The sequence below is a fragment of the Cydia strobilella genome, chromosome 8 (assembly GCF_947568885.1).
Source record: "Cydia strobilella chromosome 8, ilCydStro3.1, whole genome shotgun sequence".
Lineage (NCBI taxonomy): Eukaryota > Metazoa > Arthropoda > Insecta > Lepidoptera > Tortricidae > Cydia > Cydia strobilella.
In genome coordinates this window covers 17,313,456-18,183,733 of record NC_086048.1, presented here as the reverse complement: position 1 = coordinate 18,183,733, position 870,278 = coordinate 17,313,456, and the positions used below count along the sequence as shown (strand labels likewise).

General features: G+C 37.8%; 22 protein-coding genes, 2 long non-coding RNA genes and 1 other non-coding gene across 36 annotated transcripts in view; 12 read left to right on the top strand and 13 right to left on the bottom strand.

Moving 5' to 3' along the window:
* Positions 1-560: 560 nt before the first annotated feature.
* Positions 561-2,349, bottom strand: LOC134743706 (uncharacterized). Its single transcript, XM_063677307.1, has one exon. The coding sequence runs from the start codon at positions 2,063-2,065 to the stop codon at positions 644-646; it is 1,422 nt and encodes a 473-aa protein (XP_063533377.1). The 5' UTR covers positions 2,066-2,349; the 3' UTR covers positions 561-643.
* Positions 2,350-4,216: 1,867 nt separating this feature from the next.
* LOC134743705 (TBC1 domain family member 5) lies at positions 4,217-20,121 on the top strand. The gene is made up of 13 exons (XM_063677306.1): positions 4,217-4,409; positions 4,484-4,542; positions 6,820-6,954; positions 10,308-10,407; positions 11,731-11,847; positions 12,330-12,457; positions 13,783-13,833; positions 14,248-14,350; positions 14,914-15,032; positions 15,654-15,796; positions 16,374-16,524; positions 17,227-17,458; positions 18,199-20,121. Exons 1-13 carry the CDS (start codon positions 4,407-4,409, stop codon positions 18,439-18,441), a joined length of 1,584 nt encoding a protein of 527 aa, XP_063533376.1. The 5' UTR covers positions 4,217-4,406; the 3' UTR covers positions 18,442-20,121.
* Positions 20,122-23,472: 3,351 nt separating this feature from the next.
* On the top strand, positions 23,473-25,802 carry LOC134743734 (vacuolar protein sorting-associated protein 51 homolog). Its single transcript, XM_063677359.1, has one exon. It carries the CDS (start codon positions 23,576-23,578, stop codon positions 25,676-25,678), a length of 2,103 nt encoding a protein of 700 aa, XP_063533429.1. The 5' UTR covers positions 23,473-23,575; the 3' UTR covers positions 25,679-25,802.
* Positions 25,799-43,383, bottom strand: LOC134743723 (titin-like). The gene is made up of 6 exons (XM_063677327.1): positions 43,227-43,383; positions 41,944-43,021; positions 37,238-37,307; positions 30,492-36,342; positions 29,188-29,414; positions 25,799-29,100 (listed from the first exon to the last, which is right to left on the bottom strand). The coding sequence occupies exons 2-6, from the start codon at positions 42,999-43,001 to the stop codon at positions 28,924-28,926; spliced, it is 7,383 nt and encodes a 2,460-aa protein (XP_063533397.1). The 5' UTR covers positions 43,002-43,021; positions 43,227-43,383; the 3' UTR covers positions 25,799-28,923.
* A 1,976-nt stretch (positions 43,384-45,359) lies between these two features.
* On the top strand, positions 45,360-48,168 carry LOC134743794 (histone H1-like; the record flags this gene model as incomplete). Its single annotated transcript, XM_063677455.1, has 3 exons — positions 45,360-45,632; positions 45,723-45,895; positions 48,145-48,168. Coding segments are annotated over exons 1-3 (336 nt in total), but the record flags the coding sequence as incomplete, so codon positions are not given.
* A 16,599-nt stretch (positions 48,169-64,767) lies between these two features.
* Positions 64,768-69,833, top strand: LOC134743704 (carbonic anhydrase 7). Its single transcript, XM_063677305.1, has 4 exons — positions 64,768-64,908; positions 67,987-68,462; positions 68,893-69,123; positions 69,530-69,833. The coding sequence occupies exons 1-4, from the start codon at positions 64,860-64,862 to the stop codon at positions 69,734-69,736; spliced, it is 963 nt and encodes a 320-aa protein (XP_063533375.1). The 5' UTR covers positions 64,768-64,859; the 3' UTR covers positions 69,737-69,833.
* Positions 69,834-71,471: 1,638 nt separating this feature from the next.
* On the bottom strand, positions 71,472-77,731 carry LOC134743702 (V-type proton ATPase subunit F). Its single transcript, XM_063677304.1, has 4 exons — positions 77,574-77,731; positions 77,370-77,451; positions 74,410-74,615; positions 71,472-72,056 (listed from the first exon to the last, which is right to left on the bottom strand). The coding sequence occupies exons 1-4, from the start codon at positions 77,625-77,627 to the stop codon at positions 72,024-72,026; spliced, it is 375 nt and encodes a 124-aa protein (XP_063533374.1). The 5' UTR covers positions 77,628-77,731; the 3' UTR covers positions 71,472-72,023.
* A 47,611-nt stretch (positions 77,732-125,342) lies between these two features.
* Positions 125,343-127,278, bottom strand: LOC134743701 (5-aminolevulinate synthase, erythroid-specific, mitochondrial). The gene has a single exon (XM_063677303.1). The coding sequence runs from the start codon at positions 127,020-127,022 to the stop codon at positions 125,505-125,507; it is 1,518 nt and encodes a 505-aa protein (XP_063533373.1). The 5' UTR covers positions 127,023-127,278; the 3' UTR covers positions 125,343-125,504.
* A 408-nt stretch (positions 127,279-127,686) lies between these two features.
* Positions 127,687-128,505, top strand: LOC134743399 (phosphatidylinositol-glycan biosynthesis class F protein). Its single transcript, XM_063676789.1, has one exon. The coding sequence runs from the start codon at positions 127,794-127,796 to the stop codon at positions 128,502-128,504; it is 711 nt and encodes a 236-aa protein (XP_063532859.1). The 5' UTR covers positions 127,687-127,793; the 3' UTR covers position 128,505.
* Positions 128,506-129,441: 936 nt separating this feature from the next.
* Positions 129,442-259,717, bottom strand: LOC134743751 (protein GDAP2 homolog). 3 transcript variants are annotated; one of them, XM_063677394.1, is made up of 13 exons: positions 259,568-259,717; positions 198,965-199,145; positions 196,006-196,148; positions 195,329-195,461; positions 190,252-190,361; positions 188,083-188,304; positions 179,553-179,703; positions 140,480-140,633; positions 140,037-140,176; positions 139,413-139,467; positions 138,286-138,429; positions 136,519-136,802; positions 129,442-132,758 (listed from the first exon to the last, which is right to left on the bottom strand). In XM_063677394.1, exons 2-12 carry the CDS (start codon positions 199,132-199,134, stop codon positions 136,758-136,760), a joined length of 1,467 nt encoding a protein of 488 aa, XP_063533464.1. In that variant the 5' UTR covers positions 199,135-199,145; positions 259,568-259,717; the 3' UTR covers positions 129,442-132,758; positions 136,519-136,757. The 3 variants fall into 3 exon arrangements, with proteins under 3 accessions (XP_063533464.1, XP_063533463.1, XP_063533465.1); XM_063677393.1 differs by lacking the exon at positions 259,568-259,717 and adding an exon at positions 236,380-236,541; XM_063677395.1 differs by lacking the exons at positions 196,006-196,148; positions 198,965-199,145; positions 259,568-259,717 and adding an exon at positions 195,780-195,878.
* A 21,670-nt stretch (positions 259,718-281,387) lies between these two features.
* Positions 281,388-612,650, bottom strand: LOC134743746 (terminal nucleotidyltransferase 5C). 2 transcript variants are annotated; one of them, XM_063677382.1, is made up of 3 exons: positions 612,496-612,650; positions 574,240-574,685; positions 281,388-288,493 (listed from the first exon to the last, which is right to left on the bottom strand). In XM_063677382.1, the coding sequence occupies exons 2-3, from the start codon at positions 574,615-574,617 to the stop codon at positions 287,267-287,269; spliced, it is 1,605 nt and encodes a 534-aa protein (XP_063533452.1). In that variant the 5' UTR covers positions 574,618-574,685; positions 612,496-612,650; the 3' UTR covers positions 281,388-287,266. The 2 variants fall into 2 exon arrangements, with proteins under 2 accessions (XP_063533452.1, XP_063533453.1); XM_063677383.1 differs by lacking the exons at positions 574,240-574,685; positions 612,496-612,650 and adding an exon at positions 331,015-331,617.
* On the bottom strand, positions 473,736-473,807 carry Trnat-ugu (transfer RNA threonine (anticodon UGU)). The gene has a single exon. It is a non-coding gene; the product is annotated as a tRNA-Thr (tRNA).
* LOC134743700 (uncharacterized) lies at positions 559,130-565,063 on the bottom strand. Its single transcript, XR_010128035.1, has 2 exons — positions 562,715-565,063; positions 559,130-562,681 (listed from the first exon to the last, which is right to left on the bottom strand). It is a non-coding gene; the product is annotated as an uncharacterized LOC134743700 (long non-coding RNA).
* A 6,388-nt stretch (positions 612,651-619,038) lies between the features above and the next one.
* LOC134743396 (uncharacterized) lies at positions 619,039-621,071 on the top strand. Its single transcript, XR_010128009.1, has 2 exons — positions 619,039-619,237; positions 620,998-621,071. It is a non-coding gene; the product is annotated as an uncharacterized LOC134743396 (long non-coding RNA).
* A 12,354-nt stretch (positions 621,072-633,425) lies between these two features.
* Positions 633,426-642,922, top strand: LOC134743699 (2-oxoisovalerate dehydrogenase subunit beta, mitochondrial). Its single transcript, XM_063677302.1, has 8 exons — positions 633,426-633,824; positions 634,230-634,366; positions 635,261-635,404; positions 636,419-636,574; positions 638,443-638,614; positions 639,416-639,561; positions 640,850-640,936; positions 642,214-642,922. The coding sequence occupies exons 1-8, from the start codon at positions 633,701-633,703 to the stop codon at positions 642,352-642,354; spliced, it is 1,107 nt and encodes a 368-aa protein (XP_063533372.1). The 5' UTR covers positions 633,426-633,700; the 3' UTR covers positions 642,355-642,922.
* Positions 642,923-643,262: 340 nt separating this feature from the next.
* Positions 643,263-647,277, bottom strand: LOC134743697 (inner nuclear membrane protein Man1-like). Its single transcript, XM_063677301.1, has 2 exons — positions 647,150-647,277; positions 643,263-647,072 (listed from the first exon to the last, which is right to left on the bottom strand). The coding sequence occupies exon 2, from the start codon at positions 647,062-647,064 to the stop codon at positions 644,758-644,760; it is 2,307 nt and encodes a 768-aa protein (XP_063533371.1). The 5' UTR covers positions 647,065-647,072; positions 647,150-647,277; the 3' UTR covers positions 643,263-644,757.
* Positions 647,278-649,707: 2,430 nt separating this feature from the next.
* On the bottom strand, positions 649,708-687,215 carry LOC134743748 (fatty-acid amide hydrolase 2-A-like). Of its 3 annotated transcripts, XM_063677388.1 has the most exons (12): positions 687,039-687,215; positions 686,788-686,845; positions 671,384-671,555; positions 670,554-670,779; positions 669,756-669,973; positions 665,659-665,770; positions 664,873-665,051; positions 663,680-663,799; positions 662,589-662,690; positions 661,919-662,086; positions 660,615-660,794; positions 649,708-653,681 (listed from the first exon to the last, which is right to left on the bottom strand). In XM_063677388.1, exons 3-12 carry the CDS (start codon positions 671,552-671,554, stop codon positions 653,589-653,591), a joined length of 1,569 nt encoding a protein of 522 aa, XP_063533458.1. In that variant the 5' UTR covers position 671,555; positions 686,788-686,845; positions 687,039-687,215; the 3' UTR covers positions 649,708-653,588. The 3 variants fall into 3 exon arrangements, with proteins under 3 accessions (XP_063533458.1, XP_063533457.1, XP_063533456.1); XM_063677387.1 differs by lacking the exon at positions 686,788-686,845; XM_063677386.1 differs by lacking the exons at positions 686,788-686,845; positions 687,039-687,215 and adding an exon at positions 682,909-683,176.
* LOC134743759 (uncharacterized) lies at positions 654,531-657,312 on the top strand. Of its 3 annotated transcripts, XM_063677406.1 has the most exons (3): positions 654,531-656,298; positions 656,393-656,607; positions 656,725-657,312. In XM_063677406.1, the coding sequence occupies exon 1, from the start codon at positions 654,902-654,904 to the stop codon at positions 656,153-656,155; it is 1,254 nt and encodes a 417-aa protein (XP_063533476.1). In that variant the 5' UTR covers positions 654,531-654,901; the 3' UTR covers positions 656,156-656,298; positions 656,393-656,607; positions 656,725-657,312. The 3 variants fall into 3 exon arrangements, with proteins under 3 accessions (XP_063533476.1, XP_063533474.1, XP_063533475.1); XM_063677404.1 differs by having other exon boundaries at positions 654,531-656,607; XM_063677405.1 differs by having other exon boundaries at positions 654,531-656,607; positions 656,720-657,312.
* A 706-nt stretch (positions 687,216-687,921) lies between the features above and the next one.
* On the top strand, positions 687,922-719,579 carry LOC134743766 (glycerol-3-phosphate dehydrogenase [NAD(+)], cytoplasmic). Of its 5 annotated transcripts, none has more exons than XM_063677414.1 (9): positions 687,922-688,097; positions 688,373-688,550; positions 691,497-691,637; positions 693,204-693,311; positions 695,071-695,217; positions 699,229-699,412; positions 703,486-703,639; positions 705,674-705,766; positions 719,129-719,579. In XM_063677414.1, exons 1-9 carry the CDS (start codon positions 688,045-688,047, stop codon positions 719,142-719,144), a joined length of 1,074 nt encoding a protein of 357 aa, XP_063533484.1. In that variant the 5' UTR covers positions 687,922-688,044; the 3' UTR covers positions 719,145-719,579. The 5 variants fall into 5 exon arrangements, with proteins under 5 accessions (XP_063533484.1, XP_063533482.1, XP_063533483.1 ...); XM_063677412.1 differs by lacking the exon at positions 719,129-719,579 and adding an exon at positions 714,517-715,594; XM_063677413.1 differs by lacking the exon at positions 719,129-719,579 and adding an exon at positions 712,785-712,937.
* On the bottom strand, positions 719,429-723,037 carry LOC134743767 (methionyl-tRNA formyltransferase, mitochondrial). Its single transcript, XM_063677418.1, has 5 exons — positions 722,847-723,037; positions 722,427-722,633; positions 721,153-721,286; positions 720,364-720,531; positions 719,429-719,815 (listed from the first exon to the last, which is right to left on the bottom strand). The coding sequence occupies exons 1-5, from the start codon at positions 723,017-723,019 to the stop codon at positions 719,448-719,450; spliced, it is 1,050 nt and encodes a 349-aa protein (XP_063533488.1). The 5' UTR covers positions 723,020-723,037; the 3' UTR covers positions 719,429-719,447.
* Positions 723,038-730,873: 7,836 nt separating this feature from the next.
* Positions 730,874-746,447, bottom strand: LOC134743800 (opsin, ultraviolet-sensitive-like). The gene is made up of 3 exons (XM_063677461.1): positions 745,787-746,447; positions 733,254-733,384; positions 730,874-733,150 (listed from the first exon to the last, which is right to left on the bottom strand). The coding sequence occupies exons 1-3, from the start codon at positions 746,329-746,331 to the stop codon at positions 732,105-732,107; spliced, it is 1,722 nt and encodes a 573-aa protein (XP_063533531.1). The 5' UTR covers positions 746,332-746,447; the 3' UTR covers positions 730,874-732,104.
* LOC134743792 (uncharacterized) lies at positions 734,944-738,453 on the top strand. Its single transcript, XM_063677451.1, has 2 exons — positions 734,944-735,074; positions 738,164-738,453. The coding sequence occupies exons 1-2, from the start codon at positions 734,957-734,959 to the stop codon at positions 738,409-738,411; spliced, it is 366 nt and encodes a 121-aa protein (XP_063533521.1). The 5' UTR covers positions 734,944-734,956; the 3' UTR covers positions 738,412-738,453.
* A 45,472-nt stretch (positions 746,448-791,919) lies between the features above and the next one.
* On the top strand, positions 791,920-792,315 carry LOC134743407 (uncharacterized). The gene has a single exon (XM_063676797.1). The coding sequence runs from the start codon at positions 791,923-791,925 to the stop codon at positions 792,313-792,315; it is 393 nt and encodes a 130-aa protein (XP_063532867.1). The 5' UTR covers positions 791,920-791,922.
* A 20,583-nt stretch (positions 792,316-812,898) lies between these two features.
* LOC134743743 (acetylcholine receptor subunit alpha-like) overlaps positions 812,899-870,278 on the top strand; it is a 102,009-nt gene continuing 44,629 nt past the window's right edge. The window contains exons 1-5 of the mRNA XM_063677378.1: positions 812,899-813,268; positions 849,996-850,150; positions 855,439-855,619; positions 858,222-858,337; positions 868,082-868,250. Of these exons, the coding sequence (XP_063533448.1) occupies positions 813,080-813,268; positions 849,996-850,150; positions 855,439-855,619; positions 858,222-858,337; positions 868,082-868,250 (810 nt within the window). The 5' untranslated portion in view covers positions 812,899-813,079. The remainder of the gene's footprint in view (positions 813,269-849,995; positions 850,151-855,438; positions 855,620-858,221; positions 858,338-868,081; positions 868,251-870,278) is intronic.
* Positions 852,204-870,278, bottom strand: part of LOC134743785 (large ribosomal subunit protein bL32m) — a 131,624-nt gene continuing 113,549 nt past the window's right edge. The window contains exon 5 of the mRNA XM_063677445.1: positions 852,204-852,217. The gene's annotated coding sequence lies outside the window, so the exon portion shown is untranslated. The remainder of the gene's footprint in view (positions 852,218-870,278) is intronic.

The following is an 870,278-nucleotide window of genomic DNA, read 5'->3' as shown; positions in this document are numbered from 1 at the left end:
CAACACATCAAATCAAAAAGAGAAGATCTAAGATTTAGATTTCGTGGTTATTACTGGTTACTAGGAAGAAACAGTAAACTCTCTACAGACAACATGCAAATCAATAATGTGAAGGAAGAAATTCGTCATGCAACTAAAGCATAACACCATAGATTAAGAGACCACCCAAATGACCTGGCAGCAAAACTAACAGACAAGGGATATGAAAAAAGGCTAAAAAGACATATTCCCAAGTCAAAGCTAAATGAGTAGAAGTCCTCGCTGGAGGACTCACTCTTCATGATAAAGATCAACCAATCACCAACCAATCTGCTTATAGTCTGACTGATTGCAGATATTACTAGAGAAAAAAAAAATGAAGTTTACTTTGACAGCGTTCACCATAACACCTATAATTGTTCTTGACGCCGTGGGCACAACTAGTGACAACGACTTTAGGTGTTCTTAGCGTTCAAAAGGTTAATATATTAGTGGTAAATTTGTTAAGCCTGGCTATGCAGTATTATTAAGGAATAAACAAACTGAATATCTGTGAGATTTTTGAAATAAAAATGGCCACAGTTCATTATTTGATTTAATTAAGAAGAAATAAATAATAGCAATTATACCTACTATGGATAAACGATTACATGATGGAAATCGATCAATCGATGGAAATTGTCTGTATGTTGTTGAGCGTGTGCGCTATGAGAATGACAGGATGCGGATGCGGGTGCGTTGGGCTCAGGACTGCTGGCAGAGAGAGTGGCAGTGGGCGCTGGCGAGCACCACACGGCGCCGCCGGTAACACTAGGGGCGCCGCGGTTGCCGCCGTGCGCCGGAGCACCGCCCCGCCTCGAACCACGCACGCCACGCCCGCGCGCGGATCAACATTCTCATTCACCGGCGACTCATCGTCCGAACACAAATCAATAACTTCACACTCATCACGCTTCAGTGGATCTGTAGGCTGATCATCTCCGTCCACAAACACTATATCCTTGTCTTCAGTTTGAAGCTTTTTACTCTCTGCCTCCTTCCGGAGATTGTCAATATACTCATTCATGCTCTCAAGTGACATCCTGTCAACGTTTATGCTAATCGGCTTACATTTCAATAGCAGCAACTGTCCTTTCAGATCTAGTACATCCTTGTTTCGCTGGTAGGGGAAAACATGCCGCCTCTGCCAATAGTCTATTGGCCGTCTGTACCTGATCGGAAACTGTTGGGTTTTGCTCTTTAGAGCTGATGGCTTGTTGACCTTGTTGTTCAATGGTGTTGATGCGCAGCAGTATCGTTCAATCCTCTCTCTTGAGTAGCTTTTGTCTAGGTTCACATTCGTTTTTGCATTTTTCAAGTAGGCTAAGGAGGAAAACGGATATGGAGGTCCCCGGTCAATGTTTGCAGCTGATCTGGCATTTCTCTGACGGCTGTCCCCGTCCACATTGCTGGATGTAGTTTCAAATTTCTCACCCTGCGGTTTGAGTTTAAGGGCAGAAAGAAATTCTGGTAGCCTTCCGGTAAGTTCTGAACTAGTCGGCACCTCCTCATTGTTGCAGAGTCTCTCATGTGCTCTCAATATCTCAACATTGTCGAAATGACTGTCACAATTATCACAGAGATAGATATCGGATTTGACCTGAGGCTCGGCAGAGTCCAGGTCCTTCGGGCGGTCGTAGAACATGTTCTCGTTGCGGAAGGTAACGAGCAGGCGGCCGTTGGGCCGGTAGTACAGCGAAGTGGTGCGGTCGCGGTTATCCACGTAGCGCAGGCGGCGACGCGGGTAGCGCGCCAGCTGCGCGGAGAACACCAGCAGGAACGCGCTCTTGTGGTAGTCGTAGCATCGTTTCACCAGGTTCTTCAGCCTACCCTCCCAGTCGTCAGGCACGACGGCCGGCCGCACGAACGGGTGCGAAAACGCGACGTCCGCGGGCCACCACGGCGGCTGGCGGATATCCTTTGCCGTATCCCGACCCCACGAACACGCCACCATGAATGTGATGAACCGCTCCAGCTCCTCTGCCGTCACCGTCGACAGCCCCGTGGGGTTGCCGTTGGCGAACAACAGCGGCAGGTTCGCGATCATGGCTCGCGATGTCGCAGACGGTCATCGAAGTTCCGAGGGCGCTTGCGATGTCGCTCGGCAAGGAACCATCGTAACGGTTAATTCGCCCCTATCCAGCTTAGAGACTGAGATCGAAAGAACGGGCATCACATTAGAAACATATCACTGGCGACTAAAATAAAAATAAAAGGAACAGATTGATATCTCGGCGGCATATATCACAAAATTCCGTAAAGCGCGTTCGTTAACTAAATACGTATAGAGAGAAAGAGATCCATAGCCATCCATAGATCTTTGTTACGTAGGTTTGGAATTTGAAAGCCGCGCGAACAAAACGCCGAACAAAATAATAGTTCGATCATAAGTAGCAATTGCTTTTATAAATAATTTAAAAAATATAATTCATGAATTCGTATCTTTTTTTTTATTATTGCCATTTTTCCTTTACAAATTATGCAATTTTCGGATGTAGATAAATAAGAGAAACATTTCTGCGTTTCGTTATGTCTTTGTGATGCAACTAGTGTTGGCCATCTTTGGGCGGAGACGCCAAGACAACTTTGTGCAGAGTTATAGGACGCTGTTTTTTTTTTCCTTTTTTATTATGCGAAATATTTTCAAAGCCGTATGAATTTTTTACAAGTACTTTTTACAAATACAAATGAAATTATTGAAAACTACTGCCAATTTCTCGTTTTATTTTTGATCTTCTTGCCATTATATTTCTTGTATATCGTTGCAATTATATATCATGAAGACATGGCATCAGCTATCAGCAGTGGCTGGCCATACAACCTACACTATACAGTGCTACGGTATTTGAACATACATAAGATGAAAACTTTTGATTTGTATGAAAACCAATCATCATGTCCGCCATTTTTGCAGCAATTATTTGGCTAGATAATATAGTTGGTCAAACCAAAAAGTAAATAACAACAAAAAAACTATACTCATCCTTTTCTTTTGGGTGCTACTACTAGTGTAAGACAAAGATAGTATAATTCTCTCTGTCTATGTTTGAAATGAGACAGTCCTTTGATAAACGTATATGTGTAATAATTCCTATATAATATGGTCTGGTACCTTTTTTGTTTACCTAGTCACAATAAATATATTATGATTATGAGATCGTATACAATCAGTCCAACGCTTAAAAAAAATTAATCCATACAAATCCATCCATTCCCGAGTCCCGGGGAATAATAGGGTAGTTTTTATCCCAGAAATCATCCTTTAATGGTGAAAAGGCGGGTGCAAGTTTGTATGGGGAATCGATAAAAAGCAGATTGGGTAAAAAATAACCTACGCAAATTACTAACACCACGCAGACGAAGTCGCGGGATAAAGCTTTGTTGTTAAAATATTTTGATACAATTATAGTCTTTTTCTTTTACCTTTTTTTTATCTTACTTTTATTTCACCAGCAAAATTTTTATCGGTATATATATATACGCACTTTATTAAGACTGTACTATGCTTTTCTTCTCTTTTATTTTAACTTGATTTCGGATGAAAAATAAAAAAACACCAATGTAGAATAAAAAGATACGTTTTATAATTCATAAATAAATAAAATAAAATAATGTGTGTGGTGATGTGAAATACCTACCTACAAAGGTAATTTAACTAACTTATCTTCTCGTCATATGTTATTTATGTGTTCCATTCATCTTGTAAAAAATTGCATATTGCATCTGATTTTTGATACTTTTTATTGTTAGGTTGGATTGGAGGTGGTCGGATAGACTGCCGCGATTATCTTTTTTTTTTAAATATTATTCCCATTTATCGCTCCTGCAGTATGTATATGTTCGTAGCTCTTGTGTTGTGGTAATCAAGCCAGCAACACTATCTTATTTCCCTTGAGTCGGATGAATTTTGTAGAACCCTCTAATGTTAAAGTTTCTCGTTTATTTACAGAAAATTAAGCCAATTGCTGGTTAATTGCGTGATTTCATTCTCATCTTACGTATTTTTCCATACATCGCACTTGCACTTTCCAAGTAAAAATCTTGACCATTGCATTGCCGTGCAACAAGAACAATCGATTATGCATATTTCGATAACTGAATCAGCATTGTTTGTTTATTATAATTATTACATCACTAGTTGTAGTAGTTGTGAGTAGTTGCTGTCATGCCTGTCATGTCAACTGTCAACTTGTCATTCAAGCAAATGTCAGGTCAAGCAAGAGTTAAATGTACGAAAGAGAAACAAATCTTAATTTTTTTTAAAGATACGAATGGGATACTTGAGTTGAGAAATTAAGTTATTTAACAACCTTGCCTTGCACTTTTAGCTAAGTTTACTTACCATTCATTTTCATGGATGTGAAAATGTTTTAAATACCGGACGAATAATGGTAAGGTCGAACCACGGATAATTACAGTATTTATTGTTATTATTTATGCTAATGTGATATTTGTTTTGCTTTAGGATCACAAAAATGGTGACGGTTCACAGTTGCCGAGCAACAATACGGTGTCGGATTATGAGTAAGTTATATCTCAGATTTGTTATCAGTTTGTTTTTCTTTGTTTAATACATAACTGGACGCTGACCTGTACATCAGGGGTTCTCAAACTTTTTTGGTGAGTGACCATTTTAGGATATTTATTTTAAGGACTTTTAAATTAATCATCTATGTCATTTAATTATAGGACATGTCTATGTGAAGACTTGCCTGGATTGCTTCATTGGAGAATTTTTTATCTGCTTTGTTAACATGGCTGTCTTACCCTCGGGGTCCATGACGATAAGAATTAAAAACAGTAGTTTTTTACAGACCAAGTTATAAAGTTATATTATAATCCTATGTTATACCATATATCTACACTGATAAGGTTTTATAGGTACACAATGTTACTATCTCTCCTTGTTGCCTGTTTCTGTTTATAAAATGATTCACTGTATTTACTACTAACCACAAGGAACATGTGTATTTGTTACCTCTCTCTATCATTATTTCATATTCTTGTAAAGACAATTGTCTTTTAATTTGTTTATAAGAAACACTTATCATAAGAGAATTATTGCTAATTTAAGTAATGTCATTAGGACAGAAAACAAATTTATTATGATGATTTAAGCATATCCAATACTATGTACTTATCGGTCATTTATAATGACTGAACATTTACAGTAGATATTATTTGCTATGTCTTTGCATATGACATGAAAGAAGCTCACTTTATGGGTTCATACATGTTATGGTAGGCTTGCAAATAAAGCTTTACAACATTAAGTTCTTTGTCCAATGTTAACCTCCTAAGTCCCCGTGTACTTGTACAAGTACAAATTAAATTCGAATTTTGAACTCATATAGAAATAAAAGAAAGTTCCAAATTCTAAAGTGCAAAAATTGCCAGAGGTAAAATCTTTGATACAAGCTTTTATCATTGACTGTCCTTTTTTTTTAATAGGCATCTAATACTGATTAAGACAATTCAAACAAACCCAAACACGCATTGGTTGCATTGTGTTATCATGAGAGCTCCTATGGCCACCTCCGGTGTCCATCAGGAGATCAGCTTGATGATACCATAATATTGCATTGTCACCCAACTTACATATGTATATGTATTTAAAGTTTTGGCTCAATTGAATAATGGGAAGTGGGTCTAATTTAGCTTGCAAGTTTTGACTCAAACATACATTGCAAGTTAAATAAAAGCTTGTAAAAAGTAACTGCTTGAGTACTGAGTAATGTACTGCATTGGGTACAAATTCATGATCTTCCATTTATGCAACCCAACTGCTTTGGTCTAACTGCACTGTTCTTGTTATTTACATAGGTCCTAAATAAGTTTTGCAATTGACATTTTTTTTAAAGTAAATTTTTTCCCGCCAAACATTGTGTATGGAAATATAGTTTAAAAAAAGTTAATTTGATGGGTCTCCTCTGTGTTTCATATTTGTCTATCGCAAAACTTATCTAATGACCGTGATTTACAGTAAACTGCTGAGTTACGAGTAAGTGACATGACGAAAAAGTCATTTGAGAAGATGCAGACTATACCTTTTTGATGAATGAATGACACATTGAGTGACAAAGATTTAATTTGCTTTGATAAATAAATAAATAAAATATATATCATTTATTTCAAGTAACTATCAGACTCATATTTGTGCCATTTTCAACCAAAAGGGTACTTATTGTCGGTTGTCAATAAGGCGCTATTTCCATATAGCTTCAATTCGAAATCAACCTTATCGGCAAGCGACAATGTGGTACCTTTTGGTTGAAAACGTCACAATTTTATGGTTAGTATGTACTTATAGCTATGTTAGAATCTACATTTTATAGAATGAAATAATTAGGGCAAATCATCACAATGCCTCAAATATGGGCAGTCAAACCGCTCGGCTATCGAACGCAGAATGGGGTTGGGGCTAGCCCGCACCCGGCGCACCAGGGATGTGCATCGTTTGCGCATAGTTGTATAAAAGCAATCTATTTGCGCCTCAGCAAACATCCCTGATGCATTACAGAAGCGGGGCAGCGACAGCCCCCACGGCACCTGGAACGCGTTGTTATATTGAACCCGGAGGGCCCCGTAGGCCGTAGGTTGATAAGTCTCTACCCAAACCAATACAAGGTACAGCTGTGCAAGCTGCGAAAAGTTAAAAAAAATCGAAAATTTCATAGGAAATTAAGAAAAACTTTCATTTCGCATTTTGGATATTTTCCGACGGCATTTCATCACCTAAAGGCATTGTCTACCACTCAACTCTTAAACAGTGTAAATTTAAAATCGTACATCTTGTTACAGTCTGCAATTGCCGGCATGGAGCTTAGAGTGCCTAAAGGCGGCGGCCGTTCAACATAAGCTCCAGCGGCCAAGGAGCCTGGCGTGGGCCATACTGCTGAATGCCCTGCCACCGCCAAATGCTGATATTACTGGCAGGTAATATGGTATATACTTAGCCGGTTATTCCATATTTCACATAAAAAAGAAGTTTACATTTTTAATATATTGTTTTTAGGGATCCGTACCCAAAGGGTAAAAACGGGACCCTATTACTAAGACTCCACTGTCCGTCTGTCTGTCACCAGGCTGTATCTCATGAACCGTGATACCTAGACAGTTAAAATTTTCACAGATTATGTATTTCTGTTGCCGCTATAACAACAAATACTAAAAAGTACGGAACCCTCGGTGGGCGAGTCCGACTCGCACTTGCCCGTGGGTATATATATGTAAGTATGTATATATTATCATCGAACTTAAACTATCGTGAGACATGTTTCAAAATATTTAGATAAGTACGGTTTTTACTCACTATTATTCTCTAAGCGACTAAAAATAATAGTGAGAATAAAAACTTTTATAAAAAAAAGATAAACCGACTTCAAAAAGGATGAAATAAAATATTATCCTTTTTAGGGTTCCGTGTTTAAGTATATGCGTTACCAACTGATATGTTTGAAGTCGGTGCCAATCCAAATTTTAAACCATATATTCATAGGGATTTTGGTGCAATTCGATAAAGATGCGGCTATATAAGTATGTACGTTGGATTACCTAATGCAGCGTACTACGTAGGCGAACAACACGCGAACGCGAAGCGGCGCGGCACGGCGCCTTAATTAATCCTTTGATACCTATATAGAAGTGTCCTACGTGGGCGATCTCGTTGCGAACGCGAACGAATTGGGCCGGCCGCGCCGTGCCGCGTCGCTTCGCTTCGTGTTCGCGAGTGTTCGCCTATGTAAGACGCAGAGTTACACGACGACAATAAACGAACTTCCTGTACACCTCAGAACAGAACACACGGTTGAACCTTCTTGGCGCAGTTCGTACCATGCTTGTCGGCACGTTAGTGTAAATCTAATACGTTTTATCGTCGTATTTTTTTAAAGAGCATTTCTTACTAATTCTTAAACAGTCATAGCACGCAAGTGTGGGATTGGGACTGAGTTATTTTCTGTCGCTTATCCAGAGGACTACATTTCAAAATATAAAACAATTCAAGGAACCTTCATGCAAAATTTCAGCTAAAGCGGTTCAGTTGTTTAGCCATGAAAAGGTAGCAAAGAGGCAGACATAATTGCTTTCACGTTTATAACATTTGTACAGTTGTAATGGGATTTATAGACATAAAGCTGATTATTTTTGACTGGTATTGTTACTACTTGGAGTACTTGGCTTGGCACCGACTTCAAACATATCAGTTGGTAACGCATATACTTAAACACGGAACCCTAAAAAGGATAATATTTTATTTCATCCTTTTTGAAGTCGGTTTATCTTTTTTTTATAAAAGTTTTTATTTTTCCATTTTTAGTTTTAAGACATTGTTAAGAGCGTGACGCATGAATGAAAAACATAATCATGTTTATCTGTAAATTCGTAAACTTTATTAAATAATCAGAATATTCCTCGAGTCCGTCTGGGAAATCATTCCTGTCACGATCACTCAACCTCACAGCACATCAACCCCTGATCACTGAACCCCTCGACCCTAAACCACCAACCCTTCAACCGCCATTCCCCGACCCCTAACCCCAGACCCCTTAACTCCTAACCCTAACCCCCAATCCATTAACTCCCAACCCCTCAGTCTCCGACCCATCAACTCACCTCCCCTCAACCCCCAACCTCAAACCTCCCAAACAGTAATACCCTCTACCTTCACCTCTCAGTCTCTTTGGTTGTTTCCAACACTACCTACATCAAAAATCATAATACACATACGAGGGAAGTTATCAGTAGCCTTACCACGAGTTTGACATTGATATATTCGCTATCGTGTGCGTAACTTACTGTTTATGCATCTCGTTCGTACTGGCGTATTAGTGTACAAAGTAAGTTACGAAGAATATTTAGTGCCAAACTCGTGGTTAGGCTACAGTTGCACTACATCAAATTGGTGGTATTGGTGAGGAAATGCTTGAGTTACTTTAGAAAACACCGAAATTACCATACACGTGCCTTTAAAAATTGAGGAGTTCCCTCAATTCCTCACGGATTCCATCATCAGATCAAAACCAAAAATATTACGAAAACACCTTGGAGAGGTAACTTCTTTCAAACAGAAAAAGAATAACTCAAATCGGATAATGGGTGCCGGAGTAATCGCTGAAATCATTATCATCAAAACAATCATCATCATCAGCTCCACTTCATCAAATTGGTGGTTTTCTAGAAAAAATGATCAAGTTGCTTAAGAAAACGACCAAATCACTATACATGTGCCTTTAAAAATTGAGGAGTTCCCTCAATTCCTCATGGATCCCATCATCAGAACAGCACCAGATTAATGTGGAACCACCTTGGTGGTAGTTCCTTTCAAACAAAAAAAGAATTGTTCAAGTCGGACCACGGGTCTCGGAGTAATCGCTGAACATCCTACATTAAAAAATCATCATCACTATCTTCAAAACAATCATCATCATCAGGTCCACTTCATCAAATTGGTCGTTTTCGAGAGAAAATGCTCAAGTTGCTTATGAAAACACCCAAATCACCATACATGTGCCTTTAAAAATTGAGGAGTTCCCTCAATTCCTCAGGGATCCCATCATCAGATCAGAACCAGATTAATATGGGACCAACTTGGAAGTAGCTCCTTTCGAACAAAAAAAGAATTACTCAAATCGGACCACGGGTCTCGGAATAATCGGTGAACATACATAAAAAAAAAAAAAAAAATAGCCACAACCGAATACAGAACCTCCTCCTTCTATGAAATTGAAGTCGGTTAAAAAACCGTACTTATCTAAATATTTTGATATATTATCATCTTTATATGTGTATGTGTATAACTATATGTTTTATCGTTTATATAGGTAACTGGATTTGTGTTTCATGTATTTCATCTCGATATTTTCAATCCTGCACTAACTACAAGTTTCTGTTTGACCCAACCAACCCAATGGTTGACTGATACAGAATGTCTTAAGGCATTAAGTCCGCCATTTGTACAATTTTATATCGTGCAATAAAGTTTAAATAAAAATAAACAAATAGCCCGTAACCTTACCCCATAACAGCTCATTATATAGTGTCCTGGCGCCGCCGTACAAGTAGGCCCGACCTCAGATAGAATTGGAACTACTACTGGAAGGGAAGCAGGAAGAATAATACATGACACAAATTGTGTGTATTTATGTCATGTATTCTTCTTCCTGCTTCCCTTCCAGTAGTAGTTCCAGTTCTATCTGCGGTCGGGCCTTCACACACACACACACACACACAAACAACTTTTTCACACACAATGAAAAAACGCTTAACTTTTTTATTGTATCTGGTTTCAGCCTGAAAACTCATAGGAATTTCTACAATGACATAAAGTCCAAGCTGTCGATGGACCCTCGGAACGTCATCGGGGACGACCCTCTATCGCAGAATGATGAGGTACGTCATTTTACTTTCACAAGCTATGTTTACTATTAACTTAAGTTTTATGCCTGATGGTTATCAAGTCCCAGAACGAGCGAGGATGGGCCCTGGTTTTTTTTTTGTGAAAAGTTGCGGGCTGGCGGGCTTACAGGTGACCCCAAAACCTTACAAGATAATACAAGATAAAATTACCATACAAACAATGTCAACTTACCTGTTAACAGTAAGACCTGCATTTGGTTCATTTCATACACAGATTTAGGTTCTCATTTGTCTAAAGTAAAAATATAGGCATAACAAATGCCTACAATTAGAATAAAAGGCCAAAACTACATTTAGGTTGGTTTCGAGCAATATAAATCACAACCCGAAATTAGGCTCCAGTATTCTTAACGTCAGAACACCAGACAACTTGTGAGTAAGTAAGTAAACACTTTATTGTACGAAAAAGAAAGGAATCATGGTTACATCAGATAAAAGTAGTACAAAGGCGAACTTATCCCGAAGAGGGATTTCTTCCAGTTAACCTAACCTAACTTGTTGTTTTTAGGGTTCCGTACACAAAGGGTAAAAACGGGACCCTATTACTAAGACTCCGCTGTCCGTCTGTCTGTCTATCACCAGGCTGTATCTCATGAACCGTGATAGCTAGACAGTTGAAATTTTCACAGATGATGTATTAATTTCTGTTGCCGCTATAACAACAAATACTAAAAAGTACCTACGGAACCCTCGGTGTCCGGAGTCCGACTCGCGCTTGGCCGGTTTTTAATATGTATTTATTTGTTTTTCGAGCTGTTACCCAGACGAACCGGCCGGTTATGCATCATTAAGCCATTTTCGTTAAGATAAATTAATGATTAATTAAGAATTTAAGAAATGTGGATACGGTGGTATAGAATTATAACGAATATTCTTAGGTGTTATTATGTCAAACCGGAATAAGCATAAATAGGTATAATTGGACTTTAGGATCGAGTTTGACCTCATAGAAATAGTTGTGATGTAAGACTACTAAGTTCTTGATTGGAATAAGGGCAGCTGCCAAAAAAAGAACGTCGCTTGCTTTCGAAGAGTCCTTTTAAAATTATATTTCTGACAAAAAATGGTTCCCTTGACTGATTTTTTAACTCGTAACTTCGTAAGTCCCCGTGTACTTGTAGAAGTACAAAATAGCGATAGCAGTTCTGACCTGACATTTAAAATGCAATAACTGGACAACAGGAAGAACTACTGATAAATATACTCGTTTAGTTAAAATAATGTGCGGTAATCATAATTTGCGAAAGTTTAAATTACCTAATAAATAAAACGCTACATTATTTATATTGGTTCCAGAGCGCATGGAACCAGCATTTCTGTGACAACGAACTGAAGGCGTTGATATTACAAGACGTGGTCAGGACGTTTCCTGACGAGCTCTACTTTAGAGATAAAGACGTTCAAGACATGATGGTAAGTTTGATGAAAACTTGTAATGCAAGCTGATATTTCGTTAGAAGTTCTTTAGTATGTCTTTCTTCAGCTACAATAAGAACTTCAGTGCTATTTAGAATTAGACAAACATCGGATTGAGCGTATTTAATAAGAATACCGCGTTTTGATATAAATCTTACGTGTTACAAATTAAAGTTAATTTCATTCCTTTATATTTAAACGAAAAAAAAATGCTCAAATCACAAAATATTCTTCTGAACTGCGACCAGTTTGTATGTAATTCTGAATAGAACTTTAATTGTTTGCTGTTTTTAATAGGTACTAACTATATTAATCTAAAATATCTATAATACGGTGGGTCCCCAAAAAAAATTACCGCCATTTTATCAATTTGTATTTTGAACAAGCATCTTTCTACGATTTCGTGTTAGTATTCCCGTAATAACGATCACTCTATCTCTATTTTAACTCCAGGGTGTAAACTGTATTTTTCAACACAGGTGCAAGTATTATTTTTCTGGGCGCGCTCACACGCCTACGTGGGCTACCGGCAGGGCATGCATGAGGTGCTGGCTCCGCTGTTGCTGGAACTGCATAAAGACAGGACACACGCACCGAGAGACCTTACGTATGTTTTACAAGTTTCTATTTCAAGTAAAATATAAGGTAAAGTTTGTTTAATCCTCAATGTGCTTATGAATGTGAAAAAGGACTACCATCGGCTTTATCTAACTCTACACCTTTGACTTGATGAGATAACGAAACAAAAACTTAGCAGAACATTCGATAAAACTTAAATTTGATATACTCATGAAAGTCATGAATCATGAAATGACAATGCATGAGGTGACAATGCAAAATATTAATAGTAGAGAGCGAAGGTGGCAGGAACTAGGTGATAGAACAACGCAACCTTTTAGTTTGGGTTTGTTTGACTATGCTAGTCACAATGACTTGTAAACGTCTGTTGAAAAAACTTGTTTTCATAACATACTTAGTTTACTAAAATTGCAACCTTTCCTTTGGCTCTGACTCTGACATAGTCGGGGTACAAGACTACTTTAGTAATAAATGCAATTATTAGTGTTTCTAAATAGGAAATACCGCGTGTCAGGTTCCGTACGTGACCACAATGCGAAGTGTATTGGATATGGATAGTGACTCTTCACCACAAATCACGTACATATTTTGTTTACTGCGGCTGAAACGATTGACGTAGGTTATCGTTTTTCCGTATCCAGAAGTCCGTATACCAATAGGGCTTGTTAAAGAGCTGTTTGTAAAAAAGTTAGTTTAAGATAGTTTTGTTTCTTTATTATCATTGATGCGGACAAAAGAAACAAACATTGTAAACATCACGCCTAAGCCTAATGATGTCATAACCATAGTTTCGTAACTCATATTATTTATTTATATTTATATATTTTATATTATTTATTCAGTATTACAATAAACATTGTGTTTGAATTTCTATTATAATTAACTTAACCTAATTAAAAATTTACATTAAATAGTTAAAATTAAATATTATTTAATAATCCATGCTCATTATTTTAATTAATTACATACATTTCATTTTCAACTTATTCATCATTAACATTTATATTACAATTACAAGTGCAAATATAAATAATGTCATAAGAGCTCCCAATTATACCAATAAACTTTATTGTAACCCGTAACCGTTCAAACATGTCTTTTAAACGGTACAAGAAGAATAACTGCCGAATGTACTATACATAAAGTACTTAATCTTGATCTCCGATTTTATAATCTTTTGAATAAAACGACAACATTAAAAATTTATCTTACAATTACAAAAACTCTTCATGTAGTATTTTCAGCGGTTATAACTACAGCTATTTAAACCATGTGGGGCTTACAGAGCCCCATCTACAACATTACATTACATTACATTTATAAGTATTGAAATGATGTATTTTTTATTTTCAGTAATACATTAAGATACATCCTGGAAGAAGAATATTTGGAGCATGACAGCTAGTAAGTTCAAATCCTATTCTTATTCCTATTCTTTTAGTTAATTATGAAATCGACGATCAGGTACTAACTAACATTGCACAAATACTTACTGTGTCGTGTCGATAATTAAATACATTCGTAGTGTAATAATATGTAATCGTACGGGTTAGCTATATGTGTTAATGAAGAATAATTCCGCTCAAGTCTTAACGCGTTTTTTTATAAACTACATGGTGAGAGACATACTCGCGCCTAAACGGGGCTCGAATATGTCTACTTAATTTTACTACTACTACTATTTTTGCTCATATTATTCCGATCCATTGACAGGTTAAATGAAGCCTTGCGTCGTGTTATTAAATCTGAAATAAAATATTTCTACAAAATTTTGTCACCTTAAAAACATAAAAAATAACATCTGTTATAATTTCCCAGCATGATGTTCAGCGCGGTAATGAAAGGTCTGGAGAAGTTCTACACGACGGGGGACGTGGTGCCTTCGTCCTGCGGTCGTCTGCCTGTCTCTAAAGTCGTCCATGTGAGTTTTCGCCGTTACTTGTTTACAATTCAGTATCTTCAACTATTTGTTTTCATGACGTGACAACCTGGGCATTCATAAATTACGCGATCCGTTACCTTTTTTAATAAAGGGCCCCTTACAGGGTTCGCGACTCACAAATTTTGAAAAATACCTACTGGCTTACATTCAATACTTACCCTTAAGTCCTTGCGTACATCTACAAGTACTAACACCAAGGATGACTGCTGAAGGTTCTACACAAAGTACTGAGCTGTATCTGAGCTTCCATTCTCCGCGTGTTTTTTCTACAACGGCAAAAAAAAAACTGGTAAATATTTGCTTTGGATGTGGTGGACGCTGATCTGCGCGAGCTCCAGGTCCAAACCTGGCGAGAAACTGCACAGGACCGGGATCAGTGACGAACTGTCATGTTGGAGGCCAAGACACACTTTGGGTCGCTGCGCCAGAGGAGTAAGTAAGTAAGTAAATATTTGCTTCGTTCTGAAGCAAAAAAGACAATTCTTTTCTACCTTCTTATTATCATTCGTTCATAATATATATCATGCTATTTTAAATTTCAGAACCCGAACGAAGTAGTAAGATATCTGGACAAGGTGCGAGAAGAATGTTTAATGCCGCTGGACAACGAATTAGCCACGCATTTAGCTCAGTGTAATATTTCTATGGAGTTGTTTGGAATGTAAGTGAATTTGTTGGTTTTCAGGAGTCGTTTTTAAAGGTTTTGTCATAATCATAGTATTTGGAATTTTACATAAGATTTTTGACGTCTTGACGCAGCGCGGAAATATATCTAAAGATCCATTATTACCCGATATATGTACAATCAGCTACAGAGTAAAGGTCCCCTTCCCCTGCATATAAATTTGTATGCAAAGGTGCTAAGCTAATTGTTGACTGTTACAATACTCGGGGTTATTACTTGCATTCATACATCATAGATATAGAATTAAGAAGTTCTTTAATTATACGTCAGTGCATGTACATCGTAAGACGGTCTTCACAATGTATTTAAGTATTTGTATATTATATATGTCGTCTGAATACCATCAACACAAGCCTTCTTGAGCTTACTGTGGGGCTTAGTAAATTTGTGTATGGATGATTTATTTAATATTTTATTTTTAAACGGAGTGGCGTGCAAATCCGTATCGGTGTGATAGCCGCGTAAGATTTAAGTGACAACTGTTCCAAATTGAGGGAACATAGTGGGTAATACAATATACAATACATTTATTTTCAGACCATGTCCACAGGATGTAATGAGCGATGTAGTTACGTAAATAGAATGTTTATTTTGTAGCCGATGGCTACGGCTGCTCTTCGGGCGCGAGTTCCCGCGCGCGGAGCTCCCGCAGCTGTGGGGCTTCCTGTTCGCGGACGGGCCCATGCTGCCCAACATACACTACGTCGTCGTCGCCAATCTGATAGCTATGAAGGCCACACGTAAGTATATCAAAAACAAAATCTAAAATCATTCATTGTTTGGAAATAAACGCCCATCATTCGCCCAGCATATCATCTATAGGTATATGTAAAATTTACCGCCAAACGTTCTTTATGAAGAACAAAAATTCGACTGTTACAATTTTCCTTCTTTTTAATGACTTACAATTTGGTAATCGAAACTAAATTCGTACCGGAGACTCTAAAGTCCGCAGGTCGCAACAATGCCGCTGCGTGAGACGCCGAAAAGCTTTATTTAACGTTCATAAGCACATTTTAATATGCATATTTGAATAATAATAAATAAATAAAAAAAAGTAATGTAAGATTCTTTAAAATTACTAACTAAATTATTAGAACAGTTATAATGAAATAAAGAGTTGAATAATCATTGGCAATCTATATAAAATTGAATAAATTTAAAAGTAAAGTTATTGATAAGAAGTAATTGTCATTGTACATGAAAGGTATTTTGAAAAAAGAAAAATGCGACTGGTATGGCGGTTAACGGGCATTCGGTTTTTGTGCAATAAAGTTTTAATAAATAAAAAGTAAACGATTTTATTTGATTTGTCAGTAATGGACGCGGACTCGGGCGTGGTGCTATCCGCGTTGATGCGGCCGCCGCGGTTATCGGCGACACACGCGTGCGCGCTCGCGCTGCACCTGCGGAGCCCGCTGCAGCACCCGCGCCCACAGCCGCCACCCGTTCAGGAGAATGATCGAGAGTGAGTCATCCTTTACCACAGATTACAGACACTGCATTATGAAGCGTTTACAAAGAGCACAACCTCACCACACATACGTGCAATTTTATTTGGAAATTGCTACGATTCGAGTAGCGCAACTGAATTTTATTCTACCCCATTTTGTAACAGTTTAGGTTTCTATCACACTGGCGATTTGCGAGCGAGTCGAAAGCGAGGTGAGCGTGCAGCGAGGTCGCCGCGAGCGCGCAACGAGTGGTTTTGATATCTCAAATACTAAAAAGACACTTATCGCTCGAAATCTCCAATTTGGTTGATTGATTTGTTTTTGGCGAATTTATTATTTGGAATGTAAAAAAGAGTTTATCAACTTCTCAAAACGAGGAAGTTCTGTTTTCGAGAGTGAGTTTTTTCGAAGTGAAACTTCTTTAGCGCGACTAGAGGGTAACTCGAATTTTTTTTTCTGACGAAAGTAACGCTCAGTAGTGGCACACGCAGAATAGGATACACATCAAAATGCCAACATAGCGATAAACGTTATCGACAAAGAAGTTTTACTTCAACCGCGCGTACACGCACACACTTTTTTTTACGTTGTGTTGTCCGATTTCAGTAAATAGTTTGTTTTAGTTTGAAAAGTTTTCTATAAAGTACCGTACCACCTGATTTGAATTATGAAAACTCCTGTAACCCCAGTCGTACATATGACTAAATCCCAAATAGTATGTCCTCCTACTGTAGCGAATGGGCGCTGGAGCAGCAGGGCTACGCCTTGGCGTCGGGCTCGGGCTCGGAGTCGGGCTCGTCGGGCGTGGCGGAGGGCGCGGACATCGCCCGGTCCCTCGCCGCGCTCGGGCTGCTGCGCGCGCAGCTCCCGCCCGCCGCCGCCGCGCTGCAGAGGGAGCTGAGGGACCCGTCGCCCAGGGTCGCCGCCCCGCTGCAGAGGATACTCAAGGTGGGTATTCTGTACAACTACAACCCCTTTACCCCACATGTGTCTCGATCCCAAAAATACCTATTGTCGTTGACGTAGCTCGGAGAATCAAACAAAGTCGCTTCCTGATGTCTGTCTGTCCCTATTATACTTAGATCTTTAAAACTACGCAACGGATTTTGATGCGATTTTAATATTCATTAATTTTAGTGATTCAATAGGAAGGTTTATATGTATAATAAATCAGCATTGCACCCGTGCGAAGCCGGGGCGGATCGTTTCATATATTTTGTATAAAATCTCGTGAAGATGTAGCGTTATGGACGATAGTGAAGGGCGGAAGTAACTTTTCTGCCGACGTAAGAATTTAATGAAAGATATATAAGTGAGTTTCAGTAGCATTGAGCGGGGCAAATATTTCATAAAACCGATGACTAATGATGATGATGGTTAACCGATGGTTAACTGACAGAGAGATCTCCAACAAGATGAGCAAACGATCTGGTCGAGATCTGCGATCTTACCTTGTACAGTCGCCATCAAATATATCGGAGCGGCCGAGGTGTTCACAATATCTGAACACGCACTCTAACGCCCTGACAATAGAGGCGTGTTCAGATATTGTGAGCGCCTGAACCGCTCCGATATATCTGATGGCGACTGTACCTAGTAATGAGCACACGCCAGTCGTTATAAAATACCTCGGGAGACGCTTATATCCAACAGTGTCCTAATACGTTCTCATATATGTCTCTTTCCAGCTGGCAGCTCTCCTAGAATGCCGCAACCACGCCCTCGTCGACGTTGAAACGGCCCTCGAGGCGGCCGAAGCAGGCGCCGAACAAATCGGACGTCGGAAAATAGTCCCCGTCGTAGTCAACCACAAACCACAACCTAAACCCGCGGCTAAGGTCAAAGAAGTGCCGCTAAAACTGTTTCATAAGACGGAGTGTTTCAATAGTGACCTGCCGTGCTTAGATCCGTTGAGACTTAGGACTGAATGATTAAGGGAGTTATAGGGATAAGTGAAGTGACTAGCTGCAACTGTGTTAAAGTGATAACAAGTATAGTGGCTGGTGTGAACAGTTAATGTAATGAATCAACAGTACTATTTCGACTTCAATAAGACGTAATGATAAATAAATATGGGAGAGATTGTACAAATAGTTTTAAAAAAATACAGAAAAATGTGATTGACAGTCACAATGCAACTCTTAATTAAACTCATTAAGGATAATTACAGGACTAAAAAGACAAAAATGTGTGATAGAAAAGTGTTAAAGTGAAGTAAGAACAAACAAGAAGGATACTGATTGACTTAATAATACTGATCGAATGATGATTCGAGAATGAGTATTATGTGATACAAGTGTAGAAAATCTATCAATTCCAATCAAGTTGAACGATATAAATTGGTTGTAGATGTAACATAAATGTAAGAATAGCTAACGTAAAAAAGCAATAATAAACAGGAAGTCTTATTAACTATTCTAAGTTTACTTCAGTTTTAAGTTTGTGAGATATATTTTTTTATTAATACGTCAGTGAAACAAAACACGTACTTACAGTTCATGCCCGTAACAGACGTAAAATATAGTGTAAAAAACAGTTAAAATTTAATTAAGAATGTGATAGTCATAAGTTCAAATTTAGTTTATACATATATTATAAGGATTACCAAATTTACCAATCTTGGTGCAGATGTTTTGTTGCAGTTTTTTCACCAAACTCCTAGTTAATGTGTAAGTGTTTTTCAACAGCTGTAGTTATGCCGAATGTACTACACGAAGTACATACCATGAATAGTGCTTTAGTTAGTTTAGTAGTTTCCATTTTCAAAAAAAAAAAGTGAAAAAACAAGATATCAAATATTTGTACTTGATGTAGTACATTTGGCACTCATTCTTACTCTAAAGTTTATATCACGCCTGAACGAAGAGCATTAATTTGTACTTGTATTTGTACTTAAACAAAGATTCTCGATTTATTATGGTAGACATCGTGACGATAATAACTATAACTATACTTCGTTTTTTTTAGCATTAGAAAGAACTTCGCAGAAGTAACCTTGTGATTCCACATCGGGCACTTATTGCGATCAAATTTTTAAGTAAATTATAATTATACAAAGTGTTACATTAAACATTAGATAATTCAATTATTATTAACAATTAGGTTAAGAGCCTGATAAAAACTGCACGCTTACTTCTGCGGAGTTCTTTCTAATGCTAAAAAAATTAAGTACCTACACGTAAGTATACACGTAATTTGTATGACAACTATGATAAACTTTGTGGTTCACATAGCTGAAATGTAAATAAAATATTAATTTAGTTAGGAGAATCGTGTCAAAACTACTAGTATTTGAAGTAATAAAATATGCAATTATAAGATATGCCTTGTAAAGTTGTTCCTTTTCGCGAATTATATAGGAAAAAAGAAAAAGAAAAATCTAGTTAAGCATTTATTTTTGAATCCATTTAATTCAATGAATTCACTGCCTGATGTTTCGCACGGATATGGATATACGAAAGTTGAAACGAGATCTTCTCTTAGATTTTACACATCTTATGCAAATTAATCAAAATCTTTGCTTATCCGTATTTATTATTCGCTTCCAAAAATACACAGTTCATACAGTCAGCATCAAATAGATAGTGACGGCCAAAGTGGCCAAATGTATCTTAACACACCTTTATTATCATAGAAATAAGGATGTGTTTTGATATATTTAGTCACTTTGTTCGTCACTATCTATTTGATGCTGACAGTGGCGTAGCTAGGGGGGCAGGGGGGGGGGGTCAAGTGCCCCGGGCGCCAAAATGGGCAAAAGGCAGCAGCCACTGGATGCTGACTGTGCTATGTAAATATTCAGTAAATTTAAATTAAGTTGGATACATTTAATTATGTAGAAGTGAAATGCATTTGGTTTAGGTAAAAAACCCAAAAACGGAAGTTCAGCATCAATAGCTTTATAGGAAGAGTTCAAGTTTGTCAAAGGACTGTCTCATTTCTCAGAATGATACTATCTTTGTCTTACACTAGTACTTTACAACTTTACTAGACGGAACCCCGCTTCGCGGGGCTCCTATTTCTGGACGGTTTGCCCTTCGGGCATTTGAAGCTACCTAACGAACCTAACCTACCTACCTATTGATTTAATGTAATTTTAGATGCCCATTTTGTAGCCATTTACAAAACTTATTTACCAAACGGTACCACTCTGTCCCAACTCCAATTCGTAACTGGCGAATCTTGATTCCCATTCTGTAGCTGGTTACGAAATTATGGTTACCAAACGGTACTAAAGGGATTTTAAAGCAAAAAAATTAAACCATATTTCTTTCACTAATGATTTTATATTTATCTAGCATTTTTTTTTATTGTCGGGCCTCTAAGTTAGGAGGATTATGTCAAACAATTATCCGATACTGTTGATACTATACTCATCTATAACATTATTCTTTAATACCTATTTTAGTATATTAGAACAAACTAGTTTTAACGTTTTAACATAAAGAATGGCTGTTATTTTTTGTATGTGCAATTAAGTTCGGTAGTGCAAGTTATGTCATTCATTTAGGTTTTTTTTTAATGCAAAGGATCAAATAGGTATAAATGTGTAGATTATTTTGTATATTGATTATAGTTAAGACCTTTTGATTATACATTAAGGTAGTAAATCAAATGGATAAAAACTAATCTGGACCTTAGCTTTTTAAGTATCTTATTATTGGTTGTCTCGCGGACTTTCCATTGTATATCAGCAAAAATACATACCTATATAAAAAGATTTCGCTTTATGTATACCTGTTGACCTATTTATAAAATAAATAGGTTTTTGGAAATATTGAGACACTGTTTTTATTTATAATTCATGAGATATTGCGGATGGTATCATTTGCACTTTTATCATGACATTGGTTAGACAATGGGGTTGGCCGGTCGAAGTGTTTAGCAGATGGCGCCAGCATAGCTTGCCCTGTCAATCCCTAGAATTGTGTCAAATTTTTGTTTTTTTTTAATGCCCTGGATGCCAGCCCTTTAAGCCAAATCTCATAGAAAAAGGGGCAAGCTATGATGGCGCCATCTCTGCAAACCTTTGACAGTTGCCAACCCCATTCAGAAATCTGCCTATATTGTCTGACAGACCAAGGGCCTGACACTCTTTGAGAGAGAAAGATAGTCTTATTGCGATTCCTATAAGAGGAAGAGAAAATCTTTGAGAAATGCTTTGTCTTTAACACCGACCGGGCATTTTTTCATGGCCGGGATATGGCATCATAGCAAGGAGGCGATGGCGAAATATCAAAATTTATAAGGGTGAAAGAGAAAAAGGTTTATGCTGCCATACATGAATACGTCTTTCTCTTACCCCTGGTCGCCCGGTTTCATGTCTATAACTACTTGTATATACAATGTCTATTCTACAGACACTAAAATCTGAGAGGATCTACCGCGAAAATCTAAAATCAGAATAACGTTATGTATCGAGAGGTACCCAGAGGTACCTATCGCTCGAATTAGTGTAAGGTGTACGCCAAAAAACCGCAAAACGAAGTACAATTTACCCGTTTGGCACACGCATAGATACTAGAGGTCAAAACTAAATTTTTGACCCCCAGTTTCTTAAACAAATTCCATTAGGAGGGGAGTGCCGAGTCCTTACTTTTTTGTATGGGAATTTTTTTTTTTGGAAACCTGCCTATCGTGTGTGATCATATGAAAGGGATTTTTGAGGCGATTCTAAGTACTTGTAGTACAGTTCCATAAGTCTCGTAAAATAGGTATTGAAGTAGAACTGTGTCACTCCATTTATTACGGAGTTATATCTATCTTTGGTAACGATAAACAATTGAAAATAAATGAAAATTAGACAATTATAATATTGAAAAATAAAAACAATGAAATTATTTTCAAAATTGCTTTCTTGGGGTTAGACGACGACCGGTCTGGCCTAGTGGGTAGTTACCCTGCCTGTGAAGCCGATGGTCCTGGGTTCGAATCCCGGTAAGGGCATTTATTTGTGTGATGAGCACAGATATTTGTTCCCGAGTCATGGGCGTTTTCTATGTATTTAAGTATTTATATATTATATATATCGTTGTCTGAGTACCCATAACACAAGCCTCCTTGGGCTTACCGTGGGACTTGGTCAATCTGTGTAAGAATGTCCTATAATATTTATTTATTTATATTTATTATTAAGGGTATCACGTATCCTATGGGACGATCCCTTCAGGCTAATTTTTTTTGAATTTGCCGCCTTTTCCTATTGACGGAAATGGCTTGGCAAACTATAAAATTGCCGACTTTTTCTACTAACGGAAATGGCTGGAAACATCGAAATGAGGGCTAACGCGTATGAATTCGCCGCTAGGGGCGCTAGTGTAGATGGTGGTCTTTTCCATAGTTCGAAATGTCAAATGTCACTTCAATGACTGACAGCTGTTCTTTAGGCTTTTGGACCACCATCGACTTCCGGTTCGAGCGCCATCTTGATAGTTAGCATCGTGATTAATTACTTTGTTTTTTGCTTATTAATATTGTTTAAAGTGTAATATCGATAGCTTATTATACAGTAAACTAATGTGGTAGTGTGCAGTGAATGGAGAATTAATTTTGAAGCGCGTTTAACCACCATCTTGGAGTCAACGGCCGGTAGTCCACGTGCTTCTTGTAAAGACTAGCTATCGATTTACAAGAGCTAACAAATCACCGTACACTGTCTTGTACAACCGTACAATTTTTGTCGTTTGTAAACCTCTCAATACCTTGATACTGGCGAAATAGTCCCACTGGGCTGAAGCCATAATTTTAAAAGAAGAAGAAGAAGAAGACCACCATCAACAGAGGCGCCAACTGGTGAGCAAAAAAACGATAGCCCTCATTAAAAGTTCGTTTCCTTCCATTAACCTTTCAATGTTTGTGGTAGGCCCCTTGACACACTATGCGTTTTATTCTGTAGCCAAAACAGCTTTTCTGACATTTAGTTTTTGACGTTGACAATTGACAGTCTTTCTTGACACGAATAAAATAAAATTATAATTTGTTTATTGTATTGCTTGAGTACTGCGACTACTGAGGATTTGAAGAAAATTAGGTACAGTAAATCTAGATTTAGTAAATACATATACAATGGCAGAGGCTAACGAAAACGAGGAAAATCCTCTGGACATTGACGGCAGCCATTTCAACTCTGATATGTATTTGGAACGCCTTCTAAAATTTGCCAATTTAAGGCAAATAATGGACAAAGAGGCCGAAATAGTCACACAGAGTCAGTTCCTTCAGTCGGAAATGCAGACATTAGTCTACGAGAACTATAACAAGTTTATATCGGCCACTGAAACTGTTCGCAAAATGAGATCAGATTTTAAGATTATGCAGGAGGAAATGAACAAGCTTAGTGAAAACATGAACAAAATAACATCATTTAGCGCACAGATATCAGATTCTTTAAAAGAAAGTGGTAACAATGTTAGTAGATTATGTGGAACACGACAACTGTTAGATAAACTTCAATTTCTGTTCCTTCTACCGAGCCAGCTGAATAAAGCTATTGAGGAAGGGCGCTACTCGGACGCCGTTCACGACTACACACATGCCCAGCGAGTTCTGCAGAAATATGGAAACCAGCCATCATTCCAAAGCATTCAAACAGAATGTTCCGAAATAATTGATGGATTGAAGAAAACCTTGAGGGATAGGCTTTTGAGTCCCGATACAACCGCGTCAGAGTTAGCTGAAAGCGTAGGATTATTAAGACAGCTGCAAGAAACTGATTCCACACTTCAAGACATATTTTTGAACTGTTCTGAAAGCCGCCTAGACCAACATTTGCAAGCTTTGAGTGGCATGGTGGACAGTACAGATATTTTGGAATGGGTGGAACACTGCAATAACACCCTCTTAGCTGACTTAGGCATAGTCATATCCTGCTACCATGAAATGTTTCAAGAAAAAGACAATACCAACTTGCCTGATTTTGCAGATAAAGTCATGACTCAAGTATTCCATCTTTTTGAAGATGTGGTTAAAAGACCAGAGAATATTGGTACTGAGATTCTTATTAGAGGATTGGATAAATTCTTTAGGAAGCTGCAGGCAATGACAGAGATTATACTGAGTGACGGCATGTCTAACAAAGCCGTTGACACTGTTGTTCAATGCATTAACCATAAGGCTACAATTCAGTACCAGTCCATTCAGGCCCAATTTAAAGAGAGTCTCATGAAAGTTAGGCAGTCGCTTGCAAGCAAGGGCACGGAGAACCCTGATCTTAAAGAAATTCTAAATTCCCTTCAGGTTTATCTAATGCAGAAAATACAGGCTTCCTTATTAGACTTAATGGCATTCCTACAAAATAACCTATCATTCGGGCTTAAGGCATGGTGTGCAAAGGCTGTAGCAGATAACTGCTGGGTTATAATCTCAGAATCCATGGCAAATCTGTCAGATACAGTTAAAAAAATGGCTTGTCTGCAGTCCAACAACAACATTCCATTTGAATTACTCCTGATTTTAGCCAAACTTTGTTTGGAAATACAGGATAATGGAGTAAGTACTTTGCATACTCATCTGTTGAAGCTCTTAGAGGAGTCTGCACCAGGGTTAACAGTAGAAAACAAAGATACTAATAGTATAATGGTGCAACTATCAACAGCGGCACAGACTGCTTTAGATTCTGAAGTTGTTTATATAGGACAGACTGCAGCACAGATGTTACGAGTGTCAGTGTTAGCTAGAGACTGGCTCCGCGCTCCAGAGCCGCGAGGTCCGCGAGCAGTCTGCAGGAGGGTTGTAGAGACACTTGCAAGTGCTGACAGTGCCGCTTCACAACTATTTCCCACCAGCATGAAGCTATCCAGCGACTCCAGCCGTAGAACTATCTGGTCGCGCGCGCCTTCATCATTCTCACCTATAAATAGGATTTTCTCTGAGAGAATTGAGGTGTTTAGTCCAGCAGGAGCTGATAGAGCAGCATTGTCTAATGGAGCCCTCAAAGTGGCCTTAAAAGCCTTAGTGGAGTGCGTAAGAATGCGTACCTTCGGCCGCCATGGCTTGCAGCAACTGCAAGTTGATATACATTTTTTACAGCAAAGGTTATCTTGCATGGGGAATGATGAGAGACTCCTGAACGCTCTTCTAGAGGACGCTTTAGCCTCAGCACAGTTAAGATGCGTGGATCCTCAACTTATGGAGCCTAGCATTGTTGACATCATTTGTGAAAGAGGGTAGGAATAATAAATAGGATAAGAGAAAAAGGAATGGAAATGGATATTATTTATTCTCATAAACTACAAATTATAAACATATGATGGTTAAATTATATATTCCATTGAAAATAAACACATGAACTATTTTCTGACAATTTATTTATAACCCATTAACCAAAACTTTGCATTATCATATTAAAAATAATGATATCTACATAAAATATAAAATTTACGTTAAATGCTTCTAAAACATAAATCTCACGAGACAGCTAAGTTTTATTGTAGAATTTGACCTTAAGTTACAGTTTACAGTTAGGGGGCACAACAAATATTTTGGAAATAAAACTACATAAATTTTGGTCCTACTTAGCTCTCTATGATCAAATTTAAAAATTGTTTAATACTCGATTTTTCATTGTTTACTGATTCCAAAAATATCATTTTTTTTCTGATTTTTCAAATATAATTCCAAATTGAGGTTCCCTCGAAATTCATTTATTACAAATTACTATAAACATTTGTCATTACAATCATCTAATTATATACTTAGTTGTTAATAGTTCATTTAATTTTATACATTATATCATATATGATTCCAAAATATCTAAGAAGCACTAAATAATTCATGTCAACTACCTACTTGAAGGTTAAACAGACATTTCAAATAAAATAAAAAATAATAAAATTTACGAATCACCATAAAATCAACCTTTTGCATATAGTTCAGCTTCACTGAAGGAACAATGTATGTGTATCCAAAGATGAAAGTGCCATTCATTTAATTATATTCCAATTCAATAATTAAAATAAATTTGCTACCTTTGTGTTAAAAATATAAAGTTACTATAGAAACAACGTTAACAAAACCGTATTGTTTCACTGACTTCTTAAAAAAAGAAGTGATTCACTATATTCAAATGATTATGATTCTAGCAACAGGGTAAACTGCCCTAAACTCTGCTCGCCCCTCCCTAACATTAACCACTGCAGCAGTAATGATCATAAGGGGTTGCCGATGTTAGGGCACTTTACCCTAACCGCCAAAAAAATATAATCGCAAACAAATATTCGATTTCCCGCTTACCACGTGGCTGCGAAGCTTACAAGTTAGAAGGAGAGGTATTTCCACATTTATTATAATGAGAACTTAATCCAGCCACTTTAACAACCCAGAATGGTCATTTGGCTCTGCAACTTAAATCCTATTCGTTAAATAAATCTTCATTCTACACTCTATATTATGTTAAAACAGACATGTATAATTGGAATTATTTAAGATGAACATAATTTACAATTTAAACTTTCTTGTCTAGGGAATAGGGTCGATGTTAGCGCGGATTATTTACCAAAAGTAGTTCATCTTACATAATTTCAAACTTAAACAGTACTTTGCATTTATAATACAGTACTGTCAATAGAGATTGCACAACGGAACAAACGTCTGAAATCAATGCTCCTACCGAACAACATAAATAGATTAGTTATTCTTACACTATAACAATTCAAATTGACAAAATATACTTATATATCTTAATATTAAATGTACAATTAAAAAACAGACACGACGGCCCACAATAACAAAATATTTCAAAATTGTAAAAATATTTCTATACAGTGGTCCGTGCGTTACATTATTGTGAGCGCGTGGCGCGTCCTAGCTGCGAACCGGTTACAGGTTCAGAGAAACCGGTTTTCTTGTCTGCGAACCGGTTCGCGTTCCAACTAGCTTCCAACTGCTTACAGCTATACGGGGAGCCCAATCAGTCTGGGGCCACGCTCAGGCACTAAAAGGATGTCCACTGCAGAAATGAAGGTTCACTATTTCAGTTCAATCTCTCACTTATTCCATTAGGTTAGGCCATGGATTTTTGAGGCAAGCTAAATATCGCGTCTAAGTTATTTCTTTAGATCTTGAATGACGGCACTCGTTTTGCATATCTTTCTATGAGGTTTGATGCAAAACTAATGTGACTGGGTGTGTCTATAAAATAGCTTAGACGGGTGTATTCCCACATTTGTTCCCGCCCTACGTGTCCGCCGCCAAATACATGAGGCGGGGACAGATGGGAATGCTTTATATGAATGCACCTGTTCTCGTATGACGAATGGGAACACCCCTAGATGGGACATCCGGCTTGACTTAAAGGTACTTGTTGCTACAGAATGTTTAACCTGCAAATGATTTTTTTTTACTAAAACTTTGAAGTTAACAGTGGCAAAAAAGAGTAGAAATTAAAAAGTGGCAACACTGTAGTGTCGTCCCGTTTTTCTTAGATTGATTTGAAAGGGACGACAATACAGTGTTGCCACTTTTTAATTTCTACTCTTTTTTGCCAGACTGTAATTTCATAATAAAATATGTTGGTCCAAAATGCTTTTTCGGATTATTCGAGTCAAAAACTCATAATTTACTTTTTTTTAAATTACATTTCGAGGTATTTGTTTGGCAAGTTTGCTGATCAGTTTTGCTCAATGTAACTTCAATTATATGGCGCAACTTTCACTAATGCCGGGTGGTACACACTACACACTTGGTGAGAGACCCCGAGACAGTGAGAATGAGTGTGTACATAATGCTCCATTCTCCGATTGGGTCAGGTTTTTTCCGAGACTGTGAGTGGCTCTCGACCAGTATGAACAGACACATAATAGATTAGATCAGTCAACTTCGAATATCGACTAAGTATTCTGAAAGTCCTTCAAATCGACAGTGAGCCCTTGCGTAAAGCGGAGACCCCTTACAACTAAACCTTAAGGCCGTACTACACGTGTTATGGGCTCCATATGAGTATAAGTAGTTGGTGGGGCATGTTACTCATATAATGATTTATACACCCCTTATTACTTGAATTTGGAATTTTTAATGTTGTTTCTACTCAGAATCACGGGCTTTTTTTAAAGAAAAAAAGTGTCCCAAAACTCATTCATTTTTCGTTCCTTCCATTCTTTTACCGTCACACAAAGTCTATGAAAAAATGGTAACGGAATAGGAAACAAGGGACTTTTTTTCAAAAGAGCTCGTTATTCTGAGTAGAAATAACATAAAAGACTCAAATAAAAAAATATGCGCGGCGCGTCTTTGTGAACGTTCAGCCGCGTGAGCCGCGCGCGTCAGTCGACGTCTTTGGTGGTAAAAGAGTTAAATAAAATGTTCCAAGTCCCTATTTTAGGCCGCTTAAAACACCCAAACAGTAAGTAATTTTAACTAGAATGTAAAGTACTCACTAAACGAACATGGGTCCCATAAAACGTGTAGTTACAAGAGCTCTATTTCCTCGACGAACGCTTATTGGGCAATGGTACGCCGGTGTGTACGCGGCTCCTCGCACTAGCTGTCTTCTTCACCGATTTCCGAACACTGTCCGTACCACTAACTACTTTCTTTTGCTCGACACTAACGTCTTTCCCACTCTTTTTTACCTGATCGACACTTTTCCGGGATTGCTCGCCACTTTTATGCGGTTGCTCGACACTACTGGCGTCTTTCCCGCTTTTTTTCACCTGATCAACAATTTTCCGTGATTGCTCGACAGCGAAACTGTTTCGCGGTTTCTCAACATCCTTAACACTTTTTTTTACCTGGTCTACACTTTTCTTCGGCTGGTCGGCACTCGCCTTGCGGCTCGGTGTCGCTGTGTCGTTGTCGCGTGGTCGACGCACGCGTGGAGGTGTGTGAGCGAGAGAGGCGTGCCGTGCGAGCAGGGCAGCGCTACTGAATAATTGGCCGCAGTCGCAGCGGTGCTCGGCCGCTGCTGTTCCTGTAAAAGCGGGGTTGTCACAAATGACAAGTCACGGATTTATCGAATATCTAGTCTCCTAAAGGCACACGGTCCTACATGGTCCTACCCCTTATAACTTCAATTATATTTAAACCATTTTCAATAGGGGGTATCACTGCAATGTTCTGCCACCAGAGTGCCGCAGTAGCCAGTTTAGTAAACCATAGAGTAACTTATACATACTGTACCTTTAACAGTTTTTAGACAAGTTCACAGAGATAATAAAATATGACATTGATGCTCCAAAGCGGTTTGTTTGCAGAGAACCTACCGGGCAACGTGAATCTGAAATTTCGCTATCTGCCTCTTTATCGCTCGAATATGCAAGAGTGACAGAGAAGTTAGATAACGAAATTACGATTTTCTTGTTTTGTGATAGACCCTCAGATTGTGGTAGTGGCGCCTCCTGCGCAGAGTTTCGCGTAATATTCCCTATTGGAACGGTTGTATTCCTGTTGTTTCATTACATTTGTTTATAAACAAACAAAATAAATTCAACCATTTTTTCTGTGTATCAAAAATTTCAAAATCAAGTCACGATTTTTTTTGTACGTTACGATGGACCTTTGGATCATACAGAACGGTCTCTACTGGGTATGAATAACTGGGTTGACCACATCCACAAAATTTACTTGGAGCTGCTTCAATTTCGAATAATTATGAAATTAATTGCAGATATTTATCGCAGACCGAATACATCTAAGGACAAAACATTGTTATTGTTACATTATTCTTAGCACAGGATTCACAGGCAGTTAGTTTTGAATAGTTTTGGTAAGGCTTTTACATAAAAAAATCCCGCTGATAATCCATCTGGCCAAAACTAAAATCAAATAGGGTTGGCAACTGTCAAAGGTTTGCAGAGATGGCGCCATCATAGCTTGCCCCTTTTTCTATGAGATTTGGCTTAAAGGGCTGGCATTAAAAAAACAAAAATTTGACACAATTCTAGGGATTGACAGGGCAAGCTATGCTGGCGCCATCTGCTATTTATTTCGACCGGAGAACCCCATTATACGTACTTAAAGTAATAGTGACCTAACTAAAGTTACTTACGTCGTTTGATTGGTTTCGGAGGCGAAGGTTTAGCCGCCTTGACAATGGCCTTCCCTAGCGACTTTCGCTTCGCTATCGCACCGAGAGACTTTCTCTTCTCCGCCATCGTCTTCCTCCGTTTCGTGTCTTCCGCCGGAACCTCTTGCTTCTCCTGTTTTTCCGGAACAGTCTTCGGGAAGGAATACTTCACTTCGCTGTCATCGGAGTCTGTTGAAGGCACTTCGACTTCTATTTTGGGTTTGACCGCCGTTTTGGGACGAGACGAGGGAACGTCATCAGATTTGGCGCGGAGACGCGGGATTTTAGGCGGGTGCTGGAGTAACGACCGTCTACTGGCTACGTCTTTATGTAGTTTCGGCAAGGAATTGCGCCTTTTAGCGCGGATTTTCGTAAAGGTTTTGCTTTCGGTCGTCTCTGCGACTTTAAAGTCAGGGTTGAACATGTAGCGGATTTCATCGTCGTCGCTGGTAGGCGTGGCTTGCTCGTCAGTCGGCGGAGCGACTTTCTGACGCTTCGCCACACTCGGCGTCACTGTTTCTTTAATTGGAGTTTTCTTCTTAGGCGTGCCTTCGATAACTATGATCTCTTCTGCTTGTTTGACAGTCGGCGGAGCGACTTTCTGACAATGCTGACGCTTCGCCACACTCGGCGTCACTGTTTCTTTAATTTGAGTTTTCTTTTTAGGCGTGTCTTCGATAACTATGATCTCTTCTAATTGTTTGACTTTAGCTGGAGTTTCTACCGACTTTGCAACTTTGGGAGTAGGATTTTCTAACGGCGGTGCTTTCTTTTCAGCTGCTTTAGGCTCTATCTGTTTTTCTACTTTCTCGATTGTTGGTATTATTGCCGGTTTAGGAGGATCATCCTTTACCTGAGGTACTTCCTTTGGAAGATCAATTGGTTTTTCGGGAGGTTTTACCACTTTTTCCTCAACAGCTTTTGTCTCTACCGGCGGTGGCTCTATGTCAGATTCTACTTTACTTTCCTCTGACAGTTCTGCCTTAGCACTTTCTTCAGCATTCTTTTCTTCTAGCGCCGCTGCTTGTTTGGCTGCCGATTGTCTCTTTTTCCTCAGACAAGTGACCATGTGTTTATTCAGCGAATGCTCGTTAGGGAACACCATGTAGCACAAATTGCATTCGTGGATAATGTCTTTAGTGGATAACGAACTTTTTACGCTCTTCTGATCATCGGATTTCTCGGAGCTGGTCTCTAGATGTTGCTCTTTGTGTTCGATCAAATGGTGGAGTTTTCTGAAGGTTTTCTTGCAGATATCGCACTGCGGCGGTGGTGTCAGCTTCTCTTTTTCCTTTTCCTGGGTTATGGAGTTGGATCTCTGCCGGTTAATGCCATCATGGGTTTCTCTGTGCTCCACGAGATGGTGTAGCTTCCTAAACGACTTGTCGCAAGGTTCGCAGCGGAAACCTGCACTCTGGTCATCTATCTTTGAAGCTTTAAAGTTTTTGGGAAGCTCTTTTTGTTCAGAAGATGTCTTCCTTAGCGCCCTCGACTGCGCCGGGTTGTGGATCAGCCTGTGTTGCACCAAATGATGTAGTTTCCTGAATTCTTTCTTGCATGTCTCACAGCTGAAAACAGACTTTTCTGTAGGCTGGGGTTTGTTGGCCAGTTTTGTATCTTCTTTCTTATGCTGCAGCTTGTGGCTGACCAGGTAGGAATGCTGTCTGAAGCTCTTGTTGCAAATTTCGCAAACGAGACTACTAGCCCTCGAGTTGAGTTTGCGTTTGATGGTCTTTCGGGGTTCAGTCTTCTTAGGTTCATCTTCTTTGGCGTCAGTTTCGATCGGAATGACGTCGTCGCTAGAAGATTTACGGGAGTCTTTCGACTTTCTTTTGCTGGGAGTTTTTCTGACCGGAGAGAGATCCACTTCATCGGCATCGTGTCTCGAATCTCTTTTGGGTTCACTGTCTCGCGATTTTGTCTCGCTCTCGCGCGACAGCCGCGAGCGGCGCGGACTGCGTTTCTCGGAATCGGATCGGCTCGGGGAGGGCCCGGTGCAGTGCTTGACGTGTTTGAACACCACATTTTCTGACCTGAACAGCTTGTTGCAGATGGGGCAGACGATCTTTTCGTTAATCTTTCCCATCGTCCAGTTTTCTTTAATCATGGAATCGTCGTCGCTAGAATCGTCGGAACTGCTGATATGTTTAGCGACTTTGGCGTCGATAAGTCTCGGTTTTTTCTGGGGACTGACTGTAGTTTCTGCTGCAGCATCAGGCAGAGGATTTTTCCTCGGCCTTCCGCGGCCGCGTTTGACTGGTGTACTCTGCAAACTGTCTACGCTCTGAACACTAGCGTTCAAGCTCTCTGACTGATCGAGCAGCTCGGCCGCCTTCACCAGGCTGTCTATCGCTGAAACCGCGTCAGTATGAAGAACAGGAGGCATGGGATTCGGTCGGATCTCTGTAGGCTCCTCGACGCTCCTTCCGAGCAAGTAAGACTTCTTCGGAATGAGATTCTGCTTCCTCTCCGGCTTATCCTCAGTTTTCCGCTTCTTTTTAGGCGAGACTTCTATACCCAGGTCACTAGGCTCTATCAACTCTAAATCAGGGGTCTCAACGGGGGTGAGCACCTGTTTGCGTTGATGTTTGCTCTTGGTTTTGACCTCCTCCTGCCTGTCGTCTATAGCATCAAGGATGTCTGAGTCGAGAGAATCTCCAGTTCCGACGGTGACTGCGTCAGGTTCTGGTGCTCGCTTGGCCGGTGATAAGTCCCGGCCTTGGACGTTCAATTGAGTACTGTTAAATTCCGAAACATTTGAATCTAAGTATACAACTTGGACTGGCTTGTCTTCTATGATAGTGATCGGGCTTTCAATACGTCGTTTGGCGCTCACTGATATCGCCGTCTGATACGCTAGTTGAAGCTTCGATTGATACTGCTTATTAGTTTCCACGGGAATATACTTGCTCGCAGCTTTGCTAGGATGATACTGCTTAACCGGTAGATGCTTGTGGGGTGACTTAGCTTTGGCTTCAGCGAGCATTTGTTCGTTTCGTGAAATCTTTTTCGGTGGCACCTCTCTCGGCACGACCGTTTGGATGACTTGGTGAGACTCTGTGATGGTTAGACGATCTTCATAGGTGACAGAATTGCGTCTGGCAAACTTGTCGAATTCCTTTTCGGTTATTATTTTGTCTTTACTCGTGTTAGCCTCGTGAGTCAGTTTCGCGACCGACTTTTCTGCCGTTTTAGACGAGCCTAAAGACGAAATCGAGGACTTTTCTTTAGTTTCTAGATTCATAACATCCCCCTCGATCAGTTTCTGCTGAGATTTAGGCAGAGGTAGCAGATTGGGAATCTTGCTAACCTTCGGCGGTATACTCTGGGGCTCAGTTTTGGATAAAACTGTAGACTCTGTGAGGTATGGCCGCGGCAATTCGTGTGGCGGCCTCTCCACGAAGGGTATTCCGTGTAGTTCGTTCATCTTCATTTCAATAGCGTCCAAGAGAGTAGGCTGAGTGTTAGTTTTTGGTTCAGGCTTTTTATCAACTTTCTCAATTATAGGTTTTTCTGCGACAGTCGGCATAATAGGTTCTGGGCTTTTTCCGGTTACCGCCCTATTGATAATACCTTCAATTGTTTTATCAATTAGGTGCTGATTATTGATTTCCTTTCTTTGTTCCTTTTTAGTAGTACTAGATGCAGCAGCCGCGACTATGGGCTCAAACTGAAGCTTTTGTGGTTCTTGCTCAGGTTTATTTTCAACAATTGGATTAGGTTTTACAACAGGAGCCTCAGGTTTCACAGAAACATTAGGTTCGATCTTATTTAAAGTAGCAGGGGCCGTTTTGCTTGCAAACGCTTCAGCTTTCACATTTCCTTTATTTAGTGACTCTTGTATTTTCACATGCGCATTATAAGTTTGCCTTTGACTATCGATCTTCTTTAGGACATCTCTTCTATTTAAATCATTGGGCTGCTTAATCTGGTTTGCATTAGATATGTTGACTGGCTTTGATTCTTTGATTTTATTTAAAAAATCTTGGCGATTCGCTTCAGTCCACTTGCCGAAGGGAACTGGTGCATGATTATTATTAATGGACTTTGGTTTTGAGTCGACTGCATTTGTTAATTTATGGTTAATTTCCTTTTTGGCTTCAGCAATATTTATAATTGGGGGTTTGATATCTGACTTCATTTGTGGTTTGATTAAACTTTGAGTATTTATTGGTAACCTGCTTTGTGGTTGCTCTTTACTAGGTAATAATGACGTGTTTTTTACATCTTTAGTATTTGCGCTAGGTAATGCTTCTTTCTTCTCTAATTTCTTATCTGTTGATTCCAATTTAGAAAATAAATTCTCTGGTTTATTATGTATGTTATTGACGATTAAATTATTTACTTTAGCTGTTGAGATCGAAGGAGGAAGGGCAGCTGATTTCGTTTCAGTGAAATTCTTATCAATAGGTTTCATTTCAACTGATTCCTTCACATTCGTCGATTTTTCTACATTTTGATTTAATTGGTCTCTAGGAAGCGTAGTTCCCTTTATTAATTCGTTTTTTATTATTTTAATATTATGGTTTAATTGAGTGTCTTTAGGATTTGTGCCTTTAACTTCGATTTTACTGAAACTATTTGTTTTTAATTCAGTTCCAGGCTTATTTTCTGTTGTAGGCTTATCAGTTTTAATGGTGTTAGTGTTAAGAACTTTCACGGATGTTGCTATTGTTGTATCTGTTTTATTCGTTTTAAACTTGTCGATATTATGATCTGTCGTGAAATTTATGGCAGTAGCATTAATTGAGCTCGAGTTGCCCGTCTGAATAGTTTCAGCAATAGGTTGGCTTTCAATAATCTGCTCTTCTATAACTAGTACATCTTCATCGACCTCCATGTCATCCGATTCAATGATTTCTGTAGGTGACACTGGTTTGACTTCAGGTTTATCGTTTATGGATGTTTTAACTATTGAATTATCAATCTCCATGGGTACACTGCTGGGCACAAATGAAAAACTAGTTGATATTTCTTTTTCTTTTGCATCTGTATGTGTAGTTGGTAATGATTGCTTGGGCATTAAAGGTTGCTTTTCTTCGGTTTTATTACCCTTACTAACACCTATGGTTGGAATTTCAACCCCACTTGTACTTGGAGCAGCATTAGGTTTCTTAGAATCGTCTTCAGGTTCATCTTGTTTCACCTTTTCCTTCTCCTTAGCCATTGGCACTTTAACTGATTTCATTAGTTTTCCTATCATCAAAACTTTCGCTTCATCTTCATTTAGTTTCGCAACCTCTACTTTATCACTAGTTTTGGCATTAGAACTGCTAGGGATTTCGTCTGTTTTCTTCTCAATTACACCAGACACTATTTCCTTTCTCACTACACTGATATGCTTTTTGTCAGGACTGTCCGTATCTCCTTGTTTATCAACAGCTGGTGTTTCGTCTGTTGTTTTATCAGGACTAGCAACATCCTTGGTTTTGGACGTTGAGGGTGATTCCAAATTTTTTTGTTTGCAATTGTCTGTGTGGACTTCTATAGTCTTCTTGATGTTGTCTGAATGTCTATTAGGATGTAGTTGCTGGTCTACCATAGTTTTAGTTAAGGGAATTCCTTCCTTGTTAGGAGTGGAATGGACCATAAGGGGTGACTTTCTTGACTCACTGAATTTGACCATTTTCCCGTTTACGTTTCGTTCTGTTCTATCAGCTTGTGGTTCTTTAGGCTCCGTGTCTTGTTTAGAAGTGGACGCAACGGGAGCACCCTTGTCTGGTGTGGTATCTTTCTTTTCAGCTTCTTTGCTTGTGCTTGGTTCACAAACAACCGGTTTGTTGTTGTCTTTTGACGTGCTTGGGGCAGCTGGTGCTGGTCTTTCTCTAATAGGCTGCAAGATGAAAACAAATATGTCAGGTATGAATTATATAATATAGGTATATGGAAAAGTTAAAAATATGTAACTGTATAAGTTCTATTTTCAAGGCTATAAAATAACAGATAAATGAGGACCACCTATTGACTATTGACCGCCTGTATATTCAGGTTGGGCGAGAATTCACAACAAGAGAACGAGAAGTGAGGCAGGACAAAATAAACGCAGCCTCGCAATAGAAGTTAGGTTACGAGAGGATGAATCATTAAATTCAGTCAGAGTTCAATGGCGACTAATAGCAATTTGCCGCACTAGAAAAGCCAGAGCAAGTTACCATGCGGCTTATCAGAATCACATCCCTACACTTAGTTAGTCCTACTGGGAGAAGGCTATGACCGCGAACAAAATCCGTAAAATTCGACAAGCATGAAACACTATGACGAAACATTAAGCTAATATTACGGTTTAACTCGCGTATTTTTAGTCATTCGCGCGACATGTTTCGGAGAGCCTAGGTCTCCATGTTCAAGCACATCCAAGCATGCATCCATGTGCAGGCAGTGCATGAGTAGCGTTCACGATAGCCTCTCGCCGCCGCGTACATGTCGCGCGAGTGACTAAAAATACGTGAGTTAAACCGTAAAATTAGCTTAACGGTATGACTTACGGCAGTTTAAATTCAACTATGTATAATGAAAGTTTGATTTTGGACGTTCGAATTACGCTCACCGGACAGCTGACGGCGCGGGCGCGGGCGCGGGCGCGGGCGCGGCCCTCGGACCCGCGCTCGGTCTGCGTGCCGCTCTCCTGCAGCGAGCGCGCGCCCGCCTCGCGAGGCGACCGGGGCGAGGCACCTCTCCCGTTGTGGACCCAGCTGCATTCACAATAACACTTTATGAAAATATCTTACCGTCTCTTGGGGCACTACGACTACTTCTTGTATTTCTTCGTAAACTTCTAAATTGCCTTCGGCGTTTTCTCTATAACAACAGAAAAAAAAAGAAAATTAAAATAAAATAAGGAAATAAATGAAATAAGAGCAAACGCTATTGTGTTGAAAATAAATTTTAGCCCCCATCAGAAAAAGGGGAGTTATTTTAAGTGTGTATCTGTGTGTATGTGTATGTCTGTGCCTCTGTGGCATTTTAGCTCCCCAACCCCCAACTTATGATGATTGTGGTTAGTTTGAAATCAAAAGTGTTATCTGTCTAGACGGACTCTTTAGATGTTGCAGTCTTCTTTTTTCTGTGGATTTTTATGTTCTCTTAAACTATAAAGTTTTTTTTTAAATAATTATTTTTAAATGTTGTAAGTATGCTTTTGCCCTTTTTACACTATTAATATGAAAATACACATGTATGCACAATTATTAATGCAAAGTGCATTCCAAGGAGTTTTCAAGCTAATACTAAAGATTTTTCTGAAAATGCTAAGGAAACAGAGTTTTTACATTGTTAATTTTTTAAACCTAACCATTGTGATTGTATCATCCCATCGCGAATCGGAATCAAAATCAGAATCGCTTCCCAGCATTCTCAGAAGTATTAATAAGACAACCTGTCTGCCCTAGTCGGTTGTCACCCTATGAAGCCAGTGGTCCTGACTCCTGGGTAGAGTTGTGCCGTTCCCGGTAACATTCTCCATTTTGTATGGGGAACTTTCTCATGCAAAAAGGGGAATGTTACCTTACCAGGAACGGCACAACTCTAGTCCTGGGTTCAAATCCCGGTAAGGCCATTTATTTTACATATTCAGCAAAATTGTGTGTGTTCCATATGGGTGTTTTCTATGTATGTTTTCTACATATTTATATATTGTAATATATGTTTATATCATTGTCTAAATACCCACAACACAAGTTTTATTGAGCTTACTGGGGCTTAGTCATATAGTCATATATTTTGTTCCATATGGGTGTTTTTAGAGATCCACGCCGCAGCCAAAAAACCCGGCGGCGGCGCGCTGGGTTTTGAACCCGGCGCGGCGCGGCGTCGCCGGCGTGAGGACATTTTTTAGAAGGAATAATTTAAAAAAACATAACTATGCTAGGAATAAACATTTATTTCTTATCTCCAATCACTGACTAAAAATTGTTTACAGTACAGCTACAGTGGTTGTAATTATCGTGAATAAAAAATATTTTGTTCACCTTTGCCGGATTTAAGCGCGATCGCTTAGCAGTCAAAACCATCCCAGCTACAGAAAACACCCTTTCACTGGGTGTACTTGTAGCTGGAATGCTTAAAAGTGACCGCGCCAACCCTGCAAGCTAAGGAAACATTTTTTTTTGTTCCCAATACAATATCGCCTACCCTGTTCCTTCTGCATATCAATGATATGTTATTTACTAACAATATTCATTGCTATGCGGATGACAGCACTGGTGATAGCTGTTATACAGGTCGCGCAAACGCCCCCCTGAGCAGGTGTCGGAGTACAGGATGCGACTTGTGTCTGAGATCGAGACGTCCCTTGAATGGGTCTCCGAATGGGGTAGACGTAACCTCGTCCAGTTCAACCCTAGTAAGACACAAGTCTGCGCGTTTTCCGCCAAAAAAACCCCATTTGTCACGGCGCCAAAGTTTCAGGGCATTCCCTTTACCACCGCTAAAAGTATCGCGATACTTGGTGTCGACATTACGAACGAAGTCCAGTTTCGTAGTTATCTGGAACAAAAAGCCAAACTGGCCTCCAAAAAGCTTGGGGTGCTTAACAGAGCCAAACAGTACTTCACACCGGGTCACCGACTTTTGTTATATAAAGTGCAGGTTCGACCTCATATGGAGTACTGTTCTCATCTCTGGTCTGGCGCTCCACAATACCAGCTCCTTCCCCTTGACTCCATCCAACGGCGGGCAGTTCGTATTGTCGGCGATCCCGAACTTACTGACGGCTTAGAGCCTCTTTAGTCTTCGGAGAGACGTTGGCTCTCTTTGCATGTTCGTCTGTACAATGGGGAATGTTCCGAAGAACTTTTTGATCTGGTGCCATCGTCTCGTTTCTATCACCGCACCTCCCGCCAAAGGAGCAAAACTCATCCTCACTTCTTAGATACATGGCACACCAAGAATAAGCGGGCATCTCGCTCGTTTCTTCCCAGAACGTGCAGAATGTGGAATGAGTTGCCTCCTGAGGTATTTCCTTTGCGCTTCGACATGGGATTCTTCAAGAAGCGGGTATTTAGGGTTCTCAAGGGTCGGCAATGCTTAATGGCTCCTGTGATGTCGCTTATGTCCATGGGCGATGATGACTGCTTCCCATCAGCCGGCTCGTGTGCTCGTTTGCTGACTATCACATAAAAAAACTAGTCAAGCCAAGCACTGCAATGAAGTGAGTGAGCCAGCGTTCGTTCGTTCACTTCACTCACGCGGCGTGATGGATAGATGATGCGGTGGGGATGGGGGTCAGTGGAGCGGGCGGGAGTGAATCGGAGTGATGCATGCAGCGACCAGTCGCTAGCGCACGGAATGGCGAAAGCGCATTGTTTGTTTTGGTCGGTTTGGTCATCATATCTATTCGAATTTCGAGGTCGGCGCGAAATTTTGAACGACCCGGCGGCGGCGGCGGCGCGCTGACGTTGGTCGGCGGCGGCACGCCGGCGCGGCGTGGACCTCTAGGTGTTTTCTATGTATTTAAGTATTTATAAATATTTATATATTACATATATCATTGTCTAAATACCCACAACACAAGCTTTATTGAGCTCACTGTGTGGTTTAGTCAATTTGTGTAAAAATGTCCTATCCTAAAAAAAAACACTGGTGGTGGAATGCTCCAAGTATCAAAATGATTGACATGACAAATAAATACTGTTAAATCAAGTTCCTTCATTACTATGCACATGCAGTAACAAAATAGGTGAAAACAATGCACATATTTCATTACTTATGTAGATGTATGTGATTATGTTTATTTCCATATAAATTTTTCTTGATTTAATAACTGCCACTTGTTAAATTTCTAACTTCACTTAGTTTTTTTTATTATTATACAGCAGATAATTGTAAAGTTCTTGACATGAGTATTATTAGTTTAAGATTATTTATGATGATTTTATCACTCATCAAAGGTTATTGACCTTGTGTAAATAAATAGCAAATACATTTTAATACTGTATTTAATTGAATGTAGGCTAAGTGTGTGTGTGTTTGTGTGTATTATAAGAGTGTGACATAATAAATTGAATTCCAATGATTATTATATGATAATACAGTCAAGGGCATAAATATATATATACTTTCCCAAAGTTTCAAGAATATGTGTACACTTTTACACCGTAGACAATAAAGTCCTGCTCACATATTTTTGAGCCATTTGTCTGGATTAATATTTTTGCCTTCGATTGTACATGGCCATGAATGTGGTTTCTAGCTATTGTAGTTCGGGCGATTTTCCGCAACTCGACGACTGGCGCCTATTTTGCGTTGGTTTCTAGCTATGCAACTTTAACATCCAATAGTTAAGTGCTATAAAATGTGCTGGACATATTTTATATAGTCAAATTAAATATAAACAAAATTAATTAATAAGTAAAACAAGTGCCTATTAACATAAACAAAACAATTAAGGTAAATGCTACACTTAATAATACTTCAATAGTATGGCAAAAAAATTGTCATTTTAACACACTTTAAATGAAAAAGTTTAAAATGAAGCAATATAATTTAAGACCATAATGGACTCTTCCATTCTTCCCAGCTTAACATACGCTAGCCAGACATGGGTCTACACTGAAAAAGTAAAAAACAAAATACTATCTTGGCAACATGCGATGGAACGAAGTATACTGAAACTCAGGAAGATACAAAAAACGAGAAACGCAGACATCCGCATAAAAACTAGATTAACAGATGCTCTTCATTTTAGTTTAAAACAGAAGTGGAATTGGGCAGGGCACTTGGCAAGATATGAAGATAGGAGATGGACGCGTCAAACAACTATATGGCTAGGCCCAAAAGGCAAAAGAAAGTGGGGAAGACCAAAGAAAAGATGGGCCGATGACATAATAAACACAGCAGGAAAAAGCTGGATGTATACGGCAAAGGACAGGGAAAGGTGGAAAAGAATGGAGGAGGCTTTTACCCTCAGAGGGGCCACATAACAAAGACAGTTATAGATAAAGTATAAATTGAAAAATACATTGTTAAGTGGAAAATAAAGCTGTAATAATAATAATACAATTTACAGTACATATGGTGCTACTTTCTCGCACTAGTGCGTAAAAGAGCACTTTTCGTGCATATGTCGAAAGTTTAAAGGGCCATATGTACTGTAAAACGTTGTACGATACACGTGTGGATAGGTAATTCGCAACTCGTGGCTATTTAAAACACTCCCTGCGGTCGTGTTTTAATTTATCGCCACTCGTTTCGAATTTCCTCTTTTCCGCACTTGTATCGTAAATAACTATTGGGCCATACCTCACCTCCTAGGGTTTGAGCATACATATATGGCACATTTCATCAAATTCACAAATTACAAGGTCTCTCATGCATTAAATGTTGTTAGTAAACATATCTATGATTACAAAAAAGAGACTATGTATAATGATCAAAAGTAAAATTAAAAACTTCTCATAAGAAAAAATGGAATCTTTTAAAAGTATATAAAACTCACCGGACTTTAAGAAACTTGAAGCTAGGCTCCTCCTCCTGCGGCTCCTTGACTATCTGCACCGCAGCCAGCTCATCTTGACCCTCCTTCCGATACAAATACAGCCCTGTCCCAATGCTTATAGCCGCCACATTGTTCCCGTCAATTTGCAGAACAACCTCCGTCCTGTCTTCTTCTGCATTATTATCAGGTATATTTTCTTCACTGTTATCATTTGGAAGATTCGCCTCGCCATTATCGTTAGGTAGGTTGGCCTCTACTATCTCTGCTTCATTGTCAAGATTGGCAATCTGCTCTGCATCATTGTCTAATGGAAGATGTGGAATTTCTAATTGTTCTTCACCGTTAATTGGAACATTTGCCTCTACCTCATCAAGAGCATGGTCTAACACATTACCTTGGTTTAATGGTACAGCATTGACTGGAGGCCCGTCAGCCACCTGTTGGACAATCTCCATTGGTTGCCCGTGAACCTTGTCTACGGAAATTTCAGCTGGTAGCTTTAGAGTTGATTGCTTACTTAATTCATTGTTCTCTTGCAAAGGAAGACTGGAACTTTCTAGTTTCTGATTATTTTCAGATCCAGCCTCTCCTTTTAATGTACTAGAACTTTCCACCTTGGAAGTAGAAGGTTTCTCAACATCATCAAGCGGCAAACCAGAACATTCAGGAGACTTCAAGTTGGGAGATTTATCAATTTCAACATTATCATCTATTACAAGTTCATTGCCATCATACGAGTTATCATTATCATCAAATATGTTGACTCCACCAGACAAAATGTTAGCAGCCTCAATTTGTTTACCAATCTTATAGTCTATTTTTCCGATTGGAGACAGATTGGGGAAGCAGTTGGAAGAGTTGAGAGTGGACTCCGCGCTGGTCGTAGCCAGTGACACGTCTTTAGTGATGTCGTTGTCAAAGGAGTCGTCTTCTGAGAGAGAGTAGTACTTGGACGAGTCGTTGGCCGTGAGGAAGGAGTCGCCGGCCCCGGAGCCGTCCAGCGACGAGTTCCGCGAGCCGCCTGCGCCGCCGCCGCGCAACTGGTTCAATCTATCCATTCCCACACTTCATCTGCAAACTAAACAATAACATCAATTAGCCTTCCAATCCAATACCACACAAAAAAAATCGCTTCTTCTCTATAGAGAAAATATAAAAACAACCCCCACTACGCCAAATTAGCACCTAGGTCAACAGCGAAGCATTATACGAAACATTAGTGGAGCAAACGATAATGGAACTATGTGACACTTATGATAAACATCCGAGGGAATTGAACGTACCAAGTTAATATTTGCTAGAATGAGGTCTTGCTAAAATTTTAGTGAAAAGCTCTTTGTTAGATATCTGAGGATATGGAAGAATAATAATATTTTTGTAAAAATTTACGTAAAACAACAATAATGAAACACATCGAAGTAAAGATGGACGCGAATTAGCAATGTTGCCGTTATTCAGGACGTCAAAAAGAGATTACGGGACTTGATAGTGATTGACAGGTATTAATAATATCTATTAGATTTCGTTTTATAATTAAACTTCTTAATTCATTTCTGCATCTGCATAGTAAGTTTTCAAGCAATTTCCATAAAAAAAAATATTTGTACTTTTCCGTTGTGTATACATTAGAATTAAAAAATACCGTAAACGGTGAATTAATTATCCAAAAATATTAAGAGCAAATATGTAATCGATTATAGACTCGATCGATTTACTGCAGCTATCTTATCTTTAATCTGGCAATACACGCCCTACTTTTCTATTATTCCCATAGATATAATATTCCAAAAGGTGCGAAATAGACTACACACTCGCATTCCCGGCTTCGCGCACGAGTGTGGAGGGTGCTTAAAGATGGAGTCTGCAAGCTGTCACCGTCGCCATTTGGTGTCAAGCAAATCTTGTCAGTAGAAAAAGGCGGCAAATTTAAAAAAATTGAATTTCGCGCCTTTTTCTACTGACAAGATTCGCTCGGATTTGATTTGACCTACGATTAATAATATTGCTGTGGCCATGTCGATAAATTCATATCGATAAACTATCGACATCTCTTGCAACTTAATTTCACTTGAAATTAACAAAACACGCTTTTATTCTTTATCGTGGTAATCAGGTTACGCTTTTATAGTCACTACACAGCAGGAAACGAAGGGAAAGTTCAGATTTTTAATTAACATACATAAATACCCACTAATATATGTGTTTCGCAATAATTAGCGCTTATCGATATATAACATGATTAAAATCGACTTTTTACATCCCTAAAATTCATACACATGTTTTTATGCACACACCAAAACACCGTGTAACTAACAAAACGGCTACGACTTGTTTTGATCTTGTCAACAGTTTGGTTGTCCTTGTTTGACAAATGGCATTTTTACAAGAGCGAGGAGAGAGAAGTGATACTAGTTGCTGCGCCGTCAAAAAAAAACCGGCCAAGTGCGAGTCGGACTCGCGTTCCAAGGGTTCCGTACATTACACAATTTAAACAATGTATTTTTTATGTGAAACGTGCGTGAAATGTCTTTAAAAAACCCGTAGGGGTTGGATCAAAAGCTAAATAATTAATTTCGACTCACGCTTGACTGCACATTTTTAATAGGTTTTCCTGTGGTCTGTGGTAAAGAACTATTTTGTATATTTTTTTCAAAATTTTAGACCCACTAGTTTCGGAGATAAAGAGGGGGAATGGTCATTTTTTGTATATTTTCTTGAATAACTTCTAAACTGTTTATCCTAAAATTATAAAAATATATATATTTAAGATTCTCACAATGAGCTATTTCATTTGATATGTAACACGATATAGTTTGAACAAGTTAATTTTTTAATTTTCTCATTTACCCCCCAAAAGTGGTCCCCATGTTTAAATTTTATTTGTTTACGTTACATGTCCATCTTTGGGTCACAAACTTACATATGTATACCAAATTTCAACTTAATTGGTCCAGTAGTTTCGGAGAAAATAGGCTGTGACAGACGGACAGACAGACAGACGCACGAATGATTCTATAAGGGTTCCGTTTTTTCCTTTTAGGGTACGGAACCCTAAAAACGACAACGTTGGGACGTTGTCTATTCCACTAAAAATATTATATATGTTGACAACAATGACATAAAACAGATCAACGGTTTTAAAATTGTCTCAAAACTTGTTGTTGTGTTGGTTCTTTCTTGTCTTTATTTTCAGCTCTTCTGTCACTTTTATAGTAATAATATTGATTTTCCTTATTATAAATACAACATTCATGATAAACCTTATATAATATTTTCAAGTAATTTCTCACCATAATGACGCAGCAGTTTATAGATTTCAACATTTAATTTAAACTGTGCAAAAGATTTCACTTGCCGCTACTCGAACTCACTACATTTGCCTGTCATTGTCAGTGTCATTGTCGTCTTTCGCCTTTGCGTCAAGCGCGTCACTTTGTTTAGCAAAACGTTATTTTAAAAAGTGTTTTCTTCGTAGTACTTTTGCTGTTTTGTAGAGCAAATTATCAAATAACAATTAAGTAATTGCTCGTTAATAGTGATAAAACTAGCAATGGCTCCTCGTGAAAGTATAAAAGCCACTCCTAAGGCGCAGCGCACTGTATCGAAGACCAAACCGAAAGCGTCACCAATTTCGACAATCAAAAAGACCATGGCTACAAGAAAACTTATGGACGCAACTCAAATAAAAGGTATTTATTTTGTTAATTGTATATTTATTTAAGAAAATAAGTGTTCTGAAGTTAAAACATCAAATCATGTCAATCATTTTGTTCTTACAGTAAATAACACAACAGTGAAGACCCGAGCCAGTATGGCGCCGCCTTGTACGCCGAAGCCTAAAGAATCGAAGCCGGTTCCTGCACCAAGCAGTGTCACCAAAAGTGCCAAAAAGGTCCGGAAACCAAAGGCCGCCCATTCTGGAGTCCCTGTGCCCAGCAAAATGCTCAAACTAATGAAATTACAAGCTGCAGGAGGTTCATAATAACTTTTATTTTTAATAAGTTTCTATTATAGTGTAACTAGCAACCCGCTCTGGCTTCACATGGGTGCAATAATGATTTATTATATATAAACCTTCCTCTTAAATCACTCTATTTACAAAAAAAAAAATTGCATCAAAATCAGTTGCGTAGTTTTAAAGATCTATGCATACATAGGGACAGACAGACAGCAGGATAGGATAGGAGGTATAATGGGATATCATAAAGACAGTTCTTATCTTAACTTTTATGTTTGTCGTATCTGTAAACAAATCGCATGTAACAGTTTTGTTATTGCAGTACTCTTTCTTTCACTCTACGAATATGAATTTTGCCAGGTTTGTAAATTCCTCATGACAGTACCAAATGGTATACATACCGATTTAAACTTTCATGATTTTTACTCATTATTATTCACAATGACGGGACTTAATTGCGTAAAATAAGTTTTAAATAATCATTTATTTTACGAGATTAAGTCCCGTCGTTATGAATAATAATGGGTATACATACTATTCAGAACCGACAGTAGTGTAGGACATAATTGTAATGTCTAATACCTTACAATTTTAACTATCAACTGTAAATACCTACACTTAGAGCAATCAAACTGGATCCCTTTGTATAGCATTTCCATGCACAGTGATCTAATTATATTTTTTTAGTTAATTTTGTGGTATATTCCAAGAATTTTCTATTTCCATACAATATTTTAGATTTTTTGATGTTGGCCCCTATCTACCTGACTTTATCACAAAGTTGCTTATTCCAATAACAAAAAATAAAAAATCCAATAATAGACACTTCTTACTAGAAACAAATAATTTGATTCCTTTTTTTTACTAATTTAATTTACCAACTAACATGTTTTCAAGAAATCACATTTATCTTTTTTTTTTTTCAATTCTTTTTTTTCCACAACAAAAAGCCAATTTTTTTCTTTGTTTTAGTAACAGGGTTGTATAACAGACAGACAGGTACATTGAAGTGATTCTTCATTATATGGTAGATTTTGTTTTACCTATAATTCTTATATTTACTTTAATTATAATTTCTTTGCGTTGCCCTGTAATAGTTATTTACGATACAAGTGCGGAAAAGAGGAAATTCGAAACGAGTGGCGATAAATTAAAACACGACCGCAGTTTAAAAGTTTAAAAATCTAACATAGCTCGAAAATGCACGGAGCTTGTGTGCGGATTCATTTTTAAGGGGCTACCTGAGGTTTTCATCGATTTTTGACAAGTTTTGAATCGGATCTCCTACTTTTGCACTACATATAGAATTATAAGACAAGCAGCTATCGGTTCTTCAATCTTTTATCTCCATTTTTGTGTACCGGATTGTGAAAAAAATGAATACTTATTTATTTATGATTGTTTTAAACATTGTCTAAAAAAACACTTTTTTCGTATCTTGATTGCTGTGAGATCTTACTTATACGAAATCTACATATTTGGGTTCGACTTAGACGTCTCTAAAAATTTGTCTAAGGTTTTAATTTTAAACTAATTAACACAAAGGTTATGGCCAGAAAACCAGTTTATTGGCCTAAAATTGTTAAACTTTGATGCCAAATATTTCGAAAACAATGAACTTTGAAGTAAATATGGGATACTATATTGCTAAAATCCGTTGCTGTTAATATGATAAGCTACAAAAAACATTAGAAAAGTAAGGGATTCAAATCGAAGGTCATTGGGGCATGGGATCCCCGTTGCCGTCAGATATATCCGAGCGACCGAGGTACTCAAAAATATCTGAACACGCACTCTAACCTGACGCGTTGACAATAGAGGTGTGTTCACATTATAGGTAATTTTACGTCAAATACTAGTGTAAAAATGCCATTTTAGTTTAAAATACTGATTACCTGCTAATATTTAGGATTATGATTATGGATAATAAATTTTAAGAATGAAATAACGTTTTATTTAAATTACAAAAGTATGGTCCCATTTGCTAAAAAATATGAAGTCCTAGGAACATATAGACATCTATTGAACATAATTTAATGGAGGATAATGGATATATAGGTAAGTATAGGTAAATAGGAATATTGTTCATTGCCATTCTTGTAACTTGTTCTGTTTTTCTAAAACTGAAGAAAACCTGCAATTCGGGACTCAACTCAACAACAACTCGATTTTGTAATATTTGTATCCACTTTCGACATTTTTTCTGCTGAACTAAATATTACTAAATACTTTTTATTTTTAACCGACTTCAAAAAAAGGAGGTTATCAATTCGAGCGTATTTTTTTTGTATGTATGTTACCTCAGAACTCCGTCACTTCTGAGCCGATTTGGAAAATTATTTTTTTGTTTGAATGTATATAGTCCCTAGTCGGTCCCGTTTTTATAAAAACCCAGTTTTGATGAAGGGATCCATTAGGACTCCAGGGAATTCCTCAAATCTTATAGGCATACATATATCGGTTTTACTATTTTCATCAACAAACCAAGCACTTTCATCCAAAACAGTACCATTTGATGAAGTGGAAATACTGATGATTACCAGAACGGGACTCTTTAACAACGCATATTTCAATTTTGGCGAGTTAAGTCCTCTTCGTTATATTTGTTAAGCACATGTAAGTTCTGAAGGAACATTTGTGTTAAGGTCTAGTTCTGATGATGGGTTCCATGAGGTCCAACTCCTCAAACCTTGATAGCTTAGATCCAGACCTTGAAACTTACCCGAAGTGCAAAAATTTTTAGTGACAGTTTGGCCAGACAAATAAAGAAACACTAAAAATGGAAAAATAAATATAAACTTTAAAAAAAAAGTAAAACCGACTTCAAACGGGACAAAATAAAATATTATCTCGTTTTATATGCGCTAGCAAACTGATACGTTTGAAGTCGGTGCCAAGCTAAATAGTTAAATACTGGTTCTTTTGTTCTTATCAAACTATACCAAGGGTTGGCATTCCGTTTGACGGCAACTTGACGCTTTTAAAATTTGGCTTGGCACCGACTGGTGTAATTTTTTTTCTTTTCGTTTGGCGTGTAGATGTACGGTTGCCAACCTAGGCCCCCGGGTGGCCGGTTATAGCGTTAATAATTTTTACCTAGTACTAAGTAAGTTCATACTTAATAAATATTTTCGTGTTTAAAAAAATATTTGATCCCATAGGCGTAAGCGTTAATTATTCGAGTTTGTCAAACTAACTATGTATATGAGAAGTACTACCTACTTACCGCAAAATATTTCTGCTATCGCGGGCCATCAATGGAGCGCCCGCCCCGCGCCATAAATCTCCGTCAACGAATACCTGACAGACAGACCACCAGTCGTAAAACGGGTGGGCTTAGTGCATGCTAATACTGATGCCACGCCCAATGATGCAACATGCTCGTAAAAGCTTTAACGTATTCCGTTTATAATTGGCTCGATTAATTTATGACGTCAATCGCTACTTACAGGTACCTAGGTAACGATTAAATCAGCCTTTAGATTAGATACGCTATTTCTCGTGTACCCTGCCTTTTCCTACCACTTCCTCCACTTTATGTGATCCCAGAAAGAGGCTTCTTGAAAACGACGAGAGCAACTCCTACGTATAGGAGTTTGACAAAATATAAAATTAGTTTAGAACTATAACAACGGAAATAACCAGCCAAGAGTCCGTTAGGCCATGCTTTGAACACGTATCAGCAATTAAGTCCACGTCTCCCCTGTGGGCACACCTAAAGTTAAGGGTTAAAGTCTAGACATTTACTATTCAATCGAGGTTTGCGCGATAATGACATCATAAGGTTTCGTAAGCTTTGTCGTTCTTACTACCGCGAAAATCAAAATTTCTTTTACTAGATTTATATTGACCGGGATATAGACCGTGATTACCTTTCACGGTCTATATCCCGTTCAATATAAATCTAGTGAAACTAACCGTGAATCATTCAAAACTCTAAAATTTCTTTTATCTGCCTCGATCTTTTACCACTCGAACACGAGAGTGAGGCATCAGGTAATGAAATTTCAGTTTTCACGGTAAGTCGAAAGAGACCTTAAAGAAGCTCAAATTGATATACAAACGCCGCACGGAATCGTGGTCAGTGGAGAATGCGGACGAGGAGGGCCGACCCCAAGTAATTGGGACTACCGGTCTAGGGGAAAGAAGTAGAGTTTTCACGGTAGGCCCTCACAGATGAATTTTCAAAATTTCTCTTGTTAAATTTACGACTCTATACCGACCGTCACTACAGTATTTTCTGGTAGAGAAACGTTTGTAACATAACTTAGGTACCGAAGTGTATCAACGTGTTACTTTCAACTTGAAATTTGACAAAGATACCTACCTAAGACTATTTAGCCCTACGCTACCTAGGTGTTTATAGAAAGCTCAGCTGTCGGTAAAAACTGAACTCCATACAATATGAACAAGTTTGGTAACAAATCAAATTATTTTATTAAATATTTTGATTTGTTTTTTTAAGTAGTCACACTACTATATATAAATTAAAAACTGTAATAGATGTCATATATTAAAGAAAAAGTGACGAAGCCCTCCAGTGGTGAAGGCCGGATTCGAACCGGCGTCTTTAGCTATCGCGGCTAACGCCATGAACCCCTAGGCCACCCCGTCACGGCGGTGCCCGTCCGAATTTCTCGACTATATGCCATCTTAGTAAGACTAGGCGTCTTTGACCAGTTCTAAGGCCGCCTTCACCACTGGAGGGCTTCGTCACTTTTTCTTTAATATATGACATCTATTACAGTCCATATTTTATTTTTGTTAGAGTTCCTCATTTGCTTGTTTTTCAATCTGTGTCTTGGTTTTGTACTGAAAAAGTGTAGAGAAAATCCATTAGTACATATTTCCCCTTAAATACAGCTTAGCATGCATAACACGGCCATATTTTTATTTAAAAGCTGTCTGGCGCCTGCGCGTCGTCCATACGAGATCGCAGACATTGTACCTTGTTGCATGACTTTGATCGTGCTTAATTGGAATGTGGATTATCATTGTATCGTAATCGTATCTCTTCGTCAGATCTAGGCGTTTATTTTTGGTCTGTTTTGGTTGAGGTAGCTACCGTACTTGAGGTAGGTAAGGTACGAATAAATATGACATAATTGATGCATCAAGGCGGTTCTCTTACAGAAGGCCTGCCGCGAAACCAATAACTTACTAGTCTTACTACTCTTTGTACGAAACCCGAAAATCGACATTTTGTTATCTGCCACTCTATCGTTTGAATGTGCAAGTGAAGGCAGATAACGAAATTTCGATTTTCGTGTTTCGCGGTAGGATCTCTGTTTGTGCTAGTGGCCCCCTACGCAGAGTTTTGCGTAATATGTATTCCAATATATACACGGTGTTACTTGAGCCACTGAAAACCTGAGACACCCCAACAGATTTTTTTTATTTTAAACTCATCTTGAGTATTTATTCTTTAATTCGATAAATATAAAAAAAAATTCGTTGTTTAGTTTTCTTAACAATTCTATTCGACTGGTAATTCTACACAAGATACTTCGTCGTTTTAGTGACATCAAACAATTGCTAGTTACCATCGTAAACACTGTTAACTGACCATTTGAATACCTTACTGCAACGAGATAAGGTTTACCAATGGCCAGTTAAGGGTGTTGCTCATTGACAAATAACGTGTAAAATGCTAGTCATTGGTGTAGTTGCATTACAAACTTGTAGACTGAGCATGTAAAAAAAATAAAAAATTTACCCCCATTAAAATATAGCGCAATCGATTCTGAACAAACTGTTTTTAGGTTTTCTGTGGGTCATGAAACATCGTGTATACATATATATGTATTGTATGTCCAAATATCAGCATAGTGGCAACTGGCAATAAACTTGTATTTAACCGGCGCCGTAACTTTTAGTGCGTTTTATAATCGTACTTACCTATTTCGAAATGCAGAACACACGTGTCTTTTCTTTGATATTTCAAGAGCATAAGTACTGTGGTCATAAAACTATCTTTTACCGGCCACTGTTACTGACGAAGTATTAAAGATTATGCTTGCCTTATAAAAGCATGTTCGTAATTCTAGGAGCTGACCCTCTTTCACCAAGAAAAGAAGACAGGCGAAGATACGTAGTCTGTGCGGAATGAGAAGAAGAGAGCGGAATAGAATGTAGTACCTATTGATTCCCATATATTCCACGACTCTTCCCTTTCCGCAGACTACCTACTAATAAATAGACTACACGGCGACTTTTTGCAGCGATCAGTCGCAAAAAGGCTGCGTTACACTTACAGTCGCGATGGCGTCGCTGGTCAGTATACTTTGCACACGTAAACACGATTCTGCATCGCTACCATCGCGATACATGATATTTAAATACGTACGCCATGTGCGATCTCCCTAAGATATACTTTTTTAGACGTTTTGTACTGTCTGGTCTGGTCTGAATCGGGTTGGCAACTGTCAAAGGTTTGCAGAGATGGCGCCATCATAGCTTGCCCCGTTTTCTATGAGATTTGGCTTAAAGGGCTGGCATCCAGGGCATTAAAAAACAAAAGTTTGACACATTTCTAGGGTTTGACAGGGCAAGCTATGCTGGCGCCATCTGCTAATTATTTCGACCGGCCAACCCCATTGGAATCTCTATAGTTTTCCCAGGAAATTAAGTATCATCATCTCGCGAGATCGCCATCTGATTCCAACCTAAAGAAAGTAAGCGTTCCTCATGTCATGTTGATATTTTACATAATTTCTGGAAGCTACCATCAATCTAGAAGAGCTAATCTCATTTAGAAGTGACTCGCCAAACTCGCAGTATTCCGTATGTCGTCCACCCAAGATTGAAACAAACGCAGGCGTACTCTTCATCCGAAAGCGGCCACCGTGCACCGGCCAGCAGTCCAAAACTTTGCGGTCTAAGCTACCAACGATCTCATCACTCAAAATAAAACGTAATGTGTCACCCACTATGTCGGGCCCCGCCCCAAAGGGCCCATAGCGCCATCAAACAAGCCGTAACGTATTAACAATCTGACGGGCAGATTTATGCGGTCCAAGACGGACGCCGCGCGCGCATGATGGGAATTAATCAATCGACCGAGGCACAGGCGGTAGCGGAGAGTCGGTTTAAGTTTTAGGACACCGCAGACATTATAAGGTGCACTACGCAACATTATGTAAGTAAGTTACCTAATATTACCGTGTAACAGTGTTTGCTACACAAAATTTAACTGCGGTACCTATCGATGCACTTTAAGAGTCACAAGAACCCGAAGAAGTGTACTTATGGAGAAATACTATTCATGTGCACGCAGCTGCAAGAGTTCATAATGTGTCCATGTAATTTTGCAGCTCACTGTAAGGTGCACTGGGATAACTTCGGAAGCCGGGTAATTTTGAAAATGGTAAATATCTATAAAACTAGAAGCAGTTCCTACTTTAGCAACACTTATGTTACTGCAACGCTTATCAAGGCATCTCGCTTACTATTAGTACAGTAGAAAGTGCAAGTAGTTTAGTCGATATTTGTATTTGCCATTTTCGAATTACCCCGGTTTCGAAGTTACTTACTGAAAGCATATATATTACGTCATATAGAGAAGCCATTCCAAACAATGAAATTGTCGCTATCGCAACTAGGCGAGGCTGTCGAGGGGAGCGGGGCATGAACCACGCGACCAAAACGTCGTAAACGCCGTGAAATACATGGCGCTTACGCGTTTAGGTATTGAGATTCACACCCCGCTACCATAGTTTGTTGACGGCCGGCAACAACTCATGGCGCAAAATACTGGTTCTCTGTCAGGTTCTATACGTAGTAATAATAGTTCAATTGCTGAAAGAGCTTTTACCAAAAGACTGCGCTCAGCCAAGGGTGAAGGGACCAAGTATCCAATATTGCTTTACCATCACATGTGTACGATCTAAGATGGTAAATTAATATTTACTTTCGCCTACATATAACACTTACAAAAAAGTGTAGAAAATAGTATCAAGTGTGGTGGCAGGCGGAGGGAAAGGTCATGGCGAGATATTGGAGCATTCCACACTGATAATAAAATGGGCTCAATTTTGTTTATAAGTTTGAATGGGCCTCAAGGTTAAACGTTTGTACGTTAAATTCGCTCTTTCCCGTCTCTTAGACCATCCTCCAATTTTAGTGTTTAGCACATTGTATTAAAATTAAGAGTATTTACGACGACTGGCGTTAATTACGACAGTTACTTTAACTTCGGCATTTGAATAGTTTTTTTGCATCGATCATTCATTCCATCTATGAGAATAATGATGAGAGTTATTAGTAATACTGATTAATAAATAACATCTTACGTGAATATGTTTTTAATTAAGTAGTTGTTATGGTCACTAATTATTCGCTTTTGTTACGCATTGCATGGTAGGTACAGCTAGCAAAGAAGCACTTGAAATGAGAAGTCCGGTATTAGGACTATTTATACAGAAGCAAGCCGATACGACCTTCAAACCTTCAAGAAAAAAGCGTACTCCCATCTTAAAGGCCGGCAACGCACTTAACCGAACCCAGAGGGTGTCCATGGGCGGCGGTCATCGCTTACCTTCAGGCGATCCGCCGTCTGCTCGTTTCCCTCCTATATTAAAAAAAAGTTGCGGAGTTTAAAAAAATTGGAAAAATTCTCAGAAAGTTCAGAAAACATTCATCAGAAATTATGGATTTAATTTAATTTTAATCTCCAGGATTTGTATTTGTAAATACGAGAAGATTCCGAATTTTTTCAACGTGGAAATTTCGCAATTTCCACATTGAAAAATAACAAACTGTTTGACGGCTCATCAGTAAGCTACTTATTACCAAAGCCTAGCGCAGCGCAGCATAATTGCATGATGTTAACTAGAGATGGGCCGAATATGGATTTTGCCGAATACGAATATTCGGTTCAGCCCATACTAAAACCGCCTAAAACGCTGAAAACAAGTTCATTCAGGTCCGCGGTCTGCACTCATAACGTGTTTTTGACCGACCGGGAATGTTTATGAAAAGAAACAGATACGTCTCATAACTCTCATATTTACATCGCGAAATGCATCTGCGCTTACTAAGTAGCTGACACCCTTAAAAAAAATTGTTTATTCGGTAAATATTTGGCAGTTCGAACCGAACTAAGGATGACTCACGTTAGACCGGGCCGTGTCCGGGTCGGAGCTTCCGGCGCTTACTTTTCTATGACATGACAGGTGATCACATGATGCTTTCCATAGAAAACGAAGCGCCGGGAGCTCCGGCCCGGACACGGCCCGGTCTAACGTGAGTCATCCCCTATTCGAATGAAAAATATGCCGAATATATCGAATAATTACCGAATATTCGGCCCATCCCTAATGTTAACCCAAAATAAAAGACCATATGAAAACATTTTAGGTATAGGTAACTAATATAACTAACAGGTATTTTGGTATTGTATAATTCCTGAAATGGGACCGTAGATGTTTGATACACGGGTCAAACACAAAACTGTTGAACTGTTGAACACACTTAACTTTTGGGTATGTCTACAGGAAAGATGTGAACGCAGTTTTGTGCTTGACCCACTCATTAATTTCTACCCCTTGTTACAAATCGGAGGCACAATATTTTGTCCAGGTTCTCAAAACACCACCATAGACAGATCCAAAGAAAACTTTGTACCTACATGCGTGGCATATCATGGCAATCCAAAAATTTAAAACAATAAAAAGATCTATCATGTCATAATAAAATTATGGTTATGGATGGTATAAACTTTTAAATTATATAGAAAAATACCCACCTATGAAAGGTCCCCCAAGTCTGTCCCCTGCGGAAGGGTGCCCATGAGGCTGGCTACATTATGCCGCTGGATGGCCATGCCTATTCTTTGGCCGATTTATTTTTATTTATTCCAGAAATTGTATTTTCATATTTACTTTATGGGCCGAGCGATCGATAAATGTACTCCAAGAAAAAAAAATAGTTTTTGTTTTCGGTCAGCTGCCATTCGGCTGGAGAGTTTCAACAATATTAAACAATGTCACAATGGGATGACTTATGAATAGTATTTTAAAAGGTTCAAAAGTATAAACACAGTGAGATGATAACAGATACATGAAACCGTACTAAGGTATGGTATGAATAAAGATCCTAAGTAGTTAGAGAGGAAAGGACTTAAGGCAATAATTTTCAAAAATTGCCAAGTTCGCATGAATGAAATATTCTCGGTATTTTTTTCAACGTTTATTGCCAAACATTCTTGCAGTTATTTTCCATTTCTATAACACTTGAAACAAATGCCAATGAGTGACGTAGGATGTCAAATGGAACAGTCGTCAACAGCTAACAACATTTTTTTTTATTTTATTGAATAATAATCCGCGTAGGACACTTCTATGGGTATCAAAGGATTGATTTAGCCGCGTCGCGCCGCTTCGCTTCACGTTCGCGCGTTGTTCGGCTACGTAAGACGCTACATGTAAACTCTTTAGAAGCCGTTAGCAGCTTGAAAAGTTCTTGAAGCTTTTTCTTTTTTTTACAATATTTTTTGCTTGCCAAAGCAAGCAGCCACTGCAGCCTTTGACCGCCTGCTACTATAATATAGTTCCTAGTACTAGTGCAGATACTGCAGATGTAGTGCATGTGATTGTTTTCCATCGTATTTTCACGGAAACGTACGAACGTGACATGCCATTTCAGCCAGTCTCGTTACAAAAAGTACTGAGGTTGACTGAAGTAGCATGACAAATACGAACGTTTCCGAGAAAATACGATGGAAAACAATTATGCACTACATCGGTATTATGACCTACGAATCTTAATTAGATTGTCTGTCCACTTGGGGTGTTTTCCAGACTGTAATTATAGTATACTAAACTCGTTGCGTCTTTCGATAGACGGTCTTCTGTTACACTGACCTTTAAAAATAGTTATTTGTTATACAAGGGTGCAAAGTTGTATTTTACCCGCGAGTGTAGAATTGAAACACGAGCAAGCGAAAGGATTCTATAGGTGAACCACGAGCGAAGCGAGTGGTTCTAAAATAGAATCCTGAGCGTAGCGAGTGTTTCAACACACGAGACGTAAAATACATTTGCGCCCGTGTGTAACACAAAACTTTTCACCTCACTATAGCGAGGAAAGTGCAACATCCGCACGTTAGATCATCTTCATCACTGGAATCACTCATTTCTTTACGATATTATAACAGAAAACTCTGGAAGTTGTGTATTTTTACGCGAGTCGGTGAGAAAAGGTTTTAAGTAAAAAAATTGTTGACATTTCTAATGTATGAAATGTCAACGATGCGTTTTGAAATTGCATCGACTCAACTTGTGCGTTCAGAATTATATTTAACATCATTATAAAAAAACAAACGTTTCTTATGGAATTTTAAGGTTTATGACTTAAAATCATTAAATAAAGCTAAATATGGTATTTTTTATTAGATTCTCAAACCATTTATTTAATGATAATTAATATCGAACGAACCATTATCATGAGCGTTTTACGTTTTGTTATCTGTCAAGCTACTTAAACACGCTTCATCCAAGGTCAAATTACTTTCCCCACTAGTGGATAAAACGCGTTTTTCCCCGCTTGTATTGAAGGATAAACGACAACTTTCCGAGCTAGTGAGGGGAAAAAAGTATATAATATGTTATATACTTTTTCACCTCAGCAGCTCGAACAAGCCTACTTTCGTCACTCCCTGGAGTGAGGAAAGTGCGATTTTCCTCACTCCAGGGAGTGAAACAATGTAGCTTTTTAATTTAGTGAAGGCCATGAACTTCATACTTTTATTACATTTTTTATATGGTATGGTATGGTATGGTACGGTACGGTACGGTACGGTCCGGTCCGGTCCGGTCTCGTCTTGTCTCGTATCGTATCGTATCGTACATATTATAATACTTTTTTTTTCTGTTTATTCTGTGTAATTCGAAAAACATTTTAACCTTTAATATGTTCTCACTACTGAGGTGAAAAATTATGTGTGCAACACGAGAGCAAAGTTATTTTACATCTCGTGTTTTTGAGTCCCTCGCTACGCTCAAGATTCTACCTTAGAATCTTTCGCTTTCTCGGGACTCAAAATAAACACTCGCAAGAAAAACCAACTTTCCTCTCTTGTTGCACAAATAACTATTTTTAAGCGCTGGTGGCCTAGCGGTAAGAGCGTGCGACTTGCAATCCGGAGGTCGCGGGGTCACACCCCGGCTCGTACCAATGAGTTTTTCGGAACTTATGTACTAAATATCATTTCTTATTTACCAGTCGCTTTTCGGTGAAGGAAAACATCGTGAGGAAACCGGAGTAACCGGACTAATCTCGCGCCACCGACACGTTCTGTACTAAAGCTACATAAATCAAGCCCAAACATGATGGCCATCAAAATTTATAATAAAATTAGCGACGACATTAAATTGCAGACATCAGAAACGCTATTCAATAAGCAGTTGAAGGACTATTTAATTAATAAGTGCTGTTATAAGCTTAAATAATTAATTATTTATTATTATGTTAATAATGATGAAATTGATAATTCAATGAATACCTACATTAGGTAATCCGTATTTTTTGACATTTAGATTTTTATTCTAGAAAGTTTCTAGACTAGTATTTTTTTATACAATTTTGGTGTTTGACGATCCTTTTGTGAATTCTTATTATTAAGTTTGACATATCTATAATAATTCAATGTTTTTAAGAATAATAATAACTGCATCAATAAATTGCTCTGACATTTAGATTAAGGTAATATAAAACTTGACAATTTAAAAGTGCTTGTTGTTAGGCCCATTTGAATAAAGAATATTTTGACTTTTGACTTTTTGACTTTTTAAAGATTTTTTGGAAGATGAAATGTAATCATTTTGTAGTTTAGTGTATTTATTGGACATGTCACATTTTACAATTTTTAATTTAAGCTTAAAATTAACATTATATAGGTATTCATATTTTTGACATAAACTTACAATCGTTTTAAGCATGTATATTATTATTGTATATTTAATTTTATAATTTTTAGTAAAATAAAATCAGTTATTGACTTTAGAAATAACTATATAATACAACTATGAAATTATTAAAAGTTAAATAAGACACTGTCAAATGTATTGTACATATATAAATTAATCTTTAGATTTAAGATAATTGCCGTGCCCTCCCAGGGCCCATGTGAAACAAACTATTATATATGTAACACCTGTGTACCTATCATGGATGCAATAAATAAATATGAAATAATCCCAACAAGGCCAACAAGGGTTGAAAGGTCAGATGGCAGTCGCTTTCGTAAAAACTAGTGCCTACGCCAATTCTTGGGATTAGTTGCCAAGCGGACCCCAGGCTCCCCTGAGCCGTGGCAAAAATGCCGGGACAACGCGAGGATGATGATGATGACTTTTTTTTAAAAGTCAGTGTAACAGAAGACCGTCTATCGAAAGACGCAAACGAGTTAAGCATACTATAATTACATTAATTACATACTATATGTATGATCCGTGTCTATCGCACAGAAGGAGCTTTTTCCACCATGTACCGGAGGATGCAGTCTTGAAAACACCCCAAGTGGACAGATATTAGTACCAAGTAGACGCGACATTTAAGCGTTAAACATGCTCAAAGTTGATATCTGTAATTTCTTCAAACAAGGTAAACCAACCCCCATTGCTCTGTATTCTTATGGGCACATTGAAATATTTTTAAGGGGCTCCCTAACGCCAATGACCTACGATCTGAATCCCTTAGATTTCTAATGTTTTTTGTAGCTTATCATATTAACAGCAACGGCTTTAAGCAATATTGTATCCCACATTTACTTTAAAGTTCATTTGTCTTCGAGATATTTGGCATCAAAGTTTTAGGCCAAAAAACTGGTTTTCTGATCATAACTTTTGTGTTAATTAAAATTAAAACCTCTGACCTCTGACACGTTTTTCGAGACGTCTAAGACGAACCCAAATATGTAAATTTTGTATACTTATTTATGTAAAATCCTTCACAGCAATCTAGTTATGAAAAAAGTGTTTTTTAGACATCGTTAAAAAAAAAACATAAAAAAATAAATATTCATTTCTTTCAAGATCCGGTAGACAAGAATAGAGATAAAATATTAAAGAACCGATAGCCGTTTGTCTTATAATTCTATCTGTACCTGTAGTACAAATGTAGGAGACGATTCAAAACTTGTCAAAAATCGATGAAAACCGCGGGTAGCCCCTCAAGATAAAACCGTTAATTGGCAGGGTTTTGACGTTTTGAGAGTCCGCCGAGTCCGGGGGCTTCAGAGGATTTTAATTTTTAATAGTCAAAGTAGTCAGACAGGCTCCAGAGCAGACTGTCCGCGAAACTCACCATAAAAATATTGATATTGGCAGGTACTTAGAGCAATATCGGTCGATTCTCAATACCGGAATTGGAATCCGATACTGACCCTCAATACCGATATTGATATTGATTTTCTATATTGTCATATTTTTTGATCGTTGGAATTTGCGTTTCATAAAATACACAAAATATTATTTTTATAATTAGTTAATTAAAAAAAGGAAGTTACGTCGAAATATTCGCAACAGTCGCATCGTAATTATATTTGTATCTCCTTCTGGATTTCACGGGCCTATAAATCCCGGTCTTTTGATAGGCTTGCGTGGGGATATAGATCCAACACGTAGAGGCCCCTTGGAGAGCTTTAATGTCATGTAGAATGCCTGCTGGAACCCGTTCACAGGTGCAACAATAGACACCCATGAACCGGTCGCAGCAGGCATTGGGACTATTGTAGAAAAAGTGAACAGTATACCGGTTTATGGATTGAAGTTTGGCTGGTCAAAAGATTGGGCTATTGCTGAGAGGTCCGGACACCTGCCATAACAATGTCTGTACACGTTATCGAGGCAGGCGGTGACTCGCCGCTGACTAGATGGGCCCCTGAAACTGCCGTCGTAAAGACAACCAGGAGCAACACCGGTGTGAGCGGCTCAGGGGTGTCGAGAGGTGTGCGCCGCTTTCTACCCAGTGGCTGTTACCAGCCACTGTGCCAACTCGCGTCTTATGCATCTTTCACTTCCATCCCTGGAGCATATAGCTCTTACGACTCCCCTCTGGACGGCCAATGAAGGCAAGCCAGAGCTGAGAGTCCTGCGGGTCCCCTTGGGGTCCACTCCGACCGACGAAGACACGCCGGAGACGGAGACCCTGACCGACTCTCTGGAGCACTCGGGTCCGTGGGGTCGTCACACCCCAACAGCTCGCCACAAGCTGCCCTGCGGGCATATTATTATTATTTGTTTATTATATTATTTTATTAAAAAAAATACCAGAATTCCGATATCGATAACTAAAATTGCGGTATTGCAATATCGTAAAAATCGGTCCGATATTCCGGTATTGATGCCAATCATGCCTCATGCCCCAGGTTATCTACAGCAACTTTCTTACACAACTGCGCAAAGGGCCCAAAGTTAAGGTACAGTACTGCAGTAGCTTCATCCATCAGTTTGAAAAATCGAAGCGCTTTTTTAGACCACAAACGGTTCCAAAAATTTAATTAGCAGTCTTGAGCCCATTTTCTAATAACTTCATTGATTCGAAACCCGATCTTTTGACTTTCGCTGGATAAAAAAAACACGAACAAAGGTCTAAAACGCATCCCCTTATAATTTGTAGGTATACCTAACCATTTTTGCACAAATGCTAAATATATGAAAATTGCCTCTAAAAATGTCCAATGTTATTTCCATCGATTAGAGTTTGCACGGATGTGCGGAAAGAGAAGTCGTAGTATGTATTCAATCATCAATCAATCAAAATGTTTATTTCAGGTAAAAACTCATAAGATAAAAATTACAAATTGTATTGGTTCCCATATATTCCACCATTCTCTTTCCGCACACTCTAGGTACTTTTTTTTGTTAAAAATTACAAAATAAATAAATTAAAAAACATCCCGGGCAAGCATACCCACCTCGCTCGCAGTGAGAGTTAAGAGATGAACCTAAATCCACGGGGCCTTAAGGGCTATAAAATAAAACCGAATTTTCTGATTGTACCTCAAAAAGGAGTTTTCACTTCTTTAAAATTTGCCATAATATATTGTCCACAGGGCTCCCAGTTTTTATTTTAACTAGGTATATAGGATCCAGATAACTTTTTGACAATACTACGGAGTTTTAGTCACCTGGTTACTCTAAACCACGTATTATTATTACCACGACCAATTGATACTTTGCCAACCATTTCAAAGATCTCGAAAAAAATCACGGCATAAGCCAATCTCTGAATGAAAGTCAAACCGACTACATTACCACTATAACACCCTTATAAAACATGTTTATTATACTTATCCGGCTATATTGATTGTTATCGATCTAATCAATGGTATATTTTAATAACTAGCCGAATAAATTGCATCATCAGATGACAATAGCGTTAAGAGATCACCTCTGCGTTAACCCTGCTAATGCGCGCGGTAAATTAACTTTATTAACCTTTAATTAATTTAAATGTTTAAATTAATTATGGTTAAAATTTACTTTATGTAGCGTTTTTTAATTTAAAAAAGTTTATTAAATAAATAATTCTTATAGGACAATGTTACACAGCTCCACCTCAGATATTGTTTTTATTTAGAATCCGTCTAAGATAACTTTGCACTGATTTTAACAGAACAAAGGGAGTGTCACGATGACATTGCCACACTTTGTCGTCGCAAATGACATGCAGAGCTAGCTTATTATTTATTAGACAGGACAAACAGGTACAACGGGCAAAATGCCAGGAACCCTTCGTGAGTGCGGAAGTTGAAATTTGTAGAACCCCATTCGATGAACTTTATTTTTTATTTATAAGGCATAAATTGAAGCCATGTTGATGTTAGGCAATATAGTAAGAATGAATACAATTTTACCAATTTAATTTTTAGTGGGTGTAGCTACATATTTAAATACTTATTAACAGTTTATAATAAATCATTTAAGCTGTAGGGGCATAACTCAATGACAAACTTTGTAGTCTTGCTACGGGAATATGTCATAAGCCACTGGGGCTATTAATCAAGGTAAAAGAGTTTAATTATACGATACGTACTTATAGACAGAACATTTTATGCAGGTGTCTAAAGTAAATATTGGTTGATTTTACTTCAAATATCGATATTAAGTATCTAACCGTCACAATCTAACGGAAAACAAATGATTTTAACATTTTTAGAATCGCCTGGTCGTGATTATAAAAAAATACTTAATATGTGTTTTTAATCAAAAGGTCCCACATTGTCGGTTGTCGATAAGATTGATTTCTTATTGAAGCCATATGGAAATAGCGCCTTATTGACAACCGATAATAAGTACCCTTTTGATTGAGAATGGCACATATGGTCATCATGCAATTTGCAACTTAACGCAAGCACGTTGTATACTGTCGATATCTAGTTTAGGTACTATCACCACTTATTAAGTAGAAGTAGTAATCACTTTATTGTACACAAGTTACACAACACAGGTTTACATAAAATTTACAGAAATAGAGAATATGTACAAAGGCGAACTTATCCCTTATTCATTTTTTTGAAGTTAAATATATGAATATAAATATACAAGCTATGTTTTGGTGTTTGACCACCAACCACGACAACCAGCCCATAGCAACCATGGCTGTGATAGAATAGAGTAACAGCTTGGCAAATCGCCTTGATTGCAAATTGTAACAATAGACACCTTATCGTGTGATAAGGTGTCTATTGTTACAATTGAACGAGAGTTGAATTGAGAGAACGTTACTGGAATCAGGAATCCAACCAAGTGTGGTATGTTGCTGGATTTTTTCTCATTCCAGAAGATGATTTACTTATAAAGGCCTCTATTGAACTAAGATTTCTCCAAATGGCTGATTGACGCCATAGGACATAAAAGAGTTGGCAGCTGGACAAGACAGCGAGGAAATGTCGGCATTCTGGGCACCATGATCTGCCAGGGACCAACTTTAGAAAATAATTACGTTATTAGTTTTGTATTATTTACAAGTATTTTTTTTGTATTTTATATATTATTAAGTAGTATTTAAGTTTATTTTAAAGTACCTATCCAATATATTATTCCAGGTTCTAAACTATCTGTATGTATCATTTCATTCGTTTCAAACAGCTCTGTTTAGTTTCCACATTAACATAGGATAATACTAACAGGATAATTTTGTAGACCTACAGCTATGGCGATTAGGCCCTTTAGTTTTAAATTTTAATATAAATAACCGGACAAGTGCGAGTCAGATTGCCCACCGAGGATTCCGTACAAATTTAAATTATTTTATTTTTATTTTTAAATATTTATGGTTTTTAGATTGTAAGACGATATTACTTGCCAAATTTCATAGTTCTAGGTCAAATGGAAGTACTTACCCTATCAATTTTGATTCCCTTGAGTGTCGAAATATCGATTTATGCGGCATAAACGGCCGTATCTTTTTTTACCTTAACTTAGGAGTTTTTATTTATTTACAGCTTCAAGGGACTGTAGAACTGAGTATATGGTTTTAATTTCAACTCGATACCTCCACGCGTTCCCGAGATAAAGGGTCTGGACAGACAGACAGACGGACGGACAACAAAGTGATCCTATAAGGGTTCCGTTTTTTCCTTTGAAGGTATGGAACCTTAAAAATAAACAAAATTAAAATTAATTCAATTGTGTATTCTTTTTAATTTAAATATAATTTAATTTGTATTAATTTGTATCGTCTTTAATATATGCCTTCCACTATAATTGTGTATTATAATTAATATGACTTTTAAGCCGTAAAAATGGTACCTTTAATAGAGAAAATCAGTCGCTACAAGCGCAATCGGGGAATCTGCAAGCATCGGAGGGTTAATATTCGTACCGATGACGCTTCAGCCCATTGAAAACGGACCGTGCAAAGAAGTCCACAAGTAGTATATAAACGCCGGCCGCCGAGGCAGGAAGCATCGCAATCGTGTCATCTCATCTTTTATTCTATCAAAAAAGGGAACATGGCTTCGAAAAATATCCTCTTTGTATTCGCCGTTTTGGCGGCAAACGGTGAGTTGAAAATAAATACGTGTTAATTATAAAAAAATATAAGTGCATCGGATATAATTAACTTTAACGATCATTTGAAATTAATCAATATTTTATTTTAAGACACAAAAAAACTATTTCATTGCATATGCTGGAAATCATTAGAAATTCTATTAACTTGGTTTCTATTTTCAATTCAATTCAATTATTTATTTCGAATCATTTCGATCCATATAGTGTTAGCAAGTACAACAAAACTTAAAATTAATTAAGGTTAGTGACATACAATTACAATTTACAAAACACACACATAAATTATAAAATAAAATAAATAAAATCTAGGCAATCTAGATGCACCATTTCATTACATTTTATGTTAGACACTAAAAAAATTACAATAAATTTAAAAGTGAAAAAAATTACTGCCTTGGGTGAGACTTGAACTCACGGCCTCTTAATCGAAGGCAATAATTTTCCCCCTTTTAATTTATTCTAAGTTTAATAGCATCGTTCGTATACGTTCTGCTTGTTAAAAAATAATTTACTAAAAAAATTGTTTAGAAACTTCATAAATGTTTAGAATAATGGAAGTGAAGTGCTCCTTGTCAATTCATAAAAAGGTTAGAGTACAAAGAAAAAAAATCCTTACACTACATTACTTACATCAAATTTAAACAACTGATAAAATTATTAAAAATTACACTTAATTGCAAATACCGTCTTTTTAACAAAATGTTATCAGAAATAATATTCAGAAGGCTAATTTTAACTTGTTACCTACAAAGTACACAAGTATATAATCAGTGCAATTGCGTCCTTTATCTTTAGGTAATTGGCTTCGTGACATACTATAATGTTATGTTATTTAGGATTTAACTATAAATGTTGCATTCCATCACAAAAGGGTCTTTAACTCTTTATGCTTCAAGTTATACAACCATTTATCTGAAAATTTGTGATGGAAAGCCATAAAAATTAGACGGTAAATACCTACTAATACTGGCAATTTTTTAAAGATCAATCTACTCAATAATATACATCTATCATTTATTCCAGTAAAACCCTTTTAAATAGTATTGCTACCTGCCTCTACTATTTTACAGTAATTCCAAAAACTATCAACAACAAAAAAAAAAACAGAGCAAGTATCGGTCGACCTGTTCATTAAATTTAACAAGTCGATTGAGAAATACGATAGCAGTTTTGAACAAGCTGAAAAGAGACCTTCGCATTCGCTCGGTCAAAAACGAATTTTCCTTTGATGCAATACAAAACAACTAGAAAATTTGAAGCGCGTAGATTTTTCCTTTGTAGCGCTGAAACGCGCACAAACATCCGCCAAAATATTGTCACTTCAGTCAGTTCATTCACTCATTCGTAGCACGTAATCGCTGAAGGATTAGATTTCAGGAATTCCTTTTCTACACTTAAACTTATAGAAGTAGAAAAAAACACTGCATATTTAATCACTTTATAAATATCGCGGGGGAGATTTAAATTGCTGTATTCAAATGTAGGTAATTCACATAGAAAAAAAAAAAGTTTATTTTTTTAGCAATTGTAGCCTATGCTTTTAATGTAAAATACAACACGCATCAAAATGCTTTAAAATAAAAATGTTATTTTTTTTGGATATTGCCAGTCCATATTCACGCTTGAATTCAAAAATTCCCTACGGTTGGTTGTAATTTCAAAACATCAACTGAATCACATTAAGTGGCCATTTATATAGCATAGCGTAGCTATCGCAAATCATTCGTCATTATTAGTTTTCTCAACTTACCATTTTACTCTATATGACGCCTAATATATATCAGAGTTAATCCCTTATTCAGAACTACATATTATATTTCCTACGGAATTCTGTCTAGCAATCTCGTACGCCTAAATATGCTAACTAATAATATTGCACGAATTATTGCAGGCCCGCTAAAGCGATTGATAATAATAACGGCCTTTAGGATAACTATTATTTACTTACTCATCTTAAAAGCATTATCGTATGCGATAATTCGGTTTGTAGATTCAGGAACTGGATAATGTCACGATTTAATCTAACTAGTCGTAGATAAGGTTTTTTGTCTAATAGCAAGTGACATTAATTAATAATAAATTATGCATTTTTTGTATGCAACAGATATCTAGTGCGTATATTCGTACTATTGAAATTATTACCGTCATTACATTGCATAATATCATATCATGTTAAATACAGTTTACATACGCTTGTAAATAACGGTGTGCCGCATACCTACACTTAGAGTTAAACAATTTAATATCTACCATAGCGTGTATCAAACATCGTATCAGACGCGCTTGTGAAAATCCCATTATTAATTCTAAAACTTAATCATCATCATCTTCCTCGCGTTATTTCGTCATTTTCCAACTTTCTTAAACTTAATCAAGATTAATTAATATTCGAATTGTCATTGGCGGGTTAACTTTGGTTTAGCGGGTTTTTCTTTCCAATTTGAAATATCACTTTTTTTTTCAATTTTGTCTTTCTGTTTCTGACAGGGTGAAAACCTATTTATATATTTGTATGTAGAGTATCTAAGAATAGACAGACCTAGGTATACGTGCTAAAACTCCGTTACATTTTGGCAATAACTTGTGCATGTAATCATATGCATCGTTTTGCATAATACGACATTTGGTATAAAAAGCAATAAAAATCACGTCACTATCGCGATCTGAATTTAAGATCAGTGCTTTAAACATTTTTTTTCTATCCGACGCTTGTCTGAATTCGGGGCACGTACGAATTCCATAGTCACATAACTTACGCCGCCTTTTCCTAATTTATTAGTTGGGAAAAAATAATTATACTTAAACATTCAAAGGGTTATAAAAATGCATTAGATTGAGTTGATTTGTAGAATTTTAATTTCAAGTTTTTTTCTGATATTCAACTTTGAATAACTAATTCACGATTAAACGGAACAAGTGCACGTGTATATTGAGCTATTTATAAATCTTATTCATTCATAGAAACTTATCTACACGGCAGTATGCTCGGCCAAGTTCGAAGGAAAAGCTGTGCTAAGTTTAACCTCACTCCGTTGGCTTTAGAGACTTAACGTGAATGTTTTTCAGCCTCCATTGTCTTCGGCTGGGGTTACCGCGCGTCTGACCAGCGGCGCTGGGCCGTACTCCACCCCGCCTGCGGAGGCAGACAGCAGTCCCCCATCGCCATCGCGGCGCGACAGGCCATCCCCATCTCTATACCCGCTATGGAACTTATCGGCTACCAGAACCCTCTACCAGGCCCTCTCACCTTAACAAACAACGGCCATTCTGTCACTCTAACCATCCCGAAATACAGTTCAGAGGAAGAGAAGAAAGGATTCCGTCTACCTTACATCTTCGGCGGACCGCTAGACAACGAGTATGAAATCGAGGGACTGCATTTCCATTGGGGTGATAAGAACAACCGTGGTTCTGAGCATACGCTTAATGACATGAGGCTGCCTCTTGAGATGCACATCGTGCACAGGAACAAGAAATATAGGAACTTGGCTGAGTCTCTGCAGCATCCTGATGGCGTTGCCGTCCTTGCCTTCTTCTACCAGGTATGTACACGCTTCACTGTGCATCTATATCAAAACCAAGAGTAACATATCTATACACTGTGTCCATTTGTTATTATAGGTACCTGAGCTGACATTATTAACAAGCAATGCAGAATTATCAAGTGTCAATTTTCTCATTAATACCTACAATCAGTGCCGGACATTTTAATTACCAACTTAATGTGTACAAACATTACCATAAATAATCCATTATCCAAGCATTTATTCTGGATGAATTCTTTGTGATTAGTGTACAGTACGCATTATTTTCATCAGCGCCACGGCGTGGATACATTTTTTTTTAATCCCACAGAAGCGTCAGCCATAACATTCAAAATTCAATCCAAAATTTTAAACCTCTAGCTCGTTTTTGGGTAGCATATTTACATCTCTGGGACTCAAGGGGGTAAAGCTTTATTTACCGTTGTAGGTGGTGGAATTCGACGCTAAGCTCCTCAGCCCCATGGTGAAGAACCTGTCCATGATTGAGGCCTACAACAGCAGCATGCAGCTCCCGCACACCTTCTCCCTCTCTTCTATCCTGTCTGGCCTGGACTCTGAGCGGTTCTACACGTACAAGGGCTCTCTGACCACCCCGCCTTGCGCTGAGGCTGTTACGTGGATCGTGTTCTCTGATTATCTGCCGATCTCCGTGTTCCAGGTAAGTTTGACAAGTTTGACTTCTTAAACAGCTTCCTCCTTCACCTAGCTCTTTCCCGATTCCTAAAAGGGCCCGGATTCACTATTATACAAATTATTGGTGCATTCAATGGTTTTTACGAAAACTACCAAGATTTACCGACCCACACTGGAAAAGGCTTTATTGGGATTAACAAGTCCGATTTCCTGATGTTTTCCTTTCTTGGAGGGCTATTGGTAAATGTCAAATTATATTTCCTACAACTTCTTAGACATTCATTACTCCCTAGCGCATGTTTACCACCACAATCGTGTCAAAAAAGCCAATTCTGGGTGGTTCGGCATGTCAAACACAGTCAGTTACATATATATTTGGATTTGGTGTAGATGAACTATCCAATGCAATATCACATTTAAATATTCTCCAGATGGACAACTTCCGCGGCCTTCTCTCCAACCTGAACCTGCCCCTCGTCGACAACTTCAGGCAGCTCCAGCCCCTCTTCGGCCGCCGGATCTTCGTGCGCATCACCTCCAAGAACCCCAAGTTCAAGAAGACCAAGCTCCACTACTCCAAATATGATTGGGTCGGACACAAGAAGGCCGATAACGATGTTGGCGACTTCGATGAATAGATAAACAACTGATGTTAGCTGTTAGTTCCATAGAACCGTTACTTTTTGGATTTTAAACTAGATGGCAGCACTTAAATGTCATTCAAGCACGTTTACATTAAATCGCGATTTTTCAGCGAATTGTAATAGCAACAGTGTACGTTTTAGACAAGCCTAGTCAAGCTTAGTCGCCATCTGAATATTGGTGCTCAAGGTATCTGAATATGAACTTTAACGCCTTAGCAAAAAAGTCGTATTTAAATATTTGAGAGCTCCGATATAATTGATAGCGCCTATAAGTAAAACTAGACATCAATCTAGATGACAGTACTAATTTTTCTTTGCTTAGAGTTTTAAAACTAAGCTTAAAGAAAACATTGCTTCTTGTTCATATCAAATATTATAATTATCAGACTTTAATTCTAAATTAAGGGAAAAAGATGAGAATTCATAATTTCAGTTCTATGGAACCAATGGAAAGAGCCTACTCTACTTTAAAGCAATCTCTACGGGTCTTCTGTCTACTAATGTTAGAATAATTTATTATGTGTACAGTACTGTGTATATGTGTGAATAGTATTATTATTATATAAGGTATTAATAAACTAGTAATTGATACTTAGTCATTTTATTTTAACTAAATACATATATGGAATATAAACAATTTATACATACATAATAAACTAATAATATATGATAGGTTAACTAGTTATTGAAGTTCTCAGATCCGAACATCGACTGAAAGAGAGAAAAAGTGCATTAGTATTATTGTCTCAGAAATAAATTAAAAAATGTACATACCACTATAATTCACTATTTACACTTTTAGTAACACAACACTGAAAAAAAAACACTGGCATATCACAAAACAACACAATCATTTCATGAATTCACAAAAGAAAAAATGAATAGTTGACACTGTTGACACTCAAATTTTAGTTTTATTGTATCAAATCAATCAATTCTTCCAAATAAGACCAAACATGCCCACAAACAAAAATCGTGTTAGGAAAATAAAACACTCCATTGGTATTTATTTCATGATATATTCTATAATACAACTTCAACAACTATACAAGATTAAATGTATTTCATAATTATTACATAATTTATTCATTATTTTAAATAGATCCATATCATTGAACGGTACAACAGTTTGAAAAAAAAAAGAAATTCATTTGCATATTTCTGCTTGTAATTAAAGTGTCATAAAACAAAATTATTAATAACCAAAATATTATAATAATAAAATTATTAATAATCGCTTTATACATAAGGCCAGGATTACACTTGTAAGTTTTACTTACGTAAGTAGGGACAAAGCTATTTGCTAGAATGAGATAACGATAATCATATCTCATTCTGCAGTATAGCTGTGTCCCTACTTACGTAAGTAAAACTACCTAATCCTGGCCTAAGATCAGTGAAAAGTAATAAATAAGGACTACCAATCTCCATACAAGTTCCGTATTTCAAATACATTTTTTATAGCAGTGATTTTTTTAGGTAATACAAGATATATATTTTATATATACGCGACTATACTCATTACTGTGAGCTACTTTAGTTATGAGAGCAAGCTTGAAATCGTAATTTTTTTTTGTGATTACAGATTTAGTGCCTAGTAACAGTTTATGCGTCTAAAGGTCGTATAGCCCTCATGATAGCCGACCTCCGGTAGGAGATGGCACTGGAAGAAGAAGAAGAACAGTTTATCATAGAAATGAGTACAATCGTGTACATAAGTGACATTTTCATCTAAAATATACCACGTTGTCGTTTGTCAATAAGATTGATTTCAAATTGAAGATTTATGGTAATAACGTCTAATTGACAACCGACGATAAGTACCCTTTTGGTTGAAAATAGCACCATATATCTTGTATCAACTAAAAAATTTCACTCAATACTAGGTATTTCAATCCGGTTTTTAATTGTATGAAGAAGAAAAAACCGGTTAATAACCGAAATTTCGTACAAATAAAAACCGGTTTGCATTTCCTATTCAATACAAATAACCTTTAGAAACGTGACTACATATAGAGATTTCCATTTTTATTAGAAGGCTTTCACATTTTTTCATCTAATAAGTAAGCGGTCGCCAGGCTACCGACATTCGGCGAACCCAGAACCGAGACACAGTAATTTTATTAAGAATATTTTTCTTTATGACACTTTTTCAAAACGTTGGAATGTTAAACGGTATTAATGTCGAATTGCAGAGTTAGTTATTGACGAGTCAACTTGAGGTCGGCATTAGCGTATGTACAGGTGCCGCGAGCAGCACACAACATGCAATAAGTTACACTCAACGTACCAGGTCTTCGGGGTTGAACATGCCCTGAAAAAAAAAAAAAAAAACGAATTTGTAGTTAGAATTTAATTGATTTAAACATTCACGATTTTAACACACTATTAACTATTAGTTTTTTGTCAAAAAAATATAGTTCATACAAGCTTTTATCGCTGACTGTACTTTTTAGGGTTCCGTACCCAAAGGGTAAAAACGGGACCCAATTACTAAGACTCCGCTGTCTGTCCGTCTGTCACCAGGCTGTATCTCATGAACCGTGATGGAGTAAGCCCTCTATGCTTACTTATTTATCTATGAATAAATCGAGTAGGTAAAATAATAAGGTACAATTAAGATAGTAATAATACAAATATTCTTTACGGTTGGAACAAATGCGACAACTGAATAAGTACTATAGGAAGGACCTTGGGCCTTAGGAGGTTAAAACTAGACATAGATGTCCAGAAAGTAAACAAACATGCAAAATTATTAGGTTAATAAACCGGCCAAGTGCGAATCGGACTCGCGCACGAGGGGTTCCGTACCATTACGCAAAAAACGGGAAAAAATCACGTTTGTTGTATAGGAGCCCCCCTTAAATATTTATTTTATTCTGTTTTTAGTATTTGTTGTTATAGTGGGAACAGAAATACATCACCTGTGAAAATTTCAACTGTCTAGCTAACACGGTTCGTGAGATACAGCCTGGTGACAGACAGACGGACAGTGGAGTCTTAAGTACTAGGGTCCCGTTTTTACCCTTTGGGAACGAACGGAACCCTAAAAATAAAATCATAATCCGTGTCATAATCTGATGTTTATATTTTATGGTATTTACTGATAACAAATGCAAGGTCAAATAATGCAAAAGAAGAGTTTTGAATAAGATATCTATTATTGTTAGTTTTTTATCAGATTAAGGATAAAGTTCGAATGAACAAAGAAAGTGAATTTCTCTAAAGATCTGTGTATATAAGTCCTTGCTGGCATTATAAAGATGATCCATATCCTCATTAGGCCTACGTTATTGAATAGAAAATTGCGAAGATTTTGGTTTGTTTGGAAAACTAGTCAAACAAAAGAAATGCTACTTTATTCGGCTTATGAAAGGTTCTGATTAAATTAAAACGGAGTGTACCTTGTATGGCACATTGGGCTTCACGAGGTTAGAGGTATTTAATCTAGAACAATTCGTTGTGGGGACCACAAGGAGCCACTAATGATGTTTCGGATTATTCGGATGTTGTTTCGAATACTGTATACTGTATAGCATCACACTATACAGGGTGTCCTTAGCCATTGCCATTTTCCTTTTCTCAGACACACAAATAGCATACCGTATGATCTGCTTCTACCAGTAGCAAAAGCCGATGATGTTAAGTTCTTAGGTATTTAGACACACAATTGCGCTGGTCCACTCATATAGAACTTCTATAAAAAAAAAATTGGCCTCAGCCTGTTACACCCTGAAAAGCCTCTCTAAAATTTAAAACTCATCTGCAATTAAAACAGTTTATTTTGCATATTTTGAAAGCCTAATGCGATATGGCCTTGAGGTCTGGGGTAACAGTATCCATGTGAAACCTGTTTTGATTTTACAAAAAAAGGCTGTGAGATATGTTGATAAGGCGAAGCTCTTACATGTTAGATTGAATTTTTATTTATGTAAATATATAGACACACACACACACACAGCACACAGCCGGCACAGGACACAGGCACAGCAGGACCGAGATCAGTGGCGAACTGTCGTGTTGGAGGCCAAGACACACTTTGGGTCGCTGCACCAGAGGAGTAAAGATAAAGATAAAGAAAAAACCCGTACTAGTTCACACAAAATAAAACGATTTTGTACTGGAAAACGATTTACGGATTTTGCCATGTTACCTTAGCGCGGCGCAGGATTGAGTCCTTGCTGGCATCAATAGTCCTTGGATGGAATCTCTAGTACAGCGGGTATAGGAGCGGCAATATATCTATAGCTGTGTCACTATGTTTGTCAAGACGTTACCTCAGCGCGGCGCAGGATCGAGCCCTTGCTGGCATGAATGGTCCTTGGATGGAATCTCTAGTACAGCGGGTATAGGAGCGGCAATATATCTATGGCTGTGTCACTATGTTTGTCAAGACGTTACCTTAGCGCGGCGCAGGATTGAGTCCTTGCTGGCATCATAAGGATGGTCCTTGGATGGAATCTCTAGTACAGCAGGTACAGGAGCGGCAATATATCTATAGCTGTGTGACTATGTTTTTAAAGACGTTACCTTAGCGCGGCGCAGGATTGAGTCCTTGCTGGCATCATAAGGATGGTCCTTGGATGGAATCCCTAGTACAGCGGGTACAGGAGCGGCAATATATCTATATATCTATAGCTGTGTCACTATGTTTGTAAAGACGTTACCTTAGCGCGGCGCAGGATCGAGTCCTTGCTGGCATCATAAGGATGGTCCTTGGATGGAATCTCGAGCACAGCGGGTACAGGGGCGGTGTGCCCGTCGATGACGTGTCTGATGAGCTCAGCGACGTTCTGGTTGATGAGGATGATGTCGATGTCGTCCCGCTTGATGAACCGCTTGAAGCAGTCTTCTACCTCGCTGACGGGGGTGTCTGGAAGGGTGGGAGTTTAAGTTTGTGATTATAATCAGGGATGTTGGGAATATTCGCATCCGCATCCGCAAACGCGGAACTTCCGCATAATTTTCAACATCCGCATCCGCATAAAATCGATGCGGAGCTTAATTCTGATGCGGATGTGGAACAGGTAGGTACAGGAACGTCTTAGCAGCGGCGTAAGTGCTAGGTAATTTCGTGTTTAGCCAATAGGAATTTCGTTTCGTTTTTGTGATTCGTCGATCGAGCACATTTGCCTATGACGGACAGCGATAAGACGTTAAAATTTGTTTTATTTTGGACTGTAGTATAGTAATGAGAAGACATAAGATCTATCACAAAGGTAGAAGATATACTTAAGAAAGTAAGGCAGCTAAAATGGCGATGGACAGGACATATGACCAGAGAAAGTAGAACAAAATGGACAAAAATTATTACAGAATGGCTCCAACAAGATGAAAAAAGGAAGCAAGGTGGCCAATTTAAAAGATGGAAAGATGACATCAATAAAATTGGAGAACAGAATGGCCTAAAAAAGCCAATGACAGAGAGGAATGGAAGAAGCTGAAAGAGGCCTTTGTGTCACAGGACACGCTGGATAACAAATCAAGAAAACGATGCGAAAAAAACTGATATACAAGGATGTGCAGTTTAGTTACCAGCAATGAAGGCTATAATAGGCCTAACCAATCTTAGACCTAACTCATATAATTTGTTTCAACATTTTCAACATTATTATTATCATTATAGCCTCTTTATTCCTTAGGAAAAAATCACATTTGGTTACATGTATATAAGTACATAATTTTACAGCTTAAAATAGTAACATTTCAACATAGGTATACAAGCGTTATTTCTAAAACAATTTAATTACAAATATGATTAAATGAATACTAATTTTTATATAATAATATTAATATTTTTTTTAGGAAAAAAAATATATATTCGATTAAATTAAATTAACAGTTAAAATGATATTTAAATCACTTAAACACTAACATTTGGGAAGTCATGGATGAATAAAATTCCAAATTTAAAATTTCATTAAAAAAAAAAATATTTAATATAAATTAATTCAATCAATGAGCAAAAATTGTTCTATAAAATTATTTAAAATTCATTTGATTTAATTTGAAATATTGAAATAACCATATACATATCACAGTTTTAAAATTAATAAATCGACAAAAAAAAAAATTGTATTTTAAAAGGATTAGTTCACATTTTGTTTGTTTTTCATTATTCAATTTTTAAAATAGATAAATAATTTCAACATTATGTAAATCAAAAATCAAACTACAAAAGTTGAACAAGTTGAGTCTGCTGATGAATACTCAGAAGTGCTAATTCATGAAACAAGTGTGAAACAGTTCAAAACTGGTCTTGACAAACTGTAAATATACCTAGTTACAGAGTAGAAATATCTATTAACACTTAGTAAACTAAAATAAATGTCATACATAAAGACAAAAAAGTGACCAATGCCTCCAGTGCCCCAGGCTGGATAAGGAGTGCTTGGTCACTTTTTCTTTCGTAAATGATATTTATTTCAGTTTTATATAGTAGTGTGTCTACTGAAAAATAACAAAAAATACTTTCATTAAAAATAATTAGTTATGGTTCATAGTATAAACATAAACACTAAGTAATTTTATTGTGGTTCCTCGGGTAATTCCACGACTAAAGATCAATATGGTTCCACACGTTACTATTTCATTGTTATTATGATTTAAAATTTATTAAAACTTAAAATTTGATTATATTGTCTTTGGTTACCGCAATAGTCACTCATGCAATAAAACGATGAAAAAGGATTATATCGCGTATATTGAATTTAAACTACATCCCATTAAATTTCATTGTTAAAACAAAAAACATGCAATGAAATGGTAACTCGACTTAGGACCTATTGTATTGTAACAACCACAAATCAGTGGGCTGATCAGTTTCACTGAGCAGTGGGAATACTATTGGTGACAGACAAATTGGTGCAACCAACCCTTAGCCTGGTCCTGTAATTACACTTCAGCTAGTGGACTTGATCAACAATCAATTTTAGCAAAGATAGATATAACTCCGTAATAGATGGATACAGTCTAAGGAAAAAACGTGCCTTGAAAATCAAGAAAATTTGATTCTCGTTCAGAGGGCGCTACTAGCTTTGGCCTACTGTCGTATAGATGGCGTTGACGGTTTCGTTTGTTATTTAACAATTTTAACGCATATCAGTGAAAGAACATGGGTCAAAATCATAAAAATAATTAATGCAAATAAAAAAATCATTTATCCATATTTAAATACATTTTATCGCGTTTTTATAAATCTTCATTTTTAGTTTTAAAGTGTGTCGACAGATGGCAGTGAATTTACTGGGGTTACAAAATTTACTATGACAGTACCGCTCTAGTATAAGTTACTCTATGATTTTAGCTAGCTACTAGTTGTTTAGAACCTTGTTTTAGATTTAAGTGTTAAGTACTAGACTTAAAAACACAAACATATTCGTTTATACCCTTGCGTTTTTTGAAGAGCACAAGTATAAAAAAAAAAAGATCCCATCCCATATTGCAAACTACTTTTAAAAAAAACAATTTTGTTTTTTAAATATATTTTAGGAAAGAATCTGTACAGAGGGTTAATACAAGATTTTTAAGTGTGATAGAAATATAAACCGGTTTTTTGTAACATTGATATTATATGAATAAAAGTATAAATAAATGTTTTGATAAGCAAAATGTAGTAGATACTTACTTTTGTCGACAACCATGAAGTTTGGGTGTCTGTTCTTGTTGATTTCACCGATACCACCCAATAAGAATCCAACGCAGGTGTCCTGAAAGCAAACCAATTTCCTTTTTACATTTTGGAACAAATACTGGTACAAGAAATCAAACAGTACAAGCAAAACATTATCAAAATGCAACCTTCTTTTAAGTGTTAGAACCTCAAAATTACCTCATCTCCGATGACGCTGATCAGCTTTCCCTTAATAGCGGATTGGAGGGCCATTTTTTAGGATTTATACTGATATTTTTGTGAATTATTTTGCGAAGAATGAGATGAGGAACTGTCACAAGGGGCTCGTCACCTGACTGATTATAGATTTTGTGTTGTGCGGTTGGTATCACAATTTGTTCATGGAAAACTATTCAATGTATAGATTTCGTCGTTTTTAAAAAGAGCTTAAACAGTCGAGGTGTATTTTTGTGAGAAATATACTTATAAATAATTTTAAATTTTTTAAAGTACAGATTATTTTCAAAATTAACAGCCCAAGTTAAAGTCTTTTTCTTGTATAATACGAAAAGAGCCAAGTTCGAGCAATGAGGGCTAACGCGTATGAATTCGCCGCTAGGGGCGCTAGTGTAGATGGTGGTCTTTTCCATAGTTCGAAATGTCAAATGTCACTTGTCACTTCAATGACTGACAGCTTTTCTTTAGTCTTTTGGACCACCATCAACAGAGGCGCCAACTGGTGAGCAAAAAAACGATAGCCCTCATCATCGCTACGGAATAATATTTTATGGGCTTTTCTTTTATTTTCATATAGTGTAGAAGAGAAATACACTCGCAAAACGTCAATCAAAAAAAAAAAACTGTTGGACATTGACGCACCATTGACGTTATATTTGACGTTTCTACTTGTTGCTGTTGACGCTATAACGTGTTTCGTATTTTCACTCAATATGCAATATTTTTAAGCTCTGAGAAACCATTTAACTAATAATTATAGTGTAAAACAGTGACTTTGACATAATGCTATCCTTACAAAATTACGGTAGCAGCTCAGAAGACGACGACAATGAGACCGGAGGCACCAAAGTGGAGACCAATGAAAAGCTATTAACGCATTTAAAACCAATAGATCCTAGTTTATCAGTTGCTAAGAGTATGCAAATAGTTGCTGCACCTGTAGTAATGCCTACCGTAAGTGAATTTTTAATGAAAACTTCCTTTTTAAATATTTATGAAATGTATACAAAATTGCACGCATTTACCATTCCACAATATAATTTCCAGAATAATGATGATACTCGTGTGTTGATACCTACTGGCGGAGAGTTGATGCACAATCCAAAATATGAAGAATTATTTGCCCCCACATATGGTCCCGAGAACCCATTCCAGACTCAACAAATGAAGGCACATAAGAATACTCTTGCAGGTTAGTGTTATAGTATAAATTATCTGAGATGATAATTTTGGGCACGGGCCCTAATCTGTTAAACAATAGTATATTGTTATCCAAGAGATGAAAGGCACTCATTTCTGCCGAGGTAGTTTGGTGCTCAAACGCAGTGAGAGTCCGAGTCAGAATAGTCAGAGGCTGAAATGATGCCTTTCACCCGAGTTTAACACAACTCTTCATTCGAATACGAGAAAAGTATGTTTTTTTCTTAAAACATGACTAAGTATAATTTTTTATAGTATTTCTTGAGGGTACTTTCAATGAACAATTTAGGCAAAAGTATCGTTATTTATGGAATGGGGAGTTAAATATCAGTCATCACAGTCAGTGAATTAGGTCTCTCCACTGAAAAAAATATCCCATGTAATAATACATTAGATACACTAATTTTTTTAAAACTCTTAATCCAGGTTATGTAGAAAAGGCTCACATAAGCGAGTTCCAGTTTGAGAACCAGCGGAGAACATTTGCCAGTTACGGCTATGCCATGGATCCCTCAACTGATGGTGACGCAGAGACTGCTAATGCTGTTGTTGGTAAGAAATTATCTTGTTTATTTATTCCGTGATGCAACATCATCCTGGCATCACCACTATCAGATGAGGCCAGGATGATCAATTCAGGGTGGCAATCTATACTTTAAAATAATGTAGTAGTGTAGGTAATACTACATTACTATACACTACTATAGTAATTAGGCACCCGCAATTTTCACCATACAATTGTATACAAAAAATATTTTCAAAATCATACTGTTCAATCGCAGGCAAATGACGCTCTTACATGTTGGATTGAATTTATTAATATATTGAGCCTCAAATTGTTGCCAAAACAATCCTTTAAAATTTCGAGTTTACTTTATGCAACGTTGTCCATCCAAAGAGCCAACAGACACAAGGCACTTCTTTCATCCGAAAGCAGTCACCATTCCGTTAATATTTTGATTCACCTGCCATCACTGTCTAACAACATGTCCCGCCCAACTCCATTTTAGTTTGGCAATGACGTAACCCACATCTTGCACATTGGTGTAGCTTGATGAATGCCCTCTAGTGTCATATAAATTACATATGTTGGGCAATAATTTTGATTGTTTATTTTAATTTAAACTGTTCTTAATTATAAAATCAAATCCTATAAATAAAGGTCTGTTATATATCTACAAAATATTTAGATCAATACGGTTTCACTCACTATCACCAAACATCACTGTCACTATCACTAACATGTCGCCAGAAGCAACTAAAAATAATAGTGAGTGAAACCGTATTGATCTATATATTTTGAAATATGTCTCACAATAGTTTAATTTTTTAAACAGATTTTGTTACTTATATTACTTATATCTTACAATGTGCAAAGTAAGCGTTCCTCATTGAATTCTTCAAATTCAAATTCAAATTCAAATTCAAATGTTTTATTCATGATAAACTTAAAACTAAAATTACATACAAAAGTATACTAAAGCTATAGAAACTTATAAAATAGGTAGGAGTTGAAGTTTACCACGAAATGGTCTCGCCTCAGCATAATGCTGAACCGAAGGTCAGCGCTGATCTTCCGGCGGGACCATTTTGGGTCACGATCGCAGCCGTACGACACGGCCCAACCATAAGCTGAACGCAGCCTTCTTCTCTATAATATTCTGGTTGTATGACAGAGTTAATGTGCTCTATTATAATCTTCCATCCATTATTTATTTTATTTGCATTACCTACCTAAAAATTTACATGTTTTTAGTGTCTGCAATGGTGGCGCCCCCCGTGGAAGCGGAAGGCAAAACGGTGTTTGAGACAATAAAGAAGAGACCTCTAGATAAAAAGAAAAGGAACAAAAATGACAATCCTGAGGACGTTACTGGCTTTTTGGGGCCTTGGGGAGGCTATGTAGGGGAGCAAAGGTAATTTAATTTGGTTTATTTGAAATTAAACATAACACAATTTCTATTTGAAAAAAAAAAGTGATACAGTATTTATAGAGGAATAAATCTTGCGAAGCAAAACACAAAAATATTTGTCACACTTATATATCTTTACAAAAAAGATTGGGTTAGATATTTTCACTTGCTTCATTGTGCAAGATATTATTGTGAATTGTCACATAAGAATGGTAAAATTCAATAAGGTTGATATGACAAAACTTCCGTGAGACACAGACATATTAAATATATTAAAATAGGTCACTCACGTATTTTAAGTTGAAAATAGCTCGTCATGTTTCACGAGTGTCATCAGGAGCTCGCGTTAGCGGAGCGGCGCAGGCTTAAGATACGTGAGTGAACTGTTTTAATATATTTAATAAGGTTGATATGACTACAAAGTTAATAGTGTACATAAAATAAACTACATATAAACAAAATAAGCAGAGAGTAATGTTATATTGTGGTTTAATAGCCATGGCATGTGAGTGAACTTACATGAACAATAATTACGTTAATCTTCTTATTTTTTTGTTATTTCAGAGTAATGAAGCCAGAAGGCGATGAAGCAAAGGAGCTGGAAGAAATATTAGCAAAAAGACAGAAGCGAGGCAAAGTGGAAGAGGACAAGCCTCTCGAGGAGAAGAGTATATTCCACAGTAAGTCACTTGTTCTTGTTACATGCATTTGATTTATGAGCATTTGACACCTGTCTTTAAGTGTTGCCACCTATTCTGTTACTCACAAAGGCCCACTTCATTTTATTCGTGTTCTGGGAAGTTGGCGCTAGTGGTTGGTAATTTTCTTTTCACCTCAGTAGCTCGAACAAGCCTACTTTCGTCACTCCTTGGAGTGAGGAAAGTGCGACTTTCCTCACTCCAGGGAGTGAAACAAAGTAGCTTTTTAATTTAGTGAAGGCCATGAACTGCCACTTCATACTTTTATTATAATTTTTTTTCTGTGTATTATTCTGTGGAATTCGAAATACATTTTAACCTTTAATATGTTCTCACTACTGAGGTGAAAAATTATGTGTGCAACACGAGAGCTATTTTACACCTCGTGTTTTTGAAATAAACTCTCGCAAGAAAAACCAACTTTCCTCTCTTGTTGCACAAATAACAAGTTGCGAGTCGCAACATTCAAGATTGCATATTAATAATGAGTAAAAATCGTGAAAGTTTAAATCAGTATTCAAGATTCCACTTAGCGAATCACTGCTCGGTTAACAACTTTCCCATCTTGTAAGACAAGTAATTATTGTTTTATACACACTCGATATATGTGACGTTTCGAAGCAAAAGGTACCACATTGTCGCTTATCATAAGGACGAAATTGGATTGTATTGTATCTTTATACGAATAACCTGTCAGACCGTCCTTAGGGGTCATCCATTAATTACATCACACGTTTAGGGGGGGGGGGGGGAGGGGGTCAAGAAAATGTGACATGTTGTGACAAGGGGGAGGGGGGAGTCACATTGACATCACGTGACGTCACATTAACTAAATTATTTTATTTTTTGGAACGATTATCGTTTTTAATCGCTTAATTTTCTTTCCTAATCTGTTTTGCGTTATAAAGTTACTAATAATTTCTTTTGTCAAAAATATTTTGATAAAATATTAATAATACTTAATTCGATTTGCCGATTTCATTGTAAAAATGTGACTTCACACCAGGGGGGGAGGGATTTGCCAAATGTGACCAAGTGTGACAAGGAGGGGGGAAGGGTCATAAATTCGTGTGACGTAATTAATGAATGAACCCTTATGGCAAGCGACAATGTGGTTGAATTGAAACCGACACATATGTTGAGTTGTTTACAAATAAATTGTGTTTGTTCCAGTCGACAAGGCGACGGATTACCAGGGCCGCTCGTGGTTGGTGGCTCCACGTTCTGAGACACAACTTAGAAGCGACGCGCCACCTGATAAGTGCTTCTTGCCGAAGGTATAACTTACTTATTTTACTACTTTCTCAAGCATAAGGTTTTCCAACTTGAGGCCGCGTCTTTTTGAGGTCAGACGTTCACTTCACATCCCGATTTAATTACGTAGATTGTTTACAGCAGGTGTTCTCGAACTTTTTCAGTCCGCGGCTCACTTGCAAGTTTAAAATTTAATCTCGGCGCCCTAACCTAGCTAAGCTATTCGGGTTAGCGCCATTTGCACCGTCCGACTAACCCGGGGTTAACTGTTTAAACCGTTAAAGCAATGTCAAACTAGTAACCATGCTAACTTTAGGTTTAACTTTCAAATTGCCTTTAAAACGGGCGTGGTCCTTTTCACTAATGAGAAATGAGGTAGCCACCGCGGTGCACAAAAAAAACAATGTCTTTTTTGGGCGAAATTTTTCGGCCTGGGTTTATGCGAAATTTTTCGTCCTGGTTTTTGGGTGAAAAAATCATTTGAGATAATACATACTATAAGCACAGAATAAGTAATAGTATTTGATACAGAACGGCCACGCACCGCCCCGTGCCGACTCGAATTACCTCGCCCCGCGACATCAGATTGACGGCCGTTTGCCGACCGCTTAGCTGTGTCTGTGTTTTTAAGCAACTTACTCACACAATGACGCATGACGCGTGCACAGACGTGCCGTTCACACATAGAAACGCAAGTGATTTTTAGGGTTCCGTACGCGAAGGGTAAAAACGGGACCCTATTACTAAGACTTCACTGTCCGTCTGTCTGTCACCAGGCTATCTCATGAACCGTGATTAGACAGTTGAAATGTTCACAGAAGATGTATCTCTAGTGCCGCTAACAACAAATACTAAAACAGAATAAAATAAATATTTAAGTGGGGCTCCCATATAACAAACGCGATTTTTTTGCCGTTTTTTGCTTAACGGTACGGAACCCTTCGTGCGCGAGTACGAATCGCACTTGGCCGGATTTTTTTATGTATTCATCCGCCCCGTGCCTATAAGTTACACTTGGTTTTAGCATAGAGTAACTAATAATAGCATAGAGTAATACTAGAGCATTACTGTCATAGTAAATTTTGTAACCCCAGTAAATTCACTGCCATCTGTCGACACACTTTAAAACGAAAAATAAATATTTATAAAAATACGATAAAATGTATTTAAATATGGATAAATGATTTTTTTATTTGCATTAATTATTTTTATATGATTTTGACCCATGTTCTTTCACTGGTATGCGTTAAGATTATAAATAACAAACGAAACAGTCAACGCCCTCTATACGAGTGTAGGCCAAAACTAGTGGCGCCATCTGATCGAGAATCAAATTTTCGTGATTTTCGAGGCACGTTTTTTTCTTAGACTGTATCCATCTATTACGGAGTTATATCTATCTTTGGTTTTAGTGTAGTAAGTAGTGGTACACTACATAGTTCCGAAAATTTTTATTCGTATATAATGCGCAGGCTCACATCCACACGTGGAAGGGGCACACGAAGGGCGTGGCGGCGGCGCGCTGGTCCCCCGGCACCGCGCACCTCATGCTGTCCGCCGGCATGGACTGCAGGGTCAAGGTATGTGACAAGCTCTCTGCTTAGCCTTAAGGTTGACTGGCAGAGAATGCCTTATGGCATTAAGTCCTTTTTTTTAACGGTGTGGTAATGCTGTTACGCATGTGGCCTAGAGAGGCGTCGGGATTATATGGGACTCCCATCTCCCATTCCTTTCTCTTAGCGAGAAAAGGGGGAGAAGTCTTACCCACTAAACCCACATCAGCTTTACCCGCATTGCCGTATGGGGATCGCGAACATTCTACCATGACGCCCCCGTTATGGCATTAAGTCCGCCTTTTGTGCAACAAAGATTAATTAAATAAATGTTAACCTTATCACATAGTTATATGCTTAGAATAAATTTAAAAGTGGAAAAATTACTGCCTTGGGTGAGACTTGAACCAGAGGCCGTGAGTTCAAGTCTCACCCAAGGCAGTAATTTTCCCACTTTTAAATTTATTCTAAGCTTAATAGCATCGATCGCAGACGTTTCTGCTTGTTAAAAATTAATTCACATAGTTATATGGTCTACCGATGGTCCGTTACCTAAAGGGGCTGATTAGTGTCCGCCGGACGATATCGGCCTGTCAGTTGTTCGGAACTGTCAAATTTTAGTTCTGACTGACAGGCCGATATCGTCTGGCGGACTGATAACCAGTGGGCCCCTTAATAATCAATGAACGCAATGGGCTGAGTATACAGAGATGGGCATTAATCGATTAATCTTTTAGTTAACTAATCAATCGATTAAAAATATCAATCGTCATTTTTTAATCGCGATTAATTTAGTTGCGATTAAATTAGTTGTGAGAATGTTCGACTAACAACTGAATTAGTTTTAGTTTCAATCGACTAAATTTCACGATTAAATCTATATTAAAACTACGTAGTCGCCCGTTTTTGCATTTTTTATCTTGCAATATGTAACTACAAGTACGTATGTATGTAACATACGGAGGTACTCGTATGTTGTAACTATGTTAGTTTGGGTAGAATTTTGAGACTTATTTTGAAGCAGATATCTTCATCCGATTGAGCTAAAATTATGTATACACGTTTAATTTGAAATGCTTGAATGACAATGCAAATAATGCCATAATATTACTCAAAATATGTCAAAATATGTACTATATTATTTTTAAACATCCGTTAAGATGTCCTAATCAGTCTGTCAACATAGCCATACCGAGGTATTCTATTCAATTTGCTTCTAACATTAGTCGCGAGAAAATAGTCCAACTAATTAGTCGATTACAAAATTTAGTTGTCCGAAATCAATCGGCAACTAATTTAGTTGCAACTAAATTAGTTGCACTCTATACAACTAAGATTGATCAATCGTCGTTTTCAATCGTCAGTTGCAATTAATTCTTGTAATCTTAATCGTTAATCGTTAGTCGATTACATTTTGCCCATCTCTGAGTATAAATACCTAAACTTGGTAGAACAAAGTCATAGAGTGGAGATTACCTTGCGATATTTTTTTTCAGGGACTAAAGTCCCGGAAATGTACTGAGTAAATAGTATCGTAATAAATACAGTAAAAAAATGCATTCCACGTTTTTGTCCAATACATGATTGTAGGCGTAAAATAAAACAACCAATTTTTTTGGCAAACGACGCACCAAACACCCTGTTTTGACGTTGTGCTTTTCACGTATTGCGTTCAAAATGCTTAGTGGCACCTATTTTCTTTTCAGCAGTAGAAACTTACAAAAAAAAAATGGTTATATTATTTTACGCCTATTGATTGTATTGGACAAAAACGAGGTATGCATTGTTTTCTACCGTATTTATAAGACTATACAACACAAATGGAAACTATACAACACAGATATTATAAGAAAATTACCTGACACCTGTATTGTTATTGTTATTTATAGATCTGGGAAGTATATGGCGAACGGCGCTGCATAAGGACGTACTTCGGGCACCGGCAGGCCGTGCGTGATATCAACTTCAACAATACTGGCGAACAATTCCTTTCTGCTGGTAAGTACATACCATAATCCCATCATAGTCTAGTCATCATAGTCTAGTTATCCTATAAATATTTTCTTTGTATACTTAAGGGACTATGGACCCTTTAAGTAAAGGTTACATAACCTTTCCAAAATGGCGTCTTGTGAGGTGGGCCGATGCCAATATGAGGTATTTTCGATTTTATTTTTTATAAAGCGCATGTAACTATTTAACAATGTCACTATTTAGGAACTTTTGATATTGCTAACTTAAGAGAAAATCTAATCAAAAATTAGTATTTGACAAAAATTGGCCTCACCTTAACAGGCCGCAGTTGCTGCCATATTGGATTGATATATATCAGCATACTCAACCTTTTTATGAGGGCCACAAAGACGGTTTTTCCTTGTAGTCCCCGGCCGCATGTTCGGATGGCAAGTTTATGTAGGTAGATAGATTTTTCTAGCACGAACGTCATGTTGTTAGTGCTTGACAAAATAAAAACATCGACAATCCTGTTATCGATACCCCTTCAACGTTAATCATTTTCCATATTTCTACTATAATGTGCCGACGGAAAGTTTCTAAAATTGAGATTTTTTTTTACTTTTATTTTTTTATTACCTCAATTACTAATATGCCAACGGAACGTTTCAAAAATTGTTTTTTTTTTTACTTATATTTTTTACGAAAGCGTCAAAAATTTTCGAGAAGTTTTCCAACTTTATGCCAACTTTCTGTAACCCAAATACATATGTGTCGAAGTCTAATCAAAGGTCCCACTTTGTCGCTTACCATAAGGACGAGATTCGCTTGTATCTTTATACGAATAACTTGTCAAAGCGTCTTTATGGCAAGCGACAAAGTGGGACGTTTTGCCGGCCGCGGGCACATATTAACATTTTTAGGGTTCCGTACCCAAAGGGACCCTATTACTAAGACTCCGCTGTCCGTTTGTATGTCTATCCGTCTTTCACCAGGCTGTATCTCATGAACCGTGATAGCTAGACAGTTGAAATTTTCACAGATGATGTATTTCTGTTGCCCCTATAACAACAAATACTAAAAAACAGAATAAAATAAATATTTAAGTGGGGCTCCCATACAACAAACGTGATTTTTCCGTTTTTTGCGCAATGGTACGGAACCCTTCGTGTGCGAGTCCGACTCGCACTTGGCCGGTTTTTATTTAAATGTTTGTCATAAACTCTATCAGTATGAATATCCGCAGCCTACGACCGCTACATAAAGCTATGGGACACGGAGACCGGCGCGTGCACGGGCCGCTTCACGTCCCGCAAAGTGCCGTACTGCGCCAAGTTCCATCCCGACGAAGACAAACAGCACTTATTCGTCACTGGCACTTCGGACAAGAAGATTATATGCGTGAGTAGATTTATGTACAGAATTAGGTATTTGACTGTGTTTAATAGTACATTATTGTCGAGGCTCGGAAGTAGCTACTTGCTGGCTGAGGATTCGTTTTAAACGGACGACCTTGGGAGTCCGTTTAATTGAATCCGAAGCCAGCAAGTAGCCTTCCAGCAGAGTCATATATAGTGCTTTTCTCAAAAATGGCGCAATAAATACAAATATAATAGAAATATTTTACAGAAGCAACGTTCTTATGTATATATTTTCACAGAAAAAAGTAATAAGATTTGCTTTGCCGCCGTTTTATTTTTTTAATTAAAAATAGAAGTGTATTTTTCTGCTGAAAATACGCCAACCTATTTGAGACACCTAAATAGTCGCGATACCAACATTATAATAATAAGTACTGATCATCTGTTTGGCTGTTTAATGGACCTATGCCTTCATTTGATATGGCCACTTCAACTTTTAAAAAGTTTGGAACTCGACAAATAATGGAATTTGTATGCAACATTGCAGTCCCGAAATCGAGACTGCAATGTTTTTAACTTTTTAATTTTTTGACTGACCATAAACAACGCACTTCGCGACCTACTTTTTAACCGGCAACGTTAACTTTGCCGTCCATTTTTGAGAAAAATAAATTACTTTACACAATGCAAGAAATAAAGCACTTTACACAATGCAAGAAATAAAGCACCAGAAGGTTAAGAAACAGGACCACAGCAAGGTTAGGTTAGAGAAACGTAGACAGCAGTTATTTTTAGTCACAATTTCTATTTTAAAACCCGTATAAAAATATAAAGAGTAGGTAATTAACATAAAAATTATACATACCTACTTGTTGGCTGAATCAGCATTTTGCATCGTTTTGAGGTACTTTCCCTCCAGGGCCCATTCATTCTTTCCACACTGTATACATAATATATGTATTTGTAAATGAACTTTCCGTATATATTTAACAGTATAATTTGTTTCTCAGTGGGACACACGAACGGGTGAAATAGCCCAAGAGTACGACCGGCATCTCGGGGCCGTGAACACGATCACGTTCGTGGACGACAACCGCCGCTTCGTCACCACCTCCGACGACAAGAGCTTGAGGGTTTGGGAGTGGTGAGTCACAGTACAGTTATAGTACACTAGCTTTTGCTCGCGACTTCGTCTGCGTGGACTTAGTAACAGCAGCTAAAGTAAGTATAGCGCCTGGAAAAATTCTCATAGCAATCATTCAATGGGGTTGGCAACTGTCAAAGGTTTGCAGAGATGGCGCCGTCATAGCTTGCCCCTTTTTCTATGAGATTTGGCTTAAAAGGCTGGCTTAAAAATTTGACACAATTCTAGGGATTGACCGGGCAAGCTATGCTGGCGCCATCTGCTAAACACTTCGACCGGCCAACCCCATTTGAGCATATTATGCACACAAATTAGCAGGCACTTCATTAATTATCTCAATTCCACCCCGCTTTTTACTTTCTTAAGGGATGATTTTCGGATAAAAACTATCCTATGTCCTTCTCAGGGACTCAACCTGCCATGCCAAATTTCATATAAATCGATTCAGCGGTTTAAGCGTGAAGAAGGAACACACAGACAAAAAGACAGGCAGACAGACAGATTTTCGCATTTATAATATTATAGTATGGATTGTGCAATGTGGGGGGTAAGTGAAATATTATACGAGAGTCGATATATATTGAATTAAAGACTCGAGTAACAATATTCTTATCCTCGGAGTTACACACAATGTTTTTCATCACACTTGCGAATAAAAAAACTAAATTTTAAGCGAAATCATTCTTAAATATGACATTTCAATCATTCGTCCGCCATTTTGAAATTTTTTGGCAGTTCAGGCATCGAAGGCGCAGACCCATCGGCATTCAGCCACAATGAGGGCTAACGCGTATGAATTCGCCGCTAGGGGCGCTAGTGTAGATGGTGGTCTTTTCCATAGTTCGAAATGTCAAATGTCACTTGTCACTTCAATGACTGAAAGCTGTTCTTTAGTCTTTTGGACCACCATCAACTGAGGCGCCAACTGGTGAGCAAAAAAACGATAGCCCTCATTGAAAATTGTAAAAATATTTGAAACGGCTATTATAGTTGGTCAAGCAAATCTTGTCAGTAAATAGGAACAAAAAAAACTATATTCATCCTTTTCTTTTGGGTGTTAGTGTTAGTACTAGTGTAAGACAAAGATAGTATGATTCTCTCTGTCTATGTTTGATATGAGACAGTCCCTTGACAAACTATATATAATGTAATGTCCCGCAGGGACATCCCCGTGGACATGAAGTACATCGCGGACCCGTCCATGCACTCGCTGCCCGCCGTCACGCGCGCGCCCAACGGCAAGTGGCTCGCCTGCCAGAGCATGGACAACAAAGTGGTCGTGTTCAGCGCGCTCAACAGGTTCAAGATGAACCGGAAGAAGACCTTTACGGGACATATGGTGGCTGGATATGCTTGTTCTGTTGACTTTTCTCCGGATATGAGGTAAGACACACTTTTATACTTAGTATTAGTTATACATTAGCGCCCAGCGGCAAATGGCTCGCCTGCCAGAGCATGGACAACAAAGTGGTCGTGTTCAGCGCGCTCAACAGGTTCAAGATGAACCGGAAGAAGACCTTTACGGGACATATGGTGGCTGGATATGCTTGTTCTGTTGACTTTTCTCCGGATATGAGGTAAGATACACTTTTATAGTTAGTATTAGTTATACATTAGCGCCCAACGGCAAGTGGCTCGCTTGCTAGAGCATGGATAACAAGGTCGTCGTGTTCAGCGCCTTGAACAGGTTCAAGATGAACCGGAAGAAGACCTTTACGGGACATATGGTGGCTGGATATGCTTGTTCTGTTGACTTTTCTCCGGATATGAGGTAAGATACACTTTTATAGTTAGTATTAGTTATACATTAGCGCCCAACGGCAAGTGGCTCGCTTGCTAGAGCATGGATAACAAGGTCGTCGTGTTCAGCGCCTTGAACAGGTTCAAGATGAACCGGAAGAAGACCTTTACGGGACATATGGTGGCTGGATATGCTTGTTCTGTTGACTTTTCTCCGGATATGAGGTAAGACACACTTTTATACTTAGTATTAGTTATACATTAGCGCCCAGCGGCAAATGGCTCGCCTGCCAGAGCATGGACAACAAAGTGGTCGTGTTCAGCGCGCTCAACAGGTTCAAGATGAACCGGAAGAAGACCTTTACGGGACATATGGTGGCTGGATATGCTTGTTCTGTTGACTTTTCTCCGGATATGAGGTAAGATACACTTTTATAGTTAGTATTAGTTATACATTAGCGCCCAACGGCAAGTGGCTCGCTTGCTAGAGCATGGATAACAAGGTCGTCGTGTTCAGCGCCTTGAACAGGTTCAAGATGAACCGGAAGAAGACCTTTACGGGACATATGGTGGCTGGATATGCTTGTTCTGTTGACTTTTCTCCGGATATGAGGTAAGACACACTTTTATACTTAGTATTAGTTATACATTAGCGCCCAGCGGCAAATGGCTCGCCTGCCAGAGCATGGACAACAAAGTGGTCGTGTTCAGCGCGCTCAACAGGTTCAAGATGAACCGGAAGAAGACCTTTACGGGACATATGGTGGCTGGATATGCTTGTTCTGTTGACTTTTCTCCGGATATGAGGTAAGATACACTTTTATAGTTAGTATTAGTTATACATTAGCGCCCAACGGCAAGTGGCTCGCTTGCTAGAGCATGGATAACAAGGTCGTCGTGTTCAGCGCCTTGAACAGGTTCAAGATGAACCGGAAGAAGACCTTTACGGGACATATGGTGGCTGGATATGCTTGTTCTGTTGACTTTTCTCCGGATATGAGGTAAGACACACTTTTATACTTAGTATTAGTTATACATTAGCGCCCAGCGGCAAATGGCTCGCCTGCCAGAGCATGGACAACAAAGTGGTCGTGTTCAGCGCGCTCAACAGGTTCAAGATGAACCGGAAGAAGACCTTTACGGGACATATGGTGGCTGGATATGCTTGTTCTGTTGACTTTTCTCCGGATATGAGGTAAGATACACTTTTATAGTTAGTATTAGTTATACATTAGCGCCCAACGGCAAGTGGCTCGCTTGCTAGAGCATGGATAACAAGGTCGTCGTGTTCAGCGCCTTGAACAGGTTCAAGATGAACCGGAAGAAGACCTTTACGGGACATATGGTGGCTGGATATGCTTGTTCTGTTGACTTTTCTCCGGATATGAGGTAAGACACACTTTTATACTTAGTATTAGTTATACATTAGCGCCCAGCGGCAAATGGCTCGCCTGCCAGAGCATGGACAACAAAGTGGTCGTGTTCAGCGCGCTCAACAGGTTCAAGATGAACCGGAAGAAGACCTTTACGGGACATATGGTGGCTGGATATGCTTGTTCTGTTGACTTTTCTCCGGATATGAGGTAAGATACACTTTTATAGTTAGTATTAGTTATACATTAGCGCCCAACGGCAAGTGGCTCGCTTGCTAGAGCATGGATAACAAGGTCGTCGTGTTCAGCGCCTTGAACAGGTTCAAGATGAACCGGAAGAAGACCTTTACGGGACATATGGTGGCTGGATATGCTTGTTCTGTTGACTTTTCTCCGGATATGAGGTAAGACACACTTTTATACTTAGTATTAGTTATACATTAGCGCCCAGCGGCAAATGGCTCGCCTGCCAGAGCATGGACAACAAAGTGGTCGTGTTCAGCGCGCTCAACAGGTTCAAGATGAACCGGAAGAAGACCTTTACGGGACATATGGTGGCTGGATATGCTTGTTCTGTTGACTTTTCTCCGGATATGAGGTAAGATACACTTTTATAGTTAGTATTAGTTATACATTAGCGCCCAACGGCAAGTGGCTCGCTTGCTAGAGCATGGATAACAAGGTCGTCGTGTTCAGCGCCTTGAACAGGTTCAAGATGAACCGGAAGAAGACCTTTACGGGACATATGGTGGCTGGATATGCTTGTTCTGTTGACTTTTCTCCGGATATGAGGTAAGATACACTTTTATAGTTAGTATTAGTTATACATTAGCGCCCAACGGCAAGTGGCTCGCTTGCTAGAGCATGGATAACAAGGTCGTCGTGTTCAGCGCCTTGAACAGGTTCAAGATGAACCGGAAGAAGACCTTTACGGGACATATGGTGGCTGGATATGCTTGTTCTGTTGACTTTTCTCCGGATATGAGGTAAGACACACTTTTATACTTAGTATTAGTTATACATTAGCGCCCAGCGGCAAATGGCTCGCCTGCCAGAGCATGGACAACAAAGTGGTCGTGTTCAGCGCGCTCAACAGGTTCAAGATGAACCGGAAGAAGACCTTTACGGGACATATGGTGGCTGGATATGCTTGTTCTGTTGACTTTTCTCCGGATATGAGGTAAGATACACTTTTATAGTTAGTATTAGTTATACATTAGCGCCCAACGGCAAGTGGCTCGCTTGCTAGAGCATGGATAACAAGGTCGTCGTGTTCAGCGCCTTGAACAGGTTCAAGATGAACCGGAAGAAGACCTTTACGGGACATATGGTGGCTGGATATGCTTGTTCTGTTGACTTTTCTCCGGATATGAGGTAAGACACACTTTTATACTTAGTATTAGTTATACATTAGCGCCCAGCGGCAAGTGGCTCGCCTGCCAGAGCATGGACAACAAAGTGGTCGTGTTCAGCGCGCTCAACAGGTTCAAGATGAACCGGAAGAAGACCTTTACGGGACATATGGTGGCTGGATATGCTTGTTCTGTTGACTTTTCTCCGGATATGAGGTAAGATACACTTTTATAGTTAGTATTAGTTATACATTAGCGCCCAACGGCAAGTGGCTCGCTTGCTAGAGCATGGATAACAAGGTCGTCGTGTTCAGCGCCTTGAACAGGTTCAAGATGAACCGGAAGAAGACCTTTACGGGACATATGGTGGCTGGATATGCTTGTTCTGTTGACTTTTCTCCGGATATGAGGTAAGACACACTTTTATACTTAGTATTAGTTATACATTAGCGCCCAGCGGCAAATGGCTCGCCTGCCAGAGCATGGACAACAAAGTGGTCGTGTTCAGCGCGCTCAACAGGTTCAAGATGAACCGGAAGAAGACCTTTACGGGACATATGGTGGCTGGATATGCTTGTTCTGTTGACTTTTCTCCGGATATGAGGTAAGATACACTTTTATAGTTAGTATTAGTTATACATTAGCGCCCAACGGCAAGTGGCTCGCTTGCTAGAGCATGGATAACAAGGTCGTCGTGTTCAGCGCCTTGAACAGGTTCAAGATGAACCGGAAGAAGACCTTTACGGGACATATGGTGGCTGGATATGCTTGTTCTGTTGACTTTTCTCCGGATATGAGGTAAGACACACTTTTATACTTAGTATTAGTTATACATTAGCGCCCAGCGGCAAATGGCTCGCCTGCCAGAGCATGGACAACAAAGTGGTCGTGTTCAGCGCGCTCAACAGGTTCAAGATGAACCGGAAGAAGACCTTTACGGGACATATGGTGGCTGGATATGCTTGTTCTGTTGACTTTTCTCCGGATATGAGGTAAGATACACTTTTATAGTTAGTATTAGTTATACATTAGCGCCCAACGGCAAGTGGCTCGCTTGCTAGAGCATGGATAACAAGGTCGTCGTGTTCAGCGCCTTGAACAGGTTCAAGATGAACCGGAAGAAGACCTTTACGGGACATATGGTGGCTGGATATGCTTGTTCTGTTGACTTTTCTCCGGATATGAGGTAAGATACACTTTTATAGTTAGTATTAGTTATACATTAGCGCCCAACGGCAAGTGGCTCGCTTGCTAGAGCATGGATAACAAGGTCGTCGTGTTCAGCGCCTTGAACAGGTTCAAGATGAACCGGAAGAAGACCTTTACGGGACATATGGTGGCTGGATATGCTTGTTCTGTTGACTTTTCTCCGGATATGAGGTAAGACACACTTTTATACTTAGTATTAGTTATACATTAGCGCCCAGCGGCAAATGGCTCGCCTGCCAGAGCATGGACAACAAAGTGGTCGTGTTCAGCGCGCTCAACAGGTTCAAGATGAACCGGAAGAAGACCTTTACGGGACATATGGTGGCTGGATATGCTTGTTCTGTTGACTTTTCTCCGGATATGAGGTAAGATACACTTTTATAGTTAGTATTAGTTATACATTAGCGCCCAACGGCAAGTGGCTCGCTTGCTAGAGCATGGATAACAAGGTCGTCGTGTTCAGCGCCTTGAACAGGTTCAAGATGAACCGGAAGAAGACCTTTACGGGACATATGGTGGCTGGATATGCTTGTTCTGTTGACTTTTCTCCGGATATGAGGTAAGACACACTTTTATACTTAGTATTAGTTATACATTAGCGCCCAGCGGCAAATGGCTCGCCTGCCAGAGCATGGACAACAAAGTGGTCGTGTTCAGCGCGCTCAACAGGTTCAAGATGAACCGGAAGAAGACCTTTACGGGACATATGGTGGCTGGATATGCTTGTTCTGTTGACTTTTCTCCGGATATGAGGTAAGATACACTTTTATAGTTAGTATTAGTTATACATTAGCGCCCAACGGCAAGTGGCTCGCTTGCTAGAGCATGGATAACAAGGTCGTCGTGTTCAGCGCCTTGAACAGGTTCAAGATGAACCGGAAGAAGACCTTTACGGGACATATGGTGGCTGGATATGCTTGTTCTGTTGACTTTTCTCCGGATATGAGGTAAGATACACTTTTATAGTTAGTATTAGTTATACATTAGCGCCCAACGGCAAGTGGCTCGCTTGCTAGAGCATGGATAACAAGGTCGTCGTGTTCAGCGCCTTGAACAGGTTCAAGATGAACCGGAAGAAGACCTTTACGGGACATATGGTGGCTGGATATGCTTGTTCTGTTGACTTTTCTCCGGATATGAGGTAAGACACACTTTTATACTTAGTATTAGTTATACATTAGCGCCCAGCGGCAAGTGGCTCGCCTGCCAGAGCATGGACAACAAAGTGGTCGTGTTCAGCGCGCTCAACAGGTTCAAGATGAACCGGAAGAAGACCTTTACGGGACATATGGTGGCTGGATATGCTTGTTCGGTGGATTTCTCTCCGGATATGAGGTAAGATACACTTTAATAGTTAGTGTTAGTTATACATTAGCGCCCAGCGGCAAGTGACTCGCTTGCTAGAGCATGGATAACAAGGTCGTCGTGTTTAGCGCCTTGAATAGATTCAAGATGAACCGGAAGATGACCTTTATGGGACATATGCTTGTTCGGTGGACTTCTCTCCGGATATAAGGTACGAAACACTGTTATGCTAGCTTCTAATAATAGGCTACTATTACTAGTTCCAAAACCAGGTAGATCGCTTGCCAGAGCATGGATAACAAGGTCGTAGTGTTCAGTGCGCTGAATAGGTTCAAGATGAACCGGAAGAAGACCTTTACGGGACATATGGTGGCTGGATATGCTTGTTCTGTTGATTTTTCTCCGGATATGAGGTAAGATACACTTTTATAGTTAGTATTAGTTATACATTAGCGCCCAGCGGCAAGTGGCTCGCTTGCTAGAACATGGATAACAAGGTCGTCGTGTTTAGCGCCTTGAATAGATTCAAGATGAACCGGAAGATGACCTTTATGGGACATATGCTTGTTCGGTGGACTTCTCTCCGGATATAAGGTACGAAACACTGTTATGCTAGCTTCTAATAATAGGCTACTATTACTAGTTCCAACCGAGTAGATCGCTTGCCAAAGCATGGATAACAAGGTCGTAGTGTTCAGTGCGCTGAATAGGTTCAAGATGAACCGGAAGATGACCTTTACGGGACATATGGTGGCTGGATATGTTTGTTAGACACACTTTAATAATTAATATGATTATGCATTAGCGCCTATCGGCAAGTGGCTCGCTTGCCAATCTATGGACAATAAGGTCGTCGTAATTAGCGCCTTGAATAGATTCTATATGAACCGGAAGATGATCTTTACGGGACATATGGTGGCTGGGTAGTTGGGTACGTTTGTTTCGTGGATTTCTCTCCAGATATAAGGTGGGTACTTACGGTATTGGTATGTGTATTTACGGATATTGATATCAGTTTATCTTATCTAAGAGTTTCTTAAGCCCTTAATTAATCCCTAGGCGTAACCAAAGTGACCAATGTATGTATATCCAAACACCAATCAAAAAGTACGTCCCTACTCATTGCCCTGCTCACAATACCCTACTATACTACCTTAAACGGCCACGAAAGATACAACGAACAGTGATGTGATCATTTCCAGGATAAATTTGGGTATGCCCCCTGCTCCCGATGACCTACGATCTGTACCTCTTTGTTTTCTAGTATTTTGTGTGGCTTATCATATCCTCGTAAGACCCACCATATAAAGTTTTTCAATTTTTAATTTGAACCTTATTCTATAAGTAAATTGGAACGAATTTCGTTTGTATTACAACGCATTGAAACAAAAGAAATGCTACTCTATTTGTTTCATCAAAAGGTTCAAATTAGATTGCAATGAGTATGTACATTTAGCCTCACGAGGATGAAGACAACAACGATCTTTGTTTTCTATGTTTTATACCTAATTGAAAAGATCAACACATCGATGGATTTATATATATTATAAAGACGAATGACGAATGTAACTTATTTTTAATGTTTCTTAAACACGCAACAAAGTGAGATATATAGAACACCTGCATAAAACCATAGAGTAACTTATACTAGAGCGGTACTGTCATAGTAAATTTTGTAACTCCAGTAAATTCACTGCCATCTGTCGACACACTTTAAAACTAAAAATGAAGATTTATACAAATACGATAAAATGTATTTAAATATGGATAAATGTTTTTTTTTAATTTGTATTAATTATTTTTATGATTTTGACCCATGTTCTTGCACTGATATGCGTAAAAATTGTTAAATAACAAACGAAACCGTCAACGCCATCTATACGACAGTAGGCCAAAGCTAATTGATAATAATAATAACTGATCGAGAGTCAAATTTTCGAGGCACGTTTTTTCCTTAGACTGTATCCATCTATTACGGAGTTATATCTATCTTTGATAAAACCAACGTTTTACGACAAACTGACTCAAACGGAATGTAATGTCATAAGGCTAATGAAGAAATAGGAATTGATTGACTTTGTGTGTTAATTAGTTTAGATACGTGAATTGCGCAATGGAAACGTGACTAAATGAAAAGCATTGTTTCCTTAAGTTGGGAAAATGTCTTTGTATAGTGTGAAATCTTACAATTTATGTAGTTAACCGTGGAAAGATGTTAACAATAATTGCTTCTAAGTTAGTACCTATTAATTTGTTTATATGCGCGTGCATTTATAGCGCGTGCAAATAATAGATCTGTACATTCATAATTCAATATAATTCATAATCATAAGAAAAAATAAGAGCGAATCGCCTATCGTGGTACGGACATGTAATGCGGAGGGATGAAAGGCATGTGACGAGAAAGGTATTACGAATGAATGTGGAGGGAAGTATCGGGAGAGGAAAACCGAGGAAAAGGTGGATGGACTGTGTGAGAGATGATATGAAACGAATGCGAGTGTGATGAGATGACGGGCGAGAGAGAGGCATGGAAGAAAAAGACATGCTGCGCCGACCCCAAATGAATGGGATAAGGGCAAGCGAATGATGATGACATTCATAATTCAATAGATGCACATACCGACTTACAAATACAAAATAGCAAAATTTCAAGATACTTTTCTAACTTTAAATGCTAATTTTGCGTAGTTAGTAATAATAATAAGCCTAGGTAAGGTAGCGCTAGGTAGCTGGAGGTCTGGAGTTAAAATCCTGGTAAGAATATTTAACTGTGTGTTGTATGTATGTTTTCCTGACTTGTAGGTGTTTTCTATGTATTTAAGAATTTACATAGGTACTTAGAACTGTAACCCTCCACAGAAAATTTAGGTTATAATTGAATGCCCCCACAGAAAATAATAGTCCGCCATTTGTACATTTTTCTTTGCTTGTGCAATAAAGTTTAAATAAATAAAAATAAATAAAATAAAAATAACTGTTTTACGAAAAGTATGTTTAGGTTAGGTTAGAATTGCAACCGCCCCAGAAATAAACTGCTTCCACTACGACGCACCCGAATTTATCACATTGCCCGGCTAGAAGTAGTGACATGATATAATTTGGGATCCAGTCTTGTTTGGTGATATGACAAAAAATATCACAAGTAATCATGAGCTAAGTAAAATTCTCATTCAGCAAGTCATGCCAACATTTGTAAACAATCGTCATATGCCACTGATATATGCCAATTAAATTACTTAATACCATAATCGTGTACTTACTTATTATTAAAAACCGACATTAGTAGGTATTTTTAAAATTTATAACAGCGTTTGCGTCCAAAGTTAAAACTGCCGTTTTTGCTTTGAGTTCATAGATCGACGAATCCAGCAACATAAAAACTAGGTTGATGTATTCAAATATTCAAAAGGTACTTAAATACAAAATACAGTCCGCAGTAAGCAGTGGCGCTAGTTGATAGGCTCATAAGGCACTGAAATCTCCATTGCGTGTGGTCTGATACGCAATTGTTTTTTTTTTGTGGGAATATATAAAGTGGGTACTAGTGGCTCTGTGAGCTGCAGACCTCGCAGCTCGCAGATCCCCATGGCTCCGCAATAAACTAAATCGATACAAAAACATATTTCTTATATTTTACTACTTTAGTACTTATATATTTAGTATTATCATCGAACCTGCTCAAAGTTTCACTTCGCTTAATCGATTAAGATAATGTTCCACCTTGAATGGCTTGAATTTTCCCGTACGAATTTGATTTTTAGAAGTCAAATTAAGAAAATTACATTTTTCTCATTCAATGTCAATGAAACGTGACATTAACATGCTTTTATAGTTTGTTTAAGTAGATAATCGAGTCATGTGTCACATTATTCAACTGTCCATTGACTTCTAGCCCTCGATACATTGTAAGATCAAATCACCACTGATTCAATTGCACTGTTCTATCACATATCGTCAGTGTCATTCAGTTTTAAACTTTATTTCGTTCCCTTAAGGTTCAAAGTTTCTTGTCAATATAATACTGCATCAGCTGCATGTTAGATTAACATATTAACGTGTATAGCTATTAAGCGGATACCGGTTTAATCAAGTATCGAATGATTATTGTTTATGAGCGTGGAACTGATTACCGCACAGGGTGAAACATGAGACGAGTAACATAATGAAGAATGCTAATCTTCCTGCATTTTGTTTTGCATGCTTCCTTCTAATGTTCCTGCATTTTGACCTAAACTCGTTAATGTTCGTTCGGATGTGTTTAGCCACTAACACAACACACTAGCACCACCACAACACCAATGTGTTCTATATACAAAATAATTCATGTTGGATGGCATACATCCATGCAAATTTGGGACCTTGTTTTTAATATAAACGCCAACCTAGTTAACTCACAAGATATATTTCATAATATTTTATGGGTACAAAAAAAATACAGATATTAACATAAAATATATGTTATCCTCGTAAGGCCCAATGTGCACTACAATGTACACTCTGTTTCAATCCAATTTTAACCTTACACTAACTGAATTAAGTAGCATATCTTTTGTTTCAATGTTTTCTAAAACAAACTAAAGTCACCCTTATCTTCTATACAACAAGGTTCAAATTAAACATAGGGAAACTTTGTATGGTGGGCCTTACGAGGTTATAACATTAATACGTCGCTTTGACTTCATCAAAATCAAATGAACTTTTTATATTTCTGCGGAACTTTGTAAATTTTAGATTGGCAGTCTTTTGATTTAGTTCTCTAATGCATACAAGTATAAAATATTCTACAACATGAATCTTTGTTGTATAATATTGTTAAATAATTGTATACGTGAATAACATTAACCTGATTTAACCAATGCTGATTTTACTTACCCACTGTCTACATTCGAGCAACGCCGGCCTCGCCGGCCGGGTGGGTCCCAAGCGATATCTTACCGTACAAATTTCTGCCATTTTTTGCGGGGGGGAAACGTGCACAAAGTCGCACTTCTCACTCACTACATACAAAATCCAATCTGTAATGACGACACAAATACATCTGACACACGTCAAAGACAAATCTTGCACACCTCGATCTCTTTTTGTGTGTAGACGAGTCACAACACGCATAGCCATAGGTACAGATGTACCTACCTATATACTTCGGCAAATAGTACGAATGCCGTCTCCCTTCCGTGTGGCTTGAAGCTGTCTACAGTCGAAAGTTAGAATGAAAATTAGAACCCACGAAAATTCATGCTTATTATGGCTTGATCCATAAAGGCTTGTTCGGACCACGTTGGAAATTTAGTCGAGAAGCGAGTATAGTTACTAAAATTGATCAACTGACCAAAAAACGTTCGCTCTACAGACGAGCGAGTTACAAGTGAGTATTAGGCAGTGTTTTAAAATGAAAGGCGGGTTCAGACTACGAGTAATTTTAGTCGAGTAGTGAGTATTTACTAAACGTAAGAGTAGTAGGGGTTGGGGGAAGGCTAACTCGCCAGAAAAGATTGAATGAAATGGATCCACTCAACTTCAGAAACGTTTAGTAACTAAAATATTTGCTACTCGACTAATAATAATAATAATACGAACGTAGTCCTAACAAGCCTTTAAGGGGCCCACTGATTATAAGGCCGCCGGACGATATCAGCATGTCAGTTCAGTTCAGTTCAGTTTTTGGTTCTTATGGCATCTGTCCATTGGGACAATTTTGCCAGCATCAAGGTTGTGGGAGCAGAATTTCAGTATCAGAACTTGATCCAGTCCGTGTAGATGCTTGATCAGTTGAAGAATCTAAACTACTATAGGAATAAAAATAGAAAAAATGGACGGCCAGAAAAACCAATAGAAACTATAGAAAGTAATGAGCCAACTGCCAGGATCAGGTTTTTTTTTTTTTTTTTAAAAGAACATTACAGGAAAGTTTGGGAAAACAAACAGGTAAAAACTTTTAAAAGGAGCTAAAGCTTGATATTAAAATCTTTCATAAACTTAGCAAGGACATAAACAAAGGTAGTGTTAACCAAAGTAAGGATATGGTTTATGTTAACAGGACGTTGAATATAGTCAGGAAGAAAATCATAAAAACTGGCATGAGTATTTGGACAGTTGAAGAAGATGTGATCAAGAGTGCCTTCCTCCAGGCCGCATTCACATAATGAATGATCTAGAATATGGATTTTAGCTAGCCAAGCAGGGGAAGTATTGTGGCCAAGTCGAAGACGAATAATAGAGGAGGTAACTGACTTGTGAATCTTATGGTATTTGAAAAACCAAGGTCTGACAAGAATATTCGGTTGGATCCTATAATAGCGATTGCCAGTGGATTTGCTAGTTATCTCCCACTCTTCAGTCCACTGTCTGACAAGATCTGCTTTAGCAGAGTTGCGGAGGTCCTGCATATAGCACTTGGAATAAGAGGAAGAGCAACCAATTTCAATCGCCTGTTTAGCACAGGCATCTGCATGCTCATTACCATCAATTTCACTATGACTAGGGATCCAAGCAAGAACAACTTCAAGCCCAAGTAGAGAACATTGGTATAGGGACTGTCTAGTCTTAAGGATGATAAAAAGATTATCCCTGGAGCGAAGTGGAAACTTATGTAAATCTTGAAGACAGCTAAGGGAGTCAGATAATATTATTGCTTTCGGGACTTTGTGAGACTGAATGAATGAAACAGCTTCAAAGATAGATATTGCTTCCCCTGTGAACACCGATGTGGTAGGAGGGCTTTTGAAACTTAATATAATTTTATAACGCGGAATCCAAACCGCAGAGCCAACAGCAAGGTCAGTTGAGAGTTTCGAGGCATCTGTAAATATTGTAAGGAAATTCTGCCACTTTTCCTCAATGAGTTGTAAAAAGACATTATTAGCACCAGAAGTATTTTTTTTTATACCAAGAGAAAAGATAATATTTGGACGAAACAAAAGAGCATCATAATCAATTAGGAACACTGGATTAACAGGAAAGGTCCACATAGGTGTTGCGTCAGATAATTTTTGAAAGCTTTTGATGAGACAAGGAAGTTCTTTATTAGTCCAATAATCAGAAGTAGGGATAATGTTTACCAGGTTATTTAGATGAAAAAGAAGCGGATGGTTTGAAAGCTGGGCTGCCCTGAAATAGAAGCGATCAGACAGGAATTGTCTCCGCAAACTTAATGGGGGGTCTAGACATTCCACCTGGAGAGCGTTAGTAGCAGAAGAACGCATGGCTCCGCAAACAATTCGAAGGCACTTCGATTGAATTTTATCAAGAAGGGATAGCGCAGCCTTATTGCAAGGCTCCAATAAAAAAGAACCATAATCGAAGTGACTTCTTATAATAGCATTGTATAGTAGCTTTTGTGAGAAGGGATGGGAGCCCCACCAAGCACCAGACAATGATCTCAGTACATTAACCCCTTTTTCACATTTATTTTTTAAATAATTTAAATGGGCCACACCGGTTAAGCGCGAGTCCAAGTAAAGGCCCAAGAATTTAACCGAATCTACTACAGGAACCAATTCGTCGTTGAGGACTATGTCAATGTCAGGAATACGATATTTACGTGTAAAAACAACAACAGAGCTTTTGGCAACTGATAGGGACAGACCATGATCTGTAAGCCAGGAATTAAGGTAAAAGAGAGCAGAGTTTAAAGCAATTGTGCATTCTGAGACATCCTTAGAAACATAATAAAGAGCAATGTCATCTGCGTACTGAAGAATATCACAGAAACAATCAACAGATTTATCAAGGTCCGCTGTGTAAAGGCTATACAAGATGGGGCTCAGAACGGATCCCTGTGGGAGACCTCTCCAAACCTTTCTAGCGGGGGAAAGGGAACCCTGGAAGCGGACAGTAATGGAACGATCCATAAAGAGATTGCATATGATATTAACCATTCTTACCGGCAGACTCAGTTGTAACATTTTCTGCCTGAGTATCGATAGCTGAACATTGTCGTATGCTGACGTTACATCAAGGAATACACCTACAACGTATTCACGCCTAGAAAATGCAGTACGAATAACAGAAGTAAGTATACTCAGGCTATCCATAGTACCCATGCCTCTACGAAACCCAAACTGGGAGGAAGATATGATTCCTCTAGATTCCAAGATCCACTCAAGCCTATTCTTCACAAGGTGTTCTAGTATTTTAGCCAAGACGGACGAAAGTGCAATAGGTCTGTATGACAGTGCATCATTAGGATCTTTACCCGGCTTTAATATCGGAATAATAATCTGCTTCTTCCAAGTATCTGGAATAATCCCTGAGATGTAGATTTTATTAATTATAGAAAGAAAGAATAATTTAGATGAGTCAGGGCAACGTTGGATGAAGGAATAAGGAATTTCGTCAATACCAGGTGAAGAATCCCGGAGATGCTCTAGTACAGATAATAATTCTGGAAAAGAGAAGGGTTCATCCATTCTGTCCCTAGAGGGTACAGATGGATAAGATAGTGGAAGGGAATCCTGAGATGGAACTGAAGGAGGGGCCAGTCTGTCTATAAAATTTTCCAACCAACCAGAGGAATTATTAGAAAGAGAATTATTATGTGACATATAACCACGGAAACGTCTAATATTTTTCCATACAAGAGCTGAAGGGAAGCGAGGAGACAAACTTTCACAAAAACGAGTCCAGCCTTGGCGCTTCTTGATAGACAGAAGGCGCTTAGTCCGGGCGTTAACAGATTGAAATTCTAAGTACTTTTCTAAACTAGTCAAATCCCCAGTAAAAGCATCCTCTGCCTGATTGCGCTTTTTAATAGCATCAGTGCATTCAGCATCCCACCACGGAGGGGAGGGTATTTTACCATAGGAAGAATTTTTTAAAGGGATACACCTATCAGCTGATTTAGAGAGAACATCAACAAATTTAAAATACAACTCCAAGAAATTATCATCCGACACCGGGGGAAGCAAATTAACACCATCAAATACAAAGGAAGAAAATTCTGACCAATCAGCCTTATCCAGCCTGAATTTTAAAAGAGGGGGAGAAGAGGGAGGAAGAGTAGGAGTCACAGACGGGAGAGAAATTAGGATCGGAAGATGATCACTACCATGTGAGTGAGTAAGGACTTCCCACATAAGACGGGGAGCTAAACTAGGGGAAACTAGAGTAAGGTCAACAGGGCTAGGGTTCTGAGTAGGGGGGGATCTCCTGGTGGGGGAGCCATCATTCATCAAGCACAAGTTAATTTCATCAAACAACTTCAACAAACGGGGCGAAATGGAGTCAGAAACAATTGAGCCCCACATTGTATTATGGCAGTTAAAATCACCCATCACCAACAAAGGGCCAGGTAGAGCCTCAAGAATAGACTCCAATTCGGCAATGAGAACACAGTTTGGATGAGGAATATATAAAGAGACACATGTTATACTTGAGACTTTACACGCTACAATGTTCATACCTACTGAATGAGGAGGAAGAGAAATCGAAGAGAAAATAAGAGAACGTTTAATAAATAGGGAGCTACCTCCCTTACCATTATCATTGTCATCTCTGAGGCATGAAAACCCAGGAACCCTAAACCGAGAGCCCGGACGCAGCCACGTCTCAGAGATGGCAACAACAGACAGATTAAATTTATTAATAAGGGAACATAAATCAGCTTTTTTATTTCGGATACTTCTAGTGTTCCATTGCATTACTGTAAGAGCCATTTTTGCAAGAATTAACAAGACTAATTAACTGTTCAACTAAGCCAAAGACATTGTTCGGTAAAGCATCAGACCATCTCCGGATGAAATCCATCAAGGCGGCCATAAGAATATTTAAAATATTATCATTCGGAGTGTGTTCATTATTGAGACAACAACCATTCGCTTGAGAAGAAGAAGGGGTCCTGGTAATATCCTCATGGGCAGACCTGTCATAACTTTTACCCGGGGATGGGGCCTGGCGCCGAGGGATAAATACAGTCTTTCTATAGGAAGTTTGATTTTGGGGAATAGGTTGAGAAGAATTGATATCCGCAGACGTGGGGGAGGACAAAGGAGAGCGAGCAGTGTCTGCAAATGAGCGCTGGACAGGGCGAAAGCGACGGGATGCATCCGTGTAAGAAATATTTTGCTCCGACATGACTATTTTGATGGATTTCTGGCGACTATGTTCAGGGCAGGAGGGGTGGGTAGCGGAGTGGGGACCACTACAAAGCAGGCAGGAAGCCTGTTCCGGCGGAACTGTGCAACTGGCACCTTCATGAGGCTGGGCACATTTATAGCATCTGGGATTGGACCTACAAACAGCCTTAACATGTCCAAATCGACAGCAGCGATTACATTGGATGGTGGGGAGACGATATATATCCACAGGCAAAGCTGTGTAAAAACAGAAAATCTTTTCTGGTAAATTTTGACCCAAAAAGGTGAGAGCGACTGACTGGGTAGGGATCCACTTAGTTGCGCCATCATCAACCACTTTTCTATTCAGACGACGAGCCTTTATAACTTTAGTGCCTTCAGGGCATTCAATAGAGCTAACTAATTCATCAAGGGCCCAGTCTATTGGAATGTTTCTGACAAGACCAGTTCGGGTTATGTTATACATCGGAATTAAACCAGTGTATTGGGTGTTTTCTTTACTCATTGGCAGACTCAGCATCCTCGAAAGAGACGACCATACGACTGCGCCCATTTGAAACTACACCACCTTTTATAATACCTTTTACTTTATATGTGTGCAACTGTTGAGCAAACTTTAATATTCTAAAGGGTGAGGCATTATCGTTAGAATTTTGTACCTGGACAATAAACGGACCAGAATCTGCGGGGCCATAGGTCAATTTGGAGCCGGGAGCAAATTCCGGCCGCGTGTATGTATGTTGAACCGAGGCGGAGGCAGGAGTTTTATCATTCCTCTTTAGAAGACTATCATTAGCTTCATCAGAAGCTTTACGCTTTTCTGTTTGACTCATGCGAGCATCAGAGGTCAACGAGTCCGCGGGAAGAGAACCACCGCCCCCATCCGGGGGCTCCTCGCCATTCATCCCTCAGTCAAAAACGAATAATAAAAACTTACTGACCCGACGGAATCAGCAACCACAAACAAAAATTAACCACAACAAACCCAAAAATCACACCAAAAACAAGAAAAAAGCTAATAAATAGCACCGAGGAAATAAAACACAAGTTGAGACCGGAACGACGCCACCGGAAGCCCTATCAGCCTGTCAGTTAGAACAAAAAATTGACAGCTCCGAACAACTGACAGGCCGATATCGTCCGGCGGTCTGGTAATCAGTGGGCCCCTTTACGGTCGAAAGTGCCATGAATACCTTTGAAAAATGGATGGAACGGGGATGCCACTGGTTATATTTGCTTCACTTGGTTATTTTACTGCCGTGCCCCCAGACATTTTCTACGTCGAGTGACTCGAATTAAGTCGAGTGCGTTCATCGCTAGAGTCCCCGCCATGCAGTTGGCACATATCCTGTTTTGGTATTTCCTTCCTCCTTGTCCATTCATAAAATGAATCTCAGTCATTCACAATTTGATGTACACGTTTAAATGCATGCTTGGGTTTTTCGAACTAGAAAAATCTTTGAGCAAACCCATAGGGAAACAATATGTGACGTTTGCAATCAAAAGGTACCACATCGTCGGTTGTCGATAAGGTTGATTTCTAATTGAAGCTATATGGAAATAGCGCCTTACTGACAAGCGACAATAAGTACCCATTTGGTTGAAAATGCCACATATAAATACGATCGTATGAAATGTTAGTTATTATTATACCAGCTCAGGCTCGTGAGATCATTATGGGTTTACCTATATTCTAAAATTCGTCGTTCTATTAAAATTGTACCTCTAAATCATGTCCCAAATCTGTCTGTGACCTCGGAATCTTGGAATCCTTGATAACTTTTTAATTTTAACCGATATTAGCACATCTCTTCATTGGAAGAGATGTGCTAATATGTGCAGACTATTGAGTCTGGGGACACGGCAGTGCTTCCGCCAGGTTGAGCAAAAACAAAAGACAGCCGTACCATACTTTTCTCGAAGCCATTACGGGCATATTCGACCGCCCGACCGCCGATGATATTTACGAGCTAAGTGCAAAAACGGAGCTTATAACCATATTATTATAACTACTTCTGGGTTAAAGGTCAATTATTAACCATAATTATGAAGCCGCAGGGGTTACTGATGTAACTTGTCACGTGCTTACCGGTTTTGCTAAAACATACAGACCGTATGTACAGTCAAGGAAAAGTATCTGCTACCCTGGAATACTTTTCCAAATCGAGATAAAACTCTAGTTCGTTGTCCGAAGTTGTAACAGTTCAATTGTTATACATACGGACTTTGACAGACATATCGATTTTTTTAAGCTGTTAAGTGCCAGTTGCACCATCCGCACTTGACAGATTGATCAACTTTACTATGAAACTTTCCATGCAAAAAAATTTAGCGAACTCTTTAACGATGACAAACATTTGGTGCAAGGTGCAACCGACCGTGAGAAATGGTAGCTAGTTTTAGACGGATAATTTGATTCGCCACTTTTGACGCTGACTGTACTATCGAACAACTTGATTCCTGATCCACTGTGAAACCTTTTCACATTATCTACCGTACCGATATGACCTTCAAGAAAAGAGCGTATTCCCATCTTAAAGGCCGGCAACGCACTTACAACCCCTCTGGTGTTGCGGGTGTCTATGGGCGGCGGTAATCGCTTACCATCAGGTGATCCGTCTGCTCGTTTGCCTCCTATTTCATAAAAAAAAAAAAAACTACGTCATTGGCATTACATTGATTTAAAGAGCAACATTATTATGTCACTTACTATGAAAACATTCTATGGTGGGTCACAAATCGGTTTGTTTGATTGTACCGTAGCACTAGATGTACAGTCAGTTGCAGAGATAGTTAATTGACCCCCCCTGCAAACTAATTTCTATGCAGGGGGGTCAGTTATCTCTGCAGCTGTGTACAAGTCGACTAGGCAAACGAACATAAGATTCTATAAAGAAATCACGCGGCATTGTACTAAAAAGCCTGGAAACTGTTTAGTATGGGTACTCCTATGACGCATGGTTGCTACGGCTTAGGAGGTCATAGAGTGAGATAAATACCAGGTGCTGACTTGAAGTTGTTATGTATTATCTCAACCAAGGTAGGTTAATTGATATGTAAATTTATTGTAAAATCGACCTTTGCCCTGCAGAATTAAGCTTGAATTTTAATTGACATGGTTAATGCGTCGTTTGTTTGAAGGAAAACGATTTGTTGAAACTTTCACCTATGTATGTGTGGCCTCGTATTGAGTCCTGAGAATGAGTTGTATCATCATGCACACAGTTAGCTGACAATTAATCAACCTTAGTGCAAACACATAAGGTCTATTTTATGGCTAGCAGTGTTGCGTGTTACTACAGTCGCCATCAGATATATCGGAGCGGCCAAGGTGATCACAAATATGTGAACACGCGTCTATTGTTTAGGAGTGCGTGTTCAGATATAGCAGCACAGCAAACCCTAGGCCGCTCCGATATATCTGATGGCAAGAATCGGAACCGGTTTTTTCTTCATACAAAAAATACCGGTTATTTATCGTTCTTTGATTTATTATTTCATTTTTAATGGGACAATCTAATAATACGCAGTTGTTACCTAAATACATGATTCAGTTCTACGTAAAAGCATAAAATAATTCAAAAAATTGCGACATTTCGGGTTTTTCAAAAAAACCGGTTCCGAGCCCTGTCAGATGGCGACTGTACATATTGTACTATTTACCAGATTAGATCGACTTAAGGCCAAATAGGAGGCAGCTTTTGACATTTGGATAAAATTGCCAATAAAATTAAATGAAAAAAAAAAACACTTATTACCTGATTCATAGCGGATTCGCTAGCTGATTAGCTAGGATAAAATATACATAAATTATTGTTCTCAGTTTTTTGGGGTTCTGTGTTTTAAAAATGCCGAATAAAAGGAGTATTTAAAAGATTAACTCAAACATCATCTTTGAGTTTTAAAACATCTCGGATATACCTACTATGTTACCTGCAAATCTGTCAGGTATTTTACCGGCTACATAAATAAGACTTCTTTCCTGAAAGGTAATAAATGAAGATATATTTTTTAAATTGCCGGTAATTCCTGCAACATTAGAGCAAACTTTTCCTTATGTGGATTCTTATCCTTCTGCATTGCAAAAAAAAACGGAAGTTACTAAGAATAACTGTTCTCATGGACCTACTCGAAGAAACAAGTTGTTGAAAAAGGTCTATTTGCCTTTTCGTAATAAACTGCCTCCACAAGAAACAAAGCCCCCGCCATTCTTTTTGGAATGTTACACAAATTGACCCAAAAATTCATGACGTCATAATTACGAAGACGTCCACTGAACTAAACGGTATTGCCCAATCCCAAATTAAAAACATCATTTTATAGTTATCATTTATCAGCAGTTCCACTTCATCAAATGCTGTTTTCCAAGAGAAAATTCACGAACTACTATAAAAATACCCAGATCACTATAATAGATGTACCTACCTATAATATTTGGAGAGTTAGTTCGATTCCTAGTGACAATTGCAAAACAATTGTTATCAAATAGAAAATAAATATTTTCCAAATCATTTCAACCCGCCGTCTTCAAGATAGAAATCGAATAACATCGACGGACAAGATCGGATTGAGAACTCGTTCTTCTTGAAAGTCGATTAATATATTTGTTGATGACTTTAAAGTTCCGAAAGTTTCGATAAATTAAATAACCCACAAGTATATACAGGTATATAGAGTTTGACCAAGAATTCTGCATCGATTTTTATAGCACACGCAGTGCAAGTGTTATTTTAAACGTCAAATTTCTATGAAATTATGACGTATAAATACTTAACACTTGCACTGCGTGTGCTATCAAAATCGTTGCACTTTTCTTGGTCTAACTTTATTCATCTGTCCAAATATTCAGTAATACTTGTTATGCGAGACTTGAAAGCGCCATGGTAAATAAGTAAAAGATGACGCAAGGAGCAGTGTGAATTACAAATATTATATTTATGTATTAAATACGCGTCATCGGGTCGGTTCAAGAGCGGGCTCCAGACAACATTTGCATGTATTATCCGCGGCCCAGACTTATGTTTTAAGTATATCCTTTTCTTTAAAAAATCACCTAATTTTTATAAGTTTATTTTCTTATTTTGGTACAGTAACGTATGGATATTTAGGGTCATTTCTTTCCTATTAAAGTGACAGATTTTTTAAAGAGTTTCTCATTACATAATTAGTTAATTACAGTATCCGGTCATTTAAACTCGTTCATAACAGCAACACTTAAATAATCAAGTAGTTTGGGGCATGCCGCCAGAATGACAACCTTTGACGCTCGGCAGCCACCTTTGTAACCTATAAATCGTAAAAATATAGATACCTACCGTTGAACTTGAAACTAAATTAATATCATGCAAAATATCGACTTCTTAGCTATTTCATAAGCCACTTAAATATTTATTTTATACTGTGAAAATTCCAACTGTCTATCACGGTTCATGAGATACAGCCTGGTAACAAACGGACAGAGAGACGGACGGACAGCGGAGTCTTAGTAATAGGGTCCCGTTTTTACCCTTTGGGTACGGAACCCAAAAAAACTAGCAATTTCAACTATAAAAAAAAAGTTTAGAGAAGTCGTTTGGAAATGATTAGTAAAATAATTGCCATCGGTTACTTACTGTTGCTAGAAGGCATAAATATTTACCTAATCGTTTATCAATGAATCCAACGAAATAACTTTAAATATACATATACTTAATTATGAGTTATGACCTTTCCTGCACATATAATACAATGTGTATTCGTAGACTCTTAAAGTCGTCACGTTATCGAGTTTAAAGTAGTTTAAACCAAAATGACTATAGTTGAGGTTTTGCGTTGCAAGCGCCGATTCACGGTGATTTAACTATATAAAATATACAGGGTTGCTAAAAAATAAGTGCATTCCCGTTGCCAGGTAGGTTTCGGGATTATACTGAGCAACTTTTACTATGGGACCAACCACGAAATCGCGCAACAAAAAATTGCATAGAAAATGGACCAGCCAAAATGTATGAAACATCAAAAAGAAATCCGCGTTTTCGGGGTTGGTCCCATAGTAAAAGTTGCTTAGTATAATCCCAAAATCACCCTGGCAACGAGAAGGCACTTATTTTTTATACAGAAAATATGAGAAGTTTCCGAAAGTTTTTCAGTGTGCAATTTTAGAAGCTCCGACGGCACAACCGTACAGTTTGGGGTTGTCCCCCAAAACTATATAGTTTTGTGTTTTGTTAATTTCACTACAAAACGAACTAAGCTGCTCATAAAAGACAACTACATTCCAAATATCATGAGATCATGACTTCTGCCACCTTCTGCTATAATCTCTGAGTAAAATGACCATTTTACTTGCGGATATTACGTAACTCCTTAAAGATTTCATTTTATTAATGTGAAGTTTTAACCTTTTTAGGCGAATGAGGGTTTTCCCGTATTGCGATTTTACCTGTGACCTTTACATGCACTTTGAGATACACTCCAAAACTTGCATTCATGTCATTGTTGATGGTTAATCGGATTCATATTGCATTTGCAGGAAATAGGTAACTAATGTCGATACATAACATAGGTAAATTATTATCTCGCCCACGTAATTTATATGTAAATAATCCCGGTTGAATTAAATAAAAGTGAATGTTTACTCTGCTAGCGAAAGCTTTTGTATGTGCATCTACAACGCAGTTATTGGACTGACTGTAGGGGCATTTCACGTCAAGCGGGCAGCAAAAAAATTGTCAGGTCCTGGATTTTGTTCATAGTTGGATTAATTGGACCTATATGTGAACAAAAAAAATTGGCATCATTACTTTTTTAATATATTGCTTCGTTAAAAAATTATACGCATTTGAAAAAACTACAAAATTTGAGGAACGGATTTTTTAAAAATTATTATTGCAATTCTTTCAATGGTTTTAATTATAACTAAATAGTGATTATTTGAGAATATTAGTTGATTTCTTTGAAAATTTATAAAAAAAGTTTTTTTTATCTTTTTTTCATATAACAAACCGGAAGTTAGTATTAAATATCTTTTTTTTTCCAACTTCGCATTTTTTTATATTTTTTATTTTTACACAATAATATAGCTTATGGTGTACTAATGTCCTATAAAATTTTTTATAATGGCATCTCGATTGGTTTTGAAGGTTCATGAAGTAATTCGAAAGTACTGCGCGACGCTCCGTACTGAGCGGTAGTTCTATGTGGCAGTCTTTAATGGCCAATTACGGGTTTTTTTTACTTTTGCGTAACGGAATTAAAGCAATAAACAATATTTCATCGGTTAAGATGTATAAAAGCAAATCATGTCTTATTCAATCGTGCCTTGTAGCGCTATCACTGATCAACCATATTTTGGAACTGAAAACAAAACGTTTATGTTTTAACAAAACGCTAGAGGTAACTTAATAACTATAGCTAGGTTTAGGCGGGGTATGTCACATGCTTAAGATGTCACTTTTGAGTTAGGTCACGTTCTGAAGACGTCACTTTCTGTACGTCACATTCTGAGTTCGTCACATTCTGAGTACGTCACTTTCTGAGAACACCACTTTCTGAGGCCCTCGCTTTCTGAGTTCGTCACTTTCTGAGTACGTCACTTTTATAGCAAAGTAATATTTAAGCGTATACCTGCATTAACAATGGATACCAGCAATCATATTAGCTGTACGGCATAAAAACGGCCGTATGCCGTACAGCTGTTATGATTGCTGGTATCTATTGTTCATGCAGGTATACGCTTTAATCTTACTATGCTATAAAAGTGACGTACTCAGAAAGCGAGGGCTTCAGAAAGTGGCGTTCATAGAAAGTGACGTCCTCAGAAAGTGCCGTTCTCAGAAAGTAACGTACTCAGAATGTGACGAGCTCAGAATGTGACAAACTCAGAATGTGACGTACAGAAAGTGACGTCCTCAGAACGTGACCTAACTCGAAAGTGACTTCTTAAGCATGTGACATACCCCGCCTAAACCTAGCTATAGTTATTAAGTTACCTCTAGCGTTTTCTTAAAACATAAACGTTTTGTTTTCAGTTCTAAGATATGGTTGATCAGTGATAGCGCTACAAGGCACGATTGAATAATACATGATTTGCTTTTATACATCTTAACCGATGAAATATTGTTTATTGCTTTAATTCCGTTACGCAAAAGTAAAAAAAACCCGTAATTGGCCATTAAAGACTGCCACATAGAACTACCGCTCAGTACGGAGCGTCGCGCAGTACTTTCGAATTACTTCATGAACCTTCAAAACCAATCGAGATGCCATTATAAATTTTTTTATAGGACATTAGTACACCATAAGCTACATTATTGTGTAAAAATAAAAAATATAAAAAAATGCGAAGTTGGAAAAAAAAAGATATTTAATACTAACTTCCGGTTTGTTATATGATAAAAAGATAAAAAAAACTTTTTTTATAAATTTTCAAAGAAATCAACTAATATTCTCAAATAATCACTATTTAGTTATAATTAAATCCATTGAAAGAATTGCAATAATAATTTTTAAAAAATCCGTTCCTCAAATTTTGTAGTTTTTTCAAATGCGTATAAATTTTTAACGAAGCAATATATTAAAAAAGTAATGATGCCAAATTTTTTTAGTTCACATATAGGTCCAATTAATCCAACTATGAACAAAATCCAGAACCTGACAATTTTTTTGCTGCCCGCTTGACGTGAAATGCCCCTGTAGTTACTTACTGTTGCACAGTGTTGCTCCACAGTTGCTCCACAAATTTTAACTGCGGTGTTGATGCACCTTTAGAGAAACTCGCACGAGAAGAAGAATATCGCTCATTTGCCAAGATAAGTCTGAAGCGATTTTGATAGCTCAGACTGTGCGTGTTGTTTTAAACGTCAAACTGCTATGAATTTATGACGTATAAATAACACTTGCACAGACTGTTCTGTTAAAATCGTAGCAGTTATCTTGTTTATAACTACTCGCCTCTCGCTGAAAATTGCTACCTGGCTAACGGCAACCTAAATCGAACTTAAAAGAACCTGCAGAACCAATACTTGTTTTATAACATTTTGCTTCACATAAATAATCTTGATGAGTCTAAATTCTCCAATATGTCTACCTAAGACTATTAAAATTAACAAAGAGATTGAGAAAATTATTACTTTAAAACTGCAAAAACTTGTTATATTTAAACGTTTCTATTCGGCTATAGTACTAATGAACTGAAATAACTTAAAACAATACAGATTTTCGTCTGAACTCTTTGGCCATATGCCATCTGAGGTGTTCTAGTGGTATATTTAACACAAACATTTATTTTTAACAAATTGGCCTTAAACCGTAAGGAATATATTAGAGATAGATAAAGCGTGTTTAAAAAAATCGGATGCCTGGATTTTTCTATTCAATGGCGTGGCTTTTTGACAAAATAGTTTTTAGAAGTCCTGCAAGTCATTCAATTTTGGTAAACAGTGTCAAATAATCATCGTATTGATATGAATAAATAATTATGTTCGATGACACTTCGAAACTTATTGTTGGCGCGATAATGCTATACTATCACAATTTTCGATGTTACGCCGCCAACCTACCTGATAAGGCAATATTTAATCATCTATTCTATAGGTTCAAGACCATGACCATTGACAGAAGGACACATAAATCAATAAATCCAGTAGTTTAGTTAGAAAATCCGCATAGTCGCGAGTTTGGTAAAAATGTGCGTTGTCATGACATGAGCTAAACTAGTTTTTTTCCGAAGGGGCAACTGCGCTGTCAAACAAGTATATTTTGTAAACAGCATGGTTGTTTAGATTTGCTTGATTTTGGTATTCAAGAGGAAGTCACGGCGTACTGTATTATGAAAACAAATTATTACTTATGTCGTTAAAACTTAAAAATATCCTTACTATTGTATAAGCATACTCGTTATGTAATTTTACGAGGTACCTATATGTTACCACTTTTATCATTTGAATTAAGTTTTGTACATGACTTTGACAAACAGTTATAGTTGTTTAACAAAACATTTATTTATATAAGTAAGTACCGTAAAATCAGGTAAACTATAGGACTTAAGTACAACTATGGTCCAGTTTTTAACGTTGATTCTTAACGGCCCATTATGTTTTTTTTTTCTCATACCACGACGGTGGCAAACAAGCATACGGCCCGCCTGATGGTAAGCAGTCTCCGTAGCCTATGGACGCCTGCAACACCCTTTAAAAACCTGTACACTCCTTTTTTGAAGAACCCCATACTGATTTGTACTCGTTACATTTATTTTGGAGCTTAGATACACTAATGCTCTTTCTATATTATATACTCAACATAATTTGAAAAATACTTATACATATTTTACTTGAATTTGGACCATAGTTGTAAGTTGTGGACTAAAGTTACCTGATTTTATTACGGTAAGTAAATATTCTTCATTGCTCCAATAACAATACATTTTGTATGTAAAATTGCAATGAAAATCTAGAAGAAAATTATAATTAGGTAACAATAGGCGGTCTAATCGCTAAAAAGTGGTCTCTTCGAGACAAACTATGGGTAGCGACAGCCTTTAATTAAATACACCACGTTACGTGGTGGTCCACGTACTAAATTTGTAATCAATTTAACATTTTTTTATCAATTTAAACTAGCCAATAGTAAAAAATAACATTGTATTGTAAATCAATGTGCAATAGTTTTTTTTTGCCGGCGAATCGGCATCGAATAATAACGGGTTTCAGAATTAATTATCGGCTGAAATGAATTCTCTGCCGTAACGGTACTATAAACACGGGACTGTGCTGTTTTCTTAAGTACGTACCAGAACTATTACCTTTTTGATTTTGACAGAAATGGTTAGTACTTAACTAAAATTAAATAAATAAAAATAAATAATTAAAATAATACATAATCGTTCAAGCACAATACAAAATTCCCAGATACATACAGCGTTCTATACATTAATCCTGGTCACGGCACCAAATTGTAAAAGTTGTATGAAACAAATATTGTAAATGTATAAAAAAACCGGCCAAGTGCGAGTCGGACTCGCGCACGAAGGGTTCCGCACCATTATGCAAAAAACGGCAAAAAATCTCGTTTGTTGTATGGGAGCCCCACTTAAATATTTATTTTATTCTGTTTTTAGTATTTGTTGTTATAGCGGCAACAGAAATACATCATCTGTGAAAATTTCAACTGTCTAGCTATCACGGTTCATGAGATAGAGCCTGGTGACAGACAGACAGACGGACAGTGAAGTCTTAGTAATAGGGTCCCGTTTTTACCCTTTGGGTACGGAACCCTAAAAATACATGATATTGTTTATTTTTTACCTACGCCTTTTATTCAGCTTACTTGAATATGGTGGGCATCCTGAAGGTATGGTCCTGGGCATACTGTGCCAGTATGCAGTTTTATGGGAGCATGCGTTTTTGATATACCTTTTAGTGTATTTGGCGCATCAGTCCCCTACATCTCTCATCTCTCAGCTCTGGTGTGGTACAGTTGCCATCAGATATATCGGAGCGGCCGAGGTGTTCACAATATCTGAACACGCACTTTAACGCCCTGACAATAAAGGCGTGTTCAGATATTTGTGAGCACCTTGGCCGCTCCGATATATCTGATGGCGACTGTACTTTTATGCTTTATCGGTAACGTCCAGTCAAATAATCTGAGTAACAGTGAGTAACTATAATTTTTTTATATCTATTTGAAAAATTAAAATAATTTTTGTACCTTTAGTCAAATATAAACTGAATAGTTAGGAACGATTTTAAGTATATAAAAATAAGACTAAAATGTTATATGTTGTTGTGTGTGTGTGTTTTTTTTTCTTCATTTTTTTTAAAGGCACATTCATAATCAATTTTAAAAATTACTCGCCAAACTACGTATGCAGTTTGTTGGCGAGAAAGTGCCCTTTTTTACAATTTTATGCACTAACTTAAGTTGCTATCTTACTATGCTTACCCTAAGTTTGACATTAAAGTTAGTCTTAGAAACAATATACCTAAATAATAAAGTATCCTGTGTGTGTGTGTGTGTGTGTGTTGTGTGTGTGTTATTAATTTATAAGAATTATAAGTGTTCTCCTCTTAATGATAAAAGTCAGCTGCTCGCCTCGTGGAGCTCGTGACATACATATGAACTCTAACCAGTTGGAGTTGACGTACAAATCAGCATTATAAGGCATTAATATGCAGGAACCATGTTGTTTGTCGTACAAGTGTTTTGCATTTAATTCGTAAGGCTTTTCTAGATAGTACTTGTAAAAAAAAGTTGTTAGAGCTAGAACGAGATAAGTCTGCAACGATTTTGATAGCATACGCATAACGCAGTGCAAGTGTTATATATACGTCATAATTTCATAGAAGTTTGACGTTTAAAATAACACTTGCACTGCGTATGCTATCAAAAACTTTGGAGACTTGTCTTCGTCTAACTCTAAACATGGTCTAGAAATACGAACCAAGGTTATTTAACAATGTGAGTTGTATTGGAAAATGAAACGAACACTGTTAACTGACTATTCATAAACCTAATGAGTTACAAGGTCTGCCAACTAACGTCATTTAAACGTCAATTCAAATTTTCCACAAGCCAGTCCACTTTGTAAATATTAATTTGATCGTATTAAGCTTCTGTCGTCATGCGATGTGTGTGAGAAAACTAAAGGGTCTTTCAAAGATTTGCGAGCTTTTATTACTACCAGTTATTCGTTGCCTATTTCGTTGACTTTACAAAGATTGTGAGGTGGCGGTGGTACATAGTTACACCGAACACGGTACACCTGCTGTATTATGGGAGCGAGGATTTGCGCTCCACTTTAAATCTTATTCGCATTATCCTCTCTAGCTTCACTTCCAAAGTACACTCATCTTTCGTTGTCATAACATTCTCTCAATCAGCTGAAGCAGTCACGTGACATATAGTATTTGTAAACCGACCGTCCTCGCCCGACCTTTGTTTGTACAGTGCCCCACACATATTACCAAACACGCACCTATTAATACCGGAGTAAAGCACAATATGATAACTGTGTGTCGCCTTGCGTACGCTGCTTTTAGTTCGCATCGTGACCGTTGTATTTTTGGAACGATTAGGACTAGACTACATCTTATTATAGCATTGATTATATATTTAATCTGTTTGTTTTTCCTCAGGTTTGAAGTTTAACTTTCTAATTTTGATCTTAAACTAAAAATAGATATGTAAATTTGAAAGTGTACCGAATCCCAGAGTATGTAGCAAGCGTTACGCTTGTTGAAATACCGTTTTGTATGTTTGTTACGTCACAAGCCTTCGGAGCATGATAGCTAAAATAATGGCAGTTCACTTTGGCATTGGTATATTTGTCCTACATCTGATGTATCTATTTACAGTATAGATAATATAGATAAACAAAACAAAAAAGAAGCTATGCTGTATTTTGCGCAAATTCTGCGAACTTTTATGTTATCGAATATTATACGAACGTGCTGAAAAATGATAATAGTATGTATTATACCTACAGTAGATAACTACAGAAACCTACACTACACTATTATTCACCGACGGGACTTAATCGCGTAAAGTAAGTTTTAAATTTACCTCCGACGTTTCGAGATCGTGATAATGAGTAAAAATGGTGAAAGTTTAAATCAGTGTTCTTCACTACACTGTTTCTGTTTTTATTCGTATTTTGATAATCCACCTATATGTTACTATAAGGTTGCTATGTTAAGATGAGTAAGTAAAGTAAACAGATTTAGAAATCGCAACATCACGACAGCAACTACCGTCCACCTCTTTTATTATGTGACAGATATTTTTAAATCAAATTTCAACGATCAAACAATCACTATAATCAGACGCCCAATTGTTTGAGAATAATAACATGACATATCCATTTAGGCCTTCGGCCCGCTGACCAATCGCTTCACCTCGATTTGTAGGCCGATGGCCGATTCAGTAGGGCGCCGACTTTTGCTCGCTACTGCATTCCGTGCTTGTTTGGAAGTTTCATATTGCATATATGTACGTTACGTATCACCAATATTATAAATGCCAAAGTAGGCTTTTAGGACAAGGAAGCTTTTAGGACAAGGAAGCTTTTAGGACATAGGATAGTTTTTAACAATCATCATTATCACTTTACGCAGACAAAGTTGCAGGCAGAAGCTTAGTGTTGATGTAATTACATTGCGTTGCGTGTTTGTTTGGAAGTGCAATTTTGCACGCATATATCTTGACGTAATTACATAAAACAGATTATTATACCAGCATCAGAATCACTGAATCCGTTACACAGTGATCATTTCACGTAACTTAACTGATTTATTTTGACTTTAGGCCTGGAGGCCTATAACAAGAAATTCCTGGGTATCTGAATATCTCCTTATATTAATTTGAATTATATGAACGGGTCTTTCCGTGACCACAGCTGGTGCAACTCAGCTGAAACGTCGGAATTTACCGTAAAAATAATGAAATTAAATCGCACTAGACCCGTTCGTATAATTAAATATGTGATCAAAACGCGACAGTTTAAAGTGTTATACCTCCTTATATATTACATGCATTCCTTGTCTATATTTTTTCGACGGTTAAGATTGATATTACCCTATTGCGGCGAATGTATTTAAAATGAAAGAAAATACTTGTAGGCTCTTACACAAGTCAATAAACCATTTGAAGTGATAATCTGCAGAGAGATTGATAAATACTTAGGATAACAAATTTTATAAATAAAACAGTAACAGGAATTTACTACTGCTATAACAGATATGTTTATCGTTTGTGGTTAAAAGGAAAGTTATTACGAAATACATATTTATAGCAATACTTCCTATAACAGATACTATATTAACATATACTTACTTACTTACTGCTGTGGCGCGACGACCCGAAGTTGATCTTGGCCTCCGACACCAAAGACCGCCATGCTACTCTGTTCAAAGCCGTACACACATTAACATAACATATACTTAGACTCGATAATATATTGTATATATTTCAATAGGCAAGACATGCGAAACGAATGTACCGGAAGCATCCAATATAAAACAATCCGTTACTACCGTTTCCACGGGGTGAGGCAATAAAAGCAATTGCTTCATTCCATTTCGCAGTACTATCTGCCTTAATAACTATTCTAGATTCATTGCTAATTGAACAGGGCGCTTCAAACTGTTGCGGATAATTGGAAAAATTGTATATTTTTTTATAAAAACTGCATCCAACCTTTTGTGTTCTACATTTATTTATTTAGCTAACTAAATCACGAATATCACAATATGTGATGACTCGAATAAAACACTAGATTGGGGTGTATTTTAGGGTTCCGTACCCAAAGGGTAAAAACGGGACCCTATTACTAAGACTCCGCTGTCCGTCTGTCACCAGGCTGTATCTCATGAACCGTGATAGCTAGACAGGTGAAATTTTGACAGATGATGTATTTCTGTTGCCGCTATAACAACAAATACTAAAAACAAAATAATATAAATATTTAAATGGGGCTCCCATACAGCAAACGTGATTTTTAGGCTGTTTTTTTCCGTAATGGTACGGAACCCTCCGCGCGCGAGTCCGACTCGCACTTGGCCGGTTTTTTTTTAATGTACGAGTCTGAGTAGGAAGAGTGTCTAAGTAATATTCGGACACCTTAACAATTCCAATAAAGTTGCCGGCAACTTTAGTGAAATAATAATGTGTCAATAACTATTAATGATATCAGCAAATACAGTTTTGGAGCAAACTTGTTAAGTCACTATATGTATAAAAATATCATCTTGTCGTGAAGGGCGTCGTAATCTCGAGGTTACGTATGGTGCGATAAATAAACTAGATTATTCCATAATCTACTCTCAAAAATATATCGCGCGGACTTTGCCCATTGACATTGGCTATCCGGCTCGAAGTACCATTGTATTCTATACAAATCATACAATACTTTATTTGTTTAATCTTATTCCTTTCAACATTATTGGCAATATTGTCTGAGACTGAAATTTCAATCTAATTGTCCAAAACGATAATAGAAGAGCACTATCAATCTCCTTGTAGACCTGTTGTCCCAATTTGTCCAACCGACCTTTCATTTAGTACAAAACTGATTACCAATGCAGAATTGCGGTGTAGTTATTCCCATTTGTACATGCCCTACGTGACCGCCGCGCCCGCCATACATTAGGCGAAGACAGATCGGAATGACATATCATATTCCCTTCTGTGCCCGACAAACGGGAATACACCAGAGTGCCTAGTGTAGTGGGACTAACACCGAGCGTTTAGCAGCAAAAAAGCTTTGACGACCGCTAACGAGCATTTACTAAAAGTAAATTAATATTGTATGTAGAGGCAAATAAATGTATGAAAGGAGATTAAGCTTAGCAATTGACATTCGTTATCAAGGGCGGGATCTCGAGGTTGTTGCGATGTCATAACATTGCACGGGTGGCATGATTACCCGCTCCAATCTAAAACGTTCTATGTCGCCTTAAACCCCAAAGTTAATATAACTTTTTGGTATCGTAGTATTATTAGCGTAGTAACGTTGGCTTGGCGGTCGTGAACTGAGGCCAAGTATGCAAGGGCAACTATTGGGGGACCCACGATGGGAGACGACAAATCCGGTCGCATATGGTTGTATTACTACTCGTAATGCGGAAGGGTAGTATATATTACAAAATCTAGCGCCAAATGTGCGTGGAAAGGGTCTCTATTGTTTGACATAATTATTGAAAGTCATAATGTAATGATTGTCATAATTTGGTTTTTCTCAGAAACGCGTAACTTTTCAGGATTGCCATAAAACAAACCTAACCTATCTATAGGATAACCCGAGGAAAATCCTAAAAAGTTAACGGTTTCAGAATTATGACTAATGATAATATGACAATCATTACGTTATGACTTAATAATTATGTCAAACAAAGGGACCCCGTGTGGAAATATTGGTCTAACTGCCGTTCGTTTTGCGTAACATTTTTTTAGATCTATTTTATAGGATAAGGAAGTTAAGGAACTAAATTGCCTTAAATTATGCAACCCAGTGGAATTAACTGAAATAGATGTCATATATTTAAAAAAAAAGTGACGAAGCCCTCCAGTGGTGAAAGCTGGATTCGAACCGGCGTCTTTAGCAATCCGGGCTAACGCCTTGAACCCCTAGGACGCCGCCAAAAAAATACTTAATTAAATAATTTGATTTGTTCCCAAAGTTGTGAACCCAGTGGAAATTAATAACCTGTTATTAACATCTACCTAATTTATTGATTATTAGCTTACTACTAATACTTTACTGACTTATCCATAATACGGTTAATCATCTGTTAATTACGGAAATTTTCAAAACAAATTAACGTTAGCATTAGTTGTTTATAACCTTGATTTTTATTTACCATAACGTATTGATTAAGCAACAGTAATCTTTATCTCTACATAATAATGATGCTATTAGTTGTAACAGTAATTTTGGTTTGCGCTCTATGGAATACACACGATTTCCAACCGTGATGGTCGACATCGTTAACTTTGAACGATACAGATAAGCTTGTCATGTCGACAATACTACCACTAAGATAAAGTTGATACCTAAAGCTAATATGTCAGGTATCTGTATGGAAACTAGAACGATACGGATGCGAATCGGGAATATAGCGGATGTAGTTTGTAGAGTAAAACAATTCCCAAATACACACGCCTCTGGTAAGGTTTATAATTCGATCCAAATCATACGGAAAATTTATCTCATCTGGATCCAAACTCCGATGATTCACTAATTGGATCAAGATTGCAAACCCTAACCACCAGTCGACGCACTTAGATATGACTGTATGAGCGTAAAAACATTGACCATGAATTTTACAATCAGTTGAATTATACCTAAGTTGTCAGGCGTTTTATTGAACCATGTTATCTGCGATCACGCTCAGTGAGTGAAAGAAGAACCGGTACATACTTACGGCGCTCGCACTCATCATATTCTCCTTGTTCCAGCTACCTGGTATCCGGCGACGCCGATGGCAAGTGTTACATCTGGGACTGGAAGAGCACGAAACTCTACAAAAAGTGGAAGGCTCACGATGGCGTCTGCATCACCGCGCTATGGCACCCGCATGAACCAAGTCGGTTGCTTACAGCGGGATGGGATGGTGTCATCAAGTACTGGGATTAAGAACTTTAGAGTGAAGTGTTGAGAAAAATAGTTTTTGAGAGATTCTTAAGAATAATCGTGAGTAAAGTTTAGTTCTACATCACTGTTTGAAAACTACGGCTAAGACCACGGCGAAAAATGTCATCTCGCTCGAATAAAACAGCCATACAAGGGACCTCGACTCATACTTATAGAAGACCACGGCCTTAATAACACTGCTACTCAAAGCCGATGGAGTCTGTATCATCACTGTCATCGCCTTGTAGCATCCGCATCCGCACGCACCTAGCCGGTTACTTACGGTGGGCTGGAATGGTGTCATCAAGTACTGGGATTAATAACTTTAAAATTGCAATTACAAGTGTTGTAAAATCGTATTTGAAAGAATCTTAAGAATTTGTAAGTCAGTCCATTTCTAATTTTGATTGGTACCTAATATCAAAAAGATCTACTCTAAGAAAAGAGCTCATCCGAGTAATTTTCGTTGGATCTAAACTGCTTACACGCTTTATATTGTTTTCGAACTTTTCGTTACCTACAAGTAATTTTGTATATTGTGCTATACACAAAATAACTACTAATGAATGAATAATGATATAATTATAATTTAATTTACAAGTTACTCTTTTATTAGTTTTATTTATCCTCCTAAGAAACCAGTTTAGTAAAGTCACAATATTATACGTGTCAACTTAAAACAGTGACAATGTAAGCGGAAAAATATTGAGTGGCTATTCATGTAACTAGACATGTGCCGATACACATGACTAATACGTATTTTCAAATTATATAACAAGATACATTGTTACTACGGACAGATATTATGGTGCTTCAAAACTAAGCCAAACCTAATACCAACTTGTGATTCATTAGTATTTCTTATTCACGCAATCGCTAAGAGGCAATTAACCCATTCAGCGATCACGAGACGTTGTGTGTCAATGTTGATACCATAAATGAATTCAGCACCCCCGATTTATACGAAAACGTTACAGATAAAAATGAGAGCCCTAAATAAACCTTCAAGAGCGGATATCTCAAAAACTATACAAGATATCGAAAAACTTGACTAAATAAAACTTGTAACAAATTAAATCTCTTTTCATTTTGTATAAGTGGCCAAGTCGCTCAGACGCATAGTTTTAGGGATATAATCGAAAAACCGAAAAATTGAACCTCCAACCCCTTTCCCCCCCAGCACCAGGGTTACGGCCGGCGACTTTTGATATGTTCATCTCTTAACTAGTCCAAACAAAGCTACGAAGTTAAAAATTGTGTTCCTAGCATTTCCCTCTATACCTTCTTATTGCTTGGCCTAAGTACATCCAGGCCATAAATGTTAAAAAAAAAAAAAAAAAATTGGCCTAAGTAGGAATGCGCGAACCATTGGGATATCAGTGTTTTAAATAACTGCAAAATACTACTTTATATAAAGAAAATTGTGGTTTGTTTAAATTAAGGACTAAGTATGTTTGTGGAGTTGCATTATGATTCATCATGAAGGCTACAGATAAAATAAAACAATCAAAAACTTTAATCACGTTTTTAATTTCACCCCCCTCCTCCCTACCATAAACCATAAATAGGATAAACAGGACATAGACTACACAGAACGTAACTTAACATTAATATTTCTCTTTTTTTCCTTGTTTTAGCATTGTTGTGGGGATCAATTGCAGTGACGCTGAAAGCTAAGCCGCTAAGGGCAGCTTGTAGGGCTCCTCGTACATGACGTCGAACTTATATTCCATACTGCATTCGCGGCATGCACCATTCTTTATAAACTGGTTGAAACTTATGTTGTTTTCATGGAATGCTTCGGTCAGGGCAGTGACTAGCTGGTCGATCATTACTGGCGTGTGGTGCGGGCCGGGCGCGAACCGCAGTCTCTCCTCCCCGCGGGCCACGGTTGGGTAGTTAATCGCCTGCACGTAATGTCCCCGCTTCATAAGGGACTCCGCCACCAATGCTACCTTATCTGCTCCCTTTATGGGTACAGGGACTATGTGGCTAACAGATGGTAGCTGAGGAAGACCAGCGACTAGCAGAGACAGCTTTAAGTACCGTACTATGGCCTGATGTTTAGCTCGAAGTGATCGGCCTTCCTCACTCGCGAGAAGTCTAATGGATGCCAAAGAGCCTGCTAACACAGGCGGCGGCAGTGCCGTGGTAAAGATGAAGCCGGGAGCAAGTGATCTAACCGTGTCCACCAACAAGGAAGAACCCGCGATGTACCCACCAACATTTCCAAAAGCTTTACCCAGCGTGCCCGATACAATATCTATCATGTGCTCTATTCCTCTCTCCTCACCTATTCCAGCACCATGTTTCCCATACAGGCCCACTGCATGGACCTCATCCACAAATGTTAAAGCTCCATATTCATGTGCAATTTCACACATTTCCTCTAGAGGACAGATCGCTCCACTCATGGAGTGTACAGTCTCAAATACGACTAGTTTCGGAACACCTATCGGTGACGCCTCCAACATCTCACGGAGATGATTGGGGTCATTGTGCCTAAATATATGCTTAGGTGCTTGGCTGTGCCGGATACCCTGGATCATGGAAGCATGGTTACCAGCATCTGAATAGATGTGGCAGCCTGGAAGAAGTTTTCCTAAAGTGGAAAGTGTTGCGTCATTGGCAACATAGCAAGAACTGAAGATAAGGGCTGCTGGCTTTTTATGGAGCTTGGCGATTTCTGCCTCCAGTTGCTCGGTCATCTGCGAGTTGCCAGCAATGTTGCGGGTGCCTCCTGCCCCAGTGCCATAGGCCTTAATGGCGCTCACGGCAGCGTCCTGCACAGCGGGATGGCGGGACGTACCCAGGTAGTCGTTGGCACACCACACGGTGACGCGGTTGTTGGCGGCACCCTCCAAAGCTTGAGGGTAGGCGCCCTCGGCCGCCAGCCGCGACACTTTCCGGAACACACGGTAGGAGTAATCCTTCTTTTTCGCGTTGATTTGGTCGTGGAAGAACTTATCGTACTGGTAGGGGCTGCGGTCGACGATGTCTTCGGTCATCTCGCGCGGAGCCTCCGACACGATCGAGTTCTCCTGGATGAACGGGCACTTGGTCTCGTCCTGGCCCAGCGAGCGGAACCCGCGACTGATAATGGGGCAGTAGTTCCCGTATTGCTTCATCAGCGCGGCTCCATAGTTCCTCACGAACGCCTGGTTCAACGATCCCAAGAACGGACAGGGCATCTTTACGTAATATATTACACGGTCACGACAAACACTTGCGATAAACTTAAGTTAAGTAATGATCGATGTTTTGAGGTCAACGTTGGCTCGCACTGTAGCCGAACGTTTCGCGGTCTGGCCGGAGTTCAACTGGTGCCTTGAACGACGGCGCCTTTCATTTATAAAGTCTGTGTCATATCGATTCCTCCACACTGATTTCTGAACAGTCAACACGTAGAATTTGTAGCTTGTTTTCGCAATGTAAAAGAGTTACACAAGATTGAATGGGAAGACAACGTATGAACCATCGAGCACAGTGTCGCTTTTACGCGGTGGATACTGATTTTTTTGACAAACACAAAGATAGTTGGAAACACTGTGAAACACTGTCAGTGATGTCATATTTCTGTAAATTGTCAAAGAAACTAGTTCTGAATTAATTTGTTTTGAACAAAATAGATCATTAAAGATGATGTATTTATATTAATACACCGAACTAAAACTTATTCTGCAGTGCTCAACTGTATTTTTTAAGGTCTAGTTGCGACGAGATGTTTGAGTAACTGTTAAAATCGTCTCAAAATGTAAGATCTGTTTCTCAAATGTCAGTGTCACATCAAGCATGCTCCTCTGCTATCTGTCTGTATCTATCTGTCACTTCAGCACTTCTGTTCTGTACTTCTGTCTGTCAGTGTGACTGAAGTTTTGATAACATTGAACATTGAATTAGGTATAATTAATAATTATGTATGTAAAATTCTTGCATTTATATTGAAAAGGATAACATTCATAATGTTTACTCTACACAATCAACTGGAGTTACGAAGGGTGACAATATCTAGTCTAATAACATGCATCTACTTACCCAGCATAGTTACAGTGATTTCATACAAAGGCTTACTTTACTCCGTGGGGAACGGATCTTCATTCTACATTTTGGTCCTCATTTTCGTTGCGGAACTGCTGAAATCATTTTACCTTAACTCGACCAACGATATCTTAGCGAAGAAAGCCAAAGTGAGCAAGAATAGAGCGGGCGATTTGTTGAAAGGATTTGGCTTCCTTTTAGGGGTTATGTTCTGTTTTTTCATTGGAATAATTTTATTTGGAGCTCCAGTGTTGGATTGTCATGAGGAGACGTTAATGTTGTCGAGTTTGCTGACGCTTTTGACGGTGTTTCCGTTGGTCGCGCACACGGGAGTGGAGACATCAATGCAGTTGTTGTTTGGAGTGAAGAACTTCGCGAAAGACAGTGTGTTGGAGATGTTGGTGAACAACGCGCTGCTGACAGTGTGCGGGGCGTGGCTTGGCGCAGTGGTGATACCTCTGGACTGGAACACACCGTGGCAGGTGTGGCCCATTCCCTGCTACCTGGGAGCTATTGGGGGTTACCTGCTCTCAAATGTTCTCAACGTCTTGAAAGTCGCTTTACTGAGTGCTGCGCAAAAATACCCAACGCTGAACTTTCTTGTAAATATTTTAAACAAAGTTCATTTGAAGTAAAGGTTGTGTTATTGTTTTTTTACCAAATACATTGTGTAAAATTTTCTAAAACAGTATTACAGATGTAGCATTTATTAAGTTCAAGAGAGTTGTTTGAACTTTATTCCTGACTTTTAATTAGCCAAATCAAAGAAAGGTGTTGTACCTTGTTTATTTGTATTTATGCTAGAGTACTTGTGAAAAAAATACAAAATTTAAATGAAATATCAAGAGTATAAATCACTCGCACCTGCATTTTTGTTATTGGCTGTTGACACTTGCAGCAGCAGCTTGTACTGGCTTGGATATAGCCAAATGTAAATTTTGTACTATATGGAAGAGGAAAAAGCATAGGAAATAGTTTACTTATTTTAACCTGTCCGATCCAAAGGGCCGAAATAAACTGTTTAACTTCAGTGCCGGTTATTATTATACCTACACCCGCTATAGTGGCGTAAATAAAATTTCCAGATCTCCCGCGTCCTTGGAAACCTTGGGCTCGTGGGATCGTGGCTTCGGGTCATGGGATTGGACAGGTTAATAAAATATGCATTTTGTTTACTTCCAGTGTTAAATTTGATAATTAGACAGTGTCAAAAAACCGTTTGTCATGTTCAATAACTCAATAACTGTAACAATTTGTCAGTTGTAACAACTCTTATCAAATCATCTTTGTATATCAATTTATATTTTAAGACTACAAGTGGCACCACAAAAATGATCATTTAAATAGCTCAGCCGAAAATCCCAGCCACCGAAGGTATCACCAATGTGGCAAGGTTTATAGATTTCAGGGTCTATACATACATGCTACAGTCATATCTTGCATTTGGTTTATAGGTATATCAATCTGGTGTGTTGAAATATATGACTCCACTGGTTGTCTCTATCTATTTGTACTTACTGTTTCATGTAATGACAAAAATATTAGGTTTAATTCAAAAGAAAACTGCATGTATTAGTAAATTATTAATTTTATTTTCGTATTCTGTTAAATATTTACATAGCCTATATAATAGTCTACATTATATTAATAAAATATGAAACTTAACTTGATTGATCACATTATATTAAACCCTATAATATGCATGTAACATAGACCATGGCAACATGTCCTATCAACAGTAATATACTCGCAACCAAACTTTATAAAAAGTAACAATAGTTAACATGCTAAGGCCTTGTTGATATTTTAGGAAGTTTTCTTTGATGACAATGTATCTCTCCCAGTAATTTGAGTAATTTCAATTTGTATCAAATGGGAAAGACTACTGTCATTTTTGATTGTCTATTATATATAGTCTGTCCACTTTTCTCAGATCAAGAACAGCACAGTAAATCTATGGCGAACTTGATCTTAGAAATCGGACAGGCATTACAAGAAATAAGAGAGTGCCATCCACATTTCGATTTTACGGCCTTCCATATCAATTTTTTTTATACTACGTCACAGAATAAGTAATAGTATTATCATACAGAACAGCCACGCACCGCCCTGACTCGAATTACGGCAGATTGACGGCCGTTTGCCGGCCGCTCAGTACTATTTTTAAGCAACTTACTCACACTATGACGCATGACGCGTGTACAGACGTGCCGTTCACACATAGAAACGCAAGTGATTTTTGATGTATAGCGTGTCCGCCCTGTGACTACGTGACAGTGTTTCTGCTAAATGTATGTGACTCATTGATTTCACTTGGAAAAATATTTTATCACCAAAGCAAAACTACTCTAACTAGTTCTATGACATTTAAATAATGCTTACATGACCACTTTTACAGATTGTGATACTGATTACACTATTTACATTGAAGAACTTAGCATACTGACTATAACATTACATGTAATATCATAGTCATTATCTTGGTGTATTTATATATTTAACAAAAGCTACAGGGTGTAAGTTTCGAGTAAATTATTGCATCAACTTACATTTGACATTAAAAATTGCTTATAAACAGACTATAGAAGACACCGAGCTTACAAGTATGAAACAGTATTATGTTGGAAAAGTCTTACGATTACTAATGTATTAAAAATTTAACTTTATTTATACAATAACAATGCAATATGGCTGTGTCCCAATCATCAAACATCTCTATCTCATTCGAATATTAAAAGAATTAAAAAAAAACGAGTGACTTGGTCATTCCTGTCAGGTGTCGCCATTAGATATATCGGAGTGGCCGAGGTGTTTAAAATTATCTGATGCGCCTTGATGATAGAGGCGTGTTCAGATATCTGTGAGCGCCTTGGCCGCTCCGATATATATGATGGCGACTGAGTTAATTTCCGACCCATTTCGTACCACAGTGACAATCAATATGAAAGTCGCTAGACCTCGTACTACATAATGTCACTGTGACAAAGACCAAAATGTGTAGGAAATTAAATTCTTTGACAAACCTTTTCTATCTATAGAATTAAACCAATAACTAAGTCACATAATCTTTTGTTGACATTTTTTTAAGATCCAAATGGAATAAACTATACATAGTTATGCTACAGTGACTAATACCAGGCGTGGCTCACTCCGCGATTTCGTTGCGTGGCTACAAGTACATGCGGCCCACACCAATTTTGGTGTCTAGCCATAGTAGTTGCCGAGTTGCCGACTTGCCGCGCACCGCTACGGAACGGACGTCTGCTCGCGCTTGTACCTAGTACTATTATTTTGCTTATACCCAGTTATAACTTTGAAATGTGAGGATATAAGTTCAATATTTAAGATTAAAGCCACATTAATATTCAACTTTAAAGAAAGTTATATAAAGTCGAGTCACATCTGCAATCTCTACCAACTTGATTCTTTCTCAGATCTTTGTCGGTCGGGACACAAGCCACAAATCCGCCATTACTATACTCAACCTCTATAAAACACATCATAGTATTGCATCGATCACACACCATTCTCTCTCTCACACACACACACTATATATAGGTGGCACATAGAGTGGTAGGGCAGGCTACTCAATAGTTCGCCCGCAAATATTACACTAGTTCTTACTTTACGCCACTTACACCATCCCACTAACCCGGGGTTAACGTTAAACCTGGAGTTACCATGGGTACTAGTACAATTTGACACTGGGTTAACGGTTTAACCGCTTAGCCCCGGGTTAGTTAGATGGTGCAAGTGGGCCTAAGCGTAGCCTCCTAAGACCCAGCCATACAAATGAAAAATCCAAAATTTGCCACTGAAATTTGAACCTATAGTGTAGGGAATAGAGTTCATTTTGTTTTGTTTGAAAATGGGATGCAATAAAACAAATGCAACTGTTCCAATTGAATATGATATAAATTTCCGAACTGAATAAGTACTTTAAGTAGGTCCTTGAGCCTTAGGAGGGTAGTATCCAACTAATCTAACTTTGCACCGACATGAACAGAACAAAGTGAATGTGTCAGTAAGCGTCATATTGTCATAGACATTTGACATTACTACACTTTGACGTTGCAAATGACATGCAGTTAGTTTGGTCCGATTAGGTTACTGTAAGAAAAAGTGCACTTGGAAAACGTTTCACTAGATGGCGTTACGAAAGCGCTAGGCATGCAAATATGAGGCTTTCAAAGCGCCACCTAGTGTAACTATTACAGTTATTCCCAGATATTTTTAGTTGTTATCATTGGTAACACTAGGAATATCCCAAATTAAATATCGATTTTTTTCTTTGACAGGCCTATTGTAACACGATTATACACACTGTTTGAAAGAGACAGATAACAATTTGCGAGCATACTATTGTTTAAAATCACACGCTAGGCGGCGCCACTATCTAACTTCACATGGTGTCAGTGCTATAAACATTATACATAACAACAAACTGTTGGTGCTATTTGATTAATACAAAAATATTATGAAATCTCACTGAATTTACAATCTCATCTGAAGTAGAGGCAGTAGTTAATTGATACACTTTGTATTTTTCTACAAATGTTTATGTTTGTTTAGGAAAAGAGAAATAAACAGACATTGAGATGTGTCTCAATATGAGTTGATACAGATACAATATAACCCAATGTCCTATCATAAAGCCCAACACACAAGAAAAAAATGCAAATAAAATTGAAATCAATAGTGTAGGAAATATGGTTAAATTTCTTTCATTTCTTTGGAATTCAAAGTATGCAATATGCAACTTTATTCCAATGAGGGCTAACGCGTATGAATTCGCCGCTAGGGGCGCTAGTGTGGATGGTGGTCTTCGCAAAGTTCGAAATGTCAAATGTCACTTCAACGACTGACAGCTGTTCTTTAGTCTTTTGAGTCTTTTGGACCACCATCAACAGAGGCGCCAACTGGTGAGCAAAAAACAATAGCCCTCATTACATTGAAATTAAGTACTATGGGGAGGACCGTGGGCTTTAGGAGGCTACATTGGTACCTCGTGTGGTTCAATAAGACAGTCATAAAATTATAATGACCATCTAAACATATATTATGTTTAGCGTGATAGGATTGTTTTCCCCAAATAACGTCACATTTTCCTACTATCGTGGTAATTTAGTTTTATAAACATTACTGTATCTAATATTTTGTATTCAACATTGGCGGTAAACTCATATAACTTTTAAAACGTCAACAGCATATTTACATACGATTTTATCACAAATTTACAGTACATTTGGTGCTACTTTAACGCCCTAGTGCGATAATTATCACATTACGTAACTATGTCGAAAATTTAAAGGGCCATATGTACTGTAAAGCGTTGTACGATACATGTGCGAATCGGTAATTCGCACTTAATGAGGGCTAACGCGTATGAATTCGCCGCTAGGGGCGCTAGTGTAGATGGTGGTCTTTTCCATAGTTCGAAATGTCAAATGTCACTTCAATGACTGACAGCTGTTCTTTAGTCTTTTGGACCACCATCAACAGAGGCGCCAACTGGTGAGCAAAAAAACGATAGCCCTCATTGTATCGTAATGTACATACTTCTCCTGATATCTAATCTACCTACGTAATGGAAAAATAAAATCTCATATGCAAAAAATATCAAGCACCTTTCAACGTTAAACACGTAGGAGTAGTGAACACAAGGGCCTGACACTCTTTGATAGAGAAAGATAGTCTTATTGCGATTCCTATAAGAGGAAAGAGAAAATAGTGCCATGCTTTGTCCTTATCACCGACCGGGTGGCATCATAGGTAGGAGGCGATGGCGAAATACCGAAATTTATAAGAGTGAAAGAGAAAAAATCCTATGCTGTCCAAATTTTATATGAATACTCTTTACTTACCCCCGGTCGTTCGGTGGCGCGTCTATAACTACTTGTCTACTATGTCTATGAGTGAACACGAGAATCGTCTATGGCTTTTCGATGTTGGCAACATTGTTAAGAATTTGAACTATTTCTTTTTTTTCTTAATTAGGAATTTTGAGGTTAGGTTAACTACTCCTACTGCTTTAATTACATCATTAGGTACAAGATGTCTACGTAAAGCTTAGCTAATATAAAATCTATTCCGTATGGTAAAAATAAACTATGCGCTAAACGAATACCCTGTCGCAGGATTGAATTACTATGGGACAGATTGAAATATGTGAAAAAATAGGCCAATGTTTTCCTGTAAGGAATATTCATTTGAAAAATAGCGAATTCAGTATCATTCTTGTTCAATGACATATTTTAAAAATGCAGTAGATAAACTCTTTGGAAAAAAAAGTTTTAAGAACAAGGGCATAGTGCCAAGAAATCTATAATGCCGTGTATACACGTAGATTATAGCAACAAACCTAAGTAGGTACACACCCTACAAGAACATTATCACCAGGCAATCATATTATGACTAAATAATTATAAAATGCACCTCTAATACTAAGATATAGATTACAAGATAATAGTGTTAACAAACGAGTTCAGTGAAATATTTAAATAATTCAATTAAATTATTTACAAATTTCACTAAAATTCTTAAGAGATACAAAACACTGGCCAATATTTCAAATTTAATTCTGATTTAGATAACACAGTGTTTGGTTATCATATCATAATTAAAAATTTGAATTATGCCACCATCGACATAGAGTCAGACCAAGATAACTCTGCAGCGATTTTTATAGCATAGTGCAAGTGTTATTTAAACGTCATAATTTCATAGAAGTTTGACGTTTAAAATAACACTTTCACGGCTCGATCGCTGCAGATTTTTCTCGGTCTGACTCTAAAATGTTTCTTACATTTTACTCTATATTTTTATTCACTTATATAAAACACAAATAAGGATTGTTACATTTTTCTTACAAAAATTAAATATAACGTCGATGGTCGTCATCTGTGTCGCTTAACTTCAAACTCGGGTAAATCCATTCCCTCTTAGGAAATATCTACCCTATTACAAGGGCCTGACACGCTTTGATAGAGAAAGATAGTCATATTGCGATTCCTATAAGAGGAAAGAGAAAATAGTGTCATGCTTTGTCCTTATCACCGACCGGGTGGCATCATAGGTAGGAGGCGATGGCGAAATACTGAAATTTATAAGAGTGAAAGAGAAAAAATCCTATGCTGCCCAAATTTTATATGAATATTCTTTCTCTTACCCCCGGTCGCTCGGTGGCGCGTCGATAACTACTTGTATATACTATGTCGATGACCCTATTATCTTTTCTTAATACCAAAATCGCAAAATCTGACGGATTTACCCGAGTTTGACGTCAAGCGACTCATCTTTGCAGTTAAGAGACCAAAGTAAATGGTTTTTTTTACAGACAACTGCAGACGAGACAGAATTTAAATCGCAACATCTATGGTAACAGAAATCTATTACAAAGAATTGGCAGGTTTTGAAGAATTATCAGAAATAATTATGTCAGATCAGACAATTATAGGCATTTCAGTTTGAATACCATCGTGTCCTTCGAGCAAAACCGGGAAGGGAGTCGGCATTCCACTATTTCCCCTCTGCCGAAGCACATGCCCAACTGGGCATGCACACAAATAGCTCGGTACGTGGTGACTCGTCCGTACACAAAAAGAGATGAGCAAGATTTGTCTTTGACGTGTGTCATTTTCTATGTATTTGTGTCGTCATTACAGATTGGATTTTGTATGTAGTGAGTGAGAAGTGCGACTGTGGGCACGTTTCCCCCCCGCAAAAAATGGCAGAACGATTTGTACGGTGAGATATCGCTTGGGCTCCTCCCACTGTCGGAAGCCGGTGTTGCTCGAAGATCGTGTCGGTTAGCCATACAGATGTTAAAACAACAACGAGAACATTTTTATAGAGACATTATTAGAGTTAGGAATGATTCACGGTTAGTTTCACTAGACTTATATTGACCGTGATTACCTTTCGTGATTGCTCACAAATAATACAAAAGGTAATCACGGTCTATATCCCGGTCAATATAAGTCTAGAGACATTATTATTTCTCTTTTTCAAACTTTTTTTACTGTATTAAAATTTAGTTCTCTCTCGATATTTCTAGATTTTCGACTACTTTTATACGTTTTTCTAGGCAGTGGTGACATTACCAACAAAGTATGTTCAAAAACTATTTTTAGGTATCGTATTTAGCTGTTACCATTTATTCTTGGTTTTTACTGTACACTCATATCATACAAAAATCTGTGCTGCGAAGATAGCACCTAACACATAGCGTACTTGTCAAATGAATGGGCGGAAAAGGGGAATGGGGTTGGCCGGTCGTAGTATTTTACAGATAGCGCCAATCAATCCCTGTCAATCCCTAGTGTCAAATTCTTTTTTATTTCTTTGTAATTTTGTGGCCTGGATGCCAACTCTAAGCCAAATCTCATAGAACAAAAGTAGATAAAGGGGCAAGCTATGATGGCGCCATCTATGCAAACTTTTGACAATGCCAATGCCATCCTCATTTTAAGAGCGTCATCTAGTGCCCATGTTTGCAGCACAGTTTTTCCCATATTATAATAAGGGCTAACGCGTATGAATTCGCCGCTAGGGGCGCTAGTGTAGATGGTGGTCTTCGTAAAGTTCGAAATGTCAAATGTCACTTGTCACTTCAATGACTGACAGCAGAGCTGTTCTAGTCTTTTGGACCACCATCAAAAGAGGCGCCAACTGGTGAGCAAAAAAACGATAGCCCTCATTGAAGTATAACAAAAAATTCTGCTATTCTGGGATTGCAGGGAACAACAACTGAAGGTTAACCCATGTCTTAAAAGTCAGTTAACAGTGTGGAGGATGGAAATATAGTATGTGTAGTGAACTGCGAAGATGAGCGAAGTGCCGACCCGACGGGAAACGTTCTCGTAGCGTACATTACGTAGAGTTTACGTTTACGTGCTGTTCGTGTCTGGCTGGAAGTAGTGTAGACCGTTTATCTGAAACATATATTAAAAATCTTAATTAGTTTACTGTTATATTTTTGGTATCTTCATAAACATTTCACCTCTTCATAGATCTCATTTTAGCATTTTTACCTCAAGAGAGGTATGGGCACTGTGAATGACATTTTGCTTTGTGTGGTAGGGCACAGGACAGCGGATGTCATTCCAGATCTAGAGCAGAGCCCAACTGGGGAGGTACCTCCACCTTACAGAAAACCGCAGCCAAATAACACTAGACCCTACTCATAGTGTTGTGTTCCTGCCGGTGAGTAAGGTTGCCAGAGCTCAACGAGGGAGAGGAGTGTTAGGGTCGGCAACGCGCATGTAACTCTTCTGGAGTTGCAGGCGTACATAGGCTACGGAGACTGCTTAACATCAGGCGGGCCGTATGCTTGTTTGCCATCGACGTAGTATAAAAAAAAAGGAACCCGGGGGGTATGCTTTAACAATCTCAATAATTTCTGTAGGCACAAGTTTTTTACGAAATCGTCTGCACCCGACTTTTCAGCCCACAGGAAACTACACAGGGCGATCAATCCAAATGGGTCAGTATGGAGAAGTCAGAAACTATGAGAGATAGCGAAATTTGTTCTTAAGAACCATGGCGTCGATTTTAGATTTAATAATAATGACATTCAAACTCTTTTTTTAAACTCATACATAACCAGGAATCGAACCTGGTCAATATTCTTTATGTAATCGCGTGTAGTATTTGTGTGTATAATTGACCCTGAAAGTATAAGGTTATGTATGAGAGATTAAAAAAAATTGAATGCCGTTATTATTACATCTACAATCGAAGCCATGGTTCCTAAGAACAGATGTCGCTATTTTTCATAGTTTCTGACTTCTCCCTACTGACCCATTTGGAATGATCACCCTGTATTTTTTTGGAATCAAAACTTCGCAATCTGCCTCTCACGCTACGCGGCCACCGCTAGGATAAGACCTTCCCTCGTTCTTGTTCCGTCCGTGTTCCATCAGCATTAGGGCGTAGCGCACGTAGAGCCAGAAACCTTTTCGCATATCCAAATGTCCGCACCTATCACGGTTCAAACGCACCCACGTACCGAGCAATAGAATTACTAAATAACTTCTTAGCTTCAATCCAAAACGCAGACATATTCGCAGACAAGTGGCCGTCCTTACAAAGTAGTGTCAGGATTTTTTTAAACTCTACCTATGTAACTTTGTAGTATGTATGTTTAATTTAAGTTCCTAGAGATACTCGTAGTTCGAAAAATGTATACATGTTTATGATACTGACTATGTATTAACAGTATAAGTGTCTTGGCGTAGGTCGCTGTAAACTTATACTTGTGTTTGTTTGAATAAAGAATAAAGAATAAAGCATCGGGGTCTGCCGTCTGCCTGACACCCAGTTCGATTTTGTGTTGTGGGACTCGATCGGATATAATTTCAGGCCAAGTTATCCGCAACCCATATGACAGATGACATGATTGTGTATTGTACAGACCGTCATGTCGTACTCGGTGATGAAGGCGGGCACCTCGAGCTGGTCGCGCGCCATGACGGAGTACAGGAACTCCACGCCGGGCAGCGTGTGCACCTTGGCCTTGATGGCCGGCGCCATGAACGTCGTGAACCACCACGTCATCATCTGAACATTCAAAAAAAACGTAGGCATTTAAATAAAATTACCAAAAAAATATTGGGAATTAAGGACACAAAGTTAGACCCGGACTAAGCAGACTGTGCAGTGATAGAGTGTAGTGCCAGCTTAAACTTCGATTTCCTGTGAAAATATGTCATTTGATTGAAGTAACATTTCCACTCTTCATAAAGCAAAGTTGGCTAAAATGAACTTTACATGAGTTGAAAATTACAACTGCAAAAAAATAAGTGTATTCTCGTTACCAGGGGGATTTTGGGATTATACTGAGCAACTTTTATTGCGGGACCAACCACGAAATCGCGAAAAACTTTTTACCCTCCCATAGAAAATGGACCAGCCAAAATGTATGAAACAACCAAATTTTTTTTCGCGATTTCGGGTTTGGTTCCGTAGTAAAAGTTGCTCAGTATAATCCCAAAACCTCCCTGGCGACGGGAATGCACTTATTTTTTAACCACCATGTATTTTTTAACCACCATGTATTTCTATATTTATATTTGTTTTTTACGTTTATCCTTCTGTATCTTGTGACCTAGATGGATCATACTGAACAACTTTTCCAGTCCAGTCCTGAAATCGAGAAAAAAACTTGGCTCATACGTTTCAGCTGATCAGATATTTTCTGTTACACAGACAAAATGTTTCCGTCATTTCGATATTGGGCCCATCAGCCACTTGCGAACACACCAGCGACAGCAACGGAGTTAACAGCAGTCGCCGTGGCCGAAGTCGGCCGTGGAGTTATTGCTTTGGGCCCATAGTAGTCAAAAGTTATTCAGTGACCTACGTGCCTTTTATTTAACGAACTACAATGATTGATGAAACAAATGCAACGGTAGAATTGACAAGGCTGTTTGTGAATATACTTGTAACAAATAATCCTCGATCTCCCCTCGATAGTCACAAACGCAACCTTTTGTGCTTAAAGGTCAAGGCAGTGATAGGTATGCTAACAATAAAATACTAACCTTCGTCCAGAATGTGGGATGTACAATATAAAACGCTTTCAGATTCTTCTTATATCTGAAAAAGACAATTGAATAGTTAAATAGCTGTATTTAAGGACACTTATTAAAATATTTTCAAAGTTACTAGTTTCATAAATAGAATAAGATAAAAAAGGAAATAGAGCTTCCAGACTAACATAATTGAAATGTCCCTAAAGCACTCTTCAAGAAAAATATGTGCCTAAAACTGTCGTGACCTGTTCCTTTTGGCAATATTACTAGGGACGAAGTTGATCTTTTCTATAAAAACTCTCCAGGATGAATCAACCTAATAACAAGGCAGCACGGTGTAGACCTTCTTCAGCCAAGAGAAGGGCGGGTGGTTGCCGGAAGCGGCGAGTGTGTGGAAGTAGGCGATCACGTAGTCGCCGCAGACGATGGGGTCCAATAACGTAATCAGGTGCAGTAGTGCCTGGAACAGTGTACTCACTTGTAAGGCAGCACGGTGTAGACCTCCTTCAGTCAGAAGGGCGGGTGGTTGCCGGAAGCGGCGAGTGTGTGGAAGTAGGCGATCACGTAGTCGCCGCAGACGATGGGGTCCAATAACGTAATCAGGTGCAGTAGTGCCTGGAACTGTGTACTCACTTGTAAGGCAGCACGGTGTAGACCTCCTTCAGCCAGGAGAAGGGCGGGTGGTTGCCGGAAGCGGCGAGTGTGTGGAAGTAGGCGATCACGTAGTCGCCGCGGACGATGGGGTCCAATAACTTGATCAGGTACAGGAGTGCCTAAAATAGTGAACATTCAAGTTAATAAAGCTTCGACTTTCACGTCATTGACAAAATATATTGTCGAATATTGTGTCGAACTAAATGTCCTTGTTTACGACTGTGTTGGTCCTTTCAGACACAAAATACTTGTTTTTTGCACTAGATAGGTATACATCCTGACTATAGATATAGCAGACCGGGGACGCAGCACAGCTCCGTCTTCAGCTCCTACAAATCGATAACGAGTACGAAGCGTGCTGCATACGCATTTGGTGTGGCCTGGCTATAAGTCCTAGCTAAGGTCAGATTGCCAAAACTTACTTTTTCAAGGTCGATGTCGCTGATAGGGAACCACTTGCCGATGAACACGACAACGGGTCGCCCGAGCCGGTCCACGCCGCTCTGGTACAGGCAGCCGATGCCGGACACTTCGCTAAGGTCCTCGGCCTTCGCTCGTCGGAGTAACCGCTCGTATCTGGTGACAAGGAGAGGAAACGTTTAGTTCGTAAACTTTAGGCAAGTACCTAGACGTGACTCAGTTTCGTCATCCATCAACTTGTGACACGAGTGACAGGAAAATCCTGACTTGATGCGTGTAATCTTAACATATTTAATTTTAAAAGCGTCTGGCAAGTAAAATTAGCTCGGCAATGAAGAATCACAGTAAGCAAACAAATAAATACCACTAAAACGATCCAATGTAAAAAAAAAGAGCCTGACTCTTATTAAAAAACATTAAAGTCTAATTTGAAATAACATACTCATGGTAGACTCGTGTCTCATACGTCTTTAAGATACGCTGCGATATTTGTGTGCAGTGTAAATAGTTTAAAACGTTATAACGATGTCTTTATTTCCCCTCATAAGAATTTTGGATCTTTTTCTAAGGCAATAGAGTGTATTGCCGTGTAAAGACAGGAATAAATAGATAGGTAATGAATGGCTGTTATACGGATGAGAACGCAAGGCCTTAGCTGTTTAATTTCATAAATTAGGTACTAGGAATAATGTATAATTGAATGATAATGGATCTTTAATTTGTTGAAGAAGTTGGTCACAAATAGTGTTTAAGATTTTCTAGATTTTACATCACAAACGAACGTAATCAGTTTCAATGTCTTGTCCAAGAGGGATAGAAAAGAAAAACGATACTAGCGTCAGCCGTGGCAAAAATATAATCTTTTGGTATGTAGTTAGGTCAAAACTTCTTTGCCGTCTTTCATCGTAAGTACTTTTTTTATTTTATTTGGTAATCAATATTGTTGATTGTAAAATACAAACTTTATGTTTATTCAGCACACGAAGTCACGGACTAAAAAATATTATAATAAATGTATATACCTAGAATATTGTCTCCGTTTACCGCGATAGTTACTCATGAAATAAAACTATGAAAATGGATTATACCTATGTTTTAACAAACGTGACAGATCCCCATAAGTGCCAACTGCCAACGTTAAGCGACGCTGCGGTCCTGCAAGTACAGCCTACCTAGTACCTAGCCATTATTAAATGGTTTATAGTTATTGATTTGATACTTAAGTATTTAAGTCGCCACAGAAATGTTATTTTCTTGAAAGTTTGAATGTGACATCGCATGTCATTGCCGTATACGAGCTATTCTGTGATTTATCGCTAGATAGCTGAGTCACAAGTTCAGAACTATGCGGAGTATTAAAGTCTAGACAAATTCGTGCTTTGACACCTAACGTACATTAGTCATTATACGCGATGTAACTTCGGTTGTCAAAGGGCTGACGTCTGACGCTTATAGGGATAAGTTCGCCTATGTATTTCCATTACTGTAATTTAATTTTGTAAACCTGTGTTGTGTACAATTAACTATTGCAATTCAGTTACCACAAAAATGGCGGCGAACAGCGCCATCTACGTCCCTTCTGCAATTACTCTTTGGTATCTAGGGTTGCCCGCCGTTTAGAAGTCAATTTTGGGACTGTCTGTCGTCGTGGGTCAGTTTGACACAAAATCAGTCAATATAAATGTCAATACTATGTCTATAGTATAGTAGTTATAGACATGAAACCGAGGGACCAGGGGTAAGAGAAAGACATATTCATGTATTGACTGCAGGTTAATGTGTGGCAGCATAATCCTTTTTCTCTTTCACTCTTATAAATTTCGGTATTTCGCCATAGCCTCCTAAGCTACCTATGCTGCCATAACCCGACCATGAAAAAAAAACCCGGTCGGTGATAAGGACAAAGCATGGCACTATTTTCTATTTCCTCTTATAAGAATCGCAATAAGACTATCTTTCTCTATCATCTCTATCTATAATGACATTGTCAAGTACTGCCATAGACAGTAGACAAGATGGCGCTGGTCGCTGCTGCAAAGGCTGCGTTCAGCTTATGGTTGGGCCGTGTCGTACGGCTGCGATCGTGACCCAAAATGGTCCCGCCGGAAGATCAGCGCTGACCTTCGGTTCAGCATTATGCTGAGGCGAGACCATTTCGTGGTAAACTTCAACTCCTACCTATTTTATAAGTTTCTATAGCTTTAGTATACTTTTGTATGTAATTTTAGTTTTAAGTTTATCATGAATAAAACATTTGAATTTGAATTTGAATTTATCAAAGAGTGTCAGGCCCTTGGTCAATTTAATATATATCATGGCTACATATATATATATACACATACCCAACCCCTAATCGTCAGTTCTTCAGTATTTAGGGCAAGGTTCCGTCGGCCCATCGACATTATGACAAGGCCTGAATTGTTTATCAGCTCCTGATTAATCGACTTCTTCACCAAATATTTGTACATACGACACATAACGATGATGGCCGATGTGCGTGGGGAAGCGTATTTTGTGAAACGCCGGTAAAAGTTAATAGATGATAGATTTCGCTCTTAGATAGTCCCTATTCCTGTATAAATACGGAACCCTAAAAATAATTACTATCGACGATGATGGAATAAATGCTATAAACAATAAAATTGAGTTAATACTCGTATAGTCAAGAACAAGAAAGACTCGTTCTTCGACTTAGAAAGTCATGTTCGTGTTCGTGTCGCGACAAAAACAACAGAAGGCATCTGACGCTTGACAATGACAACATATAACATACATGATGAGTCATGTGCTGTGCTTATAACTTTGCAAACTGGCTATTGGCTATGTGCGAAGTACATCATCATCGGAGGCATTACAACGGCGGAGGGGCCTTACCCTGGTCAGGCAAATTTCTCCAGTCCGATCTTTCCTTTTCTAACTTGTCACCCCTAAGGTCCAGAGAGCCTACCGCGAACCACGTTCGACGTGTTGCCTCTCTGTCGCACTTGTAAATTCGTACGTAAGTGTGACAGGAAGGCAACACGTCGAACGTGGTTCGCGCTAGGCCCTCTGGTATCCTGTTCGACGCCGTCAAACCATCTGAGCTTGGGCCTGCCTTTACCTCTGCGGCTCTCGTGCGTACATGTGCGAAGTACGTGGCGGGAAAAATACAAACAATAATCTTCACACTATTTGACATATGTAAACTGTTAGAAGACTAATGTTTTCCATACCCGTCAGGCACAAAGCGAATAAGTCCAGTCTAATATTATAAAACATAGTTTACACTCATAAATACATGTTAACATAATTCTAAGCCATTTAGTTTTCGACTAACAGCGAGTAAGGGATAATGTATCAAGGGTCTGCCTGAAAACCAGCGTTGTAGTAAATACACTGCAACATTATGCTGAGGTAAGCTCCTATTTAACACGCATGAATATTTCTCTCTGATATGTGTAACTCAATTTCTTAGTTTTTTAAGTCTAAATTTAAGGTTTATCTGTAAAAAATGTACTACGCTATCTGTTAACTCTGCCATTTAATGTAATGTTGAATAAAAATGTTCTATGTCTATGTCTAATAAGTTACCTATAGTCATTTCTGGTAGATAATGCAAAAAGCTTTAAATATAAGGCAAGTCAGTATGTATAAATTTCACCGCGACGTATATAGCATCCCATATTCCATTAGTGCCTTCTCTCGAGAAATGAAACTCGTTACCACGGTCGAGATTCGTGTCAATGTCTTATCGATCATTATTAACTCGTCGTAAACCTAGTTCACAGCTTTTTGCAACTTAGTATCAATAGTCACGTGTCTGCGTAAACACGAGAATTCTAGTTTGGCAAACCAATTATATAGTCAGTGGAAAGCATTTGTGTGTGGAGTGGATATGTATTTGTGGGTGGTGCCCGTAAAAATGGACTTAGCACGATTTCATTTTTAGGGTTCCGTACCCAAAGGGTAAAAACGGGACCCTATTACTAAGACTCCTCTGTCCGTCTGTCTGTCTGTCACCAGGATGTATATATATATCTCATGAACCGTGATAGCTAGACAGTCCAAATTTTCACAGAGGATGTATTTCTGTTGCCGCTATAACAAAACAATTACTAAAAACAGAATAAAATCCCATACAACAAACATGTTTTTTTTGCAGACTTTTGCGTAATGGTACGGAACCCTTCGTGCGCGTTTCATCAATCTTGACCTTTTTTCACTGAGAAATATGGCTAAACATGAATTTAAGAAATACAGCGTGACATTGTGGATAGTTCATAAAGGTTACATGTCTATAGCGGTATGACAGCCGAAAATGTATCTCCTTGTTACTACGTGAATATACGTGGTAAACGTGACTATCGCTATTTATTTTCCAGACGTGAATGATGTGATAAATAGTAGGCACTTGTACATACTACCATATTAATACCAGGTTAATAAGAGTTATTTTATCAGAAATGTTAGCCTGCTGTCGGCACTGTCGGCAGGTGTGTGAATGGACTCCATTCACCTTCATCGACCTTTAACGGATCACGAATCAAGAATATCGTGGAAAGCCGCCATTGATTGGATCCTATATCAAACTTTAACGTCTGACCGGAGCTTAGGAAGGTAAAATTAAAAACCATTCTATTTCAGTCAAGTGAAATGACGGTTATTTCTGTCTTCGAAACGTATAAATAGAGTAATGAGGTCACGAGAGTAATGGTGACGTAGGTACTGAAGGCAATGGAAAACTTAAGAACGCGAAGTGTGGTGTCGGGAAAATGCCTTTATGGTCGGAATTGTCGGAAGCAATTCAACGTGCGATGCGTTTCGCTCTCGGTATTTTTTTGCAGTTTGATTGCCAAGTTTGTATTTCGTTTCATTTGTTTAATTATTTATTTTATTTTTTATTCATTATATTTCAAAGCATAACAGAATGTTTGTTGTTCTTTATGAATATTTGATAAATTGAGCTTGGCTTTGTCAGTTTTTACCGGTTAAAAGAGTAACGATATTTATGGTAGTGTGCCGAATGGTGAAATTGGGATCATAGAACCAAAACTGACACAGGTATTTGATAATGTATCAGCGTTGTTAGAAATTGATTTATTTTATTTACTTATCATCATCATCAGCCTCCTAGCGTTTGTCCCGTACTGTGACGTGGTCCGCTTTCCTACTTTTTTCCTTCCACTTCGCTCTATCCTGGACATCGGTTTCCGCCAACCCATAGGCGTTTAAATCTTTAAATTTTATTTACTATTCGTTTATTTCCATAACCATTTACGGTCTGCTCCAATGTCTATATTTGGTAGGGCGCACTATTTAGGCAGCCGAGGGCAGACATCAGACAAACGCACGTTTATTTGCTTTGCCTAGAGTACTCGCAAAAAAGGGGCGAGTGTTTTCTTGACATGACATTGGGTACCTCCTTACGATATGTTCCTCTACCGAACATCTAGACCACAATTACCAAACGATACTACAATGTCAGGCACATTACGCGATCATTACCAATGTTACACAATAGACTCGATTGTACCTATAGTATAGAGCCATATTTGAGCGTAGCCGGGCGGGTGCCAAACCGCATGTAAATATAGCGCGTTCGTTCAACTGCCGAACAACAAGTGCTGCTAACTTGCCAACTCATTCAAATGGTTATCAATGGACAATGACAATGGTCTCTTATTCCGTTCATGTTATGATCGAGGCTCGAGGATATATTCAATTAAAAAAAATAAGCGCAAAAGTCCTATTGGCTCTGTTCAGACATAATCCTTTAATAGGCTTTGAAAATCGATTGTGTTTTGAGGTTCCGGATGTTGGCGCAACTGAGACACATATATATGAGTATTGATACTGATAAGTAAGCATTTAAGTTAACTTCATACTTAATGTTTCATGTATAATATGTAGTATGGTTTGGTTTAAAATGTACATAACCTAATTTACTAAAAACTAACCAAAGTTATTTGCAGGTTTCTTCTCATATTTCTAAAGTCGGGACTGGTAAAACTGCGCAGAAAGTCAATATGTAAAACTTTGATTAAATATTGAGTTTCTCCGGAAACTGCAAATATTCTGGCAAATAATAAAGTACATCCGGTTCGTTCATCCCGTCCTTGTTTATATTGCCTCGCATATTTACATCGTGCGATCTTCTTTGTGTATAAAAATACTCCTGCATGGTTCATGACACAATAAAAACAAAACACATTAATGTAGCCAATACATTATTTTGCTGGCTCCAAGGTTTACACGACTTTCGAAAATTGTATTTAAAAAAATATAGGAACCAGATGTACAGGAACCATTTGCTCTTAGTCTGTTACGGTCTTTAGCAGGCTTGTGCACTTTATAAACACGTATATTCACAAAGTAAACACAACTGCTTTCAGAATATTAATAACGTGTTGAATATGGAGTTTATGGAGTCATCTTTTATTAATTCTGCGTAGGATCGAATTTGTAGCAATACATATACAGTGTGGAATAAATTTATGGGCCCTGGAGGGAAAGTGCCTTAAAAGCTTTTAGCTAATTTTACTTAAAGGAAACATTCTTTTATTTAAAAAATGAAACAAAACTGCATTCAAAGATTTTTTTCAATTCGCTTTTCTCGCCCGGTAATCGAACAGACTAAATATTCCAAAAAATAAACACTCGCTATTTTATTCTACTAGTCGATAAAGTTAATGTTAACATTTTCCAAGAAACATTACGTCTTATACTTGTCTGTTGTACAAAATATCCATAAAATCGAATATTTAGTACTCAATAATATTTTTAGACAAGCGAAATAAAAAAAAAGGATTTTTTTTGAATGCAGTTTCGTTTCTTTAAAAAAATAAAAGAATGTTTCCTTCAAGTAAAATGAGCTAACTTAAGATTTAAGGCACTTTCCATTCCCTCCAGGGCCCATTATTTTTTTTCACCCTGTATATTAAGAACGGAGTAATTTTCAGATGCCTCATTGTACTGGCAAATATAATATGGCTTCAAACATGGTTTGGCTGGCAACATTTGTTACATTTTCCCTAACTTTTTTCATTTACTTTTTAAATGAATTCACAACGTCAAAACAAAAGAACGCCTGTTTACGTTTTCCTAAATTCAACTCTACGTGCTTTTAATACGGTCGCCATATTTAGAACATGTGCGCCACAAAACAAAAGCCAATTAGGCTTTATTCGAGTTTGGATTCTGGGTGCTTCTGTATAAGGTTGAAATTGTATTTAGCAATAAAATTGCATCGTATCGTAGGTCGTCCGGCGGCACGGCGCCCGTCCTGTGACGTCAAACGCCCGAGTGACCACTTAGGGAGCGAATAGTCTGTATACTCTGTATGTACATCCAATATATAGATATTGTTATGTAGCATCTGGTTTAGTGCCGATCATAAACACATTAGGGACGTGTGTTTTGTATGATGGCTAATCTATGTATGTACCTAAACAAGCGCCCTAATAGCGAAACATCAAGGCGAGCACCAACATCAACAATTTGCCCATATAAAAAACTCTTGATATTTCCTAACATCATTCAAAGGGGGCATGAAAAATTTTTTTGACAAATCCGAAATGTCAGAAGTTGGCAGCACCCGGTCTGTTGATCTGTTCAGTTGACTCTTTCTAGCAAGCCTGTCTTTCCTACGACCTCTTGAAACGTAAATAGGGCGCAAAGGGCCCTTAGAGCGACCTCACTCTCGAGTGTCAGCACGGTGTCGCGCTAGATCTCACTACGTCACTGGTTGCCAAAGAGCTCCTAGTCTAACATCGTCCCTATCTACAAGTTTTACACAAGTATCAATGAATTCACTTATAAAGTAGTATTAGTAGTAGTAAACACTTTATTGCACAAAACAAGTACATAACACAGAGAGAATACAGTAAATGTGTACAAAGGCGAACTTATTCCCTTAAGGGATCTCTTGCAGCTAACCTTTAAGTAACAGAGAGATACAAACGTAACGGTAAAGTGGCTAACGTCATGGAATTTTGCGGCTGGGTGTACTTATAAATTAAACTTACTAGGGTTCCGTCATAAATAAGAACGGTGTGGATTCAGAATTTGCACCACAACGACGGTACGGAATCCAGTGGGCGCGAACCCGATTTGCACTTGGCTAGGTTCTTTTAAATTAAATTGTTGACTACAGAGCGTACACGTTCATTCTTTTAAATTAAACTGTTGACTAAATACAGAACGTGCACGTTCATAATATGCCGCTAATGAATTTGGTCGCAATGACCTTAAACCAGTGGTTCCCAAAGTTGACTGGGCTGCGACCCACCTAACAAAAACTGCCATTTTGGAGACCCATCTCTTGGCCGTCTTAAAAGGGGTATAAAATATTATTGGCAACGCTCAGATTTTCTAGTAGTTTCAGGGCCCACTTAATATTCGCTCGTACCACCCATAGTTTGGGAAATGCTGCCTTAGACATAAAAAGCTGATAGCTGCTGTCACAGGGCGGACACGCTATACATCAAAAACACTTCCGTTTCTATATGTGAACAGCACGTCTGTACACGCGGCACGCGTCATTGTGTGAGTAAGTTGCTTAAAAATAGTACTGAGCGGCCGGCAAACGGCCGTCAATCTGCTATCGCGGGGCGAGGTAATTCGAGTCGGGGCGGGGCGGTGCGTGGCCGTTCTGTATGATAATACTATTACTTATTCTGTGCTGCTGTGTAGCTTGCACTAGTACAACTTGAAACATGTTATAATATCTGGGAGACTGAGCTTTGCTCGGAAAACTTCGATTTTTAACCCCCCTATAGCAAAATTCATCGAAATCGTTAGACCCGTTTCCGAGATCCCCGAAATATACAAGAATAAGATTTTTGACGACCGGTCTGGCCTAGTGGGTGACCCTGCCTATGAAGCCGATGGTCCTGGGTTCGAATCCCGGTAAGGGCATTTATTTGTGTGATGAGCACAGATATTTGTTCCTGAGTCATGGATGTTTTCTATGTATTTGAGTATTTGTATAAGTATTATATATATCGTTGTCTGAGTACCCACAACACAAGTCTTCTTGAGCTTTCCGTGGGACTTAGTCAATTTGTGTAAGAAATTGTGTAAGAATGTCCCTATAATATTTATATTTATTTATTTATATAAGATTTATAAACAAAGTGGTTTTCGTATATTAATATTATTTAATTTACGGGCAGCATTGAACCAGTGCTGGGTAATGTGGAGCGACATAACCAGCCACGTCATGTCCAGTCGCGTACGTCATCTCATCACTCATCAGACGACTCAAATTACCACATAAAACACTAGGATTTCATAAGTTTATTATGTTAGGCAGTAGGGGTGGAGTAAACTCATAGCAGACTATGGATTTGGTTTATTTTGGGCCCGAAATTATTCGTATGGAGCTGGACCTAGCTTCCTTCTCTTTATGAAAAACTCAACTGTCTGAAAATATTAAAAATAAGGCAAGCCGGTGGGAATCTACCTACTTTAAATCATAAAATTATGTTGAATGACGTATTTTAAAGGGGCCCACTGACTATCAGTCCGCCGGACGATATCGGCCTGTCAGTTAGAACAAAAATTCAACAGTTTCGAACAACTGACAGGCCGATATCGTCTGGCGGACTGATAATCAGTGGGCCCCTTTACATATAAGAGGCAAAGTTTTATGGGCAGTCTGGGGCAATCCTGTGTCATGCTAGCCATCACAAAGGAGTGAAATATTTATTTCCACACTTGGCTTTGTCCAGCAGTGGGATACTCTTGTAATAGGTTAGTGAAAATGCCAAACCTCTCCCTAAAGGTTAAACTAAGTGAGGTAAAAAAAAACTTAACGTTCCCCGTATAAGAAGTAAATGATCTAAGTTTAGTCACGTTATAACTGATAATGCCTGTTTCATTGTTAAACTCAAACTTTTTTATTTGCTAAAAATGCACGTACATAATAGATGTTATTGTCGGTGACGCGTGAGAACTGCGCCGCGGACGTAATAACGCGGACAAATTTATCCTTTTTCAGCCTCAAACAACGAACTGTACGATCACTTTGTTTTACCAGGCGTTTTACTGTTTTTTACTTTCAGGCCAATTCGAACGTGCACTGACTAGGGAATGCTCACGGGAATTTTGTACTGTCAGTACCGGGAATTCCCGGGAAATTTCAACTTTTCGGGTACAGATTTTGGTAATGAAAATCCCGGTTCTTCGGTACTTTTCGGTACTGAAAAATTTGTAAAGTAAACCGCTTTAATCACTAAAATTTGGCGCGTGATCTCCGTAGCACCCGTGTAGTACTCTTCGCAGTCTCGGCTGCCCAAGGTTTGTCCCGCTCGGTATTTTCCGGCTTGCCATTTGGGCTTTGGCGCGATAACTACCTTGACAGTCAGGCTCAAGTAGCTGTTGTAATTTAATGGTGTATATGGTGAATTAAAACAAAGAAGTAAAGATTAGGGGGCCAATCCGAACGTACTTTTTGATATTTAAATTATTTTATTTTTAGAGTTCCGTACCCAAAGGGTAAAAACGGAACCCTATTACTAAGACTCTGCTGTCCGTCTGTCTGTCTGTCACCAGGCTGTATCTCAAGAACCGTGATAGCTAGACAGTTGAAATTTTCACAGATGATGTATTTCTGTTGCCGCTATAACAACAAATACTAAAAAGTACGGAACCCTCGGTGGGCGAGTCCGACTCTTACTTGTCCGTTTTTTTCACAATCCATAACTTTCGCGGGAACAATATAGTCCTGCGGTACACCTGTATGAAATAAGATCTTTTTTCGAGTGATAAAATATAAACGTGACAAGTGATAAGACACAGCAAATTTAGTTAATAATAATTTAATTTTTCAGGATTTAAAGTCGAAAGTCACCTTCAGATTCAGAACACAGTGTTGCCAATCTTATGACGCCAGAAACATTTGAAACAGGTTAAGAGTCACCGGCAAGCTCGGTTCTCCATACAAACTTAGTTACGCTCTCATTTTAAAACGATTTTCTAGATTGCTCTGAAACTTTGTGCTTACAATAGGATAAGCTATATCTAGGTCTGTGATTAATTTATGTAGCTTCAGATACCATAGTAAAAAAAATATTTTTCATACAAAATTTGTTTTTGCTCTATTTTGTTTGTTTTATAAACTGGAGATATATAAACTAATTACAGACATAGGTATACCTCATGTCATTGTATGTGCAAAGTTTCATTACAATACAACGCGTAGTTTCAAAATGAGTACGAAACTTCGGGAAAACTATGGGAAGGTGAAATTCGGCCGAGCGTGCCGGGGGCTCTTAACTGGCGTAATAATGAATGGGCCTGCGTCGTGAATTAAAAATAGAATGTAGAAAACGGCACAAGGTTGCAGTAGTTTTTTATTTGAAATTGAAATTGGAATTCGCAATATTCATTTGATATTTCAGGATATTCCGGACGACTTCCTGCGTCAATGACGCACAAGGTTTATAATAAAAACCGGCCAAGTGCGAGTCGGACTCGCGCACGAAGGGTTACCTACATTTCGCAAAAAACGGCAAAAAATCACGTTTGTTGTATGGGAGCCCCACTTAAATGTCTATTTTATTCTGTTTTTAGTATTTGTTGTTATAGCGGCAACAGAAATACATCATCTGTGAAAATTTCAACTGTCTAGCTATCACGGTTCTTGAGATACAGCCTGGTGAGTCACCAGTGGTGACAGACAGACGGACAGTGGTCTTAGCAATAGGGTCCCGTTTTTATCCTTTGGGTACGGAACCCTAAAAATCGGGGAATTGTAAGACTACAAAATATTAATTCAATACGGGCGATAAATTCAACCAGATATAGAATTTAATATTTGTGTTTACAATGATTCCTAAGTTATATTTTATGTTATGATCGGAATCCGTCGACAACATTGCTCCCATTGCAAATGTAGCCCCGGCCATCAAAGTTTTATGCCATAATTATAACAATTTTACGCGCGCAATAAAATATCAAGTTCGCGGGTGTTAAGGATGACTCACGCTAGACCGGGCCGTGCCCGGTTCCGGCATGTCATTTTCTATGACGGCTGATCGGTGATCACGTATAGTGCTTTCCATAGAAAACGAAGCGCTGGAAGCTCCGGCCCGGCCCCGGCTCGGTATAGCGTAAGTCATGGTTTACACTTTGTAATCTTAGGGCAATTTTTAGATTAAGTATAAGCATTAGCAACGTACCAACAAAGTATAACAATTCTTGAGGAGCTTGACATAAAAGAGCGTTTGCTTTCTACTTTCTACGGTCGCAACTCGGATCCTCAACTTCTTAGGACACGTGTCTCGGCGAGACGTAACATCCATAGAACATCTGGTTGTGCAAGGAAGAGTGGGAGGTGACAGGGCTAGAGGAAGATCGCCAATGAGATGGACCAAATCAAAGCCAGTGTGTCGGCCACAGTAAGCGAATCAGGAAAGCAGCTCTACGGGAGAAATGGCGACGTATCAAGATTACATAATGGCCACGACAACTTCGTAAAGAGTACAACGAAGAAGAAGCATTAGCAACAAACATGCGAATGTTCGGCGAAACGATGGCCGCTGGAGTGAACACAAAAGGGCTTAAAAGCAACACAACGGAAGATGATAATCGTAAATAGACAAACGCCAAACGAATAGTAAAATGTACCGGGATGACAGGACAGATTACTATTTCCATGCATTATTAAAATGTCGAATGGCGTTTTCTATCAACAATTAGCATCTTATCTTGGCTTGGCCGTGTCAAAATTCTTTTCGTTGTATTGTTTCTGACCACTCTGTCACGCTTATATTTGTGTCTTCTATCAAATAAATAAATAAAAGTCGCGTGCTATTGCAACTCTTTCTAGTTGTATATTATAATTTACATGAGAAAAAATTAAAAATTAATTTCATCTCATACAAAAACCAACAACTTGGTACTTTGGGTACAAAAAACAAGACAACGAAAAAAATTTGACCTGGCCCAATTTGAATGTTGGGTTGGGAACGATTTGATGGTGATGCAAATGTTCCGTGCAAAACTTTGTTTTGACAAACGGAACACTTATGGGATCACTTCGGTCTTGCAAATCAGTTAAATGCGTTTTTTATAATCAATAGTATTAGATCATGTGGGCACCTATTTATGTAGGTATGTTTTGGTATCCAATACGCAGCACCAGCAGGTAACGAATAAGTTCCTAAAATAAACGGCGCCCGCGATTGGAATTCTAAAACAATCCTTAATACGGAACTGCGACGTAAAAAAGATTACGAGGTCTTAAACATTTATATTGCTTTTCTTCTCCGCCGCTGCTGTTAGCTTTTCAATTTTTATTTAGTTTTAAGCCCATCATAGGCGTCGAGATAATACGAGTATATATAAATATGTATATCTTATAGATAGTATAGGTAAGCACCACATACAACAACAATACAAAATATATATTGCTGTCTGTCTACCTACATTGTGAGAGAGACGAAATATAGCAAAATATATCGTAATATACCAAAATATATACTATAGCTTCGTGTGTGGACTCTGTCAAATAGTACGTAAAATATATCGTAAGATGCCTTGGTATAAGATATATTTTGGTATATTATCGCTCCGTCTGTGACGGGCTTCACGCCTAACCTTGACCTTGACCGTATAGGGATTATAAATGAATGAACATACAAATTGATAATTAATTTAAGGCCTAACTTAATCGCCCGGGGCCCGGACTTCGTAACAGTTCGTTTCAGTTAATAAATCCTGTCCTACAATTTACTGGTAAACGTTTAAAGTAGCCTCAATTTCTATTAGTAATCCGTAAAAAAAACAGATTAATCAGGCGATTGTAATAGTAATAGTTGTTTAATGTATATTTAATATGTAATGTAATGTGTAATTGTAAACCGACGGACGTATAAAATGTAAAATTTTATGAATAAATAATTGAATTGAATTGATTATTTAGTACTTACTGTGTTTCTTCTGTAGGAAAAAATAGACAGACAACGGTCTTTGTTCTATGTAAAAATATTTAAAGAATGTTTACTAGCCAATTTGAGTGTCTCGCTGCTGGGTAAAAGCGTCTTCTCTACATATCCATAACTATACTAAGTATCTGATTTTGTGCTTATTCCGGCCAAATTTAAAGGATAAATAAACTATCTTTCTTCAACAACGTCAGTCTACGACGTCTACGTCCACGATCATACTCGTAATGAACGTATTTTTTAAATTGCTTGGGGAAAACTCACACTAGTCTGTAGACAGTTGTTGTGTCTAAAATTTTCAGGGCCATCAGATTACCCAATTTCTCGAAACGACGGCAGGAATAAATAATAGCCCGTTTTTCAGGTCGGGTGAGAGCTCGATATTGCGTTTTACGCAATACGAGATGCGACAAAAACAACATTGGTGGAAAATTATGAGAAACAAGGAGCAGTGTGAATCTAATTGTTGAGATTGCGCGGTGCCTAGCCTTGGACCGGTTTGAATTATAAACGACTAGGCAGCATCTCTCTTTTACAAGCTTTTATGTAACTTGCAATATATGTAACCTACGGTCAAATATTGCAAGCTAAATTTGGTCCACTTCCCATAATCCGATTGAGCTGAAACTTAACATACATACTACATACTTATGTAAATTTGGGTGACAATGCAATATTATGGTGCCATCGAGCTGATCTGATGATCTGCTGAACTGAGATAAAACAACGTAACCTAATTGTGTATACTCATCGGATGAGTCTAAGTTGCCTAATTTACTGTGTATTATTTATTTTGCGATGATCTCATACTCACTTTTCCTCAGCAGTCTCCTCCACTGGCACCTGGGGCGCCAGCGTGTTCAGGTCGGGCAGCTCCACTGCCATAGTGTCCATAGCCATGATCACTGTTCACTGACACTGTCTATAATATGTATCTTAGTCATTCACTTGGCCAAGTTCTGGATAGAGAAAACATCCGTTGATTGGATTTAAAAGACGTTCCTATCACAAGTAAAGGAAGATGTGATAAATTAAAGGCTGGATTTGAAGACTTTTCACTAAGGCAGAGATGAGCGGATGCGAGGAGACTTTCGAGAATCAACCAATAGGATTGGTTGTATTGTAATCCAGTGGAGCGGAGATGTGGACGTCTCCTCTCATCTCCGCCTCAGTGAAAAGGCAGCCGAAGACATTGTTTTTCAGACTTTGGCCGCCGTTTACGGCGTATAGTGTCATATTGGTAGAGAATGCCTTATGGCATTAAGTCCGCCTTTTGTACTGTAAGGTTTTTTCTTTTGTGCAGTAAAGATTAAATAAATATTGTAAATATGGCAAGAGCCTGAAAGCTTCACGCAGCGTACGGGGCCAACTGGAGACCAAAATCGTAAGTTTTGTAGTCTAAACTGTTATTGCATTTGACATCGATTAGGTACCTACTCACGACAAATTTTTCGTGTTAACTTTTCCATGTCTTAAGAGCTGTTTACCCTCATTGGATAACCGCCTATAAATAAAGTTGAAGAGTACTTAAAGGACATATTTGTAAATACAGTCAAGATTGCAATGATCAAAGCTTAACACAAGAACGCACGCGAACTGATCGCAACGCGGAAGCACAATCCTACAGCAATAATACCTAAACTTAAAATGTATAAATATTTATTCAAACGTTCCAGAATGGTTTACAATATGCAAGTCTAGGAAGTTTACGTTGGTCATAAATCGTGACCCTCGAATGTTTTAATTTGGGCGTTGGTATTTTAATGTATGTTGGGTTATTGTCGGAAAATGCCTTTGGTGGTTGTTTTAGAAGAATTACTTAGGAATTGTACTAATCTACTTAATTTATTACCTACCATGAGCATAAAAAAATATTTATTACTTTACATGTAAGTACAACGAGTAATTAACGAATAAACTAATCACAAAAAAGAAATGCTTGCAGTTCATAGCCATTTTCTGCGTGGCTTGACGCGCAGTCATAATGATGAGAAATCCTTTCTTTTAATATTTTTGTTAGTAGGAAATCTATGGGTTTTCTTTGCTGTACATGTAAGAGATTCGTCCCCCCCACCCACCCCCTTGCCGTCTCCCCTCTTGAAACGAATCCCATCCGATTGGAAACTCCAGCTTATGAAATACACAGACAGACAATAAAGTGAATATACCCGGCGGCGGAGTACAAAAATTCGATAATACATAATGTGCGAGTCGGATTCGCGCACGAACCATTACGCAAAAAAACGGCAAAAAATCACGTAACCCCCACTTAAATATTTATTTTATTCTGTTTTTATTATTTGTTGTTATAGCGGCAACAGAAATACATCATCTGTGAAAATTTCAACGGTGACAGACAGACGGATAGAGGAGTTTTAGTAATAGGGTCCCGTTTTTACCCTTTGATGAGGGAATCCTAAAAAGGATTACTTCCTTATACGAAACCGCGACGTGACTAAGTTAGCAACTTCCAAGTTCCAACGTGCATGTAATTTATTTCAATACAACTATTCTAAATTATATATTTAACTACACTCGAGAGAATTGAAATCAGTTATATGTTAAAATTCGATATACTTGGCATGTAGTTTATAATATTTTACTCCAAGGATGCATTTAGCGTAACATTGATTTCATGATCACAAACCATTATGGCGGTCAATGTGAATTATTTTAGGGAAATTCGAAGGTTAAAATATATGCGTTCCAAACATATATCACGGTAATGTAAAGGTATATCAGTAAACTGTCTACTTCAGAAGCACGGGGTCGGAATATTGAGTGGTTCCTGCGACTTTAGATAGATGGGAGGGGCATATTGATGATTAGAAAGGCAGGCAAGAAGATGAAAATGTGGGAGATGATATTACGAATACGAAATCTATAGAGGTAGTGAAATTATATAAGATCGATTTTTCAGTGTCTGCTCACCAAACTAATTTACCCGTACACGGCCGGTAGAAGTTGATAACCCGAGACGAGATATAAAGTTGAAGGAATTTGAACCTCATGTAATTCTATTTTAAGTAAAAATTTCTTCAATTTACGTTCTTCTTCCCGCCGTGTACCGATTAGGCATGACGAAATGTATATTATTATGTAGGTATATTTGAAACAGGTAATATCTATGTGGCAGACTGATCACTAAGGCGCCGTTCATTTATTACGTAAGACGATTTTTGCCATATTTTGCCCCCTTCCCACTCCTATGGAAGAAAGCATAAGAATAGGCCGACCCCCACCCCCCTGTTTAATATTTATTACGTACGAATCTGAAGGAAAAATGTGGTATTTTCTATAAAAAGGGACCTTATTGTCGATGGCGCTTACTCCATTATAAACGATGCTCCGATATAAATACGCCGTAAATGGCGTAAGCGCCATCGACAATAAAGTCCCAGAAAATGCCCCAAATGATAACACATCGGGTTTGTTTTTATTTCGATTACCAAAAAAACAATTTTAGGAACTTTTATTTTGTACCAAGGTTTTTGTTGGCAATAATCAACTTTGGCTTAATCTTATAGTTTTTCCTTGTCGGCACTCGCACGGATGCACGCCCTTTTTCGAAGTAGGTATAATCTTTACTTGCGCATTTTTGTGATCTTACGTGAGATAAGAACTATCAAGACTCCCTCCCACCCCCCTGTAAGAAAAAATAAGACACGGTCGACCCTTTCCCCCCCTCCTAAATTGCTTTACGTAATAAATGAATGGCGCCTAAGTGTAAAATAATATAAACAATAATAAAAAAACGTGACAATGACATTGACTCAGCTCAATTACGTATGTCATTGAATTTTCGCGTGTTTCCCGTGTCGGATAGCTATTATTATGTAATTTAGTATATATATACGCCTACGAGAAATACGTACTTACCTACTACTGCGTCATTAACATTTTCGGGAGTTTTATAAGAATTTAAACGTGCATGTTAGTATAAAAAAAACCGGACCAGTGCGAGTCGGACTGGCCCACCGAGGGTTCCGTCCAAATACTTTAGTATTTGTTGTTATAGCGACAACAGAAATACATCTGTGAAAATTTCAACTGTCTAGCCATCACGGTTCATGAGAGCCTGGTGACAGTAAGACGGAACCCTAAAAAGAACATACGTTCAATATTTCTATGGACGATCGGCCCTTCTCGCCTACATTTTCAAATTTACCGCATTTTACTAAGTGTCAAATTGGTGGAATGTATATAGTGGCAGACTATATACATATGTGTTGTATTATGCGAGAAATGAAACCTAAACTTGCAGAATGTCGCATTTATTGTATTGTATTGTATTGTATTCATTTAATTCAAGCAACATGGCTCATAAAAGCTTTGAAACATAAAGATCTATTAAAAATTAAAATACAAACTTAAAAATTAAAATATGTATTACTAAAATATTAACTAAGTTACTGGAAACATGTCAAAAATAAAAGAATAAAAATTAACTAATAAATAAAACATGATTCACGTAGAATTTCAGATAAACTAACTTTAACTTAAAATTTAGAAACAAGCTGGAAGCGGTTAGACTATTTTCCAACGGCGTAGTGGCTGTCACGTGGCTCCCTTTTAGGGTTTCACGTCCTCGCGATATATAAAACGTGTATGTTGGAATGTGTTTAGATAAATCAGGAATGGGTTTATACAGTGTGGGCCCTGGAGGGAGTGCCTTAAAACCTTAAGTTAGCTCATTTTACTTTCAAGGAAATATTCTTTTATTAAAACAAAAACAAAACTGCATTCAAATTACATATTCGAGCGACAGAGAGATAATAAAGTTTTTTAATGTTCCGATGTTAGCAATAGGCCCTTTGATCTGAATGAAGAGAGTGGTCGAAGTGTCTCACGTGTAGACTGTTATATATACTCTTATCATAGGCCAAGTAGTGGGTAGCGTAAAACCGTCAACATTATGGTGAGCGAGCGTAAAGTTAAATTTACCCACAACGCGCAGTATTTATAGTTCATAACATATTATTTCGGGACTATACGCCATTCATCACAACTGAACAAAGTCTTAAAATTAGATTCGCCAATGTTTTGCCGTTTTTTGCGTAATGGTAGGGAACCCTTCGTGCGCGAGTGCGACACGCACCTGGCCGATTTTTTCAAACTTATACGTTAGACATAAAAATTAAAATGTTACACGTTTTCGGGACATTTCGCATTAAAAATGTTTTTCGGGGTACGTATTTTGTGTATCAAATCAACTAAATGTTATGCTTTTTTTTGCTGTAAATAAAGCTTAGCTAAGTAGGTACTTGTTTCATGCATGCACGTTTCTGATATTGTACCTGAGTCTGCACGGCTACATCAAAACATTACTCATTATCAGATGACAACTTTGGGAAGCTCTTATACCAACAAATCCGAAGTGAAACCGATCTTTATTCCGTTCAATTAAAATTCAATTTCTAAAGAATATGTAATACAATGAGTGTTTGCGGCAATTATCGTTTTACGTATGAGTAAACGCTGATGCAAGTGCGTGTAAGCACGTGCTTGTATAATATATCTATGAATTCCAATATGTTTCCGGATATGCCTATTGTTCCTGTATTATTCATACTTATTTGTTAGATTAGCTAATTAGATTAGCTCGAGGAAAATTTTTCTGTGTCGGCACCCCCTTTGCTTTAGGCCAACCTAAGAGTGTGATAAATTGGAATGATTTTACCAGCGTTTCTAAAATTTCGTCATTCGGTATCACGTGTATTGATTCGTAAATTTTAAATTAATGAAAACACGCACAGCAGTTCAAGGTTCATTTGTTTTATTTAAAAATTTATATCGTCTATACAATCGCCATCAGATATATCGGAGCGCCTGCGGTGTCCACATATATCTGAACAAAACCTCTATTATCAATTGCATGTTCAGATATTTTTGACCACCTTGGCCGCTCCGATATATCTGATGGCGACTGTAAAGACATTGATACCGTAGGCACGACTTTAAATGTTTAAGGTTGAATAAATAAACTTGGTAGGTAATTTCATTAAATACACGTCCGCAAACATCAAATTATTACTTGTTCTAATTCTTAATATCAAATAATTCTGAATAAAAAAAACGTTGTTAAATAGGACGAAATCTGAGGTTACTGATAATAAAATCACATTTTTAGGGTTCCGTACCCAAAGGGTTCCTATTACTAAGACTCCGCTGTCCGTCCGTCTGTCTGTCTGTCCATCTGTCTAGACACCAGGCTGTATCTCATGAACCGTGATAATAGACATTTGAAATTTTCACAGATGATGTATTCCTGTTGCCGCTATAACAACAAATCCTACTAAAAAGAACTAACACATAAGAAACGTGATTTTTTGCCGCTTTTTGCGTAATGGTAGTCCGACTCGCACTTGGCCGGTTTCGTTTGAATAGTCAAGTGTTATCAGTATAAAGATCTGGTGCTACTTGATAGATGATAAACAGTTATGTAAAAGTGATAACTCACTTCCTGCATCAGACGTATATGCAATTTGCAAGAGTGCCTCATAAGTCCAACCATACAAAGTATTTGTATTTTTAATTTGAACCTTCTTGTATCGTAAATCTGATTGTTTGTTTGAGAAAGCAATGAAACAAAACAAATGCTATTAGAGTTTTGAATGATTCACGGTTAGTTTCACTACTTATATTGACCGGGATATAGACTGTGATTACCTTTTGTATTATTTATTTATGAGCTCCCGATATTTCGACGCAGTTACATGCATCATGTTCACGGGTGCATGATGCATGTAACGGCGTCGAAATATCGGGAGCTAAAAAATAATACAAAAGGTAATCACGGTCTATATCCGGGTCAATATAAGTCTAGTAAAACAAATGTTAATTTACATGGTTCATAAAAGGTTCCAATTAGATTGCAACGAATATGTTGTATATTAAGCCTTGCAAGGATACACTAAGTAGTCTAAGTACTCTAAGTCCAGAGGCCGTGAGTTCAAGTCTCACCCAAGGCAGTAATTTTTCCACTTTTAAATTTATTCTAAGCTTAATAGCATCGATCGCAGACGTTTCTGCTTGTTAAAAATTAATTTAGTCTAAGTACTGTCTAAGATACAAGTTTTTTTTCTTTATAATAAACAAATCTTGTTAGTAGGTTCCTTAATTGTGCAAAAGCATTTGGCGAGTTACTAAATGCAATGAATATTGATAAAGGATTTATGTATCATCAAACATTGGACAATAAAACGATTTTAAACCTTTTTTTTGTACTGAAGTCCTTTAAGGGGATTGCCACTTAATTTTCAATAAGTAATAAACACATTTTAATTAATTATGTTCCAATTAAAATTTTAAAATGCTAGTTATTTACGTTTATATTATATTAATTTAGTTACCTCTGAGTCAGAGGTAACTAAATTAATAATAATAATTGAACGTTATAATGAATACAATGGTTAAACAACAACAGAAACTATAATTTAACTAATTTAAGTACTCTTCAAGTCAATTTTGAAATATTGTTTAAAATAACAATGGCAACTGCACTATTGACCGGTTAGAAATCAGTTTCAGCGAAAAACGGCAGTCAGATTTGAAAATAGAACGTTTTATACATAGACGTGGCTTACAAACACTGGCCGTTTACAAACCGGCGAAAAAAAACGATTACAATCACCAACCACTAAGAAAAGTACACAAAATCACAGGCCACCACGAATGAAAACATACAATTGTGTTCACGCGGTCGATAGCACGTCTGCCCTGCGCAGTGGTCGCGTAGTGACTGATCGCGGGCGGGGACGGCGCCACCGACGGGGAGATTACCCTGTTATTGGGGTAATGCTTAATCAATTTACGTAGAGTGGGAATAACTTTTCAAGTCTCATTGACCGTGACCTTTGATTTTATCAACGTATTTTTATTATAACTGCTCGCTTTGAAAGATATTTGTCTCTGAATTTGAATGTATTCCTACGTACTGTCTGTACATCATCGAAGATCGGTGAATCTATTCCAAATAGTGAGTTAAAATGATCCACAAAAAACAATACCATTCATTTTAATAAAATACGATTCCTATTTGTTTTAATTCAACTTTGCAAGTCAGTTCAAACTACGACCGATTAATAAACCAACGTGATAATGTTTCCCGAATTTAGAACACAGATGGCGCTGAACTCAAAACGCTTACGTCAAAACCGTTAACTTCAACCTTAAGGGAAATGTCAAAAGAGGAATAAAGAAAATCAATTCCCCCCAAAACAGCTGAAACAAAATAATGCCGCCCCCGTCCTCCAAAGGGCGGCGCCTCATTCAATACAACTAATGCTATCCTTCACTAGGCCGGAGTATTAGAAGGAGATAGCGCTGTTTGTGAACGATCCCGTTTTCTGAAGTCGGATCGATCTGCAGACGAGTCCGGCGAGGAGTTGGGTGATCAATCACGATGACGTCGTTGTGCTACGAGACTACGAGTATACTTTAATATAAGATTCATCGTAAGAGTTTCAGTGGCGGTAAGGTCGTTTTGTTACGGTTGTGTAAAAGTGACATTAGTTAATGGATGTGAAGGTGAACTTGTCAAGTATGAGCACAAGATGGATGAGTTACGAAGTTTTAAGGCTTGGCTGTGAATCAATTAGGAAGCAAAATCATGTGGTTCCTACACACGTATGCACGAGGCAGGGTTTTGAACGAAGTTTAGTAAATTTCACATGGATACAATGTCCACAGAGTTTATAACCTATCTCACGTTTTAAGGTTATAAATCGTATGGAAATGACAGGGTTAATGTAAAATTACTGTCATTCCATTGTTTCCCGACTAATAGGTTACCTAAACGGTTTATGAAAACTAACGCTCTGTGTTGCTGAAGAAAATACATATTAATTCAAATTTCGAATTTAGATGAGTTTAACAACTTGAGCAGCTAGCTAAAGCAAAATAGCTGTCAAGTTAAGTTAAATCTGAATTGGACTCCAAACTGCGACACAATTAGGAGCCCAATTCAGATTTAGCAATTTGATATGGTTTTGAATTGATTTTGACACGAAGATCTTGGTAATCGGCGCACCTCTCACGCACGACTTTCAAGCGCATGCACCAATCAGCGTGAGTTCTTCAAGGTCGTATCAAAACCAGTTCAAAACTATAACAAATTGAAATATCTGAATTGGGCTCCAGGTGAAATTGTGCAGACTTCGTTATAAGAACAATGTTAGCGCTCGGAAACAAGCCGACAACCTGGCAGCGACGTGAATACCCCACTAATGGAGTCGCTGGCAAGTTTACTGTGTTCCATTTACTCTGACACCTGTGCAAGTTGTATTTAGGTCGAACACTTTAGAAAATTTCGAGAACCGAAAAGGAACTTTAGGAAATTTCAAATAAATTCTTCCATTGAATTCTATATTGGAAAAACTAAGAACTTCTTACCACTTCATAATGAATGTATTCTTTTTAGGGTTCCGTACCCAAAGGGTAAAAACGGGACCCTATTACTAAGACTCCGCTGTCCGTCTGGCCGTCTGTCCGTCTGTCTGTCACCAGGCTGTATCTCATGAACCGTGATAGTTAGACAGTTAAAATTTTCACAGATGATGTATTTCTGTTGCCGCTAGAACAACAAATACTAAAAAGTACGGAACCCTCGGTACGCGAGTCCGACTCGCACTTGGCCGGTTTTTTTTATTACTCCAAAAAACTACCAATAATAAGTGCTATGTTTTGCGGCTATTAACTGAAGTACAGTCGCCATCGGATATATCGGAGCGGCTAACGTTTTCAAATATACCTATCTGAACAAAATATCCAGGTATTATAAAGACAGGTATTAAAGTGAATGTTCAGTTTTATTTTTTTCAGAGAAACTCCTTGAAACCTGACTAAGATGGTACGGCCACATACAAAGAAGAGGAAAGGACCATGTCGTCAATATTGCATTGAACCTTCCGGAACAACCGAGAGGAAGAGGAAGACCAAAATTCACATGGTGGTCCAATATTAGAACCGACCTAGAGAACCTGAACACAGCAGAAGAGACAACCCAGAACCGACTACTCTGGCGCAAAGTGACAAGGAGACCCGACCCCACGTAGGTGGGATAAGGGAAGGAAGAAGAAGAAGTTCAGTTTTATTTTTTTGACGCCTGGTCTGGCCTAGTGGGTAGTGACCCTGCCTGTAAAGCCGATGGTCCTGGGTTCGAATCCCGGTAAGGGCATTTATTTGTGTGATGAGCACAGATATTTGTTCCTGAGTCATAGGTGTTTTGTATGTATTTCCATTTGTCCATATATCCAATTGGCCCATATACCGAGCCAGTCAGAGCCTTGCCGGAGCCGAGCCGAGATTGACTTGCGCCTCGGCTCCAGTAGTTCCGTTGATGACCGTTCTTAATGTTCGGTTCGTTACGTACTCACGGAGCCTCTTATTAGTAGGCCCTCTGATACCACATTATGTATTTGTATATTATATATATCGTTGTCTGAGTACCCGCAACACAAGTCTTCTTTAGCTCACTGTGGGACTTAGTCATTCTGTGTAAATAAGAATGTCCTATAATATCTATAAATTGTATATACAGATATTAATCACAATGAAAAAATCAACGATGACCAACCACTTATTAGTAGGCCCTCTGATACCACATTATGTATTTGTATATTATATATATCGTTGTCTGAGTACCCGCAACACAAGCCTTCTTTAGCTCACTGTGGGACTTAGTCATTCTGTGTAAATAAGAATGTCCTATAATATCTATAAATTGTATATACAGATGTCAATCACAATGAAAAAATCAACGATGATCAACTCTGGTCAACGTGGGATGTCCTATAATATTTTAAACACCGTGGCCGCTCCGATATCTGATGGTGACCCAAGTTATTTGAACTAAAACACTTTATGTAAAGCATATTGTACTGAATACAGTCTATATACGTTCCGTGTACCATAGAGTAACTTATACTAGAGCGGTACTGTCATAGTAAATTTTGTAACCACAGTAAATTCACTGCCATCTATCGACACACTTTAAAACTAAAAATTAAGATTTATAAAAATACGATAAAATGTATTTAAATATGGATAAATGTTTTTTTTTATTTGCATTAATTATTTTTATGATTTTGACCCATGTTCTTCCACTGATATGCGTAAAAATTATTAAATAACAAACGAAACCGTCGACGCCATCTATACGACAGTAGGCCAAAGCTAGTAGCGCCCTCTGATCGAGAGTCAAATTTTCTTGATTTTCGAGGCACGTTTTTTCCTTAGACTTTATCCATCTATTACGGAGTTATATCTATCTTTGCGTGTACCGATCCGTCGGGGTTACGACGCGACCCACTGAGCTGTTTAATTAAATCCTATAATCCAATAGATACTGGGACATAGGTATAAACACTACTGTATTTAATTTCTCTAATAGTGTGTGCTGCAAACGTAATAAAACTATATTAACTATTTACTTAATCGAATATAATTAAGTTTTAAAATTACTTCCCATGCAAGAAACTGAAATCGATTTTATATAAAATGAGCAATCCCTTCTGTGCTAGTTAATTTAGTAATTTAATTGTTCCGTAGTTAATTATTACGCAGCTCGCATCGCATGTACACTGACTGTACTGCAGAGATAGTTAACCCCCCCCCCCCCGCAAACGAATATCTATGCGTGTGGGGTCAGTTATCTCTGCAGCGGACTGTACAGGTATAACTCAGGAAGCGTACATTGTTATAAGCGACATTTACATATAAGTATTGTACATAATACCTATTACTGGTTTTATTTATAAGCTTCTTTGTTCCAGTGTAAATATTGTTTTGATGTTATCAATTTATTTGCAAAAGGATGTTATTAATTACCTATACTAAGGCCTAAAGATACACTTGTAAGTTTTACTTACGTAAGTAGGGACAACGCTATTTGTTAGAATGAGATAAAGATATTCATCTCTCATTCTGTAGTATAGCTGTGTAGAGACACAGCTAAAGTATGGACTTACGTAAATAAAACTTACAAGTGTATCTTGGGCCTAAGGCACCGTGTTAACTCATACGTACCAGCAGGGCTAAGATGGATGGCTGTCTATCATTTGTCACCATACCTGTCACGCTCTAACAAGTATGTAAGTGCGAAAGTGACGCATGATATGACAAGTGACAAAAACGGGACCATGATAACGCTATTGACGACCGGTCTGGTCTAGTGGGTAGTTACCCTGCCTGTGAAGCCGATGGTCCTGGGTTCGAATCCCGGTAAGGGCATTTATTTGTGTGATGAGCACAGATATTTGTTCCTGAGTCATGGGTGTTTTCAATGTATTTAAGTATTTATTAACCGACTTCAATTTCATTTTTTTTTTTTATGTATGTTCACCGATTATTCCGAGACCCGTGGTCCGATTTGAGTAATTCTTTTTTTGTTCGAAAGGAGCTACTTCCAAGTTGGTCCCATATTAATCTGGTTCTGATCTGATGATGGGATCCCTGAGGAATTGAGGGAACTCCTCAATTTTTAAAGGCACATGTATGGTGATTTGGGTGTTTTCATAAGCAACTTTAGCATTTTCTCTCGAAAACGACCAATTTGATGAATTACACCTGATGATGATGATTGTTTTGAAGATAGTGATGATGATTTTTTTATTGTAGGATGTTCAGCGAATACTCCGAGACCCGTGGTCCGACTTGAACAATTCTTTTTTTGTTTGAAAGGAACTACCTCCAAGGTGGTCCCACATTAATCTGGTGCTGTTCTGATGATGGGATCCATGAGGAATTGAGGGAACTCCTCAATTTTTAAAGGCACATGTATGGTGATTTGGTCGTTTTCTTAAGCAAATTGAGCATTTTTTCTCGAAAACCACCAATTTGATGAAGTGGAGCTGATGATGATGATTGTTTTGATGATAATGATTTCAGCGATTACTCCGGCACCCATGATCCGATTTGAGTTATTCTTTTTCTGTTTGAAAGAAGTTACCTCTCCAAGGTGTTTTCGTAATATTTTTGGTTTTGATCTGATGATGGAATCCGTGAGGAATTGAGGGAACTCCTCAATTTTTAAAGGCACGTGTGTGGTAATTTCGGTGTTTTCTAAAGTAACTCAAGCATTTCCTCCCCAAAACCACCAATTTGATGTAGTGCAACTGTAGCCTAACCACGAGTTTGACACTAAATATTCTTCGTAACTTACTTTGTACACTAATATGCTAGTACGAGCGAGATGCATAAACAGTAAGTTACGCACACGATAGCGAATATATCAATGTCAAACTCGTGGTAAGGCTACTGATAACTTCCCTCGTATGTGTATTATGATTTTTGATGTAGGTAGTGTTGGAAACAACCAAAGAGACTGAGAGGTGAAGGTAGAGGGTATTAGTGTTTGGGGGGTTTGAGGTTGGGGGTTGAGGGGAGGTGAGTTGATGGGTCGGGGACTGTGGGGTTGGGAGTTAAGGGATCGGGGGTTAGGGTTAGAAGTTAAGGGGTCTGGGGTTAGGGGTCGGGGAATGGCGGTTGAAGGGTTGGTGGTTTAGGGTCGAGGGGTTCAGTGATCAGGGGTTGATGTGCTGTGAGGTTGAGTGATCACCGGGTTTGAGGGATTGGGTCAGTGGCGGGGCGGAGAATGGATTTAGTGACAGGAATGATTTCCCAGACGGACTCGAGGAAAATTCTGATTATTTAATAAAGTTTACGAATTTACAGTTAAACATCATTATGTTTTTCATTCATGCGTCACGCTCTTAACAATGTTTTAAAACTAAAAATTGAAAAATAAAAACTTTTATAAAAAAAAAGATAAACCGAATTCAAAAAGGATGAAATAAAATATTATCCTTTTTAGGGTTCCGTGTTTAAGTATATGCGATACCAACTGATATTTTTGAAGTCGGTGCCAAGCCAAGTACTCCAAGTAGTAACAATACCAGTCAAAAATAATCAGCTTTATGTCTATAAATCCCATTACAACTGTACAAATATTATAAACGTGAAAGCAATTATGTCTGCCTCTTTGTTACCTTTTCATGGCTAAACAACTGAACCGCTTTAGCTGAAAATTTGCATGAAGGTTCCTTGAATTGTTTTATATTTTGAAATGTAGTCCTCTGGATAAGCGACAGTCCCAATCCCACACTTGCGTGCTATGACTGTTCAAGAATTAGTAAGAAATGCTCTTTAAAAAAATACGACGACAAAACGTATTAGATTTACACTAACGTGCCGACAAGCATGGTACGAACTGCGCCAAGAAGGTTCAACCGTGTGTTCTGTTCTGAGGTGTACAGAAAGTTCGTTTATTGTCGTCGTGTACGCTGCGTCTTACATAGGCGAACACTCGCGAACGCGACGCGGCACGGCGCGGCCGGCCCAAGGCGTTCGCGTTCGCAACGAGATCGCCCTCGTAGGACACTTCTATATCTATGTATCTTTATCGAATTGCACCAAAATCATTATGAATATATGGTTTAAAATTTGGCTTGGCACCGACTTCAAAAATATCAGTTGGTAACGCATATACTTAAACACGGAACCCTAAAAAGGATAATATTTTATTTCATCCTTTTTGAAGTCGGTTTATCTTTTTTTTTATAAAAGTTTTTATATATTATATATATGGTTGTCTGAGTACCCATAACACAAGCCTCCTTGGGCTTACCGTGGGACTTGGTCAATATAATATTTATTTATTTATTTTTATTTATTTACTGACGTATGTAAATATACACGTCATCTTGATTTGTTGACAAATGATAGATAATCTGTTTATTTGCAATGCAACAACAATGATAATATGTGTTGTGTTTAATTGTGACTAAGCCTACATACTTTTCAGGTAAGATATATAATGTATATAGTATCTGTGATCCAACATGTCATCTGTAATGACGTGATTGTACCGAGTTGCTCATTATTTACATAGGATACATACGAGTATATTATTGATTTAGGCTACATTATTTTGTGCCCCATTCGAGAATAGGCTGAGGTAAGTTTATTTAGCCGACATTGTTTAGTGGCACATTTCGGGGATCTAGGGATTGCCAGCATTGTACTATTCATCTATGGGCTACCAAGGAATTATTCAAAACCTCTTCTAACAAAACTAGCCACGAAAAAGGGAAAAATATGAGCGAGGTTATGTCAGACAGCGGAGATAGGATTATCATATGAAAAAAATTAATATCCTGACCAAGAGGCCGGAATATCACCCTAAAAATACTGACTGGACGGTATTTTTTTCAACAATTTAACGTTTTAACATTACCACGATAGATAAAAGCGCCCATTTAATTCCTTATTCCAAAATCTTTGTGGCCACTAGCCCCTTTAACTCGCCACCATAATAACATTAATGGGTGAATCAACTTTTTCTTGTCACTCGTTGCCACGGTTACGTTCTCCTGGGTCACTCTTAAAACCATAAAGGTAATTAAAATAACCAAACATGCATTTTTGTGGTAGATATAGGGCCTTTCCACTGAGCTACCACTAATAAGCACATTTGTGGATCGTTATACAACATTCCGTCTAACAAACTGTGCTAATATTGTCCCCTGGCTGACGGGACACAATAACAATAAGAAATAGTTGATTCACCCTAATAACCTTTGCCATACTCTGCTCAACCCCAATCGTTTAGCTAGCTTCTAATGGTTAGTTGAGCTTTCTAAAAAACCCTGACACTCATCAAGTCCCCCCGCAATCCTGACGAGGAACCGAAAATCCCGTCACGGGAAATCCTGACATATGTGGTAACCTAACCTAAGTAGTGATGACACTCATGACGGAATAAGTAGTTTAGACGTATATCTCGACAACTATCCTGTAAAAATAGTTGTAAGTCAAGTAAATAAATAACAGTCAGGTACACTTTTTTGCCTATCAGTAGTATACTATAGGCTTATAATAATAAAATATTATCGCTAAAACAACCTACCTCAATTGTGTTAACGTGTCTGAAATTCATGTTAGCTATATTATACAGTTCATCTATCTAAACATGAATGTAGGATTGTCACGTCATTTTAACGATGTCATTAAACACGATAACACGTTTAAATTGCTGATGGTTAGTGCAAATTAGCTGCTTCAAACTGTCACGCGATAAATACATACATAAACACTGCGGTTTGTAGACAATGACTGCTTTATGCGAATAAATTATAATTTTAAATGGAATTTCTTAATTGAATATGCCATAGTGTCTAACCAATGATTTATTATATTATAACTCAAGATATGTTATAGGTGTTACAAGATTGAAGCGCTTACCTTGTGACAAATTGTACAAGTTACCTTTAGTCGCAACTGGGCAAGCGAGAAATGTGCACGTGCTAACGAGCTCCTCGGCCTGGCATTTAGGTTTAGGTGCTTCGACAGAAAATTCCTTTCTTTCGATCCCTCGGCAACAATGTACTACTAGCCAACGTTTCAAAAATATAATATTTACACGCCTCTGAGACTCGGACAATAAGATCTTGTAAATATTTTTGTGAACTCGACCGGTCAAAGTTCGAACGACGTCGTGTCGAATATTCGAAGCGTGAGGTATAAGGTAGGGACAAACTGAGTCCACGCAACGCAACGTATGCAATGCATTATGAAATCTGGACCCTGAAATTTGTATGCTGAGAAACACACACAAACACCATAGACACAACACACACACACACACACCTGCTATTTACAATTAAATAAGTAATAATATGCCTTGATGTAATTTATTTACTAGACCTAAATTGTGATTTATCTTGTATAGATTAAGCTTTTATTTTTATTTAATACTGTAAGCTATATGTATTACTTAGTACAATGCCAAAACTTCAGCGTAGGAAGATGTAAATAAAAAATTGGAATTGTTTTAACAGACTCCACAAGACAGGCCTAGCCTAGTGTGGAGGTCATACGTCAATAAAACAGTATGTATTATTTTTGGTAAATAAACTATTTTTTTTATACTTGTCATTTGCGTTGCCTTGGGCTCAGTTTGCCCCTAATCGATAATCTATATAATATCGTCCCTAAATCGATGCCGATGGCCTATATGTATAAAAGTACTGGTATACTGTGTTGATTTAAATAGTATTATATAAAGGCATCAACAGACACAAAGGTTTACTACCTTGTTTGGTGTCTAGGCCATACCGTTAATACATGTGCAAATGCATCATAAATTTCTTATCATTAATATCATTAAACTGAAATAAACACACAACAGTATTAATTAATATCATTGTTCATCATAGCTCATTACCCCTTTGTTTTTCTAATTACGAGACCAAGTCAAATAAGATTGAGTTAGCATTTATTTTCTACATCAGATAAGATTGTAGTGACTAGTTCTTGAAGCATTTATATTAATGAATGGAACGCGTACAAGGAGTAGCACAAATAGCATTAGTTGTAAAATATCTGTTAGTTTATAAGTTTTTAGCGTAATACTCGTATACTCTGAAGAACAACGAAAACGGGTGGACCAACTATTTTTTGTTGTTACTCTGTCCCGTCAGCCAGGAGACAATAGTAGAACATTATGTACGAAGAAATTGTACACGACCTGTTACTAACACGCTTGGTAGATGACCCTTTATGGAAAAGGTTTGTCCCATATAATTACCAGAAAATGCGAAATTTAGTTTGGTGATTTTAAATGCCTTAAAATCAGGTTTTAAGGGGTGACCCAGGAGAATGTAACCATGGCAACGAGTGACAAGAAAAAGTGGATTCACCCAAACACATTTTTACCTAGAATTTATATAGACGTTTCGCACTAAGTAACCTAATCATTGGAATGGTCTTGAATGAATTTGCTTTGTCAGAACTATTAACACTATATGAAAAACTTAATTGCTCCCGGTACTGGTTTTCTATACAAATACAGTACCCGAACCGGGAATTCCCGGTTCTCGCCATACAAACTCAGTAGTCATACCGGGAACATTCCCTAAGTCCACGCATGACGGCGAATGACGCGATAGAATTTAGCTGGAAATGTGCTACGGCGCGGCGGTACGCCGTAGATATTGCGTGTTCCGCGAAGCGAAAGAGGTAGCTAACTGTTGTTTTGTGGGCGAATCAACTTAGAACGACACTTTTCACGTCACTGGCGTTACCAAATATGTCTTTGGAGTTGCCAATTTTTTTTTAATACTACGTCGGTGGCAAACAAGCATACGGTCCGCCGGATGATAAGCAGTCTCCGTAGGATATGTACGCCTGCAACTCCAGAGGAGTTACATGCGCGTTGCCGACCCTAACACTCCTCTCCCTCGTTGAGCTCTGGCAACCTTACTCACCGGCAGGAACACAACACTATGAGTAGGGTCTAGTGTTATTTGGCTGCGGTTTTCTGTAAGGTGGAGGTACTTCCCCAGTTGGGCTCTGCTCTAGATCTGGAATGACATCCGCTGTCCTGTGCCCTACCACACAAAGCGAGATGTCATTCGCAGTGCCTATACCTCTCTTTTGGACATAGTTTAAGGACATACAAATTATAAAAGGTATATTATATTATAAATAATCGAAATTTTCGATTTAAGTTTAAATGTTGTGGATGGCGACAGATTAGTTAGTGCTGGACTAAAAGTTGATTCGCCATACACCTCTCCAAGTCTGACATGTCATTTGTTTGTATGATTCACACAAATTATACATTATACATGCTAAACCTGCCAACCTGCAGATAAGTCGTCGATTTGGAAGAGCGATGTAGTCGCGTGTTTAGAACATTTAAAACGAAGCCCGTGAGACCGAATAGTTAAAAAACAATATTTTTTATCTTTATCTAGATTCTTTAGTACCGATTTGTTACTTTGACCCGCTTAAACCTGTATCTTGCGGCGCGCTGGCTGCGCTATGATATCTTAGACAAAGAGCGGAAACAATACTGTCCATCTGAGAACAAAAACTGCAAGTGGATCTCCTTGAAACACGACTCGCGTATGAGATGCAAAGACAGTAATACGAGTCAGTGTCAGGTATATTATGTCGGTGGCAAATTAGCATAAAGCCCGTTTGATGGTAAGGTATCACTTACCATTGTCAGTGGACGCTTGGAGTCACATGTGCATGCCGACATTAGGGAGGATGACACAAGTTGAATTTTATAAAAAAATCTAGTAAAATAGATAGCAAATGAGCAATTTATCACAATAATGTGGATAATAAAATAATATATGGAAATAATAGAAAAATACAGGACCTGAAAGTTTCAGTTTGTTTTTTCTTTTACTTCCAAAAAGGAAAAAAGTAAGCGTACCATTCGATTCCGTACATTTTATCCAAAAAAGATTGTACAGCAACTATATACATAAACCATACATAAACGCAACATTTCATCGACAAAATCGCAACTTTTTTATCTTGTCCATACTTCAAAATGGGCTCTCAGTCACGTTCACTTATCGTTTTGTTAGGAGCATTTCGCGAATGAAGTACGACTATCGGACTTTGACTATCATTTCTGACTTCGTATTGCTTTAATGGAATGGGTCCCATATAGACATTTGATTCTTAAAACAAACCTGATAGATTTTATTTATCGTATGGCAATACACACACTTCTTAAATTAAACTTAACATCAAAATTTACAATTCCGCAGATACAAACTCGCGTTTTTGTCAGGTTTTTAAAATCCTCAACCTGATCGATTGATACAATTCATGGATAGGTGTGACTAGGGCCAATCGCCGATCAGTTTATAATAAAAAAAAAATAAAAAAATTGTCATCGAGCCTATTTATAAACATCTGCATTTATTTGGAGAACTGCGCCCTCAGTCTCTTAAGAAAAAGTCATGAGCTCGGTCATTTCAAACTTAATGATTTTCAACTTCATGTTATCTGCACTGAGAGTTCTTATATAGTAGTAGTAGTAGTAAATCACTTTATTGTACAAAAAAAAATGTTAACATGAAATTCATATAAATTTAGGTACAAAGGCGAGCTTATCCCTATTATTTTTAGGGATCTCTTCCAACTAACCTTAGAGTAAATGAGTGCAAAATTCGAATTAGATAGATAGACTAACTTACCGAACGTACAATAATATTTAAAAAGGAAAACTACAATATTAACGTCTATGAATAACTAAAATACATCAATAGCATTATATAGGTACAATAAAATAAATATGTACTAGCATACATAAATATATAGTACTAAATAAACATTATATATATATTCTTATATATCAAGTGCAAAAAAAAAACAATCATAAAAAGAATAATAAAAAGATTAGACTCAACCAAATCACACTTCGTGGGAAAACCAAAGCTTTTTCAGATTAACTTTGAGTATAGTTTTCCTGCTATACCCTTAGATTGTCTGGAAGACAACGATTTTAAGAGATAAGACCGCGTGTTCTTACCTATTTAACACATTCACTGGGGGACCCTCTAGGCGGGTTCTCTGTCCGCAGGCTAGGTATGCTTTGCTACATACGGGTTTTCCCGTGTTGGCTACGCTCGTAGCACGTACGTAGCTCGCGCTGGCAATGACTGTGTTAATATATTTTTTTTCAGTACTTATTATTTATCACTATTTGATGCACTAGAAATAATATTTCGTTAGTTGGAGAACTCTTGGAAGTCTTTTTTTTTAACGAACGAAAATTCGACGAACGTATATTTGAGAAGTTTGAAAGTACATATGACGCGGAGTTTAAAGGTGATTCTTTCCTTTTCAGTGGTTCAATTTTCTGATTAGCTAGGAGATGAACCTGTCAAAACACATTTGCAGAAAAAGTTTTGACTTTGGACTGCAGATGTGAGATAAAATTTTCTTAGGATTTAGTTTGTCATAATTTAAACATATCTATCTAAAAAAACGCGGACAGATCAACAGCAGAATGCTTGTCTTTATTATTTAAACTATCATTTCTATGTAAGTAAATGTGTATAAACATTTCATACGTCTTCATAAGTCCAATTATGACAGGTCATACCTATTTATCGAAATTTAATTAAAGGAATTAATTAGTAATCTCATACATATTCAAGTGCCAATACTGTGCGTAATAGCGAATATAAAGCCAACAGCACTATATTTAATCCTGTGGCTCATTTAAATATCAAAACAATAAGTTTTTAGTTCCACATTCATCACTCGAGAACGCACGGAATGGTGTGGGAGGTGGGAGTACCCATAAATAATGTATTGATGAGCGAATAAGGCGCCTTCATTTGTTTGTTGGTTAAATATAATTTAATGTAAATAAACTGGATCAAAATATAGAGTGAGTGGAATTTGATGAAGGAAGCCGGATATTTACGTACCTACTTAGTGCCAGATGCACCATCAGCTTGACAGACTGGTCGACGTCACCCGGTGCACCGCGGCGGTTTACTATGAAACTTTCCATACAATAAAATTTACCAAACACTTTAACGATGACAAACAGTTTGGTGCAACCAACCCTTAGTTACGTACGTTGGCTCTTTATTTGGTTATTACTAGCATAGTTTATATACGGTGTACTAAACTACCTCTATATATATATATATATATTGTTACGTTTCTTTACATTTAAAACGGATTAGGTAATTACAATTACGGAAATTAGCCACGAGCGACGCTGCCGCCTAGATAATATAATTCATGGATGCTGCTTAAATCATCTGTAAAGATGCACAAGGCCTGATGATGATGATATGAGTAATGAAAGGCATAATAAAAAAAAAACATTGGTAAAGTTTGTAGATTTAAAATAACTAGGAAGAAGTCACGTAATAGATAGGTCTTTTCATCGGAAAACGATTACAAACAGCTGAAAAATTATTAAACAGCCATAAATCATCTACAGCGTAGCGTAAGTAAACATATTTTGCCGCTTGAAAAATAATGCGTAGATGTTACACTACACTGGATAGCAGAGAAAAATGGTAATATTTTTACTATAACTGTAGTATTTGTATATTGCTCTTTACTGCTCCTATGAATCATAATTCGCTTTGATTTTCTATAATTGACGTTGTAAATAAGTTTAGATTGGATGTCGAAATAAATTTTTAAACTGAAATGTTTAGGGTTGACTAGGGCAGCTCTCCTATAGACAAAGTTAGTTGAATCCCTTCCGGATTTAACAAACATTGAGTATTAGGAGTTTTTGAATCCGCCGCAAGGGGAAAAATGCATATAAATACAAATTGCTCATTTAATTCTATTATAATACGCAACTGGTTTATTCTGGTTTAAGAGTAGGTACGATAAGTTTAGCGCTAAACAAAACCATACAACTCAATTAAATATGTGCTATTATCAAATTAACTTCATAACTATGTCACGAAAATATCGAAATAGACGCGCGCGCAACCGGGTCGATCACACAAACAAACACTGCATCTAGCGGCCGCATTGGTTAACTAACGGGCTTACCACACTGATATGCACTTCGCCACTTCTGTGTGCGAGACAGCGCTATGTGCGTATAGAAGGTGGATTTTTTTTATGGGGCGCTGAGGGCAGCTACGCCAAAATGGAAGACATTCCTTAACTTTTAATTAACAGTTGTCATTTGCAGCTGATATCAGAAAAAAATATAGTCAGCGACAAAATCGACCATAGGCCAATCGATTCCATTTCTATACAGGGTGAAAGGCTTCTTAGAGACCAACTTAGGTTAGGGCACTAGAAAAGTTACAAACGAGAGAAAATGTTTTCTGCTCTCAGTTCCCTATTAAAAAAAACCTGTATAGCGATATTAGCGATATCCCGTATACCTAAAACGGATCCCCATCCCCATCCAATATAAAGATATGAAAATAGCTTAAAGGAATTTCACATCAGAAGTATGTACACGTGACCGTGACTAAGGAGAGGTTCGGACAATATTTGAAATATCATCGTTCATATTGTTAACTGAAACTAAACCTTATTGTAAAGACATTAGGTTCACCAATGATATATTAAGAGTACCATGTAATAAATACATTTATATTTGAGATTTTTTTGTAATTAAAACAAGATTTAGATTTTAGTCCGGTTTTTCTTAAACAAGATTTAGATCTTAGACCATGTATGTATTTTAATTATACAAATAAACGCATACTTAAAAAAAACTAGTGCCGGTGTATAATTCCATATATCCACCATTATGGTCCTTCGAGCCGGATTCGCCGTCACGTGCGCGCGAGTGGATATTTCCGAGGAACAAACATTTACTTTAGGCTGAGCGTTTCGCGAGAAACCATAATTATTTCTATTTGAGTCGCTTTGATGAGCCAAATTAAACTTAAATATTAATAGGTACTAATAACGCGTGATATCATAATCTAGATGAGTTATTTTTCGTTTCTTTGTATAGAGGGGTTTGTGAATAATGTTCGTGAATATTTGGGATGTGTCCAGAGAATGCCTTAATTGACATTTCCTGGAGATGCGTGGTGACATCACAGTAATAGCAGTCGGACATACAAAAATACTTAAATTAATTTTGTATTAAGCAGACACGCCTGCAAAGTGCAAAAGATGCTATTATGATTAGAAATAAGTTAAAAGTTGAAACGCCACCACTCTTAATTAATTTAGTATGGGGTGGGGCATCGTTACTGGTGAATTTCCAATATGACTTGGACTCAATAGAGCGCCGGGCTCATAGACTCTTTGGCGATGACCAAGTCAAAGATACAGAGCCTTGAGCATCGCCGTCGAGTCGCTTGCCTATCGGTAATCTATCGGATATATTCCGGGGAGTGCGCACAAAAACTGCACGACTTGATCCCACCTTCCCTTTTCCATCATCGGACATCTAGGCGCGGGGAGCGAATACACCCGTTCGTGGTCCACGTTCCATTTGTTCGCACGAAACGTCCTCCTTTTTGGTACGGAGTTACGGACGGCTAAAGAATGGAATGCGCTCCCGCCATCAGTATTCCCTGATCAATATGACTTGGTCTCTTTAAAGCAAAAGTGAATAGGCTAACTGAACCGGTGAGCTCCATCTTAGGCCCTGTCTTCACTTTCCATCAGGTGTGACTAAGGCCAATCGCCGATCAGTTTATAATAACAATAATAAAAAACTCCGGTAGCCGTTTAAGAAGTGTATCACTTACGGTAGATATCGCTAGGGAGGCGACCTAAGGCGCATATGGTGGAAATATTCGCTGTCCTCGGGTGTAGTCTCGGTAGCTCAATTGGCAGAGTACGGGCTATTGATCCAGTGTCGCGACCTCGAGTCTCAACCGAGACAGTGAATTTTTCCACATTTAACTGAAATATTTACATACTTTCAGACCAATGTACTGTTTGTAGTGTATGACGTTACAAGATTTGTAACAAGAAGCATGTTTTTGGCTTCCCGCACATAGCATGTGTGAATTGACTGTGCCAGGATTTATTGTAATTGTTATGATGAACCAAGATTGACATATAACTTAACCCACGCACCTCGTGTTCAATATTCTAGATCCATATTCAGTGTAGGTACGGCCAAGGAATTTAATTTCAGTACCTTTTCGTACCTTGTCAGTGAAATAGTATGAGGTCCCTAGCGACTTTCATATTGATTGTCACTGTGTCAAGGTACTCAAGATACGATATGGTACGGAAATTAAATTCTTCGACTGTACTTTGAACATACTGTCATACAAGGAACAGGTTTTTTTTTTGTTTATACTTCCCGGTTCTCTCTTAAGTCCACAGCAGTGGAAGTTACCTAGTGTAAAGAGTAGAAAACACACTCATCACTCATTTGAACTTCACAAAGTCCGTTGGTCAATTCAACGATTTTGACAGCACAAACTGTGCAAGTGTTATTTATACGTCATAATTTCATAGAAGTTTAACGTTTAAAATAATTCGGGGCCATCAAAATCGCTGCAGACTTATCTTGGTGGCGGGGCCGGCGGAGTATTTTGTATATAGGCTTGATTTTTCTAGGCAACTCTACTTCTGGGAAAATCAAATACAACCCGAAACCAACAGATGGCGTTGTTTGATTATCTCCGACTCGGCAATCCTGATATTAAGCACGTCTTCGGGTGATCCTAAACCAGGCGTGGGCAATCTTTTGAAAAGAAGAGCCAACAACGAAACTTCACTAGTTTTAGGAATATTAAAGGCCGTAAATATTGTTCAGTCCTCTGATTTCTTCAAAGACTTGAAGAGACACAAGTCGTATCGTGTCGTGCCTCTTAAAGAGTAGTGCTGTTCTCGAGATATTACCAAAGATGGTACTTACTGCTCGTGGTCATCTAGCCGGCGGCGCACGACGGCGGGGCTGGGCGCGAGCAGGCGCTGCGTGTCGGGGGCGCAGGCGCGCGCGAAGGCCGCCGCCGCCTCGGCCGCTTCGGCTGCGGCCGCGTCGTCGCATAGCGATGTGTCATCTTCCGCTGCGGCAAGCAATACTTATTGTGAATTTAACTATTATTCATTACTAATATTATAAAAGCCATACTCTGACTGTAATCTACTATCTGGCTATCACTTCTTTTTTTTTTCAATTTTGGCGTGGAGTATGGAGAAGGAGATAGATTGAATCCCAGAGATCCACATGTGATCTTTAACACGTAAATTATCCTTTGACGCTGACGAAATCTCGGAGAAAATCTATAAAAAAAAACAGAATATGTATTCTTACGTAGTTGGACTAAGCCCTTCAGTAAATTGAATAAGACAACATAAAGATAACACGCCTATGTCAATAAATAAAAAAAGTCATTTCATATTTCCGCAATAATAATGTGGGAGATAAAATTAAGTTTAAAAAGTAAACAATCAGTGTCAAACCCTGCAATGCGCCACTGATATGACACAGTATCCTGTTTGATTATGATAGGCAGTTGACGTTAAGAACTGTTCAAATATTACTAAACGCGTGTCTTTCTTTCGTATCTAAGATTGTATAAACATGATAATTTACGGTATTATTAGGTAGTAAATATTAGTGAAATAAAACTATGAAAACGGATTATATCGCGTATATTGAATTTATAATACATCATTGGGATGTATTATAAATTCAATATACGCGATATAATCCGTTTTCATAGTTTTATTTCATGAGTAACTATCGCGGTAACCGAAGACAATATTAAGTAAATATTAGTGTTATATTTGTAATAGTAAACGCCACAGGAGGTGTACATGTAAATTTTATCTTTATTAATTATAATTTTATTTGTTACTAGCGACCGGCCCCGGCTTCGCACCGGTAGTTTAACAAATTTACACAAAACCTCTACAAATTAAACATATCCTATCCACTCTATCAATTTAAAAAAAACCGCAACAAAATCCCGTTGCGTAGTTTTAAAGATCTAAAGCATACATAGGGACAGACGGACAGACTGCCAAAAGCGACTTTGTTTACTATGTAGCAAAGATAGATATAACTCCGTAATAGATGGATAGTCTAAGGAAAAAACGTGCCTCGAAAATCAAGAAAATTTGACTCTCGATCAGAGGGCGCTACTAACTTTGGCCTACTGTCGTATAGATGCCGTTGACGGTTTCGTTTGTTATTTAACAATTTTTACGCATATCAGTGAAAGAGCATGGGTTAAAATCATAAAAATAATTAATGCAAATAAAAAAATTCATTTATCCATATTTAAATACATTTTATCGTATTTGTATAAATCTTCATTTTTAGTTTTAAAGTGTGTCGACAGATGGCAGTGAATTTACTGAGGTTACAAAATTTACTATGACAGTACCGCTATAGTATAAGTTACTCTATGCTATGTAGTGAAGATTACTATATTATTTTTAAATGATTTAATATACTCATTCCTTGCTATTTATTGTCAAACTCAAATGATTTATTTGTAAACATAGGTAACAGTGTTGTGTCAAAAACAAATGCTAAGCATCAAGCCTAAATTAGTATAATTATAGTGTGCATTTTTAATTTATACTGTTTCGTTAGGTGAAACACAAAATTAAACAAAAGGCAACCTAGTTTTAGTACTAGTGCGGTTCACTAACTCTTAGTTTGTGATTAATAATTAGATAGTGAGTTTTTCTTGTCAACTGACAACTTATAGTTTCATCCAAACTTGTTGGTTCTTATAAATGGCATGTAGTTACTACGTCCTTTTTACCGTTACCAAAAATCTTTGTTAATTAAGTCTTGTTACGTTGCAGTTCATTGTTCCCAATACGGACAGCACAATAGAACTCTGATAAGACATTTCATCAACCAAATACGTATAGAATAGAACTGACAACAAAGCATCCACACTAGACATCACGTCACTTACGGTCGTACACGAACGCCGGATTCAGCATTATATCAGTTTCTGAACGCACCCAAAACAAAACATGGCGGGAAACAACTGTCAATGTCACTCGCTAAATGTCAAACGCGTCCGATATATTAACAATCGCATTGTTTTGAACCTCATTTGAACAGTTAGGTATAGAAATTGCGTAGAGCTTTAGTTCAAAGACTAAAACTTTAAATGGAATAAATATCTTTCTGAATTTCTGATACAACACACTACAGTACTACAGCACTGACCGAGACTGTACTAGTGTACACTATTAAGTCCTAGATTATGGTCCGTTGTATGCAAATCGAGAGAAATAACATAAAACTGTGATCCCGCCGATTAGTTCGGAAAAACTGCTTGCTTAGAAAAATGTGCTAACGTTATCTTGGACAACGCGGTGTAATAAAGTCACGTTCACAACGATAACTATTATTATTATTTTTTTGGTAAAATAAAGGCATAAAAAAATAAAAATTTTGTTATTTTTGGAATTGGCAAAATGTTATTATGATCTTGCCTGTGGAAAGAAAAATACGATTAATTAGGTTACTGCAGCCTATTTACCTACTTTCAATAAAATAAAATAAATATTTATGTACATTACACTTGCTTGATGTAGTTGAGTGCGTTGCCGGAGTAGTTAGAATTGAATACTGAACATTTATTAGAAAAACTTCTGGGTTTATATACTACCTAGTCGGCTCATAAGTTCTGTCATATACATAGTATCAAATAAAATCAAAAGTTTAAGTTTATTCCGTATAATTTGTACAGCGTTTGAAAGCTTATAAACTAGAGAATCTAAATGTATAACATTTATTCAAAATGACCGCCATAATTATCTACACAGGCTTGAAGTCTTCGTGGCCAGTCGTCAATGGATTCACGCACCACTTTCATGTCGATATTGGCCACTGCCGTAGCAAGAGATTTTTTCAGCGAGTCTAGATTTGCATGAGGTTTTGAGCACACCTTTTCCTCTAAATACTGCCATATTTTATAGTCTAAAGGATTAAGATCTGGGCTAGAGGAGGGCCAATCTTCATGCCGTATAAAGTCGATTTTATTGGAGGCGAGCCAGGCTTGTGTAGACTTTGCCTTATGGGCTGGAGCAGAGTCCTGCTGGAAAACCCAATGCTGGTTTAGAAACATCGTATGGGATAGTGGTTTCACAATATTAGTCAACACCGTGTCCTGGTACACTTTGGCACTAGTTTTTACTCCTTTCTCACAAAAATGCATACTAGTGACGCCCGCATAAGAAACTCCCAGCCAAACCATCACAGATGAAGGGTGATGACCTCTTTGAATACGGGGAATGCTATTAGACGCTTCTTTACTATTGCGAGCGTACACTCTATCATTTTGTTTATTACAGTTTTCTTCTATGTCAAAAATTTTCTCGTCCGAAAACAGTATACAACGGTGCTTATTTTTAGCGTACTTCTTCAATAAAGCTTTAGATCTTTTAAGCCTTAAAGCTTTAAGCCGACCATTGAGAAGATGGCCAGTTTTTCGTTTATAAGCACGAAGTCTCAGGTCTTGATTAAGCACTCTTTTCACCGTGTTTTTGCTCAAACCCATCTGGAGGGCCATAACTTTTTGTTTCCTAGCGGGATTTCTGGCAATGCGTGCCCTAATTGCTTGTACAAACGCTGGAGTCCTAGCTGTACGCGGACGACCGCTTCTTTTCTTGTCATTTAAACTAGAGACCTCACTGTATCTTTCTATGGTACGATACACAAATCTTAGAGAGAATTTTAAATTTTCAAGTAGCTTAAAAATTTTAGTCGGCGAGTGACCACAACGATATAGTGCAATTATTGCGGTACGGCTATCTTTAAGCGTCCACTCCATGTTGAAGAAAACAGAAAATTGCAAAATTATACTACTCAAATATTTAATAAAGATTCGAAATTCAAATGCAGAACGGTTTTTGTTTTAGGAGTTCCAAATTTAAATTTTAAAGGCCAGTGACAGAACTTATGAGCCGACTAGGTAGGTTTGCACGTGTGGTTGGTACGTCATGTGAATTTAGTAATCTGAAAAGGTTAATTGCATCCTATCTGTTTAATTACGTTGTAACATGATATTCGATGAAATACAATATTTAATATCTACAGGATGGCTAAAGAATAAGTGCATTCCCGTTGAAAGGGAGGTTTTGGGATTATACTAACTAAGTAACCTTTACTATGGGACCAACCACGAAATCGCGAGGGTGAGGGAGGGGGTCAAGAAAATGTAACATGGGGGAGGGGGGAGTCACAAACTTCGTGACGTCACGTTAACTTCACTTATAGCCGAAAAGTGTTTTGTTTTTAGGGTTCCGTACCCAAAGGGTAAAAACGGGACCCTATTACTAAGCTCCGCTGTCCGTCTGTCTGTCTGTCCGTCTGTCTGTCACCAGGCTGTATCTCATTAACCGTGATAGCTAGTTGAAATTTTCACAGATGATATATTTCTGTTTCCGCTATAACAACAAATACTGAAAAGTACGGAACCCTCAGTGGGGGAGTCCGACTTACACTTGTCCTGTTTTTTATTTAGGTAAACGTCTGAAAAGATGCGTACATAAACATAATATTTCCCTAACTCACAAAATTAAACGTTGGTAAGCATGCCGCTTTATGTACACAGCGCACAGCGGTCCGTTTGCCAGATAAAAATATGTCATTGGAAAAAATATGGCGTTTTTTTGTCATTTTCCGCAAGTCAACTTAAGGAATCGATGAGGATTTATACTATAAATCCTGCTGCTATAAATTTTATAGCATTGCATTAGGTATTAAATAAGTTCTAGGATTTAGGAGTAAGGAGACGTGTGAAGACTTTGTCCTGCCCCCGACTTCCTTCGCGCGGATTTATATGTTGGTTGTTGTGATGCTATTTAAGCATTAATACCAGGGAGACCGAGCTTTGCTCGGAAAACATATAGAAACTCAGAAATGCGCGTTTTCCCAGAGATAAGACCTAGCTAGATCGGTTTTTCGCCCCCGAAAACCCCCATATAGCAAACTTCATTGTAATCGTTAGAGCCGTTTCCGAGATCCCCGAAATATATAAATATATATACATATATACAAGAATTGCTCATTTAAAGGTATAAGATAAGATTGTTCTTCGAAAGAGACAGAATATAGAAGTAAGAAAGAGTAAGTTTGGAAACTAGCATACCTACAGTTATAATCTAAGCTTGTATGTTACACCAAAGATAGATATAACTCCGTTACGTAATAGATGGATACAGTCTAAAGAAAAAACGTGCCTCGAAAATTAAGAAAGTTTGACTCTCGATCAGAGGGCGCTACTAGCTTTGGCCTACTGTCGTATAGATGGCGTTGACGGTTTCGTTTGTTATTTAACAATTTTTACGCATATCAGTGAAAGAGCATGGGTTAAAATCATAAAAATAATTAATGCAAATAAAAAAATTCATTTATCCATATTTAAATATATTTTATCGTATTTGTATAAATCTTCATTTTTTGTTTTAAAGTGTGTGGACAGATGGCAGTGAATTTACTGGGGTTACAAAATTTACTATGACAGTACCGCTCTAGTATAAGTTACTCTATGGTTACACAAAGAATGACCGAAAATCTGAGACTAACTAATAAGGAAAGTCAAAATTAAGTTTTGTTGCTGAAATGCTAATTGGTTGATTAAAAGTCAATTATGAAACCTGTCATTTGATCTCAGCACAATGCGAAGAAAGAAGATGTGTAAATTGTTTTTACATTTAACAATGCCTGATCAAAAACCGACTTCCTTGCATTTCAGAAGTATCTAGTTATTAAAATACAAGCGAGCGAAATAAATACCAATGATAGACCTCAGATCTCAGATGATATTCAACAATCAGTATATTTAAACGGAGTCATTAATACATAGAAAATACTTGTAATAAATCACAAATGCTGCATCATTGTCATGTCTACTTTCAAAACAATGATAAATATTATGACTAATAAAATTATGGTTTAAAGTGTTTAAACGAATAATTATCACTTGCTCCGAAAATACGGATTCGCAACAATTTGAGTTACAGTTCAATTGAGCAAAACTGATGTGAATGATTCAAACATTAACATGAGGTATCTGTGAGTGTATGTACAGTCAACTGCAGAGATAAGTGACCCCCTCTGCATATAATTTTTTAGGGTTCCGTACCTCAAAAGGAAAAAAAACGGAACCCTTATAGGATCACTCGTGCGTCTGTCTGTTTGTCCGTCGGTCACAGCCCATTTTCTCCAAAACTACTGGACCAACACATATGTAAGTTTGTAACCCAATGACTGACGTGTAACGTAAACAAATGAATTTTCAACATGGCCGTTTTGCCGATTTAAATTTTAAATAAAATAAATAAATAATAAATATAAATAAGTCGCCTATATGCCTGAAATGAAATTTCACGTTTACATATAAAGATAGGCCCCTGCAACGAGCTCTTGGTTTTATAAGCAGTTGAACAATTTGGACTCCATTTTAAAGTAACTGAGTTGTGTTATGGGTGTTTTATAAATCATGGTCACAATTAGGTATACGTATATCGTTGTGTAAGTAGCTAAGTACCTACAACACAATCCGTAATGAGCTTACTGCGGAGCTTTGTCGATTCGTGTAAGGAATGTCCTATCATATTGATTTTTGAAGGTATTATTTTCATTTTTGATTTCCTGACAATGTTTTTTTTCTTCTATTAATAAGTACGTTGTTTTTCTTATTTTAATGTCATTTTTAAGATGTGACCCAAATATTGCTCAAATTCAACACTACTAACAAAGGTAATATAGTACAAAAACAAAAGCTTGAACCTAGCTCACAATTAAAAGCAACTTAGTGAATAAGACGAACAATATCTACCAGTTGGTCTTGCTTTCAACTCCATATTAACTGACACATTAACAACATCCGCCATACTTTTATTTTCGAATCAAAATTCCTTTTTTGTTCAAACAACAACACCGTTACTGAAACGCGACTGTGAGCTGTGTATCGATTGTACTAAATGCGTCAATACTAGATAACTTAACGATTTATTGTTATCTTACGAAGATAAGATTATGGAGACTATTCATGTTGGACTGGATTCACACCCCAACTCTTAGAAAATACTAGTAGTAGTTAAGTATCTAGAGCCTAGAGAGTCCATATAACTCGATTCACACCCGCTTGCCTAGTTTTCAGATCATGATCTACCACTGAGTTAGCAGGGTTCGTGAAGAAAAGCAAAGCTAATTTAGCTTCCCCAAGAATATTATTGACGTATCAATGCTGCCAATAGAACTTCCAACTCTGGACTAAAACTGGACCATCCCTTCTAATCAATCAGTCATGATTAAGAATTTAAATGAAATTTGGAATGAGGACAGTTTGAGTTTCAGGGAAGGAAGCCAACCCGAAGATGTCCTTTCGACACATGGCTCATGGCCAGTGGCAGAGAATTCTGTCCCACCCAGCCACCTTCGGGTGACAGAATTCTCCAGCAGCACCCCAACAGCTAGTCACAGCCCTCTGCGTATTTAGAATAGTAATTGTTACGGAAATTAGACGAAGTCGCACCCGCACGCGCACGCGAAGGATAATCTAATATCACGAGCTGGGGAGTCTCGTTTGGAGGGATCTCGGAGGAACTTGTTATCCCTTTTATTTTTGATGATATGATTCGTTTTAAAGTATAATATATGGACGCTATAGAAAGGACAACAATCTCTTATGCCAGAACTGTTGCAAAAGTGACCAGGTTTCAGCTGTAAATAATAGTTTCTAGTCTCTCCGGTGGCGCTAGGTAGGCTCTGGGACCAAATAGTATTGTAATATATAGGAGACTCTACGACATGAACCGTAGAGGTATAATAATGTAGAGATGAAATGGGGGAGGGGTAACAAATAACCCGACCAAATTACGTAGGTTGTTTTTGGTATGTTGTCAGGAATGTTAAAACTGCCGCTTCTTTTCGCCATCACCCTACGCGACAACATTACCATCCTCACCACTTAGATGGTTGGCGGTCCTCAACTGTGCGTTTCTCTAGAAACTTCCTGCCTCGCACAGCTAAACTGTGGAATGAACTGTCGCCTGCGGTATTTCCGGATCGATATGACCTTCAAACCTTCAAGAAAAGAGCGTATTCCCATCTTAAAGGCCGGCAACGCACTTACAACCCCTCTGGTGTTGTGGGTGTCCATGGGCGGCGGTAATCGCTTACCATCAGGTGATCCGTCTGCTCGTTTGCCTCCTATTTCATAAAAAAAACGTGTTTTTAATTTTGTCGCATTGCGTATGTTCCGTCCGTCACGGTCGCACGGGCGCACATCTATATAAAATACTAGGTAAACTGTACGGTCTAGGTACTTCGGTGTACGGTGGCGCCGCCTATTTACTGGTTTATGATGGACACTTTTCATATATATAGATTTTCCTCCTCTTACTTCTACACTCCATAGTGTAATACGTTGCGTAAATAAGTCAGTATTTTAATTAGTTACCGCTATCCTCGTTATGTTCATGCGGGTTGTGTATGATCCGTATCCGACGTTCGTTGGGCGTCGGCTCCGACAGTCTCATCCTCGCGGCGTCGGCCTCACGGGCGCCGCGCGGGAAGTAGAGCGGCGCGAGCGCGGCCAGCAGGGAGAGGTCGGGGCCGCACGAGCACGCCACGATCACGAGCTGCGGGGTCTTGTTCTGCTCCAGGTAGCGACGGATTGTACCTGACGATCAATATAGTACATTTTACAACTAGTGTGAAAAGACATTTCACACGTGTTGTAAACGACGTTTTTTAATACAATTGCGAAAAAATAATAAATTAATATATCATTAGTAGAATCATACCACCAAACCCAACCAAAACCAAAAGTACCTATACAGCCCGCGATACTTGAGCTGCCGCAGCCCGCGATACCTTCATACTCGTGCGCGCCCCGGCCGCGGCCGCCGCGGGCCCGGCGCGGGTTGGTCAACGACACCTCCTCATAACTCATGAGGCCCTGGTACCTGCTCAAGCTAAATTACATTTTAACTGCGTTTCGAAAGTATAGTTTTTCTACTCGTCGTGTATAATCTGTGTATTACAACTTAACATGCAACACTACAACCTTACTCTTTTCAACGTTGGATAGTCTATGGCACTTCCGACTCAAGCATAAGAATTTTATCGAAACGGTTTAGTCAATTATAAAAATTTTGAAAATAGAACTTCATACATTTCGATAAAATGTTTCTTGTTTAAGGAGACTCGATTCAATGCAAACTAGCCTACTTAAACACGCTGCTGCGTCGCATCTGCTTTGTGATTGGTTGGCCAACAAAAACATTTTATTTTATGTTGTAGTAGAAATAATTGCTTCATAAGTCAGAAACGCGCATGTGACACCCTTCATATAGCAACATCCATACCCTACGAAAACCGCTTAGCGTTGCTTGTTAGTCTCCATAGGCTACGGTGGCCAAAATCGAGAAAAAACTGTCTTAAAACTGAATTTAGCGCGGAGCAGGTACCAGGGCCTCATGAGTTACGAGGAGGTGTCGTTGAACCCGCCGGGGGCGCCGGGCCCGGCGGCCGGGGCGCGTACGAGTATGAAGGTATCGCGGGCTGCGGCAGCTCGCGTATCTTAGCTGTATACTTTTGATTTGTTTACTTGTATGATTCTACTAGTTGAAAGTATTATTTTTTGTCTCGTAGAAAAAGTATTGTATACAATAGTGATATAATCAAGCTTTTCAATCTCGTACCTTAACTTAAGCAACTCAGCAAGCTTCGTTGCTTAAACACGGTACTCGACTGAAAAGCTCTCTATTATATCACGATTGTATAAAATACTATTGGAACTAAAAAGTAAAAAGCACTAGTTCGAGAAATTGAGCTGCTCGCACGCTACGCAGCCACAAAAAGTACCACTTTTTGAGCAACTGTATTAAAAAATATGATAGGACATTCAAACACAGAAAGACGAAGTCCCACGGTAAGCTCAAGGAGGCTTATGTTATGGGTACTCGGACAACGATATATATAATATATTAATACTTAAATACATAGAAAACACCCATGATGTAGGAACTAGGAACAAATATCTGTGCTCATCACACAAATAAATGCCCTTCCCGGGATTTGAACCCGAGACCATCGCTTTCATAGGCAGGGTCACTACCCACTAGGCCAGACCGGTGGTCAACGATCATTTCATACATAACGGCGACGACAAAACATCAAACATTTATTCAGCAAATAGGTCCGGTTTTTTCATTGTAATTGACATCTGTATTGACAGTTTAAGTAATCGTTTTATGTTACGTACGTCCTATGTAACTTTACTTTTGAGTGGCATTAACGTGAGACACTTCATTTGGTTCTTGTCTGTCTGATTTAATTTCTTGTCTTTTAATTACTTATATAACAATTCAAATCTCGGAGACCCTTTACCTCGAAGGATAATTTGATGACCGATTTTTTTTATATATATTTGGGGCATTTTCTATGAAAAAGGTCCTTACAGTCGATGGCACTTACGACGCACAGCTTCGCGCGGCATTGTATTTATATCGGTTATAATGGCGTAAGCGCCATCGACAATAAGATCCCTGTTTATAGAAAATACCACATATAACAAGGGATTTCGTTACAAGGCGATAAAACAACACAAGTCAACACAACTTACGTAGCGCCGTATGCGCAGCTAAATCCGGAGGAAAGTTCCTCCGCGGCGTGTCGATGACGCACAACGCTAACGTACGCGCGTGAAGCTCGCCCGCGCAGTACAACACGTTCCTGTAACACGTTCACCGTTATCAATACAGGAAGATGACTACTGTTAAGACCTATCTTAACAAGTAGCAGATAAGTAGGTACTAGAGCGGCACTGTCATAGTAAATTTTGTAACCCCAGTAAATTCACTGCCATCTGTCGACACACTTTAAAACTAAAAATGAAGATTTATAAAAATACGATAGAATGTATTTAAATATAGATAAATGTTTTTTTTTTTATTTGCATTAATTATTTTTATGATTTTGACCCATGTTCTTTCACTGATATGCGTTAAAATTGTTAAATAACAAACGAAACCGTCAACGCCATCTATACGACTGTAGGCCAAAACTAGTAGCGCCCTCTGAACGAGAATCAAATTTTCTTGAGTTTCGAGGCACGTTTTTTCCTTAGACTGTATCCATCTATTACGGAGTTATATCTATCTTTGGTAGGTATTAGCATACCTAAATACCTACTTACCTAATCTAGATGGATTAAGTCTCAATCGTCTGTAGGTGGCACCACAGTCCTATGATATGTAAAGGTGACATCTACCGAAACTATTGTGTACTAGTATAAGTGCTCAATAAGCTTACATACATTACAATACAATACAATACAATACAATACAATCATTTATTAATAAAATTAAAATTTTACACGTCATAGTAATTTACAATGCTATTCTAAATTACATTATTATTCATATACATTAAATTATTAAAATTACAATGCATTATTATAAATTCGGTACACAATTGTTAACCAAATGTTTATTATATATAATATTATAATGTTTTAAATGTGCAGGACTCATGTGACATTCTATTCCTATCAGAAGAATTCGTTTAACGAGTAGAAGGCAGCAGAGACTAGGTATTTTTTAAGTTTGAGTACGAAAGAATTGTAGCTATTCGCAGTTTTTATGTCTTCAGAGACTCGGTTATAGATTTTAGGGCCAATTGTGTGCAGACATTTTTTAGATTTAGCTAGCCGTGTGCGGGGTGGACGAAGTTCGTGGCGGCGCCTTAAGTTGACATAGCTAAGTAAGCTTTACATATCATAGATCATAGGACTGTGGTACCACCTACAGACGGTTACCGGTCAATTCGAACGTGATAATTTTTTAATTTAATTTTGATTATTATAAACTGATCGGCGATTGGCCCTAATCACACCTGATGGAAAGTGAAGACAGGCCCTAAGATGGAGCTCACCGGTTCAGTAATAGCCTATTCACTTTTGGTTTAAAGATACCGAGGTCATATTGATCAGGGACTACTGATGGTGGGAGCGCATTCCATTCCTTAGCCTTAGCATTCCATACGAGAACAATACGAGATCTAATAGATACGTTATAGTTTAGTTCTCAACTAGTTATTTTTAACCGACTTCAATTTCATAGAAGGAGGAGGTTCTGTATTCGGTTGTGGCTATTTTTTTTTTTTTTTTATGTATGTTCACCGATTATTCCGAGACCCGTGGTCCGATTTGAGTAATTCTTTTTTTGTTCGAAAGGAGCTACTTCCAAGTTGGTCCCATATTAATCTTGTTCTGATCTGATGATGGGATCCCTGAGGAATTGAGGGAACTCCTCAATTTTTAAAGGCACATGTATGGTGATTTGGGTGTTTTCATAAGCAACTTGAGCATTTTCTCTCGAAAACGACCAATTTGATGAAGTGGACCTGATGATGATGATTGTTTTGAAGATAGTGATGATGATTTTTTTAATGTAGGATGTTCAGCGATTACTCCGTGACCCGTGGTCCGACTTGAACAATTCTTTTTTTGTTTGAAAGGAACTACCACCAAGGTGGTTCCACATTAATCTGGTGCTGTTCTGATGATGGGATCCATGAGGAATTGAGGGAGCTCCTCAATTTTTAAAGGCACATGTATGGTGATTTGGTCGTTTTCTTAAGCAACTTGATCATTTTTTCACCAATTTGATAAAGTGGAGCTGATGATGATGATTGTTTTTATGATAATGATTTCAGCGATTACTCCGGCACCCATGATCCGATTTGAGTTATTCTTTTTCGTTTGAAAGAAGTTACCTCTCCAAGGTGTTTTCGTAATATTTTTGGTTTTGATCTGATGATGGAATCCGTGAGGAATTGAGGGAACTCCTCAATTTTTAAAGGCACGTGTATGGTAATTTCGGTGTTTTCTAAAGTAACTCAAGCATTTCCTCACCAATACCACCAATTTGATGTAGTGCAACTGTAGCCTAACCACGAGTTTGGCACTAAATATTCTTCGTAACTTACTTTGTACACTAATACGCCAGTACGAGCGAGATGCATAAACAGTAAGTTACGCACACGATAGCGAATATATCAATGTCAAACTCGTGGTAAGGCTACTGATAACTTCCCTCGTATGTGTATTATTTTTGATGTAGGTAGTGTTGGAAACAACCAAAGAGACTTAGAGGTGAAGGTAGAGGGTATTACTGTTTGGGGGGTTTGAGGTTGGGGGTTGAGGGGAGGTGAGTTGATGGGTCGGAGACTGAGGGGTTGGGAGTTAAGGGATTGGGGGTTAGGGTTAGGAGTTTAGGGGTCTGGGGTTAGGGGTCGGGGAATGGCGGTTGAAGGGTTGGTGGTTTAGGGTCGAGGGGTTCAGTGATCAGGGGTTGATGTGCTGTGAGGTTGAGTGATCGGGGGGTTTGAGGGATTGGGTCAGTGGCGGGGCGGAGAATGGATTTACTGACAGGAATGATTTCCCAGACGGACTCGAGGAAAATTCTGATTATTTAATAAAGTTTACGAATTTACAGATAAACATGATTATGTTTTTCATTCATGCGTCACGCTCTTAACAATGTCTTAAAACTAAAAATGGAAAAATAAAAACTTTTATAAAAAAAAGATAAACCGACTTCAAAAAGGATGAAATAAAATATTATCCTTTTTAGGGTTCCGTGTTTCCGCGTTACCAACTGATATGTTTGAAGTCGGTGCCAAGCCAAGTACTCCAAGTAGTAACAATACCAGTCAAAAATAATCAGCTTTATGTCTATAAATCCCATTACAACTGTACAAATGTTATAAACGTGAAAGCAATTATGTCTGCCTCTTTGCTACCTTTTCATGGCTAAACAACTAAACCGCTTTAGCTGAAATTTTGCATGAAGGTTCCTTAAATTGTTTTATATTTTGAAATGTAGTCCTCTGGATAAGCGACAGAAAATAACTCAGTCCCAATCCCACACTTGCGTGCTATGACTGTTTAAGAATTAGTAAGAAATGCTCTTTAAAAAAATACGACAACAAAACGTATTAGATTTACACTAACGTGCCGACAAGCATGTTACGAACTGCGCCAAGAAGGTTCAACCGTGTGTTCTGTTCTGAGGTGTACAGGAAGTTCGTTTATTGTCGTCGTGTAACGCTGCGTCTTACATAGGCGAACACTCGCGAACACGAAGCGAAGCGACGCGGCACGACGCGGCCGGCCCAATTCGTTCGCGTTCGCAACGAGATCGCCCACGTAGGACACTTCTATATAGGTATCAAAGGATTAATTAAGGCGCCGTGCCGCGCCGCTTCGCATTCGCGTGTTGTTCGCCTACGTAGTACGCTGCATTAGGTAATCCAACGTACATACTTATATAGCCGCATCTTTATCGAATTGCACCAAAATCCCTATGAATATATGGTTTAAAATTTGGCTTGGCACCGACTTCAAACATATCAGTTGGTAACGCATATACTTAAACACGGAACCCTAAAAAGGATAATATTTTATTTCATCCTTTTTGAAGTCGGTTTATCTTTTTTTTATAAAAGTTTTTATTTTGCAGTTAGATTCGAGAAACCAATTGTCATTTCAAGCTACAATTATTGTGACGCGTGACGTTTTGAGATATCCATTGGATGTCTAAGTAATATCTTAAGCAAATCTTAAGAGATCGTTCAAGAGGACATTCGGAATCACGGAAATGTCAAATTTGACATGACTTTCTTAAATATCTCGTTATCGTTTCTGTTTCACATCTAGTTGATATCTAGATCATTCGAATAGGCCCGTTTGTCGTCCCCAGTTAGAGCGTTTTCACATTCTCCGATCCGATATCGGATGTCGTAAGGAAGTAAAATGCAAGATATGTGTTTCTCAGTATTTATTTATGCATTTAATAAATCATTATTACTAAAAAACGATAGATAACGCAAAACTCCACTGCAGCTGTTTTTCCATAGGCGCCCGGAACATCCGATATCGGAAAGGCGCTTTCGATAATTTCAGCCATGTCGGAGCCCCCCGTCAGCTGTTGGACCGATAGTATTTGTTTGTGTGCGTATGTGTAGGCATAATGCTTGTTGTAGTGTGCGTGACCGCTATAGACGGCGCCCGGGCGCGGCCCCGCGGCCTGACTACGCGGATGTAGGATCCAACATCCGATATGGGATCGGACAATGTGAAAACGCTCTCAATGCGAAACAGTGCGAAACTCGACTGAGTGATTGTGACGGCGAATCCGAATTTGTAGTGATTACTCGCAATTTATACACACGCTCTACTTTTACATACACGACTAAAATTATATTACAATCCTTGGTGGTAAACATTTTTTACGGCGTGAATTTATCTTGAGAAACCACTCTATCATTTGAGCTGTAGCTCCATCTGTTGAATTTACAACAGTTTCTACATTTTATACTAGATGTCGCTAGTAGACAAATATAAACAACTGCAGAAGCGGTATTTCACCGGCAGAAAAGTTACCCCTACAACTACGAGCGATTTTAGATCCAATACCGGATGTCGGATACGACAACATAAAAGCAAAAAATAAAAAATGCCTTTTTATATTGTTTTACATATTTAGATGCTATAAGGCATTTTCTAGCAGTTGTTTTTCTCCAAAGGTCATCAGACACCCGACATCGGATCGGACAATGTGAAAACGTTCCGAGTCCCATGTATACTAGGGGCTGACTGTGTGCAGTATGAACCCTGGTTCCACTTTCCTACTTACTTGTAGCAGTTGTGGAGTGTGGTCTCGGCCGCAGTGTGGTACTGCTGGTTGTACGACGGGCTGACTGTGTGCAGTATGTGCCGGCATCGCAGGTTGAATCCGGGAGTAACTACCACTTCGCCTGTACGGCACTCTGAAACACAAAAAAATTAGTTATTATTACTATAGAGACGATCATACCAAACAATGAAATTGTCGCAATCACAACCTGTACCACGCAACAAAAACGTCGTAAGCGCCGCAAATTGCCATAAATGCATAGCTTCAGTTAGCTAAGCTGACATGATCCGCTCGCTGACCACGTTGCATGACAACGTTTCATCATTGTTTGTGATCGCTTCCTAAGGCTGGTTATTTCTTGTGTTTGGTTGGTTGGTTATGATGAAACGTGTCCTAGGCAAGACACACCTCGAGTAGGTAACCTAGCCCTTTGTAGATAAGAAATACTTACCATGACCTCTCGTCACAATTTCCTCCTTCAGTTTGGCGCCGCAAGCTGACATGATTCTCTCGCTGACCGCGTTGCATTCTGACAGCGTTTCATTGTTTGTGATCGCGTCCTAATAAGACTGGTCGCGTTATTTGCTTTGTTTGGTTGGTTGATTATGATGAAATGTGTCCTAGGCAAGACACCAAAACTTAGCCCTAATATGTTATGTAGTAGTATATATAGTCACCATGGCCTCTCGTCACAATTTCCTCCTTCAGTTCGGCACCACAAGCTGACATGATCCGCTCGCTGACCGCATTGCATTCGGACAGCGTTTCGTCGGTTGTGTTCGTGATCGCGTCAACCTCAAGGCTTGTGATGTCACCTTGCCTGAAAAGTTAAAATACTTGCGTTTATTGAAAGAAAAACGTATTAACGGTCGACTAGCCTAGTGCGTAGTGACACAAAGCAGGAGGTCCCGGGTTCAGATTCTTCAGAACCTAGTAAGGGCATTTATTTATTTGTGTGTTCATCACAGATATTTGATCCGATCCGGAGTTATGAATGTTTTCTATACATTCAAGTACAGTCAGCAGCAGGAGTTGCTAAGCGGGCGAGGTGTTCTAAATTACCTTGACACGCTCTTATTCTCTTAACAATAAAGTCGCGTCAAGTTAAGATAATTTTGAACACCTAGCCCGTTTAGCAACTTCTGTTGCTGACTGTATTTATCGATATCTATCTATATTATATCGTCGTCTAGTACCTACAACACAAGTCTTATTGAGCTTAACGTGGGGTTATGTCGATTTGTGTAAGATTAATGTACTCATCAAACGATAACACTTTTGATTAACAACTTATAAAAATTATGAAGTCTTCAGAGTTCAGACTTCCATTTCTTCGTACAAATTAATTATTATCTTCAATGTACGCTATTAACATCATTGTAGGTAATTGACGTTGTTTTTGTCACGCTTTAAACATAACGAAATTCGCAATACATTGCGTCTTAGAATATACTTTTAAGGCCCACTGGCACCATCCCACTAACCCGGGGTTAACCGGTTCCACCGTTAACCAAGTGTCAAATTGTACTGGTAACCATGGTAACTCCAGGTTCAACCGGTGAACCCCGGGATAGTGAAATGGTGCAAGTGGGCCTAAGTGTACTAAAAATCATAACACGTTATTTTTAAAAGTCGCTACACAAATGTTGGTCAGTTTGAGGAGTAGCCTACAGTTTAATTTGTTGCTCCTGTTACAGGCCACACCCGGTATAATAAAGCAAGTCGACCTTATTTTGTAACTTTATCTTTAAAATCTCTCGCTATAAAGTGCTCCGTCAGCACATTGAGTGGTATTCTAACTTTACGAAGAAGGAAAATATTACTTTGTTAAAATCCGCGAAATAATAACGTGCTTCTCAATCTGTGCTAACCCGTTAAGGCGGTTACCTGAGCCAGAAAGCGAAAAATCTCCTTATATGATCATGTTTTTCTAAGAGGCGTTGATATTCGTAGACGTGGAAAAAATATATGTAGTTCTTGACTATATAATCTTTAACAACATAGCTTCCGATACACGAATTATGACACTTCGCTCGATACAATTAATTCCCAAAGTAACCTCTAACTCGGACTTTTAATCCTACTTTACTCGGTAATTTATTATGTGATACTATAAACAAAAAAAGAAGAAAAAACTATCTTAACATAAATAGTAATTTCATAGCTTTAGAATTTCGATATTGTAAGGTAACCTTTTTTAAATAAATAAAAACCGACAAAATTCGATCAAAATTGACACTTGGCGCGTATGTTCTTTCCCCTTCTTTCTTGCGAAATGTGACAATGACATTATTTTTATTTTTTATATTTATTATATTTATTTACTTGCGTATTTTTGTATGCAAATGTTAATACTCTACGACCGCGTAAATAAATACGCAAATAAATATAACAAGTTTTGATATTGTCATGTTACAACCTTGGCACTTGCATTAGGTTGCGCATCAATAAGTGCGAAAGAGACGCCCAATGACACGACAATCTTAACAAATTTTAGAATCAGAATACCTCTTTCTAATAATACCTACAGCCTACACTATTATACCTATATCCGTCAGCTCCGGCAATCTTAGGTAGATAATCATTAACTAAGTCACATACCGATATCACATACATTATTTTGTAATTTTAAAGTAATTATAACTGTGGTTTCCATTCACGTACAGTTGACGTCAAAGATATGGACACTTTTGCACCTTACTAGCTTGCAAATATATATACATATATATATTTTATGGTATAATGTCCGTATATGCGCAAAAAGATTAGGAAAGCGGTTTGACGTCAGAACGAGCGTCACGCACTCGGTTATAAATTGGTAGGTATCGATAATACTAACGTGTTCTGTGACGATAAACAGGGTTAGGTATTATTGAAAGATTTACGGTTTGCACGTTTTAGGTTCGTCCATCATATTAAGGTTTAAGTATACATCCACGTGAATACTGTATAGGCCAATACTGCTTTACAAGCTTTTGTAAATCGTATACACAATCGTATACGTAACTACCCGATTACTCGAAACGCTGTTGGTTCTACCGGGCTAGCACAGGAATGGCGCAACAGTATCAGATCTCGCCCGCGAGATAGATTACCCGTCCCTCTTTAATTAATACACTTAGAAAAAGACTGGTAGTTTATCTCGCGGGCGAGATAAACACATACTATGTGTACCTACTGTGTAGTGTAACAATCATTTTCTATAATCGATTGTCACTTAACTAAGCCCCCAGACCCCCCCAGTAGGCCTAGCCTAGCACAGGAGTGGCGCGACAGTACATTACATACAATACAATTCTCTTTATTGCAAACCTTATGCAATAAAAGAAAACGATACAGAAAAAAAATAGCAACACAAGTAGAGGTAAACAACAGGCGGTCTTATCGCTTAAAAGCGAAATCTCCACAAACTTTAGGTAGCGGAAACATAATAAATACATTATATTACATACATTGGCGTTTTCCGATAAACGTTTATCATCTGGGCTTAGTAGCTACTATTATCCGTTTGATTTGAAGAAGAGTTTCTTCAAATCAAACGGATAATAGTCATACAACGGTAAACGGCACGCGCAGCAATCAGGTACTCGTATCCGCGGTATCGCTAATAAACTATGCAATAACAAATTGACTTACCATATCGCGAACCGCTGGTTGATCTGCTCGTCGAACGGGTACAACGGTTGCGCGCATTGCGGAGCCGCAAGCGCGGAATAGTCGGTGGCGGGCGGCGCGGACGCGTCGCCCCACCGCGGCACACTGGCGCCGCGCACTCCCGCGCCGCGCGCGCTCGCGGGCGCACGCATTACGAGAGGCTCTGGAAAATGGAGACGAGGAGAACGTTATTTAGTGTGTAATTCATTTTACTCGGTGGCTGACTTGACTTCAGGGGGATGGTAATGGCCGCAGGGTCAGTGAGCCTGACTCGCTGCGGACTTGTTGTTTCGACGGGAAACTGAATGCCAATGACAAACAGTTCACCGGACATCTTTTACCTGGTGTAAAAATGGCGCGGTCCGCCAGGTGTCGCCACTGTTGCCGGAAACAAGAGTCAAATAAAGCACTAGACTGGTGATAATTCGACGGAAACAGATATGCTCTCTCAATTATAAAGCTTCCAGTGACGGTAAAGTAATTTAATGTTTAATTTAAGTATAGTCTAATCTATTATCGAGATCAATCACGACACTGTCTATTATGCTTTTGCTTTGTAACTTGTGGTTGTCATATGTGACACATCAATAACAATGTAGGAAAGGAAGAACAACGACTTCATTCTATTAATATAATAAAAAACTGTCAATTGCGGGTTTTGACAGTCATTTGCTTGAATTGCTGGCCAATTACTTATCGGAAAGGTACCAATTTGTCCAATACGAAAGCGCGCGATCTCCTCCGTTCTTGGTCACTTCAGGTATTGGGCAGGGAAGTAGCCTCGGCCCCCTTCTATTTCTGATTCTTGTAAATGATCTACCAACGGCACTCAGTCATACAACGCGCCTTTTATTTGCCGATGACCTGAAATTAGCACTACCAATTGACAATACTGAAGATTCCTTACTTCTGCAACTGGATATCGACAATGTTTCCACCTGGGCTCGTAATAACAGTTTGACCCTGAATATTGATAAATGCTCAGTCATTACCTATACGCGTAATCGGCTCCCCATATACCATCCCTACACAATAGGTGGACAAAGCCTGAAACGCGTCACAGAAATTAAGGACCTCGGTATATTGTTTGACGCGCAGCTCACGTTCAATCAGCATATTACGAAGATCTGTAACGAAGCCCGAAAATGTTTAGGGTTTGTCATACGCCAAGCCAAGCTATTTACTAACAAACACGCTATGACTATCCTCTACAACGCATTCGTCCGGACAAAGTTAGAAACTAATGCCATCATTTGGAACCCCCATGAAAAGCATTACACGGTTTTAGTAGAAAGAGTTCAAAAGCCCTTCGTAAGGTTCCTACAAGAAACTATACGGCTATTATCCACTACTATATCCAACACTATTTATGTTAGGTATGGTAGATTACACGTCACTCGAATCTCGCAGAAGCATATATCTAGTCAAATATTTCTTACAATTAATACGAGGGGCAATAACTAACCCTACATTATTATCGCAAATAGCCTTCCGTGTCCCCCGTCTCACCGCTAAAGTCCTACGTCCTCGACGCCGCGGTCTCTTCGCTGTCCCACCAACCCGAACTCGCACGCTTGCTAACTCTCCCCTTCACCAAGCGCAGACGCTACTTAACGATATCTTGGACAGCGATGACCAACTTGATATGTTTTTAACAACCGAGACCAAGTTCCAAGCTGCATCCTGTCGATATATTGAAAGTATCGTTACCACTAGCTCCATCACCTAGCATTAAGTTTATAGTATAATGTTGCTTTTTTCGATTTGACATTTTTACATTCTTAATAACAGATTCATTTAAATTTAATATTGAGTGATTTGACATTGGCTATTATTTAAAATTCTACAGTTGACATTTAATTTAATTTATTAATTCGTTTTAATTGTTTTTTCTTAAAAATAATTATGTAACAAATGTAACATGTGTGTTTTGTATATGACATTTATTCCGGTTTGAATTAATGAAATCTTATTTACTTAAGTTAAGTTGCAATTTGTATGTCTATCTTTTTGTTTTTAGCAATTAATGCATGTTAGCCATTAAGTATTAATTGTAATGCCAATTAGCACGTAAAGTTTAGCGCTTATTGAATGAAAAATAAATAAATGAAATTAATCTTAAGCTTATCGATAAACAAAATAATACAATTATATTTGTATTTTTGTTAGAAAGACGTCATTAAAACGCGCCAAACGTTAGTCGTTTTATTATTTCAAAAAATCTAACTTGCTATTTGTATATTAACATTTTTGTTTTAACAAGTTGTCATTAACAAAACAACTACAAATAGCCGTTGTTATTTAATTTTACCGCAAAATACAAAATATTAACGATATTAACAAAATATTATAATTCGTCTCGAGGTCTCCCGCATAGCGTAACAGACAAAGCACAGCGCATAACAGCGAAGTCACTCGACTGTGTGAACGCCCTTTCTAAGTAGCAGTGCTGTGTTCAGGTCACAGCGTACGGCAGTAAGGTAAATTTGAAAACTACGGCGGTGAAAATGTGGAAAACGGTTCACGTAGCGACAGGGAATTTAGTGTTCCAAGTCTGAAATAAGTATTTAGTCGGCTTAGGGAAAGGTCTGAATTAATGATCTTTGATACGTCGCTGGCAAAAAAGCACACGGCCTGCCTAACAGTATGCAGATAGTTATTACCTACCTGGAACAATATGTTAAACTTTTAAAGCGGTCATTTTAACTACGAATCAACACGTTCTTAGCAACATTAATGTTATTTTTAAAGACCTATTATATAGTGCATATTACTGTGAATATTTTTATTTAGGGTTCCATAGTCAAGAACTAAGAACCCTTATAGTTTCGTTTCGTCTGTCTGTCCGTCCGGTATATCAATTATGCCAAAAAAGTGGTAAAATAAAAACTAGAAAAGGTTACTACTTACTACATAAAATGTTTACAAGCACTCAATCATCAAACTGGCACAACACAGCTGATCAAAAGATACAATTATAATTATCGATCTCTTTATAAACCGTGGTCACGCCATACTCACATTAACGTGGTTCCGTGCTCAATGGGTAGTTAAAGCTAGGTTTTACGAAGATACCTAATACTTTACATGCAAGGTCTGGTAATGAAGGAAGCTTGTTTTACAGACGATGGCGGTTTATTTCTAGACCGATCGATGTAGTCAAAAACTTACGTAAGCACACAATTACATTAACGTTGTCCCTGCTTCGGCATGGCTAAGGGAACGTGAGGTCCGCTTAGTAACCCTATATGCCGAGATTTGTTACAGGCACCAGTTTTCACGAAAGCGACTGCCATTTAACCTTTCATATCAGAGATGAAAGGCTTTATTGGGATTAGTTCAGTTTCATCACGTTCTCAGTGATTGGATTGGAAAACATGAAATAATTTGTTAATATTTATGTGTAGTGGATGGTTTGAAAATGTGTAGACTACTCCAAACTTTTTCATACACTTTTCGTCGGATAGTCACACAAATCTCTGTTCTGACATTTTGCTGGGACGTCAGTTAGCCGCGACCATGACCAGTGAAACCTGTGTCACAACGTCGGTAAGGTAACAATATAAATTCGCGATAGACCGTGACACGATTATAAATGTGATTGAATATGAAACAATTGATTTTCCAGACGTAAGTTTCGAGAAACTCATTGTCCATTGCTATGTTTGAGTCAGGGTACGAACCCACAACCTCCGGCTTGAAAGTTGCAAGCATTACTAGCAGACTTTTTATTTAAATTAAGACATCAAAAAATATAAACGGGAGCGTGTCAAGCCGCGGCCGGCAGTTGAGCATCCTCGCTTAATACAAGTACACTTGTAAAACGAAATTTAAAACGAGCGAACTTGAGCGGAATTATTTCGTTAAAACTTTCAGGTGAAATAACGTCTTTAAAGTAAGGTGAAATTGCTGGAGGACATCACATATTTAACGGTAACTTACATTAATATACAGTAAGGAAATAATGAATGGGCCCTGGAGGGAAAGTACCTCAAAACCTTAAGTTAGCTGATTTTGCTTAAAGGAAACATTCTTTTATTTTTGCAAATAAACAAAACTGCATTCAAATATTTTTTGAAGTTCGCTTGTTTTACCCGGGATGGCAGTACTGTAAGTGTGTGTGTGAGTGTGTGTGTGTGTGTGTGAGTGTGTGTTTAGTGTGTGTTGTGATTTACTATGACAATAACCCTCTATACTATCTATTTCTCTTTGCTTGCGACAAACCGTTCCAGTTAAATGGCGGACCTAGTTTTTATTTCCATTAAAAGCTTTCGTGTTCCAACGATGGCATTTCCTCTAAATAGGGTGAAATCGCCGGAAATGGAGATTTTCGGCAATATCCTACCCTATTCACCCCATTAGACAAACTCCAAATACTTAGTATCGGTCATAGCGAATCGCTAACAAGATTGACCCGAATTTACCCGAGGTACAGTCGCCATCAGATATATCGGAGCGGCCAAAGTATTCAGAAATATCTAAACAAAAGCCTCTATCAAGAAGGTAAAGTGCACGTTCAGATATTTTTGAGAATCTTGGCCGCTCTGATATATCCGATGGCGACTGTAGGTACCAGGGCGACAGGAGCACACAGGAGTACACGCTTCATATATATCCTTTGTGTTTTAATGTAGCTGTATGTGTGAATATCTGACGTCGGGAACACTCCCGTGACGTCATCGCTTGCATTAGTCCTTTCTCGCTCGAGGCGACGCGAAAGAAAGAGATGGAATATTCATTCAGCTCAGTGTGTGAAATATATTTCAGTTCACGGCTTATGCTTATGACCACTTTAAAATGTAAGTACTGTACTTTAGTTCTAAAATTACGTATGAATGATAGCAATTTTTAAGATAAAGTACATACACATGTACTATTAAAATCGACATAATCGTTGTTAATTGGGTATTTATTACCATTAGAAATACAAAAGAACAAAATACCCATTAAAGAAGTACTTAAATTAATAGGCAATGGATGGACCTATTATACATCGATTGTATAGGTACTTACCGCATTGTGATATGAATTATATGCAAATCTATAGAAATACTTTTATGAACAATAAAAGCATAAATCTCAATTATATTACCGCATGATAGTCTTATCGTGACAAAATCTAAACCGAAACACGCACAACTAAATTACGTAAGTTGTGAAAAAACGTTTCCTCTCAAGGTCACACCGGCGGCCATCGTTAAATAAAAAAAAGTATTGAAATAATTTCAGGCGAGCACAATTTGTTTATCGCAAATTTAAGTTCATTTCGAAAAATAAATAGGTAAGTAAAAAAAAATCGATAAACCCATCCCTGCACCTCCACCATCTGTTTAAAAAAACACGACAGTTAAAAAAAAAACAATTTAAATTTCGAATCCTACCTTTAATCGTCATTCCGTTCCGTTTCACACACTTTTTAAAAACCTTTCAAAGCGCACGACAGTCCCGGACGGCGGACAGACGCGGAGTGTGGCCTCCAAACGAAACACACCCCCAGGGTGACGGGGGAGTGACGTCACGCGGTCGACGAACCTCTGAACTGGGTCACGAGATCAGAGTGGTCGATCTCGAACCCTTGTGTTACGGGATGTGGGATTACCTTACCGAGAGGGCTAGATTTTTTTAAATAGTTTCGGCATGAGTAAGTTACAGGAACGAAAGCATCGTAGAATAGGTATTAGTCTTGTGAATTAATAGAATGACTTTTTGAGAAGTTGGGATGGAGAATGAAGACTTTTGTGTAACATGACTGATAACCGTCAGTGTCAAAGGTTGACACACAAAAACTCCTGAGTCTTGTCCCGAGTTGAGTCCTTTGTTGAGTCTTTTTTAAGAGCAACTCAAAAGGACTCGAGTCTCCAAATAAAGACTTCATCAACAATTTTATAGGTTTTTCCTAAATAACAGTAACGATATTAGGCGAATGTATGATTTGTGTAGCTAATCCAGAAATCCATACTAAAATTATAAATTCTAAAGTCTGTCTGTCTGTGTGTTACCTCTTCACGCTTAAACCGCTGAACCGATTTAGTTGAAATTTGGCCTAGATAAAGTTTGAGTCCCGGGGAAGGACAGGATAGTTTTTATGTCGGAAATCATCCCTAAAGAGAGTGAAAAGGGGGGTGAAATTAAGGGATTTAATGAATTGCCTGATAATTGATGTTAAGCAATTAAGCCTATACTCAAAGTGAATGATTGCTTTTACACTTTATCCAGGCGTTTAAACTTACTCTAGCTGCTGTTACTGATTCCACGCAGACGAAGTCGCGGGCAAAAGCAAGTTTTACATAAAGAAGCATTTCGAAATTGTTTGTAATAAAGATTGAAAGTTCAAATCGAACTTAAACTATCGTGAGATATATTTCAAACATATCGCCAAAAGCGACTAAAAATACAAGTGAGTGAAACCGTTCTGATATATCGAAAGTTCTCTACAAAAGACTAGGGTCTCTAACAAGATGAGAAGAACTAGTTTAGATTGAATTATGAGTCTGACAAACTGAGTCTGAGTCACTGGATTGAGCTTCATAAACCAAAAGTTGTCTCCACTAAAACGCCATTATTATCCTCGAGTTGTGCGAGAAGCGATTGAAATCAAGAAGCACCCCAGAAATTTTAATAGGGAAGATGGTTTTAACTTATCGGCAACTTGGGGACCAGTGATCCAGAAGTTAAAGCCAAGGGATCTATCTTCGGATGTGTGCGCGGATGTTGTGAGTGTTGCGTGTCGGACTATTGACAATAATTAACATTTATGTGTAGTGGGTGGTTTGAAAATGTGATGTCTACCTCAAACTTGAAATGCACTTTTCGTGGGGTATAGTCACACAAATATCTGTTTTGACATTTTGCTGGGACGTCAGTTAGCCGCGACCACGACCAGTGAAACCTGTGTCGAAGCGTCGGTAAATAAAGGTAACGAAATAAATTCGCGATAGACCCGTTTGTAAATGTGATTTAATATGAACTGAGTCGAGTCTTGAAGCAGAGGACTCGAAGGACTCGAGTCCTAACTAACACTAAAGTCTTCGTCAATAGAACTTGCAAATAATAATAATGTAAACAAACCACTTTACCTTAGTTCTATTGACGACGACTTTAGTTGAGATCCCTATTGTGACAGAATCTCTGGAGTAAGCAGCATTTTTGCCAAATATTCAACATTCTGTCGACGCCGATATCAACTCTTCAAATGCTTCGACAGCCGGTTTAGTTGCCAGATACCTATTCGAACTTAAAAGTCTAAGCTTAATCACACATCGGGTGAGGTGCTCATATGTATGTAACTAAATAACAAGATTAGATTTATTAAATTGTAAAACGGGACTTAATCGCGTATTTAAGTTTTAAGATTTACCTCCAACGTTTAGAGCATCCCTAGTGCGCAAAACGTTCAAGCTGATAGACAAGACCAAGTGCCGGTAGTTGGAAAAACTCGCGCGAAGAATGCTAAGCGAACGCTAGAAGATGTTGATGTCAACTTTAGCCAGTCTTCTCCGAGACCACGGGGACAACGCCGTCCTGGAAACGTCGGAGGTAAAACTTAAATACGCGATTAAGTCCCGACCTAGGTACTTATAACGGACGTTCTAGCCTCGGTTTCAGAATTTCTGCATATGCGCCGTACCGAAGACTGCCTTCTCCGCCGCAGTTGCCGTTAAGGTCTTCACCCGTAACCCTGGGCAAGGGCTCCGCGCTATACCCCGCAGAACTGGGTCTCTTCCCGAACTTCGCCACTCCGTCATCCCGGTCTACTGAGATGAGGAGTGCCCACCCCCGCGACGTGGACGCGCCGGGAAGAAATTACTCCAGTGGAGGACAGGGAAGGTGACCCTGTCCTCCCGGGAGCCGGGTTAATGCCCTCGTATGGTGCCGAGAGCAAAGTTGTGTCCCAGGCGATGCAGTGCTTGTGGAGAGGTCACTCTGCCTGTGCCTGAAAAGGTGCAGAAAACAACACGGGGAGTCACAGTCTACCAGTTATAAGTCTCGCGCTAATGGACGTGTGCGCAGGCGCTAGGGGTGATTTCCGACGGTGGGATAGTCCATCGCGACTAATTGACTAGTTATCGCCCGCCTTAAGCCGGGCAGCCCCCGGCCAATAAGGTACTAGTCCGTCCCTCATCTTGCGCTTCTATAGGTGTGTGGAGCAGCAAGCACAACGTGTTTGAAACAGGATGAGCATAAATAGCACCTACATGTCATAAAAGAAGATTTAAAAATGTCAAATTAACCAACACCATAACACGTTTTGCCTCCTGGAATGTTCGAACTATGCTACCTGGATCTGAATTACCCACCGGCACTGATCCAACTGTAAGAAAAACAGCCATAATTGACAGAGAACTCCTTCGTCTGCATATAGATGTTGCCGCCTTGCAGGAAACTCGGCTCTCGGATGAGGGCAGCCTACGCGAAAACCACTATACCTTTTTCTGGAAAGGGAGGGAAGATGGAGTTCGACGCGAACATGGAATTGGGTTCGCAATCCGTAACGGTTTACTAAACTGCATCGAACCCCCTGTAGGCGTCTCTGAACGGATAATGACTCTCAGACTAACAACGTCTTCCGGTCCCATCACGCTTATCTCAGCCTATGCTCCCACACTAAAGGCGTTACCAGAAGTCAAGGACAGATTCTACGACGACCTTCGCCAGTGTTTGATGAGAGTTACTGCATCAGACAAGCTGCTAATACTTGGTGACTTCAACGCAAGGATAGGAAGCACCTGGAGTAACTGGCCAGACTGCATGGGCTCTCATGGCATTGGAAATATGAACGAGAATGGTCAACGTTTGCTAGAACTCTGCTCATCCCTCTCTCTATGCGTAACAAATACCTATTTTCGTAATAAACCATCTCACAAGGTATCGTGGAAACACCCGCGTTCAGGCCACTGGCACCAATTAGACTTTATCATAACTAGAAGACGAGATCTACGCGACATCCTTAACTCTCGTACGTATCACAGCGCAATTTGCGATACCGACCACTCGTTGGTCATGGCCAAGGCACGTTTGACTCCTAAGAAAATTCACTCGGCCAAGAGCGCACGGAAAATAAAAATTAACACGAGAGCCATTCATGATGAAGCTTTATATGAACAGTTTAGGTCAGAAATTGTAGTTAAACTTAATCCCAGTATTTTATCTAACATGCAAACCAGTGAAGATATGTGGCACCTAACCAAGGAGACTCTCGCAGAGACAGCTTTAAGGACGTTTGGGAAGCAGAGCAGAACCCAGAATGACTGGTTTACGGAGTATGAAGACGAGCTGCGTCCTTACATTGAGGCGAAACGCAGTGCTCATGTACAGCTCTTAAGTAGGCCTTATGATACTCGGGCCAAGAGTAACTTTTTGACCGCTAAGAGGGATATGCAACGCTTAACCCGGACCTGCGTCAACCGATACTGGTCTAACCTATGCGAGTTGATCCAACGCTGCCAATCTGTCGGGGACTATCGTGGAATGTACCAAGGTATCAAAACTGCCATTGGTCCAACTAGCAGGAAACGCGCGTGCATAAAAGACCTCAATGGAGATCCAATCACAGAAAAACATCAGCAGCTTCAAAGATGGGCGGCGCACTATTCTAGCCTGTACTCAGAGGAGATTAATGTCGACGCAGAGGCATTGGCGTCTCTACCAACTTTTTCCACTCTGCTGGAGTTAGACGCTCCCCCAACTCCTGCCGAGTTTCAAGCCGCACTGAACGGTTTGAAACTGGGTAAAAGTGCTGGGCGCGACAACCTACCAGCTGAAGTTATCAAACTAAAATGTGTGTCGTTACCTCTATACAAGATCCTATTGAAGTGTTGGGAGGAGGGTACGATACCTCAAGACATGCGTGATGCTGACATTGTTACGCTATATAAGGGAAAAGGCGACAGAGGTGACTGTAACAACTATAGGGGAATCTCACTATTGAGCATCGCTGGCAAAGCATTCGCCAAGGTAGTTTTGAAGAAGCTCGAAGTTCTTGCAGCTAGAATCTACCCGGAGTCCCAGTGCGGATTCAGAGCTGGCAGATCCACATCCGACATGATATTCACCCTCCGTCAGCTTCAAGAAAAATGTCGTGAACACCGTGTTCCCTTATATATGGCATTTGTAGATCTCAACAAGGCGTTTGATACGGTCAGCAGACAGGGACTCTACGATGTTCTAGTCCGGCTAGGGTGTCCACCAACCCTACTGTCTCTGATACGTGCGTTTCACGAAAACATGAAAGGTACTGTGATGTTTGATGGTGATTCATCGGCGGCTTTTGACATGAGGCGCGGCGTAAGGCAGGGTTGCGTTTTGGCGCCAACGCTCTTTGGAATTTTCTTTTCGGCTCTTCTTAGAGCAGCTTTTGATAGATGCGATGTCGGAGTGCATCTCCATACAAGGAAGGATGGGAAGCTATTCAACATTAACCTCCTGAAATCAACTAGGAAGCGGTATGATGTGTTAGCCCGGGAACTGCTGTATGCTGATGATGCTGCACTTGTCGCCAACTCAGAAGAAGAACTGCAAGAGCTGATTAACAGGTTTAGCCATGCATGCCGATCTTTTTCAATGAGCGTGAACACCAAGAAAACTGTAATAATGGTTCAGGGCACCAATATACCAACAGCAATCGCCCTCGATCAAGTACCGCTTCAGTCTGTCGATCATTTCTGTTACCTCGGATCCACCACGACATCAAATCTCTGCAACAACAGGGAGATAGATACTCGCATTGGAAGGGCTGCAACAACTTTCGGCAAACTCTCTAAACGAGTTTGGACTAACAACCGACTCACCATGTCCACTAAGGTTCACGTTTATCAAGCCTGTGTCCTTAGCATCCTGCTGTACGCTTCAGAAACGTGGACCACCTACTCCAAGCAAGAGCGTCGCCTAAACGCATTTCACATGCGTTGTCTCCGAATCATATTAGGAGTAACTTGGAGGGATCGAGTAACGAACGAAGCTGTTCTTTCTAAAACCAATTGCTACAGCATAACGGCTATGCTGAAACAGAGACGACTCCGTTGGCTGGGACACGTTCATAGAATGGACCCTGACAGATTGCCACGTGAAGTCATGCTCGGACAGATTGCCGAAGCTAAGAGACCGGTTGGTCGCCCCGTTCTCCGCTTCAAGGATTCATGTAAACGCGACATGAATGGCTTCAGCATTCCAACTAACCGTTGGGAGGAACGCGCGGAGATGAGACCCGAGTGGCGTCGTAACCTGCGGGAAGGCATGGCAAAGCACGACGAGCTCTGGTTGGATCACCTTAACCAGAAACGAATTCGCAGAGCTGCTGGACCACCCCAGGAGTCAAGACACATCTGTGATCGGTGCGGCAAGAAATGCCGATCAGCCATTGGTCTTTACAGTCACCGCAGTCGATGTAGACTGTAGACATCTCCTCAAATACCTCTAGTCGCTGCAACTATCATCTGTAAAGATGCTGTGGCCAATGATGAGCCTCGGTTTCAGAATTTCTGCATATAACCCCTCGAACGCCCATGTCAAAAATTTGCTACCGAATTAATAACCTTGAAATTGTACATTAAAGTTCAAATTGTCTGTGACGTATACGGGACAAGGCATTCGAAGGGTTAAGGATTCACAGTTCGCATTCGCTACTACTGTAGTTACGCCTTTACGAGGCGCTGTACTACCTTTTTGGCGAAATTTATTTCGCCGAATTTCACTTGGCAACCAACTTTTTGCCAAAGTTTCATTTGACAAACCAATCGTTGGCATAACCTTACTTCGCAAGCATTCCATTTCCCAACCCCATAGTTGGGAAATGAAAATGACGTACTAGGTTGCGAAATGAAATTCGCCCAAATGAGATTTCTGCGAAAAGTTAGTTGGTAAGTGAAATTCGGCATAACAATTGTCGGCGAAAAGGCAGAGAACCTTACGAGTCATTTTGGTTTACATCGGAACTAATATAGGCTGCGGCGTAGCGCTACGAGCGTAGCTTAGCAGTAAATCAATTAGTCGTAGCGTTAAAGTGCTACGAATGCTACGCGTAGCTCGTAGCGTAGTTTTCTTGCTTTGTAGTAAAATTTGTTCGTAGACGTATGACGCAGCACGTGTCTTGCGCACTGGAAGGATTTAAAGCCTGACCAGGAATATATGATCACGCGCTGCGGAATGTTGCGGAATTTCACTGGAACTAATTTTTTCATACTTTACTGAACTGTCATCCTATACATGAGAAAGAACAGCGCCCTCTTGACAATGATCATATATTACTGGTCAGGCTTTAGGAAGAAATGCCAGTTCCTCCCTATCAAAACTGTTATAACGTTATTTTACTCAGAATACAGATATGAGCACTGTGAATGTCGCTCCTCTGGAGTTGCAGGCGTACATAGGCTACGGAGACTGCTTAACATTAGGCGGGCCGTAAGCTTGCTTGCCTCCGACGTATCATAAAAAAAAAGAAGCGTCATCGTAACCCTTGCCCGGTTGCACCCTATTGGAGCCCGGGTTGCACTTGGCTACTAAATAGAAAATTTGTGATTTAAACAGCGGAGTCTTAATAGGGTCCCGTTTTTACCCTTTAGGTACGGAACCCTAAAAATGAGTCGGTTCCTTCGCCTTTAACGAAACTAGTCACAAACTAACAGATGATAATATATCTAAGTAACTAATATGGCTCAACGACTCAAAGAGGGTCTTGGCCTCCGAAACGAGAGCACTCCACTTTTCCCGATCCTGCGCCGTTTCCTGACAATTATCACGCCAGCTGATAATATATATCACGCTCAAAAATTCCGAATACTCCTTGGTACCAGGCAACCACTCATGCAGATTAAGAAACAGGCTTCAGAAAATACAGTGCCCTTGTTTTCCGCCGCCATATTGGAAAAACGGCACGCACACTTGAGTTTATGTGATCCGTAAAAGTTTATTGTGCCTTTTGTATTAGGTTACGGTCTAATCAAGTAAATTCATCAAATAACTGGCAAAACATATCAGGCTAGGCATATCATCTTCTTTTTCTAGGTTTTTAGGAAGTATTTCTAGGTTTACTTAAAATATATTAACGGCCTCCTTAGTCTAGTTGGTAGGGACTAATGACCCTGCCTTCGAAGCCTTTAGATTAGGAGGAGTTTAAAATATGAATGTTTTCTATCGATATTAGAACGTACAGTCGCCATCAGATATATCGGAGCGGTCGAGGTGCTCAAAAATATCTGAACAAGCACTCTATCGCCTTGACAATAGAGGCTTGTTCAGATATTTGTGAGCGCCTTGGCTGCTCCGATATATCTGATGGCGACTGTACCAAGAATAATGTATTTGGCTATTTAAGTATGTATATCGACGCCTTTATAGTCAGCGCCAAAAGTAGCGGATCAGACTAAGCGTCAAAATTATCTCATCATCATCATCATATCAGCCGAAAGACGTCCACTGCTGGACAGGCCTCTCCCAGGGATCTCCACAACGACCGGTCTTACGCCGCTCTCATCCATCGGCTCCCCGCGACATTAATCAGATCGTCGAATCAGCTTGTTGTTGGTCTTTTCCTGCTGCGTTTTCTGGACCAGTAAAATTATCTACCATCCTCTAACAGCTTAACAAAAAGAGATTCTTTATATGTAGAACAATTAGACTGTAATAGTGGCTTTTGGGCGCGAACTGTAGAGATTTATCTCTATTTGGACAAATATTAGAGGGTGGCACTTTCTACATTTGGCGCGTTGTTTCGTCCGCTACTATTGATACTGACTGATGTACAGTCGTCATCAGATATATCGGAGCGGCCGAGGTATTCACAATATCTGAACACGCACTCTAGCGCCTTGACAATAGAGGCGTGTTCAGATATTTGTGAGCGCATTGACCGCTCCGATATATCTAATGGCGACTGTACAAGCTTTGCTTGGTTTAGGGCTAGGTTGATCTATGTTTCATATTTTTCCCAAGTAAAATTTTAATTATTAAAATATCTTAATTTATAACGGTATCAGCATTTTCAGCAAAGTTCCTTTTCTACCTAACGTAACGAAATGTTTTTCGAGTTTCGAGTTAACTTATTAACTGGTTTGTTGTCATGAGAATGCAAAATTTCAAAACTTCAACAAGTCACGTTAATACCTCTAAGGTTTGAGAACATGCCAATGCCTTTCTGGGCGAATTTAGAGTTGTTTCTTGTTGCTAAAATGTTGTGAACAATTTCTTTGTTAACTTCCTTCACCTTGAGTGTTTCCGAAACCTACAAAGGACTAAACGTTTTATAAGATGTTTTCATTGAAATTTACTTTAATTTAATTGTAGTACTGCTTACGTCACTTGATTTTTTAAAACATTCTTGAAGAAATTAGGTCACTTAACCTAATGAAAGTAATGAATATCTGGGAGACCAAGCTTTTCTCAGAAAACGTATACAAACTCAAAAATCCGCGTTTTCCCAGATATAAGACCTAGCTAGATCGATTTTTCGTCCCCAAAAACCCCCATATTTCATAGAAATCGTTAGAGCCGTTTCCGAGATCCCCGATATATATATCTGTATCGGGATCTGTATATGCATACAAGAATGATCGTTTTTTTGTAATAATAATAATAATAATAATAAGAATTGAACATCAGAGTATAAATAAAGTTACAATTAATATTAGTAGTTAACAAAACAATGCAAATATAAATAAATTAAAAACGCTTAAATGTCACAATAGTAAAAAAATAAAAATAAAACAAAGTCCATACAAGAAAAAATTAAATCAGTTTCAGTATCCGTAGGGCAAGTCGAAGCTACTTTTTCTTCAAGAGCTATAGAAAAACAAGCAAGCAAGTCAACAGCTTTCGTGTTTAATGGAAACAAAGGAGCGGTTTAACGTATTCTTACGTGTGTGGTGGTCAAAAACCGTGGGTTTAATTCAAAGCTCGGTGCTGTATACAAACAGCAACACTCTCAATTGTCCATTGGTTGACCTTATTCACACCTTATTACAAAAGGCATAAGGTTCCCCGATGGACAGTTAAGAGTGTGGGCGATGGTACAGCATAAAAAATCGTCTCCGAAAAAATGCAACAAGGTGACTAAAAATTTGGTCAGGTCAGGATCCTTATCATACACAGACAAGAGGTTAAATGTGTTGTGATTTCTCGTCCGATACTGTGGAGACATGAATCTTGGAACGCGAGTCCGACTCGCACTTGGCCGGTTTTTTATGTGTACAAAACGCGAGAGATAATATAATACATTACCAACGCAGTTTGTAACGCTGCCAATGCCCTCATTCTGGTAAGTTAATACTAGAACGAGAAGCCTATGTTAGCCAAGTATTTTCCATTGCAAATTTGTGACGTTTTCAACCAAAAGGTACCACATTGTCGGTTGTCGATAAGGTTGATTTCAAATTGAAGCTTTATGGAAATAGCGCCTTATTGACAACCGACAATAAGTATAAGTACCCTTTTGATTGAAAATGGCACATGTATAAAGATTTATGTGAAATGGGATTAGGCACAATAAAAAAAAAACTAACAGCTAGGAAGAAAGTAAGCTTTATGATTACGAGTGATAAAGAATTACAAATGCTACGCAGACACTAATGAAATGAAGAAAAGACAAGCAAATGAAGATACCAGCCTTATAGGCTGCCTTTCAATTGCCTCAGTAGGCGGAGATCAGAGAAGACATGCTGGAATCAATCAACGCTCTGCTGGATTACAAAAAATGCTATTGGTAGATTCCTGCACGTCTCCTATCATTTCCGCCTAAGTGGAAAGGCAACCTTAGTCACAATAATTGTTCTAGTTCAAACTGATGTAGATACCTGTGTAGAAATTAAATCTAAAAGGGAACTATGAAAGTTAGTTGACCTAAGGTGGTTTGTTTGCAAAATTTGCGATGAAATCTCTCGCCGACTTATCAATCAACTTGACTTGGACGGTAATGAAAAACAGCTGAATTATGTTCAGCAATCGGCATCTACGTTGATATAATGTGACGAACGGTCAAACGTGCAATTTCTGTGTGACAAACAGGGGGTCGTTACCGGTATAACTTAAAATCAACATATCACGTAGCATTCGAAATATTTCTTTGATATTGTAGAATGGTATTTAGGTAAGGACAATGAGTTATCAGATCTTCTAAATGAAATGGAAAAATATACATAAATAACCGAGATACCGAAATTGAATACCGGTTAATTTGTATGAGAAATATACCGGTATCCGATTCGTGGTGACAAATGACTTTATGTAGGTATTATAACACCAGTCAGTACCGTTCTGAACAATCGTATTCGTACAATCCAGGGAATAATAGTTGGCGTTCTTTGGCATTGTCCTCATTCTAGCTAAGTAAATAGTAAATACACGAGCGTTGAGAAGAGAACAATAAAACGGACAGAATGGAACAATGAAGGATAATCGCTATTTCACGCTCGTCCAAGTTTGTCGACGTGGGTGATGACAGATGGGACCAGTTACAAAACATTATACAAATGGTGCGAACTGCTGCGTCCAAGTACAAAGGTGTACAACTGAACATACTGCACGGGCAGGCAGTATAGCTAATGGTGTGAAGTTTGAATCTTCTCAAATGATTTTTACACCAAATACCCTAATCTGTTAAACAAAAGCCATTGTTCCTTTTATGAGAGCGCGTGGCCATTGTGTCTCAGCGCGTGGCACGCGCTCACCAACAATGGCCACGCGCTCGCTCAAAAGAAACAATGGCTTTTGTTTAACAGATTAGGGTCTTTGGCGTAAAAATCATATAAGAATATTCAAACTATATTTATCCCACACATACGCACTCAGGGTACGACGCGACTCACAATCCCACATCCTCGATCTGTATCGAGAATAATTTACAGAATGTACCTACAGAAATGGAAAAAAATCAGAACATGCCTGTATTACTTTGGTCTTATTAACCTTAGTTAACTTAGGTTAATTGTGAGGTTAGCCTCACAATTGGGCTAGGTGCTAAATGAAGAAGGAATGGCATTCAGAGATATCACCTTGAAATTTTTCTGATTAACCCTTTCGTGTAAATAATTTTTGTTTATTGTAATAAAGGTGTAATTTTTGCACACCTTTGAAAAGTTAATTTCCTGACGTTGAAACTTGGGATTCTTTTGCTTAATGCTTAAACAAATGTCATTCAAACTCAAGCCCTTGATCGGTGCGGACGTAGTACGAATCGCGTTTCTTTCGCAAGTCACCGCAATGACACTGACACATCAGTATGTAAGCCAGTAGGGCGTAGTACTTCATAATTTATGCTCGGCTATCATGGTCTGACCGTCGACTAAAACTGAATTTCTGGAAAATGAGGTGCATCCTTGATTTGAAGTAAAATCAAAGTTGTTTTAATTCACCTAGGGAGAGGGAGAGGAGGTTAGGGTCGGCAACGCGTATGTAACTCCTCTGGAGTTGCAGGCGTACATAGGCTACGGAGACTGCTTAACATCAGGCGGGCCGTATGCTTGTTTGCCACCGACGTAGTATATAAAAAAAACCTAGCTTTTATTTGCTCCTTTCAGGGAAAAATAAAACAATGTGAATATTGAGACACTGAGGACTGACATGCTCCAAATTTTGGCATATGAATTTGAAAATCCCATGCCCTCAAATAAGAATTATTATTTTCCTTTACACCTATAGCTATAAATAGCGAAGGTGGTTAGACAAATTTGAATTTAATCTGACTCTTATTGGAAATACCAAAAAAGTTTAGGTAAAAATAGATGAAAGACCTATCTATTAGATACTAACATTACTAACAAAAGTCTTCATTTACTTTTGCGCATTTGCCGATCTATCGTTAAAAACTATGTATGTCCAATTAGATAAATTGCTAAAGTGATTAATCAATAAGCATAATTACTTAGCTTCATTTCATAAGTTAGTTTCACTTAACCGATTAGTGCTAGTATGCCAGTATAATGTTAGGTATTCAAGCTAACGTTGAAATGCTGTCCTTTCCTATTGTGACTATTTAAGAAGGTTTTATTGAGTGACAATGGTTTTTCGCTGTTCATTCCCGTTTCAGAGGTATATTTAAGTCTATCGCGGATCTCGGAAATAAACCATAAGTAATAAACCAAGAAGTTCTATAGTTTACTTTGAATTAATAAATTGGATTCGCACAAAATGGAAACAAGTGGTTTTAGGCAAAAAATGCGAACACAAAAATATTCTATCCTTGCAAAGTTTATGGTCCACAAAGGCGTTTTATTGTCGTACTTACAATTAGATAAAACTTTTGCAGTTAAAGTTCTGCTTCCCTTTCCTCTGCCCAACTCTTACGCTAGCTGGTTAATTGATACTCCGCCAAGTCCCTCCGCAATCCTAAAGGACCAAAACTGCTGATATGTCCAGGGAAATCTCGCAGTCGATTTTCGCACAGTTATTATCTTGCCATGGCTCACGCGCGACATAACGAGGCACGAGTGTGATTGCTTATTTTATTGCTCTGTTCTTATCGTTCCAGCTATTTGCGTAGATGAAGCGAGTGAACAATCGAGGTTTATTACGATGAGTGTAGGTATGGACGGAGATTGGCGCGCTGACATACTTTATTATGTTATGGCCTATGAATGATTGTCCTTATTGCATTTGTGCTTTGGATTAGTTTGTGTTTATGGTTTGAAACATGTTGAGCTATCATCATCATTAGCAACAATCGATCTGTAATTTATAGGGCTGCCTTTTCACTGAGGCGGAGACACTTCTCCGCTCCGCTGGATTACAACACAACCACTGACTGACTGGAATCTAACCCAATGCGGAGTGGGACCGTAAGTGTAGCACACCTTTTGAATAGCAGGGACCCGTTTATCAAAAGCTTGTAGCTACTAATACAAGTGGAAGTCCCTTTTTGACAGCTTTTGTTAGAAAGAGACTGTTTAAAACACCTTTTGAATAGCAGATGTAACTATGTTTATCTGTAGGTACTTCGATCCCTTTAGGGGCTTCCCTACAGATTTCCAGGATCATGGAAAAGTTAACCTCTTATCGGTGTATGATAAGGATGATGACCAGATTTTTAGTCATCTTTTAGCATTTTTTCAAGAACGTTTCTTTTTGCTCTATACAGCACAACTGAGGTTTTTGAACCCTAGATTTTGGACCACCTACATACAAACTGTTAATATTAGTCCGGGTATGAATTGTCATTACACCAACGTCATAAAAATCTGGAACTAACATACACTGACCTCCTCAAGAATTGACGGCCTCGTAGCCTAGCCCGCAGTAACCCTGCCTATCGTCGGCTGAGAATACGTTTGTGCCATATCCATTTTTGAGCAAATTCGTTTTTTAATGATTCCTAGAATAACAAAATCCATTCTAATATTATAAATGCGAAAAAGTGTGTCTGTCTGTCTGTTACCTCTTCACGCTTAAACCGCTGAACCGATTTAGTTGAAATTTGGTATACTTAGAGATAGTTTGAGGCCCGGGGAAGGACATAGGGTAGTTTTTATCCCAGAAGTCACCCTTTAAGGGGGTGAAAAGGGGGGATGGAAGTTTGTATGGGGAATCGATAAAAAGCAGATTGGATAAAAAAAAGCTACCCAAATACTAACTCCACGCAGACAAAGTCGCGGGCAAAAGCGGTGAAAAAAATAATGTTTTTGTGTGTTTATCACAACTATTTGTTCCCGAGTTATGGATGTTTTCTATGTATGTAATACATACTAAGTATGCATGTCGGCTAGCTATATCACAGGCCTTATTGAGCTTACTGTGGTACTAGGTCGATTTTTGTACAATTGTCAAATAATATTATTTTACTTTATTTCCCGACCCGCTATTGCTTAAGTAAACCTTCCTCCATAACATTTAAATTATAAAATCCAGTTTTCCCGTACAAAAGACACAACCCGAATGCAAACCCATTAGCGTCGTATTACATTACACGACATATGCTTTCATCTCCTGTAACTCCACTTATCTTAATGCAGCTTAGCCCCGCTTTTGTTCTCGATAATCTTGTTTGCGCGGATTACCATCGAGGTAGTGTAAACAATATGGTTTATTGCTGTTGCATTGCCTTGAAAGTGCGTTAAGAGAAACATAAGTATGTATGTGTCTAGATTTAAGCACTTACAGACAATATGTTGGACAAACATATGTGGTATTTTCTATAAAAAGGGACCTTATTGTCGATGGCGCTTACGTCATTATTAACTATGCTCCGATATAATACAATGCCGCGTGGCGCTGTGCGGCGTAAGGCTTTTATGGCTAAGGTCTTATAACGATAAAGGTTAAATTCGGATGATTTGGATTGGATGTCAATGAAAGTGTATCACTTTAATTTTTTTTACAAAAGTGAGCCGTTTAGGCATTGGCAATGTGTGACGTTCGGATGTCAACTGCAGTCGCCTTACTGTTGCGACATTACTGCGACGAGATCCTATTTGAACATTGCAACATTTGCAACTGAGCCGAACTCGATACCAACTATACCAAGCGCAAATTCAACACAAACAAAACGTTGCCCGATTCCCATTCTGTACATCACATTATTGTTTCGGAAAGATAGAACCAACTGATGGTGGGATTATCGCATGTGTGTGACTCACTGATGACGTATGCCGGTCTATTGTTTCCATTGACCCCGATAGAACATACTGTGTCTATGCTGCCTAATTCACTCAACTTTATACGTTCCGATTGTGTTCAATCCTAATATAGGTTGAATTCTAGATGAGGTAAAAATGCTCCGAATCGAATGGGAAATTTGTATATAGAGAAGCGGTCCATAAATGTAAAAAAAAAAAAAGAGAAGCGGTCGTCCAGTTTTCTCTTAATTTGATTCCTTGGTGACCTAATTTTTTTTATCGATATCTGCCTTTAAATGATTTTTAGTTTACCAGTGCTAGCCGCCGGGCACAGGGCGATGTCACGATAGTAAACAAACACTCATCGGTTGTAATTATCAGGTATTTATGTTTGTTTTTCACGGACCATCATGCGTAAAACAGTAGGGGGGCGGCACCTACTAATTTGCGAAAATTGCGAGAAGTGTCAATGTCACGTTTACTTTTTAGATTTAGGCCACAAGATAGCATACTCTTCCAGCGCATAGTCGCTACAAAATATGTAAAAAAACGTCGGATAATAAAGGAGGAAACGTCAGATCTTATATGTCTATCGAAATTTACTTTCCAAATTGTTGGGTTAGGTATAAATAACTTGCTGTAATTTTTTAAAAACTATAATATGTTTTGTATATGCTTTAATTTTCAATGAAGATATGTGAAGTTGCCTGTGGCTGAATTCTACTTTGATAAATATTGATATAAGTATTTTACGGGTGTTCTTTGTGCACTTTGGAGGAAACCTGCGTTGTAGATTTTACTCTGGTCATTGGATAAAGTTCATGTTAATGATAACATTGTTCACACTTCACAGTAATGATTATATTATTGTCTGCCCTGTTCCATACATATAGCAAAATCATAGTAATATAACCTATCGTAGAACACAATTAAGTAGTTAGTTTGATTGGTTGATAACCTTTATTGGAACCGATAGCAGCACTAGGTGAACATTTGCGCCATTTTCAACCAAAAGGGTACTTATTGTCGCTTGTCAGTAAGGCGCTATTTCCATATAGCTTCAATTACAAATCAACCTTATTAACAACCGACAATGTGGTACTTTTTGGTTGAAAACGTCACATTTTGTGAATAGGATTATTGAAATCAATAACGCATATCGAACTGACTTGTTTGTACAGTTGACATTGCCGACTAATTGGTGTATGAACGATCAAACAATATAGAATTATGGGTCACGTTGAACAAATACAATAATAATGAATTAAATGTCTCGCTGTAGGTCATTAGGAATTTTGTTTAACTACCTGGGGGCCGATTTTTGAATGACGAGCGCTCGATTTCGTCACACGAAAATCTATGGATAACGGCGAAATGCTATTTTGGAAATACGAGCGATAGAAATTGGGAATCTAGTTGTATTAACCACTCGTTTGCAATTCTATTAGTAGTTACCAATTTAAATGCCTACAGTTAAACCGAGAAAAGTGCAGAAATTTTCACAACACACGCAGTACGCAGTGCAGGTGTTATTTTAAACGTCAAACTTCTATGAAAGTATGACGTATAAATAACACTGCAATGGCACTGTGTGTGCTGTCAAAATCTCTGCAGACTTTTCTTGGTGTAACTAGTAGTGGAGATATTATTGAAGGGAGCCACATGAAATCGAGCGCTCGAAATTCAAGAATCGGCCCTCTGTAGTTAAATATAATGCCATCTGAATGCCATTAAATTTGATTGATCGTAAGGTACGTAGGTACCTACAAAGTCCTAAGTCAAAGTGCTAATTTATTTCGAATTACACGTGGAAGAGGATAACCCGAGAAGTGGTGGTAAGAGTGCCAAAAAGCTCAGCAGACCAAGCTTTATAAGATCGAAGTTTCGCGATAAGGATCACACAAAACATAACAATATAACATACAACATACACTTAACAACATAACGTATTATCAAATTATGATCACAGACAAAAGATCACACGTTTACACACAAACACACACGTTTACACACACACACACACGTACACGTTTTGTTAAAATAAACATTGTCGCCTACTGTACTTACTTCTATATCTTAGTTTAAAGCCGTAGGTTTATAGCAATATGTTAACAAACACTGAGGTCGATGCCCTGAAGCATTTCATAAATTATGTAAGCATCTATTTAAAGTATCTTTTGATAAAGGTTGAAACGGTAAAACGGGCAAAGCGGAAAGTTTGCGCTGAAAGTATAGGCTCAGTGTCACAATTCTAAATGTACCGTCCGTCGAAGCTAATTTTGCACTTTGTGCAGCGGCGCATTATTACAAGCTTTTATTTAACTTGCTATCTATGTAAGTAAGTATGTACCTATGTAACTATATTTTTACGGGCCAAATCTTGCAAGTTAAACTTGACCCACTTTCCGACTTCCAATTCAATTCAATTCATTTCAATACATGGTTAGTAACATAATAGCTCATTATCTTATTCTCTACGTTAGTATTGTTATATCAAAAAATTTGCATATATACATGTAAGTCCGGTGACAATGCAATATTATGGTACCATCCATGATCCAGCTGATCTGATCTGATGATGGAGACAGGAGGTGGCCATAGGAACTCTGTGATAAAACAACGCAACCTAATTGTGTTTGGGGTTTTTAAATAGAATTGTCTCGATAAGTATTAGTTGCCTGTGAAATTGTGGAAAGAAAAGTACAGTCAGCGATAAAAGCTTGTACCAAAAATGAACTTTTGCCAAAAACTTATTTTTTAGAGTAATTTAACAATCAGCTACAGGCTTCGTCACCTACTAACAAATGATATAATCCGCAACAGGCTTTGTCAATCTTAAACACTAAATTAAACTAGGCCAAGTCCCCACTTCGGACCGTAGCCGGCCCAAAAGTCACCATGACATGGCATTGCCAAGGAAATCTGTTGGATCAGATACTTTCCGGAGCGAGGATCGCAACCCCTTTCTCTAAGTCGCCGACCCAATTGCCACACAAACTCCTTAAGAATTAATAATTAGAGATGTACTAGGGGCTAGGGGCTCAATATTCATATTCAAATGCAATTTTATTACCCCACTTGAAGAACGAATCAACAGTCAGACAATATTAACAAATTGATGTTGCGCGTTCTTATGATCAGAAAAGGAAACTCATTATGTTTATTAGGGTTGGTTGCACGAAACTGTTTGTCATCGTTAAAGAGTAATGCCAGTTGCACCATCCGCACTTGACAGACTGATCAACGTCACCCGGCTCTCCGCGGCGGTTTACTATGAAAATTTCCATACAATAACATTAAACAAACTCTTTAACGATGACAACCAGTTTGGTGCAACCGACCCTTAGTTACACATGGATATCTCAACTCAACATACAAAGCAGCAGTAATGATAAACTAAGCCGCGCCTAAGTTAGCTGTAATGATACTAATGACTCGTTTACAATGATTATAAAACTCTGGGTCACAACTTTAGAGTATCTACATATAGCTTCCTTTTTAAGAACATGATTTCATGACTGATATTTCTCCGTGTTTTTGTCATAACTTTACGCAGACATTCTACCGAATTACTTTTCCTTTTTGGCAGAAAGTTCAAATTTTATTGACAGATTATTGTGAGTTTGATCCTTTTCCTTAAATTATGTCCTTTATATCTTATTTTTTACGATTTACGATGCATGATGTAGATTTCTACGACCTAACTATTCGTCTTGCCGCGAAATGATGTCGTATCGTGTAAATGTGTTTTGGCTTTATCATAACATTACGTTTATTTGTCCGTACAAGGTTGGTCAAGGATAAACACCCAATGCACAACAAACATGGACAGTTGCAGCTGCAGAATATGATTACTAGACGCCAATTCGAACTTACATTTTCATACCTAAATGACGTTATTTTGTTATCATTCGCCCGCGAGTCTCGCTAATATGTACGAAAAATTACGAGTGGACTGGTCGCGCGAATGATAACAAAATTAAATCAAAATTTTATATTGGACTGGGTCCCTGGTTTGTAATTGAATTTACACTTACACATACAGTGTTGATCGATTAGTTACAATATTCGCTTCATTACTGAGCCTATGGTGTAGACTTTATGAATATTTAATAACTACTAAATTAAAAATTCATAGCATTTCCACCAATCCTGACTGAAATATGGAACTATCTGCTATTGTAACATTTATTTTTGTTCAATTATCTAAGATATTCAATAATAATACGATTGAATATATGGTTCTATTTTCATCGTCTTTTCTATACCGATATCGTTGAAACAGTTTCTTAGTTCGTCCCGTGACACGGTTAGGGGTACATCTGCTTGGTGTACCCTGTGTACCCCATACACCTCTACCTACCTACCAACTACCATGCAGAGAATGTTTCATAAATGTCCGTTAATTAATTACCAACAAAGATAGATATAACTCCGTAATAGATGGATACAGTCTAAGGAAAAAACGTGCCTCGAAAATCACGAAAATTTGATTCTCTATCAGATGGCGCCACTAGTTTTGGCCTACACTCGTATAGAGGGCGTTGACTGTTTCGTTTGTTATTTATAATTTTAACGCATACCAGTGAAAGAACATGGGTCAAAATCATATAAAAATAATTATTGCAAATAAAAAAATCATTTATCCATATTTAAATACATTTTATCGTATTTTTATAAATATTTATTTTTAGTTTTAAAGTGAGTCGACTATGACAGTACCGCTCTAGTATAAGTTACTCTATGTTACCAATTAATTGGTACGTATTTCCGGGTCCGTGTTAATGTCGGGGACATCTATGCCTCATATAGGGGCAAAACAAGACGCTTCACAAAATATCTAATAGCGTGATTCAGTAGGAACTAGGGCTCGGAACCGATATTGAAATGTCTGTTAATAAAGTTCCAAAACCGTTATATTATTTCGTTCATTAAAAACCGGTTAATTGATAGAAAGTGAATGACAAAATTACGTTCTCTCTCCTAACCGGTCAGCAGAAGGAACGGAACTCTGTGGATCGCGGAGAACGATATACCTAATACCTGATACTCTCGACTTTCGGAGACTCTCGGTTAAACTCGTCACGTGAAAGAGATACTCGTTCTATTTCGCTTCGATATTTTCAATTTAACTAGTTAATTTCCTTTCACAAAAACAAAAGGCGAACGAATTTGGCATAAACCGGTATCCCAAAAGAGCAGTTCTTTAACCGGTAACCGCAAACGGAAACGAAATCCTTATCGTTCCCGGGTGAAATAATGAAACCGGTTTGAAAAATAAAACGGTTTCGAAGCCCCTGGTAGGAACACCGCCATCTATTAGACAAATCTGCCTTTAAAACTCATTTCGCTAAAGATAACGTTTTAAACAAGCACAGCACACCACAAGCAAACGCATCAATATGCCGCAGGCGTTATCGGAAACAGTCATTAAGGAAACAGTCACTCGTGGCGGGAATTCAAATGACATACTCTCGATTGAGTAATCTGAAGTAGATTAAGATTATGTGGCAGCGATCGATTAGATATTGGAAAGCAGTGCTGGTGCTAGGGATTTCTGTTGTACAAAACACTGAGATAAACTTTACTTCATTAAAATACAAACATGATAATGATCAAGTTTATTTCAGTATTTTGTACAACAGAAACACATAGGTACAATTTAAACATTTACAAGAGCACCATTTACATCATTAATAACATTTATTACATCTTAATCTTAACTATAACATTATGTCTAAAATAACCTGGTACCTAGATCGTTGATAAAAAACAAAAAAATTGTTTGAGTGTTGGGCCAAGAAAACTTCCTTGTGGCAAACCAAGTTAAAATTCTGAATATACTTTTATTTGCTCTACATTTTATTGGTGTCAATGTGGGTTCAGGGTAATTTTACCTTTTAGACAAGCTAATCAATAAAGCACATTTATTCAGAGCTGTTGTCTGTTGACGTATTACAATTTTATTCTGCAGTTACTGATAAAATTAGATTGCCAGAATAATCTGGCAATCTTCGTATTTATAGTACATGTTATGTGTACGCCAGAAATGTAGCAGCAAATAGGTTGACGGCTAAGGGCAATAAATGTCGACGCTTCACATAATATTCAAAACCTAACCTAACCTAACGACGGTTTAAATCATCCGGTTTTTAGGACAGGCTAATTGCTTTCTTACTGATTAAACTTCAAGATAGCCATAAATATATCAGTAAAAAATATGGAGAACTTTACAAAAACGAAACATGCGGATAATAAATATCTAATCCATGCTCTTGCATATGATAATTCTGAATCTTTTATACTAAACTTGGACACAAAACATACTTTCGAGATTTATAGAGACAGTAACAGAATTTTGCCTATTTTAGGCTTATTTGTTTTGTTAGCGGTGTGACGGTGTGAGAAAAGAGCGCTTGTAGTGAACCTTTTTAGTTTGCTTCGTCTCCTATTTATGCCATTTTGACTGGCACATGTTTTATGGACATTCAAAATTCAATACTTGCACGTAAATCTATAAACAATTACATACTAAGTAAATTATTTACTTGTGGTAGTTTCTTACACCCTTATACCTAATGCGTGACTGAGTTTAACAACCAGCGGAACACGACCGCCACAGACCTAAGGTAAAACGCACGGTGTCCAGAAATAGGATATCCACGCAAATCGGCAGGGCTTCCCGGCCGTGAGGGAAGCCCCACGACGAATTAATGCGGCGGCTTATAGACGATGGAATCAAGAGCGCCCTTGATGGCGGACAATCTGCATCAACGTTTATTGTTAGGGTCTTCTTCTTCTTCTGTTACCTTCTGAATCGCAACTCATTAGAAGAACTGACTTACACGCTAGCCTAAAGTTTGGCGATTTGCTGATATTTACTAATACTAAACCCCATCTGCTAAGACAAAGCAACTTTTGTAAATTCAGCTTTTGAACTGCATAGTGCGATTAATCCATTAGCTAGCATAAGAGTACCAGTTAACTGGACAGAGTCGAATTTATTTACTGAGGTATTTCTGTCTCTAAAAGCATTTCGTTTAGCTTTTAGATAATTGTCACTAATTTACATTTCACTGCCTATTTCGCCACCCTCATGATTTGTTCCACAGACAGACTTTAAGTTGATTCGGAACGACAACCAGCTAGTGAAATAAATAAGATTTACCTATGTATCAGTTCCAGATATAGAATAGCAAGGGAAGCTTTGTTTTGAACTTACACATTTGTCGTAGATTCTTATCCAGATATTCCTGATACAAATGACTTTTCTTACGCCGTTTTTCTACTAATATTTATTAATTTAATCGTATGGCATGTTTTTTACAAACGGGTCCAAAGGAATTAAATTCTAAAAGTCTTGTATTTTTTTATTATTCCCATATATTTTTTAAGTTTCCAATTTATTGTTATAAATTGCTCATTTTTTATCTATTTAACTAAATTTACTTATAATTCAAACAAAATTCAATTCAACATGTGTTAACACAACCCTATTGTTTCAATCCTCGTGACCTCATTATCCGATCGATAAGTACCTAATATAATATTCGGAAATTACACAAACAGTCCTACTAGTCCTAATACCCACTCCAATTTGTCTCCTTGTCAATTATTCGTCATTTTAATAACTAATTACGCTAGTGTTATCAATTATCAACATTACCACGTAATTAAGTAAGACCATGAAACTGTAAAATAGGTGACACTGAAAGTTTTTTGAATCAGCTAATCGTCGAACTGTTCCGTGCTCTTCATTGATTAGGTATAATGTTTATAGGTTAAGTAACTTTTTTGATATTGTATTTTCTGTATTCGCTGTTGTGGCAATAAATACATATTCATTAATTCATTCATTTACATTACAGAACAATAACCACACCAATTTGTCCTTATTGCAAAGAACATTGACTTTGACATTGTCCTTGTCAATTATTAATAATTTTTATAGTTAACTACATAACTACACTACTAAATAGTTGAATCAGCTACTTCAACTATTTATTATCGTTATCGTATTGTTTTTTATGATGTGGATTGAGATATATTCTGCAAAATGCTGCATAAATTACTTCACATTACATTGTCTAAGTCATGCTTATTTCTTTAAGTCAAAGACTGTGCCCTGAACGAAAATGAAAATTTCGTTATTTGCCTGACTATCGCTCGAATATACAAGCATGAGGCATATTACGAAAATTCGATTTTAGACTTTTGCGGCAGGCCTTCTGAAGCAGCATCGGGGCTTAATTTTACTCTGGAGCGTTCATTTGAAGTTTTCGACATAGCTAAATTCATCTCGTCCCCACTTGTATGGTGGCAGTGTAGTCAAATTGTTAATAGTTTGTACTTTGTTACTAATTTCCCTGTATGCTTTCTGAAACTTAAAAAGCTATGAGACTATAAACATTAAACGGCGTCAACTCTCCTAGTTATCCAGAAGTTATCTCTATTGCCATCAAATTAGCAATGACCTTAATACACGATCTATTCGTTAGTTCCACGTTAACGCTTCTAGCCCTTATCGAGTAGCTTTAGGGGCGGAGTTTGGTTGACAGGTTCAAACTAACGGTGTTATTCCGGTCGTCTAGTGCCCAGGCCATCAGTCCAACGCTCAATTACCAATTATAAGTTTTTTTTTTACATTTATATCTACCCGGAGTATCCTATTGGCACAGAGCTCCCTCTTTTTTTCTATGTGTGCCGGTCTTGATATAACTCCCACCAATCCTGATCAAAGGTGTCGAGGTTTGTCGCGACGCTGGATTCGATTTTGTGGGACCTAATTGCTTATTTTGTTCTGCCCAATTAAGCTTGGTGGCTAAGCATAAGCGCTCTTTATGTACCATTCCGCTGTATCAGTATCACAAAGAGCTGCAGCTCAGGGGCCACCGTTGCATTGAATGTGTCCCTACTTGCTACATACTGTGATCACAGTGACAGTCACTGACCTGAACGTTGTAGACGTTGTAGTAGCCGCAAACCAAACTGTGGACCGGGTTTATATCACTATCTCTATCATTCGTGTTACGACCACGCAAGCGTGAATGAGAAGTTCTACGAGTACGACCCTGTTTGCCAAATTAGTTTGCGAATAGTATAGAGTTGTCTGGAGCAGGAATATACCAGCTGGCGGTAACGGTATCATGAAGCGGTACTGATATCCACTGAACTGAATATTTTTACTTGTTACTCATAAGTAAAAATATTCAGATCACAGTGACACTGGGAATACCTGAACGTTGGACTCGTCTGTACAACAGAAATCCATCTCGATGTAACGGTATCACAAAGCGGTGCAATTCACGGGCCACTGGCCACGATCCGCTGCACTGAATCTGTTTCTACTTGTTACTTGATACCGTGGACCGTAATTTATGGAACTGGTCACGTGGAAATTACAGTGTTAAGTTTAACGTGGCGTTGGCAAATCTGTTTTAAATTTCATCTTGAAATAGGTAAGTAAATGAGGTACGGTGGAATTTCATCTCGCTCAAATTACCTTGCTGCCTACGCTCAAATGCCCGTATTTTGCATATTTTCATTCAAACCCCCAACAAATTAGCCACTTTGCTCGAGCATTGTGTTCCTGTTGATGGAAGGTTTTGGAGTATGCACTAAACGTCATAAATTTAACACAACATTTGTCTCCACATTTGTCATAATGCACATGGGATACGGCTATATATTTGCCAGTGTCATCATTATATTATTCAAAGATCATGCATCTATAATGGCTATAATTATAGTCTCGAAAGATTAAAGTTTTGTTTGAATGTATTTTCTATAGTCTAGCTGTCCAGAGGCTTGTGAAAGGCGCTCCGTTCCATGAATGTTCTCTTCTTCACGTAAATTCACCCTAATTTAAAATGGCATACCTTGAAAGGTTCAAGTTTCTGGGCAGGTAGAGTATAGGTAGTATTATGTTGTGATAGTTGCACGACTGTTAGGCCGATCGATAACCCAACTGCATTAACATGTCCTGTCGTCCTACACGTTGGACAGCGACGTTCCGGATTTAGCCAGACAGGACCGGAGCTGGAGTGGCGTTTCATTAATGCTGGCGCTGATATAAACGGCTTAGGACGTATCATTGGTGTAAATGAGCCATGCTTCATTAGCATTAGTTTAAGTTGCCTTCTTGACGCATTGGTTTAAAGTACACCCGAATATGTTCTGAACACGGAAAGAAAAAAATAGAGTCTGAAATTATTCATACATAACCTGTTGCAACTGCTTTTAAATATACATATTATAATACACCGATTGATTGGTTGGTGATATTTGCACCTAGATAATTAACAATGACGATAAGTCAACAAATGTTTCCGAGTTAAAACATCATGCCACTTAAAAACAGATATAGTCCTGAGTCCTGAATCGGACGCTTAAGTACTAAATATTGGGTAACATTAATGCTTAATAACCTCTAGATAAGTGTAGCTAAAGTATAAGGTGCTTCTTGTTTTATAGATAGGTATTTGCCGTTTTCAATATTATCACAATGCACCTTACTCATTTAAGTCGCTATGTTGAGAATATTTAACAATTTTCAGGTTTTAACTTACAACTCTCTCTAGTCAGTACGTAAATCCTAAGCTTTATTTAAGCGCGGGAGCGTGTCCTATCTCGGCCGTGTGAAATAGCGATGGTGTCTGAAAGCTATACGTTTATCTTAATAAAGTGCACTTTACGACGTTGAAGAAACGGTAAATTTTAACGGAACCTGTTCTATTTAAGTTTGAACCAGGCAGTCAGACCTAAAAGGCATTGCTTTATCTATGTCTTTGCCCATTATTTACATATTCATTATTCCTTTGCTCTTGCCTTCTGATCTTTATAACTTTTAGCAAAGCTCTGGTAATAAGTAAATAAATATTATGGGTCATTCATAACACAACGCATCAGTAGCGCAATTCGTTGCAAGGTTCTAGTGCATTCTTTTTTTGCACACTTTCGGATTGCAGCGTTAGTTTTAAATAGGACAACGTATGTGTAACTCTAAAAAGTGATGGAAGGCATTATTTAAATTAAAAAGCGCGCAAATGCAGGCAACGTCACCAGCGAATCGCAAATGGCGTCCACTAATGGACATACATTATTTACAGCGTAATTGCACAGTGTAGAGGCAGGACAGTAACCTATTAGGCTTGTACCCCGGTCACATACTCGACGAGTGATATGGGAAGTAGTGCCGATGACGAGTAGCGCGGCCACACTACGTCTCTGCCTACTTCCTCGTTATTTCCCATGCCACTCTTCGAGTAGGTATGTAATCGAGGTATATCTCAGTACCCCTAGTGTAAATTTCATTAGACGTACGCGATTGCGTTAAATGTCATTTTGTATGGGATTTAGAGTTTCCTATTCCCCCTTGGCGCGCTTTTCAAAATCCTATACAAAAATATACATTCGAAAAATAATTCGAAAATCTGCAAACGCGAAAGCTCGTCACGCTATCGAATGAAATTTACACTAGGGGTTCTGAATTCTGAACATTCCGGAATTCATATTCGACGTACAAATCTCATACTCAATATTATGAGCTTTTTATATCTACTAATGTAGCTTGGTTCTTCGAGCAACACCGGGAAGGGAGACGACATTCGTACTACATATTTCCCTTCTGCCGAAGCATAGGGACAACTGTGCCTATGACGGTGCGTGTTGTGATGTGACTCGTCCGTACCCAAAAAGAGATCGAGGTGAGCAAGATTTGTCTTTGACGTGTGTCATTTTTCTATGTATTTGTGTCGTCATTACAGATTGAATTTTGTATGTAGCGCCAGAATCGAGTGTACAACTTTTGTTTAAAGATATGCTAGTTACCTACTCTGTAAACTTGCTCTGCTCTGGTAATAGGGCTGCCAATAAATGCTGCACACGTCTGTGATTGGCCGCCATCGCCACTAGGGCTGGCGGCGGATTTCCATTGCATATTATATTATGGTAATGTGATTGCAGCCGTTTCCGGCAAATTTAACTTTTGCGGGGACGATATTTATAACGTGTGTTACTCGTAATTAATAATAAAACTGTTTTATGAACGGAAACTGATTTTGGTTGACGTTTTAGTTAATTTATTTTGGTAATAAAATGACGTAATGACAAGTATTACTTTTGACCTTTATATTAGAACTGCAGTCGTTTATTTATATTATTAGCACGCTGATACCGTCAGACAGTTTAGTCGTGGGCAGAAGCTAGTTTATAATAAAGTTGTGGACAGATGATTAACTTCGTATTCTCCTAACGCACCGCACCTACACTCTAGTTTTAAATACGCTATCTGTATTCACAGACGTCACTTTATAAAGTCCGTTAATCTCTGAGACCGGGTCAGGCATTCAGCTCGGGATGTGTATAGGAATAAAACATACTTACTCTTTGGTTCGGTTATTAACCTCTAGTGCTTAGAACATAGATTATACGGAACTAGTTTATTATGAATAATGATTATGAGTTTAAGGCTAAGAGGGCTACTTTTCACTATAGTATGTGGGAGGAACTGAGGCAATTTGTAAAGAACATAATGTAGATATTAAGTAGGTATACTCTAGAATGGATACAATTTTGAAGGCGAAGGCGGTATATATAATTTCCGCCCGTCAGATAGACATGTATCGATCGCCAAATTTCCCTGACTGCGCGCTTTTTTATCATAACCATAAAAATAAGAAAGATATTATGAATAGAATCTACCATTGTCAAAAATATTCGTAGGGAAGCAGGAGCCAATTTAGCTTTCCTTTTCTTCATAAGCCGTAGTAAAGAACTCAGATGTGGCTGAAAATGAAAACTAAGCAAGCCGATGGAAATTTAGTTTTATGGATGCTCCGCCATCCGCCACTGATAGGTACACAACTACACAGCGATTCTTAAATGTCATTTTGCTCCCTTGTGACACAATCTACTATTTATAGATGCTCCGCCATCCGCCACTCACACACACACACACACACACACACACACACACATACACCACACATGGTACATACATGGTAGGTACACAGCGATTCTTAAAAAAAGTGTTGCCAGCGTCATTTCTAAAGTTAGTCATACTTTTTAGTCTCAAGCACCTACTTAACTATAATTCAGTGATTTCCCATTTTTTTCCTGTTGTCAATACGTCAAGCAACAAGCGTCAGCATGGTACCCAATATAATAGTACCTATAATGCGACTTGTGGTAACTCTTATACGCACGAAGCAAAGAGGATATAATAAGATAGAGCGGTACTGTCATAATAAATTTTGTCTGTTACCAGTTACCACTGTAAACTCACTGCCATCTATCGACATACTTTAAAACTAAAAATTAAGATTTATAAAAATACGTTAAAATGTATTTAAATATGGATACATGATTTTTTTATTTGCATTAATTATTTTTAAATGATTTTGACCCATGTTCTATAACGGATATGCGTTAAAATTATAAATAACAAACGAAATCGAGAATCAAATTTTCGTGATTTTCGAGGCACGTTTTTTCCTTAGACTGTATCCATCTATTACGGAGTTATATCAATCTTTGCACGAAGTAAGAGTAATCACGCCAATTTTGTCCTTTACGTCATAAATCGACTGCCTTACGTCATACGGCGTAACAGTCTGCCGCTGTGAGGTCTCAAAGGTCTTTAAAGGTTGTAAAAATAGACACTGCAAGGTGAAGTTTGGCGCCGATATAATAAATTCATCACTACGTGTCTGGCCACGCATGATAGGGATAATGTCCGGAAATAGGTTTCTGTATACTTAATTTAATCGAATTTAAATTAAGCTAATTTTAAGATTTACTCACTTATTTTAAGTCACTCGCGCGACATGTTTTAAAGAGTAAGTTTCCATTTGTTTAAATAAATAAATAAATAAGTATTACTAGGACATTTTTACATAAATTGTAAAATTTGCTTAAACTCAGTTTAATCATAAAGTTGTCTCATCAACTTAAAATCATGAAGTCTTGTATTTATTTATTATACGCATATATTTTTAAGTTCCCAATTTATTGTGATAAATTGTTCATTTTCTGTCTATTTAAGTAGATTTAGTTATAAAATTCAACATGTGGAAACAACCCTAATATTTAGCGTTGCTCATATTATTTTTCGTTAACTCGCACATCAGTTCCGTGCACCAGTGCAATAAGTAATTGTATTAAGCACTTAAGTAATAAGTAAATCGCGTATACGCGCTCATAGTCCATAACAAACGTTTTTTCATTTTGTTTATTGAACCTAACAAAGTTTAGGTGCGCCATACCGATTGTGAATCAGTGGACCTACTGCGAACCGCGTTCTTTCGCACTTGTAAATTCGGACGTAAGTGTGACAGGGAGGCAACACGTCGAACGTGGTTAGCGGTAGGCCCTCAGGACGGATAACCTCTAGACCGCAGTTAGTAATCTTATCGAAATGTCTGTTTAACTACTTAATTTTATTTTATAGAGCTTGTGCACTTGTTAATATTAAAATATTTGAATAGTAAAATTTTATAGAGCTTTAGAGGGGTAAACAATAGGGTCGTTGACACATGTTGAATTTTATAACTAAATCTGTTTAAATAGATAGAGAATGAGCAATTTATCACAATAAATTGAGAACTTAAAAAATATCATCTTCCTCGCGTTTTCCCGGCATTTTGCCACGGCTCGTGGGAGCCTCGGGTCCGCTTGACAACTAATCCTAAGAATTGGCGTAGGCACTAGAGTTTTTACGAAAGCGATTGCCATCTGACCTTCCAACCCAGAGGGGGAAACTAGGCCTTGTTAGGATTAGTCCGGTTTCCTCACGATGTTTTCCTTCACCGAAAAGCGACTGGTATAAATATCAAATGATATTCCGTACATAAGTTCCGAAAAACTCATTGGTACGAGCCGGGGGTTAGAACCCGCGACCTCCGGATTGAAAGTCGCACGCTCTTACCGCTAGGCCACCAGCGCTTTAGAACTTAAAAAATATATGCGAATAATAAAAAAATACAAGACCTAAACTTTCGGAAAAAAAAAAAAGAAATTTTTAAACTTTCAAATAGGAAAAAGATAACGGTACCATTCGATTCCTTACATTTTATTTAAAAAAAAAAAAACATTGTATGGCATCAATATACATAAACGCAATATTTCACCGACAAAATCGCAATTTCCTCGTTTTCCTTACATCGGCTTCTAAGCAAAGTGACACAGTGACGTCACAATGTGTTGCCATTTTGTTAGAGCGTTTGCTCAGTAAAGTGCGGGTGCCAGACTTTGACCATCATTTGTGACTTTTGTATTGCTTTAAGACAATGGGTCCAATACAGACATTTGATCCTCAAAACAAACCTGATCGACTGATACCATAAAAAAAATTGTCAACTACCCAATTATTCACTAGTTCACTACATCTGTACTCTGTACGCAACTTAGTAGCAAGCTCTGAATGCCCATGAGCCCATGACATGACCTATACCTGCACAATGTTTCATGTAAATGCGTCGGAGTGTAATGTCGATATGTAATAGATAAACGTCACTCGGGAATACATCTTCTGAATAATTTGTACTGCAGTTCTACTTTGTGACTACTTAGTTTTTACCCGACTAGTGAAACGGGGTCAACAATTTTGAAAAAAAAAAATACACAAAATAGTTCTTTACCTATAGACCACAGGAAAACCTATTAGAAATGTGCAGTCAAGCGTGAGTCGGACTTAATTACTTAGTTTTTGATGCAACCCCAACATTTTTTAAGATTGAGTCAATCCGATGTAAAATTAAACACACACGACAAATTTTAGGTACTTGAGACTTTTGAATAGTCAGCTTTGGAAGCCAACGAACGGGGTTTTCGGTCCCTGATTCACGTAATGCGGTTGAGTCATATTTGTTGCCAAATTAAGAGGAAAGGGGACGGCCGCTTCTCTACAAACGTACTCCCCATTTTCCTGTCTTGATATTGACATTATGGAAAATATTTTTGCATTATTTTATGTATATTAACCATAGCTATGCTATGCCCCTAGGTTACTTTTTTATTATTGTAAAAATTAGGAGCGAAAAACAGATTTCATATACAAATTTTCATATGCTCCTAACTTTTATAATAATTAGCAAATTCGAAAAAAACACGTAGAGGCATAGCTGTGGTTGATATTCAACAAATTGTGTCAACATATTTTTAATAATGTTAATATCCATAGGAAAATGAGGACTACGTTAGTATGAAAAGGCGATTTTGCGCGGGTCCTCCACTTTCGTCTTAAGCAGAGAGATGCAACAAGACAATAATATTCGGTCGAATAGGGCCACGTGTGTAGCTGGCATGCAAAACAAAAGACATCAGAAAAATGTTCGCTGCAAATTTGATTTAAAAGTAGCGTGTTTATTTTTCTTTTTCCATGGCATGTATTTCATGCCAATTACATTTCGCCGTTCGACTGTGCACCGGATGGCACCGACTATCGTTTTTGCATACAAATGGCAGCATTATACTTCACTGATAACGGACAATCGGGGCATTTTCTATGAAAAGGGACCTTATTGTCGATGGCGCTTACGCTGCACAGCGCCGCGCGGCATTGTATTTAATTATTTATATCGGAGTATCGTTAATAATGGCGTAAGCGCCATCGACAGTAAGGTCCCTTTTTATAAAAAATACCACAATTGTTTAAAGGAAATTGAGGTCATCGTTCGCGTTAAAAAAGAGCTAAGTTTTTTTGCGTTTCCTAACTCTACCATGACAAATGTATAAAAAACCCGTTAAGTATTTTGGTTTTTATGAGTAACAAAATAATAGAAGGCCTTGAGTGATCACGAACGAGATTCAAGTAGCGGAGAAGACGAACAAACTTATTATTTACAACTTAAGTGTTAAACTTACCATCAAGATCGAAATCCAGGGTGACTGAGTTAAGTAACTTTAAAACAAAACACACCTACACACACAGAATGCACTCACAGAAAACTCGGAAAGTTTCGTTGAAACTACTTGAGTTAAACACGCGCAACGTCTGTCTCTCCCTGAGTTCAGTTAAGCACTGACGGTGTCAAGTTGCACTCAGGTACTTAATGACTTTATTGACAATGGAAAAGTATTCTTATCTGTGAAAACATTGTGTCTATATTTATTTGATCGTGAGTAGGCTGTCTGCCCACGCCTTGCTGTAATTGGTATAAGCCGCAAATTAAAATTCTTCGTTCTGTGACAGAATCAGAATGCTAACTCACGAGATGAAATAGTGAATGGCGAAGTATAGAGCAACTGGTTTTATTCATAAACGCGCTACAAGCCTCAATTAATACATATTAACCTTTTGGACGCCAAGAGCCACTAAATAGGTCGTGTGCTGTCGTGCCTGCCACGCCAGTGACCACTAAAGTGGTCATGGCGGACGCTGTCAAAGCAATTGTCCTGCTGACAGATAACGGTTTAGATTCGTTATTCACTAATCGAGATATTGGCGTGTAGGCCACGTCTTGACGCTTGAGGAAAAGCGTTCAAAAGGTTAATAGTTTGTCTTCATCTGTCATTTTGACTGCTATATTTGTAAGAAAGGGTTAAAACATAAATTATTCAATAGAGATTTGTAAAGTCTTATAAATAAAGTCTATAAATAACTTGAAATAGTAATACTAGTTAGGAAAAAGAATGATATTAGTAAATAGCATTTTAATTCAAATAACACTTAAAGATCTATCCAATGCATCCAGGTGATGAGAAGTTACTAATCTGATAATATTTGTGTATAAATTTCAGGCCGTATAATGAAAATAAGTCTTTTCTTAAACTCAAAAGTAGGATGATAGAAAAGAAACAATCTCTTAAATCTAAAAACACCATAATATAACTTTTCCTACATTTCTGGACAACAACCTGGTTTTTGCCCTGATCATACTTGATGGACTGTTAGTTTAGGAAGTAGAACTTAAAAAATGTTTAATTAGGTATGATTTAAACTAGCCATATACCCAATTAGGGAGTCTAGTTAGGAATATTTCGACTATTTGTTTAATGTTCTTTATTTTATTAATGAACAAAGTACCTGATTAACAATGGAATGGTTCGCATTCACATAACATAAAGATTCTCGATTCTCACGATACTATAATACTGTACTAATAGTACTAATACTGATTGACCATTGATTGTTTCACGGACTGATATAAGGTGTTCAGAAAAATACTTCTGGTTGAGTACTTGAGTAGGTACCGTTGGTACAAGTAAATGACCCTTGGAACAGGTTCCATGGACCTGATGGACCGGACGAAAACTGGCATTGGCACCTCACCTCATTCAGAAGACGTCTCATTTTACTACACGTCCCCTAATATAGCTTGGTGTGGAGAAACTCGACGGAGTCGGACCTAGCTAACTCTACAACTCTGCATGACATTTGCAATGACAAACTGTGATAATCTCATAATTGACAAATTTCTATAAAAAACTAAGGTTATAATGATATTTTAACAGCTTAGACAGCAGAAAAAACAGCTAACATTGCTAGCAATAGCCAAAAGGATTGCCTTTGAGCTTTGGTATAGTAGATAGTAGGCAAAGTTGAGGATCGCACTTAAACTATCGTGAGACATATTTCAAAATATTTATCAGTACGGTTTTTACTCACTATTATTTTTAGTCGCTTTTGGCGACATGTTTCCCAAAGAATCCGAAACATGTCGCTAAAAGCGACTAAAAATAATAGTGAGTAAAAACCGTACTGATAACTTTTAACTTGCAATGTACCTATGTATGTTTGTACGGGTCAAATCTTGCAAGTTAAATTTGACCCACTTCCTTGTTCCCTATGAAGCTGAATTTGCATGTAACTCGGGTGACAATGCACTATTATGGTACCATCGAGCTGATCTGATGATTGAGACAGGAGGTGGCCAGGAACTCTGTGATAAGACAACGCAACCTAATTGTTTTTGGAGTTTTAATTATTGTTTCGATGAGTATTTGTTGCCTGTGGAATGAAAAGTACAGTCAGCGAGAAAAGCTTGTACCAAAAAATGAAATTTTTGCCTAAAACTTATTCTTTTTATATAATTTTCTAACATTAACTGAACTCAGTAAACGTAGTGAATAACTAAAGTAGGTGCGAGAGGAATGCAGGCTGCAGATTGCAGCTAATTTGCATGGCAAAGTTGGTTTGCGATAGCAAGTCGAAGCCGGTTTCTGAGACGGGCAAGTTTGGTTAGTTAGTGGTTACTTGGTTAGGATCGAGTGGTCCAGAGACTAATACAAAGTTGTAGAAATGTAGTCCATCGGATGGCAAGCTGCGGGCTAAGCACGGTCGTATTTTTATCGCCTGTCACCATGCCTGTCACGTTCTAACAAGTATGTAAGTGCGAGAGTGACAGACATAGTGACAGGCGATAAAAATGGAACCATGCTGCCACCGCTGAAGTGGGAATAGTCTAGCTACTCTAACTAATGTCCATAATTTAGAGATGGGCCGAATATTCGGTAATTATTAGGTATTCGGCAAGTTTCCCAATGTTCGTATTCGGCCGATTATTCGGTTTAAGTGCCGAATATTCGGCAAATATTTTTGTATTGTTTTTCTTGTTGCAACACTGTAAAATGTAAGCCCCTCCAGAACTTTTCAAATTCTTTCATAAGGGTAATTTTGTCCCATTGTCATTAAAACACAATAGGATGAGACATTTTGATTCCATAGGATTTTACGATTATTTGGTATTAAATTTTTTATTGTGAGTCCCTTCACTTTACTTCTAGGGAATTTTACATAGGAAGCACTTTATCTTAGCTGCTAATGTATAATTAAAGCGTATTTAAATGGTTTATTAGAATTATACAGATAAACTGAATAATTCGGCCGAATATTCGGTTCGGTAAGATCTGAACCGAACATTCGGCCGAATTGTATGTATCGCTTTGGCCGTGGAATTAGTCGAAGTAAGAAAAAAACCGGCCAAGAGCGAGTCGGGCTAGCGCACCAAGGGTACCGTACTTTTTAGTATTTGTTGTTATAGCGGCAACAGAAATACATCATCTGTGAAAATTTCAACTGTCTACCTATCACGGTTCACGAGATACAGCCCGGTGACAGACAGACAGACGGACAGACGGACAGCGCAGTCTTAGTAATAGGGTCCCGTTTTTACCCTTTGGGTACGCAACCGTAAAAAAGTCTAGATAAGTTATCAGTCGACAGGCTAGAGCCCACTGGCCAGCCACTGGCCTAGAGGCCACTTTTAAATAAAGGTTGCGAAGCACCACTACATACTTGTAGCAATAACTGAGTGAAAACATTAACACGAGAAGTGAAATTCTACCTCAAGTTGGTGTGGGCACTTGTACGGCCTCATTCGTTTATGGCGTGTGAGCAGTTGAGCACTGACCTTTGACACGCCGCAGTTCTAAGCGTAGGTTTACGACATTCTACTTTACCGGGCAGATATGGTAAAGACAAAACAGTTTCAACGTATTTTATGGCTCAATAGGTATACTTTTCCCTGCTATCTGTTGGGTCGGCAACGCGCATGTAGGTAACACTCCTGAGGGCCTAGCCAAGATGCCACTCGTTTGCGCCGTAGTGAACGAAACGGTAATGTCTATCACTCTTCCACAGAATAACTAATAGTACTACCGTACAGAAAATTCACTCCTTCACAAAAGCCAGATTTAGGTATAAAATTATACCTACACTCGCCGCCTGCAAGCAAAATTGAAACTTATAACCGCGCACGAACCGTGAATCTTCTTTGCGCGCCGCAGTTTTATGACCGAGCTGCGAGTGTCGGCACGGGGTTGTCACTTGAAAGTTTTTGTACCTATACCTACTGATTTATTATTCTTAAGATAAATATGTAGGAATTACAAACGTTGATTCTGTAAACATAAAATTTTTAGCCGGAAATAGTATGTCTGATTCTCACGGAAGTAGGTATGCCACAGAATGTATGTATGTAAACACTTTATTGTACATAAGACAGATTACAAACACAATAAAAGAACAAAAATATATACAATGTACAAAGGCGGACTTATACCTATAAGGGATCCCTAAAAGTACTTATTCCTTTGAAAATATGTCGGTCAATATAGTCAGGAATTAAAAAAAAAAGTTTTTTCTGCTTCCTTGTTCTTCCGTTTATTCAGACATCCGTAAACAGAACATTATCTTTTATACAGATTAGATCGCGATTTAGGTTTCGAAGCCATTGCGTATTTACAATTTTGCGCGAGCGCCACGTGACACGACTATCGTGCGAGCCGAGCGGCAGCCCACTGCCATACACCGTCCCGGGCGGTGCGCCGGCCAAATATACCTAAACTGCGCAGTGACACCCCCCTGACTCTTCCATATAACCAGGGGGGTGTCACTGCGCAGTTTAGGTATATTTGGCCGGCGCACCGCCCGGGACGGTGTATGGCAGTGGGCTGCCGCTCGGCTCGCACGATAGTCGTGTCACGTGGCGCTCGCGCAAAATTGTAAATACGCAATGGCTTCGAAACCTAAATCGCGATCTAATCTGTATAAAAGATAATGTTCTGTTTACGGATGTCTGAATAAACGGAAGAACAAGGAAGCAGAAAAAACTTTTTTTTTTAATTCCTGACTATATTGACCGACATATTTTCAAAGGAATAAGTACTTTTAGGGATCCCTTATAGGTATAAGTCCGCCTTTGTACATTGTATATATTTTTGTTCTTTTATTGTGTTTGTAATCTGTCTTATGTACAATAAAGTGTTTACATACATACATTCTGTGGCATACCTACTTCCGTGAGAATCAGACATACTATTTCCGGCTAAAAATTTTATGTTTACAGAATCAACGTTTGTAATTCCTACATATTTATCTTAAGAATAATAAATCAGTAGGTATAGGTACAAAAACTTTCAAGTGACAACCCCGTGCCGACACTCGCAGCTCGGTCATAAAACTGCGGCGCGCAAAGAAGATTCACGGTTCGTGCGCGGTTATAAGTTTCAATTTTGCTTGCAGGCGGCGAGTGTAGGTATAATTTTATACCTAAATCTGGCTTTTGTGAAGGAGTGAATTTTCTGTACGGTAGTACTATTAGTTATTCTGTGATATAACGCAGCGTACTACGTAGGCGAACAACACGCGAACGCGAAGCGAAGCGATGCGGCGCGGGGTGAATCAATCCTTTGATACCTATAGAAGTGTCCTACGTGGGCGATCTCTTTTCGAACGTGAACGCCGTGGGCCCGCCGCACCGCGCCGCGCCGCTTCGCGAGTTATTCGCTTACCTAATACGCAGCGTAAGTGCGAGAGAGAGCCATTAGCGTTTCGTTCGCTACGGCGCAAACCCCCTGCGACGGACACGCGCTCACCAACAATGGGCAACGGCACGCACAAAAGGAACAATGGCTCTTGTTTACCAGATTAGGGTCTTTGGCGAAAAAAACATTTGAGAAGATGCAGACTATACGCTCGTTTGGTACTTACATTGCATGGTAAACAAATTCATTTTTGCCATATACCTATGGTACGGGATATAAGGGGCATTTTCTAAGAAAAGGGACCTTATTGTCGATGGCGCTTACACCGCACAGCGCCGCGCGGCATTGTATTTATATCGGAGTATCCTTAATAATGGCGTAAGCGCCATCGACAATAAGGTCCCTTTTTATAGAAAATACCACATATATTATGCTATTTGTAACAGTGCAAATAATGAGTTAACTCTGTTTGTGCACCGTCTAATCTTTGCATGTTTGATGTAGCTTTGTGGCAGTTTTCTGTGGAATTTCATACTCAATTAGGTTATCGTTTTCGAGTTAGAGGACGCTAAATATCTAGAGGAAAACAAGTAAAGCAACAACATTATATTTAGCCCTAAGACAGTGTCGCTACAAGCAGTTAAAATTTGTGTACATCAAATATGTGGTATTTTCTATAAAAAGGGACTTTATTGTCGATGGCGCTTACTCCATTATAAACGATGCTCCGACATAAATACAATGCCGCGCGACGCTGTGCGGCGTAAGCGCCATCGACAATAAGGTCCCTTTTCATAGAAAATGCCCCATATAGTGAAATAAAATGTCAGGTAAAAAGTCAAAAGGTTAACCTGTCAGACGCCGGGATAACACTAAGTACAAGAAAAATTATTCTGAGACGCTTTTCTTGAAAGTGTGATTGATAATGCCGACCCCTGGAAGTCCACGAACGTAATATTTTATTTTGTGAAACAGGTTATAAACAGATGACAGTAAGTTGATAAAGGTGTACAAATATTTATAGATCTAACTTATTATCTAGATAGCTTAGAACCTATTACAGATTTACATCATAGAAAATTAATTTATACATTCGGATAGGTACATTGAAATTGGCATATATTTTTTTATAAATTAAGAGAGGATATGAAATAAAACTATGAAAACGGATTATATCGCGTATATTGAATTTATAATACATCCCGACGTTTCGAACCCTTTACAGCGTTCGTGGTCAACGGGTGACTGAGGAAAAATTACAAGGTGCAAAAATACTCACATACTAAAATAATGAACAATCATAGACTATAAACTTTAAGGCTGGGTTGTACATGCAAAATCGGTTCATACAACCAGCCTTAAAGTTTATAGTCTATGATTGTTCATTATTTTAGTATGTGGGTATTTTTGCACTTGCGGTAACCGAAGACAATATTAAGAGAGGATACTTTTGGTCACGGACGAAGTTTTTGTCAGATAGAAATTCATTGATGGTATAATTGGTACACTATGTTCCTTTGATGAGCTCTGTCTTTAATTTGCCGTCGAGTAAATTAGCATATGAATAATTTAATTACATTTATGTCTCTATGTTGATGATTAAACAAGAAAAACCGGCCAAGTGCGAGTCGGACTCGCGCACGAAGGGTGCCGTACCATTACGGAAAAAACAGCAAACAAATCACGTTTGTTGTATGGGAGCCCCATTTAAATATTTATATTATTCTGTTTTTAGTATTTGTTGTTATAGCGGCAACAGAAATACATCATCTGTGAAAATTTCAACTGTCTAGCTATCACGGTTCATGAGATACAGCCTGGTGACAGACAGACAGACGACAGCGGAGTCTTAGTCATAGTGTCCCGTTTTTACCCTTTGGATACGGAACCCTAAAAATACACTGGCCAGATGGCCTGTTCTTTTCACGCTCCAGAATTCCACCAAGCACTTAAAAAGTACGGGACATTTGCAGGGCTATCTGACAAAGGAATTATCCTCAAACGCTCAGAAAAAAATCCCTTATTTTTCTACCCGGAATTAATTAAAACAAAGCCCGTTTCCTGTGTGACCCACTTGCCGGTTCACCTGGGGTGCGTTCGTGACGTCACGGTGTGTTACTGTGACGTCACAGCTGACACAGTGACCTATTTATGGGGGGGAGGGGGTGTGTCCCATTCAGCTTTAATCCGGGCGCAGCTAAAAATAGACCACTATTTCATTCATTGAAGGCCGAAGGATGCAAAGTGCATGAATGGCGTCGGGTATGGAATTTATTTTTAAAGGTCGGAGGGTATAAGTGGATTTAAGTCTGCAGGCGAGGGAAGGGTTCTGGGGAAAAGTTTAGGGTTAAGTGTAAATGAAAGTATTTCGTTCCAAATGTTGTTTATATAGACAAGTGTACCTATATATGAGGAGTGGAAATGTAAAGAGGGATTTGGAAAAAAATGAGGATATATGTAATGTAGTAAGTAAGCGAAATATTATCCACAAAAATCATGAAGATAAAATAGCGAGTGTAATTTGCAACATAAAATTTTATGCATGTATTAATGTGAGGGCTGGCAACATGGAATATTAGGCTTTTTTTATTCGTTATTAGTCCCTTTATTATTAGGTCACTAAAATGCGAGTACGAGCGAGATGCATAGAAAGTAAATTACGTTCTCGAATTTCGTAATTATGCCATTGCCAAACTGGTGGTAGCCACACAGGAGAGATTCAATAACTTACAAGGAGTAATTTCAATCGTTATATTCAGTCCGTCCGTCACGTTCAGCCGGGCTAGCACATGATTGGCGCGAGAGTATCTCGCCGCGACATAGACTACCCGTTCCTCTTTAATTCATACAGTTAGTAAAAGACGGGTAGTCTATCTCGCGGCGAGATACTGTCGCGCCAATCATGTGCTCGGCCTACAGTACGGATCAAACGAAGGCCAATTATTATAGAGGACTTTAAAAGTAAACCATTAGATCCCATTTATGTTCAGCGAAAATATGATTTCAGAAAATCATCATCGTATCATTAATATTGGCGGAAACGTATTATCTATATAGACATATGCCGCCAACTATTCCCCAAAAAAAAAAGATGATATATGCGAAAATGGCCCCATGCTCAACCGTTGGCAGGGGCTGCATGCACTCGCCGTCTAGGTTTTAGTTTTAGTTTTTATGCGGTACTAACACTAGTGATAAGATTGTAATGTTTGCTAACCATGTATGGATTTTAGTCTGAAATAAATGATTTTTTTTTTATTCATGAGGATTCTAACAAATAAAATGATGACTTGCGTTGCGTTATTTTATTACAGATTTCATGAAGATGTATTATGTCTAAATTACCACTTTACGACATCCATTTTTATTAAAAATGTTATGCTCGTTTATGGATTACCTGTAATTTGTTATTACTAAAACTTTGTTTGTTTCTCGTTTTAAGTGATTTATAATCTTATAGAAATAAATATATTTGAACTGAACTGAACAGTGTCATTGCAATTCGTGTTCCAAACACTAAGTTCAAGCATAACCCAGTGCCGGCACAAAGACAGCGAGAATCACGTACGCGACTCATCTCGATTCGAGAATCTCGAGGCATCTTCGAGAGATTAGAGCATACTCCAAGATCTCAATCGCGGGTGCACAAAGGATTACTTTGGCGAGACATTGTTTCAAGCCTCCTCTTTACACTGCAGATATTGCTGCATCTCGAGAGAAAACCTCCATGTCACCTCTTCACGCTTAAACCGCTGAACCGATTTAGTTGAAATTTAGTATAGAGATAGTTTGATTCCCGGGGAAGGACATAGGATAGTTTTTATCCCGTAAATCATCTCTTAAGAGGGTGAAAAGCGGGTTGGAATCCTGGTGGAATTGAGATAATTAATGAGTTGCCTTGTGTAATTTGTATTATGCTCAAATTGAATGATTGCTATAAGACTTTCTCCAGGCGCTAAACTTACTCTAGCCGCTGTTACTGATTCCACGCAGACGAAGTCGCGGACAAAAACTAGTATATCGATAAAGCTGACAAAAATTTAATATGTAAGTATAGGTAAACAGAATGAGTCCTTAGATATCAAAAATATTTTCATTTTTCATGGTCTGAAAGTGGCTCATTGTTTATCTATGAAGCGGGCTGAAATTGATACGTTTCTGTCCTAGAGCGTTTTACTTTCCAAGTAAGTTTTTCTTCATTTTTTTACGAAAGGCAATGAAAATTCGTTTCTAAATGAATTCTGATATTTAAGTCCCGGATCCGATTATTGGGTGAAAGGTACGCATTCTGACACGAACTATTGGCGCTCTTAGGTGCATGCATGTCTCGTCAGAAATGGATGCCTTTCTTGTTCCTGCAATGGGTCCATGAGTAGATTTTTTTTTATTACAAAAAGGCAAGCATTTGACCGCAATCTCACCTGATGGTAAGTGCCGATGCAGTCTAGGGTGGATCATGCTTACCTAATTGATTATAGATATTAGATTTGACGGCCGTGAGACGCAGGAGGCAGGGCATTGTCAGTCGTGTTTGGTTGGACAATTAGGATTTATAAATTTGTAATTAATTATACACAGGTGTTGTTTTAACTCTTAAAGAAATAAAGCTTTTGTCCAACGGAACTCAAGGCAGTAAATATTTACACACAGCCTCACCTAATTCTGTACGGGCTTCGGTAAACGTTCCCGCGGAGAATGGGTGCAAAAGGTGACTGGACCGTGCATTGAGGCGAGAGCCAACGTCGACTGACCGTTTACAAGCCCTATTGCAACGACATAAGGTATACTTATGATTAGTTTAGTGTGTTGAGGTTAGAACAAAGCGGAATGCCACACATTGTGAGTTTGTTTGCGTCGCCTTCATTGTTCTGTTGTACTGTTATTCGCAGCGCGTACTGCTGCCACTGTCAGGGGCGGACCATTAAAGGCGGACTTTCTGTTAAATATTATATTATCCAAATCTCGTTTCACCTCTAATATTGTAACGTGTAGCTTAAAAAATGTGAAAGGAATCGGTGCTACTGCTGCGATATCGCTGCCTGTTTTATTTTTCATTTTTATCGAACTGAAATTTGAACTTTATCATAGTGACATTAAGTCGAATTTCAACTATCTTGAAAATGTAACATAGAACCCTGTAATATTGGGGCAGCGATATAGAGCCGGTACGGACGGACTGGAACTTGTATGGAAACAGCACGCCGACGTTGCAGTCGCATTTTTTATTTTTGGTCCCACAGATACAAATTGTAGTCGGGTTGCAGTCCTGCTGTATCGGCCCAAAGATCAATACTTGACATCAATATGTCAGAAGTAGATAATTATCTTATACAAATCATTTAATCGTAGACACAGTTTAGGCGCGAGTTTACGGTAAAAACAACAATGTTACAGAATAATAGTATTCTCATACAGAACGGCCACGCACCGCCCCGCCCCGACTCGAATGACCTCGCCCCGCGACATCAGATTGACGGCTGTTTGCCGACCGCTCAGTACTATTTTTAAGCAACTTACTCACACTATGACGCATGACGCGTGTACAGACGTGCCGTTCACACATAGAAACGCAAGTGATTTTTAATGTATCGCGTGTCCGCCCTGTGACAATGTTTTGTGAATAAATCGACTACTTACCTACTCGTAATTATTTAAATTAGAGAGTTTAAAGCGTGGCAAGTAAGGCATAATTATGGGGCATTGTGTAATTCCCAGGTACTTATGTTTACCTACTCATGTCCTTGGCATAATTATGTTGATTACACAATATTACACGGTCGGAAACAATAGGTATTGGTAATCGACTGATCGATAGATAGTTTCCGTGATTTAACGAATGTCACACTGTTTAAAAAAAATTGCTTTAGGTACTAAATTGTTTGATTTAACCCTTAAATGCATGATTTAAAAAATTACTACTACTACTTGGCGTTTGGTTTAAAGATGCGTTCAGAAACTTAAGCTATTTTCTGTTGAATCTGTGAGCTGTCCAATGCTTTGTATACATTTGGCAACAATATGCATTTAAGGGTTAAGAGCATTTTACTAATAGCTTAGTAACAAGTTGTTACTGAGTATCAGGGCACCTGACATCAAATCGATATTTTAATGATATTGGAATCATATCAGCTAGCTGTCATTCGCGCGGGCGTCTCGCTCGCCCTAATACTTGTGCGGATATTAAGTCCGAGCAAAATGAACACGCGGATGACAGCTAACGTAAAGGGGCCCACAGATTATGAATCCGCCGGACGATATCGGCCTGTCAGTTAGAACAAAAATTTGACATTTCCGCACCACTGACAGGCCGATATCGTCCGTCGGACTGATAATCAGTGGGCCCCTTGAGCTAACTGAGATGATTCCAATAACATTCAAATATATTTTTGATGTCAGGTGCACGTTCAAATTGGCATGTGAAAGACATTTAACAACCTTTATTATGTAAATGTTTCATAAAATCCTATCGGCAGTCACCTGAACAAACGAGACCTCTCAGTCAATAAATAAAAAGCCTATATTAATTATCTACAATATAAAATATAAAAATTAAGAATGTTTAAAAAAAGTTCGGGTGAAAGCCTGCTCCAGATTCAGCCAATTTTGCATGTCCTTGGCCTTCTGAGACCAGTCTTGACCGGCTGTAGCCACGATTTCGTCGAGCCATTTTTCTCTAACCTACCCTTCATTCCTTGTCCCCGATTTTCCCGAAGGGCCACGCCGTAGGGTGGTTATTTTTGCCCATCTGTCTTTATGCATACGTGCTGTATGGCCACACCATTTCCATTTCATTTTTGCGCAAATGCATGATAATGCGTCGATTACACCAGTTATTTGCTTTATGTCTTTGCTTCTCTTTCTATGGATAAATTTTATATTATGTATGTATCTTTCCATGGCGCGTTGGCAGCGTTGTATTTTACTCAGCGCTTGTTTGTTGTATATCTCAGCCAATACGGACCCGTAATGACACTCAAAGGAACTGGGACACAAACGGTGCAGACTAAAGACTAGTTAGAGAGGGCATTCATCAGCCCTCACTGTTAAGGCGACTCTTTTCTGGATTTGTAGCCCTGCGGACTCAAGGCAGTAACTACTTATTATGTAACTGTTTTATAAAATACTATTGTCGGTCACCTGAACCAAAGACCTCTACACGGTCAATACGGGCGCGTAATGACACTCGAGGGAAATGGGACACAAACGGTGCACACTAAAGACTAGTTTTAGAGAGGGCATTCATCAGCCCTCAAACTGTTAGGCTACGCGCGCACTGCGGTGCGGCGAGTTGCGGTGCGTTTATAAAAACGCAAAGGAAAAAAAACCGTGTGTGTCCAGTACGCGCACAGCGGTGACATATCCGCACGTTTTGTCATTCTAGTCCCAACTCAAGTTAAGAACGGACGTTGAAAATGGACTACTACGCTAAGCGACGACATGACCGCGCAGCACAGTGTGGCGCGAGAACAAGTGCGACACTGGACGGCTGCTGGCCGGTGTCCGCACGGATTTTATTCCGCAGTGCGCGGATTTATTCAATAGTAGTCCATAGGATGCAGAAAATTCGTGCGGCGCCGCACCGCAACCAATCTGCAGCAAACCACAGATTTTAATCCGCATACAGATTATTTTCCGCAATGCGCGCACTTCAAGGAGGTTGCATACTTCACAGATTTTGCGGAAAAAAAAACGTACGGTAGAAATCCGCAGTGCGCGCGTTTCCTTAGTGTTAGACTCTTTTCTGTATTTGTATCTCACCTGATGGTAAGTACCGATGCAGTCTAGGTTGGATCATGCTTACCTAAAAGATGTCTATTCACTCTCGATTTAAAAAGATCCAAGTTATAGTGGACTGGGAATAGATTTGCAGGAAGGGAATTCCACTCCTATATTGGATATACATATACATTAGTTACATTACGCTTATAAAATTTAACAAAGCCACCATTTTCATTGCTTTCTGGTAAACAAACTAAACCTCGTGACACGGTCATTCCTTCAATGGTATAATTAATTATTTTTCGACTTTTAGGGCATTGCGTGACCACATTCAAATTAAATGCGCAGCTAAAGCGGATATTCGTCGCCTTAAGAAGCTTGATAGAAAGCTCGAGGCGCCGCGAATGACACACTTTCGCGTTGAAAAAGCTTTTGTGTGCATGTCTTTTTAAAAAGAACTACTGAAAAGACACATGAAGGTTGAGGTGTACCAAAGGGTATGCAATGAAAAGATTTTTTTACCAAAAATGCAAAAATCAAAAGGGGTGGAAGAGACTGAAAAGTTTCCGACAAAATGTACAAAAATCATAGCAACAGCATTATGTTTAGTATACTTCTGGTCAAAATTCTTTTGTTTATAGTTACATGATAATTGAAAGTTTGTACGGAACCCTCGGTGCGCGAGTTTTTTGCATACCGCTTCACAGCTAATCCCAAGAATTGACGTAGGCACTTGTTCTTATGAAAGCTACTGCCATCTGACCTTCCAACCCAGAGGGGAAACTATTGGAATTAGTCCTGTTTCCTCACGATGTTTTCCTTCACCGAAAAGCAACTGGTAAATATCAAATGATATTCCGTACATACGTTCCGTACGGAAGGGGGTTTGAACCCGCGACCTCTGGATTGAAAGTCGCACGCTCTCACCGCTAGGCCACCAGCGCTTACGATTGCTTTCCTTGTTGTTCCTTTAATTGAAATATTTGTAGTATCACTTGCAGACGACATTTAAGAGAAGCCGAGGAGTATTTATGTTTATGCAACTGTGCAACACTGTAGTGTATTGCTATATGAGGGTACTCCCAGTGTTGGCCGTAATTGTTAATTTTAATTAACCATTGATCAATTTTATTAACCATTAGTTCCGCCATTAACCAATTGCATTAAAGTTAATTCGGATTAAAGTTAATTCGGATTAAATTTTTGAGACGTTAATGGCCATTGAAGTTAATTCGGATTAACTTTAATTCGGATTAACTTCAATGGGCATGAAAGTCAAATAATTAATCCGAATTACTCTCAATTTGGATTAACGTCTAATAAAATTACATTCGTGATATTTTAAAATGAGAGAGCAAAATGACCCTGACTGAACCCTGGCAGTAGTAGCAGTACCTACCTACTACCTAGTAGAATTCTGGTTTGGTGCAACACAGACATACGCGGTTTTGGTCATTTAAATCGTCTTGATGAGCACTTCGGAGAGCCGTACCCATGATAGAGCTGATGCTGAACCCTGGCAGTACCTAATGGATCTAAGGTTTGGTGCAACATAGGCACAGGCTGTTTTAGTCATCCGACTCGTCTTGATGAGCACTTCGGAGAGCCATACCCATGATAGAGCTGATGCTGAACCCTGGCAGTACCTAATGGATCTAAGGTTTGGTGCAACATAGGCACAGGCTGTTTTAGTCATCCGACTCGTCTTGATGAGCACTTCGGAGAGCCATACCCATGATAGAGCTGATGCTGAACCCTGGCAGTACCTAATGGATCTAAGGTTTGGTGCAACATAGGCACACGCTGTTTTAGTCATCCGACTCGTCTTGATGAGCACTTATGAGAGCAGTACCCATAATGGAGCTGATGCTGAACCCTGGCAGTACCTAGCGGAACTAAGGTTTGGTGCAACGTAGGCACACGCTGTTTTAGTCATCCGACTCGTCTTGATGAGCACTTAGGAGAGCAGTACCCATGATAGAGCTGATGCTGAACCCTGGCAGTACCTAGTGGATCTAAGGTTTGGTGCATCATAGGGACACGCTGTTTTAGTCACCCGACTCGTCTTGATAAGCACTTAGGAGAGCGGTACCCATGATAGAGCTGATGCTGAACCCTGGCAGTACCTAGTGGATCTAAGGTTTGGTGCAATATAGGCACACGCTGTTTTAGTCACCCGACTCGTCTTGATGAGCACTTAGGAGAGCGGTACCCATGATAGAGCTGATGCTGAACCCTGGCAGTACCTAGTGGATCTAAGGTTTGGTGCAACATAGGCACACGCTGTTTTAGTCACCCGACTCGTCTTGATGAGCACTTAGGAGAGCAGTACCCATGATAGAGCTGATGCTGAACCCTGGCAGTACCTAGTGGATCTAAGGTTTGGTGCAACATAGGCACACGCTGTTTTAGTCACCCGACTCGTCTTGATGAGCACTTAGGAGAGCAGTACCCATGATAGAGCTGATGCTGAACCCTGGCAGTACCTAGTGGATCTAAGGTTTGGTGCAACATAGGCACACGCTGTTTTAGTCACCCGACTCGTCTTGATGAGCACTTAGGAGAGCAGTACCCATAATGGAGCTGATGCTGAACCCTGGCAGTACCTCGCGGAACTAAGGTTTGGTGCAACATAGGCACACGCTGTTTTAGTCATCCGATTCGTCTTGATGAGCACTTAGGAGAGCAGTACCCATGATAGAGCTGATGCTGAACCCTGGAACTACCTAGTGGATCTAAGGTTTGGTGCAACATAGGCACACGCTGTTTTAGTCACCTGACTCGTCTTGATGAGCACTTAGGAGAGCAGTACCCATAATGGAGCTGATGCTGAACCCTGGCAGTACCTTTTTTTTTTTTTTTTTTTTTTTATAGAGGGGGAATGCGTTACGCATACCACCCAGGCGCAGGGACGGGCCTGGGATGGTTATGTGGGACTCCCATACAGGCTAATGGGACCCATGGTTTACCCACTAAACCCCCTCTGTTGCCGCCTCACTGCTATACGGCGAGGTCCCAGGAACGCCGAAGTACTCTTCCGCAACCTCGCCAGCGGCCGTCCGGACTCGGACCCGGCTCTTGTGCCTTCACCTCAATGGGCGCCTTGTTTGCGCCCGCCCACGCAGGGACCTTTGTGTAGGCGACAGACGTCCCCGAGCCTGCCGCCCACAGGGACCCTTATGGGGGTAACCGGCGGTCGTATGCCAACCGCCGCCGCCCCACGCGCTTGCGGCGCATTGGCTGAGAGGTCGGATCTTCCTCCCTGCCGCGTTCCGCTGCCTCCTTCTGCACCATCACGTCCTCACAGAAAGAGGCCACCGCCTTCCATAGACTCTCCCCACCAAGCATGGCTTTCACCACCGCTGGCAAGGAGAGGTCTCTTCCCACTGCGGCCACGAGTGCGGCCCGCTGCTCCGCCCACGCTGGGCATCCAGCCAGCGTGTGTAGCGCTGTGTCTTCAGCGTCGCCGCAGTGGTGGCACTGCGTCGTTGGTTCCCGTCCCGCCCTCCTACACAGGTATCTCCCGAAACAACCGTGTCCCGAGAGGACCTGGGTAAGGTGGAAGGAGAGGAACCCCCCCTTTCTTTTGACCCATCGCTCCAGAACGGGTCGGATGGCTTCGACAGTCCAGTGGCCGGCACTTGGCGCCTCCAACCTTTCATTCCACTTGTGGAGGAGCACTCGACGGGAGTCAAGTCTCCACCGTCTGACCTCCTCCAGAGGTGGTTGGATCCCCTCAGCCCGCGCCTCAGTGACACGCCAATAAACATCAGCGAGCACTGCTGCGTCGAGGTCCCAAGGCGGAGTCCCCGCCAACACGCACGCTGCCTCGTAGGAGACGGAGCGGTATGCCCTCACCATCCTGACCGCCATGACACGCTGTGGCCTTCGCAATTGGGCCTGATTTTCGGCGGTCAGGGAGAAGGCCCAAATGGGCGCCCCATATAGGGCCATGGACCGCACTACACCCGCGTACAGTTTCCTGCAGCCCACATTCGGCCCACCGACGTTCGGTAGAAGCCGGCTAAGTGCCGACGCCGCTCCAATTAGTTTGGGAGCAAGTCCCTCAAAGTGTTTCTTGAACGTCCAACGGCTGTCAAGGACTATGCCTAGGTACCGCATTGTCGACTTAACACCAATGGACGTTCCCCCCACCATTAAGCTGGAACCCGCCGGAGGGGCTTTCCGAGGCCCATGAAAACACAAGGCCTCTGATTTATTTAGAGCAACTTCCAGCCCCAGCCTCCTAATCCGAGCCACGACCGACGCTACTCCCGCTGTGGCCAGAAGTGACGCCTCCCTGAAGCTGATGCCTCGAGCCGTTACCAGGGTATCGTCGGCGTAACAGGTCACGCTCACCCCCGGCAAGTTGGCCCCCCTCAGCGCCCAGTCGTACCCGATGTTCCACAGGAGTGGTCCTAGGACAGACCCCTGTGGAACGCCGCACGACAGCCCCTTCTCCTCCCAAGCACCGCGCGCAGGGTACCTAATGGTTCTATCGGTGAGGTAATCCTCCACCGTCTTCCGCAGGTACTCAGGCACGGCATGGCGCCTCAATGCCGCCTTGATACAAGCCCAGGGCAGGGTATTGAATGCGTTGGCGATATCTAGATGCAACATAGGCACACGCTGTTTTAGTCATCCGACTCGTCTTGATGAGCACTTAGGAGAGCAGTACCCATGATAGAGCTGATGCTGAACCCTGGCACTACCTAGTGGATCTAAGGTTTGGTGCAACATAGGCACACGCTGTTTTAGTCATCCGACTCGTCTTGATGAGCACTTAGGAGAGCAGTACCCATGATAGAGCTGATGCTGAACCCTGGCAATACCTAGTGGATCTAAGGTTTGGTGCGACATAGGCACACGCTGTTTTAGTCATCCGACTCGTCTTGATGAGCACTTATGAGAGCAGTACCCATAATGGAGCTGATGCTGAACCCTGGCAGTACCTAGCGGAACTAAGGTTTGGTGCAACGTAGGCACACGCTGTTTTAGTCATCCGACTCGTCTTGATGAGCACTTAGGAGAGCAGTACCCATGATAGAGCTGATGCTGAACCCTGACAGTACCTAGTGGATCTAAGGTTTGGTGCATCATAGGGACACGCTGTTTTAGTCACCCGACTCGTCTTGATAAGCACTTAGGAGAGCGGTACCCATGATAGAGCTGATGCTGAACCCTGGCAGTACCTAGTGGATCTAGGGTTTGGTGCAACATAGGCACACGCTGTTTTAGTCACCCGACTCGTCTTGATGAGCACTTAGGAGAGCAGTACCCATAATGGAGCTGATGCTGAACCCTGGCAGTACATAGTGGATCTAAGGTTTGGTGCAACATAGGCACGCGCTGTTTAGGTCATCCGACTCGTCTTGATGAGCACTTAGAAGAGCAGTACCCATGATAGAGCTGATGCTGAACCCTGGCAGTACCTAGTGGATCTAAGGTTTGGTGCAACATAGGCACACGCTGTTTTAGTCATCCGACTCGTCTTGATGAGCACTTAGGAGAGCAGTACCCATGATAGAGCTGATGCTGAACCCTGGCAGTACCTAATGGATCTAAGGTTTGGTGCGACATAGGCACACGCTGTTTTAGTCATCCGACTCGTCTTGATGAGCACTTATGAGAGCAGTACCCATAATGGAGCTGATGCTGAACCCTGGCAGTACCTAGCGGAACTAAGGTTTGGTGCAACGTAGGCACACGCTGTTTTAGTCATCCGACTCGTCTTGATGAGCACTTAGGAGAGCAGTACCCATGATAGAGCTGATGCTGAACCCTGGCAGTACCTAGTGGATCTAAGGTTTGGTGCATCATAGGGACACGCTGTTTTAGTCACCCGACTCGTCTTGATAAGCACTTAGGAGAGCGGTACCCATGATAGAGCTGATGCTGAACCCTGGCAGTACCTAGTGGATCTAGGGTTTGGTGCAACATAGGCACACGCTGTTTTAGTCCAAAACCAAAACAGCGCGTGCCTATGTTGCACCAAACCTTACTTCCACTATGTACTGCCAGGGTTCAGCATCAGCTCTATCATGGGTACCGCTCTACTAAGTGCTCATCAAGACGAGTCAGATGACCAAAACAGCGCGTGCCTATGTTGCACCAAACCTTAGATCCACTAGGTACTGCCAGGGTTCAGCATCAGCTCTATCGTGGGTACCGCTCTCCTAAGTGCTCATCAAGACGAGTCAGATGACCAAAACAGCGCGTGCCTATGTTGCACCAAACCTTAGATCCACTAGGTACTGCCAGGGTGCAGCATCAGCTCTATCATGGGTACTGCTCTCCTAAGTGCTCATCAAGACGAGTCGGACGACCTAAACAGCGCGTGCCTATGTTGCACCAAACCTTAGATCCACTAGGTACTGCCAGGGTTCAGCATCAGCTCTATCATGGGTACCGCTCTACTAAGTGCTCATCAAGACGAGTCGGGTGACTAAAACAGCGTGTGCCTATGTTGCACCAAACCTTAGATCCACTAGGTACTGCCAGGGTTCAGCATCAGCTCTATCATGGGTACTGCTCTCCTAAGTGCTCATCAAGACGAGTCGGATGACTAAAACAGCGTGTGCCTATGTTGCACCAAACCTTAGACCCACTAGGTACTGCCAGGGTTCAGCATCAGCTCTATCATGGGTACTGCTCTTCTAAGTGCTCATCAAGACGAGTCGAATGACCTAAACAGCGCGTGCCTATGTTGCACCAAACCTTAGATCCACTAGGTACTGCCAGGGTGCAGCATCAGCTCTATCATGGGTACCGCTCTCCTAAGTGCTCATCAAGACGAGTCAGATGACCGAAACAGCGCGTGCCTATGTTGCACCAAACCTTAGATCCACTAGGTACTGCCAGGGTTCAGCATCAGCTCTATCATGGGTACCGCTCTCCTAAGTGCTCATCAAGACGAGTCGGGTGACTAAAACAGCGTGTGCCTATGTTGCACCAAACCTTAGATCCACTAGGTACTGCCAGGGTTCAGCATCAGCTCTATCATGGGTACTGCTCTCCTAAGTGCTCATCAAGACGAGTCGGATGACTAAAACAGCGTGTGCCTATGTTGCACCAAACCTTAGATCCACTAGGTAGTGCCAGGGTTCAGCATCAGCTCTATCATGGGTACTGCTCTCCTAAGTGCTCATCAAGACGAGTCGGGTGACTAAAACAGCGTGTGCCTATGTTGCACCAAACCTTAGATCCACTAGGTACTGCCAGGGTTCAGCATCAGCTCTATCATGGGTACCGCTCTCCTAAGTGCTCATCAAGACGAGTCGGGTGACTAAAACAGCGTGTGCCTATGTTGCACCAAACCTTAGATCCACTAGGTACTGCCAGGGTTCAGCATCAGCTCTATCATGGGTACTGCTCTCCTAAGTGCTCATCAAGACGAGTCGGGTGACTAAAACAGCGTGTGCCTATGTTGCACCAAACCTTAGATCCACTAGGTACTGCCAGGGTTCAGCATCAGCTCCATTATGGGTACTGCTCTCCTAAGTGCTCATCAAGACGAGTCGGGTGACTAAAACAGCGTGTGCCTATGTTGCACCAAACCTTAGATCCACTAGGTACTGCTAGGGTTCAGCATCAGCTCTATCATGGGTACCGCTCTCCTAAGTGCTCATCAAGACGAGTCGGGTGACTAAAACAGCGTGTGCCTATGTTGCACCAAACCTTAGATCCACTAGGTAGTGCCAGGGTTCAGCATCAGCTCTATCATGGGTACTGCTCTCCTAAGTGCTCATCAAGACGAGTCGGATGACTAAAACAGCGTGTGCCTATGTTGCACCAAACCTTAGTTCCGCTAGGTACTGCCAGGGTTCAGCATCACCTCCATTATGGGTACTGCTCTCCTAAGTGCTCATCAAGACGAGTCGGGTGACTAAAACAGCGTGTGCCTATGTTGCACCAAACCTTAGATCCATTAGGTACTGCCAGGGTTCAGCATCAGCTCTATCATGGGTATGGCTCTCCGAAGTGCTCATCAAGACGAGTCGGATGACTAAAACAGCGTGTGCCTATGTTGCACCAAACCTTAGATCCATTAGGTACTGCCAGGGTTCAGCATCAGCTCTATCGTGGGTACGGCTCTCCGAAGTGCTCATCAAGACGATTTAAATGACCAAAACCGCGTATGTCTGTGTTGCACCAAACCAGAATTCTACTAGGTAGTAGGTAGGTACTGCTACTACTGCCAGGGTTCAGTCAGGGTCATTTTGCTGTCTCATTTTAAAATATCACGAATGTAATTTTATTAGACGTTGATGCAATTGAGAGTAATTCTAATAAATTTTTAGAAACTTTAATGGCCATTGAAGTTAATCCGAATTAAAGTTAATCCGAATTAACTTCAATGGCCATTAACGTCTCAAAAATTTAATCCGAATTAACTTTAATCCGAATTAACTTTAATCCGAATTAAATGGCTAATGGTTAATGGCCATTAACCTTTTTAATTGTTAATTTTTAATGGTTAATGGCATTAGCGTTCGGCCAACACTGGGTACTCCAACAAAACCACTCTCCCGACTTTCGGTGATAATATCGCGATATAATAGTGGCGACGAGACTAATCATAGCAACAGCATTACAAGCGTGTATTAGAAGTTAATTTGAAAGTTTAATATACGGAGAAATAAATCACTACATAGTATAAAACAAAGTCGCTTTCCGCTCTGAATGTATGTCTGTTCCTATGTATGCTTAGATCTTTAAATGTAGGCAACGGATTTTGATGCGGTTTTTTTAATAGATAGTGATTCAAGCGAAAGGTTTATATGTATAATTTGTAAAGCTTTTGTGTAAATTAGTTGAACTACCCATGCGAAGCTGGGGCGGGTCGCTAGTAGATAATAATTTTGGGTAAAGGTAGCAACAGAAAGTCTTGTCGCTAAAGAGTGATCTCATCAGTGCAACCTTTGGGTAGCAGAATTATCTGAACACTCCTGTCTTCCAGTTAATTTAGGAAATAAACAGGCATCGGAGTTTTTGTCGCATGGTAAGACTAATAGCAAGCTATGGAGTCGACATTTGCCATAAATGTAAACTCTTATTCATACTCATACTCATTTATTTAATTTATCTTAAATTACCTTTAGAGTGGTTGGTCGTGTATATTATCTTAGTCGAATTATATAAAAAAATATTTTTTTTATTACATTATAAAATTCATAACCAACTATTTTAACATACAACTATACAAACTACATCGCTGCGAAAGACCTAATGTCATGTAGGTAGTGACCGCTGATAAAATTGTTAATAAAGTTAAATGACATTAAACCAAAACTGCAAATATTTATAAACCAAACAGCCAGGTCTATAATGAGACTTAGGGCCGGTACAGACGGATTGCAACCCGTCTGCAACTTGTATGTGAACTGCACTGCTATGTTGCAGTCGGCGTGCAATAATACAAATTGCAGTCTGGTTGCAGTCCATCGGTATTGGCCCTAACTTCATACATTTTGAGTGTTGAAATGAAATAACAGTATCTGTCAAGTTTACAACTAGAAAAAAAACCTGTATCTTGTGAGCCTGTTTTCGAGTTCCACATGGATATAAGAGGTAAGGGGCCCACTGATTACCAGTCTGCCGGACGATATCGGCCCGTCAGTTGTACGGAACTGTCAAATATTTGTTCTAATGGGGCCCACTGACTGTCAGTCCACCAGACGATCTACTAATCTAAAGACTAATCTAAAATCCTACATGTGATAAAAGAATAAAGATTATGTACATATTATCTATCTGAATAGGAACATACTTAAAACAAAAAAAAGAAATAGTGTATGATTCAGGGGCTGGTAATAAATATTTTGTGCCGAAATCGGTAGTGAAAAGAAGTAAAGTAAAGACTAGAAAAACATAATAAATTCATTTTTTTCGAAAGAGTGACATTCTTATTAGAATCACTTTCGAGTGGTGACGAAGAAATTATCAGTAGAAACTATGTAAACTAGTAGAGAGAAGTGTATAATATTTTCTATATGTGTGTACCAAATTCACTTTCAATCGTAACACGATCATAGAAAACCGAGACCGTAGTTGACATTGGCCTTTCGTAGTAACAATCAATACAAGTCGCACTGTAATTTATAAGTCAAACACAAGTAATACTCACATGTTGTGACAGGGAAGTTGAAGAAACTAGCACCGGCACTAAGACTCTACTTTAAGGAATATAAACACAGGCTTTTTACACTACAAATATGAGGGAAAAAAATACTTAGAAAAAGCGACAAGGATTATCGGCCGCCCATTTTGTTACTGTCACGTTATTTATTGTTGCCAGGTGTGAAAACGCAGGTGGTTTCGTTTAGAAATTCTACCCCTTTGGAATAGGCGGTATAGGAATAATAAATCCTATTTATAGAATGAGCAACGGTTTTAATTTTAAAATATACCTATTGAAGATAATATTATTTAGTAATTTTTAATTGAAAGTAAAATTAAAACGCGATAAAAAGCTCAGACACGAAGCGGCATCTATAGGATTTATACGAAACTGCCAACAGCACACAGCATTCAGAAATGCAAGTATTTCAGAAATCTGACCTCTTGTTAGTTCTAGCAAGATTTAACAGATGGCGCTAAACTCAACTTTTGAAAACTAACTCGTATCAAAGATAACTCCGTAATAGATGGATACAGTCTAAGGAAAAAACGTGCCTCGAAAATCAAGAAAATTTGATTCTCGTTCAGAGGGCGCTACTAGTTTTGGCTTACTGTCGTATACGGCGTAGACGGTTTCGTTTGTTATTTAACAATTTTAACGCATATCAGTGAAAGAACATGGGTCAAAATCATAAAAATAATTAATGCCAATAAAAAAATCATTTATCTATATTTAAATATATTTTATCGTATTTTTATAAATCTTCATTTTTAGTTTTAAAGTGTGTCGACAGATGGCAGTGAATTTACTGGGGTTACAAAATTTACTATGACACCGCTCTAGTATAAGTTACTCTATGCTCATATAAACATCATCATTATTTTATAACCCAGATTTTTGGGTGCTGGAATGATTTCGTGTGTTTATAACTTTGTTGATTGTAAAATAGTTACTAAATTATGAATAAAAAAATAGGTAGGAGCTCCAAACGGGCTTAGAAATGTTCAACGAATAGTTTAATTTTTACAGTTTTTATAATTTTTTTGGCTTGAGTGATATTTAACTTGGTTAAGTACTACTTCCTGAGCCGCATCACGCTGTAGCGGGTCCTGCAGTCTGCACACGGAGTCGTACTGCTCGTACGCCATCTTGGTTCCAATGAAGGAGACAGCGAATATGCACACGACACGAAGAATGTGGCGGAGCACAGAATGGCGCCTAGTTTGTTGTAAAAATAATAATACTACCATGAAATAGAAATCCATCTAATTTACATTAGGTGTATAAAAATTTGTTTGGAAGTAAAAAATAAATAAATAAAAATATGTACTTACCTACTAAAATTCAAAGTACGTATCTTCGCCAACCCTTATTTTCAATGAACTTGTACCTACCTAATATTGCACACGACACGAAGAATAGGGCGCATATGGCGGGGCACAGAATGGCGCCTAGTTTGTTGTAAAAATAATAATTCTACCACGAAATAGATATTCATCGAATAAGTATACATTACTTGCAAAGAGCTGCATAAAAATAGGTTTGGAAGTAAAAAAAATGTACTAAAGGCGAATTAAATGAAATTAAAAAGAAAGTTATGTTGATAACAATTTAGTACAATAAAAAAACTATGGACCAACGGTGCTTATTAAAATAACATCACCAGCCTTCGGCTCGGTGATATTAAACTTGGTTAAGTACTTCCTGAGCCGCATCACGCTGTAGCGGGTTCTGCACACGGAGTCGTACTGCTCGTACGCCATCTTGGTTCCAATGAAAGAGACAGCAAATATGCAGACGAGGAATAGGGCGCATATGGCGGGGCACAAAATGGCGCCTAGTTTGTTGACGCGGTTGGAACGGACGGAGTCGAGGTCGGTGTCCGAGCCTTCATCGCTGTGGCTTGAGTCCTTGGTCATGGCTGGAACAAATTACCGTTGTTTATATCTGTCCTTGAGGCATTCCAGAAAAGGGTATTTTTTAAAACTTCTGATAAAACTAAGAAGCTGATATTTGGCATGATAGTGATCGATAACAAAGCTTTAAATTCAACGGTAAAAAATATTTCTGCAGGATATTAAGGTAGCTGCCATACGCGTCACGTCCCCGTAGAAGTAGATTAATTAATAGTTTTTTTCAACCTGACTTGAGTTCTATACCCTGGGGTATAGGGCATTAGGGCTATAGGACCGTGTGGGGGGAGGTAGATAAGGGATAATCCAGGACCCTTCCGCATCACACTTGAATCTGCCAAACTGGAAAATACAGTTTGCGCTCCAGCGAGATCAGCTGGGCTGGCTGGGCAGCTTAACCTGATCTGGATGTGGTGAGGGAATCGAACTAATGGGAGTTTTGTGCTGATTCGCTACACCTAGTGTAGCCGAGACCACAGATTATTAACTAGTTACGCCGAGACTCCAGCAAGAAACTCAGCTAGGCTCGACGACTGTTGAAGTGACTTTATCCGGTACGTGGCGGCAGTAGGTACTGGGTCGATAAGGGATTTGTGCCGATGTAGTCAAAAGGTGGATGTCTCCGCCGGCGCGAAAGCCGTTGTGTCCGCGGGGGATGGTGCACACTGCACACTCAGCGGTCATCCTAGAGATATACGCTGAGATTTCGTCGTCCGGATCCGTGAAACGCAAGTCATATTATATTCTTCATGGAGGAACGAACCACGGCTCTGTACGGTGTGAATTCCCTAATCATATAAATTTAAGTGAAGTATGGAAATTATAAAAAGGAATTCATAAAATATAACACAAACTTACGTACCTAATTACCCAATTATGGTAATCGTTTATATTGAATTTGAATTTTAAAAACTACCATAAAAAATCATGGATGTCAAGCTTATGTTGACAGAATCGCTTTTTTACTGACATTCATATAACCAAAGACAAAACGCGATGAACGATAAGGTTAAATGTACTTCCATTCCAGAGCGATTCCAGAGGCTCTACCGGGAAAAACGTAAAATAAAATTTCTTTATCTGCCTCTGTCGCTCTTGCAAATTCGAGTGATAGAAATGCAGATAAACGAAGACCATTTCGATTTTCAGTCTTTGCGGTACGCCCACAGTTTTACTTCTATTAGGTCTTCAAGATTTATGTTACAGATTTTTGACATTATGATTATTATGAATTGGTTGTGGCATGGTTGTGACTTATGTCGCTATGGTGTCGCTTAACTTAAAACTCGGGTAAAAAAAAATTCTGGTAAAAGAGTAGAAATTAAAAAGTGGCAACACTGTAGTGTCGTCCCTTTCAAATCAATCTAAGAAAAACGGGACGACACTACAGTGTTGCGACTTTTTAATTTCTATTCTTTTCTGCCAGACTGTAAATCCATTCGGCAAATATCTACCCTATTACCTTTTCTTAATACCAAAATCGCATAATCTGGACAGATGAATTTACCCGAGTTTGAAGTTAAGCGACTCATAATTATTATGACTCGTATTTATTTTAATGTCACCCACATTTTACATACTCATCTTTTCTATTGTGATTTTATTTATTTTACATTTTATATTTCATTTATCAATGGTTAATAAGCTGAGGGCGATATTTTTCAGCTTCGTTGCTAGCGTATTGGTTCTGTTCGCAGTTTTCGTGTTTCTGATGACCACTGTAAACCCGCCTCGGGACCCGAACCTCGCGACTGAACCAGCCACCCAAGCCCCTACACCTCCTCCTGATGGCAGACTTCGGAGGTTTATGGATTTTACTACAAAATCAGTAGTAAGTAAATATACATTTAGTACAGTCGACGATATGTTTTCAATTTTCGCCTTATTATGCCTCTCGTTTCGAATGTTGGTCTCTATGGCAGTTCCTTCAAATCTTTTTGTTGATCTTAACATAAAAATATGTTTTCACCGTGTTTTTAATACTTAAATGTTATATATATTTCTAAAAGGAGCTAAACAGGAAACTATAATACAATACAATACAAATACTCTTTATTGCACACCTCAATAGAAAACAATACAGAAACAAAACAGCAACATAAGTACCTAGAGGTAAACAACAAACTATCAACCTACTTTTAATCTTTAAATTTAATGTGATACTTTAAAAAAAAGTGTCCAATTTTAACAACAACTAAGACCTCCTAGTTAGTTTGCTAATTACTAGGTCTCTGGGTGCGATGTGGCTAAAGTGAAAGGTCTGCAAAAGGACAGAAGGTCTACCGTCAAAAACGTTATCAGCCTTTGAGCGATAGAGAGCCAGATCGACTTTCGATTTTTCGATGTTGACGGTAGACCCTCTGTATAATAAACTAGCTAGACGGGTTACGTTGCTTTCAATATTGTATATGTACTTATTTCCGGGGCTAACATTTAATCTGTTTCTTTCTAGGCAGCTGATACGTTCACCGAAGAAATAGTGTCAAAAGGTAGAAGGTCAATTAATGATCAGCGTACGACAAAGGATGAAGGTCTTGTAATAATGAAAGTGGTTGACGACGAAAGTAGACCGAGAATCGAAGTTGTATTGTACCCTAGATGGGCCGACAGCAAATGGAAAATTTATAGGATGGATAGTATTTTAGACCCTAAATATTCAGGGGCTGATCTGTTACCTAACTCCATATTTATGAGTGAAGACACGATTGTTGTTGAAAATGATGAGTTCTCGCCTAAATGGGGTTTAAATTTATACACTACTTCTAAAAGTGTTAGAAGAAATGCAATATCATTGGATAGTCAAGAAATTACAAAAGTAGATACCATTTTACTACCTGAAAAGAAAAATACACTCCCCTTGGATGACTACTCTCCAATTACTAATACGTCAATTAAACTAAATGATATTGAACAAGAACAAACACAAATAAAAACGAAGAACATAAACACAGACATTTTGTTCAATATTCTTACGAATACCACTTCTAATATAGCAGCAAATAAAGTTACTTCACCTGAGAGCATAACAGGTGATAACATAACTAATGTGACAGCGGTTCTATATGACGATGCTAAAACTGAAACACTGGATACGTCTGACACAATCGAAAAAACTACAGAAACAGTTATATTTTTGGAAGATTCGGTAAATAAATCAGTAACGGCTAACAGTATCAATCAGTCAGTAATAGATAATATTTCTAATACAGGTGAAGACAAATCTCAAGTAACAAGTGAAAAAATTTCGAAAGATATACCACTGGATGTGGATTCTGTTGAGACTTTTAATCATGTAACAATAAAAGCTGTTTCAGCTGAGCCTATGATGGAACAAATAACCGAAGTGGCAGCTGTTTTATTAAATACTGAAATATCGGACATATCTGACATAATCGAAAACACTACAGAAATTCCGAAAGATATACCTTCGGCTGTGGATTCAGTTGAGAATTTCAATGATGTAACAATAAAAGCTGTTTCAGCTGAGCCTATGACGGAACAAATAACCGAAGTGATAACTATTTCATTAAATACTGAAAAGTAAACAACAACTGAAACTACTATACTCGAAACAACTGCAGAATAAATTATTTTTCCGGAAGAGTTTAAATAAGACGGTAACGATAAACAGCTTCAATCACCCAGTAGAATCTCATTTTAAAGGCATTTTACATTTTACAAAACTCGAGTAACAAGTCAAATGTCGAAAATATTACATGGATTAATAAGTGTTTTCAATTATTATGCAATTAACCACCTTAAATCACCCAGGACAAGTCAAAATAAAAGTGAATCTTATATGTTTACGCTAACAAAAATTGGAAAAAATAGTATCTGGAAGTCCCAACACTAATTATAGATAATTCGACTGATTGATGATAATCTTACTACTGATAAACGACAATGAGTAATCAATTATTGCTAACACGAGTAATGGATATAAAAACAAAAAGATTGGAAATTAGATACCTATAAATCAGGATCAAAAGTTTAAAAGTTAGTCTATATACACGGTGTTTCATGACTCACTGAAAACCTAAAAACAGTTTGTTCAGAATCGATTGCGCTATATTTTAATGGGGATATATTTTTTTTTTTACATGCTCAGTCTACAAGTTTGTAATGCAACAACATCAATAACTAGCATTTGACACGTTATTTGTCAATGAGCAACACCCTTAACTGGCCATTGGTAAACCTTATCTCGTTGCAGTAAAGTATGCAAATGGTCAGTTAACACTTAACAGTGTTTACGATGGTAACTAGCAATTGTTTGATGTCACTAAAACGACGAAGTATCTTGTGTAGAATTACCAGTCAAATAGAATTGTTAAGAAAACTAAAAGACGAATATTTTTTTAAATATTTATCGGATTAAAGAATAAATACGCAAGATGAGTTTAAAAAAAAATCTGTTGGGGTGTCTCAGGTTTTCAGTGGCTCAAGTAACACCGTGTATATATCCCAATTATGAAAAAAGAGAATGGGGTATAACTAAAGGTAACCCATTAAGACGCAAGGAGACAAATACTGTACCCTCCGTCAACTTATACATTTTGTACCAATTAATTACTGTAGTTGCACCAACCATTTGAAAATAATAATTTCAAAGCAATAACCAATAAAACCAAGTTCTTTATGAATTAAACATTCGTGTTGTAAAACTTTACTTTGAAAATATCACTTCTATCTTGTTCTTGTCCTATCTAGATAGATAAAGTATAATTATTTAGAGCCTAGCCTAAATAAATTGTTGCTGGTCGAAAGAAGCGTGTCAGAGTACGAACAAATAAAATGTATGTTAAACTGTACTCGGTACCAACTTGAAGAATATTGACAGACAAGTCGATTCAGAAAAAGCTGGCACGAATGGAATGAATGAGAGAATGAAAATATCTATGTGTGTGGTGTGTGTGTATCACATTAACCAATAAAACCTCAGTAAATTCACTGCCATCTGTCGACACACTTTAAAACTAAAATTGAAGATTTGTAAAAATACGATAAAATGTATTTAAATATAGATAAATGATTTTTTTTATTTGCATTAATTATTTTGATGATTTTGACCCATGTTCTTTCACTGATATGCGTTAAAATTGTTAAATAACAAACGAAACCGTCAACGCCATCTATACGACTGTAGGCCAAAACTAGTAGCGCCCTCTGAACGAGAATCAAATTTTCTTGATTTTTGAGGCACGTTTTTTCCTTAGACTGTATCCATCTATCTTTGATACAAGTGTCACTCATACAATGAAAGTTTCGTTCATTCCATTGGTGCCAGCTTTCGTGAATCGACCTGGTATATACCTACTCAACTTCATGCAAGAGGAGCTTAAGCTTAGATTTTTACCTTTAGCTCTAAAACTGAAAATGTATATACATATACAGGGTGGCCAAAAAATATGTGCATTCCCATCGCCAGAGAGGTTTTGGGATTATACTGAGCAACTTTTACTATGGGACCAGCCACGCAATCCCAAAAAAATTTGACCCTCCCATAGAAAATGGATCAGCTAAAATGTATGAAACAGCCAAAACAATTTTCGCGATTTCGGGGTTGGTCCCATAGTAAAAGTTGCTCAGTATAATCCCAAAACTTCCTTGGCAAGGAATGCACTAATTTTTTAGCCACCGTGTTATCGATGGTATAGAAAGGATGCCAATCTCTTATGGCAGAATTGTTGCAAAAGTGACCGCTTTCAGCTTTAAATAATAGTTCCTAATCTCTCCGGTGGCGCTAGTTAGGCTCTGGGACATGAGTATAACATGAACCATATAAGGCAACAAATAACCCGACCAAATTACGTAGGTTGTTTTTGGTATTATTTCGGTGTATGGTGGCGCCGCCTAATTACTGTTTTTTGATGGACACTTTTCATACATAGAGATTTGGCTCCTTTATTATCTCCATGCACCGTGTATATGAGTACAGTGTACCTATATGACATTAACCAATAAAATGATGGCTCTGACTGTATACCGATACAAGTGTCACTCATACAATGAAAGTTTCGTTCATTATTTTCTTTATTTATTTATCTTTCTTTATTTATTCATTCCATTGGTGCCAGCTTGGTGCCAGCTTTCGTGGTACCTACTCAACTTCATGCAGCAAGAGGAGCTTAGCTTAAGCTTAGGTTTTTGTAAAACTTTGAAAATGTAGATAAGTACATATAATTATATGACTTAGGGTGGTATTCCAACTGTCCAATTTCTTTGTCCCATGTAATTGCGTCTCACTCTCTCATTAAGCAAAATGTGAGACGCAATACACATTATGATAGGTGGACTACCATAACACAATGTGGCCCTTAGCTATTTCGGGCGTAATATTAAACTAGGCGATTTACCAATCGCCGTGGCGCACAAGGCTTTTATTACGGACGTATTCAAAACTCAAGCGAGAGCTCATCGGTACAGCTAAACCACTCTAAATGTACCTCCGTACACATAATGATTAAGGATCTTACCATAAAGATTACCGGGACGATAAATAGCGATTTAATGTTGTCGCGCATTTTTAGTGGCGTGCTGTCTTCTATTAAGCCTCCACGTCGTGCGCAAATCTGCGAACTCGACTCCACACTCGCGTTTGCAGCTTCACTAACGAGTGTGGGGGCTTTACAAGAGCCATAAAAATTAAAACTAATTAAGCCGCAATCATTGGTCTGTCGTGTTGTGTTGTGACGGGTATCGGTTTCATACATTTAGTAATATGGTTGCGTTCACATTTCTCTGATGCACATAACACATAACACGACAGGCAAATGTGAATACGGCTTAACTGTAATGGCTCCTGTACACCATGGCCTAGCGTAGGCCAGTCTAAGGGACGCAGCTATGCGGTGGAATGAAATAGCAATATTACTTGCTCCCTCTTACGCATAAATGCGTCCCTTGGACTGGCCTACACTAGGCCATGGCGCACGCGGGTGCCATTGTTGGTAAAGTCGGTCGCACGCGTCCGTGCCGCGCCAGTGCGCGACTGGCGACGGCGATAACCATAGGTTGGAGCGAAACACAACGATCGGACCTTTCGTTCCCATCTATGGTTGTCGCGAATCGCGCAGTCGTGGCCGAGCCGTTAGCGTTGCACATGCCACATACTATTTTTCGTTAACCCGCTCGCCCGCTCCGTGCAACCGAACCGTGCCAGATAGCGGACGCCCTTAGATTCCTTATACTTACTCCGGTTCGACTATAGTGGCATAATGGCTGTACTGATAGCGTTGTGAATGGTAAAACAGAAAGGCTGCGGCTGTGGACGGCGAGAGAGCGTTCCCACGTGCGCACCGGCCTGCCTTGAACGACCTTGCCGGCTGTACAGCGCGTGCGCTAAAACAAGACGCAATTCGGTTCGGGTTAGGGGTCATTTTATTCAAAGTTGTACAATACATTATTTGGGATTTTATGTTATTTCTATTCGGAATCACGAGCTCTTTTGACCCTAATGGGAGAAAAAAGGTGTCCAAAATTATCCATATATCGTTCCTTCCGTTCTGTTATCGACACACAAAGTCTATGAATGGTAACGAAATGGAAATAAAAACCATGCGACTCTTTTTTCTCCTATTGGGATCGAAAGAGTAGAAATACCATAAAATCCCAAATAATGCAGTGTCCAACTTTAAATAACCTAAAACACATCAGATGCGCGGTTGGTGGGAATGGTGGGTGTCTATCACTTACCGTAGCGTAGTAGGAGCTAAACTACACGTGTACAAAAATAAAATATAATATACTAGAAATAAATATAGTCAAAATAATTTAAAAATACTAATAATAAAACGAAAATAATTTCAAAAATGGCCCTCTTCCTCATGATGGCGTAGAAGTCATCAGTGCGGGCTTCCGCAAACATACTCGACGCGCTGCACAACCTCGACAATCCCATCAGCATCCTGAATGCGTTATATTGGACTCGTAAGGCGACTGTCTTCAGCGAATAATTATCCCATAGATTGCACGTATAAAAAGATTGGCAGTAGGCTTTAAAAAGTGTTCACTTCACCTTACTGCAGCGTGCCAATCTACGAGCCAACATAATTGCTTCTAACAGCCAACGCCATACGCTCCCTCTTTACTACCTCTACCTCTACGCTCTATGTCCACTCCGTCGGACACTTCGGACAGGTCTTCTACGTAGAGTACGCAGTAATAAATATAATTTTAATTTCACATTCCGACGCACCCTCTTTTAGCAGATATATTGTACTGTACCTAGTGCTGGTACTAATGGAAAATAACTGGGCTGACCCGATTTCTTTGTTTTAATTTTTTTTATGCAGTTGGTAACTATTGGGCGCTACATTTACGCACATTTTGGGGCCTTGGACTTGGACACTTCCCAGTGCTAAGTACGAGACTTAAATAGTCACGATTGTAATTAGGCTTTTAGTGCGAAATGTGAACGCTAAACCTTGATTTTAGTGAGTTTTGTATGTAAAATAGTATTGAAATGTTGCTTCCGCATGCTTCCGCTTATAAAGAGAGTTGGTGATCTGCTTGTACAGTCGCCATCAGATATATCGGAGCGGCCGAGGTGCTCAAAAATATCTGAACACGCACTCTAACGCCTTGACAATAGAGGCGTGTTTAGATATTTGTGAGCGCCTCGGGCGCTCCGATATATTTGATGGCGACTGTATAAAGCTCAAAATACAAATAAAAAAACTCGAAAGTTAAGACTATAGTAGATATTTTCCCTTTTAGGGATAAGTTCTCCTTTGTAGATATTCTTACATCTTTGACTTAGTTTTGTCTTTTGTGTGTACGCTTGTTTATGTGCAATAAAATAACATGCATTATGTACATAGGTGTATCTATTTGTGCCATTCTCAACCAAAGGGTACCGACGGTTGTCAATAAGGCGCTATTTCCCAGCTTCAATTTGAAATCAACCTTATCGACTAGCGACAATGTGGAACCTTTTGGTTGAAAACGTCACATTTTATTCAAAATTCAAATAATATTCTATTAAGAAGGCCTCAAACGCTCTTTCACAAGTCAATACAACATGAAAGACATGAAAAATACATAGCAACATTATAAAGGCAACCGCCATGGGTAAACTAAACATTAAGTTGTATATAATAATCTTTAAATAAATAATTACTACAATATAACAGAGGTATATATATAGGAGAATTAGGAGATAGAATAAAATAGAATAGAATAGAACATTTTTATTCAACATCACATGAAATGGCAGAGTTAACAGATAGCGTAGTACATTTTAGATAGGATAGGAGGGGTATTACATTAAAGGAGATGTAAAAGGTCCCCAATGTCAGAGTACTAATACTAATAAGATTTGGAGGTATAAAGGCTATCAAAACTAGTAAATTCATAGACATATGTATATTATGAGTAAATTGTAGAATCTGAATGTCGCTCTAGCTATGTGTCGGAAAAATAAAACATACTTGTAATATGTGTTAGATTGTTAGAACACTGTTCATTGTTCTAAAATGATACATTACAATACAACTGATACAAGTAATGTTTCCCAGCCATTGTTTCGGAAACTTGCGAGGAACTTTGTCGTTCTAACACGATGTGTCGAAATGATTCTATGAAGAGTTAATAAGAAAAGGTCCATTGTATAAAATGAAGACGTTCTGTCCTGGCCGCGTAGCCAACATGCCAATGGCTTACGCTCAAAGCGTTTTGTTGTCGTAGGGATAGTGATTGCACTTTGGCTAGGCACTCTGTTTAAAAATTATATTTCGATCAAAAGTCAACAATTACGTGCTATCTACATATACAGTGGACCTTAATTAAAAAAAAACTGATTTAATATTTTTGTGCCATTTAAATTAAATTGGTATACTAACCATTTTTAGGGTTCCGTGCCCAAAGGGTAAAAACGGGACCCTATTACTAAGACTCCGCTGTCCGTCCGTCTGTCTGTCTGTCTGTCCGTCTGTTACCAGGCTGTATCTCATGAACCGTGATAGCTAGACAGTTGAAATTTTCATAGACGATGTATTTCTGTTGCCGCTATAACAACAAATACTGAAAACAGAATAAAATAAATATTTAAGTGGGGCTCCCATACAACAAACATGATTTTTTTGCCGTTTTTTGCGTAAAGGAAACGCAGTCTTAGACGGACATAAGATAATATATTAAAGTCTAAATGATAGCACTCTTATCCCATTTTACGTTAGATAACGCACTAATTAGCTCCATGCATGAATTTATTTTTATTTTTGGATTCATAATTTATATCGTTGGAACACCGGAAATGATAAAAATACTTTTGTAAACCTTAACATTATTTTATTAAAAAATATTTAAAATGTTGAAAATTTTTGAGCGGTTGAAACGCTCATAATTTTTGGCGCGAATTCGACAGAGCATGATGACGTCACACGTTGGGCGGCCCAACTGACGTTTGCTACTAATGATACTAATCTGTCGAACGCGTGACGTCACGTGGCGTTTCGAGCGTTTCGCTCACTAGCTTTTCGCGGGCAAATTTTTGTACTTTTTATTTATAATTTTGAGTAATTAAATGGTAATTTAAAAACGGAAATGCATTTGTAACATGATATAACGGTAACAAACATCCGAATAAAACATATTTCGTTCAAATATAAACTTCATGCATGAGGCTAATTGCAAATAGGAATTTTATAAACTCTTTCAATAGGTAGTTAATTTGAATGTATCCAAATAATCGTTACAAATCAAGTTTTATTATCTATAAACTATTACTATATAAAAACATAATAAGAGCAATTTACCGTACCGAACCTTCCTACCAAGTTAACAACTATCATCAACCGCTATCAAATTCTTCTTCCAGCGTTTGACATAGGTAATATTAAAATGGGATAAAGACCAAAGTTTAATACTTAATATGATAATTCAGCATTCTTAAAAAAGGCAGTGGCGAGTGTTTTAGGCGTCCCTCTGTCAATTCAAAGGTCGTGGGGTCCAATTTACTTCAAACTCCAATTAATATTAGTTATAAATGTTATAATACGGTATTACGTATAAACCTTACTACTAACAATATGTGTACATAGAAAAGTTTAGCTTTATTGAAAAGATCAATCATTCCCCTGGCTTTTATCCCTATTCGGGGTCAGACCTCCTGATACTTTTTCGCCAAACTTGGCGGTTTTGCGTCATTTCTGGCGTTAAGCCCGTCGTCAGCAAGTCATTTTGGACTGTCCGTATCCAGGTGGTTGGTGGGCGGCCCCTACCTCTTTTGCCTTCTTCTATGGCCAGTACCTCTCGAGTCATGTGGTCTTCATTTCGGCGCATTACGTGGCCGAACCAGCGCAGGCGGTTTTCTTGCATTTTATGCGGTATTTCGGCCACTTTGAACGACCCCCGGATGTATCTATTTTGGATTCTGTCTAGTCTGGTCACACCCCCAGCCCATCGAAGCATTTTCATTTCGGTGACATGCATTTTTTGTTCTTCCTGCTTTCGAACTCCCCAGCACTCGGATCCATACAGCAAGGCCGGCCTGACCGCTCGCTTATACACGGAACCCTTGGTCTTAATGGGTATTTTTGCATCACAGAGAACGCCGGAGAGCGATCTCCACTTGAGCCAGCCAGTTTTGATTCTATTGGATATGTCATCCTCCGTGTTATATGTTTGCTTTGATGTTGACTACGGATCCCAGGTACTTAAATTCCTCTACTCTAATAAAACAAAATTAAGACTACTAATAAAATAAAACGATTAAAATCTATAAATTAAAATTTATATAAAAACATTATTATACACAATTAAATACCACGAAAGGCCGTGTTTAGACGGCTGAACTTTTTAATTTGAATCGACAAGTTGGAAGTGAAATTCATTACTTACTGAAACCAACTGAAGGCTTCTCCGGACTTTACGACCTTCGGACAACTTTCGATCTTGTACTCGCTTAGAATGTTTTAAATAGACACTAATTATTCGAAATTAAATTCTATCAGGGAGGCTCAAAGTTTCATACTAATTTAAATGTTGGTCTTCTCAATCTGTGTGCCGTGCCATAGAGAAATAAGTAAACTTAGAGTGCCCACCACTCATATACATCAGTTTCCTTACTTATTGTAATAAGTTGTTTTGTATGAGAGGTATGGTAAAAACTTAAATTTGATTACAAATAAGTTTTTGAAAAGCTCGATTAAAACTTATTACAAGTAATTTACTTATTTTTCTATGTCCAGGGACATTATAAATCGTTTTGCTCATTTTGCCGCCTCTGGATTTTCGAGGCAAGTTTCCCATCTTCTACATGGGAGTCACAACCCAGGTAGCATTTATACGTCATTATGACGTCAGCGACGGGATTATGACGTAATTATTATGTCATTATGACGTCGCTGACGTCACTTTGCTACCTGGGAAGAATATTACAACATACAAATATTACAATATACAACATTATAAATGTAAAACACTGCTTATTATGAAGTATGAAGTTGATATCATAATAGTTTGTTTTATTTTTATTTTTCATTATGATACTGCAAGCATTCGCGTGTCTTGAGCACATTACATGAGAACGGTAACATATATCACAATTACTACCTAAATGTTTAGGTGCGTGCAAACAACTTTTTTATTTTTTATTTATTTAAGGTCGCTCAAACAGCTAAGGTCTAATACCGTTAGCGACCACAGTATTTCTTGAATCTTGTTTAATGCGTGATTTGTTTAAAAGGCTTACGCAGCGTACGTAGGCGAACAACATGCGAACGCGAAGCGATGAGATGCGGGTTGAATCAATCCTTTGATACCTATAGAAGTGTCCTACGTGGCGTGGGCGATCTCATTGTGAACGCGAACGCTGTGGGCCCGCCGCGCCGCTTCCCAGTTGTTCTATATAGTTTAAGGCTGAAAAGACGACTGCACTCTTTGGGTGTTGGATTGCGACTAAATCAGTAAGACACTGTCATTTTACCCGAAAAACGATTCACATTCTCATTCTGAGTTAACGGACTGTACCTCAAAAAAATTATATACTTACGGTTTTATTTTATTACATACATGCTTATTTTTGTTAAGTGTCCCTTCCTAAGAACTCAGCGTTACCTATACTCGCAGACTCGCACCTTGTTTACCGGTGACGGAAAATTGAAAAAGTTACAATCGGTAGTTTTGTATTCATGTATTCCTTCAGAAAAACGAGGCTGCTGAGATACGGCTGAGCTTAGACGCTGTCATACCTTGTATACTGACAAATTTCTATTTGGCCGTCGTCATGTTGAAGATTTTCAGTGCTTTAATTTGTCGAATGCTCACTCAGCAATCCTTCGTTCTTTCCCAGGTAGCATTTAGACGTCATTATGACGTCCGTTACGTCATATTGACGTATAAATGACGTCATTATGAGGTCACTTGTACGTCGCTGACGTCCCTTTGCTACCTGGGTTTGTTGATGTAAATGCTTTCTTATATTTAAAATAATTTTCTTGCATCTTTGACAACCTCTTTTGGCATTTTTGTGGTAAAATCGCGGTAAATTTTTTACAAGCTTTTATTTAACTTGCCCTGTTAGTATAATGTATTATTAGATAGGTATGTTATCACATTAGTTAGCGCCACTTGCTCCATCCCGCTAACCCGGAGTTAACCGGTTAAACCGTTAACCCAGTGTCAAATTCTACTGGTAATTGGTTTAGTCCGTGGGAGTTGGACAAACTCACTGGACTTCTCCCGGGCCAGTGGGGCTCACTACGTTCCTGAAGGCTTATACCTGAAGGATTATTCTGAAAGCTTATAGATTCCAACGTTCTTTCCAAGTGTTAATTTGATTTCTTATGAGTCATTAGAGGTTTACTATTGTAAAAATTTGAAAATAAGTGTTGTTTTGAACAGATGTGTCCCGCCGAGTTTGTTGCCGGTCCCATATAGGCTTAAATCTTCTCGGGTCAAGAGGTGTACGGTTGGAACCGGTGTAGCTTTTTTGACGTTCATAAGCGCATTGTAATATGCCTACCTACTTGAATAAAGAATTGAACGTTTCGTGTGATTCTTTTATTTCAAATTAAATCGACTAGTTATTTTATCATTCAGTACGAAAGTGTAAGGCACTAGGTTGATGAGTCCGTTAGTTTATTTCATACACTGGTAGCAGTGGTAGCATACTATTTTGCTGTGTACATCGATGTTCTGCGCCCACACTGCTGACTGCTGCTGCTGGCTGCGGACTGCTTCTGGAGTCGGTTATTTTAGTCAGTGCCAGGGGGCAGGGCTCGGAACCGGTATTTTTTAAAAACCCCGAAATAGCCGAATATTTTGAATTTTTTTATGCTCATTACGTAGGACTGAATCATGTATATAGGAAACAATTTTGCATTATTAAAACGTCCCATTAAAAATGAAATTATAAACAAAAGAACGAAAAAGAACGTAATAATACCGGTATTTTTGTATGGAGCAAATACCCGTTTCCGACCCCTGCCAGGGGGTGTTAAAATCGTAACAATATTAGATACCTTTATTTTTTTAGACTGTGTGTAGTACCAAAATTTAACAACTACCTAATATTTGACGCTGATTTTGCGCCGATGGAATGACCGGCGGGGCAATAGGGGCGCGCGTTGGAGGGTCTGCCATCTTGTGGCCTGAATCGGAAACATAAACTGTACATTGACACTTTACGCCAAAGCAAGTGCTGCCCTCTACAGTTCACGTACGTTTTCTTGTGCATTGTAGGTTCTGCCATCTTGTGGGCTTCATTAAAATCTTAAACTTGACATACACTACGCGCCAATAAACAGGGGCCTCATGTAGCACACCCCTTAAACGAGTGACATGTGTCAAATGTTTAGGCCACTTAGCAGAGTTGGGCAAAAATTATCTATTAAGAATAACCGGGAAGATAATTAAATCATCTTTTATTTTGAAATAACTAAATAATCCGTCATTTGTTATTTTGAATTTATCTAGATCAGTTTCATTTTTATCTAGATAAATTAGTTAGGATTTTAAATAAAAGATGAATGTCAGTAGTACAGTGTCAGTGTGACGCTTTGAACCGACGTGACATTCCATAAATTGATTATTACATTATATCTATTTTTAATTATTATAAGCTTACTTCAATAACAAACGAGGCCAGTTATCTTCATCTAGCAAGATAATTTATCTAAATAAAAAAGTTGTCAACGCACTATTTGTGATTAAATTTATCTTCGAATAAATTTATTTGAAATGATTTTATTTGAAATAATTATCTAGATAAGAAATCTAGATAACGCCCAACTCTGCCACTTAGTCGATGAAAATCTGACGTGACGACGCAGATAGAGAACGTAGGGCGCTGGCGATAAGAGCGAATATGATAGCACATGCACCTCTCTTTATACCTGCAGCTTGTGGGCTAATTATTCGCAAAGATCGATCAGCGCCCTACGGGTCCAGTTCAATAACGCCTTCAGGGTGCTGTTGCGTCTGCCGCGCTTCTGCAGCGCGTCAGGCATGTTCGCGGATGCGCGGGTTCTTTGCTACAATAAGAAAGCGCGCCGCCGCGACTCGTCGCAGTGATTGACAGTAGCAACAGTATCCTGAGTGTGATAGCGGGTAGGTTCGATAGTCGCTTTATGCAGCACTGGTCGAACCTGCATCGTTCCTTAGCTATTTACGTATGTATAATGTAGATATCAAGTAAGCTAAGTAATAATGAATTGTATCTAACATAGTTTTAAGTTCCTGCATGTACATGTTCGACTAATCTGTTATGGATTTCTGTGGTCCGAAATAAATTATTTCTATTTTTATTTATTTTATAAAAAAAACATAATTTGAAATAACTTGGTTATCATAACTAGAATACTGGTCCGCTCGACATGTTATTCTCATTCGTTTACGTTATCAAGATCTTATTTTACATATTTTAGAAATGATACACTATTTAAATATACATATCCAAAGATAAGCTATAAACCTATTAATAACTTAGTTCAAACAAAGATAGATATCTCCTATTATATCCTCTTTGGTTCAAAGAAAAAAGAGCAAAGAGAAACCTAGACGCACCGTGGGATAAAATATGTCTGAAAGATTAAGTACCTTTACCTATATTCTCAGAATTAAGATTATTCTGGTAAAAGCTGCCTTAAATCTCGTAAATATATTTAGATGAATAATATATTGAAGGTAAATGGAAGGATCTATTAGTATGTATGCAATATATCGCATTGAATAATTGACATTGGCATGATGGATTTCTTAAAAACTACTTACACAAATTGTATCATGAGATTTTTCATTTCTCATGCTCTGAAAGTGGGTCGTTATTGTTCTAAAAAGTGTGCAGAAAATGATACGTTTTTTTTACGCCGACTCGCACTTGGCCGGTTTTTCGTGCGATAACGCACAGGCCAAGTTTCAGGCGATGCTCCGTTGTTATTACTTGTTATTATTTATGCATAATACGTAAAACGAATCCCGACCATGGGGTAAAGTGATAAGAGCTAGTTTAGAGTGATTAGTGGAAGTGTTTGTTATTACAAACCCGTGTTCGTTATCGCTATCTGATTCGCCTTTCAACCATGAAAAGGTCAATTAATTGCTGTTGCGATCGTTATTGCCGTACCCGTACCTGAAATAAACGTTTTATTCTAATTAAAATTTTCGCCAAACGGCCAAACAGAGGCTCATTTCGGGATTTAGAGTATTGAAATTAAATTGGAGTTGGTACGCACTTGTGCCAATTCATACAACGTGTATTTTTGATACGGCTACAAATAATAGGTCTAAATTAGTTTAAATTTTCCATCTCTAGCAAAATTGTATCTGTCTGAAGCATTTTTATAGCACAATTAGTGTTAACAGACTGAAATGTTACTGCGTAGATGTTCACTTTTCCTCAAAAATATTTCACGATCAACTTTAATATTTATCTGGAGCCCGTGCCAAATGTCACCAAAGTTCACCAAACAGTCCCTGTTTTGTAAAAGATCATTGAACCTGAACCGAAAAAAACACTAAATATGCCATAATCTTCTTTCCTGTATAATGCAGTATTATTTTCATTTTAATGCGTCTCAGAAATGATCCTCATTGGTCAAGCTATACGGTAGGTTGTCAATTAGGCTTTTCTTTGAAATCATAAGCCCGTTTGGGATCGAAGTGGTGGACTTGGGTTCCTGTGAACTTCAAATGCAGCGTTCACACAGATTGTGTACGGCTAAATTGTTATTCTGTTGTCTCCTATTATATGTCATGTGATGCATCATCACTTCTGACATTACCCTCCAAGTGTTGGGTAGACCTATAGATGTGTACGGGTTGTACGGCTAGATTGTTATTCTATTGTTTCCTATATGTCATGTGTTGCATCATCACTTCTGACATTACCCTCCAAGTGTTGGGTAGACCTAGATGTGTACTGGTTGTACGGCTAGATTGTTATTCTGTTGTCTCCTATAGGTATATGTCAGGTGTTGCATCAACACTTCTGACATTACCCTCCAAGTGTTGGGTTAGGTTAGGTTAGGTTAGGTTACCTAGATGTGTATGGGTTGTGTGGCTAGATTGTTATTCTGTTGTCTCCTATATGACAGGTGTTGCATCAACACTTCTGACATTACCCTCCAAGTGTTGGGTAGACCTAGATTTGTACGGGTAAATGCCAAATACAGATTAATGTTGTTTAAATTTTCGGACTTATACCAGGGTAAACTTGAGTTTAATTATCCTCCTGACATTACCCGCAACATATACACACCTCGGCCAAACAAGAAAGAAAGACATTTCTTACTTTACTGCCCAGGGTGGGTAATATACTATCTATTGTACACAATTGCGTTTAAGATCTAAATCAACTTTTTTTTTTCTTTTTAATATCCCGTTAAAGTGTCCCACTGCTGGGCAAAGGCATCTCCCCTTGATCTCCACAACTCCCGCTGTTGTGCTTTTTCCGGCCAGCCGCCATCTCCGTCTGGGCCTGACACGTCCGCGCTTCTTTTGCGGCATCCAGTTGGTGGCTATACTAGCCCACCTATCCGGATGCATGCGGCAGACGTGACCCGCCCAGTCCCACTTCAGCCTAGCGGTCTTCACCCCCACGTCAGCTATGCCTGTTTTAGAGCGCAATGTAGTGTTTCGGATGCGATCCGTCCTTGTGACACCTAAAATACTGAGCTCCATTGCTCGCTGGCAAACCTTCAATTTGGACTTCTGACTCTCGGTGAGTGACCATGTTTGGGCACCGTAGGTTAGGACAGGCAGAATACATACATTTCTTTATTACTTAAGTTTAATTATTTTTTTAATTATTCAATGATGCCTGGGGGAGGCCTATGTCCAGCAGTGGACGTCTATCGGCTGACATGATGATGATGATTCAATGATTATTATTTTCAGTGCAGCTCTGAAAATCCCCTAATTCTCAGCTGGGTGCTACGTGCCAACTTACTCGTCCTAAGCTCAAACTACTGCATTTTTGTATTTGGGCCGCAGTCCCGTTGGCATGTTTATTCACCGTATTCCGATCGGTCACCAAATAGGCGAGTTGACGTCACTGGACCGTTTATGCAACAAGCGGACATTAAGTGCTTGCATTTGGTATTCACCAGGTTGTTTTGAACTCTATTTTAAAGCTAAATCGAAAGACTTTCCAGAAAAAGGTTTACGTTGCCGAGGGCAGTAGGTATGGCAGCTACCTTAATAACCTGCAGAAGTTTGTGTTTGTTGAATTTAAAGCTAAGTTTAATCAAACGTTAGGTTAGGTTAGAGGTATCATGGCAAATATCGGCTTCTTAGCTTTATCCACTTATCAGAAGTATTAAAAAAGTAACGTCACGCACTACCCGAAACTTCTCTGAAATGTCCTAAAGGACCGATATGGATACAAAAATCATATAAGTATGGGTGACATGCGGTGTCCAAGTAGGTATAACAATAAAAAAAATTGAATATCATGAAATAAAACGATGAAAACGGATTATATCGCGTATATTGAATTTATAATACATCCCGACGTTTCATTTAGTGTAGTTGTATTGTATAACTAGCCTTATGAACCGATTTTGCATGTACAACCAGCCTTAAAGTTTATGGTTCATTATTTTTTGTATGTGGGTATTTTTGCACTGTAGTTTTTCCTCAGTCTCCCGTTGATATAATCCGTTTTCATAGTTTATTTTATGAGTAATTATCGCGGTAACCGAAGACAATATTAATTGAATATCATTTTACACACGTTGCTAGTTGTACTTTCTTTAGCAGACAACTAAACACGCACGCGGGTGCCTTTGTAGGTAAAATCCGTAGCACGCGTCCGCGCCAGCTAGCGTTGCTCATACTAGGTATTTTTCATCATTAAGCCGCTCACCCGCTCCGTGCAATCGCGCCAGCGAGCGGACGCCCTAATACTCATCGAAACCATTCTGACAAACACAAACACAATGAGCTCGCGTTGTTTTATCACAGGTTTCTTATGGGTTCCAAGACAGCCATCGCTGGATGGATCGCTTTATGCCCTTGTTGTACAGTCTACGATTTTAACTTTGTATGACCTACATGTAATGTATTAAGAGTAGGGTAGGGTAGGAAACAAAAAATAGCCGGGTACAGTGGCTCACTCAACCTAATTCCAACATGAAGAGGCGTTATTTGGGCGACTGAGCCACTGTTCGAGCTGAGCCACTGTTTCCTACCCTACCCTACTAAATTAATGCTTGTTTTTTTGCATAAACAACATATTAGGTCAGGCCAGTTTTATTGCAGTAGGTACCTATGCTTTATTTGTAGTTTTTAAAGTCCATTGTTATTTTTATCGTTTTAGGAGCATATTATGAAAAAAATAATTATATAAGTAAACAAAAGTTTTACAACGTATAATTAAAGTCTTTGATATAATACACCATAAGTAATTTATAATTGCATTCGTAATAAGCTCCTTTTACGTATCCGGGATAAAAAATAAAAGACAATCATCACTGTTTATCACTTTTTTATAATTTATTTTCACAACATTTTTATTTAATTTTCTGTAAAATTTACAATCTTAAAACTCCTCACAAATATAGTAATTATATTAAACATCGCAACAACAGCTCGGCCCGGAGCGGGCGACGGAAGAAAGTAATAACTATGTAAATATATTTGATAAAACTATGCTATATGCTACTCGTATGTCTTAAAGAGAGTCTGTATGCCGACCGGCGCGGGTAACATATGAGCGACTTGTCGGCATTGCGTGCCTGCGGAACTATCGAGTTGGGTTATCCGTACACTTTTAGTATCGGTAAATTGGGGTTCGGTAAATTTAAATTATAAAGAATTGGTTTCTGAACGCTTTCATCATGTATTTCTGTTATTAATGTTGCCAACCACATCATAAAATTCTTCAGCTTGCGTTCAAAAATCAGCTCCCCGTCAAAAATCTAATGATTCCCGTGACTCAAAGTAACACCAGTATACGGTAAAAATTCCATGAGAAACAATACCGTGCGAGTTAATCGAGAATTTGGGCTTTTGATCCGTAGTTAATATCTTTCAAAAGAACAAGAATTATGCACGAAGATATAATTAAAATACACATCAAATTAAGTAAAAAGATGACAGAATACGCCATTCGTGTGTATAAATTATATTTACAATGTATTAAGGATAAAAGGGGCGGTTCTAATATACAAATAGTACACAGATTTTAAAGTCAATTTGGATGTAAGACTACAATCTGTAAGCTTTCAAGAAGCCCAGGTAAGAGAGACAAGTAACTATCGATGTTTTTTTTTAAGAAACACTGAAGGTAAAATTTGGGATATCAATAGAACCTAAAAGACTTTTTAACTTTTCATGAATTGTCACTGCAGTCTCTAGGATAGTTTTAAAACCAAGAATATTATTAATAAATGGCTGTATATAATCCAATGCCATTTACGTATTAAAGATATTGTGAAAACCTCTTACATAAAAAAGGCTCAAGAATTCTCGATCTTACTAACACGGTTTTGTACAAACTTTGTATTCATTGATTATGTTAATAAATTACCAGTACCACTCTTGTCTCCGGGTACACTCCCAGATTGGCAAGACCAAAAAAGACTTTTTACTCAAACGTAAGTAACAAATCCGTAAGATCAGCCGGGACAATTGGAACTATAGGGCAAATGGAACTATTCTAAAACTACAAGGAGTTAAAAGCTAAGGAGCCACTTATATTCATGGCACACTTTTGCCAGTCATAAAAGAGTTCACCCATGGTATAAGACTATAAGTACTCTAGCTCTAGATTCACTTCTTGTATTTTTGTTACATTTGTCCCCTAGTTACAAAAGCCACACTAACAAAAAAGTAGCACGAATAACCCAGCCAAGGTGCCAAACGCCAGCGATACGATCTGTAATCTTTAATAAAGTGGCATTTCACGGTGTCGCTGCCATTTGTTTCAATCAAGAATTCCACGAAGCCACGCCTTTGTATAGGCGCCTGCGTACGTTACACTACTAAAGAATACTTTTACAAGTCGCAAACCCTTGTCTAATCCAATAGCGTATTTACCTAGCAGATTTAAACACATTCATCATTTATAGCCTTTTTAAATCGGGTCCCAGCAGATCAAATACCATCACGGCCAATTCCAAAACTGGCTTTAACAATCAATTTTAAGTTAAAATGAGAATTCTAAATTTTAATTGCAAAGCTTTTTGCGTAATGAGCAAATGATATAAATGCATCGGTTAAGGAGCTAATGGCATTTTCCAACGTATATCATATTACTTTAAATGCAAAACCGGGTTTACACGTCAAACGTGCTTACGTTACAAAGTACGCCTTTATGTTGCGACACAGATCAAGTGAATATCATAAGGAATATTACTTTAACAGTAAAATTCGTGATTTAGTTGAAGTTTATAATCAAACATAAAGACGTAGATTGCGGAAAATGAACATATTCAGAGCGAAATCTAGAAATCCATTCTAGAAAGAAATCGACAAAAACAATTCGTCTTGCATTAGAACGAACAAAATATCGCCTCATCTCTCTACCACTACAATATATACAAATAATCAAACAAACTCAGTACGCAGACGCCCCATAACGTGCACAATATAAAATTAAACATTATACAGAAAGGCTAGCTGAAAACTGATGGTAACTTTAGAAAAATAAAACCCTATAATAAACCGCAATGTCTCTCGTTAGCAAAAAACATTTCCAAAATATTTAGACCGTTTTATGGAAGCGTGACGAATTATTTCTACGGAAGAGCTATTGCTGAAATTAATCTAGTGCAAAGAACCAGATATGACCTTGAAAGTTGATTACTGTAATCAACCTTCACAACATGTATTACAGAATGTAATCATTTTTAAGTCAGTTATAGTTTAGTTATAAAATACTGGCCGAATAATTTGTATTTTTTGTTTTGTTTTTGAACAATGGCATTGACATCGCCGTTCGCAAGCTCATTCATATAATCAAAAATACCACAATTACTTGTTCTTTTAGATATAATTTAAAATACATTGTTTTCAGTTAAACAACAGTAGTTCCTGGATATAAAACAATCTCTAAATCGGCTCAAACTATGTATCAATTGATAATTTTTTTCACTGCATTTATATTTCACTACAATGTATAATCATCTGAGTCTGTACAACGGTAATAAAATATATTTTCTAATACAATACAAGCACGATTTATCAGAATTTTAGTATAAGCGCGGAGGTAGTTCATACCGGGTACTGCCAATAATAGATTACAATATAGATATAATAATCACAGTTATTTAAAATATGATAATATTCAATATAGATAACGTTAAAAGACCTGTCGAAAAGACTACAATCACAACTTAGACGCCTGTCTCGATTCCGAGAGGTATAACTAGTGATAATTAACTTACATTCACTCTTATTAGGTACAAATGGAATATGGTTTAGATGTCGTTAGTTAAAATTATGTACTTGTTTTACTTCTAAGTACGTCTTAGTCCGGCGTCCCACTGCGTTCGTCTATCAGTCGAAGATACTTCGTAATGAACTTATCATTATCTAGTTCAGTTCAGTTTAAAAAAAATGGCATCTGTCCAGTGGGACAATTTTGCCAGCGTCAAGGTTGGAAGATCAAATTTATATAACGATTTCGCCAATATCAAAAGTGTGCTCGTATAGCATGACATTGTACGGTGATTGCTCCTGGTAAAGTGATATCTGGTCTTTACAAATAGCTACGATGGATTGCCGGATGTTGACTAAATAATGGTTAAAACGTCAGTTTTCTGGATAATAAGCTATCAATACTTTAAACAACATTCATGAGCAAGACAAAAAAATATTCTCTAGACGCCTTCGGCATTATGTAGTTTACCCGGAAATCCTAGCATTACCTATATTGATGACATTATACGAACGCGGGAAGACAACGGACCTTTTTCCTCCTCTTCACCCTCAATGACTTAGGAAATATACACGTTTCTAAATACTTGATATATTATAATATCAATACACCTCTCGTAAATAAAAATGTTGAGAATTCGAAAAGCGTTTTAAAATTCGTGATTCAAGTCATGACAAGAGCACAAGCCACAGGACAGGACACTGGATTCGATGAGATTTTCTAAGTTTTATTATCTTAAATATTAGTTGATGTCTAATGGGTATTATGAAGTTGTAAATTTCCCTCCGTTGTAATGTGATAACAGAGGCCCTAAGGCGGAAAATGAAAATCGAAATTTCGTTGTATAGCACTGTATCGCTCGAATATGCCAGTGATAGAGAGGCAGGTAACGAAATTGCGATGTTAGATTTTCGCGGTAGAACCTCTTTTACACTTTATTTTGAGAGGTACTAAAAACGAACGGGTTTAATGTTTATGAATCCAGTGTTGACCCTGACAGGGGCCGCGGACAGTACCAAAATACGAGTTAAAAATAAATTGAACATGTTCTTACATTTTCGAAATATTTTGAGGGAATAAAAAATGAGATCTCAAATTTTGGTTCGATAGTGAGCAAGTCGGATTCGTCCTCGTGAAGTAGGCCCGAATTATTAGCGACTATAGGAGCCATTGTACTTGATTCCTCTGGATGTCGTTTCGACTAATCAAAAATATGTAAACATCTTACTTCCTATTCAAGAGTTCCATGCAATAATGTGTATACATATATTTTTTATTTGAATATGCATTGGCAAATATCTAAGACATGCACGTTTGGCCGGACACAGTTTACACAATCATTCGTATATCTATATATCATTAAAATACAACAATAATAGTACATCTCTCTATTGGATTTAATCTACATTATAATGTATGTAAGTATAATCATCGACAACAGTATGTTACTCTACAACAATTAAATCACATGTTTTTATACCACCTACAATATTTACTGTAATTGATGAAATGTTAAAAGTTGAAACGCCATAAGTACGCTCTCGACGTGACTTCTGGTACTTGTAAATGTTCTTAAAATATTCGTAAATGGATCTCTATCAATAACAAGAGTGGACTTTAATATTGTACACACCTTAGTCTTTTTTTTGCTTTTTCTCTTTTTTGTTATTATAATTAACTTAATTTGTTACTCTCGTATGCCAAGCCGTATACAATACTAGAGCGATCAAGACAAATGTATACACGTTATATTATATAAATACATAGTAATAAAATACGTCTTCAGTACATCTCGCGCGGCAGCCGGGCGCGCACTAAACTCTTTTGCTTTTGCTTTGCGCTTCACAAATACGAGATGTAGGTAGGCATTTTGTAAAGTGCGTCCCGGCCGCGCCTGCCGTCCCCGCGGGGACAGTCTATGCCTAGTTCCTTGTCTGCATTTGCGATTCCTTGTTTCTAAAGGCCAACGACAAGGCCGGACTTGTTTCTATTTAGCTTTTAGTTGCTACTGAAATATCGTTTTCTTCCAAAGCAGTCCTAGTTGTAGCTCGAGTCAAAGTTACGCCTTTGACATTTGAGCGGGGTTTTTGAGAGACATGCCACTAAAATTATGGAGACAATTTTATACATAAAAAGCTTAATAATAACTAACTAGTCTTTTTTTATAGGCAGACCATCGACTCGGACTTATTCCTAACAATGCGTCCATTATATTTCGTGGAAAATAATTTTCGTACTGCTAACATATTAAATTATCAACACGAAAGGAGTACGACTAGAAATTATTTCACGTTTGACCTCAAGCGTTGGCTAAATACGTTCTGCTTAGTTCTCTAGCTAACATTACAATAGTTGATTAGAATTATTAGCAAACGAGTGCAGGGTTGGTAGTCAAGATCACTAATAGTCAGTAATACTGCCATCATAACCAATCAGAGTTAGTTAAACTTTTCACCGAGCTTTGGTGATCAGTAGTGACTAGCTAGGTGCTAGCTAGTAGATTCCTGAATACTACCGTGGAGGCTTTGCGGAAGAATTGACTGGTGAGAATTGATCTGTGTACTAGTAAAGTGAGCAACTTCGAATTGACACAGGGTAAATTGTCTCCACATGAAGCTACCGATATGGCTCAGGAGTAGGAGGCCGCGAGGTTCAATGGCAAGTCGTGCCGGCTCGGCGTCAGTGCTCGAGACCCACTCGATTCTATCTACTGAAATATTCGCAATCGCCAAAGAAGCGTAAGTCACCGGCCTGTCTTTTTCGCTTTGGTGTTTCCCATTTTTTTTTCCTAATAAAAATCCAGCCAAGAATACGAAGCGTAATTAATAACACATTATATACACTCGCCTATAGAACAGTGAATCATACATATACATATATTTTTTATTATATACATTTGGCACTAAATTCATCGATCGATAAAGAAGGTAAGAATCACGTGTCTCTGATCACGGCGGTCTAGCGCGGTCACGCGGGGCACAGCTGAGGGCGGCAGCACTGGCAGTAGGACGCGGCGCAGGCGGGGCACGCCGCGCACGCCGCACACGCCGCGCACACGCACACGTAGTAGCCGCCCACTCCCACGCCCACGCCCACACCCACGCCCGGCGCCAGCAACACCGGCGTCCGCGCGCACAGCTCCCGGCACGCCAGGTGCTCGATCAGGGCCAGCGTCTGCCGCCGCTCGTGGCCCATGAGGCACACTGTCGACTCGCGAACTACACCGTGCAGCAGCGTTAAATAGCGGTGCTTGAGGGCCTCCTCCTCGCGCCCGACGAAGTGATTCCGTAGATATGCCTCGAGCTTGGCGCGCTGCTGGCCAAGCTCGGGGAAGTCGATGAAGAACCGCGAGCACATATATCGCTCTAGCGTCTTGATGCGATCCGGCCGCGCGGCCCTGTATCCTTTAGCCAGTAATGCACAATACTTGAGCAGGCCGCCGCCGCGGATTTCCTCGGGCTGGCGTGTCGCGATCAACTTCTCCGTTAGGTGGATCAGAGCTTCGCGGAAATCTCCATACACTGACTCGCCGACTACGGTCGGGTAGAAGTTCTCGCCGATGGGCAGCGCCGCGCACTCGTGGAACGCGAGTAGCGAATCTAGTGCGATCTGGAAAGAGTCCACGGAGAACTCAAACTGACGTCGCATGGTGTCCACGAACTTGAGCTCCACGGATTTGTGCCCGCGGGAGTTTCCGAGGGAGATGAGCGACCAGAGGTCGCCGTCGGAGTTGACGCGGACCATTTTGGAGACGTAGGCTTCTTTTAAGCCGGCGGTGGGGGCGCGGCGGCGAGGGGTGGCCGGAGGTAGGAGAGTGGAGAGGTGGCCGAGCACGGCGGCCTTCACGCGGTCGCAGTGGCGCGCGGTGAGGAGGTCGGCGGTGAAAATGAGGTCGATGTCGGAGTAGGGCTGGGGGCGATCGGCGAGAACGTGAGAAGCCGCTCCGCCGTTTAGACGGACGTCGCGGACTGCCACGCCGGCGCCGCCTGCGGCCTGAGGGGCTTCAAGCCGCGCTCGCACGCCGGCCACCAGCTCCCGCAGCCGCACGTGCAGCGTGGGGTAGTTGCCGCGGCCGTGGATGGCCACCACCTCGTCCATGACGTCGTTGAGCCGCGACACCTGCTCGTAACTCAGCACGGCGTGCCGCTCGCCGCCGCCGCATCCCTCCTCCGAGGATGTGTAGCTCGACTCGCTCTGTAACAACCAAACGAAACAACATTAGAAAGGGTTCGAAATAATCTAGCAGTGCGCTGTAGGGAGTTATTGCAACGTAGTTATTATGCATAATGTTGTAACTAACTGTGGAAAACTAATTATTTATGTACGACAGCATACGTACGAGTAAATGCGTTCGTAGAAAATATCTAAGTCTGACCGTATAATTTACAACCGCAATCGGTAAAACCATTACGAACACCGAGAATAAGGTAAACTAAATAACAAATGATGATTCCAAAGCATTGTATTTGCTTTTTTACACTGTCGAGTGTCATGGTAGTTTCCGAGAATAATATATGTTACTGTCAAACGAAAATGAAACAATCCGTTCGCTTTTCAAATTCGACAGCTCTTTGAAATTGTTTGAAACGAGTATCGATTTGAAAAGATCAAGAACGATATTTTAAAGTAAACATAGGAATAGGTATTTTCCGATTCCTAGTAAATTGTTATGCAAATTTTGGAATGAAGCTCAATTTAAAATGTAATAAAGCACAGACTTTGCAGATCGTTAGTTAGTCGCCATCACCATCTTATTCTTAAAGCTATTTTCTTTCCTATGGAAGAGTAAATAGGTACATTGATCATAAATTATAATATGCATAGAAGGCATCTTATTGAGATAAGCCTATACAATTAGTATTTCAGGCATGCAAGTGGAAAACCGGGTCGATTATTTATGTTTACATATTTACAAGGCGTTTTAATGTATAGAACAACGAGTATTAATTCGCCTGTCATTTCACATTTGTCTTGTCACGCGATAAGTAACGCCTTATATTATTTGTATACACAGATATTTCCGAGGAATGCTATTTTCTACGAATGTTACTCTTAAAAACTTGCTCCTTTGCTTAACGATATCATCATGATCTGTTATGAGTACGACACAAATAAGCGGAAACAATTTAAATTAGTAACGCATGTTTTGACGTGTTTAATGTTGTTTAACTAGCGGTAACGAGTAATCTGGTAGATTTCAGCATTAGACGAGGCCAAGATAGAGCTAAACAAACTTGTCAAGTGTTGTTTGTTTGGCTTGATCTCTCTTAGAGCTAGAGTTAAACCAAACTAAGTTGGTAGCGATTTTGAATGCCCAGACTGTGCATGGGTTATTTTAAACGCCATACTTCTATGAAATTATGACGTTTAAATAACACTTGCGCAGTCCGGGCTATCAAAATCGCTGCCAACTTAGATTGGTCTAACTCTACTGCCCTGTTTAGTAAAACAAATGTGTGGAGTAGGTCCAAGCTGTAAAGACTGCAGTGAGAGAGTGTTAAAATATCACCATAAACGATAAATTTCTATCAAAATAAGACGGTTAGTTTATAGAAAAAAGAAAAAAGGAGAGGCAGAGGAAGACTGAGACGTGCGTTTTTGGACCAAGCCAAGGAGAAGATCAACGTAGTGACGTATCAGGTGCTCAAAACAGTGGCAGAAAGAAGAACGGAGTGGCGGTTACTCCACCGACAAGAGCCAGGCTCTTAAGAGTTGATGAGTTTATAGTGGCAGATAGTCAATTTGTCACTATATATTATAGGTACATTAACCAATATATCCCAATAAACAATATACTTAGGGCACCTTAGGGCATGGAATCGCGATGTACGTGTGTTTCAACAAAGAAATACTCAGTATAGTTAATGAAGCCCGATGTCCTATAATTAGGACATTATTCTACTCACTGTTCACAAGGAGGTTGACTATAAAAACTTAATCGTCCAAGATTATTACGTTCTATTTAACAAGCCTTGTTATCTTAAGTAACCTAATAATAAATTGGGCTTTACAAAGTACACCGTTAGCCGCAGATCAAATTATAAGTAAAGTACCTATATACAGTATACAGTCAGCAATCCTATCCTGTCCTGTCCGGTTTAAGCCACTGGGATTGGGTTTGTACTGGCCAGTGAGAATAGTGAGAGCGACGATGCGCTCAGGTGGCTGACGTACCCTGTTTTTGCAGTGAATGTATGTACGGCCACACTCACTGCCCACACCCTCCGATAATAGTTATTTGTTATACAAGGGTGCAAAGTTGTATTTTACCCGCGAGTGTTTTAACACACGAGAAGTAAAATACATTTGCACCCGTGTGTAACACAAAACTTTTCCCCTCACTATAGCGAAGAAAGTGCAACATCCACAGGCGTTAGATCATCTTCATCAACTGGAATCACTCATTTTTTTACGATATTATAACAAAAAACTCTCGAAATTCTGTACTTTTACGTGAGAAGTTTTAAAGCAAAATTTTTGTTGTCAATGTTGACATTTCTGACGTATGAAATGTCAATGATGCGTTTTGAAATTGCATTGACTTAACTTGTGCGTTCAGAATTATATTTAACATAATTATTAAAAAACAAACGTTTATTATGGAATCTTAAGGTTTATGACTTAAGATCATTAAATAAAGCTAAATCTGGTATTTTTTATTAGATTTTCATATCATTTATCTAATGATAATTAATATCGAACGAACCATTATTATGAGCGTTGTACGTTTTGTTATCTGTCAAGCTACTTAAACACGCTCCATCCAAGGTCAAATTACTTTCCCCACTAGTGGATAAAATGCGTTTTTCCCCGCTTGTTTTAAAGGATAAAAGACGGCTTTCCGAGCTAGTGAGGGGAAAAATTGTTTATGACCGTAGGTGGTCGGGCCTTTAACTCGTCAAGCTTTGCGTAGAGTTCCACTCGCCTCTGCTCTTCGATGTACCTAAATCAGTTTCTCTGTGGGCTGCCAGACTTATAATATCAGACCGTTTATGGACATTAGTGATTTCTTCAAAGTTCAACGACCAGAAGCAACAGCTCTCAAATTGATCTACAATAGTGTTCTCCGTTACCAAAGATCGTAACTAACGATGAGTACGACGACCGACCCTTGTTGCAGAAATGTCTTGATTGATTGATTTACTGAAGGACCTTGTATCGACAGCATAGAGTTTACAATTGATCATTAGCGGATTTTCTTTGGATCATTAGCGGATCGATGGCGTCAAAAATTGTATATAATTGTACTTTATGTTGGATAAGTACATGATAAAAAATGTAACATACTTAAAATTATTAGAATAGTTTAGGCAAAAAACGAAGACTGCCCACTTACTAAGAGTACTAAGACACTTATTAAGATATTTCATTTCAAAATGGTACACAAGTACATACTTAACTACTTGTTGTATATTATTATTAATAAAATAAAATAAAATAAATAGTTTTATTTCAGGCAAAAAGTACATTCGTACACCCATATCAAGATACAATTTAAAAGTTAAAGCGCCAAAAGAAGTAGTACTTAATAATAAAATAAAATAAAATAAGTTGAACAATTTAAATAGCATAAATTACACTATTTTTTGTTCCCGTTTTTGTGCACGGAAAGCCAGTGCCTAAACATATTGCAACTAATATATTGCAACTAATATTGCAACTTAATAATATATTTTTTTATTAATGTCCAAAGCAAGAAGAAGTCTGTTTCACAGTTTCACATTTTAATACTCTTATTGTTTTTACGACAGGTAGATACAATTTCTAGTAACAATCGTGAAACAATTTGCCGTCTTGTTTGGGATCCAGGAGGCCTATACGAAGTTTAAAAATCTGAACATGATTTAGTGTGTGTGAAATGCACTGTGAGACGTGTCATTTAATAATGGTAGAAATCTGAACATGTAATTTTATTTTAAGTTCACATTTCTTCAATTTTATATCTCGAGTTATCGACTTCTTTCCGCCGTGTACGGTAAATATATTCTTACACGTATAAGTAATACCTATCAATAACAAACTAAATTGATGTTTTTAAACTCCGAATAATCCGAATATGTCTCCAGTAGTCAAACGATCGACTATTAATTCCCTATATCCTGTTCTATTTACCAAAACTTCCGCTTTGAGTTCCGTATTCCGTGATCTTGAACCAAATTGCCCCCAATCAAGCCCACAAATAAAACAGGAATACCCTGACTAATCTAAAAACATCCGTATTGACAAACAGTCAAGGTTTAGTTCTCAATTACCAGTGAACTAGGCCAATAGGATATGTCAAACGAGTCTTTTAAGCTAGTTCTGTTATTTCTTGTAAACCGGACTTGTGATAAGTGTATTGTGCTTGCCAGAGACAAGTAATTAATGAGGACTATCCCTTAAAGTCACGTCAATTATCATTGGGAGTGATATAAAGCGAGTTCCTGTTTTGTATCGTTCTTTAATCTTTACTTTAATTACAACACCAATTTGCTTCCTAACTATAAAACATTACGGCTTTAAACTGAGGACAAATCACAGAAATCACTAAATATAATAAGTACCTATATTTAGAAGGACCTTTCAGATCTCGCCGAGTCTCAACCCTCGAAAAATTTGGCATTTAAAAAATAATTGAAAGAACACGGTAAAAATGTACATTATGCCTACATAAAAACTGGTTGGCAGTTTTACGTCTATACCTGCGCGGCGAATTGTTGTTTACATGAACTATCTGTACCTATATTTTGATGAGTAGCGTGAAATTGTACAGGGGCTTTCCACAAAAAGGTCGGCTTTGTTGGGGACGTGACGCGTATGGCAGCTACCTCAATCACCCACAGAGATATATACTATTTATATACCGAAAATTTGTATATACATAGCTAAATTATCAAACGTTATCATGCCAAATATCGGCTTCATTAGCTTTATCAGAAGTGTTAAAAAAATTGCGTCACGTACCCGAAACTTTCCTGGAATGTCCCTACAGATTGGCAGTCTATATAATGCATTTTCTTTTGTGGCCTTTGCACGAGGTCGAAATGCTTAACGACACCTCGAAGGATGGTAGCCGCACCAAGTTAAATGTTAAAAGAAATTTATAGCGGAGTTACGGTATGCCGGATTTATGGTTATTACGGTTAACTACATGGACATAACTTTGTTCCAATTAACACGTGTAAATTAACACTACGATCAGAATTAAAATAAAACATTGTTTATTACACATGTTGGTATGAAATAAGCGTATACGGGCCCACCTGATTAAGGACAACGCAACGCAAATGAGGATAATGCGTTTACTCAAGAAGTCTTGAGATTTTCGTTATAAATTTAAGCGATTTTTGTCTCAGGGCTAACTAAAGTTTAGTTGGGTCTTAATAAAAACATTTTGCATTATAGGCAATATGTACCGGTTTTTACTATAATGTGTTTACTATTAGGTGTGAAACTCGGGGATCGCATCCGGAACACCACGCTGCGCTCTAAAACCCAAATAATAGATGTAGCTCGGAAAGCGGACAAGTTAAAGTGGGACTGGGCTGGTCATGTCTGCCGCATGCCGAATGACTTGTGGGCCAAAATAACCACAGAGTGGGTGCCCCATGAGTCAAACCGGGGATCCGGCAGACCTCGTCGGCGATGGCGGGATAACTTGGACTCCTTTTTGAGCGACTGACCAGATGTAGCTCAAAACCGGGAGGAGTGGAAGAAGAGGGGGGAGACCTTTGCCCAGCAGTGGGACACAATAGGCTCGTAATAATAATAATAATGTGTCGATCCGACAATGTGGGGCAATTATTAATTGTCTGGCTCGAAAGTTCTAAAGATTCAGAATGGGAATACAAAAAAAGGTAGGTAAATGCTTCCTATAATAGAAAAACCTCAATAATAGCTTACTACAGCCGAAGTGTACGCGCGACGAGTTTTCTGAAACCATATAATATTTACCTTCTACGGTGTAAGGATACAATTATATTCTAATAAAGAAATTTAACATTGAGTAACCTAACTACCTATAACTAGTACGCCGGATTTATGTTTATGACGGTCGATTGTTCTGGCATTATGTTCATACATAACTTCCCAATTAACACTTATCTGACTGCGATCAGGATGTGAATTAAACCGACGATTCTCAGAAAGTATCTCCTGTGCGAAAATATCCCTCTGCATTTTGTTTGGTGTCTGTTTTATTAAATAAATAAATCATCTATTCTAGCGAAATATACCATATTTTTACATTGACATATTTTGCCAAACTGCAAAACAGTTTGTTGGCAGAGAGACAGTATGTTGGCAGAGAGACAGTATGTTGGCAGAGAGACAGTATGTTGGCAGAGAGACAGTTTGTTGGCAGAGCAACAGTTTGTTGACAGAGAGACAGTTTGTTGGCAGAGAGACAGTTTGTTGGCAGAGCAACAGTTTGTTGGCAGAGAGACAGTTTGTTGGCAGAGAGACAGTTTGTTGGCAGAGAGACAGTTTGTTGACAGAGAGACAGTTTGTTGGGAGAGCAACAGTTTATTGGCAGAGAGACAGTTTGTTGGCAGAGAGACAGTTTGTTGGCAGAGCAACAGTTTGTTGGCAGAGCGTTATAACATCGAACAATTTTTTGAGACTGTTTCTGATACGTTCTCATTTTAAAACGATATTCTGAAATAAATAAATAAAATAAATAAATATTAGGGGACATCTCACACAGACCAACCTAGCCCCAAACTAAGCAAAGCTTGTACTATGGGCGCTATTAGGCGACGATATACATACTTATATAGATAAATACATACTTATACACATAGAAAACATCCATGACTCAGGAACAAATATTTGTGTTCATCACACAAATAAATGCCCTTACCGGGATTCGAACCCAGGACCATCGGCTTCACAGGCAGGGTCACTACCCACTAGGCCAGACCGGTCGTCAAACAAAAAATAACATGAAATTTGACATGAACATACAAATCTTCTACTTGGTCTTTTCTATAGCAGGTTAGATACTCGTATATGCTACGTAAATGTTCGTGCCAAGTTTAATGTAGTAATTTAAGCATGTAATTCTAAAATGAGAGCGTATCTCCAATTGTATGGCGGTGGCTAGGTTTCTGTGACTATTAATGCGACGTTTTTCCCTGCGCTCTGTAGGTAGTGACTATTCTTCAGAACGCCACAAACGGCCAGTGTCACGGCCAAGGAGACGTCCTCGTTATGTCGTTTGTACCTATAATTCCCGACAAATCGAAACGATCGATCACGGACTTTTCAACCAGACTGACAAAACGACAAAAACGTTGCAGACTAATCAAGGTAAAATAGACTTTCTGATAATGCCGTAAGAGTTTACGCGGACGCTTTGTTATCTGGTTTTCTAGGAGAAATCCCGAAGCAAGGTCAGTGTTTGCGTGTTTTTTAGAACAATAAGCAATAGAAATTAATCGGTTAGTCGATGCGGTACTCGAGCTCGGTTTTATCGAGGGTTTAGGTTCCTCGAGGTCAAGGTTATATCGGTGAAGTTTAGGTTATTGCTGTAAGCCTAGGGTAGGGTTGTGCAAGGCGTAGACTAGGCTAAATCCAATTGTTGGCTTTCTAAACCCAGAAATAGAAAAGGTTTCACCACACCAGCTGGTAAAGGCTATCTTGATTTTTTTTAAACTGATAAGAAAGTTGCATTTTATCCACATGTGAGGCAAAGTAATCAAAAGCAAATTTTGAGTTGTTTTCTTATGTTTGCTGGTAGAAATGACTTTTAAATGATGATTTAGAATGACAAATATTTAATAACATTCGTTTTGAATCGATTTGCTTTGATTTTGTTTTATATTTTACAGTTAGTAATGTTCCTATGAAGGAAGCATACAATCAAATATATTATAAAGCCTACTTCAAGTTATGTGTACTAAATAGATCGTGTTGTAAGATCACGAAACTTTAATGACGTTATTATTCTTTTAGTCAAGATTGTTTTAGATCATCGCAGGAAATCCGGGCGGAAGGCCAGGCTGTTGAAACTAATTTGTTCACATTCCTGTACTTTACATAGTAGGCTAACAGTTACTCGAGCAGTACTTAACACATAATTAAATATAATGTAGGTGAGTAATTCAACTATTTCTTGTTGTTATTCGTATTTATGTTGTTGGTATTATTATTTTTCATTTCTCATGCTCTGAAAGAGGGTCATTGTTGTTCTAAAAGGTGTGCAGAAAATGATACGTGTCTGCACTAGAGCATTTTACGTTCGAAGTACGATTTTTTTAATTTTTTTACGATACGCAATTGAAATTTGAGTTTAAATGGATTTGTTATACAATTTCCATTCTAATATTTGACTCTCCATTCCATAAATAACGATACTTTTGCCTGAATTGTTAATTGAAAGTACCGTCAAAAAAATACTATAAAAATGTATACTTGTCATGTTTTAAAAAAAACACATGCATTTTACTTTCCTCGTATTCGAAATGAAAAGTAGAGTGTTTAACTCGGGTGAAAGGCATCATTTCTGCCTCGGACTATTGGCGCTCTCACTGCGTTCGAGCACCAAAATACCTCGGCAGAAATGAGTGCCTTTCATCCCTTGGTTAACAATCTACTATATTTTGATTACGTAGTACAAGAGGTTTAAGTGTTCTAAAAATTGTAGTTCAGTTTGTTAGAACTCTTGTATAACGTAATATTATCGTGCCTGGTCGATGACTCATTATGGAAAGGGCTTATAATATAACTACCACAAAAATTCATTTAATTGCCATAAAACAGGATATACAGAGTGAGGCACGCCACGGAACATAAAAAGCCAGGAGCCAGGTAGTCGTAACGATAGCAATGAGTAACAAGAAAAAGGTGATTTAACCTGGTACCGATAACCTGCTCCTAACAGTTTTTTTTAATATTGACCAATAAATAGGTCAAATAAGCGACAACCCGTACCTGAAACATAACGCCGCCATTTTGACTTCAAATTATCCTGTATCTAATGTTATGAAACTAATTAAAACTACATAGTGTAGTGTATACATTGGAATAAGTATTTTGTAAAACACTGATTTAAACTTTTAAGATTTCTACGCGATTCCTCTACGATTTCTTTTTGGTTACACGATTCATTCCCGTTTTACAATTTAATAATAAGTATTTTGTACTTTTACTTTCGCTCTATTTCATGTACCCAAAATTATACCCAAGACCAATTGAAATGAAAGATGAAACAATAAATAATTAGGTATGAAATAAAACTATGAAAACGGATTATATCGCGTATATTGAATTTATAATACATCCCGACGTTTCGAACTCTTTACAGCGTTCGTGGTCAACCGAACCGAACCGAACCGAACCAATATTAAATAATTAGGTATTTATTTGTGATTCATTGAAAGAATCATTCACAGTAAAGTTGTTTACTGTTAAGCATTATATTTACTGGCAAATATGTATATGCATTGTTATAGTCGACGCAACATAAGAACCATTATTTGACAGCTTTATTATGAATTTACCTTTATATATGTATATTATTTTAACAACATATTATTATTCAATTAAAAGTAAAACTAAAACTAACTAAGAATAACAAAATATTGTCTTCGGTTACCGCGATAGTTACTCATGAAATAAAACTATGAAAATGGATTATATCGCGTATATTGAATTTATAATACATCCCGACGTTTCGAACCCTTTACAGCGTTTGTGGTCACCCGTTGACCACGAACGCTGTAAAGGGTTCGAAACGTCGGGATGTATTATAAATTCAATATACGCGATATAATCCGTTTTCATAGTTTTATTTCATAAGAATAACAACTTATAAATAATAAAAATTAAAAAACAGTGAATTATTTTATTATTTTAATGTTTTACTTAGACAAAGGTGTGTGCATTGTTGTCATAGTTATGGTAATAAATGCAACATAATGCTACTTAAATAAATATAGTAGACAATAAGACATGAGCTATGTTATTTCAAGACATATATGACTAACATTGGAAACTACCTGTGAGTTCCTATAATTGGCTTCCTGTATCTACTATAATTTTGTAACATCACAGCTTTGGGATATCAAAAAATAATAATTATAAGGGCCATTTTATTTAATGTCGTAGGCACACTTTTCAGACTTGGCAATTTTTATGTTCTATATCAAAGGTTGCCAAAAGAATCTAGAACTTTTTTTGTATGTTAGAGAGAGCTGGCAGTTATAAATTTAAGAGAATATTCGCGCTAATTTTTATATTTATTTCCATCCTCCCGTTACCATTTTTCATAGTTTATATGACGGTAACGGACTGGAAGTAAGGAAAAAATTATTGAAATTTTGGGACACTTTTTTTCTCCTATTAGGATCGAAAGTGCTCGTGATTATGAGTAGAAATAACAATCCCCAAATCTAAAAATAAGTACCTAGTGTAGTATTTTAAATTAAGTGGCCATACCTATTATGGCTACAACTAAAATCGCCGTTTCGTCATACGTATATTGACCAGTGATCTTGGATTTTGACGTGTGTAGGTGGGTACGTTGACTTGATTGCAAGTGACAAAATTTGTTATTGTTATTCAGAATGTAATACGTTCAGAATAATCTCAAGAATAATTCTATCGTTTTATTTCATTTATTTGACATGCCATGTTAGTTAATATTAGTATGTTGTACTATATAATGTGGGTTAAATTTTAGAAAATAAATACAACCATTTAAATGACGCTCGATTGAGCTCAACCGCAGTATACTGATGAAAACATGAGTGCAAGTTACGCGTTTCCAAAAAGTTGAAACATTTCTAGATTTCAGGCTATTCTATTTTGTAGCGAATAATATTTGAAACGAAGGTAGCGAATTTTTCGCGAATTTGTAGTTGTTCCATAAGGAAATTTGTTTAATATGACCATCTTAACACGTTTTTGACATTCAGGATCACGACCCCAAAATCATCCTTTTTTTATTCAAATTAGTTACACAGCATAACAGTGTTACTACTAAGGCACTGCGAACTACACAACAAATAAAAATACAAAGATACGAGAAAACACAAATAATAACAAAATACAATTTAAGCACTCGACTTGGGTGACATTAGTACTTTCTCAGACTAGACAACTCACTGCTGGTTCATTCGTAACCAACGTTTCACAAAACCAGCGCAAATACTGATTACAATAACAATAGGTAGAAATGCGTCATTTGGCTATAATACCTATCAATTCACTGCTTTAAATTTTACTTGAAAAGTTACAGAAATCACCTGTGTTAGCATGAATTTTACGTGATGCGTTTTATAGACTTCTTTTAGCTATTTCACAAGTACTGTACATCATTCTCATCATCACTGTCATTCTACTTTTTCGTGATTGACTTTTTTTTCTATTGCCAGAAAAAAGTGTGATAGATATTGTATTCGTGTATAAAAATTGTATTCTCAAATTGTACCTGAACCAAATAAAAGGAGTTTGTGGACCAAAATTCATATATTAATATTGATTAATGTATAACGATGGTAACGCAGTGGTAAATGCCTTATTTTCATACAAATCGGGAAACAACCAAGGACCACTGAATTAATGTGATTAAGAATATTTAGAGTAATATTTATTGAACAAAGCTATCAGGATTGATAGCATATATAAACGGAAAATGAAAGTAATGGAAAAGTATTCTAAAACATGCATTTTACGAAAAAGTGTCATAAACTTATGTACAACGAAAAGTAGAATGGCCACCTATATATGTTGTTTTTTTTAAAGTTTGGAGTAAATTCTAAAGCGGGATAATTTTGAAAACGGCAAATATCTATAAAACCATATTCACTGCATACTTTGGCAACACTTATGCTACTGCACCAAACAAATGCATCTTGCTTACTGTTGGTAAAATAGAAAGTATTCTAAGGTGAAGTTGAAGGCCGTCAATGTTTTATATGGAACAACGCGGTTTCGTGGTAGGACCCATTGCATTGTTAAAACAATCAGTATAACCTAAATGTTCACCTCCCAAGTAAATGAAGGAATGAATAAATGATATAAATTTTGATGATAAATGGTAAAATCAAAATACAGAGATTTTCCTTATTTCTACCATTCATCTCTTTAATCCCAACCTTAGGGCCACTGCAATTCTCAGAGAGTCGTTGTCGTCAATCTCTTTAATTGATATTATGGTAATATGAAGAAGATGATTGTGGTATGAATAATATAGTTCACACAGTGCGCTAAAGTAAAAAGTAATAAAGACAGAAATCACGTAGTGAGACCGTTGACCATATAAACTCATTGAATGATAATGTGTAATAGGACTATCCCGACGGTTCCTCCAAGTAATGGCGACACCCATTGTTAACCAATCGTGGTTATTTACTTTGAATCATTGTGATTTGACAAATACGAGTTTTTTGTTCAACTACTTTACCAACATAAAACCACCCAATTATCCTTACTTAATGGCGCAGTGACCCAAAATGAGTCTTGGCCTCCGATACGAGTACACGCCAGTTGTCTCGGTCCTGTGCCATCTCCCGCCAGTTATCGGCTTGGAGATCGCGCAAGTCCGCCCTATCGATACCTGGGACGTCCGATCGGCCTCCGCCCTACCGAGCGTCCCAGGTCCTTATAGCGCCGCGATCCTCCTCCATTCTCGAAACGTGGCCGAGCCAGCGGAGACGGTGAGCTTTTATGAGCCAATTATAAGTACATATTAAATCACATTTAGAAACGGGTCTATCGCGAATTTATTTTGTTACCTTTATTTACCGACGTTTCGACACAGGTTTCACTGGTCGTGGTCGCGGCTAACTGACGTCCCAGCAAAATGTCAAAACAGAGATTTGTGTGACTACCCCACGAAAAGTGCATTTAAAGTTCGAGGTAGACATCACATTTTCAAACCACCCACTACACATAAAAGTTAATTATTGTCAATAGTCCGACACACAACACTCACAACATCCGCGCACACATCCGAAGATAGATCCCTTGGCTTTAACTTCTGGATCACTGGTCCCCAAGTTTATAAGTAGTTCAAAATTTACCAACTATAGTTCAAAACTAAATTTAATCTTGCTTTAGGTGATTAAATTAGATTCGATTTCTATATCTCACGATGAATATTAGACTATAAATTTGCTACATTCGTCAAAAGTATGTTTATCTTCTCATCATAACCGTCAAATATTACATTAAAATTTAAAATAATAAAATTAATTGTATCTGTACATCGTCATGTACAAGAAAAGCATGTCAAACATATGAATATTAACAAAGTTAACATTCAAGTCGATGTCAACGTAAATAATTTGGAATTGTAATTAAAATGTCAAATAAAGATAAAAATATCACAAAAGAACAACACGTCATGTTTAAGCTACAATTTAATAATAAATAAAATTACATATATCGCTACACATTCAATTCCATGTACTCATTTACAAAGTACAGAGGGTTATCCAACACAACAAAAGGTTTGCGCTTAATTTAATTTGCTTGTGTGACTATTATTTAAATTAAGTACTTAGTTCTGCGGCAAAACAGTTTCATAAATGGCGAAAAACATCCAGTAAAAACTAAAAATTACGTTCAGCACCGCATTATCGTAAATAAAAGAACTTAGCGACCCGATCCGAAAATTATGTTGTTCGACTTACTTATACATACATATAAAAAAAACACATTTGTCTCCTGCTGTTCAAATACAAATAAACTTAAAATTTATTTACACGATATTGTCTTTCTATTTACATATAAAACGTATGAAGTTTAATGTTATAGGTACTTACACGCGATATCGGTTAAAGCCGTTTGAATTGAAACTCTATTGTCATGGCATTAGAGTGCATGTTCAGATATTGTGAACACCTCGGCCGCTCCGATATATCTGATGGTGACTACGATTAAGACCGCGTTTATTTTCAAAACGGGGCTCGATTCCACAGTGTATTCCCAGGTCCCCGCCAGGTACTGATGGGAATAGGTTTTTCATAATCATTCCCATTTGTCCCCGCCTCATGTATGGCAGCCGTCACGTGGGGCGTGAACAAATGGGAATACACCGTTTCCACACAGTTCAAACAGCATGTAAAAATTGTGATACCTCTAATTATAGTTACCTAGATATTTCAACTGCCACATATTCAGTTTCACTACATATTTTTTTTGCTGAAGTGGAGTTCACCACATGATTTGACAATACAAGATGGCAGAAAATGTTCGTTATTTGTTTGTAACACATTCGCCGCAGCCACTACATATTCCTATCACGCCTTAAATTGCAAACGTGATAAATGCGCATTTACGCATGTCGTACCTAAATGTGTATTTTTTGTATAAAAGTCGTACGCATTATGTACCGGATTTAACTCGTTAGTCAAAGCGTCAGCCGGCGTACCAACAGCAACACATTTAGCTGACTATCTGTGGACCTTATATCGTTGGTATAAGGTCCACAATCGGTAAATTAACCGTCGACGGTGGTACGTCACGCTTTTCGCTCTTCTCGGTCGCTATCGTCTGCTGAACGAAGTCTAGACGACGGCGCTGTGAAGAAAAAGTCTTATGTGACTTTACGTTAAAAAGTTGGTACAAACCTTCAAGAAAAAAGCGTACTGTCTTAAAGGCCGTAGGCAACAGTAATTGCTTGCCAACAGGCGAATAGTTGGCTGAGGTTGAATGAGGGCCTAGCCAAGATGACAATCGTTTGAGTCCGCGGCGAACGAAACTAATCTCTCTATCAGTCTTCCATATTAGTGTATCGTTCGCTACGACGCAGACGATTGACAGCTTGGCTAGGCACCGAAGAAATGTATGACTCCTGGCGGTCTAGCATAAGTTGCGTTCTCGTGCGTGAGTCCATACTTGAAGTTGCGCTAGATGTATGGATCCGAGTCGCGCGCGAGAACGCAACTCATATAAGCAGGTCAGATCAATTTTATATCGATTTCAGGGTTCACAGAGTATGGCTAAGGTAAGTATTCAGTGGTTTTATTAAGCGTCTACTACAAGTGCATACATCAAACTTTTAGTTCCGAGTACCGATGTCATTAGCCAACCAACTAGGAAGGCGTCAACGTAAATTACCTACCTTCATAAAAACATTTCAAAAGGTCACTAAATAGTGTCGCAAACACTTTAATTACTGTATATTTAAAAACTCATCTAAATAATATAATGAAGGAAGTCGACTTATCTATGCAATTATCTTGTTTTCGATAAAATTTAATGGTTTGCATAAAAATGTACAATTCGCAATAATATTACGCTCAGACTGCGAACTGAATGAGACAAATAACTTTGTTGCGTTCAATAACAATGATGGACTTTCAACATACTCTTTGGGTGGTGAAACAATTCAATTCTGAATGATTAATTTATTTAGACAATGTAATCGTCTCATCCCTTATCCCAATATTAGGCAACCCGATTTTTCTTTTTTTCTTTGTGTAAATATTACTTTGAATTACCTATCTATAGTATTTTTCACATAGTACGGATACGGTGACAGCTGTTATCTCCATACAATTTATAACCTTAAAACGCAATAATGGGTTGTTCAAAAAGTCATTACAGTGTCGTAGGCGATCATGAAACTGGAATCAGGAAAAAAAAATGACACGCATCTAAACTTGGGTTGCCCATGCTGCTATACGTCCCCGTACGCCGGGACATGACCCCTTTTGAAGGTTGGTGTCCCGGTGTCCCCGCCAATAAGTAAATTGTCCCCGTCAACGTCATGTCCCAGACCTATTACATGTTGCAACCTTAATCTAAACTAAAATCTATAGATGAATTTAAACTTGAACTGCTAAGAATGCCATCGTCAGCTATTCCGCTGGTGCTGGTATTCGTTATACTTACATCTCAGTCTCAGTGCATTCCTAAGCACGACAATTAAACACGTCCTCAATGAATAAACTGGAGTTATGACGAAAACGAAATCGCGAACGTCCGCTCGTTCTGTCAAAAACGAAACGCCACAAGAATGTACGAAGTTTGAAGACACTTGTGACGTTTTTCCATTGAGAGGGGACGTTCAGAATGTTTATGCTAATGTACATGAATATGCATTGGAATCGAGCTTCACGCTCCGCCGGTATCGGATATCACTCGATTGAAACAATCGAATATCGAAAATGATTACCGAAACATTGTTGAAACAATGTCTTCAAATTTATAAACTGAAATAGACATCATACACTAGTAATGTAGTATAGGAAAATTGACATACATTAAATGGTATAGGCTTTATAGAGTATAAATATAAACATGAGTAAATTATGAGGAAAGTTATGAACAATGTTTATCTGTGGCACCAATAAAAAAACTTAAGACAAAGACTAACTTGCAGTTTATAAATGTAACATGTGCTTGTTTAATTTTTATAGCTAATATAAGAGTAAGTATAAATGCTATTTTGTAAAGCTTGCATCACTCCATTCATACAGTTTTTTTTCCTAATAAAAAAGCGGTAAACAATCTGTTTTCCCGCTATAACAATGGCATGTGTACTTGACACCGGCGACCTTGATCGCGTTCGGAAACCTGAACCACTCGAATGAATTACGCAACTCCATTCGGAAATCCGCTAACTCTCGTATTCGAAACGAATTTGTAGAAGTTCGAGAGGTTACGATTTCGATATCGAATTTTATTAGTCGACAAGTGTCAGGAATATCGATGGGAAAGGTCAGTTTCATATTTCCGAATATTTTATTTCAGCAAAACGGTGATACGGTATCAATGAAACGAAGCGGCTGCACGCGTTCTGAATTAATTAAACTGGTGACATTTTTAAATGCTATCAAATACTAGTGAATTGTAGATAAGTATAGCAGAAATAAATTAGTGAGTTTATGTAAATCAAAATTGACCTTATACGAGCGTAAGCAAGCTTCTATCTACTCCACGGAATAGGTACAACTGACCAGTTCTCCTCCAGGGTCCTCCTCCACCACCGGTTAAGAACCATTGTTATAATAGTGTTGGCACGTAAAGAGATTACGAAAGAGCCCATAGATTTCCTATTTGCATGTTCCCCGTCCACGTTCCATTGAACTCAAAATATTCCTCATTAGGTCACATTTCCAGAGAAACGTAACGTTTCATTCCACGACTACTTTCGATTTCGTGCCGCTCGCAATTAACATGGGCCAAGCATACGCGCGCGTAACGGAACTGCGGGAGCGTTCGGCGTTCTCAACTCGGGAAGGAAGCCATTTTCACTTTCTTTTAAATTATTTGAGCGTTCTAAATTCGACCTGATTTATGCTGACGGCGTGCGAGTCAGCTGTTCGACGGTTTATTTCAAAAAGGACGTAACAGCCGCAGTATTTTTGATAGGATAAATTGTTTTATTAAATGGGTGTCGGGGAAGTTAACACCTAAAGAACATTGGGTCCGACTGGTATTCATGTCAGTGTCGTTTAAGTTAAAGGTTGTGGAATGTGTCTGTTGTAATCGATATTGCAGTCCTACTCATCCTTCGTCATCGCATAGGAATTTTAGTCTTAAATCTGTGCCTATACATATAACTTGATAGATTAAAACATTCCGTAGTATCTGCATTTTAAGTGTTCACTTAGATATTGGGATGACATGGCGAATAAGTTAATTAAGTAATTCAAATATTTATACACAGGTATACTGTGTTCCTTCCTTATAACTACACAAACAAGTTTGTGAATGCACGATATAATTAAGATAAGAAGATATATAATTAGCTCGAAACAATCTCGGTGTACAGAGTAAACAATATACGTTGACCTTTATATCTGGCGTGGTAACGCAATCGATGGTGTAGCGTGGACAGATTCATTGGAAAAACTACCTTATGACCAAAGTCTTATAGTTTAAATCACAATAAATGGAAAAGGCAATTAAGACCTAACTCCCTAAGGCTATATGGACCAGTTTTTTAACGGTCTCAGCAACTCAATATTAAACAAATAAAACACAAATAAGACGTTTTAAAACCTATAACGAGTTTTTAAATGCATAACTAGGTACTAATATGTAGCAAGTTAAATTATTATTATAACAGTTTGTGGTCGATTAAGTAAAAGGCGACAAGCGTTTACTGCATTGTCAAAAATATCTTAAGCGACATACATATATTAGCTGCTTTTAATGTTGTATGATATTAAAAAACTTCGTACGAGTATATGGTATATGAACTGGACCTAATGAATTAATCATACACTAAATTGATTCCTTATTCGCAACAGTTTTAAATTAAAGTTTTATAATGCATATGTACAAACTGCACAGTAGGTAGGTATTGAATAAAAATGCGTCGCGAATCAATAGAAAACGCGATATTAACACAAGTGTCGATCTGACGTCATTTTTATTTACAGCGCCGCGAGAATGGCTGAAAGTTACCAAAAAGTTAAAAAAGTTTTGGAAATTTCGGGAAAATTTCACAGGAAACGTTCATTTTGGAAATGGAAAATTTCGATCCCCACAAAAAAATTGGCCAAAATTGCTTATAGTTGTTATGTTTTTCGAATTATTTTTCTCACTGCATCTACATTCGAGAATGTCTGTTTTGCCCTATGGTTGACTGGTAGAGAATGCCTTAAGGAAAATTTTGATCCCCACATAAAAATTGGCCAAAATTGCTTATAGTTGTTATGTTTTCTGAATTATTTTTCTCACTGCGCCTATACATTCGAGAATTTCTGTTTTGCTCTATGGTTGACTGGTAGAGAATGCCTCAAGGCATTTGTACCTACTTATTTTTTATTGCGCAATAAAGTTTAAAATAAATAAATAAAAATATGAGAACAATCTGAAATGTTTACATGAGGAATCTTTTCAAAAGGGCTTATATCTCTATGAACACCATACAAAAATAAGTCCTTTGAAGAGACACTCCTCACATGTGGAAATTCCGAAATTTTTGGAAACTTAGGACGGCACATCAGTAAGTTTGCTACTTCCCTAGTAGCAGACTCACATCGTCTTGCCAAAATTATAAGTTTTCTAATGACGCGCGAGACCAGACATCACAGACCATGGGACCCTTCAGGACGCACTTTTGGGGTTAAGTGACATTATATTTTTCACCACACTAGCTGGTAAAGGCTCTATTGATTGTTCAAAAACTGATGATAAAGTTGCATTTTATCCACATGTGTGGCAAAGTAATCTGATGCAAATTTTGAGTTGTTTCCTTATGTTGGCTCGTAGAATTGACTTTTAAATGATGATTTTGAATGAAAAATGTTTAATACAGTTAATTTAGATTTGATTTAGTTTGATTTTAAATAATATTTTTCAGTTAGGATTCTCGCTAGGATCGCTTTGGTGTGGTGAAAAATGTTGTATTTCACTCGGTGGCAAAATTTGTTTAAACCTCATGCCTTGAAACTCTCGCAGCGCTCAAGATTCCACTTTTCGAACCACTCGCTACGCTCGTGGTTCAATTATGGAATCTTTCCCTTGCTCGGGTGTCAATATTGTGCACGAGCGGTTAAACAGCAACTTTGCCCCCTTGTAAAATAAATAACTATTATCTGGTTTATGGGATTATCATGTATGGCCGTGAATGTTAAAATGACTATTAAACGTGTTAAACTGAATACAATAAAGGACATTTATGTCCCACGAATCTTTTATTTGTATGTTTTTCGCGTCTGAAATTAGTTTCACGCTTTGTGAGCATTCTTTTCGATTGTTCGTAAAAAGCCTGGATCATATTCGACATTCGGCCTGATTCGAACTTCAATATACCTATGTACGTCAAATACTAGGTCTAGATACGATATGGATCGGGTGTCAGTCTAGTGACGTTTTTGTTTAAAGAAACGCAATTGCAATTCTGAAAAAAAAACTGGTTTTATATAACATTACCAACAGCAAGATAGGTAAGTACCTTAAAAAAATAACAAAAGGGAACTTCAAAAGATTTTCATCATTCTGGGGTAAAAAAGGTTGCGAACCACTGGTTTAGATCCTTTCATTGAAACAGCCTTTTTTAACGTCGGAAAACTGTTTCACGCTCCGCGGGCGTTTTGTTCAGCGCCTGCGTTGCGTTTCCACGTGCAGGTGTCAGTAACCTTTTACTTTTTATGTGCACGAGCAAAGATGGTGACCGATTGCGAAACGTTTTATTGTTTAATGGTAGAATATGCCTTTTATCGGAACGCATCTCTGGCCTGGTCGACACATATCGTGAGGTCAACATTGGGAACGCTATCATATCCAAATATCATTTTTATGGTTCCGTACTTCGAAAGGAAAAAACGGAACTCTCATATGATTACTGTTGTCAGTCTGTTCGACCGTCCGTCTTTCAAAACCCTTTATCTCGGGAACGCGTGGAGGTATCGAGTTGAAATTTAAACGATATACACAACTCTACGGCCCCTTGAAGCTGTAAAATAATCACTATTGTATACAACTAAAATAATATTTTTTTCACTATACCTAAATAATTAATGAAAATTGGTACTACAAAAGACATCAACGCGCAACTATTGTTGCCCGTTTAGTCTTTTCTGGGAACGCGGCGGCACATGATTGGTCAAATTTTGATAGTTGTTATTTACAGCGCATCGAAATGAATATTTAGTTGAGTTGGGGGCCCATAGGCCATACATGAAAAGTACGCAATTATAATTTGGTATACGAAATCTCAATTCAACCTTTACAGTCGACGAGTTGAAAAACATCTATTTCGCCACTCAAGGAAATTAAAATTTGGCAAGTAATATCGTCTTACACTACAAGTACAGGGAAAGCTCTTAAAACTATACATTTGTTTAAAAAAAAATTAACTAAATAAGAAATAAGTTGAACTTGTACGGAACCCGAGGGTTCCTCGGTGGGCAAGTCTGACTCGCACTTGTTCGGGTTTTATATACTCCCCACTTATTTTCTAGAAATCAAGATTTATCTCTTTTTCTGTTTTACTAAAAATCAAGAAACTGAACGATATTACTTATAAGAATTTAACAAATTTGAATACGGATCTAATTTGGTCTTATTGATGAACCTTAATAAATAAAAATACTTATGCATAATTATAGTACGTCAGAACTAAATCATATCATAGCTCACTTATGTGTATATGTAATATGGGCCTTGTTACCTGAATAGATTTAAAAAAATGTATCTCTCACGTGTTTTAAATACTATTTATTGACAATTATCTCATTCACCTGTCTCAGATGTCAATAACATGTGTCTTTTTTTGTTAGGGTATCAGTTTAAGGTTGAATTTCGAATGCATAATTTTGACGTCTGATCTATAAGCATATCGTCGCTATACTTACTCAACCTCATATCTGCACCAATCATTTGATGGAAATGTCGCTTTTCTTTCATTCGGAATACGGGTGGTTTTGTCATCAAATGAGTGTTGCAGATACGAGGTTGAGTAAGTACGAGTATAGCGGCGATATGAAGGTTAAATCGTGTACTAATTGTAACTTGATATTCTCGTTCACGTTGCATTATACACGTGAGTTATAGCTTAATTCCAATGACTTTCATTGATAAAAATGGCTGGCATTCCATTTGAAACTACGCCGTGCGTTTCAGGGTTCCGTACCCAAAGGGTAAAAACAGGATCCTAATACTAAGACTCCACAGTCCGTCTGTCGGTCAACTGGCTGTATCTCATGAACCGTGATAGCTAGAGAGTTGAAATTTTCAGATTAAAAAGAAAAAAATTGTACGGAACCCTCGATGGGCGAGTCCGACTCGCACTTGTCCGGTTTTTAAAATGAGCTACACGTTAACCGATCAATTTTGGACCTCATGTCTTTAATATAAGGTTTAGGTATTGTCAGTTAATAGTGTGGACGATGGCATGGCCTGCGAAGGAAAGGGGGTAGTTTGCTTAGGTATATGGCCCCGTGGATATGTATCTCACAGGCCGAAAAAACGATATACTCGTATTATGTACCTACGCGTATAGTTACCCTACCTTTAAAAACCTACAGACCCTTTTTTGATGAACCACACACGATATAGTCCCTTCAGAAAACCTCGACAGGTACATTCCACTGGTATAACCATGAAATGAGCATAACATTTCGTCGCTATACTTACTCAACCTCATATCTGCAACAATCATTTGATGGAAATGTCGCTTTTCTTTCATTCGGAATACGGGTGTTTTTGTCATCAAATGAGTGTTGCAGATACGAGGTTGAGTAAGTATAGCGGCGATTTCAACTCTCCAAACATGCCTCCAGGGTTGTCACTGTCACGCTTGATCTTGAGTCGAGCGGTGCCAAGCGTTGCCTCAGAGCTGTAGGACGCCGCGCCGTTAGTATGCGCGCGACGACCCTATCCTTGGCCCGATCTCGTGAGTGATGTACTTAGCCAATATATTCTTAACAGTGTAAAGCAGGGCTCGGAACCGGTATTTTTTAAAAACCCCGAAATAGCCCAATATTTTGAATTTTTTATGCTCATTACGTAGGACTGAATCATGTGTTTAGGAAACAATTTTGCATTATTAAAACGTCCCATTAAAAATGAAATTATAAACACAACGAAAAAGAACGTAATAATACCGGTATTTTTGTATGGAGCAAATACCGGTTTCCGACCCCTGGTGTAAAGTACAGTATAATTTTGATTGCCGTAATCTGCTACTAATCAGAAATATTTTCACATTTCGTTATTTTGTGCAGAATGTGTACGACATTCTATTGTCCAGTACTACAATAAAATTATGGTTAACAATTTCAAAATTATGTTTTTTTTTGTTTTGTCGAAGTTTATTCTTCCATTTATAAAAACATGTTGCCTTAGCACTAAGTACGAATTTCAAATGACAGTCACACCCTCATCTGAACTTGAGTAAATTTTGTACCATACATAGTTATCAATCCTTTGATATCTATAAAAGCGTGCTACGTGGGCGATCTCGTTACGAACGCCAACGCCGTGGGCCCGCCGCGCCGCGCCGCGCCGCGCCGCGCTGCTTCGCGTTCGCGAGTTTTTCGCTTACGTAAGACGCTGCGTTAAAGTCGATAATTATGAGATTTATGAGACATGTCGTTGCATTCATTTTATCACTGTTTTAAAATAAAAACAATCGTGAGACCGTAAACTAGTAGATGTTGTGTTTTCGTGTAGGTATATAAAATGAATGAAGTCAGATAAATGAGTTGTTTACTATACATATATAGACTAAGTACCTATAGTGTCTGTGTAGTGTGCAAATACAGAGACATCAATCAACATATAGGTACTCGTAAAACACACTACGGCATTAAAAAAAAAAACAATATATGTACTCGTATCTCTGCTACAATTATATGCAGTGATAGTAAAATTTTACAAATATTTTCCAGACATATTTACATCGATATTGTTTATGTAAATATTTCGTGTTTGAAAACACGTGCTTTTATCACATATTAAACGCGCTAAACATACTTGCCTGATAAGATACCTACTATTTTTTATATAATAAACAACAGACTTTAATCGACCTTGGCCTAATAACTACTCGGTTTTGATGTAACCCAACCTCTACAGCAATAGTTATTTGTTATACAAGGGTGCAAAGTTGTATTTGACCCGCGAGTGTTTCAACACACGAGAAGTAAAATACATTTGCGCCCGTGTGTAACACATAACTTTTCACCTCACTATAGCGAGGAAAGTGCAACATCCACAGGCGTTAGATCATCTTCATCACTGGAATCACTCATTTCTTTACGATATTATAACAGAAAACTCTGGAAGTTGTGTATTTTTACGCGAGTCGGTACGAAAAGGTTTTAAGTAAAAAAATTGTTGACAATGTTGACATTTCTGATGTATGAAATGTCAACGATGCGTTTTGAAATTGCATCGACTCAACTTGTGCGTTCAGAATTATATTTAACATCATTATAAAATAAACAAAATAAACGTTTCTTATGGAATTTTAAGGTTTATGACTTAAAATTATTAAATAAAGCTAAATTTGGTATTTTTTATTAGATTCTCAAACCATTTATTTAATGATAATTAATATCGAACGAACCATTATCATGAGCGTTTTACGTTTTGTTATCTGTTAAGCTACTTAAACACGCTCCATCCAAGGTCAAATTACTTTCCCCACTAGTGGATAAAACGCGTTTTTCCCCGCTTGTATTGAAGGATAAACGACAACTTTCCGAGCTAGTGAGGGGAAAAAAACTTTGAAGATCAGTAAATCAAAAGATATCCTGGTAATATAATACAAAGATAAAATAGGTAGTTTGAGGGTCTTCTTTTAATACGGGTCTTTTGAGGTAACATAAAATAGTATTTTATACAATCGTGATATAATAGAGAGCTTTTCAGTCGAGTACCGTGTTTAAGCAACGAAGCTTGCTGAGTTGCTTAAGTTAAGGTACGAGATTGAAAAGACTATCCAACGTTGAAAAGAGTAAGGTTGTAGTGTTGCATGTTAAGTTGTAATACACAGATTATACTCGACGAGTAGAAAAAGGAATTTTGAGAATCAGTCATAAACTGTGATTTAAGAAGGTACAAAATCAAGATAACAGAGCCTTGGGGGAAAATTGGGTGAAGGACGTTTGGGTGCTGCAAGGACATCGTTTTACTGCAAGGAAATCTCCGTGATATTTTTCAGTAATTTCTAAAAAAAACAACTCAGGAAAATTTTCCTTTATGTACTTTTAATTTGCAACGCATAATACCTACTTTACATACTCTGTTATCGCACCGCACTTGGCATAATTATTTAACATGTTGTTATGGAAAAGTATTGTTATCACAGCGGAAGTTGATAAGGTTTTCCGAGGGGCCATTAGTGCCGCTTATCACTGATAACAATATGAGAAAGTTTCAACTGATAAATAGTTAAGGCCGTTCCATCGGTTTGCCGCTGTCTTTGTCACATTTGGCAAGAAAGAACGGGAAAGAACATACGCGCCAAGTGTCAATTTTGATCGAATTTTGTCGGTTTTTATTTATTTTAAAAACGTTACCTTACAATATCGAAATTCTAAAGCTATGAAATTACTATTTATGTTAAGATTGTTTTTTCTTCTTTTCACATAATAAATAACCGAGTAAAGTAGGATTAAAAGTCCGAGTTAGAGGTGACTTTGGGAATTAATAGTATCGAGCGAAGTGTCATAATTCGTGTATCGGAAGCTATGTTGTTAAAGATAATATAGTCAAGAACTACATATATTTTTTCCACGTCTAGGAATATCAACGCCTCTTAGAAAAACATGATCATGTAAGGAGATTTTTCGCCTTCTGGCTCAGGGAACCGCCTTAATATGGTTTAATAATATACTCCGCCTGGTACTCTCTTCCGAGACTCGCGAATCACGTGACTGACACAAGCCTACGTCATCGTGAACCTGTGAACAGCATGATGACGTAGACTTGGGTCAGTCACGTGGTTCGCGAGTCTCGGATGAGAGTACCAGGTGGAGTATATTATTATACCATGGTTAAGGCCAAATTGTCCTAAAAACATAGTGCCATAAATTAAATATGTCAGGCTTTATTAAGCCTTTTAAAAGTCGCCGAAGCTTTATGTATACTAGTAGGTAAATAAATTCTCGAAATAAATGAACTTATTTCGAATACAATACTTTGATTACGGGTGCATGATTTTATTATGTATACCCTTTGTACTTCTATCAAATTGAATAAACTAACTTGCCAACTTGTGACTAGTAATTATTGCCTCGTATTTATTTTTAATAAATAACGTTATATATATCCGTTTTTTTTCTTATCCCGAAATAGCTATGTTTAATTATTTTATGCACGTAGGACTGAATCATAAATTTATGTAACAACTTCGTATTATTAGATTGTCACATTAAAAATGAAATAATAAACTAAAGTACGAAAAAGAACGTCATAATACCGGTATTTTTTGTATGAAGGTAAAACCGGTTTTAGTGCTCATATTTGATAATTCATCAAACCTGTTTCATTTTTGATGATGTCTTTATACTGAAAGGTGCCAACAGCAAACTATTTACCTGTAAAAGAAAAAAAAAGCATTTAATAAAAACTTAGACCAGATCAAATCAAAATTCATCTCAACAAACACTATGATACAATTTAATTTTCACCACACAAGCCGTAAAGACCCTCTTTATCTTTCAAAAAACGGACGAGAAAGTTGCATTTTATTCACAAGTGGCGAAGTAATTTGATGCAAATTTTGAGTTTGATTTCTGATGTCGGTGAGAATTGACTTTTAAATGATGATTTTCAATTAAGGTATTATATAACATTAATTTGGATTTGATTTGGTAGAGTTGGTAGCAAAGTTTGTTTAAATAAGAACAATATTTTTTTTTAATTTATTCTTTTTTTTAATTAATTATTCATTAGGCAGAAACCTGCTGGAGTAGGTACATTCTGTTTTTTTAGCCAATACCTGCTCGTTGGCTTATGTCAAACATTCCCGCACCGAAAGCCCCGATCCCCGATGTATGCTATCGAACATTTTTCACAGCTAAAGTAAACAAACGCACGGAGAATATTAATAATAGCCTAAATAATTTATTATAGAGCGCCCGCCGCTTCGCATACTAAAGTCTCCCTCAAAGGACCCATCTGCTATTTTAATTTACATACGCTAAGAGCACGGGCGCCGGAAAATGAGCAGAGTAACAGATCATCAACGAATAACGACACAGCAAACAGACAACCAACGCGATGATTACCTTATCAAAATATTTAGTTAAGTTTTAGCCTTATTGTTAGTTTAATTACAAGCTAACGCAACTCTGTTCAAAAATCAAAAAATAAATAAATCAAAAAGCATTTATTTCGTTAAATAGTACATCATAACACTCTCATGGTTGGGACTTCCTAGTAAGTATGTATAATACCTGTGACAGATTAGATTAGATTAGATTAGATTAGATTGTGTGTGTGTGTGTGTGTGTGTGTGTGTGTGTGTGTGTGTGTGTGTGTGTGTGTGTGTGTGTGTGTGTGTGTGTGTGTGTGTGTGTGTGTGTGTGTGTGTGTGTGTGTGTGTGTGTGTGTGTGTGTGTGTGTGTGTGTGTGTGTGTGTGTGTGTGTGTGTGTTCCTATCCTACTCATCATCCTAATAGAATTTCTGTATCATCATACGTTGATACTCTGTTTAGATTTAAAATCTTATTACTGTTTATTTCACCTTATTGTTCATAATCTAGCGTAGAAACGACAACTTATCTCTATAGCGTTACACTTTAACTTAATTTTTTATCGTTCTGCACACATGTTTAAAGTAATAGTCCAGATCTGAACTGTATATATAATATTGTAATTCCGGCAATTGTCTGAAATTTGTTTCGTGAGCCAAATAAATAGTATAAAAGTGCACAGTATCTCTTATTAGGCAGGTGTGGCAGGTCCTAATATTGTTAGGAAAATATCACTTGGACGACTATTTTTCTCTTCAACATGTTTTTAATACAGCAACATTGGAAATAGAACATTGGTAATCACCTTTTATGTAATGCCGAAATGAAAGTGTTTAGCAATTAACACCATGAGTAATAAAAAACTACTTTGAAAGGGTCACTTAATATCACAGCACTCAGCCACCAGCAGTTTTTTTTTGCTACAGTCAATTGTCTAAAGTCTATTATCACGCATTTTAGTTCCTTTTGTTCTAGCTAAACAAAGGTTTGTAAATGAGATAGTCGGACAAATAATGTTTCGTAAACTGTCCACTGGCCATTCGTGTACGTGAACGACGATAATTAAAGTTTAATTGGTAAACTCTCGCTCCACGTCCCGATTGTTTAAAGTTGTTACTCTGTTCAGTTTCTTTACTTGCTAATACCAATGGTAGATATAACTCCGTAATAGATGGATACAGTCTAAGGAAAAAACGTGCCTCGAAAATCACGAAAATTTGATTTTCGATCAGATGGCGCCACTAGTTTTGGCCTACACTCGTATAGAGGGCGTTGACTGTTTCGTTTGTTATTTATAATTTTAACGCATACCAGTGAAAGAACATGGGTCAAAATCATATAAAAATAAAATAAAACTATGAAAACGGATTATATCGCGTATATTGAATTTATAATACATCCCGACGTTTCGAACTCTTTACAGCGTTCGTGGTCAACGGGTGACTGCCCACCCGTTGACCACGAACGCTGTAAAGAGTTCGAAACGTCGGGATGTATTATAAATTCAATATACGCGATATAATCCGTTTTCATAGTTTTATTTCATGAGTAACTATCGCGGTAACCGAAGACAATATCATATAAAAATAATTAATGCAAATAAAAAAATAATTTATCCATATTTAAATACATTTTATCGTATTTTTATAAATATTTATTTTTAGTTTTAAAGTGTGTCGACAGATGGCAGTGAATTTACTGGCGTTACAAAATTTACTATGACAGTACCGCTCTAGTATAAGTTACTCTATGCTGATACTTTGGCTGCATTTTAGGACCTGTTGATGGAAATCTAATTTGAATTTAGAACGATAACGGTTAACTGACCTAAATATAAAAAGGACGGAAATTTAAAATAAAAAAAGATGATTGATGGAATTAAGAAGCAATTTTGTTTTCAATAAAACGTTTTTTGATTACCCGTGTTCGAAATTACCTGGAATTAATTTCGATTTAATAAAAAATATTATATTGGCTGGCGTTTCAACGAATTTGATTTCATTAACTATTTTACGGAAAATTAAATTCAGTCAAACACTGTTGATGCTATTCAAATATAATATAGGTGACTCGTACTTACTTAACTAACTTAACGTAACTTACGTAACCTAACGTAACTGGTCAAATGTGACCGTCGCCGTCCTAAAAAAACTCCCCCGTCCCGTGAGACTACACAATTTTGAATAAATCGGTTCGATATGTTTCGGTCCATGAAATCGCCACATTTCATGGACATGGACAAACATATCGAACGATTTATACAAAATTTTGTAGTCTCACTGGAGTTTTTTAGATCAAATTTTTGATGTTTAGGAGCCATTTCGTATTTCAACTTTTATATTCTTAACATAATTTGGTTATTAACTTGACACTTGCATGCGCACGATGTACTGCGAGTAATGCCAAATTAATCAAACTATCATTGAAATCATTGCAGTCGGAATGTGTATGGGCCACCGAAAATGCTACACTTGTTAATGTAAGGATACAACGCTCACGACGATTAGGTAAGATTGCGACGGCTCAGACCAAACGTTTAATTAGTTAGCCTTGCTCGGATACTGTTAGCCTTAGGTTACATGTTGCTCACGATCATGACGACCGGTCTGGCCTAGTGGGTAGTGAGTAGTGACCCTGCCTATGAAGCCGATGGTACCGAGTTTGAATCCCGGTAAGGGCATTTATTTGTGTGATGACACAGATATTTGTTCTTGAGTTATGGTTGTTTTCTATGTATTTTTATATATATCGTTGTCTGAGTACCCACAACACAAGCCTTCTTGAGCTTACCGTGGGGCTTGCTCAATTTGTGTAAAAATGTCCTATAATATTTATTAACGAAATTTATTTATTTACGAACGCGAACGCCGTGGGCCCGCCGCGCCGCTTCGCTTCGCGTTCGGGAGTTGTTCGCTTGCGTAAGACGCTGCGTTATTTTTATTTCAAACGTAACGTAACAAATCCCAGACATATTTATTAATAGACGAGTTTGTAACAAAATAAAACCGTGCCCCGTGTTTGACAGATTCGCTGTACGGTTTCATATTTGTCAAACATATTTGTTGCGGCATCCGGATTGTCAATGTCAGTACAGCGCCAGCTATTTGTCAAATTGAAAGTACAAATTAGAATTAGGCTTTACAAATCTTCTACAATTAATAACATTTGTATGTATAATATTTACAACATTCTGTAGCGTATGTGGAATCTGTCATACATGCGATTCTATATTTAGAACAGAATGCACGGCGCTCGTGAATGAAACATGCGTCGCGTCTACCCGTCGCGTCGCGAACATTTAATATTGGCGGAATTTCGGTTGAATTTAATGTAATTTAGTAAATAAGTCGAATTTAGTGTTGTTTCTGTATAATTTTGGAGTTGCCGTGTACCTATATCTACGTCGTCTTAAATTGCCGTCTTTTAAAGATTTGTTAATATTTTTCCGTATAACAAATACAAGTTATATAGTAGGTAGGTTGGGTCTGCGTCGCCCAGAAGGTCATAAATATGGTAAAGGTCTGCGTCGCCCAGAAGGTCATAAATATGGTAAAGTTTGCCGTAAATATGCAGTAGGGTGTCCCTTATACTGTGATTTTAAAAATTGTGATGATTCTATTGAATGAGGCAAAGAAAAAAAGTGTCCCCAGTTTTTTATACAAATTTTGGCTGTCGGTTTTGTAACGGTCCATACAAAATGTATGTGATATAATGAGTTAAAAACTGTCATATTCTTGGGGACACATTTTTTTTCTTTTTAAATTGACAGTCCTCGTGATTCTGAGTAGAAATAACCCCAAAATTGATGGATTTTCGAAAAAAGTAAATAGTACACTTAAGTGAAAATGCCCATAAATTAGCCGTATTTATGTGAAAACATGATCAATAACGTGTCTTAAAAATTAAATTAAAATTAAGATTTGTACATAAACGCCGTTAATCTCATGAAATACACTAATACAGACCCGCAGTCTGTTTACACCAATTCTGAGTACGAGTGTACGTAAATCAATCTACCTTCCGACGTGATTTTTACGCGCTGAAAACGTGAAGTCCGCACGCGCGCACCGCGTGCAGTGAAAATGTCGCGTGCGCGCGCACCGATATGCGCGCGATGCGCTTACACGTTACTTTTACAATGTGTTTACGCTTTTCTTTACATTGTTGCCGAATTTGTTGGTTCGTCGCGCTTGGAATATTTTTTTGTTTGTAAAATAGTGGCGTAAATTATGCTATTATACCCATCAAAAAATAAGCCATATGGATGTAGGCATACTTTGAAATGTGGAATCCATTTCTACACGTAATTATATCCTCCTAAGGCAAACAACAACAAAAAATTGCTACTTAAATTTGAACCCACAACGTAAGAAAGAAAGTTGATTTTGTTTTGTTCGAAAATCGAACGAAACAAAATAAATGCAACTGTTCCAATTGCAAATGATTTACATTTCATCGAACTTAATAAGTCCTATGTCCTTGAGCCTTAAATAGGAGGTTAAAATTTCAATGGTTTTTACACAAGTAAAACGTTTTTAGCTTTAAATATTCAGGAATATATTTTCATCCCAAATGGTAGAAATAACGATATGCAGCGAATTTACAATCCGAAAACGTATTGTATTGTTCTTATAAATTGATAAGGAATGAATAATCAAATAGGAATCTTGATAGGTATTCATCATCATCATTGGCCTTCGAGTCTATCACTATAGTTTTTTTCTGTTCTTATTTGCTGACAGTTCGGTTTGACCAACTATAGACAAAAAAACATTTTTTTTTTTATGAAATAGGAGGCAAACGAGCATACGGATCACCTGATGGTAAGCGATTACCGCCGCCCATGGACACCCCTTTGTACTGTCAAAGGTAAAACAATGAACCTCCAGTTTATTTCAGTCTCAGTAGTTATTCTCGGATTTAATAACGACCGTTATCGACGAGCAAGGTCAACCGATCGTTTAGTGTAAAAATATTGATAAAACCGTTGACGTTACGTAACGTTTGACGTTGGAAAACGTTAATGGTCCAAAATTAACGTCACGAAACTCATTAGACTTGTACATGTTATGTTTGCCTTTAAATTTAGATCGTGATTCTCGAATAACTATGCTTGTGGAAATAACTATCATTATAGTGTTCTTGATATGTAAATTAGAACATTTTAAGAGGCGAATGGAAATAATGATCGACAAATGGTAACATATACAGGTAATAAAATTAGATAGGAATTCGTTTAATAAATAAATGTATCTGAGGGCCTTCGCTAGCTGGCGCGGTTGCACGGAGCGGGTAAGCGGTTTTATTTTACATCACAAGTTTAGGGGGAGGGAGGGGGTCAAGAAAAATGTGACATGTTGTGACATAGGGGAGAGGGGAGTCACAAACTTTGTGACGTCACTTTAACTTCATCAGTAACCGAAAATTTGTTTTAATAATTTTATTCGCTGTACAATTAAATAACAAGTTTTTGCCTTTTTTATTTGTTAATTTTTTTTTATAAAAAATATTATTGTTCAGCTATTAGAAGAAAAAAAAATGCTATGCACTTGCACATGTGAAAATCATGCTCGTATTTCGCAATACATTGTCCACAGTCAGAGTTCACAGGCCAGGCATTTGATAGCATACAGATTTCGATCGCAATCAGGATAAAGAACGAATATAAACTTTAAACAAGTAAAAATTAAGTCGAAATTAGAATGACGCAAAAGTATGAGTTGGAACCATTTCAGTTTCATGGATCGCTATTAAACTATTACGACGTAACGAAAATGTGACTTGTTAAAAACAAAATGTTTGCTATTGCAATATCGGTTTTATACTATCGTTTTAAAGTTTAAATTTAGTTTGACATTTAATGTCTAAAGATGATGCGCCATAGTATGCATTTTGTATTTAAATGCGAAGATTGGTATTAGAGTAGGTTTCGTTATGTTATACGTAACATTTTATAGGTGTGAAGTAGATGTATCAAGAAAATATTTGGTAATAGCTATTGGTCACTTTTTGTTGAAGTTTTCCTTTCTGTAGGTACCTAAGTATTTATAACTTGAGCAATTTTCTGTTGCATGCAAAAACCTTATGATTCTTATGAAGCCATTAACCGTTGTGTTACATTTTTTTAGGTTAATATGCTGTATATTTTTTATGCACAGTCAGCAATACAACAGTCAATGTGTCATCATCTTCCTCGCGTTGTCCCTGCATTTTGCCACGGCACGGCTCATGGGAGCCTGGGGTCCGCTTCGCAACTAATCCCAGGATTTGACGTGGGCACTAGTTTTTACGAAAGCGACTACCATTAGACCTTCCAACCCAGAGGGGAAACTAGGTCTTATTGGGAATAGTCAGTTTTCCTTCACCGAAAAGTGAATGGTAAATATCAAATGATATTTGTTACATAAGTTTCGAAAAACTCATTACGAGCCGGGGTTTGAATCCGCGACCTCCGGATTGCAACAACAATCAATGTGTAAACAGGCCTTAATGTGAAGGTCAGTCACATTTACCCCGCAGTCACACTTATCCGTATTGACCTTATCACACTTTAAAAAATGAAAGCCATTGACCAAACGAGGTAGCGTAACAAGGCAAATTGGTAAGTAAAAACTTTGCCATATGATTGGATGGTAGTTAGTAATTTAATTAGGTACAGTAAAACGTCAAAGATGAGTTGTAGAAAAACCCACTTTTTTCCTGTATATAAGGAACTTAAACACAGTTGAATTTACACAATCTTATGGTTTTCGGGAGCCCTTGCGGATACACTTCGACCCTAGGGGATCTTTTGTGCAGTTACCCCCAGATCCGTCCGCTACTCAAGAGCTTTTTCCACCATCCTCATACAATACTTATTATCTCAATTGAGGATGAGCAAAATTTAGCTCATATTATTTTACTCCGTCGGTATTTGGTACTGTTTTCAAAAAGTTTAGGCAACAAAATATTTGTTGACATTCTATGCAAAAAGTAACTTGTAACAAAGGTTTAAAACATTTTCAAATAATTTAGTTTTAGAAAATTTTTAGAGTAAGTATGAAAAATTTTTGAAGTACCTAAAAACCTGATTATAACCGCTGCAAGTAAAAAATCAAGTAGGTACGTTTATATGAAAGCAAACGTAGATAAGACAATAAAAAAATTGTTCATAATAAACAATTTAAGGCACAAAAACGCTCCAATTCTTTGTTAACCCATGTAAACATCCTCGCACGCCGACAAAAATGTAAATTCGACCATTTACGCACAGAGTTATTATTCAAGTGATGTAATTCGGAACGAACGTTACTCGATATCGTTGAATTTCAATCGAGAAACGTTTCAATAAAATGCGCGAGTTATCTTTCAACGGGATTTAAATTTTTCTTCATAAATTAATTTTTAACAAGCAGAAACGTCTGCGAAAGATGCTATTAATCTTACAATAAATTTAAAAGTGGAAAAATTACTGCCTAGGGAGAGACTTCAACTCACGGCCTCTGGATCGATACTCCAGCGCTCTGCCAACTTAGCCACCAAGACCTCATCCAGCGAATCTTTCCACCATATGGGTCTAGGGGACCCTAGTGACATCTACCGTAAGCGCGTTACACTTCTTAAACGGCCACTGACCGAGGCCAGAGGCCGTAATTTTTCCACTTTTAAATTTTTTCTTCATAAATATTCGTTCGGGCTATCATTTCACCTATTTTTAACTCTCGCCGCAAAAACCCTCGCTCCCCTCGGTCTTATAAGTTTGACCGCTCTGTGTGTGTCTGTCTGTGGCACCGTAGCTCTAAAACGGATGTGACGTACCGACTGGATGCCTTTTTGGATTGCCTAAGACATGTTTTATCAGTTCGTCCGTTTTATTGCGCTGCCGGTGTTTAAATTTTTTAATTTAATCAATTATGATCTAGATTCTAGACAGTAAAAAACTGAACCACTTTGTCATTCCTAGACCTTCACTACGCCTCAATACTAAAGCTGTTTTTACGTCAAGTTAATGATAACACATTTATTGCAGTAAAATATAGGAGTTATAAAATATCAAACATGAAATCACCACTAGAAACATTAGCAATACTCAAGAAATCATTAGGTAATTAAAATGAATGTCTTGGATTCTGCTTGACGTTCTATGTAAAAATTCCATTGCTCATCGACGTCGTTTCAGCCGATTAACAATGACAGCTTTATAAACTGATACCTATAGATGACATATATTGAAGAAAAAGTGACTATGCCCTCCAGTGGTGAAGGCCGAAAACACAAACCAAAATATTTAATAAAATCATTTGATTAGTTCCGAAAGTTGCGTAGGTAGTGACAGCACAAAATTCACAAAACAAAATTAGTTGTGTCAAGGCAATAATATTCTAAATCATTTGTAGGTTACGTGTTTCCAATTGCTCAACTGTATGTCATATGAATGGTCGGTCCGAATAATTGGGGTTTTCCTTCCCGAACAAAGAACTGTGTTGCTGTAGGTACACTTGCCACATAGTCGTATTGACAAATCTGTAAACACAAATATATTATGATAAGGAAATTGGGATTACTTATATTAACCTGATAGTGCAATAGGTCTTCTTGGTACTTAGTTGACCTAGCACTAGGAAGTTTGTCCCGCGGTCATTAGTTACGTGAATGTAGATTATCGCCCGCCTATTTAGGTATAATCTTGGTAGGTATGTTATAAAATAAAACTATGAAAACGGATTATATCGCGTATATTGAATTTATAATACAATTTCTCTTTGGAATTTTTCTTTGTAATTTTTACCGTTGTACCGTTGACCACGAACGCTGTAAAGGGTTCGAAACGTCGGGATGTATTATAAATTCAATATACGCGATATAATCCGTTTTCATAGTTTTATTTCATGAGTAACTATCGCGGTAACCGAAGACAATATTAGGTATGTTATAGTTTTATAGGAGTGAATTTATAGGAGCATACATAGATTTAGAACATTTAGGTATTTTATATGTGATTTGTATGTGCCCAATTACAGTGGTACCCACGCAGAATTGAATAGATTAAACTAACAGTAGCAATTTGAAAATAATTGTGTATGAGGCATTTTTTATTTTAAATATTTCATGAGACGCCTTGCTCGTAAATATATTTACAACACTTGCTCGTAACATGTAACTTATTGAACCGTTTTTAGATATTAAACACGCGTGCTTTTTCATTATATTATAGCATTGTGTGTAATGAATGATAATCCGACTGACTTAAGAAAGTAACGATTGCTAAATTATATGTATGGAAACGGAGCCTTCTTAAATAGGTCGAGTAGATTTTACCACGCCGACTTGCGGGCGCCGGCGCCCCGCCGCCCGCCTGCCGCGGCCCGGCCGGCCCGCCCGCGGCAGGGTCGAGGCGCGGCAGGCAGTATGACAGATTTTAGACTTTTACTGTTTTAACAATTAAAATTTGATTAATATGAAAGTTAGATCAGTACGGTTTCACTCACTATTATTTTTAGTCGCTTTTGGCGACATGTTTCGGATTCACGACGCACAGCCGCCGCGGACACTCATGCCTGAGGAAGGATTCCCAAAGAATCCGAAACGTCGCCAAAAGCGACTAAAAATAATAGTTAGTGAAGCCGTAGTGATCTACATATTTTGAAATATGTCTCACGATAGTTAAATTTCGAATATGAAAGTTTTTTTTTCCTCGCAAGTGTGTTGAAAAACGTCGTATGAAACGCGTGTGCATTGGTCATTACACACATCGACTTTCTTATTGTTAATCCATTGATATATACAATATCGCCTCGTGTGTAACCAACGTAGCACACTTGTATCACAATGTACTATTATATTTACCTACAAAACTTTGCCAATTTAACTTGTTTTTAAAGCAAGTGGCTAGCCACAGATACGACGCGCTCTGCGATAAGGACACCGCATCCGTACTATTTCACTTACAATGTTGTCGCTGGCTGGTTGTTGTTTATGGTCGAGTTCACAAACATGTTTACGAGCCAACGTACCAAAATAGATTTACACGAACTTATTGTCAGTGTTTTACTGCCGTGTAATAGTTATTTACGATACAAGTGCGGAAAAGGGGAAATTCGAAACAAGTGACGAAAAATTAAAACACGACCGCAGGGAGTGTTTAAAAACGCCGTGTTGTGTTGTAAAACGTTGTACAATACACATATGAAAAGGTAATTCGCAACTCGTGTCGATTTAAAACACCCTTCGGTCGAGATTTAATTTATCGCTACTCGTTGTACTCGTAAACTCGATTGTAACAAACCTGCTTTGCTACGCTAAAATCCTGCGCGAGTCCAAAGAGTTCCAAACTATAGAATCATTACCGGGTCTAACGCGATTAAATTTCATTATATTACCTTGTTTCCGACGTTTCTGCTAGGTTGCACTAGCTGTGGTCACGGAAGACTGACGTCCCAGCCATGGTATATTAATATGCTTCGCCTGGTTACTCTATTCCGAGACTCGCGAACCACGTGACTGACACAAGCCTACGTCATCGTGAACCTTTTAACAGCACGATGACGTAGCCTTGTGTCAGTCACGCGGTTCGCGAGTCTCGGAAGAGAGTACCAAGCGGAGTATATTATTGTAGCACGGTCCCAGCAAAATGTCAATAGAGATAGTGGTAGTGGACACTAAACTTTTTTTATGTGATAGCAAACGAGCAGACGAGCCGCCTGATGGGAAGCAGTCATCGTCGCCAATGGACATAAGCAACATCACAGGAGCCACATAAGCATTGCCGACCCTTGAGAACCCTAAATACCCGCTTCTTGAAGAACCCCATGTCGTAGCGCAAAGGAAATATGGAGGGTTGCCCCAGGAGGCAACTCATTCTGCATTCTGCACGTTCTGGAAAGAAACGAGCGAGATGCTCGCTTATTCTTGGTGTGCCATGTATCTAAGTGAGGATGAGCTTTGCTCCTTTGGCGGGAGGTGCGGTGATAGAAACGAGACGATGGCACCAGATCAAAGTTCTTCGGAACATTCCCCATTGTACATACGGTACCATCCGGTACCATTAAACTACCCGACATTAGTTTATATAAATGTTCGGGGAAGACAGATAAAATTTATCTACCCGTTTCTGTTTCATGTTTACTGTCCACGGCACGACACACGGCAGATATATATATATATTATGTTCTATTTATCTACAGATAAATAGAACATAATTATTTCATCATCATACTTATGTAAGTATGTAAATAAATATACCAAATGATTAAATTATCAGCCATATCTAATCAGATTGGTATAAAGTATGAAAATAATACAATAACGATAATCGCAAAATAGTTTTTAATAAATGCACCCAATGCATGCAATGATTTAAAAAATAAGATGTGTAGCTATAATAACAAATTTCATTTATTTATTTCATAATATTGTTAGGGGTAAATAACGTTTCTTACATACCAGGAGTCGTAGCACGGTACGCTTATCACCATGTCTGTCACGTTCTAACAAGTATGTGAGTGCGAAAGTGACGGACTTAGTGATAGGGGAAACCATGCTGCGCGGGCAGCTCAGCCTAGTTTACCTAATAGTCATCGAATATATTATTTTAACTTTCAAGCAAACAAACATGTATTATAATAATGCTGTTCTTATTGTTATCTTCGTAGCTGGCGTCACCGATACTATACACTCGGCAATTAATAATGCAATTAAAACTTAACACTTGGCAAATCATGTGATGAGAATAAACAATTAAAACCTTTGAGAAACGATAACCTGTATCATTACCACGAGTTTGACACTGACATACCTACCTAGTCGCTAGACTGCGTAAACAACTCACAATGCATCTCCCTCGTACCATAGAGTAACTGATACTAGAGCGTTACTGTCATAGAAAATTTTGTAACCCCAGTAAATTCACTGCCATCTGTCGACACACTTTAAAACTAAAAATGAAGATTTATAAAAATACGATAGAATGTATTTAAATATAGATAAATGATTTTTTTTATTTGCATTAATTATTTTTATGATTTTGACCCATGTTCTTTCACTGATATGCGTTAAAATTGTTAAATAACAAACAAAACCGTCAACGCCATCTGTACGACTGTAGGCCAAAACTAGTAGCGCCCTCTGAACGAGAATCAAATTTTCTTGATTTTCGAGGCACGTTTTTTTCCTTAGACTGTATCCATCTATTACGGAGTTATATCTATCTTTGCTCGTACTGACATTGGGGTAAGCGAGCACTGCGTTTGAGTTGAAGCAGTCGCTAGGTAGACGGTACTGGGGGCATAGCCAAAATGACAATCGTGTGCAGAAAACGAAAGGAAACGCTATTGGCTCTATTCTCTCCCATATTACTGACAGCGTTTCGTTTCTCTGCGAATTGTCATCTTCGCTAGGCCCGCGGTTACCTACGGTATTTTTCGTAAAGAACAATGTTATTACATGAATATTGTTCGATAAAACGGAGGTTCTCTTGTCGGCGCGTTTATATATTTTATGTGTGACCACGCATAACTTTTTACAGAGGTCCGATTTTGATAATTCTTTTTTTATTGGAAAGGGTCCCCGAAGTTGGTCCCATATAAATTTGGAAAAAAAAATTCCAACCCTAAGGGTAGGAAAACAGGGCATGATTCATTATTCACTCACTGTTTGTAATGCATGAGCACGCATAACTTTTTACAGAGTAGCCCGATTTGAAATGCATGCGCGAAAAATTATGAAAGTATTATTTTGAAGAAGTAGATTAAGTATCGTAGAATTAATAGAGGGTAATAGGTATGTCTGGCCAATTTAGAAGAAAAAACCGTGTGACCTAGCATTTAACATACTAGTAGTAGCAAATCGTTACATACAACTTAAATACCGGAATAAAAAATCTAAATTTACCTGACTTAGCGTTTTAATGTTTAGTGGATATAAATGGTGCTATAGCACTTATAATTATTTATTCCTAATTATAATGTCCGTTTAATATAAAATCCGTATTTACAGATTAGATCCAGTTAGGTACATGTCTCGGCTAGTAAATTTTTTACATATATATACTTACATTCTTAAACGGTTTAAAAAACAATTCACTTAAAGCGTTTAATATTACGAATTATACCTTAACCAGAACTGGTATCGGTAAATACCAGTCTATGTAAAGAAAGTCAACATTTGCTTTGTTACCTCATTTCAAATTTAAAATCGCAAATGAGTTTCGTATCTATAAACTTTCTACCGTTCGCGAATTAGAATCGTACACATAACGCTTAACATGTTTCATATAGTAAGCATAGACTAGACACACATACAAACATATAAAAGTGATAGATAGGTCATTTTTATCATGTTCTAATCATAAATAAAAGATATTACCTACTTGTATTATACTGTAAACAGTCCAAAAACCAGAATACATCAATATAGGTTTAAAGATATTTATTCTCATAAAAGACATACAAGTCACTTACACGAGAACAGAGTTATAAGTAAAAGTTATCCTATTTACGGTAGCATTAAAGTCGAGCTCGAGAGGTACACGCTCACACATTTTTTTTTTTTTTTTTAAGGTGGGTAGTGGTTTAAAATGTATTGCGATAATTTAGTTTTAAACGCATTGAATGAGCCTGTCCCTCTCAGATCAGACGGTAATTTATTATAAAGCTGTGCACCTTCATATGTAAACATTTTTTTCCCTAATTGTGTTCTTATCTTCGGTAGCACAATGAAACTTGCACGACGAGTAGTGCGTTTGGATATTTGCTTCTTCGTTATAAAGGCTAAGTTAGTATGGAGTGCGCTGTTTAATATTTTCCTAACAAGAATGCTGGTACTATACATATACAATTGTTTAATGTTCATTAGGCCAGTTTCTGCATATATACGCGTGGTAGGTGTTAGACGGTGATAGTGAAAAAGAATTTTGATTATTTTATTTTGGAGTATTTGTAGGGGAGTTAGTTTGGTTTTGGCTGCGCTGCCCCACAGCTCAATCAAGTAGAGTAGGTGCGGTTTAATTAGACAATTATATATGGTATAACGTAGCTTATGCGGAATACAGCCTGATATGCGTCGTAAAGAACCAGTGATTGACGATAATTTTGACCTTATATGTTCAATTTGAGTATTCCACTATTTCTGCGCTATCAAAAATTGGGGTTATTTCTAGTAAAAAAATATCTTACTAATTTTGTAACCCGCCCATTAACAAGTCTTATAATTTTACTCGTGACTTGATAACAGTCCCGGTGTACTTCTACAAGTGAACTCATATTAGAAATAAAAGAAAGTTCCAAATGCAAAAGCGCTAAAATTGCTCTGGGTCTTACGAGGATAGAATTTCCTCCGTGGAAGCGGTGGAAGTGAAACAGCCGTGTTTGGAGATCGCAACGCGTGAAAAATACGAAAAAGTGAGACTTCCGCGAAAACGACGAAAAACAATCGGACTTCAAACATGGCGGGTAAACCTCACATAACACGCAACTAACTCAAATTTCTTGAACTACCCGTGCGAAGCCGGGGCGGATTACTAGTTAGCAATAAAACCGTCTTTGTCATTTTTAATATTTAAATTCCGTAAAAAAGAGTATTGTTATGTGTCTTTAGTATTATCCTTTTATCACTTTAATGAAATAAAATAATAATATAACATTGAGAAAACATATAGCACACATATAACCTTGGAAACGAAGATTTATTATTCAAAATATATAAAAAATTTAACTTTACAATCAATCAATCTTGATTAATTTAATTGGTGTCACAAACAAGATGCAAAGAGCTGATAAAAACAAGACAATGGATAAAAACATAAAGCAAATTTAAATCGATCGCGGATCGATTTACACAATCTTTTGTCATCATGTGGGTAAGAACATAACAATTGGATTGGACACCGAAGGACACAATACGGCGCAAAATGTGTAGATTTCACGTCATAACGCCCACACCCCAAGACTTACTATACAAACACTAATTATTTTATAGATAGGCATATTGTATTTATTTATTTTATTAACGCCGTTCCATCGGTTTGCCACTATCACTGTCACATTTCGCGAGAAAGAATGGGCAAGACCATGCGCCAAGTGTCAATTTTAATCTAATTTTGTCGATTTTTATTTATTTTAAAAACGTTGCCCTACAATATCGAAATTCGAAAGCGGTCAAATTACTATTTAAGTTAAGATTGTTTTTTCTTTTTTTTTGTTTATAGTGTCACAAAAAAATAACCGAGTAAAGTTGGATTAAAAGTCCTAGTCAGAGGTTACTTTGGGAATTAATTGTATCGAGCGAAGTGTCATAATTCGTGTATCGGAAGCTTATAAATTAAAGATAATATAATCAAGAACTACATATATTTTTTCCACGTCTACGAATATCAACGTCTCTTAGAAAAATATGATCATATAAGGAGATTTTTCGCCTTCTGGCTCAGGGAACCGCTTTGATATATACAAGGAATTCCGACGGCTATAAACGACACATTTAACTATTTAAATAGCAATACAGAGTTAATTACAGGAATATTATAATTTACACTATAAAATATAATGTAGTTCAGTAAATTTAATTGACAGAGGCGTGCAGATGGTGATGAACCTGCATTCCTCATGCCAACTCAATTACCAACCATTGTAACTTTAAAGGATCGGCAATTCTTATTTAAAGTCAGACCAAGATAAGTCTGCAACGATTTAGACAGCACACGCAGTGTGTCATTTATACGTTATTATTTCATAGAAGTTTGACGTTTAAAATAACACTTGCATTGCGTGTGCTATCAAAATCGTTGCAGACTTCAGTTCAGTTCAGTTCAGTTTTTGGTTCTTATGGCATCTGTCCATTGGGACAATTTTGCCAGCATCAAGGTTGTGGGAGCAGAATTTCAGTATCAGAACTTGATCCAGTCCGTGTAGATGCTTGATCGGTTGAAGAATCTAAACTACTACTTGTCTTGGTCTAACTCTAACACAATTTTGCAAGTACCCACCGAAATTTATGTTTTCTGTACAAACGCCTAAAGATCGTTCAATTCTAGCCGTCTTTTTCGGGCCATACGCTTATTTTACATCCTCGCAAATAAAAACTAAACTTTTCACTAATACGGAATTGGCCGCGCGCCATAGCTATCATCACATGATACGCACTCACCTTCATATCGTCGAGCATGTCACACACGGAGATCAGAGACGCAGTATCGGGGGACACCTTGATAACACCCATGGCGAAATTCCCTAGAATCCAGGTCCGTCAAAACTTTTTAAATTTTTGAATATGGAACGCGCGTCAGTCGTTTTAGGAACACAGCGAGACGGGTGGACGCCGTGACCGAGCCGCGTGGACTGACGTCGTGAGAACGTTCGCGCCAGTGAAAGGGTCGTGACGTCACTGCCGATAACGCGAACGAGACTTGTTGCTACAACTCCCGTCCCGCTCACTGCTATAAAAACTGCATATATCCGTCTCAACACTAATGGCTTGATACGTTTTGATAAAATGTATCGCGTTATCGTTTTGCACGCAGATTTCGATTCTTATTAACAAAGCTGACCTTGCCACGTGAAAGGATGCTTTGTTTTTGTTACACAACATAATTATATGAGCAGTTTATTTTTAAATATAGACTGTGACCTTCAAAAAGGTGGACATTTTTGAATACGTCATCCGTAGCCCGTCTACGTCACGCGTAGACGGGCTACGCCCACGGGAGCCTGCGGCGTAGCGTTGCTACGCAACGGGAGTACAACATCTCGCCAAGACCAAAGTGCATTAAGTCGTGAACGTAATTGTTACTAAAACGAACCTTAACACGTTAGAATTGGATCTAAAATAGTATGCTAATGTTTTGAAATAACTATGTTTTATTTTATGATTGTATTATATTTTTCTACATACCTATTTCTTATTTCTATAATATAGGAGGCAAACGAGCAGTCGAATCGTCTGTGGGTAAGCAATTTACAGTCTTCAAAGTAGCAATACTGTAGTGTCGTCCCTTTCAAATCAATCTAAGAAAATGGGACGACACGACACTACAGTATTGCCACTTTTTAACTACAATTTCTTGTCGGACTATACCCTCTGTTGCTAATGCGTATCCGCGGGTGTACGCTCTTTTCTTGAATATTCGAAGGTCGTATCGGTCCGAAAATGTATGTTTTCTAAAGTAAGTAAATATTGAAAAACCTGATTCTCACAGATCGTGGTGATATTGGGTTCTTTCAACTCAGAATCACTAGCATATTTAATTTTGATGGTAAATTAAGTTCCACTACGTCACGCATATACAAGTGAAAAAAAAAACACATTAAAACGTGACATAATGGAATGGACATTTTGGGATATCTTTTTTAATGGTGGGATGGAGAATGCTGTCGATTCTGAGTAGAATGAGCCCAAGAATGTCCAGAATTGAAAGAATCAGGTTTTCAAAATTTATTTTAGAAAACGCCCAAATACCCGCGTTATTTTATTTTGTTCTTTGTCTCGTGTTTCTTGTTTATGACGGAGTGTCGGGTATTTTCATAGACATAGTATATACAAGTAGTTATAGACGCGCCGAGCGACCGGGGGTAAGATAAAGAATATTCATATAAAATTTGGGCAGCATAGGATTTTTTCTCTTTTACTCTTATACATTTCGGTATTTCGCCATCGCCTCCTACCTGATGCCACCCGGTCGGTGATAAAGACAAAGCATGGCACTATTTTCTCTTTCCTCTTATAGCAATAAGACTATCTTTATCTATCAAAGAGTGTAAGGCCCTTGGGTATTCTAATTTCCCTCAAACTATTAAGTTTATAATTGTGTAGTAAATGTTGTAATTAGACTAACACTTAGTTTATAGGTTCCCTAGTTTAAGTAAATTACTAACAAAATATGGATTTTTACAGTCTGAATTAAATAAATAAAAAAATTTTGTAATGTTCACGTACCGGCGACACATCTTCATGAAAAAACGTACCTGGAAAAAAGTAACACATATTAATTATTTATATAATGTAAGGTTTGTTAAATATAAAATAAATAGAGTTAGACCAAGAGAAGTCTGATAGCATTGATAGCACACGCAGTGCGTTACTTATACTTCATAATAATAATTATTATTATTGTTTTGTTATTATTTGTGTTTTCTCGTATCTTTTTATTTTTATTTGCTTTGTAGTTCGCAGTGCCTTAGTAGTAATACTGTAATGCTGTGTAACTAATTTGAATAATAAAATAAATAAATAATCTCATAGAAGTTTGACGTTTAAAATAACACTTGCACTGCGTGTGCTATTAAAACTGTTGCACAATTCTCTTGGTCTCTAGATAAATAATGTGCGCAATTATTGCCTGTATTTCCAAAATTTTGTCCTTATTAAAAATCTAAACAAATATTTAACTGAAACGAAGAGCTGACTAAAAATTATAATTTTCAGGAATCTTAACCTCTCATACAAGGAAAATTGGCAGTCAAATTTGAATTAATAACATTAGAAAATATAATTCAATTTGTTATTTTAAAATCCAACAAAACAAAACATAGCAACTCTGTTACATTTAATAATGATTCAAATTGCATTGTAGGATATAGTACTAGTAGGTATTAGGACTTCGAACCCCCAAGAGGCTAAAGATTTATAAATGTCGATTCAAATCGGGCTTAATACGTTAGTAACTTTTTTGCAAGACCAGCAATTATACGTAAAAAGAGACGCACGCTCGCGTTTCACGGTTTGCGACCCCTGGTTTAAAAATGTAAGGCCAATTACTTCTGACATAAGTTAACCGTCATATCAAAATGTTGGCCGAAAGATTTTGGTCAAAGGTCAATGCCGTTAGTCAAGTGTATAATTGTATATTTAGTGTTCTAATGTTGGTTTAGGCTTGTAGGCTGGTAAACTTGTAAATACACTATCATTAGTGACACGAGAGGACGAAGTGCGCTTACAAATGTCGTAACCGCGTACATAACATGATATTCCTTACACTGAGAGCTTCATTCGAACTTAAGTCTTAAATTGGTTCTCCATTAGAGATGTGGCTTCGCTCTGCATTTTCTATCGCATGTATAACGGGGAGTGCTCCGAGGAATTGTTCGGATTAATCCCTGTCGCTTCTTTTCGCCATCGTCCTACGCGACAACATTACCATATTCACCACTTAGATGGTTGGCAGTCCTCAACTGTGCGTTTCTCCAGAAACTTTCCCGTCTCGCACAGCTAAACCATGGAATGAACTAGCCTGCGGTATTTCCGGACCGATACGACCTTCAGACCTTTAAGAAGAGAGCGTACTCCCATTTTCCTCGGAGGAATCACTGAATCCCTAGTCACAGGCTTTGTCCTAGTTCAGGAAACAGAGGCTCAATCCTAATGAAACTGTTACAAACCTAATATAAGCTTTATTTTGTAATTTAGTCTAAGGCTTACATAATGTATTAGGTTTCAAGTAAATAAAGATTATTTATTTATTTATCTTAAAGGCCGGCAACGCATCTACAAGCCCTCTGGTGTTGCGGATGTCCATGGGCGGCGGTAATCGCTTACCATCAGGTCTGTCTGCTCGTTTGCCTCCTATATATCATAAAAAAAGGTACAGGTCACATTTTTCAATGTATTCTCGTAAAATTTTGTGTGCGGGTTTCATAATCATCATTTTTTTTACAGATTGAAAATTTTTCATAATACCCCATATATTCAGTGTTAACCTATATAAATATACTCGCGAGGCCCACAGACACCAATATGAAATCAATTTGAGATGTTTAAAGTTAGAACGCATGAACGTATGAACGCAGATCATTCGACCAACTAGTTGTACTTAGTTCACTTTTGTCTTCTATACACAATCAGTCCTTACACTGGGAATGCCCAGTTACCTTTATAGAAATTCAGTCCCCGGACTATTTACATGCGATATTCAATGCGAGAAATTTCAATTTCATATGAAATCAATTTGAGATGTTTAAAGTAGGAAAGCTGAGCGAGTGATTTTGAAAGGCGAGTAAGGTTGCGCCCCGACCGTGAACTTCTCGAGTCGATGACATACGGCAGTGACAGGTGAAGGCGATGACAAATTATTTTCGTTCTCTTTTGACGGTTTCAAACGTGATAAGTACGTTTGAATATCGTAATTAGGGTAAGGTCAAGGTCATGAGAATAAAATTACAGCATTTATATGTCTAAAGTTGGAGTGGGCCTATTTTTTGACAGTAAGTTAATATTGTATTGACAGATTTTTGAGGGTAGGATTCTATTTCCTATAATGCATCTACCGAATTCTAAATAAAGGTCTTGGTTTGTAGCAAATAAAGCTTGATAAATAATAGTTTTTGTTCTAATAACATTGCATATTTATTAATTCAGCGTTGTCTCATAAGGTAGATGTTTTTTTTTTCTTGTCAGTAGCTGTTGACATGTCGCTTTTTGAACAATGTCATTTAAATTCACGAAAATAAAACCGATTCACCAAAACCAAAAACAATTAAGACGGATTATATTGCGTTTAAAACTCTTCGAAAATTAAGTTTTTTGTATTTATATACCTGTATTTAACTAATTTCCTTTCATATTATAATCACCGAATTTAGTTGTATCGAACAAAGGCAAAAAAAAAATGCATGTAAATGAGGCACTTGGTCGTTATTCCAATTTTTAGCGTTGCCAGCGAGTGATTGATTTCTTACTGACACCAAAGGCGGCCGGCAGCAAAATTTACCTTAAATACACACAGCGTTGCGCGGCATTGTATTTTATATCGGAGCATCGTTTATAATGGCGTAAGCGCCATCGACAATAAGGTCCCTTTTTATAGAAAATACCACATAGATTAGATTAGATTAGATTATTTATTTCATGAAAGACAATTACATTATAAGTATATAAATAGAATTAAAGCAAACGTGTGCACGCAATTTGGCAAGCTATTCGTATAAATAATACTTTTCGTTAGAAATAATGTAAGAAGTGAAATAATGCAAGTGAAAACACAAATAATGTAAATAAACATGACAGAGATTAAGCTTAAAAACAAATTTAAAGTGGAGCTTTTTAAATAACAAAATAAAAGGGATCTCTTTCAGCTACCATTTGATGCAAATAAATTTAATTAGTTTTTCTGAATTTTCGCTATTTCGGCACTGTTACCAATGACTGTTTTCACAGAGTACCTAACTGATAAGCTGCGAGTTTTTATTGTAGTCTACCCACACACCTTATCGTCTACCCACACACCTAGTGATCTATTTTACCTTCTTTCATGACATGACAAATATAGTTGGTCAAGCAAATCTTGTCAGTAAATAAAAACAAAAAAAACTATACTCATCCTTTTCTTTTGGGTGCTAGTACTAGGGTAAGACAAAGATAGTATGATTCTCTCTGTCTATGTTTGAAATGAGACAGTCCTTTGACAAACTATACCTTGGTTTTAATAGAAGTTATAAAAAAATCCCAATAATATATTTTTCACCTCAGCAGCTCGAACAAGCCTACTTTCGTCAAGTGCGACTTTCCTCACTCCAGGGAGTGAAACAATGTAGCTTTTTAATTTAGTGAAGGCCATGAACTTCATACTTTTATTACATTTTTTTACTGTACGGTACGGTACGGTACGGTACGGTACGGTCCGGTCCGGTCCGGTCCGGTCCGGTCTCGTCTCGTCTCGTATCGTATCGTATCGTGTTGTATCGTATCTTATCGTATCGTACATATTATAATACTTTTTTTCTGTTGATTCTGTGTAATTCGAAATACATTTTAACCTTTAATATGTTCTCACTACTGAGGTGAAAAATTATGTGTGCAACACGAGAGCAAAGCTATTTTACATCTCGTGTTTTTGAGTCTTTCGCTTTCTCGGGACTCAAAATAAACACTCGCAAGAAAAACCAACTTTCCTCTCTTGTTGCACAAATAACTAATTCCTGTTTAATACGCTTTGAATTGTCGGCAAGTGACATTAGGAGCGATATATAGGTACTTATACCAGGCTAAATGTTACATTAAGCTAAATGTTACATTAACATACCAATACAGATTATGAATATTTTACGTTCAAATTCATTAAATAAGCATTTTAGGGAGTTACCTAGTTATAATAAGTGATCCTACTCCCACGCAAAAAACCTACTTTTTTGGTATGCCGCTTTATTCATAAAACTTAGAACATTTTTTTCCGTTTTCTAACAAACAGAAATGTCAAAGACTTCCGGTTCGAACGCCATCTTGATAGTAGCCTCGTGATTAATTCCTTTGTTTTTTGATCATTAATATTGTTTAAAGTGTAATATCGATAGCTTTATTATACAATAATCTAATGTGGTAGTGTGCAGTGAATGGAGAATTAATCTCAAAGCGTGTTTAACCACCATTTTGGAGTCAACGGCCGGTAGTCCACGTGCTTCTCGTAAAATCCAGCTATCGGTTTTACGAGACAACTACAACAACCACCGAACAGCGTCGTGCTCTAAGAGCATTTATTTTGTTCCTACCCTTTTACGTGACATTGGCTACGGGCAACACCGCCCTCAAGTCCATCAAGAAAAGAAAGAAAGAAATGTCAAAATGAAGGATAGGGGCAAACGATTATCAATGGTTTGTTAGATTTGAGGAGCGTTTATGAATAAATAGAAAAATGGCGGCGTGAATGTTAACATTAGAGCTGTGTTTAGAATTTAAAATGTTAGGTTTTGATATTTGTGTGATACGATTACATACTAGTAAGGATCTCGCTCACACTTAAGGTGACATTGGGATGTCAACTGCAGATGCATTACTGCTGCGAAATTACTGTGGCGGCGTTGATGCGGCCGCAGTATCTGTCAAATTTCGTTATAAAATGAATGACGGATTGAACGTCATAATCGCGGCAGCGAACGTCATTCCTTTATTAATTAACATCCAAAGAGCAGGACAGCAACAAAACATCCGTCTCGCTCTCGCAATAACAAATAAGGATACGTTTTGTTTGCGCGCGATTGCTCAAAGACAGGAAGTTTATTAGCTAAATGGATCGAATTTAATTGAGTTATTAGCGCAGCCTGTATTCAACATGTTTACTTTCAAAACATCTTATGTTGGTAAAGATTTTCAAGGCTGTTACGTCCGTTAGTTAATAATCTATACTTTATGCGTGTGCGCGTAAAAAACGTTTAAATTTGCTTTGATTATAGCTAATCCCGTTTATCGATTAGGTGGTTGTGTGGTTTGGTTTAGTCGGAGGTCACACCCGCATCCCTACTAAGTAATATTTCAAATGTCAAAATCTGCATCTCTGTTACGTTTTTCATGTTAATGCTACTGAACAGATTTACATGTAAATTGGTATGGAGATGCGGCCTGATTCGAACTTTAATATACATCAAATAGGTCGAGATACGATATGGATCGAATATGTCTACACACTAAGTTGCAGGCAAGGGCCTGACACTTTTTGATAGAGAAAGATAGTCTTATTGCGATTCCTATAAGAGGAAAGAAAAAATAATGCCATGCTTTGTCTTTATCACCGACCGCATTTTTTCATGGTCGGGTTATGGCATCATAGCAAGGAGGCGATGCCGAAATACCGAAATTTATAAGAAAGAGAAAAAGGATTATGCTGCCATACATGAAACTGTCAATACATGAATATGTCTTTCTCTTACCCCTGGGGCCCATTTCTCGAACGGTATTAGACTAATATTATTAGTCCACGAACTGTCAAATCATATGGGTTACCATGGCAACACACTAATAAAAGCGGAAAACTTGTAATACAAGCGGATGTCACTTTTTGACAGCTTTTGTTAGAAAGGGACTTCCACTTGTATTACAAGTAAGCTTTTGAGAAACGGGCCCCTGGTCGCTCGGTTTCATGTCTATAACTACTTGTGTATATACTATGTCTATCATTGCACAGGGTTGCACCTTTTCTCTGCAGCTGACGTGTACGTCAGAGTATTACCAAGTATTAACGAATAAACATTACGTTTACGTACTCGTAAAATTATGTTTAATTGGCATACGATGATCGATTAAATTCCTCATTCAAGGGCTTAAAAAAGTAAATGTTAATTGAAAGTAGATAGGTTTGTGGGTCAGTGTCGAACCTATCGCCTCTATAACATACGAACTGACCAAAAGTATACCTTAAGTTATCCTAATAAAGTCTACGAATTGTACCCACGATGGTACCCACACGCAAGCATATTTGCATATATTAACCTGTAAAATGTCGTGACAGGTTATGATTATAGACGTGCAGTCGCTGTCAGATATATCGGAGCGGCCGAGGTGCTCAAAAATATCTGAACATCCACGCACTCTAATACCTTGACAACAGAGGCGTGTTCAAATATTTGTGAGCGCCTTGGCCGCTCCGATATAACTCATGGCGACTGTAGCATAGTCCACACTTAATGAACATTTCTGAACCGTGTTGCTAAGACTTAAGGTTCTCCGATAACTTAAAATGTTAGTACAATACGGACTTCCTTTGAGATATTTATTGGTAATTATTTTAGAGTAATTGATAAGCGTGAGTGAGATGTCACAACACTGTAAGAGCTTTTAGTATGACAATGTAATAACCGTAATAACTGTAGATACTGCAACCGGCATTAAATTAAATAATAATACATTAACGTGCATTTCAACATTTGCGATAACTTTGAAAGCGGGGTAATTTTGAAAATGCCAAATGTATAAAACCCTTTATACTTATTGCAACACTTACGCTACTGCAATGTTCACTAAGACATCTTGCTTACTGTAGATGCAATAGGAAGTGCCTAATATTTGTATTATTTATTAATAACAAAAAGTTACAGGACGTGTCGGGATAGTGGGTATATTCTGTACATTATGTTTTGTAAATTACGATTATAAAATCACTGTAAATAATTCAAATTATAAAATTGACAATAATATTATTTTTTCATCTTAGCAGCTCGAACAAGCCTACTTTCATCACTCCAGGGAGTAAAACAAAGTAGCTTTTTAATTTAGTAAAGGCCATGAACTCTGCCACTTCATATTCTATTACAAATTCGTTTTTTTTTTGTTTCTCTGTATAATTTTTCTGTGTAATTCGAAATACATTTTAACATTTAATGTGTTCTCACCACTAAGGTGAAAAATTATAATTGTAACACGAGAGCAAAGTTATTTTTCATTTCTCATGCTCTGAAAGAGGGTCATTGTTGTTCTAAAAGGTGCGCAGAAAATAATACGTGTCTGCACTAGAGCATTTTACGTTCGAAGTACGACTTTTTTAATTTTTTTTACGATACGCAATTGAAATTTGAGTTTAAATGGATTTGTAATAAATTTTTCATTTTGATATTTGACTCTCCATTCCATAAATAACGATACTTTTGTCTGAATTTTTAATTGAAAGTACCCTCAAGAAATACTATAAAAATGTATACTTAGTCATGTTTTAAAAAAAATACATGCATTTTACTTTCCTCGTATTCGAAATGAAAAGTAGAGTGTTTAACTCGGGTGAAAGGCATCATTTCTGCCTCGGACTATTGGCGCTCTCACTGCATTCGAGCGCCAAAATACCTCGGCAGAAATGAGTGCCTTTCGTCCCTTGGTTAACAATCTACTATTACATCTCGTGTTTTTGAGTCCCGAGAAAGTGAAAGATTCTATAATTCAATCACGAGCATCGAATTGAATCGCAAGAAAAATCAACTTTCCTCTCTTGTTGCACAAATAACTAATGTCATAATAGGCAGGATAATGTATTCTGCATAATCGTATAACACTTCGCTCATTACAAGCTTTTTATTAACTTGCAATGTACCCATGTAATCATATGTTTGTTAGGGTCAAATCTTGCAAGTTAAATTTGACCCACTTTCCAACTTCCAATGAAGCTGAAAATTTGCATACATATATGTAATGGTCGGGTCGGTCGGGTGACAATGCAATATTATAATACCATCGAGCTAATCTGATGATGGAGACAGGAGGTAGCCATAGGAACTTTGTGATAAAACAACGCAACCCAGTGTTTGGGGTTTTTAGAATTGTCTCGTTTAAGGTAAAAAAGTCAAAAGAATCGCGCAAGACCCGTTCGTATAATTAAATATACATAATATATTGTACTCCTCAAACGATATATTAATTCATACAAATTAAACATTATTTTCAATGTACGATTCTACGCTGTAATCAGTGTCTTTGGCGTTGCCTGTCACGCTTTACAAAATTCGCAATACATTGCGTCTTAGAATACATTTTAAAGTGTAATAAAAATCAAAACAATTATAGTATGTATAATATGTATAAACAATTATGTAAGTTTATTTTCGGTAGTGTGTATTATTTATAGCTATATTTTTTGTTTTAAATTACCTATTCTGCTTTTTTTTGTTCAATGCCTGCACCTATTACTGTTTCTGTTTAGCCTGATGGTTGACTGGTAGAGAATGCCTTTAGGCATTAAGTCCGCCATTTGTACTTTATTTGTTATATTGTGCAATAAAGTAAAAAAAAAACAAGTTAGTTTTTAAAGTCGCTGAACACTGAGTACAGCCTACAGTTTGATTTATTGCTCCTGATTGCCAGTATATCATTTTATCAATAGGTACTCGTACCTATAAAATGTTGAGTGTTTTATTGGCCAGTGGAATAAAATGGTCCTTTCTTATCTTTAGTTGTCTTGTTCGAGGACATTTTTAAAAGTTGTCCCCAGACCACATTAATAAGTCTTGCTTTACATACTGACAACAATAAATGGTGATATTAGTGGCTATTGGACGCGGAGATGAGATGAAATGATAATATGGCTATTATTTAATGATGTTATTAATAACTTCTGCCAGCCTAAAGTAAACTGTCATTTGAGTCATTTAACTTATTGATTGATTGCGTTTGTATTGTAAGGATACTGCTTAATTTATATAGATTTTTAGTAATAACAGTACATTCTTCTAGATTAAATAAGCTAAGTATAGTATTAATAGTATTTGTAATGATCGATCACGTGATCGATGCCTCCATCTTGAATATTGAACGAGCATCCGTGAGGTGACGTTCGAGCGATAACGGTCGATAAATATTACAAGGGGTAAGGTATTTGGATTGTGAGCAGCTAGGTCAGTACGTTTTGTTTTGTTAAAACTCAAGATAATACCTAATTAATAATTATAATTTGTGCCGTGTGGTTAGTGGTTAGTTCGATTAAAAGAGGTTATATTCATTGTGATAAATATATTTTGATCACTTAAGAAAAAAAACGAACTAAATGTATGTGTTAGAATATATTAGAATCATTTTATAGCCAAGGTTAAACTAGGGCTTAATAAAAAAGAAATGGGCTTAATTTCATAGACCATAATAAGTACTCCTCATATTAAAGTATGTCATACAACTTCGAAACAAGGTTGTCATTGTCACTCGTCGATAGGACGCCAAAAGTTTTGAATCAAAACTAATTATATACGAAGCGATCTACTTTATTACATTCTATATGACAAGAACTATATATCGATGTGTTAAGGTTTATTTTAGCCTGTGATTGGTCACGGATGTGGGCCGTATAGGGCCGTCCTTGGTAGGGCCGGGATATAGTAAGTAATGACCCGGACGTGAGCCGGACTTGTTTGGAGCGGAAAAATTGTTGCAAAGAAATGGCGAATGCTGCTGTCCTTCAATGTCTTGTGCTGTTTATTCTTTTTTTAATGCCCTCTATTGACTCAGGTAAAAATAACTACTTATCTTGTTCGTTAACTATATTTAATTGCTATATTTACCAACAACAATACTATTAAAAAAATACTATCTAAGTAATTTATAAAATAGATACAGAGATTTGATATGTATAGATTAATTTAAGTTTACCGAATATCAAAACTAAGCATGTAATAATCTAATAATAGTATCGCGCATCGGACCGCGCGATCTCGCCAACTATTACATAAACCCTAGAGGTTCACAATAGTGGCATGCTGGCAAAAAAAATTGTATTAATATTTAAAGTGAATAAATAAATAAAAAAGAAATATTACAAACATATGGTATTCGATATATTTATTTGCTTTTTTGTTTTTTGTCTCCACTTGCTCACATAAACAAAAAACAAATAAACAACTAGATTATAAAAATACACATATGTACTTTTATCAAATAATATAAACTGATGCCGGTAAAGAATACCTACTCTTTATAGTTTTATACGGGTTTTAAAATAGAAATTGTGTCTAAAAATAACTGCTGCCTACGTTTCTCTATTAATCTTCTGGTGATTTATTTCATGAATGGTGTAAAATAGTTTGTTTTAAATACAGTCAAATACCCTATTATAGTAGTAGTAGATATAATAATAATAATAAATAAAAACATTGGTATTATCTACCTAGCTGTTATTTAACTCTTATTTTCCATTTAATACGAACAAGCATCATAAAAATATGTGCGAAATGTTAATTTTGATCTAATGAATCCCATCATTAGTCAATCTGTCAATAAACTTCCAACTGTCAAACCCGTTTCTACCGGAATTCCATTTTTGACAAATGGATCATTTTAGCATATGCAATTAGGATCCAAATTCAATTATCTGAGACAGGAAATTAATTTGGCCATTACTTTTTAGGGTTCCGTACTATAGAAGGAAAAAACGGAACCCCTATAGGATCACTTTGTTGACCCGTTGACCTAGACTATGAAATTAGGAAAAATCTCAAATTTATACATTTGTCATTATAATTGTATGGATGACCAAATCGTTTTGTAGATTTTTTAAAACTTTTTATGATATGTACCTACAAATTTGTACGAGACCTCGGTGGGCGAGTCCGAATCGCACTTGTCCGGTTTTTAAGTGTCAAATGGGCGTGGTCAGTAAATGTCATAATATAAATTGTTCTTAACACGTCAAAACCGCACCTAGTTTAGTAATACATTCATTACTAGCTTAATAAGGAAATATACATACATATTAATCTACACGTGTACTTTAATTTTTTTTTGCTATTATACATAAATGTTATTTGTAATTGAATTCATTTACCAATGAAATATGTGTATGTCACTACATAAATATTTATGTAAATTAGGCGAAAATGAATTAGAACTAGTATGTTCAAATAACGCTGACATTTAAAATAAAACAATGTTTTGTGAAAAGTGTGTGTGCCAGGAGCCTGAGCTACCCGATTTTTTTATCACATAGATGGTGTATATCTTTTAATACATTTTTAATGGTATTAAGTAAGTAACTTATACTGCACAATTTATACATTAGATGTAGCTTAGGACGTGAAAAGGGGGGTAGAATTTTGTATTGGGAAATAATAACCGCTGAACTGATTTAGTTGAAATTTGGTATGTAGATAGTTTTTGTTATGTGGAAGGATATAGAAAAGTTTTCAACCCCAAAATCACCCCGTAAGGGGGTGGAAAAGAGCGTTAGGTGAAATAAGGGGGTTGAAGTTTGTATGGGTATCAGTAAAAAGCAGATTGTGTAAAAGATTCCTCCAGATACGTATTTCAGGATTTCAATAGTAAATTACCCCCAACCCTTTAAATTAGGAGATGGAAGATTGTCAACTTACAAAAAGGAATGAAATCCCACCAAAATATTTTCATGTAAAATGTTGCCAAGACGAAACTATAAGTCTCGCACTATCAAAAAGTTATCAGATCTCTTGAGACAAGTTTCTAATTCTACAAGCCCTAACTTCACACTCTACACCTTAGTCAAATCATGTGGCTTGGCCGTTTCCAAATACTGTAAAAAAAAAACCTAAATTACTAAAACGACCCACACTAACATACATACTATTTAACGGGGCAAGTAAAATAAAAGCTTGTAATAATTATGTACCTATGTAATCTAACTAAATCTTTAGGTTCAGCACCTCAGTTACCTATACATTATTTACTTATGTAATCTAACTAATTAAACCTACATGTAAGGTTCAGCACCTTAGTTACATGTAAATGCAACAACTATGTATTATCAATTTATCATACGCAAAGTTATCTGACAACTTTAAACCTTATTTCAAAGGCATGAGATCTACTAAAAGTCAATTAAGAATGTTGCTTTTGCTTCACCGATTCCAATATAAAGTCAGTGACATTTACATTTGGCAAGATGATCACAGACATTTTATTAATCAATTAGAGTTGATTACGATGCAGGTTAAGGTTTAAGTAACAGTCAAGTGAAATTTAATTTAATGGTATTTTAAAAATTACATCGAAATTATCGATTGCTTATTGATTGATCGAACCACAAAAAAATTTACGTTGTTAATCTCCACCGAACCTCCTACGGCCCAGTGTCATATACAGTGTTGCTAAAAAATAAGTGCATTCCCGTTGCCAAGGAGGTTTGTGGATTATATACTGAGCAACTTTTACTATGGGATCAACCACGAAATCGCGAAAAAAACATTTACCCTCCCATAGAAAATGGACCAGCCAAAATGTAGGAAACAGCCAAATTTTTTTTCGCGATTTCTGGGTTGGTCCCATAGTCAAAGCTGCTCAGTATAATCCCAAAACCTCCCTAGCAACGGGAATGCACTTATTTTTTAGCCACTGCGTATACAATTGTGTCGCTTAGCTTCAAACTCGGAACTCGGATAATCCATTCGACCCTCTTAGCAAATATCTACCCTATTACCTTTTCTTAATACCAAAATCGCATAATCTGACAGATGGATATACCCGAGTTTAAAGTTAAATAATTAAGTGCCAGTTGCACCATCCGCACTTGACAGACTGATGAACGTCACCCGGCGCGCCGCGGCGGTTTACTATGAAACTTTCCATACAATAAAATTTAGCGAACTCTTTAACGATGACAAACAGTTGGTGCAACCGACCCTTAGTGTTTGGACTTTATACATATAGTGCTACTTATTATAATAATCTCTTAAAGGTTGATTTGTTTCTTAGTTCTTTAAATAAGTCAAAGTCTATGCAAAATTTGCATTAATGTTTCGGTAAATGTTTACGGAAAAATACCAGCAATACGTCACAAAAGTAGGCATATTGTTCGATTAGTCTCTGATTTAATTCGAGTCGAGAGGAGGCTAACAAAGAGAGTGTATAAGGGAGAGGTAGAAACGGGAGTGGGAAGGGGCAGACCTCGGCGGACTTTCTCTGATCAGATCGGGGAAATCCTGAAGAAAGGCCAGGTCAAGAGCACCCTAAACCGGCGAGCGTGTTTGAGGAATGTTATGAAAGTGAAGAAAGCGAAAGAGGTATGTCAGGATCGTAGCAAGTGGAAATCCGTGGTCTCTGCCTACCCCTCCGGGAAATAGGCGTGATTATATGTATGTATGTATGTATGTTAATTCGAGTGTGCCACTCAACATGACCAACTTGAAAAAAACAAAATAAAGCAATTGCGTTCACTTGTTCCTTTTCGCCCTTATCGGTTATCGCAATTACGTATTTATTTATCAACATATATTTAAATTACCTACTTGAGAATAGGGTATTTGACTGTATTTAAAATATATTATTTTACACCATGCATGAAATAAAGCACGTAGACGGCAGTTATTTTTAGACATAATTTGTATTTAAAAACCCGTATAAAATTATAAAGAGTAGGTAATTTAGGCCGAATTGGTAGGCCTAATGGCGCAGGCACCTGCCGCGATAGAGGACGCTGGTTCGATTCCAGCCTGGGGCCTAGGTCACTTTTTCTTAGTAAGTATATGACATTTATTTCAGTAGGTAATTTGATTGTGACGTCACATGCTAGTGTTTCATATAAATTCCATAGTAGAAAAATCGTCTTGACAGTTCGAAAAAAGACACTGATTTGACTAGTAGTCAAATACCCTATTGTTTAAAATACCTAAGTCTCGTCTTACTTTAATTTTTGTGACAGAACTTTATGTGTTTAATAAACCTCGTTCCTTTTAGGACAATTTCTAGCTAGACGTTTAAAATACATACTAAATTAAGTAAACATAAATGTCCACAATGTGGTCAATACGTCTCATAATTATATAGCCCCATTATAAAACTATAAACACCAATGATAAAAGGCAAAATTAAAACAAAAGAAAACGCGTACTTTACTCATTTCTTACCAGAAAGTATTTTAAAACAAAGTATGTAATGCTGGCCGAAAATACAGACCTTAAGACAAAATGCTCTATTCTAATATCAATGTCATTTCGATGTTAAATATAGTTGGTCAAACCAAATTGGCAGTAAATAAGAACAAAAAAAACTATACTCATCCTTTTCTTTTGGGTGCTCGACAAACGGCCGTGACTTTCAGTCGTGAAACACATCAAGTTTACTGCGCTATTTATGTTGTGATAGCCACTGATAAGATACCACAATAAGTTCATAAACAATTCCAATTTGATAACATCAAGGCCAAAGGATTCGAGTGTTTTTTCGCAAATTGATATACAATTTATACAAACACATGTACATCAAAATATTTTCAATAATGTTAATATCCAGAGAAACATTGGGGATTACTTACGTTTGTTTAGCGGTTTAAGGGGCGGTGGTCGTTCACTTTCATTTAAGTGTAAGGCCTAAGTAGACGCTCGAGTTGGGCGTGCAGCGGAGCGGGGCGTGCGGCGTGCATGTTAAACAAATGCAAACGTTTAGGAGCGGCCTTAGTGCACGCTGCTCAAATCACTTGTGAGCCCGACGCCACGCTGCACGCCCCGCCGAACGCTCCGCTTCGAGCGTCCACTCAGGCGCCTTACCTTAAGAGCGTTATTGTGTTAATCCCAAATGAGTTGATACTTAAGTTGATAGTAATTAGTAACCTTTTCCGTCTCAAAACGCTTGCACGCTGTTCAAATGTTAGCACTAATTTAATTGGTGAGTGTCGTTGAGTACTTTTAATGAGACCGTCCTAGTTAAACATTGGAAGAACAAACCCACATATTTAAACAACTAATCAAAAGGAGGGTAAAGTTTGTTTGGCATTATGTTATTTTTTCGGCACGCCCTTTAACCTAAATGATATGATGAATGTTGTGGTTGGAGGTTAAAGAAACTGTCAGGCCAATTCGAAAGTGCACTGACACCAAACCGATATTACAATGATATTGGAATCACATCAGTTAGCTGTCATTAGCGAGGGCGTCTCGCTCGCACTAACCGTCGACTTGTGCGGACAAGTCTGAGCGAAACACGATTAATAGTTAACTGTTATCGGTTAGCGAATTGTCCTAAGTATATGGTTATCTGACTGCTAATTAATTTGCTAATGTTTCTATTGTATAGTTGCTTTTCCACTTCTTTCTTATTTTTCGTTTAATTTTCCCATTCGTTAGTAGAATCCTTTATTTTTCTTGTACTTTGTTGTACATTTTTGCATTTGTCACCCTTTTCTCTCTTTCTCTCCTTTTACTGGCAGAAATCCGTCAAAGGAATAAGTTTGCTTTTGTACTTAGCTTTTCCTAATTGTAATTAAGTTACTTCTATTATGTGTGTTTGGACAATAAAGAATTTACTGCTACTAAATAAGATTTATAGAACTAAAACCCTAATCTTCAGCATTGCCGAAATCCGTTGACCTTTGGCACGATCATGCCTAACGCAGTGTCTTACGTACAAGCAAACAACTCGGGAACGCGAAGCGAAGCGGCGCCCAAGGCGTTCGCGTTCGCAACGAAATCGCCCACGTAGGACACTTTTTTAGGTATCAAAGGATTGATTCGCCGCGCGCCGCATCGCTTTGCTTCACGTACGCGTGTTATTCGCCTTTACTAACGCACAAAAGGTTACCCCACCACGTCTAACTCACGCTTACCTCTGTCTAATTGGCCATAATTATTATACAAATATCTTCACATCTAATCTAATTTATTACTCTAAAGGATCACATTTTAACTCCTAAGTAGTTACTACATTTTGGAATGATGTAATAAATCGCGGCAAATTCTGATTTATTAGTTGCAGTTGACCTACACGATTGGCTTTAAATATTTATTAGTTGACAAATAAATCATAGTTTAGATGTACAGTCCGGTGCAGAATGCAGATAAGCGAATGCGTTATCCTTGAGAGTAAAACGGAATGAAAAACAACATTGATAATTATCTTAGCTTTACCCTGTTTCTCCTTCGAGTCGGTTGTTTAATCTCTTGTCTGTAGATATAATACCTATAATGATAAGGGTCCGGATACTCCTGATCGAATTTTTAGTCATCATTTTGAAGGGTTCCGTATCCAAAGAGTAAAAACGGGACCCTATTACTAAGACTTATGTCCGTCTGTGAATGAATGTGGAGGGAGGTACGTAGGTACGAGGAGAGGAAAACCGAGAAAAAGGTGGATGGACTGTGTGAAAGATGATATGAAACTATCGCAAGTGAATGATGAGATGACGGGTGACAGAGAGGTATGGAAGAAAAAGACATGCTGCGCCGACCCCAAGTGAATGGGACAAGGGCAAGCGAATGATGATGTCCGTCTGTCGGTCCGTCTGTCTGTATGTCACCAGGCTGTATCTCATGAACCGTGATAGCTAGACAGTTGAAATTTTCACAAATGATGTATTTCTGTTGCCGCTATAACAACAAATACGAAAAAGTACGGAACCCTCGGTGGGCGGGTCCGACTCGCACTTGTCCAGTTTTTTCTGCTCTATACAGCACAACCGAGGTTTGAAACCACGATTTTGTACCACCACACACATAATGACAGAATGATAAATTCTTAGTTTCTCATGAAATAAAACTATGAAAACGGATTATATCATGTATATTGAATTTATACTACATCTCGACGTTTCGAACCCTCACCTATTGACCACGAACGCTGTAAAGGGTTCGAAACGTCGGGATGTAGTATAAATTCAATATACATGATATAATCCGTTTTCATAGTTTTATTTCATGAGTAACTATCGCGGTAACCGAAGACAATATTAGTGTTTCTGTTTTGTAAGTTTCATCTGATATCTTATGTATTTATATGTATGTACATTGTATGTATTTATATGAATATTATATACCGATATATGTATGTATGTCTATGCCTATGCATTATTTAAGTATATTACTTGTATATATGTACCTAATCATAATGTTGCACCGCCTGCTTTCTCTGCTTTGCCCGAAGGTTGTATTTTCTTTTGTGCAATAAAGATTAAATAAATAATGAAAAATAAATCTAAAAGTCATTGGTATAGGTATTATTCTATATAGAAGCCCGACTTGAACTTGTAGGTGCACAACGCGAAATTATATGACTAGAACTAAGAACTTATATATAGGGTATTTTTTATCTGGCCATATTCCCCATATACATTTGCAATTTTAACTATAAAACTCCCATGAGACTCAAACATATTAAAATTATTTTAAAACGGGTCACTCACGTAATATTTTACCCAGTACACGGCGCGCCCTCGACCAGTGAAGGCGAGTCGTTACTCCGTGAAGAGAATCCTCGAAAATTGGATCGAAACATGTCGGCTCGACTTATAATACGTGAGTGATCCGTTTTAAAATAATTTTAATATGGCATATATTATATTCCATATGTTAAGTTTACTCCTGGGAGCCGTTTAATCCATACTGATATTATAAATGCGAAAGTCTGTCTGTCTCTGTGTTACCTCTTCACCGATTTAGTTGAAATTTGGCATACAGATAGTTTGAGTCCCGGGGGAGGACATAGAATAGTTTTTATGTCGGAAATCATCCCTAAAGAGAGTGAAAAGGGGGGTGAAACTGAGAGATGTAATGAATTGCCTGATAATTGATGTCAAGCAATTAAGCTTATACTCAAACTAGCTTTTGCCCGCGACTTCGTCTGCGTGGACTTAGTAACCCCAGCTAGAGTAAGAACAGCGCCTGGAGAAAGTCTTTTAGCAATTATTCAATTTGAGCATATTATGCACACAAATTAGCAGACACTTCATTAATTATCTCATATCCACCCCGCTTTTTACTTTCTTAAGGGATGATTTTCGGGATAAAAACTATCCTATGTCCTTCTCAGGGATTCAACCTATCTCTATGCCAAATTTCATCTAAATCGATTCAGCGGTTTAAGCGTGAAGAGGGAACACACAGACAGACAGATAGACAGACAGACAGACTTTCGCATTTATAATATTAGTATGGATTAAAAGATTGCTATTACACTTTATCCAGGCTCTAAACTTACTCTAGCTACTGTTACTGATTCCACGCAGACGAAGTCGCGGGCAAATACTAGTTACCATATAAGAAAAGTGCAGTCATGTGCGAAATGGCGACGCTGAATTATATTATCATCTTACGAAGTTACTTAATCAGAGAAGACGAAGTTAGAGTTCAATGAAGTGCAAAAGAATCACAATTATGAATAAGTATAACATGTTTAAATTAACTTAGTCCCGCTCAAGAAACCGTACTTTAACAAGGTTTTGTAACTATTTACATAAAGGGAACTTTTTAAATAACTAATGCCATGTTAAACAGGAAAAGATGAACGAAAGCTTTATATAGCGTACGAACATAAATGTAGGTGCATTTTTTACAGGGTGACCCAAGAACCTGATTCTGGAATCGATATATTAAAAAAAAAAACGGCCAGATGCGAGTCGGACTCGCGCCCCGGGGGGCCGTACTTTTTAGTATTTGTTGTTATAGCGGCAACAGAAATACATAATCTGTGAAAATTTCAACTGTCTAGCTATCACAGTTCATGAGATACAGCCTGGTGACAGATAGACAGACGGACAGACGGACAGCGGAGTCTTAGTAATAGGGTCCCGTTTTTACCCTTTGGGTACGGAACCCTAAAAATAGGAAATCAGATGATAAAAAACTATGTAAACGGATTGTATCGCGTAAAGGTTCACCTATTGACTATTTTATTTTAGTTTTTATTTTTTCTTAAATCTATATCGCAATGCTGATACGTTGTACGAGGAAGCTTTATATTATATTTTCAATGTAGAAACTATCGTAATTCAGTTCTATATTAGTTTCATATAAATACTTTGATATAAATATTACCTACCCTTAGTTTTTAGATATTCAAAATTGTCAATCTCCTCCACAGGAAAGGCATTGCCTAATGTGGAGGTCAGTAAAAACTGTACCTATGTGAATATTCATTAGAAATAAACAATTTTATTTTTATTATTTATTAATTTAAAATACATCCCGACGTTTCGAACCCTTTACAGCGTTCGTTGTCAACGGGAGATAATCAGTCAGACTCATACTGATTGGCAGTCTGACACATAGTTTTGTATCCTGAGTATCACGGTAACCAAAGACAACATCAGGAAATTAGATATAAGTATATGTTTAAAACTAAAAAAGGCAGGCGTATTAGTTAGAATGTGACGGCCACGAGGATAGACGAAAGCAAACACCTATCTGTTTTTACTTCATAAAAAAAAACGGCAATGATCCTACGCATTTACGTTAATTTATACTACACATCGTTAACTATTAATACTATATGATCATTTGAATCAGCTAGTTAGTTGCAATTTTATTGCATAATGCGTTTAGTTCAAAACAACATCCTTGAACTGGCAGCACGTGTTGTGAGATACCGGCTGATATAATTTACTCGAAGCGCAAAATATTGTTTGTAAGTTGGCATTTTTAGGTAAAAGGTGTCCTTTATTAGAATGCCATCTATCGACAGCTAGACGTTGCAAAACACGCCGTCTCAGACGTAGTTTATGTAGTCACACGAACCCGCCGCCAAAAAGTCGCTCCCATACAATCGAAGTTACGCCAGGCGTGGCTGACTCCGCGATTTCGTCGCATCGCTACAAGTACATGAGGCCAACCCCAATTTTGGGGTCTAGCCATAGTGATTGCCGCGCAACGCTAAGGAACGGACGTCTGCTCATGCTTGCGCCATCTTGCGGTCATATCTGTCGTAAAAAAAACGTTTATTCAAAAATCTTACGTACAACAACTAAATACATCTATGTTCTTCTGCCAAACCACACAGTGGTTTATTGGCAGACGAGGCTCCTTTGTGTTTGTGTTAGCTGTTGATATGTAACTTAACTAATAGACTCGTTTTAATAGAGAGTGAAACTTCTGTACCTATTACTATTATTTATTCTGTGGTTACGCTGTCATTTTAAAACGACTTGCTAAATTTGCTTAAATTTATTTATGTCAATAGGGGGTGAGCGAGCAGACGGATCGCCTCATGGTAAGCGATTGTAGCACCAGAGGGCTTAAATTACATTAATACTAGTTTTCGGGGCTAAGTATTATGCATGCGTGGATACACTGGCCCCGTCCCATCTTCATGGCACTCCCGTCTCACCGGGTGCGGCTGCGGATGCGGCTGAGCGAAGAAAAAGGGCTAAGTACAGTCGTATCGGCCAAGACAAGAATATAGTTTTACCCCTTTTGGTGTGGAAACACGGCTCGTGGGGTCCCGGTGCCCTGAATTTTTTTGGAGCTATATCGAAGAGGCTGGTGGATGTGACTGGGGACCGTAGGGCTGGCAGCTTCCTCGCACAAAGCATTACTATTGCAATTCAGCGGGGTAATGCTGCCAGCATCTACGGCACATTGCCGAGGGATGAATTTTTATTTTAGTTTAGGTGTAGGGGTGTTTTATTATCATTAATTTAGGATACTATGATTTAGTTATGTTTAACACTGATTTAAACTTTCACGATTTTTACTCATTATTATTCACAACGACGGGACTTATGTTACCCAATTAAGTCCCGTCGTTGTGAATAATAATTAGTTACGTTTAGTTTATAAGTTTTGATACATTATTTTATATATATTTGTTCCAACAATTTTTTTAAAGTTCGTGCGTTCTTATTAAAATCAAATCAAATATAAAGCTAAATCTTCTGCGACTAAGGTGGCTAAAATAAATATTGTGGTCGCACAGTGTGATATACTTCACCCTGTAGCAGAGGTCGTCAACCCGTTATCACTATCACGAGCATCTTGCGAGTGCAGTAATTGTTGCTTTGATTGCGCACACGCAAAAGTGCAGCGCGTGTGCAGTTCTCGCATCTTATGAAAGTCCATTCATTTGGTCCATTCGCAATATTTTTCTCATATCATATATTATACAAATGTAAGTAGAAAAATATGAAGATGTGCAAAACACAGTGAATAAGCATGGGCGGGGTAGGGCCAGAAAAGATGGCGAGACGACTTTGACATCTTCCTTTACTACTGGCCGGAGGAAGCTGGCTGGTGGAAAATCGAGAGTTATGGAGAACCAGGGGAGAGGCCTTTGCCCAGGAAATAAAAAAAAAACACTAATTTGAACCTTCACGATTTATTAGAGTTTTGAATGATTCACGGTTAGTTTCTGTTGTATATTACTGGCTAATCAAAATTTTGAATTTATACTTCTTCTACACAATATGTATTCCATTGATGTCTGTTGTTACTTCAATAAACTAAGTCAACAAACAACATTCGTTATCAGCACGAATTTATATTTAAATAGATTTACACGCGTGAAACTGCATTATTCTTGTATTAAAAGTGAATCGGCAAGTTTTTACAATATGGGCGTGTATATTTTGTGAAAATCCGTGAAAATTTAATAGTTCACAATTTTCCGATATTTTTTGTTGTGACATTGGAACAGCTGTAATCATGTCAAATAATTCTCTTGGTGCAATAAAACCGCTACTAAATAGAGAGGGATATTCATCATGGAAGTTTAAAATACGTATGTACCTCATTCATGAAGATTTATGGGAGACCGTCATCGGATACCCTGCAGGTAACAATATCTCAGCTGAGAAGAAGTTACGTAACGATCAAAAGGCGTTATCTAAAATATGTCTCACTGTAGATGGTATGGCTATTACCCATGTAAGGTCAAGTAAGACAGCCAAAGAAGCTTGGGATGCTCTGGCGTCCGCTTACGAGGACAAAGGCTTAGGGCGTCGTATAAGTCTCGAACGGAAGCTGTACAGGTACTGCCTTGATGATTTTGACTCCAATATAGAGACTTACATAAATGCTGTCATGTCACGAGGGCATGGTTTAAAAAATTAACCGAAATTTTACATCGTTTAGGTTTTAACCAAACTCCTTCTGAAGCATGCGTTTACACTAAAAAGGTTGGTACCGAGTCTATAATACTCGCCTTTCGTGTCGATGACATTGTCATATTCTATAGAGAAAATAAAACGTTAGAAAACGTCATAACTGACTTAAAGAATTATTTTAGCTTAAAAGTGCTGGGCCCGTTGAGCTATTATTTAGGTTTGAATATTAGTAGCAAACCTAATGAGATTAAATTATCTCAAGAAACTTACATTAAGGATTTGTTGCGAAAGTTTAATATGTCGGAGTGCAAGTCTGTACCTACGCCATTGGAAGCAAAAAAGTTGTTGCCGTGTGAAGATGGTAATATAAACAAAACTTCGCTATATCCATATCAGCAATTAATCGGATCACTGATGTTTTTGGCTGTAAACACGAGACCAGATATCGCTCATGCGATATCGTATTTAAGTCAATTTAACACTAAACACGACAAAAGTCATTGGATTGCCGCAAAGCGAGTGTTGCAGTATTTAAAAGGTACTATCGATTTGGGCATTATTTACAGGAAAGGCGGTGGATGTCTACACGGTTATGCAGATGCAGATTGGGCCAATTGTCCTGTAGACCGTCGTTCCTACACAGGATTTTTCTTCACCATGGCCGGTGGCGCTATTTCTTGGGAAAGTAAGAAGCAGTTCACCATTGCCCTTTCATCAAGTGAAGCGGAATTTATGAGCTTGTCGAGTGCTGCGAAGGATGCTGTGTTTCTGAGGCGGTTGATGTTTGAACTTACTGGTAAGTTGACAACTATACCAATTTATAATGATTCACAGTCTGCCCAAAAACTGGCACTGAATCCAGTCCACCATAACAGAACCAAGCACATAGATACAAGATTTTACTTTATACGTGATTTATTAAATGACAATATTGTTAATGTCATTTACACTCCTACATTGGAGATGTGGGCCGATGTGCTAACTAAGCCATTGGCTCGTACAAAGCATCAGAATTGTGTGAAAGGTATAGGTTTATGTTTATAACCATATTTTGATTACGGGGGAGTATGTTGTATATTACTGGCTAATCAAAATTTTGAATTTATACTTCTTCTACACAATATGTATTCCATTGATGTCTGTTGTTACTTCAATAAACTAAGTCAACAAACAACATTTTCACTAGACTTATATTGACCGGGATATAGACCGTGATTACCTTTTGTATTATTTGTGTGTTTTGTGTATAATACAAAAGGTAATCACGGTCTATATTTCTATATTTACTTTCACTATATTTCACTATATTTTCTATATTTACTTTCACGATTTATATTGTACATTTAGTAGTACAGTTAAAATTAACATATGCATAGTAAACAACATTATCCACAAATTACAACAAAATTTTGCAAGGCACAAAAAGGTAAGGCTTTGGTCCAAAAAGAGTACAGTTAATTCATTATTATTCAACAACGACGGGACTTAATCGCGTAAAATATTTACGCGACGACGCGACGCGACGTTATTTTACGCGATTAAGTCCCGTCGTTGTTAATAATGAGTAAAAATCGTGAAAGTTTAAACCAGTGTGTACAGTTAATTATTCGAAGTAGGTATACTTAGATATTTAAGTTTTACGTGAATAAGTCCCGTTTTATAATTAATAATATGAAGATATGAATTACAAATTGAAAATAGCGCTTATAGTTAGTAGAATACACGCCATACTCATACTCATACTCACTCATTTATTTATAATAATATTTCATATTACACGTAAGACGTATTTTTATAAGACGTATTTTTCTGTTATTATGATATTCTGGATACCTCTACTCTTCTGGACATCTTTATAATATGGGTTAGCCCCATGAAGAAACAACAAAAGACATTCTTCTGGACAACAAGCAAGTAGAAATATAGAGGAACAGGTACCTAGCGGTCTCAAGGTATGCTAAAGGAGGGAGGATTAGCAACCTGAAACCCTGCTAGGTTTCGTGGGGGAGCTGCCCGCGCAGCATGGTTTCCCCTATCACTAAGTCCGTCACTTTCGCACTCACATACTTGTTAGAACGTGACAGGCATGGTTTTATTTTATTTTATTTTCTTTATTGGAGAAACAACAGAAGTAAGTACTTACAATAATAGCAAATGATAATAAGATACAGTTCAAAACATATGCACCTACCTCCTAAAACGCTCTCACTAAGAACTATACATAATATAGGTAAGGTACTTAATGCTACAGTAAACTTAACTAAGCTTAACGCACACTAAAGAAACAAGCTACACAAGGAAGTTAAGTTGTCTCAGCTAGGATTTCAAGGACTTGCTTTTGGAAACGTACTTTGTTTGTGTTGAAAATGTCTACGGCCGTGAATAGTTTATTATATGTATTGCAAAGGCGGCGCAGAGGTGCGCGGATCCCAGCGTTAGTTGAGCAATTCGGGACGGCGAACAAGGCGTTAGAGCGGGCGGTACTGCGTGAGGGGACCCTAAAGCGGATTTTGTCAAGCAGCTCCGAGCAGTCGTACCTGTCACGGCAGATGTTGTGAAGAACCATCATATCAGAACACATGCGTCTTGAGTCAAGAGAGGATAGCTTATAATATTTCAATAAATTGCAGTAGGACATACGTTTGCCGGTTAGGCGTCTATGTGTAGCCCGCAAAAACTTTTTTTGGACCATTTCAATTGCATTCGAGTACTTGGAATAAAATGGGTTCCACACAATTGATGCATATTCCAAATGCGGTCTAACAAGAGCTTTGTATAATAGAATGTACGTGGATGATTTTTTAAAGACTTTTGCTGTTCTCAAAACAAATCCTAACATTTGATATGATTTAGAGATAATTCGTTCAATGTGACTGTTAAAATCAAGTTTATTGTCAAACAATATACCTAAGTCCCGTACAGTAGATACTTTTGTAATGGTCGTATTGCCAATCTTAAATTCAGAATCAATTACCCTTTTTTATTTTTAGTAAAACACATGTGCAAACATTTATCACCCGCTAATTGAAGTTTATTTTTATGGCAGTACGAGGTAAAGTTGTTGATATCATCCTGAATTAAATGAATGTCATCACGAGATTTTACTGATTTAAATATTTTTAAGTCGTCCGCAAACATTAGAATATTACAGTTCTTAAAACAGTCCTTAATGTCATTAATAAAAATAATGTACAACAAGGGACCCAGAATAGAACCCTGTATTACCCCAGAAGACACAGTAGTGAGGTCAGACCTAAATCCATTCAGGGTAATGACTTGGGTTCTGTTTGAAAGGTACGACATAAACCAACGTAGGAGGTTACCCCGAATGCCATTGTAAGCCAGCTTTTCCAGAAGTAGTACATGGTCCACCTTGTCAAAAGCCTTTCCGAAATCAGTGAATATCACGTCAACCTGTACTCTTTTATCCATAGATGGTGATAAGCGTACCGTGCTACGACTCCAGCCCGCGCAGCATGGTTTCCCCTGTCACTAAGTCCGTCACTTTCGCACTCACATACTTGTTAGAACGTGACGGGCATGGTGATAGGCGTACCGTGCTACGACTCCTGGGGTGGTTAGAGTAGCGCTACCTCGTTTTACGCAAAATAGACACAATGTTTGTAGAATTGCGGAAAATGTCCAGTAAAACTAACTAACTATCCCTACATACTGCCCAAAGCTCTTCTTCTTCGTCAATAAGGGAAAAATAAAATATAAAACAGTCTTAAAAACGCCTCTTTTTAATGGACGAAAAGCTTTGAATATTACGCCTCTACGTGACTCGCCGCTCATAAATTCTCTTTTCATGGCTTTAATAATTCATGAGAAAGTGTTTCAGAGATACAGACAGACAGTTACGCGTACACATATTTTTATATTATACTTAACTATGTTGGTAGCTACTATATTTTTACAACTATAATTTTAGGTTAATAAATTTGTACTGAATTCACAGCTATATTAAATATATAAATAACGAGTCACACGTATTTGAAGTCGAAAAACGCTCGACATGTTTCACTCCGTACCGAGTAGTGTCATCAGGAGCTTGCGTTGATCATCCATGCGCGCCGTCTTTTTTTGCCGTTTTTTGCGAAATGGTATGGAACCCTTCGTGCGTGAGTCTGACTCGCACTTGGCCGGTTGTTTTTTCTATTCTTCCTTTAATTATAGACTTTATAGTCCGACAAGAAATTGTATAAATTAAAAAGTGGCAACACCGTAGTGTTATCCCCTTCAAATAAATCTAAGAAAACGGGACGACACTACAGTATTGCCACTTTATAATTTTTACAATTTCTTGTCGAACTGTATGTAAGTATCGTGCCGTATCAAGTGCCCTAACATGTTTCCCCTTTTGTTTTCAATTGTGAGACCCTTAATGTCCACGTCTCGCTTCCATATAACGCTATACTTCCAGACGTAGGTCGTGCAAAAAGAAAACAAATCCAAACAAAAAAATTAAAGACAAAATTAAAGGTTAAAATTATGCTCGACCTTCAAAAGTCCGTTATTATAAAGAAATTACTGTAACTCACAGTACAGTTGGCAAAACTATTGGCGGCATGTACAGTAGGGTAACGTATAAATGTTGGTGTTATTATAAATTATGTCCATTTTCATATGTCCAATTTCGCAATAACACACTCTAATGTGACAAAGGCCTTCACACGGCGCTATGCACTCTGTCTTGAGCCACAGTAATAAGGACTGAAGTAACCTATCTTCGAAAAACTAATTTTACGACACTGCATACGACAACGAATATCTCAAAATTGCACTGTGTGTAAAAACTGGTACGATATAATCGACTCTTCCCTACTCCCGCTATACTAAGGGCCAGTTGCACTATCCACATTTAGCAGACTGATCAACGTCACTCAGCAACTTCCCATACAATAAAATTTTAGCGAACGCTTTAACGGTGACAGATAGTTTGGCGCACCTGGCCCTTAGTGTGTTTCTGAACGCGACACGTGATCGACAGCCCGCCTGCTTCCGGCCGGGCGTCCATACACTACATCTACTACTTCCGCTATAATCTGCGTGTCGTACCACACCGTTTTCAAGCCAACTGGACCAAAAGGTGTTATTACACGTAGGCGCTGCGGTCCGTAAATCCTAAATTTCGACCTAGGGTTGTAATGCACGTCCGAAATTAGGCAGAAGTTTTATTTATTTCCCTTTTTTCCTCACAAGTGTGATGATAAACATTGTGTGTGCCGGCGGTACAGGAATTACGAGCTCGTAATCAATTCACACTCGTTCGTAAATTCTTGTTTACCGGTCCGCCCTTAATACACAATGTACCTACTATTAATTATTATATGTGAAATATGAATTAAGTAAGCTCAATATTTCACGCTCATATCTCCAACACAATCCACTGCATGTTTGTTTAAAGTAAGACTACTGCACGCATATTTTTCTACTCTGGTCAAGCAACACGCCCTTGGCTCAGTGTTTTATCTCCGTCTATTACTCGAATTAGCGGTCATTTGCTAAGAATTCCTTTGCGTAATTGCTAATGCAATACAAATGTCATTTTAGTTATAAATATTTAAGTGCAAATAAGTTGTAAAACACAAGTAAGCTCAATAAGGCTTGTGTTGTAAGTTGTGAGTACTTAGACAACGACATAATTATATAAAAAATATATAGATAAATACTTTCATGATGATTCAGGAATAAATATCCGTGCTCATCACACAAATGAATCTGGTGCTACTACTGACATTTCCTGCAGCAATGCAGTCGGTGGCAATACTGCACTGCAAACTTGCAGCAGTAACGCTGGTGGTGCAGCAGCTAGATAAAGATTACCTTTATTCAAATTGTAAAAGCAGTTCATAAAACCAAAGATAGATATAACTCCGTAACAGATGGATACAGTCTAAGGAAAAAACGTGCCTCGAAAATCACGATAATTTGATTCTCGATCAGATGGCGCCAATAGTTTGGGCCTACTCTCGTTGACGGTTTCGTTTGTTATTTATAATTTTAACGCATATCATATAAAAATAAAAAATGCAAATAAAAAAAACCATTTATCCATATTTAAATACATTTAAACGTATTTTTATAAATCTTCATTTTTAGTTTTAAAGTATGTCGATAGATGGCAGTGAATTTACAGGGGTTACAAAATTTACTATGACAGTACCGCTCTATCTTATTATATCCTCTTTGATAAAACTAATTATACATTTGGTGTAATATTGATGTATACTCGTAAACGTAGAAATACCTAAAGACATCCTGTAACCCTAGTGTAAATTTCATTCGATAGCGCTAAAATGTCATTTTGTATAAGAATAAGAATAAAGATCATTTATTTTCAGCTAAAGGTTACAGACATTCCAGGGGTCTCCGCACTAGGCAGTGCCTGTATCGCGGGGAACCAATTACAATTTAAATATCAGACTTGTTACAATTAAAAACTATCATTTAGTCAGAAACTACTAAGGCTTAATCTAGACACAATATTGAAACTAAATTTTGTTAAATATGGCTTCTGTCTCGGCATAATTTTGTGAGTGCAGCAGTTTGAAAAGCAGTTTTTTCGCTTCCATTTGTGTGCAATCCCTGAGGTTACATAGTTTATTTATAGCATTGTATGTTGATGTATGGGATTTTAAGTTTCTAAAACGTCCCGCTTTGCGCGCTGTTCAAAATCCCATACAAAAATAGACATAAAGCAAACGCAAACGCTCGTCACGCTATCGAATAAAATATACATGAGGGGTTCTGATTTACTTAGTAGCCCAACATACGACACAAGAGCGATCGATCACTCTAGAATTCTAATGGCTCCTCTACACTATCGGTGATGATAGAAGATGATTAGCGGGCACGATAGTGTAGATGGCATACTCGGCAGTCCCCGCCAGTCATCGTCTATCATCGCCAATGATCGCCTCAGACTCGTCAGTTGTCGGTTTTTGGGCACGCGTCAAAGGGAATCGCCGTGTTGCGTTTGCGTTGTACAGGCGATCGTGGGGATGCTTGCACGATGATCTTGCCGATGACAGACGATAATACTATCAACGATCATCGCCGATAGTGTAGAGGTGGTATAAAAGTAGTCCACAAAGACACATAAAACCAAGCAAATCCGGGACTTGACACTAAAACACTCAATTTTAATTCCGGCCTTGAGACATGTTCTCTGAATATGACAACACATTCTACAACTTTCAACCTTAACGTGTAACGAATAAAGTAGTGATTGCATTGGGGTAGTTTAACTTAGCAACCGGAGCTGGGTGTCTGTATGAAAGTTGATCTTTTGGATCGACTTTCTGGTGAGATTGGAACGAGTTTGCGACAATGGTAACTCGACACGCTCGCTAATTTCAGGAAGATAGGTATTGTTTAATGTTATTGTTTAATTAGGGATTTGAACTAGTGTTACTGAAAAATAATGTAATATAAAACGCCAAAAAGCCACTCGCATAAAATCGAAAACAAAGAAAATTAAGCGAGTACTAGTTTTGTATGTAATTTTGAAATTATTTTGGGTGCTGTAATCCAGTAATTAAACCTTTTTTTTGCGTTCCTCTCAATTTTTCCATGAGTATGGGCACTTTCACTTAAAGGTGTACCATTAACTTTTTTTCGAAAATCCATCATCTTTTGAGATATCTGTATTCTATACTCAGAATCATGAGGACTATCGATTTTAATAAAAAAAATATCCGTTTTGTAACGCATTTTCACATACATTTTGTATGGACCGTTACAAAACTGACACCTGTATGAAAAACTGGGGACACTTTTTTCTTTGTCTCATTCAATAGTACTCGTGATTCTGAGTCTAAATAACCCAAAAGTTAAACATATTAATAACGGGTCACTCACGTATCTTAAGTCGAAAACGCTCGACATGTTTCACTCCGTACCGACTCCGTACTCCGCCCGTTAATATGTTTAATATGTCTTGTGTCTCACGGAAGTTTTGTTATTAAAACCCAAAAGTTGTTAGTTTTTCGAAAAAAAAGTAAATAGTACCATTTTTTTCTGAAAACCCCCGTACAATAGAAATGTTATAAAATAACCCAAGGACCCTAAATTAGTAGTACATAGATAACGTGTTATGTGTCTGGTCATATTGTACCGTGTCTTTTATTTATACATTAATGGTACATACTGAACTTTTTAATCTTACTATTCTTACTTTAGGTTAAAACTCAGTAATTGAGCAATATTTTTATGCCTGTCCATTTTAAATCACATCCAAAATTAGCCAGACATAATTAAAAAAACAACCCAATAGTTAAATTAAATGTTTGATTAACCTCGTTGTGATTACCTGGAGACTGACCCACCTAAAAACGTTTAAAGTAGGTTACCGTGAGTCACTCGTGGATAAAAATAAACGTGTATTTTGGAACACATTCAAAAATTCAGTTATTTCGACGTACATTCCTGGGGTAGTTAATTGGCGCCTCTGGATGTCGAATTCACGTGATACCTTGTTTACAACCGGCACCTTATCCTATTATATACATTTTACATGTTTATTCTAAAGTAAACCTTATACTGATGAAGATACAGTTAAAGTTTTATTAATGTAGAAGTGGTGCTAAATGAGGCATTTTGCCAAACACGTGAGATTTAATATACACGTCCAAATAAAGCTGATCCGTCGTGTCATATTTACCTCTTCATTACGTATAACTTATATATGAAAAAGGAGACGAGGTAGGCCAATTTGTACTGGTCAAATAATGATGATTCGCTAATATTCTGTAATTGTGTAAAAGACGTTTGAATTTTACGTTTGGAAATAAAGCATTATGTGACGTTAACCTGATTCTCATAACCTCTTTCCTGATAGATAATGAAACGAAATGAAATATATGTATGTACACAAGTATTCAATATATCTCATCTCCTTCTTTAAAATGATTCTTAGAAATAATGGCTTCCATCTAATTTATCATGATTTGATTTCACCAATGTCAAAAGTACTTGTAGAGAGCATAACGTTGTATACGTGGGTATAGGTAGGTAGTTGCTATTAATAGTGATAGCTGGACTACAAATAACCGCAATGTTGACTTGGTGATGACTAAAACATTAGATTTAATTGAATATAGGTACCTGTCACCCTGACGTAGACGAGATTGCGTATTGGTGCGATAAGGACGACCTAGTGTCTCGGCTATAATGAGTAAAACCCCAAAAACTGTTGTTACCGTATCGACTGTTTCCTCTTATAAAACTTAGTCGTAAGAAGTTATAACTTCGCGTCCGCTAAAACTGTACAGTAATGATTTTGATTTTTTTAAATTGATTTTGACATAATAAACATCTTTCCGTACGTACTAGTTTTGCGATACAATAAGGCAAATATTTCCGAGCATATTAGAGAAAAAGTTATTTAAGCGAGTAAATGTGAAGTTAGCTTGTGAGTAAATCCATACTAATATTATAAATGCGAAAGTCTGTCTGTGTGTTCCCTCTTCACGCTTAAACCGCTGAACCGATTTAGATGAAATTTGGCATAGAGATAGGTTGAGTCCCTGAGAAGGACATAGGATAGTTTTTATCCCGAAAATCATCCCTTAAGAAAGTAAAAAGCGGGGTGGAATTGAGATAATTAACGAAGTGCCTGCTGATTTGTATGCATAATATGCTCAAATTTAGATTGCTATGAGATTTTCTCCAGGCGCTATTCTTACTCTAGCTGCGGTTACTAAGTCCACGCAGACGAAGTCGCGGGCAAAAGCTAGTATACTTTTAATTTGATAGCGGTCCGGCAATGAAATGAAATGAAATATTTATTTGCTTAAACATGGTAATTACATACAGATGTTATAAATTAATTGATTTAGTATCACATGTTAAGCCAAAAAATGGCATGCAAATTTAAAACTAAATAAGAACTTTTATTACAATTTCAAAATTAATATTGAAAAACAAATTTATTAAAATGATTAATATAACATGCAAGTCACATATTTTTTTATAACAAATCACATAAAGTTTAATAGTACATACATTCAAGTATATTATCTAATAATCCATTAAGTATTATAATTATATCTAGTCTATAGTGTCTAGTAAACAGAATCAGTCAGAAAATCGTTTAATTAAATATTTAATTAAAATTTGTGTAATCTGGTGGTAAATAATTTGTCAGGTAATTGTCTGATTTCATATGGCAACTTATTGTACACAAGAATACTCATTACATAGCAGTTTTTTTTAAATAAAGAGGTGTTACATAGGGGCATTTGTAGCTTAAATTAATCCCTGGCTCTTAATCTATTGTTAGTAGATGACGGTTTAAAATAAAGTGGAAGTTTCCGTACAATGCACCCTAATTCTAGTATGTACATGTCAAATAAGGTTTGCAGTCCAAGTTTCCTAAACAGAGGTCGGCAAGAGTCTCTCGGCTTAGCTCCGCATACCGCTCTAACACACTTTTTTTGAATCAAGAACGCTTTATTAACATCTGTGCAATTGCCCCATATTGATATGCCATATCTTAACACTAATGCAACATAGCCATGGTAGGCAAGCAATACTGTTTTTTCTCCAGCTACGGTCCTAAGCTGTTTTAAAGCGTAGACAAACCTATCGAGTTTGTCGCATATTAGTTTTACATGATTTTTCCATGTACAGTGTTGATCTACGATAATGCCGTGATAATGCCTAAAAACTTCATTTCGTTAACTCCCTCAATTATCTGATTCCGACAATGTAGTTCTAAGTCCATTGGTTCCGTTTTGTAGTTCTGAAACTGAATATAACATGTTTTTGATGTATTAGTTTGTAAGTTGTTTCTGTTTAACCATGAGTCTATTGCGTTTATTGTTTCATTCAATTGGTTTGTATAAGAAACTGTTGTGTCATCAGCAGGTATTATAACGGCTATATCGTCAGCAAACAGGGACATCGAGTACTGTGTCTCCTTAGGTAGGTCATTTATGTATAAAAGAAACAACAGTGGACCAAGAATACTTCCCTGAGGGACCCCGTACCCATTGCATCTGTACTCCGATCGATAAGCGGCATTAAGGTTGGAATTGTCAAGTTTATTTAAATCGACACATTGCATACGATTGCTCAGATAACTCTCGATCCAGCTAAGAGCAGGTCCTCTAAGTCCATAATGTTGGCACTTCTGAATCAACAGTTTGTGATCAACAAAGTCGAATGCTTTAGTCATATCAAAAAATGTTACTACTACTGGTATTTTATCATCAATATATTGAGTAATTCTACGAACAAGTGAGTATGATGCATGCGTAGTCGATTTTTGCTTCTGAAACTCATTTTGTTCCGGGGCAATTATGTTGAATTTATTCAAAAATTGGGTAACTCTATTGTGGAACGCTCGTTCGAATATTTTAGAAAAAATCGGAACCAGTGTTATAGGTCGATAATTCCTTACGTCAGTTTTACTACCTTTCTTGTGAATAGGTTTTACTATGGATTTCTTAAGCCGTTCAGGAAAAGTACCTTCAATGAAGGATAGGTTGACTAGATGAGTCAAAATTGGAGAGATCTCCGAAACACACTCTTGAAATGAAAATAAAATTTGTATTGCTGGCCTGTAACGTAGGAACTATTTGGCTTCCGTGCGTAACGGAGGTCTAATTGGGTATTAGTTAGTTTTTTTTCACTTGAAGAGAATTTTAGTACTATTTTTAGGTTTATGAGCAAACAGCGAAGTAATCTATTCAATACTAGGGTTTTTATTAAGGTTAAAGTAGGAACTTGTAGGCTTCCGTGCGTTACGGATTACGGAAGTCTAATTGAGTATTAGTAAGTTCTTTTTTACTTGAAAAATACTAGGGTTTGTATTAAGGTATGATATTATTGTCTTGAGGCAGGATGCTGTTTGGGTTTTATACCCGGAAACTTTTTCTTTTTTTCAATAACGTATTAGGTACGTAGAATAAATTTTGGAATTTATGGAAAAGTGTACAAAAATGAATCAAAAGTAGTAAGTAGTTATTACCTACTTATGTAATGTAAATCTATTATTTTTTGTTTTTTTAGGGTTTCGTACCTCAAAAGAAAAAAACGGAACCCTTATAGGATCACTCGTGCGTCTGTCTGTCTGTCTGTCTGTCCGTCTATCACAGCCTATTTTCTCCGAAACTACTGGACCAATTAAGTTGAAATTTGGTACACATATGTAAGTTTGTGACCCAAAGATGGACATGTAACGTAAACATATTAATTTTAAACACGGGGGCCACTTTTGGGGGTAAATGAGAAAATTAAAAAACAAAGTTTGACAAACTATATCGTGTTACATATCAAATGAAAGAACTCATTGTGAGAATCTGAAATATTTTTTTTTTATAATTTTAAGATAAATAGTTAAGAAGTTATTTAAGAAAATAGGCAAAAAACAACCATTCCCCCCCTTTATCTCCGAAACTACTGGGTCAATTTAAAAAAAAATACACAAAATAGATCTATACCTATAGATCACCGGAAAACCTATTAGAAATGTGCAGCCAAGCGTGAGTCGGACTTAATTACTTAGTTTTTGATCCCACCCCTACGGGATTTTTAAAGATACATAAAAATACATTGTTTAAATTGTGTAATGTACGGAACCCTTGGAACGCGAGTCCGACTCGCACTTGGCCGGTTTTTTTCTACAGTGCTTATTACCTACTTGTGTAAATATATATCTGCTTTTTTTTCTAGTGCTCAAAATGTATATATTTTTTCTTCTCTATTTGAAGATCTATTATTTATTATAAATTTATTTAATCTTTATTGCACAAAAGAAAACCTTACAGTACAAAAGACGGACTTAATGCCATAAGGCTATTATTTATTACTTGGGCTTTCACATTTCATTCCCATGGCAAATAATTTCCCACCTTCATCCCCATACGTCCCATCACAGCACTCTAATACAATTTACCCTACGTTACCTAACGTATGACAAGATTGATGACTACAGAAAATGAGGAAAAAGTTTGACATTATTCATTCCATTCACACGCACAATGGCTTACTTTGTCAACCTCTCTTGATCTACTAAGTTGTATCGCAATATGGACTTTATATTCAACGTATAAAATTTTCTTTGTAAGTTTTGCAAATATCATTTGCGTCGGTGTAAGGATTATGATTCGTGTAAGGAGAAAATATATTTGTGTCGTCATTTAGATTGTAGTTTCCATTTATTTTTAAAAAACAAAAAGGAAAAAATGCAACGGAATTGTGCAGCTGAAATTATATGTCTTAGAATTTGTAACTGATACATTTATAATAATTATAATATAATCTAAGAAAAATTAGTTAAGGCAAAGCTAACCTAACCTAACCTAACCCAGTCATCTAATCATTAAACCCAGATGTTTCTAATTGCATTTCAAATTAAGTTGTATAATAACTCATTTCCTTTGTTAATTGGTAGCCGCAAACAACCATTTTTTAATGGTTGAAGATTGATTGGAGATTAAAAACATACTATAAAGTAATAATAAGTTCTTTGTTTGCTGGTGATAAACCCAAAAGATATCGGATTAATTTTGAATTAGTTTCCAGTTTCCACTGTCGTTTTATTTTTTATAGGCATTTCTAGTACACACTGGCGACCCGCTACGGCTTCGCACGGGTTAGCAAATTATACACTTAAACCTTCCTTAAGAATCACTTTAGATAGGTAAAATTGCATGAAAATCCGTTCAGTAGTTTTCGAGTTTATCGCGAACATACATACACACAAAAGAAAGATGCGGCGGGTGACTTTGTTTTATAAGGTGTAGTGATTGATAAAATAAATAGCAAACGAACGAGACGCGCGGTCAAAATGAGATTAAATTGAAATCAATTTGCAACAAATTCCAACTCTAACGCATGCATTTATTACGAACCGAACTGGCCAACTGCATTTTTTCTACATAAATAAATAAATAAGTATGTGCGTGTATCGTGTAAGTGTACTTGCTTAATATATAAAGACCTATGTAACCTATTAATAAAACACATTTATTCGTGAATGGTTCTTTGCTTACTGTCCGCTGGGCGCCACCCTTATATGGCGACGCGGTGGGCCCACGGCGTTCGCGTTCGCAACGAGATCGTTTTATTAATTCAGAGACGAACTAGAGTCGGTTTCTCAGAGATGTTCTAAAATTTGAATGTAATTAAGGCATCGGTTATCGATAACGTAAAGTTAAAATTACGATGCACCCACAGATACAGGTTTGTTAATATATGCCGTTAGCGTTTCTGAATATAATTATTATAGAGATGTTATGATATTGATGTATGTAAAATAAATTAAGCTATCCATCTTTATCGGTACGTAAGACAAATGAACCTGACCGCTAATTGCAGATAATGTTATGTCACCCGCGGGTCATTGCCCGCCAGATTACGCGTACGCATTGAGGTGATAGGTTGATAGTGTAGTGAGAGTGGAGCAGGCCCCGTAGACAACATGCCAATCGCTAATGCTCAGTAGCGAACGAAACGCAACTGCCACTGTCACAATAATATGGAAGAGTGATAGAGACAAAGCGATTCGATGGCGAAGCGCAAGCAGCGGAAAGCGAAGCAGGCAGCGGAGAAGCTAGCTGAGTGGGTAGCGGAAAAATTATTGGAGTGAAACAAATGAGCATCGCCATAGCCGTCATAATTGATTATGTCAACTTAGGGTCATTGACCTGATGAGAGAGTTCCAGCGCGTACAAAATGACATCAAAGAAAAAAAAACCTATAAAGCTAGTAGAAGTTTATGGCGGCGGCTAGGTTTGTGTGACTATTAAAATAAGCTGGTAGATTACTGTAATAAACAGAAATCATTGAAAAAATGGTGTTTATTGTTCGACAAATTGAACAAAAAAATATATATAAATGATTATATTTAAATCTACTGTATCCTCCACACCTACCTAATTTATCACAGTTGCTAGGTGCGCGTACGACGCTTCTAAATTAAACACCAATTATCACCCACACTCACCCAGAACAATCAATAATTAACTTTACGGTAAACAAATAAGGCATATTATTGACTGCCGATAAACCCTGAGCTGTCCATACGCGGCCAATAAAAACTTATATCACTAACCATAGAGTTCAGATTGTAATAAGTAGGTAGAGGTTGTCTACAGATTCATTAACCTAGTGATAGTCGCTAAATATAAGAACATTTTTATCTAGTAATAAACATATTTGCATGCAATAAATCGTGTAATTTGATAACTACAATGTAATAAACACTACAATGAAATGTAAACAGAGGTAGGTACCTATTTTACGGCTTTAACTCCCGGTTCACATCTATTTGAGTAACATTCCAGTCCAGTTATCGAATCCAGTGCTGGAATGCTACTAGAATAATGTGAACCGGCACTGAAATACAAGCATTCCAGTCCAGTAACTGGAATGATAATCTACTTTTGATTCCAGCTCGCCCAATCTAGCGCCACTGGATTAATGTAGGCCGTCAATCCAGTGCTGGATTAAACGTTAAATAGTGAAAACGTACTGTGTTTTTGGTAACAGTTTGCATAAATTCACTGGATGATGAAAAGGATTGGAATTATATTCGATCCAGTTCAGTGCTGGATTTGATCACTGGACTGGAATGCTACTGGAAATGGAATAGATGTAAACGGGGCATAAACGATCAATTGGGGTTGCATTGCAAGCTCTTATTTTTTTTTATTGATGGCGCCAACGAAAGTTTACCGGTCTTTATAGTACCTATATTCTATGGGATTTGTTTAAAGGGCTAAATTCCAAAAAAAATTACACTATTCGTAGGACTGGCCAACCCCATTAGCCCATTAAACAATACTTCATTTTTATGGTGTAAATATACTAAGATGGAAGTACGCTCTGTTCTTGAAGGTTTGAAGGTCGTATCGGTCCGGAAATACTGTGAACGGCAGTTCATTCCACAGTAGAGCTGTGCGAGGCAGGAAGTTTCTAGAGAAATGCACAGTTGAGGACTGCCAACAGTGCCAACCATCTAAGTAACGCTGCGTCTTACGTAAGCGAAGAACTCGCGAACGCGAAGCGAAGCGGCGCGGCGCGTTCGCAACGAGATCGCCCACGTCCCACGTAGAACATTTTCTATGGGTATCAAAGGATTGATTCACCCCGCGCCGCATCGCTTCGCGTTCTGTTGTTCGCCTACGTAGTACGCTGCGTAATGAAGATGGAAATGTTGTTTCAGGTTCAGGTTACAATAAAAAATGACAATTTACTTATTAGGGCTCCGAAGTATATATTATATTTATGTTGTCGCGAGTGACTTCATAATGGAAGCAATTATACTGATCTACTTGTAAATTCTTAATGCCGCTCCTGTTAGAAATATACATGAATTTAAACCTAATTGTATAATTTCAAAAGGTCGTGTTAACCTAACGTATTTAGCCGAAAGGGGCCTTTTACTAATTTGTCTCCGAAACTCGATTAGGCTCGTCAGTTCTGGGTAATCTCATCAATTGGCCCAATTAAAGAGCGGATACCTACCTAACTTGTTGCGTTAACTTGAATCCTTTTTTAGTAATTTACTGAAATTTAACAGACTTTACCGAGAAAAAAGATAAAAACTTAGGACTGGATCGACCGTCCAGTGGCGCTCTCATTAGGGTTTCTAATAAACCAATTAATTTAAGTATAAAATGTATAAAGATTCAAAGATTTATTTGTTCAACATAGGTAAGTTACAAGATGTTAAATACATATTTCAGTATCACTATGTCGTGCCTATTGGCATACAAATTCAATCAGTATATTAATGATTCTCCAAATTTTGTTTTTTGTGTCACATAGTTTTATTTTGCTTATTTTTCGCTTTATCAACTAAACGGCTAATGGTGGCAACATTTTTCCGTATAGGTGATAAAGCAAAATACATATTATTAATGAAGGAATACATATTATTATTATTATATTTTTATTTTTAAAGAAGGATTTTCAAAAGTCAACTGTGTTTATGGTTTTTATACACTTGGTTAGCTTGACCCTGTACCTATCTAAAACCTTTGTACATGTACACACTGTTTTTTTTCCGTAAATTTTAAGGGTGCATTCCGGTTTCCTGAGCTTAAATTAAGTAACTTTATCAAAGACACCTGTATTCTAATTAAATAACTTTATTTCGGAGATAATCAATAATTTAATTTTATCTGATAATGCCCCTACGAGCGTGTAGTGGCGTGTACACTTGCCTTAGGGCCTGTTTACATATTGATTAGTGTTTAGTACGAGTTTATACATTTTCTACTAAACGTAAGTACTATCTCGGACGATCGATGTTCGAAATGTCATTGATATGTCACAGTTTTAATTTTTTTGGTTGAGTTACAACAACGCTATATAATGCAGCATTTCATTATTAGAAAAAGATGCAAAATTTGTCAATTTTGAATTACGGTTATAAATATAAACAATATCTGCATGACAAAAAAAAATATAATAAAAAAAATACATACGATTATTAAAATATGAGTAGGTACCTAAATATGATGATGACGCGAATAACTTCAGTTTTCACAATGATTCTAAGAATTTTTGATTTACCCTTGTAGGTAGAATCTACCTTGCTAAAAATAGGTTAGTACCTAATTATAATTTTCTGCAGAAGACCTTAAAAACTTATACAAATACAAATACAAAATTGTTTATTTCTTTCAAATACACATTGCCATGATTTAGGAGATGGAGCCGCCCGGTAAGCAAAAAATTGCAATTCTGTGTATGTGTGTATATTGTGTGTTTTGTGTGTGTGTGTTATAACTTTAAAATAACTAAAAAGTCGTGTCCACCATACTATTTTCATCAAGACTTCATTAAAACTTACTTGAAGACAAGAATGATTCATTACATAAACACTTACCTTAATAAAATAAAACTATGAAAACGGATTATATCGCGTATATTGAATTTATTACATCCCGACGTTTCGAACCCTTTACAGCGTTCGTGGTCAACGGGTGACTGAGGAAAAATTATGAATTCGGGATGTATTATAAATTCAATTTACGCGATATAATCCGTTTTCATAGTTTTATTTCATGAGTAACTATCGCGGTAACCGAAGACAATATTACTTACCTTAATAATTAGTTGTAACAGCGTTCCACTACCTCAATTAGGTACTGAAAATTATTTCAGTCCCCTGTCCCTTACCTGCAACAAGATAAAATTAATTTAAACACAAATTTATAATCAAGCATAAATTTGGAAAATTCAAACACGATTAAATTCCAGATAATTAATTGACAAGTGACTAGCTTAAATTAATTAATTATTCTAGAGGACATCAAAATAAAGCGCCCCTTATTATTAGTGAGAGTAGGTACTATATTTTAGTACCTTAATAAATTTAAGCAATACAGAAATAATTAAGTAAATATTTTAAGGTTATAAATAACATTTTTATTACAAATATTGTTTATTTTTGTGTGATTAAACTAGAGTTGTGCCGTTCCCGGTAACATTCCCTATTTTGTATGGGGAAATTTCTCGCTCGGTAACATTCCCCATACTAAATGGGTAATGTTACCGGGAACGGCACAACTCTAGATTAAACTGATTAAAATGCTAAACTTGGCACTACTTCCTTGCTTCCTTGATCTTATTCACAAAATAAACCAGTTATTGGCAGCGAAAATGTTAAGGTTTTCTTTTATATTTGCATACGAGTAACATTTAATTTTTATCTAACAGATCAGATGACACAGCAATTATATCACAACTCGCAACCAAAATAGTCGAATAGGGTTATTGCGCTAGTTTCCGTTATGCTCTAGTTTTAGCGCCCACTTCGTAAAATTTGAATCTACCACAAATTTATCCTTCATGTCTAAACAATAGATCTATCTGTAATACTTAATATTTAATTCAATGTATTAGTTGCTATTCCGTCAAGTAGACGAAAACTAGAGCTGGACGGAAACGAGCGCAATGACCCTATGTTTTTTTAGTAAAGCTATCGGCATGTAGAATTTCCTTAAGGCGGTTCCCTGAGCCAGAATGCGAAAAATCTCCTTATATGATCATGTTTTTCTAAGAGGCGTTGATATTCGTAGACGTGGAAAAATATATGTAGTTCTTGACTATATAATCTTTAATATCATAGCTTCCGATACACGAATTATGACACTTCGCTCGATACAATTAATTCCCAAAGTAACCTCTAACTCGGACTTTTAATCCGACTTTACTCGGTTATTTATTATGTGATACTATAAACAAAAAAAAGATGAGAAATCAATCTTAACATAAATAGTAATGTCATAGCTTTCGAATTTCGATATTGTAAGGTAACGTTTTTAAAATAAATAAAAATCGACAAAATTCAATCAAAATTGACACTTGGCGCCCATGATCTTTCCCGTTCTTTCTTGCGAAATAAGACAGAGACAGCGGCAAACCAGTAGTTTTTAGATCGTTCCTAGCGCCCTTTGATCTCAACCGTAATCATCGTGTGCCGGCCATATTCAAATTAAGACCCTAAAACATGAATCTAGTATAACTGGATCAGGCATCTTGAGCGGTAGGGGGAAATGACCGAACGTATCCCGTTCCCGTCTTATTATGTATCTTTCAGTAGGAGTAGCAGAGAAAGCGCTACTATTGTTTGTTCTTGTCACAGACTCACATTATTTTTTATTCCCCACCGTAAACAAATAAACCGACCAAATTACGTAGGTAGTTTTTAGTTTGTTGTCAGGAATGTTTAAACGTGGGTTTTAATTTTGTCGCATTGCGTATGTTCTGTCCCTCACGGCCCAGGTAGCAAAATGACGTCAAATGACGTCAGCGACGTCGTAATGACGTAATAATGACGTCATTATGACGTCGCTGACGTCATTTTACGTCATTTTGCTACCTGGGGGGCGCACGCGTATAGCTCATCTACCTATATACTCGTAGGATCCTACCATCTCTGCCCTAAAAGTACCTATCCTTTGTTTTAACGGAAGCCCAGTGTTGCTGTAAATATTCATAAGGCACCTTCAAAAAAGGCCAAATAATCTTTCGCGTTCACTCGCCCACGCGAAGCTGTTTTCCTTTTGATGAGCTTTGTACATCTTACGGCCTGATTTTGTTTGAAACGTCACTTTTGACACTGACATAACCGATTAATGTAAATATGTATCTTTAGCAAATGTTTGTAGATTCACGAAAAATTATTTTGAATACAATACAACATTTACATCATTAAATGACTTAGGATTGCGTAGCATTCCAATGAATAATGTTGTGAAATTGAAGGCATGTTTACAAAAACAACATACTTACCTTTTTTGCGGATTTGAGTTTTTGGTATCATAGCATTCGTCTAAGCAGGATCTACACGTAGAGCAAAAGATAGTGTCCAAAAATGACCCCAATTGTCTAAAATAAGTAAATCCACTAGTTAAGTAAGATCTCTCTGCTTTGCCCTAAGGTTGACTGGTAGAGAATGCTTTTGGCATTAAGTCCACCTTTTGTACGATAAGTATTTCTTTTGTGCAATAGAGATTAAATAAATAAATAATAAATAAATCTGTACCTCTCTGATAGAATTCAAAACATATTTTTTATAGAAACTTGTTTTATTTTCTTACATAAAGAACATAACTAACAAAATTTTACAAAAACAGCATAAGTGACGAACTTATTTTTCAATTTTTTCCCAAAAATACATGGTCTTTGAAATGTGTAATCGTATATTTCGGAACTATTGGCCACTTACTAAAATCACCTATACAATGTTTATGTCCAATAACTAATATATAAGAAGACATTTAGTTTTTCTTGTTTCCTGTAAATTCATGTCTAGTGTAGTTATGTTGTTTTTGTAAACATGCCTTCAATTAATCGTTGATCCGACCTGTACTGACATTTTATTTGACTATACATGACGTAGGTACGCATATTATTGCCATATGTAAGCTGCTTGTAGCGACACTATCTCAGGTCCAAATATTATCTTGTCAGGCAGCTAACCAGCGGCCAGCGCAAGGGCCTGACACTCTTTTGATAGAGAAAGATAGTCTTATTGCGATTCCTATAAGAGGAAAGAGAAAATAAATTTCTACTTTTTTTGATTACGTCTTATTAATATTTTTATTGGTGGCTATGGTGTTTGTTTTTGTAATATTTTTTGTGTGTGCCTAGTTTTAAGATTTCAAACACAATGTAATATTGAAATAAAACTATGAAAACGGATTATATCGCGTATATTGAATTTATAATACATCCCGACGTTTCGAACTCTTTACAGCGTTCCACTGTACGCTGTAAAGAGTTCGAAACGTCGGGATGTATTATAAATTCAATATACGCGATATAATCCGTTTTCATAGTTTTATTTCATGAGTAACTATCGCGGTAACCGAAGACAATATTACAATGTAATATTGTTCTTGAATAAAATGATGATGATGATGATGATGATGATGATGAATAGTGCCATGCTTTGTCCTTATCACCGAACGGGATTTTTTTTTCATGGTCGGGTTATGGCAGCATAGGTAGGAGGCGATGGCGAAATACCGAAATGTATAAGAGTGAAAGAGAAAAAGGATTATGCTGCCATACATTAACCTGTCAATACATGAATATGTCTTACTCTTACCCCTGGTCGCTCGGTTTCATGTCTATAACTACTATATTATGTCAGCCAGCGGCTATATTACTCGTACAGTAGCAACATTGATCAAGGAACACGATATACATAGTACTAATTATTAAAAAAATGATCTGTCCGAGATAAACGCAAATTCTTGATGTCACGTAATGTGGGTAAACGTACAATATGGTCCCACAAATAGTTGCCTTTAATAAAATGGCGGCGAATCGGTTTTATTTTCGATGTTATCGACTTTAATCGATATTGGTTTAATCGTTTAGCGATTTTGGAACTGAAATGGGTTGTAAAATTTAGTTTGATGTGATTGTTTGTTTTAAAGCCGCTTATATAATAAAATGTTTCATAAAAAAATTAATTTCCTAGAATATGATATGGAATACCCACTCATGCAACGATTTAAGTGTAATATATTTCCGCACTATTATTTATGTGATTACAAATTGTTCATTAAAATTGTATGACGCACCACTTTTCGTTTTTCTAGATTTTTTCTTTCTGCCCTATTTTCGCAAGAAGTGTAATGTTTTTAGCGTACATGAAGGCTTATCAATACCTAATATTTGTAAAGTATATAGGTGTCGCTAAGCCTTCATCCCGTAGCTCTAAATATAGTCTCAACCTATGTCAGTAGGTTCATTTATTGCAATTTTTATAAATTAGGAAAAAATATTTTTACCTACGTGAATATTTTAGCATACATAATAACACTGTCTATTATTTACTTTAAAAATGTATTATTTGAATATTGCTGTCACTCATTTAATTGACAGATTGGAATTCTGTATTTAGATAAAGTAGTAAACTTTCCTTTTCATAATATAAACATCCCTTTCCAAGCTAGCTACGCCGTCTAAATACATCTTAAAACCATTTTACTTCCGCGCTTTCCACAAACTTTTAAGTTTCACAAAACACCCACACTAATAGCAGAATCATTTCACGCCGCTTGCACCGTTTAAGCCCACACGAAAGCGGGTACCAAAATAGAGCTGTGGGGCTTGACCTTTGGTATATTGGGGCCTGGCCTGTTGTATTTTGGTGCGTGGGCGAGGGTGAAGGTCGTTGACGGTCACTGCAATTGCGCAATGTTGCGGTTCCGCTGGATATCGATTTTTTACCGTTTTGCTTACAATGGGGGTGGTGCTTGGCCGTAGGGGGGTGAGATGCAGGTTTACATGTTACGGACTTAGGTAGAAACTGGGGTGTAGGTTGTGTTAAGTTTGGAGAAAGTTTACTTTAGGTTAATGAAATGGTTTGTATTGTTGTTTCGCCCGTTTCTGTTTGTTCATGTTATTTAATTTCATCCTAATCGGTTCAGCGCTTTAAGCGTAACAGATAGAAAAAGAGAGATACTTTAGCATTTCTAATATTAGTTTGGATCTGATAGTGTTTTTTAACAACCACAAATGTAATAGACAAAGTCAAAAAATGTATACCAATAACTATTAAATAAAAAATAAGTAAAAACCCCCTACGCTAATAGGCCAATAAAGTCAATTTTATGCCAAAAATGCCTTACATCATTTTGGAAAAGAGCTGACAGCTAGACACACAGACAGACAGACATAGGTGTCAAACATATGACACCTAAGGGGGACAGGGGGGGGGGGGCTAGACCGCCCCGCTTTTAAATAAGCGTTTATTAATAACGACATTACTGAAACCTAAAGCCTGACAAGATTAACAGTTTTGCATATGGCAATAATGTGCATACGCCATGTCAAATAAAATGTCAGTACCTGCCGGTCATGTCAACGACTAATTTCAAAACGTTATTTATTATAATGCTATGCAAATCTTCGACCTTTTATTGATGCAAATGTTTTGTACCTAGTACCCATAAAAAAATCTCACATCTTTGTCAATCTTTTTCGGCATTTTTGTGGTAAAATCGTTTCTATCTTCTTGTTTACATCTGTGACATTTGATGACTTTCAACGTCAGTTGTGAACAAGGGCCTGACACTCTTTGATAGAGAAAGATAGTCTTATTGCGATTCCTATAAGAGGAAAGAGAAAATAGTGCCATGCTTTGTCCTTATCACCCGGGTGGCATCATAGGTAGGAGGCGATGGCGAAATACCGAAATTTATAAGTGAAAGAGAAAAAAAACTATGCTGCCCAAATTTTATATGAATATTCTTTCTCTTACCCCCGGTCGCTTGGTGGCGCGTCTATAACAACTTGTATATACTATGTCTACGTTTGTGAAAGAGTAAAATACTTTTGTACCACTGAAAATTCGCAACATGACGAAGGCCAATTAAAATCTTGAGGCTATAAATAGTAGTTTCATATTAAATTTAAACTTAATCATCGGGTATTCTCCTTGAATATCGTACAACAAATGAGTCACGTAAAAGCAGGCAGATTAAGCTCGTTAAAAGCTGCTCGTCATAAAGCTCTGGCTAAAACTTCTGTAAGCTCTTTAAACGAACGAGAGAGCCCTAACATTGCCGTTTAATATCTGCTTTATTTCGTAGGCAATACAATTGATAACATATAATAAAAGGTACAGGGACAGCAAAAAAAGGAAGGATATTTGTCTTTTTATAAAGTAAGTAAAAACTGATGAGATGTTATTTAAATTAATTATATAGGTACGGGTACGCGATATAATCCGTTTACATGGTATTATTTCAGTAACTATCGCGATATCCGAAGACAATTTAAATTTTTGACTTCAATTTTCGCATGTTCAAGCATTTATTTCGTTATATTTCCAGACAAAAATATTAAAGCAATAATATTAATTGGTTTATCATCATTAGCTTACAATCAATCAATTCAAACTTTTACCCTTTTTTTGGATGTGACGTCTGACTTTCAATACGGAGGTCGCAGGTTCAAAATCCTGGCTCGTACCAATGAGTTTTTCAGAACTTATGTACGAAAAATATTTGATATTAACCACTAGCTTTTCGGTGAAGGAAAATATCGTGAGGAAACCTGCGTACATCTGCGAAGAAATTCAAAGGTGTATGTGTAAGCCCCCAATCCGCATTGGGCTAGCGTAGGGACTATATCCCAAGCCCTCTCGCGCATGAGAGGAGGCCTGGCCTGTGCCCAGCAGTGGAAGTGGGACGTGTTTAGGCTGAATTATTATTATTATATTATTTTAGGTATTTTTATTGTGTACTGCCACGTTATAAAACACCTTTTCCCGTCATGATGAAGTAGATGACTTAAATGGGTCTCTATTGTTTGACATAATGATTGAAAGTCGTAATGTAATGATTGTCATATTATCATTACTCAAAATTTGGTTTTTATCAGAAACGCGTAACTTTTCAGGATTGCCATAAAACAAACCTAACCTAACCTATCTATAGGATAACCCGAGGAAAATTCTGAAAAGTTAACGGTTTCAGAATTTTGACTAATGATAATATGACAATCATTACATTATGACTTTCAATAACTATGTCAAACAAAGGGACCACGACTTAAATGTACGGGATTGTATGCAGATGCTATTAAACTATCGTGGACGGTAACATTGATAATGTTTATTGCTTCATTCTGTTCTCAAGCAAAAAACATCCGCACATTACTTCGCACATTTTTTGTGTATTGTATGTATAGGTAAGTAAGATATTATTGCGAACGAAACTTGCAACGGTTAACGTGAAAACGAGATTAAAGTCAGATAATTCTGTAAAGCTTGAATGTCATCGTCGTAGCCCGCAGCCTGTAGTGTAGCCCGTAACGTAGCCGAATTACGGCCTGCGCAGCGTAGGAGGTATTGCGGCGTTCACACTACAGCCTACGCGTATGATTACAGCTTTCAGATCACCGTCCGTGCGTACAGTCACCTTATTTGTAGCCATAAGATCGTGTCACATATTTTTGCAGCCTTCGCAGAGTAACATATTATTGCAGGTGACTGTACAAGCGTTTAATAAAGTTGCTTAAGACGAAAGTGGAGGGCCCGGCCGAAATCGCCTTTTCATACAAACGTGGTCCTCAGTTTCCTCTCTGGTTATTAACATTATTGAAAATATTTTGGCAATTTGTTGTATATGTCCACAGCTATGCCCCTACGCTTGATTTCTTTCTAATTCTTAAATTTTATAAGAGTTAGGAGCATTTATATGAAATATGTTTTACAATGCATGTGCTCGAAAAGTGCGTTTCCTACGGAGCCATATCATGCGGAAAGTACTACTTTTCCGCACTAGTGCTTTTTATTTTCAATTTTTTTTACAGTACATACGGTGCTACTTTCTCGCACTAGTGCGGAAAAGAGCGCTTTTCCGCACTAGTGCTTTTTGTTTTCAATTTTTTAATAATTAAACTTATTTGCCATGATAATGTTTTTTTATTTACTCGCACAATGCATAGTAAAACATTGTATGATACACGTGCGTAAAGATGATTTTCGACTCGTATTCTTTATACACTCGTCGGAAATCATACACTTTCCGCACTTGTTGCATAAATAGCTATTTCGCTCCTAATTTTTACAATAATCTAAAAATCTAAAAGTCAAATGTAGGGGCATAGTTATGGTTATACATCAAATTATGTAGGTATTATGTAGTTATTTTCTAAAATGTCAATATCCAGAGAGGAAAATGCGGACTACGTTTGTATGGAGAAGCGGCCGTCCCTTTTCCTCTTAAAAAGTAGCTCTTTTCATGGCTGTTTAGCGTGCACAAAGTTCGTTTCTGCGCTATTTTCTTATACATTCCTTATATAATTCATAGTTACATCAACCAAAGCGTTTAGATATACATGTTTTTTTTCTTAGAACCTTGCTAAAACCACACCGTCTAATTCGTAGTAATCGTAGTCCATCTACTAGAGAAGTCTAATTTAATAAATAAACAAATAAATTGTTCAATGCACGACCCTGTCTCGCACTTGGCTGTAATTTTAAGCCGTATATAGTGCGTCGTAACTATTACGAGCAATAACGAGTTACGCAGCGTACTACGCAGGCGAACAGCACGCGAACGCAAAGCGAAGCGATGCGGCGCGGAGTAAATCAATCCTTTGATACCTATAGAACTTATAGAAGTGTCCTAAGTGGGAGATCTCGTTGCGAACGCGAACGCCGTGGGCCCGCCGCGCCGCTTCGCTTCGCGTTCGCGAGTTGTTCGCTTACGTAAGACGCGGCGTAACTATTACGAGCAATAAGGAGTTAGTACGCGAGCTTATTACAGCTAAGGCAGTGGGTCTACTGCCGAAAATTAAGTAGCAAAATGCGAATTGCTCCGACCGATTTTCTGTACGAGCGTTTTCTATAAAAAAACCGAACAAGTGCGAGTCGGACTCGCGCACGAAGGGTTCCGTACCATTACGCAAAAAAACGGCAAAAAAATTACGTTTGTTGTATGGGAGCCCCGCTTAAATATTTATTATATTATGTTTTTAGTATTTGTTCAAAACCAATAAGTTATTGATTTTTAACAAGCAGAAACGTCTGCGATCGATGCTATTAAGCTTAGAATAAATTTAAAAGTGGAAAAATTACTGCCTTGGGTGAGACTTGAACTCACGGCCTCTGGATATACCTATGGATAGGAATAAGTTATTTTTTTGCAAATAAAACATTAAAAATATGTCTTTGATTATTACTTATAAAATAATTCAGCACGCCATGTATTATAGTTGGTCAAACCAAATTGTCAGTAAATAAGAATAAAAAAAAACTATACTCATCCTTTTCTTTTGGGTGTAATACTAGTGTAAGACAAAGATGAGTATGATTCTCTCTGTCTGTTTGAAATGAGACAGTGGTTTGACAAACTAATTATATATTTGTGACATTTTCAACCAAAAGGTACCATATTGTCGCTCGTTAATAAGGTTGATTTCAAATTGAAGCTGTATGGAAATAGCGCCTTATTGACAACCGACAATAAGTACCCTTTTGATTGAAAATGGCACATTTGTTTTTATTCTATACGTCGCACTAAATGACGCGACATCACAAGTGATCGAAAAGTTTTCAAAAATTAATTAATCTTTGTTAGTAAAATCTAAATTAAAAATCGTTTCAAAGCAATAAAAACCTACGCCTCCTCCAATTTTATTAAAAAAAAAAACGCTGTATAGACAAAGGAAAACAACTCCCGGTCATATCAGTAATAAACCATCTATCAGAAAACCGAACGACAAAAAGTTACAAATCCATTTCCACGAAATAAAACTACGAAAGTCCGGAAGCTTCTAGAATTGTAGATAGTAAATATGCATCGACATAAGCCTCAATGAGCGTGGGAGTCAATGACGGTGTAGAAAGAGGGACAGGGATGCCAATATATAATAGAGACGGGTTAAAAAGGGAGGGAGAATGAGGGTGGTACGCCTACGAGCTGAATGAAGGGAGGCATGAATGACGCAGGACGGTCGGAGCTGAAGAGTCGTAAATTGTTTAGAGATTGGTCGTTTTACTTGTAATTAGTGTTTTGGGTGGTTTTGGTCATGTTTTACTTGTGTAAATTGTGTTACGGCAGTTTTCCTCCAATCAGAAAATATATAGGTTTTTTGTCTGATTCCATGTCAGTATTTGTTTGTTGTACGTTTGTCATTCTATTTTATACACTCAAGAATGGGTATGGGCTACCTGGTAAAATCAGAGGATGTAATTTACAAAATACAAAAAAATAATTACAAATGAATTTATTTCATTACTTAATAATTTAATTTCATATTTTAATATTTTTATTTTATTTATTTATTGTGATTTGGGTATGTTTAGGTGTACTGACTAAAACATGCTTTATAGAAGCATTGAAATAAAATGTTGTATCATACCTATATTAGGTAGTCGTGTTTGGGATAATTACATGTGGTCGTTAATAGTTTTTTAAATCGTAGTCGGTTCATTAATCGCAATATATATTAAATTTCCAAAGAAAATTATAAAGTAATGAAGACAACACGAGGAGGCCAATTTAAACTAGGGCTGTCGATAACCGTGCTACAGGCCAATCCGTGCGTCCGTGTTCTTAGCCCCGGCGGTGCTAAGCGTCCGAACTACACGAACCCGTCGAAGTCCGTGCCCGCAAAGATAATCTAACTCCGTAATAGATGGATACAGTCTAAGGAAAAAACGTGCCTCGAAAATCAAGAAAATTTGATTCTCGTTCAGAGGGCGCTACTAGCTTTGGCTTACTGTCGTATAGATGGCGTTGACGGTTTCGTTTGTTATTTAACAATTTTAACGCATATCAGTGAAAGAACATGGGTCAAAATCATAAAAATAATTAATGCAAATAAAAAAAATCATTTATTCATATTTAAATACATTTTATCGTATTTTTATAAATCTTCATTTTTAGTTTTAAAGTGTGTCGACAGATGGCAGTGAATTTACTGGGGTTACAAAATTTACTATGACAGTACGGCTCTAGTATAAGTTACTCTATGGTGCCCGTGTAGTGCGTTCGGGAACGGATCTGCGTTCGGCTCCGGAGCCGCGGTCCTCGCGGTTCTGTTTTTTTTGTTTTGCTTGTTATTGTTAATGTGTTATTGTTCGATATTTAACTTGTGATTCTTCGCTCTTATAAAGAACGCGTCCGATCGTCCCTATACGTCGAGAACGGGCCGGGCCCGTGTGTAATTAATATCCGTGCATCCGGACACACGGGTAACCTAAACCTTCCTCTTGAATCACTATTAAAAAAACCGCATCAAAATCCGTTGCGTAGTTTTAAAGATCTAAGCATACATAGAGACAGCGGAAAGCGACTTTGTTTTATACTATATAGTGATGACATCATTTGGATATCAAAATGTACGTAAGAATTGGCCTCGAGGCCCCTGTAGTAAAAACGTAAACAGTGAACACCAACAGCCAACACTTCTAATTTCCCTGATTTTCCTTCCGAGGGCCCTCTTTGTTTCCCATTTGTATAATGTAGGTACATAGCGTGTCGGTGGACAAAACTGTGACAAGGGATACGTTTTGTAGGATTTTATTGGCTTTAGCGACTCTAATGTACTTATTTTCTGTGTAAGTAATGTTCTTATTTATAAAATAATTATGTGTGATCCTATTAAATATAAATAGTGTGTTAACAGAACGTGTGTTATCCGCAGTAGAACTAGGGTCACCGACATAGCTCGCAGAATTGCAAACCTTAAGTGGCAGTGGGCGGAGCACATTGCTCGCAGAACTGATGGCCGGTGGGGCCGGAAGGTTCTGGAGTGGCGTCCGCGTACCGGAAGACGAACTGCCGGTAGGCCTCCAACGAGATGGAGCGACGACCTGGTGAAGGCCGCGGGAATTCGGTGGTTGCGAGCGGCACAGGATCGGTCGGAGTGGCGAGCCTTGGGGGAGGCCTATGTCCAGCAGTGGACGTCTATCGGCTGACATGATGATGATGATGATGATGATGATGAGTGTGTTAACATGTAAAATACCTACTTCTATTTTATCAATAAAAGTTTGATTGATTGATTACAACTGAATAAAGAGGGTTGTATTGTTAATAATTGCCATTTCTGATATTAACCTTTCGTATGCTCCCGTCAAAAAATTGCTATTTAAATAGCAATCTAGACAACTTTATATTTAAGTTGAACATATATATGGAGCAGATCTGCTACTAAGCATACCGTCCAAAGGTTAAGATTCGCCTAAGGCTAGTATTTAATTTAAAAAAAATAAATTTTTTTAGTATTCACCAAGGCTGGATCTTGTTTTTATTATTAATTAACAATAACTTAAAACTGGTCGGTCGGACTCGCCCACCGAGGGTTCCGTACTTTTTAGTATTTGTTATTGTACATCCGCGATCGGATCGGACAATGTGAAAACTCTCTAAGCTGTATCTTTTACTAAGGTGTGCTCTAAGCTGTATCTTTCACTAAGGTGTGCTCTAAGCTGAATCTTTTACTACGGTGTGCTCTAAGCTGTATCTTTTACTAAGGTGTGCTCTAAGCTGTATCTTTCACTAAGGTGTGCTCTAAGCTGAATCTTTTACTATGGTGTGCTCTAAGCTGTATCTTTTACTAAGGTGTGCTCTAAGCTGTATCTTTCACTAAGGTGTGCTCTAAGCTGAATCTTTTACTACGGTGTGCTCTAAGCTGTATCTTTTACTAAGGTGTATCTTTTAATAATCTATCTATCTATTAAGCTATCTATCTATCTCGTCCCCGTCACCTAATTTAATTTACTCTTTCCCAGACTTGTATGAAACAGGACTATCCAACTAAGCCACAGTTCATGCCAATTTCCGACTTTCTTCGAAGTTTCCGTATTCCAAGTATGCGATATTCCCGTGAACGACTAAATAATAGTTTCCCTATCGACAGAAGTTTTAATATACGGCAGTCGATGAATAAAAAGTTAAAAAATTCAGGCGAGAAATATCGAAGAGAAGAACTTCTGCTATAAAACTAAGTTAAAAGCTACTAAGCATTACAATTTCAAGTTTTATAGCCATTTTGTTAAGTGGAGTTTTGTATTCATAGTATTTAAGTGCGCCGGCATTTTGAAATGGCACAAAAAAAGGTACCTATACAAATTAAATGTTGAGTGAAGTGTCTGCAATTTTAATATTAAGGGGCCCACTGACTATCAGTCCGCCGGACGATATCGGCCTGTCAGTTGTTCGGAACTGTCAAATTTTTGTTCCAACTGACAGGCTGATATCGTCCGGTGGACTGATAATCAGTGGGCCCCTTAAATAGATGCAAAAGATAATTATAACTAACACAAACTTATTTAATTTATCAAGTTCACGGATACTCATCACATGTCATCTCCCATTCACTCTTCAGGTTAACATGTAAGTGTGAAAGTGACAGGTTGTCGTCTTGACATTTATTATTCACCTTGATGGACCTAACCTAATATACTACAGGTTAATCGGTATATAAGCCAAATCCAACCTTAATTGTAAAGATTTTAAGTTTATATTAGATTGCGGAGTTGACATATACGCAGTCCGTATTCAGGGAAGGCGATGACGTAGAGCCGGTGACGTCAGTGCCTCGTTGACATTCGCTTAGTGATTTAGTAACTTAATGATACTTGCGGTTTTTGTTGATGATGTGGTTGAGTTTGATTGAAAGTTCTTGACATAGTTTCTTGGTGGTGTAAATATTTGTTTTTCTAATAATGTTATTGCATCCAAGTGTAACTGGTGTCGGTGCTTAGGTACTTAAGTATGCTTGGGTACTAATACAAGTCTTTATATGGAACATAATAAATGTTCTTCAAGTCGATTATTCCACACCTACGTTCTTGCTAACCTTTCTGCTTGGATGCAAGTATTTGGTAAAAATGTATTTGTGTGTAGTTTGCTCTAATAATTATTTTTTATTTGTTATTTTAGGAAAAAAAATTAATGCAGTTTATTTTGTTGTTCTACATAAATATTACTGTAGTGCAAGTAAAACAAATTACATTTTGTGTAACCTAAGATATTTTTAAAATAAATAATTAGAAATTACTACTTGAATTGAACTTAATTACCATTGCCATCCCTACTATCCCTGCTAATACTGTAAATGCAAAAGTAAGTCTGTCTGTGTTTTACCATTTCATGCTTAACCCGCTGTGCAGATTTAGATGAAATTTAGTATCAAGATAGTTTGAGATCCGAGAAGGACATAGGATAGTTTTTATCAGTCATCACCGTTATCATCATACGCAGATGAAGTCGCGGGCAGAAGTAATGCATAAAACGAGAGGGCTTAAGAGTCCGCAGCAAGCTCGTCCGAATTTCACCTTCCCATACAAACGGAGTTTCTTTATCATTTTAAAACTACGTGTTGAATTGTAATGAAACTTTGCGCATACAATGACATGAGGTATAGCTATGCCTGTAATTATAGTTTATATAGCTTCAGCTTATAAAACAAACCAAATAGAGCAAAAACAAGTTTTGTTTGAAAAACTTAAATTGGCTGTATTTGTTTACTATGGTATCTGAAGCTACACAAACTAATTACAGGCATAGATACGAGTATACCTTATCTTATTGTAAGTACAAAGTTTAAGAGCAATCTAGCTAGTCTATTTTTTTATGAAGGAGAAACGTCTGCGAGCGTTACTCCAAATTTTTAAATTAAAGGAAAAATGGAAAAATGCACACCTTCGGCAGGACTCGAACCTGCGACCATTGGAACACCGGTCCAATCGCTTCTGCCAACTGAGTCACGGCCTACCAGATGTGTGCGATTTTTTCCATCCTTTCCCTCAACGCCTTAAGGGTGGCGTATATCAACATCTACCTGTGAGAATTGATCTTAACCTTGATTGTTGAGTCCTGCCGAAGGTGTGCATTTTTCCATTTTTCCTTTAATTTAAAAACCTAGCTAGTTGTTTTAAAATGAGAGCGTAACTACGTTTGTATTGAGAACCGAACTTGCCGGAGACTTAATAATCTCCATTTTCAGTAGGTTCTAGTGCAAGTAGTGTAAACGCGGCCGCGCTCGTTTATGTCAAAAAATCAATAAAGAGTATATTTATCGCGATTTAGCATATTTTAGCTGAAATTTTACAGTTTGGGTTATATTTACGTTTCTATTTTTAGAACTTTTACAATATTCATGTGAAAATGTGGGTTAGGGTGGTATTCCGTACAATTTCTTTGTCCAATGTGTATTTGCGTCTCACATTTTGCTTAGTGAGAGAGTGAGACGCAATGCAACTAGGACCAAGATATTGTACAGGTGGAATATCAACCTAAGAAGCTCGAAGTTCTATAACTTGCTAGCTTTGACGCAAATATATTAAGAGGCAACAGTGGTCATGTCTCGATACAAACGTACTCGACTGTTTCCTCCGTGATTTTTGATGATAGACCAATGATTTTTTTAACACAGATAATAATTATTAATATCTGTGTCGGACTGTTTTGCTTTTTTTGATATTTTTGTTTTTTAAGGCGCTACGGCACTTCAAATATTCATAAAAACGGCCTAATTTACTCGGCCGCAAAGAGAAGCATAGCCGGACGATATCGGCCTGTCAGTTAGACCAAAAATTTGACAGTTCCAAACAACTGACAGGCCGATATCGTCCGACGGACTGATAGTCAGTGGGCCCCTTAAACAATATTCCAATTTAATCTACTTAAAAATACCCGCGGTCCCCAAGCTCTCGGAATAATTAAAGATTTACAAATGAGGAGTCTTTTCAAAAGGGCTAATTTCTCTATGAACACCATACACAAATAAGCCCTTTAGAAAAGACACTCCCCAAATGGTAAATCCTCGCTTCAACAGGCTTGTCCGTTGATTGTCACAGTCAAGAGACGACCAAAATAGACTCTTGAGAATGCTGATATATTTTATTAAAAATAAAATATCTATTATCGTAAAATGGGGTGAGTAGGTTTCGCGGGGAGAGTTGGGTTATGAATGGGGAGAAAAGATTTGAAAGGGGGGTGAGGTGGGTTTTTAGGGCTACTGCTACAAAAATAATGTATTTCAAATTAAAATGGAGCTATAGTAATACTCATAATAAAAAAAAATCGATAGAACAATCATCCAAAATCACCTTTGTATGAAAATTCAAATTATGAGGGACTACGGGGTGAGGTGGTTTTTCCTGTTTATCGTCAAAGTTATGAAATAGCCAAAATAAAATAAAAATAAAATACAAACGTCCGGAACACTTATTATATACACCATTCAGTTTGCATATGTAAAAATAAAATGTTATCGAGGTTTGAATGTCAGTTTTGCTCCAACTCACCCCATTTTACGGTATATCTGTAAAAAAAACATCTAGAAATAAAATTAAAAACAGTCGATTCAAGTGCTTTTTAAAATCAGAATGTCTCTTGATCTTATCAACGTCCGACTTGAAAGGCCCGAGGAAGCAGCTGGCGCTACATTTGCCACAACTGATCTAATTTAAACGATTCTTTGTACATTTAAATTGAATCCTAAACGGATCTCATTGGCAGTTAAAGGCGTAGATGGGCATTTTCACTTGAAAGTGTACCATTTACTTTTTTTCGGAAATCCATCAACTTCATCAACTTTTGGGTTATTTCTACTTAGAATCACTATTTTTGTTTTAACGGACAGGCCGATATCGGCCGGCGGACTGATAGTCAGTGGGCGCTTAAGATTGGTGGCCATAAGTTGTAGTTTAGGCGATCAGTGACTAAACGAGGGGAGGCCTTTGCCCAGCAGTGGGACACTTAATTAGGCTAGTAAAAAAAAAAGTGAATGCTGTATGTAAATGAAATTAAATGAAATTCTTTATTTTGTATACCTTAAAACTAGCATACATATTATTATAACATATATCTTAAGACTAAAACTAAAAACACAATTATGGCTGCGATGCAGTTCGCAACCCCGCAGTGTCAGGGAGCCGGCCGCGGAACCACCGGAACTTGACACTCTTCGGCCAGAACTCCTGCTTGGTGAAGGTCGCTAGGTTTTCAGTTGGAACGGTCACCACAATAGTAGATTGTTAACCACGGGATGAAAGGCACTCGTGCGCAGTGAGAGCGCCAATAGTCCGAGGCTGAAATGATGCCTTTCACCCGAGTTAAACACTACTTTTCATTTCGAATACGAGGAAAGTAAAATGCATGTGTTTTTTTTAAACATGACTAAGTATACATTTTAGAGTATTTCTTGAGGGTACTTTCAATTGACAATTTAGGCTAAAGTATCGTTATTTATGGAATGAGGAGTCGAATATCAGAATGGAAATTATATAATAAATCCATTTAAACTCAAAATTTAATTGCTTATCGTAAAAAAAAAACGTACTTCGAACGTAAAATGCTCTAGTGCAGACACGTATCATTTTATGCACACCTTTTAGAACAACAATGATCCGCTTTCAGAGCATGAGAAATGAAAAAGAATTAAAATTCACACTGTGTCGAGATTCCAACTTCACGACCCTTAGGATGAATCCGGACTTGACTCGCACATACCTTATGATGTAGGTCTTCTAACGTCATCATTAAAGTCCCTATAAGACCTTTAAGACAATCCACTTCTATTCTAATTAACATACTAACACACGAACGGTCACGCACCCAAAGCCGAGGCCTCGAAATTCGCGGGATACTCCATGCATATTGATAGTACTTTGCATGACTAAATAGGCTTTAAATTGAGTTATGGGTACACTAATTATACGTCGTGTTTTGGAACTAATTACGTTCTACTATCGTTGTACTAGTATACATTAATTGTCGTTTTAGCGAAATGGGAGCGAAAATCGGGAACTATGAATATATTACGTAAATTGTTGTAAAGTCACCTTTTAACCGGCTGACGTAATTTATGTTATGACGCATAGTCATAGTAGTATGTCTAAAAAACCTTCTGATCTACATAGGCACACATTTTATTTTACGGACAATTAAGACACACGAACCCGTCGCCAAAAAGCAGCGCCCATACAATCTAAGTTACGGTCTCATTTAAAAACGACATGTTTACAGGGTTGCTAAAAAATAAACCAGATATAGATGTATGTTATGTTATTGTTCACGCTTTGTTTCATGTAATATGTTACACGGTGGCTAAAAAATAAGTGCATTCCCGTTGCCAGGGAGGTTTTGGGATTATACTGAGCAACTCTTAATATGGGACCAACCCCGAAATCGCGTAAAAAAATTTGTCTGTGTCATACATTTTGGCTGGTCCATTTTCTACGCCCCGCCCTTAAAACGCGCCTGTGTGACGGAGCCTTTAGTGTGAAGTACAGTAGATCTCGATAAAAAAAATACCACGTAGGTGGCAAACAAGCATACGGCCCGCCTGATGTTAAGCAGTCACCGTAGTCTATGGACGCCTGCAACTACATGTAACACACATGTGAGTTGCCGACCCTTTAAAAACCTAATTCGTGTAAAGAAAGCGTTTGTTCAGTAGACTTCGATTGATCAGTCGTTAGTTGCGACTGATCACAAGTTCGATTCTCGGTCGAGGCGAGAAAACAGATTTATTTCAATTTTGTACAAGTATTGCCCAGCCTATGTTTAGCCGTTTTATTTCCCTTTAAGGCTGGAGTAAATAAATCAGTCGGCCATGGCCAAAACCAACAAATTTTGAAACAAAAGACAGTAGCACGTTCGCAAACAGGAAGGTACAAAGAGATTTCATAATATGTAGTATTTGGAAAGCTATTTACACGGACACAGTATTAATAATTATGAAATTAAATACGTTAGTTATATTAAGCATTTCATACAGATTACAATGATACCTTACACCATACAATTTAAATGAATATTTCAGGAATAATCGTGAATTATATTCCATTTCGTTCCATGTAACTTGTATGAAATGTTAAAGACGCTAACTTCCTATATTATAGTGTCTATTTTTACCACCTTATGCGCTATTTATGTGTATGATGATTTCAAAGATAATAAAATAAGTGGTTCGCACTACCTCCTTACCAAATTTCATCTAAATCGGTTAAGCGCTTTAAGCGTGAAGAGGTAACATACAAGTAGACAAAGTTACATTCACACACGTATAATATTACAGTATTTTTCAAATCCGTTGGGTGCAGTAAAGGCCCGCATCTCCATTCAATTGATTTGAATATTAAAGCGCAAAATCTCTCAAAATTGTATTGATCCGTTGACCACGAACGCTGTAAAGGGTTCGAAACGTCGGGATGTATTATAAATTCAATATACGCGATAAAATCCGTTTTCATAGTTTAATTTCATGAGTAACTATAGCGGTAACCGAAGACAACATTCTGTAATATAGTGTTAATATTAAAAACAGTTTTCCTGAATATTCTTAAGCGTGGGATTATCCCCTCAGTTTCTCTTATTAAAATATGGAAAAGCAGAAAATCTGTTCTTTATAAAACTACTAACGTTTGAATGTCACGAGACTAACATAAGAAATTCACAAACTTATTGCAAAGCGGAATAAAATGCGAACTTTGTTAACAAAGAACTTTATGCGTTGCAACAAAGACCAGTTAATAAATAATAATGAAGACTGTTGTCCTCTTCTCTACTCCAATCTCCGTACAAAGTCGTGTTCTGCATTGTCACTGTCGGTTCTGTACTATAATATGTTGGTATGGTGTTAAGTAAATTGCTTAGTGCTTTACAAAGCGAGAAGCGAAGAAGGCCAAGTGCGAGTCGGACTCGCGCACGAAGGGATCCGTACCATTACGCAGAAAACGGCAAAAAATTACGTTTGTTGTATGGGAGCCCCAATTAAATATTTACATTATTCTTTTTTTAGTACCTATTTGTTGTTATAGCGGCAACAGAAATACATCATCTGTGAAAATTTTAACTGTCTAGCTATCACGGTTCATGAGAGCCTCAGAGGGACAAACAGACAGACAGCGGAGTCTTAGTAATAGGGTCCCGTTTTTACCCTTTGGGCACGGAACCCTAAAAACGACACAAGCTTAGTGGACGGTCTTCCCATATAATATATGTAGATGGTCTTCTCCACATTTACCTTGCCTGTAATTTTGAAATACCAGTCTTTGGTAATAGTATAAAAGCTCACTTTACGACTATTTATTGTTACGTCAAATAAAATAAGAGTTTGCTAAGTTTATTACCATTTTGTTAAGACTTTGTATAAAATAATTTAAGCATAGTCAAACACCGGGTGGAACTGCGTAATTTGAAATGCAAATAAATTTTATCTGACTGTATTATACGGGTAATTTATTCAAAAACGCAATTTATGGTATGCTGTTTTTGTAATAATCATTATGAATTGTTATAGTAACCATGTTTTAAAATATTTAGTGTCCAAATAATGTTTCGGTTTCAATTTCGGCAGATTTTGGCATAAAAATCATGTTTTGGCCGAAGGTTTGGTTTCGGCCGAAACTATATAAAGCAATCCTCACCTCCGAAAAGTTTGTTAAGAATAATACCAATATGCCGCTGTTAAAAAATAACAATGTGTTTGTGGGCCACTTAATATGCTATGTTCACGTTTCCATTTTACAAAATTCGGTAGCGACCCCTAAAACGTAATTGAAGATTCTGAAAAAAATCCACATTTGTTTTTTAGTGAAAGAGAAAATTTTAACTTCGACGAAATAAACAACACCCTAACCCCCTCCCTTCACTAGGCCCAGGGGTATGAGGTTCTATTTTCAGCGGTAGGCGGATACTGTTTTAAGATCATGAGCATAAGGTTGGCGAGTCTAAAGTATAAGAAAAACCATCTTAAGTCTGGTCTCAATATTCTTGACATGCCTATCCAAGAGTGGAAGTTAATATACGTTCACTGTACAACATTTTTGTCAAGGTTTAGTTTTGAGGATGAGTTCCATGAGGAATTGAGGGAACTATCTTGATGGATTCAGATCCACCTTAAAACTTGAAACAATTTGGTCAGATAGGAACGAGTCCTGCAGAATGCTGCGTCACTCATAACAAATACTTAAAAACTAATAATTGAAAAATAAAAATAACTTTTTTTAAACCAACTTCAAGAAACAGTTCAAAATATTGGATCGGATGTTGAGATACAAGCTAGAGAAAATAAGTATTTAGTTTAAAAGTCTAAGGTACCATTGAGTAAAACCCCACATATTTAAAAAGAATCCCAAAAAAGTGTTCACGGGCTTGCCTTCGTATTCGACTCACCTGCGGTAGACTAGAATTTGGAATAATACCCCAGCTTCAAGTGTAATAAAACATACCACTCTGGTTTATTCAACCTCGTATGTTATGAATAATATAAAAATAAAAATACACTAAAGTTCACATTTGTTTGCGACTTGTTAAAATACTTAGATGCTCTTAGTATGCAATATTGAATTTAGTTCTAGTAAAGGCCCTAGTGAATTTCAGTTTACATTTGTGGGGCTATAAACAAGACAAACAAAACTGCAAACTATTACTATCCGACACTGGGTCCTTCAATATCGATATTTCACAGGGTTTTGCTCTTGGAAATACAGTGTCTGCGACAAGTTAAATAGTTTGTGAGCCACAAGAACTGAAACCACTAATCTCGAGAGAAGTTCTTACGCAGACGTACTTTGCCTACATTCACTTTATTCTGTCTTACGGTACACATGTCTGGGGTAACTTGACAGATGCTAAGAGTCTGTAAAAGCGCTAGCCGCTGTCATGTGTTCTAACCACCGGTAAAAGACGAAATACCAGCCTTGTTTTTCAGGTAATCAGGTTATGTTGCATGCCTTTACATCTGAAATCCCAAGCTCCCACACTTTCAACGCCGTTCTAAAGAAACGATGAATAATGCCACTGACGTTTACAATACTGAAATTATTTTACGAGAAGAAATACGTGACGCAAACGAATATAGACTATAAAGCAATGAGTATAAGGACGATAATTCATTTAACTGCATCGAAAATATAAAATACCATTTTTGTATTCTTGTAAATGAGATTGAATGACGCTTTTGATCTGAGTAAATGAATATTGTTGGCGATGAAATGTGTACAGATATTTTCTATCTAAGTCCTTAATACTTTGTGAAACCGTAATTACAATAGACTTAAAATATTGCTTCTGTAGCCCTTTTAGAATATTTTATTACTGAATTGCAATTTGTTTTAGGATTTTTGGTACTTTGTCAGGATTGTGGAGAGACTTGGTGAGTGTCACGGTTTTAGACACCTCAACTAACCACGAAGCTAACTAAAAGCTTGGAGTTGGACAGAGGAAAGGGAAGGTTATGCGCTATCTAGCTAAAGTCTGGTGGTGATGGTGATGGCGTCTTGGTATAAACGGGTACTTAATCAAGCTAAAGGATTTAAAAAAACCATCCAGTCCGCCCAGGAAATGTCTAGATGATTAGGGTGATGTCCGGACATTTATTACATTCACTGAAGGCCATTCTTACAGTGGACAGTGTTAGGTATATATTAATGTAAATCATCATCATAATCAATAAAACTCATCATCATTGGCCAAGGTAGCATCATCAAAGTTCTCGCTTGGACCATGTGCCGAAAGATGCGGCCTAGGAAGGCCTCCAAGATTAGCCATTGATAATGTAAACAAATTTGGGAACAAATCAAATAATTTTACTAAATATTTTTGATTTGTGTTTTTTAAGTAGTCAACACTACTATATATGAATTATAAACTGTAATAGATGTCATATATTAAAGAAAAAGTGACGAAGCCCTCCAGTGGTGAAGGCCGGATTCGAACCGAACCGGCGTCTTTAGCTATCGCGGCTAACGCCCTGAACCATTAGGCCACCTCGCCACGCCTCGTCCAATTTCTCGACTATATGCCATCTTAGTAATTTGACTTTTGACTTGTAATTAACCATAATTTGCATAGAGTCATTAACTAAGGGAAATTTCAGCGGTGGGTGGTTTTCCGTAATAAACATACATCGGGGTTTTCGGTACGAAAATGATTTGAACAAGAGTAGAGTAGAGATAAACAGAGAGGTTAAGTCTGAGAAAACATTGCATTATGCCTAGAATAACTACTATTCTGTGAATTTTAAACACACTATGATACATTTTTATGTTTACCATTTTATGGTAATAATCTGATACCGAAATGACCAGAATAAGAATCTCGTCTTTTGAACTCGAACACCAATGACGTCTAATAATTACAGAATTTACAGACGCAGATTTAATCATTCTCAGTTTGTAATGGTGGCAAGATCCGTCAACAAAAGTTACCTTAATTAATGTTAATGCTATTCAAGAGATCTGATTAATGAACGCGAGTTTATGATGGATCATGATTATTTCTAACTAATGTTGGGCTTGCTTGGCACGGGTAACTCGAGTCGAGGCGAAACAGAAGTCAATCCGAACTATTTTTTACTTTGCGTCAAGGCTTTGCTTTTTCGCTTTTGCTTGAATTTTTTTTCATGCAATATATGTATAAAAAGTGTGTTTAACGATCTTTTTGTGAAATTCTTATTATAAAATTTGATATTTATAACATTTTGACATAACATTTAACATGTTGATGATGACAACAATTAATTAATGACATCAATAAAGTGTTCTAATAATTAGCTTATGATTATTTGTACGACTATTCGTAAGTGCTTATTGCTAGCCTAGCTCTACTTGAATAAATAATACTTATTTTGAATTGAATTGAATACATTATTTTTGTTGTGATTGTTTTATTATATTTTTTGTTGATTTTATTGTGTACCATATAATTGTATTTGCATGCATTTAAGTATGTTTTATTGCAAATAGATTACAATTGAAAAGTTTGTATGTGTAGACGTGTATTAGGTACTAAATCACGCACAAATGGTTGGAGGAAGGCGTAAGCAGATAGTTTATGACCTGAAATAAGACATGTACTTAAAACAATTTTTATTCTTAAAGCATCCTCTTAGGGCTCTTTCTTAGGGAAAGAGAGTTAAGCGGGAAGGGAAGCTACACTTGAACAACTTTTACGTGGAAGTCGTGGATAGAGTCGAGTGTGTATGATTTAAAAAGTTTATTCTGTTCTCTAGTCTAGTGGTAAAAAATAAACTAGTAGTCACATTAGTAAAGTTAGCCAAAACGTATACTCGAGATAATAGATCAAAACTCGAACCATCGAGTCGAAATTGCGAACAACCCTAAAGGTTGCTGGTTCATCTAAATTATAAACCAACTTACAAAGTTTGTTCTAATCCCCGAATATGCCATTGTTGCGTGTTTTATAATATTCTGAATTATATTCAAAGGTGACTACAATGACGGGGTGATATTCATTGCTGGAATAACGGGGAACCTAAAAAAAAAGTAGACATATTGAACGGGATATAGACCGTGATTACCTTTTGTATTGTTTATAAGCTCCCGATATTTCAATATAAGTCTAGTGAAACTAACCGCGAATCATTCAAAACTCTTAAAAAAAAGGAGTTTTGACAAACTATCTACTCAACAATTTTTAGAAGAAAATTGGCCAATCAAAGCTAACTTCACAAGTGAGGAAGTGTCATTATACACTTTATTTTTTGATAGAAATTTGACAATGATGACATGGTCACACTTTGTCATTGCAAATGCCGTGCAGTGTTAGTTTGGTCTAACTCTATCGGTATAGGCTCACTATCTATTGTCAAAATAACGTATATATGTTTTGAACATTATATCATAAGTATTTTGAAGGGTACGAAAATATCATTTTAAATTTTCCAGTTACTCTTTATGTAGAACTCAAATATGTAGGTATATAAAGTATTTACGATTAAAAGTCACTAAGTATGTTATGTAAGAATATTAAAACAATAAATACTCTAGAAACACAATAAACACAGCAAACAATAAATACTGTACGAGATGGCGGGACGACTTGGACGCATTTTATCCGGATTGGCGGGAAACTACAAACGACAGGGTCGAGTGGAGGAAACAAGGCGAAGCCTTTGCCCAGCAGTGGGACACTAAATTAGGCTAATAAAAAATACTCTAGACTCCGACCACCCTAAGCTTTCACCGACTTGGAATATGGAAGTGACAATGCATACCTACGTATCTCATTCATAGGAGCGCCATTTTTTGCGTAGCATAATAACTTAACGTGGTCCAAATCCTCCAGACGGTAAAACATTGGCTACACGTGTCACTATATGTATTCAATCCCACCGCCCCAGGGCAATCTATTCTTCTCCCAATATTAGGGCCTCTATTTGCGATGTTATATGGTTTTTCTGCCTTCGTTCATGACCTTCTACGGATGTAGATTAAACGTATCCTATGTTAGTATTTTAATTCGTTTGTGGCGAGCGTTCCGACTGAACACCTAGCGATCTTCACCAAGGAGGAGTTTTGGCCGAAGGGTGTCAAGTTCCTGCGGTTCCGCGGCCGGCTCAGTCGACTTACGCCCAACTAGCAACTTTGCTCTTGAATTGTAAGTTGTAAGCTGCGGCCCCTCGGTTTACAAAGTATAAAGTACTTACTCCAATGAAAATTCTAACAGACAATTCTTATACCTTATATCGAAGACATAAGGTGCATTGATGGTCAGATAAAAGTGTTAGTGAGATGCATATTTAATTATTTACTAGCAAGAAATACTCTTTCTATACGTCCGTACTAGAGAGCCAATATTATTTTCGGTCGAAAAATGTTCGAACTAGTGCAGTCCTAAACTAAATTCTCTACTAATGTTAAGAGTTGTGTTACTACGAAGTGAAAAGGTAAGTTTGTAATGTTTGTATACAGTTAGCGCGTATGTTTGCATTACTTGCAAGCTCTTATTATCAAAGTAATAAGGTTGGTTTTAGTACACTTGTGATATCTTTGGGGTGTACATTGAGCATGTTCGAAATTTTGGAAAGTAGTGCTCACCCTCGTCAGTAACTTAAAACTTGTTGAATTTATGACCGTTTGTTAGTACAGTCGCCAATGTCGCCATCAGATATATCGGGGTGTCCGAGGTGCTAAAAATATCTCAACACGCACTCTAGCGCCTTGACAATAGAGACTTGTTCAGATATTTGTGAGCACCTTAGCCGCTCCAATATATCTGATGGACTGTACGAGTATTTTTGGCTTATTGTAACTTTTGGAAGGTTTTGAAGATAAAGATAGTTCTGTTAGGATAGTAAAATAAAGAAAGATAGGGGGGCTGCAAATAAGGTTTTAAAGAAGTACTTAAAAGGCTATAAATAGTCTCTGCTGGCTTAGTGTGGATTGGGCTTGTTTAAAAAAAAAACAGGCGAAGTGCGAGTTGGACTCGCGTTCAAAGGGTTCCGTACATTACGCAACTTTTAACAATGTATTTTTTTATGTGAATCGTGAGTCTTTAAAAACCCGTAGGGGTCGGATCAAAACTAAGTAATTAAGTCCGACTTACGCTTGACTGCACATTTCTTATAGGTTTTCCTGTCATCTTTAGGTGACGAACTATTTTGTGTATTTTTTTCAAGATTTTAGGCCCAGTTGTTTTGGAGATAAAGAGGAATGGTCATTCTGTGCCTATTTTCTTAAATCACTTCTAAACAATTTATCAAAAATATATATTTAAGATTCTCACAATGACCTCTTTCATTTGATATGTAACACGATATAGTTTAAAAAAACTTTACTTCTTAATTTTCTCATTTACCCCCCAAAAGTGGCCCCATGTTTAAAATTCATTTGTTTACGTTACACATGTCCGTCTTTGGGTCACAAACTTACATATGTGTGCCAAATTTCAACTTAATTGGTCCAGTAGTTTCGGAGAAAATAGGCTGTGGCAGACAGACAGACAGACGCACAAGTGATCCTACAAAATAAATTCGCGATAGACCCGTTTTTAATTGTGATTTAATATGGATCCTATAAGGGTTCCGTTTTTTTCCTTTTGAGGTACGGAATCCTAAAAAATTATATAGGAGGCAAACGACCAGATGAATCGCTAGACTGCACAGAATATATGTGCCATTTTCAACCAAAAGGGTTCTTATTGTCGCTTGTCACTAAGGCGCTATTTCCATATAGCTTGAATTAAAAATCAACCTTATCGACAAGCGACAATGTGGTGCCTTTTGGTTGAAAACGACACATATAATAGCTACGGCAAGCTATTACCGTCGCCCATGCACAACCAACTATTAAAACGCCCTGACTGTCAACCATCTAATGTGGTGAAAATGGAAATGTTTTCACGTAGAGCGATATATTGTAATGTGGTAAATGTCCACTTTCCATAATTAGCAGTAACGTTTTGGTTTACTGCGACATAAACGCATTTTGCTTGTATCAGCGACAATCTACGTGTATAAAAGGTTAGTAAAGTAAGTAAATACACTTTATTGCACCACAAAAGAAAATTCAATAACATATTAACAAAGTAAATAAAGGTAGCAACAGGCGGTCTTATCGCTGTAAGCGATCTCTTCCAGACAATCTTAAGGTTAGGTATTATGAATAAACCAAGATTACTATACGCCTATCTCCACGACTCCCTAGTTCCTGCCCGGCCACCAGTAATCTGCACCCTTTTGCATAACAACTTTACACTTGTTAAGAGGCCGTAGTCGATTTTAGAGCAAAAATTTTAAATTGATAGATTTAGTCGTTGAAATTATACACGTTTTGTTACGTAATATCTAAATAACAAGTATTGGTTTCTATTAGCACGTCTTCTCATCTTGCCTTTTAATAATGACGCCGCGAGCGTGCGTCACCGGAATATATGAAAAGAAGGGGCAGTTTTTAAAAATTCATCAAAAAATTATGGTGGTAAATTATACACATTGATGTATAAAAATAGTTTTAGCAAATGTTGTAGATTGTTCAAGTATCAAAATTACGTTGAAATTAAGTCGATTTTCAGAGAAATTGTCACTTGTTTTGAAGTAATTTCTGGAGAAAATTGATTTCTTCTAACTTTCATTTACACTACTTCAAAGTCATAATAATAAAAATGTAGTCTGATAAACGTCAAGTACAGGATATGTGTAATACAAAATTACCATGTTTAGCCGTCCAAACCTTACGAAATTTACAAATAAGAGCGAAAAAATCAGTGCTTTACGCGCGTTTACCTTAACGTCCATCAGAAAAGCAAACATTACTAATTTAGTGTGTCTGTTTTCAAAAAATTGATCTGATAAAAGGTAAGATAAGAAGACGTGCTAATAGAAACTAGTACTTGTTATTTCAATTAGGTAACAAAAGGTGTACAATTTCACCGACTAAATCTATCAATATTAAATTTTTGCGACTAAAATCGACACCGGCCTCTTAATGCAATATCATCATCATCATTATATTTATCAATTGAAAGACGGCACCCAGTTACCATCCTTTCAGCGCTACGTTTTTCAGTACTTATAAATCAATTCTACGAGCAATGTGACCCAAGTTTAAGTGGCCTCAGTCTTTCTCTACTTTCTGGCTTAAATCTTTTTAAAAATATGCAATTCGTCATTAAATATTGTAAGGAGGTGCCAGCCACCCCAACTCCCAATATTTATGATATATTATGTGAGCACCAAAAGTTTCGAGACATTTAAATTTATTTCCATATTCCAAAATTATATTTACGTCAATAATCAAACTTTGTAATGAAGTACAGTGAATGCGTAAAATAATTGGTTACTTTACTTTACTTAGTTTGACATATACTCACAAATAAAAACACTTTGAACTTTGAACGGTAAATTTACACACAGGCATAGCTGAAATAACACGAAAAATACGTATTTAAACTATCAATAATTGTTTAGGATGATACGAACGAAGACACACACAGTTACATTAACCCGCCAACTCCTATCTTTATCGCACGCGCATAATTATATTGCTGTCTCGCTCGTGCTGTGGCAATGTCCGCCAGCATCATGGATGGCTATGCGCGTGCGATAGAGAGAGGAACAGACTATTCGTGCTTAGCGTCCTTACCTTAGTATAGCTTTAAATGTAGTATTTAAAAAAAAACTTGAAAAACTTTTTTTGATGATATAGGTGGCAAACGAGCAGACGGATCACCTGATGGTAAGGGATTACCTCCGCCCATGGACACCCGCAACACCAAAGGGGTTGTGAGTGCGTTGCCGGCCTATAAGATGGGAGTACGCCCTTTTCTTGAAGGTTTGAAGATCGTATCGGTCCGGAAATACCGCAGCCGACATTACACAGTTTAGCTGTGCGAAGCAGGCTGTTTCTGGAGAAACGCAAAACACTACACAACTACAAATACAGCCCCAGCTTGCCCAGACAATAAGTTGGTAAAAGGAAAATACGGAGAAGGTGATATCCACCGGTGCCTGCAAACCACCGCAAATTGGTGAAGCCTAACGACATTGTGAACCCCGACCTCGGGAAACTATACGCAGCGTAGTTGTGCCCGTACACTGACTACAACGTTAGTGTTACATCACACATTACTACAACGTTAGTAGGGATATACAGTACCGGCCAATAATATATTACCTTTGAGTGATTTTGTATGAGCTTGTATAGAGTAAACAATATAGGTTAGTTTGTAGATTGCATATTTTACTAGTCATTTTATACAAATATATAATGAATATAGCAATGAGATACTGTAAATTACAATAGGATACTCAGCATATTACTAAAAAACCTCTAGTAAAAAATGAAGTTAACAATACATTAAAAAAAATCTCTATGAAAAAACCATTACATGAGACTAATTTTTCTCATCGCTCGCACAAAGGAATACTACTAGACTACCTAAAGCAGTGAGGTGGAAGTCACTTACAAATATATAAAAAAAGTTATACCGTAAAACATGAAGGTGATATAAAAAAAAAACTCTATGAAAAAACCATTACATGAGACCAATTTTTCTCATCGCTCGCACAAAGGAATACTACTAGACTACCTAAAGCAGTGAGGTGGAAGTCACTTACAAATATTTAAAAAAAAGTTATACCGTAAAAACATGAATGAATATAGCAATGAGATACTGTAAATTACAATAGGATACTCAGCATATTACTAAAAAACCTCTAGTAAAAAATGAAGTTAACAATACATTAAAAAAAATCTGTATGAAAAAACCATTACATGAGACCAATTTTTCTCATCGCTCGCACAAAGGAATACTACTAGAATACCTAAAGCAGTGAGGTGGAAGTCACTTACAAATATAAAAGAAAAGTTATACCGTAAAAACATGAAGGTGATATAAAAAAAAAATCTATGAAAAAACCATTACATGAGACCAATTTTTCTCATCGCTCGCACAAAGGAATACTACTAGACTACCTAAAGCAGTGAGGTGGAAGTCACTTACAAATATAAAAAAAAAGGTTATACCGTAAAAACATGAAGGATGTTATTATTGGCCGGTACTGTATATGTGATATATGACTAACCATCACATATGATTAGTCATATATCGTATATATTCTTCCGTCCGCATTATATAGTTTTTTTTTGAATTTAGCCATTGCCTTTGTTTATTTCCGATTATTTTCACATCACGAAAACAACACAATCTTTTGTTCTAGGAAATAATTGAGAAGTTTTACCACCCGTTTAACAGTAATTTAAGTTTCAAGCGATTGATTGACAGATAAAACAAAACACTATTATTATGCTGCAATTACTCGATTGCTTATTGTATATTAACTGTAGGTGTCTACGCAAGACAGCCAAACTTTACTTATATGTATATTGTTTTATTTTAGTTGAATGTAAAGGTTTTTCTTGGCCAACCTTTCCCTTTAGGCAGTGGCCTTCGACCTTTCAGATCTTGCTGCCCGGATGTTTGACATTTACGTGCAGTCGATAGTAATGTCGCACCGCATTACTGCAGCCAGTAATGCCGGGGTAGTCTGAATTCCAACGGTACCTTAAGCGTTACACGGCCTGCAGTCTGCACCATCACTATGACGTACAAAGATAAGATACTGGTTAATAATTTACTTGTGTTCAGTCATTCAGGTACGTCCTATTCAGTCCACTAGATGGCTTTCTTGCCAGTTGTTAGCGAATTGCGTCAGGCCTGAGTTCGAGCGCTGCTTATTACGTTATCTTGCTTTTATTTGTGCAGACTTGGCCGTTGTTTTTACAGGGCTTCAGACAATGGTTGGAGGCAGATTGCTTGTTTAGCTAGATCTTTGTTTATTTCATTTGATATTCAAGAAAGACAGAGGACTATTCAATTGACTGACATGAGGGGGTTACATTAATGCTTATACTTATAAGAAATTGTGGAAATATCAACGGGATGGTGATACGCAAGAATGTGTCAACCCACATTATTTTTTCAATAAAATGTCAACTTTAAGCGTAATTTTTTTGAGTTGACATCTTATTGCCAACAGGGCAATTATTTTTTTGGTATTTCATTTTTTCCTTCAGATTTTGATAAAATTTGGTTTTGTAAAAAGTAAATTTGTTGAGCAGAATAAATACGAAATCCTAGTTTGTCCCAAAAAAAGCATACAATTTATAGTATGAGCTACAAAAGACCATACGTGTTCGTAACACGTAGTCTTAGGAAGATTTTGCAGGACATACTTAGTGCCAGTTGCACCATCCGCACTTGACAGACTGATCAACGTCACCCGGCGCGCCGCGGCGGTTTACTATGAAACTTTCCATACAATACAATTTAGCGAACTCTTTAACGGTGACAAACAGTTTGGTGCAACCGACCCTTAATATATTTTTTAATACAGTTGCTCAAAAAGTGCTACTTTTCGTGGCTGTTTAGCGTGCGGAAAGTTGGTTTTCGCGAACTAGTGCTTTTTACTTTTACAATTTTTTTAAATTTTTACTTGTTCCAATTCATGACTACTTATTGATATATTAGTTTCCTTTAAACGTCGTAATCAACATAAAAACCTACTGTTAATGTAAGAATACGAAAAATATGCATATATCATATTTTATTACTTACCTCTTCATCATTATAAGTATTATAACACGTTTATTTTTTAATGTTGTAAAACCGTTCTTAATAAGTTGTCTGAATGGAACGGAACGCCTGTCAAAGAAGAGACGTATTTTCTTACTGCAAGAATGTTATAAGTTTCCAAAGGCAACATTCGATATTATTTTTATAAATATACGATACACAGATAATCGTAAATAACGATATTTAGGCAATAATAGTACAATGTTTTAATATTTACAATTGTTTCTGTCTTATAGAACATGCATTTGAAAAAAAAAAAACTTTCATTGAAGTGGTTCAATAATAATATGTCTGTTTTATAAATTTAATCAATAACGAATTTCAATTTACATGTACTATGATTATGTCTTGCAATTTTTACTTGAATCTGGATTTATGACTGAGACTACTATATTTGAAATGTTTATTGTATTGTTCCTTTATTTTAATTGTAATTAATTCCTAGCTTTTAAATGTAATTATTCCTAGCTTTTACTTGAATGAAATTTTATGTTTAACTATTTATTTATCTTAGTACCTAATTAGTTTTTAGAATTGTGTTGCTATGCCCTAACAGGGTAACCATGCATGCACTTAATACATGTTAACACCTTAATGTAACCATGGTTCTGCAATAAATGAAATGAAATGAAAAAAAAATAACAAAATCTATTCTAGTCGAATAAAAGCTAGAAAAACACCTCTTCATAATGTCAATGTCAATGATGTCAGTGTCACAGAATTAATAATATAAAAGTTTCGAATTTCATTCCTTACTTGTTGCTTTTCTTATTTTTTCGCAACTGTATTAAAAAACGTCGTTCGATACACGTGCGGATGTGTCATTCTTCACTCTTCCCGAGTCTTGCCACTCGCTTACGGCTCGTGGCAAGATATCTCGGTACTCGTGAAGTAATGACATACTTTCCACACTAGCATCGAAATGTACTATTACAGAATAGGGTATCTATCTACCAAATTTTATCAAGATCCGATAAAAACTCGCAAATTATACGTAGATTTCCCTTCTATATATACCTACTTAAATTATAGCATTTCGGGTAACATCTTAAAAAAGCGTAAAGCAACAGTAAGCAATAGCATAAAATTTAGATCCACGATAGTTCACATTTTCGCAACATCGAGTACGATTTACTCCACCACGCACTTCTCACATACGTACCAATTAGGTTCCTACTTATCCTCCACAATTTTCCCTCATAGCCGTCTCAGTTTTTAATCAAATTAAACCAGGAGCTTTTCCTAACCACAAATAGGAGCTTTTTAGCTAATTGCGAAGGCTTCTGCCGGGACTTTTTCCGCACTTGGATTTTATTGTTCTTTTATTCCGCTATAGGGGAATTGGATCAATTTTTTAGTGTCAATCACCGGTGGGAAATTTTTGCTTTCTAGTTTTTAGTAAAGTCTGCGCAGAAAACTAATGTTGTTAACATCTTTTTAAGATCTTTTTAGATATGATCGAGGTTTATTGTTGACCATTGACCAGCCGCGGTATGTAATATGATTTTCTAGTTACTCCATTTCCATTCTATATATCAGTCTTATGATGACTACCTTATATATTCACATTTGTTACAAAAAATCAAACAGTTTATGAGTTTAAGACTCCGCAGCAAGCTCGGCCGAATTTCACCTTCCCATACAAACGGAGTTTCGTTCTCATTTTAAAACTACGTGTTGGATTGTAATGAAACTTTGCATATAATATAATGTCATGAGGTATATCTATGACTGTAATTCATTTATATAGCTCCAGGTTATAAAACAAACGAAATAGAGCAAAAACAAGTTCTGTATGAAAAACACAAATTCGCTGTATTTTTTTATCTATGGTATATGAAGTTACATAAACTAATTACAGGCATAGATATACCTCATTCTAAGTACAAAGTTTCAGAGCAATCTAGCTAGTCGTTTTAAAATAAGAGCGCAACTACGTTTGTATGGAGAGCCGAGCTTGCTGCGGACTCTTAAGTATGTACCTATATATTATGTTTTTTATTTTATTTCTTTTGCCTTAATTTCTGACAAAAAAAGAAAAGCTTTGAAAAACTTGTTCTTTTAGAATTGATCACTATTTGATATAATTTTGACATCACTCGCAGCGCATTGCGATCTCAATGGTATAATATGTAATGGTAATATTATTATGTAAGTACGGCTCGCACGTACGAGCGAGATGTACTGTGTGCGATAACATTTTTAAAGTTCCAATCTGGCTCCTGTTACAGGACATGCGCGCATTTAGGTAAGAAGATTTCGTTTAGTACTAACTTTCCTAAAGAAAAATGGCCACCAACATTCATAATTATCTTAAAAGATTAACGAAGTTCCAAAGAGAGCCAACCGGCTAATTAGCTACTGAAAATGTTCGTTAAATCTTATTAATTCGACCTATTTTTGGGGTTCCGTACCTCAAAAGAAAAAAAAGTACTGGACCAATTAAGTTGAAATTTTGTACACATATGTAAGTTTGTAACCTAAAGATGGACATGCAACGTAAACAAATTAATTTTAAACATTGGGGCCACTTTTGGGGGTAAATGAGAAAATTAAACAATAAAAGTTAGAGTTTTGAATGATTCACGGTTAGTTTCACTAGACTTATATTGACCGGGATATAGACCGTGATTACCTTTTGTATTATTTGTGAGCTCCCGATATTTCGACGCAGTTACATGCATCATGTTCACGGGTGACCCGGGTGACGGGTGATCGGGAGCTCACAAATAATACAAAAGGTAATCACGGTCTATATCCCGGTCAATATAAGTCTAGTTAAACAATAAAGTTTTTCAAACTATATCGTTTTACATATCAAATGAAAGAGATCATTTTGAGAATCTCAAATATATATTTTTTGTAATTTTAAAATAAATAGCTTAGAAGTTATTTAAGAAAATAGACGAAAAATGACCATCCTCCCTTTTATCTCCGAAACTATCTCTCGGTCTAAAATTTTGAAAAGAAATACACAAAATAGTTCTTTACCTATAGATCTATTAAAAATGTGCAGTCAAGCGTGAGTCGGACTTAATTACTTAGTTTTTGATCCGAACCCTACGGGTTTTTAAAGATATTTCACTCACGTTTCACATAAAAAATACGTTGATAAAAATTGTTTAATGTACGGAACGCGAGTCCGACTCGCACTTGGGCGGTTTTTTTTAAATCAAATACCAACTTTGCCGCAGCTTTGGCAAGAAAATTTTGTATTTTGGTGATTATTATCTATTCGGTAGTAAAACTTAAGCCTTACTTAGGCCATTAGATTTAGAATAAATTAAACTAGAATGCAGGGCCGGACAACTAGCCCGAATATGAGCATAAAATAAAAATGCAGTCGCCTTTCCAATGTTATCAGGGTCGGCAGGGCTGGCAATTATCCTTTACAGTCCTTATCTTGTATATTTCATAACCACAATAAGTGGATTTACTTATTTCAGAAATATTAACCAATTTCACACAAAAAACGTTTGAAACGTGCAGTGTTGAAATAACTTAATGAATTACGCTGATAAATTGCCTTAATATGGGCTTATTTATTCGAGCCTATTTTAACTCACACAGGTTACTGACTTTTCTTGTTACAAACACCCAAACATTCACATTGTGATGCTATTAGAATTTCAACTTAAGGTGCAGCCCTACGCGCCTGCGCGTTATCAGCGGTGGCTTTATCAGGATCTGCGCGCGCGTTGCGAAACCGCGTTTCATATTTTCCCGTTTCGTACTGGGTCGTGACTCGAACCCTTAAGGGTAGGTAACTATAAACTAGCTTTCTCAATATGTAGTGTCTGACGACCAAGACCTGACAGACGAGACGAAGACGAGACGACGATACGAGACGACGACGAGACGAGTGGAGACGAGTGTGTTTGAGACCAAGGATACGAAAGAGCAACCAGCGAGGAGGACCGATAAAATTGCCAATGTGAGTGGAAAATATGATCACAAACATTGACATATATCTAAAGACGGGTTATACGAATGGGGCCAGTACAGTGGTGTCACGCACACGAATTCGGGCCAATCGTGCAGTGTAACGCCACAACGCAATTGGTTGATGAGTTCGCATCACGCGCGCGATTGGTCGCAACTAGTTACGTTAGACTGCACGATTGACTTGAATTCGTGAGTGACACCACCACCAACTAACACCATTCTTAATGTCCGTAAGGCCCGTATTGGATATATGTCAATGGGCCACAAAGAGCTCAGATCGAAGAAAATAGCGTGCTGATAAGCCGACCCACTGCTTCAAGCGAGAAAAAAGTAGAACATGTAATTGCGTTAGGGAAGGACGAAATGATTCGCGACCTTCCACTGTCAAATATCTAGTTAGGCAGTAAGCATTCTGACGTGCCAACTGTTTAGTGTAGCTATTCACCGAAAAGTAAGTCCTGACTTATTAGATAAAGTGACAGCAACTTATGATAAACCTAAAGCTAATGCCTTTCGCCAATTCTCGGGATTCGTGGCCAAGTGGACCCCAGGCTCCTAATATGAGCCGTGGCAAAAAGCCGGGATAACGCGAGGAAGATGATTACAGCAACTTATGCAAGCTTCGAATTTTATGTAGAGCTATTAAATCAATATCAATATATTACGTCTCGGAGTCTCTCGGAGACTCCGATCGACCAGCAGATCAAGCGCCGGAAATGGAGTTGGATTGGGCATACACTCCGAAGCGATCCTGAATACATACCGAGGCAAGCCCTAGACTGGAATCCCCAAGGAAAGAGGAAATGTTGCCGTCCAAAGCAGACCTGGCGCCGGACTATCATTGCAGAGGCGAAGGCTATTGGGAAGACTTGGAGCGAAGTCAAGCACGAAGCTCAAGACCGATCGAGATGGCGGCGCACTGTGGACGCCCTCTGCCCCACATCTAGGGGAGATAGGACAATATGTCAAGTCAATATATTACGTCATTAAACAATTACTCCGATCACAAATCGCTTTAACCTAGTTCACATTTGAATAACTGACCAGTCCATATCGATGTAGAATATCAGAGCAATAACACTGTTTTGGGTAAGCTATAAATGTATCGTAACTATACTTACTTTCTCATTTCATTTATATAGACTGTAGTACCTAGGTTTGCACAGTAAATTAATGTATTTTAAATCCTATGCTCTAAAAGGTGTTTGTTTTTTTTTCATTTATATCAAGATTATTAGATTTGACTGACTCTAATATCAAAATTATTCGATATTTCTATTCTCTATTGTTAAAAGTCGTCATTTTATGATAGCATTCAACATTATAATGGTGTAGTGTAGCAATCGAGAAATAAACAGAACAATTCCCAGAGCGCTTAATAGGATCAATATTCTTAAAAACTGTCATCACAGGTTCTCGGGGGTAATCCTGGCCATCTGTAACAGTAACTGTAACAGTCTGAAAGAGGCAAAGTTATCAGCCATTTAGGTATGACGAAGATAGGTTATTTTAACCTAGTACAAATTAAATTCATGTTTTAAACTCTTATATATAAATAAAAGAAAGTTCCAAATACAAAAGTGCAACAATTAGCTTGGGAGTTGCGAGGACAATATTTTAGTTTTATATTTGTAGTTGGTTTAGTCAGTCGGTACTTCATTGTTTATTGTCTTAATAAACGTATTGCATGTTAATAAACAAGTCGCACGCAACTACAAATTACAAAGTCCGACTGTGACTAAGTCTCATACATTGTAAGCAATAATATTATCTTAATAGGCATGTAGCAATGTTGTCAAATACGGTGTTTTTGTATATCCGCGACCGGCATACGCCCACCTAATGATCTACATACTGTTACGAGCGTTATTCACTATGTAACCATTCTACTGCAGTCAAAACATATATGTCAGTACATTTACATCATACAGCCTTTTCCACTGCTAGTGTGTCATAAATCATCGCATTCAGAAATCAGAAATCATCGCATGTATTCGTGATAAACTATAACATACAATTAAAACAACAAAGAAATATAAACATAAAAATAAATAAATAGTTTATTTATTTATTTATTTAAGCTTTATGGCACAATACATGAAGGTACAAAAGGCGGACTTAATGCCTTAAGACATTCTCTACCAGTCAACCAATGGTCAGTTTACCACGAAATGGTCCCGCCTCAGCATAATGCTAACCCAAAAGTCAGCGCTGATCTTCCGGAGAGACCATTCGAGGGCCACGAACGATAAACTGAAATAAATGTCATATATTACTTAAAGAAAAATTGACAAAGCCCTCCAGTGGCAAAGGCCGAATCCTAAGCCAAATACTAAAATAGTTTTTAACCCACAACTTACTTACAGTGAAACTTTTACAAACATTTGAAGTCAAAATACTGTAGACGATAGATTAGCTCTGTAAGTTACGGTATCTGTACCAAGGCCGTATCGCATATTTCTCTTTAAAATAATAACTAGTTGAACGCACGTAGGGTCTGTAATGTCGGGTTTTTACTACTACCTCACACTTGCATATCATGTGGGTGTGACATTGCGTTTTAGCGAATTTGAGCCGTATTTAGTTTATCTAAATAATAATTTTACTAGATAAATGATATACCTGTCCGAATGCCTCTAAAGTCAGATCAATTAGGTGGATTTTTTGAAATTTCGAATCATTACTACATTATTACATTAGGTACTGGTTTACTCATTAGTAAACCTGTGTATTTACTCTTTCCAAAATATTTTTCTTCTTTAAAATGCAATGCATTTTCTCACCGATTTCTGGGGTCGGGTCCTTGGGAAATAAGTGCTGTCGCACTATTCAAACACGTTAGAGAAAAAAGAGAATATTTGCAATTTATTTTAAAAAATTGATGGGATTTACAGTGATTGTGGTAAAGTAGAGTTACAGAATAAGTAATAATATAAACTGAAATAAATGTCATATACGAAGGAAAAAATGACCAAAGCCTCCAGTGTCCAGAGCTGGAATCGAACCAGCGTACCCCGTTTACCGGACAGGTGCCTGAACCGCTCGGCTATCCGGCTATTTCCTTCGCATATGACATTTATTTCAGTTTATAGTTTAAATAGTAGTGTGTCTACTTGAAAAACCACAAATTAAAATATTTTCATAGAAAATAATTTAATTTGTTCTTGGAGAAGTAATAATATTATCATAGTAGAGTACTGTTTTATAATTCGCCACCTGCTGACGTGATAAAATATCAGTTTCCTCGTAAAAAATCTACCACGTAGGTATCTAAAGTTATCTTTTCTACTTAGATTAATTTTAATATTATGCTCACATTAAAAATCACTACAATAATCATTTGATCTACACGTCAATTCAACAAACAAAATAAACAACACCTCGTGCCTCGTTTTTTGCCGACGCTTGACATTTTATTCTCGAGCCGGACTTGTTTTTCTATCGATTCGGCACATCACACGTAGGTCGACGTACTATCGACATTAAATGACCATTCACAACCTTAATACAAAGAGATAAGGTCTAACTGTAGTTAGTTATATATGTGTTGTTAGTAGTTGCCAGATCCGCTTAGCGTTGAGTTTTTGTTAGGCTACGCTACTGGGAAAGGATAACAATTGCAATGTTGTTATGACAACTGTTAGCTTTTTATAGCCAGGTACTTTATAGGTAGGCACTAGTAATAGTTATTTACCTTTTCGCACGTGTATCGTACAACGTTTTACAGTACATATGGCCCTTTAAACTTTCGACATATGCACGAAAAGTGCTATTTGACGCACTAGTGCGAGAAAGTAGCACCATATGTACTGTAAAATACGTTTTCACTTCACTCGCTCGGAAACCTCAGTTTATAGCGCGAAATCTGCGTGCAAAAGTCTATTTTATCCGCTAGCGTGCAAAAGTCATTTGAATTTCGAACACGATGAATATGTGCTTTTCTCTTGTTTATTTTGTTGATTTGAGTGTGTTATGTCTTAAATTTTATATGTTAAATAGAGGGCAAAATTAAATGTTTTTTTTATTGTTTTTTTTTCTTGCATCTCGCATTTTCCTCGCTGTAGTGCGGTGAAAAGTTGTGTGTTCCGCACGGCTGCAAAATTATTTGGCGTCGTGTCTTGAAAGCCTCGCTACGCTCAGGAATCTATCTTTGAACCTTTCATCTTAGATTCCTTCGCTTGCTCAGCTTTCAATTTCTCACGCCAAATAACCACTTTGCAGCCTTGCTTGATTTTATTGTACCATTGTAGTTTTATTATTTTATTGACAGTGTTAATCAAATCAAAACAAACCAAAGAAAACCTTACATTTAAGTATCTTTGTGCTCATCCGGTTGTGTCTGTGTTTGTAACTTAGTTCTGTTCTGTATTACTTAATAATTATTAACATTAGTCGTGTAAGTTTTGTACATGTAGGTATTACTAACACTTTTATGGGCTTTGCCTGAAATAAATGGTTTATTATTATTATTATAACAAATAACTATTGCCTGCCGATATATCTGATGGCATACATACTTACCACCAAGAAATGTCATGTAGGACGTCAGTTAGTACAAAAGGTAATCTAGAACAACACCCAAGGGACACCAGGACAGCATCAAATCAAACCCTAGTAATTAGTCTTGGGGAATCGTAATTGGATAAGTTTAAGAAGTTCTAAGCAAATTCTTCAGTCACAAAAGTTATTAGACCTTTTTGACTTTGGCTAATCAAATAATCGTGTCTCGATTTTTTTTTACGAAAATTCGAAGAAAAATCTATCTCATTCGCACGGCATCGTACATATAAAACTATGATGGCCACTGTAGCATAGACAGTTATCACATTTTTTTTAAATAGGCCTCTGCCTGTGCCTGTACCTACATTAAAAAAAAACAACAACCTTAAAATAAATGTACCGATTTTTGCGCTATGAAAGCGCGTTATCTCAGTAGAATTAATTATACGGAAATCAAATGCGTAACAGGATATTCCCATTACAATATTTGCTGTGCATATTTATCTTTTATTGCGTAATGCTAAAAAAGACAGTCACTGACTCATCGAACACATTAACCAAAAATATATCTTAAGTTCAAAGTGATAAGGTTTGTTTTAAAGTAATAGTATGTTAGGTATAAGCCCCATTAAAACTGTACTTCTAAGTTAAATATGCTTGTACGAAATTGAAAGCACCTGAATGGTATTATGACTTTTGTTTTAACGTCACAATGCAATGAAGCGAAATTTAATGGACAACTTTTAACAGCATGTGAATTGAGGTTGTTCTTCGGTTATTTTTTACATGTCTAAGCTGTATAAATAGTTTAGTAACAACTACTTATATTGGACGGGATATAGACCGCGATTACGTTTTGTATTGTTTTTGAGCTTCCGATATTAAACACGCGCAGTCTACATAACTTTGACATCCTTCCGCTATCTTCAGTTTACCCGTGAACAAGATGCATGTAACTGCGTCGAAATATCGGGAGCTCAAAAACAATACAAAAGGTAATCACGGTCTATATCCGTGTCAATATAAGTCTATAGTGAAACTAACCGTGAATCTTTAAAACTTAGTTTAGTAACAAGTTCTACCTACGAATGTGTAACTTTTTAAACGGGCAGACGAATCCCCTGATGGTAAGCAAATACCGTCGTCCATGGACACCTGCAGCACCCGAGGGGTAACAAGTGCGTTGCTGGCCTTTAAGATAAGCTATTTTATTATGATTACAAAAATTCCAAAACTTAAGCAATTTGTTATGGTTTTGATACGACCCTGACGATAGTCTTGGTGATTGGCGCGCATCTCATATACACTCACTTCATTTCGCATACGCCAATCAGCGAAAGAGATCTTCAAGGTCGTAAGAAAAGCAGTTCATCATCATCATTTTAGCCTACAGTCGCCTGCTGAGCATAGGTCTCTCTTCGTGTACGCCACTTATCCCGCTCCTGGGCTAGTCTCATCCAGAAATGTCCCGCGATTTTACGAGCCAACGGCCGCCAGGCCAGGCGCTCTTTCATCAAAACCATTACAAATGGATAAATCCCAATTGGGCTCCAGTACTAAATTAATAGTGTGTTAGCTGCTTAAAGTAGAGCTAAAGATATTGTATAGATAAGCGCACAGGCCACGTGGCGGCGGGCGGCCTTGCGTTGTGCAAGCTGGAAAGTAGCTCCGCGCTTTCGGCGCGCGCGCAAGGTTGCGCTCTTTTTGTGGAGCTTTATCTTGACAAACTGAATAAGTTAGAACTAAGGAACGTATCAAATTATTTTATTAAATACTATTGGATTTGCCGCTGGAGAGACGAAGTGCAGAAAGACCTCAGCGAACTGGGCGTCGTCGACTGGACAGAAACGGCTTTGGACAGAGTAGCATGGCGGTCTTTGGTGTCGGAGGCCAAGATCCACTTCGGGTCGTTGCGCGACAGCAGTAAGTAAGTATTATTGGATTTGTGTTTTAAGTAGTCTCACTAGTATTTGTTGTTTTAGCGGTAATAGAAATACATCATCTGTGAAAATTTCAACTGTCTAGCTGTCACGGTTCATGAGATATAGCCTGGTGACAGACAGACAGACCAACAGTGGAGTCTTAGTAATAGAGTCCCGTCCCTATAAAGCACCATCTCTCTCGCTATACCGTTATCCAGTAAGGAATTCGTATAGAAGGGGCAAGAACGTACTGCTCGCCCTTAAGAGCTGTGTGGCTAGTTGGCTACTAGTTTGGCACTGACATAAACGATATCGAGGACGTAACTTACTTTCTATGCATCTCGCTCGTACTCGCATATTAGTGCGAGCGAGATGTATAGAAAGTAAATTACGTAGACGTTAGCGTATATGTCAGTTTTGACACTGTCAGTGACTCATGGACCACATGGTACTCATGGTACGGGTACTGGACAAAGCCTTTTAATAAACGCCAGCTGAATTAATATTTGGAAATATTTAGGAATTTCCATTCAGCCATCTCAGCTTGTGGAGTAAATAACACCTTTCTTTTATTTACCTATACATATTATCGGTAGGGAAGTTGGGTCGGCGCACAGATATTCTTCTTAATAAACTGTCGCTACAACAATCATCTGTCATGATGCTGATGATGGGTGGGATATGTAATAGTAATAATAATTAATTTATAACTAGACGGTTCCTAAAATTACAACTGCAGCTTAGGCGAAAAATCCTGCGTTAAAATTTCAGAAATCGAGGTTTTGTTCTCTACATTTTCCTCCTCGAAAACTTAACCAATCGTAACGAAATTTTGGGAACGGAATGAGAAAGAAATGATCTGTGTTTGACCGTGTTGATTTGTGTTTATTGTTGCGGGATTTTGTATGCTAGGCGTCTGTTTACAGCGCATTTATTTGGCCGCTTTAAGCGCTATTTAAAGTAAGAAGTAGTTCTCATAAAACAAGAATATCAAAAAAAGCAGAACGTACAGACACAGATACTGCTGACATTGAACTCTTATAAAAAAATTACTCATCTAGGGCCAAAATCCAGAGAGGAAAATGTCGAGAACGTTTGTATGGAAAAATGACCACTAATGTATCCTCTTAAGTACGATTCACATTTAACCTTTCGACCTCTAAGCTGATATCACGTAGCGACGTATACGAGTAGGTACCTATACTAATATAAAACGTAAAATTCAGAATTTAAGTATCGATGTGGTAAATTATTAATTGTGCCATAGGTAAACATGAACTAATTGTCGCTAAAGATGTCAAATAAATCCTCAGTTCGTAAATACTTAGGTAACAATTTGTTGTTGCAATGCTTACGTGGGCGCCATTGTAGAATTTTCCTTAGGTATTAACTTTTAATAATACAATTGCTCGTATTACTAAAATTCTCTCCTTAATTGGTAGCCGGTTGCGGTAGATAGTAAAAGTATTTTAGTAAAAATTGAAACTTAAAAGCCTACTCAATTGCGATAGTTTCAAACTCCGTTAATAATCGTTTTTCCTAATAAGTCAAAAAAGGAAAAAAATAACAGTGGTTTGACAAGCTCTATGGATAAGAGGAGTATAATGTAATCGACCCAATCTTCAAACCATCTTAGAATTGACTAGGATCAAAATGTCTGAACTCTCAACTGACACCAAGAAAAACTGCAATCAATTTGCGCACCACTTCGGCGCGTGACGTACGCTCCGTTCTTAACTCGATAGGTACTATGTAACGTTTAATGAGCTAGGTCTTGCCTAGGCCTGGCATGCGGCTGACCTACGCTAACAGATTACGGACTGACCAGAGTGGGTGGGGCCGGTTCATGGTTGTACAGTTTTATAAAACAAGTAAGACGCAACACATATGCGTCGCCTTTCGCCTTTGTACTTCCATTACTGTAATTTATTTTTGTAAACCTGTGTTGTGTACAAAACAGTGATTACTACTACTACTAATACTACATATGCGTCGCTATTTTGTAAAAGTCAGCCTACGAAGCTGGTGGTCTGGTATGTGAATCATGGTAATATTATTTATTGTACCAATATGACCATGAATCACTGACTGTAGCTGACCAACCTGTTATGACAACTGTTCGTATTCTTTATGTAATAATACACAAAAAAAAATGGGAACTGCACTAAATGGGAATGGGCACTGGGAAAAATGTGGACTGAACGAAGATGTAGTGACAAAAATTGAGAAAGGTATGTTGAGATGGTTTGGACTCGTGGAAAGAATGAGTGAAAGAAAGCTAACAAAGAGAGTGTATAAGGGAGAAGTAGAAGCGGGAGTTGGAAGGGGACTTTCTCTGATCAAATCGGGAAAATCCTGAAGAAAGGCCAGGTCAAGAGCACCCTAAACCGGCAAGCGTGTATGAAGAATGTTATGAAAGTGAAGGAAGTGAAAGAGGTATGTCAGGATCGTAGCAAGTGGAAATCCGTGGTCTCTGCCTACCCCTCCGGAAAATAGGCATGATTATATGTTAAAGTTAAAGTTAGTTAAGTTAAAGTTAAAGTTAAAGTTAAAATCATTTATTGTACACCAAGAATTAGGCAGAAACAAAAATTAACTGGTCTTAAAACTAAGGGACAATTTATGTACATCTATGCATTTACAATGACGGTTGCACCGGTTCCTACACTAGGCGTGGCCTGTCACGTAGGTAACCAATCCAGACACGAAATATCTGTGACATGATTTGTGCGAAATGCCAATAAGACACTATACTTAAATTTAAAGAAGTTACTAATCAGTAGGTAATAACAATAATACTAGTTACAAAGCTAAATTTAAGACAGGGTGAAACTAAAACTACATACATAACTAAACTTAGGTTTACAGGTGATGCATGTGCAATTTTGGGTGTATAGGTACTGTTTAGGTGCGCGCGCGTGTGTGTGTGTGTGTGTGTGTGTGTGTGTGTGTGTGTGTGTGTGTGTGTGTGTGTGTGTGTGTGTGTGTGTGTGTGTGTGTGTGTGTGTGTGTTGTTGAGAGTGAATATAATTACTTGACTACTTTCATGAGATCCTCTATATCCTCATACGTAAGGGAGCTGAGCCAGGCTGATACTATTTTCTGGGCTTCTCTAACGGACAATGTTTTAATGGAGATTTTAGAATTAACTTTATTATAAACAAATGGATGCAGAAAGTTAGGCAGACGGTGAGCAAAAACTGACGAAGTCGAAGGTATGGGTACTTTGAAGGTACGCTTTTGCAACATGGAGTTGTAATTGGGAGATTTTATAACCGCTCCGTGTACATTAGACATCACGCGCAGAACAAACAATCCACGAACGGTGAGGACATTCATGTCACTGTATACAAGCTGGGTTGGGTATCGAAAGGGTTTCCGAAGAATAACCTTGAGAACAGCACGTTGTGCCCTCTCCAACAGCACCATGTGGGTTTTACATGCTCCGCCCCATGCAGTTATGCAATATGCTAATACTGATTGGCAAATACTGATGTAAACTATTCTTAGCAGTGTCTTGGAGGCTGAGTTTCGGAGATTTTTAAACACATATATTAATTTACGTACTCGATTAGCTGTAGTAAGTAAGTGTTCCCTGAAGTCTAGCTTTTCATCAACTACTACACCAAGATATTTAGTAGTACGGGTCCTATCAATAAAACGGCATGAACAAGGAACAATTGGCGATCCATTTTGACAACAGGTATGAATTTTTAACCGAGACAAAGCAGGTGGAGCGGAAGCCTTTGTTTTATGAAAACAGAGGAAATTGGTTTTTAAAACATTAAGCGTAAGTAGATTACTCGTTAACCAGTCTGCTATCACCGCCATACCAGCTTCTGCGGAGCTAGCGACTTTGGCCCAGTTTTCTCCATGAAAGAGGATGACCGTGTCGTCGGCATAACAAATAACATCAGCATTGGGTAATTTGTTAGAGGCAATGTCGTTAATGTAGACATTGAACAATACTGGGCCTAGGACGCTGCCTTGTGGGACACCAAAAGTGACATCTCTGGGGTTGCTTACATCTTGATCGATCTTTACGCGTTGTGTTCGACCTGATAGATAGCTATTAAACCAGTCTAAAGCTACTCCTCTAATTCCTATGAGCTCAAGCTTTCTCAGAAGAATGGGTATGGAGACGGTGTCAAATGCTTTGGTTAGGTCTAGAAAAACGCCAATGCAGGCCTCGTTATTGTCTAAAAATCCCGAAATTAGTTTTGTCAGCAACACCACTGCGTCCTCTGTTGATCTCTTTTCACGAAATCCATACTGTCGGTCGGAGACTATCGAGTTTTTTTCCAGGAAGCTGACTAGACGTTTACAAGCCAGTTTTTCCAGTATTTTTGAAAGTACCCCAAGCAGAGAAATCGGCCTATAATTACTAGGATTTAGCTTGTCACCTAGCTTATGTATTGGAATGACTGCTGCCTCCTTCCATTCATCCGGAAAAACTCCCTCGGAAAGACTAAGGTTGTATATGTGGGTTAGAGGCGAAATAATGAGGTTTTTGACGGCCTTTAATAGGCGATTTGTAACTCCATCAAGCCCAGGGGAACTGTCTAGTTTTAAGCAGTTTATTAAAGATTCAACCTCGGACTCGCTAGTTGCATTAAAGAAAAGTGAAGGTGAGGGGGACAATTTTGAAGTCATTGCCTGTGCCAGATCTTCCTGTGACTTATCTATAGTTTTTAATATATCATTGGCTAGTTTTCCACCAACACCTGTGAAGAAACTATTACAGCAATCCAGTGATTCAGCCACAGAACTCTTCATTTGTGTTAGGTCAATCGGTATTTGTGCGTTTTTCTTTGTGTACGTTATATTTTTAATAGCATTCCAAAGCCTTTTAGGATTGTTTTTATTTTCCTCTAGTTCAGTTGACTCGTAATTGTTTTTAAGTTTACGTAGTAGGTTGTTGTGAAAATTTTTGTAACGGATGTATATCTGCTTTAAGGTTTGGTCGTTTGGATTTTTGCGACATTTTAGGTGCAAATAATCTCTATGTTTTGAGCATCGTAAGAGTCCAGGGGTCATCCAAGGCTTTATCATAAACCTAGACCGACTAACCGGAGCATGGGTTGTGTGCTTGCTGATGGTGTCCAAGAACAATCGGTTGAAGGCCCTAGCGGCTGTTGATACTGTATTTGAGGAAGTAACACTGCTCCAATCAACCTTGCTAAGCTCATCTTCTACCGACTCAATATCAATTTTCCTAACAAAACGCTTGTATTGAGTTTTAGGGGCCTTTGTGATTATGTATGTATGTACACTGAAATGCATCGTGATAAAATATAATTATCAGATAAGACCGTCTACCAGTTCTTTCGTCGCTTCTAACTCTTTGTTATACACACACTACTAACAGCTGGCCGGTAGAGCAGAAGGAGCGAAGCTCTTTCTTACTGACTGTGTCTAAGCGTAGTATATACACAAATACGAATGTCGCCTCTGTTTTCCGAGCTCGAGCTTGGTTAATTTATCTTTAATATAGGTATAAAATCTATTTGAGTTCATTGATAAGCGGTTCGTATATACTTACCTACATCCACTTGGGCTCGTGTTTACTGGTATTCCCGTAGATAACAGCGGCATCGCACAAATACCTCTTTATCGTTGAGTGCTTACCTACAACACAGAAACGACGGTTAATACCATAAACTATAATTATTATGCATTTATGAGGGCAGGTCAGGTAAGTAGATGTTTTTTATTTACATGAAATAATATGATAGGTATACCTTAAATCATTTTACGGTTTAGACTCACTTGTTTTAGTCACTCGCGCGACATGTGCTAATTTCAATCGGGATAGCGGCTGGGCTGTGCCGCCAGCATGGAAGCCTGTGATTCCTCAGCAGAATGCCGGCGTGAGTGTTGTGACAGTGTAGTGGACATAGTGAGTTCGTGCTGTGTGGCGCTACAAGTGTTAGGTGACCCAAACCCAAACACACCACTGTGCCCGCCTACAACGATAGCGCAAGACCTCCCCCAACCGGTTTTCTCGGCGCGCGCGCAGCGAGCGACGCGGCGCGCGGCAGCGGCAGTACGCAACACACGGTCGTCGTGAACGCTGCTCGCACTATTAGTGCTTGAGAAAGGAGACCTAGGCTCTCCGAAACATGTCGCGCGAGTGACTACAACAAAACTATAATCTAAACCGTAAAATGATTTAATGTTAGTATGTCTCACAACAGTTTAAATTCGATAGGTATACCTGTTTAAAGGTTCACTTGTATTTTTTTCCATATTTTAATTAAAAAAAAATACAATTTAAAAATTTATCAATTAATTACATCTCACATTATCTATTTAACTGCAATCTGTTATTTTATTTACGGTAAGTATTTAAGTAATTAATTACTTAGTAACAAAAATCTCAATTACTTAGTTTCTTTATAGTAGGTAAAAGATATAATATATAGGTACCTATATTATATGTATACTTTTGATGTCCAATATTTATTTAATATCTATGTAGCTGTCTTTTGATTGGTTAATTTTAAGAACGCGATGTTCAAAACTTAGTTTGTAAAATTAAAATTGTGAGTTGTGATATGTACCTGCCTAATCAGCACACCCCGGGATTTTAGGTGCAGGAATGATTTCGTGAATTTACAATTTAGTTTTATTAAGAAATAGTTACCAAACTATCAATTAAAAATAGGTAATTAGCTCCAAATGTGCTTAGAAATGTTAGTATACATTTTATCGCTTTTACCTAGTGTAAAATATTCGCGCACCCAAAACATTTTTGTACCACACCAGTTATTTATACTTCCAAAACTTTCCCAGTTTAATTCAAAGCCCTCAAAAGAGGTTAACCTCAGCAGCAAAGTTTGAACAAAGTCAGTGCAGTTTGGTCCTAAAGAGTTCTTTAGCGGTGAGATGAGTTGTACACAGTTGTACAAATACTGAACCAACAGAAAATATTTTTAGGTCAAGACGGCTTAGGAGTTTGTATTTAAGGCTCGAGATCCAAGAACTGGCTAGGTATATATTATTAAGGAAAGGGGGTAAGAAAAAAAACCGGCCAAGTGCGAGTCGGACTCGCCCACCGAGGGTTCAGTACTTTTTAGTATTTGTTGTTATAGCGTATATAGCGGCAACAGAAATACATCATCTGTGAAAATTTCAACTGTCTAGCTATCACGGTTCATGAGATACAGCCTGGTGACAGACAGACGGGCAGACAGACAGCGGAGTCTTAGTAATAGGGTCCCGTTTTACCCTTTGGGTACGGAACCCTAAAAAACATGTTCATGTATTCAAGGATAGCATTTTTTTAAACTGATATCGCGAAAATATATTTTTTATAACACGTCGGTAGAAAACATGCATATCGCCCGCCTGATGGTAAGCAGTCACCGTAGCCTACGGACGCCTGCAACTCCAAGGATGTTACATGACCCAGTAGTTTCGGAGATATAGATATTTTTTATTTATTTATTTATTTAGGAAACAAACAGTCACATACAGATAAGTTTAAACTTGCAGATATACAATAAGACCTATAGTTACATTAATTATAACATACTGATATATAGGTAGATAACAAGTAGAAACAGGGCTTGTTCGGCACTGCCTATAAATAGGAAGACGCACAGAAGTAACAATTGGATACACAACTAATAAAGTACCTAAGTATCAAACATGCTTACAAACATACATACGTTACACAAGACTATAGAACAATTACAATTTTTTTTTTCTTTTTTTTTTAAGCAAAGTGAGTAGCATTACACTGCTATGGAAAAAGTAAGCTCCGCAGACCACTATTATATTTACCGAAAGACAATGAGAAGATATCTAGATTTATGAAATTAACATTGTAATCATGACAGGCTTGTCTAAAAAAAGTATTTTTGGCGAAAATAGTATAATTAATTTTTTGGCTATTTTCTTAAATAACTTCAAAATGAGCTCTTTCATTAGATATAGTTTGAAAATCTTTTTTTATTTTATTTTCTCATTTACACGCGTTTCAAAAAATAAGCTGATCTGTCTACTAATGCTCATATTTACCCTAAATGATAAACAATAAACTTCAATGAAAATAAAACAAAAGATCACTCACAATAAAAAATAAAATAAATCGGAAAGCAGTGCCTCCAACGACATTTTAAAATATTTTAAACGTCACAATAAATACTGAAAGAGGCAAAATAAATCAACCATAAACTCGATCGCAAATTTCAAAAGTAAACTTTATTTTCTCTGACAAACGGTTGATTTTTAGTGCAGAATTGCAGTATTGGGTAAATAGCAACCGACGTGGACTTTTTTAAAATCGTACCTGTGTGTTCGGATTTCAACTGTATTTTAAAGTTGTCAAGGTAGATTTTACAGTACATAGTTTTCATTTATCAGTGGTAGGACACGTCCCGGTGGAACACCAACAATTGCTTTGGAACGATTGTGACGCGGAAACAATTCAATTTGCTCTAAATTATTGCCTTTTAGGGTTCCGTACCAAAAAGGTACAAAAGGAAAATGGTACGTGTTAATAATGATCTATAAGTAACGATAGTTTACGACGTGTTAATAATGATCGATAAGACATTGACACGAATCTCGACCGTGGTAACGAGTTTCATTTCTCGAGACTAATACTGTAAGAAACGTATTTTATGGGAAGGCAGGATGATTTATAAATTGCGTACGATAATAATATACAGCCTTCAATGTCCCGCCGAATTTAACTAAACATTAACCCCATTGCCCGACCAGCCGCGAAATTAAAGCACTGTGTCATCACTATCTCCTTTTAGCAAAGTTTCGAGTGGGCGTATAATATAGTGGGTCTACACTAGCGGTACTCAACTTTTTTTTATGAGGGCCACTAAGACGGTTGCCACTTCGCCTTATAACCCGGGCCACAAGATGAATTTGCTTAAAGGTGACGTCCGGATGGCAAGGTTATGTATCTATACCAGGGTCAACTGGCGGGATGCTTAAAAAAGCCCGCCGGCCCCAGATTGAGTATCTGCACGAAAATTATACTTCAGTTTTTTAAAATAGGTAGGGTAAACTCGCATTATTTGGTGACACGCCTAATTCGGTGATACAAGTTTTGAAGCATGACACCGAGGAAAGCTAGTGAATTAGGGCGTTTTAAATGGGACCTCACGGCTTCACGGCTTCTGTCGCGTCGAACGCAAACCTCAACAAAATAGCAGGTAAGTGTATGCCTTAAACAGTTTTAATTGTTATACTGGCAGCACTGACAGAATATAAAAAGGTTTAACAAATCTTTGACAGTAGGAGGTAGAAGACGTTTATTCCCAACGGAACAATGTTCGCGTGGGCGGGAAGTAAGTTGTGTAGAAAGAAAGAAGACCTGCGGGTTTTAATTGGTGAGTGTTAGAAATATAGTTTCATCATTATTTGTACTAGAGAGATGAAGGGATATCTAAGAATGAAGAATGATAATTAGAACAGAAACAGCCAAGAATAAGCCAAATGGTTTTGAGTGGATAGGGTCGGGCTATAAGGGGAGTTGTGGAGGCCCGCGGCGGAGAAAGAATCTCCGCCAAACAATCAGAATAGAAACTAGAATAGAACGTAAATTGTATTAGAATCTAGATCAGAATATAAATCTAGAAATCACTTCATCTCTCACTCTTTAGTATTATGTGGTATATTTTCAGATGTATCTTGTCGTTATGTTTTGTTAGAGCTCAGGCATGGTTTGATATTAGGGTAATAAAGAATATTACTCTAGTTGCCAGCCTTGCATAGAGATAGACGTCACGACAGCTTCGGCGGCTTAGCCGTGAGGCCCATTTAAAAGGCCCTAATTCACTAGCTTTCCTCGGTGTCATGCTTCAAAACTTGTATCACCGAATTAGGCGTGTCACCAAATAATGCGAGTTTACCCTATGTGACTTATCATAAATATTGCAATTTAATGTTTTTCGCTTTGGATTATGATGATTATGCAAAGTCATCGATTGGAACTATTGAAAGTAAATCACATTTAGAAACGGGTCTATCGCGAATTTATTTTGTTACCTTTATTTACCGACGTTTCGACACAGGTTTCACTGGTCGTGGTCGCGGCTAACTGACGTCCCAGCAAAATGTCAAAACAGAGATTTGTGTGACTACCCCACACGATAGACCCGTTTCTAAATGTGATTTAATATGTGTTTAAACCGCGAAAGTTTTAAATGTTATATTGAAAGTAAGTTCTAAGGAAAGTGATTAAGTATGCAAATTTGCCTTGTCTTTTTGGTTTCCTCGTATTCGATATGAAAAGTAGATTGTTTAACTCGGATGAAAAACATCCTTTCTTCCCTATGTTAAAAATAACTACTATATAACAAACTACTAGCTCCAGTTTAGCCTATTGTGACGGAAGGGTACCATAACTACGGAACCCAATACTGAGCATGGCCCGACATTCTCTTGGCCGGTTTTATATTAGTTAATCAGAAACTTGCTTACATTACACAATCCAAATATGTAGATTATAGTTGTTTATCCAGCAAACACAACCTATCTAATTTAATCTCAACAGTGGTCTCATTACGTATTCGTGTCATGGGACTCATGGACCATGATCCCTTAAGAGAATACAATGTTTGTTTATATAGGCCTATGAAACCGCTTGATTATTGTTATGTTAGGTTTAAGGGGTTTCCAAAACCTTTTTGTATCACGTTATTCTTATTAGTTATGGAGGGTCGGAGGGGTTATGTTTCATGCTCGCTTAAAAGTCTTTGGTTACGGTGGCGTCGTTGATCGGGTCGCCACTTTCCCGAATGAAGGTTGAAGAGGCGATGGCTGACGCGTCATACTCGTAAACGGGTGCTGTTTGTGGAGACCGGACTGTTTAAGAGGCCGGTGTCGATTTTAGTCGCAAAAATGTAAAATTGATAGATTTAGTCGGTGAAATTGTACACCTTTTGTTACCTAATTGAAATAACAAGTACTGGTTTCTATTAGCACGTATTCTTATCTTACCTTTTATCAGATCAATTTTTTGAAAACACTCACTAAATTAGTAATGTTGGCTTTTCTGATGGACGTTTAGGTAAACGCGCGTAAAGCACTGATTTTGTCGCTCTTATTTGTAAATTTCGTAAAGTTTGGACGGCTAAACATGGTAATTTTGTATTATACATATCCTGTACTTGACGTTTATCAGACTACATTTTTATTATTATGACTTTGAAGTAGTGTAAATGAAAGTTAGACGAAATCAATTTTCTCCAGAAATTACTTCAAAACAAGTGACAATTTCTCTGAAAATCGACTTAATTTCAACGTAATTTTGATACTTAAACAATCTACTACATTTGCTGAAACTATTCTTATACATCAATTTGTATAATTTACCACCATAAATTTTTGATGAATTTTTAAAAACTACCCCTTCTTTTCATATATTACCGGTGACGCACGCTCGCGACCTGATTATTAAAAGGCAAGATGAGAAGACGTGCTAATAGAAACCAATACTTGTTATTTAGATATTACGTAACAAAACGTGTATAATTTCAACGACTAAATCTATCAATTTAAAATTTTTGCTCCAAAATCGACTACGGCCCCTGTTTACACGGGCTTCATGTTATGTTATAAGTACGTATGTAACCTTATTTTTGAGTGGCATTAACGTGAGACACTTCATTCGGTTCTTGTCTGTTGGTCTGATTTAATTTCGTCTTTTAATTACTTATATAACAATTCAAGTCTTGGAGACCCTTTATATCTCTAGGGATAATTTAATGATAGTTTTTTTATTATATATATTTTATCTCTGACACCTAGAGAGTTGTGCAGGGTGTTACGTTAAGTTTTGCCGACTGTATATAGATGGCGTTGACTGCGTTACTATCAGCACGTCTGTGTCATAGAACTATAAAACAATATTAATATGACTCCCCTTACGCCGTTATGACTGATCCCTGGCAAGATTTAATTTTTATTTCTTATTTAGTTGACCTTTTCGGGTACATACATACTTATTATCATTGATAATTACTTTTTTATTATTGTCTCTAGTAAAAGTAATAAGTAAACCAATTGTAATATGTTTTATTATGCATTTCGCGGCACAAAATATGTGGAAAACAGAACTTGAAGCAAAAACTACATTTTTTATGGACAATAAATTATCAAATAATACAAACTTCCATAGTGCCGAGTATCTTTACAAAGTAAAACTGGTAGGTAATTGGTACACAAACCATGACTAAGGAAAACCTTCCAAGAATTTAAATGCTAACAATAATCCATTACACCTATCAAGAAATGAATTAGTTTCTCCTCAATGTGGATCTCAAACAGCATGAAACCGTTGCATTTATGAGTTATTATGATAATGATTGGCCTTAATCACGCCATCTGACGGCTGTGTGCAAATCAGGCAATTAGGCCCATTGTCAGCTGTCACAGAGTTATTCAGTTGTCCTGTTGCGTCACTGTATTTCAACTTTCAGTGATATGGTCTTACAATTTTGTTAGGTTCTGTAACCTCTAAGAATTACAAGGGCAGTAGTATTAAAGATGGCAATTGTTTATCGACTAATGTCAATCGAAAAGTAAACATAGGTATTTAACATACATACAATATAACATCATTTTTAGGGTTCCGTACCCAAAACGGGACCCTATTACTAAGACTCCGCTGTCCGTCTGTCCGTCTGTCTGTCACCAGGCTGTATCTCATGAACCGTGATAGCTAGACAGTTGAAATTTTCACAGATGATGTATTTCTGTTGCCGTTATAACAACAAATACTAAAAACAGAATAATATAAATATTTAAATGGGGCTCCCATACAACAAACGTGATTTTTTTGCTGTTTTTTCCGTAATGGTACGGAACCCTTCGTGCGCCAGTCCGACTCGCACTTGGCCGGTTTTATATTTACATTGTTTGTTGTAGTAGTAGTAAAACTCTTTATTGTACAAAAAGAAACATAAAACAAGAAAAAAACGCATCATTTGTACAAAGGCGAACTTATCCCTTTGTTTGTTTTGATTAGCGTTTCCAATAAAATATTCATATTTGCCATGGCCCCCTAAACTAAGTAAAAGCCCGTGGAACGAAATAATTAGGATACAAAAGGGCGTCGGGGGGCGTCGCGGATAGAATGCCGCAAGCGATCCCATGACGCTCCCCTAACGGTAAAGACTGTAAAGAGGGTGACGCCGCAGGTAATGTTAGTGGGTATTCTCCTCCCCTTCCTCTGGCTAACAGAGGATGTACGGGAGGAGCGAGTCCCACATACCACCCCCCAATGGGCTTCCCCAGCCCTTTGGTGAGATGCGTAAATGCATTAACCCCTGCGTCAAAAAAAAGGGCGTGAAATGTTTTCTTAAACCTGTGGATTTTTGTTTTGTGCGTGGATTGATCTCAATCTCTTCACCTCTTCTCACACACGTTTATAAGTTTTCACAAATGTACCTATATCTGTTTATTATAGCTCCTTAATTTGTTTTCCTTGAACGAAGGTAAACATCGAACATGACATTTGTGCGTAAGTTTAGCAAAACAGCTGCAGTTTGTGAAATAGCGTTTTGAGCATCAACATAACTAGGTTTTTTGTAATTTTCCTAAAACATTATGATTCAAAGAAAAACAGGTAAATGTACTTACATGGAAGCATACGTAAATCAGTACCTATTCCTCCTTACTCATCTATTTTCTGAGAACTACTAGCTATGCCCCTTCGTTTTTTTTCGAATCTTTAATTATAAGAGTTAGGAGCATATAAAAATTTGTATGTAATGTTTTCCGCTCCTAATTTTTACACAAATAAAAAAATAGAAAAAAGTCAAACATAGGTGCATAGCTATGGTTAATATACATCAAAATATTATTATGTTAAAATATTTGTACGGAGAAGCGGCCGCAGGTCTGCCGTGTCAGACGTATCTCTGCTATCTTTAGATAGCAGAGATACGCCTAACCAGTGCTTAATGAAACTAGACACTATGCTTTATATAATACTTAAACAAAATTTCAAAAAATGTCTTTAGTTACTGAGATATTTCATGTTTTAAGATAGACGTTTTCGAATTTTTGGACATTGAGTTATGCGTATCTCTTCTAACTCAAGTTAGAATAATTATGCGTAACTCTTCGCAGTTTTTTTACGGTAAACTGGATATCTACTATCTCGAGTTATCATAGTTTCGCGTAACCACACGCAGGTAGTACGGCGATAGGCGGCTCGTGGTTAGGCGGGGGGCGGGGCGCGGAGGGAGCGGCTCGTCGCTCCTTGCCACGTGTATTTGTTTATTTGTGTCGTTTTCAAGGAAAAGGTACCACATTGTCGCTTATCATAAGGACATTCTGACAGGTTTTTCGTATAAAGATACAAGCAATTTTCGTCCTTATGGTAAGCGACAATGTGGTACCTTTTGATTGAAAACGTCACATTTACATTTCATTACGTACGTAATATTGACCCGGTTAAGTTAGCGTTCCGGTGTTTTTTTATGTTGTTTGTTCAAAATATGATAAATTAGTCTTTGAAATGAGTTTTTTACGAAGTAAAGCCTTGTTACGAATGTGTAGTGATAGAAATGTGGTAGAAAACAAAGGTTGTGCGACTAATTATCTTAGCTAATCTCACTTTGTAATCATTGCTGAAAACCCTGTGAAAAACTAAACTATTTGGTTTTTTTTTTAAATCTTAAGATAACCTACATAGGTACTGAACCACCAAACCTGAACCAAAACCTGAGTTCCACTAGGTACAGCCGGGGTTCATCATCAGCTCTATCTTGGGTACTGCTCTCCCAAGTGCTCATCAAGGCGTGTCGGATGACCAAAACAGCGTTTGCCTACGTTGCACCAAACCTGAGTTCCACTAGGTACTACCGGGGTTCATCATCAGCTCTATCTTGGGTACTGCTCTCCCAAGTGCTCATCAAGGCGTGTCGGATGACCAAAACAGCGTTTGCCTACGTTGCACCAAACCTGAGTTCCACTAGGTACTACCAGGGTTCAGCATCAGCTTTATCTTGGGTACTGCTCTCCCAAGTGCTCATTAAGACGTGTTGGATGACCAAAACAGCGTGTGCCTATGTTACACCAAACCTGAGTTCCACTAGGTACAGCCGGGGTTCAGCATCAGCTCTATCTTGGGTACTGCTCTCTCAAGTGCTCATCAAGGCGTGTCGGATGACCAAAACAGCGTTTGCCTACGTTGCACCAAACCTAAGTTCCACTATTAGGTACAGCTCTCCCAAGTGCTCATCATGGCGTGTCGGATGACCAAAAACAGCGTTTGCCTATGTTACACCAAACCTGAGTTCCAATAGGTACAGCCGGGGTTCAGCATCAGCTCTATCTTGGGTACTGCTCTCCCAAGTGCTCATCAAGGCGTGTCGGATGACCAAAACAGCGTTTGCCTACGTTGCACCAAACCTGAGTTCCACTAAGTACAGCCAGGGTTCAGCATCAGCTCTATCTTAGGTACTGCTCTCCCAGTTGCTCATTAAGACGTGTTAGATGACCAAAACAGCGTGTGCCTATGTTACACCAAACCTGAGTTCCACTAGGTACAGCCGGGGTTCAGCATCAGCTCTATCTTGGGTACTGCTCTCCCAAGTACTCATCAAGGCGTGTCGGATGACCAAAACAGCGTTTGTCTACGTTGCACCAAACCTGAGTTCCACTAGGTACAGCCAGGGTTCAGCATCAGCTTTATCTTGGGTACTGCTCCCCCAACTACTCATTAAGACGTGTTGGATGACCAAAACAGCGTGTGCCAATGTTGCACCAAACCTGAGTTCCACTAGGTACAGCCAGGATTCAGCATCAGCTCAGATCTATGTATACTAAAACCTTCTCCAAAATGTAACAAAAAATTTTCTGAATACCGCATCAAACTCGGTTCAGCCAAACGCGAGATAATCTCGGACAAACATACGGGTCAAACTGATAACCTTTTTTTAAGGCGGTTAAAATTTTTGGAGTAACTGACCTTCTGCCGTTAATTCCGCCTTTTACACTTACTGGGATTAAATATTAAATAATAAAGTACATACAAACAAACACACACACACACACACACACACACACACACACACACACACACACACACACACACACACACACACACACACACACACACACACACACACACACACACATACATACATACATACATACATACATTAATACAGACATACATACGTACATACATACATACATACATACATACATACATACCTACATGCAATACATGCAAACGCTATTAAACATAAGGCTCTTTCCACCATACGATTGAACTACTTTATATTATAACCAATGATGTAAGGACTGATGGAAATCGGGCTCCTTGTATGTAATGTGAGTTAGCACAATATAAAATGGATTATCTTGTGTAGTCTGGTTACGCGTTTTACTAGGAGCACTAATACAACGAACTCTTACAACTTAAGATAAAAGAACTACGCGTGACCACCTCAATATTCCCCATGCCCTGGTTACACGTTTTACTAGAAGTTGATACAATGTAGTCTTCTAACTTTAGATAAACGAAAACCTCAATAAGCCCGCGAGCCGTGGCCACGCGAAATAGTATGAGCGCTCATACAACGAACTCATCTAACTTTAAGTTAGCATTGTTACGCGCAACCACCAAATGTATGAAACAGTGGTTACGCCAAACTATGTTTATGCGTTTATTTCAAAAACTATGTACTTTTACAAAAAAAAAGTAAAGAAATATTATTCTTCACGTCTATTGAAACACAAAACACATATTAAAAATGACTTAACTCAATAAACTCACGAAATATATGAGTTTATTAGTTTTCACGCTCACCAAAAACTTTAAAGTCGATTTACTCAAAACTATGTTTTTTGAGATAGCAGAGATACGTCTGACACGGCAGAGGTATCCTCTTAAGTTTAAATAATGATTTTGGCAATTTTAAAACACTATTTGTATTAAGTATCTCGCATGCATCAGGTATGTCAAATAATCTAGTTGCGAATGTCGAAGTCCAAACAGGCCTCCGGCCTAGCCTAGCCAATTAGCATTTGAATTGGCTACCTCTTTACATGCATTGGATGCGTTTCATAAAATAGTATATTAAACGAGAAATATCTTCAGTTTAATGTCAAAATTTGTATCAGCAACTTTTTGAAACCAGCGTCATAAGGTAATTTTCATTTAAATCGTTCTAGTATGTATGTGGAAACGTTGTTCCGGAAAAGTAGTTTTTTACTAAAAATTGATAAGCACCTGTTTCTTAACACAATTCAAATTTGGCACTTCTATGACGAAAAGTTGCTAATAGAACTAAAATTTTGTTATATGTTAGTCTGTGGGGTGAGGCTTACAAAGCGAATCGATGCGTGAAATTCTGTATAAAAAATATCTTATGTAACAAAAATTAGCAGAATCGTACTAAGTATCTTCCAATTTGATCCAATTTCGAGGTAAGTATTATTATTTTAATTAAAACATAGGTAGGGAGGTAGTTTAATTAGAAGCTCAAATAGTCTCTCTTCAGCGAAAGGACCGCCTGTTGATTGATCTCTGTTTTTTGGCGTATCCTTTTGTATTCGTTTGTGGATTGTATTTTCCTTTTATCCACTCTATGCTCGGAGTACCTCTGTAAGTTCCACAGGTACCTACGAGTACTCGACCTATAAGCTGATTTGTTTTCTCCTGGCTTCCCGCACCGTAGTAAAACCAAGTCTCAATATTAGGTATGCTTGCCGCTGAGTTTGCATAAATAAGGAATTTCCTGTCGCCGGGTAAAGGAAAAATTATACGTATTCTTGCCGTTCAGAGTTCAGACAGCAAGCATATTTCTAGAAAAGTGGAGTTAGCTAAGCATTGCAAGTATATACCTAAGTTATATAATGTTTTAGTATGGAGGTAAGACAACAAAATTAGCGTTATTTATTTACTCAAACTGCATGGTTGGTACGTGTATTGGCGCGAGTAAGACGTACATGTGAATGATGAAAAACCGGCCAAGTGCGAGTCGGACTCGCGCACGAAGGGTTCCGTAGCATTAAGCAAAAAACGGCAAAAAATTACGTTTGTTGTATGAGAGCCCCACTTAAATATTTGTTTTATTCTGTTTTTAGTATTTGTTGTTATAGCGGCAACAGAAATACATCATCTGTGAAAATTTCAACTGTCTAGCTATCACGGTTCATAAAATACAGCCTGGTGACAGACGGACGGACGGACGGACAGCGGAGTCTTAGTAATAGGGTCCCGTTTTTACCGTTTGGGTACGGAGCCTAAAAAATGACATCAAAATATAATAGACTAATTTGATTTTTAGTTATTCGATCTGTTGTGCCCCACTGCCAAGCAAAGGCAAAGGCCTCCCCCCTCTTCTTCCACTCCTCCCGGTTTTGAGCTACATTTGGCCAGTCGCTCAAAAAGGAGTCCAAGTTATCCCGCCATCGCCGACGAGGTCTGCCGGATCCCCGGTTTGACTCATGGGGCACCCACTCTGTGGTTATTTTGGCCCACATGTCATTCGTCATGCGGCAGACATGACCAGTCCAGTCCCACTTTAATTTCACTTACTTTAAGTAAATAAACGCGCCGTACGTCACATATTTACGTCTGTTTACGTACTTATGTGCCTAATTTCACTCCACTGCAAACGATGCTGTCCCTTTCTAAGTATACTAAAAAACAGAGCAAGAATTATATCGGAGTATTGTACAACGCCTTTAGGTGTCACCTAAAGAACTAAATATCCAAAGTATGAGTAAACGGAAAAGGGGCCCACTGACTATCAGTCCGCCGGACGATATCGGCCTGTCAGTTGTTCGGAACTGTCAAATTTTTGTTCTAACTGACAGGTCGATATCGTCCGGCGGACTGATAGTCAGTGGGCCCTTAAGGCCCCATGTCTGTCAGTGTCAAAAGTAACGTTTTTATTTGAAGAAATGTCACTTTAGACGAGTGATAGAAGTTCAAGTTTGCCTCCAATAGTTAGTAGACACAATAGCGTTTAATTACAAGTATACACAAAACTGCGTTGTCTGCGTTGCATCGAGTCTTCGCTGCTATTACGCTTTTTGCAGCGCATTGTGCATGCTCAGTTCTGATTGCCATTATATAACTGTAATTGCACGAATTACTTTGATTACTTGTTAATTCACAAACAATCTGTTCATAATTAGCCTTTTATCTGAAGTTACATTCTTGTAATTAGATGAAAACATAAAGTACTTGCCTACCATGATTGTTTTTGAGTTTTAAAACTCTATTTCAAACAATAATTACTAGTGGCTATGTGAGCTGTCCGTTTAGAATATTTTTTTTAGGGCTAGTTAAATAAAAGCTCGTAAAAATTAAATGAATACGCTTAGCACTTTATCAATCAACAATACGAAACATTTCATTACAAAAAAAAACTACGAAATTTAAGTGTAAAAAAAATATACAAAAAGTTATGTTCCATTATACAATTACTGGGGTTCGGACCAGGGACCAGGTACACCAGGAACCAGGGACCTCCCTACTTCAAAGCTAATGTTTGCAAACTGCACCATGATAGCTCTTAGCTAAGCTGACGAAACTTGGCGATCTATTCTCGAGTAAAAACTAAATATCTAAATACCGCCTAAACCAGCGATCAAATTTTATGCATTTTTTGCCATTTAAAGATAAAAGACATTTATTCTAGACGATCACAACACAAGTACGAACATGTACAGACAACAACTTCAAGAAAACACTGTTTACTGTGTAAACATGTCTCAAAATGAAAAAATTCTTATGACATCGATACGACTATTTGTTTAGGGACGAGCTATCATATGACTCCGCCATTTTTTTTAAATTTCCAAAAACCGGAACTACAAAGAAAACTAATCATAGAATCTGGTCACAAAATTCCACGAGAATCGGTTGAGAATTGCGACCTGTAGAGGAGAACATCCGGACATATGAAAGCAAAATGCCCGAGACAAAACTTAGACCTTCGTTACGCTTCGGTCAATTAATCATCTTAATAAAAATAACCGACTTGCAAGACCGAAGTGATATCATAAGAGCTCCGCGAACAGTTTTGTGCGGAGCTCCAAAAATGACTTCCTAAATCAATTAACTTAACTCCTAGTGTTGTTTGTACGAGAAACATTTGTACCTGATTTCAAAACTCTTAAGGTGGAGGTTCTTAAGAGGAAAGGGGAGACCGTTTTTCTATACAAACATAGTCCCCATTTTCCTCTCTTGATATTGACATTATGGAAAATATTTTTACATATTGTGATTAACCATAGCTAGGTACGCCCCTTAGTTTCACTTTTTTCGTTTTTATTATTAAAGAATCAGGAGCAAAATCAAATTCCCTACAATTTTATTAATGCTACTAATTCTTATAATATTAAAAAAAAAACAAACGAAGGGGCATAGCTGATGTGGTTGATATACTTACATCAAATTGTGTCAAAATATTTTCAAACATATGAATATCCAGAGGAAAGTGAGGACTATTTGGTTTGTATGGAAAAGCGATTTTGCGTCCACTTTCGTCTTAATTCGTCAGGTTTTTTTTTAATATGTCCTTTGATTTCACGCAAGCGTAACTCGTCTTTTTTGTCATGATTTGATGATGAGGAAACTTAAAAAATTACACCCCATAATTCTAACATAAAGCTAAACACCCACATTCAAGCTAACATAAAATAAAATCTCCGTATAGTGAATTATATCGTTTTACCATAAACCGTCGAATAGGAAATAATTATCATTAGATCATTACGGCCGTCGGAACTGACACATTTGCCGAGAGCATTCCGCGGATGGCTGCGTACTATGGATGGCTGTGGCCTATTAACTCACCATAACTAAAGCTTATTGCAATGGAATAAAGGCTAAGAATGGTCAGGTAAATATTCGAATAATAATACTGATAATAATATACCCTATTGTAAAGCCATTAAGGATCACAGATGGTCAAGCGTGTTGCTGCACATACTTAGTGGACTAATAGTGTAACAGCTGTTATGAGGGAAAGCGGCCGAAGGCTGCGTTGCAATTGCCGTGCAATCCTGGCGTCAGTTATCATCGGACTGTAATGCATAGTATACGCTAAAAAAAGTTTCATCACACTTACATACGGCGTACAGAGACTGTCATAATTTTCACACCGACAGAAAATTTCAGGCAAAAGGGCCCCAATTTCTGTGGCAGCATTTCCTCGCTGTATTGCGATACTAATACGTCGCGCGAGGAAGCTGCCAGCTCCCTTTCGGTCACAAGTGAAGTCGACCAGTCTTTTAAATAAGCAATTGACAAGAAAATAAATTGCAATGCTATACTTTTATTCATTTAACCGCATGGCAACTGCTATACTAACATAACATAATAAAACTCCAACAAGTCAATGCACTCAAGCCCTCAATCTTTATTCATTCAGTTTAGGCCATAAATTTTCCCAATTGCTTGCAATTAAATGTTCGCGCCGCATCGCAAATGTGCGAATACATTAAACCAATACACATGCTATTTACACACACTATAGGCTGTCGTAACCGATCTGCGTTACAACGTTATTAACGCATGTTTATATGAGATCCATTGGTAAATAAATAACTTGCATAATGTACAAACGTTACTTGTTTATTTAAACATGTAACTTGCATAATGCATTTGTAGCAATTAAGTTTATACCTTTATTGACAAACTCGCTTTCTCTCATCATAGTGTTTATCCCAGTTGCGTTCTAAGTTTCATGCCAGCACCACAATCGCTGTATTTGGCAAATATTCGTGTTGCATCCCTTTTGATTCGTATGTCAAAGGAAAGAGATGCAACACGAATATTTGCCAAATAAGGCGAAGTGTGGTGCCAGCATCATGTGACCGCCATTGGTAAATAAATGTGACGTTCAACCAAAAGGTACCACATTGTCGCTTGTCGATAAGGTTGATTTCAAAAAGCTATATGGAAATAGCGCCTTATTGACAACCGACAATAAGTACCCTTTTAATTGAGAATGGCAAAAATAAGTTGCATAATATGTTACTCTGTTAATAGGTATATTTAACATAATTAATGATCTTAACGTTGCACTATGGAACGACGGCGTACTTATGGTTGGACAAAAGAGTTTTCTGTCTTTAGATAATATCTTTTTATGGTGTTGACAAAGAATAGTAAAATTTGGAAGGGATAGTGCTGAACAGATTTCCAAGATCCATACTAAATTTCATAGATTTTTGTTAGAACAATAAAAAATTACTGCCGTAATACAGAAATTTATCATGTCCAAACCACAAGTATGGCGTCGTTCAAACATGTGTGTTGATGGTAATTAAATGATTTGTATTTAGTTGTGTCTTCAGCTATTTCTTCGGGGCCCAGGATCCGTTGTAAAGCTTTTTCTGCTCCAAACACGTGTCTACTACATTCCAATTTTAAAACTAATCTTTATACATAGGTACGCGCACGTGGACGGTTTTCATGCGAAGCTGCGCAAGTGCTGCGCCGCCGCGACGCTCCGCAGTGCGTGACTGCCGCCACAGTCTCCTGATAGTCGTGGCCGACAGATGGGACAGTGGCCTGATAAGGTACTGGTCCTGTCTGCATTAACTTTATTGCCTAAGATAATTATTTAAACTGTAATAGACGTCATATATTAAAGAAAAAGTGACGAAGCCCTCCAGTGGTGAAGGTCGGATTCGAACCGGTATCTTTAGCTATCGCGGCTAACGCCATGAACCCCTAGTCTACCTCGCCACCTATAAGGCCCACTTGCACCATCCCACTAACTCGGGGTTAGTCCTAACGGGGTAACCTAGTGTCAAATATTACTGGTAACAATGGTAGGTAACTCCAGGTTTAACCGGTCAACCACGGGTTAGTGGAATGGTGCAAGTGGGCTTAAGACGTCACAGCGGTACGATACCGATATGTCAATGTCAAAAGTGACATTTCTTCAATCAAAAAACGTCACTTTTGACACTGAAATATCGGTATCGTATCGCTGTGATATCTTATAAGCATTGTCCGAACACGGCCGTGTATGTTGGCACTATTAGCAATTTTTAAGAGCCTGGCTGGCTCTTGTCAGTGGAGTAATCGCAATTCCGTTCTTCTCCGTATTAGTAGCTTATAATGCGTGTCAAATTTAATTGTTGTTTCACATGCATTTAATGTCCTCCATTTAATCCAACTTTATTAAGCATTACCTATTTAGTATAGCCATAAATTCTAGAATTTGATAGCTATCACAAAGTCCTTCTGTAGTCACAAAGTTCTTCTATTTAATATGTAAAATTCAGTCAATAACATAAGGTTGCAGAATGTTTAACTAATCAAAAAACAGTTTACTAGGGTCAAGACATATATGTACTTTAATACTGGACAGTCGGCCTGATTCGAACTTTAAGATACGTCAAAAATTTGCTAAAGATACGATGTGAATCATATATATGGAAATGTCAGTGTCAAAAGTGACGTTTTTGTTTGAAGAAACATCACTTTTGAAACTGACATGTCCTTAGAACCATTTAAGGTAACCCTTAGATGCTTGAAGTATAAATATTCACACTGAAACAAGACAAGTGTAACATTTTTTTTTGAGATTAAAACTTTTGTTATTATGATATGAATTCTTAGTTTTCAGTAAATTTGACTGTCACTTTGGTTGTTTTACTATGAGGTCTATGAGTATTGATACGTGCACCAACCTATGTGTGCATGCACCTATGGAATCGCTAAACATGATTACTCCGGTTTGTTAACACAATGGGCTAACTAAATAATAACTTAATCATGCCCCAATTGATTAGTAAACATTGTTGCAAGGTGTTTACTAAGCTTACCCGTGCGTAAAGCGAATGATTATGCAGATTTTGGTCCGGAGGAAAACCTACTACTGCAATCATGCATAGCCAAGGCTGAAGATTATGCCTGGATCGAAGTTGCTAGTCTCATCAAATTGCTTGAACGGGAAACGTAGGTAGCTATTATGTAAGGACTAAATACGGTAAACATATCCTGCTATGCTATTAATTCATGTTTGGCTGTCGAACCTCTGAACGTATACTATAGTTACCGTGTCAACTCATTTGCGGTGCGTCTCGCTTGCATCAATATTGATATTTGATATTTATTGAAATGCTTGAGGCGCTCGAGTCAGTTGAGAGGAGGGCCAAGAGAATCATCAATGACAGCAATCTGACGAATGCTCGACTCCAAAGTCTGGCGCATCGTCGCAAGGTTGCCAGCCTGTCGATATTTTATAGGATACATTTCGGAGAGTGTGCCGAGGAACTGCACAACCTTATTCCTCCGTCCCATTTTTACCATCGGACCATACGACAAACGGCACTCCGGCATCGCTTCATGGTAGGAACTCCAAAAATACGCACGAAACGTTTTGCTTCCACATTTCTTATGCGAACTGCCAAGGAGTGGAACGCCCTGCCCGAGTCTGTGTTTCCGCATGAGTACAATTTGGGGCTCTTCAAAGCAAGAGTTAACAGGTATCTTATAGGTAAGCGTGCTCCACCGTAGACCACATCATCACTTACCATCAGGTGGGATCGTGGTCAAACGCCTGCCTATTTCATCATAAAAAAAATAAAAATTTTACAGCATTGAAGTTAAGGGGCGCCAATGCGCTGTAAAATTAAGTAATTAAAGCTATAGGTAATAAAATTATACAATAAATATGACAATAATTAATAAGCTACCGATGTTGATTTACAAAAAAGTAAAAAATCTTTAAAAAGTTTATGATTTTTGTCGGCAAACAAGTAGCAGTCACGTGCAAAAGATAAAAAAATGTTAAGAAGTGTCTGGGAGCGGACGATTGGAGAGTACTGGTTCCATTCGCTAGGAGGCGATGGCTACGACCACGTAAGTGGTTGCCGGGAACGAAAATGGTAGTCGCCTTCGCTACCAAGTCCAAGCAGTCAGGTGACGAGTAAAGGTATCTCATAGGTAAGCGTGCTCCACCGTAGACCACATCATCACTTACCATCAGGTGGGATCGTGGTCAAACGCCTGCCTATTCATCATAAAAAAAAAGGTGACGTTAGGATTCAAACTACACCAGCAATACTGCTACAGCCATGCTGCCGACTGCATTACTGCAGGAAATATTAATTGGTCACTTTGCAAGCGCCGTCGTTGCTTTTAGTTCCTTTACCTCACACTTCGCATACCTGTATGCCTAAAACCAACGGCAACGCCAAGACTTAAAGGGTTTATAGAACAGCTGATGGGCTACAAGATTAGGCAAGTTTACCCTGAATGAAAATCTCATAGTTTTTGAGATATCGACACTTTTATATACCTTTTATAACCAGGATTCTTATAAGTGCCGATATCTCAAATACTATGAGATTTTAATAAAGGGTAAATTTGCTTAATCTTGTAGCCCATCAGCTGTTCTATAAGTCTTGGCGTTGGTTTTAGGGACACCCGATATAGCCAATTGCGCGTGGCGTCTGAGGTTCAGTGCTGAAAATCCCCTTTACAATCTTCCGGAATTACCTGACAGTCGGAAGTGATTCGGCACTACGGGACCTTATATTTCCTTTGATTTTCCTCACTTGTCTACTTAGTCTCCAGACCAATCTAGGTGTCTTCAACACAATGGAAAGGCCAAATTTCTCAACACGGCATAACTTGCACAACAATCAACCGATGATACACCATTGTTCAATACTGATTTATTGACATTTCGCACACTTACAACCTGTACCGCACTAAGTCCCTCACAACCCTATTCGTAACTCAACTTTAACCCCCAAGCATAAGGCTTAAAATTTAAATGCTTGTTATTATTTGACGTTTTGCAAAATCGTGAGTGATTTGAGTCTAGACATCCAGACATCCTAATTGTAGATCGTGGCGTAAACCTAAACAGGTGCTTGGCAAATGGCAATGTACAAATTGTTTATGCGGATATATTGTGGCAATTTAAGTCTTAAATATATTGCAGTAAAGCTATTTAAGCTGCTTTTATAAGTTAGACTGGCCTATAATTGTCGATAATGTATGTTGCTATTGTTGTGTCTTTGGAGCGCTGATTGCCTCAGGTTTGGTTGCTTAAAGTATGTTAAGCTGTATAAACTGCATTCAATTTGATACCAAATGTAAGCCAAATACGGGCGGTTTATGATGGTACGCTTAAGCTGAGAAGACTCTAATCGTCGACGTAAATATACTATATCGATATAAACATATTAGTCAATTAAGGGTCACCGGCAAGCTCAGTTCTCTATACAAACGTAGTTCCGCTCTCATTTTAAAACGACTAGCTGGATTGCTCTGAAACTTTGTACTTACAATAGGATAAGGTTTATCTATGTCTGTAATTAGTTTATGTAGCTTCAGATACCATGGTTAAAAAAATACAGCGAATTTAAGTTTTTCATACAGAACTTGTTTTTGCTCTAATTCATTTGTTTTATAAACTGGAGCTATATGAACTAATTGCAGACCTAGATATACCTCATGTCATTGTATGTGCAAAGTTTCATTGCAATCCAACCCGTAGTTTTAAAATGAGAACGAAATTTTATTTTATGAGTACGTTGCGACCGAGACCGAGACATAAAGAAAAACCATACAGTGAGGCATTAGAGTCCGTCCAAGCTAACTTTGCACCGACTTGAATAGAACAAAGTGAGGGAATGTCATTATAAACGAAATATTTTGATAGAAATTTGACATTCCTGATGACATTCCACAGTTTGTCATTGCAAATGCCATGCAGGGTTAGAATGGTCCGAGAATCTAATGTATGTAGTTTTTTTTAAATACTACGCTGGTGGCAGACAAGCATACGGCCCGCTTGATGGTAACCAGTCCGTAGCCTATGGACGCCTGCAATTCCAGAGGCCATGAGCGTTGCCGATCCTAGCACTCCGCGCCCTGAGTTGTATTATGTGTTACATTCACATGAACATTGACATGGCCAGACTAAAAGTAACAGTAAATTATACAGCTTAGGTACCTACTACATTTTGGTTGCACTTCTTACCTAGTCACTAAACTACCAAGACATTCACTCAACCACAAATGCTCGTCAGAAATAGGGTTGCCAGACGTCAGGATTTGTCCGGACATGTCAGGATTTTTGACCCTTTGTCCGGATTGCGGCCGGACTTGGCAAGTGTCAGGATTTTTAGGAATGACCCACCACAGCGCGCCGCCGGGGCGTCGTTAATTAAATTAAATTCTTTATTCAACGACCAACTAGGATCAATCAGTGTTAGTAATGCTTATGGGTAATCTTATACTACGGTTAGTAACAGCAAAATTAATTATATTATTATTCCTTTATTTATTTTTAGTCTTAGGCTAGGCTTTTTACAATATGAGTATAAAAGTAAAATATAAAAACACAAAACATTACAAAATTATATAAACACATTATAAAAAACCTAACCTGGGGTGCCGCCGGCAGCGGGGCAGGGCCCAAGCTGCCGGTGGTCAGGGCCGCAGAGAGAGGAAACGGCGGACTATCCGCGCCGTGTCCAAGATCACCGCCTTCTGCATCTGACCCTTGATCCAACCACCTAGCGAGAGTCTCTCAAGGTGTTGGTCGAGACTCTTCGCTATGAGACCGTTCGCTGAAACGACTATCGGGACAATGATCGTCGAATCAACATCCCACATGGCGGTTATCTCGTGAGCCAAGTCTAGGTACTTACTGGACTTGTCCTTCTCGGCTTTCACGAGATTCTCATCATGGGGGATGGTGATGTCGACGAGCACGGCCCGGCGCTGCGATCGATCTATTATCACAATGTCAGGCTTATTGGCTACAATAGTCCTGTCAGTGATGATAGATCGATCCCAATAGAGCGTGGCACGACCATTCTCGAGAACTGGCATAGGTAAATACTTGTAGTACGGTACTTCGCGGTCCACAAGGCCGTATAGAAGAGCAAGTTGCTGGTGAATAATCCTGGCTACGAGATTATGTCTGTGCAAGTACTCGCCGTTAGCAAGATGAGAACAACCGGAAATGATATGTCTGAGTGACTCTCCGGGACGGCGGCATGCCCGACAAATGTCGACCGTACCGTCCTTCAGGATATATTTCCGATAGTTGTTCGTCATCATAACTTCGTCCGCAATTGCACAGGCAAAACCCTCGGTTTCTCCGAAGAGGTCCCCGAATCGTAACCAGTTCACCGACGCGAGCAGGTCTACATCCGGTCCCGTGAGGGCCTTGTAGAACCGCCCGTGTAGCACCCTACTCTCCCATACCGCCCTGCGGTCCGCAGTACTTTGTACCACGTTTGTGCCAGTTCTCGTTTGCCAAGGAGATTATTATTATTATTATCAATTCCGTATTACATATTTATTTACAGATTTAAAATATTTATAAGTTCCTGCGCACATGAATGAGGCAGCAGTTGTTCAAATAAACACCGTCAACCCTGTCTGCAATCATGGTCAGGATGCTGTTGGAGCTAGCCCGGATTCTGCGCACCAGGGAGGTTGCTCTCTTGCGCATAGTGGTGTAGAAGCAGTCTACCCGCGCCTCCGCGAACATCCCTGACGCGCTACAGAACCTAGGCAGCCCCATCAGCACCCTGTACGCGTTATTATATTGAACGCGCAGAGCGTTGTACCGTTTACGCGTTAAAGATACGCCAAATCTCTGTTACAAAAAATGTCAGGATTTTTAGGGAGATATCGGGATTTTTAATAGGACATTTAATTCTTCCATATGGCAACCCTAGTCAAAAAGAGCAATTACAAGGGGCATAATTAACTGAGCTCCTAATCCTCACGTATTCACGGCGCGCTCAGCGTCTACTGAGTGCTGTTACGTCGTTTGATATTCATTCAACATCTGATTCTGAGCTCCTTGACAGTAACTAACTTTAATCTGATTAAATGTGGCTTTCCAACCAGAATTTCTGTTGGAATTTGCGATAAAAAGGACCTTATTGCACTTGAAGCATAAGGATCCTCTGTGATGGAAAGCCACAAAAGTAAATAGAATAACGCGTACAGCGTACGTACCTAGTGACTTCAAAAATAATGTTTTCACTTTTGCAGCCATTCATTCATTGGACTTCACATCTTTGTAATAAGGCAAAACAAGTACCTAAACACATTTTTGATGGCAGAGCTGCATTATTGTTACGGTATAAATGATGCGGCCTTGACGCAGACGCTGTCACTGTCAATTTCCTTGATAATGACGTTCCTAGCCGAATTACTGCCATGGTTACGTGTAGAACGTTCAATCTGTGGCCCATTTTAACTATTAAGGAAATTTACAGTGGCAGCACGCGTCACGGCACAGAAACAATTCTAGTCTCGTGTTATAGCAAATTTAGTCTTTTTTTAAAACATCTTGAGAAGAAACTCAAAACCTAATCCTTTGGTCATAATCGCCCAAATATAAAAACAAAACGAAATTTTCAACCAACATCATAAACGAGTCTACAAAAAATCAGAACTTCCGAATTTGACACAAACGCTAAATGTATAAAGTTACTGCATTATGTCTTCTGTCGCAAGTTTCTCGCTGCACGCCATTTTTCCCCATTCTAATTTCCTGGCTTTGCGCTCCCTCCTAATTGTGCATACTGCACCTCAACAAATCAAACAGGTTTGGATAACATTGCGTGCTGTGAGAACATCTAAGAACCTACTCTGCCTAAAGGAGATTTTAATGCTAACCCGGGGGAATTATTTTTCACGGAGCTAATGGAGTTTTGTAGGGAACAGAACTGGTCTTGCATCGACACAGATAAATTAGGTTTGAACTCCCTTACTTATACCTTTATTAGCGAAGTGTACGGAACCCCTAGTTGGCTCGATCACGGTATCCTTACCCGGGCGGCTGTGCATTCTGTGCGAGATGTGCGAGTCAAATATGACTCATTCTGGTCTGATCACTTCCCTCTTATCATAGAATGCGATTTAGAGTTATTAACACCTAAGCTGCCTAGCACAATAATCGCGAATAAAAAACTAGTATGGGGGGAAAGAACGGAGCAACAAATTGAATTATATAAGAGGGAGGCTCATTCTAGACTGGGGCGTATAGACTTCGACCAAAATTTCTCAAACTGTGCAGATAGATATTGCGATAGCGTGGCTCATAGGCGTATTATTGACAACTTATATAGTAATATTGTAAAAGCATTAAGTGAGGCAGCAGTATGTGGTAGGGGTAGTAGAGCGAGGGGAGCAAGGGGTAAACGCGTATTGGGGTGGAATAAACACGTCGTCGGGGCTCATAGGGTGGCCAGGGCGAGGTTTCTCGAATGGGTGTCATGCGGAAGACCCCGGAGTGGTATAATGTACGAGGAGATGTGTCTCAGTCGAAAAGTATTCAAATCTCGGTTAAAGTGGTGTCAAAATCACGAAGAGCAGTTAAAAATGGATACTCTCGCTGAGAAGCATTCTAAGGGCAACTTCCGGGGTTTTTGGCGTGATACAAAAAAGATGAACGCTCGTCCGGGCCTTCCTGTGAGTGTTGGCGGGGTGAGTGACCCCAAAAGCATTGCTGATGCCTTTAAAGATCATTTTCGTGTGCAATCTCCTCTGGGTGCAGGGAGGACGGCGCCCGATGCTCTGACCGGCTTGGTGGGGGGGATAAGATTCACAGCTAAGGCAGTCGCACAGGCAATTAAATCTATCTCGCGAGGTAAATCTCCGGGCCATGACGGTCTGAGTATCGAGCACCTCCTGCATGCCGGTCCACATATCGCAAGAGTCTTAGCTATGTTTTATAACCTTTGTCTGAGTCATTCCTATATACCTACTGTTATGTTAAAAACGATAGTCGTACCTGTAGTTAAAAATAAAACTGGAGACTTAACGGATCAAACTAACTATAGGCCAATTTCTTTAGCAACGATTATTGCAAAAGTGTTTGATTGTATGCTTAATACACAGTTAGAGAAATATTTGAAACTGCACGATAATCAGTTTGGTTTTCGTCCTCGACTGTCCACAGATAGTGCAATACTGTGTCTTAAGCATACAGTCAGATACTATACCGATCGTCTGACCCCGGTGTATGCCTGCTTTCTGGACCTCTCCAAAGCCTTTGACCTCGTGTCCTACAAAGTACTATGGGAAAAAATGGAGAACATAAACATGCCCAGGGAATTAATTAATATATTTAAATATTGGTACGGACACCAGGTCAATAGGGTCAGGTGGGCAGGAGCAACATCGGAGGAGTATGGGTTGGGGTGCGGGGTGAGGCAGGGGGGGTTGACTTCTCCCGCACTGTTCAATCTATACATGGACGCGCTGATCGGCGAGCTCAGCAGTCAGCATGTCGGTTGTCATGTGGATGGCGTGTGTGTGAATAACCTTAGCTACGCGGACGACATGGTGCTGCTGAGCGCGTCGGTTTGTGGTCTCAGAAGGTTGTTGAGAATTTGTGAGGAGTACGCTGTGAGCCATGGCTTGAAATATAATGTGGCTAAAAGCCAATATATGGTCTTTGAGGCCGGCAGTAATCGACCATTGCATGTACCTGATGTAACTCTGTATGGAACACCACTAGAAAGAGTAAAGAGTTTTAAATATTTAGGGCATATCGTTACTGCTGACCTGAAAGATAACGTTGACATTGAACGGGAGCGAAGGGCATTGTGTGTAAGGGCTAACATGTTGGCGCGCAGGTTTGCTCGGTGTTCCAGCGACGTGAAGTTGACGCTGTTCAAAGCCTACTGCACGTCGCTGTACACGTGCAGCCTGTGGGCTAACTACACACAGAAAGCATACAATGCACTTCGCGTCCAATACAACAACGCGTTCCGGGCAGTGATGGGGCTGCCTCGCTACTGCAGCGCCTCGGGAATGTTCGCGGCAGCGCACACGGCGTGTTTTCATACCACTATGCGACTGCGCGCCGCGTCCTTGGTCCAGCGGGTGCGAGCCAGCCCCAACACAGTCCTAGCGATGATCGCGGACAGAGTGGACTGTCCTTACATCATGCACTGCTGTGACAGGCATGTAATTAAGACTGGCATAGGATAGGGACTTAGTGTATGCTTTAAATTTATTTTATTGTTTTATTAATAGGTACCAATTTTCGATTTCAATTTTAATTTTATATTTGTTTTTATTATTTTTATGACGTGCAAAAACTGATTATGAGCCTTGCAGCTTGAAATAAATGAATTTTATTTTTATTTTATTTTTTTTTTAAACCTGGTAAAAGCACAAGCTCCTATCCTCAAATTCCTTAATCCTTGTGACTCAATACCCATAAATTATCCATAATGGGTCCATAATGGGGCTATAGGTTAATCCTAGGTGTAAAATCCTCTCCATAAAGTAACAGATCCATGGAAATTAGTATTCAATCCAATCGTAGCTAACCTCCGTGGCCTTTGGTTATTGTAATGGCCATAATGACCCATATGGGCTGTGGGTAACGTAAACATACATGATCTGTGAACTATGGCGTGATTTAAGAGGTGTGACATGCCTTTCACTGCCCTTAGGATCGCGATGGGCTGGATCGTGCTAAATGATGATTGCCTAGAATTGTAGTTCAGTCGAACGCGTATACGACGATTCCTTCGTATCGAATTTGAACTGTAGTGAGACATACTAACATTAAATAATTTCACGGTTTAGACTCACGGCTCACGGCTATCCGAAACATGTCGCGCGAGTGACTAAAACAAGTGAGTCTAAACCGTGACATTATTTAATTCCTTCGTATTTTAAACGTACAAACAGACAATATTTTTGGTGTGTTTTTTCGCAGAATATAAAACATACCAATATTATATTTAGTTAATACACAGTAACCTCTTGTCTGTGTATGATAAGGATCCTGAACGAATCTTATTCAGTCCTCATTTGCATTTAAATTAATTAAATTATTTTTTAACAAGCAGAAACGTCTGCGAACGATGCTATTAAGCTTAGAATAAATTTAAAAGTGGAAAAATTACTGCCTTGGGTGAGACTTGAACTCACGGCCTCTTAATCGATACTCCAGCGCTCTGCCAACTGAGCCACCACAAGAGCTCATCTATAGCTATAGTCAGCAAATCATTAGCATTTTTCTGAGATGGTTTTAAAAAAAACGAAGGGGCATAAGCAGATGTGCTTGATGTGCTGAAAGGCGTTCTCGCGCGTTCGACGTTCGTCTTAACGTGTTCAATTTTCTCGCGATATTTTATCGACAGAGAATAAAATAGAATATCCTTCACGGCAAACGCTTCAGTGTAGGAAGATTAAGAATTCTCCGCTCGTCTGAGCTGCAAAAGCTTTGAGTTGGCGGGGAAAATAATGAAATACCTATTTATATCAGAGGCATTGAGTAGTTTGAGAGATTCTTAAACACATCTAACAGATAAAGGTACTCTTGGATCCTCAGACACCTATGTTATAAACATACGAGTACCCATATTTATCGGCGTTGTAATTAATTTGATTAAAATCGCGCACACACCGGATTTGGCATTCTTATCGACGTTATAAGAGATAGTGACGGTCCGTACTGTAAGGTAAACAAAAGTTATCTAAACTATTCCAAAGCCATAAAAAAAGTCTTTATTTCTGCAATGTTAGTACACAAATCGAATTTAGTTTCATAATACAAGTTACCTTGTTATCATAGCTTTGATTATAGTTCAAAGTGCACATTTTTGATACGGTATACGTAAATTCCCGAATTTGCATAAAGAGGAGTATTTACTCGTAGATATTATGTTTCAATCTGTGTATAGATCTAATCATGAGTAGTTAACCAGAATTATTTCACACTTAAAATAGCTAATAGTTTCACAGCTTGACTTTTTTTTTCTTTAATTAGAAAAATCTAATTTGAAACTCGCAATAATGGCGTAACCTAACATCTCTGAGTCAGCCAGACACAGACCTAGACAAACGGTATAGGTAACTGAGGTTTCGTCAGGCATTGTGGGTTTGATTCACGGCCGTTCCGGTATTGACAGGTGTCAAAACAACAAGACGGGGGAAGCGAGACGAAACTACAGTTTTTTTAGGTAGGTACTGTAATTTTTTATGAGCCCTTCGGGCCTACATTTTTTAAATTTGACGCCTTTTACTACTAACGGAAATGGCTTACCAAACTACATGTTAGGACACATGTATAGTTAAAATAATACACTGGGAAAGGAGATTAACTTAGGCTTAAAGGTAGAAGATATAAATGTTATAGGGCAACGCGACTGCAAGATAGTTTGACATGACATGAAGACATAACTTTGTCAACTGACATTCGGACATTATGGATAAAAAAAGAGAATTAAAAAGAGAGGGTAAAAGTAAAAATATGAACTTAAGTAAAATCTTTTAGAGTACTTCAGTCTTAAACGTTAGTATTTTACTTTGAACACTAACTCGATTACTGGACTAGACGTATCACAATACGCCGGTATGCGAAGGCCGTGCATTTTTGCAATCATTTGCATGTTGCGGTTGCTGCTAAAGATAAGTATACATTTTCGCCTTATTACCGTGGCGTAACGTACAAAACTGTAAGCATATTTTGATATATGTACAATAGAACGATGTGCCTTCAAGATTGTGGCAAGCAATGCGTCACAAATCACTGCAACTGAAATTGTGCAGGTTTTTAAGGCAAATCTACCTATTTGCAATGTATTTAACTACCTGTCGGGAATTTTAAACTCCGTGGTGACTTGACATCGGCTGACTGACATACATATATGGAACCACTGACATACATATATGGAACCACTGACATTTTAAATTCAAAAGAACACGACTAGACAAAAAACAGTGCGAAGTCTCGAACGATTTCGACAGTGAACAGACCGTTTAGTACCTATTAGTTTTATCCTTAAGTTTTGAACATTAATTGTTGCATTAATTATAAATGATGGAGTTTCTGTGTGAACCACGTACCTACTGGAAAGAGCCCAGTGGGAAAACCAATGACAATGAATTACTCGGCTTCGACTAAAGTATACGGTTCTTAAAAACTAAGTACAGTATACTTAGTTTACGGGTTATACTAAAAGGTCGGCGAACGCGGCCGCTTACCATGAAGCCTACAGTAGACTTTTTTGTCACCCACGTAATATATTTAAAACAAAACAGCCCCGACTTAAAAGTCGCATATTTTAACCGCTCAGTTTTTCATCATTTAACTCTTCCTATTAGTCACCCAGTTTCTTCACGAATATTTCGCGGTGCATTGCCTTAGATCGGTTGCATATTAGCGCAAGGCTGGGCGCGCAAGCGACCTTCCTTTCTACGTGAAAGTATCTTTCGTAATTCTGGGCAAACGAGAGACGCATACCTATAATGCACTAGTGTGATCCTTATCAAATAACGTTCGGGCAGGCTAAAAAAAACTGTCGTACTTTTTGTGTTGTTGTACTAACTGGTGAGCAATTTAAAGCGAGGTTTAGACTAGCAAGAACTTGCATGCAATTTTCATTACATTGCGGTATCTGATAAACACTTTGAATGCAGTTTACCTTAGTAGTTAGCAATGTAACGTAAATTGCATGCAAGTTCTTGCTAGTCTAAACCTCGCTTAACGAAGGGGGTTAGCGAAAAATAGTATTATTTATGTGCAACGCTAACTGGCGCGTGTATGCACCCGCGCTAGCTAGCGGACGCTTCATCAATCTTTTTTCCATAAGCGGGTGTGCTACCTTAATCAAATGTGTAAATCTTGAGAATATACTGCCAATTTGTTAGCCAAGTCATGAAATGTTACCAGATCAAATATCGCTTTATTAGCATTTTTAGAAGTATTAGAAGAATGACATTTCGAATGCGACATAGGTACCTAATTGTGGAATGGCCCTCTTAGAGCTCGTTCCCACTATGTCGGATGTCGGTCCGATTTTTAATCGGGTGTCGTAGCGGCAGAACATTTTATATGAAGCTGTTCACACACGAACGACAACGATTTTCTGTCGGATCCGACAGAAATTATCGTGCGTTTTGTCAGCCCTCCGTCCGGAAAAAAATCGTGTCGGCGGTGCTGTTCACATGATGTCGAATGTCGAATAAAAAAAAATAAAGACACCGGGGAACTTGGCCCGAGTTGAGCAAAGTTTGCTACAGTTTACGAGATTCGCCTAGCTGCAGCGTCGTTTAGCGAGCGCGAGCGAACTTGTGTCATGGAGCGGAGTTACTTATCTTAACTGAAATCCCTTTGCGGACAGGCAGTCATAGTTCGCGACCCGCCTCACACGTGGCCCCTTTACCAGATTTGACAGTTCCAGGGCGTATCAGTGAGTCCATTCCATTTTTTAACAAATTGATACGAGTATCTCTTCTAGAACAAAATATTTCATTTATGTCCATAGGTCGTCTGCTTATTTACTCGCATGACCCATAGAAGCAGCAATCAATTGATAGGTACGTCAGTAGCGCCTCAAAAAAGCATTTTCACTACATATTGGGAAAGATATGTTTTCGGGTACGACTGCGACGACCCGACCGTAGCTTAGCTGTGTTTGAGTCAAAAATACTAAAGCTCAGGTTTGTGACCGTCGAAGTATTGGTCTGTACCCCTAGTATACATTTTATTCGATAGCGTGACGTGACGTACGCGTTTGCGTTAAGTGTCATTTTGTATTGGATTTTGAGTTTCCAAAACGTCCCGCTTGGCGCGCTGTTTTAAATCCCATAAAAAAATTGACATAACGTTCGCAAACACGAACGCTCGTCACATAACAGCTGGCATCTCTTTTACCAATTTCTGGCCAGAGAAATTACAATTTAGATACTATGAGTATATGACCAATGTATAGGTATATTGATAAAATATATTATAGACTACGCCCTATTAGCTTGGAGCGGAAGAGAAATGGAAAATAATATATTATATAAGTAACTTGACTTAGTAATTCAAGAAATAGGTATTTCAAAGACGTAGGTCGAATTCAGTCTCTTTTAAGATGCGCTTGTTAACAAAAGGGTTCAATTGTAAGAAACCCGCTGAAAATAAAACCGACTGTCGTTTAAAATTTGCATCATAATTAACCGCCGTGTGACGTCACAGATTTCCATGTTCGTGCTATTGATTAGAGCACGCACGCCCACAGGGAAATCACCGCGGTTTATCGCCACTACATGTGACCCGCGAAAATGGCACGGATCAGCTGTAAACACGTTATTATTTTATAGCTAGGTTTAAGATTAGCATCATAATTAACCCGCCCACTAGCTCACGTCACTACGTCACATATTTACAGGTTCGTGCCTTTGATTAGAGCACGCACGCCCACAGGGAAATCACCGCAGCTAGCGGCTTAGCGCAACTACCACATACATGTGGCCCGCGAAAATGGCAGGTCGGGATAAGCTTTTAACACGTTATTTTATAGTTTATTTTTGATTTCTGCAGATGTTACAAAGGACTTTTTGACGACGATTAACTTACATATCTTGCTTCTTCTTTTTAGTTAAAGAACCCATTCAACTGTTTAATCAAAGAAAAAATCGGTGAACATCTGGAGACAGAAACATTCCATGCTTTAACCTTATGATAGCCGATCTCTACTAGAAGAAAAATAACATGTCTTCTTCAATCAAATCACTGCATATTCAAGAATTGCAAGAGCTCCTTTCGTAGATGAAATTACGAACGTCTGTTTCTTTACTGGGATAGAATACAGTGCCCAATTTCTGCGTCCGACTGTATGATGCACAGTTCAAAAAATATTTTATAAATCTATTTACGCGCTAACTATCAATTATGGTTCCTGACGCGGTTGGTGCGCTAATTTCCCTCGGGCTGCTCCTCCGTGCGCGACGTTCATCCGTCCAACCCACGGATATCATGAAATGTGTGTTGAAAATATGTGCGTGAGCTGCAGCCGCACAAGTAGTTTTTGGCGTAAATGTTAATGTCTTGTCAAACTGGAAATGTCAAACTTGGATTTTCGGATTAGGGCGCTCCATGACAGACCCTCCAACACGCCAGAAACCAATTCGAAGGAAGCACCTGGTTATTAGCTTGAAGCATTTAAGTTATCCATTTAGGCCACAAGGTGGGAGTCACTACACGCGCATATGCCTAATTGTCAAATGAACTTGCATAAATATGTCTCTTCATTAAAGAAAACTCTCTTCTTCTTAAGAAAACTGCATAATAATTTAAAAATTGCAAATATTTACGAAACTATAGGTACGGGAAGCTTCTTTCTGCAGTAAGCAAGATGCCGTGGTAATCATTGCAGTAGCATTTATAAGTATTGTGTTGCCAAAGTACTGCCATAGACAGTAGACTAGATGGCGCTGGTCGCTGCTGCAAAGGCTGCGTTCAGCTGGTTGGTCCGTGTCGTACGGCTGCGCTTGTGGCCCAAAATGGTCTCGCCGGAAGATCAGCGCTGACTTTCGGGTCAGCATTATGCTGAGGCGAGATCATTTTCGTGGTAATCTTTAACTCCTACCTATTTTAGTCACACTTCTGTATGTAATTTTAGTTTTAAGTTTATCACGAATAAAACATTTGATTCTTGATTCTTGAAAGAAAAAAGCGGTTCTGGTATAGTAGATACGTATTTGATTGTGATTTTCAAAACTACCCCACTTTTCTATTTACACGTAATATATAGATAAAATCGTCTAAAATATTATAAACAGCTGCACTTACACAGCTTATCTGGCAACATTCAAAGCGCATTTATTCTCTAGTGATGTCACATGAATATGAAGTTTAAAATCAAATCTGCATATGGATGCTTATACTTGGAATTCAATCTGCTTCGCGTATCATATTCATTCGTCTGAGTTACCTCCGAGGTATCAGTGAATAGAATACATTTTTATATCTGAAAGGATATATTACATTTCATTTATGTATAGACGTAGAATTACACGTATAAAAGTGCTGTACACAGAAGTTACAAGCGTAAAAAAAGCAAAACAAAATGTGTTTTAGATTTCCTTTCTGCCCTAGTGGAATAAGTGGATTTTTCCGTAAAAATGTTAAACTAAACGATAAAGCTTTCAGATACACTTTTCAGAGAATACATACCTACTTACTGCAAAAAGCACCTATTCGGATTACTGCAAAAGGCACCTTTCGTTATACGTATAACTATAGCTCCTGCCCCCTACTATACGCGTAGCTATTACGTCTGCGTAGAATAATGATGATGATTGATAAAAACTATCCTAAGCGCTCGCGGCTCGGCTTTCACCTATAAATTAAGAATAAAGTTTCCATTACAGAGGTATAAAATCAAATTAAAACAATCCGGCCTCCTTGAGATTATCAGATCTGTAAGACGTTGGGTCCAAGCTATAAATAGAAAGATATTGTTAACAGTCAGGGTTGTCACTCGTTCAGATACGCCATGCCCGGCGCAGAAGGCGCCCCGTCGCGTTGTGACCGACTTGCAGCCCTGGCTTGCCTAATTTATTTAGGTAGGTACATACACGATGTTTGAGAAGCTCGAAAGCATATTTGTATTTTATATTATTTTATACCTATACCTATGTATGTATTGTACAGTAGGCGCTCGGTATGTTCCCCCTTTGCCTTATTGTTGGAACTGCCAAATTACTGGATTTGTATGCAAAATAATCACCATATAGAAAACAAATCCTACATATCAAATGCAACCGCTCTGTAATCCGCAGTTCAGCTGTGTAAACTGCTGGATTATAGAGCGGATCACGCGAGTCGCTAATTACCGGATAACTGTTCGTGCCGGATTGGCGAAAACGTCCGAATACCGAGCGCCTACTGGGGCCCTATTCGAGATGCACAACTGTCAGTTTCGGCTTCAACATCAGTTCAACAGAGGAATGAATCATTTGTTCATCAACCGTGGAAAGTATCATTTGGTACAACCAAAACTCATTCATTGAAAAAATTATTCAACAAAAATCAACTTGGTTTTCTTACTACTATACGGTTTAAAATGGCTCTGAACTCGTCGTGGTTCGGTTTGGTTTCGTTGTCACCTAACTGTGGATTGCTAATGTCAAATTTACCTATTCGACAACACACGATTTCTTCCATTCAACTGAAGTTCAACACGTAACGTCACTTAACGCATGTCGAATACCGTACTGTATTCATACAGAATGGCGAATCCCGAATGACTTCACCTGATTGAATCTCAGTTCAGTAGGCAACACGATGACGGACTCTTTAAAATACCGGTATATTATTATTGTTCAAAATTTGGGACGTTTCCGTAAATCACTACAATTCAGTACTTAAAGTTTTCGGAACATATCGATAAAGTGACTGAAAACACGCCAGTAAAACCGTAAAATTTGTTCAAAGTTCAGTACTTTTGCCAAATACACAATAAAATGTAAGTATATAAACAAAACATTATAATAATTAGTTAATTTCGAATTATGAGTTTACTATAGCTTTGGCGTGTAAATGTAGGAATCGTGCAATAGTGCTAACCACCAATTGTTTTTGTTAATATGTAGCTACTGGTGAGAACCTGTAATTGGCTTTTTGTATCATATTTATAAAACCTATAGACATGTTAACAGCTGTTGGATCTCCGAATAATAATAAATAAATAAAATAAATAAATAAATAATATACTAGTAAGTAAGTAGGTGTTTGTTTGGGCCTAAGATTTTTTCTTGTAACTCGTTACCATAGTTACGAACAATATATAAATACAAAAATAAACACACTCAGTTGGCATGTGTCGGGGTGCGCCATTAAAGCGTGAATATGCAGAATGTAGCAGCGGGAAGGAGCAGTAAAGTAACTGAAACTTTGAATGCTGGTAAGGGCTGCTATCGAAATAATGTCCGTCGTTCTACAACACGTTTTTGTATTTTGTTCCTTAACAAAATTACTTATAAAGTAATTGAACTTTTAGTAAAAAATCTCTCTCTACCTGCCCTTCTTCGTGTCGAATGGGGTTGACCGAAGTATTTTCACAAAATATATATTAGTACTAGGTACAGGGTACAAAAGATATATTCACTCCCTAACAAAACGCGACTACTACGCGCAAGGCGGCGCAAGCGCGTGCAGGCGTCGGTTCCATAGCGGTGTGCGGCAATTACTATGGCAAAACCTCAAAATTGGGCGGCCGCAGGTACTTGTTGCGACGCGACGAAATAGCAGAGTGAGACGCCTGGTATTTTACAGATGCACCTCAGCATAAGTTTAACCTGTCAATCCTACGAATAAAGTCAATTCTTCTATTTTTATGGCTTGGATGCTATGGTATGCCCTTTAAGCCAAATACCATAGAACAAAACTAGAGACAGGTAAAACCTATGCTATTTTCAACCCCGTGCAAGGTTAAAAAGCCCAAACTTTTTAACCAGACTGCTAGTTTTTTAAGCCAAGCTATGAAATATTTTAAATACCACTTAAAATCGTCTTAAAACCGTCCTTTAATAAAAACAGCACTGACTTTACTAACACAACATAACATAACATAACCTGTAAGTTAATACTAACAACTATGGACTGTAATTGTCTGAAAATAAATTATTTTTATTTTTATTTTACTTCTCCACAGTTTAAATGGGGAAGGCAACTGACTGTCAACATAATATTGCCGTCAAAATGACTAACATCATTTACATAAATCAAATAAGTATTATATACGGAGTGAAGCTACATAAAAGCGTGTTAAGTACAAAGAATTGAAAACCTTTGAAATGTTGAAGTCAGTTACATCAAAAGAACGCTACTGCGCCATATCTCCTGCCCCCAGTGATAATTGGCGTATGATTGCTCCATTCCCACGCCACGAGCGCCAGGAGCCCGTTAACAACTTAGGTATATTAGATTAGGTTTTACCATAGAGTAACTTATACTAGAGCGGTACTGTCATAGTAAATTTTGTAACCCCAGTAAATTCACTGCCATCTGTCGACACACTTTAAAACTAAAAATTAAGATTTATAAAAATACGATAGAATGTATTTAAATATAGATAAATGATTTTTTTTTATTTGCATTAATTATTTTTATGATTTTGACCCATGTTCTTTCACTGATATGCGTTAATTTTACTAATGCATTTAACAATAACAAACGAAACCGTCAACGCCATCTATACGACTGTAGGCCAAAACTAGTAGCGCCCTCTGAACGAGAATCAAATTTTCTTGATTTTCGAGGCACGTTTTTTCCTTAGACTGTATCCATCTATTACGGAGTTATATCTATCTTTGGTTTTACGTAGAATACTGCTTTGTTAGGTTTTATGTACGTACTTATCTGTTTTCAGTTAGTACCTATTTAGATTTAGAAAAGTTCTGTAAAACCACTGGGTACTATAGTTCCAAAGCTTCCAAATATGCTCCAAAACTAACATGAATACCCGTTCACGTTGGAAAATTATTATAATTTCGCAGTTCTAAGACAAAACATTTTCACAAAACGAAGAATTAACCCTGGGAACAGCAAAAATAAGATTAATACTAATTTATAATTAATTACGTGTTGTACTTGTGGTTTTGCGGTTTTCAAATTTAATCTGACGTCTTAATATGATGACGTTGATGACTGATAGTCATCGCCATTATTATATGTCGGATTTATGAGTAGATATTATAGGTGAACACGAGCCGTCGTCATCGGGCTCGCCCTGGCCCTCCATGTTATAGCCGGATTAATTCCACAACAATTTACTTGTACGGTATATTTATTTATATGGTAATCACACAATTATTTAACCAATACACGTAAACACAAATAAACACAATCAGAACAATAAACAAAGTGATTCAGGTGTGATACAGCTCACCCTTAGGACGCGTAGACAGGCCGGCGGCTCGAGCGAAAGTGAGTTCTCATCCGTTCAAAAACAAGCCAACCGGTCCGCCAACGGTCACCTGATTCACGGAATGATTAATAAAGTAGCCAACAGATGGCGCGCAAACGTAGGTAAAAGTAAATCATCTACCATAATTTCACAGTCTGCCACTAGATGGCACAGACAAACATGAAATAAAAGAATTACAGATGGCGCTAATATCAATAACGCCGACACGACCATCCTGCTGCAGGTCGCGCTCGACATGCTCTACAGAAACTATCATACAAAACCAATCATCAGCCACTCGGCCAATTCGACATTTGTAAGCTTATGGTGTTCATAGAAGGAGGCCCCTGTCCTCAACGACTATGCAACAACAATAAATCTCATAGAAGGAGGCCCCTGTCCTCAACGGCTATGCAACAAAAAGAGATCTCATAGAAGGAGGCCCCTGTCCTCAACAACTATGCATCAGCAAAAATCTCATAGAAGGAGGCCCCTGTCCTCAACAACTATGCATCAGCAAAAATCTCATAGAAGGAGGCCCCTGTCCTCAACGACTATGCAACAAAAAGAGATCTCATAGAAGGAGGCCCCTGTCCTCAACAACTATGCATCAGCAAAAATCTCATAGAAGGAGGCCCCTGTCCTCAACAACTATGCATCAGCAAAAATCTCATAGAAGGAGGCCCCTGTCCTCAACAACTATGCGATAGCATCAAATCTCAAAGATGGAGGCCCCTGTCCTCTACAACTTCAAGCATTCGAGCTCATAGATGGAGGCCCCTGTCCTCAACAACTATGTTCCACTGACAACTATCATAGATGGAGGCCCCTGTCCTCGACAACTATGTAACAATGTTTACACAGTTAAACATTTACTTGAGATTCCAGTGAATATGTTAATATAAAATGTTTCATCAAAAATAAATCTTGCTAGGTACAACAACTCGACAAATACATACAAGCAACAACTCGCTTACAGGTGATTTTAACTACATTTACCTAGCGTACATAGTGATTTGTACAATATTCTTATTGCTATGCATTAGAATTAATGATTAACTTTTTTTTTTTAAGAATTTTATTACTAATTATTAATCACTACACAGTGACTTAACGTTGAAGGGTTATCAATGATTACACATACAGTTAACTTGAAAGTAATTAATTACTTAACACACACTTAACACATTCACTTAACGTTAAATAAGGTATTAATGATTACATCTCCACTTAACGTTGAATTCAATTCAATTAATGTTTTTCTTTTAAGTGTTACTATTGGTTTTTTTTTTATAAAATCGAAAATAATCTCAGGCTATGAATCAGATTTTCTTTTGTTGTTAGTTTTTTTTTTAAATGGGTTCTTGATTTATCGCCGACATGGGTTCCTGACAGCTGTTCCTATTTTCGTGTTTCTTATTTCGTGTTTTTCTGTGTTTGTCCCTAAGAACACTTTATTTTATTTTACGTACAGGTTGGTCGCGAAAACCGATACATTCAGCGTCATTAATTAAGCACACTAGTTTAGCGGGTACAGCATATGACATATCCGTTAGGGCTTTTACGTAAAGAAGTAAAAGTAGTCTTATTTTTTAGTGCAGTTTATATCAAGAGTATCATGAGGCCTTCCAATCATTAGACTCATAATTAGGGATTGCCATTTAAAAACTGCCATCAATATTCTCTTCACTTGACCGTTGCGTTGGATCGACTTTGTTGAAAACCGTTCTCCTTACAGTATGCCTCAAATTCAGTCGTGAAAACAGTGCCGTAATCACTTATTATTTTGATGAGGTGTTCGAGACAGGCATACTAGAGTTTTGAGAGCATTAAGCTTAAATATCGAAGTCTTACTTGTTGCATTGTAATTGGCGTGAATTTCGTGTATGCGCGAATAATTAGGTACCACAACATATCCATGTGTATAAGGATTGTTTGGAATGGCGTTGATTTAGGTACCAACATTTGTACGTGTTTTGCACATGAAGATACTTGATTTCCAGATGACACAGTTATCCAAAAGTTTCTTAACAGTACTGGACATCGCGGCAAACCAGTAAACCTCACATCATTTTTCAAGTGTCTTCCTTCTCCCATCCAAAATGCTTCAAGGCCGTAAGCAGCTAGGGTGTGGTGGCATGTTTGTATATAAGTTGTATTTGTTCACTTCTTTACCGTGTTCTGACTTCTTTATTATTGCGGCTAAGTCAGGGTCACGTCTCAGCTCTACAACACCACAATAAATAAACTCGCGACTGAAAAAGCCCGTGCGCTTCATTGACGATATTCGAATAACGAGAATGACGAGATGCTTCGATAATGACTTTCCGGTTCTTTCGTTCACATGCTCATGTATGCTAATGCGTGTTGCCGGCCGTATTTTATTTGACCAATATTGCTCCTAAGCCAGAACTGCTAGAACTACTTAGGACTGTCGCAGGGAGCCAGCCTCATGAAAAGCAGTTAGAACTTTTGTTCCAATATTTAGAGTACCTTTTTAAAAGTGTTTCATGTTATAAGGACATAATCCGTGTAAATTAGTATTTAGTTGAGAAATAGGCGCAGTGTCGCTATTATTTCACGTTGAAACAACGCTTGTGTATTCATAAGCCCAAATTGCATCAAATATACTCATATATAAATCGTCTCGGATAACATACCTCAAGTGTTTTTGGGATACACTCTTCTTTGATAGGGATCTGATCAAAACCTTGAGTCATATCATGATAGGTGAAACAAGAGGCATGAGCTAATCTATCTATCTGATCTTTTGTTACGGAATAGTTTCTATGCAATATAATCAACGGGACAATACCGTCTTGGGATCTTCGAGTTGAATAATTTGGTAAATATTCTAGAAGCAAAGACAATCCTAATCATGTCCAAGACCGCTTTTAATTGCTGAAATTCATTTACGTTAGTCAAATCTGTATCAGTGTTTTGTATAAAGTCTTCATTCGTCGTCCCTACTACTTGAGCAGTTCCCATTAACGTCCATTTCACCAGATCGGATCCAATTACAAGCTCGCATAAAAACATATTTCAATGAATACACTGATAACGTAGAAGACTGTTGTACATTGGCTAGACAAAATAAGTTCGCTTCACAATGGCATTAAAAAGTATATCCTTTCGTTTTCTGGTAACTTTTGGTCTAATGGTCTTCTTACTAAGCAGCGATCTGGTCCGCTGTCAAATAGTACTATAAGACGCTCATTGACTTTAATTTGCATTGGAATGGAATGGATACGTTAGACTTAACTGTAATCTAAGCTATTTTTTTCACCATTGTCCTTGAGTTTTTTGAAGCAGACGGTTTCGGTGTGACCTAATTTCCCACAATAATTACACTTTGATGGTTGCCTTTCTAAGGGTTTTGTGCTCACTGTTGAGTCATCAATGGTTAACAGAGGCTTAGGTTCAGTAACTTTATTATTGAGACAATTTGATTGCACATGGCCAACCTTGCCACATTTGAAACAAGACAGGAGCGATTCGTCTCGACTATTGCGAAGCCTAGGTCGTTTTGCTGGTGGTTCAATACTCTTGGATTCGCGGGGTTTTGTAGTTGACACAACAGAGATCAATTCAGGTACGGTCGTGCATTTACTAGATATCAGACGTAATCGCAAGTAATCATTATCAATACAACCTATAATTGCTTCGACAGCATCTTTTTCCCTATCACCGCTCATAATTCTCTTCCAAATAGTCCACGCCCGTGTAATAGATTCTGATGGATTTGACGCATCGAATTTGAAGTTACGTAATTTCACTATATCATTTGAATACCGTGCTTCAGGTTCAAACGTCTGCACTAAAGCATTTCGCATGTCGCTCCAAAGTGGGGATTTTACAAGCCACGTATCTCCGAGGGTCTTCGCTCGACCTTGTAATAAGCCAGCAATCTTAGTGCAAATCTCGTAATCCGTTAGATTCCAATGTTGTTTAGCCCTGTCTACATGCTCGCACCAATCCCTAACTGGAACCTCACCGTCCGGGTTAAATGGAGCAATATAAATATCACTTAGTCTTGGGCGCTGTGATGAAGTGACAGCTTTTGTTAAAATACCGGCTAACATTTCATTATTTGTATTCATGTTTGTTTGTTGTTGGTTTGTTAATCTTTGTAATATATCCGCTAACGACGATAATATTCGACTAGATTCATTATTAGAAGCGTTGGTCGCGGTGGAAGTTTGCACGTCATTATCGTTTATCACGGCAGAAACCGGTACACGATTATTTATCGCGGCAAAAGACGACACTATATTTTCATTTCTAGCGACCGGATTCGTCACGTTATTGTTATCTGTTGTGAAAGGAATTTGCACAGTATTTTGCACGGTCACAGAAGAAATCGGCAAGTCACTTTTGTTTACGTCAGGGTTTTGCTGAGTCGCGGACACGTTAAGCAATCTTTTTCCACTTCCGATGTCGGATTTATGAGTAGATATTATAGGTGAACACGAGCCGTCGTCATCGGGCTCGCCCTGGCCCTCCATGTTATAGCCGGATTAATTCCACAACAATTTACTTGTACGGTATATTTATTTATATGGTAATCACACAATTATTTAACCAATACACGTAAACACAAATAAACACAATCAGAACAATAAACAAAGTGATTCAGGTGTGATACAGCTCACCCTTAGGACGCGTAGACAGGCCGGCGGCTCGAGCGAAAGTGAGTTCTCATCCGTTCAAAAACAAGCCAACCGGTCCGCCAACGGTCACCTGATTCACGGAATGATTAATAAAGTAGCCAACAGATGGCGCGCAAACGTAGGTAAAAGTAAATCATCTACCATAATTTCACAGTCTGCCACTAGATGGCACAGACAAACATGAAATAAAAGAATTACAGATGGCGCTAATATCAATAACGCCGACATATACGAGTAATACGAGCATACATACCTACCCATGAGAATTTTTAGACCTTAAATTTTTCCATTCAACATCTATTCTTCTTACCCTTACCTAACTTTGACAACATATAGGCATCAAATTAGACTTGTAGGACTGTTTCAAAAACGCTTGCAATTATAATACGTTTACGACGTTTTAAACTCGATTTGTTAAAAAGAAAATGATCCTAAAAATTTTCTAAACGGCGATAATTAATGTACCTATATTTTTTAGCAATAAGTATACATTGTACAGTCGCCATCAGATATATCGGAGCGGCCGAGGCTCTCACAAATATCTGAACACGCCCCTATTGTCAAGTCCATCCATCAAGTCGTTTGAGGAAAACCGCCTCACGACTCACGACGTTAGATGTAAAACGACAATTGCGCAAGGAAAGACCTAAGCCCTCCTACGTGTATATGTACAATGCGGCCGGTCAACTCTACTGTCGTGAGTGTAAAAGAGTTTTTAAGAGCAAGTTTGGCCTGGCCAGCCACATAAGAGCTCATGAGAGGGAAAAACCTTGATTGTTGAGGTCGCCGTCATCGAAATCGATGTGGAGGACTATACTATTGTCAAGGCGTTAGAGTGCGTGTTCAGATATTTTTGAGCACCTTGGCCGCTCCGATATATCTGATGGCGACTGTACATCATTCTACCAACACAGCAATACCTTTTCTATTGAAATTAACCAGCGAACATCCCCTTGAATACTCACAGAGCTTGATAAACCGCTTTCAGTTGTCAGATTACAGAAAGCATGATGTATTGGATATTATGTTACTCATAAATACGTCTATTTTTATCCTTTTCGTCCTTGCGAATTTGTGATATGAAACATTGACGAAATATTAGCTTAACATATTTTTGTGCGTATCTAAAAATATCTGTAGTAAAAGGGAAGTCACTACAACAAGGTTTACTTACATCTATCTCGTAGGCATACTCACTCATGCATAGCCTGGTTTTTTAGGGACAAAAACGTACTGCACTGGTGATAGAGTAGTGATTCATTAAATATCGATTCGAGTGTTATCGATATCGATTGATAACAATTTCTAAATCATAATAACAAATGTGACTCAACCTTGGAGTAATACAATTAATTAAGAATATTGGCTGCTTCATTAATTTCATTATATATCTGCAAACCTCTTAGATTTATTATTATTGCAACTGTAAATATCTGACATTGACTATAGTCATTCTGGCAATAATTAAAATTACATAGAATACCTATAAATTCAATTGATTCCATTGTACAAGCGATTTTATATATTTAATAATTACATAACGGTAGGTACTGCCTTACGTCATAACTGTATCTACATCGACTTATAGTAAAGTTTTACCTTGTCCTCACACTTCTTAAACACAATTCTGAAATAAAGCAAAATAAAAAAATACAGAACTTTAGTAGAATAGAATAGAATAGAATGAGATTTTATTCGTAAGCACAAACAAACATTACATAATATAAAAGAAAACATTAAATAAGATTAAAGTGCCACGAAATGGCCTCATCTCAGCATGTTGCCGGTGACTTCCAGCGCTGATCTTCCGATGAGACCATCAGGTGAGAAGAATCACGGAAGGTAACAGACAAGAAGAAAAGATACATAAAATAACATACAATGAACAAATAGTTAAATAACAAAAAGGTACACAGCAAGAAGATACAACATAACGCTTAAATTAAAAATTATTTATATAAAGCAAGCATCGTACTTATAACATAACAGTCAGTACACGTATTTACGTATTTTTAGTCACTCGCACGACATGTTGTTGTGTGTGCGTGAGTGAAACCGCTAAGTTAGTTAAGTTAATATGTCTCACGGTAGTTTAAATTCGAAAAATACAGAACATTCATTAGCAAATAAAAAACGAGCCTGTTTTTTACTGGTGACATTTAAGCGAAAGAACCTTCAAAGAAATGTGTTATTAAATCAGTCAGTACCAGGATATCAGCTGCGCGAGGCAGTAACGTAACGTTTGGAGCCCACGCTCGTCAGCTAAATGCCAGACCGTTCAGAAAGTCAATGCAAACTTAAATTGTGATATAAAAATGATATCATTTTGTTCTCATTCGCCCGTGCGTTTCGCTCTCGACAAGTATGCACGCGCGGATGATACCTATGAGTAAATGATATCATTTTAGAAATTAGAGATTATGCAGGAGAAGCTTTCTAATTCTTAACATAATTCAAATTATTTAATTTAATGTCAAGGTTAAATGCGCTCCAGAACTCGAGTTGTAGATGTAGGTGTCCAGACCGCTAAGCTTAAGTGGGACTGGGCTGGGCATGTCTGCCGCATGCACCCTGAAAGGTGGGCCAAAATGGTTACCGAGTGGGACCCACGGAACACCATAGATGGTGCTGGCCGGGGTGCAGGCAGGCCGAAAAGGAGATGGCGGGACGACTTAGACGCATTTTATCCAAATTGGCGGGACACTACAAACGACAGGGTCGAGTGGAGGAAACGAGGGGAGGCCTTTGCCCAGCAGTGGGACACTAAATTAGGCTAGTAAAAAAAAAAAAAAAAAATGTCAAGGTTCTAAACAAACAACAATAACCCATTCGGGCAAATTTACAAAATTAAACCCTAACCTTTTATAATAAACATAAAAGAAATACTTTTCGGAGATGAAATCCGCATTAACCCTAATTAATTAAATTAAAAATACATATTAAGCAACAAAGAATCTAGTAACACCGCGTATTATCTCACAACATTCCGCTGCCATTTTTACTTGAGCTACTACAAAAGAAAAATCCATTGAGTATTCTCAATTCGTTTTTTGCCCACGGATCTCATGAAACTGGACAGTGGTTTAGTATGTACACAGTGACAAATTTAATAATGCAGCTAAAACGAAAGCTGTTGTCTCCGGGCGTCATCAATACATTATGTGGCTTCGTTAGTTACATTTTTACGGGACAGCAAATTAAATTTGCCAATTTCAAACACTGCAAACTTATACATGCCGACAAATGAGTGGCTAATCGTTAATTTTCCTTCAGCGTAAGTATGATGCAACAGTTTTCGCTGAAGGCAAATATAAAATGGCCGAGAGGTCGACGACCGGATGCGGGTGATGGCGTCCCGGAGCGCTAGGGGTGGGAAATCTATCGATAATGTAATATCGATAATGAGGTTGACCTGATTCGGGATTTTGAGACGACGTTGTTAACTTTGTTTACTGGATTAATACGTATATGGATGGGCTGATAGTGGAATAATGATACAAATGTACAAGTGCTGGCTGAACGTCGGGATAGCCGACATGGATGGAACAGAACAATCTCACACCTGACGATGGCGAATTATGGGCAAAGTGGAGAAGATTGAGTAGGAATAGGAAAGCGGACCGTGGCGCAGTAGTGAGCGCGCCCGAACAATAGAGTGAAATAGCACTGGTGTTAGGTAGTTAGGTTATTCCTAGGGTCCTAGCCAAGATGTCAACCGTTGATAGAAAACGCCAATCGAAACTTAAATAATATATGGAAATAGTCACGTGACTTTTCGTAACATCTGTCATATAATACATTTTTTTTCTTTTTGTTTGGCGTTTGTCGATGTACGATTGTCATCATGGCTAGGACCCTAGGAAAACTCATAAAATTTTAGTCGCATAGAAACAGGTACCGCATAGTCACATCACTGTTCAGCTGATTGAAAAACTGCCCCAGTTGTAGCTAAATGATAACCCGGCGCGCACAATGACGTCAGAGGGAAACGCCGCTACCTCATCTGTGCGACGTGTGTAAATACTGTAAATACGACCGGTGCAGTGAATGCAATGTTGCAATGACATCGATGAAGTAAGTACCTGAGTTACAAACATTAAAAAAAAATTACATATCACTGACAGATTTAAGTAAAACGGGATTTTTTTGTAAAGATATTTAGATTAGATTTTCACAAAATGTATCTAGGCCGTCCCGCCATTTCCGTTTTGGTGTTGTTTTATTGTTGATTTTACTTTTCGTGAATAGTATACGTTCGTCGATTCAGTTTTTGAATATTTTTTTTTTTCAAAATGGCGGAGCATCGGGGGCCGCGAGGTCCATACACCACAGAACCACTGAAAGGGATAAGTTCGCCTTTGTACAAATGATGCGTTTTTCTCTTGTTTTATGTTTATTTTTGTACAATAAAGTTTTACTACTACTACTACTACTAGAACCACTAGTATACAGTAGTAGCATATGAGCTGTGACTAATAATAGTACCTGCCCATAAAAACTACCTCAACCTCGACTATCAATAATTTCAACAAAATTTCCTAAAACACCTAGTTGTCAAGCATATTTGTACTTAATTAATGAACTCGGAATAATGAATGGTTTTTTAGCCCTAATGTTGATTTACGGAAGCAATCGAACGAACAAACATTAATCAATCATGGCTGTGTTTCAGTTGCTAACGATGAAATACGATAAACCGACCGGCCACGGAACTACGCTGGATTTTTTTTTCAGAACTTCGTTTTAGGCAATCCTAAAATTAAACGTAGTTTAGGGAAAAAAATCAATAGAGGTGACAAATGGGCTACCATTTATTATAATTAAGCAAATTAAACACTAGAATGTATATTTTAGAAGAATTCGCCATACAAGTCTAAATCGACAAAAAAGTTATACATTTTAGTAGGTATCATATATTATTTTTGATACTGTACTTTTGCTAAATTACGCCTTACTGCTCAAACTAAAGGTTATAGTTGGGTAAAGTCCAAACAAAGAAAAAAGAATGAGTGAAAGAAGGCTAACAAAGAGGGTGTATAAGGTAGAAGTAGAAACGGGAATTGGAAGGGGTAGAACTCGGCGAACTTTCTCTGATCAAATCGGGCAAATCCTGAAGAAAGGCCAGGTCAAGAGCACCCTAAACCGGCGAGCGTGTATGAAGAATGTTATGAAAGTGAAGGAAGCGAAAGAGGTATGTGAGGATCTTAGCAAGTTTAAATCCCTCCGGGAAATAGGCGTGATTATATATGTATGTATTTATATGTATATATGTCCAAATAAAGAACTAGCTGTAGCTATTTATTTCATCTTGTCCTGTTTATTTTTAGTGTCAAACATTACGAGCCACATCAGATTTTTATTTCGACATTTTTAACTATCCAAATAAGTTTGCAAATATGCACTGGCTCCCAGTAATTTTCATTTCGCGTCGTTCCAAAGTTAGTAGAATGTATGAATAGCCCTGTCCAGGTTGGTAACGTTGAAATTTCACACGATTTTAACGTCGCTTTTAGTTCACTGCATACGTTTCCAGAGCAATGTTGTATCCAGCTGTACCATCGACCACTCTCTTATAACTGAACTGTTTTAAACCTTAATACAAAGACATAACATTCACTGAATGTTATTTGAATCATGTTAATTATTTACTTACGTCTCGCCCGCGTCAATACATGTACGGATAAAGTACCAACGAAATGCACGATAACTGAATGACATTAGTTGATGTCATTCTGATATCAGTGTACGTTCGAATTGGCTTGAAGGACAGTAGAAATTCAAGCCCACGCATTCAGCTTAATCAGATTAATTATGATGGAAGACATTTATTTGTATTTTGTTTAAGATCCGACTATTTTTCCTCTTTATCGGTAAAGTTAGTAAATAATGATTTTAATTTATACCTAAACCTTTCTAAGTTCCATGCATATTTATCAAGATCCGACTATTTGTCCTCTTTATGGGTAATGTTTATAGTAAAATAATGATTTATAATTTGGAAGTTCTAGGCATATTTACCTATTTACCATGCACAATAAATCCAACATCTAAGCCAATTTTTCTTTACATTAGCCCTACCCGGTAATCAGGATTTTAGCAATTTAAAGCGTACAATGTGCTGTAGGTACATAGAACGGAAAGCCGTAAGGGCGAATTTCCACTTTTATTCAACATGACATACGTCCTTATTGACAAAGCGGAGGGTTATATTATTTAGCCGCGTCTCCCCAGGGCTTAGGCTTCACTCAGGCTGCGTAGGGGAGGCTGGGGCTGGAAGGATGTAACGTTATCAAGGTTTTGATTTATTGAAAATATGAGAGATGTAGAGCTGGAGTCAACCGCAATAAGTGAGGGTAAGTAAACAAAGTTCGAAATTTGGTATTAAGTTACTTTAGGTATTAACCACCTACCCATAACCTACTTTAAGCTTTAAATTATATATTTTTGAGCGCCTTATATTATCAGTTTGACACTTGTTTATTTTCAGGCAAATGAGTCGATCGATCGTGATCAAGTGTATAGGTACTTAATCCAGGCAGGGTACTATAATAGCGCCACTCCTACTAACCCGGGGTTAAGCGGTTAAACCGTTAACCTAATGTCAAATTGTGCTGGAAACCACGGTAACTCCAGGTTTAACTGGTTAACCCCGGGTTAGTGGAATGTTGCAAGTGGCGGTAAGTTCGGTCTCCCAGATATGGTTATTACATTGTGTACGTTCGTTAAGTACTCCTTTTTCAGTAAACTTGATCGCTTTTTTAGCAGTATTTGCAGACATACTACGAAATACAGACTGTTTCATACTTTAGCTGATCAGATGTCATTCAATGTGTTCTCAATTTCAGCGTTGGCCTCATTGCAAAAGTTGCTCAATTTGACCTATACTTTTAAATTTACGTATCCAAAATTTTAGTTATGAGTTGGAAAAACTCCCCGTTAACATATAAATAAACATAGAACATAGTGTAACCTAAAAATATACGAAACGCTGGAGCAAGGCGCCAAAGGGCATCTCGAATGACCAATCAGCGTGGGTAATAAATCTGTATCGGGTGACTGTAAGCGGAGCGTCGTTATGGCGGGGTTACAGCGAGGTGTCTTAAATGTTTACTTTACATATCGTTTTCTTCGTGTAATCACAATAGCCAAAACTTCACAGCTAAACCAAAATGCAAGAGCAGCTAACAGGAACAAAGGTGCACCCGTAGGATAAACGTAAAATTCTACAAAAAATATTTAGTACCTCTACTCTACCTAACCTCCTCGTTTTCAGCTAGGGTTCCGTACCCAAAGGGTAAAAACGGGACCTTATTACTAAGACTCCGCTGTCCGTCCGTCCGTCCGTCTGTACCAGTGTGTCAGATTGTATCTCATGAACCGTGATAGCTAGACGCTAGACAAGTTGAAATTTTCACAGATCATGTATGCATTTCTGTTACCGCTATAACAAAAAATACTAAAAAACAGAATAAAATAAATATTTAAGTGGGGCTCCCATACAACCGTCGTGATTTTTTTTGCCGTTTTTTGCGTAATAGTACGGCTACGGAACCTTTAGTGCGCGAGTCCGACTCGCACTTGGCCGGTTGTTTGAAGTTGATTAAAACTGTGGCTTATGTAATTTATCAACATCGGACAATAGTTTTCATGCTACAGTAAAACACACGATCCAAATAAAACCAAAAAACACGCATGGCATATATTGTAAGCCCAGTAAAGATACGGCAACGCAAAACATTAAATTATAATATTTTTTTAAATATCATTCTAATGACATATTTTCAGATAATATACCTACGTAGGAATCCTATAAACATTCTACCCGGAACTAATCCCTATGTTTTTTTTAGTTTAAAGATTTATTATTATTTTTATCTGCAATTATTATGCCAGTTTTGCCTCATGTCTTACTTTGCTAAATAGTATTATATGTAGTACATTGTTTAGATGCGTACTAAACGACCTACAAAATATATTTTCATTTAAACCCGACAAAAAATAATTTATTTATTTAGCGAAAGAGGTATGTTAGGATCGTAGCAAGTGGAAATCCGTGGTCTCTGCCTACCCCTCCGGGATATAGGCGTGATTATATGTATGTATGTATGTAAAAAATAATTTGTAATAGGTGCAGAGTATATACTTGTACTGGAAAGCAAATAACAGTATTAAGTTGGGTTCTAGTTCGTATATAATACTAGAATCATGATATATCCTAAACCCAATTATTTATTTTATACTCAATCACAAATTATGTCATAAATTACAAAATGAAGTTCCAAAATACAATAATTAATAACCTAAGAGATAAAATGAACAGCGAAACATAATCCTCCTCCCCTAACCTATCCTCATATCCTAAACTAAAAACATCAGCTATTAAAAATTATTTCCGATTCGCTATATGTACGGGTTGTACATCTGAGCTGATATGATTCTTGATCTTGATGGTTGATTGATATCTTGATGGAAACACTGATTTATGTTTATGTCTTTATTTATAACCAAGGTATATAATGAGTAATAGCTAGGAGCACGTATGTACGTAAACTGAAATATAAATCGAATTAAAGCGTAATCGCATAAACAGCAATAATTATTATAAGTCATTCATATATTAAATGCTGACGCGAGAAATGTGCGATGCTTGCATTGTACACTATAGGTACTTAAGGTCCGTAAAATACTGGAATAAAACTGGTTTTAGTACAGCAGCGTACGGCAGGAAACTGTAAACTCTTTCAGAAACGATTAGTATGTAAACTACACGTCAATACGTATTAAAGTAAAGGTGTGAACGTACCATTTATTACCTAACGCTATCACTTATCAGTCAATGACAAAGCGACCGAATGAGACCAAGCAAATATGAAAAGGAAATTTTGAAAATTTACAAAGTAATTAGGGATATTAGCATAATTTTAAACTTGAAATGTTATACTTATCATTTGCAAAAATGTGACACACAGAAAAAGCTAAGCTGACTTTGCAACGACATGAACAGAGCAAAGTGAGGAAGTGCTGTTTATTATAAACTTCATACTCTCATAGAAATTTAGATAAAAGATACATAAAGTTACATACTAAAACATTACAAAAAAATGAATAGTTAAGAAAACAAACAAAGCAAAAAAAATATATACAGATAAATAATTAAAAACACAAACAAAACAAAAAACAAATATACAAGAAAAAAACATTAGGAAACAAACAAATCAGTATCATAGACAATTAATAATTATGAACGCGACCATAACATGCGTCAACGCTAGCTTGCTGCTGATGCTAGCGCCAGCGGCTACTAGCGAAACTAAAATTGCCTGTAACTGCAAGCAAGGTACATATAACAAATAGTACTAAAACGTAATGTTGACATTGTCACACTTTGTCATTGCAAATACCATGCAGAGTTAGCTCGGTCCGACTCTAGTGGCTCTGTGAGACGTTGTGTACCTCTTGGGCTCTGCGTTCTTGGAAAATTTCTATAGATTGAAGTGACAATTTTTTTAAATAATGCTTTAGGAGAATCGGTCGTGAAATGCGACCTGTAGAGAAGAACATATACAAATACATGTTTACCCAAAACTGAAATAGTCTCTAGCGACGCGTCGCTCGGTTAATGAAATGGAAACCTTCGCGGAAATGAAAAATTTAGTACATACTTAAAGGTTAAATACTTCGACTCAGTTATGAAGTTCAAGGGCTAAACATTTTTGTAATTGTTAGCTATTCTATTTCAAACTACGAGTAACTTACTTGGACGACTATTACAAAGTCAACGTCTTAATTTAGTTAAACTTGGGGATCGTTTTCAGAATCCAAAACTTCATCATTTGATTTGACTTTTGCATCGCGAAATTTCTCGCTTTAACTAATCACTAAATGATGTTAATGACAGTAAAACCCTGAAAAGGATGATTAAAGATGACTCACGCTAGACCGGGCCGGGGCCGGGCCGGAGCTTCCGGCGCTTCGTTTTCTATGGAAAGCACTACGTGATCACCGGCCGGGCCCGGCCCGGTCTAGCATGAGTCATCCTTTACTCTATAATTACCTATACTTACATACCATGTGTTGGTGTCACATGATCATTTTATGCGGGTATTTTAAATGATTGCTCAATTACTATTCGTAATACCTATTCGCTAACTGCGATAACATCTGAGGTGGTCGTCAGTTATTTTAGGTTTTAAATATTTATAAATACACTTTTCACTACCGGGATTCGAACCCAGGACCATCGGCTTCACAGGCAGGATCACTACCCAGTACCCACTAAGCCAGACTGGTTGTCTAATTATGTACTATCAATAGTTTTTTTAATGTTGCCTGATTTTTTCTTCTTTTTGTAAAAATGTTTTGCTTTAGAACTGCAACGTTCAAATAATATTCACACCTGAACAAAGATATTTGAGTTAGTTTTGTACCATCATTGGGACCTTTTGGACTACCTATAGTTGAGTTGGTTTACGGTACCAGAAAAAGCAGTATAGGTGGGCCTTTCACAAGGTTGATCGACTATTTAGTGAACTTTTTGAGAACAGGTACGCAGGATTAGAATGGCTATTATGAGGGACTAGTTTTTGACTTCTATTGGCTGAATAAATGAAAAGACCAAGTAGGTACCTACCATTCCAGAAATGAGAGAAATGATCACAGAAGGGATCGACGGCATTAGCACCGACACAATTAGCACAAATTTACAATTCAAATGAACTGCGAGCTATTGGAATAAAGTCCATTAAAAGTTTGTTTTACCTGTCGTATCCTGTCTGCTAGCTTACCTGGAACAGAAATATATAAATAATTTTATGTACGAAATATAATAATTCCTATATTATGACGATGAGTATAAAATAAATCTAATCTTTTGTGGTGCGCGTGCCGCGACCGCTGCAGGGGACCATCGAGTGCGCCGAATCCGACACAAGACCAGACGATTTCAGCCACGCCGTTTTGTCGCCTAAATAGTGTTTAGTTTTTAAGTTTATAAAATGCATATGTATGTTAGTCTGTAAGGTATTTGTAATATTGGCATTGTTGCCTGCTTTAATCTTTTAAATAAATAAATAATGTATATATTCAGTTTTTCAGTTTCAGTCTTTATTTGCTTTTGAAAGACAACTTCTGTACAACTCATTTGTTCGAAGTCATCTTGAATATGCCAGTGTAGTATGGAACCCGCAGTATGGAGTACACATTGGTCGTTTAAAAAAGGTCCAAAATAAGTTTTTTAAGTCTAGATTTTCGTACTGGAAATCTCTTTCATAGTTATTCCAGTTCAGCAGCACGGCATCGTATCGCATCCTTGGAAAAGCGTAGGACTTACATACATTGAATATTTTTATTAACTGAAATAGATATTATACACTATAGAAAAAGTGACCAAGTCCACCGGTGGCCGAGGCGGGAATCGAACCCGCGTCTTCAGCTTACACTGCTAACGTCCTGAACACTGGACCACCCGGCCACGCCTATATTTTTATTTTTTTATAATATAATATTATTATTGTTTGTAATGACATTAATGCGAGCTACATTGCACACCGTCGTGTCGTGCTATATTTCCATATTTTTATTATTTGCGAAATAAACATAAGTATTGCAGATTTAAACAATAGCTGTTTGTTCAGCATTTATTAAAGTTATTTTAAACAATAGCAGAGGCCATAAAAACTTTTGTAGAACATGGCCATGTTTACTTACACGTCTATGGGGCATGGCACACTGGGTCCGATTCGCATGTCACCCCGAAGTTTAAGCGATACAACGCTATGCGCGTATTATGCAGCGTACTACGTAGGCGAACAACACGCGAACGCGAAGCGAAGCTATGCGGCGCGGGGTGAATCAATCCCTTGATACCTATAGCAGTGTCCTACGTGGGCGATCTCATTGCGAACGCGAACGCCGTGGGCCCGCCGCGCCGCGCCGCTTATGTAACGCTGCGTCTTACAATTTATAACCTAAGAATGCCAAAAGCCGCAAAATTGTATTGAATTGACATGTATTAATAAATAAATAAATAAAATGCTGCGTCTTACGAAAGCGAACAACTCGCGAACGCGAAGCGAAGCGGCGCGGCGTGGCGGGCCCACGGCGTTCGAGGTCGCAACGAGATCGCCCACGTAGGTCACTTCAATAGGTATCAAAGGATTGATTGACCCCGCGCCGCATCGCTTCGCTTCGCGTTCGCGTGTTGTTCGCCTACGTAGTACGCTGCGTAAGAGTCCTTGGCTTTCAAAGGGTTATTACGTCATCATTAGTTCCCAACCTCCAAATGCCTTGTTTACTCCTTTCATAAACATCTACTTCACTGCTAAAGACAGTCCACAGCCTAACTCAATCAGACACTTGATAGCATAAATTACGTGCGATTAGGGCCGGTTAAACTGTGATCGATTAAGACAAACTCTCGGCAACGAGATGGCGGGTGTTGCTGGGTAATGCGTGTCTTTTACGACGTTTGATAAACGTTTCGGCATATTACAGATCACTTACTAAATTGACCATCATATTTTACTACCACATCTCGACAAAGCGTATTTATTTATTTTATATGCTTACACCGGTGTGGTGCGTGTGTATTTCTTGTTATTTATAATGTTATATTTCTAACCCTTAGATAACAAGAAAGTAGAAACTATTACTTACCTATCTGAATAGACCTAATATAGAATCATTTTACAGCAAATGTTCGGCTACATTCGCTGCTAGTACTACCCCTATCCCTCTGGCATTATGTAAGTACTAAGTACTTATTATATTATAATACTCGTATATAGGTTTACGGACATAGACTTTAAACCATAAGAAAACTCGCGGTCACATTGGCGTTTCCATACTTAATTAGTTGAAGAGCGCAACAGTTTTTGTAATATGGGTACAGATGTAGTGCATAATTGTTTTCCTTCATATTTTCTCGAAAACGTTCGTATTTGTCATGCTACTTCAGTCAACCTCAGTACTTTTTGTACCGAGACTGACTGAAATAGCAAGACACGTTCGTACGTTTCCTTGAAAATACGATGGAAAATAATTATGCACTACATCTGTACCCATATACTTATACTCATACTCATTTATTGATAATATTCTTAAAATATTACATGTCAACATCAGAATAGTACATTTTACAACTAGTGTAAAAAGACATTTCACACGTGTTGTAAACGACGTTTTTTAATACAATTGCGAAAAAATAATAAATTACTATATCATTAGTAGAATCATACCACCAAACCAAACCAAAACCAAAAGTACCTATACAGCTAAGATACTTGAGCTGCCGCAGCCCGCGATACCTTCATACTCGTGCGCGCCCCGGCCGCGGCCGCCGCGGGCCCGGCGCGGGTTGGTCAACGACACCTCCTCATAACTCATGAGGCCCTGGTACCTGCTCCGCGCTAAATTCAATTTTAACTGCGTTTCGAAAGTATAGTTTGGAACTAAAAAGTAAAAAGCACTAGTTCGAGAAATTGAGCTTCTCGCACGCTACGCAGCCACAAAAAGTACCACTTTTTGAGCAACTGTATTAAAAAATACATTATATAATTAAGACATAGTCACAAAATATGTTTAGAATTAAAATTACAATACAATAATTATGTGCAATAAATTAAAATTACAATTTAAACCAGTATGTAATTCAGGGATAAAAATAAATATCATAAATAAGTATTAAAAAGTCCTATATGTAGTAATACGGAGTCTGTGATAGATAGTCCATAACCTATGGTCAGTCTCTACCGCAAATTAAGTTAGAGACTTGGTCGCCAGTTTGCCCTCCACCTAGAAGCTGGGTGGCACTGGTTAAACGAGAGATAATTGGCGGGCGGCAGTTAATTGAACATGTTCATCGATTTTGCACCATGCTCAACAAGAGGTAAAACTGCTTGCTTATGTGATATGTAGGCAGAATAACCAAACTTCCTTCTGCAAACGCTTCGGCTGTGGAATGAGCTTTCCGAGGTTTTCCCGAGGGTCTAACAGTATGGGATTCTTCAAAAAAGGAGTGTACAGGTTTTTAAAAGGTCGGCAACGCGCATGTAACACCTCTGGAGTTGCAGGCGTCTATAGGCTACGGTGACTGCTTACCATCCGGCGGACCGTATGCTTGTTTGTCACCGATGTGGTATAAAAAAAATCTTAGAATATAATCTTGAAATTAACGGGACATTATAATTTTGTTGTATAAATACTTGATACATGTCGTTGATTGATTCTCGCCGTTCTCGATAGTGGCAGACTGGCCATCAGTTACTTCTCAATATATCTTTTAAAGATATTTTATTGCTTTTACGTAAAAATATGTCCGCAAAGACGATCAAGTAAATAAATGTCAATGTCGAATATATATTTTTGGCGCAGTTTTAAATTGTTGCTGACAGATTTCACCACCTACGACATTTTGCTAACTTCCCACACTAAATATCGCCGCTATACTTACTCAACCTCGTATCTGCAACACTCATTTGATGACAAAAACACCCGTATTCCGAATGTAAGAAAAGCGACATTTCCATCAATTGATTGTTGCATATATGAGGTTGAGTAAGTATAGCGACGATATAAAAGTACTTTGATTCCTCTAGAATTGAATACCATGTTGCCATACATTTACAAACTGAAGATTAAAGTTGTATAGGAGCATATTACACGTACACGGCGCAATTCGAGAAATGAATTAGAGGTTCACTAGATATGGAATGGTAAAGATATGTGACATTTCACGTCAAAAGGTACCTTATGGCAGCTGGCGCTTACGTCGCATAGCGTCGCAAATTTTGCGACGCTACCATCCAATATTAATCGTTGCGGCGTTAATAATAGCGTAGAGCTCCAACCGCCATAAGGTACCTTAACCCGTGGCACGTCACATATCTTTACTATTTCATATCTAATGAATCACTAATTCATTTCCCGAATCGCGCTGTCTGTCAGCTGCAGAGATTTTTGGCCCACCCTGTAGTAATGTTTTATGTGACGTACACATGTTTGTATTTTTTTATTTATTTAAACAAAGAATGTGAAATGGATAAGCTATGTTATAAATTTATACAATTTACTTAATTATAGATTAATTTACTTCTGAGTCCAATGTAACGTTAATTAAAAAACTATCAATAAATCTTAGCTCTTAATTAGCTTGACTGATCAATAGAAATAGTCTAAAAAAGGAGGAGACCTTCACGCATTGTGGAAAAGTGTTATTTGCCAAAAACAGCGAATATCGAATAGACGCCCTGTTGATTTGTTTAATGGCTTTATTCTAACATGGGCGTGCCAAATATGGGCTTCATTAGTGCTAGTTGATTAAGCTTAGCTTTGAGATTAACATTTCTTCCTGAGTTTTATAGAATTTAGTGAAGGTTCTGTTAAAAAATACATCCAATTCTTATTATTTTTGCTTTGAATTTTAAAGTTTTAATTACTACATGTTTGTTAACGCTTAGTTACGCTCTCATTTTATAACGACTAGCTAGATTGCTCTAAAATTTTAATTTGTACTTACAATAGGATAAGGTATATCTAGTCCTGTAATTAATTTATGTAGCTTCAGATACCATAGTTAAAAAATACAGCGAATTAAGGTACCTAAGCTTCTCATACAAAATGTTTTTGTTTTATAATCTGGAGCTATGTAAACTAATTACAGGACTAGATATACCTCATGTCATTGTATGTGCAATTTTCATTACAATCCAACACGTAGTTTCAAAATAAGAACGAAACTCCGTTTGTATGGGAAGGTGAAATTCGGCCGAGCTTGCAGGGCTCTTACATCTCGGATAATTCCGTTTAAAATAATTTTACATTATATGATTGGTAGTTGTAAATACTTTAATATTTGGAGTCTACAGGAGAGAGTCAATGTCCAATATCGACTCCATCCATAATCTAGCCGTATCGTTTAAGTACCGGCTGTATAACGGGTGTGGCCTGTAACGCTGCGTCTTACGTAGGCGAACGCGAAGCGAAGCAGCGCGGCGCGGCGCGCCCAAGGCGTTCGCGTTCGCGTCAAGATCGCCCACGTAGGACACTTCTATAGGTATCAAAGACTGAACCCCGCTCCGCGCCGCTTCGCGTTCGCGTGTTCTTCGCAAATAATGCAAATAATTAAAACAAAGATTGTAGATTATACTCCTCAAACGGTGACACTTTTGTGCAATAGCTTTTTAAAATTATGAAGTCTTTAGACTTCCTATTTTTCATACAAATTAAATATTATCATCAATGTACGCCATCATCATTGTGATTAACTTTGCTTGTCACGCCTTGTTTAACAAAATTCGCAATACATTGCATATTAGAATAAACTTTAAAGTGTATTAAAAATCAAAAAACAAGTTATTTTTAAAAGTCGCTGGACAAATGTTGGTCAGTTTGAGTACAAATTAAATTAAATTAAATAATCATTTATTTCAGGCATGACCCATAGAAGCGTAGTAACAAAAACTTAAATACTAATGTTATACAGTACAATTAATTAAAACCTATTATGCAAAACAGTATATTTGTTAACATATGAAGTAGTAAACATTAAAATTAAAATTAAACAGAGCCTACAGTTTAATTTTATTCTCGTATTACAGGCCACACCCTGTATAGACGGTTTTATGGTGACATGTCAAGGCGTTTATAATTTATGCATCTAGAGCGACACGGCTGAATATTCAAAGGGCGTGTAAACCAGTTTTTTTGCCTCTCAAACAGTTCCTCCTAAAGGGGCCAACTGATAATCAGTCCGCCGGACGATATCAGCCTGTCAGTTAGAACAAAACTTTGACTGTTCCGAACAACTGACAGGCCGATATCGTCCGGCGGACTGGTAATCAGTGGGCCCCTTTAAATGTAGATTTTATGACCTTGTTTGGGATTTAATGTTTGTATGTAAGAAATTAAAACGAGACTTATGAATATTTTCTACGATAACCGAGTGTAAGACCTAATGTTTCTTGGAGAAATGTTAACATTAAAACTGTGTCGACTAGTTAGTAAAATAAAATAGCAGGTGTTTATTTTTTGGAATTTTTGGTCGGTTCGATTCCCGGGCGAGACAAGCGAATTTAATGGTTATATTTTCCTATTTTCTTGAATAACTTCTAAACTGTATTCTAAAATTATAAAAAAATAATTTGAGATTCTCACAATGAGCTCTTTCACTTGATATGTAACACGATATAGTTAGAAAAACTTCATTTTTAAATTTTGTCATTTACCCCCCAAAAGTGGACCCGATGTTTAAAATTCATTTGTTTACGTTACATGTCCGTCTTTGGGTCACAAACTTACATATGTATACCAAATTTCAACTTAATTGGTCCAGTAGTTTTGGAGAAAATAGGCTGTGACAGACGGACAGACAGACAGACAGACGCACGAGTGATCCTATAAGGGTTTTTTCCTTTTGAGGTACGGAACCCTAAAAACAAGTGAGTTAAACTGTAAAATTAGGTCTATAAGGTTTCGGTCCAAACTGGGTCAAAACCGAACCTTCGGTTTCGGCAAAAGATCCAGTTTCGGTCGAACACTTAATTTCCAGCCTTAATTTCACAGCCTGTAGCTCCGGGCGCTAATTGTCGCGGACGTCGCGTCGCGCCGGCGCCTGCCCTGCTGACATGCTTCTATTTTCGTTTATCCTAAGCTTTATTTTACATGAGAAATTTTTCAAGTAAGTAGAAATTTTCCCGGACGGTAAAGAATAATATCCCCATTTTGAAAAATAAATTCTCATGCATAATTGTTTTTAGGGAAGTACCCAAAGGGTAAAAACGGGACCCTATTACTAAAAGACTCTGCCGTCCGTCTGTCACCAGGCTGCATCTCATGAACCGTGATAGCTAGACAGTTGAAATTTCCACAGATGATGTATTTCTGTTGCCGCTATAACAACAAATACTAAAAAGTAAGGAACCCTCGGTGCGCGAGTTCGACTAGCACTTGGCTGTTTTTTTACTTATTACAACCGTATTTTCCGGTACCATACTGGTACTTTTGAGGAATTCTCAACGTAAATAATAAAACATTAATTATTAAAATACAATTTAATACAGAATAACGGATTTCTTCTGATGTCATGGTCTAGAAATATAAATTAATTTTTAACAAGCAGAAACGTCTGCGATCGATGCTATTAAGCTTAGAATAAATTTAAAAGTGGAAGAATTACTGCCTTGGGTGAGACTTGAACTCACGGCTTCTGGTTCCAGAGGCCGTGAGTTCAAGACTCACCCAAGGCAGTAATTTTTCCACTTTTAAATTTATTCTAAGTCTAGAAATATAGTATAGTTATTGTCAGTTTACATCCGAAATTCTCGACTGTTATAGGTAGGTACGAGCGTTGTTATTATTAAGTGAAAAGTTGCTGTATTATTTAATGAAAAGGGGGGGGGGTGTCGTATTTTACAGTCAAAGAGCTGGCGCAAGAGAAAGCTCTGAAATACTCCAGCGACAAGAGAATAATTCTTAACTTGATGTTGATGAACGTAAAGTTGCTTTATTAAAATAATGTCTTTAACCCTAGATACATAAAGACCGTAAAACACCCGCCGCGGCGACGCCGGCGCCGGGCGCCCACTCCGCTGATAATTGAACTGACATGCTACCCCCGTTTATTGATGATTCATTTGCCAGCACGGCCTTAGGGTATGCGCGCACGAGCAACTTTTGTCTCTGCAACTATTTTGTCTCTCACATCAAGTCTATGGGTTAGTATGGAAGTGCGCACACGTAGCGACGCGAACTCCCGGGAGACTTTTTTGTCCGCGGGTTCGGAGACAAGACCGCGACGCAACTGTCTCCTTTCTTCCTGTCCCTGTTGGTTTCAATGCAAATGCGCGCACAGCGACAGAATAGTTGCCGGTCGGCCAGAAAGTCTCCCGGTTGTCGCGTCGCTACATGCGCGCACTTCATACTTACCCATAGGCTTGATGTGAGAGATAAAATAGTTGCGGAAGCAAAAGTTGCTCGTGCGCGCTAGAAATTTAATAAAAAGTCGTGTTGCTGTCGCTCTCGTGCGCGCATCAAGAGCAACTTAGCCGCAAGGCGATTTATTTGTCGAAAAGAGACAAATAAATCGCCTGGCGACTAACTTGCTCGTGCGCGCATACCCTTAACGTTTTGGTCGCTAAGCCACCATCGTGGACAGGGGTGTTTACAATATCTTAAATATATGTATAACTAATGGAATTTGAAAAGGAAGAATATATGACAAACTGCTAAATTTTGATTGGTCAAGAAAGAGTAGAACAAGTGAAAGAGTTTGTGTATCTGGGAACCTTGTTCACTAGGGACGGTAAGCATGATAAAGATATTGAAAGGAGAGTGAATGCTGGAAATCGCGTGAATGGGGCGCTTAACGCTTTTATGAGCAGCCAGAAGATGTCGCAAAGAGCACGGTTGGCTGTCCATAGAGGGGTGTTGGTGCCTACACTTATGTATGGTAGCGAAAGTTGGGTATGGCAGAAGAGAGCGTTGAGAAGTGTGTGTGGTGTGAGATTACAAGATAGAATGAGGAACAGTGTGATAAGGGAAAAGTGTGGACTGAACGAAGATGTGACAAAAATTTAGAAAGGTATGTTGAGATGGTTTGGACACGTGGAAAGAATGAGTGAAAGAAGGCTAACAAAGAGAGTGTACAAGGGAGAGTGTAGAAACGGGAGTTGGAAGGCGCAGACCTCGGCGGACTTTCTCTGATCAGATCGGGGAAATCCTGAAGAAAGGCCAGGTCAAGAGCACCCTAAACCGGCGAGCGTGTATGAGGAATGCCATGAAAGTGAAGGAAGCGAAAGAGGTATGTCAGGATCGTAGCAAGTGGAAATCCGTGGTCTCTGCCTACCCCTCCGGGAAATAGGCGTGATTATATGTATGTATGTATGTATTTCATAATATTAAATTACATTATAAATTATTTTAGCTTAATCTATACGAATTTATATTATGATCGTGGTGATAAAACCAATTTTTAACAAATACATAATAATTATTTTTCTTTTATGCCGTTTAGTACAGCTTTGATTCTCCAATTCTCCCTCAATTGCTCAAAGGTTAACTGGAAGAGATCCCTGAAAGAGATAAGTTCGCTTTGTACAAATGATGCGTTTTTCTCTTGTTTTATGTTTCTTTTTGTACAATAAAGAGTTTTACTACTACTACTACTAATTAGACTTTAAAAACTTAAACTAAAATAAATAAATATTTTGTTTTGGTTGACGTTTAACATTGCCCTTCAATTCTTTGAATGTAATTTTCAATACACTTGACGTTGTTATTTATTTATTCACGCATTCTTCCGTCGAATATATTTGAAGATACATTTAAATGAGTCCAAATATAGCTGTTGCTTGAATTCAACTCGATTGTAAATAATTATGTATGAATGTAAACATGTCATGTTATATACGAATATGAAAAACCGGCCAAGTGCGAGTCGGACTCGCGCACGAAGGGTTCCGTACCATTACGGAAAAAAACAGCAAAAAAATCACGTTTGTTGTATGGGAGCCCCATTTAAATATTTATATTATTCTGTTTTTAGTATTTGTTGTTATAGCGGCAACAGAAATACATCATCTGTGAAAATTTCAACTAGCTCTAGCTATCACGGTTCATGAGATACGGCCTGGTGACAGACAGACAGACGGACGGACAGACGGACAGCGGAGTCTTAGTAATAGGGTCCCGTTTTTACCCTTTGGGTATGGAACCCTAAAAATGAACTCGACAATAAGCGAGATGTGTTTAATATTAGGTACATTCTGATTGTGACTATTTCAGCAGCGGAAAACGAGTATTACTGTCGATTTACTTGAAACATTGAGTTCCTATTGCCTTCAAAATAAAATAAAAAATCCGTAAGTAAATTGGCAACAAGGGCTCTTCTATACAACAGTGAAATTGACATCATGTAAGTGACATAGTTTCATGAAAATATCAAGTAACATTTATGAATACAACAGCCAATACCTGAGAATACACTACAGTATAATAATCTTAAAATGATTAATTAATACAAAATAACAGATGTATATATATATATATATATGAAAAATGAAAAAAAAAAAAAATGAAAAATATATTTATTTTGCACACAAAAATGGGAATTTGCAGATTGAGTATACATGAGGTCCAGGTTGCGCGCATACAGCGGTACATTTAAAACAGTATGAACAGGGGTCCCCAAACTAGGCATAGCCTGTATCTTGGGCGACCAGTTAGTGAATTAAAAACTAGATTGAAAAAAAAAAAAGAAAGTATGTCTAAAGATGAAGATAGGTGCTAGTGCTTATAACCTTAGCTACTAGGGATTTACGTTGGTCAGTCTGTCAGTCAAGTCTCTTACGGCTAAGTGTCTATACCTATAGGTTAAATGTCTAATTATGTAACATACACAAGTACCACTACATATGGACAGAAATTGAGGCTTATGGCCTTTATATATATATATATATACCCCTTATTCATAAAACTTTACGGGCCTGATTTAGTTAAATTATGTTTTATCCCTTTCTTACAAATACATAAGTCAAAATGACAGACAAACTATTCACAGCTAATTCAAGCCAGTAACGCGTTTATGAATAACGCCAATAGCCTCTATAGTTAATAAAACATTAATTTTGGATATGTAAAAAGTCCCCAATGTCAGAGTAAAGTACCTACTAATACTAATAAGATTTGGAGTAGTAAAGGCTCTCCAAGCGTCAGCGCGCAGCACTCAGTGTGCACGTTCGGAGCGAGCGTTTCGTGGCCGAGCCGTTATAAGCCATGTCAGAAGCTGCCATTAAGACAAGTCGAATTCTACCCTAGTTTCACAACACTCAGCACCGCTTCAGTCAATCGCTCGTAAAACCCACATTAATAACTCCATTACGAGAAACGTCTTAATAAACATTAAGGCTTTTACGCCCCAATACCGCCCTAGAGACCAAAAGACTACATTTCCTTACTAAGGCATGGTGAAGCCATTTTGATTAAGGAGTAGAATAAAACATCGGGGCGGAGTGTCATTTCAACTCTAATTTATATTTAATAAAAGTAAGCTGAGGTAGAAGGTAATTAATACATTAGAGAGTCAATTTCCATCTTACATACAATGTAATTTTATGAGAAAAGTGGACATTCCAATAAGGTTTGCATTTAATTGAACAAACATCACTATTTTCTATCTATTTCAAAAACAAATTTACACGATATTACAGTGTGTATATCCAATGTGCCATGAAGTTTTTATTACCTAGCTAATACCTAATTAAAACTAATAACAACTTGTAAACATTTAAGGATCTAAAAACCGTTAATGTACTTTTTTCTATTTCCAAAATATGTTGCTTATTTAATTTGCTTTTTATTTGCTTCTAGATAATACTCGCGATCCATGCCATGTACGAGTACCTTAGCTTATGAAATAAGGTAGGTAGCGACAATGTGGTACCTTTTGGTTGAAAACGTCACAAATAATCGTACATGTAACTCTTGGGATAATAGTGATACAAGAAGATTTATTCAAAAGAAGGAAATCACCTGGGCGCGTAGCCAACATTCTAATCGTTAACGCTTCGTAGCGTATCGTAGTCATCTCTCTCTATCACTCTTCACTAGTGCGACAGTGACAGTTGCGATTCATTCACTACGGAGCGTTAACGATTGCACGTTGTCTACGCAGCCTGGTGGCAAATTGCGGAAAACGTAGTCATATTATAATCATTTGAAAGGTTCATAGAAATATCTACCTTCATTGCATAGCATGCATTTCAGCTATAATAGTTGTATAATTAAGTTAACCAAACTAACAAAAGATAATTATTATTATTTCTTCATTGTTCAGTCTCGTTAAAAAATATTTATTTCCCGAGCGTTGGTCTTAAACTCATGTAGGTCTTAGAGTTACCACAGTTAATCCTATAAAAACAGCCCGACACTTACCCAGTAGGGTAGGACGGGGACAATTGAAACACGTACGTTATGATTCAAATAAGTTACAATACCTATGCATGTGACGCAATACTCGGGCTCTGCGGACAGTCATTCTTAGAGCACTTTTCCACTGACGTCCAGTTTTTTGAGAAATAACAAATTATCTTTAATTTTGCCGAATATATTAAGGTGTTTCAAACGTCCCCACATAGTGTTTCAATTAACACACCTGGGGTAAATTGAACCACTCTTCCACATTCTCTTTAATTCAATTATCATTACGTAACCATGGGCGATAGGCTTTTTAAACACATTTCATTTAAAAACTAAATAAATAACCTTTAATAATACAGGCACATACCCTACTTACTGTAAAAATAAAATAGGTACAGGCGCTTAAACAGTGTTTCAAACGTCCCCGTCCTACCCTACCCAATTGGCCGCCCAGCGCGACGCTGAATTACGTCGTGACGTCACTGTCAAGTGCTATGGCGTCACACTTATCACCGATAAAACGAATCAATTTCACTTCGCCGCCCACTGATCTGACAATAGTTTAACGGCCCGGCCACGACATCGCGCGGCGGCGGCAGCGGCGAGCGGCGGCCATAGGTTGGAGTGAGACACAGCGATCGGACCTTTCGTTCCCACCTATGGCCGCCGCTCGCCGCTGCCGCCACCGCGCGATGTCGTGGCCGGGCCGCAACGTATGTTCAGCATGAATGTAATAAAGAATTTAAGTCTTCATTGCGTCATACAGATTTAATTGTATGCTGGCTCGTGACTTTATACTGTAGATATCGCATAGTTAAAAGGAAACAAAAGGTATTTTTTACGCTGCACCCTTACAGGCGGGATACATATTTTCAGTATTCAAATAAGAAAAACCGGCCAAGTGCGAGTCGGACTCGCGCACGAAGGGTTCCGTACCATTACGGAAAAAAAAAACAGCAAAAAAATCACGTTTGTTGTATGGGAGTGGTAATAATATTTATATTATTCTGTTTTTAGTATTTGTTGTTATAGCGGCAACAGAAATACATCATCTGTGAAAATTTCAACTGTCTAGCTACCACGGTTCATGAGATACAGCCTGGTGACAGACGGACAGACGGACAGACAGACGGACAGCGGAGTCTTAGTAATAGGTCACGTTTTTACCCTTTGGGTACGGAACCCTAAAAACGTGATATTATATATGTACCATGGTAGTTAGTAGTTTCTTTAATTGTGTTGTCCATATAAGATTTTTATTTTTCTAAAATGTGACCCTATTATAAGTATATACTTACTAAGACTTTGCTTTAATGATACATTTAACCATAAGAGACCGACATGTCTCCTTGAAATCGTTAAAAATTATACGAAATAACTAGCGACCCGCCCCGGCTTCGCATGGGTGCAATGCTGATGTATTACACATATAAACCTTCCACTTGAATCATTAAAATCTATCTATCTATTAAAAAAACATAGGTACATACTTACATAGGGACAGACAGCAGGAAGCGACTTTGTTTTACATTTGTTGTTGTAATACATGTTATCCTTTCGTTTCCTTTTTCGAAATGAATCGCTTAGAAAATTATTTAACAAAAATGTAATGTAAAGAAACGTAAGAAAATTATTAAACAACAAGTGACAGCACCCGAGACTCTCGAAAAACCCAGCTGTATTTATTTTGTATCGAGCTCTCCATACAAAAATACTCATCTTCATAGCCCTTGAGTCTATTTGTACACAAATTTCTAGCAACTTAGATATTGACACGAGCCAGAATTCAGTAAATACATTACCTTTAGTAGGTACTATTTCTATTATTTGCCTATTCTTAGAATACGTCCTAAGTAATTTTCTAGCTGAACCCCCACTCCTTAGGGTGACCCGTGTAATAGAAAAGCGGTCACGCCCGTCGGAGCTGAGATGTGAAACATGTGCCTATTAACAGCTATAGGCCTTTTCATACTGTGTACAAGTGAACAAGTGTACGGCCTTGATAAGCATAGCCTATACTTCGTATATTTAGCATTAGAAAAAAGGTAAGCGATAAGCTAATTTTACGGTTAAACTCACGTGTTTTTAGTCACTCGCTTGAAAATTGAGACCTAGGTTCTCCGAAACATCTCGCGCGAGTGACTAAAAACACGTGAGATTAACCGTAGAATAGGCTTAATGTTAGTATGTCTCACGATAGTTTAAATTCGAAGGTAAGCGATCTTGTCGTGTCGTTTTATTAAAAATCATATACGATCAATTACATTCTTCTGCTTTCATAAGCAATAGTTAATGTACTGATTTAAAAAAAGCATTTTTATATAAAAAAGACGCACTTTGTTTACCTTTTTTCTAATGCTTGCAACTCCAGTTGTCACAAGCGTGCCGACCTTTTATTTATTTAATTAATCTTTATCGCACAAAAGCAAATCGTCAGGTAACAACGAAAACTCACTAATATAATAAACCGTAGGTATACTAGTAATAAAACAAAGTTGATTCTTGTTTAATAATTTTTTTGCAGTGCGTTTTGGTTCTTAGAGCAGTTTTGGTTGTCACCTGACGAAATACATCGTACAATAGGCGGACTTGTTACAGTGCATTATCTATTTTCGGTCGTGTATCAACCGTTGATAAGAAAAGGCGCCATAGATCCTGATACGTTTACAACCTAGGTCGTATTAATTAAACAATCAGTTATTGGAAAAAGCTAGGCTATCACCTAACACAGTCAGGCTATCGGGTGTCTTATCTCCTTTATCATTGGATATTACAGCGTGGGTGATATTGGCGCAAATATTAGATCTAGGGCAAAAGCCTAACCTAAGTGGTGTTAGATCGTGTAGGTATTGTTTCGTAAGGGAGCAGCCACACACATCAAACATCGTATATAAATATATTTTTATACCACGACGGTGGCAAACAAGCATACGGCCCGCCTGATGGTAAGCAGTCACCGTAGCCTATGGACGCCTGCAACACCAGAGATATTACTACTATACATGCGCGTTGCCGACCCTTTAAAAACCTGTACACTCCTTTTTTGAAGATCCCCATACTGTAGTCCCTCGGGAAAACCTCGGCATAGCTCATTCCACAACCGAAGCGTCCGCGGGAGGAAATTCCTCTGTACGGTATAAATCAGTCAGCGTCATTTTAAACTAGAAAGTCTTATCTCCATATAAACTATTTTAAACTGTCTCGTGTTATATGTTAATCTTATTTTTTTTTGCGGTAGATGTCGCTTATAATTGCTTTCTGGAGACTAGAATATATAGCGAAGGGATTGTAATATTCATTGAAACCACATTGAAACACAACATGGAAATATTTTAATTTTAATATTTATTTTTTGTGCTAATCTCGTATTTCAATTTTTATTATTATATCTAAATGGCATGGTACATATTTTTAATGTTATAATTACAGCTAATGTAATTCAAAACACCACTTTAGGGATCCCCAACTAACCCAATCCGAGAAGTGTGAATTCTAAAAGAAATAAAAAGCCCGGAAATAAGGACAAATGGGAAAAGACTTAAGTATTCACAAAGGCTTTGAATTGAAAGGGGCCTTCCCTTTCAATTCAACTAGCCTCTTTCAGTGTACCTTAGCTGGAGAGGGATTATAAATTTAATAGACTTGACTTGAGCTAGGGGGAATGAAGGGTTAATTTAGGGCCTAACCCCAAGGTCATATTGGGGTTATGGCGAGGAAAGTAATAGCTTTTACTTCTTGTTATTATTATACATTTGTCATAGATTTACTCTAGAGACCCATATATAAAAAACCGGCTAAGTGCGAGTCGGACTCGCGCACGAAGGGTTCCGTACCATTACGGAAAAAAACAGCAAAAAATTCACGTTTGTTGTATGGGAGCCCCATTTAGATATTTATATTATTCTGTTTTTAGTATTTGTTGTTATAGCGGCAACAGAAATACATCATCTGTGAAAATTTCAACTGTCTAGCTATCACGGTTTATGAGAAACAGCCTGGTGACAGACAGACAGACGGACCGACAGGCGGACAGAGGAGTCTTAGTAATAGGGTCCCGTTTTTACCCTTTGGGTACGGAACCCTAAACACGTTGAAGTTAAAGCAGGTATAAACAGGGATTTTCAAGATTATAATTACATTAATAACGTAGATAAGATCATAGATTAACGTTTGGGGCGTGTGTGGAGGATGTCGAAAATCGCGTCAAGGTATTACTCTATGTAATCCTATTAATGGATTCATGATTTTTAGAGTTCCGTACCCAAAGGGTAAAAACGGGACCCTACTACTAAGACTCCGCTGTCCGTCTGTCCGTCTGTCGTCACCAGGCTATATCTCATGAACCGTGATAGTTAGACAGTTGAAATTTTCACAGATGATGTATTTCTGTTGCCGCTATAACAACAAATACTAATAAAGTACGGAACCCCTAGGTGCGCGAGTCCGACTCCCACTTGGCCGGTTTTATTTTTATTTTTAAGTTCTCATATATATTTTAACACCTAAATCACAATCCATTTTCAAACTGTCCTCTGTTTACTCTTTTTAATAAAACAGCATATCATTTGATGTAGATTTATTAAGCAGAATTTTGAAATTTAAACATGACCTAATACGCAAATTTAATAAGTTCTATATAGAGCAAGGAAGGCATCATAGTCGAGTGCTCAATCTCTTATTCACTCTTCAATCACAAATATTTTGCATTTGCCAGTTAAAGAAGCTCGTCAGCGTCACGAGATCACGCGGCGCGCACATTTACCCAAATATTGACACATCTGAGCAAACGCGCAAAATTAAGTGTCGGCACAAGTAAGTGCTCCGTTTGACGCCATTGCCGCGAACATACGTATGGACTTTTTCTTGACAATTTTGTCTTTATAGTCAATGTTGTTTGTCAATTTTGTATTTATTTTGTCTAATAGTAGTTTATGTGACTGCTACATAATGAAAGAAAATAGAAATACTCGGTTTTACTGAAAAATTGTGACATTTTCAATCAAACGGTACCACATTGTCGCTTACCATAAGGACGAAATTAGATTGTATCTTTATACGAATAACCTGTCAGAGCGTCCTTATGGCAAGCGACAATGTGGTACCTTTTGATAGGAAACGACACAATTGCATTTTTGACATTAATTTTACGTTTGTCATTGTATAATGTAGTGTAACGTACCTGCGGAAAGATAATTCCCAGCTCGTTTCGTAGTAAAACACTCAACATTCGTTAGTCGTCAGAAATTAGAGCCCCATTCAGATTTTAATTTCTTGTTACGAAACGGTTTCATAACAAGAAATTAAAATCGGGCTCCTGGTTATTTTTTGCAATAGTATATATTAGTTCCAAAACTAGTCGAAAGGATAATTAATCTCTCCATACTACTACTACATAAGTGCCGTGCAGCGATAGGCTTGTATAGCCAGAAGCGAAAATGCGGCCGTCTCAACCGCTCTTGACACAGCGTTGCAATAATCATCCGTCAGGGATGCATTGGCCATTGATGATGACTAACTACATACTACAAACGAGCAATTCCTTAGGTAAAAATACTTCGTCTCTTCCATGATTCGAAAACCTGGCAATATCTAACAATCTATCAAATATCAAAGTTTCTACAGAACTCTCTTTGTAACGGAATCCTTCGGCAAATATTTAATCTCGTTCGGAAAAGTCCAGTGTTTGCAGTCCTCTCGGTTTCTAGGAAGTAGTGCTAAAGATTCCAGTTTAGATCTAGGGCTCTTGCAGACGCTTTGGACACAGTAGTTTTACAATGGTCTAGAATTGAAGTTTAATTCGGTCCTCACTACGAAGATACGTTTTGAAAGGAATCGCGTAAAGTACCTTCTATTTGTACGAGGAAACCATACTTAGTGAGAGTAAAACTAAAGATCTTTACTATCGAGGCGTGTTTTTACTAGCACAGTATAATCTAAACATGTCCAGCTATAATCGACTTTGATTACGCGAGTAACCTGATTTAAATATATTAAGTATTAAGTCACATTTACAATCGGGTCTATCGCGAATTTATTTTGTTACCTTTATTTACCGACGTTTCGACACAGGTTTCACTGGTCGTGGTCGCGGCTAACTGAAAGGTTTCGACTTAAAATACGTGAGTGACCCGTTATTAATATGTTTAATATGTCTGTGTCTCACGGAAGTTTTGTTATTAAAATTAATATTGGAAATTGATTAAAAAAACATATTGAATTCGTTTCCCACCCTATCAACGCAGGTGTTTTACGACGCAAATTTATTTTTAAAGGCCTCTATTCTCGAAATTGTAATGCCGAACACAAAAGCTCAGCCAATTTTCGAAGAGAGTAGGCTGTCTAGGTTTAGTACTGAGCTTTATCGTGAAATAAAAAGGTCTTAAGTGCGTTCGAGTCACGAATGTCGATACCACATTTAAAACCGCGTTCATTCAGAATGAGTAATCGCAAATGTAAATAGGTCGTAAGTGGGTGGGAGTTATAAATAGCTTTGTGACGTTTTGGGACTTGTAGGTATGGCGTCGCGACGGCACTTTTCCGGCGCCTAGCAACCAGACGGCCGGCCTAAAGCTGTGTGTTGACTAAAGTAGGTAACAATTGAGCCACGAAGATTGCCATATGTTCTTAGGATTGCGAAGAGACTTATTAGATCACGGTTTTTTAGAAACCTCAAGTAACCATAGAAGAGCTAAAAGTTAGGAGTTGACTAGAGCAAAAGGAAAGGTTAATGCTTTAGCTACACAGCATATGGTGGCGATTTAAGGGGCTAGTGGCCCACTGGCAGGGACCGGACAACCCTTTCCGCGATAAAACCCTTTCAATGGGCGACACTTAAACACGGCTAACACATTGAAAGACTTTCCCTTTTGAACTGCAAGCCCATTCATACCCTTACCTTTGACTAACCCTTACCGAAAAGCTAACCAAAAATAAGGCTAGCTTTTAATAAGGGTTACCCTTATCTTTAAGCGCTTTTTATAAAGGTTTCCCTTTGCGTGAAAGAGACAGGATTAGTATATATCTACGGTAGTGTATGAAAAGGAAAGAAAATACGTGCCTAGTCAAAGAACGCCGCCGTCGCCGCCGACGATCGCTCGAATTCGAAGTAATGTGTGCTTTATGAACAAGGTAGACGACTTAAATAAGCACGCTTATATGCTAGAAGAGAAGCCCTTTACAAGGCTAACCCTTATAAGCAATATGCAAGGTGTTGGTGAGCGGATGATAAGGGTTTTGTAAGGGTATTTGGGCTACCGATTACTCAAATGTGGTAGCTTTATATAAGGGTTTTTAAAAGCAAAACAAAGGGTTTCGTCTGGCAAAGGGTATGGTGAGTTAAGCCTTATGCAATACCCTTATAAAACCCTGATAAGGGATAGCGGGCCGGTCCCTGCCCACTGGGTCATGAACTGATCGAGAACCGACTGAGAAATGACCGTCCAGCAAATGTTAGGTTAGGTGGGTCATTTTCAATGTAGGTATATTTCGCTTTTTCATATGACAACCCTATGCACGCTCGGTGCTGACGCCATCCTTAATATATTGCTTAAAACAAATGTATGGCGGTCGGCATCAGCGATGAGTGGTCACGCTCGGAGAGTACGTTTCGAAACCCTCGGGTACCGTTCGGATTTAGATTGCACCAGCGTTACAGCTGCCGTGCTGCCGACTGCTTTGTTGCCGCTAATGTCAAAAATCCGGACATCAACATGGATGTTGAGCAAGCAATTTTGTAAGTGTATACTCAGCTCAAGAGACACGCGAAGTGAGAAATATATACCAATATAGATGAGGCTGATACAAGGCCGTCGTGTCAATCAACAAGTTAATTGTTTGCTTAGGCGTGACATAATTTTAGGGACAGTGAGTAATAACGTAATTTTAACATGGGTTTGATTTTATTTAGGAAAACTCATAAACAAAGCAAATCCTGGTCGAAATTCTGTATTATTTTTGGAAGAGATCGCTCTTTAGCGATAAGACCGACCTGAATGTGTATTTTGTCTGTGTGCAATAAAGAGTGTGCTATATAGGTATCTATATACTTATGCGGATATCACCCATGCGTAGGTACCCGCACGACGCTCTGATGTATTTAGCGAGATAGCGCTATGTTCACTCAGCAAAATTATCAGCACCCCTGCACACATATAGGTATGCAGGGGTGCCAAGATACTAGCTTTGCTGACTATATGTATAATATAGCGATGCCTTGAAGCGGCGTACGGGTCCAATGTGAAGACCGCCTTAATGAAATTATTGAAAGAGACCCAAATACATCCATAGTCAATATTTAAAAACCAATACAAGCTTGTAAAATTACAAAAACAGAAAATACCAATAACAATTACCTAACCCAAGATTCATTTGAAGAAAAAACGGCTAATGAATAAATAAACATGATTAATCCCAGCAACAGCTTTTGGACGCCCATGGGAAAACAGCATTCAGTTTTTCAATATGGCTTCCTCTTCCTACTCCGACCAACGAGCATCAAATGCGGGGTGTTTTTCAACGTTTAGACATGAAGCAGTATTCGTTTTTTTTTATGTTTTGACCATGACTTATCTCGTAGTGCATATCGTGCGCACCTAAGGACACGACTCACAAGTCAGTAAATATTTTACTAAGAGACCAACTCTTCAACATTTTTTTTGTAGTATTTTTTAGGGTTCCGTACCCAATGGGGGAAAACGGGACCCTATTGCTATGACTCCGCTGTCTGTTTGTCTGTCTATCTGTCCGTCACCAGGCTATATCTTGTGAACCGTGATAGCTAGACAGTTGAAATTTTCACAGATGATGTATTTCTGTTGCCGCTATAACAACAAATACTAAAAACAGAATAAAATAAATATTTAAGTTGAGCTCCCATACAACAAACGTGATTATTTTGCCGTTTTTTGCGTAATTGTACGGAACGCTTCGTGCGCGAGTCCGACTCGCATTTGGCCGGTTTTTGATATCATCGTCTAGTGCCCAAAATACAAAGCGTAGGTAATTGAGTTTACTATATATTATGTAATTATCCCGTTAATTTAAATATCGCCATGTATTCTCTATATTTTTTTAATATTAAAAAAAATATTTAGATTAGACCTGGTGAAGGTCGCGGGAATTCGGTGGATGCGAGCGGCACAGGATCGGTCGGAGTGGCGAGCCTTGGGGGAGGCCTATGTCCAGCAGTGGATGTCTATCGGCTGACATGATGATGATGATGATGATTTAGATTAGTACAATGATTTATCAGATTAGTTCAATAAAATGCAATAATATATTTTTAATAATATTTATTCGGTATCTGGGTAATTAATATAACTAATATACCCAATTACCCACAACACGGATACCAGTTTATTTTAAAAACAAGTAATATGAAGAGATTGTGTATTTTGGCCACATTGCCAGGAAAGACAGTGATAACCTAGAAAAGCTGGTAATCACTGGCAAAATCGAAGGCGATAGGCCGAGACGCAGGAGCCCAATGCGGTGGACAGACCAAATCCGCTCAGCCCTCGATGTAACGCTCCAGGGTGCCCTACACTCGGCGACAGACAGAAAGAGGTGGCGGCAAATTGTCCATGAGAAGCTGCTCCCTAGAAGTGACCACGACCCTCAGTGATGAGGAAACCGATGCAAGGAGGAGGAGGAGGAGGATGAAGAGATTTAAGATAATTGCCTTGCCCTACCAGGGCCCATGTGAAACTATTATATATGTGACACCTGTGTACCATGGATGCAATAAATAAATATGAATATGAGATTGGAGAATCGCTATCGTGCCAACTCGGCTCGGCAATTTTTTTGTGTTTTTTACGAATGTCATAAATGAAGAGCAAATATCGGGGACAAACCTTGTTGACTGGTGTAGCATTTGCGTCGTCGTCGATTCGGATTAATTGTTTTATTTACTTTCCGTGCTTAAAGCCTTATTTATTTTATGAGTGTTTAAATAACGATGTTCATTTTGTGTTTAAATAAAGCGATTTACCTGTATTCGGATATAGGGCTTGCCTGTATTTGAATTGAACAAAAGGTATTTTCACATTATTTAATCTTTTTATTATCAAGCACGACTAAATAATTATTTTAGAGATCGTAAATACGTTTGTATGGAGAACCGAGCTTGCTGCGGACTTAAATGTTGTCTATTTCTAACAAACAAAAATGTCATGATGACGGATAGGGACCAACGATTTTTAAAGGTTTATTAGATTTGACAAACATTTATGAATAACGCCATAAGTAACTTTTACTTTGTATGAGGGACAAGGAAAGAGCTAAACGAAACAGGGCTTTATTTTGATATGTTTCTTTGCTAAACTACTAACGGCGCCATTCGGGAAATGAATTAGAGATTCACTAGATATGAAATTTATTGTGATATTCCACGGCAAAAGGTACCTTATGGTGGCTGGCGCTTACGTCGCATAGCGTCGCAAATTATTGCGGCGTTATGTGACGTAAGCGCCATCCAGTATTAATTGGAGCGGCGTTAATAATTGCGTAAGCGCCAACCGCCATAAGGTACCTTTACCCGTGGGACGTCATAAATAAAAAATAAAAATAAATAAAAATAAAAAAGCCTTTTATTTCCAATTTACAATTGTTTTTACATTAGAAGTTTTAGCATATTGGTTAGTAAGTTTCTTATAGTTAGTAGTTAGTGTTAGGTTTATGTATTCTATTTACTATCTATTTATTTAATTTGGACCCCTCTTTGGGTGTAGGCCTCCTCCAATTCTCTCCATTTCTGCCTGTCTTCCGCTTTGTTTAGCCAGTCTTTCCCTGCAATTTCTTTTATATCGTCCAGCCATCGTTTTTATTTCCTACTTTCCTTTTGCCACTTGGGCCTTTCCATTTCGTTACCAATATTGTCCATCTATGGTCTTTGTACCGTGCGATGTGTCCTGCCCACCGCCATTTTAATTTGAGGGCTTGAGTTAGTGCGTCTTGTAACTTTGTTTTTTCTCTTATAGATGTACTCTTTATTTTTTGTATCTTTTTTATGTTGAGCATGCTCCTCTCCATGGCTCTTTGGGTGGTTCTTATCTTTCTCTTTATTTTATCTGTAAAAGTCCATGTTTGGCACCCATAGAGCAGGCTCGGTAGAAGGCATGTATCTGCCACTATCTTTTTTAGGTTTAAGCTGTATTTGCCTTTTAGGATTTCTTGCAGTGACCAGAATTTCCTCCAGGTTATGTTGGCTCTCCTTTCTACCTCTTCTTCGTTGTTTGTTGTTGTAAAGGACAGTTGCTTTCCTAGATATATATATTGGTCTACATAGTCTATGTTGTTGCCATTGATATTTATTTGTATTTGTTTGCTGTTTGTCATTATTTTGGTTTTATTTGTGTTCATTTGTAAGCCTGCTTTGGTGCTTTCTTCGTCTAGTTGGTTTATAAGCACTCTTAGTTCTGTTGCAGTTTCAGCTACTATGACTATGTCGTCTGCAAATCTCAAATGGTTTATTAACTGGCCCTCCAGATTGATGCCTTTTGATTCCCATTTGAGATTCCGAAATATGATTTCCAGGACAGCAATAAAGATCTTGGGTGATAAAGGATCTCCTTGTCGGACTCCCCTTTCTATCCTTATCTGTTTCCCTCTTGTCTCGAGCTTGACTCGGCTGGTGCTTTTCGCGTATATATTCTTTATAATATTAATGTATTTTTGGTCCACATTAAGCTGTTTCAATGCATTCCAGATTGCGCTGTGATTGATGCTATCAAATGCCTTGCTATAATCTATAAAGGCGACGTATAGGTTCCTATTGAACTCTTTATACTTCTCTATCATCTGTTCTAGTGCTTGTATGTGATCAGTGGTGCTGAAACCTGCCCTGAAACCAGCCTGCTCTCTTGGTTGTGAGTCGTCAATTGTTTTGGATATTCGCCTTAACATTATTGAGGAGAACAGTTTGTATATGCTCGCCAGTAAGCTGATTGGCCTATAGTTACCGATGTCTAAGGTACAGCAATATTATGTCGGATGTACACCATTGCTCTGGTATGGTTTCGGAATTAAGTACCATATTGAATAGATGTGTTATATGTTGAAGCAGGATTGGTGTACCATGTTTTAGAGCTTCGTTTGTTATTCCATCAGGACCTGGGCTTTTTTCGGTTTTCAGCTGCTTTATGTGCTCATAAACTTCTTTTTCTTCGATCTGCTTTACTGGCAAGTTTACGTTATTCGCAATGGGTGTTTCCTCTTGTATGTGGTTGTAGTCTTTCATTCTGTAGAGTTCTTCGTCAAAAGTGTGTAGCATGATTTATTACGTCTTTCCTTGTTTTTGTTTCTTCTTTGTCTTGTCCAAGTTTTTGTATCCATGATTTGTTTAGATTAAGTTCTTTTAAAGCTCTCTTTGTACTTCTGTGTTTCTTTAGGTTCCTTGTTATTACTTCCTTCCTGTGATTCCTGTAGTCTATTCTTATAGATTTCTTTGTTTCCTTGAACAGCCGGGTAAGTTCTTTTTTCATGTCTTGATCTTTGTCTTTCTTATACATTAGTTCTGTGCGTTGTTTTATGAGTTGTATTGTATGGTCGCTAAAGATTTTGTTTGTTTTTGTGTGGTCAGTCTTAGTCTTCTGTGTTACGCTGTCTATTATTGACTTTTCTATCTTATTGTAGTAATCTTGAACATTTGTATCTTCTGTTTTGTTTCCTAGTTTTGTCTCTAAGCCTCTGATATAACTTTGTATTTCCTCTTCTGTCTTTAGGCTTTTCAACGAGGAATGGAAGTTTTTTCGACTCTTTTTAGGAAGTTTTAAGTTAAATGTTGCTCTCAGAAGTCGGTGGTCTGATGGAAATAGTACATTATTCAGGACTTCGAAATTAGTGATATGTGCTGGTTGGTTTGTCATTATGAAATCTATTTCATTCCTGGTGTTTTGGTCAGGTGATATCCAGGTCCATCTTCTGTTGGATCTTTTGTTATAAAAGGTATTCATTATGAAGAGTTTCTTTCCTAATGCATAGTCTAACAGTCTTTCTCCTCGTTTGTTTCGGTCTCCGTAGCCATACTTGCCCATAATTAGATTTTCTTCCTTCTTGGGGTAGCCTATTTTTGCGTTGAAATCTCCCATGACGATTATTTCGTTGCCGGCTAGGGAGTGAGCTTTGTCTATGTCGTTGTAGAATTTTTGGATTTCATCGTCGTTTGATTTATCTGTGGGGGCGTATACCTGAATTATCGAAAGTTCTGCCCCGTCTATGTTGAGCTGAAGCAGTGCTACTCTTTCTGAGAGTCCTATGAAATTCGTGATTTGGTTTTTCAGATTCTTTTTTATTATAAACCCCACTCCGTTCAGCCCTTTGGTTTCTCCATAGTAGCAGAGAATATTGTTTTCGTATTCTTCTATACTGCTGCCCATTCTTCTAACTTCACTTAATCCTACTATGTCATGGTTTATTTTACCGAGTGCGTTGTTTAACTCTATATATTTTTCTACTGATGCTAGAGAACGTACATTATAGGTGCAAATTTTCAATGTTGTCTCTGTTTTAATGTCATTTTGTAGTTTTTTTCTGCGTACAGGCTCTTCATTTGTTTTGAAATTGTTTTTTTGTTTAGGGTTCCGTTGTGTAGTTTTTGGTTGTTTTATTTCGCTGGGTTTACTGGTTAATGAGTTTTGTTGCGCATGATTTGTTTGATTTATTTGTGGTTCTTTCGTTGGAGGGTTACGGTCATAATTCCCCACGATGACCGCTATTCGTCTTGGGGAATGATAGTTTATGTTGGTTGTTTGATCTGCTGTAGTGTGTTTCCGGGGGTCCGTCGTTCGTTGCTATTGTTCGCTTTCGCTCGTGGATTGGTACGGGTTTGCCCTTGAGCGGTTCATGAGATCGAAAGCATTTGTTTTATATATTTTATTTGGTGCCTTCTGGGGCAGTCCTTCGTCGGAGTCTTTTGTTGGTGTTATCGTTGGCGACCTTTTTCTTTTTTCTGTTGCGTTCAATTTTCCTCGGATTATGAGTCGGTCATAGCGAATCACGGCATTGTTGCCTTTTTTAATCTCTTCTTGCATCTTTACTTTCAGTTCTTTTCTTGTGTTTAAGACGTCTTTTGGGAAGTCTTCTGTGACATAGGTGTCCAGGGGAAATTTTTTGTTGTTTTTTAGCAATTCTGTTCTTCTCCATGCGAGAGTAAGTTTTACTAGTATGGCTCTACGTTTCTTTTCTTGCTTTCTTCCCAGTCTGTAGACGTCACTTAGTTCCCACTTATCGAACGGTTCTGATCCCGCAGCTGTGCACACTTTGCTGAATGCCTCAACGACCAGTTTTTGGAGCTCGTTATTATTTTCCTCTGTTTCATCGATTCCATGAAGAATAATATTGTTCCTTCTTGTTTCTTTTTCCAGGCTTCGGACTTTGTTGTTTAGAGTTGCTACTTTGCCTTTCAGTACCATATTTTCTTCTAAGAGTGGTTTCAGCTTGTCATCGATTGTGGAGGCCAAATCGGTGGTGAGTTTTTCTGTTTGTGCCTTCATTTGGTCCTTGTATTCTTCCTTCATTTTATTTATATTTATGTTCATGGTTTCCATTTTTTCTAGTATTTGTGTTATCTGTTTTTCCATAGTTGTTGAAAATTCTACTAATTGGTAGGAATTTTTAATACCGTGCAACACTGGGCAGTAGTTGGTAACACTAATTTTGTCTTTGGTAGCTTTTTGTACTGGCAACTTCTTATGTATTTGACACATGAATCTAGTATAACTGGATCGGTCATGAGGGGTGGGGGAAAATGACCGAACGGGATAGTCTTATGTATCTTTCAGTAGGAGTAGCAGAGAAAGCGCTGTTATTGTTTGTCCTTGTCATAGTTTCACTTTTCCACCGCTGCCACAACCGAGGTTGTGGCAAACAAATAAGTACGTGACATGTCATGTTTGTTCGTTGCTTGTTTAATTATCGTTGTTTTGTATGAAATTGTGCTTTCTCTTATGAAATATAGTGATGGTTAGCGTTTTGAATGCTTGAACTTTGATAAAATACTGGTGAATTGTTCTGTTATCGGCTGTAATAGCCGCTCTGAGCAAAAATATGAGATCATAACCTTTCACACGTAAGTACGGTATTTTACACCTTCCTCTTAACGCAATATGTGAGAATAACATCGTAAAATTACGTTACACTCAAAGCAATGTAGAATCAAACGATTTCAATAAAAATATCACAATTATTTACGCAAATTAACAAAACATTACTTGTAAAATTATCCGCCCAAATTACGTAGGTAGGTAGGAGTCTGAGGTCAGCCATTTTTAACTTTTTCTTAATTTAGCTGCATAACAATCATGTTAGGGATACCAGATGAAAATATCATAATTTTATGGGTAATTTTGACCTCGAAGTTTTTTTGTACTTCTAATTCCAAAAAATAAATAAACAAATGTTGTGAAGATTAAATGTGGTGTACATTAATTGGTGTGATTGCGATTTGTGATTTCTTTAAATTAAAACCCATAATACATTTTATTTACTAAACATGTTTAGTTTTGTACCACCTGCGCAAATTATAGGAGGTATTTCATTGTTTATACGCCTAAAAAGAACGGCCCATTGACATTTTATTTAACAATTTTTTAATACCGTCAAACAAGCTAACTTTGCCTCCAGGGTAATCGCCCCAACGTGATATCAAATATTGGGGTAATTTTTACCAATATGGTATCCCCACGTTTATGACGTCATCTATGTCTATCCCTTACGGGCGCACGCGTATAGCTGGTCTATGTAATGCTAGGTCTATGATTTGACAGCTTAAGTGTCATAACACCGGATATCGTGTTTCGATATGTGACAGTTCGTAGGTTATGATAACTAGTTATACGTATAGTTATGTTTATTCTTGTTTTTTGTTTTCACGCTTTTCGGTTTTTACGCACTGTTTTTGTCACTTTCAGTTTGTGATTTAATTGCCACTAACTATAGTTCGTACCGCCGCACACTTTCCGTAACCAGATAGTTGTTATTTCACTAGATTTTTAATTAAATTTACGCTGTAGCACAGATACGGTTCGTTACTTGACAGCTCCCGGAAGTCAATTACCAATTGACGTCATATATCTTTACTATTTCGTATCTAGTGAATCTCTTATTCATTTCCCAAATCGCGCCGTAAGCTTTATGGATTGAAACTTGCATATTAAAACTTATTCTAGGAATTCAAGGGTGGGTAGTTCTGAGGGAGTAAAAATTATACAGAATTCCACGCTAAATATTGCTTGTTTACTCTTATACACATACTCTATAATTTATGATAAAATATGAGTAATTTGAATGTTAAAATATTTGTTATTTTTAGTCAAATGACAATGACTTGAAAATATATTCAAGCGCACAAAATTAATAAAGAAATTTGTTATGTTGTTGCTAAGCCAGCTTAATATTAATCCCGTTAATCGACAATAGACCTTCTGCCTGTGCAATAAGGTACAGTGGTTCATAGGAGCTGTAACTGGTCACCTATTTACGGCGGTTAGCCATGTCTCATGATGGTCTAGTGGCGCGCAGGCTGGACTATTAAGTTGAAGGGCCGACGTTCGATCCCCGGAACGGGTGAGCTTTTTGTATGTTTTTTTGTATGTTTTGTCGTTTGTGCTCAGCTTTGGAATTTGTAATTTAAAATCAAGTTTGCGGTCAGGTTGACAAAATGTAGAAGCCATCACTGGGACTTGCAACGGCAAGTCATATAGACATTCTTCCTCCACTGGTGCTGTGATTTGAGATTAATTATAGAAATAATTTGGAATATGAATCTAGACATATCCTACCAGTGGAAGTGAAAATTTATTTTGTTTGTTTTGTGAGTGCCGTCTCAACTACACCAAAGGGGTAAGTTTTAATAATAAGGAAATCCTAGCTTTGTATAATTAGCCGTTGACGTTGTTGATTCTTCCTTGTAGCGAGAAATAATGTAAGTTGTATTTTGTTATAGCGTATGGTCATGCCCTTTTGGTGTACGGCTATAAAAAGTATAATCAAAAGACTGAGCTAGCCTTTACATTGGCACCGGTACGGCTGAGTACCTCGTCGATCACCAGACGGAAACTCACCTGGCGTCCAACACTTAGAATAGTTAGTTATATAAGTAGGATTAGTTATCGTATTAAACATAGTTAGTGGCTATCTTGTGACCTTTATTTTTATATTCCCTTGTCAACCCGTAACAAATTAGCGCCCAACGTAAAAAATAAAATAAAAACGGTTGGTTGGCAAGCGGTCGTCACAGGTCAAAGGTCGTTGAGGTGAATTTTGCAATTTTTGCAGCGTAATCTTTGCATGTAATGTTTTTTTTTTGCTGATAAATAGTTAATTTTAAGTTTTTAAGGTTATGATTAAGTTATTTTGTTTATATTAAGATGCGTATAATATTTTTGTTTTATTTTTGTTTCTAAGTTGTGTTATAAAAATTTTGGTTTTATTTTTGTTTTAAATTGTTTTAGTTATCTTGGGTAATTGTTGTAAATTCTAAGCAGGCCAGACGTATTTTTTGTTAAGTCTTAATTTAATTGTTTGTTTAAAATTGTCTTTGCGTTTTTTTTTTCTTTTATATTCATTGGTTATAGCTACGCGTAAATAGTGTTAAGCATGGATCCTAATTTTTTGTTGAAGGATGAATTAGAGTATGAGCTTGCGTGCCGGGGGGTTGTTTTAAAGGCAGCGACAGCTCCGGTTATGAAAAGGCTGTTGACTGAACTGTTGCGATCAGAGCTGGACAAGGATTCAGGGTTAGAAATTAAGGCACCGAAATCAGTTTCGGTAGAATATGACCTTGAAATATGCTCGGCGAAACTGCGGGTTCTGTCAGATTACATTGCAGAGTTGACAAGCAAGCCAGATAGGACTTTGTTTAAACGGTTAATCTCCAGGCTGTATCATGTTCAAAACAGATTACTTTTAGTGAATCAGGCAACCGAAGATGAGGGGATTCGTAAGGAGGGCTTATTACAACAGTGCCAGGTTTTGGTAGATAAGCTGGAAGGGCAGGATGACATTGTCGAGGGAGAAGACTTGACAGTAGATGATAAGGAAATTTTACACAACACTTTAGGGGAATTAGGCCATTTAGTTATACAGAAATTGGAGGGTCAGGCTAGTGTTCCTAAGGGGATAGGGGGCGTCTCTACGAGTAAGGTGGAGTGTGAGCGTAAGGAGGTTTTGGATAGGGATAGTAGGCCCAGGTTACTGCGTCACTCGACCATTGCTGAGGATGACATCTTACCTAAACGGAAGTTAGTGCCGGTTCATCAATGGGGTCTTAAATTCACGGGGGGAAATAAAATGAGTGTGGACGCCTTCTTGGAACGAGTTGGTGAATTGAAAGAGGCTAGAAATGCAACTGTTTTAGACCTATGGCGTTACGCGATTGATTTTTTTGAAGGGGATGCATTAGTCTGGTTCAGGGCCAATAAGGAGTACGCGAGTAGTTGGGATGAGCTGGTCATTCTTCTGAAACGTGCATTCCAGAGACCATATTATCAGGAGGAGCTATTAGCGGAGATAAGGGCCAGGACGCAAGGCAGTAATGAGTCTGTGCTAATATATATTTCTGTGATGCAGAATATGTTCAATCGATTGCCTAACAGGGTTTCAGAGGGTGAAAAGGTATTAATCATTCAGAAAAATTTATCACCTTATTACCAGCGCGCCATCTGTAGGGATATCTTTGATTCTGTGTCCGATATGATGAACGTACTGAGAATTGTAGAACGAACAAAGATTAATTGTGAAAGTTTCCAACAACCTAAAGTGACGGTCAACGTTTTGGAGCCAGATCTAGCGTATAGAGGTATGGCAAATAGTGCAGAGGGCGATAAGCGGGTAGGCGAGATTGCGGAGGTTAAGACGACACAAGACCAGGGACCGGTTCAGACAGTAAAAAGGTGCTGGAACTGTCGGGAAGGTGGCCATGTGTTCAGGCAGTGTACAATACCGAAACAGAGACTATTCTGCTACAGGTGTGGGAAGTTCGGAACAACGACAAAGGAGTGTGGTTGTCAGGGTCAGGGAAAAGAGCAAGGGAGAAGTTCGAGTCTTGCCAACTGAATTTCTCCCTCGGACGTGAAACTTTAGAGTGGCAAACGTGGTTGGAGACAATAAAGAAGTTTTTCGCCCATAAGGATGGGGATTTATGCCCATTAGTAGTTACAAAAATGAATGATAATAGAAAGTATGTAGAATTAAGTATTTTAGGTTATGATTGCGTGAGGTTGCTCGATGGTGGGGCATGTCGCACGGTTGTTAATGCACGTTTTGCAGAGACTCTTACGAGACTAGGGTTAAAGGCCTTTAAGAGGGATCCGATTGAGATGTCAGTAGCCGACGGAGTGGCACACCAGATTACGGAGATTTTTGATGTACCCATAAACTTCGACGATCAATTTAAGGTAGTGCCGGTCATGGTCATGCCAGCCTTAAAGCAGAACTTTGTCTTAGGCCAAGACTTCTTTGATGAGTTCGGCATTGGATTGAAGTTTAGAGGAAAAGGGGAACATAATAAGGTGGAACTAGCGGCGATGAACATAACAAACGCGCCTGTAATCATTGATAGAGATAATCTCACTTCCAGGCAGCTAGCAAGTTTGGAAGAGTTAATAGAAGAAATGAAAAGCACGGTCGGAAATGGGTTAGGGAGAACGGACATACTAAAACATAGTATAGACACTGGTGACAGTAAACCCATACATCAAAAGCAATACAATTTCTCGCCAATAGTAAAACAAGCCATTGAAAAGGAATTGGATGACATGATAGCAAAAGACGTAGTAGAACCATCTTACAGCTCTTGGTGCTCGCCCGTGCTGATAGTTAAAAAGCCTAACGGCGAAAACAGACTATGTTTGGATAGCAGACAGCTAAATAAGGTTACGAAACGAGATACGTACCCTCTACCTAGGGTAGCCAACATACTAGATAGTCTACGTGATGGCAAGTTCTTAAGTACTATCGATTTAAAATCTGCCTTTTGGCAAATCCAGCTAGAGGAGGGCAGCAAAGAGAAAACGGCCTTTGCCGTTCCGGGCAGAGGGTTGTTTCATTTTAAGGTGATGCCGTTTGGGTTAGTGAACGCGTCTCAGACTCAGCAGAGACTTATGGACATTCTGTTTCATGCTGAGGAAGGCAAGGTCTGGGCATATCTAGATGACATTGTTATATGTTCGGCGACCTTCGATGAGCACTTACGCCTGTTAAGGAAAGTTATGATGGTTTTGAAGAAGGCTAACTTAACAATTAATGTGGCCAAGTGTAAATTCGCTAGACCTAATCTAAGATACCTTGGATACATCGTAGACAAGGATGGTCTTAGAACAGATCCGGAAAAGGTGGAGGCAATATTGAACTTTGCTAGACCCAAAACGTTTACGGAATTGAAGAGGTTTATAGGGCTTGCAAGTTGGTACAGGCGCTTTGTCAAGGACTTTGCAATGGTGGCGGCTCCACTTCACAATTTAACTAAGGGAAAGAAGAAGAAGTTGGTCTGGACTGAGGAAGCTGAAACAGCCTGGTTAAGTCTAAAGACCTTGTTAACTTCGACACCGGTGATGACGTGTCCCGACTATACGAAGCCGTTCGTCATTCAGTGTGATGCTTCCGGTACGGGCATCGGAGCTGTGCTTTGTCAGAGAGTGGCCGAAGTTGACAAGCCAGTAGCTTATTTAAGTCGGAAACTTAATGAAACAGAGGTAAAATATTCGGCTTCAGAAAGGGAACTGCTCAGTGTCGTCTTTGCAATTGAAAAATTTAGACCTTACATTGATGGGACTCATTTTACAGTAGTGACGGATCATAGCGCATTACTCTGGCTTCATAAGATAAAGGACCCACATGGCAGATTAGCACGCTGGGCTATGAAGCTACAGCAATTCAATTTCGACATAATACATAGACCGGGGAAATGCCACATTGTTCCTGATGTTTTATCTCGAGGGGTACCGCAAGTAGAGTGTGATATTGAAGTTATAGAAATTTTGGACAGTCACAAGGACCCATGGTACAAGAATAAGGTTGCAAAGGTAGCCAGGGAGGACTGCAATTCTAGTTGGATGGTTAGCGATGGACTGTTGTTTAAAAAAGTACCCATGAAAGAATTTCCAAATGAGGAGGACATGTGGAAGCTCTTTGTACCAGAGCCGTTGCGGAAAAAAGTTCTTCAGGAATGTCACGACATTCCCACGTCCGGTCACTTAGGCATAAGGAAAACCTTATTCAGGATCAAACAGAAATTTTTTTGGCACGACATGCTGCGTGACGTGAAACAGTACGTAAAGGCGTGTGAATGTTGTGCCAGTCGTAAAGTCTCACAAACGTTACCTTTAGGACATATGGGACAACACAGGGAAGTAAAGTGGCCGTGGCAAGTGATAGCTATGGATTTCATGGGTCCCTTTCCAAAGAGCAAGAAGTGTAACACCATGTTGTTAGTACTAACCTGCTTGTTCAGTAAGTTCACAATTTTATTTCCTTTGCGTACGGGTAAGGCGGATAAAATGTGTGAGACATTGGAAAAACAATTTTTATTATTCGGTGCGCCAAAAGTAATTGTTTGTGATAATGGGAAACAGTTCGAGTCACATTTGTTTAAGGACTTGGCTTCTAAATACGGTGTGGATATTAGATACACCCCGCACTATCATCCGCAGAGTAACCCAACCGAGAGGGTAAATCGCGTTGTAGGAACAATGATTTCATCGTACATAACATCTAAAAAGCATAATGAATGGGACAGCAACATAAATGAGATAGGTCATGCAATAAGAACGGCTGTTCATGAAACTACGGGGCGAACTCCATCTTACTTATTTTTTGGTAGGGAAACTACGGTCTCGAATTTGGCACCCTTGTCACCAGCGTATCCAAAAGTTATTCCGACTGATAGTGTTGCTATAGACACGGGACCCTATCTCGATAGTCTGGAAGCAAGGAGTGCTATATTCAGAGAGGTGCAGGATAAAATAAAAAATGCGCACCTTAAAAGCAGTTATCGTTATAACCAGAAAACAAGGCTGGCGACCTTTGAGGTGGGTGATATAGTCTGGAGAAGAACCAAATATTTGTCTAATGCAGGTAATAAATTTATGGCTAAGTTCGCTCCTAAATTTGAGAGGGCTGTCGTAGTGGAAAAATTGTCAGATATTGTATTCAGATTAAATAATGCTCACGGGAAAAATATTGGAGTGTGGCACATTAAAGATCTAAAGCCCTACTATAAAAAAAAAAAAAAAAATTCTTTTATTTATTTTTTTATGTGGGACGGGGCATGTTATGTTGTTGCTAAGCCAGCTTAATATTAATCCCGTTAATCGACAATAGACCTTCTGCCTGTGCAATAAGGTACAGTGGTTCATAGGAGCTGTAACTGGTCACCTATTTACGGCGGTTAGCCATGTCTCATGATGGTCTAGTGGCGCGCAGGCTGGACTAGTAAGTTGAAGGGCCGACGTTCGATCCCCGGAACGGGTGAGCTTTTTGTATGTTTTTTTGTATGTTTTGTCGTTTGTGCTCAGCTTTGGAATTTGTAATTTAAAATCAAGTTTGCGGTCAGGTTGACAAAATGTAGAAGCCATCACTGGGACTTGCAACGGCAAGTCATATAGACATTCTTCCTCCACTGGTGCTGTGATTTGAGATTAATTATAGAAATAATTTGGAATATGAATCTAGACATATCCTACCAGTGGAAGTGAAAATTTATTTTGTTTGTTTTGTGAGTGCCGTCTCAACTACACCAAAGGGGTAAGTTTTAATAATAAGGAAATCCTAGCTTTGTATAATTAGCCGTTGACGTTGTTGATTCTTCCTTGTAGCGAGAAATAATGTAAGTTGTATTTTGTTATAGCGTATGGTCATGCCCTTTTGGTGTACGGCTATAAAAAGTATAATCAAAAGACTGAGCTAGCCTTTACATTGGCACCGGTACGGCTGAGTACCTCGTCGATCACCAGACGGAAACTCACCTGGCGTCCAACACTTAGAATAGTTAGTTATATAAGTAGGATTAGTTATCGTATTAAACATAGTTAGTGGCTATCTTGTGACCTTTATTTTTATATTCCCTTGTCAACCCGTAACAAATTATTAAAGCCTATAAATGCGAACGCGAGTTTCACTAATAATAAAACTAAATCTTATAAGTCTTACAACCATATAGAGTGTTCATCGTTATACATAAATACATAATTTAAGCATATGGTAATGTGACACTAACAATCTGAAATTTATTTTTATTGTTAAATTAAACAAACGACGAACCAAATCGATTTGGTCAATAAATATTGACTGAACATGCAAAACTAGTCCAGACCGCTTAGCATGACTTGCGTTGTCGCGCGCGACTCCATAATTAAAGTCGCGCTTGACCTTTGGAATCGCGACAACGCAATTCATGCTAAGCGGTCGGGACGCGTATTCTGATTTTAATAACAATTATGAATTTGAGTGATATTTCTGGTTAAAGAAGTCCTGACATATCCTATTATTACAATCAGAATACGCCTCCTGGATACGACTATAAAATACCTCAGTGCAAAATAGCGGGCTACGAGGAGCTACGTCGTAGACATCTACGCCGTAGCACTTCCCCTTTAAGCTTTCGTAGCGTTGAGCAGTCAAAGGATAAAATTTCAGTACCATTTCGTACCTTGTCACAGTGACAATCAATATGACAATCGCTAGGGATTTCGTACTATTGTCACTGAGACAAGGTACGAAATGGTACTGAAATTTAATTCCTTGAACGTACAGAACACTGATAACTCGTGTATCACCTTCCTCGCGTTGTCACGGCATTTTGCCACGGCTCATGGGAGCCTGGGGTCCGCTTGGCAACTAATACACTAGTTACATAGTTTACAACCATTTGCTATTTGGCTCTAGTATGTTTTTATACATATTTAATTTTATCTTGCTCATAAAATCGTGTTCATGCTGGGTGTGATGGACTCAAATGGCTTTTTACGCACTAGGCCATAAAAGTGTTTACCATTACGACGATCACTCGCTACCCACAAAATATATTTTATGGGATTTTTGTACGTATAATCCACTTATGTTTTCTCGATTCTGCATTGTGCTGTTTCGAAAAAAAATTGCGATTTTTGAAAATACCTTTTCAAAGTTATCACTTAACCTAGCTATAAAATGTACACCCAGCACTTGCTGGGTGAAACACGGCCACATTAATTACTGTAATGTAATACTGTAACCGCTGTAATTTTGTAGCTAGCTGTACTTCTTAAGCTTACATAATAAAATACAGGATAAATAAATTACTTGACATTGACAACTATTTCTTCTTTATCTTCATGAAAATTTAATTATTAGCAAAGATAGATATAACTCCGTAATAGATGGATACAGTCTAAGGAAAAAACGTGCCTCGAAAATCACGATAATTTGATTCTCGACCAGATGGCGCCACTAGTTTCGGCCTACTCTCGTATAGAGGGCGTTGACTGTTTCGTTTGTTATTTATAATTTTAACGCATACCAGTGAAAGAACATGGGTCAAAATAATATAAAAATAATTAATGCAAGTAAAAAAATCATTTATCCATATTCAAATACATTTTAACGTATTTTTATAAATCTTCATTTTTAGTTTTAAAGTATGTCAAAAGATGGCAGTGAATTTACAGTGGTTACAAAATTTACTATGACAGTACCGCTCTATCTTATTATATCCTCATTGTTATTAGTGAACACAAATTATAACACACTTACATTCAATTCACCTGTAACCAACTAACATTCAATCTTTATAAAGGTGCCCACCGACAGTTAGAACAAAAATTTAACAGTTTCGAACAACTGACTGCGGTGTTGTTGGTCGAGACTCTTTGCAATGAGACCGTTCGCTGACACGACTATAGGAACAATGATCGTCGAGTCAACATCCCACATGGCGGTTACCTCGTGAGCCAAGTCTAGGTACTTGCTGGACTTGTCCTTCTCGGCCTTCACGAGATTCTCATCATGGGGGATGGTGACGTCGACGAGCAGTAATATTATTGAAGTAATAATATTTATTATTACCTCAATAATATTACTGCTCGTAATATTTATTATTATTACAGATACAGATACACGACGACCAGTAATATTATTCGTCGACGAGCAGTAATATTATTGAGGTAATAAATATTATTATTACCTCAATAATATTACTGCTCGTAATATTTATTATTATTACAGATACAGATAGTTTATTCATAACGCCAAGTTACATGTCATCAGGTACATACCCTTCCCCCCTTCACCTTCGCGCCTCCATTTTTTTAAATTTGCCGCCTTTCTCTACTGACGGAAATGGCTTGTCATAGTAAAACTCGTCGATAGCTGACATATTTCATTTGTTTTGCCAAACTTAATTATTTGGAGGCGTTAAGTGTGTTTTTAATAATATAATTTATGCTAGGAAATTATTTTTACTCTGTTCTTTGCACCTAAAATATCACCTGTTACTTACGTTGAACGTTTAACGTTGCAGTGCGCGCCTCAGATAATTCCGCTCTGCTCGGAAATTTAATCAACGCTCCGCTTCAGCCTTTGATCGCTCATTTTTCATTATTTCTAAACATCGCAGCCTGGCACTTTATATATAGATGTTATTTTTAAACTGAATAGCGGTGAATAGACCTGAGAATTCTTAAGCATTATTTTTACTAGGTATACTTCGTTTTTTTAGCATTAGATAACTACTACATGATCTTGACGTGTCTCTATAGAAAAACATTTAAAAAAGATGTCACACCTAATATGTAACAATTATATAGCATATATGTATTCCAATTTTGTTTTGAGGGAAACCGATTCATGGTCGATTTACAAACTGATGTCAATAATTGATATCATTTTGACATCACTTACCGTTCACTTAATTGTCACTCGCAAACAAGTGAACGGTAAATATTTTTGCACATACGCTGCGAGTTTAAGTATATAGTTAAAATTATTTAAATCGATAAACCTTGAATTCTCGCATGGATAAAATTAATTTCCGTACCATTTCGTACCTTGGTCACAGTGACAATCAATATGAAAATAGCTAGGGACTACCACTGCCACTACCTGCAAAAATGAGTCTTGTAATTCTAATTGGCACCTGAGCGTGGGCTAGTCCAACGCTATAAAAACCAGAGTAGGTGTGCTCTCCGATAACGCGCCTTTGTTAAGCATCTCGATGACACATTTTAAACTGGTTCTTTAGCGTTCGACTCGCCGGCACTCAATAACCGTAGAGACCACACATTATATTTTTCCATCCCATTTTGAATCTTATTCCAATTACCATAGAGTCGTAATTCATTAACCGGTTAAAGCGATCTAGCAATTTTTTAATACAGGTAGGTTTAATACAGGTAGTAGTAGCACGCGCCGTTTTGCTTAACAATAGACAAAGGATAAGCCGTTCGGGGCCCGTTTCAAATGGAAAGACCATACGAAATGGTACTGAAATTAAATTGCTTGACCGTACGAGTACAATCGTACGGCACGCCTCATTCGTAGACATGTGCCTAATGACGTTGCGTTCCTACTTTCTGGGTTAATACACATATTTAATAAGGTTCTAATTTGATTTTTCTATTCCCGAAAGGCGATCGGTGACACAAGATCTTCTAATTATGGTACAGACATAAAGTAATCGAATTTAAACTGTCGTGAGTCATACTGACATGAAGCTAATTTTTCTTTCGTTATTTTTCGTCAGGTATTTTTAGTCACTCGCGCGACGTAAATACGCGCGTAAATTTAGCCTAAAGCCATAAAGTATTTCCGGATTCTGGACAATATACTCGTAAGTCTTAAGCAGAAATGATAATTCGGTAACTTTTGTTACCAGAATAAACTTCATTCTCTGCACGTGTATGACCCTCAAGTAATTATACACAGTCTCTCCATTGTCAAATTGCTTCTCCCCATCATTTGTCACCACGTGACAGGCATAACTCGGCGTAATTAACGACCCCGTCCCTTTCCGATCGTTAGGGATGAAAAGAGAGAGTAGGCGGTGATGGATGGATGCTTTTCTAAAGATTTTGCTAGAAGGGCTCTAGGTCTGTTTGCACAATAGTGTCATTAGTTGGCCTTTCGCAAGAAAGATAAGTTATTAAACATATACTAACGCTTTAATATTTTTTGAGCCCTTGGGAAAAGGTCAAAGCGATGTAAAGCCTGTAATTCAAATAGAGCGATGATGCGTGCAAAATGCGATGCGAGTTACATAAAAAAAGACCAAACAGATCAATTTACAAACTTCAAATGCCGTTCGTACTTGTAATGGTGACTTAAGAACTGCCAAACAGTAAACCTGTCATAACTCACAAATTACATTTTCCTTAAAAAAATACTTACGGAACTCGTCGTAAACACGATGTTTTTTGCGGCTTAAGGGATTTGAAAGTCAATCGTGCCTTTGATTAAGTTTACTTTGTAAAAGTTGTGCCAAGATTTTCGAGTCGCGCATAGACTCTTAATGGGAGCAGCTTTTAGCGTCCGTTGGGACAGTCAATCTTTTTTTTTTACCGCCTACGATGGTATGGACATGTACTCCGCCGCCCTGAAGACCATATGGTACGAGCTGCCCTGAGCATACCCACGACAGCGCGAGGCGCCGGAAGACGGCCCGCCACCTGGTTGACGACGGTCCAGAAGGACCTAAAAGAGATAGGAATAGACAACACCGTAGCCCAAAACCGGGAACAGTGGAAAATGCAGACAAGGAGAGCCGACCCCAGATGATGGGATAAGGCTTAGGACAAGAAGAATAAAATAAATTGGCAAGTATTTGTTGTTTGTATTTTTAGCTACACTACACTACTCTACTAAAGAGACCCTTTAGGTTAGGGCGGACACGCTATACATCAAACATCACTTGCGTTTCTGTGTGAACGGCACGGCGCGTCATACGTCATAGTGTGAGTAAGTTGCTTAAAAATAGTACTGAGCGGCCGGCTAACGGCCGTCAATCTGCTATCGCGGGGCGAAGTAATTTGAGTCGGAGTCCGGGCGGGGCGGTGCGTGGCTATTCTGTGTGTATCATATTTTTTTAATGACCTGATGACGTCAGCAATTCCCCTTTTAGGCTACTCGATATAGCTAATAAATTAATATTACGAGAGCACTATCAAAGAATTCAAAAGGATAAGAGAGTTCGCAGTAAAAGTTCCCTTAATTACATCTTGCAATAAAAAAGTTCCAGTGACTCGATATCTCTTAATTAACGTACCGGTGAAATAAAAAGGCAAAGTATTTCAAACACAGATTTCCAGACTAGATGGAGTACCTATAAAAAAACGCATGAGCTCCCATAAACTACAACTAAAGAACAAATCATTTCTTTTTATTATATTTGTGCTTTTTTATATGAATTATAAATTGAAATAATGTCATACTAAAAGAAAAGTGACCAAGCCCTCCCGTGGTCGAGGCCGGATTCCAAAAAACTACACTGATGTTCAGTGGTCGACCGCTCATTGCAGTTGCGTCCAAAACATAAGTTATTGGCATGAGGTATTAGAAGAAGGTGGTGAAGGTCGCGGGAATTCGGTGGTTGCGAGCGGCACAGGATCGGTCGGAGTGGCGAGCCTTGGGGGAGGCCTATGTCCAGCAGTGGACGTCTATCGGCTGACATAATGATGATGATGATGAGGTATTAGTAATATTAGTATACAATTGTGAGAAATGTAACTAAAACGGCGAAGCAGTAGGTTCCGCATAATTATGATCTACAGGGGTTATTATATCTGGCTATACGCTGACAGCTGAAAACATAAGGTGTCATAGAACAACTTACTACCGCGAAACGGGGAAAAACGACCCTGCGAGGTCTAAAATAGGGAGTCTGTACTTTTAGAAGATTAAAAAGTATTTTATTTCTGGTGTGTCTTAAAGGCGCAATAGTAGGAACGGTTTGATTAACACGAAATTAAGACTATGAAAAGTGCTGCTGCGAATTATTTTTTTGTACAGCGAACAAACAATCGTACGGCCCGCCTATTTACGCGTGTCATAGCGGGGGTGGCACATGCGCGTTGTCGATTATTAACCTCTCGTCTGTGTCTAATAAGGATCCTGACAGAATTTTAAGTTTCTTGACTTTCTTTCCGGTCCCTTACCCTCCTAAAATTTAGGAGGGATTTAAATTTTCTCGGGTCAGAGGTGTAGGGTTATAGCCGGCGTATGACATTTATTTCAGTTTATAATTCATGAAAACTGTTTTTACGTCGCATTAAAATCCAATATTTCCATGTCGGCAAAATTTTATCACAAGAAAAGTGATCCTTTGTTCACTTGAGCGCAAAGTTAATAATTTAACAGTGCGTGGGTTCAAGGGGTAATGGCTTTCAATATAAATTAGAATACAGTTCTAGTCAGTAAGTAAGTAAATATTTATTGCAAATCATGGTACAAACCATATATGTAAGTACATTACGTAAAATAAAACTATGAAAACGGATTATATCGCGTATATTGAATTTATAATACATCCCGACGTTTCGAACCCTTTACAGCGTTCGTGGTCAACGGGTGAATCATAGTTTTATTTCATGAGTAACTATCGCGGTAACCGAAGACAATATTACATTACGTAAAGTTTCAAATTAACCCCGGTGGGGTGTAGCAACTTTTCTTATAAGTTTAGGTAACTAGCTTATACATAATTATACAAACGAAATTTAACTATATACTTTCATAATAGAAGCACTAGGTACTTATAATTTGCGAATCGTAACAATTAAATAGAGGCTACATTGTAAAAATTAAGTATTTGTGTCTTCCATGAACAGGTTTTTTTATCGAATGTGTCTTGAGTTTAGTTATGAATAAGTTTTTGCTTTCAATGTTTTTGATATCGGTGGATAATTTGTTTTAAATTTATATAGCTTGGTAATATGGACCTTTTTAGGGTTCCGTACCTCAAAAGGAAAAAACGGAACCCTTATAGGATCACTCGTGCGTCTGTCTGTCTGTCCGTCTGTCACAGCCTATTTTCTCCGAAACTACTAGACCGATTAGGTTGAAATATGGTACACATATGTAAGTTTGTGACCCAAAGATGGACATGTAACGTAAACAAATTGATTTTAAACAGGTTTTTTTATCGAATGTGTCTTGAGTTTAGTTATGAATAAGTTTTTGCTTTCAATGTTTTTGATATCAGTGGGTAATTTGTTTTAAATTTTTATAGCTTGGTAATATGGACCTTTTTAGGGTTCCGTACCTCAAAAGGAAAAAACGGAACCCTTATAGGATCACTCGTGCGTCTGTCTGTCTGTCTGTCTGTCCGTCTGTCACAGCCTATTTTCTCCGAAACTACTAGACCGATTAGGTTGAAATATAGTACACATATGTAAGTTTGTGACCCAAAGATGGACATGTAACGTAAACAAATTGATTTTAAACACGGGAGCCACTTTTGGGGGGTAAATTATTAAATTAAAAAATAAAGTTTGTCAAACTATATCGTGTTATAATCACATGAAAGAGCTCATTGTCAGAATCTCAAATATATTTTTTTATAATTTTAAGATTAACAGTTTAGAAGTTATTCAAGAAAATAGGCAAAAAATTATCACCCCTCCCCCCCTTTATCTCCAAAAATACACAAAATAGATCTTTACCTATAGATCACCGGAAAACCTATTAGAAATGTGCAGTCAAGCGTGAGTCGGACTTAATTACTTAGTTTTTGATCCGACCCCTACGGGTTACATTCTTTAAATTGCGTAATGTAAGTACGGGACCCTTGGAACGCGAGTCCGACTCGCACTTGGCCGGTTTTATATATGTCTTCTGAGTATTTTCTATCGACACGTGTAGGGATATGTCTCGTCCGGAATTATTTAGAAATAGAGATCTTTATTGGTACATACTTGGAGACTCCATTTGATAAATGAATGAAATAAGTAAATAAATTTATAGGACAATGTTACACAGATCGAGCTAGTTTCTTAGTAAGCTTAGTAAAGCTTATGTCAAAGGTACTAGAATACAATATATAGTTATATATGAATACTTATTTACATAGAAAACATCCATAAATCAAGAACAAATATTTGTGATAAAAACACAAATAAATGCCCTTAACGGGATTCGAACCCGGGACCTCCTGCTTCGCAGTCGGGGTCACTACCCACTATTAGGGGTCAGTTGCACCAAACTGTTTGTCATTGTTAAAGAGTTCGCAAAATTTTATTGTATGGAAAGTTTCATAGTAAACCGCCGCGGCGCGCCGGGTGACGTTGATCAGTCTGTCAGTCTGTCAAGTGCGGATAGTGCAACTGGCAAGTGGCAATAAAAGTTTTTTGCAAAAATTTAATTTTTGGTATTAGCTTTTATCTCTGACTGTACTTTTCTTTCCACAGGCAACTAATACTCATCGAGACAATTCCCAAAACCCCAAACACAATTAGGTTGCGTTGTTTTATCACAGAGTTCCCATGGCCACATCCTGTCTCCATCATCAGATCAGCTCTATGTCATCATAATATTGCATTATCATCCGATTTACATATGTATGCAAAGTTTCAGCTCCATCGGAAATCGGGAAGTGGGTCAAATTTAGCTTCCAAGATTCGACCCACGCTAACAAAATAACAGCAAGGGCAAGTAAAATAAAAGCTTGTTAAAACATAAAAAATCCGAAACCTAAAAATACTCCCTGATATATTTCTTTAAAGGCTCATTTATATGTATTTACGTGCATTCCAATAATATTGTGAGGATTAACGAAAGAGCAATATTTACCATCATCATTCGCTTGCCCTTGTCCCATTCACTTGGGGTCGGCGCAACATGTCTTTTTCTTCCATACCTCTCTGTCACCCGTCATCTCATCATTCACTTGCGTTAGTTTCATATCATCATTCACACAGTCCATCCACATTTTCCTCGGTTTTCCTCTCCTCGTACCTCCCTCCACATTCATTTTACCATTCGCAAATTAATCCAATAAAAACTGAATATCCCATATTCTGGATTTATTACTTTCATTTGCATGTCGTCTATCAAATTGGTTTTATTTGTCACAATAACTCCGATTCTGATTAAATAATTTGTAAAATTATTTAATTTGTACGCACGTTGTGCATTCGGCGTGCACCAATCAGTAAGCGATCGTTAAGTTTGTATCAAAATAAGATCAAAACTTTAACAACTTGTGAAATTCGAATCGGACTCAATATTGGCTTACTATTATCGCTGATTCTGAGAAATATTGCAACATTTATCGCAATAAATAGTGTTATTTATTGGCGAGTAGAAGTTTTGTATGCACCCGTTTAATTGCCATTGGAAAAATGTATGGAACCTATGTACATACTTGTTAAAAAGTAAATTCGTTGTTGTAGCTTTGGACGTTGAGCAAAACCTACCTACCTATATATACGTATTTCAAAATGCTTTGACATATTCTCACTGGCATGCCTTTTACATGGCAGTCTGGAAATCGCAATTCCCTTTGATGAACTACCCTTTGACCGTCAAAGACGTCAACTGACCACGCCAATATCAACCTTCGTGCTCAACCATAGACATAGTATATACAAGTAGTTATAGACATGAAACCGAGCGACCAGGGGTAAGAGAAAGACATATTCATGTATTGACAGTTTCATGTATGGCAGCATAATCCTTTTGCTCTTTCACTTATAAAATTCGGTATTTCGCCATCGCCTCCTTGTTATGATGCCATAACCCGACCATGAAAAAAATGCCCGGTCGGTGATAAAGACAAAGCATTACACTACTTTCTCTTTCCTCTTATAGAAATCGCAATAAGACTATCTTTCTCTATCGAAGAGTGTCAGGCACTTCGTGCATACCGACAAGATTCACGATGACGCGGCGCTGCACATGATAGGCGTACCGTTCTATTAAATCAAGTAAATCAAAAAATTCTACGAAGCCTATTCTTAGATTATTACATATTTTAAGATAACTTTTATGGGTTTTTCACCTCAGCAGCTCGAATAAGCCTACTTTCTTCACTCCAGGGAGTAAAACAAAGTAGCTTTTTAATTAAGTGAAGGCCTTGCACTGCCACTTCATACTTCGGGGTCTATTACAAATTTGAAATACATTTTAACCTTTAATATGTTCTCACTACTGAGGTGAAAAATTATATGTGCAACACGAGAGCAAAGTTATTTTACATCTCGTGTTTTTGAGTCACTCGCTACGTGATTCTAACTTAGAATCGCTTCGCTCGTGATTATATTATAGAATATTTCGCTTTCTCGGGATTCAAAATCAACACTCGCAAAAAAAAAACAACTTTCCTCTCTTGTTGCACAAATAACTTTTTTTTTATGTGATATTCAGCAAACGAGCAGACGAGCCGCCTGATGGGAAGCAGTCATCGTCGCCCATGGACGTAAGCAACATCACAGGAGCCACTTAAGCATTGCCGACCCTTGAGAACCCTAAATACCCGCTTCTTGAAGAATCCCATGTCGTAGCACAAAGGAAATACCTCAGGAGGCAACTCATTCCACATTCTGCACGTTCTGGGAAGAAACGAGCGGGATGCCCGCTTATTCATGGTGTGCCATGTGTCTAAGAAGTGAGGATGAGCTTTGCTCCTTTGGCGGGAGGTGCGGTGATAGAAACGAGACGATGGCACCAGATCAAAAAGTTCTTCGGAACATTCCCCATTGTACAGACGGTAGAACATGCAAAGAGAGCCAACGTCTCTCCGAAGACTAAGAGGTTCTAAGCCGTCAGTAAGTTCGGAATTGCCGACAATACGAACTGCCCGACGTTGGATGGAGTCAAGGGGAAGGAGCTGGTATTGTGGAGCGCCAGACCAGAGATGAGAACAGTACTCCATATGGGGTCGAACCTGCGCTTTATATAACAAAAGTCGGTGACCCGGTGTGAAGTACTGTTTGGCTCTGTTAAGCACCCCAAGCTTTTTGGAGGCCAGTTTGGCTTTTTGTTCCAGATGACTACGAAACTGGACTTCGTTCGTAATGTCGACACCAAGTATCCCGATACTTTTAGCGGTGGTAAGGGGAATGCCCTGAAACTTTGGCGCCGTGACAAATGGGGTTTTTTTGGCGGAGAACGCGCAGACTTGTGTCTTACTGGGGTTGAACTGGACGAAGTTACGTCTACCCCATTCGGAGACCTGTTCAAGGGACGTCTCGATCTCAGACACAAGTCGCATCCTGCACTCCGACACCTGCTCAGGGGGGGCGTTTGCACGACCTGTATAACAGCTATCGCCAGTGCTGTCGTCTGCATAGTAATGAATATTGTTAGTTAGTAACATATCATTGATATGCAGAAGGAACAGGGTAGGCGATAGTACAGATCCTTGGGGTACTCCAGCGTTTATAGGCTTATAATCCGAGCATATTCCGTCAGTGACGACTGAAATGCTACGCCCAGATAGAAAGCTGGAGACCCATGTGCACAACCCCTTAGGAAGCCCTTAACTATTGTCCATCCCTAAAATTTGATTTCACAGACTCAGAAATAGGCTACTTATGTATTGGGTGGGTTTTTATCTATGTATGGAATGAGCACTACGTTTACTTATCTATAGCAGAAACGAAATATTGGTTCACAGTACGTCACGGTACCGAATTTCATTTGACAAAAGTCTAGGTATTTCAGAGAACAAAGCGTTTTATTGTCAAGCCCTGATCTATCCAATTCAAAGCTAAATCTGGAGGTTGAAATGGAATGCAGACAATAGGACAGATATAGGAAAAATTGCGTGTTATCCTGTTCAAAATAGTAATGGAATTGTACAAAGCTACAGAGACGTCTTTGTGTGCCATTGTGTGTTGGCGCAGCCACGGCGCGTGCGGCGCTCACCGACCGGCGACCGGCCGACCGCCGGCACAAAAGAGACAATGGCTTTTATTTAACAGATTACCGTTTTAAGCGTAAAAAACATTTGAGAAGATGCAGACTATAATAGAGAGTACTCTCTCCAGCGGTGTCAGCATGGTTGCATTATTATCACCTGTCACTATGCCTGTCTCTTTCGCACTTACATACTTGTTAGAACGTGACAGGCATGGTGACAGGCGATAAACATGCTACCGTGCTAAGCCCACAGGCGGGTGTTAGTCTAATGAGAGTTGGTTATGTTAGTAGTTGTATGTCACCGTAAAAGAACGCTTATCAATTTACAATCTTGCTAGTTACAGTGCCAGTCAAAAGTTTAAGTTCACCCTTTATTTTCGGTACAAATAAGTATTTTGTGCTATATCTTTTTCCAGTTCGGATGTCGTTTGTTTCCAACTGATCCGTTATTGTTACCAAAGATGTTTTTAATTAGTCAGACAATTTAGAATTCTAAACAGCTCATTCTCTAAGATCTTAATAAATCGAGATTAGGACGATTAAACCACGTATCTGCCGTAACTTTAACGTTGATCCACAAGAGCAAAATATTAGGACAAACCTCTCTTCTAACATCTAACTCGACCTGTTTGTAAAACAACGTGAAACCGTTCACCTTCAGGCATCTTGAAAGACCGTACACATGTCCTACCCAAGGTCGCAGGTAAACTCGTTATCTTCCCCCTTCATCCCCCATTATGTAAGTCTTCGCTGCACGCCCTACCGCAACAAACTAACCTGACCACACAACAAGAACTCTAATCAAGCCACAATTCCGTCCAAGTCACTGAACTCGAAAGGTCAACGTAAAATGGTTAAGCTGTATGCAAACTTCCTTTGCAGTTGCGCTGCGCGATTGTAAACTTTGTTGTGATAGATTAAACACCTTTAAAGGTCACACCTATGTGGTTAAGCTATGTACAGTCGCCATCAGATATATCGGAGCGGCCAAAGTGCTCAATAATATCTGTACACGCACTCCGGCGCCTTGACAATAGAGGCGTGTTCAGATATTTGTGACCGCCTTGGCTGCTTTAATGTATCTAATGGCGTGTGTATAACGTGCTTTTACAGCTCCGCGCGCGATTATAGACTTTAATGTAATGGGATAAAGGAGTTTAGGGATGTAGAATCTGAGCGTATGAGGATGCTAAGCTAAGCGCTAAGTGCGGGTGTTTAATACTGGGATATAAATAGAGACACGGGCTTTCGTCACTTTTAGGGCAAGTTAGGCCCTCAGTACACGGAGCGTGAGCATAAGAGACGCGTAAGCTTATCGTAATACGCGCGTAGAACGAGACCGCTACGAGCACGAACAAGTTCAACAACAGTGTCGTCGTAGCGTAGCGTATAAGATTGCTGTCGTCATTACGACAGGCGTAAAAAACAAAACTTCTGACATAATCAAACAATAAAAATTCTTCCTCATCTGACGAGAAAGTAAGACCATCGAATCGTTGATACATCCGTCGAAAATATCTGCCCATGCCCATGATTTCAATTAATGAGATTTTACTTATAAAACGATTAAAACGCTAACGCGACTCTTACGCGACGCTTGGTGCCCAGAACTCTACGCGTCTCGTACTCGTAACTTTTTTACTATACGCTTACGCGACGCTTACGCTTACGCTCCGTATGCTGAGGGCCTAAAGTGACATAGGTGAACGGTTCACCTTTCACATTGTGGATAAACGAACCGATAAATGAAGGGTTTATGTTTCTTTTTTTGGAATTAATCCCTGGAGATAGTATTCCCAAACTTATCGATTTTCTACTTAGGTACTAGCCAAAAGGTTAAATCTTGAGTAGTGTATTTTGTATGGGATTTTGTGTGAAATTCTTATACAAAATGAGACAACGCTCACGCTATTGAATATAATTCACACTAGGGGTTCTGACGAGAAAAATTTTGAACAACATCTTATTTCAGAAAAATTGAAATAAAAGGTAACAAGCCGCGCGCGATGGCGGTATCTTCCATCACAATATCTTTTGTTTCCTTCTAAGTTCCTGGCTCTACACCCCCTCTTAATAAAAAGCATGGAATCAAATCCGCCCATATGTGTAAATTAGTATATTATGTAAATCACAGATGCACGTAATGTAGCTCTGACCATCATTAGCAATATATACATTCGCTAAGCTAACGATACGACGTATTAATTAGTCTACTTATCTACAAGATATTTATTGATTAGATTTGATCCTGTAGTTGACATACCGGCTAAATATCGTCATGTGACAACCAAATTTACTAAAAAATAAAATAAAAAATCAACCTTATTTTAGTACTAATACGTGACTAATACGGTTCACTATGGCTATGAACTTGTGGTGGTAATTAGTGAGTTTTGGCTGTCACCTGACCTGACGATATATGGGGCATTTTCTATGAAAAAATCATTAATGGGTAACTGTGTAAGATTTTATAATAAACTTCCAAATATCATCACTGAATTATCTGTTAATAAATTTAAAAAATATGTAAAACGTAAACTTATCTCTAAAGCCTATTATAGCACACAAGACTACATGAATGATGAAACACCGTGGGATTGTGATTGAAAATAATTAATTATTTATTATTGTGTTAATAATGATGAAATTGATAATTCAATGAATACCTATATTAGGTAATCTGTATTTTTTGACATTTAGATTTTTATTCTAGAGTTTCTAGACTAGTATTTTTTATACAATTTTGGTGTTTGACGATCCTTTTGTGAATTCTTATTATTAAGTTTGACATATCTATAATAATTCAATGTTATTAAGAATAATAATAACTGCATCAATAAATTGCTCTGATATTTAGATTAAGGTAATATTTAAAACTTGACAATTTAAAAGTGCTTGTTGCTAGGCCTATTTGAATAAAGATTATATTGACTTTGACTTTGAAAAGGGACCTTATTGTCGATGGCGCTTACGCCGCACAGGGTAGCGCGGCATTGTATTTACGTATATCGGAGCATCGTTAATAATGGCGTATAAGACATCGACAATAAGGTTCCTTTTTATAGAAAATACCACATATACATTCGCTAAGCTTAACATACGATGTAATATTTAGTCTACTTATACTTACCTACAAGATTATATTATTTAGATTTGATCCTGTAGTTGACATACCGGCTTCAGAGAATACTCCAATGATTATTAGACGTACCTGGAAACAGAGAATATTATCAGTACAATAATAAATAATTGCAAATTATATTTACCTAAACGCTGGTGGCCTGGCGGTAAGAGCGTGCGACTTTCAATCCGGAGGTCGCGGGTTCAAGTCCTGGCTCGTACCGATGAGTTTTTCGGAACTTATGGACGAAATGTCATTTGATATTTACCAGTTGCTTTTCGGTGAAGGAAAACATCGTGAGGAAACCGGACTTGTCCCAATAAAGCCTAGTTTCCGCTCTGGGTTGGAAGGTCAGATAATAGTCGCTTTCGTAAAAACTAGTGCCTACGTCAATTCTTGGGATTAGTTGTCATGCGGACCCCTATGAGCGGTGGCGTGGCAAAATGCCGGGATAACGCGAGGAAGAAGAAGATTTACCTATACCTATATCAGTGGCAGTATCAGAAAACAATCCTAATATTGTCAATTTCCTTAATAAAAATGAGTGACGTTCACCACCGCATTACTGCTGCGATTATGACGTTTAATCCGTCACACCTTTTGTCAATTTGACAAATACAATGGCGGCATCAACGTCGCAGCACAGTCGTAACAGTGTTTCAACTGCAGTTGCCATCCGAATGTCAACTTTAGTGTCTCAAAAATACTAAAACAATGATGTTTGAGTAAATGTTCGATAACTGGCCAGTTAAGATAATTTTATTCAATAGCTTTGAACCTAGACGCAGTTATATACTAAGTTTACTTCAATTCAAACATGATTTAGAATAGTAGATCATACCCTAACAAAACTTAGGACTTCTATACCCTAATTTTTTTTCGTCACACTTCGATAAAATTTGGCGAATAGATTTTCGAATAGGTTTTCGATTCTGTACAATGTAAGGCCAATTTTACCCTATGTAAGTATGTCCTAAAAAATGCTCCTCTGAGTTACGAAAAAGTACGATATTTTACGGAAAATTACATAGGTACACTTTTTTCCGGGACAAGTTGCGATTTCGTATATTCCGGCCAAAATGAGCTCAGAAGGATCAACTAGCCAAATGCAGGCAGCTTTAGTTTCACCAGTAGCCGCTGGCGCTAGCAGCTGCAAGCAGGTTTTTGACACACGGTATGGTCGCGTTCATAATTATTAATTGTCTATGGATTTGTTTGTTTCTTAATGTTTTTCTTTTTTTTTGTGTTCTTAATGTATTTTTTTTGGTTTGGTTGTGTAATACGTTCGTAATTATTCCTTGCGTGTATTTTTGTAATGTTTTAATATGTATCTTTGTGTGTTATCTGTCGTAGCATCACCGAATGGGCCCTACGGAAGACCAGCGCTGGCTTTATGCTGAGTTGGGTCCATTTCGTGATGCACACTTGTTGATTTCTTCTTTTCTTACTGTTGTTGTCTGTTCATGTTCGTACTTGTATTGTGATCGTCACGAATAAATGTCTTTTATCAAATTTTATTCAAATGTGAGGTCCAAAAATCGACAACAAACGGTCAACCCATTGATAGGGTACAATTATTTTTCTAACCACCTGAAGCTTGAGGATAATATTATTTATGAAAAGGTGCGATATTTTGTAATTAGTGTTGTAACCTTTCCATTAACCTTTACACGCCATGACGTTTCCTAATACGATTAGTACGTGCAATGAAAAGGCGATATATTGCATCAAAATTCTGACAGCTGCTTAATACATTTCGCAATTCGACATACTTTCATATTAGCTGCAGCCGTTCCCTTTTACTTTTGTTTTGTGAACGGGCAACGTTAACCTTCGTTCCTAGTGTAAATTAACAAAGCGTTTAACACACGAGATGCAGTTTTAGTTTCATAATTCAGAGTGACAGATAATTCAAAATAACATGAATATAGGGACTGTGCTCGTTGGAGGGTCTGCCATCTTGTGGCCTGAATCGGAACCATAAACATGTACATGACATGTACATTGACACTTCACACAAAAGCAAGTGCTGCCATCTTGTGGGCTACTTTGGAAGCATAAACTACACACGCCTCGCGCCAAAAATCTGACGTCTCCTGTGCTGGCTGCCCCCTACAGTTTATGCACGCTCCCTATAGGAAGTACTGGATGAGACGTGGGGGAGGGTCCAAATAACCAATCGGAATGGTCTTACGGAACTTTCAGTAGGAGTAGCAGAGAAAGTAATTTGTTTTTCCTGGTCATACGGCCTGATTTGAACTTTAAGATACGTCAAAAATTTGCTAGATACGATATGGATCGGACGTTTTTGTTTGAAGAAACGTAACTTTTGACTCTGACATATCCGATCCATCTCGTTTCTTTAGCAAATTTTAAAGTTCGAATCAGGCCGATAGTCTCATAGATTAGTATATGTTATTACTCATAGTCTCACTTTTCATTTCTGCCTTCTTGTAAAAGTCCTAAGTGACGTTGTTTTTGCTCACTGGTTCCCTGGTGGGTTATGAACCCGACCAAATAACGTAGGTTGTTTTTGGTATTATGTTGTCAGGAATTAAAACGTGATTTTAATATCGTCGCATTGCGTATGTTCTGTCCCTTACGGGCGCACGCGTATGGCTCATCTATAGAAAATACTATCTATGTATAAAAAAGGGCCTGACACTTTTTGATAGAGAAAATAGTCTTATTGCTATTCCTATAAGAGGAAAGAGAAAATAGTGCCATGCTTTGTCCTTATCACCGACCGAGTGGCATCATAGGTAGGAGGCGATGGCGAAATATCGAGATTTATAGGAGTGAAAGAGAAAAAATCATATGCTGCCCAAATTTTATATGAATATTCTTTCTCTTACCCCAGGTCGCTCGGTGGCGCGTCTATAACTACTTGTATATACTATATAAATAAACATTTCCATACTTATTGTTATCAACTTATCACTACATAGTATAAAACAAGGTCGCTTTCCGCTGTCTGTCTGTCTGTCCCTATGTATGCTTAGATATTTAAAACTACTTAACTGATTTTGATGCGTTTTTTTTAATACATAGAGTTATCCAAGAGGAAGGTTTATATATATAGATTTGTAAAGGTTTTGTGTAAATTAGTTGAATTACCCGTGCGAAGCTGCCGATCGCTAGTTATATATATCTCTCTCTCTGTGGTCGCTCCCTCATGACTGAGGATCGTGGTCATCAGTGGATGTGGATGCTCCACACCTGGTTCTTGTAATCTGCCTCCATCGGTGCCTGTCCATCGCGCGATGGACAGTTATATATATATATATATATTATATATATATATATATATATATATATATACATAGAGATATCTTAATTACGGCATCATGAATCCCCGGCGTTATTACGACTGACCTTTATAAATGTTGTGGCCAGCAATTTACATTTCATTGCACATTAGGAACCAAATTACCCAGATTGGAGGGTTTGCGAGTGTAGGATAAGGATACTAGGTACTGAGGGAATTCAGTCCTATAGTCTACATGTCTACAGTTCATAATATTTTAAGAATATGTTTTATGTACAGCATCAATAGTAAAGTCGTCAATAGAACTTCCAAATAATGTAAACAAATATGACAGATTTTGTTAGCGTCTGACACATAACATTTTTACGAAGGTTATTTTCCCTGAAATATTAATAAATAACATTTAATTTAACTAAAACCAAACCGCGCTGGTGGCCTAGCGGTAAGAGCGTGCGACTTGCAATCCGAAGGTCGCAGGTTCAAACCCCGGCTCGTACCAATGAGTTTTTCGGAACTTATGTACGAAATATCATTTGATATTTACCAGTCGCTTTTCGGTGAATTTATTTTATTTATTTTATTTATTAACCAACTTTACATTTACAGTTAAACCAAACATGCAAGTTATGGGTTATAAACATATATGTACTTAAAACTAAAATAATATGCTTATCACTAAATTAATTAATATTAATAGTTGTGGGCGTGGATATTGATTCTAGGTAGCGGGCTGCTGTGGCTAGGAATTTCGGTTCTGATTGCGAGAATATGTCAAGAGTGGGATTATGTAAAATTATGTTATTAATATGGTTAAGTGCGATAAATAGAGGACTAGTGACTAGTGTCATTGTGCTGGTCTTAGGAATTACGAACATGGGTGAAATGCGAGGTCTGAGAGTAGCTCTAACGAATGGTGTCGGTACCTTAAAATGAACATATTCTAGTAGCAATGGATTAACTATTGATCCACGTATTACTCTAAAAAAGTATTTTACTGTTGCAAGCTGCCTTCGTACTTCAAGTCTTTGATATGAGACCATTCCCAATACAAACGGCGTGGGATACATGTAGGGATAGTACCCATGTGTTTTCCAGTAGAGATACCTAATAAATGACTTGGATTTTTTCAATAAGAAGAATGTATTTTTTTTCGTGCGGGTTCCATACAATACAGTTAGTTTCCAGTAGGCTACGTACAAATGCATTATATAATAATGTAATGACATGACAAATATTAAAGTGTTTTGACTGGCGCATAACAAAGCCGAGGGCTTTTCTCGCTCTTTTGCAAATTTTTATTATATGTTGACTGAATGATATTTCTGAATCAAAAGATGTACCGAGGTCACGCATATCTTTAACGCTTTGCAGGTTTTCACCATTCAATGTATAAGATCGATCCATGGTGTGTGGCGTCTTTGAGTAGGTCATGACTGCACATTTGCTTGTATTTAAATGTAAACTATTACGTACACCCCATTGGTACACGCTATCAATATCTGTTTGGAGCTTGATAATGTCAGATTGATCGTGTATAGGCAAAGCGAGCTTAACATCATCAGCAAACATCAGTATTAACGAATGCTTAATGTAATCCGGGAGATCATTTATAGTTATTAGAAATAATAGCGGACCAAGACTGCTTCCTTGACCTATACCAGAGGAGACGGAGTATGTTTCGGATTTGGCTGCGTTATACATGACATATTGTTTTCGATCTGAAAGATAATTAGCGAAGAACTTTAACAGTATTTCGGAAAAACCTGACTTGGCCATTTTTTGTAGTAAAATATCACAATCAATCCTGTCAAAAGCCTTTTGAAAATCTAAATATATAACGTCGACTTGTTTTCTGTCATCCAAATGGTGGGCTGTGTACGTTACAATATTGAGGAGATTAGAACTGGTGGATCTGTTATGTATAAAACCATGCTGGGAGTCAGTAAACCATCCCTTTAATTGTTGATAAATTTTTTTATATAGAATACTTTCAAATACTTTACCAAACACAGAAAGAATGGCAATTGGTCGATAGTTTTTAAAATCCGATTTGAAGGAAAACATCGTGAGGAAACCGGACTAATCCCAACAAGGCCTAGTTTCCCCTCTGGGTTGGAAGGTCAGATGGCAGTCGCTTTCGTAAAAACTAGTGCCTACGCCAATTCTTGGGGTTAGTTGCCAAGCGGACCCCAGGCTCCCATGAGCCGTGGCAAAATGCCGGGACAACGCGAGGAAGATGGATGGATTTAATTTAACTAAAAATTTATATAAATAAAATATCTAAGTGAAATATAGACTGTTGATAAGGTATGGTTGTCCTTTTAAAGAGCAAGATCACGAAGTAATGAAGGTAAAATGGCTTGTTTAGATAAAGTTCTATTGACGACGACTTTAGCTAAATTAATTTGACTGAGTAATTAGCTACATGATAACTTCACATTTTTGGATTAATTTCGTGTTGCTAAATGTGTTTATTGAACAAACATTATAAATATTTTTTCATGCATGTAACCCATTCCAAATTTTTCGAAAATCTAAAATATTTCAGGTAAATAATATAATATCATTTACTTACCTAATTTCACTTTATACATAGGGTTACATTGGGTAATATGCAAACATGCTCCATATAGATGTGCTTGTAGTAACTTGTAATAAGATACTCTGAGTAATTATTCGGAACTACAAGTAAAACTCAGAATAATTTAAAATTGAATAAACAAATTAATATATTGGCAACCTAAGTGTTCTTATGACACCAATAGTAAATACTATCATTATTTGTGGTAAGATGTGACTAAATTCCTAGCTACATATCAACTCCGAGGCACCATCATCCCTCACTACGTCACTACCCCTCGAAGCCGTACACAAAAGATGTTTAAAAATGGACTAATTACTTAAAACGTCCACAAAGCTTAACAAAGATTAACAAGGTTGCCATTTTTAGACTTGCTACAAACTTCAAATCTATTCAGAATAATCAATTAGACTTAAACAATAAAAAAACCGGCCAAGTGCGAGACGGACTCACACACGAAGGGTTCCGTACCATTAACTATAAAAACGGTCACCCATCCAAGTACTGACCCCGCCCGACGTTGCTCAACTTCGGTCAAAAATCACGTTTGTTGTATGGGAGCCCCACTTAAATCTATTTTATTCTGTTTTTAGTATTTGTTGTTATAGCGGCAACCGAAATACATCATCTGTGAAAATTTCAGCTGTCTAGCTATCACAGATCACGAGATACAGCCTGGTGACAGACAGACAGATGGACAGCGGAGTCTTAGTAATAGGGTCCCGTTTTTACCCTTTGGGTACGGAACCCTAAAAACTTCTTCAAACAACCGGAATACTTCCTCAAATTTCTGAATGGGTATAATTACGGCTCCATTGTCTCCGTCGGAAGCTTCGGCGTCGCAATCTTGAGCCATTTTGGTGGAATTTCCCTCGATGAGGTACCGGTGGAAATTTGAAGATTTTGTCATTTTAAATAGGATTTGAGAGGCAAGTCGGAAAGCTTAGTAAAATGTTATATTGCTTGTAAGAAGGAAGATCGATAAGCCATTACGTTTTTGAATATCAAACGTTACGGAAAACATGGTTGTCGGTATAAACCTTCATCAAGAAGAGGGTTGACGATCAAGTAGATTATCATATTGGCAGCGTCAAGTCAGCCGTACTCCATCCACCTTTTCCTTGATTTTCCTTTCTTCTTACTTTCACTCCCTCCACATTCATTCGTTATGTGCAAATATGTTATCGCAGTGTATTCGCAGTGACGTATCTAAATGGCGCATCTACGTCTTTCGGCGATGGTTTTCGTTTCAGCTTCGGCAATAATGATTCGCATCGCATTTCTCAACCGATTCTCGTGAGATTTTGTGAGCTGGTTCGATAATTATACAGATGTTTTTTCGCTAAAGGAAACTCATCAAAATGTTTAAGTATTAGTGTGACCAATTCTCTAAATTGCAGAGTAAGTACTAGAACCACTTTATCTTGTCTTATTGACACTAACATTCGAGTGAATACGATGCATCAATCGCGACATGCACACGAGTCTTGAAGTGTCGTGGTAACATGCGCATTTAAGTCACGAATTTAGATTTTGTAAACGCGAGACTGCGAAACTCGTCAATCGTATCCGTTTGCAATTAGAAATACCTAGTTAACTTGGTGACGGTTTTGAAGTTTTATTTAGCGTGTCTTATCGCCAAACCAATTCCCTTCGCCAAATCAATTAATTGTTGCGATCATTAATAGCCTTACCACGTAGATAAAATCATCCATGATACGGATCATGGATGATTTTATCTACGTGATACAACAACTGTCACTTTATAGCATATCGTGCAATTGAAAGTGACGGACAAACGCTGTCACGGAGACAACAACGACTATTAGTATACGAACCCCTATATCATAAGCTACGAAAGCAAAGCAGAGACACTACCAACTTGAATAAACAGATCGTTAAAATAATTCAAGAGAAATTGTCCCCTTACTGCCTACATGCATGTAGATATTGTGCCTCAAATTTTCACAGCGTTGCGCAGTGCGGGGAAGCTTTTAGCTCAAAGGTAGCCTGTGATTTCCATGAAATCACAGGTTTCGTGGGCGCTGGGAATATATGAACAAAGTTCCCATTTCAAGTGAGCGGCACAAAGGCAAAATGTACTTAGCCATAATACCTCAGTGATATCACGTTTTCAAAGTCAATTGGATGCCCACTCATACTGCTGGCAACTAATAACCCAAAAAACACAAGCACAACCGTTTGACAACTCGCTTAAAATATTCATGTTTCGCAACTTTACAGGTGTCACATCAAAATGTCAAGTTATGCAAAGCTGAATTTTAATCCAAGGCATGAAGGTTTACACAGTTTTATGCGAATGCAAAGGTAATGTTGTCGGCCATTGGATTAAATGTGAAGGACCGACCCTTCTCCTCGGCTGTTTATTGTTCGGTTATTTGCTTGTTTACTCTAGTTTTGTGAGCTTCTCTGGACATATACATAATAAAAATAGTAACTATCTGAAAGGTTCATTTTAAGATTTTAAGGGACTGTTTCCATTCGTGAAAGTTTAAATCAGTGTTCTGTTTCCATTGCTTTCGATTTATTTATTGCCTTTTAATTGAATACCAGTTCTTGGTCAAACCCTTTGGATTTGTTGTCCTTTCAATTACTTTTCGGCCATGTCTTGTGCTCTTATACTAATAGTTTTATCAACTCTTTAAAGTGAGTAAGGTTACCGTATACATAAGGAGATCCAGACGCAGAAACGGTATTAGATTGACCACATCCTCAGGAAACCTATAAAAGGTGGTCTTCACCTGGAACATGGTCGCCCTAAATTAACTTGACTCTGTTCCGTGGAGCAAGAGTTGGGTGTATTGGGGATGGGGTGGGAGGTTACCCAAACTGCCTAGGACCGGAGTAGGATTCCTACCCTACAACCCAACAGAGGGTAACAGCATGAAAAGAGGAAGACGAACGTTATACCGATTACGAACACAAGAACGTTAAAACGTAGGCGCTGTTGACCAGTCTTAAAAGACAACGTTGTGAATCCTATAAAGGAGCACTAATACGCAAAATACACCGAATGGGATTGCAAGGCCAACAGTTACGACGTCGCAACGAAAAATAGTGACAATCTGAATTACGTTCATCTTTATTCAAGTTCCTTTGTAAATTTCTTCAGCCTATATTATTACTAAATAAATCAGTGAAATCGTTTTATTCTGAGTCGAACTTAAATTGGTCAAATTGAATCCCACCAAAAACATTTTCATGTAAAATGTTGCCAAGACGACAATATGACTCGCACGGTCAAAAAGTTAGAATTAGAATTAGAATTAGAATTGTTTATTGCACTCATATTAGTATACAGTTCTTAAAACTATTTAATACAGTTCTACATGAACCCTGTAAGGGTATAGCAATATACTTAACACTAACTTATGACATAACATGCATCATAGGCATAAGCCAATTCCTAAAGTTATCAGATCTAATGTCGAGCCAAGCTTCTAACTCTACAAGCCCTAACTGCAGAAACTTTACACCTTAGTCAAAATATGTGGCTTGGCCGTTTTGGCCTTATTTTGACTAAGTTGTAGAGTGTGAGCAATTGAAACTGTATGTTTAATAAGTTCACTATTGACATCATATCCCGAAAATTTTGTTTATCTGGTATAATCCAAACCCAAGTTATAGGTAGGTAGCGCCCTTGCGCTTCGCTTGGCTTGTTTTGGAGGGGCACTGCCGTGCGCCGAGATTTAGGAAGCGCCATTATCCGCTGGTAATCCTTTCCCACGAAATTATTTATTGATTTTGTGTCCTTAGGACAAAACTCGACTTCGACTCGTTTTGTAACTTCGGTCCTTGAATTTTAAGACCTAATTATGTACCGTTTCACACAATATTTTTTCAAAGACAGTAGCAAACACCTATAAAATGATAAATAAAATCAAAGCAAATACCTATACAAGATTAAATCATTTTGTTTTGTAGATCTTTGCTCTGATCTTCTAAAAGTTAGCATTAAAAAAATACATCCTATTATGGTCCTAAGGTCCTATAGACAAGCGCCGGCTCGCCCCACGTGCCGCGCTTCTAATGAAGTTGATTTAGAATTTAGATAGCCCTTGGCAATCATTTAATTGACAAATAGAAGTGCTGGAGTAAAAAAATAAACTTCAATAATTATTATTTATTATTATTATTATTTATTTAAATTATTTACACGGCATCACAGCATAGGCCAATACACCGAATAATTAAACTAGTTACAGGTATACAAATTACAAATACAAAATATATATAAAGTAAAATACAAATAGTCAAGTCAAATGCAAGTGCTGGAAAGCCTATCATCCTTCATCTCACAAAACCTCAGGACACTCCTGGCACACATTCGCCCATCTCCACGCAAACAAGTCGCACTCTGGTGCTGATGTCAGGAGTGCATTGAGCAGCGATAACGCGCGGAGGAGTGGCGAGTTTCTATGCGATACTGTGCGCGCTGCCGGCACAGACAATAGTGGACGCGTTCGCGGCCTCAAGCAGACTCGAGGAATATCCGGGACGTACAACCTCAAGACTCCAGCTACCAGTTCCGGGCAGTCCGAGTCACCGCGCAATATGCGACAAGCCGTAGTCAGCAAGATGTTGTTGCGCCTTACCTCTAGAGAATTATATCCAAGGCAGCCTAGTAAGAATTTTGTTGGGTACAAAAAGGGGTAGTACCCATATCTTTTTTTGTACAGAAATCTCAAAAAGGCCTTTTGGATTTTCTCTAGAAGTAAGGCGTACGAGGACTCGTACGGGTTCCAAATAATAGATGAAGCCTCAAGCTTGCTCCTCACTAAGGCGTTGAAAACCATCGCAATGGCCCCAGTGTCTCGGAAATCCTTGACATTGCGGATCACGAACCCAAGTTTTTGAAAACAACCTTTAGCGAGTGTCCGCATATGCTCATGAAAAGTAAGGCGCTCATCAAAAACCACTCCAAGATCTTTGACAGAGAAAACTCTATCAATAGTCTCGGTCCCCAGTGTGTACTGGGCAAGAAGAGGGGTAGAGGAACGACTGAATGTACATACACAACACTTCGCTGTGTTAAAAAGAAGCTTGTTTGCAATACTCCAGTTGACCACCGAAGCAATATCGTCTTGCAAAGAGGCACAGTCTACGCTACTCTTAACCTCATAAATAAGTTTCAAGTCGTCGGCATATAGCAAACATTTTGCATACTTGACGACCGATTCCAAGTCGTTAATCATTATCCCAAATAAGAAGGGACTCAGTATCGAGCCCTGACTTACGCCAGATCTGGTATGGTACGGAGCTGAAATAAAACAGCCATGTCGAACATACTGTTTTCGATCACGCAGATAACTGGCGAAAAGAGCTAATAACTTTGGCGAGAAGCCTAAAGCATCCAGCTTACTCATCAACACGTCGTTGTCTACGCGATCGAAAGCCTTTTTAAAATCGAAATACACGACGTCCACCTGGTTACCCCTATCGAGATACTCAGAGATAGTGTCTGTCAATATTAAGAGGTTGGTGTTAACAGAGCGATTTGCTCTAAAGCCATGCTGGGAGTTGGACAAAAAGGGTTTTAACTGAACTGCTAATATTTTATGGACGATAGACTCAAATAACTTCGCCAATGTTGACAGTACAGCTATAGGTCTATAGTTGTCAACACTGGCAATGTCACTAGTCTTCGGGATTGGCGTAACCCTTGTTGTCTTCCACAGCTTCGGATATGTTCCAGTCGAGAGTGATAAATTATACATAAAATGAATAGGAACTTTTAGCTGGTCTATGCATCCTTTGACTATATACGCTGGAATCTTGTCAGGTCCAATAGAACTACTAGCTTTAAGTCTCTTTATACCAGCAATCACCTCCTGAATAGATATGTTTGTAATGTTAATACATTGCGCCGAACCGGTCTGGCTATAGTTTTGAAGCGAATTTACATCTAGTCGAGGGTAATCAGACAGAAAGACGCTAGAGAAAAACAGAGAAAGCTTCAGCTGCTTCATTAGCAAATCCACCAATCCAATTATGAATACTTATTGAAAGTTACCTATGAATATGAGTATGTAGTCATACATCCCAATACTCGTGGCCTAAATACAAGATGAGCCGAAGTTATTATGAAGTTTGAAGCTAGCCTAGTCACCATCGCCGAGTTACGCGACGAAATCACATGTTTGCGGAATGCTCCAACTCGGTTGGCGGTTTCAAATTTCAAGAGCGATTATCGACCTGACCTGACACTGGTGTCGACTGTGTCGAGTCGGTTAGTTTAGTTCACGTGTTGCTGACACGGTAATAAAATGCGCCGCACGCGCCGCTGCACTGCCCGCGCAACCCCCGCGCGTGCGACCACCTCCTGTCTCCTCGAAGTCACGTCAGCGTGCTTACTCGTATGCTGACGTCGCCGGTCAGTCTTTCGCAACTAACCGGGTCAACGCGCCTTCTAAGGCGTGTGAATCACGGGCTTCCGTTAGGGAGAAGAGCTTCCGTTAGGGAGAAGTCCGCCCGCACCGATGTGGATAAGGGGGGATTCACACTGGTGGAAAAGAAGAGCAAAGTACGCAGGACGCCTCGTCAAACTCTGTGTGGCACTGCGGAGCCGGTTAATTCCGGTCTACGGATTGCATCACCGAGTAAGGCGCTCTATGCTGCATTACTTCGCCGTGGCCAACGACGTGGTGGAGTACATCTACCGGAAGACTGGCTACACTGTGTGCATAAGCTACAGTCGCGTACATGCACTTTAGTTCGTTTTTGATGCACGTGCCGCGGCCGCTGCAGGACACCATCGCAAGCGTCGACTTCCTGGCCGAAGAGTGTGGTGTTTCGGCGGTTCCGGGGCAACCTGCCGAATAATGCACCAAGTCAGACGACGCAATGGAGCCACGCTGTTATGTCGTCGCCCAAATCTAATGTTTAATTTGTCTGGTTTTTATGTGTAGTTTTTTTTTTTGTTTTCTTGTATTCTTTATTTTGTAGTTTCACAGTGCCTTGGGTTTTCTGTAATGCTATGCTGCACTTATTTGAGTAATAAATAAATAAATAAAAATTAGATACATCTTAGTTTTTTCTTTCTGTAGTTAAATCAATCACAATACTTATTCGTCATACAATAATAAGTACACATGGCATCTTATTTTCTTACTTATTACTCTATGTTTGGCGTGGATATATGTAAGCGTTTGGCATTATGATATAAGTCGACATACATTAAATATCGTGATATAACCATGACTTCATCACTTTTTACGTACTACCACCGGACCGAATATTGCAATGTATTCATCCTAAGACAAGTGACATTTGTTTAAATATTTAGACGGTTTAAATAAACCTTCTTAGGATATTATGGAAATATGAGCCTTGTGAACTACAATGTGACGACAAACGTACCTTCGTCGACAGTGATAGACCAAGAGAATGTACCAAGCAAACTGGACTAACTGGGTAATAAACCGGTCCGCCAATGCGTGCTCCCGTTGAAGCTCTTCGTTATGGAGCAAAACATGTCGAACAATCTTCGATTTAAGATACATGAGTGTCCCGTTTCAATATACCTAACGGGACACAGACGTGACTCACGGAAGTTTTCTTATGGATAGGTCTTAAATGTGATACCTTCGCAAGCAAAAAATCATAGAATAATTACCGGGTTTGGTACAACCAGTCCTACAAGTTGGCAGTTAAAATTACGTCATAATTATGACGTCAGTTTTCTGTAGATTTAGATCAATACGGTTTTACTCACTATTATTTTTAGTCGCTTTTGGTGACATGTTTCGGATTCTTCGGAAACATAAAAAAAAACCAAAAGCCACCAAACTCAAAAGCGACTAAAAATAATAGTGAGTGAAACCGTATTGATCTAAATATTTTGAAATATGTCTCACGATAGTTTAATTTCGATTATCAACATAAACTTAACTCGCGGAGCAATTTTGGATATAAATTTGATTTTTCAATACTTACCCTATGAAATATCCAGTGTATAGTAAACACATTTGCCGCATCCTTCTACAGCATAGGTACGTGTGACAAACGCCTTGATGGCTCAATAATTTAAGTCCGTGAATGTACAATACCGTACGGTTACGTAATATTAATCACCATTACAAATACAATGTATCGTGATACCAAAGTTAGTTCTCAAATATCTTAGACAGGCTTAAATATAACTTTGTCAAGTTATAACTAAGTTGGGAACTTGATACGAGCCACCAGACCGGCGTATTTCGCTTTACATAATTAAGGGCTAAAATTTTACGTGGTTCTGTTAGTTAGCCCTTAAGTGCTAGGCGATGAACGCTAACATTTCTGATCTATTAGAGTTTTGAATGATTCACGGTTAGTTTCACTAGACTTATATTGACCGGGATATAGACCGTGATTACCTTTTGTATTATTTGTGAGCTCCCGATACTTCGCCGGTCAATATAAGTCTAATTTTTGATCTAGACGCTACATGTAATTTCACCAGGGAGCCTTGACAAGATGACGATTTAATTTCAGTACCATTTCGTACCTTGCCACAGTGACAATAGTATGAGGTCCCGACTTCCATATTGATTGTCACTGTGGCAAGGTACGAAATGATACTGAAATTAAATTCTAGACTGTACAACATCCTTTGTACATTTCATATGTACATTTGATTCGGCGTTCCTTCCAATATGAAATAATACAAAGTACGAGGTTCAAGTAATGGACGTCTTTTAAAATTTTCAGTATTATACCATCGCGCTTAAAATGCACTTTGCCGTAACAACCTTTGAAAATTCATTTAATTATAAACCCTGTTTTATTAACATAAGGTACATTGTTGCTTGAGTATTCAAACGTACTTATTGTAAACAACAGTTTAGTTGGTAGAGTAGTAGGGAAGCGTCGCGTACACGCGTGTGTAAGAAAAAACAATAATCGCATCGTATCACGGCACTGAGCAAAAAAGTCAATTAAATGCATTTGTTATTCTCATCACGTTTTGAGTGCATCGCCTCTGACAATCATTGTTGAGTGTAAATAATCTTTGATTCATTGCAAAGTAGTTGAATCATTGATCGAAATTACCGGTGTTCGTTAGTTCAGAGAATTCAAAGTGATATACCTACATGTTATCAATTTATTAAACCTTATCCTTTTTAGAATTTTATTACGAGAATATCTGTATTTATTTACGTAGCACTAATTCTAAAGATGTTTTGTGTACTTTTTCGTTTAAAAATAAAAAACACTTGTTTTTAGGGCTCCACTGTCAGTCTGTCTGTCTGTCACCAGGCTGTATCTCATGAACCGTGATAGTTAGACAGTTGAAATTTTCAATGATGTATTTCTGTTGCCGCTATAACAACAAATGTGCCATTTTCAACCAAAAGGTTTACTTATTGTCGCTTGTCAGTAAGGCGCTATTTCCATAGGTATAGCTTCAATTAGAAATCAACCTTATCAACAAGCGACAATGTAGTACCTTTTGGTTGAAAACGTCACAAATACTAAAAAGTACGGTGGGCGAGTCCGACGACAAGCTGCAGTTGTCCTTAACGCACTAATTTTCCTCATTAGCGCGACGGATATATTTATATATTCACATAAAATTCTCTCAGGGGCTCAGCTCCCATTAAACTCTTAACATCCCGTAGTCACACTTACACCAGTTTTCTCCATGCGATACACTCGCTCTCATCGGGAATCCGGGGACAGATCCGTTGACCTTGCTGTCACGTGTGTAGTCTTTAGAAAGTGAACTACTACAGTTGGAATATGCACTTCATTTGTAGGGTACAAGGTTGATATTGCAATGGCAAGATAAGTGGCTGGCTGTCACACCATGGCGTAAGGTTATGGAATATACGAAATATTTATAAGTAGTAGGGGAAGTAAGCGCAGTGAGCATGCACTTTTGTCTCAGGCGATGCCGCTTGGCACGGTTGTTCCTTGGATCGTACTAAGCTCATCAAATGCCCTAGCCACGACATTAACTCTTGACTACCCCTAAAAGAGGGAGGGGAAAAAAGGTGAACAAATTACATACCTAACTGTACCTATTTCGCAAATTCGCACCGCCAAATAAGGAAAGAGCCTGAGAAAACAACAAATTTTTTTGCAAGGTCGAGTATTGCATTGCGTTAAATGAAATCAAAGGGTTCCCACCGCGCATACCTTGGTTTTCCTCTCGAAACCTCAACAGAAAAGAATTAGTTATCTGCTTTCGAACCCGAACTTATCACATCCCACTCAACAAATTTAACTTCATAATGAAAAAAAGAGACGACCCAAACTGTACACGGTGCGAGAGAGAGGAGGACCTCCTCCACTTAGTTCTCGAGTGCAAAATCAACGAACAATTTAGGTTGGATCTCTTAAAAGAAACTCGGTGCTCTGCGGGGGATCTTCTCTTCTTCTTCCATCAAATCTTAAGCTCAGGGTTCACTACAGAATATAGTGGTAGATTTATAAGTTTTATCATACAGTCATTGGACCTTAGATTCGAATATTATAAAAACACTCCTCAAGTACTCCCAATTGTTTAAGTAACCTCTAAAGTTTAAGTAACAATGTTATTATTTTTAAGCCGATTTAATCATAAGATGTATGGCTTATAAAATAAATAAGATAAAAAAAAAACAAAGGGTTCCATCGGTTTGCCGCTGTCACTGTCACATTTCGCAAGAAAGAACGGGAAAGATCATGCGCGCCAAGTGTCGATTTTGATCGAATTTTGTCGATTTTCATTTATTTTAAAAACTTTACCGAAATTCGAAATTCGAAAGCTATGAAATTACAATATCGAAATTTACTTTTTAAGTTAATTGTTTTTTCTTCTTTTTTTTTGTTTATAGTATCACAAAATAAATAACCGAGTAAAGTTTGATTAAAAGTCCGAGTTAGAGGTTACCTTGGGAATTAATTGTATCGAATATCGAACGAAGTGTCATAATTCGTGTATCGGAAGCTATGTTATTAAAGATAATATAGTCAAGAACTACATATATTTTTTCCACGTCTAAGAATATCAACGCCTCTTAGAAAAACATGATCATATAAAGAGATTTTTCGCCTTCTGGCTCAGGGAACCGCCTTAGCAACTCCCTCGTAGCAGAATTTCACAGCAGCTTCATAATAAATACCACCTTTCCGACTCTAGCAGACATTATTTAAATACAAAATTAATTTTATATTTTACTGTCACACTGTTTATTAAACTCGATTTAGATATCAAATAGGTACCGTGAATGTCAAATAGAATAATCTCATTAATTATCCGTTGTTAACTGTAACTACATTATCCTATTACGCGGAACTACGTTAGGTATTGCCACTGATTCAATCGTATTATGTTACAAATGACATTTACTCGTATATACGTAAATGTAATTATTATTAGATCTCATAATCGTAATTAACGGAAATATATATCTACGTAGAAAACACCTACGTAGAGTATCTACGTGTAAAATAAATTGAAAGTCTAAAATTAGTTGATTTGTGAGCTGTAGAACTCCCGATAGGGTTCCCCTCATCTGGCAAAATATTATTTGTCAGAAATACACCGCATAACACGTATCGCAGAAAACTTTTAGTCTAATGATACTTTCGCATAAATATATACTTGCCATAATAGTCATTTCGTATAATATTCATTTGGCAGAATTTTCTAAGTGGGTTAGGTTAGCGTTTTCTGCCAAACAATATTATGCAAAAATAAATTCTGCAAAGTAATATTATGCGAAAAGCAGTATGCGAAAGGTAATTCTGCCAAACGACATTTCTGCCAAGTAACATTATGCAATGCAAAAATACGTCAAAAAACTTTCTGCAACACAATAGGGAACCCTTGCGATAAGCTTGAAAGAATTTAAAAATAAAAAATACTTCGTTGAGTCATAAGCGTACTGGCCGTAAGTCCTTAATGACAACAACGCCATTTAGAACATTTCTCAAATAACGAAAAGACAAAAAATAAAAAAATCTACCTGCTCACAAAATTTCACTAGAATCGGCTGAAAACTGCGACCTGCAGACGAGACCATCCGGACATACGAAAGCATATGGACATACCTACCAAGGTGAACCGGAGACCTTCTCTAACGCTCGGTCAATTACGATCCCTACTAATATTATAAATGCGAAAGTAACTATCTGCCTGTCTTAGATTTAAAGGCCCAAGGGGATATATAGGTTTCGTCACTATCATCGTCAGCTGTGATGTAGGTTTTTAATTTTTTTTATAGTTATCAATGGTACACGCTTGTTTCGTATGATGGACTAACACAAAGTTACTGGCAGCCTTCTTGTATTACTGGGATTGATATTCGCATATTCCAACTGCTTATTTGAACAAATATTAGCCATAATAAAAATACAAGTGATACAAGAAGCGCTTGTTAGCGCGTCACGACGTGGTAATGAGATTAGCAAGTCGTTTGTACCTTATTGTCAGATGTGTATCATGTGTGAGTGATCTGTCCCACACTCTAGATGGAGCTTATGAATTTATTTTATTCCTTGTACATTTTTTATTATAATCACATGGCTATCTCTATTTATCAAAAATGTAAAATTATAAAAAAAAAACAGAAATAACCAACAACAAGAAAACGACGCTAGTATAGGGTAGAGGTAGACGGGTTGGGTCATTGAAACCGAAGAAATATTGGACGGTCGGTGCCGTGTCTCACGAATACACATGCTGGTGGCTCGGATTATCGAAATCATAATTTTGGATCTTAGCCAGCCCATTACTACACTAAGGGATCTATTCCACCGGTCAGCGATGGCTTCACCGAGATGTTTGATGAAGGTGGAAGTAATATCTAAAGTAATATCTAAATGATGTATTTTTGTTATCATTCGCCTATGTGCGTCTTGCTTGCGGCAATACAGGGACAAGTACGAGTGAAATGCACACGCGAATGATAACTATATTTTGATGTCAAATGTACGTTCGAATTAGACTAGTGAATTTTTGCACTTTTAACATCAATGAAAACGCTTATTTTCACCACCGCTTTTACCGTTAATGTCAGTGGCGTATGCGTTTATGACCGAGAATACTTTTAAAAAACCGTTGTCGGACTCGCGCACGAAGGGTTCCGTACCATTACGCAAAAAACGGTAAAAAATCACGTTTATTGTATGGGAACCCCACTTAAATATTTATTTCATTATTTGTTGTTAAAGCGGCAACAAAAAATACATCATCTGTGAAAATTTCAACTGCCGCCTGGTGATAGACAGATGGACAGACAGACAGACGGACAAACGGACAGTGGAGTAATAGGGTCCCGTTTTTACCCTTTGGGTACGGACCCTAAAAACTACTACTACTACCACACTACTACGCTACTATTACTATACTAGTTATATAGAAAAAAATTGGCAGTTATTATACATAATGTGATGAGGTAAGAGGATGAGTATTGAGTAGGACTTTACCACCACGAGTGACCACGAGTATTCGTATTTGTTTTCTAATGCTTATTCTATAGGAGGTAGTCTTTTTGTTTATTATCCATCACAATGAAAGTGAGATGGTGGTAATTGGGGTTTGTATGGAGTAATGATTATATCAATGCCGACTATGATTGTTGATATTGGTACTAATAAAGTTATACTTAAGATTCTTACGTTAGAAAATCCCTAATGATATCATAAATGCGAGAGTATAGTCTGCATTTTTTTGCCAAAGACCCTAATCTGTTAAACAAGCCTTTGTTCCTTTTCTGCGTGCGGTCGCCCATTGTGTACCATTGAGTCTGAGCTCGTGCTACGGCGCGTGCCATTGTCAGAGACAATCGCACACAATGGGCGACCGCTCACATAAAAGGAACAATGGCTTTCGTTTACCAGATTACCGTTTTAGGCGAAAAAGTCATTTGAGAAGATGCAGACTAATAACTCGGTCTGTCAGTTTGTCTGTTACCTGTTCAAGCTTAAACCGCTGAACCGGAAAAAATAAATTTGATACGGAAATAGTTCGAGGCCCGGGGAAGGACAGAAGGTCAAAAGTCAAAAGTCAAAAGCATTTATTTGTAGAAGGGTAGCTTTTAACGATTATTATCATCATTCCACGAAGACGAATTTTACGAAGCGGGCAGTTGCTGTAGTATATAACACGCACATGGCACAAATGATCTCACAATAAAATACTCTTCTAGATGAACACGATAAATTGCGGTTTTCCTTGCTTCGATAGAAATTTGATCACGACACGATATTCAATTTGCTCCATAGTCGCACGTTTATTCCGAAATAAATTGTTTGAAGAGCGATATCTTTAAAACAAATGACGGTTTTGAATTGACATTGATATTTTTTTTTTCTAAAGAGTTCTCATACCAGATAAGCGAAGAGGTTTTGTATCATTTTACCTCCTCCTACTTCATTCCGCGAATATTTATACCTCCCCTCGTAGAAACAAAATTCACATTTTCCCACGCTGGACGTTTTTGCCCCATCACGCACTTAGCACATAGCCAATGTTCCGTATCTGACTTTTTGATAGTTTTTCTTTCTATTAATTTCCTTCTTCGTAACATAAGTTTGACATGATGAAAACTTATAGTGTCATATAGTTAGTTAGTCTTATGCCTGTATATAGTATTATATAGAATATAACTTGGCAAATAAACCAGTAAAACGAACAAAAGAAACGATGATGAAATGTCTGAAATGTCAAACAAAAAATACCACCCGCGAATCACTATTTCAACATAATATATCCACAGCCCACAGTTCCACTTAGCCTAATGTCGCTTTCCGAGATAATATGCTGTTAACCTGGCTGTTACTTACTATATACTTACATTTAAAAAAATATCCCGACGATTTGAAAACCTCAGACCTACTCAGACCAATAGGACGGTTCCATGGCAACAGAAAACATCCGATAAGACAACAGGGAAATGCAAACAATCCTACAGGATGACACGACAATAAAAAAAAGAATCCTCTTCGACTTCGTTCATTTATCTACATTAGAAGATAGGCCTTATTACGTAGGCAATACGGGAACAAATATCTAGTTCTTCGCTCAATGGATTTTACACTATATTTACAGTTTAATAAAGTTGCTTTTTGCTGGACGCGTTTGTTTAAGGTTAGTAGAACACCCACACAACTACAAGGTGAACAGTGGCGCCATCTGAAATAAAGAAGTTTAATTTTTGATGTGCTTTGCTTGTTTCTTTTTGCCGAGAGTGCAGTGAATAAAATATTGTCACAGTAAACCTAGTTTAAATGTGGATTCTAAGTGCACTCTAGGGTTTATAAAATCTGCTTATTTGTTTATGTTTCATTCTATTTATGGTAAACATAAGTATGTATAAATGATCAAGTCAAGGAGGCGTATCCTGATTATAACAGGTTATGATTCATTCATTCTTTTAAAATTAAATGGTTTCGGTCCTGTGGTACTATTTCGCCAGTGTCAAGGTATTAGGAGATTTAAATACGACTAAAATTGTACGGTTAGTACAAGACAGTATACGGTGATTTTATTAGCTCTTGTAAAGCGATAGCTGGACTTTACAAGAAGCACGTGGACTACCGGCCGTTGACTCCAAAATGGCGGTGAAACGCGTTTCAAGATTAAATATCTGGGAGACTGAGCTTTGCTCGAAAAACATATAAAAACTCAAAAATGCGCGTTTTCCCAGAGATAAGACCTAGGTAGTTCGATATTTCGCCCCCGAAAACCCCCATATAGCAAATTTCATCGAAATCGTTAGAGCCGTTTCCACAGAATAACTAATAGTACTATGCCGTTTCCGAAATACCCGAAATATATATATATATTTATACAAGAATTGCTCGTTTAAAGATATAAGAGTCTCCATTCACTGCACACTATCACATTAGTTTACTGTATCCATATTACACTATAAACAATATTAATGAGCAAAAAACAAAGGAATTAATCACAAGGCGTGACTATCAAGATGGCGCTCGCACCGGAAGTCAACAGGTTATGAATTTGATATGGATTTGTTATGGATATGATCTATTTGTGTTAAAAGTGACGTTTCTGGTTGAATAAATGACGCTTTTGACACTGACACATCAAATTCATAACGTTATCGCTGATATATCAAAGTGTTTTTAAAGCAGGCACGGGGGGGGGGCAGAGGGGCCAAGTACCCCGGGCGTTATCCAAGGGGGGGGGCGCCAAAATGGGCAAAAGGCAGCAGCAGGGAAACTTTTGTCAGTCGTCAGGGGGCGCAAGTTTGGTGACTGCCCCGGGCGCCATATCCTCTAGCTACGCCCCTGCAGGCACGCTTTAGATATGGGCTTGTGCACAAATCACGCGAGGTTTTTTCGGTCACTTTTTGACCCCCGACTTTAGGTGTAATAGACCGACTTCAAATGTATTTGGTACTCACCGTACTATTTCGAACATCAACGAAACTATTTACCCCACTAAGGCAAGACAAAAGGAGAGTTATGATTTTAACACGTTCGCGGACGCGGATTGCATAGCATCCGTTTTTGTACTACTCCTGGTGACGCGGATGCTATTGAATCCGTTTTTCGGTTTAAATTTCTGGGTTGATATGCTTACCAATCCGCTTTGTCACAGTATAATATTATTCACCAACATTTCCTCTACCAGTCACCAGAGTCACAGAAGGCATACTGTCATATTACATAGTTTTATCGCAGTTAAAAATTATGCTGTGACGTCTGCAATTGTGCCCCCCTTTTCGTGACGCGGATGCTATAGCATTCGCATAGGATACTATAGCATTCGCCTTTGTATGGGATTCTCTTAGTAGCCCAGCAGGTGCGTCTGGGAGTGGACACGTGCAATTTGGGCGAAATTCGCGCGCGATCGCTATATTTATGGATTTTTATAATATCGTAATTATGTTTTTCTTAGAATTTCTTCAAGTTTTTGATTGTGTTTTAATGAACAAACATGTGTACTTGCTCGTTATTGCACTACAACCAAATTTTGATAACGGTTAACATAAAAAAGTGAGGCATGAATGTGTATACCTATTATTCAAGTAATTACGTTAGTAGTCATAGTTTTGGTGATATAATTGTGAAATTATAGCCTGTTAGCGCTCGATGACCACCTCTCACAAGGTAAGCCCCTTATGACAAGCATTATGGCATACTTTTGTGTATATTTCACGTCTTGTGTTTGGTGCAGATGCATCCAAAAATAAATATAAATTTGGGTAAATCATCATCATCAATCAGCCTGGCAGGAAAAGCGGTAGAACTTTAATTTCAGGACTTAACATGGCGATGCCGCACAGAGGACTCAAAAAGTGAAATGTGGCAAAGATTGACGCTTTCGAGAAGTTGGGTTGGCGTAAAATTCTGCGTATACCTTGGACAGCTAGAAGAACAAACTTCCTCATACTAAGAGAGCTCAACATTGCAACTCGGCTCTACATGGCATGCCATGAGCAGGCCCTTTGATTCTTTAGATATATTATGCGGTCTCCAACGCATGATGTTGTGGAATCGCATAAGTTTAAGTCGAATGAACGTCGAAGGTATTTGGAATGGCGCACGTGGACACATATTTACGATGATATGCAATGAGGGAACAAGAAAGAAAGTATAAAAGTGTTTGTAGGAGGAAGCAATGAGTCTTTAGAGCAATAATCTCGCCTCTAGAAGTCAAAAGTATCAGCCGTTGAGCACAATTAATGAATGCTATAACATGCGGTGTCACATAGAATTACATCTTGACTACGTCATGTGACAGACATGCTTATGCATTCGAATTGTATAGCATTTGTTGTCACATAGCATATAAAAAGTATACTTCATATTGACGCGGATTGCATAGCATTCGACTTGCATAGAATAACGCGTCATATAGCAACCTAATTGATATGTCTGTAGTGACGGGAATGCTTATAACAGTCCCAAAATCTCCATACAAAATTTAGGTGTCCAACAGGTGTGACTGAGCGTCCGCGAACGTGTTAACCCTTTTTTTATAGACGGGAAAACGCTTTTTGCATACCACCCACGCGCGGAGACGGGCCTGGGATGGTTATGTGGGACTCCCGCATAGGCTCATGGGACCCACGGTTTACCCACTAAAAACCCCTCTTGGCCGCCTCAGGGCTATAAGGCGAGGCCACAGGAACACTGGAGCACTCTTCCGCAGCATGATTTTAACCCTAACAATATAATAAACATTAACTAAGGCTTAGAACGCAATGCGGTTTTTTTCTTGCGGTTTCAGTCTTTTAAGTGCGTGCGCTATAAAGCATGCCGTACGTTACATTTTTTGCGGTTGCGGTTCTAAGCCTAACATCCAGTTTCCTGTTCAGCTAGTATGGCGACGTGGGTATTTAAATTGGGGCACTTACTGTACGGGATATGTATATATTTTCGTCTGTCCCCTAATAACTTCAAACGTACCTACATATTATAATTTGACAAAGTATTATTATGTCTCGGACATAAGATAATATTACTGTTCCAATACTTCGCGTGGCAAAAACTTGATAAATCACCGAGTATAAAGGCGTAAAAGCATTACGAAAACATTTCTGTACTAAACTAACAATTAAAACGTAGTAAACGCCACAGTTTTCTATGTAACATAGATCGTTTTACAAGTTGAATAAATTTAATTTAACCGTTAAAACGTCATAAGCGCCAAAGTTCTGTAAGTAAGATACATCGGCATGTATCGAGTAGAAAGAACCAATTGACTTTATAAAACGCTGTGAGCACCACAGTTCTCAATGTACCATAAGTCATTTTGAAGAGTAGAACCAACCTAACCGTAGCCGTTAGAAACGTCGTAAGCGCCACAGTTTTCAGTACGACATAGGTCTATGTGACAAGACAGCGCACAATGTGTGCGCCCGCAAATGAGATTAATAAATAAAGAGCTCTCGATCCAATGCGCTTGTGAGTTTTCCGACGGTTTGTTTCAGTATTTCATAACAGGTGCAAGCTACGGTGATTTACAATAATAAGCCTTTGTGTGTCCTTTTTGTAACCATTATTGTAACAACACTTACAAAAACCGATAATAGTTTACGATACAAGTGCGGAAAACACGACCGCATGGAGTGTTTTAAATCGACACGAGTTGCGAATTACTTATTCGCACGTGTATCATACAGTTTAACAGTACATATGGCCCTTTAAACCATCGACATATGCACGAAAAGTGCTCTTTACGCACTGGTGCGATAATAAGCTCATTACGCAGTTGCCATAGTACATAGTTATGTCGAAAACTTAAAGGGCCATAAAACGTTGTACGATAATATGCGAATAGGTAATTTCCTATTTTTCACACTTGTATCGTAATGTGCTATTTTCTACTACCGTACTTTTAGTATGTACGTAGTTCCCTATTCTGTACAATGTAAGTACAATTTCACCGTATGCTCTAAAAAATCTTCCTCTGAGTTTCCAAACGTGCCTAAACCGGCTTTCGTTACTCAACGCAAAATTACATACATTTTTTAGGTCCCGAATTGCGATTTAATATTTATTCCACCCAGAATGAGAAGCTTGACAAACTTACAAAATTTTATCATAATCTGACGCAAAAAAACTACAAGATTAAAATGTGCCCAAATATCAGTGTCCGTGGTGTCCGTGCCTGTGCTTATTCTTGGATTTATATTGTGAAAAGCGGACCCCTGGTTTCTTTAGAGTGGAACTAAGAAAGCGCTACGATAAGGAAAAACAAAACTAAACTCATTTCTAGACAAACAAATCGCGGCAAATAAAAAACCGGCCAAGTGCGAGTCGGACTCGCGCACGGAGGGTTCCGTACGTTTTTGTATTTGTTGTTATAGCGGCAACAGAAATACATCATCTGTGAAAATTTCAACTGTCTAGCTATTACGGTTCATGAGATACAGCCTGGTGACAGACGGACAGACGGACAGCGGAGTCTTAGTAATAGGGTCCCGTTTTTACCCTTTGGGTACGGAACCCTAAAAACCGGCTTTAATTGAAAAAAAAAACAATAAATGACGAATTGACAATGGCCAGCTATTACCGCGCGCGCACCGGAACAATGGCAAGGTCGCGCATGCGCGGTACGGTTTATGGTAACTGGACTTACCGAATCGAATAGGGGATATTACTGCAATGTTCTGCCACCAGTGCAGCACTAGAAGCTTTAGTAAATCATAGATTAACTTATACATACTGTAACTTTAACAGGTTTTTGACAAGTTTTCAGTGATATTAAAACATGACATTGATGCATCAAGGCGTTTTGTTTACAGAGGACCTACCGGGAAACGCGAATCCGAAATTTCGCATCTGCCTATTTTTCGCTCGAATATGCAAGTGACAGAGATGTTAAATAACAAAATTTAGATTTACTTGCTTCGCGATAGACCCTCAGATTGTGGTAGTGACGCCCCCTGCGCAGTTTCGCGTAATATTCCCTATTTATAACCCTTCTGGTGATGCGGGTGTCCATGGGCTTCGGTAATCGCTTACCATCAGGTGATCCGTTTGCTCGTTTGCCTCCTCAATCATAAAAATAAACCGGCGTTAATACCATGTCGGTGGCAATGCATACCCTATGGCTCCAAGGGCGTTACTACTACTACTACTACTTCTACTATACTAGAATCAAAGATAGATATAACTCCGTAATAGATGGACACAGTCTAAGGAAAAAACGTGCCTCGAAAATCAAGAAAGTTTGATTCTCGATCAGATGGCACCACTAGTTTTGGCCTACTCTCGTATAGAGGGCGTTGACGGTTTCGTTTGTTATTTATAATTTTAACGCATATCAGTGAAAGAACATGGGTCAAAATCTTCTTCTTCTTCTTCCTGCCCTTAATCCCAACTTCATTTGGGGTCGGGCCTTCTTGTGCGCTTGCGCCAGGCCAGTCTGTCCTGGGTTGTCAACAATGGGATATTCTGGGTTTTTAGGTCCCTCTCGACGGTGTACCACCAAGTGGCGGGCGGTCTGCCTCTGCCTCTTGGTCGCTGCGTGCTATTAATGTCCAGCACTGTTTTTACGGGGTGGCTATCGTCTCGCCTCATGACGTGCCCGTACCATCTTAGTCGCCCCTCCTTGAGCTTCTCGGCTATTGGTGCAACTTTGAAGGAACCTCTTACATATTCGTTCCGCACTTTATCTAAGCGCGTCACGCCTCCTGCCCACCGGAGCATTTTCATCTCTGCTGTGTGGAGCTTTTGCTCGTGCTTCCTCAAAGTTGCCCAGCATTCGGAACCATATGTCATGGTAGGTCTGACGGCCGCCTTATATACTTTGCCCTTAGTTTAAAATCATATAAAAATAATTAATGCAAATAAAAAAATCATTTATCCATATTTAAATACATTTTAACGTATTTTTATAAATTTTCATTTTTAGTTTTAAAGTATGTCCATAGATGGCAGTGAATTTACAGTGGTTACAAAATTTGCTATGACAGTACCGCTCTATCTTATTATATCCTCTTTGCTAGAATGCACGTTGCTGATCGTTTAATAGTTATTAGTTTTACAAAGTTGCTGTTTAACCGCTCGTGCTAATATTGCCGCCCGAGCAAGCGAAAGATTCCAAAATTAGCATCTTAAGATACCTTGCTATAATATAGCTCGGCATATAACGATATATTTTGGTATATTTTGTCTCTCACAATGGTGCTAGACAACGGTATATATTTTGGTATCGTTGTCATGTGGTGCTTGGGTCTCTATTGTTTCCCATAAAGTTTTAAGTCATAATGTATTGCTGGCCACATTTTCGTTAGTCATAATTTGTTTTTTTTTTAAAACGCGTAACTTTTCAGGATTGCCTTAGGAAAATCCTGAAAAGTTAACGGTTTCAGAATTATGACTAATGATAATATGACAATCATTACATTATGACTTTCAATAATTATGTCAAACAAGGGGACCCCGTGGTGTTTTACTATGATGTATTTCGGTATCTTACGTTATAATATATTATTATTATCGCTCCGTCTATCACGGGTTTTACATTGGTTTTATTTTTTGTCGCTATCACGTACTGCGCCAAACCGTACAGAGGACACCCGCAGGTCAAGTACAAAACAGCACAACATAAAATTTCCGCGATTTCCGCGCGAACCTGCGCATTTCAGCGACCTTGTGACGTCACGTCCGCCGCCGGTCATCAGCTCATCAGCCCATCATTACACAATTATGAGTGTGCTGCGGTTTTTTTCATTTTTCACGATTGGTATACGAACTTGATTGAACATTTTAGAAAAAATAAAACTGTACAGTGCCAATACCTCTTGGGAACTCTTTACGCAACAAATAATTATATTAATTATGATTAGATATGTCATTGCTGTTCACTTCACACTAGCTCACTGGTGTTTAATTCACTTGCTTTTCAAGTTCCCGGCAAGCTCGGCCGCGAATTGCACCTTCCCATACAAACGGAGTTCCGTTCTCATTTTAAAACTATGTGCTGGACTGTAATGAAACTTTGCACATACAATGAAATTAGGTACTTATATCTAGGTCTGTAATAAAATTAGTTTATATAGCTCCAGTTTATAAAACAAACGAAATAGAGCAGTGCTTCCTAACCTTTTTAGTACTGTGACCCCTTTGACTAACTAGGGAACTCGATGTTACCCCTCCTTCATAATTATTAATATTTTTTCTTATAGATAGGTATATACCCCCGTAAAATGCCAGTTTTACCCCCAGGTTAGGAACCGCTAAAATAGAGCAATAACAAGTTTTGTGTGAAAAACTTAAATTCGATGTATTGTTTTAACTATGGTATCTGAAGCTACATAAACTAATTACATACATAGATATACCTTATCCTTTTGTAATTACAAAGTTTCAGAGCAAACTAGCTAGTCGTTTTAAAATGAGAGCGGAACTACGTTTGTATGAAGAACCGAGCTTGCTGGGGACCCTCTTCAAGAGACATCGTATTAGGCATGATGACAGTAATTAAAAGTCACGACCGCCGCTAATTTCGTTCCTTATGGCTCCCCTACACAATGACCCAGCGTAGGCCAGTCCAAGGGACGCAAGCGGGAGCAAGTGATATTGCTATCTCATTCCACCGCATAATAATGTTACTATGAAGACCTAGCAATAGTGAAAAGTCACGAATGCACAGTCAACTTCAAAAATATGTTTTTTTTTGCCTTAGGGATCATATTAGACGGCGCGCGAGCTTGCATGCGTTATTTTTTTTATTATGGCAACAAACAGTCATTACATCGAAAGTTACAATAGATGGACTACAGTGAAGACAAACAGTGCCGAAAATTTTTTGCGGACTTACATTGCGTTACATTGCGGACTATTGAGGGTACATCATCCGTTTCACCCGACCAATCAAATACCGAAATGTAAAGAAAGTCGCATGCCAGTTCTCGCATCGTCTAATTGAGCCTTTATTATAGAGGAGTATCGTACATAAGTACATCATTGATGTTGACTGCACAATATGAACAGGCCGCGTAGCCAGCATGCCAATCGCTTACGGTCCGTAGCGATCGAAACGCAACTGTCACTGTCGCACTAATATGGAAGAGTGATAGAGAGACACAAAGCGTTTCGTTGTCGAAGCGATAGCGATTGTCACCTTAGCTAGGCCGGCAGAAGTCGTGATCAACTGCGCTCGATCGACACGTTTAGTTCACAATATAGTTGAGACTTTGTCCAAAACCCGGACCTTCTTTATCTCATGGTTACAAAATACAATATAAAAGAGATTAAACTATCGTGAGACATATTTCAAAATATTTAGATCACTACGGTTTCACTCACTATTATTTTTAGTCGCTTTTGGCGACATGTTTCGGACTCTTCGGGAGTCCTTCCTCAGGCACGAGAGTCCGCAGCGGCTCTACTCCGTGCACTTACATAGAAATAAGAGTGCGAGTGTGAGGTGTAAGTCCGAAACATGTCGCCAAAAGCGACTAAAAATAATAGTGAGTGAAACCGTAGTGATCAAAATATTATACAATATAAAATTAAATTTACTGGCTATGTGAAAAGTACAAAGTGGCGGAACTAAAGTTCCACCCTCGAAAAGACCTATAAATTACGGGAAAACCTAAAACAAGGTCAAGCGTGCATCGATCTCATAAACAAAATCTTTATAAAAAGTTGTTGTGATATAAGGAACTCTTGGACCGCGACTCACAAATGACCGGTTTTTAAGGTCATCTTAAAGGGTCTCTATTGTTTGACATAATTATTGAAAGTCATAATGTAATGATTGTCATATTGTCATTAGTCATAATTTGTTTTTTCTCAGAAACACGTAACTTTTCAGGATTGCCATAAAACAAACTTAACCTAACCTATCTATAGGATAACCCGAGGAAAATCCTGAAAAGTTAACGGTTTCAGAATTATGACTAATGATAATATGTCAATCATTACATTATGACATTCAATAATTATGTCAAACAAAGGGACCCCCATCTTAAAACATATACTTACCTATAGTTTTTTGTACTAAAACATCGAGGATCAATCGATCATCGGAAGGGTAAGCTTCAGCCTCAAACTTTGAGTCTTAGCCATTAAATGTGAAAAGCTTTAGTGACATTTACCAAACTAGATTTTAGTTAAGTTTTACGACATTTTAATTCGATTTCTATATTTTTTATGTTTTCGTTGACATTATCGATTCAAATTATTTTTACTTTCTGACTTATTTTTATGTCGCTAGGTCGCTCTATTATTTTTTTAATTTTCGTTTGTATACATTTGACGATCTTTTTGTGAATATCTGCTATTATTAAGGAAAAATAACATGTAAATTTTTAATCGGAAATAAATATTATCTATTTATCTATCTACTTCGCGCCAGTTACGGGGCTCGAACATCGAATAGAGAATAGTTTAATAGTGAAGAGGGTTAGTTTTAGTTCTCCGTTTAATTAAACTTCAGAATAATTATGAAAATAATCCCAACGCGGCGGGACGATTTGGATGCCTTTCAGCGGGATTGGCGGGATCTTGCTTAGCACAGGGAGGATTGCAAAGGGAGAGGGGAGGCCTTTGCCCAGCAGTGGGACACACACATAGGCTAATAAAGAAAATGTATGTCTCAGTCTCAGAGAAGTATTGTAATTAAAATTGACAACTTTTGTACACAAGACAAAACCTTTTTGTAAATCTGTGTATTACCCAAATAAAATGCACCGTCATATTTCGCCCATGGATGTCATGTGAAGTGAGACTCTAACCTGACAAATGATTTAGGGTGAACTGATATATTATGGAATCTTGAATTATGACGTACCGAAGTAGATCGTTATTAAATATGAGTGTCATATTAATGTCATAGTTTACGTTATGTGTCTAAAATATTTATATAAATAGAATAAAAATTATTTATTTAGGTTAGGTTTGGTAGTTAAATTTAATGTAATTTAAAAAATGTTAGCAGTCTCAAATGAAGGCTATTATATAAAGGATTTCAATTATTGTTCCAAGGCAATACGATCGAACCAAATATCTTATAATATAAGTCTTTATCGCCAAATTTAGCTATTAGCAATGTTGCACCCACCTACGACTAATGCAAATTATACTCAATTATAAAATATATGTACATGAATGTTCACAAAAATGTTACAAATGACGAATTAAATTAAGCTTGAGTAATGCGAATTTGTGGGGGATATTAGGACCACAGTGTAAATTGCCAAAAATATCACGTGTCAGCGATTTTTTACACCATAATGTAATCATAAGAAAAAAGGGCGAGATGAATTATGGGTTTTGTTTTATAAGTAAGAAACATGGAAATAAAATAAACAATATTTTTTTCTGAAAGGAGAGCAAAAAGTCTTTTGCGATTTTCGGCCGAAGGGTGTGGTGTTTCGGCGGTTCCGTGGGAATCCACCAAATCCCACAACGCAACAGAAAACTATGTATCGCCGACATGTTTTTTTAGGGTTCCGTACCTCAAAAGGAAAAACGGAACCTCTGTCTGTCCATCTGTCACAGCCTATTTTCTCCGAAACTGCTGGACCAATTAAGTTGAAATTTGGTACCATAATGTAATAAGGAAAAAGGGCGAGATGAATTATGGGTTTTGCTTAATAAATAAGAAACATGGAAATAAAATAACCAATTTTTTTTCAGAAAGGAGACCAAAGTCTGTGAACCCGAAGAAGATATCATTTCGCGACATTTGGCCGAAGGCTGTGGTGTTTCGGCGGTTTCGTTGGAATCCACCTAATCCCACAACGCAACAGAAAACTATTTATCGCCGACATAATTTTTTAGGGTTCCGTACCTCAACAACGGAAAACAGAACCTTTGTCTGTCCGTCTGTCACAGCCTATTTTCTCCGAAACTAGTGGACCAATTAAGTTGAAAAATAAGTAGGTGGTGTAAGTTTGTGACCCAAAGACGGACATGTAACGTAAACAAATGAATTTTAAACATGGGCACACCTTTGGAAAATTAGAAAATTGAAAACAAAGTTTTTCAAAATATATCGTGTTACATATCAAATTAAAGAGCTCATTTAGAAGTTCTTTAAGAAAATAGCCAAAAAACGACCCCCCCCCCCTTTATCTCCGAAACTACTAGGTTTAAAATTTAAAGCAGTTTATGCTGTTATTATAAAAATATAAAACTTTCAACACGAAACGAAACAATGAAACGTTCAACAAAACTATTCGAATTATACGGAAGCGAGACATTTAAAATGATAATAAAATACCACTTTACTATGTAACAGTTCAAGGCCATCTTTTGTTTGTTTACTTAACAACAATTGCGACTTTGGCATTTAACATTCAACTAAAAGCAATAGAAAAACGATATCAATTTTAACGAACTGCGATTCTAATAGAAGCTTAAATTATTAATAACAATTTGATAATTTTATCAGTCATGCATCAAGCTGTCAAAAGAATCAAGTTTTGCTCTTTCGGTATTGAAAATAGGATTCTGTGTTTATTTGTTGTTTAAATTTAATAATATTTCAAGGATAACAGAGGAGATATCTTTTCTAAAAAAACCGGACAAGTGCGAGTCGGACTCGCCCACCGAGGATTCCGTACTTTTTATACATTATCTGTGCAAAATTTCAACTCTCTAGCTATTACTGTTCATGAAATACAGCCTGGTGACAGACAGACGGACAGATGGACAGTGGAGTCTTAGTAATAGGGTCCCGTTTTTACCCTTTGGGTATGTAACCCTAAAAGTGAACTTAAGCACTAGGTACATTATTTTGTTATTATCATAAAACCTGCTTTTGAACTGAGTGGCGTGCACCGTGCACCAGGTGGCTCTAATCGGATCAAATTAGAAGTGTCTCGAGCTAATGTAGCAATATATCCGTTACGTAGTTTTAAAGATCTAAGCATACATAGGGACAGACATACAGACAGCGGAAAGTGACTTCGGTTTATACTATGTAGCAGAGTTGGGCAAAAATTATCTATTTACGAATAACCGGGAAGATAACTAAATCATCTTTTATTTGAAATAACTAAATAATCCGTCGTTTATTATTTTGAATTTGTCTAGATCAGTTTCATTTTTATGTAGGTAAATTAGTTGGGATTTTAAATAAAAGATGAATGTCAGTAGTACAGTCATGTAGAAGACGACATTGCAGCGTTTATGAAATTGCAACATTAATTTTCTGATTTTATGAGCAATGTCAGTGTGACGGTTTGACCCGACGTGACATTCTATATAAATTTTATTATTATAATAAGCTTACTTCAATAACAAACAAGGTCAGTTATCTTCATCTAGATAATTTATCTAAATAAAAAAGTTGTCAACGCACTATTTGTGAATGAATTTATCTTTTTTTTTATACTACGTCGGTGGCAAACAAGCATACGGCCCGCCTGATGTTAAGCAGTCTCCGTAGCCTATGTACGCCTGCAACTCCAAAGGAGTTACATGCGCGTTGCCGACCCTAACACTCCTCTCCCTCGTTGAGCTCTGGCAACCTTACTCACCGGCAGGAACACAACACTATGAGTAGGGTCTAGTGTTATTTGGCTGCGGTTTTCTGTAAGGTGGAGGTACTCCCCCAGTTGGGCTCTGCTCTAGATCTGGAATGACATCCGCTGTCCTGTGCATCTTCGAATAAATTTATTTGAAATTATTTTATTTGAAATAATTATCTACATAAGAAATTATCTAAATAACGTCCAACTCTGCTATGTAGTGATTTACAAACTGCGCAAAAACCTATGTTGCCCACAATACGAACAAATACCGTAATTGAATTACGACTGACCCAGTGATACGTGACCTTGCTGTAATCTTGGTGAATACACTCACACTTGCGGGCTTTCCCCAAATTGGCGAATACGAATACACTAGGTAACGTGTTGATATTCGATGTCACGTAACACGTTACGTCATGTATTATACTTCCTATCCAAATCACCACAGCCTCTTTTGTAAAATGCGCTTGAAAATTACTAAACACAACGACTGTTTTACCTACGGCCACGTTGCAATACTCTCGGGAAAATTAGGCGCAAACAGGTACAGAATAACAAACCAGTAAGAGCATTGCAAACAACCCGTGTTTACACTGGACCGTCGCAGACGAGAACAGCTTGGTCATTCGACAATTCGTCATTTCTCATTCTCTGGAAATGGGCCATAGTTTCAATTTTTTAACATGCAGATACGTCTGCGAGCGATACTCCAAATTTTATATTAAAGGAAAAAATGGAATGGAGGTTGCGGGTTCAAATCCTGCCGGACGTGTAACTAGTTCCATTTTTTCCTTTAATATAAAATTTGGGCCATAGTTTCTCAATCAAGCGGGCAGAAAGTGATTAAATGTATGATCAAACGTTTCGGCTCTACGGCTGAAGAGTAGCGTTTTTCTCTGTGCCTCATGCGCAACTAGAAGGAAACAAATAATTTTACTAATCCCCTAATATTTGATTTCCTCGTATTAAGAATTAAAAGTAAAGTGTTAACATAGCAGAGCAATAATCGCGTGTGAAAGCCAACCCTTTCAGCCTCGGACTATTAGCGCTCTAGCTGCGTGAGCGCCAAATTACCTCGACTGAAATGAGTGCCTTTCATTCCCTGGTTAACATTATAGGTATACTATTGTAAAGATCGGGTGGGATCGTGGTCAAACGCCTGCCTATACATCATTAAAAAAAAAGATAGATATAACTCCGTAATAGATGGATACAGTCTAAGGAAAAAACGTGCCCCGAAAATCACGAAATTTTTGATTCTCGATCAGATGGCACCACTAGTTTGGGCCTACTCTCGTATAGAGGGCGTTGACGGTTTCGTTTGTTATTTATAATTTTAACGCATATCAGTGAAATAACGTGGGTCAAAATCATATAAAAATAATTAATGCAAATAAAAAAAATCATTTATCCATATTTAAATACATTTTAACGTATTTTTATAAATCTTCATTTTTAGTTTTAAAGTATGTCGATAGATGGCAGTGAATTTACAGTGGTTACAAAATTTACTATGACAGTACCGCTCTATCTTATTATATCCTCTTTGACTATTGTAACCAAATCGCCTCATGTTATAAACTAACTTTCTATGCATGTTTTGTCGACCGACCACGTGTAAAGAAAAGGTAATTTAAAAAAAATTGTGTTACTTTAATTATACAGTTAGTTCAATATAGACATTATGTCTATGCAGGTTGTCCTTAGCCATTGGACAAAGCCGAAATGTACATATGCAATAGGGTATTTAGAATCAGTATAGCAAGTATTCTAAAAACCGGTGTAGCGGTTACGAAGAAATTAACAAATAACGATTTTTTACTTTGGAGCAGCCTGTATGTGTTTATAGCTCCTGAGGTAATAAAACAAATAATATGAAACCTTCTTCGACCTTATTGAATATCTTTTTTATTTACGACATTAATAAGATTCTGCTTTTGACAAATGTCATCATTGCCGCACATTTTCGAACAAGTGGTCAAAAACACTGCCAATGATTAATATTATTACTTTTTATATTTATTAATACTTTTTGTTGTCGATCATTGGAATAAAATTTTGTTTGAAAATGTATTTTTTTATCTTTTGTTATAATTAAAAAAATATTAACGTTAGAGCATTCCTGAGAAGTAACTCTACGTGGGATTTCAGGGTTTGTCCTGTAAGAGTAAAAACACCAGAGCACCATTATAACAAATATTTATTAGAGAATCACAAAATATGGGAGTTTAGTTGTGGATAGTATGTGGCGCGTACGACGCCCAGAAACCGATCTACAAGATGGACGACGCTTCTTAGTGATGTGACATTCCGGTTGTCGTAGTGATGTGACGACCGATAAATGACGAAGCCGCCTTTTAGCTCGGCCATCTCCTGACCCGACCTACGCCCCGAAGGTCACTGCTAGCCGTGCCGCCACTGGAGACAGCCGCAGCCAACAAAATCGCAGCAAGCTGGGCCTCCACCAGGTGGCGGTAGCCTCCATCTGTTCGTTATTCTGCGAATTGAACAAGCATCTTTTATGCTCAGCCGATACACAAGGCTTGGTCCTTTTAAGTAATTGACTCAAGTTCCGTTGAAACAGTCTATTTCGTTATCGTCAACTTACACCAAGACATTTAGTTCTATTTTAATCGAATTGGGGTAAGGCTAAGGTCAGCTGACTGAACTAAATGTAAGATTGCATGACCAGGCTAGGAACCAAATATTCCGTGGTACCTACAAGAGGTGTTAGCATTTGCAAGACTGCTCGGTACTTGCTCGAAATACACAAAAGGTATACTAAACCTTTCATGTGCATATGACACCAAGAGGATAGAAATACCAATTAATTATTTATGCAAGTAATAAAATATTGACATCTAGCGGCGGGTAGATAAACCACTTTTGCAACGCAATCTAACATAAATTATTTTCTTGTGAATAACGTCATAACTTGGAAGGATTTATTTGATATTTATTTATAACCTTCTTGTATAATGTACCCATGCAGGTAACCCAAACCTTCCATGAGCGGTGCGTTTCATACTGACCGCTAAACGTAACAAAGATGTTTTGCGTTGTTTTAAAAGCAAAGACTTGGAACAAACTCACAGTTGGGTCGTCCGTTGTAGGATATAAGACTCCTTCGCACGCACGCACAACAATGCGTACAACTCGTGAGTGGCTAACATGGGACACGTCTCATGCGTGTGCATAGCTGCCCTCCGATGCAGCACATGAAAACAGCATAAACTCTTGTTTACGAACCTCTGTAACATACGTGTGAAAAGACTAGGTTCCTTAACATAACAAGGCGTGATAATTTACCCTTGGAACTATAGCCAGCGACAGGCTTTTAGCATTAGTATAATACCAATGTTGTCCAAATAACTGTGATAAGGTTACGACGATCCATAAATGCACAATTGGCACAGTTAGACCCTTTCGATCACAGGTCCGGCTTGATAGCCATAAAATCATACCGTAAATAACAATGACAGTCAAAATTTGTCTACTTCTGTAAAAACATGAGACAGATGCAATTATGTTTGGACAGAACTCATGGGCGCTCTTTAGCAACATTGTTATAAATTACATAATCACCTTTAGTCGTGACATAATCAAGTACTTCATGTCACCGCTTTCTAGCATCGTGACTAATGGCAGTTATCCACAGATTTAATTATTAGACAAAAACATTACCGTGTTAAAATACCATATGCAGGCTAGGATACCACTGCCCTTGTAGGCGCAACGACCGTAGAAGTCGGCCCTTCACGATAAGATTGTCACGGAGCGTGTTGCATGCACTCGTTTCAACTGGGCATTCCGAACAGGCACTCCCTCAACTCTACTGGATCCGGAACTTCGTCAGCGATCTCTAGAAAGTATAAGTGCAAGCAACCCTTTCAAGGTAATCTTAAGATCATCAGTCTTAAAACATACTTTTGTGAAACAAGGTCTCAAGCCAACCTCTCAACAACAAATAAGCAACCAATAATAACAACTAGCCTCTGAAGGTAGTCTAATAACACATGCAATGGTCCGCCTCTTAAGGCCTGCACTGCAGATAGTAATAACAACTAGCCTCTGAAGGTTAGTGACAAGCAACAGGCCGCCTCTTAAAGCCTATGTTGCGATTACCGGCGCCAGGAACTAGCCTCTTAAGGATAGCATCCCTTGCCGAAAGTCTTATATCACATGAAATGGTCCGCCTCTTAAAGCCTGCACTGCAGATACCAGTAACAAACTACCCTCTTAAGGATAGTGACAAGCAACAGACCGCCTCTTAAAGCCTATGTTGCGATTACCGGCGCCAGGAACTAGCCTCTTAAGGATAGCATCCCTTGCCGAAAGTCTTATATCACATGCAATGGTCCGCCTCTTAAAGCCTGCACTGCAGATACCAGTAACAAACTACCCTCTTAAGGATAGTGACAAGCAACAGACCGCCTCTTAAAGCCTATGTTGCGATTACCGGCGCCAGGAACTAGCCTCTTAAGGATAGCATCCCTTGCCGAGTGTTCGAGTAACAGCTCATAAAAGAACACACAATAATTTAACCTCTATATATAGCTGACATTGAAGCAACCGATAGAATTATGAATCAGCCTTTAAAGTAAAATGGCAAACAGTGGGGCCCCCATAAAACAATATATTGCAAGCATTACCATGGTAGGTAACTACAATAATCAAGCACAATGTGTTTATTATAGTCGGCAAACCTGTTAACAAAACACATTAGTATGACAACAATAACCCAGTTCTAAATCTGGGATAAAACAAAATCACAACTCGGTTCCCAATCCGAGAGCATATAAATAAAATAATAACTCGGTTCTCAATCCGAGTGTCTAATAAAATTACATCTCAGTTCCAAGTCCGAGAATATAAAGGCAAAACACAACTCAAATCTTAATCTGAGAGTGTATACACGAAACACAGTGTAGCAATAGCAGTCAGTTCTTAATCTGAAAATATATGGAGAAAATTACACTGTAGTAGTTGAAATAACAGCATTTGCCTTTAACATCGAAGATATAAAATAATAAGCAGTCGCTACATGCGACCTATTATAAAATAATTATGTGCAACTTGGCTTGCCTCTTCCGTGCCCCTAAATAAAGACAACACTCTTACTATACTACCGTTGAACTACGGTAGAACCAGAACAGAAGTTCATGTTATCGAGGTTACTCTCTTACCCAGGTTCGCCTTATCGAGGTTTCACTAATTGTATTTTGCAACCATCATCAAAGTGTATATTGTGTATCAATCAGCCAGATCAATGGTACATATGCTTAAACCATAAAGCTTGTCAAACAAAGCTTCCCAAGACACAACTTGACTTTCTTCAGCTGTACATGTGCATTTTATGTGTTGGTAACTCAACACATCATCATCCAGGTTAACTCATACCTGCACAAAACTAAATCATTTTGTTAAATACCATGCAAGCACACATTGTAAGGTACATGAGTTCACAATAGAATACAATTTATAAATCTTGCAAAACAATAGTGAATCCACAAAATTTGTGAAAAATAATTTTTAACTTCTCATTTATGAAAACAAGAAGCAATTAAAATGTACAGTTTTATAATACAAAAAGTATCACAACATACTGCAAGTTCAGAGGAAAAGTGTCAATAACTTCAAACAGTAAGTAGCTCATGACATGACTTGCTTCGGTCAATGTTCATTAGCAGTAAATGGGTTAAAATATATGGAAAGCTTTAACCAAGCTATTTACCTTTGTTTATTATGCATCCATTTAATACTTAACTGACCGATATGTTTAGAGTCCAGTGCTCCAATGGCATTTGTATGTAAGACATGTATGTCATGTAGACAGTCAAAGTCCATATCGACTCCTGAAAGTATTCAACTTGCTTACCATTAGCAACAACCTGCTTTACCAGTATGATACACAGTTTAATAAATGCCTAGTACAATATTTCCATCTCTTTGACAAGATTTAAACCTTGGAAACTCCTGTAATCATACTAAATCGATGCAAGTATTTTAAACTTATGGTCAAAACTTCACCAGCAATCAAAAGTTTTGTTATAAGGAAATGCATCTGAAATATAATGTAAGATAAAGACACAAATTATTATCATTGTCAATGCCTCAAGTGGACACTTGACCACGACATGCAAATAAAACTTTCATTTGTTTGGTAAGTCTGTCGAAGTATATGTCTTTGGTTCATTTCATGACATGATGAAATTTTGTGAAAAATATTTTGCATTGCAAACTTAAACCACATCCCTATGAACAAAACAACAACCATAATAGGTATACTATAAGTGGTATGCAATTTGGATAAGTAAATATTCTTTTCATGAGATTTTTCATACATAGAAGAAATGTATGTAAGTACAGACAGAAATTATCCATGTTAATTTGTATGTCTCCAACTTAATATTAATTGCAAAGATAAGGATGTATGAGGTTATATGCATAAGAATGTGATATGGACTGCTTTTTAAAATAGTCAGTCCATGAAGGCTCCGGCAACATGTAGTGAATACAATTTGTCGCAGACACTACCCAACTACAAATAAATGTCAATAATTATTTTTTTTGCTTATTCACAAAGCGCATTTTACCAACCTGCAGTCAATGCAACACATACTAATACTGACCCTTAGTATACATGTAGGTAAATCATGAACAAATATTTTATTTCTAAATAAATACCTCCTTTTCCATGGAACCAGAGATTAGTCACTTATCAACATATTTTTATTGTACTACATTGGTGGCAAACGAGCATACGGCCCGCCTGATATTAAGCAGTCTCCGTAGGCTATGTACACCTACTACTTCAAAGGAGCTACATGCATGTTGCCAACCATAACACTCCGCACCCTCGTTGAGCTCTGGCAACCTTACTCACCGGCAGGAACACAACAATATCTCCATATAATGAATTACTTGAACATATACCTGGCATCCATAACCATTTAACTTTAAAATATTATTCATGTCCAGTTGGGTTCATTATAGAGGCCTGAGCCGATAGCCACAAGCCAGTATGGTAATTCAATTCAAGAATCATTGCTGTCAAATTTCTGGAAATTACACAACCCAAAAACATACTAACAAAGCATTAGTTCAGTTGCAATAAGCATGTATAAGAACACACACACACACATATATGGAACAGCAATTAATTTCTCCTTATCGGTGTTAAACACTTGTAACCGATATTGTCCTCCAGTGTTTTTGAAAACTTGAAATCTATTTTAATTTGACTGTAAGGATAAAGTATTAAGTAGCACTCATTGTTAATCATGAAACATAATACCAGCATACATAAGGTATCAATCTAGGCTAAATTTACATTACCCAACTTGTTTTGTAAGCCTTTTTACTTGAATGTAAATCTCACCATAACACAACTGTAGAAATGATTATAGCATTGTGTTAATATGTTATGTACACATAATCACATATGTATCTGAAAGCACATGGATCACAAAACACAACACATAAGTGAGGCAGTGAATATCAACCACCATGGTCCCGGTGCATTGTTAGGTGTTGGACCGGCCAACAAGACTTCTTCCAAGGATTTAAGTATTTTATTCATACCAATATCAAAAGCAATGGTAACATTGGCAACTGTCAGCCCGTGTCCTGTGATATTCTGCTGTGAATATTGTAATACATACACGCCAGCAGCTTTATACTTCAATATTTTTCAGACAGTCATGATCATTGACCACTGAGGTACATAAACTGCAATAGATAGATAGGCATCTGAAAGCAAACACACAACACAAACACAAGGCACGCCGGCAGCACGTAGGCATAATTTTGGCGCTAAACTTGGACTTCGTGTTTAATAGTCCTTAACTGATGAGTGGTGTTGGTGCATTTACTGATTACAATCAGATTAATTCTGTTAAATAACGATAACGTTCACAACAATGAAACAAGGAAAGGACTACGCGCGGTTAATTTCGTAATGCCAATTTCCGACAAATTATATCGTAGTAGGCGAAGATTATTATCTCACTTCTGAAGCTGTAAGAGTAAAAACACCAGAGCACCATTATAACAAATATTTATTAGAGAATCACAAAATATGGGAGTTTAGTTGTGGATAGTATGTGGCGCGTACGACGCCCAGAAACCGATCTACAAGATGGACGACGCTTCTTAGTGATGTGACATTCCGGTTGTCGTAGTGATGTGACGACCGATAAATGACGAAGCCGCCTTTTAGTCCAATGGCTAAGGTCAACCTGTACAATATTTGCGAGAAAATATCTCGCAAGGATTAAAAGTTGTGTTCAATCCGGTTATATAGGTCTTATGTAACTAAGTTGAATAATATTTTAATCATGCGCTAAAAGTAATAAACATATATCAAACAGTGTATTAATCAACTGTCATAAAATAGTCTTGCAATCGAGTTTTATAGCTGAGGTATTAAATCTAATTTGATTTTAATCCGGTATAAAAGACAGATGACTTTTTCTCGGAATTTTTGATTGCGCACACGTTTTAAGGGTTCCGTACCCAAAGGGTAAAAACGGGACCCTATTACTAAGACTCCGCTGTCCGTCTGTCTGTCCGTCTGTCCGTCTGTCACCAGGCTGTATCTCATGAACCGTGATAGCTAGACAGTTGAAATTTTCACAGATGGTGTATTTCTGTTGCCGCTATAACAACAAATACTAAAAACAGAATAAAATGAATATTTAAGGGGGGCTCCCATATAACAAACGTGATTTTTTTGCCGTTTTTTGCGTAATGGTACGGAACCCTTCGTGCGCGAGTCCGACTCGCACTTGGCCGGTTTTTTAATTTCTTTTCCGATGAATATGTAGTTAAAACACTGATTACTTTATATGTACAGTCGCCATCAGATATATCGGAGCGGCCTAGGCGTTCACAAAATATGAACACGCGCTCTAACGCCTTGACAATAGAGGCGTGTTCAGATATTTGTAAGCACCTTGGCCGCTCCGATATATCTAATGGCGACTGTACCTATATAAGCATTAAGGATAAGAGGTGTGATGTGTCCAACGCGACAAGACAACACGACACGACATAACAACAGCAACATAATCAGATAACATTTGCTGTCACTTTTGTCACGCACGCACTCGTAATTTGTTTGTTTTTATTATTTATATGTGTCGTTTTCAAATAAAAGGTACCACATTGTTGCTTGCCATAAGGACGCTCTGGCAGGTTTTTCGTATAAAGATACTAAGCAATTTTCGTCCTTATGGTAAGCGACAATGTGGTACCTTTTGATTGAAAACGTCACATATGTTTGCGTAGATAATAGCACAATTAGTATTTTAGACAAATTTTACATCTATTTTCTGTAATATTCAACTATCACATCAACAAATGTTTACATTGAAAGGTATTTCTGTAGTCTCAGTAAGCTGTGACCACACAACGCGACGAACCTAGGACAAATTGCATTGTGCTGCGCCCAAATTTCGCTGATTACTACTACCACGACCCCCACTACTCCTAACAGCCATAAGTCTAGTTAGAATTTGAACTTTATCACACGAGAATGCGGTATAGAATTGAATGCATTTGCCGATGGCTGTTACGACTGTTATGTGCAGAGCAGTACAGTTGGGTTGGGAGACTAGTGTACTCTGTTGCGTGCGAAATTTGCTTGCGGTACTAACGAAGTTTAGTACAGTGTGAAATCCTATCAACTGACGTGCTTAATTAATGCTATCTAACGTGTAATATGCTTAATCAAGCACATGCATTTGGCTGTAAATACTTGAGTAATTGATGGTGCTGTTGGTGCATCACACATTAATGTAAATATGTAACAGAAAAAAACTTTACGAGTCTAATATGATTGTATTTGGGTGAATTAAGTATTTCTTGTTCAGGCAACAATAGTACAGATGTAGTGCATAATTATGTTCCATCGTATTTTCTCGGAATCGTTCGTATTTGTCATGCTACTTCACTCAACCTCAGTTCTTTTTGTACCGAGACTGATTGAAATAGCAATGCGATATATACAACTTTTAATCTAGGTAACAACAGGCACTTAGATTACTATTGCGCTTTAACTTTAGATATTGCGCATTATTACGGTCGTCAAGTTACGCCTAATCAGCCATCAGAAATGTGCAAACGAAGAAAACGAATCTTCGTCAAGGCCAAATAACCGAGCACTAATGCCTAATACTTAATTACTACCGCTTCGTCACTGGCTCATACCTTCTCTTTACAAAACGTCACAAGACTTGAGCATAAACAAACGATTACCTATTCTATATTTATAACTTTAGAGTTGTCTTTTGTGTAAAGTTTTGTTGGTGGTTCGATTGGTAGAGATGGGAGAAAGAAGCCGTATTGTAGTCGAATCTATGTGCGTTGAGAATCGATTGGTGTTCGGATGTCGACCAAGGGCGCTGTTTGCTTGCAGTTTCTAAGCACATGTGGAATGCAGGCCATATGCGAGAAAAGTTGTCAAGACAAGAATTGAACAAGGCCTGCTGCCCCCTCTACACACTAGCAGTTTAGAGTTGAGTCGTCAATTTTCGCCCCAAGACCACGGACTGTCCGGCCGATATCGGTCGACGCAGAAAGAAATCGTCAAGCGGCCACACAGCACTCGGTTCGTATTAGTCGTCAGGCCGAAAATGAAATGGAACTGTTAGAGTGTGACCTTTTGCGATTAACTGACAGACTAATATCATCCGGTGAACTGGTAATCTGTGGGCCCCTTTAATAGCTTTAGGCCACAAAACGCCCGTTACTTCATTGAATAACATTCACTATTACTCTCAGTAGGTACAAGGTGTACAATCAAATATTTAGTCTATTAAAGCACTTCCTCTTGCGCCCAATTATTAAATTTGCAGGTGATTGAAACGAAGACAGTCGGCCGATTCGTGTTGCGCAAGCGACCGTACCTACTATAAGTCACAAGCGGATGGCTGCAGATTTCGGTTAATATCTACAGACATTTATTTATTCGTATAGCATTTTTTACAGACCTAGACCTACACTACCGCTATATTTTCAAAATCATACTGTTCGATCGCAAGCAAATGACTCTCTTACATGTTGGATTGAATTTTTATTTAGGTAAATATATTGAGCCTCAAATTGTTGCCAAAGACATCCTATAAAATTTCGAGTTTACTTTATGCAACGATTAAAAAAAACCTTACGTACTAGTTCATACAAAATAAAACGTTTTAGTACTGGAAAACGATTTATGGATTTTTTTACGCTTGCCATTTGCTAAATAGACAATGTACACGAATATTCTGCACATCATTTTGAAGCTCGATATGTCTGTTAAATTAAAAAAGTAAACTGCACAAAAAACTGTTACCCGACTGCGACAGCGGTATAATTCTGAAAGTCGATTTTGTATACAATTGTAAGGAAAAAAATACGAGTGCCTAAATAGTTATGAGCGGTAGTGTAGGCTCTCCGAAACACGTCGCGCGAGTGACTAAAAACAAGTGTCTAAACCGTAAAATTATTTAATATAATTTTTTTACAGTCGCTTAACTCGCTTAATAATCGATAATATTAATGTCTAAACTCTTCAGACATTGAGCGTGCCAGACACACTTGCTGTGGCAGACACGTGCCATGGCAGACGAAATGATATTCTTCTATCGTTCGCCATCGCCTGCGTCAACGCCGCGGCAGTAACGGTGCAATAGCGAGTTTCTACACTTTCCATCCGAATGTGACTTTACAATACAATATATTATTTATTTCAGAGTACCAGGACTCCATAGAGGTGTTAGTTATATACTTAACATCATCATCATAATTTAAGAGCATGGCTATTGTCGATGGAGAATGCGCCAGTTTTCGCGGTCCTTGGCAAAGTTCTTTAGGTCCTTGTAAGACACGACATTTGCTTTTAGTTGTTGTGTATAGCTTGCACGTGGTATTCCTCTATAAGTAACATACTTAAGCCTAGGTTATAAACAACTTTTATCTCTTCTATTGGATTTGGTGTAGTCAAGTGAATAGGCGAGTCACTCAACGCTTAGACCACACTCGACTGTTTAAGCAATACCTAATTGAAATTGCAGTTAAGATTTAAAAGCATGAATAACGTTTTGCGTGCTTTAAGCAGTCGCTAGTTCATTTAACAATTTTAACTAATGACGAGAAAAGTGGTAATTTAATGGAGAATCTCGACCATTAAAGTAAAGGCGTATCGTCTGTATGCGGCTAACTCAATTCGTGGTTTGTTAGTGAATTGCGTTGCTACGTCACTTTCGTTTGATATATTGAGGAAAGAGATGTAATTAGCGGCATAATGCGGTAGAATGTATATAAAATACATAAGTAAAGGTAAAGATATTCTCAAAACTCGTCCATTTTGTTAGAAAGAGCTAGTAAGCGTTTCATATTAGGTACGACACGTAATGGAGACTAAATATTTTGCCTAATTTACTGCCTTCATATAAAACTGGCAAAAATCGAAACACAAGGCTCTTTGGCACATATCACACGAGTAAAATACGTGAGTAATAAGGACAAGCATTAAGCATAACATTTCTTCGAAAACTCGGAAAGTAGAATTTCCCTCGAATCAGCATTTAATCAAAATCGTTACAGCCGGTTTTAGATAAGAACGTTCGTGAATGGTGAAATGAGACAAACAGAGATGTAATCACGAAATAGTGCTTCGACCCCCAGCGGATAGGATAAGAGCAAACTAAATGATAATGATATTATCTTCAATAGATAGTATGTTTTGTGGTTGTGTTCCGCATTGAGCAACATAAACTAAAATCATTTCATTGCAACAGAAACTATTAAGAGCTTGTGAATTTAGAAATAGTTAAATATGTAGCTTGATTATCATATTATTACATAATATTATCTTAAAAGATTGAAGTTAATGAAAAAAAAACAAGAAAGAAGAAGACCATTAATTTTAATAGTGCAAGTCAGATTAATAATAAGTACCTAAGGGTAAGAGGCCCTTTCCGTAACCATAAATAATGTCTATTTGTATTTTCTCTTTCAGTCAACGCGTAAATTTTGGTTGTTTAACAACGCACTTAAATGTCCTCAAATCTCGAAATTTATAAAGTTTATACAAGTTGATAGAAAATTGTCCTATATTTATTCAAGACATCTTTGTCTAGTCTAAAAGTGATGTGGTATTTTCTATAAAAAGGGACCTCATTGTCGATGGCGCTTACGCCATAATAAACGATGCTCCGATATAAATACAATGCCGCGCGACGCTGTTCAGCGTAAGCGCTATCGACAATAAGGTCCCTTTTCATAGAAAATGCCCCATATAACCACTAGAATGCCACACAGCGGCACTAAGATTCACTTCCGAAATACTTATATAAAATTTTACTTTCAGAAAAGCATCTTGGCAGTGGCGTAGTCTAAGTCTGAACTAATCTAGCCGTGGGCGAAGTCGCATCTGCGAGGCCCTTTTCTTTCAATGTGTCCGAAGGGGCCTCGCGCCCCAACATCCACGCCTAGCCACGCCACTGCTTCTTGGTATTCATTCGTAGTATGCGAGAATATAATATACTTACTTGAAAGTTTAGCTTCAGAGAGCTCAGTTTGTTTACATTTTGGAGAAGGAAAATGTTAAGAAAGAAACCTCGATTTCTGATATTTTTACCCAGGATTTTTCGCCCAAGCTGCAGTTGTCCTTATCGCACTAATTTTAGGAGCCGCCCCCGTCAGCGCGACGGAGATATTTACCTAAAATTTTCAAATCTGAGAAGGGGCTCAGCTGTTATTTCGTCTTAACATGCCTTATTAACTTAACCATCGATTTTTTTACTTTTGATAATTTCTAAAGCAAAGCCATATATCAAAATATCAACAATATGCCTCAAATGGTCAACATATTTTTGGGCCACCCTGTAGTGCACATATGGGGCATTTTCTATGAAAAGGGACCTTATATTGTCGATGGCGCTTACGCCGCACAGCGTCGCGCGGCATTGTATTTATGTGGTATTTATATCGGAGCATCGTTAATAATGGCGTAAGCGCACAAGCGCCATCGACAATAAGGTCCCTTTTTATAGAAAATACCACATATATAGAGTTAGACCAAGCTAAGTTGGCAGCTACTTCGGTAGCCAAGACGGTGCAAGTATTATTTTAAACGTCAAACTTCTATGAAATTATGACGTTTAACATTTGCACAGTCTAGGCTATCAAAATCGCTGCCAACTTAACTTGGTCTAACTCTAATAGTTTGTGTTGTTAGGGCAGTAGTGTTTTACCTTAGGTGTATGTATATGTGTGTTGGTTAATCTTTCTTAAAATTCAGATAGAATTAAAAATATGGAGAATTATTGACAACTTTAATTTGCTTTCACCTCTCCGCCTTCCCTTTGTAATCAAATATTTTAAGCTAGGCTCACTTCCCGGTTCTTTGAAAACAATAAGTACGATGACACCGTTCCCACTTTGTAACAAATACCTACTTAAAATATCGTAACTAAAACCTCCGTGCCCATTGAAATGCGAGGTTTTCAAGTTGCGGAAAATGTTGATGTTTTGAAAAGTTGGTAATACACATCGTGAAGAGATGGAATTAGTTTTGGACAACTGATAAACTTGTTTTGTTTGGGTTGACATAAAATGCCGCTTTAACAGAACTTTTACGGAGCAGTGTGGCTAACCACCAGTTTGGCATTGGCATAAACGCTATCGAGAACGTAACTTACTTTCTATGCATCTCGCTCGTACTCGCATATTAGTGCGAGCGAGATGTATAGAAAGTAAATTACGTAGTTAGCGTATATGTCAGTTTTGACACTGTCAGTGACTCATGGTACTGGTAGTGATGCTAGAATTGAAGCCGTATTCGAACTTTGCAACTTCTCAAATCGGTCTAATTTTCACATCAATTGTGCTTATTATCTAATTCTTCTTCTTTTGGTGCCATGACCATCTAATGGGCGTCGGCGGTTAGCATGGCATTCAGCTTCCTGGTCTTTGCTAATCTCTTGAGAGTGGCTGCGTCTTTTGTAAGTGTCCAGTCCTTAATGTTATCTATCCATTTATATCTAGATCTACCTCTCCCTCTTCTTCCCTCAAATTTTCCCTTGATAATTGTTTGTATCGATTATCGATATCTCGATTATCTAATTGAGGGAGAATTATCGCTCATACTTGATCCGCATATGAAGTTTACCTCTCTATCGCACAAATGGAAGAGCGATAGAGAGGCTGACAGTATCCGTCGTCTGTCGTGACTCGTGACGGAATGGCATGCTGTCCGTCGCAATTGGCGTTTTAAGCAGACGCTAGCCTAATAAGTATTCATAATTATCCTTTTGTATTTAGTAGCCGATATATCCGTTTGAGGTAACTTTTCCTCAGTATATGTTTGTTAGAGAGAAAGGCGGGCAGTTACTGTTTTGTAACGAAGCTACGTTACGTAACATTTTGTTCTAATACCTTTCTAACTTTATAACTAGAGAGGTTTCTGAAGGATAGGTACGTTTGGTAATTGATTGAACGTCTGATGTTACACAGATGACATTAGACCTGTTTAAAAAAATATTGCGCATTCTGGCTCCATAAAGCTCTGATTATTTGACCAATTATGGTGAGGTTAGATAAGACACGGCAGTATGTGGGACGTAAAAATCTAATTTGGGAAATTTTATGCTATTTTTACTCCGAATCATGAACTCTTTCGATTCTATTAGGAGAAAAAAAACCGGCCAAGTGCGAGTCGGACTCGCGCACCGAGGGTTCCGTACTTTTTAGTATTTGTTGTTATAGCGGCAACAGAAATACATCATCTGTGAAAATTTCAACTCTCTAGCTATCACGGTTAATGAGATACAGCCTGGTGACAGACAGACAGACGGACAGACGGACGGAGAAACGGACAGCGGAGTCTTAGTAATAGGGTCCCGTTTTTACCCTATGAGTACGGAACCCTAAAAAGTGTTCTTACGTATGCCTTAAATACAGAAAAACCAGCTTTAAAAGATTCTGAAGCAAATTTAATAAGCGTATTATGAAATCAAGGGGTTCTGCTGTATGTGTAAGAGGTTTGTTTTTCAAATGACAGATTAGCTTGTTTTATGTTACATTCAATTTTAGAACAAAGGATAATTAAGTACCTACCTATTATTCAATGCCACATAATCATAAAATATCTGCTTTTTACTGCATAAGATTAGATTATGCATTTACATGTACAGGCTACCTAATTTTGTGGAAAGATTGTCTTCAAACTGAAATAATCTGAAATAAATGTCATATACTAAGAAAAAGTGACCAAGGCCTCCAGTGCCCCAGGCTGGAATCGAACCAGCGTCCTCTGCTATCGCGGCAGGTGCCTGTGCCATTCGGCCACAGGGGCCACAGCGGCATAGGATAAGATTGTCTTCCGTTACCGCGATAGTTACTCATGAAATATATATTTTTAAGGGATTCTATCAATTCTTTATATTATGACATATAATTCGTTAAAATTGTTTTGTTTCGGATAAAATTAGATTTTAGAAAAACAGATTTACAATGAAGAATTATAAATTATATAAAAAACAGATATAACACCAACTAATGCAACTTAACCAAATATAGTTTAATAATTCGAATCCCTCATTTGAAAAATATTTTTCAAGCCCTTTTCCTTATGTATTTCAGACCAATTTTCAAAGCGCTACAATATTTTTTTGTTTTCTGATTCTTATTGTGTCTTTTTCGAAGTTTCAAGTCCTTCCAAAATCCTTGTTCCTGATACAAAATTTTACGCTCCATTAATCCCCTTAAGGGACAAAGTTTCAAAACCGCTTAAATTATTGTTATTTATGTGCAGAACGTTTGGTGAGGGTATGCGGACTTAGAATTATTGTGGCATTATGACATAATGTACCTATCTCTAACGATCATGTGCTGTAATGTTGTAATACTATCGTTTAATTACATCACTTGATGTTCTCTAGTTTGTTCATCTTTTAAGAGGATTGAGGACGCTAAAACAAAATATGTCTCTATGTATATCTGTTCTTAATTTTGTTAGTTGTCCTACAGAAAAGTCTTGCCCGAAGCGGTGAATTTACCTTTTATAAAGCTCATAATGAAAGCTGTTCGGTACAGACCAAACTCCTATATACAAATAACGTTCAAAAACACCCTTTTTCTTTGAAACGAAGAAACTTGTCACTCGCGATCGCAACCACACAAGAGTGCAGCGACTAAGAAGTAGAATACAAAAACCCGCGACCACTCTGACAAGAGTACAGCGACTAAGAAGGATGTAAAAACCCGTTTTAATTGATATTACGTGTAAAAAAATACACTCACCTGAGCAACAGCATCCATCGCCATCTTCTCAATATCCACGCTGTAGAAGTTCAGCTGCGGCACGTGACGTCGACGCGGTCGGATGTCGTCGTAATACGCGACGACGTCGTTCACCGACACGACGGGACAGTCGTCCGCCGTGCTGCACCCGCTCGACACCCCGTCCACCCCGCTGTCACTATCCCCCTCCCCCCCGAAACCCTCCTTCGAATCCCTCCTATCCCCGTAACTCTTCTCCGAACCCTCTTGATACCCTGACTCGTTCATGTCGTCCGGAGTCACGATTTCGGGGATTTTCAGAGAGTCAAACTCATAGCCGTCCTCGTCGGCCATGTCGGGTATGTCGGTCAAGTCGTTGTCGGGCATTATGTCGGTCATTTTCACTGTTTTGTCGTACACTGTCCACTACATACTGTTTTGCGACACTGGTTTGCACTATGGGCGCCCTGTAAACAAAAAAGCGTGTCAGTTCGATTTGTAAATATGCCGTTTTCGAGCAAAACGTTACTTATTGTCAGTTGTCAATAAGGTGTTTCTGACATAAGAATGCAAAAAAAGTAGCCCTTATCGACAAATGACAATATGGTGCCTTTTTGATTGAAAACGTCACAAATATAGGTCACATGTGTAGTAAACATATCTGTTGCCACCGAAGACTACTGTCAGCTGTTCAACTTTGCTTTGCTTTGTTAATTCAGCTGATAGCGACAACGTTTATATAGCCGCGATTTGTTCTAAATATAAAAACTCTACGCTTAAATTATGAAGCCCTGGTGGCTGGTGGCCTAGCGGTAAGAGCGTGCGACTTGCAATCCGGAGGTCGCGGGTTCAAACCTCGGCTCGTACCAATGAGTTTTTCGGAACTTATGTACGAAATATCATTTGATATTTACCAGCCGCTTTTCGGTGAAGGAAAACATCGTGAGGAAACGGACTAATCCCAACAAGGCCTAGTTTTCCCTCTGGGTTGGAAGGTCAGATGGCAGTCGCTTTCGTAAAAACTAGTGCCTACACCAATTCTTGGGATTAGTGGCCAAGCGGACCCCAGGCTCCCATGAGCCGTGGCAAAATGCCGGGACAACGCAAGGAAGATGATAATATTAAAATGACATTTCATGTGTTGCTAGTTTTTTACGTCTTATATTTTATACATATTTATAATAATGGTGAATATTTAGGTATTAGGTGGTGTTCTCTCGTCACAGGAACTAAGTAGTTACAATTAGACGCGCGTAAAATTGAAGGTACAATATTTTGCTATGATTATGCTATGAGCTGCTACGATGTGTTGCAAATTTTCTATGGAAAGCCAACTCTTTGCGCTTACATTTTTTAAATTTACCGCCTTTTTCTACTGACAAGCTCACTGAAAGAGTATAGTCGACATGAATGGTAAATTCGGCGTCATTCATTTAAATCTAGAATTTCTTCTCCTATGAGTGTAGTTCAATTAAATAATCATTCATTCATCCGCCTACATTTATAGTAAAACTGTTTTACCGTTTCAACAAAAATAAAAATAAACCCTTCACTAATAAAACAAACAACGAACACCGAGCCTAATCCCGAGGCGCCATTTTAAAAAAAACTGGCTGTACGTAACGCGATGGCCTAGCTTAAAATTGATATTAAAAAAGTTGGAGCAGACGGCAATAGACACCGGGAGGGGAGGCCCGGAGGCCATGTTTTTTCATTTGTGTTTCAATTCAATATAGGTATGTATGCCTAAAAAGCTGGCCGACGCTTAAACAGGTAAAGTCCAGCAAAGGAATTTATCTGTAGAAAAAAGCATAATTATACATACATTTTACATTTTTCGCTTTATTTTACTGACAAATTGGTTTACAGGACTAGGTATAACTACAAAATAATCCGTTTTTTTTTTCTAATAACGTACCTACATATTTCAAGAAAATAGAATAGGAGTATATGCTCATGGCGACACATTTCGATTGAAGATATTAAACATTAAGTTATCTATGATATATAGGTGGCGTACTCGATGATCACGCGATGTTAAGAAAAAATCCTACTGTTTATACATATGAAATATTTTACTATATATTTTTTATTTATTTAAAGTACTTACTTATACTGAAACATTTTCATATTTGTAAGTAGATAAATATTTAACTAGTGTTAAGTAATAGCAGTAATAGCATAGCAAGACGAAAAAACTCGCTTATTCACAAAATTGCACTGTAGCTATTTACAAATATGTCGCTATAAAAACCCCTCAGATCCCGTATCACAACGTTACCACAAAGGAAAAAACGCTCCAGCCTTGCCACAGATAAGAAACCATTCATTAACATGAGACACCCCCGGCGCAACAGGCGATGGCGCCGCTCGAAATGGGTCAGGGTCATGCCAAGCAACAAGTGCCAGTTTTAATGCTGATATATTATCGACCTTGGGATATGGGGAGTTGAGATTAAATTGCTTCATTGGGAGGATTGCGTTGGGGAAATTCGAGAGTATGCCCCGATAATGGGAAGTTCACCGTTTGTTACGTGATATGTTATAGGTGTGTAATAAATGTCTGAGTTCATTCTATAGTGTTTCTGTAATACTTTCTATAATACAATTCTGAACATGATGTTATAAAATCCTTCATAACAAAAGTAGTGGTTTTCGCAACAAGCTATGTAGTAATAATTTAAGGCCCAAGCCCACACCAACTATTTGTATACGAATTATTTGTTAACTGTAAGCAATAATACAAGTGGTCATTTAACATTTACTATAAAATTTCGCTCACAAAAAATATCAAACGACATGAACACCGAAATAGTACATTTCGAAGAATGACATTTCCGCACGTGTATCGAACGACGTTTTTTAATACAGTTGCGAAAAAATAAGAAAAGCAACAAGTAAGGAATGGAATTCGAAACTTTTATATTATTAATTCTGTGACATCATTGACATTGACATTATGAAGAAGTATTTTTCTAGCTTTTATTCGACTAGAATAGATTTTGTTATTATTATTGAACCCACTTCAATGAGTTTTTTTTTCAAATGCATGTTCTATAAGACATAAACAATTGTAAATATTAAAACATTGTACTATTATTACCTAAATATCGTTATTTATGATTATTTGTGTATTGTATACTTATAAAAACAATATCGAATGTTGCCTTTGGAAACTTAAAACATTCTTGCAGTAAGAAAATACGCCTCTTCTTCGACAGGCGTTTCGTTCCATTCAGACCATTAAAAAATAAACGTGTTATAATACTTATAATGATGAAGAGGTAAGTAATAAAATATGAAATATGCATATTTTTCGTGTTCTTACATTAACAGTAGGTTTTTATGTTAATTACGACGTTTAAAGGAAACTAATATTAACACTCATCAATAAGTAGTCATGAATTGGAACAAGTAAAAATTTAAAAAAATTGGAAAAGTAAAAAGCACTAGTTCGCGAAAACCAACTTTCCGCACGCTAACAGCCACGAAAAGTAGCCTTTTTGAGCAACTGTATAAAAAAAATATTTTCTCTCGATAGGAAATTATATAGGTTTATAGAGATCTAAAGCTACCTTGCACAAATTTTTGTGCAAAAGTAATAATGAATTACTAATGATGATAAATTCAATATTTTTACATGTAATTCGATTTGTTCAGTTTGTATAAATCAGCCAGAAAGTACAAACATTAACGTTAAAAAAGTAATAAACTATCACACTTACTTTACGAGACATTGCGCCACCTTTCTCAATATCCCATTAACATCAAAGGGCCGTAATGGCTCACATTTTCCCTGGCTGTATGCCAGCGAGTTCGTTGTCATTTCGGCAACAATCGTCTAATTCTAGACCATGTCCGTAACGGCTGATTGACGAAGTAAGCGATTATCGCCCTTAATGTACCTAGTGTTAGATCGGAGGAGTCATGTGCGCCGCATACCAACATTGTTTGGCAGCATGCCACTTCTCGGTGCATTGCAGGTGACACAGCTCTTAAGATCAAAGTTTGATATATTAACTGTGCGATGATTATGACTGTGTCGATAAACCCAAATTATAAAAAAGGGCAAGTTCGGTCGAAATTCAGTAGCAGGTAAATATATATTTCATATATAGAAAACGCATTATAGAAAATATTTTTGGCAACCTAGTAGCAGATCGCATGATTATCAGGTTTGTTCGCATACATATAACCTGTTAAATCGGTATCGGAAAAACCGGCAATTAAGTTGACATACGATCAATAAAATAATTTTTTACATGCATCTGTTACTATTTCCAAGGAAATAATAAGTAGGTATACAATAGTAAGAAACTGACTGTCATACATTTGCAAGATCCCAATTGTAGGTACTAGGTAGTTTATTTTTATGTGATTTCTTTTTTGTACGTAATTCAGAAAATAAGAATTAAATGTATCTAACAAGTTCATTATTTTAAACCACAACAATTATCACACATTATTTTAAACTTCTTGAAAATTATAATTTCAATTGGTGTGTATCGTATCGTATTATTATTAAACAACAAAGGAAAATTAATTAATTTCTATGTAATAAACGCACCAACTATTTATTAAAATAAAATCTGATCAGATAGCGATAACGGCGACAACCCTGGCATTGGCGTGTCTAAAACGCAATGTTCAAGGTCGTCCGGAGTCACTTGTTGCATCCATTGATTCACTCCGTTCAATTCATTCATTTCGAGTTCATGGATTTATTTGTATCGAATGGGTGTTTTTAGGGTTGTAACTCTTCGGTTCTTATTTTTAGAGATGGCAATTAGAAGAACTAGCCGGAGCGCATGACCGTGACGTGAAGTTGTTTATTTTTAAAATACTTAGGAACTGTTTGACAAATAAAGCTGTGAATTTAATTTATTTAAATATTGGCTTTATTAACACCTAGTACTAGGACACCGTATTTCATAACATTGGCAAATTCACTGACAAAGGAGCTAAAACTACAGAAGTTAGAGTTGATTATGATACTTATAGTACATAACTTTACTGTACATAACCTACACTTTGTTTTGGAATTTTAGATATCGGATGGTAATGGAAATAGTAGACACTTCTCAGTTCTCACATTACATAAGAGCCTTTTAGACTGCGTAGCGTACTTAGGTAGGTAGGTAGGTAAGCAGTATTTTGCCTATTTATCTGCAACTGTAAGCTAGTTTGGGCATACTTTCAATAGGTATATAAGTAAGAACGCGTACATACGTTAATCCTAACCAACTGCTATTTACTTTCAACATGAAATAGCGTCCGTCGATCTAAGTCTGCTTCTACATAAACACCAACTTGAAACAGTGACGTTTTTGGTGGTGTTGCCACTGTTGCCAGATAAAATTGACAACAGAGCCTCTACCGCGAAAAACGAAAATTGATATTTCTCCATCTGACTCTCTATAGCTCAAATATGCAAGAGTGATAGAGACAGATAACGAAATTTCTATTATTGTGTTTCGCGGTAGCCTCTCAGCATTATCTTGGATGGCCAGTATCAATTATCAATCACGTGCCTAATAATGTCTACCAAAGCATCTAAACCTACGAGTATCCACTTTATGATAGAATCTATCCGCAATTAGTCCAAATGGCTGAATAAAGAGCTCGGCCGCTGATTGGCTGATTGTCGAAACAATAGCTAGTCGGTTCCGATTTCGTAGGTCAGAGGTCACGGAGCGGAGGTTGAGAAGTTAGGCAGGAATGGTTGTGTTGTGTATGGATCAATAGGATCATAATATTATAATGTGGATAAGGAGGGATTCTCACTGGTGGAAAGAAAACGAGCAAGGCGCCTCGTAAGTCTCTGTGTGGCACTGCGGAGCCGGAGAAGGCGCTATACGTGTCACGCCTACATTACTCCACCGTGGCGGACGAGGTGGTGGAGTACTTACGTTTGTCGGAAGACTGGCTACACGCTGAGGGTGCACCAGCTACAGTCGCGTCACTATGTGCACTTCAGTTAATTTGTGGTGCGTGTGCCGCGGCCGCTGCAGGACACCATCGCAAGCGCGGACTTCTGGCCGAAAGGTGTGGTGTTTCGGCGGTTCCGGGGCTACCCTGACGGATCCTACGCCGAGTCAGACCACGCTACGGAGCCACGCTGTTACGTCGTCGCCCAAATAAAATGTTTAGTGCATTTCATTTTTATGTATATTGTTTTGCTTTGTCTCCTATTTTCTGTTATTTTGTAGTTTTTGTGCCTTGGTTTACTGTAATGCTGTGTTACATAATTTAATTGATCAATAAAATAAAATAAATAAATAATGGTAGTCCTACTTCATATAGGTCCCATGGGAAACCTTGTTCAGTATGATCATCATATTGTTGACATTCGGGATCTCGACTCCGAAATCGGCCAGTGTTTGTACAGTTTACATGACTAGTTCTATCATTATATTCACTTCTGTAAAAAAATCCCCGCATCTACTTTTAAACTGTTTTCATGATGGAGCTAGTGTCATTTCAACCATCTGTAACTTAAAGAAACAGATCAAATATTGAAAACGTATGTAGTTCCAAGAAATTGCTTAAAGAATCCCTTTTAAAACGCAGCTAGGTACGTAATTGATTTGAGAACTTCCTTCGTCCCTTGACGAGCTTCGGAACGCTTATTTAAAGTCCTGAGCAACGCCAGCTCTCAGCTAAGATGATCCCTTTTGATATTGGGTTCTGAAAGTGCTCAGTGGCTCTTTATTATGCAGATGTTAGACGAGTTAAAAGGTATCGCTGATTGACGAGAAGCCTCTTGGGATGGGACTGTTACTTAAGGGATATTTTCATTTAAATTTGTGCCTATTTGTGTAAAAGACACCTAGAGTTAGACCAGGAAAAGTTTGTAACGATTTTGATAGCACACGCAGTGCAAGTGTTATTTTAAACGTCAAACTTCTATGAAATTATGACGTATAAATAACACTTGCACTGCGTATGCTATTAAAATCGTTGCAGACTTTTCTTGGTCTAACTCTATATAAATATTAGTTTAAGCATGTAAAAACGCCTTAGCGTGTGGCAACATTGATTTTCTCTCTCTTCTCTATAAAATGTCATACACACATTAAAAAAATGTAAGAATTTTAGTTTAAATTAATAAGTAAGTTAAAATGTTTTTAATTCCAGTCTCTCTGTACATCCAAACTCTACACAAATCCGTTGCCGGCACAGATTTAATTGCCGGCTTTTAAGATGGGAGTACGCTATTTTCTGGAATGTTACACAAGTATAATTAAGGTTAAGTCGGAACGTACATAATATTTGCATGAATGAATGAATGAAATACACAATTTTCATTCCTTTAGTCACTCTAATATTCATAGGTAATGACGTAGGCGCCCTTTCACGCTCTTCCGGTCGATACGACGTTCTATCGGAATCTAATCGCGTTATCGCCGCCATCACAGCGGTGATCGTGTTTACAAAATGGCGCTGATTAAAAATGGTTGCGAATGGGTGTGATCACGACCACGTGTGTGGGATGAAAGATGTAAAATAGTATATTACATACATACCTAGGGCAACAAGGGCAGTAAAGTATTAAGAAATATCTCATATAACATGTAATTGTCGACAAATACGTGATCTGAAGCTTTCTTACTAATCGTAAGATCAGGCAGATCGTAATGTTCCTGTGTAATGTTTTGACGGTAGTCAACTATGTTTCACGATCTGCCTGACGTATGATCAGACGTTGTTTTAGGTGTAATATTGACAACTTATTATGCAGTGAACTAACGTGGAATTGTGCAGCTAATGAAGAATTAATCTTGAAACGCGTTCAGCCATTCTTTACTTTCTTTAGTCAACACCCGGCAATCCAACGTGGCTATTTGTAAAGTCCAGCTATCACTTTACTAAATGCAACTACCGAACAAAGTTTTTGCGTCAAGATAGAACATGCTTTTGATGTTGAAGAAATCATCATACACTTGTTGGAAGCCATTTTTAAAGGATGTACAGTACCGACATATTCACCTCGCAGGCTAAACGTTTAAATCATCTGTAGATACATCTGTGAAATGGTCGCGTCATGATTTTTATTCGAACTCAAACGTGTCATGACGCATCACAAACACAACAACAATAATACCGTGTATTAATGACCGGTCGGTAAGGACGGTTAGGTAAAAATGCGACGTTCGCGTATTATCTCGTTAAGCTAATGTGACTTATTTTCTGCGATAACTCAGTACTTACCATTTCGTCGCTATACTTACTCAACCCCATACCTGCAACAATCATTTGATGGAAATGTCGCTTTTCTTTCATTCGGAATACGGGTGTTTTTGTCATCAAATGAGTGTTGCAGTGGAGATTTGCTGTACGTAACTGTTGCATTCATCACTAGATTATAAAACAAAGGCCCCGCGTCTGTCTGTATGTTCTCGGTAAACTCAAAAACTTTTTCATGCAGTTTTCACCTATCAATAGTGTGATTCTTGAGGAAGGTTTAGGTGTAGGTACATATAATCTGTTAAGGTTTACCCTTGCCAAGCCGGGCGGGCCGTTAGTAGTATATAAAAATAGCTAGTTTTCTCTAAATTGTATTTTCAATAATTTTTATTTATTGTACCGTAATCGGTAAAATGTGCCTACTTTGCTCCCTACTGGGTAATTGTGCTCCAACAGTTCTTAGGGTTCCGTTCCCAACGGGTAACCGCGTAAACGGGACCCTATTACATTACTAAGACTCCGCTGTCTGTCTGTCCGTCTGTTTGTCTGTCTGACACCAAGCTGTATCTCATGAACCGTGATAGCTAGACAGTTGAAATTTTCACAGATGATGTATTTCTGTAGCCAGTGTAGCCGCTATTACAACAAATACTAAAAAGTACGGAACCCTCGGTAGGCGAGTCCGACTCGCACTTATCCGGTTTTTTATAAATGAAAACTATATGGTGATGGTTTACTTTGAATTAACATACCTAATTATAATTATAGCTATAAAAAATATTACGAATTTGAATCACTGATGAGGCAACAACAAATTCAATTATTAGCAAAATAAATAGGTAAACTTTCGGCAAGTCAGCTCGCCTGTATTGTATTCCTGCTGACTATAATCGCTTCATTTTGCTGTGAATGGTTCTTGGAAAAGGCACCGCAAGCACGTGTGAACTATAGGCAGGTATTTGTAACTTGTAACTAACAGTCGGCCCAATTAGAACTATGCTTATAAGAAGTCACAACGGTACGATATGGATCTGTCAGTGTTGTTCGGCATTTCACCTATATTAAGCTTTAATAAAAGTGACCAAAAATCTAAAAAAATTACTTGACACGATCATGTAGTTACACTATACACACCTAGCTACTGTCCGCGCGCGAATTCCGTGCACGGATGAGGAATGTTAGGAATGTTGGGCTTCATGACAGAGTGGTGTCATTTTGACGTACGGGCGCGGCGCACACCCTCCCACTTCCTCGACCTCCGAATGCACGGAATTGGCGCGCGGCCCTCGACCCCAGGGCAGACCAAAAAAGCGATGGCTCGATGTCGTGAAAGCCGATAAGAGCGTAAACGGACACACGAAAGGACGCCCAGGATCGCGCAGTGGAGAAAGGCAAGTAGGAAAGCGGACCCTGGCAAAAGCAGAGATAACGCTAGGTAAATAGCAGAAGATACTTGTGTACCTACCTCTCTATTGTTCTCAAAACTTTACTCAAAGTTTTGATCATCGTTGTCACACCAAATTATACCTAGTTATCTCTGCAGCGTACTGTACATTCAGATAAAAGGCAAAACTCGCGCGACGGCCATATCCATATGTTCCTCCTCCACCCCCTCTTAATACTCTATGTTTAAGACGCTTCAGCTGCGGATTGAGCTCCCTGCCGAGGTACAGTATATGGGCTTCTTCAAAAAAGGAGTGTATATACGGGTTTTTAAAGGGTCGATCGGCAACGCGCATGTAATATTAATATCTCTGGTGTTGCAGGCGTCCATAGGCTACGGTGACTGCTTACCATCAGGCGGGCCGTATGCTTGTTTGCCACCGACGTGGTAAAAAAAAAAAAGTGTAATTTGTTACCTACGCAAGTTGGGAAAAGTAATTGGTTAAGGCTCCCGTAACTTCTTAATTAATAAAGTGTAAGTTTCTGTTACAAAGTGAGATTCTTGTAAACAAGATTGTGCAACGTCGCATCATTTAGGATATTAAGTTTTACATTTATAGTCCTAGAACGTTAGGTTTTACAACGCGACACACCCAGTTTCAAATATCAACTTCATAATAGACTTAGAAGTAATATAGTGCTTAACAACCGTACATGAGTTAGAATAGAATAGAATACATTTATTAACGTCACATGATGGTAGGTTACATAGGAGAGTGTGACATATGACACACTGTGAGAGGTTACATAAAAGGAACGGACGAAAAAAGGACCCCAACTCAGGTACTACTATATCTAGACACCAAAATTGGTGTGGGCCGCATGTACTTGTAGCGGCACGACGAAATCGCGGAGAGAGCCACGCCTGCTAATAGCTAAAGCGACAAGGTTCTATAGTGGTCTAATAGGAATCACATTGGCTGACTGTACATTGTAGCCGAATATTAGATTTTAACGATTCATTACAATTCATTGTAAAGAAAACACAACACACATATACACAACAACAAAACACATTTTTCTGAGACATTTGGTATCAGCTATTTTAGTTTATTAAGTTATGAGACATAATAATTTAATCTTGCTGATGCCAGAGGTAGGAAACTAGAGCGTCCGTCAATTTCAGCTCCGTTCGGCTCAGCATTGCTCTGAGCAATTATTAGGGTTGTCATAACTTGACGTCCCTTTGCGTGTACGACCACAGATAAGATAATAACCTGAATTTTGACAACCCTAAATAGCCGAAAGGGATAGTACCGTACAGTTTTGTAGAAAGTTTCTTTTCTGTACGGTGAGTAAGTACTATTAGGTACTATATAAAGTAATACTCACTTGTGTAGGGTAAGTTGTGGAACATTGAAACACCAAAAGTTCAAACCTTCCTATCTCTGGTGTTTTTAAAGTTATGAGTGTGATATTTCGTATGAAGATGAAACAATTTAGTTGGCTATCTTATGGCATTCTTGGTTTATCCCTATCTTTACCATTTTCTGTATTATAACACCTTTTTTTAAAAAATGAGTTTTGTTTCATTGTGTACTTATATGCTTGTTTTCAATGAAACACTCCAATTTTTTCAGTGAAACAAATGTAATAATTATAGTCTACCATGAAACATGGTCAATAAACATTGAAACGGTGTAAAAATAGGTGACATTAATACATATATGCTTTCAATCAATTAATGAGAAAGGAACTGAGAAAATAGTGGTAGGCTGAAATTGGTTATTTAAATGGATTTTAAAATTATGAGTTTGTTTCATTGTGTACTAGTAAATGGTGTACAGTAGTGAACATTATATTTCATTAGACATGAGACCTGTTTCATTGTATACTACATACAAATGTTTCATTGTAAGACTAGGGGGTGTTTTTTAAACAATTTAAAAAAAACTGCACCAAAGAGTGAACGAAATTTAAAAATCTTTAGCTCCAAATAAACTGAAATACTTACACATAGAACACAACAAAAAAAATTAATAATGCCAAACTCGATTCTATATCTTCGTTAAAAATTGCGAAACATACATGAAAAATTTTACTTTTGCCGCACGAATTCACAATAATGCTCGTAGCAACGTGCTCCTTCTCCGAGGCACGCTCGCATATTGGGGAGGTGCTGGGGGTCCCTAGGCCTGCCCTTGCTTGACAGACGGCACTAACTAACAAAAGCTAGTTTCCGAGGAATCGCAGTTTCATTGTGTACGACTGTTTCAACGTTGGACAACTAACCCTACGCTAAAGTGCGTCGTCACCGTAAAAAAACGGACATGCTCACTTCATCATGACACCTGTTTTTTAAACGGTACAGTACATATCTATAAGATACTTATACGAGTACATGTACGTTTACATTTTGTATGGTAAAAAAATGCAAGTGTCATAGTTGCAAGACAACAATTTCAAACGTGCCCCGGCCCACCTATAAACAAAACTTTATACCTCACCTACATACCAAATCGATTTAAAACTAAACCGAACATATTAAAACACTACCAATAAATCAAACGTAGACAAAGTTAGACAAGGAAAGCTACTCCTATAAAAGGCAACCGAGTGTGGAGCGAAACCAAATATATCAGCACAGGAAAATCATATTTCGACCTTAAGTCTGATTTTATAAAGTATAAATTAGATTGACACGGCAAATTCGAGCATACGATAGTGGCGTGAACACTAGTCAGCCTTGGAACACTCACTTTTGTATATAACCATTTATTTATTGTGAATGCCGATTTGTAGAACAAGCCACCTGCGTTTCACACAGCTCTTAACCTGTATACATAAGGGCGTGTTTAACTTGCCGCCGCTGCATTTACTGCATGTGGAACATGGCTGATTGACATTTTAAATTCTTGATAATTATAATGCTAGTCAACTCTTTTGTTTTACGATAGGAGGGTTTTTAATGCTTTGATTTATGGTTTGAGTAAAAAATCTGAGCGTGTATTGATTTAAATAATCGATAAAGGTTTAATAGGTATGCGTTACTATGTAGTTTATACAGCCAATTATGGTTGATTGTCGTAAATGGATAAATTCAACACAGTTTGGTTAGGCACTCTCTAACAGTACTTTGTAAGCAACTTTGACTTAGTGTTCCATATTGATTATTTAATTTTTAGGGTTCTGTACCCAAAGGGTTAAAACGAGACCCTATTACTAAGACTCCGCTGTCTGTCTGTCCGTCTGTCACCAGGTTGTATCACATTAACCGTGATAGCTAGACAGTTGAAATTTTCACAGATGAGGTATTTATGTTGCCGCTATAACAACGAATACTAGAAACAGAATTAAATAAATATTTAAGTGGGGCTCCCATACAACAAAAGTGATTTTTTTGCCGTTTTTTGAGTAATGGTACGGAACCCTTCGTGCGCGAGTCCGACTCGCACTTGGCCGGTTTTTATCATTATTCTTATCATGTCGAAACATCGCAGGATTCGCAGGTAATTTTTAAATTTATATAACAAGAGATAGAGTTTTCTAATAATGATTAAGAATCGTGAAAGTTTACATGAGTATTACGCCATTGCAATAAATATTTTGTGACAAAAATGACAGATATTAAAATTTACGGCGTCTAGCAATTAACTTATTACATAAATAAAAAAGTGTAAAATACCGTAGCCTGTTTAACAACACTGAAGTTCTTATGTTGAAACGAAACGCTTATTAAATGAAAAAAAAGAGTAAAATACCGTTAGCCTGTTTAACAACACTGAAGTTCTTATATTGAAACAAAACGCTTATTAAATGAAAAAAAAAAGTAAAATACCGTTAGCCTGTTTAACAACACTGAAGTTCTTATATTGAAACAAAACGCTTATTAAATGAAGAAAAAAAAAAGTAAAATACCGTAGCTTGTTTAACAACACTGAAGTTCTTATATTAAAACAAAACGCGTTTCTAATCCAATTAAAAACTTGTCAAATTCTGAAACTTTCCGAAATCTCAAATGCAGACTAAAGAGTATGCAAAAACTTTGGGAACTTTCTGGCTGTCAATGTCAATCCACAGCGAAAATTGGTTTTCTTTTCAACTCACGATTTACAAACAAACTCATGTAAGTTATAAAGAACCCCAACAGAAAAGCACATATTTGCACTAATTTTAACAAGTTCAGTAGATAATATAATACAAATCATACAATATCTTAATTTTCAACACACTTGCTCAAAACTACGTTTTTATTTCAACAATTTTTGGCTCATAATCCTAGATATTAAATACGCGTGCTTTTTCAGTATATTATAACGTGCTCTTTTGCTTGCTTTTGGCATACAAAATCTTAATTCGCATTGAATTATGATTTTGTGTACCAAACTATAATTGCGTACTTTTCATGTATACATATAATATAAATATGGGTTCCTAACTCATTATAATATTCATAAAATACGACAATGACGTGAATTTCCCAGAGACAAACACTTCGCTACATCGCATAAGTTTTAATAGGAAATGATCCATTTATTTACATACAAGATATATACAGCGGTACTACGTAAACGAAATTAATAACTAGCTTAAATCTAAAATAGGCCCTTGAGGCATTGAACCCAGGAATCCCAGGATGCTGGCGGCATTTCCTCGCTGTATCGCAATGCTGATAGTTTTAATAATATAATTTACCTACTTACTTACACAGAGTGACATCTAATTCGACGTTTTTATTCAAAGATCTTAGAAAAGTCGATTTGCAATTCAAACTACAAATAAAATTGTTGTCACTATGTATGAACAACCTAAATAAACTTTTAGTATTAGTCGCTAAATATTTTCTATCATTCTATGTTTACCTGCGTATTAGTATAATATTCATGTCATATAAAAGTAAATTATTTTTATAAGATTTATGTTTGTCGAACGAAACGTACCTAATCGATTAAAAATATGAAAATGATGACTTCGGTTACCGCGATAGTTACTCATGAAATAAAACTATGAAAACGAACGCTGTAAAGGGTTCGAAACGTATTATAAATTCAATAGGGAAGTAATTAAATGATCAGCCATTTTTAAAAGTGATCTGAAAAAAAAAATAGCCATTAAATAATTTGGGCAGCATACAAATATGTTGCCGGCAATAAATAAAAGTCGAGCTGCAACTCTTGTTCAGCAAATAATTCACAAACGGTCAACATTATAAACCAATATCCATCTGCTTAATAAATAGTTGAGCTGCAAAATTATTAATTGGTCAGCAAGATTTAAAAATTGGTTGGCAGTTTAATAGAGACGTATGCATATTAAACAAATGGTAATCTGATATAATAAGATGGGTTGCGTTTGATTTGAAAAATCGGCAGGGTTGCAAGCGGAGCGGAATTCGTGTGCGTGCATTTCATTCGATGATTATTAGCAGTCACATTGCGGTGTCCTAACGTATTTGTTGATGATATTTATCCGTTTTGGTACTTTAAGAGTATTATAGGTGTAAAATGGAAGATATTAGTTACTAGAAAAGTAGGTTAGGTTAGGTTAGAACTGCGACCTTTACAGAAACCAACTGCTACTAGAAAAGTGGGTTAGGTTAGGTTAGGTTAGAACTAATTTTTGAGAATCAGTTAAATTGTAATCCAAAATGAAATAATCCGCTTACCCACTGACTGCTTAACAAAATTTGATTAATGGTGGATCGCTTACTGCCGATCAAATAATTAATTTGCCAACCAAATCAATTTAGAGCAGGTCATTATGACATTAATTGCGCACTGATTTTGAAATACTTGCTAACCTTAAGTTGCTGATCAAATACACATTTTGGCTGACCAAATATATATTTTTGTTCATCAAAATAGGAATATTTTGCAGATCGATTAAATAACACCCAATTCAATATAAGTGATATAATCCGTTTTCATAGTTTTATTAATATGAAAATAATTTATAGTCTGCCTATAAATGTAGGTATTTAAATAGAGATAACAAACCAATTACATAATACCGTAAATATTATTATTTGTTGTTTTTTGTAACACTGCGTTGTCATTGTCCCAATAAGCATGACAATGCTATGCTTCATCAGGAAAACATTAAAGTAAAAGTTCAATGAACCTAACAGTCAAATTCGATTTAGTAATAATACCTATAATATATTTATTTACACAATTGCACCATACCTAAATGCACCATATACTCATACATAGGTAAAAGAAGACCTGTGTAGGCCAACACTGAAATAGCATTAAAATACTTGGTTCATAAATTATATATATTTCAACGGCTCAGATTCGAAAGATGTTTTTTAGAGAGCCGCCTTATTGTTTAGTGATTTCCGAGTTAAATTTGTCCTCATCACCGTATAACCACTCAAAGTGATTCAACAGTAGTATCAACAGTAGTAAAAGCTCTCAAGTATGCTCCAAAAGTACCTCGCATATCTTCGTTCAGGTGTAAATATTGTTTGCGTCGCAGTTCTAACGCATTTTCACAAAAGGAAGAAATAACTCAGGCAGAACCAGAAAAGCGCGCGGGAGCGGAGTAGAGGAAAACCCAGACGCAACTTTTTAGATCATGTGAAAGAAAAAGTAGGGGTCGTGTCGTATCAAAAAGTCAAAGAGCTGGCGCAGGATAGGGAAAGCTGGAAGATACTCCACCGACAAGAGAATAACTCTTATGATGATGAGAACCCAAAAAAGGCAGGTTATGGTACTTATTTGTGTTGAACTTGTCGACTATAGTCTTAGTACTGTACGGTAGTTTTACGAAATTTAAAAACAGCGTGTACCTATTCAAGATTGAGACACAAAAAATTTCGCTTTCAGAACACACCCACGACCCAACAAATGTACCTACCCATATAAAAGTCCAAGACAGATAAGTAATCACAAGGTATTTGTTTATTTTCCTCCTTTTAGGAAATCCTCTGTACTATTTTCCTTGTTTACTTAAAAGATATCGAGGACTACCGAAAATGAAAATTGGTTAGCTCTTTAGATTACAATCGCGTGGGGTATTTGAAGACTTGAGAGTCATTAGCTTCGAGTTTAGGATTTTGAGAGCCTTGTAACCTTATTTATATTAGCATTTTTTATTGTGCTAACTAAGTATCAACGGGAATATGGTAAAAAATAAAATGTATTTTCTCCACGTTTTCAATTCTGATAAAGTAAATTTTTATTAAGTTGTTTGGTTGTTACTTGAGAGTTCTGCCTAGAATTAGGACATTTTAAAAATATCTAACGATGCATTCCTGATTTAACAAAATTACGACTCGCTTACCTCAATTATTCAATAAAACACATCTACAAGACATATAGTACAAGGTTGTGAAATCGGTCACTTCGTTAATTTCATTTAATATATTTTATTAAATACATCACTAATACACAAAATGCATATGGTGCTACTTTACCGCACTAGTGCGATAATTAGTACATAACGCAACTATATCGAAAATTTAAAGGACCATATGTACTGTAAAACGTTGTACGATACATGTGCGAATGGGCAATTCGCAACTCGTGTCGATTTACACCACTCTTTCGGTCATGTTTCAATTTATCGCCACTCGTTACGAATTTCCTATTTTTCGCACTTGTATCGTAATGTAGTGTTAACTTAATTCAATGTTTAAAACGCAACAAAACAAATGCACCACTACATAATCAAAACACTCACTTTTATGCAATAAAAAATTATGAATTATGAATTAAATGCACAATGGGTAGGCCTATTAAAGGAGATTCTCAAGTAAAACTTAGGATTTAGTCGAATAATCGATTAAAATCGATTAGTGTATGGACGGCTGGGCGATTGCGTCAGCAGTGAAAGTGACCGTCTAGCGGACCTGTTGGCCCTTTGTGCCACTTGCTCGCTCTGGCGGGCGAGAAAAAAAGGGACCGTGAATAAACCGTGATACTTGCTGAGAAAAACAAATGAAGGGACTGCACTGTGTTTTTAATGTTTGTTTACCAGTTTCCGTCTTTGGAATTCTGTCAAACTAGGGTACATTTTAAAATTAAATAGTTTGTCCGAGTTTTAGCGGTACACCGGTGGGTATTAAACTGTAAAGTACTGACCAGAGGCTGCCTGTTGCCACGTGCAGTGAATGTGACGTAAGTATACATGGTAGTGATAATGATACAATCATTGTTTACATGATATAAAGTCTAATTTTACGAATTTTCTAATGATTGCCTGCAAAAAAATAGCAGTATGATAGATTTTTTTCCGCTACTATATATACTTCTTTTAACCCTTCATCAGGCTAAGGGATATATATTTCCCACATACGTCACTTCAAACATGTGTTCTATTTTCGACGACTGACATTCGATTGTCATTTTTGAAATATCAGCCTGGTAAAAGGGTTAAATTGATACAATAATAAAATCATTTTCACAATTATGACTGGCTCAATATTTTGCTAAGTACGTTAATGTTAGTTTCCTATAAAAATAATAAATAGTCAAACTAATAGCTAATGCAGTGGATTATGCGTAATGTAAATGACTAGGTAAACATAGAGCGATAAGAAGTGACATTTGCGCGGGGCTTTCGACCAATGCTTTCAGTATGCTATGCGGAACATTGTGTGACAATACCGTGAGAGCGTTTGCATGGCTTCTCAACAACAACAATTAAATAGGTATAGTCTTCATCTTCTCAAATGATTTTTACGTTTAAGACGGTAATATGTTAAACAAAAGCCATTGTCTCTTTTGAGCTAGCTGTCGGCCTTTGTGTGCCATTGTGTGTTGGCGCGTGCCACACTGCGTACAACGGCCGCAGACACTCGTGCCTGAGGAAGGATTCCCGAAGAATCCGAAACATGTCGCCAAAAGCGACTAAAAATAATAGTGAGTGAAACCGTACTGATCTAAATATTTTAAACCAAGATGTCAACTATGAAGATGAGAAAAACTTTTCTTCTTGAAGAGAATTCTGACTCGAATTTTCCCAAGTTGATAGTACTTAAATAGACACTTATGTGCAGTCACTCGTCATTTGAAAATGAAATTGAGGTCAAAAGCTCTCTTAATGCACATCGAGAGTCACCCAAAGTCGCTCCCATACAATCGAAATTATGCAAATGCATGTTCGCGCCAAAAAAATAAGTTCGCCCGAGAAGCACAGATAATACTGAAGTTAATATTGAATCAAGATCATATCTTTAAAACTGGAATGCGACAGGCACTTGCAGTATGTCCAAGTCACATCGTTTCCTACCACAATTGCTTAATTCCGATACAAGCATTCGGTTTCACTCCCACGGCGCGCGACCTTAGAACTTGGGTACCTTACATACGAACTTGTTCAATTCGCCTCTAATTTCAATAAACTCCGATATTGAGTAACGCGTTTTTATTTACTGAACGTCAAGTAAAATTGGGTAAGATTATGTTAAAAGTTCTTTAATTTCTGAGAATGCCTACCCAAAACAATAAATAGGTTTAAAGTTGCCCAAAAAAGAATTTGATTCAGTTGCTTCAAACTCACAAAATTCGGCGAAAAAGGGGTTTTGTATTTATTAATTAGTTCAATAAGATTAAATTTCGCGTAATTTTTTCTCTTTACTGATTGCATACGAAAATACGAAAAAAAACATTCAACAATAGTGTTCAAGCATAAGACTTTCGCGTAGCATTTTTACTGTCTTCACAAGTCACTTCACTAAGTTAGGCTACAGCTACTCCCGCACGTTGCTATACCTAGTAATGGCAGTACCAAGTGGCGAATGGAGTTATAATGCCATCCCTTTCAAAAGTGCTAGGGCTAAACAAGCATGAAATAGATAGCAATATGGCGTTAGTCGCCAAATAGTATTGCGGATAGTAATAGTAGTTGCTTGGTGCTGTGACAATCGATTGGCGACGGGCGTTATCGATACGATCGATACTCGTGCATTGAGTTGGATTAATTATTTTAGAGAATTCGTTTCACGTTAGCAAAGTGCCTTCATTTTATTTTACTAGCGAACTTGAATGCGCGAAGTGGTACATGTTAGTGACAATGAGGAGTTAAAATGCTCAAGCGGAAAAAAAATACATTTTTGAAGCTGATATTGGAATGAATGCAAAAGCAGCCTAACGCATGTGGTTAGGCTGCTTTTCCCTGAGGTGGAAAAGAGAGGAGACGTGCGGGAATCAGCCAATAACACTAATTGTAATATTTTTTTAATTATAAGTTTACTTTAAGATTAATTATTTATTAGGTATAGTTTAGTTTTAATGTTAGTTTATTTTGTTGTTATTTAGTGTAAACTTGTTTAAATATGTGGAATAAATGTGATCCACGAAGCAGAGGTGTGAATTACGACATATCCTCTCATTTCCGCTCATCTCTGCCCCAGTGAAAAGTCAGCCTAATGTTGGACTGCTCCGGTTACATCGCTTGCGTTGCATACTATTAACAAATGCATTGGGCATGCAATGCATCTCACGCGAAGTACTAGGCAAACAGCCGCAGCCTTGCGGACCTTGCGGTGTGGTTTGGTTTGATTTTGATTTTATTGGTAGACTATCTCTACTGAGCTCGTTCACTTACCTGTACTAACAATGGCATTCTGTTAAACACAAGCCATTATTTCTTTTGTGCCTGAGCGCAAGGCCTTTGTGCCTGAGCGCGTGGCCATTGTGTGTGAGCCTCAGGCACAAAGGCCATGCGCTCAGGCACAAAATAAATAATGGCTTTTGTTTAACATAATGCCATTGTTAGTACAGGTAAGAGAACGAGCTCAGTAGATAGACCGCATACTATACATGGAGCATTAGTCCGGTTTCTTTACGATATTTTCCTTTAGAAGAGTCAAACCAAACCATATTTCGTACATCATTTAGATATAACTTTGATGTCAAATGTGCTTTCGAATTTGCCTCCTACAGAGCTTTATAATTTAGAGATTTAAACAAGTTTTAAAATACGTTTAAGCACTATTTACAGCCGGTTACCAAACCGACATAATTCTCCGGCTAAATGAGCTCTTTCTTAATTGCTGAACAATTAAAAGTCAATTAAATTCTGCCCGTATTCGGAGCGAAAAATTCGCAAATACTTCGCAATAGGGTCGTTAGCTGCGGAGATGATTTCAGTGACTGGAGGGTAAGATTGCGCAATTTATAAAGCCGTTGTAATCAATTATTATTACTTAAACAAGGATTTTAATTTCCTTAATAACGTTGGCTACTTAAGTTTTCATTTGGTGTAATTAATGGATAAGGACTCTCTTAATTATCTCTTATATGCATGAAATATCTTGATACAAGGCAAATGCCAACCAAGTTCTCTTGAAATTAAGACTTTGTTATGACGATATAAATTCTTGATTTAAAATGAATTTGATTTAGTATGATTATTGATACTTCATGTATCTAAGGGTTTACTCGTGCTAAGCCTAAAGTGCAGATAGAAATGCCATGCCTACAATCCTCCCCTTTCCCTGAATTTGTCCTATAGTTTGGTGTTCGTTTGCGGAGCGTCTGGGTGGGGTTACAAATAATGCACGGGTAAAATCCGTATTTTTTGTAAGAAATTCTATTGATACTCCTATATTGTAAATACAGCTCAAAATATTTACTTAATAAAAATAATTTGATTTGGTCCCTAGTCCCTAGTTGTAATTGGTAACTATGCGTATAACAAATTGGACATTTGTCTTCAAAGCCTTCTATGAAAATTTGCGGGCAAGTTCTTTCAATGTAGTTTCAATACAGCGTTTAACTTGCAGACTAATACCGGAGATCGTCATAAAGAAGCCGTGTAGCGCCCTTAACGGAAGCCCGTGAAGCTGCTCTAATGACCGACGACTGTCCAGCTAATTGTAATTACACGTTTTATTCAACAGTACTTTATACAAAGCACTAGAATAACTAAAGAAGTCTAACTCTAGCTCAAATAGTGGGCAGACCCAACGCAGCTAGCGTATTCGGACATAGGCATATAGTACTACTTTGATGCACCCGACATCCTCAAATTCACCACAGACGCGAAACACGAAACCCAGATTCTTAGCCACGGTTCACAATATCGTGGATATGTTGAACATATGTTAACTTTGAAATCTTTGAATCCAGGGTCACACCAAGGTCCCTCACTGAGTATACTCGCTTTATAGCTACACCTCCGATACTATACTGATATTTAATTGGACAGGGACTACGAGTAAAGGAGATCTGGGCGAGGGCTGAGATCTTAATATAGTTGTGTTAACATTTATACGGTTACGGTCCAGATCCCCCAGCAGCTGTTGACAGTAGCTCAAACTGCTAACTTCAGTGAAGACTTGTTTCTCATCAGCATACATAAGAAATTTCGAGGATCTAAATACTAAATACATATCAAAGAGATATGCGTTGTAAAGCAATGGACCGAGGTGCGATCCCTGGGGGACGCCAAAAGGAACATTCACAAAATTTAACCTGCATATATGAGGACAGCCGCTTGCCGCCTGTTCGAAAAATTATAGCGTAATTTTTTATGGATTGTATGGCGGTGGCTAGCTTCGTGTGTATTAATAAATAAGAATGTTCAATATGTAACCAAGCTTTATCTGCCGAAGCTATTTTCTAGTCTTTAGATTTATTAACTTAATCTAAGAAAACGAGTTGCCTTGTCTGACCTTGTTTCACATATTTAACATAATTATAGTATTTAAATGTCTAGCTTTGTAGGTGGCCGATAACGACTCCGTTTCGACGTTATAACGTGTTTACGGTGAGGCCTGTGAGTTATAAAATTATTATTTATTAAATAAAAACGTGTAGACAAAAAATCGAAAGATACAGGTTCAAACTTGTACTTTTGATAGGTATGTGGCTTATCTTGAGTAAGTTCTATTAGAACTAGGTAGAGCTAGAAACATTATAAACTTTGTATTAAAAAAAAGTGTGTGCGTGTAATCGTTACGCACAATTGAAGTAAAACTTCTTTGACGATGACTTTGACGTGTGTCCTTCTGTATATCACTACTGAGCGTTACTTCCGTCAGAAAAAAATCTGAGTTACCCTCTAGTCGCGCCTAAAGAAGTTTTACTTCAATTATATCTACACTGACAGCAGTTTGAAAATATCTTAACCACACCAGCTCGTAAACGCTCTCTTTATCTCAAAACTGATGAGAGTAAAGTTGCATTTTATAGAGTGGCAAATATGTTGAAAATGTTGAGTTGATTCCTCATAAATTGGCTGGTAGAAATTATTTTAAGAGGAAAGCGTCCCCTGTGGTTGATATACAACAAATTGTGTCAAAATATTTTTAATAATGTTAAAATCCAGGGAGGAAAATGAAGGACTACGTTTGTATGAATAGGCGATTTCGCGCGGGTCCTCCACTTTCACAACAAGTGATGATTTTGACTGATAAATATTTAATAGCGTATAAATAAGTAAGTTTATATTTCATTTCGCTCTGAAGGCGAGTCACAACTGTGTACGTAACGATTATCTGGCGTTTGAAGATAATCTGTCGCACTAGAGTTTAAAGCAATATTGCTCTTTCCATTTCATTTGACGTTCCAGCAACCCGATAATCGCCCTATGAAGAAGTTGAGCATAAATTAAATGTAAATAAATAAATTAATTATACTTAAGTGAAAACGTATTAAATTAGTGTCATTTTCTTGAAACATTATTAAATTTCTTGATCACTAAAATAATTAAAGGAACAAAGAACGATCTTAAATAATCATTAATTTCTTATCAACTTAGTGCTTCACTACAAGATATTTAATATTGAATATTTAATTAATTATTTTTCTAATTGTTGTTTATTTATTCTACATCTTATTATACACGGCATTTTTTAAACCCCGTAACATCGGGTATGGCTAAGTACTTTTAAGGAAGCTGAATGGAATAGTAATTTTTATTTTTTTGTTTACCATAAAAAGTAATTATAGTTGGTAAAACCAAATTGGCAGTAAATAAGAACAAAAAAAACTATACTCATCCTTTTCTTTTGGGTGCTAGTACAAGTGTAAGACAAAGATAGTATGATTCTCTCTGTCTATGTTTGAAATGATACAGTCCTTTGACAAACTATAATAGCATTTTTGTAACATGGGCATTATATTTAAATCCGACAAACAATTGAAAACTATGACATATCAATTGTATTGAAAATTACGTACCTACTTTTACAGTCGTCTGAAGTCAAGTGAATACAACGCCCATTTGACAACCCAACATGTCGTCAGCGTGTTTTAAACGTACCGACATTATACAGAACAAATCTCTAACAGAATAAAATTTGCACCGTAATTAACAAATGTAATGTAAAATTGTAACCTAATTATATCGCGCACGAGGCTATTATCGGCAAAAAAAACAGATGATACACAATAAAAACTGCGTACGTATCAAAAACTACAATATATTACGTTGGCTAATCTGTATCTAATGAGGGCTACCGTGTTTAATTTCGCCGCTAGGGGAGCTAGTGTAGATGGAGGTCTTTCAAAAATGTCAAAAGTTTTGGGGGTTTCAAGCTTTTTTATCGGGAATTTTCACTCCTTATTCATAATTGTGGTAAATTTTTGTCCACCTTTGATTAATCATGGTAAACAATAGATAGCTAGGTATAGCTCAATAAATGTTAGTGGTTTAAAAAAACTGCCAACTAAAATATATGCAAAATTAAACAGGTTGAAAAAATGGCACATTTAGACGTTAAAATACCTTTGTGTATATTAGAACGTATTGATTTTATAAAAATAAGCATAGAAGAATTTTGAGATATGTTTTTCTGGACCGACATCTACAGTGATGAGCATTGCAGAAGTTCGATTTTTAAAAAGAGGACGGCATTTAAATATGACATCATAGTGCATTGTATCTGTGGAAGTAACTAACTATGATGCTGGCAGGCGTGAACAGAATCGTAAAAAGAAGAACAATGATGGAATTGGTCTAGGCTCTTAACGGCTATTCTTGTTTGTGGTGTTTTGAGATTGTAGGGTTACTAATATAATTGTAATTGAGAACATGCATGAAAAATTGTATATTGTTCATTAAAAAGGTTCAACAACACCAAATTTATGCGAAACTGTGCTTCGATTTTCGCAATTTCAATTTTGCACCTTTTGCTCTGACAAACTTGTTTGACCGGCATGTTATATTGTATGTTAGTTTTAAAGTGGGTATTTATCTCCAGGCCATTCATTCATAATGTTATTTCATATATTATTTATTTAAATGATGTAAGCCAGCTATATTTTAAACACATAGTTGCACCGCTCGCCAATATTATGATTGCGACACGGATTTCGTCGCCTCCGGAATCAGTGCGTGCACGGCTCGATTAGCTGATAATAGCTAATTACTAGTTTCCTTAGGCGTGCTGCTGACCAAAAGCCTGATTCTGATTTAACAATTTGTTACGGTTTCGATCTTGTTTTGATACGGCCTTGATGATCGCTGACGCTGAATCGTGCATGCGAAATGAATGTCAAGGTCGTATCAAAACCATTCATAACATATAGTTCAATAGGGATGATGATACGTTGAATTTTATAACAAAATCTAATAAAATAGATAGCAAATGAGCAATTTATCACAATAATGTGGATATTAAAATAATATATGGAAATGATAAAAAATACAGGATCTAAGTTTCAAAATTTAAAGTTTTTTTACTTCCAAAGGGGAATAAAGATACCATTCGATCCCTTGCATTTTATCCAAAAAAAGATTGTATAGCAACTAAACGCACCGACTTCACCGACAAAATCGCAGTTTTACATATTTTCCATACATTCAAGATGGGCTCTCAGTGACCTTGACTTGACGTCACGTTCACTTCGTTTTGTGGAGGAGCGTTTCGCGAGTGAAGTACGACTGTCGGACATTGACTATCGTTTCTGACTTTTGTCTTGCTTTAATGCAATGGGTCCCATATAGACATTTGATCCCAAAAACAAACCTGATCGATTGATACCATTAATAAAAAAATGTCATCAAGCCTATTTGAATCGACCTCCGTGTATAATGTAGCCACGATGTGGACTGAAAAAGCTAATGATTTAAATGGCCATTGTATTCCTTTCTGCCATTTGTACTGAACACAGGGGAGCAAAATTATATAGACAATATAAAATGACAAGTCAAACTATCCACTCCCACTGAAAGGAATTGTACATAAATGAGTTAAGTATTCGGAATGTTTTTACTCAACAAAATAAAGGTACTTAATTTTGTTTGTTAAAATATGAAATGGGCCTAGGAATGTTTTCGTCTCGTTTTGTACCTACTTATGTGCCTAAACATTTTACGCGCTACGTAGAAAACATGCAAAACTAGCCTGCAAATTTTAAATAAGTATGCAAAAAACGACCTTGGCATTTGCGATTGGCTGTTTTTATCGTTCATTCATTGCACTCGGGACTTGATGCTTTCATAACGTAATATGCAGTAATAATACAATTTAATTTGCTTGCGTGTTACAGAGCACTAAAATTCCAATTGAATCGATGCGCAAACTTAAAATGGCTACTACAAATTTTAAGGTTAGGTAATTATTTATTGTTATAGAGCTTGGCTAAAGTCCTTGATACCTACACCTTACTTCATTCCTAAATGACTTAGTCACTAGGCACTAGGTGTAACCGCGTTTAACAATCCATCCTAAAAACTTAGTGAGTGTAGTCTGACTGCACTAGATACGAACTAATTTTTAAAAGCGCCTACTCTACTGATTATCAATCCGCCGGACGATACCAGCGTAAAAAATTTGACAGTTCCGAACAACTGACAGGCCATTATCGTCCGGCGAACTGGTAATCAGTGGGGCCCTTAAGATGCTAGTTAAGATTAGGATCCTAGTTAGGATCTTAGGATGACTGAAATAAGTAAGGTATATCAAGTGCTTAACCGGTAAAACTACGGTTTTTTTTTTTTTTTTAATTGTAGTCTGGCAATCCGTACCGTGAAAGTAAGTAAGTAAATATTCTTCATTGTGCACCATAAAGTTAAAAAAATACACAGAAAGCGAAATACAATCTTAAGACTAGGTAACAACGGGCGGTCTTATCGCTAAAAAGCGATCTCTTCCAGACAACCACAGACAGACCGTGTTGTCCGTAGAAAAAGGCGGCGGTGACATTAAAAGATAAATAATAATCCATAAATAATTAATATAACTACTTATCATTTCGAATATATTATATCGTTATAAACGTGAAACTCGAAAGAAAACGGAAAATTACGGATAACATCTTAGGTACATTCATCGATTTATCAAAAAATCTAATCTCATTGTTATAAATTCACAGCCGTTCCATGGTCGCCCACGCCTGACGAAGGACCAGCAAATGAATATTTGACAATCAATCAAGCGATTTATCGACACATTGACATTATGGAAACGAAGCTAATACATACATACACATAGTGTATGTACTTATATGTGTTGTGGTTTCTGCTTTAAACGTTTAGGAGTAAATTAGCAATTATTTTTCGTAAAGGTAAAGCAATGCTGCTAAAATAGTTGTTATTTAAAATAGGGCGCGGTAAGCCTTCAAGAGATTGCATAATACTCGAGAAAATTTGACCCATACCCCTAAAACTCGGGTGGCCGAGTGATTGAGGCATCTACCGCAAATGCAGAGGACGCTGTTCGGTCCCAGCCCGGGGCATTGGAGGCCTTGGTCACTTTTTCTTTCATATATGACATCTATTTCAATTTATTTAAAATAACTTTCGAAAAGCATATTCAAATCGTCGCACAAACCATTTATAGAAAAATTTACTGTTTATGAGTGATCATAACGATACCCATAGCCAGCTGGCTGATAAGTTCGGGTCAACCTTTCAAAACAATCTAAGAAAAACGGGACGACACTACAGTGTTGCCACTTTTTAATTTCTACTCTTTTTTGCCAGACTGTAGGTAAACTAAAAGCGTTACTAATATTGTCTTCGGTTACCGGGATAGTTACTCATGAAATAAAAGTATGAAAATGGATTATATAGCGTATGTTGAATTTATAATACATCCCGACGTTTAGAACCCTTTGCACATTGCGTTTAGCGTTTTGCAGATTGTAGTTTATCTTCAGTCACCCGTTGACCACGAACGCTGTAATAGGTTCTAAACGTCGGGATATATTGTAAATTCAATATACGCGATATAATCCGTTTTCATAGTTTTATTTCAAAAGCGTCTCGCTTATTTACTTACTAAATCAAAAAAACCTAAATGACCTTTATAAATTACACTCTAAAATAGAACAAAAGCTAATCCCTTTCTAATAATACACACGTTAGCCAAACAACCCCGCTTGTTCATCAATTCTCTATTACTACCGCTGTCCTGTCCCTCGAGTTTGTAATGGCAAAGGTTACCGAATGTCACAAAAGTTCTTTATCTGTGGTCACCCCAAAACTAACCATCACGCCTACATTGTCGCCACTGTCGCACGGAGGTTGTCACAGTGTATGAAGAAACTTTAGTTCCAAATTTCACCACCTGCCTTTGTAAGATTGTTAAGCTATTGAAGCGTTCAATCGTAGTGGCATTGTGATTTGTGGTAAATAAATAAAAGGGCGACGTGAAAATGTGATTGAATTTTGGTGATTTTAACGTTGTGTTGTGTTTTTGCTTTAATCTACTTCTTTTGAGGTTTATTCTTGTCAAGAGAACGGAAAATACCTTTGTGGTGAATAATATTAATTGAAATTAAAGAGGATACAGCTATTATATTTTCAACAATCGATTTGTATTTTTGCAGAACTGTGTTCACGTCTTTCCTGTAGACACACCCAAAAGTTAAGGGCTATAAAGGTTAATTTTCATATTTAACCCTTAAAATCCACATTAAAATACCTTTTAATGTGGATTTTAAGTACCCTCCTTTTATTTGGATAAGTATATTATGATAAAATCATTACCTACCTACATGCTCACAAGCTGTTAACTATTGCCCACAGGAGAAAAAACGTTCGTGTGTTCGTCGAAACTGTGCGGCTTCTAAAGCTTGTAAGGATAATTCGTTGATATGATAGGTATCTTCAGGCGTTAATTTTACTTAAATCATGAACATGTGGGGGGGGGGGCTATTCTTAGGGAAATTACCGCCCAAGAGATGTCAGGATTTTTAGGGTGATGTCAGGACTTTAGTCAAGATATTCCATTTTTCATATAGCAAACCTAACCCCATTACATTACATGTACATACCTACACATGTACATTGGTAATAAACTAACCAAATATTTATATTTTTTATTAGAAACCTAGATCAATCTTATTAAAACGTCTATTTAAAGGATTTATAAATTAAGACTTAGTTGAGACTTAATTTAATTAGTCTTATTACGCCGCTTCACGATCTCAACACAAAATGGAAATCCATCTAACCTTTTAGCTTAGAGCAAAAAATGTCCAGGACTTATTCTCGACTACTTACCTATCATAATGTTACCGAAAACCTTAAAGTCCAGTAATTTCGTGTTCTTTTCTCACTTTCACTGACTGTAAGCGTGAGCTAGATGGAAGTGCGTTTTTTTATTTATATTTTTTTTGTACGTTTAAATAAAATAAAAAGTAATCGATACGTTCCCTCAAACATGATATTGCCGATTTTTAAAAGCAATTTTCATATCTTTAGCTTTTGTGCATATAGCATAGCATAAATTGTTACAAATTTTTAAAGTGCACATTTTAGACCTATGTTCGTGATTTTTTTCTATCGAGCGAAAATTAAAAACTCAGGATTCGAATCGATACAGTCCCTCAAGAAAGGCCTTAAGATTGCGCATTAAATTTATAACAGCCTTATTGTGATCCAAAAAAGCGGTCCGATATTTTCAAAACTCCTTTTTCTGAACCTACTGCACGATCATGGTAAAGTGCGATTGTCAACTGTAATCTAATGCCTAACAATTATTTATGAACATCTGTCAAGCTAATTTTAATGATAATAGATACCGTTACTGTATTTGCTTAGGCATATTATTTTAATGGTTGTATTTGTGAAAATAAACAATAGCCTATCATCAACAAGGTTGTTTTTTGTCAATAAAATTTATATCAATTTTCCAGGCGATAAAATGTGTTTTCCTTGTTATTATTAAACTTATATTGTGAATGAAGTGTCTAAATTAATTAATTGAACTAAAAGTTTTTTTATGTCCCTAATCCCTAATAAATATTTAATCACAACTAGGTACTTATATTTTAGCCCGATGGTTGACTGGTAGAGAATGCAATGGCAATTATAAAGTTTAAAAATAAATAAATACTATGTGGTAAACCCATGAATAAATTAAAAAAATACGCGCCCAGTATTTTTAGTCACATTACAGAGATTCTGGATAAAGCCTCTTTTTCGAGGTAACGAATCTCCGGAAGATGATGTTAACATAAAAATAACATTCAGTTTGTGAAACGGCTGGAAGTCTGATCGGTAACTTTGCCAAATATCTAATTTAAAAGTGTCGACAATCTTTTCATACATTTTCATTACTATCGAACCTCTTCATCTTGTTTTTTTTTATGGGAGGCAAACAAGCACACGAATTACCGTTACCGTCGCCCATGGACACCTGCAACTCCTGCAGAGGGTGTACAAGTGCGTTGCCGTTTAAGATGGGAGTACGCTATTTTCTTGAAGCTTTGAAGGTCGTATCGGTCCGGAAATACAGCGGACGATAGTTTAATTTTACCTATGCGAGGTAGGAAGTTTGCATTGAAACATCTTATTAAAACATATTTAAAAACAGGTCCACCGCGAATTTATTTTGTTGCCTTTATTTCGTTTCGACGCAGATTTCACTGGTCGTGGTCGCGGATAGGTGATATCCCAAGAAAATGTCAAAACAGAGATAGTAATTACCCGATGAAAAGTCTATGAAAATTCTCCTTTAAAATAAAGAAAAAATTGAAAATTTCATTGTCTGGGTGAGCTCCGAACTTGTGACTGGGATAGCAATTGTATAAAATTGTTCGCAACGATAATGAGTACCAGGCATAGATATATGTTACGTAAATGTTCATGCAAAGTTTCATGTATTTGTAACATTGTCGCGTAAGACAGAGAATAATAAGACTAACAGAAAATCAAAATCACCAGGCACTAGTCATGAGAGGATGCCCCCAGGGAGGAGTACTCTCACCATTGCTTTGGAACCTGGTTGTAAACGATTTGATAACAAAACTAAACAACAAACATTTTATGACCATAGGGTACGCAGATGACTTAGTAATACTAATCAGCGGCCTAGTAATAAACACACTGTGCGATCTCACACAGACAGCACTGAAGATAGTAGAGAAATGGTGCAAGGAGAATGACCTATCGGTCAACCCAAAAAAGACCGACACAATTCTCTTCACCCATAAACGAAAACTGGGTACATACGAAATGCCAACACTTTTTGGCACAAAACTGACACTTTCAAAGGATGTAAAGTACCTAGGCATAATCCTGGACGATAAACTGAACTGGAACAAACACCTGGACAATAAACTGAACAAAGCAACAGTAGCCTTTTGGCAATGCCGGAGGATGGTAGGCAAAAGATGGGGACTTGCCCCTCACATTATACTATGGCTGTACAAAATGGTAATAATGCCAATGATCAGCTACGGCGCGGTTGTATGGTGGCCCCGCACCCAGCTAACCACAGTAATAGACAAACTAAATAAAACACAAAGACTAGCATGTGTGGCTGCAACGGGCTGCATGAGAACTACTCCGACTGCAGCTCTAGAAATAATGCTAGGACTCCTGCCACTACACATGTACATACAGAAAGAAGCGGCTGCCACAGCTCTTCGTTTGAAGAATCTAAACCTATGGACATCTTTCAGCTCATCGCACAAGAAGATCTATGAAAATACGATCTCAAAAATGCCCATGCTGGAAGCGCCTATCGACAAAATACCAAAAACTATGATCTTCTGGAAAGATTACGCCATATCCTTAACAGAAGATCCGAAAGAAGGACTAAACCAAACAAACCTAAGAATATTCACAGATGGCTCAAAAACAAACGAAGGGACATGTGGTGTCTTCTCAGAGGACCTGAACATTCACATCACAAAACCCCTTGGTGAACACAATACGGTATTCCAAGCTGAATGTGTAGGAATAATAGAAGCTTGCAATGCTATTACAAGACGACAAGTGAAACACGAAACCATACTAATACTGTCAGACAGTAAATCGGTACTACAAGCGCTATGCAGCGACAAACTTACCTCAGAGCTTATACATGAATGCCATCGGAGCCTCACTGAAGTGAGCAAAGAAGGCAACAAAGTAAGAGTACAATGGATAAAGGGGCATAGTGGATCAAGAGGAAACGATGCAGCGGATGAACTGGCCAGGAAAGGTTCAGAAACACCGGCATATGGACCCGAGCCAATTATGCCTCTACCAATATCCTACATACACAACCAGCTAGAACAACATCACAGACAACTGCACAACAAGTACTGGAATGAAATGAAGACATGCAGGCAAAACAAAGAAATTCTACCGGAACTGAACCACAAACTTACCAAAATATTACTGAAAACACCAAGAAGCCAACTACGTAAAATAGTAGGATTAATAACAGGACATAACACACTAAACAAACACCTACATATCATGGGTAAAACGGACAGCCCCATGTGCAGAGCGTGCATGGCAGAAGAAGAAACAACAAAACATATTCTCGTAGACTGTAAACAGGTAGAAGTATATAGGAGCAAATACCTAGGAAATCCATGCACACTAAAGGAAGCAACTAGCAACCTGAAGACCTTGCTAGGCTTCGTGGAGGAGCTGGGGTGGTTAGAGTAGCGCTACCTCGTTTCACGCAAAATAGGCACATTGGATGTCGAGTTGCGGAAAATGCCCAGCAAAACTAACTAACTAACTAACATGTCGTTTTAAAATGAGAGCGCAATTTTGATTGTATGGGAGCGGGTTTTTGGCGGCGGCGACTTCTTGTGACTTAATCCTAAACACATATTGGCAATCCACTATTCCAAATTGACGACTGACATTGTAACCTGCACTAACGATTGGTCAGAAGTGTCACATAGTTAGTTATTAATACAAAGTAACAAACCGAGCGGGTATCGTAATAGACCGGTTAAACAACTATCCTAGTTGCAACCCGTCGGGTCGGTGGCTATTTTACTTTCGTGGCTTCGGGAACCTTCGGGTTCATTCGGGATCATAGACGCAGGAGAGAATTGTTTGTGCGTTTAAACTTTATATCATGTGCATACGAGATTTTCATCGCTGACTGGCACTTATTTCCGAATGTATATGGAAAGAAATTATGATAAGCACCATACCGTTTCTTTTTTTTGCCATTTTTTTAAGTCACCTTTTTTGCCACTTTTGTGTAAGTTCTATTCAGGATCACGAGCCCTTTTCATCCTTATAGGAGAAAAAACCGGCCAAGTGCGAGTCGGACTCGCGCAGGAAGGGTTCCGTACCATTACGGAAAAAAACAGCAAAAAAATCACGTTTGTTGTATGGCAACCCCATTTAAATATTTATATTATTCTGTTTTTAGTATTTGTTGTTATAGCGGCAACAGAAATACATCATCTGTGAAAATTTCAACTGTCTAGCTATCACGATTCATGAAATACAGCCTGGTGACAGACAGACAGACAGACGGACAGACGGACTAACGGACGGACAGACGGACAGCGGAGTCTTAGTAATAGGGTCCCGTTTTTACCCTTTGGGTACGGAACCCTAAAAAGTGTCTCAAAATTTCGATACATTTTTCAAACTTTCTTTTTTGTTACCGCCATACAAAGTAAATGGGGAAATGGTAACACAATAGGAAAAAACCTTGGGACATTTTTATCAGATTAGGATCGAAAGAGCTCGTGATTCTAAGTAGAAATAATACAAAATTTATGAAAAAATACAAAATTCCATTATTACTCTGATTTGCAAAATACCTCAATTACCCGCGTTCGCTAAAGTTTGATAATACTTGGCCCCTTACTTATTACTTAATAATTTGCCGGCTACAAATTGAAATAGATAAGGGTTGAATAATTGGAAAACTTAGCGTTATGGCGTATGTGACTGTTGTTAAAGTGAGATAACACAGTTTTATATAAGACACAAACCGATTGTCGTAGGTTCCCAAAATATAGACGTTATTCATAATGTAGATTTTGACATACCCGTAGTACTATAATAATGACCGGAATAGAAAATACCTAAACGAAATAAATATTCGCAACAGATGAAGCATTTAACGGGCTGTCACGTACAAACGCTTTTTTCGTAGAAGTTTTCGTAGTAGAACTTTGTTTCCGTAGAAGTTTTCCTAGTAGAACTTTTTTCGTAGAAGTTTTCGTAGTAGAACTTTTTTTCCGTAGAAGTTTTCCTAGTAGAACTTTTTTCGTAGAAGTTTTCGTAGTAGAACTTTTTTTCCGTAGAAGTTTTCCTAGTAGAACTTTTTTCGTAAAAGTTTTCGTGCTAGAACTTTTTTCCGTAGAAGTTTTCCTAGTAGAATTTTTTTCCGTAGAAGTTTTTGTAGTAATACTATTTTATAAAACCGATTAAGTAGTATTTTTCTAGGAATAGTTTTGACCATTTGTCACAGAAAATTCGCGTTTATTATTGTTATTATTTATTTATTGTATTATTTTATTATTTCTTATTACAATTTGCACCTTACAGCTATTGCACAAGTGGCACAAATTGGAATAAATTAACAATTTTAACGGGTTTGTACGGGACAACATTACAACTTGAAGGAGAGCTCCAGATTAAGATTGTTTTTTGTATATGTGGTATTTTCTATAAAAAGGGACCTTATTGTCGATGGCCCTTACGCTATTATTAACGATGCTCCGATATAAATACAATGCCGCGCGACGCTGTGCCGCGAAGCGCCATCGACAATAAGGTCCCTTTTCATAGAAAATGCCCCATATCATTAAGAACTAAGCAAACACATAAGACTTTTTCTGCCAAGGTACGATCTATGCTTAAAAATTAATGATAATGTTTATAATATTAGTGAAGAAGAAGTGTCTCCATCGTCAGATCAGCTCCATTGTAGTCAAGGGCATAAATATATATACAATCCCAAAGTTTCAAAAATAATGTACGCTTTTACACCTTAGACAATAAAGTCGTGTTCACATATTTTTGAGCCATTTATCTGGATCGATATTTTTGCCATCGACTGTACCATAATATTGCATTGTCACCCGACTTACACACGTATGCAAATTTTCAGCTTCTTCGGAAACCGAGAAGTGGGTCAAATTTAACTTACAAGATTATACAAACATACATACATAGGTAATTAGGTACATCGCAAGTTAATAAAAAGCTTGTATTAAAAAACGCGCAAAGTAAACCTTGGTTTGACATTTGGGATGTTTAAAATGTCAATGTCATTTGTCTAATTGCTACTGGCAGGTTCATAGCGTAAATCCCCGAATTTAAAAAGAAAACGCAAACGCTTAACATTCATGGAATTTACATAATGTCCAACTTGAATGATGGACTCGGATGGTGGGCGTTAGCTCTGAAAATCTCTAAAAAAATCGGAGTGTAAGAGCGTTTCCACATTGACCGATCCCATATCGGACGCCGGGTGACCTTTAGAGAAAAACAAACAGCTAGAAAACGCTCTATGGCTTCATGCCATTTTATGGCTTAAAGGACTCGCATCCAGGCCATAAATATTTAAAAAAAAACATGCCATTTTATTTTTCCATTAACGCTTTGTTTCGAACAACAAACAATAATTGAATGAGTAAAATATATATAAAAATACACTTTTTACTTTAGGCTTCTTTGCAGACGCAGCCGATATCCGATATCGGATCGGAGTTCGGACACTGTATAAAACGCTAAGTCGGATTTGCGCACGAAGGATTTTGTACAATCACAATCACACAATTTGCGACTTCATTGAAAGTTGAAACCGATGCGTTTTATCAAAGAGGATATAATATTATAGAGCGGTACTGTCATAGTAAATTTTGTAACCACAGTAAATTCACTGCCATCTATCGACACACTGTAAAACTAAAAATTAAGATTTATAAAAATACGATAAAATTTATTTAAATATGGATAAATGACTTTTTTTATTTGCATTACTTATTTTTATTATTTTGACCCATGTTCTTTCACTGATATGCGTTAAAATTGTTAAATAACAAACGAAACCGTCAACGCCCTCTATACGAGAGTAGGCCAAAGGTAGTAGCATAGAGTAACTTATACTAGAGCGGTACTGTCATAGTAAATTTTGTAACCCCAGTAAATTCACTGCCATCTGTCGACACACTTTAAAACTAAAAATGAAGATTTATACAAATACGATAAAATGTATTTAAATATGGATAAATGATTTTTTTTATTTGCATTAATTATTTTTATGATTTTGACCCATGTTCTTTCACTGATATGCGTTAAAATTATAAATAACAAACGAAACCGTCAACGCCCTCTATACAAGTGTAGGCCAAAACTAGTGGCGCCCTCTGATCGAGAATCAAATTTTCGTGATTTTCGAGGCACGTTTTTTCCTTAGACTGTATCCATCTATTACGGAGTTATATCTATCTTTGGTAGTAGCGACATCTGATCGAGAATCAAATTTTCGTGATTTTCGAGGCACGTTTTTTTCCTTAGACTATCCATCTATTACGGAGTTATATCTATCTTTGGTTTTATTCAAAGTGGCAAAGTTATTAAGCGCAAATTTTTAGTTGTTTTCTCCTGTTTACTGGTAGAATTGACTTATTAAGTCCGCCAATTATACATTGTTGTGTATATGTTGTGCCATAAAGTAAACTAAAACTGCGACGAATCTGTACGTAATTATTACCGACGTGAAAATGAAAATCGTGGAATAAAAGTCCGCAGCGCTCGAATGACAAGAGCTATTGTGGGGCGGAGGACGTTGTTGTGATAAAACATTGAGGTAAAGTCCCGCGGCCTAATTGTATACCTACCTATTACAATTTGTGACAGTCAGCTTCGCATTAGACACAGTACAATCATTACGCCAACTTGACAATTGACACTTGACACACAATTTCCTGTGCATTTCTGGGCAAATGTAAGAAAGTTGCAGGGACTGGTGTAAAATGGCTTATTACGCGGTAAATCGCTATACCTACCAGTTCCGTAAGTTATTAAAATCATAAATTTAACACCTTTTTGTTTCACAAGGACGTCGCTTTTTGTTCCACGATCAATTAAGCAGATCGTTGTTAATATTACACGTTCACGAGATGAGTGAGACACGTTTTTGCGTATTTGATCTAAAGCGAATATGACAGGCTAAGGTCGGGCAGCAATGGCAGCATTAACAAGTGTTTTCCTCGTGCGTTCGTGGAAAACTTCGCGTTTCCATGTAAGTACAAATATCTGAACACACCTCTATTGTCAAAGCGTTAGAGTCGTGTTCAGATATGTTTGAGCACCTCTGCCGTTCCGATATATCTGATGGCGACTGTACCACTTCGTACGTGTTTGCGTACTTGCGTTTCCAAACCCTATTAACTAATTCGTATGTGCTGTGCTTGTAAGTTGCGTGCAATTTCCATTAATTTTCCTGTTCTTAACACATAGCGGCCCACCATAAAAACTGGCAGTCAAATTTGAATCAATGGTATTAGAAACTAGAACTGATTTTGAAACCAACTGATCCAGTTAATCATTATATAAATTTAATTGTAGGGAATATAGTACTAGTATTAGGACGGTGGGGCGCTAGAGGTTAAGACAGTCCTCGTTAACCCCTCGGGCGGCAAACTACCTCGAATGGGATGGGATGCTCTCTGACAACCGCGCGTCCGCACCCCTCGAGCGGCAAAGCAACTACCGCGCAGTTGTTTTGCCGCTCGAGGGGTTAAGTAACTTCATTGTTCCCGTTAACCAATGGATACTTAGTGTTCTTGACACCTGTTATGTTGAATTGTGTTTACGCAAAGTTAGCAACTTAGGATAACTTGAACGCTTCCTTAGTTAAGCCAGCTTTGAACAAACATAGATACATCTAGGTACGAAATACCTGCCTAAGTATTACAAATGGTTGTACGCGCAATTTGATGTCTGCAATAAATTCCATTAAGTTTAACTTATGGTTGGTTTGGTTACCATTTAAAATCGAAGACATTGATATGTTCGTTATCTGAAAAATTCGCATTGTTATTAGACCAGTCAACGGGTCAATTAATCAAGACCAAATCATATCCATGTTGTGTGTCATATCCAATATCCATGTATGTGTCTAATGTGTCCATGGCTGTTGATTGAAACGCTCATGCATTTATGGTTTTAATGCGATAGAATTAGATTGATAAGAAAATTGTCAAATAAAAAGAATGTTAGTTTATTAACTGCTGTTCGCAATGTTCTTCGGTAAGTATGCGAGCTCGATCAAGCCGAGATCGAATGAAAACATCGCAGAGCCGCGCATGATAATGAACTCACGAGAGCGTTCCATTCGAAAGCCCAACCACGAAACAGTTTACTTTTAATTATTTCGTGAAATCTATGTACGTTACGTGGATCCTCGAGAGGGTAGTTGCGCAAATTCGCTAAGGCTCCGCTGGATCGCCGGTCCCAATTACGGTTCGGGCCGCGCAACAAGTGCAACGGCGGTAAACAAAGCAAAGCAAAGCGGAATACTCAAGACGGAGGCAACGATCGTGAAAACTAGGCCGAACATGTGTGCTGCGGCCGTGGCCGGCTTCCACTCACTTTTCAATTAATAAACAACCAAACTGCAGAACTGACACAGCACGGGGTCGTCGCTCTGGCAGCACTTAGCAGGTACACTTGTTTCGTTTCGAACGACGAGCGGACCGCGCGGCTCTCGGCGCGAGACTGCCGCCTCTCCTCACCGCGGCGAACGGCAAATTCGCAACCACAGATACACAGATAGGCACGTAACGTAACTTAACTCCATATTTTATAGTTTCGTAACCGTGTTACTCGATTACTGTGCCCGTTCGAGTCTAATCGATGCGGTGGTGTCACGACTTAGGGAGCCTCGGAAAGCTGTCAGCTGCTGAGCCGGCCGTATCGCAGGTTATGAATATTCAGTTCTGGCGAAACGAAAAGTCGATACTTTGGCGCGGACCCTTCGTTTTGAACCGCGTTATCACTCCGCCTATCACTTAGCTGTTAGGTAAGGTATTTAAGTGGGCTGATGGACGGCTCGACTTGCCGTAATGTTGGAAACTGCATCCGTACCTACAGTCGGTGGCCTATATCGCACCATTCGCGGCTAAAGTACGTGAAACATTGGAGTACGAAGCGATAACCCGAACTGTCGTGACGTCTACCTCTATGCAAGGCTGGCAACTAGAGTAATATTCTTTATTTAATTTAATTTAATCATTTAATCCAGATAACATTGATCCATAATTAAAACATACAAAACATTTGCAATAAAAATAAAAATAAATAAGATTAAGTATAAAAGATAGATCCATTAAAATTAAATTGACTAAGCATTTGATAATTGAATGATAAAATATAAAAGATCTTGATCTTATTACCCTAATATCAAACCATGTCTGAGCTCTAACAAAACATAACGACAAGATACATCTGAAAATATACCACATAATACTATAGAGTGAGAGATGAAGTGATTTCTAGATTTATATTCTGATCTAGATTCTAATACAATTTACGTTCTATTCTAGTTTCTATTCTGATTGTTTGGCGGAGATTCTTTCTCCGCCACGGGCCTCCACAACTCCCCTTATAGCCCGACCCTGTCCACTCACAACCATTTGGCTTATTCTTGGCTGTTTCTATTCTAATTCTCATTCTTCATTCTTGGATATCCCTTCATCTCTCTAGTACAAATAATGATGAAACTATATTTCTAACACTCACCAATTAAAACCCGCAGGTCTTCTTTATTTCTACACAACTTACTTCCCGCCCACGCGAACATTGTTCCGTTGGGAAAAAACGTCTTCTACCTCCTACTGTCAAAGATTTGTTAAACCTTTTAATATTCTTTCAGTGCTGCCAGTATAACAATTAAAACTGTTTAAGGCATACACCTGCTATTTTGTTGAGGATCGCGTTGGACGCGACACGAACTGCTAAAAAAAAAACCGGCCAAGTGCGAGTCGGACTCGCCCACCGAGGGTTCCGTACTTTTTAGTTTGTTGTTATAGCGGCAACAGAAATACATCATCTGTGAAAATTTCAACTGTCTAGCTATCACGGTTCATGAGATACAGGCCTGGTGACAGACAGACGGACAGCGTAGTCTTAGTAATAGGGTCCCGTTTTTACCCTTTGGGTACGGAACCCTAAAAAGGGGAATGCACGAGCTAGATATTTCCTAAAAACAGGATCTATCAGCCTGTATTTCCTAAAAACAGGATATATCGGCCTACTTATATTTTGCGCCAAGTCTTTGGCCCTCCCCTCTCGTCAATTTAATACTTATCAATCGTTAGTCTGTCAGTGGTAAAACAAAGGCGAGTAAGGACCAGGGGCGTAGCTAGAGGACAAACAGACACAACAGGTGAAAGTAAATGAAACTGACTCTACTATTACGATTACTAAAGTCAATTCGTACGAGGAAAACATTATTTGACAATGACAAACATGACATTCAGAAGGTCCTATTTGCCACTTGATTTTGTAACGTAGGTAAACAGGCTCAGTTGTTAAAATTTTACACACTAAAATCGCACAATTTTACACACTAAAGCCGAACAATTTGCCGATGCCGGTTGCATCCTAAAGATGCCGGCGATATCTTTAGGTAACCGAATCTCAAGAAATAGGCCTTTTTTCTTGGGTCACTTGTAAGAAAGTTCTAGTACTTAGGTACCTACCTAACCTAAATAAAAATAAAATATTTAAGTGATAACAACACATAAATTGTCTTAAAAAATAGATACGTTTGCTATCAAAAAACAATTTATTTTTGTGACCCAATTTGTCAGTTACCAAAAAATTTTATGATGAGTTATGATTAAAACTAGTTGAATCGGCCCCTCAGCCTTACAAAACAACCATTAAAGTATGTAAGTAACGGTCTCCTGGTTATTACTTTGCTTTAATATGTATTACCTAATCGTATTAAAACAATTTACATTGGGTAAAAACTTCCCACGTAGTTAATAGTAATTTAGTGTAAATTGTTTTCTAATTTGCTTATTGTAGGTATATTAAACTTCAACGCGCTCAATGCCTCATTAAAACATTTAAAACATTAATTAAAACGGAAAACCTTTAAACCAACTAAGTTTTTACGTATAAAGATAAAGACAGTTTATTATTCAAGAATATATTACAATACAATGCGCTTATGAACGTCAAATAAAGCTACGCTGGCTCTAGCCCTACACCTCTGCTCCGAGAAGATTTAAATCCCCCCTCAATTGGAAGAGGGTATCCCAATATGGGACCGGCAACAAACTCGGCGGGACACATCTTTTCAAAACAATATATCTTATAACATGCATTACGAGTAAATAAGAAAAAATACAATTAAAGTTACTATAAACTACATTCTTTTTGAGTCTTTTAAAAGTCACCCGAGCCACAATAACGAATCGATCTACACCTTATCAACGAACTACTCGTAGACTAAAATAACCATAGAAGCCTGACTAGAGCTCAAAATAGACCCCATATGTAGTGCCGTGAGAGACTCAACTGTACCTAATACTGCGCGCAGAATGACTACATCAAATATTCGAATTTAAACTGTTGTGAGACATACTAACATTAAATAATTTCACGGCGCGCGGCAGTACGCAATAAATAAATAAAAAAACATTTATTTCAGGTCTTACAAACCCATATTTTACCACATTACAAAAAATTACAAAAACAAAAATAGAAAATAAAAAATGAAAAATATAAAACAATACACGGCCGACGTGAACGCTGCTCGCACTATTAGTGCTTGAGAAAGGAGACCTAGGCTCTCCGAAACATGTCGCGCGAGTGACTAAAACAAGTGAGTCTAAACCGTGAAATTAATTAACATTAAATATTTTAGTGTATAATACCACGCAAGATGTTTTGATACATGAATAGAATTTAGTTTTAGCCAATCAAAAGCCAAATACAATTTCGTATCCTTTGGCGTTAAGACCCTTGAACCGTGGAGTCCAAGCGCCCTTAAGGCTTAATTACCCGTGGATCGCCCTACTGTCACACGTGCGACCGTAATTAGTATAGAGTTCCATACTACTGTGAACCTGGGGTGCTCGAGGGGTTAAGGAACTATCCAAAAGGCTAGCAGAGGTCACCGGTGACCGCAGAGCTGGCAGCTTCCACGCTCAAAAAATTTGTCTAGGAGTACAGCGAGGAAATGCTGCACCATGCCGCAGGGGGATATTTTTAGTATTTTATTTTTATTATTTATTTTTAGATTTAGCTTTTAAGTTTTATAGTTTATCTATTGGAGTTGTGATTAAATAAATGGTTCATAATAATCCTTGAAAAAATACATGTAGACCTTGTGTGTGAATCACAACTTTTTTTTAAGGATTGCAGTAAGTCCAAATTTGTGCAGCAATGTTGGTTTATATTCAATTTTTGTCAGGTGGACGAAAACTAGAGCTGGACGAAAACTAGCGCAATGACCCTATGTCTTGGAAGCCATGAGCTTAGAGTTAGACATTTTGTACTGTATAGTAAATTTAAATAATTCATTTCGCACATCGGTAGCATTAAAAGTTCTTACTCCATTAAACGTCGGAAATAAAAATGTAACTAAACAAATAAAAATCGAGATGTGGAATTATGCTTTTAAGTACCTATCCCATAGCCATTAGGGCGGCGCCACAGCCATCAAAGCGAATGTGTAAACCTTGAAAAACCTATTTGTAAATGCTTAACATTCTTATCTTTAACACCACATTACCCATGTCCTTGGCCCTTGACCTTTTATCGTTCATGCCTCATTTGCCATTTCACTGCCTGTTACAACCTGTAACAAAAGGGCTTACGACCCATCGCAACGTATATAAAACAGCGCCATCTTAGCTGAACAGACCATGCCATGCTTGCAAAGGGGAATGTTTCGGATTGTCCTCTATAGTAGATTGTACAACAAGGGCACAAAGCGATTCATTTTTATACGAGGCAATTTAGCCGAGGATAAAACAGGCGTTTGTGCCTGAGTTATACACACTGCTTTTTACTTCGATTGTGAGTAAAATAAAACAATGGCAAACAAATAAAATACATTTAATTAAATTTTAATGTGAAATTTGAACAATCAGAAGATTACGTACTTTTGTAGCCAACTATTGAGCATCGGGAGCTGTATTTAAGATTGTTTCCACATGGTTTGCCGTGAGAATCTTTGATTTTTTGGTTTTGTGCCCATTAGAAAGTCTTTTCAAAAAACATGTAAGTTTAACATAGGGTTTTATATTCACGTCGTTTTTCACTTGAAACGTACTTTTAAGCATAGAGTACACACTCCATAATGTAGGCGGCTTCAATTTCTTGGACAATTCGTCGAAATATGTTAAGAAAACACCTTCCAAGAAAGTATCGACTAGTTTTTCGGCTCTCCAACTCATGAAATTTTCGTATACAGTAAGATATTTTTGTTTGGATTTCTGCGGCAATAACTGCTCAATAACATTTTTCGCTTTCCTTTCCATTAAAGTATTAGGCGAAACTGTAATTTCCTCCTCACTCGACGACATTATTAAAAATAACAATCGTAAAACAGCAACAAATTGCAAAGCCGCAACAAGAGCTTCCCGCCAATATTCTTTTTTTTCCTTTTTATTTTAATTTTTAATACGTGATATTTACCTTCTTCCCCACTGCACCACTGCACCACCCCTTCTCCCACTGCACACTCGTGCGCGAATCGCGGCGCAAAGCCGCGAACGCGAGTGTGGTGTCGATTTCGCTGATTAGCGAACTGTCCACACTCGCGTTCGTGGCTTCGCGCCGCAATTCGTGTGGAGGGCGCTTTAAGTCTTTTTTCATACTGCCAAATTATAACTACATTTTGTAGTTTATTTCTATAATAACTATGCTGTATTGTAAGATTTTAATGATTTGGTAATATATAAGGATTATTAAAAAAACGGGCCAAATTAAGTGCAATAACAATATTATCCGATTACCTAGGTTTTATTGTGTACTATGGCAGTGATTTGATTGCTTACTCTTTATAAAAATATTACTTTGTGCACTAGAGCATAAAAGTAGCATTTTGTGCAGCCTACATCTAGCACAAAGGAGAACTTTACGAGCATGAGAAGTGAAAAACATATTGCTGGAAAACTGGACTCAAAGTTTGAAAAAAATACCTTATCACGTTTCATTATGGTCACTTTTTGCACGAAATACCACGTCCAATTTTTCGCGTTTTTTCGCGCCGTTTTTGTGCAAAGTTATTTGTTTCATCAAAAAGGCTTACAACTCATAGTAACCTCTATAAAATAGCGCCGTTTTAACTTAACTAATCTTTCCTATAACGTCACATATCTTTACTATTTCATATCTATTGAATCTCTAATTCATTTCCCCAATCGCGCCGTAAGTCTTTCCATGCAGCAAGCTAAATTTAGTCAGGTCTAAAACAGCCTAAGTCTAAGACGAGCTGTGATAATTAATAGTTTTACACGCCATTAGCTCGAACGGTATTTAACTATTTACTAACCGTTAACAAATAATGTATACAGTTATTTACCTTATTCTGAGAACGTAGAAAATATAATATCTAGTATGAAGTAAGGAAACTAAAGGTCGGTTCCAGTGAACGTCCGTTCACTTGACTGGTCGGTTCATTTTAGAAGCATTGACAGAAGAGAAGAGAACACAGTGCACAGTGTGTCTAATTTAGACAATGAATAATCACAATCAATAAAAAATCATGAACAGATTTTTTTAAATCTGAATGCCGCTGGGATGCATGTTTTTCACGTAGGTACAGGAAAAAATAAGATGGGTCAGAATATCATACGCCTTACTTCTAGAGAAAATCCAAAAGGCCTTTTTGAGATTTCTGTACAAAAAAAGATATGGGTACTACCCTTTTTTGTACCCAACAAAATTCTTACTAGGCTGCCTTGGATATAATTCTCTAGAGGTAAGGCGCAACAACATCTTGCTGACTACGGCTTGTCGCATATTGCGCGGTGACTCGGACTGCCCGGAACTGGTAGCTGGAGTCTTGAGGTTGTACATCCCGGATATTCCTCGAGTCTGCTTGAGGCCGCGAACGCGTCAACTATTGGCTGTGCCGGCGGCGCGCACAGTATCGCACAGAAACATCAGAAACTCGCCACTCCTCCGCGCGTTATCGCTGCTCAATGCATTCCTGACATCAGCACCAGAGTGCGACTTGTTTGCGTGGAGATGGGCGAATGTGTGCCAGGAGTGTCTGAGGTTTTGTGAGATGAAGGATGATAGGCTTTCCAGCACTTGCATTTGACTTCATATGACTATCTGTATTTTACTTCATATATATTTTGTATTTGTAATTTGTATACCTGTAACTATAGGTATATATTTTAGGCGGTTTATTTCGGTAAGAGACCGGCAGAGTAATTTGCCGAACGATAACGGTGAGAATGGATCGCTTAAGCATGCTAAATAAATATAATTAAATTAATGAATAAAAATAGCTTGAGTAAACTTATTAGTTTTAATTGCAAGTCTCTGAAAAGGTCAATGGAGGGAGTAAAGTCGTTATGCGAGAGGGCGGACATACTAGCTCTGCAAGAAACCTGGATGCTGGCACACGATTTGCCGTTACTTGGAACTATACACGAGGACTTCGCGTACACAGGTACCTCCGCGGTCGACACGGGTGCTGGTGTGTTGACAGGCCGTCCGTACGGTGCGACGCACGAGATGTGCGATACTGAGACTGTAATGGGCGAGAGTACTGTAGAGTTTACGGCTAAGGAGGTTCATAATGTAATCAGAAATATGCAGAGGGGAAAATCGCCGGGATATGACGGTCTCAGTATCGAACATCTTAAATATGCTGGATTACACCTACCGCGGTCGCTGGCAATGTTTTTCACTCTGTGTCTGAGGCACGAATACTTACCCGAGCAGCTGACTAGGACAGTGGTCATACCACCAGTCAAAAACAAAACGGGAGACCTGTCAGACTTCGCAAACTACAGGCCTAGGTATTTCACTGGCGACTGTTATTGCAAAAGTGCTGGACAGTTTGATTAATGCGCAACTTTGTAGGTACATAAAGTTAAATGACGCTAAGTTTGGCTCTAGGCCCGGTTTGTCAACTGACAGTGCAATTTTGTGCGTTACGCAGGCTATCCAGTACTATACGGATAGAAACACACCTATTTACGGGTGTTTTCTTGACCTGTCGAAAGCGTTTGACCTGGTTGTGTACGACATACTGTGGGACAAACTAGCAAGCACGGGCCTACCAGCGGAATGTGTGGCGTTGCTAAGGTATTGGTACAGCTCCCAGGTCAATCGTGTGAGATGGGCGGGGGAAGAATCGGACGAGTATAGATTCCAATGTGGTGTTAGGCAAGGGGGGCTATCGTCACCTATTTTATTTAACCTCTATATAAATGAGTTGATCGATGGCCTCAGCAGGACGCGTGTCGGTTGTCACATGGGCGATAAGTGTTTTAATAACATTAGCTACGCGGACGATATGGTGCTGTTGAGGGCCATCGGTCAACTCCATAAGGCAGTTGCTGGCACTATGTGAGGGTTACGCTGCGCAGCGTGGTCTCAGGTATAACGCTACCAAAAGCGAGCTGGTAGTGTTCAAGGCCCGTAAATACAACCGGGAAGCTGTCCCTGAGATCGCGCTGGGTGGGGTACCTCTAAAAGTAGTTGATAGGGTTAAATATCTTGGTCATATGCTCACCAGTGACCTGAGCGATGACCCGGATCTGGAGAGGGAGAGGAAAGCGATGGCTCTGCGGGGCAATATGATCGCCCGCAGATTCGCACGCTGTAGTAACGAAGTCAAACTGACGCTTTTCAAGGCCTACTGTCAGACGTTCTACACGTGTAGTCTGTGGGTGAAATTTACACAGAAAGCCTACAACGCAAATCGCGTGCAATACAACAACATCCTCAGAGAGCTGTTCTTTAGTCTTTTGGACCACCATTAACAGAGGCGCCAACTGGTGAGCAAAAAAACGATAGCCCTCATTCAAACTTTCTATGGGACGACATCCCTTCGCGCCTACATTTTTTAAATTTACCGCCTTTTTCTACTGACAAGATTTGCTTGACCAGCTATAGTTTAATTATTCGGTGTAATGGCCTATGCTGTGATGCCGTGTAAATATATTTAAAATAAATAATAAATATCAGATTTCAAATTAAGAATATTCCCCCTCTCTGCATGAAATTTGATAAAAATAGGTAAGTAAAAAATCGTGACAAAATATAAATATATATTATACAATATTATAAAATCTAACGATCCCACCAGTGTTTCTTGCCCGTGATTGGTGGTAATCCGTGCTGCAGTGACAGTCAGCACGGATTCAGTCACTAATTGGCAGTCGCAGTCGCACCGCACGACTCGTTTGGGAAACATGCCCACCCACGACCGACGAATACAAACTCGACCTGCAAATGAGCGACTTCCAAAATTGTACGATGGTCCACAAGGTCAATACGTAATTATAGTTTGTCAAAGGACTGTCTCATTTCAAACATAGACAGAGAGAATCATACTATCTTTGTCTTACACTAGTACTAGCACCCAAAAGAAAAAGATGAGTATATTTTTTTTTGTTCTTATTTACTGACAATTTGGTTTGAACACATATATATCTCATTTATTTATTGAATCAAGTTATATAACATTACAGCTTACGCCAAAGCGTTACATAGATTCATGACTTAAAACTACTTATATAAAACTAGCTTACATCTAAGAATGTCTGTCTTGCATCCTTTCATGCACTCCCTTTCACTCAGATATCAGCCTCCCTATCCCTGTCTCATTGCACCTTGCACCATAAGTAAATGTAGCTTACTTGTCTCAACTTTTTGGTGCGCTGTTAAAAATAAGTTTAAAATGAAATTGTATTACTACCTACCATCCTGCATTTCTTTGCAAATTATTTCCCCATTTTTTTTTAATGTCTTTCCCCTCTTGTGAGTTTTAGCAGGAGGGATTTTGCCTATGACGACGTTTTATGACGTACAACACACGTATTTCCCCATAATATAATAATTTTATCGTTTCTTATAATTTGTAATTATGAGAGTTGCGCAAATCGCAAAAGGAGTCATCTTTAACTTGTGTTCAATAAAGAGCTACCAATTCGAACGTACACTAACTTCAAGAATGATATCTGAATGATGACGTTTAGTAGAGATGGGCCGAATATGGCTTTTGCCGAATACGAATATTCGGTTCAGCTCCTACCAAACCGAATATTCGGTTGGGCTAAAACTGCCTAAAAAGCTGAAAACAAGTTCATACAGGTCCGCGGTCTGCACTCATCAGGTGTTTTTGATCCTTATTCCCCTTCCGACCGACCAGGAAATGTTATGAAAAATAACGGAACCGTCTCATATATACCTGAGGGCCTACCGTGAACACCGAAGTTCGCAAGTTGCGGGCACCTTTCTCTATCACCCTAATTACGCTATAATTGGGTCTTCGTAGTAGGCTCTCGCCTCTCTGACCGTAAAGTGCACCCGCGACCGCGACAGCTAGTATTAAAAAATGTTTGTTTATTCGGTAAACATTCGGCAGCGCGAACCGAACTATTCGGCCGAATACGAACATTGAAAAATATGCCAAATACCGAATAATTACGAATATTCGGCTGATCTCTAACGTTTAGTTATCGTGCATGCGCTCGTGCAACACATGTACGGGCAAGTACGAGAGAAATGCACGATATCTGATTGACATCATTTAGATGTCATTCTGATACCAGTGTACGCTGTCATTATTCTGAGAGTGTATGTACGAATTGGCCCGCTTGGGATCCATTAAATTCCATCACGAACTCCAATAAACAGTATAAATAAACACAACAAAAATGCCATAACGTATTTTATTGACAAGTTAACTCTGCGACCGATGTATCATAAATTGGCAATGTTTTGTCCACTGTCGTAACCTAAAACCTAAGCAGCGTTGGCAGTCTGAGGGCCTACCGCGAACCACGTTCGACGTGTTGTCTCCCTGTCACACTTACGTACGAATTTACAAGTGTGACAGAGAGGCAACACGTCGAACGTGGTTCGCGGTAGGTCCTCTGATTACAGTGCGTCATTACTGCCGACTGTCATCTGAAATGTCAAGAATCCGGGCAGCAACATCGCTCTTGACGTTTCCTGCAACAATGCAGTCGACAGCAATGACGCGCCGCAATACTGCAGCAGTACCTATTTGAGCCAAATAAGGAACTATTATTGTATCGAAGAATTTATGGCTTCGGCTTGAGAAAATATGTATTCTAATTTCACCTCACTTGACCCACGTATCGTATATGAATATTTATTTATTGTAATGAGTCTTGTATTCCGTATTAATAAATATTATATTATTAAAATCCCTATGCGAAACTGAAAACCATTAATGGAGATTAGAGCCATATTCGGATACGAGTACAATACAAATAGAGATACACACACTTTTCACACCACCTATTCGGAAAAGGGCTTTTTATTTCCTGCTAGGAGGGATCAAAGTGACACTTTTCTATTCTAGGACACTATTTTTTTTTACTTTTCGAAAAATTATTCGCACTGCACGTTAACACTAGAATCCCTCACTACGCTCAGGATTCAATGTACGCCCTTAATTGCCCTCGCAGTAAATATATAATTTTGCTTCCTTGTGACACAATCTACTATTATTGCATTTAGAACACAGCAGTTTAAGTTAGATGAAAGAACTTATCTCTAAAAAGCTAAGAAGAAGGTCTTATATAGCTAAAAAGCTATCTCTTGAAGCCTAATACCACATTGACACGAGGAAGACACTATGTCACAGTTTAACTGGCTTCACTAGACGAGATACTCGGACACCTACTCGTCGTCGTCGTATGTTGATACGACCAATACAAGTGGCATAACTGGTGACAGGAGGGATAACATTAGACAAAGCAAATATTCCCCAATTATATGAACGTGTGGCTGACAGCTGTGCTTTTTTTACAATCTTTGATTCAGGATTTACTAGTCATATGGTAAATTTTTCAATTGGCTAAATTAGTTCATAGTCGAAAATATTGTTTATAGTTACCCCATCTGTCCTCACTTATCCCACTAGACGGTAACCTAAATTTTCGTCATTTACTCTAAATTGGGTACAAAGCCCAATGAATTGTTTGAAAAGCTCTTAAAATGAGAGAGAGATGTAACTAGGATATTAGGTATAATATTAGTATGATGGTATATGAAAAAATGAAAATGAAAAAGCGTTTATTGGTTACAATATTGTGTACAGCAAATTATGGTTGGAATCTCCAAGTAAGTAAAATTATACTTGTGGCAGGAGATCCCGCTCTTCCTACCAGAGTTACATACAAAGTAACCGAACAAATACTTAAAATGAATATCTTACAAACTAAACTAAAATTAATTAAAGCTAAGATGTGTGTGTGTGTGTGTGTGTGTGTGTGTGCGTGCGTGCGTGCGTGCGTGCGTGCGTGCGTGCGTGCGTGCGTGCGTGCGTGCGTGCGTGCGTGCGTGCGTGCGTGCGTGCGTGCGTGCGTGCGTGCGTGCGTGCGTGCGTGTGTGTGTGTGTGTGTGGGGTGTAAACACATATATATTTATTATTTATTGTCTTTGTAAAAGTGCTTCTGTTTCCTCGTAGTCTAATTTTTTAATCCATTCGACTATAGCTTTTTTACAACTGTATAAGTGCAAAGGGTATATAGAAATAATTTTATTTATGTGATTATATAGGTGAACAGACTGGCTTGTAAATTGTCTTCTGGCATAAACAAATTTAGTAGGTGGCTTAGAAATTACATTTGTTTTCCTTCTCCGCGTTACTGTGAGGGGTTTAAATTTTATTGTTTTATGTAGCTTTAGTAGTGTAAATAGAATATAAAGTTTCCTCATAGTAAGTAGATCACAATCCTTGTACAGTTCAGTGGTTGGGTATCTGTAAGGTTTGGAGTATATAACTTTAAGAAGGCATCTTTGACACCTTTCAGCATCAATGAATTTGGTCTTGTTTGTTCCGCCCCATACTGGGATACAATAAGTCATAACGGACTGGGCTAGAGTTAAATATAGTTGTTTAAGTAAAGCTTTAGCCGCGACATGCTTAAGTATTTTAAATATCCAAACTAACTTTCGAATCCGACCAGCTATAAACTCAATATGCGGATGCCACGAGAGCCTCTGATCTAGCATTATTCCTAAATACTTAGTGCTGCTTACTCTTTTTATTTCGTTACACTTACAATCTAAAGTATTTTGAGGGTTACAAGTGTGTATTTTTAATTTAAGAGTATCAGGTGGTTGTGTGTTTTTATACTTTGTGAAGCATATATAATTTGTTTTGGTAATATTTAGTGTTAGAAGGTTAGCATTCAACCATGAAAATATATGCTGAAGACCTTGTTCAGCTTTATCAAAAACGCCAGCCCAGGTACTATCGTTAAAAATAACCACAGTGTCATCCGCGTAAGAGAAAATCTCTCCTCCGTCAATGCCAAGATTCGACAAATCGTTGATATATGTTAGAAACATAGTTGGGCCTAGCACACTTCCCTGAGGGACGCCATACGTGATATCACTTTTTGTACTAACATGATGTCCAATCTTAACAATTTGGCAGCGACCGCGGAGGTAGTTATCCAAGAGCTGTAGAGGTTTCCCTCTTATACCTATGGTCTCCAGCTTTAGAACAAGAATGAAGTGAGAGACGGTGTCAAAGGCCTTTTTTAAATCAAGGAAGACAGCCAAACATTTACGGCCCATGTCCACTTCCTTGGTGATTGAGGTAGTAAGGGCTAGTATATATATAATTTTTGCCACCACACCAGCTTTGTACTTCAAAAAATGATAAGAAAGTTGCATTTTATCCACATGTGTGGCAAAGTAATCTGATGCAAATTTTGAGTTGTTTGCTCATGTTGGCTTATGGAATTGACTTTTAAGTAAGGTTGTTGAATGAGAAATATTTAATAACGTTCATTTGAATGTGATTTGTAAAGGTTTACATTTAGTATTTTCCTCGCGTCGACGTAATGATTTTTTTTTGTGTTTTAAACTCGGGAGCAAAGTTTGTTTAACCTTCGTGACTTGAAATCCTCGCAACGCTCAAGATTTCACTTTTCGGCTTGCTCGGATATGAATACTATAGCACGAGGGGTTAAACAAATAGGTTAACTATTTCAAATATCTGAATACGCCCCCGTACATCGGTTTCGCAACGCATTACGCATTCGCGCATTTAAAGGCAACGGATATTTCGCTAATAATTTTGATTATTTACGCCTTTCTGAAATTACAATCTCACTTTCCATCTAAGTTATTATAATGTCTGCATATTATGTTCAAATGTTATGCGGGCGTTTATAATGGTTGCGATTTAATGTTTGCTTGCGTTACTATAAGTACATATATATAATCTGTCAAGTCATTCTCTTCAGTAATCAGTAGAAAAAGCGTTATGTTAGGTGTATTGTGAAAAAATAATGTAATAAGGTATAATTTATGTATGTTACGGTAGTGGATTTTTTTGTGGATTTGCTCGAATTGGGCTGTTCCAAATTTGAGCAACTTGACATTCTGGTGCAGGATTCGGCCTATGGCCTATACTTATTAAGCTTCTGTACCGTTATTTGAAGCCTATATTATAATATTTGAGAGAGCGATGCAGTTTGTCAGTGACGAGCGGTTCCGGTTCATGATTGTGCTGACATCTACCGGCATGTTTCCACTTTACCAATTTCAGTTTTAACCCCCTCCAACTCCACCAGCGACCGTGGCGTGCGGCCTCGGATTTAGTTCATTGGCGTTCTGTTTGTCGGAACGTTCGGTTCACTACAAAAAATTCTCAGAAATTCTTAAATTCTTAGAATTTTTTGTAAGTACTAATTAAAAGTATTTTTTTTTTTTTTTTAAACGGTGTTACCGTTCGATTATTAATATAATTTAAATTTAAAACATTTGACGGACAGCTCGGGTTCGTTAACGTGTTTAGAGAAGCTGACACGTGATCGATTCACATCGCGAGCGCAGCGCAGCGGTCGCCGTAAGTATGCGACTTTTATATTATTTTGTTTACCGTGAATCGATTAGTCTTAAGGCACGGAACAGGCCCTTGAAAAAGTGAAAATGGCAATTTATAGGCCTCCGTTTTAGTGTCCTCCGAAAGGGAGGTTATAACGGTTTCTATTTCAAAATAGAACTGCCTAATTTCAAAGGTCTTAAACAGACGCGCTCTATGACGTCGTAATTTATGCCAAGTAATCACTGTGTGTTTGCATTTAGTATTTTTAGGCTAAAGTAATTACAGTGTTAATGATAGTGAGATATACCTATGACCTGATATTTTCCGTGCATTTCCACATTTTCTGGTACTGTGCTGCTGTAATAAAAATTATTTTCCTTTGCATTGAAATCGAAATATCACAAAAATAAAGAAATGCCATATTTGGTATTGGCACCATTAAACAGTTACTCTAGTCGCTTCCAAACTAGGGTCCTATCTGCCTTAAAGTCGACGAAGCCCAGCTGTCGCTGGGCTTCTATTTCCGCTCTGAAGAGCGAAAGGTAACTAACAAACCTACATCGAAATCCTCTCTTTTCGATCTTTGTGTCTATAGTCTTTGGAAAGTTTTCTCTTAAGTATTGCCAACTTTGGTTGTACGGTAGTGACGGTACCGTCAGCACCTTTGAATTTTATTTTCAATTAAAGGTTTTGTACCTAACAATAAATACTTAGCTGTTAAAAGCTGCCTGCTAGTTCAAGCAAGGGATTGGAAAGTGAAACTCTTGTATGTAAAACTGAGGTATCTCTATCCAGTTTGTGTTGTTATGAATTTTGGTTAATAAGTATTTTTATACATACAAAATTTGGATTTCGTATATATATGTATATGTATAACAGCATACAGGAGGGGCACTATTTTACCCTTTGCTATGAAAATAACTCTTGTGAAAAAACTGAGTAACGTAATTGAGGCTGGGAGGTCTGGTGGTTACGGAGCCGCTGCCTGCACTAGGCATACATTCCTGCTGCATAAGCAGAGTAGTACAATGGTGCATTATGTTGGCTTAGTATACTCTAAGATTTCCCACCTGCGAAAGGTGTGAAGAAATTTACCACCATAACGTAACTTATATAATGGATATCCGCCAAGCCCTAAATACTACAGCAATTACCCACTGCGCAAGCGGGTATTGCCGGAAAGTTTATTAAAATATGTGCTGTTAAGCTATGCTGTGCTATGCTTTAGAATTCAAATAACATACTTAAAATTTCCCGCCTGCGTAAGGCGTGTGAATATTATTATTTAGCCAGCTGAAGACCCGTCGCCTGCGCAAGGCGTGCGAGTTTCATTATCATGAAAAGCTAGTAGATGAAGCAAAATACTATAACACTGGTATAATACAATCAAAAGGGCTCCAAACGCCAAGACCTTTTATTACCGCCTGCGTAAGGCGTGTAAAAATGATTAGTCATTGGGCGAAAAGCTAATAGTTGGACATTGTTCTGGAACTGTTGTTACTGGGTTTTTAGTAGTTACAGTTACACTAAAACTGTTTAAGCTAAGTATATTAATATCATACAACATGCCTGCGCAAGGCGTGCAATATACATTAGCCTGCTGTGCAAGCGCGCAGCAATTAGTTCAGGAGTTTATTAACCAAATATTGCTACTACAAAGCAATTATGATACAAGTATCTATTTAACATGTTTTTCAATGTGTAAAAATGATTCACCTCCATGTAAATCTCTGCCTACGCAAGGCATTTGAGAAATTATTTACACTTTCGTTTTGCTGCAAAAACACACCTCACTAATAAACATTAAATTCTCCCGGGGAGACCCTAAGTCTTAATATTATAAGACCCTAAAAAGATAAAATAAGTAACACACTCACTGCCAGCGACCCGCTAGGCGGGTTCCCTTTCGTAGACGCTTTTCGCTACATACTGTTTTTCTCGTGTTATTAGCTACGCTAGCAACGCGTAGTTCGCTCTGGCATTGAGTGGGTTAACTGGCTTTTAGGGCAGTAAGATTAGAAATCACCATAAGCACCAAGAACCCCGTTTTTAACAAACCAATCTATTAGGTTAGAAGTGGGTTTAGACGCGGTTCATTCAATCAAGCAAATAATTGTGTAATTCCTATGCCAGGGCCAAGGTCACGATTTTATAAAGTTCATGATACTAATCGTTGAACTAAAATTTTAAAATTTAATTTTGTTTGCCAAAACCAGCGGGCCGCCCCGGCGCCACATATGATGCAAGTCATTGCGATTGCAAGTTAATGGGCCACTAGTGCCTGAAGTTGTTAATTTTTTCATTCATTTTCAGTTTATTCATTCATTAAAAGGTAGAAATACATTACTCTTGACTGGCTCAGGCCAAAAATTCATCATTTAAATGATTAATCCCATGTGGGTCAAAACATTAAAAGGTTCCTTCTCTGCATATAATTATAAATGTTTGATACAATGTATCCCACCTGCAAGGGTGCATTGTAAGAAGTTAACTTTAGATTCCCTTAACTTTGCATTGTCTTCAGGAAAGACGTGAACGAGGTAATCAAATTACTATATGTATAAAATGTGTATGACTCTCACATTGCAACTCATCTACTCAGAGTATCAGTCCAAATGAAACAAAGCCATTTTGTTTATCAATCCAGATGAATAACACACGTTAATGATATAAATGTCCTAGATTCCCTAGACAACTTCAGGTTAACAACAGAGCCCTCGCAGGCTCGCACGTTTTTAAGGAATGGGGACAAAGGTCATTTTCTGGAAAACTGATCCAATCCCTTAAGTTAATAAGCTGAAATAATTTACATACATGTATCAATGGGTAAAATCCAACAATATAAAAAACGGTCAGTTTGTTTCTAAATATCAAAAGCTAAAAATTACTCAGGAAGCAGTAATAAGGTAATCTCGATGGTTATTACTGTACTAATGCTCATTAATGGTGTCCGGTGAAATTCCTCCCATATTTATTGTTTTTGGTAACAATATTTTAAAAACAGTATTAGCTTTGTGAGAATGGTACAAATACATGCGCGAATCAGTAAGCTCACTCAGATAACTATTATTTAAATCATCCTAATATAGAGGGTTGATAAGATTTAAAGCTAGGTGCCTGCGCCATAGCCCAGGCGGCAGGTTGAATTGGTGCTCAAATCACGTTTGACACTTTAAGGCACTTCATTTGAAAGCTACATCACTATTTTTCTTTCGTTTCTCTTCAAAAACATAAAAAGAAGAAGGGTGCTTAATGCCAAATGATTGAAGGCTGATCATTTTACACGCGAAGGTCATTGACCTTACCTACCTAACCCGCCAGATAATAACATCAGTTAAATCTATAATCTATATATAAATATATCTTGCTCTTTCTTGAGCTTGCACTACGGGTAGTACAAGTAATCCCGTAATAAGGTGCTGTTGTAGACAAAACGCCCTAGCTTTGTAGCCGTCTTCCGGGTAGCATGGCTGTTATAGGTTGAAATTATGCGAATGCAAATATTTGTTTTGAAACACTACGCAGATCTGTCGTCTATGCACGGGCCAAACCTTGGCTAAACAGAAACGCAAATAGAGTACCTAATGTGTAAAATATCAAACGGCACAAAGAACCAAGCGGAAGAGCAATTCTCTGGACAGAGCTTAGATTCAGTTGTTGTAGCTGGTTAACCGGAATTTACGGGGTTTTTATTACCAATAATACAGCACTTGCTTATGACTTTGATCAGATACGGTCACTACGTGTTTAATCTAAAACCAAAGGCCAAGTTAAGTTATATATGTCGTACGCCCTAATATACTAATATTATATACATCTTGCAAGATGTTACATATTTTCACAAATAGTAATGAGAGGAACATCTTACTGTTATTCTTGCGGTAATACAGCTCTCGGATTAATACCATACCGGCTCTAATTATTGCTCGTGTAATAAAATAAAACCACATAATAGGTTGGTTAGTATGGGCTTAGGCCCTAGAATATTTTGGAATACTCTGTGGAGTTAGGCTTTACCAACATAGCGACTATCATAGAAAAGTTTAGTTTTATACAAAATGTATATACCTATAACAAGGGCATTCACATTATGAATAGCTGAGGCTCAGCTGCTGAGCACTGTACCTACACAACGACAGAGAGTTCATGTTGGGTACCTGGCTGAGGTAACTCCTTCAGATGGGCAACAGAAAGTTGTTATAGCCCTACCGAAATTAACTTGTCAACATAATATCATTCACGATCTAATTGTTATTCAAGATTGTACCATAGCTAGAAAATAATGGTAGCTAATGAGTTAATCCTTTAATTGATTGACCGAAAGCCCTGATCACGTTTACACTGTGGTGACAAGTGCACTTTACATGTTAATTACCTGCCTCAAATACTAAGACTTTTAAAAAGAAACAAGTGAGGCTCGGAGGAATGTATTGAAAACTCGTTTTTGGGTGCCTGTAAAATAAATTGTATCCTGCCTTATCATTACTAATGTCGGGTATTATTACATGGGTAAATGACACTTAAAATTTTCAACAATCAAGGTTTATTTTCCTCGTTGCAAGGTAAATACGTTGAATACAATAATAAATATTGAAAAAGAATACAAACACAAATTATGGCCTGAATACATTTGTGGGATGGATGAAATAGAATATAATAAGGTTGTCAGAAATAATTTTTAATAAACATACTGATATCTATATACATTCAGTTTTTGACGACCCTAATTACCCACCTATAAATAATTAGGTGTAGTAAAATATGTCACTTCACACTTAGCCCATTAGTCTATTTCACATTCATCCATGTACCCGGATTGTTAAGTGCACTTGTACTAGTTGTTTCCACCAGTTTCACTTATGAGTATAAATGAGTCACATAAGTCACATTGGCGTTTTCTGACCACCAGGCGATCACAGACACGTCTCAAATATTATAATATAGGCTTCAAATAACGGTACAGAAGCTTAATAGCAGCGTTTTACCTTACAATAAAACGCTTATTAAGCGAAATACCTTATTTGAAGCCTATATTTTTAACTTCGCCTGTGGCTACAACACAGTTGCAATAAACCACATCACTTTTATTTTATTATGCCCGTTGAGGGTACTTTTGGCACGCTGCATTTTAACCTATACCATGCAATATGCAAATAGCAACATCTACTGTCTTTACAGTTCAATGCCAGTGCATACCAGTGATACCAGTGTATGTCTTTGTTTTATTACACATCGGAATAATAAATGAACTCAACCCTTTGGTAAGTGGTATATTGCAACTTTGTTTTATTATGGTATATTTTGAGACCCAATGAACTAAATCCGAGGCCGCACGCCACGGTCGCTGGTGGAGTTGGAGGGGGTTAAAACTGAAATTGGTAAAGTGGAAACATGCCGGTAGATGTCAGCACAATCATGAACCGGAACCGCTCGTCACTGACAAACTGCATCGCTCTCTCAAATATTATAATATAGGCTTCAAATAAGGTATTTCGCTTAATAAGCGTTTTATTGTAAGGTAAAACGCTGCTATTACTTACTAGCTTTTGCCCGCGACTTCGTCTGCATGGACTTAGTAACCGCAGTGTAATAGAAATCATGCAATTTGAGCATATATATTATTATGCTTAACTGCTTATGTACACAAATTATTAGGCACTACATTAATTATTTCAATTCCACCCCGCTTTTGACCCTCTTAAGGGATGATTTTCGGGATTAAAAACTATCCTATGTCCTTCTCCGGAACTCATCTTTATGCCAAATTTCAACTAAATCGGTTCAGTAGTTTAATCGTGAAGAGGTAACACACAAACAGACAGACAGACTTTCGCATTTATAATATTAGTATGGATTTCAATTCCACCCCGCTTTTTACCCTCTTAAGGGATGATTTTCGGGATAAAAACTATCCTATGTCCTTCTCCGGGACTCAAACTATCTCTATGCCAAATTTCAACTAAATCGGTTCAGCGGTTTAATCATGAAGAGTTAACACACCGACAGACAGATAGAGAGACAGACATTCGCAGAGATATTAGTATGGATATGGATAGTATGCATAGTGGGTCAAGCAAATCTTCTTAGTAGAAAAAGGCGGCAAATTAAAAAAAAAGTAGGCGCGAAGGGTTATCGTCCCATAGAAAATTTGAATTTCGCGCTTTTTCTATTGACAAGATTTGCTTGACCAACTATAGATCCCATGCAGAAAAAGGCGCGAAATTCGAATTTTCTATGAGACGATAACCCTCGAGCCTCAATTTTTTTAATTTGCCGCCTTTTTCTACTGACGGAAGTGGCTTGTCAAACTATAAATACAACCACAAAAAATAAACAGGTTGCTCAACTAAACGTCAAAACTTATGACATGACATTGACACGTTTAACCAAGTGAAAAACGCCAAATCCAACGCAATGTTTGCATCTAGGCCATAATTGTAAAAAAAAAACGCAATGTTTGATTTCGATATCTTAATTTTTTTAAATATTTCTTTTTCATGATTTATCAAAATTTAAGAAAATCAATATCGCCAATAAAATCACGGTAACATATATTAAAAATTGCATAACTTATGTGAAAGATAAGGCCCAAATGCCACACGGAGCGTAGTGATAAGAAGAAATAAACAATATCGTTCGTCACATCTTTATGTTTATCAGTGGCGTGGCGTTTAACAATCAAAGCTTAATTAGAATTGCTGATAAGATGAGTTGCTTGAATAACTCCGAGTCAGTCGTCAGTCGTGGCTAAGACGTCGACTTTTTACAGCCATGGCGAGTTCAGTGACAAAAAACTTCGTTTTGCTGACAAGATGTGCCAAAATTGTGTCCAATGGGTCAAAAAGGCTATCCTCACATTTTATTTACTATCCTGACAATGAAAAACCGGTCGAAGGTAAGTTGTTTGTGTCTAATGAAGAATACATTTTAAGGTTATTCACTTGTTTACTTTAAAATTAACTTGTGCCTGTAGAGTAATTTGTGTATTTTCAAAGTACCATATGTTTTAAGTATTAATATAAGAGTTTATTAACAATTATCAATATTTTGTTTTCTAAATAATACTACTTAGGTTCAAGATCATGCTTGAAAAGTGAGCATTCACAGATCTAGCTAATTACCAGTAACCAACCAACCAGTAACTTTAATGCCAACTTACTTTAGATATGATACCTGCATACTAAAAGGCTTTTGTGTTACAATGTATAATTTTAATTGAGTTGATTTTTTATAGACATAAAGATGGTTTCAAAATTTAAAACTAGCATAATGCCTTGTAATCAACATTTTTTCGCTGTAGGTGAGACGGCAAAAATGAACATGATGCAAGCTATCAACAATGCCATGGATATTACACTGAAGCAGGACTCCTCGGCCGTGCTGTTTGGTGAGGATGTGGGCTTCGGAGGAGTCTTCCGTTGTGCACTAGGCCTACAGGTAATTTTATAAAATGTGCATGTGCACTGTGTGGATAAGTCAATCTAAATTTTTAGAACAGTTCCGTTGCTTAGAAACAATGGCCTATGTACAGCCTAAAGCAGTCAAGGCAGGACCTTAACATTAGATTAACCTTTCGAGACCTGGACCCATATTCTAATAAATATAGTCAATATGGCTACATAGCGAGCCGACGGGTCTCGGAAGGTGGTTGGAATGTGGTTCCTCTAGGAAAGGGTATTTTTAAATTCAACCACAAATAGAGATGAGGCCAGGATGATGTAGGTCTATACTTAAAAATAATGTAGTGGTGTAGGTAATACTGCACTTCTACATTATGACTTTAGATCTCATTACGGGGGTGACATAGTCACTGAGTGACGAAACCCCATCCTAAAAACAAAGCTGGTAATGGTACAGAATTTTTTTAACAGCTTCTAAGATGGAGGCTACAAAATCTGGCAGCAGCCTGGTAATGTCCAGTCCTGACCAAACAAGACAAGAACAGTACTGGTAGCTTACTCTATGGCTAGTGATCAGTAACAATGTTTTAATTTCATGGCAGCGCAGTAGAGTTTAAGTAAAGGAAAGTAACAATTTTTAATCCGATGGTCAATAAAGGTTATTAACTTTAATTAATAATTTAAGCTAAATTTTACTTTACTGATTCCTTTAACTCGACAATGCGGCCATGAAATTAAACCATTGTTACCGATCATTATCTATGCCTGTGCCAGTGTACAAAAGTATGTAGAAATTTATAATGTGTCATAATAACTGTTACTGAAGTTAAAGGATTTTGAAATTTCAAAGTACTGGCATTTGAGGTTAATGCTTATAGAAATGTATTGAGAGCATTTTGTAACTGCTAATGCGTTTCTATTTATTTTAAAGGAGAAATATGGCAAGGATCGCGTGTTCAACACACCACTATGTGAGCAAGGTATTGCCGGGTTTGCCATAGGGCTCGCCACAGCCGGGGCCACCGCCATAGCAGAGATACAGTTTGCTGACTACATCTTTCCTGCCTTTGATCAGGTAAGAAATATGGCAAGAATCACGTGTTCAACACCACTATGTGAGCAGGGTATTGCCGGGTTTGCCATAGGGCTTGCCACAGCTGGGGCCACTGCTAAAGAAGAGATACAGTTTGCTGGCTACATCTTTCCCGCCTTTGATCTGGTAAACAATCCATGATCCAATATCATACTGATTCTCTTAATATCTAGCTGAATATTGCTAAAATTACGTATTACATTGCTATCAGGATCTATTTAAAAATGTACTTTAAAATTTATTTTTATTTAATACTAATAGGGGATATTACTGCAATGTTCTGCTACCAGAGTGCAGGACTAGCCTTTTTAGTAAACTATAGAGTAACTTATACATACTACCTTTAACAGGTTTTTGACAAGTTTTCAAGAGATAATAAAATGTGACATTGATGCATCAAGGCGGTTTGTTTACAGAGGACCTACCGGGAAACGCGAATACGAAATTTCGCTAACTGCCTCAGTATCGCTCGAATATGCAAGTGACAGAGATGTTAGATAACGAAATTTCGATTTTCTTGTTTCGCGATAGACCCTCAGATTGGGGTGGCGCCCTCTACGCAGAGTTTCGCGTTATATTCCCTTTTGGTTAATTTGGCAATATTTTATCCATGTGCTCTTCCCTTACAGCATATTTCCTATCAACGTTCCTTTCCTTGTATTTATATGGCCTAGTTTCGAAATTGCTGGTAAATTTGTACAGATAGTCTTACAACACTAAAAATGACGTGGATTGGAACGTTTTTTCCGCATACCATGCGCATAAAGAATGGATTTTTCTAACGAAGTTTTATCAAAGTACTATGGGGTTCTTCAAATTCCAGTTTTAGGTTCCTAAACGGTCGGCAACCCCACATGTGACACCTCTCAGTAACAGGCTCACCATTAGACCAGTCGTATGCTTATTTGCCATCAACGCCTAATTTTTTTTGGTTTCGCCAATTTTATATTAGCGGGAATCGTCGACGAACCTATAACCTGTTTGTTCATGTTTCAGTTGGTGAACGAAGCAGCTAAGTATCGCTACCGCTCCGGAGGCCAGTTCGAGTGCGGAGGCCTGACGGTGCGCGCGCCGTGCGCCGCAGTGGGGCACGGCGCGCTGTACCACTCGCAGAGCCCTGAGGCGTTCTTCGCGCACGCCGCTGGGCTTAGGGTCAGTAATATATGTTTTCAACACACTTGCTCAAAACGACGTTTTTATTCCACCGATTTTTTGCTCATAATCCTAGATATTAAACACGCGTGCTCTTTCAGTGTATTATTCCACTCGTGCTTTTTCATTATATTATCCGACTGAGTTAAGAAGGTAACTGATTGCTAATAATATGCATGAAAAGGGAGCCTCTTTAATTGGTCGGACTGGCGGGCACCGGCGCGCTCCTCGCGCCTGCGCGGTGCGCGGCCCGGCCGGCAGTATGACAGATGCAACACACAATACTAACTGTTTTAACTATTCAAATTTGATTAATGAGTTTCTTTTTTTTCTCGCAAGTGTGTTGAAAAACGTCGTATGAAACGCGTGTGCATTGGTCATTACACACATCGGCTTTCTTATTGCGCGCTCGCTTACAGCTCGCGCGCACAATATCGCCTCGTGTGTAATGACCAACTTAGCACACTTGTATCATAATGTACTATTTTGTCATAAATTTGCGTTGCGTTGTTTTATCACGGAGTTCCTATGGCTTCCTCCTGTGTGTATCATCGGATCACCTAATCACCCAACTGACATAACTGTTGCGAAGTTTCCGTTCAATCCAGTGCATCTAATTCAGCTTGCAAGATTGGACCCGAACATACATACATACATACAAACATTAAAATTATTCCATGATCCATCTCAATTTAGCGATGTACTGGTTGCATTGGTCAGGGGTCAGATGGCAATCGCTTTCGTAAAATCTTAGCTCACGCCGGTTCTTGGTATCAGGTTACCGAACGGACCCCAGGCTACCTTAGCGAGCCAAGGCAAAAAGTCGGGTCGGGACCATCGGAACAAACGCTAGAGATGATGATACACTTATTTTATCGTTATGTTATCAAACATATTATTGTTTTGTATCAGGTACTCACGGGAAACTCAAGAAGAAAAACGATTATTAGTAATTGTCTATTAAATTCGAAGTAATTCGAACATAGCACTAAACCACAAAAAATACTATTGCACAAAACACCATTAATTCACTTCACAAAAGTTTTTCAAGGAGACTGACAGTTGACAAAAAAAGTCAAATGTCAAAAACTCTTAATTCTTCGTTCTTTCAAACGGGATAAAGAGGTAACGCATTAAGAGTTTAGTATGTTCTGAAAATGACGAGTTTGGTCTGAAAGTGTACGATTCAGCTCACAAATCGGCTCGAAAGACCCTTTCATTGATTACTACACACGATTGATGTCTAAACAATTTTGTTTTACCCATACAAAAAAAAGACGTCATTAACTCCTCTCGTTTCTTTATTTATTTTTTGGTGCTACAGGTCAAATTGATTCCAATGTCCTAAAGATCAATCGTACCGATTTTCATGCTTTTAACACAATTTCCAGAGTTTTTTGGCGTACCGCTAGTACTGTAGTATGTTCTGACCTTGTTTGACAGTATCTTCTGCCATTTAATATGAGCAAAGATAGATATAACTCCGTAATAGATGGATACAGTCTAAGGAAAAAACGTGCCTCGAAAATCAAGAAAATTTGATTCTCGTTCAGAGGGCGCTACTAGTTTTGGCCTACAGTCGTATAGATGGCGTTGACGGTTTCGTTTGTTATTTAACAATTTTAACGCATATCAGTGAAAGAACATGGGTCAAACTCATAAAAATAATTAATGCAAATAAAAAAAATCATTTATCTATATTTAAATACATTCTATCGTATTTTTATAAATCTTTATTTTTAGTTTTAAAGTGTGTCGACAGATGGCAGTGAATTTACTGGGGTTACAAAATTTACTATGACAGTAACGCTCTAGTATCAGTTACTCTATGATATGAGTCGTGTATAACTATGTAAAACGTAATCCAGGTGGTAGTCCCCCGCGGCCCCATCGCCGCCAAAGGCCTCCTGCTGTCCTGTCTGCGCTCCCGGGACCCCTGCCTGTTCCTGGAACCCAAGGTCCTGTACCGCTCCGCTACCGAGGACGTGCCGGTGCAGGACTATACTTTACCGCTAGGGCAGGCTCAACTGCTTAGAGAAGGTAAACAGGCTTATAGATAAAGACGAAAGGACCATCTCTAAATCTCTTTAACAGATGTCTCAAGGAAAATAAGCCTGATTGATAGACATTTCTTTAAAGTATTTATCTTAAGCCTTTACTTAAGACAAATACTGCGTTTAAAGAAATGTCTATTTAGATCACTCTCATAGGGGGCACTTGGCTCGCTAACGATTTCGAAGTCATGGAAGCCTAGTACTACAAAAATTCTACTTTTATGTTTGTATATGGCACAAATATGGGAAAGTACCTGTACCGCTCCGCTAATGAAGCTGTGCCGGTGGCAGGGGCGTAGCTAGAGGATATGGCGCCCGGGGCAGTCACGAAATTTGCGCCCCCCGACGACTGACAAAAGTTTCTCTGCTGCTGCCTTTTGCCCATTTTGGCGCCCCCCCTTTGGATGGCGCCCGGGGCACTTGCCCCCTCTGCCCCCCCCCCACCCCTAGTTACGCCACTGGCCGGTGGAGGACTAGTGCGAGTCGGACTCGCGCACTAAGGGCCATTAGGCAAAAAACGGCAAAAAAATCACGTTTGTTGTATGGGAGCCCCACAAATATTTATTTTATTCTGTTTTTAGTATTTGTTGTGATAGCGGCAACAGAAATACGTCATGTGTGAAAATTTCAACTGTCTAGCTATCACGGTTCGTGAGATACAGCCTGGTGACAAACAGACGGACAGACGGAGAGCGGAGTCTTAGTAATAGGGTCCCGTTGGATACCTTTGGGTACGGAACCCTAAAAATAGACTATACTTATTATTATAGGTATTTGTTTATTTCAGGGTCAGAAGTGACGCTCCTAGGCTGGGGCACACAGCTGCACGTGTTGCTGGAGGTGGCGGACTTGGCTCGGGACCAACTCGGGGCGAGCTGTGACGTCATCGACCTGCAGTCCATCCTGCCCTGGGACCAGGAGACTGTTTGCAACGTTAGTGCCATACTACTACTTTGATTTAAGTGACGGTTTGTAAAATATATGGGCCAGAGCACACCGGCTGCGTGTGCTAAAATGTTAGAGTGGCGTACGCAGTTACGCACACCGCACACGTCGCGCTAACGGTGGGCCGTCTCTCATAAGGTTTCCTATATTACAACGCGCACAAGCACGTCTACGCAGACGCAGTGGCCTCAAACTGAGTATTTCATCGCTTAGGCGAGACTGGGCGAGACACAAAGTCGCGTTTTTAGGACCTCGGACGGAATATTTCTGTCGCAGGAGTTTTGTAAACGGCGGATTCTTACAATTAGCCTCATGCATGAAGTTTATATTTGAACGAAATATGTTTTATTCGGATGTTTGTTACCGTTATATCATGTTACAAATGCATTTCCGTTTTTAAATTACCATTTAATTAAAAACTGTAATAGATGTCATATATTAAAGAAAAAGTGACGAAGCCCTCCAGTGGTGAAGGCCGGATTCGAACCGGCGTCTTTAGCTATCGCGGCTAACGCCATGAACCCCTAGGCCACCCCGCCACTGTGTACTGTGTGTGTGTGTGTGTGTGTACTGTGGCGGGGTGGCCTAGGGGTTCATGGCGTTAGCCGCGATAGCTAAAGACGCCGGTTCGAATCCGGCCTTCACCACTGGAGGGCTTCGTCACTTTTTCTTTAATATATGACATCTATTACAGTTTTTAATTTAGATATAGTAGTGTGACTACTTAAAAAACACAAATCAAAATATTTAATAAAATAATTTGATTTGTTCCCAAACTTGTTTACCATTTAATTACTTAAAATTATAAATAAAAAGTACAAAAATTTGCCCGCGAAAAGCTAGCGAGCGAAACGCTACGTGACGTCACGCGTTCGACAGATTAGTGTCATTAGTAGCAAACGTCAGTTGGGCCGCCCAACGTGTGACGTCATCACGCTCTGTCGAATTCGCGCCAAAAATTATGAGCGTTTCAACCGCTCAAAAATGTTCAACATTTTAAATATTTTTTAATAAAATAATGTTAAGGTTTACAAAAGTATTTTTATCATTTCCGGTGTTCCAACGATATAAATTATGAATCCAAAAATAAAAATAAATGCATGCATGGAGCTAATTTGCCTGCGACAATTCTATTGCTTTCATTGTTATATTGTTAGACGACTTACTATCTTAACGACACTAAAGTTTCAAATAATATTTAAATAAGGTTTTGGCTTGGAGCATTTATTTATGTATGGTCTAAGCTGTTTGCTGATATTGTTGTTTTTGTTTGCAGTCGGTGAAGAAGACTGGACGTTGCCTGATAGCTCACGAGGCGCCTCTTACTTCAGGTTTCGGTGCCGAATTAGCTGCTACCATACAGGTAAATTATAACTATAGTGATGCAAATAAACTTATTAAGAATGACTCACAACGCTAGACCGGGCCGAGGCGTCCCGGCGTTTTCTATGACGGCTGATCGGTGATCACGTGGTGTAGTGTATAAACTTTTTACATTATGTATGTAGTCTGTAACAAATCTGTAAGGTATGTAATATGGGTCTTGTTGCCTGATATTTTTTTTTAAATAAAAATAAATAAAAAAGGTTGTGACCGAAAAGTGTACACACGGCGACAACACTTAGTCACTGAAATAATTCTGGTCGCATTATGTGCACACTGTTACCGCACTAAGTGCCAGTTGCACCATCCGCAGACTTGACAGACTGATCAACGTCACCCGGCGCGCCGCGGCAATTTACTACGAAACTTTCCATACAATAAAATTTAGCGAACTCTTTAACGATGACAAACAGTTTGGTGCAACCGACCCTAAGTAACCAAAATTGTACTCAGTCGCAAAGTGTAGTAACTGTTACGATACATCTGACATTTAGTTACTACTCTCTGCGATTCTGCGACCGGAATGGTTTTATGGGTGGGTTCTATTTGTTCATTCAGTATACTGACAAATGTATCCGATAGACAAATCTGCACGTGTACCTACTACGTGTTGTTGGCTAGTGTAATTTCGCTTTTCTAAATAGTTCACATATAATGTAAAACCTTTTTCTCAAAAATGGACGGCAAAGTCAACGTTGCCGGTTAAAAAGTAGGTCGCGAAGTGCGTAGTTTATGGTCAGTCAAAAAATTAAAAAGTTAAAAATATTGCAGTCTCGATTTCAGGACTGCAATGTTGCGTACAAATTCCATCATTTGTCGAGTTCCAAACTTTTTAAAAGTTGAAGAGGCCATATCAAATGAAGGCATAGGTCTATTAAACAGACAAACATATGATCAGTACTTATTATTATAATGTTGGTACCGCGACTATTTAGGTGTCTCAAATAGGTTGGCGTATTTTCAGAGAAAAATACACTTCTATTTTTAATTAAAAAAATATAACGGCGGCAAAGCAAATCTTTTTACTTTTTTCTGTGAAAATATATACATAAGAACGTTGCTTCTGTAAAATATTTCTATTATATTTGTATTTATTGCGCCATTTTTGAGAAAAGCACTATATATGACTCGGCTGGAAGGCTACTTGCTGGCTTCGGATTCAATTAAACGGACTCCCAAGGTCGTCCGTTTAAAACGAATCCTCAGCCAGCAAGTAGCTACTCCCGAGCCTCGACAATAATGAGCTATTTTTTTCAGAACGAATGCTTCCTGCACCTGGAAGCGCCAGTGTCCCGCGTGGCGGGCTGGGACGCTCCCTTCCCGCACGTGTTCGAGGCGCTGTACTTGCCCGACAAGTGGAGATGCTTCAGCGCCCTCAAACAATTGCTACATTACTGACTGCCAGCGAAAAATCTAACCCTTTATCAGGCAGACAGTTCAACAATAACAATTGAGTGTCAATCTCCCCCCGCGGACGCTGCGGCTGTGGAATAAGTTCCCTGCCGAGGTTTTCTCGAGGGGCTATAGCATGGGGTTCTTCACAAAAGAAGAGTACCTACAGGTTTTTAAAAGGTCGGCAACGCGCATGTAACATCCCTGGAGTTGCAGGCGTCCATAGGCTCCGGTGACTGCTTACCGTACGGCCCATGCTTGTTTGCCACCTACGTGGTACACGGTACGAGTCGTGGTACGTGGTGGTGGTGGTCGTACGTGGTAAACAAGTCTTACTCATTGAAAATAGAACACGAGTTTTGTGTGCCGTATGTGGGAAATGTAATCTCCCTCAGCCTGGTAAAGGGTTAGTTTGAATTGCAAAAGTTCCTCACATTCCAGTGTCTTGCCTTGGGAGATGGTTGTTGAATATAAATAAGTAGTTTTATTTTATAAGAATCTTGTATTGTATTGTACAAATGTGAATTTTATTGATATATTATTTTTTAAATAAATATATGTGTTTTCGAACGTTTACGTTGTTTTTTTTAATACCTACAATCTACATGGAACGTATTAAGCGAGGTTTAAACTAGCAAGAACTTGCATGCAATTTACGTTACATTGCCGACTACTGAGGTAAACTGCATTCAAAAGTTTGATCAGATACCGCAATGTAATGAAAATTGCATGCAAGTTCTTGCTGGTCTAAACCTCGCTTAATACGTTCCACGTAGATTGTTTACTAGAAATACCAGTTTTACCCCCGTAAAATGCCAGTTTTACCCCCGCGGGGGTAATTACCCCCAGGTTAGGAACCGCTGTTAAACAGATGGGAGCTTTCGGTCACAAAAGCTTTTAAAAGAAAACAAGTCTTCGTACTTATATTATTTATTAAAAAATAAAAATCAATCCATAAAATAACGCTACAAATTAAAACAGCAATTAGTATCCAAATAAAAATGTCAAACTTATTATTAATGTAACACATATTACGCTGTGCTGTGACTGAACTGAAAATAATGAAAATTGAATCTGAATACTAAACTTATCCTACTTACAATTATTTTTGTAACAATTTTATTCCAAAACAGTAAATTCAGTAATAAAACAAGTCAGACTTGCGCCCATCGTGTCGAAAGAGACTTGTGATGCCGTTTATTTACAGACATAAGCTAGAATGAGCGACATATAATTTTATTACTTAACTACTCATTGGCGTACTTATATAGCCTCCCGACGACAGTTTCAAAATTTGCCACCTAAAATTGAACTTTGTCAAACTGACAAAAAGTCAAAAGTTAAATGGGGCCTATGTACTATGTGTAGGATGCGGGTCGTCAGGAGGATAGAATAAATGGATGGGATGGTAATACCCTAAACAAGTGTAATAATATTAGGGACCAACTATACTTAATCTTAATACATAATAAAATCTACACCCTAACTAACATAACTACGCCAATGCTTAAACTTATATGAAAAGAAACATGAAGCGATAGGAAAGCTAGATAAGGCATAGTGTTCCAACCAGCACCTAGTAAATACTCAGATCAGGACCAAACAATTTTTAGCCAGCTCGGCTCAACAAACTTAAATGCCCGAAATGACTGATATGTTATCTGTTTTAATTGACAGCTTTCGAAATACATAACATCGCGTAATTTAATCGAAAGTGATAATTCTATTACAATATATTATTATGAGGATCAATAATGTAATGAAGATTTTGATTCTTTTATCGATCCAATGTCAGGTAAGTAATTAAAAAATAATAAAATTATCAACAAAAGAACCAAAATGAATTAGCAAATTAACCAATAGGCAGGTCCACACAGAATGAGCAGCTCGGTCAGTGGAGACGTGCCTCGCCCGGGGCAATGCGGCCGAGGCACGTCTCCACCGACCGAGCTGCTACGCGCGGCAATTTCCTCGCGAGGCGGCCCATTCTGTGGGGACCCGACTAATAACAATGTCCAGTAAACTACATAGAGCTTATATTATGCGATTGCTTATTATAAATAAAATGAAAGAGAAAGAATCGATTCCCGCGTCCAAAATTATACTTCATCAGCAAATAAATTACAAAGGCATCTGAGAATCAATCCTTGCAATAACAAATAGCTTAAGATACAATTTGTAAGTAAGTTTACATGCACTAAACATGAGTACAACTAACACAAACTTTAATAGATTAGTTTTAGGCCGATTCTTCCATCTTCAGAGTTTGAATATTGGCTTAGGTGAAGTGGGAAAAATCTGCCGTGATACAATCAAGTTGTTATAAATAATCATGCCGCATGAGAACACCTAAAGTACTCTATGTCGAAGCCGCAAAGTTGTTCTAAAATGGTCAGTTATGGCTTCTAGTTACTCATCCCAGGTGCGGCGTGGTCGGGACATTTTCAGGTAGGGCCCAACGGAGGGAGAGTTTGGGAAGCGTTGCATGTATCGCTCCAGGCGCAGGTACTTAACTGTGATGAGACGGCCCTCGTACCACCAGCCGTGCAACGAGCGATACACCACTGCCGCGTCGCTCGTGCTCGCACACTTAACATAGACACAGCATGAAGCCCGGTCGACATCAATATGCAAAACATTGCAGCGCTCACCACACTTCTCCAGAATCGCATCCTGCACCACCATCCTCAAATTATCATTTGTATCATTTTTGTCAAACATATGACGGATCTTTAGGCAAGGTGTAGGTGATACAGTCAAGTTGTTTACAGAGCCTTCCTGGGTCTCGAATGCCTGTCCCTGCCAGGCCGCGCTGCGTTTTGGGCTGCTGTGAGCGGAACACCAGCGCCAGACTCTGCAGTCTTCCCCATCAACAGATTGAACCTCCATTCGCACGCGGCTCTCATTCCTCTGAATAAATTTCACAGCAGCATCCCAGACTGACGCCATTTTTTCTCTATTTTGGGGTGGAATGAGAGTATCTCTCACATGGTCCACGGATATGTATGGTTCTCCACTGTCTTCAGTCTCCTGAGATATCACGTCTATGATTTGCTCCACCATTGAGTAGATCTCGTCACTCTTTCTTTTGCGATATGCAACATAGTATTTGTAGCCCCTTTGGGAACCCAGAGCCAGTAATGTGAGTAGTCCAATAACTACAAGAGATGATCCAGTGGAGTACAGGGTGTTGATGAAGAGACAAGAGAGGGGTGTGGATGGGTCAGCTATGGTTAGAGCTACACTTCCCTTGCTGCGCTGTTGCACCACTGTATCAGCGGATGTTATCGGAGTGAACTCAGCATCTTTTGAATACAAATTTTTAAGCTGCACTACACTGAGACCCCAGTGAGGGTTGTTAACAAGCAATACCTCTAGATTATTTAGATCCATGCGGCACTGACTGATGTCAGAGGTGTCAGCTTTTGTAGCAGCTATATCTAGGACTTCTCTTTCTGTTAAGTAAGGGAGGACACCCGGCTTCCCACATTTAAAATCAGCAACTCTCTTAGTTAATTCTGGATGTATGACTTTCAACAAGTCTTTAGCATAACTGATTTGTTCCCGAGGTACACAGTTTATGCCTGGCCGGTTTCCTGGGATATTCAATTGACAAATGGGCAGGACACTGCTCTGATCATCGACCACTGATGTGATATCATTTCTCTTAACTATATACATGAAAAATAAGCAAAAAAAAAAAACAACTACTAGAACCACCAGAGCGAGGGACACAAGGTTGTTTTTCAAGAATTTTTTGTCATTGGCAGACTTGTAGTCTACCACATCAGGTCTTGCCACTCCCGATATGTAGGACCTGCGAGGCAAAAGTGTGCTGCTTCCATTGTTGATATCGCGCTCATGAAATGTGGGTTTCGAAGGTTCCGCTTTTAAGGCAGACAGGCGTTTTGTGAAATTACTTAAATATGGAGATTCTACCTCATCTATTGTAGAAGTTGAGGGCTGGTAAGTACTTGTAGTGTAATTGGAAGTGTAGTTGCTTACGGACGGGCGGTCGCCTAGTGTGGATGTCAGGCCTAGCCGAGACCGGATTGAATTTAAGTGGTCTGATGAGAGTGAGGATGAGTAGCTTGGTAGACTTGTCCGAGAAAACAGTGATGATTTGGGCGGACTGCTAGGAGCGTCGTTAGTGGGCAGGGTACTAGAGATATGATCACTAGAGCGCGAGTGGCTTCGGAAGGGCGAAGCGGTCTTGCGGTCCGCGTCAACGTCGCTGTCGGAGCCGGTCTCGTAGTCGTCGTCCTTGGACGCGTACGTGCGCGTCACACGCCGCGTCGTCACCGTCTTTACCTCTTCATGAGTACGTACGGGCGATTTCTCCTCATCAGACTCGGAACCTTTGTCGGAATCTTGCTTGACCGGCGAATCCTTCTTAGGCGTCGCTCGCCGCGTCTTGCTGCTGGCGGGCGGCAGCATGGCGCCGCCGGTCGTAGCGCGGCGGCCGGCACGTTTCTCGCGAGCATTGTTGGTGTCCAAATCAGACTCTTCTCCGCTCGAATATCGCGCGAGTGAGCGTCTGCTCTCGGCTTTGTTGTCACCGCCCGCGCGAGGCTTGGACTTGTTATCGAGCACTAGTTTCAACTTCTTAACCAGCAACTTCCTTGTTGACGCCGTTATTGGCATAACAGGAAACCCATGCTCCGCGAGTTTTGTCCGGAGCTCCGCATCTGACATTGAATCCACTTGATCGGCCATTGTGAAATCTGCAAGTAAATTGCAGGTTATGTACACATTCACTTGTAAACGCACTTGTAAATATCGTCAGAAAAATGTTTTTCACCTTATTTGTGGTATATGTGAATAAAAATTACGTCAATTTATGTAAAAATTCACCGGCGCGTCATGTCGCACGCACTCGAAAGAACGTCGTTAAATCAAGTGTTGCCAGTTTTGACAAGATATTTTTGTTTTTGATTGGCATGACACAGATTAGAAAACGAAGATAAGAAATCATACAGGATACAGAGACTTATCGTCTCGTTTTCGTTTACACTTGGTTTACACACAATAAATTATACAGAAATGAATCACTGGGATATTTACTCATAAAAATAGAATAATTAGATTAGAGGAAATGGCTAAAATATTTATTTTAGTGCATTATACTGTTACTGATATGTCAAATAAAAAACACACAATAAACAATATATACATTGTAATGTTAGCCACCTTGATTTCTTACAGCATTTTATTTGATAAGTTTATGGTACGATTTCAAGTGTCAGTAGAAGGCGGCAAATTTTAAAAAATGTAGGCGCGAAGGATTATCTTTCCATAGAAAATTTTAATTTCGCGCCTTTTTCTACTGACAACATTTGCTTGACCAACTATATCTTGGCTGTATTTTATTGATACCAATTTTCTAAATTTTTCGAGAACGTTCTCTTCCTACTCCTTAAGGGCCCTCTACACTCATGCGCGAATCACGGCGCGAAGCCGCGAACGCGAGTGTGGAGTCTAGTTCGCTATTCAGCGAAATGGACTCCACATTCGCATTCGCGGCTTCGCGCCGTGATTCGCGCATGAGTGTGAAGGGCCCTTTATATATAAAACAAAGTCCCCCGCCCACCCCCCGCCGCGTCTGCCTTTATGTCTGTATGTTGGCGATAAACTCAAAAACTTGAACGGATGTTCACGCGGTTTTCACCCATAATAGAGTGATTCTTGAGGGCCCTCCACACTCATGCGCGAATCGCGGCGCGAAGCCGCGAACACAAGTGTGGAGCCTAGTTCGCTGGTTAGCGAACCCTTTGGGGAAGGTTTAGGTGTATAATTTATTAAGTATCCCCAGCAAGCTCGGTTCTCCATACAAACGTAGTTACGCTCTCATTTTAAAACGAGCAGCTAGTTTGCTCTGCAACTTTGTACTTACTATAGGCCTATGCTCAGCAGTGGGCGATAAAGGGCTGATATGATGATAGGATATCTATGTCTTATAGTTTATGTAGCTGCAGATACCAAAGTTAAAAAATACAGCGAATTTAAGTTTTTCATACAAAACTTGTTGTTTTATAAACTGGAGCTATATAGCTATAATAATATAAACTAATTACAGACCGAGATATACCTCATGTCATTGTATACTCATGCAAAGATTCATTACAATCCAACACGTAGTTTTAAAATGGAAACGAAACTCCGTTTGTATGGGAAGGTGAGATTCAGCCGAGCTTGCCGGGGACTTAAGGTTTTGTGTAAATTGGTTGAAATATGACGATAATTGTTAATGACGTCGTAAAAAATCACGGTGGCTAGGAGTTTTAATCGAAAACGCTGCCCAATCCGTTTGAGATATCAACACAATGTATGGTGGAATTGTATATCTTTTATTGGTCTCCAAAAAAATCTGCGATAGTATAAGGTATATCTGTCTACCCCATACCTTATACCCATAACTTACAATACCGATAACTTACTATTAAATTAAATTGTCATTTATTTCAGGCCTAATACACCCATATGTGTTAGTAACTTACATAGCTAATAGAAATAATGTTAGTGCTATTACAAAACACCCATCATTCACTTCTAAAAAAAGACCACATATAATGTGACATTTGCAATTTAAAGCTATTTGTACACGGATACAGTATAAATCATTATCTAATTAAATACGTTAGTTAAACTTAACTCAGCATTCCATACAGATTATAATGGGTCTTTACACCATACAATTTAAATTAATATCCTAGGAGTGGGAATTAACCTAACTAAAATAAAACGCGCGAAAAATTTAAGCAAACTGTGTTGTTGATGTTGTTGTTTAATATACTTATACGCTTTACTCCCCGAGCGAAGCGGGGCGGGTCGCTAATATTAGCATAAATAAATAATGAACAATTTTTTATGGAAACATATATTTACTTTTGTTCAGTTTACACCTTTTGCCTCAAATAACTTGTTTGGGAAAATTGGGTTGTTTTACTCCTGGTCTTTTATCAACTAATATTATTTTTATATGGCAATGAATGGTGCCTAATATTTGATTTTAAGCTTCCATGGTATTTGTCTTATCTCCTACACTTAGCGATTAAACAAAAGGATTCATCTTGGATTCATTGCGTTTGATACAAAAAGGGTTTAGCGGTGGTGGTGGTGGTGGTAGTATATACTGCAAAGTACTTGTTTATTATTTATTATCTACAATAAATATGTATAATATACCTATATACATTGCATGAAAACTGAATGTGTTTTATTTAGCTGCCTGAAACCTAATAATGATAATATTTTTTATCTGAATGATGTCTGGAGAACACTTCAGAAAAAGTTTCCGAGAATATTCTCCGGAAATTTCCAGGAACTTGCAACAGGAAAGTAAAAACAACAATAATTCATATATATATTTATTCAGTATAGCAAAATTACATTTTAAAGAGAGTGTATACAAAAAATAAGGTCTACAGCTACACAATGTCAACGTGTAGATGAAATATTTTCCAAAACCTTCACACATCAGTATATTTTCGTCACAGCACATTTAGTCAAAAAAGTAAACCGTACAGGGTAGGTATAAAAGAAAATATACACAAGATATTTCAATAAATTTAAATGACCATTACAGTATACTTACATCTTAAATTGAATTTGATATCTTAAATTGCATATAAAAGACAAGATACACTGGCGGGATATGGTGTCATATTATTTATAACATCAATAGGTAATACAATTTAATTAGATCACTAAACTAGTTGACTTGTAAGAAATAAAATAATTGGAGTAAAGTGATCCGCCAGTGTGTAGCGTCCTTTATCAACAGTTGGAATACTTGAACGTTAACACAATCGATAATTTTATTATTACTTATATAATAGATAAAATCACATAAAATTGTACTGATATTTCTTAGAAGTATAAATCCATAAAACAGAAAAATAAATAAATAATTTTGCTTAGGTATAACATTGTGTAAACATTCAAGTAGGCATAAACGTAAAAAAATTGCGTCATTAGTTTCTTAATTCATAATCCTACTTTGCGTAAGAAAAGTTTTATTACCATAGTTACAAGGTCCATTTTCCCTCGACCTAGTATGCTTAACTATACATAACACCAATTTTATTGGTCTAACTAACAATTATACATAGCTAAAGTAGTATTGCAAATAAGAAAGAGTAGAAAAAACATTTGACGAATCAGGATTTTTTCGTGAAAATATTTAAGTATGAGAAGACCCATGAAATTAAAAGTAACTTAACTCATTACTAATAACCCAAATTTACATTGGCGCAAACATAAAATTACTCTTTCTAATTTTGAAAAACAGTAGGCATAGCTAACTTTGTAGCATTGAGGTACCTAATACATATTTATAATCAAAGTAAGATAAATTATTAATTATATTTTGTCAAGCCATTTCTGACAGTAGAAAAAAGCGGCAAATTTAAAAAATGTAGGCGCGAAGGGTAATCATCCTATAGAAAATTTGAATTTCGCGCGTTTTTCTACTGAAAAAGTTGTTTGACGGCTATATATGGCAACACATAGAAAGTATAGAAACGATGGTATCAAGGCCGTGTTAAGGCTCCTGTACACCATGGCCCAGTGTAGGCCAGTCCAAGGGACCCATTTATGCGTTATAGGGAGCAAGTGATATTGCTATCTCATTTTTCTCATACAACTTAAAGCCTGACCAGTAATATTAGTAATATATGATCATTGTCAAGAGGGCGCTGTTCATTCTCATGTATAGGGTGACAGTTCAGTATACTTAGTATGAAAAAAATTGTTCCTAAATTCCGCAACATGGCGCGTGATCATATATTCCTGGTCAGGCTTTAGAAACCATCAACAATCTTTATGCTCATTTTTCACAGATGTATTTCTGTTGCCGCGATAACAACAAATACTAAAAACAGAATAAAATAAATATTGGGGCTCCCATAGAACAAACGTGATTTTTTGGCGTTTTTTGCGTAATGGTACGGAACCCTTCGTGCGTCAGTCCGACTCGCACTTGGCCGGTTTTTTCACCATTATGACAAATGATCAAAGTTCTAAAAGACCAGCCACTATTATCACAACATAAAATTAACAACCACCTACTGAATAATAAATATGCATAATAATAGTACACACAAGAACATAAAAACGGGACACTATGGCAACTCCCACGACAAGTGACCCGTTTTTAATTGCTCTTGAAACTCATAACAACTATCTGACAATATCGACATAAGTTACATAAATTTTTTTTTAACAGAACATTTTATGCCGCCTAATATATTATGTCAAAAGGCGTATATACAGGGTGGCTAAAAATAAGTGCATTCCCGTTGCTAGGGAGGTTTTGGGATTATACCAGGGACCGGACAACCCTTTCCGCGATAAAACCCTTTCAATGGGCAACACTTAAACACGGCTAACACATTGAAAGACTTTCCCTTTTGAACTGCAAGCCCATTCATACCCTTACCTTTGACTAACCCTTACCGAAATGCTAACCAAAAATAAGGCTAGCCCTTAATAAGGGTTACCCTTATCTTTAAGCGCTTTTTATAAAGGTTTCCCTTTGCGTGAAAGAGACAGGATTAGTATATATCTACGGTAGTGTATGAAAAGGAAAGAAGATACGTGCCTAGTCAAAGAACGCCGCCGTCGCCGCCGACGATCGCTCGGATTCGAAGTAATGTGTACTTTATGAACAAGGTAGACGACTTAAATTAGCACGCTTATATGCTAAAAGGGAAGCCCTTTATAAGGCTAACCCTTATAAGCAATATGCAAGGTGTTGGTGAGCGGATGATAAGGGTTTTGTAAGGGTATTTGGGCTACCGATCACTCAAATGTGGTAGCTTTATATAAGGGTTTTTAAAACCAAAACAAAGGGTTTCGTCTGGCAAAGGGTATGGTGAGTTAAGCCTTATGCAATACCCTTATAAAACCCCGATAAGGGATAGCGGGCCGGTCCCTGGATTATACTGAGCAACTTTTACTATGGGCCCAAACCACGAAATCGTAAAAAAAAAATTACCCTCCAATGTGCGAAACAGCCAAATTTTTTTTGCGATTTCGGGGTTGGTCCCATAGTAAAAGTTGCTCAGCATAATCCCAAAACCTCCCTGGCAACGGGAATGCACTTATTTTTTAGCCATCCTGTATAAAAAACTGAACTAAAGCCCTTCTTCTACAAGTAAATAAATAATAAACCGGCCAAGTGCGAGTCGGACTCGCGCACCGAGGGTTCCGTACTGTTTAGTATTTGTTGTTATAGCGGCAACAGAAATACATCATCTGTGAAAAATTTCAACTGTCTAGCTATCACGGTTCATGAGATACAGCCTGGTGACAGACAGACAGACGGACAGCGGAGTCTTAGTAATAGGGTCCCGTTTTTACCCTTTGGGTACGGAACCCTAAAAAATGAAATTGCGAACTCTTTTTTCTTAGGTAAGAAGAGTGATTAATCTTGTCCAATAGGGTTGGACGGTCGAAGTGTTTAGCAGATGGCGCCAGCTTAGCTTGCCCTGACAATCCCTAGAATTGTGTCATTTTTTACGTTTTTTAATGGAATTTTATGCCCTGGATGACAGCCCTTTAAGCCAAATCTCAGAAATGGGGGCAAGCTATGATGGCGCCATCTGTGCAAACTGTTGACAGTTGCCAACCCCATTCATGAAGATGAAACATAAATAGTTGTCAATGCTAATTTATATGCGTCTTTTGTAAAACATTACTACATGTAAGAGGGGCTTTAGCTACGTTTTATTTCCTAATAATAAATTTAGGCTTATCACGTGGTAAATGCTAGATTAGATTTGCTGGCAAACTATTTTTGTCAGTAGAAAGGCGCCAAATTTGAAAATGTAGCCGTGGAAATTCTCTCATGCAACATTTGAATTTTTCTCCTCACAAATTGGTTTAACTAATGAACTATAATAATAATAATAATAATGATGTATCTTGTAGTTATTCCTTTATTTAGTCGTAGTTGTCGTCGCGGGGTCCCTTTGTTTGACATAATTATTCAGTCATAATTAATGATTGTCATATTATCATTAGTCATAATTCTGAAATCGTTAACTCTTCAGGATTGTCCTAAGATTATCCTATAGATAGGTTAGGTTAGGTTTGTTTTATGGCAATCCTGAAAAGTTACGAGTTTCTGAGAAAAGCCAAATTATGACTAACGAAAATGTGGACAAACAATACATTATGACTTCAAACTATATGGGAAACAATAGAGACCCTGTAGTCGCTTGGCCTGTAACCGTGGCCTAGTGTCCGGGATGCCTCCACCCCCCGAAGCCGACCTCCAGTTGTTGTGCAACCGCTATGCACAAGCGGTCTTGATTCGGCCCCGCTATCACCTAAAACATTTACAGCGTATATTTAATTATTTATTTTGGGGGGGAGGGGGAGTAGGTACGCCCAGGTATGCGACGCTGGGCTATTGGCCAACTCCTCAAGTCCATCATACACGTCCCAGTCGTCCCCCCCGGGCAATGCTAGTGGTCGTACGGGCGTCGCTATGTTTACCAACATACCCCGGACCACTAGTAGCAGAGTATGAGGGCCTCGCCTGGTGTGGGCCACGCCAAGAGATGTGGCATCCCCACCCGCCAGGTGTTCCTTTTTCCTGAAGCGGGATTTGCATTGCGGGATTGGTGGCGTGGGATTAGTGTAGTGGCGGTGGTTTTTGCCAACGGTTGCACGTGTGATTTTGATTCCTTCATAATGCATGCATTTCGTAATTAATGCATGCATTGCGAAGGGTGTTTGGGCTGCGCGTGGGATTGTTGGTGGAACTCCTGCCGCGGCATTGGTTTCGCGCCGCTGGTCTCGTAATGTAAATCCCGCTTTACCCTAGATTTCCTGTCTTAAGCCGGGTTCACATTTGTCTGACGTGTCGTGTTGTGTTGTGTCGTGGCGCGTATCGGTCTCGTGCATTTGGTGTGGTTGCGTTCGCATTTGTCTGATGCACGCTGCGTCGGACAGATGTGGGCGCGATCGCGTTTGGGTGTGTGGGGCCGGTGTGCGCCGCGGCGCGGCGCGGCGCGGCGCGGAGGACAGGTGTGAACCAGGCTTTAAATCCCATGCTCCAAAAAGTCATTTCCTGTCATCTCCTGTCAAAATTTCCCGTGTCACTTCTCCTTACACTTCCCCTAACCCCCCTTTAACCCCTTCCTGGAGGAGACAACCTCGACTTAAAAACCCTAATCCAAGGTGTAACTCATCGTGCCGATGGATGCATGGCTGAGAGGGCGCTCAGCCGCGAACGATAGGCCTCGGGTACCGGGCGAAACCCGTTGTATATAGCCTTGTCTACGCAAGCGGGGCTCTGCGTAGTACTGACCCTTATATCCCTAGCTACTCGTGGGAACTATATGGAGAGCAACAAAATAAAATCTTTAAAAAAAAACAAACAAAACGAACGACCTCCTTAGATGAGACGGCAAATGCTGAAGCACTAAGGGGGGCGAAACTAACAGAGAGTGGGAAGGCCGAGAAGGAGCCATCGAAGCTGGAGAGGCCACTGAAAGCCGGGGTACCTATCGGAACCCCGGCCCAGGTGACTAAGCCAGAGACGATGGAACTTTCAACAGCTGGACCCTCGACGGAAAAAACGATGGCGGCGGAGAGTGGGACGACATCTGTTGAACCCTCAAAGCAGGTCATAGATCCCGGCTGGGAGATCAGGTGCAAACCAAGAGGGAAGCCTGCCCAGACCGAAGAAGACGCACCTATGCGGAAAAAACTTTCGCAGAGGAAGAGGCAGCGGCTCCAAAAGCGAAGAGAAGCAGAAAGCCGCCCCTCTGGAGACAAACAGGAGGTTGACGCCCCGGAAGGACGGGCCGAAGGAGCGACGACCCCTGCGGAACAAACCCAGGCTAAGAACAAACCAGAAGGGAAAGCCAAGAGGGCACGCCTGGACGAAACCATATCCCCAAGAGGCGACCACAAAAAACAGCGGACGGACGCCTCGGGCAACAAAGAACCACCCTCCTCCTATGCGGCGGCAGCAGCGACAGACCTGACGGTGGCGATCACCAACGATCGCACGGGCAGACTGACGCAGCAAGACGCAGCAGATGTGGAGAAGAAGATCGGGGATGCCATCTTCCAGGCAGCCATAGAAACCGATCTGGACACCGTAGCGGAGGCCCCAGCGTTCTCAGGTAGACCCAGTTTAGTGGATGGGTACCTGAAGCTGTGGTGCCAGGACGCGAACACCAAGGCGTGGCTGATGAAATGGTTGGAGTCGGCCACCCTTCAGAACGGAGACCGTCTCGTTGGGAAGAGGGAGGACGAGATGGTCCGGAACACAAGGTGCGGTATTCTGATCCCGTCCCTGGAAGACAACCTCACCAAGGTAGGAAGGGTCCTCAACTTCCAGAACCCGTGGGCCATGGTGAGGAAGTGGACACTACACCAGGCGATCCCCCTTAAGAAAAGGGCCTGTACCCTACTCCTGGTGGGAATACCTGAAGACGTTGTCCCTACAGTGATGGAAAAGGGAAGGAGACTGAACTACCTATGTGGGACAGTCTACATTCGTTTCCAACACAGCGGAGGACGCTTCAGAGATTCCCCACCAGAGAAGAACGCAACAGAGGCGAACACAGACGGAGGGGAGGACAAACCCGCAGAAAACGCAACATCATCACCAAAGAATACCCCCTCTGCCATGGACACCGATGTCGCAAACGAACACACCTCAGACATAGAGGAAGGCATTTTGCTGGACTCGGAGGATGAGGATGGACTACCGAAGGGGATCAGTCTCCTGGACCTAAAGGGAAGGGCGGAAGGGACACCCCCCGATGGCGCCTTCCCACTGTAAGGTCCTTCAGGTTAACCTCCAGCACAGCGAATCTGCAACGGCTCAACTTCGAAGATGGCTGGAGGTTAACCCAACATCCATAGCCCTGATTCAAGAGCCGTGGATCAGGAACACACGCATAAACGGCCTTTGTAACACCGGAGGTAATTTAGTTTATAATACACATTACAAACCAAGATCCTGTATATACATATCCCGTAACATAATGGCACAACCACTAACTCAATTCTGTTCCAGAGACGTGTGTGCCATAAAACTCCTCAGAACACAAAACTCAAGTCTACCGGAGATAGTCCTGGCGTCCACCTACATGGCGGCGGAGGACGAACCACCTCCAGTGGAGATGAACAACCTCATACGCTACTGCGAACGAGAAAGGCTCGAGCTGGTCATATCTGCAGACTGCAACGGCCATCACAACCTATGGGGAATGGAAACCAACAACAAAAGAGGTAACGATATTGTTGAATACCTTATGTCAACTAACCTAGATATATTAAACACAGGATCCAAACCAACCTTTGTCACTCGTAGATGCAATACTATAATTGACATTACTCTAAGCACAGGACTGGCAGCTCAACACATATCCAACTGGCACGTGTCGGATGAGCTATCCTGCTCCGACCACAGATGGATTCGGTACGACCTGACAGCCGACACACACACTACCACAACTAGAAGAAACCCGAGACGCACGGACATACCGGCGTACAAGGAACTTCTGGAAGGTAAACTAGACAATAACACACACACAGACAGACCTAGCAATACAAAGGAGTTGGAGGAACAGGTAAACTTACTTATTAAAAACATTACCGATAGCTACGAAAACACATGTCCACTATCGACCTTATCAGCTAGAGGAAAAAGCAGTAACAACAACAGCTGGTGGGGACCGGAGTTGGACCGAATGAGAACAAAAATGAGAAGGTTACTTAACAGAGCAATGAACACAAGAGCTGAAGAGGACTGGGATAAGTACAAAACAGCTAAAACAGACTATAAGAAAAGGCTAAGATACAGAAAATCAGCCACATGGCGGAATTTCTGCGACAACATATCCAATGTAACACAGGCAAACAGAACAAGGAAAATCCTTGCAGACCAACCAAGGCAACTACTGGGCACCCTGAGGAGACAGGATAATAGCACCACCAGCAGCCCAGCGGAGACAGAAAGGCTACTGGTTGAGACCCACTTCCCAGGATGCAAGGTAGTAAATGAGCAAGACCCAGAACAACATACAATGAACTACAATCCAACTGAAAGAGAATGGAAGACAGCAGAACGCATAACAGAACATAGCAAAACGACCTGGGCGGTAAATAGTTTCGATAACTTTAAATCGCCGGGAACGGACGGAATCTACCCAGCCCTACTAAAGTGGGGAGGACATACATTAATAAAACATTTATCCAATCTACTGTGCAGCTGTATAGCCTTTAGATATATACCACAGAAATGGAGGGAAGTGAAAGTGATTTTCCTACCAAAACCAGGAAAAACCGATTATTCAGATCCTAAGTCTTTCAGACCAATCAGCCTTACGTCCTTCATGCTAAAAACACTAGAAAGACTATGTGACAGAGAGCTGAAGGACACGGCTCTAAAAAACATAGAAATTCATCCAAACCAACACGCCTACAGTCAAGGTAAATCAACTGACTCAGCTCTCCACGCTGTAGTAAGCAACATAGAGAATGCGTTGGCGAGGAAAAACTCCTGTCTAGGCACCTTCATCGACATAGAGGGAGCCTTTGACAAGACCAATTTCAGCAGCATTCAACAAGCATTACATAGACATGGAACCAACCCGCTCATAATCGAATGGATAATGAACATGCTAAGACAGAGAATAATAAGACTAACAGAAAATCAAAATCACCAGGCACTAGTCATGAGAGGATGCCCCCAGGGAGGAGTACTCTCACCATTGCTTTGGAACCTGGTTGTAAACGATTTGATAACAAAACTAAACAACAAACATTTTATGACCATAGGGTACGCAGATGACTTAGTAATACTAATCAGCGGCCTAGTAATAAACACACTGTGCGATCTCACACAGACAGCACTGAAGATAGTAGAGAAATGGTGCAAGGAGAATGACCTATCGGTAAACCCAAAAAAGACCGACACAATTCTCTTCACCCATAAACGAAAACTGGGTACATACGAAATGCCAACACTTTTTGGCACAAAACTGACACTTTCAAAGGATGTAAAGTACCTAGGCATAATCCTGGACGATAAACTGAACTGGAACAAACACCTGGACAACAAACTGAACAAAGCAACAGTAGCCTTTTGGCAATGCCGGAGGATGGTAGGCAAAAGATGGGGACTTGCCCCTCACATTATACTATGGCTGTACAAAATGGTAATAATGCCAATGATCAGCTACGGCGCGGTTGTATGGTGGCCCCGCACCCAGCTAACCACAGTAATAGACAAACTAAATAAAACACAAAGACTAGCATGTGTGGCTGCAACGGGCTGCATGAGAACTACTCCGACTGCAGCTCTAGAAATAATGCTAGGACTCCTGCCACTACACATGTACATACAGAAAGAAGCGGCTGCCACAGCTCTTCGTTTGAAGAATCTAAACCTATGGACATCTTTCAGCTCATCGCACAAGAAGATCTATGAAAATACGATCTCAAAAATGCCCATGCTGGAAGCGCCTATCGACAAAATACCAAAAACTATGATCTTCTGGAAAGATTACGCCATATCCTTAACAGAAGATCCGAAAGAAGGACTAAACCAAACAAACCTAAGAATATTCACAGATGGCTCAAAAACAAACGAAGGGACAGGATGTGGTGTCTTCTCAGAGGACCTGAACATTCACATCACAAAACCCCTTGGTGAACACAATACGGTATTCCAAGCTGAATGTGTAGGAATAATAGAAGCTTGCAATGCTATTACAAGACGACAAGTGAAACACGAAACCATACTAATACTGTCAGACAGTAAATCGGTACTACAAGCGCTATGCAGCGACAAACTTACCTCAGAGCTTATACTTGAATGCCATCGGAGCCTCACTGAAGTGAGCAAAGAAGGCAACAAAGTAAGAGTACAATGGATAAAGGGGCATAGTGGATCAAGAGGAAACGATGCAGCGGATGAACTGGCCAGGAAAGGTTCAGAAACACCGGCATATGGACCCGAGCCAATTATGCCTCTACCAATATCCTACATACACAACCAGCTAGAACAACATCACAGACAACTGCACAACAAGTACTGGAATGAAATGAAGACATGCAGGCAAACCAAAGAAATTCTACCGGAACTGAACCACAAACTTACCAAAATATTACTGAAAACACCAAGAAGCCAACTACGCAAAATAGTAGGATTAATAACAGGACATAACACACTAAACAAACACCTACATATTATGGGTAAAACGGACAGCCCCATGTGCAGAGCGTGCATGGCAGAAGAAGAAACAACAAAACATATTCTCCTAGACTGTAAACAGGTAGAAGTATATAGGAGCAAATACCTAGGAAATCCATGCACACTAAAGGAAGCTACTAGCAACCTGAAGACCTTGCTAGGCTTCGTGGAGGAGCTGGGGTGGTTAGAGTAGCGCTACCTCGTTTCACGCAAAATAGGCACATTGGATGTCGAGTTGCGGAAAATGCCCAGCAAAACTAACTAACTAACTAACTAATTATTTATTTGGTTGGAATGATAGATGGAAGGACGGAACGATAAATAGATCAAGGACCGGACAACCCTTTCCTCGATAAAAGCCTTTCAATAAGACGGCTAACCCAGTGAAAGAAACTGCTAGCCCATTCATTTGACTATCCCTTACCGCAAAACTTCCCAAACAATAAAGCTAGCTCTTTGCAATTGCTTTATAAGGGCTACACTAATAATTCAACGCTTTTTATGAAACTTTCTCTTATTGTTTATTAGTTTCAAATACAACTTTTGTAGGCCAGTATTGATTGGCAAGTATACATATGAAACCTTTTACAATCTCTAGTAAAAAGGACACTGTCAATTCCGAGGCATTATGCATATATTAGACGATCGCTCGCTATCGGATGCGAAGTAATGTGTGTTTTATAAACAAGGTAGACGATTTAAATTAGCAATATGCTAAAAGGAAAACCTTTTATAAGGCTAACCATTATAATTTATAAGCAATATGCACGGTACTGGTGAGCGGATAATAAGGGTTTTGTAAGGGTATTGGGCTACCGACTAATCATGGGTTACCGGTTACCGCTTAGATAAATACTTTAAAAGCAAAATGAAAGGGTTTTTTCGGGCAAAGGGTATATTGAGTTAAGCGTTATGCAAAACCCATACAAAACCCTTTATAAGGGATAGCGGTCCCTGAAATAGATGAATGGATGGTTGATGAATAGTTGGATGGCTGCATGATGGATGGATGTATGGATGGACGGAGCGGTAGGATTACCTGTATAGCGAGGGGCAGGTCCCCATACAGCCCCACCGGCACGGCGGTGGCGGGCAGGCCGAGCACGTTGAACAGCATGCTGTACAGCACCCCGGACGCGAGGGAGAACACCTCGTGGTGGCGATGGGCCGGCCCGGTGAACACGGGGTAGAGAAATACTCCGTCCGTGCCCAGGGTTCGCTGAAATAAGATTAGATTATGAAATAAAACTATGAAAACGGATTATATCGCGTATATTGAATTTATAATACATCCCGACGTTTCGAACTCTTTACAGCGTTCGTGGTCAACGGGTGACGAAACGTCGGGATGTATTATAAATTCAATATACGCGATATAATCCGTTTTCATAGTTTTATTTCATGAGTAACTATCGCGGTAACCGAAGACAATATTAAGATTAGATTAAATAAGTTTTTTGACAAAAAATTCATTTTTGATACAAGCTTTTGAAAGTCAAAGTCCAAAATATTCATTATTCAACTAGGCATAGCAACAAGCACTTTTAAATTGTCAAGTTTTACAAATAATACCTTAATCTAAATATCAGAGCAGTTTATTGATGCAGTTATCATTGTTCTTAAAACGTATTGTTCTTTTAAGGGTGACTATACTTTTTTAACAGGCAACAACCACAGCAGAACAGCACTCATCCAGGACAGGACAGAGCAGAACTCATCGAGACCTTCAAACCCCAAACTCAAGTTGCCTGTGGCCACCTCCTGTGTCTATCATCAGATCAGCTCGATGAGATGAGACCATTATATTGCATTGTCACGCAACTTACACATGTATGTGAACTTTTCGCTCAATCGAATAATGTGTAGGTAATGTAATTTAACGGGTATGAAAATGTAACTAAAGAAAGCTCATATTTATGCCACAGTTTGCGCTGTAACAACCATTATTGCCAGCAATGAATATGTTTTTTTTAAATAAAACAACGAGTTTCCGAGCTGGCCCCAAAGTATAATCCCCTAAGCTATAACACTATGGAAGTATCTAAAATACACAGACCATACAAACATAGAAACAGTATTCTGTGATCTTATTGTGGGGATTTAAACACCCCCAATCAAATCCACAGATAACGAAAACTCGCCGCCACGTGCAAGCCGAAAGCAATCGTATTTGTATACCATTAAGGCTGAGATTATAGCTGTAATTACCGTCATGTGTTCTCAAAGCTTGTCTGCCTTTCGCAGAAATGGCTTCGCCGTGCTCAGAAATGAATAAGTTGGTTTTTCTGTAAGAGTGAGACCAACTATGTTACAGTAACTACAGGATAGAAAAGAGATATATACCGTCATGTGTTCTCTAAGCTTGTCCGCCCTCTCGCAGTAATGGCTCCGCCTATGCTCCGGTATGAACAGGTTAGTTTTGTCTATGAGAGTGAAACCGAGTGCTTGGAGCGAGCGCGACGCACCACCCACTATGTGCTTCAGTAGTTCTACTAGGAGGCTGCGTTGACGCTGAAAAGGATGAAACTTTTATTTTGCATTTATATCGGACAATCATACTTCATCATATCAGTCAGAGGACGTCCACTGCTGGACATAGGCCTCTTCCAAAGAGTGCCACAATGACCACCCGCATCCAGCGGACTCTCGCGACCTTTACCAGGCTTTTTATCGCTCGAATATGCAAGAGTGACAGAGATGTTTGATAACGAAATTTCGATTTTCTTGTTTCGCGATAAACCCTCAGATTGTGGCAGTAGCGCCCGCTACGCAGAGTTTCGTGTAATATTCCCTATTGCCAAAATTCGTAACTTTAAAAGTTAAGACAGGTCTCTTAAGACCATCTTCTGCTACGCGCACGGATTAAGCAGCTGACCTCAGTGTCGCCATTTACAAATTCTACAATGTACAGTCAGCAAAATTATTCGCTTAGTACTCCTGCATACATGTTTGTATGCAGGGGTGCCAAGCCAACAGCTTTGCTGACTGTACGTCCATTCAACTGAATACCAACCTTCGGGTTAGTGGGGTCTTGCAGCATGTTCGGTATATCTTTCATAGAAAAGAATACTGATATTGATAATTCCACAGAGTTTTCTAGTTCCTCGAATTTTTCCTGCAAAAAATAGGCATTTTAAATGGACGGCGCTTGTTATAGTAAGATAGTAACAGGATAGTTAGGTACATTTAATAAACGAAAGGATTACCCTGCCTATAATATAGTCTATTACTGTAAAATTCATAAGTATTTATGGCGTTGTTTGAACACCTCGCTCGCTTAGCAACTAACGCTGCTGACTGTCAACATACTCTGAAACACACAAACACAAACAAAGGTTTCCTAAGTTCTATGACATAGACGGATATGCTTTTAGGGAAGGCTTGAGCTCCTAAACCCACCCTCAATCCGTTGCCTCCGTTTCCGCTCATTACCCTTTTTAGTCGGAAAGTGCATAAAGCCATCCTTACCTGGCCACAGATTATATAATAGTTCTTAAGAACAGATACTTATCTCTCAAAGAAAACGCGTTTTGATACCTACACAAAAATACAATAGAGTGACCTTCAACGCGCCGCTCCCCGCACTGCGCGCGCCGACACAACGCTAGGGTTGCCGACGCTTCTTTCAAACACAGGTGTCCTAGGTAGATATCTAACTATAAACGAGTCGTAAAAACATTACCTACATCTTTAAAACAATTTAATAGTACCTACATAGCTAGTCACTATCGTAAAAATAATAACAGGTTTTTTTTTTTTTTTTATTATAAACTGATCGGCGATTGGCCCTAGTCACACCTGATGGAAAGTGAAGACAGGGCCTAAGATGGAGCTCACCGGTTCAGTAACAGCCTATTCACTCTTGTTGTGAAGAAGAAGAAAGGTGTGTGTGGAAAAAGGAAAAAACTATATTTTTTATTTGTTTTGTTGTTTCTGCATCCATCCACACTACACGCTGTGTTATTTGTTCGTTACGAAGACATTACTTTAGCATAGCGCGCGGTGACGTGCGTGCGAGACGGGAGCGCGTGTGGCAACCAGCTGGCTACTGGCTAGGTTTAGTACCGCCGGCGGGAAGCGAGTCGCAGGTATAGAGTTCCAAACCTGGCTGACGGCGGCGCCGCACTCCCGCAGGTAGCTGGCGGCGGCGCGGACGGCGCGCTTGATGGCGCCGTGCACCGGCATCAGCGGTATTGCGTGTGTTGCTTCCGTCATGTATAGCACCTACAACACAATAATAAGGTATTTGACTACTAGCATAGAATAACTTATACTAGAGCGGTACTGTCATAGTAAATTTTGTAACCCCAGTAAATTCACTGCCATCTGTCGACACACTTTAAAACTAAAAATGAAGATTTATAAAAATACGATAGAATGTATTTAAATATAGATAAATGATTTTTTTTATTAGCATTAATTATTTTTATGATTTTGACCCATGTTCTTTCACTGATATGCGTTAAAATTGTTAAATAACAAACGAAACCGTCAACGCCATCTATACGACTGTAGGCCAAAACTAGTAGCGCCCTCTGAACGAGAATCAAATTTTCTTGATTTTCGAGGCACGTTTTTTCCTTAGACTGTATCCATCTATTACGGAGTTATATCTATCTTTGCTACTAGTCAAATCAGTTTCTTTTTTTTAACTGTCAAAACGATTTTGCTACTATCAAATGTATATGAAACACTAGCATGTGAATAGGACCGATATGTACAACCGTATAAAGGTCCTGTAAAATAATAAATTAAAAAAGAAACTAGCATGTGACGTCACAATCAAATTACCTACCCTTTATAGTTTTATACGGGTTTTAAAATAGAAATTGTGTCTAAAAATAACTGCTGCCTACGTTTCTATTAATCTTCTGGTGCTTTATTTCATGCATGGTGTAAAAGAATTTATTTTAAATACAGTCAAATACCCTATAATAGCGTTATACATAAACGCGTTACTAGCCTGAATTAGCTATGAATCGTTTGTCCTTATCTGTCATATTGACTAATTTATTTGTAAGAAAGGGATAAAACATAATTTAACTAAATCAGGCCCGTAAAGTTTAATAATAAGGCTAAAGGGGTTAATGTATAGGTTTTCATTACATTGCAGTATTTGATCGTTCGGCTGAATTGAGTGTAATCTCACAGTCTACAATGGAACTAAACTCGCATGCGAGTTCGCCGTTTATAAATAAATAAACGTATGAATATTCTTTCTCTTACCCCCGGTCGCTTGGTGGCGCGTCTATAACTACTTATATATATACTATGTCTATGCTATAATGCTGCCTCACCTTAAGCTTGTTAATATCCACGGGTTCGTCCAGTCTGAACTTGCTTCTGTTGTCTCCAGCCATTATGTTGAGGAGGAGGGGTAAATCTTCTGCTTTTCTGGTCATGGGCCCGACTGTCAGGAATTTGGGGTAGTTTTCGTCGTTCAGGGTGGGGATGTGGCCTTCTATTGGGATGATGCCTAAAATAATGAAGGTTGATTGATAACTTGATAATTATTGGGAAAATAATACCATAATATCGTACTCTTCGATATCCTTGAACTGCCCCCATCCTTAGGCCTTTCTCACAGGGCAAAACTGATCCTTTCAGGCATTTTCGGCTCCGTTCGGCTCAGCATTGCTACGAGCAATTACTAGGGTTGGCACAACTTGACGACTGACGTCCCTTTGCGTTTACAACCACAGATAAGATAATGACTTGAATTTTGACAACCCTAAATAGCCGAAAGGGATAGTGCCATACATTAAAGCGAAAGCATGATTCGTCCCTGAATCGCTGTCAAACTTCGGTTTTGTAGGAAGTTTCTTTTCTGTACGGTAGTACTATTACTTATTGTGTGACACGAGGTAACCTAAAAATGAATAATTATGAACTGCGACACAAACAATTCAATTGCAACCGCCATTTCATCCCCTTATAACATTATCTGAGGGACGTATTTTTTTGAAATCCTTTCAGCTGTTTTTCGTGATAGGTTGATGAAGGAACACAGATTACACAGATCAAAACATTCAAACTTTCACAATAACATTAGTATAATATTAGCAGGATTGCAAAAATATTACCTGGAGTAGGCTTATGTCCAAAAACGCCGCAGAACGCAGCCGGCAACCGAATGGAGCCAGCGATATCGGACGCCACGCTGAACACTGAAGCACCGCACGCCAGCAGGGCGCCCTGAAATGAGGTTGAAAACCCGCAGATTATTGAAAGGTTCCACCTGTCAGAAAACCCAATTTCTCTAGTGTGGCTTATGTTTATTTGGTTTTGGCGCATATTTGTTAAACTTTGCGCGTTTATCCTCATCATTAATAGGATAAAAATAACCTTTTCACTTCTCATGCTCTAAAAGTGCTTCATATTAGACCTGCAAAGCGGGGCAAAAATCGTATTTTAGTCCCTAGGGAAAATATATATACATATTTTTGATTTCGCCTACATTTACTCCCGAATCGAATCAGAATTCAATAAATCTGCCCGGAATACCTCATTCGCCTCCCCAATTGACTCAGAATACAATTAATCTACCCGGGAAAAACATAGCTCTACATTTAATATTTCATAAAATATAAAATAAGTACCTACCTGTTGTTTTTTTTTTATTCAAAGTGAAAAGTAGAGTTATAACTCGGTAATGAAACCCATTTTAACCTCGCCGTTCCGGCTCGGGTAGCTATATGCACACCTCCCCTAAAATGGATCGTTTTATTCCCTAGTCATACAATCTACTATTAATTCGAAATAAAAGCTTTTAATTTTTGTTTTACAAAAATAATAGCTAAATATACTGTTGCAAGCAAACTTTGTTAGTAGAAAAGGCGCGAAATTCATGTATTTTTCGAATTTCCCGCCTTTATCTATTGACAAAGTTGGCTTGCCAGATCATAGTATGTATTAATCCTTGTTTTTATATTCTTTTATACAGGGTAGGTAAAAAATAAGTGCATTCCCGTTGCCAGGGAGGTTGTGGGATTATACTGAGCAACTTTTACTATGGGACCAACCACGAAATCGCGAAAAAAATATTTACCCTCGCATAGAAAATGGATCAGACAAAATGTATCAAACAGACAAATTTTTTTTCGCGATTTCGGGGTTGGCCCCATAGTAAAAGTTGCTCAGCTTCCCTGGCAACGGGAATGCACTTATTTTTAGCCATTCTGTATAATTCAATTGGTTAATTTAATACCAGAAATAACAGGTCGGTCGAAACAAATATTCTCATCTTAGAATCAGCCTCAAGACCAGCGTGCTATTGCTACGTGTATTAGCATTATCGTGAATAAGTTTAACAAACCTATGATGGTGTCATGTCATGCGACACTGATGTCTATATGTAGGTACATATACAGGATGCAAAAAAATAATGGGCCCTGGAGGGAAAGTGCCTTAAAACCTCAAGTTAGCTCATTTTACTTAAAGGACACATTGTTTTATTTTTAAAAAGAATCGAGTATGCATTCAAAGATTTTAATTTTTTTTTTTCAATTTTGCTTGTCTAAAAATATTCTTAGGTATAGTAGGTCAAACCAATTTGTCAGTCAGTAACAACCAGGAAAATTATACTCATCCCTTTCTTTTGGGTGCTAGTACTAGTGTAAGACAAAGATAGTATGATTTTCTCTGTCTATGTTTGAAATGAGACAGTCCTTTGACAAACTATACTAAATATTCGATTTTTAATGTTTCTTGGAGAAATGTTATCATTAACATTAACTGTATCAACTAGTAGAATAAAATAGCGAGTGTCTATTTTTGAAATTTTTAGTCGGTTCGATACCCGGGCGAGACAATCGAACTTTAAAAAATCTTTGAACGCAGTTTTATTTCTTTTTAAAAATAAAAGAATGTTTCCTTTAAGTAAAATGAGCTAACTTGAGGTTTTAAGGCACTTTCCCTCCAGGGCCCATAGTTTTATTCCACACTGTATTATATTCAAGTTACACTTAAGTAATGTTTGCGCCTATGTTTAATAACCTTTGCTTTGGACAGGTATTTACACTAACCGTGTACACTTGGAGATAGATTGAGCCCAGTTAAAGATGTCTGTCTATTAAATTACCACGTAGCGCGTGGAAAAAATACCTACTGTAGGTCCTAATTTAATTATCTGTTACATAATTTTATTTCAAAACAATGGTCTACAGAATAAAGTAGTGTACTAAACAGTCAAATCAGGAACTGCACGCCGACGTTGCAGTTGGCGTGCAGTTCCCATACAAATTGCAGTCGGGTTTAGGGATGAAAATTCCGGAAAAATCAAATGTTTTTTTGGGAATTTTACAAAATTTAGTTTTTTTCTAGTTCTATTCAGAAAAATTAAATACGTCACACACAATGCCACTGATGAGTGATGACAGCGTCAATGCGATAAACAAACACATTAGACATGAAACCTTAACCTACCTGTTTAAATTCCTAATTAAGTATATTGAAAAATACATTGTTTTTTTCGAAAGAAACTTGAAAAAAAAACGAGCCGTTTTGAAATTTTCCCGGAATTTTTCCGGTTTTTTCAACGCTAGTCGGGTTGCAGTCCGTCTGTATCAGCCCTAACAGTTTATAAAATGTCGGAACGTTGATCGATAAATTCGAGTTCATGATATCTGCGCTGCGAAAAAAATTATCTAGGACACACAATGCAACCCAATTGTGTTCGGGGTTTTAGAATTGTCTTGATGAGTATTAGTTGCCTGTGGAATGAAAAGTACAGTCACCGATAAAAAGTACAGTCAGCGATAAGCTTTTATCGCTGACTGTATCTACTTACCCTCTTAGTAAGACAACATAAGTTTTTGGCAAAGATTTAATTTTTTGGTACAAGCTTTTATCGCTGTCTGTATCTACTTTTCATTCCACAGGCAACTAATACTCATCGAGACAATTCTAAAACCCCAAACACAATTAAGTTGCATTGTTTTATCACATATGGCCACCTCCTGTCTACATTATGCAATCAGCTTCCATGTCATCGTAATATTGCATTGTGTTGCAAAATTTCAGCTCAATCGGAAACCGGGAAGTGGGTCCAACCGGCTGAAGTGGCTTCCAAGATTTGACCCACACTAGCATACAAACCTATATACATACTAACAGGGAAAGGTTGCGAAAAATCAAAAAAAGGAATACAATGACAGAAAAAACAGTCTTAAAAGAAAGCTCTACGGAAAATAAACGATTTATGTAACCAAGCGAGGTCGTTTTTCGTAGGTATAAGTTATAAGTGAACACACAGGTCACTTAGCGCCCGGGGCGCACAATGGGCATTCAAACAGGCGTTTAGGCGGCCTCCTGGTAGCTTTGCGGACGTGACATTTCCTTATGCATTGATGGCTTCATGTTATATAATGGAAATTGGTTGTTAACTAGCAGATTGCAACAAGACCTCGACCTTGTACGTAACAGTTGGTCTTTAAGGGAAATATTAGTCGTTAGTATCTAAGGTTAACTAAGGCACCTGTTTGACACTTTGAGACCTCTGTCTATTTGCATTCTCCTTTGTCGATTTTACCCACTTTCCAAATACAATTCCGCCTCTAAAATCAGTATAAGACGTAATTTTCTTCCCATTTCATCGTTAATCATTGAACATTTAAAATCACCAGATGCACATGAAACACGTGTTACTGTTAAACCTGGCAACTATATCGCGTTTTTAAATTAAGTACTTTACGGATCATGCTCGTTGGAAAGTGCATCTTGTGGCTTAAATCGAAAAGCTTTACACTGAAAATTCACGCGAATGACGCTCCCTACAATTTACGTGCGCTCCTTAACCTCCTGCCTACTCGTATTTTTAATTTGAACTATATACCACATATATAACGGCGGTCTATGTCCTTTGAGAAGGACATACGTAGGCACAAGGTTAAAACATTGAAGGATCTGCCATTTTGTGCCCTAAAACAAAAACTTGTAATTCAACAACTTCGCGCCAATAGAAAGGGGCGCTGTCCGTATCCGTATACGTTACTCACCTCCCCACCTGATGAACGACCCGGTGTATGACTAGCACAATATTATTTACGAGCAGATTAGTCATCTCCCAACCAAGGCAGAGTTCTGGATTACCTATGGGATACTAGTAGCGGTATGGCTTCCTTCACTATTCTGACTGCACAACCTCTCTTTCTATCTCTAATGCCTTCATGTATGTACTCACCTCTCCACCCGACGATCCGCCCGGCGTACGGCTAACACAGTAGGGATTATTAGTCGTCCCGTTGAGCAGATTGGTCGTCTCCCACCCAAGGCAAAGCTCTGGTGTATTGGATACTAGAAGCGGTATAGCACCGGCTTCTTTGACTAGTCTGACGGCTGCGCCGTCGGTCGTGGCGCGGCTCCCAGCGTTCTCTAGGCAGCCGACAGAGTTTGGCATACCTGGTAAAGTATAATGATTTTATTAGCTCTTTTTTAGTACGGAACCCAGCCTTCAATGACGAACTGGGACATTAGAGAGGAGGATAAGGGAGATACGAACTGGGACAGTTCAGATGAGGATTAGGGAGATAATGACTTTATATTAGCATGTTTTGCCATCCCAATGCTAAGAGCAAATGCAAGTAACAAAAACCAAGAATTAATTTTGTTACTGAATAAAACTGAAGATATACTAAAAAAAATTTTGTTACTTTATCCTGTTTTGCCTTAGATAGGTTGTAGTTGAGGGGTCCACTACTAAAGTTCTGTCGCGTCTTCTATCTGGCGATGGTGGCAAGTAGGTACACTTGTTTTTTCTTGGTTAGGACCGCGAAACTAATTTATTAAATATTTTACCAGCAAAGATCAATTTTTTTAACAAAATTAACCGTAAATGGGATACCCAACAGCGTTTTGTCCTGAACCTTGAGAATGTCTACATATAACTGTCGGTTCATCTCTTTTGGTACTACTAGGTCTGAAGCATAACACTTGTCAACGACTACGTTAATGATTATGTTCGCTTTATCATTAAACTAACCAGCAAGAGAGCAGCTCTCCTTAACCGTAAAAGGAACACCCAGCAGAGGTTTCTTCTGAAAAATCTCTTGAGACTTCCCGTTTCTTCTCGCCACTTCTATCTGTCGGTCCACCTCCTTTGCTTCCGCTAGAGCTGATGCATATCTCTCGCCGACTACGGCGTTGAGGATCGGGTTTACCTCTTTGACACGCTCAATGAAAGCTGACACTAATTCTTCACTAGTCATCTGAAAATGAAGTTGGTATGAATGGTAATGGTTTGCAGCCTTATCATAACAACAAGGTCCTTGTTCTACGTGGATGAACTGTGAACTTTAGCTTGATAACAAAAAAACTCTTAATTACCACAGTGCATGTACAAACAAAATCGAGAAGGACGGGGGATATAACCATCAGAGAAGAATGGCGGCGGGTTGCGAAGCTGTCGCAGAAAGCTGAAATAATAACCACGCCCACAGTCAAAAAATTTACCGTCAGACAATATGAATTATGCATGTTTCGGGACATGTTTTTAATATTAGGTACATTTTTTGAATGTTTCTAGTCGATAATTATACAGAAAAAAAAATCTTATACCTGTAAATCTTCAGATAATTCACGTTTGTACGAGACAACGGTAGACAATTTCGTGGAATACTAAATTTGCTTATTTATTTACCTAGCTGAGAAGTTGTTTGTGCTTTGGGACACAGCAACAGAAGGGTCAAGGAAGTAAATCACATAAAAGCGGCTTTACGTTGAAGATTGGACGTTCAACAGCTGTAAGCTGTAAAAGAGCTCTTGAAGCCTACTTGCAAAAAGTATTTTTGAATTTTGAATTTTTGCCTTTACCTCTCCATCTCTGACGGCTCGGGCTAGGTCGGCGGCGCTTCGAAGGTGCAAGGGCTTCGGTGGAGGTACCCGCAGCTTCGGGCCACAGGCGGACGCCAGCCAGAACAGCGGATGCAGAAGGAAGTTTATCAGACGAAGGATGACGCCCACTATCCGCACGCCTACTTCCATCCTGCGAAATAAATTAACATTATTGTTCAAACTGAGTAGAAGTTCAAGCGGGGCAACCAGCGGGGCTTGTGGCGCGGCATCCATGATAAAGAAACGCAATCGTATGCGAGAATCTTCAGTGCACGCTGCTCAAATCCCTTGGTAGCTCGACACCACGCTACACGCCCCGCCGAAAATGCCGCTGGACGGTCGCCACTGGAGCCGGAGCTACTTTAGAGGATCTTATATTCATAACTAAGGAATGGACAATCAAATGGCTTAGTTAAATATTTAGATTTTGGTTGGCCGCAAAAGCTGTTCAAATCAGGCTTATGGTTATGGGCTATACCTACTGTTAATTTCTCCCAAATTACTCAAACAAACGCAAGTCAGTTAATGACGATGCGGTTGACGTACCTACCTACCTACTCAAAATCCTACCTTCAAAATGGATAAAGGAAAACATCGTGACTTAAATTTCAGTAAAAGTCTCTCCTGACGACAATTTTTTTTAGTATTTGTTGTTATAGCGTCAACAGAAATACAAATAATCTGTGAAAATTTCAACTGTTTAGCTATCACGGTTGATGAGATACATGAGATACCTGGTGACAGACAGACGGACAGAGGAGTCTTAGTAATAGGGTCCTGTTTTTACCCATTGGGTACGGAACCCTGAAAAGGGATAGAATATAATTGAACTTTATTGAGCCCAGAACTACATATAATCACGCCTTCACGCCTATTTGCCGGAGGGGCAGCCAAAATTAGGTTTGCAAAATGTTTTCTCGAGTCTGATCTAAGTCTATATTTAAAACATTTTCGGTGTCATATATTAAAATGCTGGTTTTAAATGCTCCTGTTACCAAGTTAGGTTAGTCAGCCAAACCAGCCAAACCAAATATTATGTCAGAATTATTTAACCACATTAGCCGCTAGCTGCGGCGCGTAAACTAATTATTTGGCTCTTAACCGAATTGGGTTGTGCCACGGGATTGAAAGGTAAACTGCAAAATAGGGAATCTATCACTGAAAACGTAATAAATAAATAGTCTGGCAAACCCAGTTTTCAGTAGGAAAACGCTCAAAATTCTAAATTACTCTTACGGGAGATCAAACCTATAATAGGTAGCGCTTACGTACATTATTCAAATGTTCTCCCTTTTTCTAGTGACAAATTGGTTTGTCAGACTATAGCTTTTCGTATAGAAGCTCCACTGTGTAACAAATTAACCGGGGTAAATTACAAATTTGATTGTCTTAATCGACCAGTTCCCGGCCATAGCGGCCATACTAAGTAAATACCTAATAATTTATTAATAATTTATTTTCTTTAGGTTTTACCTCAGGGTAAAAAACTGGATCTTACCGAAGAAAAACCCAGAAAGCCACTTGATTAAACGTCATAAGCGCTAGCGTGATAAACCCTAGTTATCTAAATCTAAGTCATCATCATTAGAAAGACGAAGTTGATTTTATTTATTGCTTTTATTTAGTCAAGTCAACCAATGTCGAGTGATAATTGATGGTTTAAAAAAAACCCGGACAAGTGCGAGTCGGACTCGCGCACGAAGAGTTCCGTACCATTACGCAAAAAACGGCAAAAAAATCAAGTTTCTTGTATGGGAGCCCCACAATATTTATTTTATTCTATTTTTGGTATTTGTTGTTATAGCGGCAACAGATACATCATATGTGAAAATTTCAACTGTCTAGCTTTCACGGTTTATGAGATAGGTACAGCCTGGTGACAGACGGACAGACAGACAGACAGACAGACAGCGGAGTCTTAGTAATAGGGTCCCGTTTTAACCTTTGGGTACGAAACCCTAAAAACTACTGAACGGATTCATGCGGTTTTCATGCGCATCTATCAATAAAGTAATTCTTGAGGAAGGTATAGGTGTATAATTTGTTAAGATGCTACACGTGCGAAGCCGGGGCGGGTCGCTAGTCGCTAGTAGAAGTATACATACGATATCTCTTCACGTTTAAACCGCTGAACCCATTTAGATGAAATTTGATAGTTTGAGGCCCGAGGAAGGACATAGGGTAGTTATTATCAATCATCATCGTCATTCACTGCCATCTATCGACACACTTTAAAACTAAAAATGAAGATTTATAAAAATACGATAAAATGTATTTAAATATGGATAAATGATTTTTTTTATTTGCATTAATGAATTTCATGATTTTGACCCATGATCATTCACTGATATGCGTTAAAATTGTTAAATAACAAACGAAACCGTCAACGCCATCTATACGACAGTAGGCCAAAGCTAGTAGCGCCCTCTGGTCGAGAATCAAATTTTCTTGATTTTCGAGGCACGTTTTTTCCTTAGACTGTATCCATCTATTACGGAGTTATATCTATCTTTGCTTAGATGTATGATTGCGTTTGTCGCTAAGCTAAATTAAACTTTAATTCAATTACATAAAGACTAACTTGTGTAAGCTGTTTCTCAGTTTGTAAGTAAACACAAATTACGATCGTGTCATCAACTCATCATAATATTTACTCTTCTGTATTTGCGCAATAAAGTAAGACCATTGAATTATGAATTACCAAGGTTAAAGTGGTCAGTACAATCATTCAAAGGTAGTAAAGGATTCATAAAATATAAGTTTATTTGCTGGTTTAAGGGCCAGTTGCAGCAACCACATTCATGCTTATTGACCAACGTCACTAAGTTGAGAATTGTGGAATTCCTTCCAATGGAAAAAAAATCGAACGTTTTTAAGGTTACAGAGGGTTTGTTGCAACCGACCCTAAAGCTAATTCAGAATACTCAACTACTCAATAGATACAAATTGCTAGTTACATAAATACATGTACTTACCTTCCTTAATTTTGCCATCTAAATGGTTTAGTAACGCGACTCAGGATTTTTAACCGTATTTAGCAAGCAAATTAGGCTAAATTGGGTAACTAAGCGATATGTACAGATATGTCCGTCATATAAGTCTGGTGGCAAAATTAATGTACCTATGGTCAAGTATGGTGGGCTTTTGGTCCACGAAAAGCAGAACCTTTTAGGCCTGGCCGTGATCTTTGGGTCAAAACGTTTAGAGACGTTTGCTCTTGAGCTTGACTAATGAAACCGGGTCATTTTGTATAGAGATCTCCATAAAAAGTGACACAAAACTAGAAAATAGTCACGGTGCTCAAGCGTCAAGCGACTTTTGAAGTCAATCGTACTTCTATTACCACTCAATTCATGTGCTACGCCGAATAGTACAAATATAGCGTCCACCCGATTTAGTATTCCAAGGCTTACTGTTAAAAAGTCGTATGTAATCCAAATCCTTCCCTGGCAAACTTAACTCTATTCCAATAAGCTACAGATTCAGTTTCCATTGGAGAGAACGTCGCGATATAGGCTCGTGAAAGTTATCCTTAGAGCATTTGCCAAGTTACTAATGTTGCATTGTGATGCTCTTTGGGATTTAGGTACTAGTTTATCATTCCGAAGGTGCAGCATAAGTTCTTATGTAAGATGGTCAAGTGAATATACAGTATGGAAAAAAATTATGGGCCCTAAAGGGAAAGTGCCTTAAAACCTTAAATGAGCTCATTTTACTTCTCATTCCCCCCATTTTCCTCTGGATACTATTACAAAATACATTGTTAGAAATTATTTTGAACCAATTTCATGAGTATCAACAATAGTTATGGGATCTAACGAAGGGGTCGTTATTTAATAATTTTTAACTATTTTAGAGAGGAAAAATGGGGACTATGTTTGTATGGACTATGGAGAAGCGGTCGTCCCTTTTCCTCTTAAGTCTTGTTTGTGTAGCAAAGTTCCAACGGAGGTCGATCCAATGCGTGCTTGCGCTCAATAATGGTGGAATTACCCTAGATACGTTGGATATACCTCAGACATGACCCGTATATTCCGTAATATATCAGCGCCGCGATATCGGTACTAATGGCATGGCATGTCTATGTCTACACCGGGTTGGATAAAAACGGTATCGAGTATAGTACGAAAAGTACGCAAGTAAGTTTTCTATCCTTGTCAAAAATGACTACCACCATAAAAAATATTGATAATTGTGGAGGTAATTGTTATTTAATTATCAAAGACTTTTATTTTTAAGATTAAATCATTAAAAGGGACCTTAAGGGGCCCACTGACTACCAGTCCGCCGGACGATATCGGCCTGTCAGTTAGAACAAAAATTTGATAGTTCCGAACAAGTGACAGGCCGATATCGGCCTGTCAGTTAGAACAAAAATTTGACAGTTCTGAACAACTGACAGGCCGATATCGTTCGGCGGTCTGATAGTCAGTGGGCCCCTTTACATTCAATTTATTTTACAAAACAACCTCTTAAAAATCAAGCTGACTAGACGGTCGCCCCCGAATGAATGGTCCTCACTAACAAATTGTATACAAAGTGTTTTTGTGTTTCTTACGGTATGTTATCCTTGTCTAACTCGCTACCTAATTTTGGGCGCTAGAAGAGAGTACATAATATACTTAAATGTGTTCAGTTTCACCTTTAAATACGGCAACACCTCATTAGCCACCCACTGGTGGCGTGGTGGCCGACAGTTTACTGGTTTTCGCATCGACCCGTGACAGTTTACTGCTGTTTGATCCGACCATTCACGGGTTGACCGTCACTTGAAGGGTAATGTCATTACTGCAAACAAGCGTTGACAGTTACTTTAAAAAGCTCGTATCTCGTAACATTACATATTCGCCCGTATTGAATTTACACACTGTCTGTATATATAACTATTGTTCCACAGATTTTATTATCTGTAAAGCATAAAATTGATATAATTATTGTTTTCTTACCGTGCAGCCCGTGCTATATCTAACTAGATATATTTTAGTCTAAAGGGGCCCACTGATTATCAGTCCGCCGGACGATATCGGCCTGTCAGTTAGAACAAAAATTTGACAGTTCCGAACAACTGACAGGCCGATACCGTCCGGAGACTGATAGTCAGTAGGCCCTGTAACTAGACATGTACTAAGTACTAAGACAGATATTTTCCATTTACAGAACATGGTAAATTTGATAGGTTCAACTTCAACGTATAAATATGGCTGACACGAGCAAATTGCGACTCTTTGTTGCGGTCTATTTCTCATTTGCCGCGCATAAGGATTCCAATCGATTACAGAGCCACAGAATAACTAATAGTACTACAGAGCACAGGCCTTTGTGCCTAGCCAAGATGACTTCGTTGGTAGAAAACGCCAATTCAAAGTATTAAAACATTAATACTAAGTAATATTAAGTATTGATTAAAACATAAATAATGTCGAGGTGAAGACGAGACTTTTCGACGCAACTGTCATCCGATCACTTTCTCTATCTCTATTTGCCTTTGTGCCTAGCCAAGATGACATCGTTGTTAGAAAACTCCAATTCAAAGTATTAAAACATTAATACTAACTAATATTAAGTATTGATTAAAACATAAATAATGTAGAGGTGAAGACGAGACTTTTCGACGCAACTGTCATCCGATCACTTTCTCTATCTCTATTTGCCTTTGTGCCTAGCCAAGATGACATCGTTGTTAGAAAACGCCAATTCAAAGTATTAAAAGTAACATTAATACTAAGTAATATTAAGTATTGATTAAAACATAAATAATGTCGAGGTGAAGACGAGACTTTTCGACGCAACTGTCATCCGATCACTTTCTCTATCTCTATCACTCTTGTAATATTGGTATTGGAATGACAAGAGTTGAAGTTATGAATTTGGTGTGTCAAGGCGCTGATGCACCAAGATAAGTACAGCATATCTAATTAACTAAAATGTTATTATAGTATATGTTGCTGTAAATATGGTGATATTTCCATCGCGCTAACGTTGTTTTCGACGCCGGCGGGCTTTTTAGTACCTAACCATTTTTTTATCAAATTATCACTGCTCGATAAATAGCCAATGACAGGTACAATGTACGAAGTCCGTTCTCTGATTGAGCAAATACGAAGATTGTCTATCTCTATCCCCATCGCTCGAATAATGCAAGATAGATAATACAGACAAAAAATACGAAAAGGCGATGGCGGGACGACATTTAATATATCCGTATTGGTGAGAAAGTACAAACGACAGGGTCGAGTGGAGGAAACGAGGGGAGGCCTTTGCCCAGAAGTGGGACAATAAAGGTAGGTAGGAAGGTAGAGTAAATAATAAAAAAAACCGGCCATGTGCGAGTTGGACTCGCGCACGAAGTCCGTCGGGACCCTATTACTAAGACTCTTCTGTCCATCTGTCTGTACGGACAGACGGACAGAGGAGTCTTAGTAATAGGGTTCCGTTTTTACCCTTTGGATACGGAACCCTAAAAAGGATAGAGTTAGAGACAAACGATCTTCAGAACTCGATACACCTGAGCTCTTTATCATTGGGAATGCAGACTAGGCCGCTCACACCGAAGTACCTACAGGAAAACCAATTCAGGAGTCAAATGAGTTTGTCACAAATCGTCATAAAACATAGTTTATCTACTTAGTGAAACGTTCGTTCTCGAGAATCGAAAAGTCATCTAATAAAATAACAACGTACCTAAGTAAAGAAAAGCACAGCAAAAGAAGTGATTGAAAGTATTGAAACCCATTAAATACCTCAAGTAACACTTCGGCAAGTTCAGAAAAGTTTATAAAAAAGTACAGTCGAGTTACTAATACTAAATAATACTAATTGTTGTATATGGAATATAAATTATAATTGTAAATTTGAAAATGTGACGTGTAAAATTATTATTTTATCAATAAATAGATTGAATTGAATTGAATTGACAGCTCAGACCAAGGATTTCTAACTGACAAATTTGATTTGATCTCATTTTGACAATCGCCCGTACGGTGATGATGCGCTGCGAGTATTCTATGTTTTAAACTTTTAATATAGCTTAATGAGGCAGTCTAATACAGACATTTGCTTCTCATGCAAAAAATAGGATAGATTTGCACCATAAAAAATCTAGCTTGCTTGCGGATTGTACCGCGCTAAAGGGGCATAGCTTTTTCTTCTTTTCATCCTGTTACCAGGTATTTGGGGTGTAGGGCTAGAATCATATTCTTTCACTTACTCCGATCCTGGGCAGTTTGGGTAACCCCATCCCCAATACACCTAACTCTTGCTTTTAAGAGCCAGCCCCGGAAAATGGTAACAACAACAAAATAATGAGAACAACGAAACTGCTCTAGTTAGTTTGCTACAATATATATTATAAGAACAACGAAACTGCTCTAGTTAGTTTGCTACAGTTTGTTTGTAAGATCCAGGGACAACTGCCAGACGCCTGGATCCAGTAATAACTGTACCTTATAAGGATTATTAAGGATAGTATAGCAAACTGTTTAGTTTTGTTGCTCTCGAAATTGTGAACTATCTGTCGGGGTTAGATCTTCGTCCAGCCTAGCATGCGAAGCTATGTTCGATAACTTCGATACCTACACGATTGGATTTTAATGGAAAAATACCCGTCTGAACCATGTAGGTACCATTCGATCGGATTTATCTGCATAACTTTGCAACAAGTGATATTGCAATGGGTCTATAGATGGCAGTAATTTTATTTTATTTCGAAATAATTGATTTTCATCTGGTAAAAAAAGAGTTATACAGTGCGACATAATAAATAGTAGAAAGTAAATAAAATGGAACTTAAAAAATTCCATGCTAAATTGTTGCCATGTTTAAGCATTTTACGTCAAAAATGTGAATGACGTCAGTTACGTAGGAAAAGCCCTCAATAATTTTCAACAATTTCTTGTCGGACTATATGTATGAAACTTACTCTAGGTACTCTATTTGACGGGTACACGGAAAGAACATGTCTAGTCACTTTTTTCGAAAAATGAGATTTTTCATTTCAAAATGTAGAGCTCTTAATGAACTATTAGTTATACCTTTTGCTACCACTGTATAATATATGTAACACAATTTTTTTTAGGTAAAAAAGACCTGGTCACGGAATTACCATACATTTCGACATGGTTCCAAATTTTAAAACCTCGATTACTCAAAATGTTACTAAAGTGACTAGACATGTTCTTTCCGTGTACCCTTCATTTATTTATAAAAACTTTTTCATTACATGCTCATTGAGTTATTATTAAGTACTATAGAGACGACATACCAAACAATGAAATTGTCGAAATCACAACCTGTACCACGCGACCAAAACGTCGTAAGCGCCGTAAAATTAATGGCGCTTACGCGTTTAGGTCGCGAGATTCACGCTCCGCTTCTATGGTTTGATGCCAAAACGGCAGCAACTCATGGCGCAAAATACTGGTTCTCTGTGCCTATTCTATACGTTAGTACCTAATAATAGTACATGTTTGATGCAATAGAAAAGAGAGATATCGAATGCTAAGTTTCATAATATTAATTTCATTAAAATAAGTGCGTAACTTCGATTGTACATATATATATAGGGTGGGCCAATGATAAATGCATTTGAACGAAAGACATCGAGACGAAAAGAGAATTTATTACTGGCCCACCGTATATATAATATATACAATGGCGGCGGCTATGTTCTTGGAGTTTCGCTTGGTAGAGGAATGATCATGATCACAAGACTTCGCATAAAAAGAGGTTTACACTTAAAAAAAGTAGTGCACAATATCTAAAGGGCACAAAGCGTATTATACTAAAAAAAATATCGAAACAGACCTTACTACCTAATTGAAATTCTGTACGAATGATTTTAAATTAATATTAAATCAGGATCAAATATAATTTTAATGTCGCGCTCGTTTAACCCTTCGATCGCTAAAGAAGACACACGCTCACGGTTACTATTGAATAATAACCTTATTACATTCCAATACTGTGCTTTTACAGTATTGACGAGATATTTGCAAATTAAACTGTTTTTACTAAATTATCTTATGTAACTTTACACATTAATGATGACATTTTAATTACCTACTTACTCTGTACTTTTTTTGTCTTTTGTTTTAAGTGTATTTTTGGAATTTTATTTCTTGACATGTCCCGCTATTATTTATGTGCATGTATTAGTGTGTAAGATTTTTCTAACACAATATCATATTGTTATAGAAATAAATAAATGAAAAATGAAATGAAAATAACGTTTATTATTTGCATTGCATATATAAAACAGCCGTACCGTTCAAAGGGTAAACGTACGGGGAATAACTGCCCTAGGCCAATGATACCAGTAGGTTGAAGGGCCTCGGTGCAAATAGTAACACTGCTAACTGTACATCGGTGGACTTTATTACAAAAGGCATAAGGTCCACCAATGTCCAGTTAACAGTGTGGGCAAATGGTACAGACGCGATCGATCGAGGTCTGCGGGTCGTCATCCTTGCACCACAGTGGAACCTAAAACAAACTTCTTCGCTGATAAAACATTGTGTAGAAAAGCTGCTAGTTTTTACTCCTGTTTTCTTTACCTCGTCTGGGCTGGCGATGGCGGCCTGGCCTTTCATGATACTTTGCTTTCTCTCTCTATCTATCTCTGAAAATATATGTCCCCAACCCTGAGTAGGGGGACAAAATAGGCAAAATATTGTGTACGAATACTACGAATTTAATTATAATGTCTGTCTACGCATGATTGTTGCTAAGAAAATGCATTTCGGACATCTGACCTGCTAAGCCACTTCTGATGCTGATTGTACTAAATCTGACTGACTTCTGACGTATGATGTGTAGCTAAATAGATAATGCAAATAACGAAGTAAGCATTAAAATTATAAACAAACTAAGGTGTTTTTATGGTTTTATTGTTCGTACTTCGTACGCGTGGATTTGTATGTTGGTGGTTATATATTCTACATGAGCGTAATATAGAACATTATGCAGCAAAAGATATCAGTAGGGACGGTTAATCATTTGTTAATTATACAACGCATGAAATTTGTCTTTCACAAACTACGAAGTTTTAAGACCCTAACTGAAAAAAATTGTTCCCGATATAATCCCTCTCGACCCTCTTAGAAGATTTACAAGTTCACTATTTAAAAAAAAAATCGCTCCCGAAACTATTAATACAAACTTTTCAAAAACGGTGTAAGTAATCAATTTTCGTCTATTCTAAATAATATAATGCCCTTTTTACCAAGATTCAAGTTCCTAGCTTAAAAGAAAATTTGTACCACATATAAACTTACATCCCCTTTTTAACCCCTTTAGGGGTTGAATTTTTAAAAACGTTGAAATAACTTTTTTGGAATCTTATAGAATGCCTTTCTAAGAAGTTTCAAAGCATTTGTAATAGATTCACTTTGAACCCCTTTTTAACCCTTTTAGGGGATGAATATTTAAAAACGCTTAAATTACTTTTCTTGTATTCTAATAATATATGCCTTTATACAAAGATTCAATTCCCGCACTCAAAAAAAAATTTGATCTCCATACAAACTTTTAACCCCATTTTTACCACCTTGGGGGATGAATTTTCAATAATGCTGAAATAAGTTTTTTTCTCTTTTAATTATGTATATTTCTATGAAGTTTCAAGTACCTAGCTTAAAATAAAATTAGGACCACGACAAAATTTCAACCCCTTTTTAACCACTTTAGGGTAGGGTAGAAGTATATAGGAGCAAATACCTAGGGAATCCATGCACACTAAAGGAAGCAACTAGCAACCTGAAGACCTTGCTAGGCTTCGTGGAGGAGCTGGGGTGGTTAGAGTAGCGCTACCTCGTTTCACGCAAAATAGGCACATTGGATGTCGAGTTGCGGAAAATGCCCAGCAAAACTAACTAACTAACTAACCACTTTAGGGGATGAATTTTTAAACACGCTGAAATCACTTTTCTTGTATTCTAATAACATGCCTTTATGCAAAGATTCAAGTCGCGCACTTAAAAAAATGTTTGACCTCCATACAAACTTTCTACCCCTTTTTCACCACCTTAAGGGATGAATTTTCAAAAACGCTGAAATTACTTTTCTAGTATTTTAATAATATGCCTTTATACAGTTTCAAGTCCCGCACTCAAAAAAAATTATGATCTCCATACAAACTTTCAACCCCTTTTTCAGCACCTTAGGGGATGAATTTTGAAAATCCCCTTCTTAGTGGATACTAACGTCATAAAAGCTATCTATTGTGAAAAATTCAGCTCTCTAGGTCCAACGGTTTGGGCTGGGCGTTGATTTAAGTGAGTCAGTCAGTCAGTCAGTTAGTCAGGACTTTTACGTTTATATATACATATAGATAATAACGCTTACTTGCTACAGTTGCTACAATAACCTGTCTCTGCCTACAACGTTATTAGTTAAGGCATTTCAATTAATAAATGTCATTAGTTGAAACGCAAGTGCAATATCAATAAGTTTTAATTACCCAAACAAAAGACGAAGTTAAAGCAAACAAACAATGCCAGTTTACTTACTTGTTCCAATATTCTAAATTTAGACTTGCAGACAGAAAAAAATACTGGCCGCAAAGACCAAAGACAAACACAAAAGGGCGCGAAAACGTAAGAGGCGGGAAATGAAACACGGGACCGAAGCGGACGGTTCGGTGTCGAGGCAAAGACTAACGCGCCAAACAGCCACTCGTAATATTTACTGATCTCGTGAATAATAAATCTACAAACTTCATTACCCACCTCTACCTATTACCGAAACGGAACCAAAACCGATAACACGTTAAATAAATAAAAATATCGTCATTGTAGCAAGTCACGCTTTTCGATAAATTGAGGATTTTTATGGCCAATCGCTGAACAGAGATACGCTCAATGACTCTCTTCAGGATTTTATAACAGGTAAGAGGCTCTCCTTTTCCATGGAATATTATTTACTTAATTTTGTTATTTTCCTGTCTTCGTTAGTCATACAAAAAAAAGTGTCCTCGTAGTTTCGATTTTCTGTTTCTCAAGGATTTTTAACCCGTGTAATGTTTCAGATTTAATCAGTTACACAAAATTGACCGTGACTAAATGCAAAAAAAAACCAGCGGGACAACATAACCATTTTCACAGCATTTGTCTATGATCTGTATTATCATATTTTCATAATTTATATACGAATATTTAAGCGAGTTAGCGCTTGTTTTATTCAAATTGGAAACATTTATTCAGCGAGTGAGACACATTAAAGGACTTGGCAATAAGATCGCGAGTTGATTGGTTAGAGCAAGTTTGTCGAGCGGCAATGTTTTGGCTTTATTCAACTAATAATAGTACATTTCGATGTTAGTGCGGAAAGTATGTCATTACTTCACAAGTACCGAGATATACGGTCTACGGCTCGTGGCAAGACTCGGGACGAGTGAAGAATGACATTTCCGCACATGTATCGAACGACGTTTTTTTAATACAGTTGCGAAAAAATAAGAAAAACAACAAGTAAGGAATTCGAAACTTTTATATTATTAATTCTGTGTCATCATTGACCCGCTGAACCCACTTCAATGAAAGTTTTTTTTTAATGCATGTTCTATAAGACAGAAACAATTGTAAATATAAAATATTTACTATTATTACCCAAATATCGTTAATTACGATTATTTGTGTATCGTATATTTATATAAACAATATCGAATGTTGCCTTTGGAAACTTAAAGCAGAAAGAAAAAACGCCTCTTGCGTTCCGTTCAATTCAGACAACTTATTAAGAACGGTTTTTCAATATTCAATAAAAAAAATTAGACGTGTTATAATGATGAAGAGGTAAGTAATAAAGTATGAAATATGTATATTTTTCGTATTCTTACATTAACAGTAGGTTTTTATGTTAATTACGACGTTTAAAGGATACTAATATTAACACTCATCAATAAGTAGTCATGAATTGGAACAAGAATAAATTTAAAAAAATTGGAAAAGTAAAAAGCACTAGTTCGCGAAAACCAACTTTCCGCACGCTAAACAGCTACGTAAAGTAGCACTTTTTGAGCAACTGCATTAAAAAATACGTAAACGTATAATAGGTAGGTATTCCATTTCCCTTTTAGTTTCGTTCGGTTCGTACTTACTCTCTTTGACAGCGGAGTTTAGACTGACCACCGAGTGATCCCACAAAAAATCACTGGCAATAAAATTACTATGAAATGAAAATGTACCTTGAAAGTGACGGTTGATTTTATAGGAAAAATTGTTGCCATATAATATAAAGAATTTAAGAAAATAGCTTGTAATATAACTTGCTCGCCAGAGTTTCCAGTTTTAGGACTCTAGATACAAGGAAGAGTTCTGTTCGAGCGGACATTTGTAAATTTATTCACTATCTAATAGGGTGAAATGGGGTTAAAAGTTTCAACTACTTTTACGCGTAGGAAGATGGCGGCTGAGGCCAAAAGTCAATATATAAACCAATACAGAAGCATTACCTGTTATAAATTTTTTTTATTGAAAAAGAAAAGTTTGTATTGGCATCAGACAGACAGACAGACAACGGAGTCTTAGTATTTGGGTCCTGTTTTTACCCTTTGGGTACGGAACACTAAAAACTGTAGGTACAAAAAAAACAAGAGGCTTGAAGATAGCAAACGACCCTCTCGGCCCTCTCCTGTTTAATTTGGCAAACGACCAAACACCCTTTTTTAGGGTTCCGTACGGTAAAAACGGGACCCTATTACTAAGACTTCAGTGTCTCTCTGTCCGTCTGTCACCAGGCTGTATCTCATGAACTGTGATAGCTAGACAGTTGAAATTTTCACAGATGATGTATTTCTGTTGCCGCTATAACAGCAAATACTAAAAACAGAATAAAATAAATATTTAAGCATTTTTTTATTAACATCCTACAGTTTATCGTAACTATTCATTAATCTGTGGTTTGTTTATCTAAATTACGGCCATGGCGGTGGCGGAAATGCGTAGTGAAAATGAGAGGTGGCAAGTGTAAACATTCGTGGGCCCTAATTGATGTCAAATAACTTATGTAAGGTCATTAAGGTCAATGTGGGGGAGACCGGCATATAAAATGTATTGCTGGAAAGACCTCTCAAGGCAATAACTCTCGTGTTTGATGTATACGTACAATCGGGGACATTGCCGGTGAACCACTTCAGATTTTTTTTACCTCGATCCTTACGAGCGAGCTTAACTCCGCCTCCCATACAGATAACCAATTACAACGCATATGTGGTATTTTCTATAAAAAGGGACCTTATTGTCGATGGTGCTTACGCCATTATAAACGATGCTACGATATAAATACAATGCCGCGCGACGCTGTGCGGCGTAAGTGCCATCGACAATAAGGTCCATTTTCATAGAAAATGCCCCATATAGGATTTTTTATCTTACTTAATAATGGAAAGGGTAATAAGTAGTAAGGACTGTTTATTAGTTGTTGTTAAGGCTAAGCTTCACCTCCCCATAAAGATAACCAATTAGGATGCATTTTGATTCCTTAGATCTTAGTTTGCAAATTCCGGCCGTCACAATACAATGGACTGCAATAAACTTTACCTTTTTTATTCAACACCCACATTTTTAAGTGCCATGCTATTGGTCATTACGTTTATAATATCGCCTGACTGACTGCAAGACGTTTAAACGATTTTTGCGGTGGTTGACTGCCAATGTCCTCGATTGTATGTCGCTCAGACACAGTCAGAAAGGAAGAGCTTCACTCCTGCTCTACCGGCCTTCTGTATGTGGACTGTGGAGTATGTGCACAAACACAAGAGATAAAAGCGACGAAAGAGATCAAGACCTTACTTACATTTTCCCATTTATCATCGATTTCCGTACAAAAAGAACAGCCTACAACGAAATAAAATAAAAAAATCGGCCAAGTGCGAGTCGGACTCGCGCACGAAGGGTTCCGTACCATTACGCAAAAAACGGCAAAAAATCAAGTTTGTTTTATGGGAGCCCCACTTAATTATTTATATGGCACTGTTATAACATTAAATTATAACCATGAATAATTCAGAAACCAAGCATCTCCGCAGGGCGAAAGTTGGAGGGGGGGTTCCCCCCTCACCCCAACCTCCCCCACACCCCTCCCGCCCTTCTATTAGGGCGACTTATTTTAAGATTCTTACTGCCACAAGTCTTGATTTGTTTAGTGATCGGTCTAAATAGTAATAAATTTAATGGTAATATTTTATTTGGAGAATGAAAGAACCACAATTGTACGTCCAAACAACACCATGGCCAACCGCTGGCTTGACAATGGGTACCATATTCTTATAATTAAAATCAAATTTAGTAAACAGTAAATAAACAACACATTATTATGCCCTTTTCTGTGATCATAATAAATATGGAAAATGATTTGTATGTGCAATAACAAAAATAAAATAAACTTACAAAGAAATGCCCCATTATTTCTTAAGTAGTAAAGTCCACGGCCACCAAATAAAATTCACTGTAAACAAAAAGAAAACGAAAAATCACTAGCAAATGTATATAAAATTAAATTAAATAAAACTTTAAAGAAATATGAATTTAATTGGAAAGATATAAAGGATAAGGGTCTAAGTAAATAAAAAATCAAGCTGTTATTTAAGAAACTCCCACCTAATACTTATTTATATTTAAATATGTATATCGATACTTACGTATGATTTTTAATCCAGCAGGCACCTTATAGTTCCAGACACAAAGCACTTTCCTTTCTGTCACTAGAAACTGTTAACAAAATACATGGTGAAGCTGGAGCTTGAGCTCAAGCTTAATCGGTCCAATATTTTCACTCATTTTATCATATAAGCCGCAATATTTTTGAAGCATGTAAACCAAATAATTAATTCAACAAACAGACAAACAACAAATCAATCAAGATATGCGTTCCGGTTTACGTTTTAAACCGTCATTTATCGTGTAAATTTCTAAATATCCCTTGATATAAGTTTATAGATCGTGTGTATCTTAAAATATTTTGTTAAAAAAATGCTTCTTTAAAATATGTTATAAGTTAATAATCACTTTGGAAGTTAATATTTTTGAACAATCTGGGGCTCCTTGGTATTGTGCATTTACGTACAATGAAACGAAGCGATGATGACAATGACAGTGTGCGAACGTTTAGAAATCAGAGAAATATTTATATTCTACCTTTTTATCTGTACCTTTCTGACAACCAAGATTATTTTTTTTCTTATTTTCTCTTCTTCAGATTCTTATCACTGTTCAGTTTGCTCTTCAGTCTGCTGAGCAAAGACTATAATACTCACTAGGCTGCTGAGTCTTGATTTGGTCTTCATCCATCTTTATCGCATAAATCTAAGTCACATAACAAATTTCGATGTTCTATGATAATCGATTAGCAGTTTTCTTAAAGAGCTAGTCGATTTCTGACATATCGAATTGATAACAAATCATGCAGCCCTCCTCCCTCCGCCCCTCCCTAGTGATAACATTGCTGGTGAGGCGAGTGCGTAGGTGTTGTGTTGTGCGAATAGCCTGGGCTAGCTGTCTGTCTGTTGCTTAGCGGCTATCGCAACGCAAGTATCACAATATATAATCAGTTGCTACGTTTATACACTAGCAGGTTGACGTCCAGTGTTTTCGTTTATTTACACCCTTCCATTAAATTAAATCAAGTTTCTTTTCGATAACTTTACAATGGCAGAGAAGCAACTGAAAAACAGAGTTTGCATAATCGGTTCAGGAAACTGGTGAGTTTCAGTGTCTGATATATAATATTCATTATCTTTGTTTGTTTTTCGGTGAAACTAATGGGCCGTGTAAGATGATTTTATAACCTTACGTTACAGTTTTGTGCGATGACATAACGGTCGTATATACTTCTATCTATTAAATTTAGCCATTCGGAAATGCAGTTTATTTCTGACCTTCTGCGTTTTTGCACCTTCACATAGGCTGCATAGTAAACCTTGTTTATAGGTCAATTTAAATATCGCCAAGTAAAATAATATTTTTTATTGAACAGGGGATCAGCGATTGCTAAAATTGTTGGCAAAAATGCGGCCCGGCTACCTAACTTTGAAGACACAGTTACAATGTGGGTGTATGAAGAAATGATAGAAGGGAAGAAACTAACAGAAATCATTAATGAAACACATGAGAATGTTAAATATTTGCCCGGACACAAGTTACCTGAAAATGTTGTAAGTATTCTTTATGCATAAAGCATTTACCGGGTGTGTCCTGTAACACGAGCAAATAATTTAAATAGATAATGCTCAAACACTTTTGTTCAATAACTTTTTAAATTTTTAGACCCCATTTTTCATACTAATTAAATATTATCTTCAATGTATTATAATCGCTGATGTGTTATTGATGTTGCTCGCCACAGTTTAAACAATGAAATTCACAGTACATTGCGTCATAGAATAAACTTTAAAGTGTGCTAAAAATCAAAATACATGTTATTTTAAAAGTCACTGAACAAGTGTTGGTCAGTTTGAGGAGTACAGCCTACAGTAGATTTTTTTTTTTATACCACGTCGGTGGCAATCAAGCATGCGGCCCGCCTGATGATAAGGTGGTGATTTTCTGCTTGTGGCCACAGACGGTATAGTTGAAACTATTTGACACATATATTATTTTGCAAAACTACAATTATTAAATTAAGGTATTTATTTTATTGTCTTTATCATCTTGGAAAATTTTTCTAAGCATGCTATATGTCATTCACTTTTTACTGTACTGATTCAAAAGCTTATTTTCAAAATTAATACGCCCCTCATATTCATGTTAACACTAAAGTGTTAATGAATGAAATTATTTAATCCAGAAAATATTTCCATATGCGGTTAAAACATTTAAAACTAATTAATTACATAATAAAATATGATTAAATTAAATTAAGATGTACACAAACACAAAAATAACATTATTAAAATTATGATTGTTTGCTTACTTTAAGAACAGCAGTAAATATCAATAAATATGTTTATGTTTAATGTTTCCAGTTAGAAGTCCAAGTTTGATGACTCTAATAAGATTCTATTTAGAATCATAACTAACTTGATCACTCTGTTCACAAGAACTTTTGTTAATTTGTATTTTGTCAATTTAACATTAAGGCCGTTCCATCGGTTTGCCGCTGTCTCGTTCACATTTCGCATGAAAGAACGGGAAAGATCACGCATGCCAAGTGACAATTTTGATCGAATTTTGTCGATTTTTATTTATTTTAAAAACGTTACCCTACAATATCGAAATTCGAAAGCTATGAAATTATTATTTAAGTTAAGATTGTTTTTTCTTCTTTTTTTGTTTATAGTATCACATAATAAATAACCGAGTAAAGTTGGATTAAAAGTCCGAGTTAGAGGTTACTTTGGGAATTAATTGTATCGAGCGAAGTGTCATAATTCGTGTATTGGAAGCTATGATATTAAAGATATTATAGTCAAGAACTACATATATTTTTTTCACGTCTAAGAATATCAGCACCTCTTAGAAAAACATGATCATATAAGGAGATTTTTCGCCTTCTGGCTCAGGGAACCGCCTTAAAACAATTTCAACAGCAAGAATTATAATCATAACAAATTACTAGGTATTTATTTTATTGTCTATTGACAGTTATACATAATTTTGCATTGTTGTTTGTTTTTCAAACTTCAAACTTCGAATATCTTTATTGCCAATATATTACATTTACATGGAATATAGATCCTGTAAGGGAACAGCAATTGAATCTTATACCTACATAAGCATATACAATTTAACCTTATACATTTGTCATTATTTTCTTAGATATTTTTGGGTGTCGCAGTAAACAAAAGATACAGTTTGGGAAGTCCTGCTTTAACCCTTAACAATTTTTAACGTGTCAGAACGATTGTTGATAAAAATTCAGTTGTAAATTAAAAACCTCAAGGTCGTTTTATGGCTGGCAAATTTTGACCCCTGGGACTTGGGTTAATAGCGCCTTATTGACTACCAATCAAAAAGTTACCATTCATCAGAAACAACATAAAGTCCCAGGTTAACGTTCTAATTTCAAACGTCGTCCTTTGGCACTGCATGCGTTCCGCGTGCCGCGTGTGACATCTATTTCAGGCCTACTACCTTACGCGTTACGCGTTCACTGCCAATGTCGCTCAACACTCAATGTCTCGTTATGTAACTGCCGGCTACGTAACTTATCTATTTGTATGCATAACAGTAATTAAGATGAACGCTAAAAGGTAAAATGGGGCTGGGACATTTCAAGTTAATTTCACGAAAACAGAAAAGGAGATTTATTTTTAGGGTTCGGTACCCAAAGGGTAAAAACGAATAGGTAGTAGCTTTGGTTTGAAACCTTCGGAGCGCTCGTCCGAAGTCCAAATTTCTCTTGACTATAGTTTACCTAATTATATACCTAACTATTATATAGTCTAAATCTTCATTTATTGTAAAGGCGATTACTAATTAGGTACCTTATGACAATATTAATAACACGTTAATCGTAATCGAACTTAAACTATCGTGAGACATATTTCAAAATATTTAGATAAGTACGGTTTTCGGTTCGGTTTCGGTACGTTAATCGTAATTTCATCAACGTCATCATGTAATACATTATGGACAATATTGTGTTCCAATGTTGGACATAGGCCCCACCACTTCAGTATTCAAGGGGGCTTTGGTTTTAGTAAAAGGACCTAATCGTAACTTTCCCGAGTATCAATGACATAATTCCATGAAACTAGGTACAAATGTAGCTTATACCTATAGAATGGGAAGAATCGAGTACAAAGTACTTTCTGACTAAGATAAACTATCTGTGAGCCTTAATAAGTACGTCCGCTTGTAAATCCATATAATCCTGGTATTGTCAAATTTTGCGTAGGCATATTGGATAACAAAGAACTGGATTGTTTTGAATTGATAAGCTTAAATATTAGGTCTTGGTTGTTTTCTATGCTTGTTCATATATGCTGTGTGCCTAGCAAGTTAATTGATCGACGATCGATTGATCGACGTCGAGCTAGACGTTTTTACTTTCCCCACTTCCCGCCGCACTTCCCACATAACCAACAAAGAACTACCTAGATTTAGATACATGAAGTGACATCGTACAAATTAATTATCCATACTTTCCTTTCCGCCAGGTTGCCATTCCAAACGTAGAGGATGCGGCGAAAGACGCGGACATCCTTATCTTCGTGGTGCCCCACCAGTTCGTCAGGACGATTTGCTCCACCCTTCTCGGCAAGATCAAGCCTACGGCAGCGGCGCTGTCTCTTATAAAGGTAAGATAGGAAAGACGCGGACATCCTCTCCGTGGTGCCCCAGTTCGTCAGGACGATTTGCTCCACCCTCCTCGGCAAGATCAAGCCTACGGCAGCGGCGCTGTCTCATAAAGGTAAGGTAGGAAAGACGCAGACATCCTCTCCGTGGTGCCCCAGTTCGTCAGGACGATTTGCTCCACCCTCCTCGGCAAGATCAAGCTTACGGCAGCGGTGCTGTCTCATAAAAGTAAGGTAGGAAAGACGCGGACATCATTTCCGTGGTGCCCCAGTTCGTGAGGACGATTTGCTCCACCCTCCTCGGCAAGATCAAGCCTACGGCAGCGGCGCTGTCTCTCATAAAGGTAAGGTATGAAAGACGCGGACATCCCCTCCGTGGTGCCCCAGTTCGTGAGGACGATTTGCTCCATCCTCCTCGGCAAGATCAAGCCTACGGCAGCGGCGCTGTCTCTCACAAAGGTAAGGTATGAAAGACGCGGTCATCCCCTCCGCGGTGCCCCAGTTCGTCAGGACGATTTGTTCTACCCTCCTCGGCAAGATCAAGCCTACGGCAGCGGCGCTGTCTCATAAAGGTTAACTATAACTACATGTTCCATTTTCAAGCGGTTGTCAATAGTTTTCTGATGCCATGAAATTGCATTGTTACCTAAATACCTAGTCATTATGGGTGACAATATCGTTTTAACCTCAAAAATGGGGGTGTTAAATGTTTGACGCCAATGTCTGTCTGTCTGTCTGCCTGTCTGCCTGTCTGTCTGCCTGTCTGTCTGTGGCATCGTAGCTCTCCACGGATGGACCGATTTGGGTGAGTTTTTTTTACGTGAAAGCGACTTTCGTTGCGGTGGTGCTTAGCTAAAAATCGATCCAGCAGTTTGAAGAATTGTGTCTAACAATGGCACACAATGGCCGACCGCTCGTACAAAAGAAACAATGGCTTTTGTTTAACAGATAGATAGATAGAATACTCATTACTACTACTATACTATACTATACTATTGGCACACTTCAGTAAAAGATACAGCTTACAGAAACAATTGATTAAGGACAGAGAACAGAACAGATTAGGGTCTTAGACGTAAAAATCATTTAAGAGGATACAGACTATACAAAATGTTCAAATATAGGTAAGGTATAACCATCATTGGATCTTACGCTTATTAGTCTACTAGTCTTCAAGTAAGAAAACATACTAACATTAATTGTAAATGCTGAGAACTGAAATAATTTTGCTTTCGGTACGGAACCCTTTACTTTAGTTACCCTGTCTTTTCAAGAGTTGGGGTATTTAAAAGCAACGGCTATTAAGACTGCTGGCAATGCGGTTAGCCTTGGGCATTTTTTATTTATTCCTAACGAAGGTTGCCTAAAAATACGATACCTATTTAACTGTAATCACTCCTTACAATTTTAGAATATTTCATCTCGTTTCGTAAAGTGGACGTCATTCATAGTGGCCATGAAATTTTGCGGCTGGGTGGTCAATGTTTTGTATTCTGTTATAACCTTATACGTTGTTCTTACAACTGAATTGCTATCATTGAAACCTTAGGAAGTAATGTGATTTGGCAGGGCTTTGACATAGCGGAAGGCGGTGGCATTGACCTGATCTCGCACATCATCACGAGGTGCCTGAAGATCCCTTGCGCGGTGCTGATGGGTGCCAACATCGCTTCCGAGGTGAGTCTTAATTTTATTCTATTGAGAAAGAAACAGTCTTAAAATAAAAATATGAGCAACTTAGCTAAGAGCTACAATTTCGTTATATAAAGCACGAAGCGCAAACTTAAACGAGACGTAGGTTTTGGTGGTACGAATCGATTCTGAAAGATTTTTTTAGTTCTGTTAACCACCAGAGTTTAATTAATTTTAGGATTTTTTCACCACACCAGCTTGAAAAGGCTCTCGTTGTAGCTTTGTACTTCAAAAATTGATAAGAAAGTTGTATTTTATCCACATGTGAGGCAAAGTAATCTGACGCAAATTTTGAGTTGTTTTTATTTTGTAAAAATTACAGTTGTTTTAGTATTCCGAGATAACTTCTTACCTTTATTTTGTTTGTTAATTTTGTTATTGAATCATGCATGCACTTTGTACTGTTGGACTTCATTAATAAAGTAGGTACATTTTTATCAAATAATATAATACCGATATTGTTATTTATTTCATTGAATCATGCTGACTTAATGGTCTTGATATTGTTTTCGGTTACCGCGATAGTTAATCATGAAATAAAACTATGAAAACGGATTATATCGCGTACATTGAATTTATAATACATCCCGACGTTTCGAACCCTTTCTGGTCTGCAGTCTGCGAGCATGTCATGGATAAAGCCGATCACTCAATAAAGTTTGATAAGCCTCTGGTTCTTGCCAAGGAGAAGCGATACATACCCAGAATGCTGCGCGAGGCCATTGAGATTAGGAAATATCCAAAATTCCAAACTTTAATAGGAAAGATGGCTTTTCTCTACCACCAGCTTGGGATCCTGTAGTCCGTCTGAAAAAGGAGCAAGCGAGACATAGACTGTGAGACATTCTGAGTATATTATGTTTTGAAAAGATGTGTCCCGCCGAGTTTGTCGCCGGTCCCATATTGGGATACCCTCCTACAATTTAGGAGGGAATTAAGTCTTCTCGGGTGTGTGTAGGGTTGGAGCCGGCGTAGCTTTATCGCGTATATACACTACCGCTCAAAATTATTTAAGCACCCGCAATTTTCACCATACAATTGTATACAAAAATTATTTTCAAAATCATGTTCGATCGCAGGAAAATGACTCTCTTACATGTTGGATTGAAGTTTTATTTAGGTAAATCCCTCAGCCTCAAATTTTTGCCAAAGACATCCTTTAAAATTACAAAATAAAACGATTTTGTACAGTCGCCATCAGATATATCGGAGCGGCCGAGGCGCTCAAAAATATCTGAACACGCACTAACGTCTTGACAATAGAGGCGTGTTCAGATATTTGTGAGCACCTTGGCCGCTCAGATATATCTGATGGCAACAGTACTGGAAAACTATTTATGGATTTTTTTACGCTTGCCATTTGGTAAAAGGCAATGTACACGAATATTCTGCACATCATTTTGAAGCTCGATATGTCTGTTAAATTAAAAAAGTAAACTGCACAAAAAACTGTTACCCGACCGCGACTTAGCGGTATAATTCTGAAAGTCGATTTTGTATACCATTGTATGGAAAAAATTACGAGTGCCTAAATAGTTATGAGCGGTAGTGTATATATCTTTACTTGAAAATAGTTGTATTGCATAACTTGAGTGATCTTTTAATTAAATGTCGTCAAGATCCAATTCTAAATTACACACGACACTACTACTGACTTTACTGACGATTGTTTTGTTTACGGGGTAACAAAACAATCAGCGGATCTTTTTACCTGACCGGATATTAATATGACGTTCACCAACAGGTAGCCGAGGAGAAATTCTGCGAGACGACGATAGGCTGCCGGGACGTGATGGTCGCGCCGACCATGCGCGACATCATCCAGACCGACTACTTCCGCGTCGTTGTCGTCGACGACGAGGACGCCGTTGAGATCTGCGGTGCGCTCAAGGTAGGATATACTAAAAAAAAAAACAGGCAACTCGGCCATCCTGACGCATAAACGCGTCCCTGCGGTCACTGTCGTTTGGGAAGACATCGTCGAGGACACATCAATTATTTTCATACACATTTAAATTGTTTCACTGGTTAATTTGAATAAGTAAATCAGAATAAATAATGATAACATTCTGTTAGGTGCACAACGGAATTTAGCTGCCAGTAGATATAGTGGAGAAACAAACAGCAAAGTTTGCACTGCGTATGTTTTCGTACTCATATTTACTTTGGAATGAAATTTCGTTTACGCAACTGGTTACCGTGCGAATTGCTACGTTGTAATTTCAAATCTTCCCCTTTGACTTAGAGTTTCAAAGCGCGAAATTAGCTTCATAATTTGTTCTAAAAGGAGAAGTAGTTCTAACTTCAAACAACACGTGACTTATTATTATTTATTATTAAATGAATAATGTTTGTTATTATCAAGAATCGATTCGTACATTTTGATGAATGTTATAATATTCAATCCACCGAAAAGTAAAAAAAAAATTAAATATTATTTCGTTAGAATTCTTTGGTGTTATTAATATTTTGGTATTATTAATTTATATTTTTAGAAGTTCATACCATACTTATTTATTCGAATTTAATTGTGAGATCAAAATAATTAAATGGTTCAAAAATCAATGCAAATTAAATTTTCGGGGATTTTTTGGTGATTTTCGTTATCGGGTGTTCTGAAGCCATTCCTAAAATGTATGTCAAGTACATAAATGCAAAACTCTTTAAGATTAGTTTTACCCTGAGTTGCTACTAACAGACACTACGAGATGCAATTTTTCACTGATCGGTTGCAACTAGTAGAAACAATTTATTCCAATTAATAAATTGCGCCTGATGTACTGTTTCCTTTCAGACATGTTTGACAATCTGTCTGTTGTATTCTTCCTTAATAGGAAGCTATTAAACCGAGTTAATCTCGGTTTAATAGCTTCTATAACAGTCTTTAATAGCTTAAGGCCACTAGGATTTACAATGACCTTCGCAATACATTGAGATTATATAACGTTGATTCGGATTTATGCTAGAAATGTTCTTCTCTTAATACCTATTACATAGTATGTATAGGAATTACAAGCCTTTGAACCTGTAATGTGCATTCCCTTGAGATTCTATCATCCCAGATGCTTTGAACACTAGAAATAGCATTAATTAATATTTTATTGTTATACTTACCAGGCGGTCTAGCATAAGTTGCGTTCTCGCGCGCGAGTCCATACTTGAAGTCGCGCTAGATGTATGGAGTCGCGCGCGAGAACGCAACTTATGCTAGACCGCCTGATGACAAGTTAGTCAGTTTTTATAATAAATAGTGCATTTCACCTCTTTTGACCTTTGACTACGCGTTGGAAAGTTCAGTTTTCAGAGATAGAACATTCCGTGTACTTCAAACAATAGATAATTCAGTCTAAACAACATCATTTGTGATGCAAAGTACAATAGTCGATAACGCGACGGTGTCTATTCAATTATTATGATCAAGCGGTTGATAACTACGTTGAAGCGCTATTCCAACCAAACAAATAAACTAAATTAAACCAAAAACGTTCCAATACTAACATTAAAGCAACGGTTTAATGTACAATTGTACAGTCAGCATCTAAAGTAACGGATATCTACATATTATTAAAAAATGTCTCTATATACACGGTTTAACACGAGAAAACCGAATAATTTTAACAGCGTATTCCTGACCATATTTGAAGTTAAAAATGTCGTATAAACTTTTCTGTTATTAATTTGCCTAGTTTTTGCCAATTTAAAAAAAAAGTTTTTACTGTTTATTACATAGTGCAAAACGCATTTTGATGGCGATGTTGCCACTATGGGACGTAGTCTAAATATCCTTATTAATAGATATCAAAAAATGACAAGTACCACTTTGTAAAAACTAGCTTTTACGAAAAAAAAAGTAACAATCCATTTAAAGTGACAAGTTATTGTTAAGTTTTAGTATAAGTAAGGATATCTGTTTAAGTTCCGATTACAATGCTGTCCTAAAATTAATGTCTGAACTCCTAGTGGGAATTGTGTTAGGATGCATGCTAAATTTATCTTTTTATAATCTTATCTGTGTATTGTTACTGGCCTGTATCTGTTTTTTCCCCAATAAAGAAAAGAAAATAAAAAGTTTACCAATAACATTTACTTTTAATGTGCAAATACATTAAAAGAATCGAAAAAATAAAACAAAATATTTTTTTTTGACACATTACATTTTTTCCTTCTTTTGGCCTCATAAAAGTGTGGTTAAAATCTTTCGGGTTCCTCGTGAACACCGTGTATAGAACAATTACACTGTGACAGATATCTTAGAACGCGAACTGACCTAACTGTAGAGATATATCTACAAATATTTGTAAAATAATTTACAAATCAAACAAGTCCAGAACAAGATTGAGATTGCCTCACGCAGTTGAAACAGTGTAGCGCTAGTTATTGTGTCTTTCGAATAATACGTGAGTCGTATTCCAATTTTAGCGTCAGTATGACTCACGATAGTTTAAATTAACTTCTTAAATGAGGTAATAAGTAGTGGCAGCTATTTTTGTTTACGATTTAGTACAGAGTCTAGTATATAGGTATGTATGAATGTATGTAAACACTTTATTGTACAGTCTAGGGCATAAATATATGTGGCATTTTCAACCAAAAGGGTACTTATTGTCGCTTGTCAGTAAGGCGCTATTTCCATATAGCTTCAATTATAAATCAACCTTATCGACAAGCGACAATGTGGTACCTTTTAGTTGAAACCTCACATATATACATTCCCAAAGTTTCAAAAATATGTGTACGCTCTTACACCTTAGACAATAAAGTCGTGTTCACATATTTTAGAGCCATTTGTCTGGATCGATATTTTTGCCTTCGACTGTACATGGTAAACACGATAATAACAAAATATACAAGATGCACATGCAGGGAAAACTTCGAAAACGGGGTAATTTATAAAACAGTCCCCCGCCGCGCCGCGCCTGTCTGTGTGTATGTGTGTTCCTGTGTTCGCGATAAACTCAAAAACAGCTGAACGGATTTTCATGCGGTTTTCACCTATCAATAAAGTGATTATTGAGGAAGGTTTAGGTATATAATTTGTTAAGGTTTAATGTAACCCGTGCGAAGCTGCGGCGGGTCGCTAGTATCTACTAAACCGCAAGCACTTCGTATGTTGGCAACACTTACCAAGGCATCTTGCTTACTGTTGCTACCGTAGAAAGCACTTCTAGTTTTCAGAGTTACTCCAATACACCTTACAATGTAGAAAGGCGAACTAAGGCTTATAAGGGATCTCTTCCAGTTAACCTAGTAGTAGTAGTCACTTTCTTGACTATTGTTTACCATATATGAATTACTAATACGCTTCAACATATCTGTTAGAGCCGTTAGTCGAATTAAATAAGTAAGGTCAATGTGGGTAAGACCGTCTATAAGGGAACACCGCCTTCAAGCTCTTTCGTAGCTTTTAACTCTTGCGTTTTGTACTAGCGTTGAAAAAAACAGGAAAATCGGCACGTTTTTTTCAAGTTTCTTTCGAAAAAACAATGCAAATTTCAGTTACAATACTTCCGAAAAAAAGAATAAAGCTGCAGGTAGGTTAAGGTTGCATGTCTAATGTGTTTGTTTATGGCATTGACACTATTATCACTCATCAGTGGCATTGTGTGTGACGTATTTAATTTTTCTAAATAGAACTGGAAAAAAAAACCGAAAAGAACGAAATTTTGTAAAATTCCCGAAAAAAACATTTGATTTTTTCCGGAATTTTCAACCCTATTTTGTACACATACTCCACTTACAGAAGGTCGGTAGAGCAGAAGAAGTGAAGTTCATTCTTTCTGTCTGTGTCTGAGCGAAGTACGTATACAAATACGCGAGTTGCCCTATAACGGTCTTCCCTGCAATAAATTATATATGGTCTTCTCCACATTGACCTTATTAAAACATGTTTCAACTTGTCCAGAACATCGTAGCGGTGGGCGCCGGCTTCGTAGACGGCCTGGGCTTCGGTGACAACACGAAAGCTGCCGTCATCCGACTCGGTCTCATGGAGATGATCAAATTCGTGGACGTCTTCTACCCCGGATCCAAGCTCAGCACATTCTTCGAGTCCTGTGGAGTTGCTGACCTTATCACTACGTGCTACGGTGAGTTATTATACCACTATATCTATCATTTCTGTCTTATTCTCGTTTAGCTAGCGTTCTCAAGTTTCGCTTTGGAATCCAACTCCGCTTTCCAACTTTTCAGCATATATTTTTCTACTATTGAGTACAGGCCTCTACGTTACTCTTGGGTATGGTCCGACCGAGAACACTTTTATTGTCTCGGCCGAGAACGACACCGAGACGGAGACTGAATGGAATTCTCGGCCGAGACCGAGACCAAGACCGAGAATATATAAAATAGAAGAAAACACACGAATTGGCGCAAAAAATGTTATAATAATCAAAATTGAACGATTTATCAGAAAAAAAGTTACCACGTCTAGTATTTAGACAAGTAGTTGTGGCTAAGACGTACAGTACAACAATCAAAATCACAAAAAGAGTCACACCAACCGGGCGATGAAACCAGTGCCGAGAGCCGAGACCCGAGACCACGATCTCGGCTCAATTTATGGCCGAGAATGCCGAGACCGACATCTCCGTCGGACTTTACATGGAAATGATCAAATTCGCGAATGTCTTCTATTCTATTCTTGCTCTTCCTACCTATGTTCTCAGTTTGGGAACTATCGCCTTAGTGAAGGTAGGATTTGCACAGATTGAAACGGAATCATCGAAATATGTAAATGACACCCTTCGACTAGAAATGAGGGCTCGAAAAACTAGCGCTACTATTGGAATAGGTAGTTTGCGTGCGTCTTTTATCGATTTTGCGCACGATTAGGATTCATAAATATAGTTCACGAAAATAAATTACAGAAGACCACGTAATTTGCAAAATAAGTCAGTGAAAGTCAAATATTTTATTGCATTTCATGTTTACATTTGATGCTTATTTATAGATTTAATCAGTCTCAACATGAACCCTGCGAGGGTATAGCAACTTAGCAACATTAAATATAAATACACGATAACAACTAATTAAAATCTTAATAATAACAGTAATCAAAAAACCAGCGGGCGATGGGGTCGTCAAGGTAAGGACACGACAGCGAATAACATATACAACTGATCTCTTCTCTTTTAAATGCTATAGTATGATTTGCTAATGAATTATGTAAAAGTTTTTTTTACCTGTTGGTTTCTACCTGTATTGGCTTTAGAATTATATTGAATTAAGTATACTAACTGAAATAGCAAATGGACCAGTGTATCATTTTCTTATTTGAGTTAAAGATGCTTTTGAAGTACTTTTCTGTTCGCCTCCAAATGTAAAATATCTAAGTCATTTGAAATCAATAAACGCATAAGTCGCATAACAAATTACTATACTAATGAGTCTAACTAATGACATAATGAGTACCACTTTACCATTTTTGTAATTGATTGCATTTATCTCTTCTACACAAAAGAAACTAAAAAGGGTTATCTTGTATGGAAATTTCTCTGCAAATGACTCGTGTTCGTTGATATTGAGTGTAATTCGTTATCGCTAGTGGGGCATAGGTTAGCATGCGGTATCCCGTTACCTTAGACAGGCATTTTATAAGAATATTACTCAAGTCAGACCAAGCTTACTCTGCACCAATATTGGCAGTACCACCACAAACATCAAATTCGTATGTAAAACGTAACGGTGCAGAATTTAACACTTTATTTGAACATTGGTAAACTTTATCTCCATGCAATAACGGCTATGAATTGTCCGAAACTGTGTAGACGATAACACGTTTAAATGTATGATAGCATAAATATTGTCAGATGTTAGTTGTTACTTTCTGAAAAAAAAAAAATACTACGGCGAAGTATTACTAGTTTGAAAAACTGTAACTCGACATCGGATTTCATTCGTCTGTAACATTATTTTTGAGGAATGTAGTAAAAAAAATTGGTAAACTAATTTATTAATCTTATTAGGTACGGCTAACACAACTAGTACCAAATGATACGGAATATTTTCGTCGGAAACTCGGAAGTCGTTTCTGTAACCACCTAGTCTACAAACATGACGTTTTACGAGTTTTTCCATTCATCTTTGTCGTATAGCCGTGTATGTGGTGTGTGAGTAGTGCTCGTATCGTATCTCGAAGGTAAAGTAGAAATAGTTACTAGTTCTAGGTCATTAGTGACGCTGCGCTTTTGTCATTTTCGAGCAAATATTTTGTGGATAAGTATTAAGTTAATTTAGTTATGATACGTTACAAAGTCACAAGTATTGGAAATATTGGAATTTTATGTGATGTTTTCCATATATCCTCAGTATTCCATACAAAATTTGTTTCAATATTTTGACGGTCCATAATGGAATATGATATAATTTAGGGATATTTTTTTAAATGAAATTTTACTCCTAAAATTAGTTAGTTATTAAAAAAAAAGGGTGTAGAATAAATCAATTAAAAGGAATTTGAAATTATTATGGGATACAGCTTTTGCTTGAATACATTGCTTCTACGGCATATAACATAAAAAAAGTGTGAGCGTGTAACCTTTACGCGCGATTGAAGTAAAACTTCTTTGACAATGACGTTTATCGATATGTTGGCACTTTTTGACGTGTGTCCTATTGTGCGTGTGTCACTACTGAGCGTTACTTCCGTCAGAAAAAAAACCGAATTACCCTCTAGTCGCGCCTAAAGAAGTTTTACTTCAATAATAGTAAAGGCATCTATGTATGTCAAATGTTTTAAGCAGCATCCTGGTGACGACACTTGCGTTCGTGGCTGTAAAGTCCTATGCGAGAGAGGATCCCGTTTCCACACACGCGGCAGGTGTATGCTCCCCCAGGTAGGTGGGGGTTGGAGGCCTGCTCGTGGCGCCTCATGCGTTTCTCTTTTAATAAGGAATATAAAATAAACCGATGTAAAACCATTCCCACAACTGTCACGGTTATCTAATCAGTAATCACAGATAAGTTTGCAAATAGGATGCGATGTTTTCTGCAACGTTCTGAAGGTCGATAACGGTCTCAATCCATTATAAGTAGCTTATTATTCGATATTACTGATGTCGGACATGATTGTTATATCTAGACGCTATTCCAATTGCATTTCAAACACTTGGGAGAAACATTTTAAGTGTGATCTCTGGGTACTCATGTTTAAACGGCCACTTTTGGCACGTTAATAATTTATTTGTCCACAAAACTGGTTGTCATAGATAGAATCCCTGAATATGGTATTTATTATTCATTACTGTGATTACCGCATACTTAGGTATATTTCTGTGTATGTATCTGCTAATAAATCATCCTTTAGGACCCACAACACAATCCTTTTTGAACCTACTCTTCTGGTTCAATTTGTGTAATATTGTGCCAAATACCTATGCCATAATATTTACTCATCTTGAGGTCACGTATCTCCTATTTTGCCTACGCCGAGAGCGCGCTAAGCGATAAGAATAGTTTTATTGATAGACATCAATCGATGCCGAACAATATCTAAATCTGACTGTCATCATCATCATCAACCTCCTAGCGTTTGTCCCGTACTGTGACGGGGTCTGCTTTCCTACTTTTTTCCTTTCACTTCGCTCTATCCTGGACATCGGTTTCCGCTAACCCACATGCGTTTAAATCTTTGGCGATGACATTACGCCAACGCTGCCTTGGTTTGCCCCTCCTGTTTGGGCCAGGTAAGGCAAAGCTAAGGGCTCTGTTGCCTACGTATTCTTCAGCCTTCTTTTGTTATGCCCAAACCACCTCAACCGACTTTCTTGAAGCTTATCGGCGACGTCGCTCACTCCGAGGCTACCACGGATGTGTTCGTTTCGAACCCTATCAATCCTGGAGACGCCTGACATCCATCTCAGCATCTTCATTTCTGCCACACGGATGGCTTGAACATGTCGCTTGGTCACTGGTCATATTTCGCCGCCATAAGTGAGGTCCGGCTTTATGATGGTATTTTACACGAGACCTTTAATTTTTATCGGCATCTTACTGTCGCAGGTCACACCAGTTACCTCTCTCCACTTTAACCAGGCGGCCGCAATCCTGTGTTGAATGTTGGTCTCCAGTGAACCGGAATCGTGTACAATGCTCCCGCATTGCATTTAACAATTCTTAACAATATGTTGTTCATTTTTTAATAATCTTTTTTCGCAAACAGGCGGCAGGAACAGGCGCGTGGCAGAAGCGTTCGTGAAGACCGGACGCTCCATCAAGGAGTTAGAAGATGAGATGCTCAACGGACAGAAACTGCAGGGACCCATCACCGCTGAAGAGGTCAACCATATGCTCGCCAACAAGAACATGGAGGCCAAGTATATTTCCCCTCTCTGTGTTTTTATATCGCAGAAACTAAAATGACAGTCCGATTACCTAATCTACTTCCTAATCTGCATGGCTTAAACGCTTCACACACCTTACTTAATTCAGTCACTGACGACAGGGAAACAGCAATACGTAGAAGTGTCAAAAGTAAGGTGTGTGAAGCGCTTTATCTACTAGGGTGACTACTATAGGCCACAACGTAGTAATTGGCCACTCCTAACACATAGGCTTCCATAGGCTCGTTTCTTCCTGATTTGTTAGGAGTGGCCAATTACAATGTAGTGGCCAATAACTATAGCAGTCACCCTACCTAATCTAATTGCCACTTTCGCACAAAATCGTATGTCGTATTAGTATTTAGGAAATAAAAACAGGGTTTAGTGCCAATCAGAACGAGCCGCCTCTCGAGAAAATAGGGTAATCAGGAGATGACTAGTAGGAACTAGTCAAATCAGTTTATGTTTTAGAACTGTCAAAACGATTTGCTAGTATGGAATTTATATGAAACGTTACACAATGACGTCACGGTCATTTCATCTACTTTTTATAGTTTTATCCGATTTATTAAATAGAACTTGTGTTTAAAAATAACTGCTGTCTTATCTCTCTTCTTCTAATTTTTTAATAATTATCTGGTGCTTTATTTCATGCATGGTGTGAAATTATTTATTTTATATACAGTCACATACCCTATTGACGCGCTCGGTCTTTGCTTTCCAAGACTTTCTTTTCTAACTTTTTCCTATTTATCGCCCAAGTCATAGCAACCACGCGTGCGTTTGCCTCAGCCGGGGAACCGTTCTACTTCGCACGGTAAAGATTTAAAAATCCACAGATTATAAATGGTTCCCCTAAGTCTGTAATCTGTGGTTTGTGTTACTTTGGATTTTTTAAACGTTTGCAGCGCCATCTGCGTTAAGCTTTGCGTGTTTATCGTCATTTCCTTGCGTTCAGAGGGTCTACCGCGAACATCGCAAATTGCTGGCATCTTTGTCTGATTTGAAGAGAAAGATGCCCGCAATTTGCGAACTTCCGTGTTCATGGTAGGCACGGTGTATGGAGCCGCCGATACCGAACAAACCCCAATTAATTTAACAAACATAAACAATACACAAACATACAAAACTTTCGTTTCTATAATATTAGTTGTATTGCATTGCCGCCATTATAACAGTACCGAAATAGTTATTCTTGGCGTGTATCCATGTGATGTAAGCGGAGGTCATTCGCCGACGGCAGGAGATTAAATTTTTTGGCATGATTGTATTACTTTACACGTAATAAATGAACATGTTTATGAGATTCCTTTGGACGTTCGGGTGGATTTCCTAAAAGTTAAATTATGCATTTCTTCCATTTTGTGTCAACTAGTAGTTAACTAACACGTGACAAATACATTACTTATGAAACTTCCCAAACAAAAAAAAACTAGCAAACATTTTAACGATGAGAGACGGTTTGGTGTAACCCACCCTTAAAGGGGCCCACTGATTACCAGTCCGCCGGACGATATCGGCCTGTCAGTTGTTCGGAACTATTTGTAGGAACTGCAAAAGTAACATTGTAATAGCATATATTTATATAGGACTACAAACTTACTTATGCAGTTCTTAAATCTTTAAAACGTGACTGATATTGCAATATTTTTAGGTTTTTTATACCTTGATAAGCTAATAACTATTTAAGTTTAAAATTTGAAGCTTGTGGGTCTGCTAGAAGTACCTTAGAATTATGATGATCGTGAGTTTGTGTGTCAGTGACAAAACTAAGGAATTTTGAATTCTTAAACTACAAGTTCAAATTAAATGTTCTTCGGAATATATCTAAGCCATATTATGCCCTATATGTCACTGAAAATTCAGGGTTCTAGCTTTAGCCAGCACAAAATTACAGGACGTCAGAAATGGCTTGAATGGCTTCGACAAAAGGATGGTACGGCCGTGACTTTTGCAGATTCATTAAAAACTTACAATTGGACTGCTATACTTTACTGTGTATTATTATAAAAATGTCTCCAATTGCAGATTCCCCCTGTTCACCTCCGTGTTCCGCATCTGCCGCGGCGAGCTGAAACCCAGCGATTTTATCGACTGCATCAAGAGCCACCCTGAGCACATGTAAGCTAAGCTTATATGCTACTTGTACAATTCATACTAAGCCTCTTACTAGTGTCAAAGGGATTTGAACTTTATATACAGTAGTTAAGTTTCAAATTAAAATGGCAGCATCACGCTCAAGACTGCTCGCGACCATTGGCGTTGCCATTCAAATATGGAATAGTACGATTGATACTATGCGTTTTACTTTACTATATAGTAGACGCAAACCAAACTGACGACCGGGGTCATATCTCTATCTCTCTCACCCTACCTTCGACCACGCGAGCGTGAATGAGAAGTTTTACGACCCCGGACGTCAGTTTGGTTTGCGTCTACTAAAGTGAAAATTGCCATTTAAATATGGACGGTAACAGCTTTTAAATAAGGGTCAAATTGCTTACATTATAATATTTAAATAACAGCGACGAGCTATGCTATCCGCACTAAGAGTGAAAGAGACCGTAATATGATCCCATCAAACTATCATCAGATTGGTTTGTGGTTAGTTGTTTTTTATAGCTCTCGACCATCTTCGCTGCTAGTTAAATATGGGATGTATCTGCTATGTATATGGTTCAAATTCCTTTGACTGTAGTAAGATGCTACATGTGTGAAGTATACATAAGCCATAGTCTACAGTAGAATAGCCTAACCGGCATGCACACTACATTACATGTATATAAGTGTTCGGGGAGTAGAAACGGTGAGTTATTAATTGTAGAAAAGGTATGGTCTAAGAAAAAAATGTACCCCGTAATTGGACAGCCGAAATAGGGTCACTTTAACAATAAGGCTTGTTTCTTTCAGATTTGTTAGGAGTGGCTAATAACTATTTATTGGCCACTACATAGCAATTGGACACTCCTAGCAAATCAGAAAGAACACATACACGGTAACTTTTGATAACCAAAGTTACCGTGTAATGTACGGGGCCCCACAGCGCCATCTTCGTCAGCTGTCAGCACGATTTTTTTCTTCTATTAAATAACTAACTAACTAACTAATCTCTTCTACTATTAAATAACTATTTGGCTGTATCTACTCTCCGACGTAGTTATCATTTACAGGGTGCTAGTACTTAGATTGGTTGGTTATACGTACTTTACGGGCCTGTGCACACCGGGTGCGTGTGCGTAGACGTGCTCGTGCGCGTTGTAATATACAGATTATTATGAGAGACGACACACTGCTTGCGTGACGTGTGCGTGCGCGGCTCAAACATTTTAGCGCACGCGCATGCCACACGCAGCCGATGTGGCGTGGCCTTACGTCGGGATGACTGTTTAAAGATTTGTGCTAAAGCCTCTGATGTCATAGTGGTGATAGTGTATACCTTACGCCAATCATGATCCCTATGACAGTTCATCCAAGTCGCTTTAGGCTCGGCTTAATTAAAAAAATATGTTTTTTACAATATTTTTATTACTTAAATGTTACATTTTTAAGTAAATGTATGTGCTACATTTCCAAAAAAAATGTCAAGAAATATTTAAGGTGACAGCTGCTCCATATTAAAATGAACTGTCATAGGGATCATCATTGGACGCGCGAGGTAGGGTAGGAGTGGCTCGGAAAAAATTGCCGGGTACAGTGGCTCTCTTCTCTCAACCTAATTCCAACATGATAGAGGCGATATTGGAGCGACTGAGCCACTGTTTCCTACCCTACCCTATAGATAGTGACTGACGTAGAAAAACAACAATGTTCATTCGAGCCTTTCAACCTCACTTTTGTGGACACATTTTTGACGTCGGTTGTAAATTTTAACTACATTTTTTGGTTTCTATCTGGAAGTCTTCAAAATCTACTGCCACTTCTACAAAAAATGTTCACGAAAGCGATACGGACCTAACACTAGTAATAAATTGCGCAGTCAAACAAGAACATAGCATGTTAAAATCGTAGCATCGCTATAGCCTCTGGCATTATAGTTATAAATGTATCTTAAAGGCTGGCAACCAGGGAACCGCCCGGTATCCCCTCCGAGGGAAGGGAGGGAAGGGAGGGGGGAAGGGGTATTACGTAAGGCTTTGCTTACCAAAGCCGTTGCTAACTAAAACCCTTTCATTTGGCTTTTTAAGCGCTTCATAATACGGGTAAGCTGATACCAGTTCGATACCCCTTCCTAAAGCGCTAACCTCTTGAAGGGGTATCGATTATAAATTATACTTATCGCTTATTCCATTTTCAACTTTCACTTCTTAAAAATATAATCAAAAATTGCTTGTTTATGTTTAAAGTGACCGACTGCGTGCATTGACAGCACAGATATCATAATTTTTTGAATTAGGAAGGGGATACCCTTTCATTTTAGCGGTATCTCTAAAAAGGTTGTCTACAAAACCGTTGTCAGACCAGCTATGACATACGGGTCGGAATGTTGGACCATCAAAAAGACTCACGAACAGCAATTGCACGTCAACGAGATGAAGATGCTGAGATGGGCAGGCGGAGTAACTCGTTTAGACAGGGTCCGCAATGAGTATGTGCGAGGGTCGTTCAAAGTGGCTCCTATAGATGCCAAGGTGAAAGAAGGACGATTGCGTTGGTACGGGCACGTAATGAGGCGTGAAGAAACTCATCCCATAAAACGGGTCCTTAATCTCCCAGAACAGCCGAAGGGACAAGGCAGGCCACCTTCTACATGGTGGTCTAACGTGCAGAGAGAGGCCCAGAAGCAGAACATTAACCCACAGACAACCCGAAATTGAATTCTTTGGCGCAAATGTACGGGAAGACCCGACCCCAGATAAACTGGGATAAGGGTAGGACAAAGAAGAAGGTATCTCTAAAAAGGAAACCCTTTCCAGAGCTATGTCAAATGAACGGGTAAGCAATTCAAAGGGAAAGCCAATCGTTAGGGCTATTCGATAAACGACTAAGCCATGTTAAGGCTTTTTTCTGGGAAGGGGGGACGGGCCGGGCAACGCACTTACAACCCCTCTGGTTTTGCTGGTGTCCATAGGCGACGGTAAAGAAAAATCATCGGTTTCCTAATACTTACTTACATTTTTCAAAAGAGCTCTCGTCATTCGTCTAGCGCGTATCACTCATATCAATTACCTATAGTCATGTAAAATTTTAACGTATTAGGGCTTAAGTCTACAGGGCCTACCACGACCATTGTGGATCTAAATTTCGTATCATGCCTCTTTCGCTCAAATGTGCCAGAGCACGAAGGCAGATAAAGAGATTTCGAATTTCGATGTGCGCGGTAGCAGTGTTGGCCGTAATCGTCAATGCTAACTAAATTAAAAATTCATCAACTACATTGAACACTAACTCCGCAACTAATCAATTTCATTAAAATTAATAAGAATTGATTTTGTGAGCATGATAATTTACATTTGTCGTCAATGTAATTACCTGTTAGTTACATTAAAAGTTAATTAGATTTACTCTCAATTACAATGACGTTTAGTGTAACTAAATTATTTTTTTCTTGCAGTAATAGTTCTATGTTACACTCCTTGGCTGATCGAAACTGTTTTAAAATGGTGAAATAATAATGGTGTATTTCCATATGTCCCCGCTGGGCATACATGGGAAATGATGCATTAATACGAATCATTCCCATCTGTCCCCGCTTTATATATGGCGGCGGTCACGAGGGCGGGGACAAATGGGAATACATCTTAAAATGTTATGTTCCCATCTGTCCCCACCTGATGTGACAGCGATCATGTGGGGGGGGGACAAATTGGAATACACCTTAAAATGGTATGTTCCTATTTGTCAACGCCGGGCATAGATGGGTACCTATAGGTGCATTCATATGAATCATTCCCATCTGTCCCCGCCGGATAATAAATAAATAATAATAATAAATTTTATAAGACAATTTTACACAGATCCACCTAGACCCAAAATTAGATCAATAAGGCTTGTGTTGTGGGTACTAGACGACGATATATACCCATAAGTTATACGTAGAAAGCATCCATAACTCAGGAACAAATATTTGTGATAAATACATAAATAAATGCCCTTACCGGAAATCAAACCCGGGACCTCCTGCTTCATAGGCAGGGTCACTACCGCCTAGGCTAGGAGGCCGTCAACACCTGATGTATCCAAAATTTAAAAAATGACGCAACTTTTGGCTTTCAGAAGTTGCAGATCTTAAAAACCTTGTTCTTTTTAATTTTATTATTAATGTCAATGACATTTTCAATGTACACTAAAAACTGATTTAGTATTTTAATGGTTTGAAAAACACTAAACATTCAATATTTTCAATTATTAGTTATTCGAAAGAAATTAATATTAATGCAGATTAAATGTTCAATGTAATTGAAAATTAAATTTCCTTCAATTTTTAGTCGTTAGTTTTAACTAACCTTTTCAATCTGTAAATTTTAGTGATCGCCGCTAACTCGGCCAACACTGCGCAATAGGCTGACGGCTGAGGATCTGATCTGATCATCTGCGGAAGCTACTTTTTTAGCGCTATATATTTCTGTTTGATTTAGCACATCTATTTTCTTGTCTGACTATACTTAATAATATTCGCTTAGCGCATTTAAATACGCAGATTACTTTTAAAATGTATGAATGAATTTGTATGAGGCGGTGATAATAATAGCTCCATTCATACGATTCGCTGTTTGTTGTCATTTAAAGCATGTTGTTTATTAATGATTGTTATTAGTTACTGACATCTGTTGTTTTATAATATATGTATATGTCGTTCGCTAATCTCGAGTAGGTAATATACGCCGTGAGCCTACATAAACCCACAAAATCTAACCACGTATTCCTGGTTCTATGAGTTAATAATGTTTCATTAACATAGCGCCAGTCTTGCCATTATAAATTACTCTTTTATTCTCGTGAGTCTAAATGTACATTAAAATGTACATATTCGTTGCAATCTAATTTGAACCTTTTGATGAAACAAATAGAGTAGCATTTCTTTGTTTCACTGCGTTGTAAAACAACGAAATTCGTTCCAATTTACTTATAGAATAAGGTTCAAATTAAGAATTGAAAAACTTTATATGGTGGATCTTACGAGGTTATAATTAGGTAAGTAATATTAATAAATGAATGTGCCATATTGTCTGTTCTCAAGTTCGAGGCAATAACAACTTATTGACAAGCTTTTGCTTGAAAACGGCACATAATATTAACTATAATAAAATTATATGTAGTTTGTTGTTGTGCAGAAAATGCCTTAGGTCAAGTTATAACAACTGACAACGTAGCATAGTTATAGTAGTAGGTATGTCAATCTATAAATTAGGATAGACTTGTCAATTTTGGAAAGAGATATATTTTAAACGTTTTACTTTTTTGTCTATACTATGTAATGGTTCTACTGTAAATCGTGTAGGTAATATAAAACACGACAGTTCAATTTTTTACTTTGCTTGAAACGCTGTCGCCATCGCCAAGTAACGTGTCTTTTATTTTTTAATTACAAAAAGGCAAGCATTTGACCGCAATCTAACCTGATGATAATAATATAGATAATATTTCGATTAAATATCGTGCCATTTAATTTTTTCTATTCCAATTACGCATGGGAGTCTATGGTTAAATATTGTCGGTTTATCAGGCCCCACGGTGTAGAAGTGTAATCAGTTACGATATATTATCTGTGGAATAAGCTAACACTAACCGTTATCTAGTTTCGGCGAGTAGTTGCAACGTAAATGAACAAGCTCTCGAGTGCTTGTTCGTTCAGATAACATTTTATTGATGTTGTGAGTTCAAAGTAGGCGATAAGTACAATATTAGTTAATATTATTATATGTACAGAGAATCGATTATTATATCTTTACTATCCACTTTAACTATACTATGCACGTCTCGCTTTATAAAAGACAAAATGTTTTATCCATTCTTAATGGTAGCTGCCACACACTATGTGGAATAAAATATATTTTCAAGTAAACTATTTTTCATTATCCCATTATTTCATTCTGGTCCTTGTATGTTCCATCCTGTATATTTTGTAGATCTAACATATTTCCATCCCTTAGAACTAAAAAAAACTTTTTCTTTAACCCTTAATAAGGCATAAGGGTGTCAGAAATTATGCATAATTGAACCCTATCACTTTGAAACAAAGTTCAAAATCACGTGGGAAATATATTCCCTCTGCCTTATAAAGGCTTAATAATTTGTTTCTTCATAATGTTTATTTTATTTTTTATTTTCTTTATTTAGGATTACCAACAGATAATACATCTTACATGCTACCATGCTTATGTCACCCGTTGACCACGAACGCTGTAAAGAGTTCGAAACGTCGGGATGTATTATAAATTCAATATACGCGATATAATCCGTTTTCATAGTTTTATTTCATGAGTAACTATCGCGGTAACCGAAGACAATATCATCTTACATGCTCTTAAATCTATATAACAATCATGACTGATGCTTATCTAATTATAGGTAACCACAACTTATATAAGTGTCTTGTACCTGTGAACAATAGTGAACATGCAGTAAACTTGACTTGATGTTGAGTTTTTATTAAACATATCCAAACGAGTTCTATTGGCTATGTGCGAGATAGTTGCGCCAAACATAAGAAAGACGTTAAAATATTTCCCTAAAAAGTTTGCCACAACATGCACCGTGATAGATTTGATCACTCGGTGATTTCATACTTTTTAAGCAAAAATGTTTAGTCTAATGAAACAATTATGTTGAAATAAATGATTATGATCTGTCCTGTGTGCTTATAGTCCATTCAGATAAAAAAAACCTTAAGCCTTTATAAGGCAGAGGGAATATATTTCCCACATGATTTTGAACTTTGTTTTAAAGTGATAGGGTTCAAATTTGCATAATTTCTTCCCTTATGCCTTATTAAGGGTTAAACGAAAAGTCATGTGACTCGGTCACTCTCAATAGTCTCAATTCGACCAGTCACACATTCTATATCAATAAAATTATATGATTGCTCGAACCACGAAGTCCTGTGTTTTTTATTTACCGAATGAAATAGACAAAAAGGGCAAAAGTTTTTCTATCTAGTGAGGATATCCGCCTAACCCCTCCTCTTCCTTGCATTTTACAGATTTGCTCCTAAGAATATTAGTATTTACTAACCGCAGTGGAATCAAGAAATTTACATTAACGTTTTTAAATAATGTACTTTTGATATGTTTTTATTTTGAGAATGTTACTTATATGTACATAAAATGTTTTTAATAAATCTTTATTTTCTGCCTCTCTTCCATGTTGTGTTAAATAGTAATTTTCATACTTTTCTAACTAATATTTTTACTGGCATTGTTAACTTTTCAAAACACCTTTTTTATAGCAGGTGTATTTTTAAAGTAAATTAAAAATCGTGTTTTGTATGTTGCCTGAAAAACGCAACTATACTGGACATCTAAGGCTCAGAGCGATTTTGCCCACAGTTCTATTTCGTCATCTTTTTAAGTTGTCCTTGTCCTCATTTGTCGACATTTCTATGTGGTCACCTTCTTTAACTCGTCCACATTCCTATATAGTCTAGTCCACGGTGCTAACTCGTCACCATTCCTATATTAACCACAGTGTTAATTTGTCACCATTGCTATATCGCCTTAGCAGAAGATATACGAATGATGACGAGTTAGCACTGTGGACCATATAGGAATATGGACAAGCTAGAAAGGTCACGATTTAGGAATTGTATGTTGGCCATATGGGCATTGTGGTAAATGGTCCACAAAAGGTGACCAAATAGGATTGAGGACGAATTCGTCCTGAGCCACATCTGTTGAACTTATAATTGTGTTCATTTACTTTCTGTTTGTGTCAAGTCTTCAGTAGGATTGGCCAAAAATATAAACAGAGTAAATTATTAAAGTGCGTAAAGGTAATTTCGAAAATATGAAATACTAAACTAGAAGCAGATACTTTGGCAAACACATGCACCTTTTAAGAGTCCCCGGCAAGCTCGGTTCTCCATACAAAGGTAGTGACGCTCTCATTTTCAAACGACTAGCTTGATTGCTCTGAAACTTTGTACTTACAATAGGATAAAGTATATCTAGGTCTGTAATTAGTTTAGGTAGCTTCAGATACCAGAGTTAAAAAAATACAGCGAATATAAAAAATTTATACAATTTTTTTTACTCTATTCTGTTTGTCTTATATTCTAGAGCTATATAAACTAATTACAGACCTAGATATACCTCATGTCATTTTATGTGCAAAGTTTCATTACAATCCAACACGTAGTTTTAAAATGAGAACGAAACTCCGTTTGTATGGGAGGGTGAAATTCAACTAGTTTTGGTCTAGTTTAAGTATATATTTGTAGTTTTCAAAATTACTTTTTACATAAAATTAACATTAGAGCGATGAAAACGGGGTATTTTGTATGGTAATTTTACACAATTCGATATGTTTTAAGTTGCCCTGTGTATTTTTTATTAGGCACAGACTTAACATTTTTAAATTTTGAAAATTCAATATGAACTAATAAAGGAGTATGTATGCTGCTTAAATGCTTAAGCTTCAGAGGTTCCGTCAACCGGGGTGAATAGGGAAGGCTGGGGTGAATAGGGACAGAACATAAAATGTGATTTACCTGACAATTTCGTCAAAAATATCCACACAAATAGTATCATACAAAATTTACTATACAATTTATGTGCGTATTTTTGAAGAAATTGTCAGGTAAATCACATTTTAAGGTTTGTCCCTATTCACCCCGGTTGACGGTATCTAAGTAATTACGATGTAAAAAAATATTGGTTTACATGTTTGGCGTGCTACATTAAGAGGCATTTAACATTATATTTACTAACTTCTAGGAAACAGCAAGCGCCCAAATGCTCTCTGTGACCTGAGTGAAGCTTCAAGTGCCACCCATCTGATATTCATCAGTTATTCATCTGATATCCATCAGTTATTCATCTGATATCCATCAGTTATTCATCTGATATCCATCAGTTATTCATCTGATATTCTTCCATCATCTTTAATGGTCATCTATACATTAGATTATTCCCAGTAGTTGCTGCCAACTCGAGTTAAAGGCTGTGTAGAGTCAGTCTAAGCTAACTCTGCACATACTTTGCAGTGACAAATACATATTTTCATAGGAATTTTACTTTTACGGTGGCACCTCCACACTTTGCTTCTTGCCAAGACGGTGTAGAGTTAGCTTGGTTTGACTCTAGGCAATTGTTATTTGTGATACAAGTTTGGAAACCAATTCTGAACCAGTGGCAATACAAAGATTATTGGATTGCTTTTCCGTGTTTCTTCTACAACGTTTTACAATGCGATAAAAAGTAGTACTTTTAGCGTGCACCCATATAGAGGGGTATTTCTATGCGTATGTTGACTCATAAACAGGCACTTTTTAAGCCTATATTGACTCATATAAATGTTCATTTCGAGTTTATGCATTGTTAACCATATCTCGTATACGCGTTGACGAAATTAAAACATGTACCTTTTCCTTTCCTTTTGAATATAAGTATGTATTATTACCGTAAGTCATAAAAGTAAGATTTTAAAACTATGGAAGTAACTACTGGGAATAACCCTAACTATTAAGCGCGTGCTTAAAATAGTACTCTGTGAACATTTAGATAAATACAATACAAATGAGTGCACTCGAAAGCACGCACAATTGATAATCTAGTCTATTTCGCGTGCAATAAGGTTGGTTTTCGTTTATCGGCCAACAATGAAAATTTGGATGTCTTTACGTGAGCAGAGTACTTACAGAGTGGGGTCAAAGCATTGGTAATAAAAACGATTATTTAAAAAAAAACGTATGTACAATAAAAATTATATGAACTGACATATGCTTTGAACACAGTTTTTTTTATTAAACTTTAGGTGTTCGGTGGCGTAAGAGGAACATTATGACAATTAACATAGAGTAACTTATACTAGAGCGGTACTGTCATAGTAAATATTGTAACCCCAGTAAATGCACTGCCATCTGTCGACACACTTTAAAACTAAAAATGAAGATTTATAAAAATACGATAGAATGTATTTAAATATAGATAAATGATTTTTTTTATTTGCATTAATTATTTTTATGATTTTGACCCATGTTCTTTCACTGATATGCGTTAAAATTGTTAAATAACAAACGAAACCGTCAACGCCATTTATACGACTGTAGGCCAAAACTAGTAGCGCCTTCTGAACGAGAATCAAATTTTCTTGATTTTTCGAGGCACGTTTTTTCCTTAGACTGTATCCATCTATTACGGAGTTATATCTATCTTTGCAATTAACAAATAAAAATGTTCATCTTGCCCCTGCGTTCCTCTTATCCCACCAGACCTTATACTGTCATTCTTAAATAAATGAGGCAAAGGCACTTAGAAAAAAGTGGAATATAATTTCTAAATGCCTTTAACTCAATCGCCTATTGTTTATTGCACAGATACTTGTGACGTATAAATTAGCACTTTCTGTCTCGTCATTACTATTATCCAGAGACAACCGAATAATAAAAACTACTAAAGGTCTACCACAGGCGATACATTTCATATGTCAACGTTTTCTATGGAACAGCTGTTTTTTTTTCGACATTTCGGTGTTGGCTTCATGCCTAGTAAAAGTTGTATTTGTAATAAAGTAAAAGTATGTTACATTTTTACGTAATTAATAAAAACCAGATACTTGCAGGTAAGCCTTACCTAAGCCTACCAGCCGTACCTGATATTCAGTGTCAGTGGATATTAGTTGTTTTTATTATTAGCTGTATCTGCAATTTAATTAAGTGCACGCCTGTTTTGAGTGTCTCACGTTTCTTGAACTATTGTATTTTATGTTTGTCTGGTTTATTTTCCTTGCGATAAATAAATTTGTCGCTCATGGGCCTGCCTACGCAGGTAGGAGCAGAGGGTGGGGGGGCTGCTGCCTCCGGCAATGTCAACTTGCCCCCCCCTCCCCACCCCTAGTTCATTGGCTGGCGTCCTTGTCGCTTTATGATATGGTTTAAAATCGATTTAGCCATTAAACAGCTTTGAACTATTAACGATTATCGTCATTATCGTGCAATAGACAATTAAAATAAAATAAAATAAATAGGGACTTAAAATTAATTCTAAGTCGATTAGGGCAAGGTTAATTTCACTTTTATTCATTGTAAGGTAGGTACGGACAAGGAATTTAATTTCAGTACCATTTTGTTCCTTGTCACAGTGACAATAGTATGAGGTCCCCAGCCGTGTTTATATTGATTGTCACTGTGACAAGGTACTAAACTGAAATTATTTGACTCTGGAGGTACCTATAACATTTAAAATTATGAACTTTATTTCCGATATCATAGAGTTCGTGAAAATAATAGGTATATTGCATTCTAAATGATGTTAGGAAGTGTCTAGTATGTTTGCCATCATATCCTAGTCTTTGTAGATTTAGTCATTCTTAGGTGTAGGTATTATTGGGGCCTTAGGTCTAGGAGTTTATTCCGATTAAACATTTTAGTCTTATCGAGGAAGTTAAGTCTTCCCTCGCTTTAAAGTTATTTTGCAGTGTAATATTTGGTTTTGGGGTGTTGTTAATAAGAGAAAACGAATTAAAGATAGGCCCTTTGTCTTGTCTTGGCGGGGCACGACTGTGCCCCCAGATAAGGGGAAATCCATTATTTATGGAATATCTTGACCATATTTTTACGTTTCCACATTGAAATCACGGGAGTAAGGTTAGATAGAGATAGCACAGCGCGGGTGGAAAAATAAGTCCATCTAGACTAGCTTTTTATATCAATTCACTTTGATAGGAAAAGTGAGCTTGTTAGAGAAAATGATGTTAACCCTTGAATTGCAAGAGCAGATAGTGTAGGTAGGTAACTAGGTAAGTTATTCTACCTGACCTACTTTATTCATAATGTAATTAAATACCAATAGAAATTAGAAGTTCATTAAGGTGCATGATTCACTGTAAAAAAGTCTATTGTCAATAAGAGTGATCACGGGCTTTACTATAAATATTCCAATCATATTTTCATAATTTGTATAAAACTCATCACCAGTGAAGTCATTTTGTTAAATTGGAATCATGAAAAACAGAAGCCTTGATAATTCTTAAAAGTATAATTACTTACATTTAAAAATTGCGGTAAAGGATAAATCGTTTATTTTCCAGGCTAAGGATAGTTAGAAAATCGCATTGCTGTATAAGTTAATAGTCAAAATTGAAGAAGGTAAGATGTATCGGCAGGCTTCTGTTTTCTGTGCCTAGTCTTGTCAGGGTCGCGTAAAAATATTCCAAATTTATTTATCCCTAAAGCCGTCTTCACACTACTAACATCAACACACTTAACTGACGGTGGTTGTACCTTATCACATTGAAATAAGGTTTACAGTCGGCTAACTGTCGACAATGGTAGTCGCCATGTCGCCACAGATAAGCATTAGTATTTTCATAATACCTAAATAAGAAATAATAATTAATTGGAGATTTTTACGTGATCCTATTTTGTTATACACGAAAATGTATTGTCATATTTTACATTATTACACATTGCATTAACAATTTTTCACCAATTTGTTTTATTTACATCCGTAAAAAATAAATAGAAAATTCGTTTGTAGGAAACAAATTATTTAAATACAAATTGAGTTAATTCCCACAAACGTGCATTCTTTTAATTTTGCTTTTTATATTATGTGATAATTGATAAATATACCAAAGAGCAGGTAATGTGAATAGTGCGTACTATCAGAAGCTATAAGAAGTGTCAGCTACATTAACATGTTTCGTACGAGTCGCTCTGCTTCATAGAATAGATTGTGATTAACCCACTCAGTAAGTATCATTCTATCATACATAATGTACTTTCATAATTATTCAGAAAGTCATACTTTTCATGACTGACCGTTAATTTTGTGAAAAATACAGTTTTAACCCTCATTGGGTATTCTTATGCTTTTCTTCGATTTCTACTTCTGTTCTGTTTTGTTTCTTATATATTTTTTCATAAATAATTTTCATTGTAGACCTCTCTTCTACTTTTTACAAGCTTTTTATTAACTTGCAATGTATACCTATATATGTATGTATGTATGTACGGGTCAAATCTTGCAAGTTAAATTTGACCCTCTTCCCGACTTCCATTGAAGCTGAAAATTTGCATACACATGCAAGTCGGGTGACAATGCAATATTATGATACCATCGAGTTGATCTGATGATGGAGACAGGAGGTGGCAGGCGGCCATGGGAACTCCGTGATAAAACAACGAAACCTAATCGTGTTTGGGGTTTTTAGAATTGTCTCGATGAGTAATTAGTTGCCTGTGGAAAAAAAAGTACAGTCAGCGATAAAAGCTTGTACAAAAAATTAAATTTTTGCCAAAAACTTATTCCTACAATTATTACTTCTATAGATATTTCTTCTTTCTATTTATGCATGATTTTAATATAACTATTTTTGCTTTTTCAGGGTAAAGTCGCAGTGAAGTTAGCAACTGTTAGCAATATAATAGTGTATATAGTAATTGACCAAAGATTTTAGTCATATTTTAATTTCAATATAATTTAAACATTGTTAGTTATTAGAATAAACAGTACAAAGTAGTAATTTAAGACATATCTTGTATGATTGGTAAAATAATAGAGTTTCTGTAGTGCAAAGTTTAATGATATTTCTATGTGATAAATAATTATTAAATATATCAAGCCGTTTTATGATAACATGGTCATCCTCATTATTTTTTATATATAAAAATTAAACCAGTATATATTTTCTATATTTATTTATTCTATTTAACCACCATACATTTTCTTTTCTCTATCGGCATATTTTTTATGTATCCATTATAAAAATCTAGTGCAGTTATTTCTTTTTTCCCTACTATTCTAAGTGATCTAAAATATATGTATCTACTATCTTTGCATAGGACTTTTATTGCATTTTTCTTTTCGCAAAATTCGAGGGACCCCACTGGTTTGCTAACATAAGAGTTATCTACAGTTACATCTAAAAATGCATCAAATAGTTTCAATTGTTTGTTTCTAAACGTTGTGGTAAGTGGGTACAATCCATATATAGCTCGGTATAAGTTGTAGACCTCGGTCGCAGTCATATCTGACCATCTGACGTCACTGATGCTTTTGTTGATCTTTTTAGCTAAAATAAAAAACACATGTTAATAAACAACTGCAGTGTCAGGATAAAAATACGATTAAGGATACGATTATTGATGTGATAATATAAGAGCGCTTCGGTTACTTCAAACATCAAACCTTGTCAATTTTTCCATCTAAAGACTTATGTTACAACAAAGTCACTAAGGAAAGTTTTAAGCAGACTAAATCTGCATCAAAATGAGTCCAATTTAGTTTACATAGACCTTTTAAGTCTTGAGATACATACTACACATGTTTTGTATAGTCCGCGCCAAAGCTCCAAGCATTATCAAGCTCCTATGCTCCTAGAGGTAACTGTGTTCAAGTATCAAACGCAAAACAGACCCTAAGCTTTTGCTCCCACCAAAAAAACCAACACTGTGCTCTGAGGTGCTTTTTCAAATAGGTGGTGAAACTGGTGAAAGTGAAAAGAAGCATGGAGAGGCCCATTTTTTCTGCGTCCGCATATCCTGGTTCCTTATTCGCCTTGTGACTCGTCGCATATGTAAATGCGGCATAAGTCTACGGAAAAAAGCTAGAAATACGTACCGTAAGTGACACCTTCATCGCTCTGCGGTTTAGCATTAGCCAAGCTCTCCGGTAAGGTTCTCATACAGTCTACTAGCATGTCAGCACCAATCTCGGATAACTGTTCTGTCAGCTCCGGCAGCAAAATGTCTTTAGGCACAGGTACAGTTCTTTGGCTGATGATTTCACCTGGAATATAATTTCTAAAATAAATATAAACAGGATGTGGTCCCTTGATCTCATCACTATTTTTTTTATCTGGTTTTTATTGAGGCTTTGGACTTGGACACATCATCACTATTTTGAATGATGAGGTGTAAAAAAGAAATCCCCATTATTATTAACTAAAAATTTAATAAAATAGTCTATTTGAAAAAATATTTTTAGATAATTTTAACTTTTTGACTAATTTTAAATTGTTTCTCATCATTTTCAAATTCAAAAGATCTGGTACAATATGAGAACCCTAAATAATTGGATAAGCTTAATCTCCAGGGGTCTATGGTAGCCATCAAAGAATTCCACTATCCAGTTTCTGGCACCATCTGATCAGCACGATGATGCCAGATTACTGTGTTGTCATCTGCATTATATAATACCTACTTGCAAGTTTCAAATTGATATGGCCATCAGAATTAGGTTAAAATCAACTTGCAAGATTTTTATAAGTTATTGCAGTTATACATCCAGGTAGTCAGAATGTTAAATCTGTAATGTCCAGAGAGACTCGGCCTAACTCCCGACGACGCTTATCAGCGAAGCAGGTGGCGCCTCAAGATTAAGAGAGAAAGAAGAAGCAGTTATACATACCCACGTCGAAAATGTTAGGTTTGATCCTCATTAGACTGACTCCAGTTAGCTGGTCTCCGTGCAGCAAAGTGTGGATGATGGGAGCCGCACCGCGCCAGCGAGGCAGCAGGCTTGGGTGCACATTCACCATGCCTCTGGAAACATTGGAGCAAGGAATTGACAGACACAGACTATATACATTATACATGCCACTGATGAGCATAATTTTTTTATTGTAAAAGGTAGCTTGGCATATAGTGCCAAATGCCACATGCCAAATGAGAAGTGTCTTTTCAAAAGGGTTTATTTTTGTATAATTTTCATAGATAAATAAGCGCTTTTGAAAAGACACTGGATTTCTCATTTTGTAAAGTTGGAAGTCAAATGATTTAACACTGTAGTCCGTAGCGGCAACATACTTGCCATCATACTTAAAACAAAAACGCATCTCTACTATAAGAATTACGGTTCAAAATCGAATGACTTAGAAAGGAATGTCAAATGGTTAAAGGGTTCTGTACAAACTCAAAGGATTTCTAACATCTTAATGATCTGTATATTAATTCATATAGCCTCCTAAAAGAACCAGCCTCACAAATGAAAAATCCAAAATTTGCCACTGAAATTTGAACCTATTGTGTATGGAAAATGAAACGAAACATCAAAAGCAACTGTTCCGATTGGACATGATTTAAATTTCATGAAACTGAAGAAGACCTGAAGGACGTTGGGCCTTAGGAGGATAGGGGTGAATCTACAGGTGCAGTTGCAACGCACAAGTGTAAGACACTTTTTTGTGAAAAGGTAAGTTTTAGGTTAAAATTTTATATACAAATAAGAATTATAGCAAGTAAAAATCTGTAATTTGATTATGTATGTGTCTTGTAGAACAAGACAGTCTTGTACTGTGCATCTACAATTCTGTAGCTCTAGTGAAAAAGGGTACAAGTCTCGCGTAGCTTAAAAAGGTACAAAAGGCTAGTGTTAGTAGTAGCTAGTGTTACTTGGAACTTACGCCCTTTTACAACTGCACTGCCTGAGACTTGTACCCCAAAGGGTAAAATTGGGACCCTATTACTGACTCCGCTGTCCGTCTGTCTGTGTCCAGGCTGTATCTCATGGACCATGATAGCTAGACAGTTGAAATGTTCACAGATGATGTATTTCTGTTGCCGCTATAACAACAAATACTAAAAACAGAATAAAATATATATTTAACATTTAAACGGTGTTCAAAAAGTTTTTGCTTATGTATGTATGCTTAATAGGCAAACATAGAATGGAAAACTACTTACAAAGGAAATTTTTCTAAGACATGATCTCGTATTAGATGTCCGAATGCTACAATCAGCCCAATATCGTAGTCCAGTTGCTGAAGATTTTGCAATGGCCATGGTATTGTTTTCAAATTCTCTTTCTGAGCGTACTCCTCTGTGACTGATCGGTGCTTTGAGTTATTAGTGGTAACTAAATCGAGGCGGTTGACACAGTTTGCGGATTTTCTGAAACAAATTAATATTTAGACATTACCAATCGGCTGAGCATATTGATAGATGGTACAAATGTGTATATAAAAGTCAAAGGACACTAATTGTAGGCAACAATATGTAAGTGACTAACTACTCATTGGAATATTTTCATAGGAAATAATATATGACGCTGAAATTGTATAAAAACCGAACACATAATCGTGCTCAACGCTTTACGTTTATTACCGGAATTCGTTTATTTTCTTCAAACTTTTTAATGCTATACCGTCCGATCCGAAGAACAGAACATTATAACGAGAATTACTGCTGTAGTCGTGGTAAAATAAGTGTTTTTCATTTAATAATCTTTTAAATAATCGAATTTTAAGGCTATATGTTAATGTCATTTTGTTTGACATTGACAGAAAACAGCATGCGAAACGTCAGGACGACGTACAGTTCCGAAACCATCAAGTTTATATAATATAGATAGAACATGATATAGTTGGTCAAACTAAATTGTCAGTAAATAAGAACAAAAAAAACTATACATCCTTTTCTTTTGGGTGCTAGTACTAGTGTAAGACAAAGATAGTATGATTCTCTCTGTCTGTGTTTGAAATGAGACAGTCCTTTGACACACTATAGTTTCCCCTCCCACAATGTAGTGTACAACCAAACTTGAAAATGAACAGAAATACAAGGAGAAAAATATTAAAATAGGTATTATAGTTGGTCAAGCAAATCTTGTCAGTTGAAAAGGCCCAAAATTCAAATTTTCTATGGGACGATAATTCTTCGCGCCTACAATTTCTTAAGTTTGCCGACCTTTCCTACTGACAAGATTTCCTTGACCAACTATATGTAAAAATCTTACTTTAGTTTATGTTTCAGAACGTATGTATCAAAGATGAGGCAGCTGAAAAACGAAAAAGTGATTCTTTTTTATTTTGACTATTACACAATAGAGAGGACCTGCCGAGAAAAACAAAATCGAAATTTCGGTACCTGCCTCTCTATCTCTACCGCTCTTGCTTATTCGAGTTATTCAAGCGTAGAGGCAGATTTAAAAAAATCGTTTTTCGTGGTGGGGATAAGGTTGCCATATGAAAAATGGAATATCCTGAAGGGCCGAAGGGCCCTCCCAGGGGGGGGGGGACACTAGAATTATAGTTTAAGTTAGTAAAGATGGTAGCGATTTCTGTTAGTTCATTCTAGACAACCTACTTTTGCGTAAAGTGGACTTCCGATTATGCAAACTACATCAATAGATGTCACTACAAAGGGATATAATTTTAAGGCATGGATACAACATTAAGAAGGTTGCATATACACTTCTTTGTCAAATTATAGTTTTAAGTAAACAATGTAATAGATTAAGACATAGCTTTAAGATAATATTTGCATGCTTAACCAGCAAAATATGTCACTGTACGGGAAAACCTTTCCAATATCACCTTGTTGTACCATATTTTATGCAAATAAAAGAATTTTATTTTTATTTATTTTATTTTATTTTTTAAGACCTTCTTTATTTATAATGTTGACAATGTTGTTACCTTAACAACGGTTGTTTCCTGTCAGATAAAAATAAATGTCGTAAACAGATATATGAGATTGCATATTGAATTAGAGATTTGGAGGTACGTGCGTAGACAAGACATACAACCTATGCCTGAAATTGATCAGCTACAAGAAAGACCCAAATCACATCATAAGTATAAACTAATACTACTAAAAGTACTAAACTAATAATTTTAAAGAATATCTGGACCAAACCGAAATTCTCCTAATGTACGATCCTGGACACTTTACCTCCGGAATATCTTCAATTCAAGCTCTTAATGTCAAAGAAGGAGTTAAGAACCTGGCAAGTCAGTTATGCGAACGCGAAAGAGTTGTAGGTCAGACTGAGATACAAGTCACAGAAGACGAGGCTGATGCAACAAGGATAAAAAGAAAAACAATTTCAAAGAAAATCAGATACTATCTTGTATACCAGACATTGAAAGCAATAAACATACTTATTTTATTGTTAGGTTTTTTATTTTTATTTCATTCTTTTTAAACCTTTTCTACATAATATTAGGTCTACTTGGAAGGTTTACAAGTAATTTTTTTGTTTGATTTCTTGTTACCAATAAGATTTTTGTTACAAGAAACCAAAAATTTACTTGTAAACCTAATATTATTACTTAAGTAGACCTAATATTACGTTATGTAGAACGAAAGTACACGTATGGATGGATACATATGTAGTTGTGCACGCACACATACATACTTTGTTTTGGGATGAAGTCAGAGATGGCGCTTTGAAATGAGTTTCCATAAAATGCTTCAAGAGGGCTCTCTTTACCTACCTATATATACTTACTTTACTCTTTGGGCCCTCCCACGGATGGGATGTAGATTTCAACTTCATGCCCACACTGTAACTATATTTTTTTTTAGTTAGCATAATGATTTTTTATTTGTATTTATAAGATTTAAATAGACTATAAATTGACTTGGGATTTCGTTGATAAAAACTAAGATTAACATTAAAACTATTTTATTAATTTTTATAGGCAGTTCTTTTCTACTAAGAAATTTGATAACAAGGTTATGTTTGACATCGAGAATTCCACTAAAGATCATTTGAGTACATATAGTACGAGTGAATACATATTATAGTGTTATATAAAAATACCGTAGATACTCAAGTAAGCTACGCAATCAATAAATTACATCAACATTCAGTGTAGAGTAGAAATGGGCCGAATATGGAGTGCCGAATACGAATATTCGGCCGAATGTTCGGTTTAGATCTTACCGAACTGAATATTTGGCCGAATTATTCAGTTCATCTGTATCATTCTAATAAACCATTTGAAAACGCTTAAATTACATTAGCAGCTAAAGGGGCCCACTGACTATCAGTCCGCCGGACGATATCGGCCTGTCAGTTGTTCGGAACTGTCAAATTTTTGTTCTAACTGACACTGACAGGCCGATATCGTCCAGCGGACTGATAGTCAGTGGGCCTCTCTTCCTAGGCAATTATCTAGAAATAAATAGGTCAAAAGGCAAGGGACTTACAAAAACATTTTTAACACTTCAAATAATCAAAACATCCTATTACATGACTATGTCTAATCATAAACGTAACTGTTGGAAGAGATTATGTACTTACTTGAAAAGTTCTGGAGGAGCTTACCTACATTATAAGCCCGCTGCTCCAGACTACGCAGCGCGAAGCCGCGAACACGAGCGTGGAGTCGATTTCGCTGATTAGCGAACTAGACTCCTCACTCACGTTCGCGGCTTCGCGCCGCAATTCGCGCACGAGTGTGGAGGGCCCTTTACGTGATTTTACAGTGTTGCAACAAGATAAACATAATAAAAAAGATTTGCCGAACATTTCGGCACTTTAACCGAATAATTCGGCCGAATACAAACATTGGAAAACTTGCCGAATATATATACCGAATAATTACCGAATATTCGCGGCGCATTACTAAATGCAGTGAAACCTTATGATCTAAGGTATTCTTATTCCAACAACACACATGGCGTATCAAATATTCGTTTTACATTAAAAAAAAATCCACTACAAAATTAAATGATATTTTATCAATTTTATAAACAACAAGTGAATCGGAATCCGCAAAAATCGAAATATCGCTATCTGCCTCTCTATCGGCTTGAATTCGCAAGAGTAGACTACGAGGCAGATAACGAAATTTCCATTTTCGATTCGATGTTTGCCCTCTATCATCAAAGAAAATCGTAGTAAATCCCGTCTGAATAGCAAGCTATTAATTCAAAGACCGTCCGCCGTTATTAATATTCTGGTATTTATCTTTGGTTATTACTGTTATTAGCACATCAAACGACGACTGATTACATACCCTCGTGAGTTTGTGTTGACTTTGAAGAAATCTCTGAAGGGTTATGTTGACTTGGATAACTATATTTAGCTGGTTCCGTACACGAAATAGATGTTTAGAAGGCCTACCGCGAAACAAGAAAATCTAAATTTCGTTATCTGCCTCTATCACTTGCATATTCGAGCGATAGAGAGGCAAATAACGATATTTCGATTTTCGTGTTTCGCGGTAGGCCCTCAGAACTTGGTCTCGCATTTGCTCGTACGTGCCTGAGCGATGCTTAAATGCCATGTTTATTTGTTTACAATACAATACGTTTATTTGTCGAAAAGCAGGTTACAAACAGGTGTTACATATATACCTATATAGTGTTGTGGATTTAAGCTTTGAGGCGTAAACTACAAGACTTGAGTCGCGACTGCTGAGCCTTGAAGCCTCGAACCTTAAAGCCTCGGAACCTTAACGACTCGAACTAAGAGTTCGTGTTGCTGCTTACGAGCAAAGAAACCTCGAGTCTTTTGGCCTCAAGCTTTAAAGCCTCCTGAGCTTTGAAGGTTTAAGTCTGTAAGGTTTTTAGCAGTAAAGGTTTGGAGCAAAAAGTAAAAGCTTTAAACAAATAAAATCAACCTATGCTATAGGGTAGGGTGAAATTTAATACGTTTTTGTGAAATAGGGAAAAACAGAAAAAGATAATTATGACTTATCGCGTTTTTAGAGTTCCGTATAGTCAACTAGGAACCCTTATAGTTTCGCCATGTCTGTCCGTTCATCTGTCTGTCAGTCAGTTCTGCAGAAACCGTTTTGTTTTTTTTGTCTCTTAGTTGTTTAGTTTGCGTTCATGAATTAGTCAATAGCGGAGGCGGTTAAAAATTAAAACGTTCAAGCGGTTCAAGTAATCACCCAGTCTTAATTAAGTAATATTTTTTTAAATACTTTTATTTTTATTTCTTATGACTCACTCATATAGGACGGAACGGAACGGGAAAATTTTAAAATATAGTTTCATAGAAAATGCATCTGGATGTACATACGCAACGGAATCACGGTTCTAAATGGTCCACCCTGTATACGTTGCAGGCAGTAAATGCGTTAACTGATGTTAAGTTACTCTTCCGATATAGATAGGTATATTATAATATTCGTAAATTCTCTACACAAAAATAATTTCTGCAAAGAGAGCTCAATGTATGAGCTCTAAGCATGACACAAGCTTTTAAGGTTCGGGGGCTTGAGCTTAAGTTAAAAAGCTAGAGTTCCCTATGAGGCCCAAGTCTTAAAGACTTCATTTTGACAAGTCATATAAAGTTTGAGTCGTTAAGGTTCTAAACCGCTTTGTGAGCAAACCTGTAAAGTTCTAGCTTAGCTTAGCAAAGCTTGAGCCTTAAAGGTTCGCGAGTCGTTAAGGTTCAAAAGTCTTAAAGGCTAGTCTTTTAAAAATACTAGTTACATACATATAATTAAGTGCTCCACTTTTGGCCATATGATATGAGGCATACAAATATTTAACGTGAGTGGCGGTGAAGCTCATGAGATTCAAATTAATTGACATTATCATAATAATACAATAATAAATTACGTTACATGTCCGTCTTTGGGTTACAAACTTAATTGGTCCAGTAGTTTTGGAGAAAATGGGCTGTGACAGACGGACAGACAGACGGACAGACAGACAGACAGACGCACGAGTGATCCCATAAGGGTTCCGTTTTTTCCTTTTGAGGTACGGAACCCTAAAAATAAAAAAACATTTCAGGGGCCCATTTTTCGAACGATATTAGTCTAATATTATTAGTGTGTTGTCATGGCAACCCATACGGTTTGACAGTTCGTGTACTAATATTATTAGTCTAATATCGTTCGAGAAATGGGCCCCTGGAATGTTTATTTATTCCTACAAAGGTACTGGAGGCCGTCTAAGCTAACTCTGCACCGTGTTTAATAACATAGAATAAAATATAATAGTTTATTTGTGTAAAAAAAGTGTATAAATTTATGTTACATAATATTGTTTCCAACCCTTATTTATCATAACACGTGGCGTACAAATATTCTTAAATTACTATCTAATAATTAACATCCATTAAAAATTTCACATTGAAAAATAATAAAAATTCAATTAATAATAAATAAATCATAGATTGTCAATATCATTTAAGATTACAATTTGTCTAATATATACAATAGTGTGGAAGTACCTATTATTTAAAACGTCATAATTTCACAGAAATTTGAAAATTTTCGCATCTTTGTGATCTTACGTAAAAACTATGATAACCCCGTCTCACCCCCTTGTAAGAAAATATGTTCGACAGCCCCCTCCCCCCCCCCCCTAAATCGTCTTAAGTATAAAATAATGGCGCCAAAGTATAGGTACATAGGCAAGTGCAAAATCCAGAATTTACAGAAACAAAGGTACATTAGTATATTTCTTTAATAGTGGTCTTGCAAAAGCTTTCAGATTCTGTCTTTAAAAATAGAATTCTAAAATTAATGGCAGTTTCCGACATGAAAATAATTAACTAACCTAACTTAACCTTAAATTGTTATTTATTTAAAAGGTAATTAAATAAATAACAATCGAGTCTGGTTAAACTTGTACAGATTCCAACACGGCTTAAAATGTGCTAACTTCACCGGATTTAATGAAATAATATTATTCATTTATTTACCCAATACAATAACACACCTACATAAAAAAAGATACAGAAATAGAGAAAATCTTAAAAAATAATCTAGTTAGGTACATGTAAGAAATCCGCAACGCAGGCTTCGTCTGGTGGCTACAAATGCAAATCAGCAACATGCTTCGTCCCAAAAAATACTAATGATCATATCCGCAGCAGGCCTCGTCATTTTTTTTAAAATAGTAACCTGTTAAATAAAATAACCGTCACGAATCGTACCTGGCTCAAATGTTTCCATTACGCTGGCAGCGTTACCGCGCTGAATGGCCAACTAACTACGAAATAATTGTAAAAGCTTCTCAAAGCTATGTTTTAATAGGAGCATTTGTCATTGTCCGTTAGCCGGTATAATTAACTTAAATTAGCAATTAGCAAAAGAGCAATTAATTAATGTACAATATTTACTCCAAATTCGTCATATCGTATCTACTAACGATACAACTAAATTAGGTGACACAAGTTCAAGTTGCCAAGCGGACCGCAGGCTTCCATGAGCCGTGGCAAAATGCCGGGACAACGCGAGGAAGATGAAGATGTGGTCGGTCTTTAGATCAGGGGATTCTGTACCCAAAGGGAGCCAATTCAGAACGGTATTTAGCCTAAAACTGACAAATATTACTGACATCTTTCCGCTTGATCTCACAATTAGCCTCATGCATGAAGTTTATATTTGAACGAAATATTTTTTATTCGGATGTTTGTTACCGTTATATCATGTTACAAATGCATTTCTGTTATTAAATTATCATTCAATTGCTTAAAATAATAAATCAAAAGTTCAAAAATTTGCCCGCAAAAAAACTAGTCAGCGTTTCGCCAAATTAGTTGTTTTGTTCTGCGATGCACCGATTTTGAGAAATGTGGTATAAAAATGTATTTTAGTCGCGATTTAGCGATTGAAAATGGTTATACATATTCAAACGTTTGTATCACGACTTACCTAAAACTATATAGTTAGACCAAGCTAAGTTGTCAGCGGTTTTGGTAGTCCAGACTAGCTGTGCAAGTGTTATTTTAAACGTCAAACTGCTATCAAATTATGTCGTTTAAATAACAATTGTACAGTCTGTGCTATCAAAACAGCTACCAACTTAGCTTAGTCTCTCTAGATATGTCGCACTCGGTTACGCTCGCTCGTAGTTCAATTTTGGAATCTTTCGGTTGCTCAGATATCAATAGCACGAGGGGTTAAGCAACGATTTTACCCCCTTGTTATACAATAGTACATTATGATACAAGTGTGCTAAGTTGGTCATTACACACGAGGCGATATTGTGCGCGCGAGCTGTAAGCGAGCGCGCAATAAGGAAGCCGATGTGTGTAATGACCAATGCACACGCGTTTCATACGACGTTTTTCAACACACTTGCAAGAAAAAAAAGAAACTTTCATATTAATCAAATTTTAATAGTTAAAACAGTTAGTATTGTGTGTTTCATCTGTCATACTCGTACTGCCGGCCGGCCCTCGCTCGCCCCGGCCGCGGGCGCCGCGAAGGCGGTCGGGCGCGCCCGTGCCCGCCAGTCCGACCAATTAAAGAAGGCTCCCTTTCCATGCATATTATTAGCAATCAGTTACCTTTTTACCTCAGTCGGATAATATAATGAAAAAGTACGAGTGGAATAATACACTGAAAGAGCACGCGTGTTTAATATCTAGGATTATAAGCCAAAAATCGGTGGAATAAAAACGTCGTTTTGAGCAAGTGTGTTGAAAATAACTATATATATATATATAAAGTTCGAATACTGCTAATAACAGTATCGTAAAATATACGCGCGTAGTTGTGAAAATGGTTTTTACGAGGGTCTATACATATAAGTATATGTAATATGTATATAGTTCTCGACAATACAATTAGTTGTTATTCCACGTGAAGAAATCGGAATACTTCACATTTTCATGCCACTTGAGTACTATCGAAGCATAGTACGTTCACGGCACGGGCATCTTTAAATTGGCTCATTCTGTACTTACGTGTCAGCGGTTCGGTTCGGAGCTCTTAAGTCCATTAAATTTTACATGAATATGTTGAAAGTGATTTACGTAAGTGCCTATATCGCGAAAATCGTTTAGAGTTCTACTTTTCGACTGCAGGTATACAGGTGTTTTTTCAACCCAAGGTGAATATAATAATAGATCATAATGAGCAACTTTTAGTATGCTACCAAACCCGCGAAAAAAAATGGCTTTCCCATGGAAAACACCGACATCTGATCAGCCAAAAAAGTAAAAGTTACACAGTATGACCTCTATCTATATCTACCTATAAACTATAAACTTTTGCTCAAATTGTCAATAAAGAAAGAATTTTCTTTCTGTTTTAATCCAGCACTACCTACTTGCGTTTTACTTTGTAGGGTATAAAACTTTTTAAGGAACACAATATTTTTGATTACCTACGCTACGACATAAAGTATTATACAGTCAAAACGTACATTTCTCATTCAAAGTCTACCTATTAACAGTCATACAGTATTTATATCACATTGTTCAATCTTAACATACTACTTTCTAAAAATACTTGTTAAAAAGATCCGTATAATTTAAGGTAGCTTAAATAATAGCAATAGTGATAATAGTGCATTTTATCTATTACTATCTGACATGGTCTAAGATATATCAATAAAAAGAGTCGGTACATAACCAACAGCACATGAAATATGTACGTGTTAGTGGGCATTAACTACCTAATATCTACCCGCTTCAGTTAGGGTGTTGCTAGATTTATTTCGATTTTCACTTATATCTGAACTAAAAATTGTCATGCTCTATATCTTCTAATGGGCTAGAAACTTGCAAATGACTAAGTGAACATTCTTACAACAGTGTCTAGGTACCTTACATTGTGTTTGATTTATGAACATCAAAATAATAAACAGTGAAATATTACCTAATACCTTAACGGTTGTAACGGAGGGATACGAGATTTAAAAATATAAATTTCTCAGTTACACGACAATAGGCTCTGTATTCATAGATACAACACTTCTCAAGGATCGGCGGTGGAAGCTCTTCTTCTTTGCAAACTTCGGCTTAGCGTACCAAGATGGTGGGCTTACGATACTGTCTTCAAAACTCTTCATGCTAGCGCTTTTCTGGGAGCCTTCCCTCTCCGAAACCCTAGACGAAATCGTCTTTACGGTGCTGGGAGGGGGTACAGCACCTTCCTCTGTATCATATGGAATATCCTTCATCTGGATCACTTCCACATCCGTGTCGCTGAGATCTTTACTCGTCCGTTTCATTTTCGTAGGCTCTGCCTCTGTGTACACGACCGTTTTAGTATAAGTACTCATTCGCCTAGATTTTTCTCTGAATATTAACTTCCTAAATTCCTTACGAAACGTTGGGTGGGTGATTATGTAAACGAAAGGGTTTATACAAGCGGCGGTTTTGCAGAACAACGCCGGAATCATAGAAGCTAACGGCGTTATTAAATCCTTCTTACCGAAAATGCCCATGAGCGTTACGATCGCGTAGGGGGTCCAAGATACGAAAAACAATGCAATTACAACTATGACTAGAGCCGCTAGTTTGATTTCGGCTTTACGTTTCACTTGTTCTTTGACGTGCCTGGAGGAGAGTCGCTGTTCTTGATTTTTGGTTTGAACATTTCTATTGCATACGACAACGCGGAGTATCTTGAGATAGCAGAATGTGATGGTGAAGAAGGGTGCGACCCAGGCGGCGCAGAAGAACGCGAAGATGAAGTAGCGGGGTGGGAGTTCGTCGGTTAGATAGTCATAGCTGCAGCTGGTGAGGTAGCCTTCAGGGACGTAGCGGCCGTAGCCGATGTCTAGGGCGGGGATGGAGGCGAAGACGCCGGCGTAGATCCAGGCGCCGACGGCGAAGAGGCGCGCGCGTACGGCGGTAAGCGCGCGCAGCGGCTCCAGCGGGCGCACCACGGCCCAGTAGCGGTCCAGCGCGATGCCGGCCAGCGTCGCGATCGACGTGGTGCCCGACAGCCCACCGACGAACCCGTAGATCACACATCCTGGGAACAATACGTCTAATAAAATATTTATATCCCAAATTTCATCTGAATCGACTACCTATAGCTTCTCGCTTTCTTACAGTCAATAGGAAATGTTACTTGCCAGTTTTCCCCAAAGCCGGTCCCAGGTTGAACGAGTTGAATATGAAGACCGGTGTCTTAGTCAGAATGACAAAGTCGCTCAGCGCCAGGTTGGCCACCAGGATGTTGCCTGGAGTGCGCAGCGTACGGCATCTGAAACGTGCTTGTTGTTACTAAAGACCGTAGCAATATGTTAATATGTTATGAAGCAGTCAAGTTTTTTTGATATTGTTCTGCCTTGTGAGCTAGGGAATATCAATTACAGATCCTATACACATATACTGTAGGCCGTATCATTAATATAATCTATAATTAATAATTATGTAACATTTAATCGCACCAAGGCAACCTTAAATAGGTGTTAGATTATATTTGTGACATTTTCAACCAAAAGGGTACTTATTAATTGTCTCTTGTCAGTAAGGCGCTATTTCCATATAGCTTCAATTAGAAATCAACCTTATCAACAAGCGACAATGTGATAACTTTTCGTTGAACACGTCACATTTTAGCAATTTGTTAGGGTTTTGATCTTCTTTGGATACGACCTTGACAATCGCTCACGCTAATTGGTGCGCTCGAAATGATATCAGCGTCGTGTCATCAGGCACCTCACGCGCCCCATAAAAGTGCGAGCGATCGTCAAGGTCGTATCAAAACGGGATCAAAACCATAACAAATTCTTAGATCAGAATCGGTCTCCTATCATTATGATTCATGATTCCTAGAGCCGATAAAATATATGGTCTAATATCTAAAGATGCCGGCTTCGTACGATTAAAGTTTACATAGTACCTACTCTAGAGGCTACGAGTATAATACCTATATGATACAAAATTCGTAACCATGGGCATTGAGGGCATCCTGGTGCACAAAAATAATTTGATTCACCCATTTAACTATTATAAATATATCACTATTTAAATACATCAGTATCTTCTGCGATTTAACGATTTTGACCCTTCTTAATTAGTTATTGTATAGTGGTTTTTCGGTACTTACTATTTATGGGTTTAAGACGGCAAAAAACGATCTAAATACGACTTTATTAGATCTAGGAAAAAATGTGACGTTTTCAACCAAAAGGTATACCAGATTGTCGCTTGTCAATAAGGTTGATTTCAAATTAAAGCTATATGGAAATAGCGCCTTATTGACAACCGACAATAAGTACCCTTTTCATTGAGAATTGCACAAACATTTTTCTGAACAACATCGGTCGTTCCGATATATGATAACACAAATGTAACAAATTATACAGGATGGCTAAAAATAAGTGTATTCCCGTTGCCAGGGTGGTTTTGGGATTATACTGAGCAACTTTTACTATGGGATTAACCACGAAATCGCAAAAAAAATACCCTCCCATAGAAAATGGACCAGCCAAAATGTATGAAACAGCCAAATTTTTTTTCGCGATTTCGGGGTTGGGCCCATAGTAAAATATAATCCCAAAACCTCCCTTGGAACGGGAATGCACTTATTTTTTAGCCAACCTGTATATATTTGTTATTGAGAAGGTAATTGACTTAAGCATAGCTATTTTATTTGTACAGCTGGCTCTATAAACGTAATAAGCGCTAACGTCCATTCTTCCAATGTTATTAGTCATTTCCATCCGATAAGTGGTCGCGTCTAAAGATGTACAAATTCGTAGTTTTAACGTTTCTATATGCAAGGGCTATAAGTTTTGAAATTTCTGACGAGGCAGATCTTGTGCCAGAAATGTGTGGTGAAGAAAATAATATAGGGGTAGATATTTTGCCGGAAGTATTTGATGCAGTAATGAACGGTACCAAAAATGTGATAGAAAACGTTCTATTACCTGATTCAAATACTACAGGTAGGTTTAATTTTCATTTATTTTAATTTAAAATACAAAACATGAAGATGAGTCACTTTGTTATGGAAATTTCCATATAAAGTGACTCTTAACAGGTGACACTAAAATTGTAGTAAGTTATATTCCTTTGTTCCTAAAACTTAACGAACCTCTGTTAAATTTTGTCTTTTTCTGACAAAGGCAAATGTTTCTGGCTGCTCCTCTGTCAGACTCCGCCATGGCGCTACTGCAGCTTGTACGAAACATTGTATTGTTCTTTTCTATGGAGCGACATGTTCACCTCGGTGACAAGCTCTTAATTAAAAAGATTTTTTTTATAGATAACGACAAATGATTATCAACGGCTGTTAGATTTGGCAATCAATTTATTTTGAATAGCGTCATTAAATTATTTTGAATACTTCGTTCAAGTACCTAGCTTCTTTAGCTTCAGACCGTACTTGCATTACTCGTTTAATTATCTTTAATACTTATCAACAAAAGCATTATCAGACTGCTTCTCAAAAAAGTACGCCAGTTTAAACAAAAACAATCCCAAATTCAGTTGAAAGTACCTAATTCAGTTTACTATTTTCCCTATCGGTGCTCTCAAAGATAAGGACGGAGCACATTTTCGGTAACTATCAGTAGACTTGAAGTCTGTTTAATTTAAAATGCTCACCGGAATGTTCTTTCAAGCATATATATTATTACCTGCATAACGTAATAAAGTCATTCAACAACATCCTATATACTACGAGTAGGTACAGGCGAAACAGAATAATTGAAGTTTTAAAAATACTTATTTGAAATGATAATGTAACTTAGTTATAATGCAGTAAAATGCTAGTGAATTGAAGTGTGAAAATCGCAAATCTTAAATGAAGTCATCAAAATATTGGTTTGAAAACTTTACCGACTAAATAATAATCTTTCAAAGTTGTAACAATTCTGTGGTTGAAGTTACCGGTTAACAAGCGACAAGGTAGAACACCTCGTTACGAACTTACTTTATCTGTTAAAACAGATACTTTACATTCAATTTTACGACAAAATAATATATATATAGTTTTCATTTTATTCTGATACAATCTTTTGATATTATTAAGAAGTTGCTATTGGGTACAACGCATAACTAAATAGATAAGATAGGTAAATTCTGTATATATACAACTTACACTGTGTTAATGTGATATAAAAGTATGTATTAACCTTAGTAATATAAGTTAATTATTAAATTTAGATTAAGGTACTAACGTTGAAAATGAGTTCATCATTTCGCCGTTAAACGTATGTTTGGCGAACCTGGTATAAGTTTAAAATGTACCATACTTTTTTGAAAATAAATTAATAAATTAGTAAAAAATAATAATAATAATAATTTTGAAAGGAAAGGAATGAAAATTAATGTAAGTAAGACGAAAGTAATGGTATTTGAAAAGGAAGAATATATGACAAACTGTGAAATTTTGATTGGTCAAGAAAGAGTAGAACAAGTGAAAGAGTTTGTATATCTGGGAACCTTATTCACTAGGGACGGTAAGCATGATAAAGATATTGAAAGGAGAGTGAGTGCTGGAAATCGCGTGAATGGGGCACTTAATGCTTTTATGAGCAGCCAGAAGGTGTCGCAAAAGGCACGGTTGGCTGTGCATAGAGGGGTGCTGGTGCCTACACTTATGTATGGTAGCGAAAGTTGGGTATGGCAGAAGAGGCATCAGAGCCAAGTGAATGCAGTGGAAATGAGAGCGTTGAGAAGTGTGTGTGGTGTGAGATTACAAGATAGAATTAGGAACAGTGTGATAAGGGAAAAGTGTGGACTGAACGAAGATGTAGTGACAAAAATTGAGAAAGGTATGTTGAGATGGTTTGGACACGTGGAAAGAATGAGTGAAAGAAGGCTAACAAAGAGAGTGTATAAGGGAGAGGTAGAAACGGGAGTTGGAAGGGGCAGACCTCGGCGGACTTTCTCTGATCAGATCGGGGAAATCCTGAAGAAAGGCCAGGTCAAGAGCACCCTAAACCGGCAAGCGTGTATGAGGAATGTTATGAAAGTGAAGGAAGCGAAAGAGGTATGTCAGGATCGCAGCAAGTGGAAATCCGTGGTCTCTGCCTACCCCTCCGGGAAATAGGCGTGATTATATGTATGTATGTATGTATGTATGTATGTATGTAAAAAAAATACAGCCCTACATCTTTTGTGTGTTTAACTTATAAATCTATTCTATTTTAATTTATTTATAGCCATCTTCAACTAGACTTGGACCATATTTATCAGTTGCCAAGAGATTCTCTTGTTTAAATTCATTTCCATCAACATAAATATATAGTTTTTGGTCTACCAACTGCACAGCTAGTTCTGATCAAATTCATAACCTGTTATTATCAGAATATGCCTCATACTGATACGACTAAAGATCGTAACAAAAAAAAATCATAACTTTAAAAAATCATCATCATCATCATCATCATCATCATCATCATCATCATCTGACGACGCCAAGACGAGCAAAGCGAAGCGCAAAGGCACTACCTACCTTTTCTCGAAGCGCTTCGTCGTTTTTTTGAACCCTCATAACTTGGGTTTGGATTACACCAGATATACAAAATTCTCGGGATGTGATGCCAATAGTAAACTTATTAAACGTAAAATTTTTTATCTCTATACTTTAATTTATATCTCTTATACTTAAGATTTTATTCATATCTAAAAAACCTCAATTTCGTCACTCACTCACTCATCAAAACCTTTAGGGTACTTCCTGAAGTCCTAGCTGGAAGCTGAAATTTGGTATGTAAGATAGTCTTAGTACACAAACAACAAAAAAATTCAAAAAATTGAAATTTTTAGCCCCTAAGGGGGTGAAAAGGGGGGTGGAATTTTGTATGGGAAATCAATAACCCTGTACCGATTTAGTTAAAATTTGGTATGTACGAGTAGATAGTTTTTGAAGTTAGGGCCTGTAGAGTTAGAAGCTTGGCTCTACAAAAGATCTGATAACTTTTTGACAGTGCGAGCCTTATGGTTTCGTATTGGCAACATTTTACATGAAATGTTTTTAGTGGGATTTTATTTGTATCATTAAATTTAATAATCTCTTTATCTTTAGGTAAACACGATGAGTTCAAAAGCACCAAGTGTGTTGGTGACGGGCTTCTGGACCTCATACAATGCGTGGTGGCCTCGAAGATGGAAAGTTTTCGGCAAGATCTTAGTAAGGTCGCGTTCCCCAAAACACGGCCCGGGGTCTTCCAGGGGCACAATATGAACTCCAAGATCCAGGGCAGCCTAGAGGAGTGGATTAAGGAGTTTATCAAGGACATGGTTCCAGATACAAATTGTACATCTGATGAATAAACTATTTGTGTATACCTACTTATATACATTGATATTGAATTGAACGTACCTACGCATACGCATACTAGGTACGTCTTGTTGATTTTAAGTATTAATCTTTAAGAATATTGTCTTGCCATCGCAAATGTAGAAATAAATAAATCTACGAAATTCACAACTTTTTGCTATATTAAAAATTAAAAATCTATAATTATATCGTATTTCAAAAGTCCCAAATAGAATAGTCCCATTAATAATACACAAAGGAACATAAAAAAGGAATTACATTTAAATTTTACAATTTGATCTTAAGATGAAATCATTTCTGCATCACTCAAAATAACCACTGAGAATGAGATCACGCTATGTAATTTAGCGCAAATAGGGTATTTGTCTACTAGTCAAATCAGTTTCTTTTTTCGAACTGTCAAAACGATTTTGCTACTATGGAAACACTAGCATGTGACGTCACAATCAAATTACCTACTCTTTATAATTTTATACGGGTTTTAAAATAGAAATTGTGTCTAAAAATAACTGCTGTCTACGTTTCTCTATTAATCTTCTGGTGCTTTATTTCATGCATGGTGTAAAATAATTTATTTCAAATACAAACAAGATTGGGAACAAATCAAATTATTTTATTAAATATTTTGATTTGTGTTTTTTTAAGTAGTCACACTACTATATATAAAAGACGCCTAGTCTTACTAAGATGGCATATAGTCGAGAAATTCGGACGGGCACCGCCGTGGCGGGGTGGCCTAGGGGTTCATGGCGTTAGCCGCGATAGCTAAAGACGCCGGTTCGAATCCGGCCTTCACTGGAGGGCTTCGTCACTTTTTCTTTAATATATGACATCTATTATAGTTTTTAATTTAAATACAGTCAAATACCCTATTGTTAAGTTTCAATGTCGCCCAGGCATAATCATAAACTAACGGTACATTATTCATTTAAATTTTCAGCATTTTCATTGAAAAGAGTTTGCATTCATCAAAGTTAATTTCCTGGCAAAGTCACGGCGCTCTATTGTTAATTTATACCTACCTAGAATTCCGAGCTTTATATTCAAAATGTTTTTCAGAAATTTCCTTTTTTAAGTTTCTTTATAGTAGCTTCATCTCAGTATTGATTTCTGTCCTATTGTCAGTAATGAGGTCAACTGATAAACAATGCCTGCTAAACGGAAGGTAATTTTTAATAGGCGACAATGGTGGGTATTTAATGCCACTTAATTAATGCTGGTTTCGGGAACTTGTCCAAGATTATCCGTCATTTGTAGATAATTAATATTTATGTTGAGGATTTCTGCTTATATGTATAGGATAGATTATATAGTTCACTGTCTCCGCATCGATGTTATGGCTTAGCATTCTGCCAATCCAGAAAGATAGGTTATTAATCCCGTTTTGTAACATAGCGCTAAGATTAGGTAGTTAATTAGGTATCTCACGGTATATTAATTCAGTTAGTTTTGTAGTTTTTAGGGTCCCGTACCCAAAGGGTAAAAACGGGATTACTGTCTGTCTGCCAACAGGCTGCAGTATCTCATGAACCGTGATAGCTAGACAGTTTAAATTTCACAGATGATGTACTTCTGTTAATTTTGCCGCTATAACAACAAGTGTTTGACTTTGATTAAGTGTCGAGTATATAGTACGCGTCATGTACAAATAATAGGTAACTGAATGATATATAGAACATTATTATCTTACTATCAATATGCTTTCAGGCGGCATATTATTACGTAATTATTGATTTGTTTGAATAATAAACGTTCGCGTTTGTCAAGTTCATAATATTTATTTGTATTGCTTAATCAATCCCAAATACCATTCTCTGAATGAAACCTACTGCTTCCACGTGTACTAAAAGCTAACGCAGCTAGATTTGCTCTACTTTTATTTAATTAAGCAGAAAAACAGCATTATGCAACGACCTATATTTTCTCAGCGTTCGGAGAGCAATCGACTAGGTACGTAAAGATTTTAGATTTGATCCCAAATAGCGCATCCAATCGTTACCACACAGGTCTAGAACGAACTTACCAGATTACCTGTCAAATATTAAAAGTGCTATGAAAATCGAAATGATGTCAAAAATGTCATTGGAAATACTGCATTGAGAAATCATATGCGATGCGGAAATTATTTGCTTTTGAAGAGTATATTGCGAGATATACCCACCCACCTTATCTACTCAATACAGCTTGTCAGTGCCATATTTTCCGATCCTAATAACCTTACGTTTTGGTACATTTAAGCGGCCGGTATAAAGCTCAAAAATTGACACATTTTTCATTTAAGTATTTGTTCAGTCTCTTTCACACATATGCAGCGTACTACGCAGGCGAACAACACGCGAACGCGAAGCGAAGCGATGCGGCGCGGGGCGAATCAACCCTTTGATACCTATAGAAGTGTCCTACGTGGGCGATCTCGTTGTGAACGCTAACGCCGTGGGCCCGTCGCGCCGAGACGTGCCGCTTCGCTTCGCGTTCGCGAGTTTTTCGCTTACGTAAGACGCAGCGTTAGATATGTAATGTTCATATAAGTGATAGCTTTCCCTTTAAAAACTTCCATTATCGTAAACATCATTGTAGATCTATGGTTAGTTCAAGTTATTCAAAGAAACAAAACAAAAAACCTACTTACATATAGCCGGTGAAACAACTTTGTCAGTAGGCGCGAAATTCAAATTTTCTATAGGACGATTACCCTTCGCGCTTACATTTTTTAAATTTGCCGCTTTTTTCTACTGACAGAAATGGATTGACAGACTATATATAGGTTTTTAGTTAGGTACCTCAATACTTTAACAAACATTTGTAAAAATATGGGCAATGAGGGCTGTTTATGTCTACAATCATTTCAACAAGACAGAACTTATTACACTATCAGTACTACCACATTACTCATAAGTCATGAACAGATTGCTCCGAACTTTAGCAAAGTTAAATTAGTTTCATTAACGCGACTGCTTCGCCATTTAATATTCTGCGAGATATTGTACTATACAAGATGAAACCTTCGACGTGGCACACAACCTTTCAATAATTAAGAATATTTACGCACACATTATAAGAATAGACCATCAAAATGATTTACCGGCGTTTTATTTTGTATTGCGTAATACATATTTAGATCCCAGTAAGTCATTCGCCGGTTTTTACACCTGTTTCTAAAATACATATATTATTTTAGTAACAAACAAAAGTGCCGCGGCCATACAACGTGATAATAAACAACGTAGTAAACTAGCGTTGATCTATTGTTTACCTATATAACTATGTATTTGGACTTTTTATAGCAAATCATGATAATACATCGGCTTTTGCCTATGTATAGCATCACCTAAAATTAGCAAAGGAATCTGGGTTACGCCGATTAGCATAAGCTGGATTAAATATTGCTGCGTAATTGGACTTTTTATGGCAAATCATAATAATACATCGGCTTTTGCCTATGTATAGCATCACCATAAATTAGCAAAGGAATCTGGGTTACGCCGATTAGCATAAGCTGGATTAAATATTGCTGCGTAATTGGACTTTTTATGGCAAATCATAATAATACATCGGCTTTTGCCTATGTATAGCATCACCATAAATTAGCAAAGGAATCTGGGTTACGCCGATTAGCATAAGCTGGATTAAATATTGCTGCGTAATTGGACTTTTTATGGCAAATCATAATAATACATCGGCATTTGCCTATGTATAGCATCACCTTAAATTAGCAAAGGAATCTGGGTTATGCCGATTAGCATAAGCTGGATTAAATATTGCTGCGTAATTGGACTTTTTATGGCAAATAATAACAATACGAGTACATCGGCTTTTGCCTATGTATAGCATCAACTTAAATTAGCAAAGAAATCTGGGTTAGGCTTAGTCCGATTAGCATAAGCTGGATTATATAAATATTTTAAATTGCTATACCTAATCTCTAGCGGTCCACGAATCAAAACATGCCAATAAAAATGCAATTTTGATTTCTCAAATTAAAGATTTAAAATTTCAATGAAATAGGAGACTTGTTTACCTATAGGCCTCAGGGCGGCTATAGAGTATATAATTATGACATATAATATTGATCAAATAACCGATTCCAAACATAGATCGAAGTAAGTATACAAGTAGCTTCACTTGTATCATTAACTAATTACCTAACGGTTAATTTTAATTCTTTAATTAGTTAGCGTTAATATTTACATTGGCGAGGATTATTAAGACTATTATTCTAAAGTCTAAACGAATTATTACTAATGATTTTCTTGGCAACTCCGCACGTCATTATGTCACGTCATTATTTACGAGTTATGAACCTGGACTCGGGGCACGTTCTAGGGATTTGATGTCGATAAATAAGATGTCGAATCGTCGATAATATATTTATACATGTGCTCACTGAAAAATCCTCAATTACTAAAAAGAGGTTCGATATCATGTCCGATATAGAGCTTTTTAATATAATAAAAGTATACCAACGTAATTTTCATCAAAATAATCACACTATGCAATCAGTTTTAAAATAAAAAAATAATACACGTTTTAATTTGTTACGTGTATTTATTTTAAAATCCAGATAAAATAATAATATTTATTTATGTTGAATAACATCTTGATGTTGACAGTAACATCGATATATTTATATGTCGATAAAATATTTTGCTACGTCACTTTAGTATAAGTGCCCCGAGTTATCCCAGGTATGTTATAATGTGCTAATTAGTTTTTAACTAAAAATAGGTCATAGCAAATATTTGATAATATTAATAACTAATAGTTCGATCATAATTACGACGATAACCATGATTTCATATGGAAATTTGTGTGTAATTATTAGGTATCGCTTTGTGTTAAATAGGTATCACGTATTTTGGTTTCCGTTCGTCTGTTTATTTTCGGTTCAGCATAGCATTCCTTGGATACTTTAAATAAGGCTTTTCATAATAAGTTACCTATGATAAATAATATAAATGTATATTTTCGTTTCTCATGCTCTGAAAGAGGGTCATTGTTGTTCTAAAAGGTGTGCAGAAACTGATACCTACATGTCTGCACTAGAGCATTTTACGTTCGAAGTACGATTTTTTATTGTTTTTTATGATAAGCAATTAAATATTGAGTTTAAATGGATTTGTTATAGAATAAATAACGATACTTTTGCCTAAATTGTTAATTTAAAGTTAATTGAAAGCCAAACTACCTCGACAGTAATGGGTGCCTTTCACCCCTTGGTTAACAATTCTACTATTTCATTATTAGATACGCATAGGAATAGTATCTTAAGACTCCGAGCTGAGCCCTGCTGATATCAAGTTAAAAATTTCGAAAATAGACGCTCTAATAGTCCAAAAAGTGTCTCTCCCTGTGATCACTATACTTAAATGAAAATCGGGCTGGTTAAGCCGTTTTGGAATTAGGCAAAAAGCGGTATTTAATTTGATAAAACAAACATTACGAATTTACGATCGTTAGGCAATGATAAATTGAGACGAAATTTTATACCAGTGCCAAACTGGTGGTAGCTGTATAGGAGATATTAAAGGTGGTAGCTGTATAGGAGATATTAAAGCAAAAGTTTTCACTTCAGTGAACAAAAGTTAACAGCTTTTGAGCATATAAGGTGAACGGGGCGAAGTGCGCCTGCCGTGTAAGTGCGTCTAACTTTAATATACAAGTATATAGATACATAGGGGTAAGCGAACTGACACGGTAGGCGCACTTGGCCCCTTCACCTTAAATATGTAACGAATTTATCACACCAATTATATGAAAAGGAAAACTTTTATACCCTTTATCATTGGGTATTTCCGCAGCAGAGACGTTACCCTAATTGCTTTATAAGACCCATTAAACTTATTGTCACTGATAATACTCATTAGCAAACGACTGAAACAAATTTTTAAACGATTTGGTTCCGATTTTATTTTTCTACATAGGTACGTAGGTACGTAGGTACTACGTGGGCACGTATATGGAGGGAGGTTTCTCTTTTTACATGCCCATAAAAGGAGACGTAAAAGTTTTAATTTTCTTATTATGAACGGCCTCCTATCCCAGTCGGTAGTGACCCTGCCTACGAAGCCGTAGGTCCCGGGTTCGAATCCCGGTAAGGGCATTTATAAGTGTGTTCATCAATCAAGAATATTTTGTTCCTGAGTTATAGATGTTATATATGTATCTAAGTATGTATTTATCTATATATATACATACTTATAATATAAGTATGTATATCGTCGCCTAGTACCTATAGTATACAAGCTTTGCTTAGTTAAGATTGTCCCCATATATTTATTTATTTATTATTTAATTAAATCGCATGAAATGTATGGAATACAAATCCTGACATCCGTTCCGTACTCGTGGTCACATAAAAAATAACATAAATATTTATGTACAGAACCAACATAAATATGTCCTGTTAGTTACGAATTAGGTATGTACTTACATAGGCACCCGACCAAATGTATAGGTACCTAATATTATTATATTTACTAGGTATTTTACAAGTAATTTCTTATTTTATTTGGATAATAGCTTACTCGCGTATATATATTTAGTTGGGTTTGTACGGGGAAAGCCCTCAATACTCAATTTAGATTTATTTCATGCGTAATTTGAGTATGTACATAGGTATCTAAACATATTTCTTCTCAATGTTTATTCCATATCGATATGACAAGCTCTCCTGAGAAAATCGTTTTTCGATCATCGAAACATCGCACTGTTTATGATTATAGTTGTCTAGTTACGAGCACGCGTGGGCGCGTGGGTTTACTAGTTAATAAGAATCTGATTTTACGAGATAGCTGATGACAATTTCATATGCGAATTTATGCAATGCATAAACAGGAAACATATTTAAATCTAAGTGATTAAGGTTAATGATAACCGTGTGTATGTTACAAGTAATATATTTACTAGGTATTTTACAAGTAATTTCTTATTTTATTTGGAAGCCCTCAATACTCAATTTAGATTTATTTCTTTCGTAATTTGAGTATGTATCTAAACATATTTCTTCTCAATGTTTATTCCATATCGATATAACAAGCTATCCTGAGAAAATCGATTTTCGATCATCGAAACATCGCAGTTGATTATAGCTGTCTAGTTACGAGCACGCGTGGGCGCGTGGGTTTACTAGTTAATACGAATCTGATTTTACGAGATAGTTGATGACAATTTCATATGCGAATTTATGCAGTGCATAAACAGGAATCATATTTAAATCTAAGTGATTAAGGTTAATGATAGCCGTGTGTATGTAACAAGTTTTACGAGTTGTATTAGTAATAACTCGTCACCATAATGAGAGTTGCCAAAACAGTGACTAGCCACAGACAGTTATAAATAGGTACCTCAAAAGAGCGTGGCAATACTGACCTAAAATACATTAGGAGCACTAGAGCATTACCAGTAGTGCCCACCAGCATCATGACGATGTACAGTGTGCCGAGGATATAATTCGATGACGGGTCTGGCGGTGCAAAGTGCAACCAGTGGCTGTTGATAAGCAGCAAGTAGTCATCCGTAAACAAATAGTTCCGCCATAGCTCCACGGGCCATTGTTTTTTAAAGTCCTCTATCAGAGTATTTTTATCAGTGACCGAAGACTCCGACAGCCCCAGTCGTCTGACCGGATTTCTCGGTTCCGAACTTCTTTTACTCCGCACAAGCAAATCTTTATTCAACTTAAAAGAATTACACCATCTTCTACGCTTTTTCCACTGTTTCAAATGGTCTAATGAACACAAAAGATAATCACCAAAGTATTTGGACTGTTTGTTTTCGAGTTCGACAATTGCACTCGAATTTTCACTTTCACTTATTAGAAGTTTTTTTTCTTTGGTATTGGGAAGGGTGTTTAGATTGATGCACTGTGTGGTTATTAAGATTATGATAAATTCGATGTTTATTGCTTTTGACATTGTTCGAAGAGTTTGGGAGGCATTGGGAACGCGGGTGCGCGAGTTTTCCGAAGAAAGTGCTCCCTTAAAGCGGGAGATACGTCAATGCCGACGGCGGGTCACCGACTGAGGGCCGCCGCCGCGCCGAACTCCCTCACATTAGTGATTGCTCACCACATAATTGCTACATTATAATTAATAGACTATAACCCAAGTTCAACATGCAGCCAATAATGTCATTAACATATTTTGAACTGTCAGTAAACAAGTATATTTTTCAATCACGTTGCAATAATGGGTTTTAAAAACCTGCATGTCCTGTATTTAGGTCGATAATTGATCACCTTGTTTTTCTGGTTCATTTGAAAGTCAGTCTTGTTTACTTCCTACTTCTTTAGATGAATACATTCCGTAATGGTGTTGATATATTAGACGACTAATCAAAAGGCTGCCACGATTCCCACAAGATCCAAGACTACCCTCGGAAGGATCTAATAAATGTCAGAAAGTATAGGTACCTACCTACGTCAAAAAATGTCACACTGTCGATATAAATGTTATATATAATTACACGTTAAAATGACAGGACGTAGTTTACACACTTTTTTATTTTATTCAGTTTTAGCTTTGATCAACTTGTAGATGTGTAATGTTTTATTAGCTTCAAGAAAACTTTTAGTTCAACATCTAATAGGCATCTTGCTTTCTGGGTGCATAGCCAAGGTGACAATCGTTTGCGCTACGATAACGAAATGCTTTTTGTCTCTATCACACTTCCCTATTAGTGCAACAGTGACAGTTGCGTCTCGTGTGCTACGGAGCGTAAACGATTGGCATGTTGGCTACGGACCCTGATGCAAGAGTAGAAAATACTTCTAGTTTCGTAGATATTTGTTATCTTCAAAACAAAGATAGATATAACTCCGTAATAGATGGATACAGTCTAAGGAAAAAACGTGCCTCGAAAATCAAGAAAATTTGATTCTCGATCAGACGGCGCCACTACCTTTGGCCTTCTCTCGTATAGAGGGCGCTGACGGTTTCGTTTGTTATTTAACAATTTTAACGCATATCAGTGAAAGAACATGGGTCAATATCATAGAAATAATTAATGCAAATAAAAAAAACCGTTTATCCATATTTAAATACATTTTATCGTATTTTTATAAATCTTCATTTTTAGTTTTAAATTGTTCTAAAAGTATCTATCGACATAGATGGCAGTGAATTTACTGTGGTTACAAAATTTACTATGTCAGTACCGCTCTATCTTATTATATCCTCTTTGCTTCAAAATTACCAAACCCGTTTTCGTACTTATCCCAATACACTTTATACATAAATCCTGTTGTTTAACTCTACTTGAGTCGCTGTATTATTTTCTTGTATTTATTGAGGTGTTAAATAAATAATATTAGTGTTGTATTGTACCTACTTAAAAAAGTTTAATGGGATCCCAAAATTTTTATAAATATTTTCGTTTTGTAAATGCTATAGAACCTTCGTAACTCTCTGTCAACACTTTGTAGGTTTTATACATTAGTTAGTTAGGTAAAGGTCATGAATCTAGCATAATCGGTCATGAGGGGTGGGGGGAAATAACCGAACGGGATAGTCTTATGTATCTTTCAGTAGGAGTAGCAGAGAAAGCGCTGTTATTGTTTGTCCTTGTCACAGTCTCACATTTTTTTATTCCCCACCGTAAATTTAGTATGGTTTATGGTGGGCTACAAATCTACTCGACCAATCATATCGTCGCAATGCGTATGTTCTGTCCCTCACGGGCGCACGCGTATAGCTGATCTATGTAAAAGATAAAAAAAGATAAAGATAAAAGACATTTATTCGTGACGATCACAACACAAGTACGAACATGTACAGACAACAACAGCAAGAAAAGAAGAGATCATCAAGTGTACATCACGAAATGGACCCAACTCAGCATAATGCTAGCTATAAAGCCAGCGCTGGTCTTCCGTAGGGCCCATTCGGTGATGCCACGACAGATAACACACAAAGATACATATTAAAACATTACAAAGCTACACACAAATAATACCTAATTATATACAAACATATTAACCAAACCAAAAAGATATACATGAAGAGCACAAACAAAAATAAAAAAACAAGTATACAAGAAAAAAAAATAGAAAAACATTCAAGAAACAAACAAACAAATCCATAGACAATTAATAATTATGAATGCGACCATACCATCTGTCAAAAACCAGCTTGCAGCTGCTAGCGCCAACGGCTACTGGCAAAACTAAAACTGCCTGCAACTGCAAGCACGGTATAAATATGTAATGCTAGGTCTATGGTAAAGGTAAACCTACAAAGGAAGCTAATACAATACAAGCCGTGTAATAAAAAGAAAGAACCCTCATCCAACCGTGTCGCGACGTTCGCGTAGTAGTCGAGACTGCCTGTTACCTGCAGCCCGTTCACGCTATACTAGTACTACATTCACAGCCCGTTGGGTAAGCCTTGTTATATTGGCAAGTGACAATTTTCTCAGTGTGCGCTAGACGTGAAACCTAGAAGTTGTACAGGGATACTCATACTCATACTCATTTATTAATAATATTGTTACATATTACACGTCAAAAATTAAAGTTTTTATTTATATAGGTATAAATAAATCTAAACTAGTTTGTTGTTTCCCTAGCCATTCTGTGGACACAACGATTTAGAACCGTCTTTTACAGGCAAAGTACCCAAGTCATGGATACAATTTAGCTTGCCTTTTTATATTATTTTTGTAATCTCCAAATTTAAATACTACTTCTATTATTACTTTATTTATTTATTTGTCGCTAATTTCTGCCCGCGGCTTTTTGTACAAAAATTATCCGTAGCCCCGTATCGAATGGACATAATAATCCTGCACCCCCTTTTTTTAACGTTGGGGAAATGCGTTTACGCATGCCACCTGGTCCGGGGGAACCAGGAGGGATGACGGACTAACCAGAGGACTACCGTCTAAAACCACCAACGAGTGCCGAATCCGCCTTAGATGGGGTGCCGCAGGGTCGCTATACTCGCTATCAGCATTCGACCGCATGCACCCTGGCGGGCGGCCCGCAGGCCGTGAGCATTTTGGGTGCCACTTGGTGAGTAACCCCAGTCCTGTGAGCTAAAAACCGCAGGGACTCCCCCGGAGCCCTGCGCAGCCCGCTACGGTGGAGGCTGCAAGGGCGCATAGCGCCTGACTCTGCCCCCAGCCCGTCGTCGGCGGAGGAGTGGATGCGCGTCAGGGTCGTTCTCACGCGCACGCTCCGCTGCCTCCTTCTGCGACATAATTACGTCAGTGAAGGAGGCTATCGCCTTCCATGCCTCCTCGTTGTCGTTATTGAAGGTTGGCCCGCTGTGGCCCCTATGCAGGGCATTCTTCGAGTATGACGCGCCGTGTAACCCTGCACCCCTAGGTATTTTATTTTCTTAGGGAAACATTTCCAAAAGCTTTAACACAAATAGTGATTAAACCAGGGTGTTGTAACTATGAGTGTCCTAGTCTAAAATATGTGTCTTTCTATTTATTTGTCAGTGCCTCGTTTAATGGAAATTTTATGTCTCCGAGAAATGTAGTTATATTGAAGTATTCAAAAACGTACAAGGTAAACCCTATCTCTTATGTTAACAATCTACAAAGAAATTGTTATTACTCGGTACGCTCGCTTTTCCTTTTGATGTTAAAGTTCACGAGATACAATTTAGAAATATTGGATGTATGTAATATGGAACAGTTCTAGTTTATATAAAGGTACAGAACCATGGATATACCTACGTCTAAAATATGTCTAAACAAAAGTTTTATAAATCATCTATAAATAAAGAATGTATTCGTATGTAAATCAAGCTCGCCAATTTTTCAGTGATGTAATGAGCACGTAAAAGTCATTACAAGAAAAGATACGAATTGGCTGTGACTAATTTGACTACTGACTATAAATCAATGTTATTCGTGCGTTAAGGTGATTTCATCAGTAGTACGTATCTTCGTAGATGTATATGCAAAGGTTTCCCCATGATATTGTCCTATACTGAAAAACTACTATTTAATACCAAAAGTAATTTCGTAAATGTAATGTTTCGTGCTGTAAAAAGGGCATACCGACTGGACGCCGTCCGTCATCCATGTATCGGTGGGCGGATAGAGTTGGGACAGATCTCCGGGTGCTCGGCGTCAGTGAAAACTGGTGTGAATCCGCGCAGGACCGGGTAAAATGTCGTGTTCTTGTGTTGGTCTTGTCAAGACTCATTTTGGGTCATTGCACCAAACTAGTAAGTAAGTAAGTAATGTTTCAAGACGTCATATTTTTTTATTTATTATCGTGAGCCGTCGTTAGAACCTACGAAGTCCAGAGGCCTTAGCGCTAAGCTATGAGTTCTGCATGTATAATTTTACGGTTTTACTCACTGGCACTAATCAGTACTTGAATAACTCATGTGTTTGGAAATGGAGACTTAATGCGTCTAAATTCTCTTAAATTATTCGCGCATGAAACGTGAGTAAAACCGTTAAATTAAATGCCTAATGTATTTTAAAGTAAAATGTCTAACAAAAGTTTAAATTCGATCAGATGATGTTTAGTAGTCTGTGCACAAAGGGGATGACTATAATTGAAATTAACGTTAATGCGTGGGGCACCGCCATCCGTTAGCTTCGCCTTTCCCGCCCCGCTACGTGCACAATGTTCTTTATGTAGTTAGTCTATTTGCTCATGTTGGATTTAAATTGGTCCGCCATTTTATTAATTTTGGACGCGAGGCATGAAAGGCAAAGACACATTCCTCATACAGCCACTATTTCGAACAGCTTTTAAATTCGCCTTTTTAATATTGTTATAACGTACACAACATTAAAAATACATAATAACGAACATTACGAACAAAATAAATAAACTAAACATAAAAATGTAAAAGTAAGTAAATGTGTGTGTGTTTAGTCAAAACATTTTAGACTCCCTACCCAAATATTTATTTAAATTTTTGTCCTCTGTAGCTGTATAATGAAACAATTTAAAAAATGTCTATTACTCTCTGTACGCCAGCGTGGAATAACAGACTTTATGAGCTAAGTGAGATGAAAATGAAAGCCTATTAATCAAATTGCAGCATATTTTTATGAAGCTCGTTTTAATAATGGTTGGAACACGACCTATTGGCTATGCGTACGACAGTGACACCAGCTGGTGGGTCTAGAATTCTAGATTAATTATAGGACAGTTGCAATTTGCAGGTGACCGGCCATTACGACCGGATCGGAACTTACTAAATAGCACGAAGAAATTTTTTCCTTGGGATTTATATTAATTCGATGAATTATGTTTATAGAATAGAATAGAATAGAATAGATGATGCTTTATTCAAAAACGCTTAATTTAAACTTAACTAATGACGCTAACATAGATTGCTGGTTATAAAGTGTTCCTGAAATGGTCTCCACTCAGCTTCATGTCAAGGAATCTTTGAATCAAGGAACCTTCCGTGAGAACCTTTCCGAGAGAGCGCAACACTTACTGTTTACTTATTACATGAGGATATTATATTACGACTAACAACTTACGCAAAGTCTGTTTACCTATCACAAGACTAACATTATGATATATCATGAAAAACAAAACTAGATACAGTTTAATATATTTTTTCTGCTGAGCGGTTAATTACTTTTGCGAAAGTTGGCAAGTGTGAAAATGTCCGCTCCGTAGACTGCATTAAAAGTTTTTACATTTTAGCCAAAATACAAAAACTCATTGGGGTGGAATATTGATGAAAATACTCAGACTTAGTAATAAATATGGCGCTGTTTATTGCCGACCTGAAACCTACCTACGAAAAAGGTAATCATGCGATATATTAGCTTACACAGGCATGATGGCTGCGCTATGATTGGATTGTCTCCAAATATGGACTACGTCTGCCAATAAATGCAACTAAGTGCAACTAAGTCCAGCTAATTAAGTGAACAGCTAAAAGACTGAATAATATATTTTTTTTATGTGATAGTCAGCAAACGAGCAGACGAGCCGCCTGATGGGAAGCAGTCATCGTCGCCCATGGACGTAAGCAACATCACAGGAGCCACTTAAGCATTGCCGACCCTTGAGAACCCTAAATACCCGCTTCTTGAAGAATCCCATGTCGTAGCACAAAGGAAATACCTCAGGACCACCATTCCACATTCTGCACGTTCTGGGAAGAAACGAGCGAGATGCCCGCTTATTACTGGTGTGACATGTGTCTAAGAAGTGAGGATGAGCTTTGCTCCTTTGGCGGGAGGTGCGGTGATAGAAACGAGACGATGGCACCAGATCAAAAAGTTCTTCGGAACATTCCCCATTGTACAGACGGTATAGATCATGCAAAGAGAGCCAACGTCTCTCCGAAGACTAAGAGGTTCTAAGCCGTCAGTAAGTTCTAATATGTCATATACTAAAGAAAAAGTGACCAAGCCTTCTAGTGACCGAGGTAGGTACTTTTTCTTTAGTACCTATGTGACATCTATTTCTATTTATAATTTAAATATACATAGTAGAGTGACTACTCAAACAAAAAAACACAAATCGTAATATTTAATGAAATTATTTAATTTGTTCCCATAGATGTGAACTTGTTGTTCTGAAGAAGATTCGACTTTGGGTACTACCATTTGTAGTACTTAGGGAGTTTTGATAAGCATTTGATTGGTAAATAATAGTACATTATGATACAAGTGTGCTAAGCTGGTCATTTCGCACGAGGCAATATTATGCGCGCGAGCTGTAAGCGAGCGCGCAATAAGAAAGCCGATGTGTGTAACGACCAATGCACACGCGTTTCATACGTTTTTCAACACACTTGCGAGGAAAAAAAAAGGAACTTTCATAATAATTAAATTTTAATTAAAATAAAACTATGAAAACGGATTATATCGCGTATATTGAATTTATAATACATCCCGACGTTTCGAACCCTTTACAGCGTTCGTGGTCAACGGGTGACTAAATGGGTCGTCGTCGTTGGTATGGGTGGGTGGGTGACGGATAAATTTTAATTGTTAAAACAGTTAGTATGCAGTCTTGCACCTGTCATACTGCCGGTCGCCCCTCGCCCCGGCCGCGGGCGGCGGGCGGGCCGGCTGGGAGAACTGTTGTACAAATTTTCTGTACAACAGTTCTTAATGTTTTTAAGTAATATATGTAGGTATTACGTTTCTGCAGTGCATCGACCATGTTCGCGGAAGCACGCGTAGACAGTTTCAATGCTGTGCTGCAGAAAAAGATAGCATCGCTTCTGAACAGAATACGTGAACAGCCCGATTAGCCCGAACAGCCTATTGCGCCGTCATTAGTGAGTTACGATTACTAACATAGTTTTTAGGGTTCAGTACCCAAAGGGTACAAACGGGACCCTATTACTAAGACTCCGCTGTCCGTCTGTCTGTCTGTCACCAGGCATGAACTGAACTGTGATAGCTAGACAGTTGAAATTTTCACAGATGATGTATTTCTGTTGCCGCTATAACAACAAATACTAAAAAGTACGGAACTCTCGGTGCGCGAGTCCGACTCGCACTTGGCCAGTTTTTTATTAGGTTTTCGTTTGTACTATACTAACAAAGTGGATCTTGTTGTCTAAATAAATAAACGTTTTATTATTACTATTAATGAGCGAGCGGTACAATCGTCAACACAAGTATTTATATGGGATCAAAGGGATTTATTTAAACCTCGAAATATGGGAAGGAGAGGAAGGCCGTACGTGACAGGACTCTTTACAAACACTTTTGACGAGACGCAGTGGGTCAAATGGAAGACATTTTCGTTTTAATCACAAATGGACGGAATGGGAAATCAGGAACGTTTCTAATCTTCCTAATGAAAAGTAAGACGTAAAAACTCAAAGCTTCACCTTTAATTAGCTAGATAAAAATGAGGTTTGCAGTTTATATTGTAGTGTGCTTAATTTGTATTCATTAAAAGTACCAGGTACCTACCCTTATTTTAGGCCAATCAAATTAGATCCAAAAAAAGCTTTTATAAGGAATTAATTCCCAGCTAGCTGGAAATTGTTTTAATACCTTCATTTGGTCCTAAATGCGTGTAATAAGAATTTGCGCAATCCCAGGAGGTGCAGTGTATAAATTTTGAGAGGCTTGGGAGATACATTTTTCCTTGGATTTCCAAACCACTCTATGTAGAAGGAACCCACCATCAATTATAATGGCACAACCAGCAAATTTTGGTTGATCAGAAACTAGTGAAAAGGTGTCTTCGGATCTTTGTTTTTGGTATGATCATAAGAATAAAGAAATTCAAAATGGCGGCCATTTGTTACCGAATTCATATTAAGGTACATTTCACATCATTGATATTAATTTTCATCATGATTAGAGCCAATTTTGCGTCGGATGTACCGTTTTTGAGCTACAAGCAAGCAAAAAAAACTAAAAAGAACAAATGAAGGTATTAAAATTTCTTGCTTGTTTGGCCTATTAATTACGATACATTTTTTTCCCAAAATACTAAACAAAACTCTATTCCATTCTTTTTTTGTACACCATCAATATTTTTATTAAAGAGCATTGTGAACACAGAGCATTAAAAAAAAACACAAAATAGTTTTCCATCGTTTCCATTTAGAAAAAAAAAAACGCCTGAAATATAACTGCATTGCTGCTGTGGTTGTAGGTAGTTTCGTAGTGACATACACTTCAACTTGGTTCATAATATTCATATCGTCTTGACATTATGATCACATCAGCATGCATACCGCGTTTATGAATATAAAAAGTACATGTGAGCGAGATGCACTTCAAGATATGGCAAATCAAGTAAGTAAGCAAGTTTATTGTGAACCATAAAGAAAATACACACATCATGAAATATAAATTTAAGACAAGGAAACAACAGGCAGTGTTATCGCTAAAAAGCGATATCTTCCAGACAAACTTTGGGTAGCAGGAAACTAAGTACCTACTTACAACTTTGAACGGATAGTGCTGATATACATACCTATATTATTTTTTTGTAAGTTACCTATTCTGCTTTTTTTGTTTAATGCCTGCACCTACAGTAGTAGTAGATTCTGTTTTTTCCCTGGGTGAGTTATGGTGTTTATTATTCTTCTAAGTAGTAGTGGAAGTGACAAGGAATGTTTTGATAAATAGGAGTGTGATTTACCTAAGCTGTGCCTGTTTTCCGTGGTTTTATGTATTAAATCCTTTATTTAATGATGTATGGTGTTTTCTCCTTTAACAGATTACTTTAGTTAAGTCATTAGAGATGACATTTAATAAACAGTGGTCATTAGAGATGAACACTGTTAAAGTTAAGTCATTAGAGATGAGACGATGAGATGTGACGAGATGAGACTCATCATCATTGGCCACGACTTCTATAGCAGATGATTGTTGCAGCGTCAGGTAAAATCAGGTGTTACGGAGAGGTTGATTGCAACGTCTGCGATGACTTAAGAGTCCAATACCAGAGCGGCATCTTCTGCCACAGCAATCACAAACATGACGTGAGTCCAAGGGAGGAGGTCTAGCAGCGCGGAGTCTTTTCTGCCTAAGGTTTTCTAACCAGTCCTCGTCATGTTTGTCCACACCCGCTTTGAGATTTAGTGAGACTAGATAGACTAGATTGAAGAATATCAGTAGTATTAGAGATGACTTGATATTTGAATATGTTTAGCATTAAAAATGACTATTGATATTGACTATTGAAACGAAAGGGGATGAAGTCACATGACCGCTTCTCCGTACTAATTAATGTAGTCCCCGTTTTATTTCCTGAATGTTGACATCATGGAAAAAAATATACAATTAATTTATTGCATTAAAAGCTTTTAAACTTGTATGGAATACGTTTCTGCTCCTAACTCTTATAATTACTAAAAAATCTGCCATGGTAAATATTTAAACAAATGTGTAAAAATACTTTCTATAATTTCAATATTGAGGGAGATATATAAATGAGGACTACGTTTGTATGAAGAAGCGGTGGTCCACTATTCTCTTAATATGTACCTACTTAAACTTAAAACTTTTACCTTAAATACATGAACAGAACGACGACGTTCCCACACCATCCAGCACTGAAGAACACCAGATAGATGCCTCCAATCGCCTTCTGCAGCCAATCAGGGGGCGGCGCGAACTGCAGCCAGTGCTCATTGATCAAGTCCAGGTAGTCATCGGTGAAGAAGCCAATCGCTCGCCAGCGCGCCACCGGCCACATCCGCGTGAAGTTGCTCACAAGTACAGCGTGAAGCTCGTGCTTTTCAGAACCGTTAATTTTAAAATCCTTATCACCGACCCGTCGTTCGCTTTCCACGGTTTTATTTACGTCACGCTTGCGCCGTAATTGCATTCCAACTTGCCGACAACCGCGCAATAAACAAACGGATCGAAGCGAAAATAAATCCGCTGTTCCCGTAAACTGATTGTCGAGGTCTCCGTTGCCAGAAACGATCACGAGGAAAAATTTTAATATGTAAATTAGTTTCATTTTCATCGTTACAGCGCTAGACGTCAGTTTGGTGGGTTTGATAAATCTTTTATGGACAGCGCTCGGGCAATACTGGCCACTCGCTTCACCCAAAGCGCTTGGTGACCACGATGCTCTAGGGACTGTTTTAGTTCTATACTTAAGTGGATTAAATTGGACGCTTTGAACAAAATCCTTACCGCAATTGCTAATAAACCCATTTATTAGGTTGATTGATTGATCGCATATTGGTACTTTATGCAATTGGTTTCAATCTACTTACTTAAATCATTTCTGACTCAATTATGTCCTACCTGTTTCGCCAATATCCTTATAGATAGCTAGTATAGATATTGTGCAGGTCAGGTACCTAACTTTACATTCTCCTTTACGTAACAAATATAAGCTTGTGGGTTATTTATTCGATTTGGTACTCGTACCGACTGTCAAGCAAATGAATGGTACATACGAAAGTCTACCTGGACTTGGTCATACATACATGATTAGATTGATTAGGCATGATTACACATTGGATTATACATAAGAGAGACGGTCTCATGCAAAGATCCGATTAATAGAATAAAAGAAACAAAATGTATACTGAACGTTTATTAATTCAGACATAGGTATATAGTAGTAGGTCAGGATTCATTCACCACGAACCACCAAATATTTATCTCACGCATACGGCATAGGCAACGAACTTGTTTCATTAATAAAATGATGCCTAGATGCCAATATTTAGATGCGTCTGGTAAGCTTCCTTATTCTAGTGGATATAAAGGGTTTACTGCACCATTTCCCTTGTTTTTGAAAATACCGGGATCCCGGTATTGCATTTAAAAATATCGGTATTGAAAAATTCGTTTAAAAAGACGGGATCCCGGTATTGGAAGCCCTAATCCCGATCAACTATAATGATGAGCTAAAGTTAAAACTGAACAGTAACACGAAGCATGATTGATCTACTCTGTAGTTACAAATTGTGTTATTTATTCCTTTAGAGCAACAACGCTGCACCGAAGTTGCTACAAAACTTACGATGGTTTATTATTCAGCACTGAGCTTCCACACACTACTTCGAAAGTGAGAGGATCGAAAATAGCTTATGCATTACACAACATAATATTTCTGATAAGTTACTTACTTAACCTTCGTAGATAGAACACCGACAGGAGGTAGTGGAGGTACACATTTTGCTCACGTGCGAACTTTACCTCTGGAATAAGTTGTTAAGCTGACTTAAGTAGGTAAATAGGGCCGGTATTCAGCAACAAGATGAATTTAATCCGATTAGCTGTGCGTCGCATTTTCTAGCATTGGAGTATACCAAAGAGCGAGCGAGTAAGGCAAATCTTTACGTTACGTTTTCGAATTAGAAAGAACGTTAGAGAAGAGAAATTGGCCGTGACCGATAGCCTGAGGGCCTAACGTGAACATCGAAATTACACATTTAATTACCTAGGCGAGTCAATCACCAAAGCGATCGTCAAGTTCGTGTCAAACCAATTTCAACACCATAACAAATTGTTAGATTAAAATCTACCTCATTTTCTTTTAGATATCAAAATTTTCGTTCGAATTGGCCATCTGAGCGCTTGACAAGCTTTTAGCTGTGCAAGCTAAAGCGTGTCAAATAAGGCACATGTGGGTTAGAATTTGACAACTAAAATATATTATTTAAGAATATATAAGAGAATAGTGTATAGAGGGTTATTGTCATGGGTGTCGACAGATGGCAGTAAATTTACTTTGAAGTAAATTTTGTAATCACCTAATCACTGTAAATTTACTGCCATCTGTCGACACGAAAAATGAAAATGTATAAAAATATCAAAATATGTATATATATGGATAATGTTTTGTATTTTTTTATTATTTTTAGAACGCTATATGACTTTGACCCATGTTCTTTCACTGATACCTATGTGTTAAAATTATTAAATACCTATCAAACGATGCCACCATCTACACGACTATAGTCCAAAGGTATGGCGCCATTCTATTCGAGCATAAATTTTTCTTGCTTATCCGAGGCACGTTTAATTCTTAGACTTTACTTATCTTATACGGAGTTACACATGTCTTTGCTATATGAGGCTGAAACGATTTTTCTAGAGACTACATAGACATGTTTAAACTAATTGAATTGGTATCTTTCAACTGTATAAGTACCAGTCGGTATCAGTTTTTATCATATAGTATCATCAAAGAGGATATAATAAGATAGAGCGGTACTGTCATAGTAAATTTTGTAACTACTGTAAATTCACTGCCATCTATCGACATACTTTAAAACTAAAAATGAAGATTTATAAAAATACGTTAAAATGTATTTAAATATGTATAAATTATTTTTTTATTTGCATTTTTATTTTTACATGATTTTGACTTTCACTGATATTCGTTAAAATTATAAATAACGAACGAAACCGTCAACGCCATCTATACGAGAGTAGGCCAAAGCTAGTGGCGCCATCTGATCGAGAACCAAATTTTCGTGATTTTCGAGGCACGTTTTTTCCTTAGACTGTATCTATCTATTACGGAGTTATATCTATCTTTGGTATCATGATCCCTATTGAACTAATAAGCATTTAAGCATTAATGCGTTCTTAACTAACTTAGCGGTTTCACTCACGTGTTTTTAATGACGTGTGTCACGTGTTAATATGTCTCACGATAGTTTAAATTCGATTAATGTGTTCATTAGATATTACCTAAGTTGTTTAAATACCGTCCTTTAAATATTTTATTGCCGATCCCTTATCGTCGTGCCGTCTCTTTATCTTTATAGAGGTAGAAAAAATACGTCAAAACCAAATAGGTAATTCAATCTTGATGTTAGTCCTAAAATTCGTTGAGCATTAACACAATAATTGATGTCAATTTTCTCCAATCACTGTCTCCCAGTAAATTAAGATGATCGGTTCGTTTCGATGATATCCATTTTAATTCAAGTAAGTACCTGTAATTTATTTAGTTAAGTTAAAAAATAACATCATTTGTAAGTTTGTCATTATTGGTTTGTCAAATTGTTATTTATTCAATAAATAATAATACGTACGTACTACAAAACTAATAATACGTTCATAAATGACTACTGAACTGAGTCAGCATAATGAAATTTACTAATTAATAAAAACCGGCCAAGTGCGAGGCGGACTCACACACGAAGCGTTCCGTACCATTAACTATAAAAACGGTCACCCATCCAAGTACTGACCCCGCCCGACGTTGCTTAACTTCGGTCCAAAATCACGTTTGTTGTATGGGAGCCCCACTTAAATCTCTATTTTATTCTGTTTTTAGTATATGTTGTTATAGCGGCAACCGAAATACATCATCTGTGAAAATTTCAGCTGTCTAGCTATCACACAGCCTGGTGACAGACAGACAGACAGACGGACAAACGGACGGACAGACGGACAGCGGAGTCTTAGTAATAGGGTCCCGTTTTTACCCTTTGGGTACGGAACCCTAAAAAACTAATAATATTAAAGATGATATGCCTGTCTTTCAAAATGATCTGCACACAATTACAAATCTTACTATGATTTTACAATGAGAGTATCATTTACCTTGCTCTGCTGAATGAATAAACAATTGTAGACAAAATAAACAAAATAAATATATAGCAACATCAACAATGTTTTGAGTCTACCTAGTCTAGCCATAAATTCTGCAACTAAGTTACTTGTACGTACATAACATATATATATATATATATTTAACAACATACCTCGTTTGTTACTTAAATACCCCTTTACACGCGCAATTCGGACCCTTAATCGAGTAGCGATCGAGTTAGATTTGTTCTATTGTTCTCTGAACGAATTCCCAAGGGCTACGCTTTACGTATTGTGCTACTGTAATCTGTAAGTTAATGGATTGTACCTATTTTTGTGTCAATTTCCATACTGTCGAATTAGGATTTCCTGTAATTGATGGTTGTGTGTATGTAAAAAAATAAAAAAATAACCAAGTACTATAAATAAATAGTTATGGAATTAACTATTTATTAATTTAAAATGCCTAATCATTATTCGATTTCGTCATCTCTCGTGTTAATACAATGCTTTTTAATTAATTGTTTGTATGTATTTAACACCGCATGTATTTAACTTAAAATAAATAATAAAAGGTTCGAAAAAGGACTAGACTAACAACGTAAAAGACTCGAAAGTCTTTTAAGCGTAGTGTCTCGTGAAGCTGGGTCGAGTTTTTTAAACTTAGACTTTAATTAGACGAGTTCTGACAGTCTTTACGCTTGTTCGTTTTTGTAACAGCTTCTTAGCTAATAAGGTGTAGGCGTTGCTACGGTGCTATTTCCACCGCTAAACAAGTCGAAATATCACCCAAATATTTAATTGAATTGAATAAGTGACGTCACACGGTACGGTGCAGCGTACGTCACAATTATAAGTTTATAGACTTTTAAATATACACCTGCATGTTGTAAAAAGCCCTTAGACGTGACCGTGTTTAAAATATATAGGTACTTATAGTTTGAATGAACTCTCGCTGCATCTACCAAACGTATGGACTATCCATAACAGGGGTCGGAAACCGGTATTTGCTCCATACAAAAATACCGGTATTATTACGTTCTTTTTCGTTCTTTTGTTTATAATTTCATTTTTAATGGGACATTTTAATAATGCAAAATTGTTTCCTAAATACATGATTCAGTCCTACATAATGAGCATAAAACAATTCAAAATATTGGGCTATTTCGGGGTTTTAAAAAAATACCGGTTCCGAGCCCTGATCCATAAGAATAATGTTTAACTGTGGATATGTGATATGTGGATGCGTTTTAATTAAAAATGCTCTGAGCAATAGTCATGAGAGGGCCGGCCGGGTTTGAGATAAAGATGAATTTCTGATTCAAACAATAATAGAACCTAAAAGTTACATAATATCATGATTAGAGAACCCAAATAAAATAGCTTTTAAATTAATAATAATTTAATTAGTAGTAGTAAATTTTATCTTTTAGCTGTTACGGTTATTACCACAAGGGTTTAATTACAGCTTTTAATTAGTATTATCTGTGGGTTTGGTCTCTGTCGGTAATCGTAATTTACAGGTTAATTAAATTTTAACCTTTTGCTGGTGTTGGACTAGGCTGGAAATTTGTACAATAGTTATTTGCGCAACAAGAGAGGAAAGTAGGTTTTTCTTGCGAGTGTTTATTTTGAGTCCCGAGAAAGCGAAAGATGATATAATTGAATCACGAGCGAAGCGAGTGATTCTAAGGTAGAATCTTGAGCGTAGCGAGGGACTCAAAAACACGAGATGTAAAATAACTTTGCTCTCGTGTTGCACACATAATTTTTCACCTCAGTAGTGAGAACATATTAAAGGTTAAAATGTATTTCGAATTACACAGAATAAACAGAAAAAAAGAGTATTATAATATGTACGATACGATACGATACGGGACGGGACGGGACGGGACGGGACCGTACCGTACCATACCATAAAAAAATGTAATAAAAGTATGAAGTTCATGGCCTTCACTAAATTAAAAAGCTACATTGTTTCACTCCCTGGAGTTTTACAAGGGGGCGAAGTTGTTGTTTAACCTCTCGTGCCAATATTGGTGCCCGAGCAAGCGAAATATTTCAAAATTGAACCACGAGCGTAAAACAGAATCTTGAGCGTTGCGGGGGTTTCAAGGGTTAAACAAATTTTGCCACCGAGTGAAACACAAAAATTTTCACCACAGCAACACAAGGAAAATACTAAATAACTGTAAAATAACAAACAAAATCAAAGCAAACCGATTCAAAATGAATGTTATTAAATTTTTATCATTCAAAATCATCCTTCTACCAGCAAACATAAGAAAACAACTCAAAATTTGCATTTGAGTACTTTGCCTCACATGTGAGTAAAATGCAACTTTCTTATCAGTTTTTTAACAATCAAGGGAGCCTTTACCAGCTGGTGTGGTGACTTCGTTCTGAACAGTTCACTTTTTATGAAAAAAAGCTATTATTTATGTATGAAAATATTTAATGCCCTTCCTGAAAATATCAAACCCCTCTAAATCCATTCAAAGCCCAACTATATACTTGGCTAAAAAAACAGGTGTTTTACTCTTTAAATGAGTTCCTCCAAATATAGTAATATTAAATAGAAATTATAGTTTTAAGTACACAATGTAATAGATTAAGACTACCTACGTATAGCTTTAAGATAACATTTGCATGCTTAACCAGCAAAATATGTCACTGTACGGGAAAACCTTTCCAATATCACCTTGTTGTACCATATTTTATGCAAATAAAAGAATTTTAATTTTTAATTTTAATTTAATTTTAATTTAAAACAGTTCATTTACTGATTGACAACTCACACCCGAACATTGCAGGGCTCTACTAACAACGGTTATTTTTAATTTCAACTCGCAAGGGGAGCGAAAATAAGATTTAAAATTTTCAACGACTGCGTGGACGAAGTGGCGAGCGGATGCTTGTATAGGTACATGCGAAATGCAGTGAAGCCGCTAACGTCACCTTCTAAGAAAGTGTCGACACTACTGTGAGGGTTGGGGGTGCAAGTTCAAGCTAAGAATTTTCTCATACAGAAGTCGTCTCTGTTCCGATTCACGTCGCTAGATGGCATGAAAATCAATACCCCGATACACTGCATAGAGACATTGCATTGTCAGTATAATAATATAACCTGTTTTAAGCTATACTTTATGAAATATATGCATACTTGTAAAAAAAGACGCGGTGTTTAAAAAAAAACAGTAGTGGTTTTAATATTGATATTACTTATACCTTATTGGTCCGTGCAAAATGTATCTACTGTCGTAACAAGGTCGTATAAAAACAATAACAAATGGCAAAATATGAATACTGCTGAAGAAATTTTTCATATTTATTATAGGTACGTTGCATAGGTAGGTATTTACCAACCTACCTATTTAATCTAATATAAATAATATTACCAAATAACAAATTAAAGACTGCAATTATTGTGAAATTTAAGTAAACATTTTATTTTACAGTTGCTATAAAAATAAGGCAAAAAGGTTTAAAAAAACATATGAATGAAGGAACTAATTCATATAGTTTAGGTACTTCAATCACTAGCACTGGTATGTTTTTGCCTCCGAAAAACCGGGCTATGATCACGATAGACGGATATTATTTATGACAAGCTAAATGATACAAATGTGAATCCGGCTCAAGATATTGTAGTTGTACCGTAGCCAGTGAACGTGTTAATACGAATTGCGTGCTCGGCATTGTACCGCCGATATTAGGAATAGATTAATGCCTCCAATTGCCTACGAGTTTGTCTAATTCTGGCAATAATTCCAATTTGTGAGCAATGTGCTTGTTGAAACGCTAATTTGGTGGCTGCTTAATGAAGCGAGCAAAATTGGCTAATAATTGGTTCTTCAATTAACCGCATTTAGGTTTCTGTTGTAGTTAAATAACTAGATAACCTAATCACATCCACATTCCTACAGGATGGCCCAAATATATAGTACTAGATTTAGCCCGCGACTTCGTCTGCGTGGAATTAGTACCTAATTTGGGTACCTTAATTCTTAAACAAATCTGCTTTTTAATCCATCCTTTTTTCACCCCCAAATTGGTCCACACTATACATTTCCATCCCATTTTTTATACCCTTAAGGGATGATTTCGGGGATAAAAGTTATTCTATATCCTTTCCCACAGCTCAAACTATCCCCATACCAAGTTTCATCTAAATCGGTTCAGCGGTTATTGATTCCCCATACAAATTTCCACCCCCTTTTTACCCCCTTGAGGGGTGAGTTCTGGGATAAAAAGTATCCTATGTCCTTCCCCGGGACTCAAACTATCTGTATACCAAATTTCAACTAAATCGGTTCAGCGGTTTAAGCGCGAAGAGGTAACACACAGACAGACAGACAGACACAAACAGACAGACTTTCGCATTTATAATATTAGTTATGGATTATGGATGTACATATAGCGTTAAGTTACCGATGAACAGTTGTAAGTAGAGTTGTACATTGTATATATTTTGTTTACATTGTGTTTGTAATCTGTTTTATGTACAATCAATTGTAACATACATATAACAATATAAATAGGTTCGTTAGCAAAAAATTGTTTAGAATATTATTCTTACTTACACGACTTTTACAAAATGTAAATAAAAATTTAACTTAAAGAAACAAATAATTTTTAAGAAAAAAAACCGACTTCAATGAGGGATGCCGTTGAAAGATTACTTATTGTTGATGGTGCACTCCAGACAATGAAATGAAAAATACAGCATCTGTTGCCTAACTAAAAGGAGGTAAAACCACCCACTTTTCTAGTAGCATTTCGTTTCTGTAAGGCTCTAGAGTAGGTTAGGTTAGTTCGGTTCTGTGAGGATCGCAGGTCAAAAAAAAGTCCAGGTCCAAGTTTGGGTCTGGGTCCATAAGGAAGATAATAAATCGCCAAACGTGAACTATCTGTCGTTGAAGAGTTCCATTCTGATCATCCTCAGCAGTCCACTTCATCAAATGTCATTTTTTTATGTAAATGCTGGATATGTTGATGAAAATACAAAAATCACTATATGTATGCCTTTCACATTTGAGGAGTTCCCTCGGTTCCTTACGGATCCCATCATCAGAATTCGAGCTTGACAAAAATGTGTCTTGAAAACTTAACTTGCTTAACAAACATAAAAAAGAAGACAAATCGCCAAATGTGAAGTATGCGTCGTTAAAGAGTTCCATTATGATATTTCTGATCATCATCAGCAGCTCCACTTCATCAAATGTCACTTTTTTAAATGGAAATGCTGGATTTGTTGATGAAAATACAAAAATCACTATATGTATGCCTTTCACATTTGAGGAGTTTCCTCGATTCCTCATGGATTCCATCATCAGAACTCGAGCTTGACAAAAATGTGTCTTAAAAACCTAACTTGCTTAATAAACATAACGAAGAGGACAAATCGCCATTCGCGAACTATGCGTCATTGAAGAATTCCGTTCTGATCATCATCAGCAGTTCCACTTCATCAAATGTCACTTTTTTAAATGTAAATGCTTGATTTGTTGATTAAAATACTAAAATCACTATATGTATGCCTTTAACATTTGAAGAGTTCCCTCGATTCCTCATGGATCCCACCATCAGAACTGCGTTTTGGCAAAAACGGGACCAATCTGTATGTATATACTTACAATCAAAAAACTAATTTTTAAAATCGGTCCAGAAATGACGGAGTTATGGAGTAACAAACATAAAAAAAAACAAAAAAAAAACATATACTCATACTCATACTCATTTATTCATAATTATTATCATCACATAATTGATAATGGAAACAAATTATGTCTAGAATTAAAATTACACCCGAATTGAGAACCTCCTCCTTTTGAAATCTTGAAGTCGGTTAAAAATGTTTGTAAATTATTCAATAATAAGTCGTAGTAGAAAAATTGATCAACGTATTTTTGAGCCATTCTGTACTAATAGCATGAAAAGTGACTCCTGTTTGTCTGTCAGATACCTTTTCATCATTTAATGGGTGGGCCATTACCAGTCCGCCGAACGATATCCGCCTGTCAGCTAGAATAAAAATTTGACAGTTCCGAACAACTGACAGGCCGATATCGTCCGGCGGGCTGGTAATGGTGGGCCCCTTTAACCGCTGGACCGATTTAGATGAAAATTGCTATGGAAATAGTTTGATAATTTCTCTATATGAGGTGAGAAGGGGGATAGAATTTACTATGGAAGTACCAATACCAGTAAGCACTAGGCTACTCGTACCAGCGTTTATAAATACATATGATCTTAATCCATCATTAATAGCGAGCGGCAGTCATGTATCAGGAGACAATATTATGCCTGAAATTGGCAGTTAGGGGCCAATTCGAGTTTTAGTTGTGCGATCTGATTCCGATACGATACGTTATGCTCACTGATTAATCACTGACCACAACGCGGACAAGATGGCTGCACTTAAATCGGTCACATTTAGAACTTCTTAAGAAATAATTGACTGAGCAAGAAATAAGTTGGCAGTTACAGCTTGGGCATAAATGTTTTCGTATGTGTGTCCGGCTCTTCTTATGTATGTCTGCATAGGTCGCATCTCGCAAATGATTATAATGTGGTAAACAGGTTCGATATGTTATTGTATGCTTTTTTGTCGATTCTACAGGACTATTGCCACTAGTTGATATATTAAGGCTTTATTTTTCAATTTAGGCATAAAAATGCAGTCATGAATAAAAAAACCTCAAAGGATTTGCAAAAGGAACAGTCGGCAATAAAATATGTATTTTTGTTTTCTTTTTTGACAAAATCGTTTTTGTAAAAGCTGTGTTTTGTAATTACAGGACAGTTAAAAATGATTAAGCTTAATACGAGAAATTCCAATTTAGCTTCGAACTCTACAACACCAACTTGGAGCAAATAAAAGTTTTGTTTGGAAACTAAATTTGATCGTGTGATTGCATAAATTCTACCAAGGTGATGATACTGCGAAGTTGGCGCAGAGAAACTTAGACCACACGAACAAGTTACAGAAGTTATGTAGATAAATTCTTAAAGTTCTTTGGTTCATAAAATATTGTAGGCATTACTAATATGAGTATCTAAGGCTGTGGGAGTACTTAATGGAGTTATTCCAGCAGATAAATACATTCGACACCACACTTGGTATTTGGGTGAGTTATAAGTAGTAATATTTATGATTAAGCTTGAAAGTTACAAGTTATTACCTTATAATTTTTTTTTTAAAACAGGGCCAACTGTGAAAAACGAAAATCGAAATTTAATTATATGCTTCTTTTTCGCCATGCTATTCTTATTGCATACCACACGCACTGATTTACGAGTGAACCGGTGAGAACCTTCACTTGGACGGTCCATCGCATTGAAGGGTGCGATCTGGGTCTTGTATCATCCAATCTGTCCAGAACAACAAGCCTCTGCAACCCTGAACAACAATTCTCAGATAGTTATGATGGCTTAAAATCAAAGATTCGTCACGTCATTAATCAATTGGTCGGATGGTTTTCTGCCAATGGCATGAGAAAACCTAAAAAAAAACAAATGTTGTTTATTACCAGTTAAAAAAGTCAAATACGAAACGGCCAAGTACGCCGGCCTAAAGTAGGCCCCACACATACAGGCGACTTATGACAAATTGGCCGCAGCGTGTTTCGCACTGTCCAGGATAGCACCCAGGTTATCTATAGAGGACATTAAAACTGCTTACTATGGATATTTTCAACAGATTTTTACGCAGGGTGTAGATTTCTGCTGCGGCAGATCGCGACAGTGTTTAAAATGCAGAAACGAGCCCTGCGTATATTTGTCTGCGTTGCTAGGCCTATTTAAATAAAGAATATATTGACTATTGACTATTGCATCAATGCGTTTTCGTTCACTCTTTCTTACTGTCCACGTTTCAGCAAAAGCAACACCTGGGAAAACGAGAGATCTTACGAGACGAATCTTTGTTGCCTTCGTGATGTTGCGGTCTTTCCAGATCTTGGAAAGCTTCTCCATTGCAGACCTAGTGATGGCTATACGAGCTTGTTTTCGTCTTCGGAGCGTCCTCAGTCGCGTGACACAGGACTCAAAATAAATAATTACATTACGAATAGGTAAATTCTACAATTTTATATCAGCTTACCGGCGGAGGACAACGATTTAAGTTACGATGGATCAGGAATATGTTTTGGCCTTAACTCGTTTACGTTTATTTTTAGTTTCATATGGTTTGCTCACTTGGCAATGCCGCTATAGGTCACAGGCAGGCGGGGGGAAGTATATCGAGTTGGGTATCCAACATAAATATTATAAATGTAAAAAAAAGGAACAGGTTATAGACGAAAAATAGCCGCCTTCGGGTTATAATTTACTTGTTAAAAAGTGTGCTCCATATTGAAAGACACGTTCTAATCTAATATAATCTAGTCTTCAGCTCTGTGAATTTGCAACTTCGCCAACAAAACGTCGCACACCTATAGTGACGTGCCACGTTACTGCCCATATTTTGCCAGACAGAAATAATACCGAATATGTTTTGAGGAATATTCTTCTATGTAGACATTGGCTGATACATTGGTAATAACTTGAAATGAAATAAAAAAATATATTTAATGCTTGTTGTTTGGCAAATTAATATTAACAATGATTTAGTAGAGAAATGTTTATTAATAAATAAAATGAGACTAATGATTGCTTACTTACAAGTTTTTTTTTTAGTTTTCCCTTATATGTCCGCAATTAGTCCCCTACTAGCCACTAGTCACACTCATTCTAGAAAAGAATCAAAAATATTTGTGCCCCAGCCCAAATAAAAGGCTAACTTTTTCTTTGTCTCCTTGTTTAGTATAGAACATTAGTTAGTTTTGCTGGGCATTTTCCGCAACTCGACATCCAATGTGCCTATTTTGCGTGAAACGAGGTAGCGCTACTCTAACCACCCCAGCTCCTCCACGAAGCCTAGCAGGTTGCTAGTTGCCTCCTTTAGTGTGCATGGATTCCCTAGGTATTTGCTCCTATATACTTCTACCTGTTTACAGTCTAGGAGAATATGTTTTGTTGTTTCTTCTTCTGCCATGCACGCTCTGCACATGGGGCTGTCCGTTTTACCCATAATATGTAGGTGTTTGTTTAGTGTGTTATGTCCTGTTATTAATCCTACTATTTTACGTGGTTGGCTTCTTGGTGTTTGTTGTATATTTTGGTAAGTTTGTGGTTCAGTTCCGGTAGAATTTCTTTGGTTTGCCTGCATGTCTTCATTTCATTCCAGTACTTGTTGTGCAGTTGTCTGTGATGTTGTTCTAGCTGGTTGTGTATGTAGGATATTGGTAGGGGCATGATTGGCTCGGGTCCATATGCCGGTGTTTCTGAACCTTTCCTGGCCAGTTCATCCGCTGCATCGTTTCCTCTTGATCCACTATGCCCCTTTATCCATTGTACTGTTACTTTGTTGCCTTCTTTGCTCACTTCAGTGAGGCTTCGATGACATTCAAGTATAAGCTCTGAAGTAAGTTTGTCGCTGCATAGCGCTTGTAGTACCGATTTACTGTCTGACAGTATTAGTATGGTTTCGTGTTTCACTTGTCGTCTTGTAATAGCATTGCAAGCTTCTATTATTCCTAAACATTCAGCTTGGAATACCGTATTGTGTTCACCAAGGTACTTTGTGATGTGTATGTTCAGGTCCTCTGAGAAGACACCACATCCTGTCCCTTCGTTTGTCTTTGAGCCATCTGTGAATATTCTTAGGTTTATTTGGTTTAGTCCTTCTTTCGGATCTTTTGTTAACGATATGGCGTAATCTTTCCAGAAGATCATAGTTTTTGGTATTTTGTCGATGGGCGCTTCCAGCATGGGCAGTTTTTAGATCGTATTTTCATAGATCATCTTGTGCGATGAGCTGAAAAGGTTTAGATTTTTCAAACGAAGAGCTGTGGCAGCCGCTTCTTTCTGTATGTATATGTGTAGTGGCAGGAGTCCTAGCATTATTTCTAGAGCCGCAGTCGGAGTAGTTCTCATGCAGCCCGTTGCAGCCACACATGCTAGTCTTTGTGTTTTATTTAGTTTGTCTATTACTGTAGTTAGCTGGGTGCGGGGCCACCATACCACCGCGCCGTAGCTGATCATTGGCATTATTACCATTTTGTACAGCCACAGTATAATGTGAGGGGCAAGTTAGAATAGAACATTATCAGAAACAGTAATATTCCTGCGGTGCATCACTAGCCATTTTAGACTCGCACTCACACTAGAGCAGAATCCAAATATTTGTGCCGTAACGCAAATAAACGGCAGACTTTGTTTTAAAAGAATAAAAGGTTGTCGACCTGCTCCAGCTAAAACGAAGCTGGGGTACGACCTAATAGTGTTTGTCGCTTCTTTTACCTATGTGTCAACTTTTCTTTTACCGTATATCTGAAAGTACGAGAGTAAGTATATTATATATTTTTCAATTTAATTTTTAGCGACGCTACAACATTCACATATTTGCACATCACACAATTCACATTTTCATATCACAAGTTGAAGGGTAACCAGTGAAAATGTAATTAACAATCCGTTTAATTTGTTAATTTAATCGCGTGTGACTCGCAACATCGCATGTCTACAGAGTTAAATCAATTGGTTATTTGTAATACACTAGAGAGTAATCAATTTTATAATCCACTTTATGTAATAGGAACTATGTGCATGTTGATCAAATATACTACACTAAAAAAAATTTTTGAATCGGTATTCAGTAACACAAGTATTGGCCTTGGATTGAATAATTATTGTTTCATCTTAAATACGATTGATATTTAATATTGGTTAATATTAAATATCGAAGAATAGCTACTAAGGTAACTAAGGCCAATTAATTGATCAAAAGGTTAAATATCTTAGATATTTGTATATATTCAGATGGAATAATTTATATTTAACCAGGAGTTACCTTACTGAATTCCATAGTATAATAACACGATAATGATGGTGGTGTGTGTCTGGATAGAAAACCAATCATTATAATGATATAGCAAAGCATTTTTAATGATCAGACCAAAAGTGAAGAAATTCAAGATGGTGACCGCTTTTTAGGGTTCCGTACCCAAAGGGTAAAAACGGGACCCTTTTACTAAGACTCCGCTGTCCGTCTGTCTGTCTGTCACCAAGCTGTATCTCATGAACCGTGATAGCTAGACAGTTAAAATTTTCACAGATGATGTATTTCTATTGCCGCTATAACAACAAATACTAAAAACAGAAATACCAACATTCTGTGCTTAATTTTAATACGTACATTACGTTCCCATATTTCAAATCGATTCATCATTCATCATTTTCAAATCGTATTTACGAACTCGTCGACCAAAGCATACTCAACTCAAGCTATAATGGCTAAAATATGCCATGCAAGCTTTTTTCATAGGTCCCCGTATCTAGAACCCACTCACCCCAAGTACCCTTGTTAGTTGTAACATTTCTATCCAATGAAATGTTTTGATACATGCATACGTCGAAAATACTTCAGACAATTTTAAGAAAGGCCTCGCTCTAGTTTGTGTTTTAGAAAACGTTGGGCATGGGGCATGTTTAGCTAAATACAGGCGGGACTGATATTTATGCATGCAAAAATAATTATATTTATGTATATTATATAACAAATTTATATATGTATTTACATTGTTTATTTATGTAGTTTAGTAAGGTACTAGCGACCCGCCCCGGCTTCGCAAGGGTAGTTTAACTAATTTACACAAAACCCTTACAGATTATACATATAGACCTTCCTCTTGAATCACTCTGTCTATTAAAAAACCGCATCGTAATCCGTTGCGTAGTTTCAAAGATCTAAGCATACATCGGGACAGACAGAGTAGTGATTATACTTAGTATAATCATAGAGTAACTTATACTAGAGCGGTACTGTCATAGTAAATTTTGTAACCCCAGTAAATTCACTGCCATCTGTCGACACACTTTAAAACTAAAAATGAAGATTTATAAAAATACGATAGAATGTATTTAAATATAGATAAATGATTTTTTTATTTGCATTAATTATTTTTATGATTTTGACCCATGTCACTGATACTGTGTTTTCACTGATATGCGTTAAAATTGTTAAATAACAAACGAAACCGTCAACGCCATCTATACGACTGTAGGCCAAAACTAGTAGCGCCCTCTGAACGAGAATCAAATTTTTTGATTTTCGAGGCACGTTTTTTCCTTAGACTGTATTCATCTATTACGGAGTTATATCTATCTTTGGTATAATATACATATTACTAGTTTGTATAATGGCGTTGGTATTAGACTTTATATTTGGAATTTTTTTTTTCACTGTGCACCCACCTGTAGAAAATGCCTAAAGGCATTAAGTCCGCCTTTTGTACTTTTTACTTGTTCTTGTGCAATCAAGTTTAAAATAAATAAATAAATAATAAATAATATTTATGTTATCTACTAAATAAAAGTTTTACGGTACCGCCTATTGAGTGAGGCTGACAGAGTCAGTAGTAAAGCAGGTACCGCATACATATAGCAAATACAGTAGATACTTACAGTACATACATCATAAACTTCGCGACAAGCCAACTTGCGCTAACCGGCACACTAGCAACGGATGACACCGAACTAATATTGGTTTAGGATTTTTATGTTATCGGATTTCACCCAGCACCTACTTCGGTTTGGCTAGTATATTCTGACGGCTATTCAAAATTAATTCAGTTAAGTTTTCATTCACAAATAGAAAATTTAAACCAGCTACCTTACCATTATTGTTTACCGCAGCTATCATCAACCTAAACCGTGGCAGATGCATTAATAAAATCGACTGATAATGCCTTAACCTCCGTTCCCTGAGCCAGAAGGCGAAAAATCTCCTTATATATGATCATGTTTTTCTAAGAGGCGTTGATATTCGTAGACGTGGAAAAATATATGTAGTTCTTGACTATATTATCTTTAATAACATAGCTTCCGATACACGAAATATGGCACTTCGATTGTTACAATTAATTCCCAAAGTAACCTCTAACTCGGACTTTTAATCAAACTTTACTCGGTTATTTATTATGTGACAAACAAACAAAAAAAGAAGAAAAAACAGTCTAAACAAATAGTAATTTGATAGCTTTCGAATTTCGATATTGTAACATTTTTAAAATAAATAAAAATCGACAAAATACGATCAAAATTGACACTTGGCGCGCATGATCTTTCCCGTTCTTTCTTGATAAATGTGACAGTGACAGCGGATGTGATGAATATAATTAGATTTGGCATAAATTAGAGCAAAGCAGAGATTTTGCTTAAGTATTTGGCTATTTGGACCCAGTGTAGAAGTGCATCTGTGTCAGCTTAAAACCATAAATGACAGGAAGTTGCCAAAATCCTTTTTGGTTCACTGACTCACAAAAGTTGTCGAATTAGGTGACTTTACATACATACATTGTAACGTAAGTTATTGATTTATTTGAATTGAAATACATTATTTTGATATTGTGCAAAAAGTAACCTATTGGGATACATATAAAAATAATAAGAATCACAAAACTCCACTAATGCTCCCTTCATGTACTGCTCGCTAACACCAGTTCATTATTCCAGATATTCATTAAAAAACTAATGTCAGATATTTCAGATCATAGATATTATGATCAAATGTGTGAACTCTATAAGCGAGTCACGCGTTGCTAGTCCCATCACGCGTCGCAAACTTTTTACTCTTACCGACCTCGTCCATTCCCGCCTGTCCTGATTTCCACTCACGTACCCTAAACATTAAATCAAATCAGCTACTTCCATATTCTACGCATTCATTGTTTTTAAATGACTCAAGTTTAATATTCGCATTGCTACAATGCCCGTTCATTATATTCTTACACAATCTCGGCGCGCTCGGCGTGACTGACGTTACAAAGGAAACCCTTAATGAAAGAACTTTCAGAATAAATATCTGTCTACGGAGGAGTGAGATAGTTAGACGGCTGGTCCTGAGGCTTGCGGCAGTTAACCCCTCGAACGCCCGTGTCAAAAATTTGCTACTGAATTGAATCTTTAAATTGTAAATTAAAGTTCTAATTGACTGTGACGTATAAGGGACAAGGCGTTCGACGGGTTAATAGCTCTGTTTGTGTTGTAAAAGTTCATCTATGTAATGCTACAAGTAATGCAACGTAAGCGACACTTTAAATATAATGCTGCAAAAACATATCAGATTATTTAATTTCGAATGCCGCTCCATTACGATCTCCAAAATAAAATGTCTCCGTCATTGACCGGACCCAATTTATATCCTCAGACATAGTTGCATTATACATTATCTTACCCTAGACCTTTATTTATTTCGACTGTCGAAATTCGACGATTCGTCCGCTAGCCGCATGTCAAATATATGGTTCCATTTTTATCAGAACTGAATCCTAATAATTTGACTCAAATATATTTTAAGGCATTCTTCACGAACGCAGCATGATACTCGTAAGGTCGAAAAGGATCCATAATGCTGATTGATTTAATATTAATCTATGTTATGCCTTTTGGCGTCAATATACGAATATATATAAATCCAAGCGAGATGCACTGAGATTATAATATCAAAAATATTATAGGCATTTTCAAAATCTGAATGCAGTTAACGACGCATATCGCGCGACTTTGTAAGTTTGTAAAACCACTAAAACAAACCCGCTGATTCTCAACAAGCCTATAGTTTCCTTTCTAGTAGCGTTGGTACCTGCTGGTTTCATTTGTAAAAACATAATGACTTAGCTAATTAGTAAATTTGGGTAACTATTAGCCAATTTCGGCCATCTTAGGATGATTTAGATGCAACTTTAAAATAAAGTATCGCCAAAACGATTGGAATTTGCCATCTAAATTTACATAAAATGTAAGATTCTTTCCAAGAAATCTAGTCAAATATTCGACATTGAAATTAAAACTTTAAGTCCAAGGAATTGAACACATTCATCTACGAACTCACTTATGCGTCAGCAGGTTTAACTGTGCCGGGGCTAGGGAATTGAATATTGGGGGCCGATTAAATTTGAGGCTATACCCTTTATTCGAGGTTATAGCCTTTATTTAAGGTCATACCTTTTGTTACTGAGGGCGATCTTTCGCTAAACAATGACTTTACACGCGCCTTTTGTTCACAACCTAAGTCCTAAATGAGTTATGCATGTACGAAATATTTAGATCAGTACGGATTCACTCACTTATATTTTTAGTCGCTTTTGGCGACATGTTTCGGATTCATCGGGAATCCTTCCTCAGGATAGTTAGTGTTCCTTTAATAGTGAGTGAAACCGTACTGATCTAAATCTTTTGAAATATGTCTCACGATAGTTTAATTTCGATTATGCATGTACAGTCAGCTGCAGAGAAAAGGTACCCCCCCTGAATAGAAGTTTGTTGCAAAGGTGCTAAGCGAATAGTATTGCGGACTGTTCGTTTGATTAATCGTTGTCACGCCTTAATAATATGTATTGGTAGATTGAATAATCTATCCGTAATCATAATAATTACCTACTGTTTGGTTGACTTACAATGAAGAAATGGTTTGATTTTGCGTGTAAGTATACTTACAAATCTGTTTCAGAGTAGCTTAATCGACTAGACAGATTTTGATGTGTCAAGTGTTACAATTGTATTATTTGTCTTAATTGAAATAATCATATGCTACTTATTTATTACGCGATTAGTCGTAGACTTTTGTATTAAAAATTTCGGAAGTGTACCTAATAATCTATTTCTAAATATGATTTAAAAATCTGTCTTTAAATAAAGACAGGCCACCAGGCAACTTTGCATCTCATAGAGAAATAAAGCTGTAATGTAACTCGGTAACTTAATAACCTTTGAACTTACGGGATTCTACGTACCTTGCCTAAATACCACAAACGGTAAAGGAATACAAACATACAATACAAAAATTCCAATATCTAAAAGCAGAGATAACTCAAGAGTAAACATTCCAGCGTGATCGTGATTCTGAATAAATAAATCCTTTGATACGTTTTACAATGCGTTCTCATTGAAACAGAGTTTCAATTGTTTTGATGATTTTTGGCGCCTATTTGTTCATCCTTTGTACTACAAACAGGCTACAAAGTTTGTAGCTAAAATTCGGCCACAAAACCAAATAGCAATTGCGAGATACCTACGTTTGTGTTTGTAAAATTTAGCGGGAAATTGATTTGTGGCATTGACTGGGTGGTTGTTTCAGTTAGTTGTTGTTTATTTTAAAAGTACTAGACAAATTCTTTAAATGTCAAAAATAACGCAAGATTTAATTAAAAAAAAAAATTTTCGTTTAAACAGTAATCTTGTTAGTAAACTATAAAGTAACTATGGATCAAGGGCTTTTCTGAACACATATGCATTATTTAATACAAATTTCCACAAGCATATTGCAATCATGTGGTTGAATTTCCTAAGGGGAAAAGCGCGATGTAAATATTTAATGTTAAATCGAGGTTTAAACAAATGTATAGCCGCATTAACATGCCAAATACATAGTCGCTTGGGGCTATTTATGTTTAAAACCTGAACATTGCTCTATAGCCCCCTCCAGACCATGTGTGTGTAACGTGTATCGCACATAGTCTATCGCGAACATATTGCGACTCCACACTCGCACAACTTCACGGCGATTTCGCAGTTTGGTTTGCGGCAAGATGGCGGAAAAGCATCAGCTGATCGAGTTTAACTGTTAGTTATCCATGGCATTATACGTGATTTAGCTGTTTTTCCATTTTGTTTTGTTGTAAAACCGTAAAGTATAGATGCTTAATATAATATAATTAATATTTATCTTGCCACAGACGAGCTTAAATAGTGTGTAATGTGGAATCTTGCAAGTTGCGCAGTGGAAAGGCTTCACCATTGGTGTAAACAAAGTATACGCGTACGCATACATTTCCGACTGAACACTGCACAATTCGCCACATTCGTAGTGCTCGTAAGGCCGGTCTTTACGAAGTAATATATATGTCTACGTTTTTAGCACAACAGAAAAAGTCGATTTCTTTCTGATCTTAAGAAAGCTCATTCCTATAATGAGAAATAAATGTAGGTATTTGATTATTTTAATAAATTCTTAATTCTGTTAATGGGACGGTTTATTTTATATAACTACAATATAAAGAGGCCTCAATCTGTCCTTAACAATTTGAATATCCATTGGACATACTCGTATTTAGATTTGGGAAAGCAGGCACGTCTCACAGCATCACAGTTCGGATATAAAATAAATGTTATTTATTGCTTAATCTAATCTTCAGGGACCGGGCCGGCCCGATGTGCCCGACACTGGGGAGTGCTCGAGCTTTGTGTTGCTAAATAGTACTTGCCAAACGCAGGCCAGTAACTCCTCTTGTATTAAGTTGATAAGGATCCTGACAAAATTTTGAGTCACCTTTTTCGAGAACGATTTTTTCTGCTCTACGTACATATTTATACAGTACAGCCGAGGTTTGAACCCAAGATTATTGACCACCACACATATATATGAAAATTTAAAAAAAATGTGTAACTGTGACCTCCAGGCGGGAGGGAAGTGGGCTGAGACTAAGACTGGTCTGTCAAATTCGATTTGATTTTGTATCTAGGAAATATGTAACTCATAAAATAGTGATGCGGGAACCAATACAATGAGGAGGATTTTAAAGCACATATGTGTATTGTGTAAAGTCGCCATCAGAGATATCGGAGCGGCCGAGGTGCTCAAAAATATAACGGTATACCGAGATAAGAGTTGGGTGAGCAGGTGGAACCATAGACCTAACTGGAGCGTGAACACACTTTACTAATAGTTATGAGACAAATATCTCAACTATTTTGAAATACAACGAGCAACTAACTTTTTAAGGAGTGGAATTTGTGCGCAAGACAGAATAACAGGTTCTCAACGTGCACTTAAAGGTCCATCCACACCGCAGTTAACTTTTGTGGAGCAACACTACTCAACACGGTAACATTAGTTACTTATAATAACTTACCTAGATATTTACTGTTACTTACTGTTGCACAGTGTTGCTCCACAAAAGTTGACTGCGGTGTGGTTGCACCTTTATGGGACGCTTTCAAACTTTTTCATGGTGTAAGAAGCTGGAGAGATAAAAATGCGTTAGTATGATGACATAAAGAACAGATTGAAATGGGTTCTGGGGAAAGAAGCGACTAATTGAAAACAATGGCAAAAATTTAAGTCTGCTACATCTATATGATGGAAAATTGCTAAGAAGAAAATAAAAAATATTAATATAGAAATTTATATTTAATTATAATTATAGGTAATTGATAATGTTTAATTGGCTTATTATTGTAAAGGGGCCCAGTGCCCACTGATTACTAGTCGGTCGGACAATATCAGCCTGTCAGTTTGAACAAAAAGTTGACAGTTCCGAACAACTGGCAGGCTGATATCGTCCGGCGAACTGGTAATCAGGGGGCCCCTTAAAGAAAACTAATGTCGAATCTATTGAGAAATGTATTGTTCATTTACAGTTATGTTGTAACTTCAACCGTTTTTTACAAAAATAATGAAAGCTGCAAACTGTGATGCAATAATGGGGGCAAAGGAGGGGAAACAACCACTGTTCTGGATAACATATATGCATTATAAGTTTCATGCTTTCTGCCGGATACTTAGGATAATATTCTATAATCTTCTAAGACGTATCTACTACTGCTAAAAGACGTGTCTACAACTACGTTTTTGTACAAAACTTCAAAGTAATTATACAACAGTCTGAGTCATTTACATCCATTCTACTTTCGGAGCGCCGATGCCAATAACAATAACAATTAACAATAACACTAGCCGACCATTAGTATACCTTATGTTGTTGCAATAAGAATCACAAATTGTCTACCAAAACTTTGGACAATGTTACTAATAACGTGGAGTGGATGCTGCCAATTTTTCATTGCAACGGAAAGTAATGAGCCATTTAGCTTTGTGAGCTGCGAAATTGCATGGAGAAATTTTGAATGAATTGATTGATAAAGTCATCATGCAATCTTACGGCTGATGGTACCTACATAAAAGTGCTGAACAAGAAACAAATAAAACATAGGAATTGATGCAGTGAACTATTTTATTGTCTGCAAATAAAATTTACGAGACGCTAATTCTGTTTAAATTATTTGATATGGTTTTCATCTTGTTTTGATACTGCCTTGATCTTGATCACCAATCAGCGTTAGGGGCTAACGCTGATTGTTGATGTCGAAATGCAATCAGGATTTCGCTCGCACTTAGGTGCGCGTTAGATGCCTGATGACATGACTTAAGGTCGTATTAAAATGAAATGAAAACCGATAAAATAGAATCGGCTTTGCCGTCTTGTCTCCGCTTGGACGGGAGCATTCAAAAGTTTATTTTAGAAAGAAAAGAGGTCAGCCAGAGGTTTTGCTGACGGCTGGTATTTTAGTTATTGGCTAAATATAGCCAAAGCCAATAGGCTTGAAACGTGCTTCGGATATTGTTATTTCAAGTTACAGCCAGACCACTTAGGTAACTAAAATGGTTGGTAAGGTTTAATGATCTGCAGTCTGCACAGTGGAGATTAGCTTAGTTAAAAATTTAATATTTCACGTTTTATACACATATTAACATATAGTTTCTAGCAGGTCTATTGCGAATTTAATTTATTTTCCCTTCGACGCAGGTTACACTGGTCTTATTAGCAGAAGACTCCAATGTGATGTCTCAGCAAAATGTCAAAATAGAGATTTGAGACGCGACGAAAGTCCACCAATCTGCGTGTCCGAATCCGAAAATAAATTCGCAATAGACTTGGTGAAAATGTAAGTAAGTAAGTAAATATTCTTTATTGTGCGACATAAAGTAATGTAATACCTATAATAATAATGTAATATTAAACTAAAAAATATTGATTTTTTACATAAGCATAGGGCATTTGCAAATGAAAAATTAGCATACTCTAGTATCGTCACTCTGGGAATCCTTTATCAATCTGAGTAGGTATCATTCATGCCGTGGCGTACTGTGCTTCCACAGATATTTTAATATGCGTCATGTGACAAATATACCGCTAAAGCTAATTCTGTTCGCGTACTGAAGGTCTACCGCGAAAATCGAAATTTCGTTACGTGCCTTTCAATATGCAAATATTTGAGCGATAGAGAGGCAGATAACGAAATTTCGAATTTAAATTTTTCGGTAGACTGCTCTTTTGTCGCACTTCGTTAACAGTTAGTAAGGCATTAGTGAATACGCGCAATCCATAGAATAAGATTATAGAAAACTGATTTGTAATCGCTCGCTCGTTTCGACAATTTTTTATAAACTTGCGGTTTTTGACAAGCCTAGTTTGGCGAGTGCACAAAAGCGTAGCGTGCACTGGCGTGAAATGGGCTTGTCACGCGGGTATTGCTGACAGATCAATGCACCCAACCGATTGCTGCACTTCCCTGAAAAAACGTTGGATGCGGCACATTGCAAAAAAATCAGGTTTGCTATGGACATAAATCAAAATGTATCACTTGTATGTTTTTTTTTCATTAAGATTAATAAAGCTATCTCTTAGTACTTACACTGACATCAGAATGATAGTTGAATCAATACATGTACGCCTGTATGGACAAGTACAAGCGAAATGGATGATAACTAAATAACAAGATTCAAATATCATTCTGATATCAGTTCGAATTGGCCTGTTAGTCTGAGTGTCAGTAAGCTAAGAGAAGGATTAAACTAACTGCATGCCATTTTCAATGACAAAGTGTGGCAATTGATGTCATCATTAATGTCAAATTTCTATGAAAAATTCTTTGATCTATTAAAGTCGGTTTGACGGACTCTATCGTTTTACAAAATTTGAAGGTTTGGTTTTTTACATTGTTGCTTACATGAAAATTAAGTTACCTGTTTTTTTTTCTTGTCAAATACTGTTAAAGGCAAGTCAATAAGTTGTGTGATAATTGAAATCTCAATGACCCCATTTCACGCAGAAGTAGATGAAATCGATATGTGATAAAAAACATTTCTCCTATATGGTTAAACCGTTGTCAAACCGTTGTCCCTATCGGGTCCTTTGAATTGCGGTTCTTTTAGGTATTTAACGATGCTACGATAGCTTTTATTTCCGAATAAATCGGTTGATACGGTACGATCATGTAGGACGGGTCGACAAATGCGATTTTGAATAAGTACTGAAAAAGTTGCAAGAATCCTTTCAGCGTGAAACAAGTTGTTCAAATATCCCAGTATGACGCTCTTCTAACCTTTAGTTGTTTTAAAATTTAAAATTTACAAAATACCTAAACTTGTCGTAGTTTCAGTCTCTAGCGTGTTTCTTATAAAAAACCTGTTTACGAAAGTTAGATGAAAAATTTAGCGCATGAAACATTAGCATTAGGTTGCGAGTATTTTTGCAATTTCAAGGAGGCCAATTTGAACGTATATTTTAACATCATCATCATTTTAAAATGATATCTAAATTATGTAATTTTGTTATCATTCGCGCGTCCATATCGAGTAAGTCCGAAGCTGTTCTGATTTTTTGCAGTAGCAAAGTGTGACATTGCCACTACTTCATATTTTCATAGGTGTTTGACGTTTACTAAGACAGTTTCCATACTATTCGCTTGTCAAGTCAGTGCAAAGAATATATGTATAAACTATTTATTATACAGAGGACACAAAGACACACATATGGCAAAGTTAGCTATAGCTCTGGCTGATGCTAAACATTTTTTAAACCTGTAAGTTAAAAAATAAAGAAACGGCTTGTGGATACGCATTTATTTATCCCTTTCACGATGGCGGTTAACTTGAAGAAGGCGAAACGTTTGAAAGAATGACACATTGATCCTTCATTCATGAAAACAAAGCGAGGAGAGGGCCAACGAGGAAAACGGGAAGTTACTTTCTTTCCATTGCCGGCGCAAACAAGTCCCCTAACATGATACTTACCCAATTGATGTATAGCTTCTTTGTCTAACTTTGGACACTAAAATATGATATTTATTTAAATTAACACGATTTTTACTCATAATTTTAAACTAACACGGGACTTAGGGCGTACACACAATTAGACGTTAATAAAGGATTAAACCATAAGGATTATAACGTTAGTTTTAACGTCACGACATCGTGACTGCGCACGTTGCGGCAACGTGCCACGGCACGACGCCGTGACGTGATTTTTTACGTTACACGCTGTAGATTTGCACGTCACGACGTCGCAACATTACACGACGCCGCAACGTGCCACGGCACGTCGTCGTAACTTCTAATTGTGTGTAGGCCCTTAATCGCGTAAAAACTTACGTTTATTTATGGGCTAACATTTTGAACGTGATGTTACGTTCGTGGTCACAGGCAGACTCCGTCAGTGGTTCGTTGTCAGGCCATAAATAAACGTAAGTTTATACGCGATTAAGTCCCGTGTTAGTTTAAAATTATCACTAAAATATTGTACGTTAACCCTTTATGGCGTTATTCATAAAAGCGTTACTGACCTGAATTTGATATGAATCGTTTGACTTTATCTGTCATTTTGACTTATGTATGTGTAAGAAAGGGACATAAAACATAATTTAACTAAATCAGGCCCGTAAAGTTTTATTAATAAGGGGGCTAGTCCGTAGCGGCAACATAATTATATACTGCTAAAGTAATGCTGAAGCAGTCTGAATCCGAAAGGTACCTTTAGGGCACATTGAGTGGTAACTATTTTGTGCAATAACTATATTTAGTCTCGAGCATACTTTTTCAAATCACTAAAAAAGTGTGTTATTATCTCCTATATTAATATGAGTATAACTGACCTTTTCTTAGAGAATTTCTTCAGTAGTTTGCTCAGTGACATGATTGAATACGTCCTTAACGATCGTATTCCCGAAGTAACCCCAATGAGTAGCAACAAAGGGCCATGACGGCGCAGTCGAGCAATGACGCGCCATCTTTCCACCCGTAACGGATTTCCCTCAAACTCATTTCATTTTGTTAAATTCACGGCAATATTTCTTTTTTGTTGTGGCGGTAATATATTATTATGTTCTGTATCTGTCGCCTCCGTTTTATTGCGGGCGGTTTAAGGGATAAAAATAATATGCCTTCACTGTGATATTTATTATTGCAGATCTATAAAGTTTGGCCGTAACTTGTTATGTTCCATACTTGTAAGACGAGCATAAGGAATGTCTATATCAACGAATATACAATTATTAACATACGGCCAACATCAAATATATGTACGTCTTATTATAATGTTATAAAATACAGTCAAAAAGTGTAAATAATTATATCTGCAATTAACGCACCTACCTAAGATCAAGTATTTAAAACGCTCTTTATGGTTATACAAATAAGATTGTGTCGGACATTTACAATTTTACGAGTAGGTAACAGAAGGCATAACAGTAGCAGGCAAAATGTTATCTGCCTCCCTGTCGCTCGATTAGCAATAGAGATAGAGAGCGATAGAGAGGCACATAATGATTTTCGATTTTTCGATTTTGGCGCTCAGAATTAGGAAAAAGTATCTTCGGGTCGGGACCATAATTATAGTTAAAATTATATTACCGCCAGTGTCCCAGTAAGCGAATTTACTTTCATATTTAATACATTCGTTTATATTATGAAAATCTACACTGTACTAATTCTCAATGTTTTTTTTAAATCACGGTGATTCAGTTAGAAAACTACCATTACTTTAGTTAGATGAGAACTCGTAGTAAAGTGATGGCAATAAAGTGAACGCAATCTCGTAGGGCAGATCTCGAGGGCTCTCCACTCGTTTTTGTCAATTTGAGTGTGCCTCGTCCACTGCTGCCACGTTCATACAAAATTTGCGCTTTTAAGGGTCACCTACAAAATGGCTGGAGGCTGCTGAAAAGAGGTTAGGTACTTTATTCCACTAATGTTGTGAAGTTTACATGTTTAGTCTTAGAGAAAGAGAGATATTAGGTAACTTCTTTATTATATTACCGAAACATGTTTTGTTACTATGTTTTAAGGGTTCCGTACCCAAAGGGTAAAAACGGGACCCTATTACTAAGGCTCTGCTGTCTGTCTGTCTGTTACCCGGCTGTATCTCACGAACCGTGATAGCTAGACAGTTGAAATTTTCACAGATGATGTATTTCTGTTGCCAACAACAAATACTAAACGCAGAATAAAATAAATATTAAGTGGGGCTCCCGTACAACAAACGTGATATTTTGCCGTTTTTTTGCGTAATGGTACGGAACTCTTTGTGCGCGAGCCCGACTCGCACTTGGCCGGTTTTTTTAAATAGCTTTTACAATTACATTAAGTACATTAGGTGTCTTTTATTTGACTCTAAAATACCGCTTAAATAAACAATCAGCCAGTAATCTACGGTAAGAAACGGAATTGGAATTTAACTTTATTATCAAGAAAAAAATCGCCTATATAGAAAAGTTATTAAAACAAAAAGCAAAAAAGCACGGGGAACCGTGAAAAACTCGAAGGAAACCCAAATGGAAATACACTGAAATTAAAATTCTTACGCTTTTAAATTTTTCATCGATGGACTTTTCTGCCGAGGAAGGAAAGAAAAGGCGGGAAATTCTTTAAAAAGGAATATGAAAGAGATTTTATGAATGTTTACAAAATACGACTTTACTCTAACCAGTTTCCCCGTTAAAAGTAATCCTTAGTAGAAATTAAGAAGAATTTTAAACATACACAGCGGTGGGAAAAGTCCGACATTTTGCGGCTTTGTCGAAAGTTTGTGAAGCCCGGCGGCCGCTCACAGTCGCAACTATGTGTAATTATTTACCCTGCACATTTGCTGACATGGAAAACTTCCTTTAGCTATGTCGAGTTAGGTTCGTTTTATTAGCTTTGTATTACATTAGGATAGAATTACAATTGAACGAACACATTGATGCGGCATACGGACCTATACTAATACGTACTTTGTATGAGTAACGAATAGCAGTAAGAACTAAACACACTTTTGAAGTAGGTACAATTATTTCGAGCTCATTCAGTAACAGTGTATGCCCCCTGGGAACCTAGCCAAGATGTCAATCTTTTGCACTTCTACAACGAAACGTGCCTCTCTATCGCACTAATATGTAGCTTAGACGATTGGCATCTTAGCTAGGCTCCCTGGTCTAGAAGTGGGTGGAAAGCATATATCTTTCAAAATCAAAATCACAAACGCGCCTTCTGAACAGTGTTTGATTCATTGATGGCATGGGATAGAGATAAAGTTTTATTCGATTCTTATTACAAAAATTCATCAAAAAAACAAAATCCGAGCCAGCTGAAACAGCTGAGTGAGGCTCGGCTCGCTGCACTGACTGCTGTAATGCTCGAGTTGTATCGTGTATTGCACGGAAACGTTACAAGTCAGTCGCCACCTTTAGTAATCACCGGTGTGACTGCACTTCTGAGAGCTCATTTCCGGCTTCAGCCTAAGGCGGCATAAGCAGTAAAGGGAAAATTGTTTGTGAGCTCACGACTATCACGCGCTTAGATTGTGCTTAAGAGGAAACGGGACGACGTCACGTGATCGCTGCTCCATACAAACGTAGTCACCATTATCTTCTCTGGATATTTAGATAGAATACTCTTATTGGCACACCTCAGTAAAAGATAAAGCTTACAGAAACAATTGATTAAGGATAGAGGTAGAAAACAGGCGGTCTTATCACTGAAGAGCGATCTCTTCCAGACAACCTTAACATTATAAAAAAAAATATTTATGCAATTGGATGTGTATTAGACAGCTATAATAATAATAATAAATCCGTTTAGTTAAGACAACAAAGTTTACTTTCGTTTGATTTTTTTAATTATTATAGGACATATAAGAGCTTAAAAAAAATTAAAAGCTACTACCTAAGCTTTTTGTTTTGTTTCACGCTCCTAAGAGTCCTAACTAATAATCAAAAATTCGAAAAAATTGTAACAAAAAGGGAAGGCAAATACAATAAATGGTGTAGAAATATTTGCCACAAAGTTAGTATCTAGGGAGGAAAATGTGAATTACATTTCCATGGAGAAGCGGTCGTCCACTATCGTCTTAAGAAGGAGGGAAATCGGATTCCTATTTGATGTTCCGTTACCGAGATATGAGCTAAATGATGTGAAGTGAAGTGAAATTTAGTCGATTTTAGTAAGGGAATGCGAAAAGCTAGCAAAAGTGACAAAAAAGACACATCTCATAAGTCAGATAGTAAATCCACTACTTTATAAAATTAATATTGAAATAAATTTAAAAGTTGAAAAATTACTGCCTTGCCTGAGACTTGAACCAGAGGATGTGACTTCAAGTCTCACCCAAGGCAGTAATTTTTCCACATATTTATTCAAAGCTTGATAGCATCGTTTGCAGACGTTTCTGCTTGTAAACAATTAATTTAATATTTAAATAATGAAGAGAAAGCATATTTTCGGTCAGTTTTGTTAGTTAGCTCAACATGTGCAGCACACAACTTTCTTTGTCATCTCAATTGGTATTGTAAAGGTTTGTTACCTTTACAGCCTTTTTATCAGTAACTGGCTACAGCCACGTTTTGAATTTAGAATCGTATCGCCCTGTCAAATGGAACGGGGGTGCGTGTTCGCCATTCCTGAAGAGGCAGCCATCTAGGCTAGTCATATTTATTTGTAAATTAGCTAACCTTGAATGAAAAGAATATATATAAATATTAAAAAAGTGCATTTAAATATCTACCACATCTTCCCCAATAGGCGTATCCTCTTTACAGTATTTAATAAAGAGACCAGACCACTCCACTTTTGGCTTGCCAGTAGGTAACGCTACTGTTATAAATACAGCCGAAGAACAACGCACAATCTAAATAATTAAAGATAGGCTCTTAAAAAAATTAATATTGTATGTAAAGATCATTCATTCATTCAAGGCCATAGAAATCCAGCGAACGAAATTTTGAGCGGAGGCTACTAATTCATTCGTATTTTAAAATGTTGCATAAAAATACGTAAAAACTTTTCCAACATGCGCACAATGCTTAAAAACCAGTAACCACGAACCGTATAAAACTCGGGAAATCAAAACACAAGCCGGCATCGCTCCGAGACAGCAAAGAGAGTGAAGCACAATGATATTTATTATGGTAATGAGCCTGGAAACTCCCATTTCCATGCCACTAAGTGTACCTCCGGGAGATCCTTTCATTATTTACCTTGAATAAAACTTCCGCGATTGTTTTTGATTTACCGACGCCGAATTTAAATCAATTTTCCTTGAATTCCAATTTCCTCATAAAATAGGCAGTCGTAATAGTAATTTCGCATTCAAACAATAAACTCCGCGGTCGGGAGTTCCGAAGCGGGTGTGAGTAAAAAACGAAACGGAGAGAAATCGAATAATTTGCTGAACGGATATTAAGTAATAACGGCCGTTGCGGCTGTTAAAGCCTATTTCGAAGGGAATAAAAACAACGATTCTCGACGCCTTATTTAATGCTTAAAGTAAGTACAGTTTTATATAAAACTATATGGTACAATCGTAAACACTTATATGTCTGCGAATTTTTTATGTGTTCTGTGATCCCGAAGCTAAGCATAGTTAAAACTTAGTTTTAATTTTCATTCCATTGTGTATTTCAAACCTCTAATACTTATGCTGAAGATCAGCCGATATAACCAATTGCATGCTGAAGTGCAAAGATCCACAAGAAGGGATAGAGACCAACACATCAACAACATCTGCAATGACATCGAGAGGCACGCGGACAGAGCACAAACACGAGACCTATTCTTGAAAGTTAAACAGCTGACAGGCACCTTCAAACCAAAGAGTTGGATAGTAGACGACAGTAGAGGTAACACTTTGACAGAGCTTGATAAAGTTTTAGATAGATGGAGAACCTACTGTTACGAACTATACCGGGATGAAGAGGGACTGGACTCGGAAAGAAGATGGGACAACCATATAAGGGAACCAGACTTGCTGCTCTCTGAAGTGCAAGATGCCATCAAAAGATTGAAGCATAAGGCTGTGGGCCCCGATGGCGTATCAGCAGCAATGTTGCAGCACCTGGGCTACGAGGGAACGAAGGTTATCCATCAAATATGTAACAAGATTTGGAGGACTGGCCAGTGGCCAGATGACTGGACACAGTCCGCTGTTGTACCTCTGCATAAGAAGGGCTCTACAAGGAAATGCGAAAATTATCGAACCTTGTCTCTCATGTCGCATGCAAGCAAGATACTCCTTCGCATTATAAACGCTCGGCTTTCCTCCTTCGTTGATCACCAGATACCGAGCGAACAATCCGGTTTTGTGGCTGGTAAGGGAACTCGCGAGCAAATCCTGAACGTCCGACTTCTCATTGAGAAATGTCGTGAGTTTAATAAGCCACTGGTATTGTGCTTCATTGATTACGCTAAGGCGTTTGACTGCGTGAAGTGGAGTACGATGTTAGATGTGATGATAGAGATGGGCGTGCCTGAACACCTTACTTTTTTGGTGCAGAATTTGTACCTCGATGGTTCGAGCTTCGTGAAACTGGAAAATGAAAAATCCAATAATTTCCACACCGAACGAGGCGTTCGTCAAGGCTGCATTCTGTCCCCGAAACTTTTTAATTTGTACGGCGAACATATTATGAGGAAGTCATTAGACGGCTGGAAAGGCGGTGTCGTAGTGGGTGGACGCAGGGTCAGCAATCTGAGATACGCAGACGATACGACGATAGTGGCATCAAGCGAAGAGGAGATGGCAACCCTTCTGAAGAAAATTGAGGTTGAGAGTGCTAGGCTTGGTCTTAAGATTAACCATTCCAAAACGAAAGTAATGGTGATAGACCGAGCCAATCTACTTCCCATCACCGATGCACTCAGAAAATATGAAAACGTAAGTGAGTTTGTGTATCTCGGGTCGCTGATAACCTGTGACGGTGGCTGCGATGGCGAAATATGCCGTAGATCTGGTATAGCCAAAAGTGCTATGGCGAACCTCGACAAGATCTGGAGGAACAGAAGCATTCGTCGTTCAACCAAGGTGCGTCTGACTCGATCTCTGGTATTCTCGATTTTCGTATACGGTGCCGAGACGTGGAGTTTGAAAAGTCGCGACAGGGCAAAAATCGACGCTTTTGAGATGTGGTGTTGGCGAAGACTCTTACGCATACCCTGGACGGCTATGAGAACCAATAAGTCCATCCTAGAGGAGCTGAAAATCACCACGCGGCTCTCTACAATATGTCAAGAACGCGCACTCAGCTTTTTTGGACATATCATGCGGTCTAAGAAGCATGACCTAGAAAGGCAGATTATCTTGGGTCAAATGGATGGCAAGCGCGGGCGAGGAAAAGCACCCACGAGATGGTCTGATGGTGTGAAGAGGGTGGTTGGCGGCAACATGCAGTGCGTGACTCATGTGGCTTATGACCGCACGCTATGGAGACGGAGCATACATGGTCGCGATCCTCAGCAATGAGGGACCGAGGAAGAAGAAGAATACTTATGTTAGTATAAAGGTGTTGGTACCTACGTCACGCTCGCAAAAAAATTATATGAACAAAAGGTTACTTTTAATGTATTAAGCTTAATATCATTGACTTAAGTTATATTCATTTCATTAATTTATATATTGTTTGCAATTTGACTGTACATAGGTACGTCTGCCGTCTGACTATAAGGTATGTGAATATCGCGAATATATTTGTATGTAATACAGTACCAAATGCTGCATAACCATGAGTTGAAAAAAGTTGTCAGTCACAGGAACGCACAAGATAAACGAGGCAGGTAACCTTCTCACATGTAAATAACCCTCGGGTTAATTTATGTTCGTCTAACAAATCGGTAGAAACTTTTCCATTTCCATTAGGAGAAAGTTTCGTTTCGGGACCGAGCGGTTTGTAGTAGGCTGAGATACGACAGCAAAGTTCTGTTCCTATCTTTTATTTTGATAAAGTAAGATGGAATGGTGTTTATTGCACAACTCAATAAAATAAAAATTACAGAAGGGACCGCACTGTGTTACCAAGCACATTATATCATAGTCTTATCAATGTGTCAAAAGGACTATACAGCCATGGATATTATGCATTCAGTGTTACAAAGGCAACGGTAGGTTACTTTTTTATTGATGCACAAATGAACTACTATAGTATCTTACTGAGAAAGCTAAGATCTTCCCTTAATATACAGTTGATGATATAAAAAATCAAATGTTGTAGCTTGATTTGGACCCCTCAAATTTCTAAACTGTTATTTCCTTAAATATTTTCTAAAACAAAAGATACATACTTTAAGTATTTAATCGGCATATGACATTGACTAATGATTGGTTGAAATAATTGCAGTAGATACTCGTATAACACAAAAAGAAATGGGTGCAGAAGTTAGCAGCCGTATCTAAGTGTAGCATAATCCGATCCGCCGGTAGATAGAACGATACATTGTTGTTACGGCTACATTTGCTGCCTTGACGTTTGGCCTCGTTTGGTAAAATTAGTGACCTATTTCTTTCCTGCTCCATCTGCCCATTTTAAGCTTTAAACGTGTGACGAAATTTTTACTATTGAGCTATACGACTTGCAAAGGTCTGTACTGTATATTCCGTGTTGTAATTTTATTAATTACCCATCTATCCGTTCTAAATTTTATTTCAAAGAACTGTCTCGTTAAGAGGATAAGGCGGGAGTGAGGCCGGTAGTATGACGACGGTCTAAAAAAAGTTAAAAAGTTTTTTGTAAAATTTGTTTGATTGTTGTAGGTTACCTTAAAAGGTATTCTCGAGATTATTAAAGCGATGCTTATTAAAGCTCTGTTACTCGATGCTATGATGGCATTAAAAATAATTATAGGTAAAAACACTGTCAAAATCAAAAACTAAATGCTTTACTGTAGACTGCTATATAATGAATAAGAAAGAGCAAATCAATACAAATATTTTAACCTAATACTAAAGCTGCTTTATAAGTATCCACATCTGGAAGTTACCGCCAACTTCCAAATTCAACGATCATCTATCATCATCTTTCGTGTTGTTTTATACACGGATCTCGATTTTCGATGTTTGCAGTGGCCCTCTTCACGAGACTGCCAAAACGCTGACGCTGCATGATACCGAAGGAGCAAGTCCATGCAATTATAAACCTTATTGCAAGGAGATAAGGTCAGTCCAAGATCATTCAAATATGTTGTTGTTTGTATGATCCCCTTGCCGGTGGTTTGATTGAGATAAACAAAAGATTGCGCGTCGCGTCATAATAATGACGCGGTAAATCGGATTAGTCTTAGCTGGAACCAGTTTGACCTACTTTTGCAGACTAATAGGGATTCGAGTTAACTGTAACATGGCAAACCTGCATAGTGCAGCCACCGCGCGCACTGGCCGGTTGTAAAAAAAAACTAAGCCATTCGCCCGTCTTTTGTTTTTAGGGTTCCGTACCTCAAAAGGAAAAAGGGAACCCTTATAGGATCACTCGTGCGTCTGTCTGTCTGTCTGTCTGTCATACTCTATTTTCTCCGAAACTACTGGACCAATTAAGAACAAGTACTGACTTTTACTTCTTTAAACGCAGCATGGTTAAGATGGAGAACCCTTTCAGAAGTGCTCTGCGACCACAGTATGCCAATAAAACTTAAGGGCAAAGTCTACAAAACGGCAATCAGACCCGCTATGCTGTACGGCACTGAGTGTTGGGCGGCAAAGAAGACCCACGAGAACAAACTGCACGTGAACGAAATGAAGATGCTGCGATGGTCGGCGGGTGTAACTAGGCTGGATCGGATTCGCAACGAATACATCAGGGGCTCCTTCAAAGTCGCACCCATAGGTGATAAGATGGTAGAGAGGCGAATGCGCTGGTTCGGGCACGTGATGAGAAGGGATGAAGAGTACCCAGTTAAAAAGGCTTTAGCAATCCCGGAAAAGAGAAAAGGCGGAGGGCGCCCCCTAGCTACGTGGTGGACAACCGTATCCAAAGACCTGGAACAGGCTCAGCTTGAAACGCAAACAACCCAGGACAGGCGATCCTGGCACCTAAGGACGAGGAGAGTTGACCCCAAATGAAGGGATAAGGCTAGGAAGAAGAAGAAGAAGACTAACTTTTACTTCTTATGCTGTATTGGTGGTCAAGCTCTAGCGGTTTCGTTTTTAAAGTCCCTTTAACCAATGGTATTAATGGTATGACTAGCTTTTTAAAATCACCTTTTGTTTATTTTCATCGCGGCGTGTCATATGTATAAATAAAAGTGTCCATATAGTCCAAATACTTTGTTAAAATATATGGCCCATATCGACAACACTCATACATCAACATCATACGAACGAACACAGTGACATAAATTAAAGTGATACATACGCTGAAATAAAGTAGTCAGGAATTAATAAAACGTTCACCATATGTGTAACGTCAAAGAGATTGGCTGGACTTATTGGCTGAGCCAATCACGCGTCGCAGTTAATAATCGAATCTAACGTATTCCCAACGCCTCTGGCACTCGGCTCTAACGAATTATGTAGTTAATATGTAACTTCGTCCTAGCCTAGGCGTTAGTGGCCCTGCCTACGAAGCAGGAGGTCCCGGGTTCGAATCCTGCGGGGCTAAGATGGACGGCTGTCTATTATTTGTCACCATACCTGTCACGCTCTCACAAGTATTTAAGTGCGAAAGTGACGCATGATATGACAAAGTGACAAAAACGGGACCATGATACTGATACTGGTAATTTATTTGTGTGTACAGATATGAAATTTGTTCTTACAAAACAGTATCTTTATGCTGGCCGTAACTCGCGGTTTTTGAACGCATTATGTAAGTGTGGTTTATGATAATATATGTGAGTATAAAAAGACTTAAAGGGGCCCACTGACTATCAGTCCGCCGGACGGTAATGGACCTGTCAGTTAGAACAAAAATTTGACAGTTCCGAACAACTGGATTGGATTCGAGTTCTATAATAGATATACGAGTAGGTACTTTTGAAGCTTCTGGTTTGAAAAGAATTAGTTTTTCAAATAATTTGCTTATCTAAACCACGGTAACGTGTGTTGAAATTTGTTGTGAATTTTTTTTTCTATGGAAAAAACTCGAATTTTCATGAGACTAAAATCTCTAACAATAAATTTTACAGAACTCAAGTTTCGATATAACCTAGACTCTTAAAATAACCGGGTAGAAACTTTGAGACAATTACTTACTCCAAAGAAAGGAGTCTTTACCTACACTGCCTTTAGCTTGAGCATTAACTCTTTGGGTGCGTTTCGACCAGAGATGTGCTATGGTATGTTTTCATACATTTGAAACGCAGCTCCAGCTACAGCTACGTTTCAAATGTATGAAAACTTATACTGGTTTCCCAGTAAGTTGGACTATCTCAGTGAGTCATAGGAATCCACAGCCTAGTCAATATACGCGCGGCCCGGCATCCTATTTGCCAGACTAACACCCTCTGCAAGGCGTTTTGCATACCGTGTCGGACAGAGCCTGATTAGAATGAAGTCACTGCCCGGTACTTCTGGCTGCCTATCTGCAGTAGAGCACCCTTTGAAATACAGGTACGTTTGATACTAACAAGCTTGTTTTACCAAGGTTCTTTTGAATGATTCCAGTTTCACAAGCCTTTAGTCAGAATCAGACATAGTTATATAGGAACAGTTGAACAAACAGGAGCACCTTGTAAAGTTTGAATACCATTTAAGGGTCTCTGGCAAGCTCGGTTCGTAGCTAGATTGCTCTGAATCTTTGTAATTACAATAGGATAAGGTATATATGTCTGCAATTAGTTTATGTGTAGCTTTAGATACCATAGTTAAAAAAATACAGCGAATTTAAGTTTTTCATACAAAACTTGTTTTTGCTCTAGTTCGTTTGTTTTATAAAATGGAGCTGTATAGACTAATTTTAGAACTAGATATACCTCATGTCATTGTATGCGCAAAGTTTCATTACAATCCAAAACATAGTTTTAAAATGAGAGCGGAACTACGTTTGTATGGGAAGGTGCAATTCGGCCGAGCTTGCCGGGGACTTAATTATAAACATGTAACTATCCTATTAGTGTATTAAAAAAAATAAACAAAACACAAAGTAGAATGAAACACATCTTATAAATTAGGTGAAAGTTTGATGTCTTCTGTACGAGTAAAATACTATTATGATAAGGCCTTCAACTTCTTGACAGATGATTTATGCACCGTCTGTATACGAGTTTTTCGATATCTTGTACTTATAGTTTTTGAGATATCCACTCTTGAAAGTCTGTAATTTTGTGATGTTCACCTCCTAAATAGTTCAAACAAAGTTACGAAGTCAAAAATTGTGTTCCTAACCTTTCCCTCTGTATTTTTTGAGCATTCAATGCCTGGCCTACATAGAAATCGGTTCAGCAGTTTTGTAGTCAGTGAAATATATTTCCAAATATATTTCCAGAGATATATCCGGGAGAAATATTTCCTAAACTTTTTGCGCATAGTACAAATTCTGTTTTCTGAGGGCCTGCCAAAACCAATGCCGCAAAAACCAATATCGAAATTTCTTTACATGCCTGACCTGCCTCTCTATCGCTCTTGCACATTCAAGCGACAAAGCGGCAGATAAATAAATTTCGATTTTTGTTTTTCGCGGTAGCGCTCTGCTATAATGGCGAAGTATTAAGTACTACAACATGATTGACGAGGTTGTTGGCATGTCGCACCCTGTCGCCATCATCTGTTGGACACCCAGTCATGTCGTCAATCATACGAGCACAGCCCATTCTTTTGTCATTAGCGCAAATTACAAAACTGCAATTGATGCCTTCTTTTTGGGGCTGGAGGGCTCTTATTAACAATCTCTGCTGACCGTCAATCAGACTTTCAGTAGAACAAAATTCATGAACCTCAATTAGTAGAAGGTTGAAATTTTCCACGTGTGACTACCATAAAAACATTTGGTTACCCCTCTCAACCCTCTAAATTTCCCCGTAAAATAAGAAATAAGCGGTTTTGACTCATTTACGATTTTAGTGGTGGTAATTGCTATAACTGTTTCAAATTTTAGGTATCTACCTCAAACGGTCTCTGAGAAAAACGAATTTAACTGATTTGCAAGACCGAAGTGATCCCATAAGTGTTCCCTTTGTCAAAACAAAGTTTTGTACGGAACCCTAAAAACGTTAAATATTTTACAAAAACGTGACTTTGCATTCGTTGTTTATCCAGAACGATAGAAAGTACATACATCAAACTTGGCTTTTTTTATCTGACTACGACAAATAAATCAAAAAGGGTGTTATAGCTTTAACTGTAAATATACATACCTATATATTGATATTTAAACACCTATATTCATTAAGTAGTATGTACTCCTTCCTATAAATTACATACCTACATTTTTTTTTCTTCTAGGTTCGCCAAACTTGCGTTTAACGGCGAAATGATGCACTCATTTTCAATGTTAGTACCTTAATCTAAATTTAATGATTAACTTATCTTACTAAGGTTAATACTTTTATATTACATTAACAAAGTGTAAGTTGTAGGTATATATGTTGTTATTCTTTGTAGTTTTACATGTATGTAAAATGTATGATTTTGGTGCAATAAAGGATATTTATTTATTTATTTATTTATATACAATATTTACCTATCTTATATATTTAGTCATGCGTTGTACCCAATAGCAACTTCTTAATTTTTTATTTAAAGATGTTTTTACTAGCACACTCGTCTTCTATTGATAAATTGTTCATTATTCGCGATGTGATATACTTGCGCGTATCGGGTGTATACTCGCGGAGTTTTGAATTCGGGATTTTTAAATTGATCAGTTGCTATTAAGTACTTAACTTTATCATGCACTGGCAGGATGTTCAATTTCTTAAATAAGATCGTGTAATCGTTACTACAGTTTGCTCTAGTTTTTTTGTCTATTATATTTTTTATCAATCGTAGTTGTAAGTTTAATATTTTATCCAAATAAGTTTTGAAGGTGCGGCCATAAGCTATTAACCCGTATCCAATTACAGCGTCAGCCAGTGCATGGTATAACATTCGTAATATTTTATTATTAACTATAATTACATTATACATTGAAACTAAGTACTGAACTCAATTTGATAAATGAGGTATGAGATCCCATAGGCTACATTTTTGACATCTTCTTATTCTTTCTTAATCTTTTTATTAATCTTCTTTTAGTATCAGTATCAACAATGAATGATAAAAAAACCGGACAAGTACGAGTCGGACTTGCCCACCGAGGGTTCCGTATTTGTTGTTATAGCGGCAACAGAAATACATCATCTGTAAAAATTTCAACTGTCTAGCTATCACGGTTATCACATGAGATACAGCCTGGTGACAGACAGACGGACAGACGGACAGTGGGGCCTTAGTAATAGGGTCCCGTTTGGGTACGGAACCTTAAAAACGATAGTCCATAATATAATATCGCATAAACAAATAATTCATAAAATAAACGTGTCCGTACCGATCTGCGAGCCGCGGCGAGCCCCATGAATATTCGATACGATTGCGGGAGATGATACCATTCATATACGTTCACTTTTTGGCCAGGAAATGAATACTCAAAAAAAGTTATAGAGGGAAATGCTTGGAACACAATTTTTGACTTCGTAACTTGTTTGGACTTTAGGAGGTGAACATATCAAAAGTTCCCGGCCGTAGCGCTTGAGTCGGGGGGTAGAGGGGGGATCTATGCGTCTTAGCCACAACTTTAACAAAATAAAATGTGATTACATTTGTTACAAGTTTTAGATCCGTGAAGCTGCTAGGCCGTGTTTGGTATCGTTTTCGTATAAATCGGAGGTGCTAAATTCATTTATGGTATTCAGTCAGCAAATATTGTTTACAGATTTTTTTAATAGCTAAATGACATGATGCTGTGTCACAAATATACGTGAAATGGAAATTAAAAAGAGCTACTTCCCGGCCTAGGCCAGGAATTTAGTATGAAAGTTCATTAAATACCTCTCGTCTAGCTGCGCCCGAAACGTGATACTTCCCAGCCTCATATGTAGAACATATGTAATACTTATCAATATTTTATTACATGTTAGAGAAAAACACTTTTTTTTACCACACCAGATTGTAAAGGTTGTGTTTATTCGCCAAAAAATGGTGACAGAGTCGCATTTAATCCACTAGAGTGGAAAACTAAATGCAAAATTTGCGTTGTTTTCTCATGTTTGAATTGGCTATCAAGTGATGGTTTTGAAAAATAAATTTTTAATAGCATTCATTTGAATTAAATATGCAATGTTTTCAAATCAAATGAAAATGAATGCACCGAAAAAAAAATCTGGTTGTTGTAACGAGAATTCGGTAGACCCTACAATTTTTATCGTAGTATATGTGACAACTCTACAGATAGTAAACTCAACTATTAACTATTATATTAACAAATTGAACATTGTCCGTTACAAACGAATTGTAATCGCTTCAAATCAAATGGTTGGCTAAACAGAAAAAATGTTAGGAGAACGCAAAATTTGTTACAAGAACAAATTCCCATTTCCATTCTGGTAGTATTGTAAAAAATATTTTTTTCCGTGTGCTATAACATATTCAAATTTATCTTAACACAAACTTTGTAACTATTGCATTTATTTAAACATTTTCTAAAATAAAAATCGCTTAAGCCAACCCGGTATAATCGAACTTCCCACAATAAGTTCTTCCTTAAGAATTAAGACTCCTCACATACTCCTATGTACCTATGTACCTATATCTAATTTGTACTCTGGCGTTAGCCACGGACGCTTTATGCTTTGTTATCTTAGTTACCAGCTTTATTTAAGATTCCTTTCGCGTCCCGTCACGCCTGCATGGATCCGAATAATATGATTTACTCTGCTTACACGAATGTTGACTCCAAAACTGGGTTAAGAATTTGTTTTCATATTAACTCAATTCAATTAGGAATTGTGAGAACTAAAACGGTTAAACGGTTTATTGTAGGAAATTTGAATGTTTATATTTTTCTGAGATTGAATATTTCCATTGATTCGAGTTGTTTTATGCATTTTGGTATAAGTAATATTTTTGATCTGCCTGCGCTCCAAAGTACTAACTTTACAGTACATATGGTGCTTCTTTTTCGCACTAGTGCGTAAAGTGTACTTTTTGTGCATATCTCGAAAGTTTAAAGGGCCACGTTGTTCGATACACGTGCGAATAGGTAATTCGCAACTCGTGTCAAAACATTCAACACGTGTACAACATACAAATATTTATGCAGGGGTGCTAAGCTAATAGTATTGCTGACTGTACAAGCTTTGTAGCACATTTGTCACATAATATAACAGCATATCTCCTTGTAAATCTCCGGACGAGTTACGGGGCTCACTGATTACTAGTCCGCCGGACGATATCGGCCTGTCAGTTTTTCGGAACTGCAAATTTTCTGTTCTAACTGACAGGCCGGTATCGTTCGGCGGACTGATAATCAGTGGGCCCCTTAAGGGGTCAACATTGGAAAGTGTACAGATATCCATTAGGTACTTCTGTATAAAAAATGGCCATTATAATCCAAAGGGAAAAGGGTCGTCACTCGGCAGGGGCTCGATTCAAAATCTGCGAAGCATAAATCAAAATTACGAGGGAAACATCTCAGAGCTCTTTATGTCCCTTAGCTATATGTTCGAGATCAATAAACAGTGACCTAAAGAAACAAGGGCGCCAGGACGGAGGAACTTTGAGAAGTACTCAGATTTTGTTGAAAATTTGATAATAGGCCTGATTCGAACTTCAAAAATTTGCTAATGATACGACATGGATCGGATATATCATTATCAAAAGTGACGTCTTAAAACAAAAACGTCAGTTTTGACACTGAGTTCTCTATTCCATATCGTATCTTTTTGATGTATCTTAAAGTTCGAATCAGGCCGTTATTATTGCTTAAGACTCGTAATAGACTAAAGTATTTACTAATAAGTACCAGCGAGGTTCCTAATTGCATGTTTAGGTATACCTACACATAACAAGTCCTGAGTGTGAGTTCAATCGTTTACTAGTTGCATTTAGTAGAAAATGTAAAAACTCGAACTAAAAAGATTGTTAAAATCTAAAAAGATAGTTCTAATCTAGTAAATATCTTCTTACTTTTCTCCTTGAACCATTTTGACATGTCTCTGTTTAGCCCAATGGTTGACTAGTAGAGAATGCCAATAGGCATTAAGGCTGCCATTTGTTACAATATTTTGTGATTGTAAATGGGCCAATAATAACACGACCCGCAGTCAGCTACCTACTGTAGGTACATTTCGCACGCACTATTCAGCCGGAGCGGGAGCGTATATGTTTTTTTTCAATATCAAAATTTTAGCAAAATAAAAAAACAGAATACCTATCATAGATTAGATTGCACTTTGCAGCTTCAACGTCAGCCGGGCGGGATGAAACAGCCAGATTCACAGGAGCTATTTTTAATCAAGAGTTCAGTCTGTCGGCGGGGACAAATTAGAGTTAGGCGTTTATTGATTATCTTCTATAGTTTGTCAAAAGGACTGTCTCATTTCAAACATAGACTTACACTAGTAATAGCACCCAAAAGAAAAGGATGAGTATAGTTTTTTTTTTCTTATTTACTGACAATTTGGTTTGACCAACTATAAATAAGCATTGGTGGAATTTGATCCGTACCTTACTTTGAAAAAAAAAAAAAAAATACACTTTTTGTTTGTTTTGTTACCTTTATAATCTAGGTAAGTATATAATCATATATTTTGTTCTTCATGACGTTTTTCTTCACCGAAGAAGTAACTGGTAATTATCATATCATTTGATCGTCATTTAAACTACTACATTACTTATACACTACTACTATTACTACTTCATTTAAACATTTGTGTTTATATGGATATATATTGTATATATATGTTTATTTTATATTCTAGATTACAGGTTTTAATTATTTACGTTTGTAATAATTGAACCATAATTTACTTTCTGTTCATAGTGTTCGTTTGTCTATCTTGATCTGTTTATTGTTTCATTCTCAATTGCTCAAAGGTTGACTGGAAGAGATCCCTTATAGGGATAAGTCCGCCTTTGTACATTGTATATATTTATGTTCTTTTATTGTGTTTGTAATCTGTCTTATGTACAATAAAGTGTTTACATACATACATACATACATTAAACGCCCCAAGAAATTTGATTATATCATCGTCGTTCATATTTAAGTATAACAATAATAAGGCCATGTTGCATAGAAAGTAAGTTATGTAGACGTAGCAATATAGAGTAAATAAAGAGTAGCGTATTTGTCAGTGTTGACACTGTCAGTAACTCGTGGTAAGGGCACTGGTTTGGTTGAACGAACGTTTAAAACTACAATATGAGTAATTAGCAACATGGAAATATCTCAAACCACCATTACATATACCTTTACATTACGCTTGGAGTAATTTTGTTGTGGAAATATAGATTTAATAAGAAAATACCCCGAACAAAAAGCGTAATTTTTTGACATTTTGGTAATTTTTAAACAAACTTTTTGACATTTTCAAACATTCACCATCTTGTAGCCCTTGCCAATACGCTTCTTTTAAGACCTCCACCATTCAATTGGCCCTAAAACTCACAACACCAGATAGATGGAAATTGGAGAGTTATACAGAAGCGATCGAAAAAACAAATTCAATGTTAAAAATAACACTGACGTTACAAAAATATTTTGAATAGCAATGGTTTTTCCAAATACACAAGAAATAAGCTTTTTTAAACCCACATTCATGAATACCTAAACTTAAATTAATTATGCAATGAGTAGCATCTTCGCTCGGAGTATGCTTGAGTCGCTGAAAGGAACACGAGATATATAAAGAGAAGTGACGCACCAATTCAAGCAGAAAACTTGCGATGGCGGCGCTAAAGAAGACAAATTAGAGGCGAAATTTTAAAATGTGAACACTGCTGTGGGTCTGCGGACTCATTTCGCTAATCTGCCCCGGCTTCCCAGAGAATTTCGTGGCTATTTTAGAAAATGAACCGTCGCTGTGTTTGTTCGTCTTTATTTTTGAATGCGCGTTTGATGTATTAAATACATGAATACTCACGAACATTATGGAGTGATAGTCATAAATGCAAATAAAATAGTTATTTAAAAATACAGATCCATTACTCGGATATAAGTATAATGAAGTTTATACCTACATATATTAAATAATTTCACGGTTTAGACTCACTTCTCACTTGTTTTAGTCACTCGCATGACATGTTTCGGAGAGTCTAGGTCTCCTTTATCAAGCACTAATAGTGCGAGCAGCGTTCACGACGACCGTGTATTGCGTACTGCCGCGCGCCGCGTCGCCCGCTGCGCGCGCGCTGAGAAAGCCAGTTGGGGGAGGTCTTGCGCTATCGTATCGTATCGGGGTTGTGGGGGTTGGGGGTGGGTTTATATCTATACCTATTATCTATCATTACTATCATTAGCTTTCGCTCTGTAAGGCTAGCAGAGGAGCGGCGTGACAGTATCTCGCCTGCTAGATAAACTACCCGTCTTTTTCTCACTGTATTAATTAGAAAGTGACGGGTAGTCTATCTCGCGGGTGAGATACTGTCACGCCACTCCTGTGCTAGGCCTACTGGACTGCATACTAAGGGGCGACTTACTATATAAGACTTAATAACCCTTAAGGCCAGAGCACACCGGCAGACGGTGTGCGCGTGCACTAAAATGCTTGAGCCGCGCACGCACACGTCACGCAATCGGTGGCCGTCTCTCATAAGGATCTATATATAACAACGCACACGTACCCGGTGTGCACAGGCCTTTATAGTTTCGCTACGTCTGTCTATCTGTATAGGGAGCGTGCATAAACTGTAGGGGGCTACACAGGAGACGTCAGATTTTTGGCACGAGGCGTAAATGTGTAGTTTATGCTTCCAAAGTAGCCCACAAGATGGCAGCACTTGCTTTGGCGTGAAGTGTCACTGTGCATAATATGTACATGTTTATGGTTCCTATTCAGGCCACAAGATGGCAGACCCTCCAACGCGCACGGTCCCTATATCTGTCCACGGCTTAGCCCCATGACCGTTTAGTATTAGATAGCTGCAAGTTGGTTATGCTCAGGAGCGCCTTTTAATTTTTTTATCGATATGCATGCATTCGCAGTGCATCTCGCTCATACTTATGGATAGGTGCGCGGATATGTATAATATCGTGTTGCGGTGTTCGTAGCGCTCGTAGCAACCTACGGGCAGCTACGGCCGTAGCGGTCTAAGCTCCCGCGTAGCATTATTTGCATTTTAACACATACTCGCGCAATCATGAGGGTTTTCTGATTGTAATAACAGGTTATGAATTTGATTTTTTTTATACTACGTCAGTGGCAAACAAGCATATGGCCCGCCTGATGTTAAGCAGTCTCCGTAGCCTATGTACGCCTGCAACTCCAGAGGAGTTACATGCGCGTTGCCGACCCTATAACACTCCGCACCCTCGTTGAGCTTTGGCAACCTTACTCACCCGCAGGAACACAACTATGAGTAGGATCTAGATTTGATATGTATAATGTCTGCTGCTCATGCATTATTTTAAAATTGAATGGCTTTAGTCCCATAGACAAAGTATATACAAACATTGTCTTCGGTTACCGCGATAGTTACTCATGAAATAAAACTATGAAAACGGATTATATCGCGTATATTGAATTTATAATACATCCCGACGTTTCGAACCCTTTACAGCGTTCGTGGTCAACGGGTGACTCAATATACGCGTTATAATCCGTTTTCATAGTTTTATTTCATATATATAGGTACAAACAGTTATACACAGAATCGCAATACGACTATCTTTCTCTAACAAAGAGTGTCAGGCCCTTGCTTTAGTCCAATGGGAATATTTCGCCAGTGTCAAGGTATTAGGAGCTTTAAATACGACTATAATCGTACGGTTAGTACAAGACAGTGGAAGCTGATCTTATTAGCTCTTGTAAAGCGATAGCTGGACTTTACAAGAAGCACGTGGACTACCGGCCGTTGACTCCAAAATGGTGGTTAAACGTGTTTCAAGAATAATTCTCCATTAACTGCACACTACCACATTAGTTTACTGTATAATAAGTCATGTTGAAGATGGAGATATTGCAAACAACAACAGAACCACTTTGCGGCATCCGGTGGAGTCGCAGGTAGGGATCTGGAGCGGCATTCGACTCAAATATCTGTGATTGAAATGTTGTTACTTGCAGCGTATCCCACTCGCACCAATATATACAATGGGCCCAAATACCCCGAACAATCTTAACCATAATTATATTACAGGGTGGTCCGAACATACGTTGACAAAGACAATTAACTTTGCATATTGTTGATAATTTTACCAACCGTCTGCGTTTGTGAATCAAACTCAAAGGTAAGTAATATATTTTTAAGATATTTACTATAATTTTATTATTTAATGTAATATACTAATGTAATGTCATAATGTGATATGATCCTAAGCTGGTCGAAATAAATGAATTTAATAAGTTTAGTTTCAGTTAAAAGAATGTGATTTTAAGTTTAAAAAAATCTTAAATTTCAACGTATTTTTAAGCCAACCTGTAAGTAAAGATTTTTTTTAATACAAAGCATAGGCGAAAAACGCATAGTTTACGAGATGCACTTATTTTTTTCCAATTAAGGAATCACTAGCTGGCATCCCCAGTATAGTCGTGGCAGAGGCGGTTGACCTAAAGCAAAGGGGGTGCAAAAAAAGACTTAGAATTTTTTTAGTAGGTACAATAACATGTCTGTTTGATCGCGATCATAAAGGTCAACCTAACACACTCCTCCTCACTTCGCTCGTCGTCGCACCTATCTTGTCTGTTACTTAAATTTACTGTTCCAAATGATTGATTTTAATTTGTCAAGTAGTGGTTTCAACTTGCGGGTCAAATATCTCGGCCATTTTTGATTTTAGAGAAAAGTTTTTCCTACAAAACATGCTTATTTTAGTGTATTCTCTACGATAACACAATAAAAAAATAGGAGTCATAATAACATCACTCCGATGAAAAGTGTCGGCACCCCCTTTGCTTTAGTCCAACCTAATTTACTTTCTATACATATCGCTCGCACTAATATGAGAGTACGAGCGAGATGCATAAAAAGTAAGTTAGGTACGCACACGCTAGCGAATAGGTCAGTGCCAAACTGGTGGTAGCCATATAGTAATCAATTATTAATATCGTTGAACGACGTTTGGACGGACAGATGGGGCGGACTGTCCCTTATAACAGCATAAATTTGGTCACATGTACGGGGCAACAGTAGACAACTTCAGGGGCTGCTCCGTTGCTGTGTAAAAAAAAAGACTTATTTTGTTTTTAGTTTTTTGTTTATTGATAATGCAAAATAATACCCAACATTTCTTAATCGTAATAGTATAAATTACACACAAATAAAGTTTTTCGGGTAATGGCGCTCATCCTGTATAAATAAATAAAAAATCACTTTAATTCAGACAAACGTCCATAGAACAATTAGGTAAAAATAAGAGTAAAAATGTAAATACAATACAATGTAATTAAGAGACACGAGCGAGACTCACGGACGAATAAATAATAACAAGGTGTAATCAAATTGACATCAATTTGTAAGTTCGAACCAGCCTCCTGTGTTTGCTTCACAAATTGCTCTGTCACTATGACAAGCCTGATAACGTTCAATTTCCTCCTCGCCTATCATAGGAATCAGTGCTACGCAATATTTTTTTCACATCACCAATTCGAAAACGGGCTTTTTCTTCCCTGCTAGGAGGGATCAAAGTGGCACTTTTCTTCCCTACTAGGAGGGATCAAAATAACACTTTTCTGTTCTATTTTTACATTTTTTTGCACATTATTTTTTTAACTTAAATAATATTATTGTCTTCGGTTACCGCGATAGTTATATACTCATGAAATAAAACTATGAAAACGGATTATATCGCGCGTTATTAAATAATATTTTTAAACATCATAATTACCTCATAGGTGATGTGAAAAGCAGTATGTGTCACATGGTAGCAAAATTATTACCATCTTGGGCGTAACACACTTGAATCCCTCACTATGCTCAGAATTCTACTTTAGAATCCCTCGGTACTCTGGGGATTCTATTATAGAATACTTCGCTTCGTTTAGGATTCAATGTACGCCCTCGCCGTAAATATGTATTTTTGCTCCCTTATGACACAATCTACTATAAGTACACCTGTGTTCTACTCAACAGAACAACAGTAAGTGACGATGTAACATCAGTCCTGCAGTCTGAACTTGACATTTATTGCGCTTGAAATACGATATTTCCGGACCGATATGACCTTCAAACCTTCAAGAAAAGAGCGTATTCCCATCTTAAGGGCCAGCAACGCACTTACAACCCCTCTGGTGTTGCGGGTGTCCATGGGCGGCGGTGATCGCTTTCCATCAGGTGATCCGTCTGCTCGTTTGCCTCCTATTTCATTAAAAACAAAAAAAAAAAAAACCGATAAGCAATTACAGTGAAATCTTGATAATCCGACCCTTGATAGTCCGGTGTATCCAGTAATCCGGCACTAAAATTGGGGTACAAAAGATCATTTTATGTCCTAATTTAATGTGTGCGCTTACATTATCGCACTTCAATATCTTTATCAATGACTAAGTTCCAGATGACAATAAGATTTTCTTTCAATTTAGTATTTTAGGAAAATGTATTTCTTCGACGTACTAAACACTTCAAAATAATATGCATATTTGCTCTAACTTCCAGTAATCCGGCTCTCTTGTGTCAGCATTAGTGCCGGATTAGTGAGATTGCACTGTAGTATGAATAGAATAGAATAGAATAGAATAGAATAGAATAGAATAGAATAGAATAGAATAGAATAGAATAGAATAGAAATGTTTATTTGCCAGAATACGTTACAATTACGTTTTAATACAGTTTTAGAGTCAGTATTCAGTCGACATAAAGCCAACATGCAAAAACGTTTGCAAATTACATTTACAAGTAGGGTACATCAGGTACATGCATATAATTTAAATATTCCTAATACAACAACGTCAATTCATTACAAATAAAATTAAAAATAGGAATACTTATAAATTGCACATAAAAAAATTAAGGTAAAATAAAATGGATTGATATTGCAGAGTTATGTCATGTAAAACTTTAATAGTACAATTTGAAATTTAAATAGTATGTTACGGTTTGCTCTGTCACAGGCCGATGGAGTGACGTGTAGGTAAACCGTAAATTGGTCTTCCATTTAATTTTATGTGGCTTTCCATCAGAGAAAGGTTATTATGCACAATCATGGAGTATAAGGACCCATTTAGGAATAGAACGGCACATACATATTTATACTAGGAGGCTTAGTATTATCATGTTGGCTTAGTGTTATTACTTGTTTACGTGCAATAAAGTGTCATACATACATACATTATAATAATGATTGTAAAGAGGTTATGAATTTGATCTGGATTTGTTATGGATATGATCTCTCAGTCACTGTTAACACTGTGTTAAATTCTAACCTCCTTATTCATGAATACTTAGCAATCTCTTACAAACCTCTGTTAAATTTAGTCACTTTCTAACAGACAGGAATGTCAAAATGACGGATAGGGACAGACAATTAGCAACAATTTGTTTATTTGACAAAAGTTTATGAATAACGCCATTAGTATTTACCACGAATTTGGCCATTTTTAGGGTTCCGTACCCAAAGGGTAAAAACGGGACCCTATTACTAAGACTCCACTGTCCGTCTGTCCGTCCGTCTGTCTGTCTGTCACCAGGCTGTATCTCATGAACCGCGATAGCTAGACAGCTGAAATTTTCACAGCTGATGACGCCGATATAACAACAAATACTAAAAACAGAATAATATTTTTTTTTAATGGGGCTCCCATACAACAAACGTGATTTTTTTGCTGTTTTTTTCCGTAATGGTACGGAACCCTTCGTGCGCGAGTCCGACTCGCACTTGGCCGGTTTTTTTTTTTAATTTTTCCTAAAACGAACTTTTATGTATTTTGCAGTTTTGGTCGAAACTTTTAATCCTTTTTCCTTGATCCCCCTTTGGTACACCCTGACCGTGTTATTTCTCTCATTTATGAATGTATCTTGCCTCAGAACTGCGTCATTCAAATAATATTCACACGTTATATTCATGTTAATTTTGGACTGGTGGTTTTACGGTACAAAATTCTTAATTTCGGTAATGTGGGCTTTATCTGAATTAACTGTATTGTTTATTTATTTCATATTCTACCTTTTTATGTACTCAAAAGTAAAGAATACGGGTCAGTTTCCATAGAAACCCCTTTTGTAAATAAAATAAATAAATTATAAATATTACAGGGACATTCTTACACAAATTGACCAAGTCCCGCAGTAAGCTCAAGAAGGCTTGTTTTGTGGGTACTCAGACAACTAATAATATACAAATACTTAAATACATAGAATACGTCCATGACTCAGAAACAAATATCTGTGCTCATCACACAAACAAATGCCCGTACCGGGATTCGAACCCCGGACCATCGGCTAAATAGGCAGGGTCACCCACTAGGCCAGACCGGTCGTTAATGACCCGTTTCTTTCCTCAAGAGTAGATAAATACATAACACAAGTTTTCGCTAAGCACGTACCTTAAACAAACTATACCTCGAGTGTTGTACTACTTGTACTAGTGTTTATTGGCATGGATAAAGCGCCCGTCTTTATTTAGCCGACGTGACTTACTTTTTTCCTCTACAGACGAAGCGTTAGGCCAACAAAGTTAGCGTACCTAGTCTAGGTGCACTCAAAGATAGATATAACTCCGTAATAGATGGATACAGTCTAAGGAAAAAACGTGCCTCGAAAATCAAGAAAATTTGATTCTCGTTCAGAGGGCGCTACTAGTTTTGGCCTACAGTCGTATAGATGGCGTTGACGGTTTCGTTTGTTATTTAACAATTTTAACGCATATCAGTGAAAGAACATGTGTCAAAATCATCAAAATAATTAATGCAAATAAAAAAAATCATTTATCTATATTTAAATACATTTTATCGTATTTTACAAATCTCAAATTTTAGTTTTAAAGTGTGTCGACAGATGGCAGTGAATTTACTGGAGTTACAAAATTTACTATGACAGTACCGCTCTAGTATAAGTTACTCTATGGTGCACTTAACGAGTTGTCAGGTTGAGAAAGACTAGTGCAAATAGATAAGGGAAATGGAGAGTTTAAGGGTCTCCGGCAAGCTCGGCTTAAAAAACTGCTTAAGTAACATCAATTTCAAGGACGTTGGGTTTTGACAGCCCCTTTAACCGTGTAAATCTGACGCGTCCCTCAGGCTCAGAATCTCATCTTTTGCGCCGCATTTATCACATCGTCTAATCTACCGTCACGTCCAGTCTTTGTGAAATTAACATTTTTCAGCCCCTCCCAGCACAAATTAAAATTTATACTTATATTCTTAGCAATCTGCGTTGTAAATGGGACCGTGTTTAAACCATGTTTATTCCTCGGGATAATAAAATTGTTTTCACCACATCAGCTCGGAAAGGCTCTCTTTGTACTTCAAAAATTGATAAGAAAGTTGCATTTTATCCACATGTGTGGCAAATTTTGAGCTGTTTGCTCATGTTGGCTGATAGAATTGACTTTTAAGTTATAGTTTTGAATGATAAATATTTAATAACGTTTATTTGGATTTGATTTGGTTTCATTTTGTTTGATATTTTACAGTTGGTATTTTCCTTGCATTGGTGAGGTGAAAAATGTTGTGTTCCACTCGGTGGCGAAATTTGTTTAACCCTCGTGCATTGAAACCCTCGCAACGCTCAAGATTCCAATTTTCGAACCACTCGCTACGCCCGTGGTTCAATTTTGGAGTCTTTCGCTTGCTCGAGCGGTTAAACAACAACTTTGCCCCCTTGTAAAACAAATAACTAATATTGTTGAAAAACTAACTATTAAGTATTGAGTAAACTTCGAGAACAATAAAAAAATCAAGGCGTCCAGTCAGCGGCAAAAATGTAATTTCATTTAACTCAATATGAGATTTAGAAAGACATAAAGGGGCGCTATTGAAACCACCGGAGACAACAGGATTTCAATGCAATTTAGAAATTTGGAAATCACGAGCATAGGTACCTTCATTTTTATGTTTTTGAAGAAACGTATATCAATCCTTTGAACTTTTCATATAAATTTTATGTTATGAATCTACCCATTGCTAACTTTCCAAGCGTAACAACTTTAACGTTGTAACTATTATAAATGTAAAAGTTACAAAATATAAAGTTGGACTCCACGGATGGGTAACTTTAGAGAGTTCCGTCAGCATCAATAGAAGCGTATGAAACAATGCGCCAAAAGTATCTGTCACCCTCGAATACAAATAGAGATATATCTCGACATTTCGCATTTGAATGTATCTCCAAAAGTTTAGTTGTTCTATAATTTTATTATATCAATCAATCAATCAATCAAACTTTTATTGGTAAAATAGAAGTATTATCTTATACATAGAACATTACTTATACATTTCACAGGAATAATTATATTAGGTACATTATTATTTTTGGTCAAATTATTTTTATATGAATTATTTACTGATTTATATTACATTTAATTATAATTATACATTTTTAATTAATTCGGTTTCAAAAAAAAAATATATATATACATATTTAAAGTATTACTTATTTCTATTACATGTAGTCAATATTACTGATTTATATTACATTTACTTATAATTATACATTAATTAGGTATATCGAGACATATCTCATTTTGTTAAGTCCCCGGCAAGTTCGGTTCTCCATACAAACGTAGTTACACCACAGGGCGGACACGCTATACATCAAAAATCACTTGCGTTTCAATGTGTGAACGGCACGTCTGTACACGCGTCATGCGTCATAGTGTAAGTTGCTTAAAAATAGAACTGAGAGTACGCCAGAAGTCAGCCAGATTTCTGTCGCGGGGCGAGGTAATTCGAGTCGGGACGGGGCGGTGCGTGGCCGTTCTGTATGATAATACTATTACTTATTCTGTGGTTACACTCTGATTTTAAAACGACTAGCTAAATAGATTGTTCTGAAACTTTGTACTTACAATATGATAATGTACTTATATCTATGCCTGTAATTAGTTTATGTAGCTTCAGATACAATTTTTATAAGCTGGAGCTATATAAAGTAATTACAGGCATAGATATACCTCATGTCATTGTATGTGCAAAGTTTCATTACAATCCAACACGTAGTTTTAAAATGAGAACGAAACTCCTTGTATGGGAAGGAAAATTCGGCCTTGCGGAGCTTGCTGGGGACTCTTAAGCTATCAGAGAATGGTTGATACTTTTGACCCGTAGTTTGATACCTATGTTATTTTTGATCATGACTGTACTATAACATTTAAAACTTTCGCGTTTTGAACACATTCTGACCGTCTATCATGAGTTGTGTTCTCGCGCGGGTCCATACTTGAAGTCGCGCGCGAGAACGCAACTCATGCTAGCAAGTCTGATGTCTGTGTACGTTCGAATTGTCCTGAGAGCCGCTGGTACAGCTATGTCAGCTAGTACAGTCACACATATTAAATCACATTTAAAATTGGGTCTATCGCGAATTTAATTTGTTACCTTTATTTACCGACGTTTCGACACAGGTTTCACTGGTCGTCGTCACACAAATCTCTGTTTTGTCATTTTGCTGTGACATCAGTTAGCCGCGACCACGACCAGTGAAACCTGTCACTTTACAACGGGCAGATTTATTATGCAACAAATTTTTATTTCCTTCGGTTGATAACAAAGAACCGGCCAAGTGCGAGTCGGACTTGCACACGAAGGGTTCCGTACCATTACGCAAAAAACGGCAAAAAATCACGTTTGTTGTATGGGAGCCCCACTTAAATATTTATTTTATTCTGTTTTTAGTATTTGTTGTTATAGCGGCAACAGATATACATCATCTGTGAAAATATCAACTGTCTAGCTATCACGGTTCATGAGATTCAGCCTGGTGACAGACAGACAGACGGATGGACAACGAAGTCTTAGTAATATTGTCCCGTTTTTACCCTTTGGGTTCGGAACCCTAAAAAAATGTCTTCTTAAAATATCTAAAGTTTCTAACTTAGTATCAATGCAGTACTGATATAGGTTTCCAAAAGTAAGTAGTACCTAGTTGATTATAAACTGAAGTAGATATCATATATTAAAGAAAAAGTGACCCTTGAACCCCTAGGCCACTATCTTACTAAGCCTAGGCGTCTTTGACCAACTCTAAGTGCGAGCAGTGCGCGCTTGCACCTCCTATACGAATTCCTTACGGATTTACGATATAGCGAGTGAGATACACAACTTTAGGAACAAATCAACTTATTTTAATAAATATTTTTGATGTGTTTTTAAGTAGTTACACTACTATATATAAATCAAAAATCAAAAATACACAAAACAAAAATATTTAATAATTTGATTTGTTCCCAAAGTTGTGTATTAATTGAGACTTATGGTCTCTCCTTCAAGGGAGAAGAATGGTGATAAAACTCCATGGGTTACCGGCCCTGCTAGGAGCTTTCTAGAGACTTAATCATCATATAACTGCAGCATAAAGGGGCCCACTGATTATCAGTCCGCCGGACGGTATCGGCTTGTCAGTTAGAACAAAAATTTGACAGTTCCGAACAACTGACAGGCCGATATCGTCCGGCGGACTGATAGTCAGTGGGCCCCTTAACAGTTAAGTTAATAAAGTTGCAGTGACGTTTTCACGATTCTCTAGTAGAAAGCAAATATAGCGATGCACTGATTCTTATTGATTTCATAAAGATTGTATTGGTTATCAGAATGCAGGGCAGGAATGCGTGCTATCGGCGCGCACACTGACAGGGACTGGGGCTGCAACCGCCGCAGTACTCGAGAAATCCATACCATATTCAAACTATAAATGAAATGAAATGAAATTTATTATTCATAACATACAGATACAGTTTCTCTGTTCATGATTTTAATTTGATTTAGTTCTTTAAATTAGTATATTATCTCTTTGCCTGAGATACAGGATTACTCCTAGTTCAGGCGCACGTAACAATGTAATATGTAAAAGTGCACGCAATCACGCATAATGTAACATTAGCAATAAGGTTTTCTCATTAGCTCAAGGCTTTATTTTTTTAATTAGCCTACTTTGGTGTCCCACTGCTGGGCAAAGGCCTCCCTCGTTTTTTCCACTCGAAATAATTTCCAATTTTCCAAATTTTGTTTGACATAATATACATAATATGTACATGAAGACATAGCAGGAGGAAAATTTTCATCCAAAATTAATAAGGATTGAGTTTATTGTTTTGTCTAAAACGACGCCCGGAGCTTCCCCTTAATCCAACTTATCGATAATTTTTGTTATACTTACCTAATTAAAAGTCAAGTCCCAAGGATAATTAATTAATTATCATTTAATGGTAAGTGACGTAAACAGAAATTCGATTAGGTACTTACTTTACTTATCCAAAGTTTTGTAATTTGAGATTCTTGTTGTAAGAAAAAAATAAAGAGAAAATATTCAAATAAAAAGTAATTGCCATCTGCACAATAAGCGTTATAAGATGATTATCAAACAAGTTGTATTTATTGTAACAAGCCGTTTCGTTTTTCTTGGTTCGTTAATTAAACCGAACAGCGAGCGACGAGCTAATATACAAAAGAGAGTCGCGTCGGACGGTGATTCTTCGGCGCTCGGGGTAGGGCCGGGACGCGCGGCGGGCGGGGCGAGAGGCGCGCGGCAGTACCGTGCCGCGTCGCGCCCGGGCCGTCCGTCCGCTCCAGCCTTACGTAACGATGCCCGATCCTGAGAGCTGATGGCCGCGCTCGTATGGTGGCTGGCGGCCTGCTGCCTCGCCCGCGCCGCCACCGCCGGCAACCCCGACGCCAAGCGCCTCTACGACGACCTGCTCTCTAACTACAACAAGCTGGTCCGGCCCGTCGTCAACACCACCGATGTCCTCCGCGTCTGCATCAAACTCAAACTCAGCCAGCTCATTGACGTCGTAAGTTGCCGAAAGCCCTGCCCTGCATGTGCACCGAGGGCCGATACTGACCTACATCGAGGGTGCAGTGCGAACACATACCTTGGTTGCACTTGCGCGCCGCATTTGGAATTTAAATAGACATGAATCGCATCAACGCCTCGGCCCGCGACCCAGTTTATGTAGGACACTTGAGCTTTACACTAATCTGACTAGACAGCCGTAAAGACATATTTGTAAGTGCTCGCGCGGAGCCCACGTCTCTATCCTCGCGAGACGCCGCGCTGTCTCCTTCTATGTATTACAAATCATATACCATAAATCACTGTAGTAAAAGGGACCCCCGATTTTTTCCAAACTCGTTATTATTGTTTGGTCAGGAGGAAAGGTTTCTTTATTATGGATGTCTGTGAAGTGAAATTGGGTATTCGTAAACTTGAAAATAAAGGTATCGCTCCTCTGGGGAGGTGCCTGCCATGTAATCGCTTGGACTGAGCTTGCTGTCTGGGGTGTAAATAATTAACTAAAAGGGCACAATTATTTTGTTAAGCCCTGTATTGGAATAGGCCGTTAGAAGCCCCTTTGAACTGATTAATAGGCTCAATTGCAACAAAATGATCGATTCTATTATCCGGTACAATAATTTGTTTGAAACCCGACAAACGTTAAAGCGGATTAGGTTATTATCGGTTTAGTTAATCATTTTATTAAGCCTGAATATTGAAACAAGGGCGTTCTCAAACAAAGGGTAATTTATTTGGTAACCAAGCAATATAAAGTTTCTTTTGAATGTGTAATTATTACCACACCTAATACTATTTATTTATTACACGAGAAATGAGCACATAACAAGCGTTTAATAGGGACTATCAAAAACTCAAAAAACAATTGTCTTTTAAAATCAATTTATATACATATCTTTGTGGCTACCACCAGTTTGGCACTTCGAGAACGTAACTTACTTTCTAAGATGCATCTCGCTCGTACTCGCATATTAGGGCGAGCGAGATAATATATAGTAAGTAAATTACGTAGACGTCAGCGTATATGTCAGTTTTGACACTGAGTGACTCATGGTACGGGTACTTAAGGTGAGAGTAACTTAGGATGCAAATGTCTTGCAAATACTGTCGAAACACGAAACAGTGTACAATTCTCATACAAGTAGTAGTTTGATTAGACCTCACACCTCTGGAGTTGCAGGCGTCCATAAGCTACAGTGACTGCTGACCATCAGGCGGGCCGTATGCTAGTTTGTCACCGATGTGATATAAAAGAAAATACCAGATAGTGTATCAGTGGATTGTTCATTTAGTTCCTATGTTATCGAAAACGGCTCTAACGATTTCGAAGAAATTTGCTATATGAGGGTTTTCGGGGGCGAAAAATCGACCCAGCTAGGTCTTATCTCTAGGAAAACGCGCATTTTTGTTTTTATACGTTTTCCGAGCAAAGCTCGGTCTCCCAGATATTTATACTTTAACTATATAACGCTGACATGTCACATGTAACATGTTGAGCGTTTTTCGACTTAAAATACGTGAGTGACCCGTTATTAATATATTTAATATATATAACGCTGCTTTACTACTTATTATTTATTACTTATTAGATCCGTTTTGTTACGAAATTGTAGCTCGGTAGTCTTCTTAATGTATTATGTAATTATGTACTAAGTAGGTACTTGAAATCTTAATACTCGTAACTGCTGCATTCATATAATACTCGAACTTAAACTATCGTGAGACATATTTCAAAATATTTAGATCATATAATGCTGTACATAAAAATCGCTTCGCTAATTAAATCAATCACTCTCAGATAATGTAATGAGAAAATAATTAGATAACATGATAAATTAGGTTATAGGCGGTCAACAGCATCTGGCTATAACCCAATAACCGCCGGACCCTTTTCTTGTGGTGTTCCGATAGCTACCGGAACCGGTAATTGATAATATTATAAAGTCAGTGGCCCAGTCATTAACGTTGCGAGGTGGAAGTAATTTCATTAATACATAAATGACGTTAAATTCAAGCGTTCAATTGCCGTGTTAATTGTTATTGATTAAATTCGTATTGTTTTTATTACTCGTTTGAAGAAAAAAATAAAAAAATAAATAAATAAATATTATAGGACATTCTCACACAGACTGACTAAGTCCCACGGTAAGCCCAAGGAGGCTTGTGTGTACTCAGACAACGATGTATATAATATATAAATACTTAAAATACATAGAAAACAACACCCATGACTCAGGAACAAATCTGTGCTCATCACACTAATAATGCCCTTACCGGGATTCGAACCCAGGGCCATCGGCTTCACAGGCAGGGTCACTACCCACTAGGCCAGACCGGTCGTCACAAACTAACAAATAACAAATAACTTGGTAATAGCTACCTATGTATCTTAAGCAATGCCTACAATGAGAAAAGCTTGATGAATTCCCTCGTAGGTAAGCTAGCCTTAGACTAATCTTACTTACTTATGGAAATGACTACTTTTAGTAGTTTTACTTGAATCTATTATTATTCAATTTCTTGTGTTAGCAGGTGAATCTAAACATTGAAACGTTTGGTGTCATAGTGATATTAAGTCACAAAGGTAATTACGAGTAGTTAAAAGCGCTGGTGGCCTAATAGCGGTAAGAGCGTGCGACTTGCAATCCGAGGGTCGCAGGTTCAAACCCTGGCTCGTACCAATGAGTTTTTCGGAACTTATGTACGAAATATCATTTGATATTTACCAGTCGCTTTTCGGTGAAGGAAAACATCGTGAGGAAACCGGACTAATCCCAACAAGGCCTAGTTTCCCCTCTGGGTTGGAAGGTCAGCTGGCAGTCGCTTTCGTAAAAACTAGTGCCTACGCCAATTCTTGGGATTAGTTGCCAAGCGGACCCCAGGCTCCCATGAGTCGTGGCAAAATGCCGGGACAACGCGAGGAAGATGATGACCTATTTCAGTTTTCTTCATTGTTTTGAAATATAAAATTGTATCCAATGTATTGTTTTCTGAAAAAAATCGCAATTTTCGCACAATAATTGAAAACATATATAAATCTCAATAAGTATTCTAAATATTATCCAATTTTGGATATTATACCTTATTCGATAAGACCACCGTCTATCCGTCAACGTTACTGTAAGTGTATAATTTTATTATTATTGGCAGTGCCCTTTGAGGAGTTGGCGAAAGTTGGTCAACTTTTTCGATTTGTCATTTTTTGTTCCATTCTTGTAACATTGTATTCTACTTTTCTTCGGTGGCGACTTGTAAAAGTATTTATTAGCTCAGCTTGGATTAACTGACGGCTGAACGGGCTCGAGTAATCTGACCCATCGCCTAAATTACTCACCTAGAGTACCCTAATTAAAGTGACATATTAGGTATTTTAATGAGCTGAATTAAATACATCAGCGTTTATATTCTGTGATAGGAAAACACTACTTAAAATATACAAGTACCTATTCAAAAATATTACCAACGGGTCGATCAACTATTTCTTGAATTTACTTCATTTACTTCATCAAACGGAATACAACTGTAACATGAAGTACAGAACCCCTAAAGTAAATTTCATTCGATAGAGTGACGTATGCGTTTGCGTTAAGTCTCATATTGTATGGGATTTTTGAGCAGTGCGCCAAGCGGGACATTTTAGAAACTTAAAATCCTTCTGGAGGGTTCTGTACTACGTGTTACACACGCCAGTAGGCTCACACACAATAGCCACGCGCTCACACAAAAGAAATAATGGCTTTTGTTTAACAAAATGCCTTTGTTAGTACAGGTAAGTGAACGAGCTCAGTAGAGATAGCGTTAACTATACAAAAAGATCTTATGATTATTTTATTATGTTTCAACACAACCCTGTAAGGGCAATGCAATAAAATTACAAACTAATCAACTACATAACTTAATAACACTATCAAATATATTTACATGTAATGGCCGGCCCTTATGGGTGTCAGAGAGGTCGACACAAGTAAATATTAAACATTGCCTCAGGAGTCTAGATATTCACTTACAGAGTAAATAGAATGCTTTGTCTACGAGGAATCCCTTTAAAATTTTCAGAAATTTATTAATATATGCGGCCTCGATATGCGACAAGGATAGGGTTTCATGTTTATTGTTCTGATGCCTATCTTTTAATCCCGCTCGATCCGTCCCTACGCCACATCTACCTATGCACCTATAGATACACGCGAAACTAAAAGGCATATTCAGTAACTTCAACTTAATCTCAATCAAATGAATATGTGCGCTTTAGTTTTGCACATATAACTGCATTGTTGCGCAAGCAGGCGCGCGTAACCAATTTGATTTTGGTATCATTTTGTTATATCATAAGCATAGTTTTGGACTAAGCTTATTGGGCGCGTTATTTCTAAGAGTATAGCTTCAGAACTAGTATAAGTGTGATCTCCGATAATGCTTACTTGCTTTGTATCTTGGAGTCTAGGATATACTGGAAATGGGATAAAAGCTAAGATGTTTTCAGTGAATAAGGTAACTGGTGATATCGAACGTAACGTAATCTGCTGGATAAGATGAAAAAATAATCGATCATACATATTAATTATTATTTACAACGACGGGACTTAATCGCGTAAAATAAGTTTTAAATTCACCTCCGACGTTTCGAGGACGGCATACATATTAATTGTTCTGTAAACGTAAATAAAGGGAGTAAAATTTTCCTATTCGGCCACATTCACTTCCCGCTAAGTAGGATCACTGTGCGTAGGCGCTTTTCGCTACATACGGTTTATCCGTATTATCCGCTACGCTCGTAGCGCGTACCTGCCCTGACGGTACGTCTTAGTACACCTTTGTGTACAGTCAGACCAAGCTAACTCTGCAACGATTTTAATAGCACATACTGTGCAAGTGTTATTTTAAACGTCATAATTTCATAGAACTTTGACACTTAAAATAAAACTTGCATAGTTTGTGCTATTAAAATCGCTGTAGAGTTATCTTGTCCTGACTAGCACCATGTTTCAATTATAAGAAAGGAAAATTTGAGTCTATACACATCCTAGAGCATATCGTATCCTTAGAAAATTTTTGACGTATACTAAAGCTCGAATCAGGCCGAACGTGTCGTGATTAGCGCTTAATGGGTTAACACTTTCACCACTCAGCTACAGTCGTAGCTGATAACACGGAGTTCCCGGTATGTAGCGGAAATGCTTCGTAGAGGCAAAACGACAACGTGTCGTGATTAGCCCTAATGGGGTAAATGAAAATGATACTGAAATGAATTATGTAGTTTCGTGCACTCGCTCGCTCGAAATTCAATCCCACTCGACAGTAATATCAAAGATAGATATAACTCCGTAATAGATGGATACAGTCTAAGGAAAAAACGTGCCTCGAAAATCAAGAAAATTTGATTCTCGTTCAGAGGGCGCTACTAGCTTTAGCTTACTGTCGTATAGATGGCGTTGACGGTTTCGTTTGTTATTTAACAATTTTAACGCATATCAGTGAAAGAACATGGGTTAAAATCATAAAAATAATTAATGCAAATAAATAAATCATTTATCCATATTTAAATACATTTTATCGTATTTTTATAAATATTTATTTTTAGTTTTAAAGTGTTTCGACAGATGGCAGTGAATTTACTGTGGTTACAAAATTTACTATGACAGTACGGCTCTAGTATAAGTTACTCTATGGTAATATCAAGTCAGCATAGATTTTGTTTTTAATTTGAAGGCCGTTCCTTTAGGTACGTCTGCATTGTGGCTTTGCTAAGACATTTCGCATTAAATTGGTATTATAATTTCATTGAGTTCGTTTTTGAACTTCAATAATTTGTCTAAAATGTGGAATAAGATTTATAAAGAATAATTTGCACCTGAAAGGGAGAGTGTCGGAAAACGTCGACGTTTCGTTTCACGCGTAACTTACATTTAAGATATCTCCAAATTTTATTTTTACGTTTGCTCATTTCCTGCTCGCAAAAGTCGCAAACATTTCGTGCGACATGAAAAATTTACGGGCTTGAAGGTGAGATGATCGAAAAACTGGAGTGTTCTCTGACAGCTCGTGACAAGTATGACAAAGCTTACATTAATAATTAAAAACGTTAATTTTTGTATAAATATTTTGGAAGAGAAAAAAGATAAGAATATTAGCAAACAAATATGTTTAAAAAAAAAGATAAAATAATAAAAAGAATAAGATAGAGATAAAATTTAACGAAGGTTCGATAAGTTTCCTATTATTATTTATTATTATTTGGGGCGTTGTGGGCCTTTGAGTGTCACGTCGACCAAACAGTGATCTATTGTGACGGCCCTTTAAAGCTCATTACTAATGCCCGTTGAATCCAGAAAATTCCAGATTCTTTGGGCCGTAATGTTCTGTACCTCATAGGGTTGCAGTACGTGCCGCCCTAAGTAGGTACTTCTTTTTGACATTAGTGGTCCACAGGAACAGAGAATGTGCATTGCAGTCTCCTCTGACTCCTGGCAGAACCTGCATGTCGGATCTTGTATCTTTCCTATTTGAAACATGTGTTTGTTCAACTTGCAGTGTCCAGTCAGTATTCTAGTCACCGCGCAGGTTTTGTGTCTTTTGAGCCCTAGAAGCTCCTTAGCAACTTTGCTGTTGAATCCTTTAATTAGAGCTTTCGAGTGTTTTTGTCCTTTGACGAACTTCCACCAATCGATTGCTCTCGTTTTTTCTAAGTTGCTGAGCAGAGAATATGCATCCCGTTTTGTGGTTCCACAGAACGGTTCTGGGCCGACCAGGGTTGTGTCTGCGCCCTTTCTAGCAAGTTCGTCCGCTTCTTCATTTCCGTTAATGTCGGAGTGCCCTGGTACCCATCTAAGTATGACTTTAAGTTTAAGTAAGTTTCCTATACAAGGGAGTTAATCTCAAACTATGCAAAGCTTATACACTTTATGAAAATGAAAATCGTTTATTGGTCACAATCATTGTGTTACAATTTGAGAAAGGGTTGGGACCTCCTAGTAAGTATTGCAATACTTGTGACAGGAGACCCCGCTCTTCCAGCAGCAAGTTAAGGGTACAACCAATCCAATAATAGTTAATTATGTAGGTACAGAAAGTAACAAATTGAATTATAATTAAACCAAAGATAGATATAACTCCGTAATAGATGGATACAGTCTAAGGAAAAAACGTGCCTCGAAAATCAAGAAAATTTGATTCTCGTTCAGAGGGCGCTACTAGTTTTGGCCTACAGTCGTATAGATGGCGTTGATGGTTTCGTTTGTTATTTAACAATTTTAACGCATATCAGCGAAAGAACATGGATCAAAATCATAAAAATAATTAATGCAAATAAAAAAAATCATTTATCTATATTTAAATACATTTTATCGTATTTTTACAAATCTTCAATTTTTGTTTTAAAGTGTGTCGACAGATGGCAGTGAATTTACTGGGGTTACAAAATTTACTATGACAGTACCGCTCTAGTATAAGTTACTCTATGATTAAACTAAACTAAAGTTATAGTTAAGATAACAGTTCAATGCAATGCAATCATCTGAGAGTAGGTACAGAGGAAATAAGTATTTAAGTATAGCATGAAGGTTTTAATATTAGGATAGTAATAGGTTATGTTAAGTTATGTGTAAATGTTAACTTATATTTATATTGTGTGTGTGTCTGTATGCATTTGCGAGACCGTACAATAAAGATAGGTAGATATTTTTGGTTAGTTACATTGCTTGTTACACAAATTTTAAGTCACTACCTAATAAGCTACCTAATGCTGCAAAAATTCAGAATTATCTGATTATCATTCGACAAGGTTGTTCTTTTTTGTTCAAAACATCACATTTATTTATTGTGTTTATAATTAGCCGTCTAATCGCCTAAGTTTTATTATTTATTTACTTTAGTCGGGGGCGCGCGCGCGTTTTATTATTTATTTACTTTAGTCGGGGGCGCGCGAGCGTTTTTATTATTTATTTACTTTAGTCGGGGGCGCGCGCGCGTTTTTATTATTTATTTACTTTAGTCGGGGGCGCGCGCGCGTTTTTATTCAATTTAGTATCAATAAGTATGTTTGTTGTGGTATAAAATGGTTTACGTGAATACAATGAATTATGGATGTTTGGGTTGGCTACGATATATCTCAACAAGTAATATATTAACATAAACTTTAACAAGAAAATTATGGATGGTATAGAAAGGATGCCAATCTCTTACGGCAGAATTGTTGCGACCGGAATGGTTTTATGAGTGGGTTATATTTGTTCATTCAGTATACTGACAAATGTATCCGATAGACAAATCAGCACGTGTTTTCTAAATAGTTCACATATAATGTAAAACTTTTTTCTCAAAAATGGACGGCAAAGTCGACGTTGCCGGTTAAAAATTAGGTCGCGAAGTGCGTAGTTTATGGTCAGTCAAAAAATAAAAAACATTGCAGTCTCGATTTCAGGACTGCAATTATGGATGGTATAGAAAGGATGCCAATCTCTTATGGCAGAATTGTTGCAAAAGTGACCGCTTTCAGCTTTAAATAATAGTTCCTAATCTCTCCGGTGGCGCTAGTGCCTAACTAGTTAGGCTCTAGGACATGAGTATAACATGAACCATATAAGGCAACAAATAACCCGACCAAATTACGTAGGTTGTTTTTGGTAGTATTTCGGTGTATGGTGGCGCCGCTCAAATTACTGTTTTTGATGGACACTTTTCATACATAGAGATTTGGCTCCTGTATATAGTCTCCATGAAGAAAATAAATATATTAACCTCTAGGCTACCCGGCCACGGCAGCACCCGAGTTAATTTCTCGAGTATATGCAATCTTTGAAATCGCCTTTAGAGTTGGACAAGGACACTAGGTACGATAGGGTGCTAGGTAGGTAGGAATTAATAATAATAATAATAATAAGCCCCCAGGGCAGCTTGTGGCGAGCTGAATGGGAAGTGACGTCCCTTGGGTCCCATACCCCCGAGAGTCAGTCAGGCCCCTCCCTCCGGCTTGCCTTCATTGGCCGGCTGGAGTGAACACTGAGCAGGGGCCGCAGGACTCTCACCTCTGGCTTGCCTTTACCGGCCGTCCAGAGTGGGGTGTCAGAGCTATATGCTCGCAGGGTGGAAGTGAAATATGCATAAGACGCGAGTTGGCACAGTGGCTGTGAGTGTTTACAGCCACTGGGTAGAAAGCGGTGCACACCTCTCCACACCCTGAGCCACTCACGCGATGTTGTCCCCTTGTCGCTCCGTGCGAGCGGCCGTTTTCGGGGACCCATATTGTGAGTTGGCGAGTCACCACCTGTTCATTTTTTTCGTGTTTTTAAACATAGATTGGGGCAGGTGCCATAGTATTTCCATAGACCCGGTAACCAGTACACTAACATCTCAACACAATAGTCTAGTTTATTTTGTTTCTTATCATTGCAATAGTCCTGCACTAACCGGGGCTTGTCCTTGGGTGCACTACTATAGTGCATACAGGGATAATCATCGGTTGGTGTCACATCACCTTTTAGAGTAAATTGTCTTTTTACAAGGGGCCTCTGCGTGTTGGCTTCGGCCCCACGCACGCCTTCCAAATGTCCGGGACCCCATGGTCCCGAGATTATGTAAAGGACGAACATAATAATAATAAATCATTTATTATTTCAGACCGAGCTGATCCATAGTTTGTTAGTTACAGAGTATCTTAATAACTATGTTAGTGGCACAATACAAAAACAACAATAATTAAAATTTAACAACACAAATATAAAACTACATTATTACCTACACGATATAGGAAAAAAAAAAAAAATTAAGCCGAGCAGTACTTACGTGCTTGCTCCTCTTATACGAATCCCTCTTGCAGGTTAAACACTTCGTGATCGTCACTTTCAACCCCATTTTCTCCTATATAGGGCTTTCAAAACATCCTTTCTTAGTATTTAGAGGTCTAAAACATTTAAAGAACATGTTCCAAACATTGCTGAATTTGGCTGTTTCATACATTTTGGCTGGTCATACATATACTCGTACTTCGTTGGAAATGTGAAATTTATGGCGCTGTTGCCAAATTCAGCGGCTTTACTGATATGCGACAGACTCAAAAACACAACATAACACAACAAACACAACACAACATCTTAACATCTTTTTTATAAATATCATTTACTTTACTATAAACGTCAAACTTGTACGAAAATGTGACTTATTCCCAAATATAATTAGCGACTTAACTAAGACGGACATCTTTTTGTGACGTCACTTCATTGTAATCAGGCGCGACGGGGCAATTCCCGATATTACGTAACGCTCAGTGATTACGGCCGTTATTTGAGAAAGCTTCCAAAGATTTCAAAGGCCTCATTTAGTACGAACGTACTTGATGAAGTGCCGCCATTCCGCCCACGCTTCGGCGACATATCGTAAAACTTGGAGCAGTATTCGAATTCTAAAAAGAGCAACGTAACCTGTCTAGTTATTTTAATAACAAAACTCCCGTGAGACACAGACATATTAAACATATTAGTAACGGGTCACTCACGTATCGGGCCGCAGTCTGCGCCGGTCCGTCACCGTCGACGCAAGCTCCTGATGACGCTACTCGGTACGGAGTGAAACATGTCGAGCGTTTTCGACTTAAAATACGTGACCCGTTACTAATATGTTTAATATGCCTGTCTAGTTAGTTTGCAGTTAAGAATAGTATGGACTATTCTTAACTGCAAAGTTTCGCTGGCCTGTCACTCTGACCTATGTACGCCGATAAACAGTTGCCAGGAACGAAGGATTTCATTACCGACCAGCCATTATCAATTTTTTTTTAAACCTGACGTGCTCTATTCGTCTAGGGGTAATTAAAGTCCTAGCGCTCTAATTACCCCTAGAGGAATAAAAGAATAATCCAATATCTATCGCACGCGCGCAATTATATCGCTGTCCCGCCCATGATGGCGGCGGATGCCACTGTACGGGGGATTTATGTGCGTGGGATAGAGATAGGACATTGCGCGTCAATTTATAACTCCCATTAGCTCGATTTCTTTACACACTCAGATCAGGTTGAGACCGCTCAACCGATCTGCGCTGGAGCGAAAACTCTTTAGGAGTATTCCAGCGTAGCAAAACCGTCTCGTGTGATGCGGAAGGGTCCTGGATTTTCCCCAGGCTACCATCCCCCCACACAGTCCTACCGCTCTAATTGCCCTAGGTGCAATAGAGCCCAAGTCAGGTTAAAAAAAAAAAAGGTCAATTTATGAAATTATTCGGGCTTAGTGTCCTTATTTTTAGCATAGCAAACTATTTGTCTAGTTTTCTTGCTCTTGGAATCGTTGACTATTTTACCGGGGTTAGCTCTCCATCTATTTTTGCCAACCAAACATACATTTTTGCGGCAAAACAGTTATAAGCCCTATCCAAAAAAGGGTTAATCTATATATGTAAGATGTGTAGAAATAAGTTAAAAAATTGTGACCTGTAATACCTTATTACCAATAAATTATGTCTATGTCTATAACGAGGCCAGGGACCGAATACTGATTAATTTTTCATACAAATTAACCGGTATTTAATTTCGGTATCACGGTTGTTTATGTATATTTTTGCACTTAATTTAGCTAATCTAATCAATCATTATCCTTACCTAAATACTATTCTATAATATCAAAGAAATATTGTAAATGCTATATTTTTCATTTTTAGTTATACCGGTAACGGTCCATGAACGAGGTACAGTTGAGTTCACAAACATCTTTACTAAATATATATAGGAACATCCCTCTTAAGACACTGACAATAAGAGCGTGTAAATATATTTTTGGAATGTTGGCTTGTAATGTTTGTGAACTCGAATGTACAATACATGGGTTCTTTTAAAAAGTAATATTATCGCCTGGCTGACGGGCCAAAATAACAACAAGAAATAGTTCATTCATCCAAAAACAAATAATCAAATCGTTACCCATAAACTAAAATAGATAACATACACTAAAGAAAAAGTGACCAAGTCCACCGGTGGCCGAGGTGGGAGGACATTAGCACCGTAAGCTGAAGACGCGGGTTCGATTTCCGCCTCGGCACCGGTGGACTTGGTCACTTTTTCTTTAGTGTATGTTATCTATTTCAGTTTATAATTTATATGTGTGACTACTTAAAAAACAATAATCAAAAAACATTTCATAAAATAATTAGATTTGTGCCCTAGTTGGTTGCCCATTAGTTAACATTCAGTGCCAGCGCGTGCTACGCGCTACGAGCGTAGCCGATAACATGCAAAATCTCGTATATAAAAACCAGCGACTACGTATAGAGAACCCGACTATCGGGTCACTGGTCGGAGCACTGAATGTGTTAAGTACCAGCGTGAAATAACTGAAACTTAACAATACACACCAGCCAATTCTGTTAGCTACTTACTCATAACGAACATTTAAGTTGCATATGACACAAAAACACTTTCATACCAACATAATCAATATGCTAATGGAGCTTCGGAATGAACAAAGAGGTATATTCAGATTTCAAAAATATGATAGGTACCAAATTCTGTTTAAATCATAGTTCGTCCCGATCGCACATATATTGCAAGAGGCTTACTAAAAGTGGAATTAAATTGGTATCAGCAACTATTTTCGTTTTAAACATAGTGTATGTTTAAGATTTCAATCATTTCAAAATATAATATCCTCTAGATATTTTATTGATACAACGAAATACATGCAGTTTAAACATAATAAAAACACTTATGTTAAAAACTTATAAATATAAAAACCACTTCGGTCGGTTCGTCGATTCGGTCGCTCTGTAGGGATTCCAGAAGGCTGGCCCCATTTACCTACTGGATAGCAATGCCGATCCGTTGAGCGAAATATTGGCCAACACTCTATGGTCACCAGAAGCCTCTATAAGTCGCTTTGATAGCTCTTCATAGAGGCGACGCTCGCTAGGCCCCCACGGCCCCAGGGTTTCAACCCCAAACGCCGCAAATATGTAGCTCCACGGCCCCACGGTTTCAACCCCAAACGCCGCAAATATGTAGCTCCACGGCCCCAGGGTTTCAACCCCAAACGCCGCAAATATGTAGCTACTAAGTATCATGTATTTCAAATCTGAATAGTCCTTGTGGACCAATTCCATTCCAGTGACAAGAAATTTATTGTCCTGCGGAGTATGATACTGAGTTATTTATTGGATCGTTTCAGGCTATTAAAATTTTGATAAATTATTTCGACACAAACACTAAATCTTCGTTAAGCCACGGGAATAGAAATAGTAGAATAGTAGGGCGGCGGAACAGGTTTTAGGTTACTTTTCGTTCATGTCATCTCGGATATGGGTGAATATAGTATCAGTGCATTCAGTTTGATATGAAATGACAAGCGCGAAATTGGTGGGGGTAGCTACTGTGATGTCATAAAGTCAGCAGTATGTTTTTAACATTTTTCTTTAAACATACCATGTGGGGTACCAAATGAAAGGGCGTTGTGAGTTGATTACAAATGTCTACTTTTTAGGGTTCCGTACCCAAAGGGTAAAAACGGGAATATATTACTAAGACTCCGCTGTCTGTCTGTCTGTGTGTCTGTCTGTCTGTCACCAGGCTGTATCTTATGAACCGTGATAGCTAGATTTTTCACAGATGATGTATTTTTGTTGCCGCTATAACAAGAAATACTAAAAACAGAATAAAATAAATATTTAAGTGGGGCTCCCATACAACAAACGTGATTTATTGCCGTTTATTTTGCGTATTGGTACGGAACCCTTAGAGCGCGAGTCCAACTCGCACTTGGCCGGTTTTTCTTCATTTGCTTTATTTTTAGGGTTAATACAAATTGGGTTACGAACGCATTTCGTCACGACCTTTTCGGTTTATAGGCCTGTAACAGCGCGGGCAAATAACCAAAAGGTTTATTCTACCCAGGTAAGGTGCCTAGTGCCTATCCGTCTCATTGTACCGTTGAAGTTGTATTGTTCTATCATCTTTCTTCTTTTGTCCAGATTACTTTCTGTGGCACGTCGTATGCAACAATTATTATGTTTTATTTTCACAGAATGGACTTCTCGGGTAGGGGATCTGCCACCATAATTTAATGCCTCTATTTTTAGACGTAATAAAAAATACAATACTTTTCTGACTTTATTAAAACACATTAGTTACCTGTGTAAGAACCTAATTCTTAATAGGCACATACCCTTTTTCATAAAACGAAAAACTTTTTATTAGCCTGTGGAGTTATAATGCGAATTTAATCGGTTACACAGTATAATTTCTAAAATAAAATATACTAAGTACGAAATTCCTAAAACGAAACATCGAAAATCAAAATGTGTAATGTACGAAATTCCTAAAGATGCATGTCCTACGTCAATCAACCTATATTTTAAATGTCTAAAGTACAAATGCTAGTGCACGAAAATACTAACGACCTTTTTTCCTACGTCCAGTTGACCTAAGATTAAAATGTATAAATTGCGAAATTTCTAACGACATTTGTCCTAAATACGTTTAGCTGACATTTCCTTCACAAGTTAACTAGACGGGCTCCTATTTCTGGGCGATTTGCTCTTCGGGCATCTGAAGCTACCTAACGAACCTAACCTACCTACCTATTGATTTAGTGTGACGTCCGTGAAAACATTACACTTTGGGGAAAAAAAGGTAGGTAGGTAGGTTAGGTTCGTTAGGTAGCTTCAGATGCCCGAAGGGCAAACCGCCCAGAAATAGGTTAAGTCTAGTCTAGCTAAGTGGTGAAAGATATGTTTTTTTAAAGAAATAGGGCGGTGGGACCATGGTTAGCCAGTTTGAGCACTAGACATATTGACTTTCAAAGTATTATTGTCATTAGGTTTTTTGAACCTAGCTATTTTGAGCACTATACATATCGACTTTCAAAGTATTGTCATTAGGCATTTTATACAAAGGAATATTGATTTTCGAAAATGAGATCGTTCGATTAAAAGTGTATTAGGACATGCATCTTTAGGAATTTCGTATATTAGACATTTTGATTTTCGATGTTCTGTTTTAGGAATTTCGCACTTAGGATATTTGATTTTAGAAATTATGCTACGTAACCATTTAATCTATACGCATAACTTCGTAAGTCCCGACCTAGTTTACAAGAGTATTTTTGTTATCGAGTTCGAGTTAAACATCAGCGAGTACCTGCAAGAATAATAAACAAAGGTTTAAATGAGTTGGAAGCCGGGAAGTCGTTGTGAAGAAAGTTTCCCTTGTTGAAGACGCACGTACTCTGTGTTCTTCCGTCGTGAATCTCCACTCACAATAGCTTTGCAAAATAATTGAACAACGCGGTTTTTATTTACGTTACAATGTCCTAAAATGTAACGTCTCTAGAGAGCCCTCTGTTTATGCGAGGTAAAATTAATTCGTAATATTTTTATGAGACATCGTAACTTTTCTCGTTACAGAGTGTTTAACTGTTGTGTCTGAACACACAACGCCGCAGCTCTCAATTAGGTGGAGTCCGTACTCTAGTAAATTAAGTGATTACCAAGAGTCCATCAGTGATTATGGACACAGTCATAACTATAACTCAGCGGCCATTACGGGCAGAGTAGCGGCAGCTCGGAGACGTGAATGTGACTAAAGCGCCGGAGGGTAACGAAAGGCCGGGTTATACGTTGATTCCTCACTTCCTATTCGGTTTTAGGTTTATATATGTGCGCGAATAAATAGTCTTTACGTTTCTTTAGCCGCTTTAGCGTATCACATTTTAATTTTAAGACTAAATAATGATTAGGTTGAATACCTACGCTCGCTCATCTCTAAAATTACACAAAATTTGGATTGACAAATATTATCAAAAAAAATTGTGACACATTTTTATTGCTGACTGTACTTATTCTCATTTGTATGTCTATCGAGTACTTCTCGAGACCTTTCTAATGAGCCTAAACTTGATGTGTTTGTGTTTTTCCATCGAGGAGTTCCTTTGTCTATACCTACCGGCTGCATCATCAGAACACCCCCATGTTAGCATATTATTGTCACCGGAATTACAATAGTACTCCAAATTTCAACTGAATCAGATACCGGAAAGTGGTTCAATTTTAGTTACAAGATTTGAAGCACTATGTAGGTACATATATATGTATACAAAGGTATATAGGCAGTGAAGCTACATAAAACTGTTTTACCTTAACTTGTGGAATGGAACGAGACATCGAGCATAAGGCCTACACAGCTTGTTCTGTATATAATATTTTGATATTGGAGTAACACATCGTGCTTCAGTCAGTCAGTCACTAAAAAATAGCGTGGGGAGTGCAGCCCAAACCTTTTTGGACAAACGAGAGGTTTCGGTAGGACAGTACAATAGGCTAGTGATAAATTACTAGCATAAAACCCAACTACTATACGACTTTACGATAGCCATGATAAAAAGGGTTAAAGCTGGCCCAAATTTGCGACTAGGTAAAGGAATTTACATAAGTAAGTAATTAATTCTGGTCAGGGGTTGCGAGGTGAGGGGCGTCACGGTCCGGCCGCGAAGGGTTTGCGACTTGCTGTGAAATGATAATCCTGACGCAAATAACATACTTGTGTTCCGGGAAATTTTTAGAAGTCAACACCTGAGAGTTGCTGAATAAATTTGTTTAGAGAGGTAACACGTGTGACCATTGCGCTCCAATATGTAATGCTTGGGTAGATATAAATACAGGGCACTTTTTCAACTCTGCAAGGTGAATGGGTAGGAATGTAGCTTAACATTTTTTAGGGTTCCGAACCCAAAGGGTAAAAACGGGACCCTATTACTAAGACTCCGCTGTCCGTCTATCCGTCTGTCACCAGGCTGTATCTCATGAACCGTGATAGCTAGACAGTTTAAATTTTCACAGATGATGTATTTCTGTTGCCGCTATAACAACAAATACTAAAAACAGAATAATATAAATATTTAAATGGGGCTCCCATACAACAAACGTGATTTTTTTGCTGTTTTTTCCGTAATGGTACGGAACCCTTCGTGCGCGAGTCCGACTCGCACTTGCCGGTTTTTTATTTTGCTATATCTGGGTTGGTCATGTCTGTTAGAAAAAGCGAATATGTATTTTAACCTAACGTAACTTCTGACGTCTCCCGGCACCGCGTAGTTAAAAAGTTGCTCGTATGCTAAATTATTTTTACGGCTATTTATTTCCAACCGAGTTTTAACATAGTTTGTACATAATAATAAACATGTATTTAATGGCAGGGTATTATTTTAATAGTGAAATATTGTAACATATTTGGATTCAAGTTTTTATTCCATTTTATCTCTATTGCAATAAACCTGAATAAAAGAATACATCACTATATATACTTATATGTTTTAGAATTTGGAATCTCTTAAGTATCTATGATTCACAAAGTTAGAATTTGAAACCTGGGATGTCACCAAAGTTCTCATCAAACCTATTATCTTGTGTATGGATTGATAAGAATCCTGACCTAATTTTAATCATCTCTGCATTTTTCTTCGCGAACGATTTTGCACACAGCCTAGATATGAACCCACGATTTTTGAACACCACTAATATATAAAAGGTTAATATATGTATACACTTTTAATTTTACTTTGTCAATCTAATGTCAGTGTTTACAGGTATACGAGTAGGTATGCAGTGTGCCGGTCCCAGTATGGGGAATGTTACCGAGCGAGAAATTTCCCCATACAAAATGGGAAATGTTACCAGGAACGGCACAACTCCCGTCGTATGGCCATGTGTAAAAACTACAGCATTTTTTACCAAAGAGAGTTATGTTTTGAGACTTTTGAGTGCCTTTTCTCTTGATTTTGCATGACTTTGATCATACGATTTATTTACTGTATGATTTCCTTGATCTAGATTCTAACATTTTCTATTAGATTACAGCGCTACAATACCAAGACAGAATAATAATAGTGACACTAGAACTAGAATCCATCACTATCTAATCTGCAACCTGAGTTGCGGGCACGGTGCCAGAATGCTGCAGGGGCGGCATAATTCCATCCCCTGACCACAGATCACATACTTAACAGACAATGCAGTATACACAACAACACAACACACTCACCATGACCATTAAGTGAGTCACCCACGCAAAAATGGTCCTGGTCCGGACTGAGACTCCGATAATTAGTTTTCTATGGCAGATGACCGGTGATCAGGTGAAGGATTTTTTTCAGAAGTGTTGGACGCCTCAGGCCGGACTCGGACCGTTCTAACGTGAGTCATTTTTAAAGGGTGGTTGCGCTCTTTATAATAAACTAGCTTTTGCCCGCGACTTCGTCTGCGTGGACTTCGTAATCGCAGCTAGAGTAAGAATATCGCCTGGATAAGGTGTAATAGCAATCATGCAATGTGAGCATATGCTGAATAGCTTATGTACACAAATTATCAGGCACTTCATTAATTATTTCAATTCCACCCCGCTTTCGACTCTCTAAGGGATGATTTTCGGGATAAATAAAAACTATCCTAATTCGGGATAAAAACTATCCTATGTCTTTCTCCGGGACTCAAACTATCTCTATGCCAAATTTGAACTAAATCGGTTCAGCGGTTTAATCGTCAAGATCTAACCTAACCTAACCTAACACACAGACAGACAGACAGACTTTCGCATTTATAATATTAGTATGGATAAGTTTAGATATTGCATGCATAAATATATTATCGAGGTGAGTGTGAGTTGTGTTGTTATGTTGAATGCTTTATCTGGTCTTGTATTCATGTTTACTACACTAAAAACTCGCAATTGGCAGCAACCTAAATAATTTGGTACAATTTTAAGTGAAATAGTCAATGAAGCCTACAAAGCATATCACAGCCGATAGCCAATCATTAACTACTACGAGTTGATGTGCAGTTGAATTAATTAATAGTAGCATGAAGTTGCGAGTACAATTAAGTGGTGCGGCACAGCAATTTAAAAACACAAAAGTACCTATGTGTGGACATCTACCATCCTTTGTAAATACCTTACAATGCCTATTGCGGAGTCATAGAGAAGTAATCTATATCCCAAACCGACGCATGGATAGCTAGAACACGGGAAATAAGTATTATGTGTAATCCATATGCCAACACAGCGGGATTTTTATTATAACGTTGTGTTCTTAATTTTCCTCTTTATAGTTTGCAGGTTTTAAAATTATATTTAAAAACTTCTTTGAGCTTGCAAAGCTATGACTAACCTAATCATCATCATCATCATCATCATGTCAGCCGATAGACGTCCACTGCTGGACATAGGCCTCCCCCAAGGCTCGCCACTCCGACCGATCCTGTGCCGCTCGCAACCACCGAATTCCCGCGACCTTCACCAGGTCGTCGCTCCATCTCGTTGGAGGCCTACCGGCAGTTCGTCTTCCGGTACGCGGACGCCACTCCAGAACCTTCCGGCCCCACCGGCCATCAGTTCTGCGAGGAATGTGCCCCGCCCACTGCCACTTAAGGTTTGCAATTCTGCGAGCTATGTCGGTGACCCTAGTTCTACTGCGGATATCATCATTTCTGACTCTATCACGCAGAGACGAGACACGACTAACCTAATATGAAATGGATATCCATAGCTACTAATATCCATATTATAAATGCGAAAGTGTGTCTGTCTGTCGGTCTGTTACCTCTTGACGCTTAGTGCTGAACTAATTTAATTGAGATAATGAATAATCGTATCGTTCTCGTAATGAGTACTGAGACCCAAGGGCTTAATTTTAAAACTGAATTTCAACTTTTATTCATTCAAACAAATGCAAATACAAAATAATGATTCTGGGACTTAACTACTAGGCTATATAATAGAAGGGTTTGACTATATAGTCAATGACTATGACTATTCAGCACGAACCTTTTAAATACCAAAAACAGATAGAAGAAATATGTTTTTGTAGATATCTGAAAACAATCACTACAGCTTACTCCAATATAGATCAAAGAAATAATAAATAGCGATAACAAGTCGAATAACGATTGCAACACATATTCACGTGTTTCGGGTTGAACGCGGAACCCCTTTAATTCCCTATACGTGAGAGAATTTTACGAAGATTCGAAATTATTATTCATATCATAAGCGTAACAATGCTTCTCCGTAACGTTTTATTATAAAAGTGCAAACGACGTAATATGTTTTCGCCGCAAGCCGTAACACAAACACACAACTTTGTAGTGGAACCTCGATAATACGAATCTAGGAAAATTTTAAAAAAATTGTATTAGTATGTGTTTTCGTCTATTAATAATAATATTTTTAAGAGGTTTCAAATTAGGTTTAAAATGTCTATTATTGTTTTCTTCGAGTTACCTAGGTTAATAATGAAATGTATTCGAGGTGATATAGGCTCTAAGCAGAAATAAACAGTTTCAATTTTTCAATTCATTTTCAAGCCTAATGTGTGTTTTTAAGTACCTATTTCAAAACTTGTGTAGGACAATATTGACAATGAAAATAGGTACATTCTGTTAGTCATTAATGTATGTAAAAAAAGTTGTGTATTTATCAAATTTGCGCTACTATGTAGGTACGGTGTGGTACGGTTAATATACCTCCGCGACTAGTCACCAGAAAAGTACTCAAAACCCTACTTAGAAGCCGAACAACCTTCGAGGGTTTTGGGCCCTGATTGTCCTTCATTAGCGTTTTTGCCGTAATGAGAAATTCATCTTCTCTAGGTCCGAGTTATCAAGGTTCCACTGTATAATATTTTCGAGTAACTTTTGCTACCGCAGCGTTACCCGCCATGCTCTACATTCGTGCATGCTTATTGTTCGTTTTACTTTTAGCTATTTAAGCTTAATCCGCGGAGCGAAATGAAATATTTAATTTCATTTCAATCTAAAGTATCATTTGAGTGCATTTACTTTAGCTGGAAAATTACTCTCAGGAATTTAACCACACGCTGAACTGAATGATTCAGTTGAAATAAGTTATTTAGTGTGTACAATTTAAATGTATAATAAATACACATATTAGTAATTAAATGTATAATTAAATCACATTTAGAAACGGGTCTATCGCGAATTTATTTTGTTACCTTTATTTACCGACGTTTCGACACAGGTTTCACTGGTCGTGGTCGCGGCTAGCCGCTGTGTCGAAACGTCGGTAAATAAAGGTAACAAAATAAATTCGCGATAGACCCGTTTCTAAATGTGATTTAATATGTGTTTAAACCGCGAAAGTTTTAAATGTTAAATGTATAATGATAATACTTTGGTAAGTATTTTATAAAAGTCCCTTTTCGGAACTATCCGCCACTTTGTTAGTGTTTTTTTCCTTATGGAACTACCCGAAAACACCAAAAAAAAATCTCTTTCATTTTTTGCGTTAGGGCAGGTCTATGTTCTTACTTCAGGTACGCAAAAATAGCTGAATGGGTGGTGGTAGAAAAAATAAGTTTTTGGCAAAAATGTCATGCCTGGCACAAGCTTTTACGAGTATTGCTGAATATACTTTTCTTTCCACGGGCAATGGTACCGTAATAATAATAATTGTCATACGCGACTCACATATCTATGCAATTTCCCAGCTTCATCGGAAACCGGGAAGTGGGTCAAATGTAACTTGCAAGATTATTACCGACCAACACACAGACAGACAAGGGAATAGGTGAAACTAAATAAAAGCTCGTATTAATTTATCATTTATTTTAAATTATTAAAAATACATGTGTCCAAAATTTATAATTCTTAAAGGGGTGAAAACAGGAGTACTCAGCGAGAGGGGTGTTACTGAAGGGAGGTCTGACAGTTAAACGGCATCCACGTGGATTACTAATAAATGTACATCTCAACTTTAAATTTAAAATGGGTTTAAAAGCAAGTTCCAACTTTATCAAAGCCTTCCTCCTTAACCTCTTTTTATAGGTGTATAAGGATTCTGACCGAATTGTTAGTCATCTTTTTGCATTTTTTCAACTCTATACAGTACAAACGACGTTTGAACCCATGATTTTTGACACACACATAAGAAAAGTTAAACAACAGTATACACCAGTCACGCACAACACAACGTACGAGCGAGTATGACCTCGGCCTGAACTGAAATAACGATGTCACGTATTGACTAAGGGCGGGTCGTTTAATCTCAGCCCTTCTCTAGTTCCGTTAGTTGCAGGACTCCCGAGGAGTGGGCTTTCACAGAGGTTTATTAATACGGACGTTTGCCTACTATCTGACTCATCTGAGGAAAATTATACATACAATGGCTCATGCGATTCATATTTTTTTACAGTTTTAGCGTCGACACGATGGCACCTGTCATTTCCATACAATTTATAACCTATTTTGCGTTTTGAGGTTATAAATTTGTTCTTCCCAAGCTTTGTAAAAATAGATCATCGTGTACTTAGCTTGTAAGGGGCCCACTGACTATCAGTCCGCCGGACGATATCGGCCTGTCAGTTAATTGTAAAAATTTGACAGTTCCGAAGAACTGACAGGCCGATATCGTCCGGCGGACTGATAATAGTCAGTGGGCCCCTTAACATGTGACAATTACTACTAGAAGTTTGTCATGGAAATATGCGTTTGGCGACTTTGGCGAACACTCGGTATTTAAAGTCATTTAAGTTCATCTTAACTTCTTATTTCGTAAAAAAAAATAGTTGTATTTGTAATAAATACAAATGGTTTTTTTAATAAATACAAATACTGAAATACTGGCAAAATTGCGCAACATGAATTATTACAGGTTAAGATACGAGTACTTTTACATTAAAATCATTTTGAGTAAATCATTAACGCTGAGCAAATAATCAAATAAGTTAATTGCATGTGTCGTGTTTCTCGATCCTTACATATTTATTTATTTGTTGACATTAGACAGTATATAAAATATTATAAAAAATCGATTCCAGATAATATTTACAAAAATATCAAACCCAAAGCTGTGACAAAAGTAAAAGAGCACAGGCATTTCGAGCATGGCCAAGGCAGACTTCTGTAGCATAACATTTTCTGTATCGCTTACTGCGTAATGAGATGCCAAGTTTCAGCAACTACTGTATTCGTGTAGAAGTTTGTACTGTACGACGCTAATTAAATACCTAATACCTACTCATTTGTGTGAGGTTTGTGAAAACTAGTTTTTATGTAGCTGGCAATAAAGGGAAGGTAATGCCTTGTAAGCTTTATAATAAGTGTAGGTAGTAGGTACATTTATAAAGCAAGCCCTAATACTACGACGGAGGGGCAAAATGTTAACGTGTTAATTTATTTCTAAATAAGGCAGTTTTTTTCCCCAGACATAATTATTGACAGTAAAATTTACATCATTAATTAAAATTCACAATGAAATCGTGGTTCGCGTTAAAAAATGATCCCTTAGTAGTTACTAACACGCAGGTAATAAAGCGAACAAGATTTTTTTAGTGATTACCATAAAATATACTGGAAAGCCAAGTCATCTCGGATATGAGTATATGGTATCAATGCATTCAGTATGATATCCTGAATACAAATATATGAGATGACAAGCGAAATTTCGCTCGTAGTTGTTCGTACATGTAATGGCGCGGTCGTGACGCACAATAACTTAAAATTAATATTTACCTATTTTTACAAATAGGTAATTAATTTACCTGTACCAAATGGGTGAAGTGTGATTTAAAATAAAATTAGATTATATTTTAGAAAACTAGCATGCGATAGTTTTCTTTATGGACACAACTCAAACAGGTTCTTTTTGAGATTAGCAAAGAATGAAGCAGGCGGTAGGGACGTAATTTCGGTTGGCAAGACGTTGTAATGCTATGGCATATTGCGGCAAGGGGTTCTTAAAAACATGCTGTTTTACCAACATTGATAAGACAATTCGCCGCTCGATTCCAAAACGGCATTGTTATCAACCCTACATTATTCTCTGTTTTCACGACAGCTTTCTTCAAAAGTACTTTTGTTTAAAAAACAGACTTTATAATGAAATTATCTCCCATTTTTAACTTTGATTTACTGAGAGATAAATTAACATAAACGGACATCGGTAAAGCGTCGACGATTTTGGACGAAGATGAGTGGGACCTAAAATTTACAAGTCAAAATATATTACCCGATCTCATCGGGATGTTGAAGCGGTTTTAGTACCAATTAAGTAAGAGAAAATACGTTAAGGAGTCACGTCGAATGTTTTGAATAAATATTAATAATGATTACGTTGTTATTTAAGTACGTATTAAAACTAGCAGGGCGTTTATACCGGTGTAACACAAGGAAACCGAATAATTTTAACAGCGTATTCCAGACCATATTTGAAGTTAAAAATGTCGTATAAACTTTTCTTTAATTCGCCTAGTTTCAGAGTTAAACCAATCTAAAAAAAGGAAGTTTTTAATGTTACATAGTGCAAAACGCATTTTTGATGGCGATGTTGCCACTATGGGACGTATCTAGTCTAAATATCCTTATTAATAGATGTCAAAAAGTGACAAGTAACACTTTGTAAAAACTAGGTTTTACGAAAACAAAAAGTAAAAATCCATTTTAAGCGACAAGTTTAACAGTATATAACATTTACTTTTTATGTACAAATACATTTAAAGAACCGGACAAGTGCGAGTCGGACTCGCCCACCGAGGGTTCCGTACTTTTTAGTATTTGTATTTGTAGCGGCAACAAAAATACATCATCTGTGAAAATTTCAACTGTCTAGCTATCACGGTTCCTGAGATACAGCCTGGTGACAGACAGACGGACAGACGGACAGCGGAGTCTTAGTAATAACGGGTCCCGTTTTTACCCTTTGGGTAAGGAACCCTAAAAATCGAAAAAATATTTTTTTTTGCGTAATTGACCTAAACTCATATTTGTTTCCTTCTTTTGGCCTTAGAAAAGCGTGGTTAAAATCTTTCCGGTTCCTCGTGAACACCGTGACGAAAAGGAAGGACTAAAGAAAGGAGGCTGGGCACGACGAATTTCGTGCACTCAGCTGCAGAGAAGAGTAACCTCCCATGCATAGAAGTTTGTATGCAAAGGTGCTAAGCGAATACTATTGCTGACTGTACATTTACCTGCCTGTTCCTATCTCTATTGCACGCGCATAGTTATATTAATACCTCGCTCGCACAGTGTCATTGACCGCCGTCACCATGAGTGGGACAGCATAATAATTACGCGCGAGCGATAGATATATTAAGAAGCGTCCTTTCTTTTACTTCTCTAACTATTTTAACCTGGGGTCCGGTGACGTCATCTTTTCATTTTCAACTTTAGCACTGTATGGTCGCCATCAGACATTATATCGAAGCGGCCGAGTTATAACAATAGATGCGTGTTCAGATATTTGTGAGCACCTTGGCCGCTCCGATATATCTGATGGCGACCATACAGAGTTTAAACCTTTTGTAATATATTTATGATATGGGTCCTCAGCCTCACGAAATTAAGTATCTTTCTTTTTCTTTCTCCTGGACATGTAAAGCCCTCCTTGTACGTTTTCGCCACAACAATCTATTTTGTGTTATCCCTGCGTCTACATTTAGCTAGCGTCGTCTAGCTTTAAGATCTTTTTCGATTGTGCTCTTCCAGGTGGCGGCAGGTCGGCCTCTGCCTCGCTTCATTTCCTCTATTTGCATCACTGCTCTCGTCATATGGCCCTGTTCTCGCCTCACGTGTCCATACCACCGCAAGCGATTTTCTCGCACTTTGTCCTCAATTTTTGTGAAGTATGAGTAAGTGAAATCAAAATAACAGCTTCGACAATCAAACAAACTGCCCCCTCAACGGTCCTTCTCTACGAGGAAAATAAACTTCAAAAAATAACCAAATCGACCGCTCGGCTACTTCTTCCCGATTGTCGTAATATAAGTTTTCCCAGAAAAATACGTTCTAATCAAGAAATATATGTCGGCCCTGGAAACTTACGGGCAAGTACGGAAAGTTCTGTAAATCGCTGACGGCTGAGGGGTGGGCGTTATAAGTCCCGAGAGAGGGGGAGGGGGAATAAATATGATGGATGTCGGCTTTAAGCTGTCGTCTTTTGAGTAATACTTGAATTCCGAAAAAATCTCCAAAAATGTCTCGCGGCAATATTCATTAAAGGAAAAAATACTGCCCTAATTTCGATAAGAGTATAATTTCCGTAATTGCGTTGCTTATGATTGGCCATAAGTACCTATATCTTAATCAAAATCAAATAATCTAAAATATCTTTATTTGCTAGAATATGGCAACAGCAAGGTCTTACGGCTAAGTTGTCTATTCATATTCAACTTCCATCATGCAGGGGTGCAATTTATTTATTCACTTACTCCTAATTAATAATTCTTGTTAAAGCGTTTTACATTATAAAGTTTATTACATGATCCCTTATCGGGATCAATTAAAGGGAAAACTCAAAGAGGCTTTTAAGATGTTTAACTCAATCTGAATTACCCTTTCACGAAATTCAGCTGACATTTTGTCTTTGTCCCGTCTTCTTCAAACCCGAAGTTTGAGTGCAGTCAAATCTTACCCAGATGGCTTATTAAGATGGCCGTAATTTTATTTTATGTGGGCTAAGTGACAATCTTTTACAGAAAACACCAAACGATACCTTTAATAATGTGTGGAAATGATCACGACAGTTTTCGTTACATCTGTCGTCCCGATACATTTTTATTATTCGATTGTCGTTTGTCGATAGAGTTGGACCAAGATGAGCCTGCAGCGAGTTTGATAGCACAGAGCGTGGAAGTGTTATTTAAAAACGTCATAGACATTAAATTTGACCCATGAGCAGTGGCAAAATGCCGGAACAACGCGAGGATGATGGATGATGATTTGACGTTTAAGATAACTCTACGCTCTGTGCTATCAAATTCGCTGCAGACATATTTTGGTCCGCCTCTATGCATCTTGTCATTTTTGACTACGGCCTCTGCACCCTGTCATCGAGGCCATTATTTTAGTGGAGTCAATATAAAGTTTAAGTTACATTAAATGCACACTCAAATTTTTCTACATGGGTGAATTCTATATCATATTGAATACCCGTCTGTAAAGTAACAACTTGATATCAGTTCCCGTTTTTGAGAAATAAAACTTTTTTTTAAATCTTTTATACTACTTAAACAATAATTCCCACATAAGATATTTTTCGTAGAATGGGTTATGAAGCTTATACCACTACACGGTCAGAATATCTCTCGACAATAATGTAAATTATAGATTTATTGAAACAAATTATTATTTTGTAAGTTTTTCATGACCGAGGAACCCCCACACCGAGAGAAAAGTTTACTATGGTGGTTATGAAGTAGTTGTATCGATCATGTTTAAAAATCTCCCGAGTCAATACTATATTTGTAGAATAGCAGCAAGATTTTGGAAACAAACAGCAAATAATGTTCTGCACAATTAATGGACATTTCTAGTTTTTTGCCAGTAACTGCACAAGTTATGGAAGAATAACATATTAATTTTTCTCTCGATAATTAAATCAATTTCCAGCATAAAAAATTTAAAAAGTATGCGGTATTTCCAGGCATTCACAGAGGCCAATTCGAACTTTATTTAAGATGTCAATAATATATCATTTTGTTATCATTCGCCCGACCGTCTCGCTCGCTCCAAAACATATTTTAACTAGTACGAGCGAAACGCACACGCAAATTAAAAAAATGACATCTTTAATAACAAAGTTCGAATTAGCCTCAAGGTATATTAGGAAAGTATACCTTATGGCTTATGGCATTGCGTTAAGGTTCAATAGTTCAATGCATTAAGTGTCTGTCTTTATATGAAAAACGATAGCTGTCAAATTTTTATATCTATTCACAAAACGTTTAGAATACTGGATGCTGTGTCAGATATAAATAGACCCTTGAAGTCTTACAACTATCTATTATGCTTGATCTGAATCTTACTGGTTAGTAAGGACCGTCCACTTAGTTATACTTCGAATAGCCGCCCGGACAAATTATAAAGCTAATTTCGAATTTTAAATTTTGACAATTCACGAGAAGAGTAACGTAACGTCAAACGATATGTTTGTCCCTTTTCAACGATCCTGTCATACGATGCTTTTAGTAGCGGGAGCTGCGAGAGTGAAAAGACGCAAATGTCAGCAATTCTTACCGCTTGGTATTTGTCAGCGAGCGCATCGCGACATGAAACCAGTATGACCCTGGCCCTCGATTACGTATAATTGTAAGGAAACTTGGGATCAAGTTATATTAGTCTAAGGTCTAACAGTTGAGAATAAGACGTGCTCTGAATATACAGTGTGGAAATTTTTTATGGGCCTTGAATGGAAAGTGCCTTAAAACCTTAAGTTAGCTCATTTTATTTTTAAAAAGAAACAAAACTGCATTCAAAGGTTTTTTGAAATTCGCTTGTCTCGCCTGGGAATCGAACCGACTAAAAATTCCAAACAATAAACACTCCCTATTTTATTCTACTAGTCGATACCACGTCGATACAGTTAATGTTAATGATAACATTTCTTCAAGAAACATTAGGTCTTACACTCGTCTGTCGTACAAAATTTCCATAAAATCGAATATTTAGTACTCAAGAATATTTTTAGACAAGCAAAATTGAAAAAAAAAAAACCTTTGAATGCAGTTTAGTTTCTTTTTAAAAATAAAAGAATGTCTCCTTTAAGTAAAATGAGCTAACTTAAGGTTTTCAGAGAATTTCCCTCCAGGGCCCATTAATTTGATTATTAAATTATAGCGGTAAGTAAGCGCATTGAGTATGCACTTTTGTCTCAGGCGATGCCGCTTGGCACGATTGATTGTTCCTTAGGGCAAATAAAACTGATTCAGCCCGGTAGTCACGAGATCGTAACGCCCCCCAAAAGGGGGTGAAAGGGTCGGCTCCCCAAGTCCAATCTATGCTATATTTCTTCCTGTTCTTAGCAACTAGGGCAACTTATATATCATTTTCGTATAATTTAGGAACGAGGAATTCATTTTTGAAAAAATTATTAGACCTTTCCATACAAAAAAAATGAGTTGTTTACAAAAAATTTAAATGTTATGTAATTTTTTGTGACAATTTTCCCTGTTACAATTACAGTATGGCGATTTGCACTAAATAAAAAAATGGACAATGTAGCCCATTTATTGTTCATTCTGGAATAAAGGAATAGCTGCCGAAACGCCTGTCAAAAAAGAGGCGTTTTTTCTTACTAAGCGGCGTTTTAAGTTTCCAAGTTTTTATTCCTTACTTGTTCTTTTTATTCCTCACTTGTTGTTTTTATTATTTTTTCGCAACTGTGTTAAAAAACGTCGTTCGATACACGTGCGGAAATGTCATTCTTCACTCGTCCCGAGTCTTGCCAAGATACCTATCTCGGTACTCGTGAAGTAATGACATACTTTCCGCACTAGCATCGAAATGTACTATTTATTTCATTTGGGCACCAAGAAGTATGTTGGTAGTAAACCTTTTTGCGAGTCAAATAGTATGTAATAATGATTTAATATAATATTGTTAATTAACTAAAGTTTCATTAGTGCGTCATTTCATCTCATAACCCTACTACCCATTGAATTGAATGACCTTTTTCACGTTTTCTGCAGCAATGCAGTCGACTGCAGCAATATTGAAGCGCGACATTGCTGTCGACTGCTACGGTAGTAGGCGTAAATGTCAAAATCAAATTTCCTGTCTGGATTTTGACGTTCATTTAAAATTAAATTAAATAATCAAAGGAGATCATCGATTTTGGGCCCGGAGGACAAACCATCGCGTATATTATGGTACACTACACAGACGGTTACAGTAATTATAAACGCATTTGATTACGGAAAAAGATATAATATTGGGTGTAAATAAAACGGGAATGTATTATACAATAAAATAAATTATATCTATTATTAATTTCCGTCAATCACACCACCATCTTTATTAGCATAGCATAGCTTAACGCTCAATTTCGTACAAACCGTGAGGTTTTCACTAAGGAGTTTAAAATTCTCTTTGCACTAAACTGTATGGTTGGAAAAAAAGTCTGTATTCTAATTTGGCACTAACTGCCACTGTCTGTCATTGCTATGTCATAGCCTCATAGCTGACATACGTGAGATATATGCCGCAATGTATGCATTGCGCGTTTTATCGGAGCTTTGCCTGAGGTGTGTTAAGTAAGCGCGCAATCAAAATTAAACATGCGTAAACAATCGTTACGCGTACCGATGAAACTGGGTAAGTTAGTCATGGGAGAATTAACGGTCGACCGCATCGCGAACTCTCGGCAGTTCAAGCGGACCGATCGTCTACCGCGAACATTGAAGTGAGACGGAGATATGGAAGTCGATCAAACGTTCTCTACAGTGAATCAGTACCCGTCAGTTAGTGTCTGCGTGGGTAATTTAAATAGCTTGGACGTCGTAATAATTATGGTTGTATTCCATACAATATTACATATACGTGAGATTTTTTTTGTTATTACACTAACATGAGTAGGAGATTTATGAAGGTGAAACAAAAGTCGAGTGTCCTAAGCAACAAAAAAAATTCGAAACAAAAATGGTTAATAGTAATTAAACGGATTCATTTACGTTAGAGATTTTTTTGTAGAATATAGTAAATATAAAGAGCTTAATTAACATGTAAGTTTTATGTACACATTAGTTGTTATTTTTATGTAAAAAAAAATTTTAATAAAGAAAGTTATTGGGGGCAGGTTTCTGTGCCAAGCTGGAAGAAAATATAAATACTTAATGAGTATATGCCTCAGAACAGCATATTAGAAAATCTCTAGTGTGGGGATTGATGTTTTGGTTTATTTCTCTATTTTAGTAATAATTTGGATTTATAAAAACAAATTGACATATTTTGTGGAGATTTTTTTCAAAATATATTATTTGTAACATAGGTAATCACATCTCAAAAAATCTCTAATGTGAGAATTAATGTAGATTTCTCATACATTTTGAACTGTGCTGACCGGCCTATTTCCCAAGTATGTAAGTGAAAGAGTGATGCGTGCCACAATAGACGATACAGCCATCATATCCATGGGCACATTAAATACGATGACATTTAATTTTAGACGAGCAAGTATTACTGCACAGTTATCCAATATTTGAATAACTTTAGCTTCGCTTTTACGTTTTATGTCGCAGTTCTTCGTGCCTTATTAGATTCCGGTCTCGAAAAGGCGTGTGCTGTTTTACATTTTGGGATCGTTTCTTGCTAGTAACGATAGATGTATTTTATAGCCTGCCTATACAGCCGTATTCTGACATCCTAGAGCCATTACTATTAGAAGTATTACCAATTAAATTACTTTCAGAAAATATTTTAATCGTTTTTATTTCAAGTGTCATATACGAATACGTGGAAAGGGCATGTATTTGTGTAATGAACAGAAATATTTGTTCCTGAGTTATGGGTGTTTTCTATGTATATAAGTATGTATATCGCCGCCTAGCACCCATAGTAGGTACAAGCTTTGCTTAGTTTGGGCTAGGTTGATCTGTGTAAGATGTCCATATCCCGTAACATTTATTTATTTATTTATACTAAGAAAAAGTGACCAAGGCTTCCAGTGCCCAAGGCCGCAATAGCAGAGGACGCTGGTTCGTTTCCAGCCTGGAGGCCTTGGTCACTTTTTCTTAATACATATATGAAACCTCTTTTACTATTGAATACCAATTAAATGAACTTAACGTCGCCAAGATACTGAACTTTTATATGCACATCCAAACACATTTCGTCCCTACTTTGAAAAAATCTCTTATCTCACGCCGCTACTCAGTTTAAACGCAGTAACTCTGTATGCATACTATGCATCCTATTACATACTAACCACATTTTTCTTTTGGCGCAGTAACTTATAAATAAATAAATATTATAGGACATTCTTATTTTTATTAGGACTTATGGCTTACTTAAAGTAAAATGCACATGTGAGGTCAGTTAAAGCAATCACATAAATGGGTCATGTGCAAAAAAAAAACAAAGTCAGGCAGAAAATCGTCAAGGTGCCTCTTCCATCCGTTTACTTGTATTTCTTAGCATTTATCAAATGATTGTAATTGTCCTCCACAACTGCTGGGCTCTTAAATCTATGTTAATTTAATTGTCCTAACAAATCTGCATTTTTCTAGACGTATATAATATTGATTTGTGTTTCATATTTTATCTCGATGTCTACATTCCTGCATCACTAACTATAAGTTTCTGTTTGACCCAATAGTTGACTGGTAGAGAATGCCTTCAGGTTAATAACAGAAGGCAGTCTCTACCCCCTTTAGGACCCTCGGGTACTTTTAGTATGTTGTTTAATACACCATTCCCTACAACTATGCCAAAATTTGCTTGTACACGAATTATTTCCCCTGTGTTTCCTTCTTTTGATGGCCTATTAAATAAGTAAATGTTGCGCGTATCTTAAATAGTCAAACGAAGAAGTGAAATTCTCGTATAAGTTGGAGAAATACCAACATAAGTGACTTATTATTATGCTACATAACACGCATCTTAAACATTCATGTTAGGACGGCCATTGGAACACTAATTCGCCATCCGTCTCAGACCCCCGTCCGTTTATAGCTACACTCCCGATATTTATTGCCGACCTCTTAGCTAAAGAGATGGACATTTTACATCCAATGGTCTTGTAACGGCGCATAATTGAATTTGAGGTACATATCACGTTATGTTTAATTTTACACAAAGTAGGTACTCAAACTCTCTAACCCCTAAGACAGTAAACATTTGTTGGAAAGAGCAAGTTTGCCATACGCCGGGAATGTATCAACAACTTTCCGTTACTTAAGAGGAAAGGGGACAGCCGCTTCTCCATACATACGTAGTCCCCATTTTCCTCTCTGGATAATGAGATTATGGAAAATATTGTTACATAATTTGATGTATATTAACCATAGCTAATATGTCCCAACGTTTGACTTTTTTAGATTTTTTTTATTATTGTAAAAATGATTTAAGGTGCGAAAAACAGATTTCATACAAATTTTTAAATGCTCCTATCTTTTATAATTAAAAATTCGAAAAAAATCAACGTAGGGGTATAGCTATGGTTGATGTACAACAAATTGTGTCAAAACATTTTCAATAATGTTAATATCCAGAGAGGAAAATGAAGGACTACGTTTGTATGAAAAGGCGATTTCGCGAGGGTCCTCCACTTTCGTCTTAAACGGAAACATCTCTCGGTGGAATATATATTTTCGCTTATTTCCTTATCTTAACAAGTTAAATAGCTCTCGCAATGGCGTTATTGATTGATGAAACTTGGGAAAAAAACATGAAAGTTGAATGATTACTTTTGTACTTATTTAAGTATGTAGTTTACGTTTTGCTTTTGGCAGGTTTCATGATAATAATAATGCTATAGCTGAAAGTTTAGGTTCGGCCAAAAAACTGTCGAACCTTTCGGCCAAAAAACTGTCTAACCTTTCGACCAAAACCCTGTCGAACCTTTCGGCCAAAAAACTGTCTAACCTTTCGACCAAAAACTGTCTAACCTTTCGGCCAAAAAACTGTCGAACCTTTCGACCAAAACCCTGTCGAACCTTTCGGCCAAAAAACTGTCTAACCTTTCGGCCAAAAAACTGTCGAACCTTTCGACCAAAACCCTGTCGAACCTGTCGCCCAAAAAACTGTCGAACCTTTCGGCCAAAAAACTGTCGAACCTTTCGACCAAAACCATGTCGAACCTTTGGGCCAAAAAACTGTCGAACCTTTCGACCAAAACCCTGTCGAACCTTTCGGCCAAAAAACTGTCCAACCTTTCGACCAAAACCCTGTCGAACCTTTCGGCCAAAAAACTGTCTAACCTTTCGGCCAAAAAACTGTCTAACCTTTCGGCCAAAAAACTGTCGAACCTTTCGCCCGCGCCTAATTTCTTTGTCTAATCATTCAGCTAGTTATTCGGTTTCGGCATATTTAAGTATAGTTGGTCAAACCAAATTGTCAGTAAATAAGAACAAAAAAAAAACTATACTCATGCTTATCTTTTGGGTGCTACTGCTAGTGTATGACAAAGATAGCATGATTCTCTCTGTCTATGTTTGAAATGAGACAGTCCTCTTTGACAAACTATAATTACGTAGTGTTATTTTTTTATCACTACATAGTATAAAACAAAGTCACTTCCTGCTGTCTGTCAGTCCCTATGTATGCTTAGATCTTTAAAACTACGCAACGGATTTTGATGCGGTTATTTAATAGATAGAGTGATTCAAGAGCAAGTTACACATCAGCATTGCACCCGTGCGAAGCCGGGGCGGGACGCTAGTTAGTATATTACATATATACGTACTAACACTTGCCTACATTATAAAATAATTTCGACGTGATTAACCGTAACTAACTATAAATTTATCTTGAGAAAGACGAAATATGCGTGTCACGATAGCGTCTTTTTTTTCTACATATTTATCCCGGGTACGTTCGGCTTACGGATGAAATCGAATTATTCACGTGACAGCAACTTGAGGGCTCAGGAAAACCAGTAAATGAGCGTTTCTTTTTTTTGCCATTTTTTTTATGCAACTTTTGTGTTATTTCTACTCAGAATCACGAGCTTTTTCGATCCTAATGGGATTAAAAAATGTCCCAAGGTTTTTTTCCTATTGTGTTACCATTTCCCCATATGGGGACTTTATATGGCAGTAACAAAAACAAAAAGAAAAGTTTGAAAAATTTATGGAAATTTTGGGACACTCTTTTTCTCCTATAAGGATGAAAAGGCCTCGTGATCCTGACTGGAAATAACACAAAAGTGGCAAAAAAGGTCTCATAAAAAAATGGCGAAAAAAGAAACGTTCAAATACGGTAGCATTTGTCTTCGATTACATATCAGTTGGTAAGGTGCATTGGGGTACTTAGAAAACCGGATAATTTTGGACTTTGTACTTTGGCAATACATTTGCTACGACAATACTTTGATATGCTTCATATAAAACGACCACACAGCAGCCACCCACGTAAAGTGCTCTAAGTACCTACTGAGTTTTGCATCTATAGTTATCGACATTATTTTCTTTTTAGTTAAAATGTAAGGAGTCGAGTGGTATTTTTTAATTTTATTTAGAAGAGCAAAGAAAGAAAAATCTATAAGCTGAGGTAGTTTTTTTAATATATTTGGGTCTCAATGTCACATTGTCTACACTGTATAAAGTGTGTCAGTCAGTATGCTATACTACAAAAAGGGGCCAAACCCTCCGGTTGCCGAGGCCGGAATCGAACCGGCGTCTTCAGCTTCACTTTTTCTTTAGTATGTGACATCTATTTTAGTTTATATAATTCATCATATCAGCCCTTTATCGCCCACTGCTGAGCATATATAATTATTTATAGTTGTGTGAGTATTACTAAAATACACAAATCAATAAATATTTTACCTTTCGCCGCCACGTCAATAAAGTAATAGTCTCATCAACGCCATGTCAAAAATTGCACGTAAACAAACCTGACCAAAACAACGACTTGATAAGAAGGGGCACGAAATGTACTGACTTTATATCAAGTGAATGGCAGCGAAAAGGTAAATAAAATAATTTGATTCGTTCCCTACTTTACACTGGTTTGTCTGAGATCTCGACTCGTCCACGTCCACGCAACCAAAAGTAATAGAAGACCGGCTTGTCTCCTCGGTAAGACAAGGACGAACGGCCCGCAATCAGGGCACGTACACACTATCCAAAAATCTTACGTGGGAATTGTAGCCGGGTGTACTTTACTGTATTTTCTTCTTTATTTATTCCTCATAAATTCTTACGGTGATATAAATACTAACGCTTATATTAAATACGAAAGAATTTAAAAAATTAAAATAAGACAGTCATTAGCTGTAAAAAACGAAAAAAGTGCCTACAACGTGTTTTTTATTTAAAAAAAAAACAATTTTTTTTTCATAGAAAATTTCAGTGTATATTTAAATTCGCAAGCTAACTAACAATGAAGCCAGAGTATCTGAGACATGTAGAGGGATTGTCTGATTAGAAAGAAACTTAATTAACAATTAAAAGGTTTTCTTCCGTTATTTTATAAGTACAAATACCTAGCATATTTAAATTCGTAAATGATCGTTGTGTAAAATCGCATGTCATTTTCTGCAACCTCTGCAAAAACCTTTAGCGTTTCTGCACGTATCAGTTCGTTTTTGTATATCCATAATCAACAGCGATTCTCGTGAAATTCCATGAATAATCTAAAACCGATTAGGCTAGCTAGATTTAATTATGAAAAAAATTATTCAATCCTAGGTACCTAATGAGGTCAAACGCGCAAAACTCAATGCAGACAAGTTACAAACAACAAACTGGCAGATGGAACTATTCCAAGCGCCCACTGTGGTGAAAAAATAGTTTTTAAAATATAAAACGTAGTTTTTTAAATATAAAAATATAGGTAACTAAATATATTAAGGGGCCCACTGACTATCAGTGCGCCGGACGATATCGGCTTGTCAGTTGTTCGGAACTGTCAAATTTTTGTTCTAACTGACAGGCCGATATCGTCCGGCGGACTGATAGTCAGTGGGCCCCTTTACAGTGGACAGCCATTTACAGCATTTACACCGCTCATTGAGAATCAGCCGATTGGGTAATTCGAACCTATGTATTGAGCGATAAAGCGCTTTTGCTTGTTACTAGCGTGAGTGGCGAATGATGCCTGGAAGCCAACTCGAAATTTGATATCTCCTCTTATTTATCGATACGACTCGTGTCGTGTAAATTCGTATCATATCAATAAAAACACACGTTCAGATTTCCAAACTTCGGAAATCTTCGGAATAGGTCTCCTCGAACCGATTAGGCGACAAAAACGAAACGAAATTGACACCACAGACTAAACACTGATCTGTTTTATTTTTTTTGTTTCAGAATCTCAAGAACCAGATAATGACTACGAACTTGTGGGTGGAGCAGTCGTGGTACGATTACAAGCTGCGCTGGGAACCCAAGGAATATGGTGGGGTACACATGCTGCACGTGCCTTCCGACCACATTTGGAGGCCAGATATTGTGCTTTACAACAAGTATGTACGAGACTTAATAATTTGCAATGTGTTTGTTCTATTAAACTTGAAATAATAATAATTGCTGGTGAAGCATCGATGCATTATTAATTTATCGTCGTATTTTACTTGTTGATGTTATTTGTTTATATGACTATGATAAAAACAGCCTTCCGCGGTTTTCGAAAATTTTAATTCGACTACCCCGATGTATTTTACTCCAAACTTTAATAAAAGTCGGAACGTAGTTGTCTGTCTGTAACATAATTTTATTTTAGCCAAGTTTGCATTAGACTCATTGTTGGCAAAAATATTTTTAAGATGACAAATACAGTCGACCAATTTCTATCCTGAACTTCTTTACCGATACCGGTATTAAAACTAAAAACTACAGTTCTTAGTTCTTTGCGCCCATGATAATAAAAGTCGTTTAAAGTCAATGAATTGATAAGTCTTCACTCTGGTAAAATTATTGTAACAGTCGTAACTGTCAACTCTAAATTGATCCCATCAAGTAATTTTAACTCGATTCGCCACCATTACCGTCGAAGATGAAAATTCTTACAGCTGAATCGGGAAAACCAATTATCGTAAAATTCACATTTAATTAATTGTTTCATTGCTCGTGTTATTTCCTAACTTTATTTTAATTAGTGTTACAAAACGAGGTTGACTCGTTATAAAGTATTGAAGTCCGGAAAATAATTTTACACTCGAAGAGACAGAATTACTGGAAAATAACTATATATTTCACGCTCGTGTTGTCACGAAGAACGTTTTATGTTTGTTTTTATGAGTAAGAAAACCAAATGTGTTATGCTAAACGTTAAGCGTTGTTACCCGAGACGCGAGAGCTGAGATGGCTGACAGCCGGAAGCATTTAGACGAAACCGTACTGCGGCCGTAGCACGGTCGCATTTTTATCCCTTGTCACCATGCCTGTCACGTTCTAACAAGTATGTAAGTGCGAAAGTGACGGGCATAGTGACAGGCGATAAAAATGGAACCATGCTGCGTTCGCTGATCCACACAGATTGTATGTATACTGTATAATACCTTCTAGTGGCGTTATTCATAAACGCGTTACTGGTCTGAATTAGCTATGAATATTTTGTCTTTATCTGTCATTTTGACTTAATGTATTTGTAAGAAAGGGATAAACATAATTTATGCAAATCAGGCCCGTAAAGTTTTATGGATAAGGGGGTATATCTTTATTAGAGCATTTTGAAAGCTTCACTACTGTTGACACATTGTGACGTACATATGATGATTTTTCCAAGTAATCCCATCCCATCAAATTCGATTGAACAAAAATGTACTCTCAAAATGGATTCAGGAAAACTGCTCATATGTATACGTACTTTGATTTCAATAATGATATTTGGTGAATAAGCTATATCTTCGTGTACAAAAATTTTTTTACTGTTTATTATTTTTATAAAAAAAAAACACAGACAGACTTAGCCTAATCTACATTGTATATAATAGATTGTTAGCTAAGAAGTATGAAGTCTTATTTTTAATTACATCATTATTATTACTATTTATTTAAATAAAAATTTATATGGATGAAAAAAACAGTTCTATTTTTCTAAACGAAAATAATACAACATATAATTATATAGCCGGCTTCGTACAGTTCGTACCTGTGAATACATAGATACTTAGTAGGTGCTGCTGACCCAAAAATACCTTTCAATTTAACTAAGTCTCCATGCTCTAAAAGCGTAAATACAAATTTGCATATAAACCTATCAATGTTCCATCGACACGTAGAATGTTTAAGAAAAAGCGTCTACCTCCGCGTGTGACCCCCGCCACCATTTTCGTAATTCGCGGCATAAACCCCGCCTTCAAGGTGTACGTTTATCTGACATGAGTGCCATATAAATGCGGGATGACTTACGATAAGTGCTACGTGAACGCTCTTCGTGTAGGTATGAACTACCACCATACGCGCAAAATGTACAGGTAAAACTCTCTCCTAAATTGGTATACTTAGACGTCTTCAAAGAAGTAATGTTTCATATGTAATCGCTTTAGGTTTGCAGTATATACGGGTTCCTCAAGCTTATTTAATAAAATGTGGCACGGGTGCGGATATTTTATTCGTTTTTAATTATTGATAAATTATAGTTGCCCTTTTATGAAAACTGAATCTCTAAACAATTTACACCAAAATCATTTTATCCTATATTCTACCTAGTAGCCATGATGCATCGGTGCTTCACCAAATATAAAAATATGTATAATTAAATAAGACAAGTGATTTAATTTTTTTTTCGTGTATATTATTATGTCAATGCAATACTTAGTTCGAAGACATTAGCTTTATTTACCTACATGATGTTGATTTGACACCAACACCACCCAACACACCCGTTACCGTTACATTACCCTTCCAAATAACGCAGTAAAACACCGTTTAAGACAAATACATGGCCGCATGGGACTAGAATGGTGTAATGAAAGAAGCAAGGATTCTGTTTAATAAAATATTAGGGCGGTTTCAGACTAGGGTATTTTTACGTATATTTGTTTAAATTATTGATCTCACCTACGATTCCTAGGGTATCAAAACAACTGACCAGACTCCTATGGGTTTGATTTTTAATAAAGCGAAAAAAAAAGAAAATAACACGTTGTTTTAGGAAACTTTAAAAATTTCTCGATAATTCCCGTGCCTCGAGAAATAAAAAAAAATCGACAAACCAGAAACCGTATTCATAATTATTTGTCCCAACAAAAACAATATAAGTAGCTCCGATATCCCAAGTATTATTATTAAATTCTGTAAGTTGATCACTCGTGTAGGATTCAACTCACTACTTAATAATGACAGCTAAAAACCTAAGTGTGTGGTGCCCGCGGAATAATTAAGAGGAAAGGGGACAGCCGCTTCTCCGTACAAACGTAAATAAAGATAAATAAAGTTTATTATTCAAGTACACAAATTAATTACAATGCGCTTATGAACATCAAATGAAGCTACGCCGGCTACGTAGTCCCCATTTTCATCTCTGGATGTTAACATTATGGAAAATATTTTTACACAAGTTGATAGTGTATTAACCATAGCTATGCCCCTACGTTTGACTTTTTTTTCAGTTTTTGATTATTGTAAAAATTAGGAGCGAAAAACAGTTTTCATACAAGTTTTTAAATGCTCCTAACTCTTATAATACTTAATTAAAAATTCAAAAAATCTAAGGGGCTAGGGAATTCGAAACCGGTTTTCATTTGTGTAAAAATTCGGTTAATATTCGGTTATTAACCGATTTTTCCATACAATTAAAATATTATAGCTGTAGTTGATATACAAAGAATGGTTTCAAAATATTTGAAATAATGTTAATATCCAGAGAGGAAAATGAGGATTACGTTTCTATGAAAAGGCGATTTCGCGCGGGTCCTTCACCTTCGTCTTAATATGGCTGCTTAGAATTTTGAAGCGGTTTGCGGGATGCATTAAATTCCGACATCGTAAGTTGTAGGTGTAATTAGAGTACGTTTAGCGATACAGTGCCGTCTTCCATTGTTAAATATTTACCGAGCAAACAAAATGGTCCCGTTGAGAACTCGCAATAACAGAATGTAGTCGTGCTTACCCATCTACTCGAAACACTCCACTCGTGCTATTGATTATCGATATTATGAAATCCGTAACAGTCGCGTTATTTTTTCTATCTCTTGTACTTTTGCTACAGTGTACCAACGTATGTATTTACTTGCTTTCCATAAGTAACTGCTTAAAGATTTTTAAGTAGATTCGTGTACCTACAATTTTATTTTGTTTATTTTTTAGGTGATAGGCGACCCCGATATTTCAGAAGGATTTTCAATGATATTCGGAAAAGTGAAAATTGGACTTACAAAGCTATATGCAGACATTAGACGCGATATCAATAATGTGATAAACTGTACAGTTACCGCTGTGGACCATCTTTTGCATAAAAAGGATTAAATAGACTTTGGGAAGAATAGGTAAATATCTTAATACAAAAAAACGGGTGTCGTACTATTAATGCAAAAATCTATACACTTACGAGTTGCAAAGCTCTATAAAAGTGCAATGTTAGCAATTCTATGTACAGAAGTCTCTATCGAAGTGTCACAGTTGAATTATAGCGTTCGCATTAATTTTGTTCTATACCTTGAAGCGTCGGACGTTGATAAATGGTCCGGACAGCAGACATAACTCATTTCCGATCCCGGCCCGCAACCTCTGCGCGCCTCTCGACTAAGGCGCACCTTTTTGCCTCTTTCACTATTCTCTGCTCACTCCGGTACACCACTACTACCGGCGGTCTCATCGATTCTTCCAAATAACAATTTTCTAACCCTCATTCCCATTTTCATTCCATTTCTCTTTCATTTTCACGTTTATGTAGTTACTTGGCTTGATCTTTCTTTGTATGTTGGTGTATAAAATAAAATGGATAAATAAACTGTGTAAAAGCGACACGTTTTACTTAAATGTTGCATGTAAGTGTGCCTTATGTTGTGTTGTGTTGTTTTGTTCTTGTTTTGTTTCCTTGTGCGAATAATTGATAGATTGGAACGCACGCCGTCTAGAACCGAGCCGAGAAATTCGTGTCGGCGTGAATATCTTATGCGATGCGGTGCGACAGATCCATCGAAAGCGCGGTTGAATCTCAACGAATACTTCGCATTATGTTTTCCCAGTCCGTATCAAATTCGTATACCTTCCATTTATTTATCACCGCATTGAAAGTTCTAAGCGTTTGCGATAAAGTTGGAGTCGGAATAATGATCGCTGCGGCACAATGGAGCGCATTCAACGACCTGACGGCGAACACAATTGAGACTGAATTTAAATTTAAAAAAAAATGTAAACGACAAATTAAATGGTACAAAAATAAGAATGAAATCGCCGCGAAAAGTAATTTATTTTTGAATGGGGACACAACTTCACAAAATCTTAAATGCATTAGGTTTATTCTTATAGAAAATTATAGACGAATACACTGCGTAATACTCAAATTCTCGGTACACCTGTTTACACAAGCACGACTTTCGTCATCAATTGTTATTTCTTAGTTCAAATAACTAATCAATATTATCTTGTTACTAAATGCTTACTCGTACTTACATACTCATACGTTGATTTTATTGTAAGTATTGAATAGGCACCGCAAAACCTGGTCTGATCCCGCCACGACAGGCACGCGGTAGCCGACCCGACATACATACGCAGTAGCAACCCGTATGCAGTTGCCGACACGACACCCAGAGGCAAAGTTAGGAGCCGCGAGCCGGCTTGTAAATGTGCGTTAACATTGCAGTGCTGACGGCAACTTCGAGGTAACGTTGGCGACCAAGGCGACCATCTACCACCAGGGGCTGGTCGAATGGAAACCGCCCGCCATTTACAAGTCTTCCTGTGAAATAGACGTGGAATATTTTCCGTTCGACGAGCAAACGTGCGTTCTTAAGTTCGGTAGCTGGACGTACGACGGATTCAAGGTAATTGCGCGGAGCCCCCCACCGCTCTCGCTGACCGCTCTGTTTGTCCGCAGCGCCGACGGCAACTACGAGGTGACGCTGATGACCAAGGCCACCGTGTACTACAACGGCATGGTGGTGTGGCAGCCGCCCGCCGTCTATAAGTCCTCCTGCTCGATCGACGTCGAGTTCTTTCCTTACGACGTGCAAACCTGTGTGCTTAAGTTAGGCAGCTGGACGTATGACGGCTTCAAGGTGACGCCCGCTGTAGGCTGCTTGGCGCCGAGCGCGGGCCGTAGCCGTAGGGCCCCGCGTCGGCCGATGTCCATGCAATAGCTTGTTGGCTCGAACGTAATTCGTCGTGTAATTATCATTACTTTTCTGTCCATGTGGTATGTTTTACTCACTTTTACATATTGACTGTAAGACGGCGCTAGCGTAGAGGCGTAGAGCGCGCGTCCATATCGCCCGCTCCCCGCCCGCAGCTCGCTCCTTTAGCTCTGACATGTTGCAAGTTTATTTTCCTATTGCAATGGTGATGTAATGATGTTTTAAAGTATGTGGAGTAGCGGTATGTCAACGTGCGTGACCACGAATGCTCCAGATTATCCTCGGCCGGTTCCACTAGATCGATCGGCCTTCCTCGCTCGACACGGAAAGGTATAAAATTCTGACTGCCAGGTGATATGGGATGCAAAAACTTCACTCGATCCGTTCCTCTCCGACACATCCCGTCGCGCGTGCGTCTTGCCGCGCCCGCGAGCTGCCCCGGCAGAAATGGCAGCGGCAAGCTTGCATCAGACCGGCAGGTCTCGCCGCGCCGCAGGACGCGCCGTGTGCACCCCTCCCTAGCTGGCTCCGCTCGCGCCACACACACACACACACTGGTACACATCCCCGACGACGCTTGCTGCATGCTCCCCACGATCGATGTACACTCGACTCACCGCATGACTCCGGCTTCATCCACCCACTTGCATTCCCGATCACGGCGGCCGCCCGCCCGGACCGCGGACACGGCTCTGACACAGCTTCACACGATACCTATACACGCGAACAGGTTAAAAGCACAGCACGAGAATTAATTTGATGTGACGTTCACACTAAACGTTCAACTTACACTTCCGAGCATAAAACAGTCATCACGTTGCATATTTTATACCTTTCCCTATTAGCGACATCGTAGTGGCTGTAAGAATTCGGTGTCGCTCGTCGTCCATTGCATGATACCTGATCATTCCGAAACAAGTAATCCTACTCGATCCAGATACACTCCATAGTGCACAATATCTAAGCTAGATGTTAAGACTCCTAGTGTGAACGGCGCGGCGGTTGAAGCGAGGACGGCAGAAGACTCGCTTGAACCGTGGCGACGTCTGTTGCATGCTCCACTTAATAAAACTTGCGCCTGGTGCCAACACTCGTGTTTGAGTATAGTTGTGAGGCTGCTCGCTGCACGGTGGTACAAACGACATGTGAGTGGTGGCACGCGGGCGTAGAGCGCGCGCCGCCGACCGGCGCCCGCCGCGCGGACACACACACGCGACGGAGCCGGCGCTCCCGATGTCCTTTACAGATTTGTTGTCGATCGCACGCATTTGTGCGTGACCGTGTAAAGTAACGTTGTCGTACGCGAGACGGTAACTTCCTAACGACGCGACGAGTAGAGGCCGACTCCATCCTTTAACTCACACGGCGTCTCCAAACCAAACCTAATATTTATCGGTGTTCTCTGTGTTTTACGCGTTGTCACTACTTCGCATGATTCGGAATATTGATGTTTTTGACATTGGCTCTTCTGTGTTTATGGTTGATGATGTATTGAGCGAATATTACAACTTTTTATCGACGTTTTTTTAATTTTGTTGAGACAGGTACATCCCACTTGGCACACTTTGTGGTATGTGGTTAGAGATTTTCTTCGAAGGTCACCTTGAATACGTTTTACATTAAAATACGTATGCTCGTGCTAGCTGCTTAGCTGCACTTGGAGTGTACAGCATAAGAGTATTGAAATAGTTGCAAAATGTCTTTATAGGTTATAGAGATTGTACACATTGTGTGACAGGGTGCATGTATCGGATAAATAAACTGAAACTAAATAGGACGTGTTGATGACCATTTAAACTAGAATAGTGATAATATTCATTAAAAATAACGGCAATGCAATAGAGCAAAATCTATGTTTTACTACGTTACTGTATCTACGGTAGATAATCATAGTAACAGTATTGCTACCAAAACATCGACAAAGTTTTTTGACAGATCAATAACTTAATCTGGGACATATGTTTGCTCTGTTATGCATTGCATATGTAATTTGAAAATAAAGCTTTCAATGTTTAATAAACCAAAATTAATTTATTAAAGATTATGTTCAATTAGGCTATACAGTTTTATTTCTTTTTTACTATTAATAACTTCCTAAGCATTAGCTATTGATCAAAATTTTCATTCTATCATAAATGCATTTTAACAAAGCTAGTTAATTGCATTCTTGATAGCTTAACTAAAATTGGCTAAACGTTACAGATACCTAACTATAAATCGTAGATTGAATCCACACAAAGTATACTGAGTATTTTCCAGTAGTTGATATAAAACGTGTGCGATGTGATGGCAGGTGGACCTAAGGCATATGGATGAGCAGGCCGGCAGCAACGTGGTGTCGGTTGGGGTGGATCTCTCCGAGTTTTACATGTCCGTTGAGTGGGACATACTAGAGGTGCCTGCGGTCAGGTGAGTCAGTCTAAGGTCTAAGACCTCCTTACAAACGATAGCTAAAATACTCGTAGTGACGCTAAGCTAAGTAGTAAGTATGATTGTCCCCTTATGTGTAAAATGAACCAGAGGACCATTACCATTATTAGCGTTATTTTAACTAACATGTAGATTAAGCTAAAAACTAATAATATGTGGACCTAATGTTGTCTGTAATAATAAATAAATTCATTCATTTAGGAATTCAAGCATTTCGTACATTGTTCCGCCATAATCTATCTCTATTGCACGCTTTTCATTCTTAGCGCAATTCTTCGTGCGTAGCGTCCTTACTTTAGAGATAGACTTACATCAGATTTGTTCGTAAAATCTTTTTGGTACATAGGTGTATCTGGCAAGTAGGTATATCTGTCAATGTATGCCAATGCCGAATGATTTGTCTATCAAAGATCTGTCCGCAGATATTGCCACATACAACCGAATCCACGTAGAACTATACCAGAACGTATACCAAATTATAACATAAGAATATCAGACCCTTACGTAAACCACTTTGCCATTAGCCCACGTATTGATTACAGGAATCGGATCGAATACAATATTGTATTCTATATTTGGGTGTTTTTGTTAAGATGGCGAAAATGATTCGCCCGACAAAGCAGGGCGCACAATGAGAAAATATCCTGGTAATTTATTTTCATAACGGGCGCTATTATCGTCGCTTGCCAGCCAGCGAACGATTGCCTCATACGAAGTCGTACTGAGTGTGATGGTAGATTACAGGTACTTACTTTTTGAACGATATTTTTCATATGCAAAGATTTCATGTACATTTCATGTACACCGTGTCCAATAAGTCCGAACACACATCTTTTTACCTTGGCTCTAAATACATACGGAATAAAATAGATAGTTTATGTTTTGAAATTTTTTGTCGGTTCGATTCCCGGGCGAGACAAGCTAATTAAAAAAAATTATTGAATGCAGTTTTGTTTCTTTTTAAAAATAAAAGAATGTTTCCTTTAAGTAATATAAGGTACGTACGTAGGTAGGTAGTAGGTAAGGTTTTAAGGTAATTTCCCTCCAGGGAAAATAATTTTTTTCCACACTGTATAAGGGTCAATTAATAACTGTTTAAATATTGGTTCTTACGTTGCACCGACTATATTTACTTTAGGAAACAACCCGTATTCACTAGTAGGCCTAAGTGCGATTGACTCGAACTCTCGTCAAGCTACAAGAACATAGATCTAGATGATGCCTTGTCCGGCACTAACAGAAATTTCCCGGTATTAATTATTGTTTATTTTTTGATGGAACGGTCTTTACTCACTGCTAGCGAGCAAACAGCCAGCATTCCTTTTCAGAGTAGTCTCTTTTCATTTTCTGTTATGATTTGCTTGCTCCAAGAAACTTGTCGTAGCACGGGCTACAGCTATCTCAATATTATATACCTTTATTATACCTTTTTTTTAGGGTTCCGTACTTCAAAAGGAAAAAACGGAACCCTTATAGGATCACTCGTGCGTCTGTCTGTCTGTCCGTCTGTCACAGCCTATCTGGACCAATTAAGTTGAAATTTGGTACACATATGTAAGTTTGTGACCCAAAGACGGACATGTAACGTAAACAAATGAATTTAAAAACATGGGGGCCACTTTTGGCGGGTAAATGAGAAAATTTTAAATTAAAGTCTTTCAAACTATATTGTGTTACATATCAAATGAAAGAGCTCATTGTGAGAATCTCAAATATATTTTTTGTGTTATTTTAAAATATGTAGTTTAGAAAATATTTAGGAAAATAACCAAAAAATTACCACCCCCCCCCCTTTATCTCCGAAACTACTGGCTCTAAAATTTTGAAAAAAATATACAAAATAGTTTTTTACCTATACATGACAGGAAAACCTATTATAAATGTGCAGTCAAGCGTGAGTCGGACTTAATTACTTATATAGTTTTTAATCCGACCCTTAACGGGTTTTTTATAAGACATTTAACTCACGTTTCACATATAAAATACATTGTTTAAATTGTGTAATGTACGGAACCCTTGGAACGCGAATCCGACTCGCACTTGGCCGGTTTTTTCTGAATGTAAATAAAAATACCGTAGATTTTTTTCTTTCTTTCTTACTACCATAATTATAACAATATTGAAACTTATTAAATTAACTAATTTAATATGTTTGAGTCTCACGGGAGTTTTATAGTTAAAATTACTATTGAACCTTCACGAAAATTGCATTGTAAAATGTATAAATTTAACAATCTCATCTTGTTTTGACATTACTCGTAAGTCGTTTCTCTGAGATGTGCAAGGAATGCAAGGATGCATAGCGAGGAATGTGTTTGTTAATAACCAATAGAATAACTAGACGCCGAGCGAGGAAAACAAATGAAGGAACGAGGAAACAATTGAAATTAGTTTTTCAAAATATGATTGTACATTCCCTAAGTTTGTCTGTCTAATTAGTTTTACACTCATCTACTCGAAGGTTAGCTGGAAGAGATCCCTTAGTGTTAAGTTATTCGCCTTTATAGGTACCTCGATTTTTAGGGTTCCGTACCCAAAGGGTAAAAACGGGACCCTATTACTAAGACTCCGCTGTCTGTCTGTCTGTCCGTCTGTCACCAGGCTGTATCTCATCAACCGTGATAGCTAGACAGTTGAGATTTTCACAGATGATGTATTTCTGTTGCCGCTATAACAACAAATACTAAAAACAGAATAAAATAAATATATAAGTCCCATACAACAAACTTGATTTTGGTGCCGTTTTTTGCGTAATAGTACGGAGTCCGACTCGCACTTGGCCGGATTTTTTATTTTATGTGAGCCTGTTTATGTACAGTAAAGTGATTCTTCTACTACTAATAAACGCAAAGTATAACAAAAACAGAAAATATAATGTAACAGAGTACCGGCAATCGTACTCTTACCTCCTGTATTTAATTGCGGAAAGTATAGACGGCTCCCATGGGGTTTTATCTTTATTTCTAAGTTCCACCGATCCCCTTTTCACACTAAAGCAATTTACTATTAATAAAATTGTTCTTGAAACAGAGTATTCTTATTCTACAAACTTTAAGGAAGCCGCGGAAATAATACTTATGCAGGGTGACATTTAAGACGTGTATACAAATATTATTATGAAAAATCGATAGGGAATCTTGATTAATTCGCTATGAAAAATTTCTAATTAAAAACGAAAGACAATCAAATTAAGTATTGGATTTACCTCCCTATATTTCACGGCGTTAAGTCACTTCCTAAGTCACTTAGATTTTAGTACCATTACCATGTGACTTTTAGATTACACCTCCGGAAATCATTAAAACCCAAGTGTTAAATGTGTGGAAGGCAAGCCAGATATGGAGATTGGAAAAGTACAAAACCATATGAGCTGACATCGGATTCTAGGGGGCAAAATTTAATGATAGGTAGGGAGCTCCTATGTCAATAAACTCAATTATCGATGTTTCTCTCAAATACTAGTGATCGCTCCCAGTTCTGTTTGTAAAAATATAATTTTATTGAAATTAACATGTAATAATTCAATCCCATTCTTCTTTATTGTAAAGGATTTTTTTAAACTTCTACCTATGTTTAAATTTATATGACAATGATTTCTTTAACTGAGTTTAAGAAATAAAAGCTCCAAAAAAACTTATTATATTTCACTTCTTGAATTAAAATTAACAATATTCATTCAATCAATATCAGATATTATGATTCTTGAATTTTCTCATATAATAACATGTTTGTCATAAATACTTATTGTATATACTCAGAAGATTTTTTGTGTTAACGGCCCTCAACTCACCACGTATAAAAAAGCTATAGATAGATGGATATATTTATTTCTAATTGGAAATTACATGGTATTTTCACTTAAAAATATCACAAATTCACAAAAAGATCGTCAAATGTATACAAAAATAATAATAAGCAACGAAACAAAACGTAAGAAAATCGTACAAACCAAAAATGTGAACAAAAAGAAATAAAATTTATATATAAAATAATCAAATTCTGAATTGAAGTAATTTAAATATGAAATGTCAATGTTGTATATAATACTAGGGCTTCCTAGTTAATCTAATGTCAGAAAGTCATAAAACAATGTCAAAAAAAAAAAACAATATAAAACCTAAGCTCCTCATTTACTAGGTACACCAATATTATGTAGGCTATTCGCTGCGCTCACAGAACTATAGCCAGATTAAGCTCTCAGATTAATAATTTACAATACACCCGAAGGCACGTAGTCAAAGGGACCAGCGCTTTGTGTTTATTGTGGGCTCTAAAACGGATAATAAAGCATTTCTTGAAAACGTCCCGTCCAATTCAAGGTTTAAATTGCTTCCCTAGTTTATCTCCTGAAGGAGTAGGATTAAATAGTATGTAATCTATTCCGATTTATTCAATTTAATGGGGAAATTAAAACATATACTATATTGAAATATAGGTGTCATATAATTAGATTAAATTAATAGAAAGATCAAGATACATAAACCTAGAAAATATTTCTATTTTTTTAAATGTACAATAGTGCATTTGAGGTCTACAAAATTGATACGGATAGAGCTTTTAAATACCAACATTAATATCTACACTAATAGGTCGTGTGTACACATATTTTGGCGCTTTGTCTGTGTCGATAATTAGACCACTTAGACGTTGATTATACATCAACTGACGCTGGAGTAGAAGTTACATCGAAACATACTTCGTATAGAATAGGGGAATAGCTAACATTCTGTATAAAATGTCGACATGTCGATCAAAGTGCGCTTTACTGTTGCATTCTGAAGACACGGGAAGCCTCGTTCGATGTACAAGTGTGTACGTTTCAAGAGCGCATGTACATAAGTACTCGCAAATCGCAATAGTCGCAATACGGACTCCACGGATGGTTTTAATAGGCAAATTCTTACCCGCTTGGCTTAACTGTATTCTCATTTATTTGTTGTATTTTCATTTTCTTTATGTGGCGCACAATAAATAATATTTAATTAATCAGTTATTCTTGCATAGTATGGCTTTAATAACACAAAAAACATAGACCTTGAAAATTTTCGATCGCCATAACGACTTTTTCTAAAAAAAAAAATCTATTTAATCATAACGTCGATGTCACAAAGTTTTCTCGCTCATTCTGTCTAAGATCAACGATGCCGTTTTTCTAAAGATGTAGACTCACTGTTCACTTAGCGAAATGTATGACAGTAACGCAACGCATTGACATGTAGTGATACTATAATAATAAATTCTTCGCAAACATTCTCAACAAAATATTTATCAAAGCAAATAATACATTTGATATTTTAATAATTTGTTTTAAATTATAATTGAGTTCCTTACAGTTTATTTAACATAGGTTGATTTTTTGATCTCAATAGAACTACCCTACCCTACCCTACTAATAGTGTTGTGTTCCTGCCGGTGAGTAAGGTTGCCAGAGCTCGAGGGAGAGGAGTGTTAGGGTCGGCAACGCGCATGTAACTCCTCTGGAGTTGCAGGCGTACATAGGCTACGGAGACTACTTAACATCAGGCGGGCCGTATGCTTGTTTGCCACCGACGTAGTATTAAAAAAACTAATAGAACTCTAATAAAAGTTTAAATACATTGATTATTTCGTTGTCTTGATATAATTGATATCATTAATTTCTATGCGGGATCCCGCAAATACCGGGATCCCGCGGGATCGAAAATGTGCAATCCCGCAACTACCGAGATTAAAGATAGGCTGCGGGATTGGAAGCCCTACAAGTCACTCGTTACACGCTGCCTTAAAATCCCCCGGTGACGGTGACAGTGATGAAGTCGGGTACAAAAGCTTTTGTGTTGTTCAAAGCCTACTTTACAAAAAAAAAATAAGTAAATATAAAAAAATAAAATGCCCAAATAAACTACTCAAGGCTCCAAGTAAATAAATACTACTCGTGATACAGCGGACTCTCACTATCTCGAGAACTATTCGTTACATTGCGACGCTTGCTCGCTCCGCTGAATAGTTTGTACAGTCAGCATCGCAGATTACGCATCAGAAGTACCACTCTCTCATAACTTTACAAGGAGAGCTATGTCTATACATTATGTAAAACAAACATTATTTTGAACACGTACTCTAATTAGAGATATATCTGTATGTAAATAGAAAAGTATTCCACGGTGGCAGATACTTTTGACGCGTTTCATCTGCTACTATTGATGCTGAGTGGCTGACTGTACCTCAGTAGTCAGAAATGTAACTAAACTCGCATACGAGTTCTCTCACCGTCTGCCCGAGCCGTTATCCTCGGCCCTCGAACGAGTCGTTATTAAGCCAACATAACTTACCTCGACATCACTTTACGACGTGTATCCGCTTTTCTACGTTAAGCCGCGCTCTAAGGACCCCATTCGCCGTCCTTATCACGCAACTCACCCCTTAAAAACGGAACGCTGCCCCAATTCGCTTCATTTAAGTTTCGTATGCGTTGTGAGGCTTACATGAGGTTAATATAAAATGCTGGAGGTTAGAAACATAGACCTATTGGTATCTTTTCGCCCAATGTGATAAGATCCCTCCACACTCATGCGCGACTCCCACGCGCCGTGATTCGCGCATGAGTATGGATGGCCCTTTATGTCTATAGCGCGCTCCAGACTACGCGGCGCAAAGCTGCGAACGCGAGTGTGGAGTCGCTTTCGCTGATTAGCGAACTAGACTCCACACTCACGTTCGCGGCTTCGAGCCGCAATTTGCGCACGAGTGTGGAGGATACATTTAGGTATGTTTGCCAGAGATATCAGTGGCAATGCACATTAGCAATACGCAACTCATATCAAATTAGTTTTGGATTATTCTTATTCCCTCACTGCACCACGTCATATATACATATATATACAAGTGCCCTTAAAAATTTGCACGACGGATTATTTTTATATTGAATTTGTACAGTATATCACATTTTGTGTTTCCGAATGTGCCTCCAGCAATAAGTCAATTGCACAATATTGCAGCGCAGATGCCATTACAATTTATGTGCGAACCAAGACGAAGTACCTACCTGCATTTTAAACCGAGCCATAAACAAAATTACCTCACGGTCCTATAATGCGCTTAACTTATCTTAAGCCGACCGGCGCTACGCGAAAGGAAAACAGGAAAATCCACTTTGAAACGCCTCCGGCTTTGTCCTTTACATAATCACGCTTCGTTCTTGCATTCCTCTTTGTTCTTACGCCGCTTTATATACGACTTATATTTGAACAGTTCGGCTGCATTACTTTATTTCCTAAAAGGTTCTTAGATCGTCTACGCTGTCCTAGCTTTTCATTCAAGTATTTATTCGCCGCTGTAATATAATATTGCAGCAGAAGTTCAGTAAATGATATTGAAGCTTTATTTCTAATAATGTGTGTGCACGGATATTAATTTTCTTGGATTTCTGTTCTCTTACCTACGTAATGGAAGTGTTTAATAATAACTTTTATTATTTTCTTTACTGTCGTAACCCACTACACTTAGTTTCTAAGAAGAGAGAAAAATACTTTTTCACCTACAAGAAATTATAGATTATTGAACTAAATATCTTTATCTTTCGTCTTTTATCTGTTATACATCACAATATTAGAATTCACTATACCTAAGAGATTGTAAGTAAAAAAGAATACCTAAATTCCTTTGATTTTAATACATTTCAAAGATGTTAATTTTTCATGCCGTTTAAATAATATATTAAATATTAGTACGACGAAAAACATCACGAGTAAACAAATAAACAAAATGTTAGCAGAATTTAGAAAAACTTACCAATTTGCAACCGGGACACCTTTTTCACTGTTGTTTCAGCGCAGCTTATCCATATCCGAACCTAAAAAATAAGCAAACTATACAAAGGCCTTTTTACATCGCCAATAAAAGAACCAATTTAACAATGTACAAATGGGAAAAAGCCACGAATTCCCATCGAGTTCACGGCTCTTGAGATTGCATTCTGGCGTTAAACTGATCCGAGCTGCACCAGCCCGGATCAGAATGTGGATTCCTATTGGTTACACATGTGCAGGCTATAGAACCAGTATAAAAGTGCGTCCGGATCTAGCGTATGCGACGCTAGTACGCATGTATGATTGTTTGAGATTGTACGCCTAACAATTTATGCAAAAGCAAACGCGATCGCATTTGCAATATCTAGACGCACCTTAACGTGACTCGCACAATTTCCATGTGATGTGTGATTCAGAGGTAATCATGCATATTAATCAGACAAAGGTTAAGTTGTAATCCTGTGCAAATGCAGTGTTCACTGTAAGTGGCCTGCAATAACCTGTCAGCACAGTGATTCCTTGTATACTCATCAAGGGTCGGCAACGCGTTTATGACAGAGCTGGAGTTCAAGAGTCAATCTAATAAGCTTCAATTTTCGCTAAGCATCAGGCGGGCCGTACAGTGTCGGGTCAATGTGGTGAAGAACGTCTTTCAGGTAAAACCGTCAACAAGCTCTTTCGTCGCGCTTGATGCGCTTGTGTACACTTACAACACTTACAGAAGGTCGGTAGAGCAGAAGGCGCAAAGCTCTACCTTTCTGCCTGTGTTTGAGCGAAGTACGTATACAAATACGAGAGTTCTTAACATATGACGGTCTTCCCAACCCAAAATGGTTATCCGGTCTTTTCCACATTGAACTTACAAAAAAGTATGGGAAACTGTTGCAATATTGGTCTTGCCGCCTTGCAAGTGAGTGCTTGGCAAGTGAGTAAAATGAGTCTCGGTACAGCTGCCGCGCGAAATAATGGAATCAGTGTCGGGCTCACACCGGGGGTTACACGCGATTGTTTGCTTTCTCATAAACGTCAATTAGGAAAATTCTTAAACATTTTCATATGGTTTTAACATACCTACTGTTAACTGAAAAATTGTAGATTTTATTGCAAAGATATAAGATTCACCAATGTTCAGTATTGCTGTTATTGATATTTGTTCAGCCTAGTTGCGTTTCAAAACACGCGCCTGTTTTAATAAATATTCAAAAGCTTCTCTATTTTACCTACACACGTAGGTATTAGCTAGCCTATAGTATTAGGTACTAATCCCCATTCCCCAGTGATCGAACACGAGGAATTTTTGCAGCAATATCAGCGCGTTTAGAGAGTAGAACACGCTACTGTATCGCAGCTAAACTATTAAATCAATGCAGAATGGTTTCAGACTGGATTTTTTTTGTGGTGCGGATCATGTGCGATGTTTTAAACCAACCATCTAATATTAACTTACCAGCAATAAATATAATGATTCAGTACGTAGCTGTACCCGGACAAAAAACAGAGTTTTACACATTGTATATCACGGAAAATAAGTCAATAACACTTATTCCAATCCCAAATGATGGGAAAAGGGCAAGCGAATGATGATGACGCATACTCGCAATATACCTAAATATAAATATTATAATTAATACACAATTGCAGGATAAAGTAAATTTACACGTCAAACTCATAGAGTAACTTATATATGTCAAACTCGCGTCAACGACTCGTGAAGTTTTTATTACTAATTCATAGACAAATTAAAAGTGTCCGGCTAATCGACCGAGGTCAAATATATATACTTGGTGTCAATCAAGTGTCAAACCAATTAGATCAAGGTATGATCAAGGGATCATCACACTCTTGTATATTCTTAAAAGACGTACGAAATTCAACTCCCACGAAATTATTATTAAATTATTAATTTATCGAGCTAATTCCGTACCATTTTCTCCAGGAACGAGAAATTCTACACGTGTTGCGACGAACCCTACCTGGACATCACGTTCAACATCACCATGCGGAGGAAAACGCTGTTCTACACCGTCAACATCATCATTCCTTGCATGGGCATCTCCTTCCTTACCGTGCTCACGTTCTACCTGCCGTCGGACAGCGGAGAAAAGGTATGATACTAGTCCACAATTTTGTTACCAATATGCGAGTAAACTAGTAACTTTAACTGCTAACTAATTATTAGTATTAAGTAAATAAGACATTGTTATACATTGTGAACATCATCATCCCTTGCATCGGCATCTCCTTCCTTACCGTGCTCACGTTCTACCTGCCGTCGGACAGCGGAGAAAAGGTATGATACTAGTCCACAATTTTGTTACCAATATGCGAGTAAACTAGTAACTTTAACTGCTAACGAATTATTAGTATTAAGTAAATAAGACATTGTTATACATTGTGAACATCATCATCCCTTGCATCGGCATCTCCTTCCTTACCGTGCTCACGTTCTACCTGCCGTCGGACAGCGGAGAAAAGGTATGATACTAGTCCACAATTTTGTTACCAATATGCGAGTAAACTAGTAACTTTAACTGCTAACGAATTATTAGTATTAAGTAAATAAGACATTGTTATACATTGTGAACATCATCATCCCTTGCATGGGCATCTCCTTCCTTACCGTGCTCACGTTCTACCTGCCGTCGGACAGCGGGGAAAAGGTATGATACTAGTCCACAACTTTGTTACCAATATGCGAGTAAACTAGTAACTTTAACTGCTAACTAATTGTTAGTATTAAGTAAATAAGACATTGTTATACATTGTGAACATCATCATCCCTTGCATGGGCATCTCCTTCCTTACCGTGCTCACGTTCTATCTGCCGTAGGACAGCGGGCAAAAGGTATGATACTAACCCACAATTTTGATACCAATATATGAGTAACTGTAACTGCTAACTAATTGTTAGCTTTAGATAGATAGGTTGAAAGGGGATACACCATACAATAGTCGCAGTTGCTTACAAATTAGTGACTCTCACGTATCACCTGCAGTCGGACGGCGGGGAGAAGGTAATAAACATTATCCCTTGCATAAGATTACCAGTCTTACTTTCTACTTGCATTCGGATAAAGGGGAGAAGGTATTATGACGTTAACTCATGCGACATAAGTTAGCATTAAGTTGAAAGGTACCATGTAGTCAACAGTTGCTTTTCTACCAACCTGATAATTTATTTATTTACTTATTTATTTATTTTTCGGAGAACCAACAGCTATCAATTATACAATAGTTATATAAGTAAATAACAAAAAGCCAATTATAGGTTCCCACCAATAGCAACAAGTTAACACATAATCGGTGGTTGGTACTTATTAAATACCCACAATTCAATACTCTTAATATACTGAGCTAAGAAAAACAAAACTTATTAATAAAATACATCGATCGATACAATAATATTATTATGAGTATGCTATCGCATACGACTCGCTCACTTAAGTAATTTGTTTGCCAGAATCCGTCTTATAGTTGTGATATTGTATTAAAAACGTCAATATCACACTCTTTCGAATATTTCTAAATACCTTGAAAGTATGGGAGCGGTTAACAAATGATAATTTAGAACCTTCTTAAAAGTCAAAACTAGTCATTGTAGATTAATAGTGGCAAAAAATAAACATGCTCATATGATGCTCAAAAATCGATTAAAGTTTGATTTTAGAGCCCGATACTGGAGACCGATTTGCGTGGGAGAATCATATGTTTGCCTAAACCGTATATTAACAGTTTAAGAGCGCATGCTTGTCTTAAGCATAATGCATACCTTTTAATAATAAGTATATTACTTCTTAAATCTGTAGTCTATGGGAGTCCCTTATTCCACTGAAAATCATCAACTAAAAGATACTTACTTCGATCTTTAGAAATAGAGTAGATTTTTTTTTAATACTACGTCGGTGGCAAACAAGCATACGGCCCATATTTTACTAATGCTGTGCGACATGGTAAAAACAGACCAACAAATTTGAGGCGATAGAATAAAAGTTTCACTTTAAAACTCATTACGTAATGTTTGCTTTGAAAAGTTCTCTGTTTCCAACCTTAAAATGAAGAATTCGACGAAACGTTCATTTAATCAAAAGTTTATTAGGTCAAACAAGGGTAAATCAAGTTATTACTTTGGCCCA

What these genes read in the sequence shown, in the direction of transcription:
- LOC134743706 (XM_063677307.1), bottom strand. Translation starts at nt 2,065, where the DNA reads ATGATCGCGAACCTGCCGCTGTTGTTCGCCAACGGCAACCCCACGGGG.
- LOC134743705 (XM_063677306.1), top strand. An exon ending in TCTATGGAGTTGTTTGGAAT is followed by an intron (nt 15,033 to 15,653) that starts GTAAGTGAATTT and finishes TTTATTTTGTAG; the next exon opens with CCGATGGCTACGGCTGCTCT. An exon ending in CGCTGCAGAGGATACTCAAG is followed by an intron (nt 17,459 to 18,198) that starts GTGGGTATTCTG and finishes GTCTCTTTCCAG; the next exon opens with CTGGCAGCTCTCCTAGAATG.
- LOC134743734 (XM_063677359.1), top strand. Translation starts at nt 23,576, where the DNA reads ATGGCAGAGGCTAACGAAAACGAGGAAAATCCTCTGGACATTGACGGC.
- LOC134743723 (XM_063677327.1), bottom strand. Translation starts at nt 43,001, where the DNA reads ATGGATAGATTGAACCAGTTGCGCGGCGGCGGCGCAGGCGGCTCGCGG. An exon ending in TTCAAGTTTCTTAAAGTCCG is followed by an intron (nt 37,308 to 41,943) that starts GTGAGTTTTATA and finishes CTGTTGTTATAG; the next exon opens with AGAAAACGCCGAAGGCAATT. An exon ending in TCCGAAACCAATCAAACGAC is followed by an intron (nt 29,415 to 30,491) that starts GTAAGTAACTTT and finishes CCGCTTTTACAG; the next exon opens with GAACAGCAGCGGCCGAGCAC.
- LOC134743704 (XM_063677305.1), top strand. Translation starts at nt 64,860, where the DNA reads ATGGCTTCGAAAAATATCCTCTTTGTATTCGCCGTTTTGGCGGCAAAC. An exon ending in CGCCGTTTTGGCGGCAAACG is followed by an intron (nt 64,909 to 67,986) that starts GTGAGTTGAAAA and finishes AATGTTTTTCAG; the next exon opens with CCTCCATTGTCTTCGGCTGG. An exon ending in TGCCGATCTCCGTGTTCCAG is followed by an intron (nt 69,124 to 69,529) that starts GTAAGTTTGACA and finishes AATATTCTCCAG; the next exon opens with ATGGACAACTTCCGCGGCCT.
- LOC134743702 (XM_063677304.1), bottom strand. Translation starts at nt 77,627, where the DNA reads ATGGCCCTCCAATCCGCTATTAAGGGAAAGCTGATCAGCGTCATCGGA. An exon ending in TCAGCGTCATCGGAGATGAG is followed by an intron (nt 77,452 to 77,573) that starts GTAATTTTGAGG and finishes GTTTGCTTTCAG; the next exon opens with GACACCTGCGTTGGATTCTT. An exon ending in CGATCCTGCGCCGCGCTAAG is followed by an intron (nt 72,057 to 74,409) that starts GTAACGTCTTTA and finishes TTTTTTTTTCAG; the next exon opens with GGCATGTTCAACCCCGAAGA.
- LOC134743701 (XM_063677303.1), bottom strand. Translation starts at nt 127,022, where the DNA reads ATGCCCTGTCCGTTCTTGGGATCGTTGAACCAGGCGTTCGTGAGGAAC.
- LOC134743399 (XM_063676789.1), top strand. Translation starts at nt 127,794, where the DNA reads ATGTTTACTCTACACAATCAACTGGAGTTACGAAGGGTGACAATATCT.
- LOC134743751 (XM_063677394.1), bottom strand. Translation starts at nt 199,134, where the DNA reads ATGCGTGCGCCCGCGAGCGCGCGCGGCGCGGGAGTGCGCGGCGCCAGT. An exon ending in AACCAGCGGTTCGCGATATG is followed by an intron (nt 196,149 to 198,964) that starts GTAAGTCAATTT and finishes TTAACTTTTCAG; the next exon opens with GCAAGGTGACATCACAAGCC. An exon ending in CGGCTAGATGACCACGAGCA is followed by an intron (nt 140,634 to 179,552) that starts GTAAGTACCATC and finishes CCTTGTCACCAG; the next exon opens with ATACGAGCGGTTACTCCGAC.
- LOC134743746 (XM_063677382.1), bottom strand. Translation starts at nt 574,617, where the DNA reads ATGACCGACATAATGCCCGACAACGACTTGACCGACATACCCGACATG. An exon ending in CGATGGATGCTGTTGCTCAG is followed by an intron (nt 288,494 to 574,239) that starts GTGAGTGTATTT and finishes TGGTTGTTACAG; the next exon opens with AGCGAGTCGAGCTACACATC.
- LOC134743699 (XM_063677302.1), top strand. Translation starts at nt 633,701, where the DNA reads ATGGCGAGTTCAGTGACAAAAAACTTCGTTTTGCTGACAAGATGTGCC. An exon ending in ACCAGGAGACTGTTTGCAAC is followed by an intron (nt 639,562 to 640,849) that starts GTTAGTGCCATA and finishes TTTTGTTTGCAG; the next exon opens with TCGGTGAAGAAGACTGGACG. An exon ending in AATTAGCTGCTACCATACAG is followed by an intron (nt 640,937 to 642,213) that starts GTAAATTATAAC and finishes TATTTTTTTCAG; the next exon opens with AACGAATGCTTCCTGCACCT.
- LOC134743697 (XM_063677301.1), bottom strand. Translation starts at nt 647,064, where the DNA reads ATGGCCGATCAAGTGGATTCAATGTCAGATGCGGAGCTCCGGACAAAA.
- LOC134743759 (XM_063677406.1), top strand. Translation starts at nt 654,902, where the DNA reads ATGGAACTTTCAACAGCTGGACCCTCGACGGAAAAAACGATGGCGGCG.
- LOC134743748 (XM_063677388.1), bottom strand. Translation starts at nt 671,554, where the DNA reads ATGGAAGTAGGCGTGCGGATAGTGGGCGTCATCCTTCGTCTGATAAAC. An exon ending in GGAGAGCTGCTCTCTTGCTG is followed by an intron (nt 669,974 to 670,553) that starts GTTAGTTTAATG and finishes ATACTTTACCAG; the next exon opens with GTATGCCAAACTCTGTCGGC. An exon ending in TGGACATAAGCCTACTCCAG is followed by an intron (nt 665,052 to 665,658) that starts GTAATATTTTTG and finishes TCATTATTTTAG; the next exon opens with GCATCATCCCAATAGAAGGC.
- LOC134743766 (XM_063677412.1), top strand. Translation starts at nt 688,045, where the DNA reads ATGGCAGAGAAGCAACTGAAAAACAGAGTTTGCATAATCGGTTCAGGA. An exon ending in ATAATCGGTTCAGGAAACTG is followed by an intron (nt 688,098 to 688,372) that starts GTGAGTTTCAGT and finishes TTTATTGAACAG; the next exon opens with GGGATCAGCGATTGCTAAAA. An exon ending in AAGAGCCACCCTGAGCACAT is followed by an intron (nt 705,767 to 714,516) that starts GTAAGCTAAGCT and finishes ACTAACTTCTAG; the next exon opens with GAAACAGCAAGCGCCCAAAT.
- LOC134743767 (XM_063677418.1), bottom strand. Translation starts at nt 723,019, where the DNA reads ATGTCAAACAAAATGACATTAACATATAGCCTTAAAATTCGATTATTT. An exon ending in GTCTTAGAAAAATTTCCTTT is followed by an intron (nt 721,287 to 722,426) that starts GTAAGTAGTTTT and finishes CAATGTTTCCAG; the next exon opens with AGGCATGGTGAATGTGCACC. An exon ending in ACCTAACATTTTCGACGTGG is followed by an intron (nt 720,532 to 721,152) that starts GTATGTATAACT and finishes ATTATATTCCAG; the next exon opens with GTGAAATCATCAGCCAAAGA.
- LOC134743792 (XM_063677451.1), top strand. Translation starts at nt 734,957, where the DNA reads ATGTGTGGTGAAGAAAATAATATAGGGGTAGATATTTTGCCGGAAGTA. An exon ending in ACCTGATTCAAATACTACAG is followed by an intron (nt 735,075 to 738,163) that starts GTAGGTTTAATT and finishes CTTTATCTTTAG; the next exon opens with GTAAACACGATGAGTTCAAA.
- LOC134743800 (XM_063677461.1), bottom strand. Translation starts at nt 746,331, where the DNA reads ATGTCAAAAGCAATAAACATCGAATTTATCATAATCTTAATAACCACA. An exon ending in GTGCTCCTAATGTATTTTAG is followed by an intron (nt 733,385 to 745,786) that starts GTCAGTATTGCC and finishes AGCACGTTTCAG; the next exon opens with ATGCCGTACGCTGCGCACTC. An exon ending in ACCGGCTTTGGGGAAAACTG is followed by an intron (nt 733,151 to 733,253) that starts GCAAGTAACATT and finishes TATTGTTCCCAG; the next exon opens with GATGTGTGATCTACGGGTTC.
- LOC134743407 (XM_063676797.1), top strand. Translation starts at nt 791,923, where the DNA reads ATGCTGTACGGCACTGAGTGTTGGGCGGCAAAGAAGACCCACGAGAAC.